Here is a 994,760-nt window from a genome sequence, read left to right as displayed (position 1 = left end):
TTTCTTTCAAAAAAAAAAAAGATAATTCAAGGAGCATTGAGGAACCCCAGTCTTCTAAGGTGCTTTGAGGGCAAGCACAGTGGTTCATACCTGTAATCCCAACAGTTTGGGAGACTGAGACTGGAAGGTCACTTGAGACCAGGAGTTTGAGAGCAGCCTGGACAACATAGCAAGACCCCATTTACAGAAAACAAAATAAAAATGTTAGTTGGACATGGTGGTATGCACCTGTAGTACTAGCTACTTGGGAGGCTGAGGCAGGAGGATCACTTGAGCCCAAGAGTTTGAGGCTGCAGTGAGTTATGAATGTGTCACTGTACTCCAGCCTGGGAGACAGAGCAAGATCTTGTCTCTAAAATAAATAAATAAAAATACAAAATTTTAAAAATGAAGTGCTTTGAACTCCTTGAGACCAAAGACTGATTTTTATTCTTAATTCTTTCTTGTTTTGTTATTTGCTAATGAACAGCTAGTTATGCTGAGTCCAATGAGTGCACTAAACCTAGCTTCAGCACATGGGGACAATTTTAGTGGTTTTAATGAGGAATTATGTGCCTCAAATGCCCAGAGCAGAGCTGGAAGAGTCTGGTTTCAAGTCTTGCATCTGCAATGAATTAAGTAAATAAATATCTCCAAGTCTCATTGTTTTCTTTGTAGAATGGGAGAAAGCAATTCTATTTCCTAGGTTTGCTGTGAAGACTAGAGAGTACACACAAAAACATGACTGCTGTCACACGATGAGGAAACTGAAATAGATTTTCCTGGCCATCATCAAAGATGGCAGCTTTTTATCAATGGTGTCCCTAAGTGATTTAGGGAAAGGGTCCTCCCCAAATCACCATCATCAATTAGCCACTTAAATTTTGTGTGTGTGTGTGCAGTTTATCCAGGATGACTTCATTTAAAAGACACCCAGCATGCCTCCTTTTACAAGATTAATCACTGAAACTTGGACCTTTGTGTTCTAAAGCAGCTTTTATCGGGTACAAACAAAATATTCGAAATGCTGAGAAAGCCTTTTAAGTGGAGACCTTTGTTGCAGACTGGCACAATCAGGGCTGGCGACCTTATTAATTGATGTTGCACCAAACTCTTCGGAAAAATCAAGTTCAAAGTTAGTTTGTCAAACAAATCTCCACATAAAGAGTTGGAAGCTGTGATTTCTTTCTTTCTAACATAACAGAGGGATTTTCAGTTTTCTTTTCTTTTTTTTTTTTTTTTTTAGCAAAGTATTTGCCCCGTCTTTTAACATCTCTACAACACCCAGCATCTCTGAGGCTTTGACATAGAAGTTAATTCTCTATAGGTCAAGGCCTTGGCCCTGGGAGACAGATTAGCCTTCAGGAAGCACAAAGGCTTATAAAGAGTTCCCAGAGATGCAGAAGGATAATGCTGAAATGTTGGGTCCTAAGTTGCCAGTCAGGGAAAATCCATTTTGCTATTGAGTCTTGATGCTGGAGTCTCCGTGCTGAGTCGTCACGGAAGTCAAAGGTAAATGCAAGAGAACACTTGCCCTTTGGTCTTGCCAAGGTGAACAGAAGACTCATTGAGGAGGCGTGGGTCGGCAGGTGTTTCCTTGTACTCTAAATAGACCTCATCTGCCCGAAAGCCTTTCATGTTGCAGCCACCCATCCAGTTCCCTGCTTTCCTGGACATCGCAGCTCATTAGCAGCCATGTCTGTGAGCTTATTTCTGAGCATCTCTTTGGATGGGAGGTTTTCTGTTCCTTTCAGTCACCAGTATCTATGCAAATATGACACATGTGTCACCTTTCTCAGGAGAAGGTCAGCTTCTCCTCAGCCCTGTGTCTATCTCCCCTGGGGTGGCCCACGGAGGCAGGTACGGAAACTGCTCTTGGTATTTGCTCCCCCATACACCCAAAGTTCTCCTGACCTGTGAGGCCTTGCCTGCGGTCCTGCTGCTGCTCAAAAGCACGCCCAGTCAACTTCAGATGGAAGGAAATCAGACTTCAGACTGCAGCCCAGCATATTTTTGGCTCAAGCTAGCTAAGAACCATGAAATGCTGATTTTTAGATTTTTTACTTTTTGCCAGAAGCATGTAGCTGCCTCTTTAAATTATTTCAGCTAACTTCTGTTGATGGTCTGTGGATAAACAAAAGTGTCCGCTGAACTGAGTTCGTGGGGTGCCTTCGCAGAAAACAGGCATGCTGTAAGCAGGAGATCTGCATTTTGGAACATCTAATTAGGAAAACCTAACGGCAGCCTCCGTAACTGTCTCCCAGGGAGCCTGCATCTGCGCTCAGTACATCAGCTGCATATTAAAGATTCATAGCTTGTATGAGTCATTAAAAACCACGTACCAATCATCAAGGCATGTTTGGCTCTTGGGGAAAATGAAAAGCACAGTTTTGGCTTTAAAATAATTTGCTTTATTGAGAGAGAGAGAGAGAGAGAGAGAGAGAGAGAGAGTATGTGTGTGTGTGTGTGTGTGTGTGTGTGTGTGTGTGTGTGTGTGAGATACAAAAATGTCCAGTAGGTGACCTTTGCTGATCTTTGTGGCTGTCTCTTCAGAGCCCTGACCTCCACCTTGGACTCATCTCCCTGTAGGCACCTAAATGAAATCTCATGACTACAGGTTCTTGGTATTTTGCTCACTGCCAGGTTTAGAAAATTAATAACCACCAAATTTCTCAATAGCTTAGGATGCTACCTTTTAATATGCAACTTCCGAAAACTGAAAAATGTTCAAAATTTGCAAAAATTCGTGTCAAATGGCAGCACGTAGGCTTTCTGGAGAGTTGATTGGAAGGTAGTAGTGGTCAGGGGTGTTTTCTTCACCACCCATGTGCGAGTGTCCTGGGCTGCCATAACAAGTTTCCATATACAGGGATCTTAAAGCAACACACATTTATTTTTACAGTTCTAGAGGACAGAAGTTCAAAATTAAGTTCTTGGCAGAGCCTCATGTCCTCTGGAGGCTCCAGAGGAGGAGGGGTACCAGGCCTGCCCCTCGCTTCTGGTGTGTCTGGCGGCCCTCGAATTCCTTGGTTTGTGGACACATCTTTACAGTGTCAGCCTCCTGTTCCCATTGCCTTCTCCTCCACGTCTGCGTCTGAGCTTGCCCTCCACCCTTCTCTTATAAGGAAAGGTATCACTGGATCTAGAGCCCACCGGGATAATCTGGGATGATATTATCTCAAGATGTTTGTCTTCATTACACCTGCAAAGGCCCTTTCTCCAAATGTCACACTCACAGGTTCCAAGTGGACATATCACTTGAGGGCTGCTCACATCAGACCACGATACACAACACAGAAGGGCCACTAAGGTGTTGTAACTCAATTTTTGGGAGATATTTGTTAGAAAACAAAAGGCTTTGACAGCAGGAATTTCACTCTGTGTTGACCTGAACCATTTTCTTTCCCTCAATATAATGCTTTAAAATTGCTTCCACTGGGGCTAGAAGGTGGATCTCCACAAAGCTCTGAAATTCTCTGTATTTGCAAATAAAAATTGGAATTTGAGGGTAAATCGTTGAATTAGGTAGTACTACTCAGACATTTTTTTCACTTAAAATATGGAATTTTGTAAGTAAAAATCCAAAAGAATTCCTCCAAAGTAATGGCATTTAGGCTCTCTAAAGAGTTGATGGGGGAAGATCTCTGTGGTCAGAAATGACTTCTCTCAATTCCTCAAACCACAGTGCATGGACTCTTATGGCAGACTCATGGCAACCCTGCCGTGGATTTGGGGCAGGAGGGTCCCTTCCAGGAGGGGCTGTCAGGGCAGCCTGTGCTCACACAAACACTCTCCCCTGATGAGAGGATCAGCAGGGAACGGATGAGGAGACCTGGGGTAGGTAGAGGACGGCAATGGCTACAGGGCAAGATGAGATTGGGAGAAATAGAAAAGAATCCCAGTATGGCAGAACACAGGGAATGGGCCCAGCCAAGGTGGGGAATAGGCCCAAGGAAGGGGGAAAACAGGAGCTGAGGCAGAGATGGAGGCTCTGAAACAAAACACAGGGAAGAAGGCAAAGCTGCCCTTGTCGTACTGCCGTTCAGAAGTTTTCTATTACTGTAGTTGAAGTCAGTAAAGATGGCACCCCAATTGGAAGTCATACTGGACTTCTGTGGTTCTATAACCCTAACTGGGAATCTTCAATTAGAACCTGGACTTGGCAGAGGGAAGGGCCTGCGAAGAGCCAGCACAACCTGCAATCAAGGTTTCTATTTGTTTTCCTGTTTGCCACCCCCCTCACCAGAATGCAGGCTCCTTGAGGTCAGGTTACTTGCCTATCATGTTCATTGCTGGATCCCAGGCCCTATTCCCAGTGTTCGACACATAGCAGGTGCTCAATAAACATGCGACATGTGAAGGAATGAATAGTGAATATGAAGGCATGAGGCTTTATTTATGTGTATTTTGTTCAAATTTAAATCTCTGAGTTTTTTTTTTTACTTTCACTCTCTGGTCTGGTTCTCCCCAGAGCTTTATTTTTTATTTATTTTTTTATTTTTGCAATCCTTCTGCCTCAGCCCGACAAGAAGCTGGGATATAGGTGTGCAGCACCATGCCTGGCTAATATTTGTGTTTTTTGTAAAGATGGGGTTTTACCATGTTGCCCAGGCTGGTCTCGAACTCCTGAGATCAAGTGATTCCCCTACCTCGGCCTCCTTAGAGCTTTAATTGCCTCTTGTTTACCCCATTGGTGAGGGAGGGATTCCCTCTCTAGGGTTATAAATGTGGCTAAACACACAACACCTGACAGTGGACAGATGAGACTGACGGCAGCCTATTCCTAACATATACTCAGAGCCAGGGGAGGAGGACACTGTGCCACGCAGGCCATTTAAGGACGGAGTGAACAACCGGGGGCCGTGGGAGGCAGGCTTTGTAGTAACAAGAGATGGCAGTGCCTCCCGGTTCATGTGGGAGGATGCGACTGGCTCCTTTGAGTAATTCCACAGGCTGGCAGGGAACGAAAATCACTACTTAAGGATAAGCAAGAACAGCCTGGACCCTTGATAAGGAGAGTTGCTTGCCTTGGGGACTTTCTCTGCAGGAGCAGAGTCGGGAGGGGAGCTTGTGCTTAGGCCATCTGAGGCCCTCCTGATTTTGCCGGATGTAAGGAAACAAATAATATTTAGCTTTAATTTAAACCTTAGACTATACCTACTTACAAGAACAGGTCACAGAGTCAGTCCTTATGAGGTCAAATCATCTACTAAGCTGTGTGTCCCGAAATTAGGTAGATTTCTCTGCCTTTCTCAACCGGTATAATGAGAAATGATGATAATACTTCATAAGCTGCTGTCAAAAATAAGTTGATGCATAAAAGACACTTGCACCTTTCCTGGAATCACAGCTCCCAACCAATGTGGCTTGGCATGCTCAGTGGAAGGAGCGTACACGTGGAAGCAGACAGACTCACGTTTGAAGCTGTCTGTCACAAAGTAGATTTCACTTCTCTAACCTCAGCTTCTCCTTTGTCAAATGGAAGTAATCAGACCTACACAAGGCTATTGGCAGATAATAAACAGAAAATACGAAGCATGGCACCTGGCCCCTGAATAGCCATCCGCTCATATTCTCGAAGGTTATTCTATTCATGATATTATAGAAATAGCTTCCACATACAGAATGCCTACTCTATGCTGGGTGCTGGCCCAGGCACTGGCTCAGGGGGTCTAAGGCCCTGGGACAGTGGAAGCTCCAGGGTGAGGGACAGGATGGGTCAGAGCATTGTAGACTATGGTGAAGAATCTGGAGCATGTGGCTGTCATCCTGGGGTCTGGAGTTATGAGATGGGAAAATAGTGTAGAAATTGTTGAGGGGGGGGGCATTTCAAAGTTCACATGACCCCTAGAGATCTGGCCACTCCTTCCACTGAGAAACCTGCATGTCCTTCGTGCCCTCCACATGCACTGGCCTTGGCTAGATGAGAGTGCGTCCCTCAGGCATGCTGGGGCAGAGACAGTGTGGAGGGCTGCAGCAATGGAGGGACGTGGAGGCTCAGGAGGGTGTGAGCTGGGGAGGATACAGCAGGGTGTGGGTGGAGTGAGCATTCAGGCTGCTCTGCAGAGAACAGACTGCAGCTGAAACGGATGAGAGAGAGAGAGAGAGAGAAAGAGAGAGCATGCAAGGATGGGGTGCCCATGTGTGGGAGAGACAGCATGAGCAGGGTGGCCAAGGAGAGGAGGAGAAAAACTTGTGACCATGGGGCTCTCTTCCCAACCAAAGGCATCATACCAGGCAGATACCTTTGCTTCTCAGTCTGGAAGAATTTCACTTCTGGTACCTGTAAAATAGGAGTTGCTCCCATGAGTCATTTTTTGAAAACAAGGCAGAATAAAAAGTACATATTTTTGCACTGAAAGCCTTGGGAGAGGGAAAGGATCTCAAACTTCAGATCCTGAGAGGAGAGGGTACGGAGGTACAGGTGAGAGGAGCTGGAGGCAGGGGCTGCAGCCTGAAAACATGGAGGGTTTGAGAAATGCCTGTTCTGCAGTCTTCAAGGAAATGGATCTCCCAATGTATCTCAAATACTCATGGCATGTAGTGTCGCTGGGGCCATGGAGCCATGTAGAGGTTAGCAACTGAGGCCTGCAGTCAAAAGTCCACGCAGGACATCAGATGCAGGAATGAAATGCAGAGAGGAGAGCCGCAGTCCAGCAAAACGAGGGTCAGAGCAGCTCGCTAAGCCTGGGGAAGGTGCAGTGCTTGAGAAAACCATATGGAAATAAATCTCCCTGCAAACAACATTGCTAATTAAGAATGTGTCCATGCCATTGATGATGTGAAGTTTTCTTCTTTTATGTTAGTGCCTATAAATGTATTTACATTGGCTTTCAAGCGTACTGCCCTTTGTAAGTTCTTAAATTCCTTAACGTCAGATTCTATAATCAAATTCTGTGACCCATGGGTCTAATCCTCCAGTCGTGGTGCAGGGAAATCTGTAGTATTTAAGGGTCAGGATCCCCAGAACTTAGTGAGGTACTTGGTGGAGAGTGGGCTGGAGGTGACTGGAGCAGGAGTCACGACTGGGCACAGGGAGGCAGCTATATGAGGGGTGGTGGGGGGCTTACAGGGCTCCCTGTGGGATCAGCAGAGTCAGGTGACTTTGGGCTGAAAGCATGTAGTCAGCAGGTGGGGCTTTCCCAGAAAATCCTTTCAGTTCGCAGAATCTACCTGGTTCATGTGTTAGATGTGCACTCACATGGGTGCCACCTCCCCTAGTGGGAAACAACCAAATAGCAATACACGGATACCACTATTGCTGTAATTTTCTTTTTTCTTTAGGACAGTTGCATATATTTGCTGAGAAAAGAGATCCCTGTCTTTTGGAATGAGACTGGGTCATTTTCTTGACCTGGGAAAGTTGCTCACCTTTGCTTAGCTTCAGTTCCTAATTTCTTGTGTGTGGAGAGTCACAGCTGTGACACAGATTAAATGTAAGGAAGTAACATGCAAATCTCCTAGCACGGTGTCTGAGGCATACCAGACATTCCACAGTAGTAACGATCATCCTCATGATCATGTGGCTGGTTCCTTTGAATTACCTTCACGTAAACCATCTATAAGGCTCTTTCCAAAACAAAACAAAACAAAACAAAACAAAACTAGTTGATTTGCATGTGGATTAGAAGAAAGGCCACTGGAGTTGGGGAAGGTGGAGACATGGCCACATTCTAAATTTTAATAGTGTGCTCCTTTCAAAAGGAAGTTCCAGGCATGGCTCTCTCCTGTGTGTTCATGCATGCCTGAATGATTGCTTGAGAGTAAGATGAATGTGCCATACATTTTATTAGTTCACATGTTGGACATCAAGGATGGTGCAAGTCCTTCTCACTGGGTCCCAGGAGTGGCATTCCTTGTGGTTAACCTGTGTTCCCTCTCTGGTTGCCTTAGCCCCTTTTCTTTCTTTTTTCTCCCAGGGTAGCAAGATCACATTAGTCACAGGAAAGATGAAAAGAAATTAGTGGTTACAGCCTCATAGCTCACTTGGGAAATCTGTGCCCTTTCTCCAGGGGTTTCTAAGTTTAATTTTTCTTATTCAATCTTTTTACAGTTTGAACCCGCTGGCAGGCAGTGAATTTCTTTTAAGACTTCTGCAGCATGGAGCTTCTGCTGGCAGAAATAATTTTTTAGGGCTATAAAAATCTTGGCGGAGTTTGAGAAACATCCTGGTGGTCCCAGCCCATCTCCAAGTGACCACTCCATTAAATCCAGGAAACAAATCCTACATCGACTGCTATCGTAAAGTTGAAATTTATTATACAGTTCAGAAGTGTAACGATTCTGGGAAATCAAGAAGAAATAGAGACAAAATTCCCAGGTCAACAGCATAATTCTTTCAGTAAATGGGCACAATCCTGCCTCTTATTTTGTGCTTGAAAGACAGACTTTGAAGATCTAAGTTTCCATTACTGATGCCACTTAAAAGAAGCTGGCTTCAAAATCATCAAGTACTCTGTTTGTGGAATAAATGGAGTTTTAATGGCCTGTGGTGTCATATGAATATTCATGCGAATAGGTATTTTCCATTTAGGATATTAACTACATAGTAACCAAGACTTAATTCTAATGGCTGGCCATTGTTATAGGCAACTAATTTATGTTGATTCTTGACTAGAAAAAGCAGATTTCCACATCCATTAAGGAAATTAAAGCTGTCTTTTCTCCTTCACCTGCACCAGTCCATGGGCACACTCCCCCTATATTTGCTGAGCATCCAAACGTCTTCTAAATGTGTTTACCAGTTTTATTTCAACCAGTAAGTGCCCTGTTTTTTATTCGATGTTATTCAGTTAACAAGAAAGGAACACAATATGGAACACTTAGATTAAGTGTCAAGAGCTGAATGCTTACAATCCGTTTAACTAGATCCTTTATACAAGAATGAGGCCTTGCAGAAATCCATTTAACTAGGTCCTTTATATCAGAATGAGATCTTGCAGAAGGCGCAGGAAATCTTGTTGGTCCCTGTTGCACAGATCAGAACTAGTGTCCCTGACGTCAAGTATTGTAGATGTCAGAGCTGATTGAGTGAGGAGGATAGCCTTTCTTTCTGCACATTTGGACAGGGCAGAAGTAAAGATTCTCAAGAAAGAAAAGAATGACTCATTTATTTTCCAGTCTTCAACCAAGATTATAAGAAACTTGCTGTGATCGTAAGAAACCAGCCTTCCCTCAAAATCAACGTGTTAGTTGTCAGGTCTCTGCTTACAGAGCCCGGCTTGAAAAGAATAACTTTTTTGAGAGTCATTCACTGAGAGCTCTGCTTTTTCTCCCCTCTTTCTAACTGAGAGTTATGATATTCAGTAAGACCACCTGGTGGTAGACCACCTACTACTACCAAGCTCGAAATAGGTTTTATCTACTCCAGCACAGTAACTTTCCTCCAGCTACTTTTCCTATGTAAAATTCAGCTATTATGTAGATCAACCTCTAGATACCTTGTCTGCAAGTGCACAACTTTGGAATCAGTACAGACAAACTTCTCTGAAATGCTCTCATATTTTTTATGAGAAGATCTCTTCATATAGAATAGATCATGATTATGACATAATTTGTCATATTTAGAGTCTATGTCATGAATTTATCTTCTTTGTCATATTCCTGTGGTGTGTATAACCATTGCTCACTGTTTCACTCTGGTGACCTGGTAGGTGATAAATAAATACTTATTAAATGTGTAAGTAAGTAAATGAATATGTTCTTTATGTAGGCCACATGCTGTTGAGCATAAAAGAGCATAAAATATTCAACAGTAATGCCTTGATCTGCCGTTACTGGAGAGGGAGAGAGGATGATTTCTGATTGCAACGGAGGATCACGTCCATTTTCATCTTACCTCCTAGCAGTATCTCTTTTAACCACAGGGTGTTTAAAGGACCACTCCACTACCACCAATGTGTTGGTGGTCAGAGCCCATTTTGTTAGAGAGCTTTGTTTTCACACCTTTCCAAGTCTGGTAAAATAGGCAGCCTGGATTTTTGCAACAAAGAAAAGCATTTCATAGGATTCAGCTGATGAGACCTAGAACTTAAAGCATTATTCCTTCCCTTAATTAATAGATTTTTAAAAAGTGTGTCTATGGGCTAGGGATTCTGTTTTATGCTGGGGACTAAACCATGCTTAAGATAGGATTCCTGTTCTCAAGGAAGGAAGACCCGTCATTGCTCAGCGTAGGTTGAGGTGTCATGACACAAGTGCAGGGACTGCATTAGGGGAATTTATCCCCAAACTCAGATTCGGATTCAGTGCCTAAATCACGCTGTACTTAGCTGTCCACGTGTGTGATTATCGGCACCATGTCTCCCTCTGTGCCTTTACTAATGCAGTAGCTCTGCAAAGAACAACTGCCCTGGATTTTCTGCAGGTTTCAGTTTGGTGCTTACCAGGACGGGTCAAGGGAAAATTTCTCATGAACTGTGCTACTGGTTTCCATCACTAAATGATGCTTGGCAAGTTTGCTGATGAAAACACCTAAGAGAAAGAAGCGGACGGTAGCATGGCTTTGGAAACTCCCTACACTCCCCACAAAAACACCAGAGCAACAAAACAGAAAACCCACATACACCAACTGAGCCACAGGAGGGACAGATCTGAGCCCACCCCCACCTACATGTTTTTTCATACGTGTCTGCTGACCCATCTTCCTCCCTTCCTCCCTTCCTTCCTTCCTTCCTTCCTTCCTTCCTTCCTTCCTTCCTTCCCTCCTTCCCTCCTTCCCTCCTTCATCCCTCCCTCCCTCCCTTCTCCCGTCTGCACCACATCCTCCCCATCTCTTAACACTAACATTTCCTTCCCTCCCTCCCTCCCTTCTTCTTTCCTTCATTCCTCATTGTTCTCTGAAGCTGAGGCTAAAAGGGAGTAGAAGAAAGAAACTAGCATGTATTGGGCCACTGCTCTCTGGCCACCAGTGGTATCCAATGGAATATCTCAAATCTGAAATGGGATTTTCCAGAAGCCCTGTGGTTTCGTCTAATTTTGTTATTTTCAATAAATTTAATTTGTTGAACTTACATAACTAAATGTTACTTTTTGTATGCTTGTAAAAATTCTCATAAATAAATTCATAAGCCCTAAAAAATACTCTTATTTCTAAATGTGTATCATGGTTTTGGTTTGGAAAATACAGTTTTATGCAAAGGGATAAATTTAAATGGAACAGCTGGAGAAACAAGCTTGAAAAAATTTCAGCGTCCAAATAAGACAGAAGGATTTGATGGTGAAATATAGTTCAATGAAACTTAAAATGATTGCCTATGAGCTTTTGTTATGTTGGTTTCTGTTCCTAAGACATTACCCAGCCGTAATAAAATTTCTGTCGTCCAGGGTAGTTTGCAGCTCTGGTGCAGGGGGGCTTCTTTAGTTTTCTGACCCCTTCCCATCGGTCTGTGGACTGCATGAGGCCTTCTGAGTTCCCTCCTCAGTCTTCCCACATCCTGGGGAATGTCTTCAGGGTTCGTGATCTTGGACAAATATATGCTGGAGACTTCCAAGTTCGTGCCTCTGGCTTTGATTAGTCTCTGGAAATCCAGCCACATTTCCAAATGTCTGCAGGACAGCTCTGTGGAGACTGGAATGATTTAGCCTGGATTAATGGGCACTTAGCAAAATCCACATGGCTACCGAGAGCCCACAGTTCCAAGGAAGTTTTATGCAAAATTGAGTGAGTGTGTGTGTGTGTCCGTGTGATGTGCACATCTGTGGGTGTGGGGGTGTGAGGAGGGTGCATTTTTCTGGGAAGAGAGTACACAGATTTTTATCAGATTTTCAAAGTGGTCTTTGGTGCTTCTCTTTCTCCATAGTAGCTAATGTTCTGTGAATGCTTATCTTGTGCCAGGCATTGTACCAAGTGCTTTATTGGCATTATTTATTTAATAATTTCAGTCATCTTGTGAGGTATGATCTGTTCATGTTTGTCATTTTGAAAATACAAAGCATAGTGAGATTGGTAAACTCCAAGGTCATAGCTAATAGATATTGGAGGGAAGGTTCAAATCCTGCCCCTCCCCCAAGACAAGATCCTGGCTCCTAATCCAAGTTCTTCACCAACATTGCATCACTGCGACCTACCTCGCTCCCTACTCTGTTATGGATTTTGGTGTAAAACTCTGTCTCCCAGACATTCTCACACCTCTCCTCTAATTCAAACCGCAAATATGATATTAGTTGCCCTGTGGGGGCTCACCCATCTCCAGACTGGATTGTCACCCTGGCCTCGCTGCCCCTTCCCCTCTCCTTCCAACCCCGCGTCGTCCACTGCCCACAGGGTCTCTAAAGCATCTGTCGGCTCACAACCTACAGTCCAGCCTGTCAGCAGGATGTCATGTTACTCCACCGTCAGGGTCACTCTGACCTTTCCAGACACAGTTCTGAAGGGCTCTTCAGGAGAGACACCACACACACACACACACACACACACACACGAGCCAAATACATCAGACACCCTCATGCTGCACACACATGCACTCACACACGCACACCACCACTCTCCAAACCACACACAAATATACACACTCACCACCCACACAAAACACATCACACATACCACATACCTCCACAAAACACACACATCAGACACCCCCTACATTACACACACACACATATAACACACACACACCAGACACTTTCTATACTGCACACATATGCACACTCACCACCCACACAAAACACATCACGCACACCACATAAACACACTCACACACCATACACTGTGCACACACTCACATACCACACAACACAACAAACACATACATAGACACCAGACACTCCTCACACTATACACACATAACAACACATACCAAATACACACACGAGACACTCTCCTTACTACGCACACATACAATATCCACACAAAGCACATCACACACCACACACTCACAGCACACACTGCACACACACATACCACGCCCCACACCACACACATAGACACCAGATGCCCCTGGGCAAGGCAGGCCCTATGAGCTGGGCTCATCTGATACCATCAGCTGCCAGCACCCCCAGGCCTCTGTACTGAAAGAAAGTTCTGGGAGACCCACCAGGGTAGCCCCTGAATCTAATCAATGTCTTTACACAGATTTTTACAGGAGAGCTGTATTTCCAGTTTTGAGGTCATTGCAGGGTAGTTTTGTTTTAATTAATTTATATTTTTCTTTCCAGACGGGCTGCGGCAGGTGCTTGGGTTTCTGGAAGAGGTTTTGGGATGCTCAGATGTACACAGCAGGCCAGAATTTGGCCATGCAAAGGGTCTTAGGGTTAGAGATGAAGAATGACTGTTAATAGCAATTATCACAGGGCGACTGCTCAGAGCCACTGTCATTTGCATAATCATGTTTCACCTCAGCAGCTGCTCCCTTCAAACACAGGTGTGGATTTTTAAAGAACCAAATATTCAGAGTATGCCTTTCTTCTCCTCTACTTCTGAGGAACTCAGATCACTTTGTTGTGAGATCTAACATGATTCCTTTGCTTTTCACAGGCACTTCGTGATAACGTGGTAATTTAATGCTTTGGGGAATTGGATGTAGTTATAGCTGTAGATGTACAGGGGTTACTGGAATCCAGACAGACAAAGATGATTTACTAATAGATGCACCACAGCTCAGCAAGGAGAAAGAAATAGGGCCAACGTATCTCCTCTTGGCTTCCAGCTTCTAACATATTCTACCTGCGTTGACCAACTTTGAAGCAGCTGTCATTGCAATTTCAGGACATGTGCTCAGATGCACATCTTCTGCAAAGACTTTGAGTCATTTTGCTTGATGTGCTTTTTACTATCGATTGCGTCCTGAAGCACACACTGAGTGTAAAACTCTGACATTTTTGGATAACTGCTGTTGGCCAAGCAGATGTCAGGGATGCCCTGTGGACAGGATCCAGGTGTGCGATGGGTGCCCTGCGTCTAGCTGCCCTTCATCTTTCCGGATGAATCCTGCCACAGCCTCAAGCTGAAGAAGATAAAACAAGGGGTGCAGGGAGGGGCTCATGAGCTTACATTTTTACTGCCACTTATGAGCTTTAGCAAAGGAGAAATGGAAATGTCAGTGAGGGTAGCCACCTCTAAAATACATGTGTTCTAAGGAAAAGAATTAAAAACAAACAAACAGAAAAAACTAGAATCTATGCAACCCTGAATTTATTTCTGCATACCACACACTGTGTAGCTTAAAATGATAGAGCTTTATTCTCTCACAGTTCTGGAAGGTAGAAGTCAGGAGTCAAGGTATCAGTTAGAGACACGATTCTTCCAACACACTAGTGGATGATAAATTTTGGCTATTCAAGAGACCTTATTCTAGAAGTGTACGTAGATATTCCATAGAGTGCTGTTATGTGACTTGAATTTTAGTCTTTGCCCTGTCTCTCACTTCGTCAGTGATTTATCTTGGTTTCAGGAAATAAGACTAGTCTTTTCCACATGACAGTCTTTGGTAGTCTTTAAAACATTTGCTTAACTCGACAGATGTATCCTGTGCCTTACACTGCTCTACACCAACGAACAATGTACACTGTAATGGGGGGAGGTAGCCACAAAGATGATAAACATACCATCTTAACTGGAGTGAGTCTGAAGGTGGTTGTTATCTTTTCCTAAAAGAAATAACAGCAACAACAAAACATAAAACAAAAAAAGAAGTCAAGGTATCAAGAGGGAGATGCTCCTTCTGAGACTCTGGAGCGACTCCTCCCCTGCCTCCTCCTCACGTCTGCTGGTGGCCACTGAGGCATGGTGTTTCTGATTGCAGCTGTGCTACTCTCGTCTTTGTTTCTGTGTTCACATAACGTACTCCTTATGTGTGTCCATGTGCTCAAATTTCTTTTCTTATAAGGACACCAGTCATTGGATTTAGGACCCACCCCAATCCGAAGGATCACATCTTAACGTGCTTACATCTGCAAAAATCCCATTGTCAAATAAAGTCCCATTCACAGGTACAGGGGTTAAGGACCTCAACATATCTTTCTAGGGGACACAGTTCAACTCGGTGCATCCTCCATTGTCCTTACATGGATGCATTTGTCTGCTTGGCTTTCAGGAACTCTGTTACAAGAATGTAAAGCCCTAGGAAATACTGAAAGTTATCTGACCTTGGAGTTTGAGGTTGAGTCTGTAGTCCTCAGATGTCTTTGTTGACAGGGACAAAGAAGTAAAAATTGGAATGGGTTTTGGTTTCTAGGAATCAGGTGAATTGCCTGACAGGTAGCTGCACAGGGTTGATCCCCAGCAGGTTGCCATCAGAACCCATAAACACCGGGTTCCTCCAGTCTAGACCCATCCAGAACCACAGCCCTGCTTCACATCAGTGTGGTCAAAGATTTTCCTGTGCTTCTGTGTGTGGTGAGGGAGTATGGATGGAATCAACACTGGAATTAAACAGTGCAGCAAAAAACACTGACATTTCATAATAACGTTCCTTGGCTTTCACTGGGAATTGGCAAATCTCAGAAAGAAAATAATTGAGTAACTTGGATGGTTGGCTTGTGTCTACCACTCCTAGGGAGGGATTGTCTGTGGTCCAGAGTCACAGCCTAAGGAGAGCCCATCTCTCCAAGGACCCTGTCCATGCGGCTTCTCTATGTTCTTTATATTGGAGGAATAAAGGAGATGCGTCATCACTTTGCCACCATGTTAAGAAGCCATCTGTGTGGTCATTGGACTGGCAAAAAGACAGAGAGAATGTCCGCTTCCGTTTTTGAGGCATTTGCTTCATGACCCTGGGCAAAGCCATTCGACTATTTTGGTTTTGCTTCTTTATTTGTGAAGATCATTAAAAGGAAGCTCACAGCAGGAAGGCTCATTCCAAAAATAAATAAACGGGACAATTAAGGCAGGTTTTTGAGGCTTCCTGTGAATGATGCTATTGGCACCCAAAACTAGCCTTCAAAGATGCTCGTGAATGTTTTCAGGGTACCAGGGCATTATTGAGTAAATTTTAACTTTAGACATAAAAAACAAAATATGACTGAAAAATAATTATAAAAATCATGACAATTTTAAATAAACTTAAAAAACCAGATCACTGGAATTTTTTGAATACTTGGGACACAATGATCCCCCCCACCATTCAACGAATTTTCCTACAGTCAAAGTAACTCAAATGTTTAGGTCCCGAAACCTGCTTTGTACCAAATGGTTTTACAGGATGCTTCTTTATGTAAATATGGTCTTTTGCATACATATGTAATATTTCTTTGTAGGGTAAATGTAGTGCTCACCAAAACAACCATGGTCTTGGAATTTTCTGTCAACTGAAATTGAGGTTGTTGTGAGTTAGGAGAAATAGCTTTTGTTGTCACTTTGGAATGCCACAGGCAAAAAAGAAAGAAAATAGCATTGTGAATTATATGTCTTATACTCCTATTGCGAAGCTATTGATTCCTACTTACTCTTTCTCATTCCTTGGTAAGAAGCACCTGCAAAGGCATTGACTAAGCTTGAGCCATAAGTTTATGTACAAGCCCGAAATGCTAACTTTTAGAAACGTGAACATATTAGTTTCTCACAGATACAAATGGACACTGGCATCTTGTGAGGTGTTGGTTTATTGGCAGGATCAACAGGAAACTCCGTAGTTTCATTTTTTCCAATATTTGCCCCTTCCAACTCTGCTAGGGTGAACCCCCCCTTCTCCAGGCATTCTCAGTGACTTTCTGTGGGAGTCTGTCCTTTCTCAGCCCCACGGATTTTCAGAGCTGCTTCATTTTGGTACTGAGGATTCAGTGCTCTTCCCCGGCAAACATCACTCTCGGGGCGGGTTCAGATCTCTTGTCTCCTGCCTACCAAGCAAGCTCACCGAAGCTGCCTCCTCACCCCCTCGTTCTCGTCCTCCTCCTCTTTTTCTCTTCCTCCCTATCTCTCTTCTAGGATCCTCTGAGGATAAGGTCAAAGTGCAAGTGCCCCTGAGTGACTGGGTGAGTCTGTTTGGTTGTGTACTGTGGCCTTAGTGGCTGATGCTGGCCCTTGGTGCTCTTCCTAAGCTGGAAATCCAAGTGTTCATCATGGGTGGACACCCGTATGGTTCTTTGGAGACTGCATGGAGATCTCCATCTCCTTAGCTCCCACTATAAGAAGTCATGCCCTCAGCTTCTTGCTTCATGCCTAAAAGGCCCCTCTTGACTGGGTAGCCACACGTCAGGAGAACATTTGGTATTCACTCAATCCACAGGGGACTCCTGGATTCTTGCAACGTCTCATGGAGGAGGTTCAGCCTGCTTTGGCGCACCCAGTCTTGAAGACCCCTCCCTGGTCTTCGTGCAGGAGGGGTGCTGCTCTATTCTACTTTTTCTCTACTCTGAGGAGAGCCATGGGGGGCAGCAGACAGAGCAGTAGGGTGGAGCCAGTTGTACCTCAGGAGGGAGAGAGGCTTATAGGGGAATCTTCTGATTGGCTACAGGGAATCATTCTTCCAAGGACCCCATGGCTTCTAACTTCCTCATCAGACTTGAATTGAAATACACCAGCTACCTAAATTTCCTGCCCAGAGAAATTCCATGAAGGGGCTGATGCTTTTCTCCTTTTACAGATGAGAAAACACTCCAGTCTATGTCGCCCCTCCATTTCACATTTCTCCCTCACACATGTGGTCCTTGAGTATCTGGGTCTTTCCATCATCCAAATCAGTCCTCCTTTTCATAGTGAGACAACTGTGCCCTCGAAGCCTCCTATGACTACCCTGGCCTTATCAGTCTTCCTGAATGCACAATTCAGCACTAAATTTAATCTGTTTTGTCTTACTGTGTATGTGAAGTCTATTCTCCTCACTTCTCTGACCAGATGATACCATTTTAAAAGTGGGAATCATATTTTCCAGAACTTATAATTGCCTCTTTTTGAGTAGAAAATGCTGAACATTTGATAGGTACTTAAAAACATTTCTTGATCGTTTGGAAAGGGCGGCTCAAACTAATGGTAGAAGTTCGCATTATTCTGGTCTTTCTCTGAGTCCTGCTCTTTTGGGAAACTGTGATGTGCTTGAAAAGATCCACAATTCATAGATGCTCCCCTTTTCCCTTATTTAATTTTATGTACCAAAGTATGACCTTGGGCAGACCCAACCAAGTGCGGACCCCATTCACAGGCGCTGACGGGGGAGACATCCCGGTTCCACCTATTCTGAAATCCAGAACCTTAACAGTGGAGTGTGTGTGACCTCTTCTGTTCAGCCTCCGTCCCAGTCTCCCTTGAACTGGCCTCTCCATAGTGCCTTACAGAGGTAACCACGGAAAAGTTTGGGAAGGATCAAAATCGTGCTAGGGGAGATGTATACTTAGCTTGCGAGGCAGGAAACTTTGGCTATAATAGGTGCATAAGAAACCAATATTCCTACGTACCCTAGGAATAGTCTCGTTCTGGTACTGAGTGCAAATTCATTTCTCCCTAAGAGCTGGGGCCACTGGAGAGACCCTCTCTCTGCCCTCTTCTTTCCACTGGTGTGGTTCTGCGATGTCCTTTTCTTTCTGGCCCTTTGCCGACTGCATTGGATGGACAACCACTTGCATTCTGGCTGATTTAAAAAGAAAATGTGGCACATATACACCACAGAATGCTATGCAGCCATACAAAAGGATGGGTTCCTGTCCTCGGCAGAGGCATGGATGAAGCTGGAAACCATCATTGACAGCAAACTGACACAAGAAGAGAAAACCAAACACCGCATGTTCTCACTCGTACCTGGGTGTTGAATAATGAGAACACATGGTCGCAGGGAGGGGAACATTACACAGCGAGGCCTGTTGTTGGGGGGGAAACTAGGGGAGGGATATCAGAAGGTGGGGGATTGGGGATAACATTGCCTAATGTAGATGGCGGGGGGATGGATGCAGCAAACCACCACGGCACGTGTGTATCTATGTAACAAACCTGTGTGACCTGCACACGTACCCCAGAACTTAAAGTATAATTTAAAAAAAAAAATGGCAGGGCAGTCTCCAGCAATTATTTCTCAAAGTGCTGACTCTGAAATATAGAGAGCTGTTTTTGAACTATACTCTTAGTTTCATGTGTGCTAAGGCAGAGGTCCCTTAAAGTAACTCAGAGGTGCCAGTTTCTTCCAATGTGAGTTCCACATAAGTCTCATGGCCGCTCCTGACCTCTCCTCCCCAGGAACAGCTCTTGTTTCCTCCTGGGTATTTCAGTGACTTTGCACACAGGAAGAGGATTTGAATAAATCCCAAGTGGGTTACTATTCTGTGCAAGCTACCAAAATAGCATGCAAGTCTACAGAAAAGGCACAGTCCCTTTCCCTTGGGGAGCCGAGAGCCAGTGAGCAGGCTGGGTGTCAGCAGAGAGGTCTGCGTTTCAGGCTCACATCACTGCTCACTTCTGCTGCCGTCATCTCAGGCGAGTTTAGCACGTTCTCTGAGTAGTGTTCTCCTCCTGGAAGCGGGGGATCATCATGCTTGCTTTCTAGGTGTTGGGAGAATTAGAGGTGATACAGGGCAAGACCCAGCACCTTCGTGATGACTTCTGCCTCTGATCTTTTTCATCTGTAGAGAGCAGAATATGGATGTTAAACCATCAAAGGTCCCAAGCCCACAGCAGTCTATGAATGGGGTTGGGGACATGGACTTTTGTTGCTGCCGAAGAGCTTTGTGTCCATTTATGGTGGCTTACATTTGAACCACACACCAAAAATCGTGTTGTTTCTCATGCAAACATCCAAATACTGATGCCAATAATAAGGAAGCCTGATATCTGTTCACACAGTATTATCACATCTACCACAAACTGGGTTGTTTTTTATTATTACTGTTTTTTTTTTTAATGTGAGAATTTCGTAAGGTTTCCTTGAAGGCATTCTGGCTGACATCTGTGAACTTATACTCACTCCTCACTTGAGTTTGAGGGAGGAACAAGGATGTGGAATCCTGGCGAGTCCTCCTTAAATTCAAGAGGCCAGGACCTCTGCCTCTGGTGAACCTAGTGTGGGGTGCAAAGGTAGCATCTTGAATGCAGAAGGCAAAGAGGAGTGGTTGGAAGAGGAAGCAGAAGGCCCACCAGTTTTGTAAGAGATATTAATCAATCTAAGACCCAAGATTAAAAAAAAAAAAGTAAAAACCTTTTTAAAAATTTTCATTAAACTGAAGGCATTTGGGTCAAGTAAGTGTAAGTCTTTCACAAATTACTCATTTGGGCCTAAACCCAAAAACATCTTTTGGCTGAAAATATCAACTTGAATAGTTACTTAAAAATCATGAAATAATAGCAGTGAAACTTTAATTAAAAATAGCCATTGCTTACCACGTGAGGGGACTTCCTGCTTAAAGGGGACAGTGTAGAGGAGATTTAGTTTACAGCATAAAATTTGCTTTCATCCTAATGAGAAAACTCAAAAACGTTCAGAAAAATAACTGAAAAAGAAAGAGACTTAATGACCTCACAGATCTTGTGTCCATGAACAGCCTCTTCTGCAAGGAGCAACTGATCACCCCAAGAAGCAATAGACCCTCCTGAAATGAAGAGAGGGGATGCATTTCCAATGTCTATCAGTCTTAATTCCATGACATTTTTGTTGGTATGAATGTCCTTTCTATTAACCTCGTGGCTCTCTGCTAAGCAGGTGTCTTTTTCTTTTTCTTTATTAAAATGTTGATTCTCTTTAAGGCTGAGGAGGTTCTCATGAGTTTGTAACTAGACCTGACCCCTGCTTGTTAATTCCTACAATCCAAACCTGGGAAGGGCTCCCTTATCAAACAACCCTGCTATCATCTCCTAAGGGGCCTGTATAGCAGCCCAGTGTATTTTAGGTAAGTTAGCCTTGCTTTTCCATGGTTCCCAGAGCACAGCTTCTCATCTGCTGAAGATGCAGGCTGGGTGCTCAAAGTCTTGTGTGGTAAGCTCTGCGAAATGTGTGGTGGTGGAATTCAAGTCATGGAGCCCCCATGCCTGGCTCAGCCACTCATGAGTAGCATGGGGGAGGTTACTACAGCTCTCCAGCTCACTGTTTCAGTATCTATAAAATGAAGATTGTTGTTTCATAAGGGTATTGGGAGGATTACATGAGATAACGCCTGGGAAGGGCTTTCTAGGTTCCCGGTACGTGATAAGGACTCAATCAATGCGCAGTTGCTGTTTTATCACTCTTTGCATCCCACAAACCTATACTGAGTCCCTACTGTTTACCAGGTACTGGGCTAGACCAGTGAGAGTCCCACCATGAATAGACGAATCCGTTGGTCCCAGTAGCTTCATCTGGTAAGAGAGACAAACAGTTCAGGGTGACCCTGGCTTTGATGGAGGTTTTCCAGGGTACTCAGGAGCATCTGTCCCAGATGTGGGCTCAGGGTGTGACACCTTAAGGGACCTTGTGAAGACTGGGTAGGAGTTAGGCATGGCAAAGTGTTCCCAATAAAGGAATGCACTTGAGCAAAAGCTCAGAGGCATGAGGAGCCATGGAGAGTCCTGGGAGTTAACTGCTGCAAGGCGCTGGGAAGTTGAGTCTGTGTAGTAGGTAGAGCCAGACCAGGGGACCCTGAGTGTCGTGTCCTGGGGCAATAGAAAGTCAACAAAAATGTCAGTGGAGGAGTTATGTGATCAGATTCTCATTTCAGGAGAATGGATTTTCCAGGAATATGAAGGAGGGGATGGAGGGAGAAGGACTGGAGTCCAAGGGGCTGGTTGCGAGAACATTGCATTCAGAGAAGGAGCACCTGGCCCCAGCAATGGCTGTGGAAGTGGGCAGGAAAACACAGAAACAAGTGGAGTTCAAGACACAGAGTAGACAGCATTGGCAAGCACAGATGGCAGGAGCTGAGGCGTCTGGAGGGGAGAAGGGCATTCAGGCATATGTTAGAATCTGGCAGGTGGCACAAGGTGAATCCTGCTCTCATCTGTGATGGGGATTAGGAGGAAGGGCGGTCCCTGAGACAGAGATAAGGAGTTCTGGGTGCTTCAGATTCCAGCTTTTGTACTTCATAAGTCCAGGACCTTGGGCAACGGATTATTTATTTGTGAATTTCAGATTCCTCACTTGTGAAATGGGGATAGTAACATCTTCCTTGGGGGCTGTGGTGTGCATCAAACTGTGTGCACTGAACACACAGCCTGGAGCCTGAGGCATGGTCAGGAGGCCTAGGTTGGATGCATGTCATTGGAAGTGTCATCACAATCGTTTGAGGACACTAACATTGTGAGGGGGCCAGTCAATATCAACTGCAGGGTGATTTGAGGTTTAATCAATGGCAGTTGTGGTCTCCATAAAAGTGAGTCCTTTGCTTTGCACATAGGGAAAGGATTTGAATGAGTCCCAAGTGGGCTGCTATGCTGCGTAAGATACAGAAATAGTCAGGATGCAAGTCACATAGATAAGGCACAGTCCCTTTCCCTTGGGAAGCTGAGAGCCAGTGAGCAGACTGGGTGTCAGCAGAGAGGTCTGGGTTTCAGGCTCACTTCACTGCCCCTTCTACTGCCACCATCTCAGGCTAGTTTCCCATGCTCCCTGAGTGGCGTTCTCCACCTGGAGGAAGGGAATTATGCTTGCTTCCTGACTCTTGGGAGAATTAGAGGTGATACAGGGCAAAATCTGGCACATAGTGGTTTAATTATCATTAGTAGCGGAAATGAAATGTAATCACAAATGGTTATTATCTAGAACAAAGTGAAACGTGCCATCAGAGAAGGATCAGGTATTCTGAAGTTCACAGGAGAAAGGGGTCATTTTCCACTGAGATAATCAGGAAATGGAACTTCCGCTGGGCCTGGAAGAAGGGCAAGGATTGTGGTGGCTTCACAGATTGACTTGGCTACACTGGAGTTAGATTTCCCAGAATTCCACTCCCCTTGGAGGGTGGGTTGGAGGTGGGCCACAGGGCATCTGCAGGAGGTTTTGTAGGTAAAGGAGAAGCAACAGCTGTGTTCCTTCATCCCTTGGGGCTAACGGACAGCGCCGGGCTCTGCAACTGCCTGCGCACTTTTTGTCCTCACCTGTGACTCACCTCCGGCTGCTGCTGAATGAATGGTGATTTGAAGTTTGATCAATTGTAGCTGTGGTCGCCACAAAAACGGATCCTTTGCTTTGCACACAGCCTCCAGCTCCTGATGAATGCCCACTCTGTTCTCCAATTCCTGGGCCACGGGCAGACTCAGCCTCATGACAAAGAAAGACAGCTTCTCCTGCAGAACCCCCAGCCCTGTCACTGCGATCCAGGCCTAGAAGTGTAAGAGACTAGGATATGAGGCCTAAAGCTACAGTTCAGTATTATGTGTGTGCCTTCACATCTGGGGAACCCAAGAGGGCCGTGAATGGCCTAACAACACGTTCCCCATTCCATGGTGCTCCTGCAGAGAAGGCGTCCTGGCTAAGCCCCTCTCCCTAACACTAGGGCCAGGCACAGTGCCTGCTGTGGTGCTCCTGCAGAGAAGGTGTCCCAGCTAAGCCCCTCTCCCTAACACCAGGGCCAGGCACAACGCCTGCTGTTGCTGGTAGGGGCTTCTGTTCTCTGCAGGAACCACATCCTTCTGCAGAAGCCAAGGGGTACCCCATTGTCTTGATACCACAGAGCCCACCTCCCTAAGCCCCTGCTTATTCACTCAGCTCCTGGGTGCAACCCCTGTGTGGCCCTACCTGGTATATGGTGTCCTTCTCCCAAGCTGTCAATTTCACCTGTTCAGTGCCGGGGTGTCCTGTGTTTGACCAGGCTCCAAATCCTAGGCAGGGAATTCCTCTTTCACCTACAAGGTAAAGAGGCTATGTTCAAAACATAGCCTCGCCGGTTTCCATGTGTTCTCCTGGATTCCAGCTCTGGCCTGTGGGTTTTGCTCATCCTCACTCTCTCCCATTTCAAGTCTCTCCCCTCTTCCCATTGCCTACCCTGTGGACTTTAAATGCCAGCACCAGACACAAAGACAACAGCCTTGCAGAGACTATTTAACTATCTTGCATGTGACATCAAATCACTATAATCATGTCATAAGGGATCGTATCCCATATCATAAGGTATTTATTATAGGAATGTGGCCCCATGCAGGGATAGAAGCTGGCTAAACAGTCTTTCTCTGTCTCTAACATTCTGATGGTTTTGTTTCTCAGAACTAACTATGATTTTTACAGACTCTAACTGGTCAAACAGGCCGAAGGAATAACAGAATCTGAAAAAATCTAAAGATGATGAAGAAAAAGGCTGCTTCTGTCACAGGTGGGAATTTCTCAATCCACCACCTTGGGTGTGCTAAAAATGTGACTGACTTTCTCTCTGGAGGCCCCTTTCTTGCAAGGAGCAGAAATAGAATCTCCCTAATTCTCAGGAAGCACAGTGATTATTTAGATCCCTCTTTTATCTCCTTCACTTCAGAGGGGACACATTCCTTCCAGGGACTGACATGGTAGTGTCTCAGTCTTAGCAGGGCAGAGATGAGTCTTCTTTGGCCTCAGTAGGCATTGGTCTCCTCTGCAATGTGCACTGTCCCATTGGAGTTTCTTGATTCCACTGGCCAGTCCACTCTACCCAAGGACCGAGTCCCCTCCTCCATTGTCTAATGCCATATTTCATTTCTCTCTGCTCTATCATGGGCCAGCAGGGGCGAGGGCCCACCATGAGCCTTCCTCATGCCCTTGGCCTCAGCCTCCTGAGCAGACACTTGTTTTTACTTGTCCTGGTGCCCAACTCTAGGAGCTGAGTAGCCCTCAACTCTAGGATTGTCAAACAACCACAATCCCCTTGCGGCCAGTCATTGAGTGGGTTCGTGGTTCCTTCTGAAAAAACCCATGTGGATTTCACTCTTTTCACGTCCCATGATCTCTCTTTTGGCCTAAAGAGGTATTTTTCCTTAGAAAAAGCAAGTTGTTAAAAAAATATTTTCTTCTTTTCTTTGGCCTAGAGCTTAGCAAAAGACAAAACTCAGATGGTGAAGGATGCGACATCTTTCTTCTTTCTTTCCTGCTGACCTGATGACTCTGCTCTGTAGCAGTGGGGCTGTGGGGTGCCAGTGGAGAAAGCCATGGGCCAGCAGGAGGTGAAAGGGAGAGGGCTTGAGGGAAGAGGCCATAGTTAAAGGGAACACCTTTTACACAGAGCTGGGGAAAGACAGCCTTAGGAAAGGCCATCTAATTGGATATTTGAGAGATGCTTGGTGATCTTCAAGAGCATATTTTTGGGAGAATACTGGAAAGAAAATAAGCTTGTAAAGAGTAAAAAGATCAGTAAGGACAGGACATATGGAAAAGCTCAGTGTCAGCCACTTACTTTTATGGGACCCTAGTAAATAAAGGGGGAGACAGATGGTGGAAACTTTAGGGCCTATAGGGAACATTCAGGTCCAAGCAGAGTGGAGGAAAGGATATTTTTAGGATGAGGGAGACTTGGTTACCACGGCTGACAGAAGAGGAAGAGTGAGGATATAGGAGAGAGCAAACAAGTATAGTGAAAATGCTCAGTGTTTGGAATTGGGAAACCTCTTACGGAATCTTGGCTATACTCCTAGCTTGGTGACCCTGGAAAAGATAATAAACTTCTCTGATCCTCACATTCTTAATATATGTAACTTTTAGAGATGGCAAGTCTAAGACAAAGGCTTGTTTTGAAACGTAATACCATCAATATAACCAAAAAAATGCATAGTGTGCCAGTACTTCTATAAATACGGAACACAATATGATGCTCACTATGTGCCAGTCCTTGCTCTCCACGTTTAATGCATATGAACTCACTGAACTGAATGCAGTTAACATCTACTAACTCAATTCTCAAAGCAACACAATGAGCCCAATTTTTAAATTATCCCTGTCTTACAAATGAGGCCACTGAGACACAGAGAGGTTAAATAAATCTCCCAAGAATGCAGAGCTGGCAGTTGACAGGGAAATGGCCTTGATAACCTATGCTCGTAACCACTGTACAACACTGCCTCATGCTGAATGAGATTTCAGGATAAAAATTGATTATTGATTGAAAGATTGGCTGAGCAGAGAAAGATTAAGAAAATTGGTGGTAAACAACCACAAAGAAGGAACAAAAGTGTGGATTAACAGACCAAGTGAAAGGGTTGACCTGTAAAGAGCAGAGAACAAGCCCAGGGGAAAATATGGAGGTGCTGGGTAACAGCAATGCTGCTGTTTGAGCCCCTGGATCCAGCTGCTCCTGAAGCTGATAAGACCTACCTTCACACCTTTGGTTAAACCAACAAATTTCCTCTCTTGCTGAAACCACGATGGGCTGGGTGTCCACTCACTTGCATCTGAAAGATGAGTCACTAATATGCTCATTTATTTTGAAGTCTCATAATGGAGAAGAGAGGTGGCGTAGGCCATCAATTCATGGTGGTACCAGTCTCTGGCTACGTCCTTGTATTAGTTTCCTAAGGCAGCCATGGCAAGTGACACGAACTGTGTGGCTTAAATCAACAGACATTTGTTCTCTTATAGTTGTGGAGGCCAGAAGAACTGAAATCAAGGTGTCAGGTCAGCAGAGCCACACTCTCTCTGAGGGCAGTAGGTGGGAAGAATTCCTTGCCTCTTCCTGACTTCCCACGTTGCCATCAATCTTTGGTCCTCCTTGGCTTGCAGATGCATTGCCATCTTCCCTGTGTGTCTGTCTGTGTTTTCCTTCTTCTTATAAAGATGACAGTTTTATTGAATTAGGACCTGCCACAGTTGAAAATGACTTCATCTTTGTCTGATTGCATCTGCAAAGAGTCTATTTTCAGGTCCCATTCATGGGTGCTGGAGTTAGGGCTTCAACATGTCTTTTTGGGAGGCTCACATGTCTGTTGTACACGGCCATGCATGGCAGAGAATCATTTTGCTGTTTTCCTTTTGTTCCTTCTACCTTCCGCCAGCATTGGGGCAGTTTTCTATCTCCCAGCTTTCAAGGGAAGGAAGTATAAGGTCAGGACAAAGGCCAGACTTTTTATTTTTGAGTTCCAAAACAGGCTCTTGAAATGAACTCTAGAGATTACAGTCTAAAAACTAAAGGATATTGATGGACAAGTGCTGGAGTTTGCTGAGAGACAAAAGGATTTGTGGGTTTCAGCAAGAAAGCTCAGAGGCCTGAGCACAGAGAGCATAAAATAAGCCAGAAAGTTGGGGGCACGCAGTGAGATGCAAATGCAGTGATATGGTTTGGCTGTATCCACACCCAAATAATTCCCACATGTCATGGGAGGGACTTAGTGGGAGATAACTGAGTCATGGGGGTGGATCTTTCCCATGCTGTTTTTGTAACAGTGAATAAGTCTCACGAGATCTGATGGTTTTATAAAGGGAAGTTTCCCTGCACAAGCTCTCTTCTCTTGTCTGCTGCCACATGAGATGCGCCTTTCACCTTCCGCCATGATTGCGGAAGCCTCCTCAGCCACATGAAACTGTAAGTTCATTAAACCTACTTCTTTTGTAAATGGCCAAGTCTCAGACACGTCTTTATCAGCAGTGTGAAAGAAGACTAATACAGGCAGCTATTTACTTGGGAAGAAAAAGGGAGTTCAATGGGCAAGGGGCTCAGGAGGCAATGAGGCTATGACTCAGCTGCTGGGAGGGGTCTGAGAAGACCTCTTTCACGGATCGTGCTCTATGCCTCCTCCTAGAGTGAAGACTTTAATGAGGAGGAGTCATGAAGAGAGGTTTGAGGAGATCCATAAGAAAGCCTGTGAGCACTGCAAACCCCTTAGGAAGGGGCCAGGGCTCATGGCCCTGGGGTAGCCAAAACCACAGCTGGGGGAAGCAACCAGCTGGAGAACCATGGGGTCCTGCACATCCTAGGGAGGTGCAGGCCTCCAAAGTTTTCTTTGTGCCTGGAAGGTCAGACTGGAATTCAGGGGCCACAGCAGGGACCACGGACTTCAGGAAAAACTGTCAGCCAGGAATTCCCAAGGACCACGAGGGGTGGCTTCACTGAGGCAGAGGTAACTGCAAGAGGCCACCCTTGTCCCGGGCACCCTGTCCTGAACTGTGTGTAAGTCTTCCTCTCCCTTGCTTCTACCAGAACGTAGATTGCTGAAAAGACAAGGAGAAGAGAAAGGGCAGGAGGAGGTGCAGCATTTGGAAAAACCTGGACAAGCAGGACTCTGCGGCGATTGCTAGAAAAGATTGCTTCCATGTGGTGTACTATATTTTACACTTTCATATGCCACCAGAGTCCAGTGGAACTGTTTCTTTATTTACTGAAGTGTTAATCTAATTCGGTTGTGGCCAAGTGCGGTGTTTCGCTCCTGTAATCCCAGCATTTTGGGAGGCCAAGGTGGGTGAATCACTTGAGGTAAGGAGTTCGAGACCAGCTTGGCCAACATGGCAAAACCCCATCTCTACTGAAAATACAAAAATTAGCTGGGTTTGGTGGTGCACTCCTGTAGTCCCAGCTACTTGGGTGGCTGAGGCAAGAGACTTGCTTGAACCGGGAGGTGGAGGTTGCAGTGAGCCGAGATCAGGCCACTGCACTCCAGCTTGGGCGACAGAGCTAGATTCTGTCTCAAAAAAAAAAAAAAAAAAAAGTAATAACAACATATAACATTTGAGAAACTCAATCTTGCTTTTATTACATTTATTAAGTCTAATACATAAGAAATAAATGAGAGCATGTTACAACAGCAATAATGACTATTTAAAACTTTAAATATGTTTCTTTTAGGCTGATAACAGAACAGTTTCATTTGAAGCCTAAGCTGTAAATGCTGTCATTTATACGTATTTGCAGAAATCCTGTAGAAGGTGGCTTTAATTATCTGCTCTTCTTTTCTCTGCCTCCTCATTATTAAATAGATGTCAATATAATTAACTTGATTGATGAAACCAGTTGAAATGAGCTGAAGATATGGTATCAGATGGGCAGGGAACTGCACAATTAAACATTTGAACATGATTAAATACACACATATATGCTGTTGGGCTAGGAATTGATTTCAGAATCCACGGGCAGTGGCCCAGTCAAAAATGCCATGGGAATGTGCCTTATGCTGATATGTATAAATATAACACGATGATCCTTTTCAGCCCAAATGTGGATGCAGCACTTGGGATGACTGAGTGGGATGTTTGTTGAGACAATCTCCATGGGCAGGTGTTACCAAGCATGCATGGTCTTACGTAAGTAGATTAAAAGAATGGCTACTGATAATCATTAATGTTTCTTGGAGAACTTGTTATGTGCCAGGCACTATTCTAAGCCCTTTTAATGTCTTAACTCATTTCATAACTCAAATCATCCCTAAATCGGGTGTTACTGTTATTTCCCATGCTTTATAGATAAGAACGCTGAGCCACGGTGAGTATCTCATCCACGGTTAGAAGCTTATCTTATGGTGCAGCCCAGTTCTGAACTCAGCCTCCAGCTCCAGATCCCACACTCTCAAGCACTGCGTTTTAAGTTTCCTTCTGGGTTGGTGCCTGGGGAAGTCAGTGAAAAAGGCTTTGTGAAAAGCAAATAAGCCCTCTTTGGGCTGTTCTGTGAAGTGTCAGGATTAACTGCTTGATGAAAAGATCCTGGTGAGATGTGTGTTCAGGGTCTCAGAGTGGTTTCCATCTGTATGATAGGAAGGCTCCAGTGAAGCTCATTCTCCCATATTTATTATTTTTAGTCCAAAGACAAGCTTGTATTAACTTTGTGTGCAATGCCATTTATTTTCGGCCCTCTTTTGAAATACTGTGCTCCGCTCAAGTCAACAAGCTCTTGCCCCAGGTGCTAGAAATATTGGCCGCCCCCTGGCAGGAAGCTGGGAGTGTGAATCAACCACAAAGAAGGGCATCACAAAAGCACCTTAAAAGGAGGCCAAACTCAAATTTCTGGAAATGTGTTAAAGGTTCCACATGTGTTCTGAGATCTATAAATATCTTGTCTCCTATCTTTGAAAGCCCTTACTGCTAGTCCAAATGTAAATCCTCATTAGGTTATAAACCCCAAAAGGATTTTGTCACGAAAGATAGTGCTAAAATTAGATGCTTCCTGGCTGAGCCAATCTTGCTTGCTTGAAGAAGCCAAATTACTTCCCCCTCTGTGAATTCAAAGCCATGATGTCTTCACCTCTTCCTCCAGCCTGTCAATCAGTTGAAAAAGTCCTTTGCTGAATACCTGGGTATCAGTGTCCTCTCAGGTTGTCTTCTGCAGGAGGGCTCGCAAGGGAAGATTTGAACCCAGAGCAAGCCCATTCTGGCTGCTGTGGGATGCAGAGGAGGTGGCTACCATGCTGCTTCCCACTTCCTTCCCCTTGGCTCCTGGGCAGCTGCAGAGCAGATTCCTGTGGCTGTCTCATGTCCCCTTGAAAGCACAGCAGAGACTTTTGCATTTCAAGAAGATTTGATCTTATACTTTCTCCTTTACATTTGGCCAAGATTTATTTATTTATTTGCACTATACATTGAGAAACTGAGATAGTGTTCAATAAATATCTTCCAAGATAAATCTTTTTTTCTTTTTTTGAGACAGCATTACACTCTTGTTGGCCAGGCTGGAGTGCAATGGTGCAATCTCGGTTCACTGCAACCTCTGCCTCCCAGGTTCAAGCAAGTCTCCTGCCTCAGCCTCCTGAGTATCTGGGATTACAGGCATGTGCCACCACACCCAGCCAATTTTGTATTTTTAGTAGAGACGGGGTTTCACCATGTTGGTCAGGCTGGTCTTGAACTCCTGACCTCAAGTGATTCACTCTCCTTGGTCTCCCAAAGTGATGGGACTACAGGCATGAGCCATCGTGTCTGGCTCCTAGAAAAATCTAAACCGGGGAGAATAAGGAAGGAGATATTCACATTTACAATGTCATCTATTTTTTGTTTGTTTGTTTGTTTGTTTTGAAACAGAGCATCACCCTGTCACCTAAGCTGGAATGCAATTGCATGATCTCAGCTCACTGCAACCTCTGCCTCCTGGGTTCAAAGGATTCTCCTTCTCAACCTCCTGAGTGGCTGGGATTACAGGCACCTACCACCATGCTCAGCTAATTTTTGTATTTTTAGTAGAGATGGGGTTTCACCAAATGTCATCTACTCTTATTCATTCATTCATCTATCTATTTATTGATTGTCAAATATTTATTGAACATCAAATGTATACTAGGCACTATGATAGGTACAGGAATAGAATAAAGGATAATAACTTGCATTAGGTAGAGGGCCCCAGAAACATAACTTGAGATATGAATTTATATGCAATGATTTATAAAAGTGTTACCAGCAGAAATCAGAAAAAGGATGGAAGAGGAAAGGTTGGAAAACGTCAGACTTTGTTCTGTCTTAAGGCCAGGGAGCTGGGTTTCCATATACCTGGTAGTTATTAGTCAGTCTAAGTGGTATGGTAATGCCATCTATTGCAATGTGGATTCAGGAAGAGGCAATCCAGGAGCAGTGGGGTCATACGTAGTTATGAGTGCTGCTTATGTTGAGTTTGAGCTTTACATGGGATAGCCGAGTGGAGGTATCTTGAGGCTGTTGGATATGAACTGGGAGCTCAGAGAAGTTCAGGCGGAAGATTTAAATTTAGGAATCATTAGAATATGGATGGTAACTAAAGCTGTGATTGAAGATGAGATGCTAGCGTTGCCCAGGGTGAGAAATGCGCAGGACTGAGGGTGGACCTCCGGGAACATACACATTTGAAGGTACTTCGGAGAAAGAGGACCTTGCTAATAAAATTAAGAAGAATTATCCCAAAGATAAAAGAACCAGCAACCGGGAAGACAATTTCTCCAGTGCCGTAGAAGAGGCTACCCAAGATGACAGTTGCCAAGGGTCCTTGGGATCCTGCACAAGGCAGTCACCCCTGGCACAGAGGATAGCGGCTTCATGGGAGGGAGGAGACTGGGAAAAATCGGTGCTGAGGAAATGGGATCCTTGGATACCTTGCTTCAGGATGCTGCACCACAAAGGAAGATGCTGTGGTTTGAATATTTTCCCCTTCAAAAGTCAAGTTGCAACTTTATTACCAATGTGGAAGTGTTGAGAAAGGGGCCATTTAAGAGATGATTAGGTCATGAGGGTTCATGAATTAATGGTTTAATGAGTTAATGGATTAATGGGAGTCGAATTGGTGGCTTAAAAGACGAGGAAGAAATGCTGGGAGAGGTGGCTCATGCCTGTTATCCCAGCACTTTGGGAGGCCGAAGCGGGTGGATCACTTGAGATTGGGAGTTCGAGACCAGCCTGGCCAACATGGCAACACCCCATCTCTACTAAAAATACAAAACTCAGCTGGGCGTGGTGGTGGGTGCCTGCTACTTGGGAGACTGAGGCAGGAGAATCACTTGAACCCGGGAGATGGAGGTTGCAGTGAGCTGAGATAGTGCCATTGCGCTCCAGCCTGGGTGACAAGAGCGAGACTCCGTTTCAAAGAAAAAAAAAAATCTGAGGTGATACTCTCTTCTACCTCAAGACCCTTCAGAGAGTCCCCACCAGCAACAAGGCTCTCGATATGGCCCCTTGATCTTGGACTTCTCAGACTCTATAACCATGAGAAATGAATTCCTTTTCTTCATAAACCGGTTTTAGGTATTCGGTTGTGAGCAACAGAAAATAAACTAAGACAGAAGGGGAAACATAGGACAGTGTCTACAGTGAGTGCAGGGAAAGTAGGAGATTTTTTTTTTATTGATGGGGGAGACTTGAATGTCTTCACACAGGGTTATGAGATGGGATCCAAGCAGAGAAGGGAGGGTGAGAGTTTTGTAAAGTTGGGAGTGGCTGGGATCCAGAGTATGGATGGAGAGAGGAGTTATGGATGGGAAGAGGCAGGATCAGGAAGGAGGTGGCTTTGAGGAGTTTGGTGGTGGAGGCAGAATAGGGAAGATACACCACGGCCTTTGATGTCTGTCTGCTGAGACTGAGGGAAGGAGATGGTCTGGGCATTTGGGAAGGTCACTAAGGGTTTGCTTGGGTTCAGATGTGCTGGCTCCCCAGGAGCCTCAGCTGGTTCAGCTGTGGTCACCTGGTTCACGTTTCCAAGGATGAGACATGTGAGGCACCTACTGCTCAGTATACTATGGCAGGAGCAGGGCCTGGGGGGAGGGAGGGACTGGGCCCACACCCCGCACAAAGAGACCCTCAGACTTTTTACCAACGACGGCAACAACATAAAGCAGTTTTCGGCTGACTCTCATGCAGGAGCTACCAGCACAAATTTAGAAATCTATTTAAGAGGATGTTCAGGCAGAGCTTTGCCTAAAGAGAGGTTTTTATTTAGAAGGTCCTGATGGATTAAAGATTTAAACATGAGGCCTAACATCATAAAAACTCTTGAAGAAAACAGGCAATATCATTCAGGGCATAGGCAAGGACTTCATGACTAAAATGCTAAAAGCAATGGCAACAAAAGCCAAAATAGACAAGTGAGATCTAATTAAACTTAAGAGCTTCTGCACAGCAAAAGAAACTATCAGTAAAGTAAACCAGCAACCAACAGAATGGGAAAAAAGTTTTGCAATCTACCCATCAAAGGACTAATATCCAGAATTTATGGAGAACTTAAACAAATTTACAAGAAAAAACCCCGTCAAAAAGTGGGCAAAAGCTACGAACAGACACTTTTCAAAAGAAGACTTTTATGCAGCCAACAAATATATGAGAAAAAAACTCATCATCACTGGTCATTAGAGAAATACAAATCAAAACCACATTGAGATACCATCTCATGCCAGTTAGAATGGCAATCATTAAAAAATCAGGAGGCAACAGACGCTGAGAAATAGGAACACCTTTACACTGTTGGTGGGAGTGCAAATTAATTCAACCATTGTGGAAGACAGTGTGGCGGTTCCTCAAGGATCTAGAAATAGAAATATTTCTATTTGACCTAGCGATCCCATTACTGGGTACATACCCAAAGGATTATAAATCATTCTATTATAAAGACACATGTGCACGTATATTTATTGCGGCACTGTTCACAATAGCAAAGACTTGGAACCAACCCAAATGCCCATGAATGATAGACTGGATAAAGAAAATGTGGCACATATACACCATGGAATACTATGCAGCCATAAAAAGGATGAGTTCATGTCCTTTGCAGGGACATGGATGAAGCTGGAAACCATCATTCTTAGCAAACTGACACAGGAAGAGAAAACCAAACACCATAAGTTCTTACTCACCCCTTCCTGTGTCCGTGTGAACAATGAACACAGGAACACAGGAAGGGGAACACTACACACTGGGGTCTGGGGGGTAGGGGACTAGGGGAGGAATAGCAGTGGGTAGGGGGATTGGGGAGAGATAGCATTAGGAGAAATACCTAATGTAGATTATGGGGGGATGGATGCAGCAAACCACCATGGTATGTGTATACCTATGTAACAAACCTGCACGATCTGCACATGTACCCCAAAACTTAAAGTATAATTAAAAAAAATAAATAATAAATAAATAAATAAATAAATAAATAAATAAAGGACCTGAGGAAGGTCCATCTTTTCAACAGCAGTGTGTGAGAGTTTGTGCCACATGCGTGAAGCCTCCAGTATCTGAAACCTGCAAATAATCAGGTTGGCCTTTTAACTTCCTCTTCCCTCTAGTATAAAAAGCAAACACAACAATAATTAGGTGAGTTTAGGCATTTATTAAAAGGATGAAAGTCTGCCTTATACACTGAGCTCATAGACATGGAGAATCTCCTCTTTTAGATTCCATGACACATCTGCACACTTGGAAAAGTCACTTTTTCCAACTTTTTCATTTTTCTTTCTTTTTGATAGTGACATTCATGTCACATCCTTTTTAAACATTTACCAAGTCACCAGTTTGGGTGGATAACTGTGCAGGGTGCTAGGAGTACAAAAAAATATATGAAAGGCAGCCTCAACTCCCCCCCGCACCACCCACTTTTAAGGAGCTCGAATATTTGCCCAGGGAGGTTCGTGCTGAGAAAGTCATCTCCTTGTTGGGCCAGCAGGGTCTTTGAGACCTCCTGGTCCACTCAGGTCTGTTTACTGATGTCCAACCATAGGACCTTTCTTGAGACCTCCTGGTGAGTTACTGAGGAGTTGGTGCTTGGGCTAAGCCTCTCAGTGCCATGTTCTTCCTATTTATTAGGGAACATGCTTTGCTCACCTCAAATTTTCCTGTGATCCCAGGTCACCGAATAAGCCCATTTTTCAGATGCTGTGGAATGGATGTGTGAGGCAGGTGCACAGACACACAGAAGAATGGACCTTGACCAAGATGGACACCAGAAAGTTTTCCAGTTACTTCCACAGCAACAAGAATGCCCCTTCCCAGGTGCAACTCCCTTTGGAAGCATCTTAATTATTCTTGGCTCCATGCGAAGAACTCCCAGTCCTCTTCCTGGAAACGTTAGCACCTTAGTGTTGAGGGTTAACTCTTGCTACAGAAGTGGACAGAATGCCATCCGCTAATTTGAGGATGATGAGAGGCCTTTCAAAGAGAATCAGCTGGAGAAGATAAGTAGAAGTTTCAACGAGACAGGAATGTTCTCTCATCACATGACTAAACAGAGGAATAGACACAGGATTGGGCTGATACTAGATTGAAGTAAAATCAGCTCCAGCGGCTGCATCTTTCTCTGGCTGTTGCTTTACTTGGCAATGTGCAGGGTGCATCTTTCAGAACTGTCATCAGTCACCTTCCTGGGTTGTGACAGAACCAACTCTCACCCTGGATGGGGAAACAGATGTGGAGGGGTTGTTGGCACGCTGCAGGGGTGTAGTGGATTTGTGTCTTACCAAGTGTGAGCAGTGGTTGCGTGGGGGACTATGCTTCCACTCAGGGTGAAGGGCCTGGTTTTCTGTACCTGGGTGTTGAATCAGGACACCACACCATCATTGTACCATCTAGGAAGTTACACCTTTATAAAACACTTATACTTTCAGCTCTAGAAACAGGAAGCATCTTTTTAACAGCCTGCTAAAGCATTTCTTTCTAGATTTGCAAGAGGACGTCCCTTCTATTTAGTGAGGTGCTCTCCCTAGGGAAACCTCAGAGGATGAAAGATTGAGGCAAACATTGAATTAATTGCTTGAGAGTAAAACCCTTGCATTCACACACAGCATGATTGGGAATGCCACTGGTCCTTTGGCTGTGACACCCTCTGATGCCCAGGGCATGGTGACCCACCTAGGTTGCAGTTTGGTTCAGGACTGCTGTCCCCAAGGACCCTTGGAGCACCCCTTGCCCTTGGTGCCACCACACTATGAATGTACATGGCAGGTATTTTCTTCTCCATAGAAATATGATCTCCTAGAAGCAGAGTGCAGTGCTCTCTGGGAGATCCAGTGCTGAAGATGATAAATATTATCTTTTCTTCTTACAGTAGGGTTGAAGTTTCTGGGACACAAAGGGCTTTCTGGCTTTGTTAAGCTACTCTTGAGAGATGAAACAGGCTCCCCTTGCCAAGTGCTCAAAGTCGCTTTTCCCAAGTTTTCCATTTTTCTTTGTGATAGTGAGAGATTGAAGAGAGATAGAAAGAAAAGAAATACCATTCCCGCCAAATTGCAAAAAGTTTGTGAGTCTAAGCTGTGACTTGTCTCTCTGGGGAGTTGGGGAGGGAGCTGGTGCTGCCCATGTCTGTTTTGTGCTTGAGGATTGTAGAAAGCCTGGCATTTTTGTCTTTCTTGTGAGTTACCAAGTCAGCCTGTCTCAGTTTCATAGATGCCGGCAGAAGGCACGAGACTCTTGGGTCAGATATTGAGGATATTACTACTCAAGGTACAGCAATGGGTGTGAGAGCCATATTCCCACCAGCTCCCCACCCTTGTAGGGCTTGTGGGGTGACACAGAGCAGCCCAGGTAGATGCTGTGCATGCAGTGGGTTTGTGTAGTAGCTGAGGAGCTCTAAGCTTAGGAAACCCCAAACTTCCCCCCCACCGCCGGCCCAGTCAACAAATACTTACAAGATGCCTATTGTGTGCCAGGGACTTTTCTAAAAACAAGTAAACAAAACAAAGAATTCTGTTCTTGTGAAGCTGACATTCTAGAGAGGAAATACAGATAATGAAGAATAACCATTAGGAATAAATAAATTCTAGAGTAAGTTAGTTAATAAAGGTAGGGACAAGAGCTAAAGCAGATATGGGGGGCAGGAATCCTGGGGGAGTTGTGGCATTAAATAGGACACTCACGGAGGCTCTCACGGAAAAGATGAACTTGGACTGAAGATGAAAGGGCTGAGGGAGGCTGCCCCAGATGATCCAGATTCTAGTCAGAGCTCAGCAAGATCAGCAAGGCTGTGGCTTCTGATTGGCAGTGTCTAATGCCTACGAAATTTTGGAAGGGGCCTGCTGGTACACTTGCCCAAATTTTGCCTCAGATGGAGACATTATTTTTATTGTCTAGGTCAGCCAACAAATTTACCTTCTGCCCAAGAAGGAGGCACTATCTCTATCTTCCAAGGCTATCTGCTCTGCAAGCATTTTTGATAAAAAGGTACAGAACAGAAGCCATCAAGGGCTCTGCTTAGGAAACATGCATAAATGCAAGGGACCCACAGGGGACGGTCTCCCAACAGGTCCACCCATTCCCATGCTTGGTGGCACTCAGGTGACCCAGTTAGCGTCAGGCCCATCCAGTCTGCAGCCCCTGCTTGCTGGGGTTGGTGGGGAGGGACTCAGTGAGGATCCTGTCCACAGTTGCCAACTGACTCTGCTGCAGCTCTGGCTTGTCAGTGCCACATACTCTTTTTTTTTTTTTTTTTTTTTTTTTTGAGACGGAGTTTCGCTCTTGTTACCCAGGCTGGAGTGCAATGGCGTGATCTTGGCTCACCGCAACCTCCGCCTCCTGGGTTCAGGCAATTCTCCTGCCTCAGCCTCCTGAGTAGCTGGGACTACAGGCACGCGCCACCATGCCCAGCTGATTTTTTTTGTATTTTTAGTAGAGATGGGGTTTCACCATGTTGACCGGGATGGTCTCAATCTCTTGACCTCGTGATCCACCCGCCTCGGCCTCCCAAAGTGCTGGGATTACAGGCTTGAGCCACCGCGCCCGGCCATTGCCACATACTCTTTAGGCTACTCAGTGACCCTGCCATCATGAGTCTTCCCCTCAAGCGAACAAACATCTCACAGCAAACAGACACAGCTTTTATGCAGGCCTGAAGATTCCTTCCTCTCTTAAACTCTTGTTAGAGATTACAACAGCTTGGTTTCCAAGATCTGCAGAAAATCTTCCCTTCACTCTAGCCACACTCTGCTGCCTCTGACGGGCCGTTTTGGAATAATGACTGGAGAAGCAACATGGGCCCTGGGTGCCCTGGATATTAAACTGAGGATATTTTAGTTTTCCCAGGTGCTCTTAAGAGAGCTGACATACTCTCTAAGCCACATTCTTGGGAAAGTTGAAAGAGGGGGCTGGTCGTGGTGGCTGACACCTGTAATCCTAGCACTTTGGGAGGCTGAGGTGGGTAGATCACCTGAGGTCAGCAGTTCGAGACCAGCCTGGCCAACATGGTGAAACCCCATCTTTACTAAAAGTACAAAAATTAGCTGGGCATGGTGGTACACACCTGTAATCCCAGCTTGGGAGGCTGAGCAGGAGAATAACTTGAACTTGAGAGGTGGAAGTTGCAGTGAGCCGAGATCATGCCACTGCCCTCCAGCCTGGACAGCAGCAGTGAAACTCTGTCTCAAAAAACAAAAACAAAAACAAAAACAAAAAAGAAAAGAAAGTTGAAAGAGGACTTTTACGGACATACTGTTAGGTTCTTTTGAAACTTTGGTGGGTAGGTGGCCTATAACACACTAGTCCTTTGGGCCCCAGTCTTATGCCAATTCCAGAAGGCTGGGTGTTATCGCTAGAAATTGATTCACAGAGCTCCAGAGCTTCTCTAGAAGGCCTCAACCACGTCCTTAAAAGTCGCATAAAACTTTAGGCATTTGAATGATTCAGGGATCATAATACCAGGCCAGAGGGACCTTAACTGCTTATTTAAAGAGCAACTTAAGAAGCAGTGTGTTTTCTGTGTCTTAAGATAGTATCAAGGGTCTCTGCAGCAAAGGCCCAAAGACGATGGGTGGAATAAAAGCTTACCTGGTTTAGCTGGTGACCAGCTTCGTGTTACGGCCCTGTCCATCTTTTCCCATCTCGACTTTTCCACCCTCTTCTCTTCTCGGGTAGACATGGTGGACGTGGATGCAGGACAGCAGTCATCAGGCAGATGTGAACATGGACACACCAGGCTCTCGGAGATGTGCTGAGTGCTGAGTACTGCATGGCTTACTGGCTGCGTATTAAGGGAAGGCCTTGCTCAGTTCAGGAGGGTGGGCATTTTTCAGGCTGCCAGTCGGATGGATGCTGAGGAAGAAACCCAGTCCACTGACCCAGTAGCTATTGTCCATGTACCCTATAGATATTGACCAGAGGATAGAGAATTTATTTGAGTTTCACCGTTTTAACATAGAATAATCTGTGTGCAGACTTGGGCAAATACAATTATTTCCACAAAACAAATCAAACAGGTACAAGTCCAGAGGATAATTATTATTACTGTCAATAACAGTCTTTCTAGTACACATTACCCTTTAATCTGCGCCCCTTGGAAGATGGTAATAATAGACCCCTATCTGAGAGGGAAGAAGGTGATCTTTTGAGACAATTGTTTGTATGTTAAACTAATTTTAATGAGTATTTTTAAGGCAGAAGTCTTGAAAGCAATCCATTCTAGAAGCAGACATAATGTAGAATTTTTTTTTTATTTTTGTACAGCTTGAGAGAAAAATGTTAAAAAGATAAACTTCTAAGTTTGGGGAATATAGAAGTTTTAGGTTGATGAAAGATAGACTTTTGTTTTCCCCCAGAAAGTAGCATTTCATTTCTTTTGCATAAGAAAAAAAAAACCAGTCTGTGAGTATATAAACAGTACACATCAACACGGATTAAATCCTGAAACCATGAATGTACATCTCACATTCATGGAGTCATCTAACGGTAGTGCCCGTGGGTGGTCTTGACATGGTCCTGGACCCATTCTGTGTCACTGAATCTAGGCAGGCAAATGGGCCTGCCTGGAAAATAAATAGAAGGAAGAAAGGATGGGGAAGAAGGAGGGTAGGAGGGAGAGAAGGAAAGACATTTCTGAATATGTTCCCAAGATGGTAATAACTGGCACCAGTCTATGTTGGTGGCCTTAATGGAAGCCTGTAGAGAATCTTCGGCCTGGGAGACTGAGCGGTTATGCAGGTTTGATCAGGATTTCTGGTTAATGACACATCTCTGACATGAAGACCTGGTTGTCTTTCCCTTTTATGGAAGTGAGCCTGAAATGGAGTGCAGGAGCCAGGGGAGGACCACACACTCTTTCAAAAGCACACCGTGTGAAGGTTATGGGATAGAGAATGCAGTTCAGACTATTTATGAGTAAATTCTTTCTTAGGATGAGCCACATGGGAGCTAAGCTGAGAGAAAGAAAACTAAAAACTTAGATTTTAGAGGAACATCACTTTCCTCTGGTTACAGAGTAGTGCATTGGTGGCAATGTATATTGAGATGGTCAATCGCAAATTGGGATGCCAGGCATAGTGGAGACAGGAAAAGTCATGAGGGTAGGATGCACCATCTTGCTCCTTCTCACACACGCTGGGGCTGCCTGTCAGGCTCCAGAGCAGGGTTTGGCAAACGTTTCCTGTAATGGGCCAGGAAATAAATATTTTAGGCTTCATGGGCTATGCCATGTCAGTTACAAATATTTATCTCTACCATTGTGCCATGAAAGTAGCCATAGACAATAGCAAATAGTGCATATGGCCTTGTGTCAATAAAACTTTATTTATTAAGAAAACAGCAGGAGGCTGGATTTGGCCCATAGGCCACAGGCAGTTGAACCCTTGCTGTGGGCAGGCAAGGGGCAGAGCCTTGCAAGGGGCTTCTAATACTTGGACTGCCCTGGTTGTGGTGGAGACCCGCCTGCATTTTGTCTTCTCCAGCTTGAAAGCAGGAGCTGCACCTTCTTTGTGCTTCCCGGAGATTCCTGAGGAGTTCAGGGTGTTAGTATCGACTGTGGTTTACTGAACTGGGCTCTGGGTTCAGGCCTGGTATTCCAAACAGAAGTACCAATGGGAAGCAGGACCAGGCCATTGGTAGAAGAAGACGAGAGAAGTAGACATGGAAGTAAAGGCAGACAACCTTTTCTTTTTTATTTCGCTTAGACAAAATGCAAAGAGTGTCTCATTAAATTAAAAAAGAAACAAAAAAGAAAACCAAATTGATTCCCCCCACCCCTTCACTGATGGCACTCAGCCTAATTAACAACAAAAGAAGACCAAATTGAGAACCCAGTTTCTAATGGGAAAGAAAGGTGTGCAAAGGTGACTGAGGTTTTCCCCTGCCCGCAAATCGGCGTTCCTTTTAAATTCACAAATAGGCTAAATTCCCCCCACCCTGTTTTCTTTCTTGCCTCTTGTGTGATAGAACTTCCAGTCAGAAGGTTTAATTAATCCCCCCATGCACTTTTGTAGAAAATCAGTAAAAATGCAGTAGCCTGTGAAGATCATAAAACTGGACTTCTTTCCCAAAAAATCAGATGCCCAGGCGGATGGAGCTCACACTCAGACAGAAAAAAAGCAGGAGAGTCTTTGCACTGTCTGTGGTTTCAGTATTTTCTCTTTTTTTTTTTTAATATATTTTGGCAATTTTCTTTAATTATAAATATTGGAATTCCGTAAAAAAAAGGTAGCTTTGATTGAATTGTTTGAATTGTATTTACAACCACGGTCCAGTCATGCTGTCTGTTATACCAGGGTGTAAGATTTTGCGTAAGGATTGTTTCCTTTCAAATGGCCCCGGGAGTCGAGCAGTGATTCTTGGGAGCTGCTCATTTTAGCTGCCTGTCCCAGCTCTGCCCCCTCCCGCTGAGGTAATGTGGCCACGGCCCCCGCCTGCCACGACTGTCCTTCTCTCGTGGAGGAGGTGGAGGAGGCGGCTTCCATCGGGATGGGCTCCAGGACTGTGGGGCGTTTCAGGGTCCGGCTTTTCTGAGGTTCCAAGCACGCTTGTCCTAAGCTCAGGTCCCTGCTGGTGCCTGGACCACCTCGGTTTAACAAAAAGTCCATTCTAAGGTATGGAGGCAAATGTATGAGGTCACCTAGAAAGAAAGATAGGGCAGTTAGTGGGTGTCTTCATTTGGTAAATATGGGCAGAATGCCCTGTGTGCATGTGGGAGGCCACGTGGGGTTTAGAGACGAGAATGCCGCTGCATGTAGGCTCCTTTCTCAAGATACTCCAGCAGTGCTCACCACAAAGACAGGTGGAATCATCCTCACACCTCTTCGCTGGGCACGGGAAGAGCTCATTTTCCTACAGTACATTAACCTACTTGTACATAAATGGAGGAAGGGAGGTAACAGAATCCTTCAAAACACTATCACTGAAAGAAAAACATACATCAAAGGCAACAGTGTCCACCGGGAATGAACTGAGATAGACCAAATCCCACATGTGATTGGAAGTACAGGGAAAGTACAAGGTTTGAGGAGAGAGCCAGGGACAGTAAGGGAAGAAGGATGGACAGCTGCCTCTCGTCTTGGCAAGTCTATAAAACCTTGTGACCTTGGCCGGCCACTTAGTTATGGGTCTCTATGATGGCTTTGCATGAAAGTGCCACAGCTTATGGCCTTGCCAGGCCCTGCCTACCTGCTAACCATCTCCGTGTGGCTCTTGTTTCAGCTGTGCTCTGTATAGAGATGACAGCCTCTTAGACCAGAGTACTAGTGTTTCTACTCCCTTCGCAAGGTCACTCTGTCTTCTCTGGTGCCGTGGAAACATAACCTCAGGTCTCCTTCAAGAGCACTTGCTGGCCGGGTGTGGTGGCTCACACCTGTAATGCCAGCATTTGGGAGGCCGAGGTGGGAGGATCACCTGAGGTCAAGAGTTCAAGAACAGCCAGGCCAACATGGTGAAACCCTGTCTCTACTAAAAACAAAAAATAGCCAGGTGTGGTGGTGGGCGCCTGTAGTCTCAGCTACTGGGGAGGGTGGGGGAAGAGAATTGCTTGAACCCGGCCGGGATGCAGAGGTTGCAGTGAGCCCAGATTATGCCACTGCACTCCAACCTGGGTGACAGAGCAAGACTCAAAACAAAAACAAAAACAAAAAAACAAACCAAACCACACCAAGCCAAAAAATCCAAGAGCATCTGCTGCAGGGAGGTACCTTTTCTCTGAGACGCTGTGAGCCAATGACGCGCATGGCAGGGCTTTCCTCACAGCCCTCCCTGCCCAGTGCAGGATCTCCCTAACAGGGATCCTTTGCTCAGGGATGCCCCATCGACCTCACTGCAGCCTTCTCAGGGGTGCAGCCTGGGGTGCCTCCGACCCAATCCCTCCTTCCCCTTCTCCTTTCACAGGTGTCGGACCTCTGTTATGGTCCCCGGACTCTCCCCACCACCTCCTGCTTCCTCTTGCTTCCTTCTTCACAAGAATTTCCCCAATAAATTCCTTGCACGTCTCATCTGTCTTGATAGGTGCTTCTCAGAAAACTTGAACTGACACAGCTTCTTTCACCATCAACTACTGAAAGGTCAACTCTGAGCTCTCATTGCCAAATTCGCTGGTTTTCCCTTGGTCCCTTTGTACCTGCGTCACGAGGACGTTTGATGCTGTTGGCCCTCTCAGCTGCCATGGCACTGCAGTCTCCCAGATCTCCTCCTACACTTCTGGACACCCCTTCTCACTTTCCTTGACTGGATCCTTTTCTCCGTCTTTCTTCTAATTACTGTGTTCCCAGCGGCCTGCTCTCAGCCCTCTCTTGAAAGGCTTGGCTGCTTTCCTCATCTCTTTATAAAGAGCTTTCCCATTTATCTTTTCCATTTTGCTTTCTCCTGAGCCCTAGATGTGAATTTCAGGTGCTTTACTAGGCATTTCCACACAAATGTCCTTCTGGAATTCTGAATGCCAAGCCTGCCAATTCAGTTCATGAAGGCCAGCCCCATCCCCTCCCAATCCCAAATGCTGCTTCTCTCCTTGGTGCTCCATCCTGTGTAATGCTATCACCATCTCTCCATCCTTGAAACCTCAGACGCTTCACTGACACCTTTCTCTCCAGGTGAATTCTACTTGCAAAATATCTGTTGACTCCTTCCTTTTATTTTATTTTTTTTAAAAGAGAGATAGAGTCTTGCCCTGTTGCCCAGGCTGGAGTGCAATGGTGTATTCGTGGCTCACTGCAGCCTCAAACTCCTGGGCTCAAGCAATCCTCCCACCTCAGCCTCCAGGGTAGCTAGAGCTGCAGGCACACACCACCATGCCTGGCTAATTATTATTATTTTAAAAATGTTTGGGAGAGACAGGGTCTTGTTTGGTTGCCCAGGTTGGTCTCAAAGTCTTGGCCTCAAGTGATGCTCCTGCCTCAGCTTCTCAAAGCTCTGGGATTACAGGCATGAGCCACCTGGCCTTGATTCCTTCTCCTTCCCATCTTCAGGGCCCTGTTTCGAGGCTTTAATACATCCCATTATCACCTTGCAATGCATGAGCACAATTAAGGCTCAGCCACCAGGTCCACTTTGCAACTAACACTGTGTGGCTTGAGCTGGACTGACCCTGGCTCTGAGTGTTGGCTGTTTTGGTATAGGCAGAGTGCATTCTCCAGCACACTGCTTCCCACTTTTCTCTCTTTGAGGTACAGGCAGACAAGGGGCATTTTTTCAGCACACTGGGATGAGCCCAACAAGCTGTTTCTGGCCAGCTTGAGGCCTGAGGGACTCACTGTCTTGCACATCTATAACCCATGACATACCAGGTGCAAAACTCTGGCTAGAGAATGGGTTGGTGGTACGTGGTCCTGGAGCAAGAGCCCAGGAAGAGGATGTGCAGGGATTAAGATATGATGATGATCTCAGCTCAGGAGCAGCTGGAGGATGTAAGAGAAGGAAGCAAATTGTGAGATACAAACGGGACCCAAGGAAGGCAGCTTCAGAGTCAATGACAAGTGGGAGTGGTGAGAGAGGAGAAGGGGTTAGGGGTGACTCCTTCCCAGGCTCTAAGCTCAGGAAGCCACGCATGGATGGTGAAACCACTAGCTGTGAAAGGGTATGTAGGGAAAAGATCATACTTTGGTGACAAAAGATGAAGGGTTTAGTTTCAGACCTGCTGAGTTTGATGCTCCTGAGGACATTCAAGACAAGATGACTAGTAGGTATGTTTATCATAGAAACGTAGCTCTAGGATGACTCACTGATCACTTTCTGAATCTAAAGTAACTGAACGTTCTTGTTTCTTTTGCTTCAAAATATTCCCTGCTTTCCTTATTTTACAGTATGCTAATAGTAGTTAATTGAACCTTCCTCATGCAGCTCCTTTGGGCCCGTGGGTTCCAAAAGGGCAGGCTAAGGGGATCTGAGACCACCTGAGCCAAACAAGGGCTGCCTTTAGCCAGCTGCATTGCCCAGCTGCATATTTGTGGGACAACAGAAGTGACGCGTGTTTAGACAGTGTTTAAAACCTGAACGTTAGGAAATGCCTTCAAGTTTACCCACGGAAAAAGAATAACCAGCATAACAGAACAAAAGGACTACTCAGGAGTATACGGGAACTGGCCTGTAATCCGAGCACTCTGGGAGGCCGAGGTGGGCGGATCACCTGAGTCAGGGGTTCAAGACCAGCCAGGCCAACATAGAAAAACCCAGTCTCTACAAAAATTAGCTGGATGTGGTGGTGTGTGCCCGTAATCCCAGCTACTTGGGAGGCTGAGGCAGGAGAATCTCTTGAACCTGGGAGTTGGAGGTTGCTTCACCACTGCACGCCAGCCTGGGAAACAAGAGTGAAACTCCATCTCAAAAATAAAATAAAATAAAAAAGAGCCTAAGAGAACTAAAAACAAATATGACTGAGACAAGCCCTAAACATGCATTTTATACAATTTAAATGAGCATACAAATTTTCAAAATGCTACTATCCTTCTTGAAATTTCTTTTTTCCCCAAACAACAGGAGCAATGACCTTATTCTTGGGAAATCTACCAAATGATTTTCTTGTCCTTGTGTTATTACATTATTGTACCACTTGATATTTATGATTCAAAATTTCATTTAGCTTTTTCAGGATGTCTTTATTCTATTAAGTGATGATGAGTAATTATATGATTTCGTTGGGAATGGCAGCATGTAATTCACTAAATGACCCCAGCGACACTGGACTGGGCTCACTGAAATTAAAGGCATTGTAATTCAACATTGGCTTCCTATTGTCAGCTGGATCCAAGGGAAACCCAGTAATAGATACCTAGACAGTAAATGAGCCAAACATTCTTATAGGAAGAAATTACATAATTTGGCAATCTTGTAAAAAGGATTTTGGTAACTCGATGCATCTGAACTTTGGCTTAGAAAAATATAATGGCATGGGGTCTACCTATTATAGACACTAACATGGAAGGTTCAGGAATATCTTGCCATGTAGGATAGCTTTGTTCCTGAAAGATGAAAGAATTTGATTTTTAAAAATTTTATGAAACTTGATGGCATGAAAATTACTTATGTTTGTTTACGGTGGTTAATACATTCTTCAGTCTTCTCTAAGCAGGGGTTATTTGCAAAAAAAAAAAGTGATGAAAGCATTAACAGAGCTGTCATGAAGAAATAAATCGAAAAATTCTTTTGTAATGTGAACATTGTTTTGTATGTGAATCAATACACCTTAACTGACCAATCTTGCAATTTATAGTTTTATAAATTCAACCTCCTGAAAGTGATTGTCTTTATTCCTAAGAATCTGATAAATTATGTAAATTTTCTTTCTTTATGCAACTAATATCATTTTTATCATGTTGTTCGTATATTTGAGGAAATGCAACAGACATTTATTTCCAGGGTTCTTTAAAAATATAGGTCAAGAATGCCTCATGCTGTTTTTGAGACCAAACTCAATCATGAACACTTGACATATTTGTGATGTGTTGCACAGATTTGGGGGTAAATCTCTATTCTAGTGACTCCCTATTGAATGCACAGGGCTTATTAAACCCCTACAAAGTAATAGCATCGTGGTCCCCGCTGGATTACAGAATGCTCAGGTCTTAGATTGGAAGGAAGAAACGTGTTTGAAATCAAAAGATAGGACTCATAATATCTGCATCCTGCCTGCAGAGGCTCCCACTTCAGATGTAGTGATCAAGAGGGTCCAGTCACTGAAATGGACTGGTGAGAAATAAAAATCCTTTATAACAGAAACAGCTCAGCGCTACATCTTTACATGCAACGCCTGCTTGTGTTTGTTTATGGCAGGTCTGACAAGTATCTCTGAATATCCAATACCTCCAATTGATCCAGTTCTTCAGGCAAAGCTCTATGAGGTTGTGTGATTCTCTAATTAGCTCCTTTCAACAATGTGTATTTTCTGATTAGCTCCCAAAGTAGCCCTTTCAACTGTGTGCATGCTGCAAATGAGTTCTCTCAATAATTCATGCACTTACAGAGAAGACAGCACCAGAGCAGTCGGCGGTAAGCTCTGTTATTACAGGCACTTGTGTCCATTAAAATCCCAGCCCATGTGCTCATCAACAAACCCTCTGAAAACCTGGATTCTCTAATTGTCCTCCTGTGTGCTTCAGATGCCTACACATACCAAGACAATTCAAGCAGTTATTGATCCAGAATGAGAGGTGTGATGTGGGAGACTGTGGTGACCATGGAGATACTGGCACAGCATCCCCAGCCCCCAGCACCCTGCCCACTGTCTGCCTGTGTCACATGGGAGAAACTAGCCCTTGGCTTTAATTGTGGTGATGAGGAGTAGAGGTCAGGATGACATTGCCTGCATTTATCGGACTGGTCTAGATCTGGGCTCAGTTTGCTCATTTGTAAAGTGGAAATAAGAGCAGAATCTAGCATAGATGGCTGTGGTGAAGAGTACTTAGATAACACATGTGAACGCTTTCCCTGGATTAAGGAGTCTGTTTCCACAGGGAGCAGGGCCTTCTTGGATGTGTCCAGCACTCCCTAGCTGACCTTCCCCATGGATACTCAGTCAGGACCCTCTCCAGCTCTCCTGTGTGTGGAAAGCAGCAGGGATCCAGGAGTCCAGGGTCTTTGAACTTTGTACTTTAAACTCCAGGGTCACCATATCGGGTCACCACGCTATGGGTACCCACCTCCACTGGACACGCATGTCCTTGGCATCCCTGTGTATAAATATATCATTGCCATGAACACTGGCAAAGGCAAATGCCCGGTCTTAGTACTTGTTTCCGTAAAACCAGCTATGACAAAATGCACTTATATGTTTGATAATGATTTCCATACTCTATGGCATCACTTCCTCTGCTTTGTTTCCCTCTACCTTTCTCTACATTTCTCCCTTTCCCTTTCTCCCTCCTTCTTTCCTTTCCTCCTTTTTCTTTCTCTCTCTCATTCCCTCCATTCCTTTCTTTATTCTTCTAATATGGTTTGGCTGTGTCCCCACACAAATCTCATCTTGAATTATAGCTCCAGTAGTTCCCATGTGTTGTGGGAGGAACCAAGTGGAAGGTAATTAATCATAGGGTGGTTCCCCCATACTATTCTTATGGTAGTGGATGAGTCTCACAAGATCTGATGGCTTTATAAGGGGTTTCCCCTTTCACTTGGCTCTCATTTCTCTCTTGCCTGCCACCATGTAAAGTGTGTCTTTCACCTTCCGCCATGATTGTGAGGCTTCCCCAGCCACGTGGAACTGTGAGTCCATTAAATCTTTTTTTCTTTATAAATTACCCAGTCTCAGATACGTCTTTATCAAGCAGCATGAAAACTAACTACCTTCCTTCCTTCCTTCCTTCCCTCCCTCCCTCCTTCCTTCTTTCCTTCCTTCCTTTCTTTTCTTGTTTTGTTTCCCTTGTGCTAAAACTTTCATCCATGAAATCAAAGGCATAGAGAAGGGGTAAAACATGAGGCAGGAGAGGGACAAGGAGGTAGCTGAGTGTACTAATACAGCAAGCTGGGCATAAACATCAAGAAAAGTGTGTGTGTGTGTGTGTGTGTGTGTGCGTGTGTATGGAAGGGAAAATCCAACTGGCAGAGCAGCATACTGAAAGGGAAGTTGAGGCATGGAGAAAGAAAGGACTGGTATTGGCAGGAGGACCCAGCTCATGGTCTGGTGACAGGAGGGACTGAGCTGGAACTCATTTCAATGCCCTCCTCCTGCCCTACTCACCAACCTGCCTGCACTTCCAGTTCCTTCCCAGTGAGCTAAATCCAGTTAGTGTCTCCTGCCCAACCCTAGTATGAATACAAAGGCTAACAGAGTCCTGTCTGAGCCTTTGGGACAGGGTCCTCCTGCTGACTTCCATGGACTATTACGGTACATTTGCGCACCATGAACCCACTGTGCTCTGCCCTGAGGCCAATGCCCTTCCCATCAGAGATTCAAACTGAGGGTGAGGGATGAAGAAGGTAGAGATGGCCAAGGAGGGGGAAGGGCTCTGGGAAACTGAGTTCAGGGACTGAGATGCAGGAACAGACTGGGGTCAGAGGAGGCTGAGATGAATGAGCCTGGGTGGGTGTGAGAGAGGATGGATGAGAGAGAGGGGAAGAGACAGAGAGAGAGAGAGAGAGAGAGAGAGAGAGAGAGAGAGAGAGAGAGAAATCAGAGAGATGGAAACACACAAGGAGGGTTGCAGAAGAAAAGAAATGTAGCTACACAGATCTGTAGAGAGATAAAAATTAGAGACAGAGTCACAAATAGAGAAGGAAAAAGGGGGACATGGTAACCAACTGAGACAGTGGTAAGGAGTCGTGGAGGAAGAGGGCACCAGAAAGGTGGGTGTGATGAGAATACATGTGTATTACCCACAGTGAATGGCCCTTGTGGAGCTTTAAAGATGTATGTACCATACAATGACCGCTGGCCCATCTAACACGGGGGCGCCCATTTCTCATTCTTTCCTCATCAGCCTTGCCAAAGCCCAGTGCAGATCACAGGCTGTAGCCATCACTGCCTTTCTGGAGGGAGCCCAGGCAGCCGCTTTGACTCCCACCTTGAGAATGAGATGCTTCAGGCATTATTGCCGTGTTATGCTTTGTTATTTGACATCATGCTTCATTTCTCATCCTCCTGTTGCTGCCCTCTGGGGACCTTCAGTGCCATTAATGTCTCCAAAAGTTCTGATTAAATAGTCAGCACTGATTTATCCCTCTTCCCTAACCACTTTGCATACTAGTGTCAGGAACACCTCCTCACCTCTGGTCCTGAAACATACAGATTCCTCCTGCAGGACCCACATCCATCGACAGATATGCACTCAGAGCTTGTCCCCCTCCACAAAGGGTGCATTTGAGTCATGGGTGGCCTGACTGTGTGAAAACTGCTGAGCTAAACCTGCCTCCTTTTAGCTGAAAATCAGGAAAACAAAACTTCCTGAACTTTCTCAATCTATTCAGACACACACATAGTTTGAATGTATTTCAGTTCTTGGAAGAAGGATGGCAAAATCAATACTCAAACAACAGGAATGAATCGATTCAGAAAATCTATAATGGATGTGCATTCCATTAATTCATCGTCAAACAATAGTTCTTGCCATCTCCCGCGCACCATGCTAGGGGAAAACATCTGAACACTAGATCAGAGGCTCTGCACTGAGGGCAATTTTGCCCCTGGGGTCATGTAGCAACATTTGGAGACATTTCGGTTGTCACAGTGCGGGGGTGGGGGTGGGGGTGCCACCATTGGTAACTATTGGTCAGAGGCCAGGGGTGGTACTCAATATCCTACAATGTAGAGAACAGCCCCCCACCATGAAGAACGACCTGGTTTCAAACAGTAATGGTGCTGCTGTTGAGAAACTCTAGTTTAGATAATCAGAATTCATAACGCCAAGTGATCCTTATTTCTCAATTCTACTTATAAAGCATTGAATTCAACCAGGATAAGCAATTGTACCCCTCAGCCTCAGAATACTAGTCCACAAGGAGTTACAACCTCGGTTCTTCATGGAGGAAAATAAGAGATGGTCCAATGGAACTATAGTCAGAAGGCAAAACCCCCAAGTCTTCCTCCAGTGGCACCTGCTGAGGCGGTGGCTGAGTCCAGTGGAAAGAACACTGGTTACAGAGTGCAGTGCTTGGTGTTGAAGTCCTGTCTCTGCCTCTGTCTCTGCTTCCGGGTAGTTCTGTGACCCTTTTGAACCTCAGTGTTCTTGACTTTAGTCAAAAGAATGAGGCATGATACTTTCTAAAGGCACCTTGAAGCCTAGCAGAGCCCTTCTTATGCTCTGAGCTATCTCACCTCTGAAAACTGGTTATGTATGTCTGTATTGGGAATTTATGGATAGGTGTAAAACAAATGAAATGCATTTCTGGGGGCCAGATATTCCAAGGTACTTTGTGATAACCCCCTTCCTCCTCCTCTGCAATGCTTTGTTAGTCAGAGGCTGTGAACTTGCAGATGCTTTCCCAGATTCATGGGAATGAACATGAATCACAGTTTTTAGGGCTTCAATCTCCTCTGGGGATGCACAAAAAGGAACTGTCATCAATTTCTAACAAGGTTTGAGATCTATGCCTGGATAGAGCTGGATATTGATGCAAAAGTAAGAAACAAAGAATGCTTTCCTTGAGTTCCAGCGATTTCAATAAAAAACACAGAGATGAGACTTGCAGCAACATTACAGTGTCAAAGAGTGGGTCCCCAAGGGGAGCACAGAGTCCTCCCATACCAGAGACAGATGAGATCTAACACTTTTTTTAGTTTAATATTAATGTTGCGGCATGGTAATGAAAACTAGTAAAAGAATCTCTCTTGGTAAATGAATCTTCATTCCCAAATGGCAACCAGAAAAAACCCTAAATAAATAATGTGAGATTGATAACAGAGGCCCGTGTACAGGCATTCGATTACGATTCTTGGCTTGGACTCAGAGGGCCTCATGCATTTTTAAAGAGCTCATCGATATCGTGATCCTTCTGCTTGCTGGTGAACTTTAAAAACTCCACTGAGGTATAAAAGCAGGGCTTTGACTTTGTGGAGGCTCACGATTCTTCTCAAATAAAGTCACTCTGAATAAAAGTGGGATTGGAAAATCTTCCCTGGGCTTTAGGCAAGCACAGAACCTAGCAATGGTTTTGGAGTGCCCACTGTGGAACCATCCATGAGATTCAAAGATGGATACAGTTCCCACACAAGAACCATGAGGACCCACCTGAAGTAGAATGCTGGCTGGGGGCTGCCTTTGTTCTGCTGTGAAGCTGACAGAGCTGTTTCCATAACAATGTGCATCTTGAATCATCCCACAGAAGGAGCTGAGTTAGGCTGGACATGAGAGAATTCCAGACAGAGGGAATGTGTATTTGTAGAGTTTTAGGAGGCCAGAAAGTTGAGGGCTGGAGACTAGGGGTCAAGGTTGGAGCTGGAGACCAGGGGTCCAGGTTGAAGGCTGAAGACCAGGGATCAAGGTTGAAGTCTAGAGATTAGGGGTCAGTGTTGAAGGCTGAAGACCAGGGGTCAAGGTTAGGGGCTAGAGACCAGGGGTCAAGGTTAAAGACTGGAGATCAGGGGTCAAGGTTGAAGGCTGGAGACCAGGGGTCAAGATTGAAGGTTGGAGACCAGGGGCCAATGTTGAAGGCTGGAGATTAGGGGTCAAGGTTGAAGGCTGGAGACCAGGGGTCAAGATTCAAGGCTAGAGACCAGGGACCAGGGGTCAAGGCAAGGAAGACATGCCCGACCCCACAGAAGCTTATAGGTTTCTACCCTGAGAGCAGAGGAAGCTATAGAAAGGGATGAAACAAGAGAGGGTTGGCTCTTACTGGAGATGATGGCTCATTTCCCCTTTCTGGTTTGGGATACAGGATGCCATAGGCCTTGATGTCAGCAGAGCGTACAGGAGGCCACACTGGAAGCTGATGGTCTTTGATGTCTTCTGCTTCTTCCCTTTCTGTATGCTCCCTGTGCCTTTCTGTGGCTTTAGCTTCTCATGACACCTCACTGTGTGTGTGCATGTGTGTGTGTGTGTGTGTGTGTATGCATGTGTGTGTGTGTGTGTGTGTGTGCATGTGTTAATGTGTATAGGGGGTGACTGCCTTCTGTGAGCTGGACTTTTTTTTCCTGACCCTCTCAAGATTTTCCTGTCTCATGTCTTCAGAACCCATTGCCTGCAGCCTTTGATACACACTATTCTGATAAATGAATGAGACTGCGAGGAGTGTTAATTTAAGATACTAACACTTTTACATCTTAGGGAACTACCCAGTGTCTTTTTACTCAGGAGATATTCAATCAGCAGGGGTTCAATATATAAATGTCATATATTTGTGTTTTAACTGGGTCTGTCTGAGATGCAGTGAACGTTCCATTAGCCTGGGCATCCTTCTTTCTTGTCGCCTGCAGCACTGGAATCTGGGAGCTGCCTTCTGGTCACTCAGCAGGGCCAATGTGGCCTCTATCCCCACATCACTGTTCTATCACGTACGCACCTCCCCCATCACTTTCCACCTTTCGAGGAACTGGCATAGCCCAGGATTTCCCAGTGATTAGAACTGAACCCCAATAAGCTACCCAAGAAAAACAGTGAACCATTTAAGGGGCTCAGAAGTCAGAGAAAAGACAGAACACACAGAATACATGTTCTGGAAAAAGAGGACACAGACACCAGCCCAGCAACTGTGGTAACTAAATGAACCAGCCAGACCACCAGACAAGGTCAGGGGTACAGAGGTGGCTTCTGGAACACAGTGGCAGGAGGCTGGGTGCAGTGTGGTGGCTGCAGAAGACCACTTGGCCCCATGGACATGTGTGCTAAGCTTTTATTTCAGGCAATGGGTTTAGAGTTCCAAGCTTGTTAACCCCTCAGAATAGGTCCCACGGTCACTTTCTGAGTCTGAGGGAGAGCTACTAAGAAGTCACAGAAATTCTACCAGAGCCTTTAAGAAGCTAAAATTGCAAATACTCATCAGAGAGACCTGGTTTTCCAGCAGAAATCAGGATTAGCACATGGCAATATTGAGGTCTACATCGAGAGGGCATGAATAGCAGTATGTGGAGGCTTCACTGGATGTCTCCAGGGTTCTTTTAACCTAAAATTCTATGTGTTTTAGGAATGTTTGAAAGGTCATATATGTTTGGCAGTTCAGAGGGAAGGCTTGTTCTTTGTTGTGAACGCCAAGCTTATTCCTTTCTCGTGGTCTTTATCTTTGCTCAGCTCTCTGGACCACCAGAAGGATCTTGGAAGGGCTCTTTCCATCCCATCATTTACATCTTACTGCCTGAGAGGCTTTTCTGGGCCATTCTTTCCAAAATACTCTCCTCCCAGGTTTTATCCCCTTCCTGGATTTGCTTCTCTGTCCAGCTCTCATCATGGTTGGGAACGATACCATTTGTTTATTTGATCAGTGTCTGCCTGCCTCCCAGGAACAGAAGCTCCTTCAATGTGGATCTCTGTGGGTCTTGTCTATCAGTGCATCCTCAGATCCCAAAACAGGGCCAGTCATTTAGTGGCACTCAACACATGCATGGCAAACACTGACAAGGAAGCAGGGAGGCTCAGAGGGAGGGAGCAAGACTTCCTCTAGAAAGGTGGAGCCCAGAGCAGTTCGGTGAGACTGTGTGTGTTCCTGTGTGTATCCGTGCATGGGTGCATGTGCTTACATGCCCATGCATATGTGCATGTGTGTGAACATGTGTGTTCATGCATGTGTCCATGCCATGCATGTGAGCTTGTGTGTGAATAAGAATGTATATGTGTGCATGCATGTGTGTGCCCATGCACACATGTGTAAGCATCAAGGAGACCTGCATTTGAAAGGAGACCCTTAGTATAATATTTATGATAAAAATTTCAAAATTGAGTTTTAGTGACGTGCAAAACAGAGGAGTAAGATTCAAGCCCCAAGGCTTGGTGCCCCAGCTGCCTGAGCCCAGTCCTCAGGCAGTGAGGGAGATGCAGGTAAGTGAAGCTGGGCGTGGGGGTTATTTAGCTTTGTAGATTGGATTGCTGGTATCCTGTTTTGATTTAAGAGACAATATGAGAGCCACACAGACTTCAGAGAGGGAAATCAGCAGGTCAAAATGGCAACTGAGAATACGGTGGCCAGCCTTGGTCAGAATAGTGCTGACTGTGCAGAGATCAGCTCTTTCTTCAGGTAAGGGCTCCTCCAGGTAAGGGCTCCTCCAGGTAAGGGCTCTGGGCTTCTCTGCATGCCTGGGGCCCCGCCTCTTACTCTCTACCCTTACATCCTCAGGATAGAGTGATGCAAGATGAATGGATCCTAAAAATATCCAGTAACTGTTTCGAATTATTGGTAACACAGTGAATTTACGAGTTGGCACCAGGCAGTGGCCCTTTCCCACTGAAAAACCTCAAATGCAGTCAACAGGAAGGCACTGAAACTCAAAACTTTGAGTCTGGGGCCCAGAGAGCATGAGCGCAGAGATCCAAAGAGGTTGACCCTTTCCCTACCACTAGTAGGCCAGACTCTGTTAGGGTGCATGTCCGAAGCTTGAAATAGAATTAAGTAGCTTCATGCAATGGCTTCTCTTGATGGCAAAGGATAAACATCATAAATAAAGAAGCAGCAGTAATCCAAGAATGTTTGAAACTGACTTGAAATACTACCTGAAACCAAGAATGGGTACTGTAATCAAAGAATTAGAAACCACCTTGACCCAGAGGAAAAAAAGATGTTACACTTTGTAGCTATTTCCCAGAGGAATGGAGAGTTTGGTTTGCTTTCTGTCTCAAGAGATGGGATTAGTCATCCCTTATTGAAGGAGTCAATAATTTGCTGCATTTTTAGGACTTGTACGAGCACATTCAAAATTCAGGTATCATTAAAATTACAGCTACATTCTGCTGCCTGCTTTGTGGATAGCCGTCCTCATGGGAGAGCACCCCTTTATCTGTTGAAGAGATGTCTTTTTTATTTGCTAAGGGCAAGAATGGAAAATAAGTCACTTGATTAAAGGTGCTGCAAGATGGAATAGACTTAAATGTCCTTTTATATTCGGCTATGGTTTCTAGTCATTGAAATTTTTAACCAATTGGTTTAATTGTCACAACCATGATATATCCATTCATAAAATAACATTTATGAAGCACTTACTATGTGCCAGGTATGTGTATATTTTATTATTTTATGTACACACACACACACACACACACAGATTTTATATATATATATGTGTGTGTGTGTGTAAAATCTTAAAAATGATTTAATAATATTGAATATTCAATACTATTAATTCACTTAATATTTCTTGAATGATAACTACTTGCCTATCAGGTATCTGCTAGACCCTGAGAAGGAAGTATGAAGATAACTAACACATGTTTCCCACTTTTCTGAAGCCACAATCTGGCCAAATCCAAGTAACTTGATCTCGATTTGCAGAGAACTTGAAAGGTTGGGAACATAACTATTTGTACTGAAGACAGAAAAAATAAAAAGGGAAGGAGAAAAAAAGGAGCATCCAAAAAGAAAAAGATCTAATGGTGAGAAGAAAGATATCCAGAGATTTGGAAGACTATGAACGGAAACAGACGATGACTGATATCATCCAGCGTGCACCATGGCACATGCATACCTATGTAACAAACCTGAATGTTCTGCACATGTACCCCAGAACTTAAAGTATAATAAAATAGAAAGAAATTCCAAGATTAAGAAAAGAGGGTACATAGGAAAAGAATGTGATTTAAGAGCACAGCTCAAGGAGCTGCTAATTGTGCAACAGGCTCTAGACAGCAGAATAGTAAATTGCAACCTTGTGTTTTATGCCCAATGTTGAATGTAGCTGAATTATTAAGGAGCGATGGAAAGGTTTCCAAAGGCTGAAACACTTTCTAAAGAATATCAGATGTTCAATAATAAAACAGACATCTAGGGTAGACAAAAAAAAGTTTGTAGACATTCGAACTTGCATTGATTTAAAAGACTATTCAAACCTATATTTATACAAGCATTTTACTCTGAATAGTATATTAAGACAATAGTAACTGATCTTCCACTGCTCTAATGGATTCAGGCAACAATGTCATGAGCAAAGGTCAAACTTTGAGAAAAAATCCAACAATATGATCAGCATGCCATCAAAAAGAAGCTTCAACCCTGTCATTATGTAAAAGTCTGCACGAATAGGGCAGTCATTTAACCTAGAAGCTCATTCTGTGCCTTAAATCACACACAAAGGGAAAATGGCAGCATGCTGTCTCAAATGGAAGTGTAAAGTACTTAACTGGGTGACACACAATTGAGGTGGGTTCCTGCTAGGGCTTCAGTGGTCACTGGGGAAAAATAAAAGCAAGAAGGAAGAGGAGGCCAGCAGTACAACTGGAGCCACTGTGGGGATTTGAACAACCACAGCCACGAGACAGCACCAGAAACAATGGCCAATATGGCTGAATGCCTCCTCTGCTGAAGTCTTCACCTGTATTATGCTACGTGCATCTAACAGAAGCCCAATACATAGTCATCAATGCCGTTCCCATTTTACAGATGCAGGAACTGAAGCTGAGAATGTGTACGCAACATGCCCACAGGCTCATGGTCTTCTCTTGGGTCCTCCTCACCTTCAGGCTGAATAGCTGCAGAGAGCTGTGGCATTTATGCTGCATTTTTCTCCATTTGCCTTGCAAATAAATGCCAACATTACCCCCGAAAAATAGTTAAAATAAAAACACCCACAAATAACAGCTCGTCTTTTCCCCTGAGGAGGTAGACAGAAGGAAAATAAATGAAGCCATCATTCTTTATTTAATGCTGGCATGAATCTTGAGTCGGTTTGGAAGATTATTTGCTGGAGAGACAATTCTAATTTTATATATTTTTATGCATTTATAAAGCTTATTTCAGCTAGGCCTTATGCCATAAAACCCAAGGGAATTGCAGTAATTCAAAAGTGAAGATACATTTTTGAAATGGAACCAGAACAGTGGAGTAGAAAATGGGTAAAATGAGAAACAAAACTGGATTCAATAAGATTGGATAGGTCAGTTTGTGAAGGAAAGTCTACAGGCAGCTATTTCAGGGTGAAGAAGAAAAAGTGATTCTTCAGAAGAGAACTACAATTGGCTGCCATAGATTGGATTCCATCTGAAGATGTGCTTTATTTGCCCTGTACAATGGTTTACAAATATCCAAGCCAACACTAAAAAACTATGAATTTCCATATAAAACCAAGATGTCTGCCTTCTCTCACAACACAAGCCCATACTAAGGCCCCCATTTCCACTTGAGATCAGTTGTCAGGGGCTTGCTAGAGACTTTTCCTTTAGACAGTAGTGAACTCTGAAATGGCCCATGTTCTTTTTGGCTCTGCTCTCTAACCTCTGCACTCTTCATCTGCCAGGCCCTGCAGACCTCAGAATCTGCAGCTCTTTCACAACTGAGACAATTCACAAGTGTTCAACTTGAAGACCAAACTACCGGCTGATCTAATGTTAGCCAGTTACCATCACCTTGTGTAATTCAGTGAGGCCAAGTCCCAAACACTGGCTACAGTAAGACCTCTCTCTTTTCAGAAGCGCTCAGTGTGGCAGTTTTAAAATACAGCCCTCACATTTTTGACAGTTTTCTCATCAAGCGGTAGGGGCCTCTTTCTCTGGAATCTGGGCTTCTTGGGCCCTGTGACTGCTTGCACAATAGAATACGACAGAAATGATGCTGTCTCAGTTTCCAGGGCCAACCTAAGGAAACTGGCTATTTCCACAGACTGTGTCTTGGGCCGTTTGCTGCTAGAACCTAGCCACCATGCTGTGAGGAAGCTAAAGTGCCTTGTGGACAGCCCTACACAGGGAGAACACAGCCAAGACAGTAAGCCACTTTGGAAGTGGATCCCCAGCCCTAGGAGAGCCTCTGCAGCATGCTACCCTCACTAGTCCCCGCCCACATTTCAGATTCATCAACAAAATAAGTGACTGCTGTAGTTTTAATCCAATGAGCTTTGGGATGGTTGGTTATGCAGCCATCAGTAAACAGAGCAGCCATTCCATCTGAACACTGAGAAGGGCTTTCACAGCAGATGAGGGAGAACCAGGAAGACATACTTCCCTACGTGACGGCCCCCACGTGGCCTTGCTCACCTGGCCGATGTGCCTTTGGAACTGCCATATTCATCACTCGTCCTCCATCCTGAGGTTTGGGGGGAGATGCAGTGAACCTGCAGATTCCCGATTCGGAAGGGGTGCTGGAGGTCAGACTGTCCGTGTACTCATTTGTCCCTGCCGTCAACTGTTCGGATGACGTGTCTGATATGAAGCACTCTGTGATGGTGAACTTGGCGTGCCTCAGTTGCTCTTCCATCTTGGCATGTTCGTAGGCCCTGGCCAGTTCTTCGTAAGTGGAGGAGGCACTTTCTGTGGAGACCATGCTGCTTCTTGCTCGATCTACACCACAAAAGACAAAAACAAGATGGGCGACTCACCATCAGAAGTCTGCACCAATGGCACGGCCCTTCCTGGCTTGGCGCTGATCACAGTGGGACTTGGCAGGAAGTCTGGCTCCTTGTCAGAGGATCCTGCCTTAGGTACTCTGAGGCCAGCTTCACAAGCCTCAGCAGATCCGGCTCAGGGAAGCTTTGTTGCAAGCAAATTGCTGTCGTCAGATGTCCCAAGCTGGGACATTTCCATAAATAAGTAATGCATTCCCTTTGAAAATCCTGCTTTTAGTGAAAACAGTAGGAGTGGCAGCACCCCCGTCTCTGCTCCAACCTGCAAATGGATCTGTGCCCTAGAGACTCTTTAACTTGCATGAATGATTTGAGCTGCAGCTCAGCTTCTGGGGGCCTCAGCTCAGGAAGAAAGATGTGATGATATTTAGAAATGAAGATGTGATGTCACATGGAAATTGGCCACTAGCCAGAACAGTCCCCAACCCCTGGGATGCATCTTCTGTTATCACCCTCTTTGGGGACTAGAAAACCATCGGGACAAAAACTGGGGCCCACGTTCCTTTGAGCTGGGCCACATCAGGTTAGTCAGCGAGATCTCTGCGTTTCAAATGCACTAAAAAGTTTTGAGGTCACCTCTGTGGAACTCTGAGACTCTTCTAAGATAAATCACAGCCATAAAAATAAATTCACATGGCGACAATCCACTTCTGGAACACTGTTTTTGAAGTAGATCATTAAGAACAAAAGAAAAATGAGTATTAAAATTTCCTACAGCTATTAGATTCAGATGTAATTTCTTTTCAAAATTTAAGGGGGAGTGGTGGGCAACCCGGTGCTATTCTTAGGCCCTGTCTTCTCTCTGAAGTGAAAACTTGGTGGTTGATGGCATAGATTGGATGACTTCCCTTATAATCAACCCCTGTTTAATTGTCTAACGGGTCAGCCCAGGTTCCCTATAGAGGGTGCTATGGCCTCATCATGAAACTTCAAGTGCAGTGTCTTAATCCTGGAGATGGTGGCGGGTCAGACGCCCTCAGAGTGCAATCAGCAATTATTGCAATCATGGGAGTGAAACTTTAAAAAGGTCTCTATTTCTCCCAGTAGGATAGGAACTAAAAGGAGCGAGAAGCATGAGTGTGAGATTCAGGACACCTGCAGAATAGATAAAGTGTGGCTCTGTTTTGCTTTCTGTGCAGCAAAGGCTGTGCAGTTGTATAGGTAACTGTTAGATAAACAGCTTAACAATTTGAAAGTGACCTTCAAAAGAACACAGGTAGGAGGGAGGGAGCCCTCTCTCCCCTTCCCAAGGAGCTCATGAAGCTCAAGGTGCATGTGCTGTGCTGGTCCCCAGGGATGGAGGAGGCAGCGTCAGGGCCTACCTGTATCTTGCGAGGGGCTGACACTGTAACTGTCACTCTCTTTGTCTACCGATCCTGCAGCCCTGGGTGTTGGCAGCCTCCAGTCTGTGGTGAGGGTGTGTGCTGAGATGGTGGGGTGGGGTCGGTTGAGGGTCCACTGGCTGGCGTAACGGTTTCTCGATGTGGGCCCAGCCTTGGCATTCCTCCTGGTGGTAGGATCTGTGAAGAGCCAAGAACTGTGTCTGTCTTTGTCTGCAGAAGAGTGTGGTCAGCTGAGAGCAAGAGCGGAGGGCAGTGCCACCCACCCACGCCTGCCCTCACCCACGCCTGCCCTCACCCACGCCGTCCAGAAAAACTTCATTGACTTCTGCTCAGAGGATGCTTTCTCTTTCCTTTGCGGCTTGAAACATTCATCTGATACTTACACAGTTAATTAGCCCTGCAGGGAAAGGAACACCCTACTTGGATTCAGAAGTTAGTATTTGAGTCTCACTCTTGGCCTTTAATAATGTTATGACCTGATGTACATCATTCAAACTTCCTGGGCATCATCATCTTCTGTAAAACAAGGAAGCTCAGCCCAGTATGTTCGAACATGACCTCCTTTCCACAGTTCTGCTTTAGGTGTTGTTGTGAGTGAATCATATCCCCTCAAAAGATATGTTCACGTCCCAACCCCCAGGAGCTCAGAATGTGGGATCTGATTTGGAAATAGGGTGATTACAGAAGAAATTAGCTAAGACGAAATCATATTGGAATAGGGAGGACCCTTAATCTACTATGAATGGTGTCCTTATAAGAAAAGGAACAGACACAGGAGGGGAGAGGGCCATGGGGTGATGGAGGCAGAGACTGGAGGGCTACAGCCGCAGGCAAATGCCTTTCTGTGTTGTGAAGCCACCCAGTTGGTGGTACTACGTTACAACAGCTCTAGGAAATTAATACAGATGTTGCCTGTAATTTTGTTTCTCATATTACTCATTGTTTTAATTATGACTGTTTCATTCATTAAATTGAAAGCACCCAGTGCAGAGGGACCATACTTTTATGTCCCAACTCTCCGAAAGTCCTTTGCATATGACAGCACATCTCTTCAATAGAATTGTCCTGACTTGAACAAAGACATCTTGGGTTGTTTAATATGGAGAGCAAAGGGTTAAGCTGGTGCCAGATGGGTTTCATTTTTTCTAAATCTGGAACCAAAGGCAGCAAGTCGATGGGGTGGGTGCGGTTCTTAGCTCAACCCTTTGGTGGGCTAGGAGAAAGGATATTCCACCAGCAGAGACTGTCAGGTACCAGAGTGGGCTATAACGTTGCCTTTTCTGGAATTCTGCGGAAAATGAGAGAAATTCAGTTATCTGGAATGATTTTTCTGGGGTTCTAGCTTAGAGGCAGCTAGGTCCTAGATGGGTCTTTTCTACCTTTGAATTCTCTGCTTCTCAAAGAGGAGTTTGATATAGTTATATTTCAGTATGGTCTGTCTACTTCTAAACCCAGCAGACTATATTCACTGTTGGGCTCTCATGAAGTTTCAAAGGAGTAAAACTGACAGGGCCAGCCGGTAATGTTATCGCATTGATTTATTTATGTGTTTCCATGGGTCTGACAGTGTCTCCAGGATAGGGGCTATAGTATCCCTCCTTGGATTCATCCATAGAGCCTACAATAATCCCTGACATACAGAATTTTCTGAAGGAATTCACACACCTCATGTCACTTTATGAAGGCCATGGAAGCTCAGAGAGAAATGATGCAGCTGTTAAATGATAAAAATATAACCCAAACCTTCCGCCTTTTCAGTTCAGCTAATGCCTGTTACTTGACCACATATGGCCAAATCCTGGGTGTCAAAGTTTCCTAGTACAGTGTCTGCATGACCCTAGCTTGCATATAATTCCATGTTGGAATGTGAAAGGCTAACACTGGGAAGGTGAAATGACTGTTTTTAAATGGAAGATTTCCTCATTGCAAATGTCTAGTTAATTGTACTTTGAACCTCATGTATCTTCCTATGTTGCTGGAGAGGTGCATTAAGATGGCAGCCAAAGAGATAGATTTTAAGATTTCCTAAATTATCAAAATCCTCAGTCTTGGTGAATATCCTCTGGGGCATTGATTTTAAGACACATTTCATCCCTTACTTGCATAATTCCATGGAAGACTTCATTAGAGGATTTTCTTGGCCTTGATGAAAACGTAAATGAGTTATGCTGGAGCTCTACACAACCAGGTATGAATGATAATTGGTTTTTTTCACTGAAATGCTAGGAAAGAGGTCCTCAGAAAGACAGAAAAACATTATGCTGGGTAAGATGCTAAATGTCTTCCAGGAACTATCGACTTGATAAGTGGAGCTTGCTATTTAAATGCTAATGAGTCTCTTCCAGAAAATTACCCAGTCCCTTACATAAGTTTTGAAAATTCTCATTTTTATTCTTCTTTAAGTTTCTTGCAACTACAATTGTTGCAGCTCATTCTGAGCAGGTTTCACTCCTGGCATGGAAGCTGGGGGATGCTTGGGGGGCAGAGTTCGCTAGTCCCACTTCTAGGGTACAATTATTTCCTCCAGGCCCCCAAACCTTGGCCGCCGTCTCTTCCCCGTGATCTCGCTCCCCAGCAGTGGGGCAAAGATCTTCACGGTCATAGCTCCTTTCCTCATTGAGATCACCCTACTTGGAAAATTCCATGGGAAAGTTGCACATGTCAGCCTTGATTCAAAGCCAGGACTCCTTTCAAGTTAATTTTGTTCATAATCTCTTTTTTTCTAGATGAGGACCGTTTTACTGGTGGCCTGATAATGCTGAAAATATAGGTCATGATATTAGTTTCCTTAAACCACAGGCCGCAGTCCTGTTCTGTGCTAGGCAGGCATCCTAGGGTCAAATGGTCTCAATATGTAGAATACTGGGGTTTTTGACACATTTGCTTTTTAATAATTGCGTTTTTGAGCCATTGTTTTGTACCTGAACTGAACTCTGCTGTATGATAATGCCTAAGATAGCAGCTAAAATACAATTTTTACTTGGATTCCACAGGCAGCCTTTTTTTTTAAATGTAGCTTACAAACTCATCTACTAAGCAAATAAATGCTGGGATTTACTGCCCCTTCATGGAAAGTATTTTGTTAGGTTCCCAGCATTCTAATATAAATAAAACTCAGTGATTAAGCATCATGCCTGCTCAGCAGCCCATGAGTTAGCGGGCACAGGATATAAATAGCTCATGGCCCTTCAGCATGGGGTCTGAACTCCAATTACGCTTTTGCCCAATGAATTAGATTTATTTTAATTATCCCGAATTTGGGATGAGAGAGGATTTTTTTGGGTAATAGGGTTAAGAACATGTCTGTGTGCTGCAATCGTGGCATTAATCTGCTTTTGTCTGTGCCACTGTTTTCCATACCTTGTAGTTGTGGACGTCCAGCTTTACATGAGGAATTTACCAGCTGTCTCAGAGACAGAATGAAACTGGCAGATCTGAACACTCCCTCATATAACTTACAAATGTTTATCAAGCGCTTTTTCTACCCTGGACTACTGGACACACCTCACCCATCCCAGTATTTCCCTCAGGGCCATTGCTTGTCCCATCCTGGGTGACAGGGAATTTTTTTCAGTCTCAACAATAAAGATTCGAGTCCATGTTGTAAGCTCTTGTTATTGAATGTGCATGTGTGTGAAGTCTATTACATATCCTGCATGTAGCATCTCTACCTAAAGGCAATGTAGAACGACTGAGAGAGAGCTTTGGAATTAGGTTACATGGGCTGGAAGTTCATATTCACTACTGCCTGGCTGTATCACTGGCCAAGTGACCATGTCAGACCTGCCTAATCCCCTAGTCTCTGAGACTAGGTGACGTCATCACCCACTTTAATGCTGTCCTGAAGTCTGAATGAGATTAATGTGCCCAAGTGCTCCGAGCACATGGGGCAGGCTCAGCTGGCTCTACCCATGATTCCTGTGCAGCAAACATGACGCAATGTATTTTCTTTTCCATTCCCATTGTTCTGATCTTAGAATTTGATGGCTGGTTGGCATTCATCTACTACATGCCTATGTCAGACACTGTGGTTAGTATGGGGATGAAGACATGAACAGAGTCCTAGTTTTCCAGTGTATTATAATCCATGGGAGAGAGATAGAGAAGCATTCAGTGCAGCAGAATCAGCCAAGGGATGTGTTTTCATGAACTGACAGAGATAAATAGCAAATTGTTATTATTTCACCATCTTCATAAGAGTCTCTTGCAACCCTCTGGCAAACTAATAAAATGCTTAGGAACATAACTTCTACAGTGCAGTCATTCTGGTATGTAAGCAACATGTTTTAGATGCTCTTCTTAAAAATAAAGGATTCCTGCAACAACAGCCCAGACCTGACATATAAAATAGAATCATGATGTCTTCTGTAGCTGAGAAAATAGAGAATACAAATGAATCTCTGCAAAAATGCCAAACTATAGTAAGAAGAACCTGCTCCATGGGATTTACAGAGGTATAACACCTGGGCAGAGGTGAGACGCTCTGGTGCAAGAAACTAGCAGGAGACTGTGCTTCAGAAAGTTCATGGGCTTCAGACTCTTGATCCCACTGCGGGGCCAGTCACCCATCATTTCTAATTCTAAATAAAAAATTGAGGGCTGTCAGTCCCTTGCACTGTGGTTTCTGAGGAACACTGAATGAAAAGATGATCTAGGAGATATGCAAGGCTAAATGAATACGCTCATTTTGGAGAGAGAGTGGGGAACTAGCGACTGATGTCTGCATTTGAGTAGATTTACTTGATGTTGGTAAACATCATCTAGCGAAATTCATCACAAAGGAAAGAAACATTGCTCTATAAGCTGCAGTGTTTCCCTGTGATCATCAGGCTAAGCCCCTGGGACAGCATCTCTGCATTTTCAGAATGAAGTGCACCTGCAAGGTGCTTGCTTAGGGGACCCTGCAAGGGGAGGGCCGCTGTTTCTGTCTCACCTTTTCCCTGCCTTTCACTGCGCTCCAGTGTCACTTCCATCCCCATCGTGCGGGGAATCTTGGGAGCTTTCCCCTTCATCCCCTTCTGCTCCTGCTGTGGCCCTGATCTTGTTTCATGTCTTCTCCTCACTGGAGGTCTTCCCAAATGACTTGGACTCAAGACAGCCCCTCCCACTGCTCCACATGCCTGCTGACTCACCATGGCTTCATTCTCTTTCTGCCTAGTACTTACTGAGAAATGAAAAATCCTTTAGTTCCACGTTCAATGTCTGCGCCCTGACTGCAATGAAATGAATGTCTTTCTGCATCTTACTCATGGTGTATCTCCATCACGGAGCACTGAGCCATATATGTAAAGTGAAACCTAAATAAATATATTTGAGGGCTCAATGAATGCATTAATGTTCCCAGCCCTGCTTCCAACTTTATAGCCATGAGATAAACACACATCCCTCCCACATGTGTCCTGCCTGCCACTCACTGACCACTGGTTTACAGTATCTGCTGTGACTCACATTCACGTCTCTTTGATATTTTACACACCATCAAATCAACTTCCCTGTTATTCTGGGGCTGGCCATGCAGCTGGAAGTTGCCAGTGCTTTTGTTTTGGGCTGCTGCTTCTCCTGTCTTAACTATTTATGACTAGCTTTTGTATGTTCTCCGCTGCTAGCTGACCACAGAAGGGGAAGTAGAAATGCATGTTGCTTTTTACCTGGCAGGAAGAACTGATGTGCTGGAGGGGTCCTGCGCTGCTGCATTACATACAGGACACATTTCTAACCCTTGGGGCAGTGTTTCTTAATGTGGAGTCCAAACAGCCAGCATTAGAATCACCCAGGGTGTTTGTCACCATGCAGATTTCTAGGCCAGAATCTCTGGGTGGAGCCCTGGAATTGATATTTTCAAATAGGCCCCAGGTGATTCAGATGCATGGAAAACGTGGAGAACGCGACCCAGGGCACCTGCTCTGTTGTCTCTTTTCCCTGCTCTTTTGCTACCCTTTCCAACAGAGTGCTGAAGCCAAGGCTGCATTGCTCTAAAAATCTACTCCTTTCAATGTCTATAAACTTTTTCTGATTTAGCAGCAAAAAATGGCTGAGAAACCCATTGGAGTAGTGTCTTGAAGTAGCAGGAAGCCACACCAAGCAGTTCACAGTGGAGAAGACGAAGCCCCTGAATCATTTTTTAAGAGCAAGGCTCTGGCACACACCCTTTGGCAAAGCTTATTCACACTCACATCCCGTTCAGAAGGTACTAATGTCTTCAGAAGGTACTAATGTCATCAAAGAAGAAGGGCGGGGGGGAAGAAGATTAGACAAAAGGAAAAGGTAAAAGAATTCTTTAGAATGTCCTTGAAAACATTTTTTTAAAGGAATGTCAATGCCTGCTGAAACCATTTTCTGTATATTACAAGGTTATTTCATAGGCAACAGGTTTACTTCGTAAAGTTCACCGCATTTTGCAAATGCTTCCCAAGCTGGGATTTATGAAGAATAGCTTTTAACATTATAATATTTATTTTTCTAATGATAACACAGTACTGTAAGAATGTAAATTTTTGCAAAGAAATTGATTAGAGATTTGAAAGCTAGACATCAAAGCTTTCAAAATGATAATAATCAGGACATCAATTTCTCAGTCTTTAAAGAGATTTAGGAATTATTCCAATTATGAAGAAATGAGTATCTAATTAATAAGCTCTAGATATATATTGGGGGATTCACCATCATTGCAGCAATTAATTTCCATATGTTATGGATGCAAATATTAATTACAAAATCCAACATAATCTTCACATTAACTATAATTTTTATCAAACAGTGTTCGGGGGAAAAGCGTAAGCTTTGAAAACAGGTCTATTGCTGAATCTTGGTTTTACTACTTATGTGTGCAACTTTATGCTGTTTGCATAATTTATCTGAGGCTTCAGTTTTCTTATCTGCAGAATGGAGGCTATGATACCTGCTTCACGATAGGTGTTTTATAGGACTGTTGCAAAGATAAAGCACGTGACATCATCTTTCTATCCCAATACCGGTATACAGCAGATACACACCAAAGTGGATTACCTTACCTCCTTCTGTGTTGCCTAGATTAACAAATACATGTACCTGAAATTTCTAGCACTTTTTATAGTAAACCAATATTAACAGTAACTGGCTTCAACTGACATCATAATAGCCAAGATTCATCAATAACAACTCAGCATCCCAAATTAAAGATGTCATTATACCTATTTGTTTCTCAGGCCTAGGTCTGAAAGCCCCCATCCCCCATTTTCATCTGAAAGGGAAAGGGCGTGACTATGTTTTCGGCGTTGTGAGCACCCACACATTTTAAGTGTTGTTGACCACTCACTCGTTCCCGGCCGAGCGTCTGAAACATCCACTAAGGGCCCAGTGGCCTGAGACACCGATTGGTAATGGACCGTGTGAGTGACCGTCAGGGACTTCTGCTTAGCTGCCTCTCCAAAGTCAGCATCCGTCAACAGAACCGTGGAGCGATCATCTACAGGATGGCAGGAACACAGAAAGCCAAACACATTTATCTCCCTTCCAACCATGCCCTGGCCTTTCTCTCCCAAGGCACTCGCGTTATTGTTAATGACAACTACAATAATAGCCTTATCTAAAGTGACAGAAATGATTGCAAATTCAAACATTGAATTAGCATTACTCTAGAGTGCTAGGAATAGAAGCTTCTTCCTGGGGGTTGGCTTTGGGAGCAATGAGGTAAGAACGGTGACCATGCAGAGAAGGAGCTCTCCTTTCTCTTTGGGCCTGGTTTCTCATTCAGCTAACATTGATTTGAGCTCTGGATTTATGTGTTTGTCAAAAGTTCCTTTGAGATGTCATCTGCAGTGCCAGCCCCCTCACCAGTGATGAGGCTGCCAGTGAAGATGGGTCCCTTTGGTCGCTGGGAAGCTCTGTTTGCAGGACTAGAAAATCGCCACTGCAGTTCTCTGCTGAGGTTTGCTCTTGTTCTGAGCTTGGCAAATGTTTGGAGGGGAAATAAAAGAGAAGAAAACATGCCAGTCTTCAGAGCTTACCGATTCCTCTACTTTAAAGGACTCAAGGTATGCTACTTTTGTTTCCACCTCCTGTAAGCTTTAATCACTCTAGAACATCCATTAATTGACTTCTCCTGAATGATTCACTTGTCAGAATTTCCAAGCCCTGCTAACATAGACACTTGAAGGTGAGTGAGGCAGGACCCTGGGTTTGGATGGGTTCTGGGCATTTCAGGGCTTGCAGCAGGAGCAGCTGTTTGAGCTGGTCATTATATGGTGGTCCAGGATTCTCGTTACTACCTTGTGATACTTTCCACACTTTTTAAAGAGCATTTTTACTCCAAGGGAGACTTTGGCTAGGATATATGATTTTTCATAAATGTTAAAAGGCTGCAGCCCACGATGCTGTTGCTAGGAGTTTATCAGGCAGCAGAGACTACACCGCAGCCTGCCCTGATACTGCAACAGGGACGTGAAAGTTGTAAACAACACCGCTTGACTTCTGTGCCCAAAAAAGGCTCTGAACAGAATGAACCTTACCAAATCCAATTACTCAGGCTCTGGCAGGAAAGGAAAGCCTCTTGAAGTTAGAATAAAATTTCTTGGCAGAGAAATAGAGGAAAGGCTGCCAAGATGCCCATGAGTATCCCAGCGTGTGGTGCGGTGAGGCTGGCACCACAGCAGGTGCCAGGGCTTGGCTTGGAGGTCTGGCCCCGTGGTGATCACTTGACTCCTCAAAGAGGACGGCTCTTCTACAGAGAGAGTTTCCTACATCTGGACCCAGCACCAGAGGCTCCGTGTCGACATGTTTTTCATTAATGAAGGGATGTGTCACCGTTTCTAGCACGCAGGCCCTTTTAGAGTACAGCAGATGATCTGTGGGGCTAGGTTACACACTTTTCATGGAAAATTTTGGGTGCCTGACTGATCATGAGGTTAACCATTCATTCTAGATAGAAATTAGTGTCACTGTAATATTGGAATCTTGTCAGAGCCCGGGGCGTTTTGAAATGCCACAGTTCTACTTCCCCAGTAATTAGAAAATGCCATCGACCAATTGTCAGGCATGACAAGGAGGTCAAGGGCTCTTGCTGATAGATAATCCTGCGTGGACTGGGATGGATCTCTAGCTAAGAGTCATTATTACATACGGAAATGACTGGCAGGCTTTCTCTGGGGTTAAGCCCCCAGTGACCAGCTCCTGGCAGGCCACAGGCCACTCACGGCATCTGCCTAGCTATCTGTTTTCATAGCCTCTTGTAGGATGATTAAGTCTAGTGATGCGCATTTAGCAAATATTGTAACCGTGCTACACAATCACTGTGACCTCCACAAGCTAGGCAACCTCTCTACATCTCAGTTATAAAAGAACCTTGTCCTATGTCGGCCGGAAAGTTTAAATTAAATAATGCATATAAAGGGCTTATAAAATTACATGGTCAAAGGAATTACATTCTGATTTTTGAAATTTTTTCAAAGGAAATTTTAGTCTTAACATCTAATCTACTGGTTAAACAAAGGAGATTCCAGGGATACCATCCCTTTCAAAAAAAAAAAAAAAGATAATCAAAAGGAAAACACAGTAGCTCATCCCTTATCCTGATATAAGCAAGCTGGTAAAATCTTGTGTACTTTAGGTGAGGTGGTGCCTCCTTATATACATGGTTTAACTGAAGTGTTTAACTGAAATTAGCTGATCAAGAGAAACTTTGGACTTGACCAGTCTTTCTTTAAGTGCTGCTATGTCTGGACCAAATGTGATTCCAGCCAGGAGAGCCCAGGCCTTAGAATTTGGGAACTATTAGGTCAAGATGTCTCCAGTGGCAGGTGGGGCAGCAGAAGAGGGAGGGGTGATGGAGGAGGTGTTCTGCCCACCTGGCCTCTAACCACTGCCTCCCCAGCAGGAGGCAGCTGGGCTGTGTGCTGTGAGTCAGGTAGTTTTATCCAGACCACAAGAAAGGGTTGCCCTGGGAGCCAGGCCAGCAAACACCTTCCAAAACAAACATAGCCAGGTTTGAAAAGAGGCAGCCTCGGAGCCTGCTCCAGAGTGTTTCCATGGGCACTCAAAAGCTTGGGTAACTTCTGGTTGAGGGTTTCCTGGAAGCAGACTGTTGGAGTGGAAGCAGGTGGCCTGCTGCCTGTCACTGCAGACAGATAGCATAGTGGTGAGTGTGGCCAGCTGGGGAACCTGGTTCTGCTCCTATCTTGGTGACCTTGGAAAGGTACACAGACCTCTCTACATCTTGGTTACAAAAGCAAGACTTGTTTCATATGTTGGTTGAATTAAATAATGCACATGAAATACTTATAAAAAGTATGTGACGTTTACAGAACTCTCAATATGTGTTAGCTATTCTTCTCATTATTATTGGAAAGGAAATAGAAGGCCTTTGACTCTGGAATCAATAGAGTAAGTGAGGCAGGCAGTGTGGGGTACTGGAATTTTGCTGGGAAGAAGCTGGAAAGAGCGAAGACACCTGGGTTCTGGGTGAAAAAAACCAGAGAACCTCCAGGTGGCTGTTCTGAAACCCTAAAACTAGTGACCTGGTATTTCCAAAGTGCTGCTGGGCAAACAGCTGCAGGATGTTTCTGGGATGCTGGTGTGGGGATGATACTTTGTACAAAGACATGCGTTTGTTTAAGTGTTCAGTAGTTTAACATTTTCTTTAATGAAGGCTTGCCGTATCAGAGTTGATGAGGGGAGAACAGAGTGGATTTTCAACCTGGGGCTTTAGAGTGCAGGCCTCTGGGTTGATGTATATTCAATTACAGATGTTTATTCCTTGGAGTGGCATCAGTAGCCTCCCCTGGGAAGATCCCAAATGGTTCAGAGCTGGGGGACTTCTGTCCTGGAAATGACTGGCATATTGGCGCATAGGGTGGTATGTCAAATTTTCTGCACATTTGCTGGTACTTATTCTTCTTCACAATAGAAATTCTCTGCCTTCTAACTTTTGTACTCACGTAGCATTCAAGACATTCTCCTGTCTAATATTTCCCACACCCTGGGGTTTCAATTGAGAAGGCATGGCTGTGGCAGCCACTTTGTGTAAAGTGGCAAATAGGGCACCTTACCAATGGTCTCCATCGTGTCTCTCTCTTCAATCAAAAGTTGAGCCCTGGGTATGTCAATATGCATTCGCAGGGTCTGCTGTTGCTTGCTTAAGGTATCTGAAGTCCGGGTATTCTTACTGGGAATAAAATGAGGGAATGCATTAACAAATCCAGTTCAGTATTAACATTCTACCAACATGCACCTGTATACCAACTTAGTTTATTGTCTAAATATACAAATGCCTTGTGAGAAGGGGAGCAGGAAAAGTACATACTATAAAATTGTGTCCTTCATTCAAATGCTATTTGTTAATATTAAATTTAATCTGACTGGGGAGTTTGGAAAAATACAAATTGTCAATAGAGATTGGCTCTACATGTATCAATAGAATCTTTAGAAAGTTCTCATTTCTTGTGTAAATGCTAAATGAAACAAATAAAAAAATTAAAACACGACAGCATTTTCATTTTTCAGATGTGAGATATTCCAGTGATGGTGAGGAAGAAAGCACCAGATACTCCAAAGGTGGTGAAGGAAAAAGCACATGCTGCAGCTGTTTGTTGGAGGAGGGTTTTACTAACACATTTGTATTTATATCTGTTGTCATTTTATTTTTGTTCTAGAAGCAAATCACAAGCCTTGTTAGCTTCTCTGACATTAGTTTTCCTAACTGATAATACATGTTAGAATAGAAAAAAAGTAGTTACTACAATCATTTTATCTCAAAATTTGTGTACCAGAAAATTACTTTTAGAATGAGCTGTTCTCTAAAAGTAAATGAAAATAAGTAGTAAAACTGCATGGTAGAATTGTGTTCCGTTACAGACTGCAGTTAAAAAAAAACTCCACGTTGTACAAAAATCTAAAGAAGTCGATAAAGGCCTTAATTAGCAATCCACATTAGAAGGGTGGTTGTTCAGACTTTACAGAATAATCATTTTACTAGATGTTCAAATAGCATTTACTAAAGCATCCTGTAAGCAGCAGAGGTCACTTGGATAATCCAATCAATGGCATAATCTATGGCATTCATCAATCCAGTTCAATTGTTGTTAACACTGGTTTTGAGAAAGACTTTTGGAGCCTAGTATACTCAATGATGGTGTGCCTCTGTGTAACTTTTAATGGACACCAAAAGAGGGGTACTCATGCCACATTTTAAATACCTCCCCTTTTATCCGAGCCATTAACTCCCAGTCCCAGGGCTCTGCCTCCACAGATCCTTCTTGTCAATGAGGACCCATCCACTCTTGAACCCAGTGGTGGACAGAACCTTCATAATCCCAAAGCAAAGTTCACTCAAGTCCCTCCTTAGATGTTTGCCTGATGAGATCCATGCATATGCCTCATTTGAGTAAAAACAAATCACCACATGAAAAAGACAGCTTCTGAAAGATGCAACACTGCTACTTAGGACGTGATCTTGAACCAGATTTCTTGCCCTGTGGATGAGGAACTGGGTTACGTATCTGCATCATGCTAATTACGCAGAGCCCAAATCCAAACGTTTTGTCCTGATTTTTCACATGGTCTCTGTGTTCTTTCAAATTACTTACTTAGCTAACTTCTCATGTCTTAATGTTTGTTTGTTTGTTTTTTTAAAAAGAGGAATGTAAAAATTCAAATAATCTTATAAAATGAAGAGCATCTTGGTTACTTAGGGGCTGCATTTATTCCATGCTTTGATAAGCTTTATTTCCACAAAAGCATATGGGGAACTACTCCTCTGTGAATATCCAAAAGATCTGGTTAGAAACCTCACTAGGGACTTGAGCTTGTCCTTGCACCAAAAATAGAAGTGTGAGCTAGTTCCTTCTGCTCATCATGAATAGTTATGAGGCAGTCAGCGGCTGCTCTATTAAATAGCGATGAACACCAAGCGCAGGCTATACTTAAACAACAATAAGGGGTCTGCTATCAGACTGACACAGGAAGCAGGCTAAATAACGGCTGTGAACCACCACCACTGGCTGGCACCAAGATTTAGAACAGGACTAAACCCTGCGAACCAGGACAACAAAGGCTGGAGGTAAATTCTTCCTCCTCGGAAGACTATAAGAAAATGGCCCAACAAGACTGGAGATTCAGCAGCTAATTGTTCTGTTGTTATTGTGTGTTTTTTTTTTAGAGACAGGGTCTTGCTCTGTCACCCAGGCTGGAGTACAATGGTGCAATCACGGCTCACTGCAATTACTTCTTGCTCTAACTTCTGGCCTCAAGACAATCAGCCCCTCAGCCTCCCAAAGTGCTGGAATTACAGGTGTGAGCCGCTGCGCCTGACCCGACTCACGGTTCTTCTTTCTCTTCGCACTTGGCTGTTACCTTTGTTTAGAACACACTTTCCCTGCTAACCCAAAAATCTGCATGGCTGCCTCCCTCCCTTCTTGCAAGGCTGGACTCAGATGCTATCTTTCCAGAAGAGCCAGGCTGGCCCTGCGATGGCGATGCCTCATGGGTCCTCTCCTCATTCTCTGTTTAATTTTGTCTCCTTGGCACTCATGACACTCTAGCATATACTTAATGGATTTATCTTATCCATTTTCTGCCTCTTTCACTGGAAAATATGCACCACCGGGTTTTCCTTCATCTGTTCTGTTTCCTGTGTCTTCCTAGAACTTAGAACAGTATATGACCAAAGTAGGTGTGCAATAAATAGCTGTTAAGTAAATCTTCACATTGATTTATTTTGGGGACACAATGTGAGCTGAATGAGATGTCCCCCAAGACTTTGTTTTGAGGCAGTAATATCCTTCTCATTCTAAGAGTTACTGGATTCCAACTAAGTTATTTTATTACTTAATATTTGCAGTCATTTTGACAATCTATTGTGATATTTATATTTATGACTCTGTTCTGTGAGCCTCAAAAATGATAATGATTGGTCATTAGAATGGCAGCAAACCTTAAAATGATTTGAACAAACTTCATTTGCAACCTGGGAAAAGAGTCCAAATGTTTTCACTGTGGATGCAAAAATCACATCTTTTTTTGTATGGCACAGGATCATGCTAAATATATTAGTTATTATTGAGCTATCATCTTCAACCATCCATTTATTTGCCATCTGTCTGATTAAAATGAGGAGAAGAGGAGAGCAGAGTGGGGTTCACAGAGCAGAGAATATCCCAGCTTAGCCAATCAATTATTTGCAGTCACTGCCACCCTTCAAAGTCTTAACAGCCTGTCATCCTCCCAAATATGACATTCTTTAAATGTACAATGACTATGTGGCTGTTAGGAGCATAGCTCATTATCACATTAAGGTAGAGATTATTTTATTATGTGCACAAAAATATGGACATCAAAAAAGCCAAACTAATTTGACCATTCCATTGGAACCTTTTTCTGCTTACACCCAACTCACTCACTTATATTGATTCCTGGACCTTAAACATTATATATGTTAGCTCTCTACAGTGTACAGGTTAGCTCTTTAGAGCAAGCATCTCTTAGAAGGCTGTTTTTGTTTTGTTTTGTTTTTTCACAAAAATATTCTTGCATAAACATATAAAAGTACAATCTTTCTATCTGGGTGTGAGAGATGCAGTCTCTCTTCCCCAGGGTGATGTGAGCAGGTGAAACGGGTGCATATCAAGGAACATGAAGCCTAGTGATGAGTGATGCTGCCATGCCAGGGATCCCTGGGAACCCAGGCTGAGTAGGTAGGTTCAGCTGTCTAATCTGCCTTCCAGGCCTGGCCTTCAGATAATCTCCCTGAAATATGCAGATACTTCTTGGTAGAAAATGGTTGAAAAATAAATGTTACATCCACCTAGAACACAGAACATGGAGTGATAAAGCTAGAAACAATGTTGAATTTATTTTATTTTATTCTGTTTTTTTAGGTAAGGAAATCAAGTCATAAAGTCATAAAATGACCTGCTAAGATCTATGCATAGGAAAACTGCCTATGGCCACAAGAGGCCTAGAATATAGACTCGTGGTTCATATTCTCTCTGATTCTCACTGTACCAGGCTGCCAGCTCCTCCGATTTCCAGAGAAATCAGCAGTACAGACCAGGTGCAGCTATTCAGTATCCTTCTCTCTGCCAAAGGACATGATTGTTCTGGACCTCCTGGGCCACATCCAAATATGGTTGATCCTAAGTTGACCAGTTAGGTAACAAGATCTTTGCTTGGCCCATTCACCTGCGAAACTTAGATTGAACCAAACTTTCATGGTTAAAAGCTTTGCTTTTCATTCTAAATTAATCCCATACAAATCCACCTATTTGAGGAGCCTGAAAATTCTCTTCCTTTTCAATCACTTTGACCCTTTGAAGGAAAACCACTATATCATCAGTGGTTGTGATTACTGGTTTTACTGTTCCTAATTCATGCTGGCAACTGGCAATGAGAAGAACATAATTAATTCCTCCTCTTCTCAACAGGTGGTCTTGCAACCACAGCAACTGCCCTGTTCATAAAGGATGGTTGCTAATATCTCGCTCAGAGGCTAGTGAGAAGGGGTAGGAATACACCCTAGACTGTCAGGAGAAGTGAAAAGCAAATCATTCTAATCGAACAAATGTTGAACATGTCAGTTTCACATGTGCAGCCCTCAGCGTCACAGCCTCTGGGAAAAGTATGATTTCCAGTTTGCAAGGAGATAGGGAGGGGGCCAGGCAAGGTGGTGCAGAGCACAGTTAAGAGGAGGGGGCTGCAGGAGCCCTGCTCAGTGTACAGACTGGTGGAGCAGGCCACCTGTTGGTGCTGCTGTGGTGAGCAAAAGTTGCGCCATTCTAAAGGGATGCTGTGCTTTCCTCCAGCACCATTATCACCTCAGCGGGGCCTGGTATGGCCAGGGCATTTTCAAGAAAAATCAGAAAGTCAAATTTTATGTGAAATCTCCTCATTTTAAATGTCATCAACTAATTCCTATTTTTAAAGTCTACCTTCGACAGTTTCTTTTATTAGGTAGATCAGTGATTACAAGTGATTCTGACTTGTTTTCCATATGTTCTATCAGATCCATTCAACACAAGTGTGTGTGTGTCTGGATGTGTTCCCTGTGACCCACAAAGCTCACACAAACAAAGAGCACGGACTGAAGCCATCTCGTGCAATTTCTGCAATCTTCTCACGAATGTGTGAGTACGTTCTCCTTAGGAAGGAGGTACTGCACAGGCCATTTGCATCTTTGCTTTTCCTCTGAGCTCCAGATTTCTGCTACCAGTTGTCCACTTGACACTTTCTCTGGATGCCTAAAAATAATCCCAAATTCAACATGACCCAAACAGGTCTTTTCATTCCCATCAGCACCTCCTCCCAACTTACCTTCCAAAAAAATCAAAAGTTCATACCCTGCCTCTATCTTCCTAATCTTGGCAGATGGCACCAACATTCATCAGATCACTCACACCAAACGTATTTTAGAGTTATCCTTCCACGGTGACTCATGCCTGTAATCCCAGCACTTTGGAAGACAGAGGTGGGTGAATCACCTGAGGCCAGGAGTTTGACACTAGCCTGGTCAACATGCTGAAACCCTGTTTCTATTAAAAATATAAAAATTAGCTGGGCATGGTGGCGGGCACCTGTAATCCCAGCTCGTAGGAGGCTGAGGCAAAAGAATCGCTAGAACCCAGGAGGCAGAGGTTGCAGTGAGCTGAGATTGCACCATTGCACTCCAACCTGGGTGACAAGAACAAAACTCTGTCTCAAAAAAAATATTTATCCTTCATATTGTTTTATTTATGATTCACATTGTTTTAAAATACAGTATGGCCAAACAAAATGTCTGTAGGATAGAATCTGTGTGCCAATGACATTCTACTTCTGCCTTTGGTCTTTAAAGATACTGGTGATATGGGACATGGGAAGTTTTTAAATAACAAAAAGGTACTAATTTTATATGTATAGATGGAGGAGGAAGTCACAGCCAACTGTGTTGGTGATGGGAGAGGGAAGAGGTACCAGACCCACCCTCTTTCTCTCCCACGTAAATCATCCTAAACTGGCAATGCTGAGTTCACCATCGGAGTCCTTGACATTTTTCTTACTTATTTCCTAGGCTCTGATTTTCCTTTTTCACTTTTCATTTAACCATTGCAGTATGAAAGGCCTAAAATGCAAATATCAGGGTGAGGTAACACATCAGGCAATTAATCCATATGTATAAATACTTCATGTCAGAGAGTTCCCGTTTTTACAGAGTAAAAAGGTTGGACAGCATAAGAAAACTGAACATTTGAAGAGGGGGTCTGGGTGGAAAATAGAGTTTGGGGACATGGAAGCAACACACTTGTCACAGCTTTGTCTATCACAGGCCTGTGGACGTGTGAAAGGACAGCTGTGAAGGATGCATTTCTGTCTTCCACAGTCGTGAATGTTCTCTTAGTCAGTAACCAGTCTTTATTCCTCCCCTCCACAGTTATCAGTGGGGCAACTACCGCACCGGCTACTCGTAACACGAGAATGAACTACGAAGGCTGTGACGTCCAGGGCCCGAATAGACAGTGGTAAGAGGAGCTGATGGCTACTCTGGTAGAGGGCACTGATGGAGACCCAGAGCCTTCAAAGAGCTTGGAACACAGCACATTCCTTTTGTGCTTTTCTTTTAAGTTGGAGTACTCTGTTAGAAAGAAGGCTTGACCTCATGAGTAGTCAATTTAGCTGAAGGCAAAACGAAAGCTACTTCCTTTTTATGTGCCTCTGTTCCCAGGCTAATGTTGGTTGTGCCCAGCCAACAAGACAACTACCTGTGGCATGTTTACATATCCATCATTTTCATCTACATCTCCAGCTAGGTGTTACATAGATATTTTGGAATGTATAGAAAATTACATTCTTTTCTAAAAAGAAAAGATATTATCAATATTATCAATTTCAGACTGCCATTATTAAAAAAAAAAAAGAAATCAAGGCAAGTTGGAAATTGTTCTTTCAAACATGATATCTGGGGTGCTGGGTCTTGTTCTTACCTCATGAGCATTTCAGCTAAACTCTTTGCATCTGGGGAAAGAAAGTTAGTATTAGTACATGGTAAATAACTCATTAACATTCACTTAGGCATTTATGCAGATGAGGACAGTCATTTTTAAATGACCATACATGCAGATCACTACTAATGACCTAGAGTTTTATGGTGTCCTATTCCTTCTAAGTGGGACTTTAAAAATATATTTTAATTACAAAAAGATCATTATAACTATCCTATGATCATAACATTCTCAGACACCTATTAAATGTTTAATTCCAACCTATAGTCACTTCTAGGAAATCCAATTTTATTTTCAGTAGCCAGAAAATCAACATTTTGAGAGTGTATCATTTATGTTGTACAAACCCATGCTTTTTGTTATCAAAATATCAGAAGTAAGTGGCACTATTATGGAGCTCTGAGTTTCTCGGGTTGACCAAAGAATTGTATAAATAAAATATCAATGTTTCTGGAAATGTAGGTGTTTATTTCAAATTCAGAAATTAAAAAAAAAACAAAAACTTATTTTTTTCTCTGAGGACATTGTTTACCAAGACCTGGTTACCATTCCTGACAGAAGGAATCCTGACTAAAAGTGTAGAAAAATAAAATCCCTTTTTTTGGTGGTGTTATTTTGAAATTCACATTTCCCTTAAAATATAATTTATTCTTTTAACACATTTTGTCCTGGCAAAAATGAATGTTTCCTTACTTAGAGCAGAAAAACCTTCTTTTTGTTTTTATTTCACTGCTCTCTAAAAAGTCTTGATGCTAAGTATACTGTTCAATGAACAGAACTTTCCGGAAATGGACTCAGCTGACTGTGCAACCAACTTTGCAGCGAAAGAATATGTGTGTGGGAACATTGCCATCTCACGCCTTTGGGGGCTGACATTTAAATATAGTCAGTTTCGGCATGGGGGGCAGCATGCTATTTCTGAAAGACGTGGACAGTCACAGAATGACCACGTAGAGGCTGTCCCTGCCATAAGCCAAGCTGAGTTCCTTAAGTTGGCCAGTCCCAATGGTAACCCCAAGATGGGGCCTGGTTTTGTGCACAGATGGGTTCAGTTTAGAAAACGAAACATGGCCTATCTACTCCACCCACACAGCCAAGAAAAGAAAGCAAAATAGCACTGGATTTCCCAGTTCATGTCTTTATATTTATCTCCAAAGACACAGTAAAAATAATGAATTTCCTCTTTCCCTGAATGATGTAACACTTAACAAAGTATATCTATCTATATATGTGCTTATGTATACTTCATGTGTGTACACACACACACACACACACACACACACACACGTATGATGCCAGAAGCTTGGAATTAATCAGCCACATGTAACTACCAAGCAGTGGCTGGTACAATACTCTAAAAAGGGGGAAACAAATTCAAGGAGTAAACATCCCACTTCAGTTCACACTTGGAAGAATTCTCAGATGCAATTGTCTTCAGAACCAACTGCTTTCCTCACTCTGCCCACCACAATAATTTCGCCTTTTCTATTCCCGGTCAGTCATCACAGCTCTCTCCTATGAGCTGTTCATGGCAATGTACTCAGGCATTGCAGAGTCCAGCAGGGAGAACAGAGCTCCCTGCAATGACTGCCATGCCGAAAGCAGACCTCCCTCAGCTGCCACGTGCAGGCATCCTCCAGGAGTTCTAAGCTCTTCCACAGGTCTAGATGCCCAAAGCTGTTTGGATCAATCCTTCCCTAAACCTAACACTGACCCACGTTAAAGGAGCAGCACGGAAGGTGATTCTCTGTGCTGATGAGGGCTACTGCAGAGAGGTCCCTTTGAAGGTTTCAAAGCACAAGTGTGACACAGTAAGATGGATTCCAGGTCTTCACCCTTCCTGCAGTGTGGATATCAGTGTTGGGCACACCAGCAATAAGGATGCTGATGTGGGACGTGGGGCGCTTTGACATGAATGGGCAGTGTGCTCCATGCAGAGAATTCACATGCATTGGAATTATGAGCCCATTCAGAAAGTAATGAGTAGGCCAGTTTGACGGGAGAGGCGCTGCCAGGGTGGAGGCCTGGTGCATGGGGCTAGCCTAGACATTAAGGAGCTGAGGAGATGTGACGTAGTATTACTGACTTGAAAGCTTCTATCTGGTTGAAGGGGAGAGAGGAAAAAGGGGGTGAGTGGTGGATGGGTGTGGGTGCTGTGAACTAGCATCCACCGGGCAATCCAGAATGCTCTGAATGGGGAGGCGGGGCCTGGGACTCATTGAAAGCTGCTTAGTCCTTAGTCTAAGTGAAAGGCTGTGAGCATTGGAGAAGAGAGCAGGGGTTGAGTGGGTAACATAACGTCAAGATAGAGGAAACCTGTAAGAATCAGAGTCCTACCAGGTGTATAGGGGGGTGAGGAGGAGTTGCAGGGGGTCCAGAAAAAGGGCAAGATTTGGGAGATGCAGAGCTGGATATAGTAACGTGAGCGACAGGAATGGTCTGCAACAACCTGAAAGCAACAATTTGAGGAGAGACTTGTCTAGCTTCAAAGTTGGCGGACATTAGGTGAGGCTGTCCAGAGGCAAATTTGGAATCAAGTCTGGGAAAGATGCTGGGATTGAGATGAGGGTCTGGGTGTTTTTCATACTCCCATAGCAGGAGTGCAAAAAGAAGATGGCAAAATCTCATCTGGGACCCACGTTTGTTGAGGGGTAAGAAGAGAGTCTGAGACAAGCCAAGAAAAAATTTTAAAGTCCCAGAATCACAGAATCTTAAGAGCAATAACAACCTTTCAGATCGGCCTCCTAATGCAGGTTGGAGTCCCTTCCACAATGTCTTACGCACACGTGCACGTATTCTCTGTCTGCATGGACCCAGAGCTGGGGCCATTACCACTCCAGAGCGGGGGTCGGTGCTCCTGCTGCACGCCAAGGGCACTTCCCTTCCTCCCAGTACTCTCCTGCCGTTCAGGTCTGCAGGGCTCTCCCACCCAGCATGTCCGCAGGGGACCTTTGTTTTTCCTCTTCTCAGTCCTAACCTCACTTACAGTCAGTATCCTTATTGCTGGTGTGCCCAGCACTAAAACCCACACTATGGGAAGGGTGAAGACCTGGAATCCATCTTACCGTGTCACACCTGTGCTTTGAAACCTTCAAAGGGACCTCTCTGCAACAGCCCTCATCAGCACAGAGAACCGCCTTCTGTGCTGGTTCAAGCTGTCTTAATGGCTCTGCTGCCTCTCCCTTGTGACCTCCAACCTCTCTCTGAGTTTCCTGAACTTGCCACTTTCTGCAGAGAGCCCGAGACTTGCTGGTGCAGAGCCCGCTATAGTCCCCACCAGCCCATGCAGATGCAACTTGCCCTGTGCACCCTCCCAGGCCCAGTAGGCAGGGTTGAAGCTTTGGTCCCCCTGGCTTCCCTGGACCTCTGCCTTGCATCTGACACAGCTCTTCCCAGCTTATACCGGGCCTACCTGTTTTCAGGTTGTCTTTCTCTTAGCCCCTTTGGGCACAGTCTTGTCCCTGATCCACAGTGAAGCTACACAAAGATTTCCTGAGGACACATTTAATTGTGAGAAACATCTTTCTTTTCTTGTGTAGAAATTCCCTGATGTAAGTTCAACCTGAAGCCGTTCAGATATTTCCACGTAGCTGCATTTCCCTTGCTTGGCCTCAGCTTTCTCGTTTCTGGGTTACATTCTCTAATTTTCTCAACCACTCCTCCTACGGGATGATTTCTAGGTAATTCCCTACTTGGGACTCTCTTCTTTGAAAGGCCTGTGATTTTTTTTATTTCTTTATTAAATGGGGCCGAGCAAGATGCAGGTAATTCTTGATCTTCTAGCACATAGAGAGAGCCCAGTGCTCATTATAGGTGTTGCAAATGGATTTTTTACAACTTCTGTAGAAGACTTCACAGTTATCCCTATTAAACTGTTCTCTTCTTGGTTCCAGCCTTTCAAAAGCTCTTCAAATGTGGATTCGTCCCTCTCATCCATTAGCATCCCCACCAGGGTGTGTGTGACCTCCAGGATTGGATCAGCCTGCCCATGCTTTCAGCTACGGCCTGGTGTTCCCTTATCAATCAGCCCTGTCAAAACGCAAATGGAGTTTGTCCAGATCCCTGGTGGTCCATTCCCTGATTGCTCGCAAACGTCCTTTCTGTAATCTCAGCTGATTTATTTCAATCAGTGATGCCCAGAATTAATCCATTGTTTTTGAAAATGGGTCCAGGGTATAGATACTCTTTGACTTACTATCACCTCCTAATGAACTCATCATGAACTGAAAATATAATTAAGTCAAAAATGCACTCAATATGCCTGACCTATCAAACATCAGGGCTTAGCCCAGCCTACCTTCAACATGCTCAGAACGCTTACCCTAGCCTACAGTTGGGCAAAACTACCTAACACAAAGCTTATTTTATAATAAGGTGTTGAGTATCTCACATAAAAGTATTGAATCACATATCACCAACCCAGGAAAAGATCAAAATTCAAAATACAGTTTCTACCAAATGCATATCGCTTGTGTACCACTGCAAAGTCAAAAACTCCTAAGTTGAACTATAATAAGTCAGGGACCATCTGCACAATCATTTTCTAATACCTCTAATTTGCATTTGATTGTTCAAAGGTTTTCCAGAAAAATCTTGGGGTCATGTTTGGAAAAATTTTGTTCAGAACCCTAAAATGTTATCCTTCAGAATCATGGGACTGGAACCCCATGGCATCTTCCCTAATGTTTTCAGTGGTGGTAAAGATACTTCCCTCTAGTGAAATAGCAAGAATTTATTGTGTCTGCATTAGGCTGCCTGCACTTTGGAAGTTGTGTAATAGTTCTTTGCAAACATTGTCTGCAAAAAACAACATCCCCACCTCCACATAATGGCTAATACACAGTATGTTTTGAAAAAAATAAATCATTTTAAACTCTCAGGACTTTGATTATTTTCATCAGCATCCTGAGTTTTCTCTCTCTCTTCTTTTTCTTTCTCTCTCTTTTCCCTCCCTCCCTCCCTTAATTCCTTCCTCCCTTTTCTTTCCTTCTTCCCTTTTTCTTCCTTCCTTCACTCCCTCCCACCTTCCCCCTTCCCTTCTTTCTTTCCCTCTCTCCCTGTCTCTCTCGCTCTGTCTCTCTCCCTCTCTTTTTCTCCCCTCCCCCTCCCTCCCTCCCTTCCTCCCTCCCTCTCTTCCTTCCTTCATTCCTTCTTATAATTCCTGATCTACATTTTCTGATTCAAATAGCACTTCTCCTTGTACACATCAAGCAAAGCAGATGCTGAGCTGCTCTCCTGTCTACCTGCCATCTGTTAACATGAGAACACTGTTCATAGCCTTGTTCTTGCCCAAACACAGCTAAACAGCCCTTGTATTGCCTGTCACACTTTTTCCCCACACATTTCAGATCAATCTGAGATTCAGACTTTGTGACATCTTTTCTAAAGGCCCTTGCTACTCCCATGCATCCATCCTTGGCTCTGGGCTCCTCCCTTATCTATTGAGTTGGGAAATAATGGAGAAATGATACCAGGATAGTTTAGTGTTATTAAAATGTGGAAGGAATTTCAAGAGACAACATTTGCTAACACTCTGAATGCTGCAAAGAGGGTTAGAAAATGATGGCTGGAAGGATAATCTGGAGATCAGAGAAGAGTTGGTCATCTGTCTTCAGGAGAACAATTACATTTGAGTGTTGAGTGGAAGGGTACTATGTGAATTTGGGAGTAAGGGAGAGTTAGTGTAGTTGAGGGCAGAATATGCTCAAGTGTTCAGTGCCGAAAAGAATTAGAGAGGCAGTAGGTTGAAGATATGCAAGCTAGAAAGAATATGTGTGTGTGTCTCTCTCTCTATATATAAAATGTATATATTTAAAATATAATTATGGGAAGGCTGAATGGTAGTGAATATTGAGGTAAAAAATCAATAGACCAAGTATTTTTGATGGGCAAACATAAAATTATATAGTAGCTATTGATACTGTGTTAATACATCTTCTGAGTCCACGTTTAATTGATAAACCTTTAGAGCTTACTGAGTATTGATGAGACAGCCTGTTTCTTACTTGAATATTCAAAATCCTACAGAAGTTTCATGGCATAAGGAGTGGGGCAGGGAGAGTCATCTGAACTCCCTTCTAGCTCTGCCTGGACTCATATGTGATTCTGCATCATTCTATAGCTGGCCTTCAGTTTTCCTGTCAGAAAATGGGGCATCATAGTGGGCAGTTCCCACTCAGCCATTTTGCAGGGCTATTGAGCGGCTAAGGCAGGATGGTGCATAGTGGAGTGAGATGGAAAAGAAAGAGGAGGGAAACAGTGGGAAACATTAGTAGTCTGTGGATGAGTACACGGTTAGATCGAGTTTTGGGAAATGGCACCTCCAGTTGGATGAGGAGGCTCCCAGCTAGGTTTTGCCCAGCTCCTGTGTTCTGTTTGTGGACCACTGCTTGCATCCTGGCGATGTGCCTGGCATGAAGGTGCACGTCAAGGAGGCAGAGCATGCCACAACATGGCGGGGGTTGGGGGGAGTGCACACCAGGGCCCCAGGCACTGCAGCTGTGCAAAGCTTGAGAGGCTGAATTGCCTCATGTTTTGCCCACCTAAATGCTTCTTTAAAAAAGAGAAATCTCATTTACAGCCATGTGCCTATGTTTTCCTGCCTGAAGTTCTAGTTATGTAAAATGGAAGATGGTTTGGTTAATACCTCCACTGGAGAGACACTTGCAGATGCACAAAAAAACATTTTGAGGGTGGAAGATTTGACCTTATGTTACCATTCATCAAAAGCTTTTATTTGCAGCCTCTCGCTCAACAGTCCCTGCCTTTCTGTGGAATTGAAATAGTCTCATAAAGTAGCTATTTTTGCAAGGGCTATAAATCTACATTTATGTTTTTACAAGATCCCAAATAGGACGTCCAATCATCAACATGCTCAGATGAAAGCTAATTTGAAAACTGTGGCAGACATATATCTTAAAAAGAAGGCCATATATACTGGTAATCTGAGAAAACTGCATGCACAGACATAGACAAAATAGAACACCCAGGCAAAGCAGAGCCCAGGGCCCGCCTGAGGCCCACAAACCCCTCCTGACTGCTCACTCCCTGGCCCCCCTCCACTGGCAGTACTTGACTCGCCCTCACCCCAGTGCTCTTCTGCTTCCCACTGTCAGATGCAAGAGAGCTTTTTCTATTTAGTTGTGCCATATAACAAGTTTGATGTTTTAGAAGAATAATTTCATTAAGAAACCAAGGCAGAAAGAGAGAGAGAGAGAGAGAAAGAGAGAGGAGGAGTGATAAGGAGAGAGAGAGAAAAAAGGAGAAAGAAAGGGGAAGGAAGGAAGGAAGGAAGAAGGGAGGGAGGGAGGGGACGAGGCAGGGGAAGAAGAAAGAAAGAAAGAGAAAGAGAAAGAGGAATAAAGAGCCAGGAAGAAAGAGAAGAAGGAAGAAAAAGAAAAGGAAAGAAAGAAAAAAAGAAAGAAGGAAAGAGAAAGAAGGAAAGACAAGGCACAGAACTAAAGGTTTCAGAGTACAGGCTTCTAATGCCATCTGAACCACAGTTTGGGCATTTATTAGCTTGGCAATGAAAGGGTGTACGTGTGCTACTTATTCATTAACCATGTAGGCTTCCCATATTTAGGGGGGCTTTATGCATTAGTGCGGGGGCATCTTAATTTGCTTTGAGTCTGTCTCAACTGTAAGTGTCACTGGGCTCCTAGATGCACACTCCTGCTTCACATTAGTAAAGTTCAAATTACCTATTGGTTTTCCAAATGAGGGGAGCTTCGGGCTCATTTGCAGAGCAGATAAAGGTCCTGTTAGAGCTCAGAAAATAACAATGAATCCTCATAACCTACCCCTTAACCTGCCTGCATAGCACCATGAACCCAGATCCTCTCTGGGAACGGGCTTCTGAAATTGATCAGTTTTGTAACAATCCATTTCAAAGCATGCTAAAGTAATAAACACATTTCCATTCAAGGGAAGAAAGACATTTTGCCACAGAAGCATGGTCAAATGTTCATGTTCCAACCTGCAGGACTTCAAATAAGCTAAAGATAAAAATCAGTGGGACATCACTGATTTAGCTTATTTAAAGTCCTGCAGGTTGACCCAAGCTAACTGGTGCCAACAGAAGCTTGTGCCTTCTTGCATAAATGCATGCCAAAGGAGGAGGCTTTTAGAAATCCTGTAGTTGATTACTTGACATGGGATCACACTTTATAAGGCTGGGGCTGCTGGGATATCAGGCCCGACCAGTGACTCACTCTATACCCTTCCAGTTCAAAGGATCTAGAAGTTGAAGAAAACCAGGGCACCATTAAAAGCAAAATGCAGCTTCCGAACTCCTGGATAAGGTTATAGATTTAAAAAAAAAATGTGGGTACTTGCAGGCAATTTAGAGTTTAGGAGGTCGCTATGTTCTAAAATTAGTAAAGCACTCAGGAAGACAGAATATAGGTTGACTACACTGCTAGAGTCCCATTTTCTTTTTTCTTTCTAAAATTTTATGTCAGATAACGTTATATTATATTCATCTAACTAGGTTACTTGTCTATACGGTGAAACATTCTCAGCTTATAAACATTTTTATAGTTTCTAGCAATTGAAAAATGTAATCAATTTCAACCATATGAAATTGATCTCACATAATCACTCTAAAAACATCCACTGGGGATCCCTGTAATATTTCTCTATAATTCAAATCTCTTTATTTCCATTTTTAATCCTAATAGATGATTACTCAGGGAAGACGCTGACATGTTACTAGAAACGTTGTCCTTACTTTGAACTATTAAAATGTTCTGTCTGTAGCATCTGTAAATATATATTTAAACTTATTTTCCCACAGGCACCTGAGTCTGTACATTATGCAGGTTTGCTTGTAATTGGGTGATTTCACAGTGTACTCTGGATATTCAATAGATAGGCACCTATTCCTTTCAACTCTGTGGCTGCATTTTCCCTTCGTGAGTGAGTTGAAAATACTTTGTATCATTACTGAACATGTCAGGGCCCTGCAGGGCTAAAAAACAAAGATCTTTCTGGGGCAAGGACATTTCATGGATTCCCCCTTACGACCCTCACCTCTGAGTCTGTCCTTTTATGGCAGTGCTCTGTACAGTTATGGAGATGGGTCTGCCCCTGGCAAGCCTTGACCCACTGCCACTACAATGTCACCTTTTATAGTTCTCAGAGTCTTAGAAATCTCTTCTTTTTCTAGGACCTAGCAAACTCTTGTGATCAAACAGAAATGGTCACCAAGCACATGTTACCACTAGTTTAAAAAAAGGTTCCATCTTGCACCTGGCAGATAATCTACAGGGGTTTGTCGAATTGAATTTATCTCAGTATGTCCACATTAAAACTTGCCATTCCAAAGTGGCATGGAATTGGGTACCCAAGTCTTGGCGTCCTGACTGCCTTCTTGTCAGATTCTTGATTTTAGAAGCCATTATTAACCACGTACAAAATGCAGAACTGTAGATACCTTTGTGCTACTGCAAGCTACTTTTCTGAAATCCTTTGTTCCTTGACATCTCTGAGGAATACTTCCTCTTTGCCCCGGCACTTGTTTTCTTCCCACCGAAACTTTTGCTTTGGATTTATCTTTTCCCCGGAACAAAGAAAACAAAACTGTTTCCGGGGAATAAAAGGACAGCCATCTGAGGTGATGTACTGCTTTCTTTACCAAGCCCAATTGCAAAACACTAGTGCCTAGAAGTCGAGAGGCCAACAATAAAAACGCTAGCCCCGGGATGTTTTCTGGAGATAGTGCTTGCGCAGCAATAATTAAGTTACAAGGAACGACTAAGAATACAAAGACAGGATGTATGGGTCATCGTTTCAACCCAAAGGCCTCGGGAAGAGTCCACAGCACGTTTCACTGGAAGTGCTCTCAGTGACAAGGAAAAGCACAGTTGTGGTGCTCAGGTTTGAAGCTGAATAGGAAAAATGAAACAAGAGTTGGGAAGGATGGGTAGCAATAGGAGCCAGGGAAAAGAAGAAAAGGTGAATTTAGCAGAGGGTGTAGACTGATGAGAAGCATTGCCTAGATACTTAACTCTTGTGATTAAATGGAAATCATTAATGAGAAACATTTGCTATTGGTTTTAAGAAACATCATAGAGACAACATGTAGCCTTCTAAATGCAAGTTGTTAGACATAGTTGTCTAATGGTAACAAGGACAGACACCCTGTCCTAAAGTCCAGGCCACTGTGAACAAGGGTTATGAAAATATCCTTTTTGTATTTTAGTGATGAACACTCATGAGTTGAATGGAATTCAACACGGTCCACATTATACGGAACTTCTCACCACAATGGGCTGTGTTCTACGCTGGTAGTTCTATTTTACTTAGCACTGAAGTAACCTCCCTTTTCCTCTCCACTTGGGATTAATCCGTCCTTTGTTTTCATTTATGTAGGCTTTCTTTGAAGCCCTATTTCTGCATTCATGACATGTTTTGTTCTTTTACTGCTAGCTGATTATGGGCCCACCTCCTACCCTAAACCTAGAGTTCAGAAAGCTCTTTCTTTTCATCTCTGTATATTAAGCACCTAGCATTTACTCAAGTAATGGCTGCAAAATTAAAAGGTAATTGGTTAGCATGAATGAGAAAGAACATTTCAAGAAGACTGATGGTTTACCTGAATTATTGGGCTGCAGGAGATTTTCATGGAAGGATTTTTAATAGTACAGATGAAGTACAATGTACTTCAGAATTGTAATTTGTTGGCAGAGCAAAAGCCAATTGATAGTAAAAGGTACTAGAATTCCATAAAAAGGGGTGCTTTGGAGAAGTGAAGACAGGTGAAAATGTTACCGTGTTCCCTGCTTTAACTGGATTATGGTTAAATTAAGTATTTACAGAAGAGGTCAATGTTTTCTAAATCTATTAGCAAAGTTTGGGATATGTTTCGGGGAGACAGTGCTTCTAGATTTGTTTTATGAACCTAACTTCGAAGCATATATAGGGTGCTGCACAGCAGTAGCCCACACTGCACTGATATTAAAATGAAAAGACCTTGTAATACACTTTACTGAAAAGGTGGCTTGGTCGAACACCCTCACCAGTAAAGGGCAGAGGACATCAGAACACTTCTGCACAGTTTCGCATTTGAAAGAACTCCTTGTCCTCACATTGCAGAGCAAGGGCAAGTAAGGGCTCTTGGCCAGAAGCTGAGAACAGCCTCATCACACAGAACGACACGGAGCCGGACGTGATAATCATGGTGTCTGTTCACAATGGTGCTCATCTGGCCTGGCTTCCCCAGCCTTCATTATGTTTTTGCTTCATTAGAGTGAAACTCTTATACCGGGCTTCGGTTCCCATTTCTCATTTTGGATGGCATGTATTGTCTGCCTTATATGCTTTACCGGTACCCGAAGCCCCCAATTTCCACTTCCAGCCAGTCAAATAATTCTCATTCCCAGAGCAAACCTGATAGATCTTTTCATAGAAAGCTCTAATTGGTGGCTTTACTGGACCCACTGAAAATTAAAGAGACCAGAGTTAAAAAATTAATTTTCCTTGCCCACCGACAGCTGGGATTTAGGGGGCAAGCAGGAGTTTGGCTTTCACCTAATTTCTGACCGAGATAGGAACATTCTTTTTTTTTTTTTTTTTAAATTGCATTTTAGGTTCTGTTCTTATTGCTCTTCCCTGAGGCTCTGCAGTCTCGCTGCAGAGTATCAGAGAACCGGGAAGTGGGGGACCCTGGGTCAGAGAGGGAAGAATCACTCCCCTTTGGGGTTTGTCCTCCAGCTGGCCTCTCTCCGGGTGGCTGCGGAGCAGCAGGGGACACACAGGGGTGGACAGCCGGGCCTGGACCTACCTCGCAGCCTCTTCAGCCTCTGCTCCCGCCGCCTCCTCCGCACAACCAGCAGGAGCACAAACAGCAGCAAAACTCCCACCAGGATACAGGAGACGGTCACTAGCATCTTGAGCCCCTCGTTGGTCGTCAGCCCTTCTTCACTTTGGACAACTGACTTAATGAGTGGAGGAATTGTACCTGAAAGCAGGGCCACGGTGTTAGATGGCTATTAATGAAGACGGCGTGGCGGAGCTTTTAGGGATGACAGGTTATAAATATCGCGCTGTGTGATCCAAGGGTGTCGGAGGTGATGAGAAATGAAAAGAACTCTTTCTCTAGGTCCCGGCTAACTTATTTTCTTGTTTATTTCCCTCCCTCTGCCTGAACTTCCAACTTACTGTAGAGCACACGTTTGAAAAGGACTTCATTTTGTGACGCACTGCTGAGCGCAGGCACTTCAAAGCATGAGGCCAGGTTCGGGGCTGACAAAAGCCACATGCATTTACCCAGAATTAAATGTTCCCTTGACTGTCACCCACAGGACAATTGATAGAGACGATCTGAAAAAACTACACATCAAAATGTTGGGCGAATGGATAGAAGAGCATGTGCAGGGAGTGGGTACTACATACACTGGCATGAGGAAGCTCAAATCTCTTGTTATTAGGTTAATGGCTTACTTTTATCGCAGGTGTAAGACCAGATCTGCTTCAACAGCTTCCATTTGAGGGTACAAGAGCTACAGACAATTTTTCAAGGGGGATCCTAGACGGAGCCTACTTTTGACCAGTCATTGTTAAATAGTGCTATGAAATTCAGATTATTTCGAGTTATAAGGAAACACTGAAGGAAAATGAACTCTGAGCTGTCTTAAGCTGCCTCCTATCCAGATGCTGAGTACAATGGGTACAGAGATCTAAATGCACTTTTTATGGGGCATGCATTTTGCTACCCTCCATTATAGAAGATGCTCCACCCTACGGCACTTTCCATGTACAACAAGGGCCAGAAAGTCAACACTTTAGGAAAAAAGAATGCAAAACTAATTTAATTTTCCCCTGAGCAAAACGGTCTTTATCCCGCATTTAGTAAGTAGATCAGGGATAACAGAATCTCTGTTCCTCTGTGATCTCTGCTAAAGCTAAGAAGGATGTTCTTCCCACTTTAAAGTGTTTTTGTGGAAACCGAAGCCTCCAAATGTTCCGAAATCCAGGGAGGAGGCACTTATGGAATGCTCACGAGGATGCGTCTGCAAGGCCAAGACAATACAAGGACAAGCAGAAACATTTGGCTAAGGAAATTGCAGAAGAAAGAGTGAGATCAAGATACGGAGGACTCTGAAACCTGAGTGTTATGAATGTAGGCTGTCAATGCTTGGTTTTCCCAAGATAAAAAAGTTCTTCAGGCAGATGTGACAATAGAGATATTAAAGCTATCTATTCATGAGATTAGTCCAAAGAAATCTGTAATTTCTTTCAAGGGATATATAAATATGAATTCTTATTTCTTAGTATAATATCATTTCATACTTCCAAAATGTAAAGGTAGCTTACAGAATTTTTCAGAATTTGGGATCTTGGATAAAGTAAGAAAATTATGTTTTCTTATAAGGCAAACATTTAAAATCCGCAGAGCACTCTGTGAATTAGAATCACAGTTTCCAATTCTATACATGAGTGATTTCTAATTAAATCATTAGCTGTGAGCATATCATCCATGTGCACATTGAAGCTGAGTGCCTGGGCATCTGCACATATTATAGAGAAGCTGGGGACCAGAGTGTGACATTGCAAGGCAATGGTGTAAAGTAAGAAAGATACTTACTACTCAAATATTTGCAGGTTGACACGATTTTGGTGCACCCTTCAATGCTAAGTAAAGTGTCTGGTAAGTATCAAAGATTTTTTCTTTGTAAGATCAAATAATTCAACCACATTACAGGGAGAGGCCAACTTGAAAGTGCTCCTCTGCTTGTGGGTGATGCTTGGTGACGGGGACACCTTTGAAGAAGTCACTAAAGAGTGAGCACTATAAAATTAGAGAGAGGCGGCCCATGAAAAGCATTGGCCCTTGAAGAGAAAAGTTGTTGTCTGGGAGGGCATAGGCTATTCTAGGGCCACAGGACAGAGCCCCAGCAGAAGCCAGGGACCCTAGCTGGTGTGACCAACGCTGGAAGAGCTTTCTGCTCAGGGTCCTCCTATAGCCCAAGAACCCAGGTCAGAAGTGCCAGGAAGAGCCTGGGCTCTGGCGGAGGAGGATGTCATGGAAAAATGACCTTGGACAGGAGATTTGGGGTAGGTCTACTCTGTGTGCCTCAAAGTGGGAGGAGTTAGTTGTCAGTTATTTGGATATTATAAGAGAAATTGGCCAGATGAAAACCCCAGGCAACTTCACCTCATTAGCTCCTTATGGTTATTTCTGTGGGTCCTTGGGTTCACGGCCATTCCTCTTAGCATGGCATAAACTGTGCTCCAAGGAGGTGCCTGCTGAAGCTTTAATAAAGCGGCCTCCCAAATGCACAAAGTAGAGGAAGAATCACTCTCCCAGAGAGCAACCTTTTTTTTCAAGGGCTGATGCTTTTCACGGGCTGTCTCTGTGTCATTTTACAGCCCTCAGTGATGAGTGACCTTCGCTGAAAGGTGTCCCCTCACAAAGCATCCCCCACAGGTGGAAGAGCACTTCCCACTTGGTCTTGGCTCGGCTCACTGTGATAAAGGGTTTGGGTGTTTCTTGGTTAACTCATTAAACACTGTGGTCTAGCCTGACTAACAGGAAGCAAACAGAAGGCTCCCAGGAGAGCTACACTGGAGCTCCAATCCATCCTGATGAATTGCTGCTGTTTTTATCATGCAATTAGAGCACCTAACTCAATCCTTGCTGTTCCCCTAGTGAGAAATCGGCATCAATGTGCTGCTCCTGGGACTATCTAAATTTCCCTCCTACACCACAGTCAAGGACACACTCCCTCCCTTTCAGCTTCGTTGGGCTTAGCATTTGTCCAGTTAGCAAGGCATGGCCCTTGAGCCCAGAAAAATGAGTAAGAGTTTCAACCATTTATTTTTGGTTGACTAATGTCAAGAGACACCTCACCTAGTTTTTGGAAAGTGAATGCCAGCTGCGAGTGTGTGTGAGTATGTGTGTGTGCCCGTGTTCATGGATTTCTGTTAATATCCTGTTTCCATCCATGGCCCTGCTCCTGCCCAGAGACTAACATAAGCTCCTTTATCATGGAAAGTCGTTTAAGCATATGCAGTTTAAGAGTGTAATGAGTGCAAAAAGAAACTTGTTTTATGGATTGGGATGAGGTGGGGAAAGGGGTGGGAGACAACAAAAGCAATGTTAGCTCATAGACATCAACACAAGCACAGAAGCACGTGGCCAAGAGTCCTTCAGCCCTAAGAGAAATCACTCCTGTCCCAGGACTTCCCAGTGAGACTCCCTGTGGCCCTGAGTCTCTTATTTCTGGACACACAGTAACGGTCATCTGGATATAATGTACCAGGGAGCCCCAGACAGAGTCCATTGGATCTCCAAAGCCTAATAGACTCCATGGGCACTGGTCACACTATGGCAGATGATGTTCGATGGGAGAGGGGCAGGGCACACATGCACATCCCCCAAGACACAAACGGGAGAGCCACGAAGCCAGCCAGCTTACTGCCGTCGTAGTTGAGCGTGGCGAAGTTGGCCTGCTTCTCCGCACAGCCGGCGCTGCTGCACACTCGCATCAGCAGCTCATACCACGTGGCTTCCTGCAGGTCATACAGGATGTAGGACTTGGAGAGAGACGTCCTCTGAGCTGTGGTCCACGCCGTGGTCCCGAAGGGCCTGTACTCCAGTGTGAAGGAGGTGATGGGGCAGCCACCGTCATTCCAGCCAATGAGGTTCAGCCTCACGCGCGTGGTGTTGATGCTGGCGAACAGCTCCTGCTCCTTTGAGAACTGGGGCTCTGCGGGAGAAGGCACATGGAGGTCAGCTCACAGGACACATGGGGAGGCCATCAGCATCTTCATACATTTCCCTTGGACCGTGTCCTCCTGTGAGGTCAGGTGCTTAGTCCAAGTCTGGCTCACAGGCCACTGGCAACTTGCCCCCTATTAGTAGAGACTTTGTGGACCAACAGGCTTTCTCTAACTGTAACTACCCAAGTATGTGAGGGAAAATTGCGTGGGCAGGGGGTAATTTTGGGATATCTTAGAGTTTCCTAAAGAACAATGTGATGTTCATGTATGGGTTTCCTTCTGTGGTTTGCACTGCAGTGTGCTGGGTTGACCTTTTTCCACCCTCATGTGGCGAACCTGACTCCAGAGAAGACACAGTTGGGTTTGGGAAAGCACCAACAGATTTTCCTCCACATCCAAACACTTGGCCTTGGAGCCAAGGGACCTAGTGGATAGATTTCTGCATAAATCAATCGTGGATCATTTGACCTCTTACCACTTGTTACCCGAAACTGGCACCGAGCACAAATAATACCTGTACCATCTCATCACTCGCTCTCCTGCCATCTGACCCCAGCCCACCTCACAGGACGCCCATGGCGGGGAAACCTTCAGAGACATCTCCTTACCTTCCTATGCTCACACAGAGCTGCACCATGCCTCCTTCTTTCTGGAGTTTCTGGGACAAAACCTTTTTCTCTGAATATTATTTGTTTGGGGTTCATCTCCTTGAAAGTCCACATTTTAGATAAAAAAAAATGCAACTCACATTGAAATGTTAACAATTGACCCCACTGCTTTCCCTTTGAAAAGAGGGGGCTATGTGGCAACGTGAAAATCATAGGAAGATAGGGGTCTGGGCTGGCTAAGGGAGAAGGGTGCCTCAAAACGTCTGAGAAGGTCATGCTTCCTGGGTGCCCAGCCTTGGCACCTTACGTTGACACCAATGCCCTTGATTTTTAAATGGCATTCTTCTTTTTAACTGCAAATGAAACCAGAGAGAGGACCAGAACACTCTGTAATGTCCAGCCGTCCCTCTCATTATGCTGTGACAGTGCTGGAGCCATTTGAGGGATGACAAACTTCAGACACATAAACGTAAAACATGATGGATCTTTTATGATTCCAATCTCCCCTACTGGCTGGGATAACAGGATATTTAGAAGTGACAAGAAGGCATACCTACCTTTTCCTAAGGTCTTTGCTTCTATGATTTCACTTATGCGCCCTGGACCCACTCCGTTTTGGGCCGTAAGTGTGAACTTATACCAAGTCCCACATTTCAGATTTTCCAAGCGGTAGGAGCGCTCGCTGGGGCTGATTGGAAAGCTCCCCCATTGCTCACTGTTGTCTTCAGAATACTGCAGTATGTACCCTGCAGAGAATGAGAAAGATTCACATGAGCACTGTTCGCTTTCCATGGGAAGCAGACTGATGTTTGCATTTTGTATGGGTCACAGAATGAGCATTCTCAGAACTGAAGAATCTTCAGAGGGAATATTTTCACTCTTTTTGATTCCAGGAAATTTAACCCAGCCTGGGAGAAGCACCGTGATGCATTGATTGGTGAGTCATTTGGGCCACACCAGACATTATCGCTGTGAAGTATTTCTGGATAGTGTGGTCAAAATTAAACCACTTTTCTCCTCATTCTCTTCTAATAGCCATAGGGCAGCAGGGAATACTAAGTCGCCAAACAGCTGCCCCTCAGATCATGCGTGCCTGAATCCTTGGGTGCAGACATAAGCTGAAGCTGAGTTACTTTTGTGAGACCTGAATCTCTGGGAAAGAAGAGTAGAGATTTCCTCAACTGCCCCACTCCTCATGTACTCTTGGTCTCATATCCACAGACACTAGGAGAACCGGCTCGAAGTCTTGCAGCCGTCCCAGTATTCTGACAGTAACCTGGCTTCTCTTTCGTTTGAAAAATTCCTCCAACAGTTCATTCCCCCACAGGACCATGGCCTCTACTTTTACAACTACTAACGATGACTGTCCACTCTTGAGCACTCATTCCATGCCAAGTCCTGTCCTAAGCCCTTTGCTTACATTATTTCTGCAACCCTATGGAACAGTGATGACTCTCCCACAGAACACATGATGATACTGAGGTCCAGAGCAGCCAAGTGATGAGTCCCGAGTGCTGAAAGGAGGACTCAGATCCCATGGTCAGCCTGAAGCCCATACTCTTCACCCCTGTGAATGCCGAAATATTCTTCCCATTAGCTCCTCCATTCCTGTTATCTGCAGCCATGCCCCTTCTCTGCTCTGACTAGCCAGCCTGGAACATAGTGTCTTTGCACCAGTGGGTTGGTACCTTCTATTCCTGCCCTGTGGAGCTCCATTTTAATACAAATAAAGCATTTCTTGCCCTTTGCACTAAAGTGTCTCCTAACCTCAAACAGGCAGGTCTGCTGATTTCCACACCCCTCACATGGCGATCACTCGTCTCTGATGCCTCCTTCAGCGGTCATGGTCAGTATCTTCCCAACTCCTCTTGGCCTTCCCTCCTCACTGGCCATAGTGTCCCTTCTCCTTCCTGAGCCTTTGTGTTCCTCATCGGAGCTCCACAAAGCTCCTTCAGTACCTGACAGGTGATACCTGTGCACCTGCTCCCAGCCACATCCCATCCTGTTCTCTAGCCACCCGACACATTGTAGGAATTCGCTTTCCTCCCCTTTCCACCCTCGAAGCCACCTCAAAAAAACTCCTCTAATCCTTAGTGATGGGTCTACATAGTTCCCTGTCTCCTGCTACGATCCTCAGTGATATCAGTGTCCATCAGTGTGGGTACACAACTTACAACACCTCCTGATGATGGCAATGGCTCTGGTCACTACTGTGTTTCAGGGATGCTGGGTTATCTTTGTCTTGGAAACTCTCCCTCGCTGAAACTGGCTTCATCCCAAAGACCCTGTGCTCTGACACCATTCTTGTTCTACCTCTCCCATGCTCTCACATATGCAGAATCCAAGCCTCACTTCATTTGAGCCTAAAGCTTAGGGTCCCTTGAGTCCTTCCCTAGGTGCCCCCCGTTTTTTTCCCTGTGCGAAGGTTCTCCAGTCAGCCTGGAACCTTTGGTAGGGCATTTCAACAAGGAGCCCAGTTTATCCCACTCTTCAGACTTCTGGCCATGCTTATGTTACTGGTAATCTGTGACCCACTTTTCTTCCCAGCTGTCCAGCATCATTTAAGAAAGTCATTGAACTGTGTTAATTGTGACTCCTGCACTCTGTGCTGTGCATCTGCAGCTGGGTCCTTGTAGCGTCTTGGCAACGACTTTGTTCATCTATTAATGACTCCCTGTGGCTTTCACAAGGCAGCTGTTACAAATCTGTCCCATTGCTCCTCGAATCCACAGGCACATCTTCACCCCCAGTCATCTCACTATTTAAGAAAAATCACCTCACTTTTTCTTTCCTAAAAAAAATTAAAAAAAAAGAGAAAGATCTTCCCTTCACCCACTGGGGTGCTAATAAATGTGTAACAAAACTGGTTCCTTGGAGAGGAGAGAAATGGCCCTGATTTGTAGAATTTCTGATTTTCATGGTGGGGGAACGTGCTTAGCAGCCACTGAGTGCAAAGCTGGGAAGGGATGGGTGCCTCACTCCGGGGAGCTGAAAGAGCTGCTCCAGCACACCACGGATGTCACTCTGAAATGCTCCTGACTTCCAGTTTCCTTCTCAGCCTTCCTTCTCTCTCAGAAGAAAGGATGTTCTCTGCCTTAGGAAGTCCAAGTCCTTCTTCTCTCTCCCCAGCCCTGGGACCTCCTTTATGGCTCAGGCCCTCTTTCCTGTGCATCTTCTGTCTCTAGCTTAATTCCACTTACGCTAGAACGTCCATGCTCACTCCTTCCATAGAAACCTCATTTAGGCTGGGTGCGGTGGTTCATGCCTGTAATCCCAGCACTTTGGGAGGCTGGGGTGGGCGGATGACCTGAGGTCAGGAGTTCAAGACCAGCCTGGCCAACATGGTGAAACCCTGTCTCTACTCAAAATATAAAAATTAGCCAGGCGCAGTGGTGTGCATCTGTAATACCAGCTACCAGGGAGGTTGAGTCAGAAGAATCGCTTGAACCTGGGAGGTGGAGGTTGCAGTGGCCAAGATTGCACCATTGCACTTTAGCCTGGGTGACAAAGCCAGACTCCATTTCAAAAAAACCAAACAAAACCAAACAAAACCAAAAAACCTTGTTCATACACCTCAACTATAAACTAATTGCAAAGGTTTTGTGCAAATAGATTGCTTTACATCTACACTTTAGGTCCTCTGTCTTTTATTACTTTCTAAGTCAGAACAGTACCCGTGGTTATATAAATGAATGATGTCGTGTTGACAAAACAGAAAAGAAACAGTGTGTAGAAACTCAAAAAAAAGAGATACTCAATTTTTTTTCTTTCTTTCTTGCATTTGTTGATATTTCACTTTTTGAATGAGCATCCTTTGATGAATGATTTGAATTTCAGCAAATATGCTAAAAATAGAAGTATGGTCTATTTCTCAGGTAATGGAGGGATTGTGTATGTGATATATTTTTTGGAAGGAGAATAAACTAACACTTAGCAGTCATTTGCTGAAGACATGTCACTTACTGGCATGTGGATCATATGACTAATAAACTATTGTGGACAGTTTATATCTTCCTACCTCTGATAGAGCTGCCCCCGTTGTCTCCAGGGAGCCAAGAAAGGGTGATGGAGGAAGACGTGGTCTTGGAGACTGTAAGGCGAGGCTGATCTGGCGGAACTAGAGAGGAAACAGGTTATAGAATACAAGAATTAGTTTTTCACATCTTTGATTTTCCTAAACAGTCATTTAGCAACTCATTTTTAACAGCCATGTATTAAAGAAGTGTTTTAGATTGCCAAAATATGCAATTCACTTCTGTCAAAATGTCTATTTAGTTGATATCCTGGGCTAAAGAGATAGAACAGAGTGAATCTATTATTTTAAAAAAATTCAGCCACATTGCTACTTGGATTCATATCTCACTCATTTCCTCACCAGTTCCTTGACTGTCTGAGTTATTCATCACTAATTACAATCTTCTTTAAACTTACTAAGGATACATGGATCATTTCACTATGAATTTCAGCCATGAAATTTAAATGAAAAAGATAAATGGCATCCACTTAGCAGTTCTGTTTTCTCAGGATAGAAAAGGGGAAGGAGAAGGAGAAGTAGCTAGTGGGAAAAAGAATTGCAAAAATCTTCACTTTCTAAGCTATTCCTCCAAGATGCAGCATACACACACACACACACACACACACACACACACACACACACACTCACACTCCTCTAAAAATCAAAAGCATGCCATTGAACTGCAGAACGTGAACTGGCCCCTTATCCAACAATGGCAGAGTACATACTGCTAAATAAGTCTGGATGGGTTCTGTGACAGAAACTCTAAAGAAATTCAGAATCAGGTTATCCAAATTATATAGAAAGCTTTGTCTGAAATTCCCTTCTCTTTTCCTCTGAGAGAAGCCTGATATATTGACCTATCTCTTTAGAGTTATAATATATTGCCTGTCTTCCAAAATGCCCCAGAATTCTCCTGACTTCAATTAACTTGAAATTCAAGATCAATTTTGCAGTATTTTAAGAAATATAGTTCTTCTCCTTTCCTTTCATCCCACTGAGAACAGTATTGATTTTATTTTTACTTGCTGTAATCTATTAACGTGACAACACCTAAATCCAAAGAGGCACACACTTTGATTTTTTCTACTAATAAAATATTGCTGTGCATACAAATCTGAACTCAATCAGTTATTGATTGGGATTTACATGCAATTTTAATATGACAATCTTTTAAAATTGTACACATTTTTGTGTATGATATCAAGAAAAATACTTAGCATTAAATACATAGCTAAATATTATAGCAACCTACTTAGAGCTCCAGTTACTGTCATTTTTATATACATTGCATATAAAAATTGAGTTAATCAGCATACATAAAAGACCACAACTCAGTCCTGTTTTTTGTTTGTGTTTTCTGGGATACACTTACACATATGTAGAGTAAACAGTGCAATTAATGGAAGTTATGAAGAAGGACTTTTTCAGATATGCGCACATAAAGAAAAAAGAGACCAAGCATTTTGTATGCAAAGATGTTTTGTATCTTGATATTATTTCTGAGGTTGTGAATGCTTTATCTTCTTTGATTTGTTTAATTATATTTTGCAAAATAAACATGTTTTTTTCTGTAATATAAAACAGAACTTAGCTCTTTATGAGGGCTGCTTTTAAAATTTGTTCAATGTTACTCTTTGCATACAAAGCATACATGTAAAAGATAGCATAAAGAGAGTCACCAAATTTTGTACCTTGTACTTGTAAGTTTAAAATAATTTCATCGGATCCCCAGTTGTTATTGGCGATGCAGCTGTAATAGCCAGAGTCTTCTGCTTTCACCGTGCGAATAATGAAGCTTCCGTTGCTAAAGATGCTCCTCCGCCCATCAATCGTTACTAGACTGGGTGTCCCGTTACTGCCTCACAGGAAGAAAAACGCACAGATTAAAGAAATTACAATCCACATTAGCTGAGGTTGGGGAAAAGCATAAAGACTCTCTGTGAAGCAAAGAACACATTTGGAAGTTTCATATTTCTTGCATTATGAAAGACCTAAGGTATATTACATAATGAAAATGATCAATAGCTGAAGTTTTCCTTTGTAAAAAATGTTATGTCGAAGATGAAATCTTGTGTCAAGAGCCAGATTCTGGCTCAAGTCAGTGGGCTCCTAATCCATGCCAGAGACTGATGGGTCTCTCCCTACTCCATTCTGTGGGCATTGGAGATGTCCTCATTTTGGCAATTCTGGGAATTTCTTCTGTAGGCAGAAGTGCCAGTTTGAACAAATAATATAGGGGAAACTAAATCTTGGGATCATTTTTAGATTCACTTAAAGTCACAGTTATTCATGGCTTTGACATGAAAAACAACATGTGATATCTCAAGAGGGTGATGAGTTTACCCCAGTATAAAAAGAACTGTGTGGCCATCATGACGACTGCTCTGGTGGCAGATTGTCCAGTCCTCTGGCGTCACCCCTGCAACAGGCAGAATGCCAACCTGACCTTGGGAGCTACATATGTCATTTGAATGAGCCAACTTTAAATGCATGAGAAAAGTGGTCACTAAACTAAGCCATTATTTCTACAGTTTAGTCACTATACCATGCCATTACTTCTATAGTTTATGTCTTTTAAGTGCTTTCACTTGAAAATAAGCATTTTTTTCTGAATCCATCATATCACCTTTCCATGCCCATAAAAATGTTCAATCCTTTACTTATACCCTAATTTCTTCTCCTGAATAGAAATAGAGCACTTCAAAGAGTTATGTGGATAGACTACATCTCACTCACTCTCTCCCTCTATCGTGGCTCCTATTATTTTAATAATTACTATAGAGCATGCAGAACCAGATTTTAAATGAGCAAAGTACTAATATATTCCATTTCTTTTTTTTTTTAAATAAAAAAAAGAATAAAGAAGAGGAAGAAAGAGAAAGAGGAAGAGGGAGAGAGGATGGGGGTATTGCTTTATTGCCCGGGCTAGAATGCAATCTAAATATGGGTATGCCTATAATTGTCCTTAATAATGGAGATATAAAAGAAAATGAGGGAAGAGAATAACAAACAAGGAGCCAACCAAGATTTCTTTTGAACTTCTAAGTGGATATGATGTGGTACTGATAAGAGTGTATATTTTGTATATTTAAAGTGGAGAGTTCTATAAATGTTAATTACATTTACTTGTTCCAGATCTGAGTTCAAGTCCTGAATATCGTTGTTAATTTTCTGTCTCATTGATCTGTCTAATATTAATGTTGAAGTCTCCCACTATTATTATGTGGGAGTCTAAGTCTCTTAAGTCTAAGAAATATTCCATTTCTTAAAGTTATTTCTCAGGGCATTTCAGTTAGGGATAGTTACTATCTTTAAAGAAGAAGAGACAGGTGTTAAGTCACACAACAACCTTGGGTACATTCATCTCAGTTACATAGACAACTTACTTGATAGGGTAGAGAAAACTTCCACCATAACTAATGAGTTGGTTCAACTGTTTTCCTTGCAAGCGTTCTCTCATGAATTAAAAGGCTCTGAATTAACAGAGGGTTGATACAATAAATCAGACCCTTTCAGTGCTAAGGCTGAGATTCCTTCCCTGCCTTCATCTCAGAAGAATTGGTAGGTTTCCTTGAGTTTTCACTAATATAAATAAATAAATAAACAAAAGACCACTAGACCCAACCAGAGTATGTCAGACGTAATCTCTTAGAGTTTCACTGAAGGCATACATTGGGTTACTGGTTACCTGTCTTTCATCCATTTGACTGCAGGAGAAGGGTCCCCGACAGCCTTACAAGGCAAGACAATGTCTTTCATCCATGGAGTAGTCACGGTCCCACTGAAGGTCAGGATTCGTGCAGGAGCTGAGGAAGCAGAGTTGAAGCCTGATTACTCCACAGATGTGTCTACACAGAGGCCAACATGACGTGCTCAAAGAGGGCAATACCCAAAAATTGATGTGAAGCCAATTCACATGACAATTGTCCACGCTACTCTCTGGTACCTGGGTTATGAAGAATTTTCATTGTGGGAACACACAACTAGCAGAAAATTTCCATTGTGGCATTTTTGTTTCTTCGATTGCCTAAACATGAGGAGTCCAAATTAAATATTTTGGGCTTCATAAGCCAAGCAGCTCCAAGCTGTGTTTTCTATGAGCCCAATTATTTCTCAGAGCACTTTATGAAGCAATTTATCTCAACACAAAAACTGCTCATTAAAATATACTTTAATATTAGAGAAAGTAGACAATACAAAACACAAAGGCCCCAAAGATGGGAGGGAGCAAAACTGGAACAAGTTCTACTTATCAATTTCCCAACTGTATTATAACAACTTGATCTTCAGGACACACATTAAGGAGAATGGACATTTTCAGAAGTGGCCTCTCTTGAAGAACAACCATTTTCTTGGGACAGTGATTCAGATGCCCAAACAGTAGCATCTGCTGGGGGCATTTGGTGCTGGTGGCCCCAAGGTAGCAGGAAGTCCCAGGAGGCACAGAGAAAAAAGCCCATGGTAAACTTGCCTTGAAGACCAGTGTGGTCAGCAGTGAGAGGTTCTAGTGCTACCTCCGTCAGTGAGTCATAAAAGCTGACAGGGACACCACACACAAGTCTTCCAGAGGAAAACAATCTGCTCAGTCTTTGCCATACATTGGGACACTACTTTCTGGGGTGTGAACAGGATCCAGGGGCTTCTTCTGTCCTTTGTTTTAGCCAGCATACCTTAGACACTGTCATAGAGCGAGGGACATAGAGGAAACAGGTGCCCCTATGGGAGCTCACCCTCAATAGATGCACAGACATGAAAACCATAGGTGGAAGGCGGTATTGACCTGTTTGGAGCCCATAACAATGGGACCCACGTGAGACCCCTGCACCATTTCTGGGTTGAGGGTTTGCACCAGCAAAGGAAGGTGGGGAGAAGGCTCTCTGAGGAAAACTCTGGATTGAACCTATCCAAATGCCCATATCTCCTCTCACTGGCTTCAAAATCCACTTCTTTCATGGTTTTCTTCATCTAGAAATCATGCCTCCACTTACGCTCACTCACATGAGAATTTGGGCGTTCATTCTTGCTATCTCCTTCTAAGCCCTCCTCCGTTTCTGCCACTGAGTACCCTCCACTATGTGTCTACAACACAGCCCAGGGCCCTCGGCTTCTCCTCTCAATCCTCTTCACTATTCTGCTAGTCCAAGCCTCACAGCCTCACTGGGTGACCCCTCGGTCTCCTGGCTGGGTGTCTGCTCTCCCCACCCTTCCCTCTCTGCAGTATATTCAGGACAGAGAGACTAGGGTGGTCTTAAAAAGCATACCTGCCATTAGTTGTAAGAAAGGCACCATTTAATAAGGATGTCTATAAAAAGGAAAACTAGGTGTGAGGTAAATGGGAACTCTCTGTACTATCATCACAATTTTTCCGTAAATCTAAAACTGTTCTAAAAAGTAAGGTTTATCACACACACACACACACACACACACACACACGAAGATCATGTGCCTCCTTTGCTTAAAACCCTACACTGTCTACTTATTTCTCTCTTGGGAAAATCTGAAATCCCCAGCACAGTATTGAAAACCCAGCATGGTCAGGCCCCTCCCTTCCTTCCCAGCATCTCTGGGACTGCTGTTCCTTTCCCAGACCCAGCAGGGTTCAGTATCCTGGACCTCCCACCTAAATCTTTCCTTGCAGGAGTTCTGACTACTTCCTCCTTCCCTCTTCACATAACTGCCTTAGCTTGCTCTCAGGGTCCAAGTACATCCTCCATCTGACAATGCAGGTGAGGTCCTTTCAGGCTATTTCTTTATAGCACTTACTGCAATTTGCCATTATGCATACATGTTTGTGATGCTTTGTTTACTGTTCTCATGCTGCTAATAAAGACATGCCTGAGACTGGGAGATTTATAAAGGAAAGAGGTTTAATGGATTCACAGTTCCACATAGCTGGGGAGGCCTCGTAATCATGACAGAAAGGAAGTGAGGAACACTGGGCACATCTTACATGGTGGCAGGCAAGAGAGCATGTGCAGGGGAACTCCCCTTTACAAAACCATCAGATCTCATGAGACTTACTATCATGAGAACAGTGTGGGAAAGACCCACCACCACGACTCAATTACCTCCCATTTGGTACCTCCCATGACATGGGGGAATTATGGGAGCTACAATACAAGATGAGATTTGGGTGAGGAGACAGCCAAACCATATCATTGACTGGTTCCCCACAAAACTGTAAGCTCCAAGAGGTCAGGTAGTGACCACATCTCTTAGATCATCTTTAGAGACTCCTCTGGGTCCTCCAAACCCTTCTTTCTTTTCCCTAGTGGGTCCATGCCTTTATTCTAGACAATAGGATATTAGTAAAATCATGTATACACTTCCATATGTGGCTCATGAAAATCTCTCATCAAACCCTCCACTCCCTTCTTCCTTCATCTATGTAGCTGTAAATGAGGAAACCAAGGGTTGTAAATTAAAAGGTAGAAGAGACCTGGATCCCTGAATTACCATGTGGAACAGGCCACCCAAGAGAGCCCTGACCAAAAATATCCTAGTTAGACTATGTTATTATGTGGAGCCACTGAGATTTAGGGGACATTTGTTTCAGCAGTCAGCCTCCCTTGACCAAAGCCTCTGCGTCCCCAGCATAGTCCCTTACACACAACGGACACTCAGAATGACTTATTAAATGACTGAAGGACATTGAGTTTCCCCAGACAAGGCCTGCTTCTATGGTAGTTTTCAATTGTTCCCCCACTGAGGAAGTCATACCCTCCTGCCCTAGCCAGGCCTTTCTGGCTGTGTCTAGAGACAGACCTTTGAAAGCACAAAGGACATGAAGAAATATTATTGCTGATCCTACATGTTTTGTTGCAGTTTTTTTTCTTTTCTTTCTTTCTTTATTTTGCAAATCCCATAGCTCAGTCTTTATGTCCAACATTTTCCTTGGTAATCATCATTTTCTCAGTCTTGGGGAGTGGCTGGATATCACCAAAGAATGCAATACATAAAATAAGTCCCCCAGTTTATTTCCCTTACCAACTTATTTATTTTCTATCTGTATTTGAGCTCAAAACATGATACCCCTCTTTTTCCCCCCTCACTGTTTTATTCTGCCTTTTTCTTAACGATCTCATTAAAAAGCACATTATCAAGAGAATTCGCGGAGTTAAAATTGGAATCTTGGAGTGTTTATTCTTCTCTTTCAGGCTCTCAGAGGACATATTAGTAGTAAGTCACCACTGTTCCATAGCCCCAAATCAGGGGCATCTCCTGCTGGCCTGGAATTGTGTTGTAAGGGAATTGACTTATTATGAGTGCTAATTTAGGGGGTTCCTTGAAGCACCAGATGGCGGTGATTACCAGAAGAGCAAGAATGTGTCTTGCTCTTCTGGTAATCACTTTTTATTCTTTGCTGAACTTTTTATTCTTTAGCAGGAACTTTTTATTATTATTTAGCAGGAACTTATTATTTTTGCAGGAACTTTTTATTCTTTGCTGACTCCTACTTCCTGCTGTTATTTAAAGTCTTTGCTTACAGCATTCTATCAACAGATAATGCTTTTCATATATTTTTAAGCTTGCAAATTTCATAGACTATAAAATAGACATTTCTCATTGAGAAGTGTGATATCTGATTTTGATGAAAGTGGCACATCCTTGTGAAAATGCCATGTAATAATCTTCAGCTACTCCAAGGTGGGACTCCTTTCCTCATTTTCATAGATACTTCCATTGTAAGGCCACTCATTCTCGGTTCTGTGTTTACCTCCAGGGGATTCCTTTCCCATGGTACAGAAGCTCAGAGCTTGCTAGCCACAACCCTGTTTCTTGAGCTGAAATGTGATGTTCTGGTTTATTTGATTTTTAGGGCAGTGTAAGTTTTATTTCAGATAAAATAGAGACTTAAAAACATTACGACAGAAAATGAAGTCTGTACCGCCTCTGCCTACCTTTTGCTAATGGCTCGACTGTGATGATTTCACTGCTGTTGCCTCTTCCAGCTGAAGTCACAGCCACCACCCAGACACTGTACTGACGATTCCTACTCAGGTTGGGAATTCTGTAGGAAAATGAGTCAGGGGAGGCTTCAAACTCGCTGATCACCTGTGAAAGGAGACATAAATGTTCCCACGTTCAAAGAAGCATGTGGCAAAAATGGATTTCCCAAAGGAATAGTCATGAACATACTAAATATCACAACAAACAAAACGCACAACTCACTCCCTCTAAAAGGTTAGCTCTGCAGTACAAAATATAACGGGTATGTTTAAGTGGCCCACCATCTACATTTTTTTCTGCAGCAGCTTTGATGGCCACCAGTAAGTGATTTACTCCTTTAAATCACAGGCCACAGCACTTCTGTATTTGGCTGAGACAGAGTAACAAGAACCAGATTTACTCTCCCACCTGAAACAGCTGAAGAACACACACTGTATATAAAACAATGGTTCTAAAAGCACCATACCTCAGTTAATAAATGACAGATCCCCTCTGAGAGAAGGGAAACAAATGAAGAAATCCCCACTACTGCAGAGTTTTTATATTTTTTAGTGTAGTGTAAGTTGTATTTCAGATGAAATAGAGAGCTCTGCCTCCTCAGCTCTGGAGCCTGGCATCCTTTCCAAGCTGAGGAGGCAGAGCCGAAAGCCTGCAGGAAGCTAGAGTTCAAGTGGAAGAGCATGAGAAAGAGAGCTTCACATAGAGGGCAAGCTCTGGAAATTGAAGAGGGTCCTACTTGGGTATTTAGCTGAGCAGATCCATGGATGTATGTGAGAAAACTACCCGAGGCCAGGGAAAGAACCACTTAAAAGCATTGGAGGTCATGGTGCCTAACATTCACATGGGGCTGGGAGGAGTGGCTGTTACCACCAGTTGGGCTGGAAAACATCAAGATTTATAGAGCATTGGATACAATGCATAAGGGTCTTATCACAAAGGTGGAAAATAATTAGCCCCAGACTGAACACCACTCTAGTCTTTCCTTAAAAGCAAGACTTAGAGAGAACAAATTATTCCTATGTAACTTAAATGTATTCAAAAATGAAGGTCAACAATATTTAAAGAATTTATAGAAATTGAAACATCTAGTACTCCAAAAGGTAAAGTTCACAAAGTTTAACACTTAATACAATATTTCCACATACAAATAACCCAAATTTCTGTCAACTGATGACTGGATAAACAGAATATGTCATAGCCATACCATGGAGTGTGTATCAGTCTGTTTTCTCACTGTTGATAAAGACATACCTGAGACTGGGTAACTTATAAAGAAAAAGAAGTTCAATGGACTCACAGTTCTATGGGGCTGGGGAGGCCTCACAATCATGGCAGAAGGGGAAAGCCATGTCTTACATGGAATCAAGCAAGAAGGAATGAGGTCAAGCAAAAGATCATCATGAGATCATCATCAGATCTCATGAGGCTTATTCACTACCATGAGAACAATATAGAGGAAACTGGTCTCATGATTCTGTTATCTCCCACCAGGTCTCTCCCACAACACATGGGAATTATGGGAGCTATAATTAAAGATGAGATTTGTGTGAGCACATGGAGCCAAGCCATATCAGAGTGTTATGAGATAATAGAAAGAAATGAAGTATTGATAAATGCTATAACCTGGATAAATCTTGAAAACATTATGCTAAGTAAAAGGACCCAATTACAAGAAACCACACATTGATGATTCCCTTTATATAAAATGTTCAGAATAGGCAGATCGATAGCAACACAAATTAGACTGGTGGTTGTCAGGGGCAGGATAGGGGAAGAGGAAAATTGGGAATGACTGCTAATGGGTGTGGAGTTTCTTTTCAGGGTGATGAAAACGTTCTAAAATTAGATAGTGGTAAGGGTTGCATAACTCTGTGAATATGCTAAGAGCCACCAAATTGTTGAATTTAAAAGTGAATGACATCTCAATAAAGCTGTCATAAAAATTTGCAGGAAAACACAATTCATAGAAAAGAAATAAATCAATCAAAATTGACCCATAATTGGGACAGACATTAGATTTATGCAAACAAGGGCAATGAAGCAGTTGTAATTGTATTATAGCTGTATTATAACTGTATATATTCAAAAATTTAAGTAGATACAATAAAAAAAGACCTAAATCAAACTTGAAACAAAACTATAATGCACAAGATAAAAAAGACACTGAACTTGATTAGCAGCAGAATAGACATTGTAGGAAAAATGATTAGTGAACTTAAAGATGTGAAAGAAAAATAAATCTTGTGGCCCTCAAATCACTAAGCTAAAAGGAAAAGTCAAGCTGGGAACTGCTTATGGCAAACCTGCCTTCCATTCTATTCAAAGTCATCCCTCTGTTCACGGAGATAAATGCATATTTGATTGCCTCCTTTGGAAGGCTAAGTGGAAACTCAAAAGAATGCAACCATTTGTCTCTTATCTACCTATGATCTGGAAGCCCCCTCCCCACTTCGAGTTGTCCTGACTTTGCTTCAGGTTGTCCTGCCTTTTCAGACAGAACCAATGTTCAAAAATTGATTGATGTCTCATGTCTCACTAAAATGTGCAAAATTAAGCTGTGCTCGGACCACCTTGGGTACATACCGTCAGGACCTCCTAAGGCAGTGTCATGGGCACACGTCCTTACTTTGGCAAAATAAACTTCCTAAATTGACTGGGATCTGTCTCAGATATTTGAGGTTCACAAAGACATATTAATAAATTATACATAGAAAAGAGAATATAAAAGTTAACAGGGCATTAGTGAGCTATGGAAAAGTATCAAGCTGCCTAAAATACATGAAGTGGGGTCACTAAAGGAAGAGACAGAGACATGACCAAAAAGAGGTTGTAAAAACAGTGGTTGAAAAATTTCCAAATTTGATGAAAACTGTATCCCATAGAGCAGGTGTCCCCAAACTATGGCCCGGGGGCTGCATGCGGCCCCCTGAGGCCATTTATCCGGCCCCCCACCACACTTCAGGAAGGGGCACCTCTTTCATTGGTGGTCAGTGAGAGGAGCACAGTATGTGGCAGCCCTCCAATGGTCTGAGGGACAGTGAACTGGTTCCCTGTGTAAAAAGTTTGGGGACGCCTGCCATAGAGCCAAGATACTCAGTGAATTCTAGCCACAGAATATAAAAAAAACTATACCAAGGAACATCATAATCAAACTACTCAAGAGTTTTTGTTTCAGTGCTAGAGAAATAATCTTAAAAGTAGCCAGAGAAAGTACATGTTATACAAGGGGTAATAAAGATAAGTATGGTAGCCAATTTCATTTGAAAAACAATCAAGGTATAAAGACAGTAGAATGATTTCTTTCAAGTACTAAAAGAAAAAAATCAACCTAGAATTCTATGTTCAACAAATATATTTCAAAATGAAATTGAATAAAGACTTTTTCAGATAAACAAAAAGCTGGAAGAATTAATCACCAGTAGGTCCACATTACCAAAGTGTTTTAAAAAAAAAGTCCTATCAGCAGAAGAAAAATAATATCAGATAGATAGAGACATAAATGTACACAAAGAAGTGAGAAAAGGAGGTAATTACATAGGTAAATATATATGGCCTTTCTTATTTAAATATTATTAAAATATGGTTGATAGTTTAAAACAATAACAATGTAATGTAGGCATATGATACACATAAAACATTTAACAATAGTGCAAAGTTTGGGAGGAAAAAATGGAAGTAGATGATAGCAAGTTTCTTATACTATCTGCAAAGCGTGTAATACATATCTAAAAGCATATGTATCTGCATATACTTGAAAGTACCAATGATGTTAAAAGCATACGCTGTGAATCCTAAAGAAACTGATGAAATTTAAAAATATAGCATAAAATAAAGCTAATGAAATAACAAAATAAAATGGAATTAAAAAATCCAAAGGCAGAAAAAGAGTTGCAAAGGCAGCAAGTAGCACAATAACAGAACTCAAATGGCACTACCACAGATTTAACCATGAACACATTAATAATAATTTTAAGTAAAAATGTTCTAAATACATTAAAGGCAAAGGTTGTCAGACCTGATATAAAAGCAATATCCAACTATATGCTGCTTACAAGAAATGTACTTGAAATATAAAAACACAAATAGGTTAAAAATAAAGGAACAGAAGAGATATCCTATGATAACACTAATCAAAAGTAATATGGAGTGGCTATAGTAATATCAGACAAAAAAGGTTTAAGAGCAAAGGATATTACCAGTAATAAAGAGAGAAATTTCATAATGATAATAGGGGTCAGTTCATCAAGGGAACATAACAATTCTAAACATTTATTCACCTAATATTCACCTACTATTCAAGATATGAAACTTGGTTATTAGGTGAATAAGTGTTTAGGATTTATTACTACGTGAAACAAAACTAACAGAACTTCAAGGAGACATAGACCTAGATAGGTCAGAAATGTTCCTCAAAAAGCCATGCGGAGTAGGTGGAGCTGGGATTAGATCCCTTTTACAGCCAGGAAACTGAGGTTCAGAGGAAGTAAGTGATTCACTGATGTCACAATGCCAAGCAAGTGCAGAACAGTGGCTCAAGCTCAGAGCTTCCAGTCCCAAGTCTGGTGCTGTTTCCTCACACTCCATGCTGTCAATTATAAGTGACCAAAACAACAAGGACTTACCCTACCCTTGCTAGCTTTTCAATAAGACTTACATGCCTCAGCAGGCTGCATAAGTTACAATACCAGTCATGCAATTAAACAGGCAATTTAAATCTTCACTATATCTCTTGTCATACAATCTCATGCTTCCTCAATAAAAAAATCCTGTCAGAGAATTACTTATTGTCAAATATGTAATTTATGGGTACACAGTGTCAGATGATTTGGAGAGACTCTTGCATGGATTCCTTACATACCTGTCTATAATCTAGCATGCATGTGCATGTGTATGCACGCATTTACACCCCACCTCCACCCCCTCCCACTACAATGATACAGTCATGTCTTAGAGTACTACGGGAAAACTAATCCCTCTAGGAGTTCAGAAGGAATTTGGCCTGTTTTCTGATAATCCAAAGAGGACAATCCTGAGACTGCATGCACTCACACTGTGTAATTCTCCAAGGCTATGCCACTGCCAAATTCATTTTGCAAAGCTTAATGATGTGCAAATTACAACAATTGCTCTTATTGAACATTAAACATCAGAAAAGCATTAAGATACATTTATAAAATAAAGATCTTTTTTTCTGTGTAGACAACATAGCTTTTAGTTAAAACTCCATACTTATCCTGTTGACAAGGTAAAATAGGTTCTTGATTACCTCCAAAACACACATTTTATTTAATTTTTGCCTGTAACATGATGCATGGCTAAAATCTACAATAAAATGTGATTTCTTATGCAACAAGATTTGTTTCTTCATTCGTATAGAAAACGAATCAAGAATTGAAGTAAAAAAGGTATATTCATAGAAACTTCCTTCATTTCTCTATAGGTTAGGATGAAAAATGATAAAGTTAAACTGTTAGTGGCTCCTATTGGTTATTTGGGCCAAGTCAGTTGCACTGATGTCACCACCCTTTGATGCCACTGTGTATTCCTCTAATGACTGCCACTATTAGGCACCATTTTCCTGGTCTCAGTAGAAGGACAAGCAGAAAGTTCACAACTAAACAATTTAAGCCATCAGAGTTGACTAATTTTCTTTGGAGTATATGTAACTAGATATTAAAGTTGACTCTTCCTGGTCTCTAGAAGTTAATAGCAATAATCTTAAAGTGTGAAAATGCTCCTAAAGATGCCAGTACCTTCTTTCCTTTCCTAACAAGAGCTGTGAGGTCACCTGGGGAGGACTTGCTGGTTCTGATGTTTTGCCAATTGTCCAATTCCAGGCTCCAAGAGAAGCTGGGGCAGGAATAAAGATTTTCTGTTGAAAAAGCTCTGTGTGCATTCCCTCTCGTGGGTGGAAGAAGGCTTTGAGCTCTAGAGAGCCAACTGGAGACCTTGGAGTCTGAAGGACACAGAGCTTGGTGAGTGAGTCACACTTGAGAAGGCTAATGGTGAGCAACTGTGACAGAGGTTAGCCCAGCTCACAACAGGAGAGGGGGCTGGGCTGGACTGGCCACCCCTTCCAAAGTGAAGTTGGGTGGATGCCTACAAGTGGACCCTAGAAGAGAGAGCAAGCCTGGTTATCTTGAAAAGGAGACCCACAGGCATGAGACACCTCCAACAGAGGGATGCAGTGCCAATTATATTGTATTTGTTGTAAACAGAATCCTTAGCTATGGATGGTGTGTAACTTAACTGTTGGTAACCATTTTAAGAAGTGGTAGATAAAAAAAGAAAAAAAAAGAGCAAAACGGGAAGAAAATAATCAGAAGCTCTCTCAGTGTAGTACAGGCAATCTAGTTGATTAAATCCTTTTCCTTAATGCTCAGCCAAAAATGCTTGTTCTGAGAAGACGGGATGATAAATATCATCTCCTTATGAAACACTTTCTTCCATATTTTGGTAAGTTAGAATAGCATGGACTATATTTATATTTCATTAATTTTCTTTTTATTGGATACCAGATTTTCCAAGACATCAATCCAATAGTGTATAAATTGACTTGCTAACTTCTATATGCATATTTTATTACATAGTACTCTCTTCCAAATACAGGGAATATTCAATTAGAAGGAGTCAATTTGATTTCCAGATTTCTCCTGATATATCAGCTGGATTCCTGTTTCAGAGACTCTGAATCATTTTTATTAAAGGAACAAAGAGAAGCTTCACTATCAAGGACGACAGATCAACACTGATGTGTAAAGAAGGGCAAATGCACAATGGAGCCTCTCAGGGATTAATGAACCAAATGTGGCAAAAGGAGAAATCTGGAGGCAACAAAGACACTTTTCTTAATATTTAAATATTTCATTTTCTTCAGGTAGACTTTGAACTCTCCAATCTCATCTTCTTTAGAGTTAAGACAGAGGTATCAGTCATCCTAGATTTTGTTATGCAGGAGTGTGAATTAATTTTGAGTGGACTACAATAATTGTACTATTTGTTTTAAGAGAAGACGTAAGAGTTCCTTTGTGCCCTGTGGAAATACAGAAACAGTCAACATTGCAAAAGTGCAGCCAGGCATGGACTTGAGGGATTTCATCCCCCACGTTTGTGAACCAGAATGCCAGGAATTGTGCTCCATGGCTTATTTTTAATCCCTGCTCTGTCTATGCCCAGCTTGAGGAAGTGGATGGGATATTTGTGGACTGGGGTTGCCAATTATTCTGCATCTGTCATAAATTCTTGTTGGCCAGCTGTGAAGAAAAGCCTGTTATTTCTCATCTAAAATGTGTTTAAACGTGTTGGCTCTATCCAAATTGAGAAGTAACCCAGCGTTTATTATTGATTAATCACTTCTCAACTGAAATGGCTCTAAGTGGCTGCCAAGTTACTGATTTCTTGGTCCACCATATAACATGTGGCATGAGAAGAAGAGGGCTCTCTGTAGCTCAGCGGTCCCCAACCTTTTTGGCATAGGGACAGGTTTCATGAAGGACAGTTTTTTTTTTGCAGATGGAGGGACATGGTGGGATGGGATGGTCTTGGTATGAAATTGTTCCACCTCAGGTCATCAGGCATTAGTTGGATTCCCACGAAGAGCATACAATATAGATAGATCCCTAGTACTAGTCTGTGGTCTGGGGTTTGGGGACTCCTGCTCTACTGATGTCATGTAACAGGGACAATCCAGAGTGTCCTTGGGAGAAGATTTGGATATTCGTTTTGAGGATGCACACTTAAAACACAAAATATACATGTTGCTTATGTAATGAAATGTCACAAATACTGTTCTTACAGTGGACTGGTCATGGTTTTTACTGTGGGAGGTGGTGAGGGGTGGGTTAGGCAGGCACTGCTGCACTGAAAGCATGAAGTTCTGTGGAGGAGGCATGATGGTAGAGTTATAGGACCCCATGGGCCAGCCATAGGAATCTGCTGGACTACAGTTCTCTCTTTTGGCTGTGGGAAGAAAATCTAGGCAAAAGTTCTTAACTCATGCCTTGCAGTAGGAAGGGCTTGTAAATAATTGCTGAGTTTCAATTCAGGGTCATTTATTGAGTTCAGTTGCAGTATGTAGATTATAAGGTAAGTTCCCGCCCCCAAGGAGCAAGAAATGGTCACAGCTTGGCAAACAGAAGATTAATTTAAAATGAGGCACCATAGAAGTCTGATGAATCCCTACTAAAATTTAGATATAAACTCATTTGAATCTTTTTCTAAAACCAACTCTGTCAGGGTTGAAGACATGGATGAATATTTACAAGATGCCTTAAAAAAGTGGAAAAGTCACATATTTGTTTTAAAAAATATTTATAGCAAGGTTTTACAAGACTTCTGACATGTTTGCCTCCCCAAACCTATATCCACAGTGGAAAATACAGTTAATGGGATAAATCTTGTGACACCCAAGCCAGACCATTCACATTTCAAGTATTTTGTCTTTGTGTGCTATTGCCTTAGGTCTGCTGGGTAGAGTCGTGGGTTCCTAAGGAACTAAACAGTGTACAGTTTACCCTTCCAGCCAAAAGAGTGTAAGGGTTGCAAGAAGGTTAGTTTTCTCCTAGTACTTCAGTGTCAACCCATGAAAAGTCTGGGAACAGCATCTTCTAGACCTACCTTCATTCCACAGTTATTTTTGCCTTGTGGTGTCAATGTAGTATTTTTCTTTTCATGTGTAAGATACTATTGACCAGTACATAAGACACAATTAGCCACAGTGAGGCACTTTAAACACTCTTTGGTCATATCTATAAAACTAGATGTTTACCCAATAATTGCCACATTCATTTCCAAATCCCTCACATTATTTCGCTCTTGTAAGACCTTGCAGAGCCTTCTCTAGTCCTCTCAGTCAGGGGCTAAGTCTGGCCTTTGTCTTTTATAGTCTTTGCCTTTATTCCATTGTGGCTTATGGTCTTTGATGTGCTGACCGCATCTCCCTGGGGGTCAGGTCCCTGACCCATCCCTTTACTCACCCATCCCTCTATTCACTCTGCAGGGAGCCTGGGTCAGAGCATTACTTAGAGCTGGGACTCAATGACAAGTAACTGGAATGGACTGAAGAAATTCTTGTTGTATTAGGTGAGTTTAGTAATGACCTAGAAATGATTTGATTACAATAGAAAATAATGAGTAGAAAATGACTACAAAGCCATAGGCTGTTCATGTCAAATTACTCAGCCTGTCTGATATAAAAGAATTCTACTTTAAAAAATTTCAATTAACTTTTAAATGAAAAACTAATTCTATCAAGGAAATGTGATGTTTTAAAAAGCTCTGATAGCTAATTATTAACATGCAATTAAAAAAACTTGAAGGCTGTGATTTCATAGATAGAATGTTCACGGCAGTGAAAAAAAAATTCCCCCAAAGCAATAAACAAAATTGATAGCTCTTTTAATTATAGGGTAAGGCCACTTTCAGAATGCTTAAGATCTTTCTGTTTAGGAGCAGAGAAATGGCCTGGATTCCATCAAGAATAAGCAGTTCACTGGATCAATTTAAGATTTTAAAAAATTCTTATGTATAAGTCTATTTTGATCTAATTTCCATTTTATTTCACTGTTCCCATCTATGAAAGAAGATGTCATAGCAGAAAGATCTTCCTATGGGCATAGGTTGAGAGGCCAACACTGGTAGAAATGGGACAATAGCCAGACAATTCTGGTAGTTTCCTCTGCCTTTTACTGAGATTACTGTAGATACCATTGTATGTAAGACTATATATATAACTATACACATAGACTATTGGCTACTTTGAAAAAACCTTTCAAATGTAAAATGTTTTATTTTTTGGCCTTCCAAATATAAAGGTTATTGCTATAATGTTTTGCTACTGTATTAAAGCTGATATCCAGAAAAGGCATGAGAAAAACTAGTTTCTTGATGTAATTGTTTAAAAGCAGACACACCATACAATCAGATAGGCTGACATTACAGGTCCTTACGTTAAGAGGCTCTTTCCAGCCAACATAATCTCCCCTTACTATAGTTTTGCCTCATCCCTTCATTGTTGTCATGCCACCTGCCACAAAAATTACCTGTTTGTCAAAGGTACATTAATTTAACTTGATTGCTGTCACCTATTCAACAAATTCTGTACCAAATAACTAGTTGGCTTCATATAGTTTCTCACATACCAGAAGGAATTGAATGAGAAACACAATTCTTAGTAATAAAAATAATATATGCAGAACTTACAATATTGGAAAAAAGCTCTTTCCGCTAGTTTTAATTGAAAAATGATTCAAAGCCAAATCATTTTCTTAAATAGTACAATACATCTGTGTCAGGCTGTGTCAAAAAGATAAGATGTTTTCAAAGCTAGAATCTTCTAAAAGCTCCAAACACTAATGGATAAAAAGGGCATTTTAGTAAAACTTTGGAGATAGTGAAAATATCAGCGGTTAAGAGAGTGGCATGTATAGGTGGAGTGCAGAGGGGTTTTTAGGGTAGTGAAACTTCTACATGGTGCTCTCATGGTGGAGCCATGTCATGGTACGTTTGTCCAAACCCATAGAGTGTACAACCCCAAGAGTAAGTCCTATATAAACTACGAACACTGGCTAATGTCTATGTAGGTTCTGCCATTCTTACAAATGCACCACTCTGCTGGGGGATGTTGACAGTGGGGGAGGCTGTGCAGTAGGAACAGGGGTATTTGGAAAATCTCTGCACCTTCTTCTCAATTTTGCTGTGAACCTAGAACTGCTTAAAAAAATAAATTTTTTTTTAAAAGGGCATTTTAGTCATTGGATAATCAGAAAGCTCTACACAGCAATGGAGAAGTTCATTCGGGTGGCATACACTAGGTTACCTAGTCTGAATGAATGCCACCTCAAAGCCAGAATGCTTAGTGCCACAAAAAGAATAAAATACCCAGGAATGTAGCTAATCAGGGTGGTGAGAGATCTCCACAAGGATCACTACAAACTACTGCTCAAAGAAATCAGAGATGATACAAACAAATGGAAAAACATTCCATGCTCATGAATAGGAAGAAACAATATTCTTAAAATGGTCATATTACCCAAAGCAATTTATAGATTCAATGCTATTTCCATTAAACTACCATTGACATTCTTCACAGAACTAAAAAAGGCTGTTTTAAAATTAATTTGGAACCATAAAGAGCCCAAACAACCAAGACAATCCTAAGCAAAAAGAACAAAGCTAGAGGCATCATGCTACCCAACTTCAAACTATACTACAGGGCTACAGTAACTAAAACAGTATGGTGCTGGTACAAGAACAGACACCTAGACCAAAGGAACAGAATAAAGAACCCAAAATTTGAAAGGATTCCCTAATCAATAAATGATGCTGGGATAACTAGCTAGACATATGCAGAAGATTGAAGCTGGCCCCCTTCCTTATACCATATACAAAAATCAACTCAAGGTGGATTAAAAACATAAATGTAAAACCTAAAACTATAAAAGCTCTGGAAGACAGCCTAGGCAATACCATTCAGGACATAGGCATGGGCAAAGATTTCATGATTAAGACACCAAAGGCAATTTGCAACAACAACAAAAATGGACAAATGGGGTCAATTAAATGAAAGAGTTTCTGCACAGGAAAAGAAACTATCAACAGAGTAAACCGACGGTCAACAGAATGGGAGAAAATTTTTACAAACTATGCATCTGACAAAGGTCTAATATTCAGCATCTATAAGGAACTGAAACAAATTTACAAAAAAAAAAAAACAAACAATCTCATAAAACGACATGAACAGATACTTTTCAAAAGAAGGCATACATGTAGCTAACAAGCATATGAAAAGCTCAACATCACTGATCCTTAGAGAAATGCAAATCAGAACCACGATGAGATATCATCTCACACCAGTTAGAATGGCTATTACGAAAAAGTTGAAAAATAATAGATGATGGTGAGGTTGTGGAGAAAAAGAAATGCTTATACACTGTTGGCGGAAGTATAAATTAGTTCAGCCATTGTGAAGGACAGGGTAGTGACTCCTCAAAAGATCTAAAGATAGAAACACCATTTGACCTGGCAATCTCATTATTGGTATATACCCAAAGGAATAGAAATCTTTATATTATTAAGACACATGCACACATATGTTCATTGCAGCATGATTCACAGTAGCAAAGATGTGAGATCAACCTAAATGCCCATAAATGATAGACTAGATAAAGAAAATGTGATACATATATGCCATACAATACTATTCAGTCATAAAAACAAAGTCATGTTCTTTGCAGAGATGGATGCAGCTGGTTGCCATTATTCTTAGCAGACTAACACAGGAACAGAAAACCAAACACCACATATTCTCACTTGCATATGTTACTAAATTATGAGATACATAGACACTCAGGTAACAACACACACTGGGGCCTTTTGGAGGGTGGAGGGTGAAAGGAAGAGGGGTGTCATGAAAAACAACAGATGGGTATTAGGATTAATAACTGGGTGATGAAATAATCTATAAAACAAACTCCCATGAAACAAGTTTACCCATATAACAAACCTGCACGTTATCCCTGAACTTAAAATAAAAGTTAAAACATAAAGAACTGTATTCTTTCAGAAGTAGCCATAAAATACAAAGACATTTCCAAGAAAGCTTCAGTAAATAGACTTCCCAAGAGGTTTTATAAAACCAGAATTGATTTTCATATGTCTGGGATATTTAGATGTAACCTTGCCTCAAAGAAACCCTTCTAGGTTTCTTTCAGCCATATGATTCCATGACAGGATGCTGGGGCTACAATAATGCTAGGTTGATCAAAGGACATACAGAGCCTAGCACCTGCCTGCCATGGAGCAGCACTCCACAAAGGTCTCATGAACGTGATTCATTACACGTGTGTAAATGGAAATATACATTACACATGTATAAATGTGTAAATTGTGTGTAAATGTGTAAATTGTATGTAAATGGAACACGATTTTCTATTCTTAGGGCCAACTTGTGGTATCGCCATAATTTTCAGATTTTCTATTATTAAAAAAAAAAGAGATTCATCCTTAGGTCATTTAAATAAAATGATAGAAGAACAATTTCTATGTAAGTGATTTAAAAGCACAGGCACTTGATCCAAATCCTTTGGGACACAAAGCATCCCAATCCCAAAGTACATAACACAATTTCTTGCCTTATTAAGCTAAAGCTTCATTACACAATTTAACCTCTTTTAAATGGCTCACAGTTATAATCCATAAAAATTTAACTCAACACACATTTGAGGAACAGCCACTATATCAGCACAACACTACATTTGCCAGCCTACGCCCGTGTCTAACAATAACGCGAGAGGCTGTGGTTATGTCAAAGTGAGGTTGAAAGTCAATTCTTGGAACACTGAGGCAGGATGGAGCTGGCATCCCAGGGAAGGCAGGTCAGCATCAGGACAAAGAGCTGAGACTCTGAGCTCAGCCCCCTGTGGGTTGCAGACTCCAACTTCCTTTGCTAACCTGCATGTCCCTGGCCAGATACACAGTCTTCATTTCGGGATCCCTAAATGAAGATAACAATCATAACACTTCCTGCGTAAGGTAGTCATCAGAATTAACTGATGCAAAACAGTATTTTTAAAAGCATGAGTCATAGGAGGAATTTAGTGGAACATGACAATCATTTTAAAAACAAAATGAAATAGAATAGGAAGAAAAATCAAGTGGAACAGTGCTAAAAAAAATAGTGAAATAAAAATACAGTGTTTAAGCTAAGCTTTAAACAATAAACATTTTTAACAAAAAGGTTGAGATGGAAAAGGCAAGGAGAACCCAGTACACACACACACACACACACACACGCACACACGCACACGCACACGCACACACACACACGCACATGCACACACACACGCACACGCGCACACACACACGCACACACGCACACACACACGTGCACATGCACAAATGCAGACATGTATGAGACATGGTATGACTTGGATATTGGATGGAAGAAGGTTAGTATGATATGAAACAAGACAGGAGTTGCAGCTGGATTGTAGAAATCCATCTAGGTCATATTGAGAATTTTGAATGTCTTTCTTTAAGTAAAAAGTGAGAAGTCATCCAAGAAATTTGCACACGGGAATAACATGCTCAGATTCAGAACTGGAAAAAGGAGTTGTGACAGGGATGTGGGCAACAGCCTAGAAGCTGAGCCTGGCAGTGGGAAGGCTTCTGACTTGCTTATGGTTCCCCACGTGAGGACCCGAAGCAAGGCAATGGCAGTGGGTGTGAAAGGAAAGCATTGGGAGGCCCAGGTGGGCAGATCACCTGAGGTCAGGAGTTCGAGACCAGCCTAGCCAAAATGGTGAAACTTATCTCCACTAAAAACACAAAAAATTAGCCAGACGTGGTGGTGGGCACCTATAATCCCACTATTCGGGAGGCTGAGGCAGGAGAATCTCTTGAACCCTAGGTTGCAATAAGCTGAGATTGTGCCACACTGTACTCCAGCCTGGGGGACAGAGTGAAACTCCGTCTCAGAAAAAAAAAAAAAAAAGTCATTGCAGAAAGCTCTTGTGACATGATATCACTTTGCTCATTTATTTCCTCTGACCAGATTCTTCCTTCCTGCCTCTGATTCATCAGGTAAAATTCTTCTTTTCCTGCAAGCCAGGGCTATGTGTTCCAAGCAACCATCTCCGGCCCTATGTTTGAGTGACCCCCAGCCTGCACTCCTGCACTGGGCTGTGCACATCACTGCTGTGTCCTCTGCCACATCACACAGAAAGGTGACATTGCCTAGTGTTTGCTGCCCTCCCTAGAGCTTCTGGATGTGGGTTTAGAACATACCCCATGGTTCCCTTGTGGTTGAGTGAGGTCTTAGGACAGATTCTGGTCCATGATTTGTGCTGGAGCGCTTTTATGCCTATGTCAGAGCCTCAGAGATTTCTTTGTCTTTGTCATGAAACCTGCCTGAGTCTTTCCTGCAGGGAAGATAACATGGCACCGACTACCACGGACTCACAATCAGCATGATTGCGAAAGAAAAATAAAACCATTGGCTGTCGCAAATCACTGAGGTTTTAGGCCTGTTGGTGATGCCCCATAACTCAGCATCTCTTGATGGATGTGATTCAGAACCTGGCTCAGAGCCTGGTGCAGCATAGCATTCTATGTCTATTTGTGGTATAAATGAGTAAACGATTAGGAGAGGAACCATAGGTAGCTCGAAGGCTTCTGGTCGGAAGACAGCAGACTTTGTTAGATCATCGGATAAACTAGAGCACAGGAAGAGAGGAAGAGGCAGGTAGAAATTTGTTTGTGGGCACACTGAATGTGAAGTACCGAAGTCTTCCTGAGTGTGCAGATGGCGGTAAGCTGGAAATATAGGACTGATGGTTCCCTAATACTGTCAGGATTAGAAATAAAAAAATGTGAACTCTTTAATTTCAGATGATAAATTGCAAGAGCAGATTCAATGATCCATGGAGATAGTGAAGAATATGAAAAGAGATAAAGGAAGAATATTGGAAAATGCCTACATTTAAGGGTGGGAAGCAGAGGGACAAGAATCAATGAAGAATCAAAAACAAGAAGATAATGGAAGCTAGGAAAAGGAGGATTTTAAAAGCAAATAGTTATATAGTAGCGTCACTTATATGCTGCAGTGACACAAAATAGGGAGCACACTGGAAAGAGGTAATGATATTTTAATACAGCCAGGAGGCCCACGTTCCGTCTGAGAGAAGAATAATGAACACTGCAATGAGTATCCTTGTAAATACAGATGAGCACGTTAGATGATGCTTTCCAGATTCCATAGTTACGCCACTTTTCCACTCCTTGAGATTCCTGCACAGTTCTGGTCCTCAGAAATCCCCTTTTGCCCTCAGCCTGACGACGGCTTTATTCTATGAAGTCTGTGGCTGGTTGGGAGGCAAACGTACACCTGTTGCCTGGGGTGGAAAGCTGTCTGGACCTGGTGAGTTACTCTGCCTCCCAGAAGACTTACAATTCTAAGTTGTGGGCTACACTGTGGGACGTTTAACCGCCCAAGTCTTCTAGATAAGAATAGTACTGGTGTATTCTCAATGGTTCACTCAGCAACACTTACTGAGCACCTATTACGTACAGGAACTGAACAGCATTATCATCTGCAGCTGGTGGAACCACTGTGAATCACAGCTCAGAGATACGATATTTTATGCCTTCTGAGTTTTAGTTTTCATTCATGTGAAGTCTGTGCTTCCTCATTTTACATTTCTAAGAGCTCTGTAAATGCGATTAGCATTGTGAAATAGACAACTTCTACATCATAATGCTTATTTAATGTGTATGTAGTAAAAACAGCCTGTATGTAAAATTTTTCAGACTGCTTTTATGTAGGCAGGAACATCAGGGAGGAAATGAAGCTTAGCTGTTTTCTTCCTGGGACCTTAAAAGGGTTATCTCATGGCTTTGGATTTTCATTGCTTATAATAGACTGTCGGATCATTCAAACCATTCTATGTTAAAATTAATAGCCAGAATCCGCAAATTGTGTGGATGAGGCTCTGAATCAAACGCCTTTTGAGATTCTGTGGTTTGAATCTCTGACGGAGGAGTTTAATATCTCATGGCACTGCTGGACCCCTGTGGCAAGGTTCGTGGTCAGTCAGCACCATCTTTAGACAACCTGTTTGTAGATCATTCTCGGTTACTCTAACTTGTAATCTGACCACACGCAATGTTTCAAAGTCTAATGTCTTTTTCTAAGATAAACAGAGAGAGAGAGAATTATGAAATAAATGCCTATGATTAGACATTATGTGTCACATATTAGAGAAAAAAAGAAAGCCTATTTTAACAAGATCCTTTCCCAAGGAGGGGAGATGAATTTGGGATCTGGAGAGGAAATTGACATCAGTGAGCAGGTTAGCCGAGGGATTCTTATAAAAAGGATTAAAATACAGGGCATATTGTGTCCTGATTTATCCCCCCATGTTCTACATTCAACTATGAAATCATTTCAAAGAAAAAAAAATTCAGATTGATGAACAAGGAAAATAGCTAGAACTCATACTGCCCTCTGGTGTTCATTCTGACACACAGCCAGAAATGAGAAAGCCTCAGAAAACTTGACAGCGCCCAGTTTATGGACTTAAAATTAAATTGCAGAAACTAATGATTAAAAAAAAAAAAAGCAATAAAAAACACCCACCCTCTTCCCCGTAATGTAAAGCTTCTGATAATTCCATATTAAAAACAGAATAACAGATAACATTTACAAGTATTCACCTCTGAAGAGAAATAATTGTCTCTGTCCTTGACTCTCAATGGTATTTTTTTGGTGTAAAAAATAGGCTCCGCGGTCTTAAAAGATGGTTGAGATAGACAGACAGGAATGAGGCTATGGAGATGGAAAAGGAGCGCTTTGAGTTACCTTCACTTCGTTGAGGATGTTCTGGGGTCCTGGGACCTCGTCATAACACCTGTAGGTATTTTTGCTGGAAGAACACAGGCATCTGCACCCATCATATTTCTATGTCTCTAGGCTTCAGAGTATGGTCAAAAGGCAACACGGAGATACCCTGATAAAGTGTCTCAGCTGTTATTTTCCACCTTTTCTTGTTCATTTGCTGTCATTACCGTCCCTTTTTTTTGGAGACAGAGTCTTGCTCTGTCGTCCAGACTGGAGTGCAGTGGTGCCATCTTGACTCACTGCCAGCTCTGCCTACTGGGTTCAAGAGATGCTCCTGCTGTAGCCTCCTCCCAAGTACCTGGAATTACAGGTGTGTGCTGCCATGCCTGGCTAATATTTGTAGTTTTCGTAGAGATGGAGTTTCACCATGTTGGCCAGAGTGGTCTCCAACTCCCAGCCTCAAGTGATCCTCCAGCCTTGGCTTCCCAAAGTGCTGGGATTATAGGCGTGAGCCACTGTGCCTGGCCCTCATTACTGCCCCTTTTGATAGTGTGTCATTAAGGTCCTGGGCAGGTCAAATCCCATTGTTTTGTGTGTGAAGAAACAGGAGAAATCGCTGAGACACGTGTTTCTACTCCATCTAACACCTGTTTGACTTTGTTTTCAGGACAGGATGTTTTTTTCTTTCTTTTTTATTGTATGTAATTCTTAGTGTGGGAGGACAGAGCCAGATGCAGCCTGTACCATCCACAAATGGGGGCTTTCTCAGTAAGCATCAGTCACTAAGGACTCATTTCAAATAAGCCAGGTAGGGATTTTTAGTTTAGAGATAAGGATTTGATTGAGAAGACAAAACAAGAGGAAGCTACTGGTGTTCTCTGCGCCTTGCTAGGCACTTTCCAGCCTGTTAGAGTCAAAACAGCAAACATGAACCCTATAGCAAAGAGATCAATGAATGAATGAGTGAATACAAATAAAGATGAGATTCAAGTTCTAGTGGAAGATGAGCATGCTTTAGCTTGGCAATAATTTTTGTCTCTCTTTGGTGAATATGGGGACATGTCAGTGCTAAGAAGAAAATCAGAAGCCACACTGGGCAGGGAGTTCCTCGAAGAATTTCCACTCTGAGTAGAGGGCGCAAGGGCTTAGCTTTTTTTTTTTTTTTTTTTTTTTTTTTTCCCAGTGTCTACGCTGCTCTGTGTCTCTGGGCTTTGATGGTCGGATTCAGCAAGTGAGAATTAACAGGATATTTAAAACCACATGAGGCGCCCAGAAAAACATTCTGGATCTTAACACTCACCCTTTTTCTTTTTGAATCCTGCCCTGTTGCCCAGGGTGGAGTGCAATGGCATGATCTTGGCTCACTGCAACCTCTACCTTCCACATTCAAGCGATCCTCCTGCCTCAGCCTCCTGAGTAGCTGGGATTACAGGAGCACACCACCATGCCCAGCTACTTTTTTTTGTATCTTTAGTAGAGATGGGGTTTTACCATGTTGGCCAGGATGGACTCGAACTCCTGACCTCGTGATCTGCCTGCCTCAGCCTCCCAAAGTCCTGGGATTATAGGCATAAACCACCGCACCTGGCCACCTCTCACCATTTTACATTTACATATTGACTTCAAAGGCAGACGTTCTGCTATCAGTGCATAAGCAGCAGAGCACACACCTTGATTTTCAGCAGTCAGATGGACCTGCATGAGCCAGGCCAGCCCACGCACCCTCTCATTCACACTCACTGTCGGAGCACACCAGGCCTCAGGGGTCCCTGTGAACTCTGGGCTTGGGAAACATATCACTTTGATTAAAAGATTAATTCATACATTTGTTTGGGAATATTTTTCAGCCTAAAAAGGAAGGAGATTCCATCGCCTGCTACAACATGGATGAACCTTGAGGATACCATTCAAGTGAAATGAGCCAGTCACTAAAGGACAGATGCTGTGTCATTCCATGTACGTGAGGTTTCTAGAGGTGTCAAATCCAGAGACGGAAAGCAGAATGGTGGGTGAGGGAGGATGGGGAATTAGTGTTTCACAGGGCAGAGTTTCGGTTTTATAGAGCTCTGTCGACGGATGGTAGTGATGGTTTCACAACAATGTGAAGGTATTTAACACTGCTGAACTGGATCATCAAAGTGGTTAAGATGGTAAGTTGTATGGGATGTGTATTTTCCCACGAAAGAAACAAAACCAGTTTGTGTATTCACTCTGCCAACACTTAGTGAATGACTGCATGTGTCAAGTTCTATGCTGGGAGCTGGAGACACGAAGATGGAAGAGACACAGCACTTGCCACAGAAAATGTCACCATGTTTCTATGAAGACACCATCAGTTTTGGTGGGTCATTGTAATGTTTCCTTTTCAAAACAATTTCCGTCTTTGAAATGTTTTGCTGTGGTCTCAGAAGCAGTCTAATTTTATAATGATTGTTCATCAATAATAATATGAACCATAACAAAAACCAAACTTTGAAATAGTAAGTGACTTTTAGTTCCTTCCCAACAAACCAGGCTGATTGCTGTAACCGCAAGGGTAACAGATCGCCATTAAAGTGCCTCATTGCTAGTACAATAGGGTTTTGCCTGCTATTTTTTCCCCAGTGTGAGATGGAGGAGGGAATGAAGTGGGAAGGATGGGGTGGGAGGAAGTACAGGAAGGGAGGGAGGGAAGGCCTGACGTGCGAGTCGTGATGAGTCCAATGGTAAAATCAATAGGTGTTGTCGACTGACTATCAATTAAGGGACAGTGAAGGCCTCTGGGTTTTGGTTTTGATCAGGCTGCTGGCAGTGTAGTGGGAACTCACCAAGTAAACAATAGTTCCAGACAATTGTCCCCCTTGTAAGGATTCAGGAGCATATTTTCAAATGAGGTGTAAGCGAGGGCTTTGCTTTGTATGTGGAGACAGCAGGGGCAAAACGAAACCACTGGAAAGACCCAAGTAGGTGGGAAACGAAGGCACGAAACTGTCCAGCACGAGCACCGGCAGCGCGTCCCTGGCAGACGCTGGAAAGGCACTTGGTGATTCACCAACTTACTGTGGGATAGGGGTGGGAGCAGAATACAGTGTACTTTCGGATGATGCCGTTCAGCTTGAGAGGGGGAAGCCAGGATACAAAGACCATGGAGGCTGAGGCCGCCGCTGCCTTCACGCCCGCGGGAGGACCTGGAACTGGAAGAGCCGTTGGTTTAGTCACACGGTGGGGCCGCGACTCGGGCCCGCGGGCCCGCGCCTCCCAGCAAGACCCCACTCCACGCTCGCTGTTCAGCTCTTCGAGGATCAGTATTGTGGGTTCCACTGTGTCCCCCCAAATGCATACTTGAAGTCCTGAGCCCCAGGACCTCAGCATGACACTGTAATTGGAGGTAGGGTCATGACAGAGGGAATCCAGTTGAAATGAGTTTGTGAGGGTGGTCCCTAATCCGGTCCTATAGTGTCCTTATAAAAAGGGCCAATTTGGACACAGAGACAGACATGTACAGAGGGAAGACGACGTGAAGACACAGGGAGAAGAGGGTCTATAAGCCAAGGAGAAAAGATGCTTGTCTCAAAGCTCTCAGAGAGAAGCAGCCCTGCAGACACCTGGATTTTGGACTTCTGGCCTCCGGAACTCGTAGACAGTACATAAATTCTTAACATTGGAGTCTGTGGTTCTGTGTGGCTCTAGGCATAATAATGTCCTTTCTAGTCTCTGTTTTCCTGAGGAGCCTTCCCAACCCATTTCAGCCTCGAGTGACTTCCTGCCTCTGGATAGCTGGAAAATTAACTTCGGGATCAGCCCTATTTCTACTGGAGTTTTTGGCTTTGAATGTATTGGGGATGAACCTTTCGGATCCTGAATTTGAGAAGCATGAGGATGAACTACCTGAGCCATCAGAGACCCCACTCTCCCTCACCCCAGGCACTTTGTAATGGCAGTACTTTGGGCTCAGGAGAGACATGGAAATATTGTTGATGAATAGGGATTATTGTGTTAAAGATTCACAATATCCATGTAAGACAAACTCTCCTCTGTAAACCAGCTAAGAAAGCAGAACAGGATGGCAGCAATAAGCATGATTTGGGAGTGAGACTGAAGGCATGTTCCACTCCTCTTGTTCTTTTATTTTACAGGTTGGAGAGGTGAATGGGGGTGAGATGGCCAAGACACAGAAGATGCCATGATGTCAAAGGTGCCGCTGAGGAAGGCATCAGAGCTCTTGCTTTGTTCCTCACTGGTCTCAGCGTCCACATGGATGGCAACCACACTGATGGAGGAATTGAAATTCAAACGAATATAAGTCCCTTGTGAGCTCCTGGAGTCATCGAGTCTTTTACTGCTTTAATGGCAATGCACCTGCTCAGTACCTAGTTTTGGAGTTGAATGTGCATCTCATAATTCCCATCTTGACTCTCCTAAGTCTGCGTAACCAAACCAAGAGCTCTGGTGAGAACAAACTTGGGTTGGACAGAGTTTTTATCTGAAAATAAAAAAATCTTGGTAATCTATTTTTGGCAAGTCTTGCTGATGGGGAAGGTCTAGAAAAGGTAACACACGTAAGTGATAGACCCTGGATTAAGAAATCCCTTGAGAACAAACCTCTACCAGGTGAGGGCAATGTCTAAGAAATTCACAACCTGGTTCAGAACCACGAGGGCTTCTCCTGAACACCAACCAAGGGCAGAGTGAACCTTTCCTTGGGATGTTAATCTTAGCAGACACCCTCGCTTAGCCAACACTCTCATTCTCTTCCATAAAGCAAAGCCCCTGGTTGGTGTTCACTACACTGAACACTCCTGCTGGCCAGCTTCTTGAGGAGGCCAAGTAGTTCAGCACCAACCAGTTGAGTGACTGCTGAAGAGGAGTCGGTTGTGTTTATTTCCAACCTGTTTGTGACCATTGTACTTGTCATGGGTAATACTGTAAATTAATTCATTATGTAAAGCAATGAAATTCAAGTGCAAGAGAAAGCTGCTTTTAGGATGATTAAAGGGACTGCTTTGGAAAGGCTTCCTTAGAGGTAAGTGACAAAGAAATTAAAAGAGAAAGAAATGAGTGAGGGAAGAGCAAAAGGAAGGAAGGAAGGAAGGGTCACCTGTGCTAGATAAACACATTTGTTACGCTTTTCTCTTGTTAATCTGTCTTTTTGTTATAGCTATGGCAGCCCGGACTCATGTGATGGTTGAAAAGATACAATGTTCCCCAACCCCCATACCCCGCCCCGCCCCCACACACACAGCAAGTTTTTCTTTAACAACACTTTGGCTTAATTGGAGAAAGCAACGATAAGAATTCACAGTGGCAACAACAATAAAAACACTTGCAATATCCCTTCCTGACTATGAAAAACTAGAATATTTTATACATTCTTTTCAGAACGTATAAAAGTCAGGACCGCTGAGGAGAATGGGGCATGTGGCTATGTCCAAATTTGCAAACAGATTGTTGGTAAATGGTCACATGCTGTCTTACCTGTCTTACTAGAGACACCAGTTGAAAAATGCAGATGCTACGTGATAAATACAGTTCATGGAGTAAAAGATGGCACAGAACACCAATCTTTTCACCCAAAACTTAGAGGAGTGATCCTAAGTCGTGTAATCAGAGAGTGATTAGGGGATAAATACGTATTTACATGTTTCAAGTTAAAATGCAACATTTAAGATACTTCTTGGCTGCTGTAAAGTTTGGTGATTCCTTGCTTTAATTCATTATTTCCATGAGCATAGCATGCCTGTGTCATAGCCAATCAAGGCTTTTTTTTTTTGAATCAGAGTTTTGCTCTTGTTGCCCAGGCTGGAGTGGAATGGTGTGATCTTAGCTCACCGCAACCTCCGCCTCCCGGGTTCAAGTGATTCTCCTGCCTCAGCCTCCTAAGTAGCTGGGATTACAGGCATGTGCCACCATGCCCGGCTAATTTTATATTTTTAGTAGAGACGGGATTTCTCCATGTTTGTCAGGCTGATCTCGAACTCCCGACCTTAGGTGATCCGCCCACCTCGACCTCCCAGAGTGCTGGGATTACAGGTGTGAGGCACCACACCCAGCTGATCCATGGACTTTTACGGCACTATGTAAACTCACAGTTGGCTCTTCCTACATGGGTTTGTGATCTATCTTACACAATCTATCCTTGTATGGTTATTAGAACTTTGTATAATAAAATAACAGCATAGAAAATGTGATGAGCAAGGCATTTTGGAAAAGTTTTCTGGATGACTGAGCTAATCCTTTCAGAGCTAGAACTTGAAAATTTTAGTTCTGCTTTGGACAATATTGTCCATGTGGCTCTGCCACTTAGTTCCACGTTCTGGGCAAGTTGATTAACTTCTCTAATAATCTGTAGTTCCCTCATTTAAATCTAGAACAATAATTGTGCTGGCTTCTGTTTCCTTTTTTTTTTTTTTTTTTTGAGATGGAGTCTCGCTCTGTCACCCGGGCTGTAGCCCAGTGCCTCGATCTCGGCTCACTGCAACCTCTGCCTCTCAGGTTCAAGGGATTCTTCTGCCTCAGCCTCCCTAGTAGCTGGAATTACAGGCACCTGCCATGACGCCAAGCTATTTTTTTTTTTTTTGTATTTTTAGTAGAGAAGGGGTTTCACCAAGTTGGTCAGGCTGGTCTCAAACTCCTGACCTTGTGATTCACCCAGCTCAGCTTCCCAAAGTGCTGGGATTACAGGCATGAGCCACCACACCCGGCCTGGCTTCTGTTTTTACTGTTGAATTATAAGAGATAATTCATGTAAATGATTTGTTTATGTTTCTATATACAGTAAGCATGAAATAAATTCTAGCTATCATGTCTAATAACCATCCTTAAGTCCTTAGATTATATGTCGCTAAATGATACGAGCTGTACTTTGTGATTCAATGGTGAATTACAAACACCAGACACAGAGTGTTGCAGAAGACAGACATGCATAGGATGTAGTGAAAGATGGCCTACATCTGTCTGGGACGTATTTTCTTGAAACGTTCTTAGCTATCACATTCCATTTTGGTAAGGAGTTTTTCTTATAGAGGTCAAGACATGCTTGGGAAGTTTTCATGAATTCCTGGGCTCTGCAGAGTGTTCTATACTCAGGTTTAACTGATTGCAGTAAAGAATGTGGCCTTCAGAGAATTCTCTTCTACATTCCTCCAATTTGCGTGGACCTCCCTTCTGAGCTGCAGAGCCTTCTGTGTCTCATGTGTCCAGTTGCCTGAGATGTCTCCACCAGGTGTCACACAGACACCTTGGGCCGTCGTAGTCACAGTGGGGCTCAGCGTCTTCTATCCAAACCTGTGCTCTTCCTGCCCCGTCTCAGGAAAGGGCCCTGCCATCTTCAGTGGCAAGAACCAGAAACTGGAGTTCTCGTCCCACTGTCACTTGACAAGCCCTTTAGAGGTCCACATGGACAGGACCGGGCAGTGTTGGGGCTCTCCGCCTGACTCAATGGTGCTCTGCAGTGCTGGGCACCTGAACGTGCTCTGCTTCTCCCACCCTGAGCCCTTGGGGTGTGATGGTCCAGGGCCTTGGGATACCCCTGTCTGGACTTTTCCCCCACCCTCCGCCTTCTTCCTGGCAACTCTTATCTCTGACATTCTAGTATGTGTTCTTTCCTCCAGGAAGTCTTCCCCGATCACCAGCCTAGCTCAGGTCAGGGCTTCCATGTCTCTCGCAAGACTCTTCTTCACCATTGCACTTGACACAATCCACTCAGGAATGATCTATCAATGTCTGTCTCCCCAACTAGCTTGCAAACCCTGGCATGGCCATCCTGTTTCTCTGCATCTTTAGTTCCTGGGCCAGTGTCTGGAACATACCAGAACCTCCATACAGATTTTCCAAGAGTTGAAAAATAACTTAATTTGCATCTGTGTGGTAGGCAGGATTCTACAATGGTCCCTAAGATCCTTGCCATCTAGTGTATGTGCCTGGGTGATTTCTTCCCCTTGAATGGGGGTGGCACCTGTTACTATGATGGAAGATCCTTCCCATGGGCAGGTTGTGCCACGTGGCAAAGGTGAAGGGCTTGTGCAGGTATCATGGAGGTCCCAATCATTTGACTTTCAGTTAATGAAAAGGAAAGTTTCCCAGGTGGGTTAGGTTTAATCAGATGTGTCCCTTTGAAGAGGAGATGGAGGTCAGAAACAGAAGATGTCAGAGGAATTAGAAGCCATGGGAGGCTTTCCTACTAGCCGTGAAGGAGGAAGCTGCCATCCTGCAGGGGTGTAGAAGGGAGTAATAGGCAGCCTCTGGAAGCTGACGACTCAAGTCCACAACCAGGAAAAACGATTCCACCCATAACCTGTGAGCTTGGGAGGCTCTGACCTCAGAGGAGGGCACAGCTCCAGCCCATACCTTGATTCACCTGTGGGACCCTAAGCAGAAGACTCAGCTCAACCAGACCTGGATGCCTGACCCTTGGAAGTAATGAGATAATATATTTGTGTTGTTTTAAGGTAGTAAGGTCATAGCAACCTGTTCCACAGCACAGATAATAAATACACGTGGGTAAGCCTTCCAGTAACATATCTTAACGTAAAGTATCAAAATCATTTTTCTGAAACAGTATTGCCTTGGTTTGAAGTATGAATATCAGACAAAAGTCTGACTAAACACCCACATAAACACTGCAGTCAGCTTCATTTTTTTTCACCATCATTTTTCTGGTCTTAGTAAACAGCCACAGGTAGGGGTGTGTGTGTGTGTGTGTCTGTGTGTGTGTGTGTATGCACACATGTGTGTACGCACGCACATGTTCACGCACACACATACAGGTACATATGTGGCACACCATGGTAGGCAGATCCTTCTGAGCCCCCTACAACTCTTCAGTGGCCTCTTCATGCAGTGCAGATGCTGTGTTCCTGGAGGAACATGTCACGTTCACAGTTGTCATCTCACCAAGCAATGCACATATGTCCCCTTTCTCTTCCTATGTCCACAAGACGCTGGTATTTTTAGGCTTTCCTCTTAATAGAGCACGAGTTTTCAAACATTTTTTAAATGTTTCACTGATCCTTTAACCTAAGCATCATGTAGAAACCCAGCACATAACACAAGTGGGAGTCGGGTGGCTCTTGAGGCAGGGATCAGAAAGAGAAGATCTCACTGGGCCTCTTGCTTACCACTGGGTACCTCTGAGATCCACCCAAGAACCCTTGGGTTGTATAAGAACCTAGTTTAAGAACCATTGCAGCAGAAGGAGCTTGGAAAGCCACTTGGTAAAATCTCTTCTAGGACATCTCGTCTGTTGTGTTGCCGGTATATACCTGCTACTATACAGGGCACACCGTCGGAGGCTGTACAGCCCCGGAATCCTACGCAGTGTTGATTGGCAGTACTTCCCAGTGTCTACTGAGGGGCAGCACTGCTGGTGGCTATGCAAATAAAACATGCAATCTACCCCCTTTCAGGTGTACCGAGGTGTGGCAGCATCATCACCCCAGCACACGTGCACAGGCACACACCACTCATGCCTTCAAAAGTATGTACGGCTTCAGGTACGGGTGGTCAGAGGATTTGGAAGTATCCAAATGTCAGCTTATTTTTTTGGACCTCCTTAGCTCTACTTTCAGCTCTCCTCCCAGTGAGATTGTTAATTGAGGTGGGGAGGGAGCAGACATTACACAGGACACCTGCGGCTGGCCCTCTCACATGTACCTTCAGGGTTATGTGCATTAGTGATGTGTTCAGTAAATATTTGAACTTAACTATCTCTATTTACACATATGCAAAGTTTACTCTTGCATAAAGGGATCAAGGCTGAAAGTAGCTTTGCCTGCAGAGTGAAAATAGCAATTGGAAGATTAATAGATTGCATTTTGTTTGTGCTCTCTTTTCTTACGGCTTTGCTCAGATTATAGTATTGGCAAATAAAACGGCATTAGGATTTCACAACTGTTTTAGAAGTCAGAATTAGCTGTTCTTATGTTCAAAAACAGAAAGCCAGATCACCAAGTCATCCTTGTGTTTCTGCAGCAATAATAGGGGCACAAGTTCTCACTGACTGAGCAGTCCTGGAAAGAGAATGTGAACTGTGAGCAGTTGTCACAGACCCCAAAAATATGTCCAGGCACCTGAGGTTATGTTTATGGATAAAACACGATATCCATGGCCTTGAGACTCTGACCACAGACATGAGAATGTGTCCATGCACCTGAGACTATAGCTATGGATAAGAGACTATGTCTGTGGCCTTGAGATTATGACCACAGACAGGAGAACATGTCCATGGACCTGTGGATATGTCTGTGAGCCCAAGAATCTTTAGATAGGGGCTGGGAAACTACTTAAAGCACAGACTTATTCTCTAAACAAATATTTCTATTGCAAGTAATCCCTTGCAAAAATAAGTTTTTGCCTTTATGAGTGGTTAAGTTTCTCTTTTTAGTATGACCAGTGAGCTAACAACACAATTTAAGCCTCCAGGCTCCTTAGACTAGGAGACTGGTGCAGGACGTGTGTCTGGCAGAGACCAACTGAATCGGGGGCTCCCTGTTAATGTATTCATCTTGCTTTGCTTGTAAGAACATTGACAAATACTAAAACTTCAACCTGTGCCTAAACTAGCATCTCATTGAGAAAGAACTGAATTAATGTTGGAAATTATTATTTTACTGGAAATCTATCTATCTGTATTTTATGCAATTCAATTGAAATTGCAAGTGTAATCCAGACTTCAAAACTACGAATCTTTCTCATTGACATAGAAATAGGATCTGTAGTCAATTCGACTGGGCATTTGTTCTCTGACAACTGGCCTTTGTTCCTTCTTCCAATCAGACAAATACAATTATATTTAATTCTGTAAACTGATGAAATGTCTAATTATATTAGGTATTGAGTCTACAAGAGTGGTTGGCACAATTCTTCCCCATTTCTAAACTATAGAATTTTTTCAAGTGAATCTGGGAGATAAACTGATATTATGCTAGTTTTTCCTCTTCTTCTGCCCAATCTCCACTCCACCTTTTTTTCCCCTCAGAGACAGAGTCTTTCCATGCCACCTAGGCTGGAGTACAGTGGTATGATCTCAGCTCACTGCAGCCTCTCCCTCCTGGCTTCAAGTGATTCTCCTGCTTCAGCCTCCTGAGTAGCTGGGATTAGAGGTGCCCACCACCACACCTGGCTAATTTTGCATTTTTAGTAGAGACAGTTTCACCATGTTTGCCAGACTGGTCTCGAACTTCTGGCCTCAAGTGATCCACCACTCCACTTTTTGAAAATGCAGACTTATCCTAAAGAAACATTGACACTGCATTCTGCATAGTCCCTGTCCCGTAACACCAGCAAAGTGGGATCCATGGTGTCCTCCTTGGGGTAACTGGGGCCCCCAAGGCAGGGTTCTCCACAGTCAATCCCAGCTCTGTATACTATCAGCACTGGAGACAAAAGTAAAGCATAATTGATAGACAAAGTAGACCTTGAGCTTTGGGGTCAAGTTTTGAGAAAGAACTCTACGATTCTTAAAACTAGAAGATTAATTAAAAATTGATCTAAACTTGTGAATTAATAAGGATCTGTCAAGTGCCTTTCCTTCTTATTGGAATTCTGTACATTCTTCTAAAAAATGCAGATGTAAAACATCTTGTGGCTGATCAGTTTGCTCTTTAAATGATAATTCCAGTGACATTTCCATTATTGCCTAGCAATGTAAAAAAGAATATTTCATCCCTGCTCTGAAGGAGTAGAGAGCAAATAATCAAATATTGAGTGTCAGGAAGCATCCCACTCTGTGGCAAGCAGGTGTTTTCAGATACCACTTTAGTCCTCATACATTGGTTCTGTGCAGTCTGATTGCTACAGCAGATTGTTCAGGAGGACAATCCAGTTCAGAGAAGCATAGGTGAGGTGCCCAAAGTCCCACGGGCAGCAGGTGACAGAGCCAGCACGTGCATAGCTCTTTGTCTATTACATTAAAAAATTAAATTATGGCTGTCTTCACTCAGGACTTAGCTTTCTAGATATCTCTATTGATGTGTGACTTCCTAACGGCATTACATTTGAATCTTAGATTTCCCTAAATAATCCAATTTCTTAGAGCAGAACTGACTGAGTCCTGCACATTCCCCAGAAGAACTACCTGTACATTTTAGGAAAAAAACAAAACAAAACAAAACAAAAAACTAAAGCAAATGAGGATTAGTTCTCATATAATATGAGAAAGGCTACAGAGGCAGCGAAAGCACCAGGTGAGGGTGGATGCCTGGGGCTGTTCAGGAGAGCAAGGCCTGACTTGTCAAAGTGAGAGCAGAGGGTGAGGTGGAAGATAGCAGGCTCAGAATAGCAGGGAGTCGTGGTTGGGGCAGAAAGGCTGAAGAGAAGAGCCCATTGTGGCCTCTGAGCAAGTCTTCCTTGCTTCTGTCAGAACAGATATGGGATGGAATAACAGCATTTTTGATACTCTAGCAGTGGGGGAGATGGCATAGACCTCAAACCTGCCCATACACGGGAGGCGATCAGCAATCACTAACAGCTCTACCATCTCTATACTGTCTGGGGGACAGAGTCCTGGCAAGAAGACGAAAGTTACAGAGCCAATCCAGCAGAGCATTTAGGTCTACCAATGTCTCATCTCAACATATACTTCTGTGCTGGGATATTTTGGGATGATTCTACATGAGCGTCAATTTGACATCAGTTGCTCCTTCCTTTATTAAGGTGGAGGCTACTTTTCTCACTACCTCTGTAGTACTCATCAGAACTTATCTGTTCCTCAAACAGGCATGGATAAGGCCCTTCAGAGTTTCCCTTAAAATAATGCAGAATCTTTGTTGTATGGTTTTTGTAGATTTGGGTAATAGTCACACAACCAAATAGAAACTTTAAGGAACAGCAAGAATTATTGTTGTAGATCAAAATGAGCAGTAAATTAAATTTTTACTAAATCACCATGAATTCTTGTAAGAATTTAAAAAAATTGACATGAAGTTCTCAAATTAAGGACTTATTCTAAAATGATTCATCTGGCAAAGAATAATAGAACTTTAGCCTGCACATAATTTTCGAGAAGTGAAAGGACAGATTTAATCAGAGTTTACACTAATAGCTGAAGAGCCACTGAAATTATTCTAACCAGATACAAAACAGGTATGGCGATCATTGCAGCTTTAGGATAAAATGAATTTCTGTTTACAATAATACTTGGCCAAAAAGTAAGACAAAAAAAAGGAAGAAAAAATATAGAGGAAGAAGAAGCAATGGATTAGATACATCAAGCAAAGGCAAGAGAGAAAATTAATGCTCTGAATTGCACTGGGACATTTTGGGAGGATAGCAAAGGTTTGCCCTGAGAATAGCCTGATGAACTAAGGCAAGTGAGCTGTCTCTGACCCAGCCCTTCCAGCAATTGCTGGGACCCACCGCCCACCCATTTCTCACCATCCTCTTTGGTCCGGGTGAAGATCTGCTCACTCCTGACCCCATCTCCTGCGCGGGTGAAGGCCAGCACCTGGATGCTGTAGTTCGTGTACTTTTCCAGCCCGTCCAGCTCCAGGGAAGGCTGTGTGGTGGTGATGTTTTTAATCTCACCCAGCTCTGGAGGACAAAGAAAAGAAAACAAAATTCCACTAGTGAGCCCATTTCTGCATGTTTTTCTGCACCGTCCCCACGACTGTCCCTGTGCCATGCCATCACCCATCCAGCCATGATCTGGATGCCGGAATTCCTCAAAGGGACTGTGCACAGTCATCCTTTGAGCTCATGGTGTTATGTGGCCCTTCAGAAAGGATCATTCACACCAAACTGTTCCAGAACACGAGGTAGAACATTGGTCTGGAAAACGAAGCAATTCGCTCCAAGTTAAGTGTTATCAACCCAAGGCCAGCGCCAGGGCTGCCACTCAGCCTTCAGCAGGTGCTAATGAGCAATGTCCCCTGCACCCTACAGCAGCACACTTAGGACCACACACAGGCACCACACCACGGACTCTACAGCTCCACTGCCAACTATTTGCTAGGAAGCTTCTGCAGGCTGATGGGTTTTATTTTCATTTTAAACAAACTCTACTTTAACATACATGTATTTTTAAGCACCTAACTTCATCTCAAATATCTCATCTACCCTCTTTAGCAAGTTTCAAGTTTATAAGAGAGTATTTTTAACTATAGTCGCCACTTTGTACATTAGATCTCCAGAACTTGCTTATTCATCTTGCATAACTGAAACTTTGTATCATTTGGGGGGGGAGGGGAAGAAAACGGTCACGATGTGGGAAGGTGGACACGCTGTGAATTAGATTGATTGTGGCAAGTATTCCACATTGGATACAAACGTCCAAATAAGCTGCATGCCTGAAATATACGCAATTTTTATTTGTCGATTATACCTTAATAAAGCTGAAAAGACAACATATTTAAATTGAAAAAAAAAAAATACACCTGAGCTAAGCTGAGTGGCTCAGCAAACCCCTCTTTTGACCTAGAGTGAACTCCTCTCAGCTTCAATCCTAAAGTGACATACCCATGCGTCAGAAACTTGGTGTCAGCTAAAAATGCTTCACTTTCAGGAGTGGGATCCACTAATAATATTCACAGATGGAACACTATGCACTGTCATCTCTGGCATATTATACACGACAATTTGAGAAAACTTACAAGTGATGTGCTAAGTACTTCCATGGTGTTCAGCTGATGGCTTTTGAAATGAGTCACCATCAGAGCGAGAGAAGGGCCTGAGAACTGTTCCCCTAGGGGAAGGGGCTGTCAGTGGCCCCTCGGTACCAAGAACAGGCCGGTTACCCCAAGAGACCAGTGACCAGCAGGTCCGGGAGTTCCTTGTTGAACAGATCTGCTCTGGCTACATTTGGAGAGCAATCCCAGGTGCTTGTCAATCCCTCTGACTGTCCCTTGCCTCTGTACAGGGAGTGGACGTGGCGTGGATGCCTGCCTTCGTGCCTGCACTATTATTCTAAGTACAGATAGTAACTTATGCGACCAGCAGTGTCATTCAATGACTTTTACAACCCATTCATTTTAAAGACAAGGAAGTCAAGGGACAGAGAGGATCAAGGAGCTCAGCACAGTGGCTGAGGGCACGGGCTGTGGATCTCAGCTGCTCTCCTCGGTCGCTCTGGGAAAAAGCAGAAAGTGGGCTGAAAATGGAGGCACCCATGAGCTGTTGGGCTGGTCAGAATAAATGAGCTTTTGCTTTTTGCCTGCCTGGTTTTTCCTTCCTGTTTGTTTTTATTTTCTCTTGTGTGTCCTGGATATTGCACAGAATTCACAAATGCGTAGCCACGTATTTTGTGATTATGAAGACTGTGGAATGTCTTTTGCTCAATTTAATTTTTTGTTACCCAAAGGATCAATGTGGAATGGATACAGCATTAAAGAAGAATGGCAAATACAGCACGGGAAGGCTGAGGCTGTCCTTCACATGCCAGAGAGCCCTGTGCCTTCTGGGAGTTGCAAGAAGAGGGGTAAAGACGCTCCATGTGGCACCCACAGTCCAGGGCCCAGTGGGAGCCAAAGGCTGGGGCCACCAGAAGCAGACAGTTCTGTAGGCTGGGGCTTTGCTGAGGAGGGAGCAGGGTGAGAAGGATGGCCCAAAGACATGCCTTTGGAGTCCTGTCTTCTAAAAAGGCCAGCAGAGTGCCAGCCGTTAGAGGTTACAATTTGGAAATCTCAACAGAGGGCTTACGAGAATAAGAAAAATGTCTGCTCATTTGTGTAGTCCCCATGCAGTCAAAATACCAATATTTGGTTGCTCCAGATGGATTGGAAATTCTCGTCTCTGAAGGAAAGATTTTTCCACATTCAATGATTTTCCTTTTCCTGAATATATTTAATATAAATCTTTTAGATTTGGATAAAAAGCCCAAATGTAACCAGACGTGGTAGCTCATGTCTGTGGTCCCAGCTACTTGGGAGGCCAAGGTGGGAGGATTGCAGGTGCCCAGAAGCTGGAGGCTGCAGTGAGCCCTGATTACGCCACTGCACTCTAGCCTCAAGGACAGAGCCAGACGCTGTCTTTAAACAAGTTAATTAAAAGTCCAGACGCTAATGGACAAACTTTAAATGTAGAACTCATTAAGATCTTTTCAGATTTAGAAGATTCACTGTGTCACACACACACACACACACACACACACACACACACACACACACACCCCTACACATATATATGAACAAAATTAATAAAAAGACAGTTGAGGGGAGGGGCTGGTCAGGGTAGGGTGCTGGGAACTGGGTATGAGACTTTGATGAAGATCTGTTTTTCCCAAGAATACAGGGTGTCTGCCTCACAGAGAAAGTAGGATCTTGTCACAGTGTGGGAGAAAGTAGCCCTCCAGCCATGCTGCCCTTGAATCAGACAGAATGAGGAGGAGGAGCCTGGTGAAGAGGGAGAAGGGCAACCTGGCCTCTCTGATCTTAAAAGAGCAAACACTTAAAAATGATTAAAAATGCTAATGGTTAATATGCTGATTAGAATTAACATTTGGATGTTTACTCATTTGGAAGTTCAAGTCATTTTGATTAACTAATTTGTCATGAACCATGAACACGATGGCAGTCAAAAACCCCAATTCCAAATTGTTCCCAAAGATTTCTAAAACTACCTGAGCCAGAGTTGATTCTTTCTGCCAGAACATTTATAGACATTGACGGAAGGGTATTTTCAGATATTGGGTGACTAGCAGGTATGGAAGAAATAAAAAGGCTGAAAATAAAAGAAAGCCAGATACAAAACTGAGTGTTTAGTTTGCCATTCTTTTTAGCTCTTTTTCTTTTTAAACGTGAATTTCTATAGTCTAACTTTCATGCCCCTATAGGGCTGTTTAATACACACACACACACACACACACACACACATGCACACACACACGTTAACTAAAGTGTATTGTTCAGCTGAGGTCATGAGTGAAACACAATTTAAAAGATATAAAATAAATTTAGATATCAGATTTTTTTCTATCACAAACATTGTTTTAAACAAAATAGTTTTTTGTGTTTATTTATATCCCGCCTCATTATCAAAGGGTTTTAAGGCAGAAAACAAAATAGGTATGGAAATATCTTCTGAAGCAACCTCCAGCTGCCCACACACTCCCGTTGGGACCTAACTGTTGCTTCCTTTCCGAATTTACCATTTTTGTAGTGAAGAAAGATGGTGAGATGGAAGGTAGCAACAATTCAGAGGAAAACGGTAACTTTTCAAAGGATCCAATTTTGCTAGCAGTCTCAAATAAACTGTTTCTGTCAGGTCTTAATAATTTAACTTCCTGAACTTCAAAAAAAAATCAGAAAATTCACCAAAATATTTTATTTCATCTGATCACATTAACAAGAGCATTCTTTTTTGGACATATTTTGGAAAGTATTGGGGTCATTGCTAATTACAGCAGTAGTAACCGTATTTGCCTCTCTCAGTCTTTGTGAATGTGTGTTGTGTGTGTGGTTTTTGTGGTATGTGATGTGCATGGTGTATGCCTGCGTGTGTGGTATGTGTGAGTATGGTGTATGTATGTGGTGTGTGATGTGACATGTGTTGTGAATAGCATGGGGTGTGCTTTGTGTGTTGTGTGGTGTGGAGTGGTATGTGTGTGGTGTGTGTGTGTGGTGTGGTGAGTGGTGTATGTGGGGTGTGTGTGGTGTTATGTGGTATGTGTGTGGTGTGGTGTGTGTGTGCATGTGTATGTGGTGTGGTGTGTGGTGTATGTGGGGTTTGTGTATGTATGTGTGGTGTGGTATGTGGTGTGAGGTGTGTGTGTAATGAGTGTGTGATGTGTGTTATGTATGTGTGTTAAGGTGTGTGGTGTATGTGGGGTGTATGCGTAGGGTGTGTACATGTGTATGTGGGGTGTGTGGTGTATGCGGGATGTGTGTGCATGGTGTGATATGCAATGTATGTGTGGTGTGTGTGGTGTGGTGTGTGGTGTATGTGGGGTGTGTGTGGTGTGGTACATGGTGCATGTGTGGTGTGGTATATGGTGTGTGTATGTGTGGTGTGGTATGTGGTGTATGTGGGGTGTGCGTGGTGTGGTATGTGGTGTGTGTATGTGTGGTGTGGTAAATGGCGTGTGTATGTGTGGTGTGGTGTGTGGTATGGTATGTAGTAAGTGTGGGATGTGTGTGTGGGGGTGTGGTGTGGTATGTGATGTATGTGAGGTGTGTGTGTTATGTATAGTGTGGTGTGTGTGCGGTGTATGTGGGGGGTGTGTGCTGTGATATGTGGTGTATGTGGGATGTGTCTGTAGGCGTGGTATGATATGTATGTGGTATGATATGTATGTGGTATGTGTGGTATGTATGTGTTGTGTGGTGTGTGCTATATGTGGGGTGTGCATATGTGTGGTGTGTGTCTGCATGTGTATGTGGGATGTGTGGTGTGGTGTATGTGTGATGTGTCTGGGGGTGTGGTATGTGGTGTATATGGGTGTGTGTATGTGTAGGGTGTGTGTGTGCTATGGCATGTGCTGTATGTGTGGTGTGTGCATGTGTCGTATGTGATGTGTGTTTGTGGTATGTGCGTGTGTGGTGTGTGTGTGGTGTGTATGATGTGTGTGTGGTGTGTGTGATGTGTGTTTGTGGTATATGTATGTGTGGTGTGCGTGTGGTGTGTTTGGTGTGGTGTGTTGGGGGTATGTGGCATATGTGTTGCATGGTGCAGGTTATGTGTTGTATGTTGTGATGAATGTATGTGCATGTGGAGTGTGACTGTGACATTTGCTCCGGATGTGGTTTTGCACAGTCACTCCCTGCTCAATACCTGTGGGAAACCAGACAGCCCCAGAGGCCACAGTCTGAGGAGTCTGCACAAGAGTGTCCAGTACCCCCATGAAAGGAGCATGCTTCGTAGAGGGTATCTCGGGTGTCAGGAAGAGCGACCTTTCACAGGCAGGTCCGCGTTTCTGAAGGTTTCTTGCTTATCTTTTGGAAATTAAGTGCAGAACTTCTACACTGTACATTAATCTCATCACTTGATTTTAATGCCACGAGTGAAGGTATCTTTAGAAAGCTGTATGCACGCCCAAGCATTTCTTTATTTAAAGAACTGTGTTTTTGAATATCCAAGTTTTCAAAGCTTTAAAGGTATGAAGGGCTCTCATTTTAGACAGAAGATGCCAGCAGGCAATGTTGGCAAACGTGAGTGATCTTAGAAAATATGGGTGATGTGGTCATGCGAAGTCACCACTGGATTCTGGAAATACTTCCAACAAGAACGACAGAAGAGACAATCTCAGCAAAACACTAACTATGGAAGAAGAATGTTTAGGGTGTTTAATTTCAACCACTCAGTATGAGGAGCAGAAATCAGAACAAAAATATGTAATAATGTCCTATGGTATTTTGTCAATAAAATTAGATAACGTTTGCAAATTCTTGTTCTCTGCTCTGTGGTGTTTTAAAAGCTTGTCTTTGGGTGGGAGGGAGAAGGTGTGACAGAATCATCTACTGAGATCTGCCCTTCTGTGGGGCTGTCCCTTCTTGGGTCTGTGGTTCCGAACTCATTAACATCTCCCTCAGTCCCTGGTCTAGAACCCTGACAGGAACAGACCCAGCAAGCTTGGTGTTTTCCATGAGCTCAGTGCCAAGCAGGTGTTCAGCAAATGTGTCTGCTGCAGGACCAAGGGGGTCTTTCTAGATCACCTCCCACGGCTGGGTACTGCTCCAGGTACTATGCGCGACATTGAAGGCATCAGGTCTGGCCTCAGTCCTGAGAAACACATCCAGTTAGGGACACGCAGAGCTAAGGCTCAAAGGCTTGCACCCGCTTACTCAGCAATGCTTCTGCTGCTCCTGTGCCTTCTTGCTTTTATTGTTGCACAAACTGTGGAGGCTCCTGCCACCTTGGGTACCCTGTGTTTACCTGCATGGGGAAAGGAGCCTCCCTGGTAGAACAGATCCAGGTGGTCCTGAGCAGGGAAGGGATGGGCCCTTGATGGCATTTGCCTAAAATTGGAGGTGAGCACTCATCAGGGATCACACCCAGTTGGAGGGGTTAAAAGAAGCCCCAGGCTGAGCAAGGTGGTTCGCACCTGTAATCCTGACACTTTGGGAGGTCGAGGCAGGCGGATGACTTGAGGCCAGGAGTTCAAGACCATCCTGGCCAACATGGGGAAACCCCATCTCTACTAAAAATACTGAAAATTAGCCAGGTATAGTGGTGTACACCTATAATCTCAGCTACTTGGGAGGCTGAGGCAGGAGAATTGCTTGAGCCCCAGAGGCGGAGGTTGGAGTGAGCTGAGATCATGCCACTGCACTCCAGCCTGGGCAAAAAGAGGGAAACCCTGTCTCAAATAAAGATAAGAAGCCCCAACCACAAGGGGAGGCACTGTCCAGGGGCAGAAGGCACAGGAGGGGGCTGGAAATGGAGGGCAGGGGAGGAGGCAGGTGTGGGCCTCCTAGGCTTGGGACAGAGATAGTGAGCAGACTTCCAGAGGTCTTTCCTGCTGGGGCTGCAGCCTCGCTCTGCCCCCAGCACACTCATGCAGCCGGGCCCAGCCTGGTGGGCACCACTGGCAGCCTGAGGGCAAAGACACGGAGGTGTCGCTTCCAGAAACTTGTGGCGCCCATCTTACGGCCACTTGAGAAAGTCACTTATTCAGTCTTGCCCTAAAAGAACAGGAAAATCTGTCCTACAACCTGCAACACACACACACACACAAACACACACGCACGCGCGTGCACACACACACACACACACACACACACACACGATAAAGAACAAGGAAAAGAGGGAAAAGGAGAAGGGGAAGGAAGAGGAGAAAGAGAAACCAGAGACAAAACCAAAAGGGAGGGCTGCGCACTTCCTGGCCCCTGCTGGGAGCTCCCCTCTGTGCCTGGAGACTCTTCTTCCATCCACTTACAGCGCAACTACAGGAAGGTTAACGCTTCCCCACTCAGTTTTATCTGGGAAATAGGAAGAGGCCAACATTTTAGGACACATATCACACGGAATGCTCTAGATAGATTAGAGACAGAGGTCTTGGTGCTGCTGCCTGCAGAACCTTGACGCAGACACTCATAATTAGGAAAATGCATCCATGTCGAAATTTCCCGAGTGTCCCCCACCCCCCGTAGGCTTCAAATTGGGTGTAGAAGGGGTGTGATGTTTTAAACAGAGAGACCCGTTCAAATGTCGGATGAGAAAAGGGGAGAGCGTCCATTGATAAAGAAGCGCTTGCTACGTCCTCCGCCCATGTTAGGAGGGGTCTGCCAATTCCATCACGCATTCTCTGGAGGCAAACTCCAAGTTCCAGTTTAATCCTCTTACCTCCGTCCATTAGGTTGGCCCAGTAAATGACTCTGAACCCCTGGAGAATTCCATTCAAGGCTTCCTTGGAAAGTGTGGACCAGGATATTGATATGCTTTCTGGTGATGTTGCTATGGCTTGGACATTTTCGGGGGGGTAACTGGGCACTGAAATCAAATAATTAGAATCTGTAGTAACTGTGGGTGGTTTATTAGCAAAGCAATACTGAAAAAGCAATAATTTTAATATTTCACTGTGAAAGCAAGAAAAGTTGCACTCAACCCCCAAATGAAAAAAAAAATAACAAAGATCACTTCTCTGTATAAATATGATAACTCCATAAAATATAATGAGTCAATGCCTATGTTCTCATGATTCCACAGTGTTTCCAACTCAGCTTCTTTACTTTTAGAGCACTTGTTAGGACTTGACTTGTATACACTTCTTAATTTTATTGCCTGAGAAGATTATTGTTTGTCTGTGTACTATCTGGTATATACATTTGAAGCTCGACTATTGTAAAGTACTAAAAAGCAGAAATACAATCACAGATTTCCTCTGCTTCATCCTCATCCCTTTCCTCAGAGGGAAGAGAGATCAGAGACGAGGAGACAGGTCAGAAGAATATTTAAAGTATTTTGAGTATTGAGTCTATCTATGTAAACCTTAAATACTGGAGCTAAGGAGGGGGTGCAAAATATTGACTGAAACACTCATCTTCATAAAAAATGAGTATTAAGCAAAAACAAGGGCATAGTGACTATTAAAGACTATGGAGACAGACAATTGACAATTCCTGCATTCAAGTTGCAATTCATTAAAGACTCCTCTCCTTGCAAAAATTGTCAGATATTACAGGAACAAGTCATGTTTGCCTCCTCAAATCTATGATCAAAGAGCCAACTGCACAAGAGGTAAATGCAGTGCCAGCTTGCTGCCTTCAAAGCTACCACTATTGCTACAAATAACCCCATGTCTTATCTTTCTGCCTAAGACACTGTCCTCTGGACACCAGGATTCTGTCTTTATTTTCAAGCCCTACTGGAAATTTGAGTTTCTGTCTTAGTTGTTACGGTGGGAGGGCGAATTAATGCATCAGGGCCGCTAGGGGGCGATCGATCACTGTGCAATCTGAAAATTCCTTTTCTCTCTGCTCAGAACGCTTGAAAACAGAAAGCAATCATTAAAAAACAAAACGAAACAAAGCAAACACCCCACAACCCCTTCTTAACGTTTGGGAGAAACTTTTTTTTTTTTTTTTTTTTTTTAGCAAATAGCATTTCTGCATTCTCGTCAGACTTCTGCAGTCATAGGGAGAGCCTTGGTTTCATTCCAGAAAAGCCCAAGCCTCGAACCTGGAATGAATGAGGAAGGTTCTGAAAAGGGAGGGACTTGGTGTCTTTGCAATCAGCCCGGCCCAGGGTGGGCGAGGTCACGGGGAAAGGCTTTCCCACCGAGACCCCAGGCGCTGCAGGTCACTGCAAAGCCGGCGGGGGTCTGGGGGGCGAGGTTGGGGGAACCCCGGGGGAGCCCACGAGGGAAGCTTTGCAGAGGGGAAGCCACGAGGGACCAGGGCCTGGCGGAACCTACCATCCTCGAGCGTGGTGGTGATGATTTCCTGAGAAGAAGGCCCCGTGCCGGCCCGGTTGCAGGCCTGCACCACCAGGCCGTACTGGGTGAACTTATTCAGGTTGTCCAGGGTGTAAACCTCGCTGTCCCCACTGGTGTCGACGCTGATAATGTTGAACTGGAAGTTACCCCCAGTGCTGTACTCTCGGTAACCTATTTGGTAGCCGCGGATAATCCCATTTTGCAAATGTTTCTTGGGAGCCTGAGCGGGAGAGAAAAGAACACCCTGAAGAAGTCTCGAGGCAGGACAAGAGCTAATCGGACGCCCACAGCCGCATAGGAAAGCAGAAATACACAGGAGAGAGAGATCATGGGTGAGGAGACGGATCGGAAGGACGAAGTATTTGAGTACTGAGCCTATCTATGTAAACCTTAAATGCTGGAGCTAGGAAGGGGTGCAAAATGTTGACCAAAACACGCATCTTCATAAAAAATAAGTAGTAAGCAAAAACAAGGGCGTATTTAACCACTGTTAAAGACTCTGAAGATAGACATTGCCACGATGCTGGGCAGTAGTCCTGTGGCAGCCGCAAACCCACGTGCAAGGCGTGGTCTGTGCCAGGCACCCTTCCTTCACCGGTGAACGCAGCCAGCCCTCCCAGCCCCTCTAAGCCAGGGTTACTACGACTGTCATTGGACACAGGAGGTCACCCGAGGATCCTGGCAGGAGGGGACTCTGAACCTGGGCGTCTGGCCCGGGAGCCTGTGCTCTCATCCTGTCCTTCATGCTTCCTGGGTGACTAGTCTAATTGGCGAGAAAATGTCAACATGCAGATCATGTTTGTGGCATTTCCGGGACACTTGGGATTGGGTGAGACTGACCCTCAGGCCTTTACCCAGCAAGGCCTCTTGAGCTGCTGCTCTGTGCCAGGACTTGTTCCAAGCACCAGGGAACAAAATTGAGTTTGGGAATGTAAGAAAACAAAAGACCCCTGTCCTCATGAAGCTTACGTTCTAAGGAAATGTCCCAGAATAACGGTGTTTCCACGGTGAAAATTGGTGTGTGAAGGTGAGTGCACACCTATAGGAAGGTAATCTTTCATAAAGCCCTGAGTCATTCTGGAATCCTTTGGGGGTCATTAAATAGGGGGTGGGAGAGAGGCTGGTGCTAACTCCACTCTGCTGATGTGAATATGGTCCACCAGGTCAAAGCAGGATTTGGGCTGATGTGTAGGACTTATTTAGAAATGAAAGTCTTTTCAAGAATGGCATAAGGCTGGGCACGGTGGCTCATGCCTGTAATCCCAGCACTTTGGGAGGCTGAGGTGGGCGGATCATTGAGGTCAAGACCATCCTGGCCAACATGGTGAAACCCCGTCTCAACTAAAAATACAAAAATTAGTCAGGTGTGGTGGCAGGTGTCTATAGTCTCAGCTACCTGGGAGGTTGAAACAGGAGAATCACCTGTACCCATGAGGTGGAGGCTGCAGTGGGCTGAGATTGCTCCACTGCACAGATTGCTCCAGCCTGGGTGACAGAACAAGAATTTGTCTTAAAAAGAAAAAAGTGGCATACAAATGCCACCAAGATGAGGCTCTAGGGAATAAAGGTTTATAGACTTTCAGGCAGTCAACAGATTATGTGTGTTTGTGTATGTACATATATGTAGACACACACGTATATGTATATATGTATACATGTACATATGTATATACATGCATACACATACACATCTATTTAAGCACAAACTGTGGATCCCTATAGGCCTCTCTGGGCTCTGAAAGCTTTCTCCATCCTGAAAGTGCTTATAATCGACCTGGAAAGAGGAACTAAGCACTTAGGAACCTGCAGAGAATTATGAAGTGTGGCAATGCATGGTAGGAAGGTGAAGGCCAGCAGGTATCCAGAAAATGCGAGTGTGGGTGCTCTGAAGTGGTGAAAAGAGACAGAACCCCCGTGGGCTTGGCGGAGGGGTTGGTGTGAACGGCTCAGAGAAGCGGAAGGAGGATGGGGTGGGTGGAGCTCGCAGAGGGTAGGCACCTGCCCAGCGGTGAGACAGGAGGGAACAGACAGGGTGGAGCGAGACCTTGAAAGCCTGCCAAATGTGACCAGGGGAGGGCAGACAATGAGAAGTGGGGAGAAGGTTTTGAGCTGATGAGTAGCATCGATGGGTTCAGCAAACACTTACAGATTGCCTAATAATAACTTCCCAGGGTATTCCATGCCTCAGGCTGTCATTAGTAGTAAGTCTGGCTTCTCCAAGAGTAGTAAAATCATTTTTATTTTTTCACAGCAATTTCTCCATTTATGGTTTTCTTGGATTCCAGTTGCTTTTCCCAACAGCCAATCTAATTTAGTATATTCATGGTGCCAGCAGGTGTCAGTGAAACAGTCACATAAACCATTTATTTATTTGTATCTGTTGGCTTGGAGTTAGATCGTGGTGTAAGAGCTCATACCTTCTTTTTATTATAAACAAATGTCTATGCACCTCTGAATCCACAGATGTGTTGGCTTTTGCACTGATGGGCTATAACTTTATACACTGTCTAGAAACAGATGATATCAAGATTCTATGTTTTGAAAATTCAATTACTGTACATGAAAATCTTTTTGCCGTAACCACTGAATTGAATTTATGTAACCTAATTAATTAATAAAATCAATGTCCCTGCAAAAGTCACCTGTAAGTCAAATTTACCAACAAAGAGATTTCTCCTATTTTACATAGTGTTGTAATGCTAGATACAGTGACCCAAATAAAATAGTATTTTTTAAAAATTAGGTTTACATCCATTAAATATTCTAACTGTTCAACGGGCTCCCCGTGAAGCTTTAAGTCTCCCTAAGATAGAAAGTTGGATTCACAGCATGGGGGCTGTGTTGTCAGATCAAGAAGTATAAACAGTGGAGTCAAATGCCTTGAGAAAATGTTTTCATAGAGCAACCAGTTAGTTAAATCCTCTGCAGGAATGAAGGCGCCTGCTTGCTGACATGTACTGCCTCCATTTTGGCGGGATTAATCCTGCCTGTGACCTGCTTTCACAGGTAGGATGGAGAAATCTTTCCTTTTCTCCTCTCCATGGGTGAAAACACATTCTAACTAGCTTAAGTATAACAGACAACACAGGTTTTTAAAAATTCTGTTCCATTTCAATAGAAAAAGAACATTCTTTACACTTTTCTTAGGAGAACTACATTTTAGTCCTGTGAGTTCTAAAATAAAGCTTATTTTTTCTTAGCTGATACTTCTGTAAAATATTGTGTGGAAAAATTATCTGGTTTTGTTTTGTAACAAAACAAAACAACTACCATTTCTATGTAATGCAACTCTATTTACATTTTGATGCATTTAAGTCTATCTAAAGTGAAGTGTTTTGCCCCACATGGGTGTGATTGCATCCTGTACAATTTGGTGTCTGAGTTTTTCTTTTTCATTTAATATGCTATTATAATTATATTCCCATCTTTATTTCATAGTCTTTAAATATCATATTCTGTCATACTGATGTTTTATTTTTATTTAACCTTTTTTTTATTGTTGGGATATTGTTGTTTCTGGATTTATTTACTACCACAAATGCTATGTAAAACACCTTCACAAGGTAGTTTCTCTGTTTCTGAGTTTGTTGATTGAACTCAAGTCCCAGAAGTAGATGACTACCTTATTTAAAGTCTATGTTTCAATTGACTGTTAATGGGGTAGAACTTTTTTGATTATTATTCTTCCGGATGTGCAATATGATAAGGACCCATGTTTATCACAAGGAACAAACAAGAGTGCTCTCCTCTATTTTTCTTAATATTCCAATTTTGAAATGAAATATATTGAGTAGAGTTATGAGTTATTCCATGGTAGTAGTGTTTTTACATCTTTTTTTTCAGGTTGCTAATATGATCTATAGTTATCATGCAGAATAAATTGTTGCACCTGAGGAAGAAGTGAGTGTGTTTCTTATGAAAGGAACATACACTTTAAGTTTCATAGCTTGCAGGCCCCCAAACCATAGGGTTTAAATACAGACTTAACAGGTACTAGAGGAGGATGGGAGCAGTTGCCAGTGGTTGTGAGCTTTCTCTGTGGGGTGATGAAAATGTTTATGATTAGGGTGATGGGTGCACATCTCTGTAAACATATGAAATACCACTGAATCATATACTTAAAATAGGGAATGCTGTGGCATGCTAACTGTATCTCAATAAAGCTGTTTTTTTAAAGAGATTGCTTGCTAAATCATCTCTGGGTTGTCTTTCTATTTCTATTACAACACTAGCTGCCACCCCATCATGATGACCTCCATCACCAATCAACGCCTACCATCTCTGCAGGTCACTGTCACCACTGCCACCACCAATGCCATGCCCTTAGGTCCCCCACACAGCCAAATCCACCACCATCACCACCACATTCATCACCACCAGCTTCATCTCTGCCAATACTGTGAACACCACCACCACTGATAGCATCTCTACCACTGACATCACCAACATTACCACCACCAGTATCAGCATTACTGTCGTAACAATTACCTAATGTTAGAAGCACCTCTATTACTTCTTCCAACTTTACCTCCACATTTATCATGAACTTCACCAACAAACCACACTTCAACCTCTACTACTTCCATCATCATCCTTGATATTACCAATACCATCACTTTCAATAAAAACATGCTTCACTTCATCACTATCCCAACACCAACATCACTTTTTCCACAACCACCCATCACGCAATCACTGTCTCAAAACCAACATCACTATCTCCAAAACCATCCATGTCCCCATCATTCTCCCAATACAACATCACTATCACCACAAGAATCAATCACTCTATCGCCCTCCCAACACCAACATCACTATCACCAAAACCATCCATCACTCCATCACTATCCCAACACCAACATCACTGTCACCAAAACCATCCATCACTCCATCACTATCCCAACACCAACATCACTGTCACCAAAACCATCCGTCACTCCATCACTATCCCAACACCAACATCACTGTCACCACAAACATCCATCACTCCATCACTCTCCCAACACCAGCATCCCTATCACCACAACCATTAATCACTCTATTACTGTCCCAACACCAACACTGCCATCACCACAACCATCCACCTCCCCATCACTCTCCCAACACCAACATTACTATCACCACAAGCATCAATCACTCTATTGCTCTCCCAACACCAACATCAGTATCACCACAACCATCCATCATTCCAACACTATCCCAACACCAACATCACTGTCCGCAAAACCATCCATCACTACAACACTATTCTAACACCAACATCACTATCACCAGCACCATCCATCATTCCATCACTCTCCCAACACCAACATCACTATCACCACAACCATCCATCACTCCAACACTATCCCAACACCAACATCATTGTCACCAAAATCATCCATCACTCCATCACCATCCCAACACCACCATCACTATCACCCCAATCATCCGTCACTCCAACACTATCCCAACACCAACATCCCTGTCACCACAGTCATCCATCACTCCAGCGCTATCCCAACACCAACATCCCTGTCACCACAGTCATCCGTCACTCCAGCGCTATCCCAACACCAACATCACTAGCACCACCATCATCCATCATTCCTTCACTCTCCCAACACCAACATCACTGTCACCACAACCATCCATTACTCCGCCACTCTCCCAACACCAACATGAATGCCACCACAATTACCACTACAATCTCTACCACCGCAATCACCTCTATCACTTCTGCTTACTGAACACTTGTTTTTCCATTGTCAATGATGCCTTATGTATATTATTTCATTTTCTTTCCCACAAAATATCCTACACAGCATAAATATGCTTCTTTACAGATGAAGAAAAAAAGATCAAACACATTAAAACAACTTTCTCAAGGCAAGTACAGAGTAGGAATTCTCCAAAGTTGTGTTTAGTATTAACCACTCACAGAGCCTCAGGTAACTTTTCACCCATTTGCAAAGTTTGTTTGTTTCGTAAACTTATAGTATACACAGCATTTCTAATCAGAGGAAAATTTAATAGATCACATGAAGAGAAAATTGCGTATCTTTATGCATAAAAGCAGCAAAAATTCTTACTCTATCAGAGAAAGTGTAAGTTGCTTTATTAATTTGTAGATAGACTAGTCAGAATAAAATTTAGAAATGTAATTAAAGAAATCCTGTGGATGTATTTTCAAACAACCTCTGAAAATAATCCATAAATGCAGGAATTTTGTATATTAAATATAGGCAATTTTAGGGCCTGTGGTTCATGTTTTTGAAAATGACCCTAGAGGCTTACTCTGAATTATGGACAAGTCAGTAAGAGTGGAAGGTGACATCACTATCACCACAACCATCCATCCATGTGCTTAGTGGAGACACTTTCATCCGTTTGTCTGGCAGTGGGCTTCATACTCCCAAAGCAAGTTAGTGCATGAGATCCTTTACTGGAAAATAATTTTGAATGATGCTTTAGACATTTTTGCTTGGAGAAGTGTCTACTTGGAACAAAGGGAGATGGTTTTCTGGGGCATAGAGAACACATCCTCATAGAGAAAAGATCTTTAGAACACTGTGTCAAGGTTGTTAATTAGCACTATAGAACAATTGATAAATGGGTGGAAATAATGATTCACTTTCATGAAACTCAGTGAATGAGGTTAATAGAGAGATAAGAAGAAAAGAAAAAGAATAAATCAGGTAGGGATCTGGAAACATATTTTGAATCTGAGTTGCATAATATCGGAGAAGACACGCTTCCCAGGAAACCACTCTGACCATGCCTCTTTGATCTCTCTCTCCCAGTCTCAGTAGTACCTGTTGAGGCCCTGTTGTGAGATCTGATCTCTGCCTCATCTTTCAAGACTAATGCCTCCTGGGTGCTGCTTGCTCACTTGGGTTCCTCTCTGACTGCCTGAAAGAGAGTGGAGATCCCCAGTCTCTTACATATTCCCACCTTATAAAAGCTGTTGTCAAAAAATTTCTGTTTTCTTCTTTCAACTAACAACTCCTCTACTCCTTCTCTGCAAGCCAGCTCAGCTTCCAGCTCACCAGGGCTCTTCCCAAAATCACTCCCACCAAGAAGCCCTCTCCCTCCCTGGTCTCCAGTGGCATTCCACCTCCTCTGGCAGCCACCATTCTCGATGAAACATGTGGTTTCAAAGAATGTCATTTCAGGCTCTAGGATGCCAGGAACCCTACAGAATGGAATCTCATTTACTCTTCCCCCCTGTCTAAATAATAACAATGTGGATGTTCTCAGAAGATGTTCTTGCCGATGGAGAAGAGAATGGTTTTGAACACACAGGAGGTACAAGGAAAGAGGTAGATAAAAATGATCGCAGGTGCAGCTTTATAATCTAACTGGGTTACAAACCCAGGACTGAAGGCAAGGGTATGAAGTCAGAAGAAATTCCTCGACTGCAGACACATGGTTTAGCTGCTGAAAAGAGGTCTGGCTTAGCCACTAAAGAAGAGGAGAACTCAGCAGTCCAGTGTGACAGCAGGCAAGTGTGGATTCAAGCTGAGAGTTGGCTTCTGTGCCGGGACTTAGCCTGCTGGCCTACACAGAAGGACGACAGGTTGAGGCAGGATTTGGAAGTGTCCAGCTTCATTGCCCAAGCCTCACCAGGGATGGAAATAGCTTCTGATGAGCCAATTTATTTGGACAATGTCATTCATTTATTTCCTTCTTAAAAGAAGGATTCCAGAAAGAGAATTTGCTCACTTATTCAGCCCGCTGGTGGGGTGCATGTTTTTATAATGATGGACCTGCAGATTTACAGCAAATCTCACCAGGCAACCAGTCAGCTCAGGACAAATTAAAGGAGTCCTTTGAAAAGTAAATATGTGGAAAAACACCACCACCATCACCTAAGGCCTCGCTTCTACTCTTACTTAAGAACTCAATAAAATGAGGCCCTTTCCCCAGAGGAAAATGTGGAAATTTGGAAATGTGTTTAAATTAAAGAAATACTTCACCTCAACAACAAAGACAATCCAATCTAAAAACTAACAAAGAACTTTTATACACACTTCACCAGCAAGCACTTGAAAGATTCTTAACATCATTAGTCATCATTAAAACCATAAAGAGATACCCCTTAACTCACACTAGAATAGTTATACTGAAAAAAAAAAAAAGTATTGTGAAGATGTGTGGAAACTTGAACTATTAAACACTGCTTGTGACAATATGAAATGCTGCAGCATATCTGTCAAGTAATTTGGAAAAAAAAAAGAAATCCTTGAGAACGTATTTACAAACAACAGACTTCTTTCCTAAGTGAGTGCCTTCTGTTCGCCTCTCCTCAAATCCCTCTGCATGCAGTGCAATTCTAAGAGAAGGTCACGCCTTTCATTGTCAGGTTTCTCACGCAGAGACTGTTTTTCCCATGTTGAACTTTACTCTCCCATTCGTTTGCCTTTGAATCCAGTAATGAGCCTGATTTCTTCTCATTTCTTTCATTGATTTGCCGTCTGTGGAACACTCTCTCCCCTTTCCGGCTCTGGCTGGTTTTTTTTTTCTCCTGCAGTCCTCCTAAACAGCATCCTTTCATCCTCCCAAATGCCCCTTCTCCAGCTCCCAAATCCCTCCCAACCCCCACTTCCTTTAAGAAACCTTCTCTTTTGATCTCCATGACAACAGTCACACCGTGTCAATGTATTTGCACGGTGTGCAAGTGACTGTATTTTATATGTCCTTCCCAATCAGTCTGCTGCAAGCTGCCTGTGGCAGATTCCTTGTCCTTTAAAGGGACAGTAAAACAGTAGACGTGCAAATGCTCACAGTGCCTTCCTGGAGGTGAATGATTAGAAGAGGCATCTCTCATGCAGAGGACAACCAGCCATGTTCTGTTTCCCGCACATCCCCCGCTCCCTGCCCCCTTCTCATTGAAAGAAAATGGCCTTTGCTGGATGTGCAGAATTCACCTGTTGACCGGAGTCAGCCAAAAGGCTCACTGCAGAATTCTGTGTTTGAAGAATGCTGCCTTTCTCAGGCATGTTGAATAATTTAGTTGGAAAATTAATTGAACGTTTTCTTTTTAGATTCCTCCAAATCCACTTAAAATGTAATCTGTCCTCATTTCCCTCATGTGACAAGTTGGGTGGACACTCTTTTTCATCTTTGTGTATTTCCTGCAGCCCCCCTTGCCTGCTTTCCTACATAAAATGTAGCCACTCCATAGGCCTGCTTAGTGAACGGGCGCATCACATTGAACAAACCTTAACTGGGAGGGACACGTATGAGTGAACCAGTGTTCAGAATACTGCGTGATGCTTGCAATGCTGAAGGTTTGCCCAGGGTACCATGGAGGGGCAAACAGTGGGCAGAAGCATTGCCAGAGAAGGGCACACTTCGTCTGGGCTAAAGGGTGACTGGACATCACCTTAGAGGATGCCATGCTGTTGGCAAAGCAATTGGTATTCACAGCTGTCCCCAGGTGCAAGAACAGAAGACACCCAGGGATGAAGAGTGGCTCAGAGTGACCCTGGGATGAGGCATCCCTGCTGATCATTGGGTGGGAGACGGTACCAGCACAGATGAAGCCAAGGACATACCAAAGGGACAGAACCCTCCGAGCCGGTAGGTAGTGGCATGGTTCCCTACCAGCAGCATCCACATTTCCTGGAAATCTGTTAGAGCTTCAAGAACTGGGGACCCATTCAGACCTCCTGAATCAGGAATAGACCCTGGTGATGGAGCCTGGTGAGCTATGTTTTAAAAAGCCCTCCAAGGGATACTGGTGCTCCCTCAAGTCTGAGAATCACTGTTGTTACCACTAAAGAGTCACTCAGTGATTTAGATTTGGCTTTGGTGGGAGAGACTATTTAGCTAAAACACAGCACCTATGCATTGCCCCATTTTCAGGTTATCCAATAGCCCACTTTCCCGGTTCTTTGCAAAACAAGAGGGAATAAACATACATAAAACTGTTAGACCTTCTGGGCCTTGGGAGTAATTTGAAGATCTACTTTACCCAGCACTAAAGGGATTCTGCTTTACAATAGGCCTGTGGGTGGTGTGAGATAGCTGGCTATTTTGATGCATGGACAATGGGTTTTGAGGGAGCTATGTCAGGGAGAGGAGATTTTGTATATTATTGCCTCAAATAATCTCCTCTCCTCTCCTCTCCTCTCCTCCCCTTCTCTTCCCTCCTCTCCCCTCCCCTCTCCTTCCTTCTCTCTCTCCCTCCCTACTTCCTTCCCTCCCTCCCTCCTTTTCTTCCTTCCTTCCTTCTTCTCTCCTTCCTTCCTTCCTTCCTTTCTTCCTTTACTTTCTTTCTTTTCACAGGGTCTCACTGTCACCCAGGTTGGAGTGCAGTGGTGGGATCATGGCTTACTGCAGCCTCAACCTCCCCAGGCTCAAATAATCCTTCCACCTTAGCCTCCTGAGTACCTGGGACCACAGGCACACCATCATACCCAGCTAATTTTTGTATTTTTTGTAGAGATGGAGTTTTGCCATGTTGCCCAGGCTGGTCTCCAACTCCTGAGTGTAAATAATCTGCCCAACTCATCCTCCAAAAGTGCTGGAATTACAGGTGTGAGCCACTGCGTCTGGTCTCAAATGGTATTTTCATTCATATATCTCTCCTTAGAATTGCATTGTATTAAATAGAGTACCTGTGCCCTAGGTCTCATAACAGGGAGATACATGGTCCCCAAAGTCATTATCCCCCAGAGAGGAGCTAGGATAGGATGAGGTGTCCACATTTTGTGAAGTAGAAAAGGGACACATGACTTGATAACGAGACAGTGCTTAGAACAAGGGGCTATGCAATTCCGGTTTGAGAAATAAATGATAAATGACAGATTATTTGAAATAGGTGCTGTCTTGAGAGCCAAGAATGTTGACTCGTAGACTGTCGTTCCCACATTCTAGTCAGACTTGGCAGCTGAGGAGGACATGGTGACCAAGGGTATGTGTGAACTCTGCCTGGAGACATAAATGCAGAATTCTAGAAATAGACTGATAATTGTATGATATGAAATTGAGGTTAACTACTGCAAAGCAAAACTCTGTTTATTCCATTTCTGTAGTGTAGAACAACAGCTTCCACTTTATTCATCCAGCCAACAAACACCTGCGAAATAGCCACGCTTGCTGGGACACTCCCCTTTTGAATTCTGTTGTTCTTCACACATCACACCACCTGCTCACCACAGTTTGCACTTTCTACCAGCCACAGGACCGAACAAGGGCTCTGCTTCCTATGAATCGGCCGGCTCTGAGGGCTGGCCTCTGGGAATGCCTCCACCTAGCTCCCACTTCGGACAATGAGGACTTAGAGGGTACGCTCTGATGCCAAAGAGGGGTTATGCTAGTTTGTGAGCCTAAGGCTGGACCCCAACTATTTGGTGGTGGCTGAGTGATCCCAAAGGGCTCTGTCCCACTACACACGTCTGGAAGACTCAACCCGGAGTAGCCCCAGTGGAGGCCCTGTGATGGCAGTGTGGCCAGGGAGGGCAGGGCGCAGAGATAAGGGGCGTCCCGACTGCAATCTGATAAACAAGCAGGATTTCAAAGGCATGGCATGGGGCCACGGACAAGGCTCAGAAGGAGTTTTGCGGGGTGGGAGAAGACAATGTCTCACTCTGGACACTTTGTCAGATGGTGCCCGTGGAGGATGACCCAACATCCTTGGGTAAACAGGTCAGTCCAGCAGGGATGGAGCTGAGTGACATCAGGGCACATCCACATCTACCTCACACCCCATCAAACCACCAGGTCTGCAGGCTCTCGAGGCATCCTGGATGTCTTGATGAGAAGAGAGGAAAGGAGAGTGAAACAGAATCTTCCTCAGGACCAAATAGGCCCTTTCCACCAGGGAAGGAGGGGTGTGGGAAGATGAAGGCTGAGGTGTGAAGCCAAGCCAGGAGTCGCCCTGGCCAGTGTTCTGACATGCACCCCAGGGCAGCCTCTGTCTACCTTGTAGGTCTTCAAACTGGAACTGCCTCCATTTCCCTCCCACTCTTCCATGTTTGTTGATAATACAAGTCCAAATAACTAAGAGAACCCTGAAGTGATATAGGAGGAGAGGGTAAGTGTGGAGACAAGCTGAGTCCTGGAATCCACAGGGATGAGGATGAAGCAGGTAGCTGGCGAGAGTGACCCTGGGCTGGAAGGGACATACAGATGGGAATGACACTGCCAGGAGGCAGGTGGAAGATGTGACAGTCAAACCAAGGTGGCCGGCGGTGGAGAGGGGAGAGAGGGGCTTGTAAAGGAATGAGCAGCATCAGTCACATGCAGGGCTGTTGCAGGCTTTGCCATTTGTGCTAAGTATCTGTCCAGAAGAACCAAAGGAGACCCAGGTCTCAGAAGGAGCCTGCCCACTGAAAGGTGAGCTTTAATTTTACAACTGGAAGTAATTCCCGAGTGCTTTAGATCCATCCCAAAAGAACCAATGAACCAGAAGCCATCTGTGAGTGGGGCACGCTGTAAAGACACCTGAAAATATGGAAGCGTCTTTGGAACTGGGTAACAGTCCAAGGTTGGAAGAGTGTTGAGGGCATGGAAGAAGACAGGAAGATAAGGGAATGTTTGGAACTTCCCAGAGACTTGTTAAATTCTGATGATCACATGGTGATAGTGATAAGGGCAATGAAGTCCAGGCTGAGGCTTTCTAAGATGAGATGAAGACCCTGTTGGGAACTGGGGCAAAGGCCACTTTGGTTATGCATTAGCAGAAAGGTTGGCAGCATTGTGCCCCGGCCCCAAAGAGCTGCAGGTCTTTGAACTTGATAGTGATGATTTAGCTTATCTGGCGGGAGGGACTAGCCTTGTCTCAGATGAGACTTTTTCAGTTGGCTGTGGCTCCCTCTCAAGAGATCATCTCAATCCAGGACATAAGGGTTCACAAACTGGTCCCCGCTCTGGATCTGCTGTAGCTCTTAGCTAAGAATGGTTTGTTTTCTTTTTTCTTTCTTTCTTTTCTTTCTTTCCTTCTTCTATCCCTCCCTCCCTCCCTCCCTGCCTCTCTCCCTCCCTTCCTTCTTTTCTTCCTTCCTTCCTTTATCTTCCTTTTCTTCCCTTTTCCCTCTCCTTTCCTTACAGAGTCTCACCTTGTCACCCAGGCTGGAGTGTGGTGGTGCCATTTCAGCTCACTGCAGCCTCCACCTCCTGGGCTCAAGTGATCCTCCCCCTTCAGCCTCCTGAGCAGCTCGGACCATAGGCATACACCACCACATCCATCTATTTTTTTTTTTTTTGTAGAGATTAGATCTCATTTTGTTGCCCAGGCTGGTCTTAAACTTGTGGGCTCAAGAAATCCTCCCAACTTGGCCTTTCAAAGTGCTAGGATTATAGGTGTGAGCCACCATGCCTAGCCTCTTATCTATTTTTGGGTAATGAGAGGCTTTAGCTTTGACTAAAGGGAATTTTAGACATCAACATGCATAAATAGGTATCTGGGGGGAGAATATGGAAATACTGAAAACGTTGTCTACTCCAGGCGTGGTGGCCCATGCCTGTAATCACAGCACTTTAGGAGGCCAAGGCAGGAGGACTGCTGTAGGCCAGGAATTTGAGATCAGCCTGGGCGACATAATGAGACCCTATTGCTGCAAAAAATAAAAAAGTTAACTGGGCATGGTATGTACTCCCCATACGGATGCGCACTTGCAGTCCCAGCTACTCAGGAGGCTGAGGTAGGAGGATCACTTGAGCCTGGGAGGTCAAGACTGCAGTGAGCTGAGATGGTGCCACTACACTCCATTTGGTTTGGGTGGCAGAATGAGATCCTGTCTGAAAACAAACAAACAAATGAAAAAAAACAAAACAAAAAAGCAAAAGAAAAGAAAATAAAAAGAAACAGTTGTCCAATATGTCCCATGTTCCCTGTTAGGAATGTCCTAGAAGCATTCAGACCAAGGGCCCCTGTGAACACTCTGGCTTATGTTGGGGAGAAACACTCCACACATTCAGTTGCAGTGTGTGCCACAGATTCCACATGGGCCTATGGGAGCCACACAGCCACTCCGTGAATCACACTCTCCTTCCCTGGAAAGCCTTGCTTTTTAACATCACTAAGGATCTGCCACCTAAACTCTTCTGTTATTTACAGAAAAACAAACCTTGTTTCCAACTTTGTTACCGGCAGGGAAGACACGGAGGTAAAATGGTTTTATTTCTTATACATCTATAATTACTCAAAGCACAAAGTACTTTTATCTTCCGTCTCAAATTTTTCAAAAGAATAAGAAGAGTTGATTACATGAATTGAAAGAATTTAAAATAGCTTTTGAAGCTTTTAATACAATGAATAGTTTGACTTTAAAAACGTTATGGGTTATTTTGAAATAGAGTTAGTTACATCTTAGTGTATGAACTTAAATGTATTTGAACTAGTGAAATATGTTTGAAGGCACACATTGTTTTTTCTGTCTTGCTTTATGTTACCTTGAAAATAGTCCAGAAGTTAGATAGCTGTACTGGGGTAGCTAATTTATGCTCTCCTGGCTGGGGTTCCTCCTATAATAACCAACTTGATCTGGCCGAGTTGTAAACAATAAAACTAATGTCTTATTTCTTCCTTGCCTTAGGAGAGGGGACCATGACATAGCAGATGCAATTTGATGATGTCTATGTAATTCTTCTCCTTCTTTTTCTTTTTTTGAGATGGAGTCTCCCTCTGTAGCCCAGGCTGGAGTGCAGTAGTGTGATCTTGGCTCACTGCAACTTCTGCCTCCTGGGTTCAAGTGATTCATCTGCCTTAGCCTCTCTGAGTAGGTAGGACTACAGGCATGCACCACCATGCCTGACTCATTTTTTTGTAGTTTTAGTAGAGATAAGGTTTCACCATGTTGGACAGGCTGATCTCAAACTCTTGATATCAGGTGATCTGCCTGCCTCGGCCTCCCTAAGTGCTGAGATGATAGGCTTGAGCCACCAATGCCAGCCTCTATGCAATTCTTGATTGGATACATGTTTTCCTTTGATTTTTCATTCTAACATTTGTGCTCTGTTTACTAACTCATCTGCCTCATTTGATTTTTCTGAAAAGATGGGCCCCGTCATCAGTGAGATGGCTTAAGGATGGTTGTATGAGGAAATTCAGCACATTAAATAGTGTATAGCCAGCTATATACTCCCCATACGGATGCCATCTGTCTCATTCATAATGCTCAATGCCATATTCACTTTAGCTTGATTTCCTGATTTGTTCTCCATGAAAAGCAGCGTTAGGATTATATGAGAACCAATAAAACTGTGTTAAGATGGTCTTCTGGATACTTTTATTAAGTTACTACCCATCCATCTATTTTTAAAAATTAATTCATTTTTTGAGACGAGTCTCGCTCTGTCACCCAGGCTGGAGTGCAGTTGTGCGATCTTGGCTCATTGCAGCCTCTCAAGCAATTCTCCTGCCTCAGCCTCCTGAATAGCTGGGACTACAGGCATGGACCATCATGCCTGACTAATTTTTATAGTTTTTAATAGAGATAGGGTTTTACCTTGTTGGTCAGGCTGGTCTCGAACTCCTGATCTCAAGTGATCTGTCCCCTTCAGCTTCCCAAAGTTCTGGGATTACAGGCATGAACCACTGTGCCCGACCCTATCCATCTAATATTAGGTTATTTGAAATAAACTTTTATTATTTTGTTGGGCAAATTGCACAATATTTACATTTATTGGGAGATATTTTTTCATGAGAAATGGCAGTGCTGTCCAGAGCCATTGGTGGAGTGGGGGGAATCAGCATCCAGGGTAGCGGCTGAAATTAGGGTTGTTATTCAGGGGACCACCTTACGGATTCCAGAGTGGGCCCATACCCATTATCCTCTATGGCTATCAAGTCAGTGCTGCGAGGTGAGGTGGGAGGACAAATGCATCATTAAAATGCACAGCTATTTTCTTGGTTATGACATAATGAATAAAACCCTCAACTCAGAACTAGAGAAAAGGGTTCAAGTTCCAATAATGACAAGTAGAGTGACTGGCTTAAGGTCATTTTTGTTCGGTGTAGAGATGGGGATAGTATCTAATTTTCTGAAATTTAATCCACTACTTTTTATACTATATTCTAGTTATATATAATTTAGTTGTTGGAAATGGATTTAATTTATGCTAATGCTAATTTACATCTAACGTGAGGAAATAATATCAACTTACGGTTTTACATGTACTCTTCAGTTTTCACTCTGACTATTACATGTTTTTACAGACGTGTTACTGCAACACTTTATAGGGAATATTATGCATTGTGTGCTTATTAGACAATTTAAGTCTTTTTTTTTTTTTTTTTTGGAGACGGAGTTTCGCTCTCGTTACCCAGGCTGGAGTGCAATGGCACAATCTCGGCTCACCGCAACCTCCGCCTCCTGGGTTCAGGCAATCCTCCTGCCTCAGCCTCCTGAGTAGCTGGGATTACAGGCACGTGCCACCATGCCCAGCTAATTTTTTGTATTTTTAGTAGAGACGGGGTTTCACCATGTTGACCAGGATGGTCTCGATCTCTCGACCTCGTGATCCACCCGCCTCGGCCTCCCAAAGTGCTGGGATTACAGGCTTGAGCCACCGCGCCCGGCCCCAATTTAAGTCTTTTTAAATATAATTCTGACCATATGCAATTTTTGACCTCGTGTCCCAGCTTCAGGACCTGGTCCAATGATAAAACGTAATGTTAATGGGCTAAAAAAAAAGGCCTAAGGATGGGTAACAGGAGATGTGCAAAATACCTCTTTAGTTGCAACTTCATTTGCATTTCTGATAACATGCTCTTTAAATCAAGGCAAAATACAATTCTTGCCTTCTAATGTATTGCATTAGAGTTTATTTCAAGGCAACGTTTTTGAATTTCAATTGGTACAGGAAAAAAGGGCAACTATTCACTGCTGAAGTTACTCTAAGGTTAAGTCTATAATTTGGAAAGAAAAAGATAGTAGGTAAGAATATAAATTTCATATATCTCCTCTAAGTTTTATGTGGTTGGGTGTAATTTGTAACATGAGTTTGGAAGGAATCGTAAGGGGAATTAATATTTATTGAGCATTATTATGCATGAAGTACAATCTTGGCACTTGTCATTAACTTGTTGATTGCTCAGAAACCCAGGAGGTAGAACCGGATAGCCTGGGCAGAAGTCCTTAATCTCTTAGTCACCAGCCTTCAGAACTTGGCCAAGTTCCTTTGTCTTCAGGATCTCCCTCTGCACAAAACTGGGTGTTCCCAGCTTACAGATCAAATGAGATAATGCATGCAAAGTTTAGCATAGGCCGGGCCAGGTGGCTCAAGCCTGTAATCCTAGCACTTTGGGAGGCCAAGGTGGGTGGATCACCTGAGGTCAGGAGTTCAAGACCAGGCTGGCCATCATGGGGAAACCCCATCTTTAAAAAAAAAAAAAAGTTTAGCATAGGGCCTGGCAGGGAGCAAATACTTGGAAGGACAGCTGTCCCAGGAACCCCTGGCCAAGAAATCCTAGTGCTAGAAGGTGCCTCTAGGCTGCTTTTTCCAAGGTGCCGTGCTACTTCCTAGAGGTAGAGGGATTTAAGTACAGAAGGCGAGTGCAGCCTGCAGTTTGTTAAACTGTTGCAATGGAGGTCACTGGACATATGGCACTTTTGTTTTAGATGACAGACTGAGCCATTTTCCTGTTGTAAGAGCTCAACTCTGAAACTTAATAGGTTGTAATGATGACTCAATTAGGTAGAATTGCTGGGGATAGCAGAGATGTGATATTCTAGTTAAAAAAATACTCTTCAGATTACTGAAATTTAATTAAGTCTCTAAATATTCAACTTGAATATTTTACAGAAATCATACCTCTCTTTCTTAATTCTAAATGAGAATTTCGCTCATTCTAAGTAAAATTTTCAGCCAGATGGTACGATAGTGAGGGCCAAGAAGTGGTAACATCATTCTCAGGATTTTTATTGCAAGTCATCGCTTTGATAATTGCTCTTAGCACAGGAATATTTAAGCAACTGACAATTTCAAATTTTGGGGACAGCTTGTGGTTCTGCAAAGATTTCTTGTTTAATGCAAAAATAAAACACCACCACAAATTTTATATCAATAGGAAAAAGTCTCTGTCTTAAATTGCATTCTCTGAATGTTTTGAGATGTATGTAGAAATTAAATATTCTAAATAAAATATGTTTTATTTTATGAGTGACCATGGCAAACATACACACACATACACACACATGTGCACACACACATACACACACATGCAAGCATGGACACAGCAGCAGGCAATCAAATTGTCCTTAATTTGCATAATAGGAGGGTCAACTGATTCCGAGTACGATTAGGAGAGAAGATGACAGGCACTGCTAAAAGAGACACTTTAGGAGATACATTAAACATTGGAACTTTCTGAAAAACCGAAGAATTCCTTAGTTGTACAATTTTCAGGTACTTTATCAAATACATTATCAATTATCTATAGCTTTAAATATTCTTTTGAATTTTGAATCAGAAACAAAACATGCCCTAAATTAAATTGTGTTTGCTTACACAGACCCTTTTGTTTTTTCAAGAATGTCAAATGAAACTTCACTGCCATTTACTTTTATTTTATTCAGAACCACTTACACTGTCTGTTGAATTTCTGTCAAGGCATCAGTTAGCACTTTAAAGAACATTTGCGAAAGATTTAAGAGCCTTTCCAGGCCTTCATCTTGCATAACATAGACATGAAAAATGCTCCTGGTTCTTGAACCTCTCTCTATGGACTTACATTTGGGATGTGAAGATGTGAAGATGTTCACTTCCCATGAAACTTATTGTAAATTGAACTACTGCTGCCTGTTACTTTTCAATAAACTAGATTGAAAATCACTACAGTAGAAACTCATGAAAAGTGCTCGGTCTCTCTGGTGTTCTGAGTGTGGTTCACATCTTTGGGTGCCACCACTGTGCAGGCTGGGACATTTCACTGTATCATGAGTTAGACCTGGTCTCAGCAGGTTTGCTGTCTGGAGATCCTAACAGCTGGGGTGCCTTCTCCATGGCAGTCTCTGAAACACTCTGTAATGCTTCACAGGCAATTGTGATACGGAACACTTGTCCTCTAGGCCTCCTCATTCCCAACTCACATATACACTCACCTCTCCTTCACTCACCCATTCATTCATTCATGGAACACATGCCAGCCAGGGGGGATCCGAGTTGTATAAGGCTGTTTCTCTGCTGCCAAGGAGCTCCCAGAGCAGTGGAGGGGATGCACATGAAACAGACTGCAGAAGCCATGGGGTGGGAACCTCCCTGAGCTATCACCAAGAGCATACGGGTAACATAGAGGGTGAAACTGTGATTGCACTTTGGAGATTCCCATCTTCATGGGGGCAGTCATGCAGGACCTGGGCCTCCAATGAGCAGGACTGGACAGGAGACGTGGGCATGTGACAAACCACGTCAGCACTGACAGGAAGGACGGTGACACTTGTGGACTGCTGCATGGGCAAGTATTCCGGGGAAGGTGGGGCAAGGCAAGGGGCCTGAACCCGGGCGCTGCAGCTGCTGTGGGTGGCTGCATTCACTAGGTCCTGAGCAACCTTTGCTGGACATGAAAGATTTCAAAATCAGAAGCCCTTCTTTGGTGAAAGAAATAACAAAAATAAAAAGGGTGCTGGGTGCTGTGGCTCACGCCTGTAATTCCAGCTCTTTGGGAGGAGGGTGGATCACTTGAGGTTAGGAGTTCGAGACCAGCCTGGCCAACATGGTGAAACCCCCATCTCTACTAAAAATACAAAAAACTTAGCTGGGTGTGGTGGCACATGCCTGTAATCCCAGCTACTTGGGAGGCTGAGGCAGGAGAATTGCTTAAACCCAGGAGATGGAGGTTGCAGTGAGTGAAGATCATGCCACTGTACTCCAGCCTGGGCGATGGAGGGAGACTCTCTCTCAAAATAAATAAATAAGCAAATAAAATAAAATAGAAAGGGAAAGTTGCTGATTTTGATCAATAGAGGGTGTTGTTACAGAAGCAGGCTGATTCAATGATAATTAAATAAACATAATATCTATCTCCAGAGTTAGAGAAAGAGCACCAAAGTGCCCCTCATCTTTAAAAGGCCGAGTGTCGAAATGGCTATTTTCCCACCAAAACCCCAGAGCTGTTTTCTCCTTGATCCTGTGTCACTCTGCTGAATGCATCTTTTACTTCTGATCAGCATCCCTGACCATGAATGAGCATTCGCCTTAGGCTACCCACGACTGCATATGTCCACCCCGGCTGACAGAGGCAGGGCTGCCTCTTGGGGGCTAATGCTATTTCTCCTTCTTTCCTTCTCCTTACACAAAACATATATTCTGAATTTTATGCCATAAATAAAGGCATGTTGTAGGCAACATATTGTCCTTTACACACACTTTAGATTTCGCCTAATAGTGTCCAATTCAATTGAACCAGTGATGTGCTTTAAAAGCTCATTACATAAACAGGCCAACGTGAAATGATAAGCCGGTGACAGGGCAGCCCCTACCTCATTAGTCAGTTAGATCACCGGCAAGTCTGCCTGCTGACAGGCCATGCCACAAAGGCCCGCTACAGAGATAGATCGCACTCCTCTGTGAACAATATATTACAGTCGATTCACAATCTAATCAAAGCCAGGCTTCCTTTTAGTAGTCCCACAACACATTTGTCCTTAGGCACTAAAAAGGAATTTAACTGCAATGCACTGACTTTTGTGGCTGCTTTCTACAGGGAGAGAAAGGATACAATGCCTTTTAAAGCCTCAGAAGTTTCCATTTTTAGTTGTAAGAGCTAGATCCTCTTTGGACAGACACCTCTCTCATGCAGGACCCAAAAGACCCAAAAAGCTTTTGAGGCCACAGTAATACCTGGTCTTTTTCAGGGCGAAATGCAAGAGAATGTGTAAAGCTAGTGGGTGAAACTTCACAGTCTCCCATTCAAGGCAGAGTGAGTCAGCATTCCATCTGTGGAATGGTGGGAATGCGTGTGGGGTTATGGCTTGCTGAGTGTCTTTATTCCACAACGTGTGTGATGCTCGCAGGTGGTGGATGCGCTCACAAAGACCAGTGACACCGCCTTCCACACTCCTCGGCCCGCACTGTCTGTGCAGCTAAGCAGTCATATCACGGTGCCCGCTGGAAACACAACATGGCTGTGGTTGAGAAAAGCTGACACAAAGGGGCTCGCTGTATTAACGCGTGTAATACCAAAGGAGGTCACCACCCCGACAATAAAAATCCATTTTTGTTACAGAGGCTGGTCATTTTACGAAAGAATTTATGCTAGCATGAAAACGAACAACGAACAAGCCAACAAACAAAAAGACCTCGCGGTGGTTGCTGGCTTCCCTCTTCTCCAAGTAACACCGGGAAAAAAAGGATGAGGAAAGAGATAAGACAAAAAATTACGTGCAATGAGAAATTCAGAGCTGGGATAGTTAATGCAATCTTATGGAACTTTTGATTCGATAATAACATTCTGGATGAAACGGAATTTGTCCTAACGCAGTCATCTCCAAGAGCACATTTGAGAGGATGACTGACCGCATGGCTCACTAGGTCAGGGCCAAGCTAGTGACTTGAAGGTCATGGGGCGGGGGCGGTTGGTGAGGAGCTTGAGCCAGAATCAATGCTGCTTTCTTCCTTGAGAATGTTTGCTGTGGAAACCATGGCAACGGAATGAAACAATGCCCTCGGTGACGTAGTCATTTACAGTGTGGCTCAAGTTTTCTTTCCCTCCCAGCCACTGACAACCACCACGGAAGTAACCAGCAGCCAGTCTGCCGCCATGGGCCACACCTGGGGCAGCACTGGCCTGGGAGTCAGCTGATTCGACAGCTCACTTTTCTGGCAAGGAAATTAAGGCGCTTTCTTGAGAACACATCTAGTTAGTGGGACAGAGAGGACATGGACTTATTTCTGCCACCTCAGAGGACTGTCTGCCACCTCATGCTTTGCTATGGAAAAAAAAAAAAAAAGCAGTTTGAAAATATTTTTGCTGGGATGAAATGAGAGCATGCGGTCAGGGACATCAGTTCCACTATTTCTGTAGAGACCACTCTTAGGACTTTGATCAAGAGTCAAGGAAAAAAAAGAGACAATCACTTTATCTCTCTGAGATACAGCATTTGCTGTAAAAGTATCCCAAATGTGGATACAAATACTGCATTTTAAGAAAAGGGCTTTCAATTTAATTTTGAAAAAAGTTTCGTGAAATTTGAGTCTTGGTGTCATAACACTGAGCATGCGTGAAGGTCTCATCCCATGGGAAAAGCACCGGGAATACAAGTGTTTGCTGGGTTTACCTTCCATGTGACCCTGATGCTCTGAGATGATATAGGCTCCAGGTGAACTTCCTGAGGTGGACCGTCAGGAGCTGTAAGGACCAAAAACCCACAGGCAGGTTAGAGATGCGCTTTGGAGCAGACTGAAACCTACACTGCCAAAGGCAGTCCCTGAAGACACCCCATCCCCACATTTGGCACAGAGAAGGAAATTTTTGGTTTTTGAAATGGAATCTTGCTCTGTCGCCAGGCTGGAGTGCAGTGGTGCGATCTCAGCTCACTGCAGCCTCTACCTCCTGGGTTCAAGTGATTCTTCTGCCTCAGCTTCCCGAGTAGCTGGGACTATAGGGGTGCATACCCCATGCCCAGCTAAGTTTTGTATTTTTAGTAGAAACGGGGTTTCACCATGTCTGCCAGGATGGTGTCGATCTCTTGACCTCGTGATCCGCCATCCTTGGCCTCCCAAACTGCTGGGATTACAGGTGTGAGCCACCGTGCCCACCCAGAGAAAGAAGTTTTTACTGGTCATGGGAAATTTCAATTTTGTAGAGTTACTGCGTATACTCTTGGCCGGTGTTTATTTGCTCCTTGGAAAATGAATCCTGGGGACCTATCATTGTATTCCTCCTCACCATGTCTTTGACACCTTCGTGAATGAATCCCAATTTTGAACAAATTAAGGGGTACAACAGAAAGCTACAAAACAAAATTTCCCTTGTAAAACACTGTCTATGGTGTGCATCGAAGGTCCTTCCCTTTCCTCTGGAAGATTTGCCTAGTGATGTGGTATCAGGGTTTCTCACTTGCTTAGAATGACTTGGGACAAAAATAATCAAGATTCTTCTACCTTTGGGTGTCTTTCATGGCTTTAGCTCTTCACACATTCCAATTAAAAACCCTTGTGAACCAGGGGCTCTAGCCACAGAGGGCTGAAGCAACGTTGAAAAGAAAAACAAAACGTGCAGTTTAAAGCAACCTATTTCCGCTGAGTGTGTAATAAGTCAGGGAGCCACCGAGAGACGATTCCAAGTACATCCCAGTGAGAGCTGATGGACGTGTGTTGGAAATGTGCTACAGACTAGGTCATGGTGTAGAACTAAGAGATATAAAACATTTTGCCACCCAAGAGTTCAGAGTACAATCAGCTATCAGATACACCCACTGAAGGAAGCTTGCAACGCAAGGCAGCAGGTAAGCAGATGTCTTCTGAGAAGCAGAGGCAAAGAGTGACACAGGGGTCAGAGGGAAAGAGTCCATTAGATTAAAAAATGTTTTAGGATTGACAATTTTGAGATCACGGTAGAACTACAGAAAGCCAGTTCTGTGGACGCTTGCTAAAGTCTGCATGCCACACATGCAATAAGAAAACAGAAGTAGTGAATATGAACTCATTTTGGGGAGTTTAGAAGTAATAGGAAGAGTAAAGATACCTTAAAGATAAAGGGTAGATTGGGGAAGGGCACGACCCAGGGGAAGCTGGCTTCCTTTTTTATAAAGGAAGAAAAAGTTCTGAGTAGTACCATGATGTACTTGCTAAGCTGATGGATATTTGAGTTTTTTTCCATCCAAGTTCACATTCTGGTTCTGTCACTTGTTAGCTGGGTGTGTGTGTTACTTGTCTGTGACTCCATTTCTCTCTCCATATATAATGGGACAATCGAATATGTATCATAGGGTTGTTATGAAAACAATGTGCTCAGTAAATAGAAGAAATTAATCATAATATAATTACCATTAAGTGTTTTTAAATAGGGGGAATCAAATGGGAGAAATTTAACAACAACAACAAAAGGTAAACTTGAAGGAACAATGTATGTCCTGGCAGAAACTGAAGAGGGCAGAAGACATAGGCTGCAGAGTGAGTGGGGCATAGAAAGGAACAAATGCCTCTGGGATGGGAGGAAGGTGGAGTGAGGCTTATTGGTTGGGGGAAGCCAGGTGAGGGCAGACACAGGTACATTTACTGACTGAAAGAAGCAGGTTGAGACCTGATTGTTGTTTTTCTCAACATTATGACAATAAGCCAAGCAGGAAATTAGAATGGGAACTTGAAGGAGAGAGTTACAAAACAAGGGCTTGGAAAACAGCTGTGGTCTGTAGGAAACGGAATGCCCTGTGTCTTGGAGCACTAAGGCAAGGCACTCTATCAAGGCCCTGGGGGTCAGTGCTCTAAGATGCAGGGATTGTTACTACAAAAGAATAATGGGACTCCACAGCTCCTCCCACGCACTGAGGATGAAGCAGGAAGCTGATTCCGCAGATCAGGGGCTCGTGGGACTAGGAGAGAATGAAGCTATAAGAATGCTAAGAGGCCAGGAATGGTGGCTCGTTCCTGTAATCCCAGAACTTTGGGAGGCTGAGATGCATGGATCACAGGGTCAGGAGTTCAAGACCAGCCTGGCCAACATAGTAAAACTCCATCTATTAAAAATACAAAAAAGTTAGCTGGGTGTGGTGGCAGGTGCCTGTAATCTCAGCTACTTGGGAGGCTGAGGCAGGAGAATCACCTGAACCCAGGAGGCTGAGGTTGCAGTGAGTGGAGATTGTGCCATTGCACTCCAGCCTGGGCAACAGTGCGAGACTCCATCTAAAAAAAAAAAAATGCCAAGAAACGAAGCTGATTCTCCAGATTATATAGTTCATTACCTTGTGGTTTAGAAATATGAGTTTGAAGGGAAATGGGGATATTGCAGCCTCGATTTTCTCAATAAGATATATTCATAATTAAAACAAAGGTGTTAAAAGACAGGAACTGTGGAGAGAGAGAGGAGGTGGGAGTTAGGTTCCCTGCACCCCTCATTCGCACACTTGCTGATGCTGTCCCTGACGTCTGTTCCAAATGGCCCCTGTCCTCTGCTTTCTCCACCATTGTCCTCTTGGGGATCTCCGAGTCCCTCACTCTGATGCCCCACTCCTACCCCACCTCTATGCCTGGTGACAGTTTCTGTTTAGTTCCTAAACATTAATTCTGTTCTCCATTGTGCTCTTTAAAAGGGACATAGCTCCAGTGCCCACTTCACTCTGTTCATCCGCCCTAGTAATGTTCTGCTCCCAGACGGCACCTCGTGATCCTCCTCATGCTTTTATTCTGCATACCCTCCATGTGCCTGTGTCCCAGCCATATCCGCAACACACCGGACCCCTGGGCAGATCAGGGCCTTTGCCCTGGCGCTTTCTTCTCCCTCCATCAGGGTTTCCTGCCCATGCCGGTGGGCCTCCCGCGGCAGTTTATCCCTGTCTGGGCCTGGGGACCTGTCCCTACAGTGTGCACATACTTTGGCATGTCCGTCTTTGTATGTCTCTGGTCACTCAGCATACTCTACACTGAGCCCAGAGTGAGTCCTTGCTTTGAAGGGGTAAAGCAATTTGTAGATGCTGAAATGCTGAGCGCGCATCCCTTCCTCAGCAGGTCCGGGGACAGCTGGAAGTCTGGAGTGCTGCAGCCTCTCAGATCTATTCCAAAAGTGCAAAGGCTCTGCGAGAACTGAAGTTAACGTCCAGAACAGGGGCTGAGGGAGAGGCTGGCATCCAGCTAATGGTGATAATTATTGCTAAGGCTCTGTGCCCAATTTCTTGCTCATGGGGTCAAGCTCTTAGGCAGGAAACTTTGAAAATCAAACTCAGTACAAACTCATGGGTTGGATTTCCCTCACACACTGATAATTCTGTGCTCATTGAAAAGCACACAGTTTTCCGTAAAAATCCTTCTTGAAAAATGATTGTCGAGTCTGACATCTATACTGATGCTGGGTTACTTTAATTTAGTTACACTTAACTGAGGTTAACAAGAAGCCAGTTTGTTAGGAATTGGAGGCAATGTCAGGGACACTGCCCATCCTCAATCTTTTGGGCTGCCTGGGGTGTGGCCTGTGGTGTGGTCCTCTCCGGAAGATGGCAGGCAAGAGTTGCAGCCTTGATTTTCCAGTTGAGATATATTCATAATTAAAGGGGCTAGCATAGTGTTTACAACAATGTCTCAATTCTGCAGGAAGCATAAATTCTATAATGTAATCATGATTTGGGAATAACTTACTTTTTCAATCTGGTCTGGTATTTTATTTTTTTCTTGAGACAGGGTCTCACTCTGTCACCCATCATCCAGGCTGGAGTGCAGTGGCACGATCTCACTCACTGCAACCTCTACCACCTGGGTTCAAGTGATTCTCCTGCTTCAATCTCCCAAGTAGCTGGGATTACAGGCATGTGCCACCATGCCTGGCTGATTTTTTGTATTTTTAGTAGAGATGGAGTTTCACCATGTTGCCCAGACTAGTCTCAAACTCCTGGCCTCAAGTCATCCGCCCTACTCAGGCTCCCTAAGTGCTGGGATTACAGGTGCGAGCCACCATGTCAGGCCTAGGTCTGGCATTTTATGAAGGTCTCCACTGAAAAGAAGAGGGGGCACAGTTCTTGTCTCCGGGACAGACTTGACCATTTTAAAGCATGTAACAGCTTTATTACTTAGCCTACCAATGCTGCAGTGATTTGTCAGTAATGTATTTACTGTTCTGCCTGTTCCCTGAAGTGAAAACATTTGGACCTCTCCTCTTAAAAAAAAGTGGTGAAAAAAGTCCAGACAAACAAACAAACAAACAAAAATCTAACTGATACACACACACACATTAGGGCTGTGCACGGTATCATTGGGAAGGTTTTTTGTTTGCTTGTGTTTTACAAAGGGCACTAAATTTTCTATTACATTACTAAAACATTACTTTCCAAAGTTTTAAATTATGAGTGAGAACATGCAGTGTTTGATTTTCTGCCCTTGTGTCAGTTTGCTGAGCATGATGGTTTCCAGGTTCATCCATGTCCCTACAAAGGACACGAACTCATCGTTTTTTATGGCTGCATAGTATTCCGTGGTGTATATGTGCCACGTTACCCCTGTCCAAGAACACATGGACACAGGGAGGGGAGCACTACACACTGGGGTCTGTTGGAGGGAAATAGGGGAGGGACAGTGGAGGGTGGGGAGTTGGGGCGAGATAGCATGGGGAGAAATGCCAGATAGAGGTGATGGGGAAGAAGGCAGTAAATCACACTGCCACGTGTGTACCTATGCAACGATCTTGCATGTTCTTCACATGTACCCCAAAACCTAAAATGCAATAAAAAAGTTTTAAATTATAAAAAATTTGCTTTCTTTAAGAATTTTATTGCTTTCTGGATAACTCCTGAGCTGTATTTTTTTTCCATAGGTTCTCATCTCATTGCCAATGATGCCAATAAAATTACAATCCAAAGCAGATTGAGTTCCCAATGTAAAACATATGAAGGATAAGTCATTGGGTATATCCATTTATTTAACTAAATTTGAAAACTGTGTTGACATTGGGCATTTAAGAATGTACTTACATGGTTTCAAATGTAATATACAGAGAAAGCAGAATTGGCTTCCTTATCCCACACCCCCAACCCTGCATATTTAGCTTATTTCCTGGGGAAGGAGAAGGCTAGAGGTAAAAGATTAGAAATGAAAGTTATTTTCCACGGCTGGGCACAGTGGTTCACACCTGTAATCCCAGGACTTTGGGAGGTCAAGGCAGGCAGATCACCTGAGGTCAGGAGTTTGAGACCAGCCTGGTCAACATAGTGAAATCTGTTCTCTACTAAAAATACAAAAATTAGCTGGGTTTGGTGGTGCATGCCCATAATCTGAACTACGGGGAGGCTGAGACAGGAGAATTGGTTGAACCCAGGAGGCAGAGGTCACAGTGAGCTAAGATCGCACCACTGCACTCCAGCCTGGGCAACAGAGCAAGACTCTATCTCAAAAAAATAAATATATAAATAAAAAATAAACAAAAGAAAGTGATTTTCCAAAATAAACTCTGCATTTCTACAGAAGTCAAAACTGTTTAAACTGCAAGACTGTAATAAGCAAAGACTATCTTTATAATTTCTATTATATTTACAAAGGTAAAAAGCAGGGGAATTAATTCTGTTTGGCTGAAAACAGAGGAATGACAGACACCTCCTGATTGCAAAATGCATGGATCTCTGCTTTGCTTCTCTGTACTGGTCCTTCCTGGCTGCACTGGCTCTGTCTTTGTCCCTCCTCAGCTGGACAGCCTCCCACTGCCCAGCAGCTCCTGTGTCCCTCTGAGAGCTGGGACTCCAGCCTCAGTGCTCCACTCTGTTCTTAAAATACTCTCCTTCCTGTTTCAATATCTTGGCTTCAACCAATGTCTTGGGGCCTCATCATTAATTGATTTGGGCTCAACTGCTCCCCCGGAACTACTCCCACATTTTGGCCTCTGGTTCTGTTAGGGAGATTTGCCTTCCATGAGCCACATCCTACACTAGGCAAAGACTGGGATACAAAAGTAAAAAAACTTTTTTTTCACTTTTTTTTCACTGGGATACAAAAGTAAAAAAACTTTTTTTTTCAAAAAACCACTTTTTTTCAAAAGTGATGAACAGTTGCATAATTCTACAAACACACGTTTGTCTTCTATGGGAGTTGGGTGGGTGAGAGGCATGCTCTGTGTCGGACAAAGGGAATCAAGACAGTGTTTAGTAAAAATCAAAATACAACAAAGAATAGCTGTTGCCCAGATGGGGAAAGGCTGAAGTCATGTGCTAACTATTTATTAAATAAATGGCTCATTTATTTAACCTACTTATTGAATTAGTTAGCACGAAACACCATGCTCAACACCATTCTAGGTGCCTCATATACAGCAGTGAGAGAGCAGAGCAGTCAATCCCACCTCCCCTGGTCAAAAAAGACCATAAGGAAAATGAATTAACAACTTATACAGTACCCTGGGTGGTGATATATATGATCGGGCGCAGTGGCTCAAGCCTGTAATCCCAGCACTTTGGGAGGCCGAGGCGGGTGGATCACGAGGTCAAGAGATCGAGACCATCCCGGTCAACATGAAACCCCGTCTCTACTAAAAATACAAAACATTAGCTGGGCATGGTGGCGCGTGCCTATAATCCAAGCTACTCAGGACGCTGAGGCAGGAGAATTGCCTGAACCCAGGAGGCGGAGGCTGCAATGAGCCAAGATTGTGCCATTGCACTCCAGCCTGGGTAACAAGAGCGAAACTCTGTCTCAAAAAAAAAAAAAAAAAAAAAAAAAAAAAAAAAAAAAAAAGAAAGAGAGTGGGGAGGGAGGGAGGGGACCCCCGGGAGTGAGCAGTGGGTTGAATTTTAACACCGTGGGCATGATCAGATCCTTGGAGGATAATAATTGAAAGTGGTAAGGGGAGAGAGGAAGAACATTTCAGAACATTCTAGAACTATTCCAGAACATTTCAGGATAGCAGAGAGGACTATACAGTGTGTACGAGAGACAGCAAGAAGGCTAACAACTTTTGTCAGGTTTACTTTCCAGAGTTTCTTCAAACCCAGGATGGAGGAGAACAGCAAAAATCTACAGAAGCCGATCACTGAAGGCCTGTTTGGGTGTGGGGCGTGCTCAGCTCTTCTTGCTAAGCACACGCTGTGCGTTTGACTCTTACTGAAGAACACACTGATGCCACCCTCTGCCCTAATAGCACAGCTATCCCTACGTTTGTTTCACACGCTCCTGGCTTTTATTCCTTCTGTCCTCCTTCTATCCTCTCATCCGTTGTCCCACCTCAGCACATAGAAAACTTTTCTCCCAGATCACAGCTGCTGCCCCTGAACGGGAGGACAGATGAGGAATAACTTAACTCAGTGCCAGATTCATTGGAAACCCAGCGACTCTGTATCCTGAGCCTCCCATAATCCACACCTTCTGTTCTCTGATGGTCTGTGAAATTCAGTGGTGTTTCAACGAGTGAGCACCCACTAATGGAAGCTACACGTTCTATGCACAGATTTACAGGGAAAATAAAGAAGAGAGTAGCTACTCCAAACCCGGTCACAAGGCACTAAGTGACTCGCGACCTGCAGGGGGCAGCTGCTAATGGGGAAGCTGGTCTGCAGCAAGGGCCAGCTGTGAATGTCACGTGTCACGTGGCTGATTCGTGTCAAAGAGACACACTTCGAGTCCATTAACAGCTAATCTGACTGCTCCTTTGTTGCAGGGGCTGCTGGCGCTATGGCTGGTTGGGGAAGCTGAGAAGCCTGTGCTGAATGGTGTGGTCTTGGCTTCATGGCTGTTCTCTGAGGTCAAGTGTATCAAAGTGGTATGATAATGCTTTGTGCACTTTCACATGCAAATAAACTCAGCATCTTGGGATTGGAGCAATGTGATTTCTCAACATTAGGTAGGGACACTGTGTCAATGGCAGCAGTTCCTTCCTCACTAACCTTTGCAGTGGATACAGCAGAAATCTAAAACTCAAATTCCCATGGTGGCCAGACTTCATCAGAGATCCATAAACTTTTCTGTAAAGACTCAGTACAAATTTTGAGCTTTATGCACCCATGTTATTCTTTCTTAAAAACAAAAACAAAAACAAAAAGATATATAGGCTGGGCTTTGTGGCTCATGCCTATAATCCCAGCACTTTGGGAGGCCGAGCTGGGCAGATCACCTGAGGTCAGGAGTTAGAGACCAGCCTGACCAACATGGACTTCATAAAGAAGACAAAGACTTCATAAAGAAAAGTAAAGAAAGGTGAAAGGATAGGACAGGAAGGCCAGGGGAAAGAAGATGGGGGAAGAATACAGCCCCTATCACAGCTCCAGTGACCAACCATGAAATGGCTGTCTCTGGAGCTGGAGATGCCATCCCCCGTCCTGATGGAATAGGGCACTTCCCAGGCTGTAAACTGCAGCCCACAACAGACCAGGCCTGTGGATGTGAGTTCTGCTTAGTGTTGTGCCAAACTTCTAAATTCAGTGTTAATTTTTAAAATCTGGAAATTTCAGCTCAAAATCTAAATTTTGAGTTACTCTTGAGTTCCTGCTTGGCAACAATGAGCCAGAGTGAAGCATGGAGAGTCTGACTGTGCACCCTCAGTGAGCCACAGCTCCCATCCTCCATTCACTGAAGGGTCAGCAAACTACAGTTGGGGAGCCAAAGTTCACCTCCAGACCTTGAACTTAGCATAGTTTGTACACCTTTTTTGTTTTGTTTTGTTTTTGAGATGGCGTTTCATTCTTGTTGTCCAGGCTGAAGTGCAATGGTGCGATCTCAGCTCACTGCAACCTCCAGAGTTCAAGCCATTCTCCTGCCTCAGCCTCTTGAGTAGCTGGAATTACAGGCATGTGCCACCACACCTGGCTAATTTTCTATTTTTAGTAGAGACAGGGTTTCGCCATGTTAACCAGGTTGGTCTTGAACTCCTGACCTCAGGTGATCCCCCTGCCTCAGTCTCCCAAAGTGCTGGGATTACAGGTGTGAGCCACTGTGCCTGGCCCAGAAGTTTATTTCTTACAGAAATTTATTTCTAGAGGTTGAAAATTTCAAGATCAAGAGGCCAGATTTGGTGTCTGGTAAGGGCTCATTCTTCTGGTTCGTAGATGGTGCCTTCTCCCTGTGCCCTCCTGTGGCAGAGGGGTAAGTGATTTCACTGAGCCTTGGGCCTCTTTTACAAAGGGCATTGATTCTATTCATGAGGGGTCCACCCTCACCTCCTAAAGGCCCCACTTCTTAATATTATTGCATTAGGAATTAGGTTTCCAGATATTAATTTGAAAGGGGAGGCATGAACATTCAGACCAGAGCACCCTTCAGCATTTCAGTGTGGGTTTCATTCAGTATATGTTTTCTCAACAAACACATAACTCTGCTCATTGCGGCACCCATTCTGAAGGCAACACTGTGAGTAATGTTTATAACTGTTAATCTCATACGTTCATTTCCCTTATGCCAGACACACACAAGGAACAGAAGTGTGAGTGCACATGACTCCTGCTGTGGAGGGGCTCATAGCCCCCCGATGTCATCACGGACAACAGGGTCCATGGAGACATGATGATATGCCTCAAAGGTTACTGTTGGTAAAATCCCTCCTCTGCGCTGAGCTGAGGAGTCACTAACTGTATGCAGGAGATGGACAAAGACAGTGCACTAGGGAGGAAGGCATCTTTGAACTTGGCTTTTCAAGGAAGAGCACAGAAAAGGGGACGTGGAACTTGCAGTGCCTTCCAGGCAAGGGAAGAAGTACAACGATAGGGTTTGGGAGCATGAAAAGGTAGGTTGGTGCTGGGTGTTGGGCTCTGGGGAGTCACTGAGTCATTGCAAAGTAGTAGCATTGGGGGAGGCATCCTCACGTGCCCAAGACTTGGGTACTATATTATAGCAAAAGTGAATGGGCCGACAGCTTCCAGAGACTCCCATATGAGGAGTAAGGGAAGAGTGGGACAAGGTCACCTCAAGATAGCTACAGCTCCTAAAAAGATGTGCCTTTGGGTTCGGCTGCTGGGGAGCAGAGGCAGTGTCTCCAGCCCCTGCTGAACACTCTAATAAGGATGCCTTTGGCCAAGTACTTGCACTCCATTGGAGGTAAGTCACACATGGGAAACTGACTTTTAAATTTCAGCCATGCAAATGTATGCACCAAGACAAAGACAAGTTCTCTGCTGCAGCTTTCCATTTCTGGAGTCTGCTCCTTTCCTTTCATTTCCCCTTAGCTCCTCTGAATGTTAAAGGATAGGGGCTGTGTGGGGCTGCCACAGCCAGCACCCAGATACAATACAAAAGGCCAGCCGGGGAGCCAAAGAGGTGGCGTCTGCATCTGTCTGCAGACATGCCAGGCAGCTGCCCTGCAGACCAGCACCCCGGAGGCTGTTCACCTGGCCTTCTGGCAGGGAGAGAGCTGCTGCCATGGCAACTGCCAGCCGCAGCAGAGGTCACAGAGGAAACGAAGAAAAAAGCAACAACAGCAGCATTAATGACGGCAATCAGAAAAGCAGGTGCAAAATGCACCACCCGAAAAATGCTGTTTTCCTGAGGAGGTGGCTGGGATGGGGTGGGATGAGAAAAGGCATTGAGAAGGAAGGAGAAGATTGAGCAGGAAGTCAGAGATGACATTTTGGGCCGAAGGATGGGGACAGCTTATTCTCTCTAAGTATCCAGCATAATGAAAGCCCAGGGATCTGAGCAAGCTGGTGGGTTGTTTACATACATAATTAAATACAATTCTATTTTTGCAGGAGCAGATTAACACTTATTTCCCACTTCTTTCTGAGACATGCAAAGTACTTTCAGAGCTTGAGATTTTTTTTTTTCAATGATCAGATATGTCTGTGTAAGGAACAAGGCATCATAATGTCCATTTTGCAGATGAGAAATCATACAGAGAATCCAAGTCTCAGAAATAGCCCATTCTCAGGCACTTTAGCATAAAGGTCTTCTGTCACTCACTCTTGAAAACAATTTTCAAGAACTGACATCTTCCAGCATTGAGAAATGGGCACTCCTCTGCAGTTGAGGAAGAATTGTACATTTTAACCCATTCTCTTGAAGACAACATTGATTACAAATATCAGAAGTGTGAAAATGTTGCATTTGGTTGATCCAGCCATCAACTTCTTAGGATTTAATTTAAGAAAATGATCTCAGAAATGGTAAAAGACATAGCACTAGGATGTCCATTGTAGTGGTGTTTATGCTAATGAAAACTTGAAAATAATTTACCGGTTTGGCAATATGAGATTTGTTAAATATACGGTAAGAGATATCATTACAAATTGTAGAAAAGTACTTAAGAGATACATAACCTCGATTTCTATTTGGGATGCTGTTACTGAGGGTAGCAGAGATAAGGTGGTGGGAAGGAAGCCAAGAACAACCTCTACTGAAAGTTGGAACAAACCTCCGGTCTTCTGTTAGCCATCGGGGTATGGCAATCACCTTAATCTTGGTGACGGAGAAACGGATCTGAGACTAAGGTGCCAGCTTTCCTGCACTAGGGAGTGGCTGACTGCACTGATGGTGGACAGGAAAAGAAGAGGTAGATTTGGGAGCTGGACACCCTTTCCCTCCAAGAAATGAGCCAGGCATGCACTCCTCATTTTTAATCCTGGGAGAAACCCAAGCACGGGGGCTTCCTCTCCTCTTGCCAGGAGGCAGATTGACAATCAGCATTCATGGACCATTGCCTCATTGCTCAGTTCTCTGCACACCTTAATTTCACCCCCAGGAACCATGAGTGGTCCACTGTGTGTTAAGGGGTGTGGATACATGGTGAGTGCCTGTGCACATGTGCATGTATGGGTGACAAAATTATTTAACTTGTTATATCTGCCTATTCCTGGGTTACCTCTAGGTGGGAAAATGATGGAAGCTGTTTTGCTTTCTCCACAATGCTTGTCTCTATCTGCTGAATTTGCAACAGTAAATACAATGTTACTTGTAATGGTAAAAAAGAGCAAAAAAATTATTTTTAAATGTTGATGTTTTCAGTCAATTCAATAATCTGCTCCCCTTCCCACATCTCCCACACAGATTCTTAGTTAAGCGTTACTCCTTCCTCCCACACTAGACTTCACAGGGTCTCCGGCAAGAAATACACTCACGGTTCTCCTGTCAACCTGGATTCCATGCGTCCAAACAAAGGAATTGTAAAACGGCATGATTCTTTGAATCTCACCAGATTGTTAGCCTCATATGTCTTTCTTTTAAGTCTTGGATATGGGAAACTTGAACTAAATCCTATTTGAAGAGCAGTGCCTTCAAAGTAAGATGCAGAGCGCTGTCTGCGTTTTTTATAGGGCAGAGAACTATGGAGAGCACGCATCAAAGACCTCCACCTAGCACGGGCAAAGGTCTGCTTCTGCATTTAAGCATCTGAGCCCTAAAGAGTTAGCTCCCGAGCTCCTCCAGAGCACGATGCTGCCCAGTCCCACGCACCTGCCTCGTCCGCCGTGATGGTGAGCTCGTTGCTGGGCTCGCTCTTGCCAATCCGGTTCTTGGCGTACATGCGGATGCTGTAGGTGGAGGAAGGGTGGATATCAATGATGGTGGCCGAGTTCAGCTGAGGGGAAACATCTTTGGTTCTCTGAGCAGAATCCCAGGAGTCTTTTGGGTTTTGTTTTTCAAAAAAGAAGAGATAGAGATGTGAGTTTTTTTCCTCTGCCTTTGAAAGTTCACAAGTAGGAATTATAAACGAAAAAAAAAAAAAAAAGGAAAGAAAAAAAATTACACTCCAAGTGATTTTTCAATACAATGTTCCCAGCTTTCTGGCAGAGTTGGCTATCAGAGGGGATGTGGCATCCCACACTCCTTATCCGCGCTGCGAGGGACATGGGGCAACAAGTCAGGAGAGTTCAGGGAGGGGCGGGGGAGATCACAGAAGGGAAATTCCAGTGGAGTGGACAACGGCCACTGTGAGCACTCACTGTACGGGACAGTACGATGAACTATGGTTTGGATGGTACCCCTGGGTCCCCCCAAAATCGCTGGTTCTAAAAGGTTTTGAAAACCAGCAAAACTTCAAGCTATACCAGATCCTTCCCTCCCCAAATAGAGTGTGGTAAAAATAAGATGATCCTATACAAACCAATCTCATTCCAGGATAAATCCTGATCACCAAACATATTTTGCAATTCTATGTTTTTGAAATCATTTAGTGCCAAATCCTTGGTTGTAGGAATTATTTTTAAACCATAGCTAATTATAACAGCAGCACCTGTTTCATGTGAAATGTTATCATTGACTCTGCGACATTTTGTATCTGCTGATTTCAGGGCTTCACGCAACTATGAGAATGTCAATACATGGTTCTTATATCAAAAGAGTTTGGGCAGTATTGATTGTGGGTGGGTGGTCAACAGCTGGCGTTGGCTGGGGATGAACACAGGGGGCTCCAAGACAGTAGACAGAGATGATGCCTACATATTCCCACCCTCCTCAGGGTCTGCCTTGGTGGTGCTCACCACACAAGGAAGTCTGCCATGGATAATCTGTATTCCCTGCTGGACTTTAAGCTCTAGGCAGGCAGAGGCCATACTGGCCATACCCAGTCTTCTATCCCTCTTGCTAGCTCAGTACCTGGCTCACAGTGGATACATAGTATATTAATGTTTAATAGATAAATAAGCCACAAATGGACCTCTGAGTCTTGGGAAGGGGACCAATCACTTTGTCACACTAAGGGTGAGTATGGCAGTTTGGGGGACTTCTCTGTCCAGATGTAAACATAAATGCAAGAGATTTTCTGGAATTGAAGAAAAAATATGTGGCTTAAAGACTGCTTTTTGATGCTTTACCTTCTCAGAGAATGGAGCCTAATAGAAGCTGACGATATTGGCGTTACAAGGAAAAAGCGTATTTTGAATCAAGATTAGAGGTAGGAGAACATGAAATAAAAAGAGAAGAGTTGGAAAAAAATTTACGAGGAGAAGAATGTGATTCAATAGAAGACAAATGAGGAAAGGAAATTTTGTATCAATGCAATGACACACACCAAGGGGGCTTGCCCCACAGAGAGAAAGCCAGGCCTTCTGCAGAGATGTTTAGGATGAGGAGGAATGCCTGGAGCTGCAAGACACAGAGACATTTGCTAAGTATCCCCAGGAGGAGGTAGACAGTTGTGGTGGTGAATGCCTCTGCCCAGGCAACATGGAATTTTCCGGAACTGATGGGGCCAATGAAGATACAGCTATCTTCACTGGAGGTTTTGTGTGGGAGATGGCAGACAGCCTGGAGAGGCATGTCCATGACTGCAGTTCCCTTACACCAATCCAAAGCATATGGTAGACCTGGGTAGAGAGGGGACAGTCCCCTCTTGGTGGTCACTGGGCACTTCCACATCCATGCCCTACAGGTTTCTTTACCTCAGCCCATACCTCAGTGACACTGCCTTGTACGATAATCTCCCAGTGTGACTTATAAGCCCTCTCTGATGCTGCCTTTGCTCTGTGTCTGTAGAAACTACCACCTACTCCCTCCAATGGGCTGGGGGACCCATTACAAAATCAATCTCACCCTTCCTGTCCGTGGCCTTCCCAGACTCTCCCCATTTGCACTCGCCTCTGCAGATCTTGGATGTCCATGCATACATTTCTGTGTGTGATTTACTCCTAAGAATTTCTTCATTTGGTCAGCGGTGCATTCTTCCTAGTTATATTTACATCTCAATTTTCAGCTTCATCATCCCATCAAGGCAATGTGCTGGGCATTTTAAAACATGACTTCTGTGGCTCCCAAATGTGTGGGCACATTGGAAACACCCTGGGGCTTTTTGACAGTTCTGCTTTCAGACATGGTAAACCAGAGTCTCTGAGGAATGGCACTCAGAAACCTGTGTTTTTAAAAAGGGTCCCTATCTGGGTCATTCTGATGTATAGTTTGGACAGACTATTTTATTTGATTAAAATTTTACAACATCCTACCAAGGTAAGGCCTTTATTTCCTTAGTGACAGTCAAGAAATTGAAGCCCTGTTACACAGCTAGTAAGAAGAAAGCCTGGGATTTGGCCTCACCCATGTTATCTCCAAGCTCAAGGTCATTTTCCCATAATTCATGACCTCTACATAGTCTCTGAAAACACCTAATAGGACAGGATTTTAATATTTCCAGGCACCTGCTGAAAGTCTCAGTTGCTTAGAAGACCTTCTGACAAGTTATTGACTTGACAATGCAGAGAAATCGTTTGTTCAAAGGCAAGAGAAGAAAATTTTGGCCAAATATGATTGTACCATCTGTGGGTTTGCAGGAAGACTGAGGGCTGTATAGGCTCAGAGTTGCAGCCTGGTTTAGGAAGAACTTATCAGAAGCATTCACTGAAAGAGTGGGGAGGATGCCATGGCTTGCTCCAGGGAAACTGGTGGTATAGGAGGATGGGGAAGTTCAGAGTCTCACTGCAGCCTCTGCAATTCCAAGCAAGTGCTGTGAGGAAGGAATGAGGAGCTGACAGGTACCAGTAAGTCTGTATTGGGTGCTTGCTGGGGAGCTCACTTTGGGGGTCAGATACCCCAAATCCAGTGGATGCAAGAACAACAAGGACTAATATAAGACAGTGGACTTGATATGAAGAAATGCTGTTAGAGGCTAAAGATCAGAATGAGTGAGGGTAACTGAAAGTTCTAGAGGTGAATTACATAAAAGGCTCAACAATGGAGGGGTTGCTGGGAGAAGGAGCAGGCCCTCCACATTGGGGAATAGGAGGAGGTATGGGGACACAGGAAAACTCCTTTCCCTCTGTTGTCTTCTCAAGGATAACAGTCCTCAGGGTGAACTGGGGGTGGGAAGCCCAAGAGAAGAGAAGGGCTGGAGGAATGTGCCTTCTGTGTCAGAGTCTGTGTTTCCTGGTTACTTTCCAGGGTGTGACGGAGCTTGCCATGCTTCTGAAGCCTGGTCAGAGACCTGTGAGGCACCCTGTACAGGAGGGACAAGAGAAATTGTGGACAGGAGAGAGGCACCAGAGAAACCAGGGACAGAAGGGGCCACCAGAGAAACTGGGGACAGGAAGGGCCACTAGAGGAAGCACAGACAGGAGGGCTCACCAGAGGAACCAGGGATATGAGGGAGGCACCAGAGGTACTGTGGACAGGAGGGGTCACCAGAGAAACTGTGGCCAGGAGGGGCCACCAGAGAAACCATGGACAGGAGGGGCCACCATAGAAACAGACTCTGAAGGGCAGGCTGCCTTCCAAGGAGGAGAATAAAAGGAGGCAGTAAACTGTAGACAGATCTGCTGGGAGTCCCCAGACAAGATGATGTAAAGAATGCTAAAGGTGGCTTGGGTCCATGTAGAGAAGTGGCAGTCCCTGGGAATCAGAAAACGTGGCAACCAAAGCAGCCTGTGTAATTGCCAGCTGCAGAGAAGAAGAAGATTCCAGATGAGGAAGGCACAGCTTCACTGTGCCTGTGCCTGGCTGGATGATGCCTCTGGTGCTGTCACTGGGCATGACCAGAGTCGGGGGGTGGCAGGAGCTCATGACAGGAGATGCAAGAACAAGGACTTGGGATGTTCAGTGTTTCCTGGAAAACAGTAAATCGAGGAAAATAATCTTTTGTCAAATCCTGAGAGGGCTGTCATTTGGCCAAATGGTTTAGAGATGGGAAGAGAGCCGCTGGATCCAGGAAGGTTTATTTTGGTGCAATAAATGTAAGAACTTGTAGCAGTCACAGCTGGTCAAAGGCAGAATTGTCCTTCCTGGGTTAGTGAGTCTCTGTTTCTAGGATTGTTCAAGTATAGAGTGAATGGTCACTTGTAGCAGTTCTTTTTGTTAAGAATGTGAAGTATTTTAATACCTTGGTAATATGCTGCTTTCTTTGACAATTAATGAAAAGTAAAGGAAAACTTTTGAGGGTATAATTTCACCATTGCCTAAAACAGAGGTTGAGCATCAACAATTTGACTAATGGTTATTGTGAGTCTAGGATACGTGCCAGGCACTATGAGGCGTGCAGGGACATAACATAGCGTTTGTCAGACACAATCCCAGCCCTCAGGGCTCACTATGGCCCATAGGTGAACAACTGTCCCATGGGGTACAGATGGTAAATTAATCGTCATGAGCCCACCGAGTGTTCAAGGCATGCGATGAATAGTGAAGGGGAATAGGTAGTCAGGGAAGGCTTTCTGGAAGAAGTGACATTTAGGCTGTTATTAATACTTGAAGGATCTGTTTTCTATGTACTTAGTCTAAAACTGCACTCACTTAAATTGGGGTTGTAATTTTTACACACCAAAAGTATATTGAGGAAGAAACTAATACGCAAAAAATCTGATGAACACACGTCCTACAGCAGTGAGTACAGGTGCTCTCTACTCTAAGCATGGCTTCTTCCTCCCAGGGCTTCCAAACTGAAAGTAATGGAAGTTCTGTAGGTTCCTGGTGGAGACCTTAGTCATGGAGTTGGATCTGCTTGTTGTGTGAGCTTTTGCCCAGGGATTCTCCTGGGACCCATGCTGACCCTTAAAATGACTTGCTCCAGGGCTGCGTAAACATCTTAGCCACGCGGCTGGCCCTGTCTCTGGGTGAAGTAGAGCATGAAGGATAGGAAGAATCTCCCTCAATCCCTCCTGTACTTGGCTTTATAGATAAGGAGTTTTTGGCTTTGGTTATATAAACCATGATCATTTTATACATTTAAAGATATTGTGGATAATAAAGATTTTTAGATTTTGACTGCATGTAAATTAAATGCAATAAACATTTATAGTACACTCTTTACTTGACAGACCTTGTGCTGGGTGCTGGGGATCCCAGAACACAGAGAACCAGAGTCCCTGCCTTTTGGAACCCCCTGGGGAGTGGGGAGATAGTGAGAACTCCTAGATGCTGAGCAAGTAGTTTAACTAACACAGAGGGTTTTAGAGGCATTTTACTCTTAAGCATTTTCCTGTACACTGGAGCAATCTACAAACTACCACCTATTAGATGTTGAGTATGCTCTGGTCAATGAAGAAAGCATTTACAATGTCTTCCCTTCTCAGAGTTCACCAGCATCCACCGAGTGCCTCCATATGTTAGGTGCGGGGCTGGGTGTTGGAGAAATGAGTTGGGTGAAAATAGACTTACTAGGTGGAGGGTTACCCCAAGGAGCCTCTAGCATGGTGGAGGTGAAATGCATTAATCAGTATATTTGTCAGTAATCACAGAGGTACGTATACGATGACACGTAATGCCACAGGCCCAGATTGAAAGGGAGGTGGAGCTGAGTGAGCAGCTGAGATGTGGGATTTAAGGAGTGGGTAGTAACTGGGTGGTCCAGGGAAGGGAGGACTTGAGGCAGAAGGCAGCTGGTGGCCTTTGTGGTCTCCTTGCCAGTCCTTTGAGGTGGATGCAGTGATAACCGCTTCACAGATGAGGGGAGCAGGTAAAGGCGCAGAGCTGGTGCACAGGCCTAGCAGGAAATCCCACACAGGCTGGGTCCCAAACCACTGAGCCTGGACCTGCCACCAGCATCCGGCAATGCCCAACCCTTCCTGAGGACTGGGGTGGTCCTGAGCTGCTCCACTAGGGGAGGCCACTTGTGTGCTCAGCATCAACAGCACAGGCAGCCTGCAGCACCATAGCCAGTTCGCAGCCAGTGAGATAAAGGGCTGTCCCTGTCTCCAGGACGCTCACTGCATCTGTCTGTGCTCTCATCACTGTCACCACATTCCAGGCCAGTTTCTGCTCAAATGTAATTGCCTCACCTGAGAAGCACCTGCTTCACTTCAAGACCTGCGTCTGTGAACTTGTAATTCTACTTCTTTGGAATAAAGGCAAGGTCAGCTTCTCCTCCCTGGGCCCTTGGGAATCTTGTTCATCCTCATCCCCCCAAAATACTCATTTAGTTCAGCACTGTCTCGGGCGAGCCCCCCAGGTCACTGAGCCTCACCCCTGAGCCCAGGGCCCTGGCTCTGCAGCGTTTCTCAGCTACAGTTAGATTTGTAGTCCAATTAGCCCTTGGAAGGCCCTTCCTGGGCCTTGTGTATGTGACACCTCACTTCTAGGTCCCCAGTTTCGCAATTCAGAGGCTGATGGTCTGAGCCACTCCATCTTTTCTTAAGTGCACTTCCAACCCTGCAAGTCACGGATATTACTTTTCAAACAGTATGTTTGCTTTTGCTTTGATCCACTGTTTTCTCAATCTTCAAATTCTGCTCTCCTGAGTTTCTAAAGAGCCACCCCTAGGCTTTCCTTCGCAGTCGCCATTTCCTGGCCCTGTTCCTGGCTTGCTCTTGCTGAAACATTTCTTCACTCCTAACCTGTGGTTCCCAGCTGCCTTGAGCTTGATTGTTTACTACAGCTTTAGTGCCAAAGATCCTAAATGGGTCATAACCGGGTGACCTGAAATAACGTGCGGTGCCCAGGTAGGGAAAACTAAAGCCACTTTTGTGGTCAGTAAGGATTTTATTAACCCTTTCCATGCTGGTGGTGCTCGAATTCCTCATATCTTTTATGAGACAGTGAAAATTCTGACTAGAGGCCACAGTGGTGGTATTCTACCCTCGCCTGATGCATCATAAAGTTCAAAATGGTCCCCACATTGATCCTTGAAGACAATGAAGGGGCATACCTGCAGTGGCCCTGGCAGTGGGGTCAGTTTTATTTATGAGCTCTGGACTGAGTGGTCCCAGGTGCAGCAGCCAGTGTTACTGATGGTCCCTGGGCATTTCCAGGAGGTTGCTGCAGAGTGAATTTTCCCTTTCTTGCACTAAATACCACTGCACAGTTTATCTGACAGACACCAAGCACAGCTAGAGCTCAGCACTCTGAGTGCAGGACATGGTATCAGGCTCTACAAAAGTCACTCCAACTGGGGAAACAGAAAGTGAAGGGAGCAGGTGAGATAGAAAAGATCATGGTGGAGGCCTGGTTCCATCAGCCACTGCTGACATGCCGATGGGTGGCTAACAATGTCAAGGAGTCCAGCCAGAAGCAAGACTGAAGTCTGGGCTGACTCAAAAAGAAAGAAGCAGAGCTGAGCCTCAACATGAAACTCCACTCCCACAGCAGAAAGCCAGGATGTGCTTCCAGCAAGGAGGAAGACTGATTGGTGGAAATGGTGTCCTCTGAGCTCCTGTGAGCTGAGCTGTGCACTAACAGGTAAATTACATTAATAAGGATAAAAACAAAAGAACTGTGAGGTGGAAATGAAGCTGGAGGAAATAAAGAACTTACCTGATTTGTTTTTGCATTCAATATCGTAGCCCGTGATGGGGCTGTTTCCATCAAACCCCATGGTCCACCTGAGCGTAATTGTGCGTGCTTTGACATCTTTGATCTCAATTTCGGGAGGGTCTGGGGGCTCTGCGCCATCAACAGAAAGACTCAGAGTTAGTTCACACAGACCTCTGATATGAAATGCTAGAGGAAATGCTGAGCATGGCTCACAAATGATTTGTCTGCATTAGACAAGAACAGACGCTTTTCATTTGGAAGCATTTTTTTTTTTTCTGAATCACATTTTAGGGAGGAGAAAATCCACTTTTCCAAGACTTCCAAGCACTTAAGAACTGGACCAAACCTGGAAGATATAAAATGTCACTATTCTAGCTTGGATCTCTAACTCAAAACATACTTTGGCCCCAAATGTTGAATTTCCCTTTCATTCTGATGGATTTCTAAAATTGAGTAAAGAAATTCCACTGCTATACTTGTGTGCATGTGCATGGGCTTGACAATCATGGGTTTGTCAATCCTGACTGGTTCCTTGAAGGGCTTTGTTCCCCATTTTGGGGCTTTACTTTGACATAATCACAGGCCCTGCAATATTCTGCTTTAGCACTGACTTGATACATATTCAAAATTTCCTGGGAATTAGGAAGTGTTACATGACAGGCTGAAGCCACACAGATGCCCGAGGCTGAGCATACAGCTCCTGTCCTGAAACAGCTGTGTTTATTCTCTTATGCTATCATCTTCCTACCTTGCACTGTGAGCTGAATTATTCCACGGTCCTCCCCATAAGAATTAATAGCATGGCAGGAGAAGAAACCAGAATCTTCTCTCACAGTTGGCAAAATCTATGTGTAAAGCAGAAAGAAATTCATCTTTCACAGTAGGCAAAATGACTTCTGGCTGTAAAGCTCTCTCTCCACTCTTTCAGTTCTCCTGCCATGCCCAGCACACACACACACACACACACACACACACACACACACACTCACTCATGCAATGCCCATTCCTCCACATTCTCACACACTAAATCACACACAAACACATACCCCTCTGAGGACAAATTACTTCAGTATAATTGTAAGTGTGTAGATGAATAGGATTCATGGACATCATCCATGTCAGCTGTAGCTCATTAAATTGGATGTGTAATTTATACAGGATGTCGTGGTCAGCTTGACATAAATCTTACATATACATTTGCTTCATGGTATACCTTTAGAGCATCCAAAGCAACCATGTCCAAAGAAACAGATTATATACTGCAGTCAGGGCTGGGGGCCAGCATGACTCTTGTCAGATTCCTGTTCTAGCAGGATTCCAGGAATGGACCCTTGTTTCAGAGCCAATGTAAGCATTACAAACACAGGGCTTCTCCACCTATCCTCCCTGTGTGTGCTGCAGTATCATCCTCCATCCCCATGATAACAGCACAACCCAGTTCATGACTCACAGTGCCTTTCGTGATCCTCTCTTAATGACAGAATGAATATTTTTACTTTGGATTTTTCCAAAGAAGCAAGATATTTTTTATGGTAATATTTTTATCCAAAGCCTATCTCATTTTTCTTTCTGCAGGAAGTTAAAACATGTGCACAGCATAGGCTGACAGTCCTCAAGGATTAACAGTCATTTAAAAACCTTATTTCTTACTTGTTTTTTTTTATTACACTTGTGTTTCCTGCTGCATTCATAATAATCCTATTCTTAATAACACTTAGGCTGAAGCACTATTTTTGAAGGCCATTCAGTAATCTCACTGTGTGAAAGGGAAGAAAAACGGTGCTTCGTAAATAAATTCCGAAAGATTATCTGCTACTTATCTGCACCCACTTGTGTGAAAGGAAAGACTTATTCTTCCAATAAAGTTTGTTCCATTGTCTTGTATTTGCCATGCTTTTACCTGCAGAGTAGAAATCACCTCTTCTCCCACCTCCTTGGTGGACACAAGATAACGGGCCATCTCGGGGTTAATGATTCGGTCCTCCTTCTCCCAGCGGACTATAATGGGTTTCTCACCATGTGCTGTGCAGCTCATCTCCTTTTTTTGACCCTGTGTGGCCAGGGTAGTATTTGGATAGGATGTTATCATCGCAGGAACTGAAAAAACAAGACGGTCACAAAGTGTTCAGCAAAGCAGGTTCTTGATTTTCCCTGGCAAAACACTCAGGTAACTCACATTTCAAGAGACATTTTTTTGGAAATACAATTTATTCAAGAAACTGCTGTGTGAAAATCACAAGAAAATAAAGGAAAGGCAGCAGAAAAATGAAACTTGAGTAAGTGAGCTGCAGGCAGAAATTGCCATGCAGTTTCATACCCATGGCACGTTGCTCTCTTCCAACCCTGTTGAGGGTCACAGCCTATGTCCCTTAGCACACAGAATGATCGATATTGTTTGGCTGTGTCCCCACCCAAATCTCATCTTGATTTGTACTCCCATAATTCCCGTTTCATGGGAGGAACCTGATGGGAGGTAATTGAATCTTGGAGGTGGATTTTTTCCATCTGTTATCATGATAGTGAATAAGTCTTATGAGATCGGATGGTTTTAAAAATGGGAGTTTCACTGCACAAATACTCTCTCTTTATCTGCTGCCATCCATGCAAGATGTGACTTGCTTCTTTTTGCCTTCTTCCATGGTTGTGAGACCTCTCCAGCTACATGGAACTGTGAGTCCATGAAAGCTCTTTCTTTTGTAAATAGCCCAGTCTTAGGTATGTCTTTATTAGCATAGAAAATGGACTAATACAATGATGTTACTGGTTGCTCTGTCTATAAAAAAGACTTAACATGAAGGGTTATCCTCCTTTTTCTGGGGTCAACTATGTTACTAACTATCATTTTCAACAATGGGGATGAAACCTCCACTTTTAGTCAACTTTAGGTGAATCCCTTATGGCTGCTAACCACAACTTGTAACCACTCTTTACCATGCCCATCTCCCACAGTTGTTATAAAGCTTACAAGCCTTTATTAGTCACTGGAGACCTCAAACCTGTCTCTCTTCCATAACTTACAGCAGAGAATGTCACCTCCAATTTACTGAGAAAAAGAAAACCTTTATTTGAGAAACTTCTCAAGTTTCCTTTTTCCACATCAAAATTAATATGTTGACTTCTTTTCTTGGCAATGGATGACACAAGAGCCCACCCCAATTCCACAAGCCACCGAGAAATTCTGGACTGCATATAACGAATACCTTTTTAAAAATATATACTAAGATTATCAGAAAGTGAGAGAAAAACCAGAGACCAAAAACAAAAGCTGATGGTGAAAAGCCAGAGGTAATATAATGGTGCTGCTTTGACAACCTGAGAGGCATGACATTAAATGTGAGATGTTCAAAGCCAGGCTCCTCAAAGGGTTCTATCTTGAGAGAAAATACGTAACCAAAAAATAAAATAAAAAATAAAAATCCACAAAGGCAAAGAGAGAAGGAAACTGTCTTAGCTTGAATTATAGATGTAGAAACACAATCTCTCCCCTGAGAATTTGTAAAACTGGCCTGGCTCTACATAAGTCTAGAGTCAGATTCATGCTAAAGAATTAAGATGCAGGTGATTGTAGTTTGATGATGGCCTGAGGAGCCTAGCCAAAGCAACATACTCTAGAAGAATGTGTCCTCTCTCCAGGCCCACTGAAATGCACCCAGAGAAAGCTTTGCTGGCCATGAGCTCACAAACCAAAACTAAAGGACACATGAGAAAACTAACACCAGGGCTTCAGATGATAGAGTCATCAGATATAGACTGCAAAAATAACTATGTATGAATGTTTAAAGATACCTTTAAAATATGATAAATAAGATGTTATCAAAAAGGACCAGAATTTCTAGGTGGCTTGTGGAAATGGGGTGGGCTCTTGTGTCATCCATTGCCAAGAAAAGAAGTCAACATATTAATTTTGATGTTGAAAAAGGAAACTTGAGAAGTTTCTCAAATAACTATTGGGGAGCAATGCATTGCAAATGCCGGTACTTTAAAACAACCAACTGGAGGAACTGTTCTCCAAAAACTGCAGCACTGTTTTGAGGACTTGTTTGTTTTCCTCCCTTTCCCACCCCTTTAAAAAAAAATAATTGCAAGCTTTATTGCATTTGATGAGAGAAGTACCTTGGCCAAACCATAGGCCTCTGGTTTGTTTATAATTTGCCTTTCTTACTCTGCAAAAAAATAATCCTCAGTTTTACTTAGATTTCTACTTTGAAAGAGTGTCCTACCAAAATGGGTATTTTTGTTCTGGTTATTAAATTCAGCACTTGGGCAGAAATGCTGTGACTAGCCCATATTCTCTATCCAGCTCAAACATTTTCAGCCCTTTAAAGAAATGGTCAAAAGGATTTTTAAAAATGAATCATTATCATGGCTTCTTTGCAATGCTAATGTTTGAAGGCATGACCTTTTCACTTGTCACAGTTATGGATGTCTAGAGATGACAACATGTCTGTAGAGCAGCCCTTTCTGCAAGGAGTTCTGAAGCATAACAAATGGATGGGACAATTTAACAGGGATTTGTACCAAGGAGAGGCTGTGGGCAAACCCTGCTAGCAGGGCCAAGGGAGATCCAGACCCAATAAAGCTTTGTCTAGAGATTGTGCACTGTGCGCCTCTCCTGCAAAATTACCATTGAGGAAGGTGCTGTTTTATATCATATCAATTTATAAGCTTGCTTCATGAACTATAATATTATCTAACAGCATCCTTAATGCTCAACAAATCTGCAATGTTATGATATAAGGGAGCATCCTCTGACCTACTTTTTTGCAGCATAAAGATGCAGTGGTGTAGTGGAGTTGCTGCCATTGGCCAGGGAGATCTGACTGTGCACATCGCTGCTCAGCTCGGCAGTATAATGATGTCTCTTTCTCATTTAGCGTAAAATTGGCAATGATGGTAGTGTTTATACCACTGAAATTGGCAAGTGCTAGAAATCAGGGCTTTTGCCATTCTCTCCCCATCAATAGCTAATTGTCAAACATTGACCAGAACATTACTTAGGAGAGCGTTTCACTATATTAATAATTTTAAAGGGTGTTCCCATCATGCAAAAGATACTGAGAATATGGTGAGATTAAGCTAAGAGCAATAATTAATCTTATCAATAAAAGTAACCCCCATTAATTACTAATTAAAATAAAATAATTAAAATATGAACAGTAAATAATTAACATAATTAGATAATTAAAATATGAAGAGTATGTGACTGTATGTTTTGACAAGTAATTCAGTGATAAATTGATGCATATATTAATTTTTTAACCCAAGGATACAGAGAGAATGAAAACTTCTATCAGTAAATCACTGATATTAATGATTGTTTCCAAAATTTACTCTCAAGTGTTCTTTTTTTCCTTTGAGATGGAGTCTTGCACTGCCACCCAGGCTGGAGTGCAGTGGCACAATCTCAGCTCACTATAACCTCCAAGTCCCAGGTTCAAGTGATTCTCCTGCCTCAGCCTCTGGAGTAGCTGGGATCACAGGCGCCTGCCACTGCACCCAGCTAATTACTCTCAAGCCTTTTAATGACTCTACCAATAATACAAAATTAATCCTCATACATTTTTATGATTTTTGTTCCTACCTGGTTCTGCTGAAACCACAGTTGAACAAGAGGAAGTACTGAACAGTCTGGATAATCAGAACGAGACAAGATATCTGTCACAAGCATCTGGTTCGATACTTTCATTTTACAGAGAAGAATGGTTGTCAAAAGCCCAAAAACAGGAGTCTATCAGGATCTGACTTTGATTGGTCCTATTCAAAAACCATCATCATCATCATCATCATCATCACCCTCAACAAAGGAGATGGCCACTGGTCCCAGAGTGTCCAGGACTTCTTCCTGTGTTTTCGCACAGGAAATCTGTATCCTGGGAAGTTTCTCAGTTCCTTTAGGCATTCAGAGCAGATATGGCAAAGGAGAGTGTGGAGCCAAGAATGAGGCAGCATGAACCTGGCCCCAATGCCCAAGATGGGAAACTGAGGCAGGAATTACAGGGCTTCTGGGTGGGAGGTCAAAAGAGGAAGATGCTCTGAGACACAAATACATTTTAAAGCTATTTCTTCAAGCCCCCTTTAAAACATTCCTCCCAAATTTTTATTATGAAAAAATTTCAAACATATAGAAAAACCAATCAGCCACGTATCTACTGCCTGGATTCCACGGTTCATGTTTTAATGCACAGTGTTGAATCAAAATGTGTTTTCTTTGTTAGCAAAATTTACTGAATACTTTTTTTTTAAACTATTCTATTTTAAAACTACCTTGGATAAACACATACATCAGTGTGGGTCTCAAAGGTCAAGCTGTAAGATGGCAGCCACCTGCCTGGATTCTGCAGCTCAGGGTGGAGATGCATTGGTCTCATCATGTCCCAGGAAAAGGAACCACCACACCTTGGCCTGCCTAAGTGATGTGGGGTTAGGTGGCTCTTAGGGTAGAGTGGTGCTTCTCACATATGTCCTACCAAAAGGAAAGGTGAGAAAGGGGCCTGTGAGCAGAGAATCTAACTCTGACCTCCTGCCACTTGGCGTGGGCAGGACCCTTGGCTGTCTTGGGTTTTGGCTTTCTCACCTGAGTCATAGGAGAGCTGAATGGGATCAGGAGTTTTCAGCCTGGCCTGTATCTCAGAATCACCTAGGAACTTTTAAAATAGGCTAGTGTTCAGGCCTCACTGCAGACTGGCTCAGAGTCACTGGGGTGGGCTTATGCATGAATCTATTTAAGTTTCCCAGATGATCCTAAAATACACAGCCTGAATTGAAACAACTCAACCAGATGATCCCCAAGGGCTTTTCCCGCTCTAATTGCCATTACCTCTCCTTCTCTTTTTTCTTTCTTTCTCTCTATCCTTCCGTTCCTCCCTCCCTCCGAATTTTTTCTTCATTCTTCCCTTCCTTTCTTCTTCACTTTCTTCTCTCTTTCATCTTCTGTTTCATCCTCTTTCTATTTCTGTCTCCTGCCTTTTTCTTTTTTCTCTTTCACAGTGCCATAATAACAATAATAGCTACTTTTTATGAATGTTGACTATGTGCTAAGAACTTTCCCCTATATTGCATAAGTATTTAAGCCAAACAACAACATGATGGAATAAAAACACTAGCCATGGAAATGAGCCAAGGCATATAAGTGCTATTTTAAAGTGATTCTAAATTATGCCATAAATAGAAGTAAGAGACGCAGAAAAAACATTTCCAGCAGATTCACGGGATTTGCATCTATATTAACAAACATCTATGCAGATGGTCAAATAGAAACCAGACACCAAACACCTGCTTTAAATGGGCAAAAATAAAGATTAGAATATGGGAGATTTTGGAATTAATTTCTACTTGACATCTTCTCCCTTTTCTTCCTAATTTGTAAGTAAGGAAACAGAGAATTAGGGGGTTTAAGACTGGAAAAGACTAGACCTATTCCCCTTGCCTCTCTCCTATCTCTAATGCAAAGTTCCATTTTATTTAATAAGGTTATTTAAAAAAATCAATATTACCATAAAAGTAATACAGTAAAATGATCTCTATTAATCCCTAAAGTGACCCATCTCTCCTGTCCTCTTTCTTCCCTTCTCTGTCCTCCTTCCTTTCTCCAGGGTCTGGAAAGCCAAATGGTAGTAGCAGCATAGTTAATACATAGTGTATCTGTCCTCTGTCCTTTCACAACTCAGATTACTTTCACATCATGAGCCTACAGCAACATGCCTGTTCTCAGTGGAGAAATAATTCTTAATTGCATTTACCTGTAATTACATAGGATGGGGACAATAAGTAATTAGCCTAAAGTCATACAACTAGTAAATGGAAGATCTAGAAGAATCCAAGTCTTCTGATTCCAAGTGCAAAGCATCTTTGCCTTACAGTACAGAGGAGGCCAAGGCTGGCCCACAGGGTGCAGGGTGTCTGACCACAGGGGTGTCTGATGGCCTGACTGTCTTCAAGCCAGAACACCCTTGGATGCCCCTCAGTCTGGTACCTAAGTCCATTTACAGGTGACTCCCCATAAAGTACTTGAAATCTCCATTTCTCAGTTGCAAGGCAGAACCCAAACATATCCTGGAAGCCTATTGCATACTTGTAGGATTATGCAAACAGGACTGACTACATAATTTGCAGGACCTAGAGCAAATGAAAATATGGAGCCCTTTGCTCAAAAAGCAGGGAAAACCATTAAAGTTCTAAAAGATAAAGGTTTTTCCTTCCTTCTGTGGTCTCCCTCTCTCTCTGCCATAATGGCTTTCATTTTTAATTTAATATCCCACTTCTTCTGGGATGGTGGTACTAGCTGGGCAAGTGCTGACCCTCCCTGACTCCCAGTAACAGCCCTGTGAATTGGCATGCACACTCATTTGCCTCACTACCTGCCTGGATCCCTGCCATCGTCATGCCCATGCCAGGGTGGGGATGTGTAGCCAGGCCTCCCTCAGTCAAATGGGTAACCCTCAGTGACCTGGAGACCCACCCTGCCCTGTCAACCTCTGTGAGCTCTATGGTACTGCCAGCTAGAATCAGGGAGGGCTGTCACATCCAAAAATGTTGCAGGGAGCTGTCTCTGACCTTCTCCACATACCTACCTAGATCCCCATGAACTGGATGACCACAGCCATTGCTGGGCAGTTGCAGGAAAGGGGAGCCAGGGGCTCCAGGAGGCAGGAGAGTGGACACCTGCAAATCTATTCTGGAGAGGCAGTGAGAGGTGGGATGACATGACAGCTGTGGCTCCGTGTAGCCTGTTCATGTTCCACTGTCACACTGGACTTCACTTGCAAATCGCAATTTCAAAGACAAAATTGTTAAGAATTCAAGATGGTGACTGCAGACAATCTTTGGTTTGTAGTACTGCACTGGTCGCATACCCATGATGCTGTTTGTAGATTGGTCAGGGTGGTGGGAAAAATTATAGGAAAGATGCACACCTTCTTGGAAGGCTGGGAGGCTTTGCAAAAGCTTTGGTAAAGGATTATGGCTGAAGGCAGACTAATCATCTTACCTTGAGCTAACAGCAAAGAGCAGACAACAAGGGAGTATAGAGGAGTTTATCTAAATAGCTTCTTTACTCACGTTGTCCTAAAACCAGCCTTTGATCATCCATATGCATGCTCTCTATTTGGGGTTGGCAACGTTGATTACCCACAGATGATGTTTGCTTAAGACCTTGGTCATTAAGTCTGTCCTAAAATAAATACAAGGGTCTCTGGCATATGTGAGCTGAATGGTTGGACTCCTTCTTCAGTGTCTGTAAGCTGTGGGGTCCCCTAGCCATGCTCTCATAAGCAAAACACCTGTCTGCGAACTCCTTTCATCAGTCGCTTGGCCAGAGTTTGCGGGTCAGAGTCAGCAGCTGTCCCCGAATGTCAGGGCATTACTCCACCTCCTAGGCAGCTTCTACTGCTTCCAGTAGAGAGAAACAGCCTTGAGGTGGAGGGGAATAAGAAGAGCTGAGGAGAGGGCAGCCTCTTGGGTAAGACTTAGACATTACTAACCACAATCTGGAATCTGAAGTAGGGAGCTGCTATTCCCATCGTGAAGGCAATGGGTAGAGAAGCAAGACTTCATAAGGGAAGTGGCTAATCCCCTTGCAGTCAACATCTTCCCAAGCCACTCAACCCATCACCATTATCTTTCATTAAACCTGTGGTTCCTATTCCTTACATCACCTGGGAGCCATAAAAACACCCACAGTGTACTGAGAATGATGACTTCCAGCTTCTTCCATGTCCCTGCAAAGGATATAATCTCATTCTATTTTGTGGCTGCATAGCATTCCATGGTGTATATGTGCCACGTTTTCTTTATCCAGTCTGTCATTGATGGATATTTGGGTTGTCTCCAAGTCTTTGCTATTGTAAACAGTGCTTGAATAAACATAAGTGTGCATGTGTCTTTATGGTAGAATGGTTTATACTCCTTTAGGTATATATCCAGTAATGGGATTGCTGTGTCAAATGGTATTTTTGGTTTTAGACTCTTGAGTAATCGCCACATTGTCTTCCTCAATGGTTGAACTAAGGAACACTTCCACCAACAGTGTAAAAGTGTTCCTATTTCTCCACAGCCTCGCCAGCATCTGTTGTTTCCTGACTTTTTAATAAAAGCCACTCTGACTAATCTCACTTATAAGTGGGAATTGAACAATGAGAACACGTGGACACATGGAGGGGAAAAACACACACTGGGGTCTGTCAGCGGGTGGGGAACAAGGGGAGGGAGAGCATTAGGACAAATACGTAATGCATGCAAGGCTTAAAACCAAAATAAATGACAGGTTGATATGTGCAGCAAACCACCATGGCACACGTATACCTATGTAACAAACCTGCACATTCTGCACGTGTACCTCAGAACTTAAAGTAAAATAATAATAATTAAAAAAAAACCCAACACCCACAGTAGTATTTTCCCAGCCACAGTGAATACTTGCTCTCCTCAGGATTCTTCTTCTTTGCTTGGTAAAATATACATAACATAAAATTTGCTATTTTAATCACTTTCAGTGGACTAAGTACATTCACATTGCTGTGCAGCCTTCACTAAAGTTCATCTCCCCCAAACTCTTTCATCCTCCCAAACTGAAACCGGGCACCTCTTAAACAATTCTCATTCTCTCGTTTTCCCAAACCACTCCCACCGCCCGGCTCTGGCAGCCAGGATTCTACTTTCCATCTCTACGAATCTGACTTCTCTGGGGACCTCCTATAAGAAGAATCATACAGTGTTTGTCTTTCTGTATCTGGCTTATTTTACTTAGCATAATGCCCTCAAGGTTCAGCCACATTCTAGCCTGCATCTGAATTTCCTTCTTTTTAAACCTGAATTCTATTTCAAGATATGTGCAGACACCATTGCTTTAATCCAGTCATCTGTCAACGGACACCTGTTTGCTTTCACCTTTTGGTTACTGTAAACACAGATGTACCAAACATTATTTTTTGAAAGTCTGTTGAACTTTGTTAGAGAAAATGGCTTGAGACTTTGTGCCTATTTCTTCTCAAGCCATTTAAAGGCCAAGCAGTATTTTCCTTGTTTGTGGCCTGTGCCTCTCAATTGCATCTCCGTTTCCTCATCTATACGAACGATGAGTCCTGCAGCCTCCTAAGGCTGTAATGAGGATTAATGAGATTATGTTAGTGGAACCCACTGAGGGTGCTGGAAGAAAGGCCCACAGAAACACTGGGTGCAATTATCACTGCTGCAGAATCAAAAATTTCTCCTGTCCAAATCCTTATTGTTCATAAAAATTTCAGCAAGTGTGGCTCCCCACTGGGCACCTCTAATCCTTATAAAGAAAATGATTTCTCCAGCCAGGAATTAATAAATTCCTAGCACATACTAAAATATCTCCTCAGCTGGGTTAGTATGCTTACATAATGAAGTTACTTTGATTATAACCATTAAGCAAATTCATGTTTCCAAGCTGGAGTGGGCCATATTTGATGTTAAGCTTTAACAAGAATGACAACATCTCCACTTCCTGGCAGCTTTTCCAGGTCCTTCTGACATGATTAAATATGTCAGGGGAAAGACCAAGAACATTTAGGGTTCATATTATATTCACTCTGAAGTTATTTCAAGTCACATTATTGGAAGAAAGTTGATTTATTTTTTAAGACAACTATGAATATTAACCAAAAGATATTAAAAACAGTATTTTCCTCCAACTCGCATGGAGGCAGGCAGGCCATTTCTTCCTATTTTTTTTTTCCTTCTGTCTGGTTATGTACATAGGTGCTGTATTTTGCCCAATAAGAAAACTTCTTAATAATTATGCGGAAAAAAGAAAACAGTAAATAGACTTTGATGTCCTGTCATCACTGATAGCAAAAAATAAATGAAACAAGGAAGAAAATAGATCATGTCATTCTGAAAAATTGGGTAAGTGCTGTCCAGGCTATTAACTGTAGCAAAAATATATTATGAGCCATGGCTAGCCACTTTCTAAGATGATCTGTGGCAATCTTACCTCCTGGAATTCAAACTCTTGCATAGCTTCACATTTTGTCACCCTGAGACCAGGTTATAAAAGGACTGTGGCTTCTACTTTCTACCTGAGTGCACCAATTCTCTCTTTCTGTCTGATCACTTGCTACAGGGAAGCCTGCCATCATGTCACCAGGATATTCATGAGGCCCACAGAGAGGACCATGAGAAAGACAAGTCTTGGGCCAACAGCCTGCCAACCCCACTGTGTGGGAGCTTGGGGGTGGATTCCACCCCCGCCACACTTCACTCTTAAATTCAGATGCATTTCCCGGAAGGCAAGCAGTTTCCATAGGAACAGAACCAGCAGTTTCCAAGTGGCTTGGAAGCAGACACAGAGTCACCAGGTCTGAAGCCATGTTCTAACTTTTGAGAAGCTGCTTTATGTACAGCTGTTTTTTATGGAGAAACAGAAAAGATTAATTACCATCCCCATTAACACGCAGTGGGGTGGTGAATTCTACCATGTTTTGTCCACCTCACCCGCTGCACAGCACACTGCCTCTGGCTCCTAGTGGTTTAGTGTGCTGTGTCTCCTGGAAGATGGGCTGGTTATCTTTTTGAACGAGTCCTTCAGACTCTCTGTGCCTTAATTTCTGTACCCATAAACTCTCCTCCCAGGGCTGATTTAGAAATTAAAAGCTAATAGCTTTTTAGGGTATCCCAGGGATCTCCTCCACCTGAAGATTCTTGTCCAAAGGGATCCAATGCCCAGGATTTTGATCCTTCCTTCAGCTTTATAATTTTCACCATGCTTCTATTTTCTAAAGTTTCACCTATTCCTTGAAGCCACTCTGACCGTGTGATCTTCATCTGTGTCAATATTCATTTTCCACTGTGCCCTCTTCATTCGACCTTTAGTGGGATGTTTCCATTGGCTTTCATATGATGCCTGTATTTTTTTTTTATTTGGTTATCTGGATTGTATCACTGTTTTGCATTCCTTGTTCATTTGACTATGCTAGTATCAAGGATATAAATGCCCTTTTAAAAACATCTGGTGTAATAATGATGATGATAATTACAGCTAATATGCATTAAGCTCTATGCTGAGAAATGCACTAGCTTTTAATGTTTACGGCAACCCTAGGATGGAGGTGTTATAATCATGAATACAAAAATTGAGGCACAGAGAGGCTGAATGGCTTGTTCAAGGTCATACAGGTAGTGAGTAGTGGAGCCAGAATTTTAACCCATGCAGCCCATCTGTCTCCCACCTGTGTACAGATGCATGAACAACGTGATACATCCTTGGCTGCTTTTGAACCATTCATAAAATAGCATCAACCTTTCCTCATTCATTTGTGTCTTGCGTGATACCTACCATATATATAGTGCCTCTTTTTTCTTTCATTTTATACACAGATTTGATTATACAGCCTTGAACCTGCATCACCTGGCAACTAGCTAGAAATGCAAATTCTGGGGTCCCGATATATATCTGAAGCAGCCTCCACCTGGGGACTGCTTTACACCTGTTCTTTGTGTCATCCTGCCCCTACCTGTCACCCACAACTTTGTTTTCTAGCACCTTGTGTGCATATTGCAGAAGCAGTTCAGAGTCTGGAATCAGTAGAACTGATTTTGAGGTTTTTTGGCTCTGTCAATTGATAAGCTATAAAATTAGGTGGGCATTTATGCTCTGAATCATCTATCAAATGGGTGCAATGGTGATGTCCACCTTAGTGGAGAGAAGCAACACAATTATATACATGAAAAGACCTTTGTAGACCATAAAGTGCTTATAAAGTTGGTCTTTATTTCTAGCTAACATTTGTATTCATGACTTGGTTTTCCAATTACATTGTACATTCCTCCAAGGCTAAAGAGCTTTTCATATATATGTATAGGCAAGGATTGTAAGAAAAATAAGTGTTAAGATGATGGGATCACACAGATTTAAAAATTTTAAATATTTAGTGTGATTTTTAAAAAGGTTGAGCAATAAATAAAATATGTTTAAAAGTAAATTTCACGTATGTAGGTTTTAAATGAAATATTAATGAATTTGATAAATAATATAATGGTTGTGCCCATCATATTACCTGGAATACTAACAACATAGGTAAAAGGAAAAAGGAAAACGGGGATGTTTTAAGTGCTAACTTTTGTTAACTTGTTATGAAGAGAATGGGGAGATGGTCTGCTTACTTTCCAAGAACAGGGTTTCCAGTTGTGTTTTCAAAGAGATTGTTGCTATAGGTTAATTATAGAACCTATATTTGTGTGCATGTGTGCACACACATGCACCCATGAATGTGCCTGTATGAGCACATGTGCAATTGTATGCATGTCCAGGCATTCTTTCATGTGTGCATGTGTGCACGTGTTTGTGTGGATGGTGGATGCATGTTTATGTTCATACCTGTCTGGGTGTCTACTGGAGGAATAATGGGCAATGGTTCCTAAAGCCTTTTAATTACCTTAAAATATTTCTTCCAAATTTTGTGTGAAAGCCAAGATGATGCATTTTTTATGACATTTATTAGAAGATAAACATACAACTATAAATTTCTTTCTTATTTAAGAACTTTCTCATAAAGGAAAACCTTGAAGTTCTCAATGGTCTCTATAACTTTAGCCTATTTTATAGGTTTGTTGAGGGGACAACTGGCTTAGAGAGGCTATGGAGATACAGAATAACACCATTGGTTTTGCAGACAGAAAAGCACCTCTTCTAAAAGAACAAGGAATACACCCAGCCTGTGGAAGCCAGAACCAATGCCTTCACTTTCATAATCAAAGGGGTGAGTGAGGTTCTTCTCATGTAACTGAATTGTAGTATTAATGATACTGAGAGATAGAGGTCCTAGCTTTCAGGTAAATGCCCAAACAAGCAAGTGTGTGTACACATGCACACACGCACTACACATGCAACTAAAACCAGTGCTTTTTCAGGCTTTGTGATGTGGGCTTATGGGCCCTGCATCCAGGAGTGAAACTGGTAGACAGATGCATGGCACACTTGCAGGAATATGTTCCATGTCACTGTTGGCAGGCTGCATCACTCTGTGTCTTCTGTGTATGTCAGCTGATACAGCTTTACAAAGGGGGAAATGGAAGGAGCAAAGAACTGTTGGAAAACAGCTCTGTTAATCAGTAGGTATTTTATGACCCAGCAGCTCTCAGGGGGTTTTTAGAGTTCAGAGGCTCGTGAAGTGACATGTGTAACGGTCCCTCCCAGGGGAGATGAACAGGCACTAATTGAGGTATTGACGGCTCTCAATGAAGCAGAAACCTGCTAGGAAGATTCAGCTCCAAGGAAGATGAGGGCTGCCAAGCAGTGCATGCCAGGTCTTAGCAGTTTTCATCCACTGCTCCTTCATGTAAGTAAGTATACTCTTGGGCATGGTGTGGTGGCTCACACCTGCCATCCCAGCACTTTGGGAGGTTGAAGCAGGCAGATTACCTGAGGTCAGGAGTTTGAGACCAGCCTGGCCAACAAAGCAAAACCCCATCTTTACTAAAGATACAAAAATTAGCAGGCCATGGTGGTGAGCACCTGTAATCCCAGCGACTCAGGGGGCTGAGACAGGAGAATCACTTGAACCAGGAGGTGGAGGTTGCAGTGAGCTGAGATCATGCCATTGCACTCCAGCCTGGGTGACAGAGTGAGACTGTCTCAACAACAATAAAGGTGTACTCTTGAACACAGAAACTTGCACCTCTCACAGCACAATGTCCCAGGCTAAAGAGCCACAAAAAATGATCTGTTGAAGTATGAAAAATATCTCCTTGATAATGTCCCCAATTCTTTGCCTGGGTGAATATTATATCGCATATTTCCCTGCATGCACGTATAAAACAGGCATATAAGATATTTAAGTATGTTTCAAAACATCAGAGGATAGTTAATAATGTTTAAAAAATCACCTATAGTTTCTCCTGAAGAAAGATTATTGCATTGTTCTCTCCATCTCATTTAGGGAGGATTTATGCAACAGGCCTTGGAGGCTTTACCTCATTTGGCCTTTTATATTTGAAATAGAACTATCTCATCCATAGAGGCTTTTTGGCACTGGTGGCAGCCCCTGCTTCCTCTCAGAGAGCCTGGGTTGCCCAAAGCAGAAGGAATTGTGAAATCTGACACAACGTGCAACCTGTGCTCTGATTGTATCCCTCTGAACTCCACACAGTTCTAAGGATAGCAATGTCCATGCATATAGGTAAAGAGAGCTTTGAACACCCGTGTGAGGCTGCGTGTGCCTGTGGGAATTGCAAATGAACTGTCACCAGAACACCTTCATCCCAGTAGGTGTGTCCCTAATGACAGGAATGGGATGTCAGGATGAACCCACTAGAAACTGCTGGGGAAAAGCACGTGAGGCCAGGACTCGGGGAGGCAGCTCTGGGTAGCAGAGCACAGGCTGTGAGTGTCTTCTGGAGGGCATGTTAGCACATGGGGTGAGGCCTGACCTGTGGGGCTGACTCAGTAGGTCAAGGGAAGACTCCAGAGGTTGCACATTGCACATGTTCCTGAGGAACAATGGTGCAGCTAGGGGCATGGAGGAGGGCACACACTGAGACCCAGTGAGAGGAATGGGTACCTCCAGCATCAACCGTATTTCCTGGACTATTTCCACATAACTATTTGGATGTGTTATATTAAGTAAGTTAAAACTCTGCTTTTGGCCAGGTGAGGTGGCTTGTGCCTGTAATCCCAACACTTTGTGAGGCAGAGGCAGGTGGATCACGAGGTCAGGAGTTCGAGATCAGCCTGGCCAACATGGTGAAAACCATCTCTACTAAAAAAACAAAAATTAGCTGGGTGTGGTGGTGGGCGCCTGTAATCCCAGCTACTCAGGAGGCTGAGGCAGAAGAATTGCTTGAATCCTGGAGGCAGAGTTTGCAGTGAGCTGAGATTACACCACTGCACTCCAGCCTGGATGACAGAGGAACACTCCGTCTCAAAAACAAAACAAAACAACAAAAAAACCTCTGCTTCTATTTTTTAAAAAAATTCCAATAATGTGGTAGCAAACATCTCTAACCCTTGCTTTTCCCCTGAGATTTACAGAAAATGTTCAAAAGAAGCCTGGGCAACATAGTAAGATACCATCTCTAAAAAAAAAAAAAAAAAAAAAAAAATAGCTGGGCATGGTAGCACGTGACTGTAGTCCCAGTTAGCTAGGGGACTGAGGTGGGAGCACCATTTAAGCCCAACAGGTCAAGGCTGCAATGAACTCTGCTCATGCCACTGAACTCTAGCCTGGGCAGCAGAGCAAGACTTTGTCTTAAAATGAAACAAAAACAATCTAAAGAAAATTTAGGTGATTTCTTTTCTATTTCAAGAAGAGAAAGAAATTGCATGCATGATACCCCAGGACAGCAACCATAAATATAATGCTTAGCAGATTTGACAACACATCCTGTTAAAGATTCTATATGGCGGCCGAGCGAGGTGACTCATGCCTGTAATCTCAGCACTTTGGGAAGCCGAGGCAGGTGGATCACGAGGTCAAGAGATCGAGACCATCCTGGTCAACATGGTGAAACCCTGTCTCTACTAAAAATACAAAAAAATTAGCTGGGCATGGTGGCACATGCCTGTAATCTCAGCTACTCAGGAGGCTGAGGCAGGACAATTGCCTGAACCCAGGAGGTGGAGGTTGCGGTGAGCCGAGATCGCGCCATTGCACTCCAGCCTGGGTAACAAGAGCGAAACTCCATCTCACAAAAAAAAAAAAAAAAAAAAAAGATTCTATATGGCAATAAACATGCAAATGAATAAACAAGTAAAATAAAATTTTTAAAAATGTCAAACAAAAAAATCGTAACAGCAGGAAAAAACTTACTATGTAATAACACAAATTTATAAATATTAAAAACAATCCCAGAAAAAGTGAAAAAGGATAGAGACTTCATTAAACAAATGGAAATTCCAATATTAAAATACCAAGATATTCAACTTCTTTAATTTATGTGAAATTAAGGATCATTTTTCCTGCCATTGCAGAGCAGATGACTGAAATGGTCCGGTTTAGTAGGAGGTAGGGACTGGGGTGCTGGCCCTCCCATCTTGCAAATGGAAATGTCAGGTGCTACAGCCTTTTGGGAAGCCGGCTTGGTCAGGTGTAAAACTATGTGGCATGAGCACATCTTTTGACCCTGTAATTCCTTTTCTGGCATTTTATCCTAGGAAGTTAATTAGATAAATGTGCATGTTTTATGTATTAGGATGTTCCTTGCAACCTTAATGAGTAGAGGAGCCTTTAGGCACAACATAAATATTCACAGTTACTTAAACAAGTAACTTAAAAAGTACAAATGAAATATTATTCAGCCCCGAAAACACTAAAAACTCTATGTAAAGTCTCAGAAAGATCCCTGTGTTTTTCTGGTTAGGGCTGCCATAATAAATTTCCACAGATTGGCTGGTCTCAATAATAGGGCTGTATTATCTCATAGTCCTGGAGCCTGGAAGTCCAAGATCAAGTTGTTGGTAGGGCTGGTTCCTTCTGAGGCCTCTCCCCTTGGCTGGCAGATAACCATCTTCACCCTGTGCCCTCACATGGTCACTCCTCTATGTGTGTGGCTACAGCTAACCTCTTCTTAGAAGGACACCAGTCAGATTAGGTGAGAACTACCCTTATGACCTAATTTTACCTTAATTGCCTCTTTAAGGCTCTGTCTTCAAATACAGTCACATCAGGAGTTGGGGTTCCAACATATACATTTTAGGGGGAGACTCAATTTAGTTCCTAATAATACCTACAATACATTATCAATGGAATAAAAATGGAATCAATGGAGTAATGGATTTAGTATATGTTCTCATCAACAAATATTCCTGGTTCAAATTCAAGCAGCATTGGCCAAGTGTGGTGGCTCATGCCTGTAATCTCAGCACTTTGGGAGGCCAAATAGGTGGATCACCTGAGGTCAGGAGTTCGAGACCAGCCTGACCAATATGGTGAAACTCTGACTCTACTAAAAATATAAAAAAATTAGCTGGGCGTGGTGGTGGCAGGTGCCTGTAATCCCAGCTACTTGGGAGGCTGAGGCATAAGAATAGCTCGAACCCTGGGAGGCAGACATTGCAGTGAGCCAAGATTGTGCCACTGCACTCCACTCAGGCCTGGACAACAAGAGCAAAACTCTGTCTCAAAAAAAAAAAAAAATTGAGTAGCAGTGTCTGTCCACCTGAAAAACATGCATTGAAATGTCTTTCAGTGTAGACTGAAGACTTCCAGAGGCTACATTTCTGGGCTAAATCAGGCTACAGCTCCGTTGTCACAGAAAATGGCAGTGAATCCCAAAGGCTCTTCGGTTGGGCATGGAGAACAGCCCACTGAGCCGCTGCTTTCATTGTTTTTCCCAAGGATCTTGGAGGGCTGCGTGCCCTCATATTCTCACGTGGTCAGGAATTCTTACTCAGCAGGGAACAGCTGGGAAGGAAGGAACATTTCCTCTTCAACGTATGTGTGAAGGAACATATTGAGTATGATGAGAACATGCAGAAAGATCTTCTAACATAACTGTTTTCTTCAGGGGGTTCCATTTAGCCCTACACAAAATCCCCCTGGGTTGTGAGGCAGAAATATGGAGAGGCACCTGCAGCTTTCACTGCCCCTCTCCTCACTTCTCTCAACCTCTCATTTAAAAAATCTAAAACAGGCCAACCTGATCCTCTAGGGAGATTAAGAAACATTTGCTGGCGATAGGACGCATGCAACTAAGGAAAAAGCCCTCAAAGCAAACAGCCCCCAAAGATAAGGTCTGAGCTATTATGATTTCTTCTCAGAAACTCTAAGAGAAGGTAAGAGCAAGATAGCTGACAGCTAAATGAGGGGCCCTATTTTGAGAACTGGCAGTCAGGATTAATTGTAGGAGTGAGGTTCTGTGAGCTCAGGGAGGCTCTCTGTGGCCACTTGGACAATGAGTGATTCTCCCCTCATCTTCTCCAACCTGGGCCTCTCAGGGCTGGTTGCCATGGTTGGTGAAGTGCATTGCACATGCTTCTGCCTTGACAGCAGTGAGTAGTAGGAGGTTGTTAAAGCAGCAGTGGGGGAGGATGAGTGAGAAGGTAATTCAGGGTACGTGGTCAACCCTGGAACTGTCCAGGATAATGCCAGGCTTTGAACAAAATGCCAAGAAGACTGGATGAAGTGAGAAACTACTTATTTCGTAGACACTGCATGGAAGTGCCTGCATACAAAGGGTACCTACATTTCTGTTCTTCCTCTTCTGCTGTCTTTTCCACTCTGACTCTTGATGATCTGACCTGCTTGGGCTGTCTCAATTATTTCTTATAAAGCCCTGCCCACCCTCTCCTGAGCTGCCATCTCCCATTTCTGGATGTCAGCCAGGTACTTCCATTTGGAAGGCACACCATCCCCTTACAATCAGCATGAGCCAGATGAAATGTGGCACCTTTTCTTCCAAGCTTTCTCTGTCCCTGTTCCTGTCCCAAGCTCTTCCTTGGATGGATCCCAGGTCCCCAAGGCAATCAGTGGCCTGGTCCTTTTTGGTCAATGTTCATAACATCTTTTAAATTAGACTTGTCCCTTCTAGTCCTGTGACCATCAGCTTAATGCAAGCCATAATCAGGATGCCTGTGCTGGGCTGTGAAACGGCGTTCTAACTCATCGGTCATTTGCCTTCCTTCATGTCCCCACTCCAGGCTATCCTAGGGCTCTGCCAGACTCAGCTTCCTAACATGTGACTTCCAGTATGATGTCCTCACACTTGCAATTTACAATATCTCCTGCGATTTGCAGATTAAGCTCAATTTTCACAGCTTAAAAGTTAAGATATTTTATAATTTTGCTGCAAGCTGTTCCCAGTTGCCCACTAACTCCTTCGTTACCCAGGCATTATACCTCAGCACTTGAACATAACTGGTGTGTTTCTATACCTCCCACATCCCCTATTTTGTGGTCGGGGAACATAGTTTTTCTTTCCCAGGTATGACTGGCTGGCACTATTTTGCCATTCTGAAAATTACCTTCAGTTCTTCAAGCTGGATTTTACTTGTCCTTTTGTATTAAAGTCATGTCCTAGCTCCTCTGTGGAGCCCTTCCTGACCTTACCTCTACAAGGGGCTCTCCCTTCTCTGAACTCCCACAACGTTTTAATGTATACATCACATTTACTGTACATATGCACCTTTTGTCTTTTGGCATTACTTTTGCAAAGCTAAAATTTTGCAATACAGACTACTGGGAAGTTGCAAAAATAGTACAGAGTCCTGTGTGTCCTTTGACTTCTGGTCCTGTTGAGATTTTCCATAGCTGTGGTGCAATATCAGAGCCAGGAAACCTACGCAGGAACATTCCCAGTTAACATCATTCACTAGAGTAGATACTGTCACCATCAATTTATTTATTTTGAGATGGAGTCTTGCTCTGTCACCTAGGATGGAGTGCAACGGCACGATCTCAGCTCACTGCAACCTCTGCCTCCTGAGTTTAAATGATTCTCCTGCCTCAGCCTCACCAGCAGCTGGGATTACAGGTGCGTGCCACCACACCCGACTAATTTTTTTGTATTTTTAGTAGAGATGGGGTTTCACCACGTTGGCCAGGCTGGTCTCAAACTCCTGACCTCAGGGCATCCACCCTCCTCCACCTCCCAAAGTACTGGGATTACGGGTGTGAGCCACTGCGCCTGGCCACCTTCATCATTTTTTAACCCACATCCATCTGTGTGTATGTGCTTGTGTATGTGTGTGGGTGTACACTTCTGTTTAACTTTATCCCATTAGAGGTCCATGCACCCACCACCACCAACAAATGTGGAACTGTTCCACACCACAGAAGAACTCCTGGTCGGTTTCTTTGTGTTTCTACCTGGCCCCATCCTACCCACTGTCCCTGTCCCCTAGTAGCCACTAAGGTATTTTCCACCTCTGCCGTTTTATGATTTTAAGGACATTTTATAAACATAACCTTGGAAGTTGACTGTTTTCGTTTTACTAAGCATAATGCCCTTTGGACTATCTAGGTCATTGTATGTGTCAATAGTCCATTTCTTTTGATTGCTGAATAGTATTCCAAACTAAGGATGGACGATAGATTTTTTTCAACCCTTCATCTGTGAGAAGCATTTATTTTGTCATTTTTTCCCCCCAGAATTTGGCTACTAGAAGGCTCCTATGGGCATTTCTAGAAAACTTATTTTGTGAATGTAAATTCTTATTTCTTTGGGATAAATGTTCAAGAGAACACTTGCTGGACCACATGGTAAGTGCATGTTTCATCTTGTGAGAAACTACCAAATAATTTTCCAGAATGGCTGCACCCCATTACGTCCCTGCCAGCAACACATGGGGGACTCAGTTTCTCCTCAGTTTGGCTGCATGTGGTGTTATAATTTTTTTTATTTTTGTTGTTTTCATAAATGTGCGGCAAGGCGTGCGTTTTTGATGTGTAGACCTATCTGTCTATCCATCAGGGCACGAGTTGAATATTTCCAAAGGCAGTGACTTGTCCTCGGTACAGACCACGATGCATAAGACATGCAGATTCTCACCAAATGCCTATGGACCAACTGCATTCTATCTAGAAGTGTTATCACACGTTCCACTGTGTACTCTGCCAATAAGCATTTTTATCCACACCTCATTCTTCTCCTCTATCATTGTCCCCCAGACTGTAAATTGCTTGAGGTTAAAGATGATGTCTTAATTGTGTAGACCCCAATTGTTGGCACATAGTAGCTGCTACACAAATGTGTGTGTGTTTTGTCATGGGAGACTGAAATTCTGCAGCTTTTTTGGGAGGGTGGGGTGGGGGAAGCAGTCTTGCTCTGTCGCCCAGGCTGGAGTGCAGTGACCCAATCTCTGCTCACTGCAACTTCTGCCTCCCAGGTACAAGCAATTCTCCTGCCTCAGCCTCCAGAGTGGCTGGGATTACAGGAGTGTGCCACCACGCTCACCTAATTTTTGTATTTTTAGTAGAGATGGGGTTTCAACATATTGGCCAGGCTAGTCCTGAATTCCTGACTTCATGATATACCTGCCTCGGCCTCCCAAAGTGTTGGGATTACAGGTGTGAGTCACCACATCTGGCCAATTCTACAACTTCTTTTTTGCAAAGGAGCAAGGGTGCTCAAAGCATAGAGAACAACACAGAGGCCTAACCTTGAGTGGCACACGGGAGCTGCTGAAGGTGACTCCCAGCAACTAGACTGCAGAGGGAAGACAGACCAGGAGAGCTACAGTGTTTAGATTGAACATGAAGTTGGTTTTGATACGTAAGAATTCTGAGCAGAAGTCAACATCCCATTCTTCACACACTGTAGTCAAATTGCATAGCCTGTAGAATGCATTTTATCTCTTTAGTTCAAAATGGAATTTTGCTTTAGTTTTTGGTATTCCACTCTTATTTTATCTTTACCGATTACGTGATTTAAGTCATCTGTACCGTGGCTTAGAGCAGAAATGTTCACCTTATAGAGGAATTCCTAGCCAAGTTTCCATGGGTTCTCAGATGACCACGGAAGCAGCTCAGGTGATTGGTTTGAGGCATATGTACATAGGTGATTTTCTGTGGCAAGAACCATAGCTATCTTTTGATGCTCCATGACTCTCAGTTTTCCCAACCTTCACTTTAGGGGTATAGACTCATCCCAGAGCAGCAAGATTTGTCTGTGACTTGACTGAGCACATCAAGGAATCTGGAGAAGGAAGGTGCCAATCTCAAAGGAGGTGAAGCTATGAAAGCAAAAAAAAAAAAAAAAAAAAAAAAAAAAAAAAAAAAAAAAGGGCAAACAGATGCAAAAGAAGGCCTGTTCATATTCCTTCTGGAATAGAGGCAATCCTGGCCAATCAGTGGCAAGTATTAGGGTGGGAAATGGAAGGCAAGGTCAGAATCCCCATCCCTTTACCACCCGCTTGGGCAGTGCCCTTCAATGCTGCAATGGCTTTCACTGCCCTCTGCCCTGGTTCTAGCCACACCCAGCCCTCTAGGGGTGGTCTTTTGGCTTCCCCTGCGGGTCTGTCTACTGAGAGGAGGAAAGGTTACAATTCCCATTAAGTAATTTGTCTTACCTATTTGGTTGATGTGAAGTGCAGTTTCTGAGCTGAGGAGCAAGGCTGTGGTGATTTTGCCAGAGTGCTGAATGATCGGGAAGAGACGAGAGGACACCAATGACCCTTGCATTGTTGTGGAGTAAGCCCTTTCCTAGAGAGTTCCGTGATGATGTGGCCACATAAGGGGAGCTACATAGTGATGGTCCTCTATTGCTGTACACAGACCCATATTCACATGGATCTCATAATAAATAATGATGGACCTTCAGGAGATCAAGCAAGGATGACATTTCTAAGGTACCATGAACCCATTTATCACTCTCTCTGACAGTATCAATCCCATTGATACTGTCAAATAAAGACAAATCAATCCCATTCATTTCCCCAAAGAATCTAATGAAGTTAAATTGCTCAGATAATCAACAAAGTACCAGAGAAAGGAGACAGTTAGCTACAAAACAAGGCTTGAAAAAGCCTTGCTTATGACAACATCTTGTGTTGAGTTTTTAGGATGCTATCCTTTCTCGAAAATGGTCTTAAAAAAGTTGCTTTGCATTTCCTCATGAACCAATCACTCGAACAGTACATCCTTCTCCAGTAACACAATGACACTCGCTGTGCACATTTTAGGCTGCTTTCTATCTATTTTTTCACCATTCTCACACCAAAAACCCCGAGGTTTGTGAGGTCTCTGTTGTATATTGTGACAAAGAGCAATTTACATCGTTGGCCATAAAGTAGGTTTTTTCAGGGGTTATTTTTGACTTTAATTTTCATCCCTTTAGTAAGTTGAATTGTGGTCCTTCAAAGATATATCAACATCCTAACTCCTGGAATCTCAAAATATGAACTTATTTGGAAATAGAATCTTTGCAGATTTAATTAAAAGTAAGAACCTCTAGATAAGGTCATCCTTCATTAGGATGGGTCCTAAATCCACTGAAGAAGAGTGTTCTACAAGAGACAGAAAAGGAGAAGGCACAGAGACACAAGGAAGAAGCCATGTGAATGTAGAGGCTGAGACTGGAGTGAAGCAACCACAGGGTTGGAAGTGTGAAGGGCTGAGGGAGCCTTCGGAGGCTGGGAGAGGTGAGGAACTGATGCACCCTCAGAAGTTCCAGAAGGCAACAGCCCTGCTGACTTCTTGATTTCAGATGCCTGTGAGAGAAGGAACTTCTATTGTTTTTCAAAAATTATTTTTATTTTTTTGAGACAGAGCCTTGCTCTGTCACCAGGCTGGAGTGCAGTGGTGCAATCTTGGGTCACTGCAAGCTCCGTCTCCTGGGTTTAAGCAATTCTCCTGCCTCAGCCTCCCGAGTATCCGGGATTACATGCACGCAACACTATGCCCAGCTAGTTTTTGTATTTTTAGTAGAGGCAGGATTTCACCATGTCAGCCAAGATGGTCTCGATCTTCTGACCTCATGATCCACCTGCCTTGGCCTCCCAAAGTGCTGGGATGACAGGCATGAGCCACTGCGCCCGGCCTTCCGCTGTTTTAAGCCACTCAGTCGTGGTCACTTTGTAGGGCAGGCCTAAGAAACAAATGCTGTCTTCAAGATCATTTGAACAGTATAGAAAAATTTATTTCATAAAACGTTTACTTATGATTTCATTGTTTTTAAACTTCATATTCCATGTTTGTTTTATTTTGTATCAAGGCTTCTAGGGTACATTTTAGTCACCCCAGGAGCATGGACATAATAAGACCTGGTTAAAGAGTGGACTGTGAGTGAGCCACAGGGTGCAGAACCCTGCTGCTGCCTCATGGCCTCCTGCCCACCCCCATGTACACACGGGTTTGCTGTCAGGAGGGTGATGAGGTTTGGGTGAATAAACAGCTTTAGAAATAGCTTTCAAGCTTCCACCAAAATTCCTGTTAAGAAGTATTGTTTCCACTATCATTGCTAATTGCTTACCTTCATGTGTACACCTGGGTATCTATAATGCAGACATGAGCAATACATGATTGCAGAAAAATTCAATTTAACGTATTACATTTTTTGTTTGGATTCCACGCAGAAGACATCTTAGGCAGCCACTGAAGATTATTTCTAGAAGCAAAGGGGCACCTGGCTTAGAGATGGAGTTGGAGAGAAGCTAGAAGGATGTTAAGGATGACAGGGATGGAGGGGCTCCTTCTCCATGAAAATAAGTCAAGGAGGATTCCTTGAGGCAGCCTCTCCCAGACATGCAGGATCATGGGTTTTGACTTGGGGAATTTTACTATATTCCAGCACAGGGATATAAGGAGATAAGGTCCAGGGTCAGGAACAGGGCTCTTCCCCCAAAGACAACCCCCTGGGTCCCTCATCCTTTCCACATCTTCTGTTCTATTTGGTACTTAAGGCCCTTGGTCCAGTCATTTGGAGTCCACTCAAATTCACACGGGCAGGGTGAGGAATAAAGGAAGATACACTCGTTGGAGTCATTGTCCCACAGAGCTTCCTTTCCTAGACAGACAAAAACCCAGCAAACACACAAAACAAGACATCAGGCAGTGAGGGACACCTGGGCATGGAGAACAAGGCATCCCTTCTGTCCTTGCTCCTAAGGATTTCAGGTAGTTTGCTGCCCAGACCACTTAGGCTTTAAATGCTGCTTTCTCTCCAGCTAGTCATAGCTATCAGCCAGCCACTTTGGAAATAAGAATATTTAACGCACTCATGGACATGGGAGCCTGTGTTCTAAGACATTCTTACTCAGTGTTGGTTAGGTGAGACTCTAAAAAGTGGCATATGTAATCAAGATAAAACATGAAGTGTGCATCTGGTGTATTTTGGAGCCTATAAAAAAGATTCTGTGCTGGCTGATAATATTTAAACTGGGGTTTTCCTGTTATTTTGTCTTTTCAAGATAATGGTATACAGTCATTGTTAGATGCCTTTTCCACTTGGAAAGACAAGATAGTGTGTAGAGATTCACACTGTGAACTTTTTTCCGAGGACTAACACAGGAAGGTAATGGAAAAACTGAAGGAAACCACAGACCCTTTGAAAGATGCCATGAGCAGCAGCCTACACTGCTTTCTTCGGGAAACACCACTTAACATGCAAGGATTCTTATAGACTCCAGGTAAAGGGTGGAAAAAGATATCTCCTGTGAATGGAAGCCAAAAAGCAGGAGTAGCTATTCTGATATCAAATAAAACAAACTTCAAAGCAACAACAGCAAAAAAAAAAAAAAAAAAAAAAAAAAAAAAAAAAAAAAAAAAAAGTCACTATATAATGATAAAAGGACAAATTAAACAAGAAGATAGATATAGCAATTCTAAACATATATGCATCAAACTCGGGAGTTCCCAAGTTCATGAAGCAATCACTATATCAAAAAGACACCCGCACACGTTTATCACAGCACAATTCACAAGTATAAAGCTATGAAATCAACCTGAGTGCTCTTGACCAATGAGTGGATAAAGAAAATGTGTTCCATACACAACTTCCCCATGTAAAAACCCTATACATGTACCCTCTCAACCTAAAATAACAGTTGGAAAGGAAAAAAAACCATAAAAGCAAGACTCAAGAAAACAAAACAAAAAGAAACTGTGATATATATAATGCTCTCACTTATAAGCAGGAGATAAGCTATAGGTATACAAAGGCATTCAGAGTAGTGTAATGGACACTGGAGACTCAGAACGGGGAGGGTGTGAGGGAGATGAGGAATGAAAAGCTACCAGGTGCGTAAATGTACACTACTTGGATGACAGGTACACTAAAATCCTAGACTTCACCACTATACGATTCATCCATGTAACCAAAAACCACTTGCACCATTAAAACCAATGAAAGAAAAAAAAACAAATTAATTAATTTAAAAACCACTCTGGGGAGTCCCTGCATGCTAAACATGTAGAGCAGATTAATCATAAGTGACTGCTCTTTTGCCCACATGCTGCATAAAAAGGGTGAAACTGCTCCTTTTCTTCTCCATTTTTAAAAACAACTTTGATATTTGTGCTCAAGACTACTATTGGAAGGACTCAGTTATAAACATGAATTTCATGCCAGTATTTCTTCTTTAGAACAAGTGCTAAGCATTTTGGCCTCCTATGGAAAAAACAGCCTTTTTAATTTTGTTTTTGTTTTAGAGACAGGGTCTCTCTCTCTGTCACCCAGGTTGGTGTGCAATTGCAAGGTTATAGCTCACTGCAACCTCAAACTTCTGGGTTCAAGTGATCCTCCTGCCTCAGCCTCTTGCCCAAGTAGCTAAGACTACATGCATGTGTCAGCATGTCTGCTTAATTCTTAAAAAAAATATATATATATTTTTAAGAAATAGAGTTTCACTGTGTTGCCCAGGCTGGTCTTGGACTTATGGCCTCAAGTGATCCTCCTATCTTGGCCTCTCAAAGCTCTGGGATTTCAGGCACGAACAATTACCCCTAGCCAATGATCCTTTTTTTAAATGAAATTTATATTAAACCAGTTACTTCCTAAGAAAAAGTTTTTAAAAGCATCTAGAGGCAAAGTCTGCCTAGTTTAGAATCCTGATTGAAATAATAGATTTATCTACTTGAATATCTATAATCAATGCTTATTAATTTATCATCAGTTACAAAACCAAAGTGAGAATTGTGAGTATAGAAAAATGTCAATACACTGTTTAAACTAGATTTATGCAAACACAAGGAAAGTTACTTGAATAGTTCATCATAGAGCAGATTTCGCACCTGGCAGATGGGCCTGTGCTCACAGCAGCACAGGTAACACCCAGCAGTGAGGCCAGGAGGCCACTTTCACAGCCAACCAGTGCCCTCATGAGAAGGTAGCCACTGCCCCACCTCCCACCTGGAGCTGCTGCCCTGTTAGAACATGATGGGACAGACAGGACACCTTAGCAGGGCTAAGTTCCAATGTCTTTTCCTAGCTGAGAATTTGATGTTATTTGCATTATTTTTCAAAATTGGTTACCCTAAGTGGAAAATAAAGACCACCGGGTCTGAAAAACTGAACACAAATAATGATTCCACTCCTTGGCCAGAAAAGGGCCCACTGGACAGATTTCTCTCCTCTAACTCTAAAACACAACCTGACTTTCTAAAAGAAAACATCTGTTATCCCTTTCTCAAAAACGCCATGACAAAGATTTCCATCATTTCAAGATTATTTCATATTTGACATCTCAGAAGACTATGTATATGTCAATATTGTATTACATTTCTTGATTATGTTTTTCTGATTGCAAACGAATAGAAGCTTAATGCAGAAGCTTTGAAAAATGCGGAACAGTATTAAAAAGCATAGAACTATGTCACTCATAAGTGTAATCTTGAGAGAAGCAACCATTTTTAACAAACACATTTTCTTTATGTAGTCTGTCATTGATGGGCACTTAGGTTGAGTCCATGTCTTTGCTAGTGTGAAGAGTGCACCAATGAACATATGTGTGGATGTATCTTTACAATGCAATAATTTATATTCCTTTGGGTATATACCCAGTAATGGGGTTGCCAGGTCAAACGGTATTTCTGTCTTTAGGTGTTTGAGGAATCACCAAGTCCTTTGCCCACTTTTTAATGGGATGTTTTTTTCTTGTGAATTTGCTTAAGTTCCTGAATAATAGACCTTTATCAGATGCATAGTTTTCAAATGTTTTCTCCCATTCTGTAGATTGTTTGTTTACTCTATTGATTATTTCTTTTGCTATGCAGAAGCTCTTAAGTTTATTTAGATTCCACTTGTCTTCCATAATGGCTGAACTAATATACACTTTCACCAACAGTGTATAAGCATTCCTTTTTCTCCACAACTTCCCCAGAAGCTGTTATTTTTTTTTTTTTGACTTTTTAATAATAGTGATTCTGATTGGTGTAAAATGGTTTCTCATTGTGGTTTTAATTTGCATTGCTCTAACGATCAGCGATATTGAACTTGTCTCGTATGCTTGTTGGCCACTTATATGTCTTCTTTTGAGAAGTGTCTGTTCATGTCCTTTGCCCACTTTTTATGGGGTGTTTTTTTTTCTCTTGTAAATTTGTTTAAGTTCCTGAATACTAGACCTGCATCAGATGCATAGTTTTCAAATATTTTCTCCCATTCTGTAGGTTGTTTGTTTACTCTGTTGATTATTTCTTTTGGTATGCAGAAGCTCTTAAGTTTAATTAGATTCCACTTGTCAAATTTTGCTTTTGTTGTGATTGCTTTTGGTGTTTTTTTTTTCCCATGAAATCTTTGCCTGTTCCTCTGTTGAGGATGGTATTGCCTAGGTTGTCTTTCAGGTTTTTTATAGTTTTGGGTTTTACATTTACATTTTTAATATCTCTTGAGTTGATTTTTGTATATGTTGTAAGAAAGGGGTCCAGCTTCAATGTTCTGCATATGATTAGCCAGTTATCCCAGCACCATTTCTTGAATAGGGATTCTTTTCCCCACTGTTTGTTTTTGTCAGCTTTGTTGAAGATCAGATGAGTGTTGATGTGTGACCTTATTTCTGGGCTCTCTGTTGTGTTCCATTGGTCAATGAACCTGTTTCTGTACCCATACCAGGGTGCTTTGGTTACTGGAGCCCTGTAGTATAGTTCAAAGTTGGGTAACGTAATGCTTCCAGCTTTGTTCTTTTTGCTTAAGATGGCTTTGGCTATTCAGGCTCTTTTTTTGGTTCCATACAAATTTCAAAAGAATTTTTTCTAGTTCTGTGAAGAATGTCATTTGTAGTTTGATAGACATGACACTGAATCTGCAAATTGATTTGGGCACTACGGCCCTTTTAATGATATTGATTATTCCTATACATGAGCATGGGATGTTTTTCCATTTGTTCGTGTCTTCTCCGATTTCTCTGAGCAGCATTCTGCAATTCTGGTTGCCGAGATCTTTCAACTCCCTGGTTAGCTGTATTCCTAGGAATGTTATTCTTTTTGTGGCTGTGAATGGAATTGCCTATCTGATCTGGCTGTTGGTTTGGCTGTTGTTAGTATATAGGAATGCTGGTGATTTTTGTACATTGATTTTGTATCCTGAAACTTTGCTGAAGTTTGTTATCAGCTGAAGAATCTTTGGGTTGAGACTATGAAGTTCTTTACATATAGAATCATGTTATCTGCAAACAGAGATTTTTTGACTTCTTCTTTCTATTTGAATGTCCTTTATTTCTTTCTCTTTCCTGATTGCTCTGGCTAAGACTTCCAATACTATGTTGAACAGGAGTGATGAGAGAGGGCATCCTCGTCTGGTGCCAGTTTTTAAGGGCAGTGCTTCCAGGTTTTGCCCATTCAATATGATATTGGCTATGGATTTGTCATATACGGCTTCTATTATTTTAGTGCATGTTCCATCAATACCTAGTTTATTGAGAGTTTTTAACTGGAAGGAGTGTTGAATTTTATCAGAAGTCTTTTCTGCGTCTATTGAGATAATCCTGTAGTTTTTGTCTTTAGTTACATTTATGTGATAAATCACATTTATCAGTTTGTGTATGTCGAATCAAACTTGCATCCTGGGGATAAAGCCTACTTGATCATGGTGGTCAAATCCTGCTTTTTAAAAATTTAGCTATATCATATGACTGCCTCCTATATTAAGAAACTTACTTAAACCCATCATTTAAAATTACTACATAATATTGAATTAGGCTGATGCACCCTATTCACAGAGGCAGTCACGTAATTAGGCTATTTAGAGAGAAACCATTTTTTATTATCATAAAGTTCTATCTTGACTCTTGTTACATAAATATTTGTCTATACCTTCTATTTCTTTGGTATAGATAATTAAGAGCAAAATTAATGAGTCAAAAGACATTTATGGCTTTTGATATATTTTGTCAAATTGCTTTAAAAAATTTTCCCACCAAATGGTATATCAGAATGTAAATATTTTTGCGTCTCTGTCAATATTCCACATTATCATTTCTTTTGTTTCTCTATATGTTTACTAATAAAACCAATAATCAATAAGTGAAGTTAAATGGATTTTTTTGAGACAGCATTCTACTTCATATATAATATGTTTGTAAACTAATACTAATGCCAACAGGTCAAAATCTTACATATGTTTCATTTTCATATATATACACTAAATACCATTTTTTGAATATGTTCAATGCAGTTCAAACATAAATATTTTTTACTTCCATAAAAGATATTAAATTGCTGTGGACAAATAGAAAACAGAATCGTTTCTCTCTAAGGAGTTAATGGCTTAACTTTTTCTAACAAACAGCTATAAACTGTTTTAAACATTTTGCCAGGTTAGATTTGATCTTTTGTTTTAACTGTGCTATGGGAGCCTTAGCAATATAAATCTGCCTTTCAACATGACATCCTGTCTCCCTCACATCCACTGTGGCCTGGGGTCCTGGAAGCAGGCTTTGGAAGCATCTTGTGCACATTTGAGGGAGAATCATTGATTGTATGTGGCCATCTACCTCTTTCTCCATGAACCAACCCCAGGTAGCTATTTCCAAATATAACCAAGTCAAGCATCAGAAGAGTTTCATTTAAAGTGAATATACATGTCTGAGTTAATAAATAAACTGTAGAAGAAAAATGCAGACTGGACTGTACAATAAAATATTCACTGAATTCACTATTTTGTCTCCTCTGAAAACATTCTGTATTTGTAAGGATAACCTTAGCCTGGGTTTTGAGGTTAAGACATCTGGTATTCAAGAAATAAATTAGTTTATCCTGCCTTTTCATTAAAAGTGTTTTCTTTCATGATGCATAAATATATTATAAACAAATTTGATGCTATGCTGACTCTGCTATGATAAACTCTAATGTTTCATAATCTTTAATAAAAAGTCTCCACAATTTTGATGCCACAAAGTGATGAGGATATATTAGAATAGCAATATGAGACTGCCCGTGAGAGTTCACGGTTTAACTGTGACCGAAGAAACAGATGCAGGACCTGATTTCTTTCCTCACATCCTAAAGTGGATAGAGGTATTGTGCATGTGTGAAAAGTGGCAGGAAATGGAGCAGTCTGCACCCACAGGTTCGCCCTAGCACCCAATCAGAAGGTGGTCATTTATCCTTCTGTGCTCACCGGCTACAAATATTAATTTATATATATGTATATACACACACACACACACCATGCACACACATATATAGATGTATTATATACAATACACATATATAATCATAGGATTATTGTATAAATAATAAACATTATATATAAAATATACATATAAATAATAATAAGATTGTTCGATATCAACTGTTCTCAGGTATGATTCACCAACACCTAGGGTCCCTGATAATTTTTCAAAGGATCTGTAAGATGAGAGCTATTTTCAGAATAACACTAAAAAATTATTTGCCTTTTTTAGCCAACAGTACAAAAGCAATATGGGCACATCTGCTGGGGCCTTAATATGATTCAAGGCAGTGGCACCAAACTTTCCCGATGGCCACTGTGGTCTACACAATGGTCCATCGACACTCGCAACAAAAACAGACGTGGCAGCTTCACTTCAGCGTGTCCTCGACAAAGCAGTGAAAGTTGTTTCATTTTATTCCATCTCAACCATTGAGGGTGTGTCTTTTTAACACTCTTTTTATTTTCTTCATATGCTTCACTGAATACAACACATCACAATAGATTCAATGCAGAAGCAGGTACAAGCCAGACATTGGAGATGTTGCATTCTGTGTGACAGAATTGGCAGAAACATACAAAGCTCCCATGTGTTTGGTGCTCAAAAAAAGCCCTAGTATGGGACTGAATGTGAGCTGATCAGCTGTGATTTTCATGGAACACATTTCTACTTGAAAGAAAAACCGATAAACTACTTTTGTCTGGATATTTGACAAACATTCTTTCAAAAGGAATGAAGTAAGCCTGTCACTTCAGGGAAAATAACATGTTTGTTGCCAGTGGTAAAATTTAAGCTTTCAAGTCCTAATTAGATTTTAGAAAATGGATTCTTCACCACATGCATAACATACCTTATCAATATTTAGAGACAGTTTTGGATTACATTAGTAGTGATATTAAAAATGTGATTTTCAAAAGTATTGTATCATGGAATGCATCAACATTTGTAATGTCAACATTACTAAGTGAATAAAATATTTTTCAAAAACAAATGCATGGTGTTATAAAATCTTACATGTGTAAAAGATCCAGAAACACTGATATATTTTAATGCAATGGTTTTGGCTCTGCTTGGGAATTAATCTTTAAAAATTACCACTTGCCAAATTTTGGTGTAGTATCAATGAGCAATAGCCACGATGATCTGAAAAGGTTATTAAGTTTCCCGGTCCAACTACACCTCTGTGTGAATTGCATTTTCTTCATATGCTTCAATGAAAACAACACATCACAGCAGATTCAATGCAGAAGCAGCTACAAGCCAGACATTGGAGATTTGCAAAAAATGTAAAATAATGCATCCTCTTCTCACCAATTTTAAAAATAGTTATTCTTTTATTAAGAAGTGTATTTATCATAATACATCATGGTTATTTAAAAAAAAATCTCAGTGTAATCTCTAGTACAGCAAATATTGATAGATCCAGCTCACAGAAACAAAAGCCCTTTGGGATCTTCAAGAATTTTTAAGAGTATAACGCTGTCCTAAGGTCAAAAAGCTTAAAGAGTGCCCTTCTATATAACTGAGACAATTTTAAAGTTTGAAATCTATACTGATCTGCAGTAAAGATCTAAAGCCTAATGGAAGTTTCTTAGAATAAGAACCAAATCCACAAATATAATAAACTTTAATCCCTGGGAATGATACTTGCTCAATATTCTTTTGCCCATGACCACTTTCCCTTCTAGCATCCCCACTAGCCTTTATTCCCTTCTCTAGTATGCCTGGTGTGGCCTCTCTTTCCTCTCCTGACACCAGGAGACCTGCCTGGAGGCCTGCCCTCAATTCCTACTCCAGATGTGGGAGCCAGGAGGAAGGTGCAGAACTGGAGTTACCTCCTGAGATTCACCCTCAGAGCAACCTTCATGAGGATCCTGGGCTGCAGGGCCCTGAATCTCAGGTAACACCTGGGCATTTTCTTTAGTCCTGAGACCCAGAGCCTAGCCCATCACCTGAGCCTGAGAGTCGGTATTCCAGTCATTTCTCAGCCACATTGAACTTGCCATCATCACCACTTTCATTCCAGCTGCTACTGTCCTGAGGGAAATGCCATTTTCAGCTTTTAGACATGTTGTTTTCTCGAAACATGACATATGGGTTTCCTAAACACAGGTAAAAAATAGCTCCAATAGGACAGCTTTTCTCAGAACCAGAAGAGTATTTTTAAAGATCTTTAACTAAACTCCAAGCTACTTTTTTTTTTTTTTTTTTTTTTTTGGCAGTACTATCATATATACGTGTTTCTGTTATAATCAGAAACACATGTGCTCAGACACATTCATGTATCTATCTAAATTGATTTTTTTTTTGTCTTTTAGGTCATCAAGAGTGATTGTTAGCAGGATCTAACAAAAGGCCTAGTCAATATTTCAATGTGAAATTGTTAAAAGTTACAACATTAATAGAAAGTGACTCTCATTCACTTAGGAAGGCTAGAATGGTTTCTGAGTGTGAGAATGACAACATCTATTGAACATATTTAAGGGCCTCTTTAAAACAGGTGGTGCTCAAAAATGCCATCTCATACTTCCCACCTGCTCAGACAGGCCCATATGATTCCTCCATCAGGAAGGAGGGAGAGCTTCTGGATACCCCTACCCCACCTCACATGCTGGGGGTCCCTGGGGAATGCACTGGCATGTCCTAGATTTCAGAGAAGTGAAGAATGAATGAAATCAGGACGAAGCAAAATGAATTTCTCAAAATAACGTACAGCGTCATAACAACATTTGAGGTAGAGAATGGTGAGAACCTTTGGCTAAGTATAAAAATGGTGGAGATTTTTTTTAACTGAAAAAGAATATTTGAACTCTTTTAACATCCTATGATACAGTCACTTTTCTCCCTCAAGAAATCAATGCAGTATAATCTTTCATTAACTAGTTGATTATCACTGATGCACCATTCAACACCATTTCAAATAAGATCTGGTTAAATTACAAATGAGAATAAATCTGTTGATATACAGATACCATATTTAATATTTAAATATCTCTGGTATTAAAACATCTCTGGTAGTTTTTTTACTTAGCCAACTGTTTAAGTGAATGTTGAGAAGAAATGAAATAAAGGAATTTGCTCTTCTTTGAAAATAATTACAATTTCCTTGCAGGAATATGCTTATCTTTCACATTTCATCAGAAACATAGGAAGTCCGGCTAGAGACAATGACACTGATGGAACAGAGCTATGATGGGGCAAGATTGCTTGGGAAATGTAGCCTTCTACTATATACACTAAGATTATCAATAACATTGCCAAAAAAGAATTTCATTCCATAAACTAATATTCATGCACAAATGAGCAATAATTGGCAATACATGACATGTTAAATCTGCATTTGAGGATTTTACAATATTCAAAAATAAACATAAAAATTTGCTTTTATATTTTCTAAAATTGGTATCAGAGACATTGCATCCTCTCAATGACAGCTATTAGGACAACCATTGCTAAGGCTACATCTTGGGTTTCATATTTACATGCCGGTGAATTTTCAAATTAAAAAGGACACTTCAAAAAAGATTACAAGTCCATGTTTTGTCCTAAATTGAATGATCAGTCACCCGAATATTCAATTTCAAAAGTAATTGGCTCTATGGACTCTTGATACAAGTACAAGTTGGTTTGAATTAGAAACTACCTTTTTAAAGAGGTACTGTGCATGCTGCAAGGTGAAGCGCATGACACACACACAAGGTGCACACACCATACACTCAGGTTGTGTACTGGTAAACACTGAAATACTGGTAAATATACCTCCTCTTCAGTTCACAGGAGTTTGGCCAGGCCAAACACATGGAAGACACTGCCCATTCTCAGATTCAGATCCCCCTGCCAACAATGTAAGCCTGTGGATGACTGATGAGTGTGCACATATACAGACTTGTATTTCCCGTCTCTTTACTGCCTTCATTTCTGTTTGTAAGACCTGCCCCAACCACTTGACCTTGACCATCATTTTATGTCTGCACGTTGCGTTTTGGAACAAGCCCAAGCTATTGCCATCCCAGCCTGTTCCACTTGTGATCTCAAGCACAGCCTCTTTAACCCCTTAGCCACATTCATTCCCACTCTCAAACACTCTACAGCTTGTAATTTTCCCATCCTAAACCCTTAAGCCTCTCTTTCTTCAGAATGCCTAAAATCCTACCAGATATGAAAGAAGTCATGGCATCTTCTCTTTCACCTTTCTTTGTGTGTGGACTCAACAGCACCTTCCTGGATTCCTCAGTTAACCGGCCCTGCCATCCATCCTGAAATAGTGCAGACCTTCTTGATGAAAGTCTCTATATTCCAGGAGGCCGGTTGCTTCTTCCTTCCCTATACCTACCTATCACCCCAGGGGTCCACAGTCTTTGCTGGGACCATGGAGAGAAGACAAAGACAACCATACTTTTCCCCAGTCCTCTGAGACTCAATTTTTATGAACTAAGGGGAGAAGAAAGTAGAGGGCAGAGAAAGTCCCCCCGTCCTCCAACACCTTGGAATCAGATACAAGTGTGTTGGTGCTGCTGCGCTATTCACAAAGATCTCAGAACCATCACTTCATTGGTGTATTTTCACATTGAAAGACAATGATTCTAACATGAAAATATCCATTCCCATATGGGCTCGACAAAAACTTTCTACATGTAAATAGCACTTACTTACTAATTGTTTTATATGCATTAACTCCTGCACATCCACTTATCAATCCAATGAGATGGGTTCTCTTATTATCCCTGTTGTACAGTTAGAGAAACTGAGGCTGGAAGAGATGAAGTTAGCACATGGCAGAGCTGGGATACAAAGCCAGACAGTCAGGACCTCAGAACCTGTTCTCTTGACCTTCTCTTTCCATGGTAGTGACCTCTGCAATAAGGAACCTAGGTAACATGCACAGGGAATTTTGGGACAAAGTGCAGATGTAAATGTGGAATACATCATTTTATTTATTACTTGGCAGCTAATTCGTTGTAATTCTGTAAGTTCTTGGATTTTCTTGGGTTGAAACAGAAATTTCTCCCTTGAACACTGAGTTGATAACAGCTCAGTTCACTTCCTTGCATTTCTTTAGGGGTCCTATTTTACTGCTGAGAGATATCAAGCAGCAGAAAAGATTCTATGTTAAAATGATATTTTCTACTGTGTTATGAAATGAAAGAAAGATAGATACAGATAAGAGCTGAGTGGGGAGGCCTGGAGGCAGCAAAATGTCCCAAACCCATGCAGCCATCCACAAAGACCTCATTGTGCCAAACTGTAACAAATGAACCCAGAGCCATACTCTAATGTTTAGACACGTCTTTCAAGTAGAGCAATACCGATGCTTTAACCTATCCAAAAGTTAATTTGCCATTTATGTTGTTTATATTCCAGCAATTATTTAATTTTTAAAATTTTTATTTTAAGTTCAGGGGTACAAGCGCAGGCTTATTATGTAGGTAAACTTGTGTCATGGGAGTTGGTTGTACATATTATTTCATCATCCAGGAATTAAGCCTAACACCCATTATTTACTTTTCCTGATTCTCTCCCTCCTCCCACCATCCACCCTCCAAAAGGCTCCAGTGTGTGTTGTTACTCTCTGTGTCCATGTGTTCTCATCATTTAGTTCCCACTTATGAGGTGAGAACCTGTAGTATTTGTTTTCTGCTCCTCCGTTAGTTTGCTAAGGATAATGACCTCCAGCTCCTTCCACGTCCCTGCAAAGAACATGATGTCATTCTGTTTTGTGGCTGCATAGCATTTCATGATATAGGTATCACATTTTCTTTAGCATTTTCTTAGGCTCTGGGAGGGAGAAAATCACGTAAGAATCAAAGGCTGATGCTGGAGTAAAATGTGTCATGGTTGACTCTGTCCCATTCCGAGGCTACATCCTTGAGAATTCAGCACTAAAGCATCTGGAAGGCTTCGAGCTTTTCCAGAAGACTGGTGCGGCACGTGAGAATCACAGCACAATGACTCAGCCTCCCAGCTCCCACCTTCCTGGAGATAGAGGAAGGTAGCTTATGGCATGTTAATCAACTCTTTGGAAAATGGCCATTTTTGTGGCCTGTCACAAGACTGAGGCTTGTAGGAAATGCTCTTTTACCAATACTAGACAACATTTGGGGTAAGTTGTTTTCTAAATGCCTAGCAACTGTCTCCAGTTCTCCCCATAGCATTTCTTAGAATTGGAAATGTGATGATTCTGTCTTAAGATCATATAGGTATTTTAAGGTCTGTAGCTACAGAGTACCACCCCTTTCCCCCACGGCTACCCTCACTGGTACACCTCGAAGGATACCTCCTCTTCTGTTTTTCAAAGTAATAACATTTTAGAACACATTCAGATTTATAGAAAAGTTGTGATAACAGCACAGAAAGTCCACCTATACTTTATGTCTTCACATCCAGTTCCTTCATCATTTACGTTTTACATTAGTGTGGCATGTTTGTTACAATTACTGAATGACTATTAACGCATTAACTAAGGGGCATACTTTGTTCAGATGTCCCTACCTTCTACCGAATGTCCCTGTTTTGTTGCAAGGTCCCATCCAGGATCCCATACTACATTGTGTCATCATGTCTTCTTAAGCTCCTCTGTGGCAGTTTCTCAGACTTCCTGGTTTCTTGATAACCGGCAGTCTTGAGGAATGCTGATCAGGTAGAATATTTCTCAGCTGGGACTTATCTGTTGTTTTTCCATTTTAGGCTGAGTTTATGAGAGTTGTGAAGGGGCAAACCATGGAGGTAAAGTGCCATTCTCACCACATCATATAGAGGGTAAGTGCTAACAACAGGGCTTACCACCGTTGCTGCTGATCTTGGCCACCTGGCTAAGGTGGTGCTTGTCAGGTTTCTCCAGTGGAAAGTTTCTCTTTCCATGTTGTCTTTTTTGGAAGGAAGTCACTCTGCGAAGTCCACACTTAAGGAGTGAGAGTTATGTTTCATCACATGAGGTGGTGTATCTTTCATAAATTACTTGGAATTCTTTTGTCAGGAAAATTTGGTTATTGTCGCCATTTATTTATTCAATCATTTATTTATATCAGTGTGGGCTTACTTTAGACTTATCACTTATTTTACACTGATAGATATACTTATCAGTGTATATTTATTTTTAAAATGTGTGTATACTAACACATGTATATACATGACTATAAATATTTATATGTGTATTCATTGCACCTTTATTCAACTAAACATGAGTTCATACTGATGTTTCTAAGTCTAATCAAGTACCACACAGCTCATTCCAGTTTCTTCCCTAGTTTGTTTGTAAATTTCCACTTCACAGTGAGAAACCAACTCCCATGATCTGCCACCCAGGGCCCTACATGTTTAATTACAGTACAGATGTACAGTAGTTTCAGAAAGAAGTCCCTGTTGGAAACAACTTTATCAACCAGAGTGCAGTGTTTACGTAAAGTTCCTTTTGCCTTTAGTCTTACAGCTTGCATTCATCTCCAAATTTACTTAGGTTAGCACCCCATTAGTAAAGTTATTTAACTCATTTGTAATACAGTTAGAATGATTTGCACGGTCTGCATTTCATCCTGGGATCCCATGAACTCTTAAATGCTTTTTTGAAAAATTTAATTATATTTTAATTCACCTACATTAAGATTCATTCTTTTTGCTGGAAGGCTCTGTAATTTTGACAAATACATAGCGTTATATATTCATGGTTGCATTATCATACATAATATCCTCAACTCCCTAAAAATGTCAAGCATGCTTCACCTGTTCAGTTCTCTCCTTTACCCAACTCCCTACCAACCACTGATCTGTTTTCTGACTCTATTCTTTTGTCTTTTTCAGAATGTCATAAAAATGAAGTCATAGAATATTTAGCCTTTTTAGACTGGCTTATTTCCCTTAATATGCACTTAATGTAATTTTAGTGATTTGATTCATCATTCTATTTTATAGCTGAATAACATTCTATTGTCGAGAGATATACCAAACAAAAGTTTCTGTATTTATTCATCGGTTGAAGGACAGCTTGACTGGTCCCAAATTTTTAGCAATTATGAATAAAGCTGTTATAAACATTGATACGCAGATATTGATGTGGACGTAAATTTTCAAATCAGTTGGGCAAACACCCAGGTGTACAATTGCTGGATCCTAAGACAACACTGTATTTAGCTTTGTAAGAAACTGTCAAGCTGGCTCTATACTTTTGCATGCCCACCAGCAATGCATGAGAGTTGCTGTTACTTAATATCCTTGCCAGCAATTGATATTATCTGATCTTCCAATTGTAACTATTCTAACAGATGCATAGTGCTATTTCAAGGTCGTTTTAACTTGCATGTCCCTAATGATACATAATAGTGAGAACATTTTTCTACACTTATTTGTCATCATATGTTCATGAGAAATAATGGTACATAGTTTTCTTTTCTTGCAATGTTTTTATTTTTCATATTAGAATAATGCTAGAGTAATGGAATGAGTTAGAAAGGATTCTATCTGCTTTTGCTTCCTGTAAGACTGTGGAGCACTGGAATTAATTTTCCTTTAAATGTCTGGTAGAATTACCAGTGAAGCGATCTGGACATTGTGCTTTGTTTTTGTTTTTGAAAGGTTTAAAATTTGTTCTTCAATTCTTTTAATAGATGTAGAACTATGTAGTTTATCAGTTTCTCTTTGTTTAACTTTGGAATTGGCCAATGTTATCTGAATAATCAAATCTATAAGCAATGAGCCGTCCATAGCACTGATCTTTTAAAGTCGATGGGATCAGTCACAGTGACCCCTCTTTCACTGCTTTCTCTAGTTTTCCAAGACACAGACTTAGGTTTTTGATCTGAGATCTTTCTTCTTTTTGAATATATGGATTTATCACTATAAATTTTACTCTAAATACCGCTTTTGCTGCATCTTACATATTTTAATAAGTATCTTTATTTTTACTTAAAAATATTGTTCAATTTTTCTTGAGACTTCTGTGTTGATCCACGGGATAATTAGCAATGTGCTGTGTTGTTGAATTTCCAAATATTGGGGGATTTTGCAGCTTTCTGCTGTTGTCTGACAGTTTGATTTGCTTGTGGTCATAGGTGTGAGGGCTGGGGAGTGTTCCATCCTCATGATTAAATCTCAGTATTTTTCTGGGCCTGTATTTCAGGGCTGTGTCCTTCCATGTGTCATTCTCTCCTCCAGGTACACAGATGTCCCCACAACGACCACCCCACATCCCTGCTCCGTTCTCTGGCTGCAGCTTTCTCAATCCATTTCTAATCCATTTCTCCGAAGGCTGCTCCTGACTATGCTCTTTTTTCACCCTTAGATCAGACATATAGGCTGGAAAGGACTGTAGAGGTTAGGAACTTATTTCTTGCAGGTGAGACAAAATTTCGCAATGTAGATCTGGACAAGTTTTATTTTTTATTTTTATTTTTTATTTTTATTTTCCATGGAGAATAGAACTTTGTTATGGAGAAGGTTTGATCACCTCTGTGAGAATCTGGCAAGGTGCTAGAGGGAAAGTCTGTGAAAGTGTGAGGACAACCTCAAGACTGTGGCCCTTGGGAGCTTCTCAGTCTCACTCCAGTCCACACTCAGCCACCAGCAATGCCCTAAAATTACCATTGACTTGTTCTTGCCACTTCACTGGCCCAGCAGCTTCTGTTCCAGACAAGCTGATCTCTGTTGTTATAGCTCGCTGTGTCACCTCTCTCTCTAGATTTCTAGTTTATCTCTATCTATTCAGTTCTCTGTAAGAAAAGTTGATTTTCAGTTATTCCAGGTTTTTCTTTTCTTTTTTTTTCTTTTTCTTTTTTGAGACACGGTCTTGCTTTGTCTCCCAGGCTGGAGTATAGTGGCATGATCATGGCTCACTGCAGCCTCAACCTCCTGCACTCAAGTGATCCTCCCACTTCAGCCTCCCAAGTAGCTGGGGCTACAGGTGCACACTACCATGCCTGGCTGATTTCTGTATTTTTTGTAGAGACAAAGTCTTGCCATCTTGCCCAGGCTGATCTGGAATTCCTAGGCTCAAGTTATCCTCCTCCTTGGCTTCCCAAAATGCTGGGATTACAGGTGTGAACCACTGAGCCTGGCCTCCAGCATTTTCTTGTTGTAAAGATGAGAACAATGCCCTACAAGCTCTTCATGTGTCAGAGCCGAAACTGAAAGTTGATGCCTCCTCTTTTGTGATCAAATGTTTTATTTATCAATCTGATGTATACTTGAGTAGCTACGACGAGAAACTGGTCTGGATGCCACCCTTGGCATTTTAGTTGATTAAAATTTATCTTACATTCTAGGATTCATCTAAATGTTCCCATGCATCTACTTGAAAAATATTTTTTTAATCCTATAATGAATATAGTAATTTTTTTGGATTTTATGAACAATGCATATCTGCAGAATAGAATTCCCCTACTTCTGCATTGGCAGACCTAAAACTATAACTATGAGGTTGATGATGTCATGCTTTATGCACTAGGATGGAATTCTATTTCTAGTTGCAGCCCTGAAGACAGGAAAAACATGGAATAAATTCAAACACGATGAAGCCAAAAATGGACTGGTTGAGTCAAATCAAGAGGCTTAGCCACCTGTTAAGGGGTGGCTGGCTTTTGTGAGATGCCACAAGAGACAAAAATGAATGTATGAATCTAGGGAGCATGAGACATGATAGACACATGGGAAAAGCTTTGATACAGTTCTTTGATATACCATAGAACAGACTGGGATTGAATTTTACAAACAAGATGCTAGTCAGTATCTCTATAAGGGACTTCCCTGGTTATTAAGGAACCTCAGTCCACTAGGAAAATATCCCTAAAGGTGCCCAGGAAGCTACTGTCCAAACTGTTTGGCATTTCATGTTTCCCCAGTAGATAAGTGTCATCTAGCTCCAGAAAGAGTTAGAATTCCATACAGAAATGTTTTAGAGAAGAAGCCCAAATTATTACTATTTTTATGGTAAGACATCTGTGTAGTTTAACTGCTATTTTTATGAGATATATTAGTATTTCTCATCAGATTTGTAATTCTAATTTAAATGTATAATTAAGTGATTTAGACAGGTGATATTAAGCAGGACTTTTACTGAGGTTAAACATAGTAATGTGATATTTAAGAAGTTATAATAATACTAAGTTATTTATGTTCAGTTTATTTATTTATAAGTTATTAAGATACCCAGAAAAGTTTTGTTAGATAATTGGAGTACTTAAAAAGGAAATTAAATATGTATAATTTATAAATATAGTTTAATGTACAAAGATGAAAAATGAACTAAGTTTATAAATGGGTCTAAACATTAATAAAAATCTCTTAACATGGGAAGAGGCAGAGGATCAGAAAAAATACCTTTTGGGTACTATGCTTATTATCTGGATGACAGAACAATCTGTGTACCAAACCTCCATGACACACAGTTTACCTATATAACAAACCTGCACAGATACCCCTGAATCTAAAAGTTTTTTAAAAAATCCCTTAAAAGCAATTGTTTAAATTTCCTAGGTACATATATAGAATAATAAAATTTATAAGTTGAACTGAAAAAGAAACAGAATTTTTGCATTTACACCTTGAATAAATAAATGACCCTATTAATTTAAGTCAAAGTAATATTTAAATTTTTTTTCTTTGCTCAAAATTATCTGCAGGCTCAAAAACACTCACCTAAACAAATATACTTAAATTTGATGAAGAAAATAAAGGTCACCTAAAATTCAACCAACCAATTATGAGGGAATTATGGTCAAATTTCTACTGACCATGCTCCTATACACTCTTCTGTGTAATACACACACACACATGAACATGTAATTTTGCACGCCTGGAAGCACATTACATATGCTGTTGATGTAATTGGAGATACTTTTGTCTCATGTCCATTTTTCTATCCTTCCACTCCACATGGACACATTCCCTCATGCTCATCCCTGCCCTCCAGACAGTCTTTATTATAACCTGGAGTATGCCCTTTCATATTTTTCTCTGCAATCATACACACATGTACACACATACACACATATGCAATTTTTTTGGTCATAGTTCCTTTCACAGAAGAGTATCTACTGTACATCGCTTCATATTGCTTTCACATGCAGCAACAACTCATAGCAATTCCACATGACCTGGTATCACTCCAATTCACTTATTTTTTCATGGCTCAGTAATGGTTCTTGCATGTTAAGTTGGCTCCAGGCTGTCAACATCTGACAGCCTCAGGTAAGGTCTGCAGACTCCTCCCTGCCTCGAGCTGGCTACTGTGTGACTTCCTGCACTCAGCCAGTCTGTGCAAATCCGTTTCCAAGCTAATATTGCCTGCAGTCCTTCTCAACCAGAAGGTTCATGCCGAGAATGTACAATAGCTCTTGTCACAAAGTCAACCTGCAGAGCTGGCTAGCGAGAACATGGCTTGTTCTCAGAATATTATATTGGTCTTAAAATAGTCGTTTGGTTTTCTCTTTCCTGTTGAGGCATGGAGTTATTTTTTGGATAACATGGTATCTGGGTCAAGGCAAATTTGAGTCATTCTACTAAGACCATCCAAGTTGTGAAGACCTACACAGTGCAGAATGCCACTCCTGTCTCTTGTACGGAACAGTTCTACGAGTTTGGACAAGTTGCTCAACATCTCTGAGCCACAGTTGCTTTGCCTATAAAATGGAAATCATGGTCATGTCCACCTCAGAGGCTGAAGCAAGGATAAGTGAGATTACATAAGAAAGCAGTCCTCACTGAGCCTGCCTCTTGTAAGAAAAGGATACGTATAAGCTATTATGTGCTTTTCCATACTTGGTAACGTTAAGGAAAGATGTGGTTCTTGAACTTTTGGGAAACAGGGCAGACGAAAAATTCTGTGACCATTTTAACTCCTGTCTGTTGCAGCCTCATCATGCTGTCTCCTGCTCCTCCTCTCTGTCTTTGGCTATTCTGTGATGTTCTTGATGCAATTCTCTCTTCTCTCACTTTTCTGCAGTCATATGGTCTGTGTCATTCCTTCCTGGTACATTTAAATGCATCCAGTTGGCAATTCATTGGGTGGATATATTTCCTTTTTTTTTTTTTTTCTGATAGAACTTCATGTAGCCTGAATGACCCCCGGGTTGTTTTTCCTAAAATATAATGTGAGTAAAATATGTATCCCTCAAGCCCAGGGTAGAGGCACGTCACAACCTGAGTGCTGGTCTCTTTCACTTTCAAACAAGAGGCTTATTGGTCTCCATCTAGCTCCAGAACTTCGTAAGCGTATCCAGATGTTCTGATTTAATTGCTCTATGTCTGCAATGATAATCAACCTTGTTAATAAAATCACTATCACTATCAGCTCTTCCTCATTTGTGTGAAACAAGCTTCTTCAGAAATATAATAATATTAGGAATGATTTATTTGCCTGTGTAATTAAAGAATCTACTACACTACATGCAAGAAAACAAAATTAGCATAGTAAATGTTTCTATTATTCTATGGCAATGGTGATACATTACACCCTACTGAGGCATTGGGATATGGTCAGGGGGCCAGATGGTGACCATAAAATACCAAGATGAAACTCAAAACAGGCAGTGGTTTCATATCAGTTAACCGTCTGGTCCACAGTAACCAGCTGTACCAGCCTCCAAAGACATACATTTTGCTCTTATGAAGTAGGAAAACACAAGAGAGGAAGGTGCTAGGTTTTCAAACTACGGAGGCATTAATTTTCCTTTACTGTATATTTAATTTGAAGAATATTACACAAAAGCCAATAATTAAGACCAAAAGAGCTGCTACTTCGGTCTGTGTAGGGCTCTTTCTGAGCTCTTTAGAATGACCCTGACCCTCTTCAGCAAGAAAGCTCAGCTGAAAAAAATGAAAAATAGAGTTTAGTTCCCAAGGACCATTTGGAAGAAAGAAAATGGCACCACACCCACAAGGGCCAAACACTGCCTTCCATTCAAAACACATCTTCTCCACCCGTTAGGACCACCTGATTCAACACTTCTTCCACTGTACTCATCTGCAAGCAAATTTAGCCTCACCCCCAAGGACATTGCAACTAGGAAGTTAATGATGATGCATCACCAGGCTTGCATTTCTTTTTAGAAGAAAAAAAAAATCTGATCCCTTTACACTGCACCAAAAGTCATTATCATTACTGAGAGAGCTCTGTCACATTAGGTATAATAAATATATGTTTGTATCATCAATGGGACTAAGAAAGAAAGCGCATTGTTGCATGAATAATTTTCTATCATTCAAAAGTAAGGTTGTTTTGCTAAAAGTCGCCAAAGCCCCATTTGATGAAGTACAAGGTAGCTGTGTTATCAAGCACCGTATGGAGGGTGGAAACACTGTGGTTGGACATAAACCTCCTCTGTGCACTTGCGTCCAGCCGCACACTTAGATATACAAACAACTTGGTTCTGCCCATGCATCTGCATAGATTAAAGACTTCTAAACCCTGAACTTGGCTGCCCATGTTTCTTGCCTGCATTCTAGAAACTGCTTTCTGTGAGTAGGCAGGCTGTCTTGTTTTGCAGGATATTCCAAGCACTGAGCAAAGGGTGTGGCCCAAAGTAGAAACTTAATCAATGTCTGATGAATAAATAAGTCAAAATGTACTTCTCAAGGGTCCCACTCTGAAGAGCATCAGAGCTCTGGCACACTCTCACCACGTTGTAGGGTCACCATAGCCCAGGGCTTCTGGCTTTTCTTACCTTCTGGGTCTCCATGGATGTGGGCTAGTTTATCTTTCCAAAATTTGTACAGAACTTCCAGTTCTGTAGGGCATTACTTCCATGGTACAAATAAGTGGGGTAAGGAGCTAGCTCTCCGGTGTTGTAGTCAAAGGAAATTAATGCCCAGCCCCCGGACACACAATACAGGGTGAGTGTTGAGTGACACCAGGGGTTAGGCTGCCTAGACTCACATCCTGGCTCTGCTTCATAGAAGCCCGGGGTCTTGGGTGAGTTCCCTAGGCCTCAATTTCCTCATCTTTAAAATGAGGTTAGTAATAGCACCCAAGTCATTGTGGAGGAATGATTATTAAACAAGTTAATATGGATAAACAGCTTGGGACCATGACTGATCTACAGTGAAGCAATGTCGACTTAATTACACTCAGATAACTGAACCAAAGATGTTCCATCTTACTAGTGTCTGAGAGAAGCCTGCCAATGTCACCAGGTAAGGCATATGAGGAGAACAGTGTGGGAACCATTCATTTATTACTTCTGGCAACAACTGAACAATCGTCTTCCAACTCTCCTGTAAACTCCCGCAAGGGAGGTGTCTAGTGCCCATCACGCGTCCCAGTGCTAGCTCTTCAACCATTCTGTGGAGACTGTTCAGTCCAGGTTTGCCGTACAAACACTGTAACAAAGCTAGGAGGTTGTAGACATTTCCTGTGGCTGCTGGAATAAGTTCTCACAAAGGTAGTGACTTAAAGCAGTGCACATTTATTCTCTCACAGTTTTGGAGAGGAGAAATGTGAACTCAGGGTGTCAGCAGGGCTTTGTTCCTTCTGAAGTCACCAGGAGTCTCTTAAGGGCTGCCTAGATTCCTTGTTCATGGCTCCCTGCCTCTCTACTATGAAGATCCTGGTGACGACTTTGGGCTCACCTGGCTAATCCAGGGTCATCTCTCCGTCTCAAGATCCTTCCTTAATCACATCTGCAAAGCCGTTTTGCCATGCGAAGTAACACATTCGCGGGTTTCATGGTTTGGGTTACAGACATCCTGGTGAGGGGGTACATATTTTTCTGTCTACCAAAGAGCTTTTGGAAGTTTGGGAGAAAAATTGAGTCAGATATGGGGATATGTCGGAGGAAATGAAGGAAAGATGACCCTCCCTAGGGTAGAATCTTTCTGAGGATTTTTTAAACCATAATACTCCAAAGAATCAATGGGGTGCCTCCAAAAATAGAAAATGTAAAACTCCAGCCCCCAAGTCTGATTCTGTGGTCTGGAAACTGGAATGGGAATCTGCATTCTTAGTTGGCTTTCTCATCCCTAGTGAAAATGACCCTTGGACACATTTGGACAAGCATGCTGAGGATGTGGCCACCCAGAAGGAGGAACTGAAAATGGGCCAGACCTTGGCTCATGAGAATCTCCTTTTTACGAAATAATCCACAACCACGGGCTCCGTGTTTTAGAACCAGGGAGGTGGGAGAGCTGGATAGCTTTTGGGGACATCTGGGCCTAAGAGCACGTAGGGGAGAGGATGCAAATGTTCACCCCTAAACTCCACCTAGCAGGTGGCATAGGTAGGTGTTCGCTAGGAAGGAGGAAGACAGAGACAACCAGGTGCTCTGAGTGGAAAGCTTTGTGTCTTCTCTCACCTATGCCATGCAGCTGGGGGAAAAGAAAATGACCAATTTGTGTGTTGTTTAAATAAGCAACAGCATTCAGAAGCATCTCCTTCCTTTCCACGCCTACACTATGTCTAAGTACCAGCTTTATGTGACCTTAAGTGACATGTGACTATTCTTTTCGGTGACAGCTCCCAGAGGTGACAGTGCAGTACTTGGGAGGAATTAAAAGATTTTCTGTGATTTTCTAGAATCCTACCACTTTTAGGTGAGACTGACGGTGCCCTTCTCACCTGAGTCTGACAGTGCTGTAAGTGTCCATATAAGGTGATATTCCTGCTTCCCTTTGCTCGAGAGGCAGCGACAATGCTGCTCTGAAATAAAGTAGATTCTAATTTGAGCAGCATGTGTATCATTCACCATCTAACTTACAATCTTTTAAATTCTCCCTGGGAATGCCTTCAGAGATTGAGAACAGTTATGTTTCCAGAGTGGAATCAGGCCATTATGATGGATTACCATCATTTGTCCCCAACTCTAGAAAGTCGGCTTTAAAGGTCTTTTATGCAAAGAAGAATGCACAACGTTTCAGGATGTCAAAACCTTAAATGCCCTGATACTTAAAGATGAATTGAGCCCTAGTAAAGTAGAGGAAAATTAGTTTTTCCCTTTTTTCAAAATGAGAAGAAATAATGACAGTACACGCTGGAACTATAATTTTGATATTGTAAATTTCTTTGGAAGAGAAAATAATATATCACAAAATAGGGAAGTGGGTCTATTTCATATGTTCTATTTTTCGATACATGACTTCTTAAATTTGAGTTAATCACTTTACTGTGCAAGAAGAAATCAACAAAAAGCAATGATGAAAGAAGAGGCACCTTCTACATTTTCGAGAGATAAAGGAAGTCATTCTGTAAGAGAAGAAATAAAATGTAATGCTTTTTCCAGCAAAAGGTGAATTAGATCATCTGGGTTAGGAATTTTTTCTATGCTGGGAAGATACGTTGAAGTAATTGAGCATAAGTGCCTAGAATTTTATAGGAAACTTCCAAAGTCACTTGATTTAGAAGGACAGATGAGGCTTAATATAGCTTCTTCCCTCAGAAGTGGCATAGGTTACAGCAGTAGTAACTTAATCCAGCCTCAGAAAGAGTCCCCAAAGCACTCAAAAGCTGTAACTACAAATGAGAAAGACTTAGAAAACCAGACTGAAGATATTTTATATAGTAACCCTGAATGCTTTAGGATGGGTACTTTTTAATGTATTCTGTGTTTGTCTAACACTTGTTCATTCCAGGGGGTTGTATATTCAGGGTCCTTTCCAGGAGAGCATCTCAGTTACAATTCCATCAGGTCTGGGCAGGAACACTGGACAGGGAGGCTAGAGCCACTGCACATCGCCTCTCCCATAGCTGTTCAGCCCTTCCTGTGCACGCAAAACACCCAGAGATCTTGTTAGAACACAACTGTCAGGTTACAGCCCAGGGGAATTTGCATTTCTAACAAGATCTGCTCCTCTGCCCCCTGCAAAGCAGGTGCTGTGGGTCCCCAGACCCCACTTTGGGCAGCACCGACCTACACAACCACATGAGGCAGCCCTCACAATTAATGCTCAAGCCAGGTAGGTGAAGGCTGGCCATGCCTACCTGCCTGTCCCACAGGGACCTTCACCTTTCCTTTCTATTCCTGTTTTACCTTCGTTCAGTAGGCTTTCATCCCCTTTCTTATCTAGCAACTGCAATAGCCTCCTCACTGTTTTTTTTTTTTTTTTTTGTCTTCTTTTCTATTCTCACTCTACCTATTCTAATCCGTCTTGCATATAGATAGATGTTCATCACTTTTCCACAAATACATCTTGGATTATACTTTCTCTGCCTTTAATAGCATTCCGTGTCTTCCACAGGTTGACAGTGAGTTACATGTGAGCCTTTTCTACCTAAAGCACTTTCTATTTTCCAACCTCTAGGTCTCTTTTCAGACTGTTTCCAATGTCAGAAATTTCTTCCCCATTCCCCTCCTTTCCTCTGCTTACTGAAACCGCGTAGTTCTTACTACATAGCTCCAATGTCTTCTCCTTTGTGCAGTATCCATTGATTGCCCTGTGTGAAAATATTGGATTTCTTCTCTACATTCCAATAACAAATTGCCTGACAGGCATGTGTGCCATTTGTGACAAGTGCCACTGATCCCCTTGTAACAGGTATTTATAGCTTTCCCAACACATCTGAGCTTCTTGGGTGCAGAGATCCTGATGACTCTATCAGATCTATCACATCTTATCCACAGCAAATGACTATTGGTAATGGTGCTGGGAGAACTGGCTAACCATATGCAGAAGATTGAAGCTGGACCCCTTCATTACATTATATACAAAAATCAACTCCAGATGGATTCAAGACTTAATTGTAAAACCCAAAACTGTAAAAACCCTGGAAGACAACTTAGGCAATATCATCCTGGACCTAGGAATGGCAAGTATTTCATAACAAAGACACTAAAAGCAATCACAACAAAAGCAAAAATTGACAAATAGGATCTAATTAAACTGAAGAGCTTCTGCACAGCAAAAGAAAGTATCAAGAGTAAACAGACAACCTACAGAACATGAGAAAACATTTGCAAACTATGCATCTGACAAAGGTCTAATATTCTGCATCTATAAGGAATGTTAACAAATTTATAAGAGAAAAACAAACAACCTTATTAAGAAGTGGGCAAAATGCATGAACAGATGCTGTTCAAAAGAAGAAAAACATGTGGCCAACAAGTATATGAAAAAAAGCTCAATATCACCTATTACTAGAGAAATGCAAATCAAAACCACAATGAAATACCATCTCATACCAGTCAGAATAGCTGTTATTAAAAGGCAAAAAAATAACCCATGCCAGTGAGGTTGCAGAGAAAAGTGAACACACATACACTGTTGGTGGGAGTGTAAATTAGTTCAGTCACCATGGAAAGCTGAAAGAGCTAAAAGCAGAGCTACCATTTAATCCAGCAATCCCATTACTGGGTATATATCCAGAGGAATACAAATCATTCTACCATAAAGACACATGCATGAATGTTCACTGAAGCACTATTAACAATAGAAAAGATATGGAATCAACCTAAATGCCCAACAATGACAGACTGGATAAAGAAACTGTGGTACCTATATACCATGGAATACTATGCAGCCACAAAAAAGGAGGAGATCATGTCTTTTGCGGGAATACAGATAGAACATGAATGGAGGCCATTATCCTTAGCAAACTAATGCAAGAACAGAAAACCAAATTCCACATGTTCTCACTTATAAGTAGGAGCTAAATGATGAGAACTTCTAAACACAAGAAGGAAGCAATAGACACTGGGGTCTACTTGTCCAGAGGGGAGAGGAGTAGAAAAGACAACTATTGAGTACTGAGATTAATGCCTGGGTGATAAAATAATCTGTACAACAAACCCCTGTGACACTTGTTTACCCATGTAACAAACCTTCACATGTATCCCTGAACCTAAAAGTAAACAAAAATAAAAACAAAACAAAAAACGGAAAAGAAAATGACTTTGTTAGATGGACTCCTGAAGGAATGAATGAACAAATGGATGAATGGTCAAAATAATCAAGTAAATAAAGTAACCGTTTTAGGCTCTGTGGTGATCATGAGTGCTCTCTCTCACGTTTCTGGCCCTCCACCTTCTGAGCACCTGGGAAACTTGTTCGCCTGATCCCTGTGGTTGGATGGGGCCATATAACTGGCTCTAGCCAATAAGCTGTGAGCAGAAGTGCTGTATGTATCTTCCAACCAATGAAATGTGAGCAGCAGTATAATGCAGTACCATGTGTGTCTTCCAGTCAATTAGCTGTGAGCAGAAGTACTACATGCAGCTTCTAGCGAATGAGCTGTGAGAATAAGCACCATGTGTAGCCTCCAGCAAATGAGCTGTGAGCAGAAATGCCACATGTGCCTTGCAGGCTAGAAGCCTTGTTAGGATGGCAACATCCAGGACACTCTTATTGATGTGGTGACAGGCAACTTTGAGATGGTGTCTATCAGTCTGGGATCCTGAGGCCATAATAAACAGATCTCCCTGCCCCAACCCTACAATGGGCAAATTGTGTAAGTGATTAATAAATAACTCTTTGTTTAAGCAGCTAAGAAGTAGGGTTGCTGAGTACCAAGCAGAACCCTCTATCCTCATTGGCATAGGCCTTTCCCACCACTCATTTCCACCTCATGTACAGCTCTTCCAGCCACGACCAGGTCCTCCTCTCAACAACTTTTGGCCTGGAAGGTGACCCCTTCTTACCCATTTTACTCTAGTAACCTGTTAAGACTCCCCTGTGTCTGGGACTTTGCTTCCCATTTTCTATTTACAGCTAATGATCTCTGAGTCTCCCACCTCATAGCTGAGTAATCTGGTCTGAGCTTTGGGACCACCCAGGGCTTCTGTTACAGTGAATGTTCTTTTGTGTTTACACTGACTTTGAAACAAAAAAGTTCAGGAAAAGAGGTCTTCCTGCAAGACTCTTGTTACATTTTGCAATTTAGAATTAAAGCAAATGAACAATCATAAAGAAAAAGTAAAAGAAAAAAAAATCACAGACAGAAAAAAAAGACAGAATAAAATTTTAGTCTTTGTGGGGAGGAGATGGATTGAGCATTTCCTTGGTTGGACTGTTTTGCTTTGGTAAAAAAGCACAGAAACTCTTCTTAAATGCATTTCTTTTTCTTTTATAATAGTGAAGGGTAGGGAAGAAGGAAAGAAATGAGCATTTTTATCAAGAATAGTTTCACATATATTACTTATACAGGAGACATAATTGGTGCAAAACAGAAACAGGAGGCCCCTCGTTCAAAAACTATTAATATTTGCAGGATGGTGACAGGAGTACATACATAAAAGCATTTTTTTTTCCGAGTGTGGGGCCCTGTATGACCGCACAGTTTGCTCCCCCATAAAGTCAGCCCTGCCTGTAACATGGCAGCAAATCCTAGAAGGTTTTTTGCTCCTACACGCATTATTTCAGCACTGCATTTCATAACTTCAGAGAATGCAGTGCTGTGATCGCTGAGTTTGGTGAGCATTTCTGGAGGAGAAAAGGAGAAGGCAAAGAAAGAGAGGAATGGAGCACCCTCGTCAGCAGCCACCATGGCTTGTCATCACATTGATTTCCCCCAGTGTCATGGAGACGGTCTTCCAGGACAGTGACCCCCACGGGCATCAGAGGGAGGGACCTTGCGGGGGAGGGGTCTACCTTGCATTTCCCATCTGTGATGTTCATTTCAGTACTGTCAACCTCAGAGGGCACAACTAAAGACAAGTGGGAAATCAATGAATGAATCTTGATGCTCAATCAATGAACCCTGATGCCCAAATGGGTTGTTCCTTCTACATTTAGACAACACAGGGAGGAGATCATTTCTAAACTAGTCTACTGCCATGTGGAAATGGACCATTCTCTTTTGGCGAATTAATATCTTATGTCTTTTATTATACTGACTGCAGCCAAAGTGTTATTAAAATTCACAATTGTGCTGGGAGCAGTGGCTCACGCCTATCATCCCAGCACTTTGGGAGGCCGAGGTGCATAGATCACTTGAGGTCAGGAGTTCGAGACTAGCCTGGCCAACATGGTGAAATTCTATCTTTCCTAAAAATGCAAAAATTAGCTGGGAGTGGTGGCAGATGCCTGTGATCCCAGCTACTCAGGAGGCTGAGGCAGAAGAATTGCTTGAACGCATGAGGCAGAGGTTGCAATGAGCAGAGATTGCACCACTGCACTCCAACCTGGGTGACAGAACAAGACTCTGTCTCCAAAACAAAAGAAAAAAAAAATCACGATTGTGCAGTGGTAGCTTATTCTCTGTGTAAACAATCATTTTCTTAAGTCCCTGTGCCTGGTGTGCATTTTGTTTTCCTGTGATGTAGATGGAAGAGGTCTGAGATGAGTCCCAAAGAAATGGGGGGTACAAGGAAAGCTGCTGAAGGTGTTCCATAGCAAGGCTAAGCAGCACCTACTGCTCCCTGGTCCCTCACAGCACTGGTCATTAGGTAGTTAGGAGCCCTGCTCAGGTTGGGGTGGCGAGGGTGGGAAAGGTGAGCCAGAAAAGCCCCAGAAGTAATCTGAAGTGCAGTTTGTAACAGACCTCATTTCTCTCCAGAAGCCAGAGGGTGGGATGGATGAAAGAGGAGTTTTAAAAAAGCAAGACAGCTCAGTGCTGTTACGATTTGTATGCAGAAGTGCTTGAAATTCTGTACTGGCAATTAGCTAATGAGACAGTGCTCATTTCTGCCGACTGCCAAGGACTTGACTTCCCAGAGCGCTGGGCGAGGCACTGGGAATCTACAGGAGGAAAATGGAGGGAGGGAGGGAGGGAGGGAGGGATGTTCCTGCTTCCCCCAGTCACCTTGAACCCCTTCCTTACATGTGGCCACCATGTTGTTCCAATGCCAGCCCAAGTGTCACGGAATAGCTGTGAGAGAAAATAAACAAAGACTCGCTCTGGCAACTTTCAGCGCAATTTATTGGCACTTGCGTCTTGCGGCTGCTGCCGCCTGTTGGGGTAATGACACATGGTGGGTGATGAAAGTTCAAGTCCTTAAATTAAAGCTGTGCGGATGGTCTGGAGAGGCAGCCAGCAGCCCTTTGAGTTTGCTCATCCCTCCGAGTGGGACAAAAAGGGGCCTGTTATCCTAGCAAGGGCAAGTCCTTGTATCTGGGAACTGTTTCCTGTTTTCAGGATCTACCCTAGCTCCTCTTTCACACCTAAGAACAAAGGAAAGCTGAGAGGGTAGCCCAATCCCTCATCGCTTGCTGGGCTATTCACATGAGGCTCCCAGGGCTGGGATGGCCTCTGAAGATGCCCTGGCCTGCACCTCTCCCTGAAGGGAGGCCTATCATGCAGCAAGTCAGGGGAATTTTCCAAGTGGCTTGATTATCAGTATCTCTGCTTTTCACCCTTTCAGGATTGGTGCTGGCAGGGAGGCTCAAGTGGGTAGGTGGAGCTCACAATCTCTCTTTTCCCTTCGTGCCAGGAATTAACAAATGAGGAAGAGATTGTATGTGAGCCTCCCTGAGTCATGGATGTAACAATCTTTAGTATGTCAAGAGCTTTTATGCTTCATTATTTTGAAACTGGACAAATCAATGAAGCTTTCAAACTTATCTAGCCTGGAAGAGGAATGGGGATGGTAGATAAAGAACAGCCTTTGAGTTCTGGTAAGATCTGGGTTTCTTCTGTTCATTAAAAAGTAGGAGCTCCACAGCAATGAATCAGAAGAGGCCCAGCTTACCTAGGTTGGCAGTATAAGGAAGTCCCCTCTGTTTTAACCCTTTAAGGACAGTCACTTTGAAACCACCCATCAGATTTTTGTTCTCTGGATCTGCTTTCCTCAGCCATTTCCCTTTATAAACCCCACCTCCTCTGCTCAGCTCAGCACTCATTCTATGGCAATGAATGAGGTGTCACTTGAATCTAGACTCTCAAATAAAAGCCAAAGAAGATTTTTAGAAACATCCTCAAGAAGCCTGTTCAGAGTTGGAGTAAACACAGGTAAGAATCCCATACCCACTTCCTACACTTCCAGATAGAAGCAGAAAAGAGGCTCTGGCATGGTGCTTCACTCCTGTAATCCCAGCACTTTGGGAGGCAAAGGTGGGTGAATCACCAGAGGTCAAACCTTTAAGACCAGCCTGGCCAACATGGTAAAACTCTGTCTCTACCAAAAAAAAAAAAAAAAAAAAAAAAAAAGAAAAAAAAATTAGCTATGTGTGGTGGTTCATGCCTGTAGTCTCAGCCACTCAGGAGGTTGAGGCAGTAGAATCACTTGAACCTGGGAGGTGGAAGTTGCAGTGAGCCAAAATCATACCACTGAACTCCAGCCTGGGTGACAGAGAGAGACTCCATCTCAAATAAAAAGAGAAAAGAAAAGAAAATAAGGAAAGGAAAGGAAAAGAAAAGAGGCCACATGGGAGCAAGATCTTGGAGTGGGTAGATGTGCATTACTCATGACTAATATGGTGAAGAAGTACACAACAGTGATCAAGATGGACTCCATACTACTCTAAAACACAGTGCTAGTAAAACAGGCAGAAGCCCACAGTGGGTAGCCTGGAGAGATACCAAGTTTAAATCTCAGGTTTTAATTTCCTGCAGTGTGAGGAGTCCCCAGGATGCAGGACTTTCAATGTGGAGACAGAGAGTTCGAGGCAAACTGGGACAGTGGTCACCTATATGTGGCCTGGTGTCAATCTTTAACTTTGATGAATGTATTAGTTCGTTTTCACACTGCTGATAAAGACATACCTGAGACTGGGAAGAAAAAGAGGTTAAATTGAACTTATAGTTCCACACGGCTGGGGGAGTCTCAGAATCATGAGGGGTAGTGAAAGGCACTTCTTACATGGTGGCGGCAAGAGAAAAATGAAGAACAAGCAAATGTGGAACCCCCTGATAAATCCATCAGATCTCATAAGAGGTATTCACTATCATGAGAATAGTACAGGAAAGACTTACCCTGTGATCTAATTACCTCCCACTAAGTTCCTTCCATAGCATATGGGAATTCTGGGAGATAAGATTCAAGTTGAGATTTGGGTGGAGACACAGCCAAACCATATCATTCTACCCTTGGCCCGTCCCAAATCTCATGACCTCACATTTCAAAGCCAATCATGCCTTCCCAACAGTCCCCCAAAGTCTTAACTCATCTCAGCATTAACCCAAAAGTCCAAAGTCCAAAGTCTCATCTGAGACAAGGCAAGTCTCTTTTGCCTATGAGTCTGTAAAATCAAAAGCAAGCCAGTTACTTCCTAGATACAATGGGGGTACAGGCATTGGGTAAATACAGCCATTCCAAATGAGAGAAATTAGCTAAAACAAAAGGACTACAGGCCCCATGAGAGTCCAAAACCAGCAGGGCAGTCAAATCTTAAAGTTCCAAAATGATCTCCTTTGACTCCATATCTTGCATTTAGGTTACACTGATGCCAGAGGTGGGTTCCCATGGTCTTGGGAAGTTCTGCTCCTGTGGCTTTGCAGGGTACAGCCTCCCTTCCAGCTGCTTTCACCAGCTGGTGTTGAGTGCCTGTGGCTTTTCCAGGCACATGGTGCAAACTGTCAATGGATCTAACATTCTAGGGTCTGGAGGACAGCGGACCTCTTCTCACAGCTCCACTAGGAGGTGCCCCAGTGGGGCTGTGTGGGAGCTTTGGTCCCACATTTCCCTTCTGCACTACCCTAGCAGAGGTTCTCCCTGCAGCAAAATTTCTGCCTGGGCCTCCAGGGGTTTCCACATGTCTTCTGAAATCTAGGTGGGGGTTCCCAAACCTTAATTTTTGACTTCTTTGCACCTATAGGCTCAATACGTGGAAGTTGCCAAAGCTTGGGGCTTGCACCCTCTGAAGCCATGGCTTGAGCTGTACCTTGGCCCCTTTTAGTCATGGCTGGAGTGGCTGGGACATAGGGCACCAAGTCCTAGGCTTGCAGACAGCGTGGGGACACCGGGCCTGGCCCACGGAACCATTTTTTCCTCCTACACCCCCAAGCCTGTGTTGAGAAGGGCTGCTGTGAAGACCTTTGACATGCCCTGGAGACATTTTCCCCATTGTCTTTGGAATTAACATTTGGCTCCTCATTATTTATGCAAATTTCTGCAGCTGGGTTGAATTTCTCCTCAGAAAATGGGATTTTCTTTTCTATCACATTGTCAGGCTACAAATTTTCCAAATTTTTATGCTCTGCTTCCCTTATAAACTGAAATGCCCTTAACAGCACCCAAGTCACATCTTGAATGCTTTGCTGATTAGAAATTTTTTCCACCAGATATCCTAAATCACCTCTCTCAAGTTCAAAGTTCCACAACTCTCTAGGGCAGGGGCAAAATGCCACCAGGCTCTTCCTTAAAGCATAACAAGTATCATCTTTGCTCCAGTTCCCAAGAAATTCCTCATTTCCATCTGAAACCACCTCAGTCTGGACATTATTTTCTATATCACTATCAGAGTTTTTGGGAAGCCATTCAACAAGTCTCTAGGGAGTTCCAAACTTTCCCGCATTTTCCTGTCTTCTTCTAATCCCTCCAAAGTGTTCTAACCTCTGCCTGTGACCCAGTTCCAAAGTTGCTTACACATTTTTGGGTATCTTTTCAGCAATGCCCCACTCTGCTGGTACCAATTTACTGTATTCATACTGTATTCATCTATTTTCATGCTGCTGATAAAGACATACCTGAGACTGGGAAGAAAAAGATGTTGACTTGGATTTACAGTTTCACATGGCTGGGGAGGCCTCAGAATCATGGCAGGAGGTGAAAGACACTTCTTACATGGTGGTAGCAAGAGAAAAATGAGGAAGACGCAAAAGCAGAAACCCCTGATAAACCCCATTAGATCTTGTGATACTTACTCACCATCACGAGAAAGCACAGGGAAGACCAACCCCCGTGATTCAATGATCTCACCCTGGATCCCTCAACAACACATGGGAATTCTGGGAGTAACAATTCAAATTGAGATTTGGATGGGGGCGCAGCAAAACCATATCGATGAACATCAGTTTTGTCATCTGAAGCAGGGCAGACAGAGTTATCCAAATTGCAGTATTGTTGGATATTAGCTGATATGGTTTGGCTCTGTGTCCCCACCCAGCTCTCCTCTTGAATTGTTCTCTTATAATTCCCACATGTTGTGGGAGGAACCTGGTGACAGATAATCTGAATCATGAGGGTGGTTCCCCCATAGTGTTCTTGTGGTAGTGGAGATGTCTCATGAGATCTGATGGTATCGTCCGGGGTTTCTGCTTTTGCATCCTTCTCACTTTCCCTTCCTGCTGCCATGTAAGAAGTGCCTTTCACCTCCCACCACGATTCTGAGGCCTTACCAGTCATGTGAAACTGTAATTCCAATTAAATCTCTTTTTCTTCCCAGTTTCAGGTATGTCTTGATCAGCAGCACAAAAATAGACCAATACACTAGCATAGAAATATATTCAAATCATAGGAATTGTGAAGGGTGAACAAACACGAGTATAGAAGCAATGATTCAGCAGGTTTGAGGAAGCTGTTTGTGGAGGCAGCTGTCCACCTGGAGTGTGTGATGTGGCAGGTCTCAGGGTCAGAAATGAGCTCTCTGCAACCTGGTAGTTAAGCTTCAGGAAACACAGAGTTGAGGTAATCATGGCTTCATGGGGAAAATGCAGGGGCTCCATACAGCCAGAAGAGAACAATCTCCAAGCTCCGAAGGTGGATGAATGAGGTAGGTGTGTGGCCCTAGCTCATATCCAGGAAGAGGCCTCAAGGTGCTCAGTCTGACACCAAGGCCTCTAGGTGCTGTTCCAAGTGGAAGGAAGCTCTAAGCTGATCTGAGCCCTGGGTGGAGTTGTTTTAAAGGAAGCTGAGGTCCTTCTGTTGACTTTAAACCTTCAGAACGTGGTCACTTTGTACTGTTTTTGCAGGTTCTGCTCACATTGACCTTGACTCCATGACCTTGGAATTTAAACCTGTGACAGTGTTGTATCCTTGCCTGGGTTTGGCAAGTGCAGGGTTCAGGCTGGTAGAATGGTCTATGAAGGTTTGGGGATTCACAGACTCTGTGGTAAGCTCAATTCATGCAGCATGTGGGGAACCTAACACTCTTCCTGTGGTCTGTGACATCTCTGAAAAACTTCTACGTGGTAAGCAATTTTGGTGTTTTTTTTAAAAAAGTTAAGGGCCTGGATTAGAAACATGAATAAAGGGAGATGGAGGCTACTTTCTGTAAGGATGAGTCAGGGCAGGAAGACATAAAGTAAGGGTGAATATATGGCACTATGTGGTAAGCTGCAGATAAAAAATTCAATTTAGTTTGATGTAGCTTCTGTGGTTCTTTTATAATTGTTTTAAAATTCCACACTTAGAGTAAACACTTGTGATAGATGGCCTGATAATATAGTGCAAAATGTGGCCGTTTTACATTTTCTCACAAAGAATTAACCCAGAATTTCTGATTCCCCCAATGGCTTTGCTGTCACCTTCTTTCATCCCCGTTGCTAATCTGTGAAAAGGCAGCCCTCACATGAAGACACTTTCTTGCAGTGGTGGTGACAGCTCAGTCAGGGCTGCTGTGCTGCTCTAGGTCGGAGCTGCCGTTCCCAACCTCACTGCTAATGAGAACATCTGAGGGATTACTGACATGTTCATGTCCGTGGAGGCAGCCGGAAGTAATTAAGCTCCGCTTTAATAAAGGGCTACCTTGACACGCTCAAGATTTGAATAGGAAAAGGGTGACGGCTGGGCTGTGTGCACATGTTATGTGCATCCTCAAGACCCTGTCCTTCTTAGTGTCTCTCCCTGCTTATCAGTTGTGTGCACTGATAAGACTTCAGAGCATTTGCTCAGTCTCTGTCATCTGATATCCTGAAAGGGAGTGGAGGCCTTTTTTGCAGACTTCTGGGCTCCCACAGCCCTTGTTCTGCAGCATGCTGCCTGCCCTCTCTTCTGTTGTCAATGAAATATGGTACAGGTAGCTATGTCGCTGGGCTGGCCATGTGGGAGAGAGCACAGAGACCACTAAAAATCACATAGCAGAAGAATACCGAATGACAGAAAAAAATCAATACATATGGATCAGAATAAAGGCTAGGTTATTTTTCATTATTATTATTTTTTGAGATGGAGTTTTGCTGTTGTTGCCTAGGCTGAAGTACAATGGCATGATCTGGGCTCACCATAACCTCTGCCTCTGGGTTCAAGTGATTCTCCTGCCTCAGCTTCCCGAGTAGCTGGGATTATAGGCATGTGCCACCACACCTGGCTAATTTTGTATTTTTAGTAGAGATGGAGTTTTTCCATGTTGATCAGGCTGGTCTCAAACTCCCGGCCTCAGATGATTAGCCCACCTCGGCCTTCCAAAGTGCTGGGATTACAGGCATGAGCCACCATGCCCAGCCAAAGGCTAGGTTATTGAACAGTGCATTCAGATGTTTCTAGTTATAGAAAAATGCTTCAATACACATTAGCAGAGAGAGAATAAAAAGATCACAGGGAGATTTATCACTATATTAATTTTTGTGTGTGTGTTAGGGAGGGTTTTTCTCACCAGTCTGATGTTTCCTTCCACATGGATCAGCCCTATTGATGTAACACTTCTCATATTTTCCTAACGCTTCCTTGTTTTAATTCAGGGTAGAAAGAATGACTTACACTTGATAATGAGTTTCAAAGAGGGAACTAGGCATACACAGCACTACTTTCCTCTGTTTTTTGTTGGGAGCTAACAGTCCGAAAGAAACCCTGTATTGGGCAGATTCCAAGATAGCTCCCAATGATCTTTCCCCTGATATTCACACCCTTGTGGAGTCTCCTCTTCTTGAATGTGGGTAACTTCTGTGACTTTCTTCTAACCACTTAAATATAGCAAAGATAATGAGATAACATTTCTATGAGTAGCTCACATGCTATTATAACTTCCATCTTTCAAATCTCTCTGTTGCCTTCTCTGCTTGCATGTTTTCTGTATTTGTTTGTTTGTTTGTTTGTTTGTTTTTTAAAACACTTGCAAGCAAGCAGCCATGCTGCAGACATCCTTATGGCAAGGTACCACGGGTAGGCTTTACTTGGCCAACAGCCAAGGAGTAGCTTAGGCCACAGGTTGACTCCTGACAACAATTACATGAACTTGGAAGTAGATCCCCATGTGAGCCTTCAGATGAGATCTAAGCCATGGTGAACACTTTGATTGCAACCTTGAGGAAGACACTGAGAAGGGTGTTTGTGTGAGAAGGTTGAAGCACAGGACCTAGGTAAGCTGTGTCTGGACTCCTGACCCACAAAAACTGTGAGAACATAAGTGTGGGTTGTGTTAAGCTGCCAAGTATGTGATAATTGGTTATAAAGACATAGATAATAAAATCACACCTTTATGCCAGAAAGTATGCATGGGTTGGCCTAAACTTTGGTAGGGTACAGAGGTGGTATGGGGATCCTGTGACGCCTAGGACTGTCTGGGTAACCCTATTGGATTCTTAGCTTAAGTTATGAGAATCATTTATCTATAGATTTAAAAAGCATTGTCTCACATGAATTTTATCTGTGACAAATGAGATTCTATTGTTTTCCTCCTTTGTTTCCCTCATAAATTTCAGATCTTGAGCAGGTAAAAGAGAAATACATCCATCAGTTCTCTCTTAAAACACCGTTTTTGAATGTTGGGATAAGGAGAGATTTTTCTTCCTTTCACCTTAAAATTTTATTTTTAAAATATATGGGAACCTGTGAAATTGTTATAATGAGAAAAAAATACTAAGAAGGGCAAGCCAAGTGCACACAAGTGAGTTTTGATAAGGACTTTCACTATTGCCTTAGATTGTGTTTCTATGATTCAAGACTGAGGATTGAGTGTCACATCCTTAAACTTTTTTCAAGACTGTGGGGGTGAGATTCCCATTAAAGGCTTAAGTTCTGCTACTTTCAATCATTGCTTCAGTCCCCACAACCTCCCAATGTATAAAACAAAATTGGGGGAAGTAGGAAGAAAGAGAGAATTGTCCTGGGTTAGCAGAGAGTGCTGAGGCTTGAGCTGTCTGTCCCCCCAGACCCAAGTGAGAGGGGCTGAAAAAGAATCACTCACAGAGGTTAGAGTGCCCGTAAAAGTGGTAACATTGAATTTATATTCTTCTGTTTGCAATTTTTTGGGAGGTGATGTTTATCTGCTTTACAGATACCTAAGCAGGAAGACATAAAGCAGAAGGAGAGAGATGCTGCTCAAGTATGAGCACAGGACAACAATGCATGAGTTTCCATGGATACTACAGAAACTATCTGGGCTCCGGATGGTTGGGCCACAGAATTCTGCAGCAAAAGACTCTGTAAGGCACTGGGGAGCATTGTGGGAGGGAGGATGTTATTTGCCTCTATATCATTGTTCTAACTCAGTTAGGGATTAGATAGCAGGGAACCTGGAAATACCCTGCCGAATACATTGCATGTATTTGGTTATGTGATACAATGCAGAATATATCTGGTCTTTGTTCCTGGTTCCTGGACAGAGCTTCAAAACATCTTGGAGTTTTCAGAGCAATTGGAGTGCCTTTGGTTACTCAGAACAGGCCCTTCTGCCTCTGCAGTACTTGAGTTTATGCTAATGAGGTGACTCATGGTGGGCCCTCAGATGATTATCAAGGAGGGGCTGGCCTTCTGGAAAGACCATCCATGTGATGAGAGGAGGGGGGACATTCAGCCCTGCTTCCTGACCTCTGGGGAAGCAAGAGGGGCTATAGATAGATCTCGGTCATGTGGCTAATGATTTAAACAATCACGCCTCAGTAATAAAACTTAGATTAAAAACTCCAAACAATGCAACTCAGAGAGTTTCCTGGTTAGTGAACATGTGGGTGTTCCAGGAGGGTGAGACAACCCAGATCCACAAGGCTGGAAGTTGCTGTGCTCAGGGTCCTTCCAAATCTTGCCACATACACCTGTGCATCTGGCTGTTCATTCATTTCTTTTTTAGTAAAATGGTAATTGTTAAGTGTAGCATTTTCCTGAATGCTGTACAAGGTTCTAGCAGATTATCAAACCCAAGGAGGCTGTGCCTTCTTGAATTTGCGGCTATCCAGGCAGAAGCATGGGCAGTCTGGGACCCCACTCACCACTGGTGTCGGAAGTAAGAGCAGTCTTGCTGGGGATCTTGCTCTTTAACTCATGGGACCTGATACTAACTCCTGGTAATTAGTGCCTGAATCAAATTAAATTGTAGGACACGCAGTTGGTGTCAGAGAATAGTGAAGGGATGCAGGCTGTTTTCTATACAGAGTGAGTGCTTTGATGGTCAATAAATATTAGAGAAATAGTCACAGCCAAGATAAATAAGAGAGCCTTTGTTCTTCATGATCTCCTCATATCATATCACCCCACTACAGAAGCAAGTGACCCAGAATGAAAAGACCAGACACTCTGGGCAGGGGAGAGGGTGGAATATCACAGTTCAAGCTGGACTAACTATGACTGTATGAGGTAATAAGTAAAAAGCTCAGAACCCAGTGGAAGGTGGTGATGGGAGCAAATTTAAACTGATTCATTAGGCTCCCTCATTCATCTAAGCAAGACCAGGTTTTTCTGATGCATACAAAAATGGTACAGCTGCCAATATTAAATGTATTGACGCTTATAGTCATCAGCTTTTCCAACCATTCAAAACAGAGGTCTCACATCCAGAATACTGAGGTACATCATGACTTAACACACAGAATCAAGGGGACTGGTTCATGGGGGTGGGTATAAAGCCCAGGCCCCCAGCCCCAGCCACCTCTGAAGGCCACCCAGCTTCAGAGCTGATGCCAGGCCCTGCTTGCACCTGCATCCCAGCCTTTTTCTCTGCCTCTCCGACTTCCTGTACTTCCACAATGACGCTGATCCCAAGCACTTTCCAGCAGGCTTCCAGCACACAGATCCCCACCCGATAGCCTATTTTCCCAGAAGCCAGCCTAAGACGAGCCTCCTTTCCTCAGCTTTCCACTGAAAAGTCATCCTCCTTGGAGTGGCTTTCCCTTTTCTCTCACGTGCTATCTAGTAGGAGGCTTCATAGTATTTAGTGCATGTTTTAACTACACAATTATTAGTCTGCTGGCACAATTAATGTCAGACTATAAGCTCCATGTAGGGAAAGGCCCCCTGGTCAAATCACAATTGCATCTCTAAGGCCCAGCACTGGCAACTGTATAGATTAGACTTCCAATAGATAATTATGGAATAAACAGGTAAATAAAGGATGTTAAATCCCATTGAGGAGATGACTCCATTTTTTTTAGTGCCCAATTCAGTTTTCCTCTGTATCCATTCATCTCTTTAACCACCGAGTACCTGCTGTGTATGTTACCGTGTGCTGGATGTTCTGTGCCAGATAACAGTGACTCAGACAGCTCCTGCTCCATTATTGCTGTGTGATTCATGAAGCCGGGTTCCACTCTGCAACCCCTTGCTATGGTTTGAGATAATGTTATAAATGATCTACTACATGCATGTGGCTCTTTTCCCCAGTGGGTTCGTAAAAGACTTAAAGGCAAGGACATTTACAGTCCTTGCTCATAGCGATACAACAGGCTGAATAATAGTGCTTCAAAGAGATCCAAGGCCTAATCTAGGGAACATGAATATGTTATGGTACATAGTAAAAGGTATTCTACTGATGGAATGAAGGTTGCTAATTAACTGACCTTAAAATATGGAGAAGATCCTAAATTCTCTGGGTGGGCCCAGAGATATCACATGGGACTTTAAATGTAGAATAAGAAAGCAGAAGAGTCAGCCCATGCAATGTGGCAGAAACAGAGGCAAAAGAAACAAAACAGAAAGACAGTCAGAGATCTGAAGTGTCAGAAGGACTCACCCAGCACCTGGCTAATTCTGAGATATAAGTGATATATGCAAGGAACTGAAAGAGACTTATAGGAGCTCAGGGCGACCCCTAGCTGACAGAAGGCAGGAAAGCAAGAACGTCTGTCTCACAGCCACCTGGAGCAGAATTCTGCCCACAGTCAGAAAGAGCTAGGAAGCAAATTCTCTCCCAGGCCCTCCAGTAAGAAGGGCACAGCACTGTGGCCACTCCGACTTTGGCTTTGTGATATGTGAAGCAGAGAAACCAGCCAGGCCGCTGGATGTACAACCTGCAAAACACTGAGTTAATAAAAGGGTGTTTTCCTTAAGTGGCTAAGTTTGCAGTAATTTGTAATAGCAACTTGAGAAAACTAACATGGTAGGTATCTGATACACATTTTGGACTTGAGTCTTTAAAACTCTGTATTCCCAAATTAAAATGCAGCATACCATGAAGCATTCATAGAGTGAATTTGCAGTTTCAACTCTTTGTAAACAGCATGGAAGTTCATGACATGGTAAAATGTGTACTCGTTAACATGTGTCATTTTGCTGAGGGCGGTATTTAGGTTGTGGAAGCTGAAAGGCATGTGTGTGGGACTATAATCCTTCCTGAACTTTTAGGCCACTACTATCAAAATCTACATTATCCAGGGCTTTGCAGAGAAACAGAAGCAACAGGAGAGAGTGAGAGGCAGAGAGAGCACGTGCACACGTGTGTGTATGTGTGTGTGTGTGTGTGTGTGTGAGAGAGAGAGAGAGAGAGAGAGAGAGAGACAGACAGACAGACAGACAGAGAGAAAGAGAGGAAGAGAGTCTAAAATTGGCAGGGCCAGCCAGCAGGCTGGACCCAGGAAAGAACTGATGTTGCAGCTTGGGTCGAAAGGAGCAGAATCTCCTCTTCTTCCAGGGACTTCAGTCTGTTTTTCTAAGGACCTTTTATTGATGAAGCCCACTGGCATTATGAAGGATAATCTACTGTACTCAAAGTCTACAGATTTAAATATTAATCACATCTAAGAAATATCTTCATGGCGACATCTAGGCTGGCTTTTGACCAAGCATCTGAGTACCATGCCTAGCAAAATTGACACATAAAACTAACCACCACAAATACACCCCTTGCCAACTTGACATCCATGCGTGTCTTCTTAAACCATACTTAATCTTCAAATAAAGACAATAGCAAGGTCATATTTTCACTTCACGTGATACCGCTACCCTGAGCACAGCTGAAAGCACACAGACCCTGACCGTAAAAGAAACACAATCCTTCAGTGATGTTCATCCCTCTCCTTAATGTCCTGTAACTTCACTGCTATGATGTAAAGTTGACAATAGTTAAATACTATGATATCAAATCAATGTATCATACGTTATATGATAAGGGGATATGAGAGGAAAGAAAACAAAGATGCAATTGTTCATTGGTATCTTTGGGGAAATTGGTTCTAGAAACTCCTCTCACAGGACACAAAAATCTGAAAAAGCTCAATACTTTTTATATGCAATGGCCTAGTATTTGTATCTAACCTACACACATCCTCCTGTACATGTTAGGTGCCTTCTAGACTACTTATAAAACCTAATAAAATGTAAGTGCTATGCAAATTGTTGTTGTATTGTACCATTGTATATTTGTATTTACATTTATTATTGTATTGTTATTTTTGTCTTTTTTTTTTCCCTATTTTTGATTTGAGGATGGTTGAATCTATGGATGTGGAAGCTGCAGATTCAAAGGGCTGACCGTTGCCAAACTCACTCCCTGGCACTGCCTCTCCCTGTGGCTATGCTATTCTCACATAATACATCATCGTCAGCCTTCTAGAGTGATTACCTTGGAGGACAGGATTGAATGAGCAGAATAGATTCATTTAGAATTACTGCAATCCCAATTTTTGCAGTTGTGGAAATAATTTTACAGTGACACATGAGAAAGAGAGGCACCTTAGAGGTCTCAGAAAGTAGAAGAGACAACTCAGGACTTCCAAACATTAGTTTTTTTAGTTTTTGTTTTGTTTTGTTTTGTTTTAATGCTTATGCACTTACCCTTGTTTTTTCTCCTGCCTTCAGTACACGGCCAAGGTAGCACGGAGGTGGCTGCATGGTGTGATGATAATGACAACACTTATGGTATTTTGTGCCTATTAATGCAGTTATGGCTACAGAAAGCCCCTTGCTCTTTATTCTTTTCACAGAGGAATGTGCCTTCCCCTTGCTGCATTATCAATAGGGTTTTAAGCAAAGGGGCTCTTTTCTCCTCTTACACATTTACAATCAATGTCTACAGACTCAGAATTGTGAAGTGTTTTCTGACCTGTTTCCATTTTCTAGCAATGGCCCATTCTGTATCAATCTAAATGAGCCACAGAAGACATGGCATTTGACCTGCATCTCTGGGGATTAAGTATTTTTCCTAGCAGCATTCGGCCATACAGTATACAAAGAGAAGTGATGGAAACCTAGAAACACATCTCCCAAAACTCCCTCCTGGGCATCTTCTTCTCTGTCTGGTGTCAGCTCTCCTGCTTTTTCCCTCTTGCATTTTTTCCAGCTGCGAACACTGGTTGGGAACCTACTACTTGCAAGGCCTAGAAATCTCTCAAAGGACAGGAACACATGAAATTGTTTCCAAGCTGAATGTCCAAGTAAGATAACAGTTATGAACCGATGCCAACCCATAAAGGGAGGCATGTTCTACCCGTGAAAAGCAATAAAATGGAGCTATGTGTATTTATCTGGAAAGAAAACTATGATATACTGTCAACTATAAAAACAAATGCATACTAACATGTGCTGTGTGGTTTCACTTTTTAAAAAAAGAGTAGAAGCTTACACATATGGTTATGCCCACTAGGAAAAAGGAAAAATGAAGAGGCTGGCCACCCACCCAGAGTGCAATGCAACGTCCTCACCAGCCTTGAAGGATTTGATCTCCTCCTTAATAAACTCCTTTTTTTTTTTTTTTTTTTTTTAATTCCAGCAGCATCATGGAGGAAACACAACAAGCTTCCTCTTGCCACAGGGCCTTTCTTCTGGTTGTGCCATCTCACTGGAATGCATATGACTTCCCTCCTTCTCATGAAGAATAAAGACTCCACTCTGAGTGAATACAGAAGCCGAGTAATAAGGAGCATAAAGGGAAGCATGATCTACACCTGAAAAGCAGAGAGCTAGACAGGGACTTCCCAGTACAAAGCAGATCCCACAGCACCGACTAGAGATGAGAATCTGGCCACACCTGGAAGGAGGCAATACCTCTGGGCCCAGAAGTTGAAGGCTATCTCCATTTTCTTAGAGAGACAGCTGCAACTGGAATCAGTTGAATACTGGTTATCAAATAGTTCTCCTTAGAGAGAATGAGAATTTCGAGTCAGCCATTCTGAACTAACAGTGCTTATAAAATGTAGTCCTTCAGGTTTTATTATATAACACACTGAGGAGTAAAGACACAGTTCCAGTATTCAGAATGAGCTGAAAATCAGGTGCTCTTTTCTGCTCAAGCATCTTTGGAATAAGAAGGTTCTTATCTGCCTGTGTGTACATGGCTGTATACCTCCGTAACACATCATACAATCAGTAGCCAAACGGATAGACACAAAAATGTGGACATCTAACTTGAAGTTCAGGAATCAATGGGCTTAAGTGTGTGGAAATTGAAATAAATAGGTTGGAAAGCAGTATATTCAAAAGTCTACCACCTCCAGCCCTGTCTCTACCTTTCCGCCTCAGCCACAGCTGAACTGCAAAGAACAGATGGTGAGTCACTGCCCTATGGCATGGGCACTTGCCACGAACTGCCGCTCTGGAGTGATGCTGCCAGAAAGTGGTAGTAATTCTATAATTGGGTATTCTCTTGATTTGTTTTCTGTTGCTATAACTGATCACTTGAGATTGGATACTTTATAAGGAAAATAGGCCATTTCTTACAGTTCTGGAGGCTGGGTAGTTCAAGGTCAAGAGGCTGTATCTGTTAAGGGCATTCTTGCTGGCGGGAACTCTCTGCAGAGTCTTTTCGCTGCACAACGCATGACATGGTGAGGAAGCTGACCTCATCTAATTCTAATTATCTCCTAAATACCCTACTTCTCAAATACCATGGTTAGATTTCCCACCCTCTCTTGCAGGGTGGGCTTAAACAACAGAAACTTATTTCTCACAGTTACTGAGGCTGAAAAATCCAGGATCAAGATTCTAGCAAGGAAAGTTTTATTCTGAGGTCTCTCTTCTTGGCTTGTGGGTGGCTGCCATCTCACTGTGCAGTCATATTACTTCTTCTTTATGTACACATGGACAGAGAGAAAGAGAGGGAGAAAGATAAAGGAAGAGAGAGGAGAGAGAGAGAACACTCAAGTTAACTCTCAGGTGCCTTTTCTTAAAATGAGACTGATCTCATCAGACTAGAGCCTCTCATGACTTAACCTAACTCTGTCTCTCAAAGTAATTGCCTCTCCTTCTCCAAATATCATCAAGTTGATTATGGCTTCAACATACAAATTTTGGAGAGGAACTACCATTCAATCCATAACATTAAATTGCTATTTGTCAGAGTTCTCCAGAGTAACAAAGCCAATGAGATACATAGAGAGATAGAGCTACGTATTAGTATGCATATTTAATGTATCTTTATATTGGTATACATGTATATAGTTACCTAAGTGTGTGTGAGTGTGTGTGTGTGTGTGTGTGTGTACAGAGAGATAGAGAACGAGAGAGAGAGAGAATGTGATAAGTTTATTATAAGGAATTGGCTCACATGATTATGGAGGCTAAGAACTCCCAGGAAAGCCAATGTGTAATTCCAATCTGAAAATCATCAAGCTCTAGACCCAAGAAGAGCCAATGTTGCAGTCCAAGTCCAAAGACAGGAAAAGACCAAGGTCCCAGCTCAGCCATCAGAAAGGCAGAGTTCCTTCACACTCAAGCCTTATTAAAAGTCTGAAAGACCACAAGTTGAGAACCTAACATCACATTTCAAGAAATGAAACAAGAACAAACCAAACCCAAAGCTAGGAGAATAGAAATAACAAAGATCAGAGCATAAATAAATCAAATTGAAACAAAAATGTTATAAAGGATCAATGAAACAACAAGGGGATTATTTGGAAAGATAAACAAAATTGATAGACCACTAGCTAGATTAACCAAGAAGAGAAGAAAGAAGATTCAGATAAATTCAACTGGAAATGAAAATGGAGACACCACAACTGACACCACAGAAAAGTGCAAGATCATTTGAGCCTACTATGAAGACCACGATGCACACAAACTAGAACATCTAGAGGAAATAAATAAATTCCTGGAAATGTACAACCCCGTAGCTTAAATCAGGAAGAAACAGAAATCCTGATGAGACTAATAACAAGCAGTGAGGCAGTGAGACTGAATCAGCAATAAGAAAAAATGCCAACAAAACAAAGCCGTGGGCCACTTCACTCCATTCACTCCAGCCTGAGCGACAGAGCAAAACTCCAGCTCAAAAAAAAAAAAAAAAAAAAAAAAAAAAAAAAAAAAAAAAAGAAAGAAAGAAAGAAAAAAAAAGGAACTCAATTCCCTTTATAATAGCTACAATGAAAATAAAATTATTTATTTATTTATATTTTATTGTACTTTAGGTTCTGGGGTACATGTGCAGATCATGCAGGATTGTTGCATAGGTACATACATGGCAACGTGGTTTGATGTCTCCATCCCCGTCATCTATAGCTGGCATTTCTCCCCATGTTATCCCTCCCCAACTCTCAACCCCCTACTGTCGTTCCTCACCTAGTCCCCATCAACAGACCCCAGTGTGTGATGCTCCTCTCCCTATGTCCATGTGTTCTCATTGTTCAACACCTGCTTATGAGTGAGAAAATGTGGTGTTTGATTTTCTGTTTTTGTGTTCGTTTGCTGAGAATGATGGTTTCCAGGTTCTTTCATGTCTCTACAAAGGACACAAACTCATTGTTTTTTATGGCTGCATAGTATTCTATGGTGTATATGTGCCGCATTTTCCCTGTTCAGTCTATCATCAATGGGCATTTGGGTTGGTTCCAGGTCTTTGCTATTGTAAACAGTGCCACAATGAACATACATGTTCATGTCTCTTTATAATAGAATTATTTATAATCCTTTGGATATATACTCAGTAATGGGATTGCTGGGTCAAATGGAATTTCTATTTCTAGGTCCTTGAGGAATCACCACACTGTCTTCCACAATGGTTAAACTAATTTACACTCCCACCAACAGTGTAAAAGTGTTCCTATTTCTCCACATCCTCCCCAGCATCTGTTGTCTCCAGATTTTTTAATGATTGCCATCTAACACTTTATTTTTAAAATACTTGGTAAATATATGTTACCAAGCAGTGAAAGATCTCGATAAAGAGAACTACAAAACACTGCTGAAAGAAATTGTAGATGACACAAACACATGGAAATACATCCCATGTTCATAGATTGAAAGAACCAGTATTGTGGAAATGACCATAATGTCCAGCAATCTGCAGAGTCAATGCAATTCCTATAAAAACACCAACATCATTTTTCACAAAATTAAAAAGAATCATAAAATTCATAGGGAACCAAAAAAGAGCTAGAATAGCCAAAGGAATCCTAAGCAAAAAGATTTATTCTTAGTATCACATTATCTAACTTCAAATAATACTACAAGTCTATAGTAACTAAAACAACATTGTAATGACATAAAAAAGTAGATGCATAGACCAATGGAACAGAATGGAGAACCCAGAAATAAAGCCAAATATTTACAACTGACTGATCTTTGACAAAGCATACAAAAACATAAATTAGAGAAAGTACAACTTATTCAATAAATTGAATGGTGCTGGGAAAATGGAATAGCCAGATATAGAAGAATGAAACTGGATTCCTGTCTCTTACCATATACAAAAATTAACTCAAGGTGGATTACGGACTTAAATCTAAAACCTGAAACCATAAAAATTCTAGAAGAAAACCTAGGAAAAACTCTTTTGGAGCAAATAATTAGGTCTAGGACCCCAGAAGGAAATGCAACAAAAACAAAATACATGGGACCTAATTAAAAAACTTCTGCACAGCAAAATAAATGATCATCAAAGTAAAAAGACAATCTACAGAATAGAAGTAAATATTTGAAAATTTTGCATCCAACAAAGTACCACTATTTGGAATCTACAAACTCAAACGAATCAGCAAAAAAAATCCCAAATAATACCATTAAATGTGGGCAAAGAATCTGAATGGATAATTTTCAAAAGAAGATATACAAATGGCCAAGAAACGTGAAAAATTGCTCAACATCACTAATCATTAGGGAAATGCCAGTTAAATCCACAATGAGATACGACCTTACTCTAGCCAGAATGGCCATTATTAAAAAGTTAAAAAGCAATAGATGTTGGTGTGGATGTATTGAAAAAGGAACACTTACACACTGCTTATGGGAATGTAAATTAGCACAATCTCTGTGGAAAACAGTATGGAGGTTTCTTTAATAACTAAAAGTAGATCTACTTTTAATCCAGCAATTCCACTACTGGGTATGTATCCAAAGGAAAGGAAGTCATTATATCAAAAAGATATCCCCATGTCTATGTTTATCACAGCACAATTCACAATTGCAAGGATATAGAATCAACCTAAGTGTCCATCAACTGATGAATGAATGAAGATTTTACACACACACACACACACACACACACACACACACACACACCCCATGGAGTACTACTGAGCCATAAAAGTAATGAAATAATGTCTTTGGCAGCAACATTATTCTAAGCAACATTATTCTAACTTACTTCATAATTCCTGAAGTAATTCAGGAATTGAAAAATCAAATAATGCATGTTCTCATTTATAAGTGGGAGCTAAGCTTTGGGCACACAAAGGCATACAGAGTGCTATAATGGACACGGGAGACTCAGAAGTGGGAAGAGTGGGAGGGAGGTGTGGGAATAGAAAACTACATATTGAGTACAATGCACACTACTCAGATGATGGGTCCATTAAAATCTTGGACTTTACCCCTACGCAATTCACCTATGTCATCAAAGCCATTTGTATTCCTAAAGCTATTGAAATGGAAAAAATTAAAAAATAAAAAAACAAGTAGCAGGTAAGGGGAAAGGTTACAGGTGGAGGTTTGGAGGGAGAGGGAGAGGGTTGGAGATCTTTCCTTTTCGTAACGTTAACATATTTTGAAAATAGAATTTATTTAAATCACCTGATGCTTGTGCGGACATTAAAAAAATCAGTGCAAATGTATACATGAGCATTTGGGATGTGAAGCATCTACTGATTAAAACCTGTAATTTATTCTTTGGCAAGGCACTCTGCTGTCAAAATATCCTATCATTTAACCCTCATAACTCCATTTTGCCCTTGAGGAACATGAAACTCGGAAGAGCTCAAAATGTTGCCCAAGTTTACATAACTAAGAAGCAGTGGACCTGGGATTTGAAACCAGATTATCTGACTTCAAAGTTCAAACTGTTAACAACTGTCATACAATCCATTTAGAAGTTGCTAAACATTCTGGAATTATTTTTTGTAATAGCTTTATCTAAGTATAATTCACATAGCATAAAATTTGTGTTTTTTAAAATTATACTTCAAGTTATGGTATACATGTGGAGAACATGCAGGTTTGTTACATAGGTATACATGTCCTAAGATGGCTTACTGCACCCATCAACCCATCATATACATTAGGTATTTCTCCTAATGCTATCCCTCCCTTAGGCCCCCCAACCCTAACAGACCCCAGTGTGTGATGTTCCCCCACTTGTGTCCATGGGTTCTCATTGTTCAACTCCCATTTATGAGTGAGAACATGTGGTGTTTGGGTCAAGATGGATTAAAGACTTAAATGTAAGATGTAAAACCATAAAAACCCTAGAAGAAAATCTAGGCAATACCATTCAGGACATAGGCATGGGCAAAGACTTCATGACTAGAACACCAAAAGCAATGGCAACAAAACCCAGAATGGACAAATGGGACCTAATTAAACTAAAGAGGTTCTGCACAGCAAAAGAAACTGTCATCAGAGTCAACTGGCAACCTACAGAATGGGAGAAAATATTTGCAATCTATTCATCTGACAAAGGGCTAATCCAGGATCTACAAAGAACTTAAATAAATTTACAAGAGAAAATTTGTGTTCTTATGCTTACTAGAGCTCAGTGGTTTTCAGTATATTCACAGAGTTGTACAACTATTACCAATATCTAACTCCAGAACATTTTGATCACCCCAAATGGAACCTTATACTCATCGGGCTTTGTAAATATTAAAGCGTTCTGTGCATCAGAAAATGAAAGGCCAATCTTGAGAATGGGAGAAAATATTTGTAAATCACATATCTGATAGGGAACTTACATCCAAAACTCTTACAACTCAACAATGAAAAAACAAATAACCTAGTTTGAAAAATGGACAAAGGATTTGGAAAGAGAGTTATCTAAAGAAGATATCTCAATGGTCATTGGCAATGGCTATCATTGCGCCTCCTCCCAGTCCCTGGCAAACACTAATCTACTTTCTATGAATTTTCCTATTTGGGGCATTTCACATAAATTGAATCAAATAATACATGGTCATTTGTACTTACTTTTTTCACTTAGTGGAATGTTTTCAAGGTTTATCTGTGTTGTAGCATGTATCACTACTGCATTTATTTGCATGACTGAATAATATTCCATTAAAGGACATACCACATTCTGTTATCCATTCACTAGCTGATGGGCATTTGGGTCATTTCCACTTTTTAGCAATTATGGATAATGTACCTATAAATATTCATGTACACGTTTCTGTGTGGACAAATTTCTCTTAGGTATGTACCTAAGAGTAGAATATCTGGGTCATATGGTAACTCTATGTTTAAATTTTTTGAGAAATGGTCAAATTGCTGTTCAAGTGGCTGTCCCATTTTCTATTCCCATCTGCAAGGTATGAGGGTCCCAATTTCTCCACAACATTTTCAACAATGGTCATAAAACTATTTAAGCCATCCTAGTGAGTGTGAAGTGGTATCTCATTGTGGTTTTGATACGTAATTTCCTTATGACTAATGATGTGCATCTTTCACAACTGAGATATCTTCTTTAGATAAATGTCTTTCCAAATCCTTTGTCCATTTTTTAAACTGTGTTGCTTGTCTTTTCACTGGTGGGTTGTAAGAGTTCTAGATATATGTTCTTTACCAGATATGTGATTTACAAATATTTTCTCCCATTCTCCAGACTGTCCTTTCATTTTCTTGATCCATAGAATGCTTTAATATTTACTAAGTCCAAATCACGTATTTTCCCCTTTGTAGCATATGCCTTTGGTGTCACAGCAAGGAAACCACTGCCTAACTCACAGACACGAAGTTTTCCTCCAATATCTTATTCTAAAGGTTCTATAGTTTTAGCTCAAATTTAGGTATACAATTTGTTTTTGGTTAATATTTGTAAATGGTGTGAGGAGGGATCCAACTTCATTCCTTCATCCCAGGAAATTTGTTTTTCTACATTTATTCATTTAAGCCCTGTAACAGTACTCTGAGGTAATTTGAGAATTAGAAATCAAAGGCACAGAGAGATTAAGTGAATTGCCCATGGTACACAGCTAATATTTGGCAGAACAAACTAAGTTTTACTCTAGCACCCATCTTCTAAAATATCTCACCCTAAAACAAAATTGACCTTTCAAAAAATAAAGACTGGTTGGGCTGTTTAACAAATTATGTTAGAACAACAGACTAGCTATTTAAAGATATTAGCTCCTGCTCATAATTTGGCAAACATATTAGTTCCTACTCATAATTTCCATCACAATAACTTCCATAAGCATTATAGAGTTAAATGACAAATATTGAATATTTGTAGTCTTGGGAGACAAAATTATTTTGTATGCATGTTATGAAAAAGCTGTTATGTTTAGCTACATAACAATTTTTAACTTGTAGATCAAACACTATAAAGTAGAATAAAATGTTTCATACTTGCTGTAATGGCAAAGAGTTTGGATAGACTAACATTTCCACATACGGTTATGCCTCAATGACAGGAATGCATTCTAAAAAGTATGTTGTTAGGCAATTTCATCCTTGTGTGAACATCATAGAGGGTAATTACACAAACATGGGATAGCTTGCTACACACCGAGGCTCTATAGTACAGCCTATAGTTCCTAGGCTACAAGCCTGTACAGCATCTACTGTACCAAATACTGTAGGTAATTGTAACACAAAGATGGACACTTGTAACACAAAGGTAAGCTTATGCCTGTAATCCCAACACTTCGGGAGGCCGAGACAGGCAGATCACTTGGGGTCAGGAGTTCGAGACCAGCCTGGCCAACATGGTGAAACCTCATCTCTACTAAAAATACAGAAATTAGCCGGGCATGGTGGCGGGTGCCTGTAATCCCAGCTACTTGGGAGGCTGAGGCAGGAGAATCGCTTGAACCTGGGAGGCAGATCTTGCAGTGAGCTGAGATTGCATCATTGCACTCCAGCCTAGGCAACAAGAAACTCCCTCTCAAAAAAAAAAAAAAAAAAAAAAAAAGCATCTGGATTATTTGTGTCTATGTATACTGTATGTGTATACATGCAAACATATGCACACACACATGCACACATATACACATACACACACACACACACACACACACACACACACACACATACATTCTAAGCAAATGGGGTTCTTGCTTCTTCATAGACATAACCAAGTTCTCCCTTCAGCCTCTGCCCTTGCTATTCCATTTGCCTGGAATGCTTTCTCCAAGACGTATGCACACCTTGATTTCTTATATCACTCTGTCCTTTGCCAGGCATTATGTTATATACCCATCTCCATGTCTTTCTTCTCAAGGGAATATGTGCTGCATGATGGTGAACTAATACTTGGTCTTGTTCAGAGTGTGCAGGGTGTAGAACAATTCTTGACAATAGGGGGTGCTCAGTGAGCCCTGCTGATGGGCAAATGGGTAGCTCTGGCCAGGGGCAGCCAAAAGACCGGAGGAGACTCCATGGGAGCTAAGCAGTGACCCTACAGCCAAGGACCAAATGGGAGGGCAGACGTCTCAGCAGATGCCAGTATGGAGGATAATGGCTGACTGAGAGCACAGAACATTGATGCCTCTGGCCACAGGGGAAGGCCAAGGTACAGAGAGGACCTTAAATCAACGGGAAAACATTGAAATAGCTGAAATTACCCCAAAGTAGAAAAAATAAGTTTTAGTTTCCTGGTAGAAGGGAGCCTCAAAACAGAAGGATGAAGAGGAGGAGAGGCAGGAGGAGGAGGAGGAGGAGAACAAAAGCGAAAAATAAGATTTTTGCTGGCTCTAGTAATTTTTTAAAAGGCTTATCCTTCTCCCTCACCAGGTAATGACCACCCTGCTCTGAGCCACCAGATGTGCCCAGGTCCGACTACTGACGTCCACCTTAACTGTCCTCCCATGGAGCTACTCTGTCTCAGCCCGAAGCATGAACGGCAAATTCCCACAGCTTCTCAATCCAGATCAAATTCCTTATTCTTTCAGAGCTGTTTATTTCAGCATGATTACCGAGGGGAGCACCGTGGCTGAATTGCACTCCGTGAATTGTCAATGCTGCTGTCTCCTTGCCTGATTAGTTTGGATGCCTCCAACTGCAAACATGAAAACCCTGACCGTTTTTGGCCTAGACAGCAAAAGCAATAAAGTCCCAGGTCATCTCATGTACTGCCAGGCATTTCGGGGTCAAGAATTAAATGAGACAAACCTCTCTTGAAGAGTCCCATATTAAGAATACAGAAATCTTTTCCAGAAACTCCTAGGAAGCTCTGTTTTTATGTTTCATTGCTCAAATCCTGGTCATCTGCCCATCCTTAAATCAAAAGGAGCTGCTGCCTTTGATGGGTTCTGGCCAGGGCTCATACCCAGTGGCTTTGATGGATTCGGACTCTCCTGCTTAGGCAGGTGATCTGGCTTGTGGAAGGCTTCACTCCAACATAAGACTACAAAAGAGTTCTGTTGTCACTAGTATACAGTGTCCTGGGCCTGCTGTAATGAAGTTCCACAAACTTGGGGACTTAAACAACAGCAATTGATTCTCACAACCATTTTGGGAGCCATACATTCAACGTGAAAGTTCAGGCAGGGCTGGAGTCCCTCTGAAGCTTCTATGGGAGACCTCTTCCTTACCTTGCCCAGTGTCTCTTAGCCTGTGGCAGCATAACTCCAATCTCTGTCTCCGTCTCTGCCCACCCACGTTTTCACCATCTGTTTCTGCATCCAGATTCCCTTCTTTTTATAAGGATACCAGTCATATTGGATGAGGGATTCGGCCTAATTCAGTAGAACGTCATCTTAACTAATTATATCTGCAAGGTATAAGGATGCTATTTCCAAATATGGTCACATTCTAAGGTACTGAAGGTTAGGAATTCAACATATAAATCTAGGGGGTGGATGGGAAATAATTCAACTTTCAGCACAGAGAAAGGAGGGAAATTTAAATTGGAACAGGGAACAAATTGCATCTGCCCTATTAACCCTCCTGTTTTACAAATTCCTAGTTTACCCCAGAGAATCTTTAGCTGGTGGAATTTCAGGCTGATCTTGGGAAGTGAAATGCATGTTTGCGTGGAGCTCAGGACACCCCGCAAAGGGCGTGGCAGCCACTGAGGGGCTTCCTTCACTGAGTGACATTCCGTCCACCACACTTAACTTTTCCCAGATTCCTCCCATTTTCTGCTTCTGCTTCCAGAAATTTATTCTCAAACAGTTCTGGGGGCAGTAGCGCAAAATCAAAGCACTGGTACAGCTGCTGAATCTTCTAGGGGAGACCCCTTCCTTGGAACAACTCCCAGCAAAGTGGCAGACATATCTGGCGACTGGACTTGAGAGAGAAGCAGGAGGGATCTGAGTGTTGCATACGTGCAGGATGAATTGTTGAGGGTGGTGCTGGAGGGCTGGTGACTGCGAATTTAGTAAAATGCATAAGCTGGGAGATTTTAAATCTGGGACACCTCATATTCTATTTCAGGCACTAACGTGTCATGTCTGGGAAGGCCTTACACTATCATTCAGAAATGATGATTGATACCATTTGGATTCCAGTGTTGGAGGAGGGGCCTGCTGGGAGGTGATTGGATCAATGGCCTGTCTGAGTGATCATAAGGAGCCTGGTAAACATATGAGGTTGATTCAAGGTGGCCAAAGCTTCACTTTGTGAGCCAGCTTGGGCTTGGGGTGCTTCCTCCTCCAAGAAGTATCTCAGAGCAATGCTACAGGGACTGGAGATTTCTATTTAGCTAACTAGGGGTTAAAGATTTGTGGGTCCTTCTGGCAGTGGGTGAGGGCAGAAAGTAAAAGAGGTTGACTGGATTATCCAGGCATAGATATGGATTCTTTTGACAGAAAAGGACATGGGTTATTATATGTCAAACCCATCATATCCACCCTGGCAATGACAGGGCTTGAGAGCGGCTTGAGATCAAATCACAATATGGAGATATGCCCAGAAATAGCCAAGACCCTGCGGACCGTCAGATCAGAGCTGAGTGAGTTGGCACATGCACTTGCATTCTGCCAATCAGAGATCTGCTGGGCATCATAACCCACAGGCCTGCCTGGATTCAGCATGGAGGAGGGAGACCACATTACCGAAGCTGGACTGGAGCCCCACGGGTTGACTGTGGGAGCTGTTCATTAGATTCCAAGAGTAACTGACTCTCCAGGGAAGTGCCTGCCCCTGATTGATAAGCGGTGGTCTGTTGTGCTGCATGCGGGGATCAGAAAGGACCTATGCAGAGCAGCCCACAAAAGAAGAGCTGCTTGTTCACCGTGTGCCACAGGTTCACACTGAAACCAGTGTTCCTGGAAACACAAGGCTTCGGATCAGCCAGTAGGAGAAAGTTGGGAGTGGGGAGGATGCAATTTGGGCACCTGAGGCAAACCTTAGGGATGGCTATCCATTTAAGAGATTCAGTGGTTTTTGGAGCTGTGAAAGGAAATTAAATTTGGGGATGCCCCCCAAACTCGTTTAGCCAAAGAGAAAAGTCAAGATGGGAACTGGGTCACGCAAGCCTGCCTCCATCTTTTAGTTCCTAAGTAAGATGGCTACTGCAAGATGAAAACCTATGTGCCTCCCTGATATTTTGCTCACAGTGAAATTCCTGGTGAGTTGTTAAAACTTCACTATGGCAATGCAAATTGATAGCTTATCTTTACAGGTGCAGTCACCCTGCCCACCAGACATAAATGTGTAACTGATTGTTCCCCTACCCCATTTTGTCTGTGTTATCTTATGTGAAATGCACATTTCCCACATTTTTCCTTTACCCCTTTTGTTTATGTGAAAAGTGTGTGCATCTCAATATCCCGCCCTTTCCCCTTCAGATTTGGAGCCCTCAAAGTCATGCTCTGAGAAAAGAACAGCCCTATCTCCAGGGTGAGGCCTTAACTTTGGCAAATAAATATCGTAAAATAATTGAGACGTGTCTCCTTGTCTCATTATTTTTCACGATTGACAGAGCTTTTCTTTTTTTTCTTTTTCTTTCTCTTTCTTTCTTTTTTCTTTCTTTTTTCTTTTTTTTTTTGCATAAAGGCATTCCCTGGGTGCCAAGCAGTCTCTGGTTGGGGGAAGAAGCACATGTGTGGCATAGTTTCTGCAGCCCCCAATCCGCCTGGAGCATAGGGTAGGATGTCGTCATAAGAGGCCAAATTTGATTGCAAGCAGAGCCTACTCCCTCTGCCTTTTCTGCTAAGGCTCCTAATTGGTATCTCATATGATAATGATTTTGAGTAAAACATAAACCAGAATTGCCGTGACAGTGTAAACTCAGAGGCAGGAACCCCAACAGAGCTGGAAAAATTCTCATGTAGTAACCTTTTGTCCCATGGATTGCTTTCCATGGCAATTCCATACATGCTTGCCTGCTTTCCTCTTTGCTTGTGGCCTCCTTATGCTTGATTTAATAACAACAAAAATAAGTGTGTGTGTGTGTGTGTGTGTGTGTGTGTGTGTGCGTGTGGTGGGTGTTTATTGTTAAAAGGCTATATTTTTGGAGTGATGTTTCTTGAAAGCACTAAGAAAACTTCCCACATAGGAGACTCATCCACGCAGGTTCCCAGGATCCCACAGTAAGCCCCGAGAAGCAGGTCCCATCAGGAGAGTTGGGGTCTTTAAATCATGTTTACAGCCAGCACCAGCCATCCTGGGAGTCCAGACTTCCTGCAGGAGCAGCTGTCTTAATTTCCTGATGTCATCTGATTAGATAACAAGGCCTCCCCTATTGAATTTAGAAATATTTGCAGCCCATTTTTTTAAATGACTTATGGAAAGGGAAGAGTACTTAATGTGTTTATTTAGACTACTAAACTCTCCTTTATAACTTTTTTTTCAGTTTGAGATCCTCAAACATTTTACTGACTTTTTTTAAACAACCAGGGTAGGAAAAAGACATTGGCTGTTAGAGCTTCTAAAGACACTACCCAGGGCTGAGCTTTGGGTGAGTATTACACAAGAATGAAAACACCTCCCCATGGGCCATGGAAGCCCTTGTTTTTTCTTCCCGTTTCCCAGGCTGTGACCTTTTAATATATATATTTTTTTTCAGAATCACTTTCTGGAAATGCGCCTATGCACAGCACCATCAATCTATGCTTTCTCTTTCTTTCCATCCAAAGAATCACTTACTCTATGCATGTATTAGAACACGTATGTAAAGGATCTTATATCTTACAACACGTTTTCACATGTGTTATCTTGTTTAATTTTCATGCTAACTCTGTGAAGATGGCATAGTTCTTACATTGCATAGGCTCAGACAAACAGTCATGGAGAGGTGCATTTAACTTATTTAAATCCACCTCTCCCTGGCTAGTTTCTATTAGTTTAAGAAGCTAAAATTTGGCCAACTCCGTCATCTCTCTTTCAAGTATGCTCACTTTAAATGTTTTCCTCTCCCATCTCCTCCATGTACGTCAGAACATTCAAACGGAGAGTTACTCTTGCCTGGCATCTTTCAGTTTCTCGTGTCTGCTTTCTCTGCCTCCTCTCCCTGGAACACCCTCTCTAGCCTCAACAGTCCTGCCCTTTGAAGGCTTGTGTGTCTTTAAGACTGAACTCAGATGCTGTATCTTTTCATTCTGGGGCTTCTGTAACAAAGTGCCACACAAACTGGGGCTTATCAGCAACGGAAATGTATTTCTCACTGTTCCAAGGCTGAAGTCTGAGATCAGGCTGCCAACCGGGGCAGTTTCTAGCAACCTCTTCCAGGTTGCCACCTGCCTGTATATCCTTGTGAGGCAGAGAGAGAGACCAGGAGAGCTCTCTAGGGTCCCTTCTATAATGACACTAATTCCATCCCTGAGAGCTCCCTGCTTCTGACACACTCACTTCTCAAAGGCCTCAGCTTCTACTATCATCACACTGGGGGTAAGATTTCAACATATGGACTTTGAAGGGACACAGACATTCAGTTCCTTGCACACGGTCACTGATTCTACAAACAGAAGCAAATCACACCCTTTTCCATACACCCTGGTGTTCTGGGCTCTGTTCTACCAGTTGTGTATTCTGCCAGATAGGAACTGGACATCTACACACCCAATTACCCCAGAGAGCAAAAACTCCCAGAGGGCAGGGGCCAGCTTATCCCCTTAATCCTTCCCGATACAGCACGATTACCACAGAGTACAGAGATCTGGAGAGAGGACACAGGAGGCATCTTCTGCTCTTTAAGCCTATTTTCCGTGAAGCTTTCCTTCATTCCCTCAAGCCAACATTTCCATCGTCTTCTGAAAGTCACAGACATGATCCATGTGACTCTTCAACCTGCATTATAATCAGTGGCCTGTATCTTTTTCCTTTTATCTCCCCTTCCAAAACATGAGGCCTGTCATTCACGAGGGTAAGATCCCTGGTTGATTGTACTTCCAGCCTTCATAGGGTCTCATATATATTAGATCCAAGATATGTTTATGGACTAGAAATTTGTTTTATACCTTTAAAACCTATTAAAATAACTGCAAAATACACTTTTTCCATTGGGGAGAGATGGAACAACTCTGGTCAACATTGCTCCTCAGATTTTGGGTTTCCATACTATTTCATCAATTTATAACTTTTTAAAATTACCATTTCAGCTCTAGATTAAAAGGATACCATAATTTGTTATCACATTCTTGCAAATCAGTTCCTCCAGAGTATATGATTTAAAAGTTGAAAACTTGGTATTGAGTATATGCAAAATACATTTCAAAACAACCCCATTTCAGAATTATAATCCATTTCACAATATAAAAGTTTAATAAATAAACACTTAGATGTTTTGTTATTCTGTTGGAATAACTAAAATAAACTCTTAGTGAGTTATAATGGATATTTGTCTGTTTAGCTAGCCTTTCAATACCATACACACACAAATATATACACCCCAGTGAACGTTACTTTTAAATCTCATCCTTCTAATAAATCTGATGGTAGACGCTTTTCCAAACTATCCATAGAAGAATTAAAGTTAAAAAAGAAAAAAGAAGAAATTCAAGGGCCAGGCATGGTGGCTCATGCCTGTAATCCCAGTGCTTTGGGAGGCCAAGAGGGGCTGATCACTTGAAGAAAGGCGTTTGAGACCAGCCTGGGCAAGAAAGTGAGACCCTCATGTTTACAAAAAATAAAAAATAATAGTTGGGCTCAGTGGCAGACACTGGTAGTCTTAGCCACTAAGAAAGCAGAGGTGGGAGAATCCCTTGAGCTTAGGAGTTCGAAGGTGCAGTGAGCTTTGAAGGCACGACTACACTCCAGCCTGGGCAACAGAGTGAGCCTCTGCCTCAAAAAATAAAAAAAGTGAAGGATTTGGCTTTGTGCTTTTCAAAGATGCTGCTAGTGTTGATAAGGTTTTGGAACTGAAAGAACATAAACTGGATGGCAAATTGATGGATCCCCAAAGGGCCAAAGCTTTAAAAGGGAAAAAACGCCCCAAAAAGTTTTTTGTGGGTGGATTGAGCCAGGAGACTTCTGAAGAACAACTTAAAGAATATTTTGGAGGCTTTGGAGAGATTGAAAACATTGAACTACCCATGGATACAAAAACAAATGAAAGAAGAGGATTTGATTTTACCACATATACTATGAAGAGCCAGTAAAAAAATTGTTAGAAAGCAGATACCATCAAATTGGTTCTGGGAAGTGTGAAATCAAAGTTGCACAACCCAAAGAGGATATAGGCAGCAACAACAAAAAGGTGGAAGTTGTGCTGCAGCTGGTGGATGAGGTGGTAAGAAGGGTGGTGGCCGAGGTCACTGAACCAGGCATTTAATAACTATCATGATCAAGGATATGGAAAATACAATAGTGCCTATGGTGGTGATCAAAACTAGTATAGTGGCTATGGTGGATATGATTACACTGAGTCTAACTATGTGATCTATGGATATGGGCAGGGATACCGTGGCCAACAGAGCACTTAAAGCAAGGCATCTCGAGGGGGTGGCAATCCCCAAAACAGTTACCAGCCATACTAAGAAGAACATTGAGAAAAGAGGAGGAGATGCTAAAGTCATCCATCTTGTAGGACGACATCGAAGATTGGTCTTCTGTTGATCTAGGAAGATTATTTTGTGAAAGACTTTCTAGTATACAAGACACAATTGTGTCCAACTATATATAGCAGCCAATTAGTTTTCTTTGTTTTTACTTTGTCCTTTGCTATCTGTGTTATGACTCATGTGGATTTGTTTATATGTATTTTATTTGTATGATTTCATGTTAAACTTCAAATAAATGCTTCCTTATGTGAAAAAGTGAGAGGAGAGTCCGAATAAAGCCTTGTAATCAAGAAGAAATCACAATTCATTCAATAGAAAATTATACAAACGGGGCATAAGCCATTCACTGTAAACTAGATGTACTATAATTCATTAATAAGCATGACTCAGTAAAAGCTGATTCACTTTACACCCTTTCCTTGGTTGCCAGTTACCAATTGTATAAAAATAATTTCATTATAAGGCATCTTTTTCTATAAATTGGGCCAGCACCAACATTAAGCCTAGTGCAACACATTTCTGTCTTGTACTTGTTTGTTTTTGGTAATGACATTTCTACCCACTTGATTTTATAATGATTTTTAAAAGGAAATCCATGGACAAGCCAGCTTGCAAATTATAAATTGCATGACCAAAGGCTTTGTAAAGAACACATCTGAGACCATGTATTGGGGTTTTCCACAGGAAAATCAACAGGGTGGCAAGGTGGGTGCTAAAGGCAGATGCCTACTCATCTGCTAGGTTGCCCAGAGCCCATACCAATGGATGTGAGAGAAGAATGTGACTCATGCCTCCAACACAAGGGGCCCTGGGCATGCTGTCAACAGGCTGGACTTTTATCATCCTCTTCAACCATGTTACCATAATAGCAAAATGTTAAACCCAGCTATATCACACCAATGGTCCTCTTTTGCTTTGATTTTAAACAGGTATGTATGGAGACAGTTGAAAAGTGGAAGCTCCCAAAGACCTACGTATTTAAACTAGGTAAAAATGAAACATTTCTTCTCTCTTACTTTTAACTGTGAGGTACATGGACTTGCTGACGTCTGCGCCCACATCGTTGCTGACCTTGCAGAGGTAGTAGCCACTGTCTTCTTCCACAACATGCTTGATCAGCAACGACCCATTGCTGAGAACTTGGATTCGACCATTTAGGGCAATTGGCTGGAACTGGGGAACCCCAGCACCTGAGACAGAAAAAGAGGAGCAATGATGTGAACCTGAGTAAGTATGGGAAGACAATGAGTTCAAGGACACCCAGACTCAAAAAGAGAAGCACCAGACACTTCACACTCATCACATAAGGCAGTCACAGGATATACCAAGCTTTTCTTTCTTTCCTTCAACATTAAAATTCTTTCTTAGAGACAAAGTATTTATTTAAAATGACAGTATTTCAGACTCTGAGATAAAAACTAACAGAGCTTACAGAGAGTTTCTACATAAAAAGCCAAATTTGATGAGTGTTAAGTAGCTGATAAATTATTCAAAGAAATCACAGTAGAACAACCACAGAAGCAGACAACTCTCACGGTGCTAAATAAATTCCTTGTGTTCCCAGGGACTTAATATGAATGTAAACAAGGAGTGCTCCAGGGACATGGCATTTGAAGTCTTTGCTCACTGCACATGTCTGATGCTACAAAGAGAATAGGAATATTACAGGTTTCTCTCTAAGTGTGGTTATATTCCAGTCTAGAAACATAATACACTGTTAATATCATTTAATGTTATTTAAGTAAGTACATCAGATTATTGCAGAAAGACAGCACAGAATTAAAACACCACTCTCCTTAGAGTGCTTACATGCAGGGAGGGAATGGCATGGATATGATATACTATTATAATGCCTGCGATGTGATTCATAGGAAGGATTGATATACAACTGTGTTAAAAAAAAAAAAGGATTTTAGAAATAATGAAACAGACTATTAAGGTCCTAGAAGAGTTCTGGGAAGATGGTGATTTGGATGAACCTGCCATGCTGCCTGCTTCTGGCCTGGGGGAGTTGGATTTGCTAGGAAAATATGATTCAGGCTTTGAAAGATTCTTCCAGGGCATTTTTCTTCTCTGGCCTAAGTGTCTGGGGACTTCCTGGAGGAAGCTCAGAGTTTGGACCAAGGATGTGCCCTAGGGAGAAGTTGCCAGCTCCCTGGTCCATGATCCTGCATGGGAGCTGAACACGTCAGCTGTCTCCACAGGCCTCAGGCAGGAAACTTCAGACTTTGCATCTGAGGACAGGAGAAGAGGAGACACTTCCTCTCACTGTCTCCACACCCTCATGACAGCTTGCACATTGGTCTCACTAGAGCTCACAATGGCAAAAACTGTGACTGTGCCTTCTTTTCCCATGTTTCTGATTTAGATTTCTCAGAAGCTGGCCTCTAGCCCCAGCAAAGAGATGAGAGAAACTGATAATGGAACCTTTCACACTGAATAAAGAGATCAAGTAGAATCCCTACAACAGGTGGTTCCCATCGCAATAGAACTACTAGAGGGGACATATTACAGCTTGATTTTTTATTTTTATTTATTTATTTATTTTTGATATGGAGTCTCACTCTCTCACCCAGGCTGGATCTCAGTTCACTGCAACATCTGCCTCCTGGGTTCAAACAATGCTCCTGCCTCACCCTCCTGAGTAGCTGGGATTACAGGTGCCTGCCACCACACTTGGTTAATTTTTGTATTTTTAGTAGAGATGGAGTTTGGCCATGTTGACCAGTTGGTCTCGAACTCTTGACCTCAGGTGATCCACCTGCCTCAGCCTCCTAAAGTGCTGTGATTAGAGACGTGAGCCACCTCACCTGCCCAATTTTTTGAAAAACAAATTTCACTTTTGATAAAAACGTAGAAAGCACAAAAGAATTGCACTTCCATTTAACAACAGAAAAAGAACATTAATCTACAAAATCTACTTTCATTTGAAAGAATCAGAAAATTAAAGTCATAAGCAAATAGGTAAACTTACATGCAAAGAATTAAAAGTCCTGAAGAGATATGGGCTACATAAACTAATTCACCTTTGGCACAGTAAGGAAGGAAGAGGTTATGTGCATAAAATCAGATGAGAAGAACTGGAAATAACCATAAATTATCTCAGCCTCTACTTTTCTTTTTAAATACAATGGCTAGAATTCAATAAGAAGTTATGAGACACACACCAAAAAAGCAATAAAAGGAAAACTGTCAGAAAAACAGTCAACGGAACCATATCAAGAGACGCTGAAACAATTGGACAGAGATTTTACAGTAAGTATAAGTATGCATGAACAGAAAGAGAAACTCAGACAAAATATTAAAGGTATAAGGAAGAGTCAGGCAAATAAAATGATAGAAACAACAAATATATTATTAGATATGAATAATTTCTAAAGGGGCTTATCAGAGACTGGACACAGCAGAGAAAAACAACTGGATCAATAGATATCCAACTTGAAATGAAAGAAGCAGACGTGTAAAAGATACAGAAGAGATTATCCTAGAGTTTTGGAACAACATTAAATATTCTAACATTTAGTAATTATAGTCTCAGGACAATAGAAAAAGCAGAAGAAAAAATATTTAAAACATAGACGACCTTAATACTATCAATTTGACTTAATTGATATTTATAGAATTTTACATCCAACAATAGCAGAGTACATATTAGATTTGAGTGCCCAGGAAACAATCATTACAGTGGATTGAGTGTTTATGAATCCCCTAAATTTGTATGTAGAAATCTTAATGTCCAATGGAATGGCATTAGGAGATGGAGTCTTTCGGCCCTGATTAAGTCATGAGGGTGGGGACTCATGAATGGGATTAGTGCCCTTATAAAAGGAATCCTAATTTTCATTCCACCATATGAGGATTCAAAGAGAAAACTATAGTCTGTAACCTGGAAGAGGGCTCTCACCAGAACCTGGCCACACTGGCACCCTAATCTCATGCCTTCAGCCTCCAAAACTAAGAGAAATAAATTGTTGTGTAAGTCACTAAGTCTATAGTAATTTGTTACATAACAGTCTAAACATTCTAAGACAGTGATTAAAAGAGAAAACATTGTGATTGTGGGTCATAATGCAAATTTCAACAAATGCAATATGAAGAAAAATTATAAAGTAGGTTCTATTTCCACAGCAAAATTAAAAATTGAAATCAATAATCAGAATATATCTGAAAAAATTTTCAAATATTTGAAAATTGAAAAATACACATTTGAATAACTTTATAGGTAAAGAAGAAATCACCAGAGAAATTAGAAACAAATATTTTGAGTTGAATAAAATTGAAAGAGCAGCATATTAAATTTGTGAGATGCAGCTAAAGGAAATGCTTAGGCAAAGTTTGTACCATTAAATTCCAGCACTAGAAAACAAAAATCATAAGTCAATTAGCTTTACGTCCATCTTAAGGCGTTATTACTAAAAGAGGAAATACAATCTAAAGTGTAAAGAAGGAAGGTAACAATAAAGGGAAAAATTGAAATTACTTAAATACAAAACAGAAGAACAATAGAGAAAATCAGTAAGTCAAAAGCTGGTTCTTTGAAAAGAACCTTATAATAAATAGACCTCTAGCTGGATTGATCAAAAATAAAAAAAGAGGAGAGACATACATAAGCTACAATAAAAGATGACATTACTACAGCTCTTACTTACATTAAAAGGATAATAGAAAAATATTAAGTATAACTTTGTGCCAATACATTTGATAACTTGGATTCAAGAGATAAATTGTCTTTTAGAAACTAGCAAAGATTAATTGAGAAAAAATAGATAACCTCAGCAGTCCTATATCTATTAAATAAATTAAATTTGTGGTTAAAAAAAATTCTGCAAAGAACATTCAAAGCTCAAATTGCTTCACTAGTGAATTCAATTTAACATTTAAAAAAGAAATAATACCAGTTTTACACAAACTCTTTTGGAAAATACAACAGGAGGGAAACTTTACAAATGATGTTATGAGGCTAGCATCATTCTGATACCAAAATCAGACGAACATCTTACCAAAAAGCAGAACTACAGGCCAAATCCACAATGACCATAGATATAAAAATCCTTAACCGAATATTACTAAATGAGACTTTTCAACACATGAAATAATACATCATGTCCAAGTGAAGTTTACTCCAGTAATGCCAAATTGGTCAAAATTTAGTCAATGAAAATCACCATATCAACAAACCAAAAAGGAATATGATATGATCATTTCAATTGACATGACAGAAGAAAAGACTCTTTATAGAATTTAACATCTATTCTTGATATGATATTACAGAACACTAGGACTAGAGTGAAATAATAAGATAAAAGGTGTCTGTGACTAACTTACAGTTTACATCATACTTAATTGTGAAAGGCTGAGTTATTTTCCACTAAAGATCAAGAAAAAGACAAAGATTTCTGGTCTCACTCTTTTTATTTAACATTGTTTTGGAGACGTAAAGAACAATGAAATAAGAAAATGAAATTCAATGAATATAGATTGATAAAGAAGAGGATAACTGTCTTTACTGACAGATAACATTATTTTCTACATAGATAATCAAAAAGAATAGACAAAAAAGTTGCTATAACTATAAAATGAGTTTAGCAAAGTCATAAGATATGACATCAATATACAAAAATTAATGTCAATTTTATTTAGGTATAGCAGTAATAAGCAATTGGGAATAAAGATTAAGAAGAAAATATATTTGTACAAAAACCATAAAACATTTAGAATAGATTTAACAAAATATGTGTAAGACCAGACCATTGAAAGTTGTAAGAGTTGTGAGAACTAAAGAAGACTTAATTAGAGCGTTATACCATGTTCATGAATTAAAAATGCTTAAAATTTTCAGGAAGAAATTGTTAATCTTTTTCTGTAAAGGCCAGATAATAAATATTTTAAACTTAGCAGATGATACAGTTTCTGTCACAAATACTCATCTCTGCCACTGAATCATGAACATACCAGTATTTCATTATCTCTTTATAAAGTCAGGGATACAAACACAACAGTATTTTATTATTCCTTCAATATGTTGCTTTCCTCACTACCAGCTAATGAATATTTTATAAAATGAGACTAAAAGGACAACCATTTTTATCCCTAAACCCTCTCCTTCCTTGGAAATAAATTATCGAAATGTACAAAATTCAGAATTATACCAGCAACTTGTATAACGTAGAGAATTTAAAACTTAATTCATATGAGAAATTTATGTGGCCAAAAAAACATGTGAAAAAAGCTTATCATCACTGGTCATTAGAGAAATGCAAATCAAATCCACAGTGAAATACCATCTCACACCAGTTAGAATGACAATCATTAAAAAGTCAGGAAACAACAGATGCTGGAGAGGATGTGGAGAAATTGGAACACTTTTACATTGTTGGTGGAGTGTAAATTAGTTTGACCATTGTGGAAGACAGTGTGGAGATTCCCCAAGGATCTAGAACCAGAAGTACCATTTGGCTCAGCAATCCCATTACTAGGTATATACCCAAAGGATTAGAAATCATTCTGCTATGAAGACATACATGTGTATGTTTATTGCAGCACTATCACAAGAGCAAAGACTTGGAACCAATGTAAATGTCCATCAATGACAGACTGGATAAAGAAAATGTGGCAAATCTACAACATGGAATATTATATGGTCATAAAAAGGATGAGTTCATTTTCTTTGCAAGGACATGGATGAAGCTTGAAACCACCATTTTCAGCAAACTAACACAGGAACAGAAAACCAAATACGGCATGTTCTCACTCGTAAGTGGGAGTTGAACAATGAGAACACATGGACACAGGGAGGGGAACATCACATACTGGGGCCTATCAGGGAGTGGGGGACAAGGGGAGGGAGAGTATTAGGACAAATACTTAATGCATACAGGGCTTAAAACCTAGATTTTTTTTTTGATGGGTGCAGCAAACCACTATGGCACATGTATACTTATGTAACGAACCTGCACATTTGGCATATGTATCTCAGAACTTAAAGAATAAAAAAAAAGAAAAAGAAAAAAACCCTTAATTCATATGAAAGTTCACAGAAGATTCTGGCACCTTTTTTTTGAGACAGGGTCTTGCTCTATTGCCCATGTTGGAGGACAGGGGCACCGTCATAGCTCACTGTGGCTTCCAACTCCTAGTTTCAAGCAATCCTCCCACTTCAGCCCCCCAAGTAGCTGGCACTACAATACAGGCACATACCACCACACCCTGATAAGTCTTTAAAATTTTTTGGTAAAGATGTGTTCTCATTATGTTTCCCAGACTGGTCTGTCACTCTTGACCTCAACTGATCCTCCTACCTTAGCCTCCCAAAGTGTTGGGATTACAGGAATGAGCATATTGTGTTTGGCTTCAAATGCTTGAGAAAAAAATAAATACATCAGTATTGGAGTGGTTGATTTTGAAAAATAATGAAAGCTATTCACTAGTTTACTTATTGGGATTTAAAGCATGAGAATTTTGGATTAGGGAATCTGAATTTTTTTTGTCAAAAATTTAAACAGTAAAAAAGTAAATGCCCTCTGAGGGATTATGGCCTTTCTAATATTTTCTGAGAGACTGTTTGTTATGATTTCCTTTCTTTTGCATTTGCTGAGGAGTGATTTATTGCCAATTTTGTGGTCAATTTTAGAGTAGGTGTGATGTAGTGCTGAGAAAAATGTATATTCTGCGGATTTGGGGTGGAGAGTTCTGTAAATGTCTATTAGGTTTGCTTGTTCCAGGTCTGAGTTCAAGTCCCGGATATCCTTGTTAATATTCTGTTTGGTTGATCTGTCTAATATTGACAATGGGGTGTTAAAGTCTCCCACTATTATTATGTGGGAGTCTAAGTCTCTTTGTAAGTCATTAAGAACTTGCCTTATGCATCTGGGTGCTCCTGTATTGGGTGTGTATATATTTAGGATTGTTAGCTCTTCTTGTTGCAGGGATCCTTTTACCATTATATAATGTCCTTCTTTGTCTCTTTTGATCTTTGTTGCTTTAAAGTCTATTTTATCAGAGATGAGAATTGCAACTCCTGCTTTTTTTGCTCTCCATTTTCTTGGTAGATCTTCCTCCATCCCTTTATTTTGAGCCTTTGTGTATCCTTGCATGTAAGATGGGTTTCCTGGATACAGCACACTGATGGGTTTTGGCTTTTTATTTGCCAGTCTGTATCTTTTGATTGGGACATTTAGTTCATTTACATTTAGGGACAGTATTGTTATGTTTGAATTTGATACTGCCATTTTGATGCTAGCTGGCTGTTTTCTAATATTTTCTAAACATAAAATAATGTATCCCTTGTTTTTATGCAAATGGACTTTAATGTTTAATTATCGAGCACCTGCACTGTGACAAATACTGGGTCATGAGCTATGGCTGAAAAGATCATGACTCTCAGTTCTTTTTCTCCTTCCCTCTCTCCCTCCACCTCAGTCCAAACTCTGGGGAATTCCAGCTGCCCTGTTGTGAGCTTCTCTGTGGAGAGGCTCCCACAGGAAGAAACTGAGGGTGGTCTCTAGTCAACAGTTTGAGAAAATAAAGCTTTTCAATCATCACAGGAGTAAGCTTGGGAATAGACCCTCCCACAGCTAAGCTTTGAAATGACTGCGTCTCAGCTGCAGTGTTAGGAAGACCATGAACCAGAGGTCTCAGCTAAGCCACACGTACATTCCAGACCTACAGAAATGGGAAACTGTTAAATGTATATGATCTTAAGCCATTAATTGGGGTAATTTGTTACACAGCAATAGATTCCTAACATATGTGAAAAATTAGGCAGATTACATAATCTTTCAGCTTCTTAACTTGTAAAATGGAAATAATAATAGAACCTTCATCATAGGATGATAAAAGCATTAAAGTTCTTGAACTGTGGTATGGCTTATAGTAAGAAAACAACACTGTTACACTTTTTAACATTCTGTTTTAAATTATTTAATACTTTTAAGATTATTTTCCCATCCCACAAGAACATGAATCATGTTGCAGTGAGTGTCAGCTTTTATTTAAGTGCTTAAATTTGTTACCCACACTGAAAATCTGTAAAGGCTATTGATGTCTTTCTCAAAGTTGACTGTAACTTGAGAGTAGATTCAGTCTAATACACACAACCTGAAAACTCAATCAAATATAGGATTGAAAAAATGTAACCATAAGATAGGTAATCTAAAAATTTCAAATTATATAAAACTGTATTTTAAAAGAAATTGAAAATCAAATAAAATGCTGGTATGGTTTGAAAAAGTTACATGAATGTCCATGTCAACAACACGATTCTTTTCCTTTCCTTAAATAATTTTCACTACAAAAATGCTTGTGATCATTGAAACATTTATATTAAAGAATCACAACATAAAACTTAACTACATTGCTAAGTTTTCTCAATTAAATAGCAGAAAAGGATGACCTGTTAACTCCTATCTGGGCTGAGATAAGCCTCTTTATTACTAAAGGGTTCTAGTGAAGACAGAAATAAAGTTTAAAATGCATTTAAGAAAATATTAAATCTTTTCTTTATCAGAAAAATGAACCTAAGTTGAAGGGTTATTGCATCTAAAGATCTAATCGTGCTTACTAAACGGAATTGATAGTGAACACACTGCCAACTGATTCATCTACTATGAGGACTAGTTTCCAAGGCTTAGCATTTGTTTACTTTAAGGGAAGTGGACTTTGCCAGGGTTTGATAGAATTATCTGTTGGTCATCTACTTTAGATTCATCTTTATTCTAAAGAGTAAAATTTAACCCACTGCATCAATACGTAAAATCCTGTAATCTTCTTAGCAGAAAGCAAGCACTTTACGTAATTACCTAGAAGAAACAATGCAGCAACCAGGAGTCATTAATTAAAATACTGTCAATTTTCTGTGGCTTGCAGGGGTCAAGTGGGGACAATTTCAAAGCTCTGTTACATGAAAATAAAATGTTAAAGCATTCTGTAAGGCACACACTGAACTGCTAGTTATATTAATGCTGGGTCACCTTTCTTATTTATTGCAAAGATATGCCTAGCTATGTTCCCAGGGACTGAGGGTATGGGACAGTGGAAAATGAATGGCTGATTGTCACCAAGTGAGCCCACTTTGATGGCAGCAGCAAATAAGAAAATTGCTTCATGTTTTTTTCTTCCACTGTTAAGTCTTTGCTGATCTGTAGAGAAGACATTTGGCTAAGAGTCGAAAGGATTGGGTTCTCATGCTCTCTGAAACTGCCTGTGCCTTAGAACAAGTGGCTTACTTTCTCTGCTTCCTTAATTTCAACATATATGAATGAGGAGAGGAATCCATTTACATATGATGTAGGATTGTTGAGCACATAAAGTGAAACAAGATTGTATGAATGTGGGTATAAATGCCTGCATGCAAGGACCATGAGAGCTTGGTCAATGAGCTCATCCAGAGAGGTTGCCTAGTATGGTGGAATAAAACTGGAGTCACAGGACCATGGGAAGGAGGTCTCTTTAGGCTCTCTGGTTTGCACACCAGTAGTCAGCCTGTAAGCTGTTCTTTCTTCTCACCAAGAAACCAAAAACACAATCCCTTTCATCCTTGTGGAGAAAGTGGTGCTTTCCTCAAGAATGAATTTGTTTTTCTTCTTGAGGAAGAGGGGTTTCCTTCTCTGAGAATAGTTGGGGGATTGCAGGAAGTCACTGGGTAAAAAGAGAGGTGGCAATGGAAAGAGAAGAGAGAAAGCATTAATAGCAAGAGCAGTCACACCCAAATAAGGTTTAGCAGCTGAAATAGAATGCTTATTCAGTGAAGGAGTGCTAGAGAGTTCTGTTACAAAGAAGAATACAGAAGTAGACGGAGGCACAGCCTTGAGACACTACTGGCTTGATTCCAGGCTGGAGAGCATTTCCAATCCCTGAGAAAGAAACTTCCACTGCTGTGCAGGTAATATTTATGCCATTGAAAGTTTGTACTGGCCAGCCATGGTACCTCATGCCTGTAATCCCAGCACATTGGGAGGCCAAGGCAGGCAGATCACCCGAAGTCAGGAGTTCAAGACAAGCCTGTCCAAATTGGTGAAGTCCCATCTTTACAAAAATACAAAAACATAGCCAGGTGTGATGGCGGGTGCCTGTAATACTAGCTACTTGGTAGGCTGAGGCAGGAGAATCACTTGAACCTGGGAGACAGAGGTTGTAGTGAGCTGAGATTGTACCACTGCACTCCAGCCTGGGTGACAGAGCAACATTCCATCTCAAATAAAAAAATAAGGAAAACAAGAAAGTGTGTGTCACATGTCGGATGTTGATCTTTAGCACTACCACTTTCCCTCTAAACTCTGCCCTAAATTGTAGGGTTTGAAAGCCTGAAAACTACATTCCCTGGCTCCTCTGTTACTAGATTCTGGTTTACATTTTACCAGTGAGAGGCACTTAAAAACGATTTGGAACGTGCAAGGGTGGAAAAGCCATTATTTTGCTTTAGAAGCAGCAAATTGACAGATGGGTCAACCCCAAACATCAGGTTTATGGCTGGCTGTGGAAGAACTTCTACAAATCACTGGTTGAGCACTAGAGGCAGCTGTTAGCAGTGATGGGAGGAGCATCTCATGGTTCCCACATTTCTCAAGTGCTTAAAGGGCCGCTCAGTTTGTCCATTGCTTCAAAAGATTTTGCATGCCCTCTGATTCCGTTTTTTAAATCCGTTCTTGATAATACACCACACCCTAACTGAGGCAGCATCCAGATTACTTCTTTTGCAAATTTGCACATAACTGTATTTACTGTGCAATCCACTTATCTTTCCTTAACTCCTTCATTTCTATGTTGAAGAAGTCTATGCGATAAAAACAATGGAAATTTCATGGTCTAGATCACCGTCTAGTCAGGATTTGTTAAAACTTGGTAGTCCACTAGCACTTCAATGTCTAATTCTGTAACTAATAGGTAATTATGTAACTAATATGAAAGAATCCTTTTTTTTTTTAAAAAATCAGCTAATATGTACTGACTAGTTGCTATGTGCCAGGAGCCATAATAAATACTTTCTAGGAGTCATCTAGAAATCTTCACATTTATCCCCTTATCTTCACATTTATCCCCTCATTTTCTCTGTTTCAGATGCAAGGATACTGTGGTTCAGGTGGGGTAGGTAACTGACATGCAGTCATGCAGCCAGACAGTATTGTGTTGCAGCTGGGCTTTGAGCTCAGAGTCCAGTCTCCTGATGATTTCTACTCCTCCTCCTAGATTCCTACTCCACGTATTTTTCTAAAATCAAGTCCAACTTTAATGAAGCTTTGTATATAAACAATAGAATTTCATATTTAAAGATGGAGGCTTAAACTAGCATTTCTTCTTCTCTTCTTGGGAACAACAGGAAAGCAAATGAGTGAGAGAAGCCTAGAAAAACACAACCTCTATTTCCTATGAAATTAGAAAATAGCTAAACTTCCAACCACAGAGCGGGTAAATGGGAAACCCACAGGGTAATTGAGCAGAAGAGCATGCAGGAGGACGAGGGAATCAGGGCCACCACTGTGAACTTCAGCAAGCCCCAGCAGAGTGGGTCACAGATGAGGGCAAAGCCTCCATCAGTGGAAATGGTGTGCACGGGCTGGGTGCAGGTGGGTGCCTCCCCAGGCCTGATGTGGATTAGAATCTTAGAAGTAGGGTTAGCTGAGGGATCAGGCATTTGCACAAAACAATCTTTTTTTCTGGGGACACGGATTTTCTTCAAATGTAAGTACAGTAGTTCCCCCTAATCCATCGTTTCACTTTCCATGGTTTAAGCTACCTGAGGTCAACTACAGTCTGAAAATACGTGAGGATAACCTCATAAGATATTTTGAGAGAGCGAGCGAGCACATTCACATAGCTTTTATTACAGTACATTGTAATAATAATTTTATCCTAGTACTAATAATTTGTGTTAATCTCTTACTGTGCCTGACTTATAAATTAAACTTTATCATAGGTATACATTTATAGGAAAGAACATAATATATGTAGGGTCTGGTGCTCTCAATGGTTCAGTCATCCACTGGGGGGCTTTAGACTAGTGTATTTAATACTGTATTGTATCTAGCAAAGATACAATAAGAAAAATAGAAGAAAGAAACAGAAGAAGAAACCAGGTATCAAGACTTAGATGAAGACCGTGAATAAAACAGTCACTTGTCTATAGAGCCATGGCTAAAGAGGGTGAACTGTGAGCTGGCAGAGCTGGAGAAAGAAGGAGAAAAAGTATAAACTCAGACCAGTGAAGGGAGAACTGGAGTGGGCACAAAGAAGAACAGACCCTGCTGGGGAGAAGACATGGAGGATAGATTAAAAAAATATCGAACAAGTTAAAATGGAAATAAATGAGTTAAAAAAAAAAACAGAGAGAAAATGACAGTTACAGAGGACAGGTGATGATCTGATGGAATCACAGTTGGTGACCCTGAAGAAGAAAATGAAAGCAGGGAAGAGAACAAATACTTAGAGATACAATTCATGGGAAAAAAAATTTTTAAAGATGACCTGAATCTACATATTAAATAGGTGCACCACATCTATGGGAAAATTGACCCCAAATAGAAAACATCAAAATACAGGCTGTAAATTTACCAGACTTTGGGCCAGGCGCAGTGGCTCATGCCTGTAATCCCAGCACTTTGGGAGGCTGAGGCTGGCAGATTACAAGCTCAGGAGTTCAAGACCAGCTTGGCCAACATGGTAAAATCCTGTCTCTACTAAAAATACAACAATTAGCTGGGCATGGTGGTGCACACCTGTAGTCCCAGCTGCTCGGGAGGCTGAGGCAGAAGAATCGCTTGAACCTGGGAGGCGGAGGTTGCAGTGAGCCAAGATCAAGCCACTGCACTCTAGCCTGGGTAACAGAACAAGACTCCATCTCAAAAAAAAAAATTAGCTAGACTTCAAAGTCAGCTCTTTGGTGCAGACAAGCAAAAAATGAAGTTCCTTCTACAGGGAAATCAGGAAGCCTGTGCTCCCTCCAAGGAGATAGTGTGAGCCACCAATATCCCACCAGATACTCTGTCCTTTGGGTATAAAAAGGTGAGGAACAAACCACTGCAAACCAGAAAGAGGATGAAATATTCCTCACTATGGCCAAATGACTCGTACTGAGCACACAATCAATCAAACAGAACTGTGATGATTGGAGAAGTTGGGGCACACATGCAGAATAGAACATAGAGGGTCTGAGCCCCGACAATGTAGAAAATGTTCACCCAAAAAGCAGAATATTTAGAAAAGTATCATTGCTTATACTGGAAATTGACAGCTGTGTCCGCAAAGAGACGAGCCTAAAACCCTGATCTTATCCCAGCCCCGGATCTGCCCTCCTGGAGGCGTCCTATCTGTCACTGGTACTTCCATCTTCCTCATTGCCTGGGGTTTCCCCACTTTCTGTCACACCCATAATAAGTCCGTCACTCAAAGACATTCAGAATCCAACTAGTTGTCCCTCCTCCACTGCTGTCACCCTGGTCCCAGACACATCCTAGCCAAAGCCTCTGAACAGCTCTCCAGCTGAAATCACTGTCCTCCACGCAGTCCTCTTTCAACACAGAATGACAGTGTGATCCTTTTAAAGCATGAGGCAGATCATACCATCTCTCTCCAATTACTCAGCTAGCCTCCTAACTTCTGGCTTCAGCACGGTAGCAGCTGAAGAGAGCGCATCACCAGTCTCACCATCACAACTTTCATGCTCACCATGCCCACATCCCTCCTGGGCAGAGGCAGGTCCTTGCAATGATTGATGGGGACCCAGGGCAGGAGTCTCCTCTCCTGGGACCTCCTTTCACTAACTCTGCCACAGCTGCAGCATCCTCCTTGTTGCTGTTGGATCATTCCGAGTGACACCCTCCCCACCCCCCACTTCCACCCCAACTTGAGTACTAGCTGGCCCCTCACCTTCAGTTGTCCCTCTGAGGGCTGGAGGATGGCATTCATCTGTCTTTCAAGTCTCTCCTCAGACCTCACTTACTCCTGGGGTGTGCTGATGATGCTATTTTAAATGCAAACTACTCCCCATTTTCCCCAGTGTCACCCTCAGGCACGCTCTGATGCTTCTTGGTGGGCATTCCCATGACCAAGTATCCCTGGAGGTCAAAGGGCAGCCAGAGAGAGCAAAGGAGGCCCAGGCCAGGTCCCAGGCTGGTGTGTCATCTATTCTCCTGCATTTGCAGTCTCTCTTTGCTCCTTGTCAGGTAACAGGGAGATGGCCCCGGTCCTCAGGACGACTGCAACTATTTTCTCTCCACTGTAAGTGACATCCGTGGGATAACGGCATTAAGCTGTGGACCTCTGTGAGTACGGGTAACATCTACCTCAGAATGAAGCCCTGATTTTTTTTTAAATCTCTTTTAGACAAGAGGCCTCATTTGTTCATGTAAAAAACAAAACTGAGAAAGAGAATTGAATGTCTTAGACTTTGTGTAGCTAGACCCAAGGTCAAAAATGTAATGACATTATTTTTTAGCAAAGATTGTTTCATTTCTGCAATAACTATCTTTAAACTGCAGTGATTTACCCTGGAATTCTGCCTTCCCTGAATTAAATTGTTGCATCTTTCAAGGAAACAAACTGAGTCCATTTTGTTTATACAGTTTCGTCATTTATAAGGGAGCTGCACTTCAGCTCTTAGTGATCATTTCAATGAAAGAAAACATGTTCCATAAGCCAGGCTAAATTTATCTTAATAGATTTATTACTTGCATAATTAAAATAACACTATACATTGCTTCTCTATCAGATTGGAAAATGTAAAAAAAAAGCCTAATATTCATATTATTTTGGTTATAAGTGACAGATACTACTGCAAACTGAGGTGGGATATGTAAATGAATAAAATGCTGGCAAATCATCAATACATATTGAAAGTTATAAAAATTATTTAATTTTGAGACAGGACCTCTACTTATAGAAATTTATCCCCCGGGAAAAATGAACACATATACAAAGATAAAAGTGGTAGAAGTCATTACGATATTTTTCTAAGAGAAAAACTGGCAAAACCCCCAAAATATGACATTCAACAATAGTGTTGAAGATATCTAGTTGGCAAGCATTCAACTCTCCCTCTGACTTAGGAAAATAACACGCATTATGTCCATGATGGCTTACAGACCCTTTATAGCCAGGGGCGACCTGGCTAGTGATCCAGGGAGGTGCTGGCAAAATTCTTCTATGATGCACATTCTGGAAAGGAGCTTAGAGGGAAGTGACCCAAGTGGGAGGGGCAGCCATCTCTCTTTGCTCTTCCTCCTCCAGGGAAATGTGAAAGGAAGATGACACTATAGCGTGGTGGCCATCACTTGAGAATGAGGAATGCTGCTAGGAGAGGCGGAACTCTTCCTAACACTTAAGGAGTTTGGGTGCCTGCTGATTTAGCCAAGCCAACAAACTAGTCCTGAGCTGTCTACATCCAGAGTCCTCTTATGAGAAAAATAAACTCTTGGAAATTTAAGTGGATAAACTCAATCTTAACTAAAGTAATTAGATGTAATTATTGATGTGCTAAGATAAACATCACACAGACATTAAAATGTCATATTAACTACCATGTTGTTGTTATGGCAAGACATACATAGCATATTGTTAACTGAAGAAAGAAGATTATAAGCCAGCAACAATTGTCTGATCGAAAACTTAAAAAATGTGTAATGTGTGTCTATGGTATACAATTGCTTGGATACAGGACTGAGAGGCTAGAGACAAAAAAATGTTTGCAGCAATTGTCTTTGGTTATGTTTGAGTGATGTTATTTTGGGGGTATTTAACTTTTTCAAAAATTGCAATTTCTAATTTTTTTTCTTTGATGACTTGATATTGCATATGAAATTTGAAGACAAAAAAGCTACTACTACAACTTAATTTTTAAATTAGTGGTAAGAAGGGATAAATGTCAGTAATATCCAAGACAGAGAAAGCATTATTTAATCTATGTAGAAATACTTCCAAATAAAAAGATATAGAGATAAGTGAGCAAGTAACATGAATAAGAAATTTCCCAACGGAGAAGTAGAAGTGGTCAGTTAACATAAGATAAAACATATCATGCAACTTTTACAATCTAAGTATGCAAATTAAAGTGAGAAGGCATTTTCAACCATCAGGTTGTAAAGACTATTTTTTTTTTTTTTAAAGATTTTATCTAGTTGGTGAGGATGCTGGGCCACATACACCCATCCACACTGTTGGTGGCCTAAGCGCCCTTAGGCAGTACAGAGTAAGAGCCTTCTATATGGCTAGTGCCATTTCACTTCGGTTACACTTATGCATGTTGAATTAACATACAGGAGTGTTCATTTGCTGCAGTATTTATGGAAGTGAAAATTTTAAACACCCACAGGGAGAAAGAGAGAACACCTGTATAATGACAAGCATTAAAAATGATGTCGAAGAAGGCAAATGTCATGGAAAATGTCCATAATATCAAATACGCATCTTGATAGAAACTAAATTTATGCTGCTTATCTGTATCCATGTAATAATGTACGATGGAGCTTCAAATATGGCAGGAAATAAAAAGTCATGGGGGCAGAGACTCCAAATAACAGGCTTTTATTTTTGAAGAAGTCCTTTTCACATGGACAGTGGATGTGGTGTGTGACAGGGGAGTTGCCCCAGGGATTTTTTAAAATTTAGTTGTTTTCCCAGTCAGTGTCTAGCACTCTGTTCGCCCCTTCTTTACCTTCCTTTTCAAAAGATAGATAGCAGGAGGGTTGCAACAAAGGTACCATTTGTTTTTCCTTTGGTCATTGTTTTTTTCATAGTGAGAAAATGCAGCATGCTATTTATTTTATTTTATTTTATTTTAGAGGTGTTTTGTTCTTGTTGCCCAGGCTGGATTGCAATGGTGGGATCTCAGCTCACTGCAACCTCCACCTCCTGGGTTCAAGCAATTCTCCTGCTTCAACCTCCCAAGTAGCTGGGATTACAAGCATGCAGCATCATGCCTGGCTAATTTTGTATCTTTAGTAGAGACAGGGCTTCTTCTTTTTGGCCAGACTGGTCTAGAACTCCTGACCTCAGGTGATCCACCTGTCTTGGCCTCCCAAAGTGCTGGAATTATAGGCATGAGCCACCATGCCTGGCCTCAGCATGCTATTTTTAAAAGAAACATCTAGAGTATAAACCATGGTTAAGTCAATGCAAAAACAAATACCTCACAATAATTAAACTTAGATGCTATGCTTTAGACTGTTGGATAAAAAGATCGTGACTGACTGATTATTTGATCTCACTAATACATATTTGGCCCTCAACTTTTTTGTGTTAATAAATACACTACTGAATTCAAGTGTCTAAATGAGAAGAGAAAGACAACTTCCAATATGTTTGCAAGTACTGTTAAGAAAGCTTTCTGAAGAAGCTAATCAAATGAACAGAAATTATTTTTCCAAAGTCTAAAATGATTCCACTTTTCATTTCCATGTTATACATTTCTTCTTGTGGAATGTTCATAATGTTACCTAAAACCCAGGAGCTACTGCTCTGCATTAGAAGAGGAAACATGATTAGGAGTAGAAGCAGGGACATAAGACCCTCACAATAGGACATTGGTTGGACATGTTTGTTTTAAAAAAGAGCATACCAAGGGGATGATGTGCAATGTGTATATTCTAAGGTAATCAAGGGAATAAAACAATCGATGACATTATCTTTAACTTTCTAAGCCCATTCATATATCTAAATACTGGGTAAATAATTTCCCAGCCATCCGTAGTTCTCACAATTTAAAGTCACATCTCTTCATGTACAAGTGTGCAGTGGTCAGACCATGGTTATGTAATACAGGTGGGCAAGGTAGGACTTCCTAAGCGCTGAAACAACCTACATGAATAACCTTCCATCCCTTTGAGGTCTTTCCAAGGGCACATTATGTGGAACAGACCCAGTGTCGGTCTGAATAAAAACACCTAGGTAGACGACTAGCAATGCCTATGAGACAATGATAGGCTTGGTGGAAACAGATACGTATCTACTTGCAAGAAACTTCTCTGGAAATCTAGAGATGCTCATCTAATCATTTAGAACATAGCATTTGTTTTGCAGGTAACAAGATCAAGTAACTCCATACCTTTAGAGAATTTCCACACGATGGTAGGTACAGGGTAACCCTCAGCAGAACAATTGAGGATGACAGCTTTGCCGTAAATCCCGTCCTGGTCCCGTGGCTGAACCACAAATTTGGGAGGAACTGAAGACAGAGAAATATCATCAATAATTTTGACCAAAAACTGATTAAAGGTGTGATTTTAAGAAACTGAATCATTTTAATGAACGTTAAAATATGAATACTGTTCTACATACATGGGACAATAAAAACACGATTGGCAGTTTGGGACAAATTAAGGCGGTAATCTCACTGCTGAAACATTTTCTGATTCATATCAATGAGCTGTTGTCGCAGGTGAAAGCCCTTTGCACTAGGAAAAACTGGCCTCCAGGGAGGAAGTTTGATGAAACCAAAGGAAGGGAACGTGTTGCTTTTGATTGTGTTATCAAAAATATACAGGAATTTACTCAATGGAAAATTGAATCAGAATCACCATTTAAAGAACAGATCAAATATATATTTGTGCATCAAATAGTAATTATCAAAGACATGTATTCATTTTGGGTGTGAACTGGTCAAAGCATTTGATGTTGATTTTTCCTCTAAGAGGAGACAAAGGGAGAAATGATAGTCACCCCCTACAGGCAATAAAGCATACAACGTGGGACTGAACTTTTCCCAAAATTCTGGTGAGGACACATAGTTATGCCTGATGTCAGCACCATGGCAGGCCCAAGGGGGACTATGGAGAACCGTTGTAGTGAGGTACCATAAAGGTTTTCTAGTACACCTCTAATAAATAAGATATCAAGTGACTGCTTATCTGGTGAATGTTGTGAGATGCTGAAGATACTCATCCCTACCTAAAACATTAACATGACTTAACTTAAAACACATCTGCCAGCCAGGTGCAGTGGCTCATGCTTGTAATCCCAGCACTTTGGGAGACCGAGGTATATGGATCACGAGGTCACGAGTTCGAGACCAGCCTGGCCAATATGATGAAACCCTATCTGTACTAAAAATATAAAAAAATTAGCCAGGTGTGGTGGCGGACACCTGTAGTCCCAGCTACTCGGAAGGCTGAGGCAGGAGAATTGCTTGAACCCAGAAGGCGAAGGTTGTGGTGAGCCAAGATCGCGCCACTGCACTCCAGTGTGGGTGATGGAATTCCATCTTTCTCACCACCCCCCCCATACACACACACACACACACACACACACTATATATATATATATATATATATATATATATATATATATATATATATATATAGTGCATAAGCATATTATTTGAGATAAGCCATTAGGATTTTAACAGGCATCATATCTCTTAGAAAGAAGACAGGCATTCTCCTAGGAAAGGTAGCATCTGAAGTATTCTAATCCCCAAATCTTTCCCAGCAGATAAGCAATTCATTACAGGGTAGACTTTCAATGAGGCAGTCATAAACAATGTGAGAGGTGAGGAATTACCTACACCATATAGTAAACACTTGGAAATTCCTGGTAAGGCTAATCTTGTCAGCCTTGCAAGAACCAGAATTCCTAATTTTAAGACATAAATGTGGGTCTATGTGCTAGAGGTAGATAAGAACTCCAGCCACCACATACCATGGGCTAAGAAGATGGTTAGGGCCTACATTAGCAAGGAGCTTAGAAACATGTTAAAATGATCTGAGCCAAGGTGGCGGCCACGTTGGCCATAAAATAACAAAGGAGGCGGGTGGATCACGAGGTCAAGAGATCGAGACCATCCTGGTCAACATGGTGAAACCCCGTCTCTACTAAAAATACAAAAAATTAGCTGGGCATGGTGGCAGGTGCCTGTAATCCCAGCTACCGAGGAGGCTGAGGCAGGAGAATTGCCTGAACCCAGGAGGCGGAGGTTGCGGTGAGCCAAGATCGTGCCATTGCACTCCAGCCTGGGTAACAAGAGTGAAACTCCGTCTCAAAAAAAACAAACAAAAACAAACAAACAAACAAAAAAAAAACAAAGGAGGAGGGAAAATGTCAAGATAAAAGAAGCAGCTAGAGATGCAATTCACTGCAGTGTTTCTGGAGAAAACATTGCTTTTAATTTTCTAGCCTTGCTTTCTATAGAAAGATTTACAAATGAAAAAGCACCAGAAAATAATGGTTACTAGCATAAAGCCAAGTGTTAAGCACATTGGACTGATGTCCATCTCTGCTATTTCCTGTTGGGCAATTTTGTTCAAACTATAAAATGGCTCTTTGTCTCAATTTTCTTATCTGAATATTGGAGAAAATTATGGAACTCATCTTTAAGGATTTTTATGAAGATCAAATAAATTAAGATTAGAAAAATTCTCAGAATGGTGGAGATATTAAGTGCTGTAGGAGTGTTGGTTAAATTAGCAAATGCAGGTATGTTTAGTTTTGACATATTCTTAATTCTTATTTTCCTTGCTTATTAAAGAGAGAATCTCCCAGTGCTCCCCTCTCCTGCTTCTCAGGGAGCTGTCTTTAATCTTCTCCACAACTTACTCAACACACCTCCTGAGCTATTTCACCCATTCTCATCACGCTGATTGCCTTTATCTTCCTTTGGTATGTAGAGCGCCATATCCCCCATCACTAGCTTTTATCACAGGTACTTCTAACTCAAGCTTCCAAAATGGTAGCTGTTCCTGTCCACCATCCATTAAGGTCCTCAAGAAAGAAACGGAATTTCCTTTCATATCATCTTCTTTTCTCTTTTTATCGGGTACTGATGATTATTTCTTGAAAACATATCCTCAAATTCTCTTCATCTCCACTGCCACACCCCAGTCACAGAAAGTAGTCTGGTTACGTGGGAAAGGGCCGCAGCCCCTCCGTCCACTCGACTTCAGCACCTCTGTGGTGGACAGCTCCACCTCTGCACACGTTGCCAGGACGCTGCACTAAGGGCATGGGTCCCTTTCTTTGCTGTCTCAGGCCTTCTCTGAAGCCATGATCCTTTAGCCACCTAACTGGTGCAAGCCTGACATGTGAAAAACAATTGTCCATCACCGAGGGACAGGAGTCAGGGTATAAATTCTCTGCCTCTGACTCTCTTTCCTCCAATCCAGTGGGGCAATTATGAAGCCTGCACTATGCCCGCACTTCTCAAATATTAGAGGGCATTAGAATCACCTGAAGACCTGATTAAACCACACATTGCTGAACGTTGTCTCCAGTGATTCTGACTTAGTAGGTCTGGGGTGGAATCCAAGATTCTGCCTTTCTAATGAGCTCCTGGGCGATGCTGAGGCTGCTGGTACAGAGACCACACTTCAAGAACCATTGTTCTATGTGATTCCTTAGAGGGCTTCCAGTAGGAATGAGCTCCAGTTGCCCATAGCAGCAACCAGCTCATTAAAGCAACTTTTATTGATTTTTTTCTCCCTTTCTGATTTTATTCTTTCCATTCTGGGATCCAGGAACAACATCCCTAATAAATAACCTGCCAGCCAATTCTGAACCTCACACTCTACTTTCAAGGGAACCCAACCTAGGACAAGGACGATAGTATCTCTTATTGGAATTTCTTAGCCTCCAACTGTTCTATGTGCCACCAACTGTCCCACTTGAATTCATTCTTCACATAGTGACCTAAAGGATCTGAGACACAAATTGGACGATGTAACTTCCTTGTTTAAAAGCATCCCATATTCCCATTGCCCTTTGGTATAATCCATACTCTTGGGATATTTTAAAGAATTTTTATGACTTGAGCCCCTGGTTTCCAGTTACATTTTGTGACATTGTCTTCTTGTAGGCTTTGGCTCAACCATTCTAAAGTGCTCTCTGTTATCCAGTCCCCAAGACTGTTCTTGCTGCTGGGTCTTCACACAGACTTCTTCATATCTTTGTTTAATAAGTTCCCACTCACTATTTGCATCCTAGCTTAGAACTCACTTAGTCAGGTACCCTTTTTCTGATGCTGTGGATAAGATTAAGTACTGAACCCTTAATTACTTACCATAACCTTTATTACACTCATTTGGTATTGCTGTTTTATTGCCTGTCTCACATACTAGGCTGTACATGCTGTGAGAACAAGAACCATTCCTTTCTCACAGACCATTGTATCCCAGCCCATAGCACAGACCTGGAGTACAGAAAGCACTCTGCAACCATTTGTTGAAAACACACGTGAATAAATGAATGTGATTATTTCAGTTTTATAGACTAGCGAAATGGAGCATGACTAAGTTAATAACTCAAATCAGGGTGACCCCAAAACCCAAGGTATTCTACTAGAATGAACCCAATGGAAGTGCCATCTGAGGGACAGCAGAAGACAGCTCCATAGGAGGACTCTGTCCAACAAGAAACAGAACCTGAGATGGAAGGATGTGAAGCTTTTGGGACTGTTGCCATTTGGGCCAAAACTTATGTTAGAACATAATGACCACCAATACTCTATATTGCCTGGGTGTATAATTCTCCAAAGTTGTTGGTTTCCTTTTTTAAAGATGACATTTTGATTTCCTTTTATTAGTATAACACATTATTTGGTAAGCCTGCTTGCCAATATAGTTGGTTTTCCAATAGAGCATAATATGGTTTGGCAGTCTCCCCACCAAAATCTCATCTTCAATTGTAGCTCCCACAATTCCCATGTGTTGTGGGAGAGATCCAGTGGGACGTAATTTAATCATGGGGGTGGATCTTTCCTGTACTGTTCTCATGATAGTAAATAAGTCTCGTAAGATCTGATGGTTTTATAAAGGGGATTTCCCCTGCATAAGCTCTCTCTTGCTTGCCACCATGTAAGACATGGCTTTCACCTGTCAGCCACGTGGAACTATGAGTCTATTAATCCTCTTTTTCTTTATAAATTAGCCAGTCTTGGCTATGTCTTTATCAGTAACATGAAAATGGACTAATACAGAGTGGTTTTTCCAGTGGGGAGAAAGAATGATCAAAGAGATGAATAGGTTCAACTACATAATTATATCACATCTCCAAGAGGCAATATGGCTAATCTTGCCAAACATTTCTCTGAATCATAATTATGTACACATAACCCACACTCCTGTCTCCTTCAAAACAGCAATTTGATATATATTCTAAAACACCAAAATCTTGTCATAAGATCCCCGTAGGCTGAGGGTATCTGAAGTTTCAAACGGGTTTCTTTGAGGAAGTTTATTCCTGGTATTGCCTAAAATGAGGGTTGTTTAAAATACAGTGGTCTTTGGTTTGATCTGTTTATTTTGTATGTGTGTATATGGGGGATTATTTCTGTTGTTTTATTTTTAAAGAAAGAATACTATAGTTATAATAAGACAGTCACTTTTCTAGTTTTAACATAGTCCAGTATTTTATGTTTGGAAGTCATGGCTTCTAGGTTGCCATATATTTCCAAAGAATGAATTTAGGTTTCCCTAGCTGTAAACCTGGGCAGAAATCTAGTTTTAATGAAGGTAAGGGAACTGAAAGCCATTTGGTAGAGGTGGAAGGGGGTGCATGGACAAATACCACCATTCTCTACTTGATGACATTTAGTTGAAATAGGACTTGGCCTAAGTCTAGGTCAGATTTAATTTACAACACTGAAAATTAAATATATTGGTTTCCCATCACTCTGAAAATAGATGGTCTGGCCCCTGCTTATCTCTCTGCCTTGAACTTTCGGTCCTTTCTTACTGAACAGGAGGCACCTTGGGCCTCTTGCTATGCTGTGAACACACAAAACTCATTCCAGACTCAGTCTTCAGATTTGTTGGCCTCTCTGCTTGGAACTCACTTCCTACAATTCTCTGGGATATACGCCTTCACTTTAGTCAAGTCTCTGCCCAAAGATCTCTCCAGAAAGCCTTCTCCTGCCCAGCCTACCTAAAATACTATTTTCATCCCCTTCTTTCTCAATCCATGTACCACACGTTTACTTTTCACAGTACTTGTGGATATCCAACACTGTTCATTATCTCTTCCCGCCACTTATGGGGCAGAGACTTGGTGTCTTTATTTTGACCACCATGTTATCTTCGGCAGTCATAACAACACGTGATAAAATAGATGTTTAACAAATATTTTGTGTAAGAATGAATGAAGTAAAATCACAGCATGACAATGATATCAAAAATTGGATCAATAGATAGCAATAAAATAGCAACCTTTTATAGTTTTCATTTCTCCTGTCAATGGTGGGCCTTTTAGGCATGTGTTTGTTTCTCTATGTGGCAGTTCACCATTAAAAGCCAGAAACCATGGACCCATCACAGGATGTGAAAAAGTGTGAGAAAATAGCTCTCCTTTAGAACCACAGATAGAAACTGTTGTGATGGTGCTTTCCTGTGGGTGGTGCACAGACCACAACAGGAAGCAAAGGGCAGGAGTGCTCTGTCATTAAGCCTAATGCTTCATTTCTAATGACCTCATCAATGCCAAGGTCACTCCACTGAGCAGGCTATCAGGGAAATCATCAATTCACTGTCGTAAGTGCTATGAGATGTGGCTCTTGTTGGCTTATACATAACAGCTAAGAGATTTTTGCTTTTGAGGTTTTGCTTTTGTTTTCTTACATTTTCCTCATGACAACAGCTAATTTATTTCAGATCAAGTATTTACAAATCTTCCAGTGACCCAGGCTACCAAACAATGTGCTAAGTTTTACAACGAACCTATATGAAAAGGAGAGAAGAGTTTGGGCCTTGCCCTGGATCAAGCTTTAACTTGAGGGAATGTTGTGACTATTTTTTTTTTTTTTATCTACACCACTTAAACATTCTCCATATTAGCAACGAGGCTGTTTCACTTTACCATTTGTATGTTCACTGGAGTGACATTTTTCACTTCCTTCAAGAACTTTTCCTTTGTGTTTATAATTTGGCTAACCATTTGGCATAAGCAGCCCAGCTTTCAGCCTGTCTTGGCTTTCACCATGCCTTCCTCACTGAATGTAATTATTTCTATCTTTCGATTTAAAGTGAGAGATGTGAAATTCTTCCTTTCACTCAAACACTGGAGACCCTTGTGGGGCTATTCACCGGCCTAATTTTAATATTGTTGTGTCTCAGGAAATAGGGAAGCTGAGAAATGGAGACTAGAAAACGGTTGGGTGGTAGTGGTCAGAGCAAACACGACATTTATCAAGTGAGTTTGCCATCTCATATGGCTACTAAACAATTATAATAGTAACATTATCATAGTAACATCAGAGATTGCTGATTACCAATCCCCCTAACAGACACAATAATAATGATAATAAAAGTTTGAAGTGTTATAAGAATTACCAAAATATGACAAAGAGACACGAAGTGAGCACATACTGTTGGAAAATAATGGTTCCCATAGCCTTGCTCAATGCAAGATTGCCACAAACCTTCAATTTGTAAAAAAAAAAAAAAAAAAAAAAAAAAAAAAAAAAAATATCTGGGAAGCACAACAAAGCAAAGTGTGGTCAGGTATGCATGGTGGCTCACTCCTGTAATCTTTGGGAGTTTGGAAGGCCAAGGTGGGTGGATCACTGGAAGCCAGGAGTTCAAGACCAGCCTAGCCAACATGGTGAAACCTCATCTCTACTGAAAATACAAAAATTAGCTGGGAGTGGTGACATATGCCTGTAATCCCAGCCACTTGGGAAGCTGAGACAGGAGAGTCACTTGAACAAGGGGGCAGAAGTTGCAGTGAGCAGAGATCTGGCCATTGCACTGCAGCCTGGGCAACAGAGCGAGATTCCGTCTCAAAAAAAAGAAAAGTGCAATAAAATGAGGTGTCCCTGTGTTTATTGCATGCAGCACATTGTGGATACACTGTGCTGTTGGGGGTCTGGATTTTGTTGTCTTCCTGTTTAATGTCAAATGTTGTTCTTGCACACAATTAACTTACTAGTGGAGAAGTTTTATTTTGTGAAAAACCTTCTCAGGCTTTGTTAGGGCTGGCCTACACTACCCCTTGTTCTAGGGGTGAGATTAGCCCTATTCCTAGTATGTGGTCTTTCTGAGACAGCAGCTGAATTCCTGTATTTGGCTAGTTAGAACTCCAGCATTCCCAAGCAATGTGTGACTTCTGCTAGCATTCTGCACGTGTTAAACAGTATTCAGCTGAAATGGCAAAAGGAGCCCTGTACACATTTCTAGAAATCTTTCTTTGAACATCTCTCAAATCTCCAGTAGTTTGTCCTTTAATACCTCAGTAATCATCTCAGTATTTTAAAATTTCTCTCTCTGTTTTCTCTACCTGCCAAGATCACTGTGATTTACTTGGGCTCTAGAGCACTCTCTGTCATGTGCAGAAAGTACCCCAAGCACATATCTGTGCTGAATTTGGAGTTCACTTCATGTACTTCTTTTTGTGCCTGAAAGCAGTTCTTTATACATATTAGTTCCATTTTATAGTTGGTTTGTAGTAGGAAGATAAATGTGTCACCTATTACTCTGTGATGGTTCTATTAGATAATTTTTGTTTTCCCACTTCTTTGACCCAAAACATCCACCCTTCTATAATTTTCAATCATTTCTGTAGGTGCTCCCTACTGGAGCTTCATAGCATGGTTCTTATTATACTACTTTGAACATACTACTGCACTGGTACAAAGAATTTTGCATTCACTAACTCAAGGACTTTGATCCTGTAATAACCTCCTCTTCATGTTGCCAAACATTTTTTCCTCTCTACTGGCTCATTCTCATAAGCAGATAAGTGTGCTGTAAAGTATCCAGTCTTAAAAATAATACCTGCCCTTGTCCCATGTTCGTTTCCAACTTTGTCTCCATTTCACTGCTTCCTATGATAGCACAATTCCTAAAAATATAATAGTTGTGTTTTCTGAGTTCCTGCACATTCACCTTCTTTCTTTTCTGAAGCTCATCTAATCAGGCCCTCGCTGCAGTGACACCAGGTCATAAACATTATCCATCTTCCTAAACCAGTGACCAATGCTTGGTTTTCCTCTTTTTCTACTTTCAGCAGGATTCGATACTCTTTATCACCCCTCTTTCTCAATTTATTTCCAATTTTGCTTCTAGAGTGCTACAGTCCACTGGATTGTCTCCTGATTTACATGCTGCTCCTTCTCCCTCTTTGTCTCATCTGCTGATTCCCTCTCCTCTTATTCTGGTACCTTAAATGTTGGTGTGCCCTAGTGACTGCTGGGGCAGTCACTTCTCCCATGTCATTGACCACTCTTCCCCTTGTCAAAACTGTTCTTCTCATTTCTTCTCTGCTTCTGCTGGAGACACTTTCATTCACCTTGTTATTAGGCAAAGTATGATTTCACTAAGGGTTCCTCTTTATCTCATGTGCAACATTCACTCCATAAGCATGTTTTATTTGCTTTACCACCAAAATAGATTGTGAATTCCACTGCTTCTCATGACCTTAACATTACCACCTTCATCCAAGGCATTTTTATTTTGCCTGAATTTCTGAGATAGCCAGTTAACTACTCTTCTTGCTTTCTAGCCCAGTTCATTCTTCAGACAGCTACTGGTGTTATATCTAAAAAGATAAATCAGGCTATGGTACTGCAGTGGTTAAAGTCAACAGTTCCAAGTCTTTACATTTTAGGAAAAAATAATCCATACTTCTAAAATGGTTGCATTTTCTAATTACTCAGGGGGCTGGGACTGAGACGTGGCTGCATATTAGAGCAAACTTGTGGATTTCACAAATTATTGATGCCTGGGTCCCACCTCTAAAGATGGTTATTTAATTAGTAGGAACTTCAGCCTGAACATCAGGACCTTTTTAGAGCTCCCTTTGCAATCTGAATGTATAACAAAGTTTGAGAACTAATAACTAGTGATTTTTGGGGGGAGAAGGAAGAAAGAACAATTCCCCAGATAGCTGGAAAATGGATTTATCCCCCAAAGATTATGATTTAACTGGTGTAGGTTGGGACCAAAAAATGCATCTGTGTTTTCTGAAACCTCTCAGGAGATTCTACAGAAGCATCTGCATTGAGAGCCTCAGCCCTACATCACCTTGTCCTGCCTGTTCCTCCAATCATACTGACCTGTTTGTGAAGCACATTTTCTTCCTCTAGGCTGCACTATCTCACTGGTGATTTAATATTAATTTCACTAAAGCTTATTTAACATATTTGAAGAACAATCACATGGAGACATTAATCATATTATGATCAGCTACGTTATTCCAAATAGCTAGGCTCAGTTTCAGCTCATCTGACCTTTGCCTTGGTTAAAAACTTGTGGTTGCCTTTTCTGCAAGGGCAAGTGTTACAAAAAAGCATCCAAGTACATTTTTATCTGACATTTCAGATTCCTGACCTGGATCTTTCAGAGCAGATTACATAGAAAGCAGGCTGATGTACTACTTTGCCCTTCACAACCATGGTAAGAGTCAACTCTGTTTATAAGAAAATGCTTGGGAAACAGATACTAGGTTGCCCCCCTGTTTTATTTATCTGTCAACATTTGGGAAATAAATCAAGTATCTCAATTCTTCCACTCTAAAGTGCAAGGCAGAAATGAGAAAAATGTCATGAGGATGTTTAGTTTGTGTCTAACCGAATATATATTTTCCAAATTATTCACTTGGGGATTTTTTCTTTCTGAAATACAAAGTTAGTTTCCTCCTATGACTGCTAAGTCTGTGTCACTTCCTTTCACTGGCAAGTAGATTAAAAAAATGCATTTCTTCCCAGTCAAAAAGGAAGAAGAGGTATCAAGGAGACAAGGATTAAGGACTGAAGGAAGACATGAGAGCCTCCTGCTCAAGAAAGAGCCATCTCCACTACCCGAAAAATTACAGAAACCCTTCCCCTCCTAAAATCTTCTCTGAGACCACAATTTGGGGAATTTTCAAATGCAAATAATCACATCAATATAAATCTTTAACTTCATACAGTTACTTTTGCAATGTTGATGGATATTGTAATGGTAGATTAATGTACACTACTCTCGGAGAATCATAAAAATCACAGAATATCTGTGTTTGATAGACATCAGAGAACACTAGCAGCTGATTTCATAGATAAAGAGTGTGAGCCTTAATGGGAATTTGGTGACTGGAATACAAGTTCAAAATGAGACTGATGCTTACATTTTAGATGCAGTGAGATTACTGCCAATGCTTTCTGCGAGTTAGCCTACCCTATTTTAATTTTTTGAATAAATACTCCCATACTCTGCTTCATTTAAAAATGTTGCTATGGCTTTCCAAAATAATGATAGATTTAATGCTAAATAGAATAGATAGGCAAAGAAAACCACATTTCTAAAACTAAAACAAACGTTATGAAAAGAGATTTTATGGCTCTTTAGAAAAACTTTGATACATAGCTTTGACACATATTTTTTAAAAAGCCATTTATTGAAATAAGCAATATTATAAAAAGTACTATATGAATTCAATAAAGCAAAAGCTCCTGGACTTTAGTCCTCAAGGCTTACTGGGTTAGCATACAGAAGCCTCATTTCAGGAATTAAATCTTACAGCTCCCACCTTCTTAGCTGTTAATTATTTAAAACATATTTTAGGTAAATAAAACGTTACCTTGGAGTTTAGGGGAATTCATGGTTAGGTTCTAGAGTTGTATTTTTTTTAGTGGGATAGGACTAAATTTCTAAGTTCTAGTTATTTTCATAGTAGTTCAAGCCCCATCATCTTAAAACATTGTTAAATCAACTCTATAGCTGCCACATGGCTCATGTTCCTCTGCTCACCTCTCACAATCAGCTGGCTTTGGTGCTCCACAGCGGCAGCCTCATTTCGGGCTATGCAGGTGTAATTCCCATTGTGCATCAGGGAGAGATTGGAAATCCTCAAGGAGCTTGTGAAGTCGATGTTGTCAATGGTCACCCCAAGGCTCCCAGGGATTGGCCGGCCGTCCTTCTGCCAGGTGATCGTGATGGGTAGGTCCCCTGAGACCACAACACATGGGATGAAGACCCGCTGCCCAATGGAGAATCTTGGGAACTCGAAGGGTTGTATGAAAGGTGGAACTGAAAGAAAAAAGAAAGTAACAGAGGAAAGATAATAACAAACCGTGCTTATTTTACATTTGCTTTTCCTTTAACCCTGTACATGACACTGAAAGAGCAATAGAGACGATCATAGATACAGCACAGAAATTCAGGAACAGTAGCAAATTTGAAATTATGCTTCTATTATGTGAATTTTCTCATCATTTTAAGTAAAAAGCATGGTTCAATTTGTACTTCAGCAAGTTACTAAAACTAATTTTGTTCAACAAACTTTTTAAATTTAGTAACTATTTTTGAATGAAAACATTTCAGACTGTATCCTGTAGTGTCAACAGTGTGAAAGAGGGATTTAGGCTTGGTTTTCCTTCAAAGCTTTTTAAAATGATGTATACAAGAGGCGGCTTCTTTCCTTCTTTGCTACTATGGCACTACAATTACTGTTGCCCCTTCTAATTGTTCCATGCCTTGTAAATAGGCATATTCTAAATCCACTGAAGAAGCAGAGACTCCAATTTTGGCTGGATATAGTGGCTCACAGCTGTAATCCCAGCAATTTGGGAGGCCAAGGTGGGAGGATCACTTGAGGCCAGGAGTTTAAGACCTGCCTAAGCATAAGCAAATTAATGAGACCCCTACCTCTATCATTTTTTTTTAAGTTAGCCAGGTACGGTGGTGTGCACCTCTGGTCCCTGCTACTGAGGAGGTCAAGGTGGGAAGATCCCTTGAGCCCAGGAGTTCGAGGCTGAAGTGCGTTATGATGGCACCAACGCACTCCAACCTGGGTGACAGAGTAAGACCCTGTCTCTAAAAAAATAAAAATAAATAAAAGTAAAATAAATATTCCAATTTTATTGTAGTTCTTTATGTCCAATAACAACCATTAACTATAAATACTTATTTCATATTAGAATAACTACATCTTTGCTTTGCCTCTCTTAGTCTTCCACATTTTATGTGTGTAATTTTTCATTATGAACTGGTCCATGGCAAGTTACTGGAGTTGTTGATGGGTTGCTAAGGAAGTCCAGTTATAGTCTTCAGCCTGGCCCACCATGGGCATTGCAAGCAGACTCAGCCTGGAGAGCTCTTTCCTGATTCAGTTTCTCTGAGTGATGCCTGTGTGTCCATCTCGCCCCAGAAACACTCTTCCTCAGTGTCCTCTTAGATAATTTCATAGGATATCAGCATCCTGAAATAGTACAAATGGAGTCAGAGGAACCGCATTTGAATCCTACCTGGTCACGTGTTAGTTACAGATCATGAGCAGGTGTAATTACAAGGTAACGTGCTCTTTCATCAGCCTTACGGATTAGTTATTTATCACCTTACTTTGCAGCTGAGAAAAGTGATACTCAAAGATGTTACCTGGCCCTTTTGGTCTTAGAACTGGCTAACTGTTCTAGGAGGCCTTAAAGCATGTCAATATGGCTAATATCAGAGCCTGCAGTGTAAGCCTTTTTGTGTGTTTTCCATGTATTCATTTAAAGAAAAAATGTATACTTTTACGCAGGAGCTTGGAAATGACTAAGAGTACAAATTAAGATGAGTAATCATTTGATAATCTAATATAAACCAATTATTATATTAGGGGTTGTTCCTAATGAAGTTATTAAACATGTCTGCAGTTTATTCATCAATTGCAAGTCCACTTCAACTATCAGCTTCAGGGAAAGGTAAGGGATCCGGCTGAGAAATGTTAATAGAAAACCATTCATTTATTTATTTGTTCATTCAATCAAGTCATGTTTATTGAGCATGTGGGATGTGTGTGGTGGCACTGAATGTGCTGGGCACACAGCAATACGGATAACCCATCAGCCTCTGCCAGCACAGCTTTCATGCATAGGCAGCAGACAGCAAGGAAGAACAGCCATGGTGCCTCTCTCATGTGATCACTATGACTGTTGTCTGCTTTCAAAAGCAGTTGAGAGTTAGAACTCAGAACTGCAAATACAGCCAGCGTTAGAAGAACTAGGTAGCTCAAGTTAGCTCTTACCAGGACAATTAATTTTTTTTAAATGGTCAAAGGTACTGACGAGCACACTCAATGTCAAAACTGCTGTGGATTCTCCATGTAAAGTTAGAGCTTTGGGACTGAAATGAGCTGATCTGATGCTAACAGAAAAAGGTCTCAGGATGAGATTCTACCTGGTGCTGGTTGAGAGAATTGGTTCAGATTAAAGTGTGAATGTTCTCAGTTGGAATGTGCTGGAGAAAATATCAAAAAGTTGCTTATATTTCTTTAAGTCTTGCCCCCAGGTGGCATCAATGTTCACTATATATGTAAATATTATTAATACTAAATTGCCATGCTTCATTAAAGAAAATAATTACATTTCCTCCCCTCTGATTCCTTGGACACAAAAATCTGGTTGTCAGTATACTCAGACAAAGCCTGGCTTGGTGCTTTGCCATCTGAATTATAGATAATTTTTCTAAGATAAGAACTTTGGAGCCAGACTAGTTTGGTTTAAGTTCAGCTACGCTACTTACTATAGTTACTTAACCCCACTCAGGGTCTCAGTTTCCTTATCTATAAAATACGGTGCTGCCTTGAGTTCTGAATAAGTTAACACAGCAATTAACAAACTTAGTCATGCATCTGAGTCAGTTTCTTAGCATTTGTTCTATTTCACAAGCCTTTAAGATGAGGAAAAACAAATAAGTTGAAAGATTACTGAGCCAATTATCTCTATCAGTTACAACAGGGAGAAGGAATACATAAGGACTTACTTTCCATTCTCCAAGTCAAGAAAGAAAGGTAAGACATAGCATATTTTTTAACCTAGCTATTTAATAATAAGGCTGGGCATGGTGGCTCACACCTGTAATCCCAGCACTTTGGGAGGCCAAGGCAGAAGGATCACCTGAGGTCAGGAGTTCGTGAGCGGCCTGGCCAAAATGGCGAAACCACATCTCTACTAAAAATACAAAAAAATTAGCCAGGCTTGGTGGCAAGCACCTGTAGTCCCAGCTGAAGGAGGCTGAAGCAGAAGAATTGCTTGAACCCGGGAGGCAGAGTTTGCAGTGACCTGAGGTCATGCCACTGCGCTCCAGCATGGGTGACACAGCAAGATTCTGTCTCAAAAAAAGAAAGAAAAGAAAACAATATACAGTGTAGGTTGTAAATAATTGTGAAGTATTAGAATGTCCCTTTAGAACATAAGAGAGTTATAGGACACAGGAAATGCATGCGCATACAATTTTTCAAGAACAGAGGTAGGAAGTAGCTATAGAAGAATCAGCATTAAAACCAAAACCAAAACCCTATGTTTTCCATAATTCCAAAATATTTGTAATTTATCTATTTATGGTATTTAAATAAATATAAATAAATAAATTTATTTAAATAAATATAAATTCTTTAAATAAAATTTAAAGAATATTTTAATTGTTACTTTAGTGCAAAGCAACAGGGCTGAAAATCAGGAATCACACTTCCAAAGCACTGAAAAACCAGTGTCAGAAAGCTAATGCAGTAAATCTCACACACATCACTCCGAGGATTATCCTTTGCTTTGAACATCTTATTTTAAATCATTATAATACTCCCAGTTATCTCATTTCTTGGCCAAAATCAGATTCTGGGATTTCAGGCATATTGAAGAGGGCTTAGTAAGAAACCACAGTTGGCAAGCAAAGGAAGCAGGATGAGAAACTAAAAGTCAACTATAAAGAACAGACACAAAAATGCAACACACGCAGGAGCCGGATGAATGTTGTTTGGGAGCACCTTGGCCTTCGTAGTCGGCTTTTTTTGTAATTTAATACAAAATTATAATATGTAATTAGAATTCTGAATTATAAGTCATGGCTAACATATGACATAAAAAAGATACATTTAAAATATTTTAAAACATATCTACAAGAGAAAAAGCCTTTTCAAAATGGTTAAAATAAAAACCAAAGAAAAGTTTAGTGAGAGGGAATAGCCCTTTACCTAGAAGAATGTCCAAATTAAGTTTGCTATGTGTTTTTTTGCTTGCCACGTTTTGTAAGGACACAGTACGTCAGTATGCGCATTACATGATTGTTAATGTAAATTAAATCACAGGACCTATTTGTCAACCACGTCAATTCTTTCTTCCCTGCTTAAGTTGCCTTGCTTGCATCAGCTGTGAATTGCGACTCTGCTGCATACAAATGTTTAAAAATTTTTAAAGTGTCGAAAGTCTTATATTTTACATTCCTAAGACATAAAATCGATGGCATAAAGTAACCCCAGTGATTAGAAAACTCTTCTCATGATTTTGGGAAAGCTGAGCCTCCTGTTTGAGACACACTAATTACTTTACCTGATTCATGCTATCTCCTAAATAAGGTAAATTCTCTGAATCTTGTTGACGGTTAAAGGTTGTTTACCATAGGAGCAGAAATCCTGAATATGGCATGCCCCATTTTTGACATACCCTTTCTATAAGAAATATGTAAATATCTGATAAAGGTCATTTATTACCAGGTTTGTGTATTTCGCTCTATTTAATGGCAGGGTCCTTTTTCTAGGCAGCCCAGAGCCATTGAATACTGCCAAATGTCAATTTTGACTCTTATTCTCTCTAAACCCTTAACAAGAATATTAGATTAGACTAATATATTTCTGTGCCTTGTCTCTTAAAAATTAATTGTATAGTCTTCTTCACGGGGGGAAATATTTTGATTTCTCCTAGAGAAGAGGAGTATGCTATGTTGATAAAATCATGGCGGGGCCGGGGGGTTGCTCATCAATTTGGGTGATTAGCAGTGTTATCTTGATCCAGTATCTTTAACTCTGTGATTCTATCTCTTCATGTGTAACAAGGTGATAATGAAACTCAGTTCATTAACAGCTTGCATTGAAATGGACAGAAAGTAGCTCTTCCATACAGCCAAAGAGCTGTTCACTGTCCATTTTAGTGTAAGCTATGAATCCAAAATGATGAGGCTGTGAGTTTGTGGGATTTTTCTAGTTCAGGGTATGCCTTCATGATCTCCTCACCCATGAGACTGGTTATGTGGGCAATTCTGTTACTTTACAACATCGTTTAGCTTTCCTAAATTTTAGATTACTTACCCAATCTGATATAAGTCTCCACAATGTACATACAACACAAGTAAATAGTATCTCTACTCTTGTTGTTCAAAACTATTGTATGGAATTTATCATGTTTATGACTCAAGCAAGTATAGTGATTTATGAACATGTCCATTTTCTTAAGTCGAGTGACCAAGGAGGGTAGGAGATGTATCAAGTTTATCTTTTTTATTTCTCACAACTAGTGGGATAAATAGTGCCTTTTCTTTTTGTTTGTTTGTTTTTAAATTTTTCCAGATAAAGTTTTTGCTCTTCTCGCCCAGGCTGGAGTGCAGAGGTGTGATCTCAACTCTGTACTCCACCTCCGGGTTCAAGCAATTCGCCTGCCTCAGCCTTCCAAGTAGCTGGGATTACAGGTGTAATCCCATGCCCAACTAACTTTTTTTTGGTATTTTTAGTGAAGATAGGGGTTTCACTATGTTGGCCAAACTGGTTTCAAACTCCTGACCTCAGGTGATCCACCCACCTGGGCCTCCCAAAATGCTGGGATTACAGGCATGAGCCACCACTCCTGGCCAACTTGTTCATTTTGACTGAATAATGTTTTTCAGAAAAAACAACTTTCAGAGGCAATGGTGAACATATGTTTACACTTAACTTCAGACAATCCTGAACTTATTAAGAATGACTTAGAAAAGAGGATCAGGCAGACACTTCCAGGACTTAATAATGACCACATGGGAGGGACAAGAGTGAATCTCCTCTTCATAGTCTCATTAGCCAAGGGGCTCAGGATTTCTCACTACAGTGCCAACTCTCCCCTCTGCTGGCAGGGCCAGTTGGGGACCTCAAATCAGCATCTGGCCTTGCTTATTCAGATATGACCCTCTTGTCAACTCTGAGTTGTGATGTGAGTTTTTCTCTCAGAGATCAGTGACTTCCAACCAGCAGCAGCCAGACCTGCATCTAGCTCACCGTGATTTAGGCTGCTGGTCCTGGGACCTGCACCTGCTTTAGGAGGAAGATGAGGCCAAGATGCAGACATATGATGAGGGAGTAATAAGAATATTGCTGGAGCTGGTGGGTGCTAAAAGAAACCAGAGGCTGCACAGGTCACATCAACTTAGATTCCATTAGTTTTCCTTCTTAGCCTCTCACTCCAAGCTCCCTGTGGGGTTCAGTATGAACTGATATTAACTGACATTGACCTAGGAGGTAAAGGGAAGAGTGAGCCAGCAGGGAATTCTTTGGCTCTGCCTTCTGGGTGGGAAGGGCAGAGAAGGACAAGGTATTGTCCTTGCAGTATGGTGGAGATGACTTTTAGGATCTTTCTTTAAGGTTTCCTTAAAGAGCTGTGTCTTGGGCATATTTGTAACAGCCCAAATCATACAAAACTGAAAAATGTTTCAAGTATCTATTTTTCTATAGACATAGATATGAAATGTCACAGTGAACATGGAAGTGTAGAAATCTCTTCAACATACTGATTTTATATTCTTTCCAAATGTACCCAGTAATGGGATTGCTACATAATATGGTGGTTCTGTTTTTAATGTTTTGAGGAACTGCCAAACTGTTTTCCATAGTGAGTATAATAACTTGCATTCCCACCAATACAGTACAAAGCTTCTCTTTTTTCCACATGTTCACTGTGGCACTGTTTACAATAGCCAAGATATGGAATCAGGTGCCTAAGTGGTCACCAGAAGATGAATGGATTAAAAAATATGTGGTATACATACACAATGATTACCAAAAGAAGAGACAAGGTAAAATAAGACAAAATAAAGACCTTCAGCCTTAAGGCTATTCAGCCTTAAGAAAGAGTGAACTGTAGTCATTTGCAACAATATGGATGAAACTGGAGGACATTATATTAAGTGAAATAAGTCAAGCACATAAAGGCAAATACCACATCATCTCACTCATATGTGCAATCTAAAAAGGGTGATCTTATAGAAAGGAGAATGGTGGTTCCCAAGGGCTGGAGTCATTGGGGAGATGTGTCAAAGAACACAAAGTTTCAGGAGGAAAATGTCCAAGAGATCTATTGTACAACATGGTGACTATAGTTAATAATCAATTGTATGCTTGAAAAGTGCTGCCAGTGAATGTAAAGCGTTCTCACCACAAACATGATAACTGTGTGAGACCACGTATATGTTAATCAGATTTAGTCATTCCACAATGGATATATATTTCAAAACATTATACTGTACACAGTAAATACATATCATTTTATTTAAAATGTAAAAAATCATATATATTTAAAATCAATATATAATATATGCAATATATGAAATATATTTATTGTATGCATATATTTATATATAATAAATATGTATTGTACATATATAGGTAGAGAGCATTCTTTGCTATTGAAACCAGTCTTACCTATATTCTTTTTTCTCTTTAATTAGGATAAAGTAATTTGAGATATTGCTTATAAAACACTTTATAAAATGCTATATATTTTGAAGAAAGGTACCTGCTTCAATTTCTAGAATAGAGGAATTTTAATTCATTCTATCTCCAGGACAAACCTGTATAAAGGAAAGTACAGAGGCTGAGTTCTGTGCTCAATTTTCTTATCCTACTTCTCTTCTACAGACACTTGAGAGCAAAAATCCCCAGGTTAGCTGAATAAATGCATCCATTTAAGTACTTTTAAGCATGAGTGCTTTCTTGCATCATTTAAAAAGGGAGGACGGTGAAAGTTCCCACTTCGAAATAATAAATTAACATAAAAGATTTAAACATTTAATATATCACCTTTCTATTTTTTCCCAGGTCTATATTTCTTATTATTTATAATAGAAGCTCTGCTTCTATTCTCAACTAGTTGTTGAAAAATAAATACTGCACAAAAAAGTTGTGGATGACTGCAACGTATGGCCACACACAAAAGACCCCAGCAAACTGGATCCTAAGTTAACCATTGCTCAATTTCAGTGAGGAACTAAAATAGAAAAGTCACCTCCAAATGCTGTCATTTCCATAAACAATACTGTAAACGACTCTAGTATCTAGAGCGATAGCGAGAAAGTGGAAGAAGGTGACAGATAAAGAATGAAAGACACTTCCTTGTAGACAGAGTTGGGCTTGGAATTCGGTGGAAGTTGACAGTGCCCTGGTTGGAACAGCAAATGAGCAAATGTCTGAAATCGGGAGTGGGGACACTGCCAAGGGTGCTTCTGTGCACAAAGCTGTCCCTCCACCCAGGCCAGATGACATTTGTTGTCAGCCCCTGAAGAATGATGTCATTAGAAGCCGGCCTCCCCAGCCACTCGCTCTCCTCCCGTAGAAGGCGAGCAGACAAACTTGCAGCACTATTTTTAACTCAGCGTTCATTTCCCCACTTGCACCAACAGCGATACAGCAAGACGTTAAGGTGACAGATGAGACATAGCATAGGACAAAAAGCTGCAGTGGAAGCAGGATTTTAACGTCAAAATGCGCAGAATGGTGTCCCTGTTGGGCTACAGTATCCAAAGTACCACCAACACAGGAGCTGGAAACCCTGGCAGTGACATCTCATTCTCCCTTCAGTCCGAAGGAGGACATGGTAAAAACAAAAGTGGTAAATTAAAATGGGAAATCGTCACAAATACGGAAAAGAAACGAAGCATGTAAAAGCGAATGTTTCTGGTTGTTCTCTGCATTCCTAGCATGGCCGTTTCATCTCCTTATTGGCAAACATTAACTTCTAAAAAATCCTCATAAAATATAACTCAGAGCTTGGTGATTCTTAAAACATTTATTTACCTGTAGTTTTAACTATCTTTCTCTACAAATTTTAGTCTGTGGTTTTTTTTTTTTTTTAATCTACATGGTCTGAAGGCAGAATGGTGACCCACAGGCACTTTAGACCAACCCTGCCATGCTAAGGCTTTCACCAAGCTGCTGAGATGCCACCTCACTCATCTCACCCTCTCCACCACCCAAGCAAGACCTTCTGGAGTCATCGCTCATTCCGACCTGCCCTCTTTCACCAAATCCTTTCCTTTTTCTCTCTCCAATTTAACAAATTCTCTCTCTCTTAAAATAGCCCCTCAATATCTTTTGCCCTATATTTTAACACATTATCTTTCTTGACTTTTTAAATAGCTTCATTCCTGGGTTCTTTGTAGTCATTTCTCCCCACTCCTACCCTGGCTTTCCACTGCAATACAAATTATTCTCCTGAGAGTCACCATGGGATTGTGTTGGAATCGAAGCATCTGAGTCTGAGTCTTGAATGCATTACTGCATGACTGCACAGTCTCATCTCCTATTGTCTCTCTGCTTGCGCTGTGTCTACATTACAGACTCACTGTGAGTTTTAAGGTGACACAGATGAAAGTGTTCTGTAAACTATAAAGTTTTATATAAATACAAATAGAAGGTGACATTTTTTATCCAGCAGCCAATTAACTTTCGTGGTGGCGTTGATCCCCAGCAATTAGAACACTCAATTAGGCACTGTTTAAGCTCAATGTGGCACCTCAAGTGGGAAAGACAAAGCTTGAAAATGTGTTAAATACAAAACTTCTTGTTAAATTGAAACGAAGTAAAAGAAGGGAGTCTCACTTTTACTTCTGCCTGTATGTTTGAAGGCAGCAAACTTGCATTTCTGGATAGTTACATGCATTTCAGAACTGCTTAAGCCTCAACCACCATCAATAATAAGCATATTATTTATATCAATCTTTGAAATTAAAAAACAGTTATTCCAGGCATATGCCAAAGATAAGCAGAAGGGTTCTGACTATTACCAAAAAAAGACATGATGAAGAAATAGTATTGTTTCCAAATATCATCTAAACCTATATGCACACACTTTCTGCTATACCCAGTATTTTTTTTTTAAACCAAACCTCCTGGAGATAAGATAACAATAATTTGGTTTCACTGTTGACAGTGTTATTGCTGGGATCAACTGGGCCACTTTCACTTCCCAAGGAAGCCAATTTCTGAGGCTTCAGGTTTGCTCTTCCAAAATTAGCTGGGTGAAATATTCACTGTGTGATCTCCAAGGAAAGGTAGTGGAGCTGCATTTATATGAACAAAATAAGAAAGTCTCTTTCAATTTAAATCCACAGGAAAAGCCAAAATTCTAAGTCTTTTTCTAAAATTTGCTGATTTATTATCTCCCCCCCCCGCAATACCCTATAATTGAAAGTAGTAAAGGTTGTTAATTTTTAAAAATCCTTGATGAACCACGATCCCAACCACTGGAGTGTAATTTAATTAATATATTAACATTTCATTTAAAAACATTTTATTGATTGATTGATTGAGACAGAGTCCTGCCCTGTCACCCAGGCTGGAGTGCAGTGGTGCTATATTGGCTCACTGCAACCTCTGCCTCCTGGGTTCAAGCCATTCTCCCTCCTCAGCCAACTGAGTAGCTAGGATTACAGATGTGTGCCACCATGCCTGGCTAATTTTTGTATTTTTAGTAGAGACTGGGTTTTGCCATATTAGCCAGGTTGATCTCAAACTCCTGGCCTCAAGTGATCTTCCTGCCTCAGTTTACCAAAGTGTTGAGATTAAAATATTTTAAAATGTAAATTTAAATGTTCAGAAGTCAATTAGTTTTAGACTTTCTAAGATCTGAGTAAAGGATAAGACTGTGGATGGTGTATAATTACTACTGTGTATTGGGAATAGTTCTCTGCAGCCTCACACCCCTGGCCTCAAGCCATCCTCTTGTCTCAGTCTCCAGAGTAGCTGGAACTACAGTTGTGTACTATATCACACCCAGGCCTCCCAATAACTGGGATTACAGTTGTGCGCCTCTTCACTTGGCTGCTTAAACAGAGGTAATTTGGGTTCTTACACCTTGAAACCAATAGGGTCATAGTCAATACATGGATCTGTGCCAATCTGGGAAATCTAAAAAGGGGAAAAACTTACATTTCACACAGTCCTTGTTTGAATTTTCATCAGACTTTATCTTCAGATATTTGTGAACGGTTCTAATGTGAGCCTGACTGAGAGCTGGAGAAGTCTGTCCACATGAAGTCAAAATCTGCAGTGTGGCACACAGAGTCCCCTGAGGGTCCCATCCAGGCCGTGGTATTGAGCATCATCTATTCACTGATGTCACCAGATCCACAACCTGGATTCCTGAACTCTACTCTCTCATATCTAATTTCCTCCCGAGAGCATCCACTTATTTGTTTAGTGTATATTTCAACCTCAACACATTGATAACTAAACAATTGCCTTTCTCAAACCTTTCCACGGCAACTTCTGCTGACTCAGGAGAATGCCATTCTTCCTGCCACTCAGGCCAGAAGCCTGACTGGTCCTTGGTGTATGTATTTTTCTCACACTTTTATCCAACCACTAGGTAAACCAGTTGAATAGACCTTCAAAATAGATCTAGAATCTATCTTCTACCCACCAACTCCTCTGCTGTCCCCCTGGTCCAAGCTGCCAACATCTCTCACCTGGAATCACTTTCCATCAGGTCATTCTGCTTGCTCCCTTTCCCCACATAGACCATTCTTAGCACTGGAATCAGATGCATCCTTATTCTTCTTTTTTAAAGATGGGGTCTCATTATGTTGCCCATGCTGAAGTGCAGTGGTTATTCACAGGTGGAAATACAGTGCACCACAATCTCAAACTACTGGACTCAAAGTATTCTCCTATCTCAGCCTCTGGAGCAGCTGAACTACAAGCTTGTCCCACCATGCCTGGCTAAAACCTTTTAAAACCTCAGTCTGACCATGTGACTTTTCTATTTAAAGTCATCCAATAAAGCCCCCATCTCAGAAAACCCCATGTCCTGAAAACCCAAGTCCTGATCTAGTAAGTCATCCATGAAAAGGCTCTGCTTCTTTTGACCCAAGGCCTCTTAGTTTTTTTCTCATTCACTTGGTCCCTGCCACACCAGCCTCTCTATTATTCCTCGAACTTGCCAGGCATACTCTAGATACTGTGGCTCTATCTTTTCCCTTTGCTTAGGAAGTTCCTCCCCCAAATAGCCATGAGCTGTCTTGAACCCCTCCACCTCTTTGCTTAGAATCTCACATTTTTAAGGCAGCCTTTCCTGGCCGCTCTGATAAATTTTGCAAGCCCCAAATCCCAACAACTGCTATTTCTCTCCAGACAATTGCAATGAAATAACATATAGAATAATACTTTCCTTCTTTTGTTTGCGAGTACTTACGAAAGAGATGACAAATTTTATACTGTATGATAGGTGTTCAGAAGAAAAGAAGCTCCTGAAGACAAAATTATTCGGTTGAATTATTTTCTAAAATCATAGATATATTGTTTACAAGAGACAATAAATTATTCTTTTGGGCACAAGCTAGTTTGAGCTGGTTTCTGTCACTTCAAAAGGATCAAGATGAATATACTGATGTATATTGGTCTGGCAAATTTAAAGAATAAAAGTTAATGATTCAAATGGCCTTTGTTTAAATTAATGTCTCCTAAAAATTACATTAAAATATTATACCTATTTATCCAATGGTCATACTTTTGGAAATTTCTCTTGAAAAAAAAAATCTTAAAATCAGACAAAGGCCAGTGCATAAAGCAGCTCATTTGATGCATCATTTGTAATGGTCAAACATTAGAAATAAAGTACATTTTTAGCACCATATTAGATATTTTCAAAATGTACCTCACAGACCTCTAGGGATCCCTGAGACCATTTTAGGTGATTTGTAAGAAGAAAATCGTTTTCCTGACAATGCTAAGACACTGTTTGCCTTTCTCACGTGTTGATATTTGCACTGTTGGAGCAAAAGCGATGGTGGGTGAGACTGTTGGGCCTTAGCACGAATCCCAGCAGTGGCAGTAACACGACGGGTCCTCACTGTACTGTTTACCAATGCATACTCCAAGTTTGTTCTTAAAAAATACCAGATTCATTCGCAGACACTTGATGAAGCAACAAAAATCACAGTTTTATTACATCTTTTCCCTGAAGCTCATGTTACTTTTAATGTTCTATGCCCTGTGTAATAAAATGGGAAGAAGGCACAGTGTTTCCTCTGCCTCCTGAGCAGCACAGCTGTCTTCAAGCAGAGGATGCCTATGTTTGCTTGAGTTGCAAGTTCAGCCAGCTGCTTTTCTTTTCATGAAATTCCATTTCTTTCTTAAAAGAATGGCTACCTAAAAATGATGGTTATGCAGCCTTTTCTATTTGTCAGACAATTTCTTAGAGAGAAAGAAACCTATCCCTCCTATGATTACAATTGATGGTGTTTATTATAAATAATAAAATTCAAAGTTTCAAGAAAAAATTGAATTTTAGAAAACTTGTATTCATCACCATGAACTTGACAGTTTACCAATACCTGAAGACTTTCTGATGAGATCATGGTAATGTTAGTTTTGATATTTTAATATTATATAACAAATTGTGTCAACATTTGGAAGATCTGCATAGCACAGTGAACCAATCATTTCCAAATGATCAACTTTTTCTGTTACAAAATAATGTGTGGGTAACACATTCCTTCCAAGGGTATCATAGACCAATGAATTTTAAGATGGCAGAGTACAGAAATGTGTTGATATGTCATCTGACTTTTGGAATCAACCATTAAGATACTGTCAGCTGGGTGTGGTGGCTCATGCCTGTGATCCCAGCATTTTGGGAGGCCGAGGTGGGCTGATCACGAGGTCAGGAGATCAAGACCATCCGGGCTAACATGGTGAAACCCCAACTCAATTAAAAATACAAAAAATTAGCCAGACGTGGTGGCGTGTGCCTGTAATCCCAGCTACTCAGGAGGCTGAGGCAGGAGAATTGCCTGGACCCAGGAGGCGGAGGTTGCAGTGAGCCGAGATTGCACCACTGCACTCCAGCCTGGACGACAGAACAAGACTCCATCTCAAACAAACAAACAAACAAAAAGATACTGCCATGTTTTAATTATCTACATAGTATGTATGGAGTACCATCAGGTGTTTTCTGGCTTATTCACTTGTTTTATTTATTGTTTGTCTCTCCTGACTGAGAAGAGAGTCAAAGAGGGGAAGGTCTTTGCAGAACTTCCTCATTATTGTATTTCTTGGTGCCTAGAGATGTGCCTGGCATGAAGCAGATGTTCTGTAAATGAGGATTAAAGAAATAAACACAATCAGAAAACGAACCTTTATGCAGCTATCACCAGCCTGATTTACCAAGAACATCTAGTGAGTTGAGGAAATGTTCAAGGTATGTAGTTACTAAAAATGGATTTATAATTATGTGCAGGCATATCTGACATACAATACATAATACATATTCTATAATATATAATGTAATGCAATATATGGCCCATAATAACATGTATATTATTATTTTCATGTGTGTGTGTGTTTGCAGGAGTTCTCAAAAAGGAAAACTCACAGGGTTGGTGGGAAAAGAAGGTTGGGGCAGACCACAGGAAACCTATGCAACTTTGTAACAAGAGCAACTAAAAGACAATTATTGGTGCCTGGGGAGATAGCTTGGGCAGCTCAGGCAGGTGGCTCAGTGTGGCTAGAAGCAATATCCACAGGTTGTGGAAGTAGTTTTATAAAATATTAGTTCTATTCTTAGGACCTACCTCATGTATATTCTTTACATAATTAAAACAATTTTATTTCATATTCAGCTCAGGAAACGGACTTGGAGAATAGAAGAAATGTTTTTCTAAGGGTCTGCCACTACAAAGCTGTATCCCTGGCTGAGTCTGATCACCTTACTGTTTTTTCTGGTAAGGAGATTGCAGTTGAATTGCAAGATCTCTAGAAATCATCCTGACAGGTAGATTCCATGATAGTCCATGTCATGATGTAAAGAATAATTTAATAAAGAAAATGTTCTGTGGCATCCTTTAAACATATAATTTCTATGTTGTTGCTTTCACCTGCTCATCTACTGAAGATAAGACGTTTGCTTGAAATCCTCATCCAATACAGAAAATCCCTTCCAGTTAAGTTCTGAGAGAACTTGCTTTTAGGAGGTTTTAGGAAAAGAAAATTGTCTATTTTAAAATCATCTCACAGGTAACTAAATAACCAAGCCAATGATGTGCTCCTTTCTTCAGCTGCAATGTTAACAACACATGTCCTCTGGAAAACCAAGCCAAAATTCTACCTGGAGAGAAAATTAGATCAACCATAGGTCCTGTGAAGGTTCAGTCAGTAGTCAAGAGGACATCTCAGGCTCCCTATCATTCTCCAGCCTGTACAACTGTCCTGCTCTAAATAGGCAGACCTTAGATTACCTGACACCCATTCGCTGGTCTGGGAAGTAGCTGGGCCGTGGAGTGAGTCGTGTGGGAACTGGGAGAAACAGGGCTTACCTTTCACAGTCACGTGGACGCTCTGGCTGGTGGAGAGTTGTGGTTGAACCAACACGTTGCACGTGTACTCCCCCTCGTCCACTTCCTTTTGCACATCCGAAAGTTTAAGAGTTCCATTGTTCTCAAATGCCACTTGGCGGTGGTTAAAAGGCAGCAGGTTAGAGTTCTTGTACCACTTAATGGAGTAATACGGATAGCCGATCACACGACAGTGAATGTATGTGTCCCGTCCAGCTATTGCTGTGATATTTTTCATTGGTCGAATGCTTGCAGGCCCTGGAGAGACACAGAGAAACTGTTGAAAATAATTTAAGGGTACATTTCACGTGGGGAAATGGGTACACTTTTCCTTGAGTTAAAAATGTAGATTATATTCATGGAAGCACATCTTTTTCAGTTAAACAAATATTTTTGCATGTGGTATTTTCTACAAAGAAGGTTTTTCTTTCCTTTTCTTAAATTCAAACGAGTGTTACTTTATCAGCTATTTCTATGAAAATGTTCTGAATTACAAACTAAAAGGCAATGTAATTAATGGAAAGTAACTAGTCTACGCTGGACAATCATGCACTTTTGGTGAAAACACTGGCAGCAACTGATCAATTGTTTAACTCTCTCTGTAAAATCTAGGATGATGATGGAGGTTACACCATGTTGCAGCATGAATGTGAGTTTAATACCATGTACATGAAGGTTTACCATGAATGTGGAAGAACCGAAGAGAAGGAGAAAGAAAAGGGCATGCAGAGCATGAACCAGGAAAGGAAACATCTGGTGAACAGATCTAGGGTAAAAAAGAACAAGCTGACTACAGAAACCAAAATGCCATTTCCAACATGAACCCAGTCAGTGCCATTCCTGAGTAGGAAGGAGACAGTAGGAAATGGGAAGCAGCGCTTAATCCGCTCTGGCATTCCAAGCCCCGGCTCGGTGCATGCAGAACCCTTCTTCTCCACTACAATGAGTCATGTGTGTTTTTTTGAGGAGCTGATTTGACAAGCACCTCTTACGTTTATTCGAGCCTGGTACAGGACGACTCCCGCCGAGTTGTTGGCTGTGCAGCGGTAGACTCCCCCGTCCCGGACCTGGGAGCTGGAGATGTTCAGGTAGCTGACCACGTTGCCCTCCGACGTGATCATCTGGCTGATGCGGTGACTGCCACCCTTGAGAATCGGGTCGTCGTCCAGCGTCCACGTGATCGTGGGCAAAGGTGTTCCCTTCACGTTGCACATGAGGGACACCGGCTCTGCTGGACTCACCACCTTTTCACTAAAGGCAGAAATAATTTTGGGAGTTCCATCTGCAGGAAAACAAATGATGGAAGAAAGTGGCACATACAAATAATTAAACAACTTCCAAGTACATTTATTTACTGTCTAGGAGGTAGATGTAGTAGTTGTTAAACATGACCAAAAAGGTCTGGTTTTACAGATAAAGCAAGAACTTCAATCAGAACGACAGTTCACTATTTTCAAAACAGGTAAGCACAGCATTAGCAAGATTTAATAAACTGCTTCTACATTTTCTGATTGACTTAAGAGGAATGATAACACAGCTCAGATACTCAGGTTAAACAATGACAGCTCCCAAGAAGTCCCTAATTGGAAAGCGGTGTTTCCCCACACAAAGTTATAAACAGAGGGAAAAGCCACACCTTCTTAACCCCACAAACAGTCACTTTATCTGTTCGGTTGGCACAAGAGTGATTGCAAAAAGTAATGGCAAAAACAGCAATTACTTTTGCATCAACCTAATATTTCCCTCAAGTTGTTTGCGGTTTTCTCACTACAGAATTGCTTACAGGAATAAAGGAAAGCAGCAAAAGACTGATGATCTCATCCTCATCATTTTCTCATAAGAAGTCCTCTTTTATAGCTTTAATTACTGATGGTAATTACATACAAATTTCCAGGAAGTCTCTGAGAATGGGTAGAAGCTAAATAAAGTTTCTATTAAATGCCACATGTTAAAAACCTCTAAAGATATCTTAAGTAGGGTACTTAAGCGTGTTTTAAATGTCTCTCAAAGTATCTTAAGTAGGCTGGCCATATAATTTATCATCCAACCTGGGAGACTTTTGAGATGGAAACAGATATGACTAATAATTATGCCAGAGAACAGACATGACCCAGAACTGTCGCAGGCAAACTAGGATCTTAGTTTTAGAGAAGGCTCTGTAGAGAAATTCAGTATGTTTACGTATATCAAAATTTCATATTCCATTATTTTTCTATCATGCATATGGTTTTTTCTTATTATACAGTAATAATTACAAATGCATGCTTCCTTTTTATATGCTTTTTCATTTATAAAAAGAAATATGTGCCTATTAAAGGAAATATATGAAAATCAGAAGAAAGTTACCAATAGGTCAGCCAGCCTCAGGCACACAAATCAACATTGTGACACATTTTTTCTAGGCATAAGTGGGTCATTTTGACATAATTGCAATCATATGCCACAGGATTTCTGAGTCTGGTAAGAGACCTTGCTGTAGGGGACATTTTGTGTTTTTTAAAAGAATTTTTATGATCCATTAAAGGGTTGTCCCATAATGAAAGAATTACTATTGTTTTCTTGTTTTTAATTTTTATTATAAAAACAGTATGTCTTCATTCTTGATTATCTTTCTTGTTAAAAATTGGAAAGTACAGACAAAAAGAAAGGAGGCAAGCAAAATTTAGGATAGCTTGCAATTCCATCAGGGAAAGATGACAGTTAATGGTCAGTAGTTTCAAACACCTTTGAGGAAAGTGTCACTCATTCCCCCAGAACTTTGGCCTAGCTTTTGGCTGGGGCGGCCAGTTATGTAGGGTCTTGACAGTGGTGGGGCTGTGCTGCAGCTCTTCCGTCCACCCCTCCACCCTTGATTCCCTCTCAAATTCCTGAATCTTGCTTCTTCATTACAGCTCATGTTTCAGGTGGCTGGAGAAGGCCTTGGAGTGTATTTTCTCCTAGATGTGCTCCTAAGTAGCATATTGCAGCATCCTTGGGTTGTAAGCATTTTGTCTCTTACTATCAGAGATGAAAAAGAAAACTTTAAAATATTAAAATGAAATATCTGTGCTTTTGCCTTTTATGCACTGCAGACATTACCTCATCATGTCCTGTGTTTAATTTTACAGAGAAGTTAGATGTCATCATGACTGCTATTCATTGTCCATGGTCAGTCACTAATGCTTAGGAGTACTGGAGTTATTTCATGTGTCCTTTATAATGCCATGTTTTTTGTAAAATGGGTTTAGCTGTAAATTTCTTTTCACTGGGTTTTACATTAAGCTCTGAAAACTCAAGTGTTTAGGAAAGTTTTCTTCAGTTATACTTCTTTTCTTGTAGGCAAATTTTACATACAGTGAAATATACAGATCTTAAGTGTACAGCTTAGTTTTGCTAAATATATACACACCTGAGTAACCACCAAAACGATCAAGATATAAAACATTTCCATCACCAAAATTCCCTAAGGGCTGCTTTCAATAAATCCCCATCCAACATGTATCACTGCTCTGATTCCTATTACGATGTGCTGGTTTTGCCTGTGCTTGAGCTTTGAAGAAACATAATAGTAGAGTATGCACTCTTTATATGTGCATATATTCCATCATAACCAGAGTACACTTAGAATATAATTAGAAGATGTAACTTTGGAACAGTACCATTATCTAACACACAGCCCAGCAAAATTCTATTGACGACCACTAATATCCCTCACCACTATTTTTTCCAGTACAGTCAGTGTCACCCATTATTTATTTCTCATGTCACTTCAGCCTCTTTTCATCTGGAACATTCTTCAGTCTCTTTTGTGTTTCTTGACTTTTATATTTTTGAAGAGCAATTTTGTAGCCAGTTGCTGAAATTGGGTTTGTCTCATATTTCTTCATGATTAAATGTAGGCTGTATGTTTTCCCGAGAAATACCACGGAAGCCATGTGTTTTACATGCCTGTTGGTCATCCGTGTGTTTACTTTAGTGAGTGTCTGCTCAACTCTTCTGCCCTTTGTTATATCAGATTGTTTTTGCTTTTGTTCCTGATTTGTTGTGGAAGACAACAAATGGAAATCTTTATGTAAGTGAAATACAAGGAGATATATATATATATATATATATATATATATATATATATATATATGTGTATATATATATATATATATATAGTATCCATGTCAGATATATTATAACAATCAGATATAGTTGTCAGATATCTTATAGAGATTATATATATTTAGCATGTTTGTGTGTGCATAAACTATTTTCTCCCAGTCTCTGCTTGCCTTTTTCTTTTCTTAATGAGTTTGTGTTGACATTTAATGCTTGTTTTGTCCTAAGAAATCATTACCTATTCACAAATCATGAAGAATTCTTCCATGTTTACTTTTAGAGACTTTACTGCTTTATATTTTACATTCAACTCTGTATGTATAGCAGATTAATCCGATTAATGTGTGGATATGAAGTGTGATGTAGGAATTAGTACTCGTTTTTTGCCATACATTTATTGTTTTAGTGTTAATTTGTTGAAAAGATACATACACATGTATGTGTGGTTTTTAAAATTTTTTTTTTGAGACAGCATTTCCCTCTGTTATACTTGGCGTGGCACAATCCCCCAAGTAGCTGGGACTGCAGGTGCACACCAGTACACCTAATTTTTTTTTTTTTTTTTTTTTTTATTTAGAGACAAAGTTTTGCAATGTTTCCCAGGCTGGTCTCAAACTCCTGGGCTACAGGGATCCCCCCTGCCTCAAGCTCCAAAGGTACTAGGATTACAGGCACAAGCCACCATGCCCTGGTTTTGCTTGAAATTAATCATCTTAGAGAGAATTATTAACTTAAGAATTAGTTTTCTAATTCTTGAACATGATATATCTTTTCAATTTTTTAGGTTATTTCAATTTTATGTTAGCAGAGTTTTGTATTTTTATATGTTGAAATATTTTACATTTGTTTAAAACATATTCCTATGTTTTATGTTATTGAAAATGAAAGTTTCAAGATATTAGTTTCCAATTGTTTGTTCTGAGTATATAGAAATAAAATTGCATTTTGTATATTACTATTATAGCCAATAACTTTTAAAACACACTTATAGAAATTACTTTATCACTTTCTTGGGATAGTCTTTGTAAACACCACCACCTATAATTAAGACAGCTGAAATTTTTCCTTTCCAAATCCCATGCATCTTATTTCTACTCAAGCCTAAGTAGGGCTGCTAGGATAATGTTAAATAGAAGTGCTGGATATCGGCATCCTTGCCTTGGTCGCAATCTGAAATGAAAAACATTTAGTGTTTAACCGGTGAGTATAATTTTAGCAGTAGACTGTTCATAGATGCCACTTATCAGGTCGAGGAAGATCCCCAGAGTCTCTAATTTGCTAGAGATTCTTTATGCTGAATGGATGCTGAATTTCATCAAATGATCTTTTCTGTATATATTAAGATAATCAATTGGATCTGCTCTCTTATTCCACTAATATAGTGACTTATATGGATTAGATTTTTAATGTTCTTCCAATCTTGTATTTACAAGATAAGCTCCAATTGATTAATACACACACACACAGATCTGTAAGTGTATCTATGTGTGTGTATAGGTTTTAAATCATGTATACTAAAAGTTAAAATTGCAGCGCTTTATGTGAAGTTTAAGAACCTTGCAACAAATAATTCTGCACTGTTTATTATATCTATTTATTAACTCTATAATAAAGTGTTGTAATTTTATTATTTTTTTTATTTTTAGAGATGGAGTCTTACTCTGTCACTGAGGCTGGAATGCAGTGGCATGATCTTAGCTCACTGCAACCTTTGCTTCTTGGGTTCAAGCTATTTTTCTGCCTCTGCTTATAGCTGAATTTACAGACACATGCCACCACACATGCCACCACACCTGGCTAATATTTGTATTAGTAGAGATGGGATTTTGCCATGTTGGCCAGACTGGTCTCAAACTCCTGATCTTAAGTGAGCCGCCCGTCTTAGCTTCCTACAGTGTTGGGATTACAGGCATGCGCCACCATACATGGTTAAGTGTTGTAATTTTACAATGCAATAACTGTCAATTGTTCAAAGAAATTAAAAAGGAAAACACAATTTTGCTAAATATTTATTAATATATTTACCATTTCTCATGGTATTTCTATGGATGTGTTTTCATTTTATGTTTCATTTCCGTTCCATTTTACCTATATCCTGCAGATATGTGTCCATTTTCTATACCCTGCATGACTTAATTTGTCATTTATTAACGTGCAAGTCTGCTGACATCATATTCTTTCACCTTTTTATTACTAAAAATATCTTTACTTTGCCTTAAGTTTTAAAGCCTTCTGTTGCTGACTTTTTTTTTTTTTTTTTGCTATAGAAGTCTATGTTGGCAGTCAGGTGCTATGGCTCACACCTGTAATCCCAGCACTCTGGGAGGCCAAGGCAGGTAGATCACAAGGTCAAGAGATCAATACCATTCTGGCCAACATGGGAAAACCTTGTCTCTACTAAAAATACAAAAATTAGCTGGGCGTGGTGGCACACACCTGTAGTCCCAGCTACATGGGAGGCTGAGGCAGGAGAATCACTTGAACCTGGGAGGTGGAAGTTGCAGTTAGCCAAGATCACTCCACTGCACTCCAGCCTGGCGACAGAGCCAGACTCTATCTGGGAAAAAAAAAAAAGTCTACATTGGCAGGGCTTGTGTCTTTGTTTTTCGTTTTCTTTTCAACATTTTAAAGATGTTGCTTCATTGTCTCCTGTCCTCTAAAATATCTGATGAATCATCCATCATTTATTATTGATGTCCCCTTTATGTAATATTTTTCTCCCTCAGATTTTTAGGTTTTCATCTTTATCTTTGGTTTTCAGCAGCTTAACTCTGATGTACTGATATAGAATGTTCTTTGTGTTTACTTTTGGAGTTTGCTGAGTTTCTTAGATCTGCAGCCTTACTTTTATACCAAAGTTGCTAAAACTAAGGCCATCATTTCTCGAAATACTTTTTTCTTCCATATTCCCTATCTCCTATTTTTCTGGGCCTCTAGTCATACATGTATGTTAGGCCATCTGATGATGTCCCACTTGTCGCCAAAGCTCTAATCATTTTCTTTGTGGTCTTCCTTCTTTCCATGCTTCAGATTGGATAATTTTCTGAGATTGATCTTCAAGTTCACTGATACTTTCTTCTTCCTTCTCTAATCTTATATTAAAGTGAATACGGTGATTTTTTTTTTTTCATTTCTATTGATTCTTTTCTATAGTTTCTGTATCTCTGTTGGTCTTTCCCATACGTTTAGTCCTTCAGTCCATATTTTCCTTTAAGTTACTGGACATATTTTAAATCACTGCAAAGTCCTTGTCTGCCAGTTCTAATGTCGGGGTCCTCTCATGATTTGTTTCTGTTGCTTGTCTTTTGTCCTTTGGTCACAGAATTCTGTTTTTTGTATGTCTAATTATTTTTTTTTATTGCACACTTGTATTCTCTCCCACATTTTTGTAGTTCACATGCATCCTCAGTGGAAGAGGACACTCCACAATTTGCTTTTAATGTCTCTCAAGTGTTTACATATACTTTTGCTTTTCCCAAAGTTTCTCATTTTTATCAGTTTTGGAGTTAGTCCGATACATGCTATTTCACCATCCCCAAAACTGAAAACTCTTATTATTCTTTTTTTTTTCTTTAAATCATTCCATTTACCAGGTACTAAGGTTTTATTCTGAATCTATAACTATTAAATTCAATTTTATAGGAATCACTCATAGGAAATACTCCCAGATATTCCATTATATTAATGGTCAGTCCTAGTTCACAGTATTGCAATTTTTTATAATTTTACTTTAATCCATCACTATTTCAGTGAGAACAATGGGAGTATTTTTATTTTCCAGAGGAAACTAGCTGGATACCCTTTAAAAGCAGGTACTAGAAATGTATTTGTAATTCCATTTCTGCTTTCTTTTGCTACATTAGCACTGTCATCTCTCAGAAGAGAAAAAAATAAAGCGAAGTTTCTTGTCCTGAATGGAAGCTGACACGCGACAAATAAATCCGTGAGTGTGCTGGCTGTGCTCCTCAGCACCCTTTTTAGTTCAAGTGACAGGCTCTTTTGGAGATGAAAGCAGACATTATTTTTCCAGGGAGACCTGAGTGTCCTTGAAATCTTTCTTGCTGTCACTCTGATAACCTGAACTCTTCTGACATCATTATGGATTATCGATATGGTCTTTAGGTTTTCTTAGTCACATGAAATGGTTGCCGAGGTAACTGGGCCTAGAAAGGTAATATCCCCTTTTTCTACAAAGAATCTAAAAATATAACTATGTAAGGACTAGAGTGCATCATCATTAGCAAACTGGTTCTGTACAAATTGACTACTTTCTGCACTTAATTATTATATGGAACACAGTGTCAGGCATTTAGTGTAAATACCATGCCTTCAGCTAATTTCACCTCTGCTTCAAAAATCACACTGTCTGCAATCAGAATAGGAATCTCATTGCTAAGCCTGCTACTTCTTAAAAAAAATGGCTATGGTTAAAGAAGAATAACAGAAATATGGTCTTAGATTGAAGATATATTTAAACTTATTTTCATATATTAACGTGTTTTGTTTGTTCTCCCTTTAGGCTGTATCAAAATCATTTTATTATTTTAATCAATTGATAACAGATAAGTTTTAAATTACATATAAAGACATAATTTCCAACAACACACACAAATACATAGATAGAAGCTAGTTCAATCATGTAGTGATACATATATACTGCCTGTGATAGCTTCCTTCTCTGGCTGCCTGATAAGCTTGAAGATTTAGTATGCAGTAATCAGTTTAAAAGAGCAAAAAAATATCTAAAACCTGCTATTATACCACAAATTAATTCCTCACAAATTTCATTTACTTAAATCTGTAAACACTGGGATGGAACTAGGGACAACTGCACCAACCAGATGCCATTTTCTCACTCCAACAACCGCTGTGATGACATTTGGTTCTGCATTTTGACTCTGAAGTTGTACTTCTGCACTAGAGGCTATTGCCCCCACCCCACCCAGCGAGCACCTGGCAATATCTGGAGACATTTTGGTTGTTACAACTTGAAGGAAGTTGCTATTAGCTTGTATCCAGTGGAAAGAGGCCAGAGATGCTGCAAAATATCCACAACACATAAGAAAGTTCCCCAAGCAAGGCATTCTTGAAAGACCCTGGTCTAAATATGAATGGTCAACAAAACTGTTAAGCGTCAAGTTTCTAAGAATTAAATCTTGGGAAATAACTTATAAGACATGAGTGGGCAGTATATATTTATTTTACATTACTTCTAATATGAAACAATTTCATCCTCATCAGAACATTCTCTCCCATTTGCCTGATTTAGCTTGAAAACTTAGGGTAGTGTACTAGCTGGTGAGACAGAGAGCCTAGACTGAGTGATCAGCACTGCTTCACCCTGTCTTCTTCTTTTCTGAGTGCTCTGGGTTTGTGTTCTTTTTCAGCTGTACCCTATAACGAGGCCCACTGACCTTCAAGGACCACCTGCACATAGTCTTGAGCGGACAGCTTGTCCTTGCGCACAAAGCACTGGTATGCGCCCCCGTCACTTTTGACCATGTGATCCATTATAAGGTTTTCGTGGTTGATCCCTGTGATCCTCACATTTTTTCCAGGGTTGAGGATTTCACCATTGCGGTACCAGGAGAGTTCCTGGTCCTCAGTTCCTGTCACACTGCAGGACAAGGAAACTTGGCTACCCACGCTGCTTTTAACCTTTCTGGGACTGATGGTAGCTTTCAGTGGCTCTGGAGATTTGGGTAAGAGAGAGAGAGAGAGAAAAAAAAAAAGGTAAAAACATCACTAGGTATCATTTCAACAACGTGCTGGACTTTAAACGAAGCAAGTGCATTACTGCAACCATACTCCTTTCAGTTCCTATAAGCCATATTATTTTACAGAGTAACATTTTGCTTGGGGACAACCTCTTTGCTATTTTTTTTTTTTAATTTCTGGCTTTATTTCTCTAAGCAACAAGTGGAATAATGTTGGTCAAACTGCCTTTTCACTGAGTCTGTGTGAAGATGTTGATATAAATCCGCTGACAATAAGAAATGCAATGTGCTGGCTACCAATAGTGACATAAGTACTGACCATGTAAATTCTATTTGTCTTGTCCCAAGGTAGCACTTGTGGGTTTGCCCTGGGCCATTCACACACGCATGTATACTCACTCATATGCCATATGTGTTTTACCCAGGGCCAATAACACACAATTGTGAAAAAAGAAAACAGGTTGGTATTATAATTTGTGACCATGAAACAGAGTTTTTCTTTAAAATGAGGCTGAGGGATTTAGACTAAGATGAAACTCTCATTCTTGTCTTCCTATGCTTTCAATTCAGCAACCCTTATTCAATGTAGAAAGCGTTTACTGAGCATCTGTTATGTGCCAAGGATGGTGTTAAACTCACAGACAAGACAAAATGGAATAATATTTACAGTGCAACTAGTATGTGCTACAAAATTACTATCTTTCATGTATCATTTAAGTCAGTCTTCTAATCCCGCAAATTTTGTGTCATCTCTGCTGTACAAAACAGAAAATGGTTACTCTGAGAGATTAAGTAAATTAACCAAATCCAATCAACAGGTAAGTGACAGAAAACAATTTTTTTTTGTGAAAGGCATATATTTATAGATTTTTAAAGGTCAGAAAGTGCTGAGCAGGAAAGATCTGATGAAAATCCTGTCTAGTCATATCACAAATTACAGAAAACTGAAAATAAAGGAAATTCTTTAAAGCAGACAGCAAAAATGGCAAATGACATATAGGGAAATATGAAGGTAAGTGAAGATCTAAATGATTTCTGATTGCTTATCAGAAGCAAATGGAGGCCAGAAGACATTTAAATACATCTTTAACAAACCTCTCTTGTAGATGGCAGATGGCTAAGATTTGCTTTTTAATCAATTCTGATAATCTTCTACTTTAATTATTTTATTTCACTTTAAGTTCTGGGATACATGTGCTGAATATACAGGTTTGTTTATACTTTTTACAAAAATTAACTCAAGATGAATGAAAGACTCGAACATAAAACCTACAACCATAGAATCTACAACCATAAAAACCCTAGAAGGAAACCCAGGCAATGCCACTCAGGACATACACATGGGCAAAGACTTCATGACTAAAACAGCAAACGCAATTGCAACAGAAACCAAAATTGACAAATGGGATCTAATTAAACTAAAGAACTTTTGCTCAGCAAAAACTATCATCAGAGTGAACAAGCAACCTACAGAAAGGGGAAAAAAATCTATCCATCTAACTAAGGTCTAATATCTAGAATCTACAAGGAACCTAAACAATGTACAAGAAAAAACCAACTGTATCAAAAAGTGGGTGAAAGAAAGCTTTCTACCCCAATTGTTCCTAACCTTCCATCTCAGCACGCTTTAAAATCTCTGTTCTCAAAGAGCTCAGTCTTGTAGGTGATAAGACAAAGTTAATAAATGGCTGTAATAACCGAGCAGAGTGATGCAGGGGCCACGAGAGACAGAACACATGTGGAGGAGTGTCCATGAGAAAAGCAGGAAATCTACAGATACCAAAGATAAATAGAACTGAGACCAGCCAGCATGGAAAGAGGGAATCACAGAGATTGGGAACCACATGAATTAAGGCCGGGAGCAGGGGGATGTCTCAGAAATAGTTTCTGATTCAGTTTGGATGCAACAGAGTCCCTGAGATTTTGGGATTAAATGAAGATAACTAAAGAAGGTATTCAAGAACGTTTAGCAAGTAACTTTTTTTTTCTTTTCTTTCCAGAAATGGGGCCTTGCTCTGTTAACTAGGCTGGAGTGCAGGGATGCAGTCACAGCTCTCTGTAGCCTGAAACTCCTCCTTTCTATCTCAGCCTCCTGACTAGCTGGGTTCTGCTACAGACACAAGCCATCACACCCAGCTCAAACATACTTTTAGTGGAATCAATAGGTCATAGGTCTTTTGAAAATTTACAGTAAGGAAAATTGCTCACTGAAGATATTACACATGTCTAGTGTAGATACAATTAAGACCCAATGTAGGGCAGGACAGAAGTTGAGAACAGACCTGAATAACTCTGGGAGATTTAATTTGCAGGACTTGGTAGGAAGGAAAGGCTTAAAGAGCATGCAAGATTTCAAGTTTGCATTTGAGGGATGAGAGGGAGGAAGATATTGGTAATAATAACAAGAGCCATTTGGAAGAAAGAGCTGGTGGAGAGTGCGGCATGGTATCCGACACTGTTGTTTTGAAGTGCCAGCGAAATTTCTGAAAGAAAGCTGGTTGACACACTTGTCTGACACTCATGAAGGAAGCCGAGGCTGCAAGTACAGATTCAGAGCTTATGTTCAGAGGCGAGGAATTCGAAGCTCTACAAATGAAACAGAGCCTAAGGAAAAGAGGAGCTTGACGAGAAGACAGTTCTGAATTTGGAGCCCAGGAGAATGCTTTCCATTAGAGAAGAGAGACAGGAAGGAAGAAGCTGTTTTCTTCTGCAGTTAGAAGGAGCAGTCAGAAGGGAGACAGAGAACATTCCAGAAGCATTTGAGAATCCGCCAAATGTGGAAAGAAGAGAACAGTGATAAAAACAAGCACATTAAGAACTGAGACTTTTAAAATATAGATAGTGATATGTGCCTTGAGAGAGAGAGAGCAGTAACACACTCTGAGTTTAGTGGGAGACAGGAGGAGAATGGGCAACGACACGTCTTTGCAGATGGAGGCTAAGAGAGGTGGAAAGTACGAGATATCCGAGTATTAGGAAACAATCTTCAGTGTGGAGGAAGCAACATGAGTAATACGACTTGCAATCAAGAAAGGAATGGGTTTGTAGAGGGATTCAGAAGAAGTTAGATTTAGCAGGAATAGGTTTTTATGCCTGAGGTTGCAAGATGTTGAATTTTTGTAATCAGACCTTGGCTATGACCTTGAGGAGTAGGATGTAAGTAACTCCCACATGCTTAGCGTTCCAATAATGGAACGCTAAGCATAAATGAATTTTAATGCAAGAACAATAGGAGATGTGACCAAACAGATTTGCTTGAGATGCCTTCAGTACTATCCTAAGACATAAACTTTATTCAGTAGAGAACAGGCAGTCAGGAGAGGTCTTCTAACATAGAAGAGACTTTGAGCCTGGGAATAAGTCTTACTGATTGTCTAATACTGCAATATTTTATCCACATGATTCTTCAGCTATAGAAGTGTAGCTGTGGATTTTATCATCCATTTATTTCTAATCCCAGCTTACACATGTTCAAATATTAGCAGGACGCAGGCTGGACAGCCTGTTCCAGATAGTCATTTGGAGAGTTAACGTCAATGTATTCTCTTAGGCTAGTATTGTGCTAAGGCAGTCTACACTCGGGTTGACACTGAAGAGAGAGTTCCATAAACAGGAATGGGCCTGGGGAAAAAAGAGTTAAAAAACCCTCCTATTTTCAGTGTGAGATTCTTGTGGTTAAACTTGTTCAATTTATCTCATCAAATGTAAATATATGTTTTAAAAGGAGCATTACGTTGGCAACTAAGACCTCTCTGACTAAGGCTCTGCCTTCCTTTTCTGGCCACGTGATCTTGGGTAATCACTTTAATTTGGTTTCTGCATCAGTAAAACTGAGGGTGTTTGAGTAGATTAGATCGTGCCCCTGCAATCACATCCCCCGCTTCCTCCAAATCTGCCTTGAGTATCCTTCTCAACACATTCCTCGAGACAGTCAAGGCAATCAGTGGAAGATCAAATATACTCATCATTTTTGGAGTAGGTGATTTATAATACTAGGCACAAGTCTAACATTTTGCTATGCTTGATGCTTTTGCTGATAATAACCTCATTTAGAAATGTAAAGCAGAAATGGTCTGGAAACAGACAAAAGACAACTGCTTTGATTGGCTACCATCACCTGTGCTGAAAGAGCAATCCTGTCCCCTTCCTTTGTCCATTTTTAGAGACACTGGCCATTGTGAATTCATCAGCTAGGTAGTGTTACCTTGAAATTGTATCTTGGAAAAGTAATAGTCTGTGGCCTAATGTAAACCACAGACTTCAAATCAAATCAGACACCCAAAATTCTCCAGTGGTGTAACCTTGGGCAACTCATTTAAGCATTAATTTTCACATCTGCAAAATGGGGTTTCTGTTGATCTCAGCTGGGCTGTTTTGGGAGTCCATGAAAAGCTACAGAGAGAGCATGGAGATTCGCTTATAACAGGAGCTCTATCGTTGGAAGCCAACATCACCTTTGCAAGTTACCATCCAACTTACGTTTCACGTACAGGCGGCCTATCACCTTAGCAGTTCCATATCTGTTGGACACTTCACACACATAGCTGCCTGAATCCGAGGGGCGAGTGTTCTCAATGAGCAGCCCCGTCACGGTCTTCTGGAACCTCCCGGAAAGGTCCAGGGGCATGTTGTCCTTCAGCCAGCGGTAATCTGGCTCAGGGTGCCCAAGTGCTTTGCAAGGCAGCTCCACAAGCTGCCCAGCCATGGCTTTGCGATGGTCAAACCCATCCAGGATAGATGGGGCTGAGTTCGCTGGGTCTGTAGGAGAAAGAAAAACTCTTAAAGGCAGTGAACGAGGAGTGGAAGTGGTCATTTAGAATTGCAGGACTTCATGTATAATTTAAATCCTGTGTATCATACCAACTATTCATACAGATCTTGTACCTATGCAACAATCCTGCATGATCTGCACATGTACCCCAGAACCTAAAGTACAATAAAAAAGAAAAGATAAGTGAACAGAAAAAGAAATGCCCTATTCATACAATTTATTTTCTGCTCAGAATTTACAAAAGGTACGCTGAACACTAGTCAGAGCCTCTGTTAGTCATTCACCAATAAATGAATAAAAGATCCACAATGAGCATGCTTCAACAAGAGCTGTCAGCTCAGGCCAAGAATCAGATTGTCTTTTCATAACTGGGAATGCCAGACTTCTCTTTAAAAGATGGGTAGGAATATGCAGTTTGAGAGAAGAAATAAGACCTAGTGGTAGACAGATCAGTGGGATGACTATAGTTTGCAATAATCTATTGTATTTTTCAAAATAGCTGGAAGAATTGAAATAATTATAGCTTAAAGAAAAGCTAAATGTATAATGTGATAGATATCCCAAGTATACTGATTTGATTTTAACAAATCGTATGAATGCATTAAATTATTACATGTACTCCAAACTATATATATCTATTATACATCAATAAATGCATAAGATGTGGCAACAAGATGTGGCATCAACAAAAAAATTAATAAAATAATTTTTTTTTAGGTGATGGCTCACTCTGCGGCTCAGGCTGGAGTGCAGTGGTGCAATGATTGCCCACCACAGACTCAAACTCCTAGGCTCAAGTGATCCTCCTGCCTCAGCCTCCCAATGTGCTGGGATTACAGGCGTGCACTACCACACCTGGCCTAAACAAATTTAAACAGGGAAAAAAGAGCAACACCAGCATAAATAGCTGTTTAGTAAAAAGAAAAAGAGTTTTACACATAGATACTGAATTTTTAAGCTTTTATTTATTCATTTCACAAATATGTTTTGATCCCCTAGTGCAGACCAGCACAGAGTTAGGCACTAAAGAGAGAGTGGTGGGACAGACAGGTGTCCTCCTGGAGCTGATGTTCTGTTGGGTGTGGGTGGGTGTTAGAGAGCAGGCAACACATTAGCAAGCAAATAAAGATAATTTAGTTTGTAATGAAGTGAAGGAAAGAAAAAGCAGGCATTACGGAGCGTGAAGTCCATGTGTTATGGGTATGGAGGCAGCCAGGAGGTCATAAGGTATGGTCCTCAGGGACAGACTCTCTGAGCAGATGGTATTTGAGGTCAGGTGAATGAGCACCATCAACAAGGTGTGGCGTAGCAAGACAATGGAGAAAAAGCAGCAGCTTGCAAATGATTGCTGTGACATGGCCTTGTATCGTTTGCCTGTTCTAAGACATAAACTTGAGCCAGATGAGGAAATTGATAAAATATTTCCAAAAACTTGGTCTGTGGAAACCATGCAGCTCAATGTCTTTCAGGTTTGTTTGAATGAAGTGATGTTCTCAAGGGCATAATCTTTGTATTACTATGAAGAATATAAAATATAGCACCTGATTGGGTGCTAAATGTAAAACTCAGTGGCCTCTCCCTGCTCTCTTTGCTAGTTCATCCTATTTCAGACTTACATGAAACAATACCCTTGCATTCTGCATGGATATTACAGGAGAGTAATGGGCTCCTGGCTCCTGAAATTTTATTGTGTTTGTCTCAGTCAGAAAAATGCCATGACTCTTTTGATCTACCTGCAATAAATCTGATGGCAAAGGACTGGATATCCATTTTCCTATCAAATGAGAGCCATCTGGAACTTCATACATTTTGACAAACATCTCCCTATTTGTCCCATCCCCTAGTCCCTGGGAACCCCCATTCTATTTCCTGGTTCTCTGGGTTTGACTTTTTTAGATTTTACATGTATGTGAGACAAGACAGTGTTTGTCTTTCTGTGACTAGGTTTAATATGACTTAGCATAATACCCTTCAGTTTCATCCATGTCATTGCAAATGGAAAGATTTTCTTCTTTAAGGCTGAATAATATTCCTCTGTATGTATAGGAATAAAATTCCTATATGTACGAATATGTGTATGTGAACACTTACATTTTTTCCATATTCTGGCTGTGGTGAATGATTCTGCAATAAACATGGAAGTACAGATATCTGATTTCATTTCCTTTGGATATATACCAGGAGTGGGATTGCTAGGTCAATGGTAGGTAAAAGGGTACAAAGTTTCAGTTACGCCAGATGAATAGGTTCTGGAGGTTTAATATGCAGCATGGTGACTATAGTTAATAATACTATCTTCTGTGCTTGAAATTTGCAAAGACAGTAGATCCTAAATGTTGTCATCACGTACACACACACGCATATGTACACACACATACATACATACACAGACAAACGGTAACTATGTGAGGCAATGGATATGTTATTTTGCTTGATAGTGATATGTATATAAATATGTGTGTGTGTGTATATATACGTGTATATATATATATGCATATTGTACAACACATTGTACACCTTAAATATATGCAAGTTTCATTTGTCAATGTCTCAGTTAACCTGGAGGAACAACAAGCTCTAGCCAAGGTGATGTAAGAGGAGAAAATGTGTGAGTTTGTAGGAAATTCTGCTTAAAGGTGACTTAGTTTGGAGGGATGTTCTTATGTATTTTTCCTTTGCTTCTTTACACCACCTGGAATGAGCATACAAAGGCAGGAGCTGCAGCAATCACTTTGGACTTTGAAATCATCTTGAGAATGGAATTTCACATGAAGATAATGGATCAGAAAGATAAAAGCCTGGCCCCTGGTGACACTGGGGATGCCAAATCAGCTTCTGGACTTATATGAAAGAGAGGTAAGTTTCTGTTTTAAAAAACAGTAACATCAAAAAACTGTTTATCAATAAAAGACACCTTTAAGAGGCTGTGATTCCATAGTAAGCCACTGGGGATAGTCAGCAGGCACTATTGAAAACAGAACAGAAACCTTTAGCTGAAATGTCTTGCCTTTCTATTTCTTTTTTGAGCATTGGAGATAAAACTTCATTATGAACTTGCCGCTTTTTTATTTCACTGTTGTTTTAAGAGAACAAAGTGACAGTGATATGATGAGGGAACCTAAATACTCTTTTAAAGAACACCTGGTGAGCTTCCAGTTCTCCTCTAATTCTTCATTAACTGAAGAATTCTATATTCTAGAATTATACTCATTCACATGTGTGACTATGGGGCTCCAGAAGGCGAGAGAGATATAAAAGTTTCACCATACCCAGGTACAGAGCCTGTGCCAGCAGAAACTTCACTGCTTCATTTACCTGCTTCTAAAGGAAACTACAAACAGACTTTGGAAAATATTGGTTTGAAGATCAAGTTATGTTCATATAGACTGAATAATTAAGTGAAGACAGGCCTAAAAAATGATGCCTCACTGATCTCTGGCATCCTCTAGCATCAACTGAGAATCCAGAAAAATGGTTAGCTGTCTGCATCCATGTTACTGGAAGTATCTTCACCTGCACACCTCATGGGTTCAGGTGATAAAAATGTGCCTAAAGCCAACTCCAGAAACATCCTCAACTGCATGTGATTTATTACCTCCTAGTACACGAACTTGCAGACCATATAAATGTCATTGGAATAGTGTTTAGTAAGTAGAAATCATATCCAAGATAATATGCATTACTTGGAGTAAGCTTCTCTAATATTATTCTGAACTCTGTCTTCATTTGGTTAAGAAATGTGAGAATATAATGATAGCTCTTGTTCTTCAGTAACACAGATTTTAGTTACACTAGAGTGGAATAATGAAGATATTATAAAGTAGTATGAAAAAATAGTTGTGAAATCTGTCATTTTGCTTAGAGTAGGAAGTAGAAGTAGAGTCAGAGAAGGTAACACAAAGATGTCACCCCTTTGGCAGGGGTGGCTGGCAAAACACACTACAGTGTGCACCTCTGATTTTCTTTGCAAAACAATCCCCCAATCTCTGAAAACAAAATGTACCCACTTCTAATGCTATTCATAAAAAATCAATACCCAATGATTGCACTTAAAAAGTTTTATTCTAATTGAAACTATAGGCAGAAATTTTTCAAATAAGATAGTGCTATATAATTCGAACTACATTTTTTAAAAAATGGCTGAGATAATTGGATATCCACATGAAAAATAATTTAGAAACTTGTCTCACACTACCTGCAAAAATTACTGAAAAAAAATTCAAAATGGATTATTGGCTTAAATATAACAGCTACAACTACAAGACCTTTTAGAAAAAAACATAGAAAAAATATCTTCATGACCTTGAAGAGTTCTTAGGCATAACACCAAGAACACAAGCAACAACAGAAAGAAATTAACATATTAAACTTCTTCAAAATTACAGATCACAAATTAGACTACATTGCATGTTGACCACTCTGGGTCCATTGTGCCAGGTACAGTTGTGCCATTTTAATATTTATTTTACATGTATTCTTTTTTATGACAGGTCTTTTATTGAATTAGTGTTTCATTATTATTACTTATTCTGATCAATTGCCTGACTTTCTTTTTAAGAGAAATTAGTTATACATGTGTTTCATCATCTCTACCAGACATCTATACATTTTTATCTCTATTTGCCTTATTTCTTACCATTTTAAATTTCCCATATTAAGCTTTCTGTTATGCTTACCCTCTGATGTGTTCCTTCTAATTTAATTTTAATTTTAGAACTCTTCATTTTTCTTTTTCCTAAAATATACCACTTACTGTTGCACAGATCTGTGTTGTTTTATCATTTTGTTCAGAGATATTTTATTTCTGATTTATATTTCTCTTTCAAAGCTTTAATCATTTCAAACAAAAAATATAATTTTCATATGATTTGTCAGTATTTTGTAGTTACCTCTAATCAAAACTTTTTCTTGATTAATTTTCATCCTTTTTCCTGTGATAAAGTTGGGTTAAATCTTTTCCCTTTTTGTTTTATTTTGCAATACAACAGAGATTCTTAGTTAATTAGGAGAAGGTTCCTGCAGGAGAGGATGACATGAGTATGTTTTTCCAGCCTTCTCCCTTGATATTACCTTAAAGACTCAACATTTAGCCCATCTCTCAGAGTTGTATGGGTTTCCACGTTTAGCTGTGTGTTTCCTAGAACACTCTGTTTTTTTTTTTTTTTTGCATTCTAAGGCTGTGCGTGTTGTATTTTCTTGTGCAGTGGTTCACACGACAGAATTCTCTAGGGCCTCCTCTGTTTCCTGTTCCTTCTCTCTCTGTTACTGTTAGTTATCCATACTGGCTCAATTTGATTTCTAAATCCAGCTGTTCCCCTCAGGGTGGGTCTCTGTTCTTCTAAGAGGAGTACTTGCTGAGTACTTCTGCTGTCTTCAAGGACACAGACCACCATGGGCCTGTGCAATCATTACTGGCTATTTTCATGGTCTTTGTACTCATCTCCAACCCAGACCTCACGCAGTTCTATCCCTGTGTGATGAGGACTCTAAGACATATTTTCCCAGGCCTCCACTCAAATAATGCTCCTCTGCTTTTGAAAACGGATGCCTGTTGGTTATTTGTAGTTTTCTGGCACTACCGTAGCCCCAGTGGGCTGTCCACTTCCACTGTCTTCCACTTCTGCTGCTGGTCCTGTTGTTGGCAGTAATCCAGTTGTGTTGAAGGTGCCATCTGTGTACTTTTTTCTTTGTTATCCTATTTTATCTGTGTTAGTTTCAGGAGGAGTTTGGGGTCAAACACCAACATCTTTCCACCATGATCCAAACTCCAGATGTACATTTTAAAATATATTTAAATCTAAGTTAAAATGAGATCTATTTCTCTTTTCCTTCAAAGCTTGGCTTGTTAGAATAACATTGTGCATTCAGTGTCTACATTCTCATCTTTTAGCATTAACAAGTTCTCCCTCAAATACTTTATTAAAATTTCAATGACAAAAATATTGAGTTATTTTCCATATATAGTAGGCTCATATGAACCTTTGAGGGCATGTGACTCTGTGGACCCCTCCCCTCCCCTGGCACCTATCACCTCCCTGTCTTCACCTACACCATTAGCCCTGAATGTTCAGTCTTATTCTTTGGCTATTCTTCTGCAGGTGTCTTAGTGTATGATATTCCCTGGCTAGATTATACACTGATGTTCTCACTTCTCTCCCAGTGCTCACTAGGCAATCCTGGGACTCCCATGACCTTCACGGTGACCAAATGCTCATGACTATTTCTGTCCATTTTTGAAACATCAGTGAATCACTCCAAAACAAAAGAATGAACAAACATCTTGGGATTAAGAAAAGTCAACTCGTCTTTCCAACCCTGAGAGATAAATTTAAAAATCAACACTTTATGATTCAGCATGGAGATAAAAAACGTCACCTGAAACAGGAAGATGGGCTCTTAGATCATCACCAATTATGTCATCTTCTGGAGGGATAAATGCTTAGTTACTTATTTTGCTAATCCCAAATTAATTGCATACCAGGATTCCCCTCCTACCTCAAATCTTTTCCCTTTCTTTTCTGAATATGCTATTAGAAAGTTTCTCTTTAATGCAAACAGGACTTTTTCTAGAGTTTTCTGAAAAAGTAGAACATTGTCCTCTCCTTAAAGCTACCATAGACTAAGATGATGGTTATTATTCATTTTCTTATTTATTTTCCCCCAAAAGACATAAGAACTATAAAAGCAAGGGAGAAAGTGACAGTTGATTTGAAAAAGAACAGGTAAAAAAAAATTACTTGCAAGTTCAAAGGAAAACTAACTTAATTCTGACTTGTATTTCTGCTGGACCTTGAAAGCCTATTGGCTATTTTGAAGATGTAAATGATGAAGAGAAAAATCCTGACAGTATATAATCAAGTACAAAAAGTGGATGTTCAGCTGGGTACGGTGGCTCACGCCTATAATCCCAGCACTTTGGGAGGCTGAGGTGGGTGGATCACGAGGTCAAGAGATTGAGACCATCCTGGCCAAAATGGTGAAACCCTGTCTCTACTAAAAAGTACAAAAAATTAGCTGGGCGTAGTGATGCATGCCTGTAGTCCCAGCTATTCGGGAGGCTGAGGCAGGAGAATTGTTTGAAACTGGAAAACGGAGGTTGCAGTGAGCAGGGATCACACCACTGCACTCCAGCCTGGTGATAGAGCAAGACTCTGTCTTAAAAAAAAAAAAAAAAAAGTGGGTGTTCAGGCAGTGATGTTTTAAATTATCCCAATGTTTAACAGGTCACCATTACTTCTTCCTATAAAACATTACTACAAATAAGGTACTTCTCAAACATTGATAGCAAGCAACCTTTGGTCACTTCCATCTTACTATTACAACCTTATAGAATGTTTGCCATGGGGAGCAATTTTATATTCTTCGGCTACAAAGGCAAAGGTTGGGTATTTTGCATTTGTTTTTCTAATACTGAGATGGATCTTTCACTCCCAAGGTATTCCCTGAAATGCTAATGCATCATGATGTGAATGGGTCTATTACTGGTTTGACAAATGTGAAATGACTGCATTTGGAATCTTGGTATTTCTATGAAATTGTATTCGTATTGGTTTAAAAGACTTTTAAAATTGCTAAAATATTTTGGAAAGGGAATTGAAGGCTTCATTTCAGTGGCAATATTCCACAATTTTGATTGAGTTTTCTCAAGACACTAACAAAGACACAGCAGACATAGCAGACAGAGTCTTGATGAGTTCTTACCTGATACAAAAAGTCTCGCGCTGTTGCTCTGCCTCGTCTCTCCAGTGTATCGATGCCGCGTGATGCAGCGATAGTTATACAATCCATCTTCATTCTGTACATCTTTAATATACAAGGCTCCCGTGGATGTGATGAGAAATCTAGATCCTGAAACAGAGGAAAACAATGGCTTGGTTAAAATACAATGAAAGCAACTCAACCACAAAGACAAAGTCTTTAAACAGTTTTTTTTTTTTTTTCCATCTGAAGAAGCTTCTTGAAAAATGGAGGTGTGTGTCTGCATTTGTGTGTGTGTGTGTGTGTGTGTGTGTGTGTGTGTGTGTGTGTCACTTAAAGGTCCAAGCTTAACTTTTCAACAAGCCTACATTAAGAGTTTTTAGTACTTACTGTATACAATAAATATATACTTAGCAAATCTAACCTCATAAACTTTTTTTAGGTCATGCATTTATCTTACGGCAACAGAGTTGTCATATAAGTGGTATATAGCTAACATAAAAGATTTTTTTGTATCATTGCATTTATCTTAGAATGTGACAAATTAAGGGAGTCTTAACTTGCACATCTCTAGTTTATGAAAGTATAAACTTTTGTCTCAGTTTAAAATATTTCAATAAAAGCACAATACTATTAGACTACAAAGCAATAAGATATTCCACAAACTTCCCAAAAAAGGCTATCTTATTTTCTTATAATAATAACCAGTATTTATCACCATATTCTATGACATGCACCAATTCTTCCCAGATTCACTGTTTTAGAACTCTTATTTCTTAATTACTAATTTTTAAAGGGACTACTGAAATCATTGATGATAACAATTTTCACCTCAAGCAAAAAAATTTATGATCAGTCATTCCCCATTATGTCAGCACAAAACAGTGTCCTATCCATAACCTGTGATTTTTACCTGTAAAGCTTCAGTTGTACAGAAAGGGCCAACATTGAGATCAAGTATCAGTATCAGTTTAAGAAGGGCAAAGTTTTTTTCCCCTTTGAAAATGTAACTTTTAAAGATATTTTTCATAGTTCAATTTTAATTGTGTGATAAAACAAGTTGGAGCACAAAGGTGGAGCTGAGCGTGCACCTTCATGGCGGGTGACTCAGTACACCTCTGGCCACTCTTAGACTCTTCTATAGACTATTTCGGCATGTGATGTAATTCCACTGGAAAGAATGTGATTTTTCTCTTGAAAAAAGACTAAAATGCCAAAGAATCAACTTTTATTGCTTATTTTTCTCAGGTTCAGTTCAATCTTCCTTTAGTTTATTTCAGTCAGAATTTCTAGGAGTCTTAGCTTTACTGCTTTTGAGTGTTACATATTTAAGTTGTAAACATAATTTTTTGGTCATTTTCTGCAATAACTATGCATCATGCATAGGTCAGTTGCTCAGATAAATTAAAAATGGTTTATAATTTTTTTTGTTTGTTTTGAGACAAGTTCTGGCTGTATCATCTAGGCTAGAGTATAGTGCTGTCATTTCAGCTCACTGCAACCTTTACCTTCTGAGCTCAAGCAATCCTTTCACCTCAGCCTCCTGAGTAGCTGGAACTACAGGAGTGCACCATCACATCTGGCTAATTTTTATATTTTTTTTAGGGACAGGGTCTCACCATGTTGCCCAGGCTGGTCTTGAACTCGTGAGCTCAAGTGATCTGCCCATCTCAGCCTCCCAAAATGTTACAGAATGTAATCCCTCCAAAAGTGGAATTACAGACATGAGCCACCATGCCTAGCCTAAAAATAATTTATGAATTCTCATGAGTTAGGAGTAATTCCAAAGAATAGAGATGTGAAAAAGATAATAAAATAGCAGAGCAAATATTGACCTTGTATAAGCTTTTCAAAAAAGCACAAATTAATTATTAAAGCCAGTATAAAATATCTTCAAAATAATATCTACATTAACTTTCAAACAATTCTAGTTATTTAGTTTAAAATATGCCATAAATAATGCTAGATATTAGAGAAGCTGAAAAATCTCCTAATGCTGCATATTTCAAATAATTTTGCTTTATTATTCTCTAAAACGAAAGCAACTAAAAATACCTTTTACCACTTCTCATGTGTCATCACACTTCAGCCTTTCTTACTGTATACATTGTACATAATGGAAACATTATTTCTCTTTCAATATATTTTGCATACTTATATAATGCTTTAATAATCAGTTCCTTTAAAGCACAGTTTGATAGACAGAAAGGAAAGCCAAAAAGAGATGATGCATGTAATTCCTGTCACCTTCTTAGCATGGAGTATTTTCATTAGCATTGACAGGCCATCAGTGGTGGCAAAATATAAGTGGAAAGGATTATGCGTGCCACTTTCCAGAAAGGCTGAGAAATGCCTGCAGATAGCAGCAGGCTGCATTATTACCTGCTGATTCCAGAGAGGGCTGTATTCTCTAGGAACATTTTGTTCTTGTAATATCTAACATTTTTTGTTTACTCACTTAGCATATTAAATAAGGCTTTAGGGCATATCATTTCGGAACTTAAACTTTTTATTGTCTTAAGCATTTTCTGAGATGTTTACTAGAACGAAGGAGTGGACATTGACCAAGTTTCTGTGCTTAAACCTATTTATGCCTAGTGTTCCATTATTGGAACGCTAAGCATTGGAATTACTGCAAAAATTCAAAAAGTTGCAACCTCAGACATAAAGGGGTTAATTTGACTTATCTCTAAGTCTAATTTGAATTAGCCCTTCATTTTTCAGTGTAACCCATCTTGAAACTGATCAACATTTTAAAACATAAAGTAAGGCTGAAGAGTAGAATCTTTTAATTATGAGAGGAACAGGTAAGTCCAGGGTCCTTGGGTATAGTCTCAACTCAGGAGTCCTGTAGAACTAGCAAGGGACGACAAGGGCACAGATAAGTTATTAGAACACCAAATGTGCTGGCCCCATGGTGACAAGGAATCATTTTGACTGCTCTCTAACGTGTCGCTGCATGCCACTTGCTACCTTATGCCACCAGAGGTTTCCATGTCATATGGAATAAATGGTTTGTTTATGTCCTTCAATGGGATAATGAATGTGCTTCTGTTAAAACAGGCGAATGTTAAAATAGAATCTATTAGTATAAAAAATTACAAACACACAATTCTGTCTTATGCTCTGTGTGTCTTTCTCTATCACATACATGCAAGCACACACACACCCTTGGCTACTCACAACTGTCTGGTAACATACAACTATGCGAAGCAAAAATTTTGTGACTAAATTTATTTTCCTTCAGAAACTACTAGCATTTTAACCGGACACATTTCTAAAACATAGTTCATATTTTTTTGTTATGTTAAATACACCAATTCAGAGCCAACTGAACAGTGAATGATTTTTGGATTTCGAGTCATCATTTTGGACATCGATTATTGAGCTATCATGCTCAGTTACTAGAGGGATGTCTCAGAAGCTATCTGGCTTCTCAAGATGCATGGAATGGTCCCAGACTACCCTGTTCAAGTCTATGAGCTTGTCTTTAACAGCTTTTCTGCCTCCTCCTTTACTATCTACTTCTCTTTGTTCTTATAAAGAATCAAATTAAAATATCTTTGTCAACATACAATGTGATGCATTCAGTATGCTGAGAGTTAGAAAACAGACATACCAAAGCTGTTAGGACTTTGTATAACTAAGAGTAAATAGGTTAGGAGCAAGTAATAGAGTGGTTTTCCAATGTCAGTCAACATGGGCTCACATGTTAACTAAAATAAACGCCATTGAAATAAATCCACCTCTTGGTGTCAGTTCAGTCTGCCTGGCTAAGCTTAGCATAGGGGCCAGTGGAATATTTCTATGGAAGGAGACAAAACTATCGAAGAAAATGGGGCATTAGTCCAATAGGAAAATGTTGCAGGAACCCTCAGGGTTGGAGTTCTATGGCCACATTCTTCCCATTGTCATGGTGCTGAGCAGCAAAAAAACATCTAGAGAGCAGTGGGTTCTGAAGCCCAGGCATGACACCATTTTGGGTTTTCTATACGATTGCTTCAAAGGCAGATACTAAAATAGCAATAGTTCTAGAAATCTATTTTGCTGAACTATGGGTCGTTAAAGCAGAAAGCCAGATCTTTAAGATCTGAGCTGCAAAAAGCAGGCAGGCATGACCTCCCGAAAAAGGCATATCAGAGTTGATTCTAGAAACTAGCATGTGTTATAGGTGGGCAGGAAGTAGAGCCAAGTGATACACCCATTCACTGGGCCAGCACTGTCCAGGGCTCCAGAAATGCAGAAAGGAGAGAGACAACCTCTATCTCTAGGGAGCTTGTAATCTAAACAGGGTTAAGCCTTTGGGTTTAGGAACATCCCAACAAGTTGAGGAAAAAGGATAGAAGAGAAGAACCTGGAGAGCAATCACGGAAAAGCCACTGTCCTTGTCTCCCCAGGATAAAGGGGCTACTGATACCCAGGGAAGAAAACTGGCATTTCTTCCCCCAATCTGCTTTTATCTTTGTGTATTATTCTGATACAAATCATTGACTTTATATGTTAAAGTCCTAATCATTAATTTGCTTGTTCAAGCTGCTCAGCTAACTTTTTCTTTGTTCTTATAAAGAATCAAATTAAAAGATCATGTACCCCAAAACCTAAAATGCAATTAAAAAAAAGATCTTCCCCCTAGTTTCTGGTGCAATAAACTCATCGACTTTGTAAGATTTCTGTGTGGAAGGAAACACCTCGGCTTTGGAAGCCGGTGAATCTGAACAGCAAAATGGTCATTGTCCCTTTCCAGCAGTGTGGCCTCCATCTAGTCATTCAACTCCAAACTTCACTTTCTTCAACTAGGAAAAAGAGAGGTGATGAGTAATCTCCTTTGTGTTCTGCTGTTGAAGATCAAATTTAAATGCATCCATGTCATCTAGCAGATAGACATGCATCTATTGCACAGCAGGGTGACTAAGCTCAATAATAATGTATTCTGTATTTCAAAATGGCTCAGAGAGTAAATTTGAAATATCTAATCACAAAAAGGGATAAGTGAGGTGGTAGATACATTCATCATCTTGATGTAATCATTTCATATTGTATATGTATATATATATATATATATATGTGTGTGAGTATATATAGACACACACAGTCAACACATTGTACCCCATAAATGTATATAACTTTTCAATTGAAAATATTCATAAAAATAATTAAAAATTAAGATGGTATCTATCCTAGTAAATGCCATGTTTGTTATTCTGCTGTTCTGGCTAACCCACAGGTGTATAAAATGTAGCCTGTGTTAGCTAGACAGGGAACAGCTCACTGACATAAATATAGCAGGGCTCCCTTTCAATTGCTTATTTGCTTACTTATGAAAGGCAACCTCATACACTAAAGAAAGCATCTGAGTGGAAATGACACAGATGAATTTTACATCATCACTCTGCCATTTGGAGCTCTGTCACCACGGGCAGAAAGAGTTACTGAACCTTCGAGCTAGCGTCACATGACAGAGGATTGGGAAACGCAGAAAGATGTACTGAGTCCATGGAGTATTTCTGAATATCCCGGTGAAAGGCTTGGGGAAAGAAAGACCACAGACATCTGCTGTGAACTAAATGTTTGTCTCTGCACAAAATTCATAGGAGGAACCCTTAATCCCCAATATGAAAGTATTTGGAGATAAAGCTTTTGGGAGGTAATTAGGTATATATGTAATCATAAGGGTGGGACCACACCTCACTTTCTCTGCCCTGTGGGATCACAGTGAGAAGGCAGCTGTCTGCAATCCGGGAAGGGAGCCCTCATCAGGCACCAAATCTGCCAATACCTTAATCTTGGACTTCCCAGCCTCCAAATCTGTGAGAGGTAAATTTTTGTGGTTTAAGCCACCCAGTCTATGATATTTTGTTGACAAAATATTTAAGCCACCCAGTCTATATTTTGTTGATAATCCCCATTGCCATGGTGCTGACAAGCCCAAGCTGACCAAGATACTATCTTCAGAAGTCTTTTCCACAGTAGCAATTAATATTCACAGAAACTCAGAGGCTTTTCCCCAAATCATTATCATGTTACTTGAACAACAATACTCCCTGGCAAATCTGTTAGTATTTGAACATAAAAGAAACATATCGTGAAGGTCTCAAAATTAATCCTTTCTTGTCCATCATATTTTATCTAACAGGAAGGCCCTCTGCTTCTCTTTCCAAAATATATCCTGAATCTATCCACTTCCCTCCCTCAACACTGTACCACACACATCTAAGGACTGTAGCTTTCAAACTTTCTGTGTCCACTGCTGCTTCTCTACAATTTAATCTCTACTCACCATCCATAGGATTTAACAATATAAGTCATTTAGTGCCTTGATGGAACCCCACTAGACCTAACCACATATGATGGTCTGTAATGGTTTGGGTTTTGACCATATCGCCAGAAGATTCCCCTCCACTTTCTCGCTCTTCCACCATACCCAGGCCACACTGTCCTTCTTTTAATTGCTCTAACTGGGGGCTCTGAGCCCAGATCTCTCCCTGACTAGGTCCTTCTTGTCATCCTGGCCTGTTTTTAAGTCAAATTTCCAGCAATGTTAGCCCACATTATCATGGTCACTCATGATCAGAGACTTGGTTGACTAGATCTGGATGTGGCGTTATCTTGTGCATGTGTATGAGATTGGTTTCACATTTCTCTCCTTCAACTAGAATAGCAGGAACTAGTTTTGTCTTGTCCAACATTTCATCTCCATTACACAGAACAGTACTTGGCTATGATATCCTAAAATATTTGTTAAATGCATGGGCTGATGAAACAGTCTATTATTGCTTGTATTCAAAACATCCTTTCCTAGGTCTCAGTAAAAAGTACCTTTTTATAGATTTCAGCACATTTCCTCTTGTAGAATACATAAAAGGAGTTTGTTCCCCTCCAGAAATGAATATATTCTTATATGAAAATGAACATATTTTAAGATTATGATGAATTATTCTTTCATTATGCTCCCTGGCTTTTTACCATGTGACTAAGCTGCTAGATCTTCAAAAAAGGCAATACTATTTGGGGGAAGATTTTAAAAGCATATATCATCTTTCACTTAGAGAAATATATCTTAGTGCTCTTGTCTGTTTTGTCTTTCCTATTGCAATCTATCTGAATTGAGTTAATAGCAATTAAAAGAACAGAAGGTTCTGCTAATAAGATGCCAAATGGTAGTACAACCAGGATGAAACTTTCATCAGCTGTGCCCGCCGTTTCCAACTGATGGCCACCCTGTGTCACAAAACTGAGCTTTCTCTAAAGCAGTTTCAATAACAGTTTCTGAAATATTAGAGGAACATAAGCATTAAATCTAAGTTCTAAGTATATAGCATTGGAAACGACATGAGACTCTTAGCATTAACTAAAAGAGAAGTGGAAATACACACACACACACACATACACACACACACACACACTCTAAACTTATCAATGTCTCTTAATTCAAATGTAGGTTAGAAAGCAATTTAGCTTATGAGTTGATTCTGAAGTGTCTGCAGTGTGTCCTATTCTGTGACATGAGGGGTGGGTGCAAAGACAGGATTAGATGTGAGCATGAATTAGACACAAATATTTCCTTTTATCAGGTTGAGTTGCCTGATAAAAGCATGTACACGTTAAAAGCTGCATGTAAGATAAAAGAAGAGGCCCCTTGAGATAAGACATCTTACCTGATATTATGAGCTAAATTTCTGCCTTCCTCAAAAATTTGTGCTAATGTCCTAACCTTCAGTACCTCAGGATGTGACTTTATTTGGAAATAGGGTGGGTCACTGCAGATGTAATATGTTAGTATGAACTCATACTTGGATAGTGTATGCCCCTAATCCAATATGACTGGTGTCCTTATAAAAGGGGGACATTTGATAGAGACATGGATATTAACACAAATCCTAATTAGAGCTTACAGATTCTAGGTGCATAGCAGGGGCCACCACCGCTTCAGCATCATTTGTGCTACAGCACGTTGAGTTCTTGCAATGACCGCAAGAGGAAGATACTATCATTCCCATTTTTCATATAAGAAAATTAAGGAACAGAGAAGTTCAGGGACTTGCTCCCATTTATACAACTAGAAGTATCTATTCCAGGATGGTGCCCTGGCACGCTGGCTCATGCTCTCACAGACTTCGCTCCCCTGGCTCTGGGTCGTCATGCAAGTGTGAGATGGCAAGGCGTGGGCAAGCCAAGGTGCAACCAGAGTGAGGCAGAAAGATATTTAACCTAAAGAGTTAACAGAGCTGGGGCGAGAATAAGATGCCAGGTATTGAGCCTAAGGGACCTATGGGTTTGGGGTGGCATTGGTAGAGCAAAGGAGTTGGGGTAGGGGAGGTTCTGTTTCAGGAAAGATAAGAACTCAGCTGTGAGCATGCTGAGTCACTTAAAATCAGTGACCAGGGCTGGGCATGTGGCTCATTCCTATAATCCCAGCACTTTGGGAGGCCAAGGCGGGTGGATCATGAGGTCAGGAGATTGAGACCATCCTGGCCAACATGGTGAAACCCCATCACTACTAAAAAATAGAAAAAATTAGCTGGGTGTGGTGGCATCTGCCTATAGTCCTGGCTACTCGGGAGGCTGAGGAAGGAGAACTGCTTGAACCCTTGAAGCAGAGGTTGCAGTGAGCTGAGACTGCGCCACAGCACTCCAGCCTGGCACCTGGCGACAGAGTGAGACTGTGTCTCAAAAACAAGAAAACGAAACAAAAAATCAGTGACTAAAGTCAAGCTGCAGACAAGGCTTTGGAGACTAAATTGTGCTGTCGAAGAGGAGCCCTTCATGAGAACTGAAGTTGAGTAACATCCCAGGAAGCAGAGTGAAGGAAGAAGGCCAAGAAAAGACCCAGGGAAGGAGTGAGAGGAGGTATAAAGGGCCCAAGACAGCGTGGTGCTAAGAGAGCCAGAGAAGAGGACTTCTGCGGGAGGATGCGGACGGCCTCAGCTCTGTGCCTTCCTACTGCCATAGCCCTGAGTACATACGCAACCTGTACAGTGGGCAACACTGCCTTTTTGGGAACATCATGATATTAAATAAGAACATCCGTGTAAGTTCCTGGCAGAGAAAGCACTTTAGAATAGCACTAATCTGCAATAAAATACAAAATATCCTCGCCGAACCAATAACAATATGAACATCTAAAAGCTAGAAATGCACAAAAATGAGTTAAAGAACCCTCTACATCATTTCCAAGGACATAATGGAAGATCTGGATAAACGTACAGGCATACCAAGTTCTAGGAACAGACAACTAGAGATCGCAAAAATGTCAGCTTCTCACAAGTGAAGTGAATCACGTTTTAATTAATTGTTGAACAAAACTTATTTAGAACTTGACCAAATCCACGTGAAATAAAACAAGAGATTATTTTCATCCGGGAGATTAGAACAAAAAATAAAACGTTTGAAAGTAAGTGGTCTCGACAAAGCGTGTAGGAAATAAGCCTCTAAGGCTGGGCACATGAAGTTGTGAAGGCTTTCGATTTTTGCAGGGCAACTTACCAGGATATTTCAAGTGTGAGACTTGCACACCTTTCAGCCCATCTTGCAACTTTGAAGACTACCATGTGGAAAAACTCAGATGCGTACACTTTGATGTTCACCCCAAAATGCAATGAAGCATAATTTAACAATGAAAAGTGATACAGAAACCTGAATGCCAATCAAGCGATAAATAAGTAAATAAATCAGGGTACATCTCTACTCTGCAATTATTTAAAAGACAGCAAGGTGTATGTACACATAGCCTGCAGAAAAATCTCCACTAGACAGTCTAAAGTGGTTACTGAACAATCTACAATGTTGTGTACCAGAGGCAATGGCAGATGAAAAGCTTTGTGTATGCAAATGAACAGAGAGGCCCGGATCAGCAGATAGCTGCCAAAATGTTTACTGTTGTTGCCTCTGAAATCATGAGTGGATTAGGGGAAGGAGGGGAGAAATTATGTTTTATTTCACACTGTCATGCATTTGGGTATCTTAAAAGAAGACTTCTTTTTTCTTTTTGTGTCACTCTGTATCCTGGGCAGGAGTGCAGTGGTGAGATCTTGGCTCACTGCAACCTCTGCCTCCTGGGTCCTGGTTCAAGCAATTCTCCTGTCTCCGACTCTCGAGTATCTGGGATGATAGGCATGCACCACCATGCCCAGCTAATTGTTGTGTTTTTAATAGAGATGGAGTTTCACCATGTTGGCCAGGCTGGTCTTGAACTCCTGATCTCATGATCCACCCACCTCAGCCTCTCAAAGTGTTGGGATTATGGAGGTGAGCCACTGAGCCTGACCAAAGGAAGACTCCATTAATGTGCTTCTTGTGTAGTTAAGATTTATTTTGGACAAAGGCATCAGTGGGTGATGAGCATACGGACACAGTAGATGTAAACTGAACCCATGTAACGCACACCATAGAAAGAGATAAATCTAGGTTGCCACTGCTGTCCGGAGTAGATGTATCAAAGAGGGCTTTTATTACACTTGCTCTTCAAGCTGGTCACTACTCGTGCGTGACTGAAAGCACAAGGGGAGACTTTCAGCATTCCCCCTGGCCTTTGTGATCCCTCCCCTCCAAATACCTCACACAAAAGTTGAATCTGCCATGTAGCCGATCTCCGCATCTTCCTGAACTACTTGTAGAATTCTCTATTTCACACATAACTGCATTCAGTCCTGTTGGCTTGCCTGTTGGTGCTGCCTCCCCAGAATGGCACTTGCTTCTCTGAAGACAAAGGAATCCTCTTGTTTGCCCCACTTACCTGCTGTCCCCAAAGACTTGCACAGTGCTAACTTGAGTGATTGTTTAGAAGAGATACATACTTTGAGTTTTTTCTAAAAGTAGGATCAGTAAAATAAGGCATCATATTGAGGGAGCAGAGCTCTCGCCATGTCATTTTATTTAATCTTTGTAGGAGCCTATTATGTTTATGGGAATATCATCAAGCTATCCAAGAAATAATGAAGCCTCAGTGTGGATCTTGAGCTGCCTGGAAAAAATCATTTGGCTGGAAATAACGCCATCACACAGGGCATGAGAACTAAGCATCCAACAATTCGGTTGGATGCAATAAGTAAGGAGAGATTTGGTGTATATATATGTTAAATTCTCTCAAAGCAATTTCACTAAGACATTTCTCTTATGTAAATAAAATTCTCTGAGTGAAATTCTCCTGCAGTTAAATGAGTCTCAATTATACACTACTAATTTAAGCCTGCACATTGCATTCCCATTGTATACCTAATTACCCTATTTAGTTTGTTAATGATCAGATCTTTGTGCAGATATTTGAATCTGTCATTAATCTTTGCTCTCATTAGATTTGTAGTTGTTTAAAAGAATGAATCCTTATAAAGAATATAATTTTATAATTCCTTTGCTTTTAAAGGAATTACTTCAAGGATTTTTTTCTTGAAGAACCAAAAAAGCTTATAAAACTTATAAACTGTATTTATTTATTTTATGAACAAGATGGTTTTGGCCACTGACATTTCAATGCAAATATTTCATTTGGGAACAGAGACAAAAAGAGTACATTGACAAATAAAAACATTCACTGTAACAAGTGCATTTATGTGAACTGCAAAATGGAAGTTGTCCCTAGTAAAGAGAAGAGCTGTTTAGGTGGTCAGGGTTTGGGGTGGGGTATGAACATAAGGATTTCTGTGGAGATTGCTTTTCAGCAGAGTCACAGAGGGTAGGAAGATGAGGAGGTGTTATTCAGGAACAAATAGAGCAAGGAACAAAATTAAAGGAAAAGCATGTGTTTGAGGTGGGAAAAACGGTGGCATGTCCAAGAAACTGACACAAGATATATTTTGAAAATAGAACTGATAGGACATCGAATTGGCATAAATGCCAGGATGAGGCAGAGGTGACGAGGACCAAGGTGGTTGCTAGGTCGTGGCGAGGAGCCCTGAACATGTGAAGAGGCCGCCTGCCAGGAATAAGAACTAGGGGGTGTGGCACTGGCTGTCCATGCCTGACCTATTTTGGACTTCAGAAAATTAAAAGTAGCCCCTTATAGAGATACGGAAGAGGGAAGGAAAAGAATGCTACTGCCCGTGCTCACCGTGTCAGGTGGACTCATACTGAGAAGAGGTACATCAGCATGACTTCCTGTCCACAAGATTTCTGCATTTTGGGGCCAGAAGGGAATGTGCATTTCAGGTTGTCTGTTCCAGTTGTGACTGTGCAATATGGTGCTGATTAAAAAGCAACATGTGCAAAAAGGAAAAAATAAGTGAAGGAAGATCAGAGCACAGGACTTCAACCCACAATGACTGTGCTTACCTGGTCCGTGTTAACAACCCAAAAGGAATGTAAGACAATAAGCTTATTGGTGAAACACATTGAAAATTAACTGCGAAGTTTGTCTACCTGATACAAATGACATAGGATGATGAGAAAGAATCTGGAAAAACAGAAATGAGAAAGAATGAAAATAGACACTATGTTGTGGCCACTTAATATTATGGGGCAATGGTTTTTCACACTGTGGGTTCACCTATTAACAGGTTCTGAAACCAGTTTCATGGATTGTAACTTTATCTTTTTTAATGAAATAGAAGAGCATAGAATGTATCAGCATGTATCAAATAGTAGTGATAAATATTCTGCAGTTTTGTTTCAGTTCACCTGTGCACACATAAGATTGTGCATTTGTATATTTATGTGTGTGAATTACTAGGTTCTGAGATAAAATGTCCTTTTTCTATGTATTTCTTACTATGAGTCAGAACAAAAAAACATTTGAAGAGACTTGCTCAACATCTTAGAGATGAAATTGTTATTTTTCTGACTAGGCTTCCATTTCAAGGCAAGGCTAATTGTCTCTAAGTATCAACTGGTATACCTGGGATTCCTGAAGTTGTCTCTTTAAACATGCATACTGACAAGACTATAAGGCCACAGGCTTGGTTGCATTTATAATGGGAGTGACAGAGAAAGCAGTTTATTTTTGTTAAATGCAACATCATTTGAAGGTCTTGGATTCCATTTGTTTCGTGATGATACACGATGATGTCAAGGGAAACGAGTTTACTGGGACGTCCATACAACTATGCACACAAATACGCACACTCGCAAAAACACACAGGGGTAGAAACCATGTCAGGTGCAGTCTCCTGAGTCACTCCCACTCCACAGCCTTATGCTTTTAAGTAGCCTGACCCCATGAGAATCTTTGAGATTGGCGTGCACGTCACAGAGCCTTGCACTGTGAGAGTAACTCAGTTCCCTAAATGACTTCCCCAGATCTAGCTTATCACAAACTTCATTGCCTTTCAATATCCTTTGTAACACAACAGTATTAATAAAATCTTATAACAACTGCCCACCATATGCAGACCTAGTGTTGGAATCAAAGGTGCCTAAAAGGCTAATTTCTAATTATATAGAAAGGAAACATACCCTAAGGTAAAAGTGTAAACAACTGCAAAACAGAGGCAAGCAGTGTCCCTTAGATATACATGAGTGCTGATGTAAAAAGAGTGGGTGGTTTAAACGACAGAAATGTATTCTTTTCCATTTCTGGAGGCCAGAAGTATTATTGGCAGGTCCATATCTATTCCAAAGCCTCAAGGAAAGATCCTCCCTTTTCTCTCGCAGCTCCTGGTAGGCCTCAGTGGTCCTGGATTGCGGCAGCATAATTCCAATCTCTACCCCTGTCTTCACATGGCCATGTTCCCTCTGTGTGCAGTTTCCCCTCTTCTTACAAAAACACCAATCATGTTGGATTAAGGGCATCCCACTCCAATACAACTTCATCTTAACTAATTGTATCTGCAATGACCCTGTTTCCAAATAAGGCCACATTCTGAGCCACTGGAGCATTAGTGCTTCAACGTATCATTTTGGAGGACACAATTTAATCTATCATAACATCTCAGAGCAGCTCATTCCTTGGCTACCTCAGGTAGCAACAAGCTTAAAATAAAAGCAAGAAAACTGTATCTATGGTTCTTTGCAAGTGTGGGGAGTGAAGGGAGACTTTCTCATTATGGAAAAATATTGCAAGGTATATAGCATTTCATATTGCATAATGTAGACTGCATGAAATCACTGTGCTCCTTAAACAATCCCTGAAGCTCCAACCATACCAGCAACCACTGCCATATAAATAATATTCACAAACACAGGTGAGAGCTATTGCCTTACCAGGGGCTGGACTCTTGGCTGTTAGAACGAGCGGCAGTGAATATTCTATTTACTCACATTGGTTTTGAATAAGAAGCCAATACTGTTTAAAAATCTCTGAGTGCATAAACACAAACATACAAAAATCTTTAGGGAGGCTAAATTTTACACAGTCTAACCACCTCCTGTTTGAAATAAGAGTGCCATGGTTCTTAAAGTAAATTATAAGCAAATAATACAGATCAATGAGAAGATTTGAGAAGCATCAACTTCGTTTGGTCAAATGATACAACGTGCTTGAAAGTAATTTACAAATACAACCATAAAGCATTTCAGTGTTTCTTTCTTTGGAAGGGGATGTTTTAAATTTTGTCAGTTTCACACTATGATTTATCCTTCTCTCCAGTGTTCGTTCATACCATGGAGTTTTTCTACAGGTTGGTGTAAGCTTAAGCAGTGCCAGTGACAGGATGGCTCCCCCACCACCCTGTGCATGTTGCTTTCTCCTACAGTGTCCCACATAGCATCAGCCACATTCACTGAACACATACTTGTTCACTCAGCACATACTTGCTCACTGCAAATATTTAGAGAAGTGTATTACTCCACTGCTGTTATCAGAAATTTCTTGTTGCAAAAATTTGAAGAGTGCTAACTACAAAAATCTCATTTTGAGTGTGGTACGTTGACACAATTTGCATATACTAGGCATTAGAATGTGACTTGGGTCATCTCACATGCAAGGAAGTTTGGCTAGTCCCTTTATTCTTCCCAGAGAGAAAGCTTCTCTTTAACGGGGAACAGATGTGCAAAGGAGCATGGCGTTTGGGCTATGGGAACCACACCTGTGAAATATCCACCTGAGGTTGAGTCTTCATAAGGTAGTTGCTTTGATTAGTCTTTTCAAAAGTCATTTTTTATTTCCTTCATTATCTCCATGGTTATTCTACATATCCTTCTCTGACATCCAACACACATCTTAAATCTCATATTCAAATATTGGGTAAATGAGAGAAATTCCTTAATATTAATTCTCAGTACTTTCTCAGCATTCAAGCTTGTTAATACCATAAAAAATTAATGCCTACATGTGATCTTTATGTACAGGTAGTAAGACTAATAATCATGTATTAGTCTAGTGTGGGTTAAAGGCAAACAATGTTTGATAAATATTTGAAAAAAATCAAACAGCAATAAAACAACCCTTAGATGGTCAGATCAGAGGTTCATCTGTAGGTCACACCCTTCCTAAAATAAACTGTATTTTAAAAGTACTTATAAGATGAGAGTATTAGGAAATGATGCTTCTTTAAAGCATAAACTTTCCATGATTTCCTAAAAAATCAACCAATACAACTTAGAAAGTAATAACCACATGAATTCATTATAAGTATCCCTCAAGGTCACACAGAAGGATAGAACACAAGTTCTTGTAATACTGGAATAGGAATTCCAAGATGGGGAATTCGTTATGCATCTAGGATGTGGAAGAAAAAGAAAGCCACCAGGCACAGGACAGTGAAGCCTCAGTGTCTACCCCTAAACACACACTTCTCCCCATGGTCCTGCCAAACTCTGCGAGGTGCTATTGAAGAGATGCTTCCTATAAAGGACCAAAGAGCAGCAGCACAGTGAATATAACCTTAGAAGCAATATTCACAACTCAGTGAAATTTCTAAAAGCGTGACACAGCACATTCACAGTAAGCAGGACCAGAACTGCTCAGAAGGCCACCAGGTTAATTGTTAATCATGAAAAAAAAAATGTTACCACATTCAGAAGATATAATAAAGTTTACAATTCAACTCTCAAACCCAGCGCTAAAAAGAGCAACGAGCTGATACACATGTACAGAATTGATTTTTGGCACATGTTAGAGATCACTCAAATTTTGCTTCCTTAACATTAGGTGCAAGACCACATTTAATGCACACAGCTCCAAAGGCTGGTTCCCTAATACTTACTCCAGACTGAGACCACAAAGTCTTCCTCCATGAAAGATTTGGAATGCCGTCAAATCTAAAAAGTGCAAACTTAAAGGTCTACTGCCAAAGAAAGGCAATGATTTCTCAGTCTCTCACACTTCAAAGCCACACCCAAAGAATCTGGCACCTTCCCCTTTATCATCCAGGAATCTCTGAACCCAGGAGCATGGCCTCTGACACAGGGCAGTACTCAAGCCATACCTGCTCCACGAACAGGGAATGCATGCATGAGTCCTCACCAAGATTTCAACATGAAAAGTCATGTTCCCAGCCCTTTTGGGAGCTGATATATGAGGAGAAATACAAAGAAAATTATAAAAAGTCACTTTACTAAATTTATATGTTGTTACAGGCATATTTTTTAAACATCAAGGGAATAGAAAATCCACATTATCATTTATAAAATTTTAACTTACATTTTTACTGACTACAAGTATAGGCACAGTGAAAAATCTGAAAATGAAAAAAAAGTATAAAGAATACAAATATAAATTCCACATGATTCCATTACCAAAGATGAAAAGTTGAACACTAGAGCTGACCATTTTTAGCATGTTTGCATATTTTTTTCTATGCTTCTTGTACATGTGTGCATTTAGATAATTGAGATCTCACTGCTATTTAAATAGATTTGCATTCAGCTTATTTCACTTGATCCTTTTACAAGATTTCTGTCTTCAATGGATAATGTTTGAATGTTGCTAAATTATGAGTAGCTGTCATTTGAATGCTTTAATAAATTTTAATATTGTATAATAATCCATTGAATGGGTATATAATTGGATTAGCGTATCTGTCCTTGAGTGTTTCTAATATTTCACCATTAGAATTAAACTAAGAGTCTCCAAATAGATGTTTTCCTACCTTTCTATTTTTTCCTTAATATAGTTCCCTAAAGTTTCTGTGGTCAAACCTATACTTCTTTCTTTAAAGAAAGACATCAAACTGATGAATTCAAGGAATAGTAAAGGAATGAGTTCTTGGAATAGTCAAGGCATAAATTCCACACTGCAGTTGTTGGGTGGTTCAATGCAATGACAATCTAAATATAGCGGTGAATTCACACTTATCTACCTCACCTAGAATATTTATGAATATGAGGGGAGATAGATATAAGAACAATGATCTTTATTGCTTACTGCAGTACAGGCATTTTGCAGATTACTTCATTTTATTTCCTGAACTCTTTTTATGAGTTGAATGAGAGGTCTGAATTTCAGCAAGATTACATATTTTGATGACCAAGGTCATATAACCTAGGCTTGTCTGACTCCCAATACCACACTCTTTTCTTCACATCAGACCAGATGGCTTTTATACAGTCAAGATGAAAAATAATCGAACTTGAACCTGCACTCAACAGGCTCTCAGAGGCTTTCAAGTCTCTCTATATACACAATGCATCTGACTGCGTCGTAATCACTTCCAGATCCCTGGTAGCTATGTTTGGGAACGGAGCTTCTTGCTTCCCTGAGTCTTCAACTGAGGCAGGTAAAGCAGAAAGAAGTGGAAATGCAATATTGGGTCACACAAACCCTGCACTCAGAAGTATTTGCAGAAAAGTGAAAGAAACTCTTCCTGGCAGTGCCAGGCTATCTTTTCCCTAGAGGAGGAGACGATGGAAGAGCCTCGATCCCGAGCTGACGTTTTTGGAAAATTGGTGAATTTCACCTAGAGGACAGGAGAGAGGAGGATTTTCAACACTGAGAACTGGAGGACAGAAGGCATAGGACTTCAGACTTGGATTCTTTGTGTGTAATGGGGGAGCACTAGGAGGAATTAGGATAGAAATACAGACAATCTTGGATGGCAGAGGGGTTTAAAACTTAGTTAATTCAGGATCTTTAATGTATGTTACATATTTCCCAAGAGGACTCTAAAGAAAATTTATCAGTAACTAAAGGTAGAATTAGATAATTTTTACATGGTTAATTTGAGTGATCAAACAATGTCGTTGGATACAAATATACTGCATTCAGTTAGTGCAATTGATAAAAACATCTGCAAGATAGTTATGAAAATTCTAACTTCAATAAGAAATGATAGCATTGTATTTAAACTTCCTCCTCCCTTTCCTCTCTTGGCTGGTTCCAAAAATAATTTGATGCGGTGCAGTATTTTTAACTTGAAAAGAAACTATTATGGGACATTTTTATTTTATTTTTATTTTAATGAAAGTCAAATTTAAAGACAAGAAATTACTGCCTACAAAGGTCAAGTCTATTTTTACTTTCCTTCTTCTTCTCCCTTTTTTTTCTTCTTAATAAAAAATTTGAGTCTCTTTGGTATCCAGCTTTAAAATGATGCATTCGTTTCCTACCTGGAGATTGTAACATTTTCCTCTATTTTAGGCTAAAAGGGTTGAGAGCAATTCATAAATTCATTCTTTTAGGAACACTAAAATTAGTTACAATTGGCTTAAGAATACAATTTGGAGATTTGTGTGTAGATTCGGTAGTTGCCTTCACAAGGAATGTATCTTTGATTTCTTTTCTTAAATCACAAAACATTTTTAAAAATCAGAAATACTGAGAACTTGCTATTAGTTTTGTTTTCTCTTTATATACAGAACACAAAGAAAACGGGCATTCAAGCAACTTTATAAAAGAATAACTTTCCATGGACAAAGTCTACCAAATATTTTTTGTGTTTGCAGTTTATTTTTAATTTATTTTATTTTATATTTGGCCCTGGAGTCCTCTCAGGGAGTGGATAGGGTAGGAGGACATTGGCATTCACACTGTGATTGTGTGACCTGATCATTTATTTGCCAAGCCTTATTAAAGCTCCTGAAATCACTCCATGCCACAGCCCTCACAGTCCAACAGCCATCAGTTCGCAATGTCAGGTCTGATTACAGGGCTCTCCTGCAGCCTCTGCCAAGCCTTCAGCAAGAGAGAAGCTGACTTTATGCCTGTGCCTACAGAAGTGGGCCCCGCAGAGGTTCCAACTCAGGGCAGCTCATTTTGCTTCTGAACCACTGACGGAGTTCCTAAATCGAGATGATATTTACAGTTTTACATTTTAATCCATTGGAGAGATATGGTTTACTTCCTTTTCCTTGCTACGTTTCACCAAAAGATAAATTCAAATTCCAGTCGTATATTTAGTTCACAAAAACATGCTAAAAGAATGTTTAAATGGCAAGTAATTGCACAAGAAAACCTCTCCGATTATCAACCATAACGGGTACCAGAGGAAAGGGATTCTTCACAATCATGCCGACTTCCCAGGAAATACTAACCTTGGGAATTAGCCAAATTCAGTTACATTGGATTTAGGCCTCGTTAATATCCACCGTAATGCAAACAGTTTCCCAAAACAAGGAGGTTGTTGGTTTGTCATGGAAGTTTCAGCTGAGTAATGGGGGGTGAGCAGGTGAAGAATATTCTGGATGCGAGCAGCTCACAGTCCACCCATGTGCAGTGTTCCCGAGCTGGGTGCCCACCAGGAACAGAACACTTAACTTGAAATGCTTGTGACCCCTGGTCTGTGAGGAAAATACCGGAGAGTGCAGGCCCCTAAAATACTGCTACCACTACTACTACTGTTATTACCCCTGCTACCACCACTACACCACCTCCACTACTACCACTACTAATATCACTACTACTAGAACTGTTACTACTACCACTATTACCCCTATGACTGTCACTATACCCCTACTATGACCACTACCACTCCTACTACTACCATTACCATTACTATTACTGTGACTACCCCTACTACTACCACTACACCACATCTACTACTATCACACCACCACTGCTACTACCACACCACCACTACTACTACCACTAATACTAGTATCATTACTACCAGTATTACCCTACAACTGCCACTATTACCACTACTACTACTAACACTACCATTACTACTACCATGATTATACCTAGTACTACCACTACTACTTCACTGCTACCACTATTCCTAATAACTACCACTATTGCTAATATTTCCACTGCTACTATTACTACCACTTCTACCACTACTACCACCACTACTACTGATAATACTACCAATATTACCCCTACTATTACCACCACTACACCACCTCTACTACTACCACCTCACCACCACTACTACCACTACTACTAATACCAATACTACTGCCACTATTACCCATACGACTGACACTATTACCACTACTACCACTACTATCACTACCATTACTACTACCATAATTTTTTACTACCACTGCTACCACTACTACTACCACTATTGCTATTACCACTACTACTTTTATCACTTCCACTACTAATGCCACTATTGTCACTACTACCACTATTACTACTACTACTATTGTCACTACCAACACTATTGTCACTACTACCACTATTACCACTATTATTACTACCACTATTACCACTACTACTATTTATCACTATCACTACTACTATCACTTTTGTCACTACTACCACTACCACTATTGCTAATAATACAACTACTACTATTTATGACTATCACTACTACTACCACTATTGTCACTACCACCACTATTATCACTAGTATTATTACTACCACTATTACCACTACTACTCCTCCTCCTAGGATATGATCACTACTACAACCACTATTATTAGTATTACCACTACTACTATCACTGCCAATACTACTACCACTACTGTCACTACTACCACTATTACCACTACTACTACTACTCCTACTACTATGATCACTACCACTACTACTACTACCACTATTACCACTACTATCACTGCTACTGGTATTATTACATCTACTACTGCCACTGCTACCAATACTACCACTACCACTACTAACACATCTACTACAACTACCACTACATCTACTACCACTACCACCGTCTACCACAACTACTACAACTGAAGCTGGTCCAATTGTCCTACAAGATTAATGTTTATAGTTTCTTTTGAATGAACAGAAATTGACCCTCCCAGTCTTAAAACTTGACAAAGTTACATTTGTCTTATCTGAGTTCCTTTCTTAGGAAACTAACCATGAGGCCTCCTAGATAGCATCAAAGAACTGAAACTTTCCAGATCACCACATCTAGACAATGAGGTGGCAACGCTCACCTATCATGATTGTCTAACTGAACACCTGCTTTCTATTGACAAACTCCTTTACCTTACCCCTCCCTAATTCCAGTTTTCCCACACATGGTTACATTGCTTCCATCCTATTAAAAACACCAAGTTTAATCAGTCTGAGATGGATTTGAGACTGATCTAACCCCTTGGCTGCAGCACCAGAATAGTATTCTTCGCTGACAATAATCATTGTCTCAGTGATATAGTTTGGATCTCTGCCCATGCCAAATCTCATATTGAGATATGATCCCCAATGTTGGAGGCGAGGCCTGGTGGGAAGTGACTGGATCATGTGGGCAGCTCCCCCATGAATGGCTTGGGCCATCTCCTTGATGATGAATGAGATCTTGCTCTGAGTTCACACAAGATCTGGTCAATTGAAAGTGTGTGGCACCTCCTTCGTCCCTCTCTCCTTCACTCCGCTTTCACCGTGTGACATGTCTATTCCCCCTTAACCTTCCACCATGATTGGAAGCTTCCTGAGGCCTGCCAGAAGCTGAGCAGATGCCCAAGGCTATGCTTCCTGTACAGCATGCAGATCTGTGAGTCAATTAAACCTCTTTTCTTTATAAATTAACCAGTCTCAGGTATTTCTTTACAGCAATGCAAGAGTAGCCTAAAACACTCAGTGAATGGCATTCATGTGGTGAGCAGCAGGATGTAGACTGAACCCTTGGTGTTTTGGCAACACTACCAATACTAATATTAACACTACTACCACCACTACTACCAATACTACTACCACCACCACTATGACCACGACTACTATTACGGCTACTACCACCACTACAATGCTATTACTATTACCACTACTGCTACCACTACTACTGTCTTCACTACTACTACCACTACTACTGCCACCACCATTACCACTACCACTACTACTGACTCTATTATTGCTACTACCATTATTACCACCACCACTATTACTGCGACTATTACCATCTCCACCATTACTGCCACTAGTTCTACCACCACTCTAAGAGTGCTGGAGCATGACTACTTGTCAACTTACAATTTTGAGAGTTAAGTTGCAGTTTATGAGGCTGTGTTGCACACAATGCCTCATGGAGGATGTTTGGATTCTGCTGGCTATTGCTGAAAAAACTTACCTAAATTTCCCTGTCCTGGGACTATCTGCAAACTGCAGAATCCTGATGCTCTGGGCATTTATACACTCTTAGGGGACAAAGTGACACAATGTTAATGGCTCCTCAGTGATTCTGAGTATTCTGAAGTTTTAGGTCTCCTTAAGCATGACCTTGTCCCACATCCGAGCCTACAGCCTGGATCTTTTCTGCAGTTGACTCCAAATGGTTCCCAGCACCCCTTGCACATTTCCCCCCTGTGCTCATGACACCATTCATTTCCTCTTCCTAAAATGTCAAAATACCCCCAGTGTCTCCTCCCATGTTTAAAATAATAAATAATTTGCTTACTGTCACACAACTACAAAATGATTGGAGCTCGAGTTAAAATTAGCCTCTAGGGCTCTTGAGTCCCAACACCCTTGAACTGTCTTCCATGCTGACTTTGGAATTACGCATACACACTGAAATCTCCACTGTGAAATTAGGAGTTTCTTTTTTTCTCTCTCTTTGAGACGGAGTCTTACTCTGTCACCAGGTTTCAGTGCAGTGATGTGATCTCAGCTTACTGTAACCTCTGCCTCCTGGGTTCAAGCGATTCTCCTGCCTCAGCCTCCCAAGTAGCTGGGACCACAGGCATGCACAACCATGCCCAGTTAATTTTTGAATTTTTAGTAGAGATGGGGTTTCACCATGTGGGCCAAGATGGTCTCAATCTCTTGACCTCATGATCTGCATACCTCAGCCTCCCAAAGTGTTGGGATTACAGGCATGAGCCACTGTGCCTGGCCTAGGAGTTTCTTTCTAAAAATGTGGTTTCCTTTGTATTTCTCATGTAAGTACTGGTTGATTGAGAAATGAATGATTCCACCAAATAGGGGTCCAGGCCAGGTGCAGTCACTTACAACTCTAAACCCAGCATTTTAGGCGGCTAAGGCAGGCAGGTAGCTTGAGCCCAGGAGTTCGAGACCAGCCTGAGCTACATAGGCAGACCTTGTCTCTATAAAAAATAGAAAATTTAGCTGGCTGTGACGGCACATGCCTGTGGTCTCAGCTACTTGGGAAGCTGAGACAGGAAGACTGCTCGAATCTGGGAGCTCGAGGCTGCAGTGAGCTATGACTGTGCTGCTGCATTTCAGCCTGGGTGACAGAGGAAGACCCTGTCTCATAAAACAAAACCACCAGATAGGAGTCCAAAGATTTCATCTACAAATAGCTATTTCACATTGATTTGGGGAGTATGGGTGGAAAGAGGTTTCTATATTGGAAGCTGAGTCACTTCTAGTTCCTAAATAGCTTTAGAATTCTTTAGGAAATCCACCTACTTAAACTGGAGAGTCAAGATTGTCAATTCCTGTGTGCACGCTATCTGATTTTATAAAAGTCTTTATACTTCACTGTGTCTCAGAAAGATATTTAGAGATAATATCCATTGAAATTCGGAAATCTAAAGGTATCTTCTCTGCATGTACCTAGATTGGACCAACTTCCTAAATCTCTGAGGCCAAAAGTCATGGTAATTTAGTTACTGCCTAGCAATGTGCTCTGCAAAAATGCTGCCACTGTTCCTGTTAGAAGCTGCTTTTTATTCATTCATTCATTTTTATTTAACAAATATTTATATAAACTTAGTAGTGACAGGTATGCTCTAAGTACATTATAAACCTTGATTCACATAAATCTCACACTGCCCTTAAGAGGTATGTAAAATAATTATACCCATTCTTTTTGTTTGTTTTTGTCTGATGTGGCAAGTGAAACGAAGTAACAAAGCAGTGTTGCTGCTTTTTTCTGTCTCTGGATTTCCCAGTTCCAGGGAACTTATTTCTTAATTTTACCCGATTGTGGAAAGGATTCTTCAATGGGATTTCTAACAGGATCCTAGAGGGAAAACAGCCACTGTGCCTGAAGCAGGTGTAGTGACCAGCATTTCCCCAGATTCACCCTTTATCCCTGTTCCAGGAGCAACTTCCTCCCAGGCAGCAGGTCTCAGGACCCCTCCACACTTTTCCAAATTATTGGACATCATACAGAGATTTCATCATGTGATTTGTAGCTATTTATATTTAGTGTGGTAGAAATATTAAAAGATTTTAAAATATGTACTTATTTTAAAAATGAAATAGAAACCCCATTACAATTAATTAAAAATATTTAGTGGGATTGTAAATTAGTTCAATCATTGTGGAAGACACTGTGATTATTCCTCAAAGATCTAGAAATAGAAATACCATTTGACCCAGCAATCCCATTACTGGGTATATACCCAACGGTTTATAAATCATCCTATTATAAAGACACATGCACATGTATGTTCAATGTGGCCCTGTTTACAATAGCAAACACTTGGAACCAATCCAAATGCCCATCAGTGATAGACTGGACAAGGAAATGTGGCATATATACACCATGGAATACTATGCAGCCATAAGAAAGGATGAGTTCATGCCCTTTGCAGGGACATGGATGAAGCTGGAAATCATCATTTTCAGCAAACTGACACAAGAACAGAAAACCAAACACAGCATGTTCTCACTCGTAAGTGAGTGTTGAACAGTGAGAACACATGGACACAGGAAGGGGAAGATCACACACCGAGGCCTGTTGATTGTTTATGCTTTCATGAATCTTTTTAATGACTACTCTAATAGAATGCTCAATTCTCATATCTGCATCTCCAGGCTTTACACAGACGGGTAATTAAAAAACAAAGAACCAACCCAAATGCCCGTCAATGATAGACTGGACAAAGAAAATGACGTACATGTACACCATGGACTACTACACAGCCATAAAAAATGATGAGTTCGTGTCCTTTGTAGGGACTTGGATGAATCTGGAAGCCATCATTCTCAGCAAACTGACACAAGAACAGAAAACCAAACACTGCATGTTCTCACTCGTAGGTGGGTGTTGAACAATTAGAACACGAGGACTCAGGGAAAGGAGCATCACACACTGGGGGCAGTTGGGGCAGTAGGGGAGGGGCAGCAGGGGATGGAGAGGGTGGGGAAGGTGGGGAGGGATAACATGGGGAGAAATGCTGGATATAGTATACACCTAAAGTAAAATTTAAAAAAGTAATAAATAAAAATAAAGAAGTCTTAATAGTCTTTGTAAGCAATTGTGGATATTCTACTGAGGTAAGTTTTTTCTTTCTTTTTAGACATGGTCTGGGTCTGTTGCCTAGGCTGAAAGGCAATGGTATGAGCACTTAGCTAATTCAATTTTTTTTTTTTTTTTTTCAGAGGCAAGGTCTTGCTATGTTGCCTAGGTTGATCTTGAACTCCTAGCCTCAAGCAATCCTTCTCCCTTGGCCTCCCAAAGCATTAGGATTACAGGCATGAGCCACTGTGCCTAGCCTGCTACAGTAATTTCTTAAAGGTTACTTGCAATGGTATTTTCTTACTCTGTTACATTAAAATTGATTGCCCTATCTTGAACTTTAAATGGATCTTTTACTAATGCATGACTTTTGTAACATCATTCATTAGTCATTTATAAAATATAGTTCACTGAGTTATGCAGATCTTTCAAATGTTGACAGATTTCAATATGTAATATTAAAAATCATATTTGTTAATATCATCACTGATCTCATCACAAAAGTTCTTTAAATATTGGGAGGTTGTCAAGCATACAATGATGGATACAGTTTTTCCAACATTTTAATTTTTGCTTGAAAGTTAAAATTTTACCATTGAATTAAATACTGTTGGTTATTTTCCTTGAAGTAACAGGATCACCTTGGTTCCTATTTTGAGAAAATATCTGTTAAATATCTATAGTCCAAATTACCATAGTTTTCTGTCCATTGTTAAGTAAAGGTAACAGTAACAGTAAAAGTAATCTTTTAAAAGTTCTGTTTAAAAAAGGATTGTTTCAGCTTGCAGCTCACCCACACAAAAGCTCTTCCTCAAAATAACCACACTTATGGAAATAAATGTCCTGTTTCCTCACATGGGCTATTAAAAAGTCATGCACTCAAGGGTTGAGATTTCATAAAACTAATAGTTATATGCCTGAATAAAGGATATTCTCAATAAAATTGGATTTTTTTCTATTAGTGTGTAGCAGTGAAGAATATAGTACACTATTTATACAATACAAGTACAATTGGGTCCACTGCCTTGACTCCCGCTGAAACACCAGCAATTTTGTCCACCACTGCAGATGTCAAAGCACCAAAGAAGGTGAATGATATCTCAGTATTATCTTGAAAGTAGTTTTGACCTTGCAAATCCCTAAAGGGTCTTGGAGACCATCAGGCGTGCAGGGATCCCTCCATGAGAACTGTTGCTCTTTGACATTGTTGTTTAAAATGTACTATAGATGGGATAATTATATGTTTACAAAGGATATAAGGAGAGTAGACAGGAGGGTATTCTTACAACTATGTTCCCACCAGGGTCAAGATAACAGAGCAAAGCCCAGCACATGCCAGGGCCATGCCTTCCAAATGGGACCCATACCCGCTTCTGGAGGCTGCTGGCCTGGGGACCTGCACTGGGCCCATCTTGCCAGCTCTCCTTCTTCTTTCTCCAGCAGCCTGCTCAGCCTTGCTAGCTATATTTCACACCCAACAAAGCAGAGCAACACTGGAAAATAATCAAATGTTTCTCCTTTTAAGTCCCCAGTGTGGTTGACAGGGAACTTTTACGATTTCTAAATGGTCATATAAAATATATTCTTTTAAAGACAAATGGTTCTTGATTCCTAAGAGGCAGCTAAGAGTTTTTACCTATCTCAGGTTATTATAAAAAGTATATGCCTAGGGAAAAAGTAAACTTCTAGAGATCTTAAATGTAAAATTATTTCTAAATGGAGGAAACAATGATTTTTTTCCAGGGAGAGTAAAATATCTACATATTTCCAAATGATACTGTTTTTCTTTACCTAAAGTTAGGCAGACTATGGCTCCTTGTAGGTAAATGGGAAAAAAAAGGAGCTTAGCTCAAAATTGATACTGTCTTTTTTTATTTGTTTTTTAAAACAATTTATTGAAAGGAAGGTTTAACAACAATTTCTTGAAGGAAAAATTCAATTGATTCTGATATACATTTTAACTTTAGTTTTAGGAAGTTAGGTCTTCATTATACTAACCATTTTTTGACCTTTCAAAACACAAAGTTTTAAGGCTTAATTTTTAATGAAATGTCAAAACTCAGAGTAAGGTAATAGTTATCAATAAATTATCTCTTTATATTACTTAAGAAAGACATGTACAAAAAATGAATTAACACATTTGAGAAAATTTGGAAGCCAGATTATACCCCCCTTCTAATAACTCATAGTAATTCCCTATTCTGGCTCATTTAACTATCTCCCCATATCCTCCACTAGACATTGAAAGCAGGCACTTCCAACAACATGCCAACCTGGCATCATTTCTATCAAGCACCACACCTGACATCATGTGTGCCTGACATGCTCAATGATGTGGAATGATCAGAATGAACATAAATACTAAAAGCAACATTATATATTTCCAATGATCCCTTAAAACATTAAAAAGGAAAAGGTACCAATGAACTAGCATACTTTAATAGAGAATGTACATTTAAAAAGAACAATTTTTTAATGTCTAAGTGATTAGTAAATCTATTTTTTTTTTTTTTTGGAGACAAGGTCTCACTCTGTCACCCAGTCTGGAGTACAGTGATGTAATCTCAGTTCATTGCAACCTCTGCCTCCTGGGCTCAAGTGATCCTCCTACCTTAGCCTCTCACATAGCTCTCATAGGACTACAGAGTAAGTCTATTTCACAAAGAATAAATTAAAGACAATGCCCAATGGAATTTTCTTTGGCAACCTTAAAATCAGACTTGTAGTTTAACAAACTATGCCTTATACAGCCAAGTTCTTACATGGGTGGTTTGGCAGGCTGATCATTGTCGTCAACACACATGCTTACACACACGTATGCAAGCACACACACACACACACACACACACACACACACACACACACACACTACACATGTCCTTCTCTCTCTAAAGCCATAAATTTTACCTTCAAGCTACCAATGCCAAAACCACAAAAGAAGCCAGCTGAGCCTAAAATGTGATAGAAGGTCCTAGACTTGAATGGCTGATGAGGACATTACATTCATTAACAAAGCTTGAATATTGAATGTGCCTGTGAACATTTTTAAAGCATACGTCAGTTAAGTTTTAAGTGTTCAGAGCATTTGATGACGAAAGTATAAAAGTCAGGCATGTCTGTTTCCGTAACATTCATCATCATCATCACCATGGCTATAGAAGTTTTTGAACTATTTGATCACCATTGTGCCAAGAAACTGACATAGACTATCTACTTTAATTCCCTTATAAGTGAGAAAGCTCTGATCTGAACTGCTGTACCTCTTGCTGACTCTCTTATTTCAGACTGATAGCGTACACTTTTCCCGTCTTATGTGAACACAAACTCATGATACAGCATTTGACAATTGCCTCAATAAAGGTTAACTTCAAAGGGATTAATCTACAGCACAAACAAAATGCTGCTGCAAGGCACTTTATATTTGCAAAATGTTCTGGAAATACACATAAATAGCAAAATGAAATGGTTAAGATACCTTTTTCAGATTCTTTGAATCAAGAGGAGGTTGGAGATCTCTTAGATCAAAGATTTTAGCGAAGTTTGGGACATTGGAGTTCAATTTTGCAAATGATTTCCTAAGATCCAGTCTCTTAACGAGTTATAAACAATTGTGTGCTCACTGGGCCTCTAGAGGACAGAAGATCAAACATTAAGCACAAGGCTGAAAGGGTTTCCTAGGAAACCTGGTGCCTCTTCAATACAGCACAAGTCCCTTAACATGTCACAGATTTTCCAGGCTCCTTCTGTGTGTCTCTGAAAACCTGCTCTATGAATTGCACTTAAATTAACACAGGGAATAATTCCACTTTTAGATATCCTCTCCAGAAAGTTCTGCCATCGCTTACACTCCATTTAACACAGAGGGCTCATACACCAGGCTCCAGGCCAGGGGTTAGATATAGAATAGCGAGTGGAGGAAGGCGTGGTCCCTTCTTGACTGGAGCTCACCGTGTTGTCATTGTCTAGGAAAGACTCCTTTGTTTGCACTCCTGGAATTGTTTGCTTTGAAGTCATTTCCATTTTCATTCCATGAATGGATCATCTTTCCTAGAATGACTGATATTCATGAGCTAGCAGGCACACTCAGTGCTCCCAGTCATGCTTCTTTCATGTGGCAGAATGAAGTCACTGGATGGAATGCTATTTCTGCTCCACCCGTTATTAGAATCAAGAGGACCCTTGCATCATATCTCACCTTGAACTTGCAGAGTCATGGAAGGAGAGCGGCCACATTCCTCCTTCACAGAGACTGAAATACATGATATCGTTTGGATGTTTGTCCCTGCCCAAGTCTCCTGCTGAGTTACTTATTTATTTTGAGATGGAGTTTTGCTCTTGTTGCCCAGGCTGGAGTGCAGTGGCGTGATCTCGGCTCACTGCAACCTCTGTCTCCCCGGTTCAAGCAATTATCCTGCCTCAGCTTCCCAAGTAGCTGAATTACAGGCATGCACCACCACACCCGGGTAAGTTTTTGTATTTTTAGTAGAGATGGGGTTTCACCATGTTGGTCAGGATGATCTCAAACTCCTGACCCCAAGTGATCTGCCTGCCTCAGTATCCCAGAGTGCTGGGATTACAGGCATGAGTCACCACGCCTGGCCATCCTATTGAGTTATAATCCTCAGAATTGGAGGCAGAGCCTCATGGGAGATGATTGGATCATGGGGGCGGATCCCTCATGAATGGTTTGGCACCATCTCCTTGGCGCTTTCCCCAAGATGGTCGGTGAGTACTCATAAGACCTGGCTGTTTAAGTGTGTGGCACCTTTCTGTCTCTTGCTCCTGCTTTTGCCATGTGACATGCCAGCTCCCCCTTTGCCTTCCACCATAATTGTAAGCTTTCTGAGGCCTCATCAGAAGCTAAGCAGTTTCCCAGTGCCATGCTTCCTGTATAGTCTACAGAAGTGTGAGCCAATTAAACCTCTTTTCTTTATAAATTACCCAGTCTCAGGTATTTCTTTAGAGCAATACAATAGTGGTCTAGTTTCTAAGGGAGAAACAGAACAAAATCTTAGCTGCACTTGGAAAGCTATATTTTCAGGCATAGACACTAGGGTAATAGACCCTGAAGATCTAGGATCTCAGAGACACATGAAATAATTTAGTGTAGTTACAGTAAGGCTTTTAATTTGGTTCAGTACAAAATACGTATTATTCAAGTTGAGCCATTTAGTTGTGTTCAGTGGGCAGCTGGCTCCCATATAACAGAAGCCATGAAGTGTGGGAGCTACAGAGTGGAACAGGACATAGCCCATGGTCCCCAGGAACTGAGAATCTAGTGGAGGACATTGTTAAGTAAAAAGATAATTTTAGGTGAGGTGTGGTGGCTCACATGTGTAATCCCAGCACACTGGGAAGCCAAGGTGGGATCATTAGGTCAGGAGTTCAAGACCAGCCTGGCGAAACCCCATCTCTACTAAAAATGCAAAATGGACAGGCATGGTGGCAGGTGCCTGTAATCCCAGCTACTCAGGAGGCTTAGCCAGGATAATCTCTTGAACCCACGAGGCAGAGGTTCCAGTGAGCAGAAACCACATCATTGTACTCCAGCCTGGGCAACAGAGCAAGACTCAGTCTCAAAAAAAAAAAAAAAAAAAAAGATAAGTTTCTAGGAAAATGTGACAGGGGCCTTTTATGCATTAAACTGGGATCAGAGCAGCCATCTTACCATATTATCCCCTGAGACCTTGTGTACATAATATCTATGTATGCACTTAGAAGTGAGCAATTTATCAAGACCTAGAATTTTATCCACTGGTGCAATTTTGGGGGTAAGCATTAGTGACATATGCTAAAAGTGGTTCCCAGCAGAAAAGTTATATGACGTTGGTCTGGGCAAATAATTTTTGCAAATTTGATACTAAAAGCACGGGCAATAAAGCAAACATAGTCAAATGGGATTATATCAGACTAAAAAACTTCTGCATAGCAAAGGCAATAGCCAACAGCATGAAGAGACAACCTACAAAATCAAAGGAAATATTTGCAAATCATATATCTGATTATATACAAAGTACATAAGAGATTCAATACAATAACAAGAAAGCAAATAAACTAATTAAAAATGGGAACTAGACTTGAATAAATGTTCTATAAAAGATGATACATAGCCGGGCACAGTGGTTCATGCCTGTAATTCCAGCACTTTGGGAGGCCAGGGCGGTGGATCACTTGAGTTCAGGAGTTCGAGACCAGCCTGGCCAACACAGCAAAACCCTGTCTCTACCGAGAATACAAAATTTAGCTGGGTGTGGTGGCATGCTCAAGAGAATTACTTGAACCTGGGAGGCAGCAGTGAGCCAAGATTGCACCACTCCATTCCAGCCTGTGCAACAGAGTGACACTCTGTCTCAACAACAACAAAAAGATGATATATAAATGGCAAAGGGGTATATGATAAAATGCTTAACACTGCTGATCACCAGGGAAACACAATTTAAAACCACAATGAGATAGCATCTCATACCTGTTATAATGTCTATTATCAATTAAGATGAAAGATAACAAGAGTTGATGAGAATGTGGAGAAAACGGAACCCTTGTACACTGTTGGAGGAGAATATAAGCTAGGACAGTCACTCTGGAAAGTAGTATGGAAGCTCCTCAAAAAACGAAAAATAGAACTACCATATGATCCAGCAGTCCTGCTAGTTGGTATATATCCAAAGGAAATGAGATCAATATTTGAAGAGATAGCTACACTCTCATGTTCAGTGCAGTGTTATTCACAATAGCCAAGTTACAGAATCAACCTGTGTCCACCAATGCATTAATGGATAAAGAAGATGTATATAAACAATGAAATACAATTCAGCCTTTAAAAAGCAAGGAATTCCTGCCATTTGAAACAACATGGATAAACCTGAAGGACGTTATGCTAAGTGAAACAAGCCAGACACGGAAAGACAATGATCACATCTCACTCATATGCAATTTTTTTTTTTTTGATACAGGGTCTCACTGTGTCACCCAGGCTGGAGGGCAGTGGCACAATCTTGGCTCACTGCAACCTCTACCTTCAAGGTTCAGGTGATTCTCCCACCTCAGCCTCTCAGGTAGCTAGGACTACTGGTATGTGCCATCACACATGGCCAATGTTTGTGGGTTTTGTAATTATTATTTTAGTAGAGATGGGGTTTCACCATGTTGGCCAGGCTGGTCTGGAACTCCTGACCTCAAGTGATCCACCCACCCCGACATTCCAGAATGCTGGGATTACAGGTGTGAGCCACCATACCCAGCGTCATATGTAGAATCTAAAAAATTGAACTCATAAAAAGCAGAGAGTAGAATGGTGGTTATTGGGGCTGAGTAGTAGGGGGACTGGTGAGATACGAGCCAAGGAATATAAACTTTCAGTTAAACATGTGGAATAAATTCAAGTTTATTGGACAACATAGCAACTACAGCTAAAAGCAATGTATCATATACTTGAAAATCATTATAAGAATAGTTTTTAAATGTTCACACCACAAAAAATGATGAGTCTGCGGTAATATATTTTTTAATGAGCTTTATTTAATGTAGCTTGATTAGAATGAACTGTATACATTTCCACAATGTATACATATTTCAGAACAGCATGTTGTGTATCATAAGTATATACAATTTTTATTTGTCCAGCGAAAATACATTTTAAAAGAGAAGGTCTCCAATAAATTAGTCCTCTCCCTGTCAACAATCCGTTTGTCAGAACCCCCACACAGAGTCCCTATGGGAGCACCTCCTAGTGGAGCTGTGAGAAGGGGACCATCATCCTCCAGACCCCCAGAATGGTAGATCCACTGACAATTTGCACCATGCATCTGGAAAAGCTGCAGACACTCAACACCAACCAGTGAAAGTAGCCAGGAAGGAGGCTGTACCCTGCAAAGCCACAGAGGCAGAGCTACCTAGGACCATGGGAACCCCGCTTTCTTGCATCAGCATGACCCCAATGCAAGACATGGGGTCAAAGGAGATAATTTTGGAGATTTCAGATTTGACTGCCTTACTGGATTTCAGACTTGTGTGGGGCCTAAAGCCCCTTTGTTTTTGCCAATTTCTCCCATTTGGAATGGCCATATTTACCCAGTACCTATACCCCCACTGTATCTAGGAAGTAACTAACTTTCTTTTGATTTTACAGGATCATAGGCGGAACGAACTTGCCTTGTCTTGGAGACTTTGGACTGTGGACTTTTGAGTTAATGCTGAAATGAGTTAAGACATTGGGGGACTGTTGTTGGCAAGGCATAACTGGTTTTGAAATGTGTAGATATGAGATTTGGGATGGGCCAGGGGCAGCAGGATGTGGTTTGGCTCTGTGTCCCCACTTAAACGTCATGTAGCTCCCATAATTCCCATGTGTTATGGGAGGGACCTGGTGGAGATGTTTGAATTATGGGGGTGGGTTTTTCTCTTACTGTCCTTGTGGTAGTGAATAAGTCTCACGGGATCTAATGGTTTGATAAGGGGAAACCTATTTCACTTGGCATTTATTCTCTCTTTGCCTCCTGCCATCCATGTAAGACACGATTTGCTCTTCCCTGCCCTCTGCCATGATTGTAAGGCTTTCCCAGCCATGTGAAACTGTAAATCCAATTAAACCTTTTTCTTTTGTAAATTGCACAGTCTCAGGTTTGTCTTTATCAGCGATGTGAAAATGAACTAATACACTCATTCAACACAAAACAGATTACCTGAATAGTCCTGTAACTATTAAATTTGAACTTACAGTTAAAAACCTTCTACCAAGCATTTAAGAAAAAAACAGCACGATTCCATATCCTGTCTTCCAGTAAATAAAATGGGAGGAAATACTTACTAACTCATTTTATGAGATCACTATTAACCTTGTTCCAAAATCAAAGTCATTATGGGAAACAAAATCTTGAACAAAATATTAGCAAAGTAAATCCAGTGATTACACACACACATATAACGAGTGTGTGTGTGTTATATATATGTGTGTATATATATATATATATATATATATATATATATATATATATACACACATATATATACACACACACACACATATATAACACCCACACAAGATGTGTTAACATCTGAAAACCAAACAGTGCCATTTGTTAGACTGGCAAACTCTGGCCCCCATAGAGTTGTGCCAATCAGATCACCCTTCAGGAGTAGCTCCTGAGGGTATGTGGTTGGCTTACTGCCCCCATCTGACACACTCCAGGCTCACTACAACATTGATGCTGCCACTACACTGTACCCAGGCTGCTCTCAGTGCATGACTGAGCATCACTCAGCATTAGAATGGTACTAGAATGGGCCATTACTGCCAGATACAGGACACTTCTCACAAGCCAGCCATGCTTGTGCTGGGCTTCCCCTCACCTAGCTGAGGATTTTGCAGACATACGCTGCAGTCTGAGGCTTTCCTGCTGGGTCTATCCTTCCCTCCACCTTTTCACAGCTGTCAGGCTTGCACTGTGGTCTGAAGATTTTCCCCACCTATGCTTGTTTCTGTTGCTCCTTAACCTTAATAAACATTTTCCCAAATAAACTTGTTGCACATCTCTTCTATCTTGGCAGCTTTCTCAGAAGACTCTAAATGGTACATAGTCTAAAGGAAAAAAACCAGTGTTACCATCTTAATATGTGCAAAAGAGAAAGTATTTGATAAAATTCGATGATTAATGATACAAACTAGGAATAAAAGGTATCTTCTTCAACATGAGAAAAACCATTCATGAAAGACTCACAGCTAATTTCATCCTTAATTCTGAAAGACCGAACGCTTTTCTCCTAAGGTCATGAGCAAGGCAAAGATATCTGCTCTCAGCACTTTATCCAACATTGAAGTAGAGGTTCAGGCCAGTACAAGAAGAGAAGATAAAGGAATTCAAATGCATACAGATTAAAAAGCAGGACTAAAACTATATTTATAGGTGATGTGTTTGAATACATAAAAAAAATCTTGAATACATAAAAAAAATCTTAAATACTTTACCAGAGAAAAACCAGAACTAACAAGAGAAACTAGCAAGCTTACAGAATCAATATATCAAAAAAAATGTATTTCTATATATTAGCAATAAACAATTGGAAGGTAACAGTTAAAAAAAAGACGATTTATAATTGGACAAATATTACATACTTAGGCAAAAAAATTTTAATGCACGAGACTATAGACTAACATCTATAATATGCTATAAAGAAAAATGAAGGAAGACTCAAACCAATGGAGGAATAAGTCCTGATTACGGATTAGAAAACTTAATACTATTAAGGGGTTAAGTCTTCCGAAATTTATCTCTGATTCAATGCAATTCCAATCATCATCCCAGCAGGATACTGACAAACTAATTCTAAAGTCTGTAAGGAAATTCAAAAGCTAGTGGATGACTGAAACAACTTTGAATAAGAACACAGTGAAGGGACTTAGACTACCTGGCTTTATAACTCATTATAGAGTTACATAATCAGGAGAGTATGTTATTCACATAAACATATAGACCTAAGGAACTGATTAAATTCTGAAAATAGAACTATACATACATGGTTAAATGATTATTTTCAACAAATGTGCATAGGCAATTCAATGAAGAAAGAAAAAAAATTAAAAAGTAGTACCGGAACATGTGAATATACATAGGGGAAAAAAAACTAAGACATCTGTGGCCAAAATGGACCTCAACTATTACTTCAAACCACATACACAGATTAACTCGAAGTGGCTCACAGATCTAAATGTAAGAGCTGAAATTGTAACACTTCTGGAAGAAAATTGAAGTAACCTTAGGCTAAGTGAAGATGTCTTATATGGGACAAAAATAATTTGAGCTATAAAAGAAAAAATATTTATAAAACAAGTTTCATCACAGCTCAAAACCATTGCTCTTCCAAAAATACATTTAAGAAAATAAAAAGTCCAACTGCAGATCAAGAGAAAATGTTTATGAAACATATTTATAAGGGACTAGTAGAATATACAAGGATTCTTAGAACTCGACTGTAAGAAAACAAAAAGTCTTCTTTGCCAGTTACAATGTGCAAAATCTTTGAACAGACACTTAATCAAAGGAGCTATATGAATAGCCAATTAGCATATCTTAAATGCTTAATATCATTTTCAGGGAAATGTAAAGTAAAACCACAATTAGATACCAATACATACCTCCTAGAGTAGCTAAAATTAAAATGTATTGTGAAGAAGTGAGATGACTATATTTTTCATATATTACTTGTGGGAATGCAAAATGTTCATAAATAATTTATACTTTTTACATGAGATATATTCTGATATTGCTTAATCCATATTTTTCTCTTTTTCTTTAATGTTGGCCTTACAATATTAAATTTATTTCAGAACCTAACAGTGAGTTGCAATCAGCAGTCTAAAATACACTGATCCAGTTAGCTATGTAGGAATATCTTGAAAATCACAGATTATTATTATCAAAGTGCAGAGAAGATCTTGAGTGAGTCATTCACCAGCCGACATGAACCTGCCTAAGGCAACAAAATGTTCTGATAAAGTGCAAGGTAAGTCATCCGGTCTAAAAGCTAAAAAGATAATTTATCAAGACATGGGACAAAGGGAGGAAGAGCTATTTATTCATCCTGGTTTATTCACCATATAGATATTCAAAAGTAACCAAGAGAAAATTTTCTCATCCTCAATAAAATATATCCATAGTTATATATAGCAGGATTTATAATATATACCTACAACTTTTTCCAGGATCAAAGGAACAGAAAGAAAGTGTGATTCCATGGAAACAAAGGAAGAAAAAGCCCCAAGGGAAAAGACCTAGAATTTGATTTGGGCGTTTTTCGCATGTTAGGTACTCAATAGAATGTATTTCTTGATATTAAAAGTAAAGATTATCATCAAATGAGACTGATTTTTTTTCTAACAAAACTCTATTTATAATTAAATGAGGGAGTCATGATTTTATAATAGTTAAAAGAAAAGACAGATGGAATTTAACTGGCTCAAGTTCTAAGACAAAACAGCAGTGCAACGTGGCTGAATATAGAAGGGTTCTGTCATCTATGGTCTCTTTAGTAGAGCTCTCCAAAAGGGGGTGGCACCACTATTAGATTGTTCAAACAACAAACAGAGCTAATATACTGACTTATAGATATGTTTCAAAGAGAAATGAGTAAGTGGTAGACAAACTCAAGAATGGCCCAGGTCTGGATGGTCACTGTGCAAGCTGCTAAGGAATGAGAATGTTTTCAAGGAGCACAGTGTCATTGGGTGCTTCACTTAGGAGACGTTGTGATAATACTGGAAGAGCAATCTAGAATCCTGGAAGGACAAGAGAATTGGCCTAGGCCTGGACGGGGAAGTTGTCCAGACCCTGGAGAAATCTGATCGACAGAACTGCACAAATACCTCCATCCCTGTGAGGGAGATCCCATACCCTGGCAAGGTAATCATTGTGAGACACCATTTACACAAGCTCCCCGGGGAACAGGTGGGACCCACTTGGGAGTCCTTCTCATCCTTATACCCTGCTTCCCCTCTCTAAACTCTCTCAACCCCTGCCGCTATCCCTGTATAAACCTTTGCCCAACTCTCAGGATGGCACAGTCATGCCATGCATCGCTGTCATCATTACCCATTTTTATTGATGACACGTTTTATAGCCCAGATATTCTATTTTTAGGTAGAAAAAAGGTTGAGAACTACTGGCATACAGGAGTACTTCAAACTTCTAAAACAGGCAGAAAAGGCCATTTGTAATCCAAACCTCATCAGTTTCTCTGTGCAAACATAATGACCTGCACACTTGCACATGATGGGAAAAGTCCTGCCTTGGCTGGACATGAGGAGCATTCCCATTCTCTGGATTGGGCACATTTGATTTACCGCTTTGTTTCAAACCTATCCTTCAAGGCTCTGCTCCTGCCCACTCCTCTATTTCTTTGTGACACTTTCTGACAGCCCATCCCCTGCACTGGTTTCTCCCTTTTCTGAACTTCTTCATTTCCCTTATTTGTACTGATTGCTCAGTCCATTATGCTCGCACACAGGTTATGTCTTCATCTGTTTGTGTGTTTTATCAACAAAGGAGGAAAAGCCTCATAATTATTTGTAGAAATACCCTTGGTTGCACTCTGTGCCTGGCAAGTTCTTGGTGCTTAATAGATGCGTGTTGAATGTATCTAATAAAGAAAATAGACATTCCTCTTGCCATTCTTTGCATAGTGTGATCATTTTGCCAAAATAAGCAGATGAAGATTTTGGAGACAAGCATACTCATTCTATTTCAAGACAAAACAAGAACAAAATGAAAAATGACAGGTCTGTAGTTTCAGTAGTTTGGGGAAAAAGTGAGATATTTACAAAGAAAACTTGTGGGGATCGATATGAACTCAATTGAGTTGATAGAATTAGTAAACTAAAACAAAATAAGGATACTACAAAAAAACCTTAATAATATTTCATGAATGACTGTGTCTAGGAGAGGTATTATACTACTCTCTAGTGGTTGGAATACAGAGCAAGATAATTTCAGAATTAATTTAGGGTATTGTAGAAAGAGTAACACAGAAATGCAAATAAAATTTAAGATCTCATTCTTTAATGAACATATCATGCCCCCTCAATGCTTTATAATTTCAAAATTCAAGAACATCTCATGTAACTAGCTATCACTGCAGGTGCAAATCAAGGGACTCTGGAATGTGCAATGCTCCTTCAAATTTTGTCATCTGGAAAAGTGACATTGGTCTGTTTTGGTTGAGGCATCTGACTATATCCATAACTCTGATGTCCATATTTTTATTTCCAATATGACAACTCTCAAGTGAATAGGAAATTTCCTGAAATTTTCTTTTAATAGTATTGTAAAGTTGTGAAAGCTATGCAAACATCTATTTTTATCTCATTTTCATTGCCAATATATAATATTTCATACAGATTTCTTTTTTATTAGAAGCCATTTTTTTAAGATAATAAAACTGAAGAAATGAGGTAATCTTTAATAATCATTATAAAGATTTTGCAAATAGTAAGTTTCTGACTATAACAGAAAATATATTAGAATCAATTTCAGAAACATGAACACAATTATTATGTCTAACATGTAATATTGGATTTGATATTTGATGAAGACAAGAAAAATAAAGAGATATATAGAACCATGTATATATTCATATTAGTCAGTAAACAATTCATATATTATCTTATTGTTATAGAATCGATTTAGCTATAATAACCACCCATATATTTTTGGTATGGTTCTAGGTATATAAGGCAATTTAATTCAGTTTAACTTAGCAAATTATAATCATTGTGCATAGTTAATATTAATCACAAGAAAAATAAAAAAAGACTTTTTCAAGTAAAATTCCTTCCACATAAGTAAATGACTTGAAATAATAGACATGAAAGATCACAACAACAAAATACAAAAAAAATTGTTTATACCAATGATCTCATTTATTCCTAAGAAAAATGCCGGTTCACTATCATGATCCTCATGTATAAATGAGGAAAGTGATACTCCAAATTATGAAGCCCCTTGCCCAGAGTTACTGAGTAACTTTAAGGCAGCCTCAAACCTAGACCTAGTGACTGAATACACCTTCCCTTTCTTCTATGCAAAAAAATTCCTCAATAAAAGGCAAATTGGAGAACTTTCTTGAAAGTAACCATTGAAGTACTATAGAGGATTAGAGAGGAGTAAAGAACCTTCATGAACATGAAGTGGCCAAAGTAAACCAGAGTGTCAATTGTGTTGGGCAGGAGACTTCAATGCTATACACCTCAGATTCTGGAAAATTGTCTAGGTGGGAAGACAGAAAAGTAAGGTTGGCCAGAGGGAAGTATTCAGTAAAAGTCCTCTAAACTTTAACATGATATCTGAGCAAAATATCCTGAAAGAGATTATGTTTTAACCAATCAGTAAGTTTTAATTGAAATTCAAGTTAAAGATGAGGATGCTGAAACAAAATAATATCTGTAAATCCAATTCATGTAGTTCTGCAGCTGGGAATAGGAGAATTTTGTAATATTCCAGGGAAAGTGTTTAGGTTAGCTGAAGTGAGGATTATCTCCGCAAGAACATGGGTTTTATTGGCAATGAAAGCAAGCCTCCTTCTGCTCAGCACTGCCAGTACTGAAGGGCAAAAGTAAGACTATTTAGCAAACAGTACAAATTAGGGTTTCAGAAACATCTAATTATCACAACATAAACCAAAGAGGAAGTCTGTATATGAAACTAGAACAATCTGCTAAAATGAAGGGATAGGCTAGGGTGTGAACAAACTGGATAGGTATGAAAAAACACGATTAATTGAATTGAGGATTGAAAATAGAAGATAAAATAATGCATAAAATTGAATTCATTAGTAGGGTAAAATACAAAACCTAAATATTTCACAATAATTCAGAGTAAAAAACATAAAACACTTATGTAATAATTTAAAAATAATTAAAAACCCTATGAACTGGACATGAATATCTAACCTATTTTTTTCCCAAAAATTCCAGGAATTCAGGACACAGAAAAGGAAATAAAATTTAAAAAAAAATAATGTATTCAAGAGTGCGGTATTTTCAGATAGAAAAATTCATGAAGTATCAGAAAAACTATTTGTAAGAGAAAAAATTCTGATACATATTTCAAAGACATTCTGAAATATAGAGATAAAGAAAGTCTTCTGACTGGCTGATAAAACAGGTAATCTATAAATGAAAAACTTGGTTTCATCATCCATGGACAATGAAACAGAATATGCATCTCTCTGAGCAAAATTCTATATCCAGCCATCTTATCTTTCCTGTATGAGGGCAAAGAAGGAGATTCATCCAGATTCAAAGTCTCACCAGAAACGTTATGAGCCTGCAGCTCAGGCCCATCGCTGCATCCTTCCCTTTACCATTCCTCACCTGAATTCACCTCACTCCTGACTTTAGAACCTGAACACCCCTACTAAACTGGTGAGACAGAGGAGAGAACTAGGCATGTAGCACCTGTTCTCTCTTGTCAAAAGGAAGCCTGGCCTTTGGTACGCTTAGTCAAAGGCAAGGGGAACCCAGCCTGCTTAGAAAGTGCTGCATGAGTTCATTCTGCAAACTTTGGGCATTTCTTAGCATGTTCCTCTCTTATGCAGAATTACATTTGTGCTTATGGCATTGATGTGGGACACTAGGCTAGAAAAATTTGGATATCAAATACATCTGCTCTCAAAGGAAATAACAACATTGTATGATTTGAGGTGTACATTGAGAAATAACCCAGTCCCAGAACATTTCTTCCACTGCCTCTCAGTCTGAATTTCTGCCATCAAGGGGCATATCTTTGGCTCACAGGAGTGATAAACTTAACACTATTATCAATCACTGTTTTAGCTGAATTAACACCTGAGAGAGGAAAACGAAAATGAAAAAAGGAAACAGAAAGTTTCCTTTTTGTGGATTCTAAAGATAAGTGTCTTGATGACTTTCCCTCTAATGTTGTTGAGACAAACAGCTCCTTGGGAGAGGACATTTGTCTTCTCAGGTCTCCTGCAAAAGATGATGCTTATAAGAGGTCTGCAGAGCCAACCCTGAGAAATGTCCTGTAGGGCTGTGGTTTCCCTGCCTAAGAAAAACTGAGGATGAGAAGGCTCTGAGCATGCAATGTATATGGAGGAGAGAGAAAAGTCTCTTCTAAACACACTGAATGCCTCATTGACACCACTACCATCTTTCTATAAACCTAGACAAGGAATGGCAATTATGAGCATGTCCACTGATGCATGTCCTGCTTATGCCCACAGCAGACATTGCTAATCAATTACTACACTCCTTTCTAGTGAGCACAGATAAGACTTCAGATTCCTTCTCAGTTCTGCATTCCTGGCAGTCACTACCAGTCAGATGGAACTGACACTCAAATGTAATTTATTTCCAGTCTTGGCCTTCAAGGCCATATATCCTATAAGTCTACAAGGTTTGTTGACATATTTGGATACTTTAATGTCATATGCATGGATAGAAAACTTTATTTTAAAAGTTGGTGGCTGGGCGCAGTGGTTCATGTCTATAATTCCAGCACTGTGGGAGGCTGAAGTGAGTGGGTCACTTGATGTCAGGAGTTTGAGACCAAATTGGCCAACATGGTGAAACCCTGTCTCCACTAACAATACAAAACAAAACAAAACAAAACAAAACAAAACAAAACAAAAATTTGCCAGGTGTGGTGGCACATGCCTGTAATCACAGCTACTTGGGAGGCTGAGGCAGGAGAATCTCTTGAACTTGAAAGGTGGAGGTTGCTGTGAGCTGAGATCACACCACTGCCCTCCAGCCTGGGTCACAGAGTGAAATTCTATCTCAAATTAAAAAAAAAAAAAAGTTGGCATTAAAAAAAAAAAAGTTGAGACTCTGTCTCAAATTTAAAAAAAGTAAAGTCTACTTTTAAAGAAATTTGTATGTTGTTTTTCAGGATTTTTAATAACAACTTGCAGAAACCAGATTTTTAAACTTTTTCAAAATGAGGCAGCCACAGAACCGAAATCTCTTTGCTGCAGGTTTTCCCCATAAGTAAAGGTCTCACAGAAAATCATACATTCAAATATGTCATCAATGTAATATGTAATAAGCCTCAATAAAATGTTCATCTATCCACACAGAATACTGTTGCCTAATAAGGTCTTTTACTAAGTAATTATAACGACACAATTTTATCAGTAAAGGTTAAGTATCTTTATCTGAGCAGAATCCGATGAAATTAGTCCTGATGTAATAAGTACCATTTGTCACTATTAGAGCTAGAGGGGTTGACAGGCTTGGATGTCTCCCTGGCAACCCGAGTGTTCCATTTCTTTTTTCTGTAACCTTAGACACTAACAAGGCATAAAAGTCCAGAGGGCATAGAAGGTATTGCCTGGGTAATTTATTTATCCTTTCCTGACTTTGCCAGACAGTGGCATATGTGAGCATCTAGAAGCATTTTAGCAGCAAAGAGATGCTTACTCCCAAAATTTTGAGTCTTGCTGAACATTTTGAACAGAAATATTGTATTATTGTATATAGGTTTTCATTAACAAAGATAGTCACTAATTTTTAACTGATTCATTTTCCAAAAGAAGAGAGAGAGAGAGAGATTGAGAAATTGCAACACCATTTACATCTATGTAAACATACTGTGCATGCTCACCTCCCAAGCGGAAGGCAGGCACTGCGCATGCGCACAGCCCAAGGAAAGCATCATGGGAATCCGGGGCAAGACACCGGAAGTGGGCCAGCCGCTCAAGTCCTAGAATCAAGCTTAAGCATCGCACTTGTCTTTCAAGTTGTCTGCTTGGGTCTCGTCCAAGCATACTTTCCTTTCTTTCCTGTTCTAAAGCTGTCTAAAATAAACTTCCTCTCCTGCTCTGAAACTTGCCTCAGTCTCGAATTCTTCCTTCTGAAGAGGAAAAAATTGGTGTTGCCACAGACTCACGGATTCGTGGCTGCCAGTGACTCAGATACCATCCACCAGTGACACATGTGGGCCACGATCAGTGATGTAATAAACTTAATTATTAATGGCATTTCACAGATGTTCCTGCTATCCGTCTTAATGGGCAGAAATCTAAGAGTGGAGGCTGCCGGGGGGGTGTGGGGAAGAGGGAGATGCTGGATAAACACTTAGAGAAATACTACAAAAAAAAATGTCATATTTCCTCACTTTCCTATTGTCCTTTTATATATACATAGCTAATAGCAGTTTTCCACTTTAATAAATAAGCTAATATAAAAATGTGCTTTATTTCTAAAAACGGGAAGGTAAACATGGAATTGTCCGATTTTTAAATTTTGCATATGAACATCCAGATTTGGAACACTGCTAATTTGCAGATGCCCCAGCAGCATGACATACCTTTTAAAATAGATTTTTTTTTCTAATTTAGAACTCATGGGATGAATTGCATTCCCCCAAAATTCATGGCAGAGTCCTAACCTGAACTATCTCAAAACATGGCTTTACTTGCAAATAAGGTCTTTATAGTGGCAATCAAATTTAAATAAGGCCATTAGGATGGGTTCCAATCCAATACGAGCGGTGTCCTTATAAAATGGGGAAACATGGAGACAGACATTGACGTCCATAGAGGGAAAATGAGGCAAAAACACTGAGAGAAGCCGGCCATTTGACTGGTGTGATGTCTAGAACATAAACCAAGGAACAGCAAGAAATGCCGGCCAGCACCAGGTGCTGCAGGAGATGAGCAAGGACCTTTCCGGAACTGTCAGGGAGAACATGGCCCTGCGGACCTGGATTTTGGAGGTGTAAGCTCCAGAACTGTGAGAGAATCAACTTCTGTGGTGGTAATTTGTTATGGAACCCCCAGGAAGCTCACACAATTTACTTCAGATTAAAGATAAAAAAATCTATTCCCAGAATATAGTCAAAGATGCAGCAATGATATGTCTGTGGGTATGACATTCTCCAGTAGATTATATTCTGGGAATAGCTTTCTTATTTTTAATCTAAATTAGTTGTGTGAGTTTCCTGGGAGTTCCATAAAAGATTATCACAACAGGCTGGGCACGGTGACTCACACCTGTAATCCCAGCATTTTGGGAGGCCAAAGTGGGCAGATCACTTGAGGTCAGGAGTTTGAGACCAGCCTGGTCAACATGGTGAAACCCTCCATCTTTACTAATTATATAAAAAATTAGCCAGGTACCTGTAATCCCAGCTACCCTGGAAGCTGAGGAACAAGAATCCCTTGAGCTCAGGAGGCAGAGGCTGCAGTGAGCCAAGATTGCACCATTGCACTCCAGCCTGGGAGACAAGACATTCCATCTCATAACACAAAAAATTATCACAACAGAAGTTTAATCTCTTACCATTATGGAGGCTGCAACTCCAAAACAGAACCAAGGTTGAGTTCCTTAAAGTAATGCTGGGGTCAGAAAAGTTGATGATGTAGCTGCGATTAAAATTCTCTTCCCAGCAGGGCACAGTGGCTCACACCTGTAGTCCCAGCCCTTTGGGAGGCTGAGGCGGGTGGATCACCTGAGGTCAGGAGTTCAAGACCAGCCTGTCAACATGGTGAAACCCCCTCTCTACTAAAAATAAAAAAATTAGCCAGGTGTGATGGAAGTTGCCTGTAATCCCAGGTACTCAGCAGGCTGAGACAGGAGACTTTCTTGAACCCAGGAGGCGGAGGTTGCAGTAAGCCAAGATCACGTCATTGCACTCCAGCCTGGGCAACAAAGAGCAAAACTCCATCTCAAAAAAAAAAAAAAAAAAAAAAAAAATCTCTTCCCATGAATTTCTTATTCATTTCATTAAACTTAAAAATAAAATTACAGCATTTTTTTCTGTTTTAATTCTAAAGAATATATTTACTTCCAATCTTATAGTTTCTAATTGACCTTCCGCAGAGATATACACAAACGTGTACAAACATGTGCCTATGTATAAACATATACATGTTAAATATATATGTTATATATGTAAATATGAATAAACTATGTATAAATGGGCATCTATCTGTGTTTAACATCCTTCTGTAGAGGGGCAAAATAAAGGACAATGAAGCTAAACTTTTCAATAAATTTCACTTTGCTTGCTGGTCAATCAAGAGCTTCTCCAGATCTCATGTTTGATTTTTAAATTTGCACCTGTGAACACACATGGATTGAGGTCAGAGGGTGTGGCTGGCCCAGTGCTACTCCATTGGTAGCACTGGAAGAAAAGACCAACTGTGGACTGTATCCTGCAAAGCCAGGTGCAACTGTCCAGGACTTATGCCCTGGCGCTGGCTGAGCAGGAGGCAGACTTCCTAAAACAGCTGGAGTGCAATCACAGTTACCAGAAGCTGCATAGACAGGTCTACCTACAACTGTCATGAATGCCACTTTACAGGATCCATGGACAGTTTGTTGGAAAACCTGTGCTGCTTCCTTTTCTCTCCATTCATTCTTTCATTAACCACTCAGTAATTTGGTGAGGTGGTCTGTGCGCATTTTCACGAATGGACGTTGCCTGCTGTGGGAACAGATTGTGGCATCTCTGCGTCTATATCTCTGTGACTACTTTCAGAAATAGGAAATTTGTCATCTTGTTATACGTTTTAAATCTTTAAAGATTCATAATGTAAATAGCAATATTAAAGTTGTCAAAGGCCACATTTCACTATTTGTTTTTAAATGTCAGTGTCATAAAAGGTAAGTGTTCCAGAGAGTATTGTGACATGAGAGATAAAGAAAAGCATCAGCTGGGTGCCCAGAGGCATAACTCAAAGTGCTGGGGCCCAAGGAAGATGCCCAGCAAGCTTTGCGGTGTGTTTCCCAGGAGCACCAGCTAGTGAACACAGCAAACGTGACAATGGGAATGGTGTCATTTGGGCTAGGGGGTTTGGAGCCCCACGCACAGGACAATGTCCACAGTCATTCTCCTCAGTCAAACCCAAATTGTCATCTTGGCTCACATTTGCTCTTTCTTCATTAGTACTTGGCTAACACTTTGGGGAAAAACAAACAAACAAACAAACAAAAACAACAACAACAACAAAAAAAACATAGCGTACAAGGGTACTATCCCTATTTGTGGGAATACTTATGACAGGAGGTATAATAATCAGGTCCCTAGGTGTCAGCCCTGGGACCTGATGCTGTTAACCATCTTTGATATGAGAAGAGAACTGAGTGTTCTGATTCCAGACTCACTAAGCAACCTGCTGGCTACAGGGCTCTCTGTGATGAGACTTGAAGATAGTGAGCAGGATGCACAGGAGAGGGCCCATGTGGCCCAGCTGATGGGTGCACTGGTCATGGACCTGTCTGTCCCAGCTGACCAGACCACTGTCATTGGAATGGGGCTGTCTGTCCCAGCTAATCGCTGTCCTGGGCATGAACCCACATGTCCCAGCTGACCATTGCCCTGGGCATGGGCCATTCATATACAGACAAGCTCAATTATTCAGTAGGTTAATGGGAGCTTTGTTACCATGAACCAGAATTACTAAACCTCTTCCAACCTGGGTCAGTATTAGGATCATTTTTCTGAGTCTAGAAGGCTAAGGTCAGACCTCAAGCAGAAGAGATTTGCCAAACATAATGCCCACTTGCAGTTAACAGCCAGAATCCCTGGACCTCCCTCTGTGAATGAAACCTCAGCTCCAATATTGCTGCCTACCTAGCAGCACTCTATGCAAAATCTCTACAGCACAGTAAACACAAGGAGAGTTAGGGAGAAGGATAAATGGCCTCATCTGCTCTGTCATTGGGAAAATGCTGCAGATTCTCATCCTGATGCATCAAACCAAAGCGGACACAAGCTAGGGAGGCTCCACTCATGGCTGCCTGCTACAGGTTGCTTGGTGCTGCTAATTCTTCCTGTGAGCTCTGATTGGAGATGTCATCCAATTAAGGTTAGTTAAGTATTGTGTTCTGGGTGAATATCAACACTGAGGCAGAAAGCCCCAATTTTTTAAAGGGAATTCCCCAAATGATATTTTTTATCCTGCTGAATTTTGATTCTAAATTCTTCCAGCCCTTGACCCATTATACTTTGGGGCACATTGTCTCATCTTTGCTCCAAGAGAGCTCCATCTTGGTCTGTCCTCACAGTCCAGGTCCAGTCTGATCTACTATGAAGGGGAATCTGCCTTTAAGCTTCTGAAATTTAGGTTTGGCACGTTCAGCATCAAAGCTCATCTGTCTCAATCCCAATATTTTACCTGAGGTTTACTTACTCTCCATTCTCCCAACAAAGGTGATGGTCTTCAGATACATGAGCATGAGTGCAAATATTATTTTATTATCAATTGTTGAGCTGCAGTTATGAGTCGTTCATAGCATCTAAGACAAGCAAAAACTAAATGAGAAGGCAAAAATATCTCCAAACAGGATATGCAAATTTATAAATTCCCTCTAGAGCAAATATCCATATTTAGTGTTGTGGGGCTGTGTGTTTCAGCTGACCGCTGCCCTGGGCATTATGTGTCCCAGCTGACTGCTGACATGATATCATACCACTTCATCATACAGTGACCTAATACACACACACACACACACACACACACACACACACACACACACACACCATTACATGTGACTCCTTTCACACAGGAAAAATAAAATATAATAAAATTAAAATATAATAGAAGTTATGTTAGTGTATGAAAACTTTGCATTTTAGGTACTTTTTCAAGCATCACTGTTAACCTCTCACAGCATGGTACTTTTGACAGCCCCCACATGGCTACTGAGTGCATACTGTGTAGGTGGCTCTGGGCTTGCTAGGCAGTGGAGATCAACTGGCAACAAGACAAAATGCTTGCTCTCACATGGTGCTTAAAATTGTATCCAAATTTTCCATGTTATTAAATGGCACCAGTGAAATATAATAAAATTATGTTCTTCATTATAAACACAACTGCAGATTTGCAATCTTCTGCAAAATGTCTTTTGTAACATGTAATTTTATATATTACATTTATGGACTTTAGAGAGGCAGTGTTGCATCAAGTTTCAAAGTGTGAGCTGTGGACCCAGATGGCCTGGGCTCCCATCTCAGGGTTACCACTCCCAGTTTAGAAAGTGCAGTTTAGGAAGTTGTTAAAGGCTCTTGTACTTAAGGTCTTTATAATGTCAATGAGAGCATTAAGTGAGTTAATACAATAAAAACCTAGCATCTGGCTTATTGCCTGGCACACAATAAGTGCTCAATAAATGCTAGCTATTATTAAGTACTCCAGAATATTACTTATTTGGTAAACAATTTCTGGATTTTTTTTCTATTCTGGGCACTGTTCCAGATGGTGAGATGCAAAATATAATAAAACATGACCTCTGTCCTTAACAAAATTTCAGGCCATAGGAATTAAAGTTACTAATATCTCATTAAAAATGACCAAGAAAAGAGCCTTTAGAACAACTCTAACAAAAGTTATTAAGATCTTGTGTAAAATACAAATGAACAAAAAATAATTTTTCCTAATATCCAGTAATCTTAAGAATATTTTCACACACATGGAGGGGGCTGGTTGCTGCTTGCCACCTCTTACGAAACTCCAGCTCTCTGCATATGCATTTGATGGAGAATTAATCTTCATGCCTTCATTCCCAGTCTAGCACAGTGCTATTTTAGGTACAGTTTTAGCAAAACCGTGTTTTCTAAAAGTTGATATAGAGACAGATGTGATGGTTAATACCGAGTGTCAACTTGATTGGATGGAAGGATACAAAGTATTGATCCTGGGTGTATCTGTGAGGGTGTTGCCAAAAGAGATTAACATTTGAGTCAGTGGACTGGGGAAAGCAGACCCACCCTTAATCTGGTGGGCACAATCTAGCCAGCTTCCAGGGAATATAAAGTAGGCAGAAAAACATGAAAAGGAGAGACTAGCCTAGACTCCCAGCCCGTATCTTTCTCCTGTGCTGGATGCGTCCTGTTCTCAAACATTAGACTCCAAGTTCTTCAGCTATGGGACTCAAACTGGCACTCCTTTCTCTTCAGCTTGCAGATGGCCTATTGTGGGACCCTGTGATCATGTAAGTTAATATGTAATAAACTCCCCTTTATGTATATACATTTCTGTCCTATTAGTTCTGTCCTTTTAGAGAACCCCAACTAATACAACAGCAAAGAGTGGTTTTCAGCTTCTTGGCTCTACCACTAGACTCCCTATCTATCTTCCTTCTTTGTAGCTTCACTGCTGGCTAAGCCTCTTTGGGGCTCATTGTCACAATCGGTAAAACAGGGGTTTTGGGAAAGTCAAATGAGATACTGTGTGCGACACACTTGAGGCTGAAGACACAGCAGGTGCTTAACACATCTTGACATTCTTCTCCAGCTATACAACTAGAAGTTGATAAGCATGGAGGCAGCACTGAGAGAGAAGCTTGTATTGGAACAGCCGGAAAGAGGAAAAACAACAGTAAAATCTTACAAAGGAAAACTAACAACTTGAAAAGCAAAGCAATCCGAGAATATGGAGCATCTCCTTGTTATACGGAATCTGTGCAAAGATAAATAAAACAAAAATAGTTATCCTGCCAAATCTTCCTTATCTTTTGTATAAAAGGGCTGATCTTATGCAATAATTTTCAGTAAAACTGCCATTTAAACTAGTTGAAATCTCATGTAACGGGATATACAACTGGCCCCTGAGCAACCCAAGTTTGAACTGCAAGGTTTCACCAAGACACCAAATTCTTCTGCCCCTGCTGCTCCTGAGACAAACCTCTCCTCTCCTTCCTCCTTCTCAGCCTACTCAATGTGAGGACGGCGAGGATGAAGACTTTTATGATGATCCCTTTCCACTGAATGAACAGTAAGCATATTTCTTTCTTCCTTATGACTTTCCTAATAACATTTTCTTTTCTCAAGGATATTGTAAGAATATAGTATCTAAAATATATAATGCAAAAAAATGTGTCAATCAACTGTTTATTGGTAAGACTTCCAGTCAGCAGTAGGCTACTGTATCGAAGCTTTGGGGAGTAACAAGTTATATACAGATTTCTGACTGCCTGAGCACTCAGCACCCCTAACTCCTGCCTTTTTCAAGAGTCAACCATCTGTGTTTCCTGTGGCTGTTGTCACGCCATTGCCACAACCTAGTGGCTTAAAGCAATACAAACTGATTCTCTTATAAACGTATTCTTCTGATAGGGAAAAGGTTAAAACCAAGGTGTTGGCAAGGCTTTTTTCCCAAGGCTCCAGTGAATCTGTTCTTTGCCTCTTCCATCTTGCAGAGGCTGTGGTGTTTCTCACCTCCTGGCTGTCTCTCAGATCTCCATTTCCTTCTTCACACCACCTCTTCCCATGTTGGCCCTCCAGCCTCTGTCTTATGAGGACCCTTGGGATTACCTTTAGATGCCACTCAAACAATCTAGGACAATCTCCCCATTTCTCAAGATTCTCAACTTAATCACATCTGTAAAGTCCTTTTTTTCCCACATGGAGTAACATTCACAGGTTCCGAGTGCTTAGGATTCAACAGCTTTGGGGAATGGGGGGCATTATTCAGCCTATCATATAGGAGACAGCTAATTATCTTGCCCTCAAATAGATGTGCCTTTTCCTCAACAAAGCCAGAAGATGAGTTATGAATAGATACAGTAAAGGAAAATAGTAGTAAGTGCCTTTCATTCTGACATGCATCAACTTATCAAATCTCAAAGCAGTTATATGGCTTAGGTGAGATAATCTCTGCCAAACAGGTGAGGAAGCTGAGGCCCAGAGGGTGAAGTCACATGGTCAGGTTCCATGGCAGCTGAGCTGGGTTTGCACCTGGGGAAGTCTGAGCCTGAAACCTACTCTCTTAAGCAGAGGGACCCATCACCCCTCTTGTTTGTTCTTTCCTGGCTGTTAAAGCCAACATTTCTCCTGTAACTGCTACACATTTTTTATTTGTTTCAAGTTGTAAGCAATTTACAGGTATAACAAAAATCAGTCACATTTCTTTTTCATTAATGTACCTGTCAAAAATAAAATGAGGCTGGGCACAGTGGCTCATGCCTGTGTATCACGAGGTCAGGAGATAGAGACCACCTTGGCTAACATGATCTCTACTACAAATACAAAAAATTAGCTGGGCATGGTGGCACGTGCCTGTAGTCCAGCTACTTGGGAGACTGAGGCAGGAGAACTGCTTGAACCTGGGAGGTGGAGGTTGCAGTGAGCTGAGATTATGCCACTGCACTCCAGCCTGGTGACAGAGTGAGACTCCATCTCAAAATTTTAAAAAATGAGCCTCTACAGCAGGCAGGCACCAGCTACACCAGGGCTGCATGGGACCAACAGAGAAAGCACGACATCTGCTGTTCATATGGGCTGCTTCTGCTTTGACTGGCCCCATCTCCAGCCCCTGCATGGGACTGCATTTTTCTTTGGAAAAAAAAAAAAAAAAAAAGATTTTCCTACAATCCAATTATTAAGGAATGAAAACAAAGATTGGAGAAAGTTGGATTTGTTCACTGTTGGCTGATGGCAGAGGCAAGATTTATTTTTTCTCCCCATTCTCCAGTTTAGGGAAATGGTTAGCAAGAGACTGAGTAATGTCATCTGAAGCAGATGATGTCGCTTGAAGTAGATGACATCATCTGAGGTGAATAATGTCACTTGAGGTAGATGATATCACCTGAAGTCGATGATGTCACCTAAAGTAGATGATGTCCCCTGAGCTGGGTCAGGCCACCTGAGATGATGACATCATCTGAGGGTAGAAGATATCACCAGAGGTGGTTGATGCCACCTGAGGTAGATGATGTAACATGAGGTAAATGATTTCACCTGAAGTGGACGATATCACCTGAAGTGGGCAATATCGCCTGCGTCGGGTGATGTCGCTTGAAGCAGCTGGAGTCCATACCACATGGTTTCACCTGGGAGGGGCCAGTGACTTCCAAGGGGTATCTGCACTGCCTTTCTTCTTCCAAACTGGGTCATTCTTTCTGGCCATTGCATGGCTGTCTGTCCTAATGCAATTCTACAACTTTCCTTACCAGTCTTGTCATCACCATTTTCCTTTTGATCCCGTTTACACACACACAATCATGTGGTGACAGAGCACACTTTCCTCAAACATGTATGCCATGCAAAGTCCACCAGGAGAGGATATGTTTACAGTCACACCGATTGAAGGGGGCAGGAGGAAATAGCCACCCTTGCAGTTTGTACAGCCAGAGCAGGTGTGAACACACCACACGGAGACAGACAGGGGTGTGCACATGCCCAACACAGAGATGCCAATGACGGCAAAACATCAGCAAATGGGAAATCACACATCAACTTTCCGTGTCTCAGAGTTAAACAAAATCCTTTCTTGAAATACAGATTATTTGAATTTATGCTTAGAATCAAATGAACTCAAACTCCATCTGGATGCTGGCAAGACCATGCTCACTATGGGATGGTAGCTCAGCTTGGGGGCTGGGGATATGGACTGCAGTAACTGCTTCTCTTAATGATGCATTATGAGTAATTTTCCTAATCAGGCCATCAGGTGGAAATAATTAAACAAAATCATGCAGCAGCACCTCAATTATGATTGCAAAAAGCAGTTCTGATACGCCCAGTGTATGATGAAGGAAAATAATTTTTGAGTTTGTATAATTATTTGTTATTCTCAATAAACCCATATTGATCATTATCAATACACTGTGTCACAAGAAATACCTGATTAGACACTAGATCCAGACATTGAGAAGAGTGTAAAATCACTGGTATCTACAACACCTACTGCAGTGATCAGTGATTAGGCTGTTTCCTCACAGCCTTGCAGGTAGCTACAGTTAGCCTTATTTGTTGAGTGGGACAAGCAGGGAATGGAGAAAGAATTTGGCTCTAGGATGACCTTTTGAGACACACCATCCTATCTTGAAAGATGGACATTTTCCCCCACAAGTGCTCTAGAAAGTTTTCCAATAATGGAATCAATCAGTGATAGACAAATGGCAGGGCACAGACAAGATCTCTTCTTAGGCAGGAGGTGGGTGAGATTACCCTGGAATTATTATTTTCTGGTTCTGAAGTCTGGTGGCTGCAGTGCCAACTGGTGTGGCACACCAGTGGCCTTGCTCTGTGGCTGCCAAGCTGAATCCCCTTGGCTAAAAGGAAAATCCTGTGAGCCTTCAGCTGCTCTCAGTGCAGCCTCATTGCTAGATGATTTATTAAATCCTTGCATTATTTCAAATTCTCTAACGTTCTTTTGATTTAGTTGGTATTATGCATCAAACTAAACAACAAATTTCATAGTTTTACATTTTAGATTTAAGTCTGGGATCCATTCTTAGTGAAATTTTGTATAATCTTTACATCAAACCCTGGTGACCCAAGTTTACTTGTTTAACAAATCTGAACATGTACCCATGAACCTAAAAGTTTAAAAATTAATAAGTTAATGAATAATAAATACAAATTTTAAAAGTGTAACTATCAAAAAAAGGTATGCAATTTAGGTGAAGGTCCATTTCTTTGCCTATGCATATCCTATTACTCTTGCACTGTTTGATGGAAACAAGACTATCATCCCTTCTTTTACTTCTTTTGAACCTTGGTCAAAAATCAGTCGAGTATATTTGTGTGGGTCTATTTCTGGGTTCTCTATTCCGTTTCAAGGATTTCTATGTCTGTCCTTTTGCCTATACAGATGGTTCCCATCCAATGGTTTGACTTATGAGTTTTACACTTTACAATGGTGCAAAAATGATACCCATTCAATAGAAGCCAGACATTGAATTTTGATCTTTTCCCAGGCTAGCGATACGTGGTATGATACTCTCATGATGGTGAGCAGCAGCAGGGTGCCACAGCTCCCAGTCAGCTATGAAATCAAGAAAAACAATCATGAGATATTCAACACATTATTACAAGATTGACTCGTGTTAGATGATTTTGCCCAACTGTAGGCTAATGTAGGCATTCTGAGGGTTTGAGGTAGGCTAAGTGTGATGCTCAGTAGGTTAGGTGTGTTAAATACATTTTTGATTTAAGATATTTTCAGTTTAGGATGGGTTTATCAGGACATAACCCTATCATACGTCAGGGAGCATCTGTACTGTGGAATATTTTTAACATACTTTTGTGCCAATTTAAAGTGCCTCTGAATCAATTGTAATGATGTATTTCTTCATCTAAAAATAGTTTCAGAACTTACACAAAGATTAATTTGGAAAAATTTTCTTTTGAGATGCTTAGTTTACACAAATTACACTTAAACAGTATTTTCTAGTGTAAGTGCCCCGTCATAGTCCTTTGTGGGAAGAACTTAGAACTTCTCAAAACAAGGCTGAGCTGAATTCTCTCTGACCAGGCATTCAGCAGCTCCGGTTCATGCTGGCATCTAGTGGTGTGTGCATATATTTAGATTAGGAAATCTGGTACATACGTTTAACAATCAAGGTAGATTCTGAACTTTCCACTGAGTTTGTCTCTTACTGACCCAGATGGCAGAAAATAGATAACAGGGGTCTCACCCCAGACTGTTTGGCAGAACACCAGTGTTGTGTGGGATGTAATGAGGGTTGTCAGGAACAACTATAGAACTTGCAGGACCCAGTGCAAAGTGAAACTGGGCATCCCTCGTTAAAAAATGGTTAAGAATTTCAAGACGAAAACAGCAGCACCTTAAGCCACGCACTGGGTCCTTTGAGAGCACAGCCCTTTGTGCTGACAGAGTTCCTGTATGCATGAAGCCGGCTTTGAAGTCTGTTTCTTGCTGAAACAATTAGTAGAATTTAGATTTTATCACCTCAGTACCCACCAGGGTGTTTAATAAGTTACTGTCAATTTGGGGTTTCTGGGAAGGGCCTATGCTGTTTTCCAAAAGGACTTGGTTCTGTGTGTGAGTTATGGCTGCATTTTGGGAAAGAGTGTGTTGCATTTTCTGCAGATATTCCATGCACCTATAATAAGATGTGGTCACCGAAAACACAGGAAGTAGATCACATTTGGCTAAAAAGGCAGAAATTTACTTTCAGGATTCCTGAAAAGGATCAAAATCAGGAATGTCAAATTAACTGATCATTTTGATGGATAATCTATAGGCAGCTTTCTTCAGAAGGGGTGTGGACAGGCTCCATGGCATGTTCACTGTTTTGGTCACGTTCAGGTCTATTTTGAAGCAAGGGGAGACCTGTGGTGGGAACTTCCACTGGAAGAATGACAAGGGGAATTCAAGAACTTTAAGCTGGGGGCTGCACCAGGGTGTCCACAGAGTCACAGAGGAAATAGTACTACTAACAATAGTAGTGACGACAGCCAAGCTTCACCAAGCACCTACCATGGGGCAAGCATGAAGATTTCCATGAGCAATCACATAATCTTAGTGAAAACCCTGTGAGGCCAGTTTTGTGATTATCTCCATTTGCAAGGGAGGCACTGAGGAACAGAGAGGTTAAATAACTTACTCAAGATCACACACCTAAGAAAAAAAGAGCTGGCCGGGTATGCTGGCTCACGCTTGTAATCCCAGGACTTTGGGAGGCCGAGGTGGGCAGACCACCTGAGGTCAGCAGTTCGAGACCAGCCTGACCAATATGGTGAAACCCTATCTCTACTAAAAATACAAAAATTAGCCAGGCATGGTGGTGGGCACCTATAATCCTAGCTACTTGGGAGGCTGAGGCAGGAGGATCACTTATCACTTGAACCCAGGAGGCAGAGGTTGCAGTGAGCCATGATTGTGCCACTGCACTCCAGCATGGGTGACAAGAGTGAAACTCAACTCTATTTCAAAAAAAAAAAATAATAAAATAAAGAAAGAAAGAAAGAAAGAAAGAAAGGAGAAGAGGAAGAAAAGCCAGAACTGGAGTCCTAGCAGTCGGGCCCTTGAGGCTAAGCTCTCAGACTTGGCCTGCAGCAATATTCAGCTCATAACCTCACGGGTCTCCGTCTGACCCGATGTCCTGCCCCGTATTAACCTGGAAGCTGCCTTCTTGCTCCCCTATCTCTATGGTAACACCAGCATCTGATTAAAACGAAGTTTCTGGTAGTAGCAGCAGGCCCAGGACGAGGAGTCTGAGGACACAGCATCGAGTCTGTGTTCTGCCATAGACGGTGTGACCTTGAGGATGCCACTTGTCATCGAGCTTAAAGTGAAGGGGATGAGATAATTTTTGAGACTCTCTTCAACACTAAGATCCACTATCCTAATTTAATGATCGAACTCAATAAAATAGTTCGTGATATTGTCCAAACCAAATCAGTCTAGAATATAAACTCCATAGATGCAAAGATCATGTGTTAGGCTAATCTTGCTGAGGGTTAGAACAGTTCCTGTTAAACAGCAGGCTCTCAAGTAATTACTGGGTTGATGAAGGAATAAATGAGTGGTGAGTGAAGGAGTTAAATAAATGAGAAAGTGTAATAATCCGACATAGAGCACATGAACATTATACACTTTTGTAAACCTCATAAACCATGGCACCAAATTGAATCTTGCAACCATAGCATGGTCTTGGCCAACCTCAAGGTCCAAGATCTCATCAACATTTTATTGTTGGACCTATCATTGCTTGTAATAGGAGCTCATGAGCAACTTCCACAGTGTCTCCGAGTGAAAGCTGTCATGGTGGCCTGAGAAAAAGGTTTCTTTTGATGCTAGCAACATAAGGAATGAGGACTGATTGAGGTGACTTATTTTTGGTCTCCTAAATGAGTGTGTCTTCTGGCACCTTTCGAAAAATGCCAGACCTTTCATCTCTCACGAGGCACTGTAACATACATGCTGAGAGCATGGTTGCTGGAGTTGGATTCACTGTTTTCACCCCTGCACACTCTAGGGGGTGCCAAGCATACTGCCAACATCGACACCTTAGATTTATATATTTTATGATTTTTTTTTCCTGGAAAGTGGCCATAGAGTGGCATGTTCTTAAAAAAAACAGTATATTTCAATAATTTTTCAGCAGGTGAAAGTGAGATATTATGAAGCAGAAATACCCTTTTCTACTGCACTATTGTCATACATACAAGCAACATCCCCATGTATCACCCATCAGCTGTGCATATTTAGGCAAATTGCTGAACCTCTCTGGGTCCTAGTTTACTCGTTTCCAAAATGGGAATATTAATATTACCTTCTGTACCATGGAGCTGTGGTGAGGATTAAAGGAGAAACTAGACATAAAGCAGCTATGGTAGTTCCTAAAAACAGTACTCAATAAATTAGTTATTATTAGTTCCACAACATATACACAGGCAAAACAGAACTTAGATCACTTTTAAAAGATACCTGTGCAAAAATGTTATTCCAGGGCAGATCAGGCCTGGAGCCCACAGCTCAGTTATTAATACAGAGGAAGTAGAGTAAAGTCAGAAAGTCAAGTTAAAGGTATAACAGATTTAAGAAACATAGTTCTTTAAAGGCAAGACTTGCAATACTTCAGATGTTTGAACAGAATTCTGCACTGAGTACTTAGGAAGCATGTTTTGGGACCTCAGACAGAAATGGCCGTGATCTGAGTCTGTACATACATCGGAGCTGCCTAGCCATGCTAAAGCCCAACCTTTCCTTCTGTATTAGTCTGTTTTTATGCTGCTGATAAAGGCATACTCAAGACTGGGGAAAAAAGAGGTTTAATTTACTCACAGTTCCACATGGCTGGGGAGGCCTCACAATTATGGTGGAAGGCAAGGAGGAGCAAGTCATGTCTTACATAGACAGCAGCAAGCAAAGAGAGCTTGTGCAGGGAAACTCCCCCTTATTAAACCAACAGATCTCATGAGACTTATTCACTATCACAAGAAGAGCATGGGAAAGACCTGCCCCCATGATTCAATTATCTCCCATGAGGTCCCTTCCACAACACATGGGAATTCAAGATGAGATTTGGGTGGGGACACAGTCAAACCTTATCACCCTCTGTACCCCATCCCAATACTCTGTGCCTCAGTCCAAACCAGGGAGGATCAATGTCCTCAACACTTATCTCTCCCTTGTGGCTGAGTCCTTACAGAAGAGCTCTTATTTACAAATCCTTCAGGGTCTTCTCTGATGAGCTAGTAACAGAAGCCAGGAGGAGAGAGGCCCTGAAGCTGGTGCTGGGAAGGAGGCCTGCCCAGTATTGTCCAGGAAGGGACTTCGATAGACACTTGCTCTCTCTGACACTGTGGGTCCCCAGCAACTGCTACCTCATTCCCAAAGTTATACCTTAGGGAATACGGGTGGGATAAGCATTAATAAAATAGATGTTTTGTTTAAGGAAAACTCTATTAAATATGGAGAAAAAAAGTATTTTGTGACTGTGAAGCAACCTGGGGTCTTCTGAATACTGTAAGTTGTAGGGACGTGTATCTGTATGTTAGTGATATCAGTAATGATGTCAGTAGCCATGGTGAGATCGCATTTGGGTAATCAGCGTCCTTTGAACCTTTGACTCATTGTTCGACCTCCTGGCAGTTCTCCAGGGAGACACAAGGAACACAAGGAAGGAGGCAGTATAGAGGGGAGGGTGATCGCAAATGTGGAAGCTCCGAAGTCCAAAGGCCCAAGTCTGAGTCTTGGCTGTGTGTGAAACTACGCAACATAGCCTCAGTGCTACCCCGTATGGCAGGACCTACCACGTGAGGTGGCTGAGTGGATGGAATGAGTTGACCTGTGCAAACTGAACAGCACCTAGAGAATGTGTCAGCCATTTCTATTAATAATAGAGTTATCATCCGTGTTATTAGAATGGATTGTCTGGAGCAGGCGTTCCCAAACTACGGCCTGTGGGCTGCGTGCGGCCCCCTGAGGCCATTTATCCGCCCCCCCCACCCCCACCCCCGCCGCACTTCAGGAAGGGGCACCTCTTTCATTGGTGGTCAGTGAGAGGAGCACAGTATGTGGCGGCCCTCCAATGCTCTGAGGGACAGTGAACTGGCCTCCTGCGTAAAAAGTTTGGGGACGCCAGACCTGAAGCTTTGAGGACACTCTCCTGAGGGACTTTAGGCTGGGGTCTGCACTGGATGTAGGCTGTGGGACCTATTCAGCCCTTCTTTCCCTCAACCCCAGGCTTACTTAGTTGGATCTTCAGTTTCTACCAGTGTGTGGGCAACAAATGGTAAATCCTGAGGCAAGCGCATAGGAATATAAAGGACACGGGAGTGTTCGTTTCTGAGTACCAGGTAGACCAGATGTAGACCCCATAGCCCATATTCCAAGAAGGAGGAAGTGCCAGGGTCATCTTTCTTGAGAGCTGACCAAGGAGGACATGACCCAAGAAGACAGAGCCTCATTGTTTATTTACTCCCCTGAAAGTCACCCCTCAACCCCATCCTGTAGTCTTCTTGCCAGAGTTTCCCTTGGTCTAGCTCCCTGGAGGCTGAATGAGCATAGAGCCTTAGTCATGAGAGAGTTGTCATGTGCCTCTAATAAGCAGGATTATTCATTGTGACTTAATTATCCAAGATATAGGCATTTGCCTTTTTTTTTTTTTTAGTTTTGTTTTGGTACCAAAGACAATAGATGCTAAATATTTCATAATATGGGAAGGGTTAAGTAAATAACAGCAAATCCATCACCATAATTTCATGAAACCATTTATCCTTCAAATTGGCCACCTTCTCCTACTTCTCCTGAGCATCTTTTTGCCAGAATCATCAATGAACTTCTGGTTCCAAACATAGATCATTTCCTTCCCTTGCCTAAAATATATTAATGAACTTTAGGATAAAATCTAAACTCCTTGACCTGCCCTGCCAAGCCCTGGGTGAACCCCAGACCTATTTCTCTGGTTCTTCCTTAGCTCACTGGTTTTCTGTGCGTGCATCTTTTCCCATCTACTCACTGACCAACGCCATATGCTCAGGACCTTTGCGCTGTGGAACCCATGACGGAATCATTTCTGAGTGTGTAGGCAACTCATCTCCATTCCCTCCTCATGCTTATGTCCTTCCATTGCCCTCTTTCATTGCACTGTTTATTTTGCTTTCAAAACATTTCTCACAATCTGTAAGAAATATACTTGTTTGTTTACTTAACTAATCTTCATCTTCTCTTCCAGATTGTAGATCCAGAGGGCAGAGGTTATGAAGACAACTCAACAATTACAACTCCATCCGAGGGAGTGTATTCAAAGAAACCAAAAATATTTGCTCAAAGAATGAGTTGCCATAAAAATATGTTGCTTGGTATAGAAAGTGATTCATCATATATTGTTGAATAAAAGAGTATATTATAAAATGTTAGGGACTGTACAATCCTTTTTAAGTATATACATGTCAGATATCTGTTATAGAACTTATATATACATTTATATGCATATGTGTAGAGAAAAGTCTGGATGTTGAGATCAAAATGGTCACAGTACCCATCTTAGTGCAGTGGCATCAGAGTGATTTTATTAAATTTACTAATCTGTTCCTGCTACTTTTAATTTTAAACATGTACTACTAATGTATTTAATATTTTACAAAAAGAGTATGATACAAATTAAGACCCCCGAGTTAATTTTTTATTAATGTCTAGACTCTCCAACTGCAATATGTACCCTTTAATGAAGGAAATTATACAGGATACATCTGTGAACCCCATCCCTCTTCCCCTGGTACATGTGATCATATGTGTGCATGTGTGGGTAGACATGAAATAAAAGCATACAAAATACCAGAAGAGAGAGTATAATTCTTCCTATTATAAACTGTTAGATGATAAATTACTGAGATGCAGATTTCTTACTAATTTCCTTTGCTATGTTTACTCTCACACCTGTGGGTCATATCATATTGGTAGAAATCTGTATTAGTGACAGGAAGGCTATGTGGCACTTCTGAGTATTGGCTTATTTATGTAATTCACTTAATTGACTTCTTTTACCAGCATGAAATACTAACACATTCTAAAATAAAAATCTTAAACAAGGTTTTAATTAACATTTGTATTGCTATGAGCATATTTTACATAATGTACCCTACTTGGTAGATGCATTTATGCTGCAGTAGAGTGTCAATAAAGACGTTGAAATCCTTCTTTATTTCAGCAGTATTTTGTATCTCGCAGAACTGTAACATCTCCTAATTAAAGAGAATGTTCATATGGCTTCATTGTGAGTTAAAGGGTTGAAACTACAGACGGATTACAGGATTCCATTCACGGTGGTCTGTGTTCCCGTCTGTGTTCCTGCTGGGGAGGCCATGTTTCCACAGTTCCATTCCTGATGTTGTATTTCATGATTGGAATAAAATCTAGGTTTATATCATTACTTATTATGTCCAATATGAGTTCAACATTATTTTTAAATAGTAAATTCACATTAGCAATCTACGAGTTTTCATTTGGGTCAATATAATTTCACTGGTGACATTTTAAAAAAGGAAATGTAATGTCCTCATAACAAATACTAGGAGATGTAAGATGGGTCCTGTGTTCTCTGCTTTACATCATTCCTACAGTTGTAGTGATTACAAGTGACACGGACATGAAATATTTTAAAGTTTTAATTATTCTATCAGATTTACAGCAGCTCTACATCTAGTTTGCATTCCTATCCACTTTACAAAGTTGACAAACAGGCATTTATGTCAAGCGTTCTGGCTGTGAACCTAGTATTTTCACCGAGAATTTAGAAGACAGCAGGTGAAGGAGAAACCCTTAAGTACCCCAATCTTATGCAAAATGGGGATTTTCTTAAGACAAGGAATGATGTACAATAATAGAGAAAAACTGCTGTTTTGCTTTTCTTTTCCTCTTTAACTTTTCAGTATCAATAGGGGCTACCCTTGGCTTTCTTGTCTTTGAAATATTCTAAAAGATGTTCAAGGGAGGATTCATAACTAAAACTGGAGACTCAGGATACTAGACTGTGGTCAATCTATCATTTTAGCTACCCTTTGCCACCCCCTGAGGGCATGAGGTGTTGATTTTAGACTCCAACATGTAACTGGAAGCCAAGGTCATGATAGCAGAATGTCTGGAACAGAGGTTTTACATGTTCTCGTGTGGCTTGGCTTGCTGCTGACACTACCGTAATCTGCCTAAGAAGAGAAACCCCCACATACTTACTAGTGTAAGGGAGAAGAGAATCAAGTAGAGTCAATCTGGTACCTGGAGACAAGCCCAGCCTAACCCAGTTGAGCTCAGCCAATATCCAGCCACCTGGCAAATCCATGAGCAAGAGAGATAGATGCTTTTGGATTTAGGGGCTATTTGTTATACTGCATTATTGCAGTAATGGCTGACTAATACATATTCTATTTTTAAAAACTGGGGCATAGCATAAAATATTTACAGAATGAATAAGAACTGCCGGGCGCGGTGGCTCAAGCCTGTAATCCCAGCACTTTGGGAGGCCGAGACGGGTGGATCACGAGGTCAAGAGATCGAGACCATCCTGGTCAACACGGTGAAACCCCGTCTCTACTAAAAATACAAAAAATTAGCTGGGCGTGGTGGTGCATGCCTGTAATCCCAGCTACTCAGGAGGCTGAGGCAGGAGAATTGCCTGAACCCAGGAGGCGGAGGTTGCGGTGAGCTGATATCGCGCCATTGCACTCCAGCCTGGGTAACAAGAGCAACACTCTGTCTCAAAAAACAAACAAACAAACAAACAAACAAAAAACAAACAAACAAACAAAAAACTGACACAATCATCTGGGTCTTATCCTTTTATTTGGTAGATGAAAACACTGAGGCCCATGATACTGTAACTTGCTCCAAAGTAGAGAAGAGGAGATAGGATCAAGGTCCTCTGCTGCTCAGTGACTGTTCATATTCAACAGTGGGAGACTACATACGATGGTGGGATTTGTGATGTACACTGGATGATGCCATCGACCTCCTTCCCCTTCATGTGCCTCACTCACTGTCCATCCACATTATTCCTTCCTACCTCAAAGCTTCTCCGTCACTGACCTGTGTTTGCCTTATATTGTCCGTGCTTTCTGTTTAGTCCATTTGGGCTGCTACAATGAAACATGGTTCTGGAGGCTGTGTAGTCTGAGAAAAAGACCCCAGGAGATTCTGTGTCTGGTGAGGGCATATTTTCTGCTTCCAAGATGGTGCTTTCTCCCTGTATCCTCACACGGTGGAAGAGACAAGGCAACTCCTTCAACATCTGTTATAAGGGCACTAATCCTATTCATGAGAGTAGAGTTATCATGATTTAATTGCTTTCCAAAGGCTCTCTCTCTTAATATTATCACTTTGGGTATTAGGTTCCAATATACAAATTCTGAGGTGACACCAGCATTCAGATCACAGCACCTCAGAAGCTTTAACTGCATGCTGGCCTCTGGGCTGTGAGGTGACTCAGTTCACTCTGGGATAATGCAACGCTGGTGATGTTCTGTTGGAGACTGGTGACTTAAGTGAGTGGTCTCTTTAAATCACATTCTGTTTCTATTTGTTTGTTTTATTATCCCAAATCACTTTCCAAATCTCAGATTGGCAGGAAATCCTAATTAAACCCTTTGGGGTATCTCAGCTATGAAGGCTGTAGTTGATCACGTGCTATCATTAGTTAGCTAATTTCATATTTGAATAGAGATTACAATTTAGTGTAAAATTATGCCTCCTTTTGCCCATCAACTCATTTTCAGGAAATAAGGGAAAACATAAAATGAAATACATGGCACACAAGGTCATAGATAAAATCTGCTACCCTCAGAATGGCCTCTGAAAATCCAGTTAGGATTTAGAATTAAGATTGGTTCTTTTCAGATGCCAGTTAACTGAACCCTTGCTCTGAAAAATCTTCATCTACTTCAGAAAACCTTCACTATGCAGTAACTATGGAAATTCGCAAGTAAGACTGTATAACATTCTTGATCTTCTTTGAAAGAGAAGCATATTCTTGTTTTCTCTAATGATTTGGATTTTCCAGTTCACATCGAATGCAAATAATAAGACTCTATTACCTTCAATGCAAGGACGTTTAATTGGTCTAGGATGTTGGTTTCTGTATTGGAAAAATACATACATATCTGTTAAGATGAACAAATTGCTTAACGAGGGATCAACTTGCCTGTATATTAGAGCTTTAGTAAAATGCTCTTGGCTTTGGAAATAAAGGTTAAAGAGGATACTCTAGCTTTATATTCTTATGTGGGAACTTATTACCTGACAGACACTGAGAAGTGGTGCCAAGAATACCTAAAAGCTATTTAAGTTTAAATGGTAATTTAGGTTTATTAAAACCTAGTTATTTAGGCCTAATACCACTGTTTACAGTGCTCCTGAAAGATTATTCCATAGTCCAGATAATGGATACTGACATTGAAAAATAAATGCAATGTCTAGAAGACTTTTTCCAATGTTTTCTTCTAAAATTGCTATGGCAGAGGAGCCTGAGTGGGCTGGTGCCTGCTGGATGCAGCCCTCCCCTGGCCTCTGCACTATGAACCTTCCTCTAGCCAGAACACTTTTTCCTTCAATATGCCACTGTGTGTTCCCTTGTATGTCTCCACATCTATGTGCCAACTCTTGGAGGGGGCAGGAGGAAGGCAGGGGCTGCTTACATATCCATGATCCCCCGTTGATGTGGGTGCGTGAATAAGCTCAGGTGAATGAGCACCTGCTGGATGGCTAGGTGGGAAATTAACAACCCCTTTCCTGGGGCTGCTGGCCATCATGAGAAACTGGCCTTTCTCCCCATTTCTATCTGTCAAAGCAGGGAAAACTGTGTTCTGGCAGGAGTGTGGGAAAACTCAGGGGTTGTTCTAGAGACAGCAGCATCTAGATACAGAAGGTAGGTGGGGGAAGGTGGGCACAGCTCATCAGATACTGCCCAGAAGGTCACATGGGAAGGCACTGGACAAAGTGAACCGGAACACACTACTCAGCCGTGGAAGTCACATGCATGCTTATCTGCTTGTCCTCAGAGCATGGCCGGACCATGTGACCTTCAATGTACATCCCAAATCTAAGTGTCTATGATTCCAGAGTCTGGAAAATGCCTATGTCCAAGAAGTCACACAAATCTTACTTTCACCAAGAGCACATCTCAGCATGCACCTCCTCTGAGTGTGTTTGATGATTCTGGCTCAGGTGGGTCTAAAAAGTTGTTGGTTGGTCAGGCCCAGCCTGGCTGGCTGGAGATGGTATTTGAAGGACATTATGGGAGACCAGAAGGAGTGAGACACAGGGTAGGATCTCAGACAGACATGATCAGCATCATTATTCAGGGACAAGCTGGGCTGTCAGTGAATGTAGCAGTCAGGCTATCTGCCCTCATGGAGCTTAGCACCTACTCAGGGACACTGTATATAAACATGCAATCCTGTAAGTTATTATACAACTAAAGATCAGGATACTAGCAAGGGAGGATGATGGGTTAGAGTTGTCAGAGAGGCAATTCTCTAAGAGACCAAATAGGTGAATGGAGGGGTTGATTAGACAAAGGAGGTGGAGGGGAAGAGACAGAGGCACTGACAAAGAATCTGAAGGAAGAAGCTGAAGAGTTTGGGGACCTGAATTTAGCCTGGGTGGCTGGCAATGAGAGAGCAAGATGTGAGGTTCCAGGGAAAGGGGCTTCAAACACAGCCGGGACAAACCACAGAGATGTGAGGATTCAGTGAGGAATCCTGGTTTATCCTTAAACAGAGGAGGTGCCCGGTATAATTTGCTCTTGATCATACTACAAGACTACAGAAACCAAAACAGCATGGTTCTGATACAAACACAGATACATACACCAATGGAACAGAATAGAGAGCCCAGAAATAAAGTCACACACCTGCAACCACCTGATCTACGACAAATTTGACAAAAACAAACTATAGGGAAATAACTCCCTATTCAATAAATGGTGCTGGGATAACTGGCTAGCTATAGGCAGAAGATTGAAATTGGACAATTACCTCTCACTTATGATGGGTTAAAGACTTAAATGTTAATCTGAAAATTATAAAAACCCTTGAAGAAACTCTAGTAAATCTTTGCCTAGTAAGGGCAAAGATTTTATGATAAAGACACCAAAAGCAATTGTAATAAAAGCAAACATTGACAAATGGGACCTAATTAAACTAAAGAGCAAAAGGAACTATCAACAGAGTAAACAGAAAAACTACAGAATAGGAAAGAGAACACATTTGGAAACTCTGCATTCGACAAAGAGCTAATATTCAAGATCTATAAGGAACTTAACAAGCAAAAAACAATCACATTGAAAAGTAGGCAAAGGACATGAACACTTTTCAAAAGCAGATATACATGTGGCCAAGAAGCATATGAAAAAAAAATGCTCAACATCACTAATCATTAGAGAAATGCAGATAAAAACCAAAAGACATACTGTCTCATACTAGTCAGAATGGCTATTATTAAAAAGTCAAAAAACAGCAAATGCTGGCAAGGCTGTGGAGAATAGGGAACATTAATATTACTGGTAAGGTATTAATAATACTGGGAACATGGGGCATTAATACTACTGTGGAGAATAGGGAACATTAATACTACTGATGCGTCTGCCAGATGCCCTCCTGCTTGGTCACGTCCTTATTTTCCTGTGTTGTGCTTATTCTGTCACCCTCTGGCAGAGATAGTGTGGAATGCAGATGAGATCCATTCCCTAGCAGCACAGGAGTTGCTGCAGGGAACTCGCAAATGAACATGTATTCCTCAGGGTGGAGGATTTACTCCTCAGGCTAACACTGGGCATGTAGGTGAATGAAATGCTAATCCTTACAGTCTCATACCCAAGCAGGGGCTGCATCATGGAAGGTGGAGATTGCTGTGTGAGCATCACAAAACCTAACATTGACAATTTCCTTCCAAAAGCCCTGTTACTCATTTTGGTTGTAAAAGGTATAGGGTAAGCAAAGACAGTGAACAAACTAAACATATTTATTTTATTTTTCACAGACTTCTGAAGTATTTATTCTTTACTGAATACCAATACTGTTCCATGTAGTTTTTAAAAATTTTTTTGAGACAGAGTCTCACTGTTGCCCACAATGGAGTGCAGTGGGGTGATCTCGGCTCGCTGCAACCTCCACCTCCCGGGTTCAAGTGATTCTCCTGCCTCAACTTCCTGAGTAGCTGGGACTACAGGTGCCTGCCACCATACCCAGCTAATTTTTGTATTTTTAGTAGAGATGGGGTTTCACCATGTTGGTGAGGCTGGTCTCGAACTCCTGACCTCGTGATTTGCCTGTCTTGGCCTCCCAAAGTTCTGGACTTACAGGCATGAGCCACCATGCCTGGCCTGCTAAAGGGTATTTTTGATCAATTAGATTTTTATTCCTACAGCTGTGAGAATATTAGCCTAATAAAATTAAGCATTTCTTGCATATCTTGAATAAAATTCAATGTGAAGGCCACTTCCTTTAAAAGGTCAACATGGAAATCAATTATGTTTTCTACTCTGTTTATTCTGTGTAATGATTAGTTCTATATGTCAACTTAACTGGCTAAGGGATGCCCAGATAGCTGGTGAAACATTATTTCTGGGTGTGCCTGAGAAGTGAGCGTGTTTCTGGAAGAAATCAGCATTTAAATCAGTAGGCTGAGTAAACAAGCTAGCCCCCAGTAGGCATACACCATCTAATCTATTGAAGGCCCAAATAGAACAAAAAAGTAGAGGAAGGGCAGATTCATTTTCTCTTCTTGAACTGGAACATTTATCTTCTCCTGCCTTGGACATCAGAGCACCTGGTTCTATGATCTTTGGATTCCAGGACTTACACCAGTAGCATCCCCCAGCTTTCAAGCATTTAACCTTGGACTGGAAATTGCACCACTGAGTCTCCTGGTTCCCAAATCTTGAGACTCAGGGTAAATTACACCAACAGCTTTTCTGGTTCAGCCAGCAGGAAAAAGATCATGGGACTGCTTGACCTCCCTTATCACGTGAGTCAATATGCATAATAAATATATTTATTGATCGAGCGAGCTATCTATCTACCTACCTACCCACCTACCTATCTACCTACCTACCTACCTACTTACTTACTTACTTACTTACTTAATCTAATCTTCTACTGGCTTTCTGATTTTTCTGGAGTACTTTGACTAATATACCCTTCGAACACAAAGTCTGTTTCTTTTGCTCTTAGGAGTACCTTCTCACAAAATCAACTCAAAAATATAATTACGGTAGTTTTGTCTCAGGATGGAGGTGGAGAATGCTAAATCTTGCTCATATATATTTTGTTTTCCTATTGCTGCGATAACAAGCTACCACAAACTTGGTGGTTTAAGACAATACATATTTATACCTTATACTTTTGGTGGTAAAGGTTGAACTTGAATCTCATTGAACTAAATGAAGGTGGGCAGGACTACTTTTATTCAGAAGCCTCTGAAAAGAAAATTATTATTATTATTGCTTTTCCAGCTTTCAGAGGCTGTCAGAATTTCTTGGCTTGTGGCCCTTTTCTCCCTGTTCAAGTTCAGCACCACGGAATCTCTCTGGCCATCTTCTGCAGTCCTCCCTCCCTCTGACTATATCTGAGAAAGGGCTTCTGCTTTTTAGGATGCACCTGGATAACAGAGGATAAACACTCTACCTCAAGACCGTTTAACTGCAACTGCTCCCTTACTTCACTTTTGCCTTGGAATGTAACATATCACGAGTTTTGGGAATTAGCCTGTAGGCATCTTTGATGGGGGAGCACCATTCTACCTATCACAATATTTTTATATACATGACTATCTCCCAAAAAGACTCCTCACCTACAAGAACTGTACATCTCACAGTGTGAAACTGTAAATGCATGACATTAATCTGTAACCTCTTATTTTTGGAAGGAAAAGATGAAAAATAAAATATCAAGTTATTACATTCACTTTTTAGAAATCAAAATAAAGTTGCATCTGCCACAGATGTTCATGTGTGATGAAACAAGTGATTGCAGGCCAGGCTCACGCCTGTAATCCCAGCACTTTGGGAGGCCGAGGCGGGCGGATCACAAGGTCAGGAGTTCAAGACCAGCCTGACCAACATGGTGAAACCCCGTCTCTACTAAAAATACAAAAATTAGCCGGGCATGGTGGTGGGTGCCTGTAATCCCAGCTACTCAGGAGGTTGAGGCAGGAGAATCACTTCAACCCAGGAGGTGGAGGTTGCAATCAGCCAAGCTCACACCATTGCACTGCAGCCTGGATAACAGAGCAAGACTCCATCTCAAAAAAAAAAAAAAAAAAAAAGGTGACTTCAGAAATCATCTATGATGCATTGTCTAATGCTATATTCTAAATAGTAATCAAGCAAATATTTTAAAATCTAGTTTTGCTGCATCATATGACTTATGCCTATGTTCTTCTGGTGACAGTTTTTGAGTTTTTGTTGAAGACACAAAGGCATGAAAACTTTGAGCCAAGGTCATTGGCAGACCTAACATCTATGTATATTTTTTCTTATCTAAACTTCTTCAAAGTTCCTTTGATGAAAGTCTTAAATTTCTTAATAAAGATTAGGCATATCTTATCTCATAGGGCTTTTTGCAATTATATTAATATAGTTAAGACTAGTTTTAATTAATTCTGTACATTATAATACTTGATGGCCAAATCCATAATATGTAAGCCAATTAAAATATTTCTTCAAAGGCAGAAATTAGATATATTAAGTTTGATTTTTGTGTTTCTTTTAAGTTCTGCCTTGGGATACAAGGGAGAAAATCTCAATGAAATGTTCAGTGACATTTCTTCATATACGTCAACATAGATATCAATATGCAGTGAAAAGTCTTAGAGGGCTCTACAGGAAATGGTTAACAAGTTATTCTGGTACTCTTTTTATTTAAAATTTTTTTTTTCACATCATGGTACTACAGCACTTTTATAAAACAAATCAAACAACAGAACATAAAATAATATATCTGAAGATTCCTGCTTGCTTTGATACCAGGCAAACCCGCAAAGCAAATCACTTTTAGTTTGCTGAAAAGGCTGTCAAGAACAGAATTTTTAAATGTTTTAGTCCTGACACTTGAAAATGGATCCCAAATGTTTTTGATGTAACACTGTTTGCCTTCAAGTTCTGGCCACAGTCATTAATTCATTCACAACTACATGAAACTCAGGACTTTGCTTTTGGTAATGAAAAAAAAAATGTTATTTACCCAGAAATGCAAGCTTGATGGCCTTGGAAAAAATATTTACAGGGATAAAGCCCTTGATTTAGGATTCATGGACAATGACTTCAAAACATTTGCCCATATTCAGAAAAACGATTCGCTTGCAAATGTTTGAGATTTTATCTTTCATAGGTATTCAGTTTATCTAAGCCATCAGGGCTCACACGGTCTATGTTATTTATGATTGTTATTGAATATACTGAGACTTTACCAAAGGTAAGTTTCGTTGTTGCTGCTTTTGAATGTCAGACATCACTCTATCTCTGAAAGGAAATGTTTAGGAAGCTTCTTACTAAGGAATTCACATACAAAATTTCCAGTAATGATTGAACAGTACTATTTGTTTCTTTTTTGGATCTTAGGATCTCAATATTATTTTATAAATGTGTTAATCTCTGCAGGTCACCTACCCTCCTGCTCAAGATGTGTTCTATTGGTGGGCATTCTGGTCAGTTAGCTGGACCATTCTGGGATGGATGAAAGTCTATATGCCTTTCCAGGCTGGAGGATGTGGAGAAATAGGAACACTTTTACACTGTTGGTGGGAATGTAAATTAATTCAACCATTGTGGAAAACAGTGTGGCGATTCCTCAAGGACCTAAAAATAGAAATCCCATTTGACCCAGCAATCCCATTACTGGGTATATATCCAAAGGATTATAAATCATTCTACTACAAGGACACGTGCACACGAATGTTCATTGCAGCACTGTTTACAATAGCAAAGACCTGGAACCAACCCAAATGCCCAACGATGATAGACTGGATAGGGAGAATGTGGTACATATACACCATGGAATATTATGCAGCCATCAAAAACGATGAGTTCACGTCCTTTGTAGGGACATGGATGAACCTGGAAACCATCATTCTCAGCAAACTGACACAAGAGCAGAAAATCAAACACTGTATATTCTCGCTCATAGGCGGGTGTTGAACAATGAGAACACATGGACACAGGGAGGGGAGTGCTACACACTGGGGTCCGTTGGAGGGAAATGGGGGAGGGGCGGGGGGGGAGGTGGGAAGAGATAGCATGGGGAGAAATGACAGATACAGGTGAGGGGACGGAAGGCAGCAAAGCACACTGCCATGTGTGTACCTATGCAACAATCTTGCATGTTCATCACCTGTACCCCAAAACCTAAAATGCAATTAAAAAAAAATAGTACATGACCCTATGAAAGAATAAAGAACTCTCTCTGGTAAGATATAATAATAATAATAATAATAAAAAAGAAAGTCTATATGCCTTTTCCCTCAAGACCAGGTCTACAAATAAGCATGCATGTGCTCCCCACAGCTCCTCGGAGCTGGGGATAGAAAGACCAAAGATTTCTGAGATGTTTAGCAAGTCATCTCTGGGCATTCGGTCCCATCCTCCAGAGGTTCTGTCCCATTGAAATTTGGATCTCCTGTTGATGGTTAAGGTTAAGTTGTTCAGACTCCAAAGGGCCACAGTGTAAGAGAAGGGTCAGTCTCCAGCATTTATAAAAAAGAGCAGGTGGAATTTTAATAAAAGGAGAGCACTTACTATTACAGCCCAGCTCCCCATGGCAGTTTCTACAGGCTTAGACATCCCTTCTCTTTGAATGAAACATAAATCTTTATAAAAAGATTAGTGGGACTGCTTTAATAGTCATGAAAGGTAACAGACTTGGGGTAGTAGAGAATTTACACGTCAAACTCCTGAGATAATTGAGTGTTTCTTGGTTTTGTATCCATGTGATGTATTCATAAGAATCCTACATAAGTATGTGTGTGAGGCTCCTATCGTGTCATATTAAATCTGCACCAGGTATATATAGCTGTCAGTATAAATTAAATTAAAATTGCTTTCTCAATTGTATCAAACATCCGTGTGGCAAAGCACAACAATGGCAGTAATTTAGCCACAACTGTTTCCAGAACACATGGTGGACTGTACGAATAAATCACATAACTAGGGTTAGAATTTCAGAGTAGCCGCAGGATGTGTGCATCCCAGAAACTATCTGGATTATTAACATAAATGCAATACTTAAGTGTTCCATTATTGGAACGCTAAGCATGTGGGAGTTATTTATATCCTATTGCTCAAGGGCATTGCCAAAATCTGATTTTTCAGTCATCCAAAAATTCATGGTGGACAGTAGGGTCTCTCAACAGTCAGTGCTGCTGCTGAAAGATTCCAGTTGATTACCTACCTAGTACTATGAGGTACCGATAGGCCCCTCAATCAGGTAAATTAAAAAAGAAAAATTCTTGAATTTTTTTATCCATATTTAAAAATCAAGATGATTAAATATGGAGAAAAATACTTCCAATGAAAAATACAGAACACTGCATAGATACACACTATATATAGTTTATATATACAGAGCACTATATAATATCTATAGTACTACATACATACTATGTATGCACTGTATTACACTTACACACACACACACACACACACACACACACACACACACGTATGCTGGAGGTATTCTGAAAAATACTCTGACTTGTGAAATAAAAAACTGAGTATTGAAATCTAATTTCTGAATGATTACACATTTTACAGGCTGGTTCAGGAAATGTGTGCATATGGACACAAAGAAGTTTATGATATTTAGTGAAGTTTAAAAATTAAAGAGTGATGTCACATACGCAATTCTTGTTTCACTTGTAAACATTTTTATATTGAAAGTGTAGTTCCAATAGTTACTCTAATAACTTATTAGTATTATACAAAGTATAAAATATATTACCTGCCTATTAGTATTGAGCAAAATTTTATATTCCATTTTCATAAAGCATAAATATAGCACTCATGCTCCAGCAAGCAGGACGATACTAGATTATGGGATATCAATGTGTGTGAGCATTCCCTACCGGCAGAAAAAAAGAAACTCAAAATGTCAGAATTTTGTTTCTTTCTCTTTTTTTAGTGCATGATGCAAAGCATTCTCTATCAAGGCTCATACTTGGGAATATAGCTGCAAAGAAGATCTGATCTAGGATTTGTGCCAAGTGTTATATTCTATACAGGAAAATAGGGAAATCTGTAAAATTCTGGCTGGGGCTGAAATTAGTAGTTTATGCTTCAGTTGTTGAATTAGACATAATTAGGTAATTCCATATTAAGTTCAGAACGACATTTAAAATGAGTTTGGATATTTCCAGTCTTTCTTTTCCTGCAGCTAGACAGAAACGTGGCTGCCTCTCTAGTTCCTGAATTTGAGAGAGAGAGAGAGAGAGAGAGAGAGAGAGAGAGAGAGAGAGAATGAATATGCATGTGTTATCTGTGTATGTCTAAACATACAAGCAAACATATAAGTAATATCACACACATATGAATTACTGAATAAAATCAAGCTTAATGTCTAACATTTTCATCTGCTTTCTGACCTTATAGGATTAATATGTGATAAGCACACTCCCTTATCTCTTTCAGAATGTATTTTCTCTTGAGAAGGTAAGGATGGAGAGATCTACTGAAAAAGCCATGCACTGTCCTGTCATATTGTCTTAGCATGACATAAAATTCCACGGTATGTCATACCAGGAAAGGTCACACTGACAAGCTGACAGCTGCAATCCTGACAGATTCTGTACTAGGACTGGCAAATGACTTTATGTCCTCAATGCACAAAATGCCTGCAACCACAAAATGTGTGTTTTCCTTTGCATTTTCAAAAACACCCTAGAAAGCTTCCATTGCATTCAACCATTTTCCAGCCTTCCTTGGGGACCACTGCCCATGTCTTCATCCAGCACCTTAGGAGGACAACTCTACCATCCATCTGAGAATTGCTTGGTACTAAGGCCAATCAAGATTTGCTGCTGTTGATGATGACAAGAGATAAACAAAAGGAGAACATCAAAAGTGCTACAACTTTCACAATCAAAGAGATAATATTCAATTAAGAAACATTTATACAGCAACTTGAAATGGTTGAGGCACTGAGGTTACATAAAGCACAGACAGTCCTTGCCCTCCTGTAAAATTATTCTAACTGAAAAGATCAAGAGATGAACTAAAAACTCACTAACAAGACTAAAGAGGAAGGGTGTTGGCCCTTGAATCAGTGAAGGGATCAATCGAGTAACTGAAGAAGGAACATGTCCTTGTCTGGGACTATGCCTGGCACATGAAATTATTCTACTCTCCAACAGCAGCCCAACATGGGAGCAAGGTTCATGAGTACACTCCAAATCCCTGCCTAGGTAGGATAAATAAAATCACATCCTAATGAGCAAAATTATGGACTAAAACTGAAAGATATATGTAAGCCAATTAGACAGTCTGTCACCATGGCAAAGTCTGCTCATGATAAATCAGGGCAATTTTCTCTTTTCTTCAATCTGTATCAAACGTCTAAACTCTCACCATGTTCACGGGACTGTTCAGGTTTCATTCCCAGTTAGGAAAGGCAGCATAATGAAACAATGAAGGTGTCAGAAACAGCCCAGACACATGTTAGCATGTGACTTTAGCCATGTCCTGTGCTCTGAGTTTCTTTTGTTCTCCCGTGAAATGAAGATTATAATGCCTAAACTGAAGGATTGTCAAAAGGATGAAATGAAACTGTATCTTTGAAAGTTTTCTGTGAAGACTCCTCTGAAACACTTGATTTTCAATTACCCAATTTTCCCACTTTAAAAAATGTATGAATAAAGCAGAAAAAGCATTATAACAACTTAAAGGCATTATTTAGAACAGAAAGAAATCATTCTAGAATGAAGAGGAAGATGGGCAAACAGTCCTCACATGAAGAACAGTGTTTACACAGGGAAGTGCTCAATAGCTGTAGAGTTTATACAATTCATCTTTGAAAAAAACTAAGTGAATTTCCATACATGCAAATCACCTTCCCAAATCAGAGGAAACCAAATGCAATTTTTTTTTTTTTTTTTTTTTTTTTTTTTTTGAGACAGAGTTTCGCTCTTGTTACCCAGGCTGGAGCGCAATGGCGCGATCTCGGCTCACCGCATCCTCCGCCTCCTGGGTTCAAGCAATTCTCCTGCCTCACCAAATGCAAATGTAGAAGTCACCATGAGAAGGTCTCTACGGTATCTCAGGCAGCAGCATTCTTCTCAAAGTAGGGAAAAAACACAAAGAGGAAACACTACCAATGGCTTAATCACAGACTTTGGTGATGACTGTGGTGACGAGTACCTCTCCAGAGATTGTGTAGCACATAAAATAGCAGGAGAGGCAGGGCCAGATGCATTCTGTCTTGAAGTCCACAGGAAATGGGTGAGGCAGAGATCCTCAGAATTACAAACTGCCCACGACCTGCTGAACTCAGTAGGCTGGAGAAAAGAGAAGGGGAACAACTCACACAGAAATGTAACCTGATTCCAGATGGTACTTCCCTGTAAATGAGGAATGACTCCTACTAATCTGGTTAAGCTTCCCCCCTCAGAATAAACCTATTGCAAGTACCTGACCTAGGAAGGCATTCAACTAAAAAGTGAGATATAAAGCAAGAAGCTCCTAGCATGGGATTGATATCAACACAATGAAAGTCCAGGTTAGGAGAAACACTGGAAAAACAAGGAACATAACTCTCCACCAGGAAGAGTAGTTACTGAGCTGATTAATTATTTGAACAAAATGTATGGCCATGAATGAAAAGAACTGAATAAAGCAATCAAATAGCTCAAAACAGAGGTAAAAGATGACATGCAGACAAGAGAAAGATGGAATATAAGCTATCAGAATACTTGAAAGAATAAAGGGAATTAAAAAATAAAAAACTGATTGCCATGTTGTTACCCAAAGAAACTAGACACTGTCCAGAAAAGGAAGAACTGACTTAGAAAAATAAACCAGACTGAGTGCAGTGGCTCACACCTGTAATCCCAGCACTTTGGGAGGCTGAGGCAGGTGAACTGCTTGAGGTCAGGAGTTCAAGACCTGCCTGGCCAATATGGCAAAACCCTGACCCTACTAAAAATATACAAAAATCAGCCGGGCATAGTGACATGCACCTGTAATCCCAGCTACTGGGGAGGCTGAGGCAGGAGAATTGATTGAATCCAGGAGGTGGAGGTTGCAGTGAGCCCAGATAGCTCTATTGCATTCCAGCTTGAGCAACAAAGTGAGACTCCATTTTTTAAAACAGAAAAATAATGAGATAGATGATGGATTGATTGATTGATAGATGATAGAAAGACAAACAGAAAAAATATTCAAGGAAGAATGGGAAGAAAACAAGGAGATTCAAAATCTGCATAACTGGTGTGCTTGGGGAAGAGAAGCATATGAATGAGCTAAAAAGTATTAAATATATTATTTTTAAATAATAGAGAAGTATCACAAGAAGGCTTGAATATACAGATGAAGATAATCACAATGTCTTAAGAACAGTTGATATTAAAATCTTAGCAAGAACTTTATCTAAATTAGCATTTCTTTAATTGAACTTTTTAAGACAAATTTTAAAAACGTATAATTAGAAATTTTTTAAAAGATCATTAAAGAAGAGTAAATTAGAATTACACCAATCTCACATTTTCTCACAGTAACAGTCTACTTGTGAAAAGTGAAAATAACATTTAACTATATGACGATTACAGGTCACATTTTCAAATGGGAAAACAGGCAGTAATTGCAGGTGCTATGAAATCTTCCTTGTAATTAGATAAAAAATTAACTAATGAGAAAATGAATGAAGACCACTAATATTGAACTCTAGCTGATATGTATGCTAACATGTTCAAGAGTAAAGTCAATTGCTATCTAAAAATTATTGTGAAGTGCATCCAGAAATGCAATGGAATGATGAGTATCAATAAATGGATAGCTAATGTGTAGAGCAAATATAGCAAGTATCGATTGTAGAATCTAGGTAATGGTTAATGGGTATTCATAATACAATTATTTTTATATTTCTATATAATTAAATATTTTTATAATAAAATGACAGAAAATGAATCACAAAATCATAGCAAAGTATTGTCTCTCTGCATTTATTCTATTTAACTGTAGGATTAGGGGTAAAACAACTGTGGAAATTACAGTTCAGAAATCAATGGTAAAAAAATTCATAGGATAAAGAAGAGATAAGGGATAGAAGGATGTTTATAACCATGAATCAAATACAGATTCTTTAATGGTGATAAATCAATCAAGATCTAAATATGAATACAGGAAAAAACAATAAAAATATAACCAAGTAAATTTGGGGAGTGGCATACTTAGAATATTTTATAATTTAATCTCTGGTAATGGTGGAAAGTTGATACTGTCTTTAGAAAGATAAGAAAGTTGGCAGGGCATGATGGCTCACGCCTGTAATCTCAGTGCTTTGGAGAGCCAAGGCAGGAGGATCACTGGAGCCTAGGAGTTTGAGACCAGCCTGGGCAACATGGCTAAACTTCATCTTTATCAAACAAACAACATTAAGTTAGTCAGGTGTGATGGCATATGCCCACCTTGGTCCCATCTACTCAGATGTCTGAAGCCAGAGGATTGCTGGAGCCCAGGAGTTTGAGGCTGCAGTCAGCCACAACTGCACCACTGACCACCGTACCCCAGCCTGAGGGACAGAGTAAGACCCTGTCTCAAAAAAAAAAAAAAAAAAAAGTATCACACCAATTTGTAATTACAGAATTAGCCATTATAAAAACTAAAAACAGCCCACAACTTTCATACCATAAAAAGAAATATTGCACAACACATAAAACAAAAGAGAGGAAAAATGCAAAATAAAGATACAAAGAAAAGAATAATATACCATATATTATTTACGTTGTTCACAATGTGAATGTGCTAAATGTGTCCTTTTTGGGTCACAAACTTAACTATACATTGTTTTGGTGGATTTTAAAGTCATTAAAAATATCAAATATTAATAATGTGGAAAGGCAAATCAGGCAAATTGGAAAGTAGTCATGGTCATGTTCTTAAGCAGCAGACAGTTAAAACAGGGAGAAGAGCATGCATGTGACAAAATGGCCCTTTATGATGTCTAAGCATATACTCAGCAATAAATATGTAGGAGGTACGAACATTTGCACATGATAAAAATATCACATCAAATTTAATAAAGTGAAACCTACAAGAATTTCTTAATAGGCAGAAGTATGTTAATAGTGGGGGACTTTAATTCACTTCTCTCAGTTCACGACTGACCAAGTACACATCCAAAGCAAAAATAATGAGGATTTAAACCACATAGTTAGATCTACTTGCACTTTACCTAATTCTATAACCTAAGGACAGATAATTCATCTTCCTTCCCAGCAACCAAGGAAAGAATTGCCAATCTTGAAGACGTGTTAGGTCACAAAACAAGTTCTTTAAATACTTCCCGACAAAGCTATAACTTATCAGGATTTATGACCAAGAATTTACTCTTGAATCACAAAGGAAACCAAAACAGAGATTAGAGAACATCTTCAAAAGTTGTATATGAGAGTAGAACCTAGGTAATATTCTAAAAGCAATGCTCAGGAGACATTTTAAGTCTCATATACGTATGTATATAAATAATAAGAAAGATGAAAATAAATGACAGAAGCATCCAAATGAAAGAACTAGAAAACAGTCAGTAAGATATACACAAGGAAAGTCAAAGGAACAAGTTAGTAAAAACATAATTACAAGAATTAATGCATTTGAAAGCAGAAAGATGTTAGAGCTATTAAATAAATCTAAAGTTTTAAAATAAAAAGATTGTTGATTAAACTAAGCAAGAAAAGAAGAAGAAAACACAAAATTAGAAATGAGAACAGGAAATGAATCACAGATAGTGATGAAATTAAATGCTAGAGCATACACTTCAAGAGGAGAAGGAAATTAAAATATGTGTATTAAAAAAAGAAAGAAAATTACCATTATTTGCATAAAACATAAAATATAATTGCATAAATAAAACGTTCATAAGACCCAACTGGAAAACTATTAGACATGGTAAAGATAATTCAGTTAAGTGACTAAGCAAAAAGCAAAAGGTAAAAATTGGTTGTCTAAATATGTAAAACCAACCACTCTTTTGGAGCCAAGATCCATGTATAATAGAAATAAAAGACATAAATATAAGAAATGTATATGAACCATGTGAACAGCATGTTGAAATGCTTCTTTACTACACAAAATGACAGTTGAATAAGTGGAACTCAGACTCTGCTTAAGATGGGAACACAATATCCTAAAGAAGGCAATGCATGAATTAATCTACACATTTCAGGTAACTCTGGCAAAATATCAGAGATCTTTTTCTCCAGCAAAGTAATCCAATTTTAAAGTAAACATGCAAAAGCAACCAGATTTAAAAGAATATCTGCCAAAAAAAAAAAAAGAAGAAGAAGAAATAAGGTAGTAATCAGCAGGAAAAACAGAATCAATTATGTAATAAATACTATTGAGGCAACTGGAACTTGTGGAAAAAAACTGAAATTGCATTTCTACCCAATTCATCGAATAAAAACAAGTTCCATGAGATCATGTCCTTTGCAGGGACATAGATGGAGCTGGAGGCCACTACAAACAGAAAACACTGCATGTTTTCATTTATGAGTGGGAGCTGAACAATGAAAACACATGGACACAGGGAGGGGAACAACACACGTTGGGGCCTGTTGGTGGCGTTGAAGAAAGGAGTGCATCAGGATAAATAGCTAATTAATGTGTGGCTTAACACCCAGGTGCAACAAACCACCATGGCACATGTTTACCTATGTAACACACCTGCACACCAGCACATGTACCACAGAACTTAGAATAGAATATAATTATTTTTTTTAAGTTGGAAGAAAAAAATAAAAAATAAAAACAAGTTCCAGAGATTTAAATAACAAATGTAAAAGAATGTTATTATTAGACAAAAATATGGGAAATTTTGTTTTTTACAGTCTGTGATAGAAAAGATCTCAGTATGAACAAAATTATAATTCCATAAACAATTAGAAATTTAACCACATAAAAATATTTACAGTAAAATCAAAAAGTAAACGAAGTGGGAAAATGCTTTGTAATTTAGATCACAGAAAATAGATCTTTCCTTGAATTGTGAGTAAATCTTATTAATTATTCATTAAAGAAAAAATCAACCACCCAAAAGAATTATGGATGAGGGACATAAATGGCTAGTTAATTGAAAAGGAAATATGATTGCTAAGAAATGTATGAAAAGATGCTGGATTCCTTCGAAAGAGAGGTGCAAATCAAAAACATGAAATGCTGTTCTTAGCTGTCAGAATGGCAAAAATAAAAATGCTGGATGACATGAATCAGCCAAAGATATATGAAAATACACATTCTCATAGTACTGATGGAAATGAAAATGGATAAAAGATACATAGAGACAAATTTGGCAATATCTATCAAACATTTAAAATGTATATAACCTTTGATTCAGAAGGCTCATTTCTAGGAATTTATGCAACAGATATACAGGTGCATATGCAAACTTATTGCTTTATTCAACTATCAGTTACAGCCCTGTTCATAGTTGCAAAAGAATTAAACACAAAATATTCATCAATAAAGGACTAGCTAAGTAAATGAAGTATATTCATAAAATAGAAACAATGCAGCTGTTTAAAAGAGAGAAAAAGCTAACATGAATTAAAGTATTATTCAGATAGGCATAATACTTTACTACTTCTGCAAATAAATTATATATTTGCATATGCTTATACATACATAGAGTAGCTCTGAAAAATACCCAAGAAGATGGTAACAGTGTTTGCCTATGAAATGAAGAACTGTGTGACTATAGGCAGAAACTCTTAATACACTTGCAAATGATGAACATTATAACATTTTCTAAAATCCCTTTGCCAGGACCTGGTACACATATACATGATTAATACATTATGTAGCTCTACCACAAATACTGTGAGGTAGGTACTTTACTTCCCTGGGTTCTAGCAGTTTACAGAAGTTAAGTAACCTGCTCCAGGTAACCCAGCTCTGAGAGGTAGAGTTGGCTTCACACCCAAGCATTTCAGCTCTGGGGTCTGGAGGGAGGCAGGTGTGACAGGCAGAATAATGTTCCAATCCCTCAACAAATATGTTTGTATCACAATCTGCAGAACCTGTGAATACGTTAGGTTTCATGGCAAAGGGAAATTAATGTTGCTCATCAGCTGACCTTAATGCAGGGAGATTAGCCTGGATTATCCAGGTGAGTCCAAGGTAATCATGAGTTCTTAAAAGTGGAAGCAAGCATCAGAGTGGGTGATGTGAGAAAGACTTGAACTGCCATTGCTGGCTTTGCAGAGAGAAGGGACTTAGGGATTGTGAGCCCAGAGTTGCAGGCTGTCTCAAAAAGCTGGGAGACCTAAGCAAAACTGCTCTAGAGCCCCCAGAAAGGAACCTAGCCTTGCCAATACCTTGATTTTAGACCACTGAGACCATTTAACCCACTGGACTTCTGAAATCCAGTGTAGTAAGGCAATAAATTTGTCTTAAGTCACTTAGGTGTGTGCTAATTTGTTAGAGCAGCAGCAGCAGCAGCAGCAGGAAATGAATATGGCAGAGAAGAACAGAAGAATAACCACAGGAAGATAAGAGGCAGTAGGGAGCAGATGGGCTTTTAAACCCACATCTCTCCTCTTGAAACTCCTTCCTGCAAGTTCAGATAAGAGAATTTCATGCAGGGACTATAGGAGATCCCAGCCATACCACCTACAAACAGGAACCCAAGAATACTTCTATCAGAGCCTGGCACAGTGGCTTTCATGATGTGGCACCAACAGCAGTAGCATAAATGTCACCTGAGAATGGGTTAGCAAATCAAATTCTTGGACCCACCTTCTGACACCTGGAATCTAAAACGCAGAGCCATGGCTGACACTCTGGTTCAATGAGCCCTCCAAGTAAGTCTGATGTGATGCATGCCTGAGGACCACTGGCTTAATGGAGCTCTTGGTTTAGACTGAGCAGGGCATCCAAAATATTACTGCACATTGGAATCACTTGGGGATCTTTTAAGAATCCTCACATCTTGGTTGCACTCGAGACCCATGTAATTAGAATGCTTAGGCAGGGGAGGTGGCAATAAAGGTCCCCAAGTGAATCATAGGCAAAATAGTTTGAAAGCACTGGTTTAGAACAATAGTTCTCAGTCTTGATACACTGAAACCACTCAGGGCTGATTAAAATGTACAGATACCTGGGTTCCACTTATAGGTGATCTAATTGATTGATTTACAGCCTGAGCATCAGGAGTCTTAATAATCCCCAGGTGATTCTAAGGCACCCCTAAGGTGAAAGCCAGAGCGAAATTCCCACTTGCAGCCCTTCATCAGGATTAGGTGCCGCGTGATAGACAGGGGCCAGGAGAATAGTCATTCCCAAACTCCACTCATTTCTGAAAAGTCAACTGATACTCAACTTTGCAAAGCAGAAATGTTGAATTCACTTTTATTCCATATAGTTCCAAGAATATTCAAGAGTTCCTGTATTGTATCACTGCAATTGTTGCTACTATTTCCTCTTTAACATACTTTCTGCTATAAAGAGTGCTAAGTTGAACCATCTGAAATTGCTTGATTGGTCCACATTTGACATATAAAACAGCAATTTCATATCATTCAGCCTAATAATGAGCACTATAATATATTTCCTTAGAATAGCAAAATGATGACATTGAGGAGCTCATTATTATTACACACCTGCTAGATAATGGCTTGCAAGCAAGGAGTTTTCTGGGAATTTCTAAAACATACTTAAAAAAAGAACCAAATGCCTAGTTTAAATCACATGTGGTGATCTGGACATAGCTGCATATCCACTAACAACTATGCCCAGTGCCCTGACATTCTTCTGTCTGTCTCAATCAGCATCAGAAAGGCAAGCCTAACTGCTCATGCAGAGACCACCCCGTATTGCACTGAATATCTGCTCATTTGCCCAATCACCAATTCCTTTCTCAGTTCTTCCAGTGTGTTCTCTGAAATTCCCCTCCAAGATCAGCAGCAAAGACCCCATTTTCTCCAGATCTTAACTGAAACTTGGGCATCCTCTATAGAGTCAATCTCACCCCATCCTTTGCAGCTGCTCTTCCTGACCTTCATGAGGACCAGATAATCAGAAGGTCCATCCTTGGTCCCCATGTTGGCTTTCGAATCACAGATTGGCACCACCCAACCACGTGCAGTTCCAGACTCCTGCTCCTTAGAGGCTGGTACCAGAAGGTTGCACCATTGTTAACATGTTTCCAGCCTCTGTGGCATTCCTTCTAGTTCTCTGAGCTCCATTATTTGTCTTCTCGTCCCTAGACACCCATCCTGCAACTGCTGACCTCATCTCATACTTCACTAGAAAGCACCTCTGAAGGTGAGCACCTCCTTTTCTGGAATTCCTCTCTTTTCTTGGCTTCCAGAACAACCCCCCTCTGACCTCTCACCTGACACAATGCCCACTGCTCGTTCTGCTTTGCCATCTCATCCTTCCCCCTCCAAACAATGACTAGAGATTATCATGCTTCTTCCTGGACCATCTGCACATTCTTTCCTGAGGTAACCATGTCAATTTTCATGATTTTACCATAAACATATGAATTTCTTACACATTTCTACCTTGCAAGTTCCTCTTTTGAACTCCAAAGCTGACTGCTTCCTTCACATCTCTACGAAGTTTCTCTGAATGCCTTTGAGGCTTCAGGGCTCTTCTGACCACATCAATAAAAGTAAATAAGTAAATCTCTTCCCACGTGGATCTTCCTTTCAAGGGAGGAGTGGGGAGCAGTGGAGCAGGGAGATTGACAAAACAAAACCAAACAAAAAAACCCCCACAAAACAATAAACAAGATAAATAAACTAGGCAGCATGCTAGAAAGTGATGAGCACAGTGGGGAAAATAGAGAGCAGGCTCAGAGGAAGGCAGAAACTGTTCAGAATCTTAAATGTAAGATTCCCAAAGGTGAGCCTTGGTTCGTGACTCTCTCACTCTAGAATCCCCATACACACAAAGACATTGCTTCTCATTCTATCTACGAGCACTGCCCAAGCAAAAAGAAAACAGGAGTGCTTGTGATTCTTCAGTTTTCCTCACTTACAACATCAGGGTACTCCTGTCCACCCCACTTCCAAAATATATCCAATTTCTACCCACTTTTCTCCATCTTCGAAAGAGCCACCCTATTCAGTCCCAAGTTCATCTGGGTTCCCTACATCTGTTCCTGTTCCTTCACTAATTCATTCTCCCTAGAACCATCTTTCAGCCATGTAAATAAAATTGTTTTCCTTTGCTTAAAATGCTTTAAAGTGGCTCCTCTTTGAGCTAACGTAAGCAACTCCCTTCATGTACCTGTAAGACCTTACAAGATCTGGCATCAATGTGCCTCTTCAATACCCTTTCACTCCAATCTGTCCATCATTACTTGGCTTGGGGTGTGTTGTTTTTTCAGTGCTTCTCAGCCTCCTTTGCACCTGCTTTTCTCTCTCCCCACAATGCTCTTATTCCAGTTCTTGTTATGGCAGCTCTTTCTCTTCCTTCAGATTTGAGCTTAAATGTCTCCCAAATGCTCTTTTTTAAACATTTGATATAGAACTGCATGAGAAAAGGTACCTTCAATGATGAGTAAACTGAGGCACGCAAGTGGGTTAAATCACCTGTTCAAATGGATCCAGATCAGCTATAGAAACTATGTTCCATTAAAAATAATGAGATGAGCCATTCATCTCATTTCCTCTAGAGCACACTTGTCCAGCCCATGTCGGGCAGGCCACACATGGCCCAGGATGGCTTTGAATGTGTCCCAACACTAATGTGTAAACTTTCTTAAAGTGAGACATTTTTGCAATTTTTTTTTAGTTCATCAGCTATTATTAGTGTATTTTACTGCGGCCCAAGACAATTCTTCTTCTTCCAATGTTCCCCAGGGAAGCCAAAATATTGGACACCCCTGTTCCAGAGAATTAAATTATGTTCTCTCTCCAAATGCCATTACAGCTAACTATTGAGCTACTTGAGAAAGCAACAATGACCCCTTGTTCTGACAACTTGTTTGATTATAAACACATTTGGTAAAAAAAATATTTTCAGCAAGGTTGTCAAATCTTCAGATCTGTTTGTTTTTTAAGGCATAGATATAAGAGGTTCATATCCTTGCTGTTTTGGGTGACAGAATCATGCTTGCAAAAATCTCAGAAAGACTGTGAAACATGCAGATGTGGTCACAAGGAGTGCAATATAAATGGAATTGTTGTTCAGAAAGAAATGCCAGCATCCCACAGACATATGCATAGTCCCATCTGTGATTCTAAATTCATTGCTTATAAACAACTAAGGAGTTGCTGGAGATCAGAAGCCATCTCTTCTTTTATCCTTTCAGAAGTAAGGCAGTATGCAGCCTGGATACATCTACCCCTCCTGGAACCCGAGACAAATGACATTCACTCCTGTCTAGACCCAAGTCTTCAAATGCCAATCCCACTTTTCATTCCTGAAACTCTGATTTAAAGAGACAGGCTCAAAGGCCATCAGCAGTTCCTACGTGGTGGTTGACTGTTGATTCACAGAACCCCAAGGTTACAGCTTGGGAAGAGACCATGTGCTTTAGACCCAAGCTTGGAAGTCTGAATCCCTTCCATGGCAATTCTGACAAGTGGGTTTCCATCTCCCTGCTTGAGTACTCACAGTGATGGACAACTCACTCCTATCTGGGCAACTTTTAAAAATACTGTTTTTAATAATGATTTATTTCTCATATGGACTTAACATTGTTTTTATTTTACTTTTTTTCAGCTTCTGTGTCTCCCTGCACGTAAGGAATGTGATCTTATGACAAAGATTCCCTTCTGACCGCTGAAGACAGCTAACACACCTTTTATGTTTTTCTCCAATTTAAAGGCCCTCACTTCATTTAGGGTGACATGCTCTACATTTCTATGGGACTACCTCCAAGGGCTTTTGCATTGCTGAGAGTGGACAACAAGGTTCCAAGTATACTGTGGCTTCTTCTGGACCAAACAGATGAATTTGATTTTTGCTGGTTTCCAAAAACAGTTACTGAGTTGAACTTAGCTATTACTTTCAAAATTTACATTGTTTTCCTAATGCAATCACATTTGTTTATCTTGTTTATTTCACTTTGTTCATCTCTTGATTATTTTTCAAAGCCTATATTTTCAAGAAGTTTAAAATCACTAGATGTTGAGAATCTAGAATGTAAGCCAAAAATATACATCAGTATCCAAAGATATTTTGGCCACCAGAGGGCTCCCAGATTTTGATCATGATTACTTTAACTGTATTTAAACAATCAAGACAATTAAGTGGATTTATAGAAACAATAATCAAATTTAAATATAAGCTGTCTGACACAAACATATATTACAATATTTTTAGAAACAATTGTATTTGCCGTTTCCTCTTAATTCCAACACACTATCTTCTTAAACACTATGCACATACACACACAATGATTTAGTCCCTACATACTATCTTCTTAAACACATGCTATGCACACACGAACACACACACGATTTAATCTACAAAATAATTTGTCTTGATCTTTGTAAACACATTTAAATGTTTTATGACTTGTCTATATCTGCAGAAGTTTTCAAATAACTGTTTTTTGTGAAAGAATAAGTGCTTTATTTTCAGAAATATACAGCTTTCTAGAAGTATATATTTAGAAGTATGAATGATGGCATAAAATTAATTTGTATATAAAATTGATTAAAAGGCCAGGCATGGTGGCTTATGCCTGTAATCCCAGTACTTTGGGACGCCGAGGCGTGCAGATCATGAGGTCAGGAGATCGAGATCATCCTGGCCATAGTGAAACTCTGTCTCTATTAAAATACAAATTTAGCTGGGCACAGCAGCGTGCAGCTACTCAGGAAGCTGAGGCAGGCGAATCACTTGAACCTGGGAGGCAGAGGTTGCAGTGAGCCAAGATTGCAGCCCTGCATTCCAGCTTGGCTGCAGAGCAAGACTCAGCCTCCAAAAAAAAAAAAAAAAAAAAAAAAAAAAAAAAAAATTGATTAAAAAAAAAACGCTTAATGTCAGAAAGTGTAAGAGAAAATCAACACTTTTATACATACTTTCCAGAAATGAAACTCAATTAATTTGATATTTTTGGAGGATAATTTCTTAAAATATGGAATTCTGTAAAATGTACATTAATTTATAATAAGCAGTAACTTATCTAAGACTTGATTAAAGAAAAATACACAAATGTTGGAATTTTATCAGCAATTAAAAAAAAGTAAAAGTAAAGGAATAAGGACTAAAATGTCATCAATCAGGTGAAGGGAAAATAAATCTTGGGACCCCAAATCACTAAGCCAAAAGGACAAATTAAGCTGGAAACTATATCAGGCAAACTTGTCTCCTATTTTATTCCAAAATAAGATAGCTACAAAGATATAAAAACAAAACAAACAAACAAAGCCTACATAGCTCCCTCATAATTTGTCCACTAGGAGATTCCTTGTGGACCCCAAGATCTTTACCCTAACATAGTTCTGTTGCATTTCACCCTGACAATATACATTAATAGCTTGTCTTCACAGGTCCAGGACAAAGGACAGAACTCAATCATTCCTCTGTTCATCTGAGACAAATGCATATCTGATTTGCTTCCTCTGCCCTATGTTTATTTTATCTTATGTAAAAATGCAGATTCACTGAAATTTAAATTTTTCTTTCTCTTTCCCCAGTATCTGCCCTTTCTCCTTTAAATCCTGAAGCTCTCAAAATCATCTTTGGTGAATGACACAGAACTGTCACCTGGGTGCACATCCTAATTCAATTGAGACCTGTCTAAGATACTTTTTGGTTTGCAATAAGAAACTAGTTAATTTTACAGCAGAGAGAGAGAGAGAAAGAGACAGAGAGAGAGGAGAGAGAAGAGAAAGAAAGAGAAATATACGATTTCAGAGACTTTTAGTATTTCAGGGTTACTATGAAATGTCCATGAACTCAAGCTCAACAATCTAAAGTTAGGGAGTGGATGAAAAAACAGCAAGTATGCACACAGGATTGGGGAGGGGGAGGCCCCGAAAGCTTTCAGGTTTGGAGAGAGGTAGGACTGAACAAGGAGGGGTTTCCTGAAATCCTGGGTCCCTGTGCCCTGCCTGGACATTCAGGTCCTTATGCCTCCTCCAGAAACATCTCAAGAGCCTAAGGGGTTTATTCTCTGGCTAAACTGAAACAGAGTATTGGGTATTTAAGATAGAGTGCAGAAAATCAAACACCGCATGTTCTCACTCGTAGGCGGGTGTTGAACAATGAGAACACATGGACACAGGGAGGGGAGCACTACACACTGGGGTCCGTTGGGGGGAAATGGAGGAGGGACGGAGGGGTGGGGAGGTGGGAAGAGATAGCATGGGGAGAAATGACAGATACAGGTGAGGGGACGGAAGGCAGAAACCCACACTGCCATGTGTGTACCTATGCAACAATCTTGCTTATTCTTCACACGTACCCCAAAACCTAAAATGCAATTAAAAAAATAAATAAAAATAAAGAAACTTAACAGAAGAGTAAAACACAAGATTTGATTTAGAGAAAACAAATGCAAAAGCAAAGATGCTCTGAAAAGAAAAAAAAAAGAGTGTAGATATTTTTCTAAAGGTTAATATGATGACAAGAACCAAACATCAAAAATTTCTGGAATGTCAAAAATGACAAGATTTTTACAATAAAAATAATAAAGAACTTTTTTGAAGTATCTTTATCCAGGAGGTCTACCATTTGAACAGTAGGATTTCCAGTGGGAGAGAAGGGTGGAAAGAGTGGGAATGGAATTATCCAGAAAGAAATACAGGAAATCACCTGCCTTGCCGGGGCAGAGTGTCTGCTCTCTGGGATCCCACTCAGTGACCAGCACACTACAGGCAGACACATCTTCATAAGATTATGGGACTTCAGGAATAAAGAGAATGACCTCCACATTACCATCCCTAAAGGAGAAAGTGAACTCACACCCAAAGATAAGCAGTCAGAGCAACCCTGCCTGCTGAAAGACAATAGAGAAATTATTTCCTTTGCAACTTTAAAAATTCTAAGATAAAAATTCTCTCCAAACTTATATTATTTTTTGCAAACATAAGTTCTTAAAAATGTACTTCTCAAGCGTCCTTTCTCGGAAATGATGGAGGGTATCTCCCACTGAAAGAGGAAGAAGATACAGGAATGCAGAGGATTCAGGAAATAGGGAATCCAGCAGAGGGGAGAGGTGAAAAGAATACTTAAGGTGGCAGCCCCTTCAGATTGGAGACTGGTTGAGGGGGGTCCTTGAGCTTTTTCTGCTGAAAAAACAACATAGAACTAACAAATTCTTCCACAAAGTTGAACATGTGGAAAATTATTCTGTGCTTTGAAGTGTGGAAATCTTAGATGTTTAAAGCAAAAAGGAAAAATATAATAATAGCACACAAAAAATCTTGGCTTGACACTGAATATTTAAAATTTCTGAACCATCAAAAATGAAGTCAATAGATACATAAATAAGACTGAAAACAATTAGATACCAAAACTATAGTTAAAAAATAATGAACCAGATGTGGTGGCTCACATCTGTAATCCCAGCGCTTTGGAAGGCCAAGACAGGCAGATCACAAGGTGGGTGGATAAGGAGGTTAAGAGTTCGAGACCAGCCTGGCCAATATGGTGAAACCCCATCCCTACTAAAAATACAAAAATTAGCTGGGTGCGTTGTTACATTTCTGTAATCCTAGCTACTCAGGAGGCTGAGGCAGGAAAATTGCTTGAACCCAGGAGACAGAGGTTGTAGTGAGCCAAGACTGCACCACTGCACTCCAGCCTGGGTGACAGAGTGAGACTGTCTCAAAATAATAATAATAATAATGAGATTGATCAATTCTAGGGAGGGAAATGGGGAATGCACTCTCACTTTTTATTGTTATGATTTCTTTATAACCATATGACATCAGTTATTTGCATGCAGTGTTTGACTAAAAAAACAAGGAGGCACATGTACTCCATGGAAAAGTGTAATAGGTTCAGTGGAAAAAAAAGGGTTTTAGAATAATGTATTCCATATATTGTCACAGAAAAATAATAGGAGAAATCTATTCCAACATGTCTAAAATGCTCATCTCTGGGCATAGAATTACAGGGCCTCTTACGTCTTAATCATTTCTGTTTTCTGAATATAGCACTCCTATCACTTTTTAACCTCAACAAACCACAATGATATAATTTGTTATAATTAATATAAAATAATCAAATTGGTGTGTTTTATGTATTTCAAGTTTGGATGCAAAAGGAAAAAAAAGTCACTTAGTATAATACACAAAGCTTTTCAACCAATGAGGATTCAGCAACTATGACTAAAACCAAGAGTTCTATGAGGTCATTCATGTCACGTGTCTGCCTTATAGGAGAAAGCCTTGGATCCTGCAATGTGTGTTACAAAAACGTGGCAGGCTTATGATGACGTCATGCCAAAGCCTCCTGTGCTATTTGCTGCCTCCCTCATTGGAGCAAGATTTGCTTATGCGAGGCTGAGAGCCCAGGAGCTTTCTGTGCCCTCCTTGCCAATGCCTTCCACTGAACGGCATTTTGAGATCAACACTAAGCTTACTCTTCGTCATGCGCCGGAAGTTTGTGTTTGTTTTTTGAGACAAGGTCTGTTCGTTCATCCACCTGAAGTGCAAAGTGGCATGATTGACAGCTCACTGCAGCCTTGACCTCCCCAGCTCAAAAGATCCTCCAGCTTTAGCCTCCTAAGAAGCTTGGACTCTAGGTTTGCACCACCATGTCTGGCTAATCGTTGCATTTTTTTTGTAGAGAGAGTGTTTCGCCATGTTGCCTAGGCTGGTCTTGAACTCCGGGGCTCAAGGGTTCCTTCTGCCTGGACCTTCCAAAGTGCTGGGATTACAAGTGTAAGCCACTTCACCTGGCCATTTTTTTTAAAAAAAATTGCTGTTATTAAGGCTAACAAAGAACTTGGAATCTCGATTCAGTCGTCTTGGAATGCCACATATACGAGACACTATTATAAATTATTTTTGTTTTGCCTAACAACTTTCTTTTCATTACAGACATTTTCACAGTTTTTCGTGGTTTTTCTTCCCTAGACTCTGGCTGTCATATTCAATTTTCTCTAGCCATTTCTTTACTGGCATTTTCTCCCTTTAATGCATCAGAGGGGATAAAACATAAGTGGTAAAAATGGTAACTTTCTTTCTCTGAGGTTTAGCATAACCGACATGAACTTCAAGCAATTAACCGCAAATTATCTCATCAACTTGAGCGCTTTCCTTCTAAAGTTCCAACCAAACATGCAGAAAAACTCCGTTCGTGTGTCAGAGAAATGTGCTTATGTCAACTCTAAAAAATCTCATTAGGGAAGTAAGCAGGGAAGGTAGACTTCCAGGTAGAGGTCTTTGGGGCCACTCCTTTATTTCACAACTCACGGGATCTATGCCTCCAGCTACTACAGCTAGGTAGTGGCAGGGCAGCAAGAGATCTTAGGTGTAGGGATTTCTAACCCCTCACATTTTAAAACAACAGCAACTGACTATGCATGAAACAGTACCAGGGTTGGAGTCTGGTCCAAGTGCTTAGCCAGGATTTAATAATGTAATCCTCTAAAACAACCTGATCGGCTGGCTATTTTTTTTTCTTATTTTATTGCTGGAGAAACTGAGGCAACAGAGTGTAAATCACCTGTCCAAGGACATGCAGCTGGGAAGTTCTGGAGTCAGCACTTGCTCCCGAGTAGCCTGGCTTCATAGTCCTAGGCAGCTATTACACATGTTCTCACTTAGGAGTGGCCTGCATCACCATTTTATCAGTGGGGAGAGCAAACAGGAGCAGAGATTGTCTAAATACCAGTTACCTGCCCAGTGACGGAGCTGTCCAGAGCTCAGCTAACTAACCCTCCTCTCTTTGTGGCAGTTTTAGTTCTATTACATCACTTGAATGTGTCAATGAAATGAACATGTGTCTGTCCATAAATATGGTGAATGTGGGCACTTCACTCTTCAGTGCTTAGATTCAAAACAGATGACATCACATTTTAATATACGTGCTCTGGAGAAGATGGCTGTAAATTATCTTCATATTGAATCAAATTTTAAATTCACTAAGAATTATTTAAAGCAATTCTGAAGTAAATCTTTAAAACTAAAGAACATACTTTTAGGAAATAACAATGTTTTAATCTATTACATATAAATTCTAATTTTCTAATTTTAAAAATTTAAATGGAGATATATGTGTATCTTGTTGTATTGGAATACTGTTCCCTAAATGGGGAAAAAATAATAAAACTTCATTTTCAAATAATGTTATTTTGGATTTGTGATGACCAAAATCACTGTAGGAGCTCAGAGCTTTAAGGTGATATTGCAGATAGTTCAAAACTAAATGCATGGACAGTTGATTTGCTTTGTTTCCCTTGTGTTTGTTTTGCAGGAGTGGTTTCTTTTAAAAGTTTTCGTGTTTAAACATTGCCTATTTTTTTTAAAAAAGACCTCATACTCATTTCTCAGAGCAATTATCTGAGGTGTCTCCCACTCCGTTCCCTTCTAGAATAACTCTCCTGATATGTGTGTGTGTGTGATGCAGAAACCGGGTGCCAGTTAATGCCCATCACTGTGTGGAGAGAAACAAGAGAAAGCGCATTTCTCCACGCCAATGATCACAAATACAGCTGTGCACTTGATATTTTTGTTGCTAAGGTCATATGGTTCAGCCCTCTCAGTGGGCTACAAGCCCATTTCCCTGGCAAAGCAAAAGGGTCCATATGGGGCATGGATTTATTTGAGCAGAAGTATCCATGTTGTTCTGGGGGAATAAAGGAGCCGTTCACCAACCAGGCAGAGACCTTCCTAAAAAGCAGCCATGGCAACTCAGTTTACCTGCCAGCAAGGATTGCCAGCTACAGCTAGGTAATGGCTCTGAGCTTTTTAAAAACAAAAGAAAAGCAAAATAAATGACAAAAGCAGAATGGCCTACAGGCACAGAGAGTGGCACACTCATTTTGGACCTAGAGGTGGTTAAGCTGATGTTACACATACGGTTTGAATAGACTATGACAAACACTGGAATTCATTATGAAGCTTACTGGGAATCCATCGGTGAAACGGGCAGTCACTAAATCAAGAAGGGCTGAGAAGCCATCTGAGGATGATGGCCAATCCAATGGTTGCCATGCTTTCCAATATGATAGATGGTGGGTGCCAACCCCTTAGGTAATGGCCTGGTGTTAACACCAGCACAAATATGACCACGACTGAGGGCTCTGAAATTGGGCAGTGGGCACCTATCAGGTAGATCATATAGGTTCTGTGTGTTACAGAATGTACATATACAAGTCTTTTCAGATTTTGTTATGGGCTACATCATGTCCCTTAAAAATTCATGTTGAAGTCCCAACCCCTGGTACCTCGGATTGCAGCTGTATTTGGAGATAGGGCCTTTAAAGGGGTGATAAAGGCCAAATGAGGTCATCCAAATGAACCCTAATCCAGTACGGCTGGTGTCACTGGAGGAAGCAGAAGTGAGAACACAGCCACGCACGGAGAACAATCATGTTAGGACACAGAGGGGAGGCACCACCTACAGCCTTGGAAGGAACCACCCTGCTGACAGCTTCATCTTGGATGTAGAGCCCCCAAAACTATGAGAAAACAAATGATTGCTATTCAAACCCCCAGTGGGTGGCCCATGGCCATTTGTTTTCTCCTGGTTGTTGTGGCAGTACTAACACACGAGTATAGATGATCACCAAAACAAAGGCACAGGCTGTGTGTAGTGGCTCACACCTGTAATCCCAGCACTTTGGGAGGCCAAGGTAGGCAGATCCCCTGAGGTTGGGAGTTCATAACCAGTCTGGCCAACATGGTGAAACCCCATCTCTACTAAAAATACAAAAGTCAGCCCAGCGTGGTGACAGGCACCTGTAATCCCAGCTACTCTAGAGGCTGAGGCAGGAGAATCACTTGAACCTGGGAGATTGAGTTTGCAGTGAGCCGAGTTCACACCACTGCACTCCAGCCTGGGGGATAGAGAGAGACTCCATCTAAAAAAAACAACCAAAGGCACATACAGTCCTGGAAGATTCCAGAAAATGGTCCAAGGATCCCTCAGCATGCTCCTTTACAGCACATTTTTTTCTTTTTTTCTTTTATTGTAGGGAACACTTTTCTTTGTCCATCCAGAATCTTAACAAGAATTTTAAATAAATAGACCCATAAAATAGCTAAAAATGGAGCAGCAGCCACGGGAGCTGCTGCCCTCCCTTTCCACCCTGAGCCAGAACAGCCCCTGGGGCTCTGGTAGAGCAGAGTTTGAAAAATGCCGCTTCCATTCTGGTGCCTCACAAAGATCTAATATGTCAGCAAATTACCTCAGGTTTGCACATTATCATTAATCACAGGCGTCACAGGAGATGGCAGCATCCCCCAGACATAATAAATAATAGTGACCTCAAGGTTTGTACAGGCGAGAGGGTGCGTTCTGCCTGGGAAGGGCACTCTGTGTCCATTAGAAACAGAGGGGAATGTTGCTCTTGACTCGTCCTCTGAGGGTTTCCACTATGAGATCCCTAGGAATCCCTGCTTGCTCAGAGGCCCAGCATAGGTGGATCCACACCTGGGCACCTAGGCCAGCAACTTTCTACAAAGCTCTGCAGGCTCTCAGGACTTCCAAAGATTGGCATCTCTCCAGAGAAAAAAAAGTCCACCACCCCAGTCGGTAGACTTGCTGTTGCCTCACTCACCCTGGATGCTGAAGCTGAAGAGGACTTAAGGTTTTCAGAAGTTTCTCCAGCCAGCAAAGGGCTCCATGCTCCTCCTTCAGCTTGTCGTGTACAATTAACAACAAGCTTTCATTTCTTTGATTCTGAAGGTGCATTAGCACTTCAGCCAGCTCCTCTGGGTCACTCCTGGGTTTATTCCACGTCTCAGCCTTCAAAATCTGCTTTCCTTTAGTCTTGGCATTCAGAACAGTGTCCTTCAGAAGGACATGAGAGTGGCACATCTTCCAGGGCTGGACTCCGCCCACCTGACTGGTCCAGCAAGATCCCTGCTGGTGTGAAACTTGTCATTAGATGTGGCAGGGAGGCTCCTCCTAGAACTGGACTGGGCCCCCTTCCTCATGATTGTAGATTAGAGTCAGGGGCTCTTTGTGTGACTTTCGTCCTGGCCTTCTTATGATTTCAATCATATTTTCCTCAGTGACATAATCAATGTGTTCTTTCATAAAAGTGCTGACTTTTGCATACAAAACAGTCAGCCTGGCCGGGAATGGTGGCTGACGCCTGTAATCCCAGCACATTGGGAGGCCAAGGTGGGCAGATTAGGAGGTCAGGAGTTCAAGACTGGCCTGACCAACATGGTGAAACCCTGTCTCTACTAAAAATACAAAAATTAGCTGGATGTGGCCCACACATGTAATCCCAGCTACTCAGAAGGCTGAGGCAGGAGAATTGCTTGAACCACGGAGGCAGAGGCTACAGTGAGCCGAGATTGTGCCACTGCACTCCAGCCTGGGCGACAGAGTGAGACTCCATCTCAACAACAACAAAACAATAAAACCAAAATCCCAAAAACCAGTCAACCTGTTTCATTTGAATAGTTTCAAGTTTCTTTTGTGTGTAAGTTGGTATTTCATTTATTTTTGGTTTTGTAGGGTATTCACACTATTGATCAGGTTATCCAATCCTATTAGGCTTTTTTCGTCCACATGTGTTTCATCTTTGGGTGGGTGCCTTGCTCTCATGCTATACTAAGGACCTCATCCAGAAAGGGGCTATGCCAGAAATCTCTTTGTATTTCTATAGGAGGGTCCCCATTTGGAAGCCCTTGATGAAGGTATGTTGATAACTTTAGGAAGATAACATAGTATGAGAAATGGCAGTCAACTCTGAATTTGAACTACAACTCAGCCATTCATCACGGATGTGAACTTGGGCCATTTCTTAACTTTTCTGAGCCTCTGTTTAGAGGCTAATATTACCCATTGAGTTGTTATGAAGCATTAACTTTTAGATATTAATATGCACACACTGCATGCAAAATGCACAGCTAAGTGCCTGGCACAAAGTAATCAATTTATCGTAATATTGATGATGATAGTGACAATCGCAAACATTTAAGAGGTACATTTAAAATAGAGTTTGCTCACAATCTTAGCAGCTAAAATGTTTGTGATCTTAACTAAACAATGAGCTTTTGGTGCTTAAGGTGAGTACATCGATATGATCAATCCAATTAATCATGAATTGCCAAAAAAACTTGATTGTACTTTCAGAGGGAGTAGGAAAAATATTTACTTTTTCACCTTAGTCCTGTGACCATAATTTTGCAAGCCAAGACCTAATAAAAATAATGTTTATTTTAAAATGTAAGGTACAAATAAGCATATTTTATTGCATGACATTTGGAATATTTGGAATAGCTCAAAGAAGCAAACAAAGTTATATACTTCCTAAAAAGTATTTAAGGCAGACTGCAGTCAGCCCATGTGCATTTAGGATCTCAAATGTGGAAAACTATAAAATGTGTTTTATTTTATTTAAAAAATTCCAAAATATGTATGTTCAAACCTCATTCACACAATATTCACAAATAAAGAGGACTATGAATTATTTTTCACTAAATAGTCTAGGAAAAGAAAACCAGCACTCTGCCATAGAAAATCAGAAATTGATCTAAGAAAAGGTAAGAACGAGGGGAAAAAAAGAAAGCAAAAGAAGTGGGAAAAAGGAGATACCATGCTGAACAGAAAAAAAGGACAAAGTTAAAACAATGATAATGACAAAAATAAATCGTATTTTTTCTGAAAGTCTTTTCTATAGTAGAAATTTGCAGTTTCTCAGATGTTCAGTACCGAAGTTCAAAAGGATGTGTAAATTTTCATTGATGAACATGAGTCACCTATAATTATTTCTACCATATGTACTTTCACCCTCTCCAGAGAACCTACCCATTAAAATAGCATAAAAAACTTGCTAAGTTTCACTTTTTTGTCTTTTGGAAGAAAGCAATAAAACCCATTCTATTTGAGGTACTGAAATACATACAGTGTTTATCAACACTCAGAGGTCTGCTTTTCATTTGAACACAAATTGGTAATTATTTTAGAATATTTTTTAAATTATATATTTAAAATCCAAGCGTGCATTTTCATTTAAATTGTTAACATTTTATTCAGTATTTTGAAAGATAAAATACTGACATTTTTTCTGCCTTACTTTAAAAAAAGACTTGTCAGCAAAGTGTAATATACTGAGAGAAGATTACTTTTAAGTGAATAGCCCAGTTGAATTATCATCAACTGATCCCATCCATGCAGCCCACATTTAGGTAGAGAAAAAGAATTACCAGCACCCCGAGACCCTTCCCCCATGCTTCTTTGTAGACATTACTCTTCTTCCAAAGCCAGCCAGTATCTTTATTTCTAACAGGATAGCTTCATTTTTGCCTGTTTTGGAACTTTATATACATAGAACCACACAGAAGATAGTCTCCTGTGCCTGTCTCTCTTCCTTCAACATTAGCTTTGCGAGATTTATCCACATGGTTGTGTGCAGTTTTTGGCTGTTTACTCTCATTTCTTAGTGGTATTATGTTGAATGAACATAACTCCATTGATCTGTTTAGCTGTTTGGGGGAATCTGCATAGTTTCTTGATTGGAAATTTTATTAAATTTTATGAAAAGTGCTCCCAAGAACACTGCATATACCTGTGTGCACCTGTGAACCTGTAGTACCTATGGACATAGGTAAATATTTTTCTTTAGGGGAGTGGAATGACTTTGCCATAGGGTAGGCATAGAACCAGCTTTTAAAAAGATTGATCATTTTCCAAAGTGATTGTGTTTGCCTTACTTTCTATGCACCAAATAAAATAGCAAATTGTTAAAATGTTACATTGACTAAAATTATAGCCCCTTTTTGTTACATATAATCTTCAAAATACATGGAACATCCAAAAGAAATCTGTTCTTGGGCAATAGTGAAGATTTTTAATTTCAGGTGTTGAACTAAGCTTTTGAGCAAAGAACTGTAAATCTAACAATGAAAGTTCTATTATTACTGCCACTATCACAACTACAACTACCTACAACAGCTGCAACAAAATAACAAATACAGTAGCCCTGCCTTATCCACAGGAGATACCTTCCAAGACCCCCCACTGGATGTCTGAAACTTCAGATAGTACCGAGTCCTTTATATGCTTTGTTTTTTTCCTATCCATGCATACCTATGACAAAGTTTAATTTATACATTAGACATAGTAAGATCAATAAAATAGAAGAATTATAACACTAAGCTGTATTAGAAGTTATATGAATGTGGTCTCTCTCTAAACATCTTATTGTACTGTACTTATCTATTTTCAGACCATGATCAAGGAAAACTGAAAATGCAGAACATGGAGCTGCAGATAAGTGGGAAGAATGCAATAAGAATGGAAGCCCTCCTATGTGCCTATGCAGCTAAATGCTTCATTGCAATGAGGCATTTCATACTCTAATCCTGTAAGTTCTATTACTGTCTTCAATTAAATGTGATGAAACCAGAGACCTGGCCATGAGTAATTTAACTAAGATCAAAAGGCCACTCACCATTCAGGTCTATTGGACACAAAACCCGGCTCTTACCACCCTATATGGCCCGATGCTCCTATCTGCTCAGGGAAGTACATGATCATTCATCATCATCATTAACAGTGCAAGGACAATATCTGCTCATCTGCGTTTTCTGACACGCTTAATTCCTCAATCCTCTTAGAAACATCTCACATACGTATTAGTCCATTTTCATACTGCTATGAAGAAATGCCCAATACTGGGTAATTTATAAAGGAAAGAGTTTTAATTAACCCAGATTCACATAGCTGGGGAAGCCTCACAATCATGGCAGAAGGCAAAGGAAGAGCCAAGGCAAGTCCTACCTGGTGACAGGCAAGAGAACTTTTGCAGGGGAACTGCCCTTTATAAAACCATCAGATCTTGTGAGACTTACTCACTATCACGAGAACAGCATGGGAACACCTGCCCCCAGAATTTAATTGCCTCTCACTGGTTTCCTCCCATTACATGGGGGGGATTATGGGAGCTATGATTCAAATAAGATTTGGGTGGGGACACAGCCAGAACATATCATATGGGATTCTCCACATGGACTGTCATGATTTTTTAACCTCTCTCAGCAGTAAAAATGTATATCATAACAGTGAAGAGAAATAAGTTGTAAATACTTTGAATCTTATTTTCAGACATATTTGTGCATGCATGCTCACATACACACACACACTCACATACACACAGAACTAATGGTGTTTTGTGCCAGGTGAATTGATAGCAACATGTATGAGATTTGTTTACCATGTCATTTATTTAACTAAACAAAACTAAATGTGCAACAGTGTTTTACCCTCAAACTCAGTCAGCTGCATCAGAAACTGCCTGCACCCAACATTAAGAAGTAAGAACACCAGAAATGAGGCAGATGATGGTCAAATGCCATTTCTCTGGAAGTCCTTGTTCACAGGCTGCTCTAGCCTCACAATCCAGAGGTAGTTCCTTGTGCCCCAACCTAGGTTCCTGTTAGAAAAGGAAATTGTCTCTTTCTAGATGTGGCTCTATCCACAAAAGTTAAAGAATCACCAACATAGGAGATAAAGTATTTTCCAAACCCTTTTAGGCAGTAGAGAGTATCGTTCATTCTGTCCTGGTATTCCTCTCTTTAAAAATCCAAGTCAGTGTGAACAAATAACATGTCAGAGGCTGATACGGTCTTGTTTATAGCCTCACACACATTAAGTCAAGTTCTATGCACAACAAATTAAAGCTATAATTTTAGAAATATCATACTTCATTTTTTTATTGCATTTTAGGTTTGGGGGTACATGTGAAGAACATGCAAGATCGTTGCATATGTACACACATGGCAGTGTGATTTGCTGCCTTCCTCCCCATCACCTATATCTGGCATTTCTCCCCATGCTATCTCTCCCCAACTCCCCACCCCTCACTGTCCCTCCACTATTCCTCACTGACAGACCTTTCTTTCTTTTTTTTTTTTTTTTTAATTTTTGCAATGAAGTCTTACTCTGTCACCAGGCTGGAGTGCAGTGGTGCAATCTTGGCTCACTGCAACCTTTAATTCCTTGGTTTAAGTGATTCCTCTGCCTCAGCCTCCCATGTAGCTGTGACTACAGGTGCACCACCATGCCCAGCTAATGATGTATTTTTAGTAGAGATGGGGTTTCACCATATTGGGCAAGATGGTCTCGATCTCCTAACCTCATGATCTACCCGCCTTGGCCTCCCAAAGTGCTGAAATTACAGGTGTGAGCCACTGCACCCGGCCATACTTCATTTTCTAAATACCTGAAACATAGTCAAGAGGAATTTTTAATCTTTGTAGACATTACTTATCTCTCACATGTATTCTGTATTGAAACCTGTCTTCATGTGAGACGTTTACATGCTGCAGTTTTGATTATAGAAATTTGACAATGTTGCTCCTGACGTTTGTCAAGATAAGGCCTAGTGCTGGACTGTGGTACTGAACAGTGATGTGCCACATGGTTTTGAGTGCAGAAAGTTTAAGTGATGGTGTATTGAAGTATGTACATTAGGAAGGCCATTATCACTGACACTTTAGATTTCGCATAACTGGACCTTAAAGATGATACTGGCCCAAGGGCAAAATGGCACTGTAAATATCAATATTTATATAGCTTTTCTCAGATGCAATCAGAAAACATTTCAGTCAACCTGCAAAAATTACTGATTTGGGTAAGAATTAATAATTTATTCTAATCTAGGGGAAAAAAACCCAACTCTTTCAGGCTACCCTTTTGCCCTCTGGGCCTGGATGCCCTCCATCCTGACATGATGCAGCTAGAAGGCCTGTACCAGATGCTGGCCCCTGACCTTGGCCTTCCCAGCCTTCAAAACTGTGAGCCAAACAAACTTGTGTATACATTTTTTTAAAACCCACCATTTAAAAACTATTAAATTCATTCTTCCCCCAACAAGAGTTCCCTGCAGGAGAAGTCACTTTGTGTAGAAAGCTCACAAGAACAAAGGAAAGCCTTGCTCAGGAACAATGAAATGCACTTAAATACCCAGCATTTTTCAGTATGAGTGGAAATGACAAAAAAGAATCCAACAGTGCTACAAAAGTGTGGTTTTCCTCCTCTGATTTTTAAAGTGTATAATAAAGCCAGAACTACATGCAATTGTGGAAACAATGAATTATGAGAATAAAACTTACTATCCTAACCCACAGGCACTGCCTGGTTACTTCCTGAGTAGCTGGGTTGTGGCTCTCCATCCATAAGAATCCGGAGAGGCAGACAGGACCCGTGTCACAGTTGAGTGAGGGACAGAGCGATTTATGAAGTCACAGCAAATGAATGGCAGAGCAAGGCCTGGAACGCACACACACCGCTTACTGATCCAAAGTGGATCCTGTCACCCATGAGGCAATTCACCGTTCCCAGTTGAGTGTGAAACCTGGAATCTTAGAAGTGGCTGAAGTCACTGTAATTACCATGGCAACACCACTCCAGGGTGAAGAGCACACGCAGCCTCTCACCTCCTTGCGAGCTTACTTCTCATGTATTTGTACATGAAAACGGCTCCATGTCACCTTTTTTGTGGTCATCCTTGCCTAGAAAGGAAGACCATTTCCAGCCTCTTTATTCACATAATTGGATTTCTTCCCTACATTTCATAATTTTAAAATATGACCACATTGAATTGTATTTTAAACATAGCTACTGTACACTTATGTACTGTCGGAAGCACTTTTTCCAACAGATATGTAACTTTATGCCCTTATAGCTGTGCAAGAGTATCACTAAATTGGGTATGTCTTCTTTGGACAAATTCAAAACACATGCTTAGCACCCAAAATAATAAAGCTAATGATTCTCTGTCACCTGTAGATACTGCACACTGTTCTTTCCTCTTCTGTCCCTTCTAGGCTCAACTTTTTAATTTTTATTTTTTAATATAGAGAATTTTTCCTAACTTTTACTCACTACAACATGAGTATCCTTTGAAAACATTTCATGTTTTAAAAACTGGGCTAAAGGAAAAACCTTACTGGTTTTGAGAATAAAAACCAGAGAAATCACTACATTTTCACACTCTCTGGAGACATTTCAAAAAGAATTAGAGCAAATGGTAACACATATTCCCAAGAGGTAGATCCTGACAGGAAAGGTCAATAAATGCCTTGATTCTAGAATTTTTGAGTCTTCTTGTTTATTTTATATGGGAGGCTCCTATGTTTTTCCTTAGAATTTCAGCAAGACAATTTACAACTCTTAGCACACTGCCTCCACACTTTTAGAAGTGTGAAACAGAGAAGGTGGGATGAGGTGCCAGAGTGGCTTGCTTCCAACAGATGTGTGCTTGAAAACGAGGTGACAATACACAGAATGCTATCAGGAAGACTAATGACACACAACCCGCCTAATTGTGAAAATTTAATTAAGGTAGAGTTGTGGTGCTGTGGATGTAATTATTTAAAAAATATATTTGACTTGCCTTTTATATACTGACCAACTCTGTCAGTGAAAGATCTCCCAAAATTTGGTGACAAATTAGTTGTGACTAATTTTTTCAAATGTCCCATATGATTCTTCTGAATATCTTTCATTTAATGGAAAGTAAGCCTGCAGGTGCATCTGCAGAAAAGCACAAATTCCTCATGATCTTGCATGACTTATGAATTAAGAAATATCTATTTTAAAGTTTCGAATAGTGTTTCACCATGGTGAGATTTGACTTTCATTTAATGTTGACTCTATTTGAATAGTAAGGAGGAAAAAAACAGCTACCTATTATGAATAAATATGGTTTTAGGCATTTATAATATTATTGTGGGTTAATTTTAAGTGAAATCAAGTTAAATGAGCAATACATTTATTTAAGTTGGCTTGGTTTTAGTGTCACTGCCCAAACACTATATAATTCCTTTAACAACTATGCATATCCATTAATAAGCCTGGATGACTATTTGTTCATATCAAGTGTCCTATCCCTGGAATAGATTAGTATGCCTAGTTCTTATTTTAACAATAGCACCCAGACAAGCCTGGGCCGTCCTGGTACACAGATGTCTTTTGCGTGTTCCTAAAGTTTGCTGTAAATGCTTTCTATGACTTTGGTTCTTTTGAATAGGAAGTTGCAACTTTAGATATTTAACCATTTCTTTCCTTACCAAGGCTGAGTAAGTACTTTTAATTTTTCTGAGTGGTAAGCAATTTTAATCTTGATATTTTGCCTATACTTATGAACTATTAATTCTATGGGGCAGGATGTAAGTTGTAGGCAATAAAAGATGTTAGACAAGGTTCTTGCTTTTGAGAATGTCTCAACCCACCCCAACTCATCTAACCTTCAGCAGTTTCCCTACCTGTAAACAAAGTCCAGATCCAAAGACTATGATTTATGGTTCTATCCAGAGGCCTCCTGAATATTTCGCCATCTCAAGTATATTGTCCTGCAGAATTACGAAATGTGTAAATGGGCAGAAATTGAGTAAGTGGGCATTAAATGCCCTATCCAGTCTATCCATCCTAACTATCTGTATCTTAGCTTGTCTTTCACTTGACTGTTTACAACTCTGCAGAGATGGAAGTTAACCTATAGAAAATGGAAAGCAGAAGAGGGGAGGGGCAGCACGGGAGGGAGAAGGAAGGAAAAGAAGGCCCTCAGGGGGTCTGTGGTTATAGCATAAAAGGGCCCATAACTGTACAAAATGATATTTTACAGTTCAGGTTTTAGCCTTGAAGTGCACATGGACCTTAATACAGCAGTGTTTTAGCATTAGGACTAATGCTTGAATTTTCATGGACTCAACTGATATTCAAGGAAGCTATGCAATATTTCCTTTCTAGCTTCTCACACCCCCTGAATGGCTCAAGCCTGAAATCTCTGGGGTCAACATCTATGATCACACAGAGCTTTAAATGAGGTACCATCGGCGTTAACATGTGGGGCACCCGCATCTGCCTTGAGCTCCACTGAGCTCCCACTTGGCTCCCTAGAGTACTTCTGCTCCTTCCTGGGTGCCTGTCCCACTGGTGTGGGGGCATCAGTGCCTGCCTTTAGAGGTGGTAACAACCACATTCAGACTCAGAGAATAAGATCATGAGGAACTCCACATGTTTGAAGCAGAGTCTTTAGCACAAAGGTTTGATCCTTTAAATTTAACCTTTCATGGGCCTTTCATTTAATTCCTGATTCTGATTTTATCTATGGGTTAGTGGAATAATCTCAGGGTGAGAAAGCAGTCTCTCCCACTCTCTATAACCTATAACTCTCTTCCTCCTCCCTCCCTCCCGCATACCCTGTGTGTGCATATGAGAGAGAGAGAGAGAGAGAGACTGCCTACCCACAGGTGGAGGGTAAGCATGCCAGTTAGCTGTAAAACATTTTGCCAGTGAAGCATACTGCCATTGTTTCTCAGGTAGCTTTGGGTATTGCATGGGGTGATGCTGGAAGGGGCTGCTGGAGCCACATCCTTAGGGGTGGAGACGTCACACCAAGCCATGTGGGTTCAGGCCGAGAGTAATCAGAGCTACCCAACCATTTCCAGCAGAGGAATCATATGAGAAGATTTTAATTTTAGCAAAATCAGCATGACTGCAGGGTGAGAAATCCACTGGAAGGGCTGAGGGTGAAGGCAATGAAGCCTGTGAGAAAGTGAGTAATCTCAGAGATGGAACCAGGGAAGAGAGAGAGTGAGGATAGGCAGCTTCTAGAAACATTCTAGAGAGAACCTATGGAGCTACTTGAGGGTGAAGTGGGGCTGTTTCCGGGGAGACTTACAGGTTTCTGGCATGAGTTTCAATAGATGGTTCTGCTATTCGCTGAGATAAGGAGCACAGGAGAGAGAAGAGAGTTGTAGCCAGCACAGTGAAAAGTCTATTGCCAGTAAGTTAGAGCCAAATTCATGTACGTTCTAGTCCTTGTACACTGTAAACAGCGCTTCACAAACAAAGGCACATTCAAACCCCTGGGGCATCTTATGAAAACACAGGCTCCGGTTCAGCAGGTCCAGGGTGGGGTTGATGTTTCTGCCTTTCTAACGGGTGATGCTGATGTTGCTGGCCAGGGATGACATTTTGAATTAAGGCTTCACAGTAATCAAAACCTTTCCTGTTATGCACCCATTCTCAATGAACTTATCAACTCCATGGGAGTGTTGCCCTTTCTGTCCTCTGCTCCTGGAACAGTGTCTGGCTGGAGATGGACATATTTGTTCAGCCCCTGCAGCGAAATCCTCCCTCTCAGAGCTACTGCTTCCACAGTGAGGGCTGCTCTGCTGAAGTGATGCCAGACAGCCTGGAAGTCTCCATGGAGATCACGGCTTCTCTCCAGGCTGGAGATCCAGGGAAACAGACTTTTGGTCTCTGGAAACTCCTATTTGAAGGCTCAGTCATGTCTGAGGTTGTCTTTCTGCATCAGATTGTCTGATAGTTTCAATGAGAAACTACTGAACTCTGAAGTTTGACTCGGCTGCATTTCAGGGGAGACGTAAGCTTTTTATCCTTTTCTGTCTCCATGGGCACAGAGTGACACGCGCACAGTCAAGAAGAGGAGAAAGGTGTGCACCCAAAGGAAAAAAAGAGTAAAAATCAAATCATCCCCCTAAAGACACCACTGTGACAAGAGTTCCCTTGGGAATTACAGCCAGAATACCTCTCACCTGGGAGGGATATTACAGCTCAAACAGTGACAAGAAAAAGCTTTATTTCATTATTGTCTGTTCCAATTCTGTGCCCCTTGAAAGGTTAATCAAATGGTTTATTTTTTTCTTGGTTTCATTTCCAGAATCATCTTTACCAGACACAATGTAAATTCTAGTTACTTCCCCACCAAAAGGCAATAAAAATGAGTTCAAGAGAGTTCACAGAGATTTCAAAGAGAAGTCACAGAGATTCTGCAACCATGTGGAAAGAATAATATTATAGAAGATTCAACCACACTACACAATCCTCAGTATAATAGGATATTCAGAGGCTATGGGCACCATTCTCTAGATCTATGCTTTTTAAAAAAAAAACCACCACACAAAAGTAATCCCATAAAATTTGTGTAAAGAAAAAAAATCTTGCGATGGTTAATTTTATATGTCAGATCCACTAGGCCACAGGGGGCTCAGATATTTAGTCAAACATTATTCTGGGTGTTTCTGTGAGGGTGTGTTTGGATGAGATTAATTCTTAAGTCAGTGGACTTTGAGTAAAGCAGACTGCCCTCCCTAATGTGGGTGACCTCATCCAATCAGTTCAAGGCCCGAATGGAATGAGAGACTGATAAAGAATTCTTCTGCGGATGCCCTTCAAACTGGAATATCAGTCTCTTCCTGGGTCCCCTGCTGACTTTGAACTTACACTGCAACATCTGCTTTTCTCAGGGTCTCCAACTTTTTGGCCCACCCTGCAGATTTTGGATTTATCAGCCTCCATAAACCCATTGGCCAATTCCTTAAAATAAATAGCTTCTATATAAAAACAAGTACTATCCTTCCTGTTTCTCCAGGGAATCCTAAGACATCTTCCATCCCCTAAATTTTGGAAATGAAAATAAAAATGAAAGATATATTATTCAGTCAAGATACAATGTGAGATTTTGTAGGTGTATTAGAGTCTTGGCTCACTGCAATCTCTGCCTCCTGGGTTCAAGCAATTCTTCTGCCTCAGCCTCCTGAGTAGCTGAGTAGCTGGGACTACAGGCATGTGTCACCATTCCTGGCTAATTTTTAAAATTTTTCAATAGAGATGGGGTTTCACCCTGTTGGTCAGGATAGTCTCCCTCTGCTGACCTCATGATCCACCCGCCTCAGCCTCCCAAAGTGCTGGGATTACAGGCATGAGCTACCACGCCTGGCAGTATTAATCTGTTCTTACGTTGCTGATAAAGACATTCCTAAGACTGGGTAATTTATAAAGGAAAGCTGTTTAATTGACTTACTGCTCCACATGGCTGGGGAGGGCTCACAATCATGGCAGAAGATGGATGAGGAGTAGAGTCATGTCTTACATGGTGTCAGGCAAGAGAGTGCGTGCAGGGGAACTCCCGTTTATAAAACCATCACATCTTCTGAGACTTATTCATTATCATGAGTACAGCATGAGAAAGACCTGCCCCCATGATTTAATTACCTCCTGTCATGTTCCTCCCATGATACATGGGAATTATGAGAGCTACAATTAAAAATGAGATTTGGGTGGGGACACAGCCCAATCATATCAGTAAGTCTATGTGATTCTCTAAGGACAGTGTTATCCACAATAAATATAGTTTATTTTTTAAAATTGAATCTATCATTGGAGTCTAGACATCTTTATTTCTTTTACTTACTACGTAGGCTCACATAGTATATTTTCATTACATGGATGTTGGAATATTACTTTCCCACTGTGTGGCTGATAGATCACACATCCTCCTCCTCCCCATGCAGAAATCAGGTAAGGGTGTGTGAGAGAAAGGAGGTTAGGGGTGGGAAGTCTTTGTTTCACTTCCACCTCATTCTTGAGATAAGATTTGGGAGAGGTCTGACTGGAGTATCCTACCTTGATGTCACACAGAGGTTGTCTAGAGCCATTTATCAGTACTGGTGGGAGCTTCTGGCACTCGGTAGGATGAAGTCCAATTGTTAATGTGCTTTCTTTGCTTAGCTTTTATCCCCACACTCTCTTTCATTGTCCTGCAAGTTTTCTGTCTCATAGACATGAAAACGTGCCAGCATAAACACCAGCATCTTTAGTTCACACAAAGATTCCTTGTCACTGGAAATTTTGCTGATTGCCTTCTATTACTGTAAAAATCATTCTTTAACTTTCTGTAAAATTGCCAAACTTTGGCAAAAAAATTAACTAAAACAGATTTAAGGTCACATTTTAAACTACGGATGACATAGATGAGCTCCATTTTTCTTTTATGTGACTTGGGGAAATCAAGTCAAACATAAAGGTTTACCAGCTTATAAAATCTGTGAGTCTCTGCCCCTATTTTTTAAAGATATTTGTAAAATTTCAAAGTATTTTGTCTTATGATAGCATAAAAGAAAGTGCAATTTTAGAGTCTAAAATTAATTTAATTATGAATATTTCAAAAGTGTTCTTTTATTCTTTTTTTTAAATGCTTTCTAGTGAAAAATTTATTTTTCTCTTTGACAGGTAATAAGGCAAAATGCTGGGAAGATATTGGTAAGTACTCTCTCTCTCTCTCCTTTTTTTTTCCCTCATATCTCCTATTCACATTGTCAACAAATCCTATTCATTCTTGCAAAATATGACCAGACAGTGGTTGCTTCTGCCTAACATTTTTGCCATGATTCTCTTATTGTCAATTATTGCTGGGACTCTGGCAATTTTCCCTTGCAGGTCTCCCTCTTTCTAGTGTTGTCCCCAACCAGTCACCTCTGTCTTTTCTCAGTTCAGCAACTACTGCAGTTTCTAAAACAGAAATTAGATTCTCTGCTGAAATTCTTGCAAAAGTATCCCATACCATTCAATGATATTCCAAAGGTCATAAAACCCCATCTGACCTGGCTCCCATTTCCTCTCTGACCTACCAACACACTTCCTATACCCACCCACGCACCCCCCAATTCATTCAACCCAGGCATACTGGTCTTTGTGCTGTTTCTGCAATATGCTAGTCACTCTCTTGCCCTAAGACCTTTGCCTAGCTTCTCTCTCTGCCTGTAAAGCTCTTCATCTAAAAACATTTCACCAGCAATTTCTCTTCCTTTAAGCATTTCCTCAAATGCCACTTTTTCAACAAGCCCAATATTGGGGCACTTTGCCCCCACTGACTACTGACACCCCATATGCCATTACTCCCAACCCCCATTCCTGGGGTTTCATTTCTTTCACCCATGCTACACATAATTTTTGATCATACTATGCAATTTACATATTTTTTAGGTTTGATGTAGTTTCCTTCTCCCCACAACAGAAATCCCATAAGGAAAAACTTTTGTCTGATTTTATTCACTCAGATATCCAAGACACCTAGAATAATGACCAGAGTATAATAAGTAACCGATAAATATCTTTCAAATAAATGAAGTGATTTTTTTTCTATTGTGTTAGGGAAAAAAAAATCCTGTTTCAGTGCTTCAGCGCTTTTGATAACTTCTACTTTATAATGCATGTATTATTAGTTGTAGATTATAGCTAATGAAGATAAGTTCCACTTAAATTAAGAAATTGGCTTGCTTTGTATTTGAATATAGATCAGTGATGACCAAAGTTATATAAAAATAAGCAAAAGTCAGCACAGGCTGACTTCCCACAACACTCCCAGGGAAGATTCCACCACCAAAGAAATAAAATAAAAAGCAACTGGAAATTTATAATCTTCCTCATAAATAATTCAAAAACTTTTCAGAAACCTCAGAACACTTGAAAAAATAGAGAAATAATTCAGTGAAATCAGGAAACAATGACCAATATTAGAAATTTAGTAGTGAGATTGAAATTATTGTTTATAAAAAAGCAAATTCTGGAGCTGAAAAATACAATGACTGAGCAGAAAAATGCAATAGAGTTCATCAACAGTAGAACTGACAAAGCAGAAGAAACAATCTGTGAACTTAAAGACAGAAATTAAATAACCAGAGCAGAAAAAAGAAAGAATGAGAAAAATTGAAGAAAGTATACATGGGATTATACAACCAATTCAAGAAAGCAAATATTTGCATTGTAGGAGTTTGAGGAGAAGAAGAAAAGGAAGACTAAGAGGTAGAATAATTACTTAAAAAACTAATACTAGAAAACTTTCCAAATCTAGAGACAGATATAAATATCCAGATACAGAAATGTCAAAAGTTTCCAATAAGATTCAATGCAAGCAAGACTTCACCAAGACATACTATAATCAAACTATCAAAAATCAAAGACAGAGGATCCTGAAGACATCAAGAGAAAATAAGAGAGTCAGATATAAGGGAGTCCCAATAAAGCTAGCAGCACATTACTCGGCGGAACCCTTACAAACCAGGAGGAAGTGGGATGATATATGAAGAATGTTGAAAGAAAAAAACTGCCAACCCCACAAAGTTGTTCTTCAGAAAAGAACATAAGTTTAATTGTACATAAAAACTTTACACTTTTACTCTTGCCAACACTTCTATATTTTTAACGTTAAAATTTTACATTTTAAAATATTGGCTTATTATTAGGAGAAATAAAGGAAGAATAAAGATTTTCCCGGGAAAATATTAAGCTGAAGTAGTTTATCACCACCAGACCCCTTTTACAAAAAACACTAAAGGGAGTTCTACAGGCTGAAAGAAAGGAACACTAATGAACAACACAAAAACATATGAAAGTTAAAATTCAGTATAAGTAAATGGTCAAATTAAGCATACTCTAATACTGTAATGGTAGTATGTAAATTGCTTGTATCTTTAGTATAAAGTTTAAAAGGCAAGCGATTAAAAATAATACTAGCTACAACAGTTTGCTAAGAAACATGCATATTAAAAGACGTAAATTGTGACATCAAAAATAGAAAACTGGCCAGGCTTGTGGCTCACATCCGTAATCCCAGCACTTTGGGATGCCAAGGCAGGTGGATCAGCTGAGGTCAGGAGTTCAAGACTAGCCTGGCTATGGTGAAACTAAAAATACATTTCTACTAAAAATACAAAAAATTAGCCAGGCATGGTGTCACATGCCTATAATCCCAGCTACTTGGGAGGCTGAGGATGGAGAATTGCTTAAACCTAGGAGGCAGAGGTTTCAGTGAGCAGAGATAGTGGCAACGCACTCCAGCACTTGGGCAACAAGAGCAAAACCCAGTCCCTCTCATCCTCTCTCTCTCTCACTTTCTGCGCGTGCGCGCGCGCGCGCACACACACACACACACACACACAAACACTGTTGGGGGAAGTAAAATTGCAGTTTTTTTTTCTTTTTTTTAAATTTATTTTATTTTTTTATTTTTTTATTTTTTTATTGCATTTTAGGTTTTGGGGTACATGTGATGAACATGCAAGATTGTTGCATAGGTACACACATGGCAGTGTGGTTTGCTGCCTTCCGTCCCCTCACCTGTATCTGTCATTTCTCCCCATGCCATCTCTTCCCACCTCCCCACCCCCTGCCCCTCCCCCGTTTTATATGCAATTAAAGTTATATAATTAGTAGCTTAAAATAGCCTGTTATAACTATAAGCTATCTGTGTAATCCTCAGGGTAATCATAAAGCAAAAACTTATAGGAGACACACAAGACAAAAAGCAAAGGATCAAAGCAGACCACTAAAGAAAATCATCTAATCACAGTGGAAGACAGCAAGGGAGGAAGAAGGAAACAAAGGATCTACAAAGCAACCAGAAAACCAGCAACCAAGTGGCGCTTGTAAGTCCTTACCTATTCACAATTACGTTGAATATAAATGGATTAAATTTTATAGTAAAAAGACACAGAATGGCTAAATGGATTTAAAAAGAAACACAACAATGGATTTAAAAATACACTCACTTCACATTTAAGGACATGCATAGACTGAAAAGTCATAAGTCTTAACAAATATAGGGAGATTGAAATTACATCAGGTATCTTTTCCAACCACAATGGTATGAAACTAGAAATCCATATTAGGAGAAATTTTGGAATATTCACACATACATGGAAATCAAACAACATGCTCCTGAATGATCAACGGGTCAAAGAAGAAATTAATAGAACTTTTAAAAAGTCTAAATTTTAATTTAAGTACAAGATATCATTGAGACTAATGAAAACAGACTCACAGTGTACCAAAACTTATAGGATGTACCAAAAGTAGTTATAAGAAGAAGTTTTTAGCAAAAAAACTTTTAAATTAAAAAAAGAAAAGATGGTTTCAAATAACCTAATGTTACACTTCAAGGAACAAGAAAAAGGAGAATAAACTGGGCCCAAAATTGGTCAAAGGGAGGAAATAATAAAGGTCAGAACAAACGCAAATAAAATAGAAACTAGAAAAATAATAGAAAAGATCAACAAAACTAAAGTTGGGTGTTTTATTTTTCCAAGCATAGAATCGACAAACCATTAGCTAGACTAAGAAAAAAAGAAGACAAATAAATAAAATCAGAAATTAAAAGGAGAGCCATTACACCTGAACAGAAATACAAAGGATTATGAAAAGCTAATATGAAAAGTTATACAAAGACAAATTGGATAATACAAAAGAAACAGATATATTTTTAGACATATACAACTTACCAAGACTGAATCATGAAGAAATAAAACAATCTGGGCCAGGTACAATGGCTCACGCCTGTAATCCCAGCACTTTGGGAGGCCAAGGCAGGTGGATCATGAGGTCAGGAGTTCAAGACCAGACTGGCAAACAGGATGAATCCCATCTCTACCAAAAAATACAAAAATTGGCTGGGTACGGTGGCTCATGCCTGTAATCTCAGCTACTTGGGAGGCTGAGGTAGGAGAATTGCTTGAACCGGGAGGCGGAGGTTGCAGTGAGCAGATATGGTGCCATTGCACTCCAGTCTGGGGTACAGAGCGAGATTCCATCTCAAAAAAAAACAAACAAACAAACAAACAAAAAAAAAACAAAACAACAACAACAAAAAAACACCAATTTGAATAGATCAGAGATGTGTAACAAGATTGAATCAATGATAAAAAGACTCCAATCAAGGAAAAACTCAGAAGCAATGATTCTACTGATAAAATTCTACAAAACATTAAAGAACTAATACTAATCTTTCCCAAAATCTTTCAAAAAGTTTAAGAGGGAAAACTTCCAACTCATTTCCAAGGCCAGCATTACTCTGATACCAAAGCCAGACAAGAACACTCTAAGAAAATTGCAGGCCCCTATCCAGCAAAACAAGTTCAACAGCACAGTAGAAAGACTATTCACCATCATCAGTAGAACTGGTTCCTAAGATGGAAGACTGGTTCAATATATGCAAATCAATACATGTGATATACCAAATTGCCAGAATGAAGGAAAAACTCACGTGCATCTCAATAGACGCAGAAAAGGCTTTTGACAAAATTCAAAATTCTTTCATGACAAAAATTCTCAACAAATTAGGTATAGAAAGAATATAGCTCAATACAATAAAGGGTACATGTGACAAACCAAAAGCTAACATCATACACAATGATGAAAAATGGTAAGTTTTCCTCTAATATCAGGAACAAAATATGCCTAGTCTTGTTCCTTCTGTTCAACTTCTCTTGAAGTCCTAACCAGAGAAATCAGGAAAAAGAAAGAAATTAAAAACATCCAAATTGGAAAAAAAAAGTTAAATTGACCCTGTTTAAAGATGACATAATTAATATTTTTATTATTATACTTTAAGTTCTGAGGTACATGTGCATAATGTGCAGGTGTGTTACATAGGTATGCACATGCCATGGTGGTTTGCTGCATGCACCACCTTATCATCTACATTAGGTATTCTTCTAATGCTATCCCTCTCCTAGCCTCCCACCCCCTGCTACTTCTCCCCTAGCCTCCTAACCCCTGACAGGCCCCCGTGTGTGATGTTCCCCTCCCTGTGTGCATGTGTTCTCCTTGTTCAATACCCACTTATGAGTGAGAACATTCAGTGTTTGGTTTTCTGTTCTTGTGTCAGTTTGCTGAGAATAATAGTTTCCAGCTTTATCCTCGTCTCTGTTAAGGACATGAACTCATCCTTTTTTATGGCTGCATAATATTCCATGGTGTATATGTGCCACAATTTCTTTATCCAGTCTATCACTGATGGGTATTTGGGTTGGTTCCAAGTCTTTGCTATTGTGAACGGTGCTGCAATAAACATACATGTGGATGTGTCTTTATAATAAAATGATTTACAATCCTTTGGATATATATCCACTAATGGCTAGGTCAAATGGTTATTTTTATTTCTAGATCCTTGAGGAATCACCACACTGTCTTTCACAATGGTTGAACTAATTTACACTCCCACCAGGAGTGTAAAAACATTCCTATTTCTCTACATCCTCTCAAGCATGATGATCATTACAAAATCTTTTGTGTAGAAAATTCTAAAGACTCACCATAAAACTATTAGAACAAATAAACAAATACAATAAAATTTCAGAATACAAAGTCAACATGTAAAAATTAGTAACATATTTACACATTAACCATAAACTATCCAAAAAAGTTATCAAGAAAATAGTCCCATTTTTTACAGCTAACAAAAAATAATAAAATATCTAAGAATAAGTTTAACCAAGGAGGTGAAAAATCTGTACACTAAAAATTATGACACTGATAAAAGAAATTTAAGCAAATATAAATAAATGGAAAAACATTCTATGTTCATGGATTGGGATAATTAATGTTGTTAAGATGTCCATATTACACAAAGCAATCTACAGATTCAATGCCATCCCTGTCAAATGGCATGTTTCTCAGCAATAGAAAAAAAATTATTGTAAAATGTATATGGAAATCCGTAATACCCTCAAATAGCCAAAGCAATCTTGAGTAAAAAGAACAAGCTGGAAGCATCACACTACTTGCCTCCAAATAGATACAAAGCTACAGTAACCAAAACAGATGGTATCAGCATAGAAACAGACACAGAGACCAGTTGAACAGAATATAGAATAGGGAGCCCAGAAACAAATCCACACATTTACAGTCAATAGATTTTCAACAAAGGTGCCGAGAACACACACTGAGGAAAAAACAATCTTAAATAAATGGTTCTGGGAAAACAATACCCACATGCAGAAGAATGAAATCAGACCCTTATCTCACACCATATACAAAAACCAACTCAAAACGGATTAAACACTTAAACCTAAGACTTGAAGTAAATACAGAGGAAAGTCTCCATAATAATGATTTCGGCAATGAATTTTGGATGTGACCCTAAAAGCACAGGCAACAAATGTCCACAACTAGGATTACATCAACTTAAAAAGCTTCTGCACAGCAAAGAAGACAATCAGCAAAGAGAACCTGCAGAATAAGAAAACACATTTTCAAGCCATATATCTGATAAGAGATTAATATCCACAATATATAAGGAATGCAAACAGCTCGATAGCAAGGAAACGAACAGCCTAATTTTAAAATGGGCCAAAGATCTGAACAGACATTTCTCAAAATAGGACATTCAAAAGGCCAATAGATAGATTAAAAGAAAATGCTCGACATCATTAATCATCAGGAAAATGGAATTTAAAACCACAATGAGATATAACCTCACACTTATTAGGATGGCTAGTATCAAAGAGACAAAATATAATAAGTATTGGTGAGGATGTAGATAAAGGGGAACCCTAGCACTCCATTGGTGGGAATTTACATTGGTACAGCCATTTTGGAAAACAATATAGAGGTTCCTCAAAAAACCAAAAATAGAACTACCATATAATCCAGTAATTCCACTACTGGATATATATCCAAAGACTATGAATTAAATCAATATGTCGAAGAGATACCTCCACTCCCATGTTCATTGTAGCATTATTCACAATACACAAAATACAGAATCAACTTACGTGTCAACAGAATAAAGAAAAAAAATACACAAACACACACACAAACACACACACACACACACACACGAAAATACTATTCAGCTTTTTTTAAAAAAGGAAATCCTGTAATTTGAAACATGGCAAAGCCTGGGGGACATCATGTTAAGTAAAATAAGCTAGACACAGAATGATAAATACTGCCTCATCTCATAGGTAAACTCTAAAATAATTAAATTCATAGAAGTAGTGAGTAAAATGGTGATTTCCAGGGGCTGGTAGTAGGGGTGGGGAGTTGGGAAGTTATTGGTCAAAGGAGACAAAATTTCAGTTAGATCAAGAGATCTATCCTACAACATGGTGACTGCAATTAATAACAATATATTGTATTCCCCAAAGACCCTGAGAGTAAATTTGAAGTGTTCTAAGTATAAAAATAAGCATATTTCATAATGTATAGGTTAATTAGCTCAATTTAGCCATTCCTCGATGTATACATATAACACCCTGTTGTACACAATAAATATATATATATGCCTTTATTTGTCCATATACAAACTTACTTTTTAAAAAAAGTTAATAGGGATTGCTTTTCATAAAGATCAGCTGCATACATTTGCCTTTGTAGAGTTTTGCATCACTAAATGGAAGCGGATTTCTAACTTGTATCTCCAGCTATAAGAACAGCTATGTTGGGATCAGTCAAGATAACATGGATTTTCAAACCACTCAAATTGTGGAATATGGTTCTGGATTTCCAAAGAAGAGTAGACCTGCCGTGTAATCCAACATACTCATCAAAGTCTAGCACACGGTAGGTTGCATTGTAAAGTGTTAAGAGTATGGATTTCGTAGTAAGATTAGACAGATCTGGGTTTCAAATTCTGCTCAGGTCATAACCTTGCTTTGTCTCAGTTTTCCTCATTTATAAAATGGGAATACTAACTCCATGTCACTGGGCTGCTTAAAATGTTTGGCATAGAGCCTGCTTCAAAATGAGAGTTCAGGAAACATCTCATTTTGTTACCAGGGGGAATTACTATTGTACGTGAAGGCAAAAATGACCCACTATTACCAGCTGAGTAACCTTAAAGAGCTCACTGTATTTCAGTGAGCCTCAGTTTGGTTATCTTAAAATGGGAACACTCCCCACCTGCTCTGCAAAGACTTCTGTGAGGATTAAACAAAGTAATGCATATACAGAACCAAACAGGGGCTGGCACATGGGCTTCCCTTTCTGCTGTAGACGGGCATTTTGGACACAACTTCCCTAGGACTGGAAGAAATGTGGTAGAAACTGACTTCTATATAAACCAGCAAGATTATAAAAACAGCTGCCTGGCATTGTTCAGGATTTATGAGCACATCTATTTTACATACATCTATATAAACATGAATATATATATATATGTAATATGTATATATACACTATGTATATATGATATATGTATATAAATATATACACATATACACATATGTGTGTATGTGTGTGTGTATACACACATATACACCCACCACTGACAGATATATGAGAGAAAAAATGTGGCACATAATAAAAGGAGAGTAATAAAACATTCTTACAATTCTCAAATAGAATTTTAGAATCCACAGGATTTCCCAATGCTGACTAAGAAAGGAGATTAATTTAAACACAAGAGAATTTCTCATTATAGCAATGTAATACACAGTTCATTCTTTATCATGTAAGAGAGTTGGAGCTATAAATAATGCCTTGTAGTATGAGTAATAATTCCTGGAAAAAAAATTAAATGGAAATGCAGCAGATTATTGATATAGTATTAAATGAAAGCATCTAAATTTATCTAAGCTAGAAACAGACACTTTGAAATAAGTGTATGAATACTTATGGACTATAAAAGATTGAGAAGATTACTATTCTATCTGTTTATGTGGTCACATACCACAATAGAATAAAACACAATATGTCAAATATCTAGACAGTTACTGAGGAACCTAGCTCAACAATCAATACAAGTGATCCCAGCCATAAGATTGAACAGTTTTGACACAAATAGTCCATCTCTTCACAGATTTCTCTCTTGCTCTTTGAATACCTTAATCAGACACTCAGATAAAAGCAAACAACAAACCAAAACTCTACTACATATAGGATGACAGCAGCCAGAATCTTCCAATCTGTGCCAGCTTCTAGATGAAAGATTCATTCTTACGTAAGAAGGGACTCACCAGCAATGCATGTGTCTCAGTTACTATGTGGGGCAACCCATGACCCTACATGCACATTAATTTTCTGGGGACAATTTAAGAAATAATTTGGGGATTTAACTTTACTTTCCTCTTGCTCTTTTCGAAACCATATACAAGAAGCAGAAATGCAATTAAACTTAGAAAATATTTTTTGAAGCTGTTTTAGATGCATGGAAAGAAGTCATCCAAGTGTTTTTGCTGGAGTTGAAGATCTGAGCATCTCTCTTTAGGAAGAAAACTCCAGCAGCACTGGGAGAGAGGAGAAAGGGGAGATTGCAGGAAAAAATCTCAGGACAACACATGATTCACTTGTTTTTGCCTTTTCCTAAATATTTATGAAATACTTTCTCTTTCTTTTTGAGATGGAATCTCACTCTAACGCCTGGGCTGGAGTGCAGTGGCATGATCTTGGCTCAACGCAACCTCTGCCTCCCGGGTTTAAGCGATTCTCCTGCCTCAGCCTCCCGAGTAGCTGGGACTACAGGCATGTGACACCATGCCCAGCTAATTGTTTTCTGTTTTGTTTTGTTTTTGTTTTTGCATTTTTACCAGAGATGGGGTTTCACTTTGTTAGCCAGGATGGTCTCCATCTCCTGACTTTGTGATCCTCCCACCTCCGCTTCCCAAAGTGCTGGGATTATAGGTGTGAGCCACTGCGCCTGGCCAATACTTCCTAAATATTTTGTTTTTTAAGTTTTCTGAAGAAAGGGCTTTAAATACATATATTTTATAAGTACAGGATTTGTGTCTTATTTTATGAGGAACATGGGCATTCTAGTAATAAATTGCTCATTTCTACAGTCTCTTTATGTCTTTCAATGGATTAAGACTCCTGTTTCTTTCTTTTTATTGCATTTTAGGTTTTGGGGTACATGTGAACAACATGCAAGATTGTTGCATAGGTACACACATGGCAGTGTGGTTTTCTGCCTTCCTTCCCCTCACCTGTATCTGTCATTTCTCCCCATGCTATCTCTTCCCACCTCCCCACTCCCCCCGCCCCTCCCCCATTTCCCCCCTATGGAAGGAGAAAGCTATGATCATGCCACTGCACTCCAGCCTGGGCCGCAGAGCAAGATCTTGTAAAACACAGATACACACACACACACACACACACACACACACGCACAAACTGGCCTCAAGCACAAGGCAGATCAGTCCCATCAGTAGCTCCATCAACGCCTTTTGGACCTACTTAGAAATGTACCAAATAATAATTCCTAATGCCCCTGTGGCATTTTATAAGAAATATTTGCTACCTGTCATTTAGTCTTCACAGTAGACCTATGACAGATCATTTTCCCAATTTTACAGATGAGGAAACTTCTCGGGTTGATAGGGATTTAGGCAAAGCTGAGGGCACTGCCCAACTCCGGAGACAGCTGTTTCCTCCCAGCTATGAAGAGGCTGTGCATGATGTCCCTGGTTTTAAGTGACTTGATCATGAATTCCTTCAATGGGGAAGGCAGTGGCACAGGATCCAGAATCTCAGTCACTTTTCCTACTGTCATCTGTTCTTTTACACAAAATGAAAGAATCCCTTAAGTACATTTTCCAAGATCAAAGTGTCCTGCTTGGGGATATGCCCTACAGACACATGTACCCCTTATGACGCATTCTAATTTCCATACAGTCCAGCAACTCTTTCCATGAGTATTTTAATGTTATGCTAACTCATTCCAGAAGTGGACACTGGGGTATCCACAAGGACAAAGGTTTCTGGGGAAGTTGTACACAGAGACACAGTGTGGTCTTTGCCATATAACCTACCTAGAAGCAGCCCTAGGAATGGGCAGTATTAGGACTAGCAGGAACCACAAGGCTGGCAGCAACGCAAATGGGTTCCTAGTATTTGGGGTGTGGGATGATGTCCCTGGTTTTAAGTGACTTGATCATGATGTCAGAGACTAAGAATTCACCCGGTAAATATAGTTCATATTACAAACACTTCAAGATTATGTAACAATGGGCCATTTAAAATTTATTTCATATTAAACTAAACATACATAAGGTGTCAAAGGATAAAATATCCACATGATTTTCAAGACAACACCAGTTTAACAGACAGTTTAAACTGGCAATGGGCCACGTTAGGCAAATCCCAAACCCTCCAGGGTTTTATGTTATAGTCTGCTTAGGGGCAGGTATATGAAAAGATTTGAGAAAAACTCCATCTCTTCAATTAGCAGGTGAATAAAGCTTAGGGCCCAGTCAAGTTAAATGACTCATAAAGATGTTAGAATGATCTGTAGAACTAGGCAGCCATGTCTCATGTACTTTACATAAGACAACATGCCCAGTGTCCGAACTGGATAAGTGCCTGGGGGTGAATTGGCTGGAGCACGTGAAAGGGTGACATTAGTTACCAGGGATGACATAACAAGACACTGGAAACAGTGGTTTGAACAACAGTTCTGGGGCTAGGATTCTGAGACCAAGGCATCTGCCAGGCTTTGCTTTCTTTAAAGATGCGAGGGAAAGGTCTAACCCCAACTTTTCTCCCAGCTTCTGGTAGTTCTGTGACTAGGCAGCTAGGACATGGGCATTTATTGGGAGTCATAATTCTGCCCAACATATATGTCAATAATAATTTGCTAAATGATTTCCTTTTTAAGGTCATTTATAATTTTTTCATTTAACAACAGCAACAACAAAACTATCCTGAGGAGAGTTCCAAGGGCTCCATGAGTTTGCCTAAGACCTCAAAGGCACACAGCAGGTTAAGAACCTCTGATTCGTGACAGTGATGCTGACAGCAAGAACCAGAACATTCCTTTAAGGAAACATCTGCCACGAAGTCACTTGCAAATATTCTCTTTAAGTCCTATTTCCCAACAACGTTACACAATAGGAAGATCTTTTATGCTATTTTTACGGAAGAAGAAACCATGTTTCAGAGAGTGATTTGCCAAAGGCCACACTGCTGATGGGTTGCAGAGCTAAATTCAAAGAGCACTCCACCCACCTCAGAGCTGAGGCTCCCGTATTTCAAGTCTTCCAGCATTGCCCTGTCTTCTCTCACCGTCTAACATGCTTGACCAAGAGGAAATCAGTACTGGATCCGTATCAGCCTACACTGTTTTTCTCCCCTCTTACGAATGCATCTGACCAGACTAGAAAAGTTATCTTTGAAAAATAAACTCTAGTCACCTCTGTCTTCAGCTTTCCTGCATTATCAGAGAAAACGTTATTAACATGCACTTATAACAAGACCAGCACATGTTTCTCCCACCAACTGTTGTGGCTAGAATGAGCAAGTGAGCAGATGCCAGTGCTCTCAAGGAGCTATCGAACGCCGACTTCACTCTGCACGTGCACTGATTTTCAGTGCGTTACCTACCTCGGTTAGCTACAAGAACTCTCAAACAAAAGTACACTGAAGATCTGGAACACAAATCTTAAAGTCATTGACATGAGTCTCTTTCATTGCAGGGCTTACCCAGGGTCCTATTTTCTCTGGATTTCTCAAACCACAAAGATTAAGATCTAGCTTTGATTTTCATTTATTTGTTGGATTTGGTTTCGGTTTTAGTTTTAGCTGGATAGTAGTATCTTCATTGTGCAACTTGGAACCGTATTTGACGTGGTAAAATTCAGTTCTGAATGGAGCATTGATTTCCTGTCATTGTGGATTGATGGTCATGGGTTATCATTGTAGTTTATCATTGCTGCTGGTTCACTGACTAGTGGAACCTCTGTTCCAGGCTTTCAAAGGGAAGGTGCTACTGGATATTTCAAAAGAGCACCAGAGCTCCCCAGCAGTGGCTCATCAACATTTCAGTGAGAACAAACCCATGGAACACGGTATCTCACTGTGACTTACTGTTCTATCTGGCCAGCTCTAGAAATGAACAGTCTGAGGCTTAGAACAATGAAGGAAAGGAAGAAAAAGAGAAGAGGAGAGGAGAGAAGAGGAAGGAGAGGGAGGATGAGGAGAGGGGAGGAAGAGGATTTGTTTATCACTCAATAACACCAAGTCTGTCCCGGGGATGTTGGCTGACTCCTCAGCCACATGGGTATCAAGAGTCCTGTCGTAACAACAGTGATGGCCACGAGGCGCAGAGCTGGCCCCACCTTCCCTGTTCTCCAATCCTTCTCTAAGTCTGAGCACTTCTGCCTGCCTCAGCCCTTCCTCGGAAGAGCAGTCCACCTTTCACTGAGAACAGAATTCCCGATGTGGAGTACTGTGGTTAGTAGGCATTACATTCAGATATACAGGATAAAACAAGCTTCAAATTATCAGCATGGCATGAAACTAATTTTAGAAAGCAAAATAAAACAACAACAACAACAACAAAATGACATAGGCTATGTGAAAGACTCAAATAACGCCTGACACAAGATGTTAACAGATGTTTAAGACCTGAGCTGTACAACTTCTGGGTCCACCATCCATACTGTGCTCCAACTGAACCTGTAAACCCCCTTTAATTGTTCGGTATGGAGACCCTGATTACCTATCTCTGGGAGTGAAACTGTAAGTGGATTTTATTTTTTTCTTAGTGACTATTTGTAGTTTTAAAACTATCCAGTGGAAACATGCATTATTTTATTATCATAAAAAATCTTATTATTTGTATTTATTCCCTTATTTGTATCTGATACAGATAAGACACAGTGAAAGTTGACTATCATGCCAACTCTCATTCCTGCCTCTGAGACTAGAATCAGGGCTGTTTATATAGTTCTCCGGTGCTATGTTACTCAGAAAATTCAAAGGAAGACTGAGGCGTCCACCAGGTTGAAGGTAAGATCCTATTAATGACTTGCTGTTGTGGTACTGTGTCCCACCTCCTGCTTGTCCATTTCACAGGTAATTGGAAATAATAGGAAAGCCTTGAGACAACTTTGAGAAGAATGAGTTAGAAAAACCAGTGGAAGTGGGTTTAGCCTACCGTCACTCACACAGTACAGAGAAACCCAAACCATGATAGGCAGCTGGGTTCAAAAACTGCCAGAGATTCAGCACAGTTGAAAATGACATTTTTTGTTGTTGTTGCAGTTTTACAAAGGAAAACAGGATAGAGCTGTTCTGTGTAGATGAGTATTCTCTTACATGCTAAAAGATTTCTTCCAGTTACTTTTAGCCAGTTTATTTGCTATTTGATAAGAATAGGAAAGTCTAGTGAAAGTCTTATGATTTATTCATAGCATTCTGAAAAAAAAAAAGTCTGGTAAATTTTAAGAAGAAATCTATTAGTCAGAGCTTTCTCGGTCTCTTTACAACAGCTGCTGGCTTGCTTAAACTGCCTTATGGAATTTCAGAGAATACCTCTAAAAGGAAATACTATAATGAATGTTGTACACTTGATAAATATTCAGAGTGCCTTAATTTTCCCACCTGTTTACAGGGACTCTTACTAAAAGAACAAGCTGTTGCTAAGGTATGGGGTAGCTGTCAGAAACTTCTAGCTTCAAATATGCCAATTAAATTGCTCTTTGGGGAAGCTTGGCTCATCATGTAAAATCACTCAGGGAGTTGCTCTATGATTGTGATATGCAGTGCTTCTCATTTAAAATCCCTCTACACTCCCCATATCCAGTCCCTCTGCGTGTGGTGATAACAACATTCTTGACTTTTAACACTTCACCAACAACTCTATTAATCAAAGTGTGTGTCTACAGGAGAGGAGCAAAGTAGCTATATCTGACTCATTTTCATTCAAGAAGATGTTTGAAGCAATGCAAAGAACCACACACTCGCACACACAAAAAAACAAGATATAAAGTCACTGCTGCAAAGTGAAACATGGATATAATACTCTTGAACTGACTTGTGTGTTTTTCCAGATTCTTAAAGATTTACTGAAGGAGCTTTGTTACTAATGCACTTCATGCATGTATTTCAAAAATATGTAACACATTTTATAAGCTACTTTGTTAATTTCAAAGACATATGAGCATTGGCAAGGCTTAGCTACCAACTGATTTCAAGCTCATGCATGAGGGGACTGGTAACAACACTCATCCCAGCTGATTTTGAGATAAGCAATAAAGAGTGAATATTCTAGCAAATAAAATCTCCAATTTGACAGTTAGATGCCATTTCTCAGAACCTGCTACTGACTGGGACATCTGTGATAAACATGAAAAATACCAATGGGAGCCCCAGCCCTAATAAAAGAAGCCAAGTTTATTTTTACCTCTCATTTGCTCCTTCTTGCTTCATTGGATAAAGCAAGTGGCTCAAACAAAATCAGCTTCATTCAAATATAAAGTGCTTAAATGGCACTGATAACCAATGACAGCAGATTCAGGAGAGTTGGCAGCTCTTTCACATTCACAACACCACCACGCTGTTAAGTTTCTATAAATGGCCAAAGAAAACGTGGATCTGGAATGAGAACTATGTGTCAAGATTATTTAAAGCAAAGAACTAGTAACAGTGGTTAAGTTACAGTAGGAGATTCAGGAATCACTAGGTATATCCAGAGAGAAGCGTTTTTAAAACTGTTACATGGGAAATATCAGATTGGTTGTTATAAAGGGAAAAATATATATTTTGTCTTGTTGTATTACCAAAATATCAACTCTAAATATAATATAAAAATATTAGTCTAGTAGTAATCAAAAGAGGAAAAAAATATTTTGCCCTACTATTACTGAAACATTAATCACAAATCCAAAACATATTATCAGAGAAGTTACACTTTGATTAGAAATAGACTGACTTCCTATGTTAAAATAACAGCCTCGACTATTCAACACCAGTAGATTTCAGAAAATAGTCCTACGTATCATTAAAGCATATAGTTCTTCCATTTGTCTTATCAGTAAAAAATAGCATTGACATCTTTACATACACATTGCTGGATTTCTATAGCAGGCAAATTATATACTTTAATGTCCATCTTACATTTGTGAATATAACTTGCATTTACAGCTGGATGTGGTGACTCACCCTGTAATCTCAGCACTTTGGAAGACTGAGGGGGGCAGATCACTTGCGCTCAGCAGTTTGAGACTAGCCTGGGCAACATGGTGAAACCTCCTCTCTACAGAAAATACAAGTTAGCCGGGCATAGTGCTATGCACCTGTAGTCCCAGCTACTCAGGAGACTGGGGCAGGAGGATCTCTTGAGCCTGGAAGGTGGAGGTTGCAGTGATGGTGCTACTGCACTACAGCCTGGGTGACAGAGCAGAGCAAGCACTCAAACAAAAGTGAATAAACAAAAATAACTTGCACTCAGAGGAGACTGTTGGAGCTGCCCTCTGGACAGACTATTACAGAGCAATTTTCTCTGTTGCCCCTCCACTCCTGCACACAGGCACTTTTCCTGAACTGCTCTCCAAGAGTACCAATCCCTGGACCTTTGTAACCAAAACCACTGGTATTTGCTAAAGGTACCTGTGGAAAAATGGATAGAGTTGAGTCACTTCTATTTTCCTAAAGTAGAACCACCCTACATGGAGAGAGTCTGCTTAACCTGGTTGTAGAGAGGGTACAGAGTGTGGATGCAGCGGAGGTCCCAGCAGATTCAATTCTAGGAATGTCATCATTGATTTACTTAATTTCTGATTCACACTGTCAGGCAGGGAAGGAACCATGAACTGTGAGTATTTACCAGTCTGAGTCACTTCTATTTGTGAAATCAAATAACCATCGCTTTTGTAACTTTTAGAAAAGAAATAAATCAATAATGAAATTGCTAAAATGGAATATGCAGAGAGCCATACTGCATCCACACTTCAAACAGGAATTAATATGCTATTTATAAATCAAAAAGAGAAGGTAAAAGATCTCAAAAGTCTGTTTTTGGGTTATTAGAATAACTCAATTATGTATTTCAAATGCAAATTGGTAATGGTAAAAAGATCCCAAGCATAGGTTAATTTAAATCAAATTTAAAATGTTAACTAAGTAGTTTGGCATTTAAACATGCAGAAAAACAACATTTTAAAATTATTATTGTTGTCATTATCATTATATTATTATTCAAAGACAGAGTCTTGCCATGTTAACCAGACTAGAATGCAGTGGTGCAGTCAGAGCTCACAGTAGCCTCAAACTCCTGGGCTCAAGGGAACTACCTGCCACAGCCTCTTGAGTCACTCAGATCACAGGTACAAACTACCACACCTGACTAATTTTTTTTAAACTTTTTTGTAGAGACAAAGTCTCTTTATGTTGCCCATGCTGGTCTCAAACTTCTAGCCTCAAGTAATCCTCCTGCCTCAGCTTCCCAAAGTTCTGGCATTACACGCATGAGCCATTGTGTCCAGCCAGAAAAACAACATTTTGATAGAAAGAATAAAGGCAAAACGCTACATCTCTAAGGTAAATTTAAAAATTTTAAATGTGGTAAAATGGCCTGCACATGGGTGAGCTCTCTGATACCTAAAACACAAAGTCATCATTACTTCATCTTTGCACAAGATTGCAACTTGTCCTCATTGAAGAGTTGTTAATTTTTCTCTAAAATTCTGCATCTTTGTGGAAGTTGATGTCAGTTCTGAATGTCACTTGTTACATAGGAAAGGGGAGAACTTTCATCAGGCCCTCAGTTTCCAGAAGCACAGTCATTTGCAGCCATAGATTCCAAGAAAATAAAACACAGAGTAGAATTCAAAAGGAGTCCTGGCAGTGAACCCTAATGCCCAAGATGTCAAACCTCTCTACCCTTTCATAGTCATATATTGATGAGCAAAGGGTCTTTTTTCAACCTTCTCTTTTACTCTGAAGGAATAACTGGTAGATCTTTGACAAGCAGCCTAAGGAGATTTGGTTTTCTATTTTTCACTGAGGGTAGCGGGGACAGGATGGCATCTCCCCTTTGTTCCTTTCACTCAGAGCCTGGGGCCTGAGCCTGGTTTCCCAAAAGGCCTGTGTACATTCACCCCAATGGCAAATGCCAATAAGCAGTGAGTTCAGAATGTGGAGGAAAACCAGACACAGACACGGGCTCAGTCGATAAGCAGCATTTCACACACAGTGACCACTAGCTAGTAAAATGTCATAAAATGTCTATGAAAGAACTCATGTGGAATCACATTAAAAAACAGGAATGAGCCCCAAGCACAATGCCTTCATACTCTTTGAAGTTATAAAAATTTTACACATGCATTCTGAAGCCAAACAAAACTAGAACAGAAAGCAGACTTTATAAGAAATACCTTGGTTTTTCTCTAAAAGAATCTAAAATTCCCACCTTAAAGCTCTCTAAAATAAATAGCAAAGAAAGCACTATGAAATCACTAATGAGTATAGCTAGGTCCAATATAGAAATAAACTTTATATAGGCTATGCTTCCCAAAAAAGACTGTCAAATTGAAGGGAGAATTAATTCAACAGAGATAGTGTTTTTATGAGGAATATTCTAGCGGCATTTTAGATATGACTGGTTGTTACCTTTTAATAAGTCTTCCTTTAGGAATTAATATATATCAATTTTTAAATAACAAGTTGCTAAAAATGTTAGCATTGTTGAACAAAATTAAGACTGTTGAGGTTTGATAAACATTTATCAGAAATCAAATGTGACGATTGACAAACGTTTATTGGAAACTAAATGTGAGGATTGACCCACGAAGTCAACAAAAGTTGGGTGTGTTCCATAGTCAGCTACTAATTGGAAGGCCTTTATAAGAAAGTTTAGAAGGAAGGGGACTCCTCACACCAGAGCTGCCCTTTTTCATTGGAGGGTACATTACAGAAGTTATAATCATCGCCTACAGACTACAACATGCAGGTTAAAGTGTCTGTGTGTAAGACAATTAGGCAGACTTCCTGATTCTGAAACAAATCAGCATCCTTTCCAGTGTCTGTGAGTTACACATTAAGCAATATGTCAACAATTTGAGGAACTCCTGATAAGACTCTACCCAGGGACTGAATGTTGTCATAAAACACAAGACCTCTGCCAGACGGGTTAATTTGGAAGTCTGCCAGAGCTGGCCCATAGGTTATCATTATTGTGTTTATTTATATATTAGGATAAAAGCAAGAAATTTATGTTTGAGAAAATCATGTCATGTTTGTTTTATAGTTTAAAAACTCTATAAAATTCTTGACCTTTAAAAATGTATCAGACTTGTTTTTGGATTGTTCACATATGTGTTAATAGTAAAGGCTGGATTTATTTGGGAGAATAAGAACATAATCATTTGCTTAATTCTCTTCATGATATTCATGGTATATTGCTTTATAGTTAATAAAGTGCTTTCACATTTTCTCAGATACTCTGGAAGAAAGAGGAGAGCAGAACAGATATGATACCATCATTATTTTATAGATAAAGAAATAGGAATTTTCCCACAGCCCTCAAGTTAACAGGGCTGATAAAAAAAAAGTGACATTAAAAATATATTCACGTATAGATAAAATTTTAAATACAAGACATTCAGCTTAATGTAAGTTATTGCACTAATTTCTTTTTTTTAATTGCATTTTAGGTTTTGGGGTACATGTGATGAACATGCAAGATTGTTGCATAGGTACACACATGGCAGTGTGCTTTGCTGCCTTCCGTCCCCTCACCTGTATCTGTCATTTCTCCCCATGCTATCTCTTCCCACCTCCCCACCCCCCCGCCCCTCCCCCATTTCCCCCCAACGGACCCCAGTGTTTAGTGCTCCCCTCCCTGTGTCCATGTGTTCTCATTGTTCAACACCCGCCTATGAGCGAGAATATATGGTGTTTGATTTTCTGCTCTTGTGTCAGTTTGCTGAGAATGATGGTTTCCGGGTTCATCCATGTCCCTACAAAGGACGTGAACTCATCATTTTTGATGGCTGCATAATATTCCATGGTGTATATGTACCACATTTTCCCTATCCAGTCTATCATCGTTGGGCATTTGGGTTGGTTCCAGGTCTTTGCTATTGTAAACAGTGCTGCAATGAACATTCGTGTGCACGTGTCCTTGTAGTAGAATTTCTTGATTAGAGTAACAATATTACAGTTCCTATTGAAAAAAAGTTATAAATTTAATGTGTGTTACTTAATGACAAAAATATTCAGAATGAATTTGATTGTGGTTGAGTAACTACCATTTCTCCAAAGTAAAGATTTCCTCAACTAAAAACATGGAAAAGATGAGACTAGAATCACTAATGTTTTGGGTTCTAACATCACATGAGTCTACAAATTTTACCATTCTTCATAGAATAAAATTAGAATCCTTCATGTCCAATAAAATAGTCCCTTTGCACCTCTGCCTGTACATAAATCACTCTCAGCAACCTGCAAAAAGTATTCAATTTGCTGTTTTGCTTCTGGGGAAAACACTTGCATGCAAAAAGCTTTCTCCAGTGAGAAGGCAGGGGAGATAGGTTACATGGTTTTGCAAGAAGAGTTTGTGTGTTTGCAGGGGGAAATTAACATAGTAGTGATCTTCCCCTTCCAATTATACATGATTCAGTGATTACACATAAGAAGAAATTCCCTTGTCCATTATATCCTGAGTGAACCCTGTTCTTTCTTACTCACAAAAGTAACGGAGTCTATTTTCTTTCATATCTGTTATTCCACAAACACTGACTTCACACCTCCTCTGGGAAGTCACCCCACTGCACACTGGGGATACAATAGCAAGGAGACAGGCAGGTTTGTTGTTCTCCTGCTAAATCTTATCTCCGTTATTTCACATCATTGAAAATTATGGGTAGCTTTTTTTTTTTTTTTTGAGATGGAGTTTTACTCTTGTCATCCAGGATGGAGTACAATGGTGCCATCTCGGCTCACTGCAACCTCCACCTCTCAGGTTCAAGTGTTTCTCCTGTCTCAGCCTCCTGAGTAGCTGGGATCACAGGAGCCTACCACCAAGCCTGGCTAATTTTTGTGTTTTTAGCAGAGATGGAGTTTCTCCATGTTGGTCAGGCTGATCTCAAACTCCTGACCTCAGGTGATCTGCCCACCTTAGCCTCCCAAAGTGCTGGGATTACAGGCATGAGCCACCACGCCCGACTAGAAATTATGGGTATCTTGTGCTGTTCTGGACTCTAAAATGTCAGAGACGTTTTAATGAAGGAGTGAAACTCAGTGACGCTCAAAGCCTGCAGGAGAAGTGGGAGAGAAGAAAGAGTGGGAGGCCATCTTCAGGTTTCTTCTGTCTCCATCTATTGCCAAGAGCCAGTAGAGGTCAGAATATTCTTAGGAAATTGTTGATTTCTGACTATTTGATTAGTCCGTGATAGAAATCGTTGTCCTTATGCTGATTTGTACCTTTGCTCAGTGAAGTTACCGCAGTGAATTTATACTACTGTATTCCATGAGAGTAAACGGTGCTCAAACCTCCCTGTTGACCCCTGGGCAAGGCGTCTTCTTAGACCCATTAACAGCACAAGGGCATCCCTATGGCCACCCCCAGAACTGCGGGGAAGGGAAGGGACCATGGAAAATTCTCAGCTTCAGTGCTTGCTGCTTCCCTCCACAGTTTGTAACAAGGCTTGATGGGGGCATTCTTGGGGCTCCAATTTTCTGCCTTTTTCTGAGGATCCCTTTCATTTTCCATCTCATTTCCTGCTATTTGTCTTCCAGGAATCCTTCTGTCCTTTGCTGTTACCTAGGAACTCAGCTCGCCTTCCCCTTTTGCATTCTCTCTGCTGGGAATACTACTGAATTTCATCCTGTGCAGAGAAGCGCAATTTAGAACACATGACATGGACCAAAGCAGGAGACAGGGATGGCCCTCCACTCAGGTCACATGTGGTCATTTGCCCTGGACACAAATCTGGGTGCTTTGAGTATCTTGTGTCAAGACAGGAAAGTAATTACCACCCTAAAATAAGTGTGCAAAGTGTCTTCGTCAGCAGGCAGAAACCACAGTGGTTTAGACAACAAAATCTAGGCCTCCTGGTGCTTACCACCGGCTGTGTTCTTACACTGCCTGCATAGAAAGAGGAGAGAAATTAACCTACCTACCCTGTACACGCCTCGGCCCAGGTCCTGTGCCTGATCTGTACTGTGAACGAGGAGACATTGAGAAAAGAAAAAAAGAAAGGAAAGTCTACCTTGGGACCAACAACAAAAAGAACAAAAGTATGCATATATGTTTTAGTCTGTTTTGTGCTGCTATAAGGCAATCCATGAGGCTGGGTAATTTATAACAAAAAATGGATTTGGCTGATGGTTCTGCAGTTTGTACAAGAAGCATGGTGCCAACATTACCTTCTGGTGAGGGCCTCAGGGAGCTTGGAATCATGGTGGAAGGTGAAGAGGGAGCAGGTGAGTCATCTGATGAGGGAAGGATCAAGAGTGATTGGGGGGAGGTGGCAGGCTGTCTTAAACAGCCAGCTCTTGCATAAACCAACAGAAGAAGAACTCACTCATTATCACAGAGACAGCACCAAGCTATTCACGAGGGATCTGTCCCCATGACCCAAGCACCTTCCACTAGGCACCACCTTTAACATTAGGGGCCAAATTTCAACATGAGATTTGGAGGGACAAACATCCAAAGTGTATCAATATGGGTGTTGAATGGATGCACAGAATGAAAAAAAAAAAAACCTATCAGAGATAGAATTTAAAAATAAAAAACTGTAACAACAACAACAAAACACAAGTGCAGTCAAGAATAATCAAAATCGCCTCCACGCACCAGATCACAGACTGGAACAGAAAATACAAAGGCACTTCATTCATTTTCAAGGCTTTGCTCTCAAAACTGCTAGATAAGCCATGCAGTGAGAGACTGCATACAGAATTCATAAGAAAACTCCAAGGCCGTTTGTGTAATCAGGGACAGACAACCTGGGCATGAACTTGGAGGCACACATTTTTCTTCAAACGTGTGCCCAAATGAAAGTAACCTCACAAAATAATTCAAGAGAAGGAGTGGCAAGTGCAAAGAAAACTGGACAAGTATGGTGAACCCTACTCCTTGTCCCCAAAGAAATACAGGAAAGTGGTTGCAGAGCCCCGCATGCTCAATGTACCATTCCTGGATCAGCTTTTCCCAACCTGTTTTCACCGAACCAGGGAGCCATGCAATGCTTCATCATCCCGGGGAAAATGAACAAGGCCGTCTGATTAATCAGACTACAGCACCCCTTTTCCTCTTAAAACAGGGCTTATTGTTAGAAACTCACAGTGGATTAACAAGAAAAATGCTCCAGGCTTCAACTTAAGACCCCAGAAAATCAGAGCGTATCTCCTAATTTAAAATAAACCCTGGCATTTTTGATACTTTGTTTTCCTTTTTGACACAGCATAAAATGGATAGAGATTCCTGTAAACGGCAGACAGACAACTCAGGTTGCACCACTGCGTATTCTAATGTTCTGCAGCAACATCTAATGGTGTCAATGAGATTAAAAAAAAAAAGCTAATGCTCCTTTATGAAATATTTTTTTTCTTTCTGGGTTATGATAATAGTATATACCAATTGACTCCACAGAACAATTTGCTTTCATTCCTTATTTTCGCTTTTGTACTAGCAAATGTGGGATAAATGTATGTGTTAAATATTCATAATTATTAAACTATCAGCAGAGCTTATCAAATCCCACATATTCTTCTCCAATGACCCTTTAAAGGGAACAACTTTGACCTAGAGTACACAGATGTGGAGTAGGTCAGCTGATCATTCTGTCCGCACACTGCAGCAAGGGTGTTGTCTTCAAAGGAAAAGGAAAAATTTAACTAATGCAGTCTATAGACTTTGATGAAAGGACATTTTTCAAATTTTTAGAAGCAACGTTAAGAAAATATTGCTTAAAAGATGGCACTGCTTAAAAATATTGGTACGTCGGTAAAGGCTGCTTCTTGTTTCAGAGAAGTGCTAGGATAATTTCTACTATAACCTGAAAACTAAAGAAGTATAAACTTATAAGTGTTGATGTTCTAGATTTTCAAAAAGACTGGGAATTCATTTCTTTAAGAAAAAATAAATAAATATTCACACTACCCCTTTTTCTTAAAAAAAAACAAAACAGTTTTTGCCTAAAGCTATAGACTACTTTATTTTGAAGATAAACACACCAAGGAAAAGTTACAAGAATTGTACAATAAGCTGCAGCCGACCCTCCACTTTCACTCACCACTTGATAACTAGTTACCTCATATTCTCCATTGCTTTCCCTTTTTCTCACTCTAATGAAAACAACTATTGTTGTTGCTGAACAACTGGAGAGTAAGTTGCACACTTGATGTCTCTTTCTCCCCAAATGTTTCAACATGGCTTTCTGAGAACATGGCAGTCTCTTGCATAACTACAGAACCATGATCAGTTTCAGAAAAAACATTAAAAATTAACTTTCACAGTCTTTGATTTTAAGAACTTAGAGGAGTGTTGTACAACTCCAACTGAAGGTGAAAACACTTTTTAAAATTACAGTCTTTTCTAACTCCTCACTCAAAACAAAGTAAAAGCTTCATGAGGGCAAAGATTCGACTTCACTCCCAGGTGCGCGAGCCCTCCCAGGAGAGCTTGACACTCAGCGCACTCATAGGCAGTGTTCCCTGATTTCAAAAATTATTCTTCAAGTAATATTTAATTATTAATAAGTGTCTCATGTATCTAGTATAACATATAAAATCATTTTTGATGATATTTAATATCAAGAAGGTTGCTATGACCCATGTTTTAGGAACATGATATACTTTTTAAAGGCTCTTCTTCATAAATAACCCTCAAAGATTCACGTAACTCTTGACTTCTTTTGAAATATCCTCTGTGTCTGTGCCACTGATTTGGATTTTAGCATTCAGTGGTAGCATCCAATGATAAGGTGGGTCACATTTTAGGTTGATTAAAGGATCATTTAATAATTTTATTCTTTTATCTCCCCCACCATACATACACACGAGTCTTTCAAAAGAAAACCAAGTACTCTCTCCAAAGTGACCTCTATTAAAATTAATTTTTTAATAACTGCTTGGTTTTATCACTACTTCCCCAAATGCTAATTAATTCTAACTCTAAACTATGTAATTATAATACTTCTGCTGAAATACAAATTATCTGGTGCCCCTGGGGTGAACAAGTTAGAATGTGTTTCATGTTCCATTCAGCAGAGGAAAGGCAATATTTCTCAGACCACAGAAACAATGTGGCAGCCTCGCTGGTCTCCCTCCCCCAAACATTGGCAGTTCCTGTTTCTTCCTCTTTAGCAGGAAGACGGGAACAGAGTTGACAGCTGGCATCCAGTCAGTTTAATGCCTCTCTCCATGGGGCTGTGAGGAACGGTGGCATGCCAAGTTATTTTTGGCCAGGCACAGCAACACACAGAGCCTTCAGGAGCCTTCATTTAGGCAGTGGCAGCCAGTGTACCTGCAGAATGTGAATTGACGTTGCCATGGAAATAAAACAACTCTTCCAGTTCTGTCAAAATCCATCTCTATCTGCGACTAGGCAGAGGTCAGAAAGGAAAGAAGTACAAGTGCCAGGGAGAACATTCCAGAAGGGAAGGACTCTGCAGTGCCCCAGTGTGGGAGAAATCCGTTGGGCTTTTTCTGTTAATGTTCATATACACTACTGTGTTTCAAATCCAGATCTTGTTTTACCTTTAGACAGTAACAAATCCAGATACACACACACTCCTTATATATAAATACATACACTCATATATACCTTATATATTTACATATATACATATATATTCACCTTATATGCTCTCTGTATATATACATACATTATATATACACATACACGTATATGCCTTATACACATATGTATATATACACCTTATATACTCTGTGTATATATATATATATATATACACATATTTACGTATACATGCACACACATATACACACATACATCTTATGTGTGTATATATGTACCTTAAATATTTACATATAAATACAAATGTACATATTCACCTTATATACTCTCTCTGTATATACATACGTATGCACACACATATATACACCCACACACACATACACTTTATAGTTGTGTATATATATACCTTATATATTTCTATATATGTATTTATATGTTTATATATAAATGCAAATGTACATATTCACCTTATATACTCTCTATAGACACACACACACACACACACACACACACACACACACACACACTCTTCTGGAACCCAAAGCTAGCCTTTGGAGGCTGCCATGTAACATTGTTAGGGTCTCATTTTCTCAGTTTTCACACAAAGTGGATTCAGATAACCTCTAAGCCCTCCTATTGTAATATTTCTATGATGCCATTTAACATTCTGTTTTCAGTCTTAATATGCATTAGCCCATTCTATCTGGAACTGCAACAGAAACACAAGAACAGGACAGTGCATGTCATAGGAACACATAAATAGGAGCTATGAAAAGCGAAGTGCTTCCTCTCTGTACCCCTCTTTGGGAGTAGTTCTGGGGTGCTGCTGTGGGCACTGAGATCTTAGATCTCCCTGGGCTTAATTCTTGAGGCGGCAGGAGGTAAGTGACAGCACTCTGTCCCTGGCAAACTCTCATTGCTGGAAATTTGCTTCTGCCTGTTCCAGGGTTCAGCCTGGGTCTGGCCCGGTGCGCTCATTTTTAATCACCTGTTTGGCCCTGCACATGGCTCTGCATGTGAGCTTCATCCCAAGTGCCAACCTCTGGGTCCATGCTTTCCTGGCCTCTGCAGACTCTTGGTTCACAGAAACATGGGTACTTAACGCAGAGGGTGGGCACACCTTGGGTCCAGGGACACAGGGGACCAAGGAGGCTACACAGAACCTCCACGATGGGTATTAGTGAACCTCGCTGCTGTGTATTCCCAAACACAGAGTGAAGAGCTGATCTTCCAATTCAATAGGAATCTGTGTGTGTGTTCTAACAGACCCTGGAGTCCTGACTATTTGAGAGACCGTGAAGGTTTGAGATGTGTCCTGTCTTGCTGTGTGAGGCACAAGCTCAGTCATCTGCTGACATGTGGCAGCCAGGCTGTCAAAGGGCCTGGCAGCCCATCTGCACATATTTTCAGTGCAGTTTGCCCTTATATACATGTACTGATCACCTCAAACCTTAAACTTCTACTCCGTTGAATTATAGGAAGACCATCCATCCATCATGATACAACTGTGCATGGCTTAACAATGGGATATGTTCGTTTAAGTATGTCATTAGGCAATTTCATTATCATGCAAACATCGTAGAATGTGCTTATGCAAACCTTGATGGCATAACCTACTACACACCTAGGCTTTATTGTATAGCCTATTGCTCCTAGGCTGCTAACCCATACAGCATGTTACTGCATAAATATTGTAGGCAACTGGAACACAACTTTAAGTACTTCCTATCTAAACTACCCAAGCATAAAAGTGGTTCAATAAAATATAGTATTGTAATCTTACGTGACTGTTGCCATATATGTAGTCCAGTGTTGACTGAAATATCATTATGTGGTACGTGACTGTATTTATCAATCTGGTAATTCAAGAAAAAGTCCAGATAGCCCTTTATTTGACTCCTGCTAGGTACATGTAAATACGTGATGGTGAGTGTTATGTGTTAGCTTGGCTATGATAATACCCAGTTATTTCCTCAAATCCTAATCTAAGTATGCTATGAAGGTATTTTGTAGATATGGTTAACATCTACAGCATTGATGTTGTTGTAGATACAATTAACATCTAATCCAGTCAGTTGAGAACCTTATGAAAAAAAGATATTGGTGCTATGGTCTGAATGATTATATCTGCCCAAAATTTGAAATTCTTACTGACAAGGTGATGGTATTAGGAGGTGGGGATTTGAGAGCCCTCATGAATGATATTGTGCCCTCTTAAAAGGCAGCTGAGAGAGATCCCCTGCCTCTTTGGTCATCTGAGGATAAAGAAAGAAGGCGCTGTCTATGAACCAGGGCAGTGGGTCCTCATCAGATACTGGATCTGCTGGTGACTTGTTCTTGGACTTCTCAGACTCTAGTATTGTGAGAAAGAGATTTCTATTGTTTACAAGTCACCAAGTTTACAGTATTTTGCTGTGACAGCCCAAATAGACTAACACACCCAGAGGAGAAATTCTGACTCACGACTGTAATACAAAAATAGAAATCCTTCTTGAGCTTCCAGCTTCTTGCTCTTCCCTATAGATCATGGATGGGCCACCCCTACAATCCTGTGGGCCAATTCCTTAAAGTAACTCTCTCTCTCTCAATATGTACATATACATAGAAGGTGTATGTATATTTTATATTCATATAAAATACCGTGTTGATTATTGGTTCTAGGTAACTTGAATCACTAGAGTGTTTAAATCAGATCATAAAACACAGGACCCTCCTTCTTGTGTCATCCTAGACTTCAAAATTTGTAGCCCCTGCCTCCTAATATAAGCATATATTTATATTATTTCAGATCTTGCATCTATTTGAAGGCATTTAACTACCCTAAATGAATACGTTTCCATAATGACATTATTCATTTGCCATAAATTATATGTTAAGTAGATTAGCTTGCAATAGTGGAATAAATTTCTCCTGGAATAAATTCTGGGGGCATAAAACTACAAAATTCCAGTTGAATTTGGTGGTATACTTACTTGCCCCCATTCTAGAGGCACAGAGGTCCGTAGCTCTCCTTCACTTTAAATACCGTCTTTCTTTAAGAGAAAATAATTCTCCATAATAATTATAGCAAGTCGATTAAGAGAAGCAGGAGTAAATGCAATGCCATTGTCTACCAGAAAATATGCTTTTCATGAAACTATTTCAGAATCAAAGATTGCTGTCAACCATTTAAATGCATTAAATATTTTATAGGTTCTTGAGGAGGAAAGAAAACACAAACACTAACATGATAGTGGATGACAAGACACATGGCGTGCATGTAAAGAACTGCAGATAATTGTATTTGAGTTAGTACATGAGAACTGAGCCTAAATGGCCTTTGTTTGCCTTGCTTAAAAATATCACATCTCCTCCATAAGTGTGTACAAATATTGCGTATCACTAAAAATTTTAAAAGCCTGTCATAGATTCTAATAACACTAGATTTTGAACAACTTAAAAGCACTCTTTCTGTGGTTTTACAATAATTCAAGAATCCCTGCTCTATGTATAACAGTGGTTCTCAGCCGGGGCCGTTTTTGACCTTGTGGGGACATTTGGTAACACCTGGAGACATTCTTGGTTGTCATAACTGGAAGTGAGAGTGTGGATGGTACTGACACCTAGTGGGTAGAGGCCAGGGATACTGCTAAGTATCTTAAAACACACAGGGCACTTGCTTTGGACATGTACCCAGTAGTGAAAGTACCGAATCAATGATAGGTCCACTTTTGGTTTTCTGAGGATCCTCTACACTTCTTTTCATAATGGCGGTACTAATTTATATTCCCACCCACAGTGTGTAAGGGTTCCCTTTCTCCACATCCTCCGCAACACTCATTATCTTAGGTCTTTTTGATAATAGCCATTCTAATTGAAGTAGGTGATACCTCGTTGTGGTTTGGGTTTGCATATCTCTGATGATTTGTGATGTTGAGAATGTTTTCATATAACTGCTGTCCATTTGTATGTCTTTTTTTAAAAGTTTTTATTTGTTTTGCTGTTGATTTGAGTTCCTTATGTATTATGAATATTAATCCCTCAAATGTCATGTTTTCATACAAGAAATCTAAAGTCAATCTTGTAAAAGAAGGGAATGGAACAAGGTAAGTTATAGGAATAGGGAGATGGGGGGGTGGAGGGTCAATGGGGACTAACTTACGATGAGAAAGAAGGAATAAGTGCTGGTGTCCCGTTGCACAGTATGGCAACTGCAGTCAACAGTAAGGTATTGTACATCTCAAAGTAGCTGTCACAGAGGGTTCTGTATGTTTCCCACAAATAAATAATAAATATTTGAGGCGATGGATATGCTAATTATCCTGATTTGATCATTAAACAATGTATACATATTTCAAAACACTACAGGGTGCCCCATAACTATGCACAAAAATTGTATGTCAATTAAAACTTTTAAAAAATATATTTAGAAATGCACAGGACAGCGTACCCCTCCCTCCATGGGAAAAGAAATTATCTTGCTCAAAATGCCAGTGAGCTGAGGTTAAGAAACTCTGCTATAGAACAAAGCTAAGCATAAGGTATGTGTTTCCCATTGGCACGTGTTGTATTCAGGAATGAAATAGAACTCTTTATTCAAGTAAGGTCAATATAAGCAGTTAGGAGACAGAAATCCAGTACAAACTCAGAGCAAATGGCATGGTGTTCTCCTTAGGAGAAGAGCCAAGCAAACAAAGCCCATTTCAGCTCAGTTACCATGTGCTAATGCAAATCAACAAGAAGGGATAATAGCAATGCAATTCGTTCTACTTGATTATAGTTCATTTTGCTCAACAGGGAAGTCACATTTGATGTTCACGATCATCAGGCATAAATCCTACAAAATGTATTTAATAAGGATGCAATGTATTTTTAAGTGCCTTCATTAATTTGATTGTCCCTTCTTTAAAACAATAAATAATGATAACTAAATCTAGGTTACATCATCTCTTTCGGCTTTGGTTCCTCAGTTTTAAAAGTAGAGAGTTCTACTTGGTGAGTCCTTTAGTTCATGAATCCTGGCTGATGCAGGACACATATTTTTCCTTGAAAAGGAAACAGAATTGACCAGCTGGTAGGTAAGGTCGCCATGAGCAAAACAAACTTCACTTTAAGAAGTTATCAAATGTCTGTATCTAAAGAGGTTTTAATCAAGAGTTTTTGAGATTCAGATGCCAAATCTTCCTGTTTCCATTCGCAACTCTGTCAACTCTGTCTTGCCCCACCTTGGTGCCCAGAGATGAGAGCCACCTGGTACTCAGGGCAGGGAGGGCAGAAGCACTTGTAATTGTCACATGTGGTAGGAAGTCAGTAATTGACAACAATGAATAATGTTGTCAATTCAATGAACAATGTACACTGAAGATAAGTAAATTGTTGGTTTTGTGTTTAGATCATACATAGTGCAAAGAGCTCTCCACGACAACTCTGGTGAGGAAGGCTTTGCACTTACTGTGTTGACCTTGGAGAAGTAACTTTACTTCTCTATTGGAGTTTCCTATCGAGTAATGCTGGAAGACATATGGATATTTTTTAACTTTAAAAATGCATACTTCCTAATTAATCAAGGAATAGTGATATGGGGAGACAGGGAAGTATTAGGTAGAGAAAGGTGTGGCCCCTGACTAGGGCTCTACTCCCAGGCCTGTCCCCATGGACCTAGGTGAGGGCAGACATTTCTGTTTTGTGCCCACATGTTGCAATTCCCAAGACCACCCTGGCCCACCACACCCCCATCCCTTGCCTATAAAAACCCTGAGACTCTAGTACACATGTATATAAGCAGCTGGATGTTGAGAGGAGCACACCGGTGGAAAAAGACACAAGTGGCTGGACTTTGACAGGAATGCACCGGCGTAAAGGCACACCAACAGAAGCCAGCAGGCCAGCAGGCCATTGATCGGTGAATTCTGCAGAGTTTGGCCGGAGCAGTGGGAGGAGACCCCTGGCAGCTGAGCAGCCCAACTCCAGGGAAAAACCACGTTCCTGCTTCATTTCCTTTCTGGCTTCCCCATCTGTGGAGAGCTTTATCTACTCAACAAAAGCTTGCACTCATTCTTCAAGCCCACATGTGATTCGATTCTTCTGGTACCAAGGCAAGAAACCCCAGGATACAGAAAAGCCCTCTGTCCTTGTGATAAGGCAGGGGGTCTAATTGATCTGATATATACAAGCCACCTGCAGATGCTAAACTAATAGAGTGCATGATAACACACACCCACTGGGGCCTCAGGACGCTGCCATGGGGTCGGAACCCCACAGCCTGCCCGTCTGTATGCTCTCCTCTAGAAGTGTGAGCAGTGGGGCACCCAAGAAGTGAGCCACATCCCCATCACATGCCCTGCAAGGGGGACAAGGGAACTTTTTCCATTTCAACAGTTTCTTAAGAACTTCTTGAGTAAATGTGTGAGCTTTTGATGGAAGAAATTTGCCCTACAACAAAAAATGCCAGTAGCTACCATTTTAAAAAATCTTAGTAGCATTTGGGTCCCTAAGAAAATTTATTTATTTATTTGAAACAACCAGATCTCACGAGAGCTAAGAAAATTTAGATCATGAGCAACTTAAATTTAGAAGTTTCTATGTCATGATAAGAAAATTCTGAGCCATTCCATATCCACCCTATAAAAAGACTCAAGTGTTTGGCTAATTTGAAATGACAAATAACCTAAAATAATTTCTATCTGACATTAAAATTCTTAAAGAAAATATTTTTTTCTCATCTATACAGACAGTTTTCCTCTCACTTGGAAATCTCAAGGACACTTCAGAATCCACCCATGGAATACCAAACCACCCTTCCTCCACCCTATACCCACAATTCCTCAGGTTTCTCCTGGAGTCAAAGTTTCCACCATGTGCCCTACCACCTGAGAAGGGAGTCACCACACTCACTGTTTCCTTCACTCTCCACATCGACGGTGTCACCAAAGCTGCATGGCTCTTGCCATAATACCTCTCAGCCCTGCCTGTCCATCCATTAAACCATTTATCCATCATTCCACCATCCATTCAGGCTTCCCTGGACTCTCTTCAGACTGAACCATGGACAAGGAGTGCCCCGCTTCTGGTGTTGGTCAACCTCATCTCCACAGCTATTTGCTACACCTCAGGCAGAATAACAGTTTGCATTGAAAATGTGGTTGTCTTTCTCCAGCTGCAATCTCCCTTTTCATGTCTCCTAAACCCCTCAACACCAGCAGAGCTGAAACCACAGAAGCTTGTAGGACACAGCAGTGTACGGCTCCTGCTGGCACCTGCAGCTTGTGTTTTGCCTGGAATCTGCCGCCTCCTCCCCAAGGCCCGTCTCAGGTGCACTATGCTCCCTCTGGGCTCAGGTTTCTTCTGCCAGGTAACACTGTCCCAGCCACCACACCTGTCTCATTCTTCATTCACCCCAGTCTACCTGTCCTTTCTTACAGTCACATGCCCACGCTCCTGCACTGTCCTTCTCCAGTGACCAGCACACCTCATGGTGCCATGGTGGCCTTGTGTGTGTACCCGCTGCACTGCAGACGGATGGACAGGGATCAGATCAGTGCTTTCACCACTGGGCCCCTGTGCCTGGCCCAGCTCCCAGCTCAGAGAGGCAGCTGCTCAGTAAGCTTGCTCAGGGCAAGGGTGAAGGAAGGGCAGAGCAGATTTTACCAGGGAATTCCAACACAGAGCTCTCAGCTCAGCCTTAGGGAAGGAGGGGCAATGGGCAAAAAGGTTTGGTCCCCATTCCTGAGTGGCTGCATCACAGGCAGGTGGCATCCAGCACATTTCCTGCCATCGGAACACAAATCTTGTCATGGAAAATGCAAATCTTGCCCCCATTCCTTTCTTTCCTCGCCAGCGGAAATTCAATTAAACCGATAAATCAGTAACTAGTGATGTTGGGCAGCTTATGCACCCAGCATCCCATTCGATGCTCTGCATAGCTGTCTAATGTGAGTGTCACTTTGAAGATGAGGTGCTGGGCTTGCGGAGGACGCACAGTGGGTCCAGGAACATATGTGGGTGGTCTCGAGGAGGCAGAGCTGTGGTCTGACCACCTCTCAAATTCCAAAGCCTCGCTCATTTAAGGAGCTGCAATCTGTTCAAAGTAAATATTTTCAAAAGACTCGAGAGTTCTTACTTTTTGCTTTGATACAGCGTTCTTTTATACTCTCATGGCTGCTTAAGAGGTCATATAAATTAAATGGCTCTAAGTCAATGTTATGATTTAATACTTTACATAAAAGAGGGTGTTTAAAATACTTTATACAAATTCCTTTAACATTCAAACCAGTGGGGAAAACCAAAAATGAACAATGAATCTGAAATACTAATAAATATCAGATAAGACAGCTGCTGATGTTGAGTTAAAAAATAAATAAAAGATTCATCTCCTTCCTCCTTGTAAACTGATTTCCCTGAACTATTTTGTGACAGAATCACTTCAAGTCTAGGTGTCTGAGATGCCTCACTGAATGAGCAGATAACATGCATGTCCTAGATATATGGGAGACAGGCAACAAATGACACACAAATAAGTGTGTAGTGCAGGCGTCCCCAAACTGCAGCCCCGAGGCCATTTATCCGGCCCCCTGCCGCACTTCAGGAAGGGGCACCTCTTTCACTGGTGGCCAGTGAGAGGAGCACAGTATGTGGTGGCCCTCCAAACAGTCTGAGGGACAGTGAAAAAGTTTAAAAAGTGTAAAAAGTTTGGGGATGCCTGGTGTAGTGTGTGCAGCGGTAATGAAAGCTATGGAGAAACACAAAGGAAAGGTGGTCAGCAATGTCTCATGCAGGTCATGATTTCAGATACAGTGTTCAGACAGATCTTGTTGAGGACTTCAGCTCAGTGCTCTGGACAGAGAAAGAAAGCAGGGAAAGATCATGGGTGATGGGGTGTGCTGCTGACATAAGATGGCCAAGGGCATCCTGATGAGGGGACATAAGTACAGAGACTCAAATGAAAGAGCAAGAGAGCCTGGGGTGACCTGAGGGGGAGAGAGCCTGGGGTTAGAGATACCTGCAAATGGAATGGTCCTATGTAGGACTTTGGTAGGGGTGGTGTTGGAAAACAGCCAGAAGGCTTTGTGTGTGTGTGTGTGTGTGTGTGTGTGTGTGTGTGTGTGTGTATGTGTATGTGTGTGTGTGCACGCGTGTGCATGTGCCTGTGTGTCCTTGGGGGTATTTCACAGGGCCCCAGGGACCACCATGAGAGTCTCAGTGAGGGATGGCACAGTTATCCAAAGCCTGGACAAACGTGTATTAAAACAAAATCACTTAATTGGATTAACTTTACAAGTTCAATGGAAAAGTGTCTCACTTGTTGGTCAGCAAGAGCAGGGAATCTGAGTAAGAAAAGATTCTGTAGGTCCTAAGACTGTTTCAGGGTATTGTAAAGAAAATAAGTGCTACCTCACTGTCTTGGCTTAATAATCATCAAAACCACCCTCACCTCCTGTCAATGTGTGTGGCTAGATCCATGCATGTGTGAATGCATGTAAGAATAATTTCCTTTTCATTGACCTATATATAGACAGATACAAAATATTTTGCATATTCCAGGATATATTTGAAAATTGGTTCCTTCTCTGATTTCCTAAGATCTGATGCACATAATCAATATACAAGCATTGTTAAAGAAAATGAATCCGCCTATCTATTTCCCCACCCATCCACCCATCCATCCAACCAACCATCCATCTACCCTCTGTCCATCCATCCATCCATCCATCCAACCATCCATCTACCCTCCCTCCATCCATCCATCCAACCATCCATCTACCCTCCATCCATCCATCCATCCATCCAACCATCCATCTACCCTCCATCCATCCATCTATCTAACCATCCATCTACCCTCCCTCCATCCATCCATCCAACCATCCATCTACCCTTCATCCATCCATCCATCCAACCATCCATCTACCCTCCATCCATCCATCCACCCAACCATCCATCTACCCTCCATCCATCCATCCATCCATCCATCCAACCATCCATCCACCATCTATCCACCCATTTTTCCATCTCTTTCCCCCCTCCACCTAGGTTTGAAAATGAAGCTTCAAAACCTATTTGGGTGATTATAGTATGTCATCACTGTCAATATTCTAGCTTCTTAGAAGTTAACTTCTTCAAGTGGTTTCCCTGAAAGGAATCTATTCAATTTTTTTTTAAATAAATCTTCTGTTACTAATACCTGATGCACTACAAGTATGATCTCACTTGAAAATGGTTACATTTTTAAAAATTTACTTGAGTAAATTTGCATCTACTTTATTCCTATGGAATATCAGAATTTTATAAAATAGAAGGTAAAAGCTAAATACCACTGTTCTGCATTGAAAGTCAAAATTTAAACAGGCAGCTGTATGTTTTTTATTCATTGAAATTAGGATATTCCCAGGTTATAGTATGTGAATTTTTTTATGAAAATTGACTTTCATAACTAGAATAGAAAATTTGACCCCAGGTGGCAAAATCAATTCAGATTCCTTTTGACATTTTCTAACCTTGGAATTTCTCTAGGAGTAAAGTAGTTGCATAAAGATTATATTCTTGGATATTAATTATTTCAAGTCGTTTCCACAGGGAAAAAAGTAAATGTCATTTGTGACAGTTCAGAAGCAAGTCAAGGTTTTACTTCCTCTTGTATGTAAGAAAGGGAAAAACAGGAAATTCGACTAGAAAACGTGCACATCTCCAGGGTAGCTGAAGGGAATCTTCCTGCACAAACTGTGAACTTGGGGTGATCTGTGTGTGCACCCAACCTTGATGCAGACCTGGAACCTGCACAGGCATGCACCCAGGACTCTGGTTTCAATCTGCAGGATGATGGTATTTATCAGTGAGTGTTCATTTTTATGAACATATTTCATGAGCTCTGCCTTGAACGTTCTTTACATTTGGAGAGCAGGTATCCTGCTTGCTATTTAGGGCAATGATATAGAGTCATATCGTTTTAAAAAGTTATTGAGTTACTCAATACTTTTATGTAAGGTAAATACCCCCCAAATAACTTTCTGTATTACTTAATCTATTATCAATTATTCTCTGATTTAGAAATAAAGTACAGAATGACATCAAACCATAGGTGGTTATAGTGATTTCTCCTAATGTTACCTCTGGAATCTCTAAATTTATGTGGTGTCATCTACTAGTGAATAAGAAAAATAGGGGGTTCCAGCTTGGGGCAAGAGGATGGACTTTTCTGATAGCCATACTTGGGTTTGACTTGCTTCCCCAAGAGGTAGTCATGATTAAGACTGTAACTTTTGATTCCAAGTCACTAGGTTTTTATGTTGGCTGGCCACCTGCTCCCTATCTGATCTGCATATTTACAATTTACTTACATTATCTGTGTCTAAGTATCCTCATTCCTAAAATGGATAGAATGACACCATCTATCTTAAAAGTTTAGAGGATAATTAAATAAGATAATATGTATTTAAAGTCTTAGAACAGTACTTCACATGACTAAGCACCAAAAACAAAATGTTCATTTTCTCCTTACTGTAACATATAACAACTTGAGCAAATAATTTCCCTAGACTTATGTCCTCATGCATATATTCGGACAAAAATGTAAATAACATTAGAGTGTGCTTTAAATGTTATGGCGTATGTTGAATTCCTGGTAAATGCCTGCCACATTGTATCTCAATAAGCCTTAGTTTCCTTAACTTTCATTCAGTATTTACCAATCAGCATGTGAGAGTCATGATGTTTGGTGATGTTAAAAAATAAATTATCAGCATTATTCATACTGTAGAGACTCAACTAACTTTAGATATGTAAACATTTTTCAAAGACATATTCATCTCATTTCTTACTGTGCATTAGTTAAGCATCAGCTATGTAGCAGGCACTGTGCTAGGTGCAGAGGAGACAGAATGGTTAAGATCCAATCCTTGACCTTGAGAACCTCAAAGTCTGGTGGGAATGATGGGCAGATAAATACATAACATGCTAAAGCTTGGTGGGTGTGAGGCTGTAGAGGGAGATGCGGCACCCAGGGGAACCTAAATGAAGCAAGGTGACCAACTGGTTCTAAGACAGTGAGAGATGTACAGGTCCAGTCACACCTGAAAGTATTTAAAGCAGGACAGTGTCTCCTTGCAAGGTGAACATGCATCATCATTTGGGAGAAAAATTACCTACATGGTTGGGAAGTATTTATTGGCAAGAAGCTGGAGGTAAGTGCTGTGGCCAATTCTCAAGGCAAATAAAGAAGCACCTACCAGAACATCCCCTGCAGTGCAGTGGTGAGCCTGAGATGTTACTTGATATCACATCTTCTCTGAATGGAACCTCAGGCCATTTATAAACATAAGTGGCCAACATTTAACCAGCAAATGAAGGAAAAACAATGAACGTGCACATTCATGGGTTCTATTTTATCAATGGAGAAGCAGCAGAAACTGATTTCCTGTGATGCCGACTGGGACATTGTCAAGGATTGAATTGTGAGCCCTGAAATTCCTGTGTTGAAGTCCTAGCCCCAAGAAGCTCGGAATATGACTTTATGTTTAGAGATCAGGTCTTTACAGAGGTGATGTGAAACCCTCCAAGATTCAAAGCTTTTCCAATACTATACCAATGGATTTTAAAAACCAAAGCTGACTGTCAGATTCTAATCTAAGTAAAAGCAAAGATTTGATCTTACTAATTTTGGTAAGAACGTAATATAATGGCTGACACAAAAATACACAGTTCGGGGGCGAGTCAAGAAGGCACAGAAAATGTTGGCAGTGATTTCTGAAGTTGATTTAAAGCTCTCAGATTTTAAAAACAAGTCCGGCAGTGACAGCTTGGAAGGTCAGAGGCATGACACCTCCTTGTGCATCCCCAGAACAGTACTGCCTCCCTTAGGATAGGCCCCTTAATAAATGCTCCTAGACGTGAAGTCTTTGCCCATGACTACGTCCTGAATGGTACTGCCTAGGTTTTCCACTAGGATTTTTATGGTTTTAGGTCTTATGGTTAAGTCTTTAATCCATTTTGAGTTAACTTTTGTATAAGGCATAAGGAAGGGGTCCAATTTCAGCTTTCTCGCACATGGCTAGCCAGTTTCCCAATGCCATTTATTGAGTAGGGAATCCTTTCCCCATTGATTGTTTTTGTCAGGTTTGTCAAAGATCAGACAGTTGTAGATGTGTAACAGACAGGCACTTCTCAAAAGAAGACATGTATGTAGCCAACGAACATATATAAAAAAAGGCGCATCATCACTGGGCATTAGAGAAATGCAAATCAAAACCACATTGAGATGCCATCTCATCCCGGTTAGAATGGTGATCATTAAAAAGTCAGGAGACAACAGATGCTGGAGAGGATGTGGAGAAATAGGAATGCTTTTACACTGTTGGTGGGAGTGTAAATTAGTTCAATCATTGTGGAAGACAGTGTGGCAATTCCTCAAGGATCTAGAACTAGAAATACCATTTGACCCAGCAGTCCCATTACTGGGTAGATACTCAAAGGATTGTACATCGTTCTACTATAAAGACACATGCACATGTATGTTTATTGCAGCATTGTTCACAATAATAAAGACCTGGAACCAACCCAAATGCCCATTAATGATAGACTGGATAAAGAAAATATGGCACATATATACCATGGAATACTATGTAGTCATAAAAAGGGATGAGTTCACGTCCTTTGCTGGGACAAGGATGAAGTTGGAAACCATCATCCTCAGCAAACTAACACAGGAACAGAAAACCAAACACCGCATATTCTCACTCATAAGTAGGAGTTGAACAGTGAAAACACATGGACACAGGGAGGGGAACATCACATACCAGGGCCTGTTGGGGGTGGGGGCCTAGGGGAGGGAAAGAATTAGGAGAAATACCTAATGTAGATGATGGGTTGATGGGTTCAGCAAACCACCATGGTATGTGTATACCTATGTAACAAACCTGCACATTCTGCACTTGTACCCTAGAATTAAAGTATAATTAAAAAAAAACAAAAAAACTGAAAAGAATAAAAAAATAAATGCTCCTAGAATTGCAAAACACCTAACTTAGTCCAAACATTTTGGATGAAAGGGCAGAGTATTTTCTACTCTCATTTTAGGTCTTAGGCTCCAGCTCATGACTTGAGAAACACCTTTTCCTCTCCCTGGCTTTTCAGAACATTCCCATGGGCCACTGAGAAACCCATGAAGGTCTCTTAGCATTGAACATTTTAATTTGTTATTTAACAACTTATCAAATCCTCTTTCCATTGAACCAAGTTCCCGGAGGCCTACTGAAACATCATATCTCTCAGTATAATTTATTCAATCTGTGTTGAGAAAGGGAGGTAGGTTGAGAGAGAGAGAGACAGACAGACAGACGGACAGCAGGCTGATTTGTGACATATATCATTGCTGTCTTCTCCTCTTGCAAACATATCCACACATGGACAGCACTCTTGAGAAACTAAATTCTGAGCAAACTAAAGTTGTTTGTCTATTTATGACATCTAATTCCTCAAGAAGAAATTACTGGGAGAGAATGCTACCTTTTATAGGAATTATATCCCCCCAACCCCACCAAAAAACTCACATGCTTCAGTCCTAATCCCCCTCCCTGTGTTCTTATTTGGAAACCGGGTTGTTACGGATGTAATTAAACAAAACAAAATCATAGTGTGGATGGGTCCTGAATCTTATATGCCTGGTGTCTTTATAAATGGGGAAAATTTGGAAACAGAGAGACACACAGGGAGAATGCCCCGAGACGATGAAGGCAGAGATCAAATAAGCAAACACCAAAGACTCCTAGAAACTGGGAGAGACCTGGAACAGACTCTGTCACAGCCCCCACAGGAGCCAGCTCTGCTGACTCCTTGATCTCAGGATTGCAGCCTCCAGAGCTGCACAACAATACGTTTCTGTCATTGGCTGTACTTTCTTACAGCAGCCCCAACAAACCAACACTTCCCAAGCACATTTCCCATTATATGAATTAGTCCTCCTTCTTCCACGTGGTTTTGGAGGGCCTAGAAGTGGGACCCACGTGGAATTCATCCCTGGGATCTCAGCGCACTCAATAAATGCTAAATGGTAGGTGGTGAGTGAGCAGGGGAGCAAGTGAATGAGTGAAGGGATGGATGTAGGGTTTGTCTGACACAGAGGCCACTCAGGGGCCACCTAGTTGGGTAAAGGTATGCTTGACAGCCAGAGAATTTGGGGGTAGCCTGTCCCCCATTGGTCACTTACTCCTGAGAGCTCTTCTGCCTTCTCCACTCAGAGGCCACGTGTTTGATAAAGAGATGGGGTGTTAGCGCTCCTTCATTTCCAGTTGAGGTAGATGACAGCGTCTATATTAATCCGAAGCAAAGCATGAGGAACGGTGCACAGGGGACACTAAACACAGCAGGGAGCTAGGCAGACCCATCACGCTGTCCTGTTGAACCCTGAGCTATTGGCTTCAACCAAAATGTGCCACGCCCCCAAGTCCTTTCCTGTAACAACCACAAAACGGTAAAATGTCCACCGTTTACGTTATTCTTGGAAAATATTTCATCTTTTGAAAACAATTGTGATTTCCCCATTTTGATGCTAAGCAGAATTTGGCCGAAAACTAAAAGCGAGCAACTTTTAAGTATGAAATCAAAATTTGCCTTGATATTGTGCTTACTTTCTGTGTTTGCCAGACTATGAATTCTGGAGCAATGGTGTTATTTTATTTTAATTTTCTGTTGTGTTTTGTGTTTTTCCTACAAGTGTGATCCTGGGACCACCTGCTAGTAAAGTCTTCAGGGCTGTGGTGTTCAAATAAAATCTTATGGCCTCTCAGGTAGAATTGTTCAATGAGCCTGGGGAACACGGAGCACAGGGGAGGGGAAGGAGGAGAGAAAAAGACAATGACACCTTTCTGTTCCAATTTACTATTCGGGACTCATCCACAATGAAGGACGAGGGTTGGTTCTGTGGGTCCCGTCCTTCCTTCACAAGGTCAAGTAGCAGGGGATGAAACAGCACAAAATAAAACCAACTGGTAAAATGTAGAGAAAAACGTGTTGTTTAGAGGATGAAAAAAAAACTCAGAGACTTCTATAGATCAAAATTTAGGGCTAGGATGGAGCCTCGCTGACCACAGCCCAGTGATTGCTTAAGGGAGTTTCATGTTTTACAGAGAAGCCTTAGGGGCCTCCATGGGACAAGCCTGTGGCTGGGGAGGCCGAGAGGGCCCAGACCCCAGATGTCCACACCGGGTCCACCAGAGCATCACTGAGCTATGTTAGAAAAATTGGGATTTGCAATGACATTTTGAGAACAGGAGTTTATTTCTTAAAAACAAGTATGAAAGCCTATTTGCAAATAAATAGAATCAGTGAAATGAAATACAGCTAAAATCACTTACAATTAGGAACAGACCAGGAGCAAGGATTTTTGTGGTTTTTCCTGTGTATCTCTGCTTTGCATAAGAAGGGAAGGGATATTATGATATGTTGTTAATTGAAAAACAGACAATTCCTGAGTTTTTTGAAAAAGGAAAATAAGGACCAGACAGCTACATTAAGATTAAGGTATAGTCTGTAAATGCAGATGAGACCCAGGGCACTCCTGGTGTGTCTCATTTTATTAAAATAAAGTCATTTTCCCATCTATTCACAAATATTTTAATGTTTCTATTTTTTTCCTAGATGCTATGGAAAAAGATGGCCACAAAACCTGTCCTTACCTGCATACAGTCTAATTTTACTGTGAATAACCTTTAGCAGTTTGTTTTATTGAGTTGCATTATGCATTTAGGGATGCTTTATTTTCATGTATAATCCATCTCCAATATCCTTATTAGAATTAATGAGCTCTTAACAAACATTGACTAATGTCAGCTGTCACGCTTCTGGGCCATTCCTCCCGCATCTGATGCCTGCTCACCTCCCCTTCGTACGCACAACCCAAAAGCAGAAAGCAAAAAACACTCCATTAATTCATTCACTAAACATTAATTAAAGTCCATCCAGATTCTGAAGAAGGCAAAAGTACATATCAAACAATTCCTCTAAGAAGCCTCCATCGATTTCCCAGATAGAACCAAGTCTTCTCTCCCCTCTACTCCCGCAGGACTCAGAGATCCTATTTTTAGGCACAGCAGAATCTTCTCTCTGTCGGTGTTAATTACCCACGACTGCGTCCCTCCATGCCTCTCCTCAGATTGTACCATGACTCTCTGGAGGACGAGAACCAGTTTTATTTCCTTTGTGTTTTCTAATGTCACTAAATATGGCCTTAATTCTTCCACACTGTAGGAAGCTTAGTGAAGAAAGCAACAAATAAAACTTCCTAGGATTTTAGACCTAAGAGGTCTAAAAATATAAATCAGAAAAATGATTTTCAATAAACAAACATTAACAAAGGAAGGGTCTGCCGCTCAGGCTACTGGGTTCTGCATCTTCTTTGCTTTCTGCCAAAATGCCCTAAAGGGCTTGTCATCTCACCCAGCCTTTCTGTGTGACCCTGTTCCCTCTGAAATCAAATTCTATCAGTTTTTAGTACCATTACTCCACCAACAAATATTGAGCCAACCCACTAACGGAGAGAAAATAGTTTATTAAAAGGAATCCCGTATGTATTATTTTTAAAGGTTTTTGGTTTGGTTTTTTTTTTTTTTTTTTTTTTTTTTTTTTTTTTTAGAGATGGGGTTTCGCTGTGTGGCTCAGGCTTGTCTCGAATTTAATGAGCTCAAGTGATTCTCCTGCTTCATCCTCCTGAGTAGCTGGGACTACAGGTGCATATTACAAAAACTAAATGTTATAAATAAAACAGCAAAAGTGTTAGAAGAAAATCCAGTTGCATATCAATATAATCTTAATATAATATAATCTTGAAGTGTTTTATATTGCAAAATATGAGTGTCACTATTTTACATGTCATTTTTATTTTTGTTCATTTGTTTTCTGCATATTAGATAAGAAACATAAAAATTTTCAATGAAAAAAAGCAATTCACATTACTGTAGCCCAGAAGTTTCTGCAATTGACCCTAGTTCAGTACTTATTTTATGGCAGCCTTTAATAACAGGCTACACTGAAATGCTTCTTTGAAATAAGACCTATGTGGAAAGTTACTTTACAAATAAAATAATGTACATGCTAGTTAGCATCAGATAACACATTTGAAATACACAAGAATAAAATGCAAAGCTTAAATTCAAATATTTTAAGAGAAGAATCCTAACCATAACTGTCTTTATAAATTGTTATCTGTATCATTTATTCTGAATTACTTTACTTCATAAACTGAAAGTTGTTTTCTTAATTAAAAGAATAGAGGCCTTTCTCAGAGCCAAGAATTTAAAAATGCTTAATATCTCACATATGTGCATATATTTTTGTGATTGTGTATGTGCATACACATACATACATGAATGTAAGTGCATGAGTATATGTAAGACCTATGTTCAACATGTCACAAGTTGTGATATTACATATATTAAAATGAAGTTTAATTAAATAAAGTAATAATATACTCAAGGAAGAAACATTTTTCAGAATAGTGATGTTCAGGAAGACTTGGAAGAAATATATCTAAATTCAGCAACATTTACTGCAATGAAAGTAGTAGAAAGCAGGTGTTTGGAATAAATTTAAATTTATATTTGTTTTGGACCTGGTCGATGTGGCAATGCCTCTGAAGACAAAAGGCATTCTTTTGGGTTAACTTTGGAGCCCTGATGCTCAGAAAGAATGTTACTTGTATAGATCAGTGGCTGAAAGCAAAGAAAGAACCAAGCAGAATACACAAAAGAGCATGGAGAAAAAAAAAAGGGAACTCAAAGTTTTAACAAAAGAAACCTTTTTTTTCTGAAAACACATGGCATTTTTGCACCATTTCTTCATTTAGACTATCTGCCTACATGTTCTCTAATTGACTGATTTCAGGATTATTTAAAATATACAGAATGTCTCAAAAAGCATTCAATCTCAAAAAATGAATGTTCAATGCTATCTATACATATCATTGGAAATGACCTATTCAACATGAATTTGAAACTGTAAGAGAACATTTTTAGGGGCTCTTGCTCCTAAAATGTCACAAGTAACACATTTAGATGCCCAGTATCTACTCTCAAATGTTGCAGAAGTCAGACCAATGGTTTTCAAACTGTTTTAATTGTTCATTACTAAGGACTGAAAGTTTGTGCCCCCTAAAAATTCATATGTTGAAATCTTAACTCCCACTGTGATTGTACTAGGAGGTGGGGCCTTTGGAAGGTGGTGAGGTCATGAAAGTGGGACCTTCAAGAATTGGGTTAGTGCCCTTATAAACGACCCAAGAGTTAACTTCTTCTTTTTTTTTAACTGTACTTTAGGTTTTGGGGTATATGTGCAGATCATGCAGGATTGTTGCATAGGTACACACTTCTTTAGCTCTGCTCTCTGACATCTGAGGAGTCACAGAAGGGACTGTAAACCAGGAAGTTAGTCTTCCCCAGATGACAAATCTGCTGACAACCTTATCTCAGATTTCCAGCCCTGAAAACAGTGAGATTCTATCGTCTTCTGTTTCTAAGCCACCCAGTCTTTAGTACTTTACCGTTGCAACCAAAATGGGCGAAGGCGCCTATTTGGTCAGTAAGCAAACAAAGACTTGAAGCCGGTTGCTTAAAATACTACTTTTTAAATATTTGCATCATTAACCAAATTCCAAGTCTTTCCAGCCCAGCATCATGTCACAAAATTAAGGGGCTAAACGTTTACCCAGAAACGGCCCCAGGAAAGAACTTCAAGCAGGTGTCCTCTTCTGAATCCTGGCCCCTTGCCCATGCCTCTGGGGTGCTGCCGATCACACTGTGTGGTAATTCCCTTAAGATGCTATATGCTCCTTGAAATACTTATGATTCATTTTTAAAGGGAAACAATCAATGCATTAAATAAAATGTATCTGGCTCATTAAAAAAAATACGGAATACATACTACTTGCATACAAAATGCGTTTAAGTGTTTAAAATATTTGATAGGCTGGAAAGGTTAGACAAGTAAGGTTGTTCTTCCTTCCGAGAGTGTGTGTCTAAATGCCTTCAATTCTAAAACCTGATGTATTCACCTCCAACACCTCAAAGGCCTAAACATTTTAGTCCTAAAGAATCCTGCCATTTCCCTAATTCCAGCAACGAATTATAAGCATGGGAACAAGAAATGTGATGATGGCCACAGGGATCCACCCTTCGGCATCCAGTTGGCCTTTAGCTAAGTGATGAAGAGGACATGGGTGGCCAGGCTGAGGAGCACTGGCCTCATGACCCAGAGCCAGAATCTGGGGTAGGTCATGTCCTAACACAAGTGACCCTCTAAGGAAATGCATTAAGCAGAACATCAGGTTGAGTGGAAATTACACATCCCTTCTCATATCTTTATTCAGATCTCACAAGAAGGGGAAGCCACAGGAATGGTGGGGGGGGCAGGGTCCCCAAATCTACCAGGGAAACTAAGTGCAGCTTGAGGAAGCCTCTCAACCCTGTCTACTTGGTGTCATTCATCCACCTCTACTTCTAAAGGGATATCAAAGTAGTACTTCTCATGAGTCTCTTGTCACTTGGTCACCAAGCATTACGTTAGCAATTTAGCAATTTTAGGACTGTCCCCAGGCAATCAAAGTATTAAATGACAACTTCCATTATTCTTCACAATCTCCTGTTTAAAAGCTTTATTTCATATAAATTTACATGATCGAAAATCTTTGTAAATAAAATATTGCTACCCTCAGTTGTGTTCATCACTTTGTCTCATCCACCCACCCAAGGAGAACACCTGTTTCTTTTTTCTTTTTCAAAAGCTAACATTTTATCTTTGAAAATGCCTGTTCCATAGACAGTAAGTGCCTAGTTGAACTCTTAGCGAGTGTGAGTTGGGTTTGACAGAGTATACCTGGAAGTGAGGGGTGAGCCATCATGCTGGTAAAACCTCCTGCAGCATCTGCAGGAGTCAGATGTACCTGGAACCACGAGGGGAGGGAAGAAGCTTCATAATGCAGGCAGGTGGGCTAAAAATAACTCACCACACAGGGTTCCAGAAATGGAGGAATAAGCCTTGGTCATGGAGTGCACCAGGAACTATGAGAGATACTCTATGCAAAGTATATGCAAATCACTTGGAAGAGTCTGTCACAGTGGAATCTTCACATGAATAGCAGCTGTACTAAGTTGAATGGTGTTACCCCAAAATTAATGAAGTTCGCTGGAACCTCAGAACATGACCTTAGTTAAAAAACAGGTATTTGCAGATGTAATCAGTTAAGGACCTTCAGATGAAATAATCCTGGATTTAGAGTGAGCCCTAAATCCAATAATTAGTGTCTTTGTAAGAAGAAGAGAGACCACACAGAGGCACAGAGAAGAACCCCAGGTGAAGATGAAGGCACAGGTTCGAGGGATAAGGCCACAAACCAAGGAATGCTGAGGAATGCCTGGAGCCACCAGAAACCAGAAAAGGCAAGAAATCCTCCTCCTCTGGAGCTTTCAGAAAGAGCTTGGCCCTGCTGACACCTTCATTTTTAACTTCCCACCTCTAGAACTGTGAGAGAAGACATTTTTGTTAAGCTGCACTGTTTATGCTAATACGTTATGACAACCCTAGGAAACTCACTGTAGCCGTTTTTATTGTTGTTATATATTTATCACTTGAACCTTTCCAAATGAAAATTATTATCTTTCAATTTGCATCTGATAGTCAAATTGAACTTGTATCACTTTCTTTCCAAATAAGAAAACTAGACCATGTATTCACTTTTATTTAATTAATAGCTTGCCAAAAAAAAAAAAAAAAAGGCAGAATCCACAATTTAAGAACCTATTGTTTGTGTTTTTCCAAAATTCATTTGTTGAAATTATAACCCCCAGTAGGTGATGGTACTTTTTAAGTAATGAGGATGAAGCCCTCAAGAATGAGATTAGTGTCTTTATGAAAGACATAAAAACTTGTGTTCTTTCTCTCTCTGTCATGTGGAGATACAAGGACACAGTCAGAAGGCCACCATCTGAAAGCCACATGGATATCAGCAGACACAGCATCTGCTGGTGCCTTGAATGTGGATGTCTAGCCCTTAAAATTCAGAAATAAATGTCTGTTGTTTAAGCCACTCAGACTATGATATTCTGTGACAACAGCCTGAGTTGACCAAGAGACTTACAAAATGTTTGTTAATCTTCACAAGTCAGGGAAATCCTTTCTGCCCAGACAACATCCACTGGGGATAGGTGGCCCTGTAATATCTGAAATTTTCCGTGATTCGCTCCCCCAGCAAGTTAAACAGTCCCACCTGCAAAGTCTCACTTGTTCTTTCAGTCTTTGCTTTGATATTTTATAAAAGCCAGAGAAGTCATGGGAAGCCAGACGGACCACAGAGAAGTCACAAGAGGCATGACTTTGCATCTGCCCCTGATTCTCTGGGAACCTTAGTTTCCTCGTCCATAAAACAGGTGACCTGGGACACTTAGCAGGGGCAGGAATTGTGTGAGATGATGCATGAAATATGTACACCACCCCAGCACCCTGCAAGCGTTGAGCTGGCACCAGCAATGGTCCAGCTACGGCTCCAAACACCAGCCTCCAACACTTACTGAATGAGAGGGAGAATGAAGAAGCACCCCAGAAAGGGGCCTCGGCCCCCATCCCCCTTGTGTGCGGCCCAGCCAGTCAATCACTGAGAAGACCAGTGGCTGAAGTGGCCACATGTCAAGGACTTTGGAACAGAGAGTCAGGTCCAATCTGGGCTTCCACTGCCAGTGGGAAACGCTGGTGGGTTTCCCAGCCTTGCTTTCTTCTTGAAGCCTAAGTCAACCCTATCCAAATTCCCCCATAACAGCAATCAGAGCCACTAAGACAGAACCAAGAGCAGCCCAACCTTGGTCATGGGGAATCTTCAGTCCTTTCTGTCCCCAACCCTGCCTGTCCTGGGGAGGACAGCCCAAAGGCGGACATGACCCCACTGTCCCCAGGTGTAGACCCAACAGCAGCAAGGAAGACAGCCTGCTTCCCTTTCTAGAATCTGTTTTTCTCCACACTCCCACACCACGGCCTTCCTTTCTTGGGTCTTACACTCTGCTGTTAGAAAGGTCTTAGTTCTGGTGACTAAGGGAGACATGACATGGTGGCTTATAATCACATCAGCCCAGAAGCCATCCTGCACCCAACCTATCACCCAGATGGACCTGGAAGCTAAATCTTCAAAGGCCAAACACAGTCGTCTCCTTTTCCAAGCCCTGGGATTCAGCTGTCAGGCCTCATGAAAACCATTCTCCTCAAGGGTAAAACTTTAATGCACTGTTTACAGGCTGAAGCAAAAGAGGTGTACATAATTAATGCAGCACAGAAAATCAAGGGACAGAACACAAAGTAGGTTTTAGAAGTAAAAGGCTTGCAGGAGGAAGGCATGCCCTTCTGAGTTTCCCTGCACAAGTCCAAAGACGCCAGTGGAATCAGAAAGCAGATCATGAAGGCAGATCAGAAGGCAGAACCAGTCATAGGGGACCCTCTCCCAGCCTTTGGCACAGCGAGCAGAGGACACGAGGTGTCTGGCCACTTGTTTTCCAGAGCAATGCTTCCACTATCCTTCAGACGTGCCTCAAATTGTTCAAGCAAACTCAGAATGTCTCTGCCACATTCCCTGCAATGATGGGGTGTCCTTGCTGGGAAAGACAGGGAGGAAGGTGCGGGCAGGCAGGCAGCATTTCCTCTACAGGCAGACACTGCTCAGTGTCCCGCAGTCCCCAGGTTGGGGAGGGATTCCTCGCTTGTCATCAGTAAGGGGCGCTCAGCCTGGCATATGGTGTCTCCAATTTTTTAGTGACAAGTGGCATGTTAGCAGAGCTGCGAAGGAGCGGGGAGAGAGCCGGTTGGTTAATCACTCCCCATTGCCTGCACCCTCAGGCAAAATCATATTGCTTTATGCAGATGAGTTCATAACAGTTTCTTCAATTTGGCTTTTATAGAAAAAAAAGCGCCAGCTCCTCGCACTGTGTCAACAGCCACCCGAGGGCCTAGCACTTTACAAGGCAAGTGTATTACTATTTAAAGACCAGCTTTTAGCTGAACATCAGGGCTGCCTTCAGAGTTTAATTACCGCCCGCCCCATGGGGCCCAATGAGCCATCGACTCCTCCCAAGGGGGTTCTGCTTGGTGATGATCTTTAACTAAGTAAGTAAATGCTAAACCAGCTCATCTTAAAGCGCCCACATCTGATTTCCTGCTCTGCTGCAAGACAGTGGGTGACTGGTAATGGGCCGTGAGCAATTTAGAATCATCCTGGGTGTAATTAATTTTCAATTGAAAGTAAACCAGTTTAAAATATACATATATATATATATATATGTATATATACACACACACACACGCACACGTATATATATTATAAAATGTATATGAACACATTAGAATTAGTATTTCCTTTTCTAAATTATCAGAGAAAGATCTCAATAGCATGTACAATTTCCTGAAACAATTTCCAATTTTAATAAAGCAGTACTTTTTGCTTCCTCCTCTTACTTTCCTTCTCAATTTGCAAAACTGAGTAAAATGTTTTTGGAAGGCCAAGGTCACAGTCTTTCTAATCTTCAACAGTGATCATCCAGTTAGTCCTTCTAAAGTACCATTAGGTAGGCATGACTTTGGGATATATAATTGTCCTTTAGAAGACAAATTATCATGTCAATAGTAGCACACACTGATATTTTATCTGAGAGTCACCCAAAGAATTAAAAATCCAGTGCATTTTCCAAAAGCCATGGAAGAACTAAAATAGGGTAAAACAAGACTAGGCATGGTGGCTCATGCCTGTAATTCCACCACTCTGGGAGACTAAGATGGGCAACCACTTAAGCTCAGGGGTTCGAGACCAGCCTCAGCAACATGGTGAAACCCCATCTCTACCAAAAATACAGAAAGTTAACTGGGTGTGGTGGTGTGCACCTGAGGTCACAGCTACTCAGGAGGCTGAGGAGGAAGGATCACATGAGCTTGGGAGCCGAGACTGCACCACAGCACTTCAGCCTGGGTAACACAGTGAGACCCTGTTTTTTTTTTTAAAAAAGGAGGTAAAACATTAAAAATGCTATTTATCTTCTTGTTTTGAGAAAACACCAACAACAAAAACATAAAGATGCATATATTCAATTTGTAACATAAACAAGCTTGGCAGAATGTTCCTAAGGTGTTGACTGAACACCAAACGGACCAAGTTACTACATTTTCATTCTGGAAAACTCCTGCCGATTCTTCAGTCATTTATTTCGAGATTTAAATATATATATATATATATATATATATATATATATATATACACACATATATATATATATATATATATATATATATATACACATACATATACATATACATATATATACACACACATACCCAGGGCTGTGAGGGTCCTACTACTTGTCCTGAGGAAGAGAACACCTGAGAAGGGTAAGTGGTGGTCATTATACTACCTTCTCTCAACATTCATATAACCAAAGTAAATAAAACAAAGTTCCCTGACATGTACATTTGTGACCCTGAGTCAAATCAGTGATGTCTGTGTTTTTTTGTTTGTTTCTTTTTAATTAATTAATTTTTTTGTTGAGGCAAGGTCTCCCTCAGTTGCCCAGGCTGGAGTGCCGTGGTGGGATCTTGTCTCACTGCATCCCTGCCTCCCAGGTTCAAGCAATTCTTCTGCCTCAGCCTCCTGAGTAGCTGGGACTACGGGCCTGCACCACCATGCCTGGCTAATTTTTGTATTTTTAGTAGAGATGGGGTTTCACCATGGTGGCCAGGCTGGTCTTGAACTCCTGATCTCATGATCTACCCGCTTCAGCCTCCCAAAGTGCTGGGATTACAGGTGTGAGCCACCGTACCCAGCCAGTCTGTGTTTTAATGGGATATCAACCATACTGAGGTACTGAGGCAGCATGAAATGGTGTGGAAGAAGACCTAGGTTCTAGGCCCGTCTCCTAAGGTATCTCATTTTGGGACAAGTCAAACTTCAGCTCACTCACCTTCATAATTAACCAAGAAATTTAATCTGTTATATTGACTTTTGGAAACCCCAGCTAAGCTAATAAGGAGAAGGGCTGTGTGAAATGGCAGTGATTTACAAACCTCTTGAAGGTAACTCATGCAAAACGAGATAAATAATACTGATAACTACCAATCTCAAAGCTGACAAAATGTGCTGGCTCAGTCAACATTTTGCTGTATGCTTTACACACTGACATAAATGCTGAAACGAACGAAATAACGAAAAGTTAAGCAAAGAGACTAGCTTTATTGAGGATCTAGGAAGTATCAAGCTCTATGCTTGGCCTTTTAAGTTCTCGATCTTATTTACAAATGAAAAGAACCCTAGTAAAATATTAGTCCTATATACAGGAAATGTCTGATATCATCCAGTTAGTCAATAGTCATCTAGGTCCCACATCCAAACCAACACGGAGCCCCAGACTTGACACTCAACTCAACCAAAGTCCTTTCTCTGGGCTGCCCTGCCTGCCTCCCAGGGCTTTCTACTGTTCAGCCACCTGCTAAAAAGTATTTTACTAGCCAGGCACAGTGGCTCATGCCTATAATCCTAGCACTTTGGGAGGCTGAGGCAGGCAGATCACCTGAGATCAGAAGTTCAGACCAGCCTGGCCAATATGGTGAAACCCCATCTCCTAAAAATAAAAAATGTAGCTGGGCATGGTGGTGTGTGCCTGCAATCCCAGCTACCTGGGAGGCTGAGGCAGGAGAATTGCTCGAACTTGGGAGGTGGAGGCCGCAATGAACCATGATGGTGCCACTGCACTCCAACCTGGGTAACAGAGTAAGACTCCATCTCAAGAAAATTGCTTTTTCTTCAAAATTGTCACCAAGTGTCTCAATCCTTGCAATTGTCCCTTAGGATAGACCCTCCTTTCCATTCAACAAGGTATTCCAAACACATTATACTCTTTGTGGATATTTCTCTAGAGTAGTAGTAGCTATTAAAAGAAATACTTTGGTCAAATTTAACAAAGTTTAATTGAGCAAAGAATGATTTGAGAATTGGGCAGCCTCCAGAACCATCGTATGTTCAGAGTAAGTGTAAGACTGTCACATGGTTGGGATAACATTTATGGACAGAAAAATGAAAGTGATATAAAGAAAAGGCAAAAGGACACAGAAGTAGCTGGGCTGCTTACAGGCTAATTTGAGCTGAGCTTGAATAGCTGGATGCAAATAATGGGCTGAAACTGGGATGCTGTGATTGGCTGAGACTCAGCTACTTGTTACAAGAGTAGATTACAGTCCCTTTACACATCCAGTTAGATGACAGCTCACTAAGTGCAGAGAAGAAGTCTTTAGACCAAACTTAAAAAATGTAGTGTTAATGAAAAAAGCCAAACTCTGTGAAATATTTAAAGAAGTTTATTCTGAGCCAAATACCAGTGATGTGGCCTGAGGCATAGTCTCAAATAGTCCCGAGTACATACTGCTGCAGGTGGCTGGGTTGCAGCTTGGTTTTACACATTGTAGTGAGACATAAGACATTAATTAATACATGCAAAGTGTACCTTGGTTCAGTCCAGAAAGGCAGGGGAAACTGAAGTGGGTGGGGGTGTTGCTTGTAGGTTATAGGAGGATTCAAAGATTTTCTGATTGGTAATTGGTTGAAAGAGTTAAATTATTATCTAAAGACCTGGAATCAATAGAAAGAAAGTGTCTGAATTAAGATAAGGAGTTGGGAGGTTCTTATCATGTAGATGAAATCTCATAGCTGGCTGCCCTTAGATACAATAGCTAGTAAATGTTTCCTATTCAGAGTTTTAAAAGGTGCTAGAGTCTCTGTTAATCTCTTTAGGAATGGGAGGTCCTGAAATATTGAAAGATCTAGTTGCATTAACATAGATTCCTTATAGATGCAAATTTTCCTCCACAAAAGACAGCTTTGCAGAATCATTTCAAAGTATGGCAAAGAAAGGTATTTTGGGGTTAAATATTTTTATTTCCTTTTTTATCTGTCATATGATACTACAGGTATACTAAAGTTCGGTTGGAATTTGGTATCTTATTGCTACAAGGAATCTTTCTGTCCATCTTAGGATCTCTATTTTAATGTTAATGCTGCTCAGTTGTGTCTAAACTCCAAAAGGGAGAAGGTATGAGACATGTCTGATGCTCCTCTTCCTTTTATGGCCAGAACTAGTTTTTCCAGTTTCTTTGGGTTCCTTTGACCAAGAGGGTGGGTCCATTCAGTCAGCTGGGGGACTCAGACTTTTATATTTGGCTTACAATAAGGAGGCAGCTGATATAAAGAGATAAACTCAGAAAAATCGTAAAAAGAAAAAGTTCTTTTTTCTTCCTAGAGCCATCCAATGAATGAGATAGATTCTTCAGGTTCACAGAGTTAGGAAGAGCTGCCTTTAGCACATTGCATTTCTCAATTCTGATTCAACTGGAAGCTCACATAGTCTAGAAATAGGGGTTTACTGAGGAAGATCTGTATATTTCTTATTGTTCCAGTGTGGAAAACATCTAGAACCTGTCCCACTCAGTCTACGGAAATCTTTTGTGCGTTAGAAATATTTCTGTCTTCTTCAGCAACCATGTATTCTATCTCAGCTATTCCACCTCTGTGCTGCTGCCAGAAGTTGCCAGCTTCATCTAATTTCCATCTGAACCAGATCTCACACTTCATTTAAATCTAATACAGCTGACCAAATCTACAGGAAAATTCTTATTTAAACTGGCATATACACATATTTGTGTATTTTCGCCTACCTTCATGAACTAATTTCACCACAACTTATTCCACATAAATAGTTTTGAGACTACTATTACGTGTTTTACTCTTAAAAAGCTTTCTTTTCACCCAATATAATAATGGGCATTATTTTCTATGCTTAAGGACTGAAGTATTATAGCAACTTAGAAAGTAAAACATTATATAGCTCATCTGGAAACAGCTTTCTAATTTTTTTAGACTAAGATTAGGATGCAAATCCAACCCGGAAATTGAACTGTCACTAAGCATCTTTGTTCATCTGATCAGCGCTCAAAACCATCTGCACTGAATTGTAAGATATTAATAACAAATCGTTTAACAATCAGCTAAGATTAAAGGACAAAGCCTCTTAGAGACAGTTTTATTGGTGGATTTTAAAAATAAAAGAAAAACAGCACATGTCACATTTTTTCCTAGATTGCAGAACTCCCCAAAGTGTCTTTGTTTATAGGTTTGAGTGCTGCTTTTATGAAAGTGCTGCTTGACTTACATTTTACACTTTGGTAAGGTCATGTGCAGTATCTGAGAATCAAGTTTTTCTTCTGAGAATTCCCAGCAACTTTTAGAGACCAACTCAATAACAGTATATCATTCAAATCAGCATTTTATATAGAAGGGCCTATGGTGATAATGGGGAAATCCACCAGGATTCCCCTGAACCAAGGCTTCAGGAGGTTTCAAGTATTCTGTGTAAAAGACTCATTCTGAGGACCTGCAGGAAGCCGCCTGCATTACAATGTATAATGTAAGAAAATTCAGATACGTCTTAACTCTTGGCAAACAAATAAGAGTTTTAGATCTATATCAGTAACCAGGCACAAATTTAACACTTTTTAACTCATCTTTCCTCTTCTAGCCAAGAACTGTGATATCTAAATGCTTCTCACTCTTCATTCTCAAGATAACATATCAGTTTGCACCCAAGAGTATATTGCAAACACCTGCCAGCAATTCATGCTTCAATTCTCAAATCCCTTTCAACCTATAATTTTTCTTCTGAAATTTTTTTAACATTCTGAGACGGAGTCATGGTACCACTGAAACAAGACTGTTACAAATGAAAGGTTCCTGAAAGATCACCTAGTTCCATTAGTTTTATTTATCACAGGACAAAACTGAGACCCAACAGGTTACCTGACTTATCCCTTTCAGAGCAAAGGCAAGCAGAGGAAGAAATAAAACAATCCCAGATCTTGAATCAGGGTGCTTGTCATTGTTGTCATTTGTAGAGGTATTGTTTGTTAAAGACAGGGTTGTGCTGTGATATTCACACTGGACTACAATGGCTATTTACAGATGTCATCATGCTCACTACAACCTCAAACTCCAGGGCTTAAACAATCCTCCTGCCTCAGTGTCCCTAGTAGCTAGTAGCTGGGACTACAGACATGCATCACCATGCTTGGCTGTTTGTTTTGATCGTTAGTTTTTTTAAAAAAAGCTACAAATTATTGGATTAAACTAATTAAAAACATTTTAGAACGTAATTGCAAACAATAAAAATAGACTTTCTAGTAAGTCTTACTTAGGTACAAGATCCAGATGAAAGGGTAGCTATCATTCTTACAAAAATGAAAAGACAGTTAAAATCTTGGAAATACCTGTCTCTGATGAGGCATGTTTTCCCCTGGCAAGTTCCATGGGGGATGTTCTTTTGTGGACCTAGCCTTTCAGGGATCCCTCAAATCTTTCACCTTGTGGACAAGTCTGGGGATATGAGCCAATTTCTACAGCCATCTAGTCAACAGTAACAAGAATTCCACTGTGTACTGAATATAGTATTGAGTAAAGAATATGAGTAGCAATTCTCAGAAAATTCTATATTACAGAGATGGTTAGCCACTCACATAGAGGCAGAGATAGTCTCCTCCTATGCTGTACTGCACTAAATTGTTTTTAAAAATTAGAGAAGTTATTCCCATTTTTAGATGTTCTTAGAAGATGGCAGAGCAGACTATCTACGAAATATAAAATGGATTTTGGTCACATTCTGGAGAATGCTAAGTGCAATCTCTGTTTCCATAGTATTTCATTTTTGTTTTTGTTATCGGTGTTTTTGTAACCATTAACATGTTGTACTGGAATTTAACACTTCACACATTGTATTGAAATTGCATATTTGCTTGGTGATTTCTCCCATTACATTGTGAGCCCCTTAAAGACAATGCTTTATTAATTTTCTAGTACCTTGCACCCAGCCCAGTACCTAGTGCATAGAAAGCATTCAGTAAATGGTGGATGAATGAACAACTGAAAGAATGAGTTAGTGAATGAAATGATGAATACTTTATATTTCAAAAATTTTTATAGTTTATACACTATTAACTTGAATATTTTAAATTAAATATTCAGGCAGCCCTGCCCTCACTTTCCAGAAAGCCTTGATGAGGGTAAGTAACTACCCCAGGTTCTTACAGGCCATGACATGAGAAAGACAATTCTAGAATCCAGACGGCATTCCATCATTCCATCACTCCACGGGAGTTTGGGGAACACGGGGGGAAAAAAAAGCAAATGTGGTCTTGAGTGTTTAAAACACAGCTCTTTAATCAGGCAGGCATTTTACAGATGCCTATAAAAATGTTTTCTTGGTAACATCCGAAGAAAAATAGTCATTCCTCACTACCAGAACCCAATGATACGTCATTTCCACAGTTCTGAGTTATCAGCTTCTGGAAATTTTCTAAAAATCAACATTGACTGGTACGTTTTAATGATGCCAAAGTAAGAATCAGGATGAAATTTTAAACCCACATTACACTGTATTTAATTATAGAAAATGACATATTAATTTAACTTCCTCATATAAAATATTTATTCTAAATGTGAACGCAGAACACTTCGTCAAATCTCAAACCAACTTTTTATTGTTGTTGTTGTTTTTTAAGGTACAGCATCTGACTTTGTCACCCAGGCTGGAGTTCATTGGTGCAGTCATAGCTCACTATACCCTCAAATTTCTGCTCCCAAGTGATCATCTTGCCCAGGCCTTCTGAGTAGCTGGCACTGCAGATGTACACTACCATGCTTGCCTAATAATTTTTAAATTTTTTACAGCAATGGGGTCTTGCTATGTTGTCTTGACTGGCCTTGAAGTCTTGTCCCCAAGTAATCCCCCTACCTCAGCCTCCCAAAGTGCTGGGATTATAGGTGTGTGAACCACCACACCCAGTTCAACTGAGGTAGGGGGACTACTTGAAGGCAAGTTGGGTGAGAGAGGTACCTGTTAGAAGATACTGTTAAATGTTCCAGAAAAATTCTGTCAGTGAGAAAAATAGAATGTATAGAAGAAAAAGTGATGTATAATATTTGCTTAAATTTTCTCTGAACTTTTTCCACCTCCAAGCCAAATCATTATATAGAATAATCACCTTTGAGGAAAGATACATGTCTAATAATATTTATGATAGAATATTCAGAAGCTGAGATTCCATGTACTCAGTTTACCCTTGAACAAAGCCAGGGTGCCTACTCCTCACATAGTTAAACATATATGTATAACGTTTGACTCCCTCAAAACTTAACTACTAATAGTTTGCAATTGACTAGAAGCCTTACTGATAACAAAAATAGTCAATTAACACACATTTTCTATGTTATGTGTATTATATACAGTGTTCTTACAATTAATTAAGCTAGAGAAAAAATGTTATGAAGAAAATTGTAAGGAAGAAAAATAAATATACTACTGTGTGTCTTAGTCCATTTTGTGTTTCTACGACAGCATACAGGACTCTGGGTAATAATTCATAAAGAAAAAAGATTCATTTAGCTTGCAATTCTGAGTGCTGGAAGGTTTAGGATTGGGCATCTGGTAAGGGCATCAGACAGCTTCCACTCATGGAGGAAGGCAAAGGGGAACCAACTGTGTGAAGATCACATGAAGACAGAGGAAGTCAAAGAGAGAGAGAGAGGGGAGATGCCAGACTCTTTTTAAATATCAGCTCTGGAGGGAGCTAACAGAGTGAGGACTCACTCACCTCTGAGGGATGGCATTAACCTATTTATGAGAGATCCACTCTCATGACCCAAGTACCTCCTACTAGGCCACACCTCCAACATCAGGGGTCAAATCTGAACATGAGGTTTGGAGGGAACAAATATCTTCATCTTAGCAGTATTCATTAAATGGATGTGGATCATCGCACAGGTCTTCACCCTCATCATCATTCCCCTGAGTAGGCTGAGGAAGATGAAGAGAAAGAGGAGGGTTTGGCCTTGCTGTCTCAGGGGTGGTAGAGGCAGAAGAAGTGGAGAAAGTGGAAGGGGAGGCAGGAGAGGCAGGCACACTCACTGTAAGCTTTACTGAAAATAAAATCCACATATAGGTGGACCTGCACAGTTCAAACCCATGTTGTTGAAAGGTCAAGTGTCTATCAGTTTGTACTGCTATGGTTTGAGTGTGGTTTGTCCCAGCAAAACTCATACTGAAATTTAATCCCCAATGTGGCAGTGTTAGAGGTGAGGCCAAGTGAAAGTTCTTCTGGTATGGGGTAAAATCCCTCACGAATAGATGAATGCCCCCGTCAGGTGTGCTCTCTTTCTCCTGGGAATTAATCCTGGAGAGAGTGTGTTGTTAAAAGGAGTTTGGCTTATTTGGCTTCTCTCTCTTGCTTCCTTTTTTCACCATGTGATCTCTCTGTAGATGCCCACTTCTCTTCTGCTTTTTGTCGTAAGTGGAAGGAAACTGAGGCCCTCACTAGATGCAGATGCCCAGTCTTAAAACTTTCCAGCCCCCCAGGATTGTGAGCCAAGCAAACATCTCTTCTTAATTTGTCAGCCTCAAGTATTATGTTATAGCAACACAGTATGAACTAAGAAACACACAAACACATATATACACACAACTGACATCTCACTTATACCATGCCAAGAAGGGTCCAAGAGTATAGATCAATAGGGTTTTGCTAAAATGTTAGCAATTCCTGTTTACTGATCCTACAGTATCTTTCTGTGTAGCTTCATTGAATAGATTTAGTTTTGGGCATGTAAAAGGTTTTCGAAAGTCCTTGTATATTTGCATAGATAACGTAAGCATACCTGCATGACTAGTATCCAAGGATCACTGGTAAATTAGTTCCCATCTCTTTCATTAGTCTCAGATACTTTCCGTCACATATTTCTGTCACTGAGAAAAATATGTCATCATTTGATTATCTCTTTATCAGCGGTCATTAAATGATCTCATTTTACGTGTAAAGCACAGACTCCTCTCCAGTAGATCGATCTATAGAATGAGAGTGGATTGCACTTTAAACCAACAGAGCAGTCTGCAAACTGATAATCAGATGGTCTGGAGTCCCACTAGTCATGTCTCAGTTGTAGCAAGACAGAAACATTGATAGTTCTCTTCATAGCTTATGCATCAGTAAAAATATTAGAACCTTTCTTTTCTACATTTATTTTCAAAGAGATGGTTCTCTTTCTCTCTATATATTGTAAGCCCTTCAATGCTGTTTTTATCAAGTTTTTGTCCCTTTTCACAAACCATCCTCATTATTTTTATCACCACTGGAATTGATTTTGAAACCTTGATTCTTCTTGACAGGGCATAGAGGAATGTCCTTCACTAGGGATGCCAGGATAAAGTGAATTTATGAGCCCACATGTAGATCTGATAAGCATGCAGAAATCATTTTTATTATGTGCATAAAACAGTGCCTGATTAAAGGACAGTCACATTTCCTTCTGACAAAATATCTGTGGCACTCCAGAAATCAGGCTTTATTTTTTAAGGTTAACCTTATAATGAAACAAAGTTTGAAGTAGAAACTCTTAAAATATACAGGTTAGGAGATGCAATGAAGCAATGCAATGCAACAAAATAAAATAATAAAATAAAAGTAAAACCAAACTATGAATGAGCATATTTGGAAGAATAAACTTTGCCAGTTAGATAGTACAAGTGAAGACAAATGATTTTAAGCAGAATAGGAGGTTAAGAGAAACATCGCCTCGTATTTGAGCACCTCTCAGGATCCACATGGGTATAGAAATCGAGTTCATTAGAAGTTCATGTTGTAGTTCTGGGATCTCATTTACACAAAAGACACAAATTTGTAAACATAAATATCGATGACTAAGGACCTACAAGTCATATAAAAGTCAGTTCAGTGCAATATCTATTTAAATGAGGCAGTTCTAAGATACTTAAGCACTTTTTTCACTCTCTGTAACAGTTACTTTGGTGCTTTTAAAATTTCCTGTCTTTTGAACTCAACACCTGTGCCCAAATTCTCACTGACAATTGCTCTTAACACACTAAGATGTGAAGATGTAGGAGCAGAGAGGCAGTATTTGCAGAAGAGGCCATGCATATTGTTTCAATACAAGGAAGGCTCTTCTGTTGCTCCAGGAAATTAGTTGCCCTGGATGTAAGAGTTACCTAGGGAAGCTCAGACAGAGGCTGGAAGATAAGCAGTCAGGTAGGCAGGTGGCTCCAGGAGGACCCCCTGTGTGGGGTGGAAAGTTGGAGGGAATGATCTCGAAATTCCTGGCCAGTTCCAGATTTGACAATACCACATTCTCCACGTTCCCAGGGAATATGCTTAAGAACCCTGATACTGACGTCCACCTACCCGTAATGAACCAGGTGTGCACCTGGGTGTTTTCAGTCTACCCATTGTTAATACAGATACTCCTCAACTTACAATGGGGAAACTCATTCTAAGTTGAAAATATCTTAAGTCGAAAAGGCATTTAATACACCTAAAATACCAAACATCGCAGCTTAGCCTAGCCTGCTTTAAATGTGCTCAGAACATTCACATTAGCCTATATCCAAAAAAAACCTGGGAACACAGTGCATTGTAGAGTATGGGCTGTTTGCCCCCATGACAGTGTAGTTGACCTGGAATTGAAGCTCACTGCCTCTGCCCAGAATCAACAGAAGTATGGAATCAGATATTGCTAGCCCAGGGAAAGATCTCAGTTCAAAATCTGAAGTATGGTTTCTACTGAATGCATACCACTTTCACACCATAGTAAAGTCAAATATTAAAAGTCAAACCATCATTGTTCAGGAACCGTATATTTAAGTAAAAATCCTAGAAAACAGAGCTTGAGGGTGTCCACTTTGTTTATGGGGATTATACTAAGTGTCATATGTTAACAAACATTGATAAACGCTGCTTTGGGGAAAGAAGGAAAACTCTGAAATTTGACTAATATTGCCAACATTAAATTAAATCGTATAGTGTATTTGGTAAGGGTGTAGCGTTTGATTGATAAGGAACCAGGCTTCATTTCCACACATACCTAACTTATGTACTAACAGTGATGATGGTTAAGAGTCTAAAATGGAAACCCAGTAGTTCAGATTCAGTGTGCCTCTACCCAGCGCCCCTGGTGTTCACATACCCTACAGACAATAGTTCTTTTCAGGGTACACGAATCCTTTGAAATATATACTACAAAATATAGATTCCTGTGTGTATGCTGACTACATGTTGTTCTATTATTTTCTCATTGTCAGAAAGTTCTTAGCAATAATTTAAACTCATTTGTTTTCATTTGTCTATTTCCCCTAACTTTGTTTTCACAGTGAGAGGCCACTGATTTCTGACCTGCTATTTGAGATAATTTACATGGTCACCCTTTAGCTTCTGCTTCATTTAATGATATCTTATTTCCTCTATGTTCCCCTGGCTTTTTTTCAAAAAGTTTATATTTTAATAAAACATGGCGGTTGTGAACATTTTTTAAAATGAGATGGTTTTCTTATCTTTCTCTTTCCTTCTTTGTTTCAATCTTAGGTTTGATCCCAGATCTCCCAATGACATGCTTTCATGAAACAATAATGACAAGACCGAGTGAATTAAGCTGTATTCAGTTTTGGAGATGCCGAGGCAACATTGGCAGTTTCTGACATCACTTAAGAGAAAACGAAGTGAGAGGTAAAAATACTAAGATAGCCTAGATTTCGGGGCCTTCCGTGTATATTCAAAATATTAAAATAACATTTGAGCATACTTCTCTTTTAAACTCTTTAATTCACATATTTTTCATTATTAAAAAGTGACTTCAGTGACATTTGCGACCATTAAACAAACCTAGCCATCTGTCCATTTCACTGACTTTGCCCACGTCGTGGCCTCTCCTTAAAAGGGATGTGTTCCACTCTCATGCTGTAATTCTCTAACTTTTCTGTGTCTGCTCAACTAACACACCCCTCCTGATATGGTTAGGCTTTGTGTCCTCACCCAAATCTCATCTTGATTGTAATCCCCAGGTGTTGAGGAATAGAGCTGGTGGGAGGTGAATGGATCATGGGGATGGTTCCCTTGTGTTCTCATGATAGTGAGTGAATTCTCATGATACTGATGGTTTTATAAACGGTAATTTTTCCCACACTCTCACATGCTTTCTGACCTGCTCTCTCAGGCCATGTAAGATAAGCCTGCTTCTGCTTCTGCCGTGATTGTAAGTTCCCTGAGGCCTCCCCCGCCATCTGGAACTGTGAGCTAATTAAACCTCTTTTCTTTATGAATTACCCAGTCTCAGGCAGTTCTTTAGAGCAGTGCAAAAATGGACTAATACACCCCGCTAGACACAGCACTCATTCAGAGAAAGCTCAGCATCATTTTTACTGTGTGATTCCTCCTCACTAGTAGTCACTTGCTATTTATTTCTCTCACATCATCATCTCTTCCTGAACTGATTTTTCTGCTACCTCTGAAAATAACAGCTCATTAGAAAGTGATCAGAGATAGAGTGAGCAATTGAATATAATTACACAAAATTATAGAGATCTTAAACCAGACACTCTGCTACGTGTATGAGCCTGGAAAAGCCAAAGCCTTGTATTTCAGTACCTAGTGCTGCTGGAGGTCACTATCATACCCCTAAAAGGGAAAGAGGAAATGATCCCTGGCTGCAATACTCATAAAACCTTCTTGGATCCTGCCCTAGAAAAAGGACTAGAGGCAGAGACAGCAGTGAGATGTCTGTTGCCTACACAACATGCATTAAAAGTCAACAGCTAGGAGATAAAGATGCAAAAACAAAGCATCTTTTTAAAATTTCAATTCTATTTTAGATTCAGAGGGTACATGTGCAGAATTTGGCTTATATAGAGACAATGGCTCAGGCTTGCTGAAGCTGGCCGAGTTCTCCCCAAGAAAAGCTTACACATTTCTTGTGTAAGAAGGAAGTGGAAAGGAAGTGGAAGAGTTTATCATCTAGGAGAGCTACCACATCTCAAAATGCCAAAGCTGCCGGTGTGTTCTTGCAAACTGAAACCACTCACAGGTTGGCCAACTGTCTTCGTTTGCCCAGGACTCTCAGTTTTTTTTTCACTGAAAGTCATGCAACCTGGTTAACTCCTCTGTCCCTGCTAAACGAAGACAGTTTGTCCCTCAGCTTGAAGTCACTTGAGATCAAGAGATCTACTAACACATCATAGAGAAGCAGCAGAAATACTACCTATATTTCAAAATACAGGTAGTATTATCATTGATTTGGTTGGATTCTGAGAACTTCTGGATTGAAGTTCTCAGAGTTCCACCAGATCAATGATAATACTATCGATATTATATAGTTTTATATATATATATATATATATATATATATATATATATATATATATATATTTGTTTATATAGGTATAGAACATATATATGTTTATAGTTATATTTATTTGCTTATATAGATATATATACATATATACATATAGTTATATATATTTTTGTGTGTGTATATGTGTGTCCATATATACATACATATATATATAAACAAAATTTTTTGGCGAATTAAGAGCTCTAGCTGATTTGGTAACATGAAGGTTTCAATTGCATGTTTATAAGCAGAGCCCTAAAGACAGGAAAGCCAAAACAGAAAGAGCCTCCCATGAAAAGTATGTTTCAGGGGAGAAGGGGAGAAGAAAGGCAGAGTGAGAGCAGAGCTGTGATCAAGGCCAGCCACGCAGAAGGCACGCGGCTGAAACCTCCTGGTTCTCAGGCTTCCTGTCCACCTGAGACATGCCTACTCCATGCCCTGCTGTTTGTAAATGTCAAACATTTAATAATAACCATAATAAATGTGGTTGGTCAGTAGTTCTAAATATGGAAAAAGAAATCACCATAAAACATCTTTGATAGTTTCTCTCTTAAAATCTTGTGTTAGAGGGAAATACACAGTTACTACTGGAAAGAACGTGCTTAGGGAACTCTTCAAAACAGACCATCTGCAGGGGAAAAAAAACAACAATTTTAGAGTAGGAATTTTCCTGTGAGGAACAAAACTGAATCAATGGTACATTTGTCTTTTCCAAGTTCTTCGCAGATGCAGGTAATTAATCTTCAGAGTAAATCTGGAGGAATTATTCTGGACTGAAGAGGCAGTGATGCTTTATGTACTCAGCACTGTGCTCCCACCACCCTCCTCCTCCCTCCACTTTTCTATCAATACTGCTGGCTTTCCCTTGACCTGTTTTGGGGCATGGACTTAGGCCTGAGGACAGCATCAAGTATCTCTCCTGCATCCTGCCAACTCTGCCTCCTGCAGAAAGGTCACTTTGAGCTATTCCATTCCTCTCTCTAACTCTGCCTCTGCGCATGGGATTGTTTTCAAGACTAAACAGAATGAGCACTCGAAACAGGAACCTGCCAAGGCTGGAGCCTTCCATGACCTATCCTGCCAGCCAAGAAACCAGATTTCCTAAAGTTCTGTGTCTTGCCTTAAAAATGCACAAAGCCACATTCTATCCACAACATAGGCAAGTTTATTTTAATACCTAATTAGGGTGAGAAGCTGCTTGGCAGTAAGGAGAATCAACATACCAGCAAGGTGTGCTGCATGGACCTAGCTGCTCCTGTGCCTCTAAGGTGGGCACCTGGGGACTGGAGGGGAAGAGGCCCAGATGGGATGGGCAGAGGTGGAGGGGAGGATGCTGCTTCCCCAACACACATGACCCAACATGGTGCCATTTCCAAAATACTTTGAGGTCCTATTGTGAAGACAACAAAGTAAAGACATAAGACAGGAGCCAAGAAGTGCAGCCTTTGTACACTAGCTGAGGTACCAGCTTCTTTTCTCCAGCCAGACCTGCTCTGCTACCCACCATGGCTACTGGGTGTCTGTAGCTGAACGGCCAATATGGCTAACAGGGCTTACATCTCTTTGCAGCTGAACCTCTAGTTAGGGAAATTAGACAGAGACACTGTAGCTCAAAGATGACTATCGAGAGGAGGTTCTAGTCTTACAGAACAGAGAACCCATCTGTGACTACGTAATAAACTCTCAAGGGTCAGGGGAGGTGATTGGGGGTCTTTTAGCTGATTCTAGCCTATCCAGGGTTTCTGGTTGATGCTCAACCAAAGAATGCCAAGATATTAACATGTTCCTGGAGAAGCCTCATGACACTGATGTCATAGAAACAGATCACACATAAGGAATACCCTTGAGTAAGTGACATAGCACACTTAACACTGGAATTAATTTCTGTAAAACTCAATTGCTGTCTCTGCCTTCTAAATAGCCTCTGAATTATCATCAGTACCCAAATATTCACACTCATTGCCTTGGGGACTTCAAGATGTCCAGAAGAGCTACCAGCATCCCAGATTGTCTTACCTGAGGGAGGACGGTGATGCCTGTCCACAGGCATCCTTACTGTCACATGGAAAGCAGGGTTTAACTTCAAAAGAAGGAAACCACCACCAGGTGAGTCACTGTCAACTACACAGAGGGAACCATGCATGTCTGCCTCCAAAACCTCATGGTCCCACTTTATTTTGTAAAATTGGACTGTTGTCACTCCTGTCATGTCCACACATGCATGTCCCCCGACAGTGACACATGAAGCAACAACATGTGTCTTTTTTTTTTTTTTTTTGAGACAGAGTTTTGCTCTTGTTACCCCGACTGGAGTGCAATGGCGCAATCTCGGCTCACCGCAACCTCCACCTCTTGGGTTCAGGCAATTCTCCTGCCTCAGCCTCCCAAGTAGCTGGGATTACAGGCATGCCCCACCATGCCCAGCTACTGTTTTTTGTATTTTTAGTAGAGACGGGGTTTCACCATGTTGATCAGGATGGTCTAGATCTCTTGACCTTGTGATCCACCTGCCTTGGCCTCCCAAAGTGCTGGGATTACAGGCTTGAGCCACCGCACCCGGCCAACATGTGTCCTTTTATGTAGACTTTACACCCCAGCCAAGACAAGCTTCTTGAGAAAGAACATATCAAGATAACTAAAACATGAATTCTCAAACTGAAAGGGTAGACGTTTAAGTCCAGAGTTAAGTCAAGCTCCATTTACCCTCTCTACTAAATCAATCATTAAGATGCCATCCTTTTTCCCCTTTCGCATATGTTATTATTATTCTGAATTTCATGTTTCAGGGTTTTCTCCTTAGCCTGCTGTAAACACCCGCTTTGGGAGACAGGGCAGAACCCTTGACATTGTTGATGCTCAGAAACGGCCACCCTAGACGGCCAGTGATTCTGGGGAGTCACTGAGATACCATAATAAGGATACGTGGCCTGAAACATGCTTACCAGCCATCATCCAGAGAAGATAAGACGTTGAAAGTAATATCATAAGATCTTAATAACATAATCAAGAGAATCCCATGTGATCTACTCTGCCTTAAACGGCAGACATCGCTGAACTTTTGACCTTCAATGGCACCTAAGTAGTTTAAGACTCTCCAGATGCTCGTTGACTCTTGCAAGCTTGGGTTTGTGACAATTTAGCTTCCCACACTGCTGCTCACCATCCATACATTGTTCACTATGAAAAAGTAATTTGAACTTATCATGCATTGGATTTAGCAAAATTATCTTTAACTGAGTTCCAGATTATTTCTAATTCTCCCTTTAGTTCAGAGCAGTATGGGCTACATTGCATAGAATACTTTGAAAATATTTTAATTGCCTGGAACATTCAGTGGATTGATGCCACATTTCTTTGAAAAAAAAAATGCCTGCTAGGAAGAGAAATAAATATCCCCAACACCACCAATACCGGTATTGCCAGGTTCATCCACTCATGTATTCATGTCTTTGTTCATTCGTTCACTCACTGAACAAATACATGTTGCACCCCACCAAATGTTGGTGACAACAACCTTGGCTTCAATGACCCTCTGTGAGACAGGAGAGTGGGGATGGACAGGGGTTGAAGATGGCTCAAGTCCATAAGCAGAAGCATCCTTTCTTCAGTGTGAAGGAGAAATGCCAAGAAATAAGCAGAAGGGGTGCAGGCAGTAGAATTATGAAAGACACACAAGCAGGGCCACATTAAGGTGTTCAGGGGTCCTTTCTTCATAAAAAATAGTGAGGATTACATTTTATGACTCTGTACGTATAAAGACAAATACAATCAGACTTGATTACATGTTTTTCCTTCTGATTTTAAAAGAAATTAAACCATTTTCCAGGCTATGTGTGGTGGCTCATGCCAGTAATCTCAGCATTTTCGGAGGCTGAGGCAAGTAGATCATGAGGTCAGGATTTCAAAACCAGCCTGGCCAATATGGCAAAACCCCATCTCTACTAAAAATGCAAAAATTAGCCGGGCATGGTGGCACATGCCAGTAGTCCCAGCTACTGGGAGGCTGAGGCAGGAGAATCACTTGAACCTGGGAGGTGGAGGTTGCAGTGAGCCAAGATCACACCACTGCACTCCAGCCTGGGCAAGAGAGCCAGATTCCGTCTCAAAAAAAAAAAAAAGAAAAAACTTTAAAACATTTTCCTGAGCTCCTAAACATATTCTGGTTTCAGACACTGAACTTACTGTGCCTAGGTTGGCCCTGGCTTTGGGGTGTCCCCGTCTTCCACCACCCATTAATTGAACAGTGTTGGTACAAGGTGGCTAGTTTCTTAATGCCTCCTTGACTTCCTTGCTAAGATGAGGAAAATGGAAATGAAAGCACTTGTTTTAGTGCTTGGGACGCAACCAGAGCTCTGTGTTTCTGCATCTCCTCTCTGCACCAAATAACAACAATTTGCTCTTGAAGACAATGGACATCCAGGTGAAATAAGGCTTAAGGGACTGCAGCCATTCTTATTACTTATCCACTAGTAAGTGCACCAAACCAAACAAGCCCTATTTCAAGGCACACAGATTCAGTCTCTGTAATTCTCCGTACACACCAAACCCCTCCTCATCTCATTCCCCTACTTATCACTCTGAACATATTCTACAACGGACTTACTGATTAGGCCCATCATCTGTCTGCCCTCGTGGAACGACTGCTCCACAAGGGCAAGGGTTGGGGTGTTTTATTTGCTAATGTGTTACCATTCCCAAACTTAGATGAGTGTCAGGCATAACAGAAGCACTCAGGGACTATTATTCATTAAGCTGAATGGATTTGAAAATTACTGGAAACACTAGTTTAAAAAAAAAAAAACATTACAATTAAGCCTTTAGAATATTTTGTTCCTTTCTGTAAGAATTTATTCTCTACAAAACTGCCACTCTTGATCGTGTGTGTGTGTGTGTGTGTGTGTGTGTGTGTGTGTGTATGTGTTTTGTTTCGAGACTGAGTCTTGCTCTATCGCCTGGGCAGGAGTGCAGTGGTGCAATCTCTGCTCAGTGCAACCTCTGCTTCTAGTGTTCTTGATAGTGTAGATTAATAAGTATGTTTTCCTGTCTCTTCCTCTTTCCATTTCTGATATGTAAACTATGTTTGACTGAAGCATTCAGTGATGGATGGGGAATGCTTGTGTACCAGCCCCCTCCTTCCCCTTCTCCAGTTCATTTGTAAGTCAGAACGTCTTATCTGAATGTTCTACCATTCTGACAGTTTCCCAAAAAGCAAAAAGAGATCATATTAGCAAACACAATATCCTTATTAAAGCACAATGTTTTCAGATATGGTTCAAATGTATATATGTTTTTCTTTAAGATTGCAGGTCTAGTTGGAAAAAAGCAATTAATTTTGATTAATTATTTCCAATATCATGATTATACAAGCTACCCCATTGCCTACAAAAAGGAGCTCTCCCAGGTCTTAGCATTCTTTGTCCTTCCCACAGACCACTGCAGCCACAGAAACACTGCAGGCTGTACATTCAAGGAAATGCTTAAGGCATTGATATGTGGAGGCCACAGAAAACACAAAATACTAAAAATAATATTTTCTTCCTTAGGGAATATGAACTCGTCTCCATTTTATTTAAAATGCTGGTAGTTACGTTGCAGGAGCAGCCACAGGAAATGGATCTCTTGGACACCGAATATTGGAGGAAGGAGTTTATTCGGCCGGGAGCTAGGTGGCATATTTGCCTAATAGCCAAGCTTGCCTAACAAAGGAAGGTTCCTTCTTTATATAGGCTTATACTTTAGATGTTACACGTGGAAGAATATTAGGTTTATAGCTTAACATATGAAAAGGGTTTCAGTTTACAGTCTTAGGAATTACATATGAAAAGGGTTTTAGTTTACAGTCTCAGGAATGAAAAGGGGAAGTTGATCTGAGATGCCTGGGTCTCCCTCTTCAGTTATATTGATTTTTATTATAGAATCAATATATTCACATTGTAAACGTTTTAGTAAATACAGATGGGTAGAAGGGCAAAATAAAAATAAATCATAATCTTATACTTTGAAAATAAAATACCAGCATTTTGATGACTGCCCTATAAGCAGACAATTTTGTCCAATGGGCAGAATAATGTCAGAGTGGGCCTGAGAGCTCACTCCAGGCAGGCTAGACAGTGAGCCAACTGGAAGAAGGGTCCTCCTTTCTGCTATAGTGATGGCTGCAGCACGAGGCCTCTTCCCTTTGCAGCTGGGCCTGCATGTCCCCATGGGCCTCAGAGTCTCCAGGTCCTGGGCAGCTGGCTGTCCAGACAACTTCAGTAACAGCTGATGACTAAACCCAGACAGGCTGTTTATCCCTCTGCCTGGTAGCATTTCTTCTGGGCTTACAAGAAGAGAGAGTCACAGGGTACAGGAAGGTCCCTCCACTGGACACAGACCCACCCAATGTGCAAAAGAGCTGGCCCCAGTGTACCTCATCTTTGTGTGCCTCAGGATTTAGAGCCCTTACATTTTCTTGCTTCTATTTATGTTCTTCCTTAGAGTTTATTCTTTAACACATACTGTGCCACACTGTGGAATAGACCCTTACTCACTGTGATAATCAGGTTTTTTTGGTGGTTTTTTTCTTGAGACAGAATCTCACTTTGTTGCCAGGCTGGAGTGCAGTGGCACCATCTCGGCTCACTGCAACCTCTGCCTCCTGGGTTCAAGTGATTCTCCTGCCTCAGCCTCCTGAGCAGCTGAGACTACAGGCACCCGCCACCACACTCAGCTAACTTTTGTATTCTTAGTAGAGACGGGGTTTCACCATGTTGGCCAGGATGGCCTCCATCAATTGACTTCGTGATCTGCCCACCTCGGCCTCCCACAGTGCTGGGATTACAGGTGTGAGCCACCGTGCCTGGTCCAATAATCAGTTCCTTGTATCAGCTGGGCCAGGCTATATTTTCAGTTAGAAATCATTATCTAGGTGCTGGTGCAAAGGTTATTTTGCAGGTGTGGTTAACAGCTGTAATCAAGTTACTTTAAGTAAAGGAGACTGCCTTTGATAATTTGTCTCTCTCATTCAATCAGCAGAAAAGATTTAAGAGCAAAACTGAAGCTTCCCTGAGAAAGAAGAATTTGCTGCCATGGACTGCAGCATCAGCTCCTGCGTAGGAGTTCTAGCCAGTCCTTTCTGACAGGCTGCCTTACAGATTGTAGACAGTCTCAGCCCGGCCCCACAGTTGCTACAACAATTGCCAATTCCTTAACACACTTCTCACACTTCCTCTTCAGATCTCTATATAACTTACGGGTTCTGTGTCTATGGTGGACCCTGCCTGACATACCTTCCTTGTAGCAGAGCTGTATCAGACCTTTCATAAGCTTCAATTACGTATAAATTAGAAATGACTTCTTTAGGTAAGGTTTATGAAACTTGGGGGTTTTTCCTACTTATTTTTTTTCTGTGTTCGCACTGGATTTCAGATGTCAAGAGAGCAAGACATAAATTTAAAATATAAAAATAATACATAGAACTTTTAATTAGCAAATAGCAAAAGAAAGTTTATGGTATGAACGTAAGGAGGCAAGAACAAATGCAGTGAACAAAATGAATGCCAAAAGCTGGGATAAGGGCAGGAGAACTGAGATGGATCTCTGCATTCCCGAAGTACCCTGCAGTGGCCTTCAAAGGCTGAGGGCAGTGCACTGATGCAAAAAAATATCTCCCCAGGTACAGAAAGTCAAGAACAGGTCTAGAGAGCAAAGAGAATGCCCTAGAAACTCAAAGAGCTGACAGGCAAGCTGTAAAGCAGAAAAAGATCTCCCACGGTTTGGAAAGCTGGTTGCTGGTCAGTAAAGCACAAAGATCCAAAGAGTCTGGCTGGTGCTCAGATCCCAAGCCCTACTGAAGGCAAAGTTCTGACCCCACCTTCACAACATGAGAACCCAAGGCAAAGAGAATCTAGCTAAGGATTCTAACTCTGCAACAGAGCCCAGCACAGCCCAACCACATGTCAGGCTGACTAAGCCCCACATCATCAGCCCAACAGAAGGAGCATGTCCTTCCCACAAGGGCAAAGTAAATATTCCTTACTTCAATCTGGACACATTGTTTAGCACACAATAGAAAGTCACAAGACACACAAAGAAACAAGAAGACAAGGCTCATGTTTGAAAGATAAATCAGAAACAAATATGGAAATGGCCCAGGTGTTTGAATTATCACTCAGGAAACTCCTAACTTTGATGAAGGCTCTAGAGGAAAATCCTGACATGTGTGAACAGATGAAGAACTGTAGCAGGGGATGGAAACAGTAAAAGCAAAACTCAAAGAGAAATATCAGGATGTAATTGCATGATACTAGGCAGGAAGAATCCATTTGATGGGCTTAACAGCAGACTGGACACAGAAAAGAATCAAAGGCAGGCTAGTAGACAATATCTAAAATAAAACACAAAGAAATAAAACATGAAAAAAATAAAGCAAAGCATCCAAGACCTGTGATATAGACAATTAGAATCCCAAAAGAAGAAGAGAGAGATATTGGAGAAAATATATTTTAAGAGACAACCGCCAATATTTTCTAAGTTAATGAAATACAACAAAATACATACTGAAGAAGCTTAAGAAACCACAACATGATAAGTTTTTAAGAAGTTATTTAAAAATCACACCTAGGTACATCAGAGATAAACCACTGGAAAAAAAAAATAGAAATCCTAAAAGTAGCAAGAAAAAGTAGCCCATGTTATATTTAGGGGAAGTATGAAAAGAGTGACTGAGTTTCTCACAATGGAAAAAAAAATTCAAAGTGCTGAAACAAAAAGCTGTCAATATAGAATTCTATACTGAATTCTATATTTAGTCAAAGTAGAAATAAAAAATAAAAGCTATTGAAGAGAGCAATTCAAATGTTCTTCTCATAAATAAAATATGAATATTCAAGGTGATAGATACCCCAAGTACCTTGATTTGATCTTTACACTTGACATGAATCATTAAAAAAAATCACACATATCCTGAAGATATGTACATCTAATATGTATGAATTTTAAAATATGAAAGCTGAGTAAAGACATTTTCAGCTAGAGAAGTACTCAAGATTATTTAGCCAAAAAACCTGTGCTCCAAGAAATGCTTAAAGAAATGTAGGCTGAAAGAATATGGCAAGACAGAAGCTCAAGTCTGCAGGAAAGAATGAAAACCACAGAAAGTGTAACATATGAGTAAACTAAAGGAGCTATTTATTATATTTAATATATATGTATGTGTTTGTCTGTATACAGACATACATGTTTGCATAATATATTAAACATGTACTAAAGGTTGAACGTCCCCAGTCCAAATATCCAAAATCTGAAATATTCCAAAATCTGCAGCTTTCTGAGATTTAATATGGCACTCAAAAGAAATTCTCATTGGAGAATTTCACATTTCTGGATTAGGGAAGCTCAACTAGTAAGTGTATAATGCAAACATTTCAAAATCCTAAAAAATCTGAAATCTAAACACTTCTACTACCAAGCATTTGGGATAAGGGGTACTCAACCTATATGCATGTGTATGCGTATATGTATTTGTGTGTGTGTGTGTGTGTGTGTGTGTGTGTGTGTGTGTATGTGTGTGTGTGTCTGTGTACATATATATACATTTCAGCACAACTAGAAACGTGTTATGAGTTTTACAGAATACAGTGAAATGAAGAATATAAAAAAAGAGAGAATAGAATTATATAATTGTAATATTCTTAGATTTTTTTAAGTTTAATATAACTGAAAATTAGACTATGATAGTTAAGTATACATACTGTAATTTCTAGCAAACTACTAAAAATAATACAAATTTTAAAAGTTAATTACTGGATTATGCAAAATAAGGCAGGAAATCAGAAAGAGAAACAAATACTGATGAAATGCTTAAATACAATTGTACTGATTACATTAAATATAAATGAACTAAACACACACTAGATTACAAAATAAGATTCATATATATGACTTTTATAAGAAACAGAGTATAAAGAGACAGATATTTGAAAATAAATGTTGAAAACTGACATACTATCCAACCTCTATGCATCATAAATCTGGATGGTTATGCTTCTATCTGACCAAGAACAATTCAAGACAAATGGTAACCTAGAAGGAAAAAGCAATATTTTATAATGCTAAGATTCACTCTATCAAGAATAAGTAATGATCTTAAATGTGTATGAACCTAATAAAGAGATTCAAAATGCATGATACAAAACTTGACAGCACTAAAGAAAGAACGTTGCTCTTTAAAAGCTTACATTCGGTCGGGCGCGGTGGCTCAAGCCTGTAATCCCAGCACTTTGGGAGGCCGAGGCGGGTGGATCACGAGGTCGAGAGATCGAGACCATCCTGGTCAACATGGTGAAACCCCGTCTCTACTAAAAATGCAAAAAATTAGCTGGGCATGGTGGCACGTGCCTGTAATCCCAGCTACTCAGGAGGCTGAGGCAGGAGAATTGCCTGAACCCAGGAGGAGGAGGTTGCGGTGAGCCGAGATCGCGCCATTGCACTCCAGCCGGGGTAACAAGAGGGAAACTCCGTCTCAAAAAAAAAAAAAAAAAAGCTCGCATTCACCATGGAAGATTTTAACATGCCTCTCATTATAACTGATAAAACAGGCAGACCAAAAATCAAAGAACACAGGAGATTTTAACGCTGTCAACAAAATTTACATAATTAACTGTAATGGACTACTCCACTCAACAACTGTATACTACAATTTCTTGTCAAGATCACATGAAACACTTGCTAAGATAAACTGCGTTCTGAAACATTAAAAATTCCTCAGCAAATCATAATTATAAAATTCAAACAAAGTGATTGGGGGCGGTGGCTCCCACCTGTAATCCCAGCACTTTGGGAGGCCAAGGATGATGGATCACCAGGTCAGGAGTTCAAGACCAGCCTGACCAACATGGTGAAACCCTGTCTCTACTAAAAGTACAAAAATGAGCCAGGTATGGTGGCATGTGCCTACAGTCCCAGCTACTCGGGAGGCTGAGGCAGGAGAATCGCTTGAACCTGGGAGGTGGAGGTTGCAGTGAGCCGAGATCTTGCCACCGTGCAGGAAAAAATAAAATATGTTTGAATTGAATGAAAATGAAAACACAACATATCAAAATGTGGAAAGCAGTGAAGGTAGTGCACAGAGGGAGATTTATAGCTTTAATTCTCTATTTGAATTGAAAAAAACAAGTTGTAAAAGGAAAATCTTAGCTTTTATCTTAAGCTAAGAAAAACTACTAAAAGAGAGAAAATAATAAAAAATAAAATAGCAGAAATTAATAAAATGAAAAACAAAAAAATTAGCAATGTGAGAAGTGGATTTTTAAGAAAGTTTAATAAAACTGGTATATCTCTAGAAAAATTGTTCAAGAAAAAAGAAAATATAGAAATTATTCATATCAGTAATAAAAGTAGTATCACCTCTCCAGATTCTACAGACATTAAAATAAGGGAATATCATAAACAACTTTGTGCCAATGAAGATATAACCACTTATATAAAACAGATTCCTTGAAAAGCACATCTTATCACAACTGATGCAAGAAAAAATGGAATATCTGAATAGCCTAATACCTGTTACAGAAATAGAATTTGTAATCAGAAGCCTTCCCATAAAATAAAACAAAAACACAAAGGAAAAAACTCCAGAATGAGATGTGAAATATCTAGAGAAGGCATAATTACCAATCCTTCACAATTTTTTTTTTTAAATAGAGGAGAAGGGAACACTTCCCAAATGATTTTCTAAAACTGTGCAATCCAGATATCAAACCTACAAAAGACATTATAAGCTTAAGAAAAAAAAATCCATTATGGTCTAATATACCAAGATCTATTAAAATATTAGCAATTGATGCTATAAACTCAAAAAGAGTAAAAGCTCATGACCGCGTCAAGTTTATTTTAGAATACAAAATTGGTTTAACATTAAAAATAAGTCAAAATAATTCATTTTGTTAACAGAAGAAGAAAAATTATATAATTATCTCAATAAATACAGAAAAAGCATTTGACAACATTCGGCTCCATTTGTGAGAAATACTCAGAAAACTAAGTATAAAAGAGAACTTCCACAATCCAATAAAGGGAATTTACAGAAGATATACAAATAACAGTATCTAACACTGAATTATTGAAAACATTCCTCTTAGGGTTAGGAACAGGTAAAGGTATTCAGTCATCACTTTTAGTCACTTCTAATCAATATTCAACACTGTATGAGAAGTCTTAGGTAGTGCAGTACAGAAAGATCATACATTTCAAAAGCCAAAGAATGTCATAAAAGGGAATCACATATGGTGCCCGATTTTTAAGACTGCAATGAAACATTCGTAATCACTACCATCTCAAAACAATTGTGCAATTTGATTTCTAGAACAGCTATATTTAATTAAGACTGTAGTTTTGGCATAAGACAGAGATTTAGATCAACAGAATAGAGATCTACACATATATGGCTATTTTTAAAAACCAAGGTGCAAAGTCAATTAAATGAGGGGAGATGAAAGTCTTTTAAATAAATAACACTGTAAGAATCAGATAAATAGATGGAGGAAAATAAACACTGAGTCCTACCCCACTCCTTATGTTAAAATTAACTGGAGATGGATCTTAAGACCTGAATGTAAAAGCTGCAACCATACATTCTCTAAAAGAAAGTCTAGGAGAATATCTTTGAGACCTTGCGATAGGCAAAAATTTTGCAGACAGATAAAAAGACACTGATAATAAAAAATTAAAATAAGGCTTCATCATTTTTTAATTTGCTAATTGAAAGGCATCATCAATAAAATAAATAGGTAGGCAGGCTACACACTGAAAACAAAATATCCTATCTGATAAAAGATTCATATCCAAAATATGTAAAGAACTCTTGCAACTCAGTAGTAAGAAAGCAACCCAAGAAAAATTAGGTGAATGACTTGAATTGTCACTTCACAGAAGATACATCACGCCCAATGAGCACATATAACAGCATCATTAGTAATTAGATAAATACAGATTTAAACAATAATACAATATCATTTCATATACACTATATTAGTTAAAATGAAAAATACTGTTAGGATGCAAAGTTGGAGAGAATACACAGCAATAAGAATGACCATCGATTTCTGGCAAGAGTTTACATGGTACCTTTTAGAAGTTTTACAAAGTTAAACATGCCATCCCACTCCTAGTATTTACCCAAGAGAAATACTAACATATGTTCACAAAAAGGCTTCTACAAAAATATTCATACCAGTCTTTCTCCTATTAGCCAAACCCTGGAAACAGCCCAAAAGTCTGGCAACAGAATAGGGGGAAAAAATGTTTAGAAAAGAAACAAATTTCTGAAACCAGCAACAACATGTGTGATTTTCAGAAGTATTATAATTTAAAAGAAGAAACAGATCTCAAAGAATACATAACGCTTGCTTCTACTTATATAACAGGTAAAAACAATTTGTGTTGAAATCAGAAAGGATTGCATCTGGGTGGGGGCAGGCTGGGGCTATGATAATTATGGAAGCAAGGGAACTTTCTCTGGGGACAGTTAACTGAATGTTCTACACCTTATTTTAGGTGGGGACAGTTAATTGAATGTTCTACATCTTGTTTTGGGTGGTGTTAACGTGAGTATGTTCAAATGAGAAAACACATTAAGCTAAAAAATAATCATCAGTGCCTTTTACTGTATATAAATTAAAACTCAAAAATCATTATTTTGTGAGTTTTCTTTTCATTCTTATTTTACGTTCAGGGGTGCATGTGTAGGTTTTTAATATAGGTAAACTCATGTCATGGGGTTTGTTGTACGGATTATTTTGTCACCCAGATATTAAGGCCGGTACCAATTACTTATTTTTCCTGAATAAGATAGTGACAGAATGGGAGAGGATATCTGTAACATCTAAAATCAACAAATTTAATACTTAAAATATATGCAGAGCTCCTGAGACTCAAACAGAAGAAGACAGGAAACCCAACAGAAACACAGTCAAAAGATACACATGGGCAGATTTTACATAAGGTTCAAATAAACTATTGCAAAAATCCTAGAACTAATAATCATAAAAGGCTAAGATAATGAGATATTGTTTTATAGCTTTGCATCCCTCAAAAATTAGAAAAGCAGGTGTTTGTAAGGGTTGGTGAGTAGAAACAGAGGAACCCTCATGCATTGAAGAAAAGAGAGTGCAGGCGAACACAGCCACAGGGTAGAGCTATCTGGCAGTATTGAGTCAAACCCTCCTATGAATCTCCCAGAGAAACTCTGATCCAGGTTCAGAAAAGGGGAGTCCAAGAATGTTCGCTGTAGCAAGATGTGTGGTAGGGGGGCTTGAAGGCCAATTTGAGGATCCATCTCCGGGAAAGGGGATAGATAAAATGTGCTACATAGAGATCATAGAGTACAGTGCAGCAGTTAGGTGTTCGGAATTTAATTTCCAGGAAGCAACATGGAAGAGTTTCAGAAACATAGTGTGGATGAAGATTAAAATATGTATAACGCAATTTGACTATGTAAATTGAAACCTACATGCAAACAAAACAACAATACGCATTGTACAAAAGCACAGAAAGATGCACATTAGCACATTTCTAATGATGGAGGGAGCTAGACGGAGTGGGCTATGGGGATAAAAAGAAATCGGTGAAACTGAAGAGACGGGATTCTAGGATTCTCACACACACCATAGCACATCACAGAAAGGAAGCAAAGGACCTGATGGGTTTTTTTTTTTTTTTTTTAATCATCTGAAAGCAACAATACATATGAATTTCAGAGGTATTATAATTAAATTATACCAAACAAATTTGGATTCTGAAAGCAGATCAAAAAAGAAAACCTCAACAAAACTTCAGAGTATACACAGAAGAAAAAGGAGCAGTGAGAAAAAAAGCTGATTTGGTGAAATCACCCACTGGATAACACAGAAGGGTGGAGATGGGCAATATGAAAGAAACGTTAGGAGATACAGAAAAAAGAATAATAAATTCCAATGTCTCTTTAATTGAAGACCTGGAAGAAGACACTATTTGAAGAGATAAAACCTGGAGGAAATTCTAAAAATGACAAACAGCCAGAATCCTTAGATTCTAGAAATATTACAAGCCAAGCAGAAAAAAATCAATCTATGTCTTGCCTATATAAAACTACAGACTATCACAGAGCCAGTGAAATATATTCAAACCTATCAGAGAGGAAAAGACAGATTACTGGCAAAGTTAAGATCATCGAAAAAATCTTTACAAAAATTCTGAAGGAAAATAAATGTCAATGTAGGATTCTATCTCCATTTATGTTATTAGTCAAAAACTAAGCAAAACACATATATTTTCAGACATAAAAAGAATGGAAGAACATACTACCATCAGACCTTCACGGGGAAAAAGTGAAGATCCTTCTTTGGCACTAAGGAAGAGAGTGTTACAGTCATATGCGGGATGCCACGTGGAAGGTGGACATTCAGCCAATGAGAGCCACATGGTGGCCCAGTGTACTCAGCCAAGCCTACCTGATGGTCAGGTCTCTCTTCTGATTGGCTAGTGTCCATACTACACGGACCTTCACTTCAGATCATTCACCAGAAGCAATGGTGAATAACAGATTCTAGTATAACTTGGAGAATCCAACCCTCTTTAAATTAACTTTTCAAAAGAATACTGAGGCTCAGGTATGGTGGCTTATGCCTGTAATCCAAGCACTTTGGGAGGCCAAGGTGGGTGAACCACCTGAGGTCAGGAGTTCGAGGTCAGCCTGTCCAACATGGTGAAACCTCATCTCTACTAAAAATACAAGAATTAGCCAGGTGCAGTGGCACTTGCATATAATCCCAGCCACTTGGGAGGCTGGGGCAGGAGAATTGACTGAACTTGGGAGATGGAGGTTGCAGTGAGTTGAGATTATGCCACTTCACTACAGCCTGGGTGACAGCATGAGGCTCTGTCTCAAAATAAAAAAAGGAACACTAGTGACGGTGTTAAGAAGAAGGTAGATTAACATTGCAGTCAAAAGGGCATGAAAAGTAGAAAAAAAAATAAATAGAATTTATATAAACTTCCACACCAGTAGAAGAAATAAAGGAGATAGAGAACCATCTAATGGGAAGAGGAAAGACGGGTGGGCTGGAAGATAATCAAAGACAAAATGTGCTAAGAGAAAAACACCCAATGTACCAGAAGTCCCAGGAAAAATAGATGTGCTTACATGACTAACTAGAGATAAACAACAATAGATTTTGAAAAGTATCTTGTGGAGTATAGCCACAGTGTTTATTAGAAAGAAGTGTGTAGCTTTAAATGCATTTCTTTTTTAAACACAGAAAGACTGGAAACAAATTTGCTCAATATTCAATTTAATAAGCGAGAAGAATGCAGTAAACTCAAAGGACTTAGAAGATGATAAAATACAAAACAACAAGGAATTGGAAATGAAAGTTGTGTTTTTAGAAAGATGAATAACACAGTCAGTATAGAAAAAAACTCAGCAAGACACAAATGATCAATAGGAATGAAAAAGAAGACAAGACTCCAGATAAAGCAGGTCGTTTTATTTTTTTATTTTATTTTTTATTTTTGAGATGGAGTCTTGCTCTGTCACCCAGGCTAGAGTTCAGTGGTGCCATCTCAGCTCACTGCAACCTCTGCCTCCTGGGTTCAAGCGATTCTCCTGCCTCAGCCTCCTGAGTAGCTGGGATTACAGGTGGGCACCATCACGTCCAGCTAATTTTGTATTTTTAGTAGAGATGGGGTTTCACCATGTTGGACAGGCTGGTCTTGAACTCCTGACCTCGTGATCCACCTGCCTCAGCCTCCCAAAGTGCTGGGATTACAAGAGTGAGCCACTGCATCCGGTCAATGTGGGTCTTTTTAAATCATAAAAGAACCTTTAAAGGAAGAAGGAACCATGTGTGATCTTCTGGCAGTAGCTGGGGAATATGCTGCAGCCTCAGGAGGTGGTAGGAAGCCTAGTTTTAGTCCTCACCCTATGGACCGAGACCACCTTCCGCTAGTTCTATGGGCTGAGCAGCTGTGTTGGGGCACTTTGTGTCAATCTCTGAGCCAGAAGTGTTCACCTAGCACCTTTTAGAAATCTTGCTCTGAAACCAGTGAGGTATATACTCTCAATGCTGTTTTACAGGTGAGGAAATAGGGGCTCGGGAATGTCAAACAGCAGAGCCAGGTTTGCTCATCCAGGTGGTGGGCAAGCCAGGTTTCAAATCCAGGTTTCTCTTATTCCAAAGCTCACAATCCTAAAACTACAACAACTTTCTCTGTTCCTCCCAGGTGTGAGAGGAAGGGAATGGAGATGGGGATAGAAACTGGGAGAAAGTGTGAGGTCAGCATTTAAGTTTTTCTTCACTGTTTCCAAAATCTGACTTCATGCTTTTGTCAGCCCAGCACAGGCTCTTTTCCCACTGTTAGGTGGACACTTTTGGTAGCCAGCCTTCCAGGGGACACAGGTCTTAGCTGGAAACAGACGGAAAGGCATTGAATTGTGTAATTCATGGCTACTATGAATTTATTCTTACTGCTTTTAAAGCTATACGGTAACATTTTCATATTAGAAGAACATATTTCTTTCAATATTTCCTTGTAAAAAAATAACAAAGTAACCCAATCAAATGTATTTTCAATTCCAAAGTCAAATAATATCCTCTAAGGATACCATAAAATGTAATTTATTTGATCTGCTTCTTATTTTTAATTCCTGGATCCCATATGCTAGGGAGATTAGCAAATACTAGTGAAATGTGGTTGAGTCACAAGGTAATTACTTTAGATAAATGTCATTCTGCGGTTTAGGATTATGGTCCTAAAGCCCAGTATTTAACGGTACCTGATTAAACCCTACTGGGATTGGCTATATAGTCCTGGGGTCTGTATATAATAAAACTCTATGAAGCAACTCATCCACAAATCAGTTCTTCTGCATATATTCCAGGGGTTGATTTCATGTCTAAATCCGAATCTTCATGTAAGATATCAGCAAGAAGAGAGGTGAACTGTTACAATAGTGTTTAAATAATGAGAATACTTATAATTTTAGAAATCCATCACAAAACACCTATATCACTTTCACTGTGAGTCTTGGTTTGCAGTAATTTTCTGTGAGTCCCAAAACGGGGCAAAATATACAAATAAAGACATAGTCACATACACAGAAACCAGATTCAGAAACCAAGATAACTAACAGTCCCAGCCAAAAGGATCGAGAGCAACACATTCTTACGTTATGTATATAAATACGCACCGTATGTAGTAAACACAGCTTTTGTAACAATTCCCAAAAAGCGTTTTTAAAGTTAAACATTAAGCATACAAGAAACATAGCAAATTAGAGACATAAACACACATAACAAAGATTCCAGGAATTTGCAGTCACTGGAATTCTGGAAATACGCCATATACATAAAGATAAGGCCTGGAGAAAAAGACCTCTATTTAGCGAGCATGTGGTTTTTACTAATAAGTACTTATTAGAAGTTGAGATGATATTTTGAGCATTGCCTTACTAGAAGCGAAAGAGTGTCCTATATTTGGAAACATGAACTGAGCAGAACCCATCCCCTGGGCCAGATGGAGCAATAGATTTAACCTAGTGGGACTGTCCTTCGGTAAACAAATGGATTGCCTTTCTATGCACTGCACACTGATATTTGAGCAATGGAAAAGCAATCCAATATTTGCAATAGACTATTAAAGTCATTACTAGATGAGAGATGAATTAGACTTAGCACAAAATTTTAGGAATCAGTAAAAAAAAAAAATTTAGATAGATCAAGGATGACTGACTATGAATAAACTATTGAAATAAGACCACTTCAAAATTCAGGAAGGTACAAAGTAGAATCATAAGTGGATGGTTAGAAAACCAGTACTGAAGTTTCCAAGAGAATCATTGCATAAACCTAAGGCAAAAGCAAAAATATCCAGGGCACAGCCAGCAACGCAAAGGTTACCAGGGGTCGGTACACACTGTACCATCTGAAGTGCTCACTAGTTTTTCTGGGTAATAATACCCAAAAAGTATTTTTAAAGTTAAACATTAAGCATGGAAGAAATATAGCAAATTAGAGACATAAACACACACAATAAATACTCCAGGAATTTGCAGTCATTGGAATTCTATAAATATGCTATGTACATAAAGATAAGACATGGATAAAATGAACTCTGGTTAGTGAGCATGTTTACTAATTGTAAAATAAACAGTAAATTTCCACTGATTTTATATCTGGCCGTCCAATTCCCATAGAGTCATATTTGTGGTATATCAACTTTTAGAACTATAAGCCACAAAGAAATCCACAGACATGAATATGGCCTCTTGGCCTGGTGCATAGAACGTGAGCTGGTCCTCCGCCCTCCCTTCTTCCACCACTCGTCTCTTCCCACCCTCACCTCAGCTTTAGGGGACCCCAGACCTACCAGGGAAGTCGGTAGGGAAAAAGAAGAAGAAGACAAAGGGAGAGAGAATGTCCTAGTTTTAAAAAACACCTGTTTCCTTTTGGCTGCCAAACTGGTTCAGAAGGAAATTCCTTGAGCCTTTTAAACTTTTCAAGGAAACTAATAAACACCCAGAGTGAACCTTACTATACGCTATATCTACTGGGTAATAATGGTCTTTCAAGGTGAGTTTATTGATAACGAATGTACCACTCTGGGGTGGGGTGGGAGTGCTGATAACGAGGAAGGTTGTGCATGTGTGGGATTAGAGGTATACAGGAAATCTCTGCACCTTCCACTCAATTTTGCTGTGAACCCAAACCTGCTTCAAAAAATAAAGTCTATCTTAAAAAAAAAAAAAAAAACCCAGACAGTAAAGGATCAAAATGAGTAAAATTCAGCGGTGTTTTTCTGTATTTTGAAAAGCATGATACGGTTGCATTAAGGAATGAGACAAAATTGCCAGTGTGCTTGGAACAATGCCTCCCCAAAAACGCTATAGGGGAAAGTAATTCTGTATCCATCAGAAAAGACCTCATTTGATCCCCACTTCCCACATGTGCCATGGAAAAATCCGTAAGAAAAGAAGCACAGAGAATCTGATATTCCTCCCATGAACTTGCCTGTTAGGGTCAGGCTCTGCTCCTTGGTGTTACACAGGAGCACCAGCATAACTCACCTGAAGCACAGGTAACTCCAGCTTCATAGCCCCAATTACCTTAGAAGTAATCAGGTCAAGCCTGGGCAATAAATGAATTACATATACTTTGCAAATCCATCTGCAAGTCAGATAAAAGAAACCTTGGAATTAGCTCAAAATGTGAAGCTGGAGTGTTATCAGAATGACGAGGATTGAGATCAACTCTCATCTCAGAAGTGTTAAGTGTTGGCAGCAGGGCAGTGAGGTGCTGGGAAAAGCAGAGAAATCAGAAAGAATTGCAGAATGGAAGGATCAAAGCAGAAGATGTCCATGGAGATGTACGGGTGCTGCAGTCTGTGAAGTGCTTTGACATTCATCAACATATCTGCTCTTGTTACACCTCCCTCTCTCAAAGAAGATACAAGGACTCTACAAAGTCAGGTCAGCAGGGCCCAAGCTCACTGGAAGCACTGGTGAGCCCTGCACAGTTACCAGGCCCTGGGGAGTCTCTCCGCCCTGGAAGCACTGGAGGTGGGAGCTATGAACCTGAAATTGTCAAAGATCCATCTTGGTGATTCTGATGATCCAAGATATAAGAACACGGATAGAGTTTGGATGTCTGTCCTCTCCAAATCTCATGTTGAAATCTGATCCTCAGCATTGAAAGGGGGGCCTAGTGGGAGGTGTTTGGGTCATGAGGGTGGATCCTTATAAATGGCTTGGTGCCTTCCTCACAGTAATGAGTGAGTTTCAGCTCTATTAGTTCCAGAGAGAGTGCTCCCAAAAGCTGATTGTTAAAAAGAGCCTGGCACCACGCTCTTCTCGCCCTTGCATCCTCTCTGGCCACGTCCCTGCATCCCCTTGCCTTTCACCACAGGCAGAAGATTCCTCGGGGCTCTCCAGAAGCCAGGCTCATGCTGGGGGAATGCTTCCTGTGCAGCCTACAGAACTGTGAGCCAAGTCAACCTATTTTTTTTTTTTTTAATTTACCCAGTATCAGGTATTTCTTTATGGCAATGCAAAATGCACTAACACAAACACAAAAAGGGTTGGAGAGATGGGAAATATTGGAACTCATTAGATTCATGAAGATACTCTACTGAATGTTAAAGAAAAATGATAAAAAGAACATATATTCAAAAGCTTTTAAGTGGTCATAGATATACAAGTTTTTTTTTTGTTTTTTTTTTGTTTTTTTGAGATGGAGTTTCGCTCTTGTTACCCAGGCTGGAGTGCAATGGCGCAATCTCGGCTCACCACAACCTCCGCCTCCTGGGTTCAGGCAATTCTCCTGCCTCAGCCTCCTGAGTAGCTGGGATTACAGGCACACGCCACCATGCCCAGCTAATTTTTGGTATTTTTAGTAGAGATGGGGTTTCACCATGTTGACCAGGATGGTCTCGATCTCTTGACCTCGTGATCCACCCGCCTCGGCCTCCCAAAGTGCTGGGATTACAGGCGTGAGCCACCGCGCCCGGCTACAAGTTTTTTTTACAGCATAGCAAAATACATGGGCAATTTCAGAGAGGATCTATTTTTCTCGTTTAATGCTAAATAAAAAATTATTCCACCAACCTCTCAGCAGTAGTGACTGATCAAATAAGAGGTGTTATGGTTTGGATATAGTTTGGCCTCACCAAGTCTTAGGTGATTTGATCCCCAGTGTTGGAGGTGGGGCCTAGTGGGAGGTGTTTTGGTCATGGGGATGGATCCCTCATGAATGGCTTGCTGGCATCTTTGCAGTAAAGGATGAATTATTTCTCTGCTAGTTCCTATGAGAGTGCCCCTAAGAGCTGGTTATTAAAAACAGCCCGGCACCTCACCTGTGCTCTCCTCTTCTCTCTCTCTCTCTCTCTCTCTCTCGTCTCCCAGGCTGGAGTGCAATGACACAATCTGGGCTCAATGCAACCTCTGCCTCCCATGTTCAAGCAATTTGCCTGCCTCAGCTTCCTGAGTAGCTGGGATTACAGGTGCCTGCCACTACATCCAGCTAATTTTTGTATTTTTATTAGAGACGGGTTTCACCATGCTGGCCACGCTGGTCTCGAACTCCTGACCTGAGGTGATCCATCCACCTCGGCCTCTCAAATTTCTGGGATTACAGGCGTGAGTCACCACACCTGGCCTGAGCTCTTTTGTTTCTGTTCTTGCCATGGGATCTCTGTACAGTGGCTCCCCTTCACCTTCCACTATAAGCAGAAGGAGCCTGAAGCCCTCACCAAAAGCAAATGCTGGCGTCATGCTTCTTGTACGACCTGCAGAACCATGAGCCAAATGAACCTATTTCTTTATAAAGTACCCAGTCTCATGTAATCCTTAACAGCAACATAAAAGTAGATTAAGACAGAAGCTCTTGTGTGATTGTTCTGTGTCCCAGAGACAGCGCTGATTAAGGAGAATGACAGCCCTGCATCTTGAGAAAGAGTGTTTGGAAGCACCCGGCCCAACGCTGTTATGAAGGAGAAAGATGTTTCGACCCAGCGCTGCTCCAACTTCAATTGCATAATAATCACTGGAGGATTTGTTAAAGTTCGATTCTGATTCAGGAGGTCTAGGGCAGGGCCTGAGATTTTGCATTTCTGACCAGCTTCCAAGTGATGCTGACAGCTGCAGATAGCCTTAAGATGCAAGAGATTTCTGGCGACATACCTGTGTATATTTCCAAGAAGGTGGGAGAGATTTGGACAAAGATCCATGCTTGAAACCCAACTTTTCTAAGAAACCCACTCAACACTACCTTGCCATGTCAATACTTATGCAACCCTCAGTTTGTTTTTAGAGCAAATTTCTGAAGCTAATAACACAATGTGACAATCTTAGTATCATATAATTAGACTACAGAAGAAGGCTGAACTCTCTGTGGTAGCAAATATGGCATTTGGGGCAGTAACGACCACATCACTTAGCGTTTGAAAAGGAAGACAAGATACTAATTCCATTACATAAAAATAAAGAAGAGCAGATGAGTGATTCAAGGGGTACATTAAAAGACACAATCTTTTCCAAGAATTTTTTTAATCTAGTAAAATTATTTTACTTAAAAAAGTCTTGCTATCAACAAACATGCAAAAAAAGACTTGGGAGCAAATTAATAATACTACTTGTAGTAATCTCATCAATGAAACAAGGATCCATTGGAGAGGATATGAAAAAGGATAATATCAGAGACTTTTAGCTCAAAATTACCTTGAAGTCATCTAATTTGTATCTACCCGTATTTCTGATGAGAACACTAGGGTCATGTGTTAGCCTGAAGCATCTAATTTCCATGACAAAATCTAGGTTATAACTCATATAACTACATATTTTTCCCAATACAATGCTAATCTACACACTAATTTTAGTGAGTTCAGGTTAATTACAGCATCCATTCACATTGGAAAATGTTTATTAAGTTTTATACAATATTTTATTGCATCAGTTAATTAAAGAAAAAAGATTATGTGTACCCCATAACTAGCTGCATTACCCGATAAGTGAGAATGTATGGTCTTTATCACAAAGCATTAAGTTTATCATCTGATAAATCTTTCCCAAATTCTGAGAATGTCTTGTCATCTCTACTTAGCATATCTGTCCGTGAAATCTTATGAAAATAATTAAATAACAAGAGTAATTTTTTTCTATGACACTGCAGTTAAAGTTTTAGCACATTCAAATGAAATATTTTGTAAAATTTATTTTCTGATGTACAAGCCAGATATTCTGTTTTCACGCACTTGTAAACGCTTTGGGTGTGAGCTGGAGTTGAAAGTTAAACATCAATTTGCATTGGTTTAGGAAATCCTTGTCACCTTTCCATAAAATTTCAGTTGTCTCCGTGGATTTGGCTAAGATCAAAGCACCAGAACTCAATCAGCCCTGGTTTTCATTCCTGCCAACAGTCATCATTTGATTCTTGAACACAAAGAGCTACTCCTGGTGCATTGCTGCCCACAGAGCTATGACTTCATGGGGCCTTGTTTTCACCTGCTTCCATTCAACTGGATGCATGCCTTCCCAATATTGCAGAGATTCCCAAAATTGGTACAAGGAGAATCTAAACTGCAGACGGACGCCTTCAGCTGCCAGGCATGGACATCATGGCATTCCTAATGCACACGACTCGGGATTACAGCCACAGACCCTGGTGGGCCCCTCAGCTGCTCTGGAAAGAGGCAGGATCTACCTGACTCTGAAGCATACTGGCTTATAATTGTATCAAATATCCCTCTGATATTATTAGGTTGGTGCAAAATTATGGGTTTCAGCATTAAAAGTAATGGCAAACATTGCAATTACTTATGCACCAACTAATATATACTGTCATATATTCAGGAAAAAATTACTTTGTGAATGTCATGTACTTAAAATCCACATTGGTTGCAACATCTTTAAACAGGGAATACCCTTGTAATTAATCTTAAATACTGAACAGGATAGTAAAAGCCTTTATAATAAACATCAATGATTGCAGTAAGTTTTGGCAAGTGATAATGAGGAAAAACTGTGGTGAAATGGACATTTTTACAGCTATAGACTCTCCTTGTTGAACTCATGGAGACTGTTTATTTTTGTTTTACTATAGATTTGTAAAAAGTGATGGGTAAAAATGGTTGTTCAGCGAAGTAATAAATCATTATAATTTCACACAAATATTTATAGTATGGGATGCTCATGAAGATTCTAGTTTTTCAATCTCCCAAGACCTAGATGAAAGAAAAAAAAAAATGACTGTTTTTCTGTGTGTATTATTCAATAGTAATAATTGAATAATACACACTACATGTGGAAAAACATTTCACATAGCACAAATTGCATAATACACACTACATGTGGAAAAACATTTCACATAGTACAAATTGAGTAATACACACTACATGTGGAAAGACATTTAACAAGATAACTGAATAAGAACAAAGGAAATTCTGTTAACCAAGGGAAAAAAAAAAGAAAAACTGTATTTTCATGGAAAAAAAAAAAGAAAACATTTATGTGAGGAAAAATAAATCACAATCCATGATCAGTATTCTGTAGTCACATTTTCAGGAGCTGGATTTTTCAACTTTATAATTAGGAACCCCAAACTACATTTGTGTGTAAAAAAAGGTAGACCGGGGCAGGTGACCTCCTGTGCCACATCCAGCCCTGCTACTGTGTCCCTGTCTACGTCTCCATCTTGTTTTTCAAAGACGGTGAAAATAACTAAAATTCACAACAAACTTGCAATCTATCAACAAGTCACTTTTTTCCCCTGGGAATAATCAATGAAGAAACAGCAATTTACCCTGCAGCTCTCACTTCCGAAATACAATATCTATGCTTTGGCAGCCAATACAGTACAATTAACGTTTAACTTCATGCTTTCTCTTTAAACACAATGAAACAATAAAAACTAATAAGTTAGGCCAGGTGCGGTGGCTCATGCCTGTAATCCCAGTACTTTGGGAGGTCGAGGCGGGCACATCACGAGGTTAAGAATTTGAGACTAGCCAAAAATGTAGCCAAAAATTATATACAAATGAATTGGCCAACATGGTGAAACCCCGTGCCTACCAGAAATACAAAAATTAGCCAGGTGTAGTGGCGTCTGCCTGTAGTCCCAGCTATTCGGGAGGCTGAGGCATGAGAATTGCTTGAACCTGGGAGGCAGAAGTTGCAGTGAGCCGAGATCACACCACTGCCCTTCAGCCCGGGCTGCAGAGCAAGACTCCATCTCCAAAACACACACACACACACACACACACAAACCACTAATAAATTGCCACCCTTTTAAGATATAAGGTATCAGAGATAAGGAAGGTGAGAACAGAAGCTTGCTGTTTTTGAAATTGTCTTTGGCAATGTATACGACATTATCAAATGTACATGACTAGTGAAGAATGGAGTTTGCAATCTAGCATATGCAGTCATTACAAAACCACCCTCACTGCTGAACTTCTATACACATCCCAGCCCTGCTATTTAAAAATACTAGATTTATTACACTGTTTTGTCCTCTGGCAGCTTATGTCTGGATAATGTATCCAAAAATTATATACAAACAAACTGGCCACCATTCCAAGTCAACACTCTCCTCTCCTCTCACTCACCAGTTTCTTTTAAGAGGTAAAAATAAATCTAAACCTAATAACTCTTCTTCCTGAGAACTGAATTGGTAGATGTTATGTCTTCAGTGGACGGGAACTAGCAGGCAGTTTCTGTCATTTTGTCAGAAATTCCAAACACTGAATATGAATTCCCAATGTAACTAAGAAATCAACCCAAAGTGAGACAGGATTTTTACCCACAGGGAAGAGCAAGCCAAGGCTCAAAGGCCTAGATTCCTATCCTGAGTCTGCAACTTACACACGAGTATGCAAATATAAAATATCAACAATGATGTGGTCAATGGCACTTTGATAAATGCAAGATTCTAATATCCCCTAGTGCTCTATCATTAGGTCCACTTTCTTGACACGTCCGTGGGCCAGAGGGGCACATTAACCATTCATGGAGCCTCTGCAGGGGCTCTGCTCCATGCATACAGAATTGGAATTCAATCCTGGCTCCACCACTTCGTTTACAGTTCGAACATGGAAAGTTGATTAAACTCTGATTTCAGATTCCTTGCGTAAAATGTGGGGAAACAGCCCTGACTTAATGGTGTCACTGTGGGGCGTAAATGAGGTAACATATTTAAAGAATTTTGTATAGTGTTGGTGACAGTGACCAGCCAATAGGTGTTATAGCTAGTGATAGCATTAATAATGACACTATTACTTTAAAAAATAAACCTCAAAGCAAAACTACCAAGAAACTAACAAGAGACTAAACTTTTGTCTTCCTTTTGTAACTTTTGAACATGACCACACTTCTGAAAGCCTGTACCAATATCATCCTCCTCATTTCTAAGGTAAAGCAGCATCTTGGAGGGTTAAATGCCTTTTTGAACTATGTAGTTATCAGGGTGAGGTCCAGGATTCTCCTCTTTCCTCATCTTTGCCTTAAAAACATGTATTCTAACCAACGGCCTTAGTTTGTTCAGGCTGCTATAACAAAATGTCATCGCTTATTGACATGGTTTGGCTGTGTTCCCCAACCCGTATCTCATCCTGAATTGTAAACCCATTATCTCCATAATCCCCATGTGTCAAGGGAGCGATCAGGTGGAGATAATGGAATCATGGGGTTGGTTCCTCCATGCTGTTCTCCTGGTAGTGAAGGAGTTCTCACGAGATTGGATTTTTTTTTAACTGTTTGGTAGAACTTCCTGCATTCATTCTCCTTCCTGCCACCTTGTGAAGGTGATGTCTTGATTCCCCTTTGCCTTCTATCATGATTCTGTTTCCTGAAGCTTCCCTAGCCATGCAGAATTGTCAACTAAGCCTTTTTTTTTTTTTTTTTTTTTTTTAAATTATTCGGTCTTGGTCAGTTCCTTACAGCAGTATGGAAACAGAATAATACATTTATAAACAACAGATTTTTTTTTTCCCCTCATGGTTCAGGAGGCTGGAAATTCCAAGATCAAAATGTCCTCACCACCTTAGCCAGTAAAGAACTGAGCACCCCCCTGGTACCTAAACACACAATAGTTGTTATACAAAGTCATTTGTTAAAAGCCCCCTTACCATTTGATGTAAGTAAGGCTGAAAAACAGTATGTTAACTTGTTTTCTATCCCAGTACAATAGACATTTGAAAGAGATGAAAGGAGTGTACCTGTGAGTGTATGTTATATTGTGAGGAATAGAAAGTGTCTACTAGGGTTAAATTTCTTGGAATAATTCTACTCAAAATAAGTTTGGAAAGAACCAAGTGAGGTAACAAGGTGCAAATACACATAAACTCTGGGGTTGTTCCCAAGAAGTGGTTATAATTATAATAGAAACATACCGATTCTAGTTTAACATTTTTTCACTTCAATCCCTTAACCATATGCCAAGTATATGTTGGCACTACAAATGGCCCAGGCTTTTTGGAGAAAATGCATTAGATACCCAATAGCTTACCAATAATTTTTTAATATATTAGCTTGTTGGACCCATTTTACAAATGAAGGAATTGCATGTTATAGAAACTACATTATCTGCCCAAAAATTACACAGCAAGTAAGGGACAGAGTCTTACTTCCACCTTAGCCAGGACTCTCCCCCATGACCCCACTGCCTGCTGGCATTCAGAATTGCTAAATATGTCACATTTAAGAAGGTGGTCTACAACAGTTGGGAAGTAATATCCCATTCAAGTTTTAGAGCAAAGTACACTCTTGTTTTCTTTTATAATCTGTTTTTTGCATACATAAAATGTTATATTTTTCAAGTGAGAAATTACCCTGACAATGCAATTACTTCCTAAGGAGTTTAGGTAGTTAGCTTAAGGCAATGTATTAGTAAGGATATTTCAAAGACTTGAAATATCTGATAAACTACATTAACTCAATATCAAATATCACAGTCACATGGGCTTGTGTAACTCTTTAACTTTTAATAAGTTAAAGAGACTCAAATAGGCAGCTGAAAGGTCAAATTATTATTTGGTTTTGGACAGTGGCTTCCTGTTACAATTAAAATAAATTGCAAAGACCTCACTATGGTTTATAAGGTGTAGTGGTTTCACCCCTGCCTGTCTGTTTCACTTCACCATCCATCTCCTTAACTGTCCGCTCCGAAACACCCCACCTTCCTGTTCTTCCAAAACACCAAAGTCCTTCTTGCCCGTGTGTTTGCCAATGCTGTTCCTTCTGCCTGGCTTCTTCCTTTGCATTCAAGTCTTGACTTAAATGTCACTTGCCAAGGGAGACCGTGGAGAACCATTCCTGACCATCACATTCATCACCTCCACCCCATGTCATCTCTACAGCATACCCTGGGTTATTTTATTCACTGCACTTGGACCACCATGGATTATATGTGTTTTGTATTTCCCTCTCACAGAATATAACCCCCAGAAAGACACAGTTAGATTAAATTCTAACTTATTGCTTTCCCCAGTCCTTAAAAGAGTTCAGAAGGACCTACTAGCATGCAAATATTTGTTGAGCAAATGAACTGCAGATATTGTACCAGTAATTACATGGAAACAAAGTTTTAAAACATGCAAAACAGAATACATTTGACTAAGTTAAATGCTTGAAGAGCCAAAATAATTTCTGGATTAGAGTTCAAAATTAGTACTGAAAATATTTTCTGCCTTAAACTGAAGTGTGGTACTGCCTTAGAAACCTGTTAACTTAAACCACACTATTTATCATTCAAGGTATATGTTTTATATATTGAAACTTCACAAAAAAAGGATTTTGTTATTTTGTTAACTCTGTGCTATTAATAATTCTTGAAATCATTGGTCTTTGGAATAAAGGCCAAACTCCTAAACTTATGTCACGCTTTTGTAGCCTCACCTGTTAGCATTCAAATCCCTCACCTTTTCATGGTGTTTTTTTCTTTTTTCTTTCTTTCCTCTTTTTTTGAGATAGAGTCTTGCTCTGTCATACAAGCTGGCATGCAGTGGCATGGTCTTGGCTCTCTGCAACCTCTGCCTCCTGGGTTCAAGAGATTCTCACACCTCAACCTGTCGAGTAGCTGGGACTACAGGCACATGCCACCCCAACTGGCTAATTTTTTATATTTTTAGTAGAGATGGGGTTTCACCATGTTGGCCAAGCTGGTTGTGAGCTCCTGACCTCAAGTGATCCACCCACCTTGGCCTTCCAAAGTGCTGGGATTACAGGCATGAGCCACTGTACCAGGCCACAATGATTCAATATTATAAAACTATTTATAATTATCTGAAAGCATCATGTACCACGGTCGTGAGTTCCTCACTGTTATTTTACTATTCAGAGCTAGAATGCTCTGATAATCTGAGCCAGTTCAGCATACTTTGCACACAGGAAATGTAGGTTGAGTTTCCAAGTGACCAAGTATCCATTTCTGATGTTCATCAGCAAGTCAGATTGCATCTTAAATAGCTGCTAACATTTGCTACCTATCTACAAATGTTTTCCACTGACTCTCGTGTTCCAAAACAAACTTTAATCTGCTCCTAGGAACATAGTTAAACAGCATGAGATTTTTCGTTTTGTTTTTGTTTGTGCTTTTGCTCTTTCAGAAAGTTACTTGGGTCCATTCACTTATCTTACCATATTTGATACAAAATTGTGCTTTCTCACAAGTCTCTTTTTGGTCGATCTCAGGGGCTATGATACTGAAAATTGTGGAGAATTACTTTCATATGTAAGGCCTGTAGGAAGATGCCCTTGCCTCAAAACTTACTGGGATAAAGTCAAAAAAGGGCCACTCTCTTAAAGGTAAAAACAGGAAAATATTAATCAATACTATACTTGGGACAGTAATATACTGTGAAATAGAGTCTGGAAATGTGTGGCTTGTGGGTGGAGACTCTACAAAGCCATGAGTCCCTGGTAGGCAACCAGCATACTAATTTTATAGTGTGACATAGATTATCACAATAGCAGACAGGAATTTTGGATTAAAGTGGACTCACTTGGGCAATAGTCCTGGCCTGTCCTGTCAGTAGTATGACCTTGGCAAGATACTTGTATTCTTTGAATCTCACTCTTATCATCTGAAAAATAAAAACGCTAAAGACTGTCTCAAGCACTTTGGGAGGCCGAGGCGGGTGGATCACGAGGTCAAGAGATCGAGACCATCCTGGTCAACATGGTGAAACCCCGTCTCTACTAAAAATACAAAAAAAAAAAAAAATTAGCTGGGCATGGTGGCACATGCCTGTAATCCCAGCTACTCAGGAGGCTGAGGCAGGAGAATCGCCTGAACCCAGGAGGCGGAGGTTGCGGTGAGCCGAGATCGCGCCATCGCACTCCAGCCTGGGTAACAAGAAACTCCGTCTCAAAAAAATAAATAAATAAATAAATAAATAAAATGACATCTGCCAGCCCATTAGTTAGCACAATATTTGGCACAGGGTAGGGGGTGATAAAGAGTAGCCACTGAGATAGTGTTGGGGTGATAACCTACAGAGGATGCTGGAGCAGAGTTAGGTGTGAACAGAGTGCCCCGTGCTACAACATGACTTGATCGTCTACAATAGCAGATGTGGGCTCTCAACTGGGTTGAGCAATGGAAACAACTGATTGTGTTGTTGGTGTTGCTTGGGGGAGGGGAGGCTGATGCCAAGATACCAATCTCAGTCTTTGTAGAAGGGACCCCAGGCACTGAACAGATTTCACTTGAGAATGTCTCATGCTCTGGAGCCCAATTCTGTGTGCTCTGCGATGGAAAGACAGGGAGGAATTGGGTGAGGTGAGCGACTAACACTTACTGGGTACACCTTCAGATAAGACACCTTCTGAAATCCTCCCAGCCCAGGCAGCACAGGTGAAGCCTTCTTTGGTGCCACCAAGTGCCATTGTGTTGCCCTCTTATTTTACCACTGGCTATGCATTTCTTTCTATATCCACGCCTACAATCCCATGAGTTTGAAAGGCTGAGGCAGGTGAATTCCTTGAGCCCAGGAGTTTGAGACCAGTCTAGGCAACATAGTGAAACACCATCTCTCAAAAAAAAAAAAAAAAAAAATTAACCAGACATGGTGGTGCACACCTGCAGTCCCAGCTACTCAGGAGGCAGAGGTGGGAGGAAAACTTGGGATCAGGAGGTCAAGGCTACACTGAACCATAATCATGCCACTGCACTCCAGCCTGGGTGACAAAGTGAGATCGTGTCTCAAAAAAAAAAAAAAAAAACAGAAAGAAAAAAGAAAAGAAAGAAAAATGAAGGAAGAAAGGAAGGATGAAGGAAGGAAGGAAAAGAAAAAAATGAAAAACTGAAAAGAAAAGAAAAATTGCTAGGGAAAGATACATACTGGGCTTCTATAAGCCACCTCCACTCAAAGGTATGTGAAAGACTCTCACTGCTTAGCTGCACAGCCAAGCTCTGCCCCCCAGGCCAGGATGCTGTTTGCCTCAGCAATAGGAGCACAACTGTTGTAGCTGAAAGTCAGCTCTTCTGAACCTCCTCAAGTAAAACACATCAACAAAAAAGATGAGGCACAGCTCAACCACATACTCTGGTTCCAATTTATAAGAAGATCAGACCCAAATACAGTTTAATATTATATTGAAAGGGATGTTCTGACGGCATGCCATTTTTAAAAGAAAGGAAAATAGCAAAGAAGCAAGTGTAACATTACTACAGTCTTTGGATCTAAACATTGTGAATGAGAAACGCTTTAGGCAAAGTAAAATTTTTGACTCGAATGAGACAGAGTATCCTGGCACCTAATGTCATCCCTGTTGCTACTGGGATCCATGTGTGACAAACTGTGGCCTCTGGGCTCTGTGTGAGTGGATGTGTGCGACTGATCTTATTCTTAGTCCCTGCTGGCCTGTGCTTTTCCTTTGCACAAGGACTAGCACAAGGCAGAGCACTAGGACGAGCCTATTTTCTCTGCAGTGGTTTGCTGAGCCCATGCTCTGGGGGTAAGCCTTAAAAGGGCATGTGAGTGTGTAGCAAGAAATACCCTAATATCGTCACATTAACACAGCTGACTCCCTTGTCCCATAATAATAGATAGCTACTACCTAGAAAAGTAGATGTTTTAGGAAAACACTCAAGATATTTTCATATCTGCAGGATTGGTAACACTTCAACTTTCTGATACTTGCTTTCAAATACAAGAGTGATTCCCCTGAATGACACCTTTTTAAGGAAGGACTAATTTTAAAGCATATTAGAGCCCACATTCTGATATTCATTGATGAGTGGGAGCTGATGAACGTAAGGTGACTCAGAGGCCATTGATAGCCATTTTTGTCAAAGAGATTATTGAATTTTGTGGATATTAGCTCATTCAGCTCAGTTAAAAGAAGAAACTCCTTATCTGTTCAGAGTTTTACAGCACAAAGAACCAAAATTTTCTTAATTAGAGAGGTTGGAAAGTATAATTAGGGTGTATGCTTGGCAGGTAAGTATCTTAAAAATAAAAAAAAACAACAACAGAAGACAGAATTGTGGTAATTTCTTGCAACATGAAAATACCTTGAAGGTAACCTACTCCCTGCACCCCTGACCATACTGGGTGATACTAAATGTGCACATTAAGAAAAGCTATTGAACTCTATTTAGATAATGTTAAGGGAAATATAGAATGCTTTTTATGTGATCTAAGACCTGGCTCACATTAGAGTTTTATAGCTGAAAATCACTCTTGAGGAAAAATAAAATAGCTCCCATGTTCCTCATTTTATAAATATATTATATATATAAATCTATATATCTATATATGTTCATGTTCCTGAGTATTCCAGAATTCATCACAAGATAATAGGTAAGGTAACGTGATGTTACATTAAAAATAAACAGGATCATCTTCTGTGCTTGTCTTTTCCCTTAAAATGAAACAGTTTATAAACTCATTTGCAATTAAGATTATAGCTTTTTACGAATATTTTTGCTAGTTAATTTTACCAACCCAATTAATTTATCACATATTCAGAAACCCAAATCGAATAAAACACACTCTCAATAAATAGTAAGCACTCACTACATAATGTCTACGTTGAGCCATCGTTTCTAAGCCAGATTTGCTGTTACCGGGTTAAGCCAGCTTTTGCCTGATTGGAGGGCATTGCTACATGCTGAGAGTAATAGTTCACAGGGTAAAGAAAAATAGTCTCCCTATATGACCTGTATGTTTCATATTTATGTTTTATTTCTTGGAAAAATGTCTTCTTCAAACAAAATGTTTCCTTTGTTGGTTTAATTACAGAAATGGAATACCAAGCATTTCATGGAGTTTTAGGTTCATGGTTCTAGATCAAAGTTTACAACCTGTTTTTTTTTTTTAAACCTATCTGTTTTACAGTAAAAGGCTTCATTTCATTTTCTCTCTCTCTCTCTCTCTCTCTCTCTCTCTCTCTTTCTTTTTTTGAGATAGAGTTTCACTCTGCCTCCCAGCCTGGAATGCAGTGGTACCATCTTGGCTCACTGCAGCCTCCACCTCCTGGATTCTAGCAATTCTTCCACCTAAGCCTCCCAAGTACTGGGACTACAGGCACCCACCACCATGCCCAGTGAATTTTTTGTTTTTAATAGAGATTTTGCCATGATGACAAAGCTGGTCCAAACTCTTGACCTCAGGTAATCCACCCACCTCAGCCTCCCAGAGCGCTGAGATTACAGGCATGAGCCACTGTGCCTGGCCTATTTCTTAGAACAGTTTCAGGTGTATAGAAAAATTGAGGCCACAGTAGAGAGAGGCCCCATGTACTGTCTCCCCTGCCCCTCCCTCTACACCCAATTTCCTATATTATGAACGTCTTGCAACAGTGTGGTCAATTTGCTATTGACTAAAGGCCATGATTTACATTAAGCTGCACTCTGTGTGGTACATTCTGTGCATTCTGACAAATGTGTAATGACATGTGTTCACCATGCTAGTGCCATGCAGAACAGATTCACTGCCCCACAGATCCCTGCTGTTCATCCCGCTCATCCTTCCCCACCTCCTACCTTTATGTCTCTGGCCATCACCAACATTTTTATTATCTCAGTATTTGCCTTTTCAGAAAGTCATGTGGTTGGACCCATACACTATGTGGCTCTTTCAGACTGGCTTTTCTCTTCTGGCTGTATGCACGTAAGGTGCTTCCTTGACTTTTTGTAGCTTGATGGGTCATTCTTTTCATCACTGAGTAAAATCCCATCGTACAGATGTACACAGTTCACTTATTCACTGAATTGCTGAAGAACACTTTTCTTGATTTTAGTTCGGTTGCTTTTAGTAAATATTCATGTGCATATTTTTACGGAAAAATAAGTTTTCAAATTATTTGCATGAATGTCAAGAAGTATGATTGCTGAGTCCTATAGTGAGACTATGTTTAGTTTGTAAGAAACTGCCAAACTGTCTTTTAAAGTTACTCTACCATCTCTGTTACTCCAAATCTCATCAGCACTTGGTACTGTAAGTTTTTTGAATTTTAGCCATTTTAGTAGTTATAGAGTAACATCTCATTATTGTTTTAATTAAAAACTATTTAACAATATATAATGTTGATCATCTTTTCATATGTTTTATCTTCCACTTGTATGTCTTCTTTGGTGAGGTGCTTTACCAGATCTTCTGTTCTTTTTAAACATTGGATCACTTGTTTTCATATTGTTGAGCTTTAAGGCTGCTTTATATATTTGGATACAAGCCTTTCTTCGATAAGTGTTTCACAAAGATTTTCTCTTCATCTGTGGCTTGTCTTTTGATGTCCTCAATTGTTCAGTTGTATCTTTTACTGAGCACAAGCTTTTTAAAAATTATGATTATTTTACTTTAAGTTCTGGGATACAAGTACAGAACATGTAGGTTTGTTAACACAGGTGCACATGTGCACTGGTGCTTTGCTACACCTATTAATCTGTCATGTAGGCTTTCAGCCTCACATGCATTCACTATTTGTCCTAATGCTCTCCCTTCCCCTGACCCCAGACCCCTGGCTGGCCCCTGTATGTGTTGTTTCCGTCCCTGTGTCCACAGGTTCTTGCTCTTCTGGGACACAGCTAAAGCAGTGTTAAGAGGGAAACTTATAGCCCTAAATGCTCACATCTGAAAGCTAGAAATATCTGAAGTTGACACCCTAACATCACAATTAAAAGAGCTAGAGAAGCTAACATCAGAGCAGAACTGAAGGAGATTAAAAATCCTTCAAAAAAATCAGTGAATCCAGGAGTTGTTTTTTTGAAAAAGTTAACAAAATAGACTGATAGCTAGACTAATAAAGAAGAAAGGAAAGAAGAATCAAATAGATACAATAAAAAATGATAAAGGGGATATCACCACTGACCCCACAGGAATACAAGCTACCATCAGAGAATACTGTAAACATCACTATGAAAATAAAGTAGAAAATCTAGAAGAAATGGATAAATCCCTGGACACACTCTCCCAAGACTAAACCAGGAAGAAGTTAAGTCTCTGGATAGACCAATCACAAGTTCTGAAATTGAGGCAGTCATTAATAGCCTACCAATAAAAAAAAAAAAATGCAGGACCAGATAGATTAACAACTGAATTCTACCAGAGATACAAAGAGGAGCTGGCGCCATTCCTTCTGAAACTGTTCTAGACAATTGAAAAGGAGGGACTCCTCCCTAACTCGTTTTATGAGGCCAGTATCATCCTGACATCAAACCTGGCAGAGACACAGCAACAAAAGGAGCAGAAGTTTTTAAATTGAAGGAAGTCCAACTGTCTTGGCGAGCTTGGGCTGCTATAACAAAATATCATAAACTGGGTAATTTATGAACAACTGACATTTATTTCTCACAGTTTTGGAGACTGGAAAATCCAACATCAGGGCACCAACAGACTTGCTGTCTTGTGTGGAGCCACTTTCTGATTCACAGATGATGCTTCTTGCTGTGTCTTCATGTGGTGGCAGGGGTCTCATTCACACAGCTCTCTGGGGTCCTTACCATAAGGGCACTAATCTCATTCACAAGGGCAGAGACCTCATGATTTCATCATCTCCCAAAAGCCCCACACCTAAATCACACTGATTTCAACACATGAATTTTGGGGAGACACATGCATTCAGGCCATAGCACTGACTTATTAATTTGTCCTTTCATTGATCATACTTTTGGGGTTGTATCTAAAAAGTCAAAACCAAACCCAAGGTTACCTAGACTTTCTCCTATATTGTCTTTTAGTGGTTGTATAGTTTTGCACCTAATATGTAGGTCTCTAATTCATTTTGAGTTAATTTTTTTTGTTAAAGCACATGTTGTAAAATGTTTGCTAAATCATGTGTCTAGATTCTTTTACATGTGGATTTTCAGGTGTTCCAGCATTATTTGTTGAAAAGACTATCCTTTCCCTGTTGAGTTGTCTTTGTTCCTTTGTCAATAATCAGTTTAATATATTTGTATGCATCTGCTTCCAGCCCTCATTCCCTTTCATTGACCTACTTGCCTGTTCCTTCACCAACATCAGAAGATAGTGATCACTGAAAGTCTAGAAGTCAGGTAAAGTCAACAGAGAACTGACTTTACAGTAGAGAACTGACTTTTTCTTCTACAGTATCTCCTTGCCTATTCTAGGTCTTTTAACTTTCCATGTAAGCTTTAGAATCAGTTTGTTGGTATGTAAAAATGGACTTGCTTGAGATTTTGATCAGGATTATACTGAATCTGTAAATCAAGTTGGGAAAAACTGATTGTAACAAAATTGAGTCTACTTATCCATGAAAATAGAATATCTCTCCATTTCTATAGATCTCATTTCATTAGAGTTTAGTAGTTTTTGTTCATGTAAATCCTGTACATACATAGTAGATTAATATCTAAGCGGGCTTTTTTTGGTGCTAATAGAAATTATATTGGTTTTCCATTTCAAATTCCAATTGTTTATTGCTGGTACATTGGAAAGCAATTGACTGACTGACTTTCTTTCTTTTTTTGAGAAATGGAATCTTGCTCTGTCATCCAGTCTGGAGTTCAGTGGTGCAATCTCAGCTCACTACAACCTCCACCTCCTATGTTCAAGCAATTCTCTGCCTCAGTCTCCTGAGAACCTGGGATTACAGGCACCCGCCACCACACCCAGCTGATTATTGTATATTTAGTAGAGATGGGGTTTCACCATTTGGCCAGGCTGGTCTTGAACTCCTGACCTCGTGATCCACCCACCTCAGCTTCCCAAAGTGCTGGGATTACAGGCATAAGCCACCACACCCAGCTGCAATTGACTTTTATGTATTAGTCCTGTATTCTGCAACCTTCTATGACTACTTATTAATTCCAGAATATTTTTTGTCGATTCTTTCAGATTTTCAATATAGACTACCATATCATCTGTGAACAAAGACAATTTTATTTCTTCCCAATCTGTATATATTTTATTTCCTTTTCTTGTCCTGCTGCATTAGCTCAGACTTCCAGTACAATGTTTGAAAGGAAAAATCTTTGCCTTCTTCCAATTTTAGAGGAAAGAAACATAGTTTCTTACCATTAAGTATGATTTTTTTTATAGGTTTTATGTAGGTTTTTTTTTTTTTTTTTTTTAGCCAAGTTGAGGAAGTTCCCAGTATTTCTAGTTTGCTGAGAAGTTTTTTATCCCTAATAATTGTTGTGCTTTACCAAATGCTTTTCCACATCTGTTGTTATGATCATATGACTTTCATTTCTTCAGCCTACTATAGTGTGATAAGTTTCATTCCCTAATTTTCTAATGTTAAAGCATCCTTCAATACCTGGAATAAATCCAACTACATCATGGTGCATAATTCTTTTTATACATTGTTGTATTTAATCTGCTAGTATTTCACTGAGTAATTTTGTATCTAAATTCATGAGAGCTATTAATCTGTAGTTTTCCTTTCTTGCCATGTCTTTATCTGTTTTGGTTTTGGATAACACTGGCCTCATCAAATGAGTTAGGAAATATTCCTTCTGCTTCTATCTTTTTTTATTTATTTATTTTATTTATTTATTTTTTTTGAGATAGGGTCTCACTGTGTCACCCAGTTTAGGGTACAGTGGCTAGATCTCTGTTCACTACAACCTCTGTCTCCCAGGCTAAAGTGATCCCTCCACCTCAGCCTCCCAAGTAGCTGGGATATAGGCGTGTGCCACCACACCCAGATGATTATTTTTATTTACAGGGTTTTGTCATATTGTCCAGGCTGGTCTGGAAATCCTTAACTCAAGGAATCCACCTGCAGTGTCTTCTCAAAGTGCTGAGACTACAGGCATGAGCCATAATGTCAGGCCAGCTTTTATTTTTAAGAAGAGATTGTAAAGAATTGGTATCATTTTTTCCTTTAAGTTAGTAGATTTCACTAGTGCAAACACTGGGGCTGCCACTGTCTTTTTGGAAGGTTATTAATTATTGAATCAATTTCTTTCATTGATATAGGCCCATTGAGAATATCTATTTCTCCTTATATATCTCTTGATAGTTTGCATCCTTCAAGAAATTAGTTTATTTCATTCAGGTATCCAAATTTATGGACTTAGGGGTTTTCATAACCTTATTATTCTTTTAATTATTATCCTTTTAACATCTATGAAAGCATATCTGATGAGCTTTCTTTTATTTCCAATATTAATGATTCATGTCTTCTCTCTTTTTGCTTGATAGCCAGGTCAGAAGTTTACCAATTTTATTGATCTTTTTGAAGAACCAGATTTTAGTTTTGCTGATTTTCTCTATTGGTTTTCTGGTCTCCATGTAATCGATTTCTGCTTTAAGTTCTATTTTTTTCCTTCTGCTTGTTTTAGGCTCATATTGTACTTTTTTTCTCCAGTTTTCTAAGGTGGAAGTTTAGATTATTGATTTCAAAACTTTCTTGTTTTCTAATCTATGCATTCAATGTTGTAAGTTTAGTTTCTGTGAAGCAGTGATCTAATTGCATCCCACATTTTGATGAGTTGTATTTTCACTTAGTTACAAATAACTTAAATTTCCCTTGAGATTTCTGCATTGACTTATGTGTTATTTGGAAGTGTATTTTTATTCTCCAAATATTTAGAGATTTGCAGCTGTCTTTATGTTATTAAATTTAATTCCATTGAAGTTTAATTTCATTATAATCAAGACCATATTTTATATGATGTCTATGATTTTAACTTTCTTGAGATGTCTTTTATAGTCCAGAATATAGTCTTGGTGAATAGTCCATAAATTTGTAAAGAATGTAAATTCTGCTGTTGTTGATGAAGAATTCTATGAATGTCAATTAGATTCAGTTGTTTGATGGCATTTGTTACATAGGTCAAATATATCCTTACTGATTTTCTGCCTGCTGACTCTATCAGTTGCTGATGGAGGGGTTCTGAAGTCCCTAACTATAACAGAATTTTTTTCTAATTCTCTTTACACATTTTATTTTACTATCATTTATTCATATGAAACTTCTTTTGTTATATAAATCTGAATTTCTGACCTATGCCATTTTCTTTTTTCTAAATAAGTTCTTTTAACCTTTCTTAAATGTTAAAGGCAGGTTTACCGGTTTAAAAAAAAATCCATTTTTTTTAATGTGTGTGTCTGAAAAAAATCTTTATTTCTCCTTCACTTTTAAATAACTGTTATGTTGGACAGAGAATTCTATCTTGGTGAGTTTTTTGTTGTTGTTGCTGCTGCTGTTGTTCAATACACTTGAACAACAGCAAACTGTTGTTTCACTCTCTTACTCATGTATTCTGTGGCAAAAATATAACTATTAGTCTTATCTCCCTACAGGTAAGGTGTTTTTCTTCTCTGCCTTATTATTTTCTCCTTTTCTTTAGATTTCTACAGTTTGGACATGATATGCCTACATGTAGACGTTTTTGTATTTCTTCCTTTTTGTCTTTTCTGAGCCGCTTGGATCTGTGGTTTAGTGTTTATTGTTAATTTTGGAAAACTGTCAGCTATTGTTATTTCAAATATATGTTCTGCTCCCTTTTCTCCTTATTTTTCTGGGATTCTCATTATGCACGATGTTATACCTTTTGTAATTGTCCAGAGGACTTGAACATTCTGTTTCTACTTTTCCATTCATTTTTTTCTCTTTGCATTTTGGTTTGAAAACTTTCTCCCGACATATCATCAAGCTCACTGATTCTTTCTTATCTGTATCTAGTCTCTTAATGAGCTCATCAAAGGCATTTTTTATTTCTGTAGCACTGCTTTTGACTTCTAGCACCTCTTTTAAATCCCTTAGAGTTTCCATCCTGTGCTGACATTATCCATCTGTTCTTGCTTGCCATCTACTTTTCCTATTAGAGTCCTAATTCTGTTTCTCATAGTTACTTTAAATTCCATATCAAATAATTCCAAAATTCCTACCATATATGAGTCTGGTTCTGATGCTTAGTCTATCTCTTCATATGTATTTTTTCTTGCCTTTCATTTCTTGTCTTTATTTCTTGAAAGTCAGACATAACATGTGGGTAATAAAAGGTAATATAATTAGACTTTTAGCGTGAAGGTTCGTGTGAATCTGAGCTGTATTTAATGTTTCTTGTATCTGCAGGTGACACAGCTTTTAGTTTCTTTATCTCATTTTCCTCTCTCATTGTCTTTGTTTTTCCCTAGGAATTCATTCTTGAATAGAGGCTGTATCTTGCCTCTCTCTTGGCTGTAATATACTGGTATTATTTTGGAGTCCTGTCGATGTGACGCTGAGGTGTTAGGGAGGGGAAGCTCTCTATAATCTTATGATAAAATCTCAGCTTGCAGTATAGCTGAGTCCCTGAATTGTGACTTTCAGATGTGCTCTGTGGTTTTGTTTTTGGTTTTTGTTTTTGTTGTTTTAGTTTTTCTTCCTCCTCTTATGTGAGGCAGGCAGGATAAAGGGGTCACCAGTGGCTAATTTTTATTTCCCCAAGTCAGACAAGACTCTGGTAAGGTAGCCTTCCTTGGAGGACATGGTTTTCTTATGGATAATGTAATGGGCTTGCTTCAAATATTTACCTTCTCACTTCCCATGCACGGAACTTGGATTTTTCTCTGACCTTCATGTGAGAATCTGGTGAGCTTCCTCGAGGAAAAACCCAGGAAAACTGTAGGGGATCCTAGGAAATGTTAACACTCAATCCTCACACACTTAGTCTCCAGCAATTCACTGAACTTATCATTCACGTTTCTACCATTCACTGGCTCTGCGAGCTTCTGCCCCCTATAAGTTGACCTTGGCTGTCATTTTCCGTGTTAACCTGTCTCTCCAGATTGCAGACCAGTGGTTTGCCCTGTGACCTCAATTCTCTGATGAATCAAGAGAAGTCATTGATTTTTATTCTGTTCAGCATTTTTTCTTGTTGTGAGCCCAGGAGTAATCACACAGCCCAGGTTCTCTGTGAGTCCTAGCTGAAAATCAAAGTCAGTAAACCTTTTCTTACAAAGGGCCAAATGATAAATATTTTGGCTTTAAGCAATACACAGTCTCTATTGCAGCTACTCAAGTGTCCTATTGTAATATGAAAGTAGCCATAGACAATATGCAAATGAGTGAGATGGCTGTGTCTCAATACAGCTTTATTTACAAAAAAATAAATATTTTTGTGAGCCTGTGATCCACATTTTGCCAAACCCTGCTCTACACCGAAGACTACAAAGTGAAAAGTGATCAGAGGCCAAAACATCAGTAATACGAGCAAAGGCAAATGAGTTTTAAATAAAAAATAAGATGTTCTTCACTTACATATATGCTTAACGCACAATTTTTTTTGCGGGGCAGGGGGAGGACAGAGTCTCACTCCATTCCCCAGGCTGGAGTGCAGTGGTGTGATCTTGGCTCACTGCAACTGCCACCTCCCAGGTTCAACTATTCTCCTGCCTCAGCCTCCTGAGTAGCTGGGATTACAGGCGTGCAACACTACGCCCAGCTAATTTTCATATTTTTAGAAGAGATGAGGTTTTGCCACATTGTCTAGGCTGTGGTCAAACTCCTGACCTCGGGTGATTCACCCATCCCGGCCTCCCAGAGGGCTGAGATTATAGACATGACCCACTGCACGTAGCCAATTCACATTCTTATTTCCATAAAAATGTTATATTTCATTTTCTTGAAACAAATACTCTACTTTAGATAGAAATAACTCATTTAATGTTTCTGAATTATAATAAGAAGACAGCCACACAAATGGCAGCTGGCACTTTGTCTCAGTGTTAGGGCCACAAGGGGGTGATGGGGACATTGATGAGCTGGAGTGAAGAGCACTAAAAGCCACTCCCAGAGCTGTCAGGTAGGAATGAGAGCCTGCATTACCATATTTATAATTCTTCCAGAGGAGCTGGAAATCCAGATTTTATGCTACCTTTAAAATATGTAATGTTGGCAACTATTTGAAATAAATTTTTAAACATTGCACAGGTCAACACTGTCAAACACAAATATTTGTCAAGCACAAATCTAGCTGGCTGACATTGGCTGGCTTGTGGTTGAATCTGGTCTCCAACCCAGGACAGCCTCAAGTTTTACCAAACGGGTGCACAGGCATTAAATAAGGTACCCAAGGTCACACAGCCAGGAGACAGCAGAGAGTGACCTGGGCTGTAGCAGCTGAGCAGCCCACTTTTCTGGGTGAGCTCACAGCTCAGAGGAAATGTACCTTTTAGCTTCTATGGAATAAATATCTCCTCACTTTGTATTCAGTCAGATATGGTTTGGCTGGATCCCCATCCAAAACTTACCTTGAATTCCCACATTTTGTGGGAGGGAACTACTGGGAGGTAACTGAATCATGGGGGTAGGTCTTTCCTGTGCTGTTCTTGTGATAGTGAATAAGTCTCATAAGATCTGATGATTTTATAAGGGGGGGTTTCCCTGCACAAGCTCCTCTCTTTGCCTGCTGCCATCCATGTAAGACATGACTTGCTCTTCCTTGCCTTCCACCATGATTGTGAGGCCTCACCAGCCATGTGGAACTGTAGGTCCACTAAACCTTTTCCTGTATAAATTATCCAATCTTGGGTATGCCTTTATTAGCAGCATGAAATCATAGTTCCACCACTGAGTCATTTTCTTCCACTGATAATAAGAATCCTCGTGTTTACATTCTTACATATCTTTTAAGAAATCAACTAACTTCACTTTTTTTTTAAAGAGCACAATTATGTTTCACTTAATCAGCACAGAACTAATAAAACAATCACAATTATGCCTGTACTGTGAAATCACAGCAAGATAAACGGTTCCAATCTGTCAAAGGAAGTCTACAAAGAACATCATATACAAGAAATGTGCTTCAAGTTATTTGGATCCAAATTTCCTATGCCTCATTTTCCCTTTAATTCTGATTTTTTAGGAAATAAATTCAATCTTTTCAGAGATTTCATCTTTGTAGAAAGCAATATTCTTTCTTTAGGGGCAAAATGAAAATTATAATGATATGGTTTGGCTGTGTTCCCACCCAAATCTCATCTTGAATTGTAGCTCCCTTAATTCCCATGTGTCATGGGAGGGACTCAGTGGGAGGTAATTGAATCATGGGGGTAGTTTTCCCTGCACTGTTCTATGGTAGTGAATGAGTCTCATGAGATCTGATAATTTCATAAGAGGCTTCCCCTTTCACTTGGCTCTCATTTTCTCTTGCCTGCTGCCATGTAAGATGTGCCTTTCACCTTCAACCATGATTGTGGGGCATTCCCAGCCAGGCAGAACTGTGAGTCTCTTAAACCTTGTCTTCTCTATACATTACAGTCTTGGGTATGTCTTTATCAGCAGCATGAAAACAGACTAATACAAAGGTATTAGTTAGAATATTCCCACACTGAGAGGCCCCATTCCATAAGTGCTACACTGGATGGAGAAAGAAGTTGGTGCAGGGCCAAGGTCCCTTTTCAGAGGCTGCAGTCAAGGGCAAGTGAGGAATGGGGAGTTTCAGGAGGGCTCTGGCTTGTTCTCAGTGTTGCCCTTGCTCTTGTTCCTGTGATCCAGAGGTCTTCAAAAGACAGAATTATCACCTCTGAAGAGCACCATAAATGGTAGGAGGAGACTGATTATGAAATATACATCATCATCATCATGAATTCTGTGGAAATATTTTTCTAATGACAGTGAGAAATTATCCTAAGATTTTAGTGACATCACAGCTCATTCTATTTCATGGCTACAATTTTGGAATACCATAGGAGTATTTTTATGGACTTAGGGGTAAAAACTGATATTTTGAAAATATATTTGAAACTGGAAAGAATAGCACAATATCCTGTGATCAAATGCAAACTTAAAATGAGGGAGAAATGGTTAGGTGTGCAGAGTGGAGTAACATAACAGAAACCATGCCATTGTATACCAGGTACCACTGTATATTTTCACACTTCCTAAACTGTGTTCTAAGAAAAAATAAGAGATGCAGCTCAAAATAAACTGTTTTGTGCCCAAATAAGCTCTGGAAAGGAAGGTTAGCTGAAGTGAAACAGGTGTGTTGACAACAGAATATCTCAGCACTTTTACTGTGCTTGTGTACATTGTATTTTTAGTAGATCTCTACTCTGAGATACTTTACAAATCTATTGACCACCAAAGCCCATATTCAGATGCAGAACTTTCAAACTCTCTCTGAGAAATATTTAATGGAACACAATTTGGGAAACATTGGTTCATTTTATTTGTTGGGAAATTTAAATAAATTCAGCTATTTAGAAAGTTAAGTTTGCAATAGTCTTAAATGATGCAACAACTTTGGTTTGAATTGTACCAGCCAAGAACCTTTTCTCTTCTTAAAATTTAAGGTTATTAGTTCTAGGAACTACCAGTGGTTTTTACCTTTAATTTGCAAGTTATTTCTGGGTAAAGTGTTTTGAATAAATTGAATTGCTGCAGATTGTTATTTATTTATTTATGTAGAGACAGGATCTCACTCTGTCACCCAGGCTGGAGTGCAGTGGTGTGATCATGGCTCACTGCAGCCTTGAGCTCCTGGGCTCAAGTAATCCTTCCTCCTCAGCTCCTGGAGTAGCCTGGACTATAGATAGGTGAACAGCTATTTTTTGTATTTTTAGTAAAGATGGGGTTTCGCCATGTTACCCAGGCTGGTCTTGAAATCCTGGACTCAAGCCGTCTGCCCACCTTGGCCTCCCAAAGTGCTGGGACTACAGCAATGAACTACAGTGCCCGGCCTGCTTTAGATTTTTAAATCACTATTTTGTTGTTGTTGTTGTTTCCCCAAACGGGCTTAGAAAGAGTTAAAATGTGCACATCATATGAAATTGTCAATGCCAGCAGAAGCAATTCAACAAAATTGTTGCCATAAAATTTATACGGGAGAAAGATAGACATCTGTTTAGTTATCAATTAATACATTTTCATTATGTGTTGCCTGGCTTTCTGTCTCCTTCTTTTTAATAATACCTGGGCTAGAGTTATTTACAATTTGTAGCAGGGATGGCAATTAAGATTTATGCTTGTGGGGAAATGCCTGGCATCTCTGCTCTGTGAGAATAATGCAAGACAGTGTTCTTTCTAATCCCACAGTGTGGAAGGGATGAACTTCAGAGAGAAAGCAGAGATGACTCAGGAAGTGGAGAGCATTGTTAGGGTTGAATTGTTGGGGAAGAGGGTATAAAAGATGTTAGGAGATACCTACTGGAGGAGAGGTAAGGGGATAAAATAGAAACCCTTATTAGAATTAGGAACTCATGGGATGCCAGCATTTGCTTTGACAGAGGACAGGCAGCCTTGTTTGGGAAAGTCTAGCCCCAGGATGAGCAGATGGTGGCAGACTATCAAGACTGCCTCAAGCTCTGGTTAGATTCCTATTACTCAGTGCTCTTATATCAAGATGATTCTGGTGACAGTCGAGCAAAGAGGTCACAGTTCACGTGGGATTAATTTAAAAGAGGCTGCAATCCTGCCTTATAGGGAGATGGACTATTTCTCAGGTTCACAGAATACCTTTCTTGAGGACCAAGCACCTTTAAAACAAGCACGGGGCTTGGGACATAGTCCACAAGAACATCTTGAGGATTCTGTGCTGAGAAATGGCACATTTAAATCTCTCGTCTTGCCCATTAAAAATAAAATTCAGAAAGCCCCATGAGAAAGCATCCACTCTTCATTGTAGAAAGAAAAATGTGCCCACATTTCTGGGAGGAAGTTGTAAGACGACATGGTGCCTTGGAGACCACATGGTTTACACTTCTCCCCTCCATCTCGGACACTGCACCCACCCATGTTATGGACCTGAAGCTGTGTGCTACCTTTGGTTTGCCCCTTCAGCAAACTGAGCAAACTAGAGAAATAAGGCAATCCAAGGAACAGCCCCAGGTGTCTGTAAAGAGCCCAGTGTGGGCTGCCCACAACCTCAGGGCTGGCGAGGCCCTGCCCACTCCATCAAAGTAGATGCAGCTTCCAACTTCCGGTGGGAAATTTGTGTTTATATGACTTTATGTGTGGGGCTGTGTGATTCTGCCAAAGACCTTGAATTTGGCATTTCCCCTGTATCTTTCTGACTCCATCCCTTCCCCTCCCCAAATAAAAATGTCCTTCAATAGGCTCTGCTTCTAATCTCCATAATAAGATTCAGTGTTACACGAACCATGTCCATGAACTCAGGGCCATGCAGCAGGGTGGCACTCACCTAATCATGTTTCCCTGTGTGTGGTTCATCGGAGAAAAATATCCAAGGTCTTAAAAAGATTAGACCTATGCATGCTCCAATCAGCTTTGAAAAACGCTGGCTTAAAGCTGACAGCAGTTTTGCTGCAGGACTTCTCAGGGCCTTTGATATGTTCATTACAAACCTTCTAAAGAGTGAGAGTGTGTGCAGATTTTCTCCAAGTACATTTCACCCTAGAACCTTCTCTTTAGAGCAGGTTTACCTCACAAAATATATCATGAGCCACAAATGCAAGCTGCATATGTGGTTTCAGATTTTCAAAAAGTCACATAAACAGGTAAAAAGAAAGAGGTGAAATTAGTTTTCAATTTTAATAATATTGTTGGGTAACACAATGTATGAAAATGATTATCATTTCCATATGTCAGTCACATGAAATATCCATGAGACAATTGATACCCTGTGTTGTTAGACCATGTCTTTGGAAAAGGGTGTATATGTATTTTATGGCACCCTCAATTCAGCCATACTTTGACTGTCCAACACTTGCACACAGCCAGGGATACCCTACTGGATGGTACAGATCCAGCATGTCTTGGGAGACTATCATCTCACAGAGTCAGCATCATTTGAGATGCACAGATAAACATTCTTTCCTAAGGTTGCCTAATGTAATGTTGACTCATTAGTAGAAATTTAATAAGTGCCAACTGTGTGCAGAACAGTTTTCTAGGTGCTATGCAAATAGCCCTGAACAACACGCTATGCCCTTGGCTTCACGAGACTTCAGTGAAGCATATGCTAAATCACAACCAATTATTTGATGATTCTGGTTGCTAAGAAAGGATATGACAGGGCAGTTTGACTGCACCCATGGGTCAGCGAAGGTTGCCCCTACTAAGTGACATTTAAACAGAGACTTGGGAGGTAGCTTGGCTTTAGCTAAACAATGCACGAAGAGAGGAACATGAGGTGGGACAGCCACCATAGTTAGGGAAATAAAAGATCAGTGGATTTGAAATTCACAGAGCAGGGCTCAGAGAGCACACCGTGAGATGAGTCTGGTCAGCAGGAACATGCAGGCTGTTTGGGGTAAGTGCTGGATTCTATCTGAAAAGCAATGGGAAGCCTTGGAAGGTTGTATGCTTCCAAATAAAAATTAAATATTTCTTCAAGTTCTTTGCTGCTCTGCTCATTGAGAGTTGGAATCTAATTCCTCTCTCTCTTTGATTCTGACTGGTCCTAGTGACTTGCTTGACCAAAAGAATCTGTTGGATGTGAGGTCCTGAGATCTCCAAGTTCAGGTCATTGGAAGCTTTGAAGTCCACCCTGGTCTTTGGGAAGACATTCTCATGAAGCCCTGAAATCTGACTACCCAGAAATCACCATGTTAAAGACAGTGTGTGAACAGGATACTTGGTGATGAGCTAAAGAGCAGCAGCTATCGGCTGATGAATGATAATGACATCTACAAATCCCCAAGTCAGATTTGCCCAAAGGAGAAAGAGACTTCTGGCTACTGGCCATTGTTGTCATCCCAGTGGAGGTCCTAGGCATCTGGAGCAGAAGGGAGTTGCTCCATTGAATCCTGCCGAAATCTGTTTATGAACATAGCCAATGGCAGTAGTTTCAAGGGGATGTTTGTTACACAGCATGCAGATGTCTGTTACATATTATCCAAGGGTTTTGGTAATCCCTTGGCTGAAGTGTGGAGATGAACTACAAGGAAAGAAGGACATATGTGGACAATAGTAACTGAACCAGAATGTGGCGGTAATATGGAAGGCAGTGGCTGAGTGAAGACACATTGAGAGGTCACACTGAAAACCCTTCCTGTCTTGGTAGGGAGGCAAGATTGTTGTTTTCTCCATTTCTGTTTCCTCCTCTTTCATTTTTCCTTTCCATGCTCAAGAATTAAGACAGGAATCTTTAATCCTTGTTCCTTTACTGACTTTCCCAAATGTTTTCAAGGTGGTTCAGTAGTATTGGTGGCCACTTGACCAAGAGAATAAGAGACAGACGGCTGTGATAGATTGTGTGTAATATGTGATCATGAAAATCTCTTGATTCAGCCTCAGAAAGAATATTTGGGTTTATTTGAAAACTGTACATCATAGTCAAGTGGCTTAAAAATAAAGTTAGATAAAAATTAAAACATGCACTCCTACCTCATTGTAGCTAATTAAAAGTCACTAAAATGTTTTTAATCAGGAACACATATTATTAATGGCAAAATGGCAATAGAGAAAAGTGTTCCCAATAACCTAAATGACATTGGGTACATTTTTCTAGGGCTTGTGCTCCAAAGCAAAGCCACATCCTAGCACCACTTTAAAAAATACGTGTCCTGGAATTTTGCTTCATTGGGTCATTTAACAGTGACATTTTCATTTGTATTTATCTACACTGGTTTTATATTCCTAAATCTGAAAAAAAGATTTTTTTTTAAATTGTAAGATCAAAGGCTAAATTAAGAGATTTCTCAGAAGTCTCTAAGAAAACCTTCTGTTCCGTGCCTCATTAATTCATCAATATAATGCAAATTAATTGCCATTGCATTTTTAAAGAAAAAACTGTTAGAATAGAGATCCGGATGTAAAACTTGCTGTAGCATGCAGCACCGCTGAGAAGAGCTATTACAGCCCACTTTCCCACTTCACATTCGGGGGATCTGTAGCTACTATTTCTTCTTTAGGAAGTAAAATTGGCTGCACCTGGGCATATTATTAGCTGTTCACCACAGGGAATCTCATGCTGATGGGCTATAATTTAGCAGAGAAGGAAAAAAAAAAGGCAAGCCAATTAAAATGAAGCATATCACTCAGTGCCCATTTGCTGATTGTTTGCCAGAATCTATTATCTCGTATTTAACAAATATGGGATAATTACAAAAGGAATAAGCATGAGATAATCAAAATTTGGGGACCGAATTGTCATCCTTGCACAAGAAGAAAATCTCTGAGTCCTCCTAATCCATCCTGATGAAGCACAGCCACATATATTCCCCTGTGAGATTCACAGAGAACTTGAGAAGACCCCAGTCAACCGGCGCCAGCACAGTCCCAATCCCGTCATGGCCCCTACGGGCCCACCCTAAGGTGGCCTGTCCTTTTGAGTGAGGCCCCCCAGCCTCAGTCATGCAAGTCTGCGAGATGCAGGCTGTAGATCGCCCTAAGGGTTTTGCATTTTTTAGAGTCAAGAAATAGTTTTGTTTTGTTTTCCTTCTCATGTACTTGGTAAGTTTAAACAGGCTGACCTCCTGATTTAAAAAAAGAAGAAAAAAAAACAGTGAGGTTTTGTTTAAAGAGTTTCTGGCTACTCCTTATAAATAAGGATTATTTTAACTATAATGAAAAGCTCTTTACAAACACCGAACTGTTGAGATTCTTTTTTAAAATTAGAATCATTAAGATCAGCGTGTTTGTGAGGAAAAAGACTCACTGTGAAATTTGGAACAATTTTTATGGAGGATAACTGTCCATGAATTTCAATTGTTTGAAAAATATGCTTACTCTTTAGTTCAGAAATTTCACCACCAAGATATAATCTGTATGGAAAACTGTATGTTCACATATATTTGATTAAAGATGTTAATCACAGCCTGACATGTGACTATAAAAAAAATGGAAACAGTTGTATGTCCAATAACAGAAGGGCTAAGTATGGTGTAAGATGAGATGGAGTATCGTGTGGCCATTCCACATTCTTCCATGATGCAGAAGAATATTGCCGTGGATGTGCTGTCAATGAAACAAACACAGGTTTCAGAAGAACACTGTCAGGATTAAATGATATATGTTATGCATAAATTGCTGGACAAATTATGACAACCTGTGCATGCATTTCTATATACACACATGCTTCTGCACATATATATGCATATGTCTTTATTATTTATCTACATTATGTATATATGTTTGTGTGTGAACATACACATGCACATCTTAAAAGTAGATGGGGTCCAGGCACTGTGGCTCATGCCTGTAATGCCAGCACCTTGGGAGGCTGAGGCGGGTAGATCATCTGAGGTCAGGAGTTAGAGACCAGCCTGATCAACATGGTGAAACCTCATCTCTACTGAAAATACAAAAATTAGTCAGGCATAATGGTGGGCGCCTGTAATCCCAGCTACTCGAGGGGCTGAAGCAGGGGAATCACTTGAACCTAGGAGGTGGAGGTTGCAGTGAGCTGGAATAGGGCCATTGTACTCCAGCCTGGGCAACAGACAGAGACTTGGTCTCAAAACAAACAAATAAACAAACAAAGAAAACTAGATGAGAATATTATACACCAAAATGTTAGCAGATATTTTCTCTAAGTAATAAATCTATGAATAATTGTTATCAACTTTATAATTTTCTTTTCAAAAAAATAATTCTGCATTACTATTAAAATCTGAAAAGAAAGAAAAAGAGGACTTTAAGAGACATCATTATCTTCACTGCTTTGAAAAAGAACAAAATGTGGTGGATAAGAAAGTCAGACAACATGGCTAAACATTCTCCAGCAAATTCCTATCATGTCTCTCCGAGATCTTTCATTATTTTGAGTGTTGATACTGCTCCCTATGAGATTATAACACATGTTACATGCATGAGCTGCATTCATTTCAAACCTAAGCAAAGCAGGATACTTCAGACCACAGCTAAGCTGGATGTAGTAAGTGGCCTGGGATGTGTAATAACATGCAGACAGATGGAGCTAAAATCTTTCCTAGGCAGAGAGCTATGTATCAACAAAGGTCAAAAACGTGATATGGGCAGTCTTTGCATGTGTCCTGGGTCTATGGCTCTGTTAATAAAAGAAGAAATATTTTAAATGCATATCATTAAAGGCCACAGGGAGAAAATGTGCTTCCCTAACCATACCTGCCCACTGACTCGTGCATGGCTACCATGAAGTCTTCAAGAAAGCTCACTTTCTGATAAAAATGAAAATGTTTTAAAATCAAAACAAATGCGTGTACACATGCACGCACACACACACACATACAAGATCAATGCAAACAACACAAGTGGCCTCGGTTATTATTTTTGAATTACATTGTGTATGAGTCAGCTCCTATTTTTGGTTGGAAGCAGAAATAGCTGAATTGGACTTTAGTCGAAAGGGCTTCACTGAAAGGCTACTGAAGAAAGCACAGAATGACGGGGAAGGTTTTGACAACTGTCGTGTGCAGGGAAGAGCTAGCTCCCTGACAGTGCCAGAGTCTCACACCTCTTCAGGAGGGCCTAACTGACCCTTGGCCAGCTCCTAAAAACTTGTCCTGCAGTATTCTCTGTGCTGCTACTGAATGAGGTTGTTCTGTACAACCCGGGGTCCTGATACACACTGCACAAGCTTATCTAGGAGGTTCATACCAAGTCAACAGCATGATGTACGGTGGTCACCAGCTTTCCTTCTGGAAATAGGTGCCTATGTGACCAGTCCCCAATAGAAACTCTAGCCTCTCAGACTAGAGCTGCCTCTCCCTGGACTGAGACACTTGGTTTACATCACTGCAGTTCATTGCTGGAGACTGAGTGTGTCTTATGCAAATTCACAGGAAGACTTTAGAGTCCGCTGCTGGGTCTCTTCCAGATGCTGGCTGGTGCATCTGTTTTCCTTGCTGATGCCACTGCATGTTTTTTAACTGTAATGAACCATAGTTCTGAGTCACTCTGAGCCCTTGAGCCCTTCTAGTGAGTCGTATAACTCAAGAGTGGTCATGGGACAACAGAAATAGATTCTAAGATGGCCAGGCAGAAGCCAATATCCAGAACAAAGGCCAGGCACAGAACCAGTCTTGAGTGGATGTTGCCACTGTCATCATACACCAGAGGCCACAGCCTGCTGTCTCCCAGCTCCTTCTATGACCCACGCAGGAAACTGGAGATCCACTGGCTCCCGGGTACTGAAACTGAGAGCAGAGTTTCTCAAGCTTGGTGCTGTAGACATTCAGGGCCAGACAATTGCTTCTCATGGGAACATTTTATGCATAATAGTATGTTTAGCAACACCCCTGGTCCTTACACACTAGATGTCAGCAGCTCCCTCCCAGTCATTATGGTGGAAATTGTCTGCTGACATTGCCATATAACTTCTGGGGTCAAATGTGTGCCTGGTTGAGGAGCACTGACTTAGAAGAAGCTAGGTCAGGTGTCCACAGAGGAGCTACAAGCACATCTAGAAATAGAGACTCTGCTGACTCAGATTCTGCAACTTCTTCCTTCCCACCAGGACTCCTATTGCAGAGCAATCCCAGACAGACAATGGGTGTTCCAATGTGAAGCAGGCAAAAAACCGGCACCCATCAACTTTGCAACACAGTTGGGCCTTCTGTCAGTATGTCTGCCTTAGTGAAGGTGAAGCCTCAAGAATAGGAACTGTCAGGTCTGCTTTCTAAGGAGAACTTTGTTTACTGACACTCTGGCTCCTGAACTGATAGCTGTGCGGGACTGATTAAAAATGTGGCATTGCATTAAGAAATGAAAGCCTCATATTTCAGTAAGCATCTCTGATAAGAAGAAAATTGCTAGTTAGCACACATGAAATCAACAGGCTGCTTGACGCCTCTCAAAATGTGTGCTCCATTTTCAGAAAATCCAAATGAAGAGTGAATAAATACATTTTAAAAGGTTATCAGGTAAAATCCACTGATGAACTCTCTGTGGTCTTTGCGTTTATGAATCCTCCACGTGACACTGTCTAAACGTGGAGGGGATGAGGGCAGGAGGGGTGCTTGTTGCTGTGGCAGCAGGTGTGGTGTGTGGAATGGCCCCTAGTGCTCCACAGCAATGCTGTCCTCACAGCAGCTGCCACCCTGCTTTCTCCCTGATGCCCTGAGAGGGGGAGTTTCATGAGAGAGAACCACAAATCTTCGTCTGTAACATCTGGGTTTATTAGTCCTAGGATTTTTCTGCATGTTTGTGCTTTGTCAAATCATATAGTAAGTTCCTGAAAGACAGACGGTAGGTGTAAATTAACTGAAAGAAGAGACCTTTTTAAAGAGAACTCTGTAAAAAAGGGGAAAAACAGGGGGGAGAAGCAAAGGAGTTTCTCCAAGCTTCCAGATGGTGAGCTAGTGCAGGGGCAGTAATCACAGAGATTGACTGGGAGACCACAGAGGCGGCAGCCGGTTAGTTTGCGGCATCCTCACCCCCGAGTCCTCATTCCTCCTTCCTGTAGCGATTACAGGACACTGGGCTGCAGAACACAGGCAGGGGTGGTGCCTGGAGGTGGAAGGGACAGCATGGCAGAAAACCAACATCTACCAAGACCCGAAAGAAGAGAGGCTTAGCAGCCACCGGGATGTCCCGCCTCGCAATCTGTCCTGCCTCTACCTCGTAATGACTCAAAATAGGTTGAAGCGAGCAGTACGCCACCTAAACCCACAGGGTAAAAGGAAATCTCAAATACAAAGATAAAAATTTTTTAAAAGAATGAAAGCAACACCATTAAAGTGAAACACACACATAAAAAAGTAGAAGAAATAGCATCTCATGAAGTGGGGTTAATATAACAAAAGAAGGTAAATTTTAAGTAAAGTATAACATTCTGAGATGGATGTCAGAGGATCCTTCTTCCTGAAACTGTAACAGATTATAATACGTAATGATTCCAAAATAAGAATATACACATTTAATAATGTTTATGAAACAATTGTTGATGATTTAATTGGAATTTAATTACTAAGGAACATCCCTACAGCTTGACCGTCTCCAAAAGATTAATATGTTGGGGTAATATTTTTTTCAACAAAACATAATTTACTCTAACCATTGTTACATAGTTCATATTTATTTTATAAGTAAAATTATAGGTATCTATTTTATAAATAAAATACTTATATATAAATTAAATATTTTATCTATTACTATTCTAATATAAAATGAAATTAATTCATGAAAAAGAAAGGAAATGGGGTAACTTTGTTACTATTTATTCTTAGAGAATCCACCATGGCTTGAGTTGATTACTGTTTTCTTTAATATCTATTTATTAAGGATCTACAAAATAATCTATTCTAGAAATTTGTCTTTCCATTGCATCCACAGGCATTGTAAATATGCCAGTTGATACTTTCTAGATTTAATGCATTTATATTTTTGGAAAGATGGAATTTGAATTCGAAAGCTTTTGAAAGAGTGCCCAGTCAAAAGATTTAAACAGATACTTATAGAGAGAAGATACTAAATATGTAAAAAAAGCCCGATATATTATTAATTAAGGTAATACCATTTAAAGCATGTGAGATAACACTATGAAATCTAGTAGAATGGCAAGAAAAGAGAAAATAGAAAGAAAGAAGGAGAAAAGAGAAAGAAAGAGAAAAAGATGGAAGGAAGGAGAGAGAGAAATCAAGCAAGCAAGAAAGGAAGGAAGAGGAGGGGAGGGGAGGGAAGGGGAGGGAAGGGGAGGGAAGGGAAGGGAAGGGGAGGGAAGAGAAAGGAGGAAGGAAGGAGAGAGAGAGAAAAGGAAAGAAAAAGAAGGAGAAGAAAGGAAAAAGGGAAGAGGAGGAAAGGGAAGAGAGAGAGGGAGGAAGGAGAGGAAGAAGGCAGGTAGGCAGGCAATACTAAATAATGATGAGAATATGATGGAAGAAAAGAAAAAAAAATAGAAGAAAGATCAAGGGAAGGAGGGAGGGAAGGGCAGGCAGGCAGGCAATACCCGTGGTAAAAATGTGATGCAACACTGGAACTCTCATGCACTGTTAGTGGGAATTCAAGATGAATTAGCTATTTTGGAAAACAATTTGACAGCTTTAAAAAAAAAAAATTAAACATTTATTTACCTTCCAACTCAGAAATACTACACTGTTCACATCAGAATCTGTAAATGAATGTTTCTACTGGCTATATTCATGATCTCCCGTAACTAAAAACAACCCAGCAAGCTCACTGTCAGCAGGCGAGACCATACACCATGGTGCATCTATAGAAGCGAGCATAACCCAGCATGCACGGATGCATGCGATGACATTGCTGGAGCTCAGATGCATTGTCAGTGAAAGAAGCCAGACTCAAAAGGTTGCATTTCTAGGAGTCCATTTACATGACATCCTAGAAAAAGCAAAATACAGAGACAGAAATCACAACAGTGGTTACTAAAGTTCGGAGTCAAGGGATAAAAATGACAAGAAACACCAGGAAAATTTGGGAGTCCCATAGAAACCTTATCTATCTGATTGTGGTATGACTCTATGCATATGTTCAAAAGAAGAAATGCACATGTAAAATATAAATTGTATTGCATGCAAATTATATCTTTATATGTAGAAAAACAAAAACTAGTGGAGCACAAGATTTTGAGGTGAGCTCACAGTGATTTGGGGTTCTCTCCTCATACCAGACATTCTCGTGAACTCCTCTCCACATTGTGCCTTTGGGGTTCATGACTACTATCACATGAGTCAAGATTTTATTCTGGTGACTGAGGCAAACAGCAAGAGAATGTACATTTTAGGAAAGTATAAATTCCCAGTGACCTGACTGGAGAGGCTTGAGGATCACTGGTTCAAAGCTCCAGTGCATGACGCGATGCTGACTGGGTGCCCTTTGCAGCAGGGCAAAGCCACAGCTGCTAAGCACCCTCTGCCTTCTGCTTGGTGACCAGATGGAACAGCCCCCAGAGAAGAGAGGTGTTTGCCAAAGCCACGTAGTGCTTTCAGGATAGTGATCCACCAGACCCAGGTGTCCCCATTCATCTCTTAGGGAGCACCCATTCATCTGTGTCTCAATTTAGCAACAATGGAACTTGGTAAGTTTATTTAGAAGCCATGGGCAGAGATGGCCCCAAATGCAAAATCCAATTGAATAATTAGGAATTGCTTTTTTGGATAGCCCAATGTACAAAGGGACAGATCAAAGCAGAAAATGTGGACTGGCACGGAATGAGGTCACGTAACTAACACTAACACACACACACACACACACACACACACACACACACACACACACCAGAAAAAGAAAGAAAGAATAAAAGATAAGATTCAGGAATGGGAAAAACCACTTTTTATATCAATTATCACCACAATGACAAAATTTCTTAAAAAGACAAAAGACTTTTAAATACTCGCATGGCTATTTTAGGTCCTGTTTCCTTTACACTTCACAGAATATTACTGGAAGCCCACAATTACCACCTTCTTTCCATTTTCTTACCCCTTTATCTTCATCTGATCCCTGAAGTCAGCCTACTTTCCTAAGTTTAAAGGCAAAAAGAAAAGGATTTGAGTATCCGCCCCACTGTTGGAGGTATACACAAAAAGGTGTGCTTCAATGGGAAACTCCACAATGTCTAGACTCTAGAGGTTATTACATTCTAAGTTTTCATTGTCTTTAAGCTATTTTACAAGCCTCTAGGTTGTAGGTAACTGATTAAACACCATAAATTCCACCCCTCTCATAGGAGTTTAACTGGTTTTCCTCCCCACTGACACCATTCCCATGGAAAAGCTAGTTTTGACTTCATTTGCGTATTCATTTCACTATTACGAATAAATGTTAGCTTTGATCTCCCTTTCAACTGGTTATAACATGTTCTTAGCTCCCTCGCTGAATGAGTCAAATAAAATCTTCAATGCATGTTCATGTGTACACCCGCATGAGGTGAGGCCCAACACAAGAGGTGAAGTCGGAAGGCTGGATTGGACAGCTCCCCTGTGCAACCCACACTTGACCACAGTCAGTCCTTTTGGCCTGAGACCAAAAGCGAAGCAAACCCAGCTCTGTCTTCCCGGTCATGCTTTCCACTGAGCGGGCTCAGTCTGCCGCCAGGAAATAACTGTTTAGAATTAAAAGCATTTAACACTGATCTGTATGTACATGATACACAAAAAAATAGCATTAAAGGTTATAATGTGCTCATTCTTTGTCATATAATTGGACCTAATAAAGAAACATCACATTAGTTTCTTACTAAATTCCAACTTATATACTAAGTTAATAGCTATCCTCACATATATCAAATATTGTCCACACTTTCCTGGAAGCTACTGCCACTCACAAATTGAGCCAATTAAATAATTAATTGAAGTAAAATGACTCCTGTCCAGCAGAATGGACGTGAGATGCGTTTACTCGGTCTGCCAAACCCTTCCTTTTCCAGAATGCATCATTTTCAGAGAAGATCTGAGGTGGGGCCCTGGTTGACTCTTTCATTGAAAACTGCATAAAATATTTTGAAGCTATTCAGAAAAAAAAAACACACACACACATTAAAAACAACTTTCATACTGGAGGTTAAGTGGTAGAAACCTTTATAGAGCAAAGTTCCTTTGTTTTGTATGCTATTTCCTGAGTGCAGTGAACTTATTAAGCACTTTGATGTAGCAAAAATTGTGATGTGCATATGTACAAATGATCCAAATACAGCAAAAAGCAGCTAAAAAAATCAATAAAGCAGCTTTTTAACAAATGCATTTCGAACTGGATCAAAGAGACAGCCTGGCAGCTACATGCTACTGATCTAACACTCATTACATTTTCATTTCAAGGAAACGTCTTTTGGAACAGAAAGGTGAAGTCTATCTGTAATGAGCTTCTTCCAAGGCAGGAGTAAAGCTTCTTTTCAAATAGGAACTAAATAAATATGGGGCCTGTATGGGTCTCAGCAAGCAAAAACGGTACGGAGGGGCTCAGCTTTGAAAGAAAGGCCTCTACAAATTCAAAGGGGGAGATTTTCAATAATTTCTCCATCTTTCTCACTCTCGTTCCCCAGAATAGACTTTAATATGTAAATATGTGGTCAAGAGAAAACACTTGCCTACGGATAGTGGTATTTTTGTTTTTTTTTTTTTAAGGTACAGTCACTGGAACTGGATGCTGCAAAACCTTAAGCATATCTGATTTGATAACGATGTTCACCATTGATCTTACAGCCCAAGGGAGGAGCTCCTTTCACAATGTTTCCAGGCGCACAAGATTTTTTTCAGTGAGTTCACTCTGAAGCTTTGTCTGTCTTCCAGCATTCATGTGGTGATAAGCCTTGAGGATTGTTTTTTTGCCCCATGTTCTGATCATATACACCCTTTCTAGGTTATCTTACCCAGGGCTTCCTGCCTAACAGCAACATTCTTGCCTCTCACAAAATGCTGTATCAATCCGTTTTTTGTGTCAGTTCTCATTTTGCCCCTCAGCCTCTCTACATCTCATTTCTCCATTTTACTAACATGAAAACTCATCGTTGCCTGTATCACTGGGTTAAAATAAAATAAAACATAACTGACTCTCAATTAGCTTCTGGCAATATGGTAGAAAGAGGAAATCGATGAAAAAAAGCTCGGAAAAAGCTCAGAGACAGAAATCTTTTTTTTTTAGAACTGCCTTATGCAAAAATCTACCTAGAATAAAATGTCACCACCACTGCTGTAAGATCAGATGGAAAAAAGAGTAAGACTTTCCATGTTTTGGCCAGGCCCTTAGAACAGAGGCCGGGATTACCAAAGTAGGAAAACAGAACAGGCTCATCTTCAGTTTGGGGCAATGGGTGCCTGGACAGCACAACCCTGTGAATGATGCTTGGGAATACGGTCTCCTGGAATGCAGAACATTCCCCAACAGAAAAGAAGGAAGCCTGGCAGGAGACGAAAGCCAATACCCAGCACTTTTGAGTTCCTAAATAACCTACCAGAAGAGCTAAGGAAATTATGTATAGAAGTCAGGCCAAAAAAAAGAAAAAAAAAGAAAGAAGAAAAAAGAAATGTGAGATTAGGGAAGAAGAAACATTTGTATGCATACGTATCCACACGTCCACACAAACACACACGCAGTCACTCCAGCCTTCCAGGTACTCGTGAATTGGGAAATCTCTCCAGCACATTTTGAAAGAAATGAAGCATAAGTAATTGAATGATATTCCAAATAGCTTATTCAAACCAGTTATTTTATAAACAACATAAAATACTCTGATTATATAAATTAAAGTGAGCTTTTATAATCTAAGAATATATTTATTATGTTAGTTACTGTGTCGATATAGGTATTATACAAATATCACCATAAAAGAGGCAAATAGTATATCCATTTTGAAGTAAATATTTAGTTTAAATCATTATTATTTAGGTGTCCAAATGTGAAATGAACATTTATACAATTTTTGAAATGGGAAGGAGTAAACTGAAAAAATAAGAGATGTTTATGAAATTCAATTAATACACAACCCCAAATAAAATTAATATAAGAGTGAGAAACCACAGAGATACACATGGAGAATAATTGTCCACATTTTCCAAAAGAAAATGAAAGATCTTGGGAAATAAGAGAAAAACATTATATAAAGATGCATTATGATGTATAATACAGTAATACTTAAATTCTCCAGAAACCAGCCATCCAGGCACTTTCCTCACATAGAGCTCCAGTAGTCCCCCAAAGTAACACTGATTCTAACAGAGATACACCCACTGAGGACAGAAACCATATCTACTTCATGAGCTTTGTGTCCCTAACATCTAATACATTGCCTCTCCACAATAGACAGCCACTTATCAGTTGAACAAATGGACAAATAACTCTAATAACCTGTGGCAAATAGAAGTGAATGCAAAGAACTAGGAGAGGACAGAAAAATCAATAACAGATGTAGGCTGGGAGATCATAATGATAGCTGAGTGAGTCAAATCTTAAAACTTATGTAGCATTAGAACATGCGAAACAGGCAAGAAAAACCATTCACTCGATGAAAAACCACAAGTACAAATCCAGCTCCTTCCACTAACACTATATGAGTGAATATGTTGTGGAAATCCTCAACAATTCTGTGAGTCTTCTCTAAAATCACTTGGGATTTTAAGAGCTAGGCATTTTCTTTATTTTTATTTATTTATTTATTTATTTATTTTTTGAGACGGAGTTTCGCTCTTGTTACCCAGGCTGGAGTGCAATGGCGCGATCTCAGCTCACTGCAACCTCCACCTCCTGGGTTCAGGCAATTCTCCTGCCTCAGCCTCCTGAGTAGCTGGGATTACAGGCACGCGCCACCATGCCCAGCTAATTTTTGTATTTTTATTAGAGACGGGGTTTCACCATGTTGACCAGGATGGTCTCGATCTCTTGACCTCATGATCCACCCGCCTCGGCCTCCCAAAGTGCTGGGATTACAGGCCTGAGCCACCGCATCCGGCCCATTTTCTTTAAATATGAACAATTTGCAATTAAAATACTCAATTACAGCTAGTATAGGTTTGTATTCTTCCTTTTTTGTATGCAGTCAACCACACTTAAGTGACGAACTACAACAAAAGCAAAACCTTTAAGGACAGCAGCCATAGTAATGACTTTACATATGTCTGTAAGATGCTGTAATTTAACCAACACTTGGACTTACTTCAACTCCTTTATCATTCACAGTGCGTCTGTAAGTAGATATACTATTTCCATGATTTAGATGTGAAAGCTCAGATTTGGAGAAGCATGGGTATATGTGCACGGCTACATAGAGAAATTGAACCATTATTCGGATTCACATTTGCTAGCTTTAAGTCAGCTGTTTCCCACCTCTTAAGCATGCTGTAACTAACTACTCCTCCCCATTCTTGGAGAGAGTTTCTCTGCTGTGCTTTTGTCTTCTCTTCTACACTGGTAGGGAGGCACCAGAAGCAAACTTGAAGGCCCCCAAAGTTGTGTCAGTGCATGCCAAGAATCAGATGGTACTTTACCACTGTGTATACCATCCTGTTGTGTCTTCAGTGTGGTTCAGTAAGTCACACAGCCCCAGCACAATGAAACCACAAATAATTTGTGTCTCTGTTTAGACAGAAAAGATCATCCATAAAATGACCAAATGTCTTGGGAGGTCCAACCCTCTTTTTCTGATCCATGCTTTGATAGCTTAACTGAATCCAGCACAGTAGCATTAGTAGAGAAGTAATAAATCCTAACAGTTGGGATCATAAACCCTGGAGCCAGCTTGCCTTTGTCAAAGCCTGACTTCCCCACTTACCAGATGAGAGAAATTTTACAAATGATTGCACCTTTACAAGCCTCAACCGCACATGTACAAATTAACGCACCTCCACAGGCCTGCCTCTGCATCTATAAAATTGGGATAACAGTAGGGTTGTCATCACAATAAATTAAACACAGGTCAAACCAGCTCACTGCCTGTTTTTGCAGATAAATCTGTATTGGAACATGGCCAAGATCCTTTTTTTATGTATTGTCTGTGGCTACTTTCATACTGCAGTGGTAGAGTTACTTAGTAATAACATAGATCTCATGGTCCACAAAACCTGAAATATCTAGTGTCTGTTCCTTTAGAGAAAAAGTTGCTTGACTCTTGAGTTAATATATGAAAATCATTTAGAAGGGTCCATGGTATAAGAACTTAACATCTATCTTTTTCATCTATCTTTTCTGATAGATTAAAAGATACATTTTCTAATATTATTCATCTTTGTTTTTTGAGACAGGGGCTCGATCTGTCACCCAGGCTGGAGTGCAGTGGTGCAATCTTGACTCACTACAACCGCTGCCTCGTGTACTCAAGTGACCCTTTCAACCTGCTGAATAGCTGAAACTATAGGCACACGCCACCACATGGCTAATTTTTGCATTTTCTTTGTAGAGACTAAGTTGCGACATGTTGCCCAGGTTGGTCTCAAAATCCTGGCCTAAAGCAATCTACCCACCTCAGCCTCCCTGGCCATCACACCCAGCCCTATATATCTATATCTATCTTTGTGTGTGTGTTGTGTGTGTGTGCCTGTGTGATATTAGTCTATAGCCAATACTTACAATGTTTATTCGACTTCTTATCCTGTAAAATAATTTATTCTCAACTCTTATACAGAGGCCCAGAGACTGAGAGTCACAGGTCAAACAATTTTGGGATTGGACAAGATTATCCTTATACATTTCTTTGAACCCTTCAATTGTAGAAATTTCAAAAACCAAATTCAAATAGAAGTAATAGAATTTACTTTGGAAGGGTTTTGAATCTTATAAAAATGTATAATCATGCATTTGTGTGTATAGGCTGTATGTCCAGTTAAATGACACCCAAACTCCTTATAGGAAAGTAACACAGCCATCAACTATTGAAGTCAGAACTGGCCATGTCACCTGTTTTTGCCAATGAAACAAGTGGAGAAGTAAGTTCTAAGAGCCAGTTTGGGACTTACTGTGTTCTCTTTGTCTCAGTGCTCCTGAGATCCAAAATTCTGCAGATGCAGCCTGCTCCCTCAGTGTGGAGGGACTGTAAGGACAGACCATGAAAGTCCCAGCTGAGCCACGAGGGTGAATGGAGTGAGCAAGAAATTAATTAGCCTTTGTTGTTCAAAGGTGCTAAAGGTTGTTAGCCTAGCACAGCCTAGCCTATTCTGATTGATACAGTGGTTTTCAGTATCCATCCTTAGAGTATGAAACTCTCATGAGAAAAGGAGACAAATATTTAATATTAATCATCATATTCATATTTATTAGTGGAGACCTAGCATCTACTATAGAACCTGACATATACATAGAGATTAATAAAAGAAGTTATCTGGTAGCATGTGAAAAGTTAACTAACAGAAGAGATAAATGACAGTATAAACAACATAGACATGTTACAATTACTACTAAGTGCTATAAACAAAGAGGATGCTCTTTATAACCTACATCCCCTGGGAGGCAAAGAGTAAATGCTAACAGGTGCCTACCATGATGCCCAACAGGAAGGAGGTGTGGTGGCCAGGAAAGAGGAAGTAAAGAGGAAAGAGAAGGGCTATATCAACAATTGATCAAGCAGGAAAGCACAAAGTGTGTCTAAAATTAGGGAACAGAAACATTTATCAACAGCAGAGACAGAGGGTCTCTGCCTCCCTGTGCTACTTCTATGAGAAGGTGCTTGTGAACAGCACGCATTCATGCAGCTGAAGTGTGCATCCCTTTACAGGTTTGAGTTCGCAAGGGTAGCGCCTTAGCTGAATGTGGGGCCTTCAGAGAGCTGTGCTGGCTTCCAAGGCTGTGGACACCTATGCTGACCCCGGTGCTCAGGGCTTCATGAGCCTGTCAGAAACAGGAGGGCAAAATAATAAACAAAACTACCCCCAAGACTAATCCAGTTATTGTGGCCAACAGATAGAATTCGCCTATACCTGGCTTTGTGAGATATCTGTCATTCTGTAAATAAATGAAGAGGTAGAGAACGTAGTTTACAAGAATAAAAGGAAGTTGGGTGCCAGGGGAGGGTAAGAGAACAGTTTTTTATTTGTTTTTTTTTTTTTTTTTTTTTTTTTTTGAGACAGAGTCTTGCTCCGTCACCCAGACTAGAGTGCAGTGGCTCACTGCAACCTCCGCCTCCTGGGTTCAAGCAGTTCCTTCTGCCTCAGCCTCTCAAGTAGCTGGCACTACAGGCACATGCCACCATGCCTAATTTTTGTATTTTTTTAGTAGAGACGGAGTTTCACCATGTTGGCCAAGCTGGTCTCAAACTCCTGACCTTGTGATCTGTCCACCTAAGTCTCCCAAAGTGCTGGGATTACAGGTGTGAGCCACTGGGACTGGACGGAGAATAGTTGTTTTATATAAATACATACACAAATGTATTAAAAGACACACAAATATCACACATATATTGGAGAGTTGTTCTGTGCACGTAATGAAGTGCTCCATAGTAAATGCTGGTTATTATAATTGTTTTCAGTATATCCAACACTGAGTCCAAAATAAAATAACACATTTTGCTTATTGGGACGACAGGATCACATTATAGCACTGAATGTGCTGAGTTGGAAAACGTAAGACTTCTCACTCACTCTTCATTCCTAAGCTGGTGGCCTTCGTTCCACCTTGATTGAAAAGTATCCGTAAGGTGCTTTTAGAAAGAACACTACACAAAACTGTGTTGCATCCTCAGGAAGCCCAGAACCTCTGGAATGGAGAGATGAACGTGACCGTGTGTAAATCCCTTCAAGAGGCTGTGGGTCCCGTTCACACACTGTGATACTACAAATACTCCATTACTTTCAGCACCAACAGTCCATCATTTCCTTAAGGTTTTCATTGGTATCATGTTTCCTCTTTATTTGTCCTAAGGGAATTTATTCTCTGAGATTTTGCAAAAGAGCATGGAAGGAACTTAATTATCCATTTCCTGGTAATTTTCCACATGCATGGTTCCATACTGATTTGCTATCTAAAAGCCTCCTCAAGTTGTTTACCGATGTCTTCCCACCCTGTGGTTCTTCCCGATTTAATACATCATCACCAGAGAATACGAATGCTGGGTGACAGTTACTTTTATAGATTCCAACTCTGAATGCAATACTTGGGTTTTGGAAACAGAGGATGGCAGTGTGAAACAACTTTTTCTATGGCATCGGTCACGTGGCCACGTGAGGGACTACACACACCATACAATCAAATTGTGGTGGTCCTGGGAGGAAGGCAGTGACGTCACAGCGTCTCACAGCAAGTCCCACTATCTCATTTCTCTGCAGGTGCAGGGACCCACAGCTCAGATAAAACAGGACGGCCATACTCTTCACTCCCAGCATGCCCTAGAATTTCCTGTTCTCAGCAAATGGCATAGTAATAAATCATATAAGCTATTAGTAAAGCAAAATATGTACACATCTAAAAAGAAATATTTGGAACATCCCGCATTAAAGAAGTGTGTTAACTTCAGTGTATTCATTTGAAGCCTGTGCATCTACAGCCATGTACGTGCACATGGTGATTTTTCTGTGTTGTCAATAACTGAGTGAGAAGAAAAGATGGGGTTAGCTAGACACTGAGAATAAGATGCTGTTCAGACGGGCCTCCATCAGGACTGCAGGCTAAGAACTGCTTGATGGGGATGCATGGAGCCAAAACACAAATGCCTGGAGTCAACTGTGGAAGGTGTTCAATGGTATAAGATGCTTAGATGTGTGTAACTTGGAAGGAACCGTACACAGAAAACACAAGATTGTCTTCTCCCAAGGGGAGGGAGTCTCCTATTAGATTGGAATGCCTCACAGGGAAGTGATGTCCCCACAGAGATCACATGTTGTTGCTGTATATGGTCGTCTTCTCCCAAAGGAAGAACACAAATGATTTGCTATTTCTTTTTTTTTGACCCAGGAACATAGCCTAATAAATAGAAAGCAAGAAAAAACCTAGCAGCTATTTATTCTTAAGCATAGTGGGATATGCTCCCTGATATCCCAATATAAGGGAATCTCAAAGACACAAAATAAGTATCTCTATTGAAAAATGACTTCATGAAGGGTTAACACAGGAGCAAAAGCAAAAGAGTTACGTTTAAGACCTTTCAAAACACAGAAAATTTGAAAACGTAAGAGGAAAGATGTTTGGGGACTGAGAGTCACACCAGCACTGTGGCCTTTGCTCCTCTTGGTCTGCCCATGATTGGAGGTGGCAGAGGTTGGCAGTAGGCATAGAGCTGACATCAGACTCTGTCTGCACACAGGGACTTTATGATGGAACTGTTTCCCCTCTCCGGTCTTTACTACCATGGCTTCTATTGGCATTCAGGGGTACTACGCTTCTACTTCTGCACTTACGGTTCTGTTTGCCTACAAAATGCTTCCTCCAAACATTTATCTTTTTCCCTCATCTCTTCACTCTCTCTGAGAGCGCTGGGACCCGCAGCTCAGATGCAGCAGGACGGCCACACTCTTCCTTCCCCACGGGTCCTAGAAATTCCTGTCCTCAGCAAATAGCGTCTTAATAAGTCAAATAAGCTATCGGTACAACAAAATATGCACAAATCTAAAAATAAATATTTAGGACAACCCAAGTTAAAGAAATGTGTTGACTTCAGTGTATTAATTTGAAGCCTGTGCATCTACAGCTTTGTCTTCAGCAGGTGCACTGGGTGATGTTTCTGTTTTGGTAATAACTGAGTGAGAAGAAAGGCTGTCTTTGCACCCATGTCCACCTCTCAGGAACCTTCACCAACCATCCCGTTTAAAGCATTAAACAGCTGCAACCTCCTATCACCCTTCCTTGAGTTGTTTTTCTCTATAGCACTTTTCATCAAACATAGTATGTTACAAGTTTATTTCAGCAGTTGTCTGCTTGCTCCCACTGGAATGTACAAGGACAGGAATTTTGTCTTTTTAAAGTTTTCTAATTTTAAAATTTCCAGCCCCTGGAATAGCACGGGGTACAGAGGAGTTCTTAGTACTTCTGTGTTGAATGAAAGAATGACTGCATCTAGGAACAGCCTGTAGAGAGGTCACTATTCAAGGAAGGAGGGACCCAGAGAGGGAGCAGATAAAGAAGAAGAAAGAAGGGAAATTCCATCGACAGGAGAGAAAGGGGAAGATAAACAAGAGAAAAAGAAGAGACATAGAAGAGAGCCAGGAGGGAGGGATATCAACAGGGTAGCGGCACCAAATACTGGTGCACGGGCCAGACACGTGAGATGACCGAACTTCAAAACACGGTGCCTGCTGGGAAACTTCAAGAAACAGGTGTAAATACATGATGCAGCTGCAAATTGCTACCAAGGTAAAGAAAGATTTAGAAAGTAGAGTTAATGAAAACAATCTAGTCAAGAAAGAGAGAGGGAGACAGGCAGGCTGGCCAGCCAGCCTTAGCAGCACAGACCTGGAGAGAAGGCTTGTTAGTTAGCAGTGTATGCTGGTGTGTGTGTGGGTGAATGTGCGTGTGTGTGCATGCGTGTGTCTGATTCGTGAGTGCTGATTGAGAAAAGTGTGGATGGTTATTTCAAGTACACAGGAAAAGAAAACGGCACCATGTTTTCTTTTATAAGCAAATGGAAGAAATTAACACTGAATTAAAATGCAGTGCGTATTTTAGTTTCTCTCTGTATTTCAATACCAGGAAATAAATTATCACAATTTTCACAACTTCAATTCATTTAGGGCCTTTTTAGATAAAAATTTTATAATTGCTCAGAACTGCACTTCCAAGTCAAAAGAACTGATCTGAATATACGCTGCTGATTCAGAGAAGAGTAGGAACAAAGTAAACTCCTAAAAAAAATTTTTTTTTAAAAGACATTTTAAAAAACTAAAACAAACTAAAAGTCCTATAGGAACCAAAGACACAGGCAGAATGAATTCTCTGTAGAGAAAAATGCATTTTGTTCTAATATTCTCTTAATAGATTTTAAAAAACATGATAAGAAGATTGAAAGAAACCTGGGTAACTAGAGAAAGATTATGCAAATGCTCATTTCATTTCCCTGCTTCTGAGTGAGGCCTGGGCACAGTTTTAAAGCTGCAAGCCCCCAGCACTCCCTATCTCTGCTGCCCAGCTGGCGCGTACAACCGAAGGATTATGCATAATACACACGTGGTTCGTGAAGCAAAGATATTTATGCGGAGCTCAAAAGAATCTAGGATACTGTGGTTCTCGGGGGCTTAGAATGAAGATTTTTAAAAATACATTTCCATGATTTTCACCAGCTTATCTCAACCAAGAGGTTAAATATTAGAGAGACAGAGAGAGAGAGAGAGAGAGAGAGAGAGAGAAAGAGAGGGAGGAAGGAAGGGGGGTGGTTTGCTGCTTCTGCAGCTAGGAATGGAAATGACTTTGATTCATTCTTAGGTTATATTTAATAATCACTAAGGCCTTTCCTCATCTCCTCTCTTTCTGAAAGTGTGAGATTTGTATCGGTGAAGATTCCATATCAAATTTCACTGTAACTGTTCCTTTTTCCAGGGTAATCCCTCTAACATAGAAAAATATGCCTTGGCATCACCTAGGCTCAGAGGAAGAAAATGAACATAATATGCTACATTTCCATTGTCTTCACTTCTATATCTATAACTTGAATGACATAACTTGCTATGAAAAAAAAAATACCACGCCAGTCTGAGTAGTTTGACCAGGGGTCTCATGACTTCTTTTTCACAACATCTCATTCAACAACCATTCCATAGCTTGAGAATACGCACCTCAAACTAAATGTACCTGTCATCAGTGTTCCTGGGTCAGAGACAGGCAGCAATTCAAGGGTTCATTAGGAATGGCTCAGAACCCAGGGATCCATGCAGAATCAAGCCCACCTGTGCCATCTGAGCACTATCTTTGTCTGTGGTGAGTAACTGTTCTCTGTATAGAACAAAGACAGGACTCCAAAGAGAAGGAACCCAGAAAATCTACCCTTGCTAGAAGGTGAACATTTTAAAAACATAAATGTTGGGTATTTTTCAAAAATAGAAGGAGGCCCTTCTCTGCATTTTGTCTTTTTTTTTTTTTTTTTTTTTTTTTTGAAATAGTCTCTCTCTATTGCCCAGGCTGGAGTACAGTGGTACAGTGGCACAATCTTGGCTCACTGCAACCTCTGCCTCCCACGTTCAAGCAATTCTCCTGTCTCAGCATCCCAAGTAGCTGTGACCACAGGCGCATACCACCACACCTGGCTAATTTTTGTATTTCTAGTAGAAATGGGGTTGCACCATATTGGTCAGGCTGGTCTCAAACTCCTGACATCAGGTGAACCACCCATCTCGTCCTTCCAAAGTGCTGGGATTACAAGCGTGAGCCACCACACCCAGCCCCTATTTTATATTGATAGAATTCTCATTTTAGATCCTATTAAAATGATATTAGCATTTTAGGCAAATGTATCTATAGACTCTTTTCCTGGTGAGAACATCATAGAACTTAGTCTTTCTTAGGTGAGTATCAGAAAATAACATACTGGAAGAAGAAATAAAGCACAGCTCTATTTGCCTTAATCTTTGATTTGTAATAAACAGAAACAATCAGGGAGATTTTTTTCTATATTTTCTCTGCTACATACATTAGGTGTTGACTACCCATGTGTAATCCTGAATTTTCAAATGGAATGTCCCTGGTAACGAGATGTTAACATAACTGCTAAAAGACCCCATGCATATCAACGAACCATGCATAACTTTATCAAATACAATGCAAAGGGTGATGGATGGTCTACGGGGATTATTTCTATCAAAAATGACCGTATGCATTCACCAGTAGAAGCAGATGCAAGACTATAGCTTAGAGACAAATTATAATTCAGACTGGAGTTATAAACATTCTGGTTTAACGGTTGGATAGCAAAGGAACTCAGAGTTTATAAAATTCAGATTAAATAGACAGTCACAATTCTTTGCGAGCAGTCAGGGTTAATTCAAATCGCTTCCTCGGCTCTTGCGTTCCCTGATTTCAAGCACGGCGACGCTGGGGCTGTAATTACGGAATGGGTAGTACTCACTGTTCACCAGTTGTGTGTAAGCTTTAAACTAATAACTCAGCAATTACGAGAAAAATGAGCAGTAATTACACCCATTTTACTCGCGGCTAGACAGATGGGACATTTTCTCCTCGTTATTGGCAAACTGTCACCACATTTATTTCATTTTTACTGTTTACTATTTGTTGTGCTTTGATTAAGAGTAATTATAGGCTAGGAAAATATGAAAAACATGAATGTTGGGTATTTTTTAAAAATAGAAGGAGGCCCTTCTCCCCGTTTTATATTGATAGAATTCTCATTTTAGATCCTATTAAAATGATATCCGCATTCTCAAGATTATTTCCAGGCAGCCTTCAGTTCTGTAACGGGTTTTCAGCAGGGGATTCCCATGTTTGCTCATTATTTGGGTCATCATAGACCTATAAATATCCTGCATTTTTTTTTTACAGCAACCTCTGTGTCCCTCACATTCGTCCATTTTGGTGTATTTTGTGTCTGCTGATAAAGTGCAGCAGAACTCCACCTGCCCCTGGGATCAACAGGAGAATAACAGCGAAATACGGCATTGCTGCTGTCTTCATGGCTTTTAGAACTAGGAGTCAATTTCTCTCCCACCACTGTAAAATAATTTTATGTACGTTGTCCGGTAGAACAATGGTGTCGAGAGTTCTTATGACAGTTTTCCTCGGAAGCTTTTTAGTATGTGACATTAGTTTTAAGATCACGTGATACTTAATATTAGTTACTGACAAAGTGTGAGCAGTATTGATAACACCAGTGGGAAAAAGAGACTGGAATTTATTTTGTGTAATCATGTTTGTAGATAGTATTATTAATATTTAATTGATGTGGGCTAGAAATTTGAACGATTTTAAAAGAAATGTGAATGACAAATCAGTACACATAGAATGATCATATAAAGAGCACAAGTTTTAGCTAATATTAAAAATGTTATTTTAGACTGATCCCCATGTGTAAAATAACGTGCTATTTGTATGGTGCTTTGTGTGTGTGTGTGTGTGTGTGTGTGTGTATCTGCCATGATTAGCGCTTTGTGATGCTTTGTGTGTGTGTGTGTGTGTGTGTGTGTGTGTCTGTCATGATTAATTAGGCTGTATTTCTAAATTCTAAACACTTAAAGTTACAGCCCCAGGAGAAATAAAAGCCATCACAGTTCACAATTGCCCCATACTGACGCATGATTTTGCAAACAAAATGCTTTTTCCCTTCATAAAAATCGTACTTGAAAACATCTGAGAAGTTGTTTTTGGCATCAGTTTTTCTTAATGGGAGGGAAAAAATGGCTTGTTCTACACGGGCTCCATATTGATTCATGGAAGTGCCATGTGTTAAGCACCGACTTGCTAATAGCACTGCCTGTGTGGTGATCTGCTGAGCTAGCGCCATGAACAGAATTGATTAGTTCCCTTAATGAGCTTTAGATTGTGCTTCCACCAGAAAGAGGCTGCAAAGCAGGGGCAAGTGTGCAGCTAGAGAAAACCCACCTCAAAGCAGCTGCAGAGAGGGAAGTCAAGAGAAGTGGCAGAAAAATCTGGGACGGTGGAACTTGAGGGAGAGCTGGAGGCAAGGCCACCTTTTCTTTTTCAGAAGATGCTGCAGCTTGCTCCATCCCTCACTTTCTCCCCAGTGGAGGAAACAGGGCAGGGCGATGTGCAAACCTCAGGCCCCAGCAGTGACCACGTGCAGCATGGAAAACTAGGGTCCTCTCGTCTCTGCCCTTACCATGTGGGTAACCTTAACACCCCTCCCTGATCTGCAGCTCCCTGTAAACGAGGGGGAAGAGACGGAGGATGCAGCCATCTGTGTCTTCATTTGTGTGCAACTGCATTATAAAATTTTAACTAAAAAATGTTCTAGAGAAAGCAAACAGTGTAAAGCTATTAAGAAAGGCATTTTAGCAAATGGATAACCAGTGACTGATGGGTGTGTAAGTGAGAGATGGGGATGGAGATTCTGGGATGCTGGTGAAGGCTCTGGGAGCACAGGAAAACAGGTCCAGGAGATGTGGGGAGGGGAGGTTGTCACAGACACATTTCATCTGCACAGGGCTCAATCTGCCATTAGTCATTTGTATAAATATCCAAAGTTTACAGAGAAAGGAAGAAGGCAGAAAAGGAATAACAGAATCAAACAGCTCCACTATCCTCTCTGCCACACTCACACTCCACACACACACACACACACACACACACACACACACACACACACCAGGAGAGAATGAGATGTCTGATAAGCCTCAGAATATCTACAATGTTTTACACAGTACATGAAAGCAATTTAGGAAAGCATTCCTACTTTCAGAAGGAAATGCAAACAGACAATATCATCTAGTCTATTGTGTTCATGTTGAAAGAGAACAACGACATAAAAGCCCTACTGTTTGTGTAAGAAGAAACTCTGTCTTCATGTAAAATACCCAAACCTAGTAATGCGTAGGAGAATGACGCTGCATGAAATTTTACTTATGTAGCTCGGTGTTTATTTTCCCTCTCGCCTTTAGTAAATGTGCAAGTGTTTTTCTAAAGAGACAAACAGAGTACATGGCACTGTGGATAAGATGCAGAGAGCAAGCCACTCTAGAATGCTGGTGGCCCCATGGGTGTGGTCGGTGTGACGGATGTTTAAATTTACATCACGGCAGCAACTACACAGGTGTTAGACATGGAAAGCAGGGCAGAGAAAACAGACATGAGCTGGCTTCCACTAATTGTAGAAACAGGTCTCTTGATAAAGCGTTCAGTATGCTTTCTCTTTCTCTAGAATCTCAAAAGCAGCCCTTGTTTCCTGTAGGAATGCCCCTTTGCCAGATCACATTTAAGTCAAGCAGATAGTCATTTGAGTGGAAACAAACCAAAGTGCTTTTTCTGGTTCCAGCTCTTTCTTTTGGTCACTGGCTTTCAAAAGACACTTTTTCTCCTTCTCTTAAAAATGTAACACAAGAGATTCAACATGATTGAAAATATCTAGAAGAGAAGTTCCAGAATAGCCTAATTTTAAGGCTTGCACTTTCAGATAAGAATTTGTTTACTCTGACATGGAGAGCATTCCTACATACTGATAAAAGCCAGGTTAATATGTATGTCAAAGACTATGCTCAGGTATTCCTGTTGTGGGTTTTGGGTGGGAAAATAAAGGCTCAGAGAGGGTAAATATTTGTCCAGGGCGGTACATCTGGTACTGGCACAGCTGGACCCTGGCTGTTGGACTCCATAGCCCTGAAGGAACTCACAGGTAAAAACTCCTTGATGAAGAGGGGCAGGTGTTAGTCTAAAGAATGAAGAGACGCTGGGGGAGGAGAGCGTAGCAGGGTGGGATGCCTGGAAGGTAGGCACAAGAGGAGGGAACAGCTGACCCAGGTCACAGTTCAAAGCACCCAGTAGGAGCAGTGAGAAATGACGCTGGAAAGAGCCACAGTTTAGAATGCCAGTTGCCCGTCCACCTGCCTCAGAATCACCTGAAGAGCTTCCAAAAAGAGAAATCTTCTGCCCCACTCACAGGAGGTTTTGGTTGCAGAGGTGAGGGATGAAACCCAGGAATCTGCCTCTTCACAAGCTCTCCTGTGATTCTGTTATATTTTTTTTAATTTAATTATTTTATTTTACTTTATTTTTGAGACAAGGTCTTGCTCTGTCACCCAGGCTGGAGTGCAGTGGTGCGCTCTCCACTCACTGCAATCTTCACCTCCCAGGCTCAAGCCCTCCTCCCTCCTTAGCATCCCAACTAGCTGGGACCACAGGTGCTTGCCACCATGCCCAGCTAATTTTTATTTTTATTTTGGTAGAGATGGGGTTCCGTCATGTTGTCCAGGCTGGTCTCGAACTCCTAGGTTCAAGAAATCGGCCCTCCTTGGCCTCTCAAAGATTACAGCCTCCTGTGATTCTGAAGAGTGATGAGAATAAGAATCACCAGGGCAGAAGACCTCCCAGGAGAGCCAGCGATGGCATCTGTATTTGCTGATAAGAGCCTGGAGCCTGGACTGCGGCTCTGGGATGCAGAGGCTGGGGCTGCTGCGTGTTCCAGGCTCCTGTCACCTGCTGCAGTCTCTGGAGTAAAATAAAACTGTTTTCTAGTAGAAGGATGAATGGTGGGGTGGCAGATGAAGAAACTGTAGAGAGTAATATGATAAAATTCCAGAGAGCAGCTCAGATCTGCAGGAATACAATCTGCCTGATGGCTACTGTCTGTAAATAGACAATGTTTTTCCTGCTGTCTTGAACTGAGTAAGATAGATTGATATCTCATCTCTAAGTCACACTTGGGTGGGCTTCAGTAAGGAGCCTGACCTCCCTCTTTTCTCTAGCCTGGAGAAACAATGTGTTTTACAAGTGAGCAACCCGCTTGAGAACAAGAATTTTGCAAACATCAGAGGATCATGGTCAAACTCTTGCAGAACAACCTGGTTTAAATTCAGTTTCAGGAGCTGTTCAGGAGGACTTCAGAGCCTTCACAGTGCACTGAGAAGTTCTCAGGGGACAGGACACCCACCAGCACTTCAGAGTGGAGGGCGAAGCCCTGGCTCGGGACAGCAGAGGTTCAACGAATTTGGCTTGTCAGCCAGGAGTGTGCCCTTCTGCTTTGCTGTTCCATGACTGGTGTCTCACCAACAAAATTCATACATCGGAGCCCTCGGTAACAATAAAGTCAGATTTGAGGGCAGAGTCCTTAAGTTAGAATGAGGCTGTTAAAGTAAGCTCTAATCCGATGACTGGTGTTCTTATAAGAAGGTTGGACACACAGAGACACCAGGGATGTGTGTACAGAGGAAATACCATGTGGGCTCACAGTGAGTATGAAGCTACCTACAAGCCAAAGAAAGGCTTAACTTGCCAACACTCGATCTTGGATTTCCAGCCTCCAGAATGTGTGAAAATACGTTTTGTATTTTGTTGTTGCTGTTGTTGCCCAGTCTGTGGTGTTTTGTTACAGCAGCCTGAGCAAACTAATCCATGCTCCGTTCCATCCACATTTGCTCAACTGAGACCAGCAGGCTCACCATGCATGAAAATCATGGTGGACCTCGTTGAACTCCCAACTTCCCAAGCCCCAGCCCAGAGATTCTAATTCAGTTGGTCCAAGACCGGGATTCAGGAGGTGGGTGATTTCAGAACTCTGCCTAATGAAACACTGATTTTACAGGTTGGCAGAATGAGTAAAGCCAGCACACAGCAGGTGCTTAATAAATGTTTTCTGAATGGATGGGTTGATGGATGAACAAGCTCTTTCAAATAAAAGAATATAAAGCCAAACTCAGATAACTTTATGACACATCTTACTTCAGCAAGCAGTGTTTGGTGAGTCGGGTGGTTTGTCAGCTGTGGGAACCCTCATCAGAGTAAGTGAAAACAGGAAATGCATAGCTAACCAACGGCAAAGCAGGAGAACAGTGTTTAGGGTAACCAGGGGTTAAGGCATAAGCAAGAGAACAGTAGGTGCAGCCAGTTACAGGAAAGATTAGACAGCACACTCCTGTGAGGATGAGACAGAAGTTTTCACTTCAGCCTCTGATGCACCATGGGCCGAGTCTCCACCTCAGCTTCTGATTGGTCATGAGCCAATCCTTCGTAGGGTGTGACTAATTAGAGGCCTCTAAAGAACACCTAGGAGTGTTAAAAAATTCTTTTAGCTTAATAGACACCCTGAAGAACACTGGTTCGGAGCTCTTGAGCTGCTTGCTTGAGCCTGCTCCCACTCTGTGGAGTGGACTTTCATTTCAGTAAATCTGCACTTGAGTTACTTCTTCTGTTGCTTCATGCTCTTGTTGGACTGTTTTAGTATTTTGTTCAGGTATTTGCTCAATGCACCAAGAACCTGGACAACTCACAGTCAAGACCCTCATCCTTAAAATCTGAGGAGATATATAGTTATTCTTCTTTTGAAAACACAGTTTTAAAATACAACTGCAAGATTTTAAAAATTGCTTTCAAGTAACTAAAGCCAAGCACTCATACTCTTTTATCACAATTTTCAAGTAAATATTCAAGAATTAAAAAAAGCAAGAAAACCAAACACCGCATGTTCTCACTCATAGGTGGGTGTTGAACAATGAGAACACATGGACACAGGGAGGGGAGCATCACGCACTGGGGTCGGTGTGGCCAGGGGCTCTAAGGGAGGGACAGCGAGGGGTGGTGGGGAGGCTGGGAGGGATAACATGGGGAGAAATACCAGTTACAGGTGACAGGGGATGGAGGAAGCAAACCATTTACCAAGTATGTACCTAGGCAACAATCCTGCATGATCAGCACATGTACCCCAGAACCTGAAGTACAATAAACAATACAAATAAAAAAGCTTCATTTTATTCCTGCCTCAGGTTTTGGCCACAGAGGTATACACACACCAGGGGCTGCCAGTTGAGGACACTTTCCTAGCATAGCTGCACGATGAGTTATTTGAAGAATAATTTACACACTCTCTCCTTGCGTCCTTTCTCCTTAACATTCCTTTCCCTTCCTTCTGTAGTGGCTGTTTGATGTCCTTCCTGAAAGCCACAGCAATTAAAAAAAAATATTCTTGGGCATAGAAATAACAATCAGCCCAGTTTCTTATGGTTTTGGTGACTGAATATGCTACACAGGTGTTCAAAACCACAGAGGTGCAATAACTGAATAGAAAGTCTCCGATAAAAAACAGTGCAAATCATGAACCAAGAGTAAAAACGTTTTTACATTTGATGATGATACACAAAGATGAAATTCAGCTGAAGTGTAGAAGCCTGTTAATTGAATTAGGATAAAGTGAAAATTGGAACTGATCCATATTTGTGGAATTGTGATGCTTTAATACAGTTTTTTAAAAGGCATTCACTATTTAGCAAAGACTTGTATCTATCAGTAATATGAGAAGAATAGGTAGGAAAATTCCTAACTCTCATAGAAATCAGGCAGGTATACAAGGTGTCCTTCCTCGTGTTTTGTTTGTTTGCTTGTGCTTTTTGTTATTTTTGAGATGAAGTTTCACTTTTGTCCCTCAGGCTGGACTGCAATGGTGCGATCTCAGCTCAGTGCAACCTCTGCCTCATGGGTTCAAGAGATTCTCCTGCCTCAGCCTCCTGAGTAGCTGGGATTACAGGTGCCTGCCACCACACCTGGCTAATTTTTGTATTTTTAGTAGAGACAAGGTTTCATCATGTTGGCCAGATTGGTCTCAAACTCCTGACCTCAGGGGATCTTCCCTCCTCGGCCTCCCAAAGTGCTGGGATTACAGGTGTGAGCCACCATGCCCGGCTTCCTCCTTCATGTTTTATGTTAGAAATACATGATCCAGTTCTCTATCTGAGGTAAGTACTCCTGTAATTCACAAAACACTGTGACATTTGATGGTATTGAGTCATGGGTCTAAAAAATTCAGGTGGTTATGATAAAATTATTATTATTTTTTTTGGCGGGGGAGACAGACTTTTGCTCCTGTTGCCCAGACTGGAGTGCAATGGTGCTATCTTGGTTCACTGCAACCTCCGTCTCCCAGGTTCAAGTGATTCTCCTGCCACAGTCTCCTGAGTAGTTGGGATTACAGGCATTTGCCACCACACCCTGATAATTTTGTATTTTAGTAGAGATAGGGTTTCTCCTTGTTGGTCAGGCTGATTTCAAACTCCCAACCTCAGGTGACTGGTCCGCCTCGGCCTCCCAAAATACTGGGATTACAGGCATGTGCCACCGCACCCAGCCTATGATACAATTATTTTACCATATTCACTTCTAAATTCATTTCAATTTAGCAAAATGGAAAAATTGAGTAAAAAATATTTTGTGTCCAGAGAATATTCCAAAACAATAAATTATTTAAACTGTCTTGGGATATTAAAAATATTTCCTCTATAAAATATAATGGGCGCAGAGTGAAAAAGACAACACACAAATATTAGAACTCTATAGGCCTATACAATTAACTGCATTAACTGAAAATACATCATTCTCGGGAAGGGTGCTGAGGATAAAGTGCCACTGTGCTGTTTGAGCTGAGGAAGCAGGTAGGCCAGAGAAACTAGGATTGAAAAGAGAGACATAGGGTGGAACACGAGGCTTAGAACTTAATCCTGAAAATCACTGAAAGAAGTGGCGGTTCACCTGAGACCCTGAGTGCCGATTTCTCGTTAGCAAAGAGAACTCACTTGGCATTGACCAATCTGGAGCCCACTGTATTGCCCACCAAACTCCCTACAAACTTCATTTCTGTTCACTAGGCATATTCTAGCTTTTCTTCCCTAGATAAAATTTAGAGACGATGGAAATAATGACTTCTAACATGAAGTCTGTAAGAGCAAAGAGTGGCTGGCAGAAAGGATCGCAGGAGAAAATGGAACGTGAAATGGACATATTAAGTAGAAAGCTGGTGTGTAGTTGAACTTCAGCAGGGCCCACTGACTTCGCTCAGTGCCAGGGAATCACTACACTCTCAACTCTCAACTCTTCTTTCCAGTCTCTTCCAGGCCCTCCAAGGGATCTGGACCATCTCCTGGATCCCATCAAAGCTGACAGCCTCCACGCCCCACAGGCATGAATGCCAGTACTCTCTTTTACAGTTTTCCTTTGCTCTCTGCTATCACTCTATACATTCTTGCCAAGAATTTGTAACATCATAAAGATACAAAGTCGTTCAAATTTTGCTCTGGGATTTTGAAGGAGGAAAAGTTCAAGCCACAAATATGCATGGGCCTATACTAGTTTATCACTGTAAGAACAAGTGTTTCTATCCTATTATCATCATTTTATTGGTGGCTGAATTGGAGGAGTTGTTAAAGTTCAGAAGACTGGCATTTGCCACGTGCTTTTATAAGGATGCCTACACTAATCACAGCTTACAAAGGCCAATCAATTTGCTCCTAAATTATAACAGCAGCAATCTTTGCCTTAGTTCCTGTGTGAGTGAGCATTGTTTGTCTATTTATATCCTTATTTCTCCAATTTTAAAAAACTTTCTGTAATATAGTTTTCCGTCAGATGTAGTTGAGAAAATAATTATAAATAGCCTATTAAATGTTACAAAGCTAACAATACAAAAATCTGATTAAACATCAATGCCAGATTAAGAATATAAAGTGAAATTTGATGGATTATGGCTCATTTTATGCAAGTTGTTATGATTATTAAGTAAGTTTAATGGACCTCTCAGAAATTCCGTTACATAAACCATAGTCCAAAGTCAGATTCTCTTGTCTAAAATAGCAAAATTTCTAGTGATAGGACAAAAATTTAATAGCGCTAGCACAGTTATAAGACAAAACCTTTGGCAGAGTTGAGATAAAAACTATTTATTACTTGGGATATTACATCCACCTAAAGTATTCCTTCTAGAACTACATACCTTCAAAACTCATCAGATAATACTCGTCAATGGCTATTTTTCATTTCATAATGCAGAAACCCTAGGCCTTTCAACATTAATAAAAATGTGGCTGGTTTATATAATGCCACACATCTGCATGAAAAATAAAACACCCAACAGCATCCAGCTGTCTCTAAATGTCCAGATGCTGGGAACGACTCACCCATGTGTCTTCCATATTGAATGTGCCAAACAGTGACACTGAGTGGGCAATGATGTGCTGTGTAGGGGAGGCAGAGAGATTCACATTTGTTAGAGAAATAAAATGAATTAACTTGGTGCATGCAACGGCAAATGCACCGAGTGACAAGAAAACAAATACATAAATGGGGAAAGAAAGCAGCTGTAGTTCACATACTTGCAACAACATTTTGAGAAAGTAAAAGAATCAGTGATGGAAAAGATTCAATAACCACGGTGCTGCACAGATTCCCAGGGGTGATACTGAAATAATTCAACAACCTGCACAAATACATACATTAGTAATTAAATCAAAAACTTTCAGCTGGGCATGATGGCTCACACCTGTAATCCTAGCACTTTGGGAGACTGAGGTGGGTGAATCACGACGTCAGGAGTTCAAGACCAGCCTGGCCAACATGGTTAAATCCCATCTCTAATAAAAGTACAAATGTTAGCTGGGTGTGGTAGCAGGGACCTGTAATCTCAGCTACTTGTGAGGCTGAGGCAGGGAATTGCTTGAGCCCAGGAGGCAGAGGTTGCAAGTGAGCCGAGATTGTGCCACTGCACTCCAGCCTCGGTGACAGAGAAAGACTCTGTCTCAAAAAACAAACAAACAAAAAAGCACTTTCCTCTAACTTCATATATATCCCTGCACACAGACACAGACACACAGACACACAGACACACACACAGACACACACACACACACACACACACACACACACACAGAGCTCAGCAAGTTTCTGAAGCAATAGCACCAATTGTTTACCCAATTGCCCCATACTTCTGACTTTAGGAATTGCCAGGGTGATCTCTTGTTTGAGCAGATGTCCCAGGCTGACATTCCTGGCTGAGCTGTTGACAGGGGCAGGAGGCAGACATATCCTCAGGCAGACAGTGGTGGGTCCAGACAGATGGTCCTACAACAGCCTCAGAGAATACCTCCACCTTTGGAGAGGTGTGTTAAATAGCCAGGCATGTTCAGCGTGTCTCACAAGGCCATAGACATTCTTGAAAGAGCCTTTTGTGGAGCGGTTTTGTGTTAATAGTTAAGACCACGGGAGGCCAGAGGCATTCTGACTCAATCACGGAAACTTGGTGGATGTGGATGCTGGCCGTGAGTCAGTATCAGTGACGGAAAGAAGGCCATGTCCATTCTACTTGGGCTGCTGAGATCCTTTAGCCCCAGGTTAGATTCCTAAACATAGAGGAAGGCATCCAGACACAGAATGGAGAAGACCCTGAATTGACCATGATCATCATGAATTAAATGAAATTAAGATTCTACCACTTGGCATCATACAGCATATGTTACAAATTAAGTTGAGCTATACAAAAATAAAATTCCAATTCTAAGCATGCCATCTTTGTGGATTAAAACTCATACCCATTACTACATGAAAATCTGTTATCATTTTAACCCAATCACCAATACAATATTCGTGTTTGGTAAAAACATTTTTGTTTTTCTTCATAAATCATATTGACTCTCAGGGAAATGGACACAAATGCCAAGCATGCGCATGGAAGTCTTATTTCTCAAGAGTACAGAAACGGATTTCTAGGCTGAGTCCTAGAAGCTGCTGTCTGCTTTCTGGTGCTGCTGCAAAATCAACAGCAGCACTTTCTGGGCTCCTCTTTGATCTCAGCACATGGCACGTGTGAAGCAAGAGGCCGTTCCATGTTGATTGCTCGTTGTATTAAGATTTTATCGAGAGATCGAGACCATCCTGGTCAACATGGTGAAACCCCGTCTCTACTAAAAAAAAATACAAAAAATTAGCTGGGCATGGTGGCGCGTGCCTGTAATCCCAGCTACTCGGGAGGCTGAGGCAGGAGAATTGCCTGAACCCGGGAGGCGGAGGTTGCGGTGAGCCGAGATCGTGCCATTGCACTCCAGCCTGGGTAACAAGAGCAAAACTCCGTCTCAAAAAAAAAAAAAAAAAAAAGATTTTACGGCTGCAGTAACAAATCACTGCAAACCTAGTGGCATAAAATAACACAAATTTGTTACCTCGTGGGTTAGAGACCAAAATCCTAAATGGGTCTCACTGGACTAAAATCAAGGCGTTGGCAGGACTGTGCTCCCTCCGAAGGCTCCATGGGTGAGTGTCTTTCGCCTTTTCCAGCTCCTGGAGGCCATCCCTATTCCTTGACTTCCAGCCGCTTCCTCCATCCTGAAAGTCAGCAGTGCCTGGTGGAGTTTTCCTCACATCTCAACATGCTGAACTTGACCCTCCTGACTCTGACTTTCACTTATAATGACCCTTGAACTAAACTGGGCCCATCCAGGTGATTCATGGTCATCACATCTCCAGATACTTAATCACAGCTACAAAATCCTTCTTGCCATGTAAGGTCAAATATTCACATTCCAGAAATTAGGACATGCACATCTTCGGGGCCCATTACTCTGCCTGCCACACTTACTGAGTACCAGACTCTCCACCAGGGGTTAGGGACATCGCCTCTGCTGTGGAGATGCTCTCAATCTAGACAGGGAGATATGCCTGGAAGTGGGTGTTTGTAGTAGGTCATCACTAGCTTAGGGAGGTTCCAAAGCAGCCAGAGAAGGAAAATGGATCCTGTTTTCTTACAGTGCACAGTCCACAGCATGCCACACTCATACACACATTTTGCCAGCAATAGACGTATTAGGATTCAGACTCTCTTCTCTTTCCTGCTTAATGAACCTAAAATATCATGCTTGTCTTAGTCCACATGTGCTGCTATAACGAAATACCTGAGACCAGGTAATTTACAAATAACAGAAAATTACTCATCTCAGTTCTCAAGGCTGGGAAGTCCAAGATGAAGGCACAGGCAGATCTGGTGTCTAGAGAAGGCTTCCTCTCTGCTTCCAAAATTTCACCCCATAGCTGGACCCTCACATTAAAGAAGGGCAAAAGGCATTATCGTGCTCCCTTCAATCTTTCTCTCTCTCTCTCTCTCTCTCTCTCTTTATTTTTATTTTTTTTTTTTGAGAGACGGTCTCACTCTGTCACCCAGGCTGGAACATAGTGGCACAATCGTGGCTCATTATAGCCTCAGCCTCCTAGGATCAAGCCATCCTGCCAGCTCAGCCTCCCAAGCAGCTAGGGCTATAGGTGCAGGCCACCACACCCTATTAAGTTTTTTGTTTTTTGTTTTTTTGTAGAGACAAGATTTTGCTATGTTGCCCATACTGGCCTGAAGTTCCTGGGCATGAGTGATCCTCCTGCTTTGGCTTCCCAAAATGCTATGATTATAGGGATAAGCCACTATTCAACCTGGCATGGTAGGTCATGCCTATAATCCTAGCACTTTGGGAGGCCAAGGTCAGCCCAGGAGCTTCAGGCCAGCCTGGACAGCATAGCAAGACCCCATCTTTACAAAAAAATACAAAAATTACCCAGGGATGGTAATGCATACCTGTAGTTACAGCTACTTGAGAGGCTGAGGCAGGAGGATTGCTTGAACCCAGGAGGTGGAGGTTGCAGTAAGCCATGATTGCGCCACTGTACTCAGCCTGGGTGACAGAGAGAGACCCTGTCTCAAAACAAAACAAAAAAAGCACGAATCCCTTCCATGGGGGCAGAGTGCCCATGATGTATTCATTTCCTCAATGGCCCCACTGCTCAATTCTATCACATTGGGTTTTAGGTTCCACTACGTGAATTCTGGGGGGACACATACATTCAAACCATAGCAACTCTCATTTCATTTTGTTCTTCCTACACCCTTTGAAGGTTACATTCAATCTTTCTTAGAGTCTCCACTTTATTTTCACATGCAAATGCTGATGATCTTTAGGTTCCTTCAAAATTCTAGTGTGAAAATGTTCATTCCTTTTTGCAAACCACATAGTCAAGCCCTGTTGTGCATGAGTGAAAGCTATTGTCGCTTGCTCCGTTAATAGCTGTACTGTCAAACAAGCTGTGTGTGTTATTTCTTCACTCCAGCCTCAAGCTGACAAGAAAAAAGCTGAAATGCACTAGAAGATGCTTCAATATGAAAAAAAAAACAACGTTCTGTCTGCATAAGTCCGGTATGTTCTCCTGTCTTAAAAGAGCAAGACAGATCATTTTTGTGGCATCACCATCACACTTCTGTGTCACCATTGCAGAAGCTTCCACCTCAAGACAATGAATTGCAGTAATAAAGTGTTTCTTCCTCGCTGTCTTTGATGGTGGCAATGTAAAGGCTGGAGTTTAATTACATCTGACATGTGGACAAAAACGGGCATGCCTACTCACTTCAGGCCAATGGTGAGGAAAACAAGAAATAGAAATCAAAAAAAATCAGCTCAGTTTATGTAAAGGTGTGATCCTGGAACGTATCTTATTTTATCTTGTTTTAAACTAAAGGAGGTCAAAGTTGAGAATGTTTTCTTTTCTTCACTGGATGAAAAATATGAAATGTCAACTGTGCAAAAACAATGTTGTACCTTAACCCCTTAATGCAAGTATGGGGACTCAAACCACAATATGTCTATCAAAAATATTTTTAAAACATCAAAATCTGGGCTCCATAAAGATTTTTAAATTTGTTAAAAGTATTTCAGATCTTTCATTATAGAAAGTTTTGCATGTTTGAAAGGCTGGGCATAAGAGTGAATTGATGGGTGTGATATTTACACTCTACTCCTGGGTGGGTGAATACTTTTCTGGACCTTAATGGATTAGGTAAGGTTGCCTTACATGACCTTGTGTGTGTTGAAGCCTAGAGAGGCATGAAGAGTGTATGCCCATGGACAGGCGTACTCCGCCTAATCTTCTATCCCCAGAGGTTACTTTTGAGCTGACACAAGGAATGCATCAGTTATTAGCCCTTAAGATGCCATTCTCTGTTGGTCTAATTACCAAGGCCATTTTCACAGGCAATAAAAGCATATAAACCAGGGTACAACTCCTTTTAAAATGTACAAGGAGTAAAAGCAACATTAGGGGGCTAGTTCAAGTGCCTTTCAAACAGCAAGAAAAAGAAAAAGTGAAATGGAGCAAGCCCAGGGCTTTATTTTCGTCTGAGAACAGGATACCAGAGGGCTGCAAGGATGCAGGTACAGCTGCACCCTTTGGCAACTTACCCTAAAGCAACATCACCACTATTTTCTGAAAATAAAATTGACACGCAGAAAGATATCTGCTACAATGTGGCAATTTGATCAGGGAGCACCCAGCAGGAGTACCCATGTCGAACTGATTTTTAAAGCACTGGTAGTACAAAGTGGTACATTTTTCTTTGTTTGCATATAGCAAAGAATTTCTGGAAGGATGGATACTGAGGAATACCTATCAGTACCTGAGGGTGGGGCAGGCACACCAGGGAATGGAGAGTAAGGGACAGGAGTGAGACTCGAATTTTTTCTATATGCTTTTTCAGCTTTGAATTATAAATGGTAACTTATTCACAAAGGCAAATAAAATAAGAATGAGTCAACCAGCAATCTCTAATTCAGAAAATGCTACTTTGTAGAAAGAAACTGGCCAGGAAAATTTCCCTTGGGTATGTTTTAAGTGATATCAAGGTATTAATATAGCTGAGAATTAACATTCATATTGCAGACAGAGGAGTCCAGGAAAGGTTCTACTGAGAACAAGGGTTCAAGGGATCTCCTGTGATAAGCTGTCACAAAGAGATTTTAAGGTGAAGCAGCCCCGTTTCAGTTAGAAAGAGGCTGGCTCATTCTGAGATTCTGCCGAGACAAAGAAGCCAAACACAGCAGAAGAAAACATATCAAAGGCAATTGCACAAATGTCACTTCCTGCCTGGCTCACAACATTATCATTTAATTTCTGAACCTCAATGGATCTGTGAAGGCACTGACCTTCTAGCTTTTTGTCAAGCCCTCTAGACAAATGTGCCTCTCAGGCTGCTTCTGCCATGGCTTAAAAATTAGCTAATATGTGGTTTGCACTTCATAAGAGTAAACACCATGTTGAAACTGAGCCAAACTGACACTCTAATAGGTCACAGTGAGCGGAGAAGAAATTTCACTGCAAATCCTCACCATGGGGCATCCTGGGAATTCTACAAGAATCTTCATATTCATGAAGCTTAATTATAGCAAAATTGCCAATCTGTAAAATATGGCTGCATTTGAATACGACTTTCAAGTCTGAAACATGAACAAGAAGACTATGGTCCCCTTGGGATGCCCACGGTGTGTGCTGAGAAACACAAGTAAGAGAAAATTGAGGGGGTAGGGGTGGGAAGAAAAATAAAAACAGATCAAGAGGCACTTTATTTACCTAGAAAAATGAAAATGCCAATCACAGAAAGGGTCTTATTATGTACTTGTAATCAACCATAATATTCAAATTGCTGAATAAAGAATCAAATAAAATCATAAATTTAAGATATTAGTCTTAAAAATAATACACATCTTAGTTCCTGCGATGAATGGAAACTTGCAAAGGCTGTGCGCACACCTCATTTGTTCTGATAATAGAGCAAATGAGGCTTTGTCTTTAAGCCCCTGCAGTAATCAGCTTGAGCTCCTAAGTGCTTCTTTGGAAGAGGGGAGGTGTCTTGGGATAACCATGATTGCAAGGCTCAGCAACATACAGATGGACAATCACCAGTCACGTGGCCCCTGCGTCATGTTTCTAACTATTTGATAAAAATGGAGGCAATTAAACTCTGTCAAGGCTATGATTTATTAGCAAAAAAATAACCTTGGCCCCATGCATTCTTCCCTTCCTCCTCCAGGATTGGTTGGTGAACTTCTGTTCATAGCAAATGCAGAATTCCACAGTTCATAGCATCCTCTGTTTACAACCACTTGGTGATCAGGTAAGTATCTATCTAGCTAGCTAGCTATCTCCCTCTCTCATCTATCTCTATATTGCTCTATTTCTCTATCATCTCTCTCTATTATCTATCTGCCTGTCTTCTGTTTATCGATTATCTATCTACCAATCTATCATCTATCTGTTTTCTATCAATTATCTATGTGCCTATGTATCTAGCTATCTCTGTGCTTGTCTATTGTCTATCTATCATCTATTTGTCTTTTGTGTATCTATTCAAGTATCTATCTATATATAGTATATGTCTATCTATGTATCTATTTGTAATCTATCTACCTATTTATCTTCCTATTTATCCGTCTGTCTATTATCTATCTATCTGTCTACCAATCCATCCATCCACCCCATTAGGCTGTACCTGAAGGGGGCAGCATTACATTCTGCACATGGTCAAGCAAGGCTGTGTGCCATGGGCCTTCAAGCAACATTTAAAGCTAAAGCTGATGATAGCAACCATAATGGATATTTTCAGACAGGTTGCCAAATAACATACATGTAAGCAAAGACCAGATGCATTTCAAAAATGCTAAATAAATTGAATGTGAATAAATTCATTGCTCAAAAGAGGACAGCAAATGTCACGTGCTGTATGACATAACAACAGCAGCGGTAATAGCCGTTATTAATAGCAGGTCATCGATCGAGTGCTAGCTCTATGCTAAGGACTGTATTAAATGTACTTACATCCATCACCTTATTACATCTTCCCAAAACCACAGGAGGTAGCTATGATTATCTTAGGAAACTGAAACTCCTGAAGTTACAAAGAACAATGGTCACACAGCTAATGAGCAGCAGCAGCAGAAAGATGATTTGGCTACAGATATGCTTAACTTGAAAATCTGATTCCTTAAAGATCATATACTGTGCCCTCTATTCAAATCCTAAAGAAATAACCAAACAGAGAAAGAAATGAAGGAAGAAAAGCAGGAAAGAAGAAAGCAAAGAAGGAGGGAGAGAGGTGGGGAGGTATATGAGTCAATGCTGAAAAACAAGGGGTAATTCTATCAACTTGCCAAAAGTTGTAGAAATTTATATTGTAACAACAATGATAATACACATCTACAATCCCTTATCTGTAATCCCCAAATCAAAAAATGCCTCAAAAATGAGAAAGTATTTTCATGACCTACCTGCTGCCAAAACATGGCCCAAACAGACATGAGGTTCTATTTAAGCCTTATTTATTTCACTCAGAATAAAAATTCCACAGTTCTGCTGCAGAAATCTTGAAGCATTACTGCCCCACATTCCACCAGGAGCATGTAGAAAACAGACCGAGTATGCCAATACTTAATTTTATATAGCCACCTAAATTGTGAGACATTCTGAAACACATACGGCCCCCGAGGCTTGCCTAAGCTGAGGACATGTACCGTCTGCTGACCTAAGAAACCCTCTGCCATTGTATGTCCCTGGCAATCAAGGCAACCAGAAAACAACTTGTGGTCAAAATCAACTAATAATAACAGAAACTTAATGAAGAAAGAAACATATATCTCCATAACTGCTGAAGACAAGCAGCCTCCTGTATTGCAAGGCGAACACATGGCAATGTTATCATCCTATTAAGATCTGACATCACCTTCTCTCCCCTCCAGGCTAATTTCTTAACTCAGTTTAGTTTAAGCCCAAGCAAGAGCCTGTTTTGGACTTTGATTACATTTGAACACCCGAGGCTCACTAACTCTTGGCCTCAAGGCTTCTGGAAGTAGAGCATTTTGTTACATAGTTTCCACCGAAAATTAGGGAGAGTTTGATGGAAGTGATTTATAAGAAATCTAAGAAAAATCTTAGCATGCATGGTATTATTTATATGCATTAAAAAATACACTGTGATAGCTTCTATGGTTTACAGATTCACAAATATGTTGCAAAGGTTCCAAGACGTGCAGAGAAAATGTGAGTGGGACTTTAGTTCTATCTAACATTAGTATTTATGACAGAAGTGAATGAATGAAATGTGGCCAAGCTTAAGTACCTGATTTTCGTTTTGTTTTTCGTTTTTGTAATTCTCTGTCCTTTTCTGTGTATTTGAAATACATTTATTCAATGACAAAAATAACCCTCGCAAAATATCTGCTCTGTACCAGGCACAAGAAGGAGAGAGGATAAGAGCGACAACATCCCTATTTGAAAGTTTTTATAATTGAAATTAAAAATGTATGTTAATTCACGGTGTCTTCTTAGGATGAGGAAGCAAATAGACCTTCATTAGCGTTGTGTTCATTTGCTTCTTTGTTTTTAGTGGAGTTTAGATTGATAAAATCATTAATACGGACAGATTGCCCTAACAAAATGAACATATTTCCAAATTCTAGAAAGACTTCAGGCTGGGAGAGAAGGAGGGAGGCCATTAAGCCCTCTTTTGTAAGCAGGATGTCTGCTTTGGGGTGTGCCCAAAGGGACAAAAGGCAGCAGGGAAAGGGGGGTGTTTAACTCCAGCCTCCAAAACTGCTCCTGTTTCTTTAAGCAAAAGTTCCCTGCTTGGCAAGTTAAGTGTAAATAACATAGTAAATTACTATTTGAGGGAAGAAAACGATAAAATTGAGATTTTTTATGAAACTATGCCTACCAAGACGTTCTTATGTTTTTCAAGGTACTTACTGAACACACTGGGTTAGAGCATGAACTAACATGCCTTGCCTCGTGTCGGCCCATGGGCGTCAGTGCTGGGTGAGTGTTACAGAGGTACCCTGAAGCCCTGAAGCCTGAGGAATAAGCACATTAGGTTGTCAAAAAAAAAAAAAAAAAAAAAAAAAAAAAAAAAAAAAAAAAAAAACTGTGGAAAAACAAAAGCATTAGAATTTATAAGCATTGATGATGATTATATAAAAAATACCTAAAGGAAGTTCACTGTTAATACTTAAAGGTCTAATCCTGGCTTTTACTCTTCGGTTCTGTAAATTTTTTTTTCTTTTCTTATTCCCCCATCAAAATTATTGTCATGACAGATATGTCAGTCTTAATATGTCTTCTTTCTTAAACAGCGTGCGTTTCGTACTTTATAGAGTGGCATATTTAACTTTGAGAGCAGACACACGGAGGTGTCCTATTTCGGCCGTAAGTGACGCAGTCCGAATCTTAACATTCTTCTCCCGACAAGCATGCACTGAACAGCAGATATCAGATGTAGTCTTCCTCAAAGTTTTGCTTTATCCCAAGTTAGGATTAGCTTAGCTCTCTTTGAAGGCAATGAATGAGAATGAAAGTGTTACGGGCTGAATGCTTTGTGTCCCCTGAGTTCATATGCTTGAACCCTGCTCCCCAGTGTGAGGCTCCGGGCAGCTGAGCAGAACGGAGTCAGTGCTCTCAGAGGGCCACGAGAGCACTCACTTCCTTCCCTGTATCCCGCCCGGTGAGGATGCAATGAGAGGTCAGCTTCTGCCACCAGGAAGAGGGTCCTTGCCAGCACCCCACGGGCACCCTCATCTCAGACGTCCAGCCTCCAGAGCCATGAGAAATGAATTGCTGTGGTTTAAGCCACGCAGTCTGTGGAACTTGATTACAGCAGCGTGGACAGAGTAAGGTGGGAAGTAAATGGGAAACAAAATAAAAACGGGAGACTGTCTGAGGTGTCACCAGAAGCCCAGCTTGAGGGGCTCTGGGATAGGCAGGGGTTTTTCATGGTTGTCACCGAGGTGTGTGTGTGGCATGTGTGAATGTGAGTGGGTGTATGGCAGTATGTGTAGTATGTGTGTGGGTGCATGTGTGTGTGTCATGTGATATGTGTGGTATGTATTCATGTAAGTATGTGTGCGTGTGGTGTGTGTGGCATGTGTGCACGTGAGTGTGTGTATGCCAGTATATGTAGTGTGTATGTGTGTGGTGAGAGCATGTCATGCAGTGTGTGGGGTATGTGTACATGGTAAGTGTACGTATGTCAGCGAGTGTATGTGAGTGGCATGTGTGCATGTGAGCATATGTCAGTATGTATGTGTGTGGCATGTATGTGTGTGGCTGCATGTCATGTGGTGTGTGTGGTGTATGTGTGTGGTATGTATTCATGTAAGTGTATATATGTTTGTATGCTGTGTGGTGTGTGTGCGTATGTGTGTGGTGTGTGAGTGTATGTCACGTGGTGTGTATGAGTGTATGTCACATGTCGTGTATGGTGTTTGTGTGTGGTATATATATCAGTGTATGTGGTATGTGTGTAGCATGTGTGCATGTGAGTGTGGTAGTTTGTGTGCATGGTGTGGGAGGCATATGAGCATGTGAGTGTATGTCAGTGTGTGTATGTGTGTGTCCTATTAGCAGGAGTGACTGGGGCTAGACCACTGAACACCTCCACATACACAGGCAAGTCACACACACATGGAATTGCCCGTGTTGCTGGCACTCTCCTCCCACCCCTTCAACACTGGATCATGTACATCTGTAGCATGTGTGTCTGGGAATCCAATTCTCTGTCAGAATAAGAGCACTTGGGTTTTCCTCTGAGGAGCCATCCATCATGGGCATGGGACCAAGGTCACAGCCTCTCTGTCCCTAGACATGGTGACTCGTTCGCAGATGGGCATGTAACATGACCCCTCTCAGGGATTTTGGAGAAGGAGAACTCTTCCCCTCTAGGGTACTAAGCTAGCGTCACTGGGGTGGTGCGTGATGTGCTGTACCAGGTATGCCATGGAGCCAACATAAACCAGAGTACTCCAAGTGTAGTAGGACTGCCAGCAAGAGTGAGAGGTACTCCCGTCAGCTTTTGGACACCTTGATGTTGCCAGGCCTGAAGGCAGTTACTCCTGGAGTTTTCAGTTCTGTGAGCCAATAACATGTTTTCTTTTTCTTTTTTCTTTTTTTTTTTTTTTTGGTTGTTCCTGCTTGTCACTTGCAATCAAGAGTTCTGAATAATACAAATTATTGCACAAACTCAAAACTGAGTTTATAGATGCAAAATAAATAAAATACAGTATTTTTGAATTACAAATTTATAACATGCCTGTTAGTATGTATTCAGCTGTCATTCTGCTCAAAGTCGAGTCAAGCTACAAATATGCACAAATAACATATTTCTGTTCACAGTGCCAGTCTTTCCTTCCTAAGTGTCTCTCCTCTCCTGTAAATGTCCCCTTATCCATAGCCTGGGATAAAGACAGTGGATTGTTCTAATGGCTGAGAAGTACCTTCCCACTGGCATTGCATATATATAGAAGCAGTGGCAAAGTCTGTAGGGAGATCTGTATTGGCATGGAAAGAGTAACTGGGAACTCTCCACTGGGACTCCTGTCATGTTTTCTCATCATATTTGTAAAGATCGGGTCACTCTTCATTTGTTATTATCAAGGCCTGTGTGAGTTCGCTACCTTGTAATATCAGAAATTGAGGAAGAAGGTCCCTGCCCTGTTTCCCCCAGGGATGAAGTTGCAGATCACTTGGAGAGAACAGAGAGGAGAGAAAAGAGGAAGCCCCTGCTCCTGATAGCACAGCACCCCAGGGCAAGTGACCAAAGTCAGCAGAAGCAACAAGGAAAGTCAGCTGCGCCGAGAATCACACTGCAGATTCGTTTCACGTATTTGACCTGTGAGAGGAGGAGTTTCATGTTTTTATGTCATGGAAATTTGGCCAGACTGGGAACCACTGTCCATTGCTCCACAGATACGGAATGTCTACTACTTGTCAGGCATCGTCCTGAAAACGAGGGACAACACTGGATGTGACGAAGAACCTATTTTGAGGACTTTTGTTCCGAGGAGGAGCAACAAATGGTACCCAAGTGATAGGGCTTGGATGTTTGTTCCCTCCAAATGTCATGTGGAGATGTGATTCCTAGTGTTGGAGGTGACTAAGTCCTGGAGGTGGACTTCCCATCCCCTTGGTGATAAGCGAGCTTTCACTCAGTTCACGGGAGAGCTGGTTGTTTAAAAGAGTCTGGAACCTCTTCTTCTCTCTCTTGTTCTGCTTTCCCCATGTAGTATGCGTGCTCCTGCTTCACCTTCCACCATGATTGCAAGCTTCCCGAGACCCTCACCAGAAGCTGAGCAGATGGTGGTGCCATGCTTGTACAGCATGCAGAACTGTGAGCCAATTAAACCTCTTCTTTATAAACAGCAAGCAAGAGAACAAAGGAACAGCAGAGTTTCAAAGAAAACAGAGAGAGGGGCTGGGTGTGGGGAGGGGCTAATTCAGAGTAAGTGGTCAAAAGTAGCCTTCTGGGCATGTTCTTCCTGAACTACAACTTGAATGACAGGAAGAGACCAGCCAGGCCCTGTCGATACCTGCGGACAGAATACTCTGTTGGGAGAGAGTATGTAAAAAATCTCCCATTGGGAGCAAGGAGCAAACTGGACTCTGAGCAGGCTGTTGGGAACAGGGCTGTCCCCTTGAACTTCTATGAGTGCCTACTGCACCTGTTCCCTTGCCTGGCATCTCCTCTCCCCACTTCCATTTTTTAACAATCTAAAGGACAACCTGTCACTTTCCAGGGGATCAATTCCCTGAACTGTAACAGACCAGATCCCCTGAAATTCCCTGTACAGCTCCCACTCCTGTTGTTCATTTCCAGCGGGTCTCACAATTATAACCATATTATTATTTACATGATTACTTGAGCTCTTCCCTAAGACCACAGGCCCATGAGCACAGACACGCTGGCACTACTGCTCACTATTCCACCCTGATCACCACCTCTGACCTGGGTCTGCTCCATGGCAATGCCCAATCCATCCCCTTTGAATGAATCAGTGAATGAATACCCACTGACAGATGCAGCCCCATCTCATCCAGAAGACACAAAATGTTGGCTGCCGTGACCCCGGGTGTAAAGACTGCAGAACCATGGTTGGGCACGCTGCCACAACATTCCCTGAGTATCTCATGCCACCTGTTCTTTGAGCCCTAAGGTGACTTAGAGTGTGGAATCAGCTCCAGCTTTTCCCCAGTTTCAGTTCGGCAAATGCCTCTCCTGGCTCACACCTGCTGGGGGGCCAGCTCCTCTAGTGCCTCCCTCCTCTCAGTGGGGATTGCCAGTGATTTACTGGTAACCTGAGGAGATGACACCACATCTCCAGGATGCTGGGAAAGGAGAAAGAAGCTTTTGTCTTCTTCACTTCTGTTGAAGATATGCACATGCTGACATGGATGACCACTGCAAAGTGTTCCAAGTATGACGGGGACGATGGTAGCTACACCTGTCCACTGCGCATGCCCAGCCCTGAGATGAATATTTTCCATGTAGTACCTCATTTAATCCTTGAAACAACCCTATGAGCAGAGTGGGATCATCCTCGTCATTTTCCAGAGGAGAAAACTAAGGAACAGAAGCGCTAAATAACTTATCCAAGATCACACAGCAAGGAAGTGGCAGAGCTTGAGTTCCAGGTGGTCCCATTGCTAATCATGGCTACTTCCATGCCTGATTTTTTGCCTCACCAATGATGACCTGAGCCCACGCCATTCACTGACACCTGTTCTTCCTCTCCTTGCATGGGCAATGGCTGCTTCTGCTTACAGTCAGGCTGGAGGCTTCCAGAGAAAAGGATTCCTTTTTATAGGGATGGTAAAGCCCCCGGTGGTTGTTTTCCTGGCCCTTTTGTACTTAAAACATTTAGTCTGTCAGCACTCACACCTGGTCACTGCCCTGCCCTGCGTCTGGGCTACTTCAGGTCTATGGGACCAGTTGCTCTTAGTGCTAGACAACGATGACACGAAAATGAACCAAACATTCTAAGAATCAGAAGCAGGGAATCCACAGGCTACTTCAAAGTGATGTACAGCAAGGACAAGAGTTCCAAAAGCCACTGTGGCTGGTTAGTTCCCTATTAAGTTGCTTCCTTGGTTGGCTTTATTATTTCATCTGCTCCATTAGTGAACAGCAGGTGTTTTGCAAAAACAGCACTGCACAGCCTCACCAAGCTCCTTGAGAAGCCTTTCTAGAGGCTGCTTCATGTATCCCCACAAAACGGCACAGGCAGCAGGTCGGGGGGACGCCCCAGTCTCCTGAGGAAGCAGGAGTCCTATCCAGAATAACACCTTCCTCTTTTTTGTGCTCAACATGCACATCAGAAACAGAAATGTGATCAGGAAGATGAAACCACATGAAAGCCACTTCCTATGTGGGTCTTAAAATTCAATAAAAATAATATTTCAGAAAAAAGCCAGAACACGCCTTCTGTTGAGATGGAAAATGCACATTTTCCTCCCCACCTTCACCTACAAGCTGAGGTCATGTTATTTCAACAGCACATCATGGGCCCAGATGCAAATGGACAGTATCTGAAATGCAGTCCTGAGCAGGAGAAATGTAGTTTCATCCATAAGTCATTGTTAAGGCTTGATTTTCATTTGTATTTAAACATTCTACCAAAAAATAAATACTTGCATATTTTGTGGAACGTTTGTGGGAAATATATGCCCAAAATGTCTATCTTGTGACAACTCTGACTTCAGTCCCTGGAAGGCTATCTTTGATTTGTGCCTCTTGATATGGTTTGGCTGTGTTGCTACCAAAATCTCATCTTGAGTTGTAGTTCCCATAATCCCCACATATTGTGGGAGGAACCAGATGGGAGGTAATCGAATCATGGGGGCAGTTACCCCCATGCTGTTCTTCTGATAGTGAGTGAGTTCTCACAAGATCTAATGGTCTTATAAGGGGCTTTTCCCCCTTTGCTCAACACTTCTCTCTCCTGCCGCCATGCGAAGAAGGATGTGTTTACTTTCCTTTCTGCCATGCTTCTGTTTTCTGAAGTCTCCCCAGCCATGTGAAACTGAGTCAATTAAATCTCTTTTCTTTATAAATTACCCAGTCTCAGGCATTTCTTCATAGCAGTGTGAGAACGGACCTCTCCACTCTGAACTGAATTTATTTGGTTTGGTTTGGTTTTTGACTATCTCATCTATCACATATCAAAACTTATTTCCCAGTACCTTCTTTATAACACCTTTTTAAATTTTTATCTGGAAGTAGAAGGCCCCATTCTCTTTCTGTTAACTCTGCCATCCCATGGCCAGCATGTTCAGAAATAAAACATATAGCCGCTAGAGCTGCTAGAGCTCCAGGCCACAGCACAGTGGTCCGGTCACCAGCCACCATCTACCACGTCTGAAAGCGACTGGCTACTTCACTCATCCAGCAAACACACTGCTATACACTAGTCCCTGCACTGAATGCTGTCTTATGACAATTTCCCCAGCCTCCAGCCTTCCTTGCACTTATAAAAGATACTGATATGCACCAAATGACACCAGTGGCTCCAGTGACACACAATGACCAGGCAGTGCCAGTTGTGTTTGTCCAGGCAAGTGATCTTCAGTGCTAGTGGAATATAAAACTCAACTTAGAAAGCTTTCTTTTCTTTCTTTTTTTTTTTTTTTTTTTTTTTTTTTACCCCAGGAAGGCAGTTTACTTCTATAGCAGGGTGCAGCACACGGATGGAGCAATGATGGCTGCCGCACACTTGCACAAGGGGAAAGGGGTGCTTATGTCTGACGGGGGTCGTCCCTAGTGCTCTGTTGTCTCCTGTTGGCTAGGGTTAGACCGCACAAGTGAGACTAATCCTGACTGGCTATTTCAAAAAGAGCAGGAGATTCAAACTGGAGTGGCAGGGTGTGCGTTTTGGTGGGAAGGACAGTTACAGGTGACTGTTATAGTGAACCCCAAGTTTCTCATCCAAGAATCAGTATGTCAGTATGTTTAGCTCTCTTATTTAATTCTTTTAAAGTTTAATTTTCTTGTTCTAATCAGTAGTTCATATCTGTTCCCCCTCCCCCTCTGGCTCCATCCTGACTTATCCTGGTCACCTGATCACCCCTGGAAAGCTTTTCAAAATATGAATACTGGAGCCCAAGCCAAGACCAATTAAAGCAAATCTCTAAGGGCACTGGTATTTGTAAAAATCCAACACAGCGGGTTGTAATGAACAACCAGGGCTAAGAACCTGCAGCCCACTCACTGACAATACCACCCTTGGAACAGCAGATCCAGCAACACCTGGGAGCTCATTAGAAATGCGGAATCCTGGGTTCTACACCAAGCTACCGAATCAGAATCTGTTTTATTTAACACGATTCCCATGTGATTCCTGCGCACTAAACTGTTTAAGTACTATTCTGGGAGATTAGAAAATAAAACTTTATTGATTGAATTAATAGATTGTATTACAGTGAGCTGCATGTCATATCATTTTCAAAAACTAATGACTGTGTAACAGCTTTCTTGGAAGATCAGATCACTCCAGACCACCCAGAGATGCCGAAGGACTCCACTCCCTTTCAGGAGTATAATCCAGTTGAAAGATAGTGATTGGGGAAAAATAGAGGAAAGATCTAGAAACTGGGGCTAAAATGAAGCTCTGTAGTGAAAAGATTATATTGAGTTCAGGAAGCAGTTACCTCCCTGCCAAACACATACACTAGATTATAAATTTCTTGAGTGCAAGGACTGTATTTCTCTTACTCATAGCTACATTCACAAAGCCAAGCTCAAGGTATGCACAGAGTAGGTGGTCACTAAATATTTCTTTTTCTTTTTTTTTTTTTTTTTTGAGACGGAGTTTCGCTCTTGTTACCCAGGCTGGAGTGCAATGGCGCGATCTCGGCTCACCACAACCTCCACCTCCTGGGTTCAGGCAATTCTCCTACCTCAGTCTCCTGAGTAGCTGGGATTACAGGCACGCGCCACCATGCCCAGCTAATTTTTTGTATTTTCAGTAGAGACGGGGTTTCACCATGTTGACCAGGATGGTCTCGATCTCTTGACCTTGTGATCCACCCGCCTCGGCCTCCCAAAGTGCTGGGATTACAGGCGTGAGCCAGTGTGCCCAGCCCGATATTTCTCATATCATTTAGTCATTTATTTCCAGACACTACTCATTTATTTTCAGTGTCTTATCTATATGATCTGTTTAAATTATTTACCCTGAGATACAAAATACTAAGCAACTAAGAGATCCCCGATGAATAATTATGTGATCAACAGACATAGGAAAAGCTCCTAATATCTAGGAGAAATGTGGACTGCTCTCTATGCTTCCACAATCCATGTGCCCAAGTAGTTATTAATACGTGGATGCCCTCAATATGCATTCATTAAACAAACAGTCATGGAGTACCTATGTGATAGCTACTATTCTAAAAATTAACAGAATAGACCAACATCTCTGCTTTCCTGTAGCTTATATACTAGTTGTCTATCATTCAGGCACCAAAGTGTTAAAGAATATAAAGGCTGATAAAATCACTATCATTCTATTTTCCCAAATGTTTTAATAATTTTTAAGTCTACAATGTACTTGTTTTTCATTTTCTAAGGCTTGACTTTTTTCAACATATGGCTATAATTAAAAAAATCCAAATTCAATACCATCAAACACATCCTTTTTAAAAATGCCAGGACAAAATGATTATAATTATGATATTGAAAGCTGTTTATAAAATACAATGTCACAATATAGTACTAATTCAAGTTAATTTACCTAGGTCTTTACTTACAAATAAAATCAATTATCCCTCACAGCTATTTTAAGAGAAGAGGTGCCATATACATATATATATATTTTATTTATTTTTTTTCACTTAGACCCATGTGTCTTTTTTTTAATTGCATTTTAGGTTTGGGGGTACATGTGAAGAACATGTAAGATTGTTGCATAGATACACTCGTGGCAGTATGATTTGCTGCCTTCTTCCCCATCACCTATATCTGGCATTTCTCCCCATGCTATCTCTACCCAACTCCCTACCCCCTGCTGTCCCTCCCCTATTTCCCCCCAACAGACCCCAGTGTGTAGTGCTCCCCTCCCTGTGTCCATGTGTTCTCATTGATCAACACCTGTCTATGAGTGAGAACATGCGGTGTTTGATTTTCTGCTCTTGTGTCAGTTTGCTGAGAATGATGGTTTCCAGGTTTTTTTAAGTTATTCGTGGCAAAGCACACCTAACATAAAACTTACTATCTTACCCATTTTTAGAGGACAGTTCAGTAGTGCTAACTCGGTACTTACTAAACTTCTCAATTTCTCTTTCTCTCCAGCCCCAGGCAACCACCATTCTAACTTTCTGCATCTATAAATTGAATTAGTTTACATATCTCATATAAGTGGAATCATATAGTATTTGTCTTTTTGTGACACACTTGTTCCCCTTAGCATAATATCCTCAAGATTTGTTCATGTTGTGGCATATGTCAGAATTCCCTTTCTTTTCAAGACTGACAAATCCTCCAGGGAATATATGTACCACATTCACATTATTCATTAATTGGGTTATGAATGTTTGGGCTGTTCCTTTCTCTTGGCGATTATGAATAATGCTGCTATGAACATGGGTGTACAAATATTTCCCGATTAGTTAATGTTTTTAGGTTAGTTCTCAGTTGCTTTTGCATGGGTGACTCAGCATTCCTAATCAGAACATGATCAAATCAAACAAACAGAAGACAAGCCAAATGTATATTTGTCATGTAACTCGTGCAAGAGAAAACAGTCTTCGTTTAAAATATTACTATCAGATTATGAGAAAATGCAAGCTAAGGTAAAGATAGGATACCTAAGAAGAACTTAAAAATGCCACTTTGCCATATGAAAGCCTGAGACAACTTAAAAAGACCAGTCACATCCACATTCTAGTCACATACGTGAGTGTCTAAAGTTTCTCCAAATTGTAGTGTTGGACTAGGTCTACTTTCCTGAGGAAATGTAAAGGTGCATTTTCCTCACTGTATGATTTTAGGAGAAAATTATGCACGGTTTTAAATAAAGGGATATTTAGAAAGAGATTAAAGAGAGCCAAAGACATGATCCAAAGTTTGAACACTGTGTAACTTATAAGAGGACATGAAGTGAATTTCTTCTAAGGAAGCAAAGACTAACAGAGTAACCTGAAAAAATTTTAAAAAGTATTATACGCTAACGGAAATGAAGAGACCAGGTGTCGTGGCTCACGCCTGTAATCTTAGCACTTTGGGAAGCTGAGGTGGGCAGATCATGAGGTCAGGAGTTTGAGACCAGCCTCGCTAACACGGTGAAACCCCCTCTTTTATAAAAATACCAAAATTAGCCAGGCATGGTGGTGGGCACCTGTAGTCCCAGCTACTCAGAAGGCTGAGGAAGGAGAATAGCTTGAGCCTGGAGGTAGAGATTGCCATGAGCTGGGACTGCACCACTGCACTCCAGCTGAGACAACAGAGTGAGACTCGACTCCATCTCCAAAAAACAAAAGGATGACTATGGGAAAAATGGAAAAACATTTTAAATTTATAAAGATGAATTACCGTTAAACTACTTGGAAACCATATAGAAACTGAATGACCACTGGAAGTAAGACGAATATAAGACAGCAGTTCTCCAAGAAACCACAGTCATACGAAAGAGCGGAAAGGTGCTGTATTAGTCATCTGAGGCTGCTGCAACAAAATACCGCAGGCGGGATAACTCAGACAACAGAAAGTTCTCTGTCCACAGTTCTGGAGGCCAGAGTCCAAGATCAAGTTTCCAGCAACTGTGTTTCTGGTGAGGGCTCTCTTTCAAACTTGCAGATAGACACCTTCTCACTATGTCCTCACATGGCAGAGAGAGAAAGAGCAAGCTCTCTGGGTTCTCTCCTTCTTCTTAAAAGGACACCAGTCCTGTTGGGTTAGGGACTACCCTGACGGCCTCATTTAATCTTCATTACTTCCTTAAGTGCCTCACTTCCAAATACAGTCACACTGGGGGATTAGGACTTCAACATATATAACTTTTAAAGAGGGACACAATATCAGTTCATAGAAGGTGCTCTTGATGTTTTTTAGTTTAGCTGAAGTAAATTTAGCAAAATTATAGTGCCCAATAATTACTGTGAGGTGTTGACCATCAGCTGCTATATCCAGAGTTTATAAAGTCAGGAAGCTGGAAAGAGAGGTTCTTGTGATTCTTTTTGCTTCAAAGGCCAAAACTATTCACTTTCTTTTATGTTGACTAAGTGGAAGTCAGCCAACAAGAATGTAGTGAAGTCACTGATGAGCCTGACTGAGCCTGAGTAGGATAAAGCTGGAAATGAAACAGAAACAAGAAAATAGCTTGAGCAAAGGCCAGAATAGTATAGTCATTCAAGGCAGGCTTCAGAAAGATACTTGTAGTGAGCTTAAGTGGCTAATAGGACATCCCCTGCAAACACACGTACACTAAGAACGGATTGCCTAAAGGGCTTTGCTTATTATTAATGCTATTCAATTTCTGATTGATAACAGAGTTTCTACCCCTATTGATGGTACCAACATGCACTAAATTCCTTTAAAAACCTGTGTCATCCTTAATGACTGTCTTTCTCATTAGGTGTGACTGTCAGCCAACACATCAAAGCTTCCCCAAACAACTCACATCCGTCCTGTTTTCCTCTGTTCCCATGTCTGCCACTCCAGTCAGTCTCCACCAGCCTCCTACTACTCATCCAATGGTATGTTTGCTCTCCATCCCACACTGTTCCCCACACAGCAACAATGGTCACATCAATCCCCAGCCCAGAATTCAACAGTTTGCCATTATCCCTGCATAAAAATCCAACGACCTTGCCTTATCCAAGAAGGATCTGCATATGCAGGCTGGCCCTGCCCCGTTCCTTCCCTGGCTACCTCCCATCCTGGCCCCCTGTCCAAGCTTACTCCACTTCGGGTTCTTCCACTAGCCACAGTTCTCTCCACCTGAGCACCCACACATGGCTGGTTCCCTCTTATTCCATTTTTCCTTCCACTTCACACCTGGCCATTTGGAGATGGCTGTGAAGGTGTCTTGTTTTATGGTAATAAAGTTAAAAATAATACCCCTAAAAACACAAAAGAATTAGAATCAAATGCAACCCAGTGTATCTATATATTAGATTTTATAAAAATAGAAATTTCAGATTTATTCAAGATCTATAAATGGTGTTTGGTCCTGTGAAAACATCTAACTCATATTTACACTTGATTTGTTGAACCAAGGCTTAAAACAACCCCAATTTTATTCAAATCACCTCCAGTGGCCTTACATGAGAAAGTCGTATTTTCTAAATTATGTTCTATAGAATATCATGGGTGGTCTGTTGATATGGTTTGCCCAAATAAGTCACTGCCCAAATGTCATGTGGAATTGTAATCTCTAATGTTGGAGGTCAGGCCTCCAATGTTGGAGGGGAGGTGATTGAATCATGGGGGTGGATTTCTCATGAATGGCTTAGCACTATCCACCATATTTTTGTGGATGGTAAGTTCTTGTGAGACCTGGTTGTTTAAAAGTATGTACCTCCTCCTTAAATTTCTCTTGCTCCTGTTTTTACCATGTGAACTTTCTACGGCCGCTTTGACTTCCACCACGAGTAAAAGCTCCCTGAGGCCTCCCTGGAAGCAGATGCTGGCGCCATGCTTCCTGTATAAAAAGCTGTGAGCCAATTAAATGTCTTTTCCTTATAAATTACCCAGCCTCAGGTATTTCTTTACAGTGATTTGAGAATGGACTAATACATCTGAAAAGAGAAAATAAAAATAAAACTTAATTTAATTGGTTTTAAAAAATGGCCACCATCACTTTGACATTCGTGGTGCATGGTACTGTGTTGCTATTGTTTAATGTATTATTTCCTCACATTTTTTGAACCAGAATCCATGTGGTCTTTTCCCTATCTTTCTAATCTATTCAATTTCTGATTGACAACATTAAATAATAGAGTCATCTCCATGGACACAACTTGAGAAACACTGGTCAAAAATATCTGATTTTATTAGCTGAGAAAGAATACACTCCACTCGAAGATGATTCACTAATCTTAAAGGACCATTTTATTTATGGTTCTAGTCTTTGGCCAGAATTTAGAGCTCATAAAAAACAGGAAAACAATGCTTCAGTTATTGTAGCTTTAATTTTAAAAATATGACATTTATAACCTGCTATTCCTGGCTTGGTGATGTGCCAACTGCTTACATTTAAACATGCAATCTGAAGTTTCAAATAAAAAATATGATTCGTCATATAGGTGTTTTTCCTCTATGTTTTATTACAGAATATTCTAAGCACACATGAAAGATACGAGTATAATAAACCTCCATGTACCATCAACAAGCTTCAGCAATTATCAACTCAGGCTACATCCTCACCCCCAGCAATAGATTGTTTTCAATCAAATCTCAGGCATTATAATGGTATTTTTTAATTCAAGGACATGTGAAGAAAAACAGAAAAAGAAAGAAATATAATGGTATTTTTAAAAGCTGTCAGTTAATATTTGTTACTAAGAGTAAAAATAACTTCCACCTCACCATAAACACATACATACACACACATACACGCACGCGCGTGCACGCGCGCACACACACACACACACACACATGCACACATGCACATTCATTAAAATGAATAATCCAAATTGCTTCTGCTGTTGGGCTGGCATCTCTGAGTCTATTTCGTGGCATTTCATGGGAAGAAGCATTGATGGATGCCTCACATGTGTTCGGTTACTATTGATAAGGACATGGTATAAAATATTTGTTCCAAACCACGGGGACTAATATGGTAGCACACCTTCATCTGTCAGATTGGCTTGACCCACACAAACCTGTCAACAAAACCAGGTCAGCAGGCTGCAGTAGAGAAGGAAAAAAATCAATAAATCTTTGAATTAATCATGCAGCCATCAGAGAGAATGATGGGTTCACACAGTGAAATGTATACTGGGGCCTATTTGTTTCTCCTTTCTTCTTCTAGTTATTCCTTCATTTCCATCCAAGCTACAGTCCCTCCTACAGAATCCCCATGCCAATATCTCTGTTTCTGTGGCTCAGCTAAAATAACTGTCCCTAATTTATAGTTCCTGCCCCACCATAATTATTCAGAAAGGGTTGGAGACTATAGAAAAATAAGTCAAATTTAAATCACAAGAAAAAGTCCATTCTCAATTGCTGAGTGTTTCCTCTAGTTTTTAAATTTGGGTCACATATGATATTGACAAATAAACAAATCTTGCCATAAAACTGCCTGTATAATAACCTGATTCACACAAATAATTTTACTGAATCTTCACGTAGGTTCTGATCCTTGTCACCTTGAATATCCTTGCTGTTACACACAGAGTTTACAATGTTTGACCCTCATGCTGCCTCCTCAATTTAACTAACCCTTCAAAACTGAAGTATCTTAAATCACTTATCTGTAGTCCTTCCTATTCTCCTTCTGTAAAACCATTTTATAATGGTACATATAATCTATAGCCACTATTAGTAAAAAGCAGCTTCATCTTAGATCCAGAATTTAAATAGAAGTAACTATGAATATATATTTTCCCACCACCAAAAAGATGTAAAATTTATAAACTGAACAATAAGTGTGCAACAAATGTATATTTTAAATACATGAAATTAATTTTCCAGTATCACCATTTTTCTTGAAAAGATAATAATTGTCATATCCTTACTAGCAAGAGAAGCTTTGTTTTTTAAAATCCCAATATAAAACTAAAGACACTTAAATACTTTGATAAAACAAGAGAGAAACATACGTGGATTCACCTTATGTCAACAAGTCAAAGCCAGTAAACAAAGAACAAGAAGAAATTCAGGAAAATACACATGGTCAAAACCACGAACTAGGTAGGCATAGGCAGAGTCCTGTCAGACTTAGGCATCAGGCCTCGCAGAGCCCAGAGGTTCTGCATGCTTTGCATCTAAAATGGATGTCAGGCTTTCACGGAAAAGGAATCCTGGGAGGCATGGCCAGCAATAGGATATTCAGGTTTTCTTCACTTCGTGATGCAGTGGTGTCAAATTCAGCAAAAGAAGAAATAAGGAAGACCTCGGTTGTCTTATTGTTCTTTAGTTTGCTTGTTTTTGAAAATTTTTTAAAAAATTTGTTTTTACTTAGTGGCAAGGAATAGAGTAAACTTAGCATCAGTGGAATTGACTTGATGGGGACACAGTATGGGACATGGACTGACATAGGAAGTGCCAACACAGAATTTACCGACCTTGAATAAATCCTTGAGGATCATTTGAAAATTACCCACAAGGCTGAGATATACTTTTCTTCAATATTTCCTCGTGCATTGTAAGCATTTGGTAGTACAAATTTTTTTTAAAGTGTTGAATCCTAGAATAATTTTTTTTTAAAGAACAAATCACTTTGCTTGGAAATCAGAACTGTGGAAACGAGTCACGTGCATCCAGTCCTCGTGCACCCTGGCTCTCCACTGAGGGATTCAGCCTGGCTGCATTCCCTTTTGGGAGATCACCCTCCTCAATTTCAAGTTCATTTGGCTTTTTCAATAATAGGGTTTCAATTCAAAGAGATAACAATGCTGAGAACTAAAAATTTCACCATCTAATTAGGGGGAAAATCTCAGTATGGCCTTTCTTTCCAAATATCATCTGCAGTTTGAAAATGACTTGATGAAGGCTTTTTACAAAAACCCTTTACTTTTCCTGGTACAAGAATAATTGTAGTGAAAGATACTGGTACAATGCAATGGGTATGGGAGGGGGAAAAAGTGTGCATAAAAAGGAGCAGAGGAAACCAGGACAAATAAGAGATCAGAGAAAAGAGTGTGGCTGGAGATTTCAAAATGCAATTTAGGTTTGTTTTAAAAGAAGACACTATCCAACATCCATATCAGGTGTTCTAATGGAGTATGAATCCTGGGTTAATCTGGGTTAGGAAAAGTGGGAGGCAGAGTGAGGGAATGCAGATAGTCACTAGGTTGAAGGGAAGCAAGAAAGGCCTGGACTCTTGCAGCTATCGATACGGTGTGTTCTGAAGATCCACTGTCACATAGCTTTTATTACCTACTCAACACATCTATGATCTCCCCAAAAGTCAACAAACATTGAGCTCAGGATATTTCCATCTATAAAAAAAAAATATGTGTATAGGCTGAAGATCTGTTTCCCCACCTCCAAAAATTCATATGTTGAAACCTAAACCCCAATGTGAAGCTAGGGGGAGGAGGACCCTTGGAAAGGTGATGATTAGCTCACAAGGGTAGAGCCCTCATGGATGGGGTCAAGTCCCTTATAAAAAGAGATTCCAGAGACACCAGTCACCTCTGCTGCCATGTGAGAAAATGAGATGACAGCCATCTATGAACTAGGAAAAGAACCCTCACCAGGTACCAAATCTACCCCTCTCCTTGAATGTAGACTTCCCAGCCTCCAGAGCTATGAAAAATCAATTTATGTCATTTATAAGCCACCCAGTCCATGGTAACTTGTTAACGCAGCCCAAGTAGCCTAAGACAATATTTATAGACACATTTTTTTCAGAACCTACAAGCAAACATTTCCACATATATAACATACTGTTTGCATCAAAGTATATTTTAAATATTTGATACTGAAGTAAATCTCAGTTATAACTATTTCAAAATCAATCATTTTGGGAAGTACAGTTTTCAATGAACTTCTTTCAGATAAGTGATGAAAAGTATCTCATTAATCTTTGTCATTCCTTTAGTGCAATAAGCCGACTGATTATAATTAAGTTGTATCTGGTGTGTTTCTGTCTCATCTGTGCCTTTTTTAAACAGGTCATGTGATTTTTTAAATGGCAACTTTAAAAGCATTGCCTTATCCAGAATAAGTGCTTAAATGACAGTAATAAGAAAATTTTCAACTGAGCACAGGGCTAGTGCAGAAACAACCACCACAAAATCCCAGGTTGGAGTCCCGGCTCCACCATTCACTGCTCAGGTGACTTTTCATATCTGAATGCTTTCTTCATCTATAAAATAATGTAACCTTTCTGGGGCTTCAGCATCCAGCTCAAAAGACACCCTGATGCTTTACCACACAGAAATCTACCATTTTTAGATCCATCATCATACACTGATGAAGCGTATTGATTACTATTTGAAACAACATGTCCTCACACGCAAAGGCCATCCATGGCAAGCAGAACTCTGTGCTCACCAAATGCATATATCCATTTAGACAGAAAAAAAAGGGAAAGTAAAGTCTGAGGATCATTGAGTGGCTGTGGATTCCGGGCATCAGGAAATGCTGTAACACGCCTCTGAAGGTCGCAGCATGTTGGGATGGCCATGACTTACACTGTCCTGCTTTTCAGGGCTGCATTTTAACAAATACTGCAGTGTAAAGCTGTAGGTGGTTGTAACAATAAACTAATTTCATGAAAATGAGACAGCTTCTGTTTGGGGAATAGTAACCACTGGAAATTTGAAATTTCTATTTCCCTCAGAACCACATCACGTAGGAGACCTCAGCTGTGAAATCCCAGGCTGCCCCTGATTGGTCAACGCCGGCACTCTTTGCGTTGGGAGGAGAGGGTGATGTGAAATTGTATTTTAGAGTAGTGGCAAAAAATATAGAAAAGCAAAAGCTCTTATTAAAGCATTAAGAATAATTTCAAAGGAAATGATACCACCATTCTGATGGAAAAGTTGCTTATTCAAGATTCACTCCATAAACATGTATTAAGCTTCTACTATGTGTCTGGAATGGTAATATCATCTTGGAGGTTACTGGGAAGGGACTGTTTTAAGTAAAATTAAAATTAAGAAATTATTTTTTTCCTAGACAATTTCATCTATTTTGATTTTTCTCTAGTTATACGATATTGTCAAACAAACAAACAAACACATTGCACTCAAATAACAATAAAATGCCCTAAATGTGTCAAATATTCGGTAAGTTAAGTCTTGGATCATATTATTTGGAAACGTTTTTCTTGCATAAATGAATCCCTAGTTTCAAGGGTTCTGACTGTTGTAAGTGGTGTATCATCTGGTTGGCAATATTTGTTGGCTCTTAGGCATGTATATACTATGGGAAATGGAAAGAAAGTTTAAGAAAAGGCAAAATCTCTATCTTCTAGAGAGAGAATTTCGAGAGAGGACCTTGGGTAGCTTACCGAAGCTTTGCTCTCAGTGTTCTCATCAGTAAAGTGGGGCTGATGCAAGTAATTACTTAATGGGGTTGCTGAGAAGTTTTTAGGTGCAACCTGACACATGCAAGCTGTATAATTGCTAGCTACTCAATAATCAAGACGTGCTATAAGTATTTTAATATAAATGCTAACCTTTACTGCAAATACATATCCAGATTTAACTGTAATTGTTAAGGTAAAAATGAAGATCCTTTCATTCTTCTTTATTGCCATTTTGTATCATACAACTGCTATTTAAGAAAAATAAACAGTTTATTAAAATAAGTCAAGACTTGTTTATTTTAAAATCCTACAGTCTGTTAATTCAATAGCATCTTAATGCTTTTATGTTGAAACGGAAGGATTTTGGATTATTTACCCATGACTTCTTCAGCATACATTGCATTTTTGTGATTCTTAAATAGAATTACTTTTGCTTTTACTTCCTGACAAGCATCACACAAACAACTTCCTATTTGTTTTGAAACCATGGTATCCTGACAGCCTGGTTTCTGGGATATGAACACTTTAGACAGAAGATAATAATAATAATGGCAAACATTAATGTCAAGCACTGTGCTAAGACATGTACCTGTATTAATTCATTTAATTCCCATAACAATCTTATTATAGTGTTATTTTTATTCCTATCTCCACTTTGCAGTTGAGGAAACTGAGGCATAGCAAGGTTATATGACTAACTCAAGGTTACATAACTTGGTCCATGTTGAATATGGGGCACGCACCTAGATTCTGGCTTCAGGCTCCATAGTATCTACAGGTCTACAGAGAACTGTACACCTGGAGGTCCAGAATTGCTTAGCTATGTTCAAATTCATGGAGCACCTCACTTGGCCTGGAACTGCAGTTATGACCTTCTTCATCTTTACAAAAACACAGTATCCAGGTCCACAGAGAGGTATTTCAACTATGGCAGGTCTCACAACTGTGCAGTAGGGACCCAAAGCCAGGTTGCTCTGAGTGCAAACCCAAGGCCTGCTGTGCACTGCTGGCAAAATGAAAGACATTCAGAAGCCTGAAACCACTCCTCGAAGCACACAGGATCCATGCATTTTTGCTTATTTACTGTATCTGTTTATAGCTTCTTTTCAAAGAACATTTTGACTCTGCTCTACTGCAGAGCAGTGTGTGCTGGGGATTTTCTATTTTTTATAAAGCCCCATTCTGGACAGCCAATATTTTTGGCATCATCACTGTATTTTCAGGAACTACACACACTGAAATGTTCTGTAAATACTCTCATTGCTTCTCTCATACATGAGCCTTGGATAGTCAATGCAACTTTGCAAATAGGATCTAGTTGTTGAAGATTCAACCATAGGTGCCAGTTTGTCCAATGGAAATTCAGTTAGTTTGGAATTAATTTTGGAATCACTGTATGGTCAGGAACCACACACACTGAGATATTCTGTCAATACGCTCATTACTTCCACCATCCATGAGCCTTGGAGAGTCAATGCAACTTTGCAAATAGAATCTAGTTGTTGAAGTTTCAGCCACACATGACAGTTTAGCCAATAAAAATTCAGTTAGTTTGGAATTAATTTTAGAATCGGGGCTAATTTTTGAGAAAATTTTTCATGCGTATGTTTTCAGAATACTAATCATTTGGGAAATTTATGAGTTATTTGTCCATTAACGAATTTCCTGTTTCCTCTTGAGGAAGGAAGCACAGGACTTGAAGATGCCCAGGAAGCCATGGCACCCGAAAGTGAGGATCTGAAATGCAGGTGAAGCAGCTTGCCTGCCACCCCTGTGCTCAGTCCAAGACTGCCTCGATCCTGTCCCCTCCTGGCCCCCAGCCCGGTCTGACACAGGCCACACTACTTGCAGCTGGGACAGCAGCAGCTGGTGGTGTGGCGGACAGCAGCAGCTGGTGGTGTGGTTGCCAGCTGTATAGGTGGAGCTGCTGGGGACAGGGCTGCAGGGACGGCACGGGGACCTGGGTGCTGGCACTCCTGGCTACACTGATGGTGCTGTCTGTGTTTGTTTCCTTCCTTTACAAATGCTTTTTAAAAAGAATCTCATTGAGTATATATTTATCAGTTGTCTGCTGCATGTCAAGCAGGAGGTGAAAAAATACAAAATATGCATGAGAGAGGGTCAAAAATGAATTGGAAGGATTTGTTATCATAGCAGGTTAAATAGCTTCCCCCCAAAAGGTCCTTTCTGGAGCCTCAGAATGTGATCTTACTTGGAAACGGGGTTGCAGTAGATGTAATCAGTTAAGTTACCATGAGGCCATAGTGAAATAAGGTGGGCCCTTCATCCAATATGACTGTTGTCTTTATAAGAGGAGGAGAAGAAATGCAAAGACACACACAGGGAGAAAGCCACGTGGCAGTGGAAGGAGGAACTGGATGGAGCGAGGCTTCTGCATGTCAAGGATGCCGAGGAGCCAAGGACCGCAGGCAACACCAGGTGATGGGAGGCCTTCCCCGGAGCCCTGACATAGACCCTCCCTGCAGCCCTCAGAGTCAGCACAGCCCTGCTGATGCTGTGACTCTGCACTTCTGGACTTCAGAGCTGTGAGGAAATAAATTTCTATTGTTTGAAACCACCCAGTTCATTGTATTTTTTTTTTTTTTTGGAGTCCTAGGAGACTGATAACAGTCATTATACTAAAAAGTAAATGAGTAAAGCAAAGGGAAATTCCTTTGTGGTCATGGGAAAATTTCCTCTGTTGGGGTGGCCGGAAGGGTACAGAAGAAGTGAATAAGCAGGACCCAGAAGAGGCAGGTTCAAAGTGAGGGTCACACAGGTACAAGTCATGGAGGAAGCCCTGGGAAATGATGAAATGACCAATACAGAAAACGGCTGAGACTGGGTTTTTGGGTTGACGTACATTTCTGAGTGGGGAAGATGTAAACTCAAGGAAAGAGACAGCACAGAAATCACTGGAGAGAAGATTAACCAGGCAGTGTAGCTTGGTACAAACCAAAGGAGAGCAACTTCTGTGAACTGCCTTGTGTCCCCTGAAAATATAGATGTTGAAGCCCTGGCCCCAAAGAAAGAAAGAATGAAAGAGAAATGATAGAGAGAGAGAGAGAGAGAGAGAGAGAGAGAGAGAGAGAGAGAAAAGGAAGGAGGGAGGGAGGGAGGGAGGGGAGAGGGAGAAGAGGGAGGGGAGAGAGAGAGAGAGAGAGAGACAGAGAGAGAGAGAGAGAGAGGAGGAAGAGGAAGAAGATTCTTAATAGCAGAATGTAAAATGAACTACATTTACACTCGGGTGGAGCAAGGATGAGTCAGTGTGTTTGGGGACCTTAAAATGATTTGAGATGAACCTTTCTCAAGGCTGGAAATACTTGGATACAAGGCAATAAAGTACACAAAGTGTAGATTTTCTTCATTTGCTTTCTCCAGCATTTCACGATGAGCATATGCAAAGTGATTGTTGAATGTGTGAAAATAAAGATGAGCCAACATCATTTAAAAAGTTGCACTGCTCAGAGAAGAGTTAACACGGTAGGTCTGAGACCATCACCTTTATGAAGGGCTGCTCACAAGACCAACCCTTGACTGGTATCTCGGAACTGGGACATTGGCAGGGTTCCCACCACCCTGAGCGGCGTGCTGCCTGCCCCTCATGAGCAGTACAGTTCATGATGGGCACCTGCCTTCCTTCTGGGAGTCTGGAACTGTGGTATGTGCCAAACATACTGGGGTGCCTGCGTGACCTGTCCCCAAAGAAAACCCTGGGCACTGCGTCTCCAGGAGCTCCCCTGGTAAACAAGATTGCATCTCTTATTGCGAGTCACTGCTGGGGAAATCCAGCGCATTCTGAGTGATTCCACAGGGAGAAGACCCTGAGAGCTGGGGCCCGCTTTCCTCTGAACATCGCCTCGTGTGCCTGTTCCCTTTCTGCTTTTGCTTCTTCTTCTGTATTAACCCACATGCATGAAATATCCTGCAAGATTAAATCTAAGAAAGTGAAAAAGTAACTTAGACAGCTGTTGGCTTAAGAAGTAGAATATTCAATTTGGAATTGCATGCCCTGACATTGTATTGTGAAAGAGGACCAGAAAAATCACTGTATATCCATGGGAGGAAGCTGAGGGGAAAAAAAAAAAAAGCAGAGAGAGCGAGCAAAGTCCTTTCCCTAGGTCACCCTCGTAAGCTGAGTTACAGCTGCAATCAAGTCATATTCCAGACACTTAACATAGGAAATCAAGGGGCCTTTTCATGTGACTTAGTGGGCCAACAGATGTTTTATACATGCACATACATAACACACAGATACAAAGCATACACATCATACACACCCCATGCACATACTATACACACACCACACATGCATACAGAATGCACACACCACATGTAACACACTCTCCACAAACACACACTCCCTCCACGTACATAGAGAGCTCACACACCACACACAGCACACACTCAACACACACATCCCCCACACAGAGCTCACACACCACACATACACCACACACACCTCACATGCCACACACACTACACCTACTACACACACACACACATTATACAAACACATAAGGCACCACACACACATACACATGCACACAGCACCCCAAACACCACACATATGTGGACACTCACAACACACACATGTACACACACCCCTCCTCAGATCCTCTGGGCTACATTGGCTCCGATGCTTTCTCGTTTCCTTTTTTAAAGAAAAATATTAACATGCCTCCCTCTGCGTCTAGCTACCTGTTTGTTTGAAAGTCACAGGCGTATTTCTCTGTGTTGGGTTTGCAGCCTTCAAAAGGGGCGTGCATGTCCTCCCCCAAGGCAGAGCCACTACAGACCAGCTGCTATTGCGACTGCTTTGGAGCCCCAAGCCCTGCCCCTAACCCCACGCGACACCCATTCTCAGTGCCACGCAGGGGCTCTCCAGAGCTGTAAACAACCAGCTTTTAATTACCTTCAGGTGGCAGTAGGGTAACATGCAAAAACTAACCTAGTGAGCAATCAACTTAAATGGCAAAAATATAGCATAATGAATGATTTTAAAAAAGAAAGAGACCAGAGTCCTGTCTTCCTATTGCTCAGTTACTTCACTCCCAAAAATACAGCGTGGTGAAAATATGACATCTCCCTGCCTTTCTAATTCCAGTCTGGTGTACATTTTCTGAGTTAAGGATACTTTCCAGTGTTTAAAATGAGGTTCTTATTTACTAAAAGCAAGATAAAGAAAAGATTAGTTGAAACATACAAAGACAGATAGCTAGGTAGATAATAGAGAAATGTTCCTTGTATACTTTTCATTCGGTCCTACGAATTCCTTTTCAGTCAATGTTAAAGAAATGCTTCTTCAATTCTGCAACTCTCTGGCACTTTTAAAATCAAAGATGAGGCTGTCAGGTGACTCTTGTTTTTTTGTGTTTTTTAAAAATTTTTATTTTACATCATTTTAATGTTGATCTCATTCCTTTGACTCATAAGCTCTATGAGGGCAGACTCAGGTCTCCACAAGGCAGCAGCCACAGCAGCTAAGTAGCAGACATCTGGAAAATGCTCAGTGAGGAGCAGTAAAATCACAATACAAGCACCTCAGTAAAGGAAAGGTTAACGTCCGTAGTCAAGAGTGCACAGAAGCGGAGGCCCCCCCACAGCATGACCCATGTCCCTCAACAGCTGTGGTGCTCTCTGTCCCTTCCCACATGAGAATACATGGCATCCAATCTGCTCTTAGTTCTGGTTTGCTGAAATGTGCTTAAGGATAGCCTTGTCTAATTTGGTTGACTGTATCTATAATTTATTTCCCCCTCTCTAAAATGCAAAGGTTTTCTTAAATCACAAACTCCTTTCTGAAACCTTCTCTACTTCCCCGGGCAAAACCATGTGTGCACCTGCAGCCTTACCCCTGAGTGCCTATACCGCAGCACTAACACCCCCAGAGTGACGGTGCAGGAACCTCCCCAGCACTCAACAGCAGAAACCATCTCTGCTGGGGTCTGGGGTGGGAGTGCTTCTTAGAGCCGAAGTCTTGCGTTATCTGTGATGCCCAGACCCAGTTGTGGCAGTGAAGAATTACAGCAAACGTTTCATGTAAAGTGGTTGGTTTATGTCCTTTGATATTTAATGTGGGCAGAAAATTGTTCATGTTTACCCAAAACACAGGAAGAAGATAATCACCCTTGGACTTGAACTCATTGATCCTAAGAGATAAAATTCTCCTTGAATCATCACTAATAGAGGTATTCAGACAGGAAATATTACAGCAGAAAATTGGGCCACTGCTAAGAAGGGAGGCAGTTTCTCTGGGAATAGTAAAATGTTTGCTTTTTCCATTTTCCAAATCCGGTTACCCTTGGGCTGTGCCTTTGATGTTAATGTAGCTAAACCCCTGGTGAGATTCTCACAATTTTATCAGAAGAAACAGAAATGGAAGGCCGGCCTCCCTAATCGGGAGGAAATTCACAACAGGCTAGTCAAGAGAAACCCAAATAGAAAGCCGATGTTATTGTTTTTTTCCGGGATGGTGTCTTATGCATCTCCACATCAGCAATACCTCCAAAAGCACATTGCTATTCGAGCTACTATATTTTTACTGGGCTACATGAATATTATGGCATTTAAAAGGATGTCATTGCAGCTTGGGATAAGTGATAAGGATGTTTTAAAAAAAAATGCACATAGACACCATGACTCTTGTTTTCCCTGGCTCATTTTAGGGAGGTAAGAAGACAATAGGTCAGGATCTGTCATATTAACTAAGGTCATCTGATGGCACCGTGTGTGCCTGCCCCTTAAATGCTTTTCCTCTGCACATTTATGACCCTGCTCCCATCCATCATACCAGAGGGGAGGGTCACCATACGGGGCCCCAGGGCCCAGGGAAGATCCCAGGCAGGCAGAAAAGCAGCATCAGATATTATGACTCTTTCCTCCATTTGGTAGAATTATGGGATTTCTGCTTTTTGACAGTTGGGAGATTCCTTCCAAAGATCCCTCAAAATCAATGAGCTCATGAATGTCCTTGATATCAGTAGCCTCATGACCTCATATGATGAAAAGGCGTAACTTGATTTTTGAGTCTACCTTCAGGCCAGACTGAAGCGTGCCCTAGAAAGAAATCAGTGCATGCCTTGATGTTCAGTAAGTTCCCGAAAACCACCATAAGAATGGGCCATGCTCATTCAAATCCTGACAAACACTGGGTTTGTGCTTCTCAAGAAAATAACCCACTCATTTGTTTCCTTAACCAAAATAAAGGGCAAAACCTAGTGAGACATGCTGATAGAAACCATTTTGTTTCTTTTTAGGGAAATACACCAACGTTTTTAATTGCGCTTTTCATTAAAAAGAATTTGTAGAAGACAAATACGCATTTATCTTAAACAGTATTTCCAAAGGTCCCCTGACCTAGAGATTCACATAAATGCTCATCTGTTAGAAGCAGACCTTTGCTGCTCTGACCTTCCTAGGGGATCTCCCAACAGTCAAGGCTGAGCACCTAAGCATCGCCCAGGCCAAGAGGTCACGCTCTGTCCTGAGCCCAACGGGGCATCATGGGCAACGGCCTGTGAATCTTCCTTTTGGGCCCTCTCTCCACTGCCACCAGCCCCCAGTTTTCCTAGGTCAACTCTCTGGCACTCCCATACTCACTCCTAACTCACTCACTCAGTCCAATACTTACACAGTCTTATTTCCATGGCTGATTTAGTTAATCGCTCTTCTCCACAGGAAGAAGTCACCACTAAAGGAAGTGATCTGTGCAGAGTAGGAATGCATCCTGGGACAAACCTCCCAGCCAGATCCCAGCAGGCTGGGATGACTGATAATCCAGGAGATGGCCATGCCAAGGAATAAATACAAACTAGTTCAGCAGGAGTTACAGTTTATTTACAAGGCAGATGCAAATTAACCTTTTACACATCATCTGCTGTGCATATGGCATTCGGGACAGCTTCTCTGAAGGTCAGGGCTAATTTAGAAAAAGCCCCTCTGTTCCTGGGACTTCTGTGCTGTACAAGGTCATCCCCTGAAGCTAAGAATCCTGGTGCTTCCCAGAGTGGCTCAGCCCCAGCCAGCGTGGAGGAGGGAGGTTCCTTCTTTTAATGCCCTCCCCAGAGCACAGCCTGGGTGATGGTGGGGGGAGGCTGTCCTCTGTCCTTATCTGTACCTTGTCCTGGTAACCAGACAGAAATATAACCCTTCTCCACCTAGACCACCTGAGCATGGTTTATTTATCAAGATCTCCAATGTTTTACACCATGTGTCACCTCCAGTGACTTCATGACCTCCTTTTCTGGGCACTATTGATGGGTGGAGCTTGGCCACTGGGAACAGGGCCTGAGTATAGCAGTGAGTAACAGAAGTCAGGTAAAAATGCACAATTTCGAGACTTCTTGCAAACAGATCATGCCAGTGCTTTGGGGTCTTGCTGTCATTTACGAGGTCATTTTTAGTGACAAGTCTATTAGGCTCAAGTTGAATGACCTGGTATGAAGTCTCTTTTTCTCTTTCTTTCAATGGCTTACTTACAAACAAACAAAAGCTTCTTATTGATGTATTCCTCAATAAGATCAACACCTGCGTTGTATTTATTTTCTAGATGCTGTTATGAAGTAAAAGCCAAGGGCTTATCCAAAACTTTTGCTTTTAAAATTTTACGAAAGGATGAAGCTCCAGAGTATGACACAGGAGAAGACCTGAGATTTAACAGTTCCTATCAGTAAGCACCAACTGTATACTCTGCATGCCAGCATCATCCCCTCACTACATTTCCTTTTTTATCTAATTAAGTTCACATTTGAAGGCAAATGAAGTCTGTTGACAGAGATTGCAAAAAGGTGAAACATGAATATGAGTATACAACTAATTAAAGACGTCTAGGAAACAAAAGAACAAACATATTATACAAACCAGCTTGATACAAAAAATCCTTCCGGTAGATATTTCAATTTCTCACCCAGATTTCCAGTTCTTTCTCTTCTTTCAGACACATGCCCCACTGAAGTCAGGCATGGCCATGACACTTGCTTTAGCCAATTAAATATGAACAGGGATAACATGGGTCACCTCCACATACGGGCACTAAGAAGGCGTTTGGAATTCTCCCGTACTCTCTTCCTCTGCCAGAGCATACTCTGAGGCCGCAAATTTGGATGACTGAGTTAAAAGACGGTGAAGTCCCCATCCTAGTTCCCTGAGTCTGGAAGACTGAAAAGTCAGTCCCCAATTTTTCCCCTCCCTGAATCTATTCTCCCTTGCCATATAAATTTGAGGGCCTCTCCCCTCTGACTCTGAGCTTAGCCAGATGACTACAATCAAATCCTTCCATCTGCCATTGAGAAAACTAACATGACCCCTAAGGAGAGAAGGTGAAGATGTTTCAACACTGAAAATTAGCAAATAAAAGTGTATAAGTGAGTCTCTATTCTGATTATTACAATCACATTTCAGTTTTTAAGCTTAGCATTTTTCAACACCCTAAGTTAAGTGACGATGATTAATCAACATAACAGCAAGGAATGTATTGTTCATTGAAGTGGTAGGGGTTTCCAATTCACCATAAAGACAATGTCTTTTATAAAAACTAAGAATTCCATTATATCCTAGATGCCTGTAATAGGCTATGATGACGACATATTTCAATTTTGATTTGGATCTTTTAAATGCCTTCTGGTCATTAGTGTACAGTAATCAACACTCTCCAGCTAATCAATAAGCTAAAATACAAAAATGATGTGTCACCATGAGGGTTTAGTTCTAAATCCTCCTCTCTATAAACTGATAAAATGTTGCTTATTCAAGAATTATGTTAAAATGTGTGCTGTGTGTGTATGTGTGCATCTTTGTGTGAGGGCATAAAGACATGTTTTTAAAAAGCAACTATTTATAATCCACATTGGAACACAGACTAGGCTCATCACAATTCTTTTCCAAAAGCAGCCAGCACATTTTGAGATATGCCAACAGTCATTATCCAAGGATGCACAGAACAGGAGCCTTCCCAGGTAAATAGCACAGAGCAAGAAATCCACTTCAACACCATTAGAGAGGAAGAACTGCAGTTGCTTGGAGGCTAAATTTAAATTTTGTCTTTTCTAGACATCAAATATAAGCCAAGAAATTACTCATATGCAAATATACATTGCAGTGCTGCATATGTATTCTTAGTAGAATCTTCAAGAAATAGGTCATAGATACAACATAACTCTCAAGACACTGGAAAGCACACAGTGCATGAAAACAGGGCTTCCATCTTCCAGATTTTAGTTTCAGAATATCAACTGTCTGTGCAATGCTGAGGTCTCTCACAGATGCACAATACTATTACCTTGCTTTCAGAAGCAGACATAAAACCACAATGTTTTCAAAGAAGTTAACATAATGGCTACAGTCACAACGCCAGTCACTAATTTCTCTTCATCAGTCAACTCACCAAAGAATATCCGAATCAAGCCATTATAAGCCAACACAAAACAGTTATTTCAGGTTTACTTATAAAATAGCCTCAACCTTAAGAATACTAATTCTGAACAATAAGGAACACATGCATGGAGACCCGATTCCATCTCTGAAATAACCTTTTCAGAAGGTGAGCATGGCGTCTTGCACCCTGGAGGTGCAAAGCCTACCTGAGACAAGTGAAACTGTGTCTTTCTCCCATGAGACGACAGTGATGTACGCCTCCACCGAGGAGGGGATAATGCACTTGAAGACCGCGACATTGCCTCTCATGGTTTTCTGGTCCTCCACACGGACTGTATAGGGCTCCCGTAAAACTGGAAGGCAGAAATAGACCTCAGTAAGACATACAGTCAACAGGCTCATTCTGAGAGTATCTCAATGTCATATACGCATTGCAGCACACACGCATCCATTGCATAACACGTCTTTCTGGAAAACAGTTAAGATGCCTTCATTTCATGTCTTTCATTGCCCGACTTAAGAAAACATTTATCTCCTTAACATCACATGGTTGGATGAGGTGGCTCATGCCTGTAATCCCAGCACTTTGGGAGGCCAAGACGGATGGATCACTTGTGCCCAGGAGTTTAAGACCAGCCTGGGTAACATGGCAACACCCCGTCTCTAGTAAAAATACAAAATATTAGCTGGGCATGGTGGTGTGTGATTGTAGTCTCAGCTACTCGGCAGGCTGAGATGGAAAGATTACCTGAGCCTGGGAGGTCGAGGCTGCAGTGAGCTGTAATCATACCACTGCACTCCAGCCTGGGTGAAAAAAAACAAAACAAAACACTACACTCTATACCAAAGGGCCAGAGTATAATCTAAAACAGTTAACAGACCCCTTGAAGGTATCAGGAGATGGGAAGTAGCTTCATGAAAGAAAAGTTGCTGGCTCTGTAAAGTTATGATGATGGCAAACTGCTCTTGGTCCTCTAAGGACCGGAAATATTTTTATCCAACTGCAAAAAAATTAAATAAAAAATTCAAGTGAGGTAATTTTATAGAGAAGACTTGAAAACTCTGAGACAAAATAATTTTTCATCAGTTGCAAAGCAGTTTTTGGAAACATTGATCTTACTTCTGGTTGCTTGGGGAAAGATGTTGATTAGATGGCCTACCCAAGCACTTTTAATGATAGGAGCATCCCAGAAAGAGTGCAGAGTGGACTTCCACATCCTCGGTGTCTGGACTCAGAGGCAGGGTGGTGCTGGTGTTCAGGGCCTACCTAGCAGGCCCAACTGCCTGGGTCCAAATCCAAGCTCTACCACTCCTGATTGTGGGGCAGCGAGCAAACTCTCTCACTGTCTATACCATGGGGATGATGTTGGTAACATCTGCACCCTACAGTGACTGGTGAATCAGTTAATGTAGGTGAAAAGTCACCAGTGTCTGCTATGAGCAGGCTGGGTAAGGCCACACTTACCAATAGCCAGAGATGGATCCCCAGGGTTGGGGAAGATCTATCTCCAGGGAAATAAGACATTGGTGAATCTAGTCCAAATTACATGTGCCAGCCTTACTTCTTTAGAGCTTTGTTTTCCTCAAATTTAAAATAAGGGCACTGAGGTAGGAACCCTTTAAAGGTCTAAATCCTGTAAGTGTATGATTTTCTAAGGTATCCACAGAGACAAACTATTGTCTAAACATCTAACCATCTCACTTAAAGAATCAGTCACTTATTGGGTAAATATATGCCAAGAAAACTGGCCATGAAAACGGTTTCTAAAGACACGAACACACCAACAAAGCTAAAGGTGAATTTCTCAAGGGAAATCTCACAGGAGGCAGAGGTAAGCTCTTTAGAAGAGGATTGTTCAGATTGGAGCTAAGCTTGTGATACGCTGAGCATTTTCCTAGTAAAGCATGTCTTTCATGAGAGTCTTGCTCTGCAGTTTCCATTTTGAACATTAGCTTTTAATTTTTTCCCCAACTTGGAGAATTTCTTCATTTTTGTATCAAACCAGAGAGATTTTTCCAAGTATTGAAATCTTCTGTAACTCCCATCACTGTAAACCCCATGCAGCACGAGGTGAGGGTCCAGGCAGCAGTTCCGCACCTCCTGCAGGAGGTCCACTAGGCAAAAATTCAGGGCACCCAAGAGGCTGACCTCAGCAGCAATATCTTTACATCTGGAGGAGGGAACTCACTTTGCACAGGAAGACTCCTGCATAAGTAACCCTTCCTGGGGAGCCGAGGTCTATGGTAATAGATTAGAAAGAGACTACAGAGATACAGGCAAACTAATCAAACTCATCAGTAAGTGAGAATCTGGGCGTGCTGAGAAGCAGAAGACAGAGAAGAGGGGGATGGAGGACAGAAGAGAGAGAGGGACTGGCCAACAGAGAGAGGGGCCACTGTCACAGGCATGGGGCATGCTTTCAGTTTAAGCTCCCGTGTCTGTGCGATGTTTGCTTCTTTGCAATAAAATCACTCTGTCTCTCCAAACCTCCTCCAGACTCCACTTCAAACATTAATGACTCAAGTAGGAGAATTTTCAATAGAAATCAAGGAAAGGGGTCAAGTTCTATGTATCAGCCAGGAAAGTGAGAAGATAAGATATTCACCTGTTTACCGGGAGATACAGGAAATGCCTCCCCCTCTCCCAGGTGTATAGCCCCACACTAGACAGGATCACAGGAGCCATAAAAATATGGGGTGACTGACTGGGGACATTCCTAGTGTTACCAACCAATGTCCAGTGTCCTAGGGAACTCCTCAGTCCCAGCACTTACCCAGATATCACAGAGTGTTTTCTCTTCTCTAGCTATCCACTGACCTCACCAGCACCAGGACACCTCAGTCGTCCTAATTTTAAACCTGTGTGACTTTTGCTTCTCCAACCTCCAGCTCAGCCCCAAGAAGCCCAGATCTTCTCAAAGCAGAGACAGCCCTGTGGTGCCCTGAACACCAGCTCACTCAGAGACAACAAGGATCGGAAGAAAACTGCACACTCCCCATCTCTTCTCCTTATTCCATTACTCATGCCACAAAGACAGACCATGCAGCGAGCCTTTAAAAAACTCTCTTAGACAATAGTTGGCATACAGGAGGTGCTCAATAAACATTTTGAGACCGAATAGATAGAAACACAGAACTTTCATTCTGAGAGAACTTCTAATCCTTTTATAGAATATACATGTATGTACATTTGAATTTATAGCCACTCTCTATAGCTTTTTAAAATGCAAATTGGGGTTTTATTAAAGCTCTTCATCTTTGTAATAGAACATTGTTTGTTCCTGAGAACCCCCCCCCCATAACTTAAGATGCCCACATGGTTGTCTATGGGGATACACCTCTCAGAGTGCCATGTGAGTTTCCTGGGCTCATAGTCAGCCCTGAAGACACGGGTGCAGCCTTGATGGTCATTCTACGTCCAACTCCTGCTAACTCTGTAACAGAGACTAGGCTAGAAACCTGAGATGCAGGCCAAAAAAAAAAAAAAAAAAACTCACATGGTTTGAAATTTGATGAACATTTGCATATAAGATAGAGTGTTTTCTCAGTACTGTGCTTGCTGTCATAAGTTAGGTTCTCCTCAGAGGTGAACCCCAAAAGGAGAAGCTTGGTTCAAGCAACTAAGGAAGGACACAATCCCCTGACAGGCAGGGAGAGTGTCAGTAGGACAGGGAGGAAATCTGCACAGCAGGGATATGGTTCTAGGTGAACTCCCAGCCATGGACATGCACAGCCTTGCAGAGGGCCAAGGATTCCCTTTGTCAAGGCAGTCTGTCATTGGCTTAGAGCCGGCCTCAGGAGGATGGAATTCCCAGGCATTTCCCACGCTTCTTTCTGTGAAAGGTTCCCGTGTCCAAGCAATCCTCTGAAGGCTGCAAGTTCACATTCTTAGCAACCAGTGCACAGACTCTGGGGGCTCTGATTCGGCCACGCCAGCAGGGTCCACTGCAATTATTTGAGCCTTCATTAAGCAAAATTTATCATCTTTTTTGGTAAAAGATCAGAAGCAAGAAAATCTCTGGTAATATAACTTTGAAACAAAATCAGGCCTATTTTTTTAATCAAATATTTTTATTGCAGTGTAAGAGTTGTTCGTATTTTAGGGGTACACGTGATGTTTTGATGCCTGTATACAATGTATAATAATAAATCGTGGTAATTAAAATATCAGTCACTTCAACCTTTTCCCTGTGTTGGGGGCACTGTAAATCTTTTTTCTTCTAGCAATTTAAAAATATACAATTGTTAACTATAATTTCCCTACTGTGCCAGCAAATGTTAGAACTTATTCCTTCTATTTAACTGTATTTTGTACCCCTCAACCAACTTATTTTTATCCCCTCCACTCACCTCCTTGCTTCCCAGTCTCTGGCATCCACCATTCCACTCTCTACCTCTATAAGGTCCACTTTTTCAGCTCCCATATAGGAGTGAGAACGTGGAATAAGTGTTTGTCTGAGCCTGGCTTATTTCACTTGGCATAGTGACCTCCAGTTTCATCCGTGTGGTTGCAAATGACTGGATTTTATTCATCTCTATAGCTGAGCAATATTTTATTGTTTACATATGTCATTGTTTTTATCCATTCATCTGTTGATGGACACTTAGGTGTCCATATGTTGGCTATCACGAATTTCTACTGCAGTAAAAATGAAGTACAGGTATCTCTTCAATATATGCATTTCCTTTCTTTTGGATATATACAAAACAGTGGGATGGCCGCATCATACTGTAGTTTTATTTTTAGTTTTTTGAGGAACCTCCATACTGTGTTTTATAAAGGATTCACTGCTTTACATTGCCAGCAACAGTGGACTAGCATTTCCCTTTCTCTGCATCCTTACCCACATTTGTTTTTTTTTGTCTTTTCGATAATGGCCATTCTAACTGGGGTGAGATAATATCGCATTATTGTTTTAATTTGCATTTCTCTGATGATTAATGATATTGAACATTTTTTAATATATCTGTTGGTCATTTGTAGGCTTTCTTTTGAGAAATTCCTGTTCAGGCCTTTTGATCATTTTTAATTTCATTATTATTATTTTGCTGTTGGATTGAGTTTCCCTTATATTCTGGTTATTAATCCCTTGTTGGATGGTTTGCAAATATTAACATTCTCTCTTATTCCACAGATTGTCTCTTCACTCTGTTGATTATTTTCTTGGCTGTGCAGAGCTTTTCTGCTTGATGTCATCCTACTTATTTTTGCTTTCGTTGCCCATGCTCTTGAGGTCTTACCCAAAAAATTTTTGGCCAGACCAATTTCCTATAGTCTTTCTTTCACCAGTGTTTTCTTTTAGCAGTTTCATAGTTTCAAGACTTAATTTAAATCTTTAATCCATTTTGAGTTGATTTTTGTGCATGGTAAAGATAGGGATCTCATTTCATTCTTTTGTATATAGATATCCAGTTTTCCCAGCACTGGTTTTTTGTTCTTAATTGTACTTTAGGTTCTGGGGTACATGTGCAGATCATGCAAGATTGTTGCATAGGTACATATGTGGCAATGTGTCTTGCTGCCTCCATCCCGCTGTCACCTATATCTGGCATTTCTCCCCATGTTATCTTTTCCTAACCTCCCCACCCCCAACTGTCCTTCCCCTAGCCCCCCAACAGACCCCAGTGTGTGATGCTTTCCTCCCTGTGTCCATGTGTTCTCACTGTTCAACACCTGCCTATGAGTGAGAACATGCGGTGTTTCATTTTCTGTTCTTGTGTCAGTTTGCTGAGAATGATGGTTTCCAGATTCATCCAAGTCCCTACAAAGGACAGGAACTCATCTTTTCTTATGGCTGCATAGTATTCCATGATGTATATGCCCAGCACTAGTTTTTAAGGCGCTTGTCCTTTGCTGAATGTGTGTTAGTCGTACCCTTTTCAAAAATGATTTGGCTTTAAGTGTATGGACTTATATTTGGATTCCCTAGTCTATCCCATTGGTCTCTGTGTTTGTTTTATGCCAGTATCATGTTGTAGTATGCCAGTACTACAGCTGTGTAGTATTCTTTGGAATTAGAGTGTGTGATGTCTCCAGCTTTGCTCTTTTTGCTCAGGATTGCTTTAGCATTTCAGGGTCTTCTGTGGTTTCATACAAAGTTTAAGATTTTTTTTCTACTTCTGTGAAGAATGTCGTTGGTAGGGACTGCCTTGAATCTGTGCATCACTTGGGTAGTAGAGACATTTTAACAATATTAATTTTTCCAGTCAACGAGCATGAAATATCTTCCCATTTTGTGTGTTTGTGTCCTCTTCAATTTATTTCATCAGTATTTCATAGTTTTCCTCATAGGGATCATTCACTTCTTTGGTTAAAATGTATTATTACTTTTTCCCCTTGATTTATTTTTCAGATTGATCACTATTAGCTTATAGAACTGCTGCTAATTTTTGTATGTTGACTTCTTTTTCTGCAAATTTACTGAATTCATTTATTAGATCTAAGAGTTTTTTGGTGGAGCCTCTGATTCTTTCTTTATATAAAATTATGTCATTAACAAACAAGGAAAATTTGACTTCTTCCTTTTCAATCTGAGTGTCCCTTATTTCTTTCTCTTGAATAATTGTTCTGGCTAATACTTCCAGTTCTATGTTGAACAGGAGTGGTGAAAGTAGGCATCCTTATTTTGTTCTAGATCTTAGTGGAAAGGCTTTCAAGTTTTTCCCATTCAGTATATTAGCTGTGGGTTTGTCATACATGGCCTTTATCATGTTGAGGTTCCTTCCATACCTAATTTATGGAGAGTTTTTATGATGAAAGGATGCTGAATGTTGTGAAATGCTTTTTCAACATCTACTGAAATGATCATATGGCTTTTGCCCTTGATTCTGTTGATGCGATGCATCATGTTTACTGATTAGCATTTGTTAAACCATCTTTGCATCCCTGGGATTTATCCCACTTGATCATGGCAAATGACCATTTTGATGTGCTGCTGAATTTAGTTTACTAGTATTTTGTTGAGGACTTTTGTATCCATATTTATCATGGATATTGAACAGTAGTTTTTTTGTTGTTGCATTCTGGTCTGGCTTTGGAATCAGGATAATACTGGCTTTGTAGAATGAGTTTGTATTTCTACCTTTCCAAGTTTTTTGAAATAGTTTAAGTAGAATTGGTATTAGTTCTTCTTTAAATGTTTGGTAGAATTCAGCAGAGAATTTATCAGATCCTGGTTTTTTCTTTGATGCTAGACTTTTTGTTGCAACTTCTATCTCATTACTCATTACTCATAATTTTAGATTTTCTATTTCTTCATGGTTCAATCTTGGAAGGTTGTATGTGTCCAGGAATTTGTCGATATATAGTTGTTCACAGTAATCTCTAATGACCCTTTGTATTTCTATGGTGTCAGTTATGATGTTTCCTTTTTCATCTCTGCCTTTATATATTTGGGTTTTATCTCTTTTTTCTTGGTCTAAAGGTTTGTTGATTTCGTTTATCTTTTCTAAAAGACAACTTTTCACTTTTGTTAATTTTATGTATTTTTAGTCTTAATTTCATTTATTTCTACTCTGTTATTTCTGTCCTTTTATTAATTTTGAGTGCTTCATTCTTACTTTTCTAGTTCCTTGAGGTATGCTGTTAGATTGTTTATTTGAAGTACTTTTTTTTTTTTTTTACGTAGATGTTCATTGCTATAAGCTTCCCTCTTAATACTATTTTTGCTGTATTCCATAGGTTCTAGTGTGTTGTGCTTCTATTTTCATTTGTGTCAAGAAATGTGGATATTGATATGGTTAAGTTTATCATTTTGCTATTGGGTTTACATTTTTTTAAACCATCTTTCCTTTTTCTTCTTATTTTCTTCTTTGTTTTGGGTTGATGATTTTTAAATGATTCTATGTTTTTCTTTTTTATTTATTTTTTCTTTTTTTATTGCATTTTAGGTTTTGGGGTACATGTGATGAACATGCAAGATTGTTGCATAGGTACACACATGGCAGTGTGCTTTGCTGCCTTCCGTCCCCTCACCTGTATCTGTCATTTCTCCCCATGCTATCTCTTCCCACCTCCCCACCCCCCGCCCCTCCCCCATTTGATTCTATGTTTTTCTTTTGGGGGCTTATTAGTTATAACTATTTTGCTATGTTAGAGGTTGCTGTAGGTTTTATAGTATACATCTATAATTTATCACCATATATATTCATGTGACATTACACAACTTCACATCTAGCAAACGAACCTGCAATATTATACTACCATGTCTTTATTGTAGGCCTTAAAGCTATTGTTGCCATATATTTTACTTCTATGTTGCAAACTTCATAAGACATTGTTATTATTTTGTTTTAAATAGCCAATTATTTTTTAAAAGACTGTAAATTTTTTAAAAAATCTGATTTAGATACTCATGCAGTTACTGTTTTTATTACCATTCTTTGAGTAGATCTAAGATTTGATCAGGCATCATTTTTTTCTTCTAATTGTAGAATTTCCTTTAAAATTTCTTGTAATTGGATTCAGCAGATGATAAATTTTCTGCTATTGTGTGTCTGAGAAAGACTTCATTTCACCATTATTTTAGAAATTTAGTTCCATTCTTGCCTATAATCCCAGCATTTTGGGAGGACGAGAGGGGGCAATTTCTTGAACCTAAGAGTTACAGACCAGCCTGGGCAACATAGCAAGATTCTGTCTCTACAAAAAAATTAAAAATCAGCCTGATGTGGTGGCATGCACCTGTGGTCCCAGCTAGTTGGGAGGCTGAGGGGGGAGGATCACTTGAGCCAGGGAAGTTGAGGCTGCAGCAAGCCATGGTCACCTCACTGCACCCCAGCCTGGTTGACCGAGCAATTCCTTAACTCATAAAACACATACACACCAGCAACAACAATCCAGTCTGCTGTCATTCTTGTCTTTGTTCCTTTGTGTCTAATATGCCTTTCTTCTGTAGCTGTTTTTGATATTTTATCTTCATCATTGCTCTGAGCAATTTTCTTATGATACGCCCTGATGCATTTTTTTCTTCCCATGTCTTGAGCTTGGGGTTTGTTGAGCTCCTTGAATCGGTGGGTTTATAGCTTTCATCCAATTTGGAAAATTTTGGCCAGCATTTTTCCACTTTTTTAAAATCACACCAACCTTTCCCTTGGGGTTTAATTTCTCATTAACATACCTCAAACATACTTGAAGTATGTTTTAATTTTTTGGAATAAATTTTTAGAGTGGTTGTAGGTTTAGAGAAAAAATTAACAGCAGGTTCTTGTATTCTCCCTCTTGCCACCTCCTTCAATTTCTCTCATTATTAGCATCTTGCATTAGTGTGATACATTTGTGACAATTAATAAACTGATATTTATGCATTATTATTATTAACTAAAGTTCATAGTTTACATGAAGTTTCACTCTGTGTTGTAAGATCCATGCATAATGGCAGGTATCTGCCATTAGAGTATCATACAGAACAATTTCACTACCATAAAAATCCCCTGGGCCCCATATGTTCAACCTCTACTCCCTTCTGACTATCTTCTGGAAACTACTGATCTTTCTACTGTCTCTCTAGATTATCTCTTCCAGAACGTGAAGTAAGTAGAAGCGTACACTATGTAACTTTTTTCAGATTGGCTTCTTTCACGTAGTAGCATGCATTTAAATTTCCCCCATATCTTTTCATAGCTTGGTAGCTCATTATTTTCTGTTGCTAATACTTCATTTTATACTGTAATTTGTCTAACGTTAAATTAAAATTGTAGCTGGGCCCTGTGGCTCATTCCTGTAATCCCGACACTTTGGGAGGCCAAGGCAGGCAGATGGCTTGAGCCCAGGAATTTGAGATCAGTCTGGGCAACATAATGATATCCCTCTCAAAAAACTTTTAAAAAAAAATAGCCAGGTGTGGTGGCTCATGCCTGTAGTGTCAGCTACTTGGGAAGCTGAAGTGAGAGAATCACCTGAGCCCAGGAAGTTGAGCCTGCAGTGAGCCACGATCACACCACTGCACTCCAACCTAGAAAAGAGAGTGAGATGTCCTCTCAAAAAAAAACTTTTTTTAAGAAAAGTTGTTCTAACACTTATTACAAAGATAAGGAAGATTTTCTTCCAGTCTTTTCCAGTCATCCATGATGACTCCATAGGGAAGGGTAATTCAAGTTCATATTCAACAAGGGTAAGTGAGGTTTTATAGCCAATGAACAGAGTGAGGGGATCAGTGGGTGGAAAATTAGAAGGAGGGGACAGCAAGGATATGGGGGGGGGTTCTTGCTAAACTAGCCTAACAGATTCTTGCTAAAGTCAGGCCAAACATGTATACATCAAAGACGGCAGAGGAAGAACTTGATCAGACATCAAGAATGATCAGGGCCGGGCGCGGTGGCTCAAGCCTGTAATCCCAGCACTTTGGGAGGCCGAGGCGGGTGGATCATGAGGTCGAGAGATCGAGACCATCCTGGTCAACATGGTGAAACCCCGTCTCTACTAAAAATACAAAAAAATCAGCTGGGCATGGTGGCACGTTCCTGTAATCCCAGCTACTCAGGAGGCTGAGGCAGGAGAATTGCCTGAACCCAGGAGGCGGAGGTTGCCGTGAGCCGAGATCGCGCCATTGCACTCCAGCCTGGGTAACAAGAGCGAAACTCCGTCTAAAAAAAAAAAAAAAAAAAAAAAAAAGAATGATCAAATATCAATAGTAAAGGGATGATTTAGCAGGATTCTTGCAAAAGCTGGGAACCAGAGATGAGACGTGAAAAGCTAAGATCAAGGACCAGTTGAGAGGGATGCCCAGGGGAACCTTTCCAAAGTTAGTCAAGGAGAGAGTCTTTATCATCATCCATCTACATGTTGAAGAACATCTTTCTGGCTTCCATTATTTTGGCAACCATGAGTAAAGTTGCTACACAAATTTATGTGCAGATTTTGGTGTCCTTTATCCAGAAATATAAGCCAATCATAGGACACATCTTATTTCCGAGGTGGATCACTTTCCTCCACTGCCTGAGGTCCAGTCTTGAAAACAGTTGCTTCCGCCAGGCGCAGTGGCTCACACCTGTAATCCCAGCACTTGGAAGGCTGAGGGAGGCAGATCACCTGAGATCAGGAGTTCAAGAACAGCCTGACCAACATGGAGAAACCCTGTCTCTACTAAAAATACAAAATTAGCTGGGTGTGGTGGTGCATGCCTGAAATCCCAGCTACTTGGGAGGCTGAAGCAAGAGAATCGCTTGAACCCCGGAGGTGGAGGTTACAGTGATCCAAGATCAGGCCATTGCACTCCAGCCTGGGCAACAAAAGTGAAACTCCACCAGAAAGAGAAAAAGAAAGAGAAGGGAGGGAGGGAAGGAGGGAGGGAGGGAAGGAGGGAAGGAAAGAAGGAAAGGAAGGAAGGAAGGAAGGAAGGAAACATATGATTGCTTCATGTATCTCGTCTGTTTTTGTTTGGCTGGTTGTATTAGTTCTTTCTCACAAGAGTGGGTAATTTACAAAGAAATGAGATTTATTTAACTCATAGTTCCTGAGGGAGGCCTCAGGAAAGGTACAATTATGGCATAAGGCACCTCTTCAGGGTGGCAGGAGAGAGAATGAGTGTCAGCAAGGTAAGTGCCAGATGCTTTTAAAACCATCAGATCTTATGCGACTCACTATCACGAGAACAGCATGGGGAACAACGTCCCCATGATTTAATTACTTTCCACTAGGTCCCTCCCAGGACATGTGGGGATTATGGGGATTATCATCCAAGATGAGATTTGGGTGCAGACACAGAGCCCAACCATATCAGTCTCAGGACCCCGGTTTTTGGCTGTTTCAGATAACAGGGTACACTTGGCTCCTGTACCTCCATCTCGGTCACAGTCAAAAGTCCTAGTCAAATGTTAGAAAGCACAGTTTGCTAGGAGAAAACAATCATGAGCAATCTTCTGACTTCCCCAAAATCATATGGGTGATTGTTACTTGCTATGCAGTAAAGGCAGCCTGGGTAAGGAACAACACTGTCTCAAGTGGCCCACCAGCATTCCAGCCCTTAGAGTAGGACAGAAACAGAAATCTTATGTGAGAACTAGGATTGATGATTAATAAGACATGATGAGTGAACCTTTCTTTAATTGCTAGTACCCAGACCTAGATCAACATTTCTGAAAATTAAGAATGAGAATCCCTTGTGCTGCCAAAGGACAGATTATGAAGTCATTCCACCTAAGAGCTGATGCCAGGGCAATCTAAACTCCAATCTCCAGGGATATTTACACATTTAGGATGACCTGATACCGAAGAGGATACCCTATGAGTGAATAGTCACTGGCCTCAATCCTATACTTCAGCTGTCAAAGGGCAACACTTCTGCCCTTCATCTGCCTTTTTGAACAAGCTTCTACTTCTGTACTCGCATTTACACAAAAAGGGTGAAAACCAGATTTTCAAGTATCCAATGAACAATCTAGAAGATTATTATAACCATTATGTGTTCATAATAAAAAGCAAAATTAAATTAGAAGAGAAATTTGATTTGGGCAATATGAATGCCCATCTTGTATGTTCAAACTGATACAGTAGTTATTTTTTTGCTGGATTCATAGTCCATAGGGTTTCAGATGTCAAGAACACCAGCACATCGATGGTAAAAGCACAACTGGGTAGGAAGAGGCAGGTGGCACCAACGCCAGACAAGGTGGTGCAGTTTCCACGCTCCGAAACTTTCAGTGTCATGCAAAAACAATCAATTCTATGACGAATTTAGAAGATGGCAGTTAAAACAGGAGTAAGCATTTCATTCCTTAGAAAACCCAAGGCAGACATAATGGATTAATTAATACATACAGGTATAGCTGTTTGAAATTCTAGGTTTCTCTATAAGTGGTGTTTTGTAGATTACAAATATGCTTTTATAACATGTCATTAAAATGTGCAGTCTTCCCAGTAAAAGGCATTCACTAAATCTCCCTGTTTGTCAGGTTTAGAGGTCCTTATACAAATTGCATTTGCTTTATTGTAATTATTTGACACATCCAATTTCCATATATCTTGATTAAAGAGAATCTTTTTTCCCCCCCTTTCTTATGTGAATTCTCATGCAGGTCTTAGAATTCATGAGCATGTCACTGAGATCAAAATATAGTTGGGAAAATGACTAGCTAGCAGCATGAGTCATAGTCTAATGTTTGATGGCTTACATCAAAGAGATCATATGCAGGAATTCAGAAACACCTCATATTTTTCTCATGTTGTGATGTCTTCTACCAGCACCTACTCACTTATTGAAGAAATTATTGCAGCTACTTGGTGTATAAGAAAAAAAATCAAAGTCATATTCTCTTTGCCCTGCTATTATATGTCAGTCTACACAAGTATTTCAGAGCTAGACTTAAAAAAAAAAATAAAATGCTGTTTGCTAACAGGAGTCTAGCTGTGAGTTTGTTTTGTAGGGCTTTGTTAAATCTATAGAACCACACAATCTGTCCTGTATATATAGCCTTTGATGTCTGTGTATCTCAGGCAGTATTCTTTCCTGGGTTGACTTGTAGCAATGGTGATTAAAAAAAGACACAATATGTTGTTAAAAGGAACATAGCCCATTCAGGATTTATGCACCGACAACATTTCAGCAACATGTGATACAGTCAAAAATGTTAAAATAGCCTTTCCATTTCACAAGGAAAGCAAGGATATTAGATTGATTCTGTTTCCATAACAGTACATCTTGATGCTATGGTTTTATTCCAGCTCGGCCATTTGTTATTTTTTTCTCTCTCATTCTCCTCCCCAAGGATGGGGTAGGGGACGGGTGAGGGGGCCAAAAGAGGGGTGGAAGCAAACATATTGGGTTTGAGACACTGGAAGTTTGGATCAGAGTATCAAATTAGATCAAATATAAGGAGGCTGGGATGTTAGAACTTGCCAACTTGCTAATCAAGCCTTCTTTCAAGGGTTAGTTCCAATAACGTACAGCACTCTGAAATCTAAACAGGGAGATCCTAAAGAAGTCATCAGCAAGGTCTGAATGAACTGATGATGGGGTTTCACTGGTTCTCTGCTGCGATGGCATTTTGCTATTTATCATTGTCCTCCCACCCCAAGCAGGCACAGGGGGAAAAAAAAAAAAGCCCAGAGCTGTACTCACCAGCCTTGATGTGGACATCCTGACTTCTAATTTTCCCTGAAGGATTTTCAGCTGTGCAATAATAAGTATTATCATGGATTAAGGTACTGAAGCTTGAAGGAGGGAAGGGGAAAATTTGGAGAGTGCCGTTGGGGTGGACGTGGCGGATCCCGGGAACATCGTAGATCTCCTCGCCCGTGGCTAGGTACCATCTGAGAGTCACAGGAGGGATGCCTGCTGCGGGGCAGGGCACCAGGGTCCCCGTGGTGCTGGCAAACACTACCTCTTGCAGAGATGCATTGACAAAGTAGAGGCTGGAGTGTAGGTCTTCACTGAAAACTGCAAGAAGACAACGAAGGGGTCCACTGGTGAGTAAAACATGTCTTTGACATGTGCAGTTCAATCAGTCTGGCCTCAGAATGTTATCTTGAAAATTAATCATGAGGCTCAGGCTCAAATAAAACCAAACAATTCAAATTTTCTCTAACTGCTATGAGCAGAGAGGCTGATACTGAAATCTAAGGTGCCATCCTAATCTCACATTTTGTACACAGACTGTTAAGTTATCCTGGCTGCTAATTTTTAACAGATTCGTTTTTTGCCTCGTGCCTCAAGCCCTGTTCTGTCCCCATACTGACCGCTATTGGACCGCATATTACATATTTTTATGCACTTATTGTCTATCTTCTGTCACTAGAGATAAGCCTCATGAGGAGGAGGTCTTGATTTACTCCCATTATTACTTGGAGCATAGAGCCCAGCTGTCAATGGGTTCTCCATAAAGGGAAGCTGAATGTGTGAATGCCTAGATCCCGCTGCTTGGATCAAATTGCTCTCATTAGTAGGTACACTCAGGATTATTATTGAATACAATCAACCACACTTTTAATTAAAATTTAAAATCACATGTAAAGCATTTTAAAACGCACCACTGGTTGCCAGAAAATAGAATGCCAAATCAACAATGCCCTTTTTTATTGAAAATATGATGAAACAATAAAGAGAATTTTGACAAAAGCATGACTCAAGTCCACCAGCACACAGTGTGTTTTGATTTTTACATTTCCTTCTGGTCCACCTGCCTCCATGCCTTAGCTATATAATTATTTTGTGCTAAAGTGTGCATATATGAAATGTACCATTTTTATAACTGTTACATTCTCTCATACATCATCTACATAATTCCATTGTTCTATACCGACTGATAAGTAAATATCAGTGAATGCACAATTTATACATATTCTTATGAACTCTTTTCCTGCTCTTCTCATTTAAATTGTTTCTCTTTTACTTCTACAAATAAATATCATCAAATGTGTTGATACACATTGGGCTTTTTAATTCATTTAAGGGCCTTTAACAAGTGTTTATGGAATGTTAGTTATGTGAAAAAATAAAAACTTCCAGAAAAAATAAAACTTAACTTGTTTATAAGTTAAACAAAAGATTTATAAATATAATGAAATCATACTTGTCATACATCTGAGCTTCTCTGTGACTCTTTTTTTTTTTTAAGCAGACAGCTTCATAGTACTCTGTACCAGACAATCTTATAATATTTGCAATCGACAACAGCTCTGCTAGGTAAATAACGGCTCCACTTTGCAGACGATGACATGGAGATTCGCAAGGCTGTCACTGGACCAAGGACTCAGGGCTAGGAAGTGGCAGAACCAGATTCAGTCTTTCTGATGAAGGTTTTGGTGATTTGTGTTTTCTCATCTTAGAACGAAATATGGCATAACAGTCTCCCTCATTTGGGTGGGGATTCGAGGCAGCTCTCTACAGAGTGGGTCTGTGGCCTGTGCTTCCTGATCTAGTCCTTCTCCATGGTGTGGGGCTGAAGGGTTACAGGCTCCTGCCACATGCTGTGGTTGCTACTAAGCCTGTGTGATAAAATACATGTGTCCCTCGCTTTGCCTATAGTTAATTGGCATGATTTGGTAAGAAAAAGATGAAGAAATTAACATTATTTACAAAGACAATCATATTCATAATAAGATTTAAGCTGCTCACTAAATGTGAGGGTAGCGGGTGGTTCCCTCTTTGTAAATAATGTTAATTTCGTCATCTTTCTGTTTACGAGTTCCCAAAAACATAACGGCCTGAGAGTCTTCGTTGTGTCATTGCCTTATTCAATGTAATAATTATTGCTTATAATTATTTGAGGAAACACAGCATCCAAGCACTGACACAAGGCTGAATAGATGCGGTTGACTCTACTCACAGCAAGATGTAAGGCACGTTCTTCCCTGTTGCCACTTGAAGTGGACGCTGTGTGTCACTTTTTCAAGTTTCCTCTCTCGGGCCAATGCGCCCCACCCCAAAGCAACTAGAAAGGTCCTCTGCTGAGTCCCACGCTGGGAACCAGCCCCAGTTACAGGGAACCGCCTTGTCTGAGGCCCGCAGGGAATGACTGGTCAAAGGTGGCTCCACAGGCCCCGCCCCCTCATGTTAAGTGGCAACAGTGCTGCAGGTGCATCCACCTGAGACCGCTATTGCTACAGCTCTGCAGAGAAGATTCTCCCTCCACTCATTCTGCCTTCCTCACATCCTTGCTGATGTGTCTTTTGAAAACACTCCCAGGAGGCCTTCGGCCTGTGATGCTTCCTCAGAACATCTCCTTTCAGGTAACTCAACACGGGACATGAACTGAGGCCTTGCTAGTTACTCTCCACAACCATGTGTTTCTAAATTTTTTTTTTCTGTTTTAAATAAAATGATCAGAAAGCACCAACTAACATTCCCATGTGAACTCCCCAATAGAGTATGAGCAATAAATAAAATACGTCAAGATGGAAGGAAGCACTAAGTCTGGATTATCATTGGATTAAAACACTTGTATAAGCAATAATTATTACACTGAATAAGGCAATGACACAAGAAAGACTCTCAGGCTGGTATGTTTTTGGGAGCCCATTGAATCTGGACAGTGACAATATGTAGTTTGTTTTATGAAAACATATTCATGCGAGAATCTAACATTTATCTACTATATAAACATTTTGATTTTTTAGCTAAACTTCACATTCAATGAGCTAATATGCAGAAGCCTAATGCCTGGCATGCTGTGTTTTGTAAGTGATAGTTGGTGCATTCACTGCTCCTTGTTTTCATTTTTTCCTCTCATAATTAATGTGGTAGGTCAAACTTCCATTGATAATTTAATATAAACTTTTGAAGTATTTTTGGAATTTCTATTTTACAAAATTATGTCTCTTTTAAGCAGATTGGTAGATCGGAGTTACCTCTCACAGTTTAGGAACTGACTGTATTGAAGCTGAGACAGAGAGAGAGAGAAGGTGAGGGGTACAGACGAGAGCCTTCAGCAGAGATCCTGATGTAGAGAGATGCTTACACAGCATAGCTCCCTTCCACTATCAACAGGAAAGCCTACATACTGATGAGAATTCTCCTCCCCTGTGAGAGCCATACCGTGTAGAGGTCCTCAGAGTAGAGGGGCCCCTGAAAAGACCCTCTTTCTCCTTGATCAGGGGAAGCATCAAAAGCTATTGTCAATCTTTGTGTCTCAAGAAGTGTCTTGTTCAACAATGCTTGAAGTAACAATGTGGACAATCTCACATTTGAAGACCTGCACCTCCTTGGGGATGTGGCAGATGGCATCTACCTGACAGGTCCACCACTGGGGTGAGATCTGAGGGTCACTCTGGCTGTTAGGCCATATATGGCACCAATGAAAACTCTTGCTTTTCACTGGTGTCATATAGGATGGAAATGTTATCAGTGCCAAATGCTTCAATTGTAGTAAAATTTATCAGTGTAAATACAGTGGCCAATGACACAGAATCCTGCAGGGCATTGAGACGTGTGTTGAGTCACAGTTACATTAGGACACTTGCCCTCATGTGCCTATATGGAATGCAGACTTCTATTTAGTAAAACTGAGATGGTTAATCCCTAACCTCACTAAAAAGAGAGGAGAGGGACTGCTCTCTTTTTGCACGAATATACCTCACACTGCACGTTGCGCAACTTTATTTTTTAACTAAGTTTAGTAAATATATCAATAAGTATGTTGGTGTGAGGACGAGGTGCGGCATGTGTAATGAGATTCCTGGTTTATCGGAGCCTAGAAAGAAAACTTCGTTAGGAAGCACTGTTGGAAACTTCTGAGGATGGTATATGGTGGTCAAGAATTGGTATGGTGGAATGAGCTCATACATTTTGGCACTGTCTTGTTAAGCAACTAAATGTTCACGTAACCAGTCATTTGAACACTGAGCACCAGTGTTAGATTGTCCCAATGAAGAAAGAAGTAAGGGGAGGCAGAGGTGACATTAATCTAATAACTAGATGATCTAATAACTAGGCCTGGGGCACCCTCCATCGCTTGCTCCTCAAGCTGTCTCAGGATCTGTCCCAAGCATTGTGATAAAGTATTCCTCAGCTGCCACAGCCATGGCTCAAGTGGTCCCAGGTCTAGCTTAAGCTTCTGCTCTGGAAGTCGTGAACTTTGGTGGCATCCATGTTAATTCTGCAGGTGCACAGAATGCACAGCTGTGGGGCATAGTGTCCTCCACCTAAACTTCAAAGACCTTCGAGAAAGCCCAGGGCCCTGGACAGAGATTTTGTTTTAGAGGTGGAGCCGGTACAAACAGTCCTGATTAGGGTGGTGCTGAGCAGAACGAATGCACCAGAGCTCCTGCAGAGGCTGTCCACTGGAGTAATGCCTAGTGGTGCCATGGAAGTGGGGCTGACCCTAAGACCCCAGAACTGGAGAGCTATCAGCATATAACATCAGCCTGGGAGAGCTGCAGGCACAAGACTCCAACCCATGAGGGCTGCTGGGGGAACTGAGCCCAAGAGCCCAACAAAGCCATCAAGGCAGTTTTTCCTGAGGCCACGGGGACCCAATCCCCACCCCAGTGTGCTCTGGGTGAGGGATGTGGAATTAAAGGAGATTATTATCCAGCTTTAAACTTTAGATTGTTTTCTCTGTTGGGATTAGATTTACTTGGAGCTTGTTACTTCTTTCTTCCTGCCTCCTCCTTTTTGGAATGGGAATGCCCAACCTGTGCCTGTCTCACCACTGAGTTTTGGAAATAGATAACTTGCTTTGATTCATAGCTCATGGCTGGATGGGATCTGCCTCTGGATGAATCATGCCTGACTCTCACTTATATCTGATTCAGATGAGACTTTGGACTTTTAAATTGATGCTGGAATTAGTTATGACTTTGGGGGTACTGGGATGAAATAAATTCATTTTGTATGTTAGAAGTTTTGGAAGGCCAGGACAGAATACCATGATTTGAATGTTCGCACCAAAACTCATGTTGAAATTTAATTGCCAAGGTAATGATATTGGGAGGCAGGACCTTTAAAAGGTGACTCATAAGAGGCAGAGCCCTTATACATGTATTAACGCTATTGTCACAGGAGTGAGCTCCTCATAAAATAATAAATACACTCTCCCCCGATTTTCCTTCTGTCTTGAGCACTTGCTTCTGTCTTCCATCCTTCCACCTCAGATGACCCTCACCTGATGGCCTTGGACTTCTCAGCCTCCAGAGCCAATAGTCAACTAAATTTCTGTTGTTTATAATCTACCCAGTCTGTGTATTCTGTTCTAGTAGCAGAAAATGAACGAAGACAGTAATTTATAAAAGTTTCCTTGATTACACTCATACATAATAGGTGAGGCCTTTTCACATCACTATATTAGTTTTGTTACATGAGACATGTCTACGGGAAGCTATGTCCATGAGATTTAGCATCCTCCGGGTATCTTACTTGAAATATTCATCTTTTTTCTCTTGGTCTCCATCACTGGCAGAAACAGAGTTTGCCCTCCAGGGCCAGCAGGGGCTATGTGGCTAAGCTGGGAAGCATAGCGAACACCATTTGTCAAAAGGTGGCAGAGAAAATACATTTTGTATAAGTGATGGATCTTACCCACAGAGAAGAGAGGCAGGGGTGTTCATCAAGTCATAAGTGTTTTATAGTTTTCTCTCCCAACCATAACTAAAGTCTTTAGCAATGCTTCATAAGTCAGAATATGAAAATTATTGCTAACTAAGAAATCAGTTCAGATCAGAAGCACAGTTAATAGTTCAACACGGCAGTTTTCAACTCAAATAAAAATGCTGATAGTAGCACTGTGATTTTACATTTGAGCTTTCTAAGAAACTGACATTACCCCAAACATATTGTTAGGAATGAGGTAACTGTCACTCTTCAGGGCTAATTAATTCCACCAGGATTCTTTTTTCCGCTACATTATTCTTCTATCAACCCGAGTGTGGGTAATTTGAACTAAGCAAAATTTGGTCATATTTGAATTTATCCTCTTGTATCCTAAAAGTAGTCTTGTTAAGAATAGCAAGTCTTAAAAAATGTAAATGTATACAAGAAACATTGCTTAATTAAATGTATAGTTTCTTATTGAAAACCACATTCCACAAGCCAGCTTGTGAAATTATTTAAATGACTGCAGGAAAAAAATGATAAATAAATGTTTAATCCTAGTAGTTAAAGAGATAAGTAACCTACGGGGGATTACTGTCACTTCTCCTTATATTTTTAAAGCATTTTACATTAGTCTTTCTCCTTCACGCCACTGGGTTTAATAATATAACATAAACTCATTCTCTAAGAGACACATCATATGGCCACAGGCAGAAGAAAACCCAAACTATATTCCAACAGCTTTTGTTTCTTCCAGCTAAGGGACCATCCATCTGCCTAAATAATAGCACTTCTTTTTATAGAGTGCCTCCTGCTCTTTAATACAGTAACATTTGCTCCCTCCAGTAAGGGCTGAGGCAGCCTTAATGTGAGGTAGGGGTGTAGGTGTGTGTGTGTGTGTGTGCACGCGCGCGCGCACGCACGCACGTGTGAAAGTTTCTAAAAAATAATTGTAGGTTCGTAACAGAAAGCTAAATAAAACATTCAGCACAATCTTGTGAAATTCAGGGCTTAAAATCCTGGGGTACCAACACTAAGGGAGCTAATGGCAGGGGCCTTGGAGAATGGTTTCCTCAGTTGCAGACTTCTCAATATTTTATATTGCTGTAACAGATGGTGTAGCCAAGACTCCAGTGACAAACATAAAGAAGAATCTTACACCAGAAAGAAAATAAGTCAATATTTTAGCTTTTCTTAAAATTCAAACAGGGCAGGGTGAAAAGAAGAGATGTGGGAGGAATTTTGCAGTAGGCAGTGACACAAGCATTCACCGATGCAATAATGTTTATTGAGCACCTACTAGGTACCAGGTCTTGTGTAAGGGCACAGTAATGCAAGGTAGAACAAGTCCTAGTATATTATCGTCAAGGACATTTTAGTCTGGAAGGTACTATTGTTCATGTAGAGAGGTCAGTTTTAACCCTATTTGCTGAGTGTTGTGACAGAAACATTCACAAAATGCTACAGGAGCATAAGTGAAAGAGAAAGTAACCTGAACTAGGAAAAATGCAAACAAGTTTCCAGAGGAGGAAAGAAAAGTGCATTCTAGGCAGAAGTCTTAAAAAATATTAGGACATTGAGCTGTCCCAGTCAGGAGAGAAATCAAAAGGTACTGGGAAGCAGGAAATTCAGTGCACAGCTAAAAGTATTGTATGATTTTGAGAGAGAACTACAGATTTCTCAGATTCATTTATCCTGGAAACACCTCTTCAGCAACTACCACGTACCTGGCACTGTGCCACGACCAGCAGCCAAACTAATAACCCAGTCTTGGAAGGGCACTGACCAGTAGGAGGTTACACTCCAGGTGCTGATTATAAAGTCAAGATTGTAAAGAGTGTCAGATGCCAAGCTAAGAAGCAGGTGCTTAACCCTGCAGAAAGTAAGGAGTTCTTCTTTTAGGCACACACCCAAGAGAAATAAAAACATGTCCACACAAAACTGTGTACAAGTGTTTAAAGCAGTTTAAAGCAGCATTATGTATAACAGCCAATGGTAGAAATAGCCTATGTGTCTATCACATGAAGAACAGGTAAACAAAATGTGGCTTAGCCTTACAATGGGATATCACTCTGCAATAAAATGGAATGAAGCACTAGCACACGCTGCAGGGGGGATGACCCTCGATTACACCCACAAAAGGCCACATACTGTATGACTCCATTCACATGAACTGTCCAGAAGAGGGACATCTGTGGAGACAGAAAGTCAACCAGTGGTTTACTTATGGTTAGGATAGAGGCAAGGGGGCAGGATAAGAGGGTGATAGCTCAAGGATACAGGGTTTCTTTTAAAGTGATGAAAAGCTGCTAAAGTGGACTGTGGTGGAGGCACCTTATCTATGAATACACTAAAAAACCATTAGACGGTATACTTTAAGTGGGTTCTTTTATGGTATATAAATTATATTTTAATAAAGTTGTTTTAAAAAGTAGGGAGTCATTGAAAGTTTTGACAGAGAACATGAATTTCCCAGATCGAAGTTTGAGAAAGTAATCACTAACTAGCAGGGGGAGAAGACTGTAGGTAGAAAGCCCGGCTGGACTGCTCTGCTGGGGGTCTCGGCCAGCTGGGCATTGGTGATGTGAAGGGAGAAGAAAGGCCCAATTATGGATATGTCTGATATGATCCTACCCACACTGGTGGGCAAGGATGTGGGGGTAATAAGAATGAAGAAAATAAAAAGTCAACATGAGGTGAATTCAATTGCTTGCATGACCAATTGCATAGTTATACTATTACAAAGGGAGCCTACAAGACAGAGCTGGTTGGTAAAAGAAACAACATGCCAGTTTCACTAAGGTAAACAGGGCACTGCCCTTGGGCCACCCAGTAGCAAATTGGAAATAGGAGTTCAAGACCCTAGAGGCAGATTTGGCAGCCAGGGAAATAGAACCTTTCACTGGGCGAGATATTCCAAGGAAAGTGTTGTATTAATTTGTTTTCATGCTGCTAATAAAGACATATCCAAGACTGGCCAATTTAAGAGAGAAAGAGATTTAATTGAACTGACAGTTCCACATGGCTGGGGAAGCCTCACAATCCTGGCAGAAGGCAAAGAGGAGCAAGTCACGTCTTACATGGCTGGCAGGAGGCAAAGATAGAGAACTTGTGCAAGAAGACTTCCCCTTATAATAACCATCAGATCTCATGAGACTCACTACCATGATAATGGCACCAGAATGACCTGTCCTCATGATTCAATTATTTCCCACGGGGTTCCTCCCACAACATGTGGGAATTCAAGATGAGATCCGGATGGGGACACAGCCAAACCATATCAGGTGTAAAGAACAAGAAGAGACAAAAACCAGAAGTAAATCCTTAGGGATAGGTAGCATTTTATAAGGCAGGAAAATAATATTTGACAAAAAATTTGTACCCCAAATACATGGTGAACTTCAAAAGACCAATATAAAAATATAGTCCAACAAAAATGGACAAAAGCACTGGGTGCAGTAGCTCACGCCTATAATCTCAGCACTTTTGGAGGCCGAGGTGGGTGGACTGCTTGAGCCCAGGAGTTCAAGACCAGCCTGAGCAACATAGCAAGGCCTCTCTCTACAAAGAGTTAGCTGGGCATGGTGGCATGCTCCTGTAGTCCCAGCTACTCAGGAAGCAGGGGTGGGAGGATTGGTTGAGCCCAGGAAGCAGAAGATGCAGTGCACCAAGTTTACATCATTGCAATCCATATTGAGCAGCACTGTGAAACCTTGTCCCTCCCCCCCCCCCCCACAAAAAAGACAAAAGATGTGAACAGTCGCTTCACAAAGGCCAATATATAAATAGCCAATTGGTACAGAAAAAAGTGCTTCAATGCCATTTTTCATCAAGAAAGGGTATATTAAAAGTGTAATGAGGTACTAGTACACATTCACCAGAATAACTACAATGGAAAAGAAAGAATATATTGAGGGTCTTATGAATGTGGAGCCACAAGACCCTCAAACATTGCAGGTAGGAACGTAAATCAGTAAAGTTATAGTGGAAAGTTACCGCTACCTATTAAAGCTGAACACATGCATGTACTGTGACTCAACAATTTCACTCGTAAGTATTTATACAACAAAACCACAGGCGTATGTTCACCAGAAAAAAATACATGCTGGAATATCTACAGCAGCAACTAGCCATACGAGTCACAAACAGAAAACTTCCCAATATCAACCAATAATAAAATTGATATAGTGTGATATATTTGCACCTTGCATTACTACATGTCAATAACAATGAATAACCTGCACATAAAATATCATAACTCACACAACTATAATGGTGAAAAAAAGCAAAAAGACACCAAAGGAATTTACACTGTATTGTTCCATTTATATCAAACGTCAAAATAGGAAAAACTAATCTATGATGTTGAGAGTGAGAATAAAGTTTGCCCACAGGGGTGGGGTCAGCTGTAGAGAATGGAAAGGGACATGAGGTGGCATCCAGGGTGCAAGCTATGTTCTTTTTCTCGATCTGGGTGCTGGGCACACTGCATGTGTACATAGTGATTTGCGTGTATTTGACATTCCAATTAAAAAATTAAAAGAGTTTAAAGAAACTGGAAAAGAATCATGAAGGAGATAAATAGGAAATATGAAATGAGTAGCTCAAACCCTAGGGTGTATTGTCTTAGAAACAAAAAGATGTTTTGGAAAGTTAACCAACAGTTTTCAACAGTGTCAATTGCTTCAGAGAGGTCAGAAAACATGAGAACTAAAACAGGTTATCAAATTTGCAAACTAGGTACATTCATTTTAAATGGAAACACCATTTGGGTTCAAATTAGCCTTTATTGATTTCACGGGAATATGTGAGTGTGTATGCTTACTAAAATGAACTGCTTGTGTAAAGGTCTTCCAAAATGAAAGGGAATATAACTCAGCCTTAGGTAAACGTATCTACAAAGCATAATATTTTGCTGATTCTGAGACTACAAAATGTTTTTATAGTTGAATAAATACTTAGAAATTCAGTGTCATCTGGATCAGACAATCACAAATTAGTTGGCTCATAATGACTTGGAAAGCATTCCAAGCTTCTTTGAAGTGATTCCAAGTCAGGTTATAAAAATGTGCTCATATGTTATAGAAATTGTGCCTTTAACTTTAATACATTTCAGTCATTCTGTCTTCTCCCAAGCACTGAAATGATGTGCAACTGTCATCACTTAGAAATAGGAAATTCTGTCTCTGTCCATCATAAAACAGCAAACAAACAAAAACACAGAAACGAGGACTGAATTTATCCTATGTCTTAACTAAACCTCCAGGCAGTACACAACAACAAAAACCATGAAAGAAGGAAACAAAGTGGGCCATATGAGCGCTTCAGCTTACTTCCTGGGTTTCTAAGATAATTCCAAAAGGAGGAAATTTAAATAAAACTTGGTGGAATTGTAGAATTAGGGAGACCAAGTGTGACACTTGAGGGGATGAAAGCTGCTAGAATTTACAAAGCAGAGAGAAGGAAGTTATATAGAAAGAGAGCTCCAGAGAGCTGAAGAAGCTTCCCTTTGATGAATCCTTAACTGTGTGCTGGCATTTACATGTGTGTAAGAAAACTACCAAGGTTGGATAAGGAACCCCAGAAAGAATCAGGTGAAAATCGGTGAACCTCCCACGGGAAAAAATAGGTCATGTTTCAACTAGAAAAAAGAGGTAAGAACTTCTAATAAATGGAACATCAGATTGAGTACTCAAAAGCGTATCACACAGCTGCAGGGGCCAAATTAGTTATAACAAAATTTAAAAGTGATCCTAGAAGGGAACAAACTGAGTTCAAGTAATTTAACTGCACACCAAAAAACTTTGATAATAATTAATAGAGAACAACAAACTCTATCAATAATATAAAATTTACAATGTCTGGCATTCAGTAGAAAATCGGACACAATAGGGCAAATATGGCCTAGTATTAGGAGTAAACTATTTCATAGACACAGAAATGAGAGATGATAGAATTTGTGGCATATTAACATAGCTCTTATAAATATTCTGCAATATGTGTAAGACAGTAGGAAAAAGGAAGAGCTCACTGATGAGAGAAATGGAGAAAATACAAAGAGCCAAGTGAGGAATAAAACAGTCAAATGGAATTTCTAGAGTTGCAAAATGTAATATATGCAATGAAAATTAGACAAATAGGGTTAACAGCAGATTATACTCTTCAGAAGAAACTGTCAATGAACCAGAAAACAGAGCAATTAAAACTACCCAACTTAAAAAACAAGTTTTAAAAAGGCTTAAAAACAATAAACACAAAACTTCTGAGATGTGGGTCAATACCAGTTGGCCTAATATACATATAATTGGAGTTCTAGGAGGAAAATGAGACACAGAAAAAAAAAAAGTTGAACAGTTAGTATATAGATGTTTCAAATTTCAATGAGCACTAGAATCTCAAATATCCATCAAATTAAACATCAAACAGAAGAAGCATGTAGAAAACCATAACATGACACATGATTAAATTGCTCAAATCCAGTATAAAGAAAAAATCTTAAAGGCAGCGAGATTAAAAAAGTAAATACATGTTACATTTAGAGAAACAAAGATAAGAATGACAGCAGAATTCTCATCAGAAGCAATGCAAAATAGAAGACGAGAGAGAAATTTGAAGCATTTTTTTAAAGAGAAAGGAAAGAAAAATCTGTAAACTTAAAGTTCTACATGCAGAAAAAATTTCATAAAGACAAAATTACTTTCTAGACATTCAAAAGCTGAGAATTCATTGTCAGTAGACTAGCAATACAAAAAAAATGTTAAAGAAAGTCCTTCAGGAAGAAAAAAAAATATCAGATGGAAATTTGTAACTTCGTAAAGAAATGAAGAGTGACAAATATGTTAAACATTTGGGTGAATATAAGATCATATTTTCTCACTTTAAAAAAATTTTCAAAAGATATATTACTGTTAAAGCAATAATAATGCATTGTGAGGTTTGTAACCTCTAGATAAAATGAGTAACAGTAGTAGCAGAAAGGCAGGAGGGAGGAGGAAATAAATCATTGTTGTAAGGTCCTTCTACTATGAATTAGTGGTCTAACATTATTTGAAAGTAAGCCGTGTTACTTTGAAGATGGATGTGGTAAACTCTAAAAGCAAGTACTTACAAAGCAAAATAAAAATAAAACTTACATGTTAATCCTTTAATGCAGATAAAATCGATCATTTAAAAAATATCCCATTAATCCATAAAAAGGCAAGAAAGAGAAAAATAAAGGAACAGATGACAGATAGGAAAAATATGAAGCGATTAGCAAAATAATAGATTTAAATTAAACCAAATTGATGATCACATTAAATATATATTGCCTAAAAGTAAGACATTATCAGATCAGATAAAAAATCAAGACCTAACTATATGGTATCCAGGAGAAATTCTATTATAGATATAAAGAAACTAATAGATTAAAAGAAAAAGAATAGAAAAAATACAAGCTAATACTACTCTAAAGAAAGTTAGAGGGATTATATTAATATCAAAATAGATTTTAGAATAAGAAATATTACTAGGGACAGATGGTTATTCCCAAATGATCAAGTGGTCAATTTATCGAGAGGATATAACAATCCTAAATGTCTATGTAACTCATAAAAGAGTTTCAAAGGACATGAAACAAATCTGCTGGAATTAAAGTAAAAAACAAACACCAAATCCAAAAGGAGAACTGAGAGACAGATCTCTTTTTTTTTTTTTTTTTTTAATTGGTAACTACCAACAGAGTAACATGTCGGCGTTTTTTTGTTGAGATATAGGTTGCATTCTTGCATGATGGAGGTTAATAAACTGTGAGTAGAAAAAAATTCAATGTCATCTCACACTTATCATACACGAGGGTCTGGCCCCACTGGTCTCTTCAGTGTCCTATGTCCCAACCCCCTTTCCAATTGAGGGCCTGCTCTGGTACTAGGCTCTTTGCTGAAACACTTCACCCTTCTTTATCCAGTTAGCTCCTACACATTCCTTGAATCTCAGCTAAACACCCGTTTCTTAGAATTTATTCCTGGTCTTCTATCTTTCATCACAGACACCACGTCCTACCTTTCAGCTTCCTGCATCATATTTTCATCACTGTTTTCATAGCTATTTGGCATATGCACTCTGCTACACTGTAATCTAGAAGAGGGCAAGCACACTTCATATGAGATGATGCAATCTTATTCTTAGAGGCAGCTGGTGTGCTTGCTAATGCATAATAGAAGCCCTCACGTTTTTACTGAATGAATAAATAAATGTTTAAAAGAAAAATATTATGGTTTTCATTCTATATATAACTAAAGAGATTCCTTTTAAGAAGTCACACTTGATCTGTATTTTATATACATCACCTACTATAATCTAAATTCCATTATATAGCTATCAAGGGACCACAAGGATGAGTGGCTGACAAAAAGAATTTCTGAGGTGCTATAAGAATACACTTCTGAGCTTTTAGCTACTTTATTTAAGAATGTTCTTTTTATCCAATGTTTGTACTGATTTTGCAACAAGAAGGAAAAAGCCTGATTTTTGCTATGGGTTTTACAAAGCTCTAGAGAAAAAAAGTTATATATATATATATATATATATATATATATATATACACACACACACACACACACACACACACACACACACACACATATATATACATACATATAGTGTTTCACCCAGAAAATGTTTGAATACTGTTTGCAATCCCCTTCCAGAGAATTACTTCCATGTGTGTACAGGGAATTCATTTTAGAGATAAAAGTCTCTCCATCCTTTTGAATGGATGAAAGTCACTTTCATTAACATTGCTGGGGGTTAAATGTACATTTTCAGACAGGAATACAGACTCTGTAATGAATAATATGTATGTGGTTTGCTATGTTCCAGCATTTACATTTTAAGCTCAAAAATTTCAAAAGGCATGAAAGTGGCTAGCAATTTGGAAGAAGCAGAAGACACAGTGAGAATTATGATCACGGGCAGTAAAGCACATGAATAAACCAAAATGATGTAAATGGCTCCTTAGGATTTAGAAGCATAAAAATTGGGGAACAAGAAAAGAGCAAATTAATGAAGAAAGAGAGATGAGTGCAGACTTATGTAAAGAATTACAAATGAAGAACATCAGTAGAAAGAACAAAGTGAGAAAGAAAGATAACATCACAGTAATGTTAACAGGATTGCTTTCTGCAGATTAAAAGGCAAAGACTTGGAGAGAGAGGAAAAACAATTACAAAATTGAATGTCCAGAAACATGGCAACATGAAATAGTAACCAACAAAGCAGTGAAGCAACAATACAATAAGATGATCAAAGGGAAGGGGAAGAGGACACTAATCAGAGCCAACTGAACTATTTCTTCTATGATTAAAGAACAAAATGAATTATAACCAGAGACTGCAGTGGTACCTTAGCATAAAAATGTTAAATTCAAGTCCAGTGATTAAACCTTTCACTCCAGCATTAAGTGAAAGCACTGAAGTGAAATGATAAAAAGATGTAAATTCGCCTTAGTCTCATTGACTAAGATACTGCTGAGCATTATTTTATTTTGCTAGAACTTCACTATGTAAAGAAATACTCCATTTTTCATTTTACTCTGGCCTAAGAACTTAGAGAAATCTAATGTTTTAAGTAATTTCCTTCTTCGTGTAATGGGCAAGTTTATTATTATTATTATACTTTAAGTTCTGGGATACGTGTGCAGAACATGTGCTATACAGGTATACAAGTGTTATGTTGGTTTGCTGCATCTATCCCCTTGTCATCTACAATAGGTATTTATCCTAATATTAGCCCTCGCCAATCCCCCACCCCCGCTATCTCTCCTCTAGCCTCCCCACCCCCAGCAGGCCCCGGTGTGTGATGCTCCCCTCCCTGTGTCCATGCGTTCTCATTGTTCAACATCCACTTATGAGTGAGAACATATGGTGTTTGGTTTTCTGTTCTTGGATCAGTTTGCTGAGAATGGTTTCCAGCTTTATCCATGTCCCTGCAAAGGACATGAACTCATCCTTTTTTATGGCTGCATAGTACAGGTTTTACTTTATGTTTTAGAAACAAAATAAATGACCATTCTCATAAATGCAAATAAACCCTAAGTCATAAGTGACGACAGTTTTTTTTTGTTTTTGTTTTTTAATTTGAAAGACACTCTTGGAGGATTGACTCCAGTCTAATCTGGTCCTTCGAATTCACCAGCCTTTCCAGGGCTTGTCCTGAATGGAATACCTGCTCACTGGCTTCCTCTAGCATGACTTCTTCTGGCTTTCTCCACTATGTTAAATCCATTGCCGCTGACATTTCATGACTTCGAGTATCCCATCTCTCTTCTCCTGTGTCCTTAGAGCGTGTGTAAATTCCTTTATTTCCATTTTAATGAAGCTTCCATGGCAGGATGGGGGAGAGTGATACAGTGTAGATGCCTCCAGTTGCCTTTTCTTGTCAGCAATGCCTACTGTCTCAAAAGGAGGGAGGGACCTGACTTTATCATCACCTGTACTCACACCACCTGATCCATTGCTATATTTTCACCTTGCATATCAAGAGACTGTCCGTGTATGTGACTTTATTCATTGCTAAAGCATTGGTACCTTGAACACAGCAAGGACATTGTCACCCTTCTACACCAGCTGCTCACAGAGCACTGAGTGCATGGACAATGAATCAACACTTAAATGTGACTTAAGGCAGACGTCTGTGGAGGTGGAAAAGCATTTTTTTTTGTGAGAAAAGATGGCATCATTGCTGGGGTTCTCTGTAGTTGGAATCTGCTGTCAGGTTCTGACCTAGAAGTGTGGAGACCAAGGGCCTGCCTTTTCTGGACCTCAGTGTACCCATTTATAAAGCAAGGTATGAGACTGACCTAGAATTCCATACTCAAAGTATCCAAGAAGTAAATGAAGACAATTTTAGATAATGCAAAGTCAAAATTTTTCCCTCTCATGTACTCTTCTTCAAAAAGCAATTAAAAATAAAAGGTTGCAAAGAAAGAAAGAACATATAATATGCAAAAAACAGAGGGTACAACATAGGTGAGAAACAAAAAGAATTTCCAGAATAACTGAAAGATAACAGGATGACAACCCTATAGCAGAAATCAGTCCAGATTGAAGCAGAAAGAAGGCTCCTGGTGAGACATTTCCAAGAAAAAAAAAATAAACATTCAAACATGCTAATGCATCTGAATGTATTAAGAGGAATATTTAGCCTTGTTGGAGAATTTGGGGAATGAATTAGTAACACATGCAGTGAAAACAAAGTAAACAAAGAAGCAAGTGATTATTAATCCTGGGGAAAACACAAAGCTATAATAGAAAGCAAAAAATGTTCATAATATACTATGTGGCTCCGCTGTAGCTAATATTTACATAGTCATAATAATGTAAATCATAAATATTGATCTAACCCAAATGGTAGTATTATGTAGATAAAACACAAGAAGATAAGAGGGCATTCGTAGTCCATAAAATTAAGGTAAATCCATATCTACACTTGAAAGAGTAAGAATTTCAGCATAAAAGATAAAAATGTGGGTTTGAACACTAGGAGAGACAGCTTTAACAGGAAAACAAAGTCCTCCTAGAAAGCCAAGTCTATAAATTAGTGCGTTTCTAGGCATCAGGAAGTCCCTTAGCTGTACCCTCAAAATAAACCTGCATCTGCCTTGCGCTATCTCCTTTGCTGCTTCCCTGGTCCCATCTACCATCATCTCTTCCCAGTGCCCAGTGGGTCTCCCTGCTTCTACCCTGGTCCCTTACACACACACTCATCCATCAGCTCCATCAGTGAGAGTGATCCAGTTAAGACAGCTCAGGCCATCTTCGGCCTCTGCTCTGAGTTTTAGAGGGCCCCATTCTCCAGGTAAAAACCTGTCTTCCTACGATCCTCACTGCTCCTTCTCTGATGTCACCTCCTACCCACCCTCCCCAGGGTAACCTACCCTAGCCACACTGTCCTCCTTGCCATCTCCAGACCACCCCTGCAGGCTCCCACGTCTGGGTCTCTGTACCAGCTCTCCCTGCACCTGGGACGCTCTTCTCACGGAAACTCCCTGGCTCCTTCCCTCACCTTTTCCAGTCTTGGCTGTGCCATCTGCCCGTCAGGGATGCTTGCTCTGCCTGCCTGATAAAGGCGCAGCAGCTGCACTGCTGGGCTCCCCCTCCGACCCACGCCTGCACTTGCTTTCCATGCATGCACTCAGCATCTTTAGCGCACTGGATCGTTTACTTATTCGTTATATTTGCTTGGACTGTCTGCCTCTAAATCTATTCTAAAATTTCGGTTCCTAAAAAGTAGATATTTCAGTTGATTTTATTCCCTGATGTATCCCCAATTCCTACAACAGTTCCTAGCATGTAGCAAAGTCTCAACAAATGTTTAATACTACTTGAATACAAGACTGTTGGGCTAAATTCAATTAATTACCAAGAAATAAATCTTAGTGACATATAGCATTTTAAAATTAAGCTTTCACTATAAATGATTTTTTTTTCTTTTGAGATGAAGTTTCACTCCTGATGCTCAGGCTGGAGTGCAATGGTGCAATCTTAGCTCACTGCAACCTCTGCCTCCTGGGTTCAAGCGATTCTCCTGCCTCAGCCTCCTGAGTAGCTGGGATTACAAGCACCCACCATCATGCCTGACTAATTTTTTTGTATTTTTAGTAGAGATGAGGTTTTGCCATGTTGACCAGGCTGGTCTCAAACTTCTGACCTCAGGTGATCCACCCACCGCAGCCTCCAAAAGTGCTGGGATTACAGGCATGAGCCACCATGACTGGCCCACTATAAAGGGTTCTTAATGCTGCCTGTTCATTTGCACAGCATGTTAGCCCTTCCCAAGCATTTTCACTCATCGTTGTCACATTTAATCCTATAAATGTTTATTTTTACAGACTACACTACGTGAGAAGCCAGAGCTCTCGAGAAGAGAAGGAAATTAGTTACCCAAGATTCCATATCATGTGTCAGCAAAGCACTAAGATGCCCGAGTGCGCACCTTCACTTAGTCGTGGTGCATCTACACACAACCGTATTTCAGTCTCCACTGACATGAGTCACTAGCCCCATTTCTGCCAAGAAAATATCACCAAGTGCATTATCAAGCTTTATTTTTTAGCTTAAAGCTGTAACTATTGCTTTTGTTCTTGGTATGATTGAATAATTAGCTTTTATGGAATATACATTATGTGCTAGGATTATGCTAAGTACTCTAAATACAAAATCTTATTTTAATCCTCAAAATACACTTCACAGGCTGCCATTACTACTATTTTTATGTTAGAGATGAGAAATCACATGAACTTTGAACTCTGTCATGAGGAACAGAGATGGGATATGGTGCTAGGTTGCCAGTTAAGCCGTGACTGTGTTTGGGCTCAGACCCATTTGAGAATGAGAAGAAAGTTTTGTGCTTTCTTATGGAAAAAAATAAAAATAAAAAGCAGTCACACAAAGTTCTGTTTGCAGCTCCTTAAAGGTTCAAGTTCCCACTTAAAACACTATAGATCTAAACACTGCTGCAGAATAATTATTTAAAATTCTCTTAATAAGATGTGCTTTGGCTAGGTACGCTGTTAGTCCTTGGGGCTCACTCTAAAGCCTTATAAACTGAATCTTGTTCCTTAATCACTTGTATTTAGATAGACTGAGGTTCAGTGATGAGATCCTTCAGTCAGAGCCACACAAAAAACAAAACAAACTCTCCTAATATGTCTTTGGTTATGACATTTATTTCCTATTTCTTTTGTAAGTGTGTGTTCTAGAAAATCTTAATGACCTACTTTCATATACTTCTTCCAGAATTAAAACTATGAACAAAAATTGAAACAACCAAACCAGAAAATATGATTTTTAGAGTGGATTCCTCCAAAGACATCCTCTAGGCCAGATCCGTGGTGAAAATGTAACATGTCCAATATACACTGTGATATTAATGCTAATTTACAATTGCACTACCACCAAATCTCAGTTGGAATTCATTAATTTTGACAGTTTGCCTATCACACTAGAATGAATTCACCGAGTCACAGAAACTTATCTGAAAAGAGAAGAATCACATTCTCTTCGCTATTAAGTATTCATAACAGACTGGAGTTGAACATTCTCAAGGCAACTAGACACACCATTAATAATCCCAGAACCTATGAAATGTGGCTTGGGCTTCACCGAGCAGAACCCCCTAGCTGCTCAAGTCCCTTTCCTTACATACCTAGTATGCACCAACCGGCTGTGTAATGGGCCTGAACAGCCCTTGGGGCACAGAAGGTCACAAAATAAAGTCCATTATTCCACATTGGAAATTTGACTTGATTTAGACTTGACACTTCATTTGGAGAAATGTCCTGGAGGCATATTTTTTCTGGAAGGTAGGGGTTGGGGTGGGTGGCTGGCTGTTGCAAATGAATTCTGCAGAACATTTTTAATCTTAAAGGAATAAGACTTGTTAAATATTTCCTTCATGACTTCTGAAAATAAAATTGAGTTGTAACGTCTGAAAGTTATTACTGGAATGTTTTAAATTAAACCGACCCAGGATCACAAATTTCCAAGAGAGAGTGTGAAGATAGTGCCAGTCACAGCATTTCCCACTGTTGGATAAAAATCAGATCTTATCTGTAAAGACATAACTGTTCTAATCTGATATGATTACAAGATTTAATAAGCAGGAAATAATTCCCATAGAGTCTATCAAGGATGCCCCAGGACCACAAGCCTGGCATGCTGTCCAGCCCATGATGCTCTCTCCATGTGAGGCCACTCGATGTGATGTGCTCGTAAGACTGTTGCCAAGACAACACGAACTGCAAGACAGGAGGGGGCAGGAGCAAGATCCCAGACTCACAACACGCCAGATTTCAGATCAGTACACTTAGAATATTTGCATATCTGGTGGCAACTACGATACAATATTAACAATATATATAGCACATGCAACTCAGCGATTACTAAAGCTCAAAAAAGAAAACATTACAAAATATTATGGAGTGATTCTGTTACCATCAGAAAAATGTTCAGCCCATAGAAAGTAAACCTATGACCCCAAGTCACTACCAGAAGAACTGTTTTTATGTTTGCATATTTGGACCAACTCTATGCATTCAAAAACAAAATAATTTAAATATGTGTTAATTGTTTCTTTAAAGTATGAGGCCAGTAAACTAGAAGAACATCAGAGGCAACAAATCTGAGCTTCAGTAAGGAAGGTTTGGTAATAAGGATGTGAGCCAGAAATAAGCATAACTGTTCAGAAGAAGTATTTAGGAATGGGTGAAAGTCAACCTTACAGATTCTGAAGTAACATGAAGTTAGGCTAGTATTAATTTTGTTGTATTAAATGTTTTTGTTAGTTGCTTAAACACAGGTAATATAGTCATAGGAGTGATAATGAGAATAATATTAACAAGAAGACACTTTCACTAAATACCATGACAGATACTACATGATCTCATGGAATTCCCCATCAACTTATGAAACAGGTGCCATCATAGTCCTCAGGATAAGGAGGAAGAAGTCGAGGTTATAGCTCATAGGGGCAGTGGGTGTATTCGTTTGCTAGGGCTGCTGTAACAAAATACCATAGGCCAGGTGGCTTAAACAACAGAAAGCTACTTTTTCATGGTTCTGGAGGTTAGAAGTTCAAGTTTGCAGTATCCACAGGGCTGGTCTGTCCTGGGGTTCCCCTCCTTGGCCTGTAGAAAGTGACTTCTCAATGTATGTTCACATCCCCTTTTTGTGTGAGTCCTAATTTCCTCTTCTTATCAAGATATTGGTCATATTTAATCAAAGCCCATCCTATAGGCCACATTTTAACTTAATTACCCCTTTAAAGGCCCATCTCCACATACAGTCACCTTCTGGGGTTGGGGGTTAAGGCTTCCACTTACGAGTTTTGGGGGGACACTATTCAACCCCTAACAGAAGGGAAACAAGGATGGTGGAGGAATCAGGGGCCATTATATGGGACAAATGTGATAGAGTTCTGAAGATTCTGCAATGACTGCCATGGGCAGAAGGCAGAAATCTATTATATGGCCCTGAGACCCTCCCTTCCTTTAAGAATGAAGTTAAAGAGAAGCAGACGTTGCCACCATGTAAGGTAGAACATTTTAACAATTAGAACTGCCCAACATTGAACGTACTGAAGTGTCTGACGAGAATGGTGTATTGAATATGCCAAGAACATTGAAGGTTGACTCAGCAATGTCTAGTCTCTTATGTATTCCTATTAAAAATCATGAAATCACAAGAAGAATGCATATTTCTCTGCCTTAGAGTAGATACATTGATTCAACAACTTCATCTCCTTGTCTGACTGATGTGGACAAGGGTCCTCTAATTAATCGTATGTTAGCTCTGATTCCTAAAATAGCTCATACAATTATTGAGGCAATTTCAAGTGAGCATGCTTTGCAAAATAAGTTACTTTTGCCCCTATGCTCATCCTAATTAGCTACATGTATCATAAAACTAGAAAAGTATAGCCTGAATCCAATACAAATGCATACAAATTATGAATATGGAACATTTTTTGAGAGGACTCAAAATATGAAGAAAGCAATGTTTGTGACTATTATCACCATTTAATGGTACTTTGTGCAAGTCCTGGGCTTGGAGCCAGCATGGTGGATATGATGATCACTTGCTATTCTTTCTACTATTTCAGAGTCTCTGCTTTTCTGTGCTGGGTAAGATCCATGTGACTGGCAGGTCAGATGATGCATAAAGTGATTCGGGGCAATTACAGTGACAGTTAAAGATTAATATGGGAAAATACTCTCCTCTATTTTTTTCTTCCAATATCTGGGAAACTTTCTCTAGAATCAATACCTTTCTGACCTATACAAAAGAGGCTCTGGGTATAGCAAAATGTGCCAGGCACTGGGAGGGGGCAGACATGCATGCAGGCACTGGAGGGGCAAAAGGCCAGGTGTTTGCTGCACTCATAAATAACCCGCCGGAGAGGCACTTACAGGAACAGAGGCTGGAGGCAAGGGACAGGGGAGGTAGGAACCCGGAGCTTGGGAAGAATGTAGGAACCTTCTGGATGCTGACTGATGGGACTGAAGAGGTTGCTGCTTGCAGTTTCTTTTGTGATTTCAATTCCCTACTCCCCATCTTTACTTTTTGGAGAGACCTTACATTGGAGAAGTGGAATTACTCTACTGGGAGTAATTTTGCCTTTTTAGGGAACACTGGCAACGTTTGGAGCTATTGTTGTCAGGAGGGAGGGTTTGGGGAGTGCTATGTCATCCAATGAGCTGAGACCAGCTATGCGGCCAAATGTCCTTCAGTGTGCATCACAGTCCCTCCCAACAAAGAACCATCCAACCCAGAATGTCAATAGCGCTGCTGCTGCTGAGAAACCTTGCATCCGAGCATGGTACCCATAGACTGTGGGTCCTTCTCTCCCTCTGGCCCATAAGTGACTCACCTGAGAGGTGAGTTTGGGAAGAGAAAGTGGGCACCCCCTTTTTATTCTCCCCTCTTGCCTCCCTGACCACAGGCACCATGCCCACTGCTCTGCTCTGCTCCACTCTCACAGTGGTAAATTGCAGTAAGACCCTGTCTGTGGTTGGGGGAAGGGCTCCAGGGGCCTGGCTCCATTTGCTTCTGGGGTTTAGGATTAGCGAGGCCATTGCTGCCACCCATCAGCCCCACATTCTCAAGCTCAGACTTTGTCATAAAGAGATAGTACTTGATCTCCACCTGACCCCTCTCTGTATCTTTTGCTTTCTGTTGATTCCAGATATAGGCAGGGAACTGGGGTGTCTTGGCATCCCTAAAATCACAATATCAGTTAGTCATGAATCTTAAAGTGATGATGGGCCCTAACTCAATTATACAAATGTCAATCCTTAATAAATGATGAGCAGAGTCAACCCAGTGAGGATTAAATTAGATGTGCATTAGGTGTGACATGGGTCATCTGGAAATCCAAGTCACCCCAAGAAATGGTAGATGTTGTCTAAAGATGAGACTGAGATCCCCAATCCAAGGAAATTGTTACCCTAAGATCTCCGCTTTAACAGCATCTATAGAGATCAGGCTGTAGGACCACTTTACAAGAGGAGAGCAGGGGGAGGAGGAGGAGGAGGAGGAAAGGGGCACACTGCTTTCTCTTCCCAAACTCACCTCTTAGATAAGTCACTTGTGGGCCAGAGAGCAAGAAGGACCCACAGCCTATGGGTACCATGCTAGGATGCAGGAAGCCTTGAAGAATACTTTTGAAAATAATCAAGAGCCACCTTGGGAAAGGCCTCTTTAAGAGACAACTGGCCAGAGCTTGGAGTCAAGCCATGCATACAAAAAGGACACAAAGGCCTCTTACCCGACATAGGTAAATCACTGCACTTTCTTCTCACAGTGTGGACCTCAATCTGCCTCTTTGAATGTAAATCCAAATGTTTACCAAGCACACCTTTTAGAAAAATTCAACTGGGGCCACTGTCCCACCATTCCAGCCAGAGTTTCGACATGGCTTGTTCACGTCTGATTTCCACACCCTTCTTTTCAGCTCATACCCTTTTTTCCTACTAATGCTGTATGAAAATGTAGACTCTGAGGGTTGCTTTCCTGCTTGCTTCATACGTGCAGTCTCTACTATCCCTCCACTTTGTCAACTCCACCTTCTTGGGTTCTGAATGTTTTCCTGTATTTATGCAAATAGGAATGTGCTTTTCAAAAAGAGAGTAGACAAAGAAGAGAATCTTGGATTTTGATTTGTTACTGTCACAAACAGAAAGATTGGTCGGTTTGACATTTAAACTGGTCAACTATTCACAAATGAATTTTTAAAAAATTGCTAATGCACCAAGAGATAAATTAGCAAAGGAATTCATTACTCTCTCCTCTCTTTCCCTGTACATATGTATTATCTGCATGTATCACACTGAAGGAGACTGATCCATGAGTTTTTCTCCCCCAGTTGACTTAAAGTTCCAAACAGGTAAGTACTGCATCCTATGATCTTTTCATGTCTACTGCCTAGTACAGCGCTGACACAAACTAGATGACTGTTTGTGTTTACGGAATTAAATTCCATTCAAAAGACACATGAGCAGATAAGTAGCAAGGAGGAAATACAACTAGTTAAGGAATGTATAAAATGTACAGCAATTAAGGAACTGTTACAAACTGCCACAGTGTTTTAAACCTACTTGCTTTCATTTGAAATGAGTGTGTGCATGTTTTAGAAAGCAAGTTGGCCGTAGGTATCAAGATCCCAAAAAGGCTGTAAACTCTCACCTATTATTTCCACTTTGGGGGCCTATTTTGTAATACAAATATTTACCATTTGTGCAGTATCTAACTACATTCCAGACACATCGTGCTAAGAGACTTGAAATGTCACTGCATCCTTTAACCCTCAATCAGTAACCACCAAGCACCTTATAGGGTAGAGATTAGTCTCATTTTAAGAAGGAAAATAGACATTAACCAAAGTATCCAAGACCACAAAGTCCACATGGCTAGAAAGTGACAAGAGTCATGATTTAAACCCAAGTCTGTGGCATTTGAGCTATTTTTTATTTACAGCATTTCTGATACCAAATAGGCAGACATTTTTTCTCACACCAACCAATTATCTCTGGAAAAGCAAATACATATCATGCATTTCAGAACAATTCTGATACTCACTACCCAGAGGGAGTGCAGACCCCCTACCCCTGGCTTAAGGGCTCCATCCCCCAAGATTGCCCTTATTTCTGATGCCAGGTGCAAGTATCTGGTCCCCAGGCTACCCACACATCAGTCCAACTTGGATACAAAGTCAAGGGGATCCTATGAACCTCTCCCTTCAATTCTGATAATTTGCTAGAACTACTCACAGAACTCAGGAAAGTACTTTACTTACTATTATCAGTTTCAAATAAAGATGCAACTCAGAAATAGCCAAATGGGAGAGATATGTAGGGAAAGGTACTGAGGAGGGACGCAGAGCCCCCATTCCCTCCCTGGACGCATCGCCCTCTCTTCACTCAATGATGTGTACCTACCCAGAAGCTTTCCTCTGAAGCCTGTCATTTAGGGGGCTTTATGTTGGTTCTATTACATAAGCATGATTGATTACATCATTGGCCACTGGTAATTGAACTCAACCTCCTGACCTTCTTCCCTCTCCAAAAGTCAGGAGGTGAGCTTATGGGGGCAGTGGGTATATTAGTTTGCTAGGACTGCTGTAACAAAATATCACAGGTTGGGCAGCTTAAACAATAGAAAAGTATTTTGTCAGGGTTTGGTGGTTAGAAGTTCAAGATCACAGTGTCCACAGGGTTGGTTTCTTCTGAGGCTTCTCCAATTGTGACCAACCCTCTAATAGTGGCTTGGACTCTTTGGTGAGCAGCCCCCAACCTGAAGCTACCTAGGGCCTCCAACCACCTCATTAGAAAAGAGGCTTTGTTCACACTTAGCATCCAGGATATCTCAAGGGTTTTAGTTGCTCCTGTGCCAAGAACCAGGGACAAAGACCAAACATCTTTCTATGATGTCACAGATTTTCAAGCCCAAGCTTCTTGCTTCTGTAACATATACTGTAATTACAATCTTAAATAGTGTAGTTTTTTTTTTTTTTGGCACCAAGCTATTCCTTTTAATCTTACTTAAAACCCCTTTATATAGTTGAAAATTATCTAACTACTCCACAAGAAGAAAATAATTACCAAAAAGTTTTATGGAATATTATGGTTCAAAAATTATATTTAAAAAGACTCTGAAATACCATAGAAAACAAGATAAAATGGTAAGCAGAAGGTAAATTACAGCTACATTGTGATTTCAATCAGAAAGCAATTTTATACTATGGAACAAATGCTGTAAGGAAGATTCTAGAATTATGGGAGCTAGGACAAGAGACGATATTTTCCTTTATTCTAATTTCTTTTTATTAATAGATTGCTTTACTAGTGAATTTCTTGAATTCTGACTCTTAAAACATAAGGCAGGCTTTGATTTCACTGTAAGCCAGAAATGATGTATATTATAGGATCACAAGCTTATAAAAAAAAGTAGAGACACACAGCTTTATAAGGAAATACATCAACGTTTTACCCAGCTACTGGAGAAGTTTGCTTTTAAAAACTCAGCGACTGGCCACGTGGTGGCTCACGCCTGTAATACCAGCACTCTGGGAGGCCAAAGCAGGTGGATCACCTAAGGTCAGGAGTTCCAGATCAGCCTGACCAACACGATGAAACCCCGTCACTACAAAAAAATAATACAAAAATTAACTGGGCTTAGTGGCACACACCTATAATCCCAGCTACTCGGGAGGCTGAGGCAGGAGAATCACTTGAACTTGGAGGGCAGTGAACCAAGATCATGCCATTTGACTCCAGCCTGAGTGAAAGAGTTAAACTCCATCTCAAATAAAATAAAATAAAATAAAATAAAAAATAGAAACGAAACAAAAACTCAGCAACCTGTCTGGGTTTATGTGTCATGACTGTCAAGCAATGAGCGGGTTGATGGCACTAAGCCATAAGGGAGTGGGGCACAATCTCCACAGGCAGCAAGGGCATCTCATTCTCTGCTGGCTTAACAGAGCCTGGCCACATCCAGCATCTGGCTGACCTCAGAAGGGGCTCTTGAGTGGGTTCTGGGCTCCCAGTCTTCCAGCCCATTTCAAGGTGAGGTGCAGCCTGATCTCCTGTCATGTAGAAACTACCTTCCTTTTCTGAAGGCACAGTCAATAAAATGATCCAGTCATGTCTCCCTTTCTGACTGCACTTTAGTCTGAGAGGTAGCTCTCATTCCCAGGTGAGTGATAGGCGTCAAGGAATGCTATGGCTCCTACTGCAGTAGGTTTCATTCATGTTAAATGAATTTCATAACACGGTCATGGCACAGAGAAGGTTCTGCCCTGATATGTACCCCCTCCCTCTAAGCAGCAACGGTTGATTGTATTTGCTTGATATTTTACATAAAAAAAAAAAAATTCTTGCATTTGAGAAGTTCCCGAGTAAGGCTTTAAAAATTTTACCATGCAACCAAGTTAAATTAAAATGCACAACAATTTGTAGGTAAACCATGCCAACGCATGAACTTCTACCTCTTGTTCTTTCCTAAAGCAAACAGTGGGGAAGAGCTGCAGCAGGGACCCGCAGCCAGTGCTGGAACCACCTAATTTTAATCGCATCTTCTTCTGCCCTTCATTAAGGTCAATCCTGACTGTTGTAATGAATAAACCCCAGAATTTTCGTGGTTAAAGCTAGCAGGCATTTATGTCTTGCTTAGGAGTCACATGAAGGTGACCCTGGAAGTGTCCTTTGGTTGGTGGGTGCACTTCCCCTACACAGCGATTTGGGAACCTTGGTTCTTGCCCTATTGGGGACCTCTCATGTCCTCTATCCCAGTGTTTCTCAAACTAGAGTTCAATTAGAATCACCTAGCGGGATTGTCCAAAGGCAGATTTCAGGGCCCCACCCCAGAGAATCTGATTCAGAAGGTCAGGAATGGGTCTCAGGTTTTGCACACCTCACAAATCACCAAGTGGTGCTGATGCTGCAAATCAGGGGGCCGCACTCAGAAAACCAAAGTCTTAGAACCAGACAGCAGAGAAGAAAATACAGAGAATCAGGCCAGGCACGGTGGCTCATGCCTGTAATCCCAGCACTTTGGGAGGCCGAGGCGGGTGGATCACAAGGTCAAGAGATCGAGACCATCCTGGTCAACATGGTGAAACCCCATGTCTGCTAAAAGTACAAAAAATCAGCTGGGCATGGTGGCGCGTGCCTGTAATCCCAGCTACTCAGGAGGCTGAGGCAGGAGAATTACCTGAACCCAGGAGGCGGAGGTTGCCGTGAGCCGAGATGGTGCCATTGCGCTTCAGCCTGGGTAACAAGAGCAAAACTCCGCCTCAAAAAAAAAAAAAAAAAAAAAAAAACAAAAAAAAAAACAAAAAAAAAAACAAAGAAAGAAAAGAAAATACAGAGAATCTGCTGGTTCTCACAACAGTATACCCAGCTGCACATTAGAATTGCCTGATGGAGAGTTTGAAAAATAAAAATCTCGGCCAAAATCCTATTGACAGAGATTCTGATTCATTTGGTCTGGATAGGGCTCTAGGGTAACGACACTTTTAAGAAGTATCCAGGTGAATGTACTGTGCATCCAGGTAGCTAGAACCTGCTGGTCTAGAAGAGTGGTTCTCAAATTTCATTCCTGCTTCACTACCAAGGCCTGGAAGGGACATCGTTTTTCACTTACCGCCCCTCAGCAGGGGCCAGTCACAAGAACAATCCCCCACAAGGGAAACCACAGCCTGTGCCTGGGAAGCTGTGGGAGCATGCGTTCTGGTCGGGAGAGTGCCGTTTCTGCTAGCATCCAGTGATGCTTTCACAGAGCTGGCTGTCCTTCCTACGCATCTTCATGGATGAACATGTTCCTTTTCTCCAGATTTTAATGTAGTGTTATTTTCACTCTGAGGCTAGAGGGGAGGATTGTGGTCCTCCTATCTCTTGTCAGCATTGTGAATTTCAGTCACAGGCAAAGAGGAAAGAGTGGGGGCCGTCAAAGCTGGACGGGTGACAAGAGCACGATGGCAGGAGCAGTGTCAGCAGCAATGCTGGGAGGGCGGGGTGGGGGTGGTGCCCTTGAGGACTCGGACAGAGAAATCCACCTGCTCAGGGAAGGGGCAGCCCAAGAGAGCCTGGTACAGGAAAAGGATGTGTTCTTTGACAACCACTCTGTTGTTAGGAATTTAATCTGAGTGTGTTCATTTGCTGGGGTTGCCATGACAAAGAACCACAGCCGAGTGGCTTAGGCAACTGAAATTTATTTCTTGCCATCCTAGAGACTGGATGTCTCTAGGTATCTGTAGGATTGGTCTTCCTGGGGCCTCTCTCCTTCCTGGGTCTTCACAGGGCCGTCTCTGTCCTAATCTCCTCTTCTTATAAGGACGCCAGTCAGAATGGATTAGGGCCCACCTTCATGACATTATTTTGATGTCCTCACCCCGTTAAAGACTCTCTCTCCAAATCTAGTCACATCCTGAGGTACTGGGGGTTAGGACTTCGACATACAATTTTTTTTTTAAAGAATTCAGTTCAGTTCATAACCCTGGGGATAAAATGTAGTTTTAACTTCCTCAAATCAGTTAAAACTTACAGAATTCGCCGTCCCCCTGCCCCACCTACAGCAAATAAAATCTCCTGATTCTGGCAGGCAGTTTAGTGTCAGTGGCTTATTTCACTTCACAGTTTTCCAAAATGATTTTGAACATTCAGTCCATCATCACAAGTGGAAATGTTCCTTAAAAAAATCCACCTCTGGGTGACGTAGGTGCGATTGCTTTTTGCCAACATTGAAACCAAAAGCTACAGCAAACCTTTACTAACTCCTCGCCTGGGAACATGTGACAACACCTGTATGTGGGCAGAGGAAATGCCTGGAGCTGACAACCCTTTAAAGCAACTGCTAGAATGCGCCTAAAACAGTGCTCTGCAAATTTTGACACAAACTATACGACTCTTTTGAGGATAAAAATCTCTAAATTTAATGCAGAAGTCTTCTTTGAGATTTGAAATGTGAAGTTGCAAATACAGTTAGCTTTGAGCTGTGCCAATCCAAGTATGGCAGGTTTCATTGCAGCCACTTTGCAAAGCTAAGGGATGAGGAGGAGATGGTTTGGCCAGAATCTTAAGCCACATGTTCAGTCCCTGCCAGAGAAACTAAGGGCAGCCCAGGTAAAGAGGGCAGAGAATTGTCCACAGCATTTGCTGACCCCAGGTGCTCCCTCCCCCAGTGTATTTCCCACACGTTAGAACCATTGGGAATAAAAAGCTTCTCATTAAAATTCAAATCTTCCATGGAACATCAGGCCTCATTTACATTTGAGTGCAAATTACTTTAATCATATAATTGTCTGCATTCGTTGAGTGCTGCTGTGTATTTCAAGAATGTACAATTTCAATTTGGAAAAAGTGGGTGGAAGGGAAGTTTAGGATCCATCTGGATGGAATCAAGGTCTTTGACCCGAGCTAGGCAGGCTAATGACCACAGTCTTTGAGGTGGTAGGGACACTGGGGTTGAGAGGAGGACTCAGAAGGACAGGGAGGATGGCAAGTGTGAAGTGTGTAGTTTGAAACATTGCCTGCAGGCATTCAGATAAGTGGCACAGTCCCAAAATACATATGCTGCGACTTACAAAGGTTTTAGTGGAAGTACTGGAAGTTGATAATGATGCTAAGCTCAGAAGATCTCAGGCTGGTGTTATCCTCCAAGTCTAGGTTAGGCAGCTTACAATCACTCAGGTTGATTGACAGTATCTTAGCTAGGTAACTACTGTGTGGCATGCAAAAGGGCCAAGGCTGCCACACTTACACAGAGTTTAGTGGGGTCATAGGAATAAGATGAGAACTCTAAGAACTTCAAGGCCCTCCTATGAAAGATTCATCTAAAGTCAGGGCAGAAACAGTGACTGGAAATGGAGAAAGAGGATGAACACAAAGTAGTGAAAGTGGTCTGTTACTAAAGCATGAGACTCTGACATGCTGAAAAGATCAAGTCTGGCTTGGGCGATGATTTGCCTCCTTGGGTTTCTAGTTTTTCAGCTGAAAAACTGACAATTAAAAATGCCTACAGTGAAGTGCTGTTGGACAGAAGGAATAAAATTATATATTTAAACTATACAAAGGGGTACTTCATATCTTTCATATCCACATGTTAATAAAACATGTGAATGCACATGCATACACTTTTCTGGAATCACTCCACCAGCTGTTTTTCAGCTATGAACACTGAGGGAGCTTATCTTCTCTGCTATCTTCCAGAACTGCAGTTCTCAAAACATGATTCCCCACACCAACAGCACCAACCTTACCTGGGTAATTACTAGAAATGCACTATCTCCGGGGGTGAGGAGGTTGGGGAGGGATAATATGGGGAGAAATGCCAGATATAGGTGATGGGGGATGGAGGCAGCAAACCACCTTGCCATTTATGTACCTATGCAACAATCTTGCATAATCTGCACATATACTCAAGAATCTTCAAAAAAAAATAATAAATAAACAAACAAACAAAAACAAAGAAAGAAAAAGTAAAAGAAAGAAATGCAGTATCTCAGCACCCAACCTCAGAGTGACAGAGTTAGAAAACACACCTGTGTGTTTAACAAGCCTACTGGGTAATTTTAATGCATGAAATTTGAGAACCACTCTTCTAGACCAGCAGGTTCTAGCTACCTGGCTGCACAGTAGATTCACCTGGATACTTCTTAAAAGAGTCATAACACTACAGCCCCATCTAGACCAAATAAATCAGACTCTCTTTCAATAGGGTCCAGGCCCAGAGTTTTGTTTTTCAAACTCTCCAGCAGGTGATTCTAATGTGCAACTGGGCATACTATTGTGAGTACCACCAGATAAGGAGTTACTTAGCGGTTCTGTATTGACTATCCCCATATATTCATTACTTCGTTTCCTTAAATGAGAATGTCTACTGCATGCCAAGAACTGGACTAGGTGCTGAGGATACAAAATAGATATGGACCACACATTTCTAGAGGTTTTAGTCTGGTGGACATCAGAAAAAGCCCACCATGAACAGCCACACAGGTTGTGCACTGGCCAACTTCAGTGGGAACCCTTCCTATCTTTATGTACAATCTGGACAGTCACGTGCGACATCTGAAGTTGAAGTCCAAGGTAAACTTGACATTTTAAGATGGAGAATATATAATTCCAAGCAGCTTTAGCCTCTGTCAATGGCACTGCCAAAGCCTTAACAGGCAGTCCCTGCAGAAGTACAGTGAATTGATTTCTGATTACTTACCTATGTATAACCATTACGTATATTAATTAATGAGGGATAGCATTTGGAATATGACCTTCCTGAGCCTGTGTCATCTTTTTTCATAACGAACTGTTACCAATATAATGCATTTGCATTTTAATGTGTCCCATTTGTCTATTTTGATTTTGTTGTTTGTGCTTTTGGTGTCATACCTGTGAAGTTATTTCCAAGACCAATATCATAAAGCTTTTCGTCTGTATATTCTTCTAGGAGTTTTACAGTTTCGGATCTTACATTTAAATCTAAACTATCTTGTGTTTATTTTTGAGTGTGATATAAGACAAGGTGCTGTTGTTTGGATATGGTTTGTCCCCACCAAAGCTCATGGTCAAATGTAATTCCCAGTGTGCTGGTGCTGGGAGGGGACCCTAGTGGTAATCTCAGGGGGTTGGGTTATAGGATCAGATCTCTCATGAAAGTCTCAGTGCTATTCTTGCACTACTCGAGTTCTCACTCTTGTGAAATTAAATTAGTTCTCATGAGACTGAATTAATTCTCACAAGACCAGATTAGTTCCTGTAGGAGTGAGTTGTTATAAAACTAGGATACTCCTCAGTTTCCTCTTCTTCAGATGCCTTCACTTTCCATTTGACTTTCTCTGCCATGCCGTGATGAGGCACAGATACCCTCACCAGAAGCCACAGCCATGTTCTTGAACTTCTCAGCTTGCAGGACCATGAGATAAATAAACCTCTTTTCTTTATAAGTTATTCAGTCTCAGGTATTCCTTTATAGCAGCACAAAATGGACTTAAATACAAGGGTCTGATTTCATTATTTTTCAATGTGGATAACCAATTTTCCTCAGAATCATTTGTTGAAGAGATTGTGCTTTCTCCAGTGTGCATTCTCGGCATCCTTGCCAAAGATCAGTTGACCATATCAGCATGGGTTTGTTTCTGAGCTCTCTATTCTGCTCCATTGGTCTATACATCTGTCTTTATGCCAGTAGCATACTGCTTTTATTACTGTAGCTTTGTAATACGTTTTTAAATCAGTAAGTGTGATGACTCCTACTTTTTTCTTCTTTTCCAAGATTGATTTGGCTACTCAGGGTCCTTTGTGGTTCTATATTAATCTTGGAATTATTATTTTTTTATTTCTGGGGGAAACATCACTGGAATTTTGATAGATATGTTAGCAAATTTGTGCTGCTATAACAAAATACTATAGACTGAGTCATTTATAAAATGAGATATTTATTTTCTCACAGTTCTAGATCTGGGAAGTGCAATATCAAGGTGTCAGCAGGTTTGATTGTCTGGTGAGAGCTGCTGTCTCTTTCCATGATGGCAGCTTGTTGCTACATCTGCTGTAAGGGAGAAATGTATCCTCACCTGGCAGAAGGTTGAAGTGAGAATGAGCTGAAAGCTACTTAAAGTCTCTTTCATTTTATTTTATTTTTTTGAAACAGGATCTCTTTCTGGTCACCCAGGATTCTAGGCTTGAGTACAGTGGCATGATCTCAGGTCACTGCAGTCTTGACCTCCTGGGCTCAAGCCATCCTTCTACTTCAGCCTCCCTAGCAGCATGAACTACAGGCATGCACCACCATGCCTGGCTAATTTTTGTTGATTTTTTTATGGAGATGAGGCCTCGCTATGTTGCCTAGACTGGTCTCAAACTCCTAGATTCAAGCAATCCTCCTGCTTTGGCCAAAATGCTGAGATTAAATGCAAGAGCCACTGCACCCAGTCTGAAATCTCTTTTGTAAGAACCTTAATCCCACTCACAAGGGGAGGAGCCCTTATGACCTAACCAGCCCTTAAAGGCCCCACATCTTAATACCATTCCATTGACCCTTAGGTTTGGACATGTGAGGTTTGGAAGGGACACCATAGTAGTAGGGATTGCATTGAATGTGTATATCATCCTAGATTGTTTAGACCTCTCAACAATGTTAAGTTTTTCAATCCATGAACACAAAATGTCTTTATCATTGTATCTTCTTTAATTTTTGTCATCAATATTTTGTAGTTTTCAGTACACAAGTCCTTCACCTTCTAGTTAAGGTTATTCCTAAAGCATTTTATTCTTTCTGATGCTATTGTAAATGACATTGTTTTTCTAATTTCCTTTTCAGGCTTATTATTGGTGGAACTCGTAGGAATGTAGCTCATTTCCTAATTTCTTTTTCTAGTAGCTCATTATTGGTGTAGCTCATAGAAATGCAACTAATTTTTGTATGTTGATTTTTGTATCCTGCAACTTTACTGAATTTGTTTAAGATGGAGAAAGGGACCAGGAGCCAACGAATATGAGGAGCACCACTTTAGAGCTGGAGAATCCAAGAGAATGGGTTCTCTTCTACAGACTTTGAAAGGACATAGTTCTGACACACTGACTTTCATCCAGTGAAATTGATTTTGCACTTCTGACCTTCAGAGGCATAAGAGAATAAATGTATGCTGTTTTAAACCACCACATTTGTGATAGTTTATTACAGTAGCAGTATAAAATGAATACACTTAAGTATACACAAATAAAGAAAATCCAGAAAATAGAGGTTTGGGAAAGCAGACAAGGGCAGCTGAAATTTCATGATCTCCCTTTAATGGGCCAGGGTCTGTGCTAGTTAATTTACATGGATCAGGTCCTATCCTTACAACAGTTGTGTGAGAAAGGTGACATCACTGTCATCGTCACCAGATTCATTGTCACTGCTATTGCCATCATCATTGTCGTGATTATCATTGCCATTATTGTCGATATCATCATCATCCTTTTAAGCAATATTTTCATCATTACTTTTATTTTAAAGACGAGGAAATAAAATTACCAAAAAAAAGTTAAGCAGTATCCTGTAAATCAACCACCTGGCAAGCAGTAGTCAGAGTTGAACGCCTGTCTCAAAAGTACAATTTCCAAAAGATACTTTTCACTAAACAAATTTACACCTACACTTACTTTACTGAAGAAGGCTTCTGCGTTGAGCTATAACATTCTACTCTAATTGGAGTTCAGAAGGCTTTCATTTCATGATCTTTATGGCCTGAAAATCAGAGTGGCTAAAGCAACCACTCTGAAGAACTACAGAACAGATTTTATTGATGGCAACTAGCAAAAAGCAGTCTATCCCACAAATGAATGCAGCAGTGCTCCTACAGACATGGTTTATATAGAAATTCGCATGGTAAAGTATTACTAATAGACTCCCCATTTGATACCATCTTGCCCAAAATAATTGTTTCTGCATCATCAACTCCTGGCAACAACTTTGCTATATCCGAGTTGTCGTTTCTCACAATAATGGCCTTTTATCCCACTTGGGGCCTGTCACCTGGAACAAATAAGGTCTTTATGAGGTCCCCAAAAATGAGAAATGCTCTCCATAAATTACATTTTTTTCTACGCTTATTCCCCACTCTGACATAATGCAAGAAGTTAACCTGCTAGAGATGTTGAATTTCACACCCCAAAACATGCAGTAAGGATCTGCTTATACTAGACGGGAAAACAATCAAATGTATATTTAAAAAAATTAAAATTTGAAATAAAGAAAATGTATTTTTAAAAAAGTTTTTATGATACGAGAGGGTTATTCAGATATCATGTTTCTATCTGGTCAAAAGTTCTCAGGATCTTTCACAAGCCTTGATCTGAGAAATTATCCCTATTATTTCTCAAAAATTTTCTTGTTCTCATGATGTAAATAGGTCAATGTTTCTTATAATCAAATCTACCGACTAATAGATCTAAATAAAATTCTATAAAAAGTAACAGTAATTATGAAGGAGTGACTTGAGCAAGACTGCAGAATAGAAGACACCTGGTACTATTTCCTTCACAAACACACAACTGGAAAGTATTAAAAGACAAGAATACAACCTTAAATTCACCAGAACTTGGGGATAAGTGGAAAAACCCACTAGGCCATAATAACTAAGAAAAATGGTCATTTCTGACTGTGCCACTCTCTTCCCCAGGCTTGTATAATGCCACTCACAGAGAATTGCCACAGACTCAGGTGGGAAGGTAGAATTGGAGGTAGATGTTTGATTCCTCTACTAGTCTGGGAATCCTCATTGGAAGCCCACTCAAGTCTCATTCCACAGGAACCACTGGGAGAGCTAGGAGGGCTGAAAAATCTGAAGTGAACTAGGGACAAAAAGTCGGGGAGCTGATCACTTGGTGCTGGATCCTTGGAGCTCCAATAAGCAGGGATGCAGATCCATGCTGAGGAGACTGGCCGGAACTACAGTGTTGCAGGAAGCATGATCTGTAGGAAGGTCTGAATCCCTGGCCAGACTTCCCACAAAGCTCAGGTGCTCATGTGAAGTCTTCCCCTGATCTGGAAACAACTGAGTTTGGAAATTAAGTTTCAATACTTATTTAAGTCCTTCCTAGACGAGGAAACAATAATAGGGCAGCTAGTTAGTTCTAGTCCAGTGTTTAAGTTCCAGTGCTTGCTGCTTGCTATAAGTGTTCCCTGGACTGGGAAACAATGGCAGGGGAGTGATTAAGTTCCAATATTAAGTAGTACAGGTCTAACACTAATACCACCACCAACAAAAGTTGGAAGAATAGCTGTTTCGTCAAATGTACAGGCATCATCATAAAAGATGCAAGAATTTTAAACGGACCAAAAAGCCCAGGGAAATACAATGCCACCAAAAGAAACCAATAAAGCTCCTGTAATGGACCCAGAAGAATTGAGTATCTATCAAATGTCTGACAAAGAATTCAGAATAAACCTCTTTAATTTCAGGAACTCACTAGAAAATGCAGTGTAATTCAGAAAAAAAAAATGATAAATTTGACAATAGAAATGATTTTTTAAATCCAAATAGAAATCCAAGGAATAAAGAATACAATAAATGAACTTACTGAAATTTATGAAAAGCTTATTAGAAATCTTCAATAGCAGATTTAATCAGACAGAGTAAAGAATCTGCAACCTCAAAGGCAGAGCATATACAATTACACAGTCAGATGAGAAAAACAAAAAAAAAAAGACGGAAAAAGATATTCCAAAATAATGGGGAATAAAGCAGGAATATCTATGTTTCTATCAGATAAAATGGACTTTAGGTAAAGAATGGTAAAATAAACAAAAAGACCGTGATGTAACAAGAGGATCAGTACAGAAAGAGAATATTACAATTGTAACTATGTATGCACTCAACACTTGGACTCTGAAATATGTAAGGAAAACATTAATAGACCTAAGAGGTCTATAGAATGAGTATAATATAATATAATAAGTGTAGAAAACTTTAATACCCCCCCTTCCAGCAATCAAAAGTTTTCCAGACAGAAAACCGATAAAGAAATATTGGAGTTAAACAGCCCTCTAGATCAAATGAATCTAACAGACATTTACAGAATCTTCCACCCAACAGATTCAGGGTACATGTTTTTCTCAACAAGACATGGTATTTTCTCCAGGACAGATTATGAAAGTCACAAAACAAGCCTTTTTTAAAAAATCAAAATCATATCAAGTGTCTTTTCTGACCACCATGGAATAAAACTAAAAATCAGTAACAGAAGAAATGTTGGAAACCATAAAGTTCATGGAAATTAAGCAACATGCCCCTGAGCAACAAAAGGGTCAGTGAAGAAATTAAAAATAAAATTGAAAAAATTCTCAATGCAGATGAAAATGTGCATACAACATACCAAAACCTATGGGATATAGCAAAAGCAGTTCTAAGAGGGAATTTTATGTGATAAATTCCAACATCAAAAATGTAGAAAGATCTCAAATAAACCATCCAATGTCACACCTCAGGAAACTAGGAAAACAAGGACAAACTGAATCCCAAATTAGAAGGGAAAAAAATAACAAAATCAGAGCAGAAATAAACAAAATAGAGATTTCTAAAACAATACAAAAGATCAAGAAAACAAGGAGGTATTTTTGTTTAAATAAAAAGAAAATCAATAAACCTAAGCTACACTTACTAAGGAAAAAGAGAGAGGACTCAAAATCAGAGAAGAAAAAGGAAACATTACAACTGATACTACAGAAATGTAAAGGACCATCAGAGACTCTCAGAAATGTCTATATGCCAAGAAATTGGAAAATCTAGAAGAAATGAATACATTTTGAACACACACAACCTACCAACAGCAAATCATGGAGAAATAGAAAACCGTAATAGACCAGTAACGAATAACCAGATTCAAGCAGCAGTAAAAAAAAAAAAAAAAAAAAAAAAAAAACTCCCATTCAGAAAAATCCCAGGACTTAATGGTGTCACTAACTATACAACTATAGGCCAATATTCCTGTTGAACACAGATGCAAAAAATCCTCAAGAAAATGCTAGCAAACTGAATTCAACAATACATTAAAAGGATAATTCACCATGATCAAGTGGGATTCTTCACAGAGATGCAAAAATGATTTAACATACACAAATCAATAAACATGACATTACCACATTAACAGAGTCAAGGTCAGATCCAGATGATAATTCCAATAGATGCTGAAAAAACATTTGATAAAATTCAATTTCTTTATGATGAAAATCCTTCAGAAATTGGGTATAAAAAGAACATACCTCAATTCAATAAGGGCTCTCTATGGCAAATCCACAGAGAACACCATACTGAGCAGGGAAAAGTTGAAAACTTTATTTCTAAGATGTAGAACAAGTCAGAAATACCCACTTTCACCACTTTTATTCAACAGAGCACTGAAGATTCTGTCCAGAGTAATTAGGCAAGGGAAAGAAAGAAAAGGCATCCAAATTAAGAAAAGAGGGAGTCAAACTGCCACTGTTTGCAGACAACATAATCATAGATAGAGAAAAGCCTAAAGACTCCAGCAAAAAAAAAAAAAGGATATGTAAGACATTTATATATATAAATGTATATATGACATTTATATAAGACATATATAAAGATGTCTACATCTTTGAAATATATATTAGTTCTAATATATATATTAGAAATAAATGAATTTCATAAAGTTGCAGGATACAAAATTAACATATAAAAATCAGTAGTGTTTGCTATATGCCAATAGCAAACTATTTGAAATTGAAATTGAAAAGCAAATTCATGTACAATAGTTATAAGATATAAATAAAATACCTATAAATAAACTTAACCAAGGAGGTGAAAAATCCCTACAATGAAAACTATAAAACACTGATGAAAGAAATTGAAGAGGACACAAAAAATTAGAAAGATATTCCATGTTCATGGATTGAAATAATGTAAAAATATCCGTATTACCCAAAGTGATCTACAGATTTAATGCAATCTCTATCAAAATCTCAATGATGTTCTTCACTGAAATAGAAATAACAATCCTAAAATTCATATGGAAATGCAAAAGATCCTGGATATCTAAAGCATTCTTCAGCAAAAAGAACAAAGCTGGAGGCATCACTCTGTCTGATGAAAATATACTGCATAGCTATAGTTTCCAAACAGAATGATACCAGCATAAAAACAGATACATGGATAAATGCAACTAAATAGAGAACCTAGAAATAAATCTATGTATTTACATCCAAATGATTTTCAACAAAGGTGCCAAAATACTCACTGGGGAAAGGACAGTATCCACAATAAATGGTTCTGGGAAGCTGGATATCCACATGCAGAATAATGTAACTAGATCACTATCTCCATATTCAAAAATCAACTCAAAAAAGATTAGAGGGTTAAGTGTTAGGACCATAACTATGAAACTACTAGAAGAAAACATAGAGGAAATGCTTTATGGAGTCGGGGAAGGATTTTTTTTTTTAAATAAAACCTGAAAAGCACATGCCAGAAGAGAAAAAATAGACAAATGGAATTACATCAAATTAAAAATCTTCTGCCCAGCAAAGGAAACAATCAACAGATTGAAGAGACAACTTTCAGAATGGAAAAAATACTATTTGCACACTATGCATCTGACAAGTAGTCAATATCCGGAATATATAAGGATATATATCAGTCTCCTTTGCTGGTTCCTACTTCCTGATTTCTAGGTTTTGAGGTAACCCTGTACATGGTCCCTGGACCTTCTTTCTCGCTGATTCCCTTTGTCCTCACTCCCTTTCTTCCTTTGATCTCACCCATTCTGAAGGTTTTTAGCATGATCTCCAGGCTGGCAGCTCCAACATTTCCATTTCTCATCCAGAACGCTTACCTAAACTCTGAACTTCTACAGCAAACTGCCTGCTCACATCTGCACCAGGATGTTGAATTTGCATCAGAAACTGAACACTCTTCTTACTGAGCCCCTGATCTTCTCTCCCTGCCCTCTCTGTTTCACCATCTCAATGAGCAGTACCTCTGCCATTCTAACTGCTCAGGCTAGAGGCCTTGATTTCTCACTTTTTCTGTCACTGCAAATTCGATCCATCAGAAAATCATATGCTCAGCCTTTATGATGCACCCAGCACACCGTCCCTTTCCTCATTTTCACGCCATCTCTTATTAGCATGACTGCAATGACTCCTATGTGGTGTAGGAGTCTCCCTTCCCTTCAGGTCTATGCTCAACACAATAGCCAGATAAATCTTGTTAAAGTGTAAGCCATCTAATGCCACCCTGTTCAAAAATCTCCAACATCCTCTCTGTCCCCATCTCCCCTTCCCGTCCCTCCCTTGCTAACCCTGCTCTGGTTACACAGGTTGCTGCAGGTTCTTGGTGTTTGCTGTTTGCTCTGCCTGAAAATTCCCCTTCCACCCCCGCTGACATCCCCAGGACTCTATCACCTCGTTTAGGTTTTCACTCAAGTGTCTCTTCTCTGCGAGACCCACTCTAGCCTTTCTACCCTGGAACTCCACATCTCCCTTAAAATTATTCTTAACTGCTTCAGTTTTTTTTTAATTTGCATGAATTATGATCTACTAGTCTACATATTCATTTATCTGATTTATTGCTCTCCCTCACTCACTAGAATAAAGCTACCTTAAGGTGAAGGCCTCTGCCTCTTTTGTTCTCTCTGTATCCCTAGGAGCCAGAACCCATGTGTGTCACTCAGTATTTGCTTCGAAAATTTATTTGTTGAATAAATGAACAAACTACACACATCATCATGGATAAATCTCAAAGCAATAATGTTGAGAACAAAGCTAGTCCCAGAAGAACTCTTCCTCTGTGATTCTAATTACATAAAGTTCAAGAGCATGCACATCTTAGCAAAACATTACTTAAGGCTACAAACATGTGGTACAACTACAAAGAACATCGAGGATTAGTTAACCAAGAGTTCAGGAGAGGGGTTCCTTCTGTGGGGTGGGGTGGGGTTGTAATTGGAGAAGAACACACGGGACTTTTCAGGGACACTCTTCTATTTCTTAAGTGGAGTTCTATTCATGTTATATTTTGTGTAAAAAAAAATTAAGTTACATTTTTAAAAGACAAAGTTACCTTTTAAAAAATCATTTAAGCATTGCAGATTGTATCACCTCCTTGTAATCCAACATTCTTAATATAAATGACCTCATCCTCATCTCCTCTGACACTGATCTGATGCTTCTGTTCTGTTTAACTACTGCATTACCAACTCACTGTGCAGGAAATTCACACTATTTGTTGTTAGCTGCCCAGCTGGATGGCAAAACTCATCCCAGTAGACAAACCTCCAAGTAGAATCAAAACAAGAATAAAATTCAGGTCGTCTCTTATTTTGCACCCCTGACAGCACTTTGTACACAGTAATAACAAAATAATAATAATCTACCAATTAACTACATAAACCACATGGTTTTATTATACTATAAACGTTTGTATCCAGAAAGCAGAGAAGGCTCCTGAAGACCCTGTCAAGTGTGGGTGCCTCTTTTCTGCTGTAACCTCTCCTTTTCTCAAAAGCCAGCTCAGCTCTTCCTCCTGACTGAGCACAGCTGGGGCCCTCTCCTAGGTCGGCTTAATGAGATGGGGCTCTCCCTCTGGCATGGACTCCTTAAACATTCCTGCAGCCAAACACTGCATCAAGAGGCAGGGAACATGTTAAATGTTTTTCCTAAGTATACTGACCTGTGTCTCCACCAATCTCTGACAGGTTGGCAAGAGGACCACCAAGATTTGAGACAATATGTGATAAAATATGCAGTTATTTAAAAAATACTTTTGGTGCAGGGACTCATAATTTTAGATACTGGGAAGGCTGAGGCAGGAGTACTTGAGCCCAGGAGTTTGAAGTCACAGTGAGCCATGACCGCATTACTGTACTCCAGCCTGGACATCAGAGCAAGGCCCTGTTCAGCAATAACAGTGACAACACAAATACTGTTCTAGAACTGGATAAGAATGCAGATGTTCAAAGGAAACCCTGAAAATAAAGCTCAACTTTAGAAAGCAGGAAATAAGGAAGCACCAAAGGAAGGAAGGAAGGAGAGAGGGGGGAGAAGGAAGGAGGAAAGGAAAGTGAAATGTTCACTAGTTCATCCCCAGCAATGTTTACTTAATAGATACTCAACAAGCATTTGTGAATGAATGAATGAATGAAGTAATAGATGAAATAGATGTGAAGCAATGGGAGAAAATATGGACTTACATCTCTAACACCCTGTCACGTAGCCTGCACCTGAATGTACACCACAGGCCCCTCAGCCTCCACCACGTGACAGAGCTCAGGGAGCCCAGCCTCTTTCTTCTATCACCTCAATGCCAGACTTGTTCCATTTTGGACACCAGCTTATCTGTGCTTCTGGCACCCTAGAGGTGCTTGATGAACATACTGTTGTTTGTTTTTTTTAAATTTAATGCATGTTTGGCGAGGATTCATTTGCAAGGATTCATCCAATTTAGTATATCAGGAGGTATTCCTTGGTCTCTGAGTTCCCAGAATATGACCTCATTCCATGGAAAATCTGGTTGTCCATGGTTAGTCTAATGTGGTGACACAAAATGGAAACCCTTAAAACTAAAGAAAGCATTGCAATCATTTAATAAAGACAATGAAACTAAAACATTGTGAATCATGGATTAGGAAATCAATTTGTAATGAAGAAACATTTAGTATGGGAGAAGGGAGTAAATTCTCTGCAGAAAGATGAAGCAACACATTTATACAAAGGATCAACAAAATGAACACATCTTTAGACGTATATTCTACTGAATTTAAACCATATACACTGGTAAGAAATACACTAATCCGTTTCCAGACTAATTGGATAGTTGGTTGCACATTTCTATTAGAGTAGCCAGAGGTAGCACTTCAAACTATCATAGTAATTGCTTTTAAACAACCTATCGATGAGTACAGTCACCTTAAATGTCCTATTTAGCTCCCTTTCCTATTGTAGAAATTGTGCTATAGATCAGCCTCATGGAGGAGCCACACCTTCATTACAGGCAAATGGGACAATTAAAACAGTCAAGAAGTAAAAAGCAAAAAATGATGTTTTGTAGAAGGAATGAAGACAAACAAAAATCTGAACTGTAGGTAGAGTAGAGCTGGCCCTTGGTGCCATTACAGTGCGAGGTTCTGCAGCTGGCTGGCTTTATGATCTTGAGCCGCCACTTAACCTGTCCACACTTTCAGTTTTCATCTACAAATCGAAGGGGGTTGTGCAAGTGTTTGACATTTCTTCTCCGTTGCTATGGGCAGTGAATCTATGAATATGACAGTGACAACAATGGCAAGAAACAGTGATGAGGTCTTTTTGTCCTTAGACCCGTTTCCCATCTCAGGTTCGGATTCTGCGGGTGGGAACAACAGCCCACAAGACACTCGAACCCGTCCTCCGTGTTTCTACCTGCTCTGCCACTATTTGAGTCCTCCTGATTTTACCAGCCCCCAATCTTGTTCACCCAGGCCCAGGACCCCAACAACAGTCTCCTATTTCCTGTTAAACATGATTTCCCTAAAACACACAATCCGTGCAATACTTTTGACATATTAAATGCGTTTACCTCCAGAATCCCCCAGAAGACAACTCCGAGGCAGGGATTCAAGCGAAAGTGGTTTATTTGAAGTAGCCAGTTTCAATAAACAGGCAGGAAAGGAGGCAAGGGAACGATACAAGGAAGATGGCCGATGAAGAGGAATCATAGCCACTGGCCACTGCAAGCAATGGCAGCCTCATCTCTTGGAGACACTGGGAACCAGGGCAGGACCCTGCCTCAGTTACTCTTCCTGAAAGCCTGGCTAGCTGAGGTTTACATCACCAACTCCTGGCTGTCACTGGCCAAGGCTGCTCTAGGAGTCAATCTCAGGCACTTTCACCTGCCAAAGAGAGTCCTTAGGTGAAGGGCTGCCAGGAAATGGTGAGGAGGCCAGGTGACCCAGGCAGGCACCCACAGCCCCGGCGACACCACCACACACTGTTTTCCTTAATTGTCCTGTGTCTCCTTCACACACAGTTGGTGGCAGTCACTGCAAAGACAGACACAGCCTAAAATAGAGTCACGGTTTTGCTCTGAGTTGCTGATTTGTTTCTCGAGTCTATGGTAAACAGTCAATTTGAAAGTCTGAATGTATAGGACAATTGGGAGGGAAAAGGGTCTTCTGGATTCTCACAGCCTCCTTCTGTCTTAAGAGAGAGCAAAGCTTAGGGGTCTGATGATGGAGTTTTGCCACAAGACATGGTGTGGAGAAGACTTAGAATATGGCTCAGGACAGAGTTCCTACAACACAGAAGAGGAAGAGCGGATGCAGCGGGCAGGATGTGGAGAGATTTAGGGGATAAGGATGAGGTTAGGATGTTGCCTTGGGGGCAGGCACAGTGGCTCACACCTGTAATCCCAGCACTCTGGGAGGCCAAAGTAGGCAGATCACAAGGTCAAGAATTCGAGACCAGCCTGACCATTTTTTTAGTAGAAACCCCATCTCTACTAAAAATACAAAACTTAGCTGGGCATGGTGTCACATGCCTGTAATCCCAGCTACTTGGGGAGCTGAGGCATGAGAATTGCTTGAACTGGGGAGGTGGAGGTTACAGTGAGGTGACATGGCACCTCTGTACTCCAGCCTGGGTCACATAGCAAGACTCTGTCCCCTGCCCTGCCAAAAAAAAAAAAAAAAAAAAAAAAAAATGCAGCCTGGGTTCTTGAGAGGCATCTTAGCTTTGCGGGTGGGGGTTTGAAATGATAGAAACTCTGGATTGGTAGGGGTTGGGGAAAGGAGAGGGAAGGTCTCCCCTACTCTGAGAGGCCACACCAGAGTAAAAAGAGTGGAGTAAAAAGATAAGGCAGAGAGCAGGACTGAGGTAGCACCCCGGCCCCCCATGGTGCAGGTGAATTGTGTAGGGAAACCAAAGTTCCTTGATGCAACTATAAGAGCAAAATGAGACACTCGTCCAGCTCCTTGAGATGAGAGATCCATACAGCTTCTGCGGCAGACTATTTGCAAAAATGGCTGCAATTAATCCTCTCATCCTTCATGCATGTCCTTCGCAATGTGACTTTGCTGCCGCCCTGACTTTTCTAGAATCTGGCGTTGGCCATGCAACTGGCTTTAGTCACAGGAATACTGGCAGATGTGGTACAAGAAGTTTGGAATTAAATTAATTAAAGCAGATAGCACTTATTTAGCATTCTGTGCATGTCACTGTATGATATGGTTTGGATACATGGTCCTGCCCGAATCTCACATTGAAATGTCATTCCCAGTGTTGAAGGCAGGGTCTGGAGGGAGGTGATTGAATCACGGGGCGGATTTCTCATGAATGGCTTAGTACCACCCTCTTGGTTCCATCCTCATGATAATGAGTGAGTTCTTGTGAGATCTGGTCATTTAAAAGTGTGTGTGGCACCTCCCTGCTCTCTTCCTTCCTCCTGCTCTGGCCATGGGTGCTGCCCGCTCCCTCTCCGCCTCCTACCATGGTTCTAAGCTTCCTGAGGCCTCCCCAGAAGCTGAGATGCCAGCATCACACTTCTTGCACAGCCTATAGAATCATGAGCCAGTTAAACCTCTTTTCTTCATAAACTACCCAGTCTCAGTTATTTTTCTTGCCCTTTTTTTTTTTTTTTTTTTTTTTTTTTTTTTTGAGACAGAGTTTCACTCTGTCACCCAGGCTGGCATGCAATGGCATTATCTCAGCTCACTGCAACTTCTGCTTCCCGGGTTCAAATGATTCTCCTGCCTCAGTCTCCCGAGTAGCTGGGATTACAGGCCCCTGCCACCACACCCAGCTAATTTTTGTATTTTTAGTAGAGATGGAGTTTCATCACGTTGGTCAGGCTGGTCTTGAGTTCCTGATCTCAAGCGATCCGCCCACCTCAGCCTCCCAAAATACTGGGATTACAAGAGTGAGCCATCATGCCCAGCCCAGGTATTTCGTTATGGTAATGCAAGAATAGACTAATACACTCTACTAAACATTTCACATTTTAACTCCTTTTATCCTATAACTCACAGCCATAGGAGGGAGCTATTATTATTCTTATTTTATAAATGAGGAAGTAAGCCGAGGTCATACAGTTTGCATGTCTTGGAGTGGTAGTATTGCAAGCCAGGCAATATAACTCCCAAATCTGTACAATTCATCTCTGGAATATTCGCAATTCACTCCATAAGGAAGATTACCTATTAAATGGCCACATGTATATATTGTTACTCTTCTGAAAATATAAAACATCATGCCGCTCAGCTTCTATTGCAAAAAAAATGGCTGTTAAATTCCCTCGTTCCTCATGCATGTCCTGTGCAATGTGACTTTGCTGCTCCCCTGAATTTTCTACTCCTTGAATCTGGGGTTGGTCATGCAACTTGCTTTAGTCACAGGAATATTGCCAGATGTGATACAAGCAGTTGGGAAGTGCACGTGCGTTGTGGCATGCTGGGACATGGGTCCGCCACCCACGTACTAGGCTGGGCTAGTCCTGGGGTGCAGTTGTGCCTGCCATCCCATCTGAAGCACAGACACATAAGAGAGTCAAGAGCGAGCCTCTCCTTGCTGGAAGAGCTGCACAGCTACCTGCACAGAATCATGACAAATCTTAAACGTTTCCCACTTTGGTTCACTAAGTTTCGGCATCAAGTCTTGATTGAGCCCTCCCTATGTGTGGAGTACTGTTTCATGTGGGGGAATACACAAATATCCATCACGGTGGGCAGAATCAGTTTCCCCTAAAAGATAAGTTCAAGTCCCAACCCCCGGTACCCATGGATGTGACCTTGCTTGGGAACAAGAACTTGTAGATGTCATCAAACTCAGATGAGTCATACTAGATGACGATGATGTCTAACTCGGTGACTGCTGCCCTTATAAAAAGAGGAAAATCTGGACAAAGACCCAGAGAGGCAGAGACAGACCCACAGGGAAAACTCGTATGATCGATAGAGACAGGGACTGAGAAGGCAGCCACCAGCAGCTGCAGAGAGACGCACCGCAGACCCCGGCTCAGAGCCTCAGAAGGTGACCACCATGCCCACGTCTTGACTTTAGATCACAATCAATTCCTTCTGCTTCTGGCCACCCAATGTGTGCCACTTTGTTGTGGCTGTCCTAGGACATTAATATGTATTGTGAGAGGTGCAGAAAAGGGGACTGGGACAAAATCAGGAATTCGAAATATACAAAATAAGGACCTAAAACTAGCCGGGCGCGGTGGCTCAAGCCTGTAATCCCAGCACTTTGGGAGGCCGAGGCGGGTGGATCACGAGGTCAAGAGATCGAGACCATCCTGGTCAACATGGTGAAACCCCGTCTCTACTAAAAATACAAAAAACTAGCTGGACGTGGTGGCGCGTGCCTGTAATCCCAGCTACTCAGGAGGCTGAGGCAGGAGAATTGCCTGAACCCAGGAGGCGGAGGTTGCGGTGAGCCGAGATCGCGCCATTGCACTCCAGCCTGGGTAACAAGAGCGAAACTCTGTCTCAAAAAAAAAAAAAAAAAAAAAAAAAGACCTAAAACTGAGATAGAGAGGGCAGGCGGTGTGGTAACTTCTGGCATAAAGTGAGAAGAATCATTTTAGTTACATCTTTTTATTTTGGGGGGCCTATTTATGGTCGTCCTTTGAACCTCTCAGGCCAACTCTGGTCTTGTCATCAGCTGCTTGCTTAAGCAAGGATGAGAGGGCCAGCTTGGCTCCTCAGGGAAGCTGGAGCCTAACCCGGCTCCTAAAAGGGCCTCTACCCCAAGCCTTCACACCCCAAATAGACCTGTCTTCCTCCCAGTGAAGACACACTTGGCCCACGAGAAACGGGATTCTTTAGTAAGCCTGATGAAGACATTCAGCCCTGGCAGATGATACGGTGTAGCCTCTTGAAGATGTTCAGAATAACTTCTGATTTTTAGCCTTTTATCTGACCCACAACCAAACGTTTATTCTTGTTAATAAATCATCATAAACAAAGAATGCAAGTGTGCTTGTGACAATCCTTAGAGCAGAGGGATCTGGACTGCACAGGGCTGCCTGGAAGGGGTGTGAGATGGGGGAGCAAGAAGGGGCAAAAAGGAGGGGGACGAGGGCAGAGAGAAGGGACGTGTAGCTCCTCCCAGCCTGGTGCCTGTGCTCCTAGCCCCATCCTGTTCTGTGTCTTAGCATTGAGTCTCCCAGTCCTCCCAGGAGGATTCCAGGCTGGATTCCACAGTCCCCAGGCTATCAGCCTCCCGTGTGCTCCAAGATCATTCTAAGTGTCCATCCCACTCCCACCGCTCTCCACGACCCCACTCGTCGTGACTGCTCCCTGCCCACAAATTCTCCAAGCATCGTCGTCACCTAATAGCTGGCTCTGCTTTGAATTCCCTGTTGCCCCTGGAATCTTTTCAGGTTGGATTACATTTTTTGAAGCCTAAATAATATAACCAAGTGAATAATCTTTAAAGTGCATGTGACTCTCTTATGCTCTTCCGATCATGGATAAATGCCCAAATCCCTGTGGGCAGCCTATTGGCTGGCTTGCCTACCCCTCTGCCCACCCCTCCCCCCCGCCCCATCAAAGTGCACCTGCAAGCTGCCCACTGAGTATGCAAATGGATTTGGTGGGGAAAAGGCTGCCCAGACTCTTCTGTGCTGCTCTCAGTTAGCTGGGCTGGTTGCTGGGGCTGGTGGTCCTCCAAGCACTTGCTAAAGGAGCATGAGAACCACTCTGGCTCCAGTCCAGAACTTCAAAGCCAGCTCCCCTGCCCTCCTGTCGTTATCCCATGAACCTGGCCCTGGCAGCAGTCAGTGTGCAGCCTGGGGTACTAGTCTTTCCTTCCCTCCTTTCCCTTCCTCACTCCCATCTTCTATCTCCGTCACTGTCCCAGATGAAAATCTAGCCATTACCCTCCACACCCTCCACACCTCAAAAGCGGGAGGTGACGAGAGGGGCATTACTCTTCCTGCCTCCATGAAGAATCAGGAGCAGCATTAGATACATTCATATTTATTGATTCAGTTGGCCCTTGCTTCACACCTGCTTCAAATATTTCAGAATTCTTCATTTTTAGATTATGAAACTGAAGCTGAGAGTGGTGACATTAACTTGCATAAGAGCCAGAGGTCATACAGAGTGGAATATGTGTTTGATTCTGGCCAGCCTTACCCTAGAGACATTGTTATTTCTTTCTGTCCAACTGCAGAGGTCCTGGGCACAGGCCAGTCATGGAGTCAGAATGTGCCATTTACAGGCATTCATAGCCACCAGCAGTCACTTCTTTGCCACTTTCAAGCAGGCAAGAGTCAAGGAGACCTCAGCATCTGTGACATTTTGCCACTCAGGTGGAGAAACATTGCTTTTCTGCAAATCTCTCCTCCCATCATCACTGACTGATACCTGACTTGAGTGTCCCATTTTCCTGGGAAGTTAGAGGTGATTCTCATGCCAGGTCTCTGGCTGCAGCTCATGGACTCTGCCTGCCCCACAGAATCTTCCCCCTTCTGCACCTGGCTCCAAGCCTTCTTTCTGATACATCCCTTCACCCTCCCAGCTGAGACAGGGTCCCCAAGACACCTCACTAAGAAGCAACACATTCACACCCCAGTGTGTACACGTGACACTGTGGAGCCTTGAGCCGATGCACTCACTTATGATCACAAGATTCCCAAAGCACAACTTGGAGTTTGGCTCTTTGCCTTCCCTCTCCTGGGATACAGGAGTCACTGTTGAATTTCTGCCCTTACCTAATCAGGCAACTCCTTATAGAAAGAGCCAGTCTGGCATCTGAACTCAATGAATGACTTCAAGTTAAACTCTAGGCTGCATCTGTGATCCTTCCAGGTAGTAGAATTTATCATACTTGAGTCTGGCTCATCATGAAGATGCAGTACGATCAAATTGGCTTCATCCCTGGGATGCCAGGCTTATTCAACATACATGAATCAACAAGCATAATCCATCACATAAACAGAACCAATGACAAAAAACACATGATTATCTCAATAGGTGCAGAAAAGGCCATTGACAAAATTCAACACCCGTTGATGCTAAAAACTCTCAATAAACTAGGTATCGATGGAACATCTCTCAAAATAGTAAGAGCTATTTATGACAAACCCATAGCCAATATCATACTGAATGGGCAAAAGCTGGAAGCATTCCCTTTGGAAACCAGCACAAGACAAGGATGCCCTCTTTCACCACTCCTATTCAACACAGTATTGGAAGTTCTGGCCAGAGCATTCAGGCAAGAGAAGGAAATAAAGGGCATTCAAATAGGAGAGAGAAAGTGAAATTGTCTGTTTGCAGACACAATAATTATATATTTAGAAAACTGCATTGTCTCAGCCCAAGAACTCCTTAAGCTGATAAGCAACTTCAGCAAAGTCTCAGGATACAAAATCAATGTGCAAAAATCACAAGTATTCCTATACACCAATAATAGACAAGCAGAGAGCCTAATCATGAGTAAACTCTCATTCACAATTGCTACAAAGTGAATAAAATACCCAGACATACAACTTACAAGGGATCTGAAGGACCTCTTCAAGGAGAACTACAAGCCACTGCTCAAGGAAGTAAGAGAGGACATGAACAAATGGGGAAATATCCCATGCTCATGAATAGGAAGAACCAATATTGTGAAAATGGCCATACTGCCCAAAGTAATTCATAGATTCAATGCTATGCCCATCAAGCTACCATTGACTTTCTTTACAGAATTGGAAAAAACTACTTTAAATTTCATATGGAACCAAAAAGAGCTTGTATAGCCAAGTCAATTCTAAGCAAAAAGAACAAAGCTGGAGGCATCACGCTACCTGACTTCAAACTATACTACAAGCCTACAGTAACCAAAACAGCATGACACTGGTACCAAAACAGCATGATACTGGTACCAAAACAGCTATATAGACCAATGAAACAGAACAGAGGCCTCAGAAATAACACTACACATCTTCAACCATCTGATCTTTGACAAACTTGACAAAAGCAACAGGGAACGGATTCCCTATTTAATAAATGGTGCTAGGAAAACTGGCTAGCCATATATAGAAAACTGAAACTGGACCCCTTGCTTATACCTTATACAAAAATTAACTCAAGATGGATTAAAGACTTATACCTAGGACCTAAAACCATAAAAAACCTAGACAAAAACCTAGGCAATACCATTCAGGACATAGTCATGGGCAAAGGCTTCATGACTAAAACACCAGAAGCAACTGCAACAAAAGCCAAAATAGACAAATGGAGTATAAGTAAACTAAAGAGCTTCTGCTCAGCAAAAGAAACTATCATCAGAGCGAACAGAAAACCTACAGAATGGGAGAAAATTTTTGCAATCTATCCATCTGATAAAGGGCTAATATCCAGAATCTACAAGGAACTTAAATTTGCAAGGAAAAAACAACCCTGTCAAAAAGTGGGTGAAGGACATGAACAGATACTTCTCCAAAGAAGACATTTGTGTGGCCAAAAAAATATGAAAAAAAGCTCATCATCACTGGTCATTAGAGAAATGCAAATCAGAACCACAATGAGATACCATCTCAAGCCAGTTAGAATGGCAATAATTAAAAAGCCTGGAAACAACAGATGCTGGAGAGGATGCAGAGAAATAGGAATGCTTTTACACTGTTGGTAGGAGGGTGTATTAGTTCAATCATTGCAGAAGACAGTGTGGTGATTCCTCAAGGATCTAGAACCAGAAATACCGTTTGACCCAGCAATCTTATTACTGGTTATATACCCAGAGGATTATGAATCATTCTACCCTAAAGACACATGGACACATATGTTTATTGCAGCACTATTTACAATAGCAAAGACTTGGAACCAACCCAAATGCCCATTAATGATAGATTGGATAAAGAAAACGTGGTACATATACACCATGGAATACTATGCAGCCATAAAAAAAGAATGGGTTTATGTCCTTTGCAGGGACATGGATGAAGCTGGAAACCATCATCCTCAGCAAACTAACACAGGAACAGAAAACCAAGCACGGCGTGTTCTCATTCGTAAGTGGGAGTTGAACAATAAGAACACACAAACACAGGGAGGGGAACATCACACAACTAGGCCTGTTGGGGCATAGGGGGCAAGGGGAGAGAGAGCATTAGAAAAAATACCTAATGGAGTGGGGCTTAAAACCTACATGATGGGTTGATAGGTGCAGCAAACCACAACGGCACGTGTATACCTATGTAACAAACCTGCATGTTCAGCACATGTATCCCAGAACTTAAAGTAAAAAACAAAAAACAAACAAACAAAAACAAAACTTGTCAGAAAGTTCTGTGCAACCAAAAGTACTTGCTATAATTATTGGTTTGGAAGGGCAGAGGAGGTAGGAGAAGGTGCTGAGGGCACACTATCCTAACCAATGTCATTGCCATGGAGATTTCTGGGATCCCAGGCGCCTTTTCCCATGCCCAGTCTCTTGCACAGAGCCAACAGAGCCAGCTGGAGGCAGATCATGGAGGCACTTGCCTGGCCCAGCCCCTGGCCCTGGTCTTGCCCACTTTCTCCTCCCCCTCGTGCCCCTGTTTCTGTGGTACCTCTTGTTCTCCATTATTCCAGACAGTTCTTCCTCCAGCCCAGAGTCTAACATGGGTGATTTGCACTTTTATTATGAATTGTTTATTCTCCGGGTTATCTATGACCACAGTGCACAAGTGATATCCTCATTCAGGAACCCAAAATTTAAAAAAAAAAAAAAAAAAAAAAAAAAAACTTTGTTTCCCGAGATACATTCCAGGCATCAAAGAAGCAAGGGGGAAGGATGGGGGCACAGCTAGTGACAGCCAGTGATAGGCTATGAGCCTGGGAAGAACATCCTTTACACCTGGTAACATTTGTGAGAAGGTGTTTCCCCTAGAAGAAATTAGTTCAGGGACATTTTGCTAGAAAGAGGCCAATTAGCTGTTGCAGGCCACCAATAGAATGGGTGTGTGTTTGACTGTCCATACCCAAAGCTGACCTCGCATCGCACCATCAGTGATCAGTGCCTGTTATTAACAGCCACAAAGGGCCTTACTCTAGGGCTCCGATCCCTGCTCCAGATCCCCTGGATTGTCATCTCACACGTGGCTGGTCAGCTGCAGGGGAATGAGCAGCTCACTTCCACCAGTGCCGCTGATGGGAGTGGCATTTCCCTACCCTGTGCAGCTCTGGTGGCCTCCCTCCTACCCCTGCTATCACAGCCACGGAGGCAGGCAGGGAGCTCGTGACAGCTGGCAAGCCAGCCTCTGGGAATAAAACATTTTAGCACTTCATAAATTTCTAACAAGGTTTCAAATTGCGGCCATTTCCCCCCTCTCAGCTCCATCAACTAGCAAAGGGTGGGGGGGGGGGCGGGCAGAGAAAGACTAATTAAATCAGTGGTGGGAAAGTACTGTAGGTAAGATTGCTACTTATTAAAAATAACTGTCAGGACCCAGTTGCAAAGTAAGTTAGAATTCTCCCCATTTTCCCTATATATAAAAATACAAAACAGAGCCTTTCAATTTTGTATGTATTTGGTATGTGTGTGTTTTCAAAGAATTAAATACATATCCTTAGCAGGACAGCTGATATATGACATTCTTAAACCTAAGGGAAGGTGACACATAACTAAAATGCTGAGAGACGTTCAATAATAATACTGAATATTCACATTAAGACTTGGTATCATTTACAAAGTAGTCATTTCAAATTCTTTTCCTTCATTATTTTTTCTACAAGAAAATGATTGCTGAGAGAGCATCAGACAGAGAAAACACAGCCTGGAAAGCCTCACCCAATTGACAATTTCCAAATTATCACCATAATTAATGGTTTTAAAAAGAAAAAATAACAGTATCAAAAAACAAAAGTTTTTTATTTTATTTTTTTTTCTGAGGCAGGTCTCTCTGTTGCCCAGGCTGGAGTGCAGTGGTGCAATCTCGGCTCACTGCAACCTTCACCTCCCAGGTTCAAGTGACTCCTGCCTCAGCCTCCGGAGTAGCTGGGATTATAGGCATGCACCACCATGCCTGTCTAATTTTTGTGTTTTTAGTAGAGACAGGGTTTCACCATGTTGGCAAGGCTGATCTCGAACTCCTGATTTCAGGTAATCCACCTGCCTCAGCCTCCCAAAGTGGTAGGATTACAGGTGTGAGCCACTGTGCCCAGCCAAAAAACTTTTCTTAATTTCATGATTCTTTGTTTTAAAAGAAAGATACTAGATTTACAGAAAATATGTAAGCCTTATGGGTAGGAGAAATGTGGAACAGGGAACAAAAAAACTAATTCACAAAGATGCTTAATTGTCAACTAAAACATGTTAGGAACACTGGGAGGGATGGGTTTGGAAAAAATAAAAGGTTCTAACTAGTTTCACTCTGAGAAAAGCAACGTTCCTTTTCCTACTAGAGTAAGCAAGCACCGTTACCTTCTTCTGTAGTGGGTCTCACATGAAAAACTATTCATCCTGAAATAAGGATCGTAGAATTGGTGACGTGAGTAGAATTGGGCAAAACTAGGGCACAGACAGATCCTGGCAGAAACTTTGGGCCCAGATCCCTTTGAGCAAAACGCACAGCCAAGCACGAAACAGATACAGGACAACCACCAGCTGCCGCAGCTTCGCCTCACACCCATTTTCTTTTCTATTGTGAGGAGGTTGACCTTTAGGACGACATACAAAGTGAGCTTCTCCAGCTAGAATGGGACACAAAATGCAAAGACCATGTGCACTGTTTATGTTTGAGAATGAACCCCCTTGCAAAGCATGAGCCTGTCTTATATTTAGAACAGCAACCCCAGGGTGAGAGCATCTCACAGCAGCTCCCAATTGAATGCCAGATGCAAATGATCACTTGCCATTAATCCCAGCCTTGCTAACATTTGGTCCTGGGCATCACAGCTAATTGACGGGATGAACTGCCATTTCCACGGATGGTGTCCCCTGTGACATTCAGCATCTTTGAGAGGTAGAACCCACAGTAGTCTGACTTTCCAGTTTAGCCAGCTATGGTCTTTGGTACATGGCTTAGCATTCTCTCTTTCCTGTGTCGCATGGTTTCACTGTGAGATATACAGCATTTTATTTTGCCGACATATGGAGAAGTGTGGCGACAGGGACAGAAAGAAAAAAAATAAAGAATAATGAATGTGATTAAGTGGAAAACTACTTATAAAACACTGTAAAGTTGACTAATACAGGCAAACAATTTAAAGTCAATTTTAGGGTACCATCCAGGCTTTTACATAGCATAGGCTATAACTTCACTAAAGGAAACGTGGTCACCCCCTGCCTGAATTGCACAGAGATTGCACCCAGTGGCCCTGAGCCAAGACAGGTGGCCAGTCACACCCTGCCTGAATTGCACCTAGACTGCACCTCAGTGGCTCTCAGTCAGGACAGGTGGCCAGTCACCTGCTGTCTGAATTGCACCCAGATTTTTACCCCAGTGGCCCTGAGCCAGTACAGGTGACCAGTCACCCCCTGCCTGAGTCAGGACAGGTGACCAGTCACCCCCCACCTGAATTGCACCCAGATGGCACCCCAGTGGCTCTGAGCCAAGACAGGTGGCCTGCCCACCTGCCTCATTACCTTACACTGACACCCCCTTGCAGGGACGCAGTGTGATCATTCTGGGAAAAGCATCATAACCTATCTGTCCTGCATACTAATGCAAGTTTCCAAGTGATTTTTTTGTGCATTTTCTCAACCAGTGCTCCCCACAATTACAGCTTGTCCCTCACTAATGAAAAGCATTCTTCTCTGTCTCTCCCAGTAAATCCTGCAGGGCATAACCTGTGAAGGAAAGACTAGAGATGGCTAATATTTTAGGAATAACGAATACACCGAGCTTCTGTTTATTCTCATTAAACACAGCTTCCATTTCCCGAGTGTTTGTTTTGGTGAATGTCACAGGATGGCTTTTCCCTGGTGAGTGTAGCAATCCATCTTTTGTAAGGAGCACCTCTGCACTCGGACTTCCTGTTGTGGAAGTGCTTCGAGGTAAAAGCAAGCTTCCCAAAACTTGTATTAATTGCAACCAGAGTGAAAGTTAGAAACAAAAGCCAGCAGTTACTGGGAACAGAAGTTGAGCACTAAACCCTTGGGTATAGCGTAGGGGCATGGAAGGTCTTATAGAAGAGGGGGAAAAAAAACCCAACTACTTTCTTTGAACAGGAAGAAAGCGGCCCACTTGAGACAGGCTGAAGCTCACCCAAGAGGGGAAGTTATCAAAGAGATGGGTATTGAAGACCTCCTTTGATGTCAGGGTGAAGTAGTTTTGGGACTAAAATATTAGACCTGTCTCTAGAGGGCAGCTGGGGATGTCTGCTCCTGTTAATCCACCAGTATCTAGACCTGAAAGCTTTGCCAGGCCCTTCCCCAGCCCTCTGCTCTCACCTCCAGGGCTCTAAGTGGCCATGGTCTGAGCTGAATCCCCACTGCAGGGAACATTCCAGAACCAGGATTGACACTTAGATCTCTGTGATATACTACTTGTTCCCTCATAATGTTTTCTTAATACTTGGTCCTAGCCAAGTATTCAGCACAGAAAACTTTCAGACTTCAATTTCCATTTAGGGAAGGTGAGAGCTCTAGCCAGAGGCTCACAGATGACCTCAACCTCGAAACTGGCCAGCTGAGGCCTGCACGCTCTGGCGACACAGGTGGATGTTGTCAGCATCCTGCTGCCTTCATGGTGAGAGCCCTTTCGGAGAGCCGCAATCCAAACCACACCTCCTGTAATGGTCTTGTGCTCAACTGTGCATCCTGACAAACCCTTTCCCAGACCAGACTTTAGGTAGGCCCCTCTCTAAGCTCTTCTCAACTCAGCCCTGACTTTGGAGCATTTTTTTCTTGTCTCTGCATTGTCCAGTTTTCTCAAGAATCCTGCTTAGTTTGGCCATCCTGGGTATCTGATCAGGTTTCTCCTCCTCCACCATCCCCCAGGTGGTTGATGCCTGATCGATCAACCTTAGCCTGTGTTCAGCAAGAGTCCTGTTCAGATGATGTAGCCAGAATGCCCTTACCCTTGATGTCTCCTGTAAATAATATTCTATCCACTGACCCCCACCTCACCACTTGACTATAAACTCCCATTCGTTCTTGTTGTATTTGAAATTGAGCCCAGTCTCTCTCACCCACTTCAAAATGCAGGTCCCCATGCCTCTGAATCAAGTCTGCTTTATCAAAGGTCATTGATTTTTTTTAAAAAATAATAACACTGAACTCTTTCCTAAGGTAAAACCAAGGAACATTCTCAAAATTATATCCAATTATCTTCCTAAAAACAAAAGGGAGTTGCTGTATAACCGGTTTTCATTTCTTCCCTAGATAAAACAAGAAGTTACCTTAACATTTCTTAAAAGACTGGTCTCCTTACATTCTTTTAGTTTCTCTTCACTTTTATTAAAATATGAAAACTAAATTCAGAATAAGTTTAACTCTTTTCAACATTTTCTTTCTCTATTGGCATCTTAGGATCAAAGCGTTAAGGTAGTTCCACGAGACTCACACCTCAACTGGCTGGAAAACTGGCCATCTTCGGCACCAATACTCCATCCAAGTCTAGAACTGTGGAATACGGCAGTGATCAACTCATCTGTAAGGGTTATTTGAGTTTTTTCCACGGAATTGGAATGCAATTTTGTCAAAATTGCCAGCGCGGCCAAGTCAGGACTCACAGCCCTTGCCGTCTGTTTAGCACAGGTGTGGTATAGAAAAAGAAATGACAGCTAACACGGAGCACCTGCAGATGGCCAGATTCAGCTCTAAACCTTTGTGTGCAAAGATTCACTTAATTCTTACAACAACCCTACAGCAGGTGAACATTGTTAAGGGATCCGCATCCTCCAGACGAAAACACTGAGGCACAGAAAGGCCAGGCAGCCTGGGTAACCATGAGGCTGGTAAGAACAGAGCTTCAAACTCTGAGATCGTCATAACCTAATTAGCAAAACTTACTTGTTACTAAACAGAGGCAGAGGCATGTTGACAGTCAAAGTAAAATGTAAAAACAGAAGAGGTCAAAAGGGCGCCAAAGTGAGAAGTTAGGCAATCTTTTCTTCTAGAAAATCCCAGGGGATTTAGAATAAAAGGAAGCAAGCAGCCAAGGGAACCATGGTAAACATTGGGCAGCATGGACGTGGGTGGAATGGGCATGGACATGGCATGGAGCCTCCAGGCTGGCAGACTCTAGGGCATGCCCAAGAGTAGCTGCAGAGTCAGACTAACAAGAAACAGGGCTGGGCAGCGTAGAAAGGTGTTAGCTTCATGCAGTAGGACAGTCCACCCAGCCCACTTGAAAGACAGGAACCCACTCAGGGGTGTGAGCTTTCATTAGCATAGAACCATGTCACCCATTTTACCAGAAATCTTTGTTGAGCAGGCTGTGGGCTGGGTGTCCTACAAGGAAGGGCCTGGGTTCCTCTTCTGGCTGCTATCATGATGCAGTTCTGAGCTGTGATGAGTGACACAGATGGAGAAGGGAGTGTTGGAAATGAACAGGAGTGAAGGTCATCTCAAAGCACCTTGTACGTATTTCCTGAAAAGTGCAGTTTTAAAAGCAGAACCCCTTGAAAATGTGTTCCTGTGTATGTTGTTCCTTCAGACTGTGAGCAATTTTTTTTTTTTTTTTTTTTTTTTTAAGACAGAGCCTTGCACTGCTACCCAGTCTGAAGTGCAGTGGCATGATCTCGGCTCACTGCAACCTCTGCCTCCTGGGTTAAAGTGATTCTCCTGCCTCAGCCTCATGAGTACCTGAGATTACAGGCACCCACCACCACGTCCAGCAAATTTTTTGGATTTTTAGTAGAGACAGGGTATCACCGTGTTGACCAGGCTGTTCTTGAACTCCTAAGTTCGTGATTCACCCACCTCAGCCTCCCAAAGTGCTGGGATTACAGGTGTGAACCATTGCACCCAGTCCAGCAATTTCTCCTCTCTGCACCTACATGGGTAAAGGCTTCTGCAAGACCAGGTTTCTGCAAGGAACACTTGCTTGGTTCATGAAAGAAACACCAGAACTCACTCACTCTGCCTTCTCCATCCCCCCCCGTGCATGGTTCATTTCCATCTTAACTGCATCTCTAAGTACATCAAGTGCCAACGAAGGAAATATGGAGATATAATGGGGAATCTTGAACAATATTTTTTTTCCCAATTACTTTAGGTAAAACTCTGAAACCAATTTGTTTTATTTGTGATGCTACTGTTACTGCCTCAAAACCTGTTTCTGACTTAGAAAGGCATTCCAAATAGGTACACTGGGAACTCAACCAAAATAGCCAGTTAATTTAATTTTATATGCATGTTTTATGTTCAGGGAATGTGCATATGTCTCATGCAATGGAGAGGGGAAAATGGAGACTGGAGTTTATGATGTCATCTTTATGTGAATTTTATTATTTCATAAAATGTGACTATGTTCATGGGAAAGACACTGTGAAACATATTCACTTTTTCTACACATGCTGATAATTTCCAAGTCAGGTGGATGGGAATTGACACAGCACTTTCATAATAAATACTGATAAAAGGTGCTATTGTGTCAACACAAATTATATCTCTATCTTCTGTTTTTAAAGGTTCTGCTAGTAATAGGTTAAAACAAGTGATTTGTTTTTTTCTTTTTGAGATAGAGTTTAACTCTTTTCCCCTGGACTGGAGTGCAGTGGTGCAGTCTTGGCTCACTGCGTCCTCCACTTCCCAGGTTCAAGTGATTCTTCTGCCTCAGCCTCCTGAGTAGCTGGGATTACAGGCGCCCACCACCATGACTGGCTAATTTTTGCATTTTTAGTAGAGGTGGGGAGCTTCACCATGTTGGCCAGGCCAGTCTCGACCTCCTGACCTTAGGTGATCCACCCGCTTTGAACTCCCAAAGTGCTGGGATCACAGGCATGAGCCACCGTGCCCAGCCTGACGTAATGGTTATTGCCTATCTTTTTCCTCTCAGTTACAGGCACCTTAGACCTGCATCCCGTATCTCCTGCTGTGGGTGCTCTGCATGGAGCTCAGGCAGTTTTAGGAACTATCTTCATCCCCTCAGCGGGAGCCCCGCCCATGTCCAACCGCCTCTCTTGATTCGGTGGCCTCCCCAGCCAAATTCCCTGTTCCTCTCTGTATCATACAGCCTCCCCTTTCCCAAACACAGACAACTGTCAGATTGGTGGGCATCTGCGGTTCTGTGCGACGCGGTTCCCTTTGGGGGTATCACTTACGCAAAGCACATCCTCTCGTGGCTGCCAGCAGTCATGGAGCAGGGCCTGTAACACATTCCATAACTTCACAGGACTTGCATTAAGAAATAGCAACTGCCATGATCGTGGCGGCGGTGGACCCTGGCACTCAGAGAGCCGTCTTCTGTCCAGCAAAAAGCAGCTCGTCCTGGAGGCACTGCTCACTCCTGCAGCCCACAGTCAGTAACTGGCTAACCTAGGGGCAAAGCGTTGGCCCATTGCCACAGGTGTATCACATCCTGCAGCGTGCTCCGTGCGCCAGAAACCACCTGTGGGGTCAAACAAAGGCCAGCCCCCAGCTGAAGCCACATTCCTGACTTATGCAGCTCCCTACCCAACCCTTGTTTAACCAATCCTTCATCAGTCCCTTGCACGAGAACCACCCTCTCAGGTTCTGTTTCTGGGAACCCAATTGTTTATGTTTCTGAGGGCTGCCATGACAAACTTCCACACCTGGGGTTGCTTTAAACAACAGAAACCTGGCCCAAACTTGAGACGTAGGCAGTGTTAATTCCCATGCCTCTCTTAGCTTCTGGTGCCAGCAATCTTTGGCATACTTTGGCTCTTAGACACACAACTCTAAGTTCTGTCTCCGTCTTCACATGACCTTCTTCTCTCTGTGTCTTCATGTTCAAATTTCCATCTCCTTTCTCTCATAAGGACACGAGTCCTTGGATTTAGGGCTTATCCTAAGTCCAGGCTGATCTCATCTCCAGATCCTTACTTAATTACATCTGCAAACACCCTATTTCAAAATAAGGTCAGATTCCGAGGTACCAGGAGAACATGAATATCTGGGAAACACTGTTTAACTCACTACACCAACCTAACACATTTCAGCAAAGTGCCTACAAACCGGGGTAAGCAAAAGAAGGCACAACTTCCTGATCTTCCCTCTGACGCCATAGAAAGGCATTTGGGCCAAGACACTGAGGTGGGCCGGCAGCATGGCTGTGAATTCTAGGCGAAGTTGCCCACTTGTATTTGTAGATGGGTCAGATGTAATCAAATAGTCATACAGGTGAAAGAAAAATCACAACGTTCATAAATACTACAAAGAAGATCTATGACACTGTAAGACAATACAAGAGGGTAATTTGATCTCTTAGGAGGTTGGGGTTGTAGAGAAGGGGTTGAGGGGGCTGGAAGGAGAACAAAAGGCCTGCAGACAGAGAGCATATGATGTGTGCACAGCCCTTAGACAGGAGGAATCAGTGTGCGTTAGTGGAAGAGAAAAGAGCAGAGAAAGCCAGATGGAGCATGATTTAAGGTGAGGCTGAAAATTCTCTGGGGAGAAAGCTTTTCAGGGCTTTGGGGACCAGGGTAAGGATCCTGGTCTTTGTTCTATGAGCAGTGGGCAGCAATGAGCATATTTCAATCAAGAGATTAATATCATGAGAGTGTTCTTAAAAAATTACATGTGGCTTTTAATTCAAAATGGTAGAATAAGCTATTGATATTCCCTTTAAGCTTCCTTAAAATAAGAGAAATGGGCTAACAGGAAAAATCAATACGGCAAAGGAAATAGAAAGCACTGTCAGCAACCAAAAGATGTCAACAGATTCTGAAGCACAGATTTCTCTCATCATCTCTTAGTCTGCTGGGTGGCTATCACAAAGATTACCTATAAACAACATGCATTTCTCACAGTACTGGAGGCCAAGAAGTCTAAGATAAAGGCACTGGCAGGTTCAGTGTCTGGTAAGGGTTCATTGCTCATAAATGGTGCCTTCATGCTGTGTCCCTAGATAATGGAAGGGGTTAGTGAGCTTCCTTGGGCTTCTTTCACAAGGTCTCAATTCCACTGATGAGAGCTCCACGCTTGTTACCTAATCACCTCTCAAAGACTGCACCTTTTACTACCATCACATTGGGGACTAGGTTTCACCATATAAATTTGGTGTGAGCTAACAAACATTCAGAACACAGCACATCATAAAGCAACAAAGACTATTCCATAAGTTCTGGCTACTTATGTAAGTTCCCTTCCTATGTGCACAATCTTTAATACAAGTAGAAATCAACAGCCATCAGATATTCAAGGAATGCTTGCATCACAAAGGAGGAAGACCAAGGAAAGAAACATAAATATAAAAACTTTGGATGAAACGCAATTGAGAAAATGGGAGAAAACCAAAATCATCATCATCATCATCCACATTAAGAACTCCAGGAGATAATCTATTTGTAAGACAAAAATAAATAGTGATGAAGAATGTGAAAGAGACATTAAGACAATTAAAAAATAGAATGAGAAGACTAAATATAACCAACTGGAATCTCAGGAACATCGAAGAAAATCATAAGAAAAATAATGATACAATTTTTAGAACTATCAGAAAGTGTGTATTAAAAATCCCAAAAGTACAATATACTAAGATAAATAAAATTAGGATATGTAAAAAGAAATTTGTGCCTAAACACACTTTTATAAAATTACAAAACATCAGAAACAAAGAGAAGATCTTAAATGAAGCCATAGAGAAAGAACAAACAGCCTACAAAAAAGGAAATAAGTTAAATGACTTCAGACTTTCCAACAGCACTAATGAAAACTAGAAGATAATAATATTTTACCTTCAAAGTACAAAGGGAAAATATACAGTCGGTACAGAATTGAGTGCCCAGCCAAACACTCTTTCATGAGAAAGATAAAACAAGGACTGCCGAAGATAACAAAAACGGAGGGAGTATACCACAAAGAAACCTGAAAATAAAGAAAGTTCTAAAGAATATACTTCAAGAAAAAGGGACGTGACCTTGAAAAGATGGTTTGGGATCCGATAAGAATGAACAAATGAAATTACAAAGCTGTAAGGAAATCCAAAGAAATAACATCTGAATACGTCGTATCAGGGTTAAAAAATAAAAATAACAGAAGTACAAAAACAGTAGGAGCATGTAGGTTTTGTTTGTCTGTTTTTGAGATGGAGTCTTGCTGGCTGCCCAGGCTGGAGTGCAGTGGTGCAATCTTGGCTCACTGCAACTTCTGCCTCCCAGGTTCAAATGATTCTCCTGTCTCAGCCTCCCAAGTAGCTGGGATCACAGGCATGTGCTACCACACCTGGCTAATTTTGTAATTTTAGTAGAGATGGAGGTTTCGCCATGTTGGCCAGGCTGGTCTAGAACTTCTGACCTCCTATGATCCACCCAAATGGGCCTCCCAAAGTGTTGGGATTACAGGTGTAAGCCACTGTGCCCAGCCCAGGAGCATGTAGGTTTTGAGATGAGTGATTAGAATCAAAATGCTCTAAAACCCTCTTTTGTTTTTTGTTTGTTTTTCACGGAAGAAGGTGCTTAGGTTATTGCTTAATTGCAGACTTTTGCTAATTTAAATGTACATGGTAAATTTCCAAGGTAACATTTAACTAAATGGAAATAGAATATAAACATTTTAAATAAGCAGGGTAAAAACAGAAAAAAGAAAACTCATTAAACAAAGAAAGAAGGATGTATAAGGACCATAAAGTGTGACAGATAGAAGTTAAAAGTAGGGTGTGACAAAAGTTCAATATATCGACAATCATGAAAATGTGAGTAGACTAAATCTGAGTTTGTATAAGACTGTTGTGGAAGGCCTCAGGAGAGATGGAACAGCTAACTATTGTTTTCTGCTATACTAGACTTTTGACTTTTTAACCCTGATCATTTTGGTGTGAATAGTTTTAAAACGGGGAATAAAAGGTATTTTGGGTTGAAATATGAAAGAAGGAGAGTGGAGAAAGGTAAGACGGGCTATTAGAATTTTATTACCACAGCCTGACATTAAGTGTGATGATAAATGCACTCAAACTTTTGAAAAACTTCCTCAGTCATATTCATGGAATGGATTCTGAGGAAGAGAAATTTTGTGTTCAGATGTCAGTATTAATCATTATTAATATGTATTATCAAATTTCTCTGCAGGAAGTTTATACCCTTCAATGCCGTTACACTATTTATAACATTTTCTTGTAAAAGTACTCATGGTATGCATATCAAATTCAGGCACCATTTCAGTTTACAACAGGGAACGAGATAGGCGAAAGCTGCTATTCTCATGGGTCTGCCATTTCAATAGGGGAAGGGGAGGGAAAAAAATGGTATAAAAAGCAACTAAAAAAATAATTGTATAGGCTAAAAAGTTAAGAGGAAAATAAAATAGGTGAGTTGACGGGAAGTGACTTCAGAATATGTAGTCAGTGATGGACACTTAGCCAGGACTTGAATGACCTGGAGGGACGGCCTCCCTGGCAAGGGGACGGCAGTGTAAAGACGGAAATGGAATTACCCGGGTATCACCAAGGAATAGAAAAATGCCCATGTGGCAACTATACAATGAGCAGAGGGCCAGGTGGGTAAGGAAGGTGTGCAGAAACCAGATGGGAAGGAGTTTGGGTTTTCTTTAAAAAAGGTAACTAAGATTTATATATCCATGGGAAGGGAAGACTTATATACCTCTACCCATGGGAAGGGAAACATAGACACCTGATGTACAGACCAAATTCAGACTGTGCCCTCACTCACACAATGTAGGGATCTCACCTTTATAAGCAGAGTTAGCAGCCTGGGGCTTTCTACATGCATCTTCTCAATTATAACAATGGCAGATGTAGATGTCATCATCTCCATTTGAGTGTCATGGAAGCAGAGCCAGACAAGTCACACAGCTTGTAAGTAGCAGAATCTGGTTTTAAATGCAAGTTGTGCTGAAACTCATGTTCTTTCCAAACAAGGTTCCAGAGCTCATGTTCTTTCCATCATAAGCTAAGGGACTACCCACCTGCATACTGGCATGATGAGGCTGTAGAAACAGACATGAAACCTTTTGGCCATGTAAACTTCATGACAATGATTTGGGTTTCAGAATTTTACTTACCATTTATAATTTTGTGCCTCTCCTATTTCCAAAATTTTATATATACATATATATGTATACACACACACACACACACACACACACACACATATCCATGTATATAACCTATTATCTGTTTTATTTATGAACTAAAAAATTATAAGAAACTGGAGAGTAAAGAAAAATAGGCATGGCAGTGGCATCCCAGGATGAATCAATCATTACAAGCAGGAATTAATTTTGTTCTAATTAATCATTGCCACAACTGCTCGAACTAAAATTGTCATCTGATAGATTTTCTACCTCATGTAATACTAAATTTTGACCCTACTAATTACCAACTCATTCTTAATTTGGTAAAAATAATATTGGTAGTGACTAGCTCATATTATTATTATTATTATTATTATTATTATTATTATTATTTTGAGACAGAGTCTGGGTTTGTCGCCCAGGCTGGAGTGCAGTGGCGCAATCTCGGCTCACTGCGACCTCTGCCTCTCAAGTTCAAGTGATTCTCCTGCCTGAGCCTCCTGAGTAGCTGGGATTACAGGAATGTACTACCATGCCCAGCTAATTTTTGTCATTTTAATAGAGATGGCATCTTGCCATGTTGGCCAGGCTGGTCTCAAACTCCTGACCTCAAGTAATTCACCCATCTTGGCCTCCCAAAGTGCTAGGATTACAGGTGTGAGCCATCACGCCTGGAGAGCTCATAGTAATTTTTAAAAAGGAAAATTGTAGTTATACAAATAGGGCACTTGAATCTTTTAAGTCTCCCTCTTCATTCACTTTCAAGGATACTTTATTTCCTTTCGTTATTGCACTAAAGCTTTATAATAAACTTTCACTCCTGCTCTAAAACTTGCCTCAGTCTCTCATCCAGCACTTCAGAGTCTGGGATATGTGAGCCAATCCTGAATGACTACAGTTGCTTCAGACATTGTCAAGTGGGATAGAAGAGGCCAAGGGTGACCACTGGTGCACAGAAATCTGAAGCGTCTTCATCCAAGCCAGAGCTGCAATGAGGTGGAAAATTGAGAAAATCTTTGAAAGAAATTCCGTCAAACTTATGGCTCTATGGCATCAGGAAACTCAAGAGCTTCCATTCAGACAAGTGTTGACTACATGTTAAGGTAATATTGAAGGGACAATGTCTGCAGAATCAAGTCGGGGGAAATTCAGCAAAGACGTGGGCCCATGATTCAAAAGAAGACTTAGAGAATCCTAGTAAAATGAAATCTCTGAGTTCTTGTCTTCAGGTATAGGAGAGGGATGTAACTTTTCGACTCCACAGGATCACTGAATCACCACTGAGGAGAATTCTAAAGAGAATTAACAAAGGAACAGAGCCTTTGAGAGGCACAAGCTTCTTTACCCAGGCATCCCAGACACCTAGGAATGTCTTCCTCCCAGAACTTACTCTAGGGTAGTATTGTCCTAAACATGCTTGGATGAATTCCAAACTTCTTATAGCAGCCATTACGATTGATTTACTCAATTTCTAAAATGAATGATTCACTTTTTCAGTGCTCATAGTAAAACATTTTAAAATATTTTTAGAATTTGTGTTTTTTATTATTATTATTATTATTATTATTATTATTATTAGAGACAGGGTCTTGTTATGTTGCCCAGGCTGGTCTTGAACTCCTGGACTCAAGCAATTCCATCTCAGCCTCCTGGGTGCCTAGGACTATAGGCATGCATCACTATGATGGTTTCTAGTAAAATGCTTTTAGAAGTACAGAAAGGGATAAAATAAAAAGTAAAAACGTTAGCTTTATGCTCTCAACTTCAAGTACAAACAAAAAATTAGAGGTAACAGTTTAAATGAATTCTTCCAGATCAAAAATATATATCTACATAAACATATATAATGTCTATTATATATCTTAGAGGTGCACAAGTAAGATGAAAATATGTAGGATGCTATGCACCTCATTTTTGCCATTTGATAATCTATTGTTTCATGTTGATGTGCACAGTTCTAATCACTCATTCCAACGGTAGTGTGACATTATCTTTTACAGGAGTTATCATATAGTTAATTCCTCTTTTTTATCATTAGCAATATTGCTACAATATATCTTGTATGAGAATATCACAGAGGAAGTTCCAAGCAGAGGATGTGGGGGGTCTTTCCGTTTTGAATTTTGACTGGTGCTGTCTCTTTCGAGGTTGCTCCAATCAATATTGCCACCAGCAGTGGGAAGTGAGAGGCCTGTTCCTATATGCACACAAAGGCAGTTACAATTTTCCATTCTTGCCAGTTTGGTACATAAAACATGGTATGGCATTGTTCTTTTGATTTGCAATTCTTTAACCACGAGACAGATTGAGCACATTTCCAAATAGTAACTGGACATTTCATTTTAAGTATCCACCTGTTTATATGTTTCCCTCATTTTATGATTGGATTATTCACTGTTATCTTATTCACTTTAAGTGTTCTTTAAAAAACAAGAAAATTAGTTATTCAGTCTATGTAATTATATATTATTAAAACTATCCATAATTCTGCATTTTTGATTTTATATTTATATTATATACAACCATAAATGTGACTACCAGAAAACTAAATCTAAACAAAATTTTCAACATTTATTTATTAAACTATGGGTAGTCTTTGAGATTTTTGTCATGTCGAAAAGACCTTCCCCACTATAAGAATTTTCTTTTTTAATTTAAACATTTTTTTACTTTTTTTGGTCATTTTAAATATAAATATTTATTTCTTCATAGTTCATTTTACAGTAGAAAGAAAGGTACAGATTTAGCTTCATTTTTTTTTTTCTAAGTAATAACTAGTTGCCCCAGCCATGTTTCTGGAAGATTCACCTCTCCTTCACCTAATTGAGCCACCTTCATCATGTAATAAATCCCCACATATATCTGGATTTATTTCTAGACTTTCTCCTATGCTATTTAACTGGTTCTGCATCTAAGATAATTTGAATAACAGGCATGAATCAGCCTAATCCCAACTTCATTTTTTTAAAAAATAATATTATCCTACCTTTTCCCAAATGGACTGGATTATGGCTCAGATCCCAACTCTTCCACCTACTGGATGCTTCCAATGAAGCCTAAGTTACTTAACCTTTCTTCACCTCACATAAAATACTGATATGGATAGAATAATGTTGTTCTACTTTTGTTTTAGGAATTTTGAAGTTTTTGTTTAGATTTAGTTTTTCTGGTAGTACATTTGTAATTGTATATAATATTAAAATTTCATTGCTTTGTTTAGTGATTTCCAGCAGTATTTCTTCACTCTGATATTTACCTTTCTTCATTCCTCCTCATCCGCAATTTAATACATATTATTCCATGTTTTTGTGTTTAATAGCATCCATTTTATAATCATAACTCTGAAAGTGTGTAGCTTTGAAAGCTCACCAACAGTTTGTTTTTGTTGTTTTACCCTTACTGCTCCGTTCTGAGTTCCTTTGAATTATATCTTGGTTGGCTGGATTTTACCATCTGTCAAGAGCTGAACTTGACCCCATTCTCAGTATTCATATGTTGAAGTCTTAATCCCCCAGTACTTCAGAACGCTACTGTATTTGGAGACAGAACCTTCAATTAAAGTAAAGTGAGGTCACATGGGTGGGCCCTAATTCAATCTGACTGGTGTCCTTATAAGAAAAAGGCATGAGGACACAGACCGACACACAGGGAAGAGCTTGTGAGGACAAAGGGAGGAGATGCCATTTACAAGCCAAGGAGAGAGGTCTCAGGAGAAACAAAATCCCTGACACCTTGACCTTGGACTTTAAGCCCGTATAACTGTAAGATAATAAATACTGATTAAGCCACACATCTGTGGCACTTTGTCATAGTGGCACAGGAAAGTAATACAACATCTCATATAATATTTCAAAAATACTTTTAAAGAGAAAGGAAGGATTCATTGTTTATCTGAAATTCAAATTTATTGTGTCAGTCTGTGTTTTTGTTTGCTGTATCTGGTATCCTTTCCTCCATCAGTCTGCATCTCTCTAAATTTGGCAAGGTGGGGGTAGTTCCTAAGGTTTTTTAAAAACTTTGTCCATTCAAATTACCTGGCCCCACTGCTTGGGGCAGGAGTGAAGATTGGGGTCAGGAGCTATTTCCTGAGATTGCCTCTTCTCCTTGGAGTTCTACTAAAGACCCACTTTTTTAGGATGATTACCCCCTGCCCTGTTGTTAGTTTCTGCCCGTGTACATTTCAGTGTGTTTTTCTTCATACACTAATATGTAGGGACAGGGTGTTCTGTGATCCAGCCTCACTCTGCCATCGTACCCTAGCTGTCATCTTCAAGTTAATTACTCTGAAATGTTAGCTAAATTTAATAAGCATGTGAATATTCACACAAAGAGAGAACTGAGCTCTGATTGCATTATTTTAATTTTTTAAAAATCTGCCCACAATGTTTATTTCAACAAAGACTAAAGATGCCAATCTCCAAAGTGTACACACTCAGCTGAGTAGATCAGTGACAAATAGGCATTAGCTTTTGGACATAAAAATCTCAAAAGGTGCCCCTCACAGGTCAAGAAGCATTGATAGAATCAACCTAGTCCGTGCTACACATGTGAACCCTAAAATGTTCTGGAAGGTGTGAAGCATCAAGGTAAGGCATTCTACCAAAAGAGATCTGTAATAACAGCCAACATTTATGTTGCTCTTACAGTGTGCCAAGTCCTGCTTTAAGCATTTTATGTATTTACTCATTTAATCATCATGAGAGCCCTGTAACAGAGTATTCTCATTAATAACTTCATTTTACAGGTGGAGGACCTGATGCAGAGAGATCCAGAAACGTCTCCAAAGTCACCCAGCTCCTCAGCAATAGCACCAGGATTTGCACACAGACATGCTGTCTGCACAGTCTCTGCTCTCTGTCATCATGCTGCAATGGCTCCTGAGTAATTTTGGATGGTCATTAATTCAGGGACTCTTGCATTTGTACACAGAATGATCTAAGCATATTCTGGTCACAGCTGCTACCTGTCCAGCTTGGACCTATTCATTGCATAATTATGGAATACTGTTTAATTCTCCACAGGGTCAGGCCTGGGAGAACATCCAAATGTCTTCCATTATCTACCTGCATTTAGTATGTAAGAAGTCAGAGGCCTCGGTTCACATTTGCATTATGCATCATTTATATTAAATATACATATTTACCCAATAGAGTTGTAGAAATAGCAAAGTAGAAGTAGATCAAATGGCCAGATTTTCTACCAACTTCCTGTGTGAATATGGGCAAGTGATTTAACTTCCCTCTGTCACCATTTGGGTTGCTTGGAGGAAAAAAGGTGATATGGTTTAGCTGTATCCTTATCTAAATCTCATCTTGAATCGTAGCTCCCATAATTTCCCTGTGTCATGGGAGGGACCCAGTGGGAGGTAACTGCATCATGGGGGTGGGTTTTTCCCATGCTGCTCTTGTGGTAGTCTCACAAGAGTGGATGGTTGTATGAAGGACAGTCCCCCTGCACACTCTCTCCTGTCTGCTGCCATGTAAGACATGCCTTTGCTCCTATTTCACCTGCCATGATTGTGAGGGCTCCCCAGCCATGTGGAACTGTGAGTCCATTAAGCGTCTTTTTCTTTATAAATTACTCAGTCTCAGGTATTTCTTCATGGAAATATGAAAGACACTAATACAGTAAACTGGCATCGGTAGAGTGGGCTCCTGTTATAAAGATACCTGGAAATGTGGAAGTGCCTTTGGAATTGGGTAACAGGCCTTTATAAATTATCCATTCTTGGGTATGCCCTTATAGCAGCATGAGAATGGACTAAAAAAACTGTAACAAAGAGTAGAATGTTCTATTTAACAATCCTTTGGGGGATGGCTTTCCTTCCTGGAAAACACTGAGCTCAGAAAACGCTCTTTTACCCTTGCAAAAAGCAAAACATTGGCTTCCATTTTCAAATATTAATGTGCGAGGGTAAACAAGAGAGGCACAGTAGATTCTCTCTCTCTCTCTCTCTGTCTCTCTGTCTCTCTCTCTCTCTCTGTCTCTCTCTCTCTGAAGAAAGATTAAAGAGCAGAGAGGACTTGAAAAACAGAGAAGGAAGAAAAATCCAAATGTATGACCTGAGTTTATAACAGCTTTGTTTGACTATGTACAGTATTCACAAAAGACTCTTCAGTAAGGAACTGGCTTCCTGGGAGTAATCATAAGGAAAGAGTTGGTAGCAATTAATCACTACCAAAGAGTCAACCCAAAGCAGGTTGGAGATGGAAAACCAGGTCAGGAGCTTTGATGGGAACCACAAGTAGACTGACCTGTTCCTTACAGCATGTGGCCCTTTAAGAGTTCCATCAGATGAGAAGTTATTGACAAGTAAAGGGATAGCTTCCATGATTCCAAAAAAGGGAGCAAATGTGAACCCTTAAAGTGGAGACTAAATTCCAGATACTCATATTCAGACTATGACTTCCACAGAGAATATTTTACTCCAAAATGATTGTTTTGCACTTGACACACACAGTTCAAAGTCATAATATTTAAGATCTACTAGTCCAGTTGCTTCCTTGTAACAATGATTCATTTTTCTCTCTTAACATTTCAGGCAAGGAAAAGTCAATGTGTGGAGTGTTCCTGGCTGAAATGTGTCCCCACAAAATTCATGTTTTGAATTTCTAATCCCCAGTAGCTCAGAATGTTACTTTATTTGGAGATAGGGTCTTTAAAGAGGTATTTAAGGTAAAATGAAGTCACATAGGTGGGTCCTGATCCCATCTGACTGGTGTCCTTATAAAGACAGGAGATGAGGGTGCAGAAGTACGCAGAGGGATGGGCTTATAAAGACGCACAAAGAGGCCTCAGTAGAAACCAGCTCTGCTGACACCTTGATCTCAGAAATCCAGCTTCCAGATTTGTAAGAAAATAAATTTCTGTTGTTAAAGACACCTAGTCTGTATTACTTTGTGATGGCACCCTAGCAGACTAGTACATGAATTGTTTATGTACACTAAACATGGTATATAATACTGGAATATTTCTGTGGCCATAGTTCAGGTGATTGATTTAGTTAAATTCTACAAAATCAAAACAAGATGTTTAACATGTATCTCTTGAATTATTATCAGTGTTTTAAAAATAACGCAATAGTACCATTTTACACACTTTTTTTTTTGAACATGGAGTCTCACTCTGTTGCCCGGGCTGGAGTGCAGTGGCACAATCTCAGCTCACTGCAACCTCCACCTCCCGGGTTCAAGCAATTCTCCCACTTCAGCCTCTCGAGTAGCTAGGATTACAGGAGTGTGCCACCATGCCCAGCTAATTTTTTTTTTTTTTGATACAGAGTTTCACTCTTGTTACCCAGGCTGGAGTGCAATGGCGCGATCTCAGCTCACCGCAACCTCCGCCTCTGTCCAGCTAATTTTTGTATTTTTAGTGGAGTCGGGGTTTCACCACATGGGCCAGACTGGTCTTGAACTCCTGGCCTCAAGTGATATCCACCTGCCTGGGCCTCCGAAAGTGCTGGGATTACAGGCGTGAGCCACTGTGCCTGGCACATTTTGTACATTTTTAACTTTACCATGTGTATACTTTTCAACATACGGAATGGCAGATCATCAGATTAGTAGATAGCAGTTATTGCTCCAATCACTCTTCCAATGTACATGCAATTGACTCCCTGAACAACACAGATTTGAACTGCACAAGCCCACTTACACACAGATTTTTTTTAACCAAATGCAGCTTTAAAATGCTGTATTCGAGGGATGGAAAACTGAAGTATACAACGTTTTGGATATGCAGGTTCTATATGACTGACTTCTGAACTTGAGAATGCCTGGATTTTTATATACTTGGAGGTCCTGAAACCAATCCCCAACAGAGAGATGAATGTACTAAGATCACACTGTGAGCTTGCTAATTTTTCTTTGCATTTCCATAGAAACCACCCTAGCCCAGGCCATTATTGCTTCTCAACAGACTTCAGCTATGTCCTACTTATATTCTGTAGCCAAACTGCACTAGGTTTCATCATTAAACGGTCAAACCTCTACATCCTTTTCCCATTTTTACTCTACTTGAAGTACATTCTCTTGCAGTCCTGCCAGAAATGAAGCTGCTCTCCAAGCCCAACTCCAGTGGTACCACGTCCAACAACTATTTCCTAACCAACTGACCATAAATGGCCTCTGCCTTTCTTAACTTCTATTTTATTTTGAATCAATAATGGGCTTTCATTTTAATTACTAGCACAAGCATCTTAGTTTTCATCCTAAATTATAAACTAAGAGAAAAGGAAATGCGGCTTGTGAGTTTTAAAATTACCTCCTGGTTGGACACAGTGGCTCATGCCTAAAATCCCAGCACTTTGGGAGGCTGAGGCGTGAGGATTGCTTGAGCCCAGAAATTTTAGACTAGCCTGGGAAATGTGGTTAAATCCCATCTCTACAAAGAATACAAAAAATTAACCAGGGCATGGTGGCATGTGCCTGTAGTCTCAGCTAGTTGGGAGGCTGAAGTGGAAGGATTGCTTGAGTACAGGAGGCGGAGGTTGCAGTGAGGCATGATCACACCACAGCACTCCAGCCTGATCCATAGAGTGAGACCCTGTCTCAAAAATAAATAAAATAAGATAAATAATAAAATAAAATCACTTTCTGCTTTGGACATAGCTGGGATTCAGTATGTACTTAGTAAATAAATAAATGCCATATTAAGAATTGCTTCTCCATAATGCAAGTGACCTTCCACTTACTTTTGTATGGTAAATTTTAGTTGAGGATTCAGGTAGGGCACACTTGAACATGACTGCCCTGAGGTTGATCACATAGGGATTACATCATCTAACTTCATGAAATATAGGAGGGAAATTCAGATTGTTGTGCTCATTCCCTGAACCAGCCAGGGAGGTTGCTGGTGGTATCTTATTTATTGATTTTTTTTTTCATCCTTGAGATAAACAATGCAACCAAATTCTTCATAAAAGGGAAAGAGGGGATGGTGTAAATGCAGACACTGGATAACACTTAATTCAATAACAGCATCCTAAAGAAGGAGTCAGACATTGCTGAGACTGTTACATAGCAACATTAGCAGGTTGTAGTTCTCACTCCAGGGAGACAATTTATCCTAAGGCCGGCATTGATTTACAGTAGATGAGGCGTGGGCACTGTTGTCAGTGCTGACCAGCACCAGCACATGGGATTGCAGCAATCACCTGCAGTAACACATGGAGCAATACCAAACCGTGCACTTGGAAAGGTGCAGAGGTGCGGAGAAATTGCTATGGAATGAGTAGCTTTAAACCTACTGCTATCTGCATGTGTGTGTGTGTGTGCATGCACACATGTATGTATGTCAAAAATAACAATAACCACTAAAAGACCTTGGTCCTGCTTTTGGAGAAGAGTCATTCTTTAAAAGGACTTTAATTGGTCAAGTAATATCTGCCATGGGTGACACAGGAAAGGCATCTGTGAAGCACGTGACACAAAGAGCTAATGGCCCACACCTCTCAAATTGCTGCATGGAATCCCGAGCAGTGGAGTGCACAGCACCAGTGTGGTGAAACTCTTGGAAGACACTTTTAACTTGTCAAATGTAAAACTGTGTGAAAATGTCTTTCATATGTCCATGAACACTGCATTACTCAAGGTAAAAGCTTTAAGGATGCCCAAATTGAACCCATTGCTTCCCAAAGAACTCTGGAGAGCATGTCCCAAAGTAGCCTGAAAAACTGCATTCTTCTCTTTCTTCACATACCCACCTTTCAAAAATTATATATTAAAATATATTAAAGTATTTTATATATTTGTATTTATTATTCATTTTATTAGAGAATATACAAAAACATGTGATAAGGTTCTGCTCTGTGTCCCCACCCAAATTTCACCCTGAATTGTAGTAATCCCCATGTGTTATGGGAGAAACCTAGTGGGAGGTAATTGAGTCATGCGGCCAATTTCCCACATAATGTTCTCATGGTAGTGAATAAGTCTCACAAGATCTGATGGTTTTCTAAGGGGTCCCCTCTTTTGCTTGGCTCTCATTCTCTCTTGCCTGCTGCCATGTAAGATGTGCCTTTCACCTTCCACCGTGATCGTGAGGCCTTCCCAACCACATGGAATTGTGAGTCTATTAAACCTTTTTTTCTTTATAAATTACCTAGTCTCAAGTATATCTTTATCAGCAGCATGAAAATGAACTAATATATCATGCTTTGGATTAATGTGTAGAAACAAATCAACATTTACTAGAATCACCTTTGCACAAATGTATGTTATAGGCTGAATATCTGTCTCCCCAAAGTTCATTGTTGATATCCTAACCCCCAATGTGATGTTATTCAGAGGTGGAGCTTTTGGGAGGTGATTAATTCACAGAAGCCCTCAGGAGTGGGATTAGTACCCTGACAGAACTGACTCCAGAAAGCTCTCATGTTTTCTTTCCATGATGAGAAGATATAGGGAGAAGATGACCATCTACAAACTAGGAAGCAGGCCCTAACCAGATGAGAACCTTCTGGTGCTTTAGTGTTAGACTTTCAGCCTCCAGTACTCTGGGAGAAAAATGTTGATTTTTAAAACCACTCAGGTCTGATATTCTATTATAGCAGCCCAAATGAACTAAGACAATATTCATTCTACACAAAGCCAAATTATGGCCTATTTTATCAATCTGATGTTTTACATCCATTTAAAATATACCATTTAGTCTTCTAATTCATAAAGTCTAAAGGCACAGAAAGATAACTTCCAAGTCAACTAGATGATTCTGCACTAAACACTTTTTAGAAGTAAAGACCAATACAAAGAAAATGGACATAAATTTAGGTTTGGGCAAAGCAATTTGCATTGAGCGACAAACATAAACTGTTTTGGTGAGATTCAAAGCTATGATCCTGCACTACACTAATGGACAAATCTGTGAGAAATCTCTTTTGAGAAACGACTCAATTGATTGTCTATTGTCCTCCAGGACCTGTGATAACACTAATAAGAAAATACTCCCTTGTAAGGAGCTTCAGGGGTTGCAAGGGAAGTTACTGAATCCGTCTATGCATCTTTTCCTAAGCTTCCTGTGGAATTACTCTGATGGAAAACTGCCTTTGTGGTCCTGCCATGTAACAGGTGCTCCCAAAGTTTTCTAAAATAAGGGCAGGAAGGCCTTTCTGGCCAGTACACTTATCAGGAGAATAGTAGTAAAGACATTTAATAAAAAACAGAGAATGCTGTCAGTAAATAAGACAAAAGCAATGCTTTCATATGCTGCCTGAATCCTAATCTTGTACATATCTTTCAGTTACCACAGTATATGGCTTCCCCCCAACCTCTGGGATGTGGCATATAATGAGACTCCCAGGATGAAAAGATTCAATGTCCTGTCATTCATTCATTTATTCGTTCACTTGGTCATTAAATATGTATTGATCTGTCTGTGCAATGCCAAGAAAAGCCGTGAGCATTGGGATAGAATAGTGAGCAAACCACCATATCTGCCTCCTCAGATAATTTACAGTTTAAAGGGGTAGAGACAGACCCACCTATGACAGTGGACTCATAATTTCTTTCCTCTCCACATCCATTAAGATGGTATTGTCCATACTGCTGAAATGCAATTATCTCATCTAAAAGAAATCATCCACATATAAACTTCAAGTATGCAGATACCATACTGATGTGTTCCCAGTCTTTGCTATGTATAATGAGGTCCATGGACCACCAGCATCAGCAGCACATGGGAGCATTTTAGAAACACTCTTGAACCCACCTGGACCTAATCAATCAGAATCTTCAGTTTAACAAGACACCCAAGAGTCTTGCATGGATGCTGAATTTGGGGAAGTAGTATACTTAGATGCTTTCTCAAAATGTGCTGCAGGGGACGTGGTGTTTTCATGCTAAGTAAAAAAGCAAGACCTACGGTCAAATAGGGTGAGAAACTGCTGGTTAAAGCAAGTCAGTGACTCTTCACTATGGGATTCTTCAGAGTTTCTAATGTCTATTTTAAATACCCAAGAGAAAGAAATCAATACTAATTATAATAATTATAGTAAACACTAATTTTTGTAGTATGGTTACTATAGGCTACACACTAAAATTATTTAAATATGAATGTGGATACAGAATCCTATTTAATCATTAGTCAAATGCTCAGGTGTTAGTATTCTTATTTTTCATATTAGGAATCTGAAACTCAGAGAGGCTAAGTTACTTTCCCAAGATGACATAGTTTGCAAATTTGCCAAGTGGGAACCCAGCCCTCCCTGATTCAAAAGCCCAAGGGCTCCGTTGAAACTTATGGAAATTTTCTAAATACACTCAATCATTGAACATGAACACAGCTTTTCTCTATTTTGTAAAGATCACCTAGGACTATTCCATGAAATACACCACATTTGCCACAACGTGTCAGGCCCCTACTCAAGGGCAGAAACACCCTCAAACATGACATCAATTTTAAATGTGCCTTGCATACTAGCCCCTCAGAAGGGCACAAAATGATTTAAGGGTTTTTTCCAGACCTGAGGTATCAGTTACGTCTTGCCAAATGATGTGTCCTCATTGGCATCCCACTATCAGATTTAACATAAAAATTATGTGGCCTCGTCTAGACACACTGGACTTCTGTAATCTCCCCTCATCATCACTAATCAGCTGGTACTAATGAATGTGCCACTTCCTCTTATCAGGCCCCTGACTTAATGTCTTGCAGCATTTCTCAAGTAAAGATGCACCTTCCTCATAACCTCAAAACGCTTGGGTTATCTCGCATTGTTTACAATTGAACAGTGACTCAACTTGGCAGTCACGGTTAATTCAAACTCACTTTAATTCATCCAGTCTACTCATATTTATTGAGTTCCTACTTTGTGCCAAGAGGCAGTTCGGTGTAATAGGAGGCCCTTCATATTTACAATTATGAGGTCGATTAATTATAAGCTCAACCCATAATTGATATACACTCAATAATGGCAGCCATTGTAAGTACATTCTGTGACAACATTCTATCCATGTATAAACTTAAGGGAGTATAAGGATCAGATTTCAAGGTCAGACCCACAAGATACAGGGAATCAATGAGACTATAACAATGATCTTCTCCACTCCTCCCCCAATTGAATATTAAGGAAAGGAGTTTAAAATGATCATTAACATCAAACCTGAAATAGCAAAAGAGACTTCAGAAAAACACACTATGATAAAAAGGATTAAAGGTATCTGCTGGTTGTCAAAGTTGGCCCCAGGTGAAGGACGTTTCTCTGGCCTGCAAAAGGCTTTGACTGTCTGTGTAACATCCAAGCAAATCAACACTGGAATAAAAAAATGTCTACTTTCCTCACCCTCTTCCAAGAATCACTTCAATATTCCCAATAAACTAAATGCATTTAGTTCTGGAATGAATGCATGTTATTCAATAAGGAAACATTATTACTCAAGTAGATCTACACTTCTTTTCTGAAACTGAATTTCTGTGTTCTGAATAAAAATGAACATTGCATCCGCACACATTTCTTTTTAATCTAGAAGGACAATATTACACAAATTCAGGCCATGGGGATGCGACCCTGCCTATCCTCATTTGTTTTGTTTTTAAGTAAATTTGGTCCCCCTTTGAGTTAAAGTGTAACTTTGGTTAGTGAGACAAATAACTTTTGTTTTACAGCTTCACGAGAGGAAATAGTGCATCTCGGCAGTCCCAGTCACAATGAGAACATAAGGATGGCCTCCTCAGTAGAACCTCATGCATCTCTTATCCATGTACGTCTCTTACTTCCAACTGCTTTGGATTTGGAATCACTCACTCTTATCTCCAACTTCCCCAGCCTCAAGGTAGTAACATTAGGTAAATTGCTGTGATCGCTTTTTTTGACTACCTTCTCCAGGTTCTAGCATCCTATAAATTCATCCATTTAGGCCCACACAATATGTCTACCTCCCTAGAGAATGTTCCATGTGAATTTCTTTTAAAATATCACAATCTCTTGTCTGTAAAAGCATATGGATGGGATTCTATAATGATCTAAAACTAAAGCCACAATGCAACTTCTAACTTAAACCAGATTATTGCTAGGACAGCAATAATCAATCACAAAGATTAGTTTAACAATTGACCCTTTTTACACTGTTTATGGATTTCAGCCATCATATAACACCACAATTCAATAGGTAACCTTTAAAAGAATTGTTTTCTACTTAGCAATCAGAATTTCTACTAGAAAAAAAATACTTTTATCTCATTGACTAGCACATATTACTAAGGGTCTGTGAAAAGCATTTTACTACACATGCTTCATCTTATCCTTTGGAAGAATCAAATAATATTGAACACTGACCTATTGGAAGGGTGCTGATAGAGCAGACAAGTTTGATAACACCAAGAAGACAGAGAATGAAACCAGACAAGCATTGAGACCTTCAAGATGATGAGGAAAGGCAGCTGATAGCCAGAAGAAGACAATCAAGATTAAAAAAAAAAAATCAGTGTTACAGAATAACTTAAATTTTAATCTTTTGGCTCCAAAGAAAAAGTGACAGCCATGGAATAATTTTCTGAGTTGGCCAGTAAATCAGGCTTTACTGTAGTAAATCAGTAAAGCCAGTAAATCAGTAAACACCTGCTCTAGAACCTAAGCATGCTAGATACGACAATGAGACATTTAAGTAGCTAAGCAGTTTTGTAAATAATTGGAACAAAATTCTATGATCATAGCAACTGCTTCATTAAGTCCTAATCAGCTGCCTAGGTAATTAAAACATCACATATGATGCAAGGAGTAGATGATTGATTTTTCTGCTATCTTAAAGTTAGATGTTCAGTCTCAGCCTCTTAAGACAGAATTCCACTGTTAGGAGTCATGAAATCAGTGCTGGGAAGCCTGACCACACACAGTCTACATGGCTCTAACTGGTGACTTTGCCAATTTAGCAGAAGTAAGTCTTCTTTGTATTTCCTAACTAGGGCTGAGTCTTCTCTTATAAGGCTCAGTACAGAAATGGATGATTTCTTATCCTCTTTTTATATCAGAGGTTCACAAGCCACTATCTGCAACTCACAGGAGCCATAAACCTTTTTCTTAAATAGCCTCCTAGGATGCAAACATTTATCTTTCTTTTCTTCCTTTTGTTGTTGCTGTTTTTGTTTTGTTGTTGAGATGGAGTCTCACTTGGTAGCCCAGGCTGGAGTACAGTGGCAAGATCTTGGCTCACTGCAACCTTCATCTCCTGGGTCCAAGCCTCCCATATAGTTGGGATTACAGGTACACACCATTACGCCCAGCTAACTTTTGTATTTTTAGTAGAGATAGGGTTTTGCCATGTTGACCAGGCAAATGTTTATCTTTCTCAGGCTTCTCATAGTTAGCTTTTTCTTATAGGCCCTGATTATAGTTCATTTTATGTTGCTCTTAATGAAACCTATACTGGTTCTGACTGTTTTGCCCTCTGCAAGGGAATTGCTTTGAGAATTTATCCTCCTTCCATGTAATTAAAATTTAAAGAACACTATATGGGATAAAGTTATATAAATCATGAGTTGCTTGACTTTTGGAGGGAGTAATTGTGTGTTTGAGCGTGTGCCTGCACGTGTGTGAGTGTGCATGCAAGCGTGAGAATGTTGTCTCTAGTGTAACACAGCATCACAGATGTTTAGAATACTATAGCAAACAGCATAACAAATAAATAAGAATTTGTAACATGTTCTAGGAACCATGTAACAAGTAAATAGTAAGTATTCCACTCAGATTTGTTATTCCACCCAGAATGCACAGTTGATTCTTTATAGAACAGGGAAAATGTCTTCCTAGAAATACACGCAATGCTGACTGGCTGCTGAAGCAAAAGCCTTTCCAAGTCCTCATGTGGACATGGCTGAATGGCAGCATGAGCTAAGTCTATCTTCCAAGAAGCTCTAATAAAGTGTACAACATTGACAATATCCTGTTACGTTGCCTTAGTATTGCTATTTATATTATAAATAGAATAATAAAATTTTAAAGATATTATTATAGTTGTTGGAGTCAAGATACAGTCAAATGCTTTCTTGTCCTATTCCTAAGAGGCTTCATAATTGTTGGAGCTATAAATCAAGGTGACTCTCCTCACATTGCCTAAATCCCAACCTTAGGGACCCAGATCACAAAGTCCAGCACTGCGGTCCATTTCCCTACAGCTCACTGAAAGTAGATTGACAATCGGGGGTGCTGCTTACTCATGGTTTCAAGACTAGAGATGGTGTCTTAGTTGGCTTGGGCTGCCATACTGAAAGACCATAGACTCTGATCCCTTTTTTTTTTTTTTTTTGAGATGAGGGTCTTGCTGTATTGCCCAAGCTGGAGTGCAGTGGCATGATCTTGGCTCACTGCAACCTTCACCTCCCAGGTTCAAGCAATCCTCCTGCCTCAGCCTTCTGAATAGCTGTGATTACAGGCATGCACCACCATGGCCGGCAAAATTTTTTGTATTTCTAGTAGACACGGGATTTTACCATGTTTGTCAGGCTGGTCTTTCACTCCTGAACTCGTGATCCACCTGCCTCAGCCTTCCAAAGTGCTGCGATTACAGGTGTGAGCTACTGTGCCTGGCCCCTCTGGATCTTAAACAACAGAAATTTGCTTCTCACAGTTCTGGAGTCCAGAAGTTTGAGATCACAGTGTTGGCAGGGTAGGTTTCTCCTGAGGTTTATATATGGTCATTTTACTCCCCACATCTTCACATAGCAATCCCTCGTTGTGTGCTGGTGTCCTAGCTAATCTCCTCCTCTTCTTCTTGTTCTTTTTAAAAAAACAGAGTCTCACACTGTCTGCAAGGTTGGAGTGCAGTGGCACGATCTGCTCACTGCAACCTCTGCCTCATGGGTTCAAGTGATTCTCCTGCCTCAGCCTCCCAAGTAGGTGGGACTACATGCATGAGCCACCATGCCTGGCTATTTTATTTATTTATTTATTTATTTATTTATTTATTTATTTATTTATTTATTTTAGTAGAGATGGGGTTTCAGCACATTGGCCAGGCTGGTCTTGAACTCCTGTCCTCTGGTGTTCCAACAGCCTCAGCCTCCCAAAGTGCTGGAATTACAGGCATGAGCCACCACACTCAGCTATCTCCTTTTCTTAAGTACCAGTCGACATTAGGGGCCACCCCAGTGACCTCATTTTAACTTAGATACCTCTTTATATACCCTGTCTCCAATACAGTCACATTAGGAGTTACAGCTTCAACATATGAATGCTGGAGGAGCATGGTTCAGTCCATAAAAGAAAGATGAACAGATACGTGACTTAAGAATGAGAAAAGACAGAATTCTGCCATGAGGAATCACAGCGTCAGGGGTCTTGAGATGTCACTGGGTTAAAGAGAATGGAGCAGTACAGAAGCCTGTGATACCTGGAGAGGAGGGGACCCACACAGGGCCACATTAAAGAAATAAAACCCCTTCTGGCCAACCAAGACATCTGTGGAATGAGACCATCCATTTTCTACCCCTGCTGTAGAGTTTCTGACAGCTCTGAATGTTAATTGAAAGCTGCCTGGACTGACATTTGTGGCCCAGCTGGTGTTTTCTTATTTTGTGTTTGCTTTTTGATGGATGATGAGTGTTCAATTTGTTATGGGATTTGGGGGGAAAGAAGCTGATTCTCAGATCCTATTTAGTTTTTAGATATATTTTTAGGTTCAAAAGGTAAAATGCATGGGCCACATAATTTCCTGAAACATTTTCTTTTTTTCTACACATAATAGAAAGCACTCATTTCTACAGACTGAACTAAAACATAAGGCAATAGATATTTGCATGTAGTTAAGAAATCAAATTGTTCATGTGCCAGATAAGATGTTATCGAACTCTTAGTCCTTCAGCTGCTGGGACAGATGGGCAGTAGGTTTCACACCACGTGCCTAGAAGCGGCTGGCTGGAGGCCTGCAACAGGATGGATTCTGGGATTTAGACTGGACATACAAAAGATCATGATCTCATTAATTAGCCATATCTGCCAAGAATGGGGAGGGAGGGTTTTCCAGCATTAGAACATGATGGCATAGGAGTCAAACCAACTTTCCAGGATACTCTTGTCTCAGATAAGGTCCACTGTGACTTCAGATACATAAATCCCTTGCTTTTTAGGTACAACAAATATGAAATTGTTCTGCTATTTTTTTTTTTTATACCCAGTCTCGCTCTATCCCCAGGCTAGAGTGCAGTGGCACGATCTTGGCTCACTGTAGCCTCTGCCTCCTAGGTTCCAGCAATTCTCCTGCCTCAGCCTCCCAAGTAGCTGGGATCACAGGCACGCACCACCATGCCTGGCTAATTTTTTATTTTTAGTGGAGATGGGGTTCTACCATGTCAGTCACACTGGTTTTGATCTCCTGACCTCAGGTGATCCACCTGCCTCAGCCTCCCAGAGTGCTGGAATTACAGGCATGAGCCACTGTGCCTGGCCTGATCTTTTTTATGAGCCCAACAAACTCAAAAGAGAGAATGAAGCATTTTGCTGGGCATAGACAAAAATTAAAATCATGTGAAATATAAAAAGCACACAAACCTACTTAATGACTTTACTATGAAATCCAGAGAAACAAACGCTTATTAGCTATGTTGTTTGTGGGGTTGGTGGTTAGTATTTTACATTTTTGATTAAAAAAAAATCTCTATAATAAGCTTATTGATTTTTGCTCTTAAAAAGCAATGTTCTGTGGGAAAAGGCCAACCTTTCTTGGCCCTGCCTCCTTTATCTAGAGATTATTAATTTCTTTTTAATAGAGCTCATACTGCAAAATCAAATTTTTATATCACAAAGGAATTTACATTTATCTTGAGCTGCACACTCTTCGTCGTCTTTCAAATTGAGTTTAAGTTTCTAATTGAAACAATTTTTCAAGTGTTAAGCAATAAAGAAGCAATAAGTGATATATTTAAATTATTTATTCATCTTATTTATAATTAATTCATTTTTTTCCTTGCTGCACAGTGAAGCTAACCCGATGCATTTGATTTTTCAAGTCTTTTCTGTCTTTTGTTAACAACAAAAGTGGCTGCTTTTTCCGTCCCACTTGTATTTTATTGGTCTTTGGGGACCCAAGCAACATCAGTTTAAATCACAGTTAAATTTAACACAGTAACTGTGTTTCGTGACACACTGCACCAAAAACAAGTGTGTCATGAGTAGAGCATGCCTGTTCTTAGTCAAATTGAAAAAAAAAAAAACATAATTACCATTGCATTGACAAGTGAGCCATTGCATTAATAAGAATCTCAACCTTCAGCATTTAATGGCCACATATCCCTCGGTCTACACACCGTTTACATAATAACATCGATATGCCTTTAACGTGCACTGTGTCATGGATCAACAACTAGTTGACTTGGATAGCCAGTCTGCAAATTATTTGAACCCCTTTTTCCAACATCTCTGTCTTGATATACCATTTGCAACACAAACTCCTGGCCCCAGTTGAATGCATTACCTCCTCCCAATTGAATGCATTACCTCCTGTTTAGGTTGGTGTTGAGTCCCCAACCTAAACTCATTGCCTGTCCACAATGGCTTGAACTGATCATCTTCAGAGCTATGCAGCCACTGGTGATTTTCCTCTCCCATAAACACATATATCCACGCCCCATTTGCTACACCATGCTCTGGTTCACAGCCCTGTACTGTCACTCCACTAAGTGTCCTATGACAGCCGCTCCTACAACTTACACATAATACCCACGATTACTTTTTTCTAAATCCAAGGTCATATTCCCGCACTGTTCACAAGCTATGATTCCCCTTGGCCCATTAAATACGCTCAAGCTTCCCAGATGCCTATTTATTTAGGCTGAATTTCACTTTTGCACTCTCATCCACCACTGCCTGGCAATTAGATAATAGTGAATGGGGGTTTGTTTCTATGTAGTATGTACTCACAAGCTTTCATTCAATAGTAACCACACTTTCTATGAATCTTTGCTCCTCACACAACAGCTGGCCTTCACTGGATGCTCAATACACATCTATAGAATAAACAACCCTAGAACAGGCCATAAAACAAATTCAGAGAACAATCAGGGGAAATCAAGTAATCTGAAACTCAAGTCAAAAACTCAGCAAATATGATGGCCAGGAAGAAGTCGCTGCCTAAAATTATTTGGAAATAACTGATTTTGTGGTAATCCAGTTTTCTTCAACTGCAAGTGAGCATCTAATTGATCAAGTGGCCTCCAGTGATCTGACTGTTTGCTATTCAGTGGGCCTCGGTATGTTTCATGTCTTATGAAAGGCAGGGAGAGGAACTTCTCTCACCCTCAAAGGTACAGCAACTGTGCAGTGAGGCCTAGGGTGAAGTATGAGAACAAGAAGAAAAGAAATTATGATTACAGACATTTATTGAGTTTCCCCTACGTGTCATGTAGGTACAATGTACTATCCGTTTTAGCTTATTCAATCCTCAAAACAATCCTGTGAAAATAACAAGAGTACATGGCTACTAAGCCACAATGGTAAAGTGTGTTCTTGTCCCAGCTTTCACTCCCTTTCCATCAGGAGGCCGTATGTCTAGACATGCTGTGTGTAGAAGGGGTCTACTTCCCTGCCTCACTGACATCAGCCTTGGCCATGTTCTTAACTCAGGCCAATAGCATGCGAGTGGACATGACACAGGCAAATCCGAGCAGAAGTTTTAGTCATTGTAGGTTCCCAACAGATGAGGGGAAAATGGCATGTCCCAGAGAAGGCTGTTTGTAAAGTGGTTCCCAGAATTTGCAGACTTGTGGCCAACAGTAAGTCCAACATGAAATGTGAGCACAAAAGAAATCTTTGTTGTCATTGATTGCAGAGACTGTCAGGTTGACTGGTACCACACAAGGCTTAGAAGAAGTAGAGGCAGAATTCACACCCAGAGCCTGCACTTTTTCCATGGCAATCTCTAGTAAGCACACACGTACTATTATGAGACAAGCTCTAAGTCTATGTACGTGGGTTCTGCTGTCTCTATCCTGCAAGTTGGAATCAGTCAGCTACTCAAAGTATGGTCCATGGACCAGAAACAGTATGAGCAACACTTGGCAGCTGGTTAGAAACGCAGAATCTCAGCTCCCACCCATGAATCTACATTTTAATAAAATTCCCAGAAATGAATGTCACAACAAAGGATGATAAGTACTGATTCAACACATGGTCATGGACACATATGTTTCATGAATAATCAAGATCAAAGAGCTATGAATTAGAAATGGAAAAAGCATCCACTTCCAATTCTAATTTCCAGATTGGAAAGGCAAGAGTATCTACTTATTTTCCGTGCCTCTTGGAGGTCAGAGGGGTAGAAACAACGTGTTGTAACCACGATAGTATTACTCTAAAACATTCTAGGACTTGCTCTAGTCACCAAATATCATCCTTTGATAGAGCAACTTACACCTCATTGCTAGCCATGCTGACCTCTTGTTCCCAATCCAATGACTTGTTCTTTGAACAAATAAACATTAGGGCCTATTAGTCCTCATTAAGGACTGTAAGCATGTAGAGGGAAGAAAATGACACATTGTGCTTGACTCTCCTGTTCCAAGATCCCATTATTGGATTGTCACTCTTTTGATGAGTGACACTGACAATTAACCATAACAGTAAGCATCACAGCTTTCTAAAGACAAGTTCTCATTATAATTAGAGGAGGAATATAGCACTTAGGAATGCTGCTTAGTTGGTAAGTCAATGTTATGGTCTCTTCTCCACACTGTCCTGAAACCCAGTAGCAGTGAGCCAGAACATCCAAGAAGTAATGGAAATGAATAGTAATATTTCAAGATGGTGGATGATGTAGGTAGAACAACCACTCGTGTATTTGAGACACATTTTCCCCAGTGAACACTAAGGTTTTTGACAGGCTGGTTTATGAATAAATTCATGACATGAGACATTTCCAAAATGTCTGTTAAGAACTGCTTCAAAATGAAGTCATCAAAATTACTGCAAAATGTACACTTTAAATGCAAACAGCCAGGAGAAAGAGTGTACTTGTTATGTAGAATTCATTAACAGTATTTCAGAGTGCAGCCACTATAAACATTTGTTTGGGATTGCGTTTATGTGATCGTTTGGAACATAAGCAGAGAAAGAGCTGAATGGAGACATTCCAGAAGCCCAGAGCTTATTCAACTTCTTTTTTCTCTACCTTGATAGAAAGAAATCTTTTTTTTTTTTCAAATTTAATACAATTGGAAGGATCTGATGTTTTCTAATTTATCAGTTTATGTTGTTAATAGTGGGGACATTACCAAAATATAAAAAACTGAAACCACATACTAGGAATTTTCTCTTGTCATCTGGGTGAAAGAAAAAAAAAATCTTTCATTAGATGCAAATTACATTTTTTAGGTATTTAACTCACAGTGTAAGCATGTGCATATTTACAGAATCACATAGTAATGCCACCTTTATGTTTATAATTGAATTTGGCATAGAGCTGCTTTAAGATGAATCAGACTATCAAGTTAGCCAGCAGATTTAAGGTCAAAAATATGCTAAGTTGGAAAAAAAATTCTTAATACAGAATAAAGTAAATGGTTAGTTAAGGACTAAAAACACCACTGCTCCCCTATGAAGAAGGAAATGTATGTGATCTAAAAGAAGAAAAGAGTTAATATCCAGTATACCAATGAGATGAAAGAAAATCCATCTGTAAAACATAGAGAATAAAAGTCACCGCAGACACATCCAAAATGAAAATGCCAAATAGTTTAGATTATATGAAATTTAGTAATGCTTATATATCAATAAAGCTTAGCATGAACAAAATTAAAAGGCAAATAATGACCTTTGAAGATTATACATATCTTTTAAAAAATTAAGAAGTCTAACATTTATAAAAGCTTGCAAACCTATTTTTCAAATAACACACCAAAAGAAATGGGCAAAGCACATGAATAGGCAATAATAATATTTCAGGAATAACCTGAATCTACAGTAGAGAATCAGCTAATAGTAGCAGATACATATGATAAATTAGGATGTTGTCACTATAAGTGTAATATAGAAGAACATCTACTATTGTAAAGAAAATGTTCATGAAGCTGAAAAAAGAATAAAACAATCACTTAATTGTAAATGATAAAAGACAAATCAGACTGTTAACAGTATCTCTCTACATTGCAGAACTACAGGAGTTGTTTTTGTGTGTGTTTCAAGTGTTTTACAAACTTTGCTCGTTCAGTATATATTGCTCTTTAATTAAAAATAAAATAAAGATCATACAAAATTACAAAAAGTTTAAAATTAAAGCAATTTAGATAAATAAATTTACCATAAAAACAGGAAAAGTTCAATCTCAATGCTATAAAATTATAGCCTAACCCATTAAAATGTTTTACTTCTAAAATTAAGCTACTGACTTTTGAAAAAATGTTATTACCATACAATGACATTTTTAGATATCAATAGTTAAGTTTGTAGGCAAAGGACAGTGTTGAGGCATGTAAAGAGAAAGCTCAGACCAAAATGAAAATTTTAGTTATCAAATTGAGAGCCTGTATTTATAACATCTGTGATTCTCTTACCAAAATATCTGTTGTACTCTGGGAGTGAAATGAGTTAAAAAACAAACAAAACAAAAAAGATTGCTGGGACTTTGGGGTAGATGCTGTGTTCTCTCTATTTTCAGGCTATATTGCCAATAGGTAAATTGAGAGCTAACACATTAATTCAAGTTTATTGCTCACATCACTTTCCCTATGCAGGAAAATTAGTAATAAATTATTGGTGAAGCTGATTGGTGAAGCTCAGGGAAAAAAAAAAACAAAATAAATTATTCTATAGTATTAGAATCTTATTGCCACTATAACAAATCACCCCAAATTTGGTGGCTTAAAACAATGCAAGTTTATTCTTTTATAATTCTGGAGGCCAGAAATCCAAGTTCAATTTCACCCAACTAAACTCAAGATATCAGTAGGGGTGTACTCCTTTTGAAGGAACATGGGAAATATCTGATTTCCCTTTTCCAGCTTGTAAAGTTTTTTTCAGCTTGTACAGACCCATTAATTCCTTGGTTTGTGACTCATCTTTTCAACCTCTTATTCCCTCATCACATCTTCTACTATCTTTCTGATCTCCTGCCTTTCTCTTTTAAATATTCCTGTGATTCCATTAGAATTAATAATTAATCCAAAGTAATCTTCCCATCTCAAGAGCCTAAATGTAAATACATCTGCAAAATTCCTCTTGCCATATAAGAGGAATTCATATTGCCATATGGAATTCCTCCATATTCACCAGTTTTGGAGATAGTACATTGTTTTGGTTTGAATGTTTGTTCCCTCTGAAACTCATGTTAAAATTTAATCTCCAATGTGGCAATATTGAAATGTGGACCTTTAAGGGGTAATACATTTATGGATTAATGGATTAATGAGTGAATGGATTAGTAGGTTATCACAGGAGTGACACTAATGGCTTTATAAAAGAAAAAAATGAGACTTTAACAATAATTCAGCTTCCTCACCATGTGATGCCCCGCAGCACCTCAGGACTCTACAGAGTCTCCTACTAGCAAAAAAACCTTCACCAAAATGTGGCCCCTTGACCTTGGACTTCTCAGCCTCCATAACTGTAATAAATAAATTCTTTTTCTTTATAAATTAACCAGTTTCAGGCATTCTGTTATAAGCAATATGAACTAAGACAGAAAATTGGTACCAGGAGTGGAGTGTTGATAATGGGCACTTGAAAATGTAGAAGTTGCTTTGGAACTGGGTAATGGGCAGAGGATGGAAGAAGCTAAAGGAGCAGGCTAGAAAAAGCATGGATTCTGATGAGGGTTTAGAAGACAAGAAAAATAAGGGAAATTTGTAACTCCTTAGAAATTGGTTAAATGGTGGTGACCAAAATGCTAACAGACATATGGACAGTAAAGGCCATTCTGATATGATCTCGGATAGAACTGAAAACAAGGTAGTGGAACTTTAAATAAAGGCCATTCTTCCTATAAACTGGCAAATAATTTGGTCGAAGCATGTCCCTGCACAAGGGCTTTATGAAAGGCCAAACTTAAGAATGATGAACTAGGATACCTGACACAAGGCATTTCTTTTTTACTTTTTAGACAGAGTTTCACTCTTTTGCCCAGGCTGGAGTGCAGAGACATGATCTCAGCTCACTGCAACCTTTGCCTTCTGGTTTCAAGCAATTCTCCTGCCTCAGGCTCCTGAGTAGCTGGGATTACAGGTGCCCACCACTATGCCTGGATAATTTTTGTATTTTTAGTAGAGATGGGGTTTCAACACGTTGGCCAGGCTGATCTCGAACTCCCCACCTCATGTTCTGCCTGCCTTGGCCTGACACAAGGCATTTCTAAGCAAAATATAAAAGGAGCTTCATGGTTACTTTTGGCTGCTTACGCTGATATTTGGGAGCAAAGGAATAATTTTAAAACATAATTTATAATTTAAAAAGAAACAGAACAGAAAGATTTGAAAAGCGTTCATCCTGGCCAAGTGAAAAGTGAGTAAGTGTGTTCAGGAGAGAAAACCAATGGTGTAGCTCAGAGATCATTTACTAAACATGTTAGTACAAATAAAAGGGAGCCAGGTGCTTTTCCTTAAGACAGCAGGAAAAAAAAAGATTTGAAAACATTTTAAACATCTTGAGGCTGCCATTCTCATCACAGGCCCAGAGGCCTAAGAGGGCAGAATGGTTTCTGGAGCTAGACCAAGGGTACCCTCCATAGGCTCAGTGCCCAGGGACACTGCAGGACTCTGTTGCCTGCACCCCAGAACAGTGCTCCACAGCAGCCCTAGTCAGGCTCAAGAGACCCTAAGTATGACTTGTGCCACAGCTTTGTAAGGTATACATGTGGTAGTATACATGTGGTGCTAATTCTGAAGACTTGCAGAAAGCAAGAGTTGTAGAGGATTGGCAGCCTCCACCCAGATTTCCAAGGATGTCATCAAAAGCTTGGGGGCCCAGGCAGAGACTTGTCACAGGGGGATTGCCACCACAAAGAGCTTCCACTAGAGCAATGCTGTGTGTAAATGTAGGATCAGAGCTGCTGCAGAGAGTCTTTACCAGGATGATGTCTAATGGAGCCATGGAGGCAGGACCTCCACCAGGATCCATCCCAGAACTGTAGAGTCACCAGTAGCATGTAATGCCCACCTTGGACGGCTTCAGGCATCAGAGTCCAGCACAAAGAAGAAGCTGCATGGGCTACACCCAGCAAAGCCACAGGGACAGGACTGCTTGAGGCCTTGGGAACTCAACTCCCATCCCAGTGTCTCGGAGGGTAAGGTGGAGTCAAAAGAGATTACTCTCAAGCTTTACAATTAATGTCTGCCCTTCTGGGTTTCAGACTTCCTTGGGACTAGTTACTCTTTTCTTTCTGCCTGTTTATCACTTTGAAAATAGAAATCTGTGAGGCTTTCTAGGTACCTTGAAAGTTAATAACCTGTTTTGATTTCACAGACTCACAAATTAGACTCTGTACTTTAGACTTTTGAATTGTTGTAGGAATAAGTTAAGACTTTGGGGTTATGGGGATGAATAGCACATATTTGCATGTGAGAAAGACATGAGTTTTGGGGGACAGGGCAAAATTCTGTGACGTCAACATTTATTCCCTCTGAAACGAATGTTGAAATTTAATCTCCAATGTGGCAGTATTGAGGCGTGGAGCCTTTAAAAGGTGACTTGGTCATGAGGGCACAGCCCTCCCGATTGAATTAATCCATTCATGGATTCATGGGTTATCACAGCAGTGACTTTCATGGCTTTATAACAGGAGAAAGAGAGAAGCTTCAGCAGCACACTCAGCCCCTCACCATGTGATGGCCGAGGCCACCTCAGGACTCTGCAGAGGATCCTCACCAGCAAGACCTTCACCAGATGTGGCCCCTTGACCTTGGACTTGTTAGCCTCCATAACGGTAAGAACTATATTCCTTTTCTTTATAAATTACGTAGCTTTTAGAATTCTGCTACAAGCAACAGAAAGCAGACTAAGACAGACAGGGACATCCTGGGGAACTGACACTATTACACAGCTGACCACACCTCACAACTAGACAGGCAAGGCAGCACTGACAGAATTCCTTTCCTTACGGCAACAGTTTGGTCTGTTTTTGCTGATATTTTACAATGATGAAAAATCTCTGATTCTCTTTGGAAGTGCTAAATTTAGGGTAAGTCAGAGAATTCGGTTTTTAAGAGGAAAATAATACTCATTCCTAAATTTCTTGCTCTTTCCCCAAGTCTCCAGTAAGTACTGCACAGCTGAAAATGCGTGTGTTTTTCAAAATAATTATGGAACATCTGCCATATGGTAGATACAGATGTGATCACTGGCTTTTGCTTTACAAATGCAAATGATGCCTTTGACGTTCTCATTGCCTCTCTTTGCCAAGAAGGCAGTGAAATGATGAGAACTCCACTCTGCCACGTGAGCACACATAGCCACCCCAATCACCCACCTCAAGCCTGACAAAACACCCAGGGAAGGACCACTAAATCCATCTATGGGGGTGACTCAAATTCTGTTAAAGCAAAACACAAAATGTTCATGCATGTGAAAGTGCCATGTTAGATCTGATCCACTGTGTGATGTTTTAGCACTGCAACACCCTCTAGTCATTAATCTCAGGGCCCTGGACTTCCCCATCTCTTTCTCCTCTCAAGTGAATAACCTAGAAGGGTAGCATATTTGTGATTCCATTATTGCTAAACCGCATAGCTGTTTGGTGAGTTAGCAATTACTAGAATCTACAGACGTTAGTATATATAGAATATACTGACATTTATATATAGACTATGTGGGTAATGAACTTCAAATTGGATCGATTAGAAAGGAAGGAAAAGAGAAAGAGAAGAATGAGAGAAAACAAAACAAAACAAAACAAACAAACAAACAAACAAACAAAACTCCTTTATACCTGAATCTGGACGGTTGAGTGTTGTTGGGGAAAATTCCCCAGCTGGGAAGATTTGCATCACAATAAATCACAGTCATCAGCCTAAATGGTCCTTCAATGTCTCTAAGGAGCGTCCCTTCTCCTGCTCTACAAAATGACCATTTCACCTTCTCTAACCTACTTAAGCCTCAGATTCTTTACTCTCAGCAGCCAATCTTCCCTTCTGCTTAATAAAGAAAGGGGTGGGGGAAAATAGCTAAACATCTTTTAAACCAACCCTCCATCACCAAGTCTGTAAACACTCCAGGTTCCAATCCACTCTTCCCTCACTTAGGTTAGAATGGAGACAGTGACCTGTGCAGTACAAGGACACTCCTGAAGGAGTCCACAGGGATTGGAGAGGCTTCCTGGAGCTCTGCATGTGGACATGATCTTACTGATGGAGTGTGCTTCAGAATCAGGGGATCCCGGAGTCCATGCACCTTCCTTTAAATTGAAGCACAGAAGGTTGTTTTTCCAACATGCATGCTCCACAGGATCCAAGACTTCAGCTTCTGCATTCCAACGTTCCCTGATGATTATTCTGTTCCGCCTGGACCCCTGTCTTCTCAATTGCCATTGCCTCTTCACTGACTCTGGTCACCATTTGGATATTCTCAAGTCCTCCCTTCCCAGCAGGGCTCTCTCTGCTCCCACCACCTTCTGCCTGCTGGCCTCTCTCTTCCCTCCCCATTCCCAGCACAGCTTCCTCAAGATGATGAAAGCCCTGGGGTTCCATTTTCTCATTTCTCAGCCACTTTGCCACTCACTCTAACCTGCCTCCCACCTTGCCCACTTGGTTTTCAATTATTTACCTGTTCCTTCTCAGTCTTCTTTACTCAGTCATCTGTCTCTGCACAATCCTGAAATGTTGGCATTTTTAGGGATTCTGTCCTAGGTCTTTGGTATCTTTTCATGCTACATGTGCTCTTTAGAGACCTCTACACACCCATTGCTTAAATTCCCATCTGTAAGTCAACATTCCCCTTCACCCAGGCCTACATACTGAGCTCCAGACTTAACTTCCAGCTGCTACTTAGTGCCCTACCTAATTGTATTCAGAGGCATTTTGAACTGACCATGATCACATCTACACTTAAGCTTTCTCCTTCCCCAACCCCATAATTGGTCTAATGCTAATGTTTCCTAAATCAGTGAAAGGCACATCCACTCAGCTGTCTGAACTAGACTCTTCTGTTATTCTCAAATTGGCTCACTTTCCCCCAACTGCTAAGGAGCTGTCAGGACCTCCCAAATAGGCTTCTAGAATCCACCTTGCTCCTCTCAAATCCACCTGCCAGTCTACTTCTTTCTTATAATAATCTGATTACACTGCTCTCCTGCTTGAATGCTTTGATGACTGCTCAATGATTTCCAAGTAAACCTTCATCCTTAGTATGAGCCAAGTATCTCTTTAAAATCTGGCCACCTTCAACTTTCCTAGCTCTCTTGTATATCTTTCTCTCTTTCTCCCTCTCTCTCTTTGTGAGGGTCCTTCTGCTTGCTCATTCCCTCTCCACCCTGCCTTCTGGCCCATGTGGCTGACCAGTACTCATGACATCAGTGAGATTCCATGCCCTCTGACTTTTGGTGTGTTCAGGGACATAGGAGTCCGATAGGAGACTGGGGTGCAGTATGAGAGTAAACTTGGTCATTCATCTCCTTGGCTCGCTCCCCAGTGAACCTACTTATCTTGTTCCATCTGTCAACCAAAGTTGCCTTCTTCTTCCAGGTTCTGGGAATTACGGCATGATGCTTGACCCCTCCAGGCCCAAGGATGGTGGCAAGTCCATCATCAGAGAGCTCAGCCCTACACCATTTACCCTGTTGTCCTGACACTCAGCCCATACCTTAGTAAATGGTCCCTTTATTAAACACTCGATGTTTTCTAAGATGAGCCTGCCATCTGCTTCCTGTCGGGGTTTACTGGGATACCCTTGCTCGCTACACCTCAGCCCTATTGGCCTCTTCTCAGATCCTTCAGCATGTCATGATTTACTATCTGTGGAAGCCTTCTCACTATGAGGCTAGTCCTTCTTCCCTGCCTGGCCCACAAGCTAGATGAAGTCCCCACTATGGCCTTCCAAAGTGCATTCTACTTTGCTGTTGATATGCTGTGAAATGCTGCCATTATTGACGCGATTGCTTTCCTGTCAGCTTCACCAGGGTAGGAACCAGGTCTGTGGTGCCCTGATTCTCCTAGTGCCTGGCACCCTGTAGATGCACGAAAAGCCTGTGTTGACCAACAAGCTCATTTCTGTGAGCTTACCTGGCAGAGGTCTGATGATACTTTAAAGTTCCAGTCTAGCTCTTGCATTACAAATGCTGAGCTGCTGCACAAGCAGCTTTGAATGACCTTGGGTAAAAAGTGACATAATGTATTTCCAAATCCTAGAGGTATTCAAAATCCTCCCTTCATTGTAACAGTTGTGAGATCTGAAAAAAATTGTGAATGCTACAATATGTACAAATATATTCAAGGGCTGGATTTCTATTAGTTATGTCATCACCCTGAGAAATTAATGTCTCATAGGAGAAAGGTAATACACAAGGATAAAACATTATAAATATTTTATGAGGGGTTTATTAGTATTGAACTCTGACCATCTAACCATATGGTGTTCAAATTCCATTTCTGTAAGGAAAATATCTATGTCCTTAAACTTGTGATTCCCACATGGCTTCTCAGACCTGTGTCCTTCCAGGCCAGCCTCCTGAGGCTTTGGATGGAAACTAAGAAACCAGTTCCCATACATGGCCTTTTGTTGACCCCTTAATTATCATCAGCCAAATCCCAGGTTCATGGTCCTCTTGCCTTCGTGTCATGGGGCAGGGTAAAGGGGGAGCGAAGGGGAGGACAGGCCTCCTGTCCACTCCTCTTGGAAAGCTTCCATCCATTCTCTAGACCTCTTTCCTCCTGATCAGTGAGTACAATACTCCTAGTTCTTCACCAACACACTAAGAAAAGGCTTTTATCATTTATAACATCTAACAATATAAAGACCCAAAGGTCACAACAAAATAAAAAGAAGCCGTCTTGCAAGTGGGACAGAGAATTAATAAAAGCGCAGCTAGAACCAGAAAGTAGTCAAGCTCTGGCAGGAGACAGGAGAGGAGAGAAAAAGGGAAGAGGGTGAGGAAGTCGGGAGAAGGGACAAAAGCCTGGATTTCTATCCACCTTCTGTTATCTGTCCAAGGGGCATTTTTACATATTATAACATATTAATGTGAGGAATATCACAGTTCATGAACCTCAGTGCCTTTTGGCTCCATATTCGCTGTGTGGCTTTTGCTGTCTGCAGTAGAAACTGTGGTCTGCTGCCCAGATTCCTACTTCGGAGCCTAGGTATGCGTCTCCTCACTTGCTAAGTATGCTGCTTGCAAAGCATTCAGAGCTGAGTCCTTCTATGACCTCAACCAAAGAAGCTTCCTCCCCAAAGACCTCACTCATCCAGTGACTGGTCAGCGGCTGTTGCTGGAGCCCAATTTTGGACAAGTCTGAATGACCGTCCAGCTTCAATGTCCCTCAAAGGATCAGCTAAGGCCCTGGAAGCAACTTCCTCTCAGTGAATTGTCTCCTCTCCTCTAATTCTCACTGCTTTATTTCCTCACAAGTATAGTTTATGGGATCATTCTCTCTCAAATGTTCTGTTTGCAAATAATCTCCACATTTGTCTCCCTGGAATTAGCCTAAGACAGGATTCCTCCCTATTAAAAGCGTTGAAGCAATGGGGGGAACTCCATTTTCCTTGTATCAGTCAACATCTCTACTCACTGGACCTCAAGAAGACCCATAGGCCCAAAAATGCCCACTGAAGATTGCTGAGAACACAAAGACCCAAAGGTCACAACAAAATGAAAAGGATCCATCTTGCAAGTGAAACAGAGAAGTAATAAAAGTGCAGCTAGAACCACTGAGTGGTCAAACTCTGGCAGGAGACAAGAGAAGAAAGAGAAAGGTCCTTGAGATTCTAAGTAGGTCTCATGTTAATATGCCTTCCCTCCCTCTGTCCCTTCCTGCCTCAATCCCTCCCTCTGTCCCTCCTTCCCTTCCTTCCTTCCTTCCTTCCTTTCTTCTCTCTCTCTCCCTTTCTGTCTCTCTCCTAGTTTCTTTCTTGCTTGCTTGCTTTCACAGTCTCTCTCTGGGTCCCAGGCTGCAGGTCAGTGGCATGATCATAGCACACTGCAGCCTTGATCTCCTGGGCTCAAGTGTTCCTCTTGCCTCAGCCTCCCCAGTTGCTGAGACTGCAGGTGCACCACCGCCATACTTAGCTATTTTTTTTTTTTTTACTTTTTGTAGAGACAGGATTTCACCATGTTGCTCAGGCAGATATTGAACTCTGGGTTCAAGTAATCCTCCCACCTTTCCTGCATAAAGTGCTGTGATTTCAGGCATGTGCCACCACACCCAGTCCCATTCTCATCATCTTAAAATTGAAGAATACTTTGGAGGTCACACAAGAACTTGCTATTCAGTTTGGGCCAGAATCATCCCAAAGGCAAACGCCATTTGCAGAGGAGCTGACACTCTTTGCCTTGTTAGGTGACATAACCCTCCTGGGCCATCAGCTGCAGGCTTCTCAACTTGTGTCTAGCCTCTAACTTCTACCCCAGAGACTATCCAACATGCTTGACACTGACCCACTCCCAGGGTCAGTCTGATTGTTCTTGAACAATCTTTGGTACTCCCTCCTCTTTGGATGAGACCCTTGTCCCAACTGTTAGATTGGAGAAGAACAAGGGTCTCATCCAATGAAATAAGACCAGAGCACACATCCAGCTCTGGCCTGTTGGGATCCATAGCAGAATTTCCAGGGTTCCCCAGGGCAGCACAGCCACCACCACGATAAAAGCAAGAGACAGCAGCTGCCACATGTCCCAGGACAGACTGGTAGCTCATAAGACTGGACAAGGGGCACTGTCTTGGTATGAGTTCTCCAGAAGCAGATCCTAACTTGAGGAAAAGCCACTCTATAAAGAATGTAGACAGAAGTTGTTGACTGGGGGTGGAGCTTCAGAGCAGGGACAGGAAGTGACTGCAAATCGGCATGAGGGATATTTTGAAGTAGTTCTAAGAGGGCAATAGTTGTACAACTCTGAACTTGTTAAGAATCAGCAAATTGTACAGTTAAAATAAGTGAATCCTATGTTATGTAAATTATAGCTCAATAAAGATGTTAAAAAATATAAGAACGCATTTCAAAAGTAGGTAAGTGGCTAACAAACTGAGCCTTGTAAACTCCCAGCCTAGACCCCGCCCTGCCTTGGACTGAAGTTGCTTCACTTGGATCTGGGTCCTCTAGGAGACATCATGCCTCTGTCAACTGGCATTTTCATCTTTGTTATATTCACAGCAAGTCCCCTGCCTACGGAGATCATTTAATAATTATTTGATGAATTGAACTCTGGTGGATGGATGCATTTCCCAGGACATCGAAACGATGCCTTAAAGAAAGGTTTAACAGAGCCTTTCCTCCCAGATGGCCCCTTGCACGTGACTCATTCACAAGCACTAGGAAAAGTGCAATGACATGGCTGTGAAAAAGAGACAAGACATTTACCTACAGGCCCAGCAAGTCAATCTTCGGGAGAAAAATAGCAGCAGCACATTGCACCATTGCCTCCTGATTTCAGGCGACGTGGCAGTGCCACTCCAGAAGAACAGCCGTCCCCACCACCTGCTGCCCAGTAAGGCCAGAGGCAGCAGGCCCCTCTGCTGAAACCGTGAGTTTACAGCCCAGGTGGCTGAACTCGCAAAGAGGAGGGCTGGAGCTGCTTTTCACTGTAGTCTGAGTGTTACTGTACATCTCCTTGTGGAACAACATTGATCAAACCTAGCCTTCATCCTGATCCAAATCTGCCATTCACCCTCTCAAAAGTTTCTAAGGAGCTAGAACGTTGCGCCCTCAGGACTGTGCACAGGAAGGAGGGTATGGTAATTGTCAGGGGGAAAAATTATCTTAGAAGAATATAAATTGTTTCTACTCCAGAGATTTGCTGAAAAGGGGGAGAGAAGTCATGTAAAAAGAGATGAATTTATTAGACGTTCATAACCCAGTAGGTCCCCAGTCTGTTCCTGATGGGCAGTTTGGTAAACCAGGAATACAAGAAGGTTGGGTAGGGTGTTAGGCTTTGATGTCAGAGAGATCTGCATTTGGATCCTGGCCTCACCTGTAATTAGCTGCCCCAGCGCTAATCTCCCTGGATTTCAGTTTTCTCACTTGTACAGCTGAAATAGTAACGAAAATTTTCTCAGCTGGATGTGGTGGCACACACCTATAGTCCCAGCTACCCAAGAGCCTAAGGCAAGAGGAGTTCTAGACCAGCCTGGGCAACATAGCAAGATCCTATCTCTACAAAATAAAAATTAAAAAAACTATCCAGGCATAGTGGTATGTGTCTGTACTTCTAGCTACTTAAGAGGCTGAGAATGGAGGATTGCTTGAGCCTGGGAGTCCAAGGCTGCAATGAACCATGATTGTGCCACTGTACTCCAGCCTGGGGAACAGAGCAAGACTCTGTCTCTAAAAAAATAAAAACAAATAAATACGTTTTAGTTAAAAAATAATAATTTTGGGGGGTCATCATAGGTTTGCAAATGAGAGGCTATACCATGATGGGGACATTGTGTAGGAGGTAGCGAAGTGCTGCTGAAACCCCAGAGATGAACATTTTGTTCAGTTAATATAATGGAGGCCCTGGCATAGACTGTCATAAAATAACATGGGAAGGCTCAGTGTGTCCCCAGTCAGCATTTCCCAAGTCCTTTCCACTGGGCTTGTACCAATCACTTTCACACTACAGCCTGCAGAGTCAAGGAACAAGAAACAGTGCCTTCATGTGATATTCAAATACAAACAGACTTTTTGAGGGTATTATCTACTAGCCAGAACCTCCAAATTCGTATCTGTGACTCTGCATTTCAAACATTAATTCAAATGATTGCTTCCCTTTTAAGCTTATACCTGCCGAGATTAAATCCTGACTTGACTCAGTCAAGTGCCCGATAACCTACCAAATACTTGATGCTTGCTGAATTTTAATTGATTTAAGTGTTCTCACAAGTTCACCAACATGAATTCTCGAAAACAACGTGTATTATAAAGAGTTTTAAGGTTCACCCGTAAATGGGCTCCTGTGGTGTCAGATCCTTTCCTCCAGAAATTGGGAAGGGGGTCCTGGAGCAGCAGAACCAGGTGGTCAATGCTGGAGAAGCAGATAAAAGTCAGTCTGCAGAGAGAGAACAAAACTCGAGGCAGACAGGACAGAGAAACCCTCATGGGTGAGCCAGAGCCTTGAGAGAGCAGTTAGCTCAGCTCTGGGTCACTTTCCAGGCCAAGCCTGTCTTTCTCATTTTGGCTATTTGAGAAATCTTTCCCACAAAACCCCTCTGTGGGCTGAGCCAGAAGGAGTAAACTGTGTTGAAGACCCATGTGGGCCCACATGGGATAGGCATCTGGGACCACGGGAAGTCAACTTTGCTGTCGGTCCTGGCCTTTCTCACTTCTTAGTGCCCTTAGATTGTGATTTACTCTCACTATGTTCTGCAACTGAGGCATCCTTGCTTCAGCAAAAAGAGAATATTTCTTCCTCATCTCCCATCCTCCTGGTATCAGAGAGTAGAAGAGTTAGCTTACAAGGAGATAAACAATAAATCAGAAAGAAGCTTTGAGGTTTACAGGGAAATTATCACTGAATAAGTGAAAAGTGAAGTATTCTTTAGATGTGAGGAGACGGCCAAGGAGGAGCAGCAATATAATAGATATAAGCAGAGACACAGAATCGAATCATAGAAATATAGCAAATCAAGTGAGAGCCAGAAATTGTTACCATCTGACCTCACAAACTGCCACATCTCAAGTACTCAGTCTTAGCGAGAATACGTTTTCCCCTTCCATGCAGGTACTCAGGTCAAAGAAACACGATCACACCAGAGTGTATGAAGGAAGTCTTCACACTCAGATAACCCAGCACACACATCTTGAGATTGCGAGTTCATGCACTCCACCCTCACACTGTGCCTGACAAGCAGACAATGAACCCTGAGCCACAGCTCTCACCAAGCGATCACACCATGACTCCCAAGACAACCAAATTCCCTTCCCCCATCTGTGCTCTCTTTTTGAATACATGTGAACCATGACTACCGCACCCTCATGGTATGGCCATTTGTGGGGCACAGAATAAGATGGAACTTGATTAGGATTACTAGCTTTCAAAGCAACTTTGAGAGCTTGAACTGGATAGGTCCAGACAATTGAATATATAGGTCTGAAGCTCAAAGTAGAGCAGGAACTAGAAAGTTATGGGCATTCATTTGCTATTCTGGAAGATGCTGTAGAATAAAGATGGAGGAAAGCCTTGGTTTGAACTTCAAGGAATTCACTTAAAGGTCATGCATGACCCGGCTGACATAGAGACTAGAAAAATTAAAAAGGTAGAAGAAGGTGGGACATTGGAAGCTAAAGCAAGATATTGTTTCAATAAAGAGAGCGTGGTCACCAGTGTAGGAAACTGTTGTGAGGATTAAAATTGTCTGCTGGATTCAACCATCTGACGTCACTGGTGATCCTGGAATAAACTGTTTTAGTGAAAGGAATGGCATATTGAAACTCACCAGGTGTTGAGGGAGTATAGGCAGGGACATGAGTAAGTGGGTTTCAACATGTCTTCAGAGAGCTCCGGCTTTGAGATGCGAGAGGAAATACAAAAAGCTCCTTTGCATAAAAAGTAAAGCCTAACATATCCTAAAGATTATAATAGAGATGATGATTGAGAACAACACAAATGAAACACCATTTCATCCTGTAAAAGGCTAGAGAGGAGTTGATTGGATCTGAGCCCACATCTCTTTGACCTAAAAACCACGATTGGGCAAGAGAACTTATGAGATCACGCATATGTTCATTAACCTAAATAACTGTGGTATGTGAAAACAGGGGTATTATTTAGGATGTGTTCGTTCTTGTTTCTCTAGTTCCTTGAGGTCTGACCTTACCTTGTCTGTGCTCTTTCAGACTTTGTGATGTGGGCATTTCACAGGGTGAACTTCCCTCTTAGCACCAGTCTGGCTGTCTCTCAGCAATTTCGAGAAGTTGTGTCACTATGACCATTCAGTTCAAAGAATTTTTAAATTTCCACCTTGATTTCCTGGTTAACCTAAAGATCATTCAGAGGTAGATTATTTAATTTCCACATGTTTGTCTACTTTTGAGAGTTTCTTTTGGAGTTACTTTCCAGCTTTCTGAGGGGTATGAGGCAGGCTTGATTCCCTGAGTCTTTTGGTCTCTTGCAATTTTCCAACGGCCATCAAGGCAGCTGAAATTTCCTGCTGCAGCCAAGCAACCACATAATACCCAAGAGGAAGCAGAAAGCACAGGCATTAATATAAGCACATGTGACCAAAATGCAACTGGAGCATACTAAACAAGAGCTTTATTTGTGGCCTCCAGCATGGGCTGGGTTGTGCCAACTGTAATTCTCCCGTGCACGAAGAACCACAGAACCATGCAGACTCTGGCTGTGCACAGGTCCAGATGCATATTTTGTAACCCTTTTAGCGACGTTTTTCAATACTTCATCTCAAACTAAAATTCTTAATTGTTTACTATTGTTGTTACTAAAAATGTAATAATAATCCGTATGGAAGTCCCACCCCTCAGCAGTAGAGAAAGGATCAAAGTTAGAAGTTCAGAATTTCTCTTGAAAAGATATGCTCTGACAAAAGAAATACTGCTTTGGCTGCATTACATCTAATAGCTATTTTAAACGCTCACATAAACACATGGATTGATGAGGAAGGGAGCTGTCCATCTCCATTGTGGTGACACTAAAGTCTTAACGGCAACACTGACAAATACATAGTTCATTGATGTCAAGGGATTTTAGTTAATCATGAAGAAAAGCGGGAAAAGGATATAATGGAAAACAAAGATGAGATGTTGACCTGCAGATGTGATTGACTTGGAACCACACCCTGACAACCACAGAGGCAGAAATAAAAACCCTGGGACCGAGCACAAGAGGCAAGAAGGTAATCCAGTTAACAGGAAGTAGACCAGATAACTGAAATGTCAGCTTCACGGACTGACCTTTGATTACCTCATGGCAAAGGAAAATATTGAGAAGGCTATTGATCTTGCATTCTTATTCATGAAAAACAGCAATTGGCAAGGTGATTTCAAGGTTTGAAAATGTGATGGCAATTTACAAGTTCAAGATATAAACAAGTGAAGAAAAGCCCTTGAGAAGAGCCACGTATCAAATCTTCTAAGCATGACTTGATCTGCTTTAGAAAGAAGATACCGAAATGCTCTAGCCCAGTGATGCAGGCACTGAGACCTGACATCGTAGGGGCTGAATGGAGAGGAGAGGTCAGCCTCCTCCTTCAGGTCATTGCCATTTTATTTCCGGTTTCCAAAAAAAAAAAAAGAAAAGAAAAGAAAAAGAAAAAAGGTAACCCCAATCTAAACAATGTTTGTACATGATGAAGGGCCTATCAATTGGTCATTTTCTCAGAACAAATAGGAAGGGACAGACTGCCACAAAATAAGGCTATTTTCCCCCTGAACAAAGCTCATTTATTTCAACCAGTAGCCTCCATCCCTAAGCCCACAACCTGGGCTGACACAGATAATGCCTCAAAGGCAGGCTGCCCCTCACATAGACACAAGAATCTATTCAGCAAATATAAGCAAATGTAGGTCCCTTTATCTCCCAGGATAAAGCCAGTGCCAACCCTCTGCTGGAAAAATTAAAAGACAAAATTTTCTAGCACTAATCAAATCTCTTCCACGTAATGAACACTGCTGTCTTCCAGGGCAACTGTGATTACGTCCGTTTTCCAAATGAAATCCTGAGAAAGTGATAACAATGGAAGTGTCACAGGCACCCAGGATGTGTTTCCTTGTTTTCAGAGTATTCTTCCTATGTGATGGCCATTTGCTTTGTTGTTTACAATAAGTTCATGAGGTAGACAGGATAGGAAATACGAGTTTAGGGATTTGGGTTATCATACCGTTCCTGAAGTCAGGTGATGTGTGTTCAAACTGCACACACACCTCTAGTGACCTTCAGCAAGGTTCTCAACCTTTCTGTGACTCAGTTTGCTCATCTGTAAAGAAAGGGGATTACAGTGAGAGTGAAATGTGGTGATGAAAGATCGCATACAGTGCCTGGCATTTAGAAGTGCTCAATCGTTTGCAGCCATCATCATCCCACCTGTCACCCCTGTGGTTGTTACCACGGATGAGGCAACGTGGCTGAGATCCCTGAGATCCCTAAGTCAGAGATGCAACCACAGGCAGAATCCACAGCTCCTGATTCCAATCTATTGCCCCTTCCCATCTGCTATAGAAACAACATCAAAACAGCAAAATCAGTTTCTAAAAAGTGAGAATAATGTGTGAAATGTGTTTTTTGAATAAATGAAAGTCAAAGTGATGTACAAAAGAGGAGAAGTGTGATTTGAAGCTTGAACAAAGGCTCAGAAAGGGTCCTGCTTTGTCCTTAGTTCTGTCTTGCATTATGTGATGATAAATTTGAGATGTTGAGATGCTAGATACCCTTCCTACCCCCAAATGAAAAGAGGGAGTGGTTGATCCTCTACATCAAAAGGGACAATAACAGGAGGAAACAACCGTGCTGTGATCTGCCATAGAGATCCTCCACATACTCCCAGGAACTGAAGTCATACCCCAAGGGGATACATTTTTTTCTTATTAAGCAATGTTGCTGGTTTGTCTTAAAAATGAATCTATATTCTCTCGAGTCTTGAGACTATATTCCCATATTTATTTTTTAGAGACCCAAATACTATTTCTAAGGATCTCAATAAACTAAAATTTTTCCAAAATATAACTAGAATACACCTAGGAGAAAAAAAATCAAAACAAAATTCTATGCATAGCTTCAAGCTTGCTCTTTTTTGAAATTCTTTAGAGCTAATGCTGAACCCTGAAGGTGAATTTCATAGCCTTTAAAATCATGCCATTCACCTATTCAATAGGTAAGGATTGAAATCTCATTCAGCCAAATAATGGGTTATTCTTATTTAAAGATATGCAGTAAATTAGATTTTTTTTTTTTTTGGTGCCAACAATTAGGAATACATACTTCCTGTTTCTAAGCAATTTCAGGTTTAATTAGGATTCTCTAAACCCCATTTGTCTTAACAATTTGACAGCTCCAGCTTCCCCTTCCACACCCACACTTTTCCTTTTTTTACACTCTCCCCCATTTGTAGTATTTTATTCCACATAAATGCCAGAAGGGAAAGGGAAGCAAGCTTAAGTGCCAATCAGATCACTTGTTTCTTCTCTGGAACACGCCACTTTCAAGGCACCTATGATAAAAGGTTATTTTCCCTTGACTGACAATTATCTCTAAGCTAATTATTAAAGTATCGCATTAAAATGTGCATATTTGGGGGACTTCCAAGGGAAGCAGTGATGAAATCCCCTGGAAGAAGAATATGACATCACAGGAGTACTGTGCAGGAGAGCACCCTGTTTGTCCATTTAAATTAGTTTCATCATCCATAAGAAGTGTTTAAAAAGCAGAAAAGCAAGCATGATGCATAATGCATTGTGTCATGATGCATAATAATTAGGCCTGCTCCCCGCCACCCCATCTCCCAAGACTTAAAAATCTCTCCGAGTAAGCATTTTGTTCTAAAGGCTTTGACAAAAATGCCATTTAGGGACTTTCAAATGTACAGCTAGACGATTTGTCATCATTTATATGAGAGGGGAGAAGGTAAAAGGAATGTAGCACTGCATGGCTCATCACTTCAAGAACCTCCCGGCCATGAAAGCTCCTGGGGCCTCAACGTGGTACAGGGACACCTGCCTGTCTGGGCAACACTACCTGGATGGAGGCACCCCACCCCTATGTGGTGCGTTGTGTTCTTTAAAAAAAGACAAAGTCACATAAGACATTTATCCCATGCTTTAACATTTGGTCGAGGAAAGCCAAAGTTAATTGAAGGTTTAGACATCAATTTTTAGCTTCGTACATGTTCCTTCTTCTCCGACCCTGCATGGACGCTGAGGTTAAGAACAGGAGAACAATTAAAAATATTCTTTACTCTAAAATAGTATTTTTTGAAGATGTGATAAAATCTGAGAGAACAACTAAATTTAGATAACGTCTAAAACACAGCTGAACCAAAAATGGAAAGAGATGGTCTTCAGAATGAGACACTGTTACCTTAAAATAACCACATAATTATTTTATAAAAAAAGAGCTTTTTCTAAATTTAAAATAAGATTTAGATCTGAAGTACAAACGTAGCATTCCCTGTTGAAGTATGACAAGAAACCAGGATTTGAGGTCTGATAAACCACACAGGGAGCCCATCTGCAAAACATTCATCCACCCATTTGCGCAACACAGACTAAGAATCCTAAGGTATGTTGGATTCTTCACTGGGGCCCAGGGCTATTTGCCCAAGAAAACCTAACTGAGGAATAATGCGGAACAGAAAGCTGATTATTTTACGACTAGTTAGAAAGGGTTAATGTAAATAATTTAATGATTTATGGAGTCCAAAAGGCAGACTCAAGTGACCAGAAAAATTCTCTTTCAGCTAATTTAACATTTTACCATAATTGAACACCGATTGCCTCAAACCATGGTACTGTGCTGGGCTGCACCCTGACAGAGGAGATTTTCGGCCCTGTGTGACTCTTCCCCAGACAGTAGGGGCAGTCTATGTCATCAAAATGCATTATTGGATTTTCACTCTATAAGATGTTGAGTCTCAGAGAAAAAAACAAGGGCCAAATACATAATGGTTATGTGTATGTTTCCAGTTCCAGTCATACTTAATGTTCACTGAGCCATAAATTTAGGAACATTGTGTTAATACCATGTAATTACTAATCCTCCCAAATTTCTAGTATTAAAAAAGAAACCCTTCTCAGTGAACTAACGAGATCACTGTGGGCCAACCTATTGGGATATATCACTCAATCAAGCATGAATGTATTGATTTGCATTGGCTTATCTGTGAATTTCTAATTTCTTCCAACATTCTTCTTATTAATACATTTGCCGTAGTGGAAACTGTCTAGAGCTGGGAGATAGGCCAGCTTGGTTTGAGTTTCAGCTCCTTCCAAATCGTATTGTGCCTCAATGAAGAAGTCACTGTATATTTTTAATCTTCATTCCCCTCTTATCTTTCAAATAGAAGATTTTGAAAGGTAATTACCAATGGTCCTTCTGTGTCTAACTAGGACTCTGGGGCCTTAAGTCCCAAAGAGTAGGATGTCATCATTAGGAACTGGATAAGGCAGGAAGTTGACAATTTGTGGAGAAAAATAATGTCTGTAGGGACATATAAATAAAGCGCTCTGCATGTGACCAGAACTATAAAAACCTTTTGGGTAAAAAATTAGGGTCATCTTCAGCAATCCCATTACTGGGTATTACCCAAAGGATTATAAATCATTCTATAAAGACACATGCACACATGTTTATTACAGCACTACTTACAATAGCAAAATCTTGAAACCAACCCAAATTCCCATCAATGATAGACTGGATAAAAACCACCATGGCACATGTATACCTATGTAACAAACCTGCATATTCTGCACACGTACCCCATCACTTAAAATAAAATTTTAAAAAAATAGGCTTATAGGAACCCTTTTGAAGATGGACGAATAGGAAGAGCGCTGGAGTGCAGTTCCCAGTGAGAACTCAGAGGGTGAGTGATCACAGCATTTCCAAATGAGTTTTTACTGCTCACAGACAGTGGGAGATTCCCACGCAGAAAAGCAACCTGAGTCTCCAGCATGGCTGTTTCACTTGGTGCAGTGGGACACAGCACAAAAACTCACACACAAATCCGGGTGGCCGATTCAACTGGCCCCTGGAATGCCTGGGAGACACAGTCACCCATTCAACTGAAAAAAAGGAGGCTGAAACAGGGAGCCAGGTGATCTGGCTCAGTGGGTCCCACCCCCACAAAGACCAGCAATCTGAAATGCTCTGTATTGAGAGTTTCACAGCAAGCACAGATGGAGCTGAGATGGTCCAGCTCTATGGAGGAGGGTGTCCACCATTACTGAGACAGTTCACCACTACTGAGGCAGTCCACCATTACCGAGGCAATCCACCATTACTGAGGCAGTCCACCATTACCCAGGCAGTCTGCCATTACAGAGGCAATCTGCTATTACCGAGGCAGTCCATCATTAGGGAGAGAATCCACCATTACTGAGGCAGACTGCCATTACTGAGGCAATTCTAACTATACCTCTATAAACAAAACCATAAGGAAGTTCACACAACAGCTGGACAGAACCCACAGTAGCTCAGCAACGCCTCTGCTGGCAGATTGTGACTAGGTTAACTCCTTGCTGGGCAGGGCATCTCTGAAAAAAGACAGCAGCATGTCAGGAACTTACAAATAAAGCCCCACCTTCCCAGGACAGAGCACCTGGGAAAAAAAGGTGGTTATGAGTTCCACTGCAGCAGACTTAAAAGTATCTTCCCAGCAGTTCTGAACAGAACAACAGAGCTCACAGCTCAGCACTTGAGCTCCTATAAGGGACAGACTGTCTCCTCAAGCAGCTCCCCGACCCCCATATACAAAAAAAAAAAAAAAAAAAAAAAGCCTCATAAAGGAGAACTCAGGCTGACATCTAGTGGGTATCCTTCTGGGAAAAACATAATGGAAGAAGAAACTGGCAGCAACCCTTATTGCTCTGCAGCCACCGCAGGTGATTCCCCAGGCAAGCAGGGTCTAGAGTGGACCTCCAGCAGTCCTGCAGCAGAGGGGCCTGACTGTTAGAAGGAAAACTAAAAAACGGAAAGAAATAATTTCATCGTCAACAAAAAGGATTGTCCACTCAGAGACCCCATCTGAAAGTCACCAACTACAAAGACCACAGGTAGGTAAATCCACAAAGATGGGAAGAAATCAGCACAAAAAGGATGAAAACACCCAAAACCAGAACGCCTCTCCTCCTCCAAGGGATCACAACTCCTCACCAGCAAGGGAATAAGGCTGGATGAAGAATGAGTCTGATGAATTGACAGAAAGAGGCTTCAGAAAGTGGGTGATAACAAACTTCTCTGAGCTAAAAGAACACGTTCTAACCCAATGCAAAGAAACTAAGAGCCTTAAAAAAAGGTTTGATGAAATGCTAATGAGAATAAATAGCTTGGAGAAGAATATTAAATGAATTGATGGACCTGAAAAACACAACACGAGAACTTTGCAAAACATAAAGTTTCAACAGCCAAATCGAACAAGTAGAAGAAAGGATATCAGAGATTGAAGATGAACTCAATGAAATAAAACAAGAAGGCAAGATTAGGAAAAAAAGAATAAAAAGAAATGAACAAAGCTTCCAAGAAATATGGGATTATGTGAAAAGACCTAATCTACATTTGATAGGTGTACCTGAATGTGACAGAGAGAATGAATCCAAGCTGAAAAACACTCTTCAGGATATTATCCAGGAGAACTTCCCCAACCTAGCAAGGCATGCCAATATTCAAGTCCAGGAAATACAGAGAACACCAAAAGATAGTCCTCAAGAAGAGCAACCCCAAGGCACATAATTGTCAGATTCATCAGGGTTGAAATGAAGGAAAAAATGCTAAAGGCAGCCAGAGAGAAAGGTAGAGTTCCGATAAAGAGAAGCCCATCAGACTCATAGCAGATCTCTTGGCAGAAACCCTGCAAGCCAGAAGAGAGTGGGGGCCAATATTCAACATCTTTAAAGAAAAGAACTTTCAACCTAGAATTGCATATCCAGCTAAACTAAGCTTCATACGTGAAAGAGAAATAAAATCCTTTATGAACAAACAATTGCTCAGAGATTTCATCACCACCAGGCCTGCCTTACAAAAGCTCCTGAAAGAAGCACTAAACATAGAAAGGAACAACCAGTACCAGCCATTCCAAAAATGTACCAGATGGTAAAGATCATCGACACAATGAAAAAAATGCATCAGTTAATGGGCAGAACAACCAGCTAGCATCAAAATAGCAGGATCAAATTCACACATAACAATATTAACCTTAAATGTAAATGGGTTAAATGACCCAATCAAAAGACACAGACTGGCAAATTGGATAAAAAGTCAAAACTCTTTGGTGTGCTGTATCCAGAAAACCTGTCTCACATGCAAGGATACACATGAGCTCAAAATAATGGGATGGAGGAAGATTTACCAATTAAATGGAGAGCAAATAAAAGCAGGAGTTGCAATCCTAGTCTTGGATAAAATAGACTTTAAACTAACAAAGATTAAAAGAGACAAAGAAGAGCATTACATAACAGTAAAAGGATCAATGCAACAAGAAGAGGGAACAATCCTAAATATATATGCATCCAATACAGGAGCACCCAGATACATAAAGCAAGTTCTTAACAACCTACAAAGAGACTTAGACTCCCACACAATAATAGTGGGAGACTTTTTAGCATAAAGGGCTATTGAATTTTGTTGAAGGCTTAAAAAAGAGGAAAAAAGAAAAGAAAAAAAAAAATAGTGGGAGACTTTAACACTCCACTGTCAATATTAGACAGATCAACAAGAGAAAATTAACAAGGATACCCAGGACTTGAACTCAGATCTGGACCAAGCAAACCTAATAGACATTTACAGAACTCTCTACCCCAAATCCACAGAATATGCATTCTTTCTAGCACCATATCATACCTACTCTAATATTGACCACATAATTGGAAGTAAATCACTCCTCAGCAAATGCAAAGGAATGGAAATCATAGCAGTCTCTCAGACCACAGTGCAATCAAATTAGAACTCAGAATTAAGAAACTAACTCAGAACCATACAGCTTCATGGAAACTGAACAACTGACTCTTGAATGTTGACTGGATAAACAGTGAAATGAAGGCAGAAATAAAGACATTCTTCAAAACCAACGAGAACAAAGACACAATGTACCAAAATCTCTGGGACACATTTAAAGCAGTGTCTAGAGGAAAATTTATAGCAATAAATGCCCACATGAGAAGCAAGGAAAGATCTAAAATTGACACCCTATCATCAAAATTGAAGGAGCTAGAGGAGCAAGATCAAAATACTCAAAAGCTAGCAGAAGACAAGAAATAACTAAGATCAGAGGAGAGCTGAAGGAGATAGACAAAAAACCCTTTAAAAAATTAATAAACCCTGGAGCTGGGTTTTTGAAAATATCTACAAAATAGACCACTAGCCAGATTAATAAAAAAGAAAAGTGAGAAGAATCAAATAGATACAATAAATAACAATAAAGGGGATATCACCGCAGATGCCACATAAATAAAAACTACTATCAGAAATTACTACAAACAACTCTATGCACATAAACCAGTAAACCTGGAAGACATGGATAAATTCCTGGACACTTGCATCCTCCCAAGCCTAAACCAGGAAGAAGTCGAAACCCTTAATAGACCAATAACAAGAGCTGAAGTTGAGGCAGCAATTAATAGCCTACCAACGGGGAAAAAAAAGCCAAGCCCAGATGGGTTCACAGCCAAATTCTACCAGACATACAAAGAAGAGCTGGTACCACTCCTTCTGACACATTGTGGCACTGTTTACAATAGCAAAGACCTGGAACCAACCCAAATGCCCATCAATGATAGACTGGACAAAGAAAATGTGGCACATATACACCATGGAATACTATGCAGCCATAAAAAACGATGAGTTTGTGTCCTTTGTAGGGACACAGATGAATCTGAAACCATCTTTCTCAGCAAACTGACACAAGAACAGAAAATTAAACACTACATGTTCTCACTCATAGACGAGTGCTGAACAATGAGAACACATCGACACATAGAGGGAAGCATCATACACTGGGGTCTGCTGGGGGGCACTAGAGGAGGGACAGTGGGGGGTAGAAGTTGGGGAGGGATAACATGGGGAGAAATGTCAGATATAGGTGATGGGGATGGAGGCAGCAAACCACATTGCCATGTTTGTAGCTATGCAACAATCCTGCATGTTCTGCACATGTACCCCAGAACCTAAAGTGCAACAAAATATATTTTTTTAAAAAATTAGGGTTATAAATATATATTATAAAACAATTATCTTATGGCTGAACTCCACAACTATGGAAAAAGCAAAGAAAAACAAAAACAAAAACAAGAGTGAGGGAATTTGGAGGAATGGCCCAGAGTGGCCCTGAGCCTACCTCCATTCAAGATTTATGCACACTTAAACATCAGGAACCTCTTAATATTAACCTTAATTTCCTCAATAAGCAATAACTTCTCTAGGGCACAATGATAGATTATATTTTATTCTGATTTTTTTTTTTTTTTGAGATGGAGTTTCGCTCTTGTTACCCCAGGTTGGAGTGCAATGGCGCGATCTCGGCTCACCGCAACCTCCGCCTCCTGGGTTCAGGCAATTCTCCTGCCTCAGCCTCCTGAGTAGCTGGGATTACAGGCACATGCCACCATGCCCAGCTAATTTTTTGTATTTTTAGTAGAGACAGGGTTTCACCATGTTGACCAGGATGGTCTCGATCTCTTGACCTCGTGATCCACCCGCCTCGGCCTCCCAAAGTGCTGGGATTACAGGCTGAGCCACCGCGCCCGGCCTATTCTGATTTTAACTTAGTAAATTGTCTTAAAATATATTATCAATAATCTAGTACAGCAAATTTTTGTACCCAAACCAGATATATACATATATATCTATATGTGTGTGTGTATATATATATACATACACAAACAAACACACATACATATATATATATATATATATATATATATATATATATGAACACACACACATACACATACATACATATAGATTTTTATATATCTTCTGCAATTTCTTGAATCATCTTCATGGTTTTGATTTTGTCAAATTGTCCATCTGACTTTTCACAACTTAAGAGTCAGGACATTTTTCATTTTATCTTTTGGCTCTGTTGCACACAACTTTGCTCTGAGAATCCTTGAAAGCTTCTCACTGCAGCCTGGAGTTTGCTCTTCAGACTCCTTAAGTTCCATCCAGTCTCCAGATTTATTTACAAACACACACACACTCTCACACACTCTCTCTCTCTCACACATACACTCACACTCACTCTCTCACACACACTCACTGTCTCACACATATACTCACATGCGCACACACACACACACTCACTGTCTCACACATACACTCATACACACACACACACTCACACACACACACACACACACAGCCCACAGCAGTGCTGTCAATACCCAGGCCATCCCTCAAACTGCTGGGCAGCACTGATCTATGTTCCATAGGATTCTGTGGCAACAACTTCTCTTCCTTGAAGCCCTCTTCAACTACAGTTCACAAAGCTTCCTCCCTCCTTTATTATTATATTTAGCATTTTTAGCTCCATCCATGTCCCTGAAAAGGATAAGATTTTGTTCATTTTTCTGGCTGCATACTATTCCATGGTATATATGTACCACATTTTTCTTTATCCAGTCTATCATTGGTGGGCATTTAGGTTGGTTACATGTCTTTGGAGCTGGAGGCCATTATCCTTAGCAAGCTAGTGCAGGAACAGAAAACCAAATACCTATGACATGTCATCACTTATAATTGGGAGCTAAATATGAGAACACATGGACACATGGAGAGGAACAACACACACTGGGGCTTATTAAAGGGTGGAGGGTGGGAGGAGGGAGAGGATCGGGAAAAATAATTAATGTGTACTAGGCTTAATACCTGAATGATGAAATAATCTGTACAACAAACCTCCTGGCACAAGTTTTTCCATGTCACAAATCCGCACATGGATCCCTGAACTTAAAATAATGAAAGTTAAAAAAAAAAAAAAAAAAAAAAAAAGAGGCCAGTCCCGGTGGCTCACGCCTGTGATCCCAGCACTTTGGGAGGCTGAGGTGGGCAGATCACTTGAGGTCAGGAGTTTAGACCAGCCTGGCTAACATGGTGAAAACCCATCTCTATTAAAAATACAAAAATTAGCCAGGCAGGCCAGGCGCGGTGGCTCAAGCCTGTAATCCCAGCACTTTGGGAGGCCGAGGCGGGTGGATCACGAGGTCAAGAGATCGAGACCATCCTGGTCAACATGGTGAAACCCCGTCTCTACTAAAAATACAAAAAACTAGCTGGGCATGGTGGTGTGTGCCTGTAATCCCAGCTACTCAGGAGGCTGAGGCAGGAGAATTGCCTGAACCCAGGAGGCGGAGGTTGCCGTGAGCCGAGATCGCGCCATTGCACTCCAGCCTGGGTAACAAGAGCGAAACTCTGTCTAAAAAAAAAAAAAATTAGCCAGGCGCAGTGGTACATGCCTGCAGTCCCAGCCACTGGGGAGACTGAGGTGGGAGAATTATTTGAACCTGGGAGGCAGGGGTTACAGTGAGCCAAGATTGGGCCACTGTCTGGGTGACACAGTAAAACCTTGTCTCAATAAATAAATAAATAAAAATAACACTTTTTTGAACAATCAACAGCTCATTTTATAACTAAATTGGATTACTCAGTTTGTCTCTTTATTAGTTTATATTACCTCTGTTTTTTTTTTTTAAAGATTTTGTTACCTTGTACTTATCTACGTCACGATTTCCTAATGAAATGGACAACTAAGAAATCATATTTATGCTGTTCTTATTCCTTATTCCCAATGGACGTAAAATAAGCACAGTACATATTTTCAGGTTAATTAATGCTCTCCTTCTAAGAAAGCCCGTCGGTGAGTTTATTGCTTTCATTGGTTATGTTCAGTCATTGATAACATTTGTAATATTCTGTATCATGATCAGCCGGCTTAGATAGCACCAGTTTCTCATAATCTGTACTATGTTGAGATGAGTATATACTGTACGTAAACCTTACTTCTCTTTATTTTCAGCTTTGAACTATAACTCTTTATCAATAAGTACAAAAGCGAAGAATCCAAACATAAACTTCTTATAAGAAATAATACTTCGGCCGGGCACAGTGACTTATGCCTATAATCCCAGCACTTTGGAAGGCCGAGGCAGACAGATTACCTGAGGTCGGGAGTTCAAGACCAGCTTGGCCAACATGGCAAAACCCCATATCTACTAAAAATACAAAAATCATCCTGGCATGGTGGTTCATGCTTGTAATCTCAGAGAATTGGGAGCCTGAGACAGGAGAATCGCTTGAATCGGGCAGGCAGAGGTTGCGGTAAGCTGAAATCATGCCATTGCACTCCAGCCTGGGTGACAGAGTGAGACTCCATCTCAACCATCATTCTCAGCAAACTGACACAAGAACAGAAAACCAAACACTGCATGTTCTCACTCATAAGTGCGTGTTGAACAATGAGAACACATGGACACAGGAAGGGGAACATCACACACCAGGGCCTATTGGGGGTTGGGGAGTTAGGAGAGGGATAGCCGGGGGTGGCGGGGATTGGGGAGGGCTAACATTAGGAGAAATACCTAATGTAGATGACAGGAGGTGGATGCAGCAAACCACCATGGCACATGTATACCTATGTTAACAATCCTGCATGATCTGCACATGTACCTCAGAACTTAAAGTATAATTTTAAAAATTTAAATGTGCATCAACAGAAAATGCATAAATAATGATAAATTTATAAAGTGGAATACAATACAACAATCAAAACCTATAAACTAGAACTACACATATCAAAATGGATGATGTCAAAGAAATGTTTACTGACAAATAAAAAAAAGAAAAAGAATGATTAACCTTAACACGCATACATTCAACGTGTATGTGTGTGTGTGTATAAGTGTGCAAGATGAGAAGAGAAAGGAATAGAGACAATAAGTCCAAAAAAAGATAAACCATAAAAGAAACCCAGTAAGTTTACTCAACAAAAAAGCAAGGCCACAAATGTGAAATATGAAATAAATTGTAAATTATTCTGAGGTTAAAGATACACTAAGTTGAATCCTGTAAATTTCAATTCAAATTGTTTAAGACTTTGGAAATTCACAACATGGAATATATTTTTAAACTTAAAATTTTTCTTTATGTGAATGACGAAAACTGGATATTTGGATGGTATTTAGTTATACCACATTAAAAAAAAATTTACACCTGTGCTTAACCCTTCATTTTTTGGTTACTGTAGAACCCAAATAGCTTTATACTATTAACAGGAATCAAAGTGAGCCCAGTGATCTGTAAAATGATAGATGGCAATTGCTACAGTGAAACCTCACCCAAATTCATGCTGTCAATATTAAATTTTTGTATGCTTTAATTTCAAGAGAAATGCAAAAACCAGAAGAAATTAAACTTGTCAGTTATTAGTTGACTGAAGCTGATTACCCCGTCAGGATGTGTCCTCTGATCTGCACACAGTGCAATGCAGTCAGGTTTTGCATCTCTTGGGTTATGCTGTGATAAAATTATAGAATAATTCTCATCAGGTGTTACAAAATCACTGTCAGTGACTCCATTCTGGCACGTAGTTCACAGAGAGGCAGATTTCATAAAGTCTCAAAAGAAAAAAAAAGTCAAGTAGGCAGTATTGGCAGTAATTCAACACATAAGGACACAAAACCTATCCACACCCTTAGTTTAATGGTGAACTCACATCGTGGGCCACTGCCATGGGGATAATCTAGACCCGACTTCACCAGCAGGCATGCTTGGATCAGGACCGCTGGGCTCCCTCTGCCCCAGCCTCCCACCTCTGCCAGCACGCAGCCACCACCACTGTCCTGGTGGCAGGTCCTCTCACTCCTGCACAGCACCGCAGAAGCAGCCTTTGCTTGACCACCCTTCCACCAATGCTCTCTGCTCTCCTATGTGCTGCTGCCAAAATACTGCATTGATTTCAAAAATGGAGATGATCATTTTAACACACAAATCTTCAATTCAATTCCATCCAAATTTGAATTCAAATCCTTCCATAATCTGCTGCTTATCCCATTTTTACTGATGATTTTTATTTATTTGTTTTGAGATAGGACCCCGCTTCTGTCACCCAGGATGGAATGCAGTGGCACAAACATGGTTCTCTGCAACCTCAACCTCCCAGGCTCAAGCAATTCTTCCATCTCAGCCTCCTGAGTAGCTGGGACCACAAGTGCATGCCACCAGGCCCAGCTAACTTTTTAAAAAATGTTTTTGTAGAGATTGGGTCTCACCACATTACCCAGGTTGGTCTTGAACTCCTGGACTCAAGCAATCTCCCCACCTTGGCTCCTTCAAAGTGCTGGGATGACAGACGTGAGCCACCTCACCTGGCCCCACCCCATTTTTAGATGTGTCTTCCACTATGACTTTGCACAGAAGCTTAATGGAATTCAGCATCTCTCCCTCCACACCCATAGACTTCCCTCCTTTTCCTCTTTTATCCTGCCCATCTTTTCACTGCCCACCTTGCCCAGTCAAAAGCATATACCACCTTAAAAGTGAAGTTTTGAAATCCCCATCTCAATGAAGCCCTTTTTAAACAGGCTAGTCCGAAGATGTTTTCTGCTCCCATAAGCACTACAGAGCTTTTTCTGTGTGTACGCCCTTTCTGAAGTTGTGAGCACGTCCTATTGTCCTGGAGACTTTGCCATCACCTACAAAAGAGGAAGTTGTTTTGTTTCTTGGACAGCCCTTAATATAGTGGGTTTTACTCATTTATTCAACAAATATGGAGAGAGCAACTTACACACCAGTCCTTGTTCTAATAACTGAAAATACTACCATGGACAAAGCAAAGTCCCTGCCTTCTTGAACGTTACAGTTCAGCACATATACCATAGGTGTTCAGTAAACATTTCCATAAAAAAATTTAGAAATTTTAGAACCAAATATTTTTGTGTGCCCCAAGGTATATACATGTCAGAAATTACATGGGTAGTCAACAAAGTTTTTTTTAAAGGAACGTTGTCTTACTGTTATGTCCTTATATAGATGGGGTGAGAGCTGGGAATTCTAGGGCATAATGCTTGTTGATCTTTCAATTAAAATACATGTGCAGACCTTCCAAATGAAGAAGCTACTGTCGCACAGAGATATACTGTCATTCCATCGGAAAAAAATAAAGAAGAATTGAAAAGACAGCCATACATTGGTTTAAACAACATTCACTAGATTAATTATTCAATCACTGAACTTCTTACTGGACACCTGCAGCCTGTTAGTCACTCTTCCAGGTGAGTACAGTAGACAAAATGTGGGCTTCCCCAGTTGGGAGAGACAGATCATAAGCCTCTAAGTATATGATTTTAAGTACTCAGACTTCTACAAAGAAACCCGAAGCATGGCGAGGAGAAACTGAGCAATCCGGGAGGCCTCTCATGGGTGGTGATATTTGGTCAGAGAACTGAAAGAAGTAAAGAAGTGGGGCATGAAAAGGCCCAGGGTAGAGCATTCCAGGCAGAACATGCGGCCAGTGTGAGGCTGCTGAGGGGGGACAAGCTCAGCAAGCTGCGGAAACATCCAGATGGCCAGCGTGGCCCTGTGGAGGGGTTGTGGTGGGCCAGCCCAAGCCAGGCCACGGAAGGGCTTTGAGGTGTGTAGGCAATGCTGTATTTATTTTAGGGATGAAGGGAGAGGCTTTGGAAAGACGAATGATGTGATCTACTTTATATTTTGAGGAGATCCCTTGGCTACCGGGTGGAAATTCAGCTGTGAGTTGGCAGATTATCGAAATGATCCAGGCAAAAAAAGAACACAGCATGAAAAAAAGTAAAAGTGGAAGAAATGGTCAGATTCTTAAAGTAGCATCAATACACATGCTGGTGGTTTGAAAAATAAGATGTGAAGGACAGAGAGGAATGAAGGATGACTCTGAGATTTCGGTTCTGTGCAGTGAGTGACGAAAGATGCTCAATTTGAATAACCAAAATGTGAGACAGAGTGGGTACAGGGAGAAAAATCCAGAAGTTCTGCTTTCGAGAGATTAAATTTAGAGATGCCTGTGAGTTTTGTAAAAGGATGTTGGGTAGGCAGTTGGATTTAAGGGCCTGGATCTGAGCTCGAGGGAGAAATCACAGATAGAATGTAGAAGTCACCAGCATATTGAGGGCATTTAATGCCACAACCTAAATTAAATCATATAGAGAGTAAGTACAGAAAGGAAGGGAAGTAAAAGGAGGCAGAGAGGAAAGGAGAGATGAAGAGAGGGACAAGAATTAATCCCTGCAGTGGGTTGCAATATTTAGAATCTGATTTGAGGGAAGAAGTTCGCCGAAGACACTGAGAAGAAGTCTCAGCCCCCCAAGTAATTGGGACTACAGGTACATCCCACCACATCGGCTAATTTTTGTAGTTTTTAAGTATAGACAGAGTTTCACCACGTTGGCCAGGCTGGTCTTGAACTTCTGACCTCAGGTCATCTACCCACCTCAGCCTCGCAAATTGCTGGGATTACAGGTATGAGCTGCCATGCCCGGCCACCCTGCCCTCTTGTCACGACAAGGCCTATTTCCCACAGCTCCTGCTAGTTCCCTCTGTATATCCTGCCCTATCCTCCTCCCCTGGGCTGTGAGAATACTTGAATGAAACACTGCTGTCAATTTCATCTGCCCAGGATCATGTGTTCAACCACCCCTATAACTGAATCCCCCCTCATCAGTAGGGTACAAAGGAGGCAATGAAAACAGGAGTGGACACTGATGGCATGAAAAATTGTGTGTGTGGGTATGTGTTGGAGGGCAAGGAATAGCCCAAGTATTCACTTGATTCTTCTGGTTTCTTGGTAACTCGTGTGAGATTATTGACTCAGAGTCTGGGAAAGGAAGAAGAGTTTGAGGTTTGGGGAGGTGAGAAAGGTGTGATGTAGTCTTCTTGCAGACACAGAAAACAACTAGGGCGGTGAGGTGAGGTTGAGGGCACAGCTAAGAGCCCACTCAAGGTTTGTGGTCATGCATAATGAGACCAATCAGAGCACAGTGTGTGTGCAGCGAGGGCTCCTTGGTTGAGTGCAGCCGCCCTGATGCAGTGGCAGATAAGCTGAGTGGTTTAATCAGGGGATCATCAAGTCTATAGTCTCTGAGACATGGGAATTCAGAGTGAGTGTGAGCACCTGGTGAAACAGGTCAGAGAGAAAGCAGGTGACAGTGTCAGCTGTCAGGTCATGTATAGATATGTTATGGTATCAGGATCGCTGCAGCACATTGTGGTCACCTAGTGCTGTCTGCTGGAATTGGGAGCATTTAATTTTTTTATCCAAATACCATAGAAATTGAGTGACACATGCTGCATGTTGGGAAGTGGCAGTGACCAGGTGCTTAGTCACATGGAGAGGCCACAAGTGCTTGGCAGTGTTTTGGTGACTGAGCCTCTCTCTCATCTCAGGAATGAGCTGAGATTCCAGAAATGCCGGGATGAAAACAAACCAACCCTGAGACTCCCAAATTGTTCCCATGTTGCCACATTTTCCCCAGCATCTTCCTTCAGAGAAACTTAAGAAAGCCACGTTTGCTATCTGGCTCCTCTTAACTCGCCGCATAACTTATAGTTCCAGTTTCCCAGATAAGCACGGCCATTTGTGTTAGATCCTTGCATTGCTATTAAGAAATGCCAGAGTCTGGGTAGTTTATAAAGGAAAGAGGCTTCATTGGCTTAGGGTTCTGCAGGCTTTCCAGGAAGTCTGGTGCTGGCATCTGCTCAGCTTCCAGGGAGGCCTCAGGAAGCTTACACTCATGGGGAAAGTTGAGAGGCAAGTAGGCAGATCACATGGTTAAAGCAAGAGCGAGTTAGCGAGTGAGAGAGAGAAAGAGAGAGAGAGAGAAGGTGGGGGAGGCAATGCACACTTTAAGATGACCAGATCTTGTGAGAACTCCCTATCACAAAGACAACAAAGACAGTGCCAAACCGTGAGGGATCCCTCATGAGGGATGGCACCAGGCCATGATCTAAACACCTCCTGCCAGGCCCCACCTCCAGCATTGGGGATTACAATTCGACATGAGATTTGGGCAGGGAAAAATATCCAAACTATATCACCACTCTAAATAGTATGTGTACTCAGAAAGCAGCTGGCCTATCTAGGGCTCAGTCATCCAGGAAGACAGCCTGGAAGTCAAGTGCAAGAATTCTGGAATGAGACTGCTCGAGTTCAAATCCTGCTTCCACCCCTGGCTGGATGTATGCCTTCTTTAGGAAAGACAGTCACCTTTGTGAGCCTTGAATTTCCACAAGTGTGAAGTGGAATAGTACCAATAAGCACCTCAAAGCCTTGTCTGACGATGAAATGGATGGTAAAATAAAGCATGTAGCACAGTTCCTGGCACACGAGAAGAGCTCAATAAATGTTAGCAATTATTGTATATAGGTTCATTCACTACTCCATAAAACGGCGATTCTATCAGTATCATCACAGCTGTGAACCTCAGGTTGCTTAGGCAGCAGACAGGAAGTCAAATATCTTCAAATTTCTCTGCAGTCAGACCCTCCATGGGACCCCTGGCCAAGGGTTTGTGAGGTGTCTGATTGGACAGGATGAAGGCAACCTTCACAACAGGGGTCCAATTGGTGGATCCAGGCTGTGGCTTCATTAGAACAGCCTTCCAACCAGCACCCTGCAGTGTATATCCTGCAGAGGGGCCACCCAGGCAATAAACTGAGTTCCACCACCTTGCAGCCAGCAGCCGAGGGAAGCACAGGTGTTCAAGCTCTGAGCTCTGAGAGCTTGAGAGCTCCTAAGTGCAGGAGTTCTGGAATTAGATTGCCCAGATTCAAATCCTGCCTCCACCCCTGGCTGGATATATGCCTTCCTTAGGAAAGGCATTCATCTTTGTAAGCCTTGAATTTCCACAAGTTTAAAGTGGAAAAATACCAATTATTATTTTCATCACATTTGGACAATGGACACACTCCATGGAAAGCAAATTTCCTTTCTCAGAGGACATATATCACATATAAGTAGCTGGCTCGAACCTTCACTCAGTGTGAGAGAGCAGTAAGAATATCACCACAGCATGACACACACAGGCACACACAGCCATATCTTGTTCTTCTTTATTACAAGAGCTTTCAGTCAAGCTGAATATGTGAGAACATCTAGGTAGTATTTTCTAAACTCTTCAAGACGCATGTCGTGTCGACACTTCCAGTAAAATAATACGGCTTCAATGAGATTCAGACTCTTATTAACAAACATAATTTGGGTCTTTTTTCAGAAAAGCTCTAATGGATACAAAACTCACAGTTTCAGCCTCCAATTAGCAATTTCAAAAAAATTTTGATTCTGATATTTTGGAATTGAGAAAATTGGTAGTCAGTTCAGGACAGATGAAATATAGTGTACTTAAAGACAGATGCATAATTTAAATCTTAGAGTTGGGGAAGGATTCTATCCTGCAATATGAATGTAATATAACTGTCATCTGGTCTCTAATTTTACTCTTGCCAACAGAATGCAATCTCATGAAATAGCTGCACCTCTGAAGTGGGTAAAAGTTAATTAACCTGTCTCTTACTTACCTAACTTAAGTAAGTGGACTGGCTGACACGGAAAAGTAAGTGAATTTCCCACATTTATACACCGATTTTTAAAAATCAATCTTTCACTTTCCCACAATAACTCTTTAAAGAAAATTTAACATAATCATTTTCAGCTTGAAAACTTCAAATGAACGAATGGGGCTTTATTGGGGAGAAGATTTGAAAACCATGACACGAGACAGCCTGGGCTTGAAGTGCCATTCTCAAATCACAGCTGCTACCCGACCAGGGCCTGAGAGTCAGCATCTCCAAACCCTTGTTTCACAGTCTGTAAAACTGAAATCAAAAACACTTACCCATTTGACTGAGAGCGAACAGAGGCATAGGCCTCATTCTGCCATCCAGCAATTGTGTGACCATGAGCACATGGTCTAACCCTGCCTTCTGTGCAATGGTGATAGTAACGATACTCACATCTGGTAATAAATCATAAATTTGAACTATTGTTATCATGATCATTACTATTGTAGCTGATAAACATCACTAGTGCAAGTCATGTGGTAACTCAAGCACCCATACACTTCAGATGCCCCATACATAGGAGTTTCCTTTTACCCTTATCCTTTTTTAGGGAAATAATTACAAGGACGATTTCTTTCTTCAAAGGAAACCAAGAGATTTTAATTTCTATGAAGGAGATTACACAATATTTGGAGGGGTATGTGAAATCTATGCAGATATGTACTCTCTATACGAGTAATTCTTGTGGCCCATGGGTTCTTAGGATGAGGGAAGCTGGAATGGTGATATGTGGTGTCATCGTGTGGCCTGCTCTTGAATGCAAGAGGATATGAGTTTCAGCCAGATGAAAGCACATGCATATTTTGATGAAAAAAACTGTACACATTCTACATGCTCATATTTCTTGTATCCAGACTGCCCCACTATGCTAATGAAAAGGGAGAGAAAGTGATAAGGTACAAGGAAAAATTCAGTCATTGCTAAGCTCATCAAACTACACGAGGAGCCATGGGAATCTGCAGCCTTAGCGTGGAAACCCATCAACGGCAACACCACCACCGATATTTTCTACTCACATTCTCTCCTATGCATTCTCAATCTTCTTATATTAGGAAGTGTTTTGTCAACATTTTAAGTCAACAAACCTCAACATCACCCAGTCTAAAGTACACGGCATAGGAAAGCAAACTTAAGCCATGTTATTAGAAAACAAAACCAAACGATGGGATACCTTTTTTGGGAAATATAAACTTGAAATAAACAGAGAGCCTTCCTCACAGGGCCACCACATACACAAGAGGCAGATCTTCAGGTGACACTCAGAAGGGAAAGGAAGGCAAATGGTGAGACGCCTCCCAGAGTCAAAGACTGCGTGGTCTTTGGGGCCTCTACAGCTGTCTCTGCACACAGACGCTCTCTCCTTTTCAAGCGTTTCTCCACATCTAATATCTTCAGATCGTTAGTGCTTTCTAACTAGGGTTTCAATATTTCCCAGAGGCCTCTCCAGTCCAGCCTTTGCCTGAGAGAACAGGTTACAAAAATATCCCCTCTCCTTTTTACCAGGCAACAAAGAGAGTTTGCAGTGCTTTGAAAACAGAAATCCACATCCACAGAAAAAACAGGCCTCCGCCAGCCGCAAAGGGTGCTTCGGGCACAGGGCAACCAGGCGAGAGAAAATGCATTCAGAGCGGTTAGCACACGGGATTAATCACATTATAATTTAATCATCTGATCAAACACTAATTAGCATAATCGCTTGAGGGAGAAAAGGCTGGAGGAACCCAGGAACACCTCTAGCATCCTTGTTCTTCTTCTTTTTTTTTTTTTTCAATTGCATTTTAGGTTTTGGGCATCCTTGTTCTTAACGTCAAAAGAGGGAACACAGATTTGGTTTCTCGTTCTTCATAAAAACAGGAAGAAAATAGCAAATAAGATTAATCAATGACAAGCATCGCCTTTGGAATTGCAACTGATATTCATGACATTATCCTTCCTCCTCTCTCTCCAGAACCACTCTAAAATCCAAGGAAAAAATATAGTACTGATGTTACCGTAACGAGGCTCTGAGCTGTTTAAGTCAGGGTTCTCAACCTCGGCACAATTAATACGTGGAACTGGATAATTCTTTGTCATGGGGAGCTGTCCTGTGCATTGCAGGGTGTTGAGCATCTTACAGTGAGTGTCCCCTCCAGATACCAGGAGAAACCCCCAACCGGAGGTGTGACAACCGAAAATGTCTCCAGACATTGCTCACTGTCCCCTGTGGGGGCAAAATTGCCCGCAGTTAAGAACCACTGAAGAACACAATTTGTCCGACGCATACTTCTCTTAAAAGTAATCAAGTCATAAAAATAGAGGGAGGACTCTTTATTCCCATCTGCCAAAAAAATAATGAGCTTAAAATAATAGTTGTCCAGTTCCATGGATTTATCTTATGTCTAGAGCTTTATAATAACCTTTAATGCCTATGCCTGTACACTTCAGAAAAAATGATTAAATACCAGCCTCCTCCATTCAGAGTTCCTTAGGGAGACACTTCCAGGAGCACCTTTGAGTGGGAACACTCACGGGCTGAAAGAACAGTTACCCTTGCTTCCAGACTTCAGTGTGCCCTAAGCAGGAAGAGATCACAGCAATGTCTTCCACTGCTCATGAGAGAGCAACCCACCATTGACTTTGGAAATGAATCAATCCAAAGAAGGCCTGCAGACCCCCTGGGGAAATACAGTTTTCTCCCTCTGCTCTCACTGAGCACACATAAGCTCTGATATTTGCTTCCAGTTTCTAAAGAGAAAGAGAAAGGTAAACGTGCTGGAGAAAGAGAAAATGCAGACGGCCCCTCCATATCTCACAAATGTATCTCCACTACAATGGATTCGCTACAGAGTCTTAACCTGCCTTGACCACTAGTCAGGCTGGACCTGATAATATTCACTCTTCTCAAAAGACACTAGGAATCCCAGGGAAAAATACTCAACACTTATTACTGTAGGAGAGAAATATTTCCTATGTGTTAAGGTGACTTGTTCTAATAATAATACTAAGTCACACTAATTCTCATTTTTATTTTTTTATAAAGTGTTTCACCATTTACAATTACTCAGGAGTCTAATGCAGGTTATTAAATCTGATGGTGGAAATATTTATGCCCTTTCCGTGGCAGAGAGATGGGAAAAAGCTGACCTACTCTACTACAGAATTTAAAAGAGAACAGTCTGTGCTATACCATGTAGGTTGTGAAAACTCCAAATCAGAGAGGAATTGTGAGCTATTTTAAACTGAAATCTTCTTCTACAATTCCCCTGTCAGAGCTTGTGACTTCTTAATATAATGCCCCCACCCCCCTTTTAAAGGAACATGAATGTAGGAAACTATTATTGCAAAGAAACAGTCTACCCTAATTCCTGTAGTGATGAGTAAGCAGAATTCACATTTATTCAGCCTACGGTAGCTTTTATACCGTTTTCCTCTAAAGCTAAATTTCAAAACAGTCACTCAAAAAGGTAATTTCTATAGTGAATCACAATAAAATCACCAAAGGATTATAACATCGAACTTGTATAAGATGCCTAGGAGGGAAAGTTATTTTTAATATTATCTAAAATAAGATCTCAGGACAGAAAAAGATATTTTTAAGGTTCTGAATTTAGGCCTCTCTCCAGCACACATTTGAGTCTATTTTAGAACAAAAATCAAGGGCACAATGTTTTGAAAAAATTAATCTGCCACCAATAACTGCCCTCAATTTTGTCATATATGTAACAAGGTCTAAAATGCACATATGCCCTTATATGCCAGTTTCTTTCTTTTTCTGACAACTTAGCATAATGACATAACGCTTTGTATGATAAATACAGTCAGCCTGTGATTATTTACCTAAAATAAAGCCAAGAAAATCCAACAGAGCATATAACCCAAAGTCCTTTAGATCTGGCTCTGGAATGAACTTGTGCCCTGGACAAAGGCATGTACAGCAACCCAGGGCGGCACCAAAGCAACACCTCTAGCTGCAAACAGATCTGCTCTCTGGCCCTGTCTCACTGCATAAGCTTGCTCGAGAGAGTCACCCAGATGGCTTCCCACTGTGGAACTCTCACTGGGAGCCTGATGGTTACACATAGGTTTCAAAGGACTTCTCTGCTAGGACTCCAGCTGCTATCAAAGAAAGAGCCAATATGAGAAATAAAACAGAATCAAGAGCGTAAATGAAGTGCAAGCATTTATAAACTTGAATATCAAATGTGCTAAAACAAGAAGAAAAAATGGCACAGAGAGATAAATATTAATACATGTGGATGATTTGTAAGCTGCTAGCATCTGCATTGAGGGGGCCCTGGCAGGATCACATACCCCTCTTCTCAGAGTCTTTCTTGCTACTAAACCCCAGCACCAATTCTCCCTAAACCTGCCCAGATCCTTATGGTGGTCAGTGAAGCTCTAACCTGTATATGCACATTCCCAATAAATTACTGCCCAGCACAGAGTTCTCCAACAGTGCATGGAGATGAACTTGGAACTTTACTCGGTCAACTTCTTCACTAGTGTTCGGGCAACCTCTTTGCAAGTGTGTGTTTTGCAAAGGTGGATTATGGTTCATATGGATCAGAACAGGCAAAGGCATATGTTACTAATGCAAACTCATGGGCCATGCATCCAGCAAGGCTACAGAATCAGACTCTCTGGTGCAGAATCAGACTCTCTGGTGCAGAATCAGACTCTCTGGTGCAGAAGCCGACTCTCTGGTGCAGAAGCAGACTCTCTGGTTACCAGACCTAAGACTACATAACAAACATGCAAACTATAACTCGGGAGACCCCAGTGGTGATGGGAAAAAAGATGACAAAGGCACATGGGATTAGAAACACCTGGGGAGGTTTTCAAACTGCAGCTCATTCTCCAGAATGCTGGCAACAGAATTTCCAACTGAGGAAATGCACTTCAGGAAACTTCCATGTCTTCTTTCTCTGTTCTCCCTGACCCAGAGCACCAGAGTATTGAGAACCAGTGTCCTTGATCCTTACCTGGAAATGCCCAGATAGAGGGATATTAACTAACATCCAGCTTGAAGTGTCAACAGTCTGTGGCCTTCTTCTCATCAGATGTAGGGGTGGAGGGGCTGTGTGGCTATGGCGCTGGTGCAGCCTCTTCCTCCATAGTCAGTCTTCCCAGAAACATTTGCCTCCACTGCCTCCACACATCTCATCCTACAGAAACCTACAGCATATTCTGATACCCCCATCCTCAGCAATGGGGTGGTAGAGGTGTGGGGGAGAATGGGGGGCCTCTCATGCCTGTGAATAGCAAAGGCTGATGATGTGAGATCCCCCAAGACACAAATAAACCAACCGCTGATGAGAATTCCTTACTCAAAACAAACACTTAGATCACCCTGAGGTCAAAATTTTTCTACCCAGATTTCTATACAAATATTCAATCAAGCGTATTCTAAAACAGTAGCCACCAGGGATGTAATAGCTATTGATCTGGGTGAGTCGTAGTAGGCACACACACACATCTGGTAATTAACCATCCTACCCACATTCTGTTGTCACATCAAGACCCCAGACAGAGGCTGCGAAAACTTAAACAACTTGTGAAAGGAGGATTCTGTCCCTTAGACACCATTCCACATATCTTGTGCATGTCCTTTTCACTAGCCAACAAAATAGACAAATGACTAGCCTTTTCAGGAACCGACAAGAACTAGAGCTGGCAGGAGTGGAGAAGTAGCCACGCGCCTTCCCTATGGAGCCTGTTTTGCTGGTAGAGGTCACAGTTAGCATTGTTGGGCGTATTCAGCTCATTCCTAAAGTCTCACAAGTAATATTCCAAAGCATTGTTATTTCTACCCTGCAAGCTACATACCAGTTATTAAAAATGCTCTACAGCCAAGATTAAAAAATAAACAGGGCAATTAAGCAGACTGGGACTTGGGTTTTCTTTATCTCTGTGGAAGCCTAGATCAAATCACCCCATAGTGGTGCTACTATGAAAAGAATTGAATCTTGAGTTTCTTTTGTGAGAAAGTGTGTTTCCTCAAAGTAAAAAGTTTCCTTATTATATAGGAAATATAGCTCATTTTTTTTGTATTTTTAAAAAAGAAATAAAATTACAATACACATAGAATTAATTATAGCAGTTTTAATTATCTTCCTACATATCTTTCTCTTATGATATAATCGTGGAAATGTTCCCATAGTCCAGCAGTTCATGCTCATGAGAAGAATCAATGCTTTACTCAATATTCAGAAGAGTAATCAATGTAAAAAAGTCCACTGCAATCACCCACCTGAAGTGGTGTGGATGCTCTTCAGTGCACAGCATGGGCTACCTTCCAAAAGCTCCCCTCAGTCCCTCTGACCCACTCACACTGATCCTAACACCAGCTTCAACCTGATCATTGTGGTGACTCCATGATAATGCTGACACCACTTCAGGACCCTAAGGTCATCAAGGTCATCACTGGGAGTGGTGTCATCATGCTACTATTTTGCAGAAGGATCCAATGATGAGGAAGTTAGGGGTATTTAGAAAGAACTATAAACTAGCTTTTACTCTACTATTTTCAGTGGAAAAAAAGGGTAAATTTTGTGTGAAACCAGATGTAAAATTGTTTCCTGTTTCTTCATTTTAATATTAAAAAAGTCAAGGCTTGTATGAATCAAAATTAGTAATTAAATAATCCAAATCTCTTTCCATCACCTTATCAAAATCCCAATTTCATAGGCTGGAGAGACTAGCTATAAAATGATCCATTTTATAGATGGTTCTTCATAAGACAAAAGGCAAACGCTTCCCACAGAATCACATTCTAGGGCAGGTCAGGACCTGAATTTTGTTCAGATTTCCAAACTGTAAATCAGCAGTTTTTGCATATAAATTCAATGATTCTACTATTAATAAAACATAAAACCCACTTGGAACCAGTAAAACCAGAATGCTGTAAGGAACAAATACCATCCTAGAAAGGAAGATTATTTCATTTCTTTTTTTTAAAATGTTAAATTTTATATATTTAAGGAATCTGGGAGATATTAACTAAGTGATATGTACCAGACACACACACACAAAAATCCATGATCTCACTTATATATGAACCTTTAAAAGACTATTTTATTTCTAAGAGCATGTGGCATTCTTTGTCCCTTGTCCAATAACATTTGTGTCAATCACAAAGCCTGGGGTGATATTGTCTGCCCCATACAGACTGACAAATAAGAAGTGCACATATTGCAATCTAAAACCCCAGAGTCTAAGAACAGGTTAGCCTGGAGGGACTTGTGATCATCACAGGATCCTAAATTTGAACTCTTCCCTCAGTAATTGCTTTACTCTAAACATACATGCAGATTTTAGCCTCCTACTATTCTGCTGTTAAACGTCTTTAAGAAAGGCAAGGCTTATTGCAGAAAACATATTTGTAGCAGTGCTGCAAGTTCAATGTCCTCCCTTCACCTCCAGTGTTTTGTTCAGACCTACTCAAGCTGTTTCCAGATAATATATATATATTGCTTCCCCACCCCCATCTTCCAAGCCTAACATAGACTTAAAGACTGAGAGCACTTCTAGAATATTCTGCAGAGAGCCCAAAGAGATTTCACAATATTTCTGCAAGAATTGGTATGCTTTTTTTCTCCCAGAAAATGCTGTGCAGAGCTAGGACGTTAGAGGAAGCCAGCATTTAGCATGGAGGCGATCTCTTGCATTTTCCATTCTTTCTTCCACTGTCTTTGCGGCTGCATTTAAAAACAGCTTTCTATAAATAGGACTGCTTGCTCACTCTTAAATCTTACTCACTGTCTTCTCAGTAAAAAAAATAACAACTAGGGATACAGGCAAGATTCATGAATCCCTGTCATTCTATCTCTCTGTGTAGCAGCTTCTTTCCTTCTTCTTATCTTGATATATATCTTCTCAATCCCATTCATCCCTCTCTGTTAAACCATAATATCTATTTACATAATCCAGGGAGTTTAAAGACCAAAACTTAATCTAGTTGGACGATTTTTTAAAAATCAGTGTTGATTCCATAGAACAAATAGAGATCTCCAAAAACCAAAAGCTGATAAATATCTTAAGGTATAAGACACTTAATTTGATTTTTATATTTGGACAAATCAATACTTTAACAATGATTAAGAGATATTCGTTCGTGTTACTTTGATGAAGATACCAACTCTCATATTTGAATCTGCAAAATAAGAAATGAAGATAATGACAAGAAACCCATAAATCATGGGATATTTAAGAAAATAGTAGTGTGTGACTTTTTAAAGATGATTAAGGCCCGAGAAGCTAAGCTTTGTTTTCATGTCCTGGGTGGCTCTTTGATGAAGAAACGAATTCCCAGGAGCTGATGAGGAAATCTAAATGTCAGTTTGATGTTGCTGGCTGGCTTTCAGAACGTGACAGGGCAATAAACATCATACAGGAATTTTAGATCATGCCACTTAGCAGCATACACTTGAGACCAAGGGGTCCAGCACATGAATGGAATTATTGTCTGTGACACTTGACCCACTGCACAGCAGGAAGAGCACCTAAAGCAATTATATAGCTGTTGTGCAACAGTGATTAAGTCTCATCAGATACTCGAAACATGAATCTCTTTCTGAAAAGAGAGTAAAATGCCCCAAGCCACAAGCATTTCTGGAAAATAAACATTTCTTCAGTGATTGAGTCACTACATCAGAAAAAGGTGGATAGGGAAAAAGAGCCCACTGGTTTAGCTATCAGAATTCAAAATGGGGAACAGGAGAGCAAGCCCAGCAAAGAAACCCAAGACGGGAAGCCAGTCAGATAGAGGCAGAAGAGAGGGGTGGATGGTAGGGGAGAAAGGCTCTGCCTGTCACTTCATTCTTTCTCTCCACAGGGAACATCATCTCTTTCCACTACTCCATACCATGTGCTCTGCTCTGCGTAGGACATGCTCAGGCTTCACACGCATCTCAGACTGTGGAGGCTCCTATCTATCTAGTGAGAGAGGCAGTCACCAGTCAAATCAGCACCACATAAATGCAGGGTTAACGATTACCATGGACACCATCAAGGCAAGAGCCAAGATTTTAAGAAAAAAAAAAAGGATAGTATGGAGGTATCTGATTTTTAGGAGTAGGTCTCTGAAACCCAGCCCTTCTGAACGTCCTGGTCAGAAGCTGTTTGACCTCTGAACCAAAATCCTGTCCCTGCTTCCCTCCTGCCACCTTGACAGACCTTGCGTCACCTGCAGAAAACATCCGTGTGCTCCACCCTCTGAATTCAGAACGGCACAGTGGATACTCCGTGGGGCCGCTGGAATCTTCCATTCCCACTGCCTTATCTTAACCCAGAGATTCCGCAAGGGAAATGCAACTTTGAATTTTCTTGCATTTTCACAACATTAAAGAAGACATAACTATAGTTGGGGGGAGGGCAGGGAGCGATAAGATGAGCATTTTTGTGTCCAGGTCTTTGGAACAGGAAGAGTTAACTCCCCAGTCCAGGGGAACAGGTGTTCTCCAAGGCGCCTGGGGGAGAGGGAAGGGGGCTCCCGGTCCCGGAGCCTTGCCTGCGGAGATTGATGGACTGCGGAGGAGCGGGCACGTCAGCATCACCCCTGTCACCATCAGCAGGAGAAGCGGCGGCTCCTGGAATGACATTGGAAGGTCAGCCAATCAGGCGCGGAGCTGCTCCCGGAGCTGCCACCTCCGAGGCGCGCGCCACGCCGCGGCTCCCTTGCGGGTTTGGAAAGGGGGGCGCCAATGCGCCCTTCTGCGGGCCCGCTGCCCCCTGCAACACCTCTGTTTCCTCTGTGGGCACCCTCTAGGTTTCTAGAGATTGCTGTGAATACAGTCCTCCGCGGTACAGTTGAAAACAAAGGCTGCCGGACCCCGCCTGACCTGCGGTCGCCTTTGCACGGTTCTCGAAAGACGAACTCCAGGGCATGGGAGTTTGGGCGCAGTGAACTTGAGAGATCGTGGGGAGGCGTCTCCAGAAGAAAGCCCCTGGCCGTCTGCACGGAGCCGTCCTCCCTCGGCGGCGGCCGGTGTGCTGGCTCTGCTGAAGGCTGGCTGCAAGAGTCTGGTGAGGTTTGCCGCCCACTAGTGTCCTATGGAGGGGACACAGCCCGCAGGCAGGTAGCACCACCTTCCTGTCGCCCAGGCTGCGGGTGCGGGCACCGAGACCCAGCGTGCGCTTCAGCGCAGCAGCCAAGAAAATCCCCAGACACGCTTGTTTGTGTGGGCGCACCCCGGGGTGCTCTGGCGAGGTGGGCCACGCATGGGAGCCAAGGGAATCCAAGTGCCCATTTCTGAAATACTACTGAATGCACTGCCTGGTGCAAAATGCATTCTTTTCCACTACCTATTAATTATTTATGAGTCACATTCATAATCTTACCCGTAGAATTTAGCTAATTTCAGGAAACCTGGATGCCGCCGATTTTGTAAATGCACCCACTTGAGGCACCCGTCTTTAAATTTTGCGAATATAAATTTCCAACCTACAGTGTTCACAGGTCTTTCTTCATAAAATGACTTCCTCTCTCTCTCTGTCAATCAAGTTTTAATACACATGAAATTGCGTCTTTTGTCGAAATACTTCTTGCACCTTACCCCAGACACATCTAAGATAAAATGCCTTGCCAGCTACCTGGGGGTTCAGGAATTGGGGATTAAAACTAGCAACTTTTTTTAGTCAAAATTAGTTACCCTACCAGAATGCTGTATTGCACGGGTTCTGCCCCCGTGACTCACCGATCCCCTGAGGCAACAAACCATGGTTGTACCAAAGTGACAAAGGAGAGAGTCAAAAAGTGGAGAAGGATCCACTGCCATTTATTAAAGGTCTACGTGGCATTTTGTTTTGCTATAGAGGGCATCTTGGAGAGCCGTCAGCTGAAGTTAAAAGGCCTAGGAATTAGGTGAACCCTGCGATTTTGGGTAGATTTTCAAGCTGCTTAATAAAGACAGGGAGAAAGGGAAGAGAAGGAAGCCCTGAAATTGTTCACCTGGTAACATTTTTTTTCCTTACATACATTTATGTGAATTAAATAAAAATAACCTTCAAAGTCCTTAAGGTGCATTTGTATTTACAAAGGTCTGCTTCTAATGAGATAAAATAGCAAGTGTGTGCTCTGTAATTTCCTATCAGGTGAATGGCTGAAGCGCAAAGGTGCTGCATACTCACCTTCTCTTTAATGAGCACCTTCTTACTCCCATCACCCCACCCTCTCTAATCTCTAGGACAGTAAGACCCTGTGAAAGTGGATGCAGTAAAGCTCAAAATCTCATGGCTCAGGAAAAAATGATGTCAGGAATGCATGTGTGTGTGTTCGTGTGTGTGTGTGTGTGTATGTGTGTGTGTGTAAAAACAGAGATTCCAGGATACTAGCAAAAATATGTTATATATGATAAATCTGCTTCTTCATCATTCTGCTTGTCTGAAGACCCAGCTCTGCTTTTAGTAAGAATTCTAAACTAGAATGTGCTCACTGGGGTTAAAACCAGGAGAAATGGTGATGAAACACAATGCAGTAGGAAGCCTGTGCTAAGAAGACACTGAGGGACGTGTGTGGGTGAGTGTCTGCACATACATGTACCTTGGCTCCTTGCACTGTAACAGAAGCTCGCATGTATTTCCAGAACGTTGCAGAACAAACTGACTGCTTTAAAACACCATTACTGCACCTTATCAGGTGAGGTCATTCATTTAAGAGTTTAACCCATGAAGGGCTTGGTAGCTGACTTCTATTTTTTTTTTTTTTTTGCCAAAAATACTGTCTGCAGCCTGTCTAGCAACCGTACTTTTATTAAGAAATAACTGTATTTCCCATATATCAACACGAAAAATGTTGTTGTCTACTATTAGAATGCAGATGTATTGTGGGCTTATTTTTAACACCCCCAAATATTAAACTGCACAATATTTTACAAATGAAAAAAAAATGTTATCCTGTCAGGCATTTTGATGCCTGAGGCCTAGCAATAATCAGTTTAGGTATTAGAATTCATTAATCTTTTATCACACACATTCAGAAATTTTTCAAAATTAAGGTATAACAAAATATGCCAGTCGTTGGCAAAAATACCTCTCCATTTTTTAAAGTGTAATTCAAATAGGTAGAAACCATTTACTCTTATATTTTTGAAATATGGCCTTACAAACAGGCATAGTTCCAAATGGGACTCTTATTTTATTTCAACATGTCTATGTATTTTGTGATCCTTTCCCCAGTATGCAATGAACACCATGCCTTAAAAAACTGTTTAAAGCTGATTTCCCCTCCCCCCTTCAAAGATCCTAAAGCTTTATAGTCAGGCTTTTTATTTTTTCATGCTTGGTCATATAAAGAGAGGGGCATTTTTATAAAAAATAGTTCCATAGCCTTCTGCTAGATTGGATCAGAATGTAAAGTATTCATTTGTGTTTGCTGTTTATGTCTAATATTGTGGAATCTACTCATATTTATTACAGTAATGATACGGTGATTATCAGTTGATTTTAAGTCTTGAAAATAATACAGAACTCATTATATGTGTACCTACATAATCTTTGCATATGTTTTTCCTATTGTAGAATATTTGAGGTTTTATATAATTGTATTACTATATACAATTATTTCTATGATTTTTTATTTGGGTTATGAAATGCTGATTCAGAAAAAAAAAATCACACACATCTGTAGCATCTCTGTGTCAGAGGCTAATACTCTGCACTGGTATCATCAATTCTTCCATACCACTTTTGTCAAATTAAACTCTAAATAAATACTGGCTGACTGACAACCAGCACAGTCTCTTTCCTCATCCTGAAACACATACTTCCCAATGAGGTGGAAATTTTGTTTCATTTTGTAACACAGGCCTTTCCAAGGAGTTCAGAAATGTACTCCCTGACAGAGCAAACAGGCTGCCAAGGCTTTGTGTCTTTGGAACACATCTGTAGGCATTTGTACATTTCTTAGGAGGTCACATTAGCAGAAGAGCAGAAAGGGCTGACTTCCCTGACACATCTCCACGTGTTCCCTAAGCAGATCTGTCCCCGAAGGGAAATTCCCAGGAGGACACAGGACAGGTATAGTGCCCTCTGGGAAAGATGGGTGTTTTGTCAGAACTTGTTGCAATTCTTTCCTGCTAGGAAATCTCAAAATGAAAGTTTCAAACACTTTGCTTTAGGTTATACTGGAGAGTAAAGTATTATTTTCATGTTAATTTTGGTAGTACCTTCTTTCAACTCTAGCTTTTCTTAGTCATCATTTAAAAAAAAATTTGACAATGTTCATGCATTTCTTCTGGCCTGTTGGTATGTTGATTCTTTAGGCATGTAGGCAAAGAAAATGCACAGAGCCAACACACAGGGCTTCCCTGTGTATCTTCCAGGAAAATCTTAGAGCTTCCCCTTTGCTTCTCATATTTTCTCACAAGGGCCAGATTTCCTCTCTTCTCTTTTTTTACCTCCTTCTTCTCTTCCTCTCTCCCTTTCTCTCTCTCTCTCTCTCTCTCTCTCTCTCTCTCTCTCTCGTCTCTCCCTCCCTCCCTTCTCTGTCTCCTCTCTTCTGGTTAGGGGATTCTGCTTAATGGTTTAATTTTAACTGTCAGCAGGTTATACATTTTATGCAGATGTGTATTCTAAAATTTGAAATGGGAATTTAAACTGTAACTATTCACAGGCAATGTCAAATGATGACAATTTCCTCTGGTTCCCACAAGAGAGGAAGCCATTCATACATGTAAGTTCATATTTACGCGGTGACAGGCAGCCGAAGGTACAGTCACACTTACTAATTGGGTCTGACTGAGTCAAGAGCAGTAGCTATCTAAATACCCAGGAAGAAAGCATTTCAACATATAACATTGGCTGGGCATGAGGAAAGGAATGCTATTTACAATATTAACTGATTTCATTTTTACAACTATACAGGTGTTTATTTTTTTTTAATTTGTCAACACTCAGATGATGTAATGCTTATCAGTGCATATTTTTACATAAACGACTCTAAGGAGCATGAAGCAGCACCGGGGTGCACAGAAGGGCAGACCTTTCTTAAAGCCCTCCTTGGCGCTGGAGATACATTGTACAAGCATGAAATTACGTGTTTGAAAATCTCAAAAAGCATTGAATCTGCAGGCAAACGTTCTTCATTGACCCCTCCACCTGTGTGCACTTGGAATGTCATATCCCTTTTCAGGTTGTAATACTCAAAGTGGCGATATTCCTGTCTCTCCTCCTGTCACCAAACCTGGTTTATTCTGAATGAGGCAGCTCTCTAGTACTGGAGTTAGGCTCAGAGCTGTCACTTGGCTAGGTAAGCGCCTTCCAATGATTACAGAGCAATTTCTCCCCGGCCTCTCCATGGCCACCTCTCCTCCGAAGAACTACATGTAATATTTAAAAATTAAAGCACGAAAATTTAAACACAGATGAATGGGGAAAGAACGAAGACTTTACCCATGCAACCAATGCCCCCCCCCACCCCCCACCCCGGGTCAATGATAAGGAATGAAATTCATCACAAACCGAAAGGCTCACCATTCGCGAAGCTCTGGAACAAGGAGAGAGCCAGTATCCACATGCCCCTGCCGCTCCCCGGCCTCCCGCGAGCGACGCGCCGGCCTCGCCCCCCGCGCTCCGCCCGGCCCGGCTCCGCTCTCCGCTCGGCACCTGCCCGGGGGCCGCCGCCCGCCCGCCGCCCGCCGCCGCCGCAGCTGCAGCTGCCTAGCCGCCCGGGCACGCGGCGCGGCCGGGCTCCGGGGCGAGGGCTGCGCTCGCCGCGCGCTGCGCTCCTGCACACCTGCTCCTGGGAGCCGCGCCCCACGCTGCGGCCGGAGCCCAGGTGCGCCGTCAGCTCAGGGGCCCCCCGTCAGGTCGGCAGGTGGAGAGAGCCGCAGACGCGGGCGTGAGCTCATCCCGGGCACCCGGCGCCCAGAATGCGCAGCCAGCGGCCTCCCGTGCGCCAGCCCTCACCCTCCGCATCCAGGCAGCAGGCGGGCGGGCAGGCTCATCTTTGCCGTGCTCCGGCCTCAGTCACATGGATCCCTCTGCCAACCTTCCCTGCCTGCGAGCCGGGCGAGTGAAGCAGAGCGCGGAGGCGAGCAGGGACCCCTCCCCTGCCTCTGGCCGCTGGGGCGCTCTGCAGTCTTAAAGCAGCAGCAGAGACGAGCAGCCGAAGTGAGGCAGGACTGGGGAGAGCGCAGCCACCGCACAGTCACGCACAGTCATCAGGAGGAATTTCTTAGAGGCTTAAATAATCGTTGCAACAGCTGCTTATTTTTAGTTATTTTCCTGCCGGCTGCTAATAAGAGATGGCCAGGGTGACTATTGCGGAAGTGGCCAGCCGCGGAGAGGTGACCATGAAATGCTGGTAGTTTTAATAAAATGTGCAGCTGGAATCCGATTCCGTATTTACTCTCAGGAAAGTCCAGTTCATTTGCCTGGAGGGAAATGCTCCTTCCAAATCCTTGCTGCTGCTGCTGTAAAGATCTCTATGATTTCACGGGCTAATTTTTAATTATCTTGAATACATTGTAGCATGCAAACACAAGCACTTCTAATTTTGCTCTCTGAATGGCGCATAAAAAAGCTGATTGAAATTGCTGATAATTTGAGTAATCCCAAACATATAACCCCTTTCACATTTCTGTGAAAAGCCAATATGTTAACATTTCCTGAATGTTCTGTATGATTCTTGAAGTCATGATAGTATTCAAATTAAAGCTCTCACGAGGGCGTGCATCTATCTATCACTTTGCAATATAATGACCAGCAGGGCTGGAATGTAGGCAAGTGTAGGATCCAGGAGGGAATGCTCAGAGGCAGGACAATAAGCACTAAGAAAAAGCGTTCGGTGGGGGTAGAGGGAGACGTTTTCAAGGGAAACTGAGTAGGCTTTTTCCTACTGGGTATCTTCTGACTAGGCTCCATGTGCCCCTCCACATACAGAAGAATGATGCACACCTCAGACAGCTCACGAAACAACACAGGAGAAGCAAATGGTGAGACAGAAACAAAATGGTGCTTTACCAGGGTTGGGCACAAGATGGCCAGGCCCTGTGTACCAGGAAGGGTCAGCTGAGCCGGTGATGCTGCCTGGCTCACCACGGCGCTGCAGCTGCAGGTGATCACGTGCTGCCGCCCACTCAGGCTGCGCAGGCCCAGCCCCCAGTTCCACGCACCAGAACCAGTGTCCTCTGGCTTTGCAAATGCCGGGTGCTCAGTCCCTAGGCCTTCCCAAATGCAGCCCGGGAAGGCAGGGGACGGGCCTGATTCTGTCCCTGCATCCAGCTGGTTGACCTATTCATAAATTCTTACCTGTGCGCTAGGCACCTGCTAGGGTGCCCAGGCACTGGGGTCAGGCAAACCCGGGGTCAGATGGCAGCTCCTCCACTACCCGGATGTGAGGCTTGTGCACGTGACCTGAGCCTCGTTTTCCTCATATGCAGACTGGAAATCATCACAGTTCCTAACTCATGGGGCCGTGAAGACCTTTCCATCCGCTGGCAGCATGTGGTCACTGTAGTCAGGGGTGGCGGTGGTTAACTGCTATTGAGTTTGGGAGCAGGGCTGCAATCATGATTTCTGGGGTCCACTGCAAAATGAAAATGGAGAGCTCCTTTCTCAAAATGAAAAAGAAGCACCATGACGAGTACTAAAACAGAACACTTCCTCCTTTCCTTGGGTCTCTCTCCATCAGTCACGGTGTCTTCTACTTCGCTGGTGTGGAAATGCAGCCCTGCACAGACGCCACGGCCCTTCCAGGTGACAGTGCAGTACAAGAGGCCTGCACTTGCCAGTGGCTTCCCTGCCCTCCGCTGCACCCAGATGCTGGGACCAGCCAGTGGCCTGTCTCTCTCCCATAGGCCACTGTCCCAATGTACAGTGGACAGGCGATCCCTCAGGGATTGCAACCTCCATGCTGGGAAGCTCTGGGTTCCTGGATTGGAGGTGGGCAGGAGGCTCTGGTCACTTGAGGAATGTGCCCTGGCACTGCCAGCGTGCTGAGGGATGGCCACTGCCAGGCCTCGCCCTGATTCCCCTTACAGTGCATGTCCTACACATGTACCCAGATACCCACCAGAGATGGCAGGTGGTGCCGGAGCACAGGCTTGCTGTTCCAAACTGCTGCAGTTGCCACCCTTTTGGGGAGCAGCAATCCTTGCAGGGGCAGAGGCTGCTCAAGACCGGTGGGGTACGTGGGGTTGGGACGTGGGCAGTTGAGAAGCTCTCCCAAAGGAGAGGTTGCAGGTGGCAGGATGGTACAGGAGCCAAAGCTCCATGCCCTCTTCATGTTCCATTGTCCCACAGGATTTAGAAAGGGTAAAGCAGAGGTAATATCAGTACACATTTCAAGAGGGCAACTGCAGAGAATTTGACTTCAAATGCAGGCCCTTCTTCGCCTGGGACCAAGCGGGACCCCGTGCGAGTGCAACTCTCTGCGGTCGTCTGTTAGTGCGTCTGCCACAGGCTGAATGAGTTAAGCATCTTGAATGGGCCTAACACATGCACCAGAGTCTTTTCAAATGCATTTACATAACAGACTTCGGTTAGAAAGACACTCATTTCTCAGTAAACTGTGACTTCCATGAGACCAGATGCTCCTTCCTGTTCAGTGACGTATTCTCAAGGCCTGACGCAGGTGCATGCTGGGTAAGTGTTTGTGGGCTGGAAGGGAGATATCTAACGCAGGTAGAAGGTGGAGCCTGTCCTCAGTTATGCATCCATGTGTACACATAAGATACTGTGGAAATTTAGGAGGGAAAGTGAGTACTGTACTTCACTCGCAGAAATCTCAGAGGGAATGGCAAGAAAGTTGAGCTTCCAAGGTCAGTTAATTGTCAACATGCAAAGCTGAGTCAAGGACAGGCCATTCTGTCTTGAGAATATAGGCATCCGGAAAAGCCAACTTTATAAAATATCTTAGGTTTACAGCTATTCCTCCTTTTGTATTCCTAACCGGTGTAGCCTCTGGAAGATCAACCTTTGACCTGAAACCATTCTATCCAGACTTGTCACTCCCTGGTTCTGTCTTCCATAGCTTTGGGTCAGCCATCTTAGCGGAAGAAAGGTGAAGTCAAAGAGGACACCTTCGTGCCCACTTGACTGATGCTAAATTAGAAACAATGCACATGTGAGGAGTTACATCATCCAAGCACAGCATCTACTGATCTTCTGTTTTCCATTGGAGAATCAGGAAGAGCATATATGAAGCAATGGCCTTTGAGCCTTGTGCTAAAGGAAGGGTTGGGGGCTGAATGTTGTCAGGGATGAGTGAGGAGAGCATTTTAGGCAGGAAGGTCTCCACCATGGGAAGACTCACTCCGTCTGGACCTGTGGGGTTCATTCTGATCAAGGCAGTGAGGAGTTTCCCATGTGAGACCTGTATTAGCTTCCTAAGGCCGCTGAAGCAAAGGTCCATGGACTCGGTGACTTAAAACAAGAATCTATTGTCTTACAATTCGGAATGCTGAAAGTCGAAAACCAAAGTGTTGGCAGGGCCCTCCTCCTTCTGAACCTGCAGGGGAGAGCTTCCCCTTTCTGGTCCAGCCTCTAGTGGTTGCTGCCATCCTTGGCACTCCTTGACTGACAGCTGCATCTTTCTCATCTCAGCCTCTGCCTTCACATGGCCTTCTCTCCATAATAGTCTCAGTGTCTCTTCTCCTCTTCTTACAAGAACAGTGATCATATTATATTAGAGACTCATCCTACTCCAGTAGGATCGTATGTCAACTCATTACATCTAAAAACTGTGACGTCCCTACTTTCAGCTAGGGCGCTACTCTGAGGTACTGTGAGTTAGGATTGCACCGGGTCTTTTGGAGAGAAGGGAACACAATTAAACACCAATAGGATCCAAAGGCAAGAGGCATGGAAGGGTTTCTGTAGATTTGGGCAAGGATACCAGCGTCTTGCTCTATAACTCACTTGGGCCATGTGCATCAGGGGCCATCACGGTGCTCCCCTATGAGAGAAGGAGCTCAGAGTTCATCCTGGAGTCTCAATTTCTTCTTCTGGAAAATGGAGTAATCATACTCACCCTTCCTATCTTAGAAGATTGTCGAGAGGCTTCAGTGAGATGTAGGACTTGGCTCTGAGCAGGCTGCACAGAGAACCACTACATGTCGTAACAGCTTACAACTGGACATATAGAAAAATTTTGAGGAAACATATTACTTGGGAAAACCTCACTCTGGCTGTGGGGTGTTTTGCTTCATTGAAACCAGGCACTACCACACCTCTGGTATCATAATTGCAAAGGGCAGAGATGACCAAGAATGTCAGCACGACCCACCCATTTCTTCCTCCAATGAACTGATTGAGTCCATCCATAGATATTTGGCATATGTCTGTTATCTACAGGCTGTTACAATAGTCCCTGGGGGGTTAAAGGTGGATGCGGATGAACTGGGATGGGTGCCAGGAAGCCTCTGGCTGCCCGAAATGGTCTCTATCTAAATATGGGTGGACGCCACACGGGAACATACAAATGGAAAATTTACCACACTGTACACTTAAGCCTTGTATACTTTACATGCCTTACTGTGTATTTAAAAAAGATGATCACAGTATCTACTAATCTTAATCAAGTGGAAAAATGAAATAATAGTGACAAAAATTTGATGAAACAAATTATATAATCAGGAGTTCACACATCTAATTCAACTAGCTGGTGTGTGTGTGTGTGTGTGTGTATATGCACAACTATGTGTTTTTGTGCTGTACGTATGTGTCTTTCTGTGTGTGGTGTGTGTTTGTGTGTGTAGTATCTGTGTTTGCCAATGTGTATTTCTGTATGAGAGTGTGTTGTGTCTATGTGTGTGTTTCTGTGGTGTGTGTATTTTTGTCTGTGTATTTTGTGTGTTTGCATATGTGGTGTGTGTTTATGTGTGTGTGTGCACACCTGTGTGTTTTTGTGCTGTACATGTGTGTCTTTCTGTGTGTGGGGTGTGTGTGTGTGTGTGTGTGTGTGTGTGTGTGGTATCTGTGTTTGTGAATGTGTATTTCTGTATGAGAGTGTGTTGTGTCTGTGTGTGTTTCTGTGGTGTGTGCTTGTATTTTTGTCTGTGTATTTTGTGTGTTTGCATATGTGGTGTGTGTTTATGTGTGCGTGTGTGTGTGCACCTGTGTGTTTTTGTGCTGTACATGTGTGTCTTTTTGTGTGTGGTGTGTGTTTGTGTGGTATCTGTGTTTGTGAATGTGTGTGTATTTCTCTGTGAGAGTGTGTTGTGTCTATGTGTGTGTTTCTGTGGTGTGTGTATTTTAGTCTGAGTATTTTGTGTTTGCATATGTGGTATGTGTTTATGTGTGTGTGGGGTGTGTGTGTGTGTGTGTGTGTGTGTGTGTGTATGTGTGTGTTTATGCAGTGGAAGCAGCCGTAGCAGAGAGAGTGAACAGGGAAGGCTTCCCTGCAGATACTGGAGCTGAGTGCTGAACGCTCTATTGGCTTCAGCCTTGTGCAGGAAGGAGCAGTTGCCGCCCAGCAGAGAGAGCTGAATGTAGAGAGACACAGACTGGTGGGGTACAGCAGGGTCATGGAAGGGCCTTGCAAGGAGACTTGGGCTCCATCCTGAGGGCGAGAGGAAACCACTGATGTATGGGCAGCAGGGCAGTGACGCAATGAGGGGCACACCTTGGAAACTTCCCTTCTGGGGACACACTGGATACCGGCCTGAGGGATGCGAGAAGGATGCAGGGAGAACTTTCCAGGAAGCGGGGAAGACCTGTCCAAAGCAGTGGGACTGGGATGAAGGCACCTGCAGCACGTCATAGTGACAGGCATTTGAAAGGTGAGATGACCAGGGGTTGGAAACACTTTAATAGGGATGACAGTGGCATCATTCTCAATACACGAGGCCTTCAGCTCATCGCTGACACACTCATTCAGCAACTGTACGGGCAATTGCATGCCACGTGCTGCTCACCAAATCAATTCCTTCCTGGGAGGTGAGCACTGCTACCCTCCTCCCTGCCCTTCAGATGCAGAAGTGTTGAGAGGTCCAGAACTTTGCACTCTATCACCCGGCTAATGAGGAGCAGAGCTCGGCCTGAACCCAAGCACGACACACAGCGGTCCAGTAATGATCAGTCCCCTCGGAAGAAGGAAGAGATGGGGCACATGGGGAGAGACCGGGAAGATGGCAAATGACTCCTAAAGATCCGTGGTGGATGCTTGTGTGGGCAGAGGAGCCTCTGACCGAGAATGGGAACCCCATCATCTCCCAGAGGCTTTGACATTTCTCCCCACTTCTACTCTCACACACACAGCCTGGTCTCTGTAAAGCAGCTAGCTTGATCCTGCAATCAGTGCGTGCGTGCGTGCACGCACACACACACACGCACACACACACGATCATTGGAAGCCCTGGTCAAACTCTCCATTGCCTCCCTAGCCCTCACCATGGCCATGAGCCCTGTGTTCCACAGCACCAGCTCCTATCGGGGAGCTCCCTTGCTCTGCCACCTTCCTGCTCACACACCCAGCGCTGACTTCCTGCATTTTGCTCGGGCACACTCGGCACAAGCACACACTCTTTCCTCAGACACCCCAGGGGCTGCCCTCCCCTGCCATCACTGCTAACGTGAACACCGTCTCTCCAGAGGGCCTTTGCCTGACAAGCCCTCACACAAATAGCATTCTCTGTCCTCCCAATGTGTGTCCACTGAGCTTTATTTTCTCTATATTGATTTATAAATGTATGTATTTATGTACAGGCTTACCCTCTTAGATGAAAGCTGAGATTTTGCCTTTCTTTTCACTTCTGCACTCATCACACCTAGAATAATGCGCAGCATGTAGTAAATGCTCAGTGAGTATCTACTGAATTACGAAAGAGACTAGATTTTTTTTTTTAAAAAAAGTGTTGCATGAGGCAGGGCACAGAGACCCTTAGTGACATCTCCTGAGCTTCGCACCTTAGGACACATCGAATTGTGACAGGAAAAAAAAAAAAAAAAAACAGATGGAAAGGAATTTAAAAAAACAACTTCTTGGATGTCAAATCAGCTTATCAACTTGCATAAACATTTCATCAAAATAAATATTTCTTTACTCTGCAGTGGGCAGGTGGCTGGCTCATAGGCACTCTAACAAGGTGTTTTTTAAATGAAGACAGGTACTGAGTCTAGGGATTCGAATTATAAGGAAAGGTCAAGGCGGGGTTTGTATCAAATAGGTTTTAGAAGCGGAGAACACTTCAAAGCGAAACAAGTCTGTGTGGAGAGCACGGATCGAGACTGCCCTTTGGGATTCGGCTGCGGGGAAGGATGACGCGGAGGGAAGAGGCCGGGGGAGAGTTGCAGAGAGGGGTGCGGGCCTGGATCTGCCTGAGGGACCCGAGTTCCCGCCAGCCCCGGGACTCCCGTGGAGGGGTGCAGCGGCCCCCTCTTGAAAGAATAGCCCTCACACAGAGTTCCCGGAGGCGCCAGGAGTGCCAGGCGGCTGTCCCTGGGGCCTCCTTAGGGGAGGGGCCTCCCACATGAGAGGTGGAGAAATCCTGGTTTTTGCACGGGGCTTTCAATGTCTGGGGAATGGTCCTGCGTGGCTCCGAGGGCAGCAGACTGAGGAAGCAGCTTGGGGATCCTTGTGTACCCCCACAGCCCCAGCCACAACTAAGCTCTGTGGTTTCGTGGGCGGCTTTTCAGACACCAGGGAAGGCAGCCTTGATGACATGCACCAGGGTCTCTAAGGGAGCTCTGTGCTCACTGGGGAGGCGTTAAACAGGGAGGGGCAGGGGTCCTAAAACACCCATGTGGGGAAAGGCAAGGGGCCGGCCTTGTGTCCCCGCAGGAGTGATGTGTTTCTGGAGCCCAGTGGTTAACACCCAGGTTGGGGGTCAGACCCCTAGGGCTGCTGAGCCTGAGCCATGCCAGTGGCTTTCCCTCTGGCCTCTAGCCTCCAAAGACTGGTCTGTTAACCCTACCTGTGCCACAGGGCTGCTATGGCAATCAAAAGGCTTAAAACCTGTCTAGCGCCTAGAACACTGCCTAGCATGCAGAGAGCAAACCATCCCTTACATGTGAGTATTTACTATCGTTATTGCTGCTACAGCTTTGCTGTGTTTTTAGTGAGATGTTATGCCTTGATGCAGGAGCCGAAGAAAGGAAACAGTGTCAAAGACAGATCAAGAATGAGAAGACAGGAAAGGAGGCCATGTAGAAAGCAGAAGTTGGAGGGAAATAAAGAAGAAAACTATACAGACATTTTCTTTTGATTGACATAAACCAAATTTTAATGGCTTGAGAGAAGTTCAAGGAATTGGGAACGGGACAAAATTGGACACTTACTTCATTTCAGACACATTTAAAATGCTAGTTTAGGGAAAAAACTACACAAGAAAAATATTTTAATAATAAGCAAAGTTTAAGACCAAGCAATTCAGATAGACACATTAAAAATCTTAACTTAAAAAACTGTACAAGAAAAATATCTTAATAATAAGCAAAATTTAAGATTAAGCAATTCAGATAGAAGAATATTCTGGAGACAGCATATGCATGTATATCCCAGGGGCCAGGGCTACATCTTGAAACATCACAGAAGCCCAGAAGCTATAAAACAAAATGCAAACAACTGCAATATTATTGTAATAGAAACTTCTGACCAAAACAAAGTCAGAAGACAAGTAATGGGTGGGTTAAGGGGCACCCTCCACCTGCAAGATAGATAAAGCCTAATATCAATATGGGGTTGAACATTTAACAATTGATGATAGCAAAAAGCAATCATTGGGCATGAGACTTGAATATAATTGTTTAGAAGAAATGAAAACAAAACAGCTAATAAACCTGAGCGAAGCCGAACCACATTAACCGGCAGGAAAATGGACATTTAAGTAACAACTGAATATTGCTTCTTGTCCACCAAATGGAAAAGAAGTAAAAGGCAGGCAAACTCGGGTTACTTGTGGACATTGTTAGTGGAAATTTGATGGTTTTGTAGCTGTCTCTAATTTTTTTATTATTTCTTTTTTTTTTTATTGCATTTTAGGTTTTGGGGTACATGTGAAGAACATGCAAGATTGTTGCATAGGTACACACATGGCAGTGTGGTTTGCTGCCTTCCGTCCCCTCACCTGTATCTGTCATTTCTCCCCATGCTATCTCTTCCCACCTCCCCACCACCCCGTCCCTCCCCCATTTCCCCCCAACAGACCCCAGTGTGCAGTGCTCCCCTCCCTGTGTCCATGTGTAAGCTGTCTCTAATTTTAATGGATTCTGGCAATATCTATTTACAAACAAAACAAAAATTGTCTACCTTCAACTGTGTAGTCTTAGTCTTAGGCATCTATCCTACTGAGGTGAAACCTCACCAGAACTTAAAGCTGAACAGGCAATGCTATCTGCTGCCGAATCGTTTACCGAAACAAGAGAAAAAGAGAGAGCGAAAAGAAGAAAAGGAAAGAAAGGAGAAGAGTAGGGAGCCATCCAAATGCCCATCCTTGAGGAATGTTGAACAAAGTTTAAGATATACACTCATTGGAATATTATAGTCATAAAAAGTCAGGGATGTGTACACATTTCCACCACATTTAGTTAAGCGAAAAAAGCAAGACACAGAAGGATATATAAAAATCTCATTTTCATAAAACAAGCAACACACATGTCTGCGTGTGTGTGTGTGTGTGTGTGTGTGTGTGTGTGTGTGTAAGAGAGAAAGAGAGAGAGAGATTTTGTAAGGGTGAAAAAATGTTGCACGACGTGATCTTAGCATTTGCTACCTGATTAGGTTGAGGTGGAGGGAGGAGGAGAAAGAAAAAAGAGAAAGAAAACAACAAAAAGAAAGGGTTAGTTTAGAAAAACAACACGTATAACATGACCACACTTATATAAAATATAACTGTTAAAATAAAAACGGCAATGGTAGTCGCCTAAGTAGCGGGATGCCAGTTTTTTTCTTTGTCTATTATACTTTTCTGGTTGATTATTTTAATTTTCTTAAAAAATCAAAAATTATGCTAAAAGGCAATAAAACAAAATTCAGTTAATTATGAAAGTTGACAAGATTTGTGTAACATAATACAGAGAACAGGTTCTCAGGCACACACTGGAACTAAATTAAAAGTCAAAAGTCTCTCATCTCCTTTTCCTCTGATCTTTCTGTTCCTGACTGGTTGAAACCTGGCAGCACCATTAGGGAGGGATGTGAACCCACTTTCCATCACGGTTGTGGGTCCACGGGCTCATCCTTCCCATATCATTTGTCACTTCTCCCTTTTGTCATCCGTATCCTCCTGAGAGTTCATAAGCAGCCTTGGAGGGCCGTTTCATTCTGCAGCCCCCACTACAGTGGACATGTGTTGGAGGAGAGTCCATTTTGACCTTTTCTCATTGTTAAAAATCTCTAAATGAAGTAACATGCCTATATTAGCCAGGGTTCTTAAGAGAAAACAGAGCCAATTAGATAAATACGTTATAGACTACATTTATGAAATTTGATGTGTGTATGGATATACATACACACACATATATGTGTGTGGGAGTATATATATGTAAGTATATACATGTTCATAGACATATATGAGTATATATACATCACATACACATACATCGATATATACACACACTCACATACATGCCTATACATATATATGTGTATGTAGAGAGAGAGAAATTTACACTAACGTACTGGCTCACATGACGATAGAGAGTCCGTCTGCAAGCTGGAGACCTGGGAAAGTCAGTGGTGTAGTTCAAAGGCCTGAGCACTGCAGAGCCCGTGGTACACATTCCAGTCTGGGTCTGAAGGCCTGAGAACCAGGAACTCAGAGGGCAGAAAACATATGCCCCGACTCAAGGGATCAGGCAGAGAGTAAGTTTAACCTTCCTTCTTCTTTGTTCTATTCGGGCTCTCAACAGATGGGGTGAGACTCACCCACAAGGCGAGGGCCATCCACTTCACTCAGTCCACCAATGCAAATGCGAGTCTCTTGCAGAAACACCCTCACAGACACACCCAGAAATAATGTTTCGCCAGCTATCTGAGCACCCCAAGGCCCAGTCAAGTTGACAAACACAATTAACCATCAAATACCCTGTAGGGTTAACGTCCTCATTCTCCTCCAGAAGGCGGGGCCACGGGGTAGGGAAGAGTCAGAAACAAAACCCATGGAAGCAGCAGTTGAGAGTAAAGGAAGTGACAGGGGAGAAGAAAGTCGTTTTCTGCACTTACACAGAGCAAGTCCTTGCAGAAGTGAATGTTTTTCAGGAATGGGAGAGATGCTGAGTGGTTTACAAAAAAAGAGGGCATAGAGTATTTATGGAGATCGGTGGTTGGAGAGTAGGGAGAGGGTCATATTCAAGTCCACCTGACCACCTTGCTCACGGTTTCTAGCCTTTGCCTTGCAGAGCCACAGCATGTGCCAGGGTGACTGAGGGCAGTGACTTCTCAGCTCAGGAAGGCCCGCCGAGAGCAACTAGAAGCATCACCCACAGTCCACAGCACAGCCCATGACATCTGTCTGCCAATGCCAATATGATTTCATCACATTTTCAGAAAAGTTTTAAAAAGCAACTCTCAATATTTGTAAGGTATTTTAGCTTTTTCATTACTGTTTCTCTAGGAATAGTAATGGGTATTACTCCAAGGATGGCTGAGAAGCAATTGAAAACTAAATAATATGTGACTGTGAGAGCTATTAGTAGCCCTTGCTATTTAAGACAAATGTAACCTCTTCAGTTTGTGGCAGATCCTTTCCAAAGCAAGTGAGAGACTCAGAATGTGCCCCATAACCAGGGCATCTGCCCACTGATTAAGCAAAGGTTTATGCAGCCCCTGCTCCCGGCTAGCACTGGGAACACATGGGATGTAGCAGTGGACAAACAGACAGCAACTGTTTCTCACATGGTGCTTGCAGTCAACGTTATGCTCATTGTAGGAAAATTATACTCACTCTTGTTTGTTTCTGAGAGCATTTCAAGGACAAAAACTTATTAAATCCTAAATGAGTTGCATCCTAGTGTTGTCTTTGAGATTTCTCTTCTCATGCAATTTACTAACATTGACAATACCAGTCACACACACATACGCAAAAATATAAATGGATGAATGGTGAGTTCTGTGATTATACCATAGCAACTGGATGAGAAAAACCCAAATATCCACCATTAGGGACCAATTAAATACTCATTCATCTAGATTACGGAATACTATTTAGTCATTAAAATGACAAGGCAGTTTTAGGGCTCATATAACAAGATCCCCAGATGTTTGGAAGCTAAACAAGTAATGAAATGACATTAGTGGGTACTGCATGTTCCCACTCACATAAAGAAACGTGTGTGCATTTCTGTTTATGCATGCATAGAGAGCTCGTGGAGAGGTCTGTAAGAAGCTGTTACCCACAGTTACATCTCAAAAGATGGACTGGAGTAGGGCATAGGAGGAATATATAATTTCATGAAATAGTCTTCTTTATTAAATAGATGTGTTCTTACTAATTTTCTTTCATTTTACTATGCACAAGTCTACTTTTTAATTATGAAAAATACCAATGAACTTTGAGAGGTCATTATATACAGTCCTACAACTGTCAAATATGCCAGCTGCTAGCTACATGACTATTTCAATTTAAAGGCAAATTAATTAAAATAAAATTTTTAAAAATGAGTTCCTCAGTTGCACTTGCCATATTTCAAGTGCTCAGTAGCCATGCATGGCAGTGGCTGGCATGTTAAACAGTGCTGACATGTAGAACATTTCCATTCTTGCAGACATTTGTATTGGACAGTGCTGGAAACTCTATGAACCTAAAGCCAGTAAATTTTTCATGAGATATCTAAACCTTTGTTCTTCACACCAGAGTTGACTCAAAAGAAAATTACCCAGTAGAGTTGTGCATTATAGAACAAGACAGAAGTTTCCTCAAAATTAACACGCATCTCGCCTTCTATCTCCACTCATTAACCAGCAGGAAAGTTAGAAACTTATTCCTTCAACCTTTTCACAGTGTCATGATCAAGACTTTAAGTTCTTTTTCATATGTTTTAAATATTACAATGTCCAGGTACTTTTCTCCTGCAGCAAATTGGTCACTATTTATTAAGTGTTATTTATAAGCATAAGGTAATAGAAAAATAAGTACAAACCAACCCTAATCTGAATTTTTTATTACTATATAAGTACTAGCACCTCCTCACATTTTTAAATTCCTCATACTCAAGCGTGTTTAGCCTTCTGAGGTCCCTTTCAACTCTGAGAAGCCACAAGCATAATCCCAGCTGAGACTTAAGGTCGGGTAACTATGGATGCCTAAAAGTTGTTATCAGTATATTTGGCTCACCACTGAATTATTTAGGGATTGCCCACCCATTTGTACTCTGAAAGTTTTACTTGTGTTTCTTAATGAGTCTAGTATGAATTTAAATCTCTAGTTACCAAAACTGGAGTCTTAGTCCAATGCCAATGAAGTAAACTTAGACTTAGAAGTCTTCTTCCAATTAGGAAAAAATGAATGCAGAATTACCTCTTATCCTTGCCCTTCAGAGTGAAAGTAACTAATTTTTAAAACTCTCTCCTTTTCACACCAAGCTTATAGAATATTAGAGCATCATCTGCCTCGAGAGCTGCCCTCCTGAGATGTCTCTGTGAGGACACGTGTATTTCATCTGTTAATAATAGTACCTTCAGCAAAGAGCCCTGCACCAAGCCATCTGTTAGGGTGGGGGTTTTCATAACCAACCCGCAGAGGAGGAAGTGTGGGTGAATACAAAATGCTCTTTCACTCCAGTTCTCGTTTCTCTCTTTGGACTTCCTTGAAGAAACCGCAACAATCCATCTTAGAGGAGAGACCTTAGAACCTGCAGAGAAAGCACAAGCCTGCATTATTTCTCCGCAAACAGATATTCAGAATGACTTTCTTGCTACCAGGAGAGGACTATAAATCTCCCAGTGCTGCAAATTCTCCTTTTTCTTATTCACAGACTTTTATGAGAATCAGCTTATAATGGTAACCTGATCTGAACTCCCCACACAGGAAAGTGAGGCAAATATGGTGTCTGGACCAGCCCACAAAGAACATCCTGTCTTAGGCCAGGCATTTTACCAAGAGAGCCTCAAAGCAGGCCAGAAAAGGGAAGATGTGATAAAAGAGCATATTTCTACTATTCATTGTGAATCAGATGTGAAAACCCAGCAAATACAACTCAGTAATGCACCTGCTTCTCTGCAGAAGGTGCAAAGGAGTACAACATGATAGAATCACTTCTAGCTTTCTTTTTATCTACCAAAGTGGTCTGAATAAAAATTAAATAACTTTTGAAAATTTCACACTTGTCAGCCATTACCAAATTCATTCCTGTGGGCAATTTTTAAGTAAACACACCATTAACATGGCGCTGGTAGGTCATGAATGCTGGTAGTGTCATTAACGTGGCACTGGTAGGTAATGCCATCATAAATGAATTTTCCCAACAAATTCATCTTTTATGGGAACAAAAGGAACATATTCAAAAAGCATTAATATTACCAACTTTAGAGTTGGATAGATGAAGATTTGACTTTGTCCCTCTAATTACTAGTAATGTGATCTTGAACGACTCACTGGCTCTCTTTAGGCCTCAGTTTCCTCATCTGAAAAATGGGAATATCAACAGAACATAACCTTCTAAGGTTCTTATAAGGTTTAAATCAAACATCATCTCTGCTCAGAGCTGTGCCTGGTACATCAGAAAAGCTCAGTGTGGCAGTGTTAGTGATTTCTCATGTTCCATCTTGTTAAGGAATACACATGGAGTGTAACTAAAGTTTCCTTATTTGCTTAAGCCCATCATTGTGAAGATGATACTGCAGGTCAGAGGCCCATCTGTCCCTGTCCTTAGTGTTCCTACTGATTTGGGGGAGCTCCATTGTTTGGTGTTTGGGACCTGTTTCTGGTACCCACCCTTCATGTTCACTTCTGGTTTTTAATTAGCTATGAACCAGAAATACAAGTGACCAAATAAGTTACCACTGTACTTAAGATAGGTGTAAATGGGCTCAAATTCTCATATTAGGATCACCTAGGAGCTTGAGCTGCTGTGAAGCCAAGGTGTCTGCATTTTATAAGCCCCAGGTGAGTCCAATGCCCCGGCGGAGGCCACAGCTGTAAGTGAAGGTCAGTTCCCTCATTCCCTGGTGGCAGCCCAGGAAGGGCCAGCCTGCAGTAAGTGCAGCTGGGCCAAGACCTGGAGCTTCCTTTCCAGTAGGAGGACCAAGTTCACAGACTACTTTGTAAGTCTAAAACTAATGTGACCCTCAAGGGGAGGCAGAGGGAAGAAATGAAAGAAAATGAAATCCTTTGAGCAGTGCTATCTGAGGTCACTATATGCCACGTCTTGTGCTAAATGGTTGGGATATGTTGGTAAATCAGACAGACATGACCCCAAGCCCTGCATGCACAGAGGACTGACAGGACTTATGGGGGCAAATAAAACCAATAATTGTACAAGTAGTTAAACATTTATCATTAAAGAAATCACAAATAATTGCACTACGGAAAGCACTTGGATGAAAAAGTGCAAGGTGTGGGAAGATTTGGCAAAGAGGTCCCAACCAAGGATGGGTGATCAGAAAGCTCCGGGGGGAGGACCAGCAAGTGGTGTCTACTTTCCTGGGACTGCCATAACAAAGCACCACATGCTAGGATAGCTTAAAAACAGAAATGCATTTTCTCATGATTCTGGAGGCTGCAAGTTCAAGGTCAAGTCCTCCGCAGAGTTGGTTCTTTCTGAGGCTCTCAAAAAGGGATCTTTTCCAGAACTACCCTCAGCGTCTAGTGATCTGCTGGCAGTCTTGGGTGTTCCTTGGCTTCTGCTGCATGTTCTCATAGCGTCCTCTGCCTTGGAGTTCACATGGCATTCTCCCAGTGCACCTGTCTGTGCCCAAGCTTCCCTTTTTCATAAGGACATCAGGCATATGGGTTAGAAACCACTCTAATGACTGCATCTTAACTTGATCATCTCTAATAACGTCATATTCATGGGTACTGGGGGTTAGAACTTCAACATCTTTTGGAGAAACACATTTAAGCCATTAACAGGTGGTAAATAATTAGACTGGGTGAAGGAGGCTGGAAGAAGAGGCCCTCAGTGAGGAGGGCTGCTGCAGTGACCAGGAGTGGCTGGGGGCCTGGCCTGCTCTTATAAACTGTGTAATTCTTCAACTTAAGTACACAGATAAGTCAGAAAACTGAAAAAACTGGTAACTGTCTAAAAATATAAGCAAAAGGAAACACATAAAATCATATAGAAGGACACTTTTGGAATGGTGGCATAAAGGGCTGCTTAAACCCTCTCTTCAGTGAAACAACCATACCTCGTGGAAAATGTTAAAAGTATATATATATATATGTATATATATATATATATATAGTCTCTGGAAAGTATCCTGGGAGGCACACCACAAATGTAGAAACATTATCTCAAGAAAATTGACTAAGTCTGTGTAAGAACAGCAAGAGTCTGTGGCATCTGACCCCCGACATCTTCTCTCCCCATTCTGCTCCCATCTCAGTGTGATCAAAGCCATACTCTAGGAGCTTATAGCCAAGAACATGAGGCACCATTTCCCTTCATGGTACAATAGCGACCATTTCTCTTCCACCCTTCCTGCAGCTCCATGCTACAGAAGTTCTATTCCAAGTAAGCCTGGCCAAGATGTCCGGGGTTCCCCTCCTCCAACCACACAGTAAATGGGACTGTGTTGTTTATATGACTTGCACCCTATGTATCACTGGTGTATAGAAATGCTACTGATTTGTGCATTGACTCTCTATCCTGAAACCTTGCTAAAGACTTTTTTTTATCAGTTCTCCTCGCCTTTGGTGGAGCCTTAAAGATTTTCTAGGAATAGGATCATATTGTTAGTGAAGAGAGATAGTTTGACTTCTTTTCTATTTGGATGCCTTTTATTTTTGTCTCTTGCCTGATAGCTCTGGTTAAGACTTCTACTACTAAGTTGATTAGGAGTGGTGAGAATGAGCATCCTTGCCTTGTTCTGGTTCTCAAGGGGACATGATTTCAGCTTGTGCTCATTCAGTATGAGGTTGGCTGTAGGTTTGTCATAGATGGCTCTTATTATTTTGAAAGCTACACACCTATAACTATCTGATCTGAGCAAGTAGAAGAATGAATCAGCAAACTTGAAGATAGGTGGATAGAGATTATACAATTGGAAGGTAAAAAAAGAATAAAGAAAAATTCAGTCTCAGCCAATGTGTAGAATCATCAAACACACCTCAAGCAGTGAAGTACAATGAGCATATCAAAGAAGCAGAAGGAGAAAACAGCATAACAACATTTAAAGAAATAATGGCTAAAAGCTGACCAAATTTAACGAAAGTCTTTAATCTACAAATCCAAACATCTCAATAAATTCTAAGTCAGATAAATGTAAGAGACCAAACTCAGACACATTATAGTCAAAATGTTAAGTGTCAACGAAAGAAAAATCTTAAAAGCAGCAAGACTAAAACAAATTGACACATACAAAAAAACTGCAATAATTTTAACAGCTGACTTTTCATCAGAATTAGTGGAGGCTAAAGCAATGGATGACATTCAAAATGCCAAAATAGAACAAGAGAACCAAGACTTTTATATGCAGCAAGACAATCTAATGTGAAAGCAAAAGAGGTCGTCAATAAATTATGACATGCAGACCTTCCTTATTAGCAATACTGAATGCAAGTGACAGCAGAGTAATTCAAATGTATACAAAGAAACAAAAAAGGTACCAATAAAGGTGATTATATAGTTAATTGTAAAAGATAGTATAACAGCATTTTTTTCTCCTTTCTTCCCTCAATTGATTTAAAAGACAAGTGCATAAGATAATATGCATGGGATTATATGACTGAGCCCATAACTTACAAAATTGTAATATATTTGTCCATAATAGCACAGAGGAGACAGGTGGAAGCAAATTTATATTAGAGAAAGAAAATGACACAAGTTGGTAAGTAAAATCCACAGGAAGAAATAAAGAGAACAAGAAATGTAAAATAAGAAGCAAACATTTCTTATTATAACATATACCAAACACTATAATTATATTAAAAAGATAATGAAGGAATGGAGTTATATAAGAATAATGTTTCTATATTTTACTTGAATTAAGTTAGCATAAATCTAAAGTAGAATCTGGTAAGTTAATAGGTATATTGCAAATTCTGGAGAAACCAGTAGAAAAGAAAACTGGAAAATATATAGTAAAAAATTCACTAAAGAATTCAAACATTGCATTATAAAATATTCACTTAATACAAAATAAAGTATAAATGAGAAATAGAGGAACAGAAAATATATGTGACATATTTTAAAAACACAAAAAGTAAAATAGATAAATCCAAACATAACAATAATAACTTTAAATGTGGATCAATTAAATTATCCTACCAAAAACTAAATATTTTCCCCTCAAGATCAAGAACACAGCAAGGATGTCTGCTCTCAGCACTTCTAGTCAATATTGTAGAAAAAAAATTTATCCAGGTAATTGAGCAGGAAAAGAAATAAAGGTATTTAGACTAAAAAACTATTTACTTGCAAATGGAATGATCTTGTATATAGAAACACTGAGGAATTCACTAAAAACTATAAGAACTAACAATTTGAGCAAGATTACAGGATACAAGATCGATGCACAAATTTCAACTGTATTACTATACAGTTTCAATTAACAACCTAAAAATCAAATATAGAAATCAATTCCACTTACAATAGCATTAAAAAACCTAAAATGCTTAGAAATACATTTAACAAACATAAAACATGTGTTCATAAAATTATAACACACCACTGGGAAAAGTAAAAAGACCTAAATCAAACACGTCAGGAACATAGATCAGAAGACAATGTTAGTACAATATCAATACTCCCCAAATTGATTTAGTTACTGCAATTCCTATTAAAATATTAGATGGCTTTTTTATGCAAATTGGCAAGTTCATCCTAAAATTCATGTGGAAATGCAATTGATTGAAATAGTCAAAAAAAAACTTGAAAAGGAAAATCAAAGTTGGAGGACCCATAATTCCCAATTCCAAAACTTACAACAAAGCTACTGTAGTCAAGACAGTACAGTATTGGCATCAGGACATACATATAAATCAACGGAACAGAATCAGAACTGAGAATCCAGAAATGAACTTTTAATTTTATGGTCAGTTGATTTTCAGCAAGGCGCTCGGATAATTCAAGGGGTAAAGACTAAACTTTTTGACATTGAGACAACTGAATATCCACACGCAGATGAATAAAACTGAACCACTTCCTCACACCACACACAAATACTAATTCAAAATGCATCATAGATGCAAATGTAAGAGCTGGCTATAAAACTGTTAGAAGAAAACGTAGAAGTGAGTCCTTGTGACCTTGCATTATTTAGTCTTCCTAAGTAGACCATCAAAAGCACAAGTGACAAAAAAAAAAAAAAAAATCAGATTTGATGATGGTTGTGTAAGTCTATAAATATACTGAAAACCATTGAAATGTACTCATTAAAATGGGTCATGAGGGTGAACCCCTTATGAATGGTATTACTGTCCTTGTCCAAGAAGCTCCAAGGAATTATTTCACCCTCTTTCCACCTTGTGAAGATGCAATGAGAAATCAGCCGTCCGCAATCTGAAAGAGGGCCCTCATCAGAACCCACACATGCTGGCAACCCTGATCTCGGACTTCCAGCCTCCAGAACTATGAGAAATACATATTTCTGATATGTATAAGCCACTCATCTATGGTACTTTTATTACCACAGATCAAATGAACTAAGACACTGATTCCGTTGGGTTTGGCCAGCAGAGACATGGACAGGAACCCAGAGAGCAGAAAGAGAGAGGTCTGATCACATAGCCTTCCTCCGTCCCTCTCCTGCTGGGGTTTTGTGGGTGGCTATATTCCTAATGATCACCAGCCCTGTCTGCGACCCCCTCCTATATTTCTTCTGACCCTGGTGAGGGTCCTATGACACCCTTCGCTCCCCTTGCCCTTTCACTCTTCGGAATGGAGACGCTTTGTGCTGGGGCCGTTTTTCACTTGTGTCATCGTCTCTCATTCGGTGCCTACGCCTCAGTTCACAGTTGCTCACTGCTCCTGCCATCTGTTTCCAGCTGGGAACTTGGTAGAGACAGGGCAAGCACACCAATTCCTTACCTAACAGGAACCCTCTAGGGTTGAAAGAAAGAATTAGTTCCGCTGTTCAGACTCATCATGTCATCTTCTGCCTACCTTGGCCTCACAGATCCGTTTCTGCACCAAAGGACATGTTATAACGATGCTCTATTGGGTGGTCTTTTACTTCCAGTTTTCTATGACACTACAGATACTCTTGCCAGCAACAGAGTTTAACTTTAGAAGCTGAATTTTTATCCTACAAAAATGAGTTTACTATAAAAACAGTCAGTGTGCCTATTTTGTAATATCTCAAAAAGAATAGTAAGAATCAAAAACAATCTTAAAAGTAAATTGTGTTACACAAATGTGATATCCAAACAATATCTGAAGCTTAATGGATATGCATTTTGAAGTGGAAACCTGAATTCCTCGTTTCCAGGCCCTGTTGGTGCCTCCACCTGTGTCTCATCTGCCTTTGCTGGGAAACAGTTTTCAGACCCAGCGAGGTCGGACCCAGTGGGATCTGCTGTGCTTAACACAGCCAAACTGATGGAGTTCTTCTTTCTTCAGGGTGCATAACAATTCATCCAGAACTAGCAAGTCCACACATAAGGAATATTTATGCTTATTGTGCCAGATCTCTGAAGGGCTGATTTAAAAATGATATAAAACAAACTAAAATCTCGTGGGTCTCTTGTGGGTTAAGAAATGCATTGCACTGTTTTTTCATGGCTACTTTAACCATGGGTGGCCTACATTTATTTCCTTCCTTCAGGTCATATAACATCAGATCCTTTTATTAGCATGCTAGCTGGAGATGTATTTAGAAGCTTTTCCTCTATAGCAACTAAAATGCCCAATATAGGAAACATTTATGGTATTTCATTTATCAAGAACCTGTCTCATTGCGGCTGACACAAAACCTGAGTTGAAGTCAGTAAAGGGGTGATGTGACTTGGGCAGTCTTCAGACAAAAGTTTTGTCTGCGAATGTCACCCCTGCTGCCAGTCACTTCACTGTGATAGGGTTATCCCTTTTAAGCCAGGATTTCCCAAAGTGTGTGGGGAAAGACGAAACCAACACATTACCTTTGGTTCCCTTAGGGGATGAGACTGGAAGACAACTGGGGAGGAGAGAGATTATTAACATGTGATACACTTTATCATTTCACTCAACACAGCAATTGCCTATCGCGAAGGAAATTTGTCTTCAGAAATCTCATACTGAGCGTTTTTAAGGTACAAAGTAATTTTGGGGGGAATGGGAAGACATTTTGGGAACTCTGCTTTGAACTATGTTCTCATTGATAAACATTAACCTCTCTCCCATGTCACAGAGGGCACTTCAAAGCCACATCCAAGACCTGGTATGGTGGCTGGCACCTGCAATCCCAATATTTTGCAATGCCAAGGTATGAGGGATGGGCTGAGCCCAGGAGTTCAAGACTGGCTTGGGCAATATAGTGAGAACCTGTCTCTACAAAAAAATACATTTTTAAGAATTAGCTGGGCGTGGTGGCATGCACTTGTGATCTCAGCTACTCTGGAGGCTAAGGCAGGAGGATTGCTTGAGCCCAAGAGTGAGGCTGCAGTGAACCATGATCATACCACTGCACTCCAGCCTGAGTGATACAGCTAGACTTCATCTTTAAAAAAAAAGAAACAAAACACATCCCAGCCTGAAAACTCATCTTCTTCTCCTATGCCACCCTATGCACAGGCACCCTAAGTCCCAGAACCACGAGATACTCCAAGCTCAAAACACAGCAAATATATCCTGCCAGAAATTCCCTCCTTTCCCTCTGCAAGAGGAGAGCCCACCCTTCACCCATCTGGAGCCTCTTTGAATACCACCTCCTCTCAACCAGGTCATGGTCTAGCACCCTCTCTCTGGCTTCCCATAATATTTCTCACAGGCTGTTTACCCACCTCACATTCCAGGTGGCCATTGAGGACTCATACGCTTGACTGGAACTCGATGAGGTCTTCCCTGAGCACTGATATCAGGTTTTTACTAAGAAGTGCTTCCTCCTTCCATGTGGAGCTCTTTATAAGCATTCCCTCATTCAACACCATATGAGGCAGAGGGGACTACTTTCTCTGTTTTACTAACAAGAAACCTAAAATTTGGAAAAGTTGCAAAACCAGCCCAAAGTTACATGTTTAGTGACTGATATAGTAGCCAAGACACCGCTGCTGCCAGGCTAGCTCCGGCTGCCCACCCCCTCCCTGGAGGCCTTGACAATAAGTCATGAGCTCCTCACGAGGCTGGCAGCGTGAGTCCAGCTTCATACCCCACAGGAGCTGCCAGGATGGCCACTTGGTAGATGTTTAACAAATGATTGTTGAAAAAATAAAGAAAAGCTTGGGTGAATCAAAAAGATGCTATTACTTTTAACTTCTCACTATTAAAACATAATGCCTTCTGGGCAGGGTTCTGTCTTCATCTCTCATTAGACTACCTGATGTAGCCTCTGTTATCAACACCTTAGCGGAGTCACCACATATAAACATTCTTGACAGAGTGCCTGCAACCCAGCTGACTCAGCAAACGCTTGGCTCCTTGCCTTCTTTCCTCCCAGAGCTAGAAGGACGAAGGCTGGATGTATGAGGTTTGGGAAAGTCACTGCATGCTGACAGGACGTTGATTCAGGGATTGAGAGGACATCAAAGACAAACTTCTCACACGTGCCCGCAAAAGCACCCCAAGGTCCATACACTTGAAGAAGAGAGCCTAATGTCTTATAAAGGATTGAAGCCTCTGGCCACCCTGAAGGGCTGGGAAGAATAGCCTTCAGCAGAGAGTGGAAGCAGGTACTTTGAAGGAGGATAGGTGAGACAAGAATTTTATGCTGAATGGGTTGGCAAAGTATACATATTTAACAAGCTATAGGAGGGGTTATGAATTTTTATGAGGGGTGTATGTGCATGTATGGTAATCAAACCTGCATGTAATATGCATTCCGTGTGCACTTTGGGGTGGAGACCTAACATGTAAATGCATTAATCCCTATACATAAAAAGATGAAGCAGAGGACATGAAGATACTCAGTGTGCAGTCTCTGCGGACCTGCGAGACCACCAGTCTGTGGTTGGTGGTCTCTTATCAGAAGAAAGTTACTAAAAGGAGTCTTTTGTCCAATCAAAGCTGTAGTATGGTGTGTGGGTTTGGGTGGAGTCAAGAGATCAGTCAATATCTGTCAATCAGTGAGCTGCCATTGTTTTGCTCATCTGGCTGGAGAAAAAGAAAACCCTTGCAACAGTTAGAACACAGTTCACTCTTTTTTTTTTTTTTCTTTTTTTCTTTTTTTGAGGCAGAGTCTTGCTCCATCACCACGCGCCGGGCTGGAGTGCAGTGGTGTGATCTCAGCTCACTGCAACCTTCACCTCCCGGCTTCAAGCAATTCTCCTGCCTCAGCCTCCCAGGTAGCTGGGACTACAGGTGCATGCCACCACGCCCAGCTGATTTTGTATTTTTAGTAGAGACAGGGTTTTAGCATGTTGGCCAGGATGGTCTTGATCTCTTGACCTCGTGATCCGCCCACCTCAGCCTCCCAAAGTGTTGAGATTACAGGCGTGAGCCACCGCGCCCTGCCATCATAGTTGGCTCTTCAAGTGCAGAGGTGTAGAACCTAACTCTTCCTCACATGGCTTTAAGTCATGTTTATAATTTGGTGTCTTACAAGGAGTCTGTTCTGTCAGTCTTACGGTCTCTATTTTAACACACTTCATCATCTTGATTGGCACCAGGCTTGTGCACTTTATTAAAAAATCAAGAAAACGACCCAGTTTGACTCAATTCACTAAAATGTCCATTAGACATGGCCATAAACTTTAGAGGTAACACACTGCCTTCATGGATGCTGTTTCAGACAAAATTCTCAGCAACCCAGTTCTTGTATTGAAGGTGAAATAGTCAAAACTTCAGAGTGTTCAACCAAGGTGACTTTGCTATGTTATAAGGGAGCTAAAGGTTGAACACAGGGCTCCTGAACTGATTCCAATCCAAGTCTCCGTCTCTCCGTGTGGCACCCTCTCTGGATGTGGTGATCGTCTCCTCTCTTCTCTTCTTGTGGCCTCATCTTCACAGATGAATTAATAATGGGTCAAATGGTCTGGCTTTGTCTTTCCCTTTTCCAGCATGCCAACCTCTACTTATATCAGTTAAAGTACCAGGTAAAGAAATAAAAGAGGTCACATAATGGGCCTCCAAAAAAAAAAAAAAAAAAAAGACGTCTTCCTTAGTCTTCAAAAGGGTTTCCTCCTAAAGGAGGCGGGATGTGCTTCCAATGCTGCTTGTTCTCCAGGCTCTTAACTGGAGCAGGACAAGGGAGTTCCACAGGAAGTAATTGTATCCAGGAGGAAATGTTTACGCTTCTGTAAAATCTCTCCCTTCTGGGAGCATGACTGCATATGAAAGTCAAAAACTGTGAATAGAAAAATAATTTTAAGTTTATATTAATCTCTGTATGTATGTGTCTCTCACTGGGCATGAGGTTAGGGGAAGAAAGTCACTTCTTTTGTGTTAAAATGGAGTAGTCTAGTATAATAAAGTGTCTGGAGACCTGGATTTTAGTGAATTGTATAATTGGGCACAAGATTAACCACTCTAATCCTTGATAGTAAGTACCTATAAAATGAGAATAACATTACTTGTGCTATTCTTCTCACAGATACTGCTAAAGTAAAAAATAAAAATAAAAAAAGAATGTTATTAAGAGTATGTAAAAGCCTGTAAAAGGTCAGATTATTGTTATTAATTATCTGTTTTCATTACCATAAAGTAAAAAATTGGAAGAAGAAACTATGCTTTGTGTATTCCCATTTAAACTCTGAGGGTTAAAGTTTTTTCTAATGAAGCAGTTGTTCATTCCATGGTGCTCTGGGAGCCATTACTTTTTTCCTCCGTGAATGAAATGAAAAAGAACTGATGTGGGTTGATTCTTGATCATCTGTATTTGTTGTGCAAATACAGATTGCTATTTTCCATCAGAAGAGAATGGTTAAATTTTTTTAAAGCTCTATTCCTGCGCATCAATAAATCCACAAAAAAATAATAACAGCTCTGAGCACCCAAAAGGGTAAACTCTTCCTGCGCTTCCCTTAACCACCAAACTTCTGCTTTGAGGACCAAGTATTTTCTCTTTGATTCTAACTTATACCCAATATACCCAAATAATTATGACTGATAAAGCTGATTTTAAAAAATAGCATTGCTGAGAGATAACTCATATTACCCTACACTTGGCCTATTTAAACTATATAAGCCAACCAGGTGTGTTGGCCCAAGCCTGTAATCCCAGCACTTTGGGAGGCCAAGATGGGAAGATCACCTGAGGTCAGGAGTTTGAGACCAGCCTAGCCAAAATGGTGAAACCCTGTCTCCACTAAAAATATATTTAAAAAAAAATTAGCTGGGCATGGTGGTGCACACCTCTAATCCTAGCTACTCGGGAGGCTGAGCCAGGAGAATTGCACGAACCCAGGAGGCAGAGGTTACAGTGAGTAGAGACTGTGCCACTGCCACTGTACTCTGGCCTGGGTGGCAGAGTGAGACTCCGTCTCAAAAACAAACAAATAGATAAATAAGCTGTAAAAGCCAATGATCATCACTAAGTGTAATTTCAGAATACTTCAGCTCACAAGGAAACCTTCTATCCATTAGCAGTCTGTTCCCCTTGCCCCATCCAACCCCGAAGCCCCAGGCAAGCACCGTTCTACTCTGTCCTCATGGATTTGCCTCTTCTGGGCATTTTATACAAATTGAATCACACAAAGTGTGGTCTTTTGTGATTGGCTTCTTTGATACAACATGTTCTCAAGGCTCATCATGTTGTGGCATGTGTTTGTACTTCATAATTTTATGGCTGAATAAAATTCCGTTGTATTGATATCTTACATTTTGTTTATCCATTTATCAGTTTATGGGCATTTGAATTTTTTCCACTTTTTTGATATTGTGAAGAGTGTCACAATAAATATTCATGTACAGGGGTTTTTTTGTGGACATTTATTTTTATTTCTCTTGAGTATGTACCTAGGAGTGGAATTGCTGAGTCATGTGGTAACTGTATTTTTGACTTTTTGAGAAACTGGCAAACTGTTTTCCAAGGTGGCTACACACTTTCACCTCCTCACCATCAGTGTGTGAAGTTCAGGACTTATTTTTGAAGACTGATTTCTAAACCACCCTCTTAGATGACTGATGTTCAGATCCCACTTTTGGGTGATCCTGGATACATTACCTACAAATAAGAGCAGGTGTACCTTAAGGAGAATGACATCTGCCTCTGTATTAGTTCATCCTTTCACTGTTATAAAGAAATTCCTGAGACTGGGTAATTTATGATGAAAAAAAGGTTTAATTGGCTCACAGTTCCACAAGCTGTAAAGGAAGCATGGTGGCATCAGCTTCTGGGGAGAGCTCAGGAAACTTACAATCATGGCGGAAGGCATAGGGGGAGCCTACATTTCACATGACCCCAAGCTAAAGAGAGTAAGAAGGGAGGTGCTAAATACTTTTAAACAATTAGATCTTATGAGAACTCACTATTATGAGAACAGCAGTCAGGGAGATGCTATTAAACCATTAGAAATTGCCCCCATGATCCAGTCGCATCCCACTAGGCCCCACCTCCGACACTGAGGATTATAACTGAATATGAGATTTGCTTAGGGACACAGATCCAAGCCATATCAACCTCTTAAGGTTCATGTGTGGATGGAGTGAAGTGATATCCACCAGGTATACAGCAGGTGCTCAGGCAGTGCTGGAGGTCCGCCATAGCAGATGGTCAGTAGGAACACAGGGTGATGGAAACATATGGGTTACAGTGCAATCTTTCTTAAAAGCCTCAGTGAAGACAGGAACAAGTTTCATGTGAGGACAAACAGCTGCTTTTCTTATTTGCCCTAGGCTCACACGTGAAGCAGGTTGAGTCACTCAGCAGGTTTGTTCCTGCAAATTAGGAGAGAGAGCACTGGGAAAACCGTCCACACAGGTGACCAGCCCAGGCCAGCCTGGCAGTGCAAAGAGTAGTGTTCTGCCAGAACTTGAAATAACTGGTTCATCTGGATATGTTTCTTTACATTGCCTTGAGACATAAAGGAGCTTACGCCTGTGTACATCCTGTGTTCCCTAAAAGACTAACCTTAGGGGAAAATGACCAGAAAGAGCAAATTTTACTTTCTGTGCCTCTTGTCCAGGAAAGACAGACTGCCAAAGCCAACTTCAAGAGCAAAACCAGGCCAGGCACAGTGGCTCACTCCTGCAACCCCAGCTCTTTGGGAGACCCAGGCAGGAGGATCACTTGAGCTCAGTACTTCAAGACCAACCTGGGCAACCTAGGGAGAGCCTGTCTCTGCAAAAATAAATAAAAAAATAATTTACGTGGTGGCACATGACCATCATTCCAGCTACTTGGGAGGCTGAGATAGGAGAATCTCTTGAGCCTGGGCATGGAGGTTGCAGTGAGCTGTGATCACACCACTGCACTCCAGCCTGGGCAGGAGAACAAGACTCTGTCTCTAATAATAATTAATAATAATAGTAATAAATTAATAAGCAAAACCAAGCAAACAAAACCAAAATGTAGGTTAAGGCAGCGACTGGGTAGTTGTCGGCTCTGATTTAAGCCCAGTGCAGAGTGAAGACATCATCTCGTGGCTCCTTACCTGACTCTACCCCAAGCTTTGCCAACTGCACACATTTGAGCCTTCTGTTTAGCACAGTCCCAGGAATCTGTCACTCTTGAACCACCGCGAAGAGGAACCTGGTGGGTAACTAAGAGTCTTCGGAACTTTTCAGAGAAGAGGATGGGCAGATGTAGTGGGGAATAGAGGAAGAGGGCTACTGAGAGTATAAAAAGGCCATTTATGGAAAGTTACAGCAGGACTGTGGCTTTGCTGGAAAATTGATTTTGAAAGGTGGCATAGTTATTTGCACTTTATCTGCTTGCAGCACCAAAATAGGGCAAATGACTGAAATCCTTCTTAGGAGGTCGATGGTCATTTTATGACACCCGTCAATGAGCATACGTGGAAAAGCCACCATCACTCCTCCAGCAGCAGGGCATTGCCATGCGCAAAGCTCTGGGACAACCAGTGGGTATTCCTGGAAGGCTAGGGAACAAACAGGGTGAGCTTGCCTCTCCAGGGGGTTGGGCACACTGGCCAAAGCCAGGCTGGCCCTGTGTGCCCGCGGGCGCCCCCTGCTGGCCAATGTCGCACAGGCTTTCCTTTCGGCAGGGATGGATTGGGGCATGCAGCTCCCTGGGATGCCCAGAACAGTGTCAGCAATTCCTGGATTCCCCTGGTGACTGGGCACAACACGTTTAGTGGGACTGGATCTGAGGAAAGTGAACTGGGAGAGCACGGGCAACAGGAGGGCTCGCCCTTTGTCTGCCCGCTTTTTGAAATGGGGTCTCCTGCCATTTTCCTCCGTGTCCCAACTTTCTCTACAAGTCTTTCCTCTCCCCTCGACAGAGAGTCAGAGCTGACCACCAATGATGCTGTACCCAAATATTATAGAATTACTTTTTTATTGCTTGCATATTATAGGAGGATCACGATTTTATTTTTGTTTTAAAGTATTCATATATCTGAATTAATTCTGAAAAATAATAAAGCAAGAGGTGATACTGTCATAAGCCAGGAGCAATGTCCACATATCTGAGGAAATGGAATCACCAACCTAATGCAGACTAAACACCGATCTCGTAGTGCAAGGAGAGAAAAAGAGATAAGATCTTCAAAGGGTCACTTTCCATGAACTATTTCTTAATTTTCTTTGCCGCTTTCTAGTGGTTGTCAGCTAAATTTTATGAGTTAATAAAATGTCGGTAAGATATTTCTTTAGGAGCCTAATGTCAATTGTGTGACTTTGTTGTGTGTATGATCAATTTACTGCTTAAAATTTTTTTCCTTATAGAAAAAAAAAATTATTATCCTTTGATGTCTTCCTGGCTGATTGTGATTACAATTTGCATTCATTCAGTGAAATTCTAGAACAGGCATCGTTGGCTATAAATGCCCTCGATAGCCTGAAGGACGGTGTTTAAAAAACAACATCTTATCCTCTCCTCTCCTCCAGTGTCTTCTTCCACAAGTTCTTTCCTCTGGGATCCTCTTGGGATTTTAGGCATTTGGGTTGACATCTCCGGCCAGACTCCAAGGCTTTCCTTGTCCTCTTGAACTGCAAATCCTAATATGTTCTTGGAAGGATCTGCTTACTTTGGAAAAGCATGGCTTGTCATGCCGTGCGTTAGGCTCATGCCTGCTGGGGGCCTTCCTGGATGCAGTAACCAGCACCTGTGTTCACCCAGTGACTGACTGGGCCCCTGCCTGCCACTCCAGACCTTTTCTCCAGCTGTGTCTTCAATACCAGCACCATCAAGTTACAAAATAAAAAATTTAACAAAACAGAGTATATGGCAATATTATGGAATTTAACTTTTTCTTTTAAAAAAAAAATTTATTTCAAGTTGAGAAGTACAGTGCAGGTTTGTTACACAGTTAACCTTGTGTCGGGGGCTTTTTGTACAGATTCCTTCATCACTCAGGTATTAAGCCTAATATCCACTAGTTATTTTTTCTGATTTTCTCCCTCCTCCACCCTATACTCCTCCAAAAAGCCCCATGGAATTAGCTTTTTATTTGTAGTCCAGTCAAATTATTGTGTATGCGTGGACGCAGTAACAATATAGATTTTTGTTTTATTATTTATGAAAATCAGTATTTTTGAGGTCATGCTTTTTTCTGTTTTTTTTTTTTTTAATTTCTTTTAAACGTATCTATGACACTTCTTTCACTTCTTTTGAAGACCTTATTTAGTTCTATTCAATGTGTAAAATACTTCACACATCAGAGTGTTTGGAAAGTCGTATTATTCACACCTGGGAGAAATTTCGGGGAGCCTCTGGCTCAGCATGGTCACTGGAGTTCCAGGGAGGTCCAGGGTTTGCTGAAAATACGGGAGCAGTTAGCTCAAAGTTTGGCCAGAGCCTACTGCTCCGAATTTTCATCCATTTCTCTCTCCAGCCCTGTGCATCCACAGCTTTCCCAAGAAATGTGTGTGCACCATCTTGTTACCTGACATCACCAGCACTGCACACCAAGATGCCAGGAGCCCAGGTGTGGGTCAGGAGAGCTGGGTGTGAATCCCATTCTGCCACTCATTAGCTACATGGCAGACTTTGACCACCATATTACTTCACTTCTTAGTGTGTTAGTTTCCTCATCTACAAAATGGAGATGATAATATAGTATCTACTGTTAGATTCAAACCACATGTCACGGATTCAAGACCATATTCCTATGTCCCTCCAAAGACTTCCAACAGTTCAGTGGTGCCTGGAATTTCTTAATGAACATTTCCATTCTGCAGCTCTAAGTTCACTGCTGGTAGATTGTCATTATCCCTGGAAGGGGTTGCACATTACGCTTCCTTAAGCTTGTGCACTGATTGATATAGAAGCAGATCTCTATTGGGAAAGGAAAAAAGACTTCAAATTCTGAGGGAAGCAAAAAGTAAAAATAAAAGAGCAGTAGCAGTAGCAGCAGCAGCAGAGGAAAACACCATTCTAGGATAAATGTCCAGAGTGTTAGGCTTAGGGTCTCAAACTCAGACGTGACCCGCTTCACCCTGCTTGTTCAGCTCCACAATGATTATTTTAATAATAATAAATTCAATTTATTAATTCAATCATCAGTTCAATTCAATCATCAATTCTCATAGTAGAAAGATTTTTTATTTTACTCTAACAATTGAGTTATAGCTAGAAGAATCTTGAATAGTAACCTTGTGTTCAGAACGTACTCAGGATTTATAAAATCAGGGCTGAAGATGTTGTGTACTATAACACAGATTTAACATCCTATCTAAATTATTTGAGGTGATGGATTCACGATTCATGATTTCCACACCTCAAAATATTTACTTCATAGTATTCATATTTGTACATGCAATTGAGATTATTTAATTTTATTTTAAATAATGTAACAAAATATAATAGTAATACCAAAATGTTGCACCCTGTTTCTACCTAAGTTGATTCTGAAAACCATCTTATAACTCATCCATTGCCAGGTAATTACGATCTTAACTGGATCTTGAAAACAGTGGGCTTCAGCTTTTTATTATCCTAGTTATTGCTCTGAAACCACTGTAGTGCACCTTCTTCATGACCCCATTCATTCAGGTCAGCAGCTCACTCCATGTTTAAGAGGTCTGTCTCTAGAAAGAAGGAGAAGAGGGGTTACATAAAGAATTGAAAACAGCTTCTATTTGATTCAGTAGCAGAGTGCACTAAAACCCATAAGCCACAAAATAATTGTTCAATCAACAAAGTGTGGAATTCACACTGTTCTACTCAATTCCGTCCCTTGTATTTTTTACAGCAATGTCTTTATCGTGCTGAAAGTGATCACATGTACTCTGGAGTTTCTAACAAATCTTTGTGTTTTACCTTTGAAAATGACTTCTAAGCTGCTATTTCAGCTTGGAATTTTATGTCGCAGGTAAAGACAATTGAATCAGGCAGTCATCCATGAGCACCACCTTCCACAGTCCTAACTCCCAAGAGCTCAGAAGAATCCAGGTCCAGGCAAACTAACATAAGAACAGAAAGCCAAATACTACATGTTATCTCTTAGAAATGGAAGCTAAATGATGAGAACTCATGGACACATAGAGGGAGCGACATATATCGGGGTCTTTCAAAGGGTGGAGGGTGAAAGAGGGGGAGGATCAGAGAAAACAACTGTTGGCTATCAGGCTTAACACTTGGGTGATGGGGTGGTCTGTGTGACGGAGCCCCACGACACAAGTTTATCTGTGTAGCAAGTCCACACTTGCACCCCGAACATAAAATGAAAGCTAAAAAAAGAGACATTGTCAGAAAATACATAGTCAATTTAATAAACAGTTTTCTTTCAACAGTAACAACAACAACAAAAAAAATGAAGTTGGTTGCCCAATGTAAGAATTAAACGTCCAATAAAAAAATTTTAGATAATATTTAATTTCTAAGCTTATAACTGAGTTGCTGTAAAATTGCTGGGATTCTTACACAAAGAAAAAAACCTTTTTGGTGGAAACTGTAAAAAGAAAAGTATTTTAATTATGAAGGTATTAGTTGAAAATTATTAAGAAAAAAATAAAAGAAATATTTTCCAAAAAAAAAAAAAGATGGCTCATCCTGGCTGCTGCGACCCTAGTGTGATATGAGCAAGCCTTGGTGTTGTAGGTTAGAGTCCTGGAAGATATTTTTTTGACACTTTTTAAAAACTTTTTTAAAGGTCTGAGATATGGAATAATTAATCATTAGTACTTTTTTATTCGATGCAGTGGGTATTTTTAATAATTTCACTCTAAATAGTTTTCCTCAAAGACATGAGCTTTTATTTTATATCATTTTAGTAAGCATAGTGCAAGTATACAGGGTAGATTTTTTAAAAAGACACAGTGTGGCATCTCAAAGTGAGTATTCAGTTTTCTACTGTCTTATTTCACACAATTTTTCCATACTTCATTTTTATAAAGTTCCAGTCTATGAGACCTAATATTATACTATATTATGCTTTCTTATACATTTAATTTGTAGGCTTTTCAGAGCTTTGGCATGGTTGCTGGGCTTAGGGACTGTAGGCATTTTCCATGAGACAGAAACCATTTTCCAGCATGGTTTTAATTTGATTATATAAAAGTACGCAAATCCTTCTGGAGGAAAAAGGACTCACAGTATAGATGATGGTGGTGATAGTGGTGGTGATGATAATAATAGTAACACAAGGTATGAATTTTAAGAGCAAATAGTTATGCAAATAGGCTTAATCCTGAATACAGTGAAAGAAAACTAAAACACTGCAGGCATAAATACTTTAAAGCAGTCCGAGCACGGTGGCTCACACCTGTAATCCAAGCACTTTGGAGGCCAAGGCTGGTGGATCACCTGAGGTCAGGAGTTCAAGACCAGCCTGACCAACATGGTGAAACCCCATCTTTAAAAATAAATAAATAAATCCTTCAAAGCTAGGTCAAACACTATGGTTGGACCAGAACCAAATTGTCTTGGCTGCTGGGGCTGGCTCTACCAGATCCAAGATGGTGCCAGAGTTGGTAAACCTCCAGCTGTGATAAAGCTAACAAAGTGTCCTGGCTCCTAGTTGTTGCAAGAACCGTTATTTATTACACTCTCCCTTCTTCAACTCCAAGTGCCAGAATGGCAGCTGCAGTGGATTCTGACTTGGGCCACTATCCTGGGTCGAATTCAGTCTGGAACAATAGTTCTTTCACTTCTATCTTTTTCACAATTTCTCCTTCCTCCGACTGATCATTAATCCACAAGGGATTATTGATCTCCCGGTTCTGCCACTTCAGTCTGTCCTCTCTCCTGCCAAGTAATAAAATACTACCATTAATGCTAATCTGTACAAATCAATGCCAGGTTCAAATATTAACAGTGCTGTAGACTTGGATTCTTTACTAAAAATCACAATCAGTGACTGTTTCACTTGAATATTAATGATTCATTAACCACACACCAGTTTCTCATTAAGTGCTCATATAATCTCTCCGTAAGAATTTATTACAATACCATAGCCAAGTGTTCGACAGGTAGACAGGAACAAACTCTCTGTGGAGAAATCATAAAACACACACAAACTCAGGCAGTCTTCATTGAGCTTGACTGTATGAATCCAGTGAAGTGAATGTGTCTGGTTTTGTTCTTAAGTTTTATCTTCTCAAGTCAGGCAAATCAGTTAAGCCTCTAAACTTCAGTGTGCTCATTTGTAAAATAGAGCTAGTGGCCTCACCTCAGACTATTTTAAGAAAATCAAGGATGATGATGTCTTGGTAACCAGGTTATGGAAGGGGCTAAGCTTGGGAGGTTGTAATCCAAAAACAGTTTTCCTTTTAGCCCACCACAGTCTCCAAACCTACTTTTCAATTTTCTATCCTGAAGTGTTGGGTGATGTCTCAGGAAAGCTAGCTTTTCTAGTCAGTTTCAAGTATTTGTAAAGTCTCCTTTTTGAATATAAAAAAAAAGCCAGCCTAGTCTAATTCCAAAATGTCAATATCTTTTGGATTCCCTGAAGTTCAGCCATGATTTAGGCTGGAAAATCTGCAAGGATGGTGCCAGGGTGTCGGTTCATCCTTCCTTGATCTACCTCCTTGCTGCTTCCTTGCTGTAGTCTTCAGTATTGAGTAGGAAGGAACCATGAACCCGAAAATGCAAAAGTCTCTCTTGACTTGGCAGGTGCTGTCTGCTCCTTCACCATGGCAGATGCTCAGATGTCAGCTCTTCTTCTCCCAGGGCTCTTTGATGAATGTCTCGGGACTCTACCTCAGACCCTCCACCATTCCCACCAGCCAAAAGACTTCCATGATGGGCACGTGCTGTGGCCCACTTTCCAATGTCCCTTCATTAACAGACATACTTTCCTGACAACCCTGATCTGGCCACCTTCTGTGGAGTGACTCAGAGGGAAGAACAAAGTGGTCAGCTCCTCATTTTGCTGTTAGAGAAGCTGCCAGAGGCTCCACACCTTTGAGCGTCCTTTCTTACCTGCACACAATGGGAAGATGACAGTATTTACCATCTGCTATCTACCTCTTAGGTTATCTCAAGGATTAAAGGAGGTGGGCCAGCCTAAGCACACTTACCACAGCAGCTGCCGATGCCACACCTGATCAAAGTGGATTGCCTGGGTTTGGATTTAAAATCCACCACTTACTAATTGTAAAACCTTAGACACATCAATGGTTAGTTGACCTCTCTGTACCATAATCTTTCTGTACAATGGAAATAATAGCAATTCCTCTGTGTGCCAGATGCCATGTGTTGATATTCAGTGGGGTAGCTGCCTTCAAAATGCTCCCCTAATCTACAGGGCAAGGCCTGGAGAGTCACATCCTATCTTTCTGTACCAGTGGGTTCCAGGGAAATGCTTTCAGTGAGAGGCTGTCATGGGCTCTCTGGAGTTGGCCCGGAGATCAGGGGAAGGTAGCTATTTGAGCATCAGCACCACAGATGTGGAAATGTGCAGCAATTTCTAAGCAACCTTCTGAGAATCATGCACTTTGGAGCTCCAAGCACATGTGACCTCCCATGATCCTAAGTAGCCCTACTGAGCCCTAACTGATACCTGGCTTTATAGAGTGGCTGAGAAAATAAAGTAAGTTTGTACATAAAAAGTGCTCAGAACAGCTCCAACAACGTCGTAAGCATTCAATAAATGTCAGCTACTATGATCATTCTGTATTATTCTCAATACTATGAATTCATCTATGCATATCAGTTTCCCAAAGCTTTAAAATTACAGAAAGAAGGAAATGACAAGAGAGCTTCTCCCCTACAGACCTTGTATTAGTCCATTTTCATGCTGCTGATTAAGACATACCCAGGAATGGGAAATTTACAAAAGAAAGAGGTTTAATGGACTTGCAGTTCCACATGGCTGGGGGGGCTTCAAAATCACGGCGGAAGGCAAAAAGGAGCAAGTCACATCTTACATGGATGGCAGCAGGCAAAGAGAGAGCTTGTGCAGGGAAACTCCCATTTTTGAAACTGTCAGATATTATAAGACTTATCCACTATCATGAGAACAGCATGGGAAAGACCCATACGCACAATTTGATTATCCCCTGCTGGGTTCCTCCCACAACACATAGAAATTATGGGAATTACAATTCAAGATGAGATTTCTGTAGAGACACAGCCAAATCTTTACAGACCTAAAAGAGGCTGTTGAGGCAAGAGATCCAAGATGGCTGATCACTAGCAGCTTGGGATTGGAGCTCCCAGTGAAAGCACAGAGAACAAGAGGATGCCACACTTTCAGATGAATTTTTGTTGCTCATGCACCAGGAGATTCCCAGCGAAGGAGCCCCACGGGTCACCAGCAAGTCTCCTGTGGCCAGCGAGGCAGTTTTGCCTTGATGCTGCAGTTCCTTGTGCAGAGTCAGAAAAGCACCATCAATCTCAATGCTGCTATTTTAGCCAGCGCAGTGGGTTGCTCAGATTCTGGTGCTGGGAATCAACAAGTTGGATGTCATCTCAGAAACCCAATTTTAAAGACTGTAATTATAAAGACCACAGATGGATAAATCTACAATGAAGGGAAGAAAACAGCCTAAAAATGCTGAGAATACCCAAAATCAGAGCACCTCTCCCTCTACAGGGGATCACAGTTCCTCATCAGCAACAGAACAAGGCCTGATGGAGAACGAGTGTGTTTCATTAACAGAAGCAGGTTTCAAACGGTGGATAATAAGAAACTTCTGTGAGTTAAAAGAACTTGTTCTAACCCAATGCAAAGAAACTAAGAACTTTGAAAAAAGGTTTGATGAAATGCTAATGAGAATAGACAATTTAGAGAGGAATATAAGTGAATTAATGGAGCTGAAAAACACAACATGAGAACTTTGCGAAGTATGCACAAGTTTTAACAGCCGAATTGATCAAGCAGAAGAAAGGATATTAGAGGTTGAAGACCAACTTAATGAAATAAAATTAGAAGACAAGATTAGAGAAAAAAGGATAAAAAGGAATGAGCAAAGTCTTCAAGAAATATGGGTCTATGTGAAAAGAGCTAATCTACGTTTTATAGGTGTACCTGAATGTGACAAAGAGAATGAATCCAAGCTGGAAAATACATTTCAGGACATTATTCAGGAAAACTTTCCCAACCTAGCAAGGCAGGACAATATTCAGCTCCAGCTAAAACATAGAACACCACAAAGATATTCCTCAAGAAGACCAACCTCAAGGCACATAATCATCAGATTCACCAGGGTTGAAATGAAGGAGAAAATACTAAGGAGTACCAGAGAGAAAGGTCAGGTTACCCACAAAGGGAAGCCTATCAGACTTACAGCAGATCTCTCAGCAGAAACCCTATAAGCCAGAAGAGAGTGGGGGCCACTATTCAACATCCTTAAAGAAAATAACTTTCAACCCAGAATTTCACATCCAGCCAAACTAAGCTTCATAAGTGAAGGAAAAATAAAATCTTTTGTGAACAAGCAAGCACTCAGAGATTTTATCACCACCAGGCCTGCTTTACAAAATCTTCTGAAAGAACCACTACACATAGAAAGGAACAACCAGTATCAACCTCTCTAAAAAATACCAAAAATACCAAAAAATAAAGAGCATCAACATAATGAAGAATTTACATTAACTAATGGGCAAAACAGCCAGCTAATATTAAATGGCAGTATTAAACTCACATATATTATTATTAATTTTCCCAATAATAGTGGAAGACTTCAACATCAATATTAGATCGATGAGACAGAAAATTAACGACATCTAGGACCTGAACTCAGATCCGGAACAAGTAAACTTAATTAACATTTATAGAACTCTCCACTTTAAATACACAAAATACACACTCTTATCAGCACCACATCACATCTATTTACAGGTTTAAATGAAATATTGGTTGGCTGCTTGTTTGTTATTTTCTTCCCTCATTTTTTTGTGTCTTCATTATTAAGCACAGTTATAGGAATACCCATTTATATACTGCATTCTAGCCTGGGCAATAAAGCAACACCCCCGTTCTCTCTCCATCTTCCTCTTCCTCCTTCTTCCTCTCTTTCTTTTTTTTATTATTCTTTTTCTTTCTTTCTTTTTTTCTTTAAAAAAAAAGAGGCTGTTGTATTCACTGATTCATGTAATTTGAATGTGTGTCCTCTCTAAATCATGTGTTGAATTGTAATACCCAGTACTGAATGTGGGGCCTGATCAGGGGTGATTGGATCACGGGGATGGATTTCTCATGAATAATTTGGCATCACCCTCTTGGTGCCATTCGTATGATAGTGAGTTCTCATGAGCTCTGCATGTTTAATAGTGTGTGGCATCTCTTCCCACTCTCGCCTGCTCTTGCTCTTACCATGTGATATACTGGCTTCCTCTGTATCTTCCTCCATGATTGCAAGCTCCCTGAAGACTCACCAGAAGCCAAGTAGATGGCCAGTATCATGCTTCCTGTACAACCTGAAAAACCATGAGCCAGCTAAACTTCTTTTCTTTATAAATTACTCAGTCTTGTGTATTTCTTTATAGCAATGCAAGAACTACATAACACAGGAAATTGTTATCAGGAGTGAGGTATTACTATAAGGTTAGGTGAAAATGTGAAAGTGACTTTGGAACTGGATAACAGGAAGAGGTGAGAAGATTTTGGAGGGCTTAGAAGGAAGGAAGATGAGGGAATGTTTAGAACTTATTAGAGACTTGTTAAATGACCAAAATGCTAATAGTAATATGAACAGTGAAGTTCAGGCTGCTGAGGTCTCAGATGGAAAGGAGGAACTTATTGGGAACTAGAGCAAAAGTCACCCATGCAATGCTTTAGCAAAGATATGGGCTCCATTGTGTTTATTCCCTAGAGATCTGTGGAAATTTGAACTTACAAGTGATGACTGGCCGGGCACAGTGGCTCATGCCTGTATTTCCAGCACTTTGGGAGGTCCTGGCAGGCGAATCATGAGGTCAGGAGTTCAAGACCAGCCTGGCCAACATGGTGAAATCCTAGCTCTACTAAAAAAAAATACAAAAATTAGCCAGGCCTGGTAGTGGGTGCCTGTAATCCCAGTTACTGGAGAGGCTGAGGCAGGAGAATCACTTGAACCTGGGAGGTGGAGGTTGCAGTGAGCCAAGACTGTGCCATTGCACTCCAGCCTGGGTGACAGAACGAGACTCCATCTCAAAAAAAAAAGAGTTATAACTTAGGGTAACTAGTAGAAACATATTCTAAGCTGCAAAGCATTCAAGATGTGGTTTGGCTGCTTCTACTATCTACTCTTATGTATAGGAGTGAAGGAATGACTTAAAGTTGGAAGTTATGTTTAAAGGGGAAACAGATCAGAAATGTTTGGAAAATTTGCAGTTTGGCCATGTAGTAGAAAAGAAAAGCCCAATTTCAGAGGAAGAATCCAAGTGAGCTATAGAACAACCACTTACTCGAGAGATTTGCATAACTGAAAGGGAGCCAGGTGCTCAAAACAAGGGGTGAAAAGATCTCAAAGACATTTCAGAGACCTCTGAAGTAAGCCCCTCCAATCACAGGCCATGAAGCAAATAATGGATTTGGGGGTCAGGCCCAGGGCCACTCTCCCCTGCACAGTCATAGGACCTTGGTTCTCACATTCCAGTCAGTCCAGCTGCAGCTGGAGGGGGGCCAAGTTGTAGCTTGGGCCTCCAGTCCAGTGGGTAAAAGCCATAAGCCTCAGTGGCTTCCACATAGTGTTAAGCCTGTAGGTTCATAGAGTACAAAAGTAATGCTTGGCAGCCTCTGTCTAAATTTCATATGCTGTATGGAAAAGCAGGGGGCCCAGAAAGAAGCCCACCTCAGGAGCAGAGCTTTCATAGAGAACCTCTATTAGGGCAGTGAAGAAGTGAAATGTGGAGTGTGAGCCTGCACATGGAATCCCCCATGTGGGAATTGCCTAGTGGAGCTGTGGGGAGGGGATCACTTTCCTCCAGACCTCAGAATAGATCCAGAAGCAGCTTGTACCCTGGAAAAGCCACAGGTGCTTAACTGCACCCCTTGAGAGCAGCTGTGGAGACTGAACCATGCAAAGCCACAGAAGCAGAGCCGCCATGGCCTTGGGAGCCCAACCCAGGAGCCCTGGATGCAGGGCATGGAGTCAAAGGAGACTGTTTCAGAGCTTGAAGATTTAATGACTGCCCTGCTTGGTTTTTCACTTGTGTGGGGGCTATAGATCCTGTCTTTTGGCTGATCTATCCCTTTTGCACTGGGAATGTTTATCCAATGCCTGCACCCCCATTGTATCTTGAAAGTAAATAATTTGTTCTAACTTTAGAGGCTTACAGGTGGCAAGCACTCATCTCCAGATGGGACTTGGGATGTGGGACTTTTGAGTGATGCTGAAATGAACTCAGACTTGTAGGAAACTATTGGCTGGGGAAGATTATATTTCTCCATGTAAGATGAACATGAGATTTGAGAGGCCAGGAGTGGAATAATGTAGTTTAGATGTTGTTCCCTCTGAATCTCAGGTTGAATTGAATCCCCACTTCATTGTTGGAGGTGGGGCCTGGTGAAAGATCATTGGATTGTGGAGGCAGATTTCTTATGAATGGTTTGATGCCATCCCCTTTTGCTGCCCTTCATCGTGAGTATGTTCCTACAAGATCCGGTTGTTTAAAGTCTGTGCCAACCTCTCTTTTGCTCCCATTCTTGCTGTGTGATATGCTGGCTCCCACTTTGCCTTCTGCCATAGCTGCAAGCTCCCTGAGGCTCCACCAGAAGCAAAGCGGATGCTGACGCCATACTTCCTATACAGCCTTAAGAACATGAACCAATTAAACCTCTTCTCTTTTAAATCAACCTGTCTTGGGTATTCCTTTATAGCCAAATAAGAAAGGCCTAACACACTGCTACTCAAGAACAAGAAGGCAGTGTGAGAGCTCACCCAAGGGGAGCATGTTTAGAAATACGGCAGGAAGATAAATTATATTCACGAATAATATCCACAGAAGAATTAGCAGAAATGTACCTTGTTGATCTCTCACTTCAGCTGCCCCAGAGAAGTTAATTTACCAAAGGCAAAGGGCCATCCTAAAAGATACCTCACTATTCAGTATAGAAATGGAGCACACACGGAGGGCAAGCAAAAACACCTGCATGTTGTCAAACCACTGTTTAGATTTAATTTGAAGTGACCTTATATGAACAAAACTAGACAGGGAATTCTAAGTTAGATTATAGGCAAAGTAGAACCACGCCATGAGAGATGCTGTAAACGTCAACTCTGAGCTAAGCGGTTCAGCTGCATCAGCTCTGCCGTGGAGAGATGGCTCCAGGGTGTTTGCAATCTGCATCCCTAGCAAAAAAAAAAAAAAAAGAAAAAAAGAAAAAAAGAAAAAAAAAAGCTGCTGCAGGGAGTTGTTATGGAGTTTTGAGTATTGTGGTGATTATATTTTTGTTTGCACCTCTAATGGGAGAAACACAAAGGCCTAGATATAAAGGAGAGCAAACAGTAAAACAGAAAGCGGTTTATGACACTTGGATTCTTTTGCTTGCAGATGAAGATATGGCTCTTTTCAGTAAAGTTTAGCTAGTACACATCGTTATCTAAGGCTATTTGTGCAGCCATCACAAAATGCTTGAGGGGGTAATTTGTAAACAATAGAAATTTATTTCTCAGAGTTCTGGAGCTGGGAAATCCAGGATCAAGATGCTGGTGAGAGTCTAGTCTTTGCTCCCAAGAGGGTACCTGGAACGCTGCATTCTCCAGAGAATGGAATGCTGCCTCCTCACATAGGGGAAGGGATGGAAGGGCAAAAGGAAGTCAGAGTTTCTCCATCAAGCCCTTTGACAATAACATTAATCTATTTATGAGAATGGAGTCACTGTGACCTCAACACTTCCCCAAAGTCTGCACCTTCCAACACTGTTGCATTGTGGGTTACATTTCCAACACATGAATTTTGGGGTACACATGCCAACCATAGCAACCTTCAAAACTCTTTGTCCCAATGATCTATCACAGCTGTGTTTTTAAACCCTAAAACATATGTCATTTATGCCTAATCTCCCTAATGATTCATACTGATTGTTAGTGCAGTTGACCCTGCTTCATCTCCAAAACCATAATAGAAATAAAACTTTTTATTTTCATACAATCTTATTATCCTTCAAATGATCTTTCTGTGTTAAAAAAGGGTCAAGTCATCACAGTCTTGGTGCTACTGAACCCTGAGGATGAAATGAGCTCATAGCGACAGAAGCTTTCATTCCTTTTCTAGGATTATCACTGTTAAAAACAAGGGCTTCCTTGGTCATTTAAAACAGGTGTATGACGTGTCTCACGTTTATCCTAAATTAAAACATGAAGGTAATGAGTCACGGCAGGTTTGTAAGAGTAGTTCTACGTTGCCCCTCTCTTCAATTCTGTAGTTTTTTATGATGTGATAAAAAAATGAACTTACTTTTTGGTATCCTATTTGAATGCTTAAGATAGATAACATAAAATGTAACGTGTCGAAGCAAAAATAGTGTTTCCTATGAAGAAAAATCGTGTTTCACTTGTATTCATATGAATGCACACACATATGAACTCTAGGGGAAGAAAGATGACTAACCCTCATAAGTTCAGAGCTGGAATGGACTCCTGTAACAGAAGACAGATTAATGAGAGGAAAACAAATGGAAGTTTATTAATGTGTGTATTTCATAGGTACATGAACGACATCAAGGGAATGAGTAGTCCTCTAAAGGGAGGCTTTGAATTCTGGCTTGTATAGCATTTTTAACAAAGAACAGTACATTTTTAAGGAAGTAAGAAGACAGGGCAGCAACTTTCAGGAAGACACACAATGGCAGGCAAGGCGAGTTAGGGAAGCTTGCTCATGGAGCTGCCTCTGGTACCATCTCCAGGCTAATCAGTGTCTGAGGTTGTCTTCTGCAGTTAACATTTCTTCTCCCATGGTAGAAGAATTCCTTTCTTCGTAAAGCTGTGTCCTACTTTTAGGCAAATAGAGGGAGAACAGAGAGCTTTCCTGTACCTCCTCCTTAATTGCCTTCAGTTTAACAGTCATTTATATTTTGGGGTGGTATATTCTGGTCTCCACAATATATATGGAGACACAGACATACACACAGAGGAAGAGGTTATTTTATTTTAAGAGGCGTATCTTGGCCCAGGGATTTCCATTCCACCGTGTGGCCAAACTGCATTGGAAGTGCAGGCAGTGAAGGAGGACACCTGGTACATCTTATTCTGGAAGAGAAAATCATCCTTGAGCAGACATTAAAGATCTAAAATTCATGCTTTCAAATTTGAGGGCTGGACCAGAAGCAGGCCCGACACAGAGGAGTGAAGACACTAAAATGATTTGTTTTCTAATTTTCATGTTAATCTTGGCAAAGTAACAGATCCCTCCTGCATTCTTTCAGGGACACTGCAGTGCCTACCAGCTAACTAATATTTCTTTCAGCGAGTGTGTATGCAGCATCCGCTAGATCCTGAGGGGGCAGCTGTCAGCAAGAGCAATGTGGTTGCTGCCTTTATGGTTATCTCTTGATATTGGAGAAGAGACAATTACATAAACAGACAAGTATTCAAAATGAATTTGTGATACAGTATCTGAGGAAGACTTCAGGCTTTCATGAGAATCTACAACTGTGAGGCCTAGCCAGGTCACACCAGGCGACAAGCAGAAGGTGTGGGAGGGTTTGATCTAAGACAGAATGATGGAGACAGTGGGAAACCCCTTCACGCCGTGTTGGCCAAAACTCCAAGAGTTCCACAACTTCACCTGCGGAGTATTTGTCTCGGATATTACTGATCTGTCCACGTGGCATTTGGGAATCACTGTAACTGCATGGCTGCCCACAAGATGCAGAGTCCATTGCTCTGAACTGCTTAAGAAGGGTTCTCTTCCTGATTGATGACTAGGAAGCTTTTTGGTTTTACTCAAATAAGTGTTTTTCCAGCAGGCAGTTCATCATGAGATTGGAGGTGGTATTTCCAGGGAGTGCTTATGAAGATAGCAGAGGAAAGGTGCCAGGCTGGAACTAAGCCTGCATGTCACCCCACTGGGACACGGCTTGTTTATCTCCTACTGCCGATGGGTCCAGGGGAAAACCTTGCCAAACCACATGAGCATTGCCAAGATCTGTAGCAACAGACTATTCACTATTCACCAAATCTGAAAAACAAGAAGGCAAAGTCAACAACTCCCTAACTCACACATTGTGCAAAAATCATGGCTTCTGGGTGGTTACTAGGAATATCTCAAATATGAGTTTTCAAAATTTGCCCATGTTACCTGGGCAATACATTACTGTGTCCTAGCATGTTGATGTAAATAGTGATTAAGATAGAAAGTGTTTGATATAAACAAAATACAACACAGTGAGGGGTGGGGTGAGAAAAAAGACTTCGGACCCATCCATACTTACGGCTGCAGGCTTGGTGTTAGCATGTGCATATCATCTTGATATTTCTCTGTCCATTTGGCTCCTGCCTCATTTCTCACCATTTTCCTTCAATTTCCTGGTGTTTTCTCCACTCCAGCCAACTGCTCACTCCTTCCCGTCTTTCTCTGTGCTTGCTTCTGTGGCATGTTGGCAAAATGCCACTTGACAGCGTTTGGTCTCCTAGCTTGGTCTTCGTGTTTTCCCTTTCTCTCTTCTACCTAAAAGGGAAACAGCCTTTGCTTTTCACTGATGAGTGGCTGGCAACACCCGGGGCTAGCTCAGTGCCACTGCTGGCAGGCATCTCATGCCTGTCAGCAGTCCAGTTACTAAAGGCAGCATTCTGGGGGGGGATCTGGGAGGAAAGTCATCATCTTGGGAGGTGAGAGCTGATATCTTCAACATTCCCACAACTTTTATTAAAAGCTCTCCCCATATCGGGTACAGTGGCTCACAACTGTCATCCTAGCAATTTAGGAGGCCAAGGAGCTTGAGCTCAGGAGTTTGAGATCAGCCTGGGAAACATAATGAGACCCTGTCTCTACAAAAAAGTTAAAAAATTAGCTGGGCATGATGTATTAGTTTGTTCTCACACTGCTATGGAGAAATACCTGAGACTGGGTAATTCATTTAAAAGATTTAATTGACTCACAGTTCTGCATGGCTGGGGAGGCCTCAGGAAACTTACAATCATGGCAGAAGGCACCACTTCACAGGGTGGCAGGAGAAAGAATGAGTGCCGAGTGAAGGGGGACATGCCAGACACTTATAAAACCATCAGATCTCATGAGACTCACTCACTACCATGAAAACAGCCTGGCGGACCCACCCCCATGATTCAATTACCTCCCACAGAGTCCCTCCCACAACATGTGGGGATTATAGGGATTACAATTCAAGATGAGATTTGGGTGGGGACACAGCCAAACCACATCACATGGTGATGTGTGCCTGTAGTCCCAGCTACTCGGGAGGCTGAGGTGGGATGAACACTGAGCTGCAGGTGTCAAGGCTGCAGTGAGCCATGTTTGTACCACTTCGCTCCAGCCTGGGTGACAGACTGAAACCCTGTTTTCTTCCCCTCAAAAAAGCCCTCCCCATGAGGAATCAGTTTTGGTGGTCATGGCCCAGACACAGCTGGACCGCAGGCTCCATCCTCCATGGTGACGACCTCATCACTCCCATCTAATCTCCAAGTCCAGCCCTGAGCCAGCTCCTTCCAGTGCTTTTCCAGCTCTCTGCAGCCTGACCATTGCCCCTCTCTCAGACTCAGAGCCCTTGAGGTCCAACCAGGCATGGTGACAGCCCTCATGCTGAGGAAGCCACACTTTGTTTTCTTGGCTTAGCTGGGAGGTCCTTAGAGCAAGCTCTGCACAGAACATGCTGTGTATCCCCCACAGCCCTTAATCTAACGATGTCCACATGGAAGGGGCTCCACTGGAAGCAGGTTTAGTAATCACTGGTAAGGACCAAGGAAGAAAGAAATGATGGACATGCTCTTGCTTCTCAAGGAAGCCTCTATCCAGTAAAGAAACATAGCATCCCAGGCATTTGTAACCAGGTCTTAAGGAAATATGTTGGCTGTTTGAGGAGACAAACAGTAGAATTATGAGACTTTGCTTTTGAAAGCCTCAAGTCTAAATTTCCAAGAAAAACTGAATTAAACATGTCAACCCAGAGACAACAAAGAGGTTTTGCTGCATGATACCTATGGACATTTTTCATTCTGATAGCTTGGAATCATACATCATTGATCCCAGAAGTGAACTTACAGATCATTGATTGAAACTGCTAATAGCATGAGGGAAAAAAAAAAAGTCTGGTAAGATAATATGATTTATCAAAAGTGTAACCAAAGCCCTCCCTTTTCTAGGAGAACTTCACTCTCCTAAAAAACTTTACTGTATAAACCCCCATATCTCACTCCTGAAAGATGCGTGAGACTATAGCCTTCGTTTCTGAATCTGTGAAATGGACATGATTATAGCATCTCCCAGGGCTGCTGGGAGAATTCAGTGAGATGGTGGAATTAGCAAACTTCATAATTCATAAAGCTCTGTTCAACAATAATCTGTTTTTGGTTTTGTTTTTGTTTTTTTTCAGGAATTCTATGATGGAGGTGGGGAGGTCCAAGGTCAGGTCAACGTCACTGGAAAAAGATTAATTGTTACAAATCTTACAAAAAGGAAACCAGAAAGGCTAACATAATTTTAGCAGCCACTTCTGGGGGCACAAACATGGGTAATAAAAACTAAATCATTCATGTTACAAATGCAAGAAATACTTTATTATTAAGAAGAGTCTTTTTGGTTACCTGAAGCTTTGAGTTTTAATGTACACTTTCTCACAGCCAAAGCTGTAGGACTTAAGAGATTTTTTTTAAACTTCACTAACTTCTTTGAGCTTACTAAAAATCTCCTGGATTGTTTTATTTATACAGTAAATATGGACTTTGATCCTTTTTATTTATCTGAAATTGCTTCTAAAGAGGAAATAGGTTTAAGTGCCTGTTGGAATTAAGCAGCTATATAGTTTTATTTGAGGAGAAAAATAAATTATTTAGAGAATATACCTGATGAATTTAGCTAAAATTGTCTTTTGAATAATTTTGAGAGGGGGTTAGAAAGGAATAACTGTGCCTCAGCTGCTGATATAGCTTTGCAAATTAGTTGATATTTATTGATTAATTGTACAACAATCTTATGAACTAGCTACAGATAATACCCCATTTTAGAGACAAGAACAGCAAGGCAGAAAGAAAGAAGAAGATGGTCTAAGCATTATACAAAGAACTTATAATTTTAGACCAAAGACAAGAACACGTTTTCCTTGGGACTTGGTTTATTTCTTTTCTAATTAAATGTTTAATTGAAGAGATGAAGTTGTGGCACTCTGTGTTCAGAGGACACTGGACTATGTGAAAGTCCACAGAGTGAGTGCGATTGTGCAGTGAGGAGCATGTGTCTACGGGGAAAAGAAGGGACTCCCCTGTAACGGGCCTTAGGAAAACACCATCTGCATCTTTCTGGGGCCAGAATGGTGGGGGTTTCCAGCCTGAGAGCATCTAGGGGAAGTCTCATTCATCTTAGTAAGAACATCTAATGCATTATGGGCTTACCAGTAATGCTAAAAATTTTATCCCAAGAAGGAACAAGGGGACATTTAATATAAATGCCAAGAAAGAACTGGTTTGTTCTGGAGACACAGCATGCAGAGAATACAGGGCTAGGAGCATGGACTCTGAGGCCAGACTGCCTCACATGACCCCAGTGCTTGGGAAAGTGCTTAACCTTTTCATACCCATCTCGCCTCTGAAAATGGAGGCAATAAACAGTACTCAGCTCAAAGGATTGTCAGGAGGGTTAAAAGAGTTTAGAAGAATGCCTGGCAAGTGGTAGGTGATGTGGAATAAGCATTTGCTAAAGTGAATTTCCAGAAATCTTGGAAGAAAGTGAATGTGGTCTCTTGAAGACCCTAATAGTAAGAAGAAGAAATTCAGGACAAATCAGACACACAAAGCTGGTCTAGAAAACATGGATTTGATCTTACTGGAACATGCAGAAGGGAGGCTATTGCAGAAGAGCTGCAGGAGATGGTGACACCGGGGAGGGTTCAGGGTCACTTAATGGTCTGGTAGGCAGCCCAAGGAGTACCAGGCAGTGCCAGGATGGGGAGGAGGCGATAGGTCGCTAAAGTGGAGGACATAGGTGCCACCTGGGACCAGCGTAAGGTATGCCCAAGCCAGGCAGTGAGCAGCCCATGGAAGAGGTGCCTCCTGCTCACGCTGCTGTCCCTCTCATTCTGTAGTATGGGCCAGGAGGCACCCTGGCTAATCCTCCCGCTCAAAACAACTGAACATGCTGGACACATGTAGGCCTTTCAGATGCGTTCATGAACAAAAAGCAACAATCAATAGCGAGCATGGGGTCACTAAGAGGATATCCTGATCAAACAAGAGGATATCCTTTCTACCAAGATTACTGATCTGTTAGATCAGGGTGATCTGTGAGATCTCTTCTTGAATATTAAGACCCCAGGTGGAAGTTGGCTAGAGTTCAGCACGTTCTTTGACAAAGGCTTTCCTACATTCTGTGAATACCATGGAGACTGATGAGGAAAAACTTAGAATAATCAGAACGGTAAGCCAGTTGGACAATTGCTTCCAGAGTGCTAATTAATGAGTTGTTATGGAGATCAATGGATTCTGTGTTGGCGTAGAAAAAGATTATAATGTTGGCTTCTGACATTTATATTTTATCAGCAATTGGATGGGGGCCATAGGGTTATCAATTGTTCATGTGACAGTAGCTGTAACAGGTAGACACAATACTGAGTGCTGAATCAGGCTTAAAAAACATTGATACAATGAGTATGAAGATTACATTTGGGAAAATAAAATCGTTCTGGAGACATTTGAACAAAAATGTGTATGTGCATAAGGCCATTGAAACTGTTCACTACAAATAGTAAAAATGGTAAATTTTTGGTTATGTGTATTTTACCACAATGAAAACAAAGTGAAAGAGAGAAGATTGTTACAGCTGAGAGAAACAGGCTTATAACATCTCAATTATCTTTTAGAGGAGGAGCTAAAAGTCAAAGAATTGTGTGTCTTACCTCTTGGGACAAATTTTTGGTGATAAGTTTTTAGTCCGTTCATGATGGGTTTGGAGACAGGAATGCATTCAGAACCTATGTCAGAGAGATTCCATTTTATGCTTATGTGGGTTTTAGTATACAGACCATTTGAAATTCAGTGATGGTACTTCATGAAAAGGGAACTTCAAAGCATCATTTCAATGTAAATAAACAACTCAAATAAGAGTCCTATATTAACACAGTTATATTTAATTTATCTACAAATAAAAATTTTAACCAATAAATTATATTTAAAAAGCATATGGGTAAAGTCTGCTTCTAAGTTTAATCACTTACATGGCAATTTTTTTTTTTGAGATGGAGTCTCGCTCTGTTGCCCAGGCTGGAGTGCAGTGGTACAATCTCGGCTCATTGCAACCTCTGCCTGCCAGGTTTAAGCAATTCTCCTGCCTCAGCCTCCCAAATAGCTGGGATTACAGACACCCCTCCCACCATGCCTGGCTAATTTTTGTATTTTTTGTAGAGATGGGATTTCACCATCTTGGCCAGGCTGGTCCCGAACTCCTGACCTCGTGATCCACCTGCCTCGGCCTCCCAAAGTGCTGGGATTACAAGCATGAACCACCGTACCCAGCCTCTATATTTTATTTTATATTGTATTTTGATTCTATTTAGTTAACATCTCATAATTGCTTTTAACCAAGTGTCTCCATGAGAAATGTCACCTCATTATTCATTGACAATGTAATTGAACTAAGCCCATAATGTCCTAGCTCCACAACAACAAAAAATGAAGACGAGACATTTGGACTGTTAAATGTTAAGAATAGAATCGAAAAAGTTTAAATTAGATCAATGACACAAAATTTTGTTTGTTTGTTTTAATGATCTAAAATGGAGAAAACACTTTATCACACTTCAATATTTTAAAATAATATCAACTTAGCTATTGATCTATACAAAATACTGAAAAATTTTACTGAGGAAATCAAAGAAAAATCAGAAAATGAAATAATTATCAAGAGGGAAAATAGATACGGTTGGATGTGGATCCTAAAGTCAGAGACCTTGGGTTTAATCTCAGGTTCTAGCATGCATTCGCTGCATGGGTATCTAATTTGTGTCTCAGTTTCCCTCCTCTGTAAAATGGCCTCAGTACCCAATGGGATGGGAGGAAATAAGGCAATACGTGTAATGCCCAAGTGCTTACTGCTTAGTACCTGGTCCATGGTACTTAAAGAGGATTAGCTCTTCTCCTTGGAAGCATCCCCTCCAACATCAATATTAAAGGGAGAGATGCCTTCATCTTCTTCTCATACACTTCTTGGAAGGTGCTGCCTACATCACACGCAGTATGTGGTATTACGGGGCCATCAAATATCTGGCAGGAATCTGACAGCACCCACAAAGAGTTCCTGAAGAGAGTTCAATGAAAGGCTCACGTCTTCAAATACAGGTACAAGAAAGGATGCATGGTACTCAGGGACCCAAGTGTGACATCATTCCTCTCTCCCTTCACCCTCCAATCTCCTTCCTCACTTCGGAAGCTCATAAGAAGCCACAGGGTAAGGGGTCTCAGGATGTGTTTATCGAGGTCAGCCTCTGGGCTCAGCAGAGGCACAGACACCCCACCAGGCTCAACTGCAGGAAACCAGCTCTGGGAATAAGCTGGGCTCTCTCATTCTCCCCAGCGGGGTTCAAAGTGTTAAGTTCCACATCTGAGTATCCATTATTCTTATTTCTCCATTAAATAGTTGTACTAATTGAGAAAAAAAAGAACATGAGTTTTTTGGCAATAACAGTAAACTCAGTCTTTTGAGGATTCTTATAAAGTGGGAACTCACAGCCCACCATGCTCAGTGTGGGGAATCCTCACTGTCCCAGGCTCAGGGTTTCCACCTCTAAGGCATTACGCTGTTTCTCCTTATGCACAACCCTCTGTTTGGGCTGACACCTTCATCATTGTAACCCTGAATCAATAAATCAGTGGGCACACTGGATTACATCTTTTAAAATAAAATGACAGCTGAGGAGCCACAGACTGCAGGTGGGCTGGCCATCTGTGCTCAAATCCACACACTGCATGGGAGAAGGCACTTACTGTTCATCTTGGAATTCACAGTTTTGAGGTGTCTCACTTAATTTCCAGTTTCATTTCTCACCACCCCCACTTTAATGAACATTCATTCTAATCAAGTAGGTCTGAGCCCAGCCCTCAAGTCTCCTGGAGCCATTCCATGGTCCCATGCAGTTCCCCGCCCAGAGCACCTGCTTGGCTGCTTGTCACTTTCCCATTTCCCCCTTTGGCAGGGCATGCTCAGCCCCAGTGCTCCTGGCAGACACCATCACAATAAATAACTATTATTCGTGCACTTTTTACTGCATACAGACAGCCACAAGCTAAACGTGACATTGCCGTAAGATCTCTCTCTCTCTCTCTCTCTCTCTCTCTCTCTCTTTCTCTCTTTCTCTCTCCTCCATGGAATTTAATGTCACTGTCTCTTACTTAGCACCTACTTAGTGTCTATACTTAGTAAGAAATTTTTGTGTCTTTTCTCTTGAATCAGGCTGTCAGCAACTTGAGGATGAAAATTATTCTTAAATGTGTACAAGTCACATCCGTTTTCCACGACAGAACCTTGGTGTGGAGGCATTTAACTGGTGGCCCTTCTCATCGTGAAACCCTGGTAATGCAACTATGAGAAATGCATATGATATCAATAGTCACTGTGATAAACAGCTTTACCTCTACCACACTGGAAAGGTCATATACCATAATTAGGTGATTAAACTTGACAAGGCACATTTGAGTCGTAGAACCATTCCAAACTCATAAACAACATAGCCATCATAGAAAGTGCTCAGTGACCCATCAGGAAAACGAATATGTTTGAAACGTTTCTAGACAGCAGTAATTACATTTTAAAGTGTAAATGCATTTTCAATGTAAACAAAAGTAAACCTTTTGAGCTAAACAAATACACATTTTAGATCACATACACATATATATTTTAAATCCTGATATATATTATATATATATATATATATATATATATATGTGTGTGTGTGTGTGTGTGTGTGTGTGTGTGTGTGTGTGTATTTATATATATTTATCTTAAAATATAAATATATATTTTTATCCTGGGGTATATATAAATATTAGTCATCTACAGCAAATGACAGATAAACCTCTTGACTGAGTGAAGTGCTAAGCAGAGACATCTACAGGTGAGGGTGGGCCCAGGTGTTTCATGGACCAGGGCTGAGTCAGATGTAAGTGGTGGGAGAAAAAGGGTCAGATGGCAGGTAGGAAGGTCAATGCCAGGCTGAGCCTCACAGTAACAACCACAGACCCAAAGCACATGAGTACTCAGGATATAAGAATGAGCCAAGAGAAGAGGAAAGGCCCTCAGAACGCAAGCGTGGCAGGTCCACCTGCCTGGAGTTCCCACACCTTTTCTGGAGAGAGAGAGAGCTGCCACAGCGGCTCTCAGCAGGTATCTGCATCTTCTGAGCTAAAAAGTGACATCATCACGACAGCCATTCTGCTGGACACAGGCCCGAGCTGGCCAATGGCTCAGGAGCAGCCACTGCATTAAACTAGTTGCCATGCCTAGCAGCCCAGCCATGACCAGCTTCAGGACAATTGCTTCTCTGTACAAAACAATATAAATTTACAAATGGCTCAGGAGCAACCACTGCATTAAACCAGTGGTCACGCCTAGCAGCGCAGCCACGGCCAGCTTCAGAACAATCGCTCCTCTGTACAAGACAATATACATTTATCCAGTGCCCTTTGAAAAAGAAGACAAAAGAAAGCTATGAGCCTTGTGTAGCAGCACATGTGGTGGTGGATTTCCGCTTATTCAGTGTTACCCACCCAGGGCTTCGTGGTCCTTCTCCCCCTGTTTCTTTTGCCATCTGTGCTCCAGCTTCCATATTAAAGATCTCACCCTCCCTCAGTCCCTCAACGTTCCGGCCATAGGTTGTGGCTTCCTTCCTGGTAACCCTGGTGTTGGGAAATGATGTCAGGGCCATGTGTTTTCCTGCCTGGTACTCTCTTGATGACTACTTCTCCATCAGCCATTTCCTCTTTCTCACCATGGTGGCTCTTCTTCGATCTGGACCGGCATTCCTGGGAGAAGAATTCCTTGTGCAGCCAGGTTCGGGGACATGAGGATAGTTCAGGATGAGCTCAGTGGGGAGAAGGGGACCACCCCTGAGAGTCTACCTTCTCCGGGCCCCTCCACCTACCTGACCGGACATGATCTGTGGGGCAGCTCTGGGTACGGGCATCTCAGCCCACTCTTTGAGAAAAGGCTACAGCCAGGAGTGTCATTTGTGGACAACAGCCAGCTGCCGCATCTTCCATATCTGCTGCAGCATTTACTCTGAGGCCACTCTCTCCCCAGGCAGCTCTGACAGTGTACAAGAGCCAGGCCATTTCTGCCAATGCAGGCCACCTAAGGCAATCTTAGGCTCCCTGCCAGCCTGCTCAAGACTCTCCGGGGGCTCTAGCTCAGAGTGAGGCTCTTACGTCCTCCTCCTTCCCTAGCAGGGGTCAGACGCGCATGGTGTCCTGAAGCCCTCCCTGCCCACCTGCACCCCAGAAAGTCTCCTGCACATCTAAGTCTGCTGGGCACAGCTTCCTGAGGGACCTCAAGTCAAACACACAGTGTCAGAAACTTTGTGCACGGAGTGCCCAGCAGGTAGAATCCCCTCCTCATCTAAAATAAAGGGCCCCCCTTTTCTCTATTTATAACTGAGCTTTTAGAAGGCAGCCCTGTCCCCAGGCCATGTCTGGACTCAGTCCAGACACTCTTCCTCTTTGGCTGCTGCCCTGCTCCACTGCTAATAAATGGTCTTTCTTTAGAAATGTTAATAAAATCAATCAAGTCCCTGTTACTTTATAACTTGCAACAAATGTCTTTATATATCTGAAAAATAGTGGTGAAAATGACATCAAGCCACGTCCTGAGCTTATCCGCAGGCACCTGTATCTTCCCGGCCCCCTCACAGTAGCTCCACAGGCCACAGGCTTGTTATCAGCAGCCTGAAACATTCCACGGACATAGAAAATACACCCATGTGTTAACAAACTTGGCTGTTGGTTGTTTTACAAGGGATGGGAAAACATCTCTTTGCTAACCGTAGTATTCACAAATCCTCGTTGGTAATTATTGGCCCACATCAAATTAGAGGCAGCACCACCCTGGATGTTGGTGGGGGGAGAGAGAAACCACTAAGAGCAGGTGCGATCTTAAGACCCCAGCAGAGCGTCCCCGCTGCAGGAGTGGCCATCTACCTGCTTGCCACTGGGGGAACATGCAGGGAAGGATGAGAGCTGAGGAGGATCATCCTGAGTCCTGGAGAAAGGCAAAAGGCAGGTTCACTTTGCAGAATCAGACGTCTGGGGCTTGCCTCGCCACCTTCATTTACTCCGGACATTAATAAGCATTTGTTCAGGGCCTGATCATAAGCCAGATCCCTGGGGAAGCTGTGAGCATCCCTGCTCCAGAGAAGCTTAATGTTACCATTATTTCCATCAAAAATGGCTAACGTTTTCTAAGGTAATGGCTCCTGTTACATGGAAAATGTGCCCCAGCGGTGTGTGTCTTTCTAAGATGCTGGCAAATCAGTGATACTGGCGTGCTGAGATGGAAAGTCTGGAAATGGGGCAGGGGAGGAACAGAAGCTCTCTGTTTCCTGCAAAAGTTATTCCACTTCCTCGTAATTCCGTTACTTGGTGGGGACCATCAGGCGATTCACTCCCTGCATGGGGCGATGGGGTGGGCGAGTCACACCTGTGTGCTCACTGCATATTAAGCAAATGAGGTTCTTCACTGCAGTGTCATTGTATGAGGATGAAAATCCATGCTTGGATTCAGATGTAAAAATATCACGAATATTTAAATACAAGAAAGCCATCAGCGACTGTCAGCCAAAGCCTCACTCTCCTAACCCAATCCGCTGGAGCTACAGCAGTGAGGTTAGAGCATCCACAACTGAGCTGTCGCAGTAAGGCTTCACAGAAGGGTCCAGCGAGTGGAAATGATTCCTCATGGTGAAAACACAGAATGGCCTCAACGTTCAATAATTAGAGCAGGTCACATTCACGGTGAGACATACTTGGGATGAGAGGTCGTGAACCCACAAAAATCGTGCCTTAAAAGTACTTAATGACATGGGAAAATGTAAGGTATGGAATATTTTATGAAGTATGTTACTTAAAAACAAAGCAGTGATCTACAGTCTGACCCAGAATTTGCCTATAGACACACACACACACACACACACACACACACACACACACACACACACACAGAAAGAGAGAGAGAGAAAGAGAGAGGAAAAAATCTCACAGAGATGAGAAAAACAGCCTCTGGTTGTCTCTAAATCACATTTCTTATTTTTATTTTATTTTTTCATAGTGTTTAAGAGCACAGAATCTAGAGGCAGACTCAGGTTTAAATCCAACCTCTTCTCCCCCTGAAAGCTGTGTGATCTCAGGCAAACTTAACCTTTGTGCCTCAGTTTCCTCACCTATAAAAGAAGATAATAATAGAACCTATCTTACAGGGTTGTTGTGAAGAGTGTCCAGCACTGGGTAAGCACTGTACATGGGCACGTCAAAATCAATCAATAAAACAAAGTTTCTATAGTTTTCAAATTTTCTGCAATATACATGCTGTCTCGTTAAAACAAGTATTTTTTAAAATAAATCTTTGGAGTTGAAGCCTGGATGAATTACAAATTTCTTCCTTTCTCCTCTCATTCCCACTCCCGCTTTGGGCAACGACTTGGCGTCCCTGGTGTGGGGATGGGAATCTTATCTGAATCAGGCCAATGAGCCCGTGTCCATGCCACTCACGAATCAAGAAGTCAAACGCTGGCCCCATGTGTATTATGCCACCAAGGGACACTGTCCTAAAAAGCAGTGAGTCGTGGGATATGACTGGTTAGAAGGAATTGGAGAAGAAAGTGGAGGGAAAAAAGCATTTTGTTTTCAGGAATAAAATGATTTTTATTCCTTTTTTCTTTAAAGGCAAATTTTGAGGACCCTTATTTTTACATCAAAAGGAAAAAGGAGACTTTGGGAGTGAATTCATTTCTTCAACAAATATACATTGAGGGTCTGCTGTGTGCCAGGTGCTGTTTTAAATAAAAAGCCATGATGGTGAATGAAACAAGCACACGTCCATGGTGGTGAAAGAGACAAGAGGAGAAAAACAGTCAACAAGTACAAAGGAAACGTGAAATATCATGGCAAATGATGATCACACTACTTTATTAGGCCATTCTTATGCTGCTAATAAAGACATACTTAAGACTGGGTAATTTATAAAGGAAAGAGGTTTAATTGACTCATAGTTTTGCGTGGTTGGGGAAGCCTCAAGAAACTTACAATTATGGCAGAAGAGAAAGCAAACACATCCTTCTTCACATGGTGGCAAGAAGATAAGTGAGTGTCAAGAGAATGGGGAAACCCCTTCTAAAACCATCAGACCTTAGGAGAACTCACTCATTATCACAAGAACAGCCTAGCGAATGGTCATCTGATTCAATCATCCCCACCTGGTCCCTTCCATGACACATTGGGATTATGGAAACTACAATTCAAGATGAGATTTCAGTGGGGACACAGCTAAACCATATTAACTAAGAAGGAAAATAAAGGAAGTAAGAGGATGGAAAATGGCCAGCGTGTCCCTTTCCAGAGGATGGTCCTCAGAAAGGCATTCCAAGGATGATGATATGTGGGCAGAGAATGAAAGAAGGCAGACTCTGGGTCACGCAAATGTCAGAAGAATGTTCCTGGTAGAAGAAAACGAGAAAGAATCTGAGATGAGTTTGTGTGTGTCCAAACTAACAAGAAGAACTGGAGGCTGGACAGGTCTGAAGGGCAGGCCGCTTGGGAACTGGAGATTGAGTGGTCTGCAAAGAGGTAAAAGGTGAGGAAAGAATGTGAGGCCAGGAAAGGGGTATTGGGCAGGAAGCATGAAGAGAAGGTGCCCAGCATGGTACACATTGATTCCAGTTGGTCTGGCCGGAAAGGTAGAGTCAGTTGCAGTGGAGCTGTGAGATGATTAATTTTAGGTGACCAGTTGGCTGGGTTGAGGGATGCTTAGATGGCTGGTGAAGCATCGTTTCTGGGTGTATCTGTGGGATGTTTCCATCCTCTTCCCTTGCTTTATTTTCCTTCTTAGTTGATATGGTTTAGCTGTGTACCCACCAAAGTCTCACCTTGATAGGGTGTGAGTCAGTGAACTGAGGAGGGAGAGATCCACCCTCCATGTGAGTTTGCAGCATCCAATTGGGTGAAGGCCTGTCTGGAATAAAATGTTCAGAAGAAGCAGAATTGTGGGCTCTCTCTGCTTTCTCTCTCCCTTCTGGAGCAGGATGCTTTTTCTCCTCCTGCCTCTGGACATCAGACACCAGGTTCTTTAGCTTTTGGCCTCTGAGACTTGCACCACAGCCTCCCAGGACTTTTGGTCCTGATTGAGATATACCTTAGGGGATTCCTGTTTCTGAGACTTTGGACTTGGGCTGAGCCACATGAGTGGTTTCTCTGCTTCTCTAGCCTGCAGTGGGTCTATCATGGAACTTTGCCTCTGGGATCTTGCTAGCCAATTACCCTGGATAAATTCCCTTCCATACCTCTTACTGATTCCATCCCTAATACAGATTTTGGTATCAAAAGTGATTCTAAAGAAACAGACTTTTTAAGAATGAATTTTCTTAATCGGTTCTGGAGTTTCTCAACTTGGCTCTCTAATCTGATTAGACCTAAAAATGCTAAAGATTGTACTAATAGTACAGACAGCACTGATAGTCCATGGTGTGAACTGTTAATAGAGATACACAAAATAAATAAGTTTAATACTCCAAATTCACCACTTCATGAAGCAAAGAGCTCATTGACTCTACAGATGACACTTTTGAGCATCTGTGGGAAACTACACAGTATAATGACATCAGTTGGTTGCTTTTAACATCACTGGACAAAGCGCTGAAAGAAGGATGAGCTCAGGGTTTCCAATTCTCTGCTCCAGATGCACATAAATAGCCCACAAGCTTCTAAATGTGCCCTGAAGGAGAATCTCCTTTTCTGTAGCCATAGGGCTAACATTGCTGAAAATCAAACACAAGCCCTCATCCTGAGATTTGCTGACTTACAATGAAAAGTGAAATCTCAGTCTTGCCAGGGGTCTTCTATTAAAATCAGGGCATTTATAAGGAAAGAATGGGACCCTGTAAGCTGGAGTGGGTCCATGTGGGAAGACCCTGATAAGGCTTGGGACACTGATCCCTTAAATGCTGATGAATCTTGTTTTCCAGGGAAAGTGGTCTTCCCCACCCTCAGTGGCAGTGGCATCCTGGCCGACGTAGGTCTCTCCACCTGTTGGAGAGGAATAACTCTGCATTGCCTGAGGAAATGGTAACGGCCTCCCCTCAGGTGGTTGCCAGGCAAGGCAATGCTGATTATCCTTGGGACCCAGCCCCACCATCCCTCTGCTTCCAGACCTACAACTATGCTGAAGTCCTAGCTGGCCCCTCAAGGTGAGAGACACAGGGTGACACATGAGGAGGTGTGGTACCTTCAAAAACACTACTTGAGTTTTCTAACTTATACAAGAAGAAATCTAGAAAACATGTGTGGGAATGGATATTAAGAATGTTGGAAAATGTTGTGAGGAACATAAAGTTGGATCAGGAAAATTGTGTTAATAGGGGCTCACTAACCAGGGATTCTGTGTTTAATGTTGCAGCTCAGGGAGTTTAAACAGGCACTAATTGGTTGGTTGGTTGGTTGGTGGGTTGGTTGGTTGGTTGGTTGGCTGAAACATGGACTAAAAGATTGTGCAACATGAGTGAACTGGAGACGCCTGATCTGCCTTGGGCTAACATAGAGGCAGAGACTCAAAGGCTTAGGCAGATTGGAATACTAGAGTGTATTTGTCACTTAAAATCCACTCACCCACAGCAGAGGATCCAGAAAACAGATGTTTCACCAACACCTTGAGAAACAGCTTTGTATGGAAACCCTGGCATCCCTAAAGAGCTCTGTGCTTGGTATTCCTTGTATGCGAAATCCTACAGTGGGAACCATGATCACTCAATTGGAAAACTTAAATGCGATGGGGATAATTGGATCCTGGGGTGGCTGGGGTCAAGTGGCGGCACTCAATCTCCAAAGGCAAGGTGCGTGCAGTTACTATAATCCGACTCATGTTAACCTGTGACACTGGCCAGGTAATTGTGGTGTTTTTAGAAATGAAATAAATGGGAAGTCTACTACATTCTTACTTGATCTGTATAAGCAGAAAACTTTCAGGTCAGGTGAACAAAAGTCTAACTCATCATAAAAACAGAATCATGAGCCCTCAACCAACTGCTGGACTTGAGCCAGTTTATGAATGCAGAGCCCCTTGCATGAAGGAAAGACCAGGTCTCCCTGAGGAAGGACACTGGCACACTATTGAAAATGTATGGCTTAAAGACTTAAACATAAGACCTAACGCCATAAAAATCCTAGAAGAAAACCTAGGCAAAACCATTCAGGACATAGGCGTAGGCAAGGACTTCATGACTAGAACACCAAAAGCATTGGCAACAAAGGCCAAAATGACAAATGGGAACTAATTAAACTCCAGAGCTTCTGCACAGCAAAAGCAACAGTCATTAGAGTGAACCGGCAACCAACAGAATGGGAAAAAATTTTTGCAATCTACCTATCTGACAAACGACTTATATCCAGAATCTACAAAGAACTAAAACAGATTCACAAGAAAAAAAACAAACAAACAAATCCATTCAAAAGTGGGTTACAAATCATTCTACTACAAGGACACGTGCACACGAATGTTCATTGCAGCACTGTTTACAATAGCAAAGACCTGGAACCAACCCAAATGCCCAACGATGATAGACTGGATAGGGAAAATGTGGTACATATACACCGTGGAATATTATGCAGCCATCAAAAACGATGAGTTCACGTCCTTTGTAGGGACATGGATGAACCTGGAAACCATCATTCTCAGCAAACTGACACAAGAGCAGAAAATCAAACACCGTATATTCTCGCTCGTAGGCGGGTGTTGAACAATGAGAACACATGGACACAGGGAGGGGAGCACTACACACTGGGGTCTGTTGGGGGGAAATGGGGGAGGGGCGGGGGGTGGGGAGGTGGGAAGAGATAGCATGGGGAGAAATGACAGATACAGGTGAGGGGACGGAAGGCAGCAAAGCACACTGCCATGTGTGTACCTATGCGACAATCTTGCATGTTCATCACATGTACCCCAAAACCTAAAATGCAATAAAAAAAAAAAGAAGAAAAAAAAAAAACAAAAAACAAAAGTGGGAGGATATGAACAGACACTTTTTAAAAGAAGACACATATGAGGCCAACAAACATGAAAAAATGCTCCTCATCACTGGTCATTAGAGAAATGCAAATCAAAACTACATTGAGATACCATCTCACGCCAGTTAGAATGGTGATCATTAAAATATCTGGAGACAACAGATGCTGGAGAGGATGTGGAGAAATAGGAATGCTTTTACACTGTTGGTGGGAGTGTAAATTAGTTCAACCATTGTGGAAGACAGTGTGGCGATTCCTCAATGAGCTAAAAATAGAAATCCCATTTGACCCAGGGATCCCATTACTGGGCATATATCCAAAGGATTATAAATCATTCTATTATAAAGACACATGCACATGTATGTTCATTGCAGCACTGTTTACAATAGCAAAGACTTGGAACCAACCCAAATGCCCATTGATGATAGACTGGACAGGGAAAATGTGGCACATATACACCATGGAATACTATGTAGCCATAAAAAAATGATGAGTTTGTGTCCTTTGTAGGGACATGGATGAACCTGGAAACCATCATTCTTAGCAAACTGAGACACGAACAAAAAAATCAAACACTGCATGTTCTCACTCATAGGCAGGTATTGAACAATGAGAACACATGGACACAGGGAGGGAAGCATCACACACTAAGATCTGTTGGGGGTGATTAGGGGAGGGACAGTGGGTGGTAGGGAGTTGGGGAGGGATAACATGGGGAGAAATGCCAGATACAGGTGATGGGGATGGAGGCAGCAAATCACATTGCCATGTATGTACCTATGCAACAATCCTGCATGTTCTTCACATGTACCCCAGAACCTAAAGTACAATAAAATATACATACGTTTTTTAAATGTATTGTTAAACTTTCTCTGATGCTTTCCCAAAAAGGACTTCTGGCATTTAGCCGGAGTGACTGTGCATTGTGGGAAAGGAAAAAATCAGATCTTTCGAGGACTACTGGACAATGCCTCTGAACCTAAAATATCATTGTTGGGGCCATCCAATTAGGGTAGTGTTTATTGAGGTCACGTCATTAGTAGAGTTTTTGCTCAGTTCTGACTTACAGTCAGGCCAGGAGGTCTCCAGACCCCTCTGTGGTCATTTCCCCATTGCTGGATGCATAATTAGAATCAACACACACTTAGCAGGTGGCAGAATCCCCACACTGGCTACCTGACCTGTGGGATCTGGGCTGCTACGGTGAGAAAGGCCATATGGAAGCTATTAGAGCTGTCTCTACCAAGGAAAATAGTAAATCAAAAAGAGTATTTCACCCCTGGAGGTGTTACAGAGATTAGTGTCACCATGAAGGACTTGAAAGATGCAGGGGTGGTCATTTCCACCGAATCCCCATTCAGCTCTTCTGCTTGGCCCGTGCAGCAGACAGATGGATTTTGGAGAAGGATGGTGCATTTTCATAAGTTTAACCACGTGGTGACTCCAATTGCAGCTGCTGTAACAAATGTAGTCTCATGGCTTGAGAAAGTTAGCACGTCTCCTGGTACCTGGGATGCAGCTACTGATCTGGCCAATGCCTTTGTCTCCATCCCTGTCCATCAGGCTCACTGGAGGCAGTTTTCTTTCTGCTGGAAGGGCCAGCAGTAAACCTTCACTATCCCACCTCAGGGGCCTATCATCTCTCTAGTCCTTGAGAACAAACTTGATTGCAAGGAACTTGATGGCCTTTCCTTCCACAAGAGGTCATACTGGTGTGTTACACTGAGACATTATGCTTATTGGACCAAGTAAGCAAGAAGCAGCAATCACTCTGAAATTATTGGTAAGACATTTACATGTCAGAGTGTGAGAATGAAATCCATTCAAGTTTCAGGGGCCTTCTACCTTCGTGAATTGAATTTTCAGGGGACCAGTGGTATGGGGCTGGTTGAAACATTCCTTCTCATGCGAAGGATAAGTTGCTGCCTCCAGCCCCTCCTACAGCCAAAACAGAGGGACAACTCCTGATGGGCCTATTTGGATTTTGGAGGCGATACATTTGAGTGTCACTCCAGGCCATTTATCAAGTAATCCAAAAAGCTGTTAGTTTGCAGTGGGGCTCAGAAAGGAAGAAGGCTCTGCAACAGGCCCAGGCTGCTGTTTAAGTGGCCCTGCCCTCTGGACCCTATGACCCAGCAGATCCAATGGTGCTGAAGGTGTCAGTGGTGGAGAGGAATGCAGTGTGGAGCTTTAGGCAGTCTCTAGGTGAATCTCAGTGGAGACCTCTAGGATTTTGGAAGAAGGTCCCACCATTCTCCACAGATAACCACTCTCCTTTTGAGATAGCTCTTGGCCTGCAACTGAGCATTGGTAGAAACTCAACACTTTGCCATGGGCTACCTGAGCCACCCATCATGGACTGGGTGTTATCCGACCCACCACACGATAAAACTGGGCACAGCAGCACTTCATCATCAGACAGAAGTAGTCTATATACATGACTGGGCCCAAGACTCTGTATTAAACCTGATTAAAGAGGAGCTTAGAGTCTCTGAGAAGAAGACAACAGGACCACCCTGGAGGGACCCCAGAGTGCTTTGATTCCTGGGAAAAGCAATCCCGTGAGCCTTGCTGTGCTTCCCAACCAAGATGGGCTTCCCGACATCATTTCCCCCAAGGGCCCTTGATTTGAAAGGTTTTTCTGATGATTCTATTTGACTCAAAGTCCTAACAATTCCTGTTCCTGCACTTCGGGTGTTACAGTCATGCATATTTTATTTCTATAAATTGTAAGAAATTAAGCCGTCATGCGGTGGGAACAAAACAGGATGTGTTCTCTGTTTCCCTTTTGTCCCCTCAAGGCACAACACAGGCGGATGGAACTAGGAAGAGGCGAGCAGGTACTCCTGTTGGCTGAGACCTCGGGAAGTTTTGGACCAAAGCCAGACCACCTCAAGAAAAAGAAGAAAGGAAAAGGAAATTCCACAGTTGGTGGTAGAACTGTCTCCTGCCTGGGGGAACTTTAGCATTCAAGTTATTAAATAAAGCAGCCCATCTGGCAGTTGGCTATGAGAAGCAATTCATACCATTGTAAATGGATTAGTGAAATGTAATTCCTTTCACATTTCAGTTTCAATTATTCCAAATGGGTACACGATGCTTAACGTTCAGGAATTGTTTTGAATGTCTGCAAAAATGCAAAAAGTAAATATGTTTCCTGTTTGGGGGCTCCAAAGAATGTTTCTCATTCTCGTGTTTGCCTTATTTGCCTTAGCCCACCGTGTTAGTGCCAGGTCGATCGGCTGCCTTGTTTAGGTACGAAGAAGGGAATTCATCTGTGTTCACTGAGAAGACTTGAAATCTCCTGAGAAGACCTGAGGAGGGGCTGTTGTTGTCCTTACCCAAAGGTCTAGTGATTCTGACAGGAGCTTGGAGCTGGCAGGGTGAGAGTTCCCACCCCTGGACCCTGGCGCTGTTGAATTCCTAGCAGAAGAAGAGTAATTAACATGGACTGCAGCAATGGCTTTGGAGGGTGTTTGCGTCTGCCTGAACTCTGCAGTTATGTGGCACAGCACGGTACAGAATCCGAAGAGTAGCCCTCGGGATGATTATAAACTTGGGTGCTCCCTCAAGTGGGGAGACTATCACCCAAGGGTGGGATCACCCCAGGACATCCCTGCCCACACAATGGGCCATTTTGTTGGCTGGCATTGGTGCCCTTTATACACATGGTCCTGAGCTCAGTGAGCACCCAGGTGGTCAGCCCTTGCTGCCCCTTTATACCAGCAAGCTTTGAATGGCTGCAGAGACACGGGGCTGTAAAAGTCAAGTCCAAATACAGAAATTCTATAGATTGTAGCTGGGGAAAAGAAATTTCCCTTTCAAATGTGGTGCTGGGGAGTGGAGGGAGAATGTTGGTTTCCCCTGGGAAATCAGAACTCCACGAATTTCATTCACAGAGGTGTTAGGAAAATACAAGAGCCAGGCCAAGTGGAGAAAAGGGACGGCAACAGGAAATAGAGCCTGCTTGATCACAAAGTCAAGGAGGAGCAGCTCCAGGCACGGGTGGTGGACGTCCCTGTGTGCAGCCAGGGAACGCAACATAGATCTCGCTGAGAAGGGCCCAGGCAAGGGCAGGGGAAAGGACTGCTGTGACCAGGCCCAGAGCCAGTGACGGTGCAGGACACATGCAAATTCCACAGCCACCGGCTGCTGGCACAAATAACTGCGAGAAACGTGCTCCCACCTGGAGTGTGAGTGCCTGAGACCCACAGATGTACCTTTGTCCTGCCTGCATTTATGTATCCCTATTGCCTCCGAGTTGACAGAACTCACCATGAAATACATCTACAATGCCCAATTTTAACCAACATATTGGAAATGTCACTGAGTGCCAGGGGTTACACAGAACCTGGAGCCTAAATCCTTCCGGGCTTCTCAAGGAAATGTCTGGCTCCAAGCTTTCTTTTAATTACTGAAAATCCCAGATGCTCCACATATGAAGAGATTAGCTCCAGGGGACAAGGTCTATGAACATGCAATTACTCTATAAATTCATAGTATTCGTTCTTGGTTTAAAAAGATTTTCTTCTTCTACACTGTTGAAAAGCATCTCTGGAAGTCAGAAGTAGTAACTAGGTGTTTTACCTCCATTTCATCTCTGCTCCCTGAATAAAGAAAAAAAAAAAAAACACCTCTGACTTATTTTCTAACTCCAGGTCAAAGGACAAAGTGGAAATAATACTTTGAGGCTATATTTTCCCATTTAAAACTTTCTTATCCCTTCTTGAATGAGCATCACATTGAATAATAAAATGGTTTGCTCCACCTTTCACCTGCATTCACAGTTAAGGCTGCCTCTTTCTTTCCTACACGTGGGGTCACACAGAAGATTTTTAAGTGGGGCTTCTTCTACTTCGATTTGAGAGCTAGACAGGGCTGGAAGAATGGTGATATATGTCTGACCAATTTTATTGTCATCTGTCAAAGAGCCCATTAGCCCTGTAAGAAGGAGACGGTTACGGGAAAAAGAAGCTGGAGTATCAGGGCTGCCATCATGGGTCATTGTAATATTCTGTGATTTTATGGCAAGGTAAATAATGGATAGAAGGAAGACAGAGAATGAGAGACCTGCAGAGATAAGAGTACGTCATCTAAAGTCAGAAAGAGGCCCAGGTCCAGGCTATTTTATAATTTTTTTATCAACTTTTATTTTTATGTTCCAATCACAGCTGCCAGCAGGATTAATTTTAAGTGTATATTTAACTATTAACAGAAAGGAGCTGGCCACAATCTCTACCATAATCAGGTAATTGTAAATTATTCCTACAAGAATAAAAATGATCCAGTTAAATGATGTAGATTAGCCATCGAAACTGTCCAAACCATCTTCTTCCCCACTTTGGTACGCAGTGAGTCTCTGTGTGTGTGCATCAGTGTGTGTGTGTGCACAAGCATGTATATTTCTGTGTTTGTGTGAGCGCTTCTCTGAGCAGTAATTCCACCCCAGGAATCTGCAGTTGTGCTAAAAGCAGTGGGAGCTTTAAAAAAGGAGCTACGTGTTTCAGGGATCTCTTAAATTTTTGTTCATGGTATTAAGAGATACAAATATTCCTCAAAACTAAAAAAAAAAAAAAAATCTAGAAGAAATCTGTTACAGGGTGGAAGAAAGAATTTGTTGAGCCAAGTGTTGTGATTAAAGCTGAACCATCAGATGTACATCCTATACAAATTGTCAACTTCTAGAAAGCTTACGTGAAGATTTACCCAACAGAGCAAGAACATTAAAGTTCGGCTGGAATTGCACTAAATCTAAATTTTCCACAATGTTCTAGAGGAAAAAATATAAATTCCTGTTTGTTTCTCACTGCTCTGACTGAACTCATGGTCTCAGCTCTGCTTGGATCTGGGAGCCATTTAAACACCTGATAAAATCCATGGACTTTCTTCCCTCACAGACCCTATGTAGATACAAATTTCAAGAGTGTATGAATCTCCTGAACCAGACGTATTGACCATTTATAAAGTCAAGAACTCTAGACTCATTCTTTAAACAAATATGTACCAAGCATCGACTATGGACCAGTCCATTACTAAGTACCAAGTACACAGAGATCTCAGAAAAAAAAAAAGTCTCTTTTATCAAGGAGGAAAACAAGGACAATATGCAGATAAGCAAATAGCATATAATCATACAAGTAGCAGACAAGCAAATAATAAATAAGATAGCTGTTGATCATAATGTTAGGAAGAAATTAATCTGGAGTGGCTCACACTGCTCCAGGAATATGATTACAAGATCACATTTGTCTAAATTTCCTAAATAATCGAGTTTTGTTGGTAGAAAGCAGCTTTTAAATACTACAGTTGCCTCCACAGCATCATAACATTATTATACTTGATCAATAGATCCTTTGGATCGCGAGTCTCCCACCAGGGAGGAAATCTCCGGCTTAGTTTCTCTCCATTACTCACAGACAATCCCACCTTCTTGAACTCTTTCCAGAAAGAACCAAGAGGGTACAACTTCACAGTTGTTCCTGATTTCATTCGAACCCTCCTGATTGTTAGATCAATGTATTTTACTTATAACAACTTGAAATTTGACTTTTTATAACTTCTAAACAAGTACATTATGTTTATCCCTAAATTATCAAATAAACTGAGCATCACCCATCCTTTTGCAGATCCTTCCATAGACTTCTTTTTTTTTCTAGGTTAGACATTCAGTTTCCATAGTAATTCCTGAATAATTCACCATGCTTCTCATTCCAATCTTTTAAAGCCCCTGAGCTGAACTGAGTAATGCAGAATATACTGTAGCAATCACCATCTTTGGCATAAAGTATTTTATTTATATTAAGCCTCAAATTACATTTATTTCCCTACTTAAGTCAACATCCCACTGATGCTATTGAGCATCCCAATAATTAAAACCCCTCAGCTTCTCTGTTAACTATTCTTAATTCAAATCTTTGCTCTCTACTCATTTATTTTTACCTTTTTAATCTAGCTTCTTGAATTGAATGCTTAACTCATTTTTTTGTCTTTTTTAAATATTTAAGTATGTATATAAGATTATTATTTACTAAGACTAAATATTAAATGTAATTTTATTTGTTCAAAGTAAATAAAAGCATTTAGGGCTATAAATGTACCAGTAAGTGCTGCTTTAGCAGCATCCCACCAGATCCTTAATCAGAGTTTCATTGTTGTTCTAACTACTTCTTAATTTGCATGGCAAATTTTCTGCTAACTAAAGAGGTGTTTAGAAAAAGTGTGATGTGGATTTGCTGTATTATCTGAGAATAATCAGTTCTGCTATAAAGACGAGGACAACAACAGGATGGATGACACCCAAGTGTATTAGTCTGTTCCCATGCTACTAATAAAGACATACTCAAAACTGGATAATTTATGAAGGAAAGAGGTTTAATGAACTCACAGTTACACGTGGCTGAGAAGGCCTCACAATCATGGTGGAAGTCAAGGAGGAGCAATGTCACGTCTTATATGGCGGTAGGCAAGAGTACGCCTGCAGGGGAATACCCCTTTATAAACTATCAGATCTCATGAGACTTCTCTACTATCATGAGAATAGCAGGGGAAAGACCCGGTCCCATGATTCAATTACCTCCCATTGGGTCTCTCTCATGACATATGGGAATTAGAGGAGCTACAACCCAAAGATGAGATTTGGGCGAAAAGACAGTCAAACCATATCATTCTTCCCCTGGCCCCTCCTAAATCTCATGTCCTCACATTTCAAAACCAATCACACCTTCCCAAAACTCTCCCAAAGTCTTAACTCATTCCAGCATTAACTCGAAAGTCCACAGTCCAAAGTCTTATCTGAGACAAGGCAAGTCCCTTCCACCTATGAGCATGTAAAATCAAAAGCAAGTGAGTTACTTCCTAGATACAATGGGGATACAGGCATTGAGTAAATATACCCATTCCAAATGGGAGAAATCGTTCAAAACAAAAAGGCTACAGGCCCCATTGCAAGTCCAAAATCCAGGGGAAGTCAAATCTCAAAGTTCCAAAATGATCTCCTTGGACTCCATGTCTCACGTCTAGGTCATGCTGATGCAAGAGTTGTTCTCCCAAGGTCTTGGGCAGCTCTGTCCCTGTGGCTTTACAGGGTACGCCTCCCCAGATGGTTGCTTTCATGGGCTGGCATTGAGTGTCTGCAGCTTTTCTAGGTGTACGGTGCAAGCTGTCGATGGTCAGACCTACCATTCTGGAGTCTGGAGGACAATGGCCATCTTCTTACAGCTCCATTAGGCAATGCTCTGGTAGGAATTCTGTGTGGGTGTTCTGACCTCACATTTCCCTTCTGAACTGTCCTTGCAGAGCTTCATCATAAGGGCTCCACCCCTGCAGCAAATTTTTACCTGGACAGCCAGGCATTTCCGCACACTCTCTAAAACCTAGGTAGAGATTCGCAAACCTCAATTCTTGACTTCTGTGCACCTGCAAACTGAACACAACATGGAAGCTCCTGAGGGTTGGGGCTTTCAGTTTCCAAAGCCATGGCCCAAGCTGTACTTGGCCCTTTAAGCCATGGCTGGAGCAGCTGGTATGCAGGGCAATGAGACCCTAGACTGCACCTAGCAGGGGACCCTGGGCCCAGCCAGGAAACTATTTTTCCCTCCCAGGCCTCCATGACTATAATGGAAGGGGCTGCTTGAAGGTCTCTGACATGTCCTGGAGACATTTTCCACATTGTCTTGGTGATTAACATTCGGCTCCTCCTTACTTAGGTAATTTCTGCAGCCGGTTTGAATTTCTCCCCAGAAAATGAGGTTTGCTTTTCTATCACATCATTAGGCGACAAATTTTCCAAACTTTTATGCTCTGCTTCCTATTGAATTCTTTGACATTTAGAAAGTTCTCCAGATACCTGACATCATCTCTCTCAAGTTCAAAGTTACACAGATGTCTAGGGCAGGGACAAAATGCCACCAGCCACTTTCCATAGCAAGAGTGACCTTTACTCCAGTTCCTAAAAACTTCCTCACTCATCTCCACCTGAGACCACCTCAGACTGGACTTTTTTTTTTTTTTTTTTTTGACAGAGAGTCTCTTACTGTCCCCCAGGCTGGAGTACAATGGCTTGATCTTGGCTCACTGCAACCTCCTCCGCCTCCCGGGTTCATGTGATTCTCTTACCTCAGCCTCCCATGTAGCTGGGATTACAGGCTTACACCACCACGCCTTACTAATTTTTTGTATTTTTAGTAGAAACAGGGTTTCACTATGTTGGCCAGAGTGGTCTCAAACTCCTGACCTCATGATCTGCCTGCCTCGGCCTTCCAAAGTGCTAGGATTACAGGCTTGAGCCACTGTGCCTGGCCTCACACTGGACTTAATTGTCCATATCACTATCAGTATTTTGGTGAAAGCTATTCAACAATTCTCTAGGAAGTTCCAAATTTTCCCACATTCTCCTGTCTTCTTATGAGCCCTACAAACTGTTCCAACATCTGTTTGTTACTTAGTCCCAAAGTTGCTTCCACATTTTTGTGTATCTTTACAGCCACACCCCATGCCCAGTACCAATTTACTGTGTTAGCCTGTTCTCATGGTCCTAATAAAGACATCAAAATCATCAAAAAACTTGGTCTTTCATAAAGGAAAGAGGCTTAATGGGCTCACAGTTTCACATGGCTGAGGAGGCCTTACAGTCATGAAGGAAGGCGAGGTGGAAGGAGCGAAGTCACGGTTCCGACATGGCAGCAGACAGGAGCACGTGTGCAGGGGAACTCCCCTTTATAAAACCATCAGATCTCATGAGACGTACTTACTATCATGAGAACAGCATGAGAAAGACCCAGTCCCATGATTCAATGACCTCCCACTGGATCCCTTCCACAACATGTGGGAATTATGAGTACTACAATTCAAGATGAGATTTGGGTGGAGGCACAGCCAAACCATATCACCATGATAGAGATGGAAAGTCTGGGCTCGGACATGTGGTTTCCCTGGGATCAGAAAGCTGGTGAGCAGATCAACAGGATTAAACTCTAAATCTTTCTGACCTTTTCTCTTCACTATAATGGACATGAAAAGTATCATCAGAAATGATAGAAAGTGTCTATAAAAGGAACACTGGCATGGGGCTTGGGACACTCAGTGCCTGTGTCTGCCCACCCCTCAATGAGTTAAATCACCTTAAGTGAGTCACCTGATCTCTCTGAATCCACCTGCTCTTGCCTACAGAGAGCAAAGTAGTTGGGCCAAGGTGATGGCTCAGGCCCTTTTCAGCATCTCCCAAAATATAAATTTGGTATCTCCCAAAATATAAATTGGAAAATTTCAGTGGGAATTGCTTTTAGAAGTGGCTTCTGTTAGTCAGTCCCCCTGCAGATGGTCAAGTCCATGCTGCACTGCACAGGGCTTTGATGTAAAGGAGCACAAATTTCCTGCCATTTATGTAAAGTGTATCTTCTTGGCTTAGAAATCAAAGAACTGTTTTGACTGCCAATTCTACCCAGTGCATTTGGGATCTGATGAGTATTTGAAATGTCTCCATCATTTAGGGAATTGCCTGGCCTCTCTTAGTGCTCAGTGCGGGAGCTAGCTGCTGGTTCTGCACTCCTACATCCTGAGGTATCAAGAGAGGGGACACCTGGATGCTGTCCTAAGTGGAGAGAACTGGAGGATGGGGGAGTACATAATCATAGAAAGATAATCACAGTATTCAGCTTTTCACTTGCTTTCTCTGCTTAATGTTTTCTTAGCATGAGATAAGTAAGCATTGGCTAGGTGAAAAGGTAGAGAGGGAGTTTTTCTGTTGGAAGAAAGCTTCGCAGGACAAGCAGCAGTGTAGGTAGGGGTGAGAAATGTGTGTAGTATAGTATTTGAGGGAAGCATGATAAGAATAGAAACTACCTGGGCCCAGCCCTTCAGGGCCAGGTCAGCAGCACCTGAAGCCAGACTGTGCTGGAGGCAATTGGAGGCATGGAGAGGTTTCAAGCAGGAGAGTCATATGACTAGATTCCCAGTCATGAAAGAGCTCTGTGGCTGTTACAAGCATTTCACGGTAGCTAGTCTGATGGTCTGGGAATCATTGTGGAGATGGTTGCAGCAATTTTGGTGAGAGACAGTGCAATTATGCAGATTTAGGGTTATTGCAGGAGGGAGAATAAGGTGTTGAGGGTGACTTTGGAGCTCTGGTTTGGGAGCTAGGGCAGTAGCAAGGCCATTCATTGCCACCAAAGAGGACTCAAAAATAGAGAAGTGAATAATTGGGTTTTGGAGAAGTTGAGTTGCAGACAGGGGTGCAGAAGCTAAGTGACACTATTTGGCAGAGTGGAGTGCCTTCAGCAGATAGAAGGAAAGATGGCGAGTGATAGCACAGGGAGTGGATGAGAGCAATGGGGACCGAATGTCAATTTCAGTGGGGTGATGGAATAGATGGAAGGTATAGAGTGGGGACAGCAGGTGTGGACTTCTAAAAGGAAGAGAGACACAGGGACACAAGGGGTTGGGAAAGTTGTGGTTTTGTTTTTGTTAATAAAGGAGATAGAGTTGGTTTGAATGCTCATCACAGTGTAACAGTAGAAGAGATGCCCCTCATGCCATTCCCCAGCTAACATAACACCCTGGCACCAAACACATATCTGAGCATGGCATTCGAGGTTCTTCATAAGCCAGTCTGGTATGGGCAGAATTACATCCCCAAAAAATGTATGTTCAAGTCCTAACCCCTGGTACCTGCGAATGTAACTTCACAGGTTATGTAAGGCCATTTAACAGGAAATAGAGTCTTTGGAGAGGTAACCAAGATGAGATCAGGCTAGATTTGGATGGAGTGTGTCCTAAGTGGAGAGAATGAGAGGGTGAGAGAATAGATAATCATAGAAAGATAATTCTATGTGATGCTCAACTTTTCACTGGCTTTCTCTACTTAATGCCTTTTTAGCATGAGACAAGTAAGCATTGGCTAGGTGAACACGTAGAGATGGAGTTTCTCTGTTGGACAAAGGTGTCGAAAATCCAAGGAGTTCTAAATCCAATGAGCCCAAAGGAGTCCTAAATCCAACAATTGGCATTCTTACAAGAGGGGAATTTGGACACTAAGACACACACAGGAAAAAGGCCATGGAGGACAGAGGTGGGGATTTGGGTGATGCTTCCACAAGCCAGGGGACATCAAGGCTAGCTGACCACCCCCAGAAACCAGAAGTGTTTTCAGGGAGAGCATGGACCTACAGTACATGAATATGGGATTTCAATGACTTCTAGAGACTCCCAGCTTCTGTAACTGCAAAAGAGTAGACTTCTATTGTTTTAAGCCACCAGGCACGCATGTTCGTTCCAGTAGCCCCAGGACACTCTCTCCCACCCATCCTGAGTGTGTGAACCTGACCCTGAAGCCACACCCGGCACTTTTCATTCCAACGGCTCCCTTCAGTGTCCTGCCTCCCTGTCTACTGATTTCTTCCCTCCTCCTCAGACGTCCTTTCCCCACCTTTTTGCCTTGAAATTCTTCTCGGCCTTCCAAACCAAAGCTATGTGAGGCTTAAAGTCTCTCTAGAGAACCTGTCTGTAGCCCCCACGGCATCCTCCTGATGGACAACTGTCAGTCAGCCTTACCTCATCGTGCTTTGCCCAGCACGGCTCTAATGTGTCCTCAGCTACACTGTTAACCTCTGAGAAGAAGACTCAACCATTTTTCTCTCTCCCTCCCCAATGCTGCTGAAATGGTGGGTCTGTCAGAGTCTAGCCAGGGAAACAGAATCCCCATCAGATAATTTCATAGAAGAAATATAACTGGAAGAATTCAATGCAAAAGTGTTTAGAAGAATTGAAAGCACACATAGGGGAAAGGGAGGCAACCTGGAGATCAGCAGCACAGGGAGACTGGAGGAACAGATAGATAGGACGACGGAAGGAATGGAACCACCAGCAGGAGGGAAAACCACAGAGGAAGTGCAGCGGGGGGCAGGGGCACCAGCCAGCACAGAGGAAGCCGACGAAAGTCCCAGCTTTTCCTTTCCCTGGACTTCCCCAATCCAACCCCAAACCAGCAGATGGGGGCTGCAGGCCTGGTTATGGGGCCAGCCCCTCTGTGTTAAGGAGCAGAGCATGAAACAGCCCAGAAATAGATCCGAGGGCAAGCAAGTGGACCACACAGATGGCAAGGGCTGAAATTTCTCAGGCAAATAAGTGAATTTTTAGCAAATAGCCAAAAATGCTGTAACACAGTTGCCGTTGTAGGAGCCAGACAGCAAAGAGGATGCCGTAGATACACGGAGGAGCATTTGGTGAAGGCCTGTAGTTGGCTGAATAATCCCCGCCCCCCAACAAATGCCCTCGTCCCAATCCCCTATGGATATATCACCTTATGTAGTGAAAAGGACTTGCTGATGTGACTAAATTAAGGATCTGGTGTTGGGGAGATGATCTCTGAGCATTCAGGGAAGCCCCATGTCACCACAAGGGTCTTTATAAAGCAGATGCAAGAGGTTGGTGGGAGATGTGGCCAGAAAAGCAGAGCTCAGAGTGATGCAAAGGGGCCCCAAGCCCAGGAATGCAGGCAGCCTCCAGGAGCTGAAACAGGCAAGGGGGCGGGTTCCCCCTGAGCTCCAGAAGGAACCACCCCTGCCAACTCCTTGACCTCATCCCCCTAAGACTCACATTAGACTTCTGATCTCCAAAAACTATGAAAGAATAAGCTTGTATTGTTTTAAGCCACCAAGTCGGTGGTGATTTGTTGCAGCAGCGACAAGAAACTAGTTAGCACACATCCTTCATGAGGAGTTGGTCTTGGGAAGAGAGGGGTTTCCAGGTTTAGTATGAACCAAGGGCTTATGATCCAAGTGAAGGTGGTGGGGGCTCAGGTGAGAGAAAAAAAAACAGAAAGGAAAAAGGAAGGAGAGGAAAGGGGCAGGAAGGAGATGTGCCTGCTGGCCATGTGCATCCAAGAAGTAGAAAGGATTGGGTGGGCAGTCATGAGGCCAGACTAGGGAGCTTTCAAATTCCTAGCTGAAGGACATCTATTCTATGTGGCTGTTAGAGAAATATTAAACTCTGAGACTGAACTGGCTGGTAGAAATCTGGCCATGCATAAAGATCCCACCCACCGGTGCCTGGAATGAAATAGTAGCCCAGCAGTGCTGGTCTATGTGGTTAATCTGAATTATTAGGGCAAAGTGATCCTGTTTTTGCTTTAATATTGGATAGATTTTTTGTTTTATTTCTTCCTGACCTGTATTGTCCAACACTTGCTTTGATTTTCCTCTAGAAGACCTAAATGCAAATTTGGATCTCTTTTCTTTTTTAACTAATATAAGGTAATTTCAGTCAAAAAACACTGAATGCCAATAAAAACTCTAGGTGAACTCTGTATCTTTTGATTCCTTTTAGCCTAATGACCACTGCTTACTGTGCTGAGCTAGGAAGCTGCTTATTCATTTTGCCCCCAGGCATCCAGCATGGAATTCCATTGCACTGGGGTGTTTTGTTTAACTTTTTAAAACTCCTAATGCAAAGTCTCCTGAAACTAACCTATTTTGTCTAAAATCACAGTTAAATCCACTTAATCCACATGGTTCTGTAAGACCATTGTCTGTAACTTAGTTTGAGTTCTTAAAAAGTACATTTGCTTCATTTCAAAAGCACAGTTCTAACCAAGTATTTCTTTAAGGGTTCAATTTGGAATCAGGGCTAACTGGAGGATAATTTTCACATCACAACCTTCTGAGTCCTGGGAACACACAAGGTCACCATTGTTAACATTGACTGGTGTATTTATGATGGACAACAGGTTGGTTCCCTACCGCAAGCAGGCCCCAATTACTTTGCTAAATGTATTGTTATACTTGCATATGTTTTTTAAAATGTCTCTCCCCAATCACTCATTTGACCCTTTCAAAATGTAAAATATTTTATAACAGGTTCCCAGGGTCATTGATGGGCCTGGTGCATCTAAATTTCCTATCACTCTTTTTAAATTTTTTTTTGTCTCCTATAACCATTTTGTGTTCGTGATTTCAAATATGTTGGCATTGAAATTGGTCAGCAAGTTGATCTTTTAATATATTAAATCAGCTTGACCTCTTATGATTATAGTAACTATTATTACTATTGCTTTAGAAATATAGAAGTGAATTCAGATTTTAACAATATACTTTGTGATAAATAAAAAACTAAATGAGATCATCTCTGAAACAGAAGAAGAGAACTAGAAAGTTCTAAATTATAGCATCCATGGCCAAATGCATGAAATGGAATATTTTCCATCAACCAGCCCAGTCGAGCTTTGCACATAGTAGGAACTCAAGAAATACTTGTGTAATGAATAAGTTAACGAATGAAAATGAATTAAATAAAAGTTCATTGTTATATGGAAGGAATAATTTATCCACAACAAAAAAATTGTAGCTCATATTCTTCTTGGTAATATTTGTGTTTATGGAAAGAAAAAATAAAATAAAATAAGGAATCCTCAATAAATTGTGATAGCATTACAGATCCAGATATGACATATGACATGTTATGACCTTTCCATTGCTTTTAATTTGAGTACATTATCTGTGGTGCAGCTGAAGCACTCTGAGTTCAGTTTTCCCTTCTGCCAAGTGAGTCGCAGTCAATGGTGACAGGTAAGAGCCCTCAGTTCTGTCATGAACAAGATTTATCGAAGGACAGTTTCAAAAGAAAATTGGAGACCACCAAACATACATGTTTTTAGAGGAAAGCAGAGAAGTAGGGGAAATCTTGGAAAACGTGTTTTTACATATGAAGAGAAACTAACAGGAGTAGCATGCCAAGGAGTGCTGAGATGGACAGAGATAAATACAGCATCAGGGTCTCATCCTATTAGCTAAAACTTTATGATCCCAATTCTCTAGGAATTGGTCTCCACCTTTTGACTCCTTTGTTTGGTTTGAGTTTTTTGTTTTTTGTTTTTGTTTCTGTTGAGATGGAGTTTCACTCTGTCGCCCAGGCTGGAGTGCACTGGCAGGATCTCAGCTCATTGCAACCTCCACTTCCCAGGTTCAAGCGATTCTCCTGCCTCAGCCTTCCAGGGAGCTGGGATTACAGGTGTGTGCCGCCATGTCTGACTAATTTTGCATTTTTAGTAGAGACATGGTCTTGAACTCCTGATCTCAAGAGATCCACCAACCTCAACATCCCAAAGTGCTGGGATTACAGGCATGAGCCACTGCACCTGGCCTTTTTGACTGCTTTGAACTCTTGCTGGCCAGTAAGGAAAATACACATAAATCAGTGAAAATGTTTATTGAATATTTCCCTGCTTGGAGGAAAAGTTGTTTCAGGTTTGCTCTGAAAGCAATTGAATACACCTCATATAAAACCATATAAAACTTTCTTGCCTGAAGGACCATCTTCACATGGCAACAATGTCAAAGAATTGCCACTAGCTCCCAGATAATTACTGAAATGCAATTTAAATCTTTAAGGAAGTCTTTTAAAATTGCCAAAGCGGGATTCCATTCGTGAAACACAGTGTGCAATGCAGCTTCTTCAAAATGCCCCTTCTCTGAGTCTCTTTCTTTATGTTGCACACCAAATCCCTCCTTTCTTTGCTCCAAACACCTCAAAACTCTGAAACCTAGCACAGCATGACCTTTCCTGGTCTCATTTCCACCCCTTCCAGATCTATTCTGTTCACTTCTCGGGGAAAACCTCTGTCCTTCTAACTTTAATCAATCCCGTACTCCTGGACTCCTGCAATTCCCATTTCATCCATTGCAAAAATTCTGAAAAAAGGACCCAAAACTGAGTGGTCCACCCCAGAATTGTTCTTAACAAGTCAGAGGGGACAGAGCTGAGGCCACATGGGGCTGACACCCTTTGTTCTGTGGCTGCTTTCCAGGGAAAGCCTTACTGGTCCCCAACAGGACACCATGGCCCCTGTTCATGTGCAGTGTCCTTTCCCTTTCTCTCATGAGAATGGAACTTTGGTCTTTACCACCAGGTTGCCCAGGAACGCCCAGTTTCAGAGTGATAAAGCAAGGAATAATATGTCCACCCTGAGTTCCCCATTCTCCCCCGCCCTGACTCAAGGACCCACTTTGCATGTCCCCGTACTCTGAGAAGCACTGAGCTGGCTCCTGCCAAGGTATTTCTTGCTCATCACAGGGGTGTCGCTGGGGCTGCATCGCACTGTAACCACCCAATGGGTTCATTTTACCCAGTATTGAAATAGACTCAATTTGTCAAGACAGGAAAATTGCAGTAGAGAAAGAGTTTGATGTACATAGAGTCAGCTAAATGAAAGGCTAACATTTTATTGTTTTTTATTATTACTTAAATCAGCCTCCTTAAAAATTCAGAAGCTAGGGTTTTTCAAGCATAGTTTGGCAGGCAGGGGCTAGAGAATGGGTGCTGCTGATTGGTTGGGGATGCAACCATAGGGATGTGGAAAATAGTTCCTATGTGCTGAGTCTGCTTCTGCGTGGGACCACAGGAGCGATTTAATCATGAGTCGTGGGCCTGGGTGGGGCATCTGGTTTTCAGAAACATTCTACAATCACGACGTTACCTGCAGGAGTAATTGGGGAAGTTGCGAATCTTGTGACCTCCACAATAATGGCTAGTAATTATTTATCCCTACATCTTAGCATAATTCAGGCTCCTCTCATCCTTCTAACCTGGTGGTCTTGCATTAGTTTTACAAAGGTGGTTTAGTTTTGGAGAAGGGCTATTATCATTTAAGCTATAAATTAAATTTCTACCAGAGCTAGCTTGGCCCAAGCTCAGAAGTGACCAAGGGCAGTTTGGATGTTAAAGGAAAGATGAGGATTGTTTAGATCAGATCTCTTTCACTGTCATTTTCTCACTATTATAATTTTCACAGAGGACATTTCACCACCGTCTCCTTGTAATGGTGTGGCAAGCTCCACGCTAATTCTAGGTGGCAGGTTCTCAAACAAGTTAAGCAGGCTTTCTCAATTTGGGGAATTCACGTAATGTACTGTATTTTTCGTTCTCCTTCTGATGCGCGCAGTTCTGAACAGGGGAATTGTCATGCCTCGCTCAAACCCATTTTCACAGTTTTCTGCTAGCTCAGAAAAAAAAACCCATGGCTAACCTGGGTCACCTGGGGCTCCTGCTCCTCTGTCCAGCAGCACAGTCATGCTGCCTCTAGGCTGATGGTCACTCTGAGGGTAGCGGGGCAGGAAAGTACCTGAAATCAGCATCACAGGTGGCCCCTGGTGAACTTTCACCCTAGGAGAGTGTGACATTCGGAGTAGAATATAAGCTTCATGAGAGCCAAGTCCCTTGGACAACCAGCCATACAGTAGAAACTTTAAATATATATATATATATATATATATATATATATATATATATATATATATGTATGCATGTCTATATCTATACATATTTATTCATTTATAATATATAAAAATATATTTTTAATATAACTTTTATATATAATTTTTTTAACTTTTCTTTTAATTTCAGGTGTACACAGGCAGTTTTCTTACATAGGTGAACTTGTCTCATTGAGGTTTGTTGTACAAATTATTTCATCACCCAAGTATTAAGGCTATTACCCATTAGTTATTTTTCCTGATTCTCTCCCTCTTCCCACCCTCCACCCTCTGCTAGGCCCCAGTGCGTGTTGTTCCCCTCTGTGTGTCCATGTGTTCTCATCATTTAGCTTCCATTTATAAATGAGGACATAGTATTTGGTTTTCTGTTCCTGCATTAGTTTGCTAAGGATAATGGCCTCCAGCTCCATCAATGTCCCTGCAAAGGACATGATCTTGTTCTTTTTTGTGGTTGCATAGTGTGTATTGTATATGGTATACATATATACACATCTATACCTGTGCATATATGTATGTGTATGTGATATACATATATACACATACATACACATATGTATATATGTATATGTGTGTAGCATACATACATACATATCCACACATACATACACATATACATATATGTAAATATGTATATGGTATACATTATGTGTAGACCTGTATATGATATACACATGTGTGTATATATGTATATATGTATGTATATGGCTCATGGTAAATATGTACCACATTTTCTTCATCCAGTCTATCACTGAAAAAAATGTGTTTACTAAGTTTTCCTTTAAAAGGCGACCTCTCCTTCTCTCGCTCCTTCCCAGCCTCTAACCCTCCCACTCTCTACCCTGCACATTTGTTTAAGTATATTTGTTTCCTTGGGCTGTTTCAACAGCTTGCCGCTCCCTTGGTCTTATGACAAGATCTATTTGTTTCCTCACAGTTCTGGAGGCCAGAAGTCAGGGGTTGGAAGGGTTGGTTTCTTCTGGAGGCTCTGAGGGACGATCCATGGTCTGCTTCTCTCATAGCTTTCGGGTGCCGTTGGAAGCCCTGGGTGTTCCTTGGTTGGAAGATGCTTCACTCTAACCTCTGCCTCCACCCTCACATCTTCTCCCCCATCTGTCTCTTTTCTCCCTTTTTCTTCTTCTATCATTCATTTAGGGGCCCCCTTAAGCCAGGATGATCTCATCTGGATATTCTTAATTACATCTGCAAAAACCCTTTTCCCAAATAAGGTCACATTTACAGGTTCCATTTATATGATCTTTTGGGGGCCACCATTTAACCCACAACACTTGGTTTCTATCACATATGAAGCAGTACCACGGTTCTGATTTTTCTCTGCAAACTCCCCCAAATTCCTTCTAACACTACTTGCCCTGTTTTGCATCTCTTCTTCTCCACTTCCCCAACTAACTCATTGTCCTATCCCATGTGAGTTGATCCACAGTATCTGGGCTCTTGACCATTGACTCTCTCTCAGTCAGCTAAAAAGAAATTTCTTAACAAGTATAAGAAGGGAAAGGTTGCAAAAATAAAATTCTTGGTCTATGGTACTTTTTCTACATAAACCAATAAGTAAGCAATTCAGAACATCTTTTCAAATATTGATGACAAGAAATATTCACACTCCGGCCTAATTGATACAGTATTTTCCATGGTCATTTGTCACAAAAGCTGGAACCTCTGCCCACTTGATTGTCAGCGTCTCAGGAATTGACACCTTTGTGATGACCTAAGGGCTCTAATTTGAAAGTATTCCTAGATTATTGAAATGCAATAATGAACGTCTAATTTGCTATCATCTCTTGAGGAATAAATGATGGACTTTTAATGTTATTTTGTGGCCAAGTGCAAATTTCAGCACAATTGCACTAGAGAATAACAAAATCCAACCTTTGGAAAGTGTGTGTGTGTGTGTGTGTGTGTGTGTGTTTGTGGATATCTATTTAAATTTATGCATGCATACACACAAAATTCGTTACTAGTTTGTTGAAATACCAAAATTTATTCTCACATTTTTCCTTTATTAGGTTCCTATTCTATTAATTAATCTTTCCATTAGTTTCTTCACCAATATTTTTCACTCTCAAAGAATTTCTGATTAAGGGTTCAAGTAAAACATATAGACTCTCTTTACAATATTGCTTATAACAGTGATATCAATCTATTCACCTCCTTTCAAGATAGGAAGAGTCGCTTATAAAGACCCATTTGCACAAGTCATAACTCTTTAGCACAGTTAACATCCAATGCAATGTATCTCCACTTCCTTAGTTTAAATATATGCACTCTCAATGACATTTTAGTTCATGCTTCTAGCATTCACTGTTAGGGTAACAAAGTTTACTTGAAATAAGAACAAAGCTCCAGATTTTAATTCAAATTCTTTTCCCAAGCAAACTACAAACCTGGGGCTTTCACCCAGCCTGGGGTCTATGTGATGCAGTGGGAATTGGGATGAGAAAAGAGGGAAATTGATGTGGGGCAGGGCTTGGGAGACCTACGACCATAGTCAAGCAGGATGGAACAGCTGGGTTCAAGGTGACACTAGGAGGTAGAGCCAGAAGCCAGTCCCTGGGGCAGTAATATGTGGCTGTACTGTTGTGCAAATTTTATGATTATTACGACTTTGTTACCCGCCCTTGCTAGCCCCAACCCTTGCTCCATTTCACTTTATAGCACTTATTAATTTCTAATTCTCCAGAGTGTAAACACCACAAAGACAGAGATTTCTGTGTGTTTTATCCATTGCTGTTTATATCCAGCCTCTAGTGTAGGATATACGGCCAGCCCTCCATAAAATATTCATTAAAAAGAAAAGATGAATGATCCTATTTGAAGTTCAAAAAGACTGGAGGGAGGAAAATAGATTTGAGGGACCATTTAGGAGTCTGGCATTTGGGAGATGGTCATAATTAGACGAAGGTAGAGGAGATGGGTGTGGCTGAGGGATATACAGGACATAACAGCAACAGGTCTTGGTAATAAATACAGTGGGCTGGTGAGCAATGGTGTCATGGTAAAATTTTAAAAACCAACTACCAAAAACTAAAGGTGTATGTGTGACATCTGTCTCCATATATTATACATACGGTTTATTATGAACTTTATTCTTATAAATAACTGTAGCACACAAATTACAGATAATAATAACATATATAGTATTTTTTTTTGAGAGGAAGTCTTGCACCATTGCCTAGGCTGGCGTGCTGTGGTGCAATCTGGGCTCACTGTAATCTCCACCTCCTGAAGTTCAAGCAATTCTCTTGCCTAGGCTTCTGGATTAGCCAGGATTACAGGCACCCACCACCATGCCTGTCTAATATTTTGTATTTTTAGTACAGACGGGGTTTCACTATGTTGGCCAGGCTGGTCTTGAACTCCTGACCTCGTGATCTGCCTGCCTCAGCCTCCCAAAGTGCTGGGATTACAGGCGTGAGCCACCATGCCTGGCCTATATATAGTATTCTTTATTTTAAATTCCACACAGCAAATATTTGGATTTCCACTATTCTAATGTTCTAATTCATGTTGACAGAACTCATACCTATAGAGACCCCATGATTCAACTAATGAAGAAGTTTAGTTCTGACATGAATATTAGTTGATATTTCTGTTTGCATTAAGAAGGGAGACAAAAGTGAAATCTGAAGATAGACACAGAACTTCACTTATTGGTCAATGACATGTTCCATTTTGTTGCTGAATGGGTTAATAAATTTTGAATTACAGAAGTCCATTTCTTCAACTGTTTGTGCTATTCTTATTATAATGGCTAAAGGTATGACACACTTACAAGTTTAATCCACATTCTTAACATTTTCTCCAATGCTTTCTTAACTCAAGATAAGTAACAAAGCAATAAATAAAGCTCTGGTTGGTAACATTTGCCAATTTTCATGGTAAAAATACTTCCTCCATGATAGATTTCAAGCTATCAGTGCAAGGTCACTGAAGGCAGAGTAGGGAAGAGACTCACAGCAGCACTGTTAATGATCTCTACATATGAACACCGTGGATGTGAACAGCCTCCAGTGCATAGATGATAGGAAAATGTAGTAAAATAATAAATGATGTTTCTTCATATTTATCGTCTTTGCTTTAGTATAACTTACTTAATTGTAAATTAATAACATTTAACTTTTAATAATTAAATTTGTATGATTTGTTATTTAACAATACGCCCACAAAATTCTAGAAGGTGTAACAATCAGCTGTCATGACTCAATGCAAGCCAGCTCCAGCTCGTGACTATTACAGAAAGGGAGGTTCTAAGAAAGATGCCAGAAGCTGGGCTTGCATGACTGGATAGAGGTTTCTGTTCCTTAGAGAGGGAACAGAGTGGAACCATATCAGCATGGTGTGGGAGGCACTGGGGATCACGAATTTAGGATCAGACATGTCAAGTCTGACATGTCAACAAAACTTCCAGGAGAAGCCCAGTTAACAATTCGCTTTTGAGTCTGGAGCTCAGAGGAAAGGCCATGGGTGTAGATGTAGAGTAATGAGCCATCGGTTTACATGTGGCAAATGAAGCTGTGGGCATGGGAGTCAGTGCAGGGAAAAAGAGAACAAAGAAAAAGAAGAGAAGCTAGCCCCAGGCCGTCAGCTGAGGACAAGACTACAAACGAAGTAGAGGTCAGTTTATCCAAGGAATGAGAGGAAACTCGTGACCTCTACAAGGAGATCCACAAACCACTGCTCAAAGAAATCAGAGATGACACAGACAAAAGGAAAAACATTCCATGCACATGGATAGGAAGAATCAACATCGAGAAAATGGTCATATTTCTCAAAGCAATTTACAGATCAGTGCTATTTCAGTTAGACTACCATTGAGACTTTTTACAAAACTAGGATTAAAAAAAAACTATTTTAAAATTCATTTGGAACAACAACAACAAAATGCCCATTGGCCAAGGCAACTCTAAGCAAAAAGAGCAAACTGCAGACATCACACTACCTGTCTTCAAACTATACTGCAAGGGGCCGGTACAAGATCAGAGATACAGACCAATGGAACAAAATAGAGAGCCCGGAAATGAGACCACACCCCTACAACTATCTGATCTTCAACAAACCTGACAAAAACAAGCAATGGAGAAAGGATTCTATGTTTAATAAAAAGTGCTGGAATAACTGGCTAGCCATAGGCAGAAAATTGAAAGTGGATCTCTTTCTTACACTCTTACACCATATATAAAAATCAACTCAAGATGGATTAAATACTTAAATATAAAACCCAAAACCGTAAAAACCCTAGAAGAAAACTTAAGCAATACCATTCAGGACATAGGCATAGGCAAAGATTTCATGATGAAGACACCAAAAGCAATTGCAACAAAACTAAAAATTGACAAATGGGATCTAATTAAATGAAAGAGCTTCTGCACAGCAAAAGAAACTGCCATCAAAATAAACAGACAACCTATAGATTGGGAGAAAATTTTTGGAAACTATTTATCTGATTAAGGTCTAATATCCAACATCTATAAGGAACTTAAACAAACTGGCAGGGGGAAAAAAAGGCACTAAAAAGTGTGCAAAGGACATGAACAGGCACTTCTCAAAAGAAGAAATACATGCAGCCAACAATCACATGGTAAAAAGCTCAACATTACTGATCATTAGAGAAAAGCAAATCAAAACCACAATGAGATATCGTCTCATTCCAGTCAGAATGGCTATTATTAAAAAGTCAAAAAATACCTCAGGTATTTCTCTAGAAAATGACACCACTTCAGTGGGATCAATTGCAAGACACAAGATCCACTGCAGAATGAACATAAGTGATGGTATCATGAGAACCTTCGAGGACTTTGGGAGCACAGGGAAGCGCTTGGCTTTAAATAAGAGGAAGGTAGTCACTGTAACTCAGAAGCTGTGAAGAAATGATGTAGATAGGTTTGTATGTGTGATTTCACAAATAAAATAGAGTATCTATTTGACTATTTTTCCTATAAAATAACAGCTAGATCAACTACTGAGAATGTACAGGGAGATTTTTGAGATACTTGAAGAGGGTGGAGATCACCTTAAATTATTTCAAGTTATTAATTAGATGTGGCTACTTAGTAATAGAACCAATATTGTCTTCCTTTGAAAAGTGTGTTAGCCAGCAACACATTTTAACCAAGAATAGTTTTATTAAGAAATGCAAAGTTGGTTTTCAAAATTAGAAATCCGTATATGTAATTCACATTAATTGATCAAAAAATTTAAAAAGTATGATTATCTTCACACATACTAGAAAAACATTAATAACAATGAACATCTCTTCCTTAAGAGAACAATCTCCAATAACACAGGATTAGGTAGCTACTGTTTTAAAAAATGGTAACATATTCCTTCTTAACCCATAAACCAAGCACTGTCATCAAAGGTCAAGAACAAAGTATCCACATTTTGAATTTACAGCTACACTTCCGGGTATTTATACTACAGCATTGCATAACAATGTGCTATATTTTATCAGTCCTTAAGATGTGTCTTGGATATTGGGATGAGTAATCAATGTGACATCATTTAATTGGTAATTTTTTTTCCTCTTTAGTGGCACATAAAAGTGTGTGTTATTATTAAGGCATCTAAGATTACATAACAGTTTGCAGAAGATTTTTATTGTGGTAAATTTCAGATAAGACTGAAAGCAAAGCATGAATCAATGTGTATAGTTGCTATCATTCATGCAAAAGTCAATAGTTCATATTAGATACCTACATTATATCTATGTTAGTGAATACATATATTATGTGTCTGTACTGATATCCACCCACACATATAACTGTTCGCTAATATATGTGCATAATAACGCTGCTAGGAACCTGGTAACCTTGGTTGCCTCTAAAGAAGGGAGGTGGTGGCTGGAAGAGAGAACTGGAGGAAAATTTTACATTCCTTTTTGTATTTGTATAAACATTGTGACTGGTGAATATGTCATCTAAAAGAAAATGCAATTGAAAACCAAAAAAAAAAAAAAAGAAGAAAGAAGAAAAAATCAACTATAGATATCGTAAATCTCTGCTTTGTGTAGGCTTGAGAGTTATGCTCAGCTTTTGATAGAATATATCCAAATTTTAGCCTGAGACCTGAGCCAGAGGAATAAGAAGAAAAGGAAGTTTCTTTATTCTGAATCTAGATATGCCAGGAAATCTCCCATTCAATGACTGAATGTTTTCTCCATACTTTCTGTGATATATTTAATATCATGAAAACTCTTTAAATGTGTGATTTGGGGTGATTGGAGTAACATTCCTTAAAAATGAATGCTGTTCTTCAAACTCTCGAAAACTCTTTATTACTTTTCTGATTATAAAAGCAATTCCTTTTCAGGAAAAATAAAGAAACATTATAGAAGAAATTGCTGTCATAAAAACAAATGGAAATACCTCTCAGCCAAGGTGAGAGGGATGTAGTCAGGTTCAGGAATGCCTGTTGCAAGCAGGTTTTGGTATCTTAAAGAACAGCAATTTTACATGTTGACAAAGTCATCTTGACCCAGCTAATGTCAAACAGTGGCATCAAAATGTCTGTGTCAAAATGCCTCCAAATCAAGAAGCTGCATGAAACTATCCTGCTTTCTATGCATTTGGTGTGCCATGTCTGGTGCCACACAGAGGGTCAGGTCTCTTTGCAATTCCTGAAGCCCATTCCTATATCCTTATCACTGATCTCAGTACCTGGCATAGGGAGGTGATCAGGAAGTGCTTATTGAAGGTGTGAAGAGGTGGAATGGGGTGGCGGACATCCCACCAGCCTAGATGTCAGGTATCCCTCAGTCCCAAAGCTTAAAGCCTGTAAGTTGTAGTCTTGAGTAAGTCACCAAATGCCTCTGAGCCTTGGTCTCTTATCCATAATGGGGGCTATAATAATACTCTTCTTGCTGAAAAAAAAAAAATCTACCCAAAAGGGGTAGCACAGCTCTAGGAGCAAAACTAGGCACGCTGAATGTTTGTAATGATGATGACTACTCTAGGGAAGGAACATAGCCTGATGGAGTTGAGTCTGTGTGCACAGTAGCACTGGGGCTGGGTGGAGGTGATGTGATAATAGCTGTGTTTTTAGGGGATGGTGGCCCTTGGGCACGGCTCTACCCAGCCAACCCTGCAAATATGCTCAGTCTGCTGCAAAGAGAGACAGTGTTAAATAAAAATATGTATTCTTTGAGTATCCATTTAAAACTAGGACATTCATACACCTTGTCTGCCAAAGGCAGCTGGGGAAACCATAACTGAAGGATTGGTGTGACAACGAGCTCTCAGATGCCAGTTTCACCTGAGCCTTTAACCTGCAGTCCTGCGATCCTCCTGCAGGTCCCTGGGCAAAGGCCCTTCTCAGCCCCATAATATCTTATCTCTCTTGTATCATCTTCCTCCAGGTTCTCAGGAAACAACCTCACCTCAGAAACAGCTTTATGGAGATAAAATCCACATGCCGTATGATTCATCCATTGCAAGCATATAATCCCATGGTTTTAAAATTTGCAGAATTGTGCAACTATCACTTCATTTTTCTAACATTTTCATCACCCTAAAAAGAAACTCTTATGAACTAAGTATTTGCAGCCCTCCAAAATTCATATATTGAAACCCTTAGCTCCAATGTGTTGGTATTAGGAGGTAGGGCCTTTGAGGGGTAATTAGCGTTAGTGAGATCAGGGAGTGGCACCTTCACAATGGGATTAGTGCCCTCATTAGAAGAGACACCACAGAGCTCGCTCTCCCTTGCTCTCTCTCTGCCATGTGACGACACAGTAAGAAGGCAACTATCCACAAGCCAGGAAAAGAGGTCTCACCAGGAACCAAACTGGCCAGCACCTTGGCCTTGGTATTGGACATCCAATCCTCCAGAACTGAGAAATAAATTTATGTTGTTTAAGCCACCCAGTCTATGCTATTTTGTTATAGAAGCCCAAGAAACTAAGACAGAACCCATTAAGAACTTACTCTCCATTCTCCCCTTAACCTCCATTCCCAGCCCCAGGGAACCACTAATCTACTTTATATCTCTATATATTTACCTATTCTGGACACTTGGTATAAATTAAATCAGACAAAATGAAAACGCTCTGCTGAGTAAAAGCAGACAGTTGTGAAGGACTAACCACATATTGTCTGATTTCATACATAGACATATTTTTTATCTTTCTTGGGCATCCACCTAGGAGTGGAATTGTTGTGTTATAACTGTATGTTTAGCCATATACTAAAGGTTCCATGCTAAACGCACCACTTCACGTTCCTCACATCAATGTATATGTGCTCCAACTGCTTTGCATCTCCACCAATGCTTGCTATTTTCTGTGTTTTGGGTTTTGCCATTACTAGTTGAGGTGACATGTTAGCTTGCAGTTCCATTCGATGTGACTTGCCTTCCGGAACACACTTGTTTCCTGATTTCATTCCACTGTCTTCCTCTCTACCAGTTCCTGCTGTTCTCAAGCAGGGAGGACGTTTTTTGTCAAAAGCACTCTACTGAGGTAAGAATGGCATGCAAAAATCTGGACATACTTAATGTATACCATTTGATGAATTTGGAGATAAGTGTGCACCTAAAACCAACACCACTATGTAAATGATAAACCTATTCAATGCCAAAATTTTTCTTCTACATGCTTTATTTATTATTACAAGCATACCTTGTTTTATTGCACTTTGCTACGCTTTTCAGATATTGAATTTTTTACAACTTGAAGCATTTTGGCAAGCTTGCACCCAGCAAATCTATTGACCTCATTTTTCCAAAAGTGTGTGCTCACATCATGTCTCCGTGACATATTTTAGTTAGCAAGTCTCACAATGTTTCAGACTTTTTCATTATTACTGTATCTGTTATGATGATCCGTGGTCAGTGATCTTTGATGTCACTACTGTAATTGTTTTGGGGAGTCACAAACCACATCTAAATAAAAAAAAAAAAAAAAAACACAGTGAACTTAAGCCATAAATGTGGTGTACATTCTGACTGCTCCCCTGACCGGCTGCCTCTCTTCCTCTCCTCAGGCCTTCCTATTCCCTGAGACACAACAATATTGAAATTAGCCAAACTAATAACCACTTTCTCTGTCCATCTGTAAAAATAACTTATCTGTTAAGTGGTTTCTTGAGATGGGATCTACTCCTGGTGAAGACACTGTGAACATTGTTGAAATGACAATAATACGTTTGTATTATATAATACAAATGTAGTCGATAGAGTGGTGACAGGGTTTAAGAGCATCGACTCAAAATTCTGAAGTTCTCCTGTGAGTCCAGTGCTAGCAAACAGCAGTGCGTGCTACAGAGAAGTCAGCCATGAAAGGAAGAGCTCACTGATGTGGCACCGTGCATTGCTGTCTTAGTGCCACTGAAACTCCAGTCTTCAACAACCATCGCCCTCGCTGGTCAGCAACCATCACCATCAAAGCAAGACCTTCCACCAGCAAAAAAAATGACTTGTTGTATTAGTGTATTTTCACACTGCCATAAAAATATTACCTGAGACTGGGTAATTTATCAACAAAAGAGGTTTAATCGACTTAGTTCTGTATGGCTAGGGAAGCCTCAGGAAGCTTAACGATCATGGTGGAAGGGGAAGCAGTCACCTTCTTCACAAAGTGGCAGGAGAGAGGAGTGCAGGGGAAACTGACGCTTAGAAAACCATCGTTCTCGAGATCACTCGCTCGCTGTCATGAGAACGGCATGGGGAAGAACCGCCCACACCATCCAATCGCCTCCCTTGACATAGGGGGGTTACAGTCTGAGATGAGATCTGGGTAGGGACTCAGAAACAAACCATATCACATGCTGAAGGCCCAGATGATCACGAGCATTTTTTTGCAACAAAGTACTTTTAGTTAAGATTTGTACATTATTTTTTAGACATGATGTTATCGCACACTGAAGAGGCTACCGTGTGGGATGAACGTAAGTTTTGTATGCACTGGGAAACCAAAACATCTGTGCGACTTGCTTTGTTGCAATATTCGCTTTATTGTGGTGGTCTGAACTGAACCTGCAGCATCTCTGAGATACGCCTGTATTTTGTGATAAGAGCAATTCATCTGAGCCTTTGAGCAACGAGCCTCCTTGATGCCTAGATCTCATCCCTCAGATGCCCTCTAGGGCTTCCTTCCCATCACTCTTGATCCTTCTCATCTGTATCATCTACCATGGAAATACTCCTTTTCTACTGGGTCTTCCTCCGCAGACACATCCAACGTAGCAGAGATTCTGAGGCGAATGCTGGAAGACCTCCAGCCGTGCTTCTCCACTTGCCAGTTGCAGGCCTTGCGCCTTGTTTTCATTATCTCTATTATTTATACCTACTTCGTAACACTGCTGTGGGGATAATGCAAATTGATACATCCAATGTCTGGCATACAGTAAGTGCTGAGTGTTTGCTATTACGTCATTATCTTTCAAATTGCATTCATAATTTGAATAAGTAATATGTGCACATGATACGGAACTTGATAAATGTGTTCTGCAGTGGGATGTAACTTTCTCTCCAACCACCTTTTCACAACTGTACCTGAGAGGTGAGCGCTGTTACCCACTGCTTGAGTGTTCTGCCAGAAATGGATATTCTATACTCACCGAGAAAACCATAGAAGTGACAGTTGCTGCACATGGTGGCCTCCTGAGCACCTCACTCTTTCTCTTGATTTTTTTTCCTGAATATCTATTTTGGAGACGATTCAATGTTAGTGCCAAAGACTTATCTCATCCCTCTTAACACCTGCTATTAAATGAATGTGTCGTGATGGGTTTAAACATTTCCTAATATAGGTAGTTAAAACTTAAAACTTTTTTGACTAGTTTTTTTTTAATCCTGCAAGGCCTTATTCAGGCATAAATTTTACATGTGTGAATATACCTGTACATGAATGACTAGAAAAGAAATTTCCAAGTCAAAGGAGAGTTACACTTTAATTTTATAATGGTTGTAAATATGATATTAACATATTACAGATAAACAATATTATTGATATATTGTCTGGAACATTATAATCCTATAACCATAAGTACAAGTACATGTAATTTAAATAAGTATAATTAAAATGCATAAGTATTAGCAAATTTATCTTTAAAATATACCACCAATTGGCCATGTCCATGTTTTAATTTGTATTGTTATTCCTTTCTAATTTGGTCTTAAGGTCTTTCTGTCTGCAGGGGCCCTGAGCCCAGATAGCCACTCTTCAGAAAAGGCCGGCCAGTTGGGGTAGGGAAGTTAGGTCTGGGTGCATCAGTCAGGTGAGATACGGACGGAAAGCGAGACCAAAATGCACACGTAGCAGAATGCATTTATTACTTACAGATTAAGAAGCCCGGGGTGGGGGAATGGGGTGGTGGGAGGGCAGCAGGTTAGTGGAGGCAGCAGGGAGTTCAACCAGCAGGTGCAGACGGGCAGGGGTACCAGTGGCACCACGTTTTTAATGAGATTTATGGTCATGGTTCCTTAGGCCTTCCCAAGGGGGCAGTGGGTTGCCTAATTTAAAGAAAAAAGAAAAAAGAAAAAAAAAAGGAGGGACTCATTTGCATAACGTGGAAGTTGACCGTGAGATTTTCTCATAGTCAACAGCTGTGCGATGGGCGGGGTTTGGGGTCAGTGGGATGAGGAACATTTGAGTTCATCATAAACAACCACACGTGGAGGACAAGCCCGGCACCGATCTCTCTGCCCCGGGGAACGGTGAGGCCACGTCGCGGAAGCGGGAGAACGCAGAGGACAAAGAGAAAGAGCAACAGGAGGTTCCAGGGGCGGCTCCTCTGGAGACCCGCCCGGCAGCCCCGACCCGGACAGGCCTGGGAGCAACCGGCAGGAGCGCGAGAGTCCCCGGACGGGGAGAGCGGAGCGCAGAAATGTTGGGGAAACGCTGTTTGTAATTGTTTCCTTGGGTTTTTTTTTTTTTTTTTTTTTTTCCTGCCTAATTTCTGTGACTTCCAACCAACATGAAGTGACTATAAAGGGTTTATTAAAGAAAAAATAAAACCACCACCACCACCACGTGGGGAGGGGAAGTTTTAATCAGGCCAAAGGCGATTGCACACTAAGACTGGATTTCAAACAACTCGAACCAGGCCTAGAACTGAACACCAAGATATCAACTGCATTAAAACAAACGCACTATCCCAGCTACCCTGCAAGGGCGTCTCCGTCCCTACGTCTTCTCCAACAAACTATGGTATCTTTGATTCATGCAGATCGGACTCATGGGCAACAGTATTCTGATGTGGTCTAAATCCTCAGGAATCATAATTTGAGGGAGAAGGAGTATTTCTCATGTGTCTAGAAGGTCTTTGTGCTTGGAGGAAGTACAGACACTGTGTGTATGCATGTGTGTGTGTATATATATATATGTGTGTGTGTATATGTATATATGTATGTGTGTATACATACATATATAGTGTATGTATATATGTGTGTATATGTATGTGTATGTATACATAGGTGAATATATATGTATATGTGTGTATATATCCACCTATGTATACATACGTACACATATATATGTACATATATACATATATATCCACCTATGTATACACACACATATATATACATACATATACATATGTATACATACACATATATATACACACATACACCTATATATACATATACATACACATATATATACACACATATACATAACATACATATATATACACATAATTCTACCCTTTCCTTGTTTTCTATTTTATTATTAATATTTATTTTATTGTAAATATTTTCTCATTGTTTTGTTAGCAAAATTAACCCATTTATGGTAAAAATTGCAACATTTTTTGAAAGATTGCCATTTGTCTCATTTCTCTTTGTTCAATTCCCATTTCTGAGTGAGAACATGTGGTGGTCTTCTGTTCCTGTGTTAGCTTGCTGAGAATGATGGCTTCCAGCTTGATCCATGTCTCTGCAAAGGACATGAACTCATCCTTTTTTATGGCTGCGTAGTATTCCATGTATATGTGCCACATTTTCTTTATTCAGTCTATCATTGATGGGCATTTGGGTTGGTTCCAAGTCTTTGCAACTGTAAATAGTGCTGCAATACACATATGTCTGCACGTTCTTTATAGTAGAATGATTTATAATCCTTTGGGTATATACTCAGTAATAGAATTGCTGGGTCAAATGGTATTCCTGGTTCTAGATCCTTGAGGAATTGCAAAATGCCATTATTTAAGGACCTTGTCATTTTGCTTAAAGTTACAATTTCCAAGAACCTATCAATGACATTGAGGACTTACTGTATTACTTTTAGTTTCTGCCACACTGTACTCCTGCATGCCTAGTATTTTTAACATTTGCTTTTTGTTGTGATAATTAAGATTTCATACATTTTCGGAAGATATTTTTTGCCTCAGTTTCCATGAGTTGCATGAAACCTTTCTTCTGGTGACTGTTCTTGACCTGCCATTTTCTCTCACTTATTCTTGAAATACCTTTGGACAGATCCTTTGGTGTTTAATCCTCTTGAACAAGATGAATTCTTTCTGGCCTATTTATTAGTAGGAGTTTTCTGTAGAGAGGGGTCCAGACTGTGTTTCAGGCCAGGAAGGATTTTTCTTCTCGAGCACGGTTATGAAAGTGGATTAATTATTTTAGCCTCTGCTTCTCCCCAGCCAGTGGTGAGCGCCCACAGACTGATCAAAGGAAAAAGACACTGCTTCTTTCTGCTACCCTCTTTCCCTGTCCCCGAAGTTGCTTGCTCTTCTCCCACCTTCCCTGGCCCTCCCAGGTGGGTAGAGCAAAGTGATGGGAAGGTTTCTGAATGTAACAACTATGGGGTTTGGAATAAGTCACCTATTTGGATCTAGGATGAAGTTCTGACCCTCACATGTTGCATCTGTGTCCTGAAGAACAAAGAAAAAAGACAGAAAACAATATTTATTAACCCCCACCCCCTATGTGCCAGGCACGCTGGTAGGCTCTTTGTGTATATTATCACATGGAATTTTGGAAACAATTTCATGAATAATCATTATTGCACCCATTTTTCAGATGGACAACTTGAAGCAAAAAGGAGTAATTTCCTCAGCCATGATTCTAGGGCCAGTGAATGCTGCAATGGGATTCTGATGACTGCAAAATCCTAGCTCTCAACACTATCTCCTGGTTTCTTCATTGCTTCCCAAGCCTAAGCTTCTGCCATTTAGACAGATTCTCTTATCACAATGACAGTCACAAAGAGGTTCCTGTCGCCCCTGCCTCCAGTAGTGGCCCCTGTTCCTCAGCTGCCCTTTGCCTCTCTTCTCCATTTGCCAGTCCACAAACTGCCATCAGCTTGCTCAGTGGAGTTGGCCATCTGCATTGCTCCTTTTCTGATTGGAGCCTTGCTTGGTACGCCTCGGAGGAGCCTGTGCCCAGAATTGCCAGTGGCTTAATTTTTTATTTTTATTTTTTTAACTCAAGCCTTCTTTACAACGAGCCCAAAAGTGCCTTCTGGCTGGAGTTAGAGTATCAACTCCAGAAAGCAGCCATATGATCTGACAGCGTTTGCTGCCTGGCTTCCCATCACTTTGCTCCACCCGCCTGGAGACCTGGTACACATTATTGCCTAAATACAATAAAGATGTTTCTATTTGTTGGGGGCAAAAATCTAGAATATAAGAAGTGGGCTAGGCTCATGATGTAGGCTCAGGTCTTAGGTTCAGAGAGCCCTGTTCAGTTCTCCTTCTCAGTAGGCAAATAACTGTCAGCAAGTCCTCCAGAGTTAAGCTACTTTCTCATAAACAGAGCTGAAACATGTGTCCCCTCTGCCCGTGAGGTTGTTGTGAGTCTCAAAAAGAGAGTTAAGATGAGAAAACGTTCTGCAAATTATAATGTAGTTACTAAATGCCCTCTGTTACTGATATTACAACAGACATTGCAACTGATATTTATAGATTAAGTGGGTAGCGAAGGAACACACCGTGAGGTATGTCAAACAATACTTCTAAGAGAGGACATCTTGCTATTCAGTAGAGCAGGCATTTCTGTGGGTGACTTCTGCAGTCAGAGCATCTAGTTTGACTATAACCAGTAACAACCCTTCTGATCTATGTGAGCTTCAATTTCTTTAACTTTAGAAATTGCACTAGTCTATTGGGAAATTGAGGTAAAGACAAAGATGGACAAACTTTCTATGATACTCATCATGCCTGAACAATGAATATTAGCTGTTATCATTATGCTATTAGATTTAACTGAACTGAGTCAATTAATAGAATTAGGAAGGTCCTTAGACACCTCTCCCTCCATTGCAAGATAAGGTCTCAAGCCACACAGGTCCAGAAACTTAACCGTAATGGACCCATTCTCACTAATTAAACTGACAGGCGATCAATGCAAAACCAGGATGTAAAATTCTTAAGCAGCACTGAGGACTGAGACCAGTTAACATATGGCAATGCTTAGTAACCCTGTTTGGGGGCTGCCTCGAGGCACATGGGGAGGGAGAGTGATTAAAAGGCTGGAAAAAGCTTCAGGGCTGAGAGGAGAGGAAGGGAGAGTCCTTGGGGCTCCACCTTTGTCTCTCCAGGCATGCAAATGCCCCCAAAACTAAAAAGACTGAGTTTCCAAAACAAGTCCTTGACTAGCATTTCTCATAAGACGTGGACCAATCTTCCTGGCACGACTGTATCAGAGGCTCCTGTCTCTGTCCAGAGCTACTTCCAATTTCACACCCAGGTTTTCTTCATTGCATTCAAACTCTTGTTCCTTCACAGAGGCTTGTTTTGGAACCATTTTGCAGAAGCCTCTGAGAACAATGCAATTTCTAGTGTCTTGGTGCTAGACACTTATATCCACCCCGATTACAGCAGGAAAAAGAGACCCTTGATTTTAGACACTCTTTTGTTCTTTCTCTGATGCTTGCACACATGGGCAATTTACCCCCATTCTTTTTCTAAAAACATTTTTCAGTATAAATTGTGGCATGGAAAATGGTATGTTTCCTCTGGTTCCAGATAAGGAAAGCTGTAAATAATTTAAAGTACCTGCTGTGCAAAATGACCCAAACAGAAAGTACATTTTTTTATGCTTGGCACTGAGGATGGTAAAATAAGAAATTGTGCCAATTTTCCCACAGGTGAAATTTTAGCTTCTTTATAACAGAAGCACTTTGACTCTGAAATAAGTAACATAATAAGATTTTGCGCAAGATGTGCCCGAATTAATATGTGGCTGTAGAAATAATAGGCCACATTTACCTTTCACACACACACACAAAGACACAAAATTACTGCAAGCTTGTGCTGGGAGCATTAAGCCACTCCCCAGGACTCAAAGACTGTGCCCCTAATAGCATTTACGTTTCCACAAAAGTCAGTGTCAGCGCTTCAAACTTATATGAAAACTATTGTTTTGTGGCACAAAATTCTGCTATCTGTGTTATTTGAATTACTATAAGCCACTATAATTTGAAGTACCAAAGTGACCCATTTTTCCCCTCTTAATTAACAGGTCATCACAAAATGGGGTCGTGTCTATTTTCACCTGGCCCATTGTGTGTTGTGAGTGCCCCCAGAGCCATCCTGCTGTCCCTGCACAGATCGGAGGATTTTGCTCCTTCATGTTGAATTTAGTGTTGAAGCTGGCAAAGCTTCATTCTCAACAACCAAAAGGTCATGGAGAAAGAAGAGGAGCGAAGCCACATTGCTGGACTTCCCTTCCCGAGACACTAGTGCTGAGGACATGTGATCGAAAGAGAAATGGGCTCCTGGTCTTCAGTTTGGGCGCCATATACAATGAGGGTTGCTTCTCTGGGCACTGGAACAGTGACTCCTGCACATGCTCAGCCATCCCAGAGCTTGTCTCTAACAATCTAGGCAGGGACAGGGCATCAGGCTCTGTAAGGGCACAGCACAAGAGCCAAATATACCCAAGAGTCATAATAAAATGTATCTGTGAACAGCCACTAAATATAACGGAATTTAATGTATGATGAGTTTATTTCTGGTGATAGTGATCAACTCCTCTCACCAGAGTGCGGGCTTCATCTTCAGGGATCAAATGTTCAGTTCCTTACACCCCCAGCTCCAGTCTTTTGCCAGGTTTCCAGCTGCTGTACAGTCCTGAGTGAATGTCAAAACGCCAGAAGGATGAGTCTCCACAGGGATTAATGAGTTCAGATGATGGCTTTCAGAAAGAAACAAAGAGAGAAAGAAAAAGGAAGGAAAGAAGGAAGGAAGGAAGGAAGGAAGAAAGAAAGGAAATTTTAAAGTGTTGTGTCCTATAAAATGGTCTCCACAGCTGTATGGGAAGAGTGTCATGGGCTTCCCTGACTGTCAGAGACAAAAGAGTAAATCGTCAGATATTTTACCTACAAAAATCCCCTTTTTCCAAAGTCCACCTCTCTGCCGACTGTGCTGGCCAGCAACTGGCATCCAGGCATCTGCTCGACGTGTTTGTCTCACCATTTCTGGTCTGACAGTGGGCCTTCATGGGGGCCTTTCCATGGACCTTGAAAGCCCTAAGTTTTTCTCTTATGAGCTCATTGCATTTTGTTGTTGCCGCCTTCTTTCAATTGTTCCTTGTTTATTAAACTATACAGTCTATGGGGAAAGCGTTTCCATCTGTCATGTTCACAGTTGCGTGCCCTGAGCCTACTGGTCAACCCTCAGCAACATTTGTTGAATAAATGAGCCCAGCATATCTCACTGTATAGCTTTAAGCTCATATACCTGCAGGTTTTGTATTCTGAAATAAAAGAGGGTAGTGTATTTCTTTCCTCGATTCTTCCTGGATTGGCTATAAACCTGGTGCTGTGGTTTGGATGTTTGTTCCCTTCAAACCTCAAGTTGAAATTTGATCTCCAATGTTGGAGGTGATGCCTAATGGGAGGGCTTTGGGTTGTGGGGGTGGATTTCTAATGAGTAAATTAATGCCCCTTCTGGGACAGGTTGAGGGGTAGGAGGAAGACGAGAGTGAGTTCTAGCTCTATTTGTTCCCATGAGAGCTGGTGGTGTAAAAGAGCTTCTCGTGTCCGCCTTCCTCCTGATTCCTCTCTCACCATGTGATCTCTGCATACGCCAGCTCCCCTTCGCCTTCTGCCGTGAGTGAAAGCAGGTAAGACCCTCACCAGAAGCAAAGCAGACGCTGGCGCCATGCTTCTTGCACAGCCTGCAGAACTGAGCCAAATAAACCTCTTTTCTTGATACATTATCCAGCCTCAAGTATTCCGTTATAGCAATATAAATGGACTAAGACACTCAGCTATCACAAATATGACTTAGTTTGGGCACTCAGGATCTTGAGAAAAGATTGTTTTGACCAAGCCATAAAGAGGCTTCCTCATTCTCTGCCCCCTGACAACTTACTTAGCCTTGGATCCCAAGTGCTGTAAGTTTATCCTAGGTGGAATGGAGAGTCTTAAAACCCCATCACCTAACGATGATTTTAGTCAGGGCTGTGTCCATTGCCCTTAGAGAAATGGAACCTTGAGTCTAAACTTCTCCGTAGCATACACCTCACCTTCAAACCTAAGACAATGCAGGTTTTCCAGTTGAAAATTATCACAGAAGCAGATGTACAGATTTCCCTCTCAGTAGATTTTCTGCCACTAATGGATTAGAAGTTCCCAGGACTTGGATTGTCTTAGTTTGTGTAGTTATGAGACAATTACAAGTGTGATGAATACCATGTGATGATAACTGGTATATGATCTTCCCTGAGCTTCTGATCAAATTGGGTAAACTTTGAAAATATCTGCTTATTACTTAAAAAAAAATCCAGGGCCAGGTGCAGTGGCTCACACCTGTAATCCCAAAACTTTAGGAGGCCAAGGTGGGCAGATCATGAGGTCAGGAGATCTAGACCACCCTGGTCAACATGGTGAAACCCCATCTCTACTAAAATACAACAAATTAGCCAGGTGTGGTGGCCTACACCTATAGTTCCAGATACTCAGAAGACTGAGGCAGGGGAATCTCTTAAACCCTCACTGTAACCTGCACACCTATAGTCCCAGCTACTCAGAAGACTGAGGCAGGGGTTCAAGAAATTCCCCAGCCTCAGTCTCCTTAGTAGCTGGGACTATAGGTGTGTGGGTTACAGTGAGGCAGAGGTTAGAGTGAGCTGAAGTCGTGACATTGCACTTCAGCCTGGGCGACAGAGCTAGACTTTGTCTCAAAAAAAAAAAAAAAAAAAAAAATCCAGGATGAGTTTGTTGTGTAACAGAATCACAGAATAGAGTGCTTGATGGCCAGTCTTCACAATTTACTGTAATTGTCTCTGTCAGTCTCTGCAGAAAAGGGAAGATGGCACCCTGGCTGAGTCTGAAAGTCTGTTTTGTTACTAACCTCCTGACAAACGGACTTGGAGTGAATGCCCCCTCTCATTGGGATGTTCTGCATGGATGATGGGATTCAAGCTTGGCATCTGGTATCTTATCATAAGTTTCTCCCCAGCAAATGCTTAATCCTTCAAGACAGAGAGTACGTAATACAGTTCATATGTTTCACCTTCAAGCTTTATTTCATAAATTATAAACACCTGCTTTTTAGTGTCTGCTACTTAGTCTATTTTATCGCAGCAATTGTTTTTTCCATCATAAATAATTCAGGACACATTTATCCCAAAATAGTGCAATTTGAAGGAATCATGGAATGGCTTTCCCTTAATTTTTAGCATTCTCGTTAATAATTCCCCAATGCCAAGAGTGTGTTACAACTGTCCTTGCCTGACTCCGCAGAGAGAGCTGCTGACTGTGAGCTATGCATGGCAGTGGCAGGAAGAATCCAGCCCACACAGATGTCCTTCCTTTCTCTACTCAGGACAGGCTGCCATGATGAAGACACAGATCTGCCATGCACAATGAATACGTGCACACGTGACAACCCCCTGGAGACTGATTTCGGAGGACCTGAGATGTAGATCCATCCCTGGTTTGCCACAGGGTCAACTTCCCAACCTAACATAGCCTCTTGGTGGGGTTATTGACTCTACAAAGTGGAATGGTGGGAGAAGTACCTTAATCGATAGCTCTACCAACTCAGCAGGATTTCTTGATTACATTTGTGGGCATAACCCTAATGGGATATGATGCAGGAACGCTTCCTGCTTTCCGGAGAAGCAGCAGTGCTGATCTTCTGTGTGACGGGAGAATCCACCTCACCTGGGGTAGTCACAGAAGGAGAGGAAGAGGTAGCCAAGAGCCTTTAAGTCATCCTTAAGGCCTCCAAACCCCTGGAAATTGTTGGATATAAGAACATATTTTTGTGTTTCTGAAGTTGAAGATTTCTGAATATATTCGTCTGCAAATTCAGGAACCTGGGCTCACAGAAAGCCTGGCGAAGTTAATTTACAGCTGCATAAAACGTGAAAGAACTCCAGAGACATCTACCTTTCTCTGGGGACATATGTTTACATTTCATGAGAAAATGAGCCCTGTAAACTCGAAGACACCTCTAGCTTATAAAATTGGACACCTAAGGGGCTACCTGGCCCTAGAAAAGATGTATTGACATTCCAAAAGGTTAGAGTGAGATCCAGGATGCTTCCTCTTGAAACTCCTAGGAACAAAGTTGGTTTGGTTTTTTTTTTCCCCCCATTTTGGGAGGTTTGAGAAGGTGTCTGCCTTTCCCTCCTCTAGATAAGCAGATAAAACCTGATCCTCAACTATGATACAGAGTTCGATATTTGCCTATGTAGGACATTTGGCTCAACTTTTATCATTCTTAATCCCAGGATTAAGAATCAGGGTGTGGGGGACCATGTTGTCATTATTTGCTTTTGAAATAAATAATGATCATCTGTCTCTAATCCAGAATACCAAATGTTCACAATCGGGACAAAATTATAAAGATGAATATTAAAAACCCAACAGAAATTCAAAGGGGAAAAAAATCAGCCCACATTTGTTTCTCTTTCAGCTTTGCTTGTGACCAGTCAAGAGGGAGGGTTTGAAGAGAGACGATTCGGTAAGTGGAGGGGGTGGGTTTGCATTTAACTTATTTTTGCTATTGGTGCTTTTTCTCCCTTGCCAAATAAATAGGGTTGAACTGAAGTCTGTTAAATCAGGGTTTCTCAGCCTCCACACTACTGACAATGTGGGCGATAGCTTCATCGAGAGGGCTGCCTTGTGCATAGCAGGCAGTTCAGTAGCAACCCTGGCCACAACCCGCTCAATGCCAATACAACCACACACACCCGCAAGCTGTAACAACCAAAGGTGTACCCAGACATGGCACAATAGGGGGCAAAATCACCCCTGGTGAGAATCACTGTCTTAAATGCACATGTGACACCATTATTTCTAAGCGTTTGACGTAATACTAGTCATGGATGAGATTGGGGGAGCTGGTCTTCTACATAGACTTATTAGATTATTGCCTACTTGCCTAAAGAAGTCTTTCCAGAAATTTCCATTCAGAAAGAAAGCTCCTTCCCTGTGTTCACTCTATTTAAATGGTGACCAAACCCTTTAATCCACAGTGCTAAAGCCTACTCTGTGAATACCTGGGAAAGGTATCACAGTTATATAGATCCACTTGAAAGAAAGTGTCTAAGTAGATGATCAAGGAAGCAGATGCTTTTGTTGTGATCAGGATTTGATAGAGGAGAAGGCATCAGATCCCAGTGGGAAAAGAATGCAGAAAGCAAAGACCAGAGGTACCAAAGATCAGATTCACTTCATACAAAATTTTGCGAATGAGCACCATTGAGCATTGAAATATGTAAAAACAGAATGCACAGCATTTGAGAACGGTGTAAAAGTCACTGTGCTGACATGGAAATTGGTCCTATTTGTGGCTCCTTTTTAAATTGTGAGGGAGTGAGCATAGAGCTTGGGCAAGGATAGGACAGGCAGACCCCTTGACAGCAGAAGGCATGAGAGGGCAGAAAGTCTGGAGAGTGGGGCTACATAGGGGAGAAGATGCTCCAGGAAGAATGAATACAAGAGCACCTTGCCTGGTTTGTATTTTCCAATGAGAAATATCTCATTGCCTGGCTCTGAGGTGTTGCTTATACTGAGGTTTATCTAAATCCTCTTCTCCTCCACTGGATTCTAGAGTTTTGTGGGCAGTTCCTGGTCTTGAACATTAATATTTCTGCTGACATGCCTAGCCCAGGATCTGTCACAATAGGGGAACTGTAAGATAAGTGTGTCCGTGCCAAAGGAAACCTGATGTTCGTTAGGTCTTTTGTAGTATTTCTCTGTGTGGCTATGCCTCAAGATTCAAGATGTGCTTCAGAAGGTCATCCCATTTATGGACAGAAGTTCACACCTGCCTCTTCAGATAGCTTGTAGGAGGGAAAGAGCTGGGCGCCATCATGCCAAGGTCTTGAAGACTCTCAACATGAAGGAGCTAAAATTCCCACGTACAGTAAAATATGGCTAATGGAGGTATATTAATATTCTGTGCTGCATAACAAATAACAATTTTAGAGGCTTAAAACAACATCCATTCATTTGCTCAGTTGCTGTGGTTCAGTAGTCCAAACCCAGCTTAGGTGGGTCCTCTGATTAGAGTCACACAAGACTGCAATCAAGCATTGACTAGGCTGTGTTCTCACTGGAAAACTGGACTGGGGAAGGATCCACTTCCAAGCTCACACAGGTGGTTGGCTGAATTCATCTCCTTGTGGTTGTAGGAATTAGGGCTCCAGTCCCTTGCTATCTCCTGGTTGAGGGCTTCCACAGATTCTAAAGACACCCATAGTTCTCCGCCATGTGGTTCTCTCCATAGACAGAGTGATTCTACAACATGGTGTATTGCTTTTTCAAGGCCCATAGGAGAGCAAGAGTGAGTCTGTGGAATTTTACAAAACACAATACAATCACAAAAGAGATATCCTAGCACCTTTCCCACATTCTATTGATGCAAGTCCCACTCAAACTCAATGGGAGGGAATTGCACGAAGGCAGGGATGGCAGGAAACAGGGATAACTGGGGTTCATTTTAAATCTGTCTACCATGGGAGGGAATAAATTTTTTCAAAAAATTTCAGCAAACCTCCTTTGTGTAGCTTCTCTGAAGCTATTCAGAAGAGATTCAGCAAACATCACTTTACAACAATTCTGATTTCCCCACTGGATGGCAAAGCCAACAAGAAAAGAATGACTTACAGAATAAACGCTCCCCCCTTTCATGCAGTGGTAGCCTTGCAATATGTCCCTAGGCCAGAGAGCATTAGAAACCCATCTCATTAAACACTTTGACCTACTGCCTAAACACAGTGTCAAATTAATGAAAGAGTGTGAGGAAGGGGGATGAAAGTCCAATCACTTCAGAAACCCTGGATTGAAATTCCGGAATGTGTTTTCTCAACCTTCTGACATCCCTGGGCAGGACCAAATGCTTTTAACTTGACATTTGTGCATAGCTTACATGATTTTTACTAATGAAGGGTAACACACAGAAACTTCTTCTCCTGAGAACCTGGTATGCCTTTCCTTCATCCATTCTGACTAATTTTTTTTTTTTTTTGGATTTTCCTTGGAATTTTGTTCTGATCTCATGAGAAGTAGGTTTGTTCTGTTTCAGTGATATGTGCCCAGACCTTATCTTTATCTACTGTTTGACTAAGCACACAATATTTTCCTCATCAGGTAAATTTAATCAAGAAGCCAGTCACTCAGCAAACTTAATCATTTCTGGCTGAAGGCTAAAAATAGAGGAAGAAAAAAGTCCTACAAGCCAGGGAGCAAAAGAGAATTACATTCTAAACCTCTCTGTGCAGTAATCCTTTAGTGAAGGGGGAAGGAGCCACTATTTCTAACTACTCAGCAGCAAAGGATTCTAAGTTAGCTCCTTTTCCTCCTTGAACTTCATCCCCACAAAAGGGTTGAGTTTACTGTACAAGTTAGAATTGTTCCTTCTTCCCATCTCCCACCCTCAATTTCTATCTGTCCTTCAGCAGTGCTGCAAATGAAGACATGTGTCTGGATCACAGCCCACCGTAACCCCTGTGTTGTTTTCTGCTGATTCTCACAGTGGTCACTTGCAATTTCTTTCCTCCTGTTGCATATCAGTTGTATGGGTCTTTCCTTACTTTGATCCTTATTCTAAAAAATCATCACGTATTTCTTCAATTTTGACAGCATGGACTTTAAGTCTTGTAAAGGTCTTTGAAGATTTCAACCCCCTCATCTTATAGTTAAGGGTAGTGGTGAGGAAGCTGTTGAATCATTCATCAAGAGTCATAGTGACCTTTACTAGTAGTGGATGAGATCGCACATGAATTTTTTAATTCGTTATACACTATACTGCCTTCATGGGAGGGTACAATAGAGATCAGGGTACAGTACAGACCTGGTCAAAAAGTAGGAACCCTGGATTGCCAGGTTTGTTGTGATTCATAAGAAGATACTGTTATGTCTCAGAAAAACCTGGAAGATTTCATAGTCAGGGAGACCCTTTTGGAGCCTAATCACAGTCCCTTCCACCTGCATCACAGTCCCCCTGATCTACATCCTGTACTTGTCACCTTCTTTCTTCCTTTCCTGGAACCCAGGCTTTCTTGCAATCCCAGTGCTACACTCCTCCATCTGCTAACTCTGCTCCCCCATCTCTAATATCCTAGTGAGTTCATGAGGCCCACATTCTATGACTGCCCCTCTTTCTCAACTTGAAACACCACCTTTTAGTCATGCCTCGACCATCCGCCACCTGAAAATTCCTGTTCCCTGTGCACCGCATGACTATTGGATCTATCACTTATGGAATGGCTACCAGGTGCCCAGCATTCTGCTTGGTATTCATCATCACTTATTTATTTATTACTAATTTAATTGCCACCAAAACCTTATGAAAATGGATATTATCCCCACTCTACACGTGAGGAGAACCAAGTTCAGAAAGATTAATGACTTGCTCATGCTCATCCATTTGTTGTGGTGCTGCCAGGATTTGAACCCAAGCCTGACTCTAGAATCCATGTTCTCTCTATTGCCCCAAAACAGCACCCTGGTATGCCTTGAATTTTCTGGAACACTACTGATTTCAAATACTTGTCCCTTAGGACCCTTAAGTGTACATACATATATGTCAGATTATTTATTCTCATTTGTGTTTAGAAAAGAGAGTGTCTGGGAGAGCATGCTGGCTCATGCCTATAATCCCAGCACTTTCAGAGGCCGAGGCGGGCAGATCACCTGACATCAGGAGTTCGAGACCAGTCTGGTCAACATGATAAGATCCCATCTCTACTAAACATTCAGAAATTGGCTGAGCATGGTGGTGTGTGCCTGTAATTCCAGCTACTCAGGAGGCTGAGGCAGGAGAATCTCTTGAACCGAGAAGGTGAAGGTTGCAGTGAGCTGAGATCATGCTACTGCACTTCAGCGTGGGCATCCTAGTCTCAAAAAAGAAAAAAGGAAAAAAAAAGAGAGTGCCCATATCTATGTACAAAACTAGAGACACACAATTATTCTGCCTTTGCTTTAGTGCACACATACACTTAGAAATACATGTGCATATGTGTAATACATTCCATATTCTGATCAAGCAGATATTTCAACCCTAGGGAATCCTAAAACTAAACAAAGATCTGTTTGCAAAGACTCATACCATGACTCTCACCTGTATACCTTGCACTACCACCAATTCGCAGTCATACTGGTTATTTGTTTCACAATTATCTCAAATATATAGCAACTCACATCCTTGCTGGGGATGTTGAAGAATTTAAGTCCTGTTTTCTGGTTTTGTTTTTTTAGTTTTTTGGTGGTTTGTGTTTGCAGCACATTGGTTTAATTGGCATTATATCATGTTGAAACATTTTGAGTTTTTTTGAAGTTAACTTTTCTTTTTTCCTTTCATTTCTGAGTTTCACTCCCTTGTTTATCATTTCCAGTGTATTTTTTGGGGGTGGTATACCTCTAAGTACTCCTTTGTGAATCTACACTGGATGTTTCCTGTTCTTTGTGTTGTTTCTAAAGAAATTGCAATTTTCTGGGCTCTAATTAAAGTGTCCCACAGGATACTTCAGTTTTCTTCTGCTTCATGTAATATTGTGCAATTTTTTTATTGTGCTTTCTGCTCCTCTTTATGGATACTGAATTCTCTTCTACTGTGTTCCCTTAAATGCCCATAAGAATCATAAATGTATGTATGTTTATTGTGTCTTTCAAAGTTTGAAATATAAATGTTGGATTTCTACTCTTTTTGACATCCAACACTAAACACATGGTGATGATTGTATATTCCCAGATAATGCGGTGAGTCAATGAAGGAGGATTAGACAGTTCTGTTAATATCTACTACTGGAAATGGCACATACAGGAAAAGGCCAAAATGAAATAATTCTAATTTTTGTTGTTGAAAAGTAATAATGTCCTCTGCTTCCAGGTGAATGTATTATGGGATGGCAGGCCAATAAGAGCACTGCAACAATTTATTTTAAGCTGGATAAATTATATAACTCATCTTTGTAAAGGATTGGAAAGCTATTGTGCGGTGGTTTGTATATGTATCTCAAAATTCATTTGTTGAAAACTGAATCTCCAATTGATTAATGCCATTATCAAAAGTGCTCATGTGAGTGAATTCCCACTATTGCTTTCTTGCCCTTTCACTTCTGCCATGTGAGGGCACAGCAAGAGGGCCCTTCCCAGATTCTGAGATCTTGATCTTAGACCATCCTTCAGAATTGTAAGTGACTACGTTTCTGTTTTTATTAAATGACCCAGTCTCAGGTATTCTGCTATAGCAGCACAAAAGACATATCAAAAAGGCAAAGACTAGAAGAACTGAAGCCCCAGAGACAGAAGTGTTCCTTCTAGGTGTGACAGTCATTGCTGGCTGTTTTCTTCTCCTGGCATTATTTGCCAATTCTGGATGTCAGTTAAAGATTAGGCTTATCTCAAACTAAGGGATGCTCTTGGTAGGCTTTGGGCAGTCACTTGTGGGTAGAATGATGGCTTGGAAACTATTGTAATCTCTAAACCAATTCCCCATGAGACTTTTCTGAGTTCTCTGACAGTGCTGGGACACAGTGAAAGCAGTGTGTACAGGTAAATTTTTGGCATCAAGTGTACATACTAGAAAAGAAAAAAATCTAAAATCAATATTCTAAGATTCAATCTTAAGAAACAAGATAAAAAAGAAGCAATTTAAGTATAAAGCAAGCAGAAGAAAAACATACCATATTTTGTGTGTCTTAAACAACAAACATTATGAAACATGTATGAAAGACTGCATACTGAGGTTCCAATCATATGATTTTGGGAAAAGGCAAATTTATAGAGGCATTAAGCTGATCCATGATTTTCAGGGGGTTGGTGGGGGTGTAAAGCACAGGAGACTTTCTAGGGCAGTGAAACCATTCTGCCTGGTACTGTAATAGTGGATACATGATGCTATGCATTTGTCAAAACCCATTGAACTTTACAGCACAAAGAGCAAATGTACACAAATTTTAAAATTATTTAGGAGTTCAGGGATCCCATCGCAGAACAGAGAATGTAACAAAAATATCAAACTGCATTATGAATGTGTACAACAATGTCACCACAGGGAATAGGGGAACATACCAACCTAAGTAACCTTGGAAATGAGTGGAGTCTGTAAAGCTAGAAGTGAAAATAATGACACATAGCACCGTATGGTTGATAAGGTTGTTTCCCACAGGAGCATAGGTTAACACATCACAAATGATTATACGTGTATATAGACTTGAACAATTAAGTAAAAGTGGCAGATGGTGGGAGCCAGGTGTCTCACTGTTGAAGTGGTAGATTACAGATAAGGAAGGGAGGAGGCTAAAATGATTCATGTGGTAATAGATTAGAGTTAGAGTCATCAGTATAAACTCACATTTAGTTTAATATACATAAAGATAGTTAAGTATGGAAAAATGTATTAATATGCATAGAGATCAGCATATCATAGCCCCTAATCTTGGTTTCTAATGCCAATCTCTAACAAAAGAAATCAGAATTCTTTGGATAAATATTTAATTCTAGGAGTGGGACAGAAAATGCCCAAGATGAGCCTGCAGTTCTTGTGTTGCCAGAATATAAAGAAGTGCTCAAAGAAACAACGATGGAGTCAGGTGTGATGTCACGTGCCTGTAGGCCCAGCTACTAGGGAGGCTGAGGCAAGAGGATCCCTTGAATTTGAGGCTGCAGTGTGCTATGATAGTACCACTGCACTCTAGCCTAGGTGACCCCAGCACAGACTTTTTGTCTTAAAGAAGAATAAAAAAGAAAAAAGGAAAGGAAAGAAAAGAACACTGGAGTCAACTGGATGAATCATTCCCAATGGTCAAAGCTGAAGTAATTTGAGCAAAAAATAAAGTAATATTGATTATGACTACAAATTCACTAGTCGATGCCAGTATAAATAAATGATTGAACAACGAAATAAATGAGGAAGAGACAAATCTCTCATGCAGAATTGTAAATAATGTATGTAGACACTCTATCTTTAAGGAAATAGAACATAACTCCCCACTTCTTAAATGCTGACTGTGTATAGGAATTTCCTCCCAAAAAGAACAGTATGGAGAAGACTGACGAACATCACCTCATGATCAAGGTTATCATCAATGATGGAATGTCATGTTGATAATACGTACCCTAGACACAGGTGTGAGGATGGTACACTACATCCACAGTCTTTTCCTTAAGAACCAGTAACCCTGGTCTAATCATGAGAAAATCACAAGACAAATTCCAGTGAGGGACATTTACAAAATAGCTGATCACTCCTCCTCAAAACTCTTAGGGTTGTCAAATACAAGGAGAGTCTGAGAAACTGACACAGGCCGGGAAGCCTGAGAAGAAATGACAATCAATGTAATGTGGAATATTGAAAAAGAAAAAGAACTTCAGGTGAAAACACAAAGACATCTGAACAAAGTGAGGACTTTAGTTAATATGTCAATATCAGTCCATTAATTCTGAAAAATATACCATGCAATATGGTTTGGCTGTGTCCCCACCCAAATCTCATCTTGAATTGAAGTTGTTTTTTTTTTTTTTTTTTTTTTTTTTGCTATGAAGACATTTTATTAGGTCAAGCTACTTGCTATGAAAATGCTTTAAAACGCAGGAGGAGATGTAAAGACTCAAGTGTGTAGTGACAACGGCTATCAAAACACACTAAAAAAATCCACACTGCTTCCCCCTTTACCTAGAAAAGGAAGCTTCTAGGCTACCTCCTCCTCCTCCTCTACACACAAACACACACCACACACACACAAGCACACACAAACACACACCACACACCATACACATGCCATACAAGCACACACACAAACACTACATTCCACACACATGCACACAAGCATCACATGCCACACACACACACGCACACAAATGCAAACCACACACACACAAGCACACACAAACACACACCACACAAACACACACACAAACACCACATTCCACACACACTCACCACACACGCACACAAACATCACATACCACACACACACACATGCACACAAATGCAAACCACACACACACAAGCACACACACACACTACATACCATACATACACCACACAAACACACACACAAACACCACATTCCACACACACTCACCACACATGCACACAAACATTGTATACCACACACGCAAACACACACTCTTTACCATATACCCCCACACTACATACCACAGACACACCACACAAACACACACCGCATACCATACACACACCACACAAACACACACACAAATACCACATTCCACACACACTCACCACACATGCACACAAACATCATATACCACACATGCAGACAAACACACTTTCCACCATATACTCCCCACACTACATACCACAGACACACCACAAACACACACCACATACCACACACACACACACGCACACAAACACCACATATCATACACACCACATACCCCACACACAAACATACACTACATACCACACACACACCACACACACATACACCACATACCACTACATACCACAGGCATCACACAACACACCATACAAATAGATACACCACACACAAACACACACCACATGCCACAACACACCACACACATATATACACACACACACCTTCCACACACACACACCATATATTATACACACCACACATACCATACAAACACACACACCACAAACACACACACCCTACACATACCACACATACTCATCACATACAAACACACACCATAGAAATACACACACCACATGCACACACACCACACGCCACACTACATACCCATCATGTCCCCCACACACAAACACACCACCACACATACAAACACACACCACGTACCACACTACATAGACATCACACAGACCCACACACACACAAACACACACACCACACACCATATACTACACACACACATCACATACTACACACACAATACAAACACACACTCACCACACAAATGCACATATCCTACGCACATCACACATACACCATACACACACAACATACCACACACACGCAAACACACACCATACACACACACAAACACACATGACTCACCACATACCACATATACACAAGCACACACATCAAACACACACAAAAACCCACATCACATGCACCACATATCACACACACACCTTACAAATACACACACACTACACACACAAACACATATGCTGCACACACATGCGCACACACATCAGGAATGAAGAGGAAAGTTATCCCAATACCTTGGTGCTTCCCCTCAAGCATCTTTATTTCCATTGTTTCCTTCACAATTTCAAGTCAACTCTAACACAGGCTGCGGGTGAGCCTGAGGTGGCAGGACCCGTAGGAGAGGGTCATCAGTTCTGCAGCAATCCCGCAGCAGCATCTCCGGAAATCGGGGGTTCTGTTTGCCCAATGGAGCAGCTCGGTGGGAGAGACAAACTTGAAAAGATCCCCTCCCGAGAAGGGTGGGACAGAAGCTGCGGCTCCACAGCCCCGGAGAAAAGCTGGGGCAGGTGCCTAGCGACCAAGGGGTGCTGGCTCTGGAGTCACCACTTGGGAGTTGGAGCCACTTTGCAGTAATGGATCCTCTCCACGTCCCCACTTCTTCCCCAGTGAAATGACCCTCGGGTCAAATGCGAGAGAGGGTGGGGACGTGGCCTGCAGGAAACAAATCCATACAACAAAGGGCCGTGGGCCATTGGATTCAGAGACCACACCAAGAACGGGAGCTGGGAGGAGGGGATCTTCCCGTGTACAACAGCAAACCAGCAAACAGGAACGGGGCGCAGGGCTGGAGAAGAGTTGGTGCTGGAGGGACAAAGCCTTGAGGCTACTGCTGGCCTTCCAGAGCTCTAACAAGACAGTGGCTTGAAGACCTAAAGTTGCTCCAAACCTTGCCTGGCCCTTTGAATTCCAGAATGTTCCCGAGGATGAAACAATAGGTCAGAAAATCGGCTTCTGCTTTCTGTCTCCAAGGCCACAGGTGTGGTCTGGCCAGCCAAGGCAGGAGGCCGTAGGATCGCTGTCAGGGGACAGCAGGAAGCACCTCAACAGGAAGCACCTTTGAAGGCTCCGTTGCTTTTTTTTTTAGGAAGAACTTAAGTTATTCCGTCCCAGCTGTCAGGGTCTCAAGGGTCTCCTTTTCTAGGTAAAAGCATCTTTCCCTGCTTGTTAGAGATCATCCATCCTGGCAACATCCCCTAAATATTCATGTAGTACATCCCCTGGGGGCAGTTTTATGGGGAAAATATGTGTTAGCAAAAAAAATTCTAAAAGAGTTTCAAATTATGGAACATTGTACAAAATGCATTGCTTATTAGGAGATGTGGCCTTTCCAGATATCCCTGAAGAAACGAATTTTCTTCCGAAAAGAGCTCGATTGGGAAAATCCTACAATTTCTGCTTTCCTAAAGGAAATGACCAAGGGTGTGACAATACTTTGTCTTCTTTGCCTTCAGGCCTTCATCAGCAGAAAGAGTCTGCCCATGGAAACACACACTAAACAGAAACATTGCCTTTGTATTTCATGTTGGCGTTATTTTACACAGATGCATCAGGACCCAGATTGCAATGGTTGAAGGAAAAAACTCAAACAAATATTTTGTTAATGTGGAAGAACAGCGGGTGATATTTTTATCTATTTTTTCCAAATTCTGTAACATATTGTCTTTACAGTTCAAAAGAAATGTTATGATCATGCTTGTTTAGTTTAGAGAATCTGAACGTGCGAAGCATTCAGCTCAGAGGACTGCTCTTCTAGCTTGTCACACTTTCTCTGTAGTATTTTGGGAAATGTGGTCCCAGCAGCCTCTCTAGCTGATGCTGTAGCAGTCTAGGGGACAAAAGCGATGTCATCACAAATAGGAAAATATGGGGCTTGATTTCCAGAAGCTTCCCTTAAATATGACTAAGACTTACATTGCTGAGCAGAAAATTGTGCAAGGTTAAATTTTTTACAGAACTGATGTCCAAACTCACAGTGAGCCAAATACCCAAACACGGTTGCCCCTTGAGCAACATGGCAGTTAGAGGCAGAAACACTCCATGCAGTCAAAAATCTGTGTATAACTTTTGGCTCCCCCAAAACTTTACTCATAGCATGCTATTGACCAGAAGCCTTACCGATAATACACGCAGTTGGTTAACAAATGTTAACTGTTAAACGCATTATGTTAAATGTATTATATACTGTGTTCTTATAATAAAAAATGTTACTGAGAAAACCATAAGGAAGAGAAGTATATTTACTATTCGCTAAGTGGAAGTGATCATCATTAAGATCTTGGTTCTCGTCATCTTCACGTTGAATAGGCTGAGGAGGAGGAGGAAGAGGAGGGGTTGGCCTTCGGGTCTCAGAGGCAACAGAGATGAAGGCGGTAGAAGGGAAGACAGAGGAGACAGCCGCACCGTGCGTAAACTTCATTGAAAACACCTGCATGTAAGTGGACTTAACACAGTTCAAATCCAGGTTGCTGAAGGGTCAACTGTACAGCATTTTTAGGGCAGAAACTAAGATCTATTGATAATCTATTCTGTCAGATACATTTTATTGTCTTTTAAATACTCACAACAACTGTCCATCACCCTCACATGACTTACAAGGCTCAAAAGAGGGAGGTGATTAATCAGCGGTAGGATGCAGAGTACGGAAATTGCGTGACCTGAGACATTACACCTGCTGTTTGAAGAATACCAAGGAACTCTTTGCATAACTCTTTTTTGCTATTTGTATGTCTTATTTGATGAGGTGTCTCTTCAGATCTACTCATTTTTTTAATTGAATAGTTTGTTTCCCAGTTGTTGAAGTTAAAGAGTTCTTTGTATACTTTGGATTCAAGTGCTTTGGCAGATATGTGCTTTGCAAATATTTTTTCCCAGTGTGTATCTTCTTTCTTTGCTTTTCTTTTCTTTTTGAGATGGAGTTTTGTTCTTGTCACCCAGGCTGGAGTGCAATGGCATGATCTCGGCTCAGTGCAACCTCTGTTTCCCAGGTTCAAGTGATTCTTCTACCTCAGCCTCCTGAGTAGTTTGGGTTACAGGTGACCATCACCATGCCTGGCTAATTTTTTGTATTTTTAGTAGAGATTGTGTTTCACTATGTTGACCAGGCTGGTCTTGAACTCGTGACCTCAGGTGATCCACCCAACTCAGCCTCCCAAAGTGCTGGGATTACAGGTGTAAATCATTGTACCCAGCCCATGTCTTCTTTCATTCTATTGCTAGAATTAAAGTGTTTATAGATCAAGGTGGGAAGAATTAACATTTTAAGAATATTAAGCCTTCCAATCCAAGGACATGCAATTCAGTTTATATGATTTTTTTTTTCATAAAAGGTTGTCTTTTTCCACATGCAGATCTTGTAATACTTTGTTAGGTTTATATCACAGAATTACAATATTTTTTTCTTTTAGGTCTTTGTTACTTTTCTGTTTTTTTTTTTCCTTTTTGTTTGTGCTATTCTGTGTTAGTTTCCTGGGGCTGCTATAATAAGGTACCACAAACTTGGTGGCTTAAACAACAGAAAGTTATTGCCTTACAGTCCTGGAGGCCAGAAACCCCAAATCTGGGCACTAGCAGGGTTGATTTCTTCCGAGGGCTGTGAGGGAAGGCTCTGTCTCATGCCTCTTTTCTAGTTTCTGGAAGCTGCAGGTGTTCCCCGGCTTGTGGATCACATTCCCCCTGTGTTTTCACGTCTTCTGTCTGTGCCTGCCTCTATCTCTACACACGCTGCTCTTTTTAGCAGGACACTAGTCACATTGGATCAGGGGCTACCTTGTCACTTATAACCTCATTTTAGCTCCTCATATCTGCAATGGCCCTATTTCCAAATAAGGTCACATTATGAAGTACTGGGGGTTAGAACATCAACATATTTTGGGGGGAGGGGAGAACACAATTCAATGCATAACTTTTTTTTTTTTTTTTTTTTTTTTTTTAAGACGGAGTTTTGCTCTTGTTACCCAGGCTGGAGTGCAATGGTGCGATCTCGGCTCACCACAACCTCCGCCTCCTGGGTTCAGGCAATTCTCCTGCCTCAGCCTCCTGAGTAGCTGGGATTACAGGCACGCGCCACCATGCCCAGCTACTGTTTTTTGTATTTTTAGTAGAGACGGGGTTTCACCATGTTGACCAGGATGGTCTCGATCTCTTGACCTCGTGATCCACCCGCCTCGGCCTCCCAAAGTGCTGGGATTACAGGCTTGAGCCACCGCGCCCGGCCTAATGCATAACTTAATGTAAATATTTTTCTTTACATTTTAAATATCAAGTGTTTATTGCTGATACACAAGCAACTAAATGTTATCTATTTACTTTGTGTCCTATGGCCTTACTGTATTATTAGGTCCAGGAGATTTCTGTCAATTCTTTGCGATTTAACACATAGACAAGCATGTCATCTGTAAAGAAAAGCACTGTTATTTCTCCTTCCCCATGGTATAACTTCTGATTCCTTTTCCTAGCACTGGCTCCAACCTCCAGTTCGATGAAGAGGTGGCGAGGAAGGACATTGCTGCTATGTTCCTGATACTAGGGGTTGAAGGTCTATGACCTCTTCAAATATTTCTTCTTTTCAGTTCTCTCTTCTCCTTTTGAGGTTTCAATTATGCACGTGTCATGCCTTTTGAAGTGGTGCCACTGTTCTTGGATGTTCTGTTCTTTTGTTCATTGTTTTTCATTCTCTTTCCCTTTGCATTTCAGATGGGAAGTTTCTATTCTCCTGTGTTCAGGGTCAATAATGCATTCCTCCACCTGTCCAGTATACTGATGAGCCTGCCAAAAGCATTCTGTATTTCTGTTGTAGTGTTTTGTTTTTATTTTTAAATTTTATTTATGTATTTTGAGACAGAGTCTGGAGTCACTCTGTTGCCCGGGCTGGAGTGCAGTGGCACGATTTTGGCTCAGCGCAACCTCTGCTCCCAGCTTCAGGCTATTCTTCTGCCTCAGCCTCCCGAGTAGCTGGGATTACAGGTGTCAGCCACCACAGACAACTAATCTTTGTATGTTTAGTACAGACGTGGTTTCAACATGTTGGCCAAGCCGGTCTCAAAAACTCCTGACCTCAAGTGATCTGCTTGCCTCAGCCTCCCAAAGTGCTAGGATTACAGGCGTCAGCCACCATGCCCAGCCTATAGTGTTTTGCTTTCTAACATTTCTTTTTTATTTTTTCTTCAAGTTTTCATTTCTCTGCTGACATGATTACCTGTTCTTGCATGTTGTCTAATTTTTCCACTAGAGGCTTTAGAGTATTAATCAGAGTTATTTTAAATTTCTTGTCTGACAACTTCAACATCTATCATCTATGAGTCTGATTCTGATGCTTCAGACCCCTTGCCTCTTCAAACTATTTTTTTCCTTTTAAATTTTCATGTAAATCTACGTTGAAAGCTGTGCATAACATATTTAGTAATAGGCAATGAGGTGAGTAGGTCTGAGGTGCTGAGTTTAAGTTAATCTTGCTGAGAGTTGCGCCGTGTTTAATGTTCGCTGTAGCTGCAGGTGCCGGAGGTGTCAAATGCCTCCACCACTAAGACCCTGATGTCTTAGTGCTTCCCTGAGAACCTTTCCTTAGGTAGAGCTGGTGCCTTGCAGCCGTCTCAGTTGGAAGCCAGCATCAATGTCCCAGAACCCTGTTGCCATGGTGGGAACGTGAGAAGGGGCATTCTAAAATCTTTTTAATAGGATTAAAAGTGAGTATCTTTTTGGCCTTTAGACTTGGGCTATGATCTTTACAAGCGTTTCTTAGCAATTTCCCTCCATTAAATGATATAAGAAGGCTAGAAGGAGCCCCCAGATTGAGATAAGGCTCTTGACAAAGCCTTTCCCCTTGCTAGTGGGGCATTTGTTATGGAGAAAACCCTGGAAACATTTCAGAATGGTTACTTTTCATCTCCCTTTGCCAAAGACAACAAGGAGATTTTCCTTGGCTCTTTGATGTGAGAACCTGGTAGCATTCCTAGAGGTAAGACCCACAAAAATGTGGATCCCCCTAAGACTACAGTCCTCGGAATTTCCCACCCTCATAGCAGTCCATACACAGCTTCCAGCAATCCAACAACGTTCCCAGTTACCCGCTCCTACCTTATAGAGCCAGTGACTTCTGTTCCAGAAGAGCAGATCTGGGTGGCTACATCTTCCTAGGGCTCTAATTGAAAAGAGGTTTTCGATTTTCAGCTTTTTCTTTTCTTGTTGGAAGGATGGGAATAATGACTTTCAAGCTCTTTACATTTTGAAGCTGAAACTAGAAATACTGGATATGTTTTTTTAAGGTTAAAAAAAAATAGGCTTCCAGTCGTGCTGGATATGGTGGTGAGAGAAAAGAAATTGATTGCAAGTTTTTAGTTCTAATGATCAAAAGTTGCATTCACCGTACACAATGTCTGTGGCCTATAAGCCTTACCCGGTGTTAGAAAAACAGTCCATTACATGTTATGCCTCAGCTTGGTTCTCAATTCAGAGGCCCTGAGCAGTTCAGCTGGCATTGTTTCCATTACAAGGTGGCACAGCAAACACTACGTACTTCTGGGTTCAGAATTACTTCGCCCTCCAGAATTACCCAAGGGAAACCTTGAGAAAAATACCTTCTAAATGTGTAATTTTAACAGTGCTGTCTTACCAAGATATCCCTGGCTTCAAGTAAGGCCCTCTGCAGCCTTCAGCAGCTACTGGGTCTGAGACGCTCTCTGCTGTTTGAAGCTTACCATCTCCATGTTAATCCTGCAGCTCTAGCAATGCCAAGGGACTGGCAAACTTCTGAAATGAACATTTAGTGGGGCAGACTTACACCCAACCCTATTCGGAGCTACTAGCCCACTTATGCGGCAATGGCACAAATAGGTCTGGATTTTAATCCAGGCCACTTCTGGGCTCCAGCCTCAGCCCCCTGAGTAGCTGGGACTACAGGCATGCACTTCCAATGCCTTGGCAATTTTTGTGGTTTGTAGAGATAGGATTTCATCATGTTGCCCAGGCTGGTCTCGAACCCCTGAACTCAAAGCAATCTACCCACCTCAGCCTCCCAACGTGCTGGGATTACAGGCATGAGCCACAACCCCCAGCCATAACTGTGTCTAAATGATCATGAAATTTAGACCTGATGCATGTAACATGAGTGCCCAATCAACACGAACTTGTCATTTGGGTGGCTCACTGCCACCAGCTTCATGGCTCTACAAAAGTTCTACCACAAAGATTGCATGTTTTACTTCGGATTAGTGATCCCTGTGGAGACAAAAGTAGCTTCCTCTTGGATGCTAACCTGCCATGTTGACGTCTGATCGGCCCCAGTCTCGTGAATGCCTCCTGGTTTCTACTTTATCTACTGTCCCTGGTGTAAGAAAGTGTCAACCTCAACATTACCGCACAAATTAGAGGCGATGGCGAACGTGACATTCTTGGCTGTCCTGGAGGGTTACCTCTGTTTTGCGGAAGCATGTACGCCCTTTCTCTGTGGGATACAAGCCCCGGGTCTGAGGAGTCACACTGCAGAGATCCCCCTGTCTTGTGGCCGCCCAGGGCCACGCTTCCATATGTCAATTCCCCGATACATCAGCCAACACCGACAAACTCGATGTGTCTGCCTCCTTCTTTGGTTTCTCTGCTCCTTTGACATTTGGGGGTCATTTTGCAGATGAGGCCCTTTCAGGACACAATCCCTGAGAGACTTCCTGGATCTAATTAGTCATGTTGTCCTATGGCCTGTGACTATGGACAGTTGATGGAACAAAGCATGGGTTCCGGAAGGCCAAGTTACCAGAGGCCCCTTTATTTGCATATGAAATTATCTCCTCCTCTGTATGAGGTGACGTTCAAAACCTCACTCTTTTATTCTGGAAATGTTTCTGTGCCGTGTTGCGTTCTACTGGCACAGTGGTTAACAAGACAGACATGGACCCTCCCTCACAGAGCTTACAGTTTATAGAGGAGGAGAGATTCTAACCCCTAATCTCACCGATACCATCTGCAGCAAGGGTTAGGGGTGCAAAACACAGTGTGAAACAGGGACGTCACGAGAACATAGGGAATGGGGAGTGGACTATGCTTGGTGTCAGGAACGCTTTCCAGAAGAAATTTATCTGGGTCTGAGACACTGAAGGATGGGAGAGCAGCTCAGTTGACGGGTGCCAGACAGAAACCAGGGACGGGTCACTGTGTCAGCATGGCACTGGCAATCACGTTTTCTAAATGACCCCCTAGAAAATGTTCTCAGCTTGGCAGCCCCAATCTGTCACAACCCTTCGACTCTGTCATTACAGCAGAAGCCTTACACCAGGCGTCCTCAAACTTTTTACACAGGGGGCCAGTTCACCGTCCCTCAGACTGTTGGAGGGCCACCACATACTGTGCTCCTCTCACTGACCACCAATGAAGGAGGTGCCCCTTCCTGAAGTGCGGCGGGGGGCCGGATAAATGGCCTCAGGGGGCCATCGTTTGGGGACGCCTGCCTTAGACAATCAGCAAAGCATGGGGGCGGCTGGGTTCCAATACAACTTTATTTATGGAGGCTAAAATTTGAATTTTGTATTACGTTCATACGTCTGTTACAAGATATTCCTTTGTGTTTTTTTCAATCATTTAAAAATGTAAAAACTATTCTCAGCTCACAGGTCACCCCAAAACAGGCAGCGAACCACTTTTGGCCCTCAGCCTGCAGACACCCGGGGGAGCCAAAGAGGGGGACGTGGAGAGCAGCGCTCAGCAGGGCTGAAAGGCCTGAAAAGATGAAGACTAAATATGACGCGGTACCGAGGGTCTGAGACACCGAAGGATGGGAGAGAAGCTCAGGAGCTCACCTTCTTCCTTGCAATGGACGCTGCGGATTGAAACTGCCATTTCGCAAACTAACAAACGCTACACAAACACGAGGCATTCTATTACAGTTGTCTGTGATCTTATCAGATGTTAATTCTGGGGCCAGAAAAAGGGTATCTAAGTTACCTAATCTGCATGTAAGAAAAATGCACAAATACCTAAGGCCAAGGAAGCTGTCTAAGATCAAATCGTTCTCAGAAGACCTCATTTTAGACTAGGAAGGAGTCTCCCCGGTTCCCTGCTCATGAACATGTCCTCCAGTTCAGACTATTTAAAAATTCATTCTCAGCTGCTAATGAATATCAGTTATCAAAACATGAAGTGTCCTATGATCACATTCTTTCCCTGCAGAAGAAAAGCTCGGGAATCGGTATACACGTTCATTAAAACAATTGAGGTGTCCAGTGATAGGTCTGTGCTTCGTTAATGTGCATATTCAGCAGCTAGTGAGACTGGAAGGATGGATATTCCTCTGGAGGTCAACAGTGGCAGACAACATAGAGAGGACACCCTCACAGAGGGGGAGGCAGACACTGAACGATCACACAGAATCACGTATTTTCACGGCAAAGACAGGTGCCATCAAGGGAAAGTAGAAAACACCGTGAAGCCAATCAACAGGCCTCGCACTTCAGCGGGGAGCCTGGGGTACTTCCTCCATCTCTGTGGACAGGGCGTTTAAGCTGTGACCAAAAGAAGGAACAGAAATTTCCTGGGTGTAGAGAGAGGGAAAATGTGCATGTATGTGTGTGATTGTGCACGTGTGCATGCATGACCACGTGTGTGTGCACATGTATGCATGGTGCGATAGACGCTGCGTGTTTGTGCCTGTGTGCACGTGTGTGTTTGCATGCACATGCTTCTATATCCCTGCCCTGGAAAGGAACTGTATTTCAAATGCAGGTAACAGACTCAAAAATTGTGTGTGCAAAGACTCAAAAATTCTGAAGCAGTAAAGGACTTAAGATACTTGAAAAATTCTACAACGGTCTTTGGGGCCACATATTACATAATACATTGAGACACGTGGTCAAAGTCAAGGCTAAGATGCCAACAGAGATGGCTCCCCAGGACCTTGCAGGCTCTGATGTGAGTGTGGAATTTATTCTTCATGCCAAGGAAAGTCTCTGGGGGGTTTCAAGCAGGGGAGCCTCACTCTGTGATTTCTATTTTACAGGGGGAGAAGTGAAGGGCCAGCATCATGAATGAATCTGGGTTTCCAAGCACAGCTAGATTCAAGGACGTTCCCTTATATGCACCATACAGCTTCAGCCAAGGGTGATTTGGGCTTCAATTTCATTTCTTGGCACATCCAGCAGAGCGAGAAAGTGAAAGTCACCAGCCAGAAGGGAGCACACGTGTGCTGAGGCCCCGTGTTGTGTGTGGGACTACTTGGAGCCATGAGAGAGTGCAGAGATGAGTGTGGAGTCCATGCTCATCGTTGTCTGAAGCTAAAGAATATTCAGGAGATAATGCTGCCATGTGAGGTTTGGAAACATGTGAAGCTTGGAGATGCAGTGTTCCGTGTTTCAAGAGAATGCAGTGGGATATTTTATCGAAATGTATTTTTTTCTCATCATGTAAAATAAATTAGCATGATGTTGCATGGTTTCCTTCAAACACCTGTGCATGTTCAAATCAACTTTGCTTGTTACCTGAACTATTTTCTCTACACATCTCTCCTCTACTTAATTCATCTGCAAAAGACAGGACATAAGGTAAAGGGCTATTTCTATCGAAGTCAGTGAGAGTTCTTTTCATTTATGGTCACAACTCTGAATATCACACTGGTTTTTCTGAAAAATAAAAAAAAAAAAGTGAAAATGTCTAACTACGGACAAAGAAAGTACTGTTTTCTCACTAAATGTACATGTCATCTATTTGAACATAAGTACATGGATTTGATTTGGCGTGGACTGAGGGAGAGCTCCAGGTAAGAATATTCTGAGTGGATTCCGAGTAGATGTTCTGCCCTTCCCGTTCGTCCCAGCCCCTCCTAAGGACTGGGTGTCTGACCCAAGGCAGAAGTAGAGGAATGCCTGCTGGCCGTGGGCTGCCTCTGCCATCCTGCTCCTCCAAAGCCACAGAACCAAACCTGATGCTGGTAACTTGCACTTAATGCCTACATCAGTGTTCTTTCTTTTTCTTTGTATTTATTTTTACCATTTAGAAAAAAAAAAAGGGGTAATATTTATTGAGCATCTCCAATGTGTTAAATGCTTCACCATATGTTTTCATTTTCTGTGTTTTCCAGGGCTGCCATAACAAAGCACCACCGATTAATTAACTTAAACAGCAGACATTTCTTCTCTCACAGTTCTGGAGGCTGGAAGTCCAGGATGGAGGTGTCAGCAGGACTGAGCCTCTCTCCTTGGCTTGCAGGTATCTTCCCTGTGCCCTCACGGGGTCAGCCCTCTGTGCCTGTCTGTGTCCTCACGTCTTTTTATAAAGACACCAGTGGGACTGGATCAGGGCTAATGACCTAATTTTACCTTAATCAACTCTTTAAAGACCTTATCTCTGAATGCAGTCACGCTCTGAGATCTTGGGGATTAGGGTTCCATCAGATGGATTTGGGGAACACAATGTAGCCCCTAACATGCCGAACAAGAGGAAGACACGTTGGCATGGGAACAGGAGGTGAGAGGGGAGAGGCAGTGCTCCTGAGAGGGCCTGGGCTGGGAAAGCAGAAGAGGTGATGGTGAGAAGCTGCTGCTCGGGGCTTCTGGGTCCACCTACATGTGGTTGCACTGCAGAAACTGGGAAGGGGCTGGGTGAGAAGACAAGTGGCCTCACAGAATCCAGGACCTCACAGAATCCACCCTAAACACCCAATGAACCATGAAGGACCGAGCAGGAGATGCCTACTGGCAGCCTGACTGTGTGCTTCTGGAGTGCCCGTTAGAAGAGAGGAGAGCAGAGGATCATGCAAAGACACCTTTCTTCCCGGGGAAACCATGCATTCACTGGAAACTGACAGTCATTCTTCCAGAACTCTGTCCTTCTGACAGGTAACGTAACTGTCATGTAAGTGACAGACTTCCATGTTTGCAGGTGTGACGCCACATAGGAGCCCACATGGTATTACAGTGCACACACCTATAATCTGCATATTGGGAGTTTGCGAAGCATATATACTGGACATGGCTGACATCTAGAATTCAGTAAAAGAAAAACAAAAAGAGGGCAGGAAGTTTAATGGAAAATGTGTAATGTGAACGTGAACCCAATAGACCTCGAAAACATACCAGCTCCATTTCTTACCAAGGAATTTCCTTTTCTCCTTGGAGATGACGTGGCCCCAATGACATCTCCTGCCCACGCCACCTGCTCCACTGTTCTGTGCGCTTTGGTGTTGTGATTCCTTACTGCTCACACCAATCCTGTAAAGAGGCCCTTTGCTGTCCACATTCTGTACAAAGAGAAAACAGATCCTGAGAGGTAAGGGTCACCTAGCAAGCAAGTAGAGAGAAAAGGTTCCACCGACTGGCCTCTGGATGGGAGCTCTTCACCTCCGTGCTACAGGCTGCCATGTGGCATTGGCCTGGGTGTCAGGCAGCACCCTGTGCAATCTCTGGCACTGCCATAGCCTGTTATGTAAATTCTCAGAGACTCAGTTTGCTCCTCTGTCACATGTGGAAAGAGGTAGTATTCACCCCCTAGGATTGCTATGAAAGTCAAAAGTGAAATATTTAGCAGATTTGGTCATTTAGTAAATGACTAGCCGGGGGTACCTCGTCTTGCCACAAGTGAGAGCCGGAGTTGTATGTTCAGACTTGTTATCACTCCTGCTCTGAGTGCAGCAAGGGCAAACAGTCAGGGCTTCGGTGGAACACGCAGAGCCTATCCAAGACAAGAGGCATCAGCTGCTAACAGAGGCACCTGTTTCTGCTTGAGTGGGGCAAGTCTTCATGGTTCCCAGTAGCACAAGGCTCTGGCTCCCCACCTTCCAAAGCTGCTACCTAAGTTTATGAAGTCCTTTTGATTTTCACCTATGTCAGCCAATAAATCATCCCCAGCTTTTCTCAAGAAACCTGCCACTGGGTGCCACGTTGCTATGAGACTCTTGAGTAGACTCACAAACGGGGCCGCCAAGCTGAGTGGCAGGCTTGGGTTGGGGTTATTAAAACCACCATCTCCCCGAGTGTTTTAAAAAGAGCAAATTGTATAAAAAAAAAAAAGTCACCTTCCTCACACCAATCCTGGAAACTACATCAAGAGCCCATCAGGAGATGGATTCTCTGGACCTACAGGAAAATTTAGAAAAACTCAAGGAAAAAGCTCATCATGCTGGATAAAAATATAGAAAACAGCCCCATTAAGCTTTTCTCTTGAGAGCATGACAAAGAATTAATGAGTCAGTCAAGGGTGTCTTGCAGATGTGTTCAAAACACAAACCAGCACCAAAAAATAATAGGTGGGAGCCATGTAGCCTGAGACTCTTCAGATCACGTTGGAGAAGTGCTGGCTTAATGCCAGTTGTTCTCTGATGACAGCCGAGCCTGGCGTGGTAAGTCACAGATAGCCCTATGAGAGATCCAAAAGCTTTGCTAAAATTTTGAATTAAAAATTAAACATATCCATATGTCCCTTATAAGAAAAAGAAGTTTTTAAAACTATGAGCCCAAGTTTTTCATGAGTTCCAAGGTTTCATTTATTTTTTCTTTTTTTGTGTGTGTTTGTTTTTTCATTAGAGCCAGCAGGACCAGAGTCCGATTAGAGCTGGTAGGTGTGCAGGTCTCCCAAGACGATGCTGCTGCTGGAAAGCCTGTGCTGCTCTGGATGGTAGAGCCATGAGCAGGAAGAAAGCGCAGCGCATGGTGAAGGCATCCACCAGATCCCTAAAGAAACAGCACACAAGTCTGCCCGGTAATTATTTCTGCCTGCTTCCAGGGAATAGGAAAAGCATGACTCAATATCTGGAAGAGAACTAGCCTAAAAGCTATTTTATAAATGAAGTATGGTATGTAGACCATGCATATGCAGGCATACTGGATGTGTATATATGTATGGAAAGATGGATGGATGAACAGACAGATATAAACCATAAAGCTGGCATTTTCAGAAGCTGGGAACACAAGGACCAGGTGTGCTAAATCTAAAAGCCAAGACCACAAGAACAAACTTAGATTTAATCAAAGCCAAGATTCACAGAGGATCTGGTAAAGAATGGTCCCAGAAACCTGAGAAGCACCCTCATACAGCAGACTCCAAATGGGTGTGGCCGGCTGGCCCCAGAGCTGCAGAGAACACCGGAGAAGCCAGATTCAGGCGCCTCAAACTCAAATGCCTGCAGGGCCGGGGGCTGACTCCGAACTGAAAGGGAAAGGCTTCACGGCTCGGGATGGCCACTGTTCCATCCACAGTACAGATGTTGCCATCTTTAAAGAAAAGGAAGAAAGGTGGTTTTCACAATCCGTCAGTTTTTAAATGTTGGCTGAATTGGGTAAAAAGGGAGGAACACCCAAAACTCTGAGGTAATTCATACCCATTTCCACAGTGGGTATTGACTGTGCTCCTCACGGAGCCTCCCGCTTCAGGTGCTTGAACCCGGCACCTGCAACTGACCACAGAGTTCCTGGTCCGATGGAGGCAGAGAAAGTCGTTGCTTCCATAGCATGTGGGCGCTGGCCGGGAGAGCAGAGCACAGACCCCTGGCAGGGATGAAGGAAGGCAGGCCTCCCTGAGGACATGCAGGGGCCGCAGGGCAGGACTGGGAGAGCTGAGGCCACCCCGTGGCCACTGAGGAGGATCTGGTGGGTGGGTGGGGGGAACGGAGGAAGCCTCTGAGCAAACCACGGCTCCCTAAGCTTCTCAGACACACGCAGTCCTGCTTCCGGGGACATTCCCAGGCCCTTTTGTTCACATCCCGGACCCATCTGTCTCTGTTTTCTCTGGTTATTTTTGTAAGATATCAGAGCTTTATTTGTCCTCTTCATTCAAACACATTTTCCAAAACTATCGCTTATTTTTAAATTGTGTTCCTGGCTTCTTTCTGCAATGCATGTTCATCCAGACTGTGACGGGCACATCTATCACCCCATAACTTTTCAGTTTTCTTTGTTAACAATATCTCCTCACCCTTAAAACTGCTTTTACAATTTTTAGTGATTTTTTAAGCATATGTCTTTGATCCATCTGCAATTTATTTTTGGATGCGGTCTGACATAGCAGTCCGACGTGGTCGTTTTCCCAGATGGACAACCAGTTGTGCCAGCATCGCTTTCCAGACAAGCCAACTTTCCTACATAAAATGTCGATTCTACTTTTATCATGAATTTAATTTCTTATGTATTAGAATCTATTTCTGGATCCTCTGTGCTACTAACTAATTCATCTGTTCCTATACTAAAACAATATTGATTTGATTACCCTCAATGTGTAGGGTAAATTTCCTTCAGTAATGTTCTGATTGTTTTCCAGAAAATTTTCCGGCTTCCCCCATCCCCTGCAATATGATCATTTAATTCTATTCCAAAAAGTCCTGTTGGGATTGCAATTTTGACACACGTGATGTTTTTACGACGTTAGGCTTTCCCTCCAAAGAACACAGTTGGTCTCTCCATCCACTCAGGGCTCATTCATAAGAGTCCTGACAATGCTGATTCCTGCACCTGCAGAGCCCTGGAGCCCTCCCGCCCCGGGAGGGAAGCAAGTCCCACTGGGGAGCCGGAGAGCCGGGGCAGCCCTTCCTTTCAGAACCCCTGCAGCCTGCCTGGCCTGAGAGGGGGTCATTGGAGGCACTGAGTGACCTGCTCACCAAGTCCAGGGGCCAGATCCCATGAATGACTCAGGAGAGAGCCACAGAGCACCTCAGAAGCCAGGGAGCACCTCAGTCCACCAGCTCACCATGACCACCACCCTCATGCTCACACACACACAGCCTCACACACACACAGTCACTTACACACTCTCACACACACCCCTCACACACACACATTCTCACTCACATACCCTCACACACACACAGTGTCACACACATACACTCACATGCACTCTCAGAGCCAATACAACTCACAGACTCTCACACACATCTATTCACTCACACTCACACAAATAACCTCAAACACATACTCTCACTCACACATACACTTACACACATACCCTCACACACATTTGCAAACACAATACACTCACAGACTCACACCCACACACATATTCACATACTCTCACACACATACACTCTCACACACATACCCTTACACACACATTTGCAGACCCAGTACACTGAGACTCACACATGCCCACATACAAATTCACTCACACACAACCTCATATACTCTTACACCCTCACAAGCTCACACTCTCACACATCCTCACACACTCACATCACCTACACACATACACACACACTCTCATATATGCCCATACACATTCATACTCTCACACATGCACTCACACACAAATACACATTCATATTCCCCACTCACTCTCAAACACAAACACACACATACACACTACACATGCACATTCTCCCACTCTCATTGAAACACAAATATAAACATATACATGTGCACACTTATACACATCTGCACATACACTCACACACACCCACTACACATGCATACACATACATCCCCTATTCATACCCAAACATAAATATACACAGACATACACTCATACACTCCCATACACTCATGTATGCTTGTACACACACACTCACACAATCCCCACATTCACACAAATGCACTCCCACATACCACATACACAGTCACACTCCCACACACACTCAACCACATGCACACATACACATTTACATAGCCCCACACACACAGTCTCTCTCTCTCACACACACACACACACACACACACACACACACACACACACAGTCTGAATCTTGGAATTCAAAACTCAGACACCTGTTCCTTTTCCTGAAAGCCATTATCCCTAGAGAAATGCAAGGTGCTCACAATGAGTAGCCTTTCCCAGGACACTGTACATTCCCTCAGTGTGAATGACTTCATCAGGCTCCACTGTGAGAGGAGCTTGCTAGAGAGATAGAAAGGGAGATGGGAGGTGGAGGCAGGACCCGGGGTCCCCATGGGAAGTGCTGAAAGAGGATGTGTAGGCAAAAAGAAATGCGATGGAGGTCTGTAGCGTTGAGGACAGATCAAGTCAGTCTCCTGATTCGGCAGCCTCCACCCTGTCCACGGGTGCTTTCCCACATTTCCTGCAATTATTGTCTTATAACAGGAGGCAACGTGCTTTTCCTTAAAAGGCCAGGTAAGTAAATATTTTAGGCTTTCAGGGCAAGAGGATTGTGTGGAGGAACTTAAACAGCCATTTCAAATGTAACTGTTTAAAAAGGCAAAAACCATTCTCAGCTTGAAGGTTGCAAGAAAACAGGCAGATTTGGCCCCTGGCCTGAAGTTTGATGATCCTTGCTCTAGAACCTTCCCCAAATATTGTTCATAGAGTTCCAGAAACCGATACTGCCATCCCACTAAAATGTTGGTAAGCACTTAAGCACATGAGAACATGGTTTCTGTAATCAGTTACATACACACCACACATGGACACTATACATTGAAAAAGACACCCTGAGCCTGATCATATTGACCCAGAATGGCCAAGCCATATAGTCTAACAGAATTACTAGACCTAAAAAATATGTTTGGACAGCTACACAAACGAGTAATTTAAAGCTTCATAAGAGGAAATAGAGTATTATCATCAGGCTTTTTGACAGCAATGGTTTAGTCATAAGAAAATGGAGCAGCATTTAAAATATGAAAGAAAATGTGAGCCTCAGGTTTAGAGCCAACAAACTGACTTCCATACATAAATGGCACTGAAAGTCTGTTATCAACATGTGTGAGCCCTTCTTGAGGGACTTGCTAAGGAATTAACGTCAGAAAACCAAAATGTCTAGTGAGGCATCAATAAAAGTACTGGTTGCAAGCGTTAAATAGTCACTGGAATAACTAACACTTAATAATGTGGATTAAAAGGGAGAGAGCATGGTATGTGTTGCTTCTGTGCTCTGGCAAAATAGATATAGTATTACTGAAAAATGGGGCCAAAAAGGGTACAACATCCACACAAAAAAAGTGTAATGCTTTCATTAACGTTATTGGCAGTGATAGCATTTGTATTGTCATTCTGAGACTTGTGTGTGTAAGGTGGAATGAACGAGCAATTATGGGATATTTTATCATTCTTCCCATGTTATTGAGAACCAGGGTTGTTATTCGGAAGAAAGATTTAAATGTAGCAGGAAAGAGGCTTGGTAAACACCCTAGCATTTACAGTTCTATTTTGAATCTGAAAGGTCAGCGTGCACTCAGAACATTTTGCACACGGGCAGAACTCCCTGCACTGTGCTCCGCCTTTACTCCACTTCCCAGACACTGCACTTTTTCACATACTGAAGGTGTGTGGCCACGCTGCACGCAGGGCGAATCACCCAGTGAATAAACCTACAGTGACCTCTCAGAGTTCAAGTGAAAGGAAGAGTTTCACGTTTCTCACTTTAAATCAAAAGCGAAGTGAAGAAGGCATGTTGAAAGCTGAGACGGGTCGAAAGCTGGGCCTCCTGCACCAAACAGCCAAGTTGTGAATGCAAGGGAAGAGTTCTTGAAGGAATATCAGTGCCATTTTTCCAATAGCATGGAAAAGTTCTTGAAAGGGAACTTCAAGAAAAGGGAAACGTTCTTGAAGAAATATCAGCGCCATTTTCCGAACAGCGTTATTTTGGTAATTCTCACAATAGTTCAAACTTTTTTATTATTATTTTATCTGTTATGGTGATGGTGAAATGAGCGTAGTTGGTGGTATCCCAAAACAATTACAATAGTTACAATAGTAACGTCGGAATAGTTAATAGTTACATTAACAATAGTTATTACGATAGTTAACATTCCAACGTTACTATTGTAACGATCGTAATTGTTTTGGGATACCACCAACCACACTCATAGAGGACAGCATGATGATCTTTGCATTACCACCTGAGCTATAATGATGATCCTGCAAAGGGTACTCAAACATCTTCGAATGTAACTATTGTAATTGTTTTGGGATACCACCAGCTACACTCATATAAAACGGCAAAATGACTGAATAAATGTGTGTATTCTGACTGCTCCACTGACCAACCATTCCCCCATCACTCTCCCTCTCCTTGGACATCTCTATCCCCTGAGACAGCGGTCCCCAACTTTCTGGCATCCAAAATTGGTTCCGTGGAGGACAGTTTTTCTATGGATAGGGGTGGAGGGCTAGTTTGGGGGATGAAATTATTCCACCTCAGATCATCAGGCATTAGTTAGATTCTCTCATAAGGAGAGCACAGCCTAGATCCCTTGCAAGTGCAATTCACAGTGAGGTTTGTGCTCCTATGAGAACCTAATGCTGCCTCTGATCTGACAGGAGACAGAGCTCAAGCCGTAATGCCTGCTCGCCCCCCACTCACCTCCAGCTGTGTGGCTGGGTTTGTAACAGGCCATGGACCAGTACCTGTCCACAGCTCGAGAGCTGCGGAGCCCTACTCTGAGACACAAAGATGTTGAAATTAAGCCAAGGAATTACCCTACAGTGACCTCTAAGAGTTGAAGTGAAAGAAAGAGTTGCCCATCTCTCACTTCAAATCAAAAGCTAAGTGGGGAAGGCATGCCGAAATCCAAGACGGGCCAAAAGCTGGACCTCTTGTACCAAACAGCCAAAGGAATTTTTTTCTTTTTTGAGATGGGGTCTTGCTCTGTCACCAGGCTTGAGTGTAGTGGTGCAAACTTGGCTCACTGCACCTTCTGCCTCCCAGGTTCAAGTGATTCCCCTGCCTCAGCCTCCCAAGTAGCTGGGATTACAGGCATGCACCACCACACCCGGCTAATTTTTTTGTATTTTAGTAGAGATGGGGTTTCACCATGTTGGTCAGGATGGTCTCAATCTCCTGACCTCATGATCCACCTGCCTCAGCCTCCCAAAGTGCTGGGATTATAAGCGTGAGCCACCACGCTGAGCTCAAATTTCTTGAAGGAAATAGAAAAGTGCTGGTCCAGTGAACACACAAATGATAAGAAAGTGAAACGGTCTTATGATTGCTGTGGAGAATGCTTCAGTGTTCCGGGTAGATCAAACCAGTTGTAACATCCTCTGAAGCCAAAATAAGGCTCTCACCCTCTTTACTTCTGTGAAGGCTGAGAAAGGGGAAGAAGCTGCAGAAGAGAAGCTGGTAGCTGGCAGAGGCTGGTATAGTGAAAACCTACGTGTATGTGTATATACATATACATATATACACACACATACCTACGTATATATACATATACATACATACATACATACACATACACACACATACATACACATGCATACACACATACATACATACACATACACATACATACATACGCATACATACATATGCATACATATATACATATACATACACACATGCCTATACATGCATATACATACACACATACATGTACATACATACACATACATATACATACACATACATATATACACACATACGCACATATACATATACATACATACATATACATACATACATATACATGAATATACATGCATACATACGCATACATACATATGCATGCATGCTTACACACATACATGTACATACATACACATACATACACATACATACATACATACACATAGGTTTTCCTCTATGGCTGTATGGTTGTGATTATGGTTATATGGTTATGATTTTACATACATATGTGTATATATATAATCATAATGTCACAGAGACAACCAGACGTCACGTGCCTCCTGATGAATGAGCACCTACCACTTCTAGTCTTGCCAAAATGACCAAATCTGAGTCTAACCACGTCCCAGAATCCAGCTCCCAATCTTCAGGATTATGAAGCAAGAACAACATGCCGGACTGGCTGGTGAGTGCGCACTCAGCAAACCCACACAGTGGATATGTCCACAGCTCAAACAGCTCCGGTGACTCAACAGGTTAACTGTAAGGAAGAGAAAGGAAATGGAGATGATGGAGGAAAATCCTCTGAACTGAAAAGTCTCAAGAAGCTGTCAAATAAGAAAAATAAATCAATGAAGCTAAACTATATTGTCCAGAGATTCATACAAGAGGATAAAACTGTAAAGAAATACAAGGTAAGTGTTACTATAAAAATCAGGGGAGTCCAGGCATGGCGGCTCATATCTATAATCTCAGCATTTGGGAGGCCAAGGCAGAGAGATTGCTTGAGGCCAGGAGTTTGAGACCAGCCTGGGCAAAATAGCAAGAAGATCCTATCTCTACAAAAGAAAAAAAAAAAAAAAAATTAAATTAAAAAATCAACTGCGAGTGGTGGTAAGTGCCTGTAATCCCAGCTACTCAGGAGGCAGGAGGATGACTTGAGCCAAGGAGGTGGAGGCTACAGTGAGCTACGATCATGCTACTGCAGTCCAGCCTGGGCAAGAGTGTGACCTTGTCTTTTAAATAAATAAAGAAGCCGGGCACGGTGGCTCACGCCTGTAATCGCAGCACTTTGGGAGGCCAAGACGGGTGGATCACAAGGTCAAGAGATTGAGACCATCCTGGTCAACATGGTGAAACCCCGTCTCTACTAAAAATACAAAAAATTAGCTGGGCATGGTGGCACGTGCCTGTAATCCCAGCTACTCAGGAGGCTGAGGCAGGAGAATTGCCTGAACCCAGGAGGCGGAGGTTGCGGTGAGCCGAGATCGCGCCATTGCACTCCAGCCTGGGTAACAAGAGCGAAACTCCGTCTCAAAAGAAAAAATAGAAAGAAAGAAAGAAAGAAAGAAGGAAAGCCAGAGGAGTGGCTACTTCAGGGACATTTGGTATGATGGGAATGGAGAAGCTCTAGGAAGGCTGGAAAAGCACCATTTTTGACCTGGGTGTTGGTTTTAAGTGTGCTCACACTGTAAGTAAGTAATCTAGGTATGTGTTTTGTGTTGTTTTTATAGAGCTCCTATATTTTACAATAGAAGTTTTTTAAAAGAAAAAATAACAACAAACTCAGTAATTTTTAAAGTTACCTTCCTCTACGAAGAGGAAATTTGTTTTTATGTACAGGGCTAAGTCTTCAGAAGAAAAAAATAAAGGAAAAAATGTCAGGATATGACTTTCAAGGAAGAATGAAAAGCAAAGATAATTAGCACTATTTATGTCAAGGCTTGTCAAGATAATTTCTTGCTGAATCAATGTATTGATATTGAGGGTTAAGAGGCCTATACGGTTAATGAGAGTAGCTAACAGCCAAAATAGTTAACTTAAGCAAAAAGAACAGAGTAAGATTTGAGGTTTCTAACTACATAGGGTGATACACTTCAAATATCAGACCCAACCGCATTTTAAAAGTCAGACTAGTCTGGGCATAGTGGCTCACACCTATAATCCCAGCACTTTGGGAGGCCAAGGCAGGTGGATTGCATAAGGCCAGAAGTTCAAGACCAGCCTGGTCAACATGGAAAACCCCACCTCTACTAAAAATACAAAAATTATTCAGGTGTGGTGGTGTACAACCATAGTCCCAGCTACTTTGGAGGCTGACGCATGAGAATCCTTGAACTTAGGAAGTGGAGGTTGCAGTGAGCCAAGATGCCACCACTGCACTCCAGCCTAAGCGACAGAGCAAGACTCTGTCTCAAAAAAAATAAATAAAATAAAATAAAAATAAAAGCCGGACTATGTGTTCCAGAAATTTGGACCTTCTACTACAGTTGCTGACAGACTTGCAAATCCTGTGATTTGCAAATTGGCTTACAAGTTGGCTTCATAGTGATTAGTCCAACAGGATGATTGAACTAGGCCTGTCTATTCTTAGGCATGGCTGAAACTCACTTGATTTTCAATAGCAATAGGGCTAGCAATCAATTTCTTTTGTCTTATACATTTTATTTGAAATATTTATATGAAAAGGAATATGTAATAACTTTTTATACTGAAGGTTCATACTCACAGCTAAATACATTTCTAGTTAGTTGACTGGGTGTTCCACTCATGGCTGAGGCCGAAGGGTTCGCTGGTGCCATATGCCCTTTGAGAGAAACAGACCAGCAGGACCAAAGTGTTCTTGAGCTACCAGCAATCCAATTTACTCTACTGTCTCCTTGGATCACGCACCAGCTCTGCTAGCCCAGGCACATAGTTGAATTGAATTAACAAGGTTATTCAAAGCCTGAAATCACTATGATAGAGGAATGTTGTTTTCCGGGTAACCTTATTCCTTATTCTAAATTAGATTTTTTTGTTTGTTCCAAGGTAAATTAAAATGCTTTATTAAAATAAATAAAACATTCTTAAGAGCCTCTCAGATTACAAACACAGCACACATACAAGAGACCTGTATTTCCTGGCTCTCTGTCCAAGGGCCGACCCGACACTTTGGGACATGGATTTCTAGGACCCCTACTACAGAGGACAGCCTTGTGGCCTCTGAGATTCCAGATCAACTTCACCCAGTAGGATCTGAAGGTGGAAGCAAGGACTCAGAAATCGAAGAGGAAAGTGTGGGAACAAGCCAGGTGGAATTAGATCATATGGTGCTGAGGGAAATACTAGGACAACTTCAAATAAACCCTTTGTAAACTCTGGGGGGAAAATGTGCAATGAAGGTGCACCTGCAGGGGTTAGCTTTTTATATTTTTTTTAGGTCTGATCACGAATAAAGCTTCTGAAGAGCAGAAGTGGAGCAGGAAAGTTCAAGCCGGAGGCCCTCGAAGCAGGAAGAACCTCAGTGGTCACCGAGTTCAGCCCGGCCCCAGCCCACCGCTCACGCCACAGACATGAACTCTTTGCCCAGCCTCTCAGACAAGCTGTCAGCCAACTGCTGAGGAATGAAGACGGGGACCTAGGAGAGGAAAAGACGCACAGATCCTGATCAGGCACTGGGAACATCGATAAACGAAGTCAGTCTTCGTGATTCCCAAGCTCTGTCCTCTCTGCCCTTTCGCCCCTGCAGAACAACTGCTACACTTTTTCATTGACCCAGTACTCACTTATATCCTGGCTGGAGGACTTTGTAGTCAATTAGAGTTTCATAAGGGATGTGCTGCCTTGTGTGGTAACAAGCTTCCTGTCACAGGAAGCAACCAAGCCAGTGCTCCATGACCATGAACCAGGAACACGGCAGAAGTGTGTGGAATGGGAAAGCAGAACAGCCCCTCGACTCACACCCAGTAGGAGGCTCCTATAGCATCAGTTGTAGATATCGATTCAGCAAGTCTTTCTTGATCTTTTACAATAAGCCAAGCACTCTGCTGTCATCCCCAGCAAACTGCAGGCTCCGTAAGTACCAAGACCAGATGTTCTCTGTTCAGCATTTCAGACTCCACCTGTTATCTGGAACAAAGCAAGTATTCAGTATTTGTGAGGTGAGTGAATGAATGAATCATTGGTACAGTGCTGAATAATTGTTAACAAGATGGTATAATCAATTTCCTACCCTTTGGTACCTAAGAGTTACTAAACGTAGAATGGGATTAATAATACTAAGCTTCTAGGGTTATTATAAGAATGAAATTTTAAAAGACAGATGCCTGCATTTGCCCACATTTGCCCGTGAAACAGCAATTGATAAAGTACTTGCACCCTTGCCATTAAAAACAACTAGAAAAACTGGAAAAATAAATGAAATAAATGTTTTTAGACATTGGACCATACCTGCTACAGGATTGTGATCCCTGAGTAAAGGTGAAAACAAATGAGGAGAACATTTAAGGCTTTCTGTGGGAAGACAGTTTCCAGACCACCCACTAGGTAGAGAAAACCCAAACAGATCCCAGCACTCTGCTCAACTGTGGAAAGAAATCTATAGTTCAGGAAGCTGGAGGCAGCTAGAACTTGTAGAGCAGGATACCAGAGGGCAGGAGGCTACACACACACACACACAAACAAAAAGGGCTACAAAAATCTGCATCAGGAGCCCTTGAACATGAATCTGCACATGTCTAGCGCGAAATTCCGCAAGACTAGGAAAAAGAACAGCTGCAATAAAGGAAAATTATTTGTGGTAATAATAAGCTGAAAAATTCCCGGAGCTCACACATGACTGGGAAGTTTTCAAGTTCCCACTGAGCAGTGACTATTCATTAAGTACATGAGGCATTTGTCACGGACACAAGAAAGGTTATGCCTTAGTAGAAGGAATAAACTAGGCCTAGAAGAAAAGGCTACTCTTGACCCAATTCCATCATTTTTAAAAAAGAACTTGAAAGGATCAGGCAGATCTACAAGTAACTTAACTGCCTGCTAGAACAAAGTCTAGCATCCTTTAAGGTAATGCAACAAAATTCAGCACTCAAGAGCATAAAATACAATGTCTAACTCCAGTAAGAAAAAACAAATCGCTAAATATGTAAACAAGCGGGGAAATGTGACCAAGACCCAGGATAAAGAATCTGTTGATGACAGCAAAGACAGAAATGATACAATTAGCTGAAAAAGACACAAAAGCAGTTATTACTAATATTATAAATATATTCAAAGATTTAAGGAAAAACATAAATGCTATGAGTAAGATGAAATATATTGTTAAAAAGAACTTATAGAGATAAAAAATACAGCATTTAATATAAAAATCTCACTGAATGGGAGTAACAAGAGATTAGGCACTGCAGAAAAAAAGTCAGTAAACTTGAAAATATAGAACTAGAACCTATCTAAGATATAATATACAGATAAAAGAAGCAGTGTAACAAAAATGAAGGAAACCTCAATGAGCTATATGATCCCATCAAGCAGTTGAATGTACAGACAATTGGAGTCCCAGGAACATAAAACAGTTAAAAAAAAAAAAATTGAAAAAATAATGACTAGTTTTTTACAAAATTCAAAGAAAACAGCATCTCAAAGATCTAAGATCTAAAAACGCAAATTAGGTTGGCCATGGTGGTTCACACTTGTAATCCCAGCACTTTGGGAGGCTGAGTTGGGAGGATCACTTGAGCCCAGGAGTTTGAGACCAACCTGGGCAATATAGCAAGATCCCATCTTAAAAAACAAATAGCTGAGCATGGTGGTACACACCTATAGTCCTAGCTACTTGGGATGCTGAGGCAGGAGTGCCAAGGAGGATGCAATAAGCTATGATCACCCCACTGCACTCCAGCTTGGGTGAAAGAGTGAGACCATCTCTAAAAATAATTTTTAAATCCACATTAGTATAAGCATGAAAAAATCGACACCAAGGTATATCATAAGCAAATTGCTGAAAACTGACAATAATGAGAAAATCTGAAAAGTAGCCAAAGAAACAAAGAGTATGTTATTAAGACGCAAGGGTAAGAAAAAGCGCCTGATGTATTGGCAGAAACCATGTGAGCCAGAGGACTATGAATCAACCATCATTAAAGTGCGAATAAAAACAAAAGTGACATCTCAGAAAATTATACTCAGCACAGATATTTTCCAATAGTAAGGCAAAATAAAAATGTTTCAAGACAAAAAAAGAAAAAAAAAACAAGACATTTCACCTCCAGCAGAACACAAAAGAAGACATGTTAAGGAAAGTTATTGAGGTAGAATAAAAACAGGACCAGATGGAAATCTCTACACAGAGGAATGAACAGCACCATAAATTATCAATATATGGATGAATGTAAAACAGATTTGTCTTATATTTTAATTTCTTTAAAAAATCACTGTTTAAAGAAAAAGTAGTAGCAATATATTCTAGAGTTTATCACATTTAGAAGTAATGTGTATAAGAACAATAACAATTGATGAGAGAGAGAGAAAATGTATATATTGCTATGACTTTCTTAAATTATGGCATAATATCATTTGAAAATAGACTGGGATGGGTTGAAAATGAATATTTCAAAAGTTAGAGCAACCAATAAAACTATTTTAAAAGAGAAACTAAAAAATATCTAGGAAGCCAGTAGAAAGGCCAAAGTGAAAAATACAGACAATTAAATATTGGCAAGAATGTGGAATATTTGCAGGTCTCGTACATTGCTAGTGAGAAAGTAACAAAATTGTTTTAACACTTTCGAAAACGGTTTAGCAGTTCTTATAAACTTAAACATACACTTATACAACCCCAATTCCATTCCTAAGTATTTACCCAAAAGGAATAAGAATGTATGCTTCCATGAAAACTTGTACATGGATGTTCATGGCAACTTTATTTATAACAGCCAAGCACTGAAACAAACCAAACGTTCAAAAGAGGAGAATGGATAAACTGATAATGACACATGCACGCAATGGAAATATAACTCAGGAGGAAGAAAGAGAGAGAGGGAGGGAGGGAGAAAGAAGGAAGGAAGGAAGGAAGGAAGGAAGGAAGGAAGGAAGGAAGGAAGGGGAGAGAGAAAAAAGGAAAGAAAAAAGAGAAAGAGGGAGAGAGGGAGGGAGGCAGGCAGGCAGGCGAAAGGGTATGAACTTTTCATACAAGCAACGACTTAAATGAATCTTATAAACACTTGCTAAGCAAATATAGTCAGACTCAAAGAATACATACTGGATGATTCCATACTTATGAAGTTCTAACGAAGACAAAGGTACAATGTACGATGGCAGCAGCTACAGACCTCTGCCCAGACCCGGAGCTATGAAATCCAGGGACAACGAGAACTTAAGTCCGCCCTGAGTGAAGACAGCTGGAATGCATGCCTCCTGAACATGTGCTACAAACTCTGGGAGCTGAGATGAGTCTCACCTTTCCTGCCCAAGAGGCTTGCTCAGTCTCTACCTCACTCACCTGCTGAGCCCTGGTTCTGTAGCTCTGGGTAGAATACTCGAAATGAAGTTTCCTCTCTTTCCCTCAGTATCGTTTTTTTTCTTTTTCTTTAAGAAATGGGATTCTACTCTGTTACCCAGGCTAGAATGCAGTGGTGTGGTCATAGCTCACTGTAGCCTTAACCTTCTGGGCTCAAGCCATCCTCTGCCTCTGCTTCCCAAGTAGCAGAGACGACAGCATGCACCCACATGCCCGACTCTCTCGGTGTCTTAAAGAGATGAATTGTGTTCACCGGGAGTTGCTTGAAATTGTGTTATGCAGATGAAAAAGCTTGCTCTTGCCTAAGTGGGTTCATCCAGGGAGCCTTTGATTTCAGTTATTTGGTACAGAGAGGCTTCAAGAGACCCCCCACCCCAACAAAGAAATATATACTTATCCTTCCCCCTGGAGGGAATCTGCTCATCTGAGGGGCCAGACTTGGCACTCGGGGTTTCCAATTAAGCCCTGATTGCATGCCTGGGCCAGCTACTTCCGAAGGTAATCAAACCTCTTTCACTGTCTTATTGAGAGTGACTTAAGTGGAAAGGAAATAGCAGACAAGAGCACAAAGCCAGCAGGTGCATCTGTCAGCCGCTTTGACCAGTTCACTGAACTTTCAGAGAAGACGCCCTGATATCACAGAAGGAATTCTGGGGGAGAAACAAACAAGCAAAAAACAGAAATGCAAGCACTGCTGGGCTCACATCAAGACAAAAGCAGCTTCCTTTGCAGCAGAGAGACAGATGCTGAGGCAAATATCACGTAAGCTGTAATTTTGGAAAGCTTGCATGTTTGAAGAGGCTGTTGTGAGACTGTTGATAATGTTCATAAAGATCTAGTTGCCTGAATTCGTGGGGGGCCACTGCTAGTTTTGGGGATGGGAATGATCTACTTTTTAATTACAGAATTGATTGTCTGCATTCTCTTCTAAAAGATACAAGGTTTCCGTTACTGTTTTCTTCAAGGTGACCTTAGGTCATTCAATTCACAGCAGAATTTTATTCAGTAGCTCAGCCACTAATAGTCCAGAATAGGGAACATCTCTGCCAGGTTTCCCAGCCCCACTGGGATCAGGCCACAGGGAACAACTCCTGATCCTCACTGTGGTGGGCAAAGTCACGCCTCCCTAAAGATGCCCACATTCTAATCCTTGGAACCTGTGAATATGTGACCACGCTAGGCAAAGGGGAATCCACCAATGGGATTAAGGACCTTGAGATGGGGAAATTATCTTGAATCCCGTGAGTTGAGCCAATATAATCACAACGATCATTGTAACAGGGAGGCAAGAGGATCAGAGACACAGAGAGGAGACATGACAATGAAGCAGAGGTCAGAGCCAGAGAGAGAGCAATTGGAGGATGCTACCCTGCTGCCTTTGAAGACGAAGGAAGAGGCCTCAAGCCAAGGAATGCAGGCGGCTTCTAGAAGCTGGTCAAAAAAAAAAAAAAAAAAAAAAACAACCAGACGTCTTCTGGAGACCTCAGAAGGAATGCAGTTCTGCTGACACCTTAATTTTAGGACCACTGACTTCCAAAACTAAGACAGTAAATGCATATATATATATATATATATATATATAGAGAGAGAGAGAGAGAGAGAGAGAGAAACAAAGTCTCACTCTGTCTCCCAGGCTGGAGTGCAGTAGCACAATCTAGGCTCACTGCAGCTTCCACCTCCTGGATTCAAGTGATTCTCCTGCCTCAGCCTCCCAAGTAGCTGGGATTATAGGCATGCACCACCACATCCAGCTAATACTTGTATTTTTAGTAAAGATGGGGTTTCAGCACGTTGGTCAGGCTGGTCTCAAACTCCTGATCTCAGATGATCTGTCCGCCTCAGCCTCGCAAAGTACGGAATAACAGGTGTGAGCCACTATGCCCAGCCATAATGCATATTTTTTAAGCCACTGGGTTTGTGGAAATTTGTCAGAACAGCCGTAGGAAACGGACACACTTGAGGACACAGAGGGAAGGTACGAAGGTCCTGCCCACCCTCAGTGGCATCAGCTGCCTCCTTCATGTTGGCTGACAGTCACTAACACTTAGAAATACAGGAAATGGCCTTGCCCCACCCAGCAGCAAGCTTGGTTACCCCTCCCCTCTCCCCCGCCCCCACCCCAAGCCTTTAGTAGCTCATCCCAAACAATGTATTTTTGAAATAGAAATGCCATTTGTCAGGCCCATGCTCCATTTTTGGTAAAGGCATAAAAAAAGATAGAAACTAAATTTGAGGATAATGTTTAAACTTCTAACAGACCACATTCTGGAAGTCACTCATTAAGTCTAATGCGGGAAACACGTGGCCCTGTCTTCCAAATGTTAATGAAAGTCAGAAGTGGACCTTGAAGAGTGAAAAACGATTGCTGCAAGTCTATGGGTTTTCTCTAACCGGAGGCTGCTAAAGCAGGCGGAGATGCACTTCCCCCAAAAACCAAGTTCTAGAACACACTCTTTTAAGGTAAGACTTGAGGGAATGATCAAGATGACCAGAAATAAGAAAAATCCACTTTTTCAGACTCAAAATGTGAGTAGACATGAGTTGTAGAGACACATCGTTATTTTCCCTCACCATCTGATGGGTCAGTATTCCCCAGGACATAGATGGTACAAGAACAAGCCATAAGAGAAGAGTGTTTACAGTGGTACCAAAATAATGCCTCACATGCCAGCAGACCATGAAGGATCTGGACTGGAGTATGCTGGTTTCTACCCCCAGCTTCCCTCCTATCTGATGTTTCACAGTTGGGTTGAAGGAAGTTAGCAGGTAGCCTGCTCACAGTCACCAGCTTCTCTCCTGTACACTGGCAGACATCACCAGCTGGTCACAGTGCCCCACTGGCCCAGACTGGCCCCAGTCCCATGATTCTCAAAACACTCACTAGCAATCAAGGCTAGAGCTGGATTCTCCAGGTAACCTGTGTGCCAGCCCTGAGGGGAAGCATCCTGTCTGTGGAGATCACTTGGTCCAACATAAAAATTGTTGGATCAATTGTTGGACCAGGAAAATATTTGCCCTCCAGGTCTTTAACACAGTGGAACTTCCAGTTCATCACCATTAATCTGTAAAGACATTGCAAAGTAGCAGGGCAGAGATGGCTAAGGAGGCGTGGACAGGCTTGTTCCATGGTCTGTGTCCAGGTCCAGATGGTAAGTGGGGACTCCTGAGCAGCCCAAGCAGGGCAGGATTTAGAAGAGGAGGGAGAACAGAAGAGTGGCAGGAAGGCGTGGAAGACAAGCTTCCCAACCTGACGGTTTCACCCAGTGCCAGCCTCCCTTCTAATGCAGAAAGTGCCAGGATTCTCTCCTCCCACTTCGCCACATGAACCCTCCTCTTCCCCACATGAACCGCGTATGACCCCTGGTCCCCAGGGCTTGCCATCACTCCTGTTACTATGGAAACCTCTGGCCTCATCCAGCAACAGCATCCCAGATTTAGTGAGTGAAATGTGTAACCGCTGCACACCAGTTATAAAGGCTCAACAGCAGCCCAGTGCTCACAGGCTCTGCTGAGGTCATGATTTTTCATTAAGGCTTGTTTGCTCCATTACTAGGGAGAAATGGCATGCAGATCCCGGCTGAGGGGCACAGAGTTCATTTAATAGCACCTCATTTACAGGAAAGCCCAATTGCTGAGCTTCTGGAGTGTGAACAGCACAATACAGTCTGGTAGGCGCCTCTCTCTGGCCCCACCTCCAGATCCCAGAGAACAACAGGCTGCCTGAGAACCGGCGGTTAGATATGGAGATACAGGAAAGGGCGAATAAAGAGCTTCTTTAAGAAAGCCCACTCTTCCTCACCACATGCATGCGCATTCACACCAGACTTTTTTTTCCCCTCCCTTCTCATTTGGATATTTGATGTCAATGGCAAATGTGGGGGCTGAATCATTCATTACATTGCAGTAATAGCTAATTCATTTCTCACATTGGAAAAACTAAACATGGGCAAATAATAGCAAGCTAGGGAATGGGTTAAAAATAATAATGAATGCCCATAAATGATTGCGGATACTGACAATGTGTAGAACATGCACATGGAAAGCTGGAAGAGCACCAATTTTCAGTGATTTGTGTGTGATTTGGTGATATATATAGAGAGAGATATATATAAACTTTGAGAATTATGCATGCAAGATTGCCTAAGAATGAGGGAGGGTATGAGTGTGATTATTTCGGCTTCATTTTCTGTTAAAAAAGATGAATTGCTTTTGTAAAAAGAAAAACATTAAGTTCTTTAGTGTTCAAAAATTTGAGTAAATCTAATAAGCCTGTTTACAATAATTAGCTTGGCTATTACTGTATAATAATAGGCAGAAGAAAAGTCACTAAACATGTTCTTGGCTACTGCCAGAAGAGAAAAAATTATGTCCAGAAGGGTGTGTGTGGGCCTTAATACAATTCTTCGGATTCCAGTTGAGTAATTGCCATCACCATCACCCTCATCACCATCACCATCACCAACATCATCACATCATCATCACCATTATCCTCATCACCATCACCATCATCATTATCATCACCACCATCACCATCATCAGCAGCAGCAGCAGCACCATCACCATCAGCACCACCATCACCATCATCATCACCATCATCACCACCATTATCCTCATCACCATCACCATCATCGTTAGCACCATCACCATCATCATCAGTACCATCATCACCATCACCCTCATTACCATCACCATCATCATCACCATCACCATCCTCACCATCATCCTCATCCCCATCACCATTATCTTCATCACCATCACCACCATCACCGTCACCATCAGCACCACCATCACCATCATCCTCATCACGATCATCATCATCATCATCATCACCATCATCCTCATCACCATCAGCAGCAGCACCATCAGCAGCAGCACCATCACCATCATCATCTTTACCATCACCATCATCATCATCACCGTCACCATTTGTTTGTGTCATTTATGATTTCTTTCAGCAGTGTTCTGCAGTTTTTCTTGTTTCAATTCATTGGTTACATATATTTCTAAGTATTTTATTTTTTTGCAGCTATTGTAAAAGGAAGTGAGTCTTGATTTGATTCTCAGCTTGGTTGTTGTTGGTGTATAGCAGAGCTACTGATTTATGTACGTTAATTTTGTATCCTGAAACTTTGCGGAATTTATCAGTTCTAGAAGCTTTTTAGAGGAGTCTTTAGGGTTTTCTAGGTATACAAGCACATCATCAGCAAACAGTGACAGTTTGACTTCCTCATTACCGATTTAGATGCCCACTATTTCTTTCTCTTGTTTGTTTGCTCTGGCTAGTACTTCCAGTACTGTGTTGAATAAAAGTGGTGAAAGTGAGCATCCTTGTCTTGTTCCAGTTCTCAGGAGGAATGTGTTCAACTTTTCCCCATTCAGTATTATGTTGGCTGTGGGTTTGTCATAGATGGCTTTTATTACATCAGGTTATGTCCCTTCTATGCCAATTTTGCTGAAGGTTTTAATCACAAAGGAATGCTGGATTTTGTCAGATGCTTTTTATGTGTCTACTTAGAAGATCATGCAATTTTTGTTTTTAATTCTGAGCTCGTACATCACTCACAGTAAGATAATCGTATGTCCCTTTGGGCACAGCCCTGCATACTCTTAAGTCTTGGTGAATTGTCAGGATGCCAGCCAGAGCCCAAGAGCAATAGAACACAGTGCTGAAAAACCAAGAGGTTGCTGGCAGAAGATGCAACCTTAAAGCCTGCATGAAAGAGAAGACTAGGAAACAGCTATCTTCAGATTTAGTCATTGTGTCAATGGCAAGAATGCTGCAGGAAAATAAAAAGGAGACAGAGGAGGCTTCAGAACATGAGAAAAATGTCTAGGAGGTATACACTGAACTAGTAAGAGTATTTGCTTTGTGCATGGCGTTTGAATGTACTGCTAACATACTTCTACGTTTTACAATGCATGCATATTGTGACATGCGCATTTTCAAAATTAATAGGAAAAATACTAAACTCATGTTGGAAGCTGATGTATTAATAGTACCTGCTGCCCTCTCATCTAATAGAGGTCACACTGAGCTCCTTCCCTTTATCTCCTGTCCTACATACACCCCCTAGTCTCTTCCGTGTGGTCATGTGGACATCACACATTGGGGGCCAGGAAGGGAGAAGAAAGAGCACCCCTCTCCAGGTTCTGAGACCTCTCCTGCCTCTTTGTAGTGTTTGGCAGATGGATCCAGTTATACCTTCAGCTCTCAGAGGAAGGGGCGATTTCTGTATCCATGAATAGAAGACCACCTTTTCTCTGTAGGTCACTGGAAGTGTCTTCTAACTCTCAAGGTCTCTGACTCCTCGTACTTCCCATGCTGCTGCCAGGAGCATGCCCTGTAGTGAGAAATTGACAAATCTGAGCCAAATATGCATCACGTGGTCTGAATAGATGTGTTGAGAGATGCCTACTTTTGCTTCATGCGGAAAACAAAAATTACGGGCAAATTTTATGCTATTTGCACACATAATTATTTAGCTTAGCAAAAGCCAGTCTCAAATACCAAGGGAGAACATTTTATAACACATACACATAAAAGATGGAGGCAATAAAACCAACAATCTCCACCACACTCCATTACCTTACTGTGGGAATACAGTTGTACTCATTAGTCAATACACTGGGACAATCACCTCCTTTGGGTGCCATGTTGAATGTGACATATCTGGAAGAGGAAACTTGGCCAACATGGATAATTATGCATTGAACCAGTGACGCTCTGGATGCTAAAGCCAAGTGTAGGGGAGGCTTCAGTCTAAGCCTCCCCTCCACATGTGGAAATAGCGCTGCACTGTGGAATACAGGCCCATCATCATATAGGTCTTCAGAGAAGTGGCCTGATAGAGAATAGAGCCACAAGCAAGAAGGTTGCAAACGTCTGCAACAGTTGAAAGGAAGGAGGCGGACAAAGCCAGAGAAACAATCACTTCACACCCAATATGAGGGAAACAAGGAGGGAAATATTTGGTATGAAGTCTGTTCAATAATGTCCAACCAGAACATGTCCCTATGTTGGGAAGACATAGTGTCCCTATGTTGGGAAGACATAGGGACATGTCTACAGAGCTTTGTGATGGCAGGTATATATGCCTCGTTGTAGAACATCTTTTGCTCCATAATGAGAACATCCAAAAAGAATAAAACAAAATGCAGCAGTCAGAACATACTTATCTCCTTACTCTGGAGTAGGAGGGGACAACTAGAAAATGGATTTTTTTTTTTTTTTTTTTTTTTTTTTTTTTGAGACAGAGTCTCACTCTGTCACCAGGCGCCAGGCTGGAGTGCAGTGGCACGATCTCAGCTCACTGCAACCTCTGCCTCCTGGGATCAAGCAATTCTCCTGTCTCAGCCTCCCGAGTAGCTGGGACTACAGGCGCACACCACCACGCCTAGCTAATTTTTGTATTTTTAGTAGAGACAGGGTTTCACCATGTTGGCCAGGATGGTCTTGATCTCTTGACCTCGTGATCTGCACGCCTCAGCCTCCCAAAGTGCTGGGATTACAGGTGTGAGCCACCACGTCCTGCCAATAGATGTATTTTAAATCCAGGCTTTGGCTTTTGTTGCCATTGCTTTTGGTGTTTTAGTCATGAAGTCCTTACCTGTGACTATGTCCTGAATGGTTTTGCCTAGGTTTTCCTCTAGGGTTTTTATGGTGTTAGGTCTTATGTTTAAGTCTTTAATCTATCTGGAGTTCATTTTAATGTAAGGTATCAGGAAGGTGTCCAGTTTCTGCTTTCTGCACATGGCTAGCTAGTTTTCCCAACACCATTTATTAAACAGGGAATCCTTTCCCCATTGCTTGTTTTTGTCAGGTTTGTCAAAGATCAGATGGTTGTAGATGTGTGGCATTTCCTCCAGGGCCTCTGTTCTGTTCCATTGGTCTATATCTCTGTTTTGGTACCAGTACCATGCAGTTTTGGTTACTGTAGACTTATAGTATAGTTTAAAGTCAGAAAGCATGATGCATCCAACTTTATTCTTTTTGTTTAGAATTGCCTTGGCTATGCGGGCTCTCTTTTGGTTCCTTATGAAGTTTAATGTGGTTTTTTCCAGTACTGTGAAGAAGGTCATTGGGAGCTTGATGGGGATAGCACTGAATCTATAAATTACTTTGGGCAGTATGGCCATTTTCATGATATTGATTCTTCCTAACCATGAGCATGGAATTTTTTTCCATCTGTTTGTATCCTCTCTTATTTCTTTGAACAGTGTTTTGCAGTTCTCCTTGAAGAGGTCCTTCACGTCCTTTGTTAGTTGTATTCCTAGGTATTTTATTCTCTTTGTAGCAATTGTGAATGGCAGCTCATTCTTAATTTGGCTCTCTTTAAGTCCTATTGGTGTATAGGAATGCTTGTGATTTCTGCACGTTGATTTTGTATCCTGAGATTTTGCTGAAGTTACTTATCAGTTTCAGGAGATTTGTTCTTTCTTCAGCCCTAGAAAATAACCCTCTAATCCTCCTTCAAAAACTGATCGCCTTGTGTTTGCCTCAGTCTCATTTCTCAGAATTTCTGTTCATTGCATGTTGGCCTTTTAAATAGACTTTTATTCTCTGTTTCTTACATGTATTTCTATTCCTTTCTGTTTGGTTTTGTTGTCTCACTTGATAAGAAATTCCCCCAACTTTCACTGTTAAACCTTCTGTTGAATTTTGTAGTTTGTATATCTTTTTTTTTTATTTCCAAGAGATCTTTCTTGTTCTCTGATAGTCTTTTTTTAAACATTCCCTGAATTATTTGCTTCCTTTTGGGTCATTTTCTTCTCCTTGTTCACCTTGATCTTTTTCTTTACATTGCAGACTCTCCTCAAATGCCTATTACCCAATTGTCCATTTATATTTTAAATACAGCAATTGCAACGCTGTCACCTTTGTGTCTGTAAATGAAGCACTTTCTGGGGAGGTTTCACTCCAGCATGAACAGGATAGAAATGAGCTGTACCCCTAGGGCCCCAGAATTCAGAGCCTGGGGACACCAGCACTCATTAGATGCTCAACCACTCCAAAGACAATTGATTTGTTTTGTGGAGAAACCTTTGCTTTTTTGCCTGAGGGTAAACATTCTGCTTATTGGCTGTTCTGTGCTCGAAGGGTAGGAAGGAGTTCATCAGGGCTCAACACTTTTTTCTTTTTTTCCAACTTTTATTTTAGGTTCAAGGAGTACATGGTGCAAATTTGTTACATGGCTCAATTGCTTGTTGCAGGGATTTGGTGTACAGATAATTTTGTCACCCAGGTAATCAATGTAATACCCAACAGTTTTTCCATCCTTATTTTTTCTCACCCTCCACCCTCAAGTAAGCTCCAGTGTCTATTGTTCCCTTCTTTGTGTCCATGTATATTCAATATTTAGCTCCCACTTATAAGTAAAAATATGTGGTATTTGGTTTTCTGTTCCTGTGTTAATTCACTTAGGATTATGGCCTCCAGCTCCATTCATGTTGTAACAAAGGACATAAACTCATTTTTTATAGCTGTGTAGTAGTCAATGGTATATAGGTACCACATTTTCATTATTCAGTCCACCATCAATGGGCATCTAGATTGATGTTATGTCTTTGCTATTGTAAATAATGCTTTTATAAATATGTGCACGCCTGTGTCTTTGTAGTAGAACAATTTATAATCCTTTGTATACGTACCCAATAATGGAATTGCTGGGTTGAATGGTAGTTCTGTTTTAAGTTCTTTGAGAAATCTCCAGACAGCTTTCTACAGAGGCTGAACTAATTTACATTCCCACCAGCAATGTATAAGTCCCTTTTCTCTGCAACCTTGCCAGTATCTGTTTTTTTGTTTTGTTTTGTTTTGTTTTGTTTTAATGAAAGCCATTCTGACTGGTGTGATAACTTTCTCATTGTGGTTTTGATTTGCATTTTCCTAATGATTACTGATACTGAGCATTTTTTCATATGCTTCTTGCCCAGATGTGTGTCTTCTTTTGAGAAGTGTCTGTTCATGTCCTTTGCCCATTTTACAAAATGGGGTTGTTTGTTTTCTGCTTGTTGACATGTGTGAGTTCCTTATAGATTCTGGATATTGGACCTCTGTTGGATGTATAGTTTGGAATTATTTCCCCCCATTTTATAGGTTATCTGTTTACTCTGAGGGCTCAACTCTTGGTTAATTCTCTTACATCCCACTCCTGCCTTCAGAAGTGTTCTGAATTCACAGCCTCCATGGAATCCTACTGAGTACACAGGCAGATGCAGAGTTAAGGGTCTTCCTTTCCATGATTCATCATTCAGCATCACTCCACCCAGTTTTGTCTTTAGAAAATGCATAGAAAGCTGTCATTCATTGGCGGGTCTCCTCAGATTCTCTTTCTGGTTGAAAGAGAATATATTTTTTATTCCCTTACCTTCTTTATAATAGCACACACACACAGACACACAGACACACAGACACACACACACACACACACACACACACACACACACACACAATGTTCTACCTCTCATTCTGAACTGGAAACCACTTTCTGAAGGAATCAACTGCCCAAATAAGAATTTCATTTAGTTAGTTAATTATTTAAAAATTTAATTAAAATAAGAAAATTGCATCCAGTGACATTTTCTTGGGTACCACTTTGTTCAAAGTACAGTGCTTGACTAACTGAGGAGTTTACAAAATAGTATGATTTGATGCTTTGTCCCAGGGAATTTACATTCTGATAGAAATAACAGACGTTTATCAACATGCTATAACTGTACATTTTACTATATACTGATTTTAAGAAATGAGTAAATATACCTGAATGCCCATAAGTATGGCTTTTAGTTGAACATTCTATTTGGCTGCAAATATCACAATCACGACTAACTGTAGCCTTGGACCCAAGAGTATTGCGTATTTGTTACACAATACTGAAATAGTTTGCAATTCAAGAAAAAGTCTCACAATCTCTCCATATGTAGCGGTCTTTTTCTTAATTTTCTTATGTTTACAGAAATGAGAACTTTGGATATTGTGAAATAAATACTGGCTAATGCCAGAGCTTCCTGCATCTCTCTTGAGACCCAGCATGAGACAAACACCTCTGTCAGATTTCCCTTGACTAATATAAAAGCTGTGAATTCCTTCTGCTTGCCCAGATTTTAAGGCTTCTATCCCTGGAATGCCACCGCCTCTTCTTTTCTGTCCTTGTGCCATTCTGTTTTTTTCAGCAATGCATACCTATTTTTCCAGACTCAGCTAAACCAGCATCTGTCCTGCTAAACTGTCACTTTTCTTACCTTCTCTATCTCCTCAAGCAGAGATGAGTAGTCTCTCCTATGATGAATCACTGCCAATCACTGACTACTCACCTGCTCCTCCGCACTTTCCAATCCCCTCCCATTAAGTAGGGACATCTGGCTACTTCCGGACATTCAGTTAGAAGAAATGGTATGAGTAACTGCCAGGCCAATGCAATTAAATGCTGGTACAAGACCTTCCAGCTTTTTCTTCCCTGGACCCACTGACTTGGAAGCCATGTGTTTTCATTAGAGCGACCATAAGCTGCAAGTAGCTTAGTTCCCTGAGTCTCCATGTGGAAGGGAGCTACCCTGGGGACCTGTGAAGCCTGCAGCAGAAATTATAAGGAAGAAGATACATTTGCCAATTAATAAAATAATATAAATAAATTAACAGAAAAATAGGCAGGAGAGGCCATTCACAAAAAAGGGTAAAAGTGGCCAATAAGCAAATGACATCAGCAACTTTATTACTCAGCAGAGAAATGCAAGTGAAAACCACAATGAGATACCTACATGAATAATTAAAATAAAAAAGAAATTGACATTCCTAAATGTTGAGAAGGCCATGGAACAACCGGAACTCTGACAGCCTCCTGGATAGAATTTGAACTGGTACAATCCCTTTGGGTAACTGGAAATTTCTAACAAAGCTACACATATGCTTACCCCTAATCTAGAAATTTCACATATAAGATTGTTCTACCAGAACTATGTGTAATAGTCAAAAGAAGAAACAACTCAATAGGACATCAACAGTAGAATGGGTAAATATCTTGGGATACATTCATGCAATGAAATATTACACAGCAATAAAAAGAAACAAATTACTTCTATCACAACCCAGACAAATCTCACAAACAAGGTTGGGCAGAAGAAGCCATTTTTGTGGGTATTTCATTGTAATCCTCTTTTGTAAAAGGTATGATTTTATTTATAAAGGTCAAACTTTTTTAAAAATAGTGTATAGTACTGTTTAGGGGAATTAATTATTGGGAGAGGGCACAAATGAGGGTTTTGAGTGTGTGAAATGTTTTATTTATTCATTTGGGTGCTGTTTACAGAAGTGTGTTTAGTTTAGGATTTGTAGGGTTTGTGATGACCAGGCCTGGCTAATTTTTGTAGTTTTAGTACAGATGGGGTTTCACCATATTGGTCAGGCTGGTCTTGAACTCCTGACCTTATGATCCACTTGCCTCAGCCTCCCAAAGTGCTGGGATTACAGGCATGACCACTGTGCCTGACCCATGTCTAGCTTTTTATCTAATAGGAGAGACCTGAGATGCTTCCACTTGAACACTTAGAGGTGACTGTAGGGTTATTAACTGGCTTAATTTCTTTTTTTTTTTTTAAGTGATTTGAAAAACTTATTTTCTTCAGTATACTGTATAGCAATCTTGTGATAGGGTTTTCTTTTATATATATATATATATATATATAATTTTATTATATGTTAAGTTTTTAAGTTCAGGGGTACATGTGCAGATCTTGCAGGATTGTTACATAGGTATATACATGCCATGGTGGTTTGCTGCGTCTGTCCCCCCCGCCCCCTTAACTACATTAGGTATTTCTCCCAATGTTATCCCTCCCGAATCTCCTTAACTCCCCACTACCACTCCCCTAGCCCCCCACCCCCAACAGAGCCCAGTGTGTGATGTTCCCCTCCCTGTGTCCATGTGTTCTTATTGTTCAATACCTGCCCATGAGTGAGAACATGTGGTGTTTGGTTTTCTGTTCTTGTGTCAGTTTGCTGAGAATGATGGTTTCCAGATTCATCCATGTACCTACAAAGGATATGAACTCATCCTTTTTTATGGCTGCATAGTATTTCATGGTGTATATGTGCCATACTTTCTTTATCCAGGCTATCGTCAATAGGCATTTGGGTTGGTTCCAGGTCTTTGCTATTGTAAACAGTGCCACAATGAACATATGTGTGCATGTGTCTTTATAACAGAACAATTTATAATCCGTTGGGTATATACCTAGTAATGGGATTGCTGGGTCAAGTGGTATTTCTATTTCTAGATCCTTGAGGAATTGCCACACTGTCTTCCACAATGGTTGAACTAATTTTACACTCCTTCTAACAGTGTAAAATTGTTCCTATTTCTCCACATTCTTTCCAGCATCTGTTGTCTCCAGATTTTTTCATGACCACCATTCTAACTGGCGTGAGATGGTATCTCAACGTGGTTTTGATTTGCATTTCTCCTATTGCTGTGTCTCAAGGAATAGGGAAGCCCAAGGGGAAGGCGAGAGAGGGGAATGGCTGATAGGTGGAGCAGTCAGAACACACACCACGTGTCCAGATTGAATTTGTCATCTTCTATGGGTGCAGTTGGTGGTGCCCCGAAACAATGACAGTAGTAACATTAAAGACCACTGATCACAGATCACCGTAACATATATTATAATAATCAAAACGTTTGAAATATTACAAAAAATTCCGAAGTATGATGCGGAGACAGAAAGTGGCACATGTTGTTGGAAATGGGGTGCTGATAGAGCTGCTGTATGCCAGATTGCCACAAACCTTCTGTTTATAAAAAGCATGCTATCTGTAAAGTGCAATAAACCGAAGCACAGTCAAATGAGGTGTGCCTGTATGCTGTCTCCCTCTCTCTCTTATAATGTGAATTCCTTATTGGTAGGAGCTATTTCTTCACAACTAAAACTGGTTCATAATAGGTGCTCACTACATGTATGTTAAATGAAGAAATTTCTCACCTTGATGTGCCAGTCACAGTGGTTGATTGATTACTGCAGGAAGTGAATTCCAAGAGATCATGAATGGGAAAGACAAATATCAGAGGATTTTCTTGGAAATATGCTGAAATCCCACTAAAGACATCAGCTAACCTGCTATGCTTGCAATATGCATATGGGGAAAATCTCCTTCCAGAAATGCCCCAAAGCTTGCCTTGATTTTTCACCTTCCAACCTACCCTTGTAGCAAATGCTACCTTGCAAAAATGCAGCCTCTGAGGTAAGAACATTGAGCTGGGTAAGACTCCGTCAGTTCAAGACGGTGAGCTTTCCTTAACATGTCCCAAAAGAAATATGAATTCCACTCCTCCTGGGCTTGCCGAACCATAGCAACCTGTCTGGGCTGCCCCACACTCTGCTCAGAACGGCTGGAGCACCAGGTTGGCCGCCTTTCTGCCCGTTCACAGGGAAATGAAGAAGGTTACTCAGAGAATGAGCAGCTGTAATGTTTCCCTGAGGGGGTAGCATCCTTAGGCCTGCAGAGAATTTTGCAGCTTTTCTTTATGCATTTTTAATCAATTCTAAGCTACTTACAAATATGTGCAATTACTTTCTGCACTTTGCTTTGTAATAAGATTTAATGACTCTGCTACAATCCTCTGAGTGAACATTGATGATCTAACTCTGTGATTTAAAATTTAGCTTTACCAAGGAGGAGGGTATAAACTGAGAGAAAGGTTTTTTGAGTTTTTTCTTTTTTTTTTTTTCTTTTTTTTTAGAAAATCAGATGTTGGAAATATTTTATCCTGCAAAATATCTCTAACACTAGAGAACAGACCATCTCATTTATTTACCACTACAACTGATTAAAATATAGGGGGAAAAAAAGCCCAGGGCAACATGAGCTCCTTTTTCTTTTAAAACATTTTACTGATTGTAATAAACAGAGAGGCCTAGAGGCACCCAGAGAGATCATCTAGTCTATTTGCAAGCATTTAAATATGGAACATCCTCCAAGTGCCCTTCACAAAGACAATCTCCTCCAACTCAATCCTTTGGAGGCTGGCATGTTTCCACCATCCTGGTGTATGCTGACCAAGTTGCTCTATAGCAAATCATCAGATACACAGCTAATATTTACCAAATGCTTGCTTGCTCTGTGCCAGCCACTAATCAAAGTGCCATACATCCTTAAAAAAAAACAAAAACAAACAAACAAAAAAAAACATTACTGACAGACACTGTCGTCCCCATCACAAATGACTAAATGGAGGTGCAAGTAAGGTTGAATATTCTCTTCGAGAGCATCAGAGAGCTACAATGCCCTCATTTGTTGAGAAATGGCCCATGGACACACAGGATACTGTGAATGTTGCTGCAAAATCTTCAGCTTAACTTCCTACAGGCACCTGTTTCCCTGCTACCAACTACCACAGTACGAGTCTGGCTCAACTCTCTTCCTGCTTTTCTGTGCAAAGACTGGGTCACCCAAGGCACTCAGGAGATTTGGTCATCCCGACCCATTCTTTGGGGTGACTTTCCTCTGTCTGGGACTCTAGGAGGACCTACAGCCATCTGGGAAAGGGGAGAAAGCTCAGAAAGTCTCAAGGCCCAGTTCTCATCATCAAGGTGCTCTGCAGTCAGGCCACCAATTTGGAGGCTTGCATTCTTTATCTAGACGCAAAGCAGATAAGATAGCTCTCCTTAAAGATCCCCTCTCAGCTCTACCATATGTGCATTTGTTTCACATTTGCTGAGCATCAACAATGTATTCGGAGTTATAGATCTCTAAGACCTTTTCTAGACACAAAGAAATATAAAAGCTTCTGAGTGAATGGTAGCCCTGTGACAGAAGGTTCAGGCTCCTTCTCAGAGGCAAACTGGAATAAAGCAATTTCTTGCTTCTCTGTTATACAGTAAAACATTCTGGCTGAGCTCCGCGGCTCACACCTGTAATGCCAGCATTTTGGGAGCCTCAGGCAGGTGGATCATGAGATCAGAGTTCAAGGCTAGCCTGACCGATATGGTGAAACCCCAACTCTATTAAAAATACAAAAATTAACTGGGCATGGTGGCACACGCCTGTAGTCCCAGCTACTCAGGAGGCTGAGGCAGGAGATCACTTGAACCTGGGAGGCAGAGCTTGCAGTGAGCTGAGATTTTGCCATTGCACTCCAGCCTGGGCGACAGAACGAGACTCCTCAGAAAAAAAAAAAGAAAAAAAAAATATATATATATATATATATATATATATATATATATATATATATATTCCCAGAGACTCCTTCTTCCTCTTCCCACCAGTATTCCTACTCTAGGAGGAAAACTTGGAACTATTTCTCAATAAAGGACCAGATTAGTTATGGGATCCACAGTAACTGAAACAGGTAACATCTGATTGGGTTTTATGAGCTGCTGGGCACATAAAAGATTTGCCCTCACTCTGTGGTGCGGTGTGTTGTTGAACTATTGCATGTGATTTACAGCTCATCTGTAGCTTTTTCAATTATCAGAAATGACTCATAAAGCATGGTGAGGGCCGGGCGCTGTGGCTCACGCCTGTAATCCCAGCTCTTAGGGAGGCAGAGGTGGGAGGATAGTTTGAGCCCAGGAGTTCGAGACTTACCTGGGCAATATAGCGAGACCCCCAGGAGTTCGAGACTTGCCTGGGCAATATAGCGAGACCCCGTTCTTCACAAAAAGGAAAAAAAACAAAAAGACATAAAGCATGGTGAGAACTACCTTTAGTTTCCCAAATGGAAATACCAGGAAATCCCCCTTTCCTCCAAGCAGCCAGCATCACAGGAGTCCTGCCTCAAGAGCAGCCCCTGGAAGTCGGGCAGCTCAAGCCTTTATGAATAATTAGTAAGTGTCTTAGGAGCAAGATGGCAGCATAGAAGGCTCCACCACTTGTCCCCTTTCAGAAGATCACCAAGTTAGCATCTATCTACACAAAAAAGACCGCTTCATAGGAACCAAAAATCAGGTAAGCCCTCAGAGTGCCTGGTTTGAACGCCACATTGCTGGAATAGGCACTGAAGAGGTATAAAAAACAGTCCTGAATCACCAGTGCCACCTCTTCTCCACCCACAGCAGCAGCCGGATTCAGAGAATGTCCCTGGAGGAGGGAGAAACAATAATTGTGAGGCGTTGAACTTAGCACTGTCCTGTTAGAACAGAAAAGGAAACAGGACAAAACTCAGCTGACGCCTGCCCACAGATGGAACATTTAAATCAGCCCTAGCCAGAGGGGAATCGCCAGTCTTAGCAGCCCCAAATTGAGTTCCTGGAGACCTCATCACCAAGGGCTGAAGTGGTCTGTGTCTCCAAGTAAACTTGAATGGCAATCTAGGCTATATGGACTGCAATGCTTAGGTGAGTCCCAGTGCTGAACTAGACCCAGAGACAGTGGACTGGGGCAGGGGCACACAACCTACTGAGATTCCAGCTGGGGCAGCCACGGGAGTGCTGGCATCACCACTCCCCTAACCCAAGGCTATATGGCTCAAGGCTCCAGAAGAGACCCCTTCCTTCCACTTGAGAAGAGGACAGGGAAGTGGGGGGAGAGGGCTTTGTCTTGCATCTTGAATACCAGCTCAACCACAGCAGGACAGGGCATCGGTCAGACTGCTCGGTACATTTGGGCACTAAGTATGTCCTAAACGGTAGAGATGAGAATGCTTTCCCAAAAGGCCGCGATTCAAATTCTCTAAGAGCATCCTTGCTAGGAATTGAAAATATATATATAAAATAAAGAAAACCACTCTCTCGTTCCAAAAATTTGAACACTTCAGCCAATAGCATGTACTCATTCAAGAATTTTGCAGGGCTGCTCCCTCTTTAAATTTGACAAATTGAGTCTCTTTCAGAAGGAATATGGGCTTTACAAGGAACTGTGGAGAAAGGAAGAAATATTTATTTGAAGTTTTCTTGGACCTTGGACCTCAGAATAGCCTACAACTTACTCATGGTATTGCATCAGCAGGACATGATCTGCTAATTCCATCAGTCTGGCCCTGCTGTCTTAGTTGGACCTCTCCATAGTACTCTTACACAGTGATACGGTTTGTCTCTATGTTCTCACCCCAAATCTCATGTCAAATTGTAATCAGTACTTGCTGAAGAAGGGGCCTAGTGGGAAGTGATTAGATCATGGGGGTGGTTTCTAACGGTTTAATACTTTCTCCCTAGTCTTGTGGTGGAATCCTCATGAGATGATCTGGTTGTCCAAAAGTGTGTAGTGCTTCCCCTTTGCTCTGTCTCTCTCCTGCCACCATGTAAGATGTGCCTTGCCTCCCTTTTACCTTCTACCATAATTGTAAGTTTCCTGAGGCTTCCCCAGCCATGAGGAACTCTAAGTCAATTAAACCTCTTTTATTTATAAATTACACAGTTTCAGGTAGTTCCTTATAGCAGTGTAGAAACAGACTAATACATACGGCAACTGTTTAAACTCCATTTGACAAGTGAGCAAACAGAGGCAGGTACAGGAGAGTGTCCAGAGGCACAGAGCTAGTAAATGGGAGAATCTGAACTCAAACCTAGGCTTCTAATGCAATAAATAATTTTAAAACTATTTTTTTAAATACTACTTACAATAGCATCAAAACACATCAAATACTCACAAATAAACCTACCAAAATCTACGCAACAGCACTAGAGGGAAAGCTAAAATACACTGCTAAGAAATTATAGATGACCTAAATAAACGGCAAGACATACCATGATCATAAATGGGAGAGATCAATATTGTTAAGATATCTATCTTGCCCATACAGATCTGCAGATTCAACACAATCCCAATGAAATTCCCAACAAATTTGTGTGTGTGTGTGTGTGTGTCTGTGTGTGTGTGTGTAAATTGACAAGGTGATTCTAAAATGTAAATGGAAGTGTCTTTACTACTCTAGACAATAATAGTCAAGACACTCTGAAAGAACAAAGTTGGAGGACTTACTCTACCTAATTTTAAGTCTTATTATGACAAAAATTCATTAGTTAAGACATTCAAAATTGGCTCAAAGAGGGACAGATAGACCAATGGAATGGAATGGAGAATTTAGAAATTGATCCACATATATTCAGTCTCCTGATTTATAAGCCAGTACACATACAATTTGGTGAAGAAATGATGATCTTTAGAAAATGGGCCGGGCGCGGTGGCTCAAGCCTGTAATCCCAGCACTTTGGGAGGCCGAGGTGGGTGGATCACGAGGTCGAGAGATCGAGACCAACCTGGTCAACATGGTGAAACCCCGTCTCTACTAAAAATACAAAAAATTAGCTGGGCATGGTGGCGCATGCCTGTAATCCCAGCTACTCAGGAGGCTGAGGCAGGAGAATTGCCTGAACCCAGGAGGCGGAGGTTGCGGTGAGCCGAGATCGCGCCATTGCACTCCAGCCTGGGTAACAAGAGCGAAACTCCATCTCAAAAAAAAAAAAAAAAAAAAAATGGTCCTGGAGTAATTAGATATCAGTGTGAAGGATAAATGAACCTTGACTTTCTACCTCAATTAGTTTAAGAATATTCCTCAAAACGCTTTATTTAAAGTGTGAGAAAAATAAGCCATCAAGTAGGAAACAATAGTTGCAAAGCATATAACTAACTGACAAAGGGCACATGCTAAGGATATTTGAAGACAAAAGCAAGTCAACTGAGAAAGACAAAGTATTCAATAACAAATGGATGAATGCCTTTAACAGAGCTTTCCCAAAAAAGGATATAATATTGGCAATACCCACATGAAAGTGTGCTGAATATTGTTACTTTCCGAGGATATAAAACCACGAAGAGCTATCACTACATGCTGGCCAGGAAGCCTAACGTCAAGAATGAAGCTATGAAGTTAAGCGTTGGCAAGGACTTCGCTGATGGGGTATAAAATATACTGTCACTTTACAAAACATCTTGGCATTGGCTATAGTAGGTAAACATGCCCCTAGTTTGTAACAACTCAGCCATTCTACTCCTGAGCTTATACCAAAAGAAATGAGTACATATGTCTATAAAGACCTGTATACAAACGGAAATAGCAGCTTTATTCGGAATAGCCCCATATTGGAAACAGCCCAAATGTCCACCAACAGGGGAATGGATTAAACAAATGTTAGTATATTGATAAGAAAGAGCCAAATGACTGATACACAAAACCGAATGGATAAATCCCATGGATATTATATTAAATGGAAAAAGTTCTAATAAAAAGAGTGATCACCATGTGATTCCATTGATTTGTAAGTTCACAAACAGGCAAAACCGATCGACAGCATTTGAATTGAGGGGTCATTATATCTTTAAAGAGTATTAACTAGGAAGAGCTATTCTGGAGCCTTCTGGCATGAATGGTGGATGTATTCTTTATCTCAATCTGGATGACCTGGATGACCTCATAAGTGAAAAACGGATAAAATTTTGGACAGCTGTAAACCATGTATCATTTAACCAGGTAAACATTTGATATGCCTCATTATTTGGTTGTTTTCTCTTGTTTTGTTTTTGAGACAGGGTCTCACTCTGCTCCCCAGGCTGGAGTGCAGTGGCACAAACACAGCTCACTGCAGCCTCAGCCTCCTGGGCGCGAGTGATCCTCCCACCTTGGCCTCCCAAAGTATTGGGATTACAGGAATGAGCCAGTGCACCCAGCCATTTGTATTTTTTAATCTCAATGATAAAAACCAGTGGTTGCCAGGGACTTGGGGAAATGAGGAGATATCCTTGAATAGGTACAGAATTTGTTTTGCAAGTTGAAAAGGCTGCTGTTCAATCGAGGGTTGATGGCTGCCCAACAATGTAAATGAACTTCGTGCTACTGAGCTGTAGACTTAAAAATACTTCAGATGGCATATTTTATGTTATGCATTTTGATTAAAATTTTACAAAATAATTCTTAAAAACCATAGGACCGTCAGATGACAGGTTATATGGGACGCGGAGAAAGAAAGAAACCTCAGGTAGAACTTAAAAGGAGAAACTCCCTCCCTGCCCCCTGACCATGCCAAGTGCTGAGCAAAAAATATAGCCAAGGAAATATTTTTCACTCTTTTCCTTTAGATCACCTGTCCCAAGTTTACTCTCCAACCCTTGCCCAGACATTTGTTTTATGTGTATCCCCGGTCTTTGTCCAGTGCCATGGGTATAAGACAATGACGAAGAGAGAACATCTGTCCACCTGAGACGTGAAAGGTTGTGCTGGATACAGACAAAACTATGACTAAATATGGCACAAAGTAAAGAGTGACACATTTGGACACTGAGGAATTATGGGAACCGCTATGGAAGAAGCAGTTTTAATCTTCAGATATTCATTTTTCCAAGTTCGTATAATTTACCATCAAATTTACTAAGGAAGTTCAGCATGACCAGTGCAAGACAAATCCCTGCCTGAGTGGCATAGTTTCGTGGTGAGTGCTATTTTCACCTCCTTTCAGATGTAGTGAAGGGGTTCCTGGCTCACGTGCAGCTGCCAGATCTTATGAGACTCACCTCTGCCTGCTGTCATGCCTAGCACAAAGCAGGCACCTTTTTTATTCTTTTCTCTTTTTTTGAGACACGGTCTCTCTCTGGAGTGCGGTGTCATGATCTTGGCTCACGGCAACCTCCGTCTCCAGAGTTCAAGCAATTCTCCTGCCTCAGCCTCCTGAGTAGCTGGGATTACAGGTGCACTCCACCACACCAGCTGATTTTTGTAGTTTTAGTAGAGGAATTTGGTCAGGCTGGTCTCAAACTCCTGACCTCAAGTGATCTGCCCACTCAGCCTCCTGAAGTGCTGGGGTTACAGGCATGAGCCACCGCACCTGGCCAGTACCTTTTAAACACTGGCTAAATTATTAAATAAATTACACTATTTTCCTTCCGGCTTCAACAACAAATCTTGAACCTGGTGATATCTTGAGTTACATCTGATCCCCATGCTGCTCAGTGGGAACGCCTCCTTGGAACCTAATCCTGTGCAGAATGGGCCGTTTATTCTTTCATCTGTCTGTTCATGATATAATTCTGTAATCTTTTATTAAGCACTCACTACGTGCAATAATTGTATCAGAGGCCAGCGTGACTGCGATGCCTCATAGGCTTAAATACACTTTGAAATTCCTTGCATTACTTAGTTTGATCCTTGCGATGATCCTCTTAGATGGGTAATAGCCTCCCCTGCCTTATTTTGCAGATAAGGCAGCTGAATCTTGGAAAGATGTGATTTGTTCAAACTCGCATTGCTAGTCAATCTCAGGACAGGGGTACAAACTAGTGAGTGGTGTTCCCAGGGAACCCCGCTCACACCCCTGAAGCTCCACAGAGAATCCAAGGGAGTAGCCCTTTATAGTTCTTTGTATTTCCCCCTAAAAGCCTCGCACGCCTGTGGCCACCCCACATCCTCAAATCACTTCCATTTATGCTTCTGACTGGTCACCACTAATTTTTCTATCTGGGAATAAAATGTAGGAAAAAACATCAAAAAAAAGTTCTAACCACAGCAGAGTTATGTGATCCCTGGTCAGCTTGGGACTAAAATATCTGATCTAACATGAGTCAGTGTGAGTGTGTTGGACTCAAACCATTGCAAAGTTTTAGAACTTGGTTTGGAGCAAAGAGACACTTTGCTCTAATGTTCCCAAACTTCCCCCATGACATGCTGGTCACAGGTAGAAATACAACTTCCCAAGCGCAGAAACACCAAAACCTGGTAGAAGACATGCCAATTCGTACCCCCCAAAGGCAGGCCTGCAGACCTCGCTCCCAGCTCTGGACCCTGAATTAGCCCCATGACTTGCTTCCAGCTTCTCTCAGTCACAGTCAAAGGCCACTCCTGTCCATGCAGGGGCCTGCCCAGTGACTTGGATAGGAGGTCCCTCAGTGACTGAATGGGAGCTACACACATCAGTGTACCTGGTAACATGCCTATCATCTGTGGATCCAACCCCAGACCCTAATGTGGACTCCTGCTAAGCAAGATCTTGGGGGCATTCTTGTCCACCCAGGTGCCTGGTAACAGGCCCCATCAACTACAGATTCCACTGAAGGCCCAGCAGCAGCCACAGACTGGCTCTAATTCCACTTGACTATACTCCTAATGACAATCTTAACAGTCCTGGGATCAGACAAGAGAAGGTTTTTATCTGCCAATACCAGTCTATAAAGACAAGAGGAGTTTGCTCCTTCAAATGCACACACGTCATTGCAAGGCTATAGAAATCATGAATCAGGCAACCATAACATCATACCAGCCATCAAAGGGAAAAATAAAGCTCCAGTAACTGACCCTAAGGAAATGAAGAGCTATGAATTGCCTGAAAAAGAATTGAAAGCAATTATCTTAAAGAAACTCAATGAGATGCAAGAAAACACAGTTAGAAAACTATACACAAATTAGTAAAACAATGCATGAATAAAATAAGAAAATAGAAATCATTTTAAAAGAACTAAACTACAGGAGCTGAAAATCACAGTGATAGGACTGAAAAAAATCAATAGAGAGCACAACAGCAGACTTAATCATAGAGAAGAAAGAATTAGCAAACTTGAAGACAGGTAATTTGAAATTAACTAATTAGAGGAACGCAAAGAAAACACAATAAAAATTAGCAAAAATGAATATAGGATTAATAAGATACCATGAAATAAACAAATATATACATTATAAAATTTCTAGAAGGAGAAAAGAGGAAAAGGAGAAGAAAGAAATAATGACTGAATATTTTCTAAATCTTGGAAGAGGTGTAGACATCCAGATACATAAAGCTGAAAGACTCTTGAGCAAGATGAATTCAAAGAAGATTATTCCAAAATATATTACAAGCAAGTCAAAAGTCAAAGACAAAAAAAAAATTTGAAAGCAGCAAGAGAAAAAAGCAACTCGTTAGACAAATCAAGGAAACAAGAGAAGTTTAATTAAATGAAAAGATAACTGAAAGAGACATTACAACTATGTCACAAAAATACAGAGAATCATAGATTACTATGAATAACTGTGTGTCAAGCAATTGGGTAACGTAGAAGAAATGGACAAACTCCTAGAAACAAGAACCAACCAAGACAGAATCATGAGGAAGCAGAAAATCTGAACACACCAATAATGAGAAAGGAGATTAAAACGGAAATCAAAAACCTTCCAACAAAGAAAAGTTCTGGACCAGATAGCTTTACAGATCTGGGATGGGCTCTGGGAGCCACTGGGACCCCAACTCCTTGCCACCAGAGGCAAGGTGGCCTCTGGAGCCACTGGCAGGGCCTCCGTCATGAAGCTAAGACCCTCCCTCTGCCCAGAGGGAGGTGGGCAGAAGGTGGTCTGCGTGGATGACGCTACAGAGACCATGGAGGATGTTTCATGGAATTAGCAACTGGCCTGAGCTCCAGCTCAGGCCCATCCCAGTGCCTGGAAGCTCCCCCAGGGCTGGGTCGAGTCTATTTGGTGACTCCCGGCCCCAGCCTCCACCCTAGTGAAACAGAGGAGGCTGCATGCAAAATCCAGAGCAGGGCACTGGGGGCCGGGGCTGAAGTCTATGGCCACACAAACAGGAAAGATGCGACTGATTTGGGCTTTAATATTCAAAATAGACAAAAAAAAAAAAAAAAAAATACAAGAAATGTAAAGTTTATCATTGTACACAGAACAGAAAGGAAAAAAGCAGGCATGGCGAGTGCAGACTTGCCTCAGCCCGGCCTGAGGTTGGACGCTCAGTTCAGCTTCCCCTGCGGGATTTGGTCCCATTGTTTTCACAGAGGCCTTAACAGTTCGAGGCTGTTTGTCTTCACACTAGCGCTGATGGAAGCTGCATGATTCCAACTCTCAACCTGCATTTTGTAAAGACGAGAAGAAAGGACTATTACTGTTGATCCAAGTTTGGAGTTAATTTAACATTTGACTGGCTCCCTATTGGTGACGCCCGTGGCTTTACAGGGCTTCCCCCTCCCCCCGCCCCAGTTTGTTCTATTACTTCGGGTTGCTTCCTTGCTGGTGCAGTCTCCCCAGATTTCTTTCCCTTTTCAAAACATCCCCCTTCCTGGAGATGATGAGCTACGGAAGCCCAGGTCAGGGCTTTACCTGGCAGGTGGCTCCAAGGTGCCCAGGGACCAGATGCCCAGTGAGGGCAGGTTGCCCGAGGCCACACCTGCCCAACTTCCCTACTCCATGCCACCAACTCGTGTCAGATTGGACCACAGGGAGAGGACAAGCCCATCGAAGGATGGTGGGGTCAGAGCGGAGGCTGTCCCCAAGAGGCCCCTCTCCAAAGGTCTCCAAGGGGAACCTGGCCCACCTAGGGGGCAGGGGTTTACTTGCCCTTTTTTTCTTTCTTTTGTCTTCTTGGCTGCCCACAGCCAGAAAGCCAGGACCACCTGCACTGGACAAGGCGCAGGGAGGGAGGAGCGGTCAGGCGGGTGTACCTGATTCAACAGGAAACCAGTTGTTTTCTAACACAGCTCCTGCTAAAGCCTCCTGAATGCTCTGGGCACCACGTGCTGCTGTGAACAGCTGACCAGACCGTGACCCGCCACAGGCCCCAGGCATCTGTGGAAAGAGTTTTGTAAAGGAACACACACACACACACACACACACACACACACACACACACATTTCAGTGTAGCAATATCAAACTAAAAAAAGAAACGAAAAGAAGATGCTGACAGTGTGAAGCCTAGCCTTTTGTAAACTTCATATTACACACTAGGACTATAAGCCACTGGTAGCTCATTTTGAATTTTAACGTGTAATTTTTGTTTCATTTTCTTTCTGTGAGTAAAACAATGCTTAATCCACCAATGCTTTTTTTAATATTTTATAACTATGTATGCGTATATATGTATAAATATAAAATAATATGTACCCACATATGTGTGTATATGTATATACATATAGAGAGATTTTTAGACAAAAATACAATTCTAACCATTTCTACCCCATATGTAAGAGCAGCGGATGAGAATACAGACAGCGATTTTCCATCTGTGTGTCTCCAAAAATTACGTGTGGTGGAAGCAGTAAACAATCATATCCTCAAAACATGTGGGCTTGTGACCGACTGGAAAGTTTTTGCATCTCATCAGTCCTCTATTTCATAGAGTCGAAAGCCCTTTAAATCTCTACCATGAGACTTCCACAGGAGGAAAGTGGTGATGAAGTTGAACTTTACACAAATTTTTTTTTTTTAAAGTTCTTCCCGTGCGTTGAGGCCATTGAACAACTCTAATTCTGTAAGCTTTAGCTCCAGGTTTGCTTTCAAAGATGTGTGGAGACGAAGGGGCAACTCGAACGAGCCAGAGGGGGAGGGAGGAAGGAAAAATCAGGTTTCCGTGTGAGCATGGGAACGCAGTGCACCTCTCAGAAATAATTCCTAAATCATCTCATGCTCCTAGAAAGGAACAAACAACTACTTTTAATCACATGTTCCTAAAAGAGAAATAGCAGCATTTACAAAATTCAAAAACTCCGAGGATGCAAAACTGTGGCCAATTATGGTGCAGCACAGAGTGAGTGACAATGACCAGCCGCCTTGAAAAGGGACGTTATAACTGAGCCACTGACGGAGGCCTAACTGGGGCAGCGCCGCTGGGTGCCTCTAGAACACGGTGCATTTTAATTGCTGATGCTGGCATTTATTTGATATCTTCGGTCTGGGTCAGAGTCCTTTCATAACAATCCTATCTGACCACAAATCAGGTACAAATAAAAAAAACTCAGCCACGACATCCTCCCTCCCACAGGCAGCTGTATTATTTTACAGGTATTCTATATTTGAATGTTAATGAAGGTGGGACTAGGAGAGAATACGGACAGGAGGGAGATGAGAAGAATTGAACTTGTTTTGAAATAAGCAGGGGGACTGGAAGGAGGGGAGGCCCAGGGAGACAGGAGGAGGACAGGGGAGCCCTGCCTCCCTTAGCTTTGGCCGTGGGCCAGCAGGCAGAGGGCCAAAACGGCTTCAGGTGCAGGGCAAGCAGGGTGCAAGCCTGGGGGCCGAGTTCCTGCCTGAATCAGCACGCTGGGCTTACCGACTGCAATCTCTCACTGCATCCTAAAGCAGCCCGTTGGGCTCTCCGTGGAGGCCGTGTGCTTTGCTGTGTCGTGTATGCCAGTCTCCGTCGCAGACGTGGGGAGGGAACCACACTCCTCTCCCACCTGCTGGTGATTTCCTGAAATGCAGGGTGCACCTGGCCATTCAGGGGGCTTTGCTGACTCCCCAGATTCCACTTTCCTACCTCTCGTTTGGGAACCAAAATGTGGCTCAGAAACAACTCCAGGTGTGGCTAATCAGTTCTCATGAGTCCCTGCTTTGTTAAGCTCTATCTATCTGTATCTCTACTTGTACTTCTAGGTTGTATATAAGAACAGAAAGGGACAGAATGGATGGATGGCAAATATTTCACGATGTCAGCTCTGCAAGGATTTTGAATAAGATCCTTCACCAAGTCCAGAAATAACTATGCTTTTTTTATGAAACACAACAGAAAGAGGCCAGCTACTCTTTGGACAGTGGAAATGTTTTGGTGTATGTACAAAAATCTCTGTTTTCAAACACTGGGGGTGTTCTTTTCGCTTGAGGGATGTTCAGCAAAGACCACCACACTGACCCTTCACATCAGCAGCTGTGCCTTGTAGAATACTGTGAGACAGGAGGGCTGGGGGGGGCGTGGAAAGGAGACAAGGACGGGCCACCTGCGCCTTCTCAGACTGACCCCTGGACTCCAGACCAGACTAATTAGGCTCTGAGTCATATCTGATCAAATGATTAACTTGACCAACTTTGTTTCCTATATCTTGACTAATACGTAGAGGGAATTAGCTGTTCGGAGGAGGATGCATGCCTCTGGGCTGCCAGCCGGGGGTGAGAGGAGAGGGTTGACTGGCTTGGGTCCATCAGCCAACAACGTCGTCCGTCTGGAGTACGTAAAGAGACAAATAAAATTGACAGAATAGGAAATTGTAAGACAATAACCACCAACATTGTTATACTGTAGTGTAAGAGAAAACTAAATTGTCTACACAGACCCAGGAGAGGAACAGTTGGGTAAGAAACAGGTATCCCCAATAAATGCAGAGGCTCTTTGTAAATCAGTAGCTGTTAGCCCTCATCAGAGGCAGTAAAATGATGGTGTCTTAAGGAAGTAGTAGCATTAAAGATGCAGGATGCCAAACACTCCCCTCTGTGGAAAGACCCTGAGACCCACAATAACATGGGGTGCCGTGCCCACGGTGGTTCTTAAAGGGTGGCTGCTGGGCCGGCAGCAGTGACCTCACCTGGGATTCTGTTTGAAGAGCAGATGCTCAGGCATGGCACAGCCCCACTTTAAGAGAAGCTCTGGGGCAGGGCAGCCACATGCGCCACAGCAAGCCCTGCAGGTGGCAGTGAAGCCCAGAAGGGGGCTGGGACGAGAGCTCTGGGCAGATATTCCTCCCCCCTCTAAATGCACTAGGGGGTTCCTACAAAGGACCAGGGAGGTAGCAGGGAGGACGGAGGACCTGGCAGGCAGCTGCAACCTCCCTCCTCAGGGAACCTGCACAGAGGCGTTCTCAGCACCAGCTTCCAGCCATAGGAACTTCGGGACCCCTCATGACAGTTACCCAAGACCAAGCCCTCTGGGCTGCTCCCAGCTACCACTGATCTTTGCAGGAGGGTCAGAGTCATGCCTTCCTGTGCCCATCATAGGACCCCTGTGTAGGCGTCCTTGGGCCAGGTATCAAGCTGCTCCTGCCCAACCCTCCTCGGCTCTCCCTCATCCTCCCCTGTTCCTCCAAAGGGGCTTCCCCCTATGAATCTCTTGCACATCCTATTCCACCTTGCTGGCCACTTTCCTGAGGACCAGAGGAGCCACATCCTGTATGAGGAGAGGAGGAATGAGAGCCACCATCATCCCAAGGTGAGGCTCTTGTACGCACACCCAGGTTGGCAGGGCTGAGCCCCCTGGACCATACCTTTGCCACAGGGTACCAGTCATCAGTGCTAACCGCCATGGGATAGGTGTGCACCTGCCTCTTGCACATGCTTCAGAGGCCATCACTCATTTTATTCTCGCCACAGCCCAGTGAAGGAGGCAGCTACTCTTACCTCCATTTGATCAGTGAGAAAACTGACATGCTGTTGTCACACAGCTACTGATCCCTGGGAAAAGGAACCCAATTTGGCCATGGCACTGCCCAGCCTCCCTAGATGAGTCTGTTGCTGGCTCATGTGTGTCCACCTAAGGGCAAGAACTGTTTCTTGCCTGTCTGTGTGTGTGCATGTGTGTGTGTGTGTGTGTGTGCATGTGTGTGTGTGTGCCCAGAACATCACTGGCAGCCAGCAAAATGATAATGAATAAATGAATGAACACTTATGTATCATAAGTTTATTATTTTTCAACCTATGGGCAGATGAAACTATTATGAGTGGTCTTGGGTTCATACTGTTGCAAAAACTAAAAAAAATTCTTCATATGTTTCTTTTTATTTTTTTCATGAGACAGAGTCTTGCTCTTTCACCCAGGCTGGAGTGCAATGGCATGATCTAGGCCCACTGTAACCTCCGCCTCCTGGATTCAAGGGATTCTCCTGCCCCAGCCTCCTGAGTAGCTGGGCCCACAGGCACACACCACGGCTCCCAGCTAATTTTTGTATTTTTAGTAGAGACGGGGTTTCACCATGTTGGCCAGGATGGTCTCAACCTCTTGACCTCATGATTTGCCACCTCAGCCTCCCAAAGTGCTGGGAGGTGTGAGCCACCACCCCCAGCCTCTTCATGTATTTATGTGGTGATTTTTTTAAAGATATATAAAAATCACTATGATGAGTTTTAAGAGTTTGGTGAGTTCACAGTTGTTTCCTTTGTCATTTCTGTATCTACTGCCTCAGATACTGAAAGAAAAAGAACTATCAGGTGAGGTGCCATGACATTTTGTCACATTAAGAAAGATTCATAATGTTGGATCACGAATCAGGAGAAGGACAGGAAGACAGGAACATCTTGAGAGGGAGAAGGGATTCGAGAAAGAGGGTGCAGAGAACCAACCTTTGGAGAAAAGCCGTGAGAACTTTGCTCCTTCCCTTAGTATGAGATCTCATTTCCTGTGTTTCACCCCAGCAAGGACCACATAGAGAATTTTAATTTGATTAATTTAAGGGCCACTGTCCTTATTTATCAAAGCAGAATTTGAACTTGAATTGTACTAGAAATGTTTGAGAACCACATTCCATGCTTAAAATGATCAGACTTTACTCAAGTCTTTTTTGAATGTAATTAATGAATCAGCAAGAATGGAAGCCAGCGTAAGCTACCACAGAGAAACCAGGCAGAAGCAGGAATGCAATTTGCTTCCTGTGTTACCAGCAATAAACAATCCTTTATATCATAATGTAAGATCTAAAAATAGTTCACTTTAAATTTTTAGCCCTTGTACATAATGAAAGGAGGCTGTGCATAAAACCGGTTATTCATTTATTCTCTACATTAGAGGCTTCAACAGTAAGAGCCCAATTAACAAAAAAGACCAGTGGGAAATTATGCATAATACTTTTTGTTTATTACAGAGAGACTTTATGTTCATATCTCACTGCAAGGAAATTATGTGCACGGCTTGCATAACTCACACATGGCAGTATTCCCTCTGAATTTAGAGCTCTCAAAAATGACCACGCATAAAGAAATGAAGTGGAAAAATGGTGATTTTAGAAAGATAGTGCTACTGTGTCATTAGCAGTTGTGAACAGCATTTCCTGTGGCTGTGGCCACTGGTCAAGCCATAGCCTTGGACAGATGGGCTGCCGTCATAGCTGTGCCTTCAAAGAAGCTCCAGCATCAGGACTCAGAAACTGTGAGCATTAGTCCTGCTTTGGAAGGGACCATTTATCGTTAGACCATCTCATTCATTCTGGGCAAGTTACACAAATGACCTCTAATCTTAAAGAAATAGATGATGAGTAGATTGTGGAGCCAGAGTGCTTGCACTGATTTGTTATGACAGCCTTGAGGCCCCAAATCCTCTTCTGTTGAATGAGATGGGACAACGAGATTATCTTTAAGGTACCTGAAGCCTTGCTACTGTGTCACCACCTCTTCTCAAGGGGACTGGGGACATTCCCAGGATGTCAAGTAACTAAGAAGAAATAACAGGGGTGACATTTGCTCCTCGTTCAAGATTCTAGTTTAATTGTTCTTCCCAATTTCCCCAAGTCCGTGACATAGGATGATCCCTGATGTTCCTGAGACCCATGTGGGTGCCAGGTAGGAAGCCGGCATTTTGGAGCAAATCATTTGGCTGAGAACAAGCCTGCTGACCAACCCGTATCCCCATTCACAGAAGTCCAGCTGGTTCCCTTCTCCACACTTATGAGCAGCTCTTGTAAAAGGATTAAATGCTTCCTCTTCTTAGAGTAGTAAATAGCCCCAAAAGCAATCCACTGGCTACTGCTGGGACCTGAGCTAAAGAAAAAGAGAGACAGCCTCAGGAAGCAATGGTCCCTTTTAAAAAAATTAATTTTTATCTCAATAGCTTTTGGGGTACAAGTAGTTTTTTGCTACATAGATGAAGTTTATAGTGGTGAATTCTAAGCATTTAGTGCACCTGTCACTCAAGTCATGTACATTGTACCTAACGTGTGTTTTTTTACCCCTGGATCCTTCTCCCTGCCTTCCCTTTCTGAGTCTCTGAAGTCCATGATATCACTCAGCATGCCTTTGTGTACTCATAGCTTAGCTCCCACTTCTAAGTGAGAACTTAGTTTTTGGTTTTCCACTCCTGCGTTACTTCACTTAGAATAATGGCCTCCAGTTCCATCCAAGTTGCTATAAGAGACATTATTTTCTTCCTTCTAATGGCTGAGTAATGTTCCATGGTGTGTGTATGTGTGTGTGTGTGTGTATATATATATACATATATATCACATTTTCTTCATTCACTCATCAGTCAGTGGATACTTGGGTTGGTTGCACATCTTTGCAATTGTGAATTGTGCTGTGATGGACATATGTGTGCAAGAGTCTTTTTCATGTAACGACTTATTTTCCTTTGAGTAGACACCCAGTAGTGGGATTGCTGGATTGAATGGTAGATCTACTTTTAGCTCTTTAAGGAATCTCCATGCTGTTCTCCATAAAGGTTGTACTAATTCACATTCCCAGGAGTGTATGAGCATTCCTTTTTCCCAACATCCATGCCAACATCTATATTTTTTTTTGACTTTCTAATAATGGCCATACTTGCAGGAATAAGGTGGTGGTATCTCACTGTAGATTTAATTTGCATTTCCCTGATGGTTAGTAATACAGCACATTTTTTTCATAGCTCTTTTCCCTGGGCGCAAGTGCAGTATGTACTGAAGAGCAGGGTAGGGCCAGACACGGTGCCTCATGCCTGTAGTCCCAGCAGTTTGGATGCTGAGGCGGGAGGAATGCTTGAGCCCAAGAGTTCACGGCTGCAGGGAGCTATGATTGCACCACTGCACTCGAGCCTGGGCAACAGAATGAGACACTGTCTGTTAAAAGATAAACAGTATAAAAGTAAGTGAGGTGACAATTCAGCAGGACTTGGTCCTCTGACCAGCCCACCATATACTTTTCCATAGATAAAACTATGTGTAATTGCACAAGAAAGTATTGATATTTATTAAGATCTCAAGACATATCTTTTAAGACTATCAAAGGTCTTTCGTATCTACACAAGTCAAGAGCCATTGATAGAAAGTCCTTTGGCTCAAATACAAAAGAGCATCTTCTGTTTGAACTGGATAGGAAACAATTGCTGTGGGATACTGCAGACCTGTAACCCCAATAGATGTTCTAGATCTCCAAGCCCTATGCTAGCAATAGGCATGGTGGGACTCTTCTCCTTAGTGCAGTTACAGACAGAGATGTACAGATGCTGCATCCCTTGGACAGAGCATGCATTTACCCTCCCACCTTTATTAGGCCTAAATTTGCCAGAAGTAAGAATGTTATCTTTAAAAATAAATGTCCAGATCATGAGTGTGTGAATGTTTTTAATTCCAAGAACTGGAATGTACTAGATAAAAGCAGAGGCATTTGGATATGTTTCCTAAAAGCAATAAATGCTGAATGAGGTGAGTGAGCCTTGATGGAATCTGAGGATATGGGAGCAAGAGGCACCGGACGAGTTCCCTGGGCACGTGCTCGATAAACCAGACAGTGTTTCAAAGATGCTGACAGCCACGGCAGCACGAAGAAATCAGCAGTTAAGAAGAAAGATCATTAGGGGGGCTCAAAATTGGTATGAGAAATACGTTATTGTGTTTCTAAAGATGAAAACATTCACAGCGTGGATTATAAATGCGCAGCTATTATCAATGATTCTGTACAAAATGTGTTATTATCTAGATTATTAAACTAGCAGCTTAGATGCAACCATTATGAAATGATTGTACAGAAGGAATATAGGAGAATTGGGGCCTAATTAGATAGGGTACGGGAAGCCTGACGGGAAGTCAAGGCTTACAAATGAAGCTACAGTAGGTGTTTGAATTCAGAGTGAGGGCTCATTTTTGACCCTGTTCTTGACCATAAGGGTGTATAATGAAGACCATATTTTTAAACCCACACACAATGCACATCTATCACTTTGCATAATTATAGTAGGTATATTTCATATATTTCTGAAAAATCGTGTGCAAATAATTCCTTTTGGAAATTCAAATTACCCTTTAAATGTACCAGGGGAGATAATGTGTAGACACTTGCTTTGAAATATTTTGAAGCACAAAAATATCAGTTATTAATGATGTATCTGCACCATAATCTGTGGCCATAACTCTAACTTGATGTTAAAAACTCAATATGTAAAATTACAATGACAGTAAAATAAATACTGATTATCTCTTTCTAAAAAAGAGGTAAGTTTTACCCTCCTGTAAAATAAATGCTTTTCCTCACGTTTTGCATTTTTTACCTGTGTGCTGTAGGAAGTGAGTCCAGCGGCTGCGTCCTGGATGAGCTGGCCCGGAAGCCAGCTGGTTCCAGCAGCCCAGACCTGACTTCGCTTATGAGCCTGTGGAGAGCAGGAGCAAACGCACAGATGCGCTATAAAGAAAGTGGAAACAAAGATAGAATTTGGTGGCTGAGTGTACACAGGAGAAAAAGACCAACCAAAGGACAGCCTGGGCGACTAAGAGATGTTACTGTCATCGCCAAAAACCTGGATATTTCGGAGTGAAGCCAGGCCAGGGTACATGGCCAGGCGGACGGTGGAGCGTAATAGATTCACTTTCCTTGGAGGAGCTTGAGGAGCTCAAATCACTGAACATCAGCATCAGCCTGAGGCTTATACATCTTCTTGCACAGGTGTAGCCGGTGTCAGTAGGTTTCCAAGAACGTGATCATCCCACAGGCTCTGATGAAAATGAGTCCTACATCCACAAAGATAGAAGCCGGGCTGGAGACCACAGCCGGCCTGATTCTCAATCATGTGCAATACAGGGGGACTAGTTTTAGCACAAGTCAGGGCCTCTAACCTGAGTCCAAAGACCTATCCGCAGGGATCTGGGGCTCGTGCCCCAAGCTGAGCCACCCCTCTTTAGACCTCAGCAGTGGACCAGGGTCAGCCAAAGCGCCTCACAGCACGCTGACACACTCTATAGCACCCAATTTTGCTACTAGAAATGACTAGAGAGGAGGAGAGGAAGCAGAATGAGTCACTATGTCACTGTCACTGGCTCTCCGATTCAAAATAGAACATTTTCTGAAAGTTTTAGTAAATCATCATTGAAAATTCAGAGTAAAGGTTATTGTCATGTTAGACCCTGAAATACACACAGCTTCGGGAGACACATCCCAACTCATCACTGCAGGACAATGGACACTCCTACAGATTCTGGAAGAAAATTGAGGTCTATATTAGCAAAAAAATTTTAAAGCCATATTGGAACATTTAAAGATATGAGAAAAGAAATTCCATGTTTTGAGAGAGTATTCTCTGCCACTGACATTTTGCTCCAAAAGGATCAGTGTTCGACCTGAAGGTGTTTCTGAGAGACAGAAAAATCACCTGTTCACATGGCCACTCTCAACGTGGGCCCTCCATCGTTGCTTCCCAAACCCCTCTATACATTCAAGCCTAACATTCCTCTAAGAACACAAATGTGTGAAGGCTTGGAAGCTGAGTGAGAGGCCGGCAATGTGGCTGATGGCCGTGCCACCTCTTCCCATAGACGTATGTCACACGTGTGTCGCTGTCACCGCGGCATTAGTCATATATTTTTCAGAGGGATGGCACACACCAGAAGTACTAGATCACTTACACGTTAATTGCAATTACACAGCAAAACATAATGTGCTGCCAAAATATTCACAGGATAATTGCCCTGTGATGACAAGATAATTCTTCCCATTCTTCCAAAACAGAAGGTAGTTGCCCCATCTAATTACTTTACAATCTTCCAGGCAAGAAATTTTCACTCGGCCCCAGCCAAGCTGGTACCTCTCCATGCACGGCCTCTCTCTGAGCAGCCTTGGTCAGCTCAGGGGATGCATGTGGGTCATACAAGGATCCCATCCGGGCTTCTCAAGCTCTGTGCCACTGACTTGACTTGCAGAGCCAGAGGCTTCTGTGTGTGTGTGTCTGCGTGTGTGTGTGTGTCTGTGTGTGTGTATGTGTATGTGTGTCTGTGTGTATGCATATGTGTGTGTGTCTGTGTGTGTATATGTGTGTGGATGTGTGTGTGTGTATGTGTGTGTGTGTGTGTTTGGGGGGGGTCAGTAGGGGTGGGCACCAGCCTCTGCATTTTTTGTAGAGTATTTAGCAGCATCCCTGGCCTCTACCCACTAGATGAGAATAACACCCACCACACTCAGTTGTGACAACCAAAAATGTTTCCCCGACATTGCCAAACGTGCCCTTGGGGCTTACCACTGGGAACCACATTCTACACATTTGCCCAGTTGGGGAGGAAGTAGGTGTTGTACGTAGCGATTGATTCAGGGCACAGCTCAGAAGTAGAAAGCCCCGATCCTGGACGCCTTCTCTTCCTCACGCCTCCTCTTCCCCCCTCTCCATGCACCCAGCCAGGCTGCCCTCTCCTCACCTCACGTCTCAACTCTAAAAGGCCACACAGTTCTTCCTTCCTCCAAAGAGCCCCAGCTGCTAAACAACCCTGCTGCCCTCCTTGCCTTCCACAATGCCCCTCCCACCACCGCGCCAGGCACAGGGGCCCCCACCAAGGCTGTTTCGGCAGTGATGCCCATCTCAGGTCAGAATGAAGAGAGAAAGCACTTTGATCCACAAATAAGGCATAAATCAATAATAACCTTAATTCTCACAGGGGTATCTGATGAGATTTTAGGTAGTGTGCACCAATGAACAAGGAAATAGTGTGAGATCAGAAAGCCATTTTCAGTATTCGCTGGACAAGGCTAACCCTGCTGAGCCCTTTCCAGCCCCTTAGGGGGCCGGCGATGCTTCAGAGTGCAGGACAATCCAGTTCTGAATAAAGGGAGCAGATGGTGTTGATTCGCAAACCCGAATTGACTTGGTTTAACCTGTCTCTGATTATTTCAAACAATAAATTAGGAAACTTCCAGAAGATTCTCAGTACATCAACTTCCTTGACTTCTCGGTGCCTTGGACGTGGTTAATCACCCCTCCCTTCTCAGCATTTCCTCCCTTGCCTCCCTTGACATCAGGTTCCCCAGTCTCCTCCCCGCCCCTCTGTCGACATCTTCCCAGTCTCATGTGCCAAGTCCCACTCCTCCTTCCTTTGCCAGGTTGTCAACCCGAGGCACCTCTGGCTCCGTTCTCTTGGTGAGTTTACACAGTCTCACCACCCGAAATACCTCCTGCAAGCTAAAAGTGCCCGAATTTCTCTTACCAGCTGTATTAGTCTATTCTCATGCTGCTAATAAAGACATACCTGAGTCTGGGTGATTTATAAAGAAAAGAAGGCTTAATGGGCTCACAGTTCCACATGGCTGGGGAGGTCTCACAATCGTGGCAGAAGGCAAAGAAGGAACAAAGGCACATCTTACATGGTGGCAGGCAAGAGAACATGTGCAGAGGGAACTGCCCTTTGTAAAACCATCAGATCTCATGAGACTTATTCACTAACACAAGGACATGGGAAAAACCCACCCCATGATTCGATGGCCTCCCACCAGGTCCTTCCCACAACACATGGGGATTGTGGGAGCTACTGTTCAAAATAAAATTTGGCTGGAGACACAGCCAGATCATACCGGCACCTTGAGCATCCTTCCCATCTCGAGACCCCTGTACCCAGCTCCTCCCCAGTGCCTCTACATGGATACCAGACACACGTCTCAGACATAGTGGCCCCACAGATGAGCCTTGGGTCATCGCCTCCAGCCCGGCTACTCCCAAGGCCATCCCTACTCCAGCAAATCCGATTTTCTGACTGCTCAAGCCCAAATCCTAGAGACCTTCATGGCCTCTTCACTCTGTACCTGCAACTCAGTGGGGAAGCCCACTGGTTCTATATTCAAACACTGTTCAGAGGTTACTTTGCACCCTGTACAGCCTCCACCAAAAATCCCTAAGCCTAAGCCATCTTCATCCTTCACCTCGAATATTCTAGACGAGTGGTCCCCTCATCAGCAGTATTACTTTCCATAATTTCAGTGACCCACAGTCGACTGTGGTCTGAAAATATTATATGGATATCCCAGAAAGAAACAACCCATTCAGTGTTAAATTATGCATCATTCTGAGTAGCCTGATGAAATCTCTCGCCATCCTGCTCTATCCTGCCTAGGATGTGAGCTCTCCCTTTGTCTGGCGTCCCCACACTGTTTGCACTGTACAACTGTTCGTCACTTAGTAGCTGTCTCAGTGATCAGATGGACTGTTGGGATATCACAGTGTCCAAATCACCCTGATCTGACTTTTATTACAGTCTGTTGTTACAGGTGTTTTGTTATTAGTTATTGTTAATCTTTTACCGTGTCTAATTTTTAAGTTAAGATTTATCATAGGTATCTATCGGACAAGCCATAGTCTATACAGGGTTCAGTATTATCTGTGGCATCAGACATCCACCAGGTATCTTGCAAGGCCTCCCCTGGGGTAAGAGGGGCTACTGTAGACTGTTCACTGCCCTGCCTTCTTGCCCCATCTATGTTCTGCTTTCTATACAACAGCCAGAGAGTAGCACTTTCCTTTTAAAACACAAAATCAGATCTCGTCTTTCCCTCACCCCAAATCTTCCCGTGACTTCCTATCTCATGCAGAAAAAGCAAACAATCGTTCACCTACCAGTTCCCTGTGATGCTCCCGTGGCTCCCATGCAGCCTCTCCAGCCTCATTCCCGGAGGCTCCCATCCGGCCTCACTATTCCTGGAACAGCAGCCTCTGTGCTGTGCACTTGCTGAGCCCACTGCGGAGACCCTGGTTTCTTCAGAACTTCCCAGGGCTCAAGTCCTGACTTTATGATGGTGTCTCTGCTCAAACGCTTCTTTTTTTCTTTCTTTTCTTTGAAGACAGAGTCTCACTCTGTCACCAGGCTGGAGTGCAGTGGCGCAATCTCCACTCACTGCAACCTCCGCCTCACGGATTCAGGCGATTCTTCTGCCTCAGCCTCCCGAGTAGCTGGAATCACAGGTGCGCAGCACCATGCCCGGATAATTGTTGTATTATTAGTAGAGACCGGGTTTCTTCATGTTGGCCAGGATGGTCTCAATCTCTTGACCTTGTGATCTGCCTGCCTCGGCCTCTTTCTTGAGAGGCCCTCCCCGGCCCCCACAGCCAACATGGCTCCTTGTTTCCCCAAGCCCTTCTCGCTGTCCTTTTGCCGAATGGAGAACACATCGTCACATGCAATCAGTGTGCACGTTTATTTGGGATTTGTTAATTTTCCGTGTTCCCACTGGAATGTAGGTACCATGAGGATGGGAATTTCACGGGTCTCTCTCTGTTGCATTTCCAGGACCTAGAATAGCATTCCATGCAGAGGAGGTGCTCTGTTTGCAGAATGTAGACTCTCTGTAGAATGCAAGTGAGTGTGTTTTCATAGCATGACTGTTCACGCCACCGTGGTGCTCTCTTGCTGTAATCTAATTGTCTGTCACTCCAATTGCCTCCCACACAGGACTGTAAGATCTTCAAGGGTGGGGGTGTTATCTTCTTTGCCCCCATGCCTAGGTATTCGTGTGTCTTGGGTGTTTGGAAAGATGAATAGAGAAATGGACTGATGAAATTAGATGAGTCAGAATTACGCCCAAGTTTGGCCTTGGCCCCACAGTTCGACAGGTAAATTTGTTTGCTTTTAATTCATCAGTCATTTCAATGGGCCATATAATTGCCAACCCAGCTGTTTATGCAGGCAGGCACAATTAAAATGATTAAAAAAAAAAAAACTCTATGAGCTGACACTTTCCACTTTCCTCTGGGTTGTAATTAGCATTGGGGTAGCTTCCACTTTTCAAAGCCTTTTATTGCAATCTAGCCCCATCTGCCCCACCTGTGCCTTAAACAATCAGCGGGAATATCCCTGAGACACTTTCCAAATGCCACCCTCACCTTCCCAGCAGAAAAGACAAATCCAGCAAATTGCCTCCTAAAGCTAACTCCAACATAATGAAAAGTAAATACATATGTATCCATTTTCTTCTGACTTCTCTTCTTGATTTTTATCAGACCCCGAGAGATTCTTTAAAGACCCTGACCAGCCTTCATTGGTGTGGATCGTTTAACTACTGTGGTATTTTTTTTTAATTTCTCAAAAGATATCTTGATAATTTGAGGCTGCCCAATAAAATTTTGACAATCTTACCTTTCTTTGCTCTAAAATAATAATAATAACTAAACCAGAGTTGTTATTTGAAGAAAGGTAAGAGGAGAAATGAAGACATCACTTAAAATACAGATATTTTAAAGTATGGCTGGGAACGCTAGCATCTAAACCGTTTGTACTGGAATTATAGTATGTTCCACTTAAAGAAGTCAGACAACTTAATTGCATAGTTACCACGAAATAAACTACTTGTTAATTACACAGAAACTCCTTTAGAAACTGTAGTAATTACACGGAACTAAAGCCTTCTAAAATAGACCAAGAGTTACCAAGTTCACACACAATGCAAACACGTTGAACCTGTGTGCCGACCACTCGATGTGAACAGAGCGCGGCCAGTGACTTCTGATGCCCACTTTCGCAGATAATGGTTTTTAAATACAGATGTATTTCTAGAATGGTCCCTGGTATAATATTTCTTTTCAGCAAATGTGAGGAAAAGCTCGGTTACCCACTGCTAGGCAGCAGGAAAGTTGACAGTAATTTCCTGTCTGAAGGAGGTGACAGTCCTAAAAGGGAAATATTAACAGTCTCAGTTTTAGAAAGGAGCTTTTGGTTGCCAGCTCACATTTACATACTGTATGTCAAATCTGAAAGGAAGCTATGTCAGAATAGAAATGGCTCTGCTGAGACGTGAATGGTACAGTATATTTTGTATAGAACAAGCAATTTTCTCAGGAATTAAAAGGCCTGTTATGCCCTCAGTGCCTAAAAGGCTCAAAACAGTCACCTTTTGTCATCCAGTTTAACACAAGCCAAATTATTCAGCTGGCACACCAAAAGGGGAGGTGGGTAAAATTCGTGGGTGATGGAGATTGTCATGCCCTAAGAACCCTGATAGACTGCAAAGGTCTGGGAAACAGGCTGCAGGAATCCTGGGCTCTTAGCTAATGTGGTGGTGTTCAGAGGCGACTTGCTAACTGTCAGGAGTGATTTTATCCAAAACGTGGAAGCCTCTCTCCTGGTGTCCTTAGGTCATGGGGGTGAAGGTTCAGAAGCAGCAAGTCCAGGGTCCCCTGGACTCCAGAAGCAGCAACTCACGGTCCCCAGAGTTTCTCGGCACAGAGCTCAGCCTCCTGCCACGCCCCCCAGTGCGAGACGGGGTTCACACGGCCTGTCGACAAGTGGCCTCCCTGCTCCCGCTCTGCTTCCTGCAGGGCTTCCACCTTGGCCGCAGCCCAGGCTCCAGACGACATCAGGACTAGATTCCGAATCGTTCTCCAAGGCTGCGGTGAATTGAATTTCACAGACATTGTTCTGCTAAGCTGATGCCAGGACAGACGATGGGCGTGAGAGCAAGAAATGAGATTAGTGATGAGCAAAAACAGACGAAGGGGAAAGGGAGATTTCTAACTGCGCATCATTTAAACCTCATTTGCCTTCCACTCTGACGCAGCCAGGCCAACTCCAAACGCACAGAGACGTGTTTAGTCCAAACATAATTCTGTTAAACCCTGACCCAAGTCCCCACTCTCTGTTACACACAGAACTGGGAGATAGGCTGTAGGAATCAGGGACTCTTAGCATGTGGTGATGTTTGGAGGGGGCTTGGTAACTGCTAGGAGTGATTTTATCCAAAAGGTGAAAGTCTCTCTCCCAGTGTCGTTAAGTCGTGGGGATTAAGGTTTTGGAAGAAGCGAGTCCATGGTTTCTAATGGTCCCCAGAGTGTCCAGCACAGAAGCATCTGGAATTCTGGTCGTTGTGTCTAGACACAAAGTGTCATCATGTCTAGAGGGCTGTGGGCATCTCTGCTAAGAGATGAAATCATTAAAGGCAGAGAACTGTCTTCCACTTCATGTTTCTGGTTCAATAAATGTTTGTTGACTGAATAAATGAGTGCCTGGGTCTGAGCAGAGATCTATTAGAAGTCACCACAGAATGGCACAGCCTAGAGCAGAAAGACTGCATGATCTCAACTGAGCCTGGTGGCTCAAGTCTGTAATCCCAGCACTTTGGGAGGCCGAGGCGGGTGGATCATGAGGTCAAGAGATTGAGACAATCCTGGGCAACGTAGTGAAACCCCGTCTCTACTAACAATACAAAACATTAGCTGGCCATGGTGGCGCGAGCCTGTAGTCCCAGCTACTCAGGAGGCTGAGGCAGAAGAATTGCCTGAACCCAGGAGGCGGAGGTTGCAGTGAGCTGAGATCGCGCCATTGCACTCCAGCCTGGGTAACAAGAGCAAAACTCCGTCTCAAAAAAAAAAAAAAAAAAAAAGATACCCATGAAACTTCTCAAAGCAGACTGCCAGGAAAACATATTATACCCATCATGTTCTTGAGTATGAATGTAAATGAATACATTCCCTATTCCAGGGACACATGTGGCAGACCCTAGCACCAACACAGCAGGGCTTTTGCACCAAGACAGCCACAGAGGAGGCAGATGACCGGATGACTGCAGTTCCTCCCAGAGTCGTCTCTGACTTTGTCTGGGCTGCACTTGTCTTATTCTCTCCGCCATGAACCTCCGTGTGAGCCTCGGCCTCTCACACAGGTCAGAGCTATGCCCAGGCAGCGAGAGGCAACCCACTGACTGAAGCCTGGACCAGAGGCTGTGTATCAGTAGGATCTCTACCCTCTGTGCATCCAACCAGGTCCCATAAGAAGGCAGCCTTCTCACTCAGACCTAGAAAGGGCCAAGCATGTGGACTCTACTTGATGCATTGAAATGTTCATCGTAGTTTAAATAACGACTCTCAGTATGCCGCTTACTTCCCAAGAAACTCTTCAGTACAATCAATTTTGTAAGTCTACACAACCCTGGGGGGTGCCCCGCAACCCCCTTTTAGAAGGGGCGGGGTGGCTGGTGGGGGACGCAGGGGACTTGGCCACACCTGTGCCTTTGTCTTGTCTTTGGAAAAATGGAGATGATGGCAGAGCTTCCCTCTCAGGCTCGGTGCAAGGACTAATGAGAGAAAATATGTAGCAGGTGGAGAAATAAGAGCCCAACCAACGTTGCCTCTTACCACAGTGAATTGCAGCTGAGAAATCGGGGTTCCCGGGAGGGACCAAAAATGCAGCAGGTGGATCACAGGGCTATGAAGAAGAAGCCGGCCTTCCAAACCTCAGGGCTGTGGGGAAGCCCCAGCAGTCATCAGACTAACTCAGGTCCCTGCTCAGAAAGGAGTTTTGCCCTTTTGCCCCTGGAGGAATAAGCAGAGTTTAGGTGATAATGACTCATTTTTATAAAGACGATCACATTTTGGAAAGCAAACCCCAGGACATTATGCAACTATGCACACACATACATACACACATACAACACATACACACATGTGTACACAGGTACATCTTGCATGTTTATATTTTCTAATGTAAAGGAAATACCAGCTGTAGAGAATTTTAGAAATATTAAAATGCATGACAATAATTAGAAGGGATTCATAATCACATAATCTCAACACCAGGAAAATTCATAGTGGGCATTCTAGGATACAGTGTTAGGATCTGGGAGTTTTCCCCTAAACATATGGATATGTTGGGACAATAGCCCTATGCATACATCTTTGCATAATGTCCTTCTTTTGTTGATGTGCCACTTCAAGAATTTACTAGGTTTTACAAGACAAAATTTTGAAGATGGAGAAAATCTTCCCATGCTACCATAGATATTTTTTCCTCGATAGGGGTTTTGCGGTCTGAAACATAAAACTTACCATTCAGAGCCCCAAGTGCATGGAGTCAGTCCCCCTCGGCCACATCGAAATTTTAATACCAGAGACATGGACAGGTGATGCCTCTTCCCCAGGACCAAGGACTCTGAGCGTTCTTGATGGTGAAGAGTTGACTGAATTCTTCAAATGGCCACTGCATACAATCAGGTCCACAGGGATTCAGGATGGGCAGGCATCCCATCTGCACCCGGTCTGGGGGTGGTGGGGCCAAGCTGGCTACCTGAAAGCATCAGCCTGATGGCAGGAGGCTCAGGGTCCCCACAGAGCCACCGTGCCTGGTTCGGGCTCTCCAGGAGGCAGGCTCCATCTTTCCCGTGTCTGCCCAGAACTCTCTGCTCCTGTGTCACCCGACATTCTGTTGCTTGGTAACTAGAGCACCTAATTATTCTACTAGGAGGTCAAAGAAATGCCAGCAACCCCATTACATAGACCCAAGAAAGTCAGACATAAGGCATTCATTTGCATAAGGGAACTTTATTTTTTAGCTAGAGATAGGAGAGAAAGAGACTGCCAAGTTCAATGTATTTTTGCTAATATCAAAGCAAGATAACCTGGAAAATAAAGTGCAGTGCAAAAAGAAAGGTGATGAAAAGCAAGCTAGAACAGGTTTCTTGTGTTTGTTTTTAGGTTTTTGCTTTTAATTCCTGAAGTTGTTCATAGACAGGAGCAGCGAATGGTCAAGGAGAGAAAGTATCTTTTCGTCAATGAGGAGAGAAAATGCGTTTTTAAAATCTGTTAGATAATGAGTTGTTTTCTAGTGAAGGTTTCCTAAGAATCCTGGGGCTTTTTTGGGTTAGATTTTGGTTTTTGTCATTTTTGTTTTTAAGTGGAGTTTTCTTTTTAACGTATTCTAGGTTATCAGGTTTTACGATGATATATATTTTTTAATTTCTTTGTTGACAATATCTGCCTGTATTTATCTGACTCTGTGGCTGTAATTGCCAGTTTCATTTCCTAAAGAATTCTTCCTTTTACTCTTGTTTTCTAAAAATATCCTAGCTGCCTGTGGACAATGGGCATGGCCACCAGCTAGCCAGCCTCCCTGCAAGTGGAGTGCTCCACTCTTCATAGCTACGTCCACGTCAGAAACGTGAAGACTGGAAGCCCTGGTTTCTATGTCTTCTCTAAGTAATGTCATGAGCGACGACAGGGGCCGTGGAGAAACATTTAGCGTTCCCCGCCAGACCCATCTCTAGGTGGATATGACTCGCTCCACACCATTCCAGATTCAAGAAATGCCCTCTCTTTGCCTGACTGTCTCTCAGTCAAATTTCACACCAACGTTGGCAGCACACCATGGGCCTCTGCCTGCCTTGGGTGGCACTGGATACCCCAGAACCGCCCATCCAGTTTAAAATACCCCCAAAAAATGCTGATAACTGCTCCCTGGACCCAGAAGAGCTCTGAAGCATGGAACAAGGTGGGCTGGGAAAGAGGGGAGAAGGATTGCTCCTTGAGGATTCCTTTCACCGATGAAAATGAAACAGCTCCCATGTTGCTGGGCTGCAGGGTTCCCTCTGGCTCGTGCGTGCCGGTTGCGCGCTGCACCTGCTCCGGACGTCCCAGCGCTCCTAGGTCAGGACGGCAGAGGCGCGCCAGGGTCGGTCCGCTCGCGCCCTCTGCTGGCACTGAGGAGTCACGACCTAGTGGAACCGGCCACTTGGACCCGAGTTGCTGGTGTGGCCGGCAGGGCCATTTCACCCACACCTCCTGTCTATTTTGAAGGCTCACCATGACCCAGAACTATCCCCTATGGCTGGAAGAATGCAGGAAATTCTTAATTGGAAAGCACACGTGGAAAATAACGTACACAGGATTGTGGGGCTGCACCGTCAAAGGCAATGCCCTTACTGCCACGGAGCGACCACTTGAAGTGGTGAAAGAGGTAAATTGTAGGGCCACGCTTGGTGGCTGACGCCTCTAACCCCAACACGTTTAGGAGGCCGAGGCGGGCAAATCACTTAAGGTCAGGAGTTTGAGACCAGCCTAGTCACAAACCCCCATCCCTACTAAAAATACAAAAATTAGCTGTGCCTGGTCGTGAGCACCTCTAATCTCAGCTACTAGGGAGGCTGGGGCAGGAGAATCACTTGAACCCAGGAGGCAGAGGTTGCAGGGAGACGAGATCGCACCATTGCACTCCAGCGTGGGTGACAAATTGAAATTTTATCTCAAAAAAAAAAAAAAAAGACAAATTGTATGTTGTGTACATTTTACCACGATTGTACACACACACACACACACACACACAGAGAGAGAGAGAGAGAGAGAGAGAGAGAGAGAGAGAGAGAGAGAGAAAATACGATGCCGATGAGGACACGTGAAAGGAGGAGCAATTCTGCCTGCACGGCTGATGTGCTCCTTCCTATCTACTTGAAGGCCTCTTCCTTGCCCTGGGCCACGGAGAAGTCACAGTCGGTGCCCAGGGCTGGTTCCTGGGTGGGGAGGGCCACGAGGCCCAGGAAAGGTATCCCAGAGCCTCAGAAGGGCCTGGGCAGACTGTGGTGGTCACACGGCAGAAACTGCCCCTCCCCCCCTCGCGTTACTCTCCGCCTCCCTCCTCGCTCTCCCCAGAGTGTACAAAAGAGACTCAGCAGCCCCAAAAATGGAGCCATAAAGGGCTTTAAAGAACCATATGTTTGCTAAGTGTGGTGGCTCATGCCTGTAATCCCAGCACTTTGGGAGGCCATGGTGGGAGGATCACTTGAGGCCAGGAGTTGGAAATTAGCCTGGACAACATAGTGAGGCTCTGTCTCTACAAAAAATTAAAATTAAAAAAAATTAGCGAGGCTCGTGGTGCACCCGTAATTCCAGCCGCTTGTGAGGTCAAAGCAGGGGAATTGCTTGAGCCTGGGAGCCTAAGGACGCAGTGAGCCGTGATCAGAGGTATCACTGCGCTACAGCAGGGATGACAGAGCCAGCTTCTGCCTCAGAAAGAAGTAAAAGAAAGCCATGTGGGTTCAATCCCCTCCTTTTTGAAGTTCAGTGTGGTGAGGAAGATTTGAAAGCAGAGAGGTGCCTCCCCCGACTCAGTCACCCACATACATTCTCTCCAACAGAAAAACACCAAAACTTGAGTCCAAAATCCAAACCAGAAAATAAATGGACCCTGTGGTATACATAGCAAAGGACAAGGCTCTCCCTCTCCCTCTGTCTGTGCCAAGCTCTCTGGAGGAAAAGGACACCCCACTCACAGGAAGGAAAGGGAAACTGGAGGGAGGGGCAGAGACAGTACGATGAGGTGGGGAGTGGAAGACGACAGGGCAGCTCCCCGCCCGGAAGCCTCTGCGCTTCCCACAGCAGACAGGTGCGTGCGCCTCCAAGGCTGGCCGGGGCTGAGAGCCTGCTCTGCCTGGGTCCAGGCAGAAGGTGAACATGTTCGTGCCGATCCAGCGGCTGGCCCGGCAGGGAGTGTGGTGTGTGCACTGCACAAGCCATTGCAGTTTTTAACATGGACTACATATCAAAGGGAAAAAAGTAAACCACTAAACCATCTCTCAATGTATTCCTTTACTGCAGTTCATTGTTTAAACTCTAAATGTAAACCTGTAGCCTCCAAACATGGTATTATTATAATATTTTTTTAAATAAAAGACACAGAAATGTGGCAAGAGCCTGGTAAATTGACATCTTGTGCAGGAACTCATATTTATTATCTGTCAACACTACGGTCTGGAGCATTCATTGAAGTTAAACTGAAGACCTTAACCGGAGTCTCTGGGCCGTGTGGAAAGACGCACTCAGCAGAGTGCTGCAGGCTGGCAAACTGGGTCTCCAGCACCCGACAGAGACGGCAGGGCACCCCTGAGCTGTGGCACATGTCCACGCTGGTGAGACAGCCGGCCACCTCAAACGTGTGTGGTCTCCACGTTCCACTTACCCCTGCCTCCCTCTAAAGCCACAGACCTTTTGCAAACTTTAAGGTACCAGCAAAGCCTCTCCTGTAACAGCACGTCTGTGATCGTATTTCCTGCATTTGGTTTGGTAAGGTTTATACCTTATAAGTGAGCATCACACTTAATTGATGAAACCCGTGTTTCTGAAGCACATTGAAGAACGCTATTTTTGTGGAGATGTTTTCATTCAGGAAACACCTATTGAGACCGTGTCAGGCCCAGGCACGGGATCAGTCACCTGTGCAAGGCTACTAGAGTTATTAGTGCAAACCAGACCTGAGAAACAAAGATGCGTCTTCTTACTTTGTGATCCAGCCCCCTCTCAGTTCTCATTCCAGACTTTGGTGGTCATTGGGCAGCTTCCTACAGGTAACAAGGGAGCTGATGCCTGGGGAGTGCCTCACAGAGCTTGACAAAATTTCACCAGCTAAATCCAGTCTATAGAGAGAGGTACAGCAACATAAAGAGAGCATCAGTGTAAAGCTGTTATTACACTTTAATTTTTTTATTAAGCTTTTAAAAATTATTTATATATATATATATTTATAAATGTTTATTTTAACATTTTAAATACTTTATTAATAAATATTTATTTTAAAAATCACCAAAGCTTTCTATTGATTCCTCAGATGTATTTTGATATTCTATTTCAGTCTTTCATTCATTCAACAAACATTTTTTGAACACTCATGTGGCAGGTACTTTTCAGGGAAAGAACAAGATAGAGCCCCTGATCTCACTGGGGACAGACAACGAAATGTGTAGTGCAGTCATAAATATTTTGGAAAAAAATTAAAGGGGAAACATTCTGGGTGAGGGAGCACACTAGTTTTATTTTTTAAACAGCATTCCCAGGAAGACCTCCCTTTAAGGTGACATTTGTGTAAAGATTTGAAGGAGTGTCTCTTAGTTGAGGAACATTTTGTAGATATGCATAGTTTGTCAGCTCATATTGAGTGAGAGATATGGGAACACAATGATTAGGGGTGTAGAGGCCTGCCCACGGAGCTCGCAGTGGCATGGGGATGAGGATCGGAGAGCGGGCAGTTGCAGCCCAGCATGAGTGTATGGGCTACATTCCAGGTACCGGCTGAACCTGCAGGCAGGCATCGAACCCAGAGGAGGTGGGCTCTAGATGCTGGGGATGCTACAGTGATGAAAACAGACAAAAAATCCCTTGTTTTCAGGGAGGTCACATTCTACTGAACAGGGAATATCTGTATCTATATCTCTATTAATATGCACGTACTCTTATCCATCGGTGTGTCTGTCACTGAGATCTGTGTGTATCTACGTCTATCCTTCTCTATCTCTATGCTATTTACATCTCTAGCTATATGTCTACATCCCTTTATCTATCCATGCTTATTTTTCTATCTAGTTCTTTCTATGTATTTAAATCTATTTATTTATTTATTTATTTATTTTGAGATGGAATCTCACCCTGTGGCCCAGGCTGGAGTGCAGCGCTGCGGTCACTGAAACCTCCACCTCCCAGGTTCAAGCGATTCTCTTCCCTCAGTCTCCTGAGTAGCTGGGATTACAGGTGCCCACCACCATACCCAGCTAATTGTTGTATTTTTTGTAGAGGCGACATTTTACCATGTTGGCCAGGCTGGTCTTGAACTCCTGACCTTGAGTGATTCACCCGCCTCAGCCTCCTAAAGCACTAGGATTCTATGACAACCAGTCTTCAAGAATTATAATGTATTGAGGGGAACGGGAACACAACTGTGCTGGAACTTGTCCATACAGGCACATGGCTATCGATCAAAGCAGCATTGTGGACCATCAAAAAAAAAAAAAAAAAGTAAAAATGCAACAAGCTTCCAAAGGAAAGAAAGCATGTACTCAATGAGGACCTCAGGAAACCCTTAGTAACACACAGCCAGTAGAGATTGCATGGAGAATACAGGAAATGTAAGGCTGTATTTGGAAAAAGAAACACTCCCAGGTGGCCTCACGCATCAGCTGTTGAGCTGGGACTTCCTCACCTTCCTTGTACTGGAACCGGTTCCTTGTACTAGAACATATAAGACCTGGAGCCAGGTGCCAATACCGGCCTCAGTGACGCTGAGAAGAGGAATCACAGACTTGGGCCCCTCTGTCCCGAAGTAGGCACCAAACACAAAGATAGTGACAAGTATTTATAAAAGACAACGTGACTGTGGTGGCTACTTCCAGACCCAGGTACATTTTTGCTTAACGCTCTGAAAGAAAAATATATTTTAAAAAAACTATGATGGCCTTAATAGGACTAAAGTTTCCTGCAAAAGAATAAAAAATTCTATTGACCTCATGCAAAAAAAAAAAAAAAAAAAAAGCACAAAATGTTACTATTTTGTAATTTAATGTCAACTTAAAATATCATTTGATTGAAAATTATGGAATTTGTTATTTTATCCAGAATCAGACACTTTATCAAATCAGTATTTGATGTGTCAATATTGGTTTCATTGTAAATACAATGGTTAAACATCCGTAATATTACCAAATTACATAAAACCCCATTTCTTCTTAAAATAGCACAGGGAGATGTTCTGCGTCTCAGTCCGAGTTTAGCTGAGTGGGCCTCTAAGAAATGTTTGTTGAAAATGCAATGATTCAATTAGAAATTTCATCGCAATCTTTGAGACAAGTGTAAAGAGGCTGAGAAATTTTGAAGAAAGCAGGAAAATAGAGAAACCATCTGGAAATCTTAAATAGACGACAGTAATTATTCAGCTGTTTAGAAACAAGTCCTAACAAGAAAACTTGAAGCTGGTCTCTCATTTTCTGCTAAAATAATTGCTTGTTTTGAAATCTTACAGTTTGGAGTTTTATAATATCACTAACAACCAACATTCCCGCTCTCTCTGACAGATACCATATGGCAAGTCATGGGTTCACATTTAGAGAACTTCAGGCTCCTTGTCCTCAACGTTTGACTCACCCCCAATCGCTGTTACTGAGTCCCTCTTTGTAATCACTTGACTGCTGTTCATTCCTTTCTGCTTTTCACTGACTGCTCTTCATTCCTTCACTCAGCTTCCAGAGGCTGAAGTTTCTTCCCCTGCCTGCAGGCCAAGTCCCATCTGGAGTCCCAGAACCATCCTAGTTCCAGGACAAGGGAAGTGAGGAAGTCCCAGCTCAACAGCTGTTGGGCCGGGACTCCAAGTCAGTTTCTCCAGCACCTTCCCTGGTGTCTGAATCAAGGTGAGCCCTCCTGAGTGTTGCTGACTCAACATGAATGCACAAGCAAAGGTCCTCCCTTACTGAGTTCCTAGAACCAAGCCCAGCCTCAACCCAGTTTCCTCAGAATCACAATTCTTTGGACACTCCAGGTGTGTCTGTGAATTGCAACACCATGGATCTTTCCCTGGGCACATTCTCCACAACCTGTACCCCATCTTTCCTTGCATTCATGCTTTGCTCACGTTGAAAAATGTACTTTCTGTTAAACTTTCCTACAACCACAGCACCCGTTTCTCAGGCATCTTGGGTTGAATGACATCTCTGGCCTCAACTCTGTTCTGCCCTAGCCCCTTCTCTGGGAGTTGATGTCTTGGCTTAGAGTCCCGGCACTGATATAACAACTCTTCTCATTTGTGTGCTAACCATAGAACTGATAGTGATGGGAGGCAGACAAATTCATAGGCAAAACGGGGCTGTTCCCCTGTGAAACCCAACCTTCAAGCCAAAAACAACATGAGGCCTGAACACTGGGCTGCCAGTTTTGAGTGAAGTGGATGACTCAGAGTGAAAACTTCCTTGATGCCTTTTAGCCAGTCAAATAGTGCTTTTTCCAGGCCTGCCCATGGACCAATCAGCATGCACCCCCACTTCTGAACCCATAAAAACCCTGGACTGGAAACTACCCACCACCTTCAGGTACGGCCTATCCACTTCAGGTCCCCTCTCCACTGAGGGCTCTTTTGTCACTCTAGAAAACTCTTCTCCACCTTGCTCACTCTCCAGTTCTCTGTGTAACCTCATTCTTCTTGGATGTGGGACAAGAAACCAGGACCCTCCAAATGGTGGGTGCAAAAGGGGCAGTAATGCTGTAGCCCTCCCACCCTCCACCAATACTGGGTGGCTGCCGCATGGGATGAGAGGCAGCCATGGCAGGGCCAGGCCAGCCCCGGAGCTGTGGGGCTGCAGCAGGGTGGCAGAATCCAATGAGCTGGGACATACCCCCATTTGTGAAGCATACAGATGATGTGAATAAATGAACTGTAACACAAACAAGCTGCAACCCTTCTGGAGCCCAGACTTCAGGACTCCCTGAGCCAGAGCTGTGACCCCTGTGCCACCCCCTTGGGGCTCCACAGTGGCTGGTGTCTCTGAGATTTTAGGCACTACCATCTTGTCCTCATCTAGATGCCAGTGCCCAAGGTGGAAGCTGCTTGTGGTACACCTGGTCCAGCCACAGCCTCACATGGAGCCAGTGCTGTGCCAGCACCTGGAGCTGCCCACCCTGCCACAGCAGTGGGCATGCCTGGCTCACCCTCAGCAGGTGTGAGATCTGGGCCAGAGGCATGAACCTAAAGCAGCCTGCTGGGGCCGAGTGGGAGGAGCAAGTCCAGCAGTGAGCCCTGAGCCCGCAAAGCCTGGGCAGGAGCACCACCAGCTGTGGAAATTTCTAGCTGGTGAAGCGGCACCCAAAGGATCCTGTGTCAGCATCATGACCTGGCATGACCCATGCCTCCTTTTTCCTCAGAATTTTCTGGAAGGTCACCTCTTCGCCTCTGGGTGGAGTTCCTGCTTCCATGAACCACCAGTGAACCCTAGACTATGCTCACTCCTCAGCTCCCTTCTTCCTTCCTCTGGCCCATGCTGACCTTTTTCTGGTCTTTATTGCCCAGAAAGAAACCAACAGGCCAGGCACAGTGACTCATGCCTGTAATCATCCCAGCACTTTGGAAGACCTAGGTGGGCAGATCACGAGGTCAGGAGCTCAAGACCAGCCTGGCCACTGTGGTGAAACCCTGTCTCTACTAAAAGTACAAAAATTAGCCCGGTGTGGTGGCAGATGCCTGCAATCCCAGCTACTCAGGAGGCTGAGGTGGAGAGCTGTTGGCACTCGGGAAGTGGAGGTTTCAGTAAGCAAAGATCACGCCACATACACCACCCTGGGAGACAGAGAAAGACTCCATCGCAAGAAAAAAAAAAAAAAAAAAAAAAAAAAAAAAAAAGGAAACCAGTAATTTGTGGAAGGGCCAAAGAAAGATGGAGAACTGCAAGGTCCTCTAGAGAGATCCTTTAAAAATATCTTTTTTTTTTTTCCTTTTGAGAGGTAGTCTCACTCTGTCACCCAGGCTGTAGTGCAATGGCACTCTCTCGGCTCACGGCAACCTCCATCTCCCAGGTTCAAGTGAGATTCTCCTACCTCAGCCTCCTGAGTAGCTGAGATTATAGGCACCCACCACCACACCTGGCTAATTGTTGTGTTTTAATAGAGATGGGGTTTCACTATGTTCCTCAAGCTGGTCTTGAACTCCTGTCCTCAAATAATCTGCCCACCTTGGCCTCCTAAAGAAAAATATCCTTTTAACAATACAAACTATTGGTCTATCCCTGTGTTCCTCTGCTTCGGCTGCTATAACAAACGACCAAGGAGCAGGGGGGCTTACACAGCAGACACTGGCTGACTCAGCGTTCTGGAGGGTGGAGGCCCGAGATCAAGGGGTAGGCAGGTTGTTTCTCCTGAGCCCCCCTCCTAAGCTTCTCAGTGGCCATCTTCTCCCTGGGCCATCAGGACACACAGGGGCATCCCTCTGTGTCCTGATCTCTTCTTATAAGGATTCCAGTAGATTGGGTTAAGGCCCACTCTAATGGCCTGTTTCACCCAGTTACCTCTTAAAAGACTCTACCTCCAAATACAGTCACATCAGAGGTACTGGAGGACAAGATTTCAACATATGAATTGGGGACCAGGGAGGGGTGAGGACAATTCAGCCCCTAACAATCCCCAAGCAAAATTTAATTTTTAAAATAGTGTATCATCTTCAGAGAGCGCCCCGGGCATGTGTCCGTGTCATGCAAAGCTGTAGACTGAATGTAGCAACGATCACCTAAAGACTTCGTTTTACTTCTCAACACATGACGCCTAGAAAAAAAAATTGTGAGCACATGTTTTGGAGAATTCAAATTTCGAATAAAATTCTACGATTGAAACACAAGACTTCAAAACAAAATCCGTACTGGCCTCAGGTGATCCTAAGCTGGATTCTTCACAGCACAAGTTCTTGGGTAAAACTACGCCAAAGAAAAACTGCTGGTGGAGCAGTTCAAAGAGTCCTGAGTCTTTCTCCAAAGACAACTCATTTCCAATGTCCATGTTTCTTAATGCATGTTATTTTCATAAGCAAAACAAAGGTCCCAGAGCTCCCTGTGGTGTGAATGATGTGGAAGGCTTGTTGGGGTTGAAATGGGCTGAACGTTTTCTACTCAGGCGGAGTTCCTGTCTTAAATCATATCCCCGGGGTGCAGTTAATTTATTGTAAATGATGGGAGCCTTTTAAATGTTCTGAAGAGCTCCGTCTGAGAATGGGGTCGATGACGGAGCCAGAACCAGCCGACTCTGGCCAAGAGGGACACGTTTCTACAAGGCATTTGTGATGGAATCTGACAGAAAGCCTCTCAGAAGAATGCATCCCCAATTAAATTTTGTTACGACCAAAACCCATGTTAAAAAAAAAAAAAAAATTAGCCTAAGAGGGAATGCATGATACTTTTATGGAAATGTTTAAGTAATTAGTAGATTTAGTAATATGAATAAATGGAAATTTATGCCATGATTCTTGTGTAAATTAGCATAATATAGGATCCCTAATATACCAATTAACCAGTTTAGTATTGTAGATATACCAATTATCCCTAAATTAATCTGTCTATTTAATGCACGCTTAATCAATATTCCAGGTGATTGCTAAATGAATTCAACATAATAATGCTAAAATTACATATAAAAAACCATAAGTGACTAAACTGATTTTGAAAATGAAGACTAAGGATAAGGCTCAAGGTGGACTTAACTTGATAAAACTATTTTAATAAGAGCAATATGGACCACCGAGACTGTGTCCACCCGCGAGCACAGAGCCTCGCCCTCACTGCTCCACCGCCCGTCCACACCCACCGCCAGCTCACCATGGATGATGATATCGCCACACTCACTGTCAACAATGGCTCCGTCATGTGCAAGGCCTGCGTCACTGGTGAAGATGCTCCCCGTGCTCCATCTTCCCCTCCATCGTGGGATGCCCCAGGCACCAGGGCATGATAGTGGGGATGGGTCAGAAGGATTCCCATGTGGGTGACAAGGCCCAGAGCAAGAGAGGCATCCTGACCCTGAAGTACCCCATTGAGTACTTTGGTGACCCTATTGTCACCAACTGGGATGACGTGGAGATCTGGCTTTCTACAACAAGCTGCGTGTGGGTCCTAAGGAGCACCCCATGCTGCTTACTGAGGCCTCCCTGAACCCCAAAGCCAACCACGAGAAGATGACCCAAATCATGTTTGAGACCTTCAACACCCCAGCCATGTACGTGGCCATCCAAGCCGTGCTGTCCCTGTACACCTCTGGCCCTACCACTGGCATCGTGATGGACTCCGGTGATGGAGTCACCCACACTGTGCCCATCTGTGCCCGTCTACGAGGGGTGGGTCCTCCCCCACGCCATCCTGCGTCTGGACCTGGCTGGCCGGGTCCTGACTGGCCGGGTCCTGACTGACTACCTCATGAAGATCCTCACCCAGCACAGCTACAGCTTCACCACCACGGCTGAGGGGGAAATTGTGCGTGACATCAAGGAGAAGCTGTGCTACATCACCCTGGACTTCGAGCAGGAGACGGCCAAGGTGGCCTCCAGCTCCTCCCTGGAGAAGAGCTTTGAGCTGCCCAATGGGCAGGCCATCGCCATTGGCAACAAGAGTTCCTGCTGCCTTGAGGTGCTCTTCCAGCCTTCCTTCCCTGGCATGGAATCTTGTGGCAACCACGAAACTACTACATAACTCCATCATGAAATGTGACATGGACATCTGCAAAGACCTGTACACCAACACAGTGCTGTCTGGAGGTACCACCACGTACCCAGGCATCACCAAAAGGATGCAGAAGGAGATCACCACCCTGGCACCCAGCACGATGAAGATCAAGATCATTGCTCCTCCTGAGAGCAAGTACTCCGTGTAGATTGGCGTACTTGTTTTTGAGACAGTCTCACTCTGTCACCCAGGCTGGAGTCCAGTGGTGCGATCTCAGCTCATTGCAACCTCCGCCTCCTAGATTCAAGCAATTCTCTGCCTCAGCCTCCTAAGTAGCTGGGATTATAGGTGCCTGCCACTGCGCACAGATAATTTTTGTATTTTTAGTAGAGACGGGTTTTCACCATGTTGACCAGGCTGTTCTCTAACTCCTGACCTCGTGATCCACCTGCTTCAGCCTCCCAAAGTGCTGGGATTACAGGTGTGAGCCACTGCGCCCAGCCTAGACACATTTTCTAATACTTTTACAGTACTTAGAGTTTCATATTTGGGATTGGTTCATGTTAATCCCACTTCCACTCCTTAGGTTTCCACAAATAAATTAAGTGTGCTTTCATTAAACTTTAAAGAGCAGTGTGGAACCTCCAGGATATTTTTCTAAAGAGACTGGTGAACTACAGTGAACTCTTCAACAATCCATGGCTTCTTTCCTTTCCATCTCATCAGCCAGGGGTTCTCTTTCCCATGGTTCCCATAAGCAAGCAGTGTCCAGTCTCAGCAGACCTCACCACTCTCCCCACAAGGCATAGCAGCTGCTGCTCCCATTGATCCTGGACAACAGACAAGTCCAGGAAATAGAGATTCAGCTTCCAACCTGAGGCTTACATTCAAACATTCACCAACAAAAGCAGGTGTCTCTAAAAAAAGCCTTATGCACCACCTCATAAGCAGTTAGCTAAGCTCAGATGAACTTCAAGTCTCAAGGAATCAGAGACTCATTGCTTAAAAACCAGTATAAACAAAATAAGGCAAAAATGAGTTCTTCAAGTGATCTTGGCCATCTCAACCTCCAAATCTGGCAGCAATAAATGTCTATGGTTTATACATTATCCAGTTTGTGTTTTTGTTTTGTTTTGTTTTGAGATGGAGTCTCACTCTGTCGCTCAGACTGGAGTCCAGTGGTACAATCTTGACTCACTGCAACCTTTGCCTCCCAGGTTCAAGCAATTCTCCTGCCTCAGCCTCCCGAGTAGCTGGGATTACAGGCATGCGCCACGATTCCCGACTAAATTTTGTAGTTTTTGGTAGAGATGGAGTTTTGTCATGTTGGCCAGGCTTGTCTCGAGTTCCTGACTTCAAGTGATCCGCCCACATCAGCCTTTCAAAGTACTGGGATTACAGTCATGAGTCACCGTGCCTGGTCTGTGTTTTTAATCTGTTTGTTTTTTTGAGATGGACGGAGTCTTACTCTGCCACCAGGGCTGGAGTGCAGTGGTGCGATCTCGGCTCATTCCAGCCTCCGCCTCCCAGGTTCAAGCGATTCTCCTGCCTCAGCTTCCTGAGTAGCTGAGAATACAGGGCGCACCACCATGCCCAGCAAATTTTTTGTATTTTTAGTAGAGACAGGGTTTTGCCATGTTGGCCAGGCTGGTCTCGAACTCCTGAGCTCAGGCAATCCACCTGCCTTGGCCTCCCAAAATGTTGAGATTACAGGTGTGGTGTGTTATTTTTAATAGCAGCCTGAACAGAATAAGACAGACAAGAAACAAAGGTATGATCAGCAACTATGTAACTTTAATAATAATAAAGAAGGAAACACTGAAGTGATGTGACATAGAAGAGAAGTTTTCTGAAATAGAACCTAATCTTCAAGAAGAAATTAAATGCTTATTAACATTTCAAAACGTAAGTGCAATCATATTAAGATACTGCCAGCCTAAACTGACACAGACAGCTGCTTATTAAAGGTTGACACATCACAGAGCATTTTGTGCCTAGTGGTTTGTGTGCTTCGTCACAGCTTTTATCCCGGCAGGAGCATTGTGAAACAAGGTACCTCCAATGTCTTCAGCCTAAAAAACAAGACTTGCATCTGGCTCTGAAAACCTTCTAACCCCCATCAACCCACTCCATGTCCATTAGGACACACATGAAGGATGTGGACAAAGACGTGGTTTCATACGATGTGAGACCCACGCTTGCGAAGGCAGAACCATTGTCTGTTCCAGTACAACTGGATTATGACCATGCTGATTAGATCAACAGATTTATGGACATAAAAATACAAGCAATCACGAGTAGGGTAAATTGGAACCATTTGAATACTGAAAGGCAATAGGTCATATGTTTCTAAACTGTAAAGCATTGCAATGTAGAATGCCTGCAGGTTTGCCAGGAAGTTCCAGCCACGCTAGGAGGGAGCCAACCTCCGCAGAGGCTGAGTCTCGGGAGCAGCTGGGACACTCTTCCTGTGTGCGGGTGTGGCAACAGAGAAGAGAGGTTAAGTGGGAACATATGGTGGAAGATTAAAAAACATCCCTCTAATCCCCAATTGTCTGGCTGCCCCTGCTATAATTACATGCCATCCAATTCAAAGGCCACAGATGTTCAAGGCCTAAGCCAGGAATTACCCACTTGGCCACTATCTTGTGAATGAGGGCTTTGACTGGAAGGGCAAAGCTGCATATAAAGTGAACAAGATGGGAGCATTTTTAGATTTGTCCACAGTAACTGAGAGAATGGTGGGAAACCAGAGCATTAACCATTTCCTTTCCAACAGAGAACTACCGTCTGACAAGCAGGAACCTAATTATGGAGACGGGATCTATCAGAACTGTTCCCTGGTAGACTCACTGCTCTGCTGAGCTCATAGAATGCTCTCTTCAACTGTTAACTGGAAAGACAAAGTTTATCTCATAGGCTATTATTTTCCTTGATGTGCCAGTAAATAAGGCTTTTCTTTATCAAAAAATTTAAAAAGCAAAGGTCACCCCTCTTTCCTTTAAATAGAAAATAATTTAAGATGCAGTCAATAAGAAGGGTCCCTATTATTTGTGCTTTATTGATTTTGATAATTATTTCCAGGAGTTGATTTAAGCTAGATGCTGGGGAGAAGGGACGTCTCCCAAGACTAAGAGCGACAGCTGAGATAGATCTATCTCTACTCCTGATTTTTTTTTTTTTTTTTTTTTTTTTGAGACGGAGTTTCGCTCTTGTTACCCAGGCTGGAGTGCAATGGTGCGATCTCGGCTCACCGCAACCTCCGCCTCCTGGGTTCAGGCAATTCTCCTGCCTCAGCCTCCCGAGTAGCTGGGATTACAGGCACGCGCCACCATGCCCAGCTAATTTTTTGTATTCTTAGTAGAGACGGGGTTTCACCATGTTGACCAGGATGGTCTCGATCTCTTGACCTCGTGATCCACCCGCCTCGGCCTCCCAAAGTGCTGGGATTACAGGCTTGAGCCACCACGCCCGGCCCTCTACTCCTGATTTTAAAGTGTTGTGTCATCATGAAACTAAGCACCCAGTGTCAAAGGTCTGCTTCTCATTCATTTGGTGTGGAGTTCTGCTAAGCGAATGGTCTTTCCCACAGACACAGCCTAGATCCTCCACACTGGCTGCTCTAGACACCGACTCATCTTGGGTTTACTTCTGAGTGTACCAAAACATTTGCATGATGAGGGACCACTGGCACTGTCAGATGTTAAAACACCTGACTTTCAAATGATTAGGAACATTTCATACTGGATGCACTAGTTCCCTAGTATATTGCAACCAATTACCACAAACTTGGTGGCTTAACATAACCACGTTGTACTCTCTCACAGCTCTAGAGCACAGAAGTACAAACTGAAGGTGTCAACACACTCCCTCTGAAACCCAAAGAGCAGAAGCTTTCCTGCCCCCTCCAGCGTCTGGTGGCTGCCAGCATTTCTGGCCTTAGGGCTGCACCGCTCCAGTCTCTGTGTCCATCTTCCCCTGGCTTCTTTCCTGTGTCCCTCCTTGTATCTTTTCCCTTTCCATCTCTCACAAGAACACCTGTCATCGACTGTAGGGCCTACCCTGACCGAAAAAGATCTCTTTCCAGAGTCATCTGCAAAGTCTTCTATTCTAAGTGAAGTCGTATTCTGAGGCTCTGAAAGGGCGTCCCTTTTGGAGGCCACTAGTCAGCCCATTACCCTGGAAAAGCAATACATAAATAAAACAAAATTAGAAACCTATAAATAAAAACAATTTCCTATTGAAATTTAGTTCATAATTAAAGTGACATTTCAAATCGATGGGAAACAGATGAGTTACGAATAAAGGATAATATAAAAATTGGCTGCTTGAAAAATAATAAAACAGGGTTTTCATCTCTTTTCTTATCCCAAAACTAAATTGCAGATAAACAAAACATTTTAATAGGAAAAAAAATCATAAACATTCTAAAAGAAAAGATGAGTAAATAAATTGGTCCTTTAGGCATAATCCAAAGGTCAGAAGTCATGAAGTAAAGATGGACACACAGAAATGTAAAATTCTATTTTTAGAAAAAGTCATTGAAAAGTGTTTCAAAGTACATGACTTAAAAATAGTTGATTTTCTTTATTTATAGAGCTTATACAAATTAGTAAGCAAAGTCTAACAGTCCGATTTTAAAATGATCAAAAAATATGAATAAGAATTTCATAAAGAAATCATACAAATTGCCCATAAACATCTGAAATGAAGAAATCAAATCATTATTCTTCCATAAGGAAAAGTAACTGCTACTCAGTGCTGGCAAGAGTGTTAGAAAATGGATGGTCTGACACTCCATCAGGGGGAGTACAAACTGGTGCAAACTTTCTGGAGCAAAATTTAATAATAACTTTCAAAAAAAATTTTTTTAAGGTAGAAGCTACTTGAAATTTATACCAAGAATGTTGTCCTAAACTTTGATCAAACTATATTTACCAGACTACTCATTGTAATGTAGCTTCTAATGCCTATAAAATAAAGGGATGGAGAAAGATTTACCAAGCAAATGGAAGGCAAAAAAACAAGCAGGCATTACAATCCTAGTCTCCGACAAAACAGACTTTAAACAAACAAAGATCAAAAGAGACAAAGAAGCGTGTTACATAATGATAAAGGGATCAATGCAACAAGAAGGCTAATTATCCTAAATATATATGTACCCAATACAGGGGCACCTATATACATAAAGCAAGTTCTTGAAGACCTACAAAGAAACTTAGACTCCCACACAAGAATAGTGAGAGACCTTAACACTCTACTGTCAATATTAGACAGATCAACAAGACAGAAAATTAACAAGGATATCCAGGACTTGAACTCAGATTTGGACCAAGTGGACCTAATAGACAACTACAGAACTCTCCACCCCAAATCCACAGAATATGCATTCTCCTCAGAGCCACATCACACTTATTTTCTTTATTTATGGAACTTATACAAATTAGTAAGCAAAGTCTAACAGTCCAATTTTAATTGGAAGTAAATCACTCCTCAGCAAATTCAAAAGAAGAAAATAATAACAAACAGTCTCTCAGACCACAGTGCAATCAAATTGGAACTCATGATTAAGAAACTCACAAAACCACACAACTACATGGAAACTGAACAACCTGCTCCTGAATGAATAATGAAACTGGATAAATAATGAAATGAAGGCAGAAATAAAGATGTTATTTGAAACCAATGAGAATGAAGACACATGTATCAAAATCTCTGGGACACATTTGAAGTAGTGTGCAGAAGGAAATTTATAGCACTAAATCCCACAAGAGAAAGAAGGAAAGATCTAAAATCGACACCCTAATATCACGATAAAAGAACTAGAGGAGCAAGAACAAACAAATTCAAAAGCTAGCAGAAGACAAGAAAGAACTAAGATCAGAGCAGAACTGAAGGAAGGAGATAGAAACACAAAAAACCCTTTAAAAAATCAATGAATCCAGGGGCTGATTTTTGGAAAGATCAACAAAATAGATAGACTGCTAGCCAGACTAATAAAGAAGAAGAGAGAGAAGAATCGAATAGATGCAATAAAAAAAATGATAAAGGGGATATCACCACCAATCCCACAGAAATACAAACTACCATCAGAGAATACTATAAACACCTCTATGAAAATAAACCAGATAATGTAGAAGAAACTGATAAATTCCTGGGCACTTACACACTCCCAAGACTAAACCAGAAAGAAGTCAAATTCCTGAATAGACCAATAACAAGGTCTGAAAAGGTTGAGGCAACAATTAATAGCCTACCAGCCAAAAAAAGTCCAGGACCAGACAGGTTCACAGCCAAATTCTGCCAGAGGTACCATTCCTTCTGAAACTATTCCAAACAATAGAAAAAGAGGGAATCCCCCTAACTCATTTTATGAGACCAAAATCATCCTGATACCAAAACCTTGCAGGGACACAACTGAAAAAAAAAAAAATCCAGGCCAATATCCCTGATGAACATGGATGCAAAAATCCTCAATGAAATACTGGCAAACTGAATCCAACAGAACATCAAAAAGCTTATCCATCATAACCAAGTTGGCTTTATCCCTGGGATGCAAGGCTGGTTCAACATATGCAAATCAATAAACACAATCCATCACATAAACAGAACCAGGGACAAAAACCACATAATTATCTCAATAGATGCAGAGAAGGCCTTTGACAAAATTCAACAGCGCTTTATGCCAAAAACTCTCAATAAACTAGGTATTGATGAAACATATCTCAAAATAATAAGAACTATTTATGACAAACCCACAGCCAGTATCCTAATGAATGGGCAAAAACTGGAAGCATTCCTTAGAAATCTGGCACTAGACAAGGATGCCCTCTCTCACCACTCCTATTCAACATAGTATTGGAAGTTCTGGCCAGTGCAATCAGGCAAGAGAAAGAAATAAAGAGTATTCAGTGAGGAAAAGAGGAAGTCAAATTGTCTCTATTTGAAGATGACGTGATTGTATATTTAGAAGACCTCATCTTTCAGCCTAGAATCTCCTAAAGCTAATAAGCAACTTCAGCAAAGTCTCAGGATACAAAATCCATGTGCAAAAATCACAAGCATTCCTATACACCAATAACAGACAAACAGAGAGCCAAATCAGGAGTGAACTCCCATTCACAATTGCTACAAAGGGAAGAAAATACCTAGGAATAAAATTTACAAGGGATGCAAAGGGCCTCTTCAAGGTGAACTACAAACCACTGCTCAAGGAAATTAGAGAGGACACAAACTGATTGAAAAACATTCCATGCTTATGGTTAGGAAGAATCAATACCGTGAAAATGGCCATGCTGCCCAAAGTAATTAATAGATTCACTGCTATCTCCATCAAGCTACCATTGACTTTCTTCACAGAATTGGGGAAAACCACCTTACGTTTCATCTGGAACCAAAAAAAAAAGCCTGCATAGCCAAGACAATCCTAAGCAAAAAGAACAAAGCTGGAGGCATCATGCTACCTGACTTCAAACTATACTACAAGGTTACAGTAATCAAAACAACATGGTACTGGGACCAAAACAGAGATATAGACCAATGGAACAGAGCAGAAGCCTCAGAAATAATGCCGCACATCTACAACCATCTGATGTTTGACAAACCTAACAAAAACAAGCAATGGGGAAATGATTCCCTATTTAATAAATGGTGTTGGGAAAACTGGCTAACCATAGGCAGAAAGCTGAAAATGGATTTCTTCTTTACACCTTATACAAAAATTAACTCAAGATGGATTAAAGATTTAAAGGTAAAACCTAAAAGCATAAAAACTCTAGAAGAAAACTTAAGCAGTACCATTCAAAAAATAGTCATGGACAAGGACTTTATGAGTAAAACACTAAAAGCAATGGCAATAAAAGCCAAAATAGACAAATGGGATCCAATTAAACTTAAGAGCTTCTGCACAGCAAAAGAAACTATCATTAGAGTGACCCAGCAACCAACAGAATGGAAAAAAAATTTTTGCAATCTACCCATCTGACAAAATGCTAATATTGAGACTCTACAAGAACTTAAACAAATTTGCAAGGAAAAAAAAAATCAAAAAGTGGGTGAAGAATATGAACAGGCACTTTTCAAAAGAAGACATTTATGAAGCCAACAAACATGAAAAAATGCTCATCATCACTGGTCATTAGAGAAATGCAAATCAAAACTATATTGAGATACCATCTCATGCCAGTTAGAATGGCGATCATTAAAAAATCTGGAGATAACAGATGCTGGAGAGGATGTGGAGAAATAGGAACACTTTTACACTGTTGGTGAGAGTGTAAATTAGTTCAACCATTGTGGAAGACAGTGTGGCAATTCCTCAAGGATCTAGAACTAGAAATACCATTTGACCCAGCAATCCCATTACTGGGTATATACCCAAAGGATTATAAATCATTCTGCTATAAAGACACATGCACGTGTATGTTTATTGTGGCACTGTTCACAATAGCAAAGACTTGGAACCAACCCAAATGCCCATCAATGATAGACTGGATAAAGAAAATGTGGCACATATACACCATGGAATACTATGCAGCCATAAAAAAGGATGAGCTCATGTTCTTTGCAGGGACATGGATAAAGCTGGAAACCATCATTCTCAGCAAACTGACACAAGAACAGAAAACCAAACACCGGATGTTCTCACTCATGAGTGTTGAACAATGAGAACACATGGACACAGGGAGAGGAACATCACATACAAGGGTGGCCAAGGTGATAGTGGAGGGACAACAGGTGAGGGGACTAGGGGAGGGATAACATTAGGAGAAATACCTAATGTAGAGGACGGGGTGATAGATGCAGCAAACCACCATAGTGTGTATACACCTGTGTAACAAACCTGCACATTCTGCACATGTACCCCAGAACTTAATATTAAATAAATAAATAAATAAATAAATAAATAAATAAATAAAAACTTTAAGCAACCAACATATTCACCAATGAGGAATTGATTAAATAAACCGTTTTACCTATGGAGTGGAATAGAAAAAAAAAGATATTTAAAAAGAATAAAAGAAACCTGTATTTGCTGAAACTGATAAATCTACCAGATCTTTTATTAAGGGAAAACAATCTAGGCACAAAGAAAATCTGTGTATTACGGTCCTTTCTGTGTAAGTAAAATGTATCATAAATAGATGGATGCCAATATCTCTGGAAAGAATTACAAGAAACTTTTAAGAATGGAAGCTTCAAGAAAGGCAGAGAGAGGAAGACACTCACATCGTTGAGTTTGAGAGCTCTCACTCTGGAAAGAAGTCTTATAAAATGAGTTTGTGTATCTAGGAGCTAGAGGCAGGTCTCGACACTGCCCTTCCAGACATTCCTTCCCTCCTCTCTGTTTGCAATCAAATTTTCTCACATGAAAGCAAAGTTGCTTCTACAATCCCAGCCAACACTCTTCTGCTACTGAACCAAAAGGAAGAGAAAGATATTAAACCTTTGTAAAATTTCAACCTTTAGTCTAGAAAATGCCGTAGGATTCCAAGACTCAGCTTCAGGAAAGAGCCTATACCCGGCAGCAATAGCTGTATCCAGGGAGGTGACAATAAGGGGACTGACTCAGCTTGGGTAATATGCCCCACCGTGGCCAAAGGGTACAAAGCCTCATGACTGAAAGCCTGACAGATACTCCACGCTAGATTCTAACCACATAATTCATCATAAGGGAGCGTGCGTCTCTAAAACAGGAATGCTAGGCAGACTAAAATAATGCATGGCGGGGTTCCACTTCCCCATTGAACTCCCACCTCCACCAGCCACCTCCTCCAGCTCCACACCTCCTGCTGCCTTCAGTGGGACATCCCACTCCAGTGTCAGATGCTGGTTCAGTGCCCTGACTAGCAGTTGTGCGGACCCAATGCTCCCAGGATGGAGTGTAAAATTCTAAAAAGACTAACATAGAATTTAAGCTGTCTTCTTAGGGGCCACCAGCTGATTGAAAGCAGATCCTTGAGTTACTCAAAATCCAAAAATTATAAAAGTTCAGACCCCAGACCCAGGGTTGAATGCTCTCTTCCTGGAAGGGGAGAAGCCATCATTTGTGACCTGGAGGGCTCCTTAATGTTTTTGGCCTGCGTGTTGTTCCTATGACTGGAAAACTCTTGTTCTTTCATCATGACGATGCATCGCAACTAGCCATGGATGTGTGTCTACCCTATCTTTCCCCATACACAGAGCTGACAACCTCAATGTGTGGTTTCCAGAGAGCTGTCCCTATAAGACTTCTTTCCAGAGTGAGAGCTCTCCAAAACAATTTTCTTCTAAGGCCTGTCCTTTGTCCACACCAACACTCTAACATCAGGACAAATGGATTAAAAAAAAACTCCTGTTTGATGATTACCAGTTATTCCTTATCAGGCATGTAAGAGAAAGATTCTATGCACTGTAATATTCAATATATTACCTCGTTTTACACACACACACACACACACACACACACACACACACACACACCCCTCAACCTGAACCTAACCTTTGGGCTGTCATCCCGCCATCCAGCTAACACAGACATCAGCAGTTCTGTTATAGCATCCACTTTCCACATCAAACTTGACTTTGTATCCATTAAGTATCTCAGGGCTATTCACTCATCCATTCATCCTTGAAACAGACATGAATTTCCTTCTCGGTGTGAATTACCATGATGGGAGCTAACAGTGTAGAAATGCCTACAAAAGCCTCTGTCCGAGGTAGAGAAAATCAAGTAGCCGATAACTCTGATAGGAATCAGCCCGGATGCTACCGGAGGATATATTGAGTAACCTAACTCACACTGGGCTAGGGAGGGAGGCACGGGGGGCCAAGGAAGACAGCTTCCAAAATGTCTGTATGAGTTGAAATTCAGACAGGAGAAGTTGGTCAAACGACCAAGCTGGGGAAGCGGTTTCCAGCAGAGACAGTACAACCTGTGGGAGGCAGGAGAAAAATGAGGGAGCATAAGCGATCTGAGAAGGGTAGTAAGTAGACCAGGAGGCTGGAGCCCAGAGCATAGCCCCATTTCCCTCATGAACCCAGGGGAGCTTCGCCAGGGACTCTAAGAGTTGTTAGTGAGTGCCTGGGCAATAATTCAGCTCAGAGGAAACCTGATTTTGCTCAAGAGCTCTGTCATCACTTCAACTGCAGCTGTCTGCCCTCAGCCTCGGCCCTCCATGAAGGAGGCTCTCCTGATCCTTCCTACACCAACCTCTGCAGCTGGCTCTCATGCAGCATCTGGGCCCCTTCCACTGGCCCCCACGTTAACACACCACATAGAATTCCATGGGGACTCATGGGTAGCACTTCGACTCTTCCGCATCTGAAAACTCTGAGCATAAAACGGAACTTCCTTTTAAGTTGACTGAGAGTGTCAGATGTGTGTCTTGCTGTCTTTCTTCTTCTCTATTGTGTTCAACGCTTTTGCATTCACAGGTAATTTCCAGATGTTCTGCATGACAACGAACATCATGATCTGAAAAAGCTCAGGTGTATGCCTTTTTACATAATAAGATGCTGGTCAGCCGCCGGGACCTGCTGCTAGGTAACTGGCTACAGTATTTTCATTTCAAGGAGATGCCAAGTTCTTTCCAGCCAGAGTCAGAAAGTGCCATCAGCCAGCCAGCATTTTGCTTTGGGTATGTAACATACATCCAGCACAAACTCTCTGGAACAATCAGAAAATCTAATCTTGCGAATGTTTGAAAGCAAGCCAGATAAATTGTAAGGGTGATAACTTACAAACGGGCCTCTCTGAAGCCAGAGAACTGAAGGCTAGAAGCTCTCCTTCCATGCGTCTGGCTCTTCTTACGCAAACCAGCAAAGAAGCAGAAATTAGCCTTGTCTGGTTTTGCTTTTTCCCAGGAATATTCAGGCTGTCACAAGTCCTCACAATCTCTCCATGGCTTCTGGCACCCAGGAGGAGGGACGAGGCAGGGATCCTGTAGAAGCCATACTTTAAAGAGCCACAGGGAGAGCAGCTCACAGATGTGACACTCCCCAATCTGGTCACACTTGAGAGAGGAAGACTGGCACCTCTCATCACACCAGACCTCCTCCAAGGGTGGGAGGAAATTACCATCAGAAGGGTCACGTCCAAGAGAAAACGGTGGTGCTTTATGTATCCATTATGGTCACTACACAGTTGCTACACATTCACCTTGGTTTACAGGATCGGGACTCACTGCTTTCTATAGAATCACTGTTTTGCAGTAAGATCTTGCGACCCAGTTAAAAACCATCAGGAGCCTGGCGCAGTGGCTCAAGCCTGTAATCCCAGCACTTTGGGAGGCCGAGGCGGGCGGATCACGAGGTCGAGAGATCGAGACCATCCTGGTCAACATGGTGAAACCCCGTCTCTACTAAAAATACAAAACATTAGCTGGGCATGGTGGCACGTGCCTGTAATCCCAGCTACTCAGGAGGCTGAGGCAGGAGAATTGCCTGAACCCAGGAGGCGGAGGTTGCGGTGAGCCGAGATCGCGCCATTGCACTCCAGCCTGGGTAACAAGAGCGAAACTCCGTCTCAAAAAAAAAAAAAAAAAAGAAAGAAAGAAAAAAGAAAAAAAAAAAAAAAACCATCAGGAATGCATTAGCTCTGTGCATATGGATGCCATGAATATGGTGAATATTAGATAATGTAATTCATGCAATAAACATAGCACACAGCCCACCAAGTCTTACTAAAATCCTGGATCGCGGGATAACATAACCAAGCCAATATCCCTGCAAGGTCTGCAGATGTGGAGAAACACACCAATTGCTAGTCACATACCTCCTAAAAGCAGGAAAACAAGCAGACACATTTGTAATTCTGAGATCATCATAAAAGAATATGGCTTTCGGAAATACGTGGACATAAGATTATTGAACTTCTTTCTTTCCCCCAAAGAAAGCAAGTTTTTTAAATAAAATATTTTTCTACAAAGACTGAAATAGCTTTTTTGTTGTCTATCAATTTAGGCTATTGGCTAGACAGTGAATACAATGTTACTAAAATCCTGTGGACATAATGAAAAATTCTTAAACATATTTTTTTAAAGACAAACTTAAAGAGGTAAAGTTTAGTGTTATTGAGCTCTTCAAATGTGGCTAGTCCAAATTAAGATAGCTGTCAGTGTAAATTCCAAAATGGATTTCAAAGGCTTAGTGCAAAAACAGACCATAAAATACCTCATGCATTTCTAAACATTGGTTACATGTTACAAAGATAATTTTGTTAGATTAAATAAAATATATTGTTGCCTTTAAAAACCCTCTGCATATAAACATTCCAGCTGATTTCATTGATACACATTCATTAAGGAAGATTAGCTGGGAGTGGAAGCAGGCCCCTTCCTCCTCTCAGCCTGCAGGGAATTTTAGAACAGTGTGCACCTGGAAGTAGTGGCTCACCCTGTCATCTCAGCACTTTAGAAGGCCGAGGTGGGAGGATTGGTTAAATCCAGGGGTTCAAGACCAGCCCTGTCAACATAACAAGACTCATCTCTGTAAAAATGAAATATAAACAATAAAACTCAAAATAAGAAAACAGAATGATATCTAAGGCATTCTTTCTTTCATGTGTCTACACATTCTCTCTCTCCATATACACATACACGCACACAATGTAATTATATATATATATTGTGTGCCATATATATTATGTATATATGGCAACCTGGGAAGAGAGTAGCCCAGTAAAATAAAATGAAAGGACTTTATTATTGTACTTAGAAATTCTCAGAGAGAATCAAACTAAGCCATACAGAACGATGTAAAGGCCAGGGAGCAATCAGGAGTGCAGAGGCCCCACCTCCGTCCCTGGACATGTGTCCTATTCATTCCCAAAGCAGCATCACCCCGCTGGTGGTGGCCCATGTCCCTAAATCACAATATTTGACTCTTTCTTCATACCCATCAGTAGCCTAGAATTTTATTCAGTTCCAGCTTGACAACAACAGCAACAAAAATTAATTAGTTAATTAATTTTGAAAAGGCAAGATTTGAGTATATGGTTTAAGTTAGCTCATGAAGAAATATCTGAACTATGATCTGGTTAGGAAAGTGAATGCTGGGTGTGGCCATGCAGGTCTTCGGCTATAGAAAACAAGGTTAAAATAGTCTATTGTCAGCTTCTCAGCACAGCATTTTGAGTTACCTGTTGTGTTTTCATGTAGTAGAATTAAGTCACAAACATAGATAACTACAACTGAGGGTCTAAAATGATAATTCTTGTAAGACAATGGCTGAAAAAAATGTATCTGGGTATTTAAGAGGAAAAGATCGAGACCAACCTGGGACAATGATTCTCCATTTGGGGGAGGAACCCTACTGGGTACCTACTAGAGTCACCTGCTGACAGCTGTGGCAGGGACCAGCTAATGATCTCTTCCCTTCTCAGTGCCTAGGTAGTCTGTGCTGCCCAACTTCTGCTAATGAAGGTGTGCCACACAGCTCAGGTGTATTATGAAATACATCCAAGAACCATTAAATTAGGGCATCGAAGAAAACTTCATGGGGTGGGTCCATTTAGACTGAGTTCTGAAGAACAGGCAGAATTTGGATATGAAAACAAACTTGCTAATAGTCCCAGCAGGAATTTGTCAGGGCCAGAATGGGGCAGGCCAGGGACTTGGGTGCCATGGTCACTGAGAAGCCAGAGTCACTGGGCCTTGGAAGCTCTTCCTGGTTAAGGAGAGATGGGCAGGTGTCAATGATCCCAGGTGTGGTCCCAAGAGGGCTGGAGAGTGGAGGCACCAGTAAAAGCACAGAGAAAAGGCGGGCCTGAGCCCGCTGCCAAAGATGCCAGAGGAAAAGGCTCAGAAGAGAAGAAGAAGTTGGGATAATGCAACCACAGCTTAGCCCCACTGGAGTGAAAGTGGCGTGAAGCAGGACAAAAACCAGCATGACCCCTGCCCAGAGCCTCTCAGATGAACACAGCTCAAAAGAGTCATATCCGGAAGGTAGAGGACATGACCGGAACCAGTGTGGCACTTCAAGAAAACTCCACAACTGTGGCATGCTCTCAAAAGTTACATCTAAAAGACAAGCACAGAGGGAACCAAGGATGCAGAAAGCAATGAGGATGACTACTATTATTTTTCCTTTTTTATTTTGATACTTTAAGTTCCAGGTACATGTGCAGAATGTGCAGGTTTGCTACATAGGTATACACATGCCATGGCGGTTTGCTGCACCCATCAACCGGTCATCTACATTAGGTATTTCTCCTAATGTCATCCCTCCCCTAGCCCCCGCCCCCTGACAGGCCTCTGTGCGTGATGTTCTCCTCCCTGTGTTCATATGTTCTCATTGTTCAGCTTCCACTTATGAGTGAGACCATGCGGTGTTTGGTTTTCTGTTCTTCTGTTGGTTTGCTGAGAATGATGGTTTTCTGTTTCATCCATGTCCCTGCAAAGAACATGAGCTCATCCTTTTTTATGGCTGCATAGTATTCCATGGTGT

General features: G+C 41.4%; 1 protein-coding gene, 1 non-coding gene and 2 pseudogenes across 3 annotated transcripts; 3 read left to right on the top strand and 1 right to left on the bottom strand.

Moving 5' to 3' along the window:
- Window positions 1–40,938: 40,938 nt before the first annotated feature.
- Window positions 40,939–787,385, bottom strand: DSCAM (DS cell adhesion molecule). 2 transcript variants are annotated; one of them, XM_074389246.1, is made up of 33 exons: window positions 786,575–787,385; window positions 648,865–649,182; window positions 635,014–635,160; window positions 344,108–344,254; window positions 336,115–336,393; window positions 331,333–331,608; window positions 322,821–323,117; window positions 321,818–322,093; window positions 306,263–306,541; window positions 294,661–294,780; window positions 276,647–276,820; window positions 191,414–191,610; window positions 190,262–190,358; window positions 189,514–189,642; window positions 181,801–181,968; window positions 169,077–169,147; window positions 146,848–147,088; window positions 145,278–145,424; window positions 137,439–137,594; window positions 127,128–127,261; window positions 106,705–106,858; window positions 102,492–102,609; window positions 100,495–100,658; window positions 98,804–98,902; window positions 95,343–95,531; window positions 93,874–94,164; window positions 90,237–90,413; window positions 78,437–78,467; window positions 71,534–71,649; window positions 67,807–67,956; window positions 60,492–60,689; window positions 58,805–59,107; window positions 40,939–41,910 (listed from the first exon to the last, which is right to left on the bottom strand). In XM_074389246.1, exons 1-33 carry the CDS (start codon window positions 786,615–786,617, stop codon window positions 41,558–41,560), a joined length of 6,039 nt encoding a protein of 2,012 aa, XP_074245347.1. In that variant the 5' UTR covers window positions 786,618–787,385; the 3' UTR covers window positions 40,939–41,557. The 2 variants fall into 2 exon arrangements, with proteins under 2 accessions (XP_074245347.1, XP_074245348.1); XM_074389247.1 differs by having other exon boundaries at window positions 786,563–786,712.
- LOC104651345 (heterogeneous nuclear ribonucleoprotein D-like pseudogene) lies at window positions 270,863–275,606 on the top strand (annotated as a pseudogene).
- Window positions 475,263–475,397, top strand: LOC120368516 (small nucleolar RNA SNORA51). Its single transcript, XR_005582621.1, has one exon. It is a non-coding gene; the product is annotated as a small nucleolar RNA SNORA51 (small nucleolar RNA).
- Window positions 787,386–978,437: 191,052 nt separating the features above from the next.
- On the top strand, window positions 978,438–981,591 carry LOC120368433 (actin, cytoplasmic 1 pseudogene; annotated as a pseudogene).
- The last annotated feature ends 13,169 nt before the right edge of the window (window positions 981,592–994,760 follow it).

Source organism: Saimiri boliviensis, chromosome 18 (genome assembly GCF_048565385.1).
Source record: "Saimiri boliviensis isolate mSaiBol1 chromosome 18, mSaiBol1.pri, whole genome shotgun sequence".
Lineage (NCBI taxonomy): Eukaryota > Metazoa > Chordata > Mammalia > Primates > Cebidae > Saimiri > Saimiri boliviensis.
The sequence above is the reverse complement of the archived record's forward strand: the minus strand, read 5'-3'. Positions and strand labels throughout refer to the sequence as shown.

What these genes read in the sequence shown, in the direction of transcription:
- DSCAM (XM_074389247.1), bottom strand. Translation starts at nt 786,617, where the DNA reads ATGTGGATACTGGCTCTCTCCTTGTTCCAGAGCTTCGCGAATGGTGAG. An exon ending in CACCCGGACCAAAGAGGATG is followed by an intron (nt 127,262 to 137,438) that starts GTGAGAAATGGG and finishes CGGCTCTTCCAG; the next exon opens with TTCCAGGTCCTCCCGCGGGC. An exon ending in CGGGGGCAGCTCTATCAGAG is followed by an intron (nt 95,532 to 98,803) that starts GTAGGAAGATAT and finishes CATTCTCTGCAG; the next exon opens with GGTACATACTGCAGTATTCT.